Source organism: Ranitomeya variabilis, chromosome 8 (genome assembly GCF_051348905.1).
Source record: "Ranitomeya variabilis isolate aRanVar5 chromosome 8, aRanVar5.hap1, whole genome shotgun sequence".
Lineage (NCBI taxonomy): Eukaryota > Metazoa > Chordata > Amphibia > Anura > Dendrobatidae > Ranitomeya > Ranitomeya variabilis.
This window is the reverse complement of record NC_135239.1, coordinates 16,988,451-17,886,049: the sequence shown is the minus strand read 5'-3', so window position 1 is coordinate 17,886,049 and position 897,599 is coordinate 16,988,451. Positions and strand designations below refer to the sequence as shown.

The 897,599-nt window shown below is 43.2% G+C and overlaps 7 protein-coding genes and 3 long non-coding RNA genes across 30 annotated transcripts; 4 read left to right on the top strand and 6 right to left on the bottom strand.

Moving 5' to 3' along the window:
* Positions 1-55,958: 55,958 nt before the first annotated feature.
* Positions 55,959-524,994, top strand: PDE4B (phosphodiesterase 4B). Of its 4 annotated transcripts, XM_077277476.1 has the most exons (17): positions 55,959-56,216; positions 126,928-127,121; positions 129,635-129,867; positions 376,669-376,863; positions 377,674-377,710; positions 377,889-377,959; positions 399,788-399,837; positions 503,750-503,862; positions 516,237-516,330; positions 518,546-518,745; positions 519,405-519,503; positions 519,593-519,757; positions 520,049-520,148; positions 521,413-521,567; positions 521,658-521,780; positions 522,179-522,361; positions 522,983-524,994. In XM_077277476.1, the coding sequence occupies exons 2-17, from the start codon at positions 127,080-127,082 to the stop codon at positions 523,340-523,342; spliced, it is 2,220 nt and encodes a 739-aa protein (XP_077133591.1). In that variant the 5' UTR covers positions 55,959-56,216; positions 126,928-127,079; the 3' UTR covers positions 523,343-524,994. The 4 variants fall into 4 exon arrangements, with proteins under 4 accessions (XP_077133591.1, XP_077133592.1, XP_077133593.1 ...); XM_077277477.1 differs by lacking the exons at positions 55,959-56,216; positions 126,928-127,121; positions 129,635-129,867 and adding an exon at positions 185,787-186,490; XM_077277478.1 differs by lacking the exons at positions 55,959-56,216; positions 126,928-127,121; positions 129,635-129,867 and adding an exon at positions 321,124-321,573.
* On the bottom strand, positions 331,586-424,756 carry LOC143788096 (uncharacterized). Of its 2 annotated transcripts, none has more exons than XR_013218554.1 (3): positions 424,120-424,756; positions 335,986-336,062; positions 331,586-331,697 (listed from the first exon to the last, which is right to left on the bottom strand). It is a non-coding gene; the product is annotated as an uncharacterized LOC143788096 (long non-coding RNA). The 2 variants fall into 2 exon arrangements; XR_013218553.1 differs by lacking the exon at positions 424,120-424,756 and adding an exon at positions 372,987-373,009.
* LOC143788095 (uncharacterized) lies at positions 503,802-658,926 on the bottom strand. Its single transcript, XR_013218552.1, has 3 exons — positions 658,806-658,926; positions 632,227-632,374; positions 503,802-503,915 (listed from the first exon to the last, which is right to left on the bottom strand). It is a non-coding gene; the product is annotated as an uncharacterized LOC143788095 (long non-coding RNA).
* Positions 658,927-659,077: 151 nt separating this feature from the next.
* SGIP1 (SH3GL interacting endocytic adaptor 1) lies at positions 659,078-751,968 on the top strand. 12 transcript variants are annotated; one of them, XM_077277466.1, is made up of 24 exons: positions 659,078-659,310; positions 682,974-683,037; positions 684,385-684,409; positions 685,243-685,299; positions 685,536-685,593; positions 687,502-687,677; positions 700,196-700,207; positions 707,508-707,532; positions 708,950-709,001; positions 709,185-709,252; positions 709,737-709,829; positions 710,399-710,467; positions 710,779-711,714; positions 714,091-714,212; positions 714,440-714,566; positions 721,126-721,182; positions 722,612-722,671; positions 740,736-740,847; positions 742,280-742,435; positions 743,226-743,358; positions 746,667-746,869; positions 747,781-747,845; positions 748,105-748,269; positions 749,095-751,968. In XM_077277466.1, the coding sequence occupies exons 1-24, from the start codon at positions 659,301-659,303 to the stop codon at positions 749,115-749,117; spliced, it is 2,868 nt and encodes a 955-aa protein (XP_077133581.1). In that variant the 5' UTR covers positions 659,078-659,300; the 3' UTR covers positions 749,118-751,968. The 12 variants fall into 12 exon arrangements, with proteins under 12 accessions (XP_077133581.1, XP_077133579.1, XP_077133580.1 ...); XM_077277464.1 differs by having other exon boundaries at positions 740,718-740,847; XM_077277465.1 differs by lacking the exon at positions 700,196-700,207 and having other exon boundaries at positions 740,718-740,847.
* On the bottom strand, positions 748,279-759,106 carry LOC143788094 (uncharacterized). Of its 2 annotated transcripts, none has more exons than XR_013218551.1 (3): positions 758,821-759,106; positions 748,506-748,630; positions 748,279-748,424 (listed from the first exon to the last, which is right to left on the bottom strand). It is a non-coding gene; the product is annotated as an uncharacterized LOC143788094 (long non-coding RNA). The 2 variants fall into 2 exon arrangements; XR_013218550.1 differs by having other exon boundaries at positions 748,515-748,630.
* DYNLT5 (dynein light chain Tctex-type family member 5) lies at positions 758,747-770,397 on the top strand. 3 transcript variants are annotated; one of them, XM_077277480.1, is made up of 6 exons: positions 758,747-758,882; positions 761,001-761,144; positions 761,328-761,419; positions 762,620-762,744; positions 765,803-766,002; positions 770,262-770,397. In XM_077277480.1, exons 2-6 carry the CDS (start codon positions 761,026-761,028, stop codon positions 770,347-770,349), a joined length of 624 nt encoding a protein of 207 aa, XP_077133595.1. In that variant the 5' UTR covers positions 758,747-758,882; positions 761,001-761,025; the 3' UTR covers positions 770,350-770,397. The 3 variants fall into 3 exon arrangements, with proteins under 3 accessions (XP_077133595.1, XP_077133598.1, XP_077133597.1); XM_077277482.1 differs by having other exon boundaries at positions 758,778-758,913; XM_077277483.1 differs by lacking the exon at positions 770,262-770,397 and having other exon boundaries at positions 765,803-767,443.
* A 218-nt stretch (positions 770,398-770,615) lies between these two features.
* On the bottom strand, positions 770,616-771,770 carry INSL5 (insulin like 5). The gene is made up of 2 exons (XM_077277484.1): positions 771,526-771,770; positions 770,616-770,854 (listed from the first exon to the last, which is right to left on the bottom strand). Exons 1-2 carry the CDS (start codon positions 771,701-771,703, stop codon positions 770,616-770,618), a joined length of 417 nt encoding a protein of 138 aa, XP_077133599.1. The 5' UTR covers positions 771,704-771,770.
* Positions 771,771-776,051: 4,281 nt separating this feature from the next.
* On the bottom strand, positions 776,052-810,124 carry DNAI4 (dynein axonemal intermediate chain 4). Its single transcript, XM_077277460.1, has 17 exons — positions 809,826-810,124; positions 801,963-802,125; positions 797,652-797,842; positions 796,171-796,280; positions 795,779-795,935; positions 795,537-795,676; positions 794,386-794,550; positions 793,331-793,525; positions 792,737-792,870; positions 792,563-792,649; positions 791,336-791,487; positions 789,631-789,785; positions 787,099-787,220; positions 786,856-786,954; positions 780,038-780,264; positions 777,502-777,655; positions 776,052-776,247 (listed from the first exon to the last, which is right to left on the bottom strand). Exons 1-17 carry the CDS (start codon positions 809,870-809,872, stop codon positions 776,197-776,199), a joined length of 2,349 nt encoding a protein of 782 aa, XP_077133575.1. The 5' UTR covers positions 809,873-810,124; the 3' UTR covers positions 776,052-776,196.
* Positions 810,011-844,487, top strand: MIER1 (MIER1 transcriptional regulator). 3 transcript variants are annotated; one of them, XM_077277461.1, is made up of 13 exons: positions 810,011-810,128; positions 823,294-823,318; positions 825,779-825,924; positions 826,784-826,945; positions 827,320-827,449; positions 828,347-828,411; positions 829,377-829,449; positions 829,807-829,958; positions 832,329-832,410; positions 832,564-832,658; positions 841,358-841,485; positions 841,592-841,731; positions 842,891-844,487. In XM_077277461.1, exons 1-13 carry the CDS (start codon positions 810,120-810,122, stop codon positions 843,181-843,183), a joined length of 1,500 nt encoding a protein of 499 aa, XP_077133576.1. In that variant the 5' UTR covers positions 810,011-810,119; the 3' UTR covers positions 843,184-844,487. The 3 variants fall into 3 exon arrangements, with proteins under 3 accessions (XP_077133576.1, XP_077133577.1, XP_077133578.1); XM_077277462.1 differs by having other exon boundaries at positions 832,567-832,658; positions 842,891-843,834; XM_077277463.1 differs by lacking the exon at positions 810,011-810,128 and adding an exon at positions 815,264-815,281 and having other exon boundaries at positions 842,891-843,670.
* A 19,363-nt stretch (positions 844,488-863,850) lies between these two features.
* SLC35D1 (solute carrier family 35 member D1) lies at positions 863,851-888,978 on the bottom strand. The gene is made up of 12 exons (XM_077276384.1): positions 888,762-888,978; positions 884,136-884,169; positions 883,970-884,056; positions 878,520-878,587; positions 877,539-877,610; positions 875,596-875,664; positions 875,290-875,392; positions 874,239-874,331; positions 873,442-873,509; positions 868,190-868,268; positions 867,984-868,066; positions 863,851-867,030 (listed from the first exon to the last, which is right to left on the bottom strand). Exons 1-12 carry the CDS (start codon positions 888,959-888,961, stop codon positions 866,922-866,924), a joined length of 1,065 nt encoding a protein of 354 aa, XP_077132499.1. The 5' UTR covers positions 888,962-888,978; the 3' UTR covers positions 863,851-866,921.
* Between the last annotated feature and the right edge of the window lie 8,621 nt (positions 888,979-897,599).

The window sequence follows — 897,599 nt, the reverse complement described above, 5'->3', positions numbered from 1 at the left end:
AACGATATCGCTAGCGATCCGTGATGTTGCAGCGTCCTGGCTAGCGATATCGTTGAGTTTGACAGGCAGCAGCGATCAGGATCCTGCTGTGATATCGCTGGTCGTTGCTGAAAGTTCAGAACTTTATTTGGTCGTCAGACCGGCGTGTATCGTCGTGTTTGACACCAAAAGCAACGATGCCAGCGATGTTTTACACTGGTAACCAGGGTAAACATCGGGTTGCTAAGCGCAGGGCCGCGCTTAGTAACCCGATGTTTACCCTGGTTACCAGTGTAAAATGTAAAAAAAACAAACACTACATACTCACCTTCGCGTCCCCCGGCGTCCGCTTCCTGCACTGCCACTGACTGAGTGAGCGCCGGCCGTAAAGTGAAAGTACAGCACAGCGGTGACGTCACAGCTCTGCTGTTAGGGCCGGCACTCACACAGTGCAGGGAAGCAGACGCCGGGGGACGCGAAGGTGAGTATGTACTGTTTGTTTTTTTTACATTTTACACTGGTAACCAGGGTAAACATCAAGTTACTAAGCGCAGCCCTGCGCTTAGCAACCCGATGTTTACCCTGGTTACCCGGGGACCTCGGCATCGTTGGTCGCTGGAGAGCGGTCTGTGTGACAGCTCTCCAGCGACCAAACAGCGACGCTGCAGCGATCGGCATCGTTGTCGCTATCGCTGCAGCGTTGCTTAATGTGAAGGTACCTTTATTACAGAGCAGTGGCATAACTACAAAGTTATGGGCCCCGATGCAAACTTCAAATGGGGTCCCCCCCATGCCAAAATATATAGGTGAATTAGAAATGGTGACACACGCAAACGACATCTGCGTTAGTAATACCTGCACCATTATGGAACATTATGGAATTAGTTGTAGGCTGGATTCACAAGAGTGAAGTACATGGTCTATATACAGACCACAACCTCCAGCCTTGTGGAGGGTATCCCAATCCGAACTCACACCCTCATGTGTCTATGGTAATACGCTCCTGTAAACCCAGCCTAACAGGGATGACCCCTTATAAATGGAAGTGTGCCCCTCTAAACCCTGGTGGGGAAAGTCACATCCTGACAAGTAATATTGCCAATTCTCCAACCATAAATTGTGCATTTCCAGAGCTGGCAAATGGGAGTTCAATACTAGAACACGTCAACTATGATTCCCGTCCCGCCTCAAGGAAGTATGGCAGACAGGTGTGATAAGCCTATTAAAAGAACTACTGCCATACACATGGATGTGTAGTGCCCGTGTATGGACATGTCAGAGGTTAGAGAGAAGAAAGCTTGGTCCCTCTTAGCTTCTGGCAATGTTTTACCTCAGCTCACATTTGGGCCATAACATTGTAAAACAGGTAGACACATTTACCCACTGACCCTACTATTCATAAGGAACTGCTGTCTACCCCTTAGTTGCCCACTGTATATAGTCAGTGTGGGGATGTGGGCTACAGAACAACACAGGGTGATGATACTGCTACCTGAACCCTTCAGCTGCCCCACAATATGCAGGGAGTAAAACCAGTACAAAGTATGGCAGCCTCCCTGCAGAGCTGTCCAGGGCCGGACTGGGACTAAAAAGCAGCCCTGAAACACAAACCCCACAAACTATAAAACTCCCCCCACACCCGATCAGTGGATTTTGCTTTATTGTGTTGTGCCCTTTAACAGTCCTCTTAAAGGCGTTAGTTGAAGAGCCACGTGTAAATGCCGCAGCAGTGCGCATGATCGACCACCTCTATAGAGCGCCTGTTCTCGAGATCATGGGGGTCCCAGCGGTCAGACTCCAGCGACTACAAAGCTCTCGGGAATGGGGATTACTTGGCATAATCCATTTAAATGGGTTTTCCAATATAAACCAATATTAACCCTCCCAAAGACCAATGTCGCCTCTCCAAGAACAGGACAGGAGCAGTGGTACTGTACAGTGTATATACACAGGACAGGAGAAGTGGTACTGTACAGTGTATATATACAGGACAGGAGCAGTGGTACTGTACAGTGTATATACACAGGACAGGAGAAGTGGTACTGTACAGTGTATATATACAGGACAGGATGAGTGGTACTGTACAGTGTATATATACAGGACAGGAGAAGTGGTACTGTACAGTGTATATATACAGGACAGGAGCAGTGGTACTGTACAGTATATACACAGGACAGGAGGAGTGGTACTGTACAGTGTATATATACAGGACAGGAGGAGTGGTACTGTACAGTGTATATATACAGGACAGGAGAAGTGGTACTGTACAGTGTATATTTACAGGACAGGAGGAGTGGTACTGTGCAGTGTATATATACAGGACAGGAGCAGTGGTACTTTGCAGTGTATATATACAGGACAGGAGGAGTGGTACTGTGCAGTGTATATATACACAGGACAGGAGGAGTGGTACTGTGCAGTGTATATATACACAGGACAGGAGGAGTGGTACTGTGCAGTGTATATATACACAGGACAGGAGGAGTGGTACTGTGCAGTGTATATATACACAGGACAGGAGTGTATATATACAGTGTATATATACAGATACTTAGATTTACAGATTTACACCACGCAGGCAATATATATATATCATAACTGAGCAGCACCAAATCTTTAAGGGGTTGTCCGCTACTAGGACAACCCCTAAATGTTTGGCCCTGATAAAATTATAAAGCCTACACTTGCCTCCCGTGCCAGCGTCCAGGATCAAGCAGCTCATCCTGGACTTCCTCTTCATGTTCAGTTTGTCTGAAGGCAGAGACAGTGACACCAGCGCTGATTGGCGCCGGGCATCACGTGTCACAACACATCACAGCCACTGTGGGAACGGCGCTGGCAAAGGAGGTGAGTATAGGCTTTAGTTTAAGAAGAGGTTGTCCTAGTGGGAGACAATCCCTTAAAGCAGTGTACGCTTTATTGGCCCATGTGGCAACATTTCAGTTCCATATCAGAGAAATGCTCTGTTATTGATCCGAAACATTGCCATATGGGCCAATAAAGAGTCCGCACTTTTTTCACGATTAATCAGAGTGGTGTGTGTCTGTGTATGTATGGGTATAATATACACACACACACATACATAGACACACACTCATACACTCACACACACATTACATAGGTGAAACTGCGACTATGGTATGTACATTATATAGGTTATACCACTGTAATATACTGCGTCCGCTGTGTATAGCCCATATATAGCCCATATAGGGCAGCTACAGAGAGTGTGTGTGTGTGTGTGTCTGTGTGTATATATGCATACACACACACTGCGGCTGGCCTATATGGGCTATACACAGCGGTCGCAGTATATTACAGTGGTATAACCTATATAACGTACATACCGTAGTCGCAGTTTCACCTATGTAATGTATATAGACTGCTGTACATACATTATATAGGTGATACTGCTACTGCGGTATATAATGGCAGTATCACTTATACTGTATATACAACAGTCAATATACATTAGACAGGTCAAACTGCAAATGCTGCATATACAATATATAGGTGATACTATGATTGCAGTGTATAGTTCCAGTATATATATACAGCAGTATCACTTATATAACGTATATACACATCAGCTGCAGTATCACCTATATAATGGATCAGATGCCGGCCGGGGATTGGTGAGGAGAGCGCTGTTCTCTTACACTGGTCCTGGCTAGCGTTAGACACAGTGAGGCTCGGGCATCTGTGCACGCAGTGGCGGCCTTTTCAATCATCTGCACAGGTCCAGGTGCGTGCGCTTTCCTGTTTTCCCTCACTGACAAAGGCCGCAGCTACATACGCAAGCACGAATGAGGGCTGCCATGGCCTTGGTCAGCGTGGGCACCGAGAGAGTGCGCACAAAGGCCTGTGCAGAGGATTTGAGGGGCCGGCGACCCATTTTGTAGCTCAGAGTGCTCCAGGCTCCAGGCCCTTGATAGTTGTATACTATGGGCACAGGTACACAACATTATATACACTGGATGGATCCATCCTGCACCTGGCCCTGGACATACATGCACTGTATATATACAGGGCCATGTATACAGCATGTGATGTCCAGTCACCAGGTTCAGGCGTGATCACTCCAGTGCTGGATTCTGCAGACAGTCTCTGCTCACTATCAGTATAGGGAGATTTATTGCAGGAGACTGAACTTTCCTGGAGCCGATGACCTGGCACTGACAGGGTGACCCTGAAAGTTCAGACTCCTGCAATAAATCTGTGAGCATCAGCAGAGCGCCCGCTAATACAATACAGGGACACACACGGCCCTGGACTTATCGGGAGGTGAGCAGCAGCGTCCATCTCCTCACCGCATACAGAGCTGAAGCTCCCCCTGATGTTTGAGTCATCCACCAGATCCTCTCCTGCAGGTAAATGCAGCCATGTTCCCTCTTCAGGAGGCCGCACACAGGGAGCAGGAGGGGGCGTGTCAGCTCCACTGTGAGTGTGATGATGCAGGGACATAGAGAACAGCGCCGGCCACCAGCAGCCCGAATCGCTGCTAAGTGACCGGCCCGGGGGGCACACGCCCCTTTGCCACCCGGCCCAGCCCGCGCCTGTGATAGATGACATCGCCTCTGGAGCCTTTCTTCTTTTCTTCATCTTGTCCAGATCCCATGATGAGTTTTCTCATCCACAGCCATCTCTGCAGACTTCCATCTTCTCCGCTCTTTTGCAGAAAGTCTCCACATGACGCCCTTAAAGATACAAGTGTCATTATAATGCTCCTGAATAAAAAATTGCCCCTCACTATATTGTCTGCACAAAATATGACCCCCACACTGTCCCTCTTATGGTACATACTCTTCACACTGACCTCTCCGTTCTATACCGGCCCCCTCTTCACACTGTCCTCTTACACTGTGTCCCCCTATAGGGCCCAGTATTTATGCTCCATATTTATACTCCATCCTCCCACCCTGTGTGCATGGCTCCCCCATCTTCCCACCCTGCGTGCATGGCTCCCCCATCCTCCCACCCTGTGTGCATGGCTCCCCCATCCTCCCACCCTGCGTGCATGGCTCCCCCATCCGTCTCCCCTGCGTGCATGGCTCCCCCATCCTTCTCCCCTGCGTGCATGGCTCCCCCATCCTTCTCCCCTGCGTGCATGGCTCCCCCATCATTCTCCCCTGTGTGCATGGCTCCCCCATCCTTCTCCCCTGCGTGCATGGCTCCCCCATCCTTCTCCCCTGCGTGCATGGCTCCCCCATCCTTCTCCCCTACGTGCATGGCTCCTCCATCCTTCTCCCCTGCGTGCATGGCTCCCCCATCCTTCTCCCCTGCGTGCATGGCTCCCCCATCCTTCTCCCCTGCGTGCATGGCTCCCCCATCCTCCCACCCTGCGTACATGGCTCCCCCATCCTTCTCCCCTGCGTGCAAGGCTCCACCATCCTTCTCCAATCCCAATCTCTTGCCCATTATCCAATACAACCATCTGACAGCATCACCTCTTGAGAAAAGATAACAAGCTTTACAAAAACACGCCTGTACATGTAGGAGTCCCCCCAGAATCAACTACACAACACCCATTCTACTTTGCAGTAACTCAGCAGACGCCACACCTGGGTAATCCATCCATCCACCCCAAACATTTTCAAATTTTGTATTCTGACCTCTCTTACTGTATATATTTCTTTCCATAAGGACAATAAAATTTATCTTGTTGATAAATTCCTTTTTCCCTGGCGGTTTTTCATCCAACCAGTGCATTGCAATAAGCTTTCTCGCAGCATACAACAATCTTGCGATAGTCGGCCTTCCACATTCATCCGTAGCAATATCATCCATACAGCCCAAAAGGCAAGTCAGCGGGTTACGCACCACATCTACTCCTGTCACCTCCTGGATCAAGTTAAGCACCTTCACCCAAAAGGGTTGGAGGCGAGCACACGACCACATCATATGTAGCAGATCAGCGCCTTCCTCACCACACCTGGGACATTCTGAGTCACCTCTCAGTCCTGCCTTCCTCATCCATGCCGGGGTCCTGTACACCCTATACACCAGGTATAACTGTGACACCCTCTTAGGGTACTGTCTCACAGTGGCACTTTGGTCGCTACCACGGCACGATCCGTGACGTTCCAGCGATATCCATACGATATCTCTGTGTCTGACACGCTACTGCGATCAGGGACCCCGCTGAGAATCGTACGTCGTAGCAGATCGTTTGAAACTTTCTTTCGTCGTCAAGTGTCCTGCTGTGGCGGCATGATCGCATCGTGTAACAAAGGTTGTATACGATGTGCGCACAGTAACCAACGGCTTCTACATCGCAAATACGTCATGAAATTATGCATTGCATTGCATTGCAATCGTGCATTGCAAAGTGTGACCGCTGTCTACGACGCTGGAGCGATATTGGAGCGACGCTGGAGCGTCACGGATCGTGCCGTCGTAGCGACCAAAGTGCCACTGTGAGACGGTACCCTAAGCCTCACTCAGGGAAGCCCTGGGGATATATTGAAGTATGGACTCCCACTGGGACTCCAACAAGGGGCCCACATCCGCCACCCATTTCTCCTTAGCCCCTTAGTGACAGAGCCAATTTGGCACTTAAAGGGCCACTGTCACCCCCCCCCCAGCCGTTATAAACTAAAAGAGCCACCTTGTGCAGCAGTAATGCTGCAGTCTAACAAGGTGGCTCTTTTAGTTTTTGATTCATTTATTACCTCAATAAAGCGTTTTAAAAATTGGCCACACATACCAGATATTGTACCTGGAGGCGGTCCGAATCGTCCTCTATCAATCTTCCAACTGCCGTCACTCTTCTCTTCAGGGCCGATGGTACCCGCCCCCTTCGCATTGTTGCTTCTTAAATCCGGCACCTGCGCTGTGCGTGCCTGCCTGGGGCCTGCGCAGTGTTCTTTGTCAGTCACATCTCAGATGCCGGGTGCCTGACTGCGCCCTGTTACTGAATCCCCGCCCCGCACTGTTATTCATTATGCACAGTGCGGGGCTGGGGTTCCTGGCAAGGCGGGGGAGCGTCAGAGATGGGAGAGCGTCCGAGATGGGGGAGCGCCTGAACAGCGCAGTGCGCATGCCCAGGAATGCCAGCCCCGCACTGTGCATAATGAATAACACAGTGCGGGGCGGGGATTCAGTAACAGGGCGGCCGCACTGCCCGAACAGGCGCAGTCAGGCACCCGGCATCTGAGATGTGACTGACAAAGAACACTGCGCAGGCCCCAGGCAGGCACGCACAGCGTAGGCGCCGGATTTAAGAAGCAACAACGCGAAGGGGGCGGGTACCATCGGCCCTGAAGAGAAGAGTGACGGCAGTTGGGGGATTCATACAGGACGCTTCGGACCGCCTCCTGGTACAATATCTGGTATGTGTGGCCAATTTTTAAAACGCTTTATTGAGGTAATAAATGAATCAAAAACTAAAAGAGCCACCTTGTTAGACTGCAGCATTACTGCTGCACAAGGTGGCTCTTTTAGTTTATAACGGCTGGAGGGGGTGACAGTGGCCCTTTAATGACCGAGCCAATTTTTACAATTCTGACCACTGTCACTTTAAGAGGTTATAACTCTGGAACGCTTTATCGGATCCTGCTGATTCTGAGAATGTTTTTTTGTGACATATTGTACTTCAAGTTAGTGGTAACATTTCTTCGATACTACTTGCGATTATTTATGAAAAAAACGGAAATATGGCGAAAATTTTTAAAATTTTGCAATTTTCAAACTTTGTATTTTTATGCCCTTAAATCAGAGAGATATGTCACGAAAAATAGTTAATAAATAACATTTCCCACATGTCTACTTTACATCAGCACAATTTTGGAAACAACATTTTTTTTTGTTAGGGAGTTATAAGGGTTAAAAGTTGACCAGCAATTTCTCATTTTTACAACACCATGTTTTTTTTAGGGACCACATCACCTTTGAAGTCATTTTGAGGGGTCTATATGATAGAAAATAACCAAGTGTGACACCATTCTAAAAACTGCACCCCTCAAGCTGCTCAAAACCACATTCAAGAAGTTTATTAACCCTTTACGTACTTCACAGGAACTGAAACAATGTGGAAGAAAAAAATGAACATTTAACTTTTTTTTGCAAACATTTTACTTCAGAACCATTTTTTTTTAATTTTCACAAGTGTAAAAACAGAAATTTAACCACAAATTTTGTTGTGCAATTTCTCCTGAGTACGTCGATACCCCATATGTGGAGGTAAACCACTGTTTGGGCGCACCGCAGAGCTTGGAAGAGAAGGAGTGCCGTTTGACTGTTTCAATGCAGAATTGGCTGGAATTGAGATCGGACGCCATGTCGCGTTTGGAGAGCCCCTGATGTGCCTAAACAGTGGAAACCCCCCACAAGTGACACCATTTTGGAAACTAGACCCCTTAAGGAACTTATCTAGATGTGTGGTGAGCACTTTGAACCCCCAAGTGCTTCACAGAAGTTTATAACGTAGAGCCGTGAAAATAAAAAAATCGCATTTTTTCTACAAAAATGATTTTTTTGCCCCAAAATTTTTATTTTCACAAGGGTAACAGGAGAAATTAGACCACAAAAGTTGTTGTGCAATTTCTCCTGAGTACGTCGATACCCCATATGTGGGGGTAAACCACTGTTTGGGCGCACCGCAGAGCTTGGAAGAGAAGGAGTGTCGTTTTACTTTTTCAATGTAGAATTGGCTGGAATTGAGATCGGACGCCATGTCACGTTTGGAGAGCCCCTGTTGTGCCTAAACAGTGGAAACCCCCCACAAATGACACCATTTTGGAAACTAGACCCCTTAAAGAACTTATCTAGATGTGTGGTGAGCACTTTAAACCCCCAGGTGCTTCACAGAAGTTTATAACGTAGAGCCGTGAAAATAAAAAAATCGCATTTTTTCTACAAAAATGATGTTTTTGCCTCCAAATTTTTATTTTACCAAGGGTAACAGGAGTAAATGGACCCCAGAAGTTGTTGTACAATTTGTCCTGAGTACGCCGACACCCCATATGTGGGGGTAAACCACTGTTTGGGCGCATGGCTGAGCTCGGAAGCAAAGGAGCGCCATTTGACTTTTCAATGCAAAATTGACTGGAATTGAGATCGGACGCCATTTGGAGAGCCCCTGATGTGCCTAAACAGTAGAAACCCCCCAAAAGTGACCCCATTTTGGAAACTAGACCCCCCATGGAACTTATCTAGATGTGTAGTGAGAACTTTGAATGCCCAAGTGCATCACAGAAGTTTATAATGCAGAGTCGTGAAAATAAAAAATATTTTTTTTTTAACAAAAAAGATTTTTTAGCCCCCAAGTTTTTATTTTCACAAGGGTAACAAGAAAAATTGGACCCCAAAAGTTGTTGTCCAATTTGTCCTGAGTATGCTGGTACCCCATATGTGGGGGTAAACCACTGTTTGGGCGCATGGCTGAGCTTGGAAGGGAAGGAGCGCCGTTTTGGAATGCAGACTTTGATAGAATTGTCTGCGGGCGTTATGTTGCGTTTGCAGACCCCTAATGTACCTAAACAGTAGAAACCCCCAACAAGTGACCCCATTTTGGAAAATAGACCCCCCCAAGGAACTTATCTAGATATGTGGTGAGAACTTTGAATGCCCAGGTGCTTCACAGAAGTTTATAATGCAGAGTAGTGAAAATAAAAAATATATTTTTTTCCCACAAAAAAGATTTTTTAGCCCCCAAATTTTTATTTTCACAAGGGTAACAAGAGAAATTTGACCCCAAAAGTTGTTGTCCAATTTGTCCTGAGTATGCTGGTATCCAAAATGTGGGGATAAACCACTGTTTGGGCACACGGCAGAGCTCAGAAGGGAAGGAGCGCCATTTTGGAATGCAGGCTTTTGATAGAATGGTCTGCGGGCATTATGTTGCGTTTGCAGAGCCTCTGATGTACCTAAACAGTAGAAACCCCCCACAAGTGACCCCATTTTGGAAACTAGACCCCCCAAGGAACTTATCTAGATATGTGGTGAGAACTTTGAATGCCCAGGTGCTTCACAGAAATTTATAATGCAGAGTAGTGAAAATAGAAAATATTTTTTTTTTCCACAAAAAAGATTTTTTAGCCCCCACGTTTTTATTTTCACAAGGGTAACAAGAGAAATTGGATGCCAATATTTGTTGTCTAATTTGTCCTGAGTATGCTGGTACCCCATATGTGGGGGTAAACCACTGTTTGGGCACACGGCAGAGCTCGGAAGAGAAGGAGCGCCATTTTGGAATTCAGACTTTGATAGAATTGTCTGTGGGTGTTCTGTTGCGTTTGCAGAGCCCCTGATGTACCTAAACAGTAGAAACCCCCCACAAGTGGCCAAATTTTGGAAACTAGACCCCCTAAGGAACCTATCTAGATATGTGGTGAGAACTTTGAATGCTCAAGTGCTTCACAGAAGTTTATAATGCAGAGTAGTGAAAATAAAAAAAAAAAATTTTTTCCCACAAAAAAGATTTTTAGCCCCCAAGTTTTTATTTTCACAAGGGTAACAGGAGAAATTGGACCCCAAAAGTTGTTGTCCAATTTATCCCGAATACGCTGATGCCCCATATGTGGGGGTAAACCACTGTTTGGGCGCACGGCAGAGTTCAGAAGGGAGGGAGCACCATTTGACTTTTTTAGCGCTAAATTGGCTGTCGTGTTTGGAGACCCCCTGATGTACCTAAACAGTGGAAACCCCCCAATTCTAACTCCAACCCTAACTCCAACACACCCCTAACCCTAATCTCAACACGATCCATAATCCTAATCACAACCCTAACGATAATCACAACCCTAACCCCAAAACAGCCCTAATCTCAACCCTAACCATAACCCTAATCAAAACCCTAAATCCAACACACCCCTAACCCTAATCTCAATACACCCCTAACCCTAATCCCAACCCTAACCTTAACCCTGATCCCAACCCTAACCCTAATCCCAAACGTAACCCTAATCCCAACCCTAATCCCAAACGTAACCCTAATCCCAACCCTAATCCCAAACGTAACCCTAATACCAACCCTAATCCAAACCCTAACCCTAATCCCAACTCTAACCTGTTATGACCCCAATGGCAGAGGGTCTCAGGAAATAATACCAAGTCTGCAAACACAAAAAACCAGCTCATAGGGCAGTGGTAACTGGGCTGACCATATATCTAATCCTAGCACCACAAATAGAAGCAGCCGGGGAACGTGCCTACGTTGGTTCTAGACGTCTCGCGCCAGCCGGAGAACTAACTAACCCTAGAAGGGAAAAGAAAGACCTTTCTTGCCTCCAGAGAAAAGACCCCAAAAGTTGGATACAAGCCCCCAACAAATAATAACGGTGAGGTAAGAGGAAAAGACAAACATAAGCATGAGCTAGGTATTTAGCAAAGAGAGGCCCACTAGCTAATAGCAGAATATAGTAAGATGACTTATATGGTCAGCGAAAACCCTATTAAAATATCCACGCTGGATATTCAAGAACCCCCGAACCGACTAACGGCCGGGGGGAGAACACCAGCCCCCTAGAGAATCCAGCAAGGTCAGAAATCACATTTAGTACAAGCTGGACAAAAATAGGAGCAAAGCAAATAACTAAAAAAACAAAGAAGCAAGACTTAGATTAATTTTGCAAGAGCCAGGACCAGCAGACAGAAGCAACAGAAGGATCTGATACAACGATGCCAGGCACTGGACTAAGGATCCAGGAAGTTAATATAGCGACACCCCTGGACTAACGACCCAGGTGAGTTCCAAACTGAAGATAGACAATCCCAGAGTCATACCACTAGTGACCACAAGAGGGAGCCAAAAAGTCAATTCACAACAGTACCCCCCCCCTTAAGGAGGGGTCACCGAACCCTCACCAAGACCACCAGGGCGATCAGGATGAGCAGCGTGAAAGGCACGAACTAAATCGGCCGCATGCACATCAGAGGCAACCACCCAGGAATTATCCTCCTGACCATAGCCCTTCCACTTGACCAGATACTGAAGCCTCCGCCTGGAGAGACGAGAATCCAAGATCTTCTCCACCACGTATTCCAACTCGCCCTCAACCAACACCGGAGCAGGAGGCTCAACAGAAGGAACCACAGGTACAACGTACCGCCGCAACAAAGACCTATGGAACACGTTGTGAATGGCAAACGACACCGGAAGATCCAAGCGAAAGGACACAGGATTAAGGATTTCCAATATCTTGTAAGGACCGATGAAGCGAGGCTTAAATTTAAGAGAGGAGACCTTCATAGGAACAAATCGAGAAGACAGCCATACCAAATCCCCAACACGAAGTCGGGGACCCACACCGCGGCGGCGGTTGGCAAAACGCTGAGCCTTCTCTTGTGACAACTTTAAGTTGTCCACCACATGATTCCAGATCTGCTGCAACCTATCCACCACAGAATCTACCCCAGGACACTCAGAAGGCTCCACATGTCCCGAGGAAAAACGAGGATGGAAACCAGAGTTGCAGAAAAATGGCGAAACCAATGTAGCGGAACTAGACCGATTATTAAGGGCAAACTCAGCCAATGGCAAGAAGGTCACCCAATCATCCTGATCCGCAGAAACAAAACACCTCAAATAAGCCTCCAGAGTCTGATTAGTTCGCTCCGTTTGTCCATTAGTCTGAGGATGAAAGGCAGACGAAAACGACAACTCAATGCCCATCCTAGCACAAAAGGATCGCCAGAACCTGGAAACAAACTGGGATCCTCTGTCAGACACAATATTCTCAGGAATGCCGTGTAAACGAACCACATTCTGAAAGAACATAGGAACCAGATCGGAAGAGGAAGGCAGCTTAGGCAAAGGTACCAAATGGACCATCTTAGAAAAGCGATCACATACCACCCAGATGACAGACATGCCCTGAGACACCGGGAGATCTGAAATGAAATCCATGGAAATGTGTGTCCAAGGCCTCTTCGGGACAGGCAAGGGCAAGAGCAACCCGCTGGCACGCAAACAGCAAGGCTTAGCTCGAGCACAAGTCCCACAGGACTGCACAAACGACCGCACATCCCGTGACAAGGAAGGCCACCAAAAGGACCTAGCCACCAGATCTCTGGTGCCAAAAATTCCCGGATGCCCTGCCAACACCGAGGAATGAACCTCGGAAATGACTCTGCTGGTCCACTTATCAGGAACAAACAGTCTGTCAGGTGGACAAGAGTCAGGTCTACCAGCCTGAAATCTCTGCAACACACGTCGCAAATCTGGAGAAATGGCTGACAAGATAACTCCCTCTTTAAGAATACCAACTGGTTCTGTGACTCCCGGAGAGTCAGGCACAAAGCTCCTTGAAAGAGCATCAGCCTTCACATTCTTTGAACCTGGTAAATACGAGACCACAAAGTCAAAACGGGAGAAAAACAATGACCAGCGGGCCTGTCTAGGATTCAGGCGTTTAGCAGACTCGAGATACATCAAATTTTTGTGATCAGTCAAGACCACCACACGATGCTTAGCACCCTCGAGCCAATGACGCCACTCCTCAAATGCCCACTTCATGGCCAACAACTCCCGATTGCCAACATCATAATTCCGCTCAGCAGGCGAAAACTTCCTCGAGAAAAAGGCACAAGGTCTCATCACAGAGCAACCAGGGCCTCTCTGCGACAAAACGGCCCCTGCCCCAATCTCAGAAGCATCCACTTCAACCTGAAAGGGAAGTGAGACATCAGGCTGGCACAAAACAGGCGCCGAAGTAAACCGGCGCTTCAACTCCTGGAAAGCCTCCACGGCTGCAGGAGCCCAGTTAGCAACATCAGAACCTTTCTTGGTCATATCCGTCAAAGGTTTAGCAATGCTAGAAAAATTAGCAATAAAACGACGGTAGAAGTTAGCAAAACCCAAGAACTTCTGAAGACTCTTAACTGACGTGGGTTGAGTCCAATCATGAATAGCACGGACCTTGACTGGGTCCATCTCCACCGCAGAAGGGGAAAAAATAAACCCCAAAAAGGGGACCTTCTGTACTCCAAAGAGACACTTTGAGCCCTTAACAAATAAAGCATTCTCACGCAAAACCTGAAACACCATCCTGACCTGCTCTACATGTGAGTCCCAGTCATCAGAAAAAAACAGAATATCATCCAGATAAACGATCATAAATTTATCCAGATACTTCCGGAAAATATCATGCATAAAGGACTGAAACACTGAAGGAGCATTAGAGAGCCCAAAAGGCATCACCAAGTACTCAAAATTACCTTCGGGCGTATTAAACGCGGTTTTCCATTCATCTCCTCGCTTAATGCGCACAAGGTTGTACGCACCACGAAGATCTATCTTGGTGAACCACTTGGCACCTTTAATTCGGGCAAACAAGTCTGACAACAGAGGCAAAGGATACTGAAATTTAACAGTGATTTTATTCAAAAGCCGATAGTCAATACAAGGTCTCAAAGATCCGTCCTTCTTGGCCACAAAAAAGAATCCCGCACCAAGAGGGGAAGAGGAAGGACGGATATGCCCCTTCTCCAGAGATTCCTTGATATACGAACGCATTGCGGTATGCTCAGGTACAGACAGATTAAATAGTCTTCCCTTAGGAAATTTGCTACCTGGGATCAAGTCTATGGCACAGTCACAGTCCCTATGAGGAGGCAGAACACTGGACCTGGACTCGCTGAACACATCCTGATAATCAGACAAATACTCAGGAACTTCCGAAGGAGTAGTGGAAGCAATAGACACCGGCGGGGAATCACCATGAATACCCTGACAGCCCCAACTTGACACAGACATTGCCTTCCAATCCAAGACTGGATTATGAGTCTGTAACCATGGCAAACCCAAAAAAACAGCTCATAGGGCAGTGGTAACTGGGCTGACCATATATCTAATCCTAGCACCACAAATAGAAGCAGCCGGGGAATGTGCCTACGTTGGTTCTAGACGTCTCGCGCCAGCCGGAGAACTAACTAACCCTAGAAGGGAAAAGAAAGACCTTTCTTGCCTCCAGAGAAAAGACCCCAAAAGTTGGATACAAGCCCCCAACAAATAATAACGGTGAGGTAAGAGGAAAAGACAAACATAAGCATGAGCTAGGTATTTAGCAAAGAGAGGCCCACTAGCTAATAGCAGAATATAGTAAGATGACTTATATGGTCAGCAAAAACCCTATTAAAATATCCATGCTGGATATTCAAGAACCCCCGAACCGACTAACGGCCAGGGGGAAAACACCAGCCCCCTAGAGCTTCCAGCAAGGTCAGAAATCACATTTACATAGTTACATAGTTACATAGTTATTAAGGTTGAAGGAAGACTGTAAGTCCATCTAGTTCAACCCATAGCCTAACCTAACATGCCCTAACATGTTGATCCAGGGGAAGGCAAAAAAACCCCATGTGGCAAAGAGTAACTCCACCATGGGGAAAAAAATTCCTTCCCGACTCCACATACGGCAATCAGACTAGTTCCCTGGATCAACGCCTTATCAAGGAATCTAGTGTATATACCCTGTAACATTATACTTTTCCAGAAAGGTATCCAGTCCCCTCTTAAATGTAATTAATGAATCACTCATTACAACATCATACGGCAGAGAGTTCCATAGTCTCACTGCTCTTACAGTAAAGAATCCGCGTCTGTTATTATGCTTAAACCTTCTTTCCTCCAGACGTAGAGGATGCCCCCTTGTCCCTGTCTCAGGTCTATGATTAAAAAGATCATCAGAAAGGTCTTTGTACTGTCCCCTCATATATTTATACATTAAAATAAGATCACCCCTTAGTCTTCGTTTTTCCAAACTAAATAGCCCCAAGTGTAATAACCTATCTTGGTATTGCAGACTCCCCAGTCCTCTAATAACCTTGGTCGCTCTTCTCTGCACCCGCTCCAGTTCAGCTATGTCTTTCTTATACACCGGAGACCAGAACTGTGCACAGTATTCTAAGTGTGGTCGAACTAGTGACTTGTATAGAGGTAAAATTATGTTCTCCTCATGAGCATCTATGCCTCTTTTAATACATCCCATTATTTTATTTGCCTTTGTAGCAGCTGCCTGACACTGGCCACTGAATATGAGTTTGTCATCCACCCATACACCCAGGTCTTTTTCATTGACGGTTTTGCCCAGAGTTTTAGAATTAAGCACATAGTTATACATCTTATTACTTCTACCCAAGTGCATGACCTTACATTTATCCCCATTAAAGCTCATTTGCCATTTATCAGCCCAAGCTTCTAGTTTACATAAATCATCCTGTAATATAAAATTGTCCTCCCCTGTATTGATTACCCTGCAGAGTTTAGTGTCATCTGCAAATATTGAAATTCTACTCTGAATGCCCCCTACAAGGTCATTAATAAATATGTTAAAAAGAAGAGGGCCCAATACTGACCCCTGTGGTACCCCACTGCTAACCGTGACCCAGTCCGAGTGTGCTCCATTAATAACCACCCTTTGTTTCCTATCCCTGAGCCAGCTCTCAACCCACTTACACATATTTTCCCCTATCCCCATTACTCTCATTTTATGTAACAACCTTTTATGTGGCACCGTATCAAAAGCTTTGGAAAAGTCCATATATACTACGTCCACTGGGTTCCCTTGGTCCAGTCCGGAACTTACCTCTTCATAGAAGCTGATCAAATTAGTCTGACATGAACGGTCCCTAGTAAACCCATGCTGATACTGGGTCATGAGGTTATTTCTCTTCAGATACTCCAGCATAGCATCCCTTAGAATGCCCTCCAGGATTTTACCCACAGTAGAGGTTAAGCTTACTGGCCTATAATTACCGAGTTCAGTTTTTGCCCCTTTTTTGAATATTGGCACCACATTTGCTATACGCCAGTCCTGTGGTACAGACCCTGTTATTATGGACTCTTTAAAGATTAAAAATAATGGTCTATCTATGACTGTACTTAGTTCCTGCAGTACTCGGGGGTGTATCCCATCCGGGCCCGGAGATTTGTCAATTTTAGTTATTTTTAGACGCCGCTGTACTTCCTGCTGGGTTAAGCAGGTGACATTTAATGGGGAATTTTTATCACTAGTCATTTTGTCTGCCATGGGATTTTCTTTTGTAAATACTGATGAAAAAAAGTCATTTAGCATATTGGCTTTTTCCTCATCCTCATCCACCATTTCACCCAGACTATGTTTAAGGGGGCCAACACTGTCATTTTTTAGTTTCTTACTATTTATATAGTTAAAGAATATTTTGGGATTATTTTTACTCTCTCTGGCAATGAGTCTCTCTGTCTCAATCTTTGCTGCCTTGATTTGCTTTTTACAGAATTTATTTAATTTTCTGTATTTATTTAATGCCTCCTCACTACCTACTTCCTTTAATTCTCTAAATGCTTTCTTTTTGTCCCTTATTGCGCCCCTTACAGCTCTATTTAGCCATATTGGTTTCCTCCTATTTCTAGTATGTTTATTCCCATACGGTATATACTGTGCACAGGTCCTATCCAGGATGCTAATAAATGTCTCCCATTTTCTTTGTGTATTTTTGTGTCTCAGGATATCGTCCCAGTTAATTGCACCAACATCCTCTCTCATACGTTGGAAATTTGCCCTCCTGAAGTTTAGTGTCCTTGTCACCCCCCTACTACCCATCTTATTAAAGGTTACATGAAAACTTATTATTTTGTGATCACTATTCCCCAAGTGACCCCCAACCCTTATATTTGATATGCGGTCTGGCCTGTTGGTTAATATTAGGTCTAGCAGTGCCCCCCTCCTTGTTGGGTCCTGAACCAGTTGTGAAAGGTAATTGTCTCTCATAGTTGTCAAAAACCGATTACCTTTGCTGGAACTGCAGGTTTCTGTTCCCCAATCTATTTCAGGGTAGTTGAAGTCCCCCATAATAATGACTTCTCCTTGAGTCGCAGCTTCATCTATTTGCTTTACGAGGATATTCTCCATTGCTTCCATTAGTTTTGGAGATTTATAACAAACCCCTATCAGTAATTTATTATTTTTTCCCCCTCCCCTTATCTCCACCCACAGGGACTCTACATTTTCATTAAATTCACCTATATTATCACGCAGGATGGGTTTTAAGGAAGATTTTACATATAGACACACCCCTCCCCCTCGCTTATCTGTACGGTCATTTCTGAACAGGCTATAGCCCTGCAAGTTAACAGCCCAGTCATGGCTCTCATCCAGCCACGTCTCAGATATCCCCACCATATCATAATTATGCTCCAACAACATTAGTTCTAATTCGTCCATTTTGTTGGCGAGGCTTCTGGCATTAGTATACATGCACTTTATGTTACTCTCTGTACCTCTATTCTTTCTTAAATTACTAACTGTTCTAACCCCACCCCCCATGCCACCGCCACCCCCAACTTCCTTATTTGTGCCCAGGTCTCTATCTGCACTATCTTCCCCTCCTATAAAATGAATACCCTCCCCCCCAATCCCTAGTTTAAACACTCCTCCAACCTTCTAACCATTTTCTCCCCCAGCACAGCTGCACCTTCCCCATTGAGGTGCAGCCCGTCCCTAGCGTAGAGCCTGTAGCCAACTGAGAAGTCGGCCCAGTTCTGCAGGAACCCAAACCCCTCCTTCCTACACCAATTCTTGAGCCACTTATTAACCTCCCTAATCTCCCGTTGCCTCTCTGGCGTGGCACGTGGTACAGGCAGTATTTCGGAAAATACCACGTTGGAGGTCCTTGCTTTCAGCTTGCAGCCTAATTCCCTGAAATCATCTTTAAGGACCTTCCACCTACCTCTAACTTTGTCATTTGTGCCAATGTGCACCATGACCGCTGGGTCCTCACCAGCCCCTCCCAGTAATCTGTCCACCCGATCAGCGATGTGTCGGACTCGAGCGCCAGGTAGGCAGCACACCGTCCGACGATCCCTGTCTTTGTGACAGATTGCCCTATCTGTTCCCCTAATAATTGAGTCCCCCACTACCAGCACCTGTCTGGCCTGCCCTGCTCTCCTTTTTCCATCCTTACTGGAGCAGTCACTCCTCTGGCTTTCAGAGGACATGCCTGGCTGCAGCAATGCTACCCCTGTACTGGCACCCCCCTCATCTGCCAACTTAGCAAACTTATTGGGGTGTGCCAGATCAGGACTAGCCTCCCTGGCACTCTTCCCTCTGCCCCGCCTTCTATCTGTCACCCAGCTAACTGCCACACTGTCCTGCAGCTCCATCCTACCATCCCCCTCCTCATCTATCCCATTGAGCGTCTGCTCTGTGAGCAGAAGACTCCTCTCCATATTGTCTATGGATCTCAGTGTTGCCAGCTGCACATTTAGATCCAGTATCTGGGTTTCCAAATGCACAATGTGCTCACATCTCGCACAGCAGTATGCACCCTCGACCGGCTGGTCAAGGACTGCATACATGTGGCAAGATGTACACTGGATGGCATTAACAATTGTGGAGCACATTTCCTAATGGGGATTGCACCACACAGAAACGTTAATTAAAAATAAATACAAAGTATTAATTAAACCAAAAAAAAAAAAACAGAAGCAATTCCTCCCTTGGAAGCTCCCTGATTCCAAAGTCACTGAATCACAAGTCACACACTTACCGCCGTTCACACTTACGCTCAGGTCACACTCAGCTCGCTCACACTCGCTGTGCTGAAGATTAATAGATTTTTTTTTTTCTCTCTCTATCTCCCCTCAACAGCAATCCACCTTGCTGTTCAGATGCACTTCCAAAAAGGACTTGAGCCCCAAACAGCTGCCCCTTATATCCCCTTAATTATGAGCCCCCACCCTAAGTTAACTCCTTATGAATATAGCTACTCCCAATTTAGCAACACACACCAATTCACACAGGTATTTGTTAAAGGCCTTCCAAATACCTCTTCACTGAATCACAAGTCACACACTTACCGCCGTTCACACTTACGCTCAGGTCACACTCAGCTCGCTCACACTCGCTGTGCTGAAGATTTATAGATTTTTTTTTTCTCTCTATCTCCCCTCAACAGCAATCCACCTTGCTGTTCAGATGCACTTCCAAAAAGGGAAGTACAAGCTTGTATTTAGTACAAGCTGGACAAAAATAGGAGCAAAGCAAATAACTAAAAAAACAAAGAAGCAAGACTTAGCTTAATTTTGCAAGAGCCAGGACCAGCAGACAGGAGCAACAGAAGGATCTGATACAACGATGCCAGGCACTGGACTAAGGATCCAGGAAGTTAATATAGCGACACCCCTGGACTAACGACCCAGGTGAGTTCCAAACTGAAGAAAGACAATCCCAGAGTCATACCACTAGTGACCACAAGAGGGAGCCAAAAAGTCAATTCACAACACTAACCCTAACTTTAGCCCCAACCCTAACCCTAACTTTAGCCCCAACCCTAACCCTAACTTTAGCCCCAACCCTAACCCCAATTTTAGCCCCAACCGTAGCCCTAACCCTAACTTTAGCCCCAACCCTAACCATAAATTTAACCCTAACCCTAGCCCTAACTTTAGCCCCAACCCTAACCCTAAGGCTACTTTCACACTTGCGTCGTGTGGCATCCGTCGCAATCCGTCGTTTTGGACAAAAAACGGATCCTGCAAATGTGCCCACAGGATGCCTTTTTTGCCCATAGACTTGTATTACCGACGGATGGCCACACGTCGCATCCATCGTGCACTGGATCCGTTGTGTTTTGGCGGACCGTCGTCACAAAAAAGTTCAATGTAACCTTTTTTTTGTACGTCGCATCCGCCATTTCCACGCATGCGTGGCCGTAACTCTGCCCCCTCCTCCCCAGGAGATAGACTGGGAAGCGGATGCGTTGAAAAACTGCATCCGCTGCCCACGTTGTGCACAATTTTCACAACGTGCGTCGGTACGTCGGGCCAACGCATTGCGACCGCCCCGTACTGACGCAAGTGTGAAAGAAGCCTAAGGCTACTTTCACACTAGCGTCGTACTCGGCCCATCGCAGTGTGTCGGGCCGACGTACCGACGCTAGCGTTGTAAGCGCCGCACAACGGGTGCAGCGGATGCTGTTTTTTCAACGCATCCGCCCCATTGTGAGGTGCGGGGAGGTGGGGGCGGAGTTCCGGCCGCGCATGCGCGGTCGGAAATGGCGGACACGTCGCACAAAAAAAGTTACATGTAGCGTTTTTTTTGTGCTGACGGTCCGCCAAAACACGACGCATCCGTCGCACGACGGATGCGACGTGTGACAATCCGTCGCAATGTGTCGCTAATGCAAGTCAATGGAGAAAAAACGCATCCTGCAAGCACTTTTGCAGGATGCGTTTTTTCTCCAACGACGCATTGCGACGAAAGCCAAAAAACGCTAGTGTGAAAGTAGCCTAACCCTAACCCTAGCCCTAACCCTAAATTTAGCCCCAACCCTAACCCTAAATTTAGCCCTAACCCTAACCCTAGCCCTAACCCTAACCCTAATTTTAGCCCCAACTCGTCTCTCCTGCCGCCCGGCAGATGGCAGCAGATGGCGGGCGCACTGCGCATGCGCCCGCCATTTTCTTTGCTGAGGAAGGAGCCGGCCGGCAAGAGGAGACGCAGGAGGACCCGGGGACACCGGGTGAGTATGATAGGGTCCCCGAATCCCCCTATTTCTCTGTCCTCTGATGTGCGATCACATCAGAGGACAGAGAATTACAGATCGTTTTTTGTTTTTTTTGCGGTCGCCGGTAAACAGTTAATTACCGGCGATCGCAAAACAGGGGTCGGTAAAAACCGACCCCGATCATGTTCTTTGGGGTCTCGGCTACCCCCGGCAGCCGAGACCCCAAAGATCTTCCGGGTGCCGGGCGGCGGGTGATGCGCCCGCCATTTATTCCCGGAAAAAAGATGGCGACGCCCATCGGGAGCCACGAGGAGCACCGGGGGAGATAGGTGAGTATTGGGGGGCTATTGGGGGCCATCGGGGACACTATTTCTCTGTCCTCCGATGTGCGATCACATCGGAGGACAGAGAAATTAATTGGCAAATCGCGGTTTTTTTTTTTTTGTTGCGACCGCCGGTAAACGGTTAATTACCGGCGATCGCAACTCGGGGGTCGGTAAAAAACCCCCGAATCATGTTCTCTGGGGTCTCGGCTACCCTCGGCAACCGAGACCCCAGAGAAAATCCGACTCTGGGGGGCGCTATTCACTTTTTCCACAGCGCCGTTAATTAACGGCGCTGTGGTTTAAGTACCCTTAGCGGCCGCCGTTAAAAGGCGTATCGGCGGTCGTTAAGGGGTTAATCCTTAACGGATGCTTCAATGAAAAGGTATCCATCAGACCCCTGTACATCAAGGTAATGAACCCCCTCGTACTCCTCCGAGGCCCAATAAGATTCAACAAGCTATCTGACTGCAGATTCACGCGCGACACCTCATTTTGACAGTTTAGGGCATGTCTCAACTGCAGGTACTGAAAGAATTACTTCTGGGTTAAAGAAAACTCAGTCCTAAGTGTCTCGAATGTTTTAATAACATCTCCATCAAGCAACTGAGACACAAACCAAATGCCAATGCGCCTCCACTGACCGAACCCCCGGAAAATAAACACTTGCTGGAAGATTATAGCTGACCGCTGGGGTTTCCAGAAGGTCAGCAATATACTTTCAAAGTAGAAAAATTTATATTATAAAAGCAGTGATTTAGGGGCTCCTTAATTACTGCACCAAACAAATCACTGAAAACTGTGAAAATAATTGAGGCACTATTATATCTCATGCCTACGACCCTTTCCTCAAGAAATAAATATGAGTGTTCCTGACTGATTTTATGGTGGTCCTCACTAGAACTGCAGTAGGTCAGGTGTTATATATCAATCATATAACCACTGCAGCCGCAGTCACTAGCCGCACTACTCACATACCATACATGCTATCCTCACCACTAGTGCTAGTAATTGACTCAGCAATCATGTGAATGAGCGGCTGAAGACTGTCAGGGACCACTAGAGCATTAGCCCTGACACTATCATTATGTCATTGTGTAATTGCTTTGCCTTCTGTTAAATTTCATAAAATCGTAGAAAACTCCTTTAAGTGGGAAAGCTCTTTAAAAGTAGTCTCCCATTTATGATATAAGCACAGCCCGTGTTTTACTCTGTCAGACCAGAATATGTAATTCACCTTGATCAGCGTACAAAAATGCATGCAGCAAATGAGAAATGACTCCCCCCCTCCTCTGAGAAGATCCCTACAGCTGACAAGTTAATTGCTCTTAACACTTTCTCAGCAGCCGATAAAACTTTGAAGAGAAGATGCATAATTATAGCGAGAGACTTCCTCTGAGAATTTACAGAACAGTCATATTAATTGCATGGAAGTTTTCACAGATCTTGGGAGTGACAGAACAATGACTATAAAAAGTACAGCCTGTCAACCGCTCGTAAGACTGCTCTTTATAAACGCTATAAAGTGCCCTGGTGGCTTAAAACAGAAAACGAGGCCCAAGTCTATGAAAATTAGTGACGCCATTTTTCATGAATTGTGGTTGCTGGAAATTGACGGGCATTGCCGATAATTGATTTACATTGAATCCTCATGACTAATGAAAGTGCTATTAACCCTAACCTTAAAACAACTGTCCATTTAGACGTCCCTCTGGATAACGTGTACGTGTCTCTCACTGGTTTACAGAGTCTTACAAGCTTAGCAGGAAAAAGTATGCAATTTAGCTCACCCAGTAATCCAATGTACAACACTTTATAAAGCCTTAAACAGATATGATCATTTTATACAGGAATAGTATATCATTATGAAAAGGGACCTCCACCATCCTTCATAACACCTTACTTGGATGAAGAAGGAGCTAATGGCTCTATCTTCCATTAATGTATTCTCCACTATCTGGATCCTGCGGATGCGGATAGCGGTGACATCGGGAAGCGGGCGTTGGTGGTGGACAGGTGGTGGGCGATGGCATGGTGCAGCTCGTGGGCTACTGTTTTCAGCTCTTTTGCTGTCTCGGTCTGTGGACCGGACTGCAGCAGCCAGAGAACCAGATGTGGCCCATGGGCCGCACTTTGTCCAGCTTTGCCTTAGGCCTGTTTCACACGTCCTGATTAGTGATGAGCGAGTGTACTCGTTGCTCGGGTGATCTCCGAGTATTTATTACTGCTTGAAGATATAGTTTTCATCGCAGCAGCTGAATGATTTACAGTTACTAACCAGCCTGAGCACATGTGGGGGTTGCCTGGTTGCTAGGGAATCCCCACATGTAATCAAGCTGTTTAGTAGCTGTAAATCATTCAGCTGCCGCGATGAAAACTAAATCTCCGAACACTAACAAATACTAGGAGATCACCCGAGCATCGAGTACACTCTCTCATCACTAGTCCTGATATTTCCAGTAACGGAAAATGTTCGCATGTGTGTGTAATACTTGTGGCATACGTGTATGAACAGTGTGCCGCATCAGTACCACACGTACAGGCGCCAGGGAAGCAGCTGTACAGTTAGCGCTGTTCCCCGGTGCCAAGTGTTGAAGACAGCTCTCATCATTCTTCCCTGCTCTGCTGGCGATCAGCACGAGAAGGGGAGAATGATGAGTTATATTCAAGTGAGAGCAGGCAGCAGTTGATGGGGCTACTACTCACATCAGCCTACACCTGCTGCCACTAATAACAGTGACAGCAGGCGGCAGCTGATGAGAGTATTCTTCAGCCGCCACCTGCGCTATAAATAAATAAATTTAAAAAACGGCATGGGTTCCCTTGTATTTTTGATAACAAGCCAAGCAAAACTGACAGTTGCGGGCTGCCGCAGGCGACATCAGCAGAAAATCTGCAGAAAATCTGCAGGTAAAATGCAGGGCATTTTACCCTCGGATTCTGCAGAATACGCGGGGAAAAATACACAATGGAATCCGCAACGTGTGCACATACCCTTAGACTTGATGAGATGGTTGTACTTACTTTAAACTCAATGTTGGAATAGCTGTGTATTTCTTTTTGAAAGTTTAAACTCATTATATGCCAGATCCTCAGATCCTTAGGAAGAAAAAGTGGACAATTGTACATCCAAAAACTGGAACTAAATCAAGGAATAATTTACTGAGTTTAAAAATATATATATTTTTTTAAACTTGGATCGTAGCCTGCCATCAGCTACAGATGAAGTTGTTTGCGATGTCTACATATATTGGAAAAAAGCAATGAAAAAATGAGCTCTTTAAATGTATTTTTCCCATAGACGTCTTCACATTATCTACTATATAATTGTCTAAGGGTCACTTCCGTCTTTCTGTCCTTCTGTCTTCTTTCTGTCACGGATGTTCATTGGTCGCGGCCTCTGTCTGTCATGGAATCCAAGTCGCTGATTGGTCTCGCCAGCTGCCTGTCATGGCTGCCGCGACCAATCAGTGACAGACAGTGTCCAATTAGTCCCTCCCTACTCCCCTGCAGTCAGTGCCCGGCGCCCGCTCTATACTCCCCTCCAGTCACCTCTCACACAGGGTTAATGCCGGCAGTAACGGACCGCGTTATGCCGCGGGTAACTCACTCCGTTACCACCGCTATTAACCCTGTGTGACCAAGTTTTTACTATTGATGCTGCCTATGCAGCGTCAATAGTAAAAACATCTAATGTTTAAAAATAATAAAAAAAATAAAAAATCATTATATACTCACCTTTCCTGCTCCTCGCGACGCTCCGGTGACGGCTCCATGCAAGCGGCAGGTTCCGGAGGCAAGGATGGTCTGCGAGAAGGACCTGCCATGACGTCACGGTCATGTGACCGCGACGTCATCACAGGTCCTGTGCGCCTGCGCGAGAAGGAGGCGACAGGACTACAAGGGGCCCTGGAAGGTGAGTATATGTTTATTTTTTATTTTTTAACCTGTGACATACGTGGCTGGGCAATATACTACGTAGCTGGGCAATATACTACGTGACTGGCCAATATACTACGTGGCTCTGTGCTGTATACTACGTCGCTGTGCAATATACTACGTGGCTCTGTGCTGTATACTACGTTACTCGGCAATATACTACGTAACTGGGCAATATACTACGTGGCTGGGCAATATACTACGTCACTGGGCAATATACTACGTAACTGGGCAATATACTATGTGGCTCTGTGCTGTATACTACGTCGCTGTGCAATATACTACGTGGCTGGGCAATATACTATGTGGCTCTGTGCTGTATACTACGTCACTCGGCAATATACTACATAACTGGGCAATATACTACGTGGCTGGGCAATATACTACGTCACTGGGCAATATACTATGTAACTGGGCAATATACTATGTGGCTCTGTGCTGTATACTACGTCGCTGTGCAATATACTACATGGCTGGGCAATATACTACGTAGCTGGGCAATATACTACGTGGCTGGGCAATATACTACGTGGCTGGGCAATATGCTATGTGGCTGGGCAATATACTACGTGGCTCTGTGCTGTATATTACGTCACTGGGCAATATACTACGTGTCTGGGCAATATACTACGTGTCTGGGCAATATACTACGTGTCTGGGCAATATACTACGTCACTGGGCAATATAGTACGTGGGCTGGGCAATATAGTACGTGGGCTGGGCAATATACTACGTGGGCTGGGCAATATACTACGTGGGCTGGGCAATATACTACGTGGGCATGCATATTCTAGAATACCCGATACGTTAGAATCGGGCCACCATCTAGTAGTGTAATAAAATAAATATGCAGCCACCGGTACTGTAACATATATCATGTACTTCAGATTCCCACTGAGATAACAGTAGCCATTTGTCTGATCAAACAATTGTCTATTGTAGCTTGTGCGCGGCTGGGGCACCAGCATCATTCCCGATAGGCCAACAAGCCCCCTCAACCTTCATATCCTTTACATTTTTATTACATTTTATTTACTTTGTCACTTGTAATAACGTATAAATGGAGCTGTTATTGCTATGAGATTTAACTGTGTGGGTGGATTAGATCAGAGCTGAGTTCAACAGAAAATGGAAAAAAAAAAATCTACAGCAAATTAACGACATCACCGATGGTAAAAATATCTTCAGGATCGAATACAGAAACTGAATCTAGGGTGCACACCTGCCAAGCTGTTCTGGCTCAGTAGCGAAGAACTGTTTTTCTATCTGTTTGTAAAATACAGCCAAAATCCACTGCAAAATACCAAGTTATGTAATTCATCCTGTGGCTCCCTTAAGAACTGATTTTTTGTTGTTGCAAAAATAACTGTCAATAGACCTTAAAGTAGCAAACGGTTAAGAAATAATAAAAAAAAGTTTTCAATAAGAGGATATGTCACCAGAAGACTAATCCGCTATGGAGAGGCAGAGACTAATCATTGGACCTGGGGAGGATGAGTAAAGCTGAGTTTGTTTGGGGACACAACTTTCCTGCAAACAGAAAACACTTTTAGGCCGGTTTCACACATCAGTGGCTCCGGTACGTGAGGTGACAGTTTCCTCACGTACCGGAGCCACTGACACACGTAGACACATTGAAATCAACGCATCTGTGCAGATGTCATTGATTTTTTGCGGACCGTGTCTCCGTGTGCCAAACACGGAGACATGTCAGTGTTCGTGGGAGCGCACGTATTACACGGACCCATTAAAGTCAATGGGTCCGTGTAAAACACGTAACGCACACGGATGTTTTCCGTGTGCAGTCCGTGTGCCGTGCTGGAGACAGCGCTTACAGTAAGTGCTGTCCCCCCAGCATGGTGCTGAAGCCACCATTCATCCGTTCTCTCCAGCGCTCGCTGGGGAGAAGGGTTGAAAAATCCTTTTTTTTTGTTTTTATGTGTTTAAAATAAACTTTAGGGCATCCTCCCCCCTCCCACCCCCTGTGCGCCCGGCCGCTGGCATTACAATACTCACCCGCCTCCCTCGACGCTTGCTCTGCCCCGCAGCTTCTCCTGTATGAGCGGTCACGTGGTGCCGCCCATTACAGTGATGAATATGTGGCTCCACCCCTATGGGAGGTGGAGCCGCATATTCATCAACTGTAATGGGCGGCACCACGTGACCGCTCAGTGCAGGAGAAGCTGCGGGGCGGAGAGCAAGCGTCGAGGGAGGCGGGTGAGTATTTTAATGCCAGCGGCCGGGCGCACAGGGGGTGGGAGGGGGGAGGATGCCCTAAAGTTTATTTTAGACACATAAAAACAAAACAAAAAAGGATTTTTCATCCCTTCTCCCCAGCGAGCGCTGGAGAGAACGGATGAATGGCGGCTTCAGCACCATGCTGGGGGGACAGCGCTTACTGTAGTGCTGTGTCTCCTGCACGGTCCGTGTGGTACCCAGGCGGCGCACGGCTGCCGCACGTGTGCCACACGGATGGCCTACGTGAGCTCACGGACACACGGACATGGATAACTCCGGTACCGATTTTTTCTGGTACCGGAATTATCTGGACGTGTGGGACAGGCCTTAAGGAGAATTATTGACTGGAATTAAAGGTAAGACACACATGGAATACTTAAAGGAAATGTGCACCTCTGTATGAGGCTGGTTTGACGTTAGGTTAGCAGGAGTGAATTGCAACCTGTAAACACCCCATACACATTAAGGCCCCGTCACACTTAGCGACGCTAAAGCGATCCCGACAACGATACGACCTGTCAGGGATCGTTGCTGCGTCGCTATGTGGTCGCTGGTGAGATGTCAAACAGTGAGATCTTCCCAACGACGCAGCAGCGATGCGGCGACCTGTAGCGACCTGTACAACGATGTCACATGGCAGCTATTATGACGATTCCGACCTCGATGAGGGACGTCCTGTGTGAACGAGGTCATTGGTAAGGTGTCAAACACAGCAATGTGTGCTACCCAGCGGGACCTCAACAATCAAAAAAAGGTCCAGGCCATTCCGACACGACCAGCGATCTCACAGCAGGGGCCTGGTCGCTGCTACGTGTCAAACATAGCGAGATCGCTACTGAGGTCGCTGTTGCGTCACAAAACTTGTGACTCAGCAGCGATCTCGCTAGCGACCTCGCTTAGGGTATGTGTCCACGTTCAGGATTGCATCAGGATTTGGTCAGGATTTTCCATCAGTATTTGTAAGCCAAAACCAGGAGTGGGTGATAAATGCAGAAGTGGTGCATATGCTTCTATTATACTTTTCCTCTGATTGTTCCACTCCTGGTTTTGGCTTACAAATACTGATGGAAAATCCTGACCAAATCCTGATGCAATCCTGAACGTTAGTGTGACGGGGGCTTTACAATAATTTCAGTGGAACCTGCTGATATCGACAGGTTTTCCTGTTTGGGGGCCCAGGACAATTGATTGTTGGGAGAGTTAAGTATTCGTCATGGCCAATCTCCCTGAGATAAGCCGCTGCTAGACATGTCAGAGACAGCCAGTTGAGATGGTTTCGCCAGTAGTCATCTAGTGTGTATGGCGGGATTAGAGATAACTTTAAAACTTGACACAAAACCTTTTATACAATGTTCCAGTTTTGTGTAACAAGCACATCATAAATAAACTGTGTTGTATAAACGATACTGTTGAAATTGCTGATTTGTAATAACGCATCACTGCAGATCATCCAGACTGGGGCATGACTGGCGGAGTTTCCTTCCAGTAACAATGTAAATGGAAAGATAAAAAGTCCATTATCTTACTAAAAGTTTCCAAATACAATTTACATCATTCATTACAGGAAATATAGTTCTGTATCTGTACTACGAGCCTGAAAAGGATGACATTGGCAAAGTCTCTGGTCTCATGCGCCACTGATTTCTAAACCGAAGAGACTCTCTAGATAATGATATTTCTCTTGTGAAAATCTGAAACAGCATTGCAAGATCATAGTCATTGATATTAATAGTCTACAATATTACTAGTTTAAAGAAACACTCTCAACAATATTTTTTTTCCCCTAATCCTTTCTGTCTCTGTAGTGTAGGTGCGTTAATAAACTTACTGAGCGCCGTCGTCCCTAGTTTCTAGTATCACTCTGGTCCTCTGTAATACACATGCGCCAGGAGAGGACAATTAGGGCATATAACCCAGAAATAAAGCCAGTGCATGCACACTACAGTACTTTGCTGTGCCCTCAGCAGGGCAGGGTGTAGTGTGCCTGCGCTGGAGAGTGATTAGAGAACACTGTGTGAATGATGTAGGACGCATCATCCACATTGAAGCAGGGAAAAGAGAATGGCGATTGTAATGAGAGAGGATGCGCCGGATCAAGACCAGCGACACCCATTGGACCACACCGTATAGGGTTACAATAAAAGGTATTTTTGGGGCTCTGCAGAGTGGATTGACGACTTACATACAGCTTACTAGACTGCCGTAAAAGAGGCCTGTACTTCATATTGTGAAAACCCACTGAAAGGTTTCATTAGGCTGTGTGCCCACGTTGCGTTTTTTTAAGCGTTTTTGCCGCCTTTTTCCACTGCAGAAACGCTTAAAAAACGCTTACAAAGCGCATCCCATTATTTTTAATGGCATTCCAGAATTGTGCCTATGCTGCGTTTTTTTCTGCAGTGGAAACGCATCATGGAAAAAAAACAGCATATTCATTAATTTTGTGGAATCGCAGTGATTTTGACTCTATGTAATTGTATTGGGACGCATGGAAAAAAACCGCATGATAAATGCGACAAATACGAGATAAAAATGCAAAAAAAAAAATGCAAAAAAAAAAAAACCCCGGAAAAACGCGAGCAGATTTCCTGGCAAGGGAGTCTGGTTTTGATGTGGAAAATTCTGCTTACATTCTGCAACATGGGCACATAGCCTTAATCTATTGAGGAAAACAGACAGTGTTCCCATTCATCAGCTGGAAACAAATCCTGAAATATCTTGAGGAACTGGTGAACAAAATATAATGAACAAAATGAATATAATATCCTTTTAACTACTGATTGCCCATTTCCAGAATTCTACTGATAATACCATAAAAATCTGAAACATGAATAATCAGCATTCTCCTTATGTTACAGAGAATTTGTAATAAATGAATTGGAGATTGTTGATTTATTTCTACTAATGAGGCGCAGAGTTCTCCTATACGGCTATTATGTCTAGAATGGCAATTAGCTGTTACTATAGACGAGGATGGTAAAGCTGCTTATATGACCTAATTATAATATATCTTCACTTAGTTTACATGCATCTCATGATTTATGATGTTCCATATCCTAGGGCCATAGAGATGTTTTTCATGCTTTGATATCTGCAATTAATGTTCGACTGGTTTAATTGTAAGTTTATTAGTAAATAAATACAAAATAAGAAATACTATTTCTGTCGTCTTTGGGAAATATTATCTCTGGATCTTCCCAATCAGTGTATCTCACTGAACCAAGCTCAGTATAGCTTAGATTTTATAATAGCTAGCATGTGTAACAATGTAGATTGTAATATCTACATACTTTTCCTTATTTATTCCCTGATCTAACGGTATGGGTAAACAGTGGGGAGTGATTGCCCAAATAAATCTAAGGACTATATCTAAAATTTCAAAATAGTAAGTAAAAATAAATATATATATATAATGGACTAGAAATTAATAGACATAAATAAGCTACATTGTTACATGTATTTACAACTATATTGAAGGGTTAGCTGTAGGCCAATTTAGTGACATTACTTCAGGCAGTGATTTAAAGGGTTTAATCAGACAAAAAAATGGTGTTATCCTCTATCTACTGGATTGGGGATAATTTACTGATTGCTGGAGACTAAACCATTTGGACGCCCAATAATCCTGAGAATGGGTCCCTGGAACTTGAGACATTACACAGAAAGCTCAGAGACTCTCTAATCTCAAACACAGTGCTCTGAAACTCAGGAAACAGGCTATATAGAGTCCCAGAGGAGTGAATGTTCGAGCTATGTTTTTTTGCAGCCATAGGCAATGAACTACCGTAAGCATAGATTGAGCTTGCACACCTCTGCTCCATTCAACAAAATCTCCATTCTCGTAATCTTTGGGGGGTCCCAGCAATCAGTAAGTTATCCTCTATTCTGCAAATAGGGGATAACTTCATATTTTGTAAGTAACCCTTCAAAGTAGTTGTCTCATAAACAATGTTCATCATTAGACATTAATTAATCTACCAAAATTTGTTTTAGGCACATTGGCTTAAATCAGCAGACAGTTTTGTTTCAGTCCAAATAAAATAGATTGTAAACAAAGGTACTCGAATTGCCATGAAAAGTCATTCATTATGTTCTGAGGCCTCTCCAGACACCAAAGCTAAATAATGTGGGAGCGTAGGGGTTAAAAATGTGAAAGAAAAAACAAACAAAAAACACATGCACACCTGTCCTATGTCATTCATTAAGCTGCCTCCACCCTCCAAAGTCCTCTGCACGGGTGTTCGGTTTGTCTGGCACTGAGGGCGACAAGATCGTACATTGCCCCCCTATGTGATGAGAATAGTGCAAAATGGCAGCTAGGAGACCACTATACTGATGCACTTGGGTGAATCCAATCCCCCAAATTTTGGATTTGCTGGAAATTTGCAACTAATTTTATTTTCTACAGATCGATTCAATCATCTAGGGTTCGCTGATTCTGAGAGCAGGTCGCCCTAAGTATTGTGTGAATGGAGCAGAAGAGTGCAAGTGCAACCACCTATTGATAGTGAATACAGCAGTTGCTGCACATGCTCTCTAAAGAAGTATATAAATTACACACTTGTGGTCACATGACTGCCAGTTCCTGAGGCTGGAAGCAGGGAATACTCACAGCACGCAGGCCAGACAACCCCTTTAGGGTATGTGTCCACGTTCAGGATTGCATCAGGATTTTCCATCAGTATTTGTAAGCCAAAACCAGGAGTGGAACAAATAGAGGAAAAGTATAATAGAAACATATGCACCACTTATGCATTTATCACCCACTCCTGGTTTTGGCTTACAAATACTGATGGAAAATCCTGACCAAATCCTGATGCAATCCTGAACGTGGACACATAATTTGTTCATTTCTAGGGACAGACTTTATTTTTTATTTACTTTTTATATTTGGGAACAAATCATGTAATTTTGCACTGAATTGTTACCCTTTTCTTGAATGGAACTTTTTTGCCCTAAACGCCTCTGTGTGAACTCCTACTAAGACTTGAGGACCTGACTCCGCAAAGTACAGACAGGTAATAGAAATCTCTGGACCGACACTGTATCCATATGTACCTCCCATTTCTCATGAAAGCATACACAGGCTTTACAAAGAAAACTGGGCCATGTAACAAAGATATTTGCATCTAAAAGAATTGCTTCTAGGGTTGAGTACATTGTGTTGTGGTGTCTTTTGAAAGCATTCTATGGCGGCACATTCAGCGCCTGTGCTCCTGTAGTCTGTGTGCCACTATACAAGCTCTGCTGTGCTCAATATGGCTTTATATGGTGAAAATTACAGATATTAGATGCAATTTCCTAACTGCCTGTGACGCCACTTTCTAAAAAAAGCTTACGGGGTCATATCTGTGAATGACGCAAAGCGCGTATAAGAAGTGGCGTGGTGACGGCGCGGTTCACAGCTGATTAACTGTACTCTGGCTCCTAGAGCTCCATTATATGTATATTGATCACACATCTGTGTCAAAAGGCATGATTCATGAAGGATGTCTGTGTCGCATGCTCTGGATGTATAGCGCGTGCTTTAAAGGATCTTTATTATTTCACGTCACATCTCCCACTCTGTGTGAATCATGGCTTAACTCCTTAAAGCCACCTGATGTACATCTATAATTACCTGATCTAAGGCATCAGTAAAGCAGTTGTCCAGCTTTAGGCTATGTGCACACGTTGCGGATTTCCTGCGGATCCGCAGCGTCTTTTACCGTGCAGAAATGCTGCAGATCCGCAAGTGATTAAGGCTATGTACACACGTTGCAGATTTTTCGCTATAAAAACGTGAAAAAAACGCATACATTATGCATGTCATAATTTAGAATGCATTCTGCAATTTTTGTGCACATGATGGGTTTTTTTGTCCGTGAAAAAAACGCATCGCGGTAAAAAACGCAGCATGTTCATTAATTTTGCGGATTTCCCACTATATTATTGCATTGGGAACCTCTGGAAAAATCCGCAAAAAAAAACGCACCAAAAACGCGGTAAAAATGCATGTGGATTTCTTGGAGAAAATGTCCTGTTTTGCTCAGGAAATTTCTGCAAAAAATCCTGAACGTGTGCACATAGCCTTACAGTACAATGTATATCAATGAATGGGGCAGAACGGTGGCTCAGTGGTTAGCAGTGCAGCCTTGCAGCGCTGGGGTCCTGGGTTTTAATCCCGCCCAGGACAACATCTGCAAAGAGTTTGTATGTTCTCTCCGTGTTTGTGTGGGTTTCCTCCGGGTACTCCGGTTTCCTCCCACATTCCAAAGACATACTGACAGGGAATTTAGATTGTGAGCCCCATCGGGGACAGCGATGATAATGTGTGCAAACTGTAAAGCGCTGCGGAATATGTTAGCGCTATATAAAAATAAAGATTATTATTAATTTAAAAAAAAATGCTGTGCTAATGGTGCGGAAAAGATATCCGCAGCAAATCTGCACAAAATCCGCATAAAAACGCATCAAATCCGCACCTGCGTTTTCAGCCAAGAGATGCAGAATCAGCACAAAAAATTCCAGAGGCAAATCCGCAACGTGTGCACATGGCCTTAGGCTGCAAGTCTGAAGTCACTATATATGACTGCAGACTTGTGTATTCTTATATAACATGCACTGTGACGGCGGCCGCGTGACTGCAAGTATGTGATTTGCATACATGTGGTCACATGCCAACAAGACGTACAGTATGTGGCCTTGCTCAATGCAAGTGTACTGAGCGAGACCAGAGACCTCTAGTTGGGATGTGGCTGTACGTATGCAAATCATGTATTTGCAGTTACATGGCCGCCCGCTCCCGGCGCCAGTAACGGAGAATCCTGACAGTGTGCACTGTCACATAGAGTGGCTGTAGATTTGTACCTGAACAACCCTTTTAGCAACTTCAGGACCGGGTCATTTTTTTTATTTTTTTCCTCTTCTTCCAAGACCCATAACTTTTTTTATTTTTATTTTTCCATCTGCATACCCATATCAGGGCTTTTTTTTGTTTGTTTGTTTTTTTACAGGTGGATTTGTCGTTTTTAATGACACCATTCATTTTACCATATAGCGTACTGAAAAATAGTGAGGGGGAAAAATGTCCAGGTTGGATAAAATGGTGAATTAAAATGCAATTCTGCCATTATTTTTTAGGTTTTGTTTTCACAGCGTTCGATGTATGGTAAATTTAACCTAGTAGCAATATTATGAAATGTGTGTGTGTGTGTGTGTGTGTGTGTATGTAATATTTTGTTTTCTTTAATGTTTAGTATTCTCAGGGAACTTGAACCTGTGATCTCCCGAGTGCTTATATTATATACTTCAATTCCAGAGTATGGGCTTGTTCGCTAGATGCGTTTTTCATGGATGAAAAAACATTTATATTGGCGGCGCACAATGACATAATTTATATGCCGCTGTCAGAGATTACCAGCAGCACTGAAATGATTAACAGGCCGGGTATATAAAACAATCCATATCTGCCATGTGTGGAGGGAGCTCCACTCCTCAGGCTGCTCCATGCTTGTGCTCCTCCTCTGGTTTGTAGGAAAACGGTGTTGCCCCATAGTAACCAATCAGAGTTCAGCTTTCATTTTACCTCAGCAGTGCTTGGCTTTCATTTTACCTCAGCAGTGCTTGGCTTTCATTTTACCTCAGCGGTGCCCGGCTTTCATTTTACCGCAGCGATGCCCGGCTTTCATTTTACCGCAGCGGTGCCCGGCTTTCATTTTACCGCAGCGGTGCCCGGCTCTTATTTTACCTCAGCAGTGCCCAGCTTTCATTTTACCAGAGCAACCAATCAGAGCTCGGTTTTCATTTTACCTCAGCAATGTAAGAAGTGACTGGAGCCATCTTCTCCTTCCTGTCAGTCGATTGTTTCTCTGCAGAGTTGTTACGTCGTGTGTAAGTACAACATGGTACATTGTAATAGCGGAGGGCAATGTACACACAGTATCATTCACAGAAACACTCCACTATTCTGCTGGGCAATGTCCACCCCCTCCTACTACAGTAAATAATAAGCCATATACATGGGGTTTGGTGCAAAACACAGCATGTCGCCGATGTTAAAAAATAGACACCATGTGTTCGGGCACAGACGTCCAGGAGAGGAATAAGTAAAGTCACAGGAATCTGGCATTAAAATAATCCCAGCGAGCACACCTATGAGGAACAACATGGCGGCGGGGACTGAAATCACCTCATCTGGAGCCGCCGGGAGTCAACAATGCAATGATTAAAGGAGGGGGATAAGCGGAAGCAAGTAGCAGATTGTCCACCATCATGTCCAGTAAGCCACACGCCGGCCACCATCATGTCCAGTAAGCCACACGCCGGCCACCATCATGTCCAGTAAGCCACACGCCGGCCACCATCATGTCCAGTAAGCCACACGCCGGCCACCATCATGTCCAGTAAGCCACACGCCGGCCACCATCATGTCCAGTAAGCCACACGCCGGCCACCATCATGTCCAGTAAGCCACACGCCGGCCACCATCATGTCCAGTAAGCCACACACCTCAACAGGGCAGACAAAGTACACCTGCGCCGGAACCGCAGTGTGAAGACAAGAAGAGGACGTCATCGTAAGAAGATAGGAGGCCCCGGACCGGACCGCGATGCCCATCGGACCGGACCGCAACGGGACCGCCCCTGAGTGAATATAATATAACCTCTTCTTCTCATCTTTCAGGATACATCGGGGGCTTATCTACAGCATTACAGAATGCTGTAGATAAGCCCCTGATGCCGGTGGCTGCAGCTCATCTTCCCAGGTTCACAGGTGACAGGTTCCCTTTAAGGGGTTAAAGAGCTTTGTCGTCTAGCTTTGTACACTTTTACATTTGACAGGCCCAAAAACTTGATAACACGTGAATAGTGGAGATGTGGTGTGTAGGACCTCCAACGATGTGATATTGATGTCATCTTCTATGTGTAAGTTGGAAATATGTCATTCCTGGATAACTCCTTTAATCTATTTGTACTCAATGATCAAAGTCCTATTTTTTGGTCCAGAACTCCGAAGGTCTTGCTACCGTTTAGCCATAGGAGTAAATGATAAAATTCTAAAATCCACTAAATGGTAATATAAATGGAAGTCACTTTACCCACACAGCCTGCCTGACAGCTTCATCTTGTGGAGCTGTCAATCAGGCTAGGTGGGCAGAGACTTGGCAGCATGTTGGAAGGACACATATAAAACGTAGAAATCAGAACTCGCCTTTTAATTAGTTTTAGTTTTTGTAGCAGACATTTTTGCAGCATTTAGTACAGACCTTCATTCTAGTCATATTCCTGGATAGAAACGTTCATTGACTCAGACCGCCGACATGAATGTAAAACATTACAAATCAATGAAGCAAGCGTAATCTATAGTTTGTGTCAGGTGAACTTTCCTTCAGACCTCCTTGGAAAGTCATGCTCCTGCTGTGACAGATAACTCCTTTAGTGTATCTTGGAAAGAACGGGGAATTGCTGTAAATGAAATTTGTTGATCTTAAATTCTGCAGAGTTCCCACTAATAGCCTAAATCCGATATATATTGATGGCATGGTACAATGTATCAACTGAGAGACACTTTTCCCAGCATCCATGTCTCTATGCTCTCAATGCACGTCAGTTCATCATCCGTACAAAACCCTTCCAGATTTAAAGGGGAACTTCCTATTTTGTTAGAAAAAGTTATATAAGGTAATTTGCTCTTCATTTTTTGGTTTAGTGGAGATATCAGAAATTGAATCCCTACTGCTGATAAAGTGAGAAAGTGTCCTAGCTACGGTATTTGCTGTCACTTTCTGAGATGGGAATAACCCTTCGAAAGTGGAACCACATTTTATGATTAACTTTGATTGGTAAAAGGGGCGCAGAAAATATGTGCTTGGGAGTGTGGTGGTCTATGGTACTGCAAGTATTTGTGCAAATAAGAGTGGGAGATTGGAGAATGATTCATTAGTAGTGATAAGTAGGGTTGAGCGACTTTGACCTTTTTAGGGTCGAGTCATGTTTCGCGAAACCCGACTTTTTGAAAAGTCGAGTCGGGCGAAATCGGCCGATTACTGCGAAAAGTCGAGGATCGGCCGGAACACGAAACCCTATGCACGCCAATGGGGATATTTTTTTTTTTCTCTCTCTCTCTCTCTCCCTCTCCCTCTCTCCCTCCCTCCTCTGTCCCAGCACAGAAAATCTCGTGTTACACATTGCAAATCCCTACTGCGCACAAGCGATAAAATGATGATAGCCGTGCACGCCCCTAACCCCTATGTCATCACTCTGCCCACACTCCTTCATTGGCTCAAAAAATGGCGCTAAACGCGTCATACGAAACGCGACTTTGGCGCCAAGATCGCGTACCGCATGGCTGACCCCACACAGGGATCGGGTCGGGTTTCATGAGACGCCCACTTTGCCAAAAGTCGGCGACTTATGAAAATGAACGATCCGTTTCGCTCAACCCTAGTGATAAGTGATACACCCTACAAAAAAAATCACTGAACTGACTGGGTCTGAACTGCGATACCATACACAACTTGTAGACATGGGTAGTGCTATTTTCAGAGGAAAATAAAACGGCCATGTTTTGCTAATCCTAAACAACCCTTTTAACCTGTTGTCATTATTCCTATCAAATTATTTGAAATTCAATTTTAGGCATCTATCGTGAACATAATTTATAGCGTTCAGCTAGTTTCTGGGAATAACATCGATCTGGGGCCACGGTTTATATGACGGTCACAGCAATGATTTGCAGTAAGATAATAAATCATGTTTTCATATGCAAGTTGCATTTAATCATCCATCAATTAATCATCTACTGATTAAAACATTAGAATACAACAAATATACAATGTATCATTTACTATTATATTCCATAAATTATAATTTCTTTTTGTTATTTTTGTTGCTTTGCGACTCTGCAGAATGGATGTCAATGATCTCTGCACCAGAACTGACAGGTTATAAAGGGTCATATATAAGCAGGAGTCTCGGGAGGGGAACAACCATCTGCTGCCCCGATGGGGGTTCAGCTTTGATTTCTGTGACAGTGGACATGGGGAGATAGATGCTGTGACTTGTCAGGGCAATTAGTAAGTCATGTCAATGTGTCAGCATTCGCTCTACGCCAGGGAACAGTACATAGCATTATAGGAAGCACATACACCTCCCTCTCATTATATTTATAACCAACATCTAAACTTCTATATCTTCTAGAAGCAAAGTCACAGAGATCTAATCAGTGAGACAGAAGTATCTGTCATTATATTAAGGGGATTTCATGGGATATTGAACTCCCAGCTGTAAATTATTAATTATTTGAACTTGGTATCATGAGCGCCTCTAAACCGGTAATGAAATTCCAAGACAGCCTGATCTATATTGATAGATCTATTCTCTAGATAGATGGCAAACAGTAGGGATATACTGTATGTTCTAAGTTCAACTTTCTTGAATACATTCACAAAGGCCTGAAAATCTGCAGAGAAATCCACTTCTGCAAAAATTTTTCAGATCTGCTGCATATTTCACCCTCTAAATTGACAGATATCTACAGCACCAGTCAATTTCTGTTGAAGATTTTCTTCAAAGCATGTGAATGAGATTTCAGAAAATTATTGCTCCTGGGATATGTAGCGGATTTTGCTTATCCAACCCATATGCATATGCCGATATATTTTCCAATGCCGTTGGTTGATACTGAATAACAAACAAGAAACACCAAAAAGAAAACCCTAACAGGGCCATGAAGGTATAACCATAACAAAATCCCAAAAAAGAACCCTCACGCAAGAGCCAAAACATAAAAGAATATATAATCTTTATTAATACATAAAAACAATAACAAAATATAAGGCAGTAACCACTAGTGCAGCAGCAGCAGTGGGTCACGCACAGGAAACACCCTCAATATGAAATAAGAACCCACAAATGGGAACTGAAAGCAGCTAGATATACATAAATGTAAACATTCATGGGATGCACAATGGGTGCACATATAGCATAAGAAACATAGAAGTAGTATGTGATCCTAAAATATGACATATGTCTATATCCCCTGGATGAAGCATTTCGGTGCGAAACGCGCGTCGGGTGTGGTGGGTCTCCGGGTTCTCCCTCTTGGTAACTATACTTAGGCTATGTTCACACGCTGCGGTTTTTGCTGCGGATCCGCAGCGGAATTGCAGCTGCGGATCCGCAGCAGTTTTCCATGCAGGGTACAGTACAATGTTACCCTATGGAAAACAAAATCCGCTGTGCCGACGATCCTTTTTTTCGCAGGCAAATCCACGCGGATTTGCCTGCAGAAAAAAAGAAGTACCATGTCAATTCTTTCTGCGGATTCCGCTGCGGGTTTCAAACAGCACCAATAGGAAACTGCAGTTGGAAACCCGCAGTGGAATCCGCAGTAGAAAAAGGACACAAATCCGCGGAGAAAAGCACCGCGGGTTTTCACTGCGGATTTTCCCAAAAAAGGACCTGAAAAATCCGCAGTGAAAAAAGGATAGTGTGAACAAGCCCTTATACTTATGTTATGCCTATAGGGCTTTTTGGTTAGGTTGTTTAGCTGACCGCTTTACCTCTGCATGGGGGCTATGTTAGTTTCTTGGATATAGACATATGTCATATTTTAGGATCACATACCGGTACTACTTCTATGTTTCTTATGCTATATGTGCACCCATTGTGCATCCCATGTATGTTTACATTTATGTACAGGTCCTTCTCAAAAAATTAGCATATAGTGTTAAATTTCATTATTTACCATAATGTAATGATTACAATTAAACTTTCATATATTATAGATTCATTATCCACCAACTGAAATTTGTCAGGTCTTTTATTGTTTTAATACTGATGATTTTGGCATACAACTCCTGATAACCCAAAATACCTGTCTCAATAAATTAGCATATCAAGAAAAGGTTCTCTAAACGACCTATTACCCTAATCTTCTGAATCAACTAATTAACTCTAAACACATGCAAAAGATACCTGAGGCTTTTAAAAACTCCCTGCCTGGTTCATTACTCAAAACCCCCATCATGGGTAAGACTAGCGACCTGACAGATGTCAAGAAGGCCATCATTGACACCCTCATGCAAGAGGGTAAGACCCAAAAAGAAATTTCTCAACAAATAGGCTGTTCCCAGAGTGCTGTATCAAGGCACCTCAATGGTAAGTCTGTTGGAAGGAAACAATGTGGCAGAAAACGCTGTACAACGAGAAGAGGTGACCGGACCCTGAGGAAGATTGTGGAGAAGGACCGATTCCAGACCTTGGGGAACCTGAGGAAGCAGTGGACTGAGTCTGGTGTGGAAACATCCAGAGCCACCGTGCACAGGCGTGTGCAGGAAATGGGCTACAGGTGCCGCATTCCCCAGGTAAAGCCACTTTTGAACCATAAACAGCGGCAGAAGCGCCTGACCTGGGCTACAGAGAAGCAGCACTGGACTGTTGCTAAGTGGTCCCAAGTACTTTTTTCTGATGAAAGCAAATTTTGCATGTCATTCGGAAATCAAGGTGCCAGAGTCTGGAGGAAGACTGGGGAGAAGGAAATGCCAAAATGCCTGAAGTCCAGTGTCAAGTACCCACAGTCAGTGATGGTGTGGGGTGCCATGTCAGCTGCTGGTGTTGGTCCACTGTGTTTCATCAAGGGCAGGGTCAATGCAGCTAGCTATCAGGAGATTTTGGAGCACTTCATGCTTCCATCGGCTGAAATGCTTTATGGAGATGAAGATTTCATTTTTCAGCACGACCTGGCACCTGCTCACAGTGCCAAAACCACTGGTAAATAGTTTACTGACCATGGTATTACTGTGCTCAATTGGCCTGCCAACTCTCCTGACCTGAACCCCATAGAGAATCTGTGGGATATTGTGAAGAGAAAGTTGAGAGACGCAAGACCCAACACTCTGGATGAGCTTAAGGCCGCTATTGAAGCATCCTGGGCCTCCATAACATCTCAGCAGTGTCACAGGCTGATTGCCTCCATGCCACGCCGCATTGAAGCAGTCATTTCTGCCAAAGGATTCCCGACCAAGTATTGAGTGCATAACTGAACATTATTATTTGATGGTTTTTTTGTTTGTTATTAAAAAACACTTTTATTTGATTGGACGGTTGAAATATGCTAATTTATTGAGACAGGTTTTTTGGGTTATCAGGAGTTGTATGCCAAAATCATCAGTATTAAAACAATAAAAGACCTGACAAATTTCAGTTGGTGGATAATGAATCTATAATATATGAAAGTTTAATTGTAATCATTACATTATGGTAAATAATGAAATTTAACACTATATGCTAATTTTTTGAGAAGGACCTGTATATCTAGCTGCTTTCAGTTCCTATTTGTGGGTTCTTATTTCATATTGAGGGTGTTTCCTGTGCGTGACCCACTGCTGCTGCTGCACTAGTGGTTACTGCCTTATATTTTGTTATTGTTTTTATGTATTAATAAAGATTATATATTCTTTTATGTTTTGGCTCTTGCGTGAGGGTTCTTTTTTGGGATTTTGAATAACAAACAGCAAAATCATAGCAAAGATACAAAATTAGATCCCTTTCAGCTGCTGTTTGACACCAGCATATATTTAGCAAACAAATCTAAAAGATTTTTGTAACCCCATTCTCATTTTTATCACTCAGGTGCATTTTTCTTGTTTGCTAACATTGCAGTAGCTTCCCATGCAACTTGTTACCACTCATTAACCCCTTACACCCCAAGGTGGTTTGCACGTTAATGACCAGGCCATGTTCACAATTCTGACCAGTGTCACTTTATGAGGTAATAATTCTGGAACACTTTAACAGATCCCACTGATTCTGAGATTGTTTTTGTTTTGTTTTTTTTTTTGTTTTTTTCATGACATATTGTACTTCATGATAGTGGTAAAATTTATTCACTATAACTTGTTTATTTGTGAGAAAAACGGTAATTTTGTTGAGGAGAGCCATAAGATCAAATACTTAATTAACCTCAACACATAAGGTAATTGTGGGAAGCAACCTATAACATGTATTGTTTAACCTTACATAAGTTTTCCTCAGACAAAGTAAGACACTTAAGATGGCTGCCATCTCCTGTATCAGAGCCATGTGCTCTGGTATATGAACAATGAAGACACTGAAGATGACTGCCATTTCCTGTTTCACCAGACCATGCGGTCTGGTATCCAAGATGACGCCCACCTCGATGACCTCATGGATCCACCCACAGCGACGCCCACTCTGATGACCTCACGGACCAACCCACCTAGATGACCTCATGGATCCGCCCATAGACTTGCTCATGCCCAACCCACTAACCAATGGAATACATCCGATCACTCCCATTTTAGAGCTAACCGAGCCCCCTTACAGGAGATATATAACATTGTGTTTGACTAATAAATCTCTTCTTGGAGCTGAGCCATACATTGATCAAGGAGAGTTACAGCTGACTGTGTCTGGTGTATTTCTTTAGTGCACATGATCAATATCCATTAGGCCAGGAGTAGGCAACTAGAGAATTGAACATTTATATTAATTGTTCAACCCTAATATTTGGCCGCCCAACGGGGGGCCAGCAGAGGAAGAGCCCTGAACCCTGTAAAACCGGCGAGTGGAACGGCTGGATGCACTGAGTACCCCGAATCTGGAGACTGATCAACTCCTTAACAGAACACGGTAAGTCTGCTGATTTTTATAATCTGTAGTCTTTACCTGTGTCCTTCGGGGTATCCTGTGCAGATTGCCTGACCGTGTCCGGTTTTCTTGGTATCTGTAAGACGGCAGAAAGGGTATCTCCGCTGCTGGTCATTTAATTGCAAGAACCGTCACGTTTTAGTTGCCTACTGCCTGTTACATGTTGTGAAGAGGGGAGATGATTGGTAGTAAAGAAGAGAAATATTGTGTAAGGACAGTCAAAGCAGGTTAGTGTTTACAGAGGGCTACAGGCAAGTGATAAAACAGGAAAAACAGGGTATGTACTGGTAGTTAAAGAAAAGCATTGTGTTTGGAACAAAGAAGGTTTCTAGGAAAGACAAAGCAAGTGTTTACAGAAAGAGAACCATTGTGTTTGGAACAGGGCAGGTTTGTTTTTAAAGAAGGAAAGCAAGCAAGTGTAGAATAATAATAATTTTTGTCTGTGGTATACGGTTGTCGCCTGTGATAAGATTTTCAGTTCTGTACAAGAAGGACTAGGACCTGGAGTAATTGACTCGGCCTAGGGGCCCGGTAAATCTTGGAGCAATTGGCTCAGTTCGGGCATAATAAATTGTGTAGCGGCTCATTGAAACTTGGAGCAATTGGCTCAGTTTGGGCCAATTAAATTTATAGTTTTTCTTTTTTTGCCCCGTGACATCGAGTAATTGACTCTGCACGGGGACCGGTAAGTTAGGGAGCAATTTGACAAAGTAGGGAATAATTGGTTTGTAAAGTACGGAGCACGGAAGTCAGACAGGGACCACGTGACAAGAAGCAATAGGAGCTGAGTACTGCAGACTCAGTTCCCTTTAGAATCTTAGGTTTGAGTCATCTCCCCCGTCTTATTGTTTGTTTGGTGTTTGTTATCTTGATAGATATATATATATATACTGTGTATCTATAGAAAGATGGAGAAAGTAATGCAGTTCTGCCGTATGGGCACTAAGCCAAATTCAGATGGCGTTAGACTCATGCAAATTAGTGGAAATTGTGTGAAATGCCAGAAGGGGGGATGGTTGCAGCCCCTGGAGTGGAAGATTGTCTTAGGAAAAAAAAAAAAAAAAAAAAAAGAGAAAGAAAAGGTATCCTAGAAGATAATGGATTGTTGTCTATTGCTAGGGCAGGAGAAAGAGTCTCTGAAAGTCTGTATATAAAAAAAAAAAAAAAAAGGAAAAATTGGAAATTGGGTAGAAGAGAAAAGGAATAGAAAGAATAGAGTTTTGACTTATGTGTATTACAAAAATATATCCTGTGAGCGGCTACCACCGTATAATGGTGGCCCAGAGCCATTTTGTTAATGGTGAATGTGTTAAATGTGATAGCAGCCAAAATGGTGGCTCAGAGCCATGTGGTAAATGTAATGGTCGCCATTTTGTTAATGGCCAATGTGTTAAATGTAATAGCAGCCAAAATGGTGGCTCAGAGCCATGTGGTAAATGTAATGGTCGCCATTTTGTTAATGGCCAATGTGTTAAATGTAATAGCAGCCAAAATGGTGGCTCAGAGCCATGTGGTAAATGTAATGGTCGCCATTTTGTTAATGGCCAATGTGTTAAATGTAATAGCAGCCAAAATGGTGGCTCAGAGCCATGTGGTAAATGTAATGGTCGCCATTTTGTTAATGGCCAATGTGTTAAATGTAATAGCAGCCAAAATGGTGGCTCAGAGCCATGTGGTAAATATAATTCTGATAGCGGCCATCTTGGTGATGGTAAATATAATTCTGACGGCAGCCATCTTGGTGGTGGTAAATATAATTCTAATGGCAGCCATCTTGGTGGTGGTAAATATAATTCTGACGGCAGCCATCTTGGTGGTGGTAAATATAATTCTGACGGCAGCCATCTTGGTGGTGGTAAATATAATTCTGATAGCAGCCATCTTGGTGGTGGTAAATATAATTCTGACGGCAGCCATCTTGGTGGTGGTAAATATAATTCTGACGGCAGCCATGTTGTGGATGGCAAAGGTGTTAATTCTGACGGCAGCCATGTTGTGGATGGCGAATGTGCTGCTCCTGGTGGTGAACATCTCAGATTAAGGCTACACGCCACATCACCAAATCCTTGTTACCCAGTAATGACCACTAACGGCCAATACTATATTCCTTCGGGAAGTGAACAGGCTTTACCCATGTTTCCTATCTCTGTTGTTTCCAATGGGGCACCAACCCTTTCCTCTATCACTCCTGTTGTGAATCCAGCAGTCCTCCCACCTGGATCGTCCCCAGCACCTACCCTTTCTACTGTCACTTCCACTGCCAATTTAGCCGCACACCCACATGAGATGCTCCAAGCAGCGGCCTCTCCTCCCAATGCTTCCACAACAGCACTCTCACGCAGCCTACATAACCCTATGCCCAGTACCTCACAGGGTGTCTCGCAGCCAAGCGCACACCTGTATGGGACGGTGGCGACTGCATCAAGGGGGGGCTCAATGTGGGAGGGGGATACCAATAGCACAGGAAGCACAAAGGGGAGGGAATGTTGGCAACCTATTTTTGAAAAAGAACTTCCTGAGGGACCCTTGTTAGTGGTGGGAAAAGGTGACATAACAATGGAGACAGACGCTATTGTTAATGCTGCCAATTCTCGGTTAGAGCACAATGGAGGTGTAGCTAGAGCTATAGTGGAAGCAGGAGGGGCGACTATTCAAGCTGACAGTCAAATCATTGTTGAGTCACGTGGTCAGATAGCTGTTGGGGACATAGCGGTGACTAAAGCTGGCAGTCTCCTGTGTAGAATGATCATACACACTGTGACCCCTACTTATGACCCTATTCATCCAGACGTTAGTGCTCAACAACTTCGTGCAGCAATAACTCGCATTAATGAGGACAGGACTGTTAAAGCTTTTAAGACTGCCTGCGTCACCTGGAGCCCATACCATGATACTGGAGCTGCCCAAATAGAGCCCCTCATTCCAGGACTGTTACCTCCTCCTGCTCCTCATAAACAAGGGATTACATCTGTACTCTCGGTGCCATCTCTACTCCCGCCTCAGGTGCCACCGCCAACAGTGCCAATGCTCATGTCTGAGGAGCCCACCATCTATGTCAAGTTTACACCCCAGCAAGCTGCTACTCTGTTGAACCAAGTTCTAGATCCAGAAAAACAGCCAATGCCTTTCTACAGGAGCATGACGAGGCATGGGACTCTGGTGTTGAGTTCTGCCAAGAACCTAAGACAAGGGCCTCGGATGAGTTGGCTGACCTATCAATTATTATTGTTGCCAAAGGTTTCCAGATGCCTCAAAGCTGATGCAGCCATTGTACAATGACCTCAAGACGTCAGCGTTTCCACTATGTACTAAATCCGTGGAAGCTTTCTACGCTCTTAAACAGGCCATACAGTCTGCACCAGCTCTTGGAATCCCAAATTATCAACTACCTTTTTACTTGTTTGTCAGTGAAGTAGCAGGACATGCTTCCGGAGTCCTAGCACAAAAACATGGGGGAAGAACAAGACCAATCGGCTACTACTCTGCCCGCCTGGACTCTGTGTCTCAAGCTTCCCCGACTTGCCTCAGAGCTGTTCATGCTGCACATATGCTTCTGGACAAAACTTCTGATATCATCTGAGGACATCCAGTTCTCTTAATGGCTCCACACGACATAATTGCTATTGTTGGAACCTAAACATCTGTTGGTGCAGCATCATATGAGACTCCAATGTTCGCTCTTGGTTCCGGATAATGTCACTCTTGTCCGCTGCAGCATCTTCAAACTGTCCACGCTGCTTCCTCTTTCCAGGGGGGATGTGGATGATACTGATGCTCTCGGAGAAGATGCCTCTACACACTCAGAGGATCATGACTGTCTTGAACAAATGCATGAAGAAGTAGCCTCCCAGAAAAGCGTGTCTGAAGACCCACTCCCACATGCTGACGTGACGTTCTTCACTGATGGTTCCAGATTTGCAGATGAAACAGGAAGGTTCCACATGGGATATGCCATGGTTACACATGACCAGGTCATCTCAGCCGGATCCCTACCACCGCACGTCTGCACAAGAAGCGGAACTTAAAGCTTTGACGTTGGCTTGTCAGGAAGCGACGGAGAAGGTGGTCAACATCTACACGGATTCAAGATACGCTTTTGGAGTGGCTCATGACTTCGGCAGTATCTGGGCAGCCAGAGGATACCTAACGTCCAGTGGAACTCCTGTAAAACATGCTGCTATCATACAAGAACTTGTGGCCGCTCTAGATCTACCTTTGGAGGTTGCAGTGATCAAGATCAAAGCTCACGGGAGATTGGATTCTCCAGAAGCAAGGGGGAACTTCTTTGCTGACAAAACAGCAAAAACCTATGCTGTGGATCCATTTAGGAAAGAAAAAGCAGCGGTGTACGTGTCACAAGACACTGAAGAAGGGACTAAAGGCTCTCTTATGAGGATTATCCATCTACATAAAGACAAGACATCAGATGATGAAAAGAAGTCATGGCAAGTAGGAGGAGCTAAAAAAGGATGAAGATGGAGTCTGGAGGGTGAACACAAAGGTCTACCCCGTAATCTGTACTCTTCAGTGACAGAATGGGCACACGGTATCACCCACAGAGGCAAGAATCGGATGAATGACCTGATTGGAAGATTTATATGGCACCTGGGATCTCTACTGTCACCCAAAATTATTTCAAGTCCTGCCTTGTGTGTGCAACATGCAATCCAGCACCACCTCAGAAAGTTACTCAGAAACATTTGGCTAAACCACTTTATCCCTTTCAGAAAATTCAGATTGACCACATTCAAATGCCAAAAGTAGGGAAGTACGAGTACGTACTGGTAGTGACTGACATGTTCTCAGGATGGCCCGAAGCCTATCCAGTAACCAACATGACTGCCGGAGTGACTGTTAAGAGACTGGTGACTGAAGTAGTATGCAGATATGGGGTCCCAGAGGTAATTGAGAGTGACCAAGTACCCGCATTCACTGCAGCACTGACTAAGGAACTATGGACATTGGTGGGAGCTGATTTGGGTTTACATACTCCATATCACCTACACAGCAGTGGGAAAGTAGAAACACTGAATGGCACCTTCAAAAATAAAATACTGAAAGCCAGTTAGGAGGTTAGACTTGGACAGACATTTTGCCCGTTGCCTTATACTCAGTCAGAAACACTCCAAGGGGTCCCACTAAACTCACACCATACGAGATTCTTTTTGGGGGGCCTCCAAGATTGGGTCAATATTTTCCACAACAGCTAGCCTTAGGAAGTGATACTCTTGTAAATTATGCAATTGTTGTTACTAAAGAACTGTCAATAACACATGTACAAGTTTTATCATCCATTCCAGGTCCAGATTCCAGTGACGGTACCCATACTTTCTAACCTGGTGACTACATGCTGGTAAAGACGTTCATCAGAAAGACATTCCTGGAGTCGAGATTTGAGGGTCCCTACCAAGTGCTCCTGACTACTCCTACTTCAGTCAGGATTGCTGAGCGCCTCCTGGATCCATCTCTCACATTATAAACTTGTTAGACAGTTAGGGACAGAGTAGGATCTGACCTGCTTGTCAAAGTCCAGCTACAAAGGGAGGTTTTCCACAAGGGAAAACTTGTCTCAAACTGGTGAAAACTCCAATTCCCCCTCCCGGGCAAGACGGTCAGATCTAGGATGTGTACATCAGGGTTAGTCGCATGTGTATTTTACTCTAAGTAACCATGGAGATGGGAGATTGGAGAGTAATAGATCCAGCAGGTTGGGAAGTCCCGAGGACATGGGTAACACGCTCCGATATACCTCCGCAGTATACCCATAATTAGTCACACATTCTCTGGTGTCTATAGCATCCATATTGTCATGAAGCCTCTGATGTCATAATAACACTTAACATCGATGGGTTAGGGAACCACGGTGGGATCAAGATAAAAGAAAAGGTTAATAAAGTATTTAGGGGGGACTGTTGAGGAGAGCCATAAGATCAAATACTTAATTAACCTCAACACATAAGGTAATTGTGGGAAGCAACCTATAACATGTATTGTTTAACCTTACATAAGTTTTCCTCAGACAAAGTAAGACACTTAAGATGGCTGCCATCTCCTGTATCAGAGCCATGTGCTCTGGTATATGAACAATGAAGACACTGAAGATGACTGCCATTTCCTGTTTCACCAGACCATGCGGTCTGGTATCCAAGATGACGCCCACCTCGATGACCTCATGGATCCACCCACAGCGACGCCCACTCTGATGACCTCACGGACCAACCCACCTAGATGACCTCATGGATCCGCCCATAGACTTGCTCATGCCCAACCCACTAACCAATGGAATACATCCGATCACTCCCATTTTAGAGCTAACCGAGCCCCCTTACAGGAGATATATAACATTGTGTTTGACTAATAAATCTCTTCTTGGAGCTGAGCCATACATTGATCAAGGAGAGTTACAGCTGACTGTGTCTGGTGTATTTCTTTAGTGCACATGATCAATATCCATTAGGCCAGGAGTAGGCAACTAGAGAATTGAACATTTATATTAATTGTTCAACCCTAATAATTTGACAAACATTTTGCAATTTTAAACTTTGAATTCTTAAGCCCTTAAAACAGAGATGTCACACAAGATAGTTAATAAGTATCATTTCCTACATGTCTACTTTACATCAGCACAATTTTTAAAACAATTTTTTTTTAAAGAAGTTATAAGGGTTAAAAGTTGACCAGCGATTTCTCCTTTTTCCAGCAAAATTTACAAAACAATTTTTTTTGTAGGGACCACCTTGCATTTGTAGTAACTTTGAGGGGTCTATATGGTAGAAAATACCCAAAAGTTACACCAATCTAAAAATGCACCCCTCAATGTGCTCAAAACCACATTCAAGAAGTTTATTAACCTTTTTCACAAAATATTTACTTAGGATACAATTTTTTTTATTTTGACAAGGGTAACATTAAAAAAAAATGGACCCCAAAATTTGTTGTGCAATTTTTCCTGAGCATGCCGATACCCCTTATTAGGGAGGCAACCACTGTTTGCGTGCACAGAAGAGCTGAGAAAGTAAGGAGCGACATTTCACTTTTTGAATGCAAAATTTGCTGGATCAATTGGCAGACGCCATGTTGCGTTTGGAGAGCCCCTGATGTGCCTAAACAGTGAAAATCCTACACAAGTGACACCATTTTGGAAACTAGACCCCTCCAGGAACTGATCTAGATGTGTGGTGAGCACATTGATCCCTCAGATACTTCACAGAAGTTCATAACGTTGAGCTGTGAAAATTAAAAAAAAAATAATCACATTTTCCTCACAAAAATTGAATTTTAGCCCCAAATTTGTATTTTCATAAGGGTAACAGAATAAATTGCACCATACAATTTTTAGTGCAATTTCTGTTGAGTACGCAGATACCCCATATGAGGGAGAAAACTACTGTTTGAGTGCACGGCAGGGCTCGTAAGGGAAGGAGCGTCATTTGACTTTTTGAATGTAAAATTTCCTGGAATCATTAGCGGACATCATATCCCATTTGGAGAGCCCCTGATGTGCCTAAACAGTGGAACCCCCCCACAAGTGACCCCATTTTGGAAACTAGACCCCTCAAGGAGTGTATTTAGATGTCTGGGGAACACCTTGAACCCCCAGGTGCTTCACAGAAGTTTATAACGTTGAAAACAAAACAAAAAAAAAATCACATTTTCCCCACAAAAATGTTATTTTGGCCCTAAATTTTGTATTTTCATAAGGGTAAGAGGAGAAATTGCACCATACAATTTGTTGTGCAATTTCTCCTGAGTATGTCAATATCCCATATGTGGGGGAATACTACTTTTGAGGCATAGTGCAAAGCTAAGAAGGGAAGAGGCACCATATTGGCGTTTAGATTTTGCTGCAATGGTTTGAGTGTGCCATGCCACATTGGCAGAGCCCCTGAGGTGCCAGAACAACAGAAAACTTCATATGTGAACTGATTTTCCAAACTACACTCCCAATGAATTCATCTAGGGATACAGTGATAATACTGACAGCATATGTGCCTCACAGAATTTTATATCATTGAGTGGTGAAGAAATAGTAAATTACATTTTTACCACTAAAATGTTCTTTTAGCCCCAAGTTTTTAATTGTTCTAAGGGCTAATAGGAATTTTTTTTTTACATCAAACTGAGGTCCCTCTTTTCCTGAGTCCGTCAATACCCTACATGAAATTAGGAAATATTTTTAGGCACAGTGCAAAGGCCAGGAGCACCATACTATAGTGCAAATATTACTGTTATGATTTGCAAGTGCCATGACCCACTGGGAGAGCCCATAAGGTGCAAGAACAGCAGACCCCCCCCCCCCCCCATAAGTGGCCCCATTTTACAAAGTGCATCTCTCACTGAATTCATCTAGGGGTGGCAGTGATCATATTGAAACCATGGGTGTGTCACAAAATTTTATACCATTGGGCACTGAAGAAAAAATAACTACGTTTTAACCACCCAAATTTTGTTTTAGCCCTAGATTTTACATTTTCACACAAGAAGTAGGTAAAAATGGCGCCGTAATTTGTCCCACAGTTTCTACTGAATGTGGCAATACCCCATATGTGGCTGTACAGTAGGAGAGACTCCGAGGAATGGAGGGCTATTTGCCTCCTGGAGCAAAGATTTTCCTAGAACAGTCTGCAGACTCCATATACAGAGCCCCTAATTGCTAGAATATCAGAAGCCACCCCCAAGTTACCCAATTTTGGAAATTATACCCCTTTGGGAATTTATCTACAGGTGTAGTGACGATTTTGACTCCATGGGCATTTTCCAGAAACAAGCAGCAATGAATGTTGCCGAGTGAAAATTGCAAACTGCTGTTGTAGTGACCAGTACGTTGTAGTGGCCAGAACGTTGCAGTCACCAGTACGTTATGCACAGCCCGTGCTTCTGGAAACTTGCACCCTTAAGTAAGGAGGGCTCTCATCGCTTCAGAAATGCAAAACATGTGGACGCTATATGTGGTTTAAGTACACAGTGGGGCTCAGATGGGAGGGGGTGTTTGGATTTGGGAGGGCAGAACTTACTGAATTCCTTTTGGAGGGTGAGGAGCCATTTTGCTTTTCCAGAGCCTTTGTAATACCAGTAACGTGGAAGCACCTCCCCTGTTAACAGATGTCAGACCTGAGCGGGGACTTGCTTTTTTTATGAATTGAGTTGAGGCTTTTATTGATAACATTTTACATAACGTTTGGGATCACATTTATCCGGCTCTCTACTCTGAGCACTTACTTTGTGGTTTCCAACTAAATCTCTGAGTGACGTGATTCCGATGAAACCCTGAGGGATCCATTTAATATAATGAGGCAGCAGAGTTACCCTGGCCTCTGTTCAGCGGTGTCCTTCTTTTCAAAAGTGCACAAAACTGTGGCTGATGGCACTTTTATGCAATCCTAAAAAGACGGACGCCACCGGATCACAGGTCCTATGGCGTCCACAGTGCCCCATCTGCCTCATAGGGAATCTTTCATCAAGGGTTGTATCTGAATCATGTATTTCAGATATTTACACGGAAACCCCGCCGATGTAAGCGTAGGAAACATGTGAGCTAAGCCTTACTGCGATCTTTGGGAGGCAGAATGAAAAAATCAACAGCAGGTGAAGAATTGGTTTTATTTATTTTTTACGCCGTTCCTCATGCGGTATAAGTGATTGGACGATTTTATTCTTGGGTGAATTTTTTATTTATTTTTTATGATCTGCCTGTGGTAAAAGTGATAAGGCAGTTTTATTCTTCGGGACAGTACGATGACAGTGATACCACAGTTATATCTTTTTTTTTTTTTTTTTTTTTTTTATGATACCACAGTTATATCTTTTTTTTTTTTTTTTTTTAATATGCTTTGGCGTTTTTACACAATAAAAACTATTTTATAGAAAAAATAATTATTTTTGCATAACTTTATTCTAAAAGCTCTAACGTTTTTATTTTTCAGCTGATGGAGCTGTATGGCGGCTTGTTTTTGCGGGACAAGATTACGTTTTCAGCGGTACCATGTTTATTTATATCCGTCTTCTTAATCGCATTTTATTCCACTTTTTGTTCAGTATGATGATAAATCATTGGGGGTTTTTTGCCTTGTTTTTTTATTTATTTATTTTTTTTATGGTGTTCACTAAAGGAGTTAACTAGTTTGTCAGTTTTATAGATTGGGTCGTTCCGGACGCAGCGATACCAAATATGTGTACTTTTATTGTTTATACTTCTTTTTCATACAAATATTTATTTATGGGTACAATATCTTTACAATTTTTTTTATTATATATACAATTATTTTTAAAAAAAAGTTACTCTTTTTTTTTTTACTTTGTCCCACTATGGGACAATCATTTTTTGCAGGCTGATCGCTTGCATAGCATGGAAATGCAGCAGCAGCATCCCTATACTATGCAAACTGTTATCTCTGCACTGTCAGATAAAGTTGCTGATCATGCATTGTGCATGATCAGCAACTTTCCTAGCTCTGGTGACCCGGATGTCGTCATGACGACATCGGGTCACCATAGCAACGATTGGGACCCCGTGTGACGCTGTAGGGTCTCCGATCCTAGAGCAGAGGGGCTGTCATGCCTCTTATGGGCTCCTAAATTCTGCAGTAGAGTTCTATCTCAGCATTTAGAGGGTTAAAGTACCAGGAGCGGTGTGGGACCGCTTCTGGCACTTAGTGCCGGGTGTCAGCTGTCAGAATCCACTGACACCCGGCGGTGATTGCGCTTGTACAGTGTGTGTTTGCGCGCAATACCCGATACGTATCCATACGGCACAGGTCAGTAAGACCCAGGTCACAAGGACGTATGGATACATCTCGGGTGGGAAAGGAGTTAAAGGGAATCTGTTAGTAGGACCAAGCCTCCTAAGCCATCTATGTGGGTCATTAAAAGCTGTATAAAATGATACCTTAATACCGGCGATAACTTCTATGGGCCGAACACAAATCTCCCTGAGAATCTACCTCCAGAGCTTACAGTATTGTAAATGAAAGGAGGCAGTACCCAGTGCTGGCTCCAGGTCTTCGTGGGCCCCGGATGAAAGAGTCTCGGTGTGCTAATTTAAAGGGAATCTTTCACCCCCCCGGGACGTGTATGACCTATTAACATGGACATACATGTAATAGAAATGTTAAACTAGTCCTACCTTTATGCCTCATATTAACTCTTGTTATTGAGAAATGTTATATTCTTTCTGTATGCTTATGATTTCTTCCAGTCTCCAGGGCATACATGAAACCCTTGCCTCCTGTCTTCATTGTAATACTACCCCCCCCTCCCATGCACGCTAGTTGTGGTCCCGGAATCCCGCGACTGCACCCAGCACTCTGTCAAAAATACATACCTCTTCCTCTCTTCTATGGGCGTTGCATTCAGGGATCTTTTGTGCAGGTGCCGGCAACTTCCGCTTCAGTGACCTCCGGTGTGCACGGTAAGGTGCTTTCCCCACTTACTCCTTGCATAGTCATAGCTATGTACACATGGTTCCTAGTGATGACTATGCGAGGAGGAAGTGAGGAGCGAACCTTATTGTTGAGCATGCCGGAGGTCACAGTGACTCACTAGCATCTGAACAGAAGATCCCTGAATGCAGAGGAGGTAATCTCTCAGCTCTGGTACATCTACAGTTTGGTGGGCACAGTGGCTCAGTGGTTAGCCCTGCTGTTTTTCTTGCGCTGGGGGCTTGGGTTCAAGTCCCACCAAGGACAACATCTGCAAGGAGTTTGTATGTTCTCCATGTGTTTTTGCGTGGGTTACCTCTTGGTATCTCTGGTTTCCTCCCACACTCCAAAGTCAAACTTATAGAGAATTGAAATTGTGAGCCCCAATGGGGACAGTGATGTCTCTAAAGCGCTGTGATGGTGCTATATAAGCATAGCATAATAAATAAATATCAATAATAAATATGATCATCATGCAAAAAACAAACAAAATCTAAATAACAGTAACAGTGCAATATCCCCATCTCCAATGTAGCTATATAACTATGTAAATTTGCCATTCTTGGGTCTGGGAAAGCTGGGTAGTAGTAAGAGTGGCTTAATAAGTTGCCACTTTGCTTTCCCACAACCAGATATAACATACAAGTTGCTGGATCCAATATTTAACATGTGGTCAGATGAGGACGAGACAAGGATTTATGCTTCTTGGAGGAAGGCTTCCTGTGACTCCAGTAGTATTCTATACCATCCATGTCTCCTAATGAAGCAGCAGCCTATGGAAATCTAGGGGAGGACGGTGTACTCTGGTTGTGTTACGCACCTGGCATTTCCATGAATCATAATGGAAAGAGAATTGTACCCTTTATAAAGGAGAGCTGGTGTCAGAATAAGACAGACACCATTGTGCAATTTAAGGAAATCTATCCTTTTGTTCCGTGACGGGGAAAGGCTTTCAATTCCCAAAGCGCCGTGCACAGAGGCTGCCTGACAGCGCCGTGACTGAATATCCAGATGGAAGGGAGGGTGGTGGTTTGGGGTGGGTTTGGAATCTGCGGGTGTGTGACTGAAGGAAGCCTGTGTCTTATGAATGGGTCTTTAAACACTCCAGTACCAGGCCATTGACTCTGGATACAGGACAATAGGGGATCAGGAACAATCCCCCTCTAACCCTCACTATACTGCCAGATTGCATTACACCAGAGGGAGCAGGATGAGCAAATGCAAAAGGTCTTCTTGATGAATGGGTGAGTCTGGGGTCTTCCGTTACATCACTCTGTGTGTTTCATTGCATCCATTTCTTATCAGCTCATGTTCAATTCAGCCCGCTGAATCCATACATAAGCATGTAGTCATCAGCCATCAATGCTCCATGCATGCACTCCTGCAAACTTCATAGGATCCCTGTTTGTGGAGCTGAAACCACAATTTAGGGATGTGGTGGTGGGTGGTTAGTGACATAATGATGCTGCTGCCACATCTGTCCTAAGAGTACTTTCATTGAAAGCAAATCTCAAGGTGTATTACTCAATTGTATTGATGATGTTATTGCTCTGCCTTTACATGTATTTGTTATTGTTGTCAGTGTTATGCGTATTACTATGATTATTATACATACTTACAGCAGAATTACAATTTAATACATTGATATGTTGGGAGACTTAATTTACTTTGCTTGGTCCGCATAGTTTTTAAAAGAAGTCAGTTCTTGTAGAGTGCTGCCATGTTTCCGTGACGGTCCATCACTATAGTTTTGTGCATTCAGTAACTGAGAGTTGAAAAGAGTCAGTGAAATTACAATCCGCATGGCCAACAGGGAACTCATCTGATATTTCAATGCAATATATAAAAGCTGTTTATACTGTGTGTGTAACATGTTCATAACCCTGGAGGTGCTAATAAACTGCACAACAATAATTGATTCATCCATAAAAAAAACATCTGTGCAAACTTTCCTGTATGCCATAGTATATTGCCATATCTTACAAACACTAGATCACACTGGCGCTCACCACAAGGTACGTCGGTAAAAAAGGGGGATAAAGAAAAAGAAGAACCGCCCCCAGCTGCTGGGATCAAAAGCAGGACATGTGCCTATACTGTAAATACGTGAAATAACTACCACAATAAATGATGCCGTGCTTGGGGTTCGGTTGTTAGTATGTTTACCCACTTTCCTATTTTAAATGCTCTGCAGAAAGCCTCATTCCATGTGGGTGTAACAATGATAGATATACACTGCAGACATAGCATTAAACTGCACCCCTCGATGTTTTTCTAAGCTTTATGGATAATTAAAATGATCAGCGCTTACCCTGGGTTGCTGTGAAAGTACGTCCTTATGCCAGGGTCACTGAAGATTGTCCGGCCGGTCAACGCAGAACATATGGGGGTTCGTGTAATACTAGCTGCTTGCTAGTAAAGGAGCGGGGAGCGCGCCACAGCTGTGCGATACCACGGGAGCCTCAGCCGAAGGCGTCCCTGGTTACAGCTGGAGAAAATGGCTGCCGGTACCTGCTCGCGCGTGCCTGAATGTGACGTCACACCGCTACGGAGCGCTAGGCCCAATAGAGGAGGGTAACCAACGCATTTCGAAGGTGAACGACCTTCTTCATCAGGGTTAATGCCCGTCACTCCATCTCCTCCATATATACTCAATGCTGGCGCTACTGACCCCGCCCTTAGTCCGCCCTGTTCAACCCTAATGTTTAATCCACATACTTCCATATGTGCTATTGCAGTACTCAGTCTCACATTTTTTGATTGTTTACAAACCTAACTCTTGAAGTTCATCTACCCCCTTAATATTGTATATGTGTATATGTTTGCCACATGCCTGAAAATAGCTTATATGTTAAAACCAATCTTTATTTATTAAATACTTTAAAAAACTGTGTATGTGTGTATTCATATCTGCATACATGTATATGCACCCGCAACAGGCTAGTTAAAACGTGAGCTTATCCTATTTTTATAAATACAGAGTAAAAAAAAAAGAAAAAAAAGGAGGTAAACTTAAGGAACCGACCCCAAGTCCCCTGTGCAACCTATAAATAGTGTGACCTGAGAAGGGGAATTAAGAACTGTAAAAAAACATAAATAATATACCCCAAGAAAGGGAGCAAAAAATATAATTATATTTAAAAATCAATCCATATAAGGAATTTGGTTAAAAACAATACTTAACAACGCCCATCTTATGTGAACCTTGGATTCATGTTAGGAAACACATGTATATATTTAGTATTTACGCCCAATTTTACAGGGCATACAGTTCCAGTTCATGATTCAAGCCTCTTGGAGTTAGGCAATCTAACAGAAATATCCACTGTGACTCAATTCTGGTCATCTGTTTTAGAAAATCCCCTCCCCTTGGGTTAAGTCAAACTTTTTCAATACCACAGAAAAATACGCCCTTAATTGCCTTTCCGTGTCTCTCCACGAAATATCGCAATAGAGGGTGTCTCATATACCCTTTATGGATATTGGTTAAATGTTCTTTGACTCGTACCATAAGCTTCCTCTATGTAGCCCATGTAAGAAAATATATGCAGGCCGTACCAAGAGGAAGCTTATGGTACAAGCGGCATCATTTATTGTGGTAGTTATATTGCCATATCTTAATATAAGTGCCACATACCTGCAGCACTGTGCACAGCCTGGTTATTCAATAAGTGCAGATAGGTGAAATGTCACTGTACTCAAACTACTGCATACAGTTTAATAAATATGTGGACCTGATATGCAATAACAGCAATATACCTGTAGTAAATTGGAGAACATTACACTCAAATTTCACTGTTGTTCTCATTGCTAGAGTTGATCGAATTTGTTCGGGTCTCTTCTTATACGGTAAGCTATAGCGCTTAACGAATAAGCTGTGGAAGGAAGCCGGATACAAGGAGCGTGCCGGATGATCGGCGCCGCAGCTGCATGTGTTGTGGCTGTGTCACAGCACATACATTGGAGAGCCCAACAATCGGGCTGATCAGCCGGCGGGCTCCTTGTATCCGGGTTCCCTCTGCAGCTTATTCGGTAAGCACTATAGCTTGCCGAATAAGCGGGCACCTGGACAAATTTGCTCAATTCTACTTATTACTGTAATTGTTCATTAGGACACGTACTGACTAATAAGTCTTCTTCACTTATGTTAGAAAAGGGTAGTATTATAGTAGTTATCATTTTGTACATATGGGGCAGTACTATCGTAGTAATATTCTTGTACATAGGAGCAGTATTATAGTAGTTATATTCCTGTACATATGGATTGGTTAGTATCGTAGTAATTCTATTCTTGTACATAGGGAGCAGTATTATAATATTTATATTATTGTACATAGGAGCAGTATTACAGTAGTTACTGTGTATTCTTGTACATAGAGAGCAGTATTATAGTAGTTAGATTCTTGTACATAGGGAGCAGTATTATAGTAGTTATATACTTGTACATAGGAGCAGTATTATAGTAGTTATATTCTTGTACATAGGAGCAATATTAAAGTAGTTAAATTCTTGTACATAGGGGCAGTATTATAGTAGTTGCTGTATATTCTTGTACATAGGGAGCAGTATTATAATAGTTATATACTTGTATATAGGAGCAGTATTATAGTAGTTATATTCTTGTACATAGAGAGCAGTATTATAGTAATATTTTTGTAGTACATAGGAGCAGTATTATAGTAGTTATATTCTTGTACTTGGGCAGTATTATAGTAGTTATATTCTTGTAAATAGGGAGCAATATTATAGTAGTTACAGTGGGTACAGAAAGTATTCATACCCCTTTAAATTTCCATTTCCTTGTGATCTTCCCAGAGATGGTTCTACTCCTTCATTGGTTCATTGGAGTCCAGCTGTGTTTAATTAAACTGATAGGACTTGATTTGGAAAGGCACACACCTGTCTATATACCTGTCTCACAGCTCACAGTGTATGTCAGACCAAATGAGAATTGTGTATGAACCCCCTCAAAATAGGTTTCGGGCATATGCAGTGACAGGGCCATAGACTGTAATGTTGCCGACACAGTCAACGTGAGCTCTGACGTGCATAATTTTCGGGCGTATATGCCTTCTGGAGGCAGACACAGTCTACTACGTCTGAGTTTCCACCTTCAGTAGGTGTATACGCCCGAAAATGATGCACGTCAGAGCTCACGGTGACTCTGTCAGCACCATTCTAGTCTATGGCCCCATAGGCGCATACGCTTGAATTCCGTTTTGTACAAAATTTGGACGTATCCCCCATGGGACCAATGAATATGGGCAAAAAAAAGAAATGTGAAACGAACCTAAAGCTCTAAATATTTTAATTGTGGCCAGAATTGTTGGTTCCAATTGGAATGACACTGTGCATATGAGAATTGCTTGGCTTTTTGTAGACCAAGCATGGTTTTTTTTTTAGCACTGTTTGGTGGTAATACACCATGTTCCACATTATTATGCAAATTATATTTTTCTCGGATTTTCCTAAATGGTCGGTGCAAATGACAGTCAGTCTAATAAAAGTCATCACCCGTTAGAGTATACATCGAATTTTATTTAAAAACCTCCCAAAGATAACAGTATAATCTCCAAAATTAATAAAAACTCAAAATGCACTGTTCCAAATTATTTGGCACAGTAGAATTTCTAAACATTTGATATGTTTTAAAGAACTGAAAATGCTCATTTGTTGAATTTGCAGCATTAGGAGGTCACATTCACTGAACAAAAAAGCTATTTAACTCCAAAACCTCCTAACAGGCCAAGCTACATGTTAACATAGGAACCCTTCTTTGATATCACCTTCACAATTCTTGCATCCATTGAACTTGTGAGTTTTTGGAGAGTTTTTGCTTGTATTTCTTTGCATGAAGCCAGAATAGCCTCCCTGAGCTGCTGTTTTGATGTGAATGGCCTCCCACCCTCATAGATCTTTTGCTTGATGATACTCCAAAGGTTCTCTATAGGGTTGTGGTCAGGGGAAGATGGTGGCCACACCATGAGTTTATCTCCTTTTATGCCCATAGCAGCCAATGACTCAGAGGTATTCTTTGCAGCATGAGATGGTGCATTGTCAGCATGAAGATGATTTTGCTCCTGAAGGCACGTTTCTGCTTTTTATACCATGGAAAAAAGTTGTCGGTCAGAAACTCTATATACTTTGCAGAGGTCATTTACACACCTTCAGGAACCTTAAAGGGCCTCACCTGCTGTTTCTCCATGATTCCGACCCAAAACAATGACTCCTCCACCTCCTTGCTGACGTTGCAACCTTGTTGGGACATGGTCGCCATCCACCAACCATCAACTACTCCATCTGGACCATCCAGGGTTGCTCGACACTCATCAGTAAACAAGACTGTTTGAAAATTAGTCTTCATGTATGTCTGGGCCCACTGCAACCGTTTCTGCTTGTGAACACTGTTTAGGGGTGGCCGAATAGTAGGTTTATGCACCACAGCAAGCCTTTGAAGGATCCTACACCTTGAGGTTCGAGGGACTCCAGAAGCACCAGCAGCTTCAAATATCTGTTTGCTGGTTTGTAATGGCTTTTTAGCAGATGCTCTCTTAATCCGATGAACTTGCCTGGCAGAAACCTTCCTCTTTCTGCCTTTATCAGCACAAACACGTCTGTGCTCAGAATCAGCCACAAATCGCTTAACAGTACGATGATCACGCTTAAGTTTTCGGGAAATATCTAATTTTTTCATCCCTTGACCAAGGCATTGCACTATTTGATGCTTTTCCAGAGCAGCAGAGAGATCCTTTTTCTTTCCCATGTTACTTGAAACCTGTGGCCTGCTTAACCCCTTCCCGACATGTGACGGAATAGTACGTCACATGTCGGGTCCCCTGCTTTGATGTGCGCTCCGGCGGTGAGCGCACATCAAAGTCGCGACATGTCAGCTGTTTTTTACAGCTGACATGTGCGCGCAATAGCAGCGGGTGAAATCGCGATCACCCGCCGCTATTAACTAGTTAAATGCCGCTGTCAAACGCAGACAGCGGCATTTAACTACCGCATCCGGCCGTGCGGCCGGATATGAGCGCATCGCCGACCCCCGTCACATGATCGGGGGTCGGCGATGCTCCTCCATTGTAACCATAGAGGTCCTTGAGACCTCTATGGTTACTGATTGCCGGTGGCTGTGAGCGCCCCCCTGTGGTCGGCGCTCACAGCACACCTGCATTTTAGCTACATAACAGCGATCTGATGATCGCTGTTATGTAGCAGAGCCGATCGGGCTGTGCCTGCTTCTAGCCTCCCATGGAGGCTATACAAGCATGGCAAAAGTAAAAAAAAAAAGTTTTTAAAAATGTGAAAAAAATAAAAAAAATATAAAAGTTTAAATCACCCCCCTTTCGCCCCAATCAAAATAAATCAATAAAAAAAAACCCCAACCTACACATATTTGGTATCGCCGCGTTCAGAATCGCCCGATCTATCAAAAAAAAAAAGCATTAACCTGATCGCTAAATGGCGTAATGAGAAAAAAATTCGAAACGCCAGATTTACGTTTTTTTGGTCGCCACGACATTGCATTAAAATGCAATAACGGGCGATCAAAAGAACGTATCTACACCAAAATGCTATCATTAAAAACGCCAGCTCGGCACGCAAAAAATAAGCCCTCACCTGACCCCAGATCACGAAAAATGGAGACGCTACGAGTATCGGAAAATGACGCAATTTTGTTTTGTTTTGTTTTTTTGCAAAGTTTGGAATTTTTTTTCACCACTTAGGTGAAAAATAACCTAGTCATGTTAGGTGTCTATGAACTCGTAGTGACCTGGAGAATCATAATTGCAGGTCAGTTTTAGCATTTAGTGAACCTAGCAAAATAGGCAAGCAAAAAACAAGTGTGGGATTGCACTTTTTTTGCAATTTCACTGCACTTGGAATTTTTTTCCCGTTTTCTAGTACACGACATGCTAAAACCAATGATGTCGTTAAAAAGTACAACTCGTCCCGCAAAAAATAAGCCCTCACATGGCCAAATTGACGGAAAAATTAAAAAGTTATGGCTCTGGGAAGGAGGGGAGCGAAAAACGTAAACGGAAAAACGGAAAAAGCTCCGGGGGTGAAGGGGTTAATAATGTGGAACATAATTTTTAAGTAGTTTTACTTTAATTAGAATCACCTGGAAAACTAGTTATCACGTGTTTAAGATTGATTTCAGTGATCTATTGAGCCCTGAGACACAATACCATCCACGAGTTTATTTGAAAAACAAAACAATTAAATCGTTGACACTTTAATCCAATTTGCATAATAATTTGGAACACGGTGTAGTGACAGAATTGGAGATTGAGGGTATTAAGGGATAAGCGAGTTACCAGGGGTAAAGACACTTGAAATGAAAGGAGCAAAGGCACTTATATAAGACCTACTTATGGAAGCATTAGAGTCTGGCACTAATTAGGGCTCTTCATGGGGCAGAGACACGATAGGAGATATCTGGACTAGCACACACTATTATGGGAGATTCTCTGATCTCATTTTTAAGGTCTGCAACAAATAATGACAAAATATTTTCCCAGAAAAATAGGAACATAATTCATAAATGTTAGGAAACTGCTCTTGAAAGGTTTTGTACCCCATGACAGTCTGTAGTCTTTGCTATGAATGTAAAATCAGGTCAGACCCCTGAATATAAACCTGGCACATATGAGCCTCCTTGTCAGATAGAGCCACTGATTCTCCACAGAGCAGGACCCTTGTGAATAATCAGATACACATTACTGAGAGCAGGTGACCTGTAAGGCACTTGTGCTTTGTACCATTCATTGCATTTAGCAGCCTCATACAAACTATGCGTGGTGATAGTTTAATGATAGTACCGCTGCCTGAGCTCCAATCCTCTTTATTCTGGATTTATAACAAATATGTTTTGGCTGCAAGATGGAAGGGATGATGAGCCTCCTCAAGTTGCTTGGTATATTGGCAGGCTGAGCAAATAATTCTTTGGATAATGTTAATTCACTTTTCTGGTGCTAAACAGGACAGGGAAATTGAGCTGGATTTTTTTTTTATTTACAGTAAAATATATAAATGTTAACTGAAAAAGTTGGAAAACATCAGATGTTTACAAAAAGTATTCTTATTTATTTTTTTATAAAAAAAAAACAAAAAACAAAAAACATCCCATGTGGACCTTGACTGTTTAATATCCCATAATTGGCATATTACAAAAAAAAAATTATATTGAAAGCATACAACCACGCACACACACTTGTTAATGCTAAACATATGCCCATACCCAAACCATTGCCTATGCTCAACATGCCAATGGCCAAACCAAGCCATTTCACATAATATACAACTATCCAAACCAAGTCAATAACCATACTTAACAAAGCACTGTCCATAGTCAACAATCCACAACCAAACCATGCCATGAAGCTCCTGGTGCATTTTTTTTATGTTGATAATGTTAAAGAATGTTTGGACTCTGCCGTTATAAAGCCACTAGCCCGTAATTGACATTTATGCACTCTGCTCCTCAGCACTTAGTCCAGACATTACAATGTCCAACAAGGTCACATATTTTCAATTACAGTGCATTCCCCCCCCCCCCTCCTTATAGAAACATCAGCAACATATACTCAGAAGTACATTCTCCTTTCGGGATCATCGTCTCTCCACCCACAGTGTACACAATGCATTGAACATTTTTTCCCTTTTTCTTTTGGCATAAATACCTTTTTTCATATTTACAATAAAGTCTGATTGCCTAAAAAAAAATTCTTGTATCGTCGACGGTTCTTCATTTATCCAATGCCTAGCTATGACTTTAAGTGGTCTCAGCTTCGTGGCTTCTGCTTTTCAAAAATATCACTCACAGTTGATCATGCAATATATCGGCGGTAAGAAATTTCACAAACTTATTACAAGAGTGGAATTCTATTACACTATCAAGCTCCACTTCAGTAAGCTCTTGAAAACAACCTATTCTTTCACAAATGTTTGTAAAGGCAAATTGTATGGCTAGGGTTTGGATTTTATGCACCTTGGCAATAGGACTGAATGAAATACCTGAACTCAATGATTACGAAGTGTGTCCTATAAAATACAATAGTTGATATAGTGTATCAATGCCTAAAGCGATCCATTGCCCATACTCAACAAACCAACGGCCAAAACCAAACCACTACATATACTCAACATACCATTATCCATATCCAAATCAAAGCCTATGTTCTACATACCAGTGGCCATACTCCTGTTGAGGGAGGATCACACTCCTACCACTGCCTATACTCAACATACCATTGCCTATTATCAATTAATTGCCCATGCTCAGCATACCCCTATCAATAACAACAAAATGATTGGCCATATTCATCATACTACTGCTCAAATGAAGCCTTTGACCATACTTAACATGCCAATGGCTCAACTAAGCCATTGTCCATTCTCAACAAACCACTGTTCATAGCCAAACAATTGCCTATACTCAACAAACCACCATCCACAACCCAGACTAAACATTCTAATGTCGATACCTAAGCCACTGCCTATTCAAACTGACTCCTTCCACAGGACAACCTCGTGTGTCATGGTCCTGAGCAAGGAGTCGGTTTGACTTTGAAACCTGTTGACAGTAAATCACTACTTTTCAAATTTCTGTCTTTGGTTCCTTTTTGGAATGGCAACATTTTAAGGCCCCCTTGAGACTCCGCAGAGGCTCTACCTCCGCTCCGCCTCCATCCATCCCTCAAACCTTCCACAGTCCCACCGCCTACTCTTGGAAAAACTCCAGTTCTGCATGATGTCCTCACCAATCACACATTAACAGTTCCCATATCACATACATAGCCATCAGCTTTTGTTTTGGCCAAAAGATTTTTTTAAGCTGCCACCACGACAAGGTAACCGGATCACATATTACCACCACATAGTGACCAATAATACCAGATACAAGGAACAAACACCACCACACCATGACTAGACCACATATTACCACCCCATAGTGACCGAATAATACCGCACACAAGGAACAAATACCACCACATTGTGACCAGACCCCATATTACCACTACATAGTGACCGAATACTACATTACTGAACATTAATAAAAAACCCACAATACTAATATTACTGCGGCGCGCCCCCACACCGCCGCAGGGCCGAGGGGTACCCGGAGCCGGGCCTCTAGTTCTCAGTCTCGGGGTTGTCACGGTGGCTAGACCCGGTCCGTGGCCCTGTCCGTCAGTGGGGGACGTCCGGTGTAATAGGTGGTAGTAATGGTAGCGATGGAGCGGTGCGGTTGTGGGGTGTAAGTCGCGGTAAATAACGAGGACACCAGGTTGCAGTCTCTTTACCTCTTTACTGGAGATCTCTGAGTCCTCAGTCCAGAACACGGTTCACCAGGCTACGCAAGTCCGGCCGGTCCAATGGCACCTCCAGAGTTCTCCTCTCAGGTGGAAATCTGTGCCTTCCTTCTAGCGCTATGTGTTGTAGTCCTTCCCTGCTGTGCTCACGGAAAGTAACCCCACAACGGTTGTGTCTGTTTCTTAAGTTCCCTCACAACTCGATTTGATGTTCCTCTGTAATCCACCCCTTCCCTGTATTCAGGTTGGAATGGCACCCGTTTGTCAGGTAGGCCTGGAGTTCTTCCGGGACCCTAGAGTCGCCCCTCTCCCGCAATTGCCCCCCAAGACTTCATAGGTGATATGTGGTAGACAGCCCGCCTGAGACCGACTGTCCTGCCGCTGTTTGGAGTATGGCTTGAAGCTGTATTCTAATCCACTCCCTCGGCGTTCCGGCCACCGGTATTGCGCCTCAGCAAGGTGCTGCCTCTTTCAGCACAACCCCTGCTGGTATTCTCCTTCTGCTTGATCTCGTTTTTCACTCAGCACAATCTGTCTCGCTTCTAGTCCTTTCTTGAGTCCCGCCGCTTCCAGGAGCCTGCGCGGACCCGTTACGTTCTTTCAATGCCAAGCCTCTGCCAGGATCCCACCCCTGGCAGAGACCCTACAGTCTCTCCCTTCACAACACCCCCTGCCACAGGGTGTTGCTCCGTTCAATCCCGTCAGCGTTCTCTCTCTAACTTCCTGCCTGACCCCCAGTTTACCCACTATGGTGGGGAGTGGCCTAATGAATAGCACCCTTAGCTCCCCCCGGAGGCCCAGCTGTGAAACATATTCGTGTCTGTGATACCTGATTGGAGGAACTCCTTCGGTGCCATCGAACGTACCATGGCTCCCCTTAGCGGCGAAGCCACAGCACTGCAACGACCAGGACTCTGGGGCGCTGCACTCCCCCCTGGTTAAACACAGTACTCCGGGACTGGGAAGAAAAACAACAATACAGATTAGCAAAAAGACATACAATTTTGTTGAGTGCAAAACAATAAGTATACTTGAACAGGCTTCCCTTTATGGGAGGTGAGGACACTTTTAACGTTACAAACATAGTCAACATTATAAATTACAGGCTATACATAACTCCTGTTACCCAACCGGGTATTCTACTTAGTGCAAATTCTGGAACAATAAATTAACATTGCCTTTAAGAAACATACACTCTTAGTTCACTAAAGGCCTTCCTATAATCACATTACAGGGTAAGGTAACTTCACATTCTCCTACTTTGAACCTGCAGGACCGCCTGTCCCTATGGCACCAGACCTACTGCCTCTCCTTTCTTTTACAGGACCGCCCCGTTCAACCAGGGCCTACTGCCTTTCGCTACTATACATAGTATAGACATAACATTCCTTTCGTTTAAAGAACTCTGAGCCAGCTCTACTCGGCTCCTTTAAGGACTCACTCTCTAACCCCTACGGGTTCGCTTTCTGTCCTTAGCAACAAAGTAACTTTCTATGGGGACGCAGGGTTTACCTTCTATCCTCACCTTCATCATTACTTCTTTTACTTTCAACTATGCAGATCTCTATATCTACCCCTACGGGCTCTCTGCATCTTTTCTTTCTGCAAAACATTATTTAGATTTCACATTTCAACAAATTCAACACATATAACTTAGCATGTAAAACAGTTACATTTCTTTTCAAGGCATCATTATGGCATTACTGTTCTGCAACAGTATCTCTCTCAAGTTCAGTTTCTCACATCCCCTTTAAGAGGGGACCAAGTCTCTCTGAGGTAGCTCGTTCTCTCAGCCTACCAGTCCATGCAAAGGTTCCAGTATGGTATCTTCGCAAAGTGTCTTTAACTAGAACCGGTAGGAAAGGTATCTTCACAAAGTGTCTTTGGCTCAAACCAATAGGGCAAATATCTTCGCAAAGTGTCCTTGGCTAAAACCAGTAGGGAGCACCTTTAAGAAGGTGCAAACTATTTACAACAGAAAGTTCGAATCATGCACAGTCCATGATTTCTGCAGTTTGTGTAACTTTAAAACTTGTATAAACTTCAGGAAAACAACAGTGACCCCGGGTCAACAAAGGGGTCACCTTTAAAGTTTACCCTGGACGGGTTTAGCAGCAACTTAAAGAACAGTAACTATGTACATTTAGCAGTAATATTACTTTACCGTTGAGATGTGGCCGGGGGTCTTCTCTCCGGCCTCACCAAACCAACAGATCGTTCCGGTGAGCCAGGGCGTCGTTCCGGTCCCAGCATTGCCAGAATCCCCCGCTGGGAGATCCTCGTTGTCGGCAACCGTACACGTTCCCCCGGGGCACGGTGAGGTCGAGCTTCTGATGGTTCCGCGGGACCGGGTTCTGCAGCTTTCCTCGCCGGAGTATCGTCTTCCGGTGCCCCTGCAGCAGCCTGGAGGGCAACGCATCGCTGCACGCCTCGGGCTATCCAGCCCGTCTCACCCGCGGCCCTCCTCCACCGCGTGTAGGTGACAGCATCACCTGGCTCTAAGTTGCAATCGAACCTCCCGCTGCTTGGTTCCACCTCTATCCGATCCACACGGACCTGTAGTGGTTCCCCAATCTCCTGGATTATTCCCCGTCCAGACTGGGGATTGAAGGCCACCACTACACCCCAGTGCGACGGTGGGATCTCTGGGGGGCTTACCAGGTCAATCTGCTCGGCGGGCTGGGGCCGGCTCCGCCAGGCTGCCATCAGACGCCGGAAGTGTTCCGCATCTGGAATTATTTTCAAGTCCGGCGTCGGTGGTGTATCTTCGGACGCGGCCAGGTGGGAAGGAGCAGGGGACACTGGGGACAGGCGGATTTCTGTTGGCTGCCCCATCCGAGCTAGCACACGGGTGTCATTCTTTAGGCGGCGTGCCAGCTGTCGGGTCTCGGCTGCAGCCGCACACTCCGCGGACATCGGCGGAGGGGGTCGTCCCATCGGTGGCCCTGCTAAGGCCGAACCCCGCAATGTGGGCGCCCCTGAGGCTACCTCAGGCTGCGTATCCTCAGGCCGAGCCGGGTCAGCTCCGCGTGGTACTCTGGATGTCGCCATCTTTTTCTCCTCTTCCGCGTCGTCTTCCCGCGGTCTCTTCCGTGGGCGGCCCCGTCCCCATGGTCTCCACCCTCCGACCAAGATCAGGAGGCGTACCTCAGCTGTTGACGGGCACGTCCTCAGGACACAAAAATACTTAGACTGGGCGGCCATTGCTGTTCGTGCTCTCCAGCTCGTCTACGCCCACTCCACGCCCCGCTTCTCTTCCTGCGCTCTCCTCAGCGCTGCAATGGCGGCGGATTTTGGCGGCAACTGGCGCAGCACAGTCTTTGTAATAAAGTACAGTCCAAGTACAACAAATCACAGTCTCTAGGCACACATGACCTGATTCTTCAGGCTTAAGTACATCCTGTTCGTGACGCCAAGTCTGCGGCGCGCCCCCACACCGCCGCAGGGCCGAGGGGTACCCGGAGCCGGGCCTCTAGTTCTCAGTCTCGGGGTTGTCGCGGTGGCTAGACCCGGTCCGTGGCCCTGTCCGTCAGTGGGGGACGTCCGGTGTAATAGGTGGTAGTAATGGTAGCGATGGAGCGGTGCGGTTGTGGGGTGTAAGTCGCGGTAAATAACGAGGACACCAGGTTGCAGTCTCTTTACCTCTTTACTGGAGATCTCTGAGTCCTCAGTCCAGAACACGGTTCACCAGGCTACGCAAGTCCGGCCGGTCCAATGGCACCTCCAGAGTTCTCCTCTCAGGTGGAAATCTGTGCCTTCCTTCTAGCGCTATGTGTTGTAGTCCTTCCCTGCTGTGCTCACGGAAAGTAACCCCACAACGGTTGTGTCTGTTTCTTAAGTTCCCTCACAACTCGATTTGATGTTCCTCTGTAATCCACCCCTTCCCTGTATTCAGGTTGGAATGGCACCCGTTTGTCAGGTAGGCCTGGAGTTCTTCCGGGACCCTAGAGTCGCCCCTCTCCCGCAATTGCCCCCCAAGACTTCATAGGTGATATGTGGTAGACAGCCCGCCTGAGACCGACTGTCCTGCCGCTGTTTGGAGTATGGCTTGAAGCTGTATTCTAATCCACTCCCTCGGCGTTCCGGCCACCGGTATTGCGCCTCAGCAAGGTGCTGCCTCTTTCAGCACAACCCCTGCTGGTATTCTCCTTCTGCTTGATCTCGTTTTTCACTCAGCACAATCTGTCTCGCTTCTAGTCCTTTCTTGAGTCCCGCCGCTTCCAGGAGCCTGCGCGGACCCGTTACGTTCTTTCAATGCCAAGCCTCTGCCAGGATCCCACCCCTGGCAGAGACCCTACAGTCTCTCCCTTCACAACACCCCCTGCCACAGGGTGTTGCTCCGTTCAATCCCGTCAGCGTTCTCTCTCTAACTTCCTGCCTGACCCCCAGTTTACCCACTATGGTGGGGAGTGGCCTAATGAATAGCACCCTTAGCTCCCCCCGGAGGCCCAGCTGTGAAACATATTCGTGTCTGTGATACCTGATTGGAGGAACTCCTTCGGTGCCATCGAACGTACCATGGCTCCCCTTAGCGGCGAAGCCACAGCACTGCAACGACCAGGACTCTGGGGCGCTGCATTACCATAAGTGCCATTATACACAGAAGCTCTCTACAAAGTATGCAGTATATGTGTACAGGTAATACAGTGATCACCAGTGACATTATACACAGGAGCTCTGTATATAATGTCAGTGTACAGGTAATACAGGGATCACTGGTGACATTATACATAGGAGGACCTCTGTATATAGTGTTAGTGTACAGGTAATACAGTGATCACCAGTGGCATTATTCATAGGAGCTCTGTATATACAGTGAGGAAAATAAGTATTTGATACACTGCTGATTTTTTGCAAGTCTTCCCTCTTTTAAAGAATGGAGAGGTCTGTAATTTTTGTTGTAGGTACACTTCAACTATGAGAGACAGAAAGTTAAAAAAATCCAGAAAATCACATCGGCAGTGTATCAAACACTTATTTTCCCCACTATAGTGTTAGTGTACAGATAATATAGTGATCACCCACTGGTGACATTATACACAGGAACTCTGTATATAGTATATAACGTACAGGTTATACAGTGATCACCAGTCACATCATACATATGAGCTCTGTTTATAGTGTGTAGTGTACAGGTAATACAGTGATCACCGGTGATATTATACACAGAAGCTCTGTATATAATATACAGTGTATAGTGCCATTGTACAGGTAACAAACTGGCTCACCAGTGACGTCTCTAGTTGAAGTCCATCATCTCCACTTTTCTTCTTCATCCAGCACAGACCGCCATCACTTCTTCCAGCCAGGACTCGTTTCTGCATAAAATAACCATTTTCTAGAGCAACTCATCCAGAGCACATTCTCCAATTATTCCCCAACTTCTACACTACCATTAATATATACTTAGTCATTTTGCAACCCACCATATAAATTGTTATCCACTACTGTGCACCCACTAACTATAAATAGCCCCTAACCCTCAATAAATATATAGATTAATTAGCATCTGTACTCTTTCCCCCAATTCAATACCAGTCTCACTCCTATATCCGCAACGCCCCCAACTCTGTACCTCCTACTCCCTCCAATTTATCTAGTAACAGCATAAGAATAGCAGATTGTAGGCAATCTGGTACTTTGTTGCAGGAGTGCAAAAAAAAGCAGAGTTGTAAGTGCAGACAGCACCATGAATAACTGAGGCAAGTTAGTAAAGAGATATCTAGAATCAGCATAATTGATGTTATTAACAGCACCAGAATTAGTAGAGAAGACTTGATTGTCAGGTACCACTTGTTAAGAGTTGTATGTGGAAGAAGCAGAGTTGTGAGTGTGGACAGCACCAAGAATAGCTGGACTGAGCTTGGCAGTGGTTGCTGGATCAGTCAGGAGCAGCTCAGAAGAAAATTAGACACTTGGCTAAAGCAGAGCCAATTGGAAAGTGATGCTTGACTTCTGGAAACATGTGGTCGCAAAGTGCACTACTACCTGAATACTCAGGCCTCCGGAGTCATCCTTAAACAGGCTTAGATGAAGACATGAAGGATGTATGCCGGGTTACCACATAAACATGTCACAGGCTATCACAGAATGAGCTGCGGTGTGGGAAGGAAGGAACTGGGCCTTGAGTCGGGGAAGGTGAGTAACACTATATATAACAATATATTTAAAATGCTACTGCCCATAACCAAACCATTGCTCATACTCAACAAACCATTGTCCAAACCCAAATAACTATCTATACTCATGATGCCATTGCACATACCCAAACCACTGCCAATACTCCACATTCTACTCTAGTACCCATCTTACTTCATCCAGTCCCCTTTCTGCACGGCAATAGGTGGGTCACAGAGTGCCCACCTATGCCATGTTTTTATTGCTTGCGCTGTTGAGTTTCCATACCATAAATAGTAAAAAGACATTTCCAATCTCTTGCAAAAAAATTCCGTGAAAAAAAAAAAAGATCCCCAACAAGATTAACTCATGGGCAGCAAGTTGGCTCAGTGACTAAATTTGTTGCTTTGCAGTTCTGGGCTCCTTGGTTCAAATCCCACCAAGCACAACATGTGCAAGGAGTTTGTGTGTTTTACCTGTGTGTGCGTGGGTTTCTGTTATGACCTGGTGGTTAAGAGGCCACACTGATATGACCTGGTGGCTAAAACGCAACATGGGACGAGCTCTGAGGAGGTGGTATCTCTACTGACCGCAGTTCCTAATCCTAACAACAACACTAGTAATAGCCGTGGGATGTTCCTGACTCTCCCTAGACACCTCGTCACAGCCTAAGAGCTAACTACCCCTAAAGTAGGAAATAGAAAGCTATCTTGCCTCAGAGAAAACCCCCAAAGGAAAGACAGCCCCCCACAAATATTGACTGTGAGTGGAGAGGGAAATGACGTACACAGAAATGAAATCAGATTTCAGCAAAGGAGGCCAATACTAAACTTGATAGACAGAGAGAAAAGGATACTGTACGGTCAGTATTAAAAACTACAAAATCCACGCAGAGTTTACAAAAATGAACTCCACACCGACTCACGGTGTGGAGGGGCAAATCTGCTTCCCCAGAGCTTCCAGCTAGCCTGAATATGACATAGTGACAACCTGGACAAAAAGAGACATATTTGCAGAGCAATAGAGTCCAAACAAATGGACAAACAAGAACTAGCAAAAACTTATCTTTTGCTGACAAGGACAGGCCATATGAGAAATCCAAGGAGAGAACCAAATCCAACCAAGAACATTGACAACTGGCATGAACTAAAGCCCAGAGCAGGTTTAAATAACAAACCCAGGCAAGGCGATCAGTGGAAGCAGCTGCTACAGCTACCTAAAGGAGCAGCAGTTCCACTCGAAACCACCAGAGGGAGCCCAAGGGCAGAACTCGCAAAAATACCATTAGCAACCACAGGAGGGAGCTCCAGAACGGAATTCACAACAGGTTTCCTCCAGGTTCTCTAGTTCTCTAGTCCATACGCCAAAGGCATTATGATAGGGAATTTAGATTGTGAGCCCCAATTGGGACATTGATGAAGTATGTACAGAGCTGTAGACTATGATGGCACTATATAAGTGAGGAAAATAAAAAATAGTCATTGCTAGAGGAGGATAAAGACTATCATCATCAGCACAGTAGAAATAAATTACAATCTACTTTGGGGTTTCCCTCTTACTCACAGGTCCCCAATACGTGATAGTCTGTAGTGTTACATAATAGTTTTACACCTCTTCCTGATCCTTAGATTGGAAATAGAAGAATAACTGAATTATTTACTGATCTGATGGAAGATGTACCCAGGTACAGATGAAAAATTTCTGCTGCATCTCAAGGTATTCAGCTGGAATATTTATAGTCAAATCTGTATAAAATATTCCCCATCTGAACAAAAATAATTTATCTTCACACCTCCATAGAAATGTATAACTACTCATTAAGGAGATAAAAGATTTTATGGCAAGTCTTAGACAGTGATTAAAACAAACTGTGATGATACATGTAGGATCGCAGCTGTAATATGACGAATATTATATTTTCTATAATATTAGCATGGTAAATTTTTATTTACATTTATTGTTCCCCCTCCCTCTACCTCCCACTAATCTACACAATAACTTGCGTGTTCACACCACAAAAAGAGAATTTGTGAATTTGACTCCAGAAATAGATTGCCCACGTATCGAGCAGCCTTGGAGGATCTACAAAATGTAATTTAATCCGAGGTTTTGCCTGGAAAAAGTTGCCTGAGGTCATTCCTCAGTTTATAAACCGTATAAATTCTTTTGAAAAAAATATTTATTTATTCATTTATTCATTCATCCATTAAATAAGCTGTCTTATCAAGACTTCCTTTGTCAAATGAATTAGTTAGTCAGATAATAGTGCTGAAGGTAGCTGCGGCCAAGCAGACATTTCCATAATATGTAGGGTAAATACAATATACAAGGGTGACCATGTACAGCAATGGATCTCCAGGTCAATACAAGCATAGGGCAGCTCATTGCTAGTGGATCCTAATCACAAAAGGAAATTCAGAGAATGGGATGTCCTTTTTACATTAAAGAAGCACTCCCATACCTCTGAACTTTTGAAGAACAGAAAGAGGGGCTGCTGCAAAATTTGATCCACTCCTATTTACCATTTCTTTCTACCCTGGCAGGAGGAGTTGTCAGAGGGGCAGTGGCAGTGAGGGACATTCAGCAGACGGCCGACACTGCGGGGCATAGACTCAAATTGGGGACTGTCTGCTGTATCTGGGACAGTTGGGACTAGAGATGAGCGGATGGATTCACGGGTCTCTGGTCCAGCGTCTAGATTAGTGCCACCTGGAGGCTGTAAATCAGAGGTGTCAAACTGCATTCCTCGAGGGCCGCCAACAGGTCATGTTTTCAGGATTTCCTTGTATTGCACAGGTGATAATTTAATCACCTGCACAGAATGATTCCAGCACCTTGTGAAATGCTAAGGAAATCCTGAAAACATGACCTTGAGGAATGCAGTTTGACACCTCTGCTGTAAATCTCTTACCTTCCGCTGTCCCGGCGCCGCCTATTAGTCAGGGCTGGCACTATGTTATGTGCGCCATTCTCATCTCTAGTTGAGACCTGTAAATTTATTTTTTGTTCCTTCATTCACAGTCGAAACCGCCAAAACTTTCTCAATCTTTTTATAGCTTCACTATATGACATCTCTGGCTTCTGGTGTCTGTAAAGCCATGTTCGCATGTAGTATAAATCTCATGTTTTTCTTTTCTGCAGTTGTCCGCACCAAACACAATAACAATCTTCTCTGAATATTGCTGCATATTTTGGCCTTTTCTGCTTTATTTGATGCTTATTTGGTGCAGATGTGAAGCCACATATTTAAGTGCCTTTTATAGTACAGAAAAGCTTTGATTCTGCACTAAACTTTTTTTCTTTATGCTCCACATAGAAGGCAAGAGAGGGAAAAATAAGCACCAAAACCTCAGCCGTTCAGCAGCATGCTTAGACCACAGTGGACGCAGTTTTCATGCAATCACATCCACTTTGCTTGGACAGTTAAACTATGCAAAAAAAAAACCAAAACAGAAAATATGCAGCGTTTATGCTACATGTGAACACTGCCTAAATTTCCAAGCAAAGTGGATGTGATTCCATAAAATTTCCGCCCCTGTGGTCTGAAGACACTGCTGAACTCTGTATTTTTTTTCTCTATAGGCTTCTTCTGAAAAAAAATAACTAAAAAAAGACGTAGTTGAATTTTTAAGCACAGAATCAAAGCTTTTCTATACTAATAAAATGCGGCTTCATATCTGCATCAAAATTGTATCAAATAAGCGGGAAAAGCAGAAAACACACAATAATCAGAAAAGATTGTTATTGCGTTGTGTGGTGCGGACACCTGCGGAAAAAAAAGCAATAGAAAGAACGCAGCATTTACGCTACTTGTGAACATGGCGTCATTGTTAAATATTTTTTTATTCAATTTTTTAAATGGGTTTAACTGTGATAAAATATTAATCACGCCATTTTTTTTTTAATACCATTTACCAATCTGCGCCCCCAAGGAGGAGGAGCAACTAAGCAATGTTAGGGAATGGTGCAGGCGAGTATTGAAAGTCGGGACAAAAGCTCTGATGTGCGGCGGAACTGAACCCTCAAATCAGGACAGTCCCACGGAATCTGAGACGGTTGGGAGTTATGGCACTACCATCAAAATTATCTTCTTAATATACTTTACTGCAATCAAACTATATAGCACATGTACTTACAATTGCTCATTTTGCCTTTCTACCCAGCTAACTCTTCTGTTTCCATTAGGTCTATGAGATCACGTGATTAAAAACTGACTAGTTGAATCCTTCTAAGCTCTAAGTAAAAACAGGAGGTCAATTTTCCCTGCATGATTCATAGGTTACTGCAAAAGTCAATGGAAGAGGGAAGGGGCAGAACAGCTGGGTCAGGAGTTGAAGAGGGGAAATGATTTCTGCAAGGACAAGATACTTCCCTTTTCTACACCAAGTAGAGGAAAGAGAAGAATTTACAGGGTAGAAAGGCAAAATGAGCAATTGTAGCAGTGCTATTTAACATGGTGATTGTATTACTTTAAGGGGATAAAAACAATGATGGGAGTGCTTCTTTTATACAGATATGCAAGCTAAGCTTCCTACAGATTATAAATATCATTATTCTACATAAAGTGTGCATATACAGTGCTTTACAGCCTGTATTAACCCAGAGCTACATCCTGTATTGTACTTCAGAGCTACACTCACTATTTTGCTGGTGCAGTCACTGTGTACATATATTACTTATCCTGTACTGATCGTTAGTTACCATATTTTTCTGACTATAAAACGCACTTTTTTGAAGGAAAGTGGCTGGTGCATCTTATAGTCTGGATGTAACTTACATATATGCCCCATGTGGTTGTGGATTGGGAGAGGAGCGGAAGAGGAGCTGGTCACATGAGGCAGGATCAGGCTACTGCAGCTAACAATGTGCCCGCTATTAAAGAAAATGAATATTCACTACTCCCCACACCCATGGTCCCTACTACCTCTACGTACTGAATCCGGCACCGAAAGGGAGGGACTATAGGCGTGGGGAGCAGTGAATATGCATTTTCTTTAGAGGTAGGCACAGTGTTAGCCTTAACTGCCGACTCCTGCAGCTGCTGGTCAATCAAGTGTTCCCGCTATTAAAGAGAATGAATATTCACTGCTCCCCTCGCCCATGGGAGTGGAGAGCAGTGAATATTCATTTTATTTAATAGCGGGCACATGTTATCACCTGTCAGCTGCAGCTAACAGTGTGCCCAATAGTAAAGATGCTCTCCACTCCCATAATCACGGACGTGGGGAGTAGTGAATATTCCGGCAGATGACCTCAGCATGTGGGAGCGCATAGCAGTGATGTCATGTGCTGCTTACACTGCTGTCAGCATCAGAACAGGATGACACCGCTGCAAGGGAGGGGAATGAAACTATGTAGAATTGTTTATTTTTTATGTGTACAGCGTGATAAGGGCCATGCATACCAGGATTGGGATGGTGGCCACGCATACAGGACTGGGATGGGGACAATGTATACCAGGATTGAGGATTGGGATGGAGGCAATGTATACCAGGATGGGGATGTATACCAGGATGGGGATTGGGGCCATGTATACTAGGATGGGGGCCATGTGTACCAGGATGGGAATGGGGGCCATGTATACCAGGATGGAGGGCCATGTATACCAGGGTGGGAACGGGGAGCCATGTATAGCAGGATGGGGATTGGGGTCATGTATACATGTATACCAGGATGGGTATGGGGGTCATGTGCAGTACAGACCAAAAGTTTGGACACACCTTCTCATTTAAAGATTTTTCTGTATTTTCATGACTATGAAAATTGTACAAGATTACCTTGACGTTTGGTGGATGGGCTCACAATTTTTGGCCACATCTTGTGCTAAGCATCTCATGTGTTTTTTCATAGATTTCACAAGCCATTATGCTATTCACATTTCATGTATCACACATTTCCTTGCTTTAGCACAGTAAAATTGAGTGCAGCCATTTATCTATTTGCTATATGTCTTTTTTGGTTATGCACCAGTTCAGACTAGATTGCTGTTCAGTCAGTTTTCCTATATTCACTATAAAAATTGTACATTCACACTGAAGGAATCAAAACTATGAATTAACACATGTGGAATCATTTACTTAACAAAAAAGTGTGAAACAACTGAAATTATGTCTTATATTCTAGGTTCTTCAAAGTAGCCACCTTTTGCTTTGATGACTGCTTTTCACACTCTTGGCATTCTCTTGATGAGCTTCAAGAGGTAGTCACCGGGAATGGTCTTTCAACAATCTTGAAGGAGTTCCCAGAGATGCTTTGCACTTGTTGGCCCTTTTGCCTTCACTCTGCAGTCCAGCTCACCCCAAACCATCTTGATTGGGTTCAGGTCTGGTGACTGTGGAGGCCAGGTCAGTTGGCGTAGCACCCCATCACTCTCCTTCTTGGTCAAATAGCCCTTACACAGCCTGGAGGTGTGTTTGGGGTCATTGTCCTGTTGAAAAATAAATACTGGTCCAACTAAACGCAAACCGGATGGAATAGCATGCCGCTGCAAGATGCTGTGGTAGCCATGCTGGTTCAGTATGGCTTCAATTTTGAATAAATCCTCAACAGTGTCACCAGCTAAGCACCTCCACACCATCACACCTCCTCCTCCATGTTTCACGGTGGGAACCAGGCATGTAGAGTCCATCCATTCACCTTTTCTGCATCGCACAAAGACACGGTGGTTGGAACCAAAAATCTCAAATTTGGACTCATCAGACCAAAACACAGATTTCCACTGGTTTAATGTCCATTCCTTGTGTTCTTTAGCCCAAACAAGTCTCTTCTGCTTGTTGCCTGTCCTTAGCAGTGGTTTCCTAGCAGCTATTTTACCATGAAGGCCTGCTGCACAAAGTCTCCTCTTAACAGTTGTTGTAGAGATGTGTCCTGCTGCTAGAACTCTGTGTGGCATTGACCTGGTCTCTAATCTGAGCTGCTGTTAACCTGCGATTTCTGAGGCTGGTGACTCAGATAAACTTATCCTCAGAAGCAGAAGTGACTCTTGGTCTTCCTTTCCTGGGGCGGTCCTCATGTGAGCCAGTTTCTTTGTAGCGCTTGATGGTTTTTGCCACCGCACTTGGGGACACTTTCAAAGTTTTCCCAATTTTTCGGACTGACTGACCTTCATTTCTTAAAGTATTGATGGCCACTCGTTTTTCTTTACTGAGCTGCTTTTTTCTTGCCATAATACAAATTCTAACAGTCTAATCAGTAGGACTATCAGCTGTGTATCCACCAGACTTCGCTCAACACAACTGATGGTCCCAAACCCATTTATAAGGCAAGAAATCACACTTATTAAACCTGACAGGGCACACCTGTGAAGTGAAAACCATTTCCGGTGACTACCTCTTGAAGCTCATCAAGAGAATGCCAAGAGTGTGCAATATATAATATATTAGTTCCAGTTCAAAACCCTAAGCATGGCATCCAAAGCCATCCACAACCTGTCTCCTCCATATATCTGTGACCTCGTCTCCTGGTACCTGTCAGCATGCAACCTCCGATCCTCACTAGATCTCCTTCTCGACTCCCCTCTTATCTCTTCTTCTCACAATCGCATATGAGCTTTCTCCCACGCCTCCCCCCTCCTCTGGAACTCTCTACCCCAACATATCAGACTCTCGCCTACCATCGAAACCTTCATAAAGAACCTGAAGATTCACCTGTTCTGACAAGCCTACAACCTGCAGTAACCACCGATCCACCAAACTGCTACACGACCAGCTCTGCCCTCACCTATTGTATCCTCATCCATCCCTTGTAGATTGTGAGCCCTCGCGGGCAGGGTCCTCTCTCTTCCTGTACCAGTCATAACTTGTATTGATTAAGATTATTGTACCTGTTTTTTATTATGTATACCCCTCCTCACATGTAAAGCGCCATGGAATAAATGGCACTATAATAATAACAGTAGTAATAATAATAATAATAATATAGTCCACTCACTTTCTCTGAACATAACTCTCCATCAAACTCCACCTCACCCAAAGGCACCACCCATACTGGCTGGTTACAACCTCATGCAACTTTTATCTATCCCAATTCCCTCAAGATGGCTGGTCCATCATTGTAAATAAGCCACTGTACTTTGTGTCACCTGACCTCATTGTAGATTGATCTATCTATCACAATAAATGAATTCACACTTTCCCCTGTCCCGGTAATCCGTTGCCTCGGAGTAACCCTTGACTCTGTCCTGTCCTTTAAACCACACATCCAAGCTCTCGCCACCTACTGTTGCCTCCAGCTCAAAAATATTTCCAGAATCATTCCTTTCCTCAACCCTCACTCTACCAAAATGCTTGTGCATGCCGTAATCCTCTCCCGCCTCGACTACTGCAACATCCTGCTTTGTGGCCTACCTTCTAACACTCTCGCATCCCTCCAGTCCGTCCTTAACTCTGCTGCCCGACTAATCTCTCTCCTCGCTACTCCTCCTGCTTCCCCTCTTTGCAAATCCCTTCACTGGCTCCCAATTTCCCAGCATATCCAGTTTAAACTACTAACACTGACCTACAAAGCCATCCATAACCTTTCTCCTCCGTATATTTCCGAACTAATCAATAACTTCCCGCACGTAATCTCCGGTCCTCCCAAGACCACCTCCTCTCCTCCACGCTTATTCACTCCTCACCCAATCGCCTCCGAGAACTTCTCCTGAATATCCTCCATCCTCTGGAATTCTGTGCCCCAAACACGTCCGGTTATCCACCACATTTGGATCCTTCAAACGGAACCTGAAAACCCATCTCTTCAAAGAAGCTTATGAGTCGCCCACCTGGGCCATGGGGTACTCGGCACTGGGTCGAGTCTTAAAGGGGATGTCACGGTGGCTGCGACCCAGTCCGTGGCCCTGGGCGCCCAATTAAAGGGCAAAGGTCTTCTAAGGGATTATTGTGAATAAAGTCTAATGTTCGTGACGCCACCTAAGCTGCGTCGGTCCCAACTGACCGAACACCACAAAGGGGTCCTCTGGGGTGATGGTAGGGCGGCTAGATGGTGACACTTCCCACAGGTTAAACGGGACCCCAAGGCTTCCCAATTGTATGTCAAGATGGTGTAAGCCGATGAATGAGCAAAGAACAAGGACACAGATTTGCAAAGTCTTTACCTGGTTTACTGATGGTGGTAGTAGTAGTCCTCAGTCCAGGGTACCAAGTGCTGGGTAGCTGTGATCCGGCCAACTTGGAGGCAATAGGAGATCCCTCTCCCAGGTGAGGTCCGTAAGCCTTTCCTACTTGCGCTGTTTAGTTGGTTAGGTCCCTGTCGCTTGAAGCTCAGTGCAAGTCCCCTCTCTCCTTTCCTAAGGCAGATGTCTGTACGATAGGCAGTACGAGCCTGTTTATAGGGAATCTATCATGCCCCATGCTCTAAAGTTACTACTTCACCTCAGACTTGATGCAGGCAATTGACATACAGTCCTATGCCCTCCTTTTCTGCTAAGTGTCCTAGAGACCCACTATAGCCTCGGGCTCCCGGTACACGGTTCTGTGCTCTGGCTCCCAGGGTGTCCTTCCGCTGTTCCCCTGCTGAGCCTCTTCCTCCTCTGTGCTTCTTCCCTCTAAGCTCCTCCACAATTCAACTCTCCTTCTGCTTCTCACTCTTTTTAGGGGTAGCAGCTCCCTCGTGACTGCTCGGCCCCTACGTCTGCTCCAGACGTCCTTCTGCTCTCCTGGAGACCAACTGTCTTCCTCCACTGTCTCCCTCAGACTCACTAAAACTGACTGGTTCCTCCTCCAGACCAGGATACATAAAGTGTAAGGAAGCTCCCCTGAATCCGGGTCCTGAGCTTCCCCTCCTGGCCTAGATTCAGATGTGTTGAATGAGAGTGCCTTACCTGATAGAGAGAATCTCCCTTGCCTCCAAGCATTATATCACCTTCCCCAAAAGGAAGGCAACATCACTGCAACAACCGGTTACCTGGGGTGTTGCACTTATAACCTGTAATGACCACACGACCACCTCAACACCATTGGAGCTACTGCAACCTTCGACCTGCTGTCTCTTCCCCACAATCCTGTAGAATGTAAGCCCGTAAGGGCAGGGTCCTCTCCCCTCTGTATCAGTCTGTCTTTGTTAGTTTTGTTTACTGTAAGTGATATTTGTATTTTGATGTAACCCATCTAGTGTACAGCACCATGGAATTAATGGTGCTATATAAATAAGTAATAATAATAAAAATATAGTATATTAACTGTTGAATAGTAAAGCACTGCGGAATATGTTGGCGCATATAAATAATGAATTATTATCAGGATAGGGGAACATGTATACCATGATGCGGATTGAGATGGGGGACCATGTATACCAGGATAGGGGACCATGACCATGTATACCTGGATACGGATGGGGGCCATATATACCGGGATGTGGACATATATATCAGGATGGGGACATATATATACCAGGATGAGGGATATTACTCCCAAAACAGTGTGCCATGACCAAATTTTTTGCTTCAATTTTTTTCTATTTTCCTCCTCCAAAACCTAGGCGCGTCTTGTGGTCTGGTGCGTCTTATAGTCCGAACAATACGGCACATCCTGTGTTATACTCCAGAGCTGCACTCACAATTCTGCTGGTGCAGTCACTGTGTACATACATTACATTACTTATCCTGTACTGATCCTGAGTTACATCCTGTATTATACTCCAGAGCTGCACTCCCTATTCTGCTGGTGCAGTCACTGTGTACATACATTACTAATCCTGTAGTGATCCTGCGTTACATCCTGTATTATACTCAAGAGCTGCACTCACAATTCTGCATGTGAAGTCACTGTGTACCTATCTAATACATAATTTATCCACAACGAACTCCCAGTTACAACAATGAAACAAAAATTATTTTTAATTAAACATTTTGTGTTGAATAACTTCATAATATGTGTATGAAATAATCCTTGCTCCTTGCAGCAGCCACTAGTTTATTCTAACTCTACTTATGGATTCATACAGCTCGTATTGAATTAAATGGGAGCAGAATTTCTGTGGGAGCTACATGGGTTTGGTATGAGTGTCAGGTGAGCTGGGGAAGTAGTTCAGTTCCTGAAAAAAAATAATGCCGCATCTAGAAAATTGTCTGTAATCTTACATAAAGCTATGCAGAATAACAGTGAAAAATCTTTTTTATCCATTATCCATTGGAGCTGATAATTTCTATTCTGCTTTCAGAACTTTTTTTGTAATTTTCTTTTCAGTTACAAATGATATGCAATTACATCTTCATTACAGATTCGTTCCATCAAATGTGCTAAAGGCATGTGTCCATGTAAGAAGGCCACTGTTATCAGAATACCTACATTAGAAATATACACACTCCTCACAGCCATCCATCTGGGAAAGTGGTTTTGCTCTTGTTCCATAAAAGCTTCAAAAGATCTAAAATATGTCATATTCAAAGCGTTAGAGCCGTTCCCAGCCCTAAAATCCTTTTTTCTAAATAAGAAAGGGTCTGTGCGCAGGGGGAATCAGTGCTAATGCTTTCTGCTGCTTTTTGCAGCAATACCGTGGCGCTGTATACAAAAAATTTCCATATAAGCAATATTGTGAGCATTCTTATGATAATTACTATTTGAGAACATAACTATTGGCACAGCACTTATGTCGCCAAGCAATGGAATGATGTAAGGTTAGTTACAACTGGAAAACAAAGAAGCAAAAACGTGATTTTTTTTTTTTTTTTTTTTTAAAGAAACATTTTGAAAGAAATGTTTTTTTTCCTCCATAATTCAGTCTTTGATATAAAGGAATACATGTACACTTGTGCCTATGTCAAATGAAGTAAGTGCAGTTAGTACTATGCACTTGTCTCTCACTGCATCCTAGACTGTCGCTGAAAATTATGTATGCTCATATAGTATTGCATTCTTGTCATTTGTCAAATGATGTAGACAAAAGTATACTGCAACCGTCGCTCTCTGTAAATATAGGAACAGACAGTACTGACGTTCTGTCTCTGATGTAGGTACATATTACTCTAACAATAACAATATCAGCAGAGATAATGCTGCCTCTCTGTCTTTCTATTTAAATTATGTAGATGATCGCTACCTGTAAATAATGTAACGTATGCACAGATAGTACTGCCAGCCAGTTTTGCTTTTTAAATGATGTATGGTACAGATAGTGCTACCTTTCTGTATCTTCATCTACAAGGTCTAGGTACAGATAATGCTGCTTCATTGTCTTTCTTTGTAAACCGTAGGGTATGTGTCCACGTTCAGGATTGCATCAGGATTTGGTCAGGATTTTTCATCAGTATTTGTAAGGCTATGTCTCCACGTTCAGGATGGCCGGCGGTATCGCCGCAGCGGCGAAGCCGCTCGGCGCTAAGCCCCGGCCCCTTTCTGGGACGCGATCATGCCGGATGTGTTAACTCTTCACATCCGGGATGATCGCTCGCTCCCATAGGGCCCTGTGATATGCCTTGCGGGGACGCTGCGTCCCCACAAGGTGTACGGACATGCTGCGATCTGAAAAGACGCGCAGCATGTCCGGAGTCGCAGGGCCGCCGCGTGCGGGTTTCCACGCATAGTGGAGACGGGATTTCATAAAATCCCCTCCACTATGCTGGAACATCTGGACGCTGCTTGTTTGACGCTGCAGCTCTGCGCAGCGTCAAAAAAGCAGCGTTTCCTGACCGTGGAAACATACCCTTAGCCAAAACCAGGAGTGGGTGATAAATGCAAAAGTGGTGCATATGTTTCTGTTATACTTTTCCTCTAAGGGCCCCTTTCCACTTGCGAGGAAAACGGACGAGTGCAATCCGATAAAAAATCGGATTGCACTCGGACCAATGTTATTCAATAGGTGTCTTTTCATTTGCGATTTTTTTCTCAGCCGAAATCGGACTGAGAAAAATCTGGGTCGGCTGAGAAAAAAATCGCAGCATGCTGCGTATTGCTGCGATTCTCGGACGAGACTCGCCAATGCAAGTCAATGGGTGCGAGAAAAAAATCGCACAGTACTCGCACCATGCGAGTACTGTCCGATTTTTACGCACCGGTGTCCTTTGAAAAGCCGGTAATTCAGCGCGGTGTACAGTAAAATCACACTGACAGGTTAGAATAGAGTAGATATATACACATAGAATAGGTATATATACATATATATATGTCAGTGAGACACCTATATATGTATTTTTATATTTAATGCAGCGCTAGATAGCATAAAAGCCGCTAATTCAATTGCCGGCTTTTGCTCTCTCCTTCCCAAACCCGACATGATATGAGACATGGTTTACATACAGTAAACCATCTCATATCCCTTATTTTTTTGCATATTCCACACTACTGTTAGTAGTGTGTATGTGCAAAATTTAGGCACTGTAGCTTGTAAAATAAAGGGTTAAATGGCGGAAAAAATTGGCGTGGGCTCCCGCGCAATTTTCTCCGCCAGAGTGGTAAAGCCAGTGACTGAGGGCAGATATTAATAGCCTAGAGAGGGTCCATGGTTATTGGCCCCCCCTGGCTACAAACATCTGCCCCCAGCCACCCCAGAAAAGGCACATCTGGAAGATGCGCCTATTCTGGCACTTGGCCTCTCTCTTCCCACTCCCGTGTAGCGGTGGGATATGGGGTAATGAAGGGTTAATGTCACCTTGCTATTGTAAGGTGACATTAAGCCAGATTAATAATGGAGAGGCGTCAATTATGACACCTATCCATTATTAATCCAATAGTACAAAATGGTTAAGAAAACACACACACATTATTACAAAGTCCTTTAATGAAATAAAGACACAGGTTGTTGTAATATTTTATTATTCTCTTAATCCAGCTGAAGACCCTCGTTCTGTAACAAAGTAAAAATAAAAAATAAACAATATCCCATACCTTCCGTCGTTCCGTCAGTCCCACGAAGTAAATCCATCTGAAGGGGTTAAATCATTTTACACCCAGGAGCTGTGCTAATGCAATTGTGCTCCTGTGTGTAAAAACCCCGGCGAATGAATGAAATGCAGGGTGACCTGTAGTTACCTTTAGTTGCGGTGAGGCGCCCTCTGCTGGATGTCCTCATGAACTGCAGCCTGGGAACTTTTTCCCACGCTCGACGTCATATGAGGACATCCAGCAGAGGGCGCATCACCGCGAATGAAGGTAACTACAGGTCATTGACCTACATTACCTTCATTCCCCGGGCTTTACAGGCAGGAGCACAGCTGCATTATAGCAGAGCTCCTGCCTGTAACATATTTTAACCCCTTCAGATGGATTTACATCGTGGGACGTTACAGATCTACGAAAGGTATGTATATTGTTGTTTTATTATTTTTAATTTGTTACAGAACGATGGTCTTCAGGTGGATTGAGAGAGCAATAAAATATTACAACAACCTGTGTGTTTATTTCATTAAAATACTCTGCAATATTGTGTGTGTGTTTTTTTTAAACATTTCATACAATTGGATTAATAATGGATAGGTGTCATAATTGATGCCTCTCCATTATTAATCTGGCTTAATGTCACCTTACAATAGCAAGGTGACATTAACCCTTCATTACCCCATATCCCACCGCTACACGGGAGTGGGAAGAGAGTGGCCAAGTGCCAGAATAGGTGCATCTTCCAGATGTGCCTTTTCTGGGGTGGCTGGGGGCAGATGTTTGTAGCCAGGGGGGCCAATAACCATGGACCCTCTCTAGGCTATTAATATCTGCCCTCAGTCACTGGCTTTACCACTCTGGCGGAGAAAATTGCGCGGGAGCCCACGCCAATTTTTTCCGCCATTTAACCCTTTATTTTAGCAGCTACAGCGCCCAAATTTTGCACATACACACTACTAACATTAGTAGTGTGGAATATGCAAAAAAAAAAGGGATATGAGATGGTTTACTGTATGTAACCATGTCTCATATCCTGTCGGGTTTGAGAAGGAGAGAGCAAAAGCCAGCAATTGAATTAGCGGCTTTTCTGCTATCTAGCGCTGCATTAAATATAAATATACATATATAGGTATCTCACTGACATATATATATGTATATATACCTATTCTATGTGTATATATCTACTCTATTCTAACCTGTCAGTGTGATTTTACTGTACACAGCACTGATTTGCCGGCTTTTCAAAGGACACCGATGCGTACAAATCGGACAGTAATACGGATGTCATACGGACGATGCGATTACAAAAAAACGGATGATGCGATTAAAAATCGCATTGCACTCGCATGACACTCGCATGACAATCGCATACGTTACATCCGTTTTTTCGGCCCAGATTACGGACCGTTTTTTCTCTCGCAAGTGGAAAGGGACCCTAATTGTTCCACTCCTGGTTTTGGCTTACAAATACTGATGAAAAATCCTGACCAAATCCTGATGCAATCCTGAACGTGGACACATACCCTAAGGGCTCTTTCAGATGAGCGCATTTATATGAATGTGTGCTGTTGGAGTAAAAATTGGACTGACCAATGTAATTATTATTAACCTAGGACATTCTTTTTGTTCAGGTACATTTTAAAATAATGTTGATGTATAAATACGGATGTCATTTGGTAGTAAAATATGGACAGATGGATGGTACACTGATGGAATATGACAAAATGGACAAGTTTTTTGGATGAAAATCAGACGTTTCTTCTTATGTTTCTCTGATCCCAGCCTGATGGTTGCAAGGCTTAATGTGTCTTGTTGCAACCCTAGACAATAGTGAAATAGGTTCCTCAGGATGTGTGTATGTTCTTCTTAACTTCTGTAGATGTTTCCCTCTACGGCCGCAAACTTCTAGATGACACATGAACCCAGAGTCCGCCATGATTGTGACAAGGAAGAAGTGCACTTCACAAAAATAAACTTGATTTTACCTTGAAACTTGTTGAAACATATATATCATGTAATATAAATTGTGAATAGCTTAGAATAAATTATAATCCTCCACAGGTGTGTTGCTGGAATTAAGATTTTTCTTATAAAACTCAATATGGTTCCTCTATATACCGTAAGTGATTTACATGAAATTGTGAAGAGCGTCCCTGCTATGCTGATGAGTGAAGTGGTTGAAAGTGAATTAATGATTACCTGGTTCATGTTTAACTCTGCATGTTTCCATGTGAAATTAAAGCCGTACAGCGTATTAGAAGAGGGATAAGGGAGTACATTGCTGTTTTAAATTTGTGTTGTATAATATGACCACGTGTCTGAAGTTTATGTTTGATGATACAGAGTCAATAATAACAAAATTATGAGAGCACTGTATTATTTATGCAAAGTATGGCAACATTATTTTTTATCCAGCCAGGATGGAGCCTCACAATATGGTGCTATCCTTACTGTGCCACTACTTTAGAAGCTACAGTGGGTACGGAAATGCAGCGCCCCAGAGTCCTGGTCGTTGCAGTACCGACGCTCCGCCACTAAGGGGAGTGATGGTACGGCTGATGGCACTAAAGGAGTTCACCTGACCAGGTATCACAGTCACACATTACACTTCACACTCCGGCCACCAGGGGGAGCTAAGGGTTCTATGTATTAGGCCACTCCTCACACTCAGGTAAAACTGGGGGTTGGATAGGAAGTTAGGGAGAAGCTGACTGGGTTTTGCCCAGGTAACATCTAGTGAGAGAAGGGCGTTGCTTGGGAAGTTCCAGGGGGGGTCCCTGTCAGGGGTGGGATCCTGACAGAGGCCTAGCGAAAGGACAGATCGTTACGGAGCCGCGCCTGCACCTCATTGTGGCGGCATCTTAAGAAAGGACACGAAGCGAAGTATACTGTGGAGAAGTGAGAAACGAGATCACAGCACAAAGGCGATCAAACCAGTAGAAGTCGTGCCCCGAGATCGGCAACATCCGGTGGCCGGAACGCCGAGGAAGTATTGGGCTCTACGCATTACTTCAAACCAACGGCAGGGCAGTTAATTTTAGGTTGGCTGCCTCACCTGAAGGTACCTTCACACTAAACGATATCGCTAGCGATCCGTGACGTTGCAGCGTCCTGGATAGCGATATCGTTTAGTTTGACACGCAGCAGTGATCAGGATCCTGCTGTGATATCGCTGGTCGTTGAACAAAGTTCAGAACTTTATTTGGTCGTCAGACCGGCGTGTATCGTCGTGTTTGACACCAAAGGCAACGATACCAGCGATGTTTTACACTGGTAACCAGGGTAAACATCGGGTTACTAAGCGCAGGGCCGCGCTTAGTAACCCGATGTTTACCCTGGTTACCAGTGTAAAATGTAAAAAAACAAACAGTACATACTCACCTTCGCGTCCCCCGGCGTCCGCTTCCCACACTGACTGAGCGCCGTAAAGTGAAAGTACAGCACAGCGGTGACGTCACCGCTCTGCTGTTAGGGCCGGCGCTCAGTCAGTGCAGGAAGCGGACGCCGGGGGACGCGAATGTAAGTATGTACTGTTTGTTTTTTTTACATTTTACGCTGGTAACCAGGGTAAACATCGGGTTACTAAGCGCGGCCCTGCGCTTAGTAACCCGATGTTTACCCTGGTTACCCGGGAACCTCGGCATCGTTGGTCGCTGGAGAGCGGTCTGTGTGACTGCTCTCCAGCGACCAAACAGCGACGCTGCAGCGATCGGCATCGTTGTCGCTATCGCTGCAGCGTCGCTTAATGTGAAGGTACCTTCAGTCACCTAATGAAGACAACGGAGGCATTGTGGGAGAGGGGCGTCTCTAGAGTCCCTATAAAATAACTCCAGGCCTACCCCGTCATACGGGTGCGTCCTATCCATATCATCTGGGGGATGGAGAGAAAGAACAGAAACATACACGACAGTTGTGAGGACTATCCCGTGGTGCTCAGCAGGGAAGTACTACAACACCCAGGCGCTAGTAGGTAGGCACTGATTTCCACCTGCAAAGGGATCTCTGGATGTGCCTTCGGACCGGCTGGTCTCAGCCAGCCCTGTTAACAGTGCTCTGGATTGCGGATGCCGAAGCCTTCAGTAAAGAGGTAAAGAGACTGCAACCCTGTGTCCTCGTTATTTACTGCGACCTACACCACCACCTACACCTTTTATTGGGTGCCCCTTAGCAGGACCACGGACCGGGTCGGGCCACCGTGACATCCTCAGAACCAAGAGAGACCCGGATCCGAGTACCCCGCTGTCCTGCGTCTGGGGGCCGCTCCAGAAAGTATTCAGACACCTTTACATTTTTCACTCTTTGTTTCATTGCAGCCATTTGGTAAATTCAAAAATGTTCATTTTTTTCTCATTAATGTGCACTCTGCACCCCATCTTGACTAAAAAAAACAGAAATGTAAACATTTTTGCATCTTTATTAAAAGAGAAAAACTGAAATATATCACATGCTCATAAGTATTCAGACCCTTTGCTCAGTATTGAGCAGAACCACCCTTTTGAGCTAGTAAAGCCATGAGTCTTCTTGGGAATGATGCAACAAGTTTTTCACACCTGGATTTGGGGATTCTCGGCCATTCTTCCTTGCAGATCCTCTCCAGTTCCGTCTGGTTGGATGGTGAATGTTGGAGGACAGCCATTTTCAGGTCTCTCCAGAGATGCTCAATTGGGTTTAGATCAAGGCTCTGGCTGGTCGCCAGTCAAGAATGGTCGCCACTCCTTTTGTTATTTTAGCTGTGTGCTTCGGGTCATTGTCTTGTTGGAAGGTGAACCTTTGGCCAAGTCTGAGATCCAGAGCACTCTGGAAGAGGTTTTCATCCAGGATATCTCTGTACTTGGCCACATTCATGTTTCTTTCAATGACAACCAGTCGTCCTGTCCCTGCAGCTGAAAAACACCCCCATAGCATGATGCTGCCACCACCATGTTTCACTGTTGGGATTGTATTGCGCAGGTGATGAGCAGTGCCTGGTTTTCTCCACATATACCGCTTAGAATTATCACCAAAAAGGTCTATCGTCGTCTTATCAGACCAGAGAATCTTATTTCTCATAGTCTGGGAGGCCTTCATGTGTTTTTTAGCAAACTCTGTGCTGGCTTTCTTATGTCTTGCACTGAGGAAAGGCTTCTGTCAGGCCACTCTGACATAAAGGCCCGACTGGTGGAGGGCTGCAGTGATAGTTGACTTTGTGGAATTTTCTCCCATCTCCTTACTGCATCTCTGTAGCTCGGAAACAGTGATCTTGGGGTTCTTCTTTGCCTCTCTCACCAAGGCTCTTCTCCCAGGATTGCTCAGATTGGCTGGACAGCCAGGTCTAGGAAGACTTCTGGTGGTCCCAAACTTCTTCCATGTAAGGATTATGGAGGCTACTGTGCTCTTAGGAACATTGAGTACCGCAGAAATTCTGTTGTAACCTTGGCCAGATCTGTGCCTTGCCACAATTGTCTCTGAGCTCCTTGGCCAGTTCCTTAGACCTCATGATTCTCATTTGGTCTGACATGCACTGTGAGGTCTTATATAGACAGGTGTGCGCCTTTCCAAATCAAGTCCTAACAGTTAAATTAAACACAGCTGGACTCCAATGAAGGAGTAGAGCCATCTCAAGAAGGATTTTTTTCAGTCAAGATGGGGTGCAGTGTACTTTAATGAGGAAAAAAATGAACTTTTTTGAATTTACCAAATGGCTGCAATGAAACAGAGTGAAAAATTTTAAGGGGTCTGAATACTTTTTATACCCACTGTAATTTACTCTTTCTTCACCGTTCAATGGTATAAAATTATTTTGAGGCAAATGTGGTGTCAGTATGATCACTGCACCCCTAGATGAATTCATTGGGGAGTGTAGTTTGTAAAATGAGTTCACATATAGGGGGTTTCTGTTGTTCTGGCACCTCAGGGGCTTTGAAAATGTGACATGGCACCCACAAACCATTCCAGCAATATGTGAACTCCAATATGGCGCCTCTTCCCTTCTGAGCTTTGCACTGTGCCTCAAAAGTAGTATTCCCCAACATATGGGCTGTGTTCTCAGGAGAAATTGCACTACAAATTGTATGGAGCAATTTCTCCTGCTACCCTTATGAAAATGTAAAATTTGGGGCTAGAATAATATTTTTGTGAGGAATATTTGATTTTATTATTTTCACGGCTCAACGTTATAAACTTCTGTGAAGCACCTGGGGGTTCAAGATGCTCGCCTCACATCTAAATACATTACTTGAGGTGTCTAGTTTCGAAAATGGGGTCATTTGTGGGGGGTTTCCATTGTTTATGCACATCAGGAGCTCTCCAAATGGGACATGACATCCGCTAATGATTCTAGGAAATGTTACAATCAAAAAGTCAAATGGCGATCCTTCCCTTCCGAGCTCTGCCGTTCGCCCATACAGTAGTATTCTCCTTCATATGGGGTATCGGCATGCTCAGGAGAAATTACACAAATGTTGGGGTCCATTTTTTCTTGTTACCCTTGTCAAAATAAAAAATTATGAATCTGAAGTAAATTTTTTGTGAAAAAAAAGTAAAATGTATTTCTTTTCCCCACATTCCAAAAATTCCTGTAAAGCACCTCAAGAGTTAATAAACTTCTTGAATGTGGTTTTGAGCACCTTGAGGTGTGCAGTTTTTAGAATGGTGTCACTTTTGGGTATCTTCTATCATACAGACCCCTCAAAGTGACTTCAAATATGATGTGGTCCCTATAAAAAAAAAAATTGGTTTGGAAAAAAGAAAAATCGCTGCTGATGTAAAGTAGACATGTGGGATATGTTAGTTTTTTGTTTTTTTTCACAAATAAATGCTAATCATACCAAAGAAATTTTACCACTATCATGAAGTACAATATGTCATGAAAAAACTGTCTCAGAATCACCGGGATCCCTTGAAGCTTTCCAGAGCTATAACCTCATAAAGGGACAGTGGTCAGAATTGTAAAAATTAGCCCGGTCATTAACAGGCAAACCACCTTCAGGGGTAAAGGGGTTAAAGAGAATCTGTCAGCCGTTTTTTTTTCTACCTCCTTTAAAAGCAGTATGATGTGGGAAAAGAGAAGTTACATAGTTATATATAGGTTGAAAAATGACCTAGGTTGAACTTGATGAACCTTTCTCCACCGATTGTACATTTTGTCACTAATTTAACTATAACCCACAATGTTATGTGTATCGAGGATATGATCCAGCCCTTTTTAAAAGCTGTCATAGTTTCTGCCATTATTACCTCTTATTGTCGGCATTCCACAGTCTGAATGTTCTAACTGCAAAGAAACCTTTCCTATTTAGCTGTCAGATTCGCCTTTCTTTCACCCGTAATGAGCACCCCCTGGTCCTTAGTATGGTCTTTGGAAGGAATAAGTCATGTGCAAGTCCTTTGGAATGACCACACATATATTTTTACATGTAAATGAGATCTCCTCTGAGGCGTTTTTTTTCTAAACTAAATAAGCTTCACTTTTTTCCTACATCTTATCATATGTAAGGCCTTATATCCCTTGTAATAATTTAGTTGCCCGCCTTGCACTGACTGTAACTTCTGAATATCCTTTTTAAAATGTGGAGCTCAAAACTGAAACTCATACACTCACCGGCCACTTTATTAGGTACACCTGTCCAACTTCTTGTTAACACTTAATTTCTAATCAGCCAATCACATGGCGGCAACTCAGTGCATTTAGGCATGTAGACATGGTCAAGACAATCTCCTGCAGTTCAAACCGAGCATCAGTATGGGGAAGAAAGGTGATTTGAGTGCCTTTGAACGTGGCATGGTTGTTGGTGCCAGAAGGGCTGGTCTGAGTATTTCAGAAACTGCTGATCTACTGGGATTTTCACGCACAACCATCTCTAGGGTTTACAGAGAATGGTCCGAAAAAGAAAAAAAATCCAGTGAGCGGCAGTTCTGTGGGCGGAAATGCCTTGTTGAGGTCAGAGGAGAATGGGCAGACTGGTTCGAGCTGATAGAAAGGCAACAGTGACTCAAATCGCCACCCGTTACAACCAAGGTAGGCCTAAGAGCATCTCTGAACGCACAGTGCGTCGAACTTTGAGGCAGATGGGCTACAGCAGCAGAAGACCACACCGGGTACCACTCCTTTCAGCTAAGAGCAGGAAACTGAGGCTACAATTTGTACAAGCTCATCGAAATTGGACAGTAGAAGATTGGAAAAACGTTGCTTGGTCTGATGAGTCTCGATTTCTGCTGCGACATTCGGATGGTAGGGTCAGAATTTGGCGTAAACAACATGAAAGCATGGATCCATCCTGCCTTGTATGGAGCATCTTTGGGATGTGCAGCCGACAAATCTGCGGCAACTGTGTGATGCCATCATGTCAATATGGACCAAAATCTCTGAGGAATGCTTCCAGCACCTTGTTAAATCTATGCCACGAAGAATTGAGGCAGTTCTGAAGGCAAAAGGGGGTCCAACCCGTTACTAGCATGGTGTACCTAATAAAGTGGCCGGTGAGTGTATATTATAGATGTGCCCTCACCAATGATTTAGAAAGGGGTAACAATATGTTGGGATTGCGGGATTTTATCTCTTTTTATACAACCTAAGATCTTGCTTGCTTTTGAGGCTGCTGCTTGACATTGAGTACTGCTGAATCCAACGATGTATCACTTAGATTACTGAGTTCACCCATTCTGATACAATCACAGCTTTTAGATTTAGACTGAAGCAGAGATGAGAAAGTTTCCCCCGCCCAGACCAGGCTCTCCATGTACTAAGTCCATAGATGGTGAGCTGCTTAGTTGCTGGACTAGTCCAGCAATGCTAATCTCTTAGTGATGAATCCTTCACAGCTTGTAAACAGCAGGCACTTTGACAAGTGACACATCCCTGAATTCTGTTTTTCAATGCCCACTGTTCTTCAAAGGTTGTTTTTTTTAATTTTACTATATACTCCAATGCTGAAATATATCATTGCATAGTACAAGCACTCAACACTCCTTTGCTTAAGTTCCCTTGGGGGACGAAAAGTATAAGTGAAAGGTAACAAAAATGTGTTTTAAAAATAAAAAACACAACATAAAAATTTAAATCTTTTCCCAATTTAAAATTATAACATATTTGGTATTGTTGTGTCCATAAAAGTCTGATCTATGAAAATAATTAACTCATGCTGTAAATGGTGTAAAGGAAAAAAAGCTAAAAGTCAGAATTGCTGTTTTTTCTTCACTGTACCTGCACGATAAAAACAATAAAAAGTGATCAAAATGACATGGGTACCTCAAAATGTTACCAATGAAACTACAGTTAATATGATGAGAAACAAGCCCTCATATAGGTCGATCGACAGAAAAATAAAAAGTTATGGGCCTCAGAACATTTCAAATGAGATTTATTTTTATAAAGCTCTGATTTTTTTTTTTTAACCTCCAAAATATAAAAAAATACTATTTTTCTAATCATACTGACCTGAAGAATCATGTTCTTCTGTCATTTTTGTTTCTGCAAGATCAATGCCATAAAAAAAGACACCAAAAAGTATCACAATTGTAAATTATTTTCACCATTTCAGCCCACTTAGATTTTTTTTCTGTTTTTCAGTATAATATCTGGTAAAGTGAATGGAATTATTTCAAACTATAATACTTCCCTCAAAAAAAGTTCTCTTATGGTTATGTTGATGCAAAAATTAAAAAAGTTATGATGCTTGGAAGAAGGTGAGGGGAAAAAATAATAAGTCAAAACTTAAAAAAAATAAAAATTGCTCGTCATCAAGGGAACATTGTACAAATGGAGCTGTGTGAGACTTGGGGTCTATTCTAAATTTAGTCTTCTGTGATATAAAATTGTTTTAGAATTAACAGAATAATCCTTATATACAGGACACTGATGGATTAATCTGTATGGAGCATATTGTGTCCAAATCCTGTGTCTGTGTATTCTGCATTTTATAGAAAAACATTACAGTGCAGCAGAATTTGGGGCTCCTCCATCAAAGCCTCTTCCATCATTATCTGTGCGCTCCTGGTTAGTCGACTTGTGCAGGAAATCATTATATATCACACTTTTCCAAGTTTATTTAATGGGCTACCGAGGCTTAACTCCAGCTCTCTTGCCCCAGCAGGGGAGCAGTTCTGCTTTCCTATCATACTCGGATAGACTATATCAATGTATGTACTTATACCGTCCAAAGCCTTATAATTTGCCTTTTGCTGGGTTCTTAATGCCATTTTCTGCAGATAATTTACACATTAGTAGCAGAGATCAGAGAAGTGCTTTGGCGAGGTTTATTAGAATTTGTCAGATCTAACCTATCTCTGGGGTCTCATCTTTTAAACTAAAATGCAAAACGTTTGGAAATTATACAGAAATATATTATATATCCAATATTTATAATCCATAAGAGGATGTAGAAAACCTCAACACTTACAGTAGAACTCCACTCTGGTAGTAATTACTGGAAAATGTCGGGGAGTTGCTTAAGTAATAATTCTCTAGGTTGTTGCTAATATCAAACTTGCTTCCAGTAGATATTCAATATCCTGAAATTCACTGAAATTTAGTCAGTAAGGATTACTACTGTTTTGGGGTGGAATGATGCAGTACAGATAACATGAGTATTTATAAAGGCACTATCAACAATTTGGTGTTAGCGGATCTTTTATTCTTATATGTCTCAACTGATGATGTCATAATCATTTGATGATGTCATAATCAACTGATGATGTCATAATCAACTGATGATGTCATAATCATTTTGATGATGTCATAATCATTTTGATGATGTCATAATCAACTGATGATGTCATAATCAACTGATGATGTCATAATCATTTTGATGATGTTATAATCAACTGATGATGTCATAATCATTTTGATGATGTCATAATCATTTGATGATGTCATAATCACCTGATGATGTCATAATCATTTGATGATGTGATAATTAACTGATGATGTCATAATCATTTGATGATGTCATAATCAACTGATGATGTCATAATCATTTGATGATGTCATAATCAACTGATGATGTCATAATCATTTTGATGATGTCATAATCAACTGATGATGTCATAATCAACTAATTATGTCATAATCATCATGATGATGTCATAATCAACTGATGATGTGATAATAATTTTGATGTCATAATCATTTTGATGATGTCATAATCAACTGATGATGTCATAATCAACTGATGATGTCATAATCATTTTGATGATGTTATAATCATTTTGATGATGTCATAATCATTTTGATGATGTCATAATCATTTGATGATGTCATAATTAATTGATGATGTCATAATAATTTTGATGATGTCATAATCAACTGATGTCATAATCAACTGATGATGTCATAATCATTTGATGATGTCATAATCAACTGATGATGTCATAATCAACTGATGATGTCATAATCAACTGATGATGTCATAATCATTTGATGATGTCATAATCAACTGATGTCATAATCAACTGATGATGTCATAATCATTTGATGTCATAATCATTTGATGATGTCATAATCAACTGATGATGTCATAATCATTTTGATGATGTCATAATCATTTGATGATGTCATAATCATTTGATATTTTAAGTACAGATAGGGTTCTGTTGGGATTGCATAGATTGTTTTATTCGTCCTCCTAGGTCAACTTGCTGCAGTTAATTTCAAAGCAAATCTTATTTTCAAGGGAATCAGTAGCAGGATTTTACACCCCCCAACTTTCTTTATGCTTTTTTCAAAGACAAGTCCAGGAATACTTTTTCATGGCCAGTCTGTTCCTCGTTACTGAGATATCAATTGAAATGCTGATTTGAAAACAAGGCTAAAGGTCTATTTGTAGATTTGAAACCTGTGTCACTCCAGCTCTATTCCCCACCTAGCACTGCCTCCTCCTGCTTGACTGACCGCCTATATGTTGTCTGATTTCAGGCAAAGGAGCTGTTAGTTGAAAGAGCAACTATAAATAGTTTGGGATGTAAAATCTTGCTGACAGTACCCTTTAAAGCAGATTTTGATGCAACTTTTCCTCAGTTGATGCAAAATTCTTATCGTTTAAGATTAAAAATAAATATTTTACATTTACAAATATTTCACATTTTACCAAGCTCATGCCACTTTCCTATGCAAATAGTTTTTTTTGGGGTCCCCCATGATCTCGATTCCACCTGTCTGCAGGAAGAACGTGTATATACTGCAGTCTGTGCAGGGTCAACGTGTCATGATTTAGCTACAGGCTAGACTGCTGTGACCCAACATCTTAACCAAAGCATTGCCATGTAATAAATACCCCTCGCATATAAAACAAAACTCTTTAATGAAGACATTATATATAACAAATATCTTTTCTTTAAATGGATGGACGTCGGTCACAGCATATAAGGAAAGATAATCCCAGAGATAAGGCACGATTGGCCTGGAAAACAATCGGTATGAAGCAATATGCAACAGCCAGACTCCCGACAAAAGTCAGCCTGTGTACAAAAACCATTAATATTGTGAAATTGACCGCTGCTGTGACTTAATACAGACTACAAACTTGAGCAAGGGTATATCGGATGACAAGAGGGTGGGAGAAAAGTCTCCTGGCTCCCACGGAGTGAGTTGAGACAGGATGAGGAAAAGGTTAGAGATTATAAAGGGGAAGTGTGAGGGACGAGTGTTATGATCCGGTGGTAGGATCACAAAACTGACCTGATAAATAAACCTGAATATTAGGATGAGCTCTGGGGATGTGGAAACTATACTGACCGCAACCCTGATCCTATCCAAACACACTAAAGGCAGCCGTGGAGCGTTACCTAAAAACCTAGACGCCTCTTCACAGCTAGAAGAACTAACTACCCCTAGAGAGAAAGCAAAGCCTCACTTGCCTCAGAGAAATAACCCCAAAGTTTAGACAGCCCCCACAAATAATAACGGTGAGTTAAGGGGAAAATACAAACGTAGTAATGAAAAACAGGTTTAAGCAAATGAGGCCCGCTAACGCTAAATAGACTGAAGATAGCAAGGAATCTGTGCGGTCAGTACAAAACTATCAAAAACTATCCACGCAGAAAATACAAGAACCCCCACACCGACTCACGATGTGAGGGGCGCACTCTGCACCCCAGAACTTCCAGCAAGCAAAAAATCACATATAAGCAAGCTGGACTGAACTCATAATATATTGAGAAACATTTTCAAGAGAAAAATGAGCAAACATGAACTAGCAAGACTTAGCTTCTCCGGATGGAGACAGGTCACAAGGAAGTCCAGAGAGATCAGAACCAGTACTGAATACAACGACAGCAGGCAACAAGTAAAGGTCCAGGTGGAGTTATATAGGAACCAGCATAGCAGGAAATGAGGCAGCTGAGCCCAGCTCCAGACCCGCAGTATCGCTAAAGGCCACCAGAGGGAGCCCAGACGGCATTCACAACAGACGAGGGAGACTCCATTTTGATTTATTAATTTCAGGCCCAATAGATTATCCAGAGATCTCCCTCCACTCCTGAATTGTGGCCCCCACCCGTGGGATAAGTACACAAATTCCTAAAAGCACAAGAACATGCTGTATGGCCAGAGGATCGGAGGCCCTGTGTCAATTATTGCGAAGAGGAACAGAGCTAGGACCCTCTGCTGTCTTTTGTGGAAGGCGGCTATATATATTTAATTATATTTTCCCAGCCTGGGACTGTTGACATATACACTGTCCTCACTGCAGAGTGCCTCGATAACCAGTACATAACAGGGCAGCCTCTCCGGCGACTACTTATCCTAGGTGCAGTTCCCTGACTGACCTGAGGGTAAGGGGGCACCAGAGAGCTGTGACTGTGTAAGCTCCGTCACACACTTGTAGCGGCGGTGGGATATCCTTATCCCCCCGACTCTCGTTTCATCACAGGAAGAGTGGGTGGAGAGCAGAGATCATTGGATGGTAGCAAAATGGAGAAAAATCATACATGGGACACACACATTAACCCCTCATAACAGGGCAGAGCAGTCAGGGGCATAAAGTCTAGAAACTGAATTGCCCTACAATGTGAGCAAGGCAGTGGCATGGGATTATATAAAAATGTTATGTATATTTAATTCACTTTTTGGCACCCACAGGTTTAATCCACAGCAAAATCTACAAGAAACTACACTTCATTATGGATTTTTATCTCACAAAGTGAGATTGGTAGTGCACAGTGGGTTGTCAGTGTATGTTCACTGCTTCTTCCTGTCTGATTTGCACATGTCTGCTACGATTGATATATTTCTCAAAACTTGCATACATTGGATGTCAAAGAAAAAAGTATACTTTTTTTTATATATACTTTTTATTGTGGTACCAGCCATACCACTACTTCCATATAAAAATGTGCTGACTGGTTTCTTCAACAATTTTACTGCAAGCAGTGAAGATATGGGCAAAAGTGAAAATGTAACCAGGAGTTAGGTCACTCAATAAACCAAATCCTGGAAAACTTCATAAAACAAAATTTCCTATGTGCCAATAATGAGAACTGTAGAGTAGAAGTCACACGCAAATCAGGCTGGCAATGCACTGAGCGGACGTGTCAGTGCATCTGGACTACCAAGTGCATTGACACACCCTTCAGTGCACTTCCAACCGAATTTGCATATGGCTTCTATGTGAAATTTCTCATGACGAGCACATCGGATTTCTGAAAGAATGGTATCATTTTTATTGGGGGACAAGCGGCTATACAGTCATGCCACTACTTCCATATGTAAAAACATCCTGACAGGTTCCCTTTAATATACCTCCAAACAAGCCCCTTTTGGTGGCTTATTGCTTAGTCCGTCACCATAAAATTATTTTTATAACTTGGCGTGTGATATGCTAATTAGTGGGTAACTAGTTGTGGGGGTATTATTACTCCATGTTATCACTTCTGTGGACATGAGTGATCTGATTTGCAAGAGCTGCACATGCCCAGGGAAGCAGCAGTGACACCGGACTCAGCCAACCATTACCACCGACTCTGCAAATCTCTGGCTATGTCCTACATCACCACTGTCTCCCTGGGAATGTGCAGTGTGCCGATGAAGCTGGGGTCTTCACTGCACATTGTAGGGGAGGCAGAGATTTGCAAACAGCCAACAGTGACACCACTCTTGTAAATCATGTCACTCACGTCACAGGGGGCGATAACTTGATTAGGCTGGGTTCATATTGCGTTATGGCAGTCTGTTAGACGGACTGCGTTACACCGTGGCATAACGCGGTGTAACGCAGTCCGTTAACGCTGCCATTAACCCCTATTATCTGGCGCATCGCCAACACATGCCATAATCAGCATGTGCTAGCGATGTGCCATCATTCTGTGACGGACCCTCGGACACGGGCTGCAGCGCTTCTGGGTCCGTCACCGCTAGAGCAGATAGAGCATCTGCGCTAGCGCGATCTTTTTCGGCACTTGCGCATGCGTTGAACGGACTGCACTAACGCAATGTGAACCTAGCCTTAGTGGAACAATTTGCCTGGGGAAAGCAGTAGTGATGAGTGAGTGTACTCGTTGCTCGGGTTTTCCCGAGCACGTTCGGGTGGTCTCTGAGTATTTGTTAGTGTTCGGACATTAAGTTTTCATCGCCTCAGCTGAATGATTTACAGCTACTAGCCAGGCTGAGTACATGTGGGGGTTGCCTGGTTGCTAGGGAATCCCCACATGTAATCAAGCTGTCTAGTAGCTGTAAATCATTCAGCTGCGGCGATGAAAACTTGATCTCCGAACACTAACAAATACTCGGAAATCACCCAAGCGTGCTCGGGAAAACCCAAGCAACGAGTACACTCGCTCATCACTAGAAAGCAGCGCTCCCGGAACTAGTCACTCACTAATTAGCATATCAAAGGCCATGTTATAAAAACTATTTTAAGGTGATTGACAAAGCAAAAAAACGCCAAAAGAGCCTTGCTCGAAAGTATTTAAGTGCTTAATACACGATTGTTTTTTTAAATCTCATAGACTTGTATGAAGCAGCAGAATCTACAACAATTGCTCAATACTATCTCCTCCTAAAGAATGTCATGTCTTTAGGTGGGAAGGGGAGTTCTCTAATGTAGGGATTTCTGGGAATCCTAGTGTTTGGAGCCTGATTTAATATATATACTGTATTTTATCTGGTGGGATGCCTCTTTAATAAATACTGCAGCAGGTTTTGGTGTCATTGGCTTGGTCTCGGGGTGTCTTCAATTATTTTACCTGTTACTTTCAGACTTGATTCCTTACCACCCGTTGCAGTGGTCTGTGACAGCAGAACTCACTTCCTGATCCTCCAAAAAAATAAAACCTGCCTCCTTGTATTTTGTTATGAGTAGCGCACTGATTCACGTTTCTCCAGCGTAGGATGTGATTAGTAAGCTCTGAGAATACTATGCTTTACAGTCACACTGTATTATTAGAAAAGGGAGCTATATCACTTTGCTTTTTTTCTATTTAGCTTAAGACTCATACGAGTTTGTGTTTGTTTGCAAAGAATGTCTAAAAAATATTGTGAAGCTTTAATTAATGCAAACACTGCACTACATTTTATGTTCTGCTAATTCCCTCCTGCTCTGTCCTAACCCCTGGGCTGTGGGAACATGCTAAATATTATAGAAACACAAATCTCATCTCTACTGAAAAAGCTAGGATTTGCCTTGAAAAGTATAAATGTTTTTGCATCTCTATGGTGCCACCTGCAGGTTATTGCTCTTATTACACATTATATCAATTTATGATGTGGGCAAGACACTAAAAGACTTTTAAAGTGGTTATTCGGGACCCTTTTTTTTCATGGGATTAAGAACTGACACGCAGGTAGTTTTTAAAATAACTACCTGTTTGTTCTTCCCGGTGCTCACTCAAAAAGATCACAGACTGCTCCTGCTGGTGACTGGGCATGACAGCCAACGTCATGCTGATTGACAGCCAGCTCCCCGCGTTTATGCAGCAGGGAGCCTGCAGTCACTCAGTATGACATCAACAGTCATGCCATGTCAACAGAGCAGAGAGGAAGAGAAGCAGCTGCTCTGTCAACATGACGTTACTGGAAGCCATAGAATCGCCTGCAGGAGCGTTCCATGACTGCTTTGACACAGCAGAGATTGGTGCTAGGAACAACAGGCATGTAGCTAGCAATTACCTGCTTGTAAGTTCTTAGATCCATAAAAAAAAAAAATAGTCTTGGATAGCCCCTTTAACCCCTTAGTGACGGAGCCAAATTTTTAAAATCTGACCAGTGTCACTTTGTGGTAATAACTCTGGAACGCTTCAACGGATCCCACTGATTCTGAGACTGTTTTTTCGTGACACATTATACTTTATGATAATGGTAAATTTAGGTCAATATGTTTTGTGTTTATTTATAAAAAAAATAAGAAATTTGAAAAAAATGATAAAAAATTAGCAATTTTCAAACTTTGAATGTTTATCCCTTTAACCCCTTTTGACATCGGATGTACTATCCCGTCGAGGTGGGTTGGGCCCGTATGACCACCGACGAGATAGTACATCATATGCGATCAGCCGCGCTCACGGGGGGAGCTCGGCCGGGTTTCAGCTGACTATCGCAGCTGACATCTGGCACTATGTGCCAGGAGCGGTCACGGACCGCCCCCGGCACATTAACCCTCGGCACACTGCGATCAAACATGATCGCAGTGTTCTGGCGGTATAGGGAAGCATTGCGCAGGGAGGGGGCTCCCTGTGTGCTTCCCTGAGACCCCCGAGCAACGCGATGTGATCGCGTTGCTCCGAGGGTCTCTTACCTCCTCCTCCCTGCAGCAGGCCCGGATCCAAGATGGCCGCAACATCCGGGTCCTGCAGGGAGGTGGCTTCACAGCGCCTGCTCAGAGCAGGCGCCGGGAAGCCTCCAGGAGCTGTGCATGTCAGATCGGCGATCTTACACTGTAACATGATGTCCCCCCTGGGGCAATGTTATAGTGTAAGAAAAAAAATATTCACATGTGTAAAAAAAAAAAAAATCCCCCCCCAAAATTAATAAAAATATATATATATTGTTCCTATAAATACATTTCTTTATCTAAATTTAAAAAAAACAATAAAAGTACACATATTTAGTATCACCGCATCCGTAACTACCCGACCTATAAAACTGTCCCACTACTTAACCCCTTCAGTGAACGCGGTAAAAAAGAAAAAAAAAACGAGGCAAAAAACAACGCTTTATTATCATACTGCCGAACAAAAAGTGGAATAACACACGATTAAAAAGACGGATATAAATAACCATGGTACCGCTGAAAATGTCATCTTGTCCCGCAAAAAACGAGCTGCCATACAGTGTCATCAAAGAAAAAATAAAAAAGTTATAGTCCTCAGAATAAAGCGATGCAAAAATAATTATTTTTTCTATAAAATAGTTTTTATCGTATAAAAGCGGCAAAACATAAAAAAATGATATAAATGAGGTATCGCTGTAATCGTACTGACCCGAAGAATAAAACTGCTTTATCAATTTTACCAAACGCGGAACGGTATAAACTCATCCCCCAAAAGAAATTCATGAATAGCTGTTTTTTTGGTCATTCTGCCTCACAAAAATCAGAATAAAAAGCGATCAAAAAATGTCACATGCCTGAAAATGTCACCAATAAAAACGTCAACTCGTCCCGCAAAAAACAAGACCTCACATGACTCTGTGGACCAAAATATGGAAAAATTATAGCTCTCAAAATGTGGTAACGCAAAAAATTTTTTTGCAATAAAAAGCTTCTTTCAGTGTGTGACGGCTGCCAATCATAAAAATCACCTAAAAACCCGCTATAAAAGTAAATCAAACCCCTTCATCACCCCCTTAGTTAGCAAAAAATTAAAAAAATGTATTTCCATTTTCCGGTTAGGGTTAGGGCAAGGGTAAGGGTTAGGGCTAGGGTTAGGGTTAGGGCAAGGTTAAGGGTTAGGGCTAGGGTTATGGTTAGGGTTGGGGTTAGGGTTAGGGCAAGGGTTAGGGCTAGGGTTAAGGCTACAGTTAGGGTTGGGGCTAAAGTTAGGGCTGGAGTTGGGGCTAAAGTTAGGGTTAGGGTTTGGATTACATTTACGGTTGGGATTAGGGTTAGGGGTGTTGTTATGATCCCAGTGGCTTAGGATCACAAATCTAACCAGCTAAGTCAGAGATAATAGGACAAGCTCTGGGGATGTGGTAACTGGACTGACCGCAAACCTGATTCTAACCAAACACACTAAAGGTAGCCGTGGAACGTTTCCTGAAATCCTAGACGTCTCTTCACGGCCTGAGAAACTGACTACCCCTAAAGAGAAAGTAAGACCTCACTTGCCTCAGAGAAATACCCCAAAGATATAGAAGCCCCCCACAAATAATAACGGTGAGTTAAGAGGAAAAGACAAACGCAGAGATGAAACAGGTTAAGCAAATGAGGCCCGCTAACGCTAGATAGCAGAAAATAGCAAGGGATCTGTGCGGTCAGTAAAAAACCCTATGCAAAAATATCCACGCAGAGAATGCGAGAACCCCCACACCAACTAACGATGTGGGGGGAGCAACTCAGCACCCCAGAGCACCAGCAAGCAGGGAAATCACATATTAGCAAGCTGGACCAAAACACATAATATACTAGGACACATCTTGAACACAGATGAGCAAAAATAAGCAAACAAAACTTAGCTTCTCTTGGAGAGACTGATAACGGATGTAGACAGGAGCAATCAGAATAGCACTGAATACAACGACAGCAGGCAACCACTGAGAGTCCAGCTGAACTAAATAGGAACCAGCTAACAGATAACGAGACAGCTGATCCAACCTCAGACCTGCAGAATGACACAAAGAGCCACCAGAGGGAGCCCAAAGACAACACTCACACAGTACCACTTGTGACCACAAGAGGGAGCCCAAAAACAGAGTTCACAACAGTACCCCCCCCTTGAGGAGGGGTCACCGAACCCTCATCAAAACCCCCAGGGCGATCAGGATGAGCCACATGGAAGGCATGAACCAAATCGGCCGCATGAACATCAGAGGCGACAACCCAGGAATTATCCTCCTGACCATAGCCCTTCCACTTAACCAAATACTGAAGCCTCCGTCTCGAAATACGAGAATCCAAGATCTTCTCCACCACGTACTCCAATTCGCCCTCAACCAGCACCGGGGCAGGGGGCTCAACAGAAGGAACCACAGGCACCACATACCTCCGCAACAAAGACCTATGGAACACGTTATGAATGGCAAACGACGCTGGGAGGTCCAAACGAAATGACACCGGGTTAAGGATTTCCAAAATCTTATAAGGACCAATGAAGCGAGGCTTGAATTTAGGAGAGGAAACCTTCATAGGAACATACCGAGAAGACAGCCATACCAAATCCCCAACACGAGTAAAACAGAGAACCTAAAGCTATGGAAACCAAGATATATGATAAAACTAAAAATAAATATATAAAAATCTAGAAAATTTGAGAAATAATAATGAGGAAAGGTACAATGCACTAAAATGCCTTTATTACATAGATATATATTTATACAGGGCAACAATAGGCAACTCAAAAGTGTGCCTGTAACTGGAGGACAAAATGATAAAATTTAACAGCAAAAATAGCACCAATATTGTAACGGACACAGAGAGGGCAGAGTATAAAAGAAAAAAATTCATACATATATGTAAGAAAGTATAAAAACTTATATATATGTATATATTATGTATATAAATAACAATTTTAATAAAAAATCTGTATATAAAAAGATGGCCGTAAAAAAAATAGGGGGGGATACTAGCACTGAGCAAACTAAACAAAGTACAATCATAAAATATAGATATACAAAAGCGTGTATAGTAAACACATACTACATATAAGGTGCACACAATGAGTAATAAGGTGCAAATAAAAGTGCAAAGTGTAATAACAGGCTGGTTTAAACAAAAAATATATATATAAAACCAACTAAGTGATAAAAAATATAAATGAACACACAAAGTGTTGGAGTGGTGAGGGATGAACCCTAAATCACAAAACTTGCTCAATGTGAAGATTACATGCGGCCACAAAAAAAAAAAAATTATATATATTTACCAATGCCAGCTAAGTGTCCGGTCCTCCAGATACAGCGCACCCCGACTGTGTTTCGGACTGACGAAAGACACAGTCCGAAACGCGCGTCGGGGTGCGCTGTATCTGGAGGACCGGACACTTAGCTGGCATTGGTAAATATATATAATATTTATTTTTTTTTTTTTGTGGCCGCATGTAATCTTCACATTGAGCAAGTTTTGTGATTTAGGGTTCATCCCTCACCACTCCAACACTTTGTGTGTTCATTTATATTTTTTATCACTTAGTTGGTTTTATATATATATTTTTTGTTTAAACCAGCCTGTTATTACACTTTGCACTTTTATTTGCACCTTATTACTCATTGTGTGCACCTTATATGTAGTATGTGTTTACTATACACGCTTTTGTATATCTATATTTTATGATTGTACTTTGTTTAGTTTGCTCAGTGCTAGTATCCCCCCCTTTTTTTTTTACGGCCATCTTTTTATATACAGATTTTTTATTAAAATTGTTATTTATATACATAATATATACATATATATGTTTTTATACTTTCTTACATATATGTATGAATTTTTTTCTTTTATACTCTGCCCTCTCTGTGTCCGTTACAATATTGGTGCTATTTTTGCTGTTAAATTTTATCATTTTGTCCTCCAGTTACAGGCACACTTTTGAGTTGCCTATTGTTGCCCTGTATAAATATATATCTATGTAATAAAGGCATTTTAGTGCATTGTACCTTTCCTCATTATTATTTCTCAAATTTTCTAGATTTTTATATATTTATTTTTAGTTTTATCATATATCTTGGTTTCCATAGCTTTAGGTTCTCTGTTTTACTCGTACACCGAATGGTTTGCCATTCATCTAATAAGTAGTGGTCTTCTTGTAATTGTACATTTTTACACAATCCTTGCATTATTACTATTGTAGCCCAACTGTGGCTTTATTATTTTCATTTATTTGATTGACCGCTACTTCTGTCCCCCAAATCCCCAACACGAAGTCGAGGACCCACACCGCGAAGGCGGTTGGCAAAGCGCTGAGCCTTCTCCTGTGACAACTTCAAATTGTCCACCACATGGTTCCAAATTTGCTGCAACCTATCCACCACAGAATCCACCCCAGGACAGTCAGAAGGCTCAACCTGACCCGAGGAAAAAGGAGGATGAAAACCAGAATTGCAGAAAAAAGGCGAAACCAAAGTAGCAGAACTAGCCCGATTATTAAGGGCAAACTCGGCCGATGGCAAAAAAGTCACCCAATCATCCTGATCAGCAGAAACAAAACATCTTAACCCCTTCACCCCCGGAGCTTTTTCCGTTTTTCCGTTTTCGTTTTTCGCTACCCTCCTTCCCAGAGCCATAACTTTTTTATTTTTCCGTCAATTTGGCCATGTGAGGGCTTATTTTTTGCGGGACGAGTTGTACTTTTGAACGACATCATTGGTTTTAGCATGTCGTGTACTAGAAAACGGGAAAAAAATTCCAAGTGCAGTGAAATTGCAAAAAAAGTGCAATCCCACACTTGTTTTTTGCTTGCCTATTTTGCTAGGTTCACTAAATGCTAAAACTGACCTGCAATTATGATTCTCCAGGTCACTACGAGTTCATAGACACCTAACATGACTAGGTTATTTTTCACCTAAGTGGTGAAAAAAAATTCCAAACTTTGCAAAAAACAAAACAAAACAAAATTGCGCCATTTTCCGATACTCGTAGCGTCTCCATTTTTCGTGATCTGGGGTCAGGTGAGGGCTTATTTTTTGCATGCCGAGCTGGCGTTTTTAATGATAGCATTTTGGTGTAGATACGTTCTTTTGATCGCCCGTTATTGCATTTTAATGCAATGTCGTGGCAACCAAAAAAACGTAAATCTGGCGTTTCGAATTTTTTTCTCATTACGCCATTTAGCGATCAGGTTAATGCTTTTTTTTTATTGATAGATCAGGCGATTCTGAACGCGGCGATACCAAATATGTGTAGGTTGGGTTTTTTTTGATTGATTTATTTTGATTGGGGCGAAAGGGGGGTGATTTAACTCCTTCATGACCGTGGGATTTTCCGTTTTTCCGTATTCGTTTTTCACTCCCCTCCTTCCCAGAGCCATAACTTTTTTATTTTTCCGTCAATTTGGCCATGTGAGGGCTTATTTTTTGCGGGACGAGTTGTACTTTTGAACGACATCATTGGTTTTACCATGTCGTGTACTAGAAAAAGGGAAAAAAATTCCAAGTGCGGTGAAATTGCAAAAAAAGTGCAATCCCACACTTGTTTTTTGTTTGGCTTTTTTGCTAGGTTCACTAAATGCTAAAACTGACCTGCCATTGTGATTCTCCAGGTCATTACGAGTTCATAGACACCTAACATGACTAGGTTGTTTTTTACCTAAGTGGTGAAAAAAAATTCCAAACTTTGCAAAAAAATAAATAAATAAAATTGCGCCATTTTCCGATACCCGTAGCGTCTCCATTTTTCGTGATCTGGGGTCGGGTGAGGGCTTATTTTTTGCGTGCCGAGCTGGCATTTTTAATGATAGCATTTTGGTGCAGATACGTTCTTTTGATCGCCCGTTATTGCATTTTAATGCAATGTCGTGGCGACCAAAAAAACGTAAATCTGGTGTTTCGATTTTTTTTTTCATTACGCCGTTTAGCGATCAGGTTAATGCTTTTTTTTTATTGATAGATCGGGCGATTCTGAACGCGGCGATACCAAATATGTGTAGGTTGGGTTTTTTTTTTTATTGATTTATTTTGATTGGGGCGAAAGGGGGGTGATTTAAACTTTTATATTTTTTTATTTTTTTCACATTTTTTTTTACTTTTTTTTTTAACTTTTACCATGCTTCTATAGCCTCCATGGGAGGCTAGAAGCAGGCACAGCCCGATCGGCTCTGCTACATAACAGCGATCATCAGATCGCTGTTATGTAGCTAAAATGCAGGTGTGCTGTGAGCGCCGACCACAGGGGGGCGCTCACAGCCACCGGCGATCAGTAACCATAGAGGTCTCCAGGACCTCTATGGTTACCTTCCTGACGCATCGCCGACCCCTGATCATGTGACGGGGGTCGGCGATGCGCTCATATCCGGCCGCACGGCCGGATGCGGTAGTTAAATGCCGCTGTCTGAGTTTGACAGCGGCATTTAACTAGTTAATAGCGGCGGGTGATCGCGATTTCACCCGCCGCTATTGCGCGCACATGTCAGCTGTAAAAAACAGCTGACATGTCGCGACTTTGATGTGCGCTCACCGCCGGAGCGCACATCAAAGCGGGGGTCCCGACATGTGACGTACTATCCCGTCACATGTCGGGAAGGGGTTAAACTTTTATATTTTTTTTATTTTTTTCACATTTTTAAAAACTTTTTTTTTTTACTTTTGCCATGCTTCTATAGCCTCCATGGGAGGCTAGAAGCAGGCACAACGCGATCGGCTCTGCTATGCAGCAGTGATCATAAGATCGCTGCTACACAGCAGATTTGCAGGTGTGCTGTGAGCGCCGACCACAGGGGGGCGCTCACAGCCACCGGCAATCAGTAACCATAGAGGTCTCAAGGACCTCTATGGTTACAATGGAGGAGCATCGCCGACCCCCGATCATGTGACGGGGGTCGGCGATGCGCTCATATCCGGCCGCACGGCCGGATGCGGTAGTTAAATGCCGCTGTCTGCGTTTGACAGCGGCATTTAACTAGTTAATAGCGGCGGGTGATCGCGATTTCACCCGCCGCTATTGCGCGCACATGTCAGCTGTAAAAAACAGCTGACATGTCGCGACTTTGATGTGCGCTCACCGCCGGAGCGCACATCAAAGCAGGGGACCCGACATGTGACGTACTATACCGTCACATGTCGGGAAGGGGTTAAATAAGTTTCCAAGGTCTGATTAGTTCGCTCGGTTTGGCCATTCGTCTGGGGATGGAAGGCCGACGAAAAAGACAAATCAATGCCCATCTTAGCACAAAAGATCCACCAAAATCTGGACACAAACTGGGATCCTCTGTCAGACACAATATTTTCAGGGATGCCATGCAAACGAACCACATTCTGAAAAAATAGAGGAACCAAATCGGAGGAGGAAGGCAACTTAGGCAAGGGCACCAAATGGACCATTTTGGAAAAACGATCACACACCACCCAGAAGACAGACATTCTCTGAGAGACAGGAAGATCCGAAATAAAATCCTTGGAAATGTGCGTCCAAGGCCTCTTCGGGACAGGCAAAGGCAAAAGCAAACCGCTGGCACGAGAACAGCAAGGCTTAGCCCGAGCACAAATCCCACAGGACTGCACAAGAAAGCGAATCACCTCCTGATGTACAGGAGTCATGCACATGGTCACTTGAGTCCAATACTGAGGCTTATTCTCAGCCAATGGTGTAGCATCAATACCCCTCAGTGGAATAGGGAATTCCAAAGGCTCCAGGACAAAACCACAGCGCCTGGCAAACGACAAATCCATCAGGTTCAGGGCAGCACCTGAATCCACAAAAGTCATAACCGAGTAGGATGACAAAGAACAAATTAAAGTAACAGACAAAATGAATTTAGGCTGTATAGTACCAACGGTGACAGATTTAGCAATTTTTTTTACGCGCTTAGAGCATGCTGAGATAACATGAGTTGAATCACCACAGTAAAAGCACAACCCATTTTGACGTCTATGATTTTGCCGCTCAATTCTGGTCAGAATTCGGTCACATTGCATAGACTCAGGTCTCTGTTCAGAAAACACCGCCAGATGGTGCGCAGACTTGCACTCCCGCAAACGCCGATCAATCTGAATGGCCAAAGCCATTGAGTCATTCAGACTTGCAGGCGTGGGGAACCCCACCATAATATTCTTAATGGCTTCAGAAAGACCTTCTCTGAAATTTGCAGCCAGGGCACACTCATTCCATTGAGTAAGCACCGACCATTTCCGAAATTTTTGACAATACACCTCAGCTTCATCCTGGCCCTGAGAGAGAGCCAGCAAGGCCCTTTCTGCCTGGTTCTCAAGATTAGGTTCCTCATAAAGCAATCCAAGCGCCAGAAAAAACGCATCCACATTCAGCAATGCAGGATCTCCCGGTGCCAGGGAGAAGGCCCAATCTTGAGGGTCGCCACGTAACAGGGAGATAACAATTCTAACTTGCTGAGCGGAATCACCAGAGGAACGAGGTTTCAAAGAAAGAAATAATTTACAATTATTCTTGAAATTCAGAAACCTAGATCTATCTCCAGAAAACAACTCAGGAATAGGTACTTTTGGCTCAGACATAGGACTGTGAACAACAAAATCCTGAATGCTTTGCACCCTTGCAGCAAGATGATCCACACTAGAAGTAAATAACGAGGACACCAGGTTGCAGTCTCTTTACCTCTTTACTGGAGATCTCTGAGTCCTCAGTCCAGAATACGGTTCACCAGGCTGCGCAAGTCCGGCCGGTCCAATGGCACCTCCAGAGTTCACTTCACAGGTGGAAATCGGTGCCTTCCTTCTTAGCGCTATGTGTTGTAGTCCTTCCCTGCTATGCTTACGGAAAGTACCCCACAACCGTTGTGTCTGTTTCTCGTGTTCCCTCACAACTCGATTAACTGATCTTCTGCTAATCTTCCGTCCCTTCCTGATGTTACAGTTAGAACGGCACCCGTTTGTCGGGTAGGCCTGGAGTTCTTCCGGGACCCTAGAGACGCCCCTCTCCCGCAATTGCCTCCCAAGACTTCATAGGTGATTTAGGTGAGACAGCCCGCCTGAGACTGACTGTCCTGCCGCTGTTTAGAGTATTGCTTGAAGCTGTCTAATGAAATACTCCCTCGGCGTTCCGGCCGCCGGTAGTGCGCCTCAGTAGGATGTTGCTCCGGTCTTGCAGCACGACCCCTACTGGTATTCTCCTATTGCTTGATCTCGTTTCTCACTCAGCACAATCTATCTCGCTTCTAGTCCTTTCTTGGGTCCCGCCGCTTCCCGGAGCTGGCGCGGATCCGTTACGTTCTTTTCAATGCCAAGCCTCTGTCAGGATCCCACCCCTGACAGAGACCCTACTGTCTCTTCCTCCACAACACCCTCTGCCACTAGGTGTTGCTTCGTCCAATCCAGTCAGCTTTTTCCTCTAACTTCCTGCCTGACCCCCAGTTTACCCACTATGGTGGGGAGTGGCCTAATGAATAGAACCCTTAGCTCCCCCCGGAGGCCCGGCTGTGAAATCTATTGGTGTCTGTGATACCTGATCAGATGAACTCCTTCAGTGCCATCGGACGCACCATGGCTCCCCATAGTGGCGGAGCCACAGTACTGCAACGACCAGGACTCTGGGGCGCTGCACTAACACTGATCATGGCTGATGCAGCAAATTGTCAGCTATAGTGTACAGCCGACAGCTGCTGGATTGTCACCTGCATGGGGAGGCTATTCTCTTATATCTCAGGTCAGTTAAAAGACGTATTAGCTGTCATTAAGGGGTTTTAATGATATTTACACTTTATTATGAAGGACTGTGTATGTATTGACATCAGTCCATATATTCCAGTTTTGCTTAAAGGGCCACTGTCACCCCGTCCAGCCGTTCTAAACTAAAAGAGCCACCTTGTGCAGCAGTAATGCTGCAGTCTAACAAGGTGGCTCTTTTAGTTTTTGATTCAGTTATTACCTCAATAAAGCGTTTTAAAAATTGGCCACAAATACCAGATTTTGTACCTGGAGGCGGTCCGAATCGTCCTCTATGAATCTCCCAACTGCCGTCACTCTTCTCTTCTGCGGCGCTGGTCGCCGCCCCCTGAGCGCTGTTTCTTCTTAAATCCGGCGCCTGCGCTGTGCGTGCCTGCCTGGGGCCTGCGCAGTCTTCATTGTCAGTCACAGCTCAGATGCAGGGTGCCTGACTGCGCCTGTGCGGGCAGTGCGGCCACCCTGTTGCTGAATCCCCGCCCCGCACTGTTATTCATTATGCACAGTGCGGGGCTGGGGTTCCTGGGAAGGCGGGGGAGCTGGCGGAGCGTCTGAGCTGGGGAGCATCTGAGCTGGGGGAGCGTCTGAGCTGGGGAGCGTCTGAGCTGGGGAGCGTCTGAGCTGGGGAGCGTCTAAACAGCGCACTGCGCATGCCCAGGAACCCCAGCCCCGCACTGTGCATAATGAATAACACAGTGCGGGGCGGGGATTCAGCAACAGGGTGGCCGCACTGCCCGCACAGGCGCAGTCAGGCACCCTGCATCTGAGCTGTGACTGACAATGAAGACTGCGCAGGCCCCAGGCAGGCACGCACAGCGCAGGCGCCGGATTTAAGAAGAAACAGCGCTCAGGGGGCGGCGACCAGCGCCGCAGAAGAGAAGAGTGACAGCAGTTGGGAGATTCAGAGGACGATTCGGACCGCCTCCAGGTACAAAATCTGGTATTTGTGGCCAATTTTTAAAACGCTTTATTGAGGTAATAACTGAATCAAAAACTAAAAGAGCCACCTTGTTAGACTGCAGCATTACTGCTACACAAGGTGGCTCTTTTAGTTTAGAACGGCTGGAGGGGGTGACAGTGGCCCTTTAATATTATGTCCGCTTCAGAGCAGTTCAAGCCATATTTTGTATTTCTGTACTATATATTCCTAAAGCACAAAGTACAAGCATTTAATTATCAAAGGCTTATAAGGGTGGTCTGTAACTAACATTGATTATAATCCTAAATTTAATGAAATAATATTTAATGAAATAATCTAATTTAATGAAATAATCTAAGTCTAATAATCGAAGTCTATTTAATGAAATAATCTAATCCCTTTTTAAAACACTTCAATTAAAAACTCCCTATCATTTCCTCACTATGCTAAGGCTACGTTCACACTAGCGTTGTGCGCCGCTGCGTCGGCGACGCAACGCACAACGCACGCAAAAACGCGTCAAAACGCACGCAAAAACGCTGCGTTTTGCGACGCATGCGTCGGTTTTTGCCGAAAATCGGACGCAAGAAAAATGCAACTTGTTGCGTTTTCTTGGTCCGACGCTTGTGGCAAAAAAGACGCATGTGTCGCACAACGCAACAAAAAAAAACGCATGCGTCCCCCATGTTAAGTATAGGGGCGCATGACGCATGCGTCGCTGCTGCGTCGCCGACGCAAACCCGACGCACATTAGCTTAACGCTAATGTGAACGTAGCCTTACTGCTTTATTTTAGCCTACTTCTAGTTTGATGACATTTTGTTAGAGAATCTAGTACATTGCAACAAAGGGACAGAGGCTGCAGTCACTGCCACAGCCTTTGTCCCCCACCCTGAATCGAAGTGTCATCAGTGACATCCATTTCAGTGGCTGAGCTAGTCACTGCTTTACTGAGCATACATCAGGTGTCAATTCCTGCATTTGCTCAATGTGAGCTGCCTTGTCACTGCAATATTATGTTCAATGCACAGTGACCGCGCGCTCCCTTGCTGGCTCTAATGAGAAGTGATGAAGAAGAATAAGAGAGCACACTCTTGGTGCACATTGTAAGGAGAGAAAACTAGCAGAGATTGCCCCCCCCCCCAAAAAAAAACGACTGGTCTCCGCTTTTCCTGCTTGCCACATTCTCTGCTTAGGTTTCTTTCACACTTGCGTCGGTACGCGGCCGTCGCTAAGCGGCGGCGCGACGTACCGACGGACGTTTTGAAAATTCGGCACCACGTGGGCAGCGGATGCAGTTTTTCAATGCATCCGCTGCCCATTCTAAAGTCCCGGGGAGGAGGGGGCGGAGTTCCGGCCGCGCATGCCCGGTTGGAAATGCAGGATCCGACGTAAGAAAAAACGTTCCCTTGAATGTTTTTTCGTGACGACGGTCCGCCAAAACACGACGCAATGGCAATACGTCGCGATCCGTCGGCAATACAAGAATACAAGTCTATGGGGGGGAAAACGCATCCTGCGGGCACATTTGCAGGATGCATTTTTCTCCCAAAACGACGCAAATGTGAAAGTAGCCTTACAATTACACTGTTCATTAGAGCCAGCAAGGGAGCGCACTGTCACTGTGCAAGTCCACTTATTTTTGGGAGCTGGTAGTGGGTTACATTGCTTCTTGAGCCCCTGTGTGGCTGCACAAGTTGAACCAATGGTATGTTTACCCCACCTGTCAGATGTGTACATAACTATAACTATTATACTACTCCTATGTACAAGAATGTTACTACTTAAATACTGCCCCCTATGTACAAGAATATAACTACGGTAGTACTGCTCCTATGTACAAGAATATAACTATTATAATACTGCCCCTATGTACAAGAATATAACTACTATAATACTGTCCCCTATGTACAAGAATATAACTACTATAATACTGCTCCTATGTACAAGAATATAATTACTATAATACTGCTCCTATGTACAAGAATATAACTGCTATAATACTGCTCCTATGTACAAGAATATAACTACTATAATACTGCCCCTATGTACAAGAATATAACTACTATAATACTGCTCCTATGTACAAGAATATAACTACTATAATACTGCTCCTTTGTTCAAGAATATAACTACTATAATACTGCCCCTATGTACAAGAGTATAACTACTATAATACTGCTCCTATGTACATGAATATAACTACTATAATACTGCTCTTATTATGAAATTAATGAAATATTATCATTAAATGTAATTATATACAGTATAATAGATAAGCTTTGCATGTGGCTAGTAGATATTAATGTGCATTTTAGGATATTTTTTCTGTTTTATACAACACATGCAAGTAAATGTATTTGAGCAATGATGCTATTTTAATATTAATATTCTAACTTATACATTTAGTTTGTGATTTTTGTTCCTCACTCCAATTACAGTGAAGGTGAGGGCTGCGTGTCCCCTGTCTTACAGGTCAATGGACAGGATGTGCGTTTTGATTGTGTGTACTGAATAGTATATTATAGACTCTACAAATGACCTTGTGCTGTCATTATAATAATCCCCTAAAGACTAATTGGTCTCGGCTCACTTCCAGAAAAGTACAATTCTTTCCATTAAATAGGTAACCTTCTCCCTAGAGACAACTGGTGGAAAATCTCTGCCAATTACTTGAGAAACCTGAAGACAGTCGGTCTCAATGGGTCTCACATGGGCAATAGAAGGTGGCGGCTCCACTTAGTACAGAAAAAGGCTTTTTGTATTGCAGATATCAAGCACAAATATCATTGTTCTATGATGACATTGACAGCAAAAAACAATTGGACGCTGGATGTACATTATTTGTCAGCTTTTTTTTGTATATTATGTTTAGCAAATGTTTTACCTTTTAACAACTGCTAAATTTCTAAGTTATATAATCAATCATACTTGCCACCTCTAAACCCTATTGATCCAACAAAAGTTGCTCTGCTGTTCGCTGCCAGAAGTAGAGATGAAGTCACGTTCTTTGGTAAACTGACAGCTGAGGCCTTTGATTGGATCATGATGTCATCCAAGGCAGTTCCAATGACACCTCATTGAAGTCACTAGCGCTGGATTCACAGCCACACTGCTCAGTAATGTTGTATAGTATCTTTCATGCTGCTGCATCTGCTTTTGAACATGTGCTACATAGAGACAGAACAGCGGGAATCTCTTATGTTTGTGTGTGCAGTGTAGCAGCTAGTTTTCCCCACACCCAGTGGTTCATGGGCAACTGAAAATTAGAGATGGAGCCTGCAGAGAAGAAAACTTGTGGAAAAATTAAAGATACAAGTCATTTAATAGTTGTTATTCTTCATGTATACACACAGGACAGCTTATCCTGAAAAGTCACCTGAAATGACAGGTGTTTTAATAATGAAACGGGAAACAGTAAGCTCCCCCTAATTGTGTCTGCAGGCAGGCACATAGAATATTTCATGTAACTCTGTCTGTGCAGGGGATATAGCATGGTGGAGCATAGTTACTATTGTAGTTGTACCACATCCGATACATTTGATACATTGTCTGACTGCTTGTCTGCATTAGTAAATCTGCCCTACTGTGTCAGAAAAAATTGTGTTTCCTATAAAGATATTATGAAATGAAGCACGTCAGCAAAATGTACTGCAGATATAATGGTAACGCAAATGCAATATTCCAGGAGTGTATTTTTTCATCCCCCCCCCCTTATTAACCCTTTCACACTGTGGCCAATTTCCGTTTTTGCATTTCCGTTATTTCCTCCCCTTCTTCCCAGAGCCATAACTCTTTTATTTTTCTGTCCACATTGACATGAGGGCTTGATTTTGGTGGGATGAATTGTATTTTTTAGTGACACCAATCATTTTACCACCACATACTGGAATACTGGAAAAAAATCCAAGTGCAGTTAAATTGTGAATAAACGCAATTCTGACATTTGTTTTTTTGGGGGAATTTATTTTTATAGTGTGAGGGGGGGGGGGGAAATGAGAGAAGTCAGGAGCTGCTGCAGTACGAGGCTATGTATAGAGAAGAGTGAGGCGCTGCAGATGGAGGCTGTGTATAAGGCCACATTCACACGTTCAGTATTTTACTTCGGTACTTATAAGCCAAAACCACGAAACCACGAGTGGGAGAAAAATACAGAAGTGGTGATGTGTTTCTAATAAACTTTCCCTCAGATTGTTTTACTCCAAGTTTTAGCTTACAAATACTGACGCAATAACGTGTGAACGAGGTCTAAAGGAGAAAAGTGTGGTGGTGCAGAAGAAGTAGGCTGTGTATATGATACGCTTTATGGCAGCTTCTCTCAGGATCTAGTGTTTCCAATTTTATATGGAAGAGGAATGTGAGGTGCTGCCGGAGGAGCCGACTATATGTAATAATTATAGGGGATAACTCAGGAGACTCTTTGCGTGGAACAAGACAACTACAGGACACAGTTTTATAAGTTGTAAAGTCTATATTATCACATGGTGATTCAAACAGGTGCAGAGAGAAACTCAAGTCCACAACACTTGGTGCAAATATCAAATGCAGCTCAGCAGTCTATAGGAAACTTCAGAGGAAAATACAATCACGCAGAAAGTCTATGAAGCACAATTATTCTTGAGGATACTCGACACGAATAAGTCCTTGCTTAGTCCACAACACAGATAGATATGCTTATAAGGCAGTTAGATCTTAGCTCAACCAGGGAGGTCTGGGTAATAGTCTCAGGTTCTTGCAGAGCAGAAACAGCTTACATGTCCAGCAAATGCAGATGGAAGCAAACACGAGCAGCAGATGAAGGAGGATTACTGGAACTGGTGTATGCAGCAGGAACTCAGAGCAGAGTAGCAGGATCACCACACAGGTTTACAGGAGCAGGTGTATAGCCAGGGAGTCACCAGAGGTCAGGAGCTGGATGTGTAGCGCCCCCACTGCCGCAGGGCCGAGGGGTACCCGGTACCGGGCCTCTGAGTCTCTGCTCTGGGGTTGTCACGGTGGCTTGGCCCAGTCCGTGACCCTGCCGAGGGGCGTACAGTGATAGATATGATGGATGATGGTGGTGGTGAGGCTGTGGTGCGATGCAGTAAATAACGAGGACACCAGGTTGCAGTCTCTTTACCTCTTTACTGAAGATCTCTGGGTCCTCAGTCCGGAATCCGGATAACCAGGCTACGCAAGTCCGGCCGGTCCAATGGCACCTCCAGAGTTCTCTTAGCAGGTGGAAATCTGTGCCTTCCTTCTAGCGCTAAGTGTTGCGGTCCTTCCCTGCTGTGCTTACAGAAAGTCCCCACAACTGTTGTGTCTGTTTCTTAAGTTCCCTCACAACTCGATTAGATGATGTTCTGCTAATCCTCCGTCCCTCCCTGGTGTTCTGGTTGGGACGGCACCCGTTTGACGGGTAGGCTCGGAGCTCTGCCGGGACCCTAGAGTCGCCCCTCTCCACAAGTTGCCCCCCAAGACTGCATAGGTGATTTAAGTTAGACAGCCCGCCTTAGACTGACTGCCCTGCCGCTGTTTAGAGTATTGCTTGAAGCTGGATGTTGAAATACCCTCTCGGCGTTCCGGCCACCGGTAGTGCGCCTCAGTAGGGTGTTGCTTCGGTCTTACAGCACGACCCCTACTGGTATTCTCCTATTGCTTGATCTCGTTTCTCACTCAGCACAATCTATCTCGCTTCTGGTCCTTCCTTGGGCACCGCCGCTATCCTGAGCAGGCACGGTCCCGTTACGTTCGTTCAAGTTGCCAAGCCTCTGTCAGGATCCCACCCCTGACAGAGACCCTACTGTATCTTCCCCCACAACACCCTCTGCCACAAGGTGTTGCCTGGTTCCAACCCAGTCAGCTTTCTGATCTAACTTCCTGCCTGACCCCCAGTTTACCCACTATGGTGGGGAGTGGCCTAGTGAATAGAACCCTTAGCTCCCCCCGGAGGCCCGACTGTGAAATGTATTGGTGTCTGTGATACCTGATCAGATGAACTCCTTCAGTGCCATCAGACGCACCATAGCTCCCCTTAGTGGCGGAGCCACAGTACTGCAACGACCAGGACTCTGGGGCGCTGCACTCCCCCCTGGTTAAACACAGTACTCCGGGACTGAGAAGAAAACAACAATACAAGTTAGCAAAAAGACATACAGTTTTGTTGAGTGCAATAACAATAAGTATACTTAAACAGAGCTTCCCTTTATGGGAGGTGAGGACACTTGAACGTTACAAACATAGTTAAATGTCATAGCAACATGCTATAAATAACTTGCTTTTACCCAACCGGGTATTCTACTAAGTGCAAAATTGTTGAACAATAATTTAACATTGCCTTTAAGGACATACACTCTGAATCCACTAAAGACCTTCTTATAATCACATTATAAGGCAATTTAACTTTTTCATTCTCCTTCTTTAAATCTGCAGGACCGCCTGTCCTAACGGCACCAGACCTTCTGCCTCTCCTTTCTGTTACAGGACTGCCCCGTTCAGCCCGGGCCTACTGCCTTTACAACTACTATACACAGTATAGAGCATAACGTTACTTTCAGTTTAAGAGTACTGAGCCATTTCTATATGGCTCCTAGGAGGACTCAGGGTTCACCTTCTATCCTCATTGTCTATCAACATTATCAGCATTTCTTTACAATTAACTAGTTGGATACATTTAACTTTCTCATATAAACATTATCATCACTTTCTTTCATCAAACATTATTGCCACCTGTCTTAAAGCAATATCACCATTTAAGTGCAACAAATGAACATCCCCTTTAAGAGGGGACCAAGTCTCTATGAGGTAGCATATCTTCTCAAGCTACCAGTCCATACTCGGCAAAGGTTCCAGTGTGGTATCTTCACAAAGAGTCCTTTTTGAAGTAAAACCAGTAGGGAGCACCTTTAATAAGGTGCAAACTATTTACAAAAAGTTTGTATCATGCACTGTTCATGATTGCGGCAGTTCTGGAAACTTGTGCAAAACTTAGAAAAACAAACAAAACAATAGGGATCCTGGGTCAACAAAGGGATCCCTTTAAGAGTTAACCCTGGACGGGTCTAGCAGCAAAACAGGAAACGAACAAACAGTTAAAGAACTATTTACATATTCAGAATACGGAGACATTTACTCAAACCACCCAGGAGGCAGCACCGGCGGAGGTAACCCCTTTGGGTATTGCGAGCCGCCTGGTACTGCATAAGGGGGTCTGTCGTCCCATCTGGGGGTCTGTGTACCCACAGTCTTCAGCTCCGCAGCAGCACGGGCACCACCCTCCGAGAGAGGTGCCTCCTTGGCCACGAGGGTGGTGGAGGTGACAATGCTGCATGTCGTGGTCTTGACCATAGTGCACGTGGGGGTGTCTTCGGTGGTCCTGGCCACGACCACGGGCTGACCGCAGGGGGACACCTTTGCTACAGGGGTCAGCTTTACTGGCACCCTAATCGGAGGCATCGCAGGGGTTGGCTCCTTGTGGACATTCAGGGCAAACCACCCTTTTTCCCCAAAGTGCCTGGTGTATGAGACTTCCTCCCCCGGATAGAGATCCCGGCCTGGGTGGCCCTCCCTGAGGTGCGACTCAACATCCCTCCGGTTCACAAACACCTCCGCATACAGACCCAGTTCTTTGATAAAGCCCCAGCCCCCACGGAGCTTGAAGGTGGTGATGATGCCCTGCCTGCGCAGGGCCTGGTGAGCAGTGGGGTCCTTGCGGGCCCGGTCCTTGACCGCCAAGTCTTTCCGATGGTAGGCCTCCAGCCCGGCCTGGTATTTTTTTTCTTTTTCCTTCCACTGCTGCTCTAGCTGGACCTGATATTCTCCCCAGCTTAGGGCCTGCACCATCTCTCCCTCCTGGGTCTCCACCCCGGGGAACCCCATAAGATTGGATCCGGGGTTCACCCAGCGGCACACTGTGCGCTCCGCGTGGACCTCACACAGCAGGGGAGTGGGGGCGATTGGGGCTCGCATACGGTGTTCCATGCCCGTGGCTTCCTCCCATGGTAGCAGGCGTTGGAGTCTATGGGTTCCCGGGAGAGGTGGTGCTGCTACAGGACCCACCAGCAAACCCTCGGCCAGCGGGACGGGGTCGGCGGACTCACCAGCCGATGCAGGTTCCTCCTCCGCGGCGGGTTCCTCCGGCGATGTCAGCGAGGATCTCAGCGGCTGCTCCAGTAACTGTGCAGGACCCGGCGCCTGAGGACCTTCTTCCGGCGCTGCCTGGTGCGGAGCCTGGGCCTTCATGTTCAGCTGAAGGAGCTGGTCGAGCAAGCTCTCCATCTCGACTCGCAGGAGTTCGGTGCTGTCCACGGAGAACGGGCTGCTGTGCTCATCCGGGTAGTCGGGGGAAACTTCCACTTCAACCCCACTGTCGGGTTCAGAGCTGCTGGCCATGGCGTCCTCCACGTGGGTCACTTCCTGGTCTTTTTCCCGCTCTCTCCTTCGTGGGCGGTGTCGTTTTCTCGATCTCCGCCCCCCATTGAGGATCAGGAGGCGGATCTCCGCTGCTGACGGACACGTCCTCACAGTGCAGAAATATTTAGACTGGGCGGCCATTGTTGTTCGCGCTCTCCAGCTTGCCTACGCCCACTCCACGCCCCTCTTCTTCTCCTGCGCTCTTCTCAGCGCTATAATGGCGGCGGATTTTGGTGGTAAATGGCGCAGCACAGTCTTTGCAATAAAGTACAGTCCAAGCACAACAAATCCCAGTTCCAAGGCACACATGACCTGATTCTTCAGGCTTAAGTAGATCCTGTTTGTGACGCCAAGTTGTAGCGCCCCCACTGCCGCAGGGCCGAGGGGTACCCGGTACCGGGCCTCTGAGTCTCTGCTCTGGGGTTGTCACGGTGGCTAGGCCCAGTCCGTGACCCTGCCGAGGGGCGTACAGTGATAGATATGATGGATGATGGTGGTGGTGAGGCTGTGGTGCGATGCAGTAAATAACGAGGACACCAGGTTGCAGTCTCTTTACCTCTTTACTGAAGATCTCTGGGTCCTCAGTCCGGAATCCGGATAACCAGGCTACGCAAGTCCGGCCGGTCCAATGGCACCTCCAGAGTTCTCTTAGCAGGTGGAAATCTGTGCCTTCCTTCTAGCGCTAAGTGTTGCGGTCCTTCCCTGCTGTGCTTACAGAAAGTCCCCACAACTGTTGTGTCTGTTTCTTAAGTTCCCTCACAACTCGATTAGATGATGTTCTGCTAATCCTCCGTCCCTCCCTGGTGTTCTGGTTGGGACGGCACCCGTTTGACGGGTAGGCTCGGAGCTCTTCCGGGACCCTAGAGTCGCCCCTCTCCACAAGTTGCCCCCCAAGACTGCATAGGTGATTTAAGTTAGACAGCCCGCCTTAGACTGACTGCCCTGCCGCTGTTTAGAGTATTGCTTGAAGCTGGATGTTGAAATACCCTCTCGGCGTTCCGGCCACCGGTAGTGCGCCTCAGTAGGGTGTTGCTTCGGTCTTACAGCACGACCCCTACTGGTATTCTCCTATTGCTTGATCTCGTTTCTCACTCAGCACAATCTATCTCACTTCTGGTCCTTCCTTGGGCACCGCCGCTATCCTGAGCAGGCACGGTCCCGTTACGTTCGTTCAAGTTGCCAAGCCTCTGTCAGGATCCCACCCCTGACAGAGACCCTACTGTATCTTCCCCCACAACACCCTCTGCCACAAGGTGTTGCCTGGTTCCAACCCAGTCAGCTTTCTGATCTAACTTCCTGCCTGACCGCCAGTTTACCCACTATGGTGGGGAGTGGCCTAGTGAATAGAACCCTTAGCTCCCCCCGGAAATGTGAAATGTATTGGTGTCTGTGATACCTGATCAGATGAACTCCTTCAGTGCCATCAGACGCACCATAGCTCCCCTTAGTGGCGGAGCCACAGTACTGCAACGACCAGGACTCTGGGGCGCTGCACTTGCAAGGCAGAATACTCTAGCACAGACTGAAGGCTGGGGTGGAGTTTTATAGCAGGTAGACACAGTGCACATGAGACCAAAGACGCCATCTTGGAAAAGGGCAGTAATGCACAAAAAGGTAATAAAAAATGTTCAGAGTCCTGACACTATAAAGGAGAAAAACTGTGCTGCAGAAAGATGCTGTGTATAAAGGAGGAGTGTGAGGTGCAGGAGGAATAAGGCCCCTTAACTGTTAAGTCGTATCAGCAGTCGTTAAGGAGTTAATATTGTGCAAAAAAAAAAAAAAACAACTTGTGCTTCAACAAAGTCAACGAAGCCAACACGAAACGCGCATTGGGGCTGCACGGCGGGGAGCCAGAGGACCCCATTTCATGGGTAAGATTTCTAGGACATTAAGGGCCATGTTATGGTCAGGGCACTGTTCCCTATGCTAATGAGCATGTTTGTTCAAGTTACACCTATTATCCCTCTTGCCTGGTTATCTTTTCCTCTTGTATAACAAAGCACTTTACCTTATGATATATATGGTGATATCTGGTATACCCACCGACTTCTCCACCTGTTTCTCTTGCTAAAATTCTAATGGTTATCAATACCTTTATTGTAGTACTATTTACTTTGTGTGTACAAAACTTGTATTGTTGTAATAAATTTATACTCCATTTAAAATTTCTGGACTTGAGCTCCATTCTCTTTCTTGGGTTATTCAACAAAATGGGCCTATTGTGTTATGTGTACCAGTGCGGGAGCATTGCTATATTCAACAGCGACAATTTCTTTTTTCTACATTATAATTTGCTATAACTAACCACAGTTAGTTACTATGCCTGGGCAACACTGGGCTCTTCAGCTAGAAGTATATAAAGGACATTTCATGTACTGATGGTGGATCTCGTGATGTACTGGCAGTGGTTCTGGTGATGTATTCATGTGCTGATGGTGGATTTGGTAATGTACGCATGTACTGACCGTTGGTTCTGGTGATGTATATATGTGCTGATAATGGTTCTGGTAATGTAGTTGCGTACTGATGGTAGTTCTGGTGAATTATCAATGTAGATGTTGTAATCTTTAACTTATTAGACATGATACACTGCAGCGCATATATACAGTCTTTTTTAGAGTTTATTTAGCGCTTTTTCAGGTGGGTAACCGAGCAGATCCACCTGAAAAAAATGTCATGTACACATACCTGTAGTCTGACTTACCAGTAGGGGGCGTGAAACTTAAAGTACTTAGGGCAGCATGTACACCAAATCCTGCCCTGACTACAGACCACATCAAAGTGGAATGTGCAGCAAAACAGACAGACAGACAGAAAAAGCCGAACAGTACATTTTTTTTTTTTTTTATGAAACCAAATTACAAAAATCATTTTTAGACCCAAATATATGGCCCCAATGTTTAACACTTTTTTTATTCAAAAAATAAATGCTGCAATGTGATTGGGTGCTTTGATAAACAACATTTTTTCTTCTAGATACTTTAAAACATCTGTCATTAGATAGGAGCCAGAGCAACTTGTTGAGACTTTGCCTCTTTAAAATAATTGGCATTATGAGAAATATACAGTAGTCTACTTTAGGGGAAATAATGAACGTAGCTAAGGAGAACTGCTCTGAAAATTGCTACAAAGTAGACCTAACTGCTAACTATTATAGTGCATGAGAGTCCTATTCTAAAGTTCTCTGTAATATGTGTGACCCTGAAATGCTTACAAGAAATTTTCCCACGGATGTAAAGCTGTATATTTAATCCTCAGCTCTGTGGACTGCGGAAGAAGACTAAGCCTGAGCTTCAGTGAGTTTACGGTTTGAAAGCATAAATTATGAGATGTGATTACTTGTTCAGAGAAGGATAGTTCACCAGTGTAGAAAAAAACCTCTAAATATTATGTTATAAAAATGCTGTACCCCCTTCTATGGTATGTAATGACTAAAAGACTATTCTTATTTGATGTCACCTGTCAATGCTGACATTTTAATATTATCCCGTATGGACAGTTGATCAATAGTAGCATCATTTTGAAATGATTAATTGCTTACGTCTATATATTCCAATGTCCTTTTATAGAGCTCCTGCATAATAAAAATATTCTGACAGTCTCCACTAGAGGGAGCTATCTACTTTATTATTAAATGTATGTGGTAATTTTCAAAGCTCCCTCTAGTGGTTACTCCAGGTAGAAGCAATAGATCTATACAAGACCGGATGCATCTGCCCTACTAAGGTGGTAGTGACTCCCCTTATACATTGCAGACTCAATTGAATCCAACCTTTTGTGTAAACAAAATATTTTGAGGTCTCAAACAAGAACCAAGATGTAACAAACTCTCATTTTACTGCATGCTGTAGTGACAAAGTTGGGGGATGGGGGCAGGGATTAATGATCTGACTGGTGCCATGGTAAGGGGTGCAGGGCCTTAGATCCACATATTGTACCTGATTACCAAATACAGTGAACTTTAAATTAACATAGTCCTTTGTCTTCTGTGGTCTAGGAGCACAACTTGGCCACAGACTTGCTGTTGATCATGAGCCACAGAGGTCCCTTTCCAAGCTTCATTGACTGAATATCCGGGATTTATTTTGTTCGGCTTACCACATCTACTGGCAATTTTTCTGACTGTTGAAACGTTACCTGGACATTAAAATGAAGAAAAGTAGGAGTGTAATGACGGTCACAGCGGAGGAGGTAAGTACTTACCTAATCATAGAATCATGATCTTTTATCATGTGTGATTAAAAGCTATGGACACCTTGATACATAAAAATACATATTTTTAAATGTTAGTGGTCACATGTATTTAATAAAATTGCACAAAAATTCAATCTGCAATCTTCAATCTTCTTTCCTTCATTCATTTTCAGACACCCTGATATGCATTGCAGGAGTGTCTCTCCCTGTAAGATAGGCAGGATGCGAGCTCTGAGTGTTTCTGCTAGTATTATAGGATGATGTGAGCTTTATTTGTCCCTGTGACTAATGTAGGTTGGATGTGAGGTCTGTTTGTCTCTCCCAGTAATATAGGCTGAATGAGAGCTGTGTGTCCCTCTCAGTAATGTAAACTGGATGTGAGGTCTGTTTGTCTTGTCTGTCTCTCCTGGTAATATAGGATGGGTGTGAATTCTGTTTCTTTCACTTTAATATAAGATACAAGTAGATGTGAGCTCAGTGTGTCTCTCTGTAATATTAGATGTGAGCTCAGTGTGTCTCCCTCAGTAATATTAGATGTGAGCTCAGTGTGTCTCTCTCTGTAAATATTAAATGTGAGCTCGGTGTGTCTCTCTCAGTAATATTAAATGTGAGCTCAGTGTCTCTCTCTCTGTAATATTAAATGTGAGGTCTGTGTGTCTCTTCCAGTAATATAGGCTGGATGTGAGGTCTGTGTGCCTCTCCCAGTAATATAGGCTGGATGTGAGCTCTGTGTGTCTCTCCCAGTAATATAGGCTGGATGTGAGGTCTGTGTGTCTCTCCCAGTAATATAGGCTGGATGTGAGGTCTGTGTGTCTCTCCCAGTAATATAGGCTGGATGTGAGGTCTGTGTGTCTCTCCCAGTAATATAGGCTGGATGTGAGATCTGTGTCTCTCCCAGTAATATAGACTGGATGTGAGGTCTGTGTGTCTCTCCCAGTAATATAGACTGGATGTGAGGTCTGTGTGTCTCTCCCAGTAATATAGGCTGGATGTGAGGTCTGTGTGTCTCTCCCAGTAATATAGGCTGGATGTGAGGTCTGTGTGTCTCTCCCAGTAATATAGGCTGGATGTGAGATCTGTGTCTCTCCCAGTAATATAGACTGGATGTGAGGTCTGTGTGTCTCTCCCAGTAATATAGACTGGATGAGAGGTCTGTGTGTCTCTCCCAGTAATATAGGCTGGATGTGAGCTCTGTTTGTCTCTCCCAGTAATATAGGCTGGATGTGAGCTCTGTGTGTCTTTCTCTGTAATATAAGATAGATGTGAGTGCTGTGTGTCTCTCTCAGTAATATAGGCTGGATGTGAGCTTTCTGTATATCCAAGATACTAATGTCTTCACTTGCTTTCATGTATAAGCACAGCTCCGAAGCTGCTTTTATTTCCTTTTCATGTGCTTTCCTCCTTACATTCAGTCAGATCTCTCTTCTCTCCATAAAACTGTAAGGCTATGTGCACACGTTCAGGATTTGTAGCGTTTGTTTAGTGTTTTTTCGGCCGTTTTCTGCAAAAAAACGCTTATATAAGCATTCCATCATTTTTAATGCATTCTGCATTTTTTGTGCACATGCTGCGTCTTTTTCCCATGGCGAAATCACATTCCGGAAAAAACGCAGCATGTTCATTCTTTGTACAGAATCGCGGGGATTCCGCTCACATAGGAATTAATTGATCCACTTACTTCCCGCATGGGGCTATGCCCACCATGCGGGAAGTAAGCAGATCATGTGCGGTTGGTACCCAGGGTGGAGAAGAGGAGACTCTCCTCCAGGCCCTGGTAACCATACACCCGTAAAAAAAAAAAAAAGAATTAAAATAAAAAATTGTGATATTCTCAACTTCCGGTGGCCCCCGCAGCCTTCCCACTCCTCGCGATGCTCCCGTTCCCAGTAATGCCTTGCGACAATGACCTGTCATCTGGGGTCATTGCCGCGAGGCATTACTGGGAACGGGAGCTGCCGGGAGCATCGCAAGGAGCGGGAAGGCTGCGGGGGCCTTCGGAAGGTGAGAATATCATGATTTTTATTTTTTTTTATTATTTTTAACATTATATCTTTTTACTATTGATACTGCAGCTTACAAAAAATAAACCATAATAAAAAAACTAAAATAATGCAAAAAATCTAGCAAAAAGTCGTCAGGAAGTTTTCAGCAATTTGCTGTTGACAGATTTGTCACTGATGTTGTTGTTATTTTATTTATATTTTGAGTTGTTTCGCTTTCTTCTGTCAGGTCAAGTTTACAGCAGATACCACTCTACAATGCCAGATTCATTGTACGATTGATGCAAATGGTGGGCAATGGACACCATGATGTCTGTTATGTTCTATTTTAGTGTCAATTATTTTGGCAAGAAAACATAGCGCTGCATACAGTGTTGTACCATACAGTTGTTCATGTAAAACTCTAAACATTCTTTTCTTTTCAACATTTCTTTTCTTGTCTTTATCTTAGGGTTATATTATTTGAAATAGATTTCTGTATTAATATATATATATTTTTTTTTTATACAGAACGCAAAGGATTTATCAGATTGTTACCTGAGCAAATCTTACAGCTCCTATGGTTATAATATTGGAATAGACTTATGGAGAGGAAAACGGTTCTGCTCTGGGACACTGCAATTACCCCCTCTGCACCAGAGGCAGGTCCGGAGGGCAAAGACACCAGATTACATCCACAGGCCCACCACCTTACCCCTTTTTCCACTACCAAGAATCGCTGTAACGCCAGTGGAGATTGACAGGTAAATAAAATACCATTCTCTAAATAGCAGAATTATCACCGCAGATTTTTCAACAATGCATCCTGCATCACCATCACCCCAGATATGTTTACACTGATCTGTCTGCCACTTTTAAAATGATAAAATAGTGCCGACCTGCAGTCACCAGTAGAGGGCGCTCATTGAATACATTTATTATAACGTTCCATGTATAAATAGTATGCAGTAAACTCATATGCTCCTCCTAGTGGTGACTGCAGGCAATGAAAATTTCAGTCACGTTTGTACATCAAATTTGTAACATTGACCAAAGTGTTAATATTTTATTGCCTTTTGTGTCTTATAATCTGAGTTCTATAGTGTTTGTATGAGTAAAGAAATAGAAAGCAGATCGGATAGATCTCCCTGTACAATTGTATCAACACGTTCTGCACTTCTATTTTTATTGAAATATGTTTAATGTTTGGCACTCGAGTGTGAACGGGCGGTAAACAGATGGCAGAACGTCTGTTTGATATTTTCGAGGACAAGATAAATGTACGCAGTGCAGATGAGGAACGAAAACAAGTAAATTGCATTTATAGAATTTCTTATTTAATTTTGTGCTTTTTATCATTAGCTTCACTCTTATTTCCCATCATATAACTAAACAGGAGTGTAAAAGTTTTGTTACCATCATTGTGCATAGAGTTTATATTCGCCACATCTCGAACACCAAAATCTCTAGATGCCAAGAAACGCAGCTCTGATCGCTTGCTGTGTTTTCTTATTGTACCAGTTAATTAAGAGGGTTGTCACACTGGCATCTATTCATTGCACAGATCAAAAAATAACAATACTTGCCATTTACATGCATTAAAATATGAACCAGTGGAGAATAATATTTACTTGCACAGTATGGCGCCACCTGGTGTGTAGAGCATACAGCAATGTGAAGATCCACCTGCTAAACCGAATGCTGCTGGACACACATGCTCAGTCATTCTCCCCATAGTCTTTGCATAGTGATCCTCTGCTCAAGCAGGACGAAAGCTATTTCCACTGGCTGCTCTGCATTATCAGGAGAAGAAGAGATCCTGTGCAGTACAGCTCTTTTCACTGCTCTACACTGCATAATAGAAATATTATATAATTATTTGCATGTTACCGTAACTTACTGGGGACTAGACTTACAGCTGCCAGAAGGGGAAGTAGACCAATTAATCGGATTACTAAGGACTATGTTTATAGCTTTAATGGGGAAAGGAGAATAATGTGAAACTTTACTCTGAATTTTATTTATAACTGCAAGAGGGGAAATACAAATGAGCAAGAAATTTCTTATTCACTATAGTCACAGCTGTCAGAGGGGAAAGGAAACTGACTGATGATAATGCACAGAAGAGTAAAAGACATTTAGAGCCCGATTCCTCATTTGTAGTTTTTTTTGTTTTAAAGACATCTTACTTTTTTGTCTTGTGCTATTTTTTGCCCATTTTAGCTCCAAATTCTCCAAAAATGGCGCATGTGGGTTCATGAATTTTTTGCAAAATCAAAAATTATCTTTATTTTTGTCTTTTACCTTTTTGTTAATTTTTACAGCAAAAAACTGCATCTTCCATTAAAATCTTGCATTCATCAATAATAACTGCAGAAAAATTTCTGCTGTAAAAAAATACTCTGAGGGTATGTGCTGAGTATCTGGAACTGGCAACACTTTGGACGCAGCACATGGTTGCTGCATCCAAAGCGCTGCCATCTATTGAACACAGATGAATCTGCATGTATTCACTGAACCGTGCGGATTCACGGCATCCAATACATTGTACCGGTGAAATGTCTCTTGCGGAGACTCATTTTTCCGCAAGAGAAATTGACATGCTGCGTTCTGGAGAGGCGCTCCGCATGTCCATCTCTGCGGGTGAGCCGCGAGCGTCTGTGGACGCACAGTGGGCATGGGATTTCTTGAAAGCCCATCCACCATGCTGTAACAGCTTGACGCTGCAGTTGGAGGCTGCACAAGTATACAGTATCCAACCCGCAGCGTTTACTGATCGTGTGAACATACCCTAAGGAGCAGGACTAGAGTACATTTGTGCAAACATTTAGAGATTTATTTATTTTTATTTTTTTTAAAGGGAATCGTGCATAATTTGCAAACTTTTTCATTGCAAAAACCACAAACAAGCAAGTGTAAAACAGACTTTAAAATATGCGCAACTTTAAAAAAGGATTTGGCTCAAAACAAAAAAAGCTTTACACCCGTAAAACTAGACAAAAATAGGAATAAATGCTATAATAAATTATCCCCTTAGGGTGTGTGTCCACGTTCAGGAAACGCTGAGTTTTTGACACAGCGTTGAGCAGCATGCATAAAAAACGCAGCGTCCAGATGTTACAGCATAGTGGAGGGGATTTCATGAAATCCTGTCTCCACTATGCAGTAAAAGACGCATGCGGCACACCCGAGAAAACTCACATGCGGCGCGTCTTTTAAGAACGCAGCATGTCGTTACATTGCAGAAAAAACGTAAGGACAGCGCAGGTGACCTGCCAGTGACCTCAGGTGCAGATTTGGTCAGGATTTTACCTGCATAAAATCCTGACCAAATCCTGAAGCAATCCTGAATGTGGACACATACCCTTATGGTATGTCTCCACGTTCAGGATGGCCGGCGGTATCGCCGCAGCGGCGAAGCCGCTCGGCGTTAAGCCCCGCCCCCTTTCTGGGACGCGATCATGCCGGATGTGTTAACTCTTCACATCCGGGATGATCGCTCTGTCCCATAGGGCCCTGTGATATGCCTTGCGGGGACGCTGCGTCCCCGCAAGGTGTACGGACATGCTGCGATCTGAAAAGACGCGCAGCATGTCCGGAGTCGCAGGGCCGCCGCGTGCGGGTTTCCACGCATAGTGGAGACGGGATTTCATAAAATCCCCTCCACTATGCTGGAACATCTGGACGCTGCTTGTTTGACGCAGCAGCTCTGCGCAGCGTCAAACAAGCAGCGTTTCCTGACCGTGGAAACATACCCTTAGGGTATGTGTCCACGTTCAGGATTGCATCAGGATTTGGTCAGGATTTTTCATCAGTATTTGTAAGCCAAAACCAGGAGTGGGTGATAAATACAGAAGTGGTGACATGTTTCTATTATACTTTTCCTCTAATTGTTCCAGTCCTGGTTTTGGCTTACAAATACTGATGAAAAATCCTGACCAAATCCTGATGCAATCCTGAACGTGGACACATACCCTAAGGGTATGTTTCCACGTTCAGGAAACGCTGCGTTTTTGATGCTGTGTTTTTCCGCAGCGTCAAAAACGCAGCGTCCAGATGTTACAGCATAGTGAAGGGGATTTCATGAAATCCCGACTCCACTATGCGTTAAAAAACGCATGCGTTTTTGCCGCGAAAACGCATGCGCGGTGCGTTTTTTCAAAACGCAGCATGTTGCTACAATGAGCAAAACACGCAGGCACACCGAAGGTGACCTGCCAGTGACCTCAGGTGCAGTTTTGGTCAGGATTTTACCTGCATAAAATCCTGACCAAAGCCTGAAGCAAACCTGAACGTGGACACATACCCTAAGGGTATGTGTCCACGTTCAGGATTGCATCAGGATTTGGTCAGGATTTTTCATCAGTATTTGTAAGCCAAAACCAGGAGTGGGTGATAAATACAGAAGTGGTGCCATGTTTCTATTATACTTTTCCTCTAATTGTTCCAGTCCTGGTTTTGGCTTACAAATACTGATGAAAAATCCTGACCAAATCCTGATGCAATCCTGAACGTGGACACATACCCTAAGGGTATGGCTCCACGGTCCGGAGGGGCGGCGGTATCGCCGCAGCGGCGAAGCCGCTCGGCGCTAAGCCCCGCCCCCTTTCTGGGACGCGATGGTGCCGGATGTGTACAGTACACATCCGGGATCATCGCACCCCTCGCTGTTGTGGATTCTGTTTGTGGGCTCCCTCTGGTGGTTACTGCTGGTACTGGGTGACTTTGGTGGGTTGCGGCCTTTGGTTTCCACCTGTCCATCAGTGGCTGGGTGTTTCCTATTTTACCTGGCCTTTCTGTCATTTCCCTTGCCGGCTATCAATGTATTCAGATGTGCTCTGTTTGGTTCCTGCCTACCTACTCCCAGATCTTTCAGGATAAGCTAAGTGCTGATTTTCAGTTGTTTGGTTTTTTGTCCAGCTTGCTTATTATGTCTCTATGCTAGCTGGTAGCTCTAGTGGACTGAGGTTCTCCCCATGTGCCATGAGTTGGCACATGGGTTCTTGTAATCTCAGGATGGTTTTTTTGATTAGGGTTTTTTGCTGATCGCTCAGTCCCCTTTTGTATCGTTCTGCTTTCTAGTTTACAGCGGGCCTCAATTTGCTAAAACTATATATATCATCTCTATGTGTGTGCCTTCCTCTCATTTCACCGTCAATACATGTGGGGGGCAACTATATCTTTTGGGGTTCATTCCGCTGGAGGCAAGTGAGGTCTTTATTTTCTCTGCAGTGCTAGTTAGCTCTTAGGCTGGTGCGTGGCGTCTAGAACCAACGTAGGCACGCTCCCTGGCTATCTCTAGTTGCGTTTGTCAGGCGTAGGGCAGCGGTCAGCCCAGGTTCCATCACCCTAGAGCTCGTCCGTAATATATTTGTACTTTGCTTGTCCTGTGCTATCCCTAGCCATTGGGATTCATGACACCTCGCCATAGGGCCCTGTGATATGCCTTGCGGGGACGCTGCGTCCCCGCAAGGTGTACGGACATGCTGCGATCTGAAAAGACGCGCAGCATGTCCGGAGTCGCAGGGCTGCCGCGTGCGGGTTTCCACGCATAGTGGAGACGGGATTTCATAAAATCCCCTCCACTATGCTGGAACATCTGGACGCTGCTTGTTTGACGCTGCAGCGTCAAACAAGCAGCGTTTACTTACCGTGGAAACATACCCTAAGGCTATGTCTCCACGCTCAGGATGGCCGGCGGTATCGCCGCAGCGGCGAAGCCGCTCGGCGCTAAGCCCCACCCCCTTTCTGGGACGCGATGGTGCCAGATGTGTACAGTACACATCCGGGATCATCGCACCCCTCGCCATAGGACCCTGTGATATGCCTTGCGGGGACGCTGCGTCCCCGCAAGGTGTACGGACATACTGCGATCTGAAAAGACGCGCAGCATGTCCGGAGTCGCAGGGCCGCCGCGTGCGGGTTTCCACGCATAGTGGAGACGGGATTTCATCAAATCCCCTCCACTATGCTGGAACATCTGGACGCTGCTTGTTTCACGCTGCAGCGTCAAACAAGCAGCGTTTACTTACCGTGGAAACATACCCTTAGGGTATGTTTCCACGGTCAGGAAACGCTTCTTGTTTGACGCTGCGCAGAGCTGCAGCGTCAAACAAGCAGCGTCCAGATGTTCCAGCATAGTGGAGGGGATTTTATGAAATCCCGTCTCCACTATGCGTGGAAACCCGCACGCGGCGGCCCTGCGACTCCGGACATGCTGCGCGTCTTTTCAGATCGCAGCATGTCCGTACATATTAATCTCTCCTGGCAGAGAGGTCAGTAGATTTGGGATATTTGATCAAGTAAAAGGAACGTTATATAAGCGTGTCATTTTTTTTAAAGTAAGGGTATTTTGTATTCTGGCATCTGCACACAAGGGGGCAGCATATAACCTCTATATACTGTGGCACTATGCAAGTGTCTTGGCACACCCCAGGAATGCCTTTCTTATATTATACAAGAAAGATATAAATCTAAGTACTGTGTTAGCCAGTAGATAGAAAAATATTAAGATTTGTGAGTCCTTAGTGGTTGATACCTTTTAATGGCTAACTGTTAACCATTAAAAGGTATCAACCACTGAGGACTCACAAATCTTAATATTTTTCTTATTTGTACTGGGATGATACCTTTTCTTTACAAAATTATAAATGTAAAATCCTAAGACCCTGTTTTCTTTTCAGAAACCATATACAGTACTTAGAGTATATTTATCTGTTCTAGAGGCAGAGAACCCAAAAACCATGCTAACTAGCCAACGCATTTTACTTTGTGACCACATTTCCCTGCATCCAGTGCTTGCATGTCTAAAGCACTTTTTTTTTTTTACTTCGTTTATTGAAAATATACATAAGAACAAACACATTTCCCATGTCCATAAACAGGAGTCCACTTTGTTATTACTGGCTCTAGGGTGGTGTGTGAGGTTATGCGCAGTTATACTGGCTCTAGGGTGGTGTGTGCGGTTATGTGCAGTTATACTGGCTCTAGGGTGGTGAGCAGGGCCGGACTGGCCATAGGGCAGTTCTGGCAAATGCCAGAAGGGCCGATGGCAGTAGTGGGCCGCTCGAATGTGCCGCTGTCGGCACACTCTCCCCGCTGTCGGCACACTCCCGGCCCCACATTCAACTATACCGGCGTCATAGACGCCGGTACAGTTGAATGCAATGATGGAGGAGAGAGCGTCTGCTGACGCCCCCTCTCCCATCATTCCCCGCTCTGCCTGCCGCTGACACTGCGGGTGCGCGATGACGTCATATCATCGCGCACCTGCTGTGTGACCTGGCGGGCAGACTGCGACTGCTGAGGCCGGAGCCAGGAGCAGCACGGGACACGAGGAGAGAGGTGAGTAGTGTGTTTGGTTTTTTTTTTATCAATGAGTGATGACTGGATTGTGGAGCTATTGTGGGGGGGCTGCCTGCCTGCATTACTTTCTATGGGGGCTGCCTGCCTGCATTACTTTCTATGGAGGCTGCCTGCCTGCATTACTTTCTATGGGGGCTGCCTGCCTGCATTACTTTCTATGCGGGCTGCCTGCCTGCATTACTTTCTATGGGGGCTGCCTGCCTGCATTACTTTCTATGGGGGCTGCCTGCCTGCATTACATTCTATGGGGGGCTGCCTGCCTGCATTACATTCTATGGGGGCTGCCTGCCTGCATTACATTCTATGGGGGGCTGCCTGCCTGCATTACATTCTATGGGGGCTGCCTGCCTGCATTACATTCTATGGGGGCTGCCTGCCTGCATTACATTCTATGGGGGCTGCCTGCCTGCATTACATTCTATGGGGGGCTGCCTGCCTGCATTACATTCTATGGGGGGCTGCCTGCCTGCATTACATTCTATGGGGGGCTGCCTGCCTGCATTACATTCTATGGGGGCTGCCTGCCTGCATTACATTCTATGGGGGCTGCCTGCCTGCATTACATTCTATGGGGGCTGTGCTGCATTATATTGTATGGTGTCTGCCTGCATTACATTCTATGGGGGCTGGCTGCATTCCATTCCATGAACCTGTGCTGCATTATATTCTATGGGGCTGGCTGCATTCCATTACATGGACCTGTGCTGCATTATATTCTATGGGGCTGGCTGCATTCCATTCTATGGGCCTGTGCTGCATTATATTCTATGGGGCTGGCTGCATTACATTGTATGGTGGCTGTGCTGCATTATATTCTATGGGGCTGTGCTGCATTATATTCTATGGGGCTGTGCTGCATTATATTCTATGGGGCTGTGCTGTATTACATTCTATGGGGCTGTGCTGCATTTAATTCTATGGGGCTGGCTGCATTACATTCTATGGGGGCTGTGCTGCATTACATTCTATGGGGCTGGCTGCATTACATTCTATGGGGGCTGTGCTGCATTACATTCTATGGGGACTGTGCTGCATTAAATTCTATAGGGCTGTTCTGTATTACATTCTATGGGGCTGGCTGCATTACATTCTATGGGTGCTGTGCTGTATTACATTCTATGGGGGCTGTGCTGTATTACAGTCTATGGGGGCTGTGCTGTATTACGTTCTATGGGGGCTGTGCTGTATTACATTCTATGGGGGCTGTGCTGTATTACGTTCTATGGGGGCTGTGCTGTATTATAGTCTATGGGGGCTGTGCTGTATTATAGTCTATGGGGGCTGTGCTGTATTACATTCTATGGGGACTGAGCTGTAATGCTGGATACAGCTGTAATTATATGTTATATAGTCGTGTTACACTCCCCTCACTTCTTGTAGCCTACAAGTGTACAAAGATATTATACAGTCACCATGCGACAAGTGGGCCTGTGTGACTTCAAATGCCAGGGCTGAATTTTAGTCCCAGTCCGGCCCTGGTGGTGAGTGAGGTTATGTGCAGTTATACTGGCTCTAGGGTGGTGTGTGAGGTTATGTGTAGTTATACTGGCTCTAGGGTAGTGTGTGAGGTTTTGTGCAGTTGTACTGGCTCTAGGGTGGTGTGTGAGGTTATGTGCAGTTGTACTGGCTCTAGGGTAGTGTGTGAGGTTATGTGCAGTTATACTGGCTCTAGGGTGGTGTGTGAGGTTTTGTGCAGTTGTACTGGCTCTAGGGTGGTGTGTGAGGTTATGTGCAGTTGTACTGGCTCTAGGGTGGTGTGTGAGGTTTTGTGCAGTTGTACTGGCTCTAGGGTGGTGTGTGAGGTTATGTGCAGTTGTACTGGCTCTAGGGTGGTGTGTGAGGTTATGTGTAGTTATACTGGCTCTAGGGTGGTGTGTGAGGTTATGTGCAGTTGTACTGGCTCTAGGGTGGTGTGTGAGGTTATGTGCAGTTGTACTGGCTCTAGGGTGGTGTGTGAGGTTATATGCAGTTATACTGGCTCTAGGGTGGTGTGTGAGGTTATGTGTAGTTATACTGGCTCTAGGGTAGTGTGTGAGGTTATGTACAGTTATACTGGCTCTAGGGTGGTGTGTGAGGTTATACACTGACTGGAATACATTTGCAGGACCTTGGTCCAGCAGCCTCGTCCGTAGTCCTTGGCTGGCAGATGAAAGCCATATAAACCGCCTTCCGGAATCCTGATTCTGATTTGTAGCTCCAGCATAACGTTGTTGTGGAGTGAGAGACATGCACATAATGTCGCTGTGGTCTGACCAATCAGAAGGGGATCTGGGCATTCCATCATGTAGGAGGAGGATGGCCGGGCTCCGCTCTGGCAGACATGGACTACTGACCTGGCTGCTGGATCAGGGTCCTGCTAATCGATTCACTCATCTCTACTCACTATATGGGGGTTTATGAGGTTGTGTAGGAGGTTGTTGAATTGCTGTGACAAGGTTCACCCAGGCCTCCCCTGATATCCGCAATCACATCTGCTTTAAATATGAACCCAAATTTTGTCACGGTGATTCAACAATCTGCCAAAAAGTGGTTAAATTCTGCTCTATTCTATCTTCTGTCTTGAGTGAAAGTCCATTATGCCCTCTCATAATATTATGACTGTTGAAAACCGAGCCTAGTAATGGTCCTTGTAAGGAGCAGGATGCTCAGCAGATGGTCAGTACATCCACAGAAGGACCCTCCAGAGCAGATTTTACAGTAATTAGGGGTCATTAATTTGAGAGCTTGTGCTATCATGTCATCCCTCTCTTACTGATCATCATCATTATAACCAGATCTTTCAAAGAGCAAATCTAAAGTCCTGAAGCAGTGGTCGAACCCAGCAGCTGAGGAATCCCGTATTTGCTGTGTTAGAGCATATGGAAGTCATGGGGGTGGCTAAGAATCCCCTTTATTTGTCAGGTCAGAGAGCTGCTAATTTAAAGCTGGCTTTATCGTGGAAGACTTAGCTCAGAGAGGGTGACCATGTTGGCTTTCAGACAATTTCCTATGGACATACTGTATGTAAGAAATTACGGAATATAAGGTGATAACTCTTGGTCATATATTCATTTTTTTTCTCCGAGACTTTTGTGCACTTTGTTATTACGGATTAATGGCATCGTCACCATTATGTTACATTACATGCAATCATTTTCTCAAAGAGGATGATGCATCTGACCAGTTACACATTATAGAAGGGTTTCTCAAAAGGTATCAGAGGACCCATCACTTGCCATAAACATGTATTTTTTTTACTAGGTACAAAAGTTGCTGTTCTCCTGAGTAGGGCATTGTTTTTCTTTTGTTCCTGCGGCTCTCCATTTCTGAGATATGACCCCCGTCTAACTTAAATATAAATCCTTTTTTTTTTACCCAAGTGGACGTGAACCTCAACTTTTCTCTGCTAGGCCGGGATCACACATGCGAGAAACACACCGGAGCGGAGCGGGCGGCCGCATAGCAATACATGGAGCCGCACTCTCCACTCCGGAGTGCAGGCGGCAGGGCCGGGTATTAACATGCGCAACAACTCGGCCGTGATTCTCGCATGAAGACCACTCCCAGTTGTCTAGCAAAAAAAAAGAAAAGGGCAAGATTTATATACAGGGAAGATGGTGCCATATCTCAGGAACAGAGAGGATCAAGAACAAAAGAAAAATGATGCCAGATTCAGGAAAACAGCGGTATTTACACCAGTTAAAGCAACGATGTTGTGCGTATTTTTTGGAAGTAACAGTAACCATTTAAGAGGGTCGAATCCGACAGTAAGGGTGAGTTTCCACGGTCAGGAAACGCTGCTTGTTTGACGCTGCGCAGAGCTGCAGCGTCAAACAAGCAGCGTCCAGATGTTCCAGCATAGTGGAGGGGATTTTATGAAATCCCGTCTCCACTATGCGTGGAAACCCGCACGCGGCGGCCCTGCGACTCCGGACATGCTGCGCGTCTTTTCAGATCGCAGCATGTCCGTACACCTTGCGGGGACGCAGCGTCCCCGCAAGGCATATCACAGGGTGCTATGGGAGAGAGCGATCATCCCGGATGTGAAGAGTTAACACATCCGGCATGATCGCGTCCCAGAAAGGGGGCGGGGCTTAGCGCCGAGCGGCTTCGCCGCTGCGGCGATAGCGCCGGCCATCCTGACAGTGGAAACATACCCTTATATGGGTTTAGAGGCACATCACTCCTGATTGTAAAAATTGACAGAATATTTATGTCTCTATCATATGGTGTGTTTTTTTTTTTTATCAGAAAGGAATTTGATTGTTTTTATTAAAGGTGTACAACAAATAGAATCTAATTAGTCTTGTAATTATCTTTTTAAATGAATACTTGGTTTTAGATTTTTTTTTATGTTGGTGATGAGCCCTTTAAAATTCATCCAATTAAGATTCGGTTTCAAAGACCATTTTAGCTTTTATTTTCGCACAAAAACAGATCTGCGACACATAACCGCATAATCCCGGAAATGTATTTGAGGTTGAATCCTGCTCCATTTTTATGGATGAAGATAAACAATTGTGGAAATGGCTTCGGCTTGGTAGTCGAGCAAGGGGTCAGAATTCTCTTGAGGTAATGCAGTCTATGGGAAGAAAATAAAAAAAGCTCTTAATTATAGAATCATGTTCCTGGATACTATAAATGATAGGCTGGTGTGGAGACAAGAATTACGGTGATTATCGGGAGTCTCCTTGACAACCAGCTGGGTTCAGGAAAACGTCAAGATTCTTGCACAGATGAAGACTTGGGGATTTCATCTCGAGCCAGATGTTGTCTAAACATGCACATATGATTTCATTTACTGGATTATTATGTCAAATCAGCAACTCTTATATTCCCAGATAGAGAAGAAAGGTCGTATTTTCAGAAAGATTTCAAAAGAAACAAGACAGAAGGCTTAGATAGTATTAAGGAATATTCACATGTTCTGCACAGAGGAAGGGGGGTATCTTTAGGAAACAATGTTGGCTCCATCCTAAGATAATCCTGAGGTTTTACTGATCCAGTACCTAGTAATCAACATTTACTGTATTATCGCCTGTAAAGTGCTCATTGCTTCTGCTCACCGTGTGCATGACTAGTCCTAATGAGAGCTCTACTTTAGACACCGGATCTCTTCTTTGATATCAAAGACCCAATCCTTAGTTTTAAACTCCAGACCTGATTCCTTCTTTCAGATCCCATACTCGATCTATTCCTTCAGACCCAAAATCAGAGTCAAAGACTCTTCTTCTGATCCAAATGCTCACATACTGAGCCACCAAGTGAGCTAATTTATCAATACTCTGCAACTATTAGATCGTGTTCACTTAGATTTGACAGTCTTAAAATGCGCCAGTTTTATCGTAGTGGATCAAGCTGTCAAATTTGGTGTAGTTTTAGACTTTCTAGTCTAAGGACGTGATTTATCATAGTCTTAGAACCATTTTTACTACAAAAAAGCGCAAACAGTGACTTTTATGTCTGCTCCTTATTCATAATTCAATTTGCGCCTTTTTAAAGTAACTGTTTTGTCTGGTTTATTTTTGTTTTGTTTGACATTATGGCTGTGGTTTTCATTATCAACATATATTAGCCTAATTTATCCTATGTCACTTTTCGAAATGACTGAATATTTTTTGCGCAATTGTCTCAGTACCCTGGTGGAGTAAAGGATAGGTCTAATTTTATTTTTTGCCCAGTTGAAGATTAATGTGCGACACTTCTAAAGGATCATGTGACTTTTTGCTCTTAAAAGGCGCAAAAAGAGAAAATAAAAATTAAAGCACCTTAAATTTGTGCAAAATTGATCAACCGAAGTTTGCCATTTTTAAAGAGCAAGAATATAAAATGTCTAGGAATAACACAAGACTTGAAAGAGAAATCACTTAAAAAAAAAAAAAAAAAAAAAAAAAGTAAATGATGAAATTAGGGCCTACGTTTGCGTCACCTTTTAATAGGTTTACCTTGCGGGACACAATTTTGGCTTATTTTTTGGAGCATGGGGCCTGATTCATTATTTGTATTTTTTTAACCCCTTCATGACCTTGGGATTTTCCGTTTTTCCGTGTTCGTTTTTTGCTCCCCTTCTACCCAGAGTCATAACTTTTTAATTTTTCCATCAATATGGCCATGTGAGGGCTTATTTTTTGCGAAACAAGTTGTACTTTTGAACAACATCATTGGTTTTAGCATGTCGTGTACTAGAAAACGGGAAAAAAAATTCCAAGTGCGGTGAAATTGCAAAAAAAGTGCATTCCCACACGTTTTTTGATAGGCTTTTTTTACTAGGTTTAATACATGCTAAAACTGACCTGCTATTATGATTCTCCAGGTCATTATGAGTTCATAGACACCTAACATGACTAGGTTCTCTTTTATCTAAGTGGTGAAAAAAAATTCCAAACTTTGCTAAAAAAAAATAAAATTGCGCCATTTTCCAATACCCGTAGTGTCTCTATTTTTCATGATCTGGGGTCGGGTGAGGGCTTTTTTTTTTGCATGCTGAGTTGGCATTTTTAATGATAGCATTTTGGTGCAGATACGTTCTTTTGATCGCCCGTTATTGCGTTTTAATGCAATGTCGTGGCGACCAAAAAAACATAATTCTGGCGTTTCAATTTTTTTTTCTCGCTACGCCGTTTAGTGATCAGGTTAATCTTTTTTTTATTGATAGATCGGGTGATTCTGAAAGCGGTGATACCAAATATGTGTAGGTTTGATTTTTATTTTTTTTTTATTGATTTATTTTTAATGGGGCGAAATGGGGGTGATTTAAACATTTATTTATTTATTTTTTTCACATTTTTTTTTTTACTTTTGCCATGCTTCAATAGCCTCCATGGGAGGCTAGAAGCTGGCACCACTCGATCGGCTCTGCTACATAGCAGCGATCATCAGATCTCTGCTATGCAGCAGAAATGCAGGCTTGCTATGGTCGGCGCTCACAGCAGGCCGGCATCAGTAACCATAGAGGTCTCAAGGACCTCTATGGTTACCATTCTGACGCATTGCTGACCCCCGATCATGTGACGGGGGTCGGCGATGCGCTCATTTCCGGCCGGGCGGCCGGATGCGCCGGTTAAATGCGCTGTCAGCGGCATTTAACTAGTTAAAAGCGGCGGGTGAATCGCGATTTCACCCGCCGCTATTGCGGGCACATGTCAGCTGTTCAAAACAGCTGACATGTCCCGGCTTTGATGCGGGCTCACCGCCGGAGCCCTGCATCAAAGCGCGGTATCTGACCTCGGACGTACTATCCCGTCCGAGGTCAGAAAGAGGTTAAGTCACTTTTCTTTTTTGTCTTATGATATTTGTTTACATTTTTGTGCCAAATTCTTCAAAATGGTGCAAGCGGATCATGAATTTTGCTCAAAATAAAAAATGCTTTGGTTTTTTTTTTCCTTTTTTTGCACCTTTTGTAGACAGTTAAAATGCTATAAGCAACTCCGATATAATAGTATTGGCACTGATCAAAAACTGATATGTCTCTGTGATTTTTCTGTGTACACCCGATCCAGCAAAAAGCTCGGACATGTGCATAGTAATATAGACCATTGATGCCTATACTTTCTATCCATGAAAATCACTGTCAGAACACATACTGTATGTGATTCACTAATGTCTAAATGAGGCCTGAGACAACTCTGGTACTATTATTTGTAGTATATGGTATAAATACTTGTACACTTTAATAGATGTTTCTGCATAGGTTCAGCCTAATGTCAGTCATGTAGTAGATAATTGTTTTTTTCATTAAAGGGAATATGTCACCCCAGCATTCTGTAATGCTGTAGATAAGCCCCCGATGTAACCTGAAAGATGAGAAAAACAGGTTATAATATACTCCCCCAGGGCCGTTCCCGCTGCGATCCGGTCCGATGAGCGTCGCGGTCCGGGTCAGGCGCCTCCCATCTTCATACGATGACCTCCTCTTTTTGGCTTCCTGCTTTATCTACCCTAAGGGCAGAGCAAAGTACTGCAGTACGCAGGCGCTGGGAAAGGTCAGAGAGCCCTGGCGCCTGCGCACTGCAGTACTTTGCTCTGCCCTCAACAGGGCAGACAAAGTACACCTGCGCCGGAGCCGCGGCAGGAAGACAAGAAGAGGACGTCATTTTATAAAGATAGGAGGCGCAGGACCCGGACCGTGACGCCCATCGGACCGGACCGCAGCGGGACCGCCCCTGGGTGAGTATATTATAACCTGTTTTTCTTACCATTCAGGTTACATCGGGGGCTTATCTACAGCATTACAGAAGGCTGTAGATAAGCCCCTGATGCCGGTGGCCTTAGCACATATACGATTTTTGGGGTGACAGATTCCCTTTAAAGAGCTCAAAAGAGATTTTTCCATTTGGATTTGCACAAAGAGAATCTACAATACAAAGCAGTAAAATGTCCTTATGAATATAATATTCTGTATCTTGTACTGAATTGCACCCTGATGAAGCAGGGTGAAGCGTGTGTTGGCGTAGGTGTGTACGGGGACTGGCCTATATCTATATCAGCAGTCATCTACAGCAAATAACTTCTACATCTATATTTACCATGATGATTACACACTGTTTATACCCAATTATTCACTAATATTGATGTACTACTATGTGTATAGGTTGGAACAGTGGAGGATTGGAGAACTTTCATTTGCCCTTTCTTTGTGCCATGATGTCTTATTTACTATATGACTTTTGAGTGGCCTATTTAGTGTCCTGTTCTGTGAGGGACTTTGTGCTTTTAACATTACTAGATGGTGTAACGCATCGGGTATTCTAGAATATGTATGTAGTATATAGCACAGCCCACGTACTATACTGCACAGCCACGTAGTATATAGCACAGCCCACGCAGTATATAACACAGCCCACGTAGTATATTGCACAGCCACATAGTATATAGCACAGCCTACGTAGTAAATAGCACAGCGACGTACTATATAACACAGCCGACGCAGTACATAACACAGCCCATGCAGTATATAACACAGCCCACGTAGTATATAGCAATGTGGGCACCATATTCCTGTTAAAAAAAACTATTAAAATAAAAAATAGTTATATACTCACCTTCCGGCGGCCCCCGGATTGAGGCCAGGCCTTTACCGATGCTCATTGCGATGCTTCCTTCCCAGTAATGCCTTGTGGCAAGAACACGTGATGATGTAGCGGTCTCGCGAGACCGCTACGTCATGTCTGGTCATTGCCACAATGCATTCTTGGGACCGTAGCATCAAGAGGACCGGGAAAGGCTGGCGCGGAAGGTGAGAATATAATGGTTTTTTTTAATTATTATTTCTAACATAAGTTTTTACTATTGATGCTGCATAGGCAGCATCAATAGTAAAAAGTTGGGCACACTTACACGGTTAATGGCAGCGTTAACGGACTGCGTTACACCGCGTTATGCCGTGGTGTACCATAGTCCTAAAACGCTATGTGGGCGCTGACTGGAGGGGAGTATGGAGGGGGCACTGACTGGACGGAAGTAGGGAGGGGCCAATTCGCGGCCGGACTGTGCCTGTTGCTGATTGGTCGTGCCCAGCCGGCCGCAACCAATCAGTGACCCGGGATTTCCGTTACAGACAAACAGACGGAAGTACCCCTTAGACAATTATATATATTAACCATCTGTATACTTAATTAAAATATATTTTTTTAAGGGATTCCTTTTTGTTTACGTTTGTGACCTAGGCATTTCTCTGTCCCTAAGCATTTGTGTGTGTGTGTGTGTATGTATGTATGTATGTATGTATGTGTGTGTATGTATGTATATATATATATATATATATATATATATATATATATATATATATATATATATATATATATATATATATACACTCAAAAAAAAGGAAAAGCAGCACAAAATAATTGAAAAAAAGTGGACTTTAATGCCTGAACAGCGTGGCAACGTTTCGGATGTGTTATCCTTTGTCAAGCCTAATATATATATATATACACAGTGGGGCAAAAAAGTATTTAGTCAGTCAGCAATAGTGCAAGTTCCACCACTTAAAAAGATGAGAGGCGTCTGTAGTTTACATCATAGTTAGACCTCAACTATGGGAGACAAACTGAGAAAAAAAAAAATCCAGAAAATCACATTGTCTGTTTTTTTATCATTTTATTTGCATATTATGGTGGAAAATAAGTATTTGGTCAGAAACAAACAATCAAGATTTCTGGCTCTCACAGACCTGTAACTTCTTCTTTAAGAGTCTCCTCTTTCCTCCACTCATTACCTGTAGTAATGGCACCTGTTTAAACTTGTTATCAGTATAAAAAGACACCTGTGCACACCCTCAAACAGTCTGACTCCAAACTCCACTATGGTGAAGACCAAAGAGCTGTCAAAGGACACCAGAAACAAAATTGTAGCCCTGCACCAGGCTGGGAAGACTGAATCTGCAATAGCCAACCAGCTTGGAGTGAGGAAATCAACAGTGGGAGCAATAATTAGAAAATGGAAGACATTCAAGACCACTGATAATCTCCCTCGATCTGGGGCTCCACGCAAAATCCCTCCTCGTGGGGTCAGAATGATCACAAGAACGGTGAGCAAAAATCCCAGAACCACGCGGGGGGACCTAGTGAATGAACTGCAGAGAGCTGGGACCAATGTAACAAGGCCTACCATAAGTAACACACTACGCCACCATGGACTCAGATCCTGCAGTGCCAGACGTGTCCCACTGCTTAAGCCAGTACATGTCCGGGCCCGTCTGAAGTTTGCTAGAGAGCATTTGGATGATCCAGAGGAGTTTTGGGAGAATGTCCTATGGTCTGATGAAACCAAACTGGAACTGTTTGGTAGAAACACAACTTGTCGTGTTTGGAGGAAAAAGAATACTGAGTTGCATCCATCAAACACCATACCTACTGTAAAGCAAGGTGGTGGAAACATCATGCTTTGGGGCTGTTTCTCTGCAAAGGGGCGGCCAGGACGACTGATCCGGGTACATGAAAGAATGAATGGGGCCATGTATCGTGAGATTTTGAGTGCAAACCTCCTTCCATCAGCAAGGGCATTGAAGATGAATCGTGGCTGGGTCTTTCAACATGACAATGATCCAAAGCACACCGCCAGGGCAACGAAGGAGTGGCTTCGTAAGAAGCATTTCAAGGTCCTGGAGTGGCCTAGCCAGTCTCCAGATCTCAACCCTATAGAAAACCTTTGGAGGGAGTTGAAAGTCCGTGTTGCCAAGCGAAAAGCCAAAAACATCACTGCTCTAGAGGAGATCTGCATGGAGGAATGGGCCAACATACCAACAACAGTGTGTGGCAACCTTGTGAAGACTTACAGAAAACGTTTGACCTCTGTCATTGCCAACAAAGGATATATTACAAAGTATTGAGATGAAATTTTGTTTCTGACCAAATACTTATTTTCCACCATAATATGCAAATAAAATGATTAAAAAAAACAGACAATGTGATTTTCTGGATTTTTTTTTCTCAGTTTGTCTCCCATAGTTGAGGTCTACCTATGATGTAAATTACAGACGCCTCTCATCTTTTTAAGTGGTGGAACTTGCACTATTGCTGACTGACTAAATACTTTTTTGCCCCACTATATATATATATATATATATATATATATATATACTAGATGGTGGCCCGATTCTAAAGCATCGGGTATTCTAGAATATGTATGCGTAGTATATTGCGCAGCCCACGCAGTACATTGCGCAGCCCACGCAGTACATTGTGCAGCCCACGCAGTACATTGCGCAGCCCACGCAGTACATTGCGCAGCCCATGCAGTACATTGCGCAGCCCACGCAGTACATTGCGCAGCCCACGTTGTATATTGCGCAGCCCACGCAGTACATTGCGCAGCCCACGTTGTACATTGCGCAGCCCACGTAGTATATCGCACAGCCCACGTAGTATATCGCGCAGGCCCCATTGTATATAGCACAGCCCATGTAGTATATTGCCCAGCCACGTAGTATATAGCACAGCCCATGTAGTATATTGCCCAGCCACGTAGTATATAGCACAGCCCATGTAGTATATTGCCCAGCCACGTAGTATATTGCCCAGCTACGTATATAGCACAGCCCATGTAGTATATTGCCCAGCCCACGCAGTATATAGCAATGTGGGCATCATATCCCTGTTAAAAAAAGAAATAAAATAAAAAATAGTTATATACTCACCTTCCGGAGACCACGGATCCAAGCGATGCTCCTCGCCCGCTCCGGTCCCAAGAGTGCATTGCGGTCTCGCGAGAGGATGACGTAGCGGTCGCGCGAGACCGCTACGTCATCATCTCGCGAGATCGCAGCATGGAGCGTCGGGAGGAGCGGGAAAGGCCTGTTGTCGATCCGGGGGCCGATGGACGGTGAATATCTAATGATTTTTTGTTTTTTTTATTATTTTTAACATTAGATCGTTTTACTATTCAGGCAGCATAAATAGTAAAAAGTTGGTCACACAGGGTTAATAGCAGCAGTAACGGAGTGCATTACACCGCGGCATAACGCGGTCCGTTACCGCTGCCATTAACCCTGTGTGAAGGCAGACTGGAAGCAACACTGTTTGACAATCAATTTCACATGCTGTTGTGCAAATGGTATAGACAACAGATGGAAATTATCACCAATAATTACCAATGTTTTCTGGATAATGTTTTGGTCACTTTTGAATGTTGGTTGTGCTTTCACACTTGTGGTAGCATGAGACAGACTCTACAACCCACACAAGTGGCTCAGGTAGTGCAGCTCATCCAGGATGGCCCATCAATGCGAGCTGTGGCAAGAAGATTTGCTGTGTCTGTCAGTGTAGTGTCCAGAGGCTGGAGGCGCTACCAGGAGACATGGAGGGGGCCGTAGGAGGGCAACAACCCAGCAGCAGGACCACTACCTCAGCCTTTGGGCAAGGATGAACAGGAGGAGCACTGCCAGAGCCCTGCAAAATGACCTCCAGCAGGCCAAAAATGTGCATGTGTCAGCACAAACAGTTAGAAACCAACTCCATGAGGATGGTCTGAGTGCCCAACGCCCACAGATGGGGGTTGTTCTCACATCCCAACTCCTCGCAGGACACTTGGCATTTGCCACAGAACACCAGGATTGGCAAATTTGCCACTGGTGCCCTGTGCTCTTCTCAGATGAAAGCAGGTTCACACTGAGCACATGTGACAGACGTGACAGAGTCTGGAGATGCCGTGGAGAGCGATCTGCTGCCTGCAACATCCTTCAGCATGACCCGTTTGGCAGTGTGCCATTAATGATGTGGGGTGGCATTTATTTGGAGGGCCGCACAGTCCTCCATGTGCTTGCCAGAGGTAGCCTGACTGCCATTAGGTACTGAGATTAGTTCCTCAGACCCCTTGTGAGACCATATGCTGGTGCGCTTGGCCCTGGGTTCCTCCTAATGCAGGACAATGCCAGACCTCATGTGGCTGGAGTGTGTCAGCAGTTCCTGCAAGATGAAGGCATTGAAGCTATGGACTGGCCCGCCTGTTCCCCAGACCTGAATCTGATTGAACACATCTGGGACATCATGTCTCGCACCATCCACCAACGTCAATTTGCACCACACTGTCCAGGAGTTGGCGGATGCTTTAGTCCAGGTCTGGGAGGAGATCCCTCAGGAGACCATCCGCCGCCTCATCAGGAGTATGCCCAGGCATTGTAGGCAGGTCATACAGGCACGTGGAGGCCACACACACTACTGAGCATAATTTCCTTGTCTTGAGGCATTTCCACTGAAGTTGGATCAGCCTGTAACTTAATTTTCCACTTTGATTTTGAGCATCATTCCAACTCCAGACCTCCGTGGGATATTAGTTGTGATTTACGTTGATAATTTTTAGGTTTTATTGTTCTCAACACATTTCACTATGTAATGAATAAAGATTTACAACTAGAATATGGTTAAACAAAACAATATACATATTTAGTACTGCCACATTGTAATGACCGTTTGTAGAAAACATTTTTATTAAATATATAGTGCAGCACACGGCATAAATTAAAGTATTGACATCTCAGATTTGTGTTCCCCTCACCAAAAAAATAAATTAGTTACTGTTCGCTAAATGCAGCAACACAAAAAATTATATTTTTCCATAAAATATATTTTTGTGCTAAAGTAATAAAAAAAACTCTCTCTCTCTCTCTCTCTCTCTCTCTCTCTCTCTCTCGATAATGTATTTATATCTCCTTAAAGCCCAAAATGGGGTCTACAAAAAAGTGTGTATGTATATATATATACATACACATACTAGATGGTTGCTCGATTCTAACGCATCGGGTACTCTAGAATATGTATGTCCACGTAGTATATTGCCCAGCCACGTAGTATATTGCCCAGCCACGTAGTATATTGCCCAGCCGCGTAGTATATTGCCCAGCGACGTAGTATATTGCCCAGCGACGTAGTATATTGCCCAGTGACGTAGTATATTGCACAGCCACGTAGTATATTGCGCAGTGACGTAGTATATTGCCCAGCGACATAGTATATTGCCCAGCCACGTAGTATATTGCCCAGCCACGTAGTATATTGCCCAGTGACGTAGTATATTGCACAGCCACGTAGTATATTGCCCAGTGTTGTGAAATTGGATTCTGGGCTCCCCCGGTGGCCACTGGTGGAATTGAACTTGTGTGCATCATCCTCTCTGTTCACCTTTTCCCATCAGGATGTGGGAGTCTCTATATAACCTTGCTCCTCTGTCAGTTTCATGCCGGTCAACAATGTAATCAGAAGCCTTTCTTTGCATGTTCCTGCTACTAGACAACTCCCAGCTAAGTTGGACTTTCGTCCTTGTTTGTTTTTGCATTTTGTTCCAGTTCACAGCTGCTGTTTCGTTACTGTGTCTGGAAAGCTCTTGTGATCTGAAATTGCCACTCTGGTGTTATGAGTTAATACTAGAGTCTTAAAGTAATTTCTGGATGGTGTTTTGATAGGGTTTTCAGCTGACCATGAAAGTGCCCTTTCTGTCTTCCTGCTATCTAGTAAGCGGACCTTGATTTTGCTAAACCTATTTTCATACTACGTTTGTCATTTCATCTAAAATCACCGCCAATATATGTGGGGGCCTCTGTCTGCCTTTTGGGGAAATTTCTCTAGAGGTGAGCCAGGACTGTATTTTCCTCTGCTAGGATTAGTTAGTCCTCCGGCTGGCGCTGGGCGTCTAGGGATAAAACGTAGGCACGCTACCCGGCCACTGTTAATTGTGCGGCAGGTTTAGTTCATGGTCAGTTTAGATTCCATCTTCCAAGAGCTAGTTCTTATATATGCTGGGCTCTGTTCTCTCGCCATTGAGAATCATGACAGCCCAGTGACGTAGTATATTGCCCAGCGACGTAGTGTATTGGCCAGCCACGTAGTGTATTGCCCAGCCACGTAGTATATTGCCTAATTACATTGTATATTGCCCAGTTACATTGTATATTGCCCAGTGACTTAGTATACAGCAGAGCCACATAGTATATTTCCCAGTAACGTAGTATTTTGCCCAGTGACGTAGTATATTGCCCAGTGATGTAGTATATTGCCCAGTGACATAGTATACAGCACAGAGCCACGTAGTATATTGCACAGCCCATGTAGTATATTGCCCAGCTATGTAGTATATTGCCCAGCTATGTAGTATATTGCCTAGCCACGTATGACACAGGTAGTATATTGCCCAGCTATGTAGCATATTGCCCATCCACGTATGACACAGGTTAAAAAAATAAAAAATAAACACATACTCACCTTCCACAGGCGCGTTGTAGCTCTGTCGCCTGTGTGGGGTGCAGGCGGCATCTTCCGGTCCCAGGGTGTGATGACGTCGCGGTCACGTGACCGTGACGCGGTCACATGACCGTGATGTCACGGCAGGTCCTTGTCATGCAGGACCTGTCATGACGTCGCAGTCACATGACCGTGTAGCGGTCACATGACCGTGACGTCACGGCAGGTCCTTTCCGCGCAGGCGCGCAGGACTTGTGATGACGTCGCGGTCACATGACCGTGATGTCATGGCAGGTCCTTCTGCCAGACCATCTGTGCCACCGGAACTTGCCAGTTGCATCGCGAGGAGCGGGAAAGGCGGCGTAGGTGAGTATATAATCGTTTTTTATTTTTTTTATTATTTTTAACATTAGATGTTTTTACTATTGGCGCTGCATAGGCTGCGTCAATAGGAAAAAAACTTGGTCACACAGGGTTAATAGCAGCGGTAACGGAGTGCATTACCCGCGGCATAACGCGGTCCGTTACCGCCGGCATTAACCCTGTGTGACCGGTGAGCGGAGGGGAGTAGGCGCGCGTCGGGCAGTGCGTGCGGGCAGTAAGGAGCGGCCATTTTCTTCCGGACTGTGCGCGTCGCTGATTGGTCGTGGCAGCCATGACAGGCAGCTGGCGAGACCAATCACCGAACGAATAACCGTTACAGACAGAAGGACAGACGGAAGTGACCCTTAGACAATTATATAGTAGATATATAAAAAATGTGCTGCAAAATTGTCAAAAAATGGCTACAAGCCCTCCAGTTGTGCTTAGACGCAGTACTAAATCATTGCAGCATCCCCTTAACTTTCAAGATCAGTGATGGTCTTAGAGGTCAAGTTCCCACCAAATGGCTTATCTTAGCGATGTGCCATTGCTTTATAAGGCTGGGTTCACAGTGCATTTAGGCCATCCATTAGTGGCCATGTTACTATAATGAAGCAGTCTGTTATGTCAGCTGTTTTCATAAGTATTTGCCCATTCAAGATCACAAGTGTGCTTCAAATCATATATCATGCTTGTTGTCCTAAATAATGTGTAAATCTGTGTAATCTGCGTGCACACACAACACTGAAGTCATTTCCTCATTTTCCTTGTCTTATTGTACATGCTTCAATTATGCTGCCTCATCTTGCAATTAAGATATCATCTGCGCTGAGTTAATTCATTAGCCGATGTTTCACTGCATCTGGTTTTACGCCATCAAAATGTTGTTACATAGTAATGAATATTTTCTATCAATTGTGTGCACTCTAAATGGACAGAGTTTTACAATAAGATGCATTGGATATGTTATCAATATAATAACTGTAGTCCAAAGTGGTGAGTTTTGGCACCCAATAGAGGTAGAGAGTTTCCTTGTGTGCCACTACATACAGTATCTATTGTGGAGCATGCGGAGTTGGCTAAATGTTGGTAAAGGCAAAATATGTGATAGCGGCTCCTTCCCTAGCAGCAGCATCATTTAAATCATCACAAAGTTATACTGGTCTTGGGTTGAAGTCAACAGGATCTTTCAGCACAAATTAATGTTGGGGCAGTTCGGCATGTTGTATTTTGACACACATAATCATATGTTGGTCTTGGAGATAAGCAGAGTGTAATGGTCTAGGTGGTGGAACCACTGTTCTATGGACCAAGGAAAGCCTGGAGGAGCATGACTAGGTGCCTCACAAAGTCTGACTTTGGACACACGGCAGCTGACGATACCATGATCTGAGGAGGGACTAAGGAGATGGACCAGGTGCTACTCCAGAACTTACCTTGGGAAGATGTCAGCTGACCCCCTAGGGGCGGGTAGCTGGGACGGCCCGAAGGAAGGTGTGGTAGATGCAGGTAGGCACTGAAGGAACATGGGACCCATGGATTTTGACTGGACCGGCTGATGTACAGATGAGCACTGGCAGGTGCTGATTGGACCGGCTGATGAACAGAAGAGCTCTGGCAGGTGCGGACTTGGACCAGCTGATGAACAGATGAGTTGCACGGCTGATAGGCAAGTATAAAGAGATACGAGCACTCGGACCTGAGAACTAACATGAGTGTTTTAGGAAACAATAAAGGTTGCACAGGCACCTCCATGCTGGAGGAGGTGCCTTAAATAGTAAGTGTCCTCCATCAATTGGCTGGGGACACTTCAGGAGGAAGTGTGCGGCCCCTTTAAGAAAGGGGAAGTGGGTGCGCACGCACCCCAAGCACAGTCCCCGGGGACCTGCACACGGTGCATGTACCTCAGGCATCTGCAGACCTGGAAGGAGACAAAGCAGGGCAGGAGCCAAGGGGGTGAGTATGCTGGCAGCTCTGCTGGAAGAGGAAGGCAGGAAGCAGAGATGCTGGCACTACACAGAGTTATATCTGCACGGCAGTTGCTGATCTTCATCTTTCTAAACATGCTATTGTTGGAGGAACACTTTAAATACTTTGCAACATCTGTTGTGAATTCTGCTCTTGGGCTCCCTCCGGTGGTTGTTAGTGGTAGTGCAGTGGTCTCTGGATTAGGCCAGGGCAGATGTTTCTGCTTATTGCAGCTCTATTAGGTATTTAGGTTTGTAGGATCCATCAATCCCTGCCAGTTGTCCTTTGTATCTTGGAGGGATTGCATCTCTGTCTGGCTCCACTGCCCTGCTGTCATTTCAGCTAAGATAAGTGCCTTTTTTTGGTTCTCTGTAGCACGCATGCAGTGTGCTTTTATGTGCAGTGCAATCTATTGTGTTTTTTGTCCAGCTTGACTTGTTTGGATTTTTCTGTCATGCTGGTTTCTCTGGAGATGCAGATATACATCCTATGTCTTTAGTTAGATGTAGTATATAGTATTTTCTGCTGTGGAATTTTCTAGTGTTTTAATACTGACCGCTTAGAACTCTGTCCTATCCTTTCTATCTAGCTAGAAGGGCCTCTTTTGCTAAACTCTGTTTTTTCTGCCTGTGTACGTATTTTCTCTTAAACTCACAGTCAATATTTGTGGGGGGCTGCCTATCCTTTGGGGCTCTGCTCTGAGGCAAGATAGGATTTCCCATTTCCATCTTTAGGGGTATTTAGTCCTCCGGCTGTGTCAAGGTGTCTAGGCCTGGTTAGGTACATCCCACGGCTACTTCTAGTTGCGGTGTCAGTATTAGGATTGCGGTCAGTACAGGTACCACCTACTCCAGAGATAGTATCATGCGGCTCCAGGGTCACCGGATCATAACAAACATCTAAGTTTGCAAGAGCTCGAGGGAACAATCTGACTCAACAATTATGGACCTACAGTTTTGTGATGGTTCTAACCCAGGGGGGCCATGAGAGACCATGACTGTTGTGGAGGGCCAAACCAATAGGCTGAAATTTATTAGGCTCAATATTAATATAAAAATAATCATTATAATTATTATGTTAATAATTGTATTAATTATATCACCTAACCCCTTCATGACCCAGCCTATTTTGACCTTAATGACCTGGCCGTTTTTTGCAATTCTGACCAGTGTCCCTTTATGAGGTAATAACTCAGGAACGCTTCAACGGATCCTAGCGGTTCTCAGACTGGTTTTTCGTGACATATTGGGCTTCATGTTAGCAGTAAATTTAGGTCGATAATTTTTGCGTTTAATTGTGAAAAAAATGAAAATTTGGTGAAAATTTAGAAAATTTTGCAATTTTCAAATTTTGAATTTTTATTCTGTTAAACGAGAGAGTTATGTGACACAAAATAGTTAATAAATAACATAACCCACATGTCTACTTTACATCAGCACAATTTTGGAAACAAAATTTTTTTTGCTAGGAAGTTATAAGGGTTAAAATTTGACCAGCGATTTCTCATTTTTACAACGAAATTTACAGAACAATTTTTTTTAGGGACCACCTCACATTTGAAGTCAGTTTGAGGGGTCTATATGGCTGAAAATACCCAAAAGTGACACCATTCTAAAAACTGCACCCCTCAAGGTGCTCAAAACCACATTCAAAACGTTTATTAACCCTTCAGGTGCTTCACAGCAGCAGAAGCCACATGGAAGGAAAAAATGAACATTTAACTTTTTAGTCACAAAAATGATCTTTTAGCAACAATTTTTTTATTTTCCCAAGGGTAAAAAGAGAAACTGGACCACAAAAGTTATTGTACAATTTGTCCTGAGTACGCCAATACCCCATATGGGGGGGAACCACTGTTTGGGCACACGACAGGGCTCGGAAGGGAAGGAGCGCCATTTGACTTTCAATGAAAAATTGGCTCCAATCTTTAGCGGACACCATGTTGCGTTTGGAGAGCCCCTGTGTGCCTAAACATTGGAGCTCCCCCACAAGTGACCCCATTTTGGAAACTAGACCCCCCCAAGGAGCTTATCTAGATGCATAGTGAGCACTTTGAACCCCCAGGTACTTCACAAATTCATCCGTAAAAATGAAAAAGTACTTTTTCTTCACAAAAAAATTATTTTAGCTTCAATTTTTTCATTTTAACATGGGCAACAGGCTAAAATGGATCCTAAAATGTGTTGGGCAATTTCTCCTGAGTACACTGATACCTCATATGTGGTCATAAACCACTGTTTGTGCACAAGGCAAGGCTGGGAAGGGAAGGAGCGCCATTTGACTTTTGAATTAAAAATTAGCTCCAATCGTTAGCGGACACCATGTCGCGTTTGGAGAGCCCCTGTGTACCTAAAGATTGGAGCTCCCCCACAAGTGACCCCATTTTGGAAACTAGACCCCCCACGGAACTTATCTAGATGCATAGTGAGCACTTTGAACCCCCAGGTGCTTCACAAATTGATCCGTAAAAATGAAAAAGTATTTTTTTTTTTCACAAAATTTTTTTTTTAGCCTCAGTTTGTTTATTTCCACATGGGCAACAGGATAAAATGGATCCTAAAATGTATTGGGCAATTTCTAATGAGTACACTGATACCTCACATGTGGGGGTAAACCACTGTTTGGGCACACGGCAGGGCTCGGAAGGGAAGGAGCGCCATTTGACTTTTTGAATGAAAAATTAGCTCCAATTGTTAGCGGACACCATGTCGTGTTTGGAGAGCCCCTGTGTGCCTAAACATTGGAGCTCCCCCACATGTGACCCCATTTTGGAAACTAGACCTCCCATGGAACTAATCTAGATGTTCGGTGACCACTTTAAATCCCTAAGTACTTCACAGAAGTTTACAACGCAGAGCTGTGAAAATAAAAAATAATTTTTCTTTCCTCAAAAATTATGTTTCGGCAAGCAATTTTTTATTTTCGCAAGGGTAACAGAAGAAATTGGACCCCAATAGTTGTTGCCCAGTTTGTCCTGTGTATGCTGGTACCCCATATACTATGTTCCAAATTATTATGCAAATTACATTTTTCTCGGACTTTCCTAAAAGGTCGGGTCAAATGACAGTCAGTCTAATAAAAGTCATCATCCGTTAGAGTATACATCGAGTTTTATTGGATAAACCTCCCAATGATAACAGTATAATCTCCAAAATGAATAAAAACTCAAAATGCACTGTTCCAAATTATTAGGCACAGTAGAATTTCTAAACATTTGATATGTTTTAAAGAACTGAAAAGTCTCATTTGTGGAATTTGCGGCATTAGGAGGTCACATTCACTGAACAAAAAAGCTATTTAACTCCAAAACATCCTAACAGGCCAAGCTTCATGTTAACATAGGACCCCTTCGTTGATATCACCTTCACAATTCTTGCATCCATTGAACTTGGGAGTTTTTGGAGAGTTTCTGCTTGTATTTCTTTGCGTGAGGTCAGAATTGCCTCCCAGAGCTGCTGTTTCGGTGTGAACTGCCTCCCACCCTCATAGATCTTTTGCTTGATGATACTCCAAAGGTTCTCTATAGGGTTGAGGTCAGGGAAAGATGGTGGCTACACCATGAGTTTATCTCCTTTTATGCCCATAGCAGCCAATGACTCAGAGGTATTCTTTGCAGCATCAGATAGTGCATTGTCATGCATGAAGATGATTTTGCTCCTGAAGGCACGTTTCTCCTTTTTATACCATGGAAGAAAGTTGTCAGTCAGAAACTTTATATACTTTGCAGAGGTCATTTTCACACCTTCAGGAACCTTAAAGGGCCCTACCAGCTGTTTCCCTATGATTCCGGCCCAAAACATGACTCCTCCACTCCTTGCTGACGTCGCAGCCTTGTTGGGACATGGTGGCCATCCACCAACCATCCACTACTCCATCCATCTGGACCATCCAGGGTTGCTCGACACTTATCAGTAAACAAGACTGTTTGAAAATTAGTCTTCATGTATGTCTGGGCCCACTGCAACCGTTTCTGCTTGTGAACACTGTTTAGGGGAGGCCGAATAGTAGGTTTATGCACCACAGCAAGCCTTTGAAGGATCCTACACCTTGAAGTTCGAGGGACTCCAGAGGCACCAGCAGCTTCAAATATCTGTTTGCTGGTTTGTAATGGCTTTTTAACAGCTGCTCTCTTAATCCGATGAACTTGCCTGGCAGAAACCTTCCTCATTCTGCCTTTATCAGCACGAACACGTCTGTGCTCAGATTCAGCCTCAAATCTCTTCACAGTATGATGATCACACTTAAGTTTTCGGGAAATATCTAATGTTTTCATCCCTTGACCAAGTTATTGCACTATTTGATGCTTTTCAGCAACAGAGAGATCCTTTTTATTTCCCATATTGCTTGAAACCTGTGTCCTGCTTAATAATGTGGAACATCATTTTTAAGTAGTTTTCCTTTAATTAGAATCACCTGGAAAACTAATTATCACATGTTTCAGATTGATTTCAGTGATCCATTGAGCCCTGAGACACAATACCATCCACGAGTTTATTTGAAAAACAAAACAATTAAATCTTTATGACACTTAAATCCAATTTGCATAATAATTTGGAACACAGTGTATGTGGGGGTAAACCACTGTTTGGGCGCACGTCAGAGCTCGGAAGGGAGGGAGCACCATTTGACTTCTTGAACGCAAGATTGGCTGGAATCAATGGTGGCGCCATGTTGCGTTTGGAGACCCCTGATGTGCCTAAACAGTGGAAACCCCTCAATTCTAACTCCAACACACCCCTAACCCTAATCCCAACTCTAGCCATAACCCTAATCACAGCCCTAACCCCAACACACCCCTAACCCTAATCCCAACCCTAACCCTAATCCTAACCCTAATCCCAACCCTAACCACAACCCTAACCCCAACACACCCCTAACCCAGCCATAACCCTAACCACAAACCTAATCTTAACCCTATTTCCAACCCTAGCCCCAATTCCAACCCTAACTCTAATTCCAACCCTAACCCTAAGGCTATGTGCCCACGTTGCGGATTCGTGTGAGATTTTTCCGCACCATTTTTGAAAAATCCACTGCGCTGCAATGCACTGCGTTTTACCTGCGGATTTACCGCAGATTTCCAGTGTTTTTTGTGCAGATTTCACATGCAGATTCCTATTGAGGAACAGGTGTAAAACGCTGCGGAATCCGCACAAAGAATTGTCATGCTGTGGAAAATACAATGCAGCGTTTCCGCGCGGTATTTTCCGCACCATGGGCACAGCGGATTTGGTTTTCCATAGGTATAAATGGTACTGTAAACCTGATGGAAAACTACTACGAATCCGCAGCGGCCAATCCGCCGCAGATCCGCAGCCAAATCCGCACCGTGTGCACATAGCCTAATTCTAACCCTAGCCCTAACCCTAACCCTAGTTTTAACCCTAGTTCTAACCCTAACCCTAGTGGAAAAATAAAAGTAAATATATATTTTCTTTATTTTATTATTGTCCCTACCTATGGGGGTGATAAAGGGGGGGGGGGGGTAAATTTACTTTTTTTTATTTTGATCACTGTGATAGGTTTTATCACAGTGATCAAAATGTACCTGCAACGAATCTGCCGGCCGGCCGATTCGGCGGGAGCACTGCGCATGCGCCCGCCATTTTGGAAGATGGTGGTGCTCATGGAGCAGACGGACGGACACCGGGAGGCTCGGTAAGTATGAGGGGGGGATCAGAGCACGGGGGGATCGGAGCACGGGGGGTTGGGATCGGAGCATGGGGGGAGCGGACAGGAGGACGGGGAGCGGATAGGTGGACAGAGGGGAGCGGAGTACAGGACGGAGGACTGGGGAGGCGATCAGTGGTGGAGGGGGGGGGCAGATCAGGGTTTCCAGCCATGGTCGATGATATTGCAGCATCGGCCATGGCTGGATTTAAATATTTCACCAGTTTTCATAGGTAAAATATTACAAAAAGCTCTCATTGGCTGTTTCACTTTCAACAGCCAATCAGAGCGATCGTAGCCACGGGGGGTGAAATTGGAGTTAACCCTTTTACCCGATCTGCAGGGACGCGATCCCTCCATGACGCCACATAGGCATCACAGGTCGGATTGGCACCGACTTTCATGATGCCTACGTGGCATCACAGGTCAGGAAGGGGTTAATATTGAGCAGACTTAAGTATGTTGATATCCCCCTATATACTGTTTCAACCTGAATCATGATGCCTACGTGGCATCACAGGTCAGGAAGGGGTTAATATTGAGCAGAATTAAGTATGTTGATATCCCCCTATATACTGTTTGAACCTGAATACAACCCTTTCCATATATCGTAGGCGCCCCATACAGCCTCCCCATGGCCACCACATGAGGCCCACACAGCCTCCCAATGGCAACCAGATGAGGCCCACATAGCTTCCCCATGTCCAGCACATGAGCACCACACAGCCTCCCCATGTCCAACATATGAGCCCCACGCAGCCTCCCCATGTCCAGCATACAAGGCCCACACAGACTCCAAATGTCCAGCATATGAGCCCCAAACAACCTCCCCATTGCCAGCATATGAGCCCCACACAGCCTCCCCATGTCCAGCATAAGAGCACCACACAGCCTTCCCATGGCCAGCGTATGAGGCCCACATAGCCTCCGCATGGCCACATATAAAGCCCACATAGCCTCCCCATGTCCAGTATGAGAGCTCCATAGCCTCCCCATATCCAAGATGTGACCCATAAAGCCTCATGTGCAGCCAAACATCCGATACACCTAAAAAAATTTAAAAAACACCACATACTCACCTTTCTTATGTTCCCACAGAGCTCTGCTTCTGTTTATGATGCGCTGACTCACCGCAGTACACAGCTGATGCGATGAGATGATGCTGTTTCACATGCTGATAGGTGGAGGAAGGAGCCAGAGGGCCACTGTTTTCAGCCCCTTGGCTATCTTATTCTGAGGGCTGGACTGGAACAGTCAGAGGGCAGGATGTGGCCCATGGACTGCACTTTGCCCATGTCTTCTCAAACCTAATAGAGCACTAGCCATGAAGAAGGTTAAAATTCAGACATGACTGCTGAGACACTAGGGATTTATCCATAGATATACAGATCTATGGCTGTATCTCTTGGGGTCACATACTGCATGATAATTTCATGAGAATAGGTATAGTTGTAGCAGCAAAAACAGCGGTAATAGAGCCCAAAGTATAAGGTGGTCTACTCAAGTGCAGGGATATTATTTCTTCATTTTTATGGCACCGCTATGGGGTCCCCCTTCATGCAGAAGATGCGTTATACAACAATATCTTCTCCTCATTGCTAAAAATGTTTATGTAGCTTTGTACTTTGTTGTGGGGCCCCAAGTTATGCCCCTCAATAATGATTTACAATATTTTCAAAAATTCTTCCTTGTTCATAAATATAATGCTCAACTGATCAACCATCTCCATCTCTGCCTCACAATGTGGTGGCTACAGACAAGAAAAATGTTAGCATTTTACTTTCTGTGCAGTGACCTCTACAAAGATATATTAATGAATCAATAGAGAATATTTGATAATGATACTTAAGGACAGACATGTAGTAAGTGACTAAATTTGCTCCTATATATTAAGGACATGCCACATAAATGAAGTGCGCCATGTCCATGATGATACAGCTTTTGCATTATATTATATACTGTCGACGTACTTGGAGGCCTTTCTTCCGGTTCAGTAAAGTTCTTCTCTTTAAAAGCAAAAGCTGCATTTCATTAACAAGTCAGTCATCTTATTGGCCTGAAAATGTTCTTTGCTTGGGCAAAATGCCTTTAGAATAATGCTTTTGCTTGACCTTTTCCTTAAGCAGCGGTTTTAATTGTTTGATCTGTGGCAGGCAGTTTCCAAAATCTGCAGCTCTGTGAAGTGGAGAGCCGTATCTGTCGGGGTATTCAGGTCCAGCAACTCCAGTACATCTTATCATAATGGATCTTGCAGAACGTTCCAATCAAAGGCAACGCAACAAGGATGCTTTTGGTGATTTTCAACGCGCTGCTTTAAGGGATTTCTCTCAAGCACATTGATTTTTTTTTCTTAGAACCGAGAAAATGCTACTTAAATAGATAACTGTTTTGACAAGGTGACGTACAAAGGCAAAGAAAATAGTCTGGTATTCAACAGTTATCTTAACTTTTCCTTTCAAAGAAGAAATATTATGCAAAATAATATATTGAGATGTGCACCCTGTGTATTATAATATCGGTATAGCTGTAGGGAAAGCTATGACTTGTGACATTACAATGCATGAACATAGTGATGTCACCAAATACAAGATACTCAGTCAATCAGTGTGAAAGGCTGCCAGTGACTCAAAGCAATCCCCCCTACTGACATCACAAGGGGGTGGCATCTCTGTGAAATGAATGAGGGGCATTTTTCTCAGTACTCAGTTCTTATGCATAGATTTAATTTTTTTTTTTTTAGAATGTTTGTCTTCATTCATGCTTCTTTATTGCCAGAGTTGTATTTACATTGTGCAATGCCGCTTAATTATAATTATAAACATATAATTGGGATATTGTGACCTGACCTGTGATAGACTCTCTCGAAGCAACGTGATCTCTTTAAATCAGTACAGCGTGTCCCAGTTAAATAGTCTTACCTTCTTTTATATACTTGCCAACTCTCTCGGATTGTCCAAGGGGCACTTAGAAAAAGTAAAAACCTCCAAGGAGCATGCCGAATCCTCCAAACCCTTACCGAAAAATGCTTTCTGGAAGGTCTTTTTCCTTCTAGATACTTTGAAAAAGAACTTTGTCTTTGGTTTCAGTAATTTTTAGGCCTTCTTGTAATATCTTCTCACATCTTTGAAAAAGTTGGCAAGTGTGTATTTTGGGTTCCCAACAGTTTAGTTGCAGCTTATTTTAATATAATGTTATAATAACTGGGCATCAAAATAACTCCAGGCAACTAGAACTGAGTGCAAGACACTGGTGTCGTCTGCTGTTTTAATTAATGAATGTTGATGATTATTATTATTTATTTATATAGCACCATGAATTCCATGGTGCTCTACATGAGAAAGGGGTTACATACAGAGTTATAGATATTGTTTACAGTAAACAAGTTTACATTGACAGACTGGTACAGAGGGGAGAGGACCCTGTCCTTGCGAACTTGCATTCTACGGGATAATGTGTGGGGAAGAGACAGAAGGTCGGGGGTGCAGCAGCTCTGGTGGTGGTGAGGCGGCATCTCGGGTGGTGGTGAGGTGGCAGCTCCGGGTGGTGGAGAGGCGGCAGCTCGGGTGGTGGTGAGGCGGCAGAATGGTTATTGCAGGCTGTAGGCTTTCCTGAAGAGATGGGTTTTCAGGTTCCATCTGAAGGATCTGAGAGTGGTGGATAATCGGACGTGTTGAGGTGTGGAATTCCAGAGAATGGGGGATATTCGGGAGAAATTTTGGAGGCGGTTGTGTGAGGAACGAATAAGTGTGGAGGAGAGTAGGAGGTCTTGGGAGGACTGAAAATTACATGAGGGAAGATATTGGGAGCTTAGTTCAGAGATATAGGGAGGGGACAGGTTGTGGATGGCTTTGTTGATAATGTTTTAAATTACATTTAATCAGATTTCCCATAGCAAAATAGTCAAAATGTTCAAGGGACCTCCTCCTCGTTCCTCCCGACCCAAATGTCTTTCTTTTAGCCACTCTATGTGACCATAATCTACTCACGAGCATGTAGCAGTACGGTCTTGAGTCTAGCTTACATGCACACACTGCATGGGAGTTTCCTAATTTTCACATATTGCCTCTAAGAGGTGCTGATTTAATTGAATGTATTTCCCTCTGGGAGGCATCATTCAGTATGTCTATAGTCAGCCAGAACATTTCAGGGAGCCAAACGCTCCTAAATCATATTTTCTGGATTAGAGATGCATGTTGTTAATGCAGACAAGGCTAGCAGCTCTATAGCCAGCGCTCACATGAGGCACAGCACCTAAAGCGTTATACATGCAGCTGTGCTTACAGGAGCCTCTATTGCATCGCTGACAGCAGTCTTATAATTTATGACTTTTGCATAAATGCTTTCCCATGACTTACTAGGTCATATCATGCCTGCCAAAAGTGGCAGTGCAAACAATTGCCATACTTGTCTTAATTAAAGTTATTATATATAATGGAGGCACAGACATGTGGGAACAATTGGTGGAGTTTATCCAAAAACTTTTATAGTGTGAGCATTGGAGAAGGATTAGCAGTATGGAGAGTGGGGAGTAAGCCAAACCCCTTGTAGAAAGTGAAAAGATATTAAAAATGCCACAAATTAAAGAGAAACTATTGTTAAAAAACAGACAGATGGCCTTTGTGTGCACTAGATGCCATTACCTGTAGATAAAACTATCCCTGCAGGTAAATAGCATTTCTGGAGGTGACAAGTTCAAGGTTTAAGTCTTACTTATAACTTGTTTTAGAGATTTGTATCTAGGTTGTGTCGTAATGTTGAACTTTTTTTATTTTCTCGCACATGTATATGACAATTGCTGAGGGACTTCACTTGATTCCGATTCTTTTATTAATGTGAATGTCCACCATTTCTGGTTTGTTTTATGATTCATTTTATTCTTATAGTACTGTAGTCGGAACGCCATTTTTTTCATAGTTGCATATAAAGGGCTGAAAAACCAAATTCAAAGCTTTTGTTGTAGTACCCCTTTTGTGCCTATGATCTGCCACTGGGTAAAGAAATAGTTTTTTTCCAGAGGGGTCACTAGCACTTGGTACACGGGGCAGATGACTGGACTTTAGACCCTGTACCCCAGGCTAGTTCCCCTTTAAACTGTATCAAGGTAGCAAGGAACCAATATGGTGGAAATCTAAGGTAGAAAAAAAAACCGAAGGCTTCCTCTCCTGCTATTTTCTGATTTTTAGGGAATTTTAGAAAACATGCCACTTGCTTCACAATGGTAATTGTGCAGGCCAGTAGATGCCTCAGTCTCTGCACTGGGGTTCTCTGTTAGGCTAATATAAAGTTCATGTTTTTGGAGGGATACAAAAGTGGCATTTTTATTTGTGTGTGGAGGGAGCATAATAACTGTTTTAAGTATTTTTACTTTGTATTGAGGCATATAGGAGGTATTTTTACCTTAAAGAGACATACGGGAATTATTACTTTCACGGATGCATTAATTACTGTCTATGGTGTGAAATAACTTTCTAAAGAGCATATAGGGACATTACTACTTTCTAAGGAGCAGAGAGGGGGACATTAATAATGTTGAAAGATGAAAAAGGGCATTTTTACTTTAAGAGCACAAAAGGAGCATTATTACCAGGGTTGGACTGGCCCATATGTCTTGGGGCTTATCTCCCTGATGTTTTAGGATCCTGTCAATGTCTAATTTTCTTGAATAAAAAAACATAATGCAAGTTTTAACACTATTCCAGCTCATTATTTCAATATTTTTCTGGTACATAGAGGACCGGGCTGTGGCGCATTTCCTGTGAATGTTATATGTGGGAACAGTACTGACGGCAGTGAGACTTGGGGCAGAATTCGTATAATATATTTTGCATCATCTTGAAATTTCCACACTTGGTTCAATTATTCCCCATTAAATCTATTTCCATCCTCATGCTCCCATGACATAGTCTCTGCATTCTCCTTTGACCTTTACACAAGCTTCTTGGTGAAAAGCTCAGATTGCTCCTCACACGTATCACCACTTATCCAGCAAGGAAGGAGCGCTGCAGACTGCAAGACGTCAGAGCAGCTTATTATGTAGTTACTATGCATGCCGTCTTCTGACTTATCTGGCCCAAGATACATAGGTATCTTTTCTATCTGCAGAGATGACGGTTTCCGCCTTGTTTTCCTGTTGCTCTATCCAGGGGTATACACAGAAATTACAGGGCCACATAGCAAAACTTAGAATTGACTCCAAGATAAATAAACAACCTATAGCAATGGAGAGTGTTTGTATTTAGTTTGATAAACCAGATTTCCCTGTGATCTGCGCATTAAAATTATTACTGCATGTTAGTACATCCCATCTTCACTTTTTATCTAATTTTTAAGTCCTAAATTCTGTGCAAATTAATTCCCTAAAGCATACTTTACACCCTTTACAGAATAAAAAGAGGGACAAAACAGGCAGTGCGCTAGGCGCTTCGGCAATATTTTGGCCGTGCCTCAAGCCACATGCATTTACCACTTCTACCATGGCAGGAGGAAATATCGGAGGGGGTGTTGGCAGTGAGGGTCATTCAGCAGATGCCCAATATTGCAGGCAGTAGATCCAAATCCAGGATTGTTTCTTAACCTCTACAATACAGGTACATAGAAATACACTGCTATATACAGATATATCTCTACGTACCAGTGAAATCTGGCTGTGATTTCAGAGCCTGCAGTGCAGCTTGAAGTATACAAAATCCTTCCATTCTTGTCAGTATAGGCTGTGGCATATAACTTTACCTGCTGCCTACAATGATGGAGGCTGTGAGTTTGATTACTGGGTAGACCAGACCACAAAGAAAATAATTATTTATTTAATGTAAGTGGTTAAGACACCGAGGCTACACTTCACACTGAGAAAAGTGAGTGGAAGTCAGGACAAAGCTCTGACTTGTCGAGACAGTGGGTTTGCTCAAGTTGGGACAGTTCCATTAAATTCTTACATACTTTCAATGGGAGCTGTATTAACTTTTATGTATGAGCTATCCCTAGTAGCTACAGCAGGTAACAAACTTCTATGAGACAAACTTACTAACCCACTTGCGCCACTTTTGTAAAACAAAAGAAAAACACATTTTGGCAAGAAAAGTGGGTAAGTTACGTGAGGAGGAAGGAGTTATGACCAGCTACTTTTAGAGAGATTTATCAAAATCCAAGACCGAAAATTAAGCAATTCTTGTCTTTATAAAAATGTACCTATGGCCATGAAGGCAACCAAACCGATAAGTTCAGGAACACTTTTCCTGTCATTATTCTTACAAAAACATGATCCAGAATGCCAATGTGAACATAGCCCTGATACATTGTAGCACAGATTCAGGATAAAAGAGCTTTAGTGCTGCAGACAAATGCAACAAATATTCAGCTGTATTAGGTGATGTACACACCTGTGTTTGGGTAGCTTGTCTGTTTCCTTTTTAGGAAGAGACAAATTGAATGTATATCCAAAACAGATCAGTTGCTTTACTGTTACAAACAAAATCAGAGAGGACTCATTTATTATTATGGATTTCATCTAGTTCCTAAAAAGAGAGCAAACAGAATTTGTGAATCCAGGAGTGGACATAGTCTTAGCCATGTACAGATTTTCAGAAGCCATGTACTGATTTTCAGAATGCACACCAGCATGTTTCACTGACAGCAAGCATAGCTCTATAAAGTGGTAAGGAATTGATAGACAAAGTGCCTCGAATCCTCATTTTTGTGTGTGGGGAGTTTGTCATTTTCCTTTTTTTTTTATTGTGGGATACATTGATGTTTTTGAGCCAAATTTGTCAAAATGATGAAAGCGGTTCATACATTTTGCGCAAATTAAAAAATGTTCTATACTCTTGTCTTTGCCTTTATTGCATTTATTTAAGCCATAAATCCAATGGTCCACTAAAAATATTGTAAAATTGTGTGAAAAAAAAATCTAAGTACAGTATACATAAAATTAATCAAGGGGAATGGAGTACATTTTGTGAATTTTTTTAAGTCACAATTGATGAATCAGCCTCAAGCATCTGGAAAGCCAAAAGTACGCCCACATTGGAGAATATAAAAAAGACACATATAAATACGTAAATAGTTATTTGAAAAAATACAAATCAAAAGAATTTTGAATGAAAATCAAAAACTAGCTTAAAACCACAAAAAAATAGACAATGTACATTGTGACAGTGAGATATGTGTCACTTTGCATGTTGGCATCAGTAGTATGGAACCCATACCCAATCCCCCAACGAATCCAGTTCAAACTACTAACACTGATCTACAAAGCCATCCACAACCTGTCCCCTCCCTATATCTCTGAACTAATCTCCCAATATCTTCCCTCACGTAATCTTCGTTCATCCCAAGACCTCCTACTCTCCTCCACACTTATTCGTTCCTCACACAATCGACTCCAAGATTTCTCCCGAATATCCCCCATCCTCTGGAATTCCATGCCTCAACACGTCCGATTATCCACCACCCTCGGATCCTTCAGACGGAACCTGAAAACCCATCTCTTCAGGAAAGCCTACAGCCTACAATAACCGAGCCGCCGCCTCACCACCGCCAGAGCCGCCGCCGCCTCACCCCTACCTTTTGTCTCTTCCCCACTATCCCATAGAATGTACTGTAAGTCCGCAAGGACAGGGTCCTCTCCCCTCTGTACCAGTGTGTCACTGTAAACCTGTTTACTGTAAATTATATCTATAACCCTGTATGTAACCCCTTTCTCATGTACAGCACCATGGAATTAATGGTGCTATATAAATAATAATAATAATAATAATATGGAACCAAGATATTTTTCCTCCAGCACACTAAGTGTTGGGAGGGTTAAAGAAAGCTGCATACATGGGCTGGTTTTATGTAAGCAGTCATAGAGTGGGGGGTGCTCTCTGTCTCTACATTGTGCTGTTCTGAGATGGGGTAACAAAAACCTGGTGACAGGTTGCCTTTAATGAGCCTTGCCACATGGCTTAGGCTATGAAGCCAAACCAGACACTTTCTCCATTATATCTCCACTTAGTATAGCAGTTTGAAAGACAGTAAAATGGATCTGGTGCAGCTGGGATCTGGGATACAAATCTATGTATAGTGAGTTAGCGCAGGTGTACTGTATTTATTACTGTGGTTTTATATATCTACTAGATGGAGGCCCTATGCTATCTCTTTCCCCCCCATGTGCTCACCCACCTATCCACTCACTCTTTCCCCATGTGCTGACTTCTCCCGTCTGTGCTCTCTATTTTGACCTGTCTACCCCATGTGCTATCCCCATTGTCTGCTGTCTCTCTCCTTCCTGTGCTGTGTTCTCCCCTCATTTGCTGTCCCCGCTGTGCTCTGTCTCTCTCACCCCTGTGCGCTTTCTCTCTCTCACCATCTGCTGTCTTCTCCTATCATGTCATCTCTTCTTTGACCTGTGTACCCCATGTTCTCTCCCCTTTGTCTGCTCTCTCTCTCTCCACCACTATGCTGTCTTCTTCCCTCATGTCACGTTGCGCATCTACCGCCGGGATCAGCCGAATGATTCACTGCACCTGCGCGGAATTCCGTGCAGGCGCAGTAAACCAAACCGCCGCTATCTTTGTGCAGACAGATAGCAGCGGTCACATTAAAACTGTGCATGCGCTACTCCTGTACAAAAATGAAGGCAGTCAGTGAATCATTCAGCTAATCTCAGCGGCGGCGTGTTCGCAACGGTGTTCCGCTGGTGGTACCACGCAAGAGGCTGCGTACGGCGTATACAGTGTGTGTGGTGCGTATGGCGTATACAGTGTGTGTGGTGTGATGGTGTTCCGCTGGTGGTACCGCCCAAGAGGCTGGTGCCACCAGCAGTTTCCATATTGAGCACCCATCACTTGGGTGTCCCAATATGGAGGTCGGTGAACTTCCGCCGCTTGGAATTCTGGAATCCGGACACATCTGGATGGAACAGGATGTGAAGACATTACAAGGTAAGTATATACTAAGATTGTCTATGTCTTCATTATTAGAAGTTTACATGTTATTTGTACGTTCCAATTGTGCACAGCGCAGAATATAATACGTTATTATAATACAAATGTTGCTGCTTCTTTATATGATCACAATTATAGGGGAAGGATTGGGGGTGCTGTCATTGTATTCTAAGTGAGCAAAACGTCTAGACACATCCTTATTTCTGTGAAAGAAATGCATTCTCTTGTCAGAATAAATCTACACTAATAGCACTTGACGTTCTGTCTTTCGCATAGATATGGACTGGTAGATGACTTGACAGTTAAGATCTAATATATAAATCAAATTTGCTGCTCTATTTTCTTTTTTTTTTCGTCTGAACCCTCATTGTCTAATGGTGGAAAATACAATTTTGTAACCTATAAATTTGCAAAATGAGGCATTATATGCCCCAAGGCTCAGCAACCAAAGGAGTGAAAAGCGGCTTAGCTCATAAATTGGCAACGTCTCCCTGCCATTAGGGCATAGATACATTTAAGACTTGGTGACAAAAAATGTTGCAATTAATTTTGGAAGCATTTAATCCTATTCTGTTAGTTGCATGCTGTCTGCGCTCAGTATTGACTAAGGCATTGGATTGATATTTGGTACCCGTCCAAAAAAACAGCAGTAGATATGAAGGGATCTTCAAATAGTGTGTAGCAGCTCATCTATGGGATGCAACCGTTATGCCATGGAAAAATGTCAGCTGTAAGATAAGCAAATCTCTCAGAGAAGTCAGAGAAAATGAAGCAGATGCTCCATGTTTGGTAAAGGTCAGTAATGAAAGCTTCCTGCTGAGAGCTGTATGTACAGCTCCAGAATTGTGCAGTGAGCGTCAGACAATGAGGCAGATTTACTTACTAATCCTGTCTAGTGTATAGACAGCGTAAGCGACAGTCTAACAATATGGCAAATGTAGCAAAGTGGCTCATGCTGGATGCTAGATTTGTCCCACAAATTGCACCACAAATTAGTTGTTTTAAGTTATTTCACTATTTTGCACCAAAATGTCAACTGAGGTGCAAAAAGAGGAGAATTTATAATTTGTCTTATGCCGGTGCAAAAAGAGGAGAATTTATAATTTGTCTTATGCCGGTGCTTTGAAGTATTTGCACCCTTTTCTGTCTTTTTTGGACATCCCATTCTTAAACACTAATGCGTGCTATGCAAAATTTAAAAACAAAATGTATACTCCCCTCCCAAACCAGCGCTGTTCCAGTGATATCTGTGCTGTGTCTGATGGAGCTCACATGACTTAATGGTGATGGAGAGTCTGGGAGGAGAGTATATGTTTTTGCTTTTCATTTTACATGGGGTACTTTAGTGTTTAAGAAGGCGTTGTCCGCTACTGGACAACCCTTTAATGCAAGCCATATTTATGTTGCTTTTGCACCACTATTCCCCGCTTCTGCACATGTCCATAATTTTTAGATATTATTACCCAATGTGGGTACTATTATATATAAATTAAATATTTATATTAATTAGATATTTGTTAGCAGTGGCTTAAGCTGTGTGCACACGCTGCGGATTTTGCTGCGGATCCACAGCGGTTTTCCATGAGTTTACAGTACCATGTAAACCTATGGAAAACAAAATCCGCAGTGCACATGCTGCGAAAAAAACCGCGCTGAAACGCTGCGTTGTTTAAAAATGTTTAAACAGAAATCTGCTAATTATAAATTCCCTCCCAGTGATAAAAACACATAATGAAAGTGGTGAAATTTTGGACAATTTAGCTAAGCAGATCTCACATGTTGTGGTTGGCACAAGGTACATGGGGTTTGATAAGGGAATCATTATGTTTCTGCAGCACATCTTAAGGTACCTTCACACTGAACAACTTTACAACGATAACGATAGCGATCCGTGACGTTGCAGCGTCCTGGATAGCGATATCGTTGTGTTTGACACGCAGCAGCGATCTGGATCCTGCTGTGATATCGCTGGTCGGAGCTAGAAGTCCAGAACTTTATTTGGTCGCCAGATTGGCGTGTATCGTTGTTTGACAGCAAAAGCAACGATGCCAGCAATGTTTTACAATGGTAACCAGGGTAAATATCGGGTTACTAAGCGCAGGGCCGCGCTTAGAAACCCGATATTTACCCTGGTTACCATTGTAAAAGTAAAAAAAAAAAACAGTACATACTCACCTTCTGATGTCTGTCACGTCCCCCGGCGTCCACAGGGTTACGCGCTGCTGCTCAGAGCTTCCTGCACTGAATGTGTCAGTGCCGGCCGTAAAGCAAAGCACAGCGGTGACGTCACCACTCTGCTTTAGGGCCGGCGCTTACACAGTGCAGGGAAGCTGAAGGCGAGGGATGCGACACACACCGGAATGTAAGTATGTACTGTTTGTTTTTTTATACATTTACACTGGTAACCAGGGTAAACATCGGGTTACTAAGCGCGGCCCTGAGCTTAGTAACCCGATGTTTACCCTGGTTACCCGGGGACTTCGGCATCGTTGGTCGCTGGAGAGCTGTCTGTGTGACAGCTCTCCAGCGACCACACAACGACGAAACAGCGACGCTGCAGCGATCGGCATTGTTGTCTATATCGCTGCAGCGTCGCTTAATGTGACGGTACCTTTACTCTTTCAAGCCAGGGTTAATGAGTGTTATTTTTTCAATGCAGGAACCAATCACAAACTAGGAGAAGGGAAGTTTTGCAAAGATCCAATCTGTAGGACATTGGCTGAATCAAAAAAAAAAAAAAAGATGCTGTCACTGTGTTTGCTGACGTTTTGGGGACTCTTCTTTCAACTGATCGGCCTATGTAAACCATAGCAGCTAACACTACCACATTTTAGTAACACTACCAACCCAGACTTAGCTTTATAAGGAGCCAGTGAATAGTTCAGTGTGTACAGTTTTCGAGCCTCACCGTCCTGCAGGGATAAACTTTTTATGGTTCATTTTCCATTCAGCTGGTTTCTATTTTTGCAGGTTGACGTTACACAGAGCATCAATCATTTCCAAATGGTGAATGTTTACTACTTGAGCCCCAAACTCAATGTCTGTCTGCAGGGACGAGCAGGGTGCTTTTTATAATGCAGCTTTATTGAGGGTTTTTTTTTTAATTATTTTGGCACAGGAGGCTGTTGAACTTTTAGATGAAACCATAAAGATGGAGCCTTGTAGACTGAAACTATGCTCTAGAGTTTGCCAAGTGACATTATGGGGCCCCTCAATTTAATTTAGGGTGAAAACATTCACACACAAGGCTTGAATTAGCTTCTATATCGCAAGCCCTGCATTTTACCATGGCTTTATAAGACATATTTTTTCCCCCATAAAGACAGGTAATATTAGATCATTTTTTTAGTACAATGGCAATTAGATTGCTTAATTGCATTTTATATCCATGCAACCTGTCTACTGACACAAAGAAGTCTTCTTTACAGTTCTATAATTCTAAACAATATGCACTTAATATACCGCCATATTTGCATCCATACAACTTCATATTCTCCGCTATAAGCATTGTGCAATTATGCATTCAGTGGAGAATATTATGGTCCATATGTTCCATAGCGTGGTATGAGCATTATATTAAAGGCAACTTGTCAGTACGATTTTATGATCCTAGAAGAACCATAAAATTATACCAGCCTTGTAGTAATCCGTAGGACCCTTGCTGAAAAATCAAGCTTTGAAGAACCATTATATGGAATTAAGAAGTTCTGAACACAAAATCTAAATTGTAAAATAAATGTACTTACTCCAATTGTGAATATTTAACAGGATTTTAGAGTACAAGTCATTTTTCCTGACTGCCAGTTTAGGGGTCAGTACTTTGAGGACATCACTTGCTAGTTTGGCTTTCATGGGTCGTCTTGGGGAATGGCTCCACTGCTTTCCTCTGATAATATTTGCAACTTGTATTGACGCAGGCTATCTAGTATATTGCTCCATTTTTTGGTTGTCTGATTTCTATGACCTCCACCATTCATAAGAATAAAGGGGGGCCCTGAACACTGGCACTCCAGCAAACTATTCACCTCAGTTTACTTGAATGTGAACAGGTAGTGTGGCACCTCAGAGTCTGGTTGCCACGGTGACATCGCCTCGCTCTGAAGGGTGATGTCATGCCTGGAAGCAGGAAGAGGTCCCCATGCCAGGTAATACACAGCATGCAACACAATTCCTGCTCCAGGCCAGAGGGGGGAGCTCTAGACCCGACTTCAGGGGAGCTGCTCTCTCTGGTTAGTAAGAGAGAGGAGCGGAGACAAGGGCTCTGGGGAATTGCAGCTGCGTCAGAGCTGACCCCAGAGCAAAGCGCTGACAACCAGGACGCCAGAGTCCTTGGCTGTGTGGGTGCTGTACGCCCTGACAGCCGAATCTGGAGGACAGGGGGATTGCAAGCTTCCTGGCCACACCTAACACCCGGAGGCACCACAGCAGACCATGAGCCCGGGGCTGCTAGTGAACAGGCAGTGGCCATGATAGGCTCGCGGTGTCTGCCATACAAGTCGAAGCCAAGACGCAGGAGAGGGCCGCAGCTAGCTACAGACAGCAGGGACCCAAAAATAGAGCGCAGCAGGAAGGCTTCCAACCCCACCTGGCAAGGTGGACCAGCTGAATACTTCCAGGCGAAGCCAAGACGCAGGAGAGGGCCGCAGCTAGCTACAGACAGCAGGGACCCAAAAATAGAGCGCAGCAGGAAGGCTTCCAACCCCACCTGGCAAGGTGGACCAGCTGAATACTTCCAGGCTAGCCAGACTCCTGCTGTCATCTGTAACTGGTACACTGGACTGCATGTTCATCTACCAAGAAATAAAGGTAAAGAAAACTGCACTTTTCTGCGTCCCTTGCTTATTCTGTTCACCCCAACATTCGCCACCACCTGAACCGACTGTTAAATCTGCCCTGGGGCCCCTCTCTACCTGTAGGGATCTGTACCATCTTTGCTGCGTCACCATCGGCCACAGTGGATCTGAACCGCAGCGTCGGCCATCCCTTGCTGAACACCACGGGTGGCGTCACGAATCAATATCGTATAACTTTTTCCCTTGCATTTTTATTGCCCGCCCAGGGCCACAGAGTCGGATCAAGGCCCTGTGACTTCCCCAAAGAACTGTCCGAACCGATTCCAAGCACCCCACGGCCCTGGTGGGTGTCACAGTAGCAATTGCTCAGAGTGCAGCTGTGCGGATTTACCGCATCTAACGAATAGCTATGGGTGAGACTGCGCAGCATAGACTAGTATCTCCGCTGTAAATAATTGACATGCTGTGGCTCGTAAACCCACACCACAGGTGAGTTTATGCAGCGATGCATAGAAGCACAGAGGGCATAGGATTTCTATAAATCCCATCCACTGTGCTTCTAACCTAGAACGCAGTGTTTTTGGATGTAACACAGGTGAGCTGCATCCAAAACGCTGCCATTCTGGATCATGGTCACATACTCTGAAACTGCTGCACAGTTTCCCCTATACGATAATAGTACCACAACATCAAACAGTGGACTACCCCAAATGACATATACATAGCAAAGAAAAACTGGAGTAACCATAAACCACCAGTGAGTTTAAAACAAAAATGTATATTAAAATAAATAAATAAAAAATCATTAAACATAATTAACAAGCATTGTAACAAGATGTCATAAAAAGGAAGATTAACAGACAGATTCACCAGACCAATCCAAAATGTCAAGCAGTATAACATATATACTAAGCCCATGCACCCAGTCACCAAATGAAGACCCAATGGACATAAGAGGAAACAAGAGACTGGTTTATAGGTTGTAATGCTCACCCATAGTGAAGGGGAAGGAGAGCAGACCTGGTGGGGCTCTGCCAGCACTATCCCGACGCTCGTTTCGCATGCAGCTTTCTCAAGGGAAGGTGTCCAGTTTGTTACATGTATCCGAGCTCTGTCTTGTTACAAGGGCTGTACTTGTATCAATTGGCCTTATTCAAGACTGGTGTTCGGCATCTGAATGTAAACCTGAATTTTACGTTCACTGACAGCAAGCTTGTGATCATTCTGTTCTGAGATTTCTTGCAAAGTATGTGCCTAAGAAGCAAACAACCAGGTTCTGATCTATATTTATGCTCAGAGACTGATAAGGCACCAGATTATGATTATCAGCTGGGCCGGTTTTAGACAAAAATGGGACTCCAAATGCTTGCACCATCACACAAAACAATTATGGTATACTAGATGGTGGCCCGATTCTAACGCATCAGGTATTCTAGAATATGTATGTAGTTTATTTATGAAGTTTTCAGAATAATGCAATTTACACACAGGATTCGGCCGGCCGTGACCAATTAGCGAAGCGTGGTTCAAATTCCATGCCAATTCACGGGCGGACGGCGCCTGTGGCTGATTGTTCGCGGCCGGGCGTGACCAATCAGTGAAGCCCGGGCCGGCTCCAGGTTTTTGAGGGCCCTGGGGCGAAAGAGTCTCAGTGGGCCCCCCTCTTTAACACATACCACGATTCATGATGCACAGGTACAGCAGAAATATAGCACAGCCAAGTAGCGTATAACACAGCCCACGTAGTATATAATACAGCCCATGTAGTATATAGGACAGCCACATAGTATATAGCACAGCCAACGTAGTAAATAGCACAGACACGTAGTATATTGCCCAGCCACTTAGTATATTGCCCAGCCACGTAATATATTGCCCAGCCACGTAGTATATAGCACAGACACGTAGTATATTGTCCAGCCACGTAATATATTGCACAGCCACGTAGTATATAGCACAGCCACGTAGTATATAGCACAGCCACGTAGTATATAGCACAGAGACGTAGTATATAACACTGCCCATGCAGTATATAACACATGCCACGTAGTATAGAGCACAGCGATGTAGTATATTGCCCAGCCACGTAATATATACCACAGCCACGTAGTATGTAGCACAGCCACGTAATATATTGCACAGTAACGTAGTATATAGCACAGAGACGTAGTATATAACACAGCCCATGCAGTATATAACACAGGCCACGTAGTATATAGCACACCGATGTAGTATATTGCCAAGCCACGTAATATATACCACAGCCACGTAGTATATAGCACAGCCCACATAGTATATAGCACAGAGATGTAGTATATAACACAGCCCACACAGTATCTAACACAGCCCATGTAGTAGATAGCAATGTGGGCACCATATCCCTGTTAAAAAAAAAATAATTAAAATAAAAAATAGTTATACACTCACCCTCCGTCGGCCCGGAAGGTGAGTATATAATGATTTTTTTTTTTTATTATTATTTTTAACATTAGATCTTTTTACTATTGATGCTGCATAGGCAGCATCAAGAGTAAAAAGTTGGTCACACAGGGCTAACGCGGTCCGTTAATGCTGCCATTAACCCTTTGTGAGCGCTGACTGGAGGGGATTATGGTAACGGGCACTAACTGTGGGGAGTAAGGAGCGTCCATTTTGCCACTGGACCAATCAGCAACTTGGGATTTCTGAGACAGACCGAAAGACAGACAGACAGACAGAAAGACGAAAGTGACCCTTAGACAATTATATAGTAGATTTAAATGACATTATTTCAGAAGGCTGAACAAGTGAGAATGACTATATTCCAGTTTTTTGCCGCTTGTTTACCCACCTCTTTACACAGGTTGACAAAGAATTATGGGCACAGAACAACGACTAATAAATCTGTCTATCCCAATAAGTATCATATACATATCATGTTATCAGCAGCACATCCCCTTTTAACACCGGGCGATGTGCTGCCAAATAGAATGATTTTTCTTCCAAAATAAACAATCCAATCACCCAATGAATGAGGAATGAGCATCATTTAGCTTGTTCAGTGGGTGATTTATGACATGTTTTCACAAATAAACTCACATTTGCTCTGCTGGAATTTATAAATGGGAATGCTACACAAATACACCATATGTCACACACTATAGGTGACAAAAACATGATACGTTACACACACACATACACACACTATGTGACATGTACATCTAGCATACACACAGCACATACAACGGCATGTACATACACAGAGCGCATACAAACACTATATAAATATAAATAAATATATATATATATATATATACTGTGTATATATATATTGTGGTGCAGTGACCCCTCTTGTAAGTGGCCGGTATGTGTCGCAGAGGGAGTCTGCGCTGTAAGGCAGAAGTAATGTTGATGTTCTGGGACCTGTAGTCAAGTATTTGTATAGTTGTAAAGGGAGGCTTGCAGGGTTGGTCAGAGAGCTGGGCGGGTCTGGCCAACCACACACACCTCCCATCCAGGGGAGGGGTTACAGGTACATAATGTGACCATGGTGTGGTCACATGGTTCAGTGTGTTTGGACCTGAATGGTCTGTGTTGTAGGTCCTGAGAGAGGTTAGGTCTGTGTTGGAAGTTCCCCGGCGAGTGGAGACTTCCTGAAGAGCACGTGGAGAGACTGTGGACCTGGATGGTCTGTGTTGGAAGCTCCTGTGAGTGGAGCTTCATGTACCTACAGAGCCTGGGACGGCATCTGTGTTGGCGAAGGACTGACAAGGAGTCAGCGTGAGGAGTGGAGCTCCCGGAAAGTAACCTCAGACAAGGGGGGTTGTAATACATGGCAGAGCAGTTTATCTGCTACATGAACATACTGGTGGACATGTCATGTTCGGGGATGTAATGAAATGAACTTTACGTTATGTGGTTTATGATACCTGAATAAACCAAATAGACTGATTTATGTGAGAAAACCGCTCCTGTGTGCGTTAATCCCATGCCAAGCGAGTGTCCCCCAACACACTCAGTAAGCGCTATCTCACAAAATATATATATAACACCCCATGTTACAGTGATGTTGCCTTCCTTTTTGGGGAGGGTGATGTCATGCCTGGAGGCAGGGAGGATTCCCTTTAACAGGTAATACAATACATCTACATGCAACACATTCTGAATCCAGGCCAGAAGGGGGAGCTCTGAACCCGGATTCAGGGGAGCTCCCCGAGATATATATATATTCTGGTCTGGAGGAGGAGGAGTTGGGCAGATGGTAGCAGACGTTGGAGGAAAGAGGAGTGTGAGCAGATTGGGGCCATGCAGCCACGTGTGGTGCTGCAGTTCCAGGATGGAAGAGAACCAGAAGGGTTGCAGTGATAGCAAGTGTTGGAGGGGAGATGCAAAGGAGAAGTCAGGAGCTCAGAGGGGAACTGTGATTGGGCACCCTCTAAGCTGAAGTGCAGAAAACCAGGCACCTGGAGCCCGAGGCTGTGTCACACTTCACGTCCCACAGCAGAACCGGAGGGCAGAAGACTTTATGTAGTCTTTCCGCACCCACACCCGAAGGTGCAGCAGTACACAGAGAGCCTGGGTTGTGATGGAGACCCTGTAAAAAGGCTTGCATTGTCCACCATATGGGTACTGGACAGGACAGGAGAGAGAGGACATTGTAAGGGAGCCACAGGCAGCAAGGACCTCACAAAAGAGTGCTGGAGGGAAGGCTTACAAACCTCACCTGGGAGAGCGATCCAGCATTGCCTCCAGGCTGACCGGACCACATCACCACCTGTTGCTGGTACCCTGGACTGTGGCTTACTACAACCAGTAAACCAGGTAAAGAGACTGTAACCCTCTGTCCTCAGTTTATTTCTGGCACCATACCATCCTTGCCCAAACACACCGGGAGCCCTGGGGACCCCGCTTCACCTGTGGCAAGCAATACGATCTTTGCTAGAGTACTATCGCCCCAGAGGACCCCTTTAAGCAGCATTGGTCACCCTTGACAGAGTACCACAGGTGGCGTCACAAACTATTATTGCTTTACAAATCCCTTTTAAGACCGTTCATTTTACTTGGGCGCCCAGGGCTACGGACCGGGTCGCCGCCACCGTGACCACCCGTTTAATAACGACCGGACCCAGTACGGAGTACCCAATGGCCCTGGCGGGCATTCCATATATGTATATACACATAGCGCACACATTTATGTACACGTAGTGCACACATATGTGAATACACAGCACATACACACACACACACACAGACACACACTATACAAATGTGTATATATATATGCAGCGCCCCCACTGACGCAGGGCCGAGGGGTACCCGGTACCGGGCCTCTGAGTCTCTGCTCTGGGGTTGTCACGGTGGCTAGACCTGGTCCGTGACCCTGCTGAGGGGCGTACAGTAATAGATGTGATGGATGGTGGTGGTGGTGCGGTGCAGTAAATAACGAGGACACCAGGTTGCAGTCTCTTTACCTCTTTACTGAAGATCTCTGGGTCCTCAATCCGGAATACGGTTAACCAGGCTGCGTGAGTCCGGCAGGTCCAATGGCACCTCCAGAGTTCTCTTTGCAGGTGGAAATCTGTGCCTTCCTGCTAGCGCTATGTGTTGTGGTCCTTCCCTGCTGTGCTTACGGAAAGTCCCCACAACTGTTGTGTCTGTTTCTTAAGTTCCCTCACAACTCGATTAGATGATGTTCTGCTAATCTTCCGTCCCTCCCTGATGTTACGGTTAGGACGGCACCCGTATGACGTGTAGGCTCGGAGCTCTTCCGGGACCCTAGAGTCGCCCCTCTCCACAAGTTGCCCCCTATGTCTTCGTAGGTGATTTAGGTGAGACAGCCCGCCTATGACTGACTGTCCTGCCGTTGGTTTGAAGTATTGCTTGAAGCTAGATGTGTGAATACTTCCTCGGCGTTCCGGCCGCCGGTTGTGCGCCTCAGTAGGATGTTGCCTCGGTCTCACAGCACGACTCCTACTGGTATTCTCCTTGTGGCTTTGATCTCGTTTCTCACTCAGCACAATCTATCTCGCTTCTAATCCTTCCTTGGGCACCGCCGCTATCCTGAGCAGGCACGGTCCCGTGACGTTCTCTCAAGTTGCCAGGCCTCTGTCAGGATCCCACCCCCGACAGGGGCCCTACCGAATCTTCCCCCCACAACACCCTCTGCCACAAGGTGTTGCCTGGTTCCAACCCAGTCAGCTTTCTCTCTAACTTCCTGCCTGACCCCCAGTTTTACCAGTATGTGAGGAGTGGCCTAATGAATAGAACCCTTAGCTCCCCCTGGAGGCCCGACTGTGAAGTGTATTGGTGTCTGTGATACCTGGTCAGATGAACTCCTTCAGTGCCATCAGACGTACCATAGCTCCCCTTAGTGGCGGAGCCACAGTACTGCAACGACCAGGACTCTGGGGCGCTGCATATATATATATATATATATATATATATATATATATATATATATATATATATATATATATATATATATTAAAAAAAAGTTGAAAAGCACTGTGAAAAATGGGTCCCAGACCTTCCAGGCATAGACCAATCCTCAATATAGTACAAAAAAGATGAAGACAGCACTCCTTCTTAGAAAAAAATATAGTGGTTTATTGGCCCATTTGGGCTCCTGCGACGTCAGTGCAGTTTCTGCCTGTATACACTGGGGGCCCTTTTGAGCATGGATGCCCTTATGAGCATGGGGGCCTTGGCAATTGCCCAGTTGTCTCCCACCTTAACGCCGGACCAGATTATAAGAAATAATAGTTTACTGGCAGATACTCATGACTTGTATAATTGATTTCTTTTTAATGTCCATTGTCAATGTATGTCAGACAGTGCAGTACAATGTGAAATATTTTTATACAGACATTCCATGGAAAAATCCAGTCTTATTTGCCAGCAGGACTTTTCATGGGAACTCCCATCATCCATCTCTGTGGGGTCAGTCCGATCATGTTATTGTTTGCTAAAATTTCCACAAAACAACAAACCTTGTTCTCATAATACTACATGCAGGAAGTGGACGCACAATGTTCACAGCTGCAACTTTGTACCTTTATGCATTTCAGTTGTATCATCATTACTCAAGGAGCTACTGTCTGTGTCATTATCTAAAGAGCTATTACTTGAAAGTTTAAGACCCTTAGTGACCTCTGCTCTGTATATTCATAATTATGTATCGGGGGGGCCAGAAATGCAGATGAATTATTCAAGTTTAGATAATTTCTGGTGAAGTTTAAAGGATGTGATTTTATGTTTTTTTTTACAAACTTTTCAAATCAATCATTAGAACAGTGAACTATAAGAAACTTTGTAACACATGTCATCACAATGATATGCTTCTTACTCCACTTTTGTGTCACATCCTCTCCCCTTCCTGTCTCCTAAACTCATCATTCATTCTGAAAAAGTTCTAAAACCTGTCGCAAAAAACAAGAATAATTACCAGCTCACTAAAAGATCAGATTACAGCTGCTTAGAAAAGTCTATAGTGTATGATAGCAGTGGGGGAGCAGAGTGACAGGCAGAGAGGGACATACAGATGATGCTGCTGCTTTCGATTAAAGGGAACCTGTCACCACGTTTTTGGAAGATGGGATAAAAATAGCGTTAAATAGGGGCAGAGGTGGGCGTTACATTAGTGTGTTTGCTATGCGTTTATTACCCACCTAAGTTGCCGAAATACCTTTGCAAAGTCTCCGTTTTCGCCTGTCAATCAGGCTGGTCTGGTCAAAAGGGCGTTGTCTTCCCCCAGATTTTGCGTAGTTTTCCGTTGGTGGCGTAGTGGTGTGCACATGCCCAAGGTCCCGAATCCTCTGCCAGGGGATTTAAAAGAGCGCGCTGTTCGTTATTTCATTGGTGATCGGTGGGCGCGGCCATCTTCCTTTGGCCGCGCGTGCGCAGAAGCGGCGCTCTGCTGGCCGCGGCGCTCTGCTGGCCGCGGCTTCAGGAAAATGGCCGCGGGATGCCGCGCGTGCGCAGATGGATATCGCGGCGGCCATTTTCCTGAAGCCGCGGCCAGCAGAGCGCCGCTTCTGCGCACGCGCGGCCAAAGGAAGATGGCCGCGCCCACCGATCACCAATGAAATAACGAACAGCGCGCTCTTTTAAATCCCCTGGCAGAGGATTCGGGACCTTGGGCATGCGCACACCACTACGCCACCAACGGAAAACTACGCAAAATCTGGGGGAAGACAACGCCCTTTTGACCAGACCAGCCTGACTGACAGGCGAAAACGGAGACTTTGCAAAGGTATTTCGGCAACTTAGGTGGGTAATAAACGCATAACAAACACACTAATGTAACGCCCACCTCTGCCCCTATTTAACGCTATTTTTATCCCATCTTCCAAAAACGTGGTGACAGGTTCCCTTTAAGTGTTTATTTCACACCAGAGCTGGAATCACAGCAACACTACTCAGTACTGCTGCATAGTTTCCTTCATGCTACGTCTTTGGAACATTTGCTACATAGAGACAGGGAGATCAGAATTCCCTCATGTCTGTATGTTACTGTGTGTAGGACACATCTTCACCCACAATAGCTGAAAGACAACTGACCGTTAGAAATAGAATCTGCAGAAGTGAAAACTGGTGCAAATAAAGGATGCAAGTCATATCAAGGCCAGAAATCAAATTTATTGTCATGTACCCACAGATGAAAGATCATTCTGAACAGTCAGTTGAATCAATGAGTATATTTTCAAGTAAATCTCCATATTCCATCTGCCTGGCTTAACATAAGGAGCACAAAATGTCTTAAAAGGGTTGTACACTACTTGGACAACCCCTTCTTGATCTAAATATTTGTCCTCGATAAAATGAAAAAGCTTATACTCCGCTCCTGTGCCGGCGCCTTTCCAGCAGAGTCAGCACTCGCGGTCCTGGGGCTCCTGTGCAGTTGTTGTGACACGTGAGCCCGGTGCCCATTCAGACTTGGCGTCACAGTCCCTGCCGTCATACGAATTGAACATGAAGAGGAAGTCAGAGATCAGCCGCAGCCCTGACTTACTCCTCATGTTCAATGCGTACGCGGTGACGTTACCCCAGTGCTGATTGGACGCTGGACTCGCGTGTCACAACAACTGCACAGAATCCCTGGGAGCGTGAGTGCCGACACCGCAGGAACGGGAGGTGAGTATAAGCGTTTTTATTTTATCAGGGCCAAACATTTAGATCAAGAAGGGGTTGTCCTAGAAGTGAACAATCCCTTCAAGATAGTCATGTAAGCTGAATGTCGTATGAGACCTACAAATGTGTTAGTGTTAAGAAGGGTCGGCATGTTGAGATCAACATCTGATCCTGTGTTCTCGGGGAAGATAAACCACTTCTCTCTATTGAGAACCCATTCATATTTTCTGTGTGTGTGAAAAGGATGGAATGGGATGGAATAATTGTCAACTAAACTAAATGTTTGTCCAGAATCTATCTAAAGTATACATTTGGGGAATTTGGTCACTCCTTCTTGGCTAATAAGACTAGATTTATATACATGCAATATATATTTCAAGATTGACAAATGCAGGAACTAAAGGAAAAAGAAAAGTTACTAAAGCAAACAAAAAATTACATATTTATAGCAAGTGAAAAAAAGACAGAGAGAGGCACTGTTATAGCAGTATAACAGGCTATAGTTGGCATGCTATACTATGCAGCATTCCAGCAGAAATTTGTGATGTGCTCATGCACTGAAGCTCCTACATTGGGAGAATGCTTGCCTTTCTGGCCATGATTATTTGTTTACATGTTACCTGCTCGGAACTTACCTATTTCACCAGATTGTAGAGGTCATCATCACTAAGGGGTCTTCTCACACTTTTACCCAACAACTTATTTGGCCTCCATAGTATCATATACGCAGGTGTAGATTTTACCTTATCCAGGGCTTCAGCGGACAGATTCCCCACAATTGGCTCATCTCCAGATGTGCTACATTTGAAAAGAGCTTCATCCTCCTTGGACATCCCCTTCATTGTAGAAATCTCTACGACCTCTATTGGATGACTCCTCCTGGATCTATTAATAATCTTTTCTTTGGAGTCAACATGATAATAAGCAACAATTAAAGTTGTTATGGAAGGTTGCTTCTTCCCAAACAGCTCCACAACAGTCCACAGGTTATGTCTGGTATTGCAGCTCATATGACTGATGAGCAGTATTTCAGTTTATTCCTTTAAATGGGTTGTTCTATAAACAACATAAATCACCTTTCTACAGGATAATTAAAAAAATTATAATTTGGTGGTTTGACCCCTGGGGCCACCATTGATTACAAGATTTCAGGTTCTATAGTTTCCAGTGTGAATGAAGCAGTAGTGCTCATATACCAGTACTCCATTCAGTGCCACTTTCTATGAGTGGGGGTCATATATGCTTATTACTGCTCCATACACACAGGGCACCTTTGACACCCGTCCTAAGATGCACCTTTGACACCCGTCCTAAGATTGATGGGAGTCTCGGCAGCTGAACCACCAACATTCATACATTGATTGTTTCTCGTGTTATAGGTGCTAAATATTTATAGAACAACACTTTTAATATCAATTTTTAAGGAACTTTAGCTTTTTTATATTTATTATTACTCTGGAATTTATTACGTACTGTTATGTATTATTATTTCCTATTCCGTATTAACATTTGCTTATTGTGTTTATTATTATTTAATTTTATTTATTCATTATTATTTCTGATAAGTTATTCCTATGCATTACTTCCTTTATAATTATTTGTTAGTATTAAATATGTAGTAGCAGCAACCCTCGTATTCAATGACTGCTATTGCCTATTGTTTTAATTTTATTTTCTTTTATAAGACAACAGCGGTAATATAATACACTTAGTGCTAAAGTTCCCAGCATAACCCACATAAGACGAGCGAGAAGAAGCTGAGCTGTCAGAGGTCTGTCCTCCAATAAGCGAGCATTAGGTGGAGCCAGCGTTGTTTGGATTCAGCATCTCAGTAAGGAATTCTGAATGAAGAGCATTTTCTATCCAAGGAATATTGCCAGTGAAGCGTATGGCTCTAAAGGACGCGGTTTAACAGGAGCTTAGAATTATTATTTCTGTTTCACAATTCTAGCGATTTTATCACTGCTTCCATTTTTTCTGAGGTCAACGTCTTTGTAAACAAGGATGGATGAGGGACTTCTATCAATACTGCATGAACGGTCGCGTTCATCTGAATGAATCCAGGAGCTGGCAGTGTGTAGCTTGCAATCAATCCACATTCATAACAACAGAACGGTCCTGACACTTAAGAAGAAGGAAAACCACATCCATTCTGTTCTTCCTCTGGTACCCAAAATTCTTGTTTTTGCCTCCTTATCCACTGGCGCCTTTCCATTCATTCTGTCATCACCACCACCTTAGCCCTCTCCAGAATTACTTTGGGAGTATTATGCTTCTAGGGCAGAGCATCTGAGTGAACATCTAAGATATGACATCTAAGGAATCTTCCAACGAGCTCTCCACTCCGGATACCGACGTCTACATCAAGACTTTCAAGGAACATATGCACTTAGAGCTTGAACTTCCCAGACATTCTGGGAAAAGGACAACCACATCCCCCAAAATCTCCCCGCGCAGTTCTCCAAGGAACTCTCCATGCTTTTTCAGAAAGTTGCTGGTCAATAAGAGCATCCGCCAGCGGCGACGATTCACGGTAGCGCACACATGGTAAGTAGTTTATATTGTTATAATTGGGCGCTTGTTCTCCTATAGACTTTTTAGGACAAATAGGCCACATCTCTACATATGTAGGAATGCCATGTTTGGTATCGGGTATTGTAGTGTGTCATTTGTACTTTTGCATAGGACTGCAAGAAAACCTACGGCATTATCTTTAAAGAGAGGAGAGCCATAGCTAGGTTTTTCTTAACCCAAGGGCAGAGGTTCATCACCACCACCATTGCCTGGACAAAGTCGCTTGTTGGTTTCCAGCACCCAAGGCACAAGCCCAGTTTTTTTTCCATCTACCTACACCCCTGACAGTGAGATTTATCACAAACAATGTAACCACAAAGTGTTAACAAATTCAGAACCACTATGATTATAGATTATTGTAGCGTTTCCTTGAAATTGATCTTTTTAGCTTCTTAAGCTGTTTTTTTATTTTTATGATCCTTAATTGGTCATTTGGGTGGTGAGATAATGAATTCCATTGTCTTTCACATGACACTGGTTCAATTCTCCTGATTAATATAATTCATTAGGTATTACGTATGTGACTATTTGCAGAGTATCTGTGGGGGTTATTAAGCCTTTGCTATTTTCATCGGTAATTGATATAGTTTTGTTTTGAATTTTGTTTAACAATTTAACAAAAGATTGGTGATGACCTATTAAATGGTAATGAATCATTTGGGCCTGGATTCGGTAATGACAACAAATAAGAAAGCTAAGAGTTAATTGTTGCCTCTATGACAATGTAAAGGGTGGATTCGCTCCTCTGGCGACTCGGGAGGAGTCTGAAATTCAACAAATGTCAATATGTTTGTCCTCTCATTATCTCCTTCAGCCAGACACCGAGGACCAGGGAGGCAATCCTGCCTGCAAGATGCTGATAATGTACAGGAGTGCGTGATACAATGTAGCAGAAGACAGGCGTAGCGGGAGTCCTAGACTAATAGACATCTCCCACCTTCAGTGAGAATGACCTTATGTCAAGGTGAAAGTGTAACCCAGAGGTTACCTGTCTATGCTGTGATCAGGTTAGGAGGCATTGCCACTGACTGGTTAGTCTGATGTCTGTATCATAATGGTGGGAGCGAGTTTTAAAGGATATAGTAAGAACTCAGATGTACAGTATATGATTTATAGAGTCTATGGCTTGTTTGACTCAATGTGATGCTGACATATCTCAAATGACAAGAGAGAGTAGTAAACATTACTATGATCACAGCCCTTTCAGTTTGGGGCTTGCAAAAGACACATATTGTCTCATTTGGTCACAGACCTGACATTAATCGGCAGGTCTCCTGTAGAAATGTCATAACCAACCAGGAACCATTAAAATGAAGAAGGCCTTTAAAGGGTAAACTCCTTTGACGTATTCTGAGATGACAATGCTGGGGATCCTTGAACTTGGGTTGTCATTGTTTTCATAAACCGGGGAGGATGCTTGGAGATTTCCATCTAACAGTATAGTCAATACAATGCATTTTAGGTCACTATTACGTATAAGGATCTTATGGCTGCACAGATATGGGGTAATTAGTGGGTTTTATTAGAGCATATTTTATTGCTTAAATGACTTCCCAACCAAAATATAGATGGACCCATATACTGGATCAACCCTCTGGGAAATTAGAAGGTGCAATATGAGGAAAGCCCTGTCTGTCAGCGGAGTTTAGGGGGTAGTATCATGGGTGGTCTTGGTGCAGTATTCAGAGATGCCCTTGTTGAAGGTCCATCGGTGTCATTATATAATGGAATTATAGACAAGGAGAAGTGCTTGAATGGTTTGACAGGATCGATGAAAAAGATCAAAACATGTAATATGAATAATTTATGATCTCAAGTGAGGTTGATCAAAGTCTGAGGAAGGATTGGTAATCCGTGCTTTATACCTGACTTTAAAGAGCTGAAATCCTCCATGTCCAAGGGATGAACGATGAACGAGCAAGATGAAAGTAACTGGCATAGATTACGCAGCAATAAATAGTTTTACACTGGCACATATGATAATCAGAAGAAATATATATTGAATACCCAACAGAAAGACATATTAGCACATGGGATCCTAAGATAAGTACCAGTGACATATAGGATCATGAGGAGAATGATATACAGACACCTAAGATCTGACATACAATATAGTGACATATAGGATTCGTAGAAGAACTACTTATAATACCTTGCATCCCCAGAAGAATTACAGTTTTTGCCCCAGAGTGAAACACTGACATATGGGATCCCTAAAGGACTGACACTGACCTATAGAAACCCAGAAGAAAGTCAATGATATTTAGGACCTTGGCAGAATTACATATGGCACTTTGGATACTGAGAAAAATTATTCTGATACATAGTATGCACAGATACCGTAAATGACACAGGATCACATAGGGTTTCATGCGGATCCCTAGAAGAATGAAAATGGTATATAGTATTCCAAAAAATATGCCACAAAGGATTCCCCAGATGAAACACACATCCCTTCTGCTCACTGTACGTACTGACACATAGAGTTCTGTAATTAGTGACAGATTGGAACCTGGCATAAAGGGTGTTAAAATATGTTAATTTGTTAAGAACAACGCCCTTGAGTAGGATAAGGGTGGGATTTTGGCACCCCAATATTTTAGTATATGGCCCTTTAAGGAGTTTCCATTACCTGTAATAACAATTCCCAACATTCCCACAAATGTATCTGGAGCTTATTATATCTTAAAGGGGCAGGTGAAGCAATTGCAGATTATTGACGTCCACATGAGCTGTCCCTTGACAACAGTCTCCATGGTGCAGCTGGAGGCTTTATCTTTCTGCTGTCAGACTGAGTAGCCCTGCTTGCTGTCAGCTTATTAAAGCTAATTGCAGTTCAGTATGGAAGGTGGAAGCTCCTCCATGGTAGCGATGAGCACCATCTATATCCAAGAGACCCCCAATACCTAGTTCTGCCGTCTGATCTATTACCTGTCTTATTTTATCTATTCTTCAATTAAACGACCATCTACATTTATTAGATGTAAGAGAATTTGATTACAGATGCCACAGAGATGAGAACGGTAATGTGGCACGCTGAGTTATCTGTAGTTTTCTTATAGTATTGCAGCTAAACCAATGAAAATATTTTAAAGGGGCTGAGAAAAACATGGCTGCTCTCTTCCAAAATCTGTGTCACACTTGTCCTCGGTTGTGTTTGATATTGCAACTCTGCCTCAATCACTTCAATAGAATTGAACTGCAATACCATATGCAACCTGTCGACTGGTGTGGTGCTGTTTTTGAAAGAAAGTTGTAATCAGTTGTTTTTACTGAGAAGTGAAGTCTTGTGTCAATGGCATTCTGTATGTAGCATAGAAGTAGCTGTAATTAAACCATTCTTTAGGTCAAGCCTTTGTTGGTCCTATTCCCATAGGTGTCCCAATGGCTTTAGAGAAGTCAACAATCGCCAGTCTATTCTGTCAGGAAACAAATTCAAGTACTTAGTCTGATTCATGTAAACCACGGCAAAGTAGCATAACACATTTGCGTTGCTGACTGAATTAAAGGGGACATCCACCATTTCAAAATGATTTTTTACAACAGCAAAAGAATTGAAAAGAAGCAATTTTGCAAAGTCTTGATTAAAAAAAACCCTCCCGTTGTGTGTCTACAGCTCCCATGCAAACACATCTCTACAGTTATAGACTATACACAAACCCTGATCTGTATTATTTTACTTCCCCCTCATGCACTGTCTATGGATTAGCAAGACGAACACATAACTGCAGTTTTCTTCTACACAGAGTTTATTTGTAGTCTGTAACCACGGAAACACTTAGATTTACATAGGAGCTGTATACACAAAAGAGTAGGAGATTATTAATGAAGATTTCTTACACATAGGAAGGAAAATGTCTGAAATTAAATCACGAGCAGATGCTGATTTTAGAACTTGAAGAGATCAAGGGCAAGTGATGTCTTGGAAAGTCCAGAGGATATAATAAAATATATACTACTGTTCAAAAGTTCAGGGTCACCCAGACAATTGTGTGTTTTCCATGAAAACTCATACTTTTATTAATCAGATGAGTTGCCAAATTAATTTAAAATCTAGTCGAGACATTGACAAGGTTCGAAAAAAAGATTTTTATTTGAAATAATAATTTTCTCCTTCACACTTTGCTTTTCTCAAAGAATGCTCCCTTTGCAGCAATTCCAGCATTGCAGACCTTTGGCATTCTAGCAGTTAATTTGCTGAGGTAATCTAGAGACATTTTCCCCCCATGCTTCCAGAAGCCCCTCCACAAGTCGGTTTGGCTTGATGGGCACTTTTTGTGGACCATACAGTCAAGCTGCTCCCACAACAGCTCAATGGGGCTGAGATCTGGTGACTGTGCTGGCCACTCCATTACAGATAGAATACCAGCTGCTGGCTTCTTCCCTAAATAGTTCTTGTATAATTTGGAGGCGTGCTTTGGGTCATTGTCCTGTTGTAGGATGAAATTGGCTCCAATCAAGCGCTGTCCACAGGGAATGGCATGGCATTGCAAAATGGAGTGATAGCCTTCCTTATTCAATATCACTTTTACCTTGTACAAATCTCCCACTTTACCAGCACCAAAGCAACCCCAGACCATCACATTACCTCCACCATGCTTGACAGATGGCGTCCGGCACTCTTCCAGCATCTTTTCAGTTGTTCTGCGTCTCACAAATGTTCTTTTGTGTGATCCAAACACCTCACACTTGGATTTGTCTGTCCATATCACTTTTTTCCAATCTTCTTCTGTACAATGTCTGTGTTCTTTTGCCCATATTAATATTTTCCTTTTATTAGCCAGTCTCAGACATGGCTTTTTCTTTGCCACTCTGCCCTGAAGGCCAGCATCCCGGAGCCACGTCTTCACTGTAGACGTTGACACTGGTGTTTTGCGTGTACTATCTAAGGAAGCTGCCAGTTGAGGACCTGTGAGGCGTTGATTTCTCAAACTACAGACTCTAATGTACTTGTCTTGTTGCTCAGTTGTGCAGCAGGACTTCCCACTTCTCTTTCTACTCTGGTTAGAGCCTGTTTGTGCTCTCCTATGAAGGGAGTAGTACACACCGTTGTAGGAAATCTTCAGTTTTTTGGCAATTTCCCACATGGAATAGCCATCATTTCTAAGAACAAGAATAGACTGTCGAGTTTTACATGAAAGCTCTTTTTTTTTCTGGCCATTTTGAGAGTTTAATGGAACCAACAAATGTAATGCTCCAGATTCTCAACTAGCTCAAAGGAAGGTCAGGTTTATAGGTTCTCTAATCAGCCAAACTGTTTTCAGCTGTGCTAACATACTTGCACAAGGGTTTTCAAGGGTATTGTAACCATCTTACACATTTAGCAAACACAAAGTACCATAAGAACACTGGAGTGATGGTTGTTGGAAATGGGCCTCTATACACCTATGAAGATAGTCCATTACAGACGTTTGCAGCTAGAATAGTCATTTACCACATTAACAATGTGTAGAGTGTATTTCTGAATCATTTAATATTAGCTTCATTGGAAAAAACTGTGCTTTTCTTTAAAAAATAAGGAAATTTCTAAGTGACCCTAAACTTTTGAACGGTAGTGAAATGGAAGCATGAAATAGGTGCCTGTGCATGATCTGAAATCCTAAGTTGGAAGTATCAATCCGTATGCAGCTCTGATGCTGAGTCAATGTGCTCGCATAGAACACACTGGGGATGATTTATGAAAACTATTAGAGAGAAAATAGCTCCCATCTGCCATCTTGCAGAGTAGTCCAGAAAATGAAAGCACTGCCACTACAGAATTCAGTAAGTGGCTCTTCCACATTTTCTTTACTCTGGGTTTATAAATCTGACCTATTTTTCTTTCTTCTAATAAAAAAAAAAAAAAAAAAAAAAAACACAAAAAAACCTTTATACAATTCACTAAATTAATGCTGTAAACGCCAGGACAGCGTTCTCCTTCACATACCATGTAGGGTGGAATCCTTAGTTAAAGAAGTTATTGTCTATTCACATCCGGAGCTGCATTCATAATTCTTCAGGTTTGTGAATTTCTAAAGTTCTAATGCATAGAGACCCTTGCTTGTTGTTCAGTGTCTACACAGAGCTTGCTCCGAAGATTAGTATTCAGGAGTCCTCTTACCATAGAGATCTCTGATATACTGTAAAAAGAGACAACTGAGTTTTCTAACTTTTTGTGATTACGGTATATACTAAAATGATCTTACAAAATTTGTAAAATACTGTCTTGTGTTTTCTTTTCATTCTCCCTATCAAACAGGAAACTAACAACTGTAACACTGCCTACGTGTGAAAATACAACTGCTATAATACTGCCTCCTATGTACAAGAATATAACTGCTATAATTCTGCCCCTATGTGCAAGAATATAACTACTATAATACTGCTCCTATGTACAGGAATATAACTACTATAATACTTCTCCTATGTACAAGAATATAACTACTATAATACTGCTCCTATGTACAAGAATATAACTACTATAATACTGCATCTATGTAAAAGAATATATCTACTATAATACTGCTCCTATATACAAGAATATAACTACTATACTGTAATACTGACCCCTCTGTAAAAAATCTATAACTACTATAATACTGCCCTATATGCATAAGAATATAACTATTATTAGCCTATGTTCACACGTTGCATTTTTTAGGCTTTTTTTTCCCCGCAGGCAAAACCTGCTGTCTTGGCAGTAAAGAAGCAATGTCAAAAAAGCCGGTTAGTGAGGGCCGCGTTTCTTGCTGCATTTTTGGTGCTTTTTTTTACAGCATTTTTTTCAGGGTACATTTGCCACTTTTGCATGCTGATAAAGTTTAGTACATAAAGAATAATCTCATTCAACTTCATCAGGTTTTGGCACCAAAAATGCAACAAAACCTAACACCTGCATTTTTTTGCTGCGTATTGTTGTTTTTTTTATTTCAACTCCTTTTCAGATGACAACAGCGCAGAGGGAATGGGCGAGGTTCTAAGTATGGTTTAATTAATGATTTATTAAAGGAGTCTGTGTCATTCTTTCAATTAAAGGACTTAATTCATGGTGTGTGTGTTTTTTTTTTTTTTTATAATACCAGTATGGGGTTAGTAATGGGGGCGTCTTATTGATGCAACTCCATTACTAACCTTGGGGCTTGATGTCACCTGACAATACAAAGGTGACATCAACCCCCCCAACTATCACCCCACTTGCCACTGCGACAGGGCAAGTTGGAAGAGCGAGGCTAAGTTCCAGAATTGGCACATTTTAGAGATGCGACTTTTCTGGGGTGGCCGAGAACTGATGTTTTTAGCCTGGGGGGCAGTATCCATGGCTATTAATATCAGCCTGCAGCTGTCTGCATAGCCTTTGCAGGTTATTAATTATAGGGGGACCCTACTTTATTTTTATTTTTTATTAGGGTTCCACATTTTAATAGCCAGTAAAGGCTAATTATACAGCTGTGAGCTGATATTAATAGCCTGGGAAGCTACATGGGTATTACCCCCTTCCCAGGCTATAAACCTCTGCTGCCAGCCATCAGCTTTCCCTCTGCTGGTTAACAAAATGACGTGGGAGCCCACGCCAGTTTTTCCAGAAAAATTAATCTTTTATTACATGTACAGTAAGCTGCACACAACACACACTGTACTAATTGTATATGTCCCTGAAATCTGTATAACTGTATTATATGTGTATTTACTGTATGTAATCCATCTATTCTATCCTGTGGGCTCTGTAATAATTATAGGGGATAATTCAGGAGACTCTTTGCGTGCAACAAGACAACAGGACACAGTTTTATAAGTGGTAAAGTTTATATTATCACACGGTGATTCAAACAGGTGCAGAGAGAAACTCAAGTCCACAACACTTGGTGCAAATAATAAACGCAGCCTAACAGTCTATAGGAAACTTCAGAGGTAGATGCAAGCAAACAGAAAGTCTATGAAGCACAGTTATTCTTGAGGAAACTTGACACGAATAGATCCTTGACTTAGTCCAGACACAGATAGATAAGCTTATAAGGCAGTTCAAATCATATCTTAGCTCAACCAGGGAGGCCTGGTTAATAGTCTCAGGTTATTGCAAAGCAGCACAGCTTACATGTCCAGCAAATGCAGATGGAAGTAACACGAGCAGCAGATGAAGGAGGATTACTGAACACTGGTGTATGCAGCAGGAACTCAGAGCAGAGTGGCAGGATCTCCAACACAGGTTCACAGGAGCAGGTGCAGGTGCAAGGCCAGGGAGTAATCAGGAGCTGGATGCAAAGCAGAATAATCTAGCACAGACTGAAGGCTGGGGTGGAGTTTTATAGCAGGAAGACAAGTGCACATGAGACCAAAGATGCCATGTTGGAAAAGGGCAGTAATGCACAAAAGGTAAAAAATGTTCAGAGTCCTGACATTACTCCCTCCTTAGAAGCGGCCTCAGGACGATCCTGGACCTGGTTTCTCAGGGAATCTCTGATGAAAACGAGAAATCTTCTGTTGGGCATTGATGTTTTCCACAGGTTCCCAAGAGTCTTCCTCAGGGGGATATCCCTGCCATCTTATCAGATATTGGAGCTGATTCCTGCGAATCCTGGAATCAATAATTTCCTCCACCACAAATTGTTCTTGCCCATCAATCAACACAGGCTGCGGAGGTGGCACAGCACGTCCCTGGAAGGTATTAGGAGATACAGGCTTTAGTAAAGATACATGAAAAACTGGGTGTACCCTCATTGTCCTAGGTAGCTTTTCAGCCGGCAGGCCACAGAGCTCACAATACCGTTGATCTTGAAAGGGCCAATTAATTTCTGTCCAAGTTTTTGTGAAGGAACGTTTAACTTCAGATTCTTAGTTGCTAACCACACGGAATCTCCTACCTTGAACATGGGTGCAGGTTTACGGAATCTATCAGCCGATCTCTTATAACGTTCTTGAGCCGTGGTCAGGGATTCCTTCAGAACCTCCAGATTTTTTCTCATCGCAGTCAGCCTTTCCTCCACTGCTGGAACCGGAGAATTAATTGGAGACCTAGGTAAAATACACGGATGATAACCCAGATTGGCAAAGAAAGGTGTAAATTTAGTGGAGGCGCTCTGAGAATTATTATATGAAAATTCGGCTAACAGCAGCAACTCCAACCAATCATCCTGGAGATGGCTGACATAGCATCTTAGATATTGTTCCAGCGTCTGGTTGGTACGCTCAGTCTGACCATTTGTCTGGGGATGGTAAGCAGAAGAGAGACAGACATTAATATTGAGTGCAGAGCAAAACCCCTTCCAGAATCTTGAAGTGAACTGTACTCCACGGTCAGAGATGATCTCATCCGGCACCCCATGCAACCGAAAGACATTCTGTATAACCAAGTTCACTGTATCTTTAGCTGAGGGGGGGCCGGTGCACGGAACAAAATGAGAAGCTTTAGTCAGGCGATCAATTACCACCATGATTGTATTCATGCCCCCCCCGATGTAGGCAGCTCCACAATAAAGTCCATTGATATAGACCCCCAAGGGCGGGATGGAACAGGTAATGGTTGTAGAAGACCCATAGGTGCCACATGAGGAGTCTTGTAACGGGCACATACCTCGCAAGAGAGAACATAGTCCTTTGTATCCTTCAGGCAAGTTGGCCACCAGAAGAATCGGCTCAGGAACTCTTGTGTCTTCTGTACCCCCTGTGACCAGCCAACTTGGAGTCATGTACCAACTTGAGGATCTGCAGACGGACGACCTCCGGGACGTAGATACGTCGATCTCTGAACCACATGCCACCCTTAAAGACAAGATTAATATCCACAGGTGGCTTGGCCAGAAATACATCACCTTCATAGGCCTCCCTGCACTCCTTCCACAAGTCCTGATCGTGGATAACTCCGATGAAATTGGCATCAGATAGAATGGTCTTGGACGGGGCTCCAGGTACGGAATCCGCAGCATGGATTCGGGATAAAGCATCAGCCTTCCCTGTTATGGACTGGTAATTTAGGAGCGACATGCGACTAGCTCTGAGCAGGTGGTAACTATACAGACCGCAGTTCCTGATCTTAACACAACACTAGCAGTAGCCGTGGGATGTTCCTGTCACTCCCTGGACACCTCGTCACAGCCGGAGAACTAGCTACCCCTAAAGGTAGAAACAGGAAAGCTATCTTGCCTCAGAGAAAATCCCCAAAGGATAGGACAGCCCCCCACAAATAATGACTGTGAGTGGAGAAGGAAATTACATACGTAGTATGAAACAAGATTTAGCAAAGGAGGCCACTTCTAGCTATATACATAGTAAGGAAAGAACACTGTGCGGTCAGTAATAAAAACTAGAAAAAGTCCACCGCAGAGATATGCAAAAATCTCCACACCTGACTAAAGGTGTGGAGGGCAAAATCTGCAGCCCAGAGCTTCCAGCTTAGCTGAAAAGATCCATACTGATATGCTGGACAAATGAGCAAAACATAGAATGTGCTGAACAATAAAGCCCACAACAAGTGGACTGCAAAAGGACAAGCAAGGACTTATCTTTGCTGAACTGGACAGAGTGTCAGGGAAATCCAAAAGAGCAGTGGCTCCAAGCAGGAACAATTGACAACTGGCATTGATTGAGGAATAAGGCCAGACTAAAATAGCCGAGCCAGAAAGACGATCAGTGGGAGCAGCTGCTGATGCTAAATCCAAGAAGCAGCTATACCACTCAAAACCACAGGAGGGAGCCCACGAGCAGAATTCACAAAAGTGCTACTTACAACCACCGGAGGGAGCCCAAGAGCGGAATTCACAACACTTCCCATTACGAGAACCTGGACGGTACGAGATAACAAAGTTAAATTGATTTAAGAATAAGTTCCAACGAGCCTGACGAGGAGAAAGACATCTAGCGGATCTAAGGAACTCTAGATTGAGATGGTCAGTTAGCACTATGATCTGTTGAGCAGCTCCTTGCAGATGATGCCTCCATTCTTTGAAAGCCGCAATAATAGCCAGCAATTCCTTGTCTCCCACGTCGTAATTCTTCTCTGCTGAGGTTAGTCTACGGGAAAAGAAGGCACAAGGATGTAGCAGACCCTTCTCTCCAGTTCTTTGGGAGAGAATAGCCCCCAAAGCATTATCAGGAGCGTCCACCTCCACAATGAAAGGATGTGTTGGATCTGGGTGTATCAACAGCGGTGCTGATGTGAAACAGATCTTCAGCCGATCAAAAGCTTCTTGAGTCTGTGATGACCACTTAAAGGGCTTTTCCTTCTTTGTCAAGGAAGTAATGGGACGGACAATATCAGAAAAATTTCAAATTAAGCGTCTGTAGAAATTTGCAAAACCAAGAAAACGTTGGACCTCCTTAACGTTCTTGGGTGCCGGCCAGTCAAGGATAGCCTGAATCTTACCAGATTCCATGTTCAGCCCCTGGGGAGAGATGATATAACCCAAGAACTGTATCTCAGAACGATGGAACTCGCATTTCTCCGGCTTGATATACAGTTGGTTCTCTTTCAGACGTCTTAAAACCGTTTTGACATGTTCTTCCTGTTCCTGTAGAGAGTCAGAAAAGATTAGTATATCGTCCAAATAGATCACCACAAACTGGTCCAACAAATCTCTGAAGATGTCATTAACAAGGTGTTGAAATGCTGCAGGGGCGTTACAAAGCCCGAAGGGCATCACAAGAGATTCAAAGTGTCCATACCGACATCTGAATGCTGTCTTCCATTCATCCCCTGGACGAATACGCACCAAATTATAAGCCCCACGAAGATCCAGCTTAGAGAACACCTTAGCATGGCGGACTCTTTCCAGTAATTCGGGAATCAGAGGCAAAGGGTAACAGTTTTGTACGGTTACCTTATTGAGTTCCAGATAGTCAACACAGGGTCTCAGGGTCCCATCCTTCTTCTTTACAAAAAAAATGGGTGCCCCTGCTGGTGAGGAAGGACGTATGAAGCCTTTGGCCAGATTTTCATCAATATACTCCTTTAAGGCTTGAAGCTCAGGTGCCGCCAAAGGGTATATGTGACCAAAAGAAATATCTGCCCCAGGAAGCAACTCAATGGAACAGTCATAATGCCTGTGTGGAGGAAGCTGATCTGCATTCTTCTTGTCACAGAGGTCAGAGAACTCTTTATATGCTGGAGGTAAAGAAAATACCTGTACATGTGGTTCCGTAGCCGTGGACTCAGGGACAGCTTCTTTTAACGCTGAGTTGCTCCTTGTTGGAAAGATAATCTCCTTTGTCTCCCAGTTGATAATTGGGTACTGAGAACGCAACCAAGGAATGCCTAAAATCACAGGAAAATGAGGAGAAGAAATTAGCAAGAAAGAAAGTTGCTCCTGATGATTAGGCTCCAACAAAATTTCAAGGGGTATGGTCTCCTGATCCACAGGCCCAGAGATTAAAGGTGACCCATCCACTGTTTCCATGGTAATTGGAGAGGCTCTTTGCTGAATTTTAATACCATGTTCCTTGGCAAATGTGATATCCATGAAATTGCCACCTGCACCAGAGTCAATCATAGCTGAACTGGAAATCCACTGTCCTGAACACAGGATCTTAATAGGGAGAGAACAGTGAGAGTTCTTTTCCTTCAGCTCCTTGGGGGGTGAAGTCATAGAAAGTGAATGGAATACAGCGTTTAAAGGCAGGCTACATTCAGAGATGTCAGATTCATCATCACAGTTGTAATAATCCCCTATTGCTGCTAGCACCTTGTGTCTAGGACACTTAGGACAATTGATCAAAAAGTGGTCAGACTGGCCGCAGTAGAAACATAGACTTTCACGAAGGCGATGCTCCCGGCGCTCATTGATTTCGTGTCTCTGAACGGAATCAATTTGCATGGGCACCTCCTCCACTTCCCGAGATGTTTTACCTGCAGGCTCTTTGGAAGGAAGGGAAAAGTTAGAAATACGATTATATACAGCAAATTTCTCCTGCCATCGCTCAGTAAGGCGAATGTCTATGCGCACACAATGCTGTATAAATGTCTCTAGTTCTTGTGGTGACTCCGAGCGAGCTAGTTCATCTTTTATAATACTAGACAGACCCCTTTTAAAAATAGGCAATTGTGCATAACTGTCCCAATTGGTATCTACCGCCAATCTCCTGAATTCAGTGGCATACTCAATAACAGAACGTTTAGCCTGGCGTAAAGACAACAAAGCAGATTCAGCGGTTGCACGGCGATTAGGGTAATCAAACATTAATGCCATAGCGGCCAAGAAATCATCCAAGTCATTTAACCGTGGGTCACGAGACTCAATCATCGCATTCGCCCAGGCGAGCGCTCGTGAGGTCAGTAGCATTATTACACACAATACTTTGGATCTATCGGTAGGAAAACGGTCAGCATGTACATCAAAATATAGCATACATTGATTCACAAAGCCACGAAATTTGTCGCGATCACCATTAAATCTGAATGGGGACAACTTAGGCGGGCTAGCTGGTGGCGGTTGCCCAGAGGGTAAAGTCACTTGTGCATCTATTTGCGTGCTTATGTCCTGAAAAGCCCGTCCATACTGGGACTCTATGCCAGCAAGTTTGTTTTCCTGGGCTGCCATGCGATTGCTTAAGTCCTGCAAAGTTTGTCCAAACACTTGTTGATTGTGTTCAAAGCTCCCAAACTTCTTTTGCAGACCTTCCATATCTTTCTGCAGTGATCTAATTATGGAAAACACCTGCTCTAATCTGCTCTCTGCAGTCATTGTTCCAGCAGTCTCCTTTTTTTTATGGCTAAAATATCCTGTAATAATTATAGGGGATAATTCAGGAGACTCTTTGCGTGGAACAAGACAACAGGACACAGTTTTATAAGTGGCAAAGTTTATATTATCACACGGTGATTCAAACAGGTGCAGAGAGAAACTCAAGTCCACAACACTTGGTGCAAATAATAAACACAGCTTAGCAGTCTATAGGAAACTTCAGAGGTAGATGCAAACAAACAGAAAGTCTATGAAGCACAGTTATTCTTGAGGAAACTTGACACGAATAGATCCTTGACTTAGTCCAGACACAGATAGATAAGCTTATAAGGCAGTTCAAATCATATCTTAGCTCAACCAGGGAGGCCTGATTAATAGTCTCAGGTTTTGCAGAGCAGAAACAGCTTACATGTCCAGCAAATGCAGATGGAAGTAACACGAGCAGCAGATGAAGGAGGATTACTGAACATGGGTGTATGCAGCAGGAACTCAGAGCAGAGTGGCAGGATCTCCAACACAGGTTCACAGGAGCAGGTGCAGGTGCAAGGCCAGGGAGTAATCAGGAGCTGGATGCAAAGCAGAATAATCTAGCACAGACTGAAGGCTGGGGTGGAGTTTTATAGCAGGAAGACAAGTGCACATGAGACCAAAGACGCCATGTTGGAAAAGGGCAGTAATGCACAAAAGGTAAAAAATGTTCAGAGTCCTGACAGGCTCCTTCTGTGATTTACAGTACACAGCAGATGAATTGCCGGCTTTTCTTCTATCTATCAGCTAAGTAAAGAAAAACGAGTGGCCATCATTACTTTAAGAAATGAAGGTCAGTCAGACCGAAAAATTGGGAAAACTTTGAAAGTGTCCCCAAGTGCAGTGGCAAAAACTATCAAGTGCTACAAAGAAACTGGCTCACATGAGGACCGCCCCAGGAAAGGAAGACTAAGAGTCACCTCTGCTTCTGAGGATAATTTTATCCGAGTCACCAGCCTCAGAAATCTCAGGTTAACAGCAGCTCAGATTAGAGACTAGGTCAATGCCACACAGAGTTCTAGCAGCAGACACATCTCTACAACAACTGTTAAGAGGAGACTTTGTGCAGCAGACCTTCATGGTAAAATAGCTGCTAGGAAACCACTGCTAAGGACAGGCAACAAGCAGAAGAGATCTGTTTGAGCTAAAGAACACAAGGAATGGACATTAGACCAGTGTAAATCTGTGCTCTGGTCTGATGAGTCCAAATTTGAGATCTTTGGTTCCAACCACCGTGTCTTTGTGCAACGCAGAAAAGGTGAACGGATGGACTCTACATGCCTGGTTCCCACCGTGAAGCATGGAGGAGGAGGTGTGATGGTGTGGGGGTGCTTTACTGGTGACACTGTTGTGGATTTATTCAAAATTGAAGGCATACTGAATCAGCATGGCTACCACAGCATCTTGCAGCGGCATGCTATTCCATCCGATTTGCGTTTAGTGGACCATCATTTATTTTTCAACAGAACAATGACCCCAAACACACCTCCAGGCTGTGTAAGGGCTATTTGACCAAGAAGGAGAGTGATGGGGTGCTACGCCAGATGACCTGGCCTCCACAGTCACCAGACCTGAACCCAATCGAGATGGTTTGGGGTGAGCTGGACCGCAGAGTGAAGGCAAAAGGGCCAACAAGTGCTAAGCATCTCTGGGAACTCCTTCAAGATTGTTGGAAGACCATTCCCGGTGACTACATCCTGAAGCTCATCAAGAGAATGCCAAGAGTGTGCAAAGCATTCTTCAAAGCAAAAGGTGGCTACTTTGAAGAACCTAGAATATAAAACATAATTTTAGTTGTTTCACACTTTTTTGTTAAGTATATAATTCCACATGTGTTAATTCATAGTTGTGATGCCTTCAGTGTGAATGTACAATTTTCATAGTCATGAAAATACAGAAAAATCTTTAAACGAGAAGGCGTGTCCAAATTTTTGGTCTGTACTGTGTATGTATATGTGTATATATTATATACACAGTTGCAGTAACCTAACTATGATGCCTTTGAGATAGTGAATAATATTACATTGTCATCAATGACATATAAAGGACATGCATGCTCCCAACATTACATTTTTTTTCTACAGACTTTTAGATAAATTGATACACACATTGTTGTTAAGGGAACCTGTTTGTGGGCAACGCCATTCTCTACTCGGTCCCTCATTGATTTTTTTTGTCCTTTAACGTGTTACATTTGCTCACATTTCAGAGAGTGTGACAATAGCCTACAGCTACTGTCCACATGTCCATGGTTTCTACAGGCCTGTAATAATAATCTCTAGCAAGTCGGGTAAATTTACACAGCCTTTTCTGTATGTGATTTGCTAGAAGCAGCTGTGAACTGTACAAGCTAAATTATCATAATTGAGGGAAATATTAATGTATATGAAAATCTATTAAATGTCATGCCCATCATAAAATCCAGAAAAGGGCAATTATTAACAATGTCATCTGGTCTAGAAATGAAATATTGTTTTAGGGAAATCAGAATTACGGTAAGCTACGGTAATTTAGCTAGCATGGGGTATTGTTACAAAGAGCATCTCATTGTTGCTCTGGACTACTTAACATGTCCGTAATAACACGGGCAGCCTGTAGATTTCAATGAAGACTATGTGACACCTCTATTCACCAGTTCTGATGCTGCAGGATATCAGTATTCCCAGTAAACAGCTGACTGCACTGGGGAAAGCCAGCAAGATATTAGTAGTATTACAAGGTAACCATTCAAATAAATAGCCATTTTTATGGTCGGCACAGTTTGCCAGAGTTGAAGCTGCCCTTACAGGACCCAATGCAAGGTTTTTATTTGAAAGGTATATATTTTGTGTTATCTTGTCTTTAACCCCCTTCACCCCAAGCCTGTTTTCCCCTTCCTAAACAGACCTATTTTTTTAATTCTGACCACTGTCACTTTATGAGGTCATAACTCTGGAACACTTCAAATGGATCCCACTAATTCTGAGAGTGTTTTTTTTCATGATAAATTTTACCACGATCATGAAGTACAATATATTTGATATGACTTATGTTTATTTGTGAAAAGAAGCACCATTTGACTTTTTGAATGCAAAATTTTTGGGAAAAAATAGTGGACGCCATGTCGTGTTTGAAGAACCCCTGATGTGCCTAAACAGTGGAAACCCCCATTAAGTGACACCATTTTGGATACTAGACCTCTTAGCGAACTAGATGTGTATTGAGCACCTTGAACCCCGAGGTGCTTCACAGAAGTTTATAACGTTGAGCTGTGAAAATAAGTCACATTTTTTGCTCACAAAAATATTTTTTAACTCCAAATTTTGCATTTTCAGTAGAGTAACAGGAGAAATTGCACAACACATTTTGGGGTCCGTTTTCTGCTAAGTACACCGATACCCCATATGTGTCGAATACTACTTTTGAGGAATAGTGTAAAGTTTTAGAAGGGAAGTAGCACCATATTACAGTGCAGATTTTGAGTTTGAGGGTGCCATGCCACATTGGCAGAGCCCCTGAGGTGCCAAAACAGCAGAACCCCCCCATAAATGACCCCATTTTGTAAACTTCACCTCTCAATGAATAAATCTAGGGGTGAGGTGATCATATTGACACCATAGGTGGGTCACAGAATTTTATACCATTGGGCAGTGAAGAAAAAATAATTTACATGTTTGCCACCAACATTGTGTATTAGCCCCAAATTTTACATTTCCATACTGGGAAATGGCTAAAAATGGCACCAAAATTATTATACCCTTTGGGAATTTATCTACAGGTGTAGTGATGATTTTAACTCCATGGGTGTTTTCCAGAAACAAGCAGTAGTGAATGTTGCTGAGTGAAAATTGCAAACTGCCATTGTAGTGGCCAGTATGTTGAAATGACCCCTATGTTGAAGTTACGTTGTAGTGACCATAACATTATGACCAACTCATGCTTCTGGAAACACGCAACCATAAATTAGGTGGGCTCTCATCACTACAGAAATGCCAAATATGTGGACGCTAAACGTGTTTTAGACACACCAGGGCTCAGAAGGGAGTGGGTCATTTGGATTTGGAAGCGCAGAAAGTTTCAGAATTTCTTTTGAGGGGCGAAGAGCCATTTAGCTTTTCTAGAGCCTTTTACTACCAGTAAAGGAAGACCCCTATATTTCCATTGACAGATAACTGACCTGAGTGGGGTCTTGTTTTTTTGTGGACTGAGTTGAAGCTTTTATTTGGAACATTTTACATAACGTTTGGGATCACATTTATCCGGTTCTCTATGCTGAGCACTTACTTTGGGGTTTCCATGTAAGGGCTCATACTCACTTGCGTGAAATACGGCCGAGTCTGGCATGTTAAAACCCGGCTCAGCCGCCGGCACTCTCAAGCGGAGCGTGCGGCCACATAGCAATATTTTGAGCTGCCCTATCCGCTCCCAAGTGCCGGCGGCAGAGCCGGGTGCTACCATGCGAGACTCGGCCGTATTTCACGCAAGTGAGTATGAGCCCTAAATCTCTGAGTGACATGACAGATGAACCCCCGAGGGATCCATTCACTATAATGAGGTAGCAGAATTACTCTGGACTCCGTCTGGCCCCTGTAAAGCTGTGTCCTTATTTTCAGAAGTGCACAAAACTGTGGTCATCCGCGATTTTATGCCCACCTAAAAAGACGGACAATGCCTGATCACAGGTCAGACGGCATTCACAGTGCCTCCATCTGCCTCGTTATAGGGAAACTTCCACCAGAGGTTCTGTCTGAATCACGTATTTCAAAGATTTACATGAAAACCTGGGTGTAAACGCTCAGCGCAGAGCGCAGGATAAATGTTTGCCGAGCCTTACTGTGATCTTTGGCCGGCAGAATGAACAAACAGCTGGTGAAGACATTGGGTTTATTTATTTTGTACACTATTCCTCGTGCGGTGTATATACAATTAGATGATTTTATTCTTCGAGTCGGTGTGATTACAGTGATACCAGATTTATATCTGGTTTTTATATTTGGTGGCTGTCACACAGTAAAAGACACTTTTTAACTGCAAAAGACAGCTATAATTTTTCTATATTTCGGTTGACAGTCGTGCGACAGCTTCTTTTTCGTTGGATGAGGAGGAGGTGAGTCAGCTCCTGCTCTGAGAAGGTGCTCATAAGCCAACTTTCCTACAGGACCCGGAAGGACCCCGCAGCCAACTTGTGGCAGGGGGGTCACCTTGGAGACCATTGACACATCGCGTTGTGCCAATGGGAGCAGACAGGGAGCTTCATCCCTGTGCGATGCTCTTCAATGTTGCTGTCAGTATTGACAGTGGCATCAGAGAGGTTAAACGCCTGCGATCGATGCTAGCAGACTGCATGGCTGCAGACCGAATCTTACCATGTATCTCTGTATACAGGGAGCTCCCCCTGGTGGTGGCTGCAGACAGGATCTTATCATGTATCTCTGTATACAGGGAGCTCCCCCTAGTGGTGGCTGCAGACAGGATCTTATCATGTATCTCTATATACAGAAAGCTCCCTCTAGTGGTGGCTGCAGATGGAGAGAATGTTATCATGTACCTCTATATATAGGAAGCTCCCCCTAGTGGTGGCTGCAGACAGAATCTTATCATGTATCTTTGTATACTGGGGGCTCCCCCTAGTGGTGGCTGAAACAGAATTTTATCATGTATCTCTGTATCTAGGGAGCTCCCTCTAGTGGTGAATGCAGAAAAATAAAATCTTATGTTGTTGTTGTGAATTAGACTTTTTGGCTCCCTCTTGTGGTTACTAGTGATATGACTCTGGGATTGTCTTTCCTCAGTTTGGCACCCACCTGGGTCGTTAGTCCAGGGGTGTTGCTATATAAACTTCCTGGATCCTTAGTCCAGTGCCTGGCATCGTTGTAATCAGATCCTTTCTGTTTGCTCCTGTCTGCTGCTCCTTGTTCGTGCAAAATTAAGCTAAGTCCTGCTTCTTTGTTTTTTGGTTTTTTGCTTTGCTCTTATTTTTGTCCAGCTTGTACTAAATGTGATTCCTGACTTTGCTGGAAGCTCTAGGGGGCTGGTGTTCTCCCCCCGGGCCGTTAGACGGTTCGGGGGTTCTTGAATATCCAGCGTGGATATTTTGATAGGGTTTTTGCTGACCATATAAGTCATCTTACTATATTCTGCTATTAGCTAGTGGGCCTCTCTTTGCTAAATACCTAGCTCATTCTTACGTTTGTCTTTTCCTCTTACCTCACCGTTATTATTTGTTGGGGGCTTGTATCCAACTTTTGGGGTCTTTTCTCTGGAGGCAAGAAAGGTCTTTCTTTTCCCTTCAAGGGTTAGTTAGTTCTCCGGCTGGCGCGAGACGTCTAGAACCAACGTAGGCACGTTCCCCGGCTGCTGCTATTTGTGGTGCTAGGATTAGATATATGGTCAGCTCAGTTACCACTGCCCTATGAGCTGTTTTTTTGTGTTTGCAGACTTAGTAATTATTTCTGAGACCCTCTGCCATTGGGGTCATAACAGTATGCCAGGCCAACATTGAATGTTTAATGCATTGCAGAAGTGGGATAATAAGAAAGGAAATTCTGAGGTTTTTTTGTTTTTTTTCCTCTCTTCCTCCCCTTTACCTCTGAGTGGCTTGTGCTTGCTGCAGACATGAATGTCCAGACCTTGATTACAAGTGTAGACCAGCTTGCTGCTCGTGTGCAGGGCATACAAGATTTTGTTACCAGTAGTCCAATGTCTGAACCTAAAATACCTATTCCTGAACTGTTTTCTGGAGACCGATTTAAGTTTAGGAATTTCAGGAATAATTGTAAATTGTTTCTATCTCTGAGACCCCGTTCATCTGGAGATTCAGCTCAGCAAGTTAAAATTGTTATCTCTTTTTTACGGGGCGACCCTCAGGATTGGGCTTTCTCGCTAGCGCCAGGAGATCCGGCATTGGCAAATATTGATGCGTTTTTTCTGGCGCTTGGATTGCTTTACGAGGAACCCAATCTTGAAGTTCAGGCAGAAAAAGCCTTGCTGGCTATTTCTCAGGGCCAGGATGAAGCTGAAGTGTATTGCCAAAAATTTCGGAAATGGTCCGTGCTTACTCAGTGGAATGAGTGTGCTCTGGCCGCAAATTTCAGAAATGGCCTTTCTGAAGCCATTAAGAATGTGATGGTGGGTTTCCCCATTCCTACAAGTCTGAATGATTCCATGGCGCTGGCTATTCAAATTGACCGGCGTTTGCGGGAGCGCAAAACCGCTAATCCTCTGGTGGTGTTGTCTGAACAAACACCTGATTTAATGCAATGTGATAGAATTCAGACTAGAAATGAGCGGAAAAATCATAGACGTCAGAATGGGTTGTGTTTTTACTGTGGTGATTCTACACATGTTATATCAGCATGCTCTAAACGCCTAACAAGGGTTGTTAGTCCTGTCGCCATTGGTAATTTGCAACCTAAATTTATTTTGTCTGTGACTTTAATTTGCTCATTGTCTTCTTACCCTGTTATGGCGTTTGTGGATTCAGGTGCTGCCCTGAGTATTATGGATCTGTCATTTGCCAAGCGCTGTGGTTTTGTTCTTGAACCGTTGGTAAATCCTATTCCTCTTAGAGGTATTGATGCTACGCCATTGGCGGAAAATAAACCGCAGTTTTGGACGCAGGTAACCATGTGCATGACTCCTGAACATTGGGAGGTGATTCGTTTTCTTGTTCTGCATAAAATGCATGATTTGGTCGTTTTGGGTCTGCCATGGTTACAGATCCACAATCCAGTCTTGGATTGGAAGGCAATGTCTGTGTCAAGTTGGGTCTGTCAGGGAATTCATGCTGATTCCCCGCCGGTGTCTATTGCTTCCTCTACTCCTTCGGAAGTTCCTGAGTATTTGTCTGATTATCAGGATGTATTCAGCGAGTCCAGGTCCAGTGCTCTGCCTCCTCATAGGGACTGTGACTGCGCCATAGATTTGATTCCAGGTAGTAAATTTCCTAAGGGAAGACTATTTAATCTGTCTGTACCTGAGCATGCCGCAATGCGTTCGTATATCAAGGAGTCTCTGGAGAAGGGGCATATCCGTCCATCCTCTTCCCCTCTTGGTGCGGGATTCTTTTTTGTGGCCAAGAAGGATGGATCTTTGAGACCTTGTATTGACTATCGGCTTCTGAATAAAATCACTGTTAAATTTCAGTATCCTTTGCCTCTGTTGTCGGACTTGTTTGCCCGGATTAAAGGTGCCAAGTGGTTCACCAAGATAGATCTTCGTGGTGCGTACAACCTTGTGCGCATTAAGCAAGGAGATGAATGGAAGACAGCATTTAATACGCCCGAAGGTCATTTTGAGTACTTGGTGATGCCTTTTGGGCTCTCTAATGCTCCCTCAGTGTTTCAGTCCTTTATGCATGATATTTTCCGGAAGTATCTGGATAAATTTATGATTGTTTATCTGGATGATATTCTGGTTTTCTCTGAAGATTGGGACTCACATGTGGAGCAGGTCAGGATGGTGTTTCAGGTTTTGCGTGAGAATGCTTTGTTTGTTAAGGGCTCAAAGTGTCTCTTTGGAGTACAGAAGGTTCCCTTTTTGGGGTTCATTTTTTCCCCTTCTGCTGTGGAGATGGACCCAGTCAAGGTCCGAGCTATTCATGATTGGACTCAACCCACGTCAGTTAAGAGTCTTCAGAAGTTCTTGGGTTTTGCTAACTTCTACCGTCGTTTTATCGCTAATTTTTCTAGCGTTGTTAAACCTTTGACGGATATGACCAAGAAAGGTTCTGATGTTGCTAACTGGGCTCATGCAGCCGTGGAGGCGTTCCAAGAGTTGAAGCGCCGGTTTACTTCGGCGCCTGTTTTGTGCCAGCCTGATGTCTCACTTCCCTTTCAGGTCGAAGTGGATGCTTCTGAGATTGGGGCAGGGGCCGTTTTGTCGCAGAGAGGCCCTGGTTGCTCGGTAATGAGACCATGTGCTTTCTTCTCGAGGAAGTTTTCGCCTGCTGAGCGGAATTATGATGTTGGCAATCGGGAGCTGCTGGCCATGAAGTGGGCATTTGAGGAGTGGCGTCATTGGCTCGAGGGTGCTAAGCATCGTGTGGTGGTCTTGACTGATCACAAAAATTTGATGTATCTCGAGTCTGCTAAACGCCTGAATCCTAGACAGGCCCGCTGGTCATTGTTTTTCTCCCGTTTTGACTTTGTGGTCTCGTATTTACCAGGTTCAAAGAATGTGAAGGCTGATGCTCTTTCAAGGAGCTTTGTGCCTGACTCTCCTGGAGTCGCAGAACCAGTTGGTATTCTTAAAGAGGGAGTTATCTTGTCGGCCATTTCTCCTGATTTGCGACGTGCGTTGCAGAGATTTCAGGCTGGTAGACCTGACTCTTGTCCACCTGACAGACTATTTGTTCCTGATAAGTGGACCAGCAGAGTCATTTCCGAGGTTCATTCCTCGGTGTTGGCAGGGCATCCGGGAATTTTTGGCACCAGAGATCTGGTGGCTAGGTCCTTTTGGTGGCCTTCCTTGTCACGGGATGTGCGGTCATTTGTGCAGTCCTGTGGGACTTGTGCTCGAGCTAAGCCTTGCTGTTCTCGTGCCAGCGGGTTGCTCTTGCCCTTGCCTGTCCCGAAGAGGCCTTGGACACACATTTCCGTGGATTTCATTTCAGATCTCCCGGTGTCTCAGGGCATGTCTGTCATCTGGGTGGTATGTGATCGCTTTTCTAAAATGGTCCATTTGGTGCCTTTGCCTAAGCTGCCTTCCTCTTCCGATCTGGTTCCTGTGTTCTTTCAGAATGTGGTTCGTTTACACGGCATTCCTGAGAATATTGTGTCTGACAGAGGATCCCAGTTTGTTTCCAGGTTCTGGCGATCCTTTTGTGCTAGGATGGGCATTGATTTGTCGTTTTCGTCTGCCTTTCATCCTCAGACTAATGGACAAACGGAGCGAACTAATCAGACTCTGGAGGCTTATTTGAGGTGTTTTGTTTCGGCAGATCAGGATGATTGGGTGACCTTCTTGCCGTTGGCTGAGTTTGCCCTTAATAATCGGGCTAGTTCCGCTACTTTGGTTTCGCCATTTTTCTGCAACTCTGGTTTCCATCCTCGTTTTTCCTCGGGACATGTGGAGCCTTCTGACTGTCCTGGGGTAGATTCTGTGGTGGATAGGTTGCAGCAGATCTGGAATCATGTGGTGGACAACTTAAAGTTGTCACAGGAGAAGGCTCAGCGTTTTGCCAACCGCCGCCGCGGTGTGGGTCCCTGACTTCGTGTTGGGGATTTGGTATGGCTGTCTTCTCGATTTGTTCCTATAAAGGTCTCCTCTCCTAAATTTAAGCCTCGCTTCATCGGTCCTTACAAGATATTGGAAATCCTTAATCCTGTGTCCTTTCGCTTGGATCTTCCGGTGTCGTTTGCCATTCACAACGTGTTCCATAGGTCTTTGTTGCGGCGGTACGTTGTACCTGTGGTTCCTTCTGTTGAGCCTCCTGCTCCGGTGTTGGTTGAGGGCGAGTTGGAGTACGTGGTGGAGAAGATCTTGGATTCTCGTCTCTCCAGACGGAGGCTTCAGTTTCTTGGCAAGTGGAAGGGCTATGGTCAGGAGGATAATTCCTGGGTGGTTGCTTCTGATGTGCATGCGGCCGATTTAGTTCGTGCCTTTCACGCTGCTCATCCTGATCGCCCTGGTGGTCTTGGTGAGGGTTCGGTGACCCCTCCTTAAGGGGGGGGGTACTGTTGTGAATTAGACTTTTTGGCTCCCTCTTGTGGTTACTAGTGATATGACTCTGGGATTGTCTTTCCTCAGTTTGGCACCCACCTGGGTCGTTAGTCCAGGGGTGTTGCTATATAAACTTCCTGGATCCTTAGTCCAGTGCCTGGCATCATTGTAATCAGATCCTTTCTGTTTGCTCCTGTCTGCTGCTCCTTGTTCGTGCAAAATTAAGCTAAGTCCTGCTTCTTTGTTTTTTGTTTTTTTGCTTTGCTCTTATTTTTGTCCAGCTTGTACTAAATGTGATTCCTGACTTTGCTGGAAGCTCTAGGGGGCTGGTGTTCTCCCCCCGGGCCGTTAGACGGTTCGGGGGTTCTTGAATATCCAGCGTGGATATTTTGATAGGGTTTTTGCTGACCATATAAGTCATCTTACTATATTCTGCTATTAGCTAGTGGGCCTCTCTTTGCTAAATACCTAGCTCATTCTTACGTTTGTCTTTTCCTCTTACCTCACCGTTATTATTTGTTGGGGGCTTGTATCCAACTTTTGGGGTCTTTTCTCTGGAGGCAAGAAAGGTCTTTCTTTTCCCTTCTAGGGTTAGTTAGTTCTCCGGCTGGCGCGAGACGTCTAGAACCAACGTAGGCACGTTCCCCGGCTGCTGCTATTTGTGGTGCTAGGATTAGATATATGGTCAGCTCAGTTACCAATGCCCTATGAGCTGGTTTTTTGTGTTTGCAGACTTAGTAATTATTTCTGAGACCCTCTGCCATTGGGGTCATAACAGTTGTATCTCAGTATGGAGGAGAACCTGTAATACATATACAGCTCTGGCAAAAATTAAGAGACCACCACATCAAATCCCTGTCTTGGGCAGCCCAATCTCCAGACCCGAACCTCATTGAAAACCTCTGGAATGTAAGCAAGAGGATGATGGGTAGTCACAAGCAATCAAACAAAGAACAGCTGGTTAAATTTTTGCGCCAGAAGCAGTGTGAAAGACTGGTGGAAAGCATGCCAAGACGCATGAAAGCTATGATTAAAAATCATGGTTATTCCACAAAATATTGATTTCTGAGCTCTTCCTGAGTTAAAACATTAGTATTGATGTTTCTAAATGATTATGAACTTGTTTTCTTTGCATTATTTGAGGTCTGAAAGCACTGTTTTTTTGTTTTTTTTTAATTTTGACCTTGTCTTTTTGTGGGGTAAGCGTGCTGAGGCTTACCCCACACTAGGTGAGACACGCTCTGCTTATGTCCCTTTCATAGGATCTTTAGATTTAGCATGTTTACGGCTTAAACCGCATTGGCACTGATGTGACCTGACTTTATGCTAATGACTTCCCTGTGTTAGGAGGTAACAAATTGAGCGCCACAAATATGGCGATTTATACATAGGGACATGTTCCCCCCAGATTGGCATATAGGAGAGCAGAATGTCGGCACCATACTGAGAATAGGACTCACGGGTACATATAATAATGTGTTTGTGTGGGGTACTTCATTAGTCCTGGTGTATTTTTTGCACTTTTGTGTCTTGTGCACTTTCATTACGTTGTCATGTGCTTGTGTTTTTAGTGACTTTTTAAATTGTGTGTTTCTTGTTACAAATAAAAGTTTATTAATTTTATAAGAAAAAAAGCTTCCTTTGGTTCTCTTGGACAGACTACTAACAATGTACGGCTGGCTAAAAACCTCAGCTTAGACATACATGTGTGCTGCTGTTTCCACTAGAATGAGCAGGGCCGGCGTCAGCACCTGGCGTACCCGGGCAAGTGCCGGGGCCCTGGCGAGAGAGGGGGGCCCACTCACGCTGTCATAGATACAGCTGCCGGCACAAGCATCTTCTCACTCACTCAGTGCAGCCAGGCAGCAGGCACATAGGGGTTAAGAGAACGCAGCCAGATGACTTTGTGGGCGGAGAGAGCACGTTCTCCTGCTCTGCTCTCCGCCCCTGGCTGGCTGCAGTGCTGAACTTATCAGGCAGATTCTGGATCCAGAGGTATATACAGGTATCCCTGTATTCTGGGGTTCTGGGTGAGCTGGGCGGCTGCAGGTTGCAGGCTGCACCCCACCAGCTCCTCCAGACATCACCCACATTTTTAGGCAGCGAGACAGACAGAAGCAGACTGAGCCACAAGTCCAACTGCAACCACTGCTGATTAACCCATGGCATGCCAGTCCTGCATGCCGCCCCCGAACCTGCACCAGTGGGGTAGGAAGAAGCTTAACCCCTTCCCATCTGTATGAAGGTTATTGCTGAACCTTAAAGATAACAATCCGACCCGCATAAATGGGGTTAACCAGATGCCAGGAGGAAAGGGAGCTGCTGCCATGGATAAAACTGAGCTGTGGGCTGTACGTTGGGGCCCCCGTGGCCCCAGGCTGGTGACTGGAGGGACCCTGCCCAGTGCTGGCATGTGGGTGATTTCTGATCCGGAGTCTCAACTTCTCTCCTCCACATCACACTGTGCAGTCACAGCAACATTGGTTGTGTCTGTCCAGGTCCCAGCAGCTGCCACCGCTCCCACCACGGACATGGCATTACTTAACCCTTCCCCTGCGGCCACCGGCAACAAATCCACATTATTCCTTGATTAAATCAGGTTCCAACCCAATAGAGGAGCAGACATTTCTTGCTGCCATTAGGGTTCGGGAGGGGGTGACCTGTGACATTGGCTGCCCTGCTACTCTGTAGTGGGGGGTGACAAGGGTAACGATGAAGGAGAAATGCACAGGATAATAGTGAGCGCAACAGAGGGCAGTGTATGGTATGGAGCAGTCAGGGGGTGGGCTGCAGGATCCCCCCATACTGTACATGACTGCTCGGGACAGGGAGGCTTTTAATGAGCTTCTAATGAGGGGGCACTAATTGGATCATTAGGGTTTGTGGAAAGGATTCAGCATCAGGTCCCTCATTAATGCCCGAGCCGCCTGTTACTTTGTAGCACAGATCTGTCGGGGCCGCAAAACCAAACAACGTTGTTTATGTAGAAAAGTCTTTGTTTTATAGAAAAACTCAAAACAAAAGATTTTCTGATACAACAACACCCTGCTCACGACACTGCACAGCACCTCTCCCCCTGTATATATACACTGCACAGCACCTTTCCTCCTGTATGTATACACTGCACAGCACCTCTCCTGTAGATATACACTGCACAGCACCTTTCCTCCTGTATATATACACTGCACAATACCGCTCCTCCTGTCCTGTATATATACACTGCACAATACCGCTCCTCCTGTCCTGTATATACACTGCACAGTACCACTCCTCCTGTCCTGTATATATACACTGCAGAATTTACAATAGCTGTCACTCATGTAAGAAGTGAAATCTGGCATTGTACTATACATTTCTCTGCCGTATCTGGGCATCATGAATCGGGGTATGTGTTAAAGGTGGGGGCCCACTGAGACTCTTTCGCCCGGGGCCCTCAAAAACCTGGAGCCGACCCTGAGAATGAGGATAAACGGCATCAAAGGGGTAAACAATAGGATTGGACAGGTAAAGGTCCAACCTAGATTACTGGCAGACCTGTGGTCTTTGGTCACATCATGCCTCTGCTCTTCATTCACTTTTGCACATTAAACAAAAATAATATAACAGTGGTTCAACACATGCAAAGTATCAAACATAAACTAGAGAATTGAATGTGGCTGCAGCTCAGGGAAGTGCCCTTTATAAACATCGCTTTTCAGATCTGACATTAATGATTCTGTTTGTAAAATTGTGCTAAACCAGGGTCTATTATAATACTCCAAAACTGAACAGGAAGCTATTTGTAAATGAGATTTACCAGGCGTCATAACAAAAACCACTTCCATTAGTATTTCAGTTTATTTTAACAGATGTAACACCTTAACACATAAAATCTCAGAAAATGCAGCTGCACATAATGAGTAGCCTAATACTGTACATGGAATTATATCTTTCTCCTAGTAAAATAATATTTAAAGGGATTGTATAAAATAAAAAACATGGCTGCATTCTTCTAGAAAGAGCACTGCTCTTTTCCATGAACTGTGGAGCACTGTAACTCACTGTAATAATTTATAATTATTATATTCTTATATTATATATTAGAATATAACTTCTATAATACTTCTTCTATATACTTTAACTGTTGTAATACTGCCCCTATGTACAAGACTATAACTACTATAATACTGCCCCTATGGACAAGAATATAACTACTATAATACTGCTCCTATCTACAAGAATATAACTACTATAATACTGCTCCTATATACAAGAATATAACTACTATAATACTGCCCCTGTGTACAAGAATATAACTACTATAATACTGCCCCTGTGTACAAGAATATAACTACTATAATACTGCTCCTATGTACAAGAATATAACTACTATAATACTGCCCCCTATGTACAAGAATATAACTACTATAATACTGCCCCTATGTACAAGAATATAACTACTATAATACTGCCCCTATGTACAAGAATATAACTACTATAATACTGCTCCTATCTACAAGAATATAACTATTATAATACTGCTCCTATATACAAGAGTATAACTACTATAATACTGCTCCTATATACAAGAATATAACTACTATAATACTGCTCCTATGTACAAGAATATAACTACTATAATACTGCCCCCATGTACAAGAATATAACTACTATAATACTGCTCCTATCTACAAGAATATAACTACTATAATACTGCCCCATGTACAAGAATATAACTACTATAATACTGCCTCTATGTACAAGAATATAACTACTATAATACTGCCTCTATGTACAAGAATATAACTACTATAATACTGCTCCTTTGTACAAGAATATAATTATAATACTGCTCCTTTGTACAAGAATATAACTACTATAATACTGCCCCTATATACAAGAATATAACTACTATAATACTGCTCCGATCTACAAGAATATAACTACTATAATACTGCTCCTTTGTACAAGAATATAACTACTATAATACTGCTTCTATCTCAAGAATATAACTACTATAATACTGCCCCGTGTACAAGAATATAACTACTATAGTACTGCCCCTATGTACAAGAATATAACTACTATAATACTGCTCCTATATACAAGAATATAACTGCTATAATACTGCTCCTATATACAAGAATATAACTACTATAATACTGCCCCCATGTACAAGAAAATAAGTACTATAATACTGCTCCTATATACAAGAATATAACTACTATAATACTGCTCCTATGTACAAGAATATAACTACTATAATACTGCATCTATGTACAAGAATATAACTACTATAATACTGCCCTGTGTATACAGTACTGTTCAAAAGTTTTAGGTATGTGTGGAAACAAAATGCTTTAAAAAAAATAAGAGTTAATAGTTTATTTTTAGTATTTAAAATGGAAAGCGAATGCAAGAAAATTAGACATCTAAATTAAATCAGTATTTGATGACCGTTTTTTGATTTCATCAGTTATACTCGGTCACTTGTCAGTTGCAGAAATCTTTTAAAGGATCTCTGCAGAAAACTTCTTCCAAACATCTTGAAGAACTGATCCCAGATCTTCTGTGCATGAGGCTTGTGCAGACCCTTCACTTCTTGTGATCCCAGACAGACTGGATGATGTCAGAGCAGGACTCCTCGGTCTTCATTACACTGAAAATAGTTCTTAATAACATTGACTTAATTGAGGTTATTTTTGTGCTGCAGAATAAACTTGGAACCAATCATACAACACCTTCCTGTTTGTATTACATGATGGATAAGTATAATTTCTTCACAATTGTGATGATTATTGTATCAATCCATATATATATACACAGTGGCAACCAAACGTTTAGCATTTTTTTTAAAGTGTGATTACTTCTGTCTGGTTGTTGCCATTTTCCTGGTGATTTTAGTGAACTGGAAGCAAATGGTTGTCAGCTAGAAGAATGAAAATTCTGCTCGACATTGTTTTATCCCTTTATGTGTTAGTTTTCCACATTTGCTGGGCCAAATGTTTCGCGTATTTTGTAATGGGTATTCGAATTTTGCCTAAATTTTTTTGTTTGTTTTTTGGGTAAACCATGGCAAAGACAAAAAGCCAGATTTATCACCAGATATCAGGAAGCTTATGATTCTGAGAGTCAAGTCAGGCAAAAGCCAAAAAGAGGAGTTATGGAATTCAACTGCTCTCAGTCAAGTGTCATGTATAAATATAAGAAATCGGATTACAATATGTTGCTTGAACCTAGAGGGTTCAAGCACCATAATAAAGAAAGAAAAAGAAGGTTATGGAAGAGCTGACAAACCTAGAAGTGGATGACCATGGAAAACTTCCTCCAAAGTTGACCACACTATTAAGAACAAGTCAGTATTTTATGTCCATAAAAGAGTTGTACAGATTTCACACAAAATTAAAGAAGAATATGGAGTCAAAGTGAGTCGCCAAACTGTGGTGCGACGGCTAAGAGCAGTAGAGTTGAATGCATGAGTTGCAGTCAAGAAGCCTTTTATCTTTGCTAAGAACCGGAAGGTTCGACTTGAGTTTGCCAAAGAACACAGCCAATGGAAAGAAACAGATTGGTCCAAGGTATTGTGGTTGGAGGAATCCAAGTTCAATCTGTTTGGTAGTGATGGCAAGCACTATATATACCGCACAATTGGAAAATGTTATGATGTAAGGTACCAACCACCTACAGTGAAACATGCATCTGCCATTGGCCGATTCTGCATAGAATAGATGGAAATATGAATGCTACCATGTGCAAGGATACACTAGAGAATCTAATGCTATCACATGGTAAAACCAAAGTAAGCAAAGCCTGGAAACTCCATCAAGACCATGGATAAAATTGGTTAGCAAAGAAAATGTTTGCATGGTGCAATGGTCAAGCTAATCACCTGATTTAAACCCTATAGAGCACCTTTAGGATGGGTTAGGGCTAGGAGTTGGGGCCTGTACCTATGGCAATAAAGGTAAATTGTTTGCAGATTTGAAAATGTAATGGTGCAAGATCCCTCAGGATGTCTTGAATACATGAGTGTGTATGTTGTGATCAATAAGTTGTACATGCAAAATTTTGGCAGTCAGTTTTCTTTAGTTAAATGATACCTAATATAAATATATATATATATATATATATATATATATATATATATATATATATATATATATACAGTACAGCGCAAAAGTTTGGACACACCTTCTCATTCTCATTTAAAGATTTTTCTGTATTTTCATGACTATGAAAATTGTACATTCACACTGAAGATTCACACTGAAGACATCAAAACTATGAATTAACACATGTGGAATTATATACTTAACAAAAAATTGTGAAACAACTGATAATATGTCTTATATTCTAGGTTCTTCAAAGTAGCCACCTTTTGCTTTGATGACTGCTTTGCACACTCTTGGCATTCTCTTGATGAGCTTCAAGAAGTAGTCACCGGAAATGGTTTTCACTTCACAGGTGTGCCCTGTCAGGTTTAATAAGTGGGATTTCTTGCATTATAAATGGGGATGGGACCATCAGTTGTGTTGAGCAGAAGTCTGGTGGATACACAGCTGATAGTCCTACTGAATAGACTGTTAGAATTTGTATTATGGCAAGAAAAAAGCAGCTAAGTAAAGAAAAACGAGTGGCCATCATTACTTTAAGAAATGAAGGTCAGACAGTCCGACAAATTGGGAAAACTTTGAAAGTGTCCCCAAGTGCAGTTGCAAAAACCATCAAGCGCTACAAAGAAACTGGCTCACATGAGGACTGCCCCAGGAAAGGAAGACCAAGAGTCACCTCTGCTTCTGAGGATTAGTTTATCCGGGTCACCAGCCTCAGGAATCGCATGTTAACAGCAGCTCAGATTAGAGACCAGGTCAATGCCACACAGTGTTCTAGCAGCAGACACATCTCTACAACAACTGTTAAGAGGAGACTTTGTGCAGCAAGCCTTCATGGTAAAAAAAACTGCTAGGAAACAACTGCTAAGGACCGGCAACAAGCAGAAGAGACTTGTTTGGCCTAAAGAACACAAGGAATGGACATTTGACCAGTGGAAATCTGTGCTTTGGTCTGATGAGTCCAAATTTGAGATCTTTGGCTCCAACCATCGTGTCTTTGTGCAACGCAAAAAAGGTGAATGGATGGACTCTACATGCCTGGTTCCCACCTTGAAGCATGAAGGGGGTGTGATGGTGTGGGGGTGCTTTGCTGGTGACACTGTTGGGGATTTATTCAAAATTGAAGGCATACTGAACCAGCATGGCTACCACCATCTTGCAGCAGCATGCTATTCCATCCGGTTTGTGTTTAGTTGGACCATCATTTATTTTTCACCAGGATAATGACCACAAACACTCCTCCAGGCTGTGTAAGGGCTATTTGACCAAGAGGGAGAGTGATGGGGTGCTATGCTAGATGACCTGGCCTCCACAGCCACCAGACCTGAACCCAATCGAGATGTTTGGGGTGAGCTGGACCGCAGAGTGAAGGCAAAAGGGCCAACAAGTGCTAAGCATCTCTGGGAACTCCTTCAAGATTGTTGGAAGACCATTTCCGGTGACTACCTCTTGAAGCTCATCAAGGGAATGCCAAGAGTGTGCAAAGCAGTCATCAAAGCAAAAGGTGGCTACTTTGAAGAACCTCAAATATAAGACATATTTTCAGTTGTTTCACACTTTTTTGTTAAGTATATAATTCCACATGTGATAATTCATAGTTTAGATGCCTTCAGTGTGAATTTACAATTTTCATTGTCATGAAAAATCTTTAAATGAGAAGGTGTGTCCAACCTTTTGCTCTGTACTGTATATGTATGTATATATATTATAATACCTATATTCCAATAAATTTTGGTTAAAATTAAGGTCTTGCATGATGACCACTCTATGCATTTTCAATTCTTCACCAGGAAAATTGCATCACAAAAATGAGACAGAAGTAATCACACTTTAAAAAAAAAATGAAAAACTTTTGGTCACTACTGTATAACAAAAAAAGCTTTAATTTAATGATGTACTAATCATGGGGTTTGGGGGTTGTGAGTAGGTTATCGGTGTATTTCTGGGATCCTGCTTTCACATTAATATTAGAATGCTGAGTATATTGAACATAATCGAGTTATAATATTCAGCACTAGACTAGAATTTTGACAGCGAAGTGTAAACTGTCAGATTTTGCTCCATCGTGTGTGTGTTTTGGCTTTCAGCCCCAGTTCAGAGTTGGGAATGCTGTTTAAGCAGTCCACTATAATTTCCTTCGTGCAGTCCTGTCATAACCTTTGTCAGTTCCTCTGACACCTGTCAATCAGGTGGTACCAACAATGCGCTGATTATACCATTGTGTGCAAGCATTAATTCCTTTGTGGTTCGCATGGAAACAGGACCCGGTGCAGCTTACTTCCTTCAGCCATAATGTTGTTCTCAGTGTTGCTCATACGGAGATTTGTTCCTTCTCAACAGGTTATCACAATTCATATGGGGATCTCTCTGTGAATAAAGGTAAAATAAGAATCACATTGGGTTATTTATTCCATATTTCATGCTGTGCTTTCTGCAAAAAAAAATCTCCAAGCAGAACAAAAAAACATTTCCATGTTTTCTCTGTTCTTTCTGAAAATTTACAAGCAACTTCCTCATATTTGTGTTTGTTTGCTTAATGTAGAGGGGCTGCCAACACTGCACAAGACACATTTGGACTCGAAAGATTATTTTGCATTTGGCTTTTTAAGCACCAGCTTGTGGCAACACATGGTTTGAGTATGAAGCAGCCGCTATGTTGCAGTTGGGTAGAATTATTTTGGGAGATAAACCATGAACAATGGAACGGAAGGAAGAAACCATCCTCATCTCATTCCCTAAAGTGCAGGCATCCTTACACATATAATGCCTATTGGTAATCATAGTCTGGCTGCTCCTATCTATCCTAATTCTCATGTTTCGTAACTTTCCATTCACTCTTTTTCAGCATTCTGCTAGCAGTCTAAGTGCTGGAACTTCCTTTCCATCATTTTCCAACATTTATTGCTCCTTCTATTGTCCAAAGGCTTGCCTGTTCTGAACTGAAAGCTCACCTTTCTTATTATGACTGCACAGGAGATCCGAAAAATAAAGACCTACCCCCACTCCTTGTAGAAAGACAAATTCAGCAATGAGTTTAGGTGTTTCTGCAGTTAGAGACAGATTACACTTTACAACAGGCAGTGGCCAGCAAGTTATCCTCAAGGAAGATACATACTTGCAAGCATTTTGGAGAAATTTTTCTGGGGTAAAACAGAATTTTTATTAAAAGTAAATTAGCACATTCTCTATCAAATGAGATCAAGTTGGCAGTAATTCAGGTCCTGGGTAGTGATTATCATGATCAACCCCCAAAAAACAACATGAGCATTAACCCACTATTGTCTATGCATAAGTATATAAAAGTTTCATTCTGTTTACAAAAGTTGAAGATGTAAAAAATATTTTGAAATAATATAATACAACAATATGGTATATAATAACATAATTCTAATCGGATAGTATAAAATAAAGTAGTTATAATAATATAGCATACAGGGGCTTACTGTCCATTGCAGCATTGGCTCTCCCATCATCTACATCCTCAGGATGCGGATAACCTTGAATAGAATGGTGGAACAGGGAGCCAAAGAAAGGCTTTCTGATGCACCATGCAGCTTGTGCATCTGAGACTCGGCACACTGCAGGTGCAATGACATCACTACATCATGCCTGCTGTGCAGAGTCCTTATACTGCACAGATCCATGCACTGTGCTGGGGGAACGAGGGTAAGTAGTGTTTTTTTTTTTTTTCAAATATCAATACTTGTGGGGGCGATCATACTGAGATAGGGGCTGTGGAGGCGTCATACTGAGTGAGGTGCTGTGGGGGCCATCATACTGAATAGGTGGCTGTGGGGACCATCATCCTAAGTAGGGATGAGCTTGGGAGGTCATCACATTTTGTGTGGGGTGCTGTGGGAGCCGTCATACTAAGTGGGGGCCATCATATTGAATAGGGGGCTGTTTGGGCCATCATACTGAGTGGGGAATGGGTTGTGGAGTCATCATACTGAGTAGAGGGGGTCATCATACTGAATGAGGGACTTTACGGGAATCATACTAAGTGAGGTGCTGTGAGTTTTGTGCTCCATATTGGGGAATTTTGTCTATATGTAATTGATTTTCTGTCTAATTGCATTTTTTAATTAGTTATGCATTATTATTTTTATATTACTGTATATGTTACATAAATGAGAGGCTGTGTGAGGATTCTTACTGAATGTGGGGTCATCATATTGAATGTGAGCCTGTGGGAGCTATCATACTGAGTGGGTGGCTGTGGGGGCATTATATTGAGTGGGAGGCTGTGGGGGCATCTTACTGAGTGAAGGGCCATCATACTGAGTGGGGGCTGTAGGAGCATCCTACCAAGGGGCCCTCATACTGTGTGTGTGGAGGGCTGTAGGAGCCATGATACTTGTCTGGGGATGTGGAAGAATCATATTGAGTGTGGGCATTCATGCTAAATGGAGGCCATCATTACATGGGGGAACTCTGTAAACATCATGCTGTAGGGGGAGGCACTTTATGGGCATCATGCTGTGGTGTTATACTGTGCTGATGCACTATGGGGGTGAAATACTTTAAATCTAGGGAGACTGTGGGGTGAAAAAGGGGACATCATACTCTGTGGGTGGGTGAAGGCATTTTTGGGAGCATCATAGTCTATAATGGCCATTAAATGGGTATCATTAGTGAGAACACATAGGGGCAATAGAGACATAATTACTGTGTAAATACACTGGACAAAATAAGTATTTGATACACTCCTGATTTTGAAAGTTTTCCACCAATTCAAGTACCTGGAGTGTCCTAGACAGTCTCCAGACCTGAACTCAATAGAAAATCTTTGGTGGGAGCTGAAACTCAATGTTGCCCAGTGACAGCCCCAAAACCTGAAATATCTGAAGATCTGTATGGAGGAGGGGGCCAAAATCCCTGCTGCAGTTTGTGCAAACTTGGTCAAGAACTACAGGAAATGTCTGACCTCTGTAATTGCAAACAAAGGTTTCTGCACCAAATACAAAGTTCTGTTTCTGCACCAAATACAAAGTTCTGTTTTTCTATTGTATCAAATACTTATTTCATGCAATAAAATGCAATTTAATTATTTAAAAATCATGCAATGTGATTTTCTGGATTTTATTAACTTCTGTCTCTCACAGGTGAAGTGTACCTACGATAAAAATTACAGACCTCTCCATTCTTTGTAGGTGGAAAAACTTACAAAGCCGGCAGTGTATCAAATACTTATTTTCCCCACTGTACCATAATACATGTTCCTCTCCCTCTTTATAAAAGTTAGGACATATGACCCTTTCTATTTTGCTGATCATTTTTTTTTTGAGAACAGTAGTGGAACCCAATTACAACACTTGCTGTAAGGCCAGCTATTTCTATGTACGCCCATGAAGGCATATAATACAGTACATGTATACATTATTCCAGTTTCATCAATAACAGCTATATCATTTAGGGTCTGACCATTGGGACCCTCATCGATCACCGGAACAGTGGTCCTTTCTCCTAGTTCATGGGAAATAGTGGTCACACAAGTGTCAATTCAAAATCTATTGGACTCGTGTAGATATCCAAGCACTGGGGTTATTGCATTATAACGTAATTATAATATATGAAAGCATAGGTATAATTTAGCATAGCACTGCAATAGTATACCATAAAATACTTACAATTCTATAGTTAATGAAAAAAAAAATAACAGGCAGATTAAAGGTATAAGATCTAGTATAGTAAGCTATACCATTATAGTATATTTTAACAAAGTATATTGCATACACTAAAATATAATGTATAAAAAGATGCCTTAAGAGTATATGGAAAAATATATACTACAGTGATAGAACTAACATATGGTATGTAATACAATACTTCTAGCAGTACAGTTTATAATATCACATTTGTTAGTAGCATATATTTAAAATAGTTACTGGTATTTCAGTACAGTGTATAATAACACAGTGGTAAAAATAACAGGTATAATAAAATAGTTGACACATAACTGGACCAGTGTCCTGGGAATATCTTTTCTCCTCGCTGATCTGTTTCTGTATGATATTTAGCAGATGTAGTCTTTCCGGACTCCCTCACTATACATGTTAGGCTATGTTCTGCTCTCTTCCCAGCAGGAGGGTTAATACACTTGAATCTGCATGGCCTCGGAATAAAATATCTTAACTCTATAGTAGTTGACATTCCACCTCCCTCCCAGTTTAAGAACGTCAGTGAATCTGCCAGCACAAGCTTGAAGTTTGTCTTTGAGTTTCTGTCAAGCGACGCCAGTGGCTCTCGCAGGCGACTTTGTCAGATTACATTTATAAAACGCAGGACAAATATTTGCATAGGTCTCTTTCTTTGCCGAAGCCATGATTGGGTCAGATGATGGAGGAGGGGGGGGGGGGGGAGATTCATTCAGAGCGCTCTCAAAAAAATAATCCCAGCTTGTGTCCTGGTTTCTAAGTGCTGCAAACATTGCTTTTTGGCCGGGGGGTCAAATTAACACAAGAGAACACAAAATCCTTTCCAAATAATGTCCTTACCACATCCTACAAACCAAACACTCAACATAAACACAAGCAGAAGTCGCAGCAAATGCAACGCAAAAGCCTGGGATTCCATGTACGTCATAAAATAGATATATACAAGTAATAAACAGCCAAAATAATCCAACAATATCTAAAAACAAATTGTAAATATTAAATACACACACGATAGATATGTTACAGTGGCTTTTTTATGTGCGTCTTCCTCCATCAACAAAACCCAAATACTACATGTCCCAGCATGCTTTCATGACTTCAGGCAGGAGTATTTTAAATGTTCACTGTTTTATCATACAACTTGATATATTTTAATAAATAATTGTGATAAATAGTCAATCTTCAAATCACTTTATTTAAAAATGATGTTTTACCTTGAAAAAGAATTAAGAGACGTGTACCTTTTTGTGATGTAAATTATGATTAATTTGTTGGCTGCATTCGTCCTCGGTGCTCCCAACTAAAATCCACTCACTTTTCAATATGTAGTCAGCGCTGTCCGCAGTGACGTAAAAATGCCAAAAGTCACCACATTTTTGAGCAAATACAAGACTAGCAAACATTTTGCTACATTTGAAACCGTTTTCTCCCAGAATTGTTGAAAACTGTTTGAGGAATCAAACCAGAGCTTACCGTATGTGTCTCTCTTCTGTCTAACATTCTGCCCAATGCCTGTTGTTAGGTGTAATCTGTCTCCAGCAGCAGAAATAATGAGACAGATTACAGAAAATGGGTCTCTGCAGAAAGTGAGGGCTGGTCTTTGTCTCTAGTTTCTGAAGTGAATGGATATTTGTCTATCTAAAGGAAGTGGGACCGGTCTTAATTAGCGATGAGCGAACTCGGGTGCTAACTGAGTGTCTTCGGCGTGCTCGAATAATATGTTTGAGTCCCTGTGGCTGCCTGTCTTGTGCAATACATGCGGGAATTGCCTGTTTGTTTGGCAATCCCTGTATGTGTTGCGTGAGACATGCAGGCACTGGAACTCAAACATATTATTCGAGCACGCCCAAGACACTCGGTTAGCACCCGAGCATGCTCAGATAACACCTTATCCGAGCACGTTCACTCATCACTAGTCTTAACCTTTTTACACCTCCTTTCTGCATACAGTCATTATAGGGAGTTGTAGAGGTAGAGTAATTCACTGCAGACTCTTGGATGTGAATATATTAAACTTTATTTAGTGCAAAGTAAACATGCAAAACCGTCAATGGTGCTGGGAGGTGAGCGACATAGAATTACTTTTTATTATAGAGAGCTGAGCTTTCAGTCCAGGCAGGAAAGTTATCAGTCTATGCAGTTACATTGTAAGCTGGAAAGAGAGGGAATGGCTGTTCCAGCACCTATGGTGCTGATAGAATGCTATTGATGAGGAAGAACAACCCACTCAGAGAAGATTGCAAGTTACAAAGAAATAGGACAGTTACTAGACATATTAGACTGGTAGTATATATGCAACAAAAGCAGTTTTGTGTTCTTATGTGTGATATTGGCAAAAAAAAAAACAATGTTTTTCTACAGGTGTTATGTACAGGTATGTTTTAATTTGTGGTAGAAAAGATTTTGATCAGGAACCAATGTCTCATTTTAAAATGCATTTAACATGGAAAATTAATTAACTTTTCAGATAATTGTTATTAAAAAGTTAGCTATCATTTTCTGTATAAAACTGCATTGCAGACCTTTGTGTCTTTATAGTAACAAACTACAAAAGCCTCTAGTCTTATTTTATAACAATTCCCTAATTTTTGATAGCCTATTGAATATATGTTGGCAAAAAGCAGGGAACAGATGGATAACTGCAGGATCAGACTACACACTGATTGTTTGTAGTCTGTTACCATGGAGATGCATAGGTTTGCAGGGGATTTTCTTTTTTTCAAAACCTATTACAATGTTGCTCCTATTCCCAATAGCATAGCTTTGAAAGGCAAGATTGAATATATTACAATTTACATTTTCTTTTGATGCACGTTAAACCCAAATTATTTCATTTGGAGGGACTTATATCACTGGTCACCCAGAATATACTGGACAAGAAATAATATGCCAGAACTTCAGAAAAGACCAGCACAGCAACAGTAGTAGTAAAGTAATTATGAAGGGAAGCCATTGGGAGAACAACTAATAATTGCATTGCCCTGGGGTAATATGGCTCTTTATGGAGTTCGTGAGTAGAGGGTCTAGGCCAGTGATGGGCAACCTTTTGAGCTCGGTGTGTCAAAATTCGCCAAAAAACCGAGCATAACTTGGGTGGTGTGTCACCTTGATAAAAAAACATAATTTTGCGACATGTATAGTTTAAATAACAAATATGTATAATTAGAATTAACTTACCTGCTTAGTGACTTCTTTGTTCATCTGTCAGTTGGTTTCTTTTGTTGGTCTTGCTATTATTTAACTTGTGTGGGGTGCCGTGAACTAAGATAAGTGAGGGGGAGGGGGAATTCTTCCAGTGATGGCGAACCTGTGGCACTCCAGCTGTTGCAAAACTACAATTCCCATCATGTCTTCACAGCCAAAGCCTTTGCTTTGAATGGCCAGCCATGATGGGAATTGTAGTTTTGCAACAGCTGGACTGCCACAGGTTCGCCATCACTGATGCCTCCCTCTCACTTATCTCAGTAATGGCCAATGACACCCCACAGTTCACTGGATGATGGTTGCTGTAGTAGTCACAGGGCCTCCAGACAGCAATCACAGGGCCTGAGTCCAGACAGCAATCACAGGGCCTGAGTCCAGACAGCAATCACAGGGCCTGAGTCCAGACAGCAATCACAGGGCCTGAGTCCAGACAGCAATCACAGGGCCTGAGTCCAGACAGCAATCACAGGGCCTGAGTCCAGACAGCAATCACAGGGCCTGAGTCCAGACAGCAATCACAGGGCCTGAGTCCAGACAGCAATCACAGGGCCTGAGTCCAGACAGCTATCACAGGGCCTGAGTCCAGACAGCTATCACAGGGCCTGAGTCCAGACAGCAATCACAGGGCCTGAGTCCAGACAGCAATCACAAGGCCTGAGTCCAGACAGCAATCACAGGGCCTGAGTCCAGACAGCAATCACAGGGCCTGAGTCCAGACAGCTATCACAGGGCCTGAGTCCAGACAGCTATCACAGGGCCTGAGTCCAGACAGCAATCACAGGGCCTGAGTCCAGACAGCTATCACAGGGCCTGAGTCCAGACAGCTATCACAGGGCCTGAGTCCAGACAGCTATCACAGGGCCTGAGTCCAGACAGCTATCACAGGGCCTGAGTCCAGACAGCAATCACAGGGCCTGAGTCCAGACAGCAATCACAGGGCCTGAGTCCAGACAGCTATCACAGGGCCTGAGTCCAGACAGCTATCACAGGGCCTGAGTCCAGACAGCAATCACAGGGCCTGAGTCCAGACAGCAATCACAGGGCCTGAGTCCAGACAGCAATCACAGGGCCTGAGTCCAGACAGCTATCACAGGGCCTGAGTCCAGACAGCTATCACAGGGCCTGAGTCCAGACAGCTATCACAGGGCCTGAGTCCAGACAGCAATCACAGGGCCTGAGTCCAGACAGCAATCACAGGGCCTGAGTCCAGACAGCTATCACAGGGCCTGAGTCCAGACAGCTATCACAGGGCCTGAGTCCAGACAGCAATCACAGGGCCTGAGTCCAGACAGCTATCACAGGGCCTGAGTCCAGACAGCTATCACAGGGCCTGAGTCCAGACAGCAATCAAAGGGCCTGAGTCCAGACAGCAATCACAGGGCCTGAGTCCAGACAGCAATCACAGGGCCTGAGTCCAGACAGCTATCACAGGGCCTGAGTCCAGACAGCTATCACAGGGCCTGAGTCCAGACAGCAATCACAGGGCCTGAGTCCAGACAGCAATCACAGGGCCTGAGTCCAGACAGCTATCACAGGGCCTGAGTCCAGACAGCTATCACAGGGCCTGAGTCCAGACAGCTATCACAGGGCCTGAGTCCAGACAGCAATCACAGGGCCTGAGTCCAGACAGCAATCACAGGGCCTGAGTCCAGACAGCTATCACAGGGCCTGAGTCCAGACAGCTATCACAGGGCCTGAGTCCAGACAGCTATCACAGGGCCTGAGTCCAGACAGCTATCACAGGGCCTGAGTCCAGACAGCTATCACAGGGCCTGAGTCCAGACAGCAATCACAGGGCCTGAGTCCAGACAGCTATCACAGGGCCTCCAGACAGCTATCTCCTCAGGCCTCCGAAGTGCAGCCTGGGACTTCTGGTCGGTGCAGCCTGGGACTTCTGGTCGGCGCAGCAGGGAGCAGCGCAATGTCGCCCAAACAACACAGATCTGACGCAGAGGCCTGGGACTTCCGGGAGCTGCGCCTGGCCTACCGGAAGTCCCAGGCCTAGACGCTCTGCACCGGAGCTCTGTTGTTTGGACCCACAGACCTCCTGCATGGCATCCGATCCGATAAAAAATCGGATCGGATGCCATTGTTTACTTTAGCATTCCGATACCGCAAGTATCGGGTATCGGCCGATATTTGCTGTATCGGAATTCCGATACCGAGATCCGATACTTTTGTGGTATCGGGTATCGGTATCGAAACAACATTAATGTGTGTAAAATAAAGAATTAAAATAAAAAATATTGCTATACTCACCTCTCCGACGCAGCCTGGACGTCCGCGAGGGAACCGGCAGCGTTGTTTGCTTAAAAATCGCGGTTTTCCTTCCTTACTTGAAGTCCCGGCTTGTGATTGGTTGCGTGCCGCCCATGTGACCGAGACGCGACCAATCACAGCAAGCCGTGACGTAATTTTAGGTCCTTCAGGATTTAAAAATTACGTTCCGGCGTTGTGATTGGTTGCGTCGCCCATGTGACCGCACGCAACCAATCACAACGCCGGAACGTAATTTTAAAATCCTGAAGGACCTAAAATTACGTCACGGCTTGCTGTGATTGGTCGCGTCTCGGTCACATGGGCGGCACGCAACCAATCACAAGCCGGGACTTCAAGTAAGGAAGGAAAACCGCGATTTTTAAGCAAACAACGCTGCCGGTTCCCTCGCGGACGTCCAGGCTGCGTCGGAGAGGTGAGTATAGCAATATTTTTTATTTTAATTCTTTATTTTACATATTAATATGGTTCCCAGGGCCTGAAGGAGAGTTTCCTCTCCTTCAGACCCTGGGAAAGAAGCAATTTCTATGGGGCCGCGGCCGGCGGCCGGCGTGTCACTGAAAATGACTACGCGTGTCAGCACTGACACGCGTGTCATAGGTTCGCCATCACTGGTCTAGGCACTAGGTTTTGCCATGATGTGCATGAGTACTAGGTTAGAAATTATGCCATCCCATCACTAAGAACAGCTGCCATAATAAGTCATGGTATCATCTGTCATGTCTTGTATGTTTGCACAGTGTTGGAGTTGGATTTTCCTCGGACATTACTGTTGTTTTCTATTGTTTATTTTTGGACTTCACATTAAGCTCATGAAGATTTCGATCATTTTTTTATTTGGAACTTTTTGCCCTTTTTAAACTGGATTATAAAGTAACATTAGGAGGAATTAAGGGCTTATCTGGCCTAAATACAGTAAAATGCACAAACAATCTGTTACAGCAAATGTGGTGACTTTCTTTCCCTTATAGGGAATCTGTTTTACTTCCCAATATGAGTGTAGCACAATGTAAGTGCAGAGACCCTGATTTCAGTTATGTGTCACTTACTGGGCCGCTTGCTGTTATTTTGATAAAATCACAGTTTTTATCTACTGCAGATCTAGCTGTCCTCCAATGCTGAGCCATGTGTAACTCAAACCACACCATTGATTGTCAGCTTTCTGCCCATGTAAGTTTACCCAGAAAGCAGCCAATCAGCAGTGGGGCAGGGTTAGACACAGCTCATGAATATGCTTGCCTATCTGGCTGCAAGTTTACTAGCCCTCTAGTGATAATCTCCTGCTGATAAAACAGTGATTATGCCAAAAACTACATTAAGCAGCCCAGTAAAGCCCCCGTATCACTAAGCGAGATCGCTAGCGAGATCGCTGCTGAGTCACAAGTTTTGTGACGCAACAGCGACCTCAGTAGCGATCTCGCTATGTGTGACACGTAGCAGCGACCAGGCCCCTGCTGTGAGATCGCTGGTCGTGTCGGAATGGCCTGGACCTTTTTTTGATCGTTGAGGTCCCGCTGGGTAGCACACATCGCTGTGTTTGACACCTTACCAACGACCTCGTTGACGACTCAGACACTGAATCGTCATAATAGCTCCCATGTGACATCGTTTTACAGGTCGCTACGGGTCGCTGGTGAGATGTCAAACAGTGAGATCGCAGCTGCGATCGTTGGAAGATCTCACTGTTTGACATCTCACCAGCGACCACATAGCGACGCAGCAACGATCCCTGACAGGTCGTATCGTTGTCGGGATCGCTTTAGCGTCGCTAAGTGAGACGGGGCCTTAAGTCACAATTCGCTGGAATCCAGGTCTCTGTCCCTATGTCATGCTGCTCTCGGATTAGGAGGCAAAAATCTGGTGACTGATTCCCTTAAAAAAGTATGTGTAACCGCAAGTCTCAGCATGTCTTGTTTTGCAAAGCTTTCTGTTAATCATTTTTCTCCTGACATGTTTGTTTTGATAAATACTTTGCACCCCTCATGAAATAATAACTCTCTAGTACTTTCTCTTAGAACTCTGCATTATATACCACCTGGAAATGCATGAGCAAATTGATAACGCAGTGTGACCATTCCTACTGTCAGTGGAGCACGTGTCCATACACTGTTACATTCTATAATCAGTATTCGCAGGCTTAAAGGGAACCTGTCACATCATTTTTAGCAACTAAACTGTCCCCAGTGTGTTGTTAGTTATGCTATGGGTGTCACTAACACGTTGCTTTCAATCATAACTATGCCATAATCATCTCCAAAAATCACTTGAATAGTTATATAGTCCCTTATTTTTTAGTCATGGGGTGGCGCTTCATTTTCTTTCAGTCGTGGTCTCATCATATTGTTGATGCCCACGCACTCTGATTGCTGTTCCGGGGTGCGCCAATGTCACAGGAATCTGCTCTAAAATCCTGTGTAATCCTGCGCTGAATCACAGGTTCTGTGACCACGCTCGTCACTGTGCGGGAAGCCACTCAACACTGTGCAACCGCAGGATTTTAGGGCAGATCCCCATGACATCGCCGCACCGCGGACCATCAATCACAGTGAAGTTTCCACAATCAGTGATGGTTTGGGGAGCCATGTCATCTGCTGGTGTAGGTCCACTGTGTTATCAAGACCAAAGTCAGCGCAGCCGTCTACCAGGACATTTTAGAGTACTTCATGCTTCCCTCTGCCGACAAGCTTTTTGGAGATGGAAATGTCATTCTCCAGCAGGACTTGGCCCCTGTCCACACTGCCAAAAGTACCAATACCTGGTGTAAAAACAACAGTATCACTGTGCTTGATTGGCAGCAAACTCGCCTGACCTTATCCCCATAGAGAATCTATGGGGTATTGTCAAGAGGAAGATGAGACACCAGACCAACAATGCAGACAAGCTGAAGGCTGCTATCAAAGCAACCTGGGCTTCCATAACACCTCAGCAGGCTGATCGTCTCCATGCCACGCCGCATTGATGCAGTAATTGATGCAAAAGGAGCCCCGACCAAGTATTGAGTGCATTTACTGAACATACATTTCAGTAGGCCAACATTTCGGATATTAAAATCATTTTTTCAAGCTGGGGTTATAGAGTATTCTAATTTACTGAGATAATGACTTTTGGGTTTTCATTGGCTGTAAGCCATAATCATCAACATTAACAGAAAAACACTTGAAATAGATCACTCTGTGTGTAATGACTCTATATAATATATGAGTTTCACTTTTTGTATTGAAGAACTGAAATAAATGAACTTTTTGATGATATTCTAATTTTGTGAGATGCACCTGTAGATAACTGAAATCATTCGCTTCCCATAACCATCAACAAGCTTCTAATACCTCTCAACTGGAATTTTAGACCATTCTTCTTCTTTTGCAAACTGCTCCTGGTCTCTCATATTTGAAGGTGCCTGTTGTGAATTTGCTTTTTGCTCCCTCTAGTGGTTACTAGTTTTTTGACTCTGGTTTTTCTGTCATTCCTTTTATCCGCACCTGGGTCGTTAGTTAGGGGTGTTGCTATATAAGCTCCCTGGACCTTCAGTTCAATGCCTGGCAACGTAGTTATCAGAGCTAGTCTGCTGTGCTCTTGTCTACTGATCCTGGTTCCAGTTATATCAGCTAAGTCTGCCTTTTGCTTTTTGCTATTTGTTTTGGTTTTGTATTTTTGTCCAGCTTGTTCCAAATCTATATCCTGACCTTTGCTGAAGCTCTAGGGGGCTGGTGTTCTCCCCCCGGACCGTTAGACGGTTTGGGGGTTCTTGAATTTCCAGTGTGGATTTTGATAGGGTTTTTGTTGACCATATAAGTTACCTTTCTTTATTCTGCTATCAGTAAGCGGGCCTCTCTGTGCTAAACCTGGTTCATTTCTGTGTTTGTCATTTCCTCTTACCTCACCGTCATTATTTGTGGGGGGGCTTCTATCCAGCTTTGGGGTCCCCTTCTCTGGAGGCAAGAAAGGTCTTTGTTTTCCTCTACTAGGGGTAGCTAGATTCTCCGGCTGGCGCGTGTCATCTAGAATCAACGTAGGAATGATCCCCGGCTACTTCTAGTGTTGGCGTTAGGAGTAGATATATGGTCAACCCAGTTACCACTGCCCTATGAGCTGGATTTTTGTATTCTGCAGACTTCCACGTTCCTCTGAGACCCTCGCCATTGGGGTCATAACAGTTTGCCAGGCCAGTATTAAATGTTTAATGCATTGCAGAAGAGGGATTATAAGAAAGAAGATTCTGAGTTTTTTTTTTTTTTCTTCTTCCCCTTTACCTCAGAGTGGCTATGCTTGCTGCAGACATGAATGTCCAGACCTTGATTACAAGTGTGGACCAGCTGGCTACTCGTGTGCAGGGCATACAAGACTATGTTATCAGAAATCCTAGGTCAGAACCTAAAATACCGATTCCTGAACTGTTTTCCGGAGACAGGTTTAAGTTTAGGAATTTCGTGAATAATTGTAAATTGTTTTTGTCCCTGAGACCCTGTTCATCTGGAGATTCTGCTCAGCAAGTAAAAATTGTTATTTCGTTCTTACGGGGCGACCCTCAGGATTGGGCTTTTTCGCTGGCGCCAGGAGATCCGGCATTGGCTGATCTTGATGCGTTTTTTCTGGCGCTGGTTTACTTTATGAGGAACCCAATCTTGAGATTCAGGCAGAAAAGGCCTTGCTGGCTATGTCTCAGGGGCAGGACGAGGCTGAAGTGTATTGCCAAAAATTTCGGAAATGGTCCGTGCTGACACATTGGAACGAGTGTGCACTGGCCGCTAATTTTAGAAATGGCCTTTCTGAAGCCATTAAGAATGTTATGGTGGGTTTTCCCATTCCCACAGGTCTGAATGATACTATGGCACTGGCTATTCAAATTGACCGGCGGTTGCGGGAGCGCAAAACCGCAAATTCCCTCATGGTGTTGTCTGAACAGACACCTAATTCGGTGCAATGTGATAGAAAAACCGCAAATTCCCTCATGGTGTTGTCTGAACAGACACCTGATTTAATGCAATGTGATAGAATCCTGACTAGAAATGAGCGGAAAATTCATAGACGCCAGAATGGCTTGTGCTACTACTGTGGTGATTCTACACATGTTATCTCAGCATGCTCTAAACGTATAGCTAAGGTTGTTAGTCCTGTCACCGTTGGTAATTTGCAACCTAAATTTATTCTGTCTGTAACTTTGATTTGCTCACTGTCATCTTATCCTGTCATGGCGTTTGTAGATTCAGGTGCTGCCCTGAGTCTCATGGATCTCTCATTTGCTAAGCGCTGTGGTTTTACTCTTGAACCATTAGAAAATCCTATTCCTCTTAGGGGTATTGATGCTACACCATTGGCAGCAAATAAACCGCAGTATTGGACACAGGTTACCATGTGCATGACTCCTGAACACCGCGAGGTGATACGTTTCCTGGTTTTACATAAAATGCATGATTTGGTTGTTTTAGGGCTGCCATGGTTACAGACCCATAATCCAGTCCTGGACTGGAAGGCTATGTCAGTCTCAAGTTGGGGCTGTCGTGGTATTCATGGGGATTCCCTGCCTGTGTCTATTGCTTCTTCTACGCCTTCGGAAGTTCCGGAGTATTTGTCTGATTATCAGGATGTCTTCAGTGAGTCTGAGTCCAGTGCACTGCCTCCTCATAGGGACTGTGACTGTGCTATAGATTTGATCCCGGGCAGTAAATTTCCTAAGGGAAGACTGTTTAATCTGTCGGTACCTGAACATACCGCTATGCGTTCATATATCAAGGAGTCTCTGGAGAAAGGACATATTCGTCCGTCTTCTTCCCCTCTTGGTGCGGGATTCTTTTTTGTGGCAAAAAAGGACGGATCTTTGAGACCTTGTATTGATTATCGGCTTTTGAATAAGATCACTGTCAAATTTCAGTATCCTTTACCGCTGTTGTCTGACTTGTTTGCCCGGATTAAGGGTGCCAAGTGGTTCACCAAGATAGACCTTCGTGGTGCGTACAACCTTGTGCGCATTAAGCAAGGTGATGAATGGAAAACCGCATTCAATACGCCCGAAGGTCATTTTGAGTACTTAGTGATGCCTTTTGGGCTCTCCAATGCGCCTTCAGTTTTTCAGTCCTTTATGCATGACATTTTCCGGAAGTATCTGGATAAATTTTTGATTGTTTATCTGGATGATATTTTGTTTTTTTCTGATAATTGGGATTCGCATGTGGAGCAGGTCAGGTTGGTCTTTAAAATTTTGCGTGAAAATTCTTTGTTTGTCAAGGGCTCAAAGTGTCTCTTTGGTGTACAGAAGGTTCCCTTTTTGGGGTTCATTTTTTCCCCTTCTGCTGTGGAGATGGACCCAGTCAAGGTCCGAGCTATTCTTGATTGGACTCAGCCCTCGTCAGTTAAGAGTCTTCAGAAGTTCTTGGGCTTCGCTAACTTCTACCGTCGTTTTATCGCTAATTTTTCTAGCATTGTGAAACCTTTGACGGATATGACCAAGAAGGGCTCCGATGTAGCTAACTGGGCTCCTGCTGCCGTGGAGGCTTTCCAGGAGTTGAAACGCCGGTTTACTTCGGCGCCTGTTTTGTGCCAGCCTGACGTCTCACTTCCCTTTCAGGTTGAGGTGGATGCTTCGGAGATTGGGGCAGGGGCCGTTTTGTCGCAGAGAGGCCCTGGTTGCTCTGTTATGAAACCTTGTGCCTTTTTCTCTAGGAAGTTTTCGCCTGCCGAGCGAAATTATGATGTGGGCAATCGGGAGTTGTTGGCCATGAAATGGGCATTTGAGGAGTGGCGTCATTGGCTCGAGGGTGCTAAGCATCGTGTGGTGGTCTTGACTGATCACAAAAATCTGATGTATCTCGAGTCTGCTAAACGCCTTAATCCGAGACAGGCCCGCTGGTCATTGTTTTTCTCCCGCTTTGATTTTGTTGTCTCGTATTTACCAGGTTCAAAGAATGTGAAGGCCGATGCTCTTTCTAGGAGCTTTGTGCCTGATGCTCCTGGAGTCACTGATCCTGTTGGTATTCTTAAAGATGGAGTTATCTTGTCAGCTATTTCTCCGGATCTGCGACGTGTGTTGCAGAGATTTCAGGCTGATAGGCCTGAGTCTTGTCCACCTGACAGACTGTTTGTCCCGGATAAGTGGACCAGCAGAGTCATTTCCGAGGTTCATTCCTCGGTGTTGGCAGGTCACCCGGGAATTTTTGGCACCAGAGATCTGGTGGCCAGGTCCTTTTGGTGGCCTTCCTTGTGAAGGGATGTGCGGTCATTTGTGCAGTCCTGTGGGACTTGTGCTCGAGCTAAGCCTTGCTGTTCTCGTGCCAGCGGTTTGCTCTTGCCCTTGCCTGTCCCGAAGAGACCTTGGACACATATCTCCATGGATTTCATTTCTGATCTTCCGCTATCTCAGGGCATGTCCGTTATCTGGGTGATATGTGATCGCTTCTCCAAGATGGTCCATTTGGTTCCTTTGCCTAAGCTGCCTTCCTCTTCCGATCTGGTTCCTGTGTTTTTCCAGAACGTGGTTCGTTTGCACGGCATCCCTGAGAATATTGTGTCAGACAGAGGATCCCAGTTCGTTTCCAGGTTCTGGTGATCCTTTTGTAGTAGGATGGGCATTGATTTGTCGTTTTCGTCTGCTTTCCATCCTCAGACTAATGGACAGACGGAGCGAACCAATCAGACTTTGGAGGCTTATTTGAGGTGTTTTGTCTCTGCTGATCAGGACGATTGGGTGACATTCTTGCCGTTGGCTGAGTTTGCCCTTAATAATCGGGCTAGTTCCGCCACCTTGGTTTCGCCTTTTTTCTGCAACTCTGGTTTCCATCCTCGCTTTTCTTCGGGTCATGTGGAGCCTTCTGACTGTCCTGGGGTGGATTCTGTGGTGGATAGGTTGCAGCAGATCTGGAATCATGTGGTGGACAACTTGAAGTTGTCACAGGAGAAGGCGCAGCGCTTTGCCAACCGCCGTCGCGGTGTGGGTCCCCGACTACGCGTTGGGGATTTGGTATGGCTTTCTTCCCGCTTTGTTCCTATGAAGGTCTCCTCTCCCAAATGTAAACCTCGTTTTATTGGGCCTTACAAGATATTGGAAATTCTTAATCCTGTATCTTTTCGTCTGGATCTTCCTGTGTCGTTTGCTATTCACAATGTATTTCATAGGTCCTTGTTGCGGCGGTACATTGTGCCTGTAGTTCCTTCTGCTGAGCCTCCTGCTCCGGTGTTGGTTGAGGGCGAGTTGGAGTACGTGGTGGAGAAGATCTTGGATTCTCGCCTCTCCAGGCGGAGGCTTCAGTACCTGGTCAAGTGGAAGGGCTATGGTCAGGAGGATAATTCCTGGGTGGTCGCCTCTGATGTTCATGCGGCCGATTTAGTTCGTGCCTTTCATGCCGCTCATCCTGATCGCCCTGGTGGTCGTGGTGAGGGTTCGGTGACCCCTCACTAAGGGGGGGGTACTGTTGTGAATTTGCTTTTTGCTCCCTCTAGTGGTTACTAGTTTTTTGACTCTGGTTTTTCTGTCATTCCTTTTATCCGCACCTGGGTCGTTAGTTAGGGGTGTTGCTATATAAGCTCCCTGGACCTTCAGTTCAATGCCTGGCAACGTAGTTATCAGAGCTAGTCTGCTGTGCTCTTGTCTACTGATCCTGGTTCCAGTTATATCAGCTAAGTCTGCCTTTTGCTTTTTGCTATTTGTTTTGGTTTTGTATTTTTGTCCAGCTTGTTCCAAATCTATATCCTGACCTTTGCTGAAGCTCTAGGGGGCTGCGGGGGTTCTTGAATTTCCAGTGTGGATTTTGATAGGGTTTTTGTTGACCATATAAGTTACCTTTCTTTATTCTGCTATCAGTAAGCGGGCCTCTCTGTGCTAAACCTGGTTCATTTCTGTGTTTGTCATTTCCTCTTACCTCACCGTCATTATTTGTGGGGGGCTTCTATCCAGCTTTGGGGTCCCCTTCTCTGGAGGCAAGAAAGGTCTTTGTTTTCCTCTACTAGGGGTAGCTAGATTCTCCGGCTGGCGCGTGTCATCTAGAATCAACGTAGGAATGATCCCCGGCTACTTCTAGTGTTGGCGTTAGGAGTAGATATATGGTCAACCCAGTTACCACTGCCCTATGAGCTGGATTTTTGTATTCTGCAGACTTCCACGTTCCTCTGAGACCCTCGCCATTGGGGTCATAACAGGTGCCTGCTAATATTTTTCAACAATGTTGGTTCTCAAGTCCTCAGACGGTTCTCTTCTCGTCTTTCTGTTCTCCATGCTGAGTGCGGCACACAGACACACAATGCAAAGATCGAGTCAATTTCTCCCCTTTTTATGTGGTTTCAGGCATGATTTTCATACTGGCCACACCTGTTACTTGCCACAGGTGAGTTTCAATGAGCATCACATGCTTGAAGCAAAGTTGTGTACCCATAGTTTTTTTTAAAGATGCCAAAATATCTTGGTACCGTGTTAGCCAGTAGATAGAAAAATATTTAGAATTGAGCGTTCTCAGTGGTTGATACCTTTCAGTTAGCCATTAAAAGGTATCAACCACTGAGGACTCTCAATTCTAAATATTAAAGATGCCAACAATTTTGTCAGGCCCATTTTTGGGTTTAATGTGCAATTATGTCCCATTTGCCTTTTTTTTCCTGTTTTTTTTTTGTGGTGTTCCAATACACACAAAGGAAATAAACGTGTGTGTGTGTAACCAAACAACATATGTAATTGCAATAATTTTCTGGGAGAAATACTTCATTTTCTGGAACAATTTCAATGGTGCCAACACTTTCAAACATGACTGTATTCTCCAGTTTCATAATGGTGGATACATTGTCTTTTTTTTCCCTGTAGGATTCTGTACGATTCCGAAAACAACAAGCTGGTATTCTCACCTTGAAGCATGGCATCACATAGTGGTACATGACGTGCGTAGTGCATTACCATGGGCCCTCAGTGTGCCTCTTATGCTCTATGTTTTCTCAGCTTTGCCATTCACATAAAGCCTTAGATTTTCTATCAGCCCTCTGCTATATAATGCAACTGGAACATCTTAAGCTCCGGAATGAGCAGCAGCAATGTCTTAATGGAAGAGAATCATTGTAATAATGAGGAGAAAATAACACATTCTGTACCCAGGAGCGCAGGTCACCGCCTATTATCCGACATTCAATAGTCAAATATGCACTGCGATCTCTTACTAATGTAGCCATCCACCGCCAGCATACAGACACGGCTCCTTGGGCCATCTCAAGGGTCCTCTAGCAATGCACTGAATACACTTTAGTGATGTCTCCAGAACCTCCATTTCCAAATACAAGAAAGACTATTGCTGAACACTTCTCCTTGCCGGCCATTAAACCGCAATTATATTTAAGAAGAACACATCTCGATCGTGGATGCGCCATTTCTCCTTGTGCCATTTCCTGGGCTGATGCGCAGAAGGGGAATTCTGTAATTAGTTTATATGAGAAAGGAATATTTTCTATTTCGAGATGTCGGCTTGGCAGTCTCTTATCTGACTTAAGAAAGATAACACCAATTAAATTTTTTTCTGATGAAAACAAAATATCCACTGATATTATTATTATTATTATTATTATTATTATTATTATTAATACAGGTATAGGAAATATAGAGAGAGACTTCAGCAGAGAGATAAAATGTCACCTGTCGGCTCCCACCTGTGCCCAGCGCAAAGCCCCCCAAAAATGTAAGGGGAGGTAACGATCATTGTACAAAGCCAGTCCTAAAACATTCCTGGCATAAGGTTCACATGATGGGGCTGAGAATATAAAGGACACGAGATAAAATAAAGGGTTGCCAGGAAGGTAGAACATTCAGAAGGTGCCGTGAAAGTGTTTTTTGTGCTAGAAATAAGCGATAAACAGGTTAATAGCTGTTATTCCCAAGAAGTCTCAGGGTTGCCCGCCATCTCTAGCACAGATTCTTATATTGATGACCAACGGGTGATCAATATCCGTGTTGTGGAAACCCCTTTAATCCTGCATCTTTTCTGAAATTGCTCATAATATACCAGTAGTATATGTATAGGATATATTCTGGGTCACCCATAGAAACTCTTATAGATTTATTTTTCCTAGACACATACAGAAAATCTTTTCATCCAGCTTTTTACTTAGTTAAATATTATTGTTCCTATTTCCTCCTTCCCTAGAAGAATAGACCGGATAAGAAAAAGCTTTTTGTCCATGCAAAAATACATTATTTTATAAGGGTCATTATTCTGTGTCTTCACAAGTGATATGTGGAGGACGTGTAAAATAACAATGCTGTCACTGCTTTAAATCTGACTGGATAATACAAGATAATGACAATGTCAGGGTGCTCTGCGCTGCGTCAGGAAGTTCTGGCTTCCTGCAAAGTTTATGTATCTGCAAGGGAAGATTAACAGCTTGGTTATAAAGATGTAGCAGAAATGGGCTTCACATCTGACCTAAGTCATCTTCAAGTTTTGTATGTCAACACTTTTTACATAGGGCTGCAAAAAAGTCAGTTATCACGATGCAGCAACAAAGCAAACCCACAGAATATACTTTACTCAAATCCTGAAATCTTAACCAAAAGGAAGCTAGGAAACTAATTACATAGAAGCTTAGCCTAGAATGTTACAGATGTGTCTAAGAACAAGCTTGCTGACTGTTTCTACAACAACCAGTAGAATAGTAAGTGCAGCTCTACAGTATAATACATGATGTAAGTCCTAATGTATGTACACAGTGACTGTACCATCAGAATAGTGAGTGCAGCTCTGGAGTATAATACAGGATGTAACTCAGGATCAGTAATGTAATGTATGTACACAGTGACTCCACCAGCAGAATAGTGAGTGCAGCTCTGGGGTATAATACAGGATGTAACTCAGGATCAGTAATGTAATGTATATACACAGTGACTGCACCAGCAGAATAGTGAGTGCAGCTCTGGAGTATAATACAGGATGTAACTCAGGATCAGTAATGTAATGTATGTACACAGTGACTGCACCAGCAGAATAGTGAGTGCAGCTCTGGAGTATAATACAGGATGTAACTCAGGATCAGTAATATAATGTATGTACACAGTGACTGCACCAGCAGAATAGTGAGTGCAGCTCTGGAGTATAATACAGGATGTAACTCAGGATCAGTAATGTAATGTATGTACACAGTGACTGCACCAGCAGAATAGTGAGTGCAGCTCTGGAGTATAATACAGGATGTAACTCAGGATCAGTAATGTAATGTATGTACACAGTGACTGCACCAGCAGAATAGTGAGTGCAGCTCTGAAGTATAATACAGGATGTAACTCAGGATCAGTAATGTAATGTATGTACACAGTGACTCCACCAGCAGAATAGTGAGTGCAGCTCTGAAGTATAATACAGGATGTAACTCAGGATCAGTAATGTAATGTATGTACACAGTGACTCCACCAGCAGAATAGTGAGTGCAGCTCTGGAGTATAATACAGGATGTAACTCAGGATCAGTAATTTAATGTATGTACACAGTGACTGCACAGCAGAATAGTGAGTGCAGCTCTGGGGTATAATACAGGATGTAACTCAGGATCAGTAATGTAATGTATGTACACAGTGACTCCACCAGCAGAATAGTGAGTGCAGCTCTGGAGTATAATACAGGATGTAACTCAGGATCAGTACAGGATCAGTAATGTAATGTATGTACACAGTGACTGCACCAGCAGAATCGTGAGTGCAGTTCTGGAGTATAATACAGGATGTAACTCAGGATCAGTAATGTAATGTATGTACACAGTGACTGCACCAGCAGAATAGTGAGTGCAGCTCTGGAGTATAATACAGGATGTAACTCAGGATCAGTAATATAATGTATGTACACAGTGACTGCACCAGCAGAATAGTGAGTGCAGCTCTGGAGTATAATACAGGATGTAACTCAGGATCAGTAATGTAATGTATGTACACAGTGACTGCACCAGCAGAATAGTGAGTGCAGCTCTGGAGTATAATACAGGATGTAACTCAGGATCAGTAATGTAATGTATGTACACAGTGACTGCACCAGCAGAATAGTGATGTCACTTAGGACCCTCATCCGTTTACACTATCCATACAGATAATACTGATCGTCAGTAACATTTTCATGGTCAAAATTTACTAGTGATACAAATGTAAATATTAAAGGGAATCTGTCACCTCATTTTGCCGCTATAAACTGTGGCCACCGCCATCAGGGGCTTATCTACAGCATTCTGTAATGCTGTAGATAAGCCCCCTGATGTAACCTGAAAGATAAGAAAAACATGTTAGATTATACTCACCCAGGGGTGGTCCGGGTCCGGTGCCTCCCATCTTCATGCGATGACGTCCCCTTCCTTGCTTCTGTCACGGCTCTGGCGCAGGCTTAATTCTCTGCCTTGTTGAGGGCAGCGCAAAGCACTGTAGTACGCAGGTGCCGGGAAAGGTCCGAGAGGCCCGGCGCCTGCGCACTGCAGTACTTTGCGCTGCCCTCAACAGAGCAAATCAGTACGCCTGTGCGGGAGCCGCAACAGAAGCAAGGAAGAGGACGTCATCGTATGAAGATGGGAGGCGCTGGACCCGGACCTGCGATGCCCATCGGACCTGGACCGCCCCTGGGTGAGTATAATCTAACTTGTTTTCCTTATCTTTCAGGATACATCGGTGGCTTATCTGCAGCATTACAGAATGCATTACAGAATGCTGTAGATAAGCCCCTGATGGCGGTGGCCAAAGCTTATATGCGAAAAAGTAGGTGACAGATTCCCTTTAAGAATAACTTAGATGCTGATAACACTGCAGACCATAAATATGACGAGGTAGATCATTGGGAATTAAAACTGAGCTTATAGTTCTTAGCATTAACACATTTTATAAACTGGGAACCTTGATGGAAATGATATTTTCTCAGCGGATGACGTGAAGGAAGTGACACATCGCAAAAGTAAAAATTCTGTCTCCTTTTCAAGCTGTGTAACACTAGTACATGGCTGACTACCTGTAATAGTCAGAAGATCTTGGTGCCCTCAACCTATTCTCATAACTAGAATACATTTTTCTTTCTTCCTTTGCTAAGACTTCAAGACAAAAAGAGAGTACAGCCCTGTGCAGGTTTTCAATACATTTTATCAACATTGTTTTTTTGTCATCTTTATAAAAAAAAAAGTGGTGCAAAAAAAATAAAAAAACTAATTCTACAAAGATGCATCAAGAACATCATATTCCAAAATATTTTTTGCTGCGGTCATATGAAATAGGTTAAATAAAAAAATAAAAAAAATTCCCAGAATGTGCATCACTTTTGATTTGTTTAGTAACCAGTCCTACAGGGCTCCTGAAGCTGAAATGTCAGGCTGATTAGCTTCTACACATATTTCTCCTTCAATTTGAGCCAGAGGATTTGAACCCTTGAAATCTTTTTGGTTTCTTCCCAGAAAAACAGAAGGTCTGTATTTATATTCAGCTAATGTTTGTATTCTCTGTCAGGCTGGATATGAGTGTTGGCCAATTTGTTTCAACTCACTGATCAACAATGTTAATTATACCCCAAAATCAGCACAGAATGTAAATCACAAACATTGTGTGCCAGATAATTGCACAGTGCACTGCCAGCAGATTTTCAAGCAAATTATACGACACTTTAATATAGCGGAACAGATGATCAAACTTTCTCCAAAGACAAAAATAGGTGGTCAATTATTGTTCATAGAACAAGTGCATTATTCTCCATGTGGAGGCTGCCTTATACCATCTTAAAGTGCATGGGTTATCTACTGTGGTTATGGTGCCAGCCATGTTCAAGGCCGAGTCAATAGGAGGTTGCAGCACTTCTGAAAAAGAAGAGCAATGCATCGCTCTTATACAAAGCTGGTAAATTGACATCCTTCCCAATAAAAGTCTATCTATTATCTACCTAGAATATCTATAATCTATCTATAATCTATCTATCATCTAGTATCTATCTATTGTGATGCAGTGACCCCTGTGGCAGCTAGGGGGCGCTGTGTGTGCTCCTTGGGATATGCATGGAGGCATATCTGTTGTTATAATGGTGGTGAAACAGTGACTGGCAGAATTGTGAGTGGCCGATATGTGTCGCAGAGGGAGTCTGCGTGGTAAGCCTGATGCAATGTTGTTGTTCTGGGACCTGTAGTCCCTCAAGAGTTTGTATAGTTATGAAGGGAGACTTACTAGGCTAGTTATCAGAGATGGGCGGGTCAAACTAGCCACACCCACACACTCCCACCTGTGGGAGTGGTTAAAGGTATATAATGTGACCAGGGTGTGGGTCACATGTTCCTGTGTGGTTCCTGTTTGGTCGCTGAGTGTGGATCTGAATGGTCTATGCTGGAAGGTCCTGGAGAGCCTATGTGTTGGAAGACCTGGGAGTAGGCTTCCTGAAGAGCACAACCTGTGTTGGATCTCCTGGGAGAAGGAATCTTAAAGAGCACATGGTGGGGCTTTGGACCTGGTGGCCTGGGGTGTTGGACAGATGTCTTGAATAGCACCCGGACAGGTCACATGCCTGTGTGTTGGACGGTCCCATGTGGGATGGACGTCCTGAATAGCCCACTGAGCAATCTGTGTTGGAAGACCTGGGAGTAGGCTTACTGAAGAGCCCAACCTGTGTTGGATCTCCTGGGAGTAGGAATCCTGAAGAGCACCTGAGAGGCTGTGGACCTGGATGGTCTGTGTTGGGGAAGCTACCGGCCTTCGGTGGCTCTGGACTAACTGATGTGTGCCGGCCAGGCAAGTTGGTGAACCCCGTAAGGCAGTTTCCCCCAGGAGAGAGGACTGACGAGGAGTCAGCAGGTTGAGCAGGAGCTCCCATAAGGTACCATTGACTGTTGGTGCTTGTGATAGTCTATGAACTGTGTGGTCTCCCACGGTAACTGAACGAAGTGAGGTTCAGCGTGTTTAGAGACCGCGACCCAATGTCATGTGCGCTATATGACTAGGGACATTGGTGAACTGTACGGCGTACGGACACCCATGGTAACCGGATGAAGTGAGAGGTCCAGCATGTTTAGTGTCTGTGAGACAAAGCTGTATATGAAGTGTCTAAGATAAAGCTGCAAGTTAATATCACCAGTTGGTGCCTATTGTGTTTGATGAAATGTATATAATGAACTGTGCATAACCCGGTTTATGACACTTTAATAAACCGGATGGACTGTTTTGTTTGAAAAAATCGTGCCTGAATACGTTAATCCCGTGCCAAGTGAGTGTCCCCCAATACACTCAGTAAGTGCAATCTTACACTATCTATCTATTACCTATCTGTCACCTATTATCTATCTATCATCTATCTATTATCTATCTATCATCTATCTATTATCTATAATCTATCTATTCTCTATCACACTGGGGAACAATTTGAAAAAAAAAAATTCTGTTGAGTTAGGTTTTTCAGCTGATTTACACTAAAATTGGCATGCTGATTCCAAAAATGTAGTCAGTTTTTTTCTAGCACGTCAAGTTTTTCCTCCACAACTTACCTGCCAGAGAAGCACAATTGCACTGATATCTGTAAAAAGACTTGTTATCTGATTACAATTCGACTCATATAGAGCTACGTGGCAACTTGTAAGGGTACCATCACACATTGAAATTTCCATCGCTACGACGTTACGATTCGTGACGTTCTAGCGATATCGTTACGATATCGCTGTGTCTGACACGCAGCAGCGATCAGGGACCCTGCTGAGAATCGTACGTCGTAGCAGATCGTTTGGAACTTTCTTTCGTCGCTTGATCACCCGCTGACATCGCTGGATCGTTGTGTATGACAGCGATCCAGCGATGTCTTCGCTTGTAACCAGGGTAAACATCGGGTAACTAAGCGCAGGGCCGCGCTTAGTAACCCGATGTTTACCCTGGTTACAAGCGTAAACGTAAAAAAACAAACCGTACATACTCACCCGTCGGTGTCCTTCAGGTCCCTTGCTGTCTGCTTCCTGCTCTGAGTGCCGGCCGGAAAGTGAGAGCAGATCACAGCGGTGCTGCACTCTGCCTCTCACTGTACGGCTGCACTCAGAGCAGGAAGCAGACGGCAAGGGACCTGAAGGACACCGACGGGTGAGTATGTACTGTTTGTTTTTTTACGTTTACGCTGGTAACCAGGGTAAACATCGGGTTACTAAGCGCGGCCCTGCGCTTAGTTACCCGATGTTTACCCTGGTTACCCGGGGACTTCGGCATCGCTCCAGCGCCGTGATTGCAACGTGTGACCGCAGTCTACGACGCTGGAGCGATAATCATACGACGCTGCGACGTCACGAATCGTGCCGTCGCAGCGATGAAAATTTCAATGTGTGACGGTACCCTAAGAGTAGTCACAACTGAGACAGTGTGGTGAGAGGTGTGTGCAGCTCCCAATACGTCATAATTATCAATATCTTTACACACAAAAATTATCATAGTAGGAATAAATAGGATTTGTGATAGCTTTTCTCTTTACATTGGGCGCTTAGTTGTAATTTATATATCTTTTATGATTTTTTTCTTTGTTAGTTTTCAAAGCTTGTAACTTTCCATCTCAGTGAGAAAGGTGAACGATTTCACCAAGATTTGAAGGTTATGGAAGACCGTTACCAGGGTAGATGGGATGTACATATGATGGCTGACTATTGCTGGAGCATCAAACGTGATTGTCCTCAAGTTAAACACTCCAGAAAAAGCTATAAATGTACATTTTTACCTTAAATACTTGCATATATATATCCTTTGTAAAAAACATGATAGTGTTAAAAAACATTTGTCATGCCTATTTCTTATATATTTCATTTTTTGTTCATATTTGTACTATTTAAAAAAAAACAAAACACTTTTTAGGTACAGTAGTTTACATATTTTTTAGAAGACAAAAGTCCTATAGTTCAAAAACTTGACGTGATCGAGAAAAACTGAGATCATTTCTGGATTCAGCATCCAAAAATTAATTAAGAACAGTTGTCTGACCTAACTCTTAAAAAATTGTGTTCCCCAGTGTTATCTATCACCTATTATCTATCTATCTATCTATCTATCTATCTATCTATCTATCTATCTATCTATCTATTATCTATCACCTATTATCTATCTATCAATCATCTATTATCCATCTATCTATCATCTATCTATCTATCTATCTATCTATCTATCTATCTATCTATTCTCTATCTATTATCTATCACCTATTATCTATCTATCTATCTATCTATCATCTATCTATTACCTATCTATCTATCTATCTATCTATCTATCTATCTATCTACTATCTATCTATCTATCTATCTATCTATTCTCTATCTATTATCTATCACCTATTATCTATCTATCTATCTATCATCTATCTATTACCTATCTATCTATCTATCTATCTATTCTCTATCTATCTATCTATCTATCTATCTATTAATCTATCTATCTATCTATCTATCTATCTATCTATCTATCTATCTATCTATCTATCTATCTATCTATCTATCTACGAAGCAGCATCCAGCTCCACAATGTTGGGTGCCAGGCCTCCAAGGCATACATCAAGCATCTATATATACATCCAAAAAAAACGATAACATCACCTTATGGACCGATAAAAGTCCATTATATTTGCCTCTATTTGATAAATTCAGACTCCTTTTTTACATCTTTCATTTTCACTATCTATCCAATATGTCTCTATATATTTATCCATCTGAACACTTTTCCTGTCTGTATGTGTATCTCATATCTCTATCTTCACATTATATTTTATGCTACAACCTGATTTTGAACACCCAATTGCCATCTTTTGTCCTAGAAACCTTGACAAGCCCGTGGTGCTGAAGATCTATTTATATGACACGTAGTGCATATTCGGCTCAGAGACTTTGATGTCATTTCTGGATTATATCTCCTGACATACCCTCTCTATATTCCCTTGGGTAGTGTGGGAAGGTCCAATTATTTTCCCACATACTGAGATAAAGCAGAAACGGAAGACACCTTAGTATCCTATCTTCGAGAGAGTAAACAGAGTAGATTTTTTTCCACAAGTATAAGATCCGTGCTCCCATACAATGCCAGAATTACTTCAGGTAACAGATAAGGCTGTGACATCAGGGGAAAATGAAACCTACTAAGTCACTTGAGAAACAACATTAATTAATAGTTCTCTTCAAAGTGATATGAACATTCAACATGAATATCAAATCTATCCTTTTTATTAGGTTTGGGCACAGTAAAGTAGAAAGGACTGATGGTGCTGACACTTAAGCAAATATTAACCTTTTATAATTCTTATTAAATAGGTCGAAAGTTCTGTGCTGATTTATTTCTTCTTATTAATTATTATACTCATTATAGATATAATTATATATTATACAGAGCTCCAAATCTCCTGTATAGATATACAAACTGTTGATAAAATTCTAGCTACAACCACCACTATGGGAGCTAAGACACGTCCCCAATACTGTGTTATTACAGAGCCTTTGCTTTGCAGCCTTTTCTATTTCATCATTGGGCGTCCGCTCTGACGGAATATTGATGAGCTGTATCCGATGCGTTTCCGCTTATTGGCTGCAGCCTGAACGTGACGCAACAATTGCTGGAACTGCGCTGCCACAGGAGGTTTTTATTTCAATTAGAGCCCTGAATTGATTAAGCTGGAGGATGAAAGTTTTGCATCTGCCTCCATTGCTTTAAATGAGAAGATCAAAAATTGGTTAGCAAGAACATTTCCCAATTTTTGGAATTGCTATACATATTAATAGAAAGAGCCATGAATGCGTAGTTACCTCTCCACCTCCCCAAAATAGTTAATATGCCATAAATATTCAAGGTGGAAATAATCCTTTAACCTGACCGGTGGCCCACATTAGGAGACCAATACTATACCAAAACCTTTGATTGTCGCTGCACCCTGCTGCAATTTTCACATGCCCAGAGCCTCGTAGGCTTCTATTGGTTCCATTGACGCCTATAAACGGTACACAGCATGCATAGTAACTTTATTACTGCTCATGTTACTGCTAATGTTTAGCTTCTTATCGACTTCTATGGGCTTCAAAGAAATCAGTGGACACTTTAGAAGTCTTTAGACAGCAACTTTTGGAGTGAATATAGGGGTCAGTGCTCTGTACAGAACCTCCTCTCTTGGTTAAAGTGATGGACGCACATCCAGGTAACATTGGCATTAGAGGGCCCCCATGTTGCTCAGGCCCAGTCGCTGTTGCATCCTCACACACATTTTGATCAGCTTGTTGTTAGCAAATCCTTTTATTAAGTAGGTATTGTCCACAGTAGAGAATGTCCCTACTCCAACTGGAAATGCCGCAACACTTCCTAGAAACAACTCTTTTGCGCAACTCTTCGTAGAACCTCCTCCCTGTAACCTTGTAAAAATAGGAAGCATGCCAATTCAATCGTTTCCCACAAGATGTATATGGCGGAGTGTTGTCCTTTGCTACACTAATGTGAAATAATTTAATATTCTTGTATTGCTCACTGGAGATTAGGGGCTGGAGGTGACTTTGTGAGCAATCTGATTGAATAATTACTAGGATTGCAAAAAGAAAAGGTCCAGCAAGAGCAAGTTCAACTTTATCATTTGGTTCCTACACGACCAAGGCAAACTCCAGGCTGAGAAGTATACATAAGGCTGCTTTCACACATCAGTTTTTTGCCGTCAGGCACAATCCGGCGAATTTTGAAAATAAAACGGATGCAGCAAAAGTTGCCGCCGGATCCATTTTTTCTCATAGACTTGTATTAGCGATGGATTGCAACAGATGGCCTCACGTTTCATCTGTTTTTCGCCGGATCTGTCGAAAATTGTTTTTCCTGCGGCTGGAGAAAACGCACATAGTAAAATTTTTTGTGTCTGTCAAAAAAACGGACAGCGGCGGATCCGTCGTTTGCTAGAATGGAACCCTATGGCGCTGCATCTGTCAAATGATGGAATCCGGCAACGGATTACTTTTTTTTTTTTTAACTGAGCTTGCTTCAATTTTTTTTAAGATCCAATTAGCTGGATCAGCTAGTCGGATCCGTTGAAAAAACGGATCCATCGCATCAGTTTTTTTCAACATTCGACGGATTGTGCCTGATGGCAAAAAACTGATGTGTGAATGGGGCCAAAGTCTGTGCATGTGCAAGCTCTCTTAATGAAAGAGCTACATTTGGATGAATGGGTGCATGAAACCAGCAAGATACTCAAAGCTGCCGCTCTTGGTAAAAATCTGCTGCGTCTGCTGTATAATAAGTATGACTCATTTCAGAGGAAGGTTCCTCGCAATGAAAACTGATTGCTTTTGCTCTAGAAAGTAACTTCACAGCAAATTTTAGACACATAAGGGGCAGAATACAATCAGTATTTATTTGTCAGCCACCCGGGCCCAGCCTGTTATCAGCTAAAAGCAGATGACCTGGCTTCTTTTAAAATATATGCGTTTACAAGGAAAATGGCACATTGTCTAGTAGGTTCAAAATGTCTACTATGCCACACACTTGGAGCACAACGCTCAGCAGACCACAGACTACATGCCATGGTAGGGTTAGCACTTGCATCTGTCAGTTCGAAGGAAAACTTTGGTTTGTCCACCGCATACTCCATGAATCCCAGATTTATGTGGATCCCGCCACATATATTAGTACAGAACTGGCAATATTATAGCAGTTATATTCTTGTACATAGGAGGGAAGTATTATAGTAGTTATATTCTTGTACATAGGGGCAGTATTACAGTAGTTATATTCTTGTACATAGGGGGCAGTATTATAGTAGTTATATACTTGTACACAGGAGCAGTATTATAGTAGTTATATTCCTGTACATAGGGGCAGTATTATAGTAGTTATATTCTGGTACATAGGGGCAGTATTATAATAGTTTATATTCTTGTAGATAGGGGCAGCATTATAGTAGTTATATACTTGTACATAGGAGCAGTATTATAGTAGTTATATTCCTGTACATAGGGGCAGTATTATAGTAGTTATATTCTGGTACATAGGGGCAGTATTATAGTATGTATATTCTTGTACATAGGAGCAGTATTATAGTAGTTATATTCCTGTACATAGGAGCAGTATTATAGTAGTTATATTCTTGTACATAGGGGCAGTATTATAGTATGTATATTCTTGTACATAGGGGCAGTATTATAGTAGTTATATTCTTGTACATAGGAGCAGTATTATAGTAGTTATATTCTTGTACATAGGAGCAGTATTATAGTAGTTATATTCTTGTACATAGGGAGCAGTATTATAGTAGGTATATTCTTGTACATAGGAGCAGTATTATAGTAGTTATATTCTGGTACATCGGGGACAGTATTATAGTAGTTATATTCTGGCACATAGGAGGCAGTAATATAGTAGTTATATTCTGGTATATAGGGGCAGTATTATAGTATTATAGTAGGTATATTCTTGTACATAGGGGCAGTATTATAGTAGTTATATTCCTTGTATATAGGGGCAGTATTATAGTAGTTATATTCTGGCACATAGGAGGCAGTAATATAGTAGTTATATTCTGGTATATAGGGGCAGTATTATAGTATTATAGTAGGTATATTCTTGTACATAGGGGCAGTATTATAGTAGTTATATTCCTTGTATATAGGGGCAGTATTATAGTAGTTATATTCTGGCACATAGGAGGCAGTAATATAGTAGTTATATTCTGGTATATAGGGGCAGTATTATAGTATTATAGTAGGTATATTCTTGTACATAGGGGCAGTATTATAGTAGTTATATTCCTTGTATATAGGGGCAGTATTATAGTAGTTATATTCTGGTACATAAGGGCAGTATTATAGTAGTTATATTCTTGTACATAGGAGCAGTATTATAGTAGTTATATTCTTGTACATAGGAGCAGTATTATAGTAGTTATATTCTGGTACATCGGGGACAGTATTATAGTAGTTATATTCTGGCACATATGAGGCAGTAATATAGTAGTTATATTCTGGTACATAGGGGCAGTATTATAGCAGTTATATTCTGGCACATATGAGGCAGTAATATAGTAGTTATATTCTGGTATATAGGGGCAGTATTATAGTAGGTATATTCTTGTACATAGGGAGCAGTATTATAGTAGGTATATTCTTGTACATAGGGGCAGTATTATAGTAGTTATATTCTGGTACATCGGGGACAGTATTATAGTAGTTATATTCTGGCACATATGAGGCAGTAATATAGTAGTTATATTCTGGTACATAGGGGCAGTTGTCTGTAGCAGTTACAGTTATGTTAACACTACAAATATTTTATCGAATTGTACACAAGTTAGTAAATCTGTCGCGTTTTGTGAGGCATGGTGATGCAAGTGATATTCTGAATAAATGTAAAAAATAAACAAACATTATGAAAAAAATGTTTCCGAAAGTCAGGAATGACTAATGTAGCATGGATGGGTACTAATATCAGTTGTGACTGGAATTACTCTAATTTAGCATACAGAGTAGGTTCAGTATTGGGAAAGATTTTTCATACCAGGGACCATATCTGTAAATTATGCTATTACTGTACTGTGCAGAAGGCAGGAATGACAAATATACATAATTGGCCGTGTTTCACAGTGATACTGGGTAAAAGCTTTGAGATAATAAGAAAATGAAGCCAGATAGTGTTTTTCTGCTGATATAGAAGAGTTTAAACAAACATAAGAGCTTGTATTGATCGTAGCCCCCAGGATCCATATGCTGCTTCATATAGTAATAAGACATTTTAACATAGTTACAATTGTGCCAAATGTGAGCTGTTGCTGACCCAATTTCCACTGCTATTTCTGGCATCCTCCCCTTCAGATACTCGTGAGGCAAATGATAACCTCACAGAGGGATATAGGATGACAAACTATCAGGAGAAGTTTAAAGCTTTTATCTCAGTGCACTCTCTGCAACACTGACACTGTTAACTAATCCGCTGCCAGTTCTGCAGTCCAAATATCTGTCTATATGTTGACAGTTTTTTATAGGAAAAGAAAAACCTTTACACATATTACCTGAATTTCTATGAATGCCGCTCACTTCCATGCAGTGCAAATAATGCTGCCAAACAAAGCCTTCACAATACTAGCATTCACTACCCAAATAATACAGTTAACACTGCCAAACAAAGCTCATAAAATTCTACCATTCAGTGCCTAAATAATACTTCTATACAAAGTTTACACAATACCATCATTCATTTACAAATAGTACATAGAAATCCCACAAAACAAACTATATATAATACACATTTTGCACAAATGTCCATATATTAATGTTGACTACTGCCATACTATGCTGATAATACTTCAAAACCAAACCTATACAATACCACAATGATCTGACCAAACAAAGCCCACACAATATTGCCACTTCTAAAAGTTCTAAATAATACTACTGTTCAAGGGCAAATAACATTTTCATGCAAAGCCCATACAATTCTCCCACCTAATGTGCAAATAATACTGCCATACAATGCTACATAATCAAGCCAAATTAAATCTACAAAATACCACTGTTTCACCTAATGGCCGCCTTTACCACCCAAATAACAATGCCATACAATGCCCAATAGAACTTGTAAACAAAGTCCACACTATGCTGCCATCCAGTGTCCAAATAATACTGCTATACTATGCTAAATAATACAAAGTTTACACAACACTACCATTTTACATAATTCCGCCATTTACTGACCAAATCTTACTGTCATATAATTCTAAATAGTACTTGCAAAGTGTGCATAATAAAGCCATCCAGTGCCTAAATAATACTGCCATACAATGCTAAAATAATACTTCCAAACAAAGTGTATATAATGCCAAATAATACTACCATACAATTGCACATACTTCCAAGCATAGCCCATACAATACTGCTATTCACTTCTCAAATAATACTGCTATACAATGCCTAATAATAATTTCTAACAAAGTTCACACAATGTCATCACTCTGTGCCCAAATAATACTGCAAAGATTTTTTTCATGGCGTTAGGTGTTTCTAATAAAATACGGTTATTATAGGTTGAGCATCTTGATGCAGTATCTCGACAAGAAATTGAAAATCTGGGTAAATTGTGCCTCATGCCTCAGCGATCAGTAATAGTTTTTAATATAAAGACTGGCTTCCAGAGCCATGCATGGGAGACATTTTATCCATTTTCTCTCCCAATAAACCATCTCCAGTCACAGGAGTTCACTTTTCGGCCTTTCATGTGGTTGATTATCTGTCTGGACATAATAAGGTGAAGAATGTCAGTAAAGTACAAAGCCTTGAAATGTGAATTACATAGTGCAGCCGCGTGCAAAGTCCTGAATATCAGCGGGACTCCAGTAAGGCACACAGTACATATTCGAATCCCTCTGATGACAGCAATTCCCACAAAGGCTTGCACACTAAAGGTCAGGTCGTTTGTACTGGTCTGAGGAGCCACGAGCTTTGACTGCTTCATTGTACTGCAGCCAGCGTTGGGAAATTACTGGGAACAGGGGTCTCTGAAGTATTACAGGTAACGTCATGGTGTGAATGTATTTTGGGGTTGTTTATGCATTTTATAGAGAGTCGTGTGGTGAATTCATATAGCATGTCCATCCTAAAATTGTAAAAAGGTAAAACATCCACTATGAAATAATACTGAAAGCTATCATATTCTGGCTAAAGGTGCTGAAGATGACTATAATTTTTAAATGCAAATTGCCTCTTCAGAGAAAAAGAGGACTTAACTCTATAGCGCCACCTGTTGGAAGTGGCGATCCTACAAGTCACAAACAACCCTTTAACGACTCTTGTAATATGACTTAGGATAAAAGCCAAATCAGTATCTCAATTCGCAGACACGGTGTTTCGGGCTGTTGGCCCTCGTCAGTGCGAAGCATGAGAACTGATTTGGCTAGGTGAGAGGCTCTAGACTGAGGTCTAAGGGGTAAGGTTTCTATATCAATTTTATCATATTGCTCTTTATCTTAAAGTAAATGTCTATGTTTTCAACATTTTTAAAATTTTCCACTGGATAAGGGATAAGTTCCTGATCACTGGGACACTCAACAAGCTCAAATACCGGGGTTCTGAAGATACCTTTGTGAATGGAGCAGTACTTGATTATACACACTGCTATCATTCTTAATGGCGCTGCTGGAGATACTGAATACTGTGCTCTGCTGGTCTGTGGAACTCCCATCAGAATGAAAGGAGTGGCAGTGCGCTCGATGCACCAGCACTCCCAAGAGTCCTGGTTCTTGGTGTTAGTATAGGTCCTAGCGGTCAGAGCCCCAGCAACTGAGAATAGATTTCATTCTAAAACTCTTACTTCCCTGCAACTGTCATTAGGTGGAGCTCACAGAAGATGAATCTGTGACTCGCAAGTGTAAATACTGTAAGTATGAAGTGGTGACTGTAGAGTGAAATACTGGAAGCATTAGTAGTAGTGATTTCACCTCTGGGTGCTGCATGTGTACCGCTCTGCCGTTCTGCGGGACTCCTAAGTACCTGGGTTGGGTGGCTCAGAAGTCAAGCGCAGGGAGGAGTACTAATCGTGCACTGGGTAAACCTTGTGACAACTTTGCATTCCCCATTCACACATCTGTCTTGCCCCTGTTTGTTGGACGCTTGGTTTTGTCTAATTAGCCAGGAGTTTGGATGGTGTCTTTTTATTTCAAAAAGTCTCCCAAACATTTAACAAGTATGTGTGACACGCTCAGCTGTCTGCAACACATGTAAGCTACATAGGTTTGGATCTGCAAATATGCCTTGTCTCCTCTTTCTCTTCTTAAATGGAGAAGAAATGAACGCACAAGATTTTTCCTCATAAGTGGGAATACCAGAAGTGAACCTGCCACCTATGAGACACTAAAAATTATCCCCTGTGGGAATTACCCTTTTATTTCAGCCCTTGGGATGCAAATTGACAAGTGGCCTTTGGACCAGAAATGTTGTGTATCTCGACCTTAGAGCATCAGAGCTACCCTGAATCCTTCTGTCACATTAACATTGCAGCTTTAGAAATGGTCATTGTCATAAAGTCCTTGAATGCTCAAAGTACGATAGCTAACTGGGGAATACAGGTTCCGTGTATAAAAAAAACTTCTAGTTGCCATGGCTATCCACTTTGCACCAATTTTTATTATTTTTCCCCAATTGTCTTGAACATGTCTTTTTAACTACACTGACCCTAAGAGGCCGTAAACGCTACTCATGACTTCATTACTACAGCGACCCAGTCCTTGCACAGCTTTCTAGCTGCTGCTTTAAAGGCTCAGCTCCAGGGACAAAGCAAAATGTTCTGTGTGACGGGACCGTAATCTCTTTTATATACAGCAAGTTCACCATTAAAAGTGCTCTGGCAGCTGCAAAGTCAATAGCTGCACAATCCTGAGTTATTACAAGGTAGCAAGATGTAAGAATGAGAGGCGCTTATCCAGCGGGCAACCATCTGCTGGTATATACATATATATTGATTGTGCTAAAAAAAAACCACTTCAGAAAGGCCAAGCAATCAAAGAGTGTCCTCCAACGCCACACAGACAGGTGGTCCAGCGACTTTGTATGTCTCCTACTTTATAGAAGCACTTTTCAAGTGGAGGAACACAGAAGCCGCTCATTTACAGGTATTTACTCTGATCACTGCTGGAAAGGTCTCCCTGGGCGAGTCAATCAATTTATTTGTAAAGAAAAGTAAATTTAGACTAACACAAAATGTATCCAGCAAGTAAAGTATGTAAAGTAATATGCCGAAATATTAGGCAGGTGTGGAATCGAAATGAAAAAGCATCTCCGCGCTATATAGTGTGAACATGTGCGGTAATTAGTCCTATAAGCTACCATCCACACGGATCCCCATCAATTGTGCAAATGCCTGCTTGATAAATTGAATTGTTAGTCACGCAGAGCAAATTGCAGTAAAAAAAAAGATATAATCAAAACACCAAGAACATATAGTTAAATACATCATGCAATACAAATTCGTTATCCAATAGCCGTAGTTGATATAGTGAATTCCACGGATGGCAAGCACAGTTCGTTATTTACGAAGACCAACAGTGAATGGAGTTGTCCATATAATAACTTTTGTTGATTTTAGTTAAGCCCTTTATAGGGACAATTCTTTAATAGCTATTAGCCACAAACAGTTCAATAAGTCGTCCACAGTTTTGATCTTCGTTTTGCCTGAGCCACAGGACAGCAAAATAAAGTAGCATTAAATCTTGTCAGTTCTATGCAGCACGGACTATGATAGTCATGTGTCAGTGGCTTTACATTGACCCTTGCAAATAATGAAGGACGGTGTTAATCTTGTAACACAAATAGGTATCCTTATGGTAAATACCTTACATCCAGATTTCCACTGGTATAGGGAAGATACTCGCACGAGTTGGTGGAAAGAAGTCTCAAAAGTAAGTTGCAGCACACCTCAAAACAGGGAGTCCTGGCCGGTGACTCACCAGATGTGGTTTGTGCCGCTTGTAGAAGCAATCGGCGTGTGCCGCCACTCTGTGCTCATATACGGAGTCCCAAAAGGTCGTACTGTACCCTTACACATTACGGCGATACTACAGTGTCCTTCATCAGAGGATAGGTGTGGAATCGATGTTGCAAAGTAAGAATGCCTTCAAAAACAGAATTGTTTTTCTGAATTGTTTATCTTTTATCAATTAACAAAATGCAAAGAAATGAAAGAAAAAGGAATCTGAATCAAATCAATAGTTGATGTGACCACCAAATATTTCTTTAGGAATGCTTGTACAATGTCTGGGATTTTGTAGGATTATAGTCCTATGAACAGCCAATTATCAAAACAGCTGATAATGGTCATCACTTTTCAGATGTAGGTTGAAACAGAAATCATTCTGTAGGAGGCTTTAAACTGGGTGGGAAACAGCAAAACTCTGCTACAATGGCGAGGTTGTGGAAGACCGTTTCATATCACTGGTCATATACCTTGACAAGACTGATCACTGCAACAAGACACAAGGTAGTTATACTGCGTCAGCAAGGTGTCTCCCAGGCAAAGATTTCACGTCAGACTGTGGTTTCAAGATATTCAAGCTCTTCTGAAGAAACACTAAGAAATGGATAACATTGAGGACCATCAATGCAGAGGTTGGCCTAGGAAACTTAGTGCAGCAGATGAAAGACACATGATTACTTCCTATTAAAATCAGATGATGTTCAGCAATGCTGGCAGAACTGGTAGCAACCAGTGAGACCCAGCTACACCCATTTACTATTCGGAAAAAGTCTGGGAAGAATTAGTCTTCATGGAAGAATTGCATCCAAAAAAATTTACACACGGAAACATGGTCAAGCAATTCAACTATGCACAAAAACAATGAACTGGGCTGTAGAAAAATGGTAGCAGGTGCTCAGGACTGATGAGTCAAGATTAGAAGTATTTGAATGTTCCGCAAAGCAGTTTATTAAGCGAAGGGCTGCAAGGCGCCACAATAATGAGTGTCTGAATGCAACAGTGAAGCACAGTTGAGGCTCCTTAAAGATTTTGGGCAATATTTTAGCAAATGGAGTTGGTGGTTTGGTCATTATTAGTGTTGTCCTCAATTTTGAGAAATACATGCAAATACTTATACATCATGTATTACCATAAGGAAGGCATTTGGTAGGCTTCAAATTTATTCCACAGCCGGACAACAACCAAAAACATACAACCGATGTAATTAAGAACGACCTTCAGCATGAAGAAGAACGAGGAGTCCTGGATAAAATGATCCGGCCCCTCAGAGCCTGTCCCGGATCACATGAAGAGATCGAACGATCCACACAAGCATCATACACAGAAGCTCTAAGGTCAGTTCTCCAAGATGTTTAGGACAATCTCCATTACGAGTTCCTTCAAAAACTATATACAAGTGAAAAGTACTTAGAACTGAAGGAGGCAAAGGGCGGTCACCAAATATTGATGGGATTTAGTTTTCTCCTTTGTTCATTCACTTTGCAATTTGTTAATTGGTAATAAACTATAATCACTTCTATTTTTAAATCACTTACTTTGCAGAATTTTTCTACACCTGCCTAAAACTTTTGCACAGTACTGTACATATCTATCTATATATTTATCTAAAATCCATTAATCTACCCATCTCATGTTTATTCCTGCAGGTGGCGTTGTTTTCACTGTATTGTATGGCGATAAGTCATTTGCCAAATTTTGTCTACAGGCAGCACTTGTCATAATGGCATCTAGGGGTTAGTGGAAGGAAATACATTAATCACACATCAAAATGGTACATCAAATATTAAACTGGTCCCTTAATAAACACTATTATTCAGATACAGCTCCACCATTGTATCTTGGGACCTTAACTCCATGAAATTCTAGTAACTGGCACTATAAGTTCAAAAATGTCAACCAAGAAGTGTAAAAAATGTAGTTTAAAACTGTGAGGCTAGGTAGTCAAGAGGTCCTAGGTGAAAAGCCTCGAGGGTACCTCCTAGACAGAGGGGTTAAGCAAAGGTGTAGTAGGGTCAAAGTTCCAAGGGTAGAGGATCACGACAAAGGGACTAGGCAAATGGATGGTCAAAGGCAAATCCAAAGTTGGTCAACAAAGATCAAAGTGCAAGACTAGGAGCACAGAGCACACACACGCCTCTTGAGCAGTAATCTAGGAGAGAGAGTTAGCAAAATTGCCAGGTAATTAATCCTAACAGGAGACACATGGAGGAAGCCTTGACACGTCCTGGCACTGATTGGATGACTAAACTGTCACTCAAGACACTGACAGCTCAGCACCCCCCAGCATCCGATTGGATGGCTAAGCTGTCCATCACCATGCTGACAGCTCAGCACCTCCTTCTCCTAGATTGGACAACAGAACTGTCATTCACTGCATTCACACACATTGATAGGAGGAATCGTGACACATGCTGCCTGAACCAGCATCAATCTATGCATTATTGCAGCAGTGTATGTTTTACTCTTAAAGGCTGCATTTTATTCAGAGAACATATACTTTTAAAAGCCGGTTGAGGACTATAAGTCTGAGGCAACTCCTTGGAATTTTCTTCATGCACAGCTCACCTAGACTGACAGATCTCTTCCAAAGTGTATGTGTAGCGCCCCCACCGCCGCAGGGCCGAGGGGTACCCGGTACCGGGCCTCTGAGTCTCTGCTCTGGGGTTGTCACGGTGGCTAGGCCCCGGTCCGTGACCCTGCCGTGGGGCGCACAGTGAATGCGTAGGTAGATGTAGATGGTGGTGACGGTAACGGTGCAGTTGTGGGGTGCAGGTCGCAGTAAATAACGAGGACACCAGGTTGCAGTCTCTTTACCTCTTTACTGAAGATCTCTGGGTCCTCAGTCCGGAATACGGTTCACCAGGCTGCACAAGTCCGGCCGGTCCAATGGCACCTCCAGAGTTCTCCTCACAGGTGGAAATCTGTGCCTTCCTACTTGCGCTATGTGTTGTGGTCCTTCCCTGCTGTGCTTACGGAAAGTACCCCACAACTGTTGTGTCTGTTTCTTAAGTTCCCTCACAACTCGATTAGATGATCTTCTGCTAATCCTCCGTCCCTCCCTGATATTCTGGTTGGGACGGCACCCGTTTGACGGGTAGGCTCGGAGCTCTTCCGGGACCCTAGAGTCGCCCCTCTCCACAAGTTGCCCCCCAAGACTGCATAGGTGATTTGAGTTAGACAGCCCGCCTTAGACTGACTGTCCTGCCGCTGTTTAGAGTATTGCTTGAAGCTGGATATTATAATACTCCCTCGGCGTTCCGGCCACCGGTTATGCGCCTCAGTAGGATGTTGCCTCGGTCTTACAGCACGACTCCTACTGGTATTCTCCTATTGCTATGATCTCGTTTCTCACTCAGCACAATCTATCTCGCTTCTGATCCCTCCTTGGGCACCACCGCTATCCTGAGCAGGCACGGTCCCGTTACGTTCGTTCAAGTTGCCAAGCCTCTGTCAGGATCCCACCCCTGACAGAGACCCTACTGTATTTCCCCCCACAACACCCTCTGCCACAAGGTGTTGCCTGGTTCCAACCCAGTCAGCTTCTCTTCTAACTTCCTGCCTGACCCCCAGTTTACCCACTATGGTGGGGAGTGGCCTAGTGAATAGAACCCTTAGCTCCCCCCGGAGGCCCGGCTGTGAAATGTATTGGTGTCTGTGATACCTGGTCAGATGAACTCCTTCAGTGCCATCAGACGTACCATAGCTCCCCTTAGTGGCGGAGCCACAGTACTGCAACGACCAGGACTCTGGGGCGCTGCATATGTGCATGGAAATATTTCTCAGACAAGGGAAGAGGAACGGGGAGAAGCGATAGCAACCTGCCTTTTGGACTAGTCATCCATGGTTCCCAGATGGTTTCTAAAATTAGGTATTCTCTGAAACGTTGCAGACTTTCAGAAAAAAGTGTATGTGGCTGCAATAACTGGTGTCTGACTCTTCTTCAGGATTCTGTACATTACACACAATACACTATAAAAGTATGATGTCGCCCCTTAACTTGGTGACCTAAGGAGCTCTCCACCCTGCACATGAAGATGGCTGAACAGAACATGTTGTATTGCCCCGTATTGTGGATAAAGTGCCCATCACCTGCAGTATAACAGGTGTCCTGCCAGTACAATGCCAATGCTGATTGACTGGATCCTTAAATCTATAACTTTCATATCTCTATGTCCCCACTCAGAAATGGAGCAAATAAAAGTAGACAAATTTATTATTGATTAGCGCCAAAAAGATACAGTTATTTATACTTCATTAGACACTTCTCAAAAGTTTTTTTTTTTTTGGCTAAAATCTGTCACATTTATTATGGGTGTGCACTATTTTTTAGGAGAAAATTGATGGTCTAAAGTAAGACTAGTTAACAAGTTAGAAATAAGTTTGTAACTTCACGCAAAACGCACAGAATCTATTACACAGCATGCACTAATCTGGTGCATTTGGAGCATTTTCTGACTGCGTGATCAGCATCAGTCATTGTGGGCTGATGGATTTGCAGCTGTGAGAACTACTTAGTGGCTATTTTTTTTTGTTGCATTTGATTTATGATTGTCAGTATTGCCTTGAAGGTGAGCAGTGATTTCATAGGTGGGAATTTAGGAAACTTGTCAATAGGGCCAATCTCTGGCTTTTTCAAAATAACTCCCAGATTATGCATGAAGTTGTAATTTTGCAACTGCTAGAAAGCCACAGGTTGGAAATCATTGATCTAATTAGATGTTTCTTCTTCTTAAAGGGGCATAATAAGTTCGAATTTCTTTTAGATCATGGCTGTACCTTACTTTATACCCCATCTTCAAAATGATTGTGAGCCTTTTGGCTTTAGAACGGCACTAAAATAGACCAATACAGTCCGGATCGGTTAACAGGATACGTAACTACATACAAAAGAAACCTCTTTGACTTCCATCTGATGAAGTCACTTCCAAGATCCACTTCTATATAAACAGATTTAAGATTCAGTTCTGTCCTGTTTATAATTTTTCTTCACAATTCTTCCTGATTTATCGGCCACAGATGTTCTCCATATCTTTTTCATCTACTATAAATCAGTAGACACCTAACATGGAACATCGGACCCCGGATACTGGCCGGATGTGCTCTGTCCTGATACTGATTCAGCAACGTCACCCAGTGTTTGCTCATATAAATCTATTCAGCGGGGAAAGTAAAGTCTGTGAAATCTCAAGGTCAGAAAATCTACAAAAAAAAAATCAGATCTGTCACTAAACCAATGAATTTATCGAAACGGAACCAACCTACAAAAATAAATAAATTCAATCAATGTAAATAAAATCTGTTCAAATATGGCTACCATCACAAGTCTAACAAGGGTAACCAGCTGTCCCACACCCCTGAATGGCAAAGCCACCTGGTTCTTCAGTACCGCTTCCCTTGCAGCATAAGCAACATCATGTATTTGCAGTTTGGTAATTGATTTATCTGCCTAAAGGTTTTTATGGAAAGCCCATACAATTTTACTGATTACAAACCATCTCCCAGCAAGACATTGAATCTCGACAGATCATAAAGTGATTTTAGATGCAATGTCTTTGACCCACAATGATTCTATGATCCAGCATTTATTTAGTGATGCATCGCCTTTACTGTTTTTCTGTGCATAATGGTGCCACATACACATGAGCTGCATAGCGGGTGGTCAGGGGCACCACTTAGTAGGGCGTAGAGTACTATACCAGTGCTATGGTCTCTTCATTTTCAGGTCTGGTGGGGACCTTCACCAATCATAAATGGTATATCCTAATACATGTGTCACGACTCCTGGGTATTACTGCTGCGGGGAAAGCTGCGCGCCGCAGCAAGGGAGCTGAGAGCAGAAGGGCTGGGAACTGTTGTGAATTCCGCTCTTGGGCTCCCTCCGGTGGTTGTAAGTAGCACTTTTGTGGGTTCTGCTCTTGGGCTCCCTCCGGTGGTTTTGAGTGGTATGGCTGCTTCTTGGATTTAGCATCAGCAGCTGCTTCCACTGATCGTCTTTCTGGCTCGGCTATTTTAGTCTGGCCTTATCCCTCAATCAATGAGAGTTGTCAATTGTTCCTGCTTGGAGTCACGGCTCTTTTGGATTTCCCTGAAACTCTGACCTGTTCAGCAAAGATAAGTCCTTGCTTGTCCTTTTGCAGTCCTCTTGTTTTGGACTTATTGTTCAGCACATTCTATGTTTTGCTCATTTGTCCAGCTTATCAGTATGGATCTATTCAGCTAAGCTGGAAGCTCTGGGCAGCAGATTTTGCCCTCCACACCTTTAGTCAGGTGTGGAGATTTTTGCATTTCTCTGCGGTGGACTTTTTCTAATTTTTATTACTGACCGCACAGTGTTCTGTCCTGTACTATCTATCTAGCTAGAAGTGGCCTCCTTTGCTGAATCTTGTTTCATTCTATGTATGTCATTTCCTTCTCCTCTCACAGTCATTATTTGTGGGGGGCTGTCTGTCCTTTGGGGATTTTCTCTGAGGCAAGATAGCTTTCCTGTTTCTACCTTTAGGGGTAGCTAATTCTCCGGCTGGACGAGGTGTCCAGGGAGTGACAGGAACATCCCACGGCTACTTCTAGTGTTGTGTTAAGATCAGGAACTGCGGTCAGTATAGTTACCACCTGCTCAGAGCTAGTCGCATGTCGCTCCTAAATCACCAGTCCATAACAGGGAACTCACCGAGTAGCAAACAGGACCTGAACCATGTGACAGGGAAGAAGGCGGTCGAGGGTGGTGCCAGACGCCGGAGTGCAGAGGAGACAATATTCACTAGAGAGTAGTTAAACATACCAAGATCAAAACCAAGAGATAATGAGGTAACCAAGGGGTGAGACAGAGGGGTAGTCAGAAAAGGAAGCCAAAGGTCAGAAAGCCAGCAGAACAAGCAATTGCAAACCGAGCACACGCTCAAGGGGTCAGACACACAGACTAAACAAAAGTATAGCTGACAGGGAATCCTAGCCTGGCGTGAGTATAAATACCCCTCCCAGATCCCAAGAGAGGCCAGCAAAATTAACCCTGAGAGAGCAGGACATGAACCATGTCCTGTACCATGACAATATGGCACAAAATACCACGCAATATTGTCACAATTTTGGTTTGAAAACCGACTTCTCTGCTAAATCCTCCCAGAAAAAGGGAAGGCCTCCTAGATTCCAAGAAGAGGTGGCAAATCTTATGGGCACTGCTGACAACTTCCAGAAAGCAGCAGGTCAGGAAGTTTTGTAGTGTCTTGGAATTGTCAGAGTGAGCTTGGATGTAGAATCGGCGCAGGCATGGAAGGGGCTTATGTCTGCTTTTGGTTAAAATAATTCTTCTGGTAGGTTGCTCATGCTGCCCTTGCCAGCCTCTGGGATGCCAGTCTTTAACTAAAAGTTGGCAAGTTTGTCAAAATGAATGGAAATTAAAATACGTTTTTGGCATGCAAGATCTAATGCATAACACATTCCATGACGTTTCTCGCTTATAACTTACCTCTGCAATTAACGGCTCTGGTGAATGGACGGCCCAATGGTTGCAGCTCTTTTTAATTCATATAGACAAGTTGTCTGATGGTAATTTCAGCTGGGTGGATTACAGAGTAGAAAAGAGAATTCATTTTGCAGCAGTGCAGAAATGTTCACTTTTGAAGAAAAAATTAGCTTTGGGCAGATGAAGGCCCCTGCAGCTAAGGGAGGATTAACTGTTTCCTGCTGCTTTCTACCTGTGGAGGGATGACCTGTGCCAGCCGCTGATAAGAGATTTGTTACCTGCTTCTAGGACACATGAACAGGGACAGAACTGATTCCCACTCATGTTTTTATCTGTATGTCTGATGTACCAAAAGAGCAATCTTTTGAGGAAATATCCTTAAGTCAGGAACACTGAAATAGAACAGGCCGCACCGCTCTGCACTGCCAGGATATGTTCACACGTTGCGTTTTTATCAGCAGTTTTTTTTTATGCAAATTTTCAGCTATGTTTTATAGTACAAGCAAAGTCTATTAAGCCTGGCATTTCTGTAACAATTGATTTCATGATTATAATACAAGAGTTGGAGCTTTATCTGACACCTAGTTTCAAATATTCTTTTTCATGCACAAAAAGAGATAAATGATTTATTTCTAGCTGTTGGAAATCACCACTAGGTGAAGCATAGTGGTGGCTGCAGACAGAATCTTATTATGTATCTCTGTATACAGGGAGCTCCACTAGTGGTGACTGCAGACAGGATCGTATGTGTCTTTGTATACAGGGAGCTCCCCCTAGTGGTGGCTGCAGACAGGATTTTCTCATGTGTCTCTGCATGCAGTGAGCTCTCCCTAGTGGTGGCTGCTGAGAGGATCTTATCATGTATCTCTATATACAGGGAGCTCCCCCTAGTGGTGGCTGCAGAGAGGATCTTATCATGTATCTCTATATACAGGGAGCTCCACCTAGAGGTGGCTGCAAACCGAATCTTATCATGTATCTCTGTATACTGGGAGCTCTTCCTAGTGGTGGCTGAAGGCAGAATCTTATCATATATCTCTGTATACAAGGAGCTCCCCCCCCTAGTGGTGGCTGCAGACAGAATCTTATCATGTATCTCTGTATACGGGAGCCCCCCTAGTGGTGGCTTCAGATGGCATCTTATCATGTATCTCTGCATACAGGGAGCTCCCCCTAGTGGTGGCTGCAGACAGGATCTTATCATGTATCTCTGTATACAAGGAGCTCCCCCTAGTGGTGGCTGCAGACAGGATCTTATCATGTATCTTTGTATACAAGGAGCTCCCCCTAGTGGTGGCTGCAGACAGGATCTTATATGTCTCTGTATATAGGGAGCTCCCACTAGTGGTGGCTGCCGACAGAATCATTTCGTGTATATCTGTATACAAGGAGCTCCCCCTAGTGGTGACTGCAGACAGGATCTTATATGTCTCTGTATATAGGGAGTTCCCCCTAGTGGTGGCTGCAGACAGGATCTTATCATGTATATCTGTATACAAGGAGCTCCCCCTAGTGGTGGCTGCAGATAGGATCTTATCATGTATCTCTGTATACATTGAGCTCCCCCTAGTGGTGGCTGCAGACAGGATCTTATCATGCATCTCTGTATACAAGGAGCTCCCCCTAGTGGTGGCTGCAGACAGGATCTTATCATGTATCTCTGTATACAAGGAGCTCCCCCTAGTGGTGGCTGCAGACAGGATCTTATATGTCTCTGTATATAGGGAGCTCCCCCTAGTGGTGGCTGCAGACAGGATCTTACCATGTATCTCTGTATACAAGGAGCTCCCCCTAGTGGTGGCTGCAGACATAATATTATCATGTATCTATATACAGGGAGCTCCCCCTAGTGGTGGCTGCAGACAGAATCTTATCATGTATCTCTGTATACAGGGAACCCCCTCTATCGGTGGCTTCAGGCATAATATGTATCACTGAGCTCATCGTAGTAGTAACTTTGGATAGCCAGAAATGAAGAAAAGCAGAGTGAGCAGTTTAATATAAAAGCTAACCCACAGAAGCATAGAAACAGCATTGCACTGTTCCTGTAGATATTTTACAATGCTACCAAGTATCCACACATAGCAGAAACTGCATCATATACTTTATCCTGGATCTATAGCCAATAACGATACCACTTAAACACCTGTTTTCTTCCAGATAAAATCTAAACCATCTGTTTTATTGCAGAAGAAATACTAAACCATTTCTTACCACTTGCATCTTTTCATGCAAAAAAATTAGGTTTGTGGAGATTTCTGTGCGCTCAGTAGATTCATTTCTCTAGTTTAGTTCATTGTTCAGTATAAATACAGACCTGTCTTGAGTCTTAGTGCTAACAAACTGGTAAAAATATAGGAATTCCCTACAATCTAAAATCAATGGCATTGGATTAATAAATATTCTAGATTATTGGATAATTTCCTTAATGGACAATTGCTCCAATATTACTCCAATCCTTTTATTGAAAGGTTCCAATGCATTGTATACATTGCCTTATTCAACCCCTAATATCCAATTATATAACATGAAATAGAAAGTAATAAACCTCTACCTCCGCAGCCACATACACATTAACTGAGCCGGCCAAGTGTATCTCTCCTTAAATGGATTCAGTTCAAAACACAAAACTCTTTTTGGCTCCTTTACTATATTATAAATATAGTGTTCTATGCGGTTATGGAAAAAAATCCTCTGTAAAGGGGTCATCTCATTTCAACATACCTGATACAAGCGTTTTTTGGTTGTTGTTTTTTTTTCAGTGTTTTTTCCACCACCCATTCATTTTAATAGATGAAAAAAAGCTGAAAGAAGTGACAATGGCACCTGATTAAACGCGTTCAAAACCATTATTTGAGAATTCGCTATTCTTCAGACATAAGAAAACTGTCTCTGTGTTGACATTTATTGAAGGTAGCTGCTAGTGATGAGCGAATATACCGTACTCGTTACTCGAGATTTCTCAAGCACACTCGGGTGTCCTCCGAGTATTTTTTAGTGCTCGGAGATTTCGTTTTTCTTGCCTCAGCTGAATGATTTACATCTCTTAGCCAGCTTGATTACATGTGGGGATCCCCTAGCAACCAGGCAACCCCCACATGTACTTATGCTGGCTAATAGATGTAAATCATTCAGCTGCGGCAAGAAAAACGAAATCTCCGAGCACTAAAAAATACTCGGAGGACACCCGAGCATGCTCGAGAAATCTTGAGTAACGAGTATATTCGCTCATCACTAGTAGCTACGTTTTGAAAGAAGCAAACTTGGATAATAAGACATGTAGCTAAGTTTCTTAATTTTTGCTTAAAGTATTAATTTATCCAGGGTTTGTTGAAACAGTACAGTGCCTGGTAACGGTACACCTATATACCTGTATACACCTACCTGAAAGGTGTAAACTCTATTCTGAACACTCAGGCAAAATACACACCTTTTTGGATCAATGCTTCAGTGATTTATAATAAAGCACTTATAAAAGTCTGCAGGCTCATACTGTGCCTTGGTGTGGCAATTTTTGAGGTCATATGGATGTTGTTGTAATTCTCTATTGAATGTCATATGATGAAGCAATTTTCCCTTAATTTAGGCATCTTTGTGGAATCATATAGTGGCACAAGTTATAACAAGAGGGAATGCTATAGAGTTTCTATGCATGGGTAAGCGTCATTGTAAATGGATCCTTAGAGTGATACTGTTGCTAGTGTTTGTAAGGACAGTGGCAAAAACTTCTCGAGACTCCGGCTAACATTAAGTCGATGGCTCCTACTTTTGTAAGAGTATCTTGAATTGATGTCTTCTGGATACACTGATGGATAGGAAACTCAAAAATCGGTCTAGAAGACCATTCCCTATTATATACAGTAGATGGGCAGCAATCTAGTTCCTGGTCTTTATCCTCTAAAGGCCCCGGCACACATAGCGATTTACCAACGATCACGACCAGCGATACGACCTGGCCGTGATCGTTGGTAAGTCGCTGTGTGGTCGCTGGGGAGCTGTCACACAGAAAGCTCTCTCCAGCGACCAACGATCAGGGGAACGACTTCGGCATCGTTGAAACTGTCTTCAACGATGCCGAAGTCCCCCTGCAGCACCCGGGTAACCAGGGTAAACATCGGGTTACTAAGCGCAGGGCCGCGCTTAGTAACCCGATGTTTACCCTGGTTACCAAAAAAAACAAACCGTACATACTCACCATCTGATGTCCGTCAGGTCCTTTGCCGTCTGCTTCCTGCTCTGACTGAGCCGCCGTACAGTGAGAGCAGAGCGCAGCGGTGACGTCACCGCTGTGCTGTACTTTCACTTTCACTTTGCGGCGCTCAGTCAGTGTGGGAAGCAGACGGCAAGGGACCTGACGGACATCAGATGGTGAGTATGTACTGTTTGTTTTTTTTGGTAACCAGGGTAAACATCAGGTTACTAAGCGCGGCCCTGCGCTTAGTAACCCGATGTTTACCCTGGTTACCAGTGAAGACATCGCTGGATCGGTGTCACACACACCGATTTAGCGATGTCAGCGGGACCTCAACGACCAAAAAAAGGTCCAGGCCATTCCGACACGACCAGCGATCTCACAGCAGGGGCCTGATCGCTGGTACGTGTCACACATAGCGAGATCGCTACTGAGGTCGCTGTTGCGTCACAAAACTTGTGACTCAGCAGCGATCTCGCTAGCGATCTCGCTATGTGAGACGGGGCCTTAAGACAGTTAGCAGAATACAGGCTATCATTTGTAATAATCTGTATTCTGCCTAGAGCAAACCTTCCATGAAACAACCTGCATTTAAGTCCAGATATTTTTTGACAGCTGCTGCTCACAACTATATGATAAAATTGCTTTTAGCCCAATGACCTAATATAAAATGGCACAATTCAGTTTTAAAAGCTTTTTTTTCCTACGCTACCGATTTCTGCCACAAATAGAAGACGCAGGAAGAACAGAAGTATTTTTCTAATTTTTCTCTTCCACTTTAATTCCCAAATCTCCCCAGTAATGAAAATGAATATTTCAAGCATTTCACATAGTGCCCCTCTGAGAGCCAAAATGATTTCCCTCCCTCGGCGTGTCGTCCTGCGTAGTTTCCATAGATACGTTATCTGTTACAGTAGAACACTCCGGGACCCGCTGCCAAAGCGGCGTATGCTAATGAAATTCTATTACTTGCCAATTACCTTCCTGGTTTTATATGACGGCTGTATCTCAGAACAGAGGAAAAGTCAAGTCTCCGCTCCAATATTTAGAAGATCTATATATGGAAAACGGTGAATGACTGGAAAGATTTGAGTTCAAGCACATATAAAGCAAACTTGAATGGGGTTTATGAGGACACTGCAATGTTTGTAGCAACCTTAAAGGATATGTACACCTTTTAACTATCTCCTGATCTGCCCTTGAGACGTGACTAGATATAATCACAAGAGATCTTTAATTTGGGATCCCTACCGATCATAGGATTGAAGAGGCCGTGACACGTGCCCATTACCATGCCATTAATTTCAACAGGGATTCCTATCTACATAATTAAGGGTAAAGTCAAAGTGGAAAGGCTACTTCATTCTTACAAGCTTTAAGAGTTTAACCCCTTAATGAGGCCAATGTGTTCTTTTTACCGCCCTCATTGAGAGGCCTTATTCTGCAGCTCGTTTTTATGCCACTGTATAATAAGCCCTACATTGATGTCCGATTCTTACCAACAGTCCTAATTTTGCCAGAAGAATTGAGCAAACCAGACATAAAAAAGGGGTGTGGTTTGCCAAAGCCACTCCCAAAATTGGGTGTTTTGAGGGTGGTCTTGGATGTTCCTAAAATGTCCTGTATGTTCAATCTACTGTAGATGTTGGTAATAAGTTTGATGTCCAATGCTTTGTTGGAGAGCTTGCTCTACTGAACAGAAACATCCTGTCCTTTCCATTTATAGGCTATGTACACCTTCACTGAGATTTTTTTTTTTAATGTCCATTTGCTTTCCAAATGCAAAATTAGACAACTTTCTAGTTTTCATTAAAAACGTTTTACCATTTTGCTCCGACCGAGTGTTTGTAAATCCTTTATGCAGTTGAGAGATCTGCAAAAAAAAGATAAAAAAATCCCTCAGAGCTCTTGATTCCGATGGTTAGCTCTGTGCCTTCTCACTTCTCTTTTAGAGATGTAATTATACATACTGTATATCAGGAGAGGGGGGAATGTATCTAAAGTTTTATGGACAGTAGAGAAAACAGAAAATAAACAAGGAAAGCGCATAAAGAGGAAATAAGTGCTGGATAGAGCTGTGCTCATATATGAGCTAATGAAGACCGTAGTACACTGGTTACACACATACCTCATCAAAGCTGCAACACCAGGCTTAACCACATGGATAAACGTGGCACTGCTCCTGTGGCAAAAGGAGACCATATTTCTCAACTAATAAGACCGCTCCAATATCAAATAGACACCCTGTATATAATATTTCCCAATTGTATATAGTAATGACCTATCACTTTATCCAAGTTGGAGACGTTAAAAATGTGCAGCTGAGAAAACAGCAATGGGCCGCGCTTAGTAACCCGATGTTTACCGTGGTTACCAGCGTAAACGTAAAAAAACAAACAGTACATACTTACATTCCGGTGTCTGTCCCCGGCGTTCTGCTTCTCTCCACTGTGTAAGCGCCATAGCCGGAAAGCACAGCGGTGACGTCAGACGTCACCGCTGTGCTCGCTTTCCGGCTGGCCGGCGCTCACACAGTGGAGAGAAGCAGAACGCCGGGGACAGACACCGGAATGTAAGTATGTACTGTTTGTTTTTTTTTACGTTTACGCTGGTAACCACGGTAAACATCGGGTTACTAAGCGCGGCCCTGCGCTTAGTTACCCGATGTTTACCCTGGTTACAAGCGAACACATCGCTGGATCGCTGTCACACACAACGATCCAGCGATGTCAGCGGGTGATCAAGCGACGAAAGAAAGTTCCATACGACCTGCTACGACGTACGATTCTCAGCAGGATCCCTGATCGCTGCTGCGTGTCAGACACTGCGATATCGTAACGATATCGCTAGAACGTCACGAATCGTACCGTCGTAGCGATCAAAATGGTACTGTGTGACGGTACCCTAAGTCTCAAGGTAATATTAAAGGAGTTATGTTCTTGTTCATAGGATAGCAGTATTATAGTAGAGAGTCTCGTGTATGCATAATGTAGTGTTATAGTAGTTTTGAACATACATAGCAGTACTACAGTATATACAGTTAGGTCCATATATATTTGGACAGAGACAACATTTTTCTCATTTTGGTTATAGACATTACCACAATGAATTTTAAACAAAACAATTCAGATGCAGTTGAAGTTCAGACTTTCAGCTTTCATTTGAGGGTATCCACATTAAAATTGGATGAAGGGTTTAGGAGTTTCAGCTCCTTAACATGTGCCACCCTGTTTTTAAAGGGACCAAAAGTAATTGGACAGATTCAATAATTTTAAATAAAATGTTCATTTCTAGTACTTGGTTGAAAACCCTTTGTTGGCAATGACTGCCTGAAGTCTTGAACTCATGGACATCACCAGACGCTGTGTTTCCTCCTTTTTGATGCTCTGCCAGGCCTTCACTGCGGTGGTTTTCAGTTGCTGTTTGTTTGTGGGCCTTTCTGTCTGAAGTTTAGTCTTTAACAAGTGAAATGCATGCTCAATTGGGTTGAGATCAGGTGACTGACTTGGCCATTCAAGAATATTCCACTTCTTTTCTTTAATAGACTCCTGGGTTGCTTTGGCTTCATGTTTTGGGTCATTGTCCATCTGTAGTATGAAACGACGACCAATCAGTTTTGCTGCATTTGGCTGGATCTGAGCACACAGTATGGCTCTGAATACCTCAGAATTCATTTGGCTGCTTCTGTCCTGTGTCACATCATCAATAAACACTAGTGACCCAGTGCCACTGGCAGCCATGCATGCCCAAGCCATCACACTGCCTCCGCCGTGTTTTACAGATGATGTGGTATGCTTTGGATCATGAGCTGTACCAAGCCTTCGCCATACTTTTCTCTTTCCATCATTCTGGTAGAGGTTGATCTTGGTTTCATCTGTCCAAAGAATGTTCTTCCTGAACTGTGCTGGCTTTTTTAGATGTTTTTTAGCAAAGTCCAGTCTAGCCTTTTTATTCTTGACACTTATGAGTGGCTTGCACCGTGCAGTGAACCCTCTGTATTTACTTTCATGCAGTCTTCTCTTTATGATAGATTTGGATATTGATACGCCGACCTCCGGGAGAGTGTTGGTCACTTGGTTGGCTGTTGTGAAGGGGTTTCTCTTCACCATGGAGATTATTTTGCGATCACCCACCACTGTTGTCTTCCGTGGGCGCCCAGGTCTTTTTGCATTGATGAGATCACCAGTGCTTTCTTTCCTTCTCAGGATGTACCAAACTGTACATTTTGCCACTCCTAATATTGTAGCAATTTCTCGGATGGGTTTTTTCTCTGTTTTCACAGCTTAAGAATGGCTTGTTTCACCTTCATGGAGAGCACTTTTGACCGCATGTTTACTTCATAGGAAAAGCTTCCAAATGCAAGCACCACACCTCAAATCAACTCCAGGCCTTTTGTCTGCTTAGTTGAGAATGACATAATGAAGGGATTGCCCACACCTGTCCATGAAATAGCCTTGGAGTCAATTGTCCAATTACTTTTGGCCCCTTTAAAAAACAGGGTGGCACAGGTTAAGGTGCTGAAACTCCTAAACTCTTCATCCAATTTTAATATGGATACCCTCAAATGAAAGCTAAAAGTCTGAACTTCAACTGCATCTGAATTGTTTTGTTTAAAATTAAATTGTGGTAATGTCTATAACCAAAATGAGAAAAATGTTGTCTCTGTCCAAATATATATGGACCTAACTGTATATTTTAGTACAGAGAACCAACTAGTACGAGACAGTATGGTTATATTCTTGTACATATAGCATAGCATTATAGCTATTATTTTCTTGCATATAAGATGCAAAATTAGTTATATTCTTGTATATAAGGGACAGTATTATAGTAGTTATATTCTTCTACATAGGAGCGGTATTATAGTAGGTATATTCTACATATGAGGCAGTATTATAGTAGTTATATTCTTGTACATAGGGACAGTATTATAGTAGTTATATTCTTGCATATAGGGCAGTATTATAGTAGTTATATTCTTGTACATAGGGACAGTATTATAGTAGTTATATTCTTGTACATAGGGGGCAGTATTATAGTAGTTATATTCTTGCATATAGATCAGTATTATAGTAGTTATATTCTTGTACATAAAGAGCAGTATTATAGTAGTTATATTCTTGTACATAGGAGCAGTATTATACTAGTTATATTCTTGTACATAAAGAGCAGTATTATAGTAGTTATATTCTTGCACATAGGAACAGTATTATGGGATTTACATACAGAAAAGCTAAACGAAAGCCATCATTAACACCTAAACAGAAAAAAGCAAGGTTACAATGGGCTAAGGAAAAGCAATCGTGGACTGTGGATGACTGGATGAAAGTCATATTCAGTGATGAATCGCGAATCTGCGTTGGGCACGGTGATGATGCTGGAACTTTTGTTTGGTGCCGTTCCAATGAGATTTATAAAGATGACTGCCTGAAGAGAACATGTAAATTTCCACAGTCATTGATGATATGGGGCTGCATGTCAGGTAAAGGCACTGGGGAGATGGCTGTCATTACATCTTCAATAAATGCACAAGTTTATGTTGATATTTTGGACACTTTTCTTATCCCATCAATTGAAAGGATGTTTGGGGATGATGAAATCATTTTTCAAGATGATAATGCATCCTGCCATAGAGCAAAAACTGTGAAAACATTCTTTGAAAAAAGACACATAAGACACACAAGGTCAATGCCATGGCCTGCAAATAGTCCGGATCTCAATCCAATTGAAAATCTTTGGTGGAAGTTGAAGAAAATGGTCCATGACAAGGCTCCAACCTGCAAAGCTGATATGGCAACAGCAATCAGAGAAAGTTGGAGCCAGATTGATGAAGAGTCCTGTTTGACACTCATTAAGTCCGGGCCCCAGAGACTGCAGGCTGTTATAAAAGCCAGAGGTGGTGCAACAAAATACTAGTGATGTGTTGGAGTGTTCTTTTGTTTGTTTGTGTTTCATGATTCCATAATTTTTTCCTCAGAATTGAGTGATTCCATAATTTTTCCCCTATGCTTGTGCAGCGCCCCCAATGCCGCAGGGCCGAGGGGTACCCGGTACCGGGCCTCTGAGTCTCTGTTCTGGGGTTGTCACGGTGGCTAGACCCGGTCCGTGACCCTGCTGAGGGGCGCCCATTGGAAGGTGGTGGTATGGTGCTGATGTTATGGTGCGGTGTAGTGCCGGTCGCGGTCAATAACGAGGACACCAGGTTGCAGTCTCTTTACCTCTTTACTGAAGGCTTCTGAGTCCTCAATCCGGAATACGGTTAACCGGGCTGCGCAAGTCCGGTCGGTCCGATGGCACCTCCAGAGTTCCCTTTGCAGGTGGAAATCTGTGCCTACCTTCCTGCGCTTGTGTGTTGTGGTCCTCCCCTGCTGTGCTTACGGGATAGCACCCACAACTGTTGTGTCTGTTTCTCGTGTTCCCTCACAACTCGATTCTGATGTTCTCCCTCTACGTCCCTCTGATCTTACGGTTAGGACGCACCCGTATGACGGGGAGGCTCGGAGCTCTTCCGGGACTCTAGCGTCGCCCCACTCCTGTTGTTACCCCCCCTTGTGTCTTCCTGGGTCTGGGTGAGACAGCCCACCTGTAACTGACTGTCCTGCCGTAGGTTTGAAGTTTGGCCTGGAGCTCTATACTTCCTCGGCATTCCGGCCACCGGTTATGCGCCTCAATAGGATGTTGCCTCGTCTTACAGCACGACTCCTACTGGTATTTCTCCTTGTTGCGTTGATCTCGTTTCTCACTCAGCACAATAAACTCCGCTTCTTATCCTTTCTTGGGGTACCTGTTGTGAATTTGCTTTTTGCTCCCTCTAGTGGTTACTGTTGTGAATTTGGATTCTGGGCTCCCCCGGTGGCTACTGGTGGAATTGAACTTGTGACATCATCTTCCCTGTTCACCTGTTCTGATTAGATCTGGGTGTCGCTATATAACCTGGCTTCTCTGTTAGATGCTTGCCGGTCAACAATGTTATCAGAAGCCTCTCTGTGCTTGTTCCTGCTCCCAGACATCTACTAGATAAGTTGGACATTCGTCCATGTTTTGTTTTTGTATTTTGGTTCCAGTTCACAGCTGCAGTTTCGTTACTGTGTCTGGAAAGCTCTTGTTGATCAGGAATTGCCACTCTGGTATTATGAGTTAATGCCAGAGTCCTAAAGTAATTTCTGGATGTGTTTTGTTAGGGTTTTCTACTGACCATGAAAGTATGCTTTCTGTCTTCTGCTATCTAGAAAGCGGACCTCAAATTTGCTAAAACTATTTTCCTGCTGCGTTTGTTGTTTCATCTCATATCACCGCCAATATATGTGGGGGGTCTTCTGTCTCCTTCTTGGGCATTTCTCTAGAGGTGAGTCAGGTCTTATATTTCCCTCTGCTAGCATTATTTAGTTCTCCGGCCGGCGCTGGGCATATAGGGATAAAAAGTAGGACATGCTACCTGGCTACTTCTAGATGATGCGGTAGGTTTAGTTCATGGTCAGTACAGTTACATCTTCCAAGAGCTTGTTCCTATTGAGGCTTATGCTAGTTCTCTGGCCATGGAGATCATGACAGTTTGACCGGCCCACTAAAGGGTTAAAATCCTTGGCTGAGAAAGGAGAGAAATAAGAAGTCTGCTGAAAATTTTTTTTTTTTTTTTTTTTTTTTTTTTTTCTTTAGTAGTTAGTGTGCTCTTAATTGGATCACTTGCCAGTCTGTCTATGCTGCAGTCTTTCTTTTTTTTCTCTCTCCTTCTAATCTTTGAATGGCTCTATGTTCACCTGTCTATAATGGATCTACAGAGTGTAACTGCAGGTTTGAATAATCTCGCCACGAAAGTACAAAGTTTGCAAGATTTTGTTGTTCATGCTCCGGTATCAGAGCCGAGAATTCCTTTGCCGGAATTCTTCTCAGGGAATAGATCTAGCTTTCAGAATTTTAGAAATAATTGTAAGTTATTTTTGTCCCTGAAATCTCGTTCTGCTGGAGACCCTGCACAGCAGGTTGGGATTGTGATTTCCTTGCTCCGCGGCGACCCTTAAGATTGGGCTTTTGCATTGGCACCAGGGGATCCTGCGTTGCGCAATGTGGATGCGTTTTTTCTGGCCTTGGGCTTGCTTTATGAGGAACCTCATTTGGAACTTCAGGCAGAAAAAACTTTGATGTCCCTATCGCAGGGGCAAGATGAAGCTGAAATTTACTGCCAAAGATTCCGTAAATGGTCTGTGCTTACTCAGTGGAATGAGTGCGCCTTGGCGGCTACTTTCAGAGAGGGTCTTTCTGATGCCATTAAGGATGTTATGGTGGGGTTCCCTGTGCCTGCAAGTCTGAATGAGTCCATGACAATGGCCATTCAGATCGATAGGCGTCTGCGGGAGCGCAAACCTGTGCACCATCTGGCGGTGTCCACTGAGAAGACGCCAGAAAACATGCAGTGTGATAGAATTCTGTCCAGAAGCGAGCGGCAGAATTTTAGACGGAAAAATGGGTTGTGTTTCTATTGTGGGGATTCTACTCATGTTATATCAGCATGCTCTAAGCGTACTAAAAAGCTTGATAAATCCGTTCCCATTGGCACTTTACAGTCTAAATTTATTTTGTCTGTGACCCTGATTTGCTCTTTGTCATCTATTACTACGGACGCCTATATCGACTCTGGCGCCGCTTTGAGTCTTATGGATTGGTCCTTTGCCAATCGTTGTGGGTATGATTTAGAGCCTTTGGAGACTCTTATTCCTCTGAAGGGGATTGACTCCACCCCATTGGCTAATAATAAACCACAATACTGGACACAAGTGACTATGTGTATTAATCCGGATCACCAGGAGACTATTCGTTTTCTGGTGCTGTATAATCTACATGATGATTTGGTGCTGGGATTGCCATGGCTGCAGTCTCACAACCCAGTCCTTGACTGGAGAGCTATGTCTGTGTTGAGCTGGGGATGTAAGGGGACTCATGGGGACGTACCTTTGGTGTCCATTTCATCATCTATTCCCTCTGAAATCCCTGAGTTCCTGTCTGATTATCGTGACGTCTTTGAAGAACCCAAGCTGGGTTCACTACCTCCGCACCGTGAGTGCGATTGTGCTATAGATTTAATTCCGGGTAGTAAATACCCAAAGGGTCGTTTATTTAATCTGTCTGTGCCTGAACATACTGCTATGCGAGAATATATAAAGGAGTCCTTGGAAAAGGGACATATTCGTCCATCGTCATCTCCCTTAGGAGCCGGTTTTTTCTTTGTGTCAAAAAAAGACGGCTCTTTGAGACCATGTATTGATTATCGGCTTTTGAATAAAATCACGGTTAAATATCAATACCCATTGCCGTTGCTGACTGATTTGTTTGCTCGCATAAAGGGGGCCAAGTGGTTCTCTAAGATTGATCTCCGTGGGGCGTATAATTTGGTGCGGATCAGGCAGGGGGATGAGTGGAAAACCGCATTTAATACGCCCGAGGGCCACTTTGAGTATTTGGTGATGCCTTTTGGTCTTTCTAATGCCCCTTCAGTCTTCCAGTCCTTTATGCATGATATTTTCCGCGATTTTTTGGATAAATTTATGATAGTGTATCTGGATGATATTCTGATTTTTTTCGGATGATTGGGACTCTCATGTCCGGCAAGTTAAGAGGGTTTTTCAGGTTTTGCGGTCTAATTCTCTGTGTGTCAAGGGTTCTAAGTGCGTTTTTGGGGTTCAGAGAATTTCCTTTTTGGGATATATTTTTTCTCCCTCTTCCATTGAGATGGATCCTGTCAAGGTTCAAGCTATTTGTGATTGGACGCAGCCCTCTTCTCTTAAAAGTCTTCAGAAATTTTTGGGCTTTGCCAACTTTTATCGTCGATTTATTTCTGGTTTTTCGGATGTCGTTAAGCCATTGACCGATTTGACTAGACAGGGTGCTGATGTTGCTAATTGGTCCCCTGATGCTGTGGAGGCCTTTCAGGAGCTTAAGCGCCGTTTTTCTTCTGCCCCTGTGTTGCGTCAGCCTGATGTGACTCTTCCTTTTCAGGTTGAGGTCGACGCTTCTGAGATCGGGGCTGGGGCAGTGTTGTCGCAGAAAAGTTCTGACTGCGCCGTGATGAGGCCTTGTGCCTTCTTTTCCCGTAAATTTTCGCCCGCTGAGCGGAATTATGATGTTGGGAATCGGGAGCTTTTGGCCATGAAGTGGGCGTTTGAGGAGTGGCGCCATTGGCTCGAGGGGGCCAGACATCAGGTGGTGGTATTGACTGACCACAAAAATTTGATCTATCTTGAGACCGCCAGGCGCCTGAATCCTAGACAGGCGCGCTGGTCATTATTTTTCTCTCGGTTTAATTTTGTGGTATCGTACCTACCGGGTTCTAAGAATGTTAAGGCGGATGCCCTTTCTAGGAGTTTTGAGCCTGATTCACCCGGCAACTCTGACCCCACAGGTATTCTTAAGGAGGGAGTTATCTTGTCAGCCGTTTCTCCAGACCTGCGGCGGGCCTTGCAGGAGTTTCAGGCGGATAGACCGGATCGTTGTCCGCCTGATAGGTTGTTTGTTCCTGATGATTGGACCAGTAGAGTCATCTCTGAGGTACATTCTTCTGCATTGGCAGGTCATCCTGGAATTTTTGGTACCAGGGATTTGGTGGCAAGATCCTTCTGGTGGCCTTCCCTGTCACGAGATGTGCGAGGCTTTGTGCAGTCTTGTGACGTTTGTGCTCGGGCCAAGCCTTGTTGTTCTCGGGCTAGTGGATTATTGTTGCCCTTGCCTATTCCTAAGAGGCCTTGGACACACATCTCGATGGATTTTATTTCAGATCTGCCTGTTTCTCAGAAGATGTCTGTCATCTGGGTGGTGTGTGACCGTTTTTCTAAGATGGTCCATTTGGTTCCCCTGCCCAAATTGCCTTCTTCTTCCGAGTTGGTGCCCCTGTTTTTTCAAAATGTTGTTCGTTTGCATGGTATTCCTGAGAATATCGTTTCTGACAGAGGAACCCAATTTGTGTCTAGATTTTGGCGGGCATTCTGTGCTAGGATGGGCATAGATTTGTCTTTTTCGTCTGCTTTTCACCCTCAGACTAATGGCCAGACCGAGCGGACTAATCAGACCCTGGAGACATATCTGAGGTGTTTTGTGTCTGCTGACCAGGATGATTGGGTTGCTTTTTTGCCATTGGCGGAGTTCGCCCTCAATAATCGGGCCAGCTCTGCCACTTTGGTGTCCCCGTTTTTCTGTAATTCGGGGTTCCACCCTCGATTTTCCTCCGGTCAGATGGAATCCTCGGATTGTCCTGGAGTGGATGCGGTGGTGGAGAGATTGCATCATATCTGGGGGCAGGTGATGGACAATTTAAAGTTGTCCCAGGAGAAGACTCAGCTTTTTGCCAACCGTCACCGTCGTGTTGGTCCTCGGCTTTGTGTTGGAGATTTGGTGTGGTTGTCTTCTCGTTTTGTCCCTATGAGGGTCTCATCTCCTAAGTTTAAGCCTCGGTTCATCGGTCCGTATAAAATATTGGAGATTCTTAACCCTGTTTCCTTCCGTTTGGACCTCCCTGCATCCTTTTCTATTCATAACGTTTTTCATCGGTCGTTATTGCGCAGGTATGAGGCACCGGTTGTGCCTTCCGTTGAGCCTCCTGCTCCGGTGTTGGTTGAGGGTGAGTTGGAGTACGTTGTGGAAAAAATCCTAGACTCCCGTGTTTCCAGACGGAGACTCCAGTATCTGGTCAAGTGGAAGGGATACGGCCAGGAGGATAATTCTTGGGTCACTGCATCTGATGTTCATGCCTCTGATCTGGTTCGTGCCTTTCATAGGGCCCATCCTGATCGCCCTGGTGGTTCTGGTGAGGGTTCGGTGCCCCCTCCTTGAGGGGGGGGTACTGTTGTGAATTTGGATTCTGGGCTCCCCCGGTGGCTACTGGTGGAATTGAACTTGTGACATCATCTTCCCTGTTCACCTGTTCTGATTAGATCTGGGTGTCGCTATATAACCTGGCTTCTCTGTTAGATGCTTGCCGGTCAACAATGTTATCAGAAGCCTCTCTGTGCTTGTTCCTGCTCCCAGACATCTACTAGATAAGTTGGACATTCGTCCATGTTTTGTTTTTGTATTTTGGTTCCAGTTCACAGCTGCAGTTTCGTTACTGTGTCTGGAAAGCTCTTGTTGATCAGGAATTGCCACTCTGGTATTATGAGTTAATGCCAGAGTCCTAAAGTAATTTCTGGATGTGTTTTGTTAGGGTTTTCTACTGACCATGAAAGTATGCTTTCTGTCTTCTGCTATCTAGAAAGCGGACCTCAAATTTGCTAAAACTATTTTCCTGCTGCGTTTGTTGTTTCATCTCATATCACCGCCAATATATGTGGGGGGTCTTCTGTCTCCTTCTTGGGCATTTCTCTAGAGGTGAGTCAGGTCTTATATTTCCCTCTGCTAGCATTATTTAGTTCTCCGGCCGGCGCTGGGCATATAGGGATAAAAAGTAGGACATGCTACCTGGCTACTTCTAGATGATGCGGTAGGTTTAGTTCATGGTCAGTACAGTTACATCTTCCAAGAGCTTGTTCCTATTGAGGCTTATGCTAGTTCTCTGGCCATGGAGATCATGACAGGTTACTAGTTTTTTGACTCTGGTTTTTCTGTCATTCCTTTTATCCGCACCTGGGTCGTTAGTTAGGGGTGTTGCTATATAAGCTCCCTAGACCTTCAGTTCAATGCCTGGCAACGTAGTTATCAGAGCTAGTCTGCTGTGCTCTTGTCTACTGATCCTGGTTCCAGTTATATCAGCTAAGTCTGCCTTTTGCTTTTTGCTATTTGTTTTGGTTTTGTATTTTTGTCCAGCTTGTTCCAAATCTATATCCTGACCTTTGCTGGAAGCTCTAGGGGGCTGGTGTTCTCCCCCCGGACCGTTAGACGGTTCGGGGGTTCTTGAATTTCCAGTGTGGATTTTGATAGGGTTTTTGTTGACCATATAAGTTACCTTTCTTTATTCTGCTATCAGTAAGCGGGCCTCTCTGTGCTAAACCTGGTTCATTTCTGTGTTTGTCATTTCCTCTTACCTCACCGTTATTATTTGTGGGGGGCTTCTATCCAGCTTTGGGGTCCCCTTCTCTGGAGGCAAGAAAGGTCTTTTGTTTTCCTCTACTAGGGGTAGCTAGATTCTCCGGCTGGAGCGTGTCATCTAGAATCAACGTAGGAATGATCCCCGGCTACTTCTAGTGTTGGCGTTAGGAGTAGATATATGGTCAACCCAGTTACCACTGCCCTATGAGCTGGATTTTTGTATTCTGCAGACTTCCACGTACCTCTGAGACCCTCGCCATTGGGGTCATAACAGTTTGCCAGGCCAGTATTAAATGTTTAATGCGTTGCAGAAGAGGGATTATAAGAAAGAAGATTCTGAGTTTTTTTTTTTTTTTTTTTCTTTCTTCTTCCCCTTTACCTCAGAGTGGCTATGCTTGCTGCAGACATGAATGTCCAGACCTTGATTACAAGTGTGGACCAGCTGGCTACTCGTGTGCAGGGCATACAAGACTATGTTATCAGAAATCCTAGGTCAGAACCTAAAATACCGATTCCTGAACTGTTTTCCGGAGACAGGTTTAAGTTTAGGAATTTTGTGAATAATTGTAAATTGTTTTTGTCCCTGAGACCCTGTTCATCTGGAGACTCTGCTCAGCAAGTAAAAATAGTTATTTTGTTCTTACGGGGCGACCCTCAGGATTGGGCTTTTTCGCTGGCGCCAGGAGATCCGGCATTGGCTGATATTGATGCGTTTTTTCTGGCGCTCGGTTTACTTTATGAGGAACCCAATCTTGAGATTCAGGCAGAAAAGGCCTTGCTGGCTATGTCTCAGGGGCAGGACGAGGCTGAAGTGTATTGCCAAAAATTTCGGAAATGGTCCGTGCTGACACATTGGAACGAGTGTGCACTGGCCGCTAATTTTAGAAATGGCCTATCTGAAGCCATTAAGAATGTTATGGTGGGTTTTCCCATTCCCACAGGTCTCAATGATACTATGGCACTGGCTATTCAAATTGACCGGCGGTTGCGGGAGCGCAAAACCGCAAATTCCCTCATGGTGTTGTCTGAACAGACACCTAATTCGGTGCAATGTGATAGAAAAACCGCAAATTCCCTCATGGTGTTGTCTGAACAGACACCTGATTTAATGCAATGTGATAGAATCCTGACTAGAAATGAGCGGAAAATTCATAGACGCCGGAATGGCTTGTGCTACTACTGTGGTGATTCTACACATGTTATCTCAGCATGCTCTAAACGTATAGCTAAGGTTGTTAGTCCTGTCACCGTTGGTAATTTGCAACCTAAATTTATTCTGTCTGTAACTTTGATTTGCTCACTGTCGTCTTATCCTGTCATGGCGTTTGTAGATTCAGGTGCTGCCCTGAGTCTTATGGATCTGTCATTTGCTAAGCACTGTGGTTTTACTCTTGAACCATTAGAAAATCCTATTCCTCTTAGGGGTATTGATGCTACGCCATTGGCAGCAAATAAACCGCAGTATTGGACACAGGTTATCATGTGCATGACTCCTGAACACCGCGAGGTGATACGTTTCCTGGTTTTACATAAAATGCATGATTTGGTTGTTTTAGGGCTGCCATGGTTACAGACCCATAATCCAGTCCTGGACTGGAAGGCTATGTCAGTCTCAAGTTGGGGCTGTCGTGGTATTCATGGGGATTCCCTGCCTGTGTCTATTGCTTCTTCTACGCCTTCGGAAGTTCCGGAGTATTTGTCTGATTATCAGGATGTCTTCAGTGAGTCTGAGTCCAGTGCACTGCCTCCTCATAGGGACTGTGACTGTGCTATAGATTTGATCCCAGGCAGTAAGTTTCCTAAGGGAAGACTGTTTAATCTGTCGGTACCTGAACATACCGCTATGCGTTCATATATCAAGGAGTCTCTGGAGAAAGGACATATTCGTCCGTCTTCTTCCCCCTTTGGTGCGGGATTCTTTTTTGTGGCAAAAAAGGACGGATCTTTGAGACCTTGTATTGATTATCGGCTTTTAAATAAGATCACTGTCAAATTTCAGTATCCTTTACCGCTGTTGTCTGACTTGTTTGCCCGGATTAAAGGTGCCAAGTGGTTCACCAAGATAGACCTTCGTGGTGCGTACAACCTTGTGCGCATTAAGCAAGGTGATGAATGGAAAACCGCATTCAATACGCCCGAAGGTCATTTTGAGTACTTGGTGATGCCTTTTGGGCTCTCCAATGCGCCTTCAGTTTTTCAGTCCTTTATGCATGACATTTTCCGGAAGTATCTGGATAAATTTTTGATTGTTTATCTGGATGATATTTTGGTTTTTTCTGATGATTGGGATTCGCATGTGGAGCAGGTCAGGTTGGTCTTTAAAATTTTGCGTGAAAATTCTTTGTTTGTCAAGGGCTCAAAGTGTCTCTTTGGTGTACAGAAGGTTCCCTTTTTGGGGTTCATTTTTTCCCCTTCTGCTGTGGAGATGGACCCAGTCAAGGTCCGAGCTATTCTTGATTGGACTCAGCCCTCGTCGGTTAAGAGTCTTCAGAAGTTCTTGGGTTTCGCTAACTTCTACCGTCGTTTTATCGCTAATTTTTCTAGCATTGTGAAACCGTTGACGGATATGACCAAGAAGGGCTCCGATGTAGCTAACTGGGCTCCTGCTGCCGTGGAGGCTTTCCAGGAGTTGAAGCGCCGGTTTACTTCGGCGCCTGTTTTGTGCCAGCCCGATGTCTCACTTCCCTTTCAGGTTGAGGTGGATGCTTCAGAGATTGGAGCAGGGGCCGTTTTGTCGCAGAGAGGCCCTGGTTGCTCTGTTATGAAACCTTGTGCCTTTTTCTCCAGGAAGTTTTCGCCTGCCGAGCGAAATTATGATGTGGGCAATCGGGAGTTGTTGGCCATGAAATGGGCATTTGAGGAGTGGCGTCATTGGCTCGAGGGTGCTAAGCATCGTGTGGTGGTCTTGACTGATCACAAAAATCTGATGTATCTCGAGTCTGCTAAACGCCTTAATCCGAGACAGGCCCGCTGGTCATTGTTTTTCTCCCGCTTTGATTTTGTTGTCTCGTATTTACCAGGTTCAAAGAATGTGAAGGCCGATGCTCTTTCTAGGAGCTTTGTGCCTGATGCTCCTGGAGTCGCTGATCCTGTTGGTATTCTTAAAGATGGAGTTATCTTGTCAGCTATTTCTCCGGATCTGCGACGTGTGTTGCAGAGATTTCAGGCTGATAGGCCTGAGTCTTGTCCACCTGACAGACTGTTTGTCCCGGATAAATGGACCAGCAGAGTCATTTCCGAGGTTCATTCCTCGGTGTTGGCAGGTCACCCGGGAATTTTTGGCACCAGAGATCTGGTGGCCAGGTCCTTTTGGTGGCCTTCCTTGTCAAGGGATGTGCGGTCATTTGTGCAGTCCTGTGGGACTTGTGCTCGAGCTAAGCCTTGCTGTTCTCGTGCCAGCGGTTTGCTCTTGCCCTTGCCTGTCCCGAAGAGACCTTGGACACATATCTCCATGGATTTCATTTCTGATCTTCCGCTATCTCAGGGCATGTCCGTTATCTGGGTGATATGTGATCGCTTCTCCAAGATGGTCCATTTGGTTCCTTTGCCTAAGCTGCCTTCCTCTTCCGATCTGGTTCCTGTGTTTTTCCAGAACGTGGTTCGTTTGCACGGCATCCCTGAGAATATTGTGTCAGACAGAGGATCCCAGTTCGTTTCTAGGTTCTGGCGATCCTTTTGTAGTAGGATGGGCATTGATTTGTCGTTTTCGTCTGCTTTCCATCCTCAGACTAATGGACAGACGGAGCGAACCAATCAGACTTTGGAGGCTTATTTGAGGTGTTTTGTCTCTGCTGATCAGGACGATTGGGTGACATTCTTGCCGTTGGCTGAGTTTGCCCTTAATAATCGGGCTAGTTCCGCCACCTTGGTTTCGCCTTTTTTCTGCAACTCTGGTTTCCATCCTCGCTTTTCTTCGGGTCATGTGGAGCCTTCTGACTGTCCTGGGGTGGATTCTGTGGTAGATAGGTTGCAGCGGATCTGGAATCATGTGGTGGACAACTTGAAGTTGTCACAGGAGAGGGCTCAGCGCTTTGCCAACCGCCGCCGCGGTGTGGGTCCCCGACTACGCGTTGGGGATTTGGTATGGCTTTCTTCCCGCTTTGTTCCTATGAAGGTCTCCTCTCCCAAATTTAAACCTCGTTTTATTGGGCCTTACAAGATATTGGAAATCCTTAATCCTGTATCTTTTCGTCTGGATCTTCCTGTGTCGTTTGCTATTCACAATGTATTTCATAGGTCCTTGTTGCGGCGGTACATTGTGCCTGTAGTTCCTTCTGCTGAGCCTCCTGCTCCGGTGTTGGTTGAGGGCGAGTTGGAGTACGTGGTGGAGAAGATCTTGGATTCTCGCCTCTCCAGGCGGAGGCTTCAGTACCTGGTCAAGTGGAAGGGCTATGGTCAGGAGGATAATTCCTGGGTGGTCGCCTCTGATGTTCATGCGGCCGATTTAGTTCGTGCCTTTCATGCCGCTCATCCTGATCGCCCTGGTGGTCGTGGTGAGGGTTCGGTGACCCCTCACTAAGGGGGGGGTACTGTTGTGAATTTGCTTTTTGCTCCCTCTAGTGGTTACTAGTTTTTTGACTCTGGTTTTTCTGTCATTCCTTTTATCCGCACCTGGGTCGTTAGTTAGGGGTGTTGCTATATAAGCTCCCTAGACCTTCAGTTCAATGCCTGGCAACGTAGTTATCAGAGCTAGTCTGCTGTGCTCTTGTCTACTGATCCTGGTTCCAGTTATATCAGCTAAGTCTGCCTTTTGCTTTTTGCTATTTGTTTTGGTTTTGTATTTTTGTCCAGCTTGTTCCAAATCTATATCCTGACCTTTGCTGGAAGCTCTAGGGGGCTGGTGTTCTCCCCCCGGACCGTTAGACGGTTCGGGGGTTCTTGAATTTCCAGTGTGGATTTTGATAGGGTTTTTGTTGACCATATAAGTTACCTTTCTTTATTCTGCTATCAGTAAGCGGGCCTCTCTGTGCTAAACCTGGTTCATTTCTGTGTTTGTCATTTCCTCTTACCTCACCGTTATTATTTGTGGGGGGCTTCTATCCAGCTTTGGGGTCCCCTTCTCTGGAGGCAAGAAAGGTCTTTTGTTTTCCTCTACTAGGGGTAGCTAGATTCTCCGGCTGGAGCGTGTCATCTAGAATCAACGTAGGAATGATCCCCGGCTACTTCTAGTGTTGGCGTTAGGAGTAGATATATGGTCAACCCAGTTACCACTGCCCTATGAGCTGGATTTTTGTATTCTGCAGACTTCCACGTACCTCTGAGACCCTCGCCATTGGGGTCATAACAGGTACCGCCGCTATATCGTGCAGGCACGGTCCCGTAACGTTCTCTCTGGTTGCTAGGCCTCTATCAGGATCCCACCCCTGACAGGGACCCCTCTGAATCTTCCCCTACAACACCCTCTGCCACAAGGTGTTGCCTGGTTCCAACCCAGTCAGCTTTCTCTCTAACTTCCTGCCTAACCCCCAGTTTTACCAGATTGTGAGGAGTGGCCTAATAAATAGAACCCTTAGCTCCCCCTGGAGGCCAGACTGTGAAATGTATTGGTGTCTGTGATACCTGGTCAGATGAACTCCTTCAGTGCCATCAGACGTACCATAGCCCCCCTTAGCGGCGGAGCCACAGTACTGCAACGACCAGGACTCTGGGGCTTGGTTAAAAAAAAGTAACCATTACCTGTGACCACATTTTTTGTTCTTCATTTCTTTAAGGCTATGTGCATACGTTCAGGATTTCTTGCAGAAAATTACTGAGAATTCCGGACATTTTCTGCAAGAAATCCGCAAGAAAACCGCATGCGTTTTTGCCGCGTTTTTGCCGCGGTTTTGACGCGTTTTTGCCGTGGTTTTTTCCGGACACTTCCCAATGCATTTTGGAGTGGGGAATCCACAAAAAAAACGCAAAAAGATAGAGCATGTCCGGATTTTGTGCGGTATGCGTTTTTTTTGCGGAAAAAAACGCATCATGTGCACAAAACATGCGGAATTCATTAAAAATGATAGGATGCATAATGTATGCAGATTATTTGCGGTTTTATAGCGTTTTTATAGGGAAAAAACGCGAAAAAAACGCAAATAATCTGCAACGTGTGAACACAGCCTTAGTGTTTCTTAAAGCCAGAAAGTTGCCATTTGAAATGACTTTAGTTTTGTGCCATGTCTGTGATCTGATTTTTTTCAACAAAATTAAACAACTGAATGAACATCCTCCAAGGCCCGGTGATTCCATAATTTTTGCCAGGGGTTGTAGTAATTATATTCTTGTACATAGGAGCAGTATTATAGTAGTTATATTCTTGTACATAGGGGCAGTATTATAGTAGTTATATTCCTGTACATATGGACAGTATTATAGTAATTATATTCTTGTACATAGGGGCAGTGTTATAGTAGGTTTATTCTTGTACATAGGAGCAGTATTATAGTAGTTATATTCTTGTACATAGGAGCAGTATTATAGTAGTTATATTCTTGTACATAGGAGCAGTATTATAGTAATTATAATCTTCTACATAGGGGCAGTATTATAGTAGGTTTATTCTTGTACATAGGAGCAGTATTATAGTAGTTATATTCTTGTACACAGGAGCAGTATTATAGTAATTATATTCTTGTACATAGGGGCAGTATTATAGTAGTTATATTCTTGTACATAGGAGCAGTATTATAGTAATTATAATCTTGTACATAGGAGCAGTATTATAGTAGTTATATTCTTGTACATTGGAGTGGTATTATAGTAGTTATATTCTTGTACATAGGGGCAGTATTATAGTAGTTATATTCTTGTACATAGGAGCAGTATTATAGTACTTATATTCTTGTACATAGGAGCAGTATTATAGTAGTTATATTCTTGTACATAGGACAGTATTATAGTAGTTATATTCTTGTACATAGGAGCAGTATTATAGTACTTATATTCTTGTACATAGGAGCAGTATTATAGTAGTTATATTCTTGTACATATGTACATAGGAGCAGTATTATAGTAGTTATTTTCTTGTACATAGGAGCAGTATTATAGTAGTTATATTCTTGTACACAGGAGGCAGTATTATAGCAGTTATTTTCTTGTACATAGGAGCAGTATTATAGTAGTTATACTCTTGTACATTGGAGTGGTATTATAGTAGTTATATTCTTGTATATAGGGGCAGTATTATAGTAGTTATATTCTTGCACATAGGAGCAGTATTATAGTAGTTATATTCTTGTACATAGGAGGCAGTATTATAGTAGTTATATTCTTGTACATAGGAGCAGTATTATAGTAGTTATATTCTTGTACATTGGAGTGGTATTATAGTAGTTATATTCTTGTATATAGGGGCAGTATTATAGTAGTTATATTCTTGCACATAGGAGCAGTATTATAGTAGTTATATTCTTGTACATAGGAGCAGTATTATAGTAGTTATATTCTTGTATATAGGGGCAGTATTATAGTAGTTATATTCTTTCACATAGGAGCAGTATTATAGTAGTTATATTCTTGTACATAGGAGGCAGTATTATAGCAGTTATATTCTTGTACATAGGAGGCAGTATTATAGCAGTTATATTCTTGTACATAGGAGGCAGTATTATAGTAGTTATATTCTTGTACATTGGATTGGTATTATCGTAGCTTGCTTTTTGCATATAGAGACTTGTATTATTATAGTTAAATTGTCTATTAGTACCAGTGTTACAGTGTTTATATTATTGTCCATAGGGGTATCAATTAGTGATGAGTGAGTGTACTCGTTGCTTGGGTTTTCCAGAGCACGCTCGGGTGGTCTCCGAGTATTTATGACTGCTCGGAGATTTAGTTTTCAGGCAGTTGAATGATTTACAGCTACTAGTCAAGCTTGATTACATGAGGGGATTCCCTAGCAACCAGGCAACCCCCACATGTACTCAGCCTGGGTAGTAGCTGTAAATCATTCAGCTGCTGCAATGAAAACTAAATCTCCGAGCAGTTATAAATACTCGGAAGTCACCCGAGTGTGCTCTGGAAAACCCGAGCAATGAGTATACTCGCTGATCACTAGGTATCATATGTCATAATCATATAACCATGACTATTAAACCGTGCTAATAACATAGTTCATTGCATGACATACCTTAACTCTCTATTATAATCCATCATTAGCTCCTCAGAAACATTTACTTTCTTGGTCTCCGTCATCCCCCTCATTTATTTTTCTTTTGTTATAAATATATTACCTTGTTAACAGCCAAATCCACCACTTTAGAGCCTTAAAATAGACTATCTATAAAACGCGCTGCAGATTTCTTAAGATTTTGTGCAAGGAAGGTGAAAGTTTTTGTTTCCAAGGTAACAAATGCTTCCACTTGCATTGCTAGAAAAATAAAAAAAAAGAAACCATTCCCTTGCCCCATCTCCACCTTAATCATCTGACAGCAGAAAAGCCTCGATTTCTCGTAAGATGTTTGTCTTTTTGCGGTCTCTTGATGCTTTCTAGGTGTCATTTCCCGTAGAGTCTCTTGTCGTTTGTGACATTCCTCAGTGATGACACGAATGATTCTGGTGGTGCAATCCCCTGCGACACGGATTATTGACGCCAAAATTATTCCACAATAATTAGAGATTATAGCCGTGACACAACTTTGCATAGAATTCTTTATTATCCAATGGCTTTTCCATTGTCCATTTAGTTGAAGGACAGCTAAATGAGCATATGAAGTCACTAGGGTGTATTCATACCTTCTAAAAACAAAAATGTGAAAAAATAAAAAATAAATAGCAAAGATATTTGGCTGCTTAATTCCTACGTATAGCCCTAATGTAATATGTTTATCAGCACATTGAAGAGTATGAACACTTTTGCAACCATGCTTTTATTGCTCCAGTGCATCTCAAATGAAAAATGAGGCATCTTTGCAAACAGCCTTGTTTTACAAAATCTATTGTTTTGTGCATACAGCTCTGTCTGATCAGTCACGACGGCCGCTCTTCTTTATCTGCTTCCTCTTCCACTGTTGGATACCAAGAAAAGACCTTGACTAACACATAACTATAGGATTTGATTGGTACAGTTAGGTCCATATATATTTGGACAGAGACAACATTTTTCTAATTTTGGTTATAGACATTACCACAATGAATTGTAAACAAAACAATTCAGATGCAGTTGAAGTTCAGACTTTCAGCTTTCATTTGAGGGTATCCACATTAAAATTGGATGAAGAGTTTAGGAGTTTCAGCTCCTTAACCTGTGCCACCCTGTTTTTAAAGGGACCAAAAGTAAGTGGACAATTGACTCCAAGGCTATTTCATGGACAGGTGTGGGCAATCCCTTCGTTATGTCATTCTCAATTAAGCAGATAAAAGGCCTGGAGTTGATTTGAGGTGTGGTGCTTGCATTTGGAAGGTTTTGCTGTGAAGTAAACATGCGGTCAAAGGAGCTCTCTATGCAGATGAAACAAGCCATCCTTAAGCTGCGAAAACAGAAAAAAACCATCCGAGAAATTGCTACAATATTAAGAGTGGCAAAATCTACAGTTTGGTACATCCTGAGAAAGAAAGAAAGCATTGGTGAACTCATCAATGCAAAAAGACCTGGGCGCCCACGGAAGACAACAGTGGTGGATGATCGCAGAATAATCTCCATGGTGAAGAGAAACCCCTTCACAACAGCCAACCAAGTGACCAACACTCTCCAGGAGGTCGGCGTATCAATATCCAAATCTACCATAAAGAGAAGACTGCATGAAAGTAAATACAGAGGGTTCACTGCACGGTGCAAGCCACTCATAAGCATCAAGAATAAAAAGGCTAGACTGGACTATGCTAAAAAACATCTAAAAAAGCCAGCACAGTTCTGGAAAAACATTCTTGGGACAGATGAAACCAAGATCAACCTCTACCAGAATGATGGAAAGAGAAAAGTATGGCAAAGGCGTGGTACAACTCATGATCCAAAGCATACCACATCATCTAAAACCACGGCAGAGGCAGTGTGATGGCTTGGGCATGCATGGCTGCCAGTGGCGCTGGGTCACTAGTGTTTATTGATGATGTGACACAGGACAGAAGCAGCCGAATGAATTCTGAGGTCTTCAGAGCCGCCATACTGTGTGCTCAGATCCAGCCAAATGCAGCAAAACTGATTGGGCATCGTTTCATACTACAGATGGACAATGACCCAAAACATAAAGCCAAAGCAACCGAGGAGTTTATTAAAGCAAAGAAGTGGAATATTCTTGAATGGCCAAGTCAGTCACCTGATCTCAACCCAACTGAGCATGCATTTCACTTGTTAAAGACTAAACTTCAGACAGAAAGGTCCACAAACAAACAGCAACTGAAAACCACCGCAGTGAAGGCCTGGCAGAGCATCAGAAAGGAGGAAACACAGCGTCTGGTGATGTCCATGAGTTCAAGACTTCAGGCAGTCATTGCCAACAAAGGGTTTTCAACCAAGTACTAAAAATGAACATTTTATTTAAAATTATTGAATCTGTCCAATTACTTTTGGTCCCTTTAAAAACAGGGGGGCACATGTTAAGGAGCTGAAACTCCTAAACTCTTCATCCAATTTTAATGTGGATACCCTCAAATGAAAGCTGAAAGTCTGAACTTCAACTGCATCTGAATTGTTTTGTTTACAATTCATTGTGGTAATGTCTATAACCAAAATTAGAAAAATGTTGTCTCTGTCCAAATATATATGGACCTAACTGTATCTGTAGCCATGATGACACATTGGTTTGCATAGGAGCTGTGGACACAAAACCAACATTTTTAATCAAGGCAATTTGTTGTGTTTTCTCTTTATTTTAATTTGTAATGAAACAATAAAGGAAGTTGCAAAAGCATACGTAGCCTTGAAATCTATTATATACTAGAAAAGAAAATCACATGTACAGGATAGACCTGTTCTGCAGGCTTCCTACGAGTTGCACCAAATCTATAGAACCGCATGCAGAAATGTTTAAATGCCACCATATCTAACGCTTGGGTTAGAATATTAATGAGTCAGTGTTTTCCCTCAATTAGACTATGCACGACCCCAAGTCTGTCTCATGATGATAAAAACATATATAGATTTAAGAGCACATAAAAATAATAATTGTTGACTGTACAATTATAGTCTCGACGTGTAGTGTTATTTGCTGCAATTTATTGCAAAGAATATATGGAAATACATTGAAATGTAAATATTTGCATTTTGGAGCAGGTGGTTACAATGAGGCTCCTAAAAATTAGCAAGTAAGACCATATATTGGTAGGATGCCTCCTGGTGGATACTGTAGTACATAGCAAACATTAATTTTGCACTATTTTATATTGGAAAATGTTTGCATAGATGAGGCATGCTTTCTGCAGATTTCACATTGATTTATGCACTAGGCGAGGTGCAGACATCTCATTAGTGCCACTGCACGTGGGTCTAAAGCAAAGCAGCTCCAAAGCAGCAAGAAGCCTCAGTCACAGACATATTTTTGGATTGCACAGAGCTCATACGCTGTCCTGCACATGCGGCAGGGCCCTCTTTTGTCTGCTCTAGGCATAGGGTTTATCCTTCTGAAACCCCTCTATTAATATAATGCTGGATACAGGTAACACAGGTTGTCTCCAATGATAAGAGGCAAGAGAAGAGGACTGCGCTCCTCACCTTTCTCTCCATGCATAGGTCACAGTGTGCTCACAACACTCTCTCCTATCATAAGTCAATCATGATCTGAATTTGGCTTCAGGTGCCCATTATAAGTTAAAATGATACAGAATTAGATGGAAATCTAGACACACAGACATCAATATTAAGATAGAAAAATAAATACACATAAAATATAGATAGATATGCGCTGGATGGAAAGATGGGTAGATAGATGATAGATAAATAAATAGATATATAGATAATAGACAAATAGATGGATAGATAATAGATGGATGGAGGATAAATGGATAATAGATGGATAATAGATAATGGATAGTTAGATAGATAAGGATAGATAGGTAACACATAGGTACTAGTTAGATTAATCTTTATTAGATAGGTACATTTATGAGATAGATATAAAATAATATAACCCATAAAGCAATAATTATAGTCAAGTATAATGATGACATAACCTGTATAGAACAACATGCAAATCCCCGATGCCAAATAACAGATGCCAAGAGCTAGGCATGGACTTTGAATGTAGCCTGTGTAATTTGCATGATATTTGCACATTAAAACAAACCTCTTTTAAGTATAGACCACACCTGTCTGCGGTCTTATTGTCCTCACAGACCCCATATCACTTGCTCCCCTCCAGAATCTGAGGTTTTCATCTGTCGCAGGATAAATATATATTTCATGGCTCAAACAATAACCGTGCACCAGATATTTATCTCGATGTGTTCTCCCGCATAATTTGCTTTCTAGTGGAAATAAAACATAAGGTCTGCGGTATCAGGGTGCTAAGCAACAGAGTTAATCTGTACTGCCCAGGAGAAGAGACCTCCACATATTCCATGGAAAAGTCCCAATGATGATGATTGCAACGGAACACAAAAAAACAGACAAAATAAAGCAAAGACGGAAAAGGACGATGCGAAGACCTTAATGAAGAACAATATTTTCTCCAACCACAGAGAGGAAATCTATTAAGCTTGTGGCAGTTATATCGGCACAAAACAGAATCATCTCCTGAAATGTGTGAGGCCCAGCAGAGAAATATCATCACGTTGGGGCCTATAATCCAAAAAGTATGCAATGTTGTGACGTACAATGGAAAGTGTAAGCCAGATGATAATTTAGGGCACATTCTCCTACACATGTGTCTTATTACTTGATGCCCACTGAAAACTGTTTAGCAAACTTTTAATTTTATGGCCACCAGAGGGCATGGGTATAATAAAATGCAGCACCATCTGGTGGCATGTAACTGGAAAAGCTTTGTATATCAACAAACCTTTACCTATTATGTATTTCAAGGAAATACTCCATATAATTTATAGAAAAGGTTTCTCTGCTTATGACAGATGGATATAAAGTCACTATAAAGAACCTCCTTACTCTGGAAGTGTCAGTGTGTAGCCATCTCTTGTATGCTAGCCCCTTCATTTACTTGCCCTGGTGGCAACAGCTGATCATGTAGTGTCCATCAATGGGACCATCTGGGAGTAACATCCCATTGGGCGATCTCAAAATCAAAATAGGGTTGTATCCTTTAAAACGTCTCTTATACGATGCAGTTTCCACATAATAACTCTTTATTGGTGCAGAGCCGCAATGATGGTCCGTGGTTTCAGCTAATTTTTCTCCTCCAAGTTGTCCATCTCAATCTTTTCCTGTTCTTGGGGTCTCCTATAGGTATGTAGTTTTCTCTCTGGATGTAAAAAAACTTTGATGGTTCTAGGAATTAGCAGAATTTTCCTACTTTCTTGAGTAACACATTTCCATAGACCCACATACTGTACAGAATCAGTGGGGACTTGCAAAAATATATGGCCCGATCCAACATAGCTGGGTCTCGTGGAAGTTGCCCTTTTTGATGATTACTCCTAAATTCTAACCTAACACATAGGATTGAGGCATTTCTTCCTGTGTGTAGGAAAACGGATCTATAGAACATGAGTGGGGACGGGGTCTATAAGGACAGCCAACCAGGGTCTGTAATTGCCATAGTCTAGCACTGAAAACGAAGGCAACTATCCTAAAGCTTGTAGATATCATGACACCCCTATAATCCTGGTGTTTTTTTGCGAGCTGATCCTTATGTCTAGGTGTCTTTTACTTTTTCTTCATTATAATTCCCATCATGGAAGGATTTTTCAATGAGTCACACGTTACTCTCTGCTTCTTGTCATAACACAACCAAGCACTTAGAAATACAAAATGTACTAAAAATATAAAATGACAAGATTGAATTTGAATTACACCCTCACCCCCACAAATGAATATATATTGAATCTAGCATCTACAGCTTCCATTTTCCACCAGTTTTATTGAAACACATGGCACATCTACTATATCTAGAATGTTTTCTATGTCTGAACCATGAACTATACTCTGTGATCTCCATCGGATAAAACCCTATTTGCGCTTTTCTCTCCTGCAGTATCCTCTATGGACCATGAACTAAGAATACGATAACATTTCTTTACACCAATATGGTCTGCAATGTTTAAACGTGCCATTTACAATAGTTTTTAATCCAACAGTTTGGCTTTAGAAGATCTGGATAGGACTTTTTTTGGGGGAAAGTTACCTTCAGAATTCATATTTTGGGATTCCCAGTAATGCAGTATTTAACATAATCTGGCTTCACATTGGTTTACCGGATCAGACGTAGTCTTCAAAACGTGATCCAATCATCATAACTTCAGCTCACGAATCCGGATACTAGCAGGAAAAAAATCTACTTTTGTATTTGACAAAAAAAAACAATTGTTTCCAAGAATTTTTGAACTTTTAAAAAGTCTCAAAGAACAAAGGTGTTGATTTCTACCTTATCCCTTCCTGACAAGAGGTAGAGCTTAGGTTTCTTTCACACTTGCGTCGGTACACGGCCGTCGCTAAGCGTCGGCGCGACGTACCGACGGACGTTGTGAAAATTTGGCACAACGTGGGCAGCGGATGTAGTTTTTCAACGCATCCGCTGCCCATTCTAAAGTCCCGGGGAGGAGGGGTCGGAGTTCTGGCAGCGCATGCGCGGTAGGAAATGGCGGACCCGACGTACAAAAAAACATTCCCTTGAACGTTTTTTCGTGACGACTGTCCGCCAAAACACGACGCATCCAGTGCAGTGCATGATGGACGCGACGTATGGCCATACGTCATGATCCGTCAGTAATACAAGTCTATGGGGAAAAAAAACGCATCCTGCGGGCACATTTGCAGGATGTGTTTTTTTCCCCCAAGTGACGCATTGCGACGGACGCCAAACGACACAAGTGTGACAGTAGCCTTAGTGTTCCTGATCTCCTATTGAACATTGTCAAGGAAGTCTCATCTGAAGTATATGTAAAGGAGGAGAAAAATGGATGATCTCCTATGACACTTAAGGAAACTTATTTACTGTTATATTTTACAGTTTTGATTGCAATATAAAACTGGATTAGATCAACAGGAACAAGAGACAATGAGAAGACTTAGGCTACTTTCACACATCAGGTTTTCGCCGTCAGGCTAAATCCGGCTAATTTTCAAAAAAACCGATCAGGCGAATGTTGCCGCCAGATCAGGTTTTTTTCCCATAGACTTGTATTAGTGCCGGATTGCACCGAATGACATTGCGTTTCGTCCGGTTTTCGCCGGATCCGGCAAATCTGCCGCTTCCGGTTTCTTGAAAAAACATCCATTGCAACGTTTTTTGTCTCCGGCGAAAAATCCTGAAGCGCCGGATCCGGCGCTTCCGGCTGTTTGCTACAATGAAAGCCTATGGGAGCCTGAAGGTGCCGGATCCGGAAAAAGGCGGATCCGGCGGCCTGATCCGGTTTTTTAAACTGAGCATGCTCCAAATTTTTTTTTTAATCCAATACTCTAGATAGGCTAGCCGGATCCGTCAAAAAAACGGATCCGTCGCATCAGTTTTTCAAAATCTGCGCCGGATCCAGTTTTTCCAACATTCGCCAGATTTAGCCTGACACTGAAAACATGATGTGTGAAGGCAGCCTTACTGGGATTTTTTGTCTATTCTCTGCATTTGTGATTTTTATATAGGGATTCTTGACTGGAGTAGCATTTCTGGCTTGATGCATGTCATTCAGAAGAGGCGCTGAATTTATTAGGTGGAGTGCACCTCTTAATGAATTTGGCACCTTTTTTTCTCCAGCAAGAGCATACACTTACGCCATCTTTGATGAATCGGCTCCAATGCCCCCATGTTCTACACCTATCTAACTGAGGATAGGATCGGCGGGGGGTGTATTGTGGCTCTGACACATACATCTAATATGACTGCACGTAGAAGAACAGTGGTCAATTTGTATGTTAAAATAATGACTTATGTCCCATTTAATTGCATATGGAGGACATAACATTTTTTTCTACATTGGAAAAACTTTAATCAGCCTGCACAGAACCATAGCATATTGTCCCCAGGAATGTTAACGCAAGATCTCACAGTACTGTACAACAATACATAGAACTCGTGCATTGAAATAACTTGGCTAAACAATCTGCAAACACTGGAAAGCTGATGAGCTCTGGGAGAGGCTTAGGACAATCTAATACACAAAAGACGACTTCACCGGAAGACAGTGTCTGGAATTCTGCACTAATTAATCTCATGCTTATTATACACATCGAGGAGCAATTATTACTTTCCCAGATGTACAATTCATGACTATATAACAAACCCAAATTTTCCTTTTCTGGATCTTGGGCTGGCTTTTAAAATAACAGTCCTGCAAAATCAGTCACGCTGTATAATGATGAAAACCCAGCTCCTATATTGCGGGATGTTCATGGTCGATTTTTTCTGTATAATGCAATAAAGCAGGAAATCAACAGCTACACAGATTGTATCTGACTCGTGCAAGTCATAAGACAGTTGCCTTATGTTTACTAAGGTGCTGAGCAGCAGAACCATATCCATGTGAAACCAATGGCTGTAGTCTTTGGGGGCACACATGCCTCAGGCTTTATAGCCAGGACGTAGACAACTGTATGGCAATATTATTTGGTCTCCCCTGTTACTGTTGTTAGCACTCCACTCTGTGATGCTGATAATTATGTTCTATATGGTATAATTATTAGTACATTGAATGACAGTTTAATATATGGGGGTCCCAACAGGAGATATCATATATGATACCGCGCAGCTAACCTGCTTAGCAGCCAAGTGAGCCCTCTCCTTGGTATCTTAGTTTTGCATTTAAAGGAATAAGTTACCAGATATTAGACTCAAACTATTCTCACCATGATGGATTTTAGGAAAATACCTTTCTAAGTTCCTAGCTATTACTCCTCAGTAACACAGCATACCCTAGAAAAATTAGTTAGAAAAACTTTGAAATTGGGTTTCAAGTCCCTACTAGGCATTACAAGACCATCCAAGTATCCCTTTGAGACAATCTGTGATTCATCCATGGACTTGGATGACACTTTCTATGTAATCCACAGTCCACTACAGAGTTGTGCATTGCATGGAGCAGAAGAGAACAGGCACATGCACAGTATGTGTTCCCATGTGTCGGCGCAGCATTATTTTCTGTTTTGTGCATCTACTGGTCTTGCTCTTTCTTCCAGGTCTTCAAAAAAATAAATAGTGTGTGCACATAACAGAAATCAATTGTCTGACCACACAAGATAAAACCTATTGCTTGTGCGTCCTCTTTGTATTGTTTTGTTTTTCTGCACCGTGCAACATTAGACTTCAGTGAACTGTGGATAACGTAGGAAGTGTCATCCATTTCAAGTGCAGCGCCCCAGAGACCTGGTCGTTGCAGTGACATCGCTCTGCCACAATGGTACGTCTGATTGCACTGAAGGAGTTCACCTCACTAGGTATCACAGGCACCAATACACTTCACAGTCTGGCCTCCAGGGGGAGCTAAGGGTGCTATGTATTAGGCCACTCCTCACAATCTGGTAAAACTGGGGGTTGGATAGGAAGTTAGAGAGAAGCTGACTGGATTCGATCCAGGCAACATCCTGTGGCAGAGGGTGTTGCAGGGGAAGATTCAGTGGGGTCCCTGTCAGGGGTGGGATCCTGACAGAGGCCTAGCGAACAGAACAGAATGTTACGGAACCGCACCTGCACTGATTTGCGGCGGTATCTTAAGAAAGGACAAGAAGCGAAGTCTATTGTGAAGCAGTGAGAAACGAGATCGCATCGAAAAGGAGATAACACCAGTATGAGTCATGCCCCGAGATCGGCAACATCTGGCCACCGGCGACGCGCCTCAGTAGGAACGCCGAGGAAGTATTGGGCTCTAAGCATTACTTCAAACAGCGGCAGGACAGTTAATTATAGGTTGGCTGTCTCACCTAAATCAACTAAGCAGACATAGGGGGCAATTGTGGGAGAGGGGCGTCACTAGGGTCCCGGAAGAACTCCAGGCCTACCCGTCATACGGGTGCGTCCTTGCCATATCATCTGGGGGACGGAGAAGAACATCAGAATAGAAACGAGAGTTGTGAGAAAGAACATCAGAAACAGACACAACAGTTGTGAGGACTATCCCGTGGTGCTCAGCAGGGAAGTACTACAACACACAGGTGCTAGAAGGTAGGCACTGATTTCCACCTGTGAAGGGAACTCTGGATGTGCCTTCGGACCGGCCGGTCTCAGCCAGCCCTGTGAGCAGTGCTCCGGATTGCGGATCCTGAAGCCTACAGTAAAGAGGTAAAGAGACTGCAACCCTGTGTCCTTGTTATTTCATCGCACTACCACCTTTTATTGGACGCCCCTTAGCAGGGTCACGGACCAGGTCAGGCCACCGTGACAACCCCAAGACTGAGACTGAGAGGCCCGGTACCGAGTGCCCCGCGGCCCTGCGTCTGGGGGTGCTCCACAATCAGTGGACCAAGTGTGGCTCCAAAGGATCCTTAGATGTTGGGTGGTGCCCAGCAGATATGTGGAAACCAACAATTTGCATATGGTTTGCATAAGAGTTTGGTGACTGACACCTATTGGTGTAGAAAGGTTTATTTTCCAAACATATAGTTCATCATGGTGGGATTTGTCTATGTTGGTAAAACCTGGTGACTTGTGTAATGCCGCCGTAGCGCCATATGCAGTGAAGAGGCAGTGACCCACAAAGTTCAAACACAAAAGTTACTTTAATGTGTTACTTCACACATAAAGGTGCATAGAATTTTATAGTACATGACATCAAAGTTCAATACACACAGTTGCATCTCATCTCAGTGCCCGTTTCATAGCACTACACATCATATGGCTTTTAGATTGCAGTCCCTAAACACTCCTCCTTGTCCAGTATCCATGGGGCAACCGCACGGCATATTAGTCTCCAAAAACATCTTCACATGTTGCAGACACTACACCACGCCAGTCCTCCTCTGACTAGTTCCCGTGGGTGTCCTGCACCGCTGTATCACAGACTCTTTACTCACACAGCCATACACAGCCCAGGATATCCTACAGATAGCAGCCGGGCACCTTATCCACCTGTTTGCAATCGTTACACATGCCAGTCCTCTTTCGGGCACAGGACATCCACCTTCGGTACACCTCCGGGCACAGGACTGTCCACATCCGAGACCAGTTACCATGGACGACTTGCAGCGCTGTATACGCTGCGGGTGCCAGGCTATTCAGCTGCCATAGCTGCTGGCTCCGCTGTCCTGTACTGCTTCACACACACACACAGCCAGGGCTCTCCAGGCCTCTGCTCTGCACATCAGCACACACCAGACTGACACTGATGTTGCACCTGACACCCCCATACCCTTTATTGCTGGGTTTTTCAACAGACAAACCTGTGGCTTCCAGCCACATGGAAAACCCGGACCGGTAATCTGTAACTGCCATGCACACCTATGGACTTCATACATCTCCATGCACACCCTGGGGAGAGCACAGAGCGACCCCTACCTGTGACACGCGTCACTGCCTCACACTTGTTATATATTTAAGTGTGTGTTAGTATACCCACTCTAGGACCCACCTTCCTTTTAAATTGACTTGGTCTTACGCACATTTAATAATTCACAATCCATTTACGTTGTGTTTGAACAGCGAGGACTATTGTGAGTGCTCTCGGACCTATTCTATTTGTAGACTGTGTAGTTTGACCCTTCTCTTTACAAAGTGTATGTACACAGTAAAGAATGCTTCAATTAAAGCACGGCAATGAAACAGGGAATCTCGTAAAACTGCTATATTACAAGGAAAGTAATGCAAGCAGTACTGTGGTTTTACTATATATTTATGGTTCAAGAATCATATACTACCGGATGTCTCAAGACTAAAGATATTTTATAAAGGAGAACTCCAACAAGGAGGAATAAAGTATTTTTTGTGAACAATTTCTTGTCATCTGTAAACCATTACGTATCAAGCTATACTACAATATGCATCGCCGTAGGAGTAAACTCTTATGGGCAGTGGTTTACATAATGACTGTGCTGCCATAGCAAAATGTAGGCCCCATTTCAGCCGCTGCTTGACATTAGCACACATCTAGCCACCCATAATAATAACCCATTTTCATGACTTGAGTACACGTTTGTTATATTGCAAATGTGGAGACTACATCTTTGTGTAGAATCTTGCCTCTTTTTCTGTCTCATAAAAAGATAGCATATATCATATATAAGATATGCCATCACTTTATGATTAGTGAGGATTCGGTCTCTAAAATTTTCACCAATTCAGAGAACGGGATGCATCATGGGTATACTGCCATGTATCAGTCAGTGCCATTCATTTCAATGAGGCAACGTTGCAGCTGTGCATGGGGAAAAAATAGTAAGGGGATAAGTGGACCTTTCATTCTCAGGATCTGTGGGTGTCCCAAAGGTTGGACCCCCATTAATTATAAATTTACAGCATATCCTTGTAATGTGTCAATACGTTTTGAGAAAGGAATATGCCAAGACTAACCTAGGCTTGGCTAACTCTCACAGGAGCCCGGTAGTCGCCGTCTGGTCTGATTCTCTTGTACATGGCACCAATGACCCCAGGACAATCAGTGCCACAATATACACCTCTATTCATTACAAGGACAGACTTTTTTGTATCAAAACATTTGTTAATAATACATATTTATTTGTATGTAAACGCCATGAAACAAGCACTGGTTGTTTGAGAAATGCGGCTGGAAGAGAAGTACGTCTTCATTACATTCAGAACAATGGTACAATGCAGCTCAATGCCAGGCTGCCATCCAGGAGGGAGATGAGAGGCGTGTATTTACAAAACAGTGGCAGGCTCACCCCTCGGATAATGACTACCCCATCACCGGTGCACTCAAGCCTTCCTGGGGACAGAATATGTGCTAGTTAATAGTTGTGACTGGTATTTGGTCTGTTTGGGGTAGGTTGTTATTGATGTTATTAACATTGGTATTATAATAATTATTGTTGTCATTTTCTTCATTACTTTTGCTTAAAATTAAAATATTAAAGGACTTGACCACGAAGGAGATATTAATGATGTAGACTTAGACCAGGTTATCATTATCAGATCCCACACTCCCATCGATCACCCGGGGGGTTCTGTGGTATACCTGCACCATGCACTGCTTACTTCTAGCTGATCAGTGGGGATGTCAGGTGTCCTAGTCCTACCGATCAGATATTAATGACCAGTCATCGATATGTAGGACTCCTGGACAATCACTTTGTCAACAACTTTGCAAAACATCTACTATTCTGAGTATAAAGTTCTATTAGACAACTATATATACAGTACCACACTGATGCATCTGCTCTTCCATGGTTACAGCGTGAAAACAAACCCAATGTGTAGTCTGATGCTGTAGTCATGACTCCTCCTTGGCACTGGAGAGACATTTGACGTTATACAGATTTCTAATATTAATACACAGCATTTTGTATACCCTAAGAGGCCCAGTATGTACAAAGACCGTGAACAAAACACAGCAGTTGCAGAGAGAACACCCACTGAGCTCTAAACCTGCAGCTCCTTAAAGTAGACATGTCCTGGTCTTTGGGCACATACATAGAGTAAAAATATTTTTATTCTATGAATCAGATTGGCAGTACATTATTCATGTGGGCAGATGAATGCCTTAACAGCTAGCTTCAGAGGTAGAGTATGCAGAGCCTTCAAATGGGGCGTCCAAGCCAGCATTTAATTTACAGAAGAATCAGTATGTCGCATATTTTAGATGCAAAGTGTTTCCACAAGAGCTCTAATTGGCGGTCCAGCTTTATAAGCGGCTCCTAGGAGGCATTTTCATCGATTTTTCTGGTAATATTCCAGAAAGTAACTTGTATATTGTGTTCCAAAATATGACTTCTGAGTCTTTTCATCCCATCCTGCTGAGTCTCACTATGTCTCGGTTTTCTGTAATCTGTTAGAGATTACACCACAAGGTCTAAATTGGCAGGAACACAGTGCAATTTTCTTGCACTCTGACCGGACTCTTTGTTTGCAAAATTGTTAAATTTTTTTTCTTGTCTATAACTTCCAATTTCCAATATGAGAATTGGAATATTCACGTAATAACGATGTGCAAATTTGGTTGATTATTTTTCTGGTCCTGGGAATATGCAAGACACTTTGGGGAAGAAGTTTCAGTAATATTGTAAGGTGTCAGTAATTTGTCTCTGACATTTTACCTGCAGATATTCTAATAAAGACTTTTTCAGGCTAGAAAGTAAAAGTCTGCAGTGATTGCAGATGAAGACTGCTGAATCTTCACAGTAAGCAATGCACACAATGTCACAATTCAGCAGTCTGCAGTCAAGTAGAGTAACTTCAATCTTTTCCCTTACTGATTTAAAAAAAAAAAAAAAAAAGAAATCACCCTTCATATAGATAACGTACAGTAGGGACAGGCCAATAAATCAGATCTGTAGTGTAATTACCCTGCAAACAGCTCCACTTATCTCAGCCTCTAAGATCACTGTCAGTGTGACACGGAGGGAGGAAGAAGGAGCTATCTCTCAGAAAGGAGAATCTTTTCATAGAGCAACTCATGTTCTGGATGTCGTGGCACATCTCTGCAAACCCATTTATTACAATACGAAATGTGTAATACTTTATTTCACCTCTGGTGGTGCTGCAGGGAAATTTAGCACTTGACAGATTATTCTAAATATTATTATTTATTTATATAGCGCCATTAATTCCATGGTGCTGTACATGAGAAAAGGGGTTACAGATAAAATTTACAGTAAACAAATTAATTTACATTGACAAACTGGTGCAGAGGGGAGAGGACCCTGTCCTTGCGGACTTTCATTCTATGGGATAATGGGGAGGAGACAGAAGGTCGGGGGAGCGGCAGCTCGGATGGTGGTGAGGCGGTAGCTCCGTTGGTGGTGAGGCAGCAGCTCTGGAGGTTGGTGACGCGGCAGCTCTGGAAATGTAAAACTATACCCACAATTATGGCTGATCTCAGAAAATCCAAGAAATATGAGAATCTGTGAGAAATTTTTTAAATAACTAGATTGTCCAAAAGGGACAACCTTTTTAAAGATACAATTGTCAGATGATTGTATAATTTGGTGACTTTAATAGTCAAACAACTGTGGATTTTAGCCCCCAAATCCATAGTTAGCAGAAGGAAAATGATTAACTCAGTTAAGTATTGGACATTGCTTGTAAGTGGAGATACGTCTGGCCCTCTCCGTAGACTATGGCCATAAGGTCTCAACCATCGTATTAACCTTACCCTACATGATTAAGTAGCCTGGGCAGCATTATGCAAATCTCTGTGCCGACATTGAAATGCCAAGATACATAGTTGATCGCGCTCCATTTATTCCGTGCAATGTTTTGTAAAATTAATTTAATCATGGTTCAAGTTTTGTAGATTAAAACCTTCTACTTTCCATAGTGAGAACATAAGTTGAGCCTGTGAATAAGAGGTGTCTATTGTATCTACTGAGTCAGGATTACATCTGTTGGGTGCTTTGCATACTTTCCAGAATGATCACCCCCCCATCCTCCCATTTCCTCTTTTCAGTTTTTCTATGGTATGGTTCCTGCCTTGTCTTGTGGCAAGACTGAGCAAGCGGCAGCAAAATAACATGACTAATGTGGAAGTCATCATCATCCATATAATATGACCATCCTACATGGTCACCATCATAATAAACCGAACATCCCAAGAGAATACCAGAATCCAGGGCTACCTTCAAAAATCTCTGTGCCCTGTACAAATGGACAGAGCCGCAAGTTACCTCCTAACATTGTCAGCAAAGAGAATCTAAAACTGTATTTTTACAACTTAAACTGAACATCTCTATGGGCTGTATGCATGATATGCCAGCAGTGACTAAACCGTATACTGAAATATATGCCAGCAGTGACTAAACCACACACAAAAATATATATATGCTAGCAGTAAATAAACCATATAAACTGCACATAAAAAATATATACCTGCAGTGAATAAACCGTATATTTAAATATATGCAGCAGTGAGTAAATCGCACACAGAAATATACAGTAGCAGTAAATAAATCATATAAACTGCACAGACAATATATACAAGTGCTTCTCACAAAATTAGAATATCATGAAAAAGTTAATTTCAGTTCTTCAATATAAAATGTTAAACTCCTATATTATATAGTCGTTACAAGCAGAGTGATCTATTTCACGTGTTTATTTCTGTTAATGTTAATGATTATGGCTTACAGCCAATGAAAACCCAAAAGTCATTATCTCAGTAAATTAGAAGTAGGATTAAGTTTTTGACACTCAGTTTTTAATTCCACGGATTTCACATTTTTCTCTTTTAGTACCGTAATTGTCATAGAAGAACTACTTTCTAACAATGTGTCCCTCACAGTCACTGATTCACCCAGATAGTATCTTACCATGATATCCTGTAACTTGCATGGCTATAGGGCAGGTTTGGGTAATAGCAGCAATTATGGCACCTAACATGCGCTATGTGGCGGCACTTTGTACAAATGCCCTTTCTGTTTCCTATATTATCTTGCTGTAAATTGGTGTCTAGCTCGGAATTGTAAATAGAACCAGTGTTAAATGCTGTATTTTCAGTGTCACAATGAAAGAAAACCAGTTATTATGTCACAGAGCAGTGAGATGTACATTGTTCCCAGAGCTGCAAACAACATGCTAAAGAAACGCAGCATGCGAGGGATCTTTAATTTACTGCTGCAGTTAACCCTCCCATTGCCAACAGTACCACGTAAGACAAGTATGTCTGCACTTCTGATTAATGGCATCAAGCCAAACTCGAAGTCTCTGGATGGGTGCGGACACTTTTCAACCATTTGTTATTGCTCCAGTGCATCTAAAATAAAAATCAGGGAACTTTGCATACTCATGATTCCAACCCTACCGTTCCTATGCAGTCTTATTTGTTTTTATGGTTACAGAATATACACAAACTGTAAAGTGCCCGTACTTGTAAGCTGAATATCCCAACCCTGACGCGCCCATTCTACTCTACCTATGGATAAGACATGCAGCTGTGACACGTCTGGAGACACTTTTCTTGACAGAAACTAGATTTGATGTTCAGATTGCCGTCATACTGTATTTCTTTGTGGACTGTTCATTGTTTGGAGCCTATAACACCTTTGCACCAGTGACCCCATGACACCGCTCCTGTCAATTGTTGACAGTTCAGTCTTATCGTGGGAACCTTGTCTAAATGTAAATTACTGTCCACATGAATGCCCACATCCTAGGATCTCTAAAGATGGTTCTGGACGTTGATGGTGACTTGAGGCCACACAAACTCCCTATGACACAACTGTGCTGCAGTGTAAAGTGTAAAGGGAATGGAGTAAAGGAACTTTGATATTTCTAATCTGCGATAACCTGCAGTAGGAGAAACTGATATTACTAATGACAGCTTGCATATCTCTGAACTACAGTTACCCTTAAGATAATTAAAAGATCAGTGCAGGAATGTGTCCGCACCCGCCCGATGACATCATCGTCTTATCATGACTGAAGGATGATGTAATAAGACAGGTGTTATCACACTTGCACCTACCTCTGCTCATATGTTGCAATGTAAAGCTTATGTAGACCTGTTCTGATACCTATTCAGGTGACTGATTTACTTTCTAGGCGTTGTCTGTCCTTTAGCCTAGTTCTGTCACCTCGTCTCCTTCATTTATTACACGCTACCTCCTACTACACTACTGGCCTTTGTTGTAGCCTTCCCGCTACAGATGTCTGTACTCACTTGTCTACTGTCTTAAATTCTCCTGTAACATAGATCACTATGCCATCTGGCTTAAGTAATAGGTCCTTTTCTGATGATACATTTCCCTGTTGTATGTGATTTTCCTTGCTCCTCTCTCCCCGTACCATCCCTGTCTCTAGTATTTTTGTGGTTCTCTTCTACTCTCTCCACCCCTCTCTCTATTCTTGGTTCACATTGCTTTCTGCCTCCATGTCTCTATCCTTGGCTTATGTTTTCTTTCTGCCTTCTACTTTATTTCTATGCCTCTTTCTGCCCTCCGCATCTTCCTATTTTTGTCTCCATATCTCTGCTTGCATCCCCCATCTCTCTCTTTATCCCCAGCTCAAGTCTCTTTCTGCCTTTTCATTTCTTTTTATTCTTGGCTCATGTCTTTTCCACCTCCCATCTCTCATTTTCTGTCTATTCCTAACTCATGTCTCTTTATGCCTATCAACAGGGATGGACACAGACAGAAGTGGGCCCTTGTGCAAGAACAGAATATAGGCTCCTTTTTGTGTCTAAGACAGGCTCTGCCTTGGAGGTGGAAGTGGGCACTCTAAGGCTAGGTTCACATTGCGTCAGAGCCATCCGTTTAATGTATCTGTTAAACAGATGCGCTAATGCTGATGCCCATATGCACTTTTTTCTACGATTGCGCTAGTGCAGCGCCCCAGAGTCCTGGTCGTTGCAGTACTGTGGCTCCGCCACTAAGGGGAGCTATGGTACGTCTGATGGCACTGAAGGAGTTCATCTAATCAGGTATCACAGACACCAATACATTTCACCGCCGGGCCTCCAGGGGGAGCTAAGGGTTCTATTCATTAGGCCACTCCTCACACACTGGTAAAACTGGGGGTCAGGCAGAAAGTTAGAGAGAAAGCTGACTGGGTTGGAACCAGGCAACACCTGGTGGCAGAGGGTGTTGTGGGGGAAGATACAGTAGGGTCTCTGTCAGGGGTGGGATCCTGACAGAGGCTTGGCAACTTGAAAGAACGTAACGGGACCGTGCCTGCTCAGGATAGCGGCGGTGCCCAAGGAAGGATCAGAAGCGAGATAGATTGTGCTGAGTGAGAAACGAGATCAAAGCAATAAGGAGAACACCAGTAGGAGTCGTGCTGTAAGACCGAGGCAACATCCTACTGAGGCGCACAACCGGTGGCCGGAACGCCGAGGGAGTATCATAACATTCAGCTTCAAGCAATACTCTAAACAGCGGCAGGACAGTCAGTCTAAGGCGGGCTGTCTCACTTAAATCACCTATGTAGTCTTGGGGGGCAACTTGTGGAGAGGGGCGACTCTAGGGTCCCGGAAGAGCTCCGAGCCTACCCGTCAAACGGGTGCCGTCCCAACCGTAACATCAGGGAGGGACGGAGGATTAGCAGAACATCATCTAATCGAGTTGTGAGGGAACTTAAGAAACAGACACAACAGTTGTGGAGACTTTCCGTAAGCACAGCAGGGAAGGACCGCAACACATAGCGCTAGAAGGAAGGCACAGATTTCCACCTGCTAAGAGAGCTCTGGAGGTGCCATTGGACCGGCCGGACTTGCGCAGCCTGGTTATCCGGAATCCGGACTGAGGACCCAGAGATCTTCAGTAAAGAGGTAAAGAGACTGCAACTTGGTGTCCTCGTTATTTACTGCACCGCACCATCTACATCCGTCACATCTATCAGATACTGTGCGCCCTTCGGCAGGGTCACGGACCGGGGCCTAGCCACCGTGACAACCCCAACGCAGAGACTCAGAGGCCCGGTACCGGGTACCCCTCGGCCCTGCGGCAGTGGGGGCGCTACAAATTTGGCATCACGAACAGGATCTACTTAAGCCTGAAGAATCAGGTCATGTGTGCCTTGGAACTGTGATTTACTGTGCTTGGACTGTACTTTATTGCAAGGACTGTGCTGCGCTATTTGCCGCCAAAAGTTCCCGCCAAAAGTCGCCGCCATTGCAGCGTCACAGGGAGCGCAGAGGAAGAAGAAGGGCGTGCCATGGGAGGAGACTACCAAAGCGGCGCCAGAAGTAGCGACCGCCCCCTCCAACTCCTGCTGCGAGAGGACGACCTACCCAGCAACAGAGGAGAACCGCCCCCTGATTTGCAACGGCGGGAACGAGGTGAAGGAGGAACCCGGCCTCGGAGAAATGGCGGAGCCAGGTGCATGCGTTGCCGCCGAATGCCAGACAGCGACGATGAGCAGCAAGTGCCCGAGCAACGGCGAGGTGATCTCGGCTTGCCCTCACCCATCAGAGGCGGACTCGCGTCCACCGCCGGTGAAGGACCTGAACTCCTTGGAGCCGTCAGTGGAGGAGCCGAGCCTACCTATCCCAGCCACGGAACCATGGAGGGCGGAGCCACATCAAGAGGTGACTCCGGAAGAGCCGCGGTCCGGGCTGCAGCCGATTCCAGTGTCCTTGTCAACGGAACAGATCGACATCGGTGGAATCACATCAGGCGCAGGTATGGACGGCACCCCTACTCCCCCGGCCGATTCTGCTCCCCCGACCGATCCGGCTCCCCTGACCGATCCCGCTCCTGTGAGCGCTCCTCACCCCAGCAATAATCGTTTCTTCTCGGTGGAGCGGGTGATCCTCACCTCTAACGCGATGGGGAAGCTAGTGCCTCCGCTACCAACCAAGATGGGAGAACCCATAGATGTGGGCCCAGACGGGGTGATCCTCCGGTGGGACACCCCCTGGACCGGGCCGGATGGAGCCCGGGAGGATGGCCTCACCCTTGCCGTGCTCACTTGGGAGCAATATAAGCAATGTCTAATCCACCACTGGAAGGGTCGAGACGAGGCTGAACCACATGATACACAACGTAGAAAGTCTGCGCACGGCAGGAAAGACGTGGTAAAGCGGGGAACTGTGCTGGCCTACCACCCGAAGAGGGGATGGGGCTCCATACAGGAACCGGGACTGCCAACTGATGTCTTTGTTACTAGTTACAACGTGAAAACCCCCTGCTGCAGTCGAGATGGTGACCCATTACAAAGGGGGGATCAGGTGACCTACACCCGTCATCGGAGTGCACAAGGATGGTGCGCCCGGAACGTTCGGCGGTGTGAGCCTGAGAGAGTGCCCCCTGTTGTCCCGATCATGACTGATCCCGATTTGCCAGATCTTGTTACTATCACCACCGTACGCCTTGTAGCGGCTACTGAACTTGCAAGCAGGATTAGCCTTCAAATCCAGACACCGGCTGATCTGATGGCATCTGAGAGACCAACTACTAGTACAGGTGCTGCATCGGCCGGGGAAAGAAGACCACCCCCCACACTACAAAATGAGTAAGATAATACTACTCTTAAACATGTAAATAGTTCCTAAACTGTTTATTCGTTTCCTGATTTTTTGCTGCTAAACCCGTTCAGGGTTAACTTTTTAAAGGGATCCATCCCTTCGTTGACCCGGGATCCCTATTGTTTTGTTTACTTTTTCTAAGTTTTGCACAAGTTTCCAGAACTGCCGCAATCATGAACAGTGCATGATACAAACTTTTTGTAAATAGTTTGCACCTTATTAAAGGTGCTCCCTACTGGTTTTACTTCAAAAAGGACTCTTTGTGAAGATACCACACTGGAACCTTTGCTGAGTGCGGACTGGTAGCTTGAGAAGATATGCTACCTCATAGAGACTTGGTCCCCTCTTAAAGGTGATGTACATTTGTTGCACTTAAATGGTAATATTGCTTTAAGACAGGTAGCAATAATGTTTTGACGAAAAGAAAGTGATGATAATGTTTGTATGAGAAAGTTATATGTATCCAACTAGTTAATTGTAAAGAAATGCTGATAATGTTCCCTGAAAGAAAGTGAAAGCTAGAAGAAGGATGCAGTGGGCCCGTAGGGATAGACGTAGTGTCCTGCATACGTGTTAGTAAGAAAGTAATGAGAAGGTTTAATGTTATACAGAAAATGTTTGATAATGTTGATAGACAACGAGGACAGAAGGTGAACCCTGAGTCCTCCTAGGAGCCATATAGAGATGGCTCAGTGCTCTTAAACTGAAAGTAGTGTTATGTTCTATACTGTGTATAGTAGTTGAAAAGGCAGTAGGCCCGGGCTGAAAGGAGCGGTTCTGTAAGAAAGGAGAGGCAGTAGGTCTGGTGCCGTTAGGACAGGCGGTCCTGCAGATTTAAAGAAGGAGAATGTAAAAGTTAAGTTGCCTTATAATGTGATTATAAGAAGGTCTTTAGCGGATTCAGAGTGTACATCCTTAAGGACAATGTTAACTTATTATTCAAAAGTTTGCACTAAGTAGAATACCCGGTTGGGTAACAGGAGTTATTTATAGCCTGTAATTTATAATGTTAACCATGTTTGTAACGTTCAAGTGTCCTCACCTCCCATAAAGGGAAGCTTTGTTCAAATATACTTATTGTTATTGCACTCAACAAAACTGTGTCTTTTTGCTAACTTGTATTGTTGTTTTTCTTCCCAGTCCCGGAGTACTGTGTTTAACCAGGGGGGAGTGCAGCGCCCCAGAGTCCTGGTCGTTGCAGTACTGTGGCTCCGCCGCTAAGGGGAGCTATGGTACGTCTGATGGCACTAAAGGAGTTCATCTGATCAGGTATCACAGACACCAATACATTTCACCGCCGGGCCTCCAGGGGGAGCTAAGGGTTCTATTCATTAGGCCACTCCTCACACACTGGTAAAACTGGGGGTCACGCAGAAAGTTAGAGAGAAAGCTGACTGGGTTGGAACCAGGCAACACCTGGTGGCAGAGGGTGTTGTGGGGGAAGATACAGTAGGGTCTCTGTCAGGGGTGGGATCCTGACAGAGGCTTGGCAACTTGAAAGAACGTAACGGGACCGTGCCTGCTCAGGATAGCGGCGGTGCCCAAGGAAGGATCAGAAGCGAGATAGATTGTGCTGAGTGAGAAACGAGATCAAAGCAATAAGGAGAACACCAGTAGGAGTCGTGCTGTAAGACCGAGGCAACATCCTACTGAGGCGCACAACCGGTGGCCGGAACGCCGAGGGAGTATCATAACATTCAGCTTCAAGCAATACTCTAAACAGCGGCAGGACAGTCAGTCTAAGGCGGGCTGTCTCACTTAAATCACCTATGTAGTCTTGGGGGGCAACTTGTGGAGAGGGGCGACTCTAGGGTCCCGGAAGAGCTCCGAGCCTACCCGTCAAACGGGTGCCGTCCCAACCGTAACATCAGGGAGGGACGGAGGATTAGCAGAACATCATCTAATCGAGTTGTGAGGGAACTTAAGAAACAGACACAACAGTTGTGGGGACTTTCCGTAAGCACAGCAGGGAAGGACCGCAACACATAGCGCTAGAAGGAAGGCACAGATTTCCACCTGCTAAGAGAGCTCTGGAGGTGCCATTGGACCGGCCGGACTTGCGCAGCCTGGTTATCCGGAATCCGGACTGAGGACCCAGAGATCTTCAGTAAAGAGGTAAAGAGACTGCAACTTGGTGTCCTCGTTATTTACTGCACCGCACCATCTACATCCGTCACATCTATCAGATACTGTGCGCCCTTCGGCAGGGTCACGGACCGGGGCCTAGCCACCGTGACAACCCCAACGCAGAGACTCAGAGGCCCGGTACCGGGTACCCCTCGGCCCTGCGGCAGTGGGGGCGCTACACTAACGTATGGTAGCATTGCGTTGGCATGCGTTAGTAATAGAGGTCTATGCACGGCGAACGTGTCCATTCGCTGTGCGTTAGACCTAACATACCTGAAAATGCGGTAGACCCCGTTCGAGGGTGCATCACAAAGTAACGCATCATCACTAACTCATGCCGATTTTGACATGCATTACGATTATGGATGGCAATAGGTGCATTAACGGATCCATTACATTGCGTTAGTGCCGCTTAGTAACGGATCCGTTAAACGGATGGCACCTAACGAGATGTGAACCTAGCCTTACCTATTGGGCCTCTTTTCGCCTGAACGAGCTGCACTGTCTCAGTCTCAGACACAAATGATGTGTCTACCCTTGCCTCTTTATTAGTGATGAGCATGCGTGCTCAGATATAGTGTTATCGGAGCATGCTCGGGTGTTATCAGAGTGTCATGGGTGCTTGAGTAATATGTGCAAGTCGCCACGGCTGCATGATTTGCGGCTGTTAGGCAATCACCGCATGTATTGCTGCTGTCTAACAGCAGAGTCATGCAGCCGCGGGGACTCACATATTGCTTGAGCACCCACGATACTTGGATAACACCCGAGCATGCTCGGATAACGCTATATCTGAGCACGCCCGCTCATTACTACTCTTTAGCTCTCTCTATTCCCAGCCCACATCTCTCATTGCCTTCCATGTTTGTCTTTTTACTGACAGCTCAGATCTTTCTGCCTTGCTGTCTCTCTCTATATTTTTATATTTTTAGCTCATATCTCTCCCTGTCATTTCCATCACATTCTCTATTTTTGGCTCATATCTCTTTCTGCCTTCCAAGTTTCTTTTTTTAATGCACACATCTCTTTCTACCTACCCATTTCTCTCTCCTCTGCTCACATCTTTCTGCCTCCTGATCTCTCTCTCCTCACAATTCGTTCTGCTCACATCTTTCTGCCTCCTCATTTCTCTCTCATCTGCTCACATCCTTCTGTCTCATTTATCTTTACTCACATCTTTCTGCCTCCTCATTTCTCTCCTCTGCTCACATCCTTCTGCCTCCTCATTTCTCTCTCCTCTGCTCACATCTTTCTGCCTCCTTTCTCTCTCCTCTACTCACATCCTTCTGCCTCCTCATTTCTCTCTCCTCTACTCACATCCTTCTGCCTCCTCGTTTCTCTCTCCTCTACTCACATCCTTCTGCCTCCTCATTTCTCTCTCCTCTACTCACATCCTTCCGTCTCATTTCTCTTTACTCACATCCTTCTGCCTCCTCATTTCTCTCTCCTCTGGTGACATCCTTCTGCCTCCTCATTTCTCTCTCCTCTGCTCACATCCTTCTGCCTCCTCATTTCTCTCTCCTCCTGCTCACATCCTTCTGCCTCCTCATTTCTCTCTCCTCTGGTGACATCCTTCTGCCTCCTCATTTCTCTCTCCTCTGCTCACATCCTTCTGCCTCCTCATTTCTCTCTCCTCCTGCTCACATCCTTCTGCCTCCTCATTTCTCTCTCCTCTGGTGACATCCTTCTGCCTCCTCATTTCTCTCTCCTCTACTCACATCTTTCTGCCTCCTCATTTCTCTCTCATCTGCTCACATTCTTCCGTCTCATTTCTCTTTACTCACATCTTTCTGCCTCCTCATTTCTCTCTCCTCTGCTCACATCCTTCTGCCTCATTTCTCTGTCCTCTGTTCACATCCTTCTGCCTCCTCATTTCTCTCTCCTCTACTTACATTTTTCTGCCTCATTTCTCTCTCCTCTGCTCACATCCTTCTGCCTCATTTCTCTGTCCTCTGCTCACATCCTTCTGCCTCCTCATTTCTCTCTCCTCTACTCACATCCTTCTGCATCCTCATTTCTCTCTCCTCTTACATTTTTGTGCCTCATTTCTCTCTCCTCTGCTCACATCCTTCTGCCTCATTTCTCTCTCCTCTACTCACATCCTTCTGCCTCCTCATTTCTCTCTCCTTACATTTTTCTGCCTCATTTCTCTCTCCTCTGTTCACATCCTTCTGCCTCCTCATTTCTCTCTCCTCTACTTACATTTTTCTGCCTCCTCATTTCTCTCTCCTCTGCTCACATCCTTCTGCCTCCTCATTTCTCTCTCCTCTACTCACATCCTTCTGCCTCCTCATTTCTCTCTCCTCTGGTGACATCCTTCTGCCTCCTCATTTCTCTCTCCTCTGCTCACATCCTTCTGCCTCCTCATTTCTCTCTCCTCTGCTCACATCCTTCTGCTTCCTCATTTCTCTCTCCTCTACTCACATCCTTCTGCCTCCTCATTTCTCTCTCCTCTGGTGACATCCTTCTGCCTCCTCATTTCTCTCTCCTCTGGTGACATCCTTCTGCCTCCTCATTTCTCTTTCCTCTACTCACATCTTTCTGCCTCCTCATCTCACTCCTCTGCTCACATTTCTTTCTGCCTCCCCATCTCTCTGTTATTTGCGGATCCTGTTCCTTCCCGCATCCTGACTTCTTTCTTTATTCTCACCTCATGTCTCTCTGCCTTCCATGTCTCTTGAGTCTTTCTTTGACTGTACACGTTTCTCCATTTTTCCCCATAAAGCGCACACATCACTGTACAGAAACAACTCTGCGGTCACAGATATATAAGCCGTCACATCTGCTATAGGACTAGTCTGTGTGCTCCGTTTCTCTCAATGAACCTAGAAGACACTAAGAGTACAATGAAACATTTGCCGTGTATTTGCTGTGAAATCCATGGAAGAAATTAAAAAAAAAGGCAGATTAAAGTAATACTTAAATATTACATGACATAAATCTGTAACTAAACTCCAGTTATGTGGAAAATTGTCGGTCTTTGTGGTGCTAATGCGAAAACATTAAATTAAAAGCAAAGGTATAGTCACACCTGTATAAAACAAGTCATCTAACCACCTCTGATGATAATAAAATGCACACATGCTAGGCAAGGATGTTAGTAGAGATGCCCATGAAAGAGGGCAGGGGTACGACAATCTATTGATGAACTCAAGGCAATGGTTGCCGATTGTGCCCCATCACCTACAGTTTCAGATTCTGAATCTGGGCAGGGCAGCGGGGTACTCGGTACCGGGTCCGGTCTTAAAGGGGATGTCACGGTGGCTGCGACCCGGTCCGTGGCCCTGGGCGCCCAATTAAAGGGAAACGTCTTTAAAGGGATTTGTAATGTCTATTGTTCGTGACGCCACCTGTGGTATTCGGTCAGTAGGGACCGACGCTGCTTAAAGGGGTCCTCTGGGGTGATGATGTTGCAGCAAAATGGTAATGCTTCCCACAGGTGAAGTGGGGTCCCCAGGGCTCCAAAGGTGTGTGGCAAAGATGGTGTATGCCGACGAATAAGTGGAGGACACAGAGTTTGCAGTCTTTTACCTGGTTTACTGATGGTAGCAGTCCTCAGTCCAGGGTACCAGGTGGAGGGTAGCTATAGTCTGGCCGGCTTGGAGGCAATAAGGGATCCCACTTCAGGTGAGGTCCGTAAGCCTTTCCTACTTGCGCCAGATGGTGAGGTCCCTGCAGCTTAAAGCTTGCTGACAGAGTCCCCTCTCTCCTGTCCTAAGACAGATGTCTGTACGATAGGCAGTTTGAGCCTGTTTATAGGATCACTTAGATGACCCGGCTCTTAGGGTTACTGCTTCACCTCAGACTTGTTACAGGCAATTGACATATAGTACTATGCCCTCCAGGTCTGTCGTGCGTCCTGGAGAAAAACATGACCTCGGGCTCCCGGTACCTCGCATCTGCGCTCTGGCTCTGAGTGTGTCCTTCTGCTGTTCCCCTCCTGAGCCTTTTCCTCCACTGTGCTTCTTCCCTCTAAGCTCCTCAGAAATCAACTCTCCTTCTGCTTCTTACTCTTTCCAGGGGTAGCAGCTCCCTTGTGGCTGCTCGGCCCCCACATCTGCTCCAGACGTCCTTCTACTCTCCTCCTGGAGACCAACTGTCTCCCTCCACTGTCTCCCTCAGACTGACTGGCTCCTCCTCCAGACCAGGATACATAAAGTGTAAGGAAGCTCCCCAGAATCTGGATCCTGAGATCCCCCTCCTGGCCTTGATTCAGATGTGTTGAATGTAAGTGCCTTACCTGATAGAAAGAATCCCCCTTGCCTCCAAGCATGACATCACCCTCCCTGAAGGGAAGGCAACATCACTGCAACAACCGGTTACCTGGGGTGCTGCAAATCCATCACCCACATAACTGGAAGCTAATCACTTTGTGCAGACACTGAACATGCATGGGCTGGCACAAAATGACAGCTCTGAAGCAAGCAGAACAGTGAATATCAACAACGTATTGGAAATGGAAAATAAGATTTCTTAGCTCATATTTATCAGAGTCAAAGATCTGTTATTAGGAATAAAAAAAGATTATTCTGCATTTGGCTTTTCAGTGAGACACTCCTGATATGCGGGAAATACAGTCATTTAGTGCAAAGTGCGTATTTACCCGACGTCATTAATACAATAGTTTATAGGATAACAATCTCTCACCGTAACTTCAAGAGTGCAGCATCTTGTTACTCTTTAAAAAGCCCTCCCATCAAAATTTTTATCCTCTTAACATATTGCAATAATCATATTACAGTATACAGCATTGTGTACTTACAATTGCTCATTTTGCTCTTCTACCCAGCTAATTCTTCTGTTTTCCAGTTAGGCTTCTTTCACACTTCCGTCTTTCAGCTCCCGTCACAATCCGTCGATGTTTGAGAATGCAGGATCCTGCATTTTCTCATAGACTTGTATCAGCGACAGATTGTGACGGATAGCCATCCGTTTCATCCGTCGTGCACTGGATCCTGCGTAAAAAAACGACCCGTCGGGCAGAGAAAACGTTCAGAGGAACGTATTTTCTGCACGTCGGAAAATCGGTCAGAGATGCATCCTGCGCTGCCCGTCACTGGGTACAATGGAAGCCTATGGGCGCAGAATGCGTCGCTGACTGTGAAAAGCAGGAATCCAGCGACGTCTTTTCAAACTGAGCATGCGTGGAAGAATTTCCCTTCAGCTAAATTCTCTCTCGCTCTCTTTCTCTTTTTACTATTGATGCTGCCTATGCAGCATCAATAGTAACAAGACATAATGTTAAAAATAATAATAATAAAAAAAAAAATCGCAGTATTCTCACCTACCAACGTCCCGCGCAGCGTCACCGATGCTCCTGGCAGCTAGTGTTCCTAGTAATACATTGCGAAATCTCGCGAGAAGTCGCGGTCTCGCAAGACTGCGACTTCTCGCGAGATTTCGCAAAGCATTACTAGGATAATGTATAATATGATGATTGCAATATATTAAGAGGATAAAAACTTTGATTGAAGGAGTGCTTCTTTAAAGGAACTGTCCCGAGTTTAAAAAAATAAATAATGAATAGGAATGTGTTAACATAATAAAATAAACATCACTTACCAATTCAACCCCTGCTACTCCATATCACAGCCAGTCCTGCAATGATGATGTCATGGCCAGCAGTAATATAAGTGTGCTGCAGCCAATTACTCACCTAAGTCTCGTACATTGTGTAACCAATGCAGCCAATCACTGAGGTCAGGGTTTGGCTGCATTGGTGTCACAAATAATGGATGTGACATCTTCACTGCCCATGGCTTAAAATTTGTGACTAAACAATTAACTTATTTTAGGTTTACCGCTGCAGTGGAACAATTAGAATACTAGATATATTAAGTATTATAGTAGTTATATTCTTATACATAGAGGCAGTATTATAGTAGTTATATTCTTGTACATAGGAACAGTATTATAGCAGTTATATTCTTGTACATAGGGGCAATATTATAGTAGCTATATTCTTGTAAATAGGGGCAGTGTTGTAGTTATATTCTTGTACATAGGGGCAGTATTATAGTCGTTATATTCTTGTACATAGGGGCAGTATTATAGTAGTTACATTCTTGTACATAGGGACAGTATTATAGTAGTTACATTCTTGTACATAGGGGCAGTATTATAGTAGTTATATTCTTGTACATAGGGGCAGTATTATAGTAGTTATATTCTTGTACATAGGGGACAGTATTATAGTAGTTATATTCTTGTACATAGGGGCAGTATTATAGTAGCTATATTCTTGTAAATAGGGGCAGTGTTGTAGTTATATTCTTGTACATAGGGGCAGTATTATAGCAGTTATATTCTTGTACATAGGGACAGTATTATAGTAGTTATATTCTTGTACATAGGGGGCAGTATTATAGTAGTTATATTCTTGTACATAGGGGGCAGTATTATAGTAGTTACATTCTTGTACATAGGGACAGTATTATAGTAGTTACATTCTTGTACATAGGGGCAGTATTATAGTAGTTACATTCTTGTACATAGGGGCAGTATTATAGTAGTTATATTTTTGTACATAGGGGGCAGTATTATAGTAGTTATATTCTTGTACATAGGGGGCAGTATTATAGTAGTTATATTCTTGTACATAGGGGCAGTATTATAGTAGTAATATTCTTGTACATAGGAGCAGTATTATAGTAGTTATATTCTTGTACATAGGGGCAGTATTATAGTAGTTATATTCTTTTACATAGGGTCAGTATTATAGTAGTTATATTCTTGTACATAGGGGCAGTATTATAGTAGTAATATTCTTGTACATAGGAGCAGTATTATAGTAGTTATATTTTTGTACATAGGGGGCAGTATTATAGTAGTTATATTCTTGTACATAGGGGGCAGTATTATAGTAGTTATATTCTTGTACATAGGGGCAGTATTATAGTAGTAATATTCTTGTACATAGGAGCAGTATTATAGTAGTTATATTCTTGTACATAGGGGCAGTATTATAGTAGTTATATTCTTTTACATAGGGGCAGTATTATAGTATTTATATGCCTGTACATAGGAGCAGTATTATAATAGTTTATATTCTTGCCTATATGAGGCAGTATCAGGCTATGTGCACACGATGCAGATTTAGTGCAGATCTGCAGCGTTTTTTTCTGCTGCAGAAACACTGCAGATCTGCACTGTGATGTACAGTACAATGTAAATCAATGTGAAAAAAAAAAAGCTGTGCACATGGTGCAGAAAAATTTGCGCAGAAACGCTGCAGATTTCAAATAAGTGCATGTCACTTCTTTTGTGTGTTTCTGCAGCGTTTCTGCACCCCTCCATTAATAGAAATCCGCAGTGGTAAAAACTGCATAAAATCCGCGCAAAAAACGCATCAAAAACGCATCGAAAACGCAGCTGCATTTTCTGCCAGGAGATGCAGATTTTGTGCAGAAAATTCTGCACCCAATTCTGCAACATGTGCACACAGCCTGAGTCTTTATATAATTCATTATTGTCTAAAGCTTTTTCTTGCACTTTTTTTTACCATATTCACTGCATTAGTCCTGTTACTGTTAGTGCTGCAAAATACAAGGCAGTTAAGGGGTTACATAAAAACACTTAAAATGAAAGTCCTTTTGAAATGGCTAATCACATTTCAGCAGATAGTTTTATGTGTGCTTTCACTGTAGCTTAGGCAGTGACGAGAGCTCGGGGAGCCCTTGGCGTTCAGAGCTGTTGTTCTATAGGTTTTGTCATTCAGGAAATCTGATCTCACGTGTTAGGTGTTCCTGAGTTTTCATTCAATAGGTTAAATAATCTAGAACTAGTCAAACAGGACGTACAGCAGCTACTGACACGATGTGGAGTGAAGAAATGAAATTTTACTTGACTAATCTTAGTCATGTGGACTTTGGCAGAGGACCTCAAAATATGTCTCGCTCTTTACTTTTAAGGCTTGTACCTGGAAAAAGAAACAAAGGCTTTGTTTGAAAACAGAATCCTGAATTCTTTCTAAACTCCTTATTAGCCGGTAAACGGAAAAGGATTTTGTGCTGAACAGATTAGAGAGGAGACCAGAGAACCTTCTGTTTTAGCTGGAGGAACAGGACTTTTTGGACCGCTGACACCTCCGTACACTTCATTGTGAATGGTATTCATTAGCTCGGAGCTAAAGATTCCTAGTACAGGGTGGGAGGGCAGGACGGAGAGTGAGAACTACCCCTTGTAAAAGCCAAGCAGCGCAAGTACGGAGACACATCAGCCATGCTAACAGTTAAAGAGTTTCCAAGTCGGCGTCACTCGTGGATATGGTACGTGTCTCTTATAGAATAAGTCTTGTATGGAAAAAAGTTTGAGAGCACTTGAGATACTTAAAATGTACAGATGTAGTAGAGCTGATATTGTTAGGGCTGATTTGACTGTTTTTGGTTTCGCCTAATAATACAGAGTTGTAAATCAAACAAATTCACTATTGTTGTATATGTAAAAGGAAATTCCAAAATCAAAATCGTATCAGCATTTTCGCTTATGATGTTGCACTTTATTTATTTGATTGCTTTTGTTACTTTTTAGTTTGCATCTGCATACAATTTTTTTTAGGTTTTTGCAACCTTATAGAGTAAATGTATAAATGTGAAGTGAAGCACTCGGCATATGTTGGGTGAATACGAAGTGCCTCGTGTATTTGCCACCTGTATAGGAGTGTGAAAAGTGAACACCTGCTTCTACTCACTTGTCAACTGATTGTGTTAAATAAGCTATTATGTTGGCGAGCGCTTGTAAAAACAGGCCAATTGCAAGGTCTGCAGTGTAAGGGCCCCTTCACACTGTGCAATCAAAGTCTGAACGAGCGTTCGATTTGTGACGTTTATCCGTCCTCGTTCCGAGGTTGCAAAGTGTGACATGGCGTTACGATTTGCGACGCAGCCCAGCATCGTACGATGTGAAAGAAAGAGCAGAACTTTCTTTCGTCGTAAATGTCTCGCTGTGGCGGTCGAAATCGTAGTATGTGACGGCGGTCATACGAGCTCGTAATGCGACTACGTGGGTTGGGCTTCCGCATACCTGTCTCCTGATTGGGCGTGACGTTTTAGCACGCCCATGCTGGTAATACATCACGCTCGGAGTCGTAGGACTATGGCGGTGTGAAGGGTAGCGTACGATTGCGACGCGTGACGTTCACATCGCAACTACGTCAGAAAAAGCGTTAACATCGTAGAGTGTGACCGCTGGCTACGAGCTCGTACTGCGATGTCGAATATGACGCAAATGCGTCGTAATCGTAGCAGAATCGACCAGTGTGAAGGGGCCCTAAGAGTTTAGTGTGACGGTGTGTGCATATCGGCTGGAACCAGTAATACATTATAGTGATATATTTATGGCTGGATTCACACGTGGCATCGGATGTGCAGATTTTCAAATTGACTGCAGTTGAAAGCAGTTTGGTAATAAACATGCGTTAAACAGCGTCTCAGCCATATGTCAGTGCGGTAACGGCCATAACGTGTGGGCCCAACCTTATGTGTATGTAGCAGAGGTGAATTTATTATTGAACTATAGGAATATTTACCCTTAAACGATCCATCCCTTTAGATGTGACAAACTCATCCTTATATTCGGCCAAAATCTGTAAAAACATACATAAGAATAATAACTTATTACTGGACAATATCAATGGGGCATCTGTATTTGTAAAGGGGACTTTTCTGGCTCCATGGGTTCTCCAAGATGATTTACCATAGGTTACCCTGCACATGAATTAAACCAAAAGACAAATTCGGCTTTGCTACTTCTCTTTTAAAGTGAGAAGTGTTTTAATTGCCAGTCCAACCATCAGTCGTCACCTTTATATCAGCTGTTGATACCGATGCCTTCTGTTTAATCTACTGTGAAAGTGTACGGGTTTAAGTGAGAACAATGGAGTCAGCTGATACGATCCAGGCGAGTGGAGCTGATTCACCACTAGCCTGCAGGATAGAGCTTGTGCAGGTTTTTAGGCCGCGTTTTAATCTGTCCATATCTAACGTTATCAGTATTGGCAGCTGTCACTGCTCACGTCATTGTCCTAGGAGTGACATCAGTGAAAGCGTAAAATCGCCCTAGTCTGCATTTTTTCAGTCTCGCTGTGTACTTCCAACGGTATAGATTAGGACGTGTGTTTTACTCTGATATCACAGCTAGGAATTATTAGCAAACATTTATTATGCTCTGTATTATTATACCTTATTATACAGTGGGGAAAATAAATATTTGATACACTGCGATTTTGATAGTTTTCCCACCTACAAAGAATGGAGAGGTCCAGAAAATCACATTGTATGATTTTTACATAATTAATTTTCATTTTAGTGCATGAAATAACTATTTGGTACAATAGAAAAACAACTTAATATTTGGTACATAAACCTTTGTTTGTAATTACAGAGGTCAGATGTTTCCTGTAGTTCTTGACCAACATTGCACACACTGCAGCCGGGATTTTGTCCCACTTCTCCATACAGATCTTTTCCAGATCTCTCAGGTTTTGGGGCTGTCACTGGGCAACATTGAGTTTCAGCTCCCTCCAAAGATTTTCTATTGGGTTCAGGTCTGGAGACTGTCTAGGCCACTCCAGGACCTTGAAATGCTTCTTACGGAGCCACTCCTTAGTTGCCATGGCTGTATGTTTCCGGTCATTGTCATGCTGGAAGACCAAGTCTTGACCCATCTGCAATGATCTTACTGAGAGAATGATGTTGTTGACCATAATCTTGCGGTACATGACCCCATCCATCTTCCCTTCAATACGGCGCAGTTGTCCTGTCTCCTTTGCAGAAAAGCAATCCCAAAATATGATGTTTCCCCACCTTGCTTCACAGTTGGGGTAGGGCTCATGGATAAAACATAAACATGGAAACGTCAGAATTAGTCCTAAGGGCTTATTAGAGGAGCGCATTATATGGATGTGTGCTGTCTGTGCGCCACTGACTGCACATGGGGAAGCACATATGGGACATGCGTGAAAAATGAACAAACTGAACAAGACCTTAAACCTACTTTAATGCATTAGCCCTAGTTTTTTTATTAATATGTGTTAGTATTACACAAATATAAATGAGCCCTTATTTTTATAACAAGCGATCTAAGTGTGTCATCACAAGGACAAGATTTCACCCTCAGAATATATGAACAACATATTCCTATTTACTGACTGCAAGCAGAGAGCTTGAAATGGCAAGGAATTGAAACACACAAAATGCTATATAAGTTTATAATAAGAGCCATAATGATTTCAGAGACAACATGAATATTTTGTGTTTTTAACACATTTGCAAAATAAAAGATATAAAGGTAAAAAAATAACCATAACTACAGCAATATTTTTTTGAATGATATCAAACACTAGAGGAAGATATATCAAAAGTCAATTGTAAGTTGCACAATGTAGAGAAATGTATAAGATCGGAAAGAAGATTAAAAAAAAAAAAAAAAAAAAGGCTGTATATCTAAAAGTCTTTGCCCAATGTGTCGGAGCTATGTATTTAGCGTGAATTCCGGGCAAAGCTCCTGCCATATATGTTAACCATATCCATCGGTTTCCGTTCATCCAACAGAGGTCAAAAGAGTTTTGGTGTAACTTCCTATACAGAGATACATTCCAAAGAAAGCTTGTACTTGGGATGTACAGTATATGTTTCATTGTTATTGTTTTTTTAATTGGACCGTATGCCTCGGTGTAATTAGAAATCCAATTTGACATTAGCACAACCTTCCATCAAAGAAGGACTGTATATCTGCCGGAAAGCTGTAGGCCGAGATACGGTATATTGTCCTGAGGTTAGGCGCATTTTCATTAGAACAAATGGAGATCAACAAGTGAACAATGACTTCTCCTCACATTATGAAGATATCTATTATCTGTCTGCAGATGGTAAAGCAAAATCAGAGGGTACAAACATATAGTGCAGATTAATATCTTAAGGCTACGGTCACACGTTCAGTATTTGGTCTGTATTTCACATCCGTATTTGTAAGGCAAAACCAGGAGTGGGTGATAAATGCAGAAGTGGTGACGTGTTTCTATTATACCTTTTCTCTGGTTGTTCTTCACCTGGTTTTGGCTTACAAATACTTACCGAATACTGAACAAATACTGATAGCCTAACGTTGGACGTCCTGTGGTTCTGCTGAACCAAGCTTGGATTATGCTAGTAATCTACAAGCATCTAAAAGCCCATTTACATGGGCTAATAAACAGATGAGTATCCCTAAGAATGCTCATTCCTGATAATCAGCCTGTGTAAAAACTCGTTCAGACGTTTGATTTTTCACCCGCGTCCTGGACCTGTAGAATCGCCGGACAGGCGCAAAACGGCCATAGTTCACAATCTCTCATGCACCCTGCATTCTCCTGAGTACCCTATGGATTTCCTGATGAATTAATAAATAAAGGACTGTCCATTTTAAAGGATTGGTGAGTGCAGCTCTTTCTGTTTCTATCAGTGACTTAAATTAGAAAATTTGTTCCCAAAAGACTTCCCAAGAGTAGACAGTCAGGCACTCAAACTCAAGAAAATATAATGTAAAAAAACAATGATGGTTTATTCGATCCATATAAAGTAAAAAAAAACAAAAAAACAAAACACCACTGAAAATCAGGACATCCTGGCCAAAAAACGAACACTGTCCTACTCGTTTTGAACCAGTATGAGTGAACGGTTCTTAGTTATCGTATGGATTGAATAAAGTATCACTGTTTTTTTCTATACAGTGGGGCAAAAAAGTATTTAGTCATTCAGCAATAGTGCGAGTTCCACCACTTAAAAAGATGAGAGGCGTCTGTAATTTACATCATAGGTAGACCTCAACTATGGGAGACAAACTGAGAAAAAAAAAATCCAGAAAATCACATTGTCTGTTTTTTTAACATTTTATTTGCATATTATGGTGGAAAATAAGTATTTGGTCAGAAACAAACAATCCAGATTTCTGGCTCTCACAGACCTGTAACTTCTTCTTTAAGAGTCTCCTCTTTCCTCCACTCATTACCTGTAGTAATGGCATCTGTTTAAACTTGTTATCAGTATAAAAAGACACCTGTGCACACCCTCAAACAGTCTGACTCCAAACTCCACTATGGTGAAGACCAAAGAGTTGTCAAAGGACACCAGAAACAAAATTGTAGCCCTGCACCAGGCCGGGAAGACTGAATCTGCAATAGCCAACCAACTTGGAGTGAAGAAATCAACAGTGGGAGCAATAATTAGAAAATGGAAGACATACAAGACCACTGATAATCTCCCTCGATCTGGGGCTCCACGCAAAATCCCACCCCGTGGGGTCAGAATGATCACAAGAACGGTGAGCAAAAATCCCAGAACCACGCGGGGGGACCTAGTGAATGAACTGCAGAGAGCTGGGACCAATGTAACAAGGCCTACCATAAGTAACACACTACGCCACCATGGACTCAGATCCTGCAGTGCCAGACGTGTCCCACTGCTTAAGCCAGTACATGTCCGAGCCCGTCTGAAGTTTGCTAGAGAGCATTTGGATGATCCAGAGGAGTTTTGGGAGAATGTCCTATGGTCTGATGAAACCAAACTGGAACTGTTTGGTAGAAACACAACTTGTCGTGTTTGGAGGAAAAAGAATACTGAGTTGCATCCATCAAACACCATACCTACTGTAAAGCATGGTGGTGGAAACATCATGCTTTGGGGCTGTTTTTCTGCAAAGGGGCCAGGACGACTGATCCGGGTACATGAAAGAATGAATGGGGCCATGTATCGTGAGATTTTGAGTGCAAACCTCCTTCCATCAGCAAGGGCATTGAAGATGAAACGTGGCTGGGTCTTTCAACATGACAATGATCCAAAGCACACCGCCAGGGCAACGAAGGAGTGGCTTCGTAAGAAGCATTTCAAGGTCCTGGAGTGGCCTAGCCAGTCTCCAGATCTCAACCCTATAGAAAACCTTTGGAGGGAGTTGAAAGTCCGCGTTGCCAAGCGAAAAGCCAAAAACATCACTGCTCTAGAGGAGATCTGCATGGAGGAATGGGCCAACATACCAACAACAGTGTGTGGCAACCTTGTGAAGACTTACAGAAAACGTTTGACCTCTGTCATTCCCAACAAAGGATATATTACAAAGTATTGAGATTAAATTTTGTTTCTGACCAAATACTTATTTTCCACCATAATATGCAAATAAAATGATAAAAAAAACAGACAATGTGATTTTCTGGATTTTTTTTTCTCAGTTTGTCTCCCATAGTTGAGGTCTACCTATGATGTAAATTACAGACGCCTCTCATCTTTTTAAGTGGTGGAACTTGCACTATTGCTGACTGACTAAATACTTTTTTGCCCCACTGTATGTTTTCTGGAGTTTGAGTGCCGGAACATCTACCGCTGGTCTTTAAAGCCAAGCACAAATTATTGAGTCTTTTATCTGAGCACTGCTGTGGATCCGTCAGTCCATCTTGTAGATGCATAAAAGGTGAGCTGAATGTGCATATCCATTTTTGCGTGGATCCGTAAATCAGACCAGACTAGAGCATGGTGCGTTTTTTTTTTCCATATGAATCTGAGGTCCATGTGAAAACTAAGCCACATGCACTAGCACATAAGCTAACATTTTGGCCCTGATTACATCATTGCCTTTGTGCCTGTTTTTTGCCTAGTTTTGTATTTTGTGCCTTTTTTTTTTTGTTAACATCCAATACATTATTCTATTTGCCCCTCTTTTTTTTGGCCTTTTTTTATGTGCTCGCCTGTTTTTTGTTTTTTTTTTCATTTTCTACTTTGTGAGTAAAGTTTAGCTATGCCAGATGTTTTCACTGATTCATCAATTGTAGCTTTTAAAAAAGTTGCAAAATGTGGCGTAACTGCATTCCAGTCCCCACTCTGGTGTTGTTTCAAGTACCCCGAAGTTGTGACTTTTGGTGAAAAAATTCATGAATTACATGGGCCATTATGATAACTTTGGTGCTAATAAATGGCAACTAATACCACAAAATAAAAAAGGAAAGTGACTTATAAAAATACGTGTTTTACGTGTTTTCCACACTAATGTGAAAAATGACCATCTCAATGAGGCCTAAGACTGGTTTCATTGCCTCACATATGAGGCAGATAGTAAAAGTCAAAAGACCCATAGATGCGACAGGTATCCTGATCCAAACATATTGTAAGTTTCATGTACCGGTATATTTAAAACTGGCCTAAATGTGATGCCATCCGCCACAAAGCCCAATGAGCCAATCATTTTTAAACCATTGGGACTCATGAGGCCCGATGCATCTTGTGGTCGCACCATAAAAATGTCGCTGATCAGCCATCGAAAGAGCACTTTGATTGGAAGGTTCATGCTGGCCATTAATTTGTCAGCAGAACATTGCCCCATGTAACCAGATGTCCTTCTGACAAAATGCACATGTATGGGGACAGGGCAATCATATTAAAGGGTTATACCTATTTTCATACATGGACACTGAAGTGTTAAGATCTCAAGAATGGCTGAAAATTTACATGAGCAGAAAATGGCACAATTGCATGTACCTACAGGCACTATCTGACAATACCCATTCATGAAGATGGGAATACCCCTTTAACCCCTGTTTTGTCCCATATGGTTTCTTTTAGGCTAAACACGTATTGAGCACAGATCGGACATCGGCACAAAAAATCGTCCCTTATAAAGGGGATATATTTTTGACTCTGGAGGAATACATTGTTGCATAGTTGCATAGGTTGAAAAAAGACCCCTGTCCATCAAGTTCAACCTTTCTCCACCAATGGTACATTTTGTCACTAATTTAACAATAACCCGCAATGTTATGTGTATCAAGGAAATGATCCAGCTTGTTTTTAAAAGCTGTTAGTGTCGGCCATTATTACCTCTTGTGGTCGGCATTCCACATTCTGACTGCTCTAACTGTAAAGAATCCTTTCCTGTTTAGCTGTCGGAATCGCCTTTATTCCACCCGTAATGAGCGCCCCCTGGTCCTTAGTATGGTCTGTGGAAGGAAAAAGTCATGTGCCAGTGTTTTGTACTGGCCACACATATATTTATACATGTAAATGAGATCTCCTCTGAGGCATCTTTATTCTAAGCTATACAAGCCCAACTTTTCTAACCTCTCATCATATGAGAGACCTTCCATCCCTTGTAATAATCTAGTTGCCCACCTTAGAACTGACTGTAACTTCTGACTATCCTTTTTAAAATGTGGAGCCCAAAACTGGATCCCATATTCTAGATGTGGCCTCACAAGTGATTTATAATGAGGTAACAATACATTGGGATCTTGGGATTTTATCTTTTTATACATCCTTTAATCTTATTTGCTTTTGCAGCTGCTGCTTGACATTGAACACTACTGCTCCGCTCACTTATAATGAGAATACCCAAATCCTTCTCTTGCTCTGTTGTCCCGAGTATACTCCCATTTAATGTATTTGCAGCAAGAGGATTACTCCGTCCTAGGTGCATTACTCTACATTTATCTACATTAAACCTCATTTGCCAAGTGTTTTCCTATTCAGACATCTTTTTCAGATCGTTCTGTAATGTAATGTCAAGGTCAGATTTTAATATCCTACATAGTTTGGTGCCGTCCGCAAAGACTGACCCTTTACTCTCAACCACATCCACTAGGTCATTAATAAAGAGGTTAAAAAGAATCGGTCCTAGTACAGATCCCTGCGGTCCCCACTGCTCCCAGTACAGATCCCTGCGGTCCCCACTGCTCCCAGTACAGTCCCTGCTGACTATATCCCATTTAGATAATTCCATAGCATACTGCCGCATTTCAGAAAAAGGCTACTCCAGGTTGAACGTTGGTACTGGGTTGACAGGAGCATCAATAGACAAGCAAATATTTGGGAACCAGTGACATCAATGTGCAGAGCTTCCCATTAAACTAATTAAGTACATGGAGTCAGTCTTTGTGGCCAGGTATTGTATACACTAAACAAGATAAGACAATAAAGACCTTCGTTCTATTGATTGTTGACGCATTTCATAACATGTATTGTGCCAGAGCGATGCGTGTGGTCACGTTCACTACATAGAGGCTACATACTGGATGTACAATGCACTTCACCATGACGACCAACAAAGGTGACTCTCAAAAGACTTAAGGTACCTTCACACGAAACGACATTATAACGATATCGCTAGCAATCCGTGACGTTGCAGCGTCCTCGCTAGCGATATCGTTTCGTTTGACACGCAGCAGCGATCAGGATCCTGCTGTGATGTCGCTGGTCGCTGAATAAAGTCCAGAACTTTATTTGGTCGTCCGATCGCTGTGTATCGTTGTGTTTGAAAGCAAAAGCAACGATACCAGCGATATTTTACACTGGTAACCAGGGTAAACATCGGGTTACTAAGCGCAGGGCCGCGCTTAGTTACCCGATGTTTACCCTGGTTACTAGCGTAAAATGTAAAAAAAACAAACAGCACATACTCACATTGCGTCCCCTGCAGTCTGCTTCCTCCTCTGACTCAGCGCCGCAAAGTGAAAGTGAAAGCAGCACAGCGGTGACGTCACCGCTCTGCTCTCACTGTACGGCGCTCAGTCAGTCAGGAAGTGGACGCAGGGGGACGTGAATGTAAGTATGTGCTGTTTGTTTTTTTTAGATTTTACGCTGGTAACCAGGGTAAACATCGGGTTACTAAGCGCGGCCCTGCGCTTAGTTACCCGATGTTTACCCTGGTTACCCGGGGACCTCGGCATAGTTGATCGCTGGAGAGCGGTCTGTGTGACAGCTCTCCAGCGACCAAACAGCGACGCTGCAGCGATCGACATCGTTGTCGCTATCGCTGCAGCGTCGCTTCGTGTGAAGGTACCTTTACACATCGTCAGTGAAAGGCAAGTGTCCTCTTACAGGTGACATTTAAACATGAAATCCCAATGACGCTGCTGCTCATTCCCCAGAGAAAATGGTGCAGAGTGTTCACCATGTATGAGGTTTCATAGGTGCCAGACTGGGGTTCCTTGGATCCACGGGACGAAATGATGCAGCACAAATGAGAAATTGCGATGTGTCCAATGTGCCAAAGAAATGGACATTCTGTGTTATGCACGGACTGGACAGCGCCTCCAGAAAAAGGGCCAGGTTTTTGTAGTGTTTTCCAGTATTCCTTCTAGAAGGGTCGCTAACGAGAGGATGCCCCTCTACTACAATCATATGCCCCTAGAAGGAATAAACATATGGTCTGTTTAGGCTGCATATAGACTAAATCATTGGGACACTTGTCATTAAATGGGCATCCATCAAAATACATTTCTAATAATGAAAATGATATAATATGAAGAAAATACTTCCACTGCTGCTGATATAGTTCCTGTGCATTGTTCTGCTTGTATGTAAAGCCGATTAAACAATCATAGTAACAGCCAGAGAAAATCTGAAACAAACCAGGCTGGATCAAGGTCTAAGTAGGGCTGTGGAAAATATAAGAGCAACATGAAAAAGTCTACAAATCAAACATAAGGTATATATAATAATAATTAATGAATTAATATAATACATTTTTCAAAAGCAGTAACACAATAAAATAGTGCCTAAATTACAGCTCAATATAACAGATGCTTCTCACAAAATTAGAATATCATCAAAAAGTTAATTTATTTCAGTTCTTCAATACAAAAAGCGAAACTCATATTATATAGAGTCACTACAAACTGATCTATTTCAAGTGTTTATTTCTGTTAATGTTGATGATTATGGCTTGCAGGCAATGAAAACCCAAAAGTCATTATCTCAGTAAATTAGAATATTTTATAACACCAGCTTGAAAAATGATTTTAAAATTAGAAATTTTGGCCTACGGAAATGTATGTTCAGTAAATGCACTCAATACTTGGTCAGGGCACCTTTTGCATCAATTAGGCTACGTTCACATTTGCGTTGTGCGCCGCAGCGTCGGTGACGCAACGCACAACGCACACAAAAACGCAGCAAAACGCACGCTAAAACGCTGCGTTTTGCGACGCATGCGTCCTTTTTGGCCGAAAGTTGGACGCAAAAAAAATGCAACTTGTTGCGTTCTCTGCGCCCAACGCTTGCGGCCATGCGCCGCAAAACGCAGCACAACGCACGTCCATGCGCCCCCATGTTAAATATAGGGGTGCATGACGCATGCGGCGACGCTGCGGCGCCCGACGCTGCGGCGCCGAACGCTAATGTGAACGTAGACTTACCTCATCTATGCTGCGTGGCATGGAGGCGATCAGCCTGTGGCACTGCTGAGGGGTTATGGAAGCCCAGGTTGCTTTGATAGCAGCCTTCAGCTCGTCTGCATTGTTGGGTCTGGTGTCTCATCTTACTCTTGACAATACTCCATAGATTCTCTATGGGGTTAAGGTCAGGCGAGTTTGCTGCCAATCAAGCACAGTGATACTGTTGTTTGTAAACCAGGTATTGGTACTTATGGCAGTGTGGACAGGTGCCAAGTCCTGTTGGAGAATTAAATTTCCATCTCCAAAAAGCTTGTCGGCAGAGGGAAGCATGAAGTGCTCTAAAATGTCCTGGTACGGCTGCGCTGACTTTGGTCTTGATAACACAGTGGACCTACACCAGCAGATGACATGGCTTTCCAAACCATCACTGATTGTGGAGACTTCACACTAGACCTCCAGCAGCTTGGATTGTGGCCTCTCCACTCTTCCTCCAGACTCTGGGACCTTGATTTCCAAATGAAATGCAAAATTTACTTTCATCTGAAAACAACACCTTGGACCACTGAGTGGACCAGTTCTATTTCTCCTTGGCCCAGATAAGACGCTTCTAGCGTTGTTGATGGGTCATGAGTGGCTTGACAAAGGACTGTGACACGTGTAGTCCATGTCCTGGATATGTCTTTGTGTGGTGGCTCTTGAAGCAATGACTCCAGAAGCAGACCACTACTTGTGAATTTCCCCAAATTTTCAAATGGCCTATTCTTAACAATCCTTTCTGCTGCGGTAATCCTGGTTGCTTGTGCACCTTTTTTTTACCACACTTTTTTTCCTTCCAGTCAACTTTCCATTACTATGCTTGGATACAGCACTCTGTGAACAGCCGGCATGTCTAGCAATTACTTTTTGTGGCTTACCCTCCTTGTGGTGTGTCAATGACTGCCTTCTGGACATCTGTCAAGTCAGCAGTCTTCCCCATGATTGTGGTGCCTACTGAAACACACTAAGGGACCTTTTTAAACTCTTACGAAACCTTTGCATATTTTTTTTTAATCATTCTAATTTACTGAGATAATGTCTTTTGGGTTTTCATTGGCTGTAAGCCATAATCATCAACATTAACAGAAATAAACATTTGAAATAGATCACTCTCTTTGTAATGACTCTATATAATATAGGAGTTTCACTTTTTGTATTGAAGAACTGAAATGAATTCACTTTTTGATGATATTCTAATTTTGTGAGAACCTGCATGTCCAAGTTTGTAACAGGATAAATTGTTAGAGAATACTTCTTATAATCACCGCAAAGCTCTAACATAGAGTCTATAAAACATCACTTTTTATTATAATAACCTTAAAAAATCTAAAAGTGAAAAAACACCAATACTGATGTATTGGTGTTGGTGTTTTTTCACTTTTAGATTTTTTAAGGTTATTATAATAAAAATTTATGTTTTATAGACTCTATGTTAGAGCTTTGCGGTGATTACAACCTGCATGTCCAAATAACAGTACCATACACTGTCCATATTAAATTGCCCTACAAGTGCACAAATAAATCCTTACCGTTTTCAAGTGATAATGTTATACAGTGTTCAAATAACAATGCCGTACAGTATGCAAAAGAAAGCACCATACAGTGCCCACATAACTCCATGCAGTGTCCAGGTGACAGTACCACACAAGTGCCCAAAAACAGCATTAGTCAGTGTTTGTAATAAGGACATTATGTTTCACACCTCTTCAGAGTCATACACTGTCCAAATTAACAATCCATACCGTGTACAAGTAAAAGAATCATACAGTGTCCAAAGTATAAATGTTAGGTACAGTTTTCCATAAAACAGAATCACATAGTAGCCAAAAAACATAGCCATATAGCTTCCAGATAACAGTGCCGTGTAAACTGTAACTTGAGGGAAAAGGCAGTGTTTGTGGGCACCGTCGGGTCCAGGGGAATCAGGGTGACCAGGAGATTAACGCAACCACAGATACACCAATCACTGTATACCAATAATCAATAGAATAAACCTACGAAATTAATCCCATTATATGAGTGATATAATATATATATATATCTATTCTACCAGTGACTAGTGCCCTGTGGAGAAGGTGTGGAAAAACCACTAACCAGGAAAAGCAACCACAGCCAATATAGAATCACCCAGAAACATAACCAAGCAGAGGTGAAATATAAAAAATGCCTTTATTATATTTGATTGGCAGCAATAAAATACAATATATTATAACAATTGTGCGCACAACAGGACAAACAATATATATATTTTATAATTAAAATCAATATGAAAATAATACAGGCTGACCCAATAATATACTTAAAATATAAGGTTCATATAACCCCCAAAAAGGTAAAGATGATAAAACAAAAAGAGATCAAAAAAGTATATGTAGGATATAGAATTAGTATACGTATATGTAATTACACATATACATACATATGTAGGCTCATATATTAAACACTTTAAAACGTGAAAAAAATATATATATTTTTGTGCAAAATTTATATTTAAAAGCAATATTACCACCTCATAATATATGTGTAAAAGATACACTATAAAGTGCAGAAACTGAATGTATATCAAAATTATATACTCTAAAGCATTTGCAGCCCATATAATGATCCTCACAGTTTTATGTGCAATAAATACAAAAAAAGTGCAATGTGCAAGGTGTGCAAATAGCTATGTAAAAAACTTCCACAAAAAATATATGAGCAAAGCAAGTGTGACTGTTATGAAAAAAATTATGAAAGAAATTATTAGGAGATATTTAGCAGCACAGTACCACAAGTGCCTAGATTATATAGCACTGAGTGTGAGGAGCAGCACTGTAATCCGGATACAACCGAAGTGCCGCTGCTAATTACCATGTGCACTATATAAGAAGACAAGCAGGGGAGGAAAAGTATATACCTGTATAAAAGGGTCAGCCAGGTCCCGTGAAGGCGCATCCCGACGCGCGTTTCGGATCTTAGTCCTTCGTCAGGAAAATATTTTTTTTTTTTTTCACGTTTTAAAGTGTTTAATATATGAGCCTACATATGTATGTATATGTGTAATTACATATACGTATACTAATTCTATATCCTACATATACTTTTTTGATCTCTTTTTGTTTTATCATCTTTACCTTTTTGGGGGTTATATGAACCTTATATTTTAAGTATATTATTGGGTCAGCCTGTATTATTTTCATATTGATTTTAATTATAAAATATATATATTGTTTGTCCTGTTGTGCGCACAATTGTTATAATATATTGTATTTTATTGCTGCCAATCAAATATAATAAAGGCATTTTTTATATCTCACCTCTGCTTGGTTATGTTTCTGGGTGATTCTATATTGGCTGTAGTTGCTTTTCCTGACCAGGAGATTAGAAAGGAGGGACTTTTGTTGACAACGCGTTTCAGAGTTGTTCTACTTCTAACTCCTTCATCAGTGCTAACAGTAATAGCTACATGCAGTGTCTACTTAACTGGATTCTGAAAGCTCATTGCGCTACAGGTGGACTCCTCGGAGGCATTTACCTCTTCTGCTCCTCCTCCATCTCTTCCTGACAATAATACATTATGACCGAGTCTTCTGCCCTCTTTCTTTGGTTTACCTGCAAAAGGAAATGTCTGGATTATTGGATGTTCGATTATAGGAATAGTACTGTTATAAAGTTCCTTTATTTTAACCTAAGATATTGAAGAGAGAAGATTCAGAATTATTGACCAGGAACCCCAGAATCTCAGAGAGAAAGCCCAAGGGTTCCCAGGTTTGTTCTTTACTGTCAATAATGGAAAAATCCCAAGAGTAGCTAATGTCACCTGTCCCCTCCCTCGGCGCCCGAGAGCGCTTCTGAAAGAGGCGTTTAGGGATTCCTCTGTGTATTGTGTGCCTACTCGCTGTGTACATTGTGTGAATGTGACGTCTGTTTGGTGAAATCAAGCAAACAAATGGCTGGCGTCAGCTCAGAGAAAGCCCTTGCTCAACTCCTTTAAAGCTCCTCTGAGGAAGACCACAATGGTGGTCCTCTCACGGATAACAATGGATCACAGTGATGGGGGTCCCGGCTGCAGGCCACAATAATGACATCTGTTTATTTCTATTAGCAACATGTAAGAGGATGCTAAATCCAAGATGCCTAACTGAACGGAGTTACAATGGATTTACTCTTCCTTCAGTACAAATCCTGACCTGACTCCAGGGCTCCTGAACTTACTCCATATCACATTATGGAAAGTCTTCATGTATTTTTTCATTTTCAGCTCCTGTCTGTGGTGCTATGGAGTATTAGTAAAATGCTGTATCACCCTGTTTTAGGGTATGTGCAAACAGGATTTAATGCCTGAAATTGTCATCAGCTGCAAAAACCACTGTAGAATGGGGGAAATCTGCAGTGTCATCTTCAACCAACATTTACACCTTGCAGATATTAATTCCACAAGGCCACTCAATTTACACAGTGTGTGGATTAGATTTCATAAAATGCACATCTAAAATACTGGGAGTTTAATACGCCCCATGTGTGCATCAAACCAGGATCTGCCCTTTTTTGAGATCACGTAAAACCTTATGGTATATACTCGCACATCAGCTGCAGATTTCATACTAGAAACTCTGCAACGAAATACGGTATGAGCTCCAGTAAGTAGATGAGAAACAAAGAAATCGCATCTACAAGCTGCAGAAAATGTAAGCATAAATATTTACATTATTATTATTATTTATATAGCACCATTAATTCCATGGTGCTGAACATGAGAAGGGGGTTATGTACAGAGTTATAGATATCGTTTACCGTAAACAAATTTACAATGACAGACTGGTACAGAGGGGAGAGGACCCTGTCCTTGCGGACTTACATTCTATGGGGTAATGGAGAAGAGACAGAAGGTCGGGGTCGCGGCAGCTCTGGTGGTGGTGAGGCGGCAGCTCTGGTGGTGAGGCGGCAGCTCTGGTGGTGGTGAGGCGGCAGCTCTGGTGGTGGTGAGGCGGCAGCTCTGGTGGTGGTGAGGCGGCAGCTCTGGTGGTGGTGAGGCGGCAGCTCAGGTGGTGGTGAGGCGGCAGCTCAGGTGGTGAGGCGGCAGCTCGGGTGGTAGTGAGGCGGTAGCTCTTGTAGTGGTGAGGTGGCAGCTCAGGTGGTAGTGAGGCGGAAGCTCAGGTGGTGGGGCGGCAGCTCGGGTGGTTGGTGAGGCAGCAGGTTGGGTGGTGGAGAGGCGGCAGCTTGGGTGGTGGTGAGGCGGCAGAATGGTTATTGCAGGCTGTAGGCTTTCCTGAAGAGATGGGTTTTCAGGTTCCATCTGAAGGATCCGAGGGTGGTGGATAATCGGACGTGTTGAGGCGTGGAATTCCAGAGGACGGGGGATATTCGGGAGAAATCTTGGAGGCGGTTGTGTGAGGAACGAATAAGTGTGGAGGAGAGTAGGAGGTCTTGGGAGGATCGAAGATTACGTGAGGGAAGATTAGTTCAGAGATATAGGGAGGGGACAGGTTGTGGATGGCTTTTTAGATCAGTGTTAGTAGTTTACATGCTTCAATTCATTCTGCGGAAGTTTTTACGTATTTCTCCCTTTCTAATGCTGTGAGTGATGATATCTGTGGCAAGACCTCAGCAAATTCCACATGAAACACGAGAGAATTTTGCTGCAAATTAGCCGAACTTTGTGATCCCAAAGAAATCGGCTGTATATCATCCCAGCTATATGGATACAGTGGAAATCTTTAACAGAATATGGTCTTGTAAATTCCACTAACTACTGATGTAGAAAAATGAATGTCACGACAATATAGATGAAAAATCATCCATTTTTTTTCTGGATAGAAAACCCCCACTATTTTTATATGCTTGTGTGAACCTAGCCTCAAGGTAAGTTCAGATGATTGTCTGTAGCAAAATGCCAAAACTCTGCAGGGAAATCCACAACGCAAGTCCACACCAAATTGTGTGTTTATGCTCTGGATTTACCAATATGCATTCAAAAATTTGATTTACTAAAATAAAAGAAACACAATATACTCACCTTACAAATTGTTTGCTGCTCCCAGGCCAGTGCTTCGCTAGTAGCCCACTCTTCTATTTTCTTCTGGCTCCAGCAATGATGTGTCAACATATGTGACTGCTCAGCCTGTGTCATCTATGGAGCCTGAAGAACGGAGACTGGCGGGAACCAGGTAAGCTTTGGCATAGTAGCAGCAAAAGGGAAGAAAGGTAAGTATACTGCTTTCTTTATACCTTATATGCTATCCTCACCTACAGGTTTTATATAGATCCACAGGAAATCCACAGCATAAACCACAACACTAGGATTCAGACTTTTGATATTATTGACCTTTGTTTAGGATGGGTCATCAAAATCAGATGGGACCCCAGACACACTCACTAGTCAGTGGTTTCTGATCCCAACTGTAAAGAGTGTACAAAGTCAGAATAATACAGGAAAGCTACGATATATATCTTTGTACTGTGTAAGCCAGTAGATAGAAAAATATTTAGAGTTCTCAGTGGTTGATACCTTTTAATGGCTAACTGAAAAGATGGTAACAAATTGCAAGCTTTCAACACTACTCAGGTCTCTTCATCAGGCATAGACTAATACAAAATCTGAAGAATATTTATACACAACACAGCACAGAAAGAAATAATACAAATTTCTTCAGATTTTATATTAGTCTATGCCTGATGAAGACACCTGAGTAGTGTTGAAAGCTTGCAATTTGTTACCATCTTTTCAGTTAGCCATTAAAAGGTATCAACCTCTGAGGACTCTCAATTCTGAATATTTTTCAAAGTCATAATATCACTGCTCCATACACTGGGTATTAGCCGTCTTCTGGTACCGCAGCTCAGCTCCTATTGAAGAAAATGTGTTCTGAGCTGCAGTACCTTACATCAACCACGACGCAGTGTACGGCGCTATCCTGTTTGGATCCATACACCCTTTACACCCAAGCACCTCTGGAGCTGAATGCGGGGGTGACGGTTGATAGGCCCCCAAAAATCTGATATTCATAACCTATCCTAAAAACAGTTTATCAGTATCATAAACCAGAAAACCTTACTAAAGTCAATTAGGAAAATCCAGAAATAAATCCTTTCTTTCTGCAGCAGAAATTGATATTGTGAGGATTACAATCATCCACACATCAGGTCAACTTTCTGAAAAAATTCTGCAGCATATAGATCTCCTGCGCATGTTGGATACTGGAAACCATGGCAAATTCTACCTGTGCAAATCGCCAGTTTAAAACAGAAAATTTCTGACTCTCCTGGACCTACGACTTGTTCACGGTTAGAAAAGCATGTCTGGTTTGTTCTGGAAATGGCACCACACTTGTGCACAGGCTGTATGTGGTACTGCAGGCATTTCCCCTTTATTGGATCTGAGCTCTAACATAGAACCCAAGCCCCCCATATTGGCAGCCACTGTCTGGGTAACATGACTTTAAGAACATAGTAATATAGACGGCAATATTTTGTTAACAGAGCGACACCTCTGCAGCATCGGGGATCTGAGCGAAGAACACAACCTTGACGTAAATCAGGTTATGCAAGATTTTAATTGTGTTCATAAGCCGCATAGAGGTAAATTGAAGCTCAGGCTGTAGAATGATGAACAGGAGCTGTGGATTTTTGCAGGGTGGGTTTGATTGATGGTATCTGTCTCGCATGTCACCCTGTGAGAGCGGAAGAGACCCTCAGCGGACTGGGTGCACTGCAGCTGCCTCGCTGCGTCCTAATTTCTCTGCCCTATTGACGTCATTAGGAGGTTTCAGATCAGGCCTGCGAGTCTAGTAAATCTACACAGATGATACAAAGGGGAGGGAAGCTGATTCATAGACCAGGGTTCATTTATACTGGGAGATGTCGGATTTTGTTTCTCCATCTTCCCCATCATAAAAGTCATTCATTGCCCCCCTACACCTGACTCTAAATATTTAAAGAGCATTTACCTTTAAAAAATAAATGCTAAATTAGATTTTTTTTTTAGTAGTTTCTTGGATTCTTTGGATTTTGGGTGGGGGATGCTCTATAAACAGAATGCAGCTAATGTAAGAGAGCACCGAAGATGACAGGTGGATGTTTTTTGGGAACGCTGCTCTGGAAGAATTATTTATTACGTTGTGATGAAGACATTCAAGGCTCAGACTTTTCTGTAGGTTTGGAGCTAATTAAATAATTTCTGAAAGTGTTAACAGACAAGAAAACTTCAGCTGAACTCTGCGCTGCCAGAAATAATATGCATTTTACATAAGGAATTTAAGATCAGACACTTCGTATTGAAGAAAAGTAAAGACAGAATGAAGAGATTAAAATAGCAGAAGAGGGTATGCCACCTACACCGACAGAAGGCAGGGTTACTGCTCTTCAATGGTGGAACTATAACTCTCAGCATGCAGAAGACTAGGGTAGAGTCTGAAATGACATACAATCTAAGGAACAGTGACAGCAACAAAACAGTGTAGTACAACAACCATATAATACCTCCATACAGTGCCTACATAAATGTGATATAGAAAATTCATAACCGTACCATACAGCACCTGTATAATACTGACATACAGTGTCCACATAATGGTGCCTTAAAGGGAATCTGTCAGCAGGATTTTACCCCCCCCCCACAACTATTTATATGCTCATGTAGCTCTTTCACAGACAAAACCAGGAATACCTTTTCATGTCCAGTCTGTTTCTCCATTACTAATAAATCAGCTTTTCAATTGATTTTCAGATAAGACTCCAGAGCTAGTGTAGATCTGAAGCCTCTGTCACTCCAGATCTATTCATTCTAAGGGTATATGCACACGCTGCGGATTTTGCTGCGGATCCGCAGCGGATTGGCCACTGCGGATTCGCAGCAGTTTTCCATGAGTTTACAGTACTTGTAAACCTATGGAAAACAAAATCCTCAGTGCACATGCTGCGGAAAAAAAGAGCGGAAACGCAGCGGTTTACATTCCGCAGCATGTCAATTCTTTGTGCGGATTTCGCAGCGGTTTACACATGCTCCTCAATAGGAATCTGCAGGTGTAAAACCGCAGGTGGAATCCACACAAAAAACGCAGAAAAACGTCGGTAAATCCGCGGTAATTCCGCAGTGCGGATTTACCAAAATCAGTGCGGAAAAATCAGCACACCTTTACGCAGCGTGCGCACATACCCTAAAGGAGGAGGCAGCACTGGGTGGGGAATACAGCTGGACTGACTGAGGCTTCAGATCTACACTAGCTCTTGAATCTTATTTGCATATTGATTCAAAGTCACATACCGGGCCCATGAGGGTGAAAGGCCTGCCGACACCAGCACAAACTTCAATTGGATGTGTGTCCTTGGAGTGAAGTGTATTGTGGCGCAAACACTCGTCATGTCCGTGCGCGGGCGGCAATACACGCTGCATGGAGGGCACATATACAGGTGCTTCTCACAAAATTAGAATATCATCAAAAAGTTAATTTATTTAAGTTCTTCAATGCAAAAAGTGAAACTCCTATATTATATAGTCATTACACACAGAGTGATCTATTTCACGTGTTTATTTCTGTTAATGTTGATGATTATGGCTTACAGCCAATGAAAACCCAAAAGTCATTATCTCAGTAAATTATAATAATTAACAAAAAACACCTGTAAAGGCTTCCTAAGTGTTTATAAAGGTCCCTTAGTCTATTTCAGTAGCTCCACAATCATGGGGAAGACTGCTGACTTGACAGATGTCCAGAAGGCAGTCATTGACACACTCCAAAAGGAGGGTAAGCCACAAAAGGTAATTGCTAAAGAAGCCGGCTGTTCACAGAGTGTTATAGCCAAGCACATTAGTGGAAAATTGAGTGGAAGGAAAAAATGTGGCAGAAAGGGGTGCACAAGCAACCGGGATAACCAGAGCCTTGAAAGAATTGTTAAAGGGAACCTGTCACCCCCCCCAGGCGTTTGTAACTAACAGAGCCACCTTGTGCAGCACTAATGCTGCATTCTGACAAGGTGGATCTTTTAGTTCGGGTCCCTAGCACTGCTGCAATAATCGCTTTTGAAATTTGTCCCTCATACCGTTAAATCGCCAGGGGGGCAGGTCTTTCCTCCCTAATCCAGACGCCTCACAGCCATCACTCATGGCCTCTGCGCGCCGGGTGCCGCCTCTTCCTTCATTAGCGTCCCCGGCACCTGCGCTGCAAGTTCGAAGGGCAGCGCAACTGCGCATGCCCCAAAAAAAAAATAACAGCGCAGGCACCGGGAACGCTAATGAAGGATGGAGGCGGCGTGCAGAGGCCATGAGTGACAGCTGTGAGGCGTCTGGATCAGGGGGGAAGACCTGCCCCCTGGCGATTTCACGGTATGAGGGACAAATTTCAAAAGTGATTATTGCAGCAGTGCCAGGGCCCCGAACTAAAAGAGCCACCTTGTCAGAATGCAGCATTAGTGCAGCTCAAGGTGGCTCTTTTAGTTACAAACACCTGGGGGGGGTGACAGGTTCCCTTTAAGAAAAGGCCATTCAAAAATTCTGGGGGAGATTCACGGCGTGGACTGCTGCTGGAGTCATTGCTTCAAGAGCCACCACACACCGAGGTATCCAGGACATGGGCTACAAGTGTCTCATTCCTTGTGTCAGCCACTCATGACCAATAGACAACGCCAGAAGCATCTTACCTGGGCCAAGGAGAAAAAGAACTGGACTGTTGTCAGTGGTCCAAGGTGTTGTTTTCAGATGAAAGTAAATTTTGCATTTCATTTGGAAATCAAGGTCCCAGAGTCTGGAGGAAGAGTGGAGAGGCCACAATCGAAGCTGCTGGAGGTCTAGTGTGAAGTCTCCACAATCAGTGACGGTTTGGTGAGCCATGTCATCTGCTGGTGTAGGTCCACTGTGTTTTATCAAGACCAAAGTCAGCGCAGCCATCTACCAGAACATTTTAGAGCACTTTATGTTTCCCTCTGCTGACAAGCTTTTTGGAGATGGAAATTTCATTCTCCAGCAGGACTTGGCCCCTGTCCACACTGCCAAAAGTAACAATACCTGGTGTAAAAACAACAGTATCACTGGGCTTGATTGGCAGCAAACTCGCCTGACCTTAACCCCATAGAGAATCTATGGAGTATTGTCAAGAGGAAGATGAGAGACGCCAGACCCAACAATGCAGATGAGATGAAGGCTGCTATCAGAGCAACCTGGGCTTCCATAACCCCTCAGCAAAGTATTGAGATGAAATTTTGTTTCTGACCAAATACTTATTTTACACCATAATATGCAAATAAAATGATAAAAAAACAGACAATGTGATTTTCTGGAATTTTTTTTCTCAGTTTGTCTCCCATAGTTGAGGTCTACCTATGATGTAAATTACAGACGCCTCTCATCTTTTTAAGTGGTGGAACTTGCACTATTGCTGACTGACTAAATACTTTTTTGCCCCACTGTAGCTGAGATACAAAAATGTCATACAATACACAAGTACCTTACATTGCCCACTTAATTCTGAAAGTCTGCAATTCGGTGACATATATGGTACAGCTATAAATACAATATACATTTCTCACATATAGTACTACTATACAATGTCTACATAATGATGCCATTCAGTATACAGAGCACAGTGCCCACATAAAAATACAAAAAAATAAAATCACAACTGATAAGGTTACAGTAATCTGAAAGTAGAACATTTAGAAGAGGCGACAAGTGGTGACGGCAGCGTGATCGTGCCCCTATACCATGGCTCATTGCATAATATTGCGTAGCTCTAGCAGAATCTGTATAGAGAATGCTGCTATCAAGATAAAGCAGCAAAGCATCAGTGACTTGCAAAAAAGATGGAAACTGGCTAATTACAGCGATGTGAATAGTGAATATATCAGACATAAGAGACCTTACAAATCGCATCAACTGCAAATCAAAAGAATTATTTCCTTGCAATCATTTTATTAAAAGCCACGACTGCTGATAAAATATCTGCCATTCCTATAGTATTAGATCAGGTTAATGCGCCTGGGAATGAAGGATGCACAATACTGAGGAGGGAATTGATATAGAAGCTGAAATAATAGAATGCAGAAATCAGAAAACACACAGAATACAATATAATATACCACATGAATATGCCATGAAAGGATATAATACAGCACATGAATATGCCATGAAAGGATATAATACAGCACATGAATATGCCATGAAAGGATATAATACAGCACATGAATATGCCATGAAAGGATATACTACAGCACATGTGGCTGGGGAAATACCATAAAAAACTATAGTATTTTTTTTTTATTCAACATGTAAGGGAAATTCATGATTGAAAATGTTTTTATTTAATTTACTCATTTATATAACACCATCATATTCCATAGCACATTACAGACATTATTGTAGATCCTGACACAGTGGGTACTGACACGGCATCAGAGAATCCTTGCTGCGCACAATGTGAGGATTTAGGGTATGTGCACACGTAGAATGGTCCTCTGCGGATTTTTCCGCAGGAGATTTGATAAATCTGCAGGGCAAAAATGCGTTTTTGCTGCAGATTTATCGCCGATTTACCGCGGATTTACCTCATTTTTTTGTGCGGATTTCACTGCGGTTTTACACCTGCGGTTTTCTATTGGAGCGGGTGTAAAACCGCTGCGGAATCCGCAGAAAGTGACATGCTGCGGAATGTAAACCGCTGCGTTTCCGCGTGTTTTTTTCTGCAGCATGTGCACAGCGTTTTCTGTTTCCCATAGGTTTACATTGTAATGTAAACTCATGGGAAACTGCTGCAGACCCCCAGCTGCGGAAACGCTGTGGGTCTGCAGCAAAATCCGCATCATGTGCACATAGCCTAACACGTCTCATATAGTGACTGCAGAGTTATAGTCTAAAGCTGGACATCCCCTTTAATACAAATTCTGCTTTGGGCCTAGGTATATTAAAGGGAATCTGTCACCCCATTTTTTGCCTATAAGCTGTGGCCACCGCCATCAGCGGCTTATCTACAGCATTCTGTAATGCTGTAGATAAGCCCCCCGATGTAACATGAAAGATAAGAAGAACAAGTTAGATTATACTCACCCAGGAGCGGTCCCGCTGCGGTCCAGTCCGATGGGCGTCGCAGGTCCTCCCATCTTCTTACGATGACGTCCTCTTCTTTGCTTCCTGTCGTGGCTCCTGCGCAGGCGTACTGATTTGTCCTGTTGAGGGCAGGGCAAGTACTGCAGTGCGCAGGCGTCGGGAAAGGTCAGAGAGGTTCAGCGCCTGCGCACTGCAGTACTTTACGCTGCCCTCAACAGGGCAAATCAGTACGCCTGCGCAGGAGCCGCGACAGGAAGCAAAGAGGATGATGAGATTGTATGAAGATGGGAGGCGCCAGACCCAGACCGTGACGCCCATTGGACTGGATCGCACCGGGACCGCCCCTGGGTGAGTATAATATAACTTGTTTTTCTTATCTTTCAGGTTACATTGGGGGCTTATCTACAGCATTACAGAATGCTGTAGATAAGCCCCTAATGGTGGTGGCCGCAGCTTATATATGAAAAATGAGGTGACAGAGTCCCTTTAAGTTTTGGCCTACGCTCCTGCTGAACTGTTCCTTTAAATCTGGTAATAATTGTCTTGCTAACACGTTGCTAATGAAAGTGAATGTGTGTCTGCAGCACATCTGTTATCCCCTGCATTCAGCCTGTAGGAATACGTCTCCTGAGTACGAGTTACCTCCTGTAGTGCGGCCATATTACGTATCTCCGCTTGACTCATTCCCCCCAGTGAACACAGATGCCTCCTTGTTTCCTGGCAGGTTACAATCCTATTCTATGTGTTTGCTACTGAGCGACATGCAGGGATTTCCCTCTTCCTCTAATTCCGTTTAGCTGTGTTTTGCCTGATAGCGATGGAGCTCGATCTCGCTTACATAACTTTTCCTGTATTGCAAAATCCTTGTAAGAATTAGCTCGAGTGTTTTGCTTCAGCTGTGAGTGAAAGACGTTGGCAGCTGCTCATAAAAACAATTTTACTAAACGCTGAACCCCAGATTAACATTGGCTCTATTGTTTGTAAACATTAGATCCAGCCTCTTTGTAATGTATCTTCATCATGTATAAATCTGCCTGGAAACCATCAGCATTCTGCAGTTGTCGGATCTCTAGTTGCTATTTATAGTACATAAATAGTATTCTGCTCCAGATATACCATGAATACCTTGATATAAGTTGTTCTGGATGCATGGCAGGGTCCTACCTAGTGCTATCCATAGGCCCTCCAGCTGGCCGAGACAGTCGCAGCATCTTTTAAATGGTTAATTAGAAAATTAGCTGGATTGAAAACTCCATTTGAAAGACTTTCCTACTATAAGGAGGCGGCTTCACCTTGGGTCTACAGGGGCTTCTATGTGGGACCCTTATAGCTTCTTTAGCCATGACAATTACAGAGCAATCAGCAATGAAAGACCTAGTACAGAATCAGGGAAACAGTGGGGACTGTGGAAGGGAATGCAGAACTGGACTTGACTCCTTTCTTTCCACCACTATTTAAGATTTAGGCAACTGCACCTCAAGGAATTCAATAGCCATGAGCATTTACTTCATCTGTGCACACAGCACCAATGCAGAGCAATGTCATGGCACTACAGAGACTGTGTTCATATGAAATTGGTGCTAGGTTTGGCTTGAAGATTCATTTCTACCGTTGAGTCATTATGGTGAAGCAATAGCTAAAATCAAGCATTATACTAAATAGAGGGCACCTTCCCCACGCTTTCATAAAGGGGTCCTAGCTAACAGAGAAATCACCATTGTCTTCGTCAGCCTTCAGTTCCTGATTAATGTTTATCATGACCCACACGAGATTCTGTATGGATGTTGCCCATGTTCTGATATCGAAGTCAAGTGCTGCATGATACCAATACTAATATTAAATCCTGTGCTGTAATAACACCATATAATTATAGCCCATTGCATTTTTCCTTTAGTTTTTCTATGTGAGGCTGAATAAGTGCAGCAGCTGGGAGCCTTCGATGTATGGTTCCTCACAGTGGTCATGACCTCCCGTCCCATCCCATAGAGTTGTCTTGTAGGATGAGCCACCTGCTGATTTCATGTGACCTCATTCTTTTCATGTACGGTGCAATGTGTCATGAATTTGGGAGCGTGCCGGCTGTAGATTTGGGTGGACTGCTTCTGAAACGGAATTTTACACAATCACACAAACAGCTTGAGCAGCCAACTCCTATCAGAGCGTCCCAATGTAGATTACGTCTGACTCATCAGAGAGCACTATCCTGCACTAGCATCATGTTCTCCTTCTAAAAAAAAAACAAGAGAAACCTACAGCTACCCTAATATAATAGGAATGTAAGGAACACTGTTGACCCTAATATATTAGGCCACATTTACTGATACACATAAGATAGCTGTCGGCTGAATGGTCATTTGGCTGATGGAGATGCTCGGCTCAGCCAACCGTTCATGTATTTTCAAAGAGGACAGAGGAGAAAGCCGCTGTTAGACATTAGCTTGTCTTCCCTGAAAGGAAAAGGTTTCGGCAAAGCAATTCTAACTACTCCCCAATCGTTCTCCCCCAATGTCATCTGTCATCAATGGGTTTAAATACTAGTGGAAATACTGGGGAGCAAAACCAGTGCAAAATAGGGTTTTAACTGCTAACAGGAGTGTAATAACAATAGGAGAGTATTTCGCAATTGCAACATATTAAACGCATGAGACAGCTGCAGCAGGACACGGGTCAGAAGACCGGAGAAAAGCTTGATCCACGTAAATGGTGTCTATATCTGCGCTGCTGCTGAAGATTCCAAGATATTGGGAAGTTCTTTATCAAAGTTTTATTTATACAGGTTTTTAAAGTCAATGCGTTTCAAAGTCACACAGGACCTCTTCCTCAGGGCAAGACCTAACCACTAATCAATTAGGTTTTTTTCTTGTGTGACTTCGAAATGCGTTGACTTTAAGTACCTGTTAAATAAAACTTTTATAAGGAACTTCCCGATATCTTGGAATCTTCACCAGTAGCGTAGGTATAGATACCATTTGCCTGGATTAAGATCAATGAGTTTTGCCATCTTGCGTGTGAATGGAGGCCTTTAGACCGGGCCGTGTGAAGATGCATTAGTATTATCACTGTCAGACAAACGATGGTTCGGCCAACAGCTGACTAATGAGTATGGGGATGTCCCAACTTTCCTCCATGTTACATGTTGACGGGAACAAGGAACACAGATATTGGATTATAACATGCCAGATCCTTTGTGCCTAGCGTACATGATCTCTGGAAGAGGCATTATTGTCTCCACATAGAAAACTCAAGCATGCTCAGCTGTGGGGTGCAGGAAAATAAACTGATGGCCTAACAGTTGTACGTTTATGGGTGAGTTTACTGGCCGTTAATGCCACAAGATCGCTGCCCTCTATGTTAATCGCTGAAAACATTATTCTCAGTAAACATAGATATAAAAGTATCTAACTATATATACTATTTCCTCACTTTACCTCCTATAGCAGAAAGATAAAAAGATAAAAGCATGTGCGGTGCCAACACTTTAAAGAATGTCCACAAAAGACCACAATCTTCCACACATTTGCCTCTAAGCTTTGCCAACCAATTCCCATCTGTTGGATAGGGGTGAGTGGACCATTGTTACAAGCCTAGAAACTACTATATGATGAGCTTCCTCCGAACAATAGGCAGTAAATGACTTCAGTGACCCAGCTGTCTGTATTGGGCACTGCCTGGCATATATAGTGTTGGGTGAGTGCTGGAGAAAGAAATGAGCTTTGCAAGATAAAACAAGAACCCTTACTAGAAGCTAAAATAATCCAATAGTAGAGTCACATGTAATATTGTGTACGTGCCAATGTCATTACATGTGCTGAGAAACATGCTGAAGTGTATGATGACTGTGCTGCACTATTGCTGTAATATTTTATCAATTCCATAGATACTAATGATGAACAACATGAGAAATGTCAGCAGTCAAGGATACAGAGGATCACATGTGTAATATGCATATCTGGCAGCTTTGTGTTCCTGTAGAAGGCCATATTCACATGTTTAATACAATGTTATTATGAAGTTAACAGGAACAAAGTTATTTTGACAACAAGTTACATGACCTAGATACACGCCGAGGTATGATGTGATTAAGAAGTGCTCTTATACTGAACTTCACATCTGCCGTACATTTTAATTAAAGGGTTTGTCTTATTTCTTAAATGGATAAAATTATAAAGGGTTTGCAAGATCAAACAACTTTGCATTTCACCTCTAAAAATCCTTTAATTGTCAAGAATTTTAAAGAATTTTAATTTTTTTTGTTTGTCTACTGCTTGAGGTGTTTCTGCAGGGAGTAGTCTCCTAGGCAAGGAGCGCAGCGTTTCCAAACTCTGGGCTACAAATCTTACAAATGTTGATCTGAAAGTGGCCAGAATGCTGGATCTGGCTGGCTTCCATACCTCCTTTGTGCATCTGCTTACAGCATGGGAGAGCTGCGGTCAATTTAGGCCACTGGCACAACCATGCCGCTGGTCTGAACTGTCTGATTCATCAGGAACGCATTACCCCCTACACCCACCTTTGGCAAAAACGAAGCCAGAAGGCAAAAGAGTAGTCCACTTCTTAAGACAAACGATAAAACAACCCCTTTAGGGTCTCAAGTGAGAAGACTTTTGTCTTGACATTTGGCATGTGTGTATTTCTTTTCCACTGACCCACAAGCCTTTTAAAATCATTATTGCCACAAATGTACATACAGTATGTCACTTTCAAGAAACTTAAAAACCACATGTAATAATCAGGGTTGACTCCAGTTGAACAAGAGCCACAGAGTTAAAACGCATTTCCAGTGGCCGATAGTCCGTCAGATTCTTGTCACGAGGTTACAGCAACAGAGAGGAGCCAGAAGACCACAGCATCTGATTGCTCCTAATCCTGCGCTGAGAAGAAGCACCACTTATTCTTTGTAATGGTGTTTATTTATTTTGGTAGAACAGGGGTTAGTTGGCCATGTTGGAAACTCTGAGCTCTCAGCTGAGCTCAGTTAGCCATTCCCATCCCCTTTATAGCCTGGGTCCTGATTCACAGCCAGGTCAGAGCTAGCCTTTGCTGCATGGCTTAGGAGGAGAGGTGTTCATATGAGGAGTTTTGGAGGAGTTATCTGTGACTGTTGTTTGGTTTGTAAGTGTGGTAGTGGTAATTCCCTTTCCTCCTCTAATTTGTTTTTTTCCCCTGTCCTCCACTCCCCGATGCATTCCTCTGTTATATGTGAGTGAATTTTTGTATGCCTGGTATTTTCAGTTACCACCTTGTTTGTGTAGCATTGTTTGTTGGGTTGGTGTACTGTGGAGCACAGTAGTGCCCCTCTTCCCTGGGTGGGGAAAGAGAACAGACGGAGGGCTAACTCAGGAGATAAGGCAAGGGTGGCGGCCCTGGCATCTACACCTTCAGAAGTATCGTGGGGAATAGGGCGAGCTAGGGCACCCACTAGTGGTAGGGACAGGGAAGGAGCCCTTGGTCCTGGGTCACCCGACAGCTGAGTCATGAAAATTCTTATGTTGATGACCCATCACTCACACAATAATCGTGTAATGTGAATGTTTTGAGCAACAGAACGATGAGTCCAAAATGCTTGTTCTCATTCATCTTTCTTAAAACTGTATGATGTAAATGGAGCAGGGGTGGACATATTATTGGTGCAAACTGTGCAGCCGCACAGGGACCCAAGAGGTTAGGATGCCTATTTCCACATCAAAGGCGGGTGGAATTGTGCATTATGATGAGCTATTCCACTGCAAAGGGCCCATATGTTGTTCCTGCACAGGGGTCCTTTCCAGTCTATGTCCGCCAGCGAAATAGTGATTGTTTATTCATTCAATGATTAGACCGGCAAAAAGGAGGCATGAAAATTCAAGTCCTAAATCATTATGGCTTTCAGTGATTGGTTGATTGTGTTTCAAGCCAATTATTAAGGATCAGTTGGAGCATTGGAACGAGGACATATTCATGTCATATTGTTCATTGCTATTATCGAACATACTACTGTTCATATACAACTGTGAAAATGATTATCAAACATTTTATCAGTTATTCAAATACATTTTCTTTGTACATTATCAACGGAAATGTTTGCACAATACTTTATGAATTCATGACATCAAAATAAATAGTATAATTTATGAGATTTGAAAGTTGAACACACTTACCCTTCAGATTGTCTGCGTGAACACGGTTCATAACGTTCAATGTTACAATTCAACCATTTCATTCTCATCCTATATAAACACTTGTATTAACATTTTTGCTTGTCGTGAGTTATGATCACATCGTTCATATGATTATCTATCAGTGCAAATAATAATAATAAATAATAATCTTTTATTTTTATATAGCGCTAACATATTCCGCAGCGCTTTACAGTTTGCACACATTATCATCGCTGTCCCCAATGGGGCTCACAATCTAAATTCCCTATCAGTATGTCTTTGGAATGTGGGAGGAAACCGGAGAACCTGGAGGAAACCCACGCAAACACGGAGAGAACATACAAACTCTTTGCAGATGTTGTCCAGGGTGGGGCTTGAACCCAGGACTCCAGCGCTGCAAGGCTGCTGTGCTAACCACTGCGCCACCGTGCTGCCCGATAATAATAATAATAAATAATAATCTTTATTTATATAGCGACAACATATTCCACAGCGCTTTACAGTTTAACAGCTTCAAACACAACAGTCATAAGTAACAATGTTAACAATACAATAATTAAAGCACAATAAGCCGCCCCTGCTCGTGAGAGCTTACAATCTACAATGAGGTGGGGAGATACGAAGTACAGGTGTGTATTTACAATGATGTATTTACAATGATGGTCCAGCCATCTTCAGGGAGTGGGGGATAGATGGAAGTAGCGAATGAGCTACACAAACATAAAATAACTGATTAGGGAACATGATAGGCCGCTCTGAACAAATGTGTTTTGAGGGAGCGCCTAAAACTATGCAAATTGTGGATGGTCCTAATTTCTTGGGGTAGAGCATTCCAGAGTATTGGCGCAGCACGGGAGAAGTCTTGGAGTCGGGAGTGGGAGGTACGGATTAGTGCAGAGGTTAGTCGAAAGTCATTTGTAGAGCACAGAGGTCGGTTAGGCCATAGACAGAAATGAGGGAGGAGATGTAAGGGGGTGCCACACTGTGAAGAGCTTTGTGGGTGAGAACAAGTACTTTGAATTGTATCCTGTAATGAATGGGCAGCCAGTGTAATGACTGGCGAAGAGCGGATGCATCTGAGTAACGATTAGCTAGATAGACAACCCTGGCTGCTGCATTAAGGATAGACTGGAGAGGGAAAAGTCGAGTGAGGGGGAGGCCAATTAATAGAGCGTTGCAGTAGTCCAGGCGGGAGTGGATCAGGGCAATAGTGAGGGGTTTTGTTGTTTCTACGCTATGTTCCAAATTATTATGCAAATGACATTTTTCTCTGATTTTCCTAAATGGTTGGTGCAAATGACAGTCAGTCTAATAAAAGTAATCACCCGTTAGAGTATGCATCGAATTTTATTGAAGAAACCTCCCAATGATAATAGTATAATCTCCAAAATGAATAAAACCTTAAAATGCACTCTTCCAAATTATTAGGCATAGTAGAATTTCTAAACATTTGATATGTTTTAAAGAACTGAAAATGCTCATTTGTGGAATTTGCAGAATAAGGAGGTCACATTCACTGAACAAAAAAAGCTATTTAACTCCAAAACATCCTAACAGGCCAAGTTACATGTTAACATAGGAACCCTACTTTGATATCACCTTCAAAATTCTTGCATCCATTGAACTTGTGAGTTTTTGGAGAGTTTCTGCTTGTATTTCTTTGCATGAAGCCAGAATAGCCTCCCAAAGCTGCTGTTTTGATGTGAACGGCCTCCCACCCTCATAGATCTTTTGCTTTATGATACTCCAAAGGTTCTCTATAGGGTTGAGGACAGGGGAAGATGGTGACCATACCATGCGTTTATCTCCTTTTATGCCCATAGCAGCCAATGATTCAGAGGGATTCTTTGCAGCATGAGATGGTGCATTGTCAGCATGAAGATGATTTTGCTCCTGAAGGCACATTTCTGCTTTTTATACCATGGAGGAAAGTTGTCAGTCAGAAACTCTATATACTTTGCAGAGGTCATTTTCACACCTTCAGGAACCTTAAAGGGCCCTACCAGTTGTTTCTCTATGATTCCGGCCCAAAACATGACTCCTCCACCCCCTTGCTGTTGTTGCAGCCTTGTTGGGACATGGTGGCCATCCACCAACCATCCACTACTCCATCCATCTGGACCATCCAGGGTTGCTCAACACTTATCAGTAAACAAGAATGTTTGGAAATTAGTCTTCATGTATGTGTGGGCCCAATGCAACCATTTCTGCTTGTGAACACTGTTTAAGGGTGGCCGAATAGTAGATTTACGCACCAAAGCAAGCCTTTGAAGGAGCCTACACCTTGAGGTTCGAAGGAATCCAGAGGAACCAGCAGCTTCAAATATCTGTTTGCTGCTTTGTAATGGCTTTTTAGCAGCTGCTCTCTTAATCCGATGAACTTGCCTGGGCAGAAATCTTCCTCATTATGCCTTTATCAGCACAAACACATCTGTGCTCAGATACAGCCACAAACCTTTTAACAGTACGATGATCACGCTTAAGTTTTTAGGAAATTTCTAATGTTTTCATCCCTTCACCAAGGCATTGCACTATTTGATGCTTTTCAGCTGCTGAGTGATCCTTTTTCTTTCCCATGTTACTTGAAAACTGTGACCTGCTTAATAATGTGGAACATCATTTTTAAGTAGTTTTCCTTTAATTAGAATCACCTGGAAAACTAATTATCCCATGTGTTTAAGATTGATTTCAGTGATCCATTGAGCCCTTAGACACAATACCATCCACGAGTTTATTTGAAAAACAAAACAATTAAATCTTTATGACACTTAAATCCAATTTGCATAATAATTTGGAACACAGTGTATAGTGAGAAAAGGACGGATTCTAGAGATGTTCTTTAGGTGTAAGCGGCATGAGCGGGCAAGAGATTGTATATGGGATGTGAAGAAGAGATGTGCCGGGGTGTTATTATGGTGCCACCCACGGAGAGGGAAACGTCAGGTTTAGGGAGGTTAGTAGATGGTGGGAGCAGAAGAAGTTCAGTTTTGGAGAGGTTGAGTTTCAGATAGAGAGCGGACATGATGTCTGAGACTGCAGACAGACAGTCAGTGGTGTTCTGTAGTACAGCAGGAGTAAGGCCAGGGGATGATGTGTATAGTTGTGTGTCGTCGGCATAAAGATGGTACTGAAAGCCAAATCTGCTGATGGTCTGTCGAATTGGGGCCGTGTAGAGGGAGAAGAGAAGGGGGCCAAGGACTGAGCCCTGGGGTACCCCGACAGTGAGAGGATGAGGAGATGAAGTGGAGGCAGAGAACAGAACACTGAAGGAGCGGTCAGAAAGATAGGAGGAGAACCAGGAGAGAGCAGTGTCCTTAATACCTAGTGACTGGAGCCTAGAGAGTAAGAGAGGGTGGTCAACAGTGTCGAAAGCTGCAGAAAGATCGAGAAGAATGAGCAGAGAGTAGTCACCGTTACATTTTGCTGTCAGAAGGTCATTGGTCACCTTGATGAGTGCAGTTTCTGTCAAGTGTAGGGGGCGGAAGCTGGACTGTGAAGGGTCTAGGAGGGAGTGAATGGAGAGGTAACGGGCAAGGCGGGAGTAGACCAGGCGCTCCAAGAGTTTAGAGATGAAGGGGAGGTTGGAGACTGGTCTGTAGTTATTTGTGCAGGATGGGTCGAGGGCAGGTTTATTTAGTAATGGAGTAATGATAGTGTTTGAAGGAGGATGGGAAAATGCCTGAGGAGAGTGAGAGGTTAAAGATTGTAGTTAGGTGAGTTGGGACGACTGGAGAGAGAGACTGGAGGAGGTGTGAGGGAATGGGGTCAGTAGTGCATGTAGTCGGACGAGAAGAAGAGAGGAGCCTGGATACTTCTTCTGTGATGGGATCAAATGCGGAGAGTGAGCCAGGGGAGATGCAGGGAGGGATGGGAGTCACTGAACTTGGTGATTCGGAGTGGATTTCCTGATGGATATTGTCTATTTTCTTTATAAAGTGGGAGGCCAGGTCATCAGCACAAATGTCTGTGATAGGGGGCTTGAGCTTTTGGCCTGAGGAGGGAGTGAAAGGTGTCAAAAAGTTTCTTGGGGTTATTGGATAGTGAGGAGATCAGAGTGGTGAAGTAGGTCTGTTTGGCGAGGTGAAGGGCAGAGTTATAGGTTTTTAACATAAATTTGAAGTGTATGAAGTCTTCTGGGGTGTGAGTTTTCCTCCATAAGCGTTCAGCACTCCAAGAGCATTGCTGGAGAAGTCGGGTTTGCGATGTGAGCAGGGCTGTTCTACTCTGTGTTTGGAGGTTCTGAGGGTGAGGGGAGCTACTTGGTCTAGGGTGCTTCTAAGAGTGTCGTTGTAGTGATGTACCGCCAGATCAGGACAGGAAAAAGAGGAGATTGGGGACAGTGATGAGTGTAAGGAGTCTGAAAGTGTATGAGGGTTAATGGCTTGTAGATTTCTGACTGAATGGTAGGTAGGAGGGTGCTGGGGTGAGCACTTGTAGTGCTCTATCCCTCACTATCTTACCCCGATCATTGATTGTCGACCCACTCCTTACAGTGAATGCGTAATCAGATAATGACCTAATGTTTAACTCAATTTCCTATGTTAAAAATATTTTTTAAGGGTTATTGAAAATTTTTTTTAGGTCCCTAAAAGTTACGCTTGTGGCTTGACCCTGAAACCCCAGCCATAAATCCTTTATTTCTACAATCGTATCCATTCAAACAAAACACATTTCCAATAAAATACCTTCGTTCTCAAGCCTGTAGAATTTTGAATGGAGAATAATATAAATTATGACTTTGGAACAGTACAGGATACATAATATAATGTAGTACAAAATTACTCCACCAGCAGAATAGCGAGTGCAGCTCTAGAGTATAATACTGGATGTAACTCAGGATCAGTACAAAATAATGTAATTCTGGATCAGTACAGGATCAGTAATGTGATGTATATACACAGTGACTGCACCAGCAGAATAGTCAGTGCAGCTCTGGGGTATAATACAGGATGTAACTCAGAATCAGTAATGTATGTGCACAGTGACTGCACCAGCAGAATAGTGAGTGCAGCTCTGGAGTATAATACAGGATGTAACTCAGGATCAGTAATGTAATGTATGTACACAGTGACTGCACCAGCAGAATAGTGAGTGCAGCTCTGGAGTATAATACAGGATGTATCTCAGGATCAGTAATGTAATGTATGTACACAGTGACTGCACCAGCAGAATAGTGAGTGCAGCTCTGGAGTATAATACAGGATGTAACTCAGGATCAGTACAGGATCAGTAATGTAATGTATGTACACAATGACTGCACCAGCAGAATAGTGAGTGCTGCTCTGGGTTATAATACAGGATGTAGCTCAGGATCAGTACAGGATCAGTAATGTAATGTATGTACACAGTGACTGCACCAGCAGAATAGTGAGTGCAGCTCTGGGGTATAATACAGGATGTAACTCAGGATCAGTACATGATCAGTAATGTAATGTATGTACACAGTGACTGCACTAGCAGAATAGTGAGTGCTGCTCTGGGTTATAATACAGGATGTAGCTCAGGATCAGTAATGTAATGTATGTACACAGTGACTGCACCAGCAGAATAGTGAGTGCAGTTCTGGAGTATAATACAGGATGTAACTCAGGATCAGTAATGTAATGTATGTACACAGTGACTGCACCAGCAGAATAGTGAGTGCAGCTCTGGAATATAATACAGGATGTAACTCGGGATCAGTAATGTAATGTATGTACACAGTGACTGCACCAGCAGAATAGTGAGTGCAGCTCTGGGGTATAATACAGGATGTAACTCAGGATCAGTAATGTAATGTATGTACACAGTGACTGCACCAGCAGAATAGTGAGTGCAGCTCTGGAATATAATACAGGATGTAACTCGGGATCAGTAATGTAATGTATGTACACAGTGACTGCACCAGCAGAATAGTGAGTGCAGCTCTGGGGTATAATACAGGATGTAACTCAGGATCAGTAATGTAATGTATGTACACAGTGACTGCACCAGCAGAATAGTGAGTGCAGCTCTGGAGTATAATACAGGATGTAGCTGAGGAGCACTACAGGAATAGTAATGTAATATATGGATACAGTTTCTGACTTGTTCATAGATTATTTCTGTATGTATGCTGTGAAATAATTTTTGCTATCAAAATTTGCTGATTTAATTCTATTGCAGGGTGGAGGGGATTTGAATAATCACGTACACATAACTAAACCTGAAATAAATTGTACACTTTAGTATTATTTTTCCTTTTTAATCAGAATAACTTTATCATCTTGAATATTTCAGTAAGTGTGTTAGCGACAAGGGTATCTCAAGCATCCAAGGTTAAATGGCACTTGGAGAAGTAAAGCCTGCAGTCCTGTCCTTATTTGAGAATATCACAAGCCTGCAGTCACGTATTCAAACCTCTTAAAATCAGTCGCAGTCTGAGTCACCCCGTTCCCTGAGGCCTGCCGATTACAGCCGTCTGCACAGTATGAAGAGCTAGAACGCAGCTAGATGGGGCGAGGTGAGGAGCAGGTAGGATGGGGGCACTCAAGACACAAGGTGGGGCCATGTCTGTGTGCGTGGGTACCGCCTCACTGATTTCATTATCGCAGGATGACATTCATTGGGAAGGATAATGACATAAGCAATATAAGTTAATAATTGAAATGTTATTCAGATGTAACAAAGCTGACTTTGTCACTTAAGTGTTTGGTATGTGCAGCAACATTGTTAAAAGCATGGATATGACTGGTATTACTAGGAAGCAAAGCTAATTTACGAAGATAAAGCCTTGGAAGAATAGAAACTGTACTTGCAGAAAATATTACTTTGTATAATCTAAGGGACATGGAGGAAGTGTAATACTTTGCTTTTCCTGCAGGGGTGCTGCGTAAGCTCAGCCGTCAGGATCACCAGAATCACTGTTCTAGTACACAGGCTCCGCTTCTCTGCACTGAGCTTACACTGTAGCTAGCGTGGCCCATTTTACATCCCCACATTCTGTTCGTGTAGCTTCACTTCAAGCAAAATGAATGTGCAGCGTGTAGTGTTTAATTGCTTAATTAGAGCATGTGATGATGTAGAAGACATGACAGCCATGCAAAAATGATCTATTAATACACTCTGTTTGTTCACACTTGCTAGTACTAAATGAAAGCTGCGGCCATCAAATTAGAATTATGTAATGTAAAGATTAGCCTATGGAAAGCAATCAGATTTCAGTTTTAGGTATAAGTGACCTAATCGGTTGCAGTTCCTACATTTTGGAGAATTTTGTCTGTTTCACAACAGTGGCGTAACTTGAAGCTTATGGTCCCCAATATAAATTTTTCAACAGGGCCCACAGCTGTCATAGGTCTTTAATAGTATTTGTCTTCTCATACAGGCCAACAGGGCCTTCTGGGTCCCCTAGGCTCCAGGGCACAGCTGCGAACTCTGCATCCACTACGGTTACAACCCTTTCCAAATATCTATCATTTTGATACCAGGATGGACTTCACCCAATTAAATTTCTAAAGGACCAATGTCTTTATACACTGATTGTACCACAAGTGTAGCTAAAGGTTCCATCCATACTTGGGGACTGGTATCTAGGGAGCCCAAATGTCTGTTTGTCATGTAAGATAACATTGGCATTATAAATAGCACATTGTAGATGAGGAAACATGTCTCTTCTAGAGTCCAGTGGTGGCGGCTTTACACGACTCCATCCGATGCCCAGCATTGTGCTTGGTGATGTACGGCCACATGGAGCTGCTTGGCAGTGAAGCTCCCTGCAGTGGCGCACTGTTTGTGCAGATAGCAGAGGAGGTCTGGACTCATGGGGGTTGTGGCACTGCAGGTCTGAGGTAATTATGCTTGACTGTACCCTTTAGTTACCCCTCCAACCTTGATAATACTGTTTATTTGGTGCTATTCACAAGCGGAGCTACTTTATCTTACTATGGCTTAATATGGTTATGTACATGATTAATGGTTGGTGCAGGTAACTGGAACGAATAATTATATGTTCTTGCCTCTGACCTGTGGTTCCATCTGGTAATCTTTACTGTCTTAGAATCCCGTATTATTGTTATGGTTATTGGTTTTAATACTAAGGTGTTTAATAAAAAACATTTTTATGATACTTTCGATCCTTCATGTGCATTTTTTTTTCTTTATAAGGGCTAGTTATGGAGTCAGCAGAGCGTTGGTCACTTTTCTGCCCTTTGCTCCTCAGCATTTGGCTCCCCGCTCTGTAACGTTACGGGGTCTTCACTTATTGGTTGAGTTGCTGCGGTTCCTTTCACTTTTCAAATCACTCACAGGTGATGCGATAAGATTTAGGAGGGAAGAAATGTCATGAACGGACTTGTTACCACGGTGGCTCTTATAACAGGACCGCACTGGTATCAGTGAGCTCCGCACCACTGGCCGTTCTGCCACATGTTAGTAAAGGCAGATGGCATCGCGTCAGTAACGGATGTCATACACCTGTGCCAAAACGACTGAAGAAAAAAATGAATTTAACGATTAGCACGTGTCTCAATACTCAAGGCTGATCATCAAGTGTGGTCTCCTGATGACGGCAGGGGCCACATCTGCGACATATTCCCAGTAGCCAGTTCAGACTCCAGATTGGGAATGCTCTGAGTTTAGTAGCCGTCCCCTTCCTCACATGCGGTGTGGTCGGAGACCCTACTTGTTTGCTTAGCTGCTGTCTTTGGCTCAGTGCAGCATATGTGATGATGATTTTGGTTGCTCTCCCAGTTGCTCGAGTGACTCATTGGCTATGAAAGCAATGATACGAGCTCCCATTTATCAACGCTCTCCTGAACATCTCTGTGTGAATCTAGAAATCAAATCGCTCTTCCTTGCCGAGAGCTTCTTCGCAATTACAAACGTGTTCTCAGATTGCGCATTTCCAAAATGAGTTTTTCCCAATTATAAGCTTAAATCCTGTTGATATTTATTGAGGTTTATTAAGCTAATCTAGAGGAATAACGGCAGCTCCATGTAAGTAGACGCTTCATGTTGCGATAAAGGATTAGATTAGATTTCTAAGCGGCACCGTCTTTCATCTTGGGCTCGGGAAGGCTTGATTCCGGGGTTTTATGTAACTGCCCATCAGACCTATTATATGGTATCTTTTCATTAACATCATGTTTTTCCTCAATTACTAAATTAGATAGACAGGATGCAATAAATATTCAGTCCCTAGACCTTCCATGAAGGCTCCACGGGCCCTGGGGGGGTGCTGCTCTGGTGTGGCCGCCGTGGTATGATGTGTTCTGGGTGCTGTGTGTGACAGAAGGCACCAAGTATCTACTTTTAGTTTTTCCAGGGTTTTTGATACAGGAATACGTTAGAAAAAAAAAACTTTGCCCTGGATGAAGCAAAAACCCAGCTACGTGAGGCTTATAGCATTTTTACCTGGATAAATTGAATAATGTAAACATTAATGTAGTACCAATACAAAAAGTGTGCCTGATGCAACAGGTGATCGTGGCATGAAAGATAGTATGCTAAAAGATACAACAAACATATAAAGAGGATTACTGCGCTTCAGAAGCTACAAGTTATAACAATGTTATCCCAGTACATAGACAGCAGTATAATACTGGTAAATTGCAGGTTATGCCTCGAGAAATAACAGGAAGATATACTGTGGCTTAGGTACCGCGCATCACAGTGATCAAAATTCACACAGATACTTATATAAATAAGATTGATAAATGAATACTTGGGCTGTAAGCCAGCCAGAAAATAATGATAATTATTGGCACTGATATTTGTCCTACAGTGTGAAAAGTGACAATTAAAAAGAAAGTGTAAGAACATTGTGAGAATAATGCAACATGCTAAGAGTTACCGTAGTTGTTAGATCGATACCCTGTATATTCCAACAGTATATGAATTATATATAAATTAAATACCAAATACTATTGGACATATATAATCAGGTGCAAAATTAATAACACATAGAAATCAATGGTTTATACAGAGAGCATACATTAACCAATAAAAAAAGGATACTAAAAAAATTGTACTAATAGTCCAATTGTAGATATCTTATTATTCCTGATCCTGATGTGAAACATATGAAATTGTGAAATAGAATTATATCGTTGAAATAAGATATGAAATGTACAGGAGTTTGCAATCCAATATAGACTGTCTGAGAAATTAAATTAGGGTGTCCTGGCCGGTGGGGTCCCTGGTTTCAGTGGAAAAATTGTTAAGTTCAGCGTGCGACATCTTAGGGAGGTGCTGAAACAGAGGCCTGACAGGAAAGCCTTTATAAAACTTATAGTTCCTATACCCTGATTAACTTTACACATCCCCCTATTGCATTGCTGATCATGGTAATGTGACGCTAATCACTACTCTTGGGCAAGTCGTGAGGCAGGGTTGTCAAGACGTCCAGGGCTAGATACCAAGAGGACACGTCATAGCGAAATAGGTAAGGCAAAGGTGTAGTCAGGTCACAGTCCGAGGTCAGAATTCCAGGAATGTAGCTGATCAAAACAGAGGGGCAAGGCAAACGGATGGTCAAAGGCAAGGTAGGACAAGAAAGATCAAATACAGGAACACACAGTACAGATGTCAAGACACAGCTGTCTGATAACCCGGGACCAGGGGCTCCTTCCCTGTCCCTAACTCTACTGGGTGCCAGAGCTAGCCCTACTCCCTGGGATGCTTCTGAAGGTGATGATGCCAGGGCCTCCACTCTTGCTTTATCTCCTGAGTTAGCCCTCCGTCTATTCTCTTCCACCACCCAGGGAAGAAGGGCACTGTAGTACACCAACCCGACAAACAAGGGTTAGCAAAACTCCAGGCATACAAAATATTCACTCACATATAACAGAGGAATGCACCGGGGTGTGCATGTAGCAGAATAAACCAAAATAGAGAAGGATAAGGAATAACCATATATACAAACCAAGCAACAGTCACAGATAACGCCTCCAACTCTCCTTCTCATTTGAACTCCTCTCCCTCCGCTAGCTATGCAGCAAATGCTTGCTCTGACAAGGATTTCTAACAGAACCCAAATTATAAAGGGGGAAGGAGTGGCTAACTAAGCTCAGCTGTGAGCACAGGGATTTCCAACATGGCCGTTTAACCCGTTCTGCCAGAAGAAATAAACACATTTAAAATGAAGAAGTGCTCCTTCTCAGCGCCGGAGTAGAAGCAATCAGACGCTGCGGTCTTCTGGCTGTACACTGTCGTGGTAACCCCGTGACAACAGAGCACGCACAAACCACTTGGGCTAAGAAACAATTGGCAGTAATTAGAGGCAGAGACCCAGCTAAATAACCTGGTAATTACTCCGAACAGGAGACACAGGAAGAAGCCCTTGCACACCCAGACACTAATTGTTCAGCTGATCTGTCACTCATCCCTGTTATGCTAGTGTAGCTACTCACACAGGATAATAAGTAAATCTAAATACTGCAACTGACCGGTTCCTGTACAGACTAAAGATCCTGACCCCGCAGTTCCTAGTGGTTCCTGTGTGATTAGAGATTGCCCTAACCACAGACTAGAAGATGACATCTCATACCTATGCTGTTTCAAAGGCTGTCGAGCACATCACGTTCCTCCTAAAGAGCTGGGAGGGCATGGCAGAGTGTAAATTACCTACAATAGGGAAAGTGTGCTGAAAAAAAGGAAAGATTCCAGAGTGAGAAAAGTAAAACACGAAATACAAAATAAAGTATAAAGTATTAAACAACAGAAACACCAAGGAGAAAAACCCAAGCTGGAATTTCACTGACTGGCTTTAAGCTATAGCAGAATGGTTGAAAATCCACAAGAAATTATCACGAGCAGGGGGGCAGAAAACAAAGCTGCACACGAAAGGTGATAGGGCAGACAAATGAAAAGACCTGTGTAATGCTAAACTGCATTAAACTGAGTGCAGCCAGAATAACAGAACGTAAATATAGGGGAAAAAGGTGTGTCTGCTGTGGCTTGGTGGATAGAGAAGCCGATCACAAAACACAGGCTCAGGGGTTTGAACTCAGAAGCATGACAAATACACTGCTCAGCACACCCCAGTCTCTGATTGGGCGGCTAAGCTGTCCATCACCATACTGACAGCTCAGCACACCCCTGTCCCAGATTGGACAGCTGAACTGTCACTCACTGCATCCAGACACACCGATAGGTGGAATTCTGAGAGGTTGCTTAGGCATGGGATGTATTGGGGGTATTCAGCATGAGGGGTTACTATAGATAATCAAAACAGGCAGCACGGTGGCTCAGTGGTTAGCACAGCAGCCTTGCAGCGCTGGAGCCTGGGGTTCAAATCCCACCAAGGACACCATCTGCAAGGAGTTTGTATGTTCTCCCCGTGTTTGCGGCGGTTTCCTCCCACATTCCAAAGACATACTGATAGGGAATTTAGATTGTGAGCCCCATTGGGGACAGCGATGATAATGTGTACAAACTGTAAAGCGCTGTGGAATATGTTAGCGCTATATAAAAATAACACACACACAAATGTAGGTGGCTTGTTGAGGGGCAACTAATGGGCATGTTCCAGGAGAGTTGTGAATTATGAATATCAATGAGGGCTTTCCTCCACAGTGTATACTATATACTATATTCCCCGTAGTCAGTTCTTGTGGCCCAGACCAGACTCCCTAAACAAATACAGACTTTAACTATAAATGCCAGGTTAACTGAATAATTGGACCCAAGACAAGACCCCAAATTATATCAAGATTCCAAATCCGACTCACTAAAAATAGACCCCCAGGCCAGACCCCCAAAATAAACAGCTCCCCCTCTCCATCTTTCTACAGAACCCAAACCAAACTTTTCATTTTGATAGACCCCAGACCAGATATACAGATAGTCACGACGTAACGTGCCACCAACTCTCTCCCGTGCCGCAGGGTGTCGTATACAAACTCCTGATGGGACTGCTTCAGGCTAAGTTCAGATGAGACAAAACCCAAGACAGAAACAAAATGAACACATACCCTGCTGTAAGTACATAAGTAAAAGCAATAGTGAACATAAATAACATTGGGTACTGGTACTTTTTACTTAGTAAAAACTGCTTTTGATTTGAAAAAAAGCATAAATGTCACCTCACCAAGGTCAAGGTGTACCCAAATTTGAGATGGCCCTAACCTGTAGTATTAAAACCTTACTATACATCATAGTGACGTCCTGTGTGAATAAAGGCTGAGCATGGACACACGGCTAGTGGGGAACTTTTTAAATGTGATATCCAACTCAAAGGAAAGGCGGCCGCAACCTCACCTGCACTAAATGCAGAAACCTAAAACTAAATAGAAAAAAATGAACTGGAGTACAAGTTGGTATGCATGCAACATAGGAGCATGTTCACACTGGCCATCAAGCATAAGGTCAGATGAGCACTGACTTTTGTGGACCACTCACGTCTGCAAACTGTGGATGTGATTGGCTCTGTGTTATTTTCTTTTTTCCACATGGACCTGACGTCCTTGTTGAAAATTGCCAATGGTAACTGGCTCGTAGGCTAACATTGGCCGTATACTGTCTGTGTGCAGTTTTTTTTGCGCAAAACAGACTTAAAGGGACTCTGTCACCTGAATTTGGAGGGAGCAATTTTCAGCCATAGGGGCGGGGTTTTCGGGTGTTTGATTCACCCTTTCCTTACCCGCTGGCTGCAATATTGGATTGAAGTTCATTCTCTGTCCTCCATAGTACACGCATGCGTAAGGCAAGGAAAGGGTGAATCAAACACCTGAAAACCCCGCCCCTATGGCTGAAAATTGCTCCCTCCAAATTCAGGTGACAGAGTCCCTTTAACTTGTTCTTGTCTACAGCAGAGTCCAGGAGTGATTGGAAGAACATAAAAAGGGAAAGAAAAGTATAAGTGGTGTCAGAGGGGGATGTCTACTCTTCCAAGTGTCCAGGGAAGCTCCAATAGAATAGTTGTCAAATATGACGTTGTTATTGCACATATGACTGTAAACTCTTCACCTACCCTCTGTTGTGGTCTCCTCCAAGCATAATTTTCTTTGGTAGCAGGAAAGATTTAGTGGTTTGGTCTCTGTAAACCCTTTCCCCTTCCTTCGCTGTTAAGAGGGGCTAGTTTTTCAAATCCCTGATATTTCATAATGGCAGACTCTAAACATTTTTTAAAGGGAATCCATTACCCCGAAAATGCATTTTAAATGGACTATACAGTATTGTAGGGAACTAAGCCCCTATGCAATCATACTATTATAATTATTATTTTACTCATATATAATAGCACCATCGTACTCCCTACGCTTTACAGATATCAACATCACTGTCCCCATTGGGGCTCGCAATCTATATTCCTTATCAGTCTGTGTCTTTAGCGTGTGGGAGGAAACAGGTGAACCCCGAGGAAATCCAAGCAATCACAGGGAGAACATGCAAGCTACTTGCAGACGTTGCCCATGGTACTAGCAATGTTCCTGTTACTGAAGCAGGGAAAGTGCCCAAATATGTAAATGAGAAGGCATAATGGTGCACTGAAGCCTCGTTCATTTGCATATGAATTAAAAGTCATTTTCTTAGGCACTGTACCAATAACAAGTAGTATGGTTGTTATAGGGGCAAGCCCCCTATAACACTGTATAGACCCTTTAGGATGCATTTTTGACAATAGGGGTCACAGTAGCTCCTGCCACTTAGCTGATGTTGCAGAAGTGATGCCTCTTAAGGGTCCAGTTCCAGATGGTGTCCTGTAGTGATTAAGTCGGTTCTGCGTTCTGCACTGCTGACCGGTTCACTGATGAATTATTCACATTATTTGGAGTCTTTTATTTATGACAGTAATTGATCACTTCAGTGTCACGGTGGCTGCAAAGGTTTCAGTATGTGGATAATGTCTGGTAATGAATGTATCCTAAATTGTTAAACCAGAATATTGACATTAAAACGATTAACCCTTTACCTACATGTATAAGTGTCTACATGCACAAAAACTTTTATGAGTATTTCTCCAGTGGCGTAAACTGGGCCCCAAAGCAAACTTCAGATCGGGCCATATGAGTGCTAGACAATTTTTTTGTAGGTTCCCAAGCCTCCTCCAAACTGTAGGAAGTCCATATGCTCTAATGGACCATAAGGACGGGGGTACTTCTGAAATGATGCCCATTTATTTAAATCTACTCTCCAATTTTCAGAACCAATCATTTTAGGCATATCCCTTTAAGAACTTTTAATAGCTATGTTGAATGAGTTATGTGACTCCCCACAGTCTAGTCATAGTCATTGCAGCTTTGGGATGATCATTAAGGATCATCTAATGAACAGTTAATAAAACTGTCAGGAGAAACATTTTCTAATTCGGCAGAGAGGATGCCCGGTACTGACCCCACAACTGATAATCAGACATCAGCCCCGGGTGCCTCCCGTCAGCCGCAGGTCATTAACCCTCCCCATTCAATATCCAAGTTATCAGATGCCATCTACCCAGAGATTACCTAAATTATTGATGATGTAATTAGCATTTCTTTTGTCTTGATTTCTTTGATCTATTTTTCCTTCACTCTTCATTGTAAAGTCCTTTTACACATTAAAGGGGATGTCTGATTTGTATAGATCCTTATTCACTATCCAGAATGGAGTTCAACCTCAAAGAGCGTCTCTAGAGAACGAGGTATTTTGCAGCAAAAAATGTAAAGTTTCATTTCTCCTGTGGTGGCTTTACAAATTGAACGATTGCTGCTGGGCTCCTCCACATATAGAAACTGTTCATTGAGGGTCCATTGCTTCACTAGTACCCTTCTCATAGTTAAAATTAAGGGCTACTCTTGCTCTAGCATTGCATCTATATATGACAATAATGGAATACTACTGATAACGAATACATTTAACGAGCTGCTTGAGAAAAGATCTACATAAACTTTAGGTAAAATACCCGATTAATCAAGGCTAGCATTTTTTATGCCAATATTGATGAAGAATCTGCTGGAGTAAGAGGCGTGTGCCTCTTAATAAATTTGGCACATCTTTCAGCTTCCATGTGCCAGATTCAGAAATGTGCTCAACTTTTGTGGCGTAAATGATCATAAACTTGTTGAAACATGCTCCATCCCACTAAGCGCAGCACAGCTGATGTGAAAACTACGAGTTGCACAAAAAATTTGCAACATTTCAAACAGGTTTACTCCACATTTCTGGCACAAACTTTTTGGTAAATTTTTCCAAACTCTATATTTTATTATATGGTTTCAGGGTAGCACCTGGTGGTGAATGTTGTGATTGCATTTTAATTTTTTTTTTTAATTTTTCACTAAAATTGGGGGTATATGAGGCAATTTACATTCCAAACATGGCAATAAAATTAGAAAAATGATGTTATATGACGTGTTTTGTTTTTGCTTTTTCTAAGAGATATGTTAAAGCACCACTCCAGCATTTTGGTTTTTTTCACCGCTGGAGTGACACTTTAAATGTAAGCCCCCTTCCCCCGGTCATATAGTCACCCTCCGGCGTCCTCACCATATTTTGACACCACTGCGGTAGCTTTTGACTGGCTGGAAGTCAGAAGGTATGTTACAAGCTCTCAATGCAAGTATATGAGAGCCAGAATGAGGGTCTAATAGACTTACATTGACTAGTGACCTCCGCGCAGCTCCATGAAACACTGGAGCTGCCGGCAGGTCACTTTTTTTCCATAGACCAACGGCAGAGGTGGAAAAATCAGATTAAAATGCCAGAAGGTGAGTATCAGACAAGGGGCAGGGGACTTACATTTAAAGCACCTCTCTAACTGGGAAAGAAAAAAGAAAAAAAAAAAAGGGCTGGAGTGGGAGGGAAGGACACATCTGTATTTAGTGACATCAGGAGGTGTATATCCCGAAATGTAGCTACCCCTCTACCTCAGAATGAACAAATTACAACTAGGTTGCATCAGACACTGGGTATAAACGTTCGATAACTATCACAAGATCTGTCCAGTGAAGTGTAATGTGTATTTCAGGCTGACTATGTCTTGATAGTCCACTGTAGGAAAAAGGGTCAAGAATGTGAGTTGCAAAACCTCATTGGCACATACTAAAGTTGTATTTTGGTTGGAAAAAGTTATCACCTATTCACAAAATAGATGCTAACTTCTTGATCAGAGGGGGTCCGACCACTGCCCACTAGAATGATGTGACCTCTAGCAATCCCATAGAGAATGATTAGAGCTGCGGGCAAGCATGTGCAATCTAATGGGGACAAAAATGTCCCATTCTTGCAATCAATGGGGTTCCAGCACTCCGACCCCACCAGTCCAGAAGCTATCAGCTATCCACTAGAAACTAGATCCTGAATTTAATTTTTTTAAATATTTATTCTCATTTGCACAAGGAAAGATTAGAAGCAATAGGATGAAACTGAATGAAAGGAGGCACAGATTAGTTATTAAAAAAAGCTTTTTGACAGTGAGGGTGATCAATGAGAGGAACAGGCTGCCACGAGAGTTGGTGAGTTCTCCTTCAATGGAAGTCTTCAAACAGGGGCTGGACAGATATACGTCTGGGATGATTTAGTGAAGCCTGCATTGAGCACGGGGTCGGACACGATGACCCCGGAGGTCCCTTCCAAATCTAACATTCTAGAATTCTATGATTCCAGAGGCAACTTTAAATCTTGCAGCTAGGAGTGTCAGGGTGGTGCAGCAGATGGGCCCTAAAGCGCATAGAAGCTCGCATATAAACCTTATTCCCACCTGCAGCAGTAAGAACATTATCCTTGTCCACTTCTCACATCTAGATTACTATTCCAGATCCTTCTCTTTTCTTGGTGTGTAAATGTTATTTCCGTAGCATCACTCTGCAGTCTCCCATATACACATGAATATGATGGATAAGCATTCTCATTCTGCATTAGTATCCGAGTCCAAGTCATAGATCATAGTTATTGACAGTTCGGCAAGTGCAGATTACTGTTTTACAACTCAGTGAATGATCTCTGAATGTAATTCTTAACTGCAGCTATTTTCATCAGTAATTTCCCTGTATCATTCTTAAACGTTGCTGGATTTGTTCACCATTGTAAATTCTAATGCCTTTTATGTTGGAGCCTGGAGGCTTATTTGTATCAGGAGTCAGGACCTGTGGAACATGGAGTTTCACTGCTAAATACATGATTTTCTTTGTAAAGCATGAGCGCCCTCTACTGGCAGCTGAGCTATAATACAGTTGATTAGTGCAATGAGGATGATATGTTGTTACATTGCTCTGGTACATTATAAGAAAAACTTTGGAAGGCTAAAAAAAATTACTGCGTCTACTCAGTTTAGACTATTATTCTGTAACTAGACTGTGGCCCGATTCTAATGCATCAGGTATTCTAGAATATGCATGTCCCCGTAGTATATGGACAATGATGATTCCAGAATTCGCGGCAGACTGTGCCCGTCGCTGATTGGTCGAGGCAACCTTTATGACATCATTGTCGCCATGGCAACCATTATGACATCTACGTCGATACTGTGCCCGTCGCTGATTGGTCGAGGCGAATTTGCGGCAGACTGTGCCCGTCGCTGATTGGTCGAGGCAACCTTTATGACATCATCGTCGCCATGCTGTGCCCGTCGCTGATTGGTCGAGGCCTGATGGCCTCGACCAATCAGAGACGCGGGATTTCCAGGACAGACAGACAGACAGAAAAACCCTTAGACAATTATATATATAGATGTTGGTTAAGAGGAAATGCAAAACCCCTTAAAAGGCAAAAGATTATCTTAAGAAACACATTCCTTCCAGACTAAAAATGGGCAAGATAAATCTGTTGATCAATGATAAATCGGCAGAAATCTAACAACCATAATTTGTAATAATGTAATGCTCAACGGCCGCTCAGGTCCCTTTTGAGCTTTTTGTTTTTTATCAGATCCTTTGTTATCGAGAAAGGAACAAATAACATTGTTACAAAGCTCACATGAGCAATGAAATATCCATCATTATATATAACCATACAAAAACATCTGAAAAGTCTTCCTAAGCGATTAAAAAGGTCCCTTAATCTGTTTCAGTAGCTCCACAATTATGGGGAAGACTGCTGACTTGACAGATGTCCAAAAGGCAGCCATTGACGCACTCCACAAGGAGGGTAAGCTACAAAAGGTCATTGCTAAAGAAGCCGGCTGTTCACAGAGTGCTGTATCCATGCATATTAATGGGAGAAGTGGAGTGGAAGGAAAAAGTGTGGTAGAAAAAAGCGCACAAGCAACCGGGATAACCGCAGCCTGGAAAGGATTGTTAAGAAAAGGCCATGGTTTAAAAGCAACAGTATCTTGATTGGCCACCAAACTCACCTGACTTTAACCCCATAAAGAATCTATGGGGTATTGTCAAGAGGAAGATGAGAGACACCAGACCCAACAATGCAGATGAGTTGAAGGCTGCTATCAAAGCAACCTGGGCTTCCATAACCCCTCAGCAGTGCCACAGGCTGATCGCCTCCGTGCCACGCCGCATTGATGCAGTCATTGATGCAAAAGGAGCCCCGACCAAGTATTGAGTGCATTTACTGAACATACATTTCCGTAGGCCAACATTTTGGATTTTAAAATCATTTTTCAAGCTGGCGTTATAAAGTATTCTAATTTACTGAGATAATGACTTTTCGGTTTTCATTGGCTGTAAGCCATTATCATCAACATTAACAGAAACAAACACTTGACATAGATCACTCTGTTTGTAATGACTCTATATATGAGTTTCACTTTTTGCATTGAAGATCTGAAATAAATTAACTTTTTGATGATATTCTAATTTTGTGAGATGCAACTGTATTTATGTTGGACCTAACTCTCTCTAGCAAAGGGTTTATATTTAGCTTTATATAACCCCTTGTGTTTAAACTGACCACTACGCCAAGGTATTTACACTTTTCCACCACCCATCTGTATCTAAAGAGAGGAGAGCGTCTAGTGGCATCAAGGATGATTTTTCCCAGTTGATTTTCAGGCCTGACCACAGACCAAACTCCATTTTTTCCACCATTATTAGACAAATAGATGACTATACATCCCCCACATAAAGTAGCATGTCATCCGTATAGATTCTGACCTTTTCTACTATGTTGTTACATCTAAAACCTACAAGTTTCCTTAAGTCTGTTTGCATGCCAGATGTTCAATGGCGACAGAGAACAGGATGGGTGAGAGCGGGTGGCCCTGACGCGTACCACTTCCCAGCACAACAGGACATGATAGTCGACCATTTACTCTAAATCTGGGGGTCGGTGACCCATACAATTGTTTAACCCAATTTATGAACTTAAGACCAAGCCCTGTTCTATTTAGTACCTTCCATAAATAATTCCACTTGACGCTGTCGGAAGTTTTTGCAGCGTCGATGGACATTATTTACTCTATGTCCAGTTTCCGCACTACTTAGTTGTAGGTTAAGGTGTAAACGTCGTATGTTGATGGCGATACTTATTAGACATAAATCCTGTTTGGTCTTCATGGATCACTTCAGTTATCAGTTTACTTAACCTGATGATGTGTACGTTGGCTAATAATTTTACATCTACAGTGAGCAGGGATATTGGTCGATATGAATCTGGATTTTCAGAGTTTTTCCCTGGTTTCAGCAGTAGAACAATAATGGCTTCATTCATAGAAGCAGGTAAGCTCCCCAGTAATACAGTCTCCTCAAATACCGGCAATAATTTTGGAAGTAAAATCTATCCATAATCTTTATAGAATTCTCCAGGGGGACCTTCAGATACCGGGGCCTTTTCATTCTGAAGTTTATCAGCGCTTCCTCCAGTTCTTCTACAGCTATTGGTCTAAGAACCTACTAGAATCTGTGGATAGTTTAGGGGGCTTTATGCTGTCTAGATGTGCAGATACAGTATATCCTCCTCTTGAGCTGTGGATTTAGAAGGGTATAAATCTCTATAGTAGGAGTTTAACACAGATATAATAATTGGAAGTGTTGGTAATTATATTCCCTTCTGCTGTCACTAATCAAGCAATATTTGAGGACCTCTCTTGAGCCTTAATTATTGATGCCAACAGGTGCCTCAAACTTTTGCCCTCAATAAAATATTTTTGTTTGGTTAACATATGCTTCTCAAATGCTAGGGTTACTAAATACTCTGCCATGGCTTTTTGTGCTAACTACCACTGTTGTCTATTTTCTTCAGATGCATTCTCTATATAAATTGCTTCTCGCAGTGTGACCTCTTACTACAATTCCTGGTATTTCTCTATTTTAGATTTTATTTTTGCTAATTTCCATTATACAGATATCTTGTATATATGCCTCCATGGCATCCCACTCTATATTTTCTCTAGCTATTACTTTGTTAGTGCGAAAGTATTCTAAAATTTTGGATGTAAACGCCAAAGAGGCTGTCACGAATTTACGGCAACAGAGAGGAGCTAGAAGACCACAGCGTCTGATTTCTCCTACTCTTGCACTATTTAGATGCACTTACCTTCATATTTAACAATGCAGATTTCTTTCAGCAGGGCAAGGGTTAAACTAAGAGCTCTTGGAAGCTTTCTTGCATTAAGACTTTCAGCTGTGGGCCCTGGCAAGCACTCATTGTATTGTTAGGAGATGGTGGTGTGTGGTTGTTGTTTGAGAAGGCATTTGGTGGATTTATCTGAGACTGTTGCTAGGTTTTGGGCGTGTGCTAATTGCCCTCCTTCTCCTACTATGGTTTTACCCCATCCTTCACTACCTGATGTTTACCTCTGTTGTTTGTGTGAGTATATTTGTATGTTTGGTATTTTCCTTTATCCCTGCTTGTATTACCTTGTTAGTTTGGTTGGTGTATTATTCTACTCTATTACTCCCCTCTTCTCTGGGTGGGGGAATGGTACAGACTCAGGGTGGATTCAGGAGCTAAGGCAAGGTACGTGGCCCTGGCTCCTTCACCATCAGAAGTAATGCGGGGAACAGAGCAAGCTAGGACACCCCTAGAGATAGGGACAGGGAAGAAGCCTCTGGTCCCGGGACACTCAACAACAGAGTCGTGACTGAGGCCTTCCCATGGAACATCTCTCCCCCGATTGTAGATTTACAATCAGCAGTGAATGATGTGAAATATTTCTAGTTAGAAATTCTATAGACTTAATGTAAACTATTATATTGCCATTGCAAATGGCCAAATCTATATGTGATAATGACTGGTGTGAAGAGGACTAACAAGAATATTGCTTAACTCCTGGATGATATAAACGCCTAAGGTCAGACATTCCCATTTCAGATAGTAGGTAATGTAGAGATGTTGTTCTGGTATTTTAGGGCATGGAGCCCGAATTATGTTTATCCCATTAAGGATGTGGATAGGCATTAAAGTCCCTCACCACAATCACTGGGAGTACCGGAAAATCACCTGCAAAGGAGAGTATTATTTTCAAGACCTCTGTAGAGTATGGGGCAGTGATGTGCAATGCTACAATAATGATCTTCGTATTGTATACATCACATGCAATGCAAATACATATTCAGTCTGCATCAATTGTTGTAGCTTGACAAGTAAAAGAGATAGCTTTATGTATTACTACATTAACACTCCTGGTATGAGTGGAATAAACAGTGAATTCCCTGCCCACCCATGTCTTTTCATCAGATGTAATCTATCATTAGTCATGCGAATCTCTATCTAAAGTATAAGTTATATACTAGCATACATATTATTATTATTATTATTTATTGTTATAGCGCCATTTATTCCATGGCGCTTTACATGTGAGGAGGGGTATACATAATAAAAACAAGTACAATAATCTTAAACAATACAAGTCATAACTGGTACAGGAGGAGTGAGGACCCTGCCCGCGAAGGCTCACAATCTACAAGGGATGGGTGAGAATACAGTAGGTGAGGGTAGAGCTGGTCATGCAGCGGTTTGGTTGATCGTTGGTTACATATCTATGTGATTGGGGATGTACACTTTGGAGAAGTGGTGAAAGGTGTGCAATAGTCTGGAATAGTCTATCAGAAACACACTTATCTGTATAACATCTCATGGGCAGTCCCGGATTCCAGATGATTTCCCCCCTCTTCACTCTAGGTGTTCATCGGGGGATATTGGCAAGATGGAGCGGGGCTTATTGTAGACATCCACAACTCCATCAGCAAAAAGCACCCAAAGGAACGCTGCAAGTGCAGAATGAAGGGGGAAACACGGGATTCCGTGACTGCCCATGAGATGTTATACAGATAAGAGTGAACTATATGGAACATCCTTACTGGCATTGTCAGAATCTCTGACGCGGTTAAGGGTCATAGTTGCCCTTGTAATTTGTTGGGTATATGAACACCAATAGACCAAAAAACTGGGCAAAATATTATGTAAGCTCCGCCATACCGTAATTACAAAAACCCAAAAGAAAGATGGACACTCGAGCTAATAAAATGCTAGAAAGTTTATTCAGATTACTCTAAAAGTTATATTCAATCAATCAATACAAATTTATAGTAAAATAGGGACGCAAAATAGAAGAAAATGGACAACAACCTAGTACCACGTACAGGAAAAGAGCAATGCAGGTCTAATATGTAAGCCACTACGTATTTGATAAAAGACTACTCATAAGCATAAATCACAATTACACCAAAAACATATTGGAAATTAAATAACAGAATACTATTTGTGGACTAATGGTTCAAACTATCATAACAGATCCATAAATAGTAAAGGATAATGGAGACATATATAAAGTGCCAGTAGTGAAATATATGTAATACCAATAAGCGCCACAATGGCGACTACACTATACAAAAAACCTCACTGGGGCACATAATATAAAACACAATTCCCATATATTAGAGTAGAATGATTAGTGATTATATTTATCCTCTTATAAGTGCATGCATAGGCTGACAAATATCCACAAGTGTGCTAAAGATATAATTATGTCACAGCATATACAAATTCAATGCCTGATAGAAGGAAAGACAGCAGACATATAGGGAAGAAATCCCAATACAAAGAGGGGGAAAGAGATCGATATGATGGATGAACCAATCTGCTCCTGGACACGGGATGAAAACCCCAACGCGCGTTTCGCACTTATGGCTTCCTCGGGGGGGCGTTATTTTGGTATAATTTTGATTTATGCTTATGAGTAGTCTGTTATGAAATACTTGCCTTTTTGATACAGGTGTATAATTGCATCATTTTAAACTTTTCTTTTAATTTTTCCAAAGTCCATACTTCTGTCCATGACAGAATCCTAAACTATGGAGCTGTCCTCCACTCACTACCTTCCTCTTGGCCGCATTTTACTGTTGTATTTCACTTGATGATCTGGATCAAATTGTTATTATGGTCTTTAGGGATATCCAGAGGTGGTCCACGGTGACCGGGGATGGCATGTTGTCTATCTTATAGTGCCAACCTCCACGGACAGGTAGGGGTACCTTAGGCTACAACTAGGTGACTTTAGATCCACACCCCTGCCTAGCTTTTGGACCTTCCTATATACATTATTTAAGACCTTATATGTGATTTGCCGCAGTTTGTCCTTTTCCTCCAGTATTTTAATATTTATTTAATAAATATTTGTATTTTATAGGATTTTTTTTTCTAGCATGTAGTTTATTACTAAAGGGCCCCTTTAGAGCAATTTACTTTGGTCTATTTAGTCGCCACTGTGCCCTTTCTAGTCATTACACAAAATACAAGAATATGAAATCACTACACTGTCATTAATATTTAAGAAAAATATACATATATGAAGCAAATCTGAGTTTTGTAATTTTTTGCTATGTGCTGTTTGCTAGATGTATTATTTTTTAAATTTTTCCATTTTTAGCACTGCAATAAACACTGAGTTATCCTAATTCAATGAATTGAAACAAAAAATAAAATTCACACAAAATCCTGCTGTGCCAGATATGAATGCATTGCCACACCTGACCACTAGGTGGTGATACATAGCGCACACACATAATATACATACAGTTCCAAATAGATCCAATAGGTGGTGATATAGGATATAAACATGACCACAATTAAACATGTAGAGGGGCATACTATAATAAATTATGCAACATTGTTGGGATATACTTTATACAGTATATATACACACACACCTCATACTGTATACATATAATAGCCTTATAAATTAATATCTTAATTTGTTTCTCTTTTTTTATGGCAGTTTTGATGTTGAAAATGGCCCAGCTGCAGGACGTAGCCCTTTGGACCATCAGACCAGCCCGGGCTCAGGACTCGTTCTTCACACAAACTTCCCAAGTCACAACCAGCGCCGGGAATCCTTCCTCTACCGGTCAGACAGTGATTATGACCTATCACCAAAGACTATGTCCAGGAACTCCTCAGCTGCAAGTGAACAGTAAGTCAAGATGGATTTCTTGTAGAAACATAATCCATGCCGATCCTGTTCCAGGCCTCCTCATTAAATAGTGTCCTGATTAGTCATCACTGACTTTTATCCCTGACAATGATCGCTATAGATGTGTTATCCTGGAGGAGCTCACAAGCAGGTCCTACTTTACTGTTTTAGTCCATTAGACTTTAAAGGGTTATTCCCAATATTAAGTTATCACTCATCAGAAAGGATCTGTGGCCTGTGCACAACCATTCCATTCATAGTCTATGTTACTTCTGGAAAAAGCGAGTCACATCGCTCCAAGAGTCCTGAGTATGTTAGAGCCAGTGGGAGTCCCAGAGGTCGGCTCCATCAATCTCATAATTATGATCAATTATGGTAATTGGCAATAACTTTTAATGTTCGATGTAACCCTTTAACTAAATCTTCACCTTTTTATCCTTGTGTTTTTTGGTTAAACATTCTCCCTTAAGTAATTTCTTCACATATCTTTATGATGACAAGAGCTGTATTTTTCTGATACAGAGCTCCAAATCTTTAACATTCTTTTGCCTGCAGCCACCACTAGAGGGAGCTCACTGCATACTGTTGTATCATTGACTTCAGTATGTGGACAGTTTGCTCCCCCTAGTGGTGTTTGATGAATTTTATAATTTAAGGGAGCTTGTCATTATAAAAAAAACACTATTAGCTCCAAATATGGGGTAAATCTGCAGGTTAATAGCGTTTTCTCTCTCAATTCTGTGTCTTCTTCAGTTTTCCATCAATTTTATATATGATGCTCTCTAACCCATTATCTTGCTTTTTTTTTAGGCACGGGGATGACTTGATTGTTACTCCATTCGCCCAGGTACGTCCGATTCTTGTGTCCTCATCTATAATGTGCTACTTTTATTTTAGGAGATTTATCTAAAAAAAAAACTAGTCAATCAGATTTCAGCCCTCATTTTGAAAAGCATACAAGAATAAGAAAGCGGGCACCTGATTGGCAACTTCGGAGTGATTGATGTGCGTGGTCTCTGTTGCAGGTGCTGGCCAGTCTGCGCAGTGTCAGGAATAATTTCACATTATTAACCAATCTTCATGGAGCTCCAAACAAGTAAGTGTGAACACAAAGAAACACACCCCAAACTGCAAACCTAGCCCATGTTGTGGCATCACTGGCATGGCCAAGAGACTTAAAAGTATCTTTTTTCTTCAATTACTTACATTAGTTTCTGCATGCCGTCATTGAATGGAAACATTCTGGTTTCGATCCAGAGAGAGAAGAAATATCCCCGTCCTGCCACAATGTAGATAAGAGTCTAGGGCAGGAGCGAGGTCTGTGCTGCTGTGTTTAGCTCACAGAGGTCACTACGCAATGGCCCCGGCTAACCACCCTACGGGGAGCCACTGCACAACCTATTTCAGTGACTGGACCAGGCTGCGGATAGTCAGCTCCACTGTACAGAGAAAATTAAGAAGTGGACTGATATGGAGCTGCAGCCCCTCTATCTAAGAGATGGAGATTTGACACCTGGTTTACTCCCTGATCTATTATCTCAGATTGCTGCTGGATGTAAACTTTGAATGGATCTGAACAGTAAAAATCTATTTAATGTGTATAGGCCGCTGCCGGGTACAGAGGAACTGCTCCTATTCATCCTATTTTCCTAAGGTAGTAATGTAATGTGTCCACTAGATGGAGCTGTCTCATTTCATAGACGTGTATGGAAGATTGCAGTGAGGTGAATATAATGTGCAGTGACTCCATCACAAAAGAACATAATAATAATCCGGAATCCTGTTTATTAGCAAAGAGTGGCTTTATTATACTTTAGTATAAATGCAGCTTACAGGTCTGGTAGTGTTACAGCATAACATTGCATACAATCATTAGCCCTATGTTTGCAAAGAATAAGGACATCATTTAGAAACATGTCTGCGGTTATTAATGTTTGTGGATTTTAATGCACTTTGAATACAGAAGTTTTTTTATGGGACCCTTTGCTGGAGTTATACATTTTTTTATTATGGTTAATTACCTTCGGAGCACCCATAGACGATAAACGTCCAGGCGGTCCACATTTTATTCTGCAGTGACGTTCAAAAATGTCACTACATAGTAGAGTAACGGCACACGATTGTGCAGCTACAGGAACAGGTAACTGGCTGTCAGACATAGCCAGACCCCCATAGAGAAGCCAGAGATGGTTTATTATCATCTTTGCCTTCCCAGTCGCTAAACAAGCGATGTGTATGTAGAAATAGGAACTAACAGCGTTTCCTCCTCTGAACCCAGCAGTCGTGTGATTGCTGGGTGTGGGGGACGGGGAGCAGGAGCTGCTGGGTGCTACGAGACATATATATATTTCTGCTATTTAGCCAGGAATTAATAACCAAATATTCAATATGCATATTACAATTCTATGAGGGTCAGGAATCTATTCAAACTTGTATTGTTCCCTCATAATTGTAAAAAGTAAAGAAAGTGGAGTACTCCAAGAACACTGATACAAAAGAACAAAAAGAGTAACCATAAACCACAGAGGATGGAATATAAGATGAAAATGTTATTTAAAAAATCACATAAAACATAATACATTAAGTATTAAGCAATTAATGTATGAGGCAACGGAGGAACACATAGGGGCGATTAACCAGAAGGTGATGTCATCTATAGGATAGGGAGACACCGTATGATGTGAAATATAAGAAAGTGTTGAGTGACGCTCAACCACAAACTGTGGTGAAACAGGTGGAGAAAATATACATTCCTAGGAGTGGACTTAAAGTGAAAGAAGAAATACTCAGAACACATGTTACCACCACATAGTGACAGAATAATCCCACATACAGGGGACAAATACTGCCACACCATGACCAGATCACATATTACCCCCTCATAGTGACTGAATAACACCACATACAAGGAACAAATAGCCACACTATGGCCGAACCACATGTTACCATCACATAGTGACTGAATAATACCACATACAAGGAACAAATACCACCACACCATGATCAGACCACATATTACCACCACATAGTGTCAGAATAATACCACATACAGGGGACAAATAACACTACACCGTGACCAGACCACATGTTACCACCCCATAGTAACCGAATAATACCATATAAGGAACAAATACCGTCACACCATGACCAGATCACATATTATCACGACATAGTGACTGAAAAACACAATACTAATATTACCATAAATGCTATAATATACAGGAGCTCTGTACATAGTGCACAGTGTATAATGTCAGTGTTCAGATAATACAGTGATCACTGGTGATATACACAGGAGCTCTGTATATAGTGTTAGTGTACAGGTAATACAGTGATCACCACTGCCAGTGATGTTATACACAGGGGCTCTGTATATAGTATACAGTGTATAAGTGCTCATGTACAACCCTGACTCACCAGTGATGTGTCTAGTTGAAGATATTTACCTTTGCTTTACTTCTTCATCAAGAGCAGACCGCTAGCACTTCTTCCAAAGAAGACTCGTCTCTGCAGAAAATAACAAAATTACGTAGAGCACGTTCCCCAACTTCTACACTTCGCCAGATGAATAAAAGAAGTGAGTGTGTCACTCTGCACCGTAACAGGACCTCCCCCAACCACTGGAAACAGTATCCTCATAAATAAAATACATCACAACAGTAATAATATCCCTTAAATAGTCCCTACAGTAATAATGTCCTACATCCTGTCACCGTCCTGTAATAACATCCCTCATCCTGGCCCCCATGTGTCTCATTGCTGGCCCTATGTGTCTCCATCCTACACCCATATGTCCTCCCATCCTGGTTCCATATGTTTTCCCATTCTGGACCCATATGTCCCCCCATCATAGCCCCATGTCTCAATCTTGCCTCCCATATGTCTCCATTCTGCTCTACCATTTCTCCATTCTGCCCCTCATATGTCACTATTCTGCCTCCATTCTGCCCTCCCAGGTCTCAATTCTGCCCCCCCATGTCTCCATTCTGCCCCCCCATGTCTCCATTCTGCCCCCCATGTCTCCATTCTGCCCCCATGTCTCCATTTTGCCCCCATATGTCTCCATTCTGCCCCCCCATGTCTCCATTCTGCCTCACATATGTCTCCATCATGCCCTCATGTGTCCAAGCTTCCCCCATATTGCGGATTTCAGTACAAAAAAACAGAAGTTTCTCCTGGCCACGGTCCAGCGACATCCTCTTCCTCTTTCATTCAAGGCGCAGACGCACCAGTGGATGACAGTGACGTCATACGCCAGTGACGTGTCCACCGACGTCAGCTCCAGGCATCTAATGAGCTGGTGGCTCCTATTGCAGTACAGGAAGCGGGTCCTGCATGGCAGTAGATTTCAACTGAACATGCATCCGAGGACGCATGTTGAATTACTGAGCGAACGATAGAATTCTGCCCCTGGTGCCCGGTGAGGAGGGCCAGGACCGGGCCCCCCTACTCTCTGAGCCCCATATGCCCTGATGGTGGCCCTGCTGCCGGGAGACACCGCGTCAACATCACTGAATCTGCACAGGTCAGGGAGTTATGTGTTGTTGTTTTTTTTATTTTATGGTGAGTACTTTATCATGTAAGAAAGGGTTGTTCAGTAGTAGACAACCCCTTTCACTCTCTCCACTGCGCACCCTGTATATTGCTAGATATGCTAGACATTTTCCTATTTTTACAACAGTTTATGTTCAACTTTGACATTTTTTTTCTGCTAAGAACGTTATTTGCACCTTTTTAATATATCAGTCATTTTCTGAGTCCCTTATTAACACTTTTTTTTATACATTTTTTAGACTGTTTAATGAGGCCTTACATATGGCATGAATGCAAGTTGTTTTTGGAGCAATTTGAGACAGAATTGTGCTGCATTTTGCTTTGTAAATCTCACATCAATTTCTTATTATTATCATTATTATAAACTAGGTGAAAAATTCTACTCATTCTCTCCAATCCTCAATTGAATTAATGTACTCCCTTTCCTGGGTATTCTGAATACTATCCTACTGGCCTCAGCTATGATGTTTCTACACAGACATGTGGATAGGAATCAGTGGCACCCAGTCCACCTATCACATGTGTGTGTTGAAGGGTCATCATCGGACGCCAAGATTCAGAAACCGGGAGGAGAGACCAAGAAGCATTGAAACAGGAGGGGCGTAGAATCAGTGAGTGCGACTCATTTTGGTAGTTTATATTATTGAAAGCTTGTAATTAAAAAAAACAAAACAAAACAGGGGGCTGGACAACCCCTTTAAATTATAGAAGTCTATCTGTCTCCAGTCACCACTAGAGGGAGCTTAGTACAAACTGTTATAAGTTGAATTTAAATTGATTTTAGGCCTGGTGCCCCCGATCCGGAACCAGCAGCGCTTTGGACACAGCGTATGTTCACTGCGTCGAAAGCACGGGCTTCTATTGAACGTAGGTAAATGCGCACATGTTCACTGAACTGTACGGATTCACCGCATCCAATACATTCTATTGATGATAATAATAATAATTTTATATCTATAGCGCCGACATATTCCGCAGCACTTTACATTTTAGAGGGGACTTGTACATACAATAGACATTACAGCATAATAATAAGCACATAGATCAAAACAGATACCAAGAAGAATGAGGGCCCTGATCACAAGCTTACAATCTATCGGATTGATGTCATTTCCCTTGTGGAGACTGTTGTGAATTTACCTTTTTGGCTCCCTCTGGTGGTTACTAGTGATTTGACTCTGGGAATGTCTGCCATCCCTTGTATGCTCACCTGGGTCGTTAGGTCAGGGGTGTTGCTATATAAGCTCCCTGGACCTTCAGTTCAATGCCTGGCAACGTTGTAATCAGAGCTAATCTGTTGTGCTCTTGTCTACTGATCCTGGTTCCTGCTAGATTAAGCTAAGTCTGCTTTCTTGCTTTTTGCTATTTGTTTTTGTTTGCATTTTTGTCCAGCTTGTACATAATCTGTATCCTTACCTTGCTGGAAGCTCTAGGGAGGCTGGAGTTCTCCCCCCGGACCGTTAGACGGTTCGGGGGTTCTTGAATTTCCAGTGTGGATTTTTGATAGGGTTTTTGTTGACCATATAAGTTATCTTACTACATTCTGCTATTAGTAAGTGGGCCTCTCTTTGCTAAACCTAGTTCATCTCTGTGTTTGTCATTTCCTCTTACCTCACCGTTATTATTTGTGGGGGGCTTGTATCCAACTTTTGGGGTCTATTCTCTGGAGGCAAGAGAGGTCTTTGTTTTCCTCTTCTAGGGGTAGTTAGTCCTCCGGCTGGCGCGAGACATCTAGCGACCAACGTAGGCATGTTCCCCGGCTACTTCTAGTGTTGGCGTTAGGAGTAGATATATGGTCAACCCAGTTACCACTGCCCTATGAGCTGGATTTTTGTACTTCGCAGACTTACTTGTTCCTCTGAGACCCTCGCCATTGGGGTCATAACAGTTTGCCAGGCCAGTATTAAATGTTAAATGCATTGCAGAAGCGGGATTATAAGAAAGAAAATTCTGAGTTTTTTTTTCTCTTTCTCATTTTTTTTTTCTTTTCCCCTTTACCTCTGAGTGGCTTGTGTTTGCTGCAGACATGAATGTCCAGACCTTGATTACAGGTGTGGACCAGCTTACTGCTCGTGTGCAGGGCATACAAGATTATGTTATCAGAAATCCTATGTCAGAACCTAAGATACCGATTCCTGAACTGTTTTCCGGAGACCGATTTAAATTTAGAAATTTCAGGAATAATTGTAAATTGTTTTTGTCCCTGAGACCCTGTTCATCTGGAGACTCCGCTCAGCAAGTGAAAATTGTTATTTCTTTTTTACGGGGCGACCCTCAGGATAGGGCCTTCTCGCTGGCGCCAGGAGATCCGGCATTGGCTGATATTGATGCGTTTTTTCTGGCGCTTGGTTTGCTTTATGAGGAACCCAATCTTGAGATTCAGGCAGAAAAAGCCTTGCTGGCTATGTCTCAGGGCCAGGACGAGGCTGAAGTGTATTGCCAAAAATTTCGGAAATGGTCCGTGCTGACCCAGTGGAACGAGTGTGCATTGGCTGCAAATTTCAGAAATGGCCTTTCTGAAGCCATTAAGAATGTGATGGTGGGTTTTCCCATTCCCACAGGTCTGAATGATTCCATGGCCCTGGCAATTCAAATCGACCGGCGGTTGCGGGAGCGCAAAACCGCAAATTCCCTCATGGTGTTGTCTGAACAGGCACCTGATTTAATGCAATGTGATAGAATCCTGACTAGAAATGAGCGGAAAATTCATAGACGCCAGAATGGCTTGTGCTACTACTGTGGTGATTCTACACATGTTATCTCAGCATGCTCTAAGCGTCTTACTAGGGTTGTTAGTCCTGTCGCCATTGGTAATTTGCAACCTAAATTTATTCTATCTGTAACTTTGATTTGCTCACTGTCATCGTATCCTGTCATGGCGTTTGTAGACTCAGGTGCTGCCCTGAGTCTGATGGATCTGTCATTTGCCAAGCGCTGCGGTTTTGTTCTGGAGCCATTAGAAAATCCTATCCCTCTTAGGGGTATTGATGCTACGCCTTTGGCAAAAAATAAACCGCAGTTTTGGACACAGGTTACCATGTGCATGACTCCCGAACATCGGGAGGTGATACGTTTTCTTGTTCTGCATAAGATGCATGATTTGGTTGTTTTGGGTTTGCCATGGTTGCAGACCCATAATCCAGTCTTGGACTGGAAGGCAATGTCGGTGTCAAGTTGGGGCTGCCATGGAATTCATGGAGATTCCCTGCCCTTGTCTATTGCTTCTTCTACGCCCTCGGAAGTTCCGGCGTATTTGTCTGATTATCAGGATGTCTTCAGCGAGTCTAAGTCCAGTGCTCTGCCTCCTCATAGGGAATGTGACTGTGCAATAGATTTGATTCCTGGCAGTAAGTTTCCTAAGGGGAGACTGTTTAATTTGTCGGTACCTGAACATACCGCGATGCGTTCATATATCAAGGAGTCTCTTGAGAAGGGGCATATCCGTCCTTCTTCTTCCCCTCTTGGTGCGGGATTCTTTTTTGTGGCCAAAAAGGACGGATCTTTGAGGCCTTGTATTGACTATCGGCTTTTAAACAAGATCACTGTCAAATTTCAGTATCCTTTGCCGCTGTTGTCAGACTTGTTTGCCCGGATTAAAGGTGCCAAATGGTTCACCAAGATAGACCTTCGTGGTGCGTACAACCTTGTGCGCATTAAGCAAGGCGATGAATGGAAAACCGCATTCAATACGCCCGAAGGTCATTTTGAGTACTTGGTGATGCCATTTGGGCTCTCTAATGCACCTTCAGTTTTTCAGTCCTTCATGCATGACATTTTCCGGAAGTATCTGGATAAATTTTTGATTGTTTATCTGGATGATATTCTGTTTTTTTCTGATGATTGGGACTCGCATGTGGAGCAGGTCAGGATGGTTTTTAAGATTTTGCGTGAAAATTCTTTGTTTGTTAAAGGCTCAAAGTGTCTCTTTGGTGTACAGAGGGTTCCCTTTTTGGGGTTCATTTTTTCCCCTTTTGCTGTGGAGATGGACCCAGTCAAGGTCCGAGCTATTCATGATTGGACTCAACCCTCGTCAGTTAAGAGTCTTCAGAAGTTCTTGGGTTTTGCTAACTTCTACCGTCGTTTTATCGCAAATTTTTCTAGCGTTGTTAAACCATTGACGGATATGACCAAGAAAGGCTCTGATGTAGCTAACTGGGCTCCTGCTGCCGTGGAGGCTTTCCAGGAGTTGAAACGCCGGTTTACTTCGGCGCCTGTTTTGTGCCAACCTGACACCTCACTTCCCTTTCAGGTGGAGGTGGATGCTTCGGAGATTGGGGCAGGGGCCGTTTTGTCGCAGAGAGGCCCTGGTTGCTCTACTATGAGACCTTGTGCCTTTTTCTCCAGGAAGTTTTCGCCGGCAGAGCGAAATTATGATGTGGGCAATCGGGAGTTGTTGGCCATGAAGTGGGCATTTGAGGAGTGGCGTCATTGGCTCGAGGGTGCTAAGCATCGTGTGGTGGTCTTGACTGATCACAAAAATCTGATGTATCTCGAGTCTGCTAAACGCCTGAATCCTAGACAGGCCCGCTGGTCATTGTTTTTCTCCCGTTTTGACTTTGTGGTCTCGTATTTACCAGGTTCTAAGAATGTGAAGGCCGATGCTCTGTCTAGGAGCTTTGTGCCTGATGCTCCTGGACTCGCTGAACCTGTGGGTATTCTTAAGGAAGGAGTTATCTTGTCAGCTATTTCTCCTGATCTGCGGCGTGTGTTGCAGAGATTTCAGGCTGGTAGGCCTGACTCTTGTCCATCTGACAGATTGTTTGTGCCTGCTAAATGGACCAGCAGAGTCATTTCCGAGGTTCATTCCTCAGTGTTGGCAGGGCACCCGGGAATTTTTGGCACCAGAGATCTGGTGGCCAGGTCCTTTTGGTGGCCTTCCTTGTCAAGGGATGTGCGGTCATTTGTGCAGTCCTGTGGAACTTGTGCTCGAGCTAAGCCTTGCTGTTCTCGTGCCAGCGGGTTGCTCTTGCCCTTGCCTGTCCCGAAGAGACCTTGGACACACATCTCTATGGATTTCATTTCTGATCTTCCGGTGTCTCAGGGCATGTCTGTCATCTGGGTGATATGTGATCGTTTCTCCAAGATGGTCCATTTGGTTCCTTTGCCTAAGCTGCCCTCCTCTTCTGATCTGGTTCCTGTGTTCTTCCAGAACGTGGTTCGTTTGCACGGCATTCCTGAGAATATTGTGTCGGACAGAGGATCCCAGTTTGTTTCCAGGTTCTGGCGATCCTTTTGTGGTAGGATGGGCATTGATTTGTCGTTTTCGTCCGCTTTTCATCCCCAGACTAACGGACAAACGGAGCGAACTAATCAGACTCTGGAGGCTTATTTGAGGTGTTTTGTCTCTTCGGATCAGGATGATTGGGTGACCTTCTTGCCGTTGGTTGAATTTGCCCTTAATAATCGGGCTAGTTCCGCCACCTTGGTTTCGCCATTTTTCTGCAACTCTGGTTTCCATCCTCGTTTTTCCTCGGGACATGTGGAGCCTTCTGACTGTCCTGGGGTGGATTCTGTGGTGGATAGGTTGCAGCGGATCTGGAGTCATGTGGTGGACAACTTGAAGTTGTCACAGGAGAAGGCTCAGCGTTTTGCCAACCGCCGCCGCGGTGTGGGTCCCCGACTTCGCGTTGGGGATTTGGTATGGCTGTCTTCTCGATTTGTTCCTATGAAGGTCTCCTCTCCCAAATTTAAGCCTCGCTTCATTGGTCCTTACAAGATATTGGAAATCCTTAATCCTGTATCCTTTCGCCTGGATCTTCCGGTGTCGTTTGCCATTCACAACGTATTTCATAGGTCCTTGTTGCGGCGGTACGTTGTGCCTGTGGTCCCTTCTGCTGAGCCTCCTGCTCCGGTGTTGGTTGAGGGCGAGTTGGAGTACGTGGTGGAGAAGATCTTAGATTCTCGTCTCTCCAGGCGGAGGCTTCAGTACCTGGTCAAGTGGAAGGGCTATGGTCAGGAGGATAATTTCTGGGTGGTCGCCTCTGATGTGCATGCGGCCGATTTGGTTCGTGCCTTTCACACCGCTCATCCTGATCGCCCTGGTGGTCTTGGTGAGGGTTCGGTGACCCCTCACTAAGGGGGGGGTACTGTTGTGAATTTACCTTTTTGGCTCCCTCTGGTGGTTACTAGTGATTTGACTCTGGGAATGTCTGCCATCCCTTGTATGCTCACCTGGGTCGTTAGGTCAGGGGTGTTGCTATATAAGCTCCCTGGACCTTCAGTTCAATGCCTGGCAACGTTGTAATCAGAGCTAATCTGTTGTGCTCTTGTCTACTGATCCTGGTTCCTGCTAGATTAAGCTAAGTCTGCTTTCTTGCTTTTTGCTATTTGTTTTTGTTTGCATTTTTGTCCAGCTTGTACATAATCTGTATCCTTACCTTGCTGGAAGCTCTAGGGAGGCTGGAGTTCTCCTCCCGGGCCGTTAGACGGTTCGGGGGTTCTTGCATTTCCAGTGTGGATTTTTGATAGGGTTTTTGTTGACCATATGTTATCTTACTACATTCTGCTATTAGTAAGTGGGCCTCTCTTTGCTAAACCTAGTTCATCTCTGTGTTTGTCATTTCCTCTTACCTCACCGTTATTATTTGTGGGGGGCTTGTATCCAACTTTTGGGGTCTATTCTCTGGAGGCAAGAGAGGTCTTTGTTTTCCTCTTCTAGGGGTAGTTAGTCCTCCGGCTGGCGCGAGACATCTAGCGACCAACGTAGGCATGTTCCCCGGCTACTTCTAGTGTTGGCGTTAGGAGTAGATATATGGTCAACCCAGTTACCACTGCCCTATGAGCTGGATTTTTGTACTTCGCAGACTTACTTGTTCCTCTGAGACCCTCGCCATTGGGGTCATAACAGGAGACTAGCATCTCTGCACGAGAAATTGACATGCTGTGGTCTGGAAAGACGCGGACGTGCCGCATATCAGTGTCCGCCGGTGATCCGCAGACGTTTGTGGACGGATAGTGGACATGGGATTTCTTGAAACCCTATCCACTATGCTGTCACAACTGGCTGCTGCGGGTTTAATGCTGCATAAATACGCAGTGTCAAACCCACAGCAATTACTAATCATGGGCACATACACTTACAGGTTGAAGAGAAATTTCTGCAGTCACTATAGAGTGACTACAGATTGCTTTATTGTGACGGTGTGCAATGTGCCCACTGTCAGGATACTCCTTTATTTCCAGCTTGAGTGGGTGGTCACATAACCCTACTGGCCACGGTCCAGCGACATCCTCATCCTCTTTCATTTGAGGCGCAGATGCACCGGTGGATGACAGTGGATACTCCTACTGATTTCGGGAGACATCTCCCCCAACCCTGGTCCACCATCCCACAACCTCAACTGCTACCCTACCTCACATCAAAACTATTCTAAAGTTATTAATATTACTTGCACTCCCTCATCTCCTTCTTTTAATTGTGCCCTTTGGAATCCACGGTCTGTATGTAACAAGCTTCCTTTCCTGCACAACTACTTTCTGAACAACTCTTTAAATCTATTGGCCCTCACTGAAACCTGGATCCAGGATTCTGACACGGTCTCCCCTGCTGCCATTTCCCATGGTGGCCTACAATTCTCCCATTCCCCGAGACCCACAAACAGACCTGGTGGTGGAGTCGGCATACTCCTCTCCCCACAATGCATCTTCCAGGTCATCCCCCCAGCTCCATCACTCTCATTCCCTTCTTTTGAGGTCCACACCATCAGGCTCTTCCGTCCCCTCTCCCTCAGAGTAGCGGTCATATACCGGCCCCCAGGCTCACCCACCCACTTCCTGGACCATTTCTCTGCCTGGCTGCCGCACTTCATGTCCTCAGAACTCCCAACCCTTATCCTGGGAGACTTCACCATCCCCATAAACAGCCCCACTTCTACATCTGCATCCCAGCTTCTATCACTAACCACTTCGCTTGGCCTCTCACAGCTCTCAACCTCTGAGACACACAAGGACGGTAACACCCTTGACCTGGTCTTTGTCCGGCTGTGTTCAATCTCCTACCTAAATTACTCACCGCTTCCCCTCTCTGACCACAACATTCTCTCCTTCATGCTTACAAATCCTCACTCACCCCCAGCACCCTCCTACCTACCATTCAGTCAGAAATCTACAAACCATTAACCCTCATACACTCTCAGACTCCTTACACTCATCACTGTCCCCAATCTCCTCTTTTTTCTGTTCTGATCTGGCGGTACATCACTACAATGACACTCTTAGAAGCACCCTAGACCAAGTAGCTCCCCTCACCCTCAGAACCTCCAAACACAGAGTAAAACAGCCCTGGCTCACATCGCAAACCCGATTTCTCCAGCGATGCTCTAGGAGTGCTGAACGCTTATGGAGGAAAACTCCCACCCCAGAAGACTTCATACACTTCAAATTTATGTTAAAAACCTATAACTCTGCCCTTCACCTCGCCAAACAGACCTACTTCACCACTCTGATCTCCTCACTATCCAACAACCCCAAGACACCTTTCACTCCCTCCTCAGGCCAAAAGCTCAAGCCCCTATCACAGACATTTGTGCTGATGACCTGGCCTCCCACTTTATAGAGAAAATAGACAATATCCATCAGGAAATCCGCTCCGAATCACCAAGTTCAGTGACTCCCATCCCTCCCTGCATCTCCCCTGGCTCACTCTCCACATTTGATCCCATCACAGAAGAAGTATCCAGGCTCCTCTCTTCTCGTCCAACTACATGCACTACCGACCCCATTCCCTCCTCATCTCCTCCAGTCTCTCTCTCCAGTCGTCACTACTCACCTAACTACAATCTTTAACCTCTCACTCTCCTCAGGCATTTTCCCATCCTCCTTCAAACACTCTATCATTACTCCATTACTAAAAAAACCCGCCCTTGACCCATCCTGCACAAATAACTACAGACCAGTTTCCAACCTCCCCTTCATCTCTAAACTCTTGGAGCGCCTGGTCTACTCCCGCCTTACCCGTTACCTCTCCATTCACTCCCTCCTAGACCCTTCACAGTCCAGCTTCCGCCCCCTAGACAGAAACTGCACTCATCAAGGTGACCAACGACCTTCTGACAGCAAAATGTAACGGTGACTACTCTCTGCTCATTCTTCTCGATCTTTCTGCAGCTTTCGACACTGTTGACCACCCTCTCTTACTCTCTAGGCTCCAGTCACTAAGTATTAAGGACACTGCTCTCTCCTGGTTCTCCTCCTATCTTTCTAAGCGCTCCTTCAGTGTTCTGTTCTCTGGCTCCACTTCATCTCCTCATCCTCTCACTGTCGGGGTACCCCAGGGCTCAGTCCTTGGCCCCTTTCTCTTCTCCCTCTACACGGCCCCAATTGGACAGACCATCAGCAGATTTGGCTTTCAGTACCATCTTTATGTCGATGACACACAACTATAAACGTCATCCCCTGGCCTTACTCCTGCTGTACTACAGAACACCACTGACTGACTGTCTGCAGTCTCCGACATCATGTCCGCTCTCTATCTGAAACTCAACCTCTCCAAAACTGAACTTCTTCTGCTCCCACCATCTACTAACCTCCCTAAACCTGACGTTTCCCTCTCCGTGGGTGGCACCATAATAACACCCCGGCAGCAGGCGCGCTGTCTGGGTGTTATGTTTGACTCCGATCTCTCCTTCACATCCCATATACAATCTCTTGCCCGCTCATGCCGCTTATACCTAAAGAACATCTCTAGAATCCGTCCTTTTCTCACTATAGAAACAACAAAACTCCTCACTATTGCCCTGATCCACTCCCGCCTGGACTACTGCAACACTCTATTAATTGGCCTCCCCCTCACTCGACTTTCCCCTCTCCAGTCTATCCTTAATGCAGCAGCCAGGGTTGTCTATCTAGCTAATCGTTACTTAAACGCGTCCGCTCTTCGCCAGTCATTACACTGGCTGCCCATTCATTACAGGATACAATTCAAAGTACTTGTTCTCACCCACAAAGCTCTTCACAGTGCGGCACCCCCGTACATCTCCTCCCTCATTTCTGTCTATCGGCCTAACCGACCTCTGCGATCTGCAAATGACTTTCGACTAACCTCTGCACTGATCCGTACCTCCCACTCCCGACTCCAAGACTTCTCCCGTGCTGCGCCAATCCTCTGGAATGCTCTACCCTAAGAAATTAGGACCATCCACAATTTACATAGTTTTAGGCGCTCGCTGAAAACACATTTGTTCAGAGAGGCCTATCATGTTCCCTAATCAGTTATTTTGTTTGTGTGTAGCCCATTCACTACTTCCATCTATCCCCCACTCCCTGAAGATGGCTGGACCATCATTGTAAATACACACCTGTACTTTGTATCTCCCCCACCTCATTGTAGATTGTAAGCTCTCACGAGCAGGGTCGTCTTGTGTTGCTTTAATTATTGTATTGTTAACATTGTTACTTATGACTGTTGTGTTTGAAGCTATTAAACTGTAAAGCGCTGCAGAATATGTTGGCGCTATATAAAGATTATTATTTATTATTATTATAACCACAGGTAAGCGATATGAATACTTACGGTCACATGCCAACTATATTCTCATCCACGTCTCTCAATGTTTTATTGATTCTGCAATTTGCTTTCATATATAGAGACTACAGAAATTTCTATAGAGCAGAAAATCCCATTAATAACTAAATTGTAGTTATTGCGCTACCCCTGGTGGTGGCAGTGAGCCAATTAGTATTTTATCAATAAAGGAGTTGTCCACCATTTGGGATATACTTTTAACTGAACATAATTTTAGTAATTTGGTTTAATTAAACATTTTGCATTATTTTGCCTTCTACGGCCTCCATGTCACACCGATTATTACTGGCTGCAGAATGGGTTAACTGAGAACCCGTTAGTGAGCTTTTCTGATTGTCCAATGGAGAGTTTAATTTGTCTTTTCTCAGCTGACTGATGACCACAGACCACATCAAAGTTGAAGGTGCAGGGAAATAAACAGCATTTAAAAGCCAAATGGTGCAAAAATTTTAATGAAACAAAATAGCAAAAATTATTTTTAGGCCCAAATACATGCATTTAAGTCAAATAAATTGTCCCCAGAAGTGTACAACCCCTTTTAACCTTTATGTCTATACAGACTTGGTTTCTATAAAGATATATTCTGATATTGTTATGTAATGTAAGATTTGTGTCCTAATATTTTATGTACTGCTGTATGTATTGTTGCTGTAATACACTTTATTGATCCCCGGGGGAAATTATGGTATCGTATCGTATATTTATTGATGCAAAATGTTGGACCTCATTTTATCGTATCACTTCTGTCTGTGAAAAATAGTAATTTTAAGAATTTAAGTTGAACCCGCCGCCCTCACATACGGAGTAGCATCTTGAGCTGTGGGCATGAGTGGCTGGCACCCATCTGCCTCTATGGAGCCTTCCCATGACGTGTCCAGGTCAGACATTCACAGAGCATCGAATTTTCCACTGCTCATTTTTTACACAGTTTAAACTATCCAAAATCAGCAGACACCTCCATATCTGAGGCTGCCAATATATATGCCATCACCTCCGAAACCAGCAGAGCGAGGAGCGCACAACACATGCACGGCAGGAATGTATATTGCCATCCGTTTAATTTGCTTTGGCATTAACTGGGCTGCTGCTAGTTCCAGCAATTAAGGCCTCTATTCATGCAGCGGCTATGGGGGATTTTGAGTGTTTGCTGTCCTTGAATGGACTCCTGAACGGGGCCGTGCCACGTGGTTTGGGGCTGAGCGTCGCATTCACTGCTCAGTGATCAATGAATCTCTATATGCCTGGAGCGGGGATTTATAGCACTGGATCAGCTTTACTTGTTGTGGGATTTTCACTCTCGCTCTGCAGTTAACTTGTTTCCTGCGTAATATTAAGATTTTATATACACCCCCTTATCTGAAAATATTAATGAACTAGCTTAAATCTATCTCATACTACATCAAATTGATCTCAGTCTCTCGGATGCATACATAAACCTGCACTGATATGTATCACAGCTGCATTTGTAGCAATTCCCTTTTACATTCTTATTATCAAAATATGTTAAAAAGGGCATTCCCAACTTTCAGGGCTCACTCATGCGAGTGTGTAAAACGGCCGAGTGCCATCTGATGTTTTATGGCATAGCACTCTGCCCAATGTTATACTATGGGGCAATGCAGATCTGCGAATCGGCATGAGAAAACAATTGCAGCATGCTGGGAGTGACTCCGTAAATCGGATCACACACACCCATACAGGTCAATGGCCGCATGTAAAACACTGGACTGCACTCAGATGACATCCGAATGAAGTCCCATGTACGCACACAGAGACAATGGAGAAGATGGAGAAATTAAGTTCTCCATCTCCCCCGCACCTGTGAGACGATTTTCTCATGCGAGAGAATCGGATCACACTCAGATGACATTTGACCTAAACTCTGACAGAATTGGAACCGAGTGTCATTAGCATAATCGTCCCAATTTTCCCGAATGAGAGAATATACGACCGTGTGATTGAGCCCTTAAAATAACAATATATTTATAGGATATGGCACCACTTTATAATCATGTGTGTCTCACCTCTAGGACTCTCAACAATCCTCAAAATTAACAGGATGCAACTGGGATTGTACATAATTTTGAGAGGTTTTCCATTCAAAGCAGCTGCTGGCCATTCTGATTTGCTACTGTAACATCAATGGAACCTGCTGCAGTTTCTTGCATAGCGAGTGTACGAGAACTGGAAGAATTAGAAGGGGACACAGTGTAAGGCCGGGGTCAGACTTGTGTGTGCAATGCGAGAAACTCGCATCAATACCCAGCACTGCCGCCGACACTCGGAAATGGAGCGTTCAGCTACATAGAAATACATGCAGCCGCTCCGGTCCCGAGTGCCGGCGGCAGTGCCGGGTACCGATGCGAGGCACAAGTTTCTCGCATTGCACTCGCAAGTCTGACCCCGGCCTAATGCTACAAATGCTCCCCTTTATTTCTCAGAATCAGTGGGAGTCGCTAATCATATAGAGATGGCATCCTAGCATTATGCCATTACTTTTTGAGACGGAAAATCCCTTTAAGCTATATGTATATCTTTTGATGCATTTATTTACTTGAATTCTTCAGCAATAGGGCTTCAATAAATATTTTGGATCGTTTGTCTTCTACATCGTCTATGTATCACAATAAACAGCAGACTTCAAAATGAGTTACCAGTGAATTATGTCTACGTTCACATTTGCGGTCGGCGCCGCAGCGTCGCCGCATGCGTCATGCGCCCCTATATTTAACATGGGGGCGCATGGACATGCGTCGCACTTGCGTTTTGCGCCGCATGCGTCCCTACGGCGCACGCGTCCGGGCGCATTGGACGCAGCAAGTTGCATTTTTGCTGCGTCCAAAATCAATCAAAAAAAGGACGCATGCGGCGCAAAACGCAGCATTGTGTATGCGTTTTGCTGCGTTTTTGTTTGCGTTGTGCGTTGCGGCGCCGACGCTGCGGCGCACAACGCAAATGTGAACGTAGCCTAAGTCAGTGAGCTCTTTCTGCTGGGACCTAAGTCTTGACTTTCACTAACTCAACCATCTTCTAAGCTGATTTAAGAGTATCACAACTTTCAAAGTGGTATTTCTGAACTTTCTAAAGATGATTTGTGACCAAACCAAAATAAAAGGATAAGTAAACTTTTTTTTTTTTTTTTAAGGAATGTAAAGTTATGAAACTTTGCAAATAACCTTATCAGGGTATGTTTCCACGGTCAGGAAACGCTGCTTGTTTGACGCTGCGCAGAGCTGCAGCGTCAAACAAGCAGCGTCCAGATGTTCCAGCATAGTGGAGGGGATTTTATGAAATCCCGTCTCCACTATGCGTGGAAACCCGCACGCGGTGGCCCTGCGACTCCGGACATGCTGCACGTCTTTTCAGATCGCAGCATGTCCGTACACCTTGCGGGGACGCAGCGTCCCCGCAAGGCATATCACAGGGCCCTATGGGACAGAGCGATCATCCCGGATGTGAAGAGTTAACACATCCGGCATGATCGCGTCCCAGAAAGGGGGCGGGGCTTAGCGCAGAGCGGCTTCGCCGCTGCGGCGATACCGCCGGCCATCCTGAACGTGGAGACATAGCCTTAGGGGATTAGTAAACATTTCTGTATAAAGAAAAACAAATAGCACCTAAGTGGCTTCCAAACCCCTTCTTTTCCCCAGTTTATTTCCCTGCCTTTGGCCTCTTTCACACTAGCGTTGTGCACTGCACGTCGCTATGCGTCGTTTGGTTGAAAAAGCGCATCCTGCAAAAGTGCTTGCAGGATGCGTTTTTTCACCATTGATTTGCATTAGTGTCGCATTGCGACGCTTTGCCACACGTCGCAACCGTCGTGCGACGGTTGCGCCGTGTTGTGGCGGACCGTCGGCTGCAAAAAACGTTCCATATGTTTTTTGCTGCCAACTGACCGCCATTTCCGACCGTGCAGGCGCGGCCGGAACTCCGCCCCCACCTCCCCGCACCTCACAATGGGGCAGCGGATGCGTGGAAAAACAGCATCCGCTGCCCCCGTTGTGCGGCGCATTCACTGCTAGCGTCGGTATGTCGGCCCGACGCACTGCGACGGACCAAGTACGACGCTAGTGTGAAAGTAGCCTTTAGCTGCATTGATCGTAATATACTTATTTGGAGTAGATGATGGCAGTGATGGGTCAGCACTAGTGATGAGCGAACGTAATCGGATAAGGTGTTATCCGAGCATGATCGGGTGCTAACCGAGTGTCTTCGGCGTGCTCGAAAAATATGTTCGAGTTCCCGCAACTGCATATCTCGCACATATTGCACTGTTTGCCTCCTATAGCCTCTGTGTTGCACTGTCTGTTGCTGGCTGCAGAATCCGTTCACGGGTCGACCACATTATCTTCACACAATTTCCATCAGTCTAGTCTAATTGAAAAGCACCTCATGTGGGGAAGCTGCTTTTCCACTGGAGGAGGCTGATGGATGGTCTGGTCACATTGTATGGACTGGAGAGCTGTGCAGCCTGGGAGGACAGCTGCACTAAAGAGAGCAGTAGGAGAACCTGTGACAACTGTATAACAGTGTTTACACAGATCTCTAAAATTAAAGTTTACTATTTAAAAAAAAAAAAAAGGAAAATAAATGTGTGTGTGTATATAGCAAACATCGATCTATTATGTTCAGGCATTTCCTTGACACGTGCTATACCATTACATAACCAGCATTGCTCTACTGTCTTCAGCCCCTAGATGGCGCTCCCTTTACACAGAGCAGTCAGTGGTGCCAGTGCATAGAATAAACAGATGTTTACGTGACCACCTACACATTTATTAGTCACGTCAACATACAGCCGAAACAGATTTCTGATCCGTCCTCTCAGTTTGGTCCCCACCCTGCTGTGTGTGGATACATCCAGACCCCTGTGTATGGAGCTCCGCTGTATTTGTTCTGCATGGAGGATTATCTTCCATGGATCCATACCTTGCTCATGTGGAAGGTGAGGGCTTCTGCTTAGCTGCAGTCCTCTCTATAGTGTTTTGAGTGACCAGGACTCAGACCACCACCAATCTACACCATGTTGTAAATGCAAAATGAGAGGTACAGCTTAAGTAACTGAATTCTTGAGTTTGTAGTTCTTTCAACTCTCCTTATAAAATTCCAGAGTATCAGACCAATGTGTGACCCCAAAATTATCCCTTACAGCTCTATAAAAAATGCTTCAAACACCGAACTACCGCAACATTAAAGAATTTGCCTAATATTTTGTCAAGCCGCCTTCTCTGAGCCGTCCAGATATGGACTCCATGAGACCTCTAGAAGTGTTATGTGGCACCAAGACGTAATGAGCAGAATCTGTTTATTTCTTGTTGAAAAGTATGGTTTTGCAGCACCTTTTACATTGATATGGATTGGCCTGCTGCGGATTTCAGACCTGCTTCACTGGTCGATTTCCGCTGCGGATTTATTTCTCAGTGTAAATGAGATTTTGTGAAATCCATGGTACTATATCTAGGCAGAGGATTATTTTGCATACAAATCCCACATATTTTCCCCACTGGACTTTTAGAGTTTGTCTACACAGAACTGGTTCACTGCCAAATTTCTTGAGATGGGAAATTCATAGCAGCAAAAAAATAAAAATAAATACAAAAAACACCAAATCGTGTGGTCTTGTGGTGCAAATGCTGCAGATTTGCCACATATCTCACTCTATGCAAATAGTGAAATCTGCATTGAAAATCCACAGCATGAACTGTCATGTCATGGATTATAAATCTGCACTTACCAATTTCCACTGCAACTAACCTGTTGTTTGTTGATTCAATTTTGTAATATCTCAACTGGTACGTTAATATTCTGAAAATATTCTGCCTGCAAATTCACTGCACAAAATCTGTAGCATTTACCACATGGGAACAGAAGCGAAAAAGAACCATTCGCCACTACTAACATTAAGGTTCCCATGAAATTAGAGATCATCTTGTTGCCACTCATGTTATTCCTCCTGGAAGTTTATATTAACAATTGGGGGAACTATTTGGGTATGTGTCCATGGTCAGGATGGCCGGCGGTATCGCCGCAGCGGCGGAGCCGCTCGGCGCTAAGCCCCGCCCCCTTTCTGGGACGCGATGATGCCGGATGTGTTAACTGTACACATCCGGGATCATCGCTCTCTCCCATAGCGCCCTGTGATATGCCTTGCGGGGACGCTGCGTCCCCGCAAGGTGTACGGACATGCTGCGATCTGAAAAGACGCGCAGCATGTCTGGAGTCGCAGGGAAGACGGATGCGGGTTTCCACGCATAGTGGACACGGGATTTCCTACAATCCCCTCCACTATGCTGGAACATCTGGACGCTGCGTGTTTTACGCTGCAGCTCTGCGCAGCGTCAAACACGCAGCGTTTACTGACCGTGGAAACTCACCCTTAGAGGGTCGTGTCCCCCACTATGATACCGTCCAATCAATTTTCATTCTTTCTGATGAAAGTAACCTAAAGGACAATAATATCTATAGTTCAGGACTTGTAAAGGTCTGCATGAGAGGCCTTAGACTTAGGATGAGAGACACTATAAGGAACGGAAAAGCCTCCATTACAGGTAATTAACAGAAGGCTTCCCATGGAGCAGGAAGGCGACTACTGAACACGTGCACTGCTGGACACTTGTTGCATTATTGGGCAGTGATTGCACAATTATAACCTATCAATCTTTATCACACTTATTTATATCCTTCATTCATTTCCAGTCGATTTGATGATCTCTTTATATGCTAGTAATCTGTGCTAGATCCGGCACTTGCGCAATTGCATGAATAGCAAGTCTTTATAGTTCTCCCATCATTTCGGGAGACTCTTCAGAATAAGCAGGCCTGTGTGTGTAGATGAGGAATTACACTATTTCTCGCCATTATACTGTATGACTTGTACCCTCTACCAGTTTTCATGTCTAATTTTCCGTGGTCTCTGAGCTGATGAATGGAGACAAGCTGGTGTGATGTCTCTCACATACAGCACCCACAGACATGATGGATTCCTGCTCTCCTGTCTCTATATAGTACATGTTTAGCAAGAGAATCAGCAGTGAGGACACTATACAGCAGTACTGAGCAGTGTAGTGGTGAATCCACACCCCATCCACATGCTTTTATTTAGAAACAAGAAACCATACTGTTTTCCAGGAGGCTTTGGGAGGGTTTGGCAGTGCCTGGGAAAACCGCAAACTCTTCCAGAAGTCCAAGAGGTGTCTCCCCTTTGTCCAGACATTTTGAGAGAGTTGCCAATTATAACATTTCAGCTGCAATACCTAAAATACCAGACTTACATCACCATGAGATTTGATTCTGTTGCGTTCGTCCTTCAGCTGCTGAAATTCTAATAATCTGGCATTTTATAATCTGGAAGCTCCTTTTATTTCAATGATGCCCGAATGTAGAAGTTACATTGCTGGAGTGGAGCCGTACATCAGAGTCCATTGCTTTTCCCCGGACTGGATGGATATTGGTCTGTCTTGTTGCATTTAGTATATATGGTGAAATGTTGTGCGTCTTATTGATGACTTTTCTTTCTGCCATTTTTGCACATTAGGGCCATCAACATTCAATCAACCCTAAGTTGTGAATCACATGCAACATCTTCTATGCCCAAAAGAAACATCCAGCAGCTGCAGTTATCAGACACTCTCAGTAACCCGCGTCATAGTGCCCGCACCAACACATCATGTGCGGCGCATACCTCCAGCTTATCTCCATCCTGAGTGATAATACCGCCCTTTTGTTTTCTAGCATGTGACATTCAAGCAGCCCTTGATAGGAGTTGTCCTCTCTGGTTGTTTTTTTTTCTAGGAGTGTTGTTAAGTGTAAAAGATTATGTAAATATTTTCTATTTTACCTTCTTCACAGGAGGTCACCAATGTCCAACCATCCGCAGATCTCCAGGGTTAATATACAAGGTCAGTAATAACTTTCTTTCTCATACCTATGAAGCTATATATGAATTAATACTTTGCTGGTCATTAGTAGTTTTATACTCCAGTAACATCAAGAGCTGCGTCTGAAATGATAGTGATATAGTTTATTACTCAGTGGCATGTCTTCACATTACCTAAGAATATCTCATATTTCCTATGGGCTCACCCAGTACAGTAACAAAGCAATGATTGCAAACAAGTGGGAAAAAAAACAACTTTCTCTGATGGAAAGTGTGAGGGCCGAAGACTCTGACATGAACCAACACTGAACACATTCTATTATGTGGTGCCCCATCCCGCCCCAAACGACCATAGATTTGTAAACCTCGCCCCATGTCAGGCCACCGATTATACACCGTCAAGTCCAGGACAGTCCCAGCTAATCCTGGCCTACTGGCAAGTATGTATTCATTTTCATAGAGCGGATGAAAACAGCTGAGCACCTTTCTTGGATATTTTGGGTCATAATAAACTGAAAAATGGAGGTGAAGGGCACATGTGACCAAACTTCACTGTGATCATACAGTGAGGAGGGATGTGGGAGTTTCAGACACATCAGAGATTCCTGTGGATCTGATCTGAGAAAATCTCTACATCTGTGGCCAACAGAATTGTTGCTATCAGTACATTTGTCTTTCGCAGAGTGCACATAACACTGCAGCACGGTGGGTGATTTGATGTACTGCACCCTAAGCCAAGTTTCCATTAAATTCCGCAGATTGCTATGACATGCAACTTGAAAATGCACACAATAGAGTATGTCAAACCTTTTCTAATCTTCTCTATAGATGCAATTAAATGTCAGTTTAGGCTGCAATGGATCTTTAAAAAAATGTTAATTTGCTGCAACTTGTAGTTGTCAAAACACAGCCCGGGGTAATGCTTATAGTCACCCCCAGGGATTTATATAACATATTATTATGGGCATCCAGGTGATAGAAATGTGTGTGTGTGTGTGTATATATATATATATATATATATATATATATATATATATATATATATTGTGAGACAGCGCTACCTGAGTGTGTTGGGGGACACTCGCTTGGCACGGGTTAAAGCACTCAGGCACGGTTTCTCCACATAAACAGTCTATCTGGTTTATTAAACATCATAAACCGCACCACGAACAGTTCATTATTTACATCAACGGAACACATTAACCACCGACAGTCTGTTCCAATGGCAGATACAGTATGTCTCTGCCGTAACCCCGTTTATCTAGAGTTACCTTACAGGAGCTCTGGCTCCACACACTGACTCCTGTCAGTGCTGGTTCCCAGGGGAAAACTGCCTCACTGGGATCACCGTCCTTGTGACCAGAGCACCTCAGATAGTCCAGACCCACAGTAGGAACTGTAGCTTCCCCCAACACAGTAGCCATCCCAGGCTCTGCAGATACGGCCTCTCCCTGCGCTATTCAGGAAGTCCAGTCCCAGGCACTTCCAACACCCAGGCCTTCAGTCCATGGGCTCACCATGTGCTTCCAGGAATCTAGTCCATTTCAGGACATTCCAACACACAGGCTATACAGGAACCAAGTGACCCACACCCTGGTCACATTACATAGTTGTAACCACTCCCATAGATGGGAGGTGTGTGTGGCTAGTTCGACCCGCCCAGCTCTCAAACTAGCCCTGCAAGCCTCCCTCTATAAACTATACAAACACTTGTGGGACTACAGGCTTACAGCGCAGACTCCCTCTGCGACACATACCGGACATTTACAATCATGCTGGACACTGTTTAATTATCACTCCCTACAGATACGCCTCCAAGCGTATCCTGAGGAGCACATAAAGCGCCCCCTGGCTGTAACATGGGTCACCGCATCACAATATATATATATATTTGGACCTAGTTCACATCAGGATCAGTTATTCATTGCTTTGCTTTTAATAGAATCCCCCCATTCTGGATTCGCTTTGTTTAGCCATAGTAGAGAGAATGGCTTCACAAGCTTCTCTCACCCTGGAGGACCCAGCAGATATGCACATTATATGGACAATCCGTTGATTTCAATAGGAGCTTTGTAATACCTCACTATCCTTTTTGAGGCACTGCGGTGGAACACTTTGCTTTTGGACAGATTATGGCTGATTTCTCGATGTCCTTCTAATACAAAAGGGTTGTCAGAAGCAGTGATGGACAGGATAATGGGAGGGTGCAATGTCGGTAATACCAAAAATTTTAAATCCATTGCAACTGTTATGTGTCGTCATTGTTTGTCTGTCCTCTGCTTGCATAAATCAGGGGTTGGGAAATTAGTCTTGTGTGCCATTAAACAATATTACAATGATATATTTGGGAGGGTGGGGTATATACAACACTAATTCTTCCTATTGCTCATAACTGCAATCTTACATGCCTTCATATCTGAGATGAGGCTGCTCCACAGACTTTTTCCTCTCCTTGCCATCCCCCTGCTAATATATTACAAATGCCAGTTAGCTGTAGATGCAGCAGGTTGGCATTCCATGCTGTAATCTGGAGATTACACAGATTAAGTCGTAAGTGCTGGAACCATGTTTGTTGCTATACCATGTCCTGACTGCAGCATTCAGGATACATAGAACAGTCATCATATCTCCCAACCATCCTGGATCCAGCTGAACGTTCCTGGATTTGGGAAACTATCCTGGAAATATGGCGGTATGTCCAAATTTCGACTGTATCTGCGCATTTAGGAAGCAGATATAGCTGAATACACTGGAAGAATGGGAGACCTTCAGTTGGTGCCGCAGACATGATGACAGCAATAGATTGTGCCTCCTGCACTGAGCCACACACAGCACAGGCCGGGGGCGGCTCATCATGGGAACAAGAGCTAATTCTTTTTCAATTTTGTCAGCGCACTACTGGGATGGGGTGAAGGGCAGTGGCTTACTACCAATGGTGGCAGGTCACGCGGCCACTTTGGGGCCCGGGAGTCAGGGGGGCCCGGTGCCAGCACCTTTGTTGGAAAAGTTGTGAGATATGCTCTTCTGTGACCTGCCAAATATTTTCCTTCTTCTTTTCTTTTGGGGGGACAGGCAATTAGAACTTCTGCATTGGGGCCCCATGTTTTCAATGTACACCCGGTGAAGGGACACCTATATTCTATACATGTATGTAAAGTTTTTATTTCTTTTTACATTTGCACAACAATAACATGCTCATAGAAAAAGTTATGTTTAAGTCGCGGTATTCGACGGGCTATAATGTTTGTCCAATGATGGTGTGGGGGCATCATACTATGTAGGGGAGGGAGGTGGGATCCACACAGTATGGTCTGAACTTTACAGGAGGTTTTATCCTAATGTGAAGGTGGCAAAAATGTTAGATAGCAACATGGCAAAATAAAAAAATAAAAAAAACACATCAACCAAAACTCTTAAAAAATGTGTAACAGAAAAAATTGATTTAAATGGAACCTGTCACAATGGAAATGGCGTCTAATCTTCAGCTGGCATGTTATAGTGCAGGGGGAACTTCAGATCGATATATAGTTTGTGGGGAAAAAAATTCAATATGACCTGTGTTTTCCTAATCTAAACCTCTTCTATTTCAGGGAGTTTGTGTGCAGTGGGCACAAAAAATAAGTGACTGACAGCTATCTCCGTTTGCACACTTACACATAGGAACCTGTCAGTCACTGATCGGACCACCTACTGAACCCAAAATCCCAGAAAGAGCAGAGGATTAGATGATGAAAATGGGCTATATTGAATCTTTTCTCACCAAACTATGCACAGCTCCCCCCTGATATAACATGGTGACTGCATTTTCACGGTGACAGGTTCCCTTTACAGGGAATCAGTGAGAAGCTTTTTGCTACCCCACCTGAAAGTAGCATGATGTAGTGGCAGAGACCCTGATTCCAGTGATGCATCACTTACTGGGTTGTTTGCTGTAGTTTTCTTACATCTCTATTTTTTCTCCTGCAGATCTAGCAGTTTTCTAAATTGTCAGTTCTGTTTAACCCGCCTACACCAATAATTGATAGCTTTCTGTGTACACTGTGCATAGGCAGAAATCTGCCACTCGGTCCTATCAACGGCTCTGCTATACAAGGCTCCTGAACATGAAGGACTACATGGCAGCAGGCTTACTAGTCTTCTAGTGATAATCTCATGTGGATAAAACAGTAATACTAACAAAACTACAGCTACAGCAAGCGATACGTTGCTGGAATCATGGTCTCTGTCCCTATATTATGCTGCTCTTAGAGTACATGGCAAAAACTTGGCAACAGATTCCCTTTAAACAACAGATCACTTTTCAATGATACATTCCCTTTAAGTAGGTTCACTCATTTTTGCTACCACATGGCCTGTGTTTTTATTATTTGTACTATATATGGACTGTGGATTAGATAGAAATTACCAGCTGTAGCCCTATCAAATTGACATTTCTATTTCTACCCCACCCCATAGACCAAAGATAATTATGACCTTCTCTTTTTCAAGGCCCCCACTTTTCAAACAACACAACTTATCATTTTCTCACCGAACATGACTCTCAGCCATAGGGTCTTGAAAAGAGCAGAACACACTATCACTCACGTGATCCTCAGTAATGGCATCCATATCTCAGCTAAGTATTTCTCAGAACTGGCACGATGGATATTTCAGACCTCATTCACAGGACTGAAACTTTGATAACCAAGTACCGACACTGCGATGCGTAAATGAAAATGGAAATACAATGCTTTGCATGCAACACTATGTGATGCTACGGTTCTCCTCTGAGTCTGTCTCCTCATTCCTCCTGCAGCTAGTATTACACATACTGATACTTGTAGTCTTACTATCACCAACTAGGACTTGCTTCCATATTTCTTTCTTTTATTTTTATAAAAATCTGAACCTTGCGTAATGAATGACTTCCAAAGAGAAACAGACTAGGTCTATAATATGAAGGATCACCACACAAGACTATGGCTATAATAATAAAGACACCATTTTATTCAAACAATATATAAAGCAAACCACATACAGTTTTAAAAACAGTTAAAAAGGCAATACTTTGCCATACAACACAAACCCACAATATGGTTAGTAGCCCACACTTTACTCAATAAATAAATATAGTGATAATCTCAATACATCCTAAACTGCATAGACAACATATCCTTATATCACAAATAGCCAAATATAGTGCAAATCCATTGCAACCCTTATAGGTGAATGTTCAAGGCATTAAGGCTAGACCTAGGGGGTTAGTAAAATGCTTAGTATATACACCCCACCAAATACATCAATATACCCTAGCCACCAATAAAGGGCAGATATGAAATAACATGGCTCAGAAAAAGAATAACAATATAAATAATAAAGAGGCCACAAAGGGCTACTCAGGTCTCTAGTATATTGAGCAGTTTAGCATGTTTATACAAAGAGATATAGAGCCAAACGGTCAGCCAATAACATAACCAAATAATGGTAAACTGATGTATAGTTACCAAATAGTCCAGCAACCCCTAGTACGCAGATACATCCTGCAGCTGGACTGGCTCGAAGTGTGGGCTACACAGCTACCCAACGCGTATCGCCACCTGCTGGTGGCTTCGTCAGGGGTAATGTGTGCGTATACAGTCTGCTATTTAAATATAAAGAGCATAAACGTTTTTACCTGAATCAGCTGTGTCGCTGAAAGTTTCGCCGCATGGAGCTACAGGCGGCAGCCATTACACAGGAGCGCATGCTCCGGCGTGTCGTGGGCGTCAGCATAGTCAGACAGAATTGCCAAGGATACAGGACGCTACAAATCAGAGCGCCTGCTCCGGCGTGTTTGTGGGCGTCAATACAATCAGGCAGGGTTGCCAAGGATACATAGCGCTGCAAACAAGAGCGCACGCTCCGGCATATTGTGGGCGTCGGCATTCTCGGACAGAGTTGCCAAGGATACATGACGCTACTTATCCGGCGCATGCGTACACACAAGGTAGACAATCCTGTCTCCCTTCTACTGTGATTTGAGGAGCTTGGCCCCAAATCTCCAAGTGTGCAAGCGATATGTACATACTTGTCTTGGCAACTAAAAAAGATGATATACACAATGAGCACGTATACGGTGCCCCAATACGACGTCGGTAGCAAAGCATGATTCTTTAAAGGGAACCTGTCACCTGAATTTGGCGGGACCGGATTTGGGTCATATGGGCGGGGTTTTCGGGTGTTTGATTCACCCTTTCCTTACCCGCTGGCTGCATGCTGGCCGCAATATTGGATTGAAGTTCATTCTCTGTCCTCCGGAGTACACGCCTGCGCAAGGCAAGATTTCCTTGTGCAGGCATGTACTACGGAGGACAGAGAATGAACTTCAATCCAATATTGCAGCCAGCATGCAGCCAGCGGGGAAGGAAAGGGTGAATCAAACACCCGAAAACCCCGCCCATATGACCCAAAACCGGTCCCGCCAAATTCAGATGACAGGTTCCCTTTAAGTTGATAGCCCCTCACCCAGAAAGGCACTCAGCAAGGACAGTGCCTCACTACGCAAATGAGCTTAAATCATAAATAGTGTGAAAGATACAATGACACATTATACCCACGTTACCTAGAACATCACTACAATAAAAGCGGAAGGGTAGATATTGGCCTATAGAAGATACGTATTGTACCTGGGTGGAGAAGTAATATCAATATCCCTCGAGTATAAGAGGACACATACCCAATAGTAAAGCACTGATGTGAATATAAACCAGTGGGCCAAAGTGTAGACAGGCCCTGAGTATATAAAAAGTTGTTTGTATATTGAAAGAATAGAGTCTATATAGTGAACTACCATGGCCTTTATCAAAAGCTCAAAGAGAGAACATTATTTTTGTTATTTGTATATCAACGAATAAATATGAAAAATAAATAAATAAGTACCATTAACTAAATGAACCAAACCAATGGAGTACCAGAGTAGCCAATTGGCACTCTAAGACCAAACGGTCCGTAGCGTCCTGTATCCTTGGCAATTCTGTCTGACTATGCTGACGCCCACGACACGCCGGAGCATGCGCTCCTGTGTAATGGCTGCCGCCTGTAGCTCCATGCGGCGAAACTTTCAGCGACACAGCTGATTCAGGTAAAAACGTTTATGCTCTTTATATTTAAATAGCAGACTGTATACGCACACATTACCCCTGACGAAGCCACCAGCAGGTGGCGATACGCGTTGGGTAGCTGTGTAGCCCACACTTAGAGCCAGTCCAGCTGCAGGATGTATCTGCGTACTAGGGGTTGCTGGACTATTTGGTAACTATACATCAGTTTACCATTATTTGGTTATGCTATTGGCTGACCGTTTGGCTCTATATCTCTTTGTATAAACATGCTAAACTGCTCAATATACTAGAGACCTGAGTAGCCCTTTGTGGCCTCTTTATTATTTATATTGTTATTCTTTTTCTGAGCCATGTTATTTCATATCTGCCCTTTATTGGTGGCTAGGGTATATTGATGTATTTGGTGGAGTGTATATACTAAGCATTTTACTAACCCCTAGGTCTAGCCTTAATGCCTTGAACATTCACCTATAAGGGTTGCAATGGATTTGCACTATATTTGGCTATTTGTGATATAAGGATATGTTGTCTATGCAGTTTAGGATGTATTGAGATTATCACTATATTTATTTATTGAGTAAAGTGTGGGCTACTAACCATATTGTGGGTTTGTGTTGTATGGCAAAGTATTGCCTTTTTAACTGTTTTTAAAACTGTATGTGGTTTGCTTTATATATTGTTTGAATAAAATTGTGTCTTTATTATTATAGCCATAGTCTTGTGTGGTGATCCTTCATATTATAGACCTAGTCTGTTTCTCTGTGTTTGTTTTATTGGTCAATTTTAGGTCTTGTTGTGATCCCACGATCCGTGGTGCCCCCTCTAAATTACTTTAATAATGAATGACTTCCCTATTTCCCATATTCCTGGAAAGGATGTACTGACCTGACCACGGTTCATGCAGATTCTAACCCTAGTTTTTATATGAACAATAAGGAACTTTAAGAATTAAATTCTATGTCCTGTGCTCTGAAACTGCAAAGCGAACACGATTTGGATGAGAATTAGCAAAGCCCCTCCACACTGGTCACATATTGAGGACAGCAAAAATACCGCTACTGTTTTTAAGTTTATTCTTTTGCTTTTCTGTGTAGTGAAAAGAAAAAAACAAGTTGACTTTATTATATTGATAGGTATAGATGCAGTGATACCTGATATCAATTTTTTTTTAGTATTTTTGGATAATAACTTTTTTTTTTTTAAGTATGTTATTTTCATGCCACTACTTTCCAGGGAATGTAACATTTTTCTTTTGATGTAGGTTATGAGGATTAGCAGTCTACTACTTCTGAGTGTCCGCCTCCAGTAGATTGTCATGCCCGAAAATGATGCACCATTATAGCCAATAGCCCCATTGGCGCATATACCCAAATGTCGATTCGTGGGGGGGTTGTACGTATGCCCCAATGGGGCCACTGAGCAATGCAATGTGAATGCACCCTTACAAGTCAAGTTCCCGTGTCGCCCTGCGTACGTCACAAGGGGCAAATGCACTGACAGATGCAGATCTCTTCCTCGGTTTAACACCTTAGTTGTAACAGTTGCTATTAATTTAAGGGCTTAAATAAGGGCTTCCACCAGTTATAGAGGTGTCCTTTTTAAATATAGTCCCCAAAACTTCCACTACTTTGGTAAACTCAACCAGAAATTACAATTTTGGTGCTTTCCCTTCATTTCCATCTGCAGTATAAACTGTGCTGGTAACACATTTCTGTGGGGATGAACAATTCTGTTGGATTGTTCGCTGGAGACAAAGAGGCCTGTGTGAGGCCGAGGGTGTGTATGACGTCACCGGATCACACTTTCTACATGTTTGTGCTGCTGGTGACTATGGCGGCCCCGCTCCATCAGTCAGCAGGAAAGACCCGTCAGGCTCAGATAACAGCCAGGATATCATATGGCTTTATTTCTTAGCGGTTTTGACGTAAAGGGAAAAATAATCAGACCTAAATCTGTATGGCCTATTTCTGCTCTTTAGTTTTCTTACTTTATGAAAATAAAGTATTATTTTAAGTTCTGCAGGTTTCTAGCATGCATTGCGGGGAATTTACCAAGACCACTGTTAAGCTATATGTGCCAAATGTAAGAGCTGCACATTTTCTAATTCAAATTGGTGCATCTTTTTAGTGTCTGTGTACCAGAGAGTAAAAAAACACCCCAGTTATGAGATTAAATAGATATCTGTCATAACTTCTGAAACTTTTTGCATAAATCTGTTGAATGTGGTAGACTCCCCACACACAATAGACCCGCAACCTTTTTTATCTTTTCGTTGAAGTGTTACGCTTAAACAAGATATAAGAAGAAAAGTCACTGTTTTGTTTGCAAACATGATTTGTTGAAAAATTTGCAATTTATTTTTCTTTTTCAACTTCTCATGGTGGTTCCTAGTCCAGGAAATATAAAAGACCATTAATGACCAATAACAGTAGAATGCTGTTCGATAGTGTCTGAGGATTTGGAGCACAGAACTTTGCGAGCACCACATACTTGTGTTATTTTTCATCAGACCACGTGTCGTGCACAAGATCCTATGGACACAAATGTCGGGCTGCTGTGCCCTTTATAACCAATATTTTCAGTGCTGTTTTCACTAATGTATACATACAAATAACATCCACTTACATCATCGCACCCACGCCCAAAAGGTCGCACCACAATATAGTCAAGATACAAACTTGACATTTGCTCACAATCACAACTTGCGGGCTTCTGTGTATATCATAACCTTCTCATCAGACAATGCAGAGGGGCAGGTGCTGACACCTGGCTTGTATTGAGTGCATTGTGTAGAACAATGTAACAAGTGCCTGTTTGCACAGGAGACATTGTTGCCGTTTCTTGAGACTATGTAGAGCTGAATAGTAGCAGGCTGCTAGACCTCATTATCCACATGGCAAGGGATGCCTATGGCGAGACCTTAGATGTGGGGGTGACAGTGTTGCTGTTCACTCCTCTATGCTGTCTTGGCTATTCCATCCTTCCTTAACTGTAATATTGGAAAGTCTGGGCTACAATGTGTGAAAATACAAATATTGCTTCACATGTATAATATGAACAGATGCTTGTGTGCCTGAGGCTTGGGGTGGACGCTAACAATGCCCTGGCCCTCCAGGCTGGGATTAGTGGACATCAGTACATTGCTGCTTAAGGGCAGTAGTTTGGCTTTATGAATTAGGATACTATTTTTATAATCATAAGTTAGATTTCAGCTAAAGCGGCTGTATAGTACCATCATTTTTTTTGCAGACTGAAAATAATCCTCAGGACCGTTGCGGTCCACTGTTGAACCAAAGTATACTGCAGCTAACTAATACTACCATATGCGCATATACTACACTGTGTTCCAAACTATTATGCAAATTGGATTTAAGTGTGATAAAGATTTAATTGTTTTGTTTTTCAAATAAACTCGTGGATGGTATTGTGTCTCAGGGCTCAATGGATCACTGAAATCAATCTTAACCCCTTCATGACCTTGCCGTTTTTTGCAATTCTGACCAGTGTCCCTTTATGAGGTAATAACTCAGGAACGCTTCAACGGATCCTAGCGATTCTGAGATTGTTTTTTCGTGACATATTGGGCTTCATGTTAGTGGTAAATTTAGGTCAATAATTTCTGAGTTTATTTGTGAAAAAAACGGAAATTTGGCAAAAATTTTGAAAATTTCGCAATTTTCACATTTTGAATTTTTATTCTGTTAAACCAGAGAGTTATGTGACACAAAATAGTTAATAAATAACATTTCCCACATGTCTACTTTACATCAGCACAATTTTGGAAACAAATTTTTTTTTTGCTAGGAAGTTATAAGGGTTAAAATTTGACCAGTGATTTCTCATTTTTACAACAAAATTTACAAAACCATTTTTTTTAGGGACCACCTCACATTTGAAGTCAGTTTGAGGGTTCTATATGGCTGAAAATACCCAAAAGTGACACCATTCTAAAAACTGCACCCCTCAAGGTGCTCAAAACCACATTCAAGAAGTTTATTAACCCTTCAGGTGTTTCACAGCAGCAGAAGAAACATGGAAGTAAAAAATGAACATTTAACTTTTTAGTCACAAAAATGATTTTAGCAACAATTTTTTTATTTTCCCAAGGGTAAAAGGAGAAACTGGACCACGGACGTTGTTGTCCAATTTGTCCTGAGTACGCTGATACCTCATATGTGGGGGTAAACCACTGTTTGGGCGCACGGCAGGGCTCGGAAGGGAAGGAGCGCCATTTGACTTTTTGAATGAAAAATTATCTCCATCGTTAGCGGACACCATGTCGCGTTTGGAAAGCCCCTGTGTGCCTAAACATTGGAGCTCCTCCACAAGTGACCCCATTTTGGAAACTAGACCCCCCAAGGAACTCATCTAGAGGCATAGTGAGCACTTTAAACCCCCAGGTGCTTCACAAATTGATCCGCAAAAATGAAAAAGTACTTTTTTTTCACACAAAATTTCTTTTAGCCTCAATTCTTTCATTTTCACATGGGCAACAGGATAAAATGGATCCTAAAATTAGTTGGGCAATTTCTCCTGAGTATGCCGATACCTCATATGTGGGGGTAAACCACTGTTTGGGTGCACGGCAAGGCTCGGAAGGGGAGGCGTGCCATTTGACTTTTTGAATGGAAAATTAGCTCCAATCATTAGCGGACACCATGTCGCGTTTGGAGAGCCCCTGTGTGCCTAAACATTGGAGCTCCCGCACAAGTGACCCCATTTTGGAAACTAGACCTCCCAAGGAACTAATCTAGATGTGTGGTGAGCACTTTGAACCCCCAAGTGCTTCACAGAAGTTTATAACGCAGAGCCATGAAAATAAAAAATAATTTTTCTTTTCTCAAAAATGATTTTTTAGCCCACAATTTTTTATTTTCCCAAGGGTAACAGGAGAAATTGGACCCCAAAAGTTGTTGTCCAGTTTCTCCTGAGTACGCTGATACCCCATATGTGGGGGTAAACCACTGTTTTGGCACACGTCGGGGTTCGGAAGGAAAGTAGTGACGTTTTGAAATGCAGACTTTGATGGAATGCTCTGCGGGCGTCACGTTGCGTTTGCAGAGCCCCTGATGTGCCTAAACAGTAGGAACTCCCCACAATTGACTCCATTTTGGAAACTAGACCCCCAAGGGAACTTATCTAGATGTGTAGTGAGCACTTTGAACCCCCAAGTGCTTCACAGAAGTTTATAACGCAGAGCCGTGAAAATAAAAAATGTTTCCTTTCCTCAAAAATATTTTTTTAGCCCAGAATTTTTTTATTTCTGCAAGAGTAACAGGAGAAATTGGACCCCAAAAGTTGTTGTCCAGTTTCTCCTGAGTACGCTGATACCCCATATGTGGGGGTAAACCACTGTTTTGGCACACGTCGGGGTTCGGAAGGAAAGTAGTGACGTTTTGAAATGCAGACTTTGATGGAATGCTCTGCGGGCGTCACGTTGCGTTTGCAGAGCCCCTGATGTGCCTAAACAGTAGGAACTCCCCACAATTGACTCCATTTTGGAAACTAGACCCCCAAGGGAACTTATCTAGATGTGTAGTGAGCACTTTGAACCCCCAAGTGCTTCACAGAAGTTTATAACGCAGAGCCGTGAAAATAATAAATGTGTTTCCTTTCCTCAAAAATATTTTTTTAGCCCAGAATTTTTTATTTTTGCAAGAGTAACAGGAGAAATTGGACCCCAAAAGTTGTTGTCCAGTTTCTCCTGAGTACGCTGATACCCCATATGTGGGGGTAAACCACTGTTTGGGCACATGCCGGGGCTCGGAAGGGAAGTAGTGACGTTTTGGAATGCAGACTTTGATGGAATGGTCTGCGGGCATCATGTTACGTTTGCAGAGCCCCTGATATGCCTAAACAGTAGAAACCCCCCACAAGTGACCCCATTTTGGAAACTAGACCCCCCAAGGAACTTATCTAGATGTGTGGTGAGCACGTTCAACCCCCAAGTGCTTCACAGAAGTTTACAACGCAGAGCCATGAAAATAAAAAATCATTTTTCTTTCCTCAAAAAAGATGTTTTAGCAAGCAATTTTTTATTTTCTCAAGGGTAACAGGAGAATTTGGACCCCAAAATTTGTTGCCCAGTTTGTTGTGAATACGCTGATACCCCATATGTGGGGGTAAACCACTGTTTGGGCACACGTCAGGGCTCGGAAGGGAAGTAGTGACATTTGAAATGCAGACTTTGATGGAATGGTCTGCGGGCGTCACATTGCATTTGCAGAGCCCCTGATGTGCCTAAACAGTAGAAACACCCCACAAGTGACCCGATTTTGGAAACTAGACCCCCGAAGGAACTTATCTAGATGTGTGGTGAGCACTTTCAACCCCCAAGTGCTTCACAGAAGTTTATAACGCAGAGCCGTGAAAATAAAAAATAATTGTTCTTTCCTCAAAAATTATGTTTTAGCAAGTAATTTTTTATTTTTGCAAGGGTAACAGGAGAAGTTGGACCCCAACAGTTGTTGCCCAGTTTGTCCTGAGTACGCTGGTACCCCAAATGTGAGGGTAAACCACTGTTTGGGCGCACGTCGGGGCTTGGAAGGGCGGGAGCACCATTTGACTTTTTGAACGCAAGATTGGCTGGAATCAATGGTGGCGCCATGTTGCGTTTGGAGACCCCTGATGTGCCTAAACAGTGAAAACCCCTCAATTCTAACTTCAACACTAACCCCAACACACCCCTAATCCTAATCCCAACTGTAGCCATAACCCTAATCACAACCCTAACCCCAACACACCCCTAACCACAACACACCCGTAACCCTAATTCCAACCCTAATCCTAACCCTAATCCCAACCGTAACCCTAATCCCAACCCTAACCACAACTGTAACCCCAACACACCCCTAACCCTATCCGTAACCCTAACCACAAGCCTAATCTTAACCCTATTTCAAACCCTAGCCCTAATTCCAACCCTAACTCTAATTCCAACCCTAACCCTAAGGCTATGTGCCCACGTTGCGGATTCGTGTGAGATCTTTCCGCACGATTTTTGAAAAATCTGCAGGTAAAAGGCACTGCGTTTTACCTGCGGATTTACAGCAGATTTCCAGTGTTTTTTTGTGCGGATTTCACCTGCGGATTCCTATTGAGGAACAGGTGTAAAACGCTGCGGAATCCGCACAAAGAATTGACATGCTACGGAAAATACAATGCAGCGTTTCTGCACGGAATTTTCCGCACCATGGGCACAGCGGATTTGGTTTTCCTTAGGTGTACATGGTACTGTAAACCTGATGGAAAACTGCTTCAAATTCGCAGCGGCCAATCCGCTGCGGATCCGCGGCCAATCCGCTGCGGATCCGCGGCCAATCCGTTGCCAATTCGCGGCCAATCCGCTGCCGATCCGCTGCGGATCCGCGGCCGATCCGCTGCGGATCCGCGGCCGATCCGCTCTGTGTGCACATGCCATAACCCTACCCCTAACCCTAACCCTACCCGTAACCCTACCCCTAACCCTACCCCTAGTTCTAACCCTAGTTCTAACCCTAACCCTAGTGGAAAAAGAAAAAAAAATATTTTCTTTATTTTATTATTGTCCCTACCTATGGGGGTGATAAAGGGGGGGGGGTTATTTATTATTTTTTTATTTTGATCGCTGTGTTAGAACCTACCACAGCGATCAAAATGTACCTGTAATAAATCAGCCAGCCGGAAGATTCGGCGGGCGCACTGAGCATGCGCCCGCCATCTTGGAAGATGGCGGCGCCCAGCGAGGAGACGGACCGACACCGGGAGCCTCGGTAAGTGTAAGGGGGGGGAGATCGGGGCACGGGGGGGGGGCGTCGGAGCACCGGGGGGTGACATAGGAGCAGGGGGGAGCGGGCAGGAGGACGGGGGAGCGGAGCACAGGACGGAGGGGACCGGACCCCATAACGGAGCACTGGGGGGGCGATCGGTGGGGTGGGGGGGGGGTCACTTCAGGTTTTCCAGCCATGGCCGATGGTATTGCAGCATCGGCCATGGCTGGATTGTAATATTTCACCAGTTTTTTAGGTGAAATATTACAAATCGCTCTGATTGGCAGTTTCACTTTCAACAGCCAATCAGAGCGATCGTAGCCACGGGGGGGTGAAGCCACCCCCCCTGGGCTGAAGTACCACTCCCCCTCTCCCTGCAGATCGGGTAAAATAGGAGTTAACCCCTTCACCCGATCTGCAGGGACGCGATCATTCCATGACGCCACATAGGCGTCATGGGTCGGGAAGGGGTTAAACATATGGGATAATTAGTTTTCCAGGTGATTCTAATTAAAGGAAAACTACTTAAAAATGATGTTCCACATTATTAAGCAGGTCACAGTTTTCAAGTAACATGGGAAAGAAAAAGGATCTCTCTGCTGCTGAAAAGCATCAAATAGTGCAATGCCTTGGTGAAGGGATGAAAACATTAGAAATTTCCCGAAAACTTAAGCGTGATCATCGTACTGTTAAGAGATTTGTGGCTGTATCTGAGCACAGATGTGTTTGTGCTGATAAAGGCATAATGAGGAAGATTTCTGTCAGGCAAGTTCATCGGATTAAGAGAGCAGCTGCTAAAAAGCCATTAAAAAGCAGCAAACAGATATTTGAAGCTGCTGGTGCCTCTGGAGTCCCTCGAACCTCAAGGTGTAGGGTCCTTCAAAGGCTTGCTGTGGTGCATAAACCTACTATTCGACCACCCCTAAACAGTGTTCACAAGCAGAAACGGTTGCATTGGGCCCACACATACATGAAGACTAATTTCCAAACATTCTTGTTTACTGATAAGTGTTGAGCAACCCTGGATGGTCCAGATGGATGGAGTAGTGGATGGTTGGTGGATGGCCACCATGTCCCAACAAGGCTGCAACGTCAGAAAGGAGGTGGAAGAGTCATGTTTTGGGCTGGAATCATGGAGAAACAGCTGGTAGGGCCCTTTAAGGTTCCTGAAGGTGTGAAAATGACCTCTGCAAAGTAAATAGAGTCTCTGACTGACAACTTTCCTCCATGGTATAAAAAGCAGAAATGTGCCTTCAGGAGCAAAATCATCTGCATCCTGACAATGCCCCATCTCATGCTGCAAAGATTACCTCTGAGTCATTGGCTGCTATGGGCATAAAAGGAGTTAAACTCATGGTGCGGCCACCATCTTCCCCTGACCTCAACCCTATAGAGAACCTTTAGAGGATCATCAAGCAAAAGATTATGAGGGTGGGAGGCCGTTCACATCAAAACAGCAGCTCTGGGAGGCTATTCTGACTTCATGCAAAGTAATACAAGCAGAAACTCAATGGATGCAGGAATTGTGAAGGTGATATCAAAGAAGTGGTCCTATGTTAACATGTAACTTGGCCTGTTAGGATGTTTTGGAGTTAAATAGCTTTTTTGTTCAGTGAATGTGACGTCCTAAAGCTGCAAATTCCACAAATGAGCATTTTCAGTTCTTTAAAACATATCAAATGTTTAGAAATTCTACTGTGCCTAATAATTTGGAACAGTGCATTTTAAGTTTTTATTCATTTTGGAGATTATACTGTTATCATTGGGAGGTTTATTCAATAAAATTCAATGTATACTCTAACGGGTGATTACTTTTATTAGACTGACTGTCATTTGCACCAACCATTTAGGAAAATCAGAGAAAAATGTCATTTGCATAATAATTTGGAACATAGTGTAGATAATGCTTAGTATTAAAGGAGAAGCCCCTCTATGGAGGAAGCCCTCGAACTGCTGCCTTTATCCATTCAGCCCTAGTTCTATTCAGTGACTATAACGCTGTACATATCGTCTGTAAAGTTTTGATATGCATTTATTATTTAACCATTACTCATCTCTGGAATTAGAGACTCATAACGTTTTCCTTCCATTTTCTTGGCAATAAAAGAACCTTTAAGGCTTCTTTCACACCAGCGTCGGCACGGGGCCGTCGCTATGCGTCGGCCCGATGTGCCGACGCGCGTTGTGAAAGTAATGCCCGACGTGGGCAACAGAAGCAGTGTTACGATGCTTCCGCTGCCCCATTGTAAGGTCCGGGGAGGAGGGGGTGGAGTTTCGGCTGCGCATGTGCGGTCGAAAATGGCGGACACGATGCGCAAAAAAAAAGTTACATGGAACTTTTTTGTGCCGACGGTCCGCCAAAACACGACGCATCCGTCGCACGACGGTTGCGATGTGTGGCCATATGTCGCAATACTCGCTAATGTAAGTCTATGGGGAAAAAACACATCCTGCAGACAACTTTGCAGGATGCGTTTTTTCTCCTAAACGACGCATTGCGACGTATTGAAAACGACGCTAGTGTGAAAGTAGCCTAAAGGTACCTTCACACGAAGCGACACTGCAGCGATAGCGACAACGATGCCGATCGCTGCAGCGTCGCTGTTTGATCGCTGGAGAGCTGTCACACAGACAGCTCTCCAGCGACCAACGATGCCGAGGCCCCCGGGTAACCAGGGTAAACATCGGGTTGCTAAGCGCAGGGCCGCGCTTAGTAACCCGATGTTTACCCTGGTTACCAGCGTAAAAGTAAAAAAAACAAACAGTACATGCTCACCTGCGCGTCCCCCAGCGTCCGCTTCCTGACACTGACTGAGCTCCGGCCCTAACAGCACAGCGGTGACGTCACCGCTGTGCTTTCACTTTCGGGCCGGCGCTCAGTAAGTGTCAGGAAGCAGACGCTGGGGGACGCGCAGGTGAGCATGTACTGTTTGTTTTTTTTACTTTTACGCTGGTAACCAGGGTAAACATCGGGTTACTAAGCGCGGCCCTGCTCTTGGTAACCCGATGTTTACCCTGGTTACCAGTGTAAAACATCGCTGGTATCGTTGCTTTTGCTTTCAAACACAACGATACACAGCGATCGGACGACCAAATAAAGTTCTGGACTTTATTCAGCGACCAGCGACATCACAGCAGGATCCTGATCGCTGCTGCGTGTCAAACGAAACGATATCGCTAGCGAGGACGCTGCAACGTCACGGATCGCTAGCGATGTCGTTTGGTGTGAAGGTACCTTAACTCTGTGACCGTCTTGGAGTTCATTATTTCCATAGTACTGTCAGGTTATCCGCTTTTTAGAGTTTCTAATTTGCATCACAACACAACTGTGTGAACTGTGGGTAGGATGCTGATAATACAGTTGTGGAGCTTTTGTTCTGCGGAGTCTCCTTATTGCTAAACTGCAGACCTGAGTAATTTGAGACAGACTGGTTTCTAGGGGCAGTGGCCTGACAGCCCTACTAAAAAGACTGTGGCTGTTAAATTGTATAAACCATAGTAACGAAACTATCAGACAGGCTCCAAGCTGGATTTCACTATGTGCTGACAGCAGAACTGGAGATTGGCAGCAGCCTTCTCTTCTAGGTTCTTCTTGAGAATAACTGAATGACAGAACGTGGGATTTATACAAACCATGCCCGCCCATAAGAGGGAGGTCCTGGCCATTTTAACGTAGGCTACATCGACAGAAACTTACCCATCAGTCTGACACCACTAGAAAATCATGGTAAAGGAGTGCACAACTATACTGAAATGATTTGTAATCCATTTTCTGTAAGCCAGGAAGATATCAATTGGAGGGATTTATTGCAATGCTTCTATGACCAAACCAATAAAGATTCTGACCCCTTTAAGAACTGTGTATTATGGAGACTATTGTCTTACTAATAATTTAAAGGGATTTTCCACATTTGCAATGAAGTTTTCAAAAAGTGAACCCTAAGCTCACCTCACGAGTTGCTGTTTGTCTAGGCCAGGGGTGGGCAATTAATTTAGCCATGGGGCCGCATGAGAAATTGGGATGGTTTTAGAGGGCCGGACTAATATAATTAACTAATTTTTACCCAATACTGTATTATACTGTAGTGGCCCCATATAGTGCTGCACAAACATTATGGCCCCCATATAGTGCTGCACAAACATTATGGCCCCATATAGTGCTGCACAAACATAATGGCCCCCATATAGTGCTGCACAAACGTTATGGCCCCCATATAGTGCTGCACAAACGTTATGGCCTTATATAGTGCTGCACAAACGTTATGGCCCCATATAGTGCTGCACAAACATTATGGCCCCCATATAGTGCTGCACAAACATTATGGCCCCCATATAGTGCTGCACAAACGTTATGGCCCCCATATAGTGCTGCACAAATGTTATGGCCCTATATAGTGCTGCACAAACATTATGGCCCTATATAGTGCTGCACAAACATTATGGCCCCCATATAGTGCTGCACAAACATTATGGCCCCATATAGTGCTGCACAAACATTATGGGCCCCATATAGTGCTGCACAAACATTATGGGCCCCATATAGTGCTGCACAAACATTATGGGCCCCATATAGTGCTGCACAAACATTATGGGCCCCATATAGTGCTGCACAAACATTATGGGCCCCATATAGTGCTGCACAAACATTATGGGCCCCATATAGTGCTGCACAAACATTATGGCCCCATATAGTGCTGCACAAACATTATGGGCCCCATATAGTGCTGCACAAACATTATGGGCCCCATATAGTGCTGCACAAACATTATGGCCCCATATAGTGCTGCACAAACATTATGGCCCCCATATTTTGCTGCACAAACATTATGGCCCCATATAGTGGTGCACAAATATTATGGCCCCCATATAGTGCTGCCCCCATATAGGGCTGCCCCCCCTCCTGGATACGCCACTGCCAGTCACAGCCCCCCAGGACCAGTATAGATGGGGAGGCCGCCAGTCACAGCCCTCCAGAACCAGTATAGAGGGGGAGGCCGCCAGTCACAGCCCTCCAGGACCAGTATAGAGGGGGAGGCCGCCAGTCACAGCCCTCCAGGACCAGTATAGAGGGGGAGGCCGCCAGTCACAGCCCTCCAGGACCAGTATAGAGGGGGAGGCCGCCAGTCACAGCCCTCCAGGACCAGTATAGAATGGGAGGCAGCCAGTCACACAACCCCAGCAGTCAGCCAGAATGCAGGCCGTTGGGTGCAGCCGGTCAGGGTGAAGCATGGACGGTGGGTGCAGGGAGGGCGGATACAGCCTCTCTCGGACACTTACCAGTGACCTTGGCGCCGGTCTCGTCCGCACGGATAATCTCAGGGATAAATCTCGTCTCCTCACACCCGGCCGCCACCGTTAGAGCCCGCAGAAGCCTCCAGAGACCGGCCGCTCCCCCTCACCAAGGTCAGTGACAGACTGAATGGCCAGCCAATCACAAGTAGTGATGGAGCGAGAGCCGGGCGGCCCAGCCAATGGTGTAGCACAATGCAGCCGAAGGGCGGGACCAGGAGCTGCACAGTGTCTGAGGAACCGCCAATGGCGTCTGGCGGCTGGCCGAGCGGTGCCGAGGGCGGCTGTCAGAAGTGACAGCTAGCTGGCGGGCCGTTCAAAATCATCAGGCGGGCCGGATGCGGCCTGCGGGCCGCATCTTGCCCAGGTCTGGTCTAGGCCAAGGTTATGCAAGGAAAGGAAATTAAAACAGTTCATCCATAGTAACACGAGAGCTGTGCTCTACCATAGGGCCTATAAGAATGCGAACAGAAAGGAAAGCATAAAGAGAAATCACGCAGAGTGCACTGACACACGGGATATTTCCGTCAGAATTTCTTCAAGAGATTGTTCATGGTCAGCAGGACTAATCATATAAGTTGTGCATCTGATTCTTAAGACTACTTTCAGTTTCAGCTAAGCAGAATAAAAGAACATGGCCTCAGAAATTAAAGTGCTTTTGGGGGGGAACAACAAAAATTTGGCTAAGGCAATCAACAATCAATGATTTAACCACAAAAAAAACCTCAATACTTCCTGAATGAATCCTCTGTCTCTCCGGAGCTCCCCACCAAAATCCATTTATTTCCCTACAGAGGTTTCCACTGCTGAATTCTGAGCCCAGTAATTGACTGCAGCGGTAGACAGCATGTGACCATTGAAGAAAGGTAAACAGAGGCCGACAGAGATCGGTGGAGCTGGAGTAACAAAGGTCGTTTTATGGTATTTACTTCTACTCCCCTAAAACACAGGGTGGCTGGCTGCTTGAGACTGAAACTGTATCCACCGTCCATTGCCAAATTAATTGGAAACAGTCATGAGGCTATTACTATTAGCTATCCAGGTTGGGCAGAATTTGAAGCCAGCTGCTCCATTTGATCTCACATCATCACATAGACTTATAGACCCCTTTAACCCCTTAGTGCAAAATGAATTACATGTACTTCAGTGATGGGCTCAGTAGTTGAGGTTCCTCCACAAGAGGTAGAACTGCATTAGCTAAAGCTGAGCTCAAATCATTGCTGTTAACAATTTAGATGCTGCTGACAATCTCTGCGATCATGGGGCAATGACGGGTTACCATGGGAGCTGGGGAAGTGCTGAAAGCCACCGTAGCTGCCATCTTAAAAACCTTTGTTCACAAGTTGAGCTTCACATAAGACCCTAATTTTTACTATATACTGCAATACTGTGGTATTGCAGTATATAATATGAGCAATCAGACTATTGCAGATCTAAGACCCCTAAAGGGACGAAAAGATAAAGTAAAAATACAAAAAAAACTTAAAAAAAAATATGTACATTGTAACAAAGCCAGGTAGGACTGGGTTACATCCAAGGACCGCATATCTTAATTAGATGCATGGCTAGGTTTGACTTAAGGTACCTTCACACGAAACGACTTTACAACGAGAACGACAACGATCCGTGACGTTGCAGCGTCCTGGATAGCGATATCGTTTAGTTTGACACGCAGCAGCGATCTGGATCCTGCTGTGATATAGCTGGTCGTTGAATAAAGTTCAGAACTTTATTTGGTCTTCAGACCGGCGTGTATCGTCAGGTTTGACACCAAAAGCAACGATACCAGCGATGTTTTACGCTGGTAACCAGGGTAAATATCGGGTTACTAAGCGCAGGGCCGCGCTTAGTAACCCGATGTTTACCCTGGTTACCAGCATAAAAGTAAAAAAAACAAACAGTACATACTCACCTGCGCGTCCCCCGCCGTCCGCTTCCTGCTCTGACTGAGCGCCGGCCCTAAAGTGAAAGTGAAAGCACAGCGGTGACGTCACCGCTCTGCTGTTAGGGCCGGCACTCACACAGTACAGGAAGCGGACGCCGGGGGACGCGCAGGTGAGCATGTACTGTTTGTTATTTTTACTTTTACGCTGGTAACCAGGGTAAACATCGGGTTACTAAGCGCGGCCCTGCGCTTAGCAACCCGATGTTTACCCTGGTTACCCGGGGACCTCGGCATCGTTGGTCGCTGGAGAGCGGTCTGTGTGACAGCTCTCCAGCGACCAAACAGAGACGCTGCAGCGATCAGCATCGTTGTCGCTATCGCTGCAGCGTCGCTTCGTGTGCAGGTACCTTAAGAACCAGGGCCTGTGTTCACTAGGTGTGTCAGTCTGCTGAATGTTGATCAGACTGAAATGTGTTGCAGCTGGTGAGTCACCAACCAAAATGTGCGCTGTAGCTGTTAGAGAGTCAAGCCAGGGTCTCTCTCTAAACGGAGACTGCATGGATCAGCTAGGAAAGCTGAGCAGTCTTTGTGTTGGAGCTGCAGCCTGTTAAGTGTGATGGAGTTGAATACTTCTCTGACACTGAAAGCTGCTAGAGCTTAGGCTGAAGGTGATAGCTATACTTGTAGGACCATACCACTTCTGTGTATAACCTTTTTACCCTGGGGAGAAATGACTGTTCTGGTGAAGCACACACTGACATATATGTGCTTTCTGAATGAACAGTTTATTTGCTGTGATACCTGTATGCCCAGACAAGGCTATTTTTTCTTTTAAATCTCTTTAAGCTTTATGAAAGCAATAAAACTGCACATTTGGACCAAACCACATTGCCTGTGTGAACACTACCTAATGCCTGCAAGAGTGCATGAATCCCTACTATATATAAGGGTATGTTTCCACGGTCAGAAAACACTGCCGGTTGGACTCTGTGTACATCCACAGCGTTCAACTTGCAGGGGCCAGATGTTAAAGCATAGTTGAGGGGATTTCATAAAATCTCATCTTCACTGTGTCTTCGGCGTCCCTGTGTAAACTGACATGCGGTGTGTCTTTCCGAACCGCAGCATGTCAATTTATCTTGCGGAGACGCTCCATCTCCACAAGATAAATATCAACGTCCAATGTATTGGATGCGGTGATTCCACATGGTTAAATGTACACATGCGGAATCAATGGCGTACAAAGGCCAGCAGCGCTTTGGATGGAGCGGACATGTGCTGCGTCCTAAGCGCTGCCAATTACTGACCGTGGGAACATACCCTAAGGGTACTGTCACACAGTGCCATTTTGATCGCTACGACGGCACGATCCGTGACGTCGCAGCAATCGTATGATTATCGCTCCAGCGTCGTAGACTGCGGTCACACGTTGCAATCACGGCGCTGGAGCGATGCCGAAGTCCCCGGGTAACCAGGGTAAACATCGGGTTACTAAGCGCAGGGCCGCGCTTAGTAACCCGATGTTTACCCTGGTTACCAGCGTAAACGTAAAAAAAACAAACAGTGCATACTCACATTCCGGTGTCTGTCCCCCGGCGTCTCAGCTTCTCTGCACTGTGTAAGCACAGCGGCCGGAAAGCAGAGCGGTGACGTCAGACGTCACCGCTGTGCTCGCTTTCTGGCTGGCCGGCGCTCACAGTACAGAGAAGCTGAGACGCCGGAGGACAGACACCGGAATGTAAGTATGTACTGTTTGTTTTTTTTACGTTTACGCTGGTAACCACGGTAAACATCGGGTTACTAAGCACGGCCCTGCGCTTAGTTACCCGATGTTTACCCTGGTTACAAGCGAACACATCGCTGGATCGCTGTCACACACAATGATCCAGCGATGTCAGCGGGTGATCAAGCGACGAAAGAAAGTTCCAAACGATCTGCTACGATGTACGATTCTCAGCAGGGTCCCTGATCGCTGCTGCGTGTCAGACACTGCGATATCGTAACGATATCGCTAGAACGTCACGAATCGTACCGTCGTAGCGATCAAAATGGCACTGTGTGACAGTACCCTTACACTTCCTTCTCACCTCCCAATGGGGGTGGTCTTTTTTTGTCCTTTCTCATTCTCGGGTCCTCTACCAGAGGCCTGGGAGTTTACAATGCTGGGAACAACTAAGATCCTGCGCAGAAACTGCACTTTTCTGGACAGGGAATTCACATGTTGCTCCTGGGATCTGTTGTAGCCATTTTTACAACTTAGGGGTCACTGCTCCTATCACCACTGTAATCACTGCTGCCTTCACCTTCCACATCTTCTCCAGTTCTCCTTTGAGACCCTGGTATTTCTCCAGCTTCTCATATTCCTTCTTTCTGATGTTGCTGTCACTTGGCACTGCCACATCATTGCTGTCTTCTGATCCTTGTCTACTATCACAATGTCTGGTTGGTTCCCCAACACCTGCTTATCCGTCTGGATCTTGAAGTCCCATGGGATTTTAGCCTTTCATTCTCCACCACTTTCTCTGGGGTCTCCTACCTGGACTTAGCCCATATGCTGTGCAGATGTTTCTGTATACAATTCCCACTACTTGGCTGTGGCATTCGGTTTACGCTGTTCCTGCTTGCATTTTGCATCCTGCCACCATGTGTTGGACTGTTTCTGAGGTTTCTTTGCATAGTCTGTACCTTGGGTCCTGTGTTGTGTGGTAGATTCCTGCTTCTATGAATCCAGTACTTAGTGCTTGCGCTTATGATTAGGACCGCTGTGCTGTCTCGGAGTAAAGCTTTCTCCAGCCATTGGTAGGATTTCTCCATGTCAGCCACCTCAATTATCTGTCGATATTACATCCCATGCAGCGGCTTGTCTTGCAATGGCGCTTAATTTTCCCATTCTTCCTTCCAGATCTGTTGTTGTTGCTGCCATAGGCTTTCAGCATCTCATCTTTTGGTGCCATTTTTCTAAAGAGAAAGAAAAATCAGAACGTCAGAATTGTAGTTTTTTCAGTCACCACACCTCCCTAATAAGTGAAATAAAAAGTTATGAAAACGCGATATGTCCCCAAATTGGTATGAGTAATACAGTCACATTGCCACCCTAAAAACAATTTCTTAACTCTGCTCCATTACTGGAGAAATTCAAACGTTATGGGACTTGAGAAATGGTGACACTAACAATTTTTTTTACAAGCTTTTTGAATTTTTCTTCACCACTTTAATAAAAAAAATCTATGCACGTTTGGCAATGCCATATTAATCTGGAGAATTAGGTGTTCAGGTAATTTTTACCATGCAATAAACACCATAAAAGCATATAAAAAAAACTATGATGGAATTGTATTTTTTTCACCATTTCATCCCACTGGGATTTTACTCCCATTTTTCATTATATTATATGGTAAAACTGATGGCTTTATTCAAACCTACAACTCATCCCGCAAAGAAAAATTAAGTCCTCATATGACTAGGTCAATAAAAATATTAAAAAACTTATAACTTCTGGAAGAAGGAGAGGGAAAAATTAAAATGTAAAAACTAAAAGTGACTGTGGAGGCAAGAGGTTAACAAAATACATCTAATAAAATAAAGAGTTAAATGTTGGATATGAACCAGTGCTGTTTTCATAGTTGTGTAGTCTGAGCCAACTCACAACATAACAGATAACAATATGCTCGGAGTGCAATCAGGCGAGATGGTATTTGGTAAGGCCATGAGGAAGCCTGCAGGGGGTGAGGCAGCCTACGTGCTCAGCTCAGTCTTGCTTGCAGTGAAACTTGACTGCACCCTTCCAAGAAGTTACCTGTGTTCTGGAGCCACCTGTCTCCTACATCATGGTGGTGGCCACTGTTGCAATATCTTCACGTCTAATTGTGATTAGTAAACTGTGTGGACGTTTTACGCAAGACAGATCAGTAATTAGCTCCTGAGCAGGTCAGGACAGGAATGCCGGTTTTGCCTGTATTTTTCTCACGTGTCTGCTCAAGAGATTGATAAAGTAGAAAGGATACGTGACTTTTTAACATACACCTACATTACATCATCATCAACTGCACACTTATTGTTGGGACAGACTAGTCTTCCGCATGGCAGTCAGGCAGTCTGAAGAAATACTTTTTAGGAAGGCTCAACATTTATTGACATTTCTTTAATCTTGTCATGTCGGCTATAGCTATTAATCTGAAGATATAGTTAATCTGCAGATTAATAGAGCGTAAGGAAGGTGCCCTGCTGCTGTAAAGTGCGGCACCCAGGTAAAAATTAACTTTATTCCTCTTGGGAGCTGCCGACTTCATCATACCGGCGTGTCGCCATGTAAACACACCCCAGCACTTTGATTGACAGATGATTTTGCACTGATGCACTACGGAGCCAGCTGTCAGTCAAAGTACTGGCTTACAGTCACCACTCACTATGTACTGAGCTTGTATGATGGAAAATAGATGTTACAGGTTCCCCTTAAAGTGGTTGTTCCCTTATTATATATCATCTTTATTGTACTGATTAAAAAAAATACACATATTAAATACTAACCATTTAACTGCTGTAATAATTGATTTAGTGAAGAGTTCCCACCTTTACTTACACAGTATGACCTCACCTGGTAATCACAGCATACAGTACGTGCACCTAATGAACTGAGTTCTGATGGACACACGTGCCTGGTCATTGCAGCTGACAGAAATAGGTTCCTGCCCAGCTTTTTAGGAAAGGAGCAGAGAAGCAGCAGTAGATGGCAGTACAGATGAGAACACACAGTCTTCAGGTCAAGTAAAAAGGGACTATATTGTCAGCTGCCAGTGGGGGGAGGAGACTGATTCTGTCCAGCAGCCGAGATTGACAGCAGCACTAAAGGGAAAGTCTAAGAAAAAGAAGACATATGGAAAACTACTTACTGGGTCCTCTCATTGTAGAGCAGCATTTGTTGTCCATGCGCTGCCTGTAACATTGGGAAAAATGTGATTTTCTTTCCCAGATTATTTGAACTGAAGTTATTTTGACTCTCAAAAAAGCAGCAGAGCAATAGTTTAGAAGAATAAAAAAAAACTTCTGACCACAATTCCTCCCTGTCACATGCAATCAGATGTTTCCATACATTATATAATGACACATTGGCAGGTTTTTTACTCAGTATCTGACATGAAATCAAAATAAACCTTTCCCATTTTAGGTCAATTAGGATTACCATAATTATTAATATTAGCCAAATGACAGAATAATGAGAATGTTTTAAGACATTTTTATTACGTACTACAGAGTCAAAAGATTACATACACTAACAATACTATGCCTTTTAACAATTCAGGACTGCCCATATGATGATGTAATGAGTTTGGAAGCCTCTGGTTTTTAGACAACATCTAAGTTAATTAGAGACACATCTGTGGATGTATTTAATGCATACCTGAAACACACTGCTTCTTTGTGTAGCATCATGGGAAAGTCTAAAGAAATCCATCAAGATATCAGGAAGAGAATTGTGGACTTGTACAACCCTGGCTCATCCTTGGGTACAATTTCAAGATACCTGACGGTGCCTCGTTCATCTGTACAAACAATTATATGCAAGTACAAACAAGATGGGAATGTCCAGTCATTATACCGCTCAGGAAGGAGATGAAGTCTGTGTCCCAGAGATGAACGTGCTTTGGTCTGACATGTGCATATCAACCCAAGGACAAAAGCAAAATACCTTGCCACGATAATGGCGGAAGCTGGTAAGATTGTGTCAATGTCCACAGTGTAACGAGTACTGTACCAACATGGGCTGAAAGGCCACTCTGCCAGGAAGAAGCCATTACTTCAAAAGAAACATAAAATAAACCAGATTAATGTTTGCAAATGCACACAGGAACAAAGACCTTAATTTTTGGAGACCTGTCCTGTGGTCTGATGAAACTAAAATTGAACTTTCTGGGCACGATAACCATCGATACGTGTGGAAGAAAAAGGGAGAAGCTTGGAAGCCTAAGAACACCATCCCAACTGTGAAACATGGTGATGGCAGCATCATGTTGTTCTGCTGCAGGAGGGACTAGTGCAATGCACAAAATAGATGACATAATGAGAAAAGAAGATTATGTGGCAATACTGAAGCAACATCTCAAGATGTCACCCAGGAAGTGTGGAAATGGGTCTTCCAAATGGACAATGACCTGAAGCATACTACCAAAATGGTAACAAAGTGGCTTAACGTCTTCATGACCACCAATACATCTTTGTACTGACTTGCTATACAAGAGACTAGAGTCCATCGCTGGGTGACAATCCAGCAGTTGTCAGCTGTACACTATAGCTGACAACTTGCTGCATCAGCCATGACCAGTGTTGGTACTGACTATAGTAGTTTAAACCCTTAAATGCTGCTGTCAATAGAGATTACAGCATGTAGATGGTTAATAGAGTGTGGCAGCTCCCTCTTTAGTCCCATCGGCACCCTGAGACCTTGATCATGTGGTCCTGATGCTGGCCATGACAACTCATGGCCAAATAATGGCCTTAACCCCTTCATGACCCAGCCTATTTTGGCCTTAATGACCTTGCCATTTTTTGCAATTCTGACCAGTGTCCCTTTATGAGGTAATAACTCAGGAACGCTTCAACGGATCCTTGCGGTTCTGAGATTGTTTTTTCGTGACATATTGGGCTTCATGTTAGTGGTAAATTTAGGTCGATAATTTCTGAGTTTATTTGTGAAAAAAACGGAAATTTGGCGAAAAATTTGAAAATTTTGCAATTTTCACATTTTGAATTTTTATTCTGTTAAACCAGAGAGTTATGTGACACAAAATAGTTAATAAATAACATTTCCCACATGTCTACTTTACATCAGCACAATTTTGGAAACAAATTTTTTTTTTGCTAGGAAGTTATAAGGGTTAAAATTTGACCAGTGATTTCTCATTTTTACAACAAAATTTACAAAACCATTTTTTTTAGGGACCACCTCACATTTGAAGTCAGTTTGAGGGTTCTATATGGCTGAAAATACCCAAAAGTGACACCATTCTAAAAACTGCACCCCTCAAGGTGCTCAAAATCACATTCAAGAAGTTTATTAACCCTTCAGGTGTTTCACAGCAGCAGAAGCAACATGGAGGGGAAAAAATAACATTTAACTTTTTAGTCACAAAAATGATCTTTTCGCAACAATTTTTTTATTTTCCCAAGGGTAAAAGGAGAAACTGGACCACGAATGTTGTTGTCCAATTTGTCCTGAGTACGCTGATACCTCATATGTGGGGGTAAACCACTGTTTGGGCGCACGGCAGGGCTCGGAAGGGAAGGAGCACCATTTGACTTTTTGAATGAAAAATTGGCTCCAATCTTTAGCGGACACCATGTCGCGTTTGGAGAGCCCCCGTGTGCCTAAACATTGGAGCTCCCCCACAAGTGACCCCATTTTGGAAACTAGACCCCCCAAGGAACTTATCTAGAAGCATAGTGAGCACTTTAAACCCCCAGGTGCTTCACAAATTAATCCGTAAAAATGAAAAAGTACTTTTTTTTCCACACAAAATTTCTTTTAGCCTTAATTTTTTCATTTTCACATGGGCAACAGGATAAAATGGATCCTAAAATTGGTTGGGCAATTTCTCCTGAGTACGCCAATACCTCATATGTGGGGGTAAACTACTGTTTGGGCACATGGTAAGGCTCGGAAGGGAAGGAGCGCCATTTGACTTTTTGAATGAAAAATTATCTCCATAGTTAGCGGACACCATGTCAGGTTTGGAGAGGCCCTGTGTGCCTAAACATTGGAGCTCCCCCACAAGTGACCCCATTTTGGAAACTAGACCCCCCAAGGAACTTATCTAGATGCATAGTGAGCACTTTAAACCCTCAGGTGCTTCACAAATTGAGCCGTAAAAATGAAAAAGTACTTTTTTTCACACAAAATTTCGTTTAGCCTCAATTTTTTCATTTTCACATGGGCAACAGGATAAAATGGATCCTAAAATTTGTTGGGCAATTTCTCCTGAGTACGCCGATACCTCATATGTGGGGGTAAACCACTGTTTGGGTGCACGGCAAGGCTCGGAAGGGAAGGCGCGCCATTTGACTTTTTGAATGGAAAATTAGCTCCAATCGTTAGTGGACACCATGTCGCGTTTGGAGAGCCCCTGTGTGCCTAAACATTGGAGCTCCCCTACAATTGACCCCATTTTGGAAACTAGACCCCCCAAGAAACTAATCTAGACGCATAGTGAGCACTTAAAACCCCCAGGTGCTTCACAGAAGTTTATAACTCAGAGCCATGAAAATAAAAAAATTATTTTTCTTTCCTCAAAAATTATTTTTAGCCCGGAGTTTTTTATTTTCCCAAGGATAATAGGAGAAATTGGACCCCAAATGTTGTTGTCCAGTTTGTCCTGAGTACGATGATACCCCATATGTGGGGGTAAACCACTGTTTGGGCGCACGGCAGGGCTCGGAAGGGAAGGCACGCCATTTGGCTTTTTGAATGGAAAATTAGCTTCAATCATTAGCGGACACCATGTCGCGTTTGGTGAGCCCCTGTGTGCCTAAACATTGGAGCTCCCGCACAAGTGACCCCATTTTGGAAACTAGACCTCCCAAGGAACTAATCTAGATGTGTGGTGAGCACTTTGAACCCCCAAGTGCTTCACAGAAGTTTATAACGCAGAGCCATGAAAATAAAAAATAATTTTTCTTTCCTCAAAAATGATTTTTTAACCCACAATTTTTTATTTTCCCAAGGGTAACAGGAGAAATTGGACTCCAAAAGTTGTTGTGCAGTTTCTCCTGAGTACGCTGATACCCCATATGTGGGGGTAAACCACTGTTTGGGCACATGCCGGGGCTCGGAAGGGAAGTAGTGACGATTTGGAATGCAGACTTTGATGGAATGGTCTGCGGGAATCATGTTACGTTTGCAGAGCCCCTGATGTGCCTAAACAGTAGAAACCCCCCACAAGTGACCCCATTTTGGAAACTAGACCCCCCAAGGAACTTATCTAGATGTGTGGTGAGCACGTTCAACCCCCAAGTGCTTCACAGAAGTTTACAACGCAGAGCCGTGAAAATTAAAAATCATTTTTCTGTCCTCAAAAAAGATGTTTTAGCAAGCAATTTTTTTCTCACAAGGGTAGCAGGAGAAATTGGACCCCAATATTTGTTGCCCAGTTTGTTGTGAGTATGCTGGTACCCCATATGTGGGGGTAAACCACTGTTTGGGCGCACGTCAGGGCTTGGAAGGGAAGTAGTGACATTTGAAATGCAGACTTTGATGGAATGGTCTGCGGGCGTCACGTTGCATTTGCAGAGCCCCTGATGTGCCTAAACAGTAGAAACCTCCCCTAAGTAACCCCATATTGGAAACTAGACCCCCCAAAGAACTTATCTAGATGTGTGGTGAGCACGTTCAACCCCCAAGTGCTTCACAGAAGTTTACAACGCAGAGCCGTGAAAATTAAAAATAATTTTTCTGTCCTCAAAAAAGATGTTTTAGCAAGCAATTTTTTTTTCACAAGGGTAGCAGGAGAAATTGGACCCCAATATTTGTTGCCCAGTTTGTTGTGAGTATGCTGGTACCCCATATGTGGGGGTAAACCACTGTTTGGGCGCACGTCAGGGCTTGGAAGGGAAGTAGTGACATTTGAAATGCAGACTTTGATGGAATGGTCTGCGGGCGTCACGTTGCATTTGCAGAGCCCTGATGTGCCTAAACAGTAGAAACACCCCATAAGTGACCCCATTTTGGAAACTAGACCCCAAAAGGATCTTATCTAGATGTGTGGTGAACACTTTCAACCCCCAAGTGCTTCACATAAGTTTATAACGTAGAGCCATGAAAATAAAAAATAATTGTTCTTTCCTCAAAAATTATGTTCTAGCACGTAATTTTTTATTTTTGCAAGGGTAACAGGAGAAATTGGACCCCAATAGTTGTTGCCCAGTTTGTCCTGAGTACGCTGGTATCCCATATGTGGGGGTAAACCACTGTTTGGGCGCACGTCGGGGCTTGGAAGGGAGGGCGCACCATTTGACTTTTTGAACCCAAGATTGGCTGGAATCAATGGTGGCGCCATGTTGCGTTTGGAGACCCCTGATGTGCCTAAACAGTGGAAACCCCTCAATTCTAACTTCAACACTAACCCCAACACACCCCTAACCCTAATCCCAACTGTAGCCATAACCCTAATCACAACCCTAACCCCAACACACCCCTAACCACAACCCTAACCCCAACACACCCGTAACCCTAAATCCAACCCTAACCCTAATCCTAACCCTAATCCCAACCCTACCCACAACTGTAACCCCAACACAACCCTAACCCTATCCTTAACCCTAACCACAAGCCTAATCTTAACCCTATTTCCAACCCTAGCCCTAATTCCAACCCTTAGGGTACCGTCTCACATAACGATTTACCAACGATCACGACCAGCGATACGACCTGGCCGTGATCGTTGGAAAGTCGTTGTGTGGTCGCTGGGGAGCTGTCACACAGACCGCTCTCCAGCGACCAACGATGCCAAGGTCCCGGGTAACCAGGGTAAACATCGGGTTACTAAGCGCAGGGCCGCGCTTAGTAACCCGATGTTTACCGTGGTTACCAGCGTAAAAGTAAAAAAAAAAAAAACGTACATACTCACATTTCGGTGTCCTTCAGGTCCCTTGCCGTCTGCTTCCCGCTCTGACTGAGTGCCGCCGTACAGTGAGAGCAGAGCGCAGCGGTGATGTCACTGCTGTGCTGTGCTCTCACTTTCCGGCCGGCAGACAGTCAGAGCGGGAAGCAGACGGCAAGGGACCTGAAGGACACCGAAATGTGAGTATGTACGGTTTTTTTTTTTTTTACTTTTACGCTGGTAACCACGGTAAACATCGGGTTACTAAGCGCGGCCCTGCTAGAACCTACCACAGCGATCAAAATGTACCTGTAAGGAATCTGCCGCCTGGCAGATTCGGCGGGCGCACTGAGCATGCGCCCGCCATTTTCCAAGATGGCGGCGCCCAGCGAGGAGACGTACGGACACCGGGAGGATCGGTAAGTATGAAGGGGTGGTGGGGGGGTGGATTGGAGCACAGGGGGGGTGATCGGACCACAGGGGGGGTTTATTCAAACAAGGAGGGAGCGGGCAGGAGGACGGGGGAGCCGGCAGGCGGACGGAGGGGACCGGACCCCATAACGGACCACTGGGGGGGCGATCGGTGGGTGTGGGGGGGACATATTAGGTTTTCCAGCCATGGCCGATGTTATTGCAGCATCGGCCATGGCTGGATTGTAATATTTCACCAGTTTTTTAGGTGAAATATTACAAATCGCTCTGATTGGCAGTTTCACTTTCAACAGCCAATCAGAGCGATCGTAGCCACGGGGGGGTGAAGCCACCCCCCCTGGGCTGAAGCACCACTCCCCCTGTCTCTGCAGATCGGGTAAAATGGGAGTTAACCCCTTCACCCGATCTGCAGGGACGCGATCCCTCCATGACGCATACGCTGCGTCATAGGTCGGGAAGGCACAGACTTTCATGACGCAGCGTATGCGTCAAAGGTCGGGAAGGGGTTAAAGTCTGCCAACTACAGTGGCCTGTTCAGAAGATATCAACATTTAGATAGTAAAAATACACTTTTTCATTCCTGGCATGCCATTTTCCATTAATTACTGGAAAGCAGCTGAAGGGTTAATAAACTACCTGAAAGCAATTTTAAATACGTTGAGGGGTGCCAATTTTAAAATGGCATCACTTTTGGGGGTTTCCAATATATAACCCCCAAAGTCACTTCAAAACTTAATAGTTCTCTAAAAAAATAAGTTTTGTAAATTTTGTTGAAAAAATGACTGCTATATATTTAAACCTTCTAAAATGCTTAAAAAAATAAAACAGCATTTTACAAATGGTGCTGATGTAAAGTAGACATAAGGAAAATGTTATTTATTAATGTTTTGTGTGGTCTGACTAAATTAAAGGGATAATCATTCAAAGTTCGAAAATTGCAAATTTAATTTTTTTTTTAATTGCTGATATTTTTATAAATAAACACAGAAAATATCGACATAAGTTTACCATTATCAAAAAGTACAATGTGTCACGAAAAAACTGTCTCAAAATCAATAGGATGCGTTGAAGCGTTTCAGAGTTATTTCCACATAAAGTGACATTGGTCAGATTTCAATAATTTGTCCCAGTCACTATTGAGTTAAGGATAACAAAGTCAATGTTTTGGAGTGGCCATCACAAAGCCCTTATCTGAAACCTATTGAAAACATATTGGCAAAGCTGAAAAGGCCGGGGAGAGGAAGGCGACCTACAAACCTGGAACAGTTAGGCCATGTGCACACGTTCAGGATTGTTAGCGTTTTTTTGCTATAAAAACGTGATAAAAACGCGAAAAAAAACGCTTACATAAGCCTCCTATTATTTACAGGGTATTCCGCATTTTTGGTGCAAATGTTGCGATTTTTTCAGCGAAAAAATCGCATAGCGGAAAAAAAAGCAACATGTTCATTAAAAATGCGGAATTGCAGGGATTCCGCACACCTAGGGGTCCATTGATCTGCTTACTTCCCGCACGGGGCTGTGCACACCATGCGGGAAGTAAGCAGATTATATGCGGTTGGTACCCAGGGTGGAGGAGAGGAGACTCTCCTCCACGGACTGGGCACCATATAAGTGGTCAAAAAATAAGAAATAAAATAATAAACAGTCCTATACTCACCCTCGATGTCTTGCCGCCTCCTCGCACGCTGCCGTTCGGTTCCTGTAGCTGGTGTGCGCTGAAGGACCTCGCCGAATGACGTCACTGTCCTGTGATTGGTCGTGAGCGGTCATGTGACCGCTCACGTGACCGTGACGTCACGGGAGGTCCTGTGCGCACAGACCAGCTATACGGAACGGACGCCGGTGAGATGTCTGGGTGAGTATAAGCATTTTTTTATTTTTTTTATTATTTTTAAACATTCTATCTTTTACTATAGATGCTGCATAGGCAGCATCTATAGTAAAAAGTTGGTCACACTTGTCAAACGCTATGTTTGACAAGTGTGACCAACCTGTCAGTCAGTTTTCCAAGCGATGCTACAGATCGCAGGGAAAACTTTAGCATTCTGCAAGCTAATTACGCTTGCAGAATGCTAAAAAAACGCGAAAAAAACGCAAAAAAAAAAATGCGGATTTCTTGCAGAAAATTTCCGGTTTTCTTCAGGAATTTTCTGCAAGAAATCCGCAACGTGTGCACATACCCTTACACCAGTTTTGTCAGGAGGAATGGGCCCAAATTCCGACCACCTATTGTGAGAAGCTTGTGAAAGGAGATCCTACACGATTAACCCAAGTCATTCACTTTAAGGGCAATGGTACCAAATATTAATGAAATGTATGTAAACTTCTCACTTTGCAGTGAGTAATAAAATTGCCTTAAAACAGTCTCGCTTTTATTATTCTGCCATTTGACAAATATTAATAATTATTTTAACCCTCATTGACCTAAAACGGAAAAGGTTTATTCTGATTTCTTGTCAGATATTGAGAAAACCATGCAGATGTGTCTTTTTATCTAGTGTCTGGAAACTTCTGGTTTCAACTGTATATAGCAGCTCCACAGCATAAGGACTTCAAAAACGGCTGCCCATATCTCAGCAGTGTGACTTACAAAGAATACTGTGGTTAAAAGATAAATTGTCATCACTGTTATTGGAAGCGCTGAAGAGACATCTCTAAAACACACCGGGGTGGATCCAGATGCAGGGCATCGGTGCACTTGTCAGGAACAGGCCGGCTTTTGGTGAACTTGCAGCTAAATCTACAAAAGAATTCAAAGTAGATTTGTCCTGCAATGGAATATCCATATTTGGCCAAGAAGATATGCTTGAGATTGTCTTTTATTACTCTAATCAGCAATGTAAATAGTTTGGCGAAGCTAAAGCTCCCGTCTCTGCATTGTGATTCACTGCACAATAGAAATAGTTTTCCGCCCTGCTAGTCAGTGAAGAAACCTAAGGCAGTATATATAAGCAGATACATTTTACAGGTCAAGTAAGAAGGGACTATGTAAGGTTGGTTTCACATTTGCGTCTTTGTGCGCAGTGTTTGATCCGCATAGATCCGCGTGCGTCATGCATACATATATTTAACATGGTGTATGCATGGACATGCTTTTGCGTACGCATGCATCGTTTCACGGTGTGCGGCTGGGCGAGGCGAACGCAACATGTTGCATTTTTGAAGGCGTAAAAAATCCATCAAATATGCGCAGGCATGTGCAAGCGGATGACTGCTTTAAAAAAAGCATTACTTTCTATGGGAACGCATGCGTACGTAAGGACATGCGTACGCATGCGTTCAATGCGCTTGTGTACTTCAGACTGCGCATGTCCAGGAACTGTTTTGAGACACGTCCATTGGCTCATGGTCCAATTAATTGTGGTTTACAGCTGTCTGTCAGCTTGGTGCTTTAGCTCCAGATCTAGCAAACAGGTGGATTTTGTGAGATGCCCTGCACAGAAGTGCAGATCTGGATGCAACTATACTGGTCTTAGGAGTTTAGGGATGATTTACGTTTGGTACTCTGAAGACCGCATGATACCACCTGTCAGAGGAGGTGCTTGTGTGTTGGGAGTGCTTAATGGGAGAATACTGAATGGGGATATTGTTGGAACCCCTGGATCTTCGTATACCGCTTCAGGATGATTTCTGTGGAAAAGCTTTGGTTATAATTATACCCGTAATGGGGGCTTTGATTGCCACTACTGTGGAAGGGGCGAAGCAGGATGTGGCTCACGACCCTCTCTCAGAGCTGAATGCGGCTCTCAAGGTCAGAAAGGTTGAGGCTCACTATGCTAGAGTGAGGAAAAGACTGATTATGTCCAGAGCCCACCCTTGGCAGCACCACACCAAAGAAATTCAAGAAAACCTTTACAAGCCACTTAAAATCTCAAAACAATAATAGCCATTTTCCATGTAAGCAGTCATGACCCTGCAAAGACTGCCAAGGATCAAGTCTATGTAGTAGTAGCACGATTCCACGACCTGTTTTTTTGAGGAGGAGTTTGCAAGTCTACAGTTATGCTCAATGTCAGTTAGCAACCTTATCTGCTTTGGAAGTATGGTTGATGTATATCGCAAATGAATTATTAAACTGTGTTAATGTCATGCTGGGTGAAGGGGAAGCTAGGTGCACAACAATGGGAAGAGGGTGGGGGAGCCGAAATACTAGGCGGGGGGGAGTGGAGACCCCTAGGCAGATCTGACAAAACCTTTCTGTCCTAACGTCCCTATATAGGTTCCGCACCTATCACCGAGCAGGAACCTAATCCCTGACTGCCCCGAGCGATAGGCCCTAGCTAGGGAGGGGACGGGGTATGCACTAGTCAGCCCCCACTACAACTAAAGACAAAGGTAGACAAACGAGGTAATGCACTTAGCTTGAGACTACACAAAAGAGCTCACGGCAGCAATCCTCCCAGAGGCTCCAAGAAGAAACTAGTCGACTTCTAGCACTTCCAACAGAGGTAAATAGAGCTAACACCAGCGCCTTGCTGAAGAAACTCAGGGTATTTAAACATCCAGCAAAGGTGTGTCAATAAGCAGCAGAAGTTGGAGGTCGCTGCTAGGTCCGATTGGAGATATCACTCCATAAGAGAGATGAAAATCAAGAAGGTGATTGCAAAGTCAAGTGCAAACATCTTCTACAGCCGGATCCAAAATTACTGACTGTTGCACCTGGCACACCCGTGACAGTTAACTGGGGTGAGTTACGAGTTAAAAATGACATTTGCAAAAATCAAAATGGCCTTCATTACTGGCACTGGTTTAGGCCGCAGTATACCTCCATTCTGCAGCATAAAATCCCAAGGTTGTTGGTTCTCCCACCTTCTCACCCTTTGTTGAGTTCCCCTTGCTTGTTTAGTAATACTGCATTGCTTGTAAAGACTTTGATGCATGGGGAAATTCACATTCTCCATGGGAAAGAGGAGCTAAGCTGCTTCATTATTCCACAAGGGACCCCAGCATTTAAAAAGACCCACTTCTACAGTAAGCAGTCCCATGCCAATAACTGATGCAGTCTTATTTGGCTAGGCAGCTATGTAAAAGCAAAAAAACAAGAATTACAATACAATAGAAATTCTGGATCCTTAGTCATCGCTGAAAATGCTACTTGTTTTAACAAGATGATTTTGCCCTGCAGCCCGGTGTGATGACGACATTCTGTATTAAAGATGAAGATACTTCCTTCTTGTTTTTCTTCCTTTAGGCAGTTTTGGAGGGTAGGATGACCTCATTTGCCCAGAAACTGCTTAGCCTATACATTCAATGATCATTAGGTGATTTCTCCAAAATGTTTTTTTTCTTGCTATGATGTCCTACTAGGCGAGGGTGTTGTCCTCTCAATAGTTTGAATTCATTGAACTTTGTTAGCTCATCCCTGCACATGTAGCGTGTGTGCTGTGTGTGGGGCCACCAGTCAGGCATGTTTCTGTTAATGGATGGTACCTGCTCAATGGGCTTTTCAAAGCAGGTGGAATTGTGCATTATGAGGAGCTACTGGACTGCAAACAGCCAATACATTGTTCTTGCTCATAGGCCTCTTCTATCCTGTCCGCCCCTACTCTGGCACATATGTACAACACTGTGGAAGATGCTGGTGCTCTATGGGTAAAGGACACAAATAAAAGTTACACTTTTACACTTTTTTGTCAATTGGACGTTTTATATGAATGTCTGATAGATTACGTTTTTTCTTGGTAAAGACAGAGCAGCCTAGCAGATGAACGTGCCCAACACAAAGGCCCCTTTTTCAACCCTTGGCTAGTCATTCGAGAGGGCATTTTCATTTAAATTAATAATATTATCATATTATTTTTCATGCTTGATACATTTATTGTATGTTTATTTCCTGGAAGAGTTCACTCATGTGTAGACCAATTGCTATATATATTGTAGCAGAAAAGCAAAAAAAAACAAAAAACAAACCAGTATCGTAAATGATTGTAATGGAGACGAGATCACACTAAGACATGAAAGAACATTCAGAGTATCCATAGATAGAAGCTAAGTGGCCATTCTGTACTTTTATGGTCTTTACTTTAAAATAAAATAGAAGATTTCAAATAATTTCTCACTATATCTTTGTAGCAGTTGTAAACCGAGATTGATGAACAATACACAGTGTGTCATAAATTACACCTATGCCCATATAGGGGATCAATTACAAAAGAATCCCATGCAACAATATCAGATAAACCCTACATAGAAAATACTGCACGAAACGGGATCAAAATCAAACAAAAATAATTTTAGTGAATGAGCCAAATATAAAAACATCAAGCAGTATTTGGGATACTCTGAAAAGTGACAACTACAACAATGGGGCTGCAGGTCTGAGGCTATAAACATGTAAACACTGATATTAATATCCCCAATAACAAATATTAAGTGTGCATAGTGGGTTCATGTGCAATAGAACAAAGTCCACTAAGCCGGTAAAAAGCGTCCAGCAACAACACCACAAATAGCCATTAGGGAAATAAGGAACATTATTAGAGCATATTTACCTTAGACCTGCGGCGCCACCACCCCAACGCGCGTTTCGGCGTGCGTGCCTTCTTCCGGGGGAGACTCCCCTGGAAGTAGGCACGCATGCCGAAACGCGCGTTGGGGTGGTGGCGCCGCAGGTCTAAGGTAAATATGCTCTAATAATGTTCCTTATTTCCCTAATGGCTATTTGTGGTGTTGTTGCTGGACGCTTTTTACCGGCTTAGTGGACTTTGTTCTATTGCACATGAACCCACTATGCACACTTAATATTTGTTATTGGGGATATTAATATCAGTGTTTACATGTTTATAGCCTCAGACCTGCAGCCCCATTGTTGTAGTTGTCACTTTTCAGAGTATCCCAAATACTGCTTGATGTTTTTATATTTGGCTCATTCACTAAAATTATTTTTGTTTGATTTTGATCCCGTTTTGTGCAGTATTTTCTATGTAGGGTTTATCTTTGTAGCAGACAGAGCGGTGTTTTCCTAGATCTTTAGCTGGAGCTCAGTTTTTCTGGTTCATAGCTCTAAACCCCTTTTCAGGCATAGTGTTTAAGAAGCACTCTAAACTATTTTTTTTTCCTAATCCTGTTTAGCGATGTACGTAGTGTAGTTCAGGTGTGGTAATATAGTTACCAATTACCATCATTCCTGGTTTCCAGCACCGCTCCAGTGCTCTTCTAGGTCACATGATGCTCCTCTTTGCTGACTCATACAGGGACCATTGGGGCAGAGCTACTTCCTTCCATGTAAGCCTATGGAGTCTTAGAACAAGGAAAAAGCAACTTCTGTGTGATCCAGAGAGTTGGAATTGTGGGTCTTTATCACAAAATCTAAGCCTTACCTACTTTAACAGAAAATGTTGTCAAAGAGTCAACATTCCCTTTACAATGTAGTATTTGCTATCAACATAGGTAAAAATCCAGTGTTTATTAATTTCTTAATTACAATTTATTGATACTGCACTTGAACTACCCTGCATTGGGATAGAGTTAGAAGATAAAATCCTGTCCGCCTGCAGCCTCCACTAGAGGGCGCTTAACCCCTTAACGCCGCAGCCCTTTTTCCTTTTTTGTGTTTCTGTTTTCCGCTTCCCTTCTTCCCAAAGCAATAACTTTTTTATTTTTCCATCAATATGAGCATGTGAGGGCTTGTTTTTTTGCGGGGACGAGTTGTAATTTTGTACAACACCATTGGTTTTACCATATTGTGTACTGGAAAATGGGAAAAAAATTCCAAGTGCGGTGAAATTGCAAAAAAAGTGCAATTCCACAACTGTTTTTTGGATTTTTTTTTACCATATTTGCCAAATGCTAAAACTGACCAGCCATTATGATTCTCCAGGTCATTACAAGTTCGTAGATACCAAACATGTCTAGGTTCTTTTTTATTTAAGTGGTAAAAAAAATTGCATCATTTTCTGAAACCCGTAGCGTCTCTATTTTTTGTGATCTCAGGTTGGGTGAGGGCTTATTTTTTGCGTGCCGAGCTGAAGTTTTTATTGATACCATTTTGGTGTGGCTATGATCTTTTGATTGCCCATTATTACAATTTAATGCAATGTTGTGGTGACCAAAAAACGTAATTCTGGCGTTTTTACTTTTTCCGCTACGCCGTTTACCGATCGGATTAATTCTTTTTATATCTTGATGGATCGGGCGATTCTGAAAGGGACGATACCAAATATGTGGGTTTTTAAAAAAAAAAATGTTTTAATTGTTTTATTTTGAATGGGGCGAATGGGGGGTGATTTGAACTGTTATATATATATTTTTTAATAGTTGTAAAAACTTTTTTTTTTTTTACTTATCACTTGCTTCAATAGTCTCCATGGGAGACTAGAAGCTGCCATAATCAGATCGCCTGTTTGTAGCAGAAATACTCATTTACTATGAGTGCCTATAGCAATCCGGCAATGACAACCACAGGGGCCTGCTGCAGACCCCGGGTTGCCATGCGAACTTATCGACGACCCGCGTTCATGTGAGACGGACGCCAATGGGCAGGATTAGCCATCGCATTAAACGCCGCTGTCAGAGATTGACAGTGGCATGTAACAGGTTGACAGACATGGATGGATCACAATTCCACCTGCAGCTGTTAGGGGGCACATGTCAGCTGTTCAAAACACCTGACATGTGCCAGGAAAGATGTGGGCTCAGCGCCGGAGCCCACATCAAAGGGAGAGCCACGACATGCGCTGTACATGTACGATGCATGTCATGAAGAGGTTAATCACGGAGGTTTATACACTTTCTGTTGGGCAGCATGGTGACCTTGTAGCACTGGGGTCCTGGGTTCAAATCAAACCAAGGACAATATCTGGAAGGAGTTTGCATGTTCGCCCTGGGTTTGCTTGGTTTTCCGGTTTCCTCCCACACTCCAAAAACATACTGATAGGGAATCTAGATTGTGAGCCCCCAATGGGGATGTTGATTATGTCTGTAAATCGCTGTGGAATTAATGGTGCTGTATAAGTGAGTAAAATATAAATAAACTGTATAAGTGAGTAAAATATAAATAAATTAGTGGGAAATCTGTCTGCAGTTCAGCCTTTACACAACAATTATCACAAATAGAGGGAATAGTTGATAAATCTACAATTACTGGGAATCTAGCACTGATGAGAACATGGTTATTAAATATTACCCAACAGTAAGTATACAAGTCCAACCTTCTATACTTTTGACCAATAATTCTTTTCTGCAGTAAAAAAAAAACAACAAACCTTCAGAATCCCTATAGTTTATGGTAAATCCCTATGATGTTGTTATTCTCCCTCCTACCTTCCTTTGTGTGCGGTGTTTTTACAGTAAAGCACTGTCTATGGATGACAGCACACCTATAATATCCCCTGCGCCTGCTCTTCGTCCACTGTCACTCAGCAGGTCTGCTCTATAGCTCGCTCTGACACTTCATCCACATTGCAGAGCTGAGGTAGTCAGGCTACGAACTGCTGCCAAAAATCACCCACAAGGCCTCTCTTCTAGCATTGATCAGCCTTGCATTGACGTCAAGCTGTCAGGAAGCACAATGCTGATGGCTCACTCGTTGTTACTGTTTAAATGACTTATATCCTGTTGTGAAAAAGTGTGAAATCATTTGCCTACATGTGTCAATCAAGAAAGTCGATGAATGCAGTGAAGGCGATCATCCAGGATGTCAGTGTATCGCATAGCTGCAAGGTGTGAGCAGCGTGTTGCTACATGTTCACATATATCCTTTAGTCTGGGATTTTACATAATGGAGTTTGGAAACAACTCAAGAAAGAAATTTTATTTATGTCACTTACCATAATACTAAAAAGTCCATTTTTTATCAGCATCATTATCCTAAATACTTCTGAAGTCCCTTAAAAGGATTTTCCAGTTTTAACTAATGCTTTAGACCTATATGCTGACTTTTAAGAAAGACCCAAATTGAAGGTAATGTACATGGCATGCAAAGTGTGTGTGACGCTAGTCACTACTCACGGATAGACCATGAGGCAGAAGAGTCAGACGTTCCGGGGTTAATACCAAGAGAGTACGAAGATAATCAAGGGAAAAGTCGAAGGGAAGGCATTCGTAAATCAGGTCACAGTCCAGGGTCAATAACAAGAGATAGCGGATCAAAAGCCAAAGGACAAGACAAAGGGATAGTCAAAAAACTGTCCAAAGGGTCAGGCAGCAGAAGATCACAACTCAGAGCAACAGAATCAGGCTAACACTCACCAAGAAGCACAAACTATGTCTGGCAGGGATCAGGGGCAGACAGCTCAGTTAAGTAGCTGGGCAATCACCAGAACACCGAACTCACTGAGTGGAGGAATCGTGACAGTGTGCTATTACAAATGTATCCCCATAGCTATACTCCTGTTTCAAACAAATTCCCCATGACTCTTCCAAGCTGCCTCTGTGAAAGAAACCTTCTAGAACAGGGGTGGGGAACCTCAGGGCCGTGGCTAGTCTTTGGCCTACAATATCCTTTTCTCCTGCCCGCGTGGACTGTAGTGCTCAGGTTGGCAGTGGGCAAAATCCTCCCGATATTCGAGCACGTGCTAGCAGCATTCACTACTGAATGCAGAGACGCATACATTGAAGGATTATGTCTTGATGCTGGCCAGCACCAGCGTTAGGACTTTGTGGGTGGAATCAGCGCAGTCTGCGCTCCAGTCTCAATGATAACGACACTAGCGGCAGCCCCTCCTGTGATGTATGTGCCCCAGCGTCTTCTGTGATCTATATACCAACAGCGTCTTTTGTGTTGTTTGTGCGCCAGCTCCTCCTGTGATGTGTACAGTATGCCCAAAACCCTCCTATGATGTGTATGCCCTAGCCCTTCCTGTGAGGTGTATGCCCTAGTGTCTCCTATGATGTATCTTCCTCAGTGTCTTCTGTGATGTATATGCCCAAGCCTCAATGTATCCTATGTGATGTATATGCTACAGCCCCAGTGTCTCCTATATGATGTTGTATATGATATAACTATACAGTTATATGAAAAAGTTTGGGCACCTCTATTAATCTTAAGCTTAATGTTTTATAAAAATTGTTTTTTTTTGCAACAGCTATTTCAGTTTCATATATCTAATAACTGTTGGACACAGTAATGTTTCTGCCTTGAAATGAGGTTTATTGCACTAACAGAAAATGTGCAATCTGCATTCAAACAAAATTTGACAGGTGCATAAGTATGGGCACCTCACCAGAAAAGTGACATTATTATTTAGTAGATCCTCCTTTTGAAAAAATAACAGCCTCTAGTCGCTTCTTGTAGCTTTTAATGAGTTCCTGGATCCTGGATGAAGGTATTTTTGACCATTCCTCTTTACAAAACAATTCCAGTTCAGTTAAGTTTGATGGTCGCCAAGCATGGACAGCCCTCTTCAAATGATCCCACAGATGTTCAATGATATTCAGGTCTGGGGACTGGGATGGCTATTCCAGAACAGTGTAATTGTTCCTCTGCATGAATGCAGATTTGGAGCGGTGTTTTGGATCATTGTCTTGCTGAAAGATCCATCCCCTGTGCGTAACTTCAACTTTGTCACTGATTCATGAACATTATTGTCAGGAATCTGCTGATACTGAGAGGAATCCATGCGTCCCTCAACTTTAACAAGATTCCCGGTGCCGGCATTGGCCACACAGCCCCAAAGCATGATGGAACCTCCACCAATTTTTACTGTGGGTAGCAAGTGTTTTTCTTGGAATGCTGTGTTTTTTTTTGCCTCCATTCATAACGCCTTTTTGTATGACCAAACAACTCAATCTTGGTTTCATCAGTCCACAGGACCTTCTTCCAAAAAGAAATTGGCTTCTCCAAATGTGCTTTTGCATACCTCAGCTGACTCTGTTTGTGGCGTGCTTGCAGAAATGGCTTCTTTTGCATCACTCTCCCATACAGCTTCTCCTTGTGCAAAGTGCGTTGTATAGTTGACCGATGCATAGTGACACCATCTGCAGCAAGTTGATGCTACAGCTCTCTGGAGGTGGTCTGAGGATTGTCCTTGACTGATCTCACCATTCTTCTTCTCTGCCTTTCTGATGTTTTTCTTGGCCTGCCACTTCTGGCCTTAACAAGAACTGTACCTGTGTTCTTCCATTTCCTTACTATGTTCCTCACAGTGGAAATTGACAGGTTAAATCTCTTAGACAGCTTTTTGTATCCTTCCCCTGAACAACTATGTTGAATAATCTTTGTTTTCAGATCATTTGACAGTTGTTTTGAGGAGCCCATGATGCCACTCTTCAGAGGAGATTCAAACAGGAGAACAACTTGCAAGTGGCCACTTTAATTCCACACAAAACTCACAAAAATTATCATAAACTTGTGGCCAAGAGAAAGGAATTGTAAGATCTCTCCCAAATTTTATGTCCACACCTTTGGGACACTCTAGGGTACTCCCCAATATACATACAACCAGAAAACGGAGTACATAAATCCCATAACACATTTTTTCTTTAAAAATGTATGTAATTTTTATTAATCCAATATTATATCTCAGAGTAAATAAACAACAGTAATAAAGTGGCCACTTTAAGTAGCTGTTTTCATGATTGAATACACCTGGCTATGAAGTTCAAAGCTCAATGAGGTTACAAAACCAAAAAAAGTGCTTTAGTAAGTCAGTAAAAAGTAGGTAGGAGTATTTAAAACAAGAAAATGATAAGGGTGCCCATACTTATGCACCTGTCAAATTTTGTTTGAATGCAGATTGCACATTTTCTGTTAGTACAATAAACCTCATTTCAGAGCAGAAACATTACTGTGTCCAACAGTTATTAGATATATGAAACTGAAATAGCTGTTGCAAAAAAAAACAATTTTTATAAAACATTAAGCTTAAGATTAATAGGGGTGCCCAAACTTTTTCATGTAACTGTATATACATCAGTCTTGGTGTCTCCTATGTGATGTATATACTACAGATACCCCACTGCTTGAGTTCTATAAACGTTATATGAGCAGTGATGAATTTCCCTCTGGGAGAAAACATTTAGTGTAATATAGATAGGTGTTCAGAACTTACTGCTGCAAGTACTTTTCAAAATTCATCGAAAAAAGAGTCGGCTGTGCTCCAGACTGGCACAAATCTGGAAAAGCAGTCACGAGCAGCATCATCATCAATACAACATAACCTCATCACGCCAAAGGGAAGCAGCTCCAGCCATCACATTGGGTAGGAATTATGTAAATGTTTGACCAAATATAGCAGGATAAATTTCAAGTTTATCATTTTGAACTGCCCCCGAATGATGGTATAAATATCCAAATGGCCCAGGCAGAAAAACTGTTCCCCAGGTCTGTTCTAGAAGGAGTGCTTACCAGGAGGATCTGGGAAGGGTTTGCTGTTTTGACCACATTTTTGTTATCTCCGCTCGCATTTGTTACAATATATGAGTCTAAGCAATCCCCATCTGTTCTGCTAATGAATATATTCATCTTGCTAACGGTATATTTTATATTCTTAAAGCCTTCAAGTCACTGACTTTCCTGGACATCAAACATTACTTATTGGCCCCTTGAGGTCCATAGAGGACTCTGTGCAAAACTCTGTTTGGATGTCGGCTCCACTTTTGCTTTACCTTTTAAATGCTCTAACCCGTGGCTGTTCAAGTGCTTAAAAATCATAATTCCCCTCTTAGCATGCCTTAACGGTCCTAACTACCAGATGAGGAAATTTGGGTGATTACTGCATACTCTTTAAAGGGAACCTGTCACCCCCAAAATCGAAGGTAAGCTAAGCTTACCAGCTGTAGATAAGCCCCCGATGTATCCTAAAAGATGAGAAAAATAGGTTAGATTATACTCAGCCACGGGCGGTCCCAGTCCCGGTCTGGTCCGATGGGTGTCCCAGTCCGGTCCAGCGCCTTTCTTCATTAGATAACGTCCCCTTCTTGTCTTCACGCTGCGGCTCCGGCGCAGGCGTACTTTGTCTGCCCTGTTGAGGGCAGAGCAAAGTACTGCAGTGCGCAGGCGCTGGGCCTCTCTGACCTTTCCAGGCACCTGCGCACTGCAGTACTTTGCTCTGTCCTCAACAGGGCAGACAAAGTACGCCTGCGCCAGAGCTGCAGCGTGAAGACAAGAAGAGGACATCATCGTAAGAAGATGGGAGGCCCCGGACTGCGACGCCCATTGGACCAGAACCGAACCGGGACCGCCCCTGGGTGAGTATAATCTAACCTCTTTTTCTCATCTTTTAGGTTACATCGGCGGCTTATCTACAGCATTCCAGAATGCTGTAGATAAGCCCCTGATGCCGGTGGGCTTTTCTCACCTTCGATTTTGGGGGTGACAGGTTCCCTTTAAACTTGGGGCTAATAGTAATAATGCAGTATGTACTGAGCTCCATGTAGTTTTATAATTTACTTCTGTCTACAGGGTGTCTGGAGCACTGTATTAAAAAAAATAAAAAAACATTGAGCTCCTATAAAGGCATATTAGGAAATTATTTATCACCCACAGGACAAGTTGACTCTGCATGCTGGGAGTTATAGTTTTACTACTTCTGCAGAGCCAAAAATCTCTGGACAACACTGCAGTAATCCATCTCTGGTGATACAAGGAATTGACCCATAATATCATTATTTTTCCCAGAACTTTATCGATGCAAATCATCTCAGTCCGTTATTTTATCTTACTCTAGAAATTCTCATAAAATAAGAAGTGTTGTCTAAAGAAAGATATTATGAAGTTCTGCAAAGTCTCAGATTGAGACTAAGATTTCTAGGGAATGTTGTGTGTTTTTGAAGTTACCAATATAACCACATAAACATTGGCAGTGATCTCCAAATGTCGTAAAACTACACCTCCCAACATGCTGTTACAGCTGTAGACTAGGGAACCTAAAAAGTGATTGTCATTTGAACAACTCTCACAAATTAATAGTACAAGTACATATAGAAAAAAAACTTCATGATATACAGTAGCTTATAAGCGAAAGCTGCTTCTTTCTTAACTTATGAGTGCATTCCTCTCCTGCCCATGTGTCCTGAACTCATTATTCACCCTGAAAACTGCTAAAATCAAGACAGACTGCAAGCTCACTGAGGGGACAGGTTACAGATGCCTATGGAAAGGAGAGGGGAATAAGCAGTGTAACAGAGACACACGGATGATGACGCTGTATTCTATTAAGTGTTTTATCTCACCTCACTGCTGGATTCACAGGTGATGCATGCTGCTTTTCAATTAAATTTTTTTTTTTCACATCAGTGCTGAATTAACAGCAACACTGCTCAGAATTGCTGTATGATGTCCTCCATGCTGCTAATGATTATAATGAGAGCAGCTAGCCATCATGTTTGTGTGTCCTCTGTAAGGGAGACATAGCAGCTGGTCTCCATCCACTAGCTCTGAGATAACTAAAAATTACAGATAGAGCCTACAGATGGGGAAATGTTGAAAAATTCAGTATATGTCATATAATGGTTAGAAATAGTACCATTCCTCATGTACAATCATGACCGATAATTTTGAAGTCATTTCATCAGCCGCTGCCTGCGCTATAAATACATTTTTTTTAAATGATTAGGATTTCCCCTGTATGTTTGATAAACAGCCAGACAAAACTGACAGCTGCAGGCTGCAACCTTCAGCTGTCAGCTTTATAAAGGCTGGTTACCAGGAATACAGGGTGTTCCCCACACATTTTTTTATTATTTAACTAAATAATTTACAAAAATGGCATGGAATCCCCCCATTTTGGACAACCAGTCAAGCTAAAGCAGACAGCTGGGGGCTGGTATTCTCAGGCTGGTAAAAGGCCATAGATATTGCCGCCCCAGCCTAAAAATAGCAGCCCGCAGCTGCCCCGAAAAGGCGTATCTATTAGACGCGCCAATTCTGGCGCTTTGCCTGACTCTTCCCACTTGCCCTGTAATGGTGGCAAGTGGGGTAATATTTGTGGGATTGTACTTCATACATTCAGAGACACATTCATTTATCTAGAAGTGTAGACTGAAATCAGAGGAGATAGATGATAATGCTTTATCTTCTACCTGACTGAAGTACACTCAGCTGGACTGGATTGTGTGAGGTTAGGAAATGCATTGTGTTAATGACCCCCCATTTATCTGCAGTTTATAAAAGGGAAGGTCCTACCTACGGCATATTATTTATTTTGCTTGTACTACTTAAAATTAGAAAGTAATTGGTCTTTTTTTTCTAATTTCTTAGTATTTGATTTGTATTCTATTTTCTGTACATGAATATGGGGGAGTCCATCCTGCCTAAGCTTCTAGTAACAGCATTAAGCGATTTATTTTACAGCATCCGCATGGAACATAGAAACATGTAGTATACAGATATTTATTGAGCTCTATGGTAGAGTGTTGTGGGCATGCTCTGTGAACTGTGCAGAGGTCACTGTACAGGGAGGTGGTGAGCTGTGACCAAGAAAGCTGAATAAATACTGGTTTACTTTACTGATTAATTCTGCTGGGATCCACCTGTTGAGACCTCCATTCCTTGTCCAGGCAGGTCTAATTTTATGTTGGTCTTCACACAGACTATGGTGGCACATAGCGTCTACCTCAATTCAATAGCTACTTCTGCCTCCACACCAGCGGTGACAAAAAATTACTATTTTTGCTGGACAGCCTCTTTAAGAAGTGTCAGCCAAGGTTTAGTGGACAAAGTGAAAACTGAAAGATTTCTGGATATTTTTTTTTAACCTAGATAGTGACATGGAAAATACTCTTAAATAGCAGAAAGGATTTACATTCCCCCTTTACTTCTTGAACCCTGGCTGTACAATATCACAGGTGGAAACATCCCCTTCTCTGAGGGCTTCTGTTATTGAGGAATTTAGTATCATAAGTCCTGTTCAGCGGAAACTGGATGTAGATCCTTTTATTATGTTTATAAAACAGCAATAATGACTTCCTAGCACTGCCCCGTGTGTTGGTATAATCCAAGTAGCTGTAAAACAGATCCCTCGTTAGTCGTCTTATTGTAAAAATAACATTTAGAGACATTTTCCCCCTAAATACAATATATTTTAATTTCAATTTCCTAAAGAGTGAAACTGTGAGATTTCTGAACCAAAGCGCTCATGATTAGAAGGATTGTACAGTAAATTGGAATCTGTCGGCCATTTATTTCAGTAAACGCCAATATATAGCTTCTGACCATGAAACTTGTTCAAGTACTATGATGACAATTAGCCATTTTACTGTTTCCAATCATAACTAGCAGAATTATGAATGCAGCTCTGGACAAAGCTGTTGGTGCAGCCCTACAGTATAATAGTTATAGCATCTATGTAGTTTAATAATTCTGACCAGAACAAGGTAAAATAGAGGAAATTAGGTTAATTAAGATAGCGCTCTACTTCTCTATCTTTGTCTGTCCCATAGGCTTTGAATTGAATGTCAGTGTCCATTTTCTATCATCGCTCCATCCTAGAGGGATATATAATTACTTAGGAGTTCATCCGCTAGAAACCACCACTGATCCTACAAATGGCGGGTCCCATGTGTGGAATGATCTTTAGGGTATGTGCACACGTCAGGATTTCTTTCAGAAATTTTCCTGACAAAAAACGGACATTTCTGCCAGAAATCCGCATGCGGTTTTTTTCGCGTTTTTTCATGCTTTTTTGACGCGTTTTTTGTGCGTTTTTTTCCAAATGCATAGAATTGCGGGAAAAACGCGGAAAATCTGCAAAATTAATGAACATGCTGCTTTTTTTATCGCGATGCGTTTTTTTCGCAGAAAAAAATGCACCATGTGCACAAAATATGCAGAATGTATTCTAACTGATAGGATGCATAATGTATACGTTTAATGAGTTTTTATAGCGTTTTTATCGCGATAAAACATGAAAAAAAGCAAAAAAACCTGAACGTGTGCACATAGCCTTAGTGTGCATTTATTTCTTAGATACTCATGATCATCCATTTACTACTTATAATGCACATATGAGATAGGTATATTTAATGGGGAAATAGCTTTTGTCTAAAATACATTTTACACAGAGCAAAGACAGTTGCTTAGGTTATTTTCATACACAGCATTTTTGTAACATTTTTTTCCACATTAAAATTGTAGGTTTTGGTAGGAAAAAATGATTGCGTACATTATGCACATTTTTCATGCTTCTTTATAGTTTTTAGTTGCGTCTTTTATGCATTCCTTTGAATGGATAAAAAAATGCTGCAACAATTTATATCTTGCATTTTGGCAAAAAAACACAGCCAGGCTCCAAATACACATGGGAAAAAAAGCAGCTTGTGTATGAGACTTCATAAATCTCATTGTACGCTGCATAAAATCTGCAGCAAGAATACAGCGTCTGAACATTCTCTCAGTGGGGTTTTCTCATGATCCTATCTTCAGGAGCTCACCACTCCTCTGCCTCCAGATTTCCTGCTTAATTGGATTAGGTGGGAAGGTGCACTCCTACACAATGACCTTTGCTGTTGCTGCTAATCATAGAATCCTAGAATGTTAGATTTGGAAGAGACCTCTAAAGTCACTGTGTCCAACCCCCTGCACAATGCAGGATTTACTAAACAAAATCTCAGGCAGATGTCTGTCCAGCCTCTGTTTTAAGACTTCCATTGAAGGAGAACTCATCACCTCTTGTGGCCGCCTGTTCCACTCTTTGATCACCCTCACTGTCAAAAAGTTTTTTCTAATATCTAATCTGTATCTTTTCCCTTTCAGTTTCAGTCCATTGCGTCTCGTGTTTCCATGTGTAAATGAGAATGATGATTCCTCTACACTTTGACAGCCCTTCAGATATTTGAAGACAGCTAGCTATTATGTCTCCTCTTAGCCTTCTTTTCAGCAAACTAAACATTCCCAAATCCTTTACCGTTCCACGTAGAACATACTTTGCAGTCCACTCACCATACTGGTAGCTCTGCTCTGAACTTGCTCCAGTTTTTCAATCTTATTTTTAAAAAATGTGGTGCCCGGAACTGTACACAGTATTTCAGATGAGGCCTGACCAAGGAGGAGTAGGGGGAGATAATTAGTTCACATGATCTAGGCTCTATTTTTCTCTTAATACATCCCAGAACCTTGCTTTTTTTCTGCTGCATCACACTGTTGGCTCATGTGCAGTCTGTGATCTATTAGTATACCCAAGTCTTTTTCACGCATGCGGTTGCTTAGTTCCATTCCTCCTATTCTGTAATGTATTTTTCGTTTTCCTTGCCCATACTTGGCCATTTTTTCATGTGAATGAGGTCCTGAGAAAGAGAGGATGAGGGGAAAAGAGGGAGAACGCTATCTAATCGTAGTAAATAGGTGAATATTACTTGATTAGAAAAGTACAACTTGACCTGGTGTGGTTGTGCAAGGAGGCACAACACTGGGAAAAGTTTGCAAACAAGGGTGATCCTTCCCCTGGTGTGCTGCCTGTCTGTAATAACATGGAAGTGATTTTCCTCTCCCAGAAAAAAATTCCACCACGTGGATAATCTGAAAAAGGATGTTTCAGGGCGCTTTCTTAAGAGGATCCTTAACCTACTTTAGAAGGGTTATATAGCCAAAGAACCAAGTATATCTGATGTTGAATCAGATTATATTTTATTGGCTATGTACAGCAAATACAAAACTTTTATAAAAGACAATAAAATGTTGTTTAAAAAATACAGCGCGTTTCGGCCATGTAGGCCTTCATCAGATGTATCACCTATATAACCCTTATTCTAAATTAGGTTAAGGATCCTCTGAAGGAAGCGCCCTGAAACATCCTTTTTCACCTTGGTCATTTTTTCAATAAGGATAGTATGAGATACTTTATGAAATGCTTTGCTGAAGTCGATACATACTATATCTACTGCATCTCCCCGATACACCCACTCAGTGACTCCAGAAGGAAATTAGATTAGTCTGGCATGACTAAAATACATGTTGTTTAATAATTTCTTCAAAGATCTTTCCAGGTATAGAAGTAAGGCTCACTGGCCTGTAGTTTCTTAGTGCCATCTTCTTCCCTTTTTTGAAGATAGGGACATTTGCTCTTCTCCAGTCCACTGGGACTTCTGTTCTCCAGGATTTTTCAAAGATTCTGGCTGATGGTTCTCCAATTTCCTCTGCTAACTTTTTCCGTACCCTAGTATGTAATCCATCTGGACCAGGAGATTTAAATTCATTTAAATTAGCTAAGTGTTCCCTCACCATCTCTCTGTTTATGTATAGTGTGGATTATTTTATTCCATCGGATTCTAATGCCCATGTGCCTGTTAAAAAGAACATGAAGTGTCTCTACTTGACCTATACACTAGGATAAAAGACATTAGAAATTATGAATATCACACTGCTTTGAATCAAAATAGGGTGGAAAAATGTAATCTCATCTGGTCCCCTAGGAACACTTTCTAGATACTCCTCTAGTGACTTACTAATTTCTCTCCTCATCTCTACCTCTCAATATCTACATTTATCCTTTTTCCCCTCTGTCTATTGTAAGTCTTGTATGTCTTCCCCTAATAATAATGCAATGCAAATATGTTATATATACGGTTTAATCTGTTTTCATTGAAACCTTGCTACTTTATTTTTCTTCTTAAAAATTAATATTTTGTGAAACGTGAACATTTTTCAATAAAAATAAAAAAAAAACATGAAGTAAGAGACTAACATTAAGACTAGTTGCCAGTGTGAAAGTTATCACTTTAAAAAAAAAATACATTTAATCTAAAAAAAAACCGTATTTAACCCTTATCCGGCTGAATAGGTACAATTGTAACTATTCCGTTTTAAAATTGCAATAACTTTTTTTTTAAAAGACGTAGAGGGCTGAAATTTCGTGACATCTCTACATTTTTGGTCCAGAATATATTGGCCAAATTTCAATAAAATATCTCCACCCGCTTCCGAGATAAGGGGTCGAGATCTTTTTGCATCCATAACAAGCTGCATAGGTACAAATGTACCTCATATATTTTGAATGAAGATAATGCAAGGGAAAAAGCATAAATTTTTTTTTAATGATAATGCTATTTAACTATTATAAACAAGTAAAAAACTGTTCATTTACATTATAAAAGAAAATGTAAGAAACTTTTTTTTATTGATTTTCTTTGCAAGTAATGCATGTTGGCTTTGCTACAGAGTGTTCATCGCAAATGGGTTTCACACAAACCACACAAGACTTTCTAGTCTTGCGTTGTTTTCGCCTCAGGTCTCTGCAGACATAGCAACTACCAACAACAGGGGAGGGTCCACGACTACCATGAGGTATGTTGGGGCCAGCTGCTGGCTGCGATGCTACCACAATGCATCGTCCAAGCACCATTTCTACTGCACCTCGAAGAAAATGGTTTCTCATTATCATTTTGTTTGTACTACGATCTTCAATTGCAATCATACACAGCTGATTTGCGAGATCTTTCAGGAACTTTCTTCGTTGATCCTTTGCCCTGAAGCTTGGATTGTGTTCTCTGTAGATGATGTAGGATGCTAACCCACTGACATCAATCATATTGTAGAAAAATGCCAAAGTCCAACGTGATGTTCGTCGTTTCACAGTGTACTCTCCCAACATTTTATCCATAACATCAACGCCACCTTTTGTTATGTTGTAGTATTTTATTATCTCTGGCTTGGCTGCTAGTGTCTCTTCAACTTCTCCCGTCATGTGCATAGATGATAGAAGCACGACTGATTTGTTCTTCTTTGGTACATATGAACAGACTGTTGCATCATGATTGTAGGCAAAATTTGTCGAGTTTACAGGCCTTTCTTTGGCAGGCTGCATGTTGTTAGGTAGGAACCTTTTGTTTTTTCTCACTGTACCAACTAGTGTCATGTTCCAGGAGTTCAATACCTTAGCTAGTTCCATGGTTGTAAAGAAGTTATCGGTGGTGACATTTCTTCCAGAGCCTTTATACGAGCTCACTAGGTCCAATACTGTTCGTTCTCCAATGTTTACTTGTCGAGGACCATCAGTTGGTTTCCCAGTGTAGAGCTGACCTTGTAAAGGGTAGGCATTTGATGAGTCACAAGCCCAGAAAATCTTTATGCCATATTTAGCTGGTTTTGAAGGTATATACTGGGTAAATTTAGTATGACCTCTAAATGGAAATAATTGCTCGTCGACGGTGATACAATGATATGGCTTGTAGGCTCTCTCCAGATTACTGTTCAGCATTGTCCAGATGTCCCGTATTGGTGCAGCTTTATCTGTTTGCACACGTTCTGCACGTGTATTTTCGTTGTCAAACCTGATAAATCTGAGTATCATCTTGAAGCGGTCACGAGACATGGCTGCACGTATAAGAGGCAGAGCAGCAACATTCCACATTTCCTCCAGATTCTCTTTGTTGGCTCTGTGCACACCAGCAGCAATCAGTATGCCCAAAAATGCATGAAGTTCAGTTTCAGTAAATTGCTTGAATGTTTTTTGTGGTGGCCGTTTGGAAGAATCAGGAAAACGTTGTACCAGTTCGTTGTTGTAAGCATCACAAACTCTCTTGGCCTTTCGATTCGTTTCCCGTAATATGATGTCACACATCTCGGGAGTCATGATGGACTTGAATAGCTCTTTTGCTGTATATAGGTTGCTGATTGCTGCAGGGCCACCTCTTTGTCGTAGGACATTACGAGATTTTGTTTGTGCATTTGGCAGTGGATTACTGCACCATTGAGTTTCATCCTTAGCAGTCCAAATGTCGCCTGCACTTTGAGGCACAGAATCATCCTCAACACTTTCGTCTGATTCGTATTCATTTTCATGCTCTATGACCATTTCTTGTTCAATGTCTGAATCTTCTTCAGTAACATCCACTTGTGGTACATAGTTTTCATCATCAGATGCAACATATGGTTCATCCTCATGCTCAGAATCAGATTCTTCTAGCATTCGCATTATTTCGTCAGACGTAAATCTGTAAATATGAAAAAATGTAAAATAAATAATTTTCCGAAATACTACATTATTGGCTTTTCACAAAATTATACTAACCTGCAAACACGTTTTCTTGGATTATGGCGGAAACTAGATCCAGCATTACTATCACTCATGATGACTTGCTAGATGAATTTTGGCTTCGTATTTTGTGCTGAATATAAATAAAACATCGTAAAACAATATGTAGATACTAATTATTATCCATTTTTCGTATAAAAATTATACCTATAGTGATAAGTTTCATACAAAATATATGTAAGCCAAGTCCAGGCTGAAAGACAATTTGACTGTTCTGTCCCCACATAATGAGAATAAAGGTATAACTGGCTGTTAGATGCTGTGAGACTTTCCTACCTTCGTTTCCAAGAAATTGAAGACTTCACAAGCCTAGAAATGTGTGCTCACAGCAATGAGATGAACAGCAAAATGGCTAATGAGAGGAGGGAGGCAGGAAGACAAGTAGAAGCCACTCCCAGTTTGAATTAACTTAATTGACAGCAACATAAGTGACCAGTAACAACACTGAACAATAGATATCAGCATAACATTTGTAGCTGAATGAACTTTAGTTTCTGAAACCAAGTAAAGTCTTCCCACAGTGGAGGTATATGTGAAGGTACAATTGTACCTATGCAGCCTGTTAAGGTTGTAAAATTATGCAGCCTGACAAGGGTTAAACAATAAGGTCCAATAACATGCTCCCAATAAAGGGGTTGTATTTAATATAAAAAGTAAGCATATTTTTCCCAAACCACTCTGGTACATGTTCTGTATCGGGTATGGTAGATTAGCTGTATTCACTTGAGTGGAGCTGAGCTTTAACAGCAGGGCGAGTCATATTCCTACTTGAGTAAATGGGAAAGCTTTCTAGGGAACCCTGTTTCACCTTCTGTTTGGCAGAAGATTTGGGGAAATGCAGCCAAAACCTTTACATGATTTACCTACAGACATGACTCCATGTTTTGGTATCATTCTCCTTTACACGTAAACTCAACCCTGCCATCCCTATCTGTTGTTGGAGATGTGGACATACAGAAGGTGCCCTACCCCGTTTGTTTTGGTCATGCCCAAATCTTCAGGGTTTCTGGGAAATAGTTAAGTCCCTTATTTTTAAAGATCCAAAATGTTATCTACTTAATATCCCACTGTTTAAAGGGAACCTTTCATCAGTTTTGCCAGATATAAGTTACTTCCATCACCTTTCAGGGCTGATATACAGCATTCTATAATGCTGTAATATCTGCCCCCAACCTGACCTGTAAGAGAAGAAAAATAATTTTTATTATATTCACCTGTGGGGCGGTCCGAGGGGCGTCTCTCTTCTTGGTCCGGCGCCTCCCATCTTCTTGCAATGCCGCCCTTCTACTTGCTTCGTGTGGATGTCGCGTCCTTGCATCATCCACACGGTCTCCTCGGCACCGCGCTCCTGTGCAGGCGCATTTCTCTGAGGGCAGAGCAAAGCACTACAGTGTGCAGGCACCGGAAAAGGTCAAAGAGCCCGACACCTGTGCATTGCAGTACTTTACTCTGCCCTCAACAGGGTAGAGAAGTACACCTGCGCAGGAGCACGGTGCCGAGGAGACTGTGTGGATGACGCAGGGACACGTCATCCGCATGAAGCAAACAGGAGGGTGGCGATCATAAGAAGATGGGAAGCACCGAACCAAGAAGAGTGACACCTCTCGGTGAGTATAATAAACGTTATTTTTCTTCTCTTACAGGTCAGGTTGGGGGCAGATATACAGCATTATAGAATGCTGTATATCAGCCTGAAAGGTGATGGCCGTAACTTATATTGGCCAAAACTGGTGACCGTTTCCCTTTAAACTACGGAGTAAAATTAAAGAGCTTTTACTGCAGATGACAACGGCCGCTAGAATGTCTATTATCCTGAAAAATGGAAGTCTGTTCAACCTCCCATCAAATATTGAACTTCTGATGCACATACAAGGTGTTCGAAGCTTGGAATATCTTACAGCTTTACTAAACAACACTACTGAATGTTGTGAAGTAGTCTGGACTCTTTGGGACACTGGGTCCAGAGAGACAGGGCAAAAGGTGACATGGGTCATATAGTAAGTTTCTTTATAAGATACAGACTCTGTGTGTGAAGTTCACTCTTTATTGATCATAGCTCTTCTTGTTGATAGATAACATATCTACTGTTACTATTTTAAGCTATGTTTTTTGGTTCCTTTCTTTTTTTCTCTTATGTAATACCTTTTTGAAAATTCAATAAAATTCAGTTATACAAAAAAAAGAAGGGCGAGCCCACAAAAGATGTGCTGATTGTGGGAAATAAGTTATTTTTGGAATTCCACAAGCCCCTTTAAACTTACTCAGAGATGAATGTTATAATTGATGTCATCATTATTATCAGCGTATCATTTTCATTATCCAGTTTTGTATGAATTACTTCTTCAAGAAACTCCATTCTCACAACTCTGTTATTCTCCTTCCCAAACTCTGTGTCTCAGTAAAGGCAGCTGTTGCCTGCAGTTGTCTGCTCCTCATTATACTACTATACGCTACATGACAAATCTAAATCTGCTTGGGGCGTCTGCACGTTTACCACTCAAGGATGCTGACCAGACGTATTTTAATGGAAACCAGTCTGGATCGCTTTGGAATTTCAGATTTCCCCCTAATAAAATTTTAAGTGGAGCTTATGTGCAAACACATCAGCCCTGCAGCGCCCAAAGTCACCATGTGGGAGCATCACACCAGATTCTAAGAGAAATGAATAAGGTGACTCTAAATGGCTCCTACATGTACAGGGCAGGTCTGTGCCACTCTCAGTGGAGCAAAAATATATCAGAAAGCAGATGGAACTAATCTGATCATCTGTAACCTCTGGTAGAATCCCAAAGCTTGTGTTGATTTCTCCCACAGCACCTCCAGAGGTGAATATAAGCATTACACAGTGCTCGATGAAGTCGTTGGGCTGTCATGTAATGCAGGAACGTACTGGGTCACCTCAAGGGAGAGACTTTCCTCACAGCAGCTCTTCTCTGGCCAAGAGATGAGAAACTTAAATGCCAGCCTCATGAATGACCACATGTACATAGAAGGGAGTATTGGCATAAAATTAGCCTAGCCTAACATAAAAGACATGTTTTTGAAGTAACACTATTTTATTCAAACTAACCACCTCTCCCACTCTACACATTTAATGCATTAATCAAAAAGTAATTTTAATCCTTTAGAAAAAAAAGTTGTTATCCTGTTCTGCAAACTACAACTTCACAGCATCAATTACCATCTTGTGTGTCCCAGTTTTTGTCTTTTCAATGATTTTTTTTGAGTTTTGAAAAGACAGATGAGGCTAAATCAGGACAGTATGGCAGGTAATCGACAATTTCAAAGCTGACTTTATAACTTTTTTGCAGGGCAATACAAGACTTGAGGGCAAGTGCATTATCCTTCAGAAGTATGACGGCTTTGAAAAGTTTTTGCTCAAGTAACCTGATAGGGTTAACTTCTCTTAATCAGAATTTCAAAGTGACATAACCTTTTCTGCCAAACTTAGCATCTGCACGTTTCAAAGTTAATACTTGATTCCATGAGGAAGGGATTTCTTTTTCTCTGCCAGAAATATTCAAGGCGAACAATTTTATCAATTCTTCCTCTTACTTACTAACATTGTGAACACTTTTGGTCAACATCTACATAAATCACGCACAACCTTGACCTAGGATGCCCCAAATTTACCGGGAACAGATCTGATAAAATTGGGACAATATATCTGGCAAATTCTGGACTGTGGGCAACTATTACAGATGTATTATTACTTGGCATGGTACTCTGTTTAAAGATTATGCCATGTCAAATAGATGGCTGCTCATTACACAAAGTATATAAGTGTCTGCCTATACAAGCAGTGCAGGGCCGTTACCGTATCAGCTTTAGATGCCATGTGGGTTATTTTGCAGTATCTATAAGTTAAAATCTAAATGATCTTTTACAGAGAGTCAGAATTCCCATAAGGATAAATTATAGTACTGTATACTTTATACTGACACATCGCAAGGTCTCTCATTGACGTAATCCACAAATGGGGCACAACTAGGCTAGACTGCAGGGAATGTAGGGGGGCAATAGAGAATGCAGGCACAAACATCATGTCATCCACACGTGTTCATCAGCACTTGACCACTTCATCCCCATCCTGTTTTCCATATAAAACAATGGCTACCATTTTAGTCTCGAAGCTGCAGGAAGTTACCTCAGTGCAGCGAGTGTAGTGTTTATTAATCCTCAGCTCACCTATGGCCGCACCAGCACATTATCATTACATTCGCAGAATAAATGTTCCTTGTGTACCATTCACAAATAGTTTCCAGAGAAGAGTTGTTTACAAGGGGAAGTTAGCTTACAATATTTTACATTAAAACGTTCTTTAGAACCTGTAGTCTTTGTGCTCCGTTTTATTTAATTGAGTAGATTTTCTGGTTTTAGGCTAATTATCTACTTTGAAATGAAAAGCTCTACAACTTTTCAATAGACTTTGTGCCATGTTATTTATTACGGTCAAATTCTTAGTGCGAACAGTGGTGGAATTCATCAAGCCCCTTTCATCAGAAAACCAGAATAGAAGAGTCACAAATGCTTGCATAGTGGGTACTCGTTCCAAACTTTTTACGACCTTTGACATTTTTACGCCAACTTTTTGGAAAATGGGCAGGGCTTAACAAGAGGGGGCGTGGCCTATAAAACCCCAAAATTATGGGCCATGGTGTTTGATAAAGCTGGAATATTTTTAGTTGTAGAAATAGCTTATGAATGATATTGGCATAGAAAAAGTTTGCATATGTTTATGATAAATAGTAAATACTAAGAACACCAATGTAGAAATGAGGACCAATCGTCAGCTATACTAATAAGAAAAAAGAAAAAGAGAACAAAAGATGATTATTAAGACCAAGTATATGTGGGCGCCGGAGCCCACATCAAAGGGAGAGACACGACATGCGCATTACATGCATGGCCCATGTCGTGAAGGGGTTAAAGTCTAAAAACATCAGCAGCAGCCCTACAAATCAGGTCCAAGAACTTAGCTCACAGAGCCTTGTCTACACCAGATATAGCAAGATGAAAAGCATTAAGAGCAGGTAAAATAAAATAAAATAAATAATAAATACATACGGTATAAATTGTATATCAAAATCCACTAAATAAAAAGATTAAACTTATATATTAATAACCTTACCCTTTTTTACTTAAAAAAATCAAAAAATATAATAGCTATTGCCACATTCGTAAATTCATAACTGTTAAAATGTCTTGTTATTGCTGTGTTTCGGCCACATACTCTTCTCTAAAAATTTAAATAAGAAGAAATAAAAAAGTAATATGAATCTGAAAATAATGGCAATATGAATCTCAGAATATATTATTTTTTTGTTTTTTTAACGGTCGTCAAACATAAAATAAAGTATATAAAACTATTAATCATTTTATGTTTTCTATATCTCAGTACGTTATATGGTAAATTAATTAATGTTCTTTAAAACTGCAACTAATCCCTTTAAAAAAAAATGAGCCCTCGTGTGGCTATGCAGACACAAAAATAAAAAAACATATAGCTCTTGGAAACTGGAGCTAAAAAGAAAAACAAAAAGAGGCCGAAGCAAAAGGGATTTAAAGAGAAGCCGCATGAAAATTAGCTTAGAAGTGGATTAGAAACGCGTTGATGCACTCTGAGTATGTGGCCCTGAGCCCAATGCACTTCCCGGCCATTTTGCATGGGCTATAAAGCCATACAATTAGTGTCATTTCTAAAATCATTTTGATAGGTTTCCTTTAAAAATGAGGACAAAAATCTCCTGACAAAAATGTTGGGATTTTCACTATGTGCACGATATGGATTCAACCAGGATGCTGCATCTGCTTGAATACAACCGTTAGAAACCCTTAGAGAATCTTTGGTCTAGGTTAGAAGAACTTTACTTTCATTCACATCTGAGTAGTAGATGGGAAGTGACAACCATTTGGAACATGAAAAAGGTACTCCATACAGCTGACTCTTTATAGCCCCAAGAGTTGTACAGATGGTAAAAGGCAAAAATGAGCAAAAAGAAGAATGAATTATCCTTTGACCCGAGACTCTATTATTGAAAAGTTTTATAAGTTGATGGGAAACCATTCCTCATGTTATAGCACAACCGTCCACTTATCTTTGTCTTCTCTGGTTTATTACATTATTGTGGTTGAGTTATGCAATGGAATCTGAAACAGGAAGGCAGGCGGGGGGATATGGGAGATCTGCAGCCACTGTGGGCACATAGCTGAGGACCACCAGTAATTCAGAGGGAGTGTCTGCTAGAAAACGCTCTTCAGACTGTGATTGGAATTGTTTGTGTTCCTAGTTCTCTTTTTTTCTCTCCACTGGTTGGTATAAGGTGGTGGGTGTCTGAAAGCGAGATTAGTGAGCTCCGGAGGGTCTGAGATTAACCAGAGACCCTGGCACGATATGTCTGCATGGCTGGAGGGCTGACAGAAATGTTATTAAGTTCAACAGACTTTATAAACTGCTCCGAAGGGCGTACAGTATTTCCTGTATCCATTTATGAGCAAGATTCCTGGACATCCCCCTCATTTCACACATGAAATGATCTGCATATCTCCTGGGTGAGGTATAAGAAAAGTTTACATTTAAGGACTGTCCTTTCAGCACGCCAATACTACCTCTCATCTTGATTTTCTTCTATTCACTGAAATTTCTTCCCTTCCAGATATTTACCCTAGACCCTTGTGCAAAAAAAATATTTACCCTGTGCCCTTGTGTCCCTCTGGCAATAGTTCATGGCTATGAACACTGGCTACTAAATAAAGGAAAGTGGTTAAATAAAAGAAAAAAAACTGCAAACTGAAACCTGTCAAAAACTGAACTCCTCGTGTTCTCTCCCTCTACTAACCTACCTTTGCCTGACATTGCCATATCGGTGTGCGGTTCCACCATTACTCCAAAGCAACATGCCCACTGCCTTGGGGTCATTCTCGATTCCGAGCTTTCATTCACCCCCCACATCCGATCACTGGCTCGCTCTTCTTATCTGCATCTCAAAAGCATTTATAGAATTCGCCCTTTTCTTACTTTCGACTCTGCAAAAACTCTTACTGTTTCACTTATTCAGTCTCGTCTGGACTATTGTAACTCTCTACTAATCGGCCTCCCTCTTACCAAACTCTCCCCGCTCCAATCTGTCCTGAATGCTGCGGCCAGGATCATATTCCTCACCAACCGTTACACCGATGCCTCTACCTTGTGCCAGTCATTACACTGGCTACCCATCCACTCCAGAATCCAGTACAAAACTACTACCCTCATCCACAAAGCACTCCATGGCTCAGCACCACCCACCATCTCCTCCCTGGTCTCAGTCTACCACCCTACCCGTGCCCTCCGCTCCGCTAATGACCTCAGGATAGCATCCTCAATAATCAGAACCTCCCACTCCCGTCTCCAAGACTTTACACGTGCTGCGTCGATTCTTTGGAATGCACTACCTAGGTTAATACGATTAATCCCCAATCCCCACAGTTTTAAGCGTGCCCTAAAAACTCATTTGTTCAGACTGGCCTACCGCCTCAACGCATTAACCTAACTATCCCTGTGTGGCCTATCATAAAAAAAAAACATAATCAGGTTCCTCTCATCATGTTCTCATACACTTTATGCAGTTAATAGCCTCTGTGTCTGTACTGCTACATACTTAGGCAGTTAACTGGTTCATGCAGCTTTACATGAACACCCGAGCCTTACACTATGGCTGGTCCAAATAACTAAAGCAATTGTTACCATCCACCTCTCGTGTCTCCCCTTTTCCTCATAGATTGTAAGCTTGCGAGCAGCAGGGCCCTCACTCCTCTTGGTATCTATTTTGAACTGTGATTTCTGTTATGCTAGAATGTCTATTGTCTGTACAAGTCCCCTCTATAATTTGTAAAGCGCTGTGGAATATGTTGGCGCTATATAAATAAAATTATTATTATTATTATAGCAAGTGTTGTCATAGGGAAACAGAGAAGTTTTTCACCTATTTTTCTTTGTCAACGGAGAGTTGCAAGATGCAAAACTTACTGAACTATATCTATCTCGATAGCAGGGCCCTGGATGCCGCTGTCAGGAATAAAGAGGTGGCCATTAATGTGTGGGTCTTTCAATTCAAAGAAACTGCAAAAATTGTCTCTTGTTCTGGAGGACCGATCCTGTTCTGTATTACGCAGACAACCCATTGATTTTACGGCGCACAGTGTAATGCTTCACGGAAATGAAACACTTGCTGCCATATCTTCCTATACATTACAATTGATTGCTGGGGGTCCTAGCAGGATGACACTTTGTAATCGGTAAGAATATTTGAAGGTGGGTGGCTTAGCAGATGGTATCACACTTGATAGGCTTAGATACAGTGGTTTATCAAACACTATCATATGTCATAGGCTACAATACAGTTGTTCAGCAGCACACTGTGAGCATGACAGATAGACAAACTGACCAAGTTGTGGACGGACATTAGACCCATAGGTCTTCTGGTCAACCCAGTACTGTACCGGTCACTGACTATAAAAGGGGTAACTGTGACTTTTAAAGGAAAAGATGTGAGGATTTTATACTTTTCATAATGCTTTAATACATGATGTAAAGCGTGGGCACTGATGCCAGGCATCCCTACTCTAGACTGCATTATTCAGGGGCACGTGAGTGTGTCGGCACACGTCAGGAGTGCTCACTGGGGCTGGGCACTCACATGGAGGCTGAGAGAAGCAGCAGGGAGGATTTATGAGCTCAGCGCTGGGTTTGGTCGTGAATCTTGCAGCGTGCCCATACAAGCAGCTGGTTCCTCACCATGAACAATGAGCACAACCAAGATCCTGTTACTGTCACTGAGCATAAGGCGCGTTTCATCCTCTCAGACACCGTGTCCCTAAATGAAATCTTTTGTTACTGAGTTAAGGAAGCCGGGCAGGAGGAAGGACAAAGGATAATTGTATGAACTTAGGGAAGTCTCTATGGGAAATAAAATGATTCCACAGAGTACCAGCACATGTGCTTTGCAAATACTATAGTCTATACAGGGACATTTTTGTAATCTGGCATTCGATGATCCAGAAATTGTGGTTGATGATTTCTATTTCAAAAGTGATGGTATATCACTAGGATCTGCCATTTCTTTATGGTCAGTCGGGTCGGCGGCAACAGTAAGCTGTCATGTGACAGCAAGTATACGATATGCATACTTACAAACCTGGACAACCACTGTAATTTCATTTTTTCAATTACAAAGCGGTCATAGCTGACATCCACATCATATATATTGACATGCTGCAGATTTCAAAGCTGAAATAGCTATTATCAAGATACTAGGTTTTACACCTACAGTTCCCATAACCAATGTTTATCTAAAGTTGAAGTATATACAGAAATTATACAGATAATTATACAGCTATGAAAATATGTTCCAGCCCTGAAAAATCATTATAGTCTGTGCGTAATAAAAGTTTACAATGCAATGATTCTGTGATTGACATCTAATTATAACTTGTTTTTAATATAAAACAATGGTTTACTCTATATAGAGAGGCAGAGTCAGACTAAAAATCGTGTCTTTCTCAAGAAAGGGTTGGAGACTTTTGCATTATTTTTTTATTGCTCAGAAGCATCTAAAAAATAAATATAGCAACTTTGCAGATTGACATGAAAGATCACTGACTGTTTAGCTTCTATGCCATGTTACGCACCTTCTGGTTAGTCTGATCCTGCAGTTGTGTTATTACACCCCACCACCATCACATCTTGATAAAACACTACAATTATCATCAGTGCACTTTTTATCATCTGTGTATTTGAACACGTGAAACTTCTTTTCTTGGCCTTTGAACACAGCACAGAGCTGCTCGCTCTACCATGTACAGGAGTTATGTGGCTGTATACAGGGGCAGTAACGTCGCTCTGGATCTATAAAAGGAGAAAGTGATTAAAGGGGTTCTCTAACAATGTCCGTCCCTATCCGCACACCTTATTAGGAAAACTGGACATCATAGAGGGGCTCTGTAAGCAAAAATAAAGACGTAATCCGACAGTGGCTATTGCAGGAGAAATCTTCCCTCAATAACTGCTGATCTCTGATAATTTAAATAAAGTCTGCTGTTTTAAAAATTAAATGTAAATTAAGTTTAGGATATTCTTGCTGTCGGTGAATAAAAACTTGCTTACATTTAGAGGTTGGAAACCTGTACAGCCCTTGTCTTGACATAACTGAGCATTTGCATCAATTGTATCCAGTAAAGATGATCCTAGACTGTAACATTTTACTTGCAGGGATACATTGTAACAGACTGTCAGAACATTATATTGTATTCAGAGGGAGGGGAATATTTGGGCATTACCAGATAATCCATTGCACCACGCATAATCTCAAGTAATTATTCTTAATACACAAATTAACATATAGAACAATATAGCAGAGAGGCAACAACACCCAAATCTGCTATTAGTTTCTCTATGCAGCTGTGAGTGATAAACTACATTTAGCAGAGTAATGGGACTCTGTCCTCCAGTTTATATAATCTTCTTTTGTAGTGCACTTGTTTATAATCCATTGTTGCCTGTTATCAGCCATTTGAGGTAGGGGATAGCCCCATGTTCACACCTGTATTTCCAGTGATGAGAACCTTCAGCAATTTCTACATATATTCAAAATTAGACTTAAAAGGGATAGACATAATAGGCATTATTGAAAGGAGGGTACAACATGCTGCCAAATGCCACTTATTGTGGTTTATCTTCCCTGAGAACAAAAGAATCAGGCATTAAAATTCAACATTGTCTGATCCCTATTAGCCCATGAAAGATCGGATTATTTGTCAGGGACAAAATTGGATGATTCTATCCATATGAGATGATGAATGATCCTCCCAATATTCAGAGGGTTAGGACAACTTTTCATTAATGAGTATGGAGGGCTCTTACCTCTCCACTCCTTATAGTTATAACCCTGGTAATGTTTTCCTTCTGTATTGTGCCACAATCAACAAATTTATATGAGGGCTGACCCACCAAGTGTGATATAATTGAGGTCCAATGACCTTGATTTGTAAGTTAAAGAAAGCTGGATTACAACCATATTCAATTGGTCAAGAATTTGATCGAAGGTGGCCAAAGAAAATGACCAGTGATTTTCTTTCTTTCTTCATTTTTTTATATTTATACCTAGCAAAGATATTCTAATATTATGTCAGATAAAACTTTAGAAAACCTTGATCCAAATTTTTACTTTGTGAACAATAGAGACCATGTAAGTGAAGGGCAAAAAGACAAACAAAATATTAAAAAGGTAAAAAACTTGAATATCAAAAATAGATAAACGAGATGTATATCTTCCTGTGGGCCTATAGGCGTCTTGAGGAAGTGTGGCTCCTCCGGGGGACACGGAAGTTGCACGGTGTTTTGACAATTAATCTTTTTGTACAGACAGGTGGTTGTTTTGATGTGATACGTGGAGAGCTGACGTCTTGTGATTCAGTCACTTATTGGTAAGAGGGGATACAAGTAGTGAATAAGATTTACCCTGTACAGAATAAGAGGAAGATGTAAACCGGAAAGGAAGGATCTGGATGTACGGGTCGCCTGGATAAACATTGTCACTGAAGGTGCAGGAAGAAGCCTTATAAGGTCCTGCGACACCTTCTGTTAATGGACTTGTTCCAAGATATTTTCACCATATTGCACAGCGATCTTTATACAATGCCTTAGAAAATATGCAGGCCAAAAAAATTACCATAACTGTAGTAAAGGCAGTAAAAGAGTGACTCTGAATATGGAGATAATTTGGCTAATAAAATTATCTGATGTCTCAAAACCTAAAAATGTCTTACAAAGTATAACTTCTTTCCATCTGTCAAGTTCTAATCAGATGTTTCTATTTTGGCTTGTGAGAAAGCTGCCTACAACCCATAATGTCTTGGCCTACCCTACTGAGCTATTATGTCATGCTGACACAATCTGAATAGCTTAGCCAACCATTAACGCTATATTGTAGCGGCCAAACTATGATGTGGAGTGAAATAAACGATTGTTTGATAAAACAAACATTCATTTGGCACTTGCCACATCGCTTTATTATTATTATTATTATTATTATTATGAATAGTAGAAAAATGTAAATACAATTTCTATTATAATTTTGTGTTGCTAAAAATGACAGGCCAAAACCTGGAGTCCCTCTACTGACAAGTTCATATGACAGCATGACTCCTTGTCGTTTCCTTCAGTACACTGTGTGTTCACTGTATCACCATCCACATCAATACTTGAACATATTCCACTTTACAAGCCAATCAGGATGTAGATATTAATTTAGACATATTATCCACAGACTTTAGCAATGTTGCAGTCTCAGACTTTGGACCTTCTCTGTCTAATTTTGCTTGTGGGATGGACAATCTTTGGACAAGGAAGAATGCGTTGAGGAGGCCATTGGGCTTCTTGGGGTGAAGCTGTTTGGTGCAAACCAAACATCTGAACATTTATGGTGGATCGTTTCTTGGTAAGAACATAGTGTAGAAGGAGCAATAATAAACCCACCAGAGAATGCAGCTGTCCGTGAGCTTTAAGATGCGGGATACTAGCTGCTGAGACATAGCTATTGATGGTGTTAATCTGGGCTGTTCTCTGTGCATCTTTCACACATTTATCTTAGAAATGCTTCATATCTTCTTATTTGTCAGTGGTTGCTTGGCCGGGCATTGCGGTGGGCACCGGGGCTGCAAATTTCCTCTTTTCTGAGAAAATGTTGTGAACCACACACTGTAAACACAGTCTTGCATCAGTTTCATGTCAGAGCATCACTTTTTGGAAGTTATAAAGTTTGAGTCACTGGCCAGGAATAAATTTAGAATGTGTGAAAGGTATTTTCTGCCGATCCCGCCAGAGGTCTGTAACGTAGGTAATGGACAGAAGAGGCAAGGGCCAGACATTCACACCCCTCAATCCCACATCTGTGTAAACACCTGAAGTATTGATGTCACAGAGGGCTCATGAACGCACTGGGCTGCCCAGGATTATGTCTTTTGGCATGTTTGCCAGCATAGTACTTAGCGGAGGTCAAATTCAGAATGCATGGTCTAGACTGAGAAAAAAATGTAAAAAAAGATATAAACCAGTAATGGGTGAAATTACAGCAGTGCCAGTCAGGGGGCTAAAATACAATTTAATGGAAAATAGGGTTATACTTAAAGGGGTAGTCTCATCTTCAAAATGTTATGGCAAAGTAAATGGAGAAAGTCACCCGTGCACCCAATGGTACGTACTTTACAGGGACAGCCAACTGATTTAATTGATATGCCTCATTTCCCATGTGGTGGTGCCACAGGGGAATTGCACACCGGCTGACAGGTTTCTCATGAAGTGCTTGCTAGACATCTTGTGGTCAAATGATAAGAAAACCTTCTAAGATAGAAGGATTGTGCAAAGTGCATAACACTGTTAACACATCAGATCGCACCTGGACCAACGCTAGTCTATGGGGCCGTGCACATGTCCGATTTTTTTTTCCTCGAACAGGGACTGTCTGTCTGAGAAAAAAGTTGCTGTATGCCCACGTTTGAGCCGATATTCCAATTGCACTCAGCCATGCAAGTCAATAATTGCCTAGGGAAACATCGAACTGCACTTGGATGACATCTGAGTGTAGTCTGATTTGAGCGCAATCACAGGATGGAGAATTTTTTCTCTCTATCTTTTCATTTGAGAGAATAGGCTCATATTGTGCTTACACTCTGATCAAACTCTCATATGAGAGAATCTACGGCCGTCTGCACCTGCACTAATGCTCATCCTCTCCCAGAACCACAGTTAGCTAGTCAAAAGAAGTGTTGGCACTAAAGAGGTTATCCAGGCTTTGGGTTCAAGTCTATTGAAACTTCACAATGTGTTCTGTCAGAATTCTACGGTGTCGCAAGTAGGTGAGTGACCGCAAGTATGTGAATTGAACGAGGCTGGACACGTCTAGTCGGAATGTGTCCAGAAGCATGCAAACTGCATCACCGGCACCGGAGAATCCGGACTGTGTGCACTGTGATGATTTACTAGTCTGCCGTCACATAGAGTGACAGCAGATTTGAACTCCAAGCCTGGACAAACCCTTTAAGTAGGCCATACACACAAAATGGGAGTTTAGCAGACAACTCTACATCTCACTCCCCATATATATAAGTGCTTGAAGTTTTTCAAGCATTCATGTGTTTTCAAGATAAAGAATAAATCTGCCGTCAGACTCCTCTGGTAGCAGATTATCTCCCCTGAAAACAAAAGGATCTGGCGCTGAAATTACAACAACTCGATCCTTCTCTCCCTCAACATTATGAATCAAATAAAGAGTCTGCTTACCCCCAGAAATATCACATCGTTGGCTCAGCAGGTCTCGCCGCGATCAGCCTTTAGTCTTCACTAAATTAAAAGCAATGTTTTAAGACAAACCTCTTCAAGCTGACTTGGTTATGTTATATACTCTAACCAATTATAAGAAAAAATGCAATTGCAGATCCAGACAGTCATTTAAAATCAAATGTAGCCATATATGGGGGCAACTTTGGAGATAATCATTTGCCCCCAGAGTTTTTTTTCCAAAGGCTTTCATATATTAAAACTAAAAGTCAGCTAAACTCGACAAGTTTGGTGGTATTAGTTAGCCATCTCCTGTATACCGGGCCTCCAGAATCTCCTTGGACAGATGATATAGAGGGAAAGGGATCGGCCCGTTGAATTACAACCCTCAACCATTTCATTCAGTGCACAGAAGTGAGGTGTCTGGCAGCGGCTCTCTGATAGAGCACACACAAATACTCAGCCCAGTAAAGTGTGTACGCAGAGGAGTCAGGGGAGATGGTTGTCGGTTGAACGATCATTCAGCCAATAACTTTCCAATGTTTATGGCCAACTTTAGCAGCTAATATAATAATAAACAATATCGTATTGATGACACATGAGCCCATATTCTGCATAGATGGGGGGTTCACCCTGAGAATAATTTCATTTAGTGCAACTAAGGCTACTTTCACACTTGCGTTGTGTGACGTACGTCGCAATGCGTCGTTTTGGAGAAAAAACGCATCCTGCAAAGTTGCCCGCAGGATGCGATTTTTCTCTATAGACTTGCATTAGCGACACATTGCGACGTATGGCCACACGTCGCATCCATCGTGCGACAGATGCATCGTGTTTTGGCTGACCGTCGGCACAAAAAAAATTCCATGTAACTTTTTGTGCGTCGCGGCCGCCATTTTCGACCGCGCATACGCAGCCAAAACTCCGCCCCCTCCCCGGACATTACAATGGGGCAGCGGATGCGTTGAAAAACTGCATCCGCTGCCCCCGTTGTGCACTTATTTCACAACGTCCGTCGGTACGATGCATGGCGACGGCCCCGTACCGACGGAAGTGTGAAAGTAGCCTAATGGACCCCAGTCTGACATGTATGCTATAACCGCACCTTACAAAACTTCATAAACTTGTGACCACTTTGAAACATCTCTTGGGCATTTAGAAACTTGAAGAAGTCTAAAGAAAAGGAAGCAAAAACCATCTTTAAGAAGTGGCCTTCTTTATTCAGTGGCTGCCGACCACAAAGGAAATTAAAGCTCCTTTTAATTAAAGAATTCTTTAAGATATTCCTCACCGCACTGCATGGATCATGCCGCCAAGCTTCTGTGGAGAATGGGTTATGTTAGGACACAACCTGATGGGTATGGGGAACGGTTCTCAGGGGAAGCAGAAATGCGGAAAGGACTGAGGGAAGGTTTCTTCTTGTTTTTATAATAATACAGAATATTATGTAAACCTCTGATAACAGTACTGTAACAACAATTGTCACAGGGATATGATCTGGACAGATTTTCATCCTCTCGATAAACAGTGACATGTCTCATGTTATGACTGAACGCAGAGATCTTAAAAAACGTAAGGAACCGATTCTCAAAGTAAATAATAACATTATGTGACGTTTCTTAAGGTTTTACACAACCATGCCCACAGCCATAAATTACCGATCTGTGTTGTACAATATGTGTGCCACATTATAGAAGGTTACATCTGTATTTTTATTGAATGCAGTCTCTCTTAATTATTATAGCAGCTCCAAAAATCACAGAGTAAGTGCACACGACAATTTTTGGAGTTCTTATAGCAATGAGTCTTGAGAGCTGCACATTCGTTATCATCACCTTTACTAGCAGTGGTGCCATGGGGCTCTTTTCTTGAGATAAATGCAGGCCTATCACTAGTTTATGGTGTAATCATTTAACCTCTCGCACATCTCTGCTTGCAGTCATTGAATCATTATTTACATTCAGGACGCACTCCTTGTAATAAGGGTATGTGCACACATCAGGATTTCTTGCAGAAATTTCCTGAAGAAAACCGGAAATTTTCTGCAAGAAATCCGCATTTTTTTCCCGTTTTTTTTTAGCATTTTGCAAGCGAAATTAGCTTGCAGAATGCTAAAGTTTTCCAAGCGATCTGTAGCATCGCTTGGAAAACTGACTGACAGGTTGGTCACACTTGTCAAACATAGTGTTTGACAAGTGTGACCAACTTTTTACTATAGATGCTGCCTATGCAGCATCAATAGTAAAAGATAGAATGTTAAAAATAATAAAAAAAATAAAAAAAATGGTTATACTCACCCTCTGCAGACAGCCGATCTCCTCAGCGGCGTCCGTTCCTATAGATGGTGTGTGTGTACAGGACCTTCGATGACGTCGCGGTCACGTGAACGGTCACATGAGCGGTCTCGCGATCAATCACAAGACCGCGACGTCATCGCAGGTCCTTCACACACACCATCTATAGGAACGGAAGCGGCAGCATGCACCGCTGAGAGGCGGGAAGACTCCGGGGGCCATCGAAGGTGAGTATATGACTATTTTTTATTTTAATTCTTTTTTTTTTTACCAATTATAAGGTGCCCAGTCCGTGGAGGAGAGTCTCCTCTCCTCCACCCTGGGTACCAACCGCACATGATCTGCTTACTTCCCGCATGGTGTGCACAGCCACATGCGGAAAGTAAGTAGATCAATGCATTCCTAGGTGTGCGGAATCCCCGCAATTCCGCAAATTTAATGAACATGTTGCTTTTTTTCCGCGATGCGATTTTTTTGCGGAAAAAAATGCAACATTTGCACAAGAAATGCGGAATACACTGTAAATAATAGGAGGCATATGTAAGCGTTTTTTTCGTGTTTTTATCACGTTTTTATAGCGAAAAAACGCGAAAAATACTGAACGTGTGCACATGGCCTAACAGGCCTGGTACATCTTACAGAGTCCTTTGGTAAAATGCCGCTAAAAGTACATCATATTTAATGACAACAAGCACAGATTTTGAAACCATGTAGAATTAATAAAAGGGGTATATTAGAAAATTGCTAAAGTTTTCACAATATATAACAATAGAGTTAATTTAAAATCACTTTTTTTCTATATAATGTTTCATTTCATTTTATTAGATGAGAGAACATCTATTGTCCAGCAAAGACCGAATTGGATGATGGGAGTAGTGGTCATTTATGTATATAAGACTGACATGTTCTGCTATGGGATCTATGCCAAGGTGTAAATAAATCCTGGCTGGGTGTAATCTAGGCGTGTGCATTCCTGATAAACAGAACACCCTCACTACAAGTGACAATTATATACAGGCTAGTGTCTTTTTGGGACACCACTCATTCATAAAGGCCATGTGGGTCATCATTTGAGGTGTGTGCACCCCATATACTGTAACTACGGCCACTAGGGTTGAGCGACTTTTGCTTTTTTAGGGTCGAGTTGGGTTTTGTGAAACCCGACCTTCTCGAAGTCGGATCGCGTGAAATCAGCCGATTCTACTGTAAAGTCGGGCTCCGGACCGGAACACGAAACCCAATGCAAGTCAATGTGGATTATTTTTTTTTTTAATTCTCTCTCTCTCTCTCTCCCCTCCGTGCAAAGCATGTGTTGTGTTTGACTGCGGAAATCACTGCAGCCCAAATGGTAATATGGCTCTATGACGCCGCAGAAACCAGGCCGGAACCTATGTCATCACGCTGCCCACACTCCTTAATTGGCTGAAAAAATGGCGGGGAAGGCGTCATACAAAACGCGACTTTGGCGCCAAGATCGCCGACCATGTGGCCGATCCCACGCTGGAGTCGGGTCGGGTTTCACGAAACCCGACTTTGCCAAAAGTCGGCGACTTTTGAAAATTAACGATCCGTTTTGCTCAACCCTAACGGCCACTAGTATTGGAACAGCAGTTATATTAAGAAAAATCAACAAGTAACGCAAACAAGCAGATACATAACCCGGGGAGAGTGGATAATGTACATAACTGCCCCTCCGGAGAAGGAAGCGGCCCCCAATGACTAACAAGAGCTCAGACTATGAAACTCTTAATACAAGTCCAGGATGGAAAGTGCATTGTCTGCTCCGGTGACTCAAGACAGGTTTGTACAGTGTTAGTCAATAAGTAAGAAACAAGAGAGAAGGCAGTGCTCTAACAAGGCCGATGCAATGCCGCTTCCTGTGCAAATATGGCTGGCTGCCAATCCAACAACAACCAAAATCTGCCACAAAACTATTGCACTCAACTGCAAATATGATAAAACCATTATTTGGGTATAATTAATCTGTAAATAGTGAGAGCCTGATAAGTGATGGATGTTCTGCTTTACTTAATCACAATATATGTAGAAAAGTATTGAGCCACATATCTTAATCATTGAATTTAGTTTTTTTATTCAGTTTCATTGACCCCGGTCCCCTGCTATGCAGTCTCTCTTTACTAACGTGACAGAACGGCCGGTGATGCAGGGCTCACTGATACCAGCGCGGTCCCAAAGGATTCAAAAGAGGAAACAAATCCGTTCATGACATTTCTTTCTCCTGAATCTTCCCCATCATCTGTGAGTGATATTATTGAGAAGTGGAAGGAACTGCAGCAACGCAGTCACAAAATGGAGACCCCATAACGTTACACAGTGCTAAGGAGCAGAGGTCAGAATACTCACCACCGCTCTGCTGGCCCCATAACTGCAGATGTCCTCAGAACTAACATCAGTGCAAACACTACTCCCCGCCAGGAGCCTCATGGCTGAGCTGCTGCATGCAGCCGTACATCACCAAACACGATGCCGAGCGTCGGATGGGGTGGGGTGAAGCCACCACCACTGGACTCTGGAGGAGACGTGTTCTGTGCAACGACGGATCACCTTTCTTCATCTGGCGTCTAATGGAGGAGTCTGGGTTTGTTGATTCCAGGAGAGCGATACCCCTTGAGTGCCTTGTGCTGCTGTACAGATGGCGGAGAAGGATAATGCTATGGGTTTGTTATCAGGGGGCGGCCTTGGCCCATTAGATCGGTGTAGGGAAAACTTAATACTTCAGCACAAGACATTTTGGACAATTGTAGCTTCCAGCTTTGTGGGAACAGTTGGGGAAGGCCCTTTTCTATTCTTCATGACCGTGCCCAATGCACAAGGTCCATACAGATATGGTAAGAGTTTGTTGTGGAAGAACATAACGTGCGGCACAGAGCTTGGACCTCTGACCCATTCAACACCTTTGGCATGAACTAGAACTCTAGAATGGAGCCCGGCCTCTCCGCAACATCAGTGTCTGACCTCACAAGTGCTCTTCTGGATGAAGGGGCAAACATTCGCATAGACACCTCCAAAATCTTATAGAAATCCAGAAGAGTGGGAGCTGTTACATCTGCAGAGGCGTGACCCTCCTCTGATTGACTGGGCCGTGGGCAACGCTTCACGCATGTCACAGCCCAGTATCCAGAGCACGCTTGAGGCCAATGAAAGCAGATGAGCGAGGGAAGCGTGCTCTGGATACTGGGCTGTGACGTGCAGTGAAACACTACCCACAGCCCAATCAGAGGAGGGTGCGTGCGACTGGGTCACGCCTCGGTGAATCCGGGAAATCAGGAAGTCTGCGTGACATCAACGGATGTCAGGAGCGGCTGCAGCCGGAGTCACGTGATGTGGACTGAGCGAGCAGCGACAGCGCTGCTCACAGTCACATATGGCAGCAGAAGGTTTTTACAAAAATACTTAGTTAAAAGGTGTAAATCGATGGGGGCATTATAATGTAGTGGACATGCAGCTTCCTTAACCCCTTCACCCCCAAGGGTGGTTTGCACGTTAATGACCGGGCCAATTTTTACAATTCTGACCACTGTCCCTTTATGAGGTTATAACTCTGGAACGCTTCAACGGATCCCAGTGATTCTGACGTTGTTTTCTCGTGACATATTGTACTTCATGATAGTGGTACAATTTCTTTGATATTACCTGCGTTTATTTGTGAAAAAAATGGAAATTTGGCGAAAATTTTGAAAATTTCGCAATTTTCCAACTTTGAATTTTGATGCAATTAAATCACAGAGATATGTCAAACAAAATACTTAATAAGTAACATTTCCCACATGTCTACTTTACATCAGCACAATTTTGGAACCAAAATTTTTTTTTGTTCGGGAGTTATAAGGGTTAAACGTTGACCAGCAATTTCTCATTTTTACACCATTTTTTTTTAGGGACCACATCTCATTTGAAGTCATTTTGAGGGGTCTATATGATAGAAAATACCTAAGTGTGACACCATTCTAAAAACTGCACCCTTCAAGGTGCTCAAAACCACATTCAAGAAGTTTATTAACCCTTCAGGTGTTTCACAGGAATTTTTGGAATGTTTAAATAAAAATGAACATTTAACTTTTTTTCACAAAAAATTTACTTCAGCTCCAATTTGTTTTATTTTACCAAGGGTAACAGGAGAAAATGGACCCCAAAAGTTGTTGTACAATTTGTCCTGAGTACGCCGATACCCCATATGTGGGGGTAAACCACTGTTTGGGCGCATGACAGAGCTCGGAAGCGAAGGAGCGCCATTTGACTTTTCAATGCAAAATTGACTGGAATTCAGATGGGATGCCATGTTGTTTGGAGAGCCACTGATGTGCCTAAACATTGAAACCCCCACAAGTGACACCATTTTGGAAAGTAGACCCCCTATGGAACTTATCTAGAGGTGTGGTGAGCACTTTGACCCACCAAGTGCTTCACAGAAGTTTATAATGCAGAACCGTAAAAATGAAAAATCATATTTTTTCACAAAAATTATCTTTTCGCCCCCATTTTTTTATTTTCCCAAGGGTAAGAGAAGAAATTGTACCCCAAAAGTTGTTGTACAATTTGTCCTGAGTACGCTGATACCACATATGTGGGGGTAAACCACTGTTTGGGCGCATGGGAGAGCTCGGAAGGGAAGGAGCGCCGTTTGACTTTTCAATGCAAAATTGACAGGAATTGAGATGGGACGCCATGTTGCGTTTGGAGAGCCACTGGTGTGCCTAAACATTGAAACCCCCCACAAGTGACACCATTTTGGAAAGTAGACCCCCTAAGGAACTTATCTAGAGGTGTGGTGAGCACTTTGACCCACCAAGGGCTTCACAGAAGTTTATAATGCACAGCCGTAAAAATAAAACAAAAATTTTTTCCCACAAAAATTAGCTTTTAGCCCCCAGTTTTGTATTTTGCAGAGGGTAACAGGAGAAATTGGACCCCAAAAGTTGTTGTCCAATTTGTCCTGAGTACTTTGATACCCCATATGTGGGGGGAACCACCGTTTGGGCGCATGGGAGGGCTCGGAAGGGAAGGAGCGCCATTTGGAATGCAGACTTAGATGGAATGGTCTGCAGGAGTCACATTGCGTTTGCAGAGCCCCTAATGTACCTAAACAGTAGAAACCCCCCACAGGTGACACCATTTTGGAAAGTAGACCCCCTAAGGAACTTATCTAGATGTGTGGTGAGCACTTTGACCCACCAAGGGCTTCACAGAAGTTTATAATGCAGAGCCGTAAAAATAAAACAAAACATTTTTTCCCCACAAAAATTATTTTTTAGCCCCCAGTTTTTGTATTTTCCCGAGGGTAACAGGAGAAATTGGACCCTAAATGTTGTTGTCCAATTTGTCCTGAGTACGCTGATACCCCATATGTGGGGGGGGGAACCACCATTTGAGCGCATGGCAGAGCTCGGAAGGGAAGGAGCATCATTTGGAATGCAGACTTAGATGGATTGGTCTGCAGGCGTCACATTGCGTTTGCAGAGCCCCTAATGTACCTAAACAGTAGAAACCCCCCACAAGTGACACCATTTTGGAAAGTAAACTCCCTAAGGAACTTATCTAGATGTGCTGTGAGAGCTTTGAACCCCCAAGTGTTTCACTACAGTTTATAACGCAGAGCCGTGAAAATAAAAAATCCTTTTTTTTTCCCACAAAAATTATTTTTTAGCCCCCAGTTTTGTATTTTCCCAAGGGTAACAGGAGAAATTGGACCCCAAAAGTTGTTGTCCAATTTGTCCTGGGTACGCTGATACCCCATATATTGGGGAAAACAACTGTTTGGGCACACGAGAGAGCTCGGAAAGGAGGGAGCACTGTTTTACTTTTTCAACGCAGAATTGGCTGGAATTGAGATCGGACGCCATGTCGCGTTTGGAGAGCCCCTGATGTGCCTAAACAGTGGAAAGCCCCCAATTATAACTGAAACCCTAATCAAAACACATCCCTAACCCTAATCCCAACGGTAACCCTAACCACACCTCTATCCCAGACACACCCCTAACCCTAATCCCAACCCTATTCCCAACCGTAAATGTAATCCAAACCCTAACCTTAACTTTAGCCCCAACCCTAACCCTAACTTTAGCCCCAACCCTAACCCTAACTTTAGCCCCAACCCTAACAGTAGCCTTAACCCTAACCCTAACCCTAGCCCTAACCCAAGCCCTAATGGGAAAATGGAAATAAATACATTTTTTTAATTTTTTTATTTTTCCCTAACTAAGGGGGTGATGAAGGGGGGTTTGAGTTACTTTTATAGCGGGCTTTTCTTAGCGGATTTTTATGATTGGCAGCCGTCACACACAAAGACGCTTTTTACTGCAAAAAATATTTTTTGCGTTACCACATTTTGAGAGCTATAATTTTTCCATATTTGAGTCCACAGAGTCATGTGATGTCTTGTTTTTTGCGGGACGAGTTGACGTTTTTATTGGTAACATTTTTGGGCACGTGACATTTTTTGATCGCTTTTTATTCCGATTTTTGTGAGGCAGAATGACCAAAAACCAGCTATTCATGAATTTATTTTGGGGGAGGCATTTATACCGTTCCACGTTTGGTAAAACTGATAAAGCAGTTTTATTCTTCGGGTCAGTACGATTACAGCGATACCTCATTTGTATCATTTCTTTATGTTTTGGCGCTTTTATACGATAAAAACTATTTTATAGAAAAAATAATTATTTTTGCATCGCTTTATTCTGAGGACTATAACTTTTTTATTTTTTTGCTGATGATGCTGTATGGCGGCTCGTTTTTTTGTGGCACAAGATGATGTTTTCAGTGGTACCAAGGTTGTTTATATTCGTCTTTTTGATCGCGTGTTATTCCACTTTCTGTTTGGCGGTATGAGAATAAAGCGTTGTTTTTTGCCTCGTTTTTTTGTTTTGTTTTGTTTTTTTTACGCTGTTCACTGAAGGGGTTAACTAGTGATATAGTTTTATAGGTGGGGTCGTTACGGACGCGGCGATACTAAATATGTGTACTTTTATTGTTTGGGTTTTTTTAATTTAGATTAAGAAATGTATTTATAGGAACAATATATATATATATATATATATATATATATATATATATATATATATATTTTTTTTTTTTCTTCTCTTTTTTTTACACATTGGAATATTTTTTTTCTTACACTATAACATTGCCCCAGGGGGGGGCATCATGTTAATTATAATGTAAGATCGGTGATCTGACACTTTGCTGTGCACGGTGTCAGATCACCGATCTGACGTGCACTTTTTCTATGCTTCCTGGCGCCTGCTCTGAGCAGGCGCAGTGAAGCCACCTCCCTGCAGGACCCGGATGCCGCGGCCATCTTGGATCCGGGCCTGCAAGGAGGAGGTAAGACCCTCGCAGCAACGCGATCACATCGCGTTGCTCCGGGGGTCTCAGGGAAGTCCGCAGGGAGCCCCCTCCCTGCGCGATGCTTCCCTATACCGCCGGCACATCGCGATCATGTTTGATCGCGGTGTGCCGGGGGTTAATGTGCCGGGGGCGGTCCGTGACCGCTCCTGGCACATAGTGCCGGATGTCAGCTACGATAGGCAGCTGACACCCGGCCGCGATCGGCCGCGCTCCCCCCGTGAGCGCGGCCGATCGCGCTGGACGTACTATCCCGTCGGTGGTCATACGGGCCCACCCCACCTCGACGGGATAGTACGTCCAATGTCAGAAAGGGGTTAATGTCCATGGATGTAGAATGGGAAGTCAGAAAAGCTCCTGTATGTGCAATGTGGAGGGGGCGCACATACTTTTCTCTACATACAGTTACCTACATTTATTTAGGAATTCTGAAGCTCAAAGTTTGAAGATACGTATTTGTAGCAAACAGCTGAAATGACCGAAGACTAGAAAGAGAAAATTGAGCAAAAAGAATAAAGTGCTGCAAGAAACTCAGTTATAGCATCAAATACAGTTCTCTACACTAATACCATTGTCACCGAAACACTGGATAATCCAGAATGTTTTAAAGTAAATTATTTATTTATCTTGCATCTATCTGCATTTATCTATGAAATATCTATCTTTCTATATATATGTCTCATAGCTATCTATATCATCTTTCTTTAACATTACAATAATGGAACCTGATATGATTATTATATTTCCAGCATTTTGGACTGACCCGGAAAAGTCTGTAAAACTGCACTAAAGACATGAATCTTCTACTATATCTTTGTTTCCTAACAAGGAGGAAGACATTTTGATTATCAGATGCTGAACTGAAAAGTCTCTCCCTCTAGATACAGGTCCTTCTCAAAAAATTAGCATATAGTGTAAAATTTCATTATTTACCATAATGTAATGATTACAATTAAACTTTCATATATTATAGATTCATTATCCACCAACTGAAATTTGTCAGGTCTTTTATTGTTTTAATACTGATGATTTTGGCATACAACTCCTGATAACCCAAAAAACCTGTCTCAATAAATTAGCATATCAAGAAAAGGTTCTCTAAACGACCTATTACCCTAATCTTCTGAATCAACTAATTAACTCTAAACACATGCTAAAGATACCTGAGGCTTTTAAAAACTCCCTGCCTGGTTCATTACTCAAAACCCCCATCATGGGTAAGACTAGCGACCTGACAGATGTCAAGAAGGCCATCATTGACACCCTCAAGCAAGAGGGTAAGACCCAGAAAGAAATTTCTCAACAAATAGGCTGTTCCCAGAGTGCTGTATCAAGGCACCTCAATGGTAAGTCTGTTGGAAGGAAACAATGTGGCAGAAAACGCTGTACAACGAGAAGAGGTGACCGGACCCTGAGGAAGATTGTGGAGAAGGACCGATTCCAGACCTTGGGGAACCTGAGGAAGCAGTGGACTGAGTCTGGTGTGTCAGGAAATGGGCTACAGGTGCCGCATTCCCCAGGTAAAGCCACTTTTGAACCATAAACAGCGGCAGAAGCGCCTGACCTGGGCTACAGAGAAGCAGCACTGGACTGTTGCTAAGTGGTCCCAAGTACTTTTTTCTGATGAAAGCAAATTTTGCATGTCATTCAGAAATCAAGGTGCCAGAGTCTGGAGGAAGACTGGGGAGAAGGAAATGCCAAAATGCCTGAAGTCCAGTGTCAAGTACCCACAGTCAGTGATGGTGTGGGGTGCCATGTCAGCTGCTGGTGTTGGTCCACTGTGTTTCATCAAGGGCAGGGTCAATGCAGCTAGCTATCAGGAGATTTTGGAGCACTTCATGCTTCCATCGGCTGAAATGCTTTATGGAGATGAAGATTTCATTTTTCAGCACGACCTGGCACCTGCTCACAGTGCCAAAACCACTGGTAAATGGTTTACTGACCATGGTATTACTGTGCTCAATTGGCCTGCCAACTCTCCTGACCTGAACCCCATAGAGAATCTGTGGGATATTGTGAAGAGAAAGTTGAGAGACGCAAGACCCAACACTCTGGATGAGCTTAAGGCCGCTATTGAAGCATCCTGGGCCTCCATAACATCTCAGCAGTGTCACAGGCTGATTGCCTCCATGCCACGCCGCATTGAAGCAGTCATTTCTGCCAAAGGATTCCCGACCAAGTATTGAGTGCATAACTGAACATTATTATTTGATGGTTTTTTTGTTTGTTATTAAAAAACACTTTTATTTGATTGGACGGGTGAAATATGCTAATTTATTGAGACAGGTTTTTTGGGTTATCAGGAGTTGTATGCCAAAATCATCAGTATTAAAACAATAAAAGACCTGACAAATTTCAGTTGGTGGATAATGAATCTATAATATATGAAAGTTTAATTGTAATCATTACATTATGGTAAATAATGAAATTTTACACTATATGCTAATTTTTTGAGAAGGACCTGTATATACAAGAGTTGTTTCGTTTTGTCCTTTCATGCACTCATCTTCTCTTTATTGTCCATGGCCAGTTATCTATTGTCCCACATTTCACAGTGCTCCATACACTACACAAGGCTTAGTAGTTTCTTCAGTCAGGTGCTTTATTTTATATGCATAGGCTTCATTTTATTTATTATTTGCATGTTTTAAGCACACACCCCAGAGACTCAGATTCATGTTGGCTAGTAACTATTTCAGCTATGCCATTGACGTCAATAGTCATTTCAGAAAGTCCGTGGCCCTCCCCTTTTCTCACTCCTGCCAAAGAACTGCAGGCAGGAGCATTTTCAAGAATTAAAAGCAGATTCTGTCTAAGAATGAGGAAACAACATCTAGATAAAATGTTTTACTATAAATGTGAAGGTCGCACTTATTACGGTAGGTCTAATAGTGGCAAATGGGAAAAACCCAGTGACTGAAACTGATCATGTACAAAACTAATAGACTAAACTATTGTTATAGAGAATATAATACTGAGAAAAAAAAGTGACATAGAGAAAGGCTCATGAATTTAGAGTTGAAATGTTGCCCAGATATGGGCGATATAAAGAAACCCTCACTTTTTGCAACCTCCAAATTATCCAAATGTAATTTTGGTGATAAAAAGAATATAATGTGTATGTGTGTATATACAGTATAAACAGCTCTGGCAAAAATTAAGAGACCGCTGCAAAATGTTCAGTTTGTCTGATTTTTCTCTTTATAGGTATATTTTTTTGAGTAAAATGTAAATAGTTCATTTATTCTATAGACTCTGACAACATGTCTCCGAAGTTCCAAGCAATAAATTTTGTATTTTTCTCTGACAAAGAAAAATGGTCAAAATAAAAACAAAACAAAACAGTGCTTTCAGACCTCAAATAATGCAAAGAAAACAAGCTCAATCATTTAGGAACAACAATACTAATGTTTTAACTCAGGAATAGTTCAGAAATCAATATTTTATGGAATAACCATGATTTTTAATCACAGCTTTTCATGGGTCTTGGCATGCTTTCCACCAGTCTTTCACACTGATTCTGGCACAAAAAAGTAAGCAGTTCTTCTTTGCTTGATGGCTTATGACTATCCATCATCCTCTTGATTACATTCCAGAGGTTTTCAATGGGGTTCAGGTCTGGAGACTGAGCTGCCCATGACAGGGTTTTGATGTCGTGGTCTCTTAAATTTTTCCAAAGCTGTATATAAAAAACAACTTCCTTCTCACCCACAATGGGGGTGGTCTTTTTTGTCTTTTGTCATTCTCGGGTCCTCTACCAGAGGCCTGGGAGTTTGAGGGTTCTGCGCAGGATCTTAGTTGTTCCCAGCATTGCGCTTTTCTGGACTGAGTGCTCAGATGTTGCTGTTGGAAGAATGGCTATGGCTGTTGTAGCCATTCTTCCAACTTAGGGGTCACTGCTCCAAATGCTCCTATCACTAGTGGAATCACTGTTGCCTTCACCTTCCACATCTTCTCCAGTTCTCCTTTGAGGCCCTGGTATTTCTCCACCTTATCATATTCCTTCTTTCTGATGTTGCTGTCACTTGGCACTGCCACATCATTGCTGTCTTCTGATCCTTGTCTACTATCACAATGTGTGGTTGGTTAGCCAACACCTGCTTATCTGTCTGGATCTTGAAATCCCACAGGATTTTAGCCCTTTCATTATCCACCACTTTTTCTGGGGTCTCCCACCTGGACTTAGCCCATATGCTGTGCAGATGTTCCTGTATTCTATTCCCACTACTTTGTGATGCTCGGTATACGCTGTTCCTGCATTTTGCATCCTGCCACTATGTGTTGGACAGTTTCTGAGGTTTCTTTGCATAGTCTGCACCTTGGGTCTTGTCTTGTGTGGTAGATTCCTGCTTCTATGGATCTGGTACTTAGTGCTTGCTCTTGTGCCGCTATGATTAGTGCCTCTGTGCTGTCTCAGAGTCCAGCTTTCTCCAGCCATTGGTAGGATTTCTCCATGTCAGCCACCTCCATTATCTGTCGACGGTACATCCCATGCAGCGGCTTGTCTTGCCATGGCTCTTCATGTTCCTTCCAGATCTGTGGTTGTTGCTGCCTTATGCTTTCTCTCAGCATCTCATTTTTTGGTGCCATTTTTCTGATGTATTCTTGGATACTCCTTGTTTCATCCGTGATGGTGGCTAGGATGCTTATCAAGTCTCGACCACCCTCTTTTCTGTTGGTGTACAATCTTTGGGTGTTAAGAGTTGGGGTGAAGACATCCATGCATTGTGAGGATCTTTTGTGTTTTCACATTTGCAGCTTCTAGCTCTTATTTTGGCCAACACACTATGCCAGCAGGGTATCTGATAACTGGCAGAGCATATGTATTGATGGCACGAATTGTATTCTTCCCATTGAGCTTGCTCTTCAGGACCTGTCTTACCCTTTGATGGTATTTGGATGTTGCTGCTTTCCTTGCCTCCTCATCATGGTTACCGTATACCTGTGGGATGCCGAGGTACTTGTAGCATATCTGTACATCTGCTATGTGCCGTGCTGGTAATTCCACTCCATCAGTCTTGACTACCTTGCCTCTCTTTATTATGTCACACTTCTCTAGTCCGAAGGATATCCCGATATCTTCACTGTAGATCCTTGTCAGGTCGGTGAGTGAATTGATGTCTCGTTCGTTTTTTGCATACAGCTTGATGTCATCCATGTAGAGGAGGTGGCTGATGGTGCTTCCACTCTTGAACGTGTAGCCATAGCCAGACTCTGTAATTATCTCACTGAAAAGGTTCAAGCCTTTGCAGAACAGCAATGGAGACAGTGCATCACCTTGGTATATGCCGCATTTGATGGTCACTTGTGCTAGTTGTCTTGAGTTGACTTCCAATGTTGTTCTCCATAGCCCCATTGAGTTTCTGAGGAAGGCTCTTAATTTCTTGTTGACATTGTAGAGAGCCAAGCATTCACAAATCCATGTGTGTGGCATTGAGTCATAGGCTTTCATGTAGTTAGTCCAGGCTGTGTTGAGATTGGTCTGTCTGGATCTTGAGTCTTAAGGCTGGTGCTCAGAGCTTCTGGTGTCGCTCCCATTTCCTTTCTGAGCTGGATTCATGTACTGGTTCATATGGTTCTGTAGCTTGGTGGCTATGATGCCTGACAGGAGTTTCCATGTTGTTGTAAGGCAGGTTATTGGGCAGTAGTTGGATGGAGCTGTTCCTTCGTGAGGATCCTTCATGATCAGCACTGTTCTAGCAGTGCTGTTCATCTGCTTTGCCATGCGTTCATGTACCACTGTTAATTTCTTTATCCAGTAGGTGTGGATCATGTCTGGGCCGGGTGCTGTCCAGCTCTTCATATACTTGACCCGCTGTTGGATGTCTGATTCTGTAATGGTGACTGGTTCTTACTCTGGGTGGTTGCTGTGTTTTGTTCTCAGATCTTGCAGCCACATTGCACTGGTGTTGTGTGTTTTTTCCTTCTCCCATATGATCCTCCAGAATTGTTCAGTCTCTACTATTGGTGGAGTTGCTGCCTTTGTGCTGTTACTCTGTAGTTGGGAGTACACCTTAGATGGTTCTTTGGAGAACAGGGCATTTATCTTCTTGGCCTCAGCTTCTCTAGTGTATCTCCCTAGTCTTGCAGCAAGTGCTGTGCGCCTTTGTTTAGCAGTCTCTAGGGCTTCAGTTGGGGTCAGGCCTTTGTACTTATACTTGTCTAACTTGGTTTTATTCTTGATCTTTACGCCCTTCTGTATTTCTGTTAGTTGACTAACTTCCCTTCGTGTCACTTTGATCTTAGTTTCCAGTCTTCTTTTCCAATGGGGACACGTACATCTGTTCTTGCTGGTTGTATAGCCAAGCATTTCCATCATTGCTGAGCAGTAGCATAGATCAGTTTATTAGTTTGAGTTATGGTGGTGGAAGGTATTGATGCAAGTGCACTATTGGCATCTTCTAGCATACTGTCTGGTGGTGTTTCTCTGCTGAGCCTTGGTTTAAGATCTTCTATTTCAGATCAGCTGCAGTGCTTTCTAGTTGCAGGATTGGGTCAGGATTTTCCGGGGGTTGCACATGTTATTCTTCCTGATCTTTATGTAGGGTGGATCTGCGGTACAGTTGATCCATCTCAAGTTGTGATAATAGCTTTCTCTTTATGACATTGAAACATTGGGTGACTAGTTGTTTCTCAGTTAGTGGACATGCAGGTCTTGTATCCATCCAGAGTTTCCTCATACACTTCATGTATCCTTTATCCTCTCATTTGGTCTGCTGTTATAATAGCATTTCATCAGATCCAGGTTCTCTTGCCTTGTCCATGTATGGTTTGTTCCAGTAACTCATTTATCATCAGATTTGTCCTGGTTCCTTGACATCTGTTAATCCGGGCAACGTCCGAGCCGTCATGACTCTTTGTTCGTGACACTCTCGTGTTTATTGAGGTAGTCACTATAGTGTTAGTAGTCTTGCCCAAGCGCCACTACTGGTATATTTTTCCAACAGGGCAGAGTTGGGATTTGTCTCCCACATTGGTGGTTGTGCACTTTTAAGCACTATGCTATAACAGCCATAGTGTTAGGAGCCTTGGTATATAATTTATTTATTTTTTATTTTTCCATGGGGCAGAACCGGGATTTGAACCTCGGTCTCCCATGTCGTAGGCTGTGCACAAAAAGTTAGGGATAATTGGCTTTTGGATTATATTTATGGAAAATGTATAAAGTTCACCCTACAGTGGTATTTTATCATGAAATTAAGGAATTTAAGTAGAAGCATGCAATGATAATTTCCTCATCTCAATCAATTTCTTGGAACAGAAGCCAAGATCAGTAGTGGGTATACCCCCAAAAAAGTCAGTGTCTCACAAACTTGTCATGTAGCCTTAAGCATCAATTACAGCTTGTCAACGACGTCTCATGCTGTTCACAAATTGAATTATTGTCTGGTGAGCTATAGCATCCCACTCTTTTTGAAGGGCTGCCCTCAGATCATGGAGGTTCTAGGGTACAGAGTTATGAGCCTCTACACATGACTCGCCTGATCCCATTGGTTTTCTATGCGATTTTAAGGTCTGGATAAAGTGCAGGCCACTCCATTTGACATACCCAGTCTCCAGCAGCCATTCCCTAAAGATGTGAAACTCGATAAGCTGGAGCATTGTCATCCATCAAGATGAAATTAGTGTTGTTCATGCAGAGGCACAATGACTGGATTAATTATGTTATTCAAGTAGTAGGTGCTTGTCACTGTACTATTCACAAAGCGTAGGGCAGTTCTGTATTGACTAGACACATGCCCACACTGTAACACCACCTCCACCAAAGGCTCGTCTGGTGACAACAGTGGCTGATGCATAGCGCTCTCCTTGACATCTCCAACATCGTTGGCGCCATGATTTCTGCTCAGTGTGAATCAATTTTCAACCATGAACAGAACTGAGGCCAATTGGTCCCTCATCCAGCGTAGATGACGCCTGTGCCTGGTGGTGTGGTCAGGTACCCTTACAGGTCATCTAGCGTGCAGATCAAGCTGATGTAAATGGTTTCAAATGGTCTGATTTGACACTTGAGTGCCTCTCACTTCTCTTACATGTGCCTGGAGTTGTGTGGCATTTAGCATCCTTTTTCAATGGGCACTGTTCACGATGAAGTGATCATCCATGTGGGATGTCGCCAAAAGACGTCGAATTCTATGTCTTTCTGTGACTCTTTCAGTCTCTCTGTATCTATTTTGCATCCTGCTGATGACTCTGTGACACTCTAAGATCAGTGGCCACTTCCGTCCTATAACATTCTGCTTGTCGTCTTCTCTGCTACACCTGTATCTAAACCTCGTGCCACTGATCCCACCAAATCTTTAATTGTGTGAGCATTGCTGAAAGTTTTGATTTCTTTCAAATACAAAGGTTTCCTCATAAATGTCTTGTAATTAAATGTGGCTGGAAACAGTGGATACAGCTCAGGCCAGATGTGTCTATATAAAGGGAAATATTGGCTGCCAGGCCGACGCCTGTTGTGTCATCATGATGTTACAGGCATGTTATGGCAGGTCATCAAATATCCAGCCTGCAGCAATGCCGAAGAGTGTGAATGCTATCAGTGCATCTTAATAATCACAAGTATTTCTGCACAATTTGCATGTTGTATCATACTTTACCCTTTCTCCATGCCAGAGGGTCACAGCAGTAGTTTTGGCTTTTATAGGCAGGAATGCAGGGGGAGGATGATGATTGCAGTCAAGGTGGAGAGAGAATAATTTCCCCTCCACATTTTCCCTAATATCTCATGAGAACTTCTTTAGAGAAGACGTCAGCTTTATGATTTTACATTTGCTGTGGTATACAACATTATAATACCTGCCAACAGGGGTGTCACTTGTTCTAGTTATGGAACCGTTTCACTCAGTAGAACTTTTTGTTTCCAAAAATTGGTATCAGATATATAATAAAAATGTTATTTTACTATGTTATATGGTTTTTTTTGGAACCAAAGATAACAGGATAGGACTTGCCATTATGAAGGCACAGAAATTCCCAAATGGATTTATTGCAACATATTACATGTCACAATTTCTGCCAACGAGCTCCAATCTGTTTATTGTGGTGACCGACAGCTATTCCGTTTGTCCACTGCATACAAATGAATGCTCACCATAGCTGATCGTACATGTACGCTCAACTAGTAGGAGGGGAATAAACTGCTGCCAGACTCCTGTGGCAGTGGTTTGTCTTAAAAACAGAAGATTGAGCATATTGAAAACCAACTGTCTGATCCTTCTATCCTTTGACATTTGTTTTTGGGGATATCAGGGAGGAGAGGAGCCCGAATCCACATACACATAAGTATGACTTGGCTGGTATGTTAAAAGCGCGTCCAAGATGTATATAGTTTTTCCTATTATAAGGCTGTTTTTGGATTTTTCAAGTCTATTTTCTACTTGCTTGTCTGTTTTTTTTTTCTTTGTTTTCTGCAGGCCAGATGTTTGTGGCCAATTTGTTTACAACTTTTTAAAAAGTCGCAAAGTTTTTGAGGAAATGTACCTCAAGTCCAATCTCCCTGGGGTGTTTTTTTTATCTGCACCAGAAATTTTTGGCCATTTTTTCAGTTTTTACATTTTTTTGGATCATGCCACTTTGTGTTCTAAAAAGGTGCAACAAATAACAAAGACAGAAATAAAGAGAATTGTTTATTTTGTGCAAAATTTTGAAGAATTGGAGCTAAAAAGACCAATGAATATCACAACACAAAAATTAAAGATGAGTTACAAAACCTGCAAATGATGAATTGTGCCCTAAAAGTCAAAGGCACTGATTGCAAGATTTCGGTCTTGATGAATAGTTATCTGGCGTCAAATTCATTAAGAGGAATGCACAATTAATCTGGTGCATCTTCCAGTGGCCATGCATCACATGAAGAAATGTACTCCAGTTAGGGACTGGAATATACTTCTGTCATAACTTACATAATTAAGATGAATTTATTGTCTGCACTGTCACACTGCCTGAAGAAGCTGGCCAAGACTGGCTTTGAAACGCCAAAAGTATCAACATTTTTGTAACATTTCAAACAGTCTAAGGGTGCTTTCACACTAGCGTCACAATGCGTCGTTTTGGAGAAAAAACGCATCCTGCAAAATTGCCTGCAGGATGCGTTTTTTCTCCATACACTTGCATTAGCGACGCATTGCCACACGTCGCAACCGTCGTGCGCCGGATGTGTCGTGTTGTGGCAGACCGTCGGCACAAAAAAAGTTACATGCAACGTTTTTTTGTGCGTCGTGTCCGCCATTTCCGACCGCGCATGCGCGGCCGGAACTCCGCCCCTTCCTCCCCGGACCTTACAATGGGGCAGTGGATGCGTCGTAAAACTGCATCCGCTGCCCCCGTTGTGCTTTTTTTTTCACAGTATGTGTCGGTACGTCGGCACGTCGCATTGCGACGTGCGTTGTACGATGCTAGTGTGAAAGTAGTCTTACTGGATAAAACTGTTAGATAAATTGGAGCCTAAATTAATTTTAAAATCCTGGCCAACCCATTTTAAGTATTTATGAATTAGACAGACTACTGCAGACTGTGGCCATTCAATAATCTCTAACATGTATTCTTCAGTATAGTTTATTGCAGAAAATTGTGCATAGGATCATTATGGTGCATGGAGACTTGGAAAGGGACAAATACTATAAATAGCATTAAAATAGCTCTTCTCTATAACAGGACACGTGTTTACCTAAAACGCAGAAGTATTGTCTAGTGATGCATAACATTGACAAGACACGTTACAGTAAGGTCACATGGATGCCAGAGACAGTAAAATCTCATGACATGAGGAATGATTAACGCCCCTGGCCTGGAATGAGAGACCTGCTCAGGCAGCAGAACTTCTCTGCTGGGGTCAAGTTCATAGCACATGTAGCCTGATAGTTGTGTCCCTGCAAGTTCAATGCCCTGCTGACCTATAGGAATTGCTGTGCACTCTGGGACATTGCAGCAGGTTTCTACCCTCCAAATGTCTGGTGAAATATATTAAGCTGGATAAACACATAATAGGCCAACATATCATGTTTTATAATATTATCAATATGATCAAAATAATATACGATGTAAAGAGGATCAATTAATTCTAGACAAGTAATGTATGCGTACAGTGAATCTACAAGCAGAATAGTGAGTGCAGCTCTGGAATATAATACAGGATGTAACCCAGGATTAGTAATGTAATGTATGTACACAGTGACTGCACCAGCAGAATAGTGAGTGCAGCTCTGGAGTATAATACAGGATGTAACTCAGGATCAGTAATGTAATGTATGTACACAGTGACTGCACCAGCAGAATAGTGAGGGCAGCTCTGGAGTATAATACAGGATGTAACTCAGGATCAGTAATGTAATGTATGTACACAGTGACTGCACCAGCAGAATAGTGAGGGCAGCTCTGGAGTATAATACAGGATGTAACTCAGGATCAGTAATGTGATGTATGTACACAGTGACTGCACCAGCAGAATAGTGAGTGCAGCTCTGGAGTATAATACAGGATGTAACTCAGGATCAGTAATGTAATGTATGTACACAGTGAGTGCACCAGCAGAATAGTGTGCAGCTCTGGAGTATAATACAGGATGTTAACTCAGGTCAGTAATGCAATGTATGTACACAGTGACTGCACCAGCAGAATAGTGACTGCAGCTCTGGAGTATAACACAGGATGTAACTGAGGATCAGTAATGTATGTACACAGTGACTGCACCAGCAGAATAGTGTGCAGCTCTGGAGTATAGTACAGAATGTAACTCAGGATCAGTAATGTAATGTATGTACACAATGACTGCACCAGCAGAATAGTGAGTGCAGCTCTGGGATATAATACAGGATGTAACTCAGGATCAGTACAGGCTCAGTAATGTAATGTTTGTACACAGTGACTGCACCAGCAGAATAGTGAGTGCAGCTCTGGAGTATAATACAGGATGTAACTCGGGATCAGTACAGGATCAGTAATGTAATGTTTGTACACAGTGACTGCACCAGCAGAATAGTGAGTGCAGCTCTGGGAATATAATACAGGTTGTAACTCAGGATCAGTAATGTAATGTATGTACACAGCGACTGCACCAGCAGAATAGTGAGTACAGCTCTGGGGTATAATACAGGATGTAACTCAGGATCAGTAATGTATGTACACAGTGACTGCACCAGCAGAATAGTGAGTGCAGCTCTGGAGTATAATACAGGATGTAACTCAGGATCAGTAATGTATGTACACAGTGACTGCACCAGCAGAATAGTGAGTGCAGCTCTGGAGTATAGTACAGAATGTAACTCAGGATCAGTACACTAAGTCATGTGATGTAACGGCACAGAGCGTTCCTACTATATACAGTATATTAATTATTTAATCTGAAAAACGTGAGCCGAGCATTCATTTTTCAGATTCAGTCCAGTATCTGTCACATAGTGACTAGGGACTGTAGACACCTACCTGATCCCTCAAACTAGGGGGTGCCCTGGGCTATCCCTGTCTCCCAGCTTACCCTGGAAGGTGGAGATGATGTGGTCACCTACCTCGCTATGCTCCCATATTAACCCTTATTTGTTCCCTCCCCCACCCAGGAAGGGGTGAGGCCAAAGTGTATAGAATTACAGTAACCAGGCTGACAGGGGTAGACAGACAAGGATGAAAATGAAAGAAAACTACAACCATACAAATACACTCACAGAACAAGAGTGGGAAACAGAAGAAATAGGAAGGAGAAACCAAATGGAAAATGGGATTCATTTGCCAAACGGGAGGGGATGAGGATAAACTTGCAAACCAACACCAACCAGTAATCTCTTGAACAGCTCGCCAACCGCCTACTCCAAACACTGAACTTCTCCCTCAACACTAAACCAAGAAGTGTGAACTATCACTGTCAATTCACAGGTGCCAGTTGGAGCATATATATACCAGAGGGGAGTGGCCAACACAGAACAGCTGAGACAATTCAGGATGGAGAGCTCCTGGAGATTAACTGAACTGATTAAACCTTAGGACAGAGCAAGGAAAAACCTGTACTGTTTAATAGGATGTTGAAGCAGTTCTAATCAGTGTTGAAGTTCGCGTACCTAGAAAATTTTCTGGCCACTCTGTTGCGGTATCCCTGTGACAATATTATTGTCATCCATATATGAGAAGTCTGCACTTATACCACTTCTCATAGTATTACATATATACTAAATGAGTGTAGTTAATAAGCAGATCAGAATGCAATTTCTTCTCTTGGCAGACCTTTCCAAGTAACATTTTTACTGATAAATATGTTTAGTTAAACATCCTCCGGTCATATGGTCATGACCACAGAACTTGTCTTGTCACTAGTTACTGAAAGAAAAAAAATCACACAGTAAATTCCTGCGTGTAGCCTCCTATGTGTGACCTGTTCAGTGCTGAGCATCAGGGGGTCATGTGATCTATGATTACAATTAAAACGTAATCAGTGCTGATAACTGTATCATTTCCTACCACTGGCGTCTTAACCTTTTCTCTGCTAAGATCATTGTGAAACCACTCAGTAGATAAACTCCATTGTGACTAAAAGGGCAAATAAAAAAAATAAAGCTATGCTAAGCAGCAGATGTGATAAATCGCTGCATGAAGCTTAGCTGTAAGAAGCAGATATAACAGATGAGAATCAGTAAAGCTTAAAGAGGTTGTCTACTACTTTTTCAATGATGACCAATGCTTAAGATAGGTCATCAATGCCTGATCGGTCAGGGTCTGACACCTGGCACCCCCACTGGTCAGCTGATCTATGTGACAATTGCCACTGACCGGAACTGCTTGATTGCGGAGCTGCTCCGTCTTCTCATAGTGATGGTGGCAGGTTGAAAAGGAGGTGGATGTATAGTACCCTGCCACATGCACTATCAGAAGACGCAGCACCTCCACTACTAAGCAGTGTTGGCAGCTGCCCACAGTGAGAACAGCTGATCCAGGGGGTCTCGGCTGTATCAAACTTTCATGGGTAATTCTAATCTTGTTAAATGTATAAAATTGCAAAGTGCCAGTAAAAAGAAGCACCTCTGCAATTTACCTCTTATTAAAAATCCTCTTCATAGTTTACTGCTTGTTTACTCAGTCACCGACCACCACAGCGGTGGCCAGTTTTCTAGGCAAGGAAAGCGCACATGCAAGCTCTTTAAGAACCTGTACGTGTCGCTCTGAAGCTGGTCGAGCCACTCAATCCAGCCAGCATCAGTAGCTCGACCTTGCTCCAATGCTGCAGAGGCAAAGCTGTTTCTGTTTGCAGTCTGGGGAGCACACAGTTTGGGCCAGCACTGCTGCTATGCACTGACCTGAACTGTCAATCTTCAGAAACATACCACCCCAGGAAAGAAGGAAACTAGAAGGCAGGGGAGTAGTGTGTTATTGAATAAGAATGAGACAGGTCAGAGTAGTTGAGCGATTTAAAGAGTATATAGGATTTTCCGTTACGGTCTGATAGAGGCAGGTGCCAGGCAATGGCATCATCTGGGCATCAAACACATTGCAGCCAACAAAAAATACACTGTTAAAGGGAATCTGATAGTAGGACCAACCCTCCTAAGCTGTCTATATGGATATGTAGGTCATAGGAAGCTGAATATATTTATGCCTTGATATCCACGATCCAATGAATGGTTCCTTTGCAATCCACTTATTTTTTTAACATGTAAATGAGCTAATAAGATCTATCTGCCTCCAGAGCTTATTTTAAATGAAAGATGGCATTACCAGTGTGAGACATGTAGATGAGGAGAGAAGATTGTCAGTAATTACATGACTCACACTAGTAAAGCCTACTTTAATTTAAAATAACTTCTGGAGGCAGATTCATGGGGACATCTATGTCCAGTACCTAGATTTTAACAGCTCATTTACATATTTAAAAAAAAACATGGATTTCTCTGGAAGAAGGCATCAGATCTGGAGATATCAAGGTATCATTTTAGTCAGTTTAAAATGATATACATGCCCATATAGACGGCTTAGAAGGGTTGTTCCTACTAACAGATTCTATTTAATACTCATATGTATTCAAGAGGAAGATGAGAGACACCAGACCCAACAATGCAGACGAGCTGAAGGTGGCTATCAAAGCAACCTGGGCTTCCATAACCCCTCAGCAGTGCCACAGACTGATCGCCTCCATACCACGCCGCATTGATGCAGTAATTGATGCAAAAGGAGCCGCGACCAAGTATTGAGGGCATTTACTGAATATACATATCAGCAGGCAAACATTTCGGATGTTAAAATTCTTTTTTTAGCTGGTGTTATAAAGTATTCTAATACACTGAGATAATGACTTTTTGGGTTTTCATTGGCTGAAACAGATTAAGGGACCTTTTTAAATGCTTAGGAAGCCTTTGCAGGTGATTTTTCTTAATTACCGTTTTCTAATTTGCTGAGATAATGACTTTTGGGTTTTCATTGGTTGTAAGCCATAATCATCAACATTTAACAGAAATAAACACTTGAAATAGATCACTCTGTGTGTAATGACTCTATATAATATGAGTTTCACTTTTTGTATTGAAGAACTGAAATAAATTAACTTTTTGATGATATTCTAATTTGGTGAGAAGCACCTGACATTACCTGCACCAAATTTAACAGTGTCATAAGATTTTTTTAATCCATTTGGTGCATTTTAAAATATCACACTACTGTCTACAAATCGTATTTCACTATTTAGGCTTTGTTTTAACTGGAGTGAGTTTGAATCACAGAATGTTAGCATTGAGAGGGACCTCTACGGTCATCATGTCAAACCCCCTGCATAATGCAGGGTTCACTAAACTGAACCATCTCAGACAGACATCTGTCCAGCCTCTGTTTTAAGACTTCCATTGAAGGAGAACTCATCACCTCTCATGGCCACCTGTTATACTCATTGATGACCCTCACTGTCAAAAAGTTTTTTCTAATATCTAATCTGCATCGTCTCCCTTTCATTTTCATTCTATTACTTCCGTGTTCCACGTGCAAATGAGAATGATGATTCCTCTACACTGTGACAGCCCTTCAGATATTTGAAGACAGCTAGCTATTATGTCTCCTCTTAGCCTTCTTTTCAGCAAGCTAAACATTCCCAAATCCTTTACCGTTCCACGTAGAACATACTTTGCAGTCCACTCACCATACTGGTAGCTCTGCTCTGAACTTGCTCGTTTTTCAATCTTTTTTTTAAAAAATGTGGTGCCCGAAACTGTACACAGTATTCCAGATGAGGCCTGACCAAGGAGGAGTAGGGGGAGATAATTACTTCACATGATCTAGGCTCTATGCTTCTCTTAATACATCCTAGAACTGTTTGCCTTTTTTGCTGTTGCATCACACTGTAGATTCATGTGCAGTCTGTGATCTATTAGTATACCCAAGTTTTAAGAATATATGCCGTTGTTTAGTTCTATTTCTCCCATTCTATAGATGTAACTTTCGTTTTTCTTGCCCAGATAAAAAAAATCTTGCAGTTCTCCCTGTTAAATACCATTCTATCACTCATTGCCCATTGTTCAAGTTTATCCAGATGTTTCCAAATCAGTTTGTAACTTATTCCTTTTATTTCTCTCTGAAGTTGCAATTAATATGTGTGGCTAAAGCCACATTTGTAGAGTTGACCTTGGGCACTTTTGCAAAGTGTTAGGCTACTTTCACACTAGCGTTAACTGCATTACGTCTCAAAACGTCTTTTTTCAGAAAAAACGCATCCAGCAAAAGTTTTTGCTGGATGCGTTTTTTCCCCATAGACTTGTATTGGCGACGTATTGCGACGGATTGTCATACGTCGTGTCCGTTTTACGACGGATGCGTCGAAATTTGGCCACACGTCGTCGGCAAAAAACGTTGCTTGTAACGTTTTTTGTCTCCGCCTAAAAAACGTGTCGCGACGCATCCTGTGGCATACGTCGTTGGCTACAATGGAAGCCTATGAGCGACGGATGCGTCGGGACACGTCGTACGATGCAATGCAGCGCTGCAATACGTTTTTTTGCACTGAGCATGCTCAGAAGCTGGATTTTGTTGCCAATTGGCCAGACACCCCCAAATCTATATAAACCTGGCCTGGGCCTTCAACCCCACATATGCCAGCAAGACCCAGAGAGAAGACTGCCAGCCACAAGACCCCAGCCAGCCACGTATTTAAGTGCCACGTATATAAGTGCCACGTATTTCAGTGCCACGTACTATAAATACTATAACTACGTGGTTATACGTGGCACTTATATACATGGCACTTATATACGTGGCACTGAAATACGTGACACTTATATACGTGGCACTGAAATACGTGGCACTGAAATACGTGGCACTGAAATACGTGGCACTGAAATACGTGGCACTGAAATACGTGGCACTGAAATACGTGGCACTGAAATACGTGGCACTGAAATACGTGGCACTGAAATACGTGGCACTATGACTGTCAGAAAATGTTCATTAAACGGTTAGGGGTGAGGTTAGGGGTAGGGTTAGGGTTTGGATCCCTTTATCATCATCCGTAGTTCATTAATCGGATGTATCCAGAGTCGCCTCCGTCTCCGTTGCTGCAGAAGCATCCTACGCCTTTCCGCTGCCGCCTCCTTCTCCCGCACTATGATATCCAGGCGATTCGTCTCAAAGATAATGTCGGTAACCAAACTAGCAATGCTCACAAGAACACCTTCCATCGCTGCCACAAAACTAAAACCCTCAAAGATGGGCTGTAAAAACAGTAACTATATAGTTTTCCATATTTTCCAGTAGCCAATCAAATTTGGGAGCCTCCCTTTTAAAAACGGATCAGTCGTAAAAACGGATGCAACGGATGGTAAAAACGGATGCAACGTATGCAACGCATCCAGTATTTTCGACGGAAACGTTTAACGGATTTGCGACGGATCCGTCGAAATGCTGTATGCGTTGCATACGTTTTTCACTTTTTTGACGCATCCGTTTTTTCGGCAAAAAAACGGATTTGCGACGTAATGCAGTTAACGCTAGTGTGAAAGTAGCCTTAGGAGGGTGTAAAGTCCCCCCAAAATTGCAAATTGTTGTGCAAGAATCACATGTGCCAAAATGAATGCATGCTCACCTTAGTGTCATTTATCTTCTATTCCTCGGGTACCTCTTGGCTTATTGGTGCCAGATTTAGTCAGCTATGTATTACATAACATTTTAACGCCATTACTGTGGGGCGTAGGGGAATTGTCAGTGGTGGGACGAGGGCATGAATGAAATAATAAACACTGCTTACGTCAAGGAAGTGGCTACAAAACACATACACAGCTGAAACATAGCCAGTGCCAACTTTTTATTTGCCCAAGTTTAATAGATTCCACATCAGCAAAGCATACTGACTCCTAATGATCAAATATGTAATGTGCTCATTCCTCCGGTCCAGTGACCCCATCAGACGGATGTTTGATGAGAACGTTGCGATATGTCATAAATGTCGTATTTTGTTTTACACCATTGAAGCTGCAATCCTTGGCAGGTCTGGTCTCCTCCATGCATCATCCTGCCTGAGTCATAACTTATTAAACGCGCAAGGAAATAAACAGCCGACGGAGCGTGATTGATCTAACACAGAAACACCCGAAACTCTGCAAAAGTTAAAATCACCATAGTTAATGGGCGGTGTAATTAGTGTTGTATGGGTATTCAGTTCCACCCAAGACCTGGTCTCCTCTGCCACGTAAGTGGCCTGGATCACTATAAATGTTTTGCAGATTTGGCAGCTCATTAAGTGTTATTTTATATAAGACTAGTGCAGCTTGCATCACTAAGGCTAGTTTCACACTAGCGTCGGGCTCGGCCCGTCGCAGTGCGTCGGGCCGAGGTTACCGACGCTAGCGTTGTATACGCCGCACAACGGGGGCAGCGGATGCATTTTTCCAGTGCATCCGCCGCCCCATTGTGAGGTGCGGGGAGGTGGGGGCGGAGTTCCGGCCGCGCATGCGCGGTCGGAAAAAGCGGACACGTCGCACAAAAAAACGTTACATGTAGCGTTTTTTTGTGCCGACGGTCCGCCAAAGCACGACGCATCCGTCACACGATGGTTGCGACGTGTGTCACTGCGTCGCAATGCGTCGCCAATGTTAGTCTATGGAGAAAAAAACGCATCCTGCAAGCACTTTTGCAGGATGCGTTTTTTGACCAAAACGACGCATTGCGACGGAGGACAAAAAACGGCAATGTGAAAGTAGCCTAAGGCACCACTGGTATCTAGCATAGCGCATGAAAACTCAGCAGCTTGACTTCTTGGCATCTGTTCCAAAGGAGGACGTTGACCTATACGCACTTTCAGCTGTCATGCCTTTCCATTATCTCCTAGCCTCTTATTCCCCCTTATTATAAAGATTTTTAATTGTCTAGATTTTCCTGGGTCATAGACCCCCAACATGTCAGCAGCAAACATATAGCTATAACAATACAAATTGGTGCTGCTTGTATTAGTAAAGTAGGTAAAAGAGGGATAGGTGTGTATGCCACCTTAAGTGCAGCGTGGCTATTTCTTCCAGAAGTCTAATACCACCCACAGTGCTCGACAAGTGCATCCACAACAATTAACCATTAATGCCCCACAATTGCATCCATAACAGTTACCAAACACCATATTGTTGCCAGCCACAGTGTCCCAAAAATGCATCCAAAACATTATTCACCATGGCCCATATAGGTTACCAGTCACAGTGCCTCACATATGCACCCACTGCAGTTAGCCACCATGCCTCACATCGATGCCAACCACAACACATTATTTCCAAACTGCAATGTTTCCCTTTAAATCTGTTTAATGGGGGCAGTGACCTGTGTGGGTGATATAATCTCTCTACAGCGCAGCAGAATATGTTGGTGCTATATAAATAACCTAATCTATAAAATAGGAGTCAGACAGTTGTCTCACAGCCATGATGGATCGAAGAACCAAGAACATAAAGGATGAAACTAAAAACTATTTAACATACTGATATAAAGAAAATCAGGGAGACCGAGAATATAGATGGGCACAGATTGAACCCTGCAAATAGTGGGTGGCTCATGCATTTAATTTATGGGAAGATCACTAGTGGTGGGGAGAGATAGAAGCAATGTTCCATACATGTTCCAAGCCAGAGTTTATCAGGCTTTACAACTACCACATCGGAATCCAAGATCTACAAGAAAAATGAGTGCAGCCTCAAGTGATTGAAATCGCCATCACAGCACAATGTTAGGAAATAGGAATTTATAAGGTCTTGATTTACCCATTGCATTAATGACCATCTTGTTTGGTGACATTTTCTTATTTAAAAATATTTGACTTTGATGAATTTTTAGTTCTTATTAATTTATCAGCCTGTTTTGCAACAAAAATACAAAGATTAGCAGAGATATCACTGTGGAATTAGCTGTAGAAATGCTGCAAACGTATCATAGATTTCAATAGCATGTTATGGATGTCAAATTGAAGTTATGTAGAAAATCTGCAACAATAGGATGAGATTTTCATTTAATCTCATGCAAAACACTGGGACTGTCCTATCCATTTTATTCTTAGTCTGTGGGTCATACTTGCGCGAGTCTCTCGCATCAATACCCGGCGCTGCCACCGTCACTCAGGACCGGAGTGTTCGGCTACATGCAGCCGATCCCGAGTGCTGGGCGGCAGCGCCGGGTATTGGTGAGAGAGACTCAGGCGAGTTTCTCACATCACACTCGCAAGTGTGACCCACGGCCTTAACCAGAAAAACAACTGCTGTCCACCAGATGGATGACATAGAATTAACACATGGAAGGTCCAGGTTAATACTCCTATTTCATATGAGAAAGTTATCTTTCAAAATGGAGGATGTTCTGCTAAATTTCAAAAGGTCTGGGTTCTTTGGATGAATAGCCTCCTGACTCTTCACCCTCAAGTATGGCAGTGGTTAAATTTCTATCTTGATGTGTTCTCTTTTGTTATGTGTGTTCTGTTTCTCCTTCCCTCATCTCATCTGAAGTATTGGGGACCTGATACCAGCATTCTGGCATTTTGCTCATGGCTGGGTTCTCTAATATCAGTCCTGATGTCTTAAGGTACCTTCACACTAAACGACTTTGCAACGATAACGATAGCGATCCGTGACGTTGTAGCGTCCTGGATAGCGATATCGTTGTGTTTGACACGCAGCAGCGATCTGGATCCTGCTGTGATATCGCTGGTCGTTGCTGAAAGTCCAGAACTTTATTTGGTCGTCAGATCGGCGTGTATCGTCGTGTTTGACAGCAAAAGCAACGATGCCAGCAATGTTTTACAATGGTAACCAGGGTAAATATCGGGTTACTAAGCGCAGGGCCGCGCTTAGTAACCCGATATTTACCCTGGTTACCATTGTAAAAGTAAAAAAAAAAAACAGTACATACTCACCTTCTGATGTCTGTCACGTCCCCCGGCGTCCGCGCGGCTGCTCATAGCTTCCTGCACTGAATGTGTCAGTGCCGGCCGTAAAGCAAAGCACAGCGGTGACGTCACCGCTGTGCTTAGGGCCGGCGCTCACACAGTGCAGGGAAGCTGAAGGCGAGGGACGCGACAGACACGGCAATGTAAGTATGTAGTGTTTGTTTTTTTTACATTTACACTGGTAACCAGGGTAAACATCGGGTTACTAAGCGCGGCCCTGCGCTTAGTAATCCGATGTTTACCCTGGTTACCCGGGGACTTTGGCATCGTTGGTCGCTGGAGTGCTGTCTGTGTGACAGCTCTCCAGCGACCAAACAGCGACGCTGCAGCGATCGGCATCGTTGTCGATATTGCTGCAGCGTCGCTTAATGTGACGGTACCTTTAGTCAGAGAGTCTTTTATATTTATTCATTTCCTTGTATATATTCTCCCAGGCTGTAAAAATACGACTCCTGTTTTTGTATATGTAACCATTTAATTGTATGTCTGTTTTGTACTAATTAATTGCTGAGGTTTTTTTGCAACATGATAAACAAACATCAAGGTTCACCACTGGCATCTCCCTTTGCAATTGCTGACAAATTACATCCTAGATGTGCTTGATGGAAGGCAAGTCTGTATACGCTGCAGGCCATATTACCAAGTTTAGGACACACAGGCTGCTCACAGTAGCACCAGCAACATGCGGTCTGGTGTTGTCAGATAAAAAAAATGGCTCTTGGGACACTTTGGAGAAATGGACGCACCACTTGGTTCACGACCAAATGAATGTAACACCAAGCTGTTATGCTACTGTGTCGGGAATAAAAACTAGAGGAGGGGTCCAGCTACTGTACATTATGCCACCCTATCCCATAATCCCGGGAGTAGGACCAGTGTGACATTTCTAACTTATTGCATTTCCCACGTGATCCCCAGACCAATCTTTGGCTATCATTGCATCCAGGATAAGATAGGACTCAAATCTGAAGAGCATAGACCTCTAAGCCAACCTCCATTACCACCTTGTTTTGCATCATGTTAGACTTTGTGTGAGGTCAGTAAAGACCTATAGCTGGACATCTGGCTCATAGCCCAATGTTATGCAAACATCTTCTGTTGGGTCACTTGCACAGAAAGGAACAATCACGAAACTATCGATGTGGCCTTTTCTCCAAGGCGTACCAGGAGCTGTTTTTCAACATCACAATGCTAAGATGCATGCTTCTCTTACTACTGTGAGCAGTCTGTGTGACCTAAACCTGCTACCATGGTCTGTCGCTTCTTCAGACTTGTCTCTCAACAAGGACATGTGGGGCATCATTGGTTGGCAGTTACACAGGAGCTGCCAGCAGCGGATCCTGATGATTTGCCCAAGTGCATTCACAGGCAGAACCTTCCTCAAACGACCATTAATAACCTCACTGACAGCAGCTAAGTCTGTGATTTCTACATGTGGAACTCACACTCCAGACTGAATAAATTGAGACGTTTTGAAAATGTGGTTTCCATTTTTTAATCATTTGTAGATCATAAACTTGTCTATCGATCCTGTGATTTTCATGATTCTATGACATTACCTTCCTGGTGTTGCATTATCAATGTTGAGCAGTCTTTATAGACATGCAAAATCCATAGTAAAGACACTGTTAAACAGGTTAGGAATCCCATTTAACTTAAATGAACTTTATAGTAATCCCTACTTTTAATATACTTTTGCTGCGTGTTTTTATCTTAATAGGTATTAAATTCACTGATGATTTCTTAATATATCACTATAGCTGCTGAAGCTCCTTTTTTCTGATATGTAGCCCCTAAAGATAAAATTCTAGCTGCCTGCAGCCACCACTTCGGGGAGTCGACTGCATATTGCTTGTCCACTGAACTCAATAATAAATCACTATACAGTGAGCTCCCCAATTGGTAGCTGCAGGCTGCTATAATTTTATTATTTACTTCTGTGTTGATGCAGGGAATTTGGAGTACTGTATCAGAAAAAAAGAAACTTTAATTTAAATAAATTTATAAAGATTAAAAAGTTTATCAGTGCAAGCTATAAGACCTAAAATGGCATGGTGTTAAAAATAAGAGATACTCTGAAAAGCAGATGTTTCTTTAGTTATCCATTTTGCACCATTCTTCACACGTTACTATTATTGACCCCAGTTGTATGAAGTTAGGGTCATCCCACTGTATTAGGTACCGTAATTGCATGAAGCCAGTCTTCCCCCACTATCAGGTGATTATACATGTAGCATATTGGAAGATGATATATACGTTGATTGCAGCTGTTGTACTCATAATAAATGGAAACTTTGGAAAGCTTTGTGTTGCTCAACTGTATGAGCGTGGTGATTAATGCTTATAAGAAGTGAAGAGCAGCTTCTGAGGAATGGCAGGGCTGGAGAAGTATGCAGCCAGTGTTCAGACTGATGATCCTCCCACCCCATGCAGGAAGTTAGTTCTCATCTGACATCAGCACAGGGTTTGATAGAAAACAGGCAATGCTTGTGTAGAGCTCAGACTAGTGCTGAACAGTAGAGAGGACAGGACAGGCTGCTGTTGCCCATGATGAAGGAGCATTGCTCAGCTTACAGTACAGTGTGTCTCAGCTGCGGTGGTGGACCTGAAGCCACCATGCAGAGCCTGGAGCCTGAATATATGTCCATGCGTTTGTTTGCAGATGACTCCTATCAGAAACTTGCTATGGACACTCTGGAAGAGTTGGACTGGTGCTTGGATCAGCTGGAAACCATTCAGACATATAGATCGGTCAGCGAGATGGCATCAAATAAGGTGAGTGTCTGCCATGGACCACCAGCAATGTCCTATGTTTGTGTTTACTCTGTCTGAAAAATATCCAAAGGAATATTTAAGCACATGGAAGCAAGAAAAATATGTAACGTTCAATGCAGGGAGTTCACTAATACTGGTGTTTCATACAGCCCACTGGATTAAGTGCACACCTAATAAATTTGGTTTGTGATTATTCGGTAAAGTGAAAAGAGTAGCGTAAATTAAGCTAAAGTATTTTAAAAGAAAACTAGCACCTTTTTCCCCAAAATTGGTTTTGGCAAATGTGAAACTTTTTTTTCTGCCAGAAATCTGTCACAAATAGTTTGATAAATTCTCCCTGATTATTTCTATTAAGTGTCCAAACCACAATATTCCAGTATGGTCACTTTGTTGCAAAACTACAACTCTCAGCATGCCCAGTAAGCACAGTTGAAAAGCCACCATGTGCATGACATGGACTGCTATGAATCTTGCACTATAATTCCATTTGCTTACAAAATACATTCCAGTTGTGGTAACAGCATGCCATGCCAGACAATATATGGATGCTACACGTATATTCTCTATAAATTGTTCAGCTTTGAAAAAAGAAAATTTTAATGTCTGTCATATGGAGATGAAAACATGATCCGTTTATAGACACTGGAATGACAAATCCCAGAATACATGTGCCAAGCAAATACAAAGCAAACTGGGAAATTAAGTCCAGCACCAGTTGTAGAATTGTGGAAAGTTAATGATCCTGAATATGTAACACCGTGGAGGTTATCATTATCTAGAATCTAATCCGTAACAATGGTGAATACATAAGTGTTGAGATGGTCCTAGAAGAAGAGCCAAGTTTGTGCTTTGGGGTGATATCAGCACGGCAAGGAATCTGGCTTGGCATAAAATGTGTGTATAACTTCACGGGAAACATGAATATTTTATAAGGTTAATATTCTAGAATGGTCAGGTTTCTGCATTTATTACACTTAAACCCAGTCAGGCTGTCAGATGTGCTGTGTATTTTCAGAGGGGTTTATCAGTTGTCTATGATGCCATCCTAGTATATTACAGTAGGTCAGATACTTTTGGGTTGTCGCTGCGTGCAGGTGATTTGTTTGGACACTGGTACTTAAAACTACAGGCTAGTTATCCACATACACATTCATATAAATATAATATATGTGTATATATGATATTCAAACCTGGCAATTGCTGGACTGAGTGCTACTTTCTGTATTTCTTATATATTTGGACTGAGTGTTACTTTTTGCATTTGTCGTATCTTTGGATCGAACATTACTTTGCACACATCTTTGGAGTGAGCGTTATTTTTTGCATTTTTCATATGTTTGGATTGAACATTACTTTGTGCACTTCTTGTATCTTTGGACTGTTACTTGTTGCATTTGTCGTATCTCTGGACTGAGTGTTACTTTGTGCATTTGTTTTATCTTTGGAGTGAGCGTTACCTTTTGCATTTTTCGTATGTTTGGATTGAAAATTTTTTTTTTTTTTTTTAAATCAGATACATTTTTATTAAACATATCAAAGTTTACAACCACTCAGAAGTCAATATTCATTTTTTGTTTAACAAAAGAAATACCCCCCTCCCAGAAACCAAATCCGGAGCAAACAGTAATTTGTCCATATTTACCAAATGAAAACAGAATTGCAAATTCTTGTATGTTATACAGTCTAGTATTGGATACAAATAACCATCAATTATTCCCATCCAACCATGGCTGCCACAATTTATGGAAAAATCCCAGCCTGTTCCTCTTAGTGTATATACTTTTCTCAAGCTGAATTATATGGTTCTTTTGAGTAATGAAATCCCATCTGGATGGAGGTTCCTCTCTGATCCAGTATCTTGCAATCAGTTTTCTTGCAATAAACAATAGTCTTGCAATTGCAATTTTAGTCGTGTTGTCTTGGACTGAACATTACTTTGTGCATTTGTCGTGGCTTAGGAGTGAGTGTTATTTTGTGCATTTGTCAAATCTTAAATGCAATAATTTGTCCCCACTAGTACATTACAGGGAGAACTTTCACAAACATTTCATCTCCCTGCACGGTCACCACCTCTGATTACCGATTATGAGGGTATTACAGAGATTTCGGCACATTGCAGTGACTGCCTCTTTGGTTGGGGATTGTACAAAAAAAAATACAAGCAGTATAGGATCAAAGCCTGTTTGTTAATTTTACAAGCAATAGACTTGTTACATTCACAATTAATAACTGAATGGTTTTACAGGTGTTGCAGGGCTGCAATTATATAGCACAGTCGTGTTTTGTAATTTTACATCGGAGCTACAGATGTAGCAAAGATTAATTTTACTGGTGCATTAGAGATGGGTGTTACAGATATCACAGAGTTGGATTGTACAGCTATATTGGAACTTTGATTTTATGAATATATTCTTTATTTCACAAATTTGGCAGGGCTGGGTTTTAAAGATTAGCAGAGGTGAATTTAGTGGATATAATATTACAAAACTCGATGTCAACCAACATTTCCGTACAAGTTAGAAGACAAATGTACAACTGAGATTATTTTTTCTACAAAGTGACCGCTTGTTATGATCGCATAATAATAATAATCTTTATTTTTTTTTTATATATATAGTGCTAACACATTCCACAGCGCTTTACCGTTTGCACACATTATCATTAGTGATGAGCGAGTGTACTCGTTGCTCGGGTTTTCCAGAGCACGCTCAGTTCAGAGATTTCGTTTTCATCACCAAATCTGAATGATTTACAGCTACTACCCAGCCTGAGTACATGTGGGGGTTGCCTGGTTGCTAGGGAATTCCCACATGTAATCAAGCAGGCTAGTAGTAGCTGTAAATCATCCAGCTGCGGCAAGGAAAACTAAATCTCCAAGCAAAAATACTCGGAGACCACCACAGCGGGGAAAACCCGAGCAACGAGTATACTCGCTCATCCCTAATTATCATCAGATCTTTATGTCGTTTGTCTTTTACTACCTGAAGTGTTTGGTTACAAAGCTGCAGATTTGTTTTTTTCTTTTCCACACAGCAATGACATAGACTGAATTCCAGTTATATGATTGGCATAAATTTACCAAATGGTCTCATAATTTCTATCAATGACACAGTGGCACACATTGACTATGATACATCTGACCAGATTTATAGATCAACTGTTTTCCATTCAGCTGCTGGAAATATAACATCCCTGCCACAGACTTTTAGTGGAGCTGTTTTTCACTTCACTTAATTCTTAATGATCAAAATAATTTGGCACAGTGAGGAATGTACTGGATTCTAATATTCTAGATATTTTTAAAATATAAGTTGCTGCAAACCTGAAGCACAATCTATATATTACTACAAAGTGCAAGGCTCCCAGCACACAAAGCCCTACCACTGTGTCATATTTTAAGATAAATTGGGTGTACTTGTTCTTTAAGAAAGATGGACCTAGGATACTTTAGTCTCTATGTACTAAGTAGCCCTCTTGTAATATTATGTAGCCCCCTAACAATAAAATGTAAGTACTATATAGCCTGATACTATATTTGCATTGCGTAGCCCCCTAATATTACTATATATGTAATATGTAGCCCCATTATAATACTATGTATATGGTATGTAGCCCAATACTATGCAACTCCCTGATGTTACTATGTATTCGCCTGATGATAACACTATGTAGCCCCCTGGTAATATTACGTACCCCAATAGTAATAATAGGCAGCCTCTTGGTAATACTATTGAGTCCCTTGTTAATACTATGCAGCCAGTGATCGAATGCTCATAGACACTTGTTTTGAAAACAGGAAGTTTCGGGAAAGAATAAGAGGAAGAGATTGGGAATGAGTAGAAAGAATGAGTTGGACCCCCCTTTCTCCAATAACACTCTAAAATGTGACCCACCTTCCTGACACCTCGCTCCCTGAGTTCCTGGCCCGGCGTTACCCCGGCCAAACTACGTCATGGCAGCAGGAGAGTGGGCAAGACACAGCTGTTAAGTGTGACTCTAGTTTCCTGTCTCCTTCCTGACTTAGGTAGAAGAGACTATGATTACAACAACAAAAGCCTCAGCTCTCTCCAGACTGCAGGGGATTAGACAAATTGATTCAAGACATTTGAGACATTAGATTCCATGCAAAACCTTGTTCTATGTGGAAGGAAAACACCCAGTGGGTATTTATTGTTTAGGAAGCCAGTATAATGTCGGTGGTAGGGATACAAATATTATTCCAATTTCACCGTCTAGGACTTGGATTTGACCTTGAGGGCAAAAAAAAATCTTAGTTTGATTACTGCGGGAATGGTGTTCTATTCATACAAAGGGAGGGGTAGTGGTAAAACAAAGACTGGTTCCTATGGGACACAAATGACACTGAAGATGTGGGACATTTTAAGTAATATTCCAATAGAGGTGAATAAAAAATTATCAGGGCCTGGTAATCTTTTACGTAAAAGTCCTGAAAATCCAGGTCTAAATGAAATGGCAATTGTATAGCACTGCTATAACAGATCTAGTAAAACTAAGATTTTATGGAATTACTGTCCTGGGATAATACAAGTCGGCTTCAACGTTTTATCACTGTGAAGGCATGTAGTATATTTAGTTACAGGGCACATTGGTATTTTAAATATCAGTACTATGGCTGCCATATGCAATTACTGAAAAAAGGGAAGTTTATCTAACATTAGTGTAGCAGAGCTGAATTCATCCTTTGTCTGGTTCTCATAACTCACTAAGAATGCAGCCAGAATATCTATCAGGATATCTATCATGATAAACTCAGCTCTGCTACATTGGAAGGGGACAGTACACTTTTTCACTACACCCTGCAGTCAGGGATTATAGGGAAACTATGTGATGTCGAGTTGTGGGTTTCTAGCTCTGCTTTGCCTTCAGGTTGTCTGATGAACGGTCCAGGCCAGTAACACCTCCATCGCTGAATGCAACCATTGTCCCCTCATAGCTCAGCAGGGTTATAAAACATAAGTCAGCATGTAACATGACAGCTTGGCAACTGCCATCCGGATTTTTACTTCCAGGGAGCTACACCGGAGGTTTGGAAATGCTACTCGCAGGATAAATACTTTTTTTGTTTGGTCACTTTTTCCTGATTTGCTCCAGTTAATTAACTAGTGAAGGAATTTGGAAAACGTGTTTGCCAGGAGAGTTTACTCAACATGTTTGTCACTTTTATTTCAGAATTTTGTTTTTGCACGGAGTCACATAGCACATAATTATAATGACTCTGCCGAGATGGTATATAGCGGCAGAGGGATTCTGGGTATTGGCAAGAAAACCTACAACTTCTCCAGACCTTATATAGAACAGATATAAATTATAAGATCTGCATATACTGTATTTAGGGGTCTCACTCCCGACATTTAGCCCCCACTTTAGCGACAGGGCTAGGTCCATTGATGCTTCTGTCCTTAAATGTAGCATGTAAGTTACCAGTGCCTTCAATAACAAAATATGACTAAGGCTTGTGATGGCTTTGTCTGGGAAGGCAGCGGGAAGGAAGCTGCATTAATACAGAGGACACAATAGATAGCTGAAACTGCGTAAATTACTTCCTTTGTAACCTCTTAACATGCAGAAGAAATAAGAATAAGGAACTAATTCGAGGTCCAGCCTACAGCACTTATTTTGTGATCACTATCACACGGTATTGGATCTGTTCATCGTCCCTACTGCAGACTGGATTCTAAGCATCCTTATGGCCATTGGACGTGGGCATTAAATAGCTCCTTCACCAACAGGCTACATTATTTTCTCTGAGATAAGAGGCATAAAAGTTGTCTACCAGCCATTCAACCCACATGATTCTCTGCTGAGTAAAGGGTGATATTGGCTCTGATCATTGTCAAAAAGTTTTGGCCAGACAGCACTTCCATTGCTTATCTCCAAGGTGAAAAAATAGACAGGAAAAGCCAAGCCTGGAAAGTCAGTTTCATAGTGGCGCAAACACTCATTTTGGTATGACTAAGTTCCTGAAGTTCTGTTTGAAGGATCATTAAGGGGTCAGTCACAGTACCTCTAATAAGAGAGACAAGTTTGGTTCATTCTGGAGAAGAATTAATTTAGATACCAGTTTTCCCAGAGCGCATTACCTGGCCTGTTGAAGTTCCTATCCCAAAGGAAAATGGAAGCCACTTTGATTTACAAACTCCATGAAACGTGTGTGCTGGATCATGACCTATGACGTTGTGTTGGCAGAAGTAGAGTGGCGTTGAAGAACATCATACATAAGACTATAAGGATGACGAAGCATCACAACATTTTATTTTCCATGATCTGACACCCTCAAAGTTACACCACAGATTCAAAATCAGATATATTATGGTCTTCTCAGTTCCCTAAAAGAGAGCGACTCTTTAGGTGTGTGGTCCCATAGAGCCACAGTACTTGGACAATAAATTCTCAGAAGGAGGAAATTGATGAAAAAGACAAGACGTGACATTGATACAAACTGCAGAACAAGAATTATTACTCTGTAGTTGCCCAGGAATCTTCCTCGGAGTACGTGTATCACAAGGCAAAACACTGAAACAAAGGAAATTCAATGAGACAATGGGAAGGGCACTTCTGTCATTAATATGGGCAAAGGCGTAGATGACTTTTCCTCAGCATGGTCGGAGGACACGTACGAGGCATTGTGGAGATCCATCTACTGCCTCTGTCAGTCACTTCTAACGCTATTTTTGGGCTCTGGGCCAAGAGCCTATGTGCCTCTCTGCACAGCATGCTGGTATCATTTCTTTTGTTAGACTGCCAGGGGAGATAGTTTGCCCACTAATACGTGTCACTTCCTCTGCCTGCTACCAGGTTGTTTAGTCTTTCTATTACTGCTAAATGATTTGTCTTTAAGATAACAAAGCTTTTAAGAAATATTGGTTCATTGTGCGGCCCATAATAAGGATTCAAGATCACATCCTCACCTTCTATAAAGGCCTGTACGACGATAACTTTCTGTCTTTAACTCTATTCAGTCCTACAAGGGATTTTAAGACCTCCCCAATTGTTTTTTGGAAAAATCAGGCCATAGATGTGCTGGTATTTGTAGATCCACAACAGGTCAAGGGTCACAGGTTACCTACTTGCTACCATTGATGTTAATAACTTATCCGTTTATAAAGTAAGCTAATAAAGTAAGCTAGGGCGATCCCTTCAGTGGTTGTCACCTACTTTTACAACCTTTTTTTATGTATTGCTACAGCCCCTGCTTCTGTATCTGTGCACAACTAGAATTATCTACCATTATGTGTATATGGTCTCCCCAAAAATAAGTAAAACTAAGTATTGGCTAAAAAAATATTTTTATCAGTGGTGAAGAATGGCACAATTCAAGAACTTAAACGTGCCCAAACTTGAAACGATGAGACCAAGAAATAAATGACAAGGAACAGTAAAATGCGTGTACGGCCAATCGCTAAATGGAAACATATCCCTTTAAGGGACCATAGACCTGACTACAGCTAACCTTAAACTTTCACTGCATGTACTTTAGCTTTATGTTTGTACTGAGCTCTGAAGAGAGCCATGAACAGCTGTTCAGGGATCCTGAAAAGACATTTCAAGATGTTTGATCATTGTGTGGGAAAGCTGAGACTCTCACAGCCTATGACACCGCACAGTCAAATAACAGTGGGATGATATGTGCAAAAGTCCAGGCTTTGTATCATTTATTTAGTTGCTCTGAACATCCCGAGCCTCGCCAGGGGGCTGCACATGCTTCGTGTCCCCAGTCGCACACAGTCCTGCTTTATTCTGCAAGAGTTTTGCAAAGCGATTAACGTCATCAGAAACCCACATGAACCATAAAACGAGAAAAGTCTGTAAACCACTTCCTGCCAGGCCTGTCTGTGATTATGTGTAGTGTGTGCATTGAGGCCGGGGCCTGCCACACAGCTATAGGAGATGATAGCAGATCAAAGGGAAGCCTCACATATGTTTATCTTTCTTTACACCACTGCGTAGGTTGGGATTAATGCACAAAATACGTGGAATTTGTAAAAGACGCAGATCTTTATCAGATATGCAGGGTTGGTTTATATTCCGCGACCCTAGAACATTGTATCAAGGGATTACTTAAATAGCAATTCCATTATTATTGGAAATTTTCCCTTTACCACTGGAGCCATAAATTCAGTGCTGAATATGGTGGCTGGTTATGGCCGCCTGTATACTCCAAACGTCAGACTTTCACAAAACAGCACAAGTTTGAAGACCTTTTTCTACGTCAGTTAAAAAAAAAAACCAAAATTTTGTTCAGCCATTTTAGTTATGGTATAGGAAAAGATGGAAACCTGGGCAATTTGGCCTAGTTATACTTGTCATGTTTTGGTCATTAGCATCAGTCTCTGAACATGCAGAGCAGGTTATTGTAAATTTTGAGTTGAGGAACCGCTTTCTTTGAATACCTCAACATGTTTTCTCCACCCCTGTATGCCTATAATCTCCCCTTGCATGCCACCTTACTCTGGGCAACAAGAAATATCTCACGATTGTTGATTTCTATTAGGATTTGGAGGTGCCCCGGACATTTGCCAACTCTTAAGGAAATTCATGAGTTTTCGCCTTTTTTGAGAACTTCTCGGACCTTTCAGTAGCACTGGCAAATATGGATGCAAAAATGTGGCAGATTTCTTCCACACTTACCATAGGTTGTGAGTTATTATTACTTAGCTCCATTGCATTGAAAATGGTTGAGCTGCAATACCACACTCAGCCTGCAGACAGGTGTGGCATTATTTTTTAGTAGAAAGCAACAGTATTTTTTTTTATTCTGTTATCTACTTTAAGTAATTCACTAATTTCTAATTATAGTGGGAAATTGCATACAATTACACCCACCTCTACATCGATAATCCTCGTCTATGTAGACTTCTCATTGAGGTAATCAAGTGACTCTTACGTTGCCATCATCATATAGATAAAGAGGGTTAAACGAGGTCTATTCTGTCATCTCCATGTGTGAACCTTCCTTTTACGTCGTCTTAAGGTTGTGGTTTGATTAGAAGTTGAACATAAAACTTCAGCCGGGGAAACCCCATTTAGGTCAGGCGCATGTTACATCTGATGAATGTTAATGAAGCGCGTTAGTCACTGGTGAGAACATGACCTTTATACAAGACCCAAAAATCAAAGGGCGACGTGCACCAGAATCTCTGTCCAGACTGTCAGAAACTGAGCATCTTCCAGGTTTATGGATTAGCTGTTTTTTTTCCTTTGTGCCATTTCTGTCAGTCTCGGTTATCCAACAATTCATGAAATGAATATTCACGGAGAATTGCTCAGTGATCTGTGCAGACAACACAATGCGACCTCCCCCTTTAGGGATCTCCAGCAAATGGCAGCACCATTTCAGAAAAGAGACACAGTAGCAAGATGAATGGGAAATGTCCTGCCCCATCTCCTCAAGGATGAACATGCACACATGATGCACCCCTGTGTTCAAGGGACCATCCTTTATAAAAGGATAAAATAAGACCCCTGTTGATTCTTAAAGGAATACTAAACGTAAAGTCAGCAGCTAATCTAAATGAAAATGCTGCTTCTATCCTCAACCTCTATGGAGAATCTCCGCACTGAAGATGAAATTGTGGAGTCATAATCCTATGAGTCACATCACACTATTATAAAATGGCTGATAGCAGAAAACAATATATATTTTTTATTTCAACTGCACAATAAGGAAAGTCTAGAGGTTCAGTGTCCCTTAAGATTAAAGTACCCTCTGTGTCATCTGAACCTCTTAAATTCTTATTAGGAATGCAGCGCTTATATTATCATTTAAACCAGGTACTTAACCATATTTGTTTCTTCATCAGTTATGATTTTCTGATTTTAGATTTTGCACAATAGGGTCAACCATTTTTCCTGAGCTTCGGTTAACTGTATATAGAGATTTGTTTTGCAGCAGCCACATGAGCCGTAGGATAAACTGTTCATTGACTATGACTTTGTGAGACAGTGTGGTGGTCCTGCTCTGTGCAGAGGTCACTGTGCAGAGAGGGCAAGGTCATTTCTCTCGAATTTCCTATTAATTTGCTACATTCATAAATATTGGCTTTCCCAAAGCCGCAAAGATGCATCTGAAATGAGTACGACGTAGTCTCCATCATTTTCGTGATGAGCACCCGGCTGTGTCTTTAAACACTGGCAGCAGATGTGTGTGCTGTACTAGATCATCGGTTCACGTCTGAGCAGAAATATATAATACCCAATAAGTGCCAGCCCCAAGCACAAGGTTAGCTATATAGTGAATATATTGTGTGTGATCAATAGTGGCATACTGAAGTAGAGTGAGAAGATTCTGCAGCAGGACTATGAATTGCACCAAGTCCTTCTGTGCAAATGCTCTAATCTAAGCACTGCAAGTGACCTTTGCAAAGCACAGCAAGAATTCACAGTCTTTTAAATTTCTTGCAATCTACAAAATTGGGTCAGCTATTTGAGACAGGAATTTAGGGCACTGCGGTCCAGCAATCCTTGCTTAATGTAAAGACATGATGCACAGCGACAGAGGTGGAGACCTCCATCCATTAAGGGCTAGAATAAAGGGTTAATATGGAAGGGGATGCCGCGGAATCCCACAGTGAGAATGATTGCAGGAACACCATATTTAATGAATGATTTCATCTAAACAGGAGTGGTACAGTACAGAGGCTCATGTGATGCAGTTGCCATGACAACAGAATATTCCTTAAATTGGCTAGATTGGAAGCTGCTCCCGGGTTTGCAGGGATTTGCACACTGCATCTCTAGGTTTCCCACGAATAGAGCAGATTGGGAGGGAGGGAAGGGGGATATGTAGTGGGGGTGATGTCATCCTCAACCTGCCGAAACTGAATTATTTATCACAGCCAAAAACAATAGATCCCGATATTATCCTGAAATTTGAACCTGTTCCTCTTGACTTAATTGCATTACTGTATCTTACAATGATTAGATTGTATTACTACCATGAGGTGCGAGGCACAACAAACCTCTAGAAATCCCATAAAAAATTGCATGCACTTTAAAATAATTACACATTTTTGCTGCCTTAGAAGGATGCTCTGTGAATGTGGCTGCAGAATCTGACACCTTTTGATAAATTTTGGCATTTGCTAATCCTCAAAATAAATTGCAGTGATTTCCAAACAGTGAAGGGTTAAATACCCAGGCTGCGATGTGCCACCTACAGGGGTGGTGATGCTCTATTCAATTATGCAGGGACTTCCACCATCTTAATCTCTCTCCGTTCAGAGCGATGGTGCACCAAGACTGACAGCCCCCTCTCTATCGAATAATTATTACTTCACTGCATTGCTCAGCTGAGCACGACTAATGTGATACAGAATTCCCACTAAAGCCCGGACGGACGGCTCACGGGCACCAAGTGCTTGCATTCGGACGACCGCCTGCACTCTGCCATCTGCATCTTTTGTGCTGTTCCTGCCCATAGTTTGTGCTTTGCTACCATGGAATTAAGGAGCTCTCGCCTCCTTGAGCTAAAGACATTTGTGATCTGGGAGCTAAGTCCCAGCGGTTGATTATTATTTCTTTGCTTGCTACCGCAACTGATTTCCTGGGATCTAGTGATCGCTTTGGAATTCCTCTGTATGAGATCTGAATTATTTGCTTTTAAATCTGGAGACGATTCCAAAATGCCTGAAGCAAATTACTTGCTATCTGTGTCTTGGGGCTACATCAAGGTGGGTATCTTTGGTATGCGGGGACCACCATGAATTCATATGGAAATATAATGTGTACATGTGTGGTTTATGCATGTATTTATTTGTATATTTTTATTTATTTTGTATTATATATTGTATTATAAATTACTTTATATACTATTTTATTATATTATACAAGGTTTCATGAGTTGGGCATACTAAGCTTAACTGTATATTTTTGGAAATGTACATGCATGGTTTTGCCTGGTCGACCATTTCTCATCATGCAGTTGGAGCCTTCTTTATTACGAGATTTGCCTTAAATAACCATTATGAAGTTCTTCACATCTATTTCTGCATTTTGTATGCTTTCTACGTGATATCCCGGAGTTTGTGCTTTGTAGAAATGTGATTAGGACAGCAATATTTGCGCTTTTCATGATAAAGCAGAGGCAATGTCACGTGATGGTCCTGCATCTGCTATGAGCGACTATTATCACTCTCATCAATCACACAGAGGTTTAATCTTTAATGACTTGTCATATTCTCAGTCCACCGTTTTGGATCTGGACATGGAGTCCAGAGGTTTTTATATTACAAATTTTTCATTCCGAGATCATGGGTTGGAGATTGTAAGGAGTTTGTGACCTTTTTAAAAAATAAGGACAAATAATTTTGTGTCTGCACATGTGGCTAAATTTAAAATTTTCTTTGTTCTCACAGTTCAAAAGGATGTTGAATCGGGAGCTCACCCATCTCTCCGAAATGAGCCGTTCAGGGAACCAGGTGTCTGAGTATATCTCCAGCACATTCCTGGGTAAGAGCGCCTTTCATTTGCTGCATACCCACAATCCTTTGCCAGGTTGACACAGCTCTTGTTAAATGACCATTATTAAATCGCTGCAGGCAGGTGAATCTCTTTATTCCAGTGGAATTCCACCGGAACTCCCTCACATTTGTTAAATATACTGTACAAGAGACACGTCGTGCAGCCTGGAAAAGGCAACATGGATGATGCGCTTAAGGTCACATATGAATCAGATCTCGGCAAACACATGTCATCACAACAGTCCACCCCTCAGATGAAGATCTTCCCAACACAAAAAAAATTAAAATGACTTCTTGAGTATAAGCTCAATGATACAATCCAGCTACATTTGTGATACAGATGTATTTAGAGAAAAAGTATGTAGATTGTGTTTCAATGATTTTCCTTCCCGACAATAAATACAATGAATGAATACATATTATATACACTGGAACAAATATCGCTGGCAGCAAATTTGGCCTCCACAGAGTATGTCATCCGGCCTACAGTCTTGGAATGACAAATCCTGTAATGGATCACTACATAATTAGGCAGATCTGTCACTCACAAGACTGAAAAAGGTTGAAAAATATTTTTTTTTTACAGGAAATGTTTTGTAAAGATATGATAGATTGTTAGGTAGATTTAGTTACAAGGTATTCGATAGAGAAATAAGAGATATAGAATAAAGATTTAGACTGTATATAAAATACCTGATATTGTATAGATAGATTAAAAAAAATCAAAAACAGGCGTTCTATATAATGATAATAAAAAAGGTGACAATTTATTTGATGAGAAAGTATAAGACGTTTCAATTTCAATTCTGAGCCTTTCTAGCTTGGAGCCAAGATGTTTTATATTTTGGCATGGAATAAATTGTCAACTTTTCCACCATGATGACAAGGAATCGCTGCCTGTATATGAATTTAATATTTTGGGGTCCAGTGGCTTGGCTCTTTATTCTATTTTTATTAGTGCAGCTTTACTTTGTGATTTTTTGGTATGATGTGTATGGCCAGAATAAGACTGAATTCACACATGAAGTTTATAATGTAAATGTTTGAGTCAAATTCGGCAGTGGATCCAGGAGGAAGGAGATGTAGATGTTCTTCCTTCATATTTTCATGGCTTTTAAATGAATTTCTTGCTTTAGCTGAAAAAACTTCCCGGAAGACTGCAAGTGTGATAGGATTTTCATTATTCCAGCGGGGGTGGCATAGGGCTTTAACATAAGAAAGACAAGTGGGGAATCCCTTTTCTGGAGAGGATTCTGAGAGCATGTTAAAATCTGAAGCCTGGGATGTCATTTGTGATGCAGATGGTGACATCATACTGTTTATGAACCACTGAGATTCGTCTAAATATCCGAGGTGCACTTTTCTTGGGGTGGCTTCTGGAGATGACTGGTGATTTCACACACTCTCCAGGAGATTCTACCCAGGAACTGCTCATCAATTCTCCCCGTCTAAGCTGCGGCCCAGAGGGAAACACCTATTACTGTCAAAGTGATGGCACAAGTGAATAATAGCTGCTTTCTTTGCTGCAGCGCTCCAGACACAGCTGCAGAATCAGCTCAATTAGTCTCTACTGTACAGAGGCTTTAATTAAAAATCAAGCGCATATCTGGGGCCTGTTCAAGATGGCCGAGTGCAAGTGAAGAGGAATGCCATAACCTAAATTATCACACCTCACAATCCTCTGTCCACCAACCCCGGAGTCCAAGGGCTATCTTGTCAGGACCCTTCGCACACATCATCTTAGATAATATGGTAGTGCTATAATAGCAAAATTATGGCGCAAGGGATCCCCCTGCATGAATCAAAATGATGTAATAATCACGTGCATCGTAAATCCAAGCTGTTAATAATGGCTCTTTCACTCTGGGCCACAGCTTAGGCCCGAATACAAGTCTATTTAGTTATTTTGTAGTTCTATCTGATAGTGAAAAAGCAGAGTGACAACCAAAATGTCTGACAACGCGATTCGCTTCAACCAGCGTCTCGCGTGTAATTATGTAAGATCAGTCATTCAGGATTCTAGAAAAGGTGTGGGACTTCCCTATGGGGGATAAAATGTCGCCATGTCACCCAGACTTCCCAGAAACAGCTGTAATATTGTCCATATTTCTTACTCTTTTTTAGGTTTACTCATTTAAATATGATTTTTTTGTTGTTGTTTTGTTAACAAAAATAAAATGTTTCTATCTCTTTTGTCTTTGCAGACAAACAAAATGACGTGGAGATTCCATCCCCGACACAGAAAGACAGAGAGAAAACACAGAAAGACAGAGAGAAAAAGAAGCGGCACCAGCTGATGACACAAATCAGTGGTGTGAAGAAGTTAATGCACAGCTCAAGCCTGAACAACACAAGCATGTCCAGATTTGGTGTCAAGACGGAGCATGAAGATTTGCTGTCTAAGGTGCGAATACAGTGGATGATGGAGGTCCTAGGAAATTTGATTTTCCTTCATTTCTGCTGTTTGAGATCACAATAATCTCAGTGATTCATATATCTTTGAAAGATAAAATTACTTAATATATCTAATTTACCCACCTATATCATACATAGCAGCCATGTTACCACAGCTTTACACAATGATACAGGAACCTGTCCTCAATGAGGTTCACGGTTTATTTCAGCATCACTGTAGCACCAGCCCTCCATATTTCCCACCGCATATCCATGCTGAGCATGCAGGTGTTCTCAATGGAGAGAGGATAGCAAGACAGGAAAGGGTCAGACATTGCTGGAGGCAGCCTATAACTCCCAAAAAATAAGTATTATGCATGTTAAAATGCAACATGCCTGCACCTTCTTCCTCACCATCTGCTGTTGTGGAATACCAGGAAACCGCCATATATATCTAGCAAATCTGACCGATAACCATCTAATGGGTATGGGGGCCAAAAGGAAAGTTTCCCTCTGTCATATCTAGGGCTTAGAAGTCACTATGCATTAATAAAGTGAGATTATATACTTTAGTGTATAGACTTTTCTTGCCTTTTGGTACATTGCCATGACACGAGTTCACATGATTAACAAAGGTGAAAATGCTAATCTGATGATTTTTATATTTAGGAATTGGAAGACCTCAATAAATGGGGACTAAACATTTTCAAGGTGGCAGGGTATTCCTGCAGTCGACCCCTGACCTGCATCATGTACGCTATATTCCAGGTGGGTATCACGATATCCTCACGTGTGCTACTCCCTGCATCTTGTTTATGTCCCCGGTTTCTGATTTGTGCTTTTATTCTGATTATCAGGAGAGGGATCTTCTGAAGACCTTTAAGATACCGACTGATACGCTGATCACCTACACGATGACATTGGAAGATCACTATCACTCAGATGTCGCCTATCACAACAGCCTTCATGCAGCTGATGTTACACAATCCACCCATGTGCTGCTCTCTACTCCTGCTCTAGATGTAAGTGCTAATTGCGAGACACAGGTATATGACGGGAACTCGTATCATTTGGGTGGATGTAAAATTATTATTCATCAGCCAGAATTTGGGATCATTAATACTGTAATAACCCAGAGGACACCTTCCAAATAGTTGTCCTGGTCTCATTCACTTTCTTACACTAGTGTCACAGCATCCCCTAGTGGGAAGAGTAGGTATGGGAATAAGAAAGTACCGTAGCTTTCTGGACAGGATATGGGTAGATACAGGAGATTTTATGAATTCAGCAGTGATGTTATAATTTTCTTACAGGCCGTCTTTACCGACTTGGAAATTCTTGCCGCAATATTTGCAGCTGCAATTCATGATGTAGACCACCCTGGAGTCTCCAATCAATTCCTTATCAATACAAGTAAGCTTTTTTTTTTTCTTTTCTTTTACTGCTGCAAAGAATTTATAGTCTGTGTAATGTATGTAGCAGCTTGCAACGTATTCTAAATTTTGCGTGTTTACATTGTGTAAGTCAGCGCCCATTGGTTATGGTTTGTTTTAACTCAGTTGGCTATCCAAGATCAGGTTCACATAGTATAGTACAGGACATAAAGATTAGACTGTCCCGTGTCATGTGCCCTCTTAAGTTGTTAAAGACTTGACTCGCTTGTTTATTAGTTATTGCAAAACTGGGTGACTACTAGTGATGAGCGAGTATACTCATTGCTCGGGTTTCCAGAGCACGCTTGGGTGGTCTCCAAGTATTTATGACTGCTCGGAGATTTAGTTTTCATCATGGCAGCTGAATGATTTACAGCTACTAGCCTGCTTGATTACATGTGGGGATTCCCTAGCAACCAGGCAACCCCCACATGTACTTAGGCAGGTTAGTAGCTGTAAATCATTCAACTGCGGTGATGAAAACTAAATCTCCGAACACTAACAAATACTCTGGAGACCACCCGAGCGTGCTCGAGAAAACCCGAGCAACGAGTACACTCGCTCATCACTAGTGACTACCAATAAGGCCACCAGTACAGGGGATGCCACCTATCTCTCTCGGATTTGCAGTCACATTTTAGAATTATTGTCTGATAACCAAGTAGGAAATATAATGGCAGCTATATTTGTTTACACTAGGCCCAAAGAAGGCGATAAAACCTAACTGGCTTTTACCATTATCTTAAAAGTATATGTCTGACAGGTGCATGTTCACCTTAAGGCTTCCAAAAACAAAGGTCCCCTTCACCAATTGGCACTTCAGAGGGACCACAAAGACTTGTGACTCCAAGCACTGCAGACAGTGGGGAGAGCATTTCTGAGACTGACAACCAATAAAAGTCTATTGAGGTGTACTGATTCCACTCCTACAGCAAAAAAAACAAGGGAAATAATGGTGAATCATGTTGGATTTAGACATGCCCACATCTATTGATCGCAAAGGAGATAATCCAAATCCAGAGATGTTTTGGAGGATCTCATTTCCCTTTCCCTATTGAGAACACATACAAGTTTGACCACGTTGAGTGTACATGTGTCGGCGAGAGTCAGGAAAATTAACTTTTGGCTAAACAATCGATTGGTAGACAGGTATCTAGGGTGTATGGCAAGCTTCATTTTCCAGTCTTTACCAGTCAATTTGAGCAGGATGAAGGTTTTTACATTGTCTACTTCTTCCTTTTTAGATTCTGAACTTGCACTGATGTACAACGACGAGTCTGTATTAGAGAATCACCATCTGGCAGTTGGCTTTAAACTCTTACAGGAAGAACATTGTGACATCTTTCAGAATCTTTCCAAGAAGCAGAGGCAGTCCCTCAGGAAAATGGTGATAGACATGGTAAGAATTGGGAGCAAGCGTAATTATAAGTTGCTATAAATGGATCCGATCTCGAACATTTCTCAATCTCCATCCTGTATGTCTCCATAGGTGCTTGCAACAGATATGTCCAAGCATATGAGCCTTCTAGCTGACCTGAAGACAATGGTGGAAACCAAGAAAGTGACCAGCTCCGGCGTTCTCCTCCTTGATAACTACACTGATCGCATACAGGTAATTAGCAACAGATTTATCCAATTCTTGGAGCCCTCCAGCTCCATCTCTGCCACCGTTAATGCCTGCCGTTCTGGCACCACAGAGCTCAGGATCCCCTGGGAGATCAGAAATTATCCCAGGATTTAATAAATCACACCAGTGGAATTATCAGACAATAGACCATTCACACAAGTACAAATTGGTGCCTGGCAGGTTGAGGTATTTTTACAAAAATCTCGTTTCCAGAACAGAGTGATAAAAGACAGAATATATTTTACTGGCAGTAGCAAAAATAACAAAGGCATGACTAGACGTCAGGAAATGGTTGTTGCATGTCTAGAAGAGAGATTTCCTATTAAGAGCATGATGCAGTTAATCCACGCACTGAGCTCATGGCTTGTTAATTCTTATTTCAGGTTCTCAGGAATATGGTGCATTGTGCTGATCTAAGTAATCCCACCAAATCTCTGGAATTGTACCGACAATGGACAGACAGGATAATGGAGGAGTTTTTCCAGCAAGGTGACAAAGAAAGAGAGCGAGGAATGGAGATCAGCCCCATGTGTGACAAACACACAGCTTCTGTGGAGAAATCACAGGTATGGTCCAATGATGTAATGCAACGTACCAAAGCGAAAAAGTAGAAAAGCATGATGCACATTGTCACATCGGGTCCTCCAGGGCTGGAACCGCTCAGTAGCAGATTTATACTCTTGCTAATAAAGGGAATCCCAGGAGGAAAATCATCCTGTTATGTCCATCTACCCAGATAAAAATTTTATGGTGATGGACCTCACAAACATGTTAACTTTTTTTTGGTAGAAATAGTGTCTGAGTGTTTATGACTGGAACTTCTTTGCAGATAACAAAGGTTAAGCAAGGTAGAAAAAGAACTATAAGTGTGTAATCTGGATTCATTAGATTAATTTATGGTTCAGGTCACATCTTGTTTTCTTGCACGTTTGGCGTGTGCCCCAAGAAAGCTCCCAACATACATGCTAAATATGTTCACAGGCCCACAAGTCTGGTATGTCCCAAAGGAGTGCTCCTTTGGCAAATAGTGGACCACCATATAATATTTACAAATGTCCATGAAGCTGAGGTATAAGGGGCTTTTTCTGGGCGAACACACACAGTAGAGCTACTGCAGTTGTCCCAGTGCTGCCTGTGACATAGTTTTACAATATTGAATACTAAATTTCCCTCTTCTGTCTTTATAGGTTGGGTTTATTGACTACATTGTTCATCCATTGTGGGAAACGTGGGGAGATTTGGTGCAGCCAGATGCTCAGGATATTTTGGATACATTGGAGGACAATAGAAACTGGTACCAAAGCATGATACCTCAAAGTCCTTCTCCTCTTTTGGACGAGCAGGATAAGGACTGCCCTGGTGTGTCTGAAAAGTTCCATTTTGAGCTTACCCTCGAGGAAGAAGATTCAGAAGGTCACGATAAAGAGGGGGACTGTATTAGCTATTACAGCAGCACCAAGACACTCCATATTGTTGATCCGGGAATTGACTCTCCAGAGGGCGACACGGAAATACTGACAGACGATACATCACCTCTGGATACATAGGTCGTGTCTGGGTAGAGAACTCAAAAAGGGAGAGCACGTGCAAAGCTGTCTTGTTTTGACAAGCATGTAATCTCGATCTTAGGCCTTGATTTAGCCTGGCTAAAAGATCTTTCCTGTTGCTCGTCAGTGGAGCTGTGGTTAAGGATGCTGAAGTGAAAGATTGCTCAGGAAACTTCATAGATGATGGACGTAATAATCATTCGGCATCGTTTCCGAGGTAGAAGAGAGAAAGAAAACAACCTGCATTGTTGTGTTCTGATAACTGCTTGGAAAAAAAAAAAAAAAAAAAAACACAAAGTCAAACTTGTAGAAAACAAATGACACAAAACTGAGAGAATTTTGTTCGTTTTTTTTTTTTTTATATAACGTGAATTTGAAAAAAACAAAACTGATAGATACTAGAAGTTATGGATTGGTAGGTCTTTGTTGAAAAACCCTGTCCAACTGTCTGAGGACGTGTGTGCCTTTTTTGTAAAACTTCCATGGTCTCTGAAATGCCTATTAATTACACAATATTTAGTGTAAGCAGAACAAAGAATAATGTGTACATTTAAATTCTCTTTCCTGAAAGAAGCAGTCTTCCTTTTATCGTGGGCAATATATGTGAACTCTACTGCATTTATTCTCAATCGCACAGAGATTGTGTCTCTGGTCAGTGTCATTCCTTCCGTGCACCTGAAGTCATTTCATATTTGCTTGTTCTGTGTTGAGATTTCTTATGTCGGGTTCTATAGAATCGACCAATTCTGCACAATATAATAAGAGGTAGCCGTTTTTATTTGTTTTATTTTTACTTCATGTGCATCCACTACAATTGAGGTCTACGTATCAGAAGGCAGTGTGTAATGTGATGTGTGTTTGAGACTAAGTTCTGCATGATCCCACTTTTTAATTTCTCCATACTCCCTTCCAACCTACATTGGAAACACCATCTTTTTATTGCACTGCCTAACACGTACTTTACTGTTTATAACAGTGTATTTATTATCTATTATGTAAATAATGTACCGTTTTGTAAGTTATTAATTTATATGAATTGACATTGCCTGTCACTGGTGGTGTTGATTGTGTAGAAAACTCTAGATGAGAGTTGTTTTTCTTGTAATTTTTTTTTGTTTTTTTTATTAGATAGCCAGCCTGAACAGTGACTCCCAAAAGACATACTGAACCCATGGCTAGTGCCATGGTAGACCAATTTGATAGAGAACATTTAATTCTGGAATGAATAACTGAATGAATTCACTCCTTGGTACCAAACAGATATATTTTTTGTCCATATTTTCTCCCAAATCTTGTAATACTCCGAAACTTGTGGTCCTTATGTATTTGTTATTAATATATAACTAATTATTTTGATGTGCAGATTTTTTAAATAAAAAGAAAGAAAAAAATGTCACGCATCCTAAGATAATATATCTTTTGTCTCGGCTTGTATAATGTTTTGGTCCAATAAGTGGCTATCCCGTGTTTGGGATGGGCGCACTGACTTGTGCATGAACAATGGGTCTGTATGTCTGCTGACACTGCATTGTTCCAGGTGTGGATTTTATTTTGACAAGTTTAACATAAGGTATGTTCAAGTATTGTATATTGTGCTAAGATGCATTCTTAAGATTTTTTTATATTCAGTGAATAAATCAGAAGCATGAGAATCTGGTGGCTGCACTGTCATTTGTTTTTAGCGGTCTGTCACTAGGATGGATGGTCTAAGGAGAGTCCTACCTGGATTAAAGGCTATGAACACATTTGACATGGAAATTGCCTTTATTTGGTAAAATTGCACTAAATTTCAGACTGAAATCTTAATTCTTTCATTCATTTTCAGAACGGCTGACATGCAGTTTGCAGGAGTGATCCAAGTTTCAGATTTTTCTCTTGTGAGAGTCTCTCTCCCAGTAATAAAGGATGGATGTGACCTCTGTGTGTATCCAGGGTGCTCCTGTCTTCAGATGTTTTTATATCCAGAACTTATTTCCTCTTATGCACTTTCCTCCTCATCTTCAGCCTGTTTTTCATGCTCTCCCTGTGATACTTTCTCCTCTCTCCATACAGTATAGATCTGTGCTCCCTGCTACTATCTCTAACATTGAGAGAAGAGAAGCAGAAAGGGCCAACAGAATTGGTCGGGAGCTCTGAACGATTTGTACTTTGTCAGTTCTCTCATCTAGAGAAATGACAGTCTTCATTAAAATAGTCTACCATTTTCCTGCTACAGAGTATCCACTGTATTTTCCCCTTTCTCATGTACAGCACCATGGAATTAATGATGCTATATAAATAAATAATAATAATTTACAAACAGGCTTTCCTCTGCACTTAGCGAACAAATAAGCAATAAAAATTATAGGTGCAAAGGTGTACATGGCCTATACATTTACCAGACTCATGCTATCTGCACCTAGGGATTTAGTGGGTAAATAGCAAAACAAAGGATTTTCTATAACACAATGATGTGAATTGGCAACAACTGGACCCATGCGTTCAACTCCACTTCTGTGTTTTGTTTTAAAATAAAACTTGACTATCAATGAACAAGCTCTTAACTCTTTTTCTGAATAGAAGGTTTCCGTTAGGGTATGTTTCCACGGTCAGGAAACGCTGCTTGTTTGACGCTGCGCAGAGCTGCAGCGTCAAACAAGCAGCGTCCAGATGTTCCAGCATAGTGGAGGGGATTTTATGAAATCCCGTCTCCACTATGCGTGGAAACCCGCACGCGGCGGCCCTGCGACTCCGGACATGCTGCGCGTCTTTTCAGATCGCAGCATGTCCGTACACCTTGCGGGGACGCAGCGTCCCCGCAAGGCATATCACAGGGCCCTATGGGACAGAGCGATCATCCCGGATGTGAAGAGTTAACACATCCGGCATGATCGCGTCCCAGAAAGGGGCGGGGCTTCGCCGCTGCGGCGATACCGCCGGCCATCCTGAACGTGGAGACATAGCCTAAGTGGGCCAAATGTGTCTGACTACCTTCTGCTCTGGACTTACAGGGCATACGCAAAACTCAGACTGGCACCTCGTCCCTATTTGCAACCTGCATGTTTATGAGCAGCACAATGGAGTAACACTGAAATGAATAGGAAGAGTATTTCAAGCAATAGTCAGGTGTTTGTTTTTTGCGGCATCTTTTCGAGAAGATTTGCTCTAAAAAGAAAAAAAACAACCTCTTCCTGCACATAGCCTAAACTGCACACAAACAGTACTTAATTTGGTGGCAATGTTGTAGAAAAACACATTTTTAATGCTTGCACAATGCAAGGATTCCTACACAGATGTGTTAGAGGCCAGGTAGGAGCCGTGATACCATTATTTAGCCACTTCTGAGATACCTGCAATAAATGGCCGTTAAGACATCACTTGTGTGTACTGACTTCAGTGATACACCCGCTGGTGGTGTATGCAGCTTTACTTCTGCATGAAGGTAACTGTGCTGTTGGTGTAAATATTTCAAAGCATTTATACCAGTTGACATTTCACAACTATTGCCACGAGCCAGATGTCACGTAACTGGAAAGCACGCCAGTTTCTTAAGATTTTAGTAAGAATGTGCAGCCTACATCAACAAGTCACTCAATAAAAAGCAGAGCCCAGTTAAAAGACCCACAATAAGGCCACGTTCATACATTCTAGATTTTACATCAGCATTTGTAAGCCAAAATCAGAAGTGGAAGAATCAGAGGGAAAGTATAATAGAAGTGACCACTTCTACATTTTTCAGCCCCTCTTGATTTTGGCTTACAAATACTGATAGAAAATACAGAGCAAATACTGAACGTGTGAGACATGGACAACTGAGCAACCTTTCATTGCATCTGAAAGCTGACCATAATCCTATTCTCCCTCTTATTCCTTATTGAATGTGTGCACAATCAGCAGAGCATTCAATGCTATGGAGCAATCGGACATTCCTGTATGCAGCACAAGCTTTTGGCAAAAAACTAACAAAGATATATATGGCCACCTTCCAGCCAAGAACATGACAATGTGAGATTGTGAAAATCTCATTCATTGCACTATTTGCAATTATTCTAAATTCATTTTAACACTCAAACTGGTAAATGACAGTGGAGAACAAAGTCTTAATTCACCATTCCTAGAATCATTTATAAATTCCAGTAAACATTAACCCCTTAATGACCGCCCATATGTCTTTTTGCTGACCTAAATACACCGACATGAAGCAAAACACCAACTAGAACTCACATTTTTTTTGCTTCAACACGGGCTCAAGTAACAATTTAAAATAATCCAATTTATTGTAAATTAAAAAAATAAAACCAATAAATAAAAGACAGCTATAACACCACAGGTACAGAAAACCAGGTGGAAACCCAGAAGAAAATAGAAGTAACTAGTGCTGGTATGAGCCTCACAAACACAGTGAAATTACAGTATACAGAGAAATCAAAGAAGGTACAACTAGAAGTGATAATAAATTATCATATTATATATTTGTACATCAACATATGAATTCTAGATACTCAATGAGACCAATATGCACATCGTAGTAATAATCATAGTACAAAAATAAAAGTTTCAAACTTCTGGTGATGACAAAAAAATCATATTGCACTAAGCCCTGTAATATAGCAGCATAGTTGTAGATATACACATAGTGTGTCACAAGTATAGAGTAATGAAATCAAATGCCCATTGTCTGGCATCATAACTGGGAGGTGTAATTACCTTAGCACAATATGCGGGGACCCACCACACCCAATGCGCATTTCCCTTGGAAATGTTTCATCCACGGGTCCTTTCCAAGCGAAACGCGCGTCGGGTGTGGTGGCACACTATCTGTATATCTAACACTATGCTGCCTTTGTCCATTTTGTCACATTATTTTCAGGGGTACCATCATTTCTGTCCAGGCCTATTTCATGAGTTTTTTTTTTTTTTTTTAATTCTGTGGAAGCATGGTTGAAAAGCAATGTCTGACTTTCATTTGTTCATTTTCATAGATTTTTTATTTATTATTACCGTACTTTTTTCAGATTCAAGTTATTTCTGTGACCATTGTGGGTTTTTCTGTCATTAAATGAGGGGTACCAACAATTTTGACCACGTGTTTATATAGAATATAAAAACCCCCAATACTCACCTCTCTGGGAAGAGTGAATTTTAATTTCTCTTTAGCAGCGGGGACAGGCTTTAGCCGCAGTCCCGGCTTCTGCCTCCTGTCACCCGCTGCTGCTCCGCTGGCACTGGGGACCCCCATAGCAGCTGCGTGGTGTGTCGCTATTAGCGACACGCCCCTGGAGCAGTGGGGGCCCTAGGCAGCTGATGGCCCTATAGCCAGCATGTGTCAGTGCCTGGCCCACCGGAGAATCCTCTGGTTCTCCGGTGGGCCAGTCCAACTCAGAGTGTGGGGGGGACTTCTTCTTTAACCCCATTGGCATCCTGAGATCATAATTGTGTGGCCCTGATGTTTGTCATAGAAAACGGCCAAATAACGGCCTTAGAGTCTGCCGGTTAATGTTCAGAAGTTAGCGACATTTAGGTGGTACAAAATACACTTTTTAATTCTTGTCATATCACTTTGTATTAATCCCTGAAAATCACCTGAAAGGTTAATAAACTACCTGACAGTGTTTCAATAAGTCAATGTGTGCTGTTTTTAAAATGGTATCACTTTGGGTGGTTTCTAATATATAGAGGACCCCCAAAGTCACTCCAAACCTGGATAGGTGCCTCAAAAATATAAATTTTGCAAATTACCTTGAAAAAAATGAAAAATTACAGCTACAATTTTAAACCTCCTAAAATGCTAACAAAATAAAAGAACATTTTACAAATGGTGCTGATGTAAAGCATGCTTGTGGCATATTTTATTTATTAATCTTTTTCTGTGGTATGACTATCTGCATTAAAGAGATAACCATTCAAAGTTTCAAAATCGCGATTTTTTTTAATTTTTTTGTCAAATTTCGGATATTTTTTTTATAAATAAACACAAAACATCAATCTAAATTTACCATTGTAATTTATGATAATGTGCCACGAAAATAATCTCAAAATCATTGGGATTTGTTGAAGCGTTGCAGAGTTATTACCACATAAAGGGAAACTGGTCAGATTTTAAAAATGTGGCCCGGTCACTAAGGGGTTAATTAAATAAACTGCTGCCTGTAAATATCACAGAGGATGATTTATTTGGTACCACCACCAAACAGACAAAAACTTTGTATTCTGCCACACAGTGATCACATTACACCGTACAGGATGTCCATGTAACACAGGGTACCGTCACACAGTGCCATTTTCATCGCTACGACGGCACGATCCGTGACGTTGCAGCGTCGTATGATTATCGCTCCAGCGTCGTAGACTGCGGTCACACGTTGCAATACACGGCGCTGGAGCGATAATTTCATGACGTATTTGCGATGTAGAAGCCGTTGGTTACTGTGCGCACATCGTATACAACCTGTGTCACACGATGCAATCATGCCGCCACAGCGGGACACTAGACGACGAAAGAAAAGTTTCAAACGATCTGCTACGACGTACGATTCTCAGCGGGGATCCGGATCGCAGTAGCGTGTCAGACACAACGATATCGTAACGATATCGCTAGAACGTCACGAATCGTGCCGTCGTAGCGATGAAAATGGCACTGTGTGACGGTACCCATACAATCCAGCAATTATCTTCATAGTGAGATCACTCTGTATGACATAACACATCCCTGTGGTGCAATCATGATAAGCCATGATGTCTCTGCATTGTCCACATGGGTAGATGACAGAAGATATTATGAGGCCCAACAACTGGAGTTCCCATTTCCATTTGGACAGAAGATGCAGTTAATTATGGATTGTATACCAACAGTGAAACTAGAATGGTAAGGCTGGATGAGCCATCACCAGATATGAAGTGCACCAGGACACAAGATGTATGGGGACACTGCTGGATAACAGGATCAGGGTTTTGGGAATATTGTAGAAGGGGAAAACTGAGTAGCGCTAGGTTAGTGATGGGCCGCTAAAAAATATGTATTTTTAGGGCATGCAGCACGAGAAATTTCCAACAAATGGAAGTTTTGGATTATGGAGGATGTTAGATCACTGGCTGAACATAGGGCACAGAAAATGTGGTAGGCAGATGAGGATGGAGATGTAGGGTTCATGCAGCACTTTGCAGAACTTTGTGGGGGAGAATGATACAATTATATTTTATAGTATAGCAAATAAAAAATTAGTAGTAAGGCATGTTTTTCAGGTTTACCGTATATACTCGAGTATAAGCCGACCCGAGTATAAGCCGACCCCCCTAATTTTGCCACAAAAAACTGGGAAAACTTATTGACTCGAGTATAAGCCTAGGGTGGAAAATGCAGCAGCTACCGGTGAATTTCAAAAATAAAAATAGATGCTCCATACCGTTCATTATGGCCCCATAGCTGTGCCATATAGTGCTCTGCACCGTTCCTTATTGCCCCATAGCTGTGCCATATAGTGCTCTGCACCGTTCATTATTGCCCCATAGCTGTGCCATATAGTGCTCTGCACCGTTCATAATTGCCCCATAGCTGTGCCAGATAGTGCTCTGCGCCGTTCATTATTGCCCCATAGATGTACCATAGAAAGCTGTGCCATAGAAAGCTGTGCTGCTGCTGCTGCAATAAAAATAATAAAAGACATACCTCTCTTGCTTGCAGCTCCTCAGCGTCCGGTCCCGGCGTCTCTCTGCACTGACTGATCAGGCAGAGGGCGGCGCGCACACTATATGCGTCATCGCGCCCTCTGACCTGCACAGTCAGTGCGGAGAGACGCCGGAAAGATGGATCGGCGCCCGGCGTGTGGAACGCGGACAGGTTAATATGTAATACTTACCTGCTCCCGGCGTCCCGCTTCTTCCCCCGGACAGCTGGTCTTCGGTGCTGCAGCCTCTTCCTCTATCAGCGGTCACCGTTACCGCTGATTAGAGAAATGAATAGGCGGCTCCGCCCCTATGGGAGTGGAGTCCATATTCATTTCTCTAATGAGCGGTCCCACGTGACCGCTGAACAGGGGAAGAGCTGCGGCACCCGGAGACCGTGGGACGGGCAGGGGGAGCCCCGGAAGCAGGTAAGTATGCCTCAGCACCCTCTCCCCCTCACCCGCCGACCGTGACTCGAGTATAAGCCGAGAGGGGCACTTTCAGCCCAAAAATTTGGGCTGAAAATCTCGGCTTATACTCGAGTATATACGGTAAATGGCATGGGCATGCAAGTGAGTGAATAAAGTGAGCAAAGATCCAAGTCAACCATAACTCCAAGATAGCAGGGCTTAATGCCCAGGAGTTATGCTAGAACCGCATAGAGATAGAAGTATCAAGTCTCCATAAGTTAATATAAGTAATGAATGAGAGATACTTCTATATGGAGGCAACCCACATAGGAAAGCTTATTTATTGTGAGTCAAGAGACTGTTGTAAAGGAGTAAATGCTCTATAGATATTACAGGATTTACGTCACCCTCTGTGTATCTGTGCTGTGCTCATTGACAGCAATAGTAATGTATTTAGTAACAGTGGCAAGAAGGTGCTTCCCAGCCGATACATTGCTTCTGTCTGAAAGCAGTGGACAAGTCGTATAAACAATATGGATATTCAGGAAGGGAGATGTCTACATGTTCTGGGGCTTTCGCATGAGCTCATGTGCGTTATGGGTAGTGATGCAATGGTTATTGGTCAAAGTGGAATAAACTGGAATAGTTCTTTGGATTAAAAAAAATATTTAGAATTGAGAGTCCTCAGTGGTTGATACCTTTGGATTAAGAAAGTTAAAGAGTAACTGTCGTTTTAATTTTTACTTCATAAATCAATAGTAGACGTAAAAATAAGAAACTTTGCAACATATTTTATCACAGAAATCTGCTTCTTTCTCTGCCAAAATTGGTAATTCATTACCTGTATTCAGTGAAGATAGACTTTCCCATTTCTGAGATAGGAGATGACTAAATATTTCAATGGATTATCATATGTTTGTTACTATATTTCATTATGGTCTGATCGAAATACCCCATCTTTTTCACCTCATTTTATCGTTTATCTTTCATATATTATAATTTATGATCATTTGTATATTTTTTCTATTAAAGTACAATACCCATTTTATTATTTGGGCTACCGTATTTTTCAAGCTATAAGACGCACTGGACCATAAGACACACCCCAAATTTGGGGGTGGAAAATAGGGGAAAAAAAAGATTTTTATAAGATGAGGGTCCATCTTATAGTCCGAATGTAAGTTATCTTACCTGGGGGCCAGAAGCAGTGGAGAAGGGTATCAGGAGGCATGGTTCCTTCCTCAGGAAGCTGTCGGTGGCAGAAGGGCAATGGTGCGGGCCCTATCCCAGCGGTGAGATACAACAGGTTCGGTATTGGCAGTGAGGTACAGCAGAGTACGTTGTCTGTTTTTGGCAGGAAGATGGCGGTAGCAGAAGTGTGGTGATGCTGAGAGCCCGTGTCGGCGGTGGAGTGAATCATTGCTTTCCCAGGGACCATTTTTCTGAAGCTACGGTGGCACGTGCGCAGATTGAGATCTTGGCTCCGGCTGCGATTTCCCAGAAGCCCACAGCCTCAGAAACATGGCCGCTGGAGGCAGTGTGTATGCAGATTGAGATCTCAGCTGGGCCGAGTTCCCAATCTGCGCACACGTCGGTGGAGGCGGCCCACAGCTTCAGGAAAATGGCTGCCAGGAAAGCAACATTGCACTCTACTCTACTCATCGCCGACACCGGGTGTGTTACAGTCCACAAAAATACAGTATATCTCTTAGTATACAATAACCCTAATATCCACCTCTAATTAGACGAAAACATTCACCGTATGCCTTTTTGATAATACAAAAAATATCAAGGGGTAGGAAAGAATGAACATTTGCCAAGATCATATTTATGGTCTAGGGATTCTTCAAAATCCTACATGCTCATTTTTTTCATCAACACCCTCACTTATCTTGCAGCCTCTGCCTGCCACATCCCAAAATCTAGGGGTCAAAAGTCCAATGCAAAATCTGTATCATGGTGCCCCCCCCCAACTAATCTTTGTACAGATTTCCACTTATACTGAAGTTAGTCTTTCAGTCCCTTCAGGGTGCAGAACACAGGAGTCTGCAACTACCGTACTTCTTATAGCTTCTTATAGCTATGCTCCTATTGGTGAGATTGGATCATAAATGCAAGTTATTTCCTAGAACAGGTTATAACGTGCTGCTCACTAGAGTTCCCAATATAGTAATCAGCTACCTGTGGTAGTCCCATAGACAATGAATGGAGCGGTGTTGTGCATGCAGGACCATTGTCACATTCAAAAGGGGTCCATGATCAGAGGAGGTCTGAATTCAAACCCACAATGATCCGCAAATTTTCACTCATCCTGTGGGTTGGTGATGTCTTGCATTTATACTCTAGCTACTTTAAGTTGCATTCATAAGCCGTATAAAGCCACACCTTTATCTCTTTGAGCTGCTGCAGTTTCACTAAAATTGCGGTCATCTAATGAAAACAATCTGAATCCAAACTCTAACAAAATATTTCTACACCTGTTTTCAGTCAAAACCATTACCACAAGGCGCATGTATTCTGCAGTGTGGCCACGGTGAGACTTTCAGCAATATGAAGAATGCCACATGTAGATGTACCTTTAAGAAGAACTTCCTGCATCCTTCTAGCATCTTACTGGATTGAGTTTAGGTCAGTGGGCATCCGGTTATATTTGTCCTCTCCTCGACCCTGGTTATTATACTTTCAGAGCTGCAATCTAGACCAATGTCATTTAACCCAGCAACAAGATATACACAAAACACAGGAAACTGAAAACCATTAGGAAACCAGTAATGATGGGACATCCCCGGACTGATGTTTGGTCTGTTATTTCTCAAACTGATGTCAACGGTAAAAGAAAGAAAACGGACACATGTCCCGTCATGCCTCCTGTATATATAGCAGAGCTAACAATGTCATTGGAGCAATCCAGGATGATATACTAAGCTCTGCTACATCTGTACATGAATATATACATATATTCATTGGAGTGTGTCTTGTTGCATTATAATGAAGCATGTGAACGTAACTGGATTACAAAGTTTGTTGCACTATATAAAATACACACGTGCTACACAATCGCTTGTTCGATAGTGGAGTAGTGGAAATATGATTAACAACTTGGACGTTAACAATTATTGACTGCATATAGAGTTCAGACCCATGGTTTCTCCTACATGTGATCAATATCCTGTTTGTCAGAGCCAAAAAAGGAAACATTCAGATGTGCATGCTTCTGTATAATGTTGAACATGGTAGTCACAAACTATGAAATTATGAACTATTGATAATGGAGGTGTGTATTTTTGTGTCATCTTTACATTAGGTTCTATACAGCATACTCAGAAAATGTTATAAAGAAGTGAACTCCTGAAGAATGGTCAGGAGGCCCCCTGAAAAAAAGGAAACTTCTCCAACAGGCAAATCCCCAAAACCTTGGAAAACAGAGCTCTCAGAAGTACAAGTGAGATTGCAGCAACAGAGAATAAACCTAGGGGCTAACTGAGTACTCAAAGTTCTCTGACAGAAGGATATAGACAAACAAGGTGTGATTGTGGCATAAGCTGGAAGGTTCTATGTGACCGCAATAAGAAGCCATGCACTGAGGTGTCCATGACCAAAGCCAGATGATCAGAAACTCACCTCTCCACAGACAACATCCTGACTCAATCTGTGCAGTTGCTCAGGAACAGATGGAGTAAATGTTCACTTTATTTTAACAATTAGTAAAAAATAATCAAGTAAAAACTTGTCGTAGCTGTTAATGTACATACATTTTTTGCACCTGATGGACCACAAACATTGGCTATGCAGGATTTTTAGACATGTGTATATGACTGCAAGTACAGAGGACACACAGTAGGGCAATCAGTGGTTTGCAACAGTTTTCACCCCCTTTGCTTTCTACCTATTTTGTTACATTACAACCTGTGTTTAAATATTTTTGTAATCTGATTTGTCTGTTATGCATCAGCACTAAATAGTTTAAATTGGTGAAGTGAAGTGAGAAAAATGTAGCCATGAATTAAATTTTTGGGATCAAATAACTAAAAATTGGCACGTTAATTGTATTCACCCCTTTTTGCTATGAAGACCCTAAAAATTTCTTATGCAAGCAATTCCCTTCATAAGTCATATGCTTAGTGAAAGGAAGTCCACCTGTGCAGGGCCAGTTTTAGACAAAGTGGGGCCCTGGGCAAAAGTTTAAAGTGGGGCCCCAAATTGTCACATATTGCACCATCACACAGACACTTTTCTGCTGTATTTACAAGCACTAAGTTCAGGCCGGTAAACGAGCGTGATCGACAATATTGAAGTCGTTTGACGCTCGTTTCCCGGCCTCTTTAGGGTATGAGCACACGTTCAGTAATTGGCAGTGCTTTGGACACAGCACATGTCCGCTGCATCCAAAGCACTGCCGTCTAATGAATGCAGGCGATTCCGCATGTGATCAATGAACCGTGCGGATTCTCCGTGTCTAATACAATGCATAGGTGAAATTTATCTTGCAGAGATTTGCATGTCCGCAAGATAAATAGACATGCTGCGATCTGGAGAGACGCGCCACGTCAGTCTCCGCGGGTGAGATGCGGGCGTCTGGGCACGCATAGCGGGCATGGGATTTGAAGAAATCCCATCCACTATGCTGTAACATCTGGACACTGCACAAGTACACTCATGGTCAAATTTGTTGGTACCCCTCATTTAATTGCAAAAAAAAACCCACAATGGTCACAGAAATAACTTGAATCTGACAAAAGTAATAATAAATAAAAAAATCTATGAAAATGAACAAATGACAGTCAGACATTGCTTTTCAGCCATGCTTCCACAGAATTAAAAAAAATAAATAAAACTCATGAAATAGGCCTGGACAGAAATGTTGGTACCCTTAACTTAATATTTTGTTGCACAACATTTTGAGGCAATCACTGCAATCAAACGATTCCTGTAACTGTCAATGAGACTTCTGCACCTCTGGACAGGTATTTTGTCCCACTCCTCAAGAGCAAACTTCCAGTTGCCTCATGTTTGAAGGTTGCCTTTTCCAGACGGCATGTTCCAGCTCTTTCCAAAGATGCTCAATAGGATTTAGGTCAGGGCCCATAGAAGGCCACTTCAGAATAGTCCAATGTTTACCTCTTAGCTAAAAACACCCAAGAATGGCTGTGTGTTTTGGGTCATTATCCTGTTGCAAGACCCATGACTTGCGACTGAGACAAAGCTTTCTGACATTGGGCAGTACATTTCTCTCTAGAATCCCTTGATAGTCTTGAGACTTCATTGTACCCTGCACAGATTCTAGACACCTTGTGCCAGATGCAGCAAAGCAGCCCCAGAACATAACAGAGCCTCCTCCATGTTTCACAGTAGGGACAGTGTTCTTTTCTTGATATGCTTCATATTTCCGTCTGTGAACATCGAGCTGATGTGCCTTGCCAAAAAGTTCAATTTTTGTCTCATCTGTCCATAGGACATTCTCCCAGAAGCTTTGTGGCTTGTCAACACGTAGTTTGGCAAATTCCAGTCTGGCTTTTTTATGACTTTTTTTCAACAATGGTGTCCTCCTTGGTCGTCTCCCATGAAGTCCACTTTGGCTCATACAACGACGGATGGTGCGATCTGACACTGATGTTCCTTGAGCTTGAAGCTTACCATTAATCTATTTAGAAGTTTTTCTGGGCTCTTTTGTTACCATTCGTATTATCCTTCACTTTGATTTGTCATCAATTTTCCTCCTGCGGCCATGTGCAGGGAGGTCGGCTACAGTCCCATGGATCTTACTTCTCTGAATAATATGTGCAGCTGTAGTCACAGGAACATCAAGCTGCTTGGAGATGGTCTTATAACTTTTACATGATTGTCTATAATTTTCTAACTAATCTCCTGAGACAACTCTTTCCTTCGCTTCGTCTGGTCCATGTTGAGTGTGATACACACCATGTCACCAAACAGCACAGTGAGTATCTGTAGCCCTATATACAGGCCACACACTGATTCCAAGATTGTAGACACCTGTGATGCTAGTTAGTGGACACACCGCAATTTAACATGTCCCTTTTGTCACATTATTTTCAGGGGCATCACCATTTCTGTCCAGGCCTATTTAATGAGGTTTTTTTTTTAATTCTGTGGAAGCATGGTTGAAAAAGCAATGGCTGACTTTCATTGGTTCAGTTTCATAGATTTTTTATTTATTATTACTTTTGTCAGATTCAAGTTATTTCTGTTACCATTGTGGGTTTTTCTGTCATTAAACGAGGGGTACCAACAATTTTGACCACGTGTGTACGCAGCATCCAACCCGCATTGCTTACTGACCATGTGCACATACCCTTACTCCGGCTGAGGAAGAATGATTGGTACAGATAGTTCTCGTTACAGTATAATGAAGGTCCCATATAGTACATATAGTAAAATGCACTCCCCATGGTCCTTGATAGAGTATAATGCAGCCCCCCTCAGAGTATAGCGCAACTCTCCTCAGAGTATACTGCAGCCCCCTCATAGAGTATAATGCAGCCCCTAACAGTATACTGCAGCCCTTCAGAGTATAATGTAGCCCCCTCAGAGTATAATGCAGCCCCACACACAGTGTAATGCAGTCCCAGAGTATAAAGCAGTCCCCTAAGAGTATAATGCAGCCCCCCACACAGTATAATGCAGCGCACCACACACATACAGTATAATTCAGCGCCCCCATAAACACACACATAGTATAGTGCAACACCCCCACACACAGTATAATGCAGCCCCCCACACATAGTATAATGCAGTATTCACACACAGTATAGTGCAGTCTCCACACACACGGTATAGTGCAGCCCCCACACATAGTATAATGCAGCCCACACACCCCCACATACACAGTATAGTGCAGCCCCCACACACACAGTCAAATGCAGCCCCCTCACACATAGTATAGTGCAGCAGACACACACACAACACAGTATAGTACAGTCCCCTCCTACACAGTATCATGCAGCACACAGACACACACACACACACAATACTTACTTCTCCTACTTGTCCCCCTGCTGCTCTGGCTTCTGCAGAGCCTCTCAACGTCTCATCAGCTCCACTGCTGACACATGCTGATTCAGAGGCAGAGGGGAAGTGATGGGAGAGGGAGTGTCACATTAGGACGCTCACGTGACGCTCTGGAGAAGCGGGGGCCCTAAGCAGCTGCCTGTTCTGCCTGCCCCTAACACCAGCCCTGCTCCTGTGTGCAATCTAAGTGTCTCATGGTCTGTCATCAGATATACACCTTTTCTGATCAAAGGCCACAGAGGCTGCAAAACCATTAAGCAAGATGCACGAAACGACTCTATGAAGTCTAAGGAGATTTCCAAACAAGCCAGAAAAAACCATTTACGTAAAACAAGTCTTACAATTTTTGTGTGTAAGTGTGCCAAAAGACATGTGGGAGACTCCCCAAATGTATGGAGGAAGGTGCTATGGTTAGATGAGACCAAAATTGAACGTTTTGGCCACCAAAGTAAATGCTATGTCTCATGCCAATCCAATACAGCTTGTCACCCCAAGAACATAATCCCCACAATGAAACATGGTTTCACGCTGTGGGGATGTTTTTCGGCAGCAGGGACAGGGAAAATGATCCGAGTCGAGAATAAGATAGATGGTGCAAAATACAAAAATAAAAGTTAAGGTTGCGGCAAAGTTCTTCTGGTCGGCACTTTCAGTGCCCATTTAGTGGCTTCAATTGTGCCTGCAATGTTCGGCTTTGCTACAGCATCAAATCTAAAGGAAACCTGTCAACAAATCTCAACAATGTCCAATGTGTGACGTAAAGATTTAAAAATAGGACAAGATCAACTAACAAGTAACTGTAGCATACGTATGTCCCCTTTGTGCAGACACTTGGACAGAACTGACTGGCTTAGAGCATGACGTAATAACAAGCAGAGCTGGATGTGACCTAGCGGCACAGATGCCGCACACTACAGGGCAATGTTCTGAGTACTCCAGCTGGGAAACGCTTGATTAAAGAGCCTCACTGTTCTCCTTGTGTAATAGCTGCCACAGAGATGAGAGATTACAACTAGAGAATAGAAAGAGGTGTTTTTCCGATAAAGTAAGTATGACATAGACCTGAACAAGGCAAAACATTATCTATTTCTGACAATGCTCTGTGATCAGTATGATGGTGCTGCACAGTCCAGTCCAAAGCTGGAGGGGTCCTGAACATCATGTTCTTAAGCGGTGAGGACAGGTACAACCTGATCTTAGCACATTTTTATCTTTACATCTACTGGTGCATGCAGGGAAAACTGATAAAATGGTTAAAAAACAAAAACGATAACAACTAAAAATATTGTTCTGTATTAGCATGCACATTTGTACAGTAAGGTCCATGTACGTAACTTTAGGCTTCTGGGCACTCATGCGAAATTTGTAACCAAGTCCGCACCTACCATGTGCCCTTTATAACACTGTTAGTGCCTAATGTGTCGTAATGGTCCTTTTGTTTCCTTTAAAAAACAAACCAACCCACCCCTTTATAAATCCAGTGGATCCAACCTTAAGTGCTGACAGAACATACACTGGATAACAAATAGACTTTCCAATCATTCCCTTTGATTGGCCGAAAGCGAATCTCACACGTCATACAGAAAATTGAGTAATCTCTGGCCTTCTGTCTTGAGGTCTAGTCCAATGTGACTTTTAAAAGTTGCAGCGTTAGCAGGTAATCCCCAAAGACCACAACAAATAAGTGTTTGTTTCGGATTTTGACTTCTGCAATAAATCTGCAAGCGATCCGCAACATAAAGTAATATGCAGCAGATTAAAAATGTTCATTGTGGGTCCATGTACACATGCGCTCCACCCAGGTTCTTTCAAAATTGTGTGGATGAGATTTGGTAAAATCAAATGCACATTGCTGCTACTGGAATATGCTGCAGATAGTTACATAGTTACATAGTTATTAAGGTTGAAGGAAGACTTTAAGTCCATCTAGTTCAACCCATAGCCTAACCCTAACCTAACATGCCCTAACATGTGGATCCAGGGGAAAGCAAAAAAAACCCATGTGGTAAGAGTAAGCTCCATCATGGGGAAAAAAATTCCTTCCCGACCCCACATACGGCAATCAGACTAGTTCCCTGGATCAACACCTTATCAAGGAATCTAATATATATACCCTGTAATATTATACTTTTCCAGAAAGGTATCCAGTCCCCTCTTAAATTGAAGCAATGAGTCACTCATTACAACATCATACGGCAGAGAGTTCCATAGTCTGTTATTATGCTTAAACCTTTTTTCCTCCAGACGTAGAGGATGCCCCCTTGTCCCTGTCACCGGTCTATGATTAAAAAGATCATCAGAAAGGTCTTTGTACTGTCCCCTCATATATTTATACATTAACATAAGATCACCCCTTAGTCTTCGTTTTTCCAAACTAAATAGCCCCAAGTGTAATAACCTATCTTGGTATTGCAGACCCCCCAGTCCTCTAATAACCTTGGTTGCTCTTCTCTGCACCCGCTCCAGTTCAGCTATGTCTTTCTTATACACCGGAGACCAGAACTGTGCACAGTATTCTAAGTGTGGTCGCACTAGTGACTTGTATAGAGGTAAAATTATGTTCTCCTCATGAGCATCTATGCCTCTTTTAATACATCCCATTATTTTATTTGCCTTTGTAGCAGCTGCCTGACACTGGCCACTGAATATGAGTTTGTCATCCACCCATACACCCAGGTCTTTTTCATTGACGGTTTTGCCCAGAGTTTTAGAATTAAGCACATAGTTATACATCTTATTACTTCTACCCAAGTGCATGACCTTACATTTATCCCCATTAAAGCTCATTTGCCATTTATCAGCCCAAGCTTCTAGTTTACATAAATCAGCCTGTAATATAAAATTGTCCTCCCCTGTATTGATTACCCTGCAGAGTTTAGTGTCATCTGCAAATATTGAAATTCTACTCTGAATGCCCCCTACAAGGTCATTAATAAATATGTTAAAAAGAAGAGGGCCCAATACTGACCCCTATGGTACCCCACTACTAACCGTGACCCAGTCCGAGTGTGCTCCATTAATAACCACCCTTTGTTTCCTATCCCTGAGCCAACTCTCAACCCACTTGCACATATTTTCCCCTATCCCCATTATTCTCATTTTATGTATCAACCTTTTGTGTGGCACCGTATCAAAAGCTTTTGAAAAGTCCATATACACTACATCTACTGGGTTCCCTTGGTCCAGACCGGAACTTACCTCTTCATAGAAGCTGATCAAATTAGTCTGACATGATCGGTCCCTAGTAAACCCATGCTGATACTGGGTCATGAGGTTATTCCTCTTCAGATACTCCAGTATAGCATCCCTTAGAATGCCCTCCAGGATTTTACCCACAGTAGAGGTTAAACTTACTGGCCTATAATTTCCGAGTTCAGTTTTTGTCCCCTTTTTGAATATTGGCACCACATTTGCTATACGCCAGTCCTGTGGTACAGACCCTGTTATTATGGACTCTTTAAAGATTAAAAATAATGGTCTATCAATGACTGTACTTAATTCCTGCAGTACTCGGGGGTGTATCCCATCCGGGCCCGGAGATTTGTCAATTTTTGTGATTTTTAGACGCCGCTGTACTTCCTGCTGGGTTAAGCAGGTAACATTAAATTCGGAATTATTATCACTAGTCATATTGGCTGCCATGGGATTTTCTTTTGTAAATACTGATGAAAAAAAGTCATTTAGCATATTGGCTTTTTCCTCATCCTCATCCACCATTTCACCCAGACTATTTTTAAGGGAGCCAACACTATCATTTTTTAGTTTCTTACTATTTATGTAGTTAACCCCTTCCTGACATCGGACGTACTATCCCGTCGAGGTGGGGTGGGCCCGTATGACCACCGACGGGATAGTACGTCATCACCGATCAGCGGCGCTCACGGGGGGAGCGCGGCCGATCGCGGCCGGGTGTCAGCTGCATATCGCAGCTGACATCCGGCACTATGTGCCAGGAGCGGTCACGGACCGCCCCCGGCACATTAACCCCCGGCACACCGCGATCAAACATGATCGCAGTGTACCGGCGGTATAGGGAAGCATCGCGCAGGGAGGGGGCTCCCTGCGGGCTTCCCTGAGACCCCCGGAGCAACGCGATGTGATCACGTTGCTGCGAGGGTCTCCTACCTCCTTCCTGGCTGCAGGTCCCGGATCCAAGATGGCCGCGGCATCCGGGTCCTGCAGGGAAGGAGGTGGCTTACCGAGTGTCTGCTCAGAGCAGACACTGGTAAGCCTGCACCGATGTAAGTGAGATCGGTGATCTGATAGAGTGCTCTGCACACTATCAGATCATCGATCTGTGATGTCCCCCCCTGGGACAAAGTAAAAAAGTAAAAAAAAAAATTTTCCACATGTGTAAAAAAAATAAAAAAAAAATCCTAAATAAATAATAAAAAAAATATATATATTATTCCCATAAATACATTTCTTTATCTAAATAAAAAAAACAAAACAATAAAAGTACACATATTTAGTATCGCCGCGTCCGTAATGACCCAACCTATAAAACTGTCCCACTAGTTAACCCCTTCAGTAAACACCGTAAGAAAAAAAAAAAAACCGAGGCAAAAAACAACGCTTTATTACCATACCGCCGAACAAAAAGTGGAATAACACGCGATCAAAAAGACTGATATAAATATCCATGGTACCGCTGAAAACGTCATCTTGTCCCGCAAAAAACAAGCCGCCACACAGCATCATCAGCAAAAAAGTAAAAAAGTTATAGTCCTGAGAATAAAGCGATACCAAAATAATTATTTTTTCTATAAAATAGTTTTTATCGTATAAAAGCGCCAAAACATAAAAAAATGATATAAATGAGATATCGCTGTAATCGTACTGACCCGTCGAATAAAACTGCTTTATCAATTTTACCAAACGCGGAACGGTATAAACGCCTCTCCCAAAATAAATTCATGAATAGCAGGTTTTTGGTCATTCTGCCTCACAAAAATCGGAATAAAAAGTGATCAAAAACGGTCACGTGTCCGAAAATGTTACCAATAAAAACGTCAACTCGTCCCGCAAAAAACAAGACCTCACATGACTCTGTAGACCAAAATGTGGAAAAATTCTAGGTCTCAAAATGTGGAGACGCAAAAACTTTTTTGCTATAAAAAGCGTCGCTGGTTTCACACTTGCGTTTTTGTCTGCAGCGTTTTTTGCACAAAAAAACGCATGCGTTTTTTCCCTATATTTAACATTGAAAACGCATGCGTTTTTTTGTACGGGTTTGGTCGCGTTTTCAAACGCATGCGTTTTTTTTCTGCATGCGTTCATTTTCAGAAATACAACCTGCAGTATTTTCTTGCGTTTTTAAGCACATGCGTTTGCGTTAAAAACGCATGCGTTTTTATCGAAACAAAACAGAAAACACACTGAAAAGCCACCCACCACCATCAAGGTGATAAAGAGATCCAAACCCTAACCCTAACTCTACCCCTAACCTCACCCCTAACCGTTTAATGAACATTTTCTGACAGTCATAGTGCCACGTATTTCAGTGCCACGTATTTCAGTGCCACGTATTTCAGTGCCACGTATTTCAGTGCCACGTATTTCAGTGCCACGTATCACGTATTTCAGTGCCACGTGTTTCAGTGCCACGTGTTTCAGTGCCACGTATCACGTATTTCAGTGCCACATATTTTAGTGCCACGTATTTTAGTGCCACGTATTTCAGTTGCACGTATTTCAGTGCCACGTATTTCAGTGCCACGTATCACGTATTTCAGTGCCACGTATTTCAGTGCCACGTATTTCAGTGCCACGTATCAAGTATTTCAGTGCCACATATCACGTATTTCAGTGCCACATACTTAAGTGCCACATATTTAAGTGCCACGTATTTCAGTTGCACGTATTTCAGTTGCACGTATTTCAGTTGCACGTATTTCAGTGCCACGTATTTCAGTGGCACGTATTTCAGTGGCACGTATTTCAGTGCCACGTATCACGTATTTCAGTGCCACGTATTTCAGTGCCACGTATTTAAGTGCCACGTATTTAAGTGCCACGTATCACGTATTTCAGTGCCACGTGTTTCAGTCCCACGTATTTAAGTGCCACGTATCACGTATTTCAGTGCCACGTATTTCAGTGCCACGTATTTCAGTGCCACGTATCACGTATTTCAGTGCCACGTATTTCAGTGCCACGTATTTCAGTGCCACGTATCAAGTATTTCAGTGCCACATATCACGTATTTCAGTGCCACATATTTAAGTGCCACATATTTAAGTGCCACGTATTTCAGTTGCACGTATTTCAGTTGCACGTATTTCAGTTGCACGTATTTCAGTGCCACGTATTTCAGTGGCACGTATTTCAGTGGCACGTATTTCAGTGCCACGTATCACGTATTTCAGTGCCACGTATTTCAGTGCCACGTATTTAAGTGCCACGTATTTAAGTGCCACGTATCACGTATTTCAGTGCCACGTGTTTCAGTCCCACGTATTTAAGTGCCACGTATCACGTATTTCAGTGCCACCTATTTCAGTGCCACGTATTTAAGTGCCACGTATTTAAGTGCCACGTATTTCAGTCACGTTTAGGGTTAGGGGTAGGGGTAGGGTTAGGGCTAGGGTTGGAGGTAAAGTTAGGGTTAGGGTTGGGGCTAAAGTTATGGTTGGGGCTAAAGTTAGGGTTTGGATTACATTTACGGTTTGGATTAGGGTTGGGATTAGAATTATGGCTGTGTCAGGGCTAGGGGTGTGGTTAGGGTTACCGTTGGGATTAGGGTTAGGGGTGTGTTTGGGTTAGGGTTTCAGGTAGAATTGGGGAGTTTCCACTGTCCAGGCACATCAGGGGCTCTCCAAGCGCGACATGGCGTCCAATCTCAATTCCAGCCAATTCTGCGTTGAAAAAGTAAAACAGTGCTCCTTCCCTTCCGAGCTCTCCCGTGCGCCCAAAAAGGGGTTTACCCCAACATATGTGTTATCAGCGTACTCGGGACAAATTGAACAACAACTTCTGGGGTCCAAGTTCTCTTGTTATCCTTAGGAAAATAAAAATTTGGGGGCTAAAAATCATTTTTGTGGGAAAAAAAAGATGTTTTATTTTCACGGCTCTGCATTATAAACTGTAGTGAAACACTTGGGGGTTCAAAGTTCTCACAACACATCTAGATAAGTACCTTGGGAGGTCTAGTTTCCAATATGGGGTCACTTGTGGGGGGTTTGTACTGTTTGGGTACATCAGGGGCTCTGCAAATGCAACGTGACGCCTGCAGACCAATCCATTTAAGGCTGCATTCCAAATGGCGCTCCTTCCCTTCCGAGCTCTGTCATGCACCCAAACAGTGGTTCCCCCCCACATATGGGGTATCAGCGTACTCAGGACAAATTGGAAAACAAATTTTGGGGTCCAATTTATTCTGTTACCGTTGTAAAAATACAAAGCGGGGGGCTAAAAAATCATTTTTGAGAAAAAAAAAAATTATTTTCACGGCTCTGCGTTATAATCTGTAGTGAAACACTTGGGGGTTCAAAGCTCTCAAAACACATCTAGGTAAGTTCCTTAGGGGGTCTACTTTCCAAAATGGTGTCACTTGTGGGGGGTTTCAATGTTTAGGCACATCAGGGGCTCTCCAAACGCAACATGGCGTCCCATCTCAATTCCAGTCAATTTTGCATTGAATAGTCAAATGGCGCTCCTTCCCTTCCAAGCTCTGCCATGCGCCCAAACAATGGTTTACACCCACATATGGGGTATCAGCGTACTCAGGACAAATTGCACAACATTTTTTGGGGTCCAATTTCTTCTCTTACCCTTGGGAAAATAAAAAATTGGGGGCGAAAAGATCATTTTTGTGAAAAAATATGATTTTTTATTTTTACGGCTCTGCATTATAAACTTCTGTGAAGCACTTGGTGGGTCAAAGTGCTCACCACACATCTAGATAAGTTCCTTAGGGGGTCTACTTTCCAAAATGGTGTCACTTGTAGGGGGTTTCAATGTTTAGGCACATCAGGGGCTCTCCAAACGCAACATGGCGTCCCATCTCAATTCCAGTCAATTTTGCATTGAAAAGTCAAATGGCGCTCCTTCCCTTCCAAGCTCTGCCATGCGCCCAAACAATGGTTTACACCCACATATGGGGTATCAGCGTACTCAGGACAAATTGCACAACATTTTTTGGGGTCCAATTTCTTCTCTTACCCTTGGGAAAATAAAAAATTGGGGGCGAAAAGATCATTTTTGTGAAAAAATATGATTTTTTTTTTTACGGCTCTGCATTATAAACTTCTGTGAAGCACTTGGTGGGTCAAAGTGCTCACCACACATCAAGATAAGTTCCTTAGGGGGTCTACTTTCCAAAATGGTGTCACTTGTAGGGGGTTTCAGTGTTTAGGCACATCAGGGGCTCTCCAAACGCAACATGGCGTCCCATCTCAATTCCAGTCAATTTTGCATTGAAAAGTCAAATGGCGCTCCTTTCCTTCCGAGCTCTGCCATGCGCCCAAACAGTGGTTTACCCCCACATATGGGGTATCAGCGTACTCAGGACAAATTGTACAACAACTTTGGGGGTCCATTTTCTCCTGTTACCCTTGGTAAAATAAAACAAATTGGAGCTGAAATAAATTTTGTGTGAAAAAAAAGTTAAATGTTCATTTTTATTTAAACATTCCAAAAATTCCTGTGAAACACCTGAAGGGTTAATAAACTTCTTGAATGTGGTTTTGAGCACCTTGAGGGGTGCAGTTTTTAGAATGGTGTCACACTTGGGTATTTTCTATCATATAGACCCCTCAAAATGACTTCAAATGAGATGTGGTCCCTAAAAAAAAATGGTGTTGTAAAAATGAGAAATTGCTGGTCAACTTTTAACCCTTATAACTCCGTCACAAAAAAAAATTTTGGTTCCAAAATTGTACTATGTAAAGTAGACATGTGGGAAATGTTACTTATTAAGTATTTTGCGTGACATATGTCTGTGATTTAAGGGCATAAAAATTCAAAGTTGGAAAATTGCGAAATTTTCAAAATTTTCGCCAAATTTCCATTTTTTTCACAAATAAACGCAAGTTATATCGAATAAATTTTACCACTAACATGAAGTACAATATGTCACGAGAAAACAATGTCAGAATCGCCAAGATCCGTCAAAGCGTTCCAGAGTTATAGCCTCATAAAGGGACAGTGGTCAGAATTGTAAAAATTGGCCCGGTCATTAACGTGCAAACCACCCTTGGGGGTGAAGGGGTTAAAGAATATTTTGGGGTTATTTTTGCTCTCCCTAGCAATGAGTCTCTCTGTCTCAATCTTTGCTGCCTTGATTTGCTTTTTACATAATTTATTTAATTTTTTGTATTTATTTAATGCCTCCTCACTACCTACTTCCTTTAATTCTCTAAATGCTTTCTTTTTGTCACTTATTACGCCCCTTACAGCTTTATTTATCCATATTGGTTTCCTCCTATTTCTAGTATGTTTATTCCCATACGGTATATACTGTGCACAGGTCCTATCCAGGATGCTAATAAATGTCTCCCATTTTCTTTGTGTACTTTTATGTCTCAGGATATCGTCCCAGTTAATTGCACCAAGATCCTCTCTCATCCGTTGGAAATTTGCCCTCCTGAAGTTTAGTGTCCTTGTCACCCCTCTACTACACATCTTATTAAAGGAGACATGAAAACTTATTATTTTGTGATCACTATTCCCCAAGTGACCCCCAACCCTTATATTTGGTATGCGGTCTGGCCTGTTGGTTAATATTAGGTCTAGCAGTGCCCCCCTTCTTGTTGGGTCCTGAACCAGTTGTGAAAGGTAATTGTCTCTCATAGTTGTCAAAAACCGATTACCTTTACTGGAACTGCAGGTTTCTGTTCCCCAATCTATTTCAGGGTAGTTGAAGTCCCCCATAATAATGACTTCTCCTTGAGTCGCAGCTTCATCTATTTGCTTTACAAGGATATTCTCCATTGCTTCCATTTTTTTGGGAGATTTATAACAAACCCCTATCAGTAATTTATTATTTTTTCCCCCTCCCCTTATCTCCACCCACAGGGACTCTACATTTTCATTAGATTCACCTATATTATCACGCAGGATGGGTTTTAAGGTCGATTTTACAAACAGACACACCCCACCCCCTCGCTTATCTGTATGGTCATTTCTGAAAAGGCTATAGCCCTGCAAGTTAACAGCCCAGTCATGGCTCTCATCCAGCCATGTTTCAGATATCCCCACCATGTCATAATTATGTTCCAACAACATTAGTTCTAATTCGTCCATTTTGTTGGCGAGGCTTCTGGCATTAGTATACTAATTTTTTAATTTTAAACTCAGAAAATCTGAATGGTAAATCAGCATCATTTTTTTGCATGAACATTCCGGATGGCATCTAGAGGCATTTTAACTACTTGGAAGGACTTTACAATTATAACATTGCAAGTTGTCAGATTTCCGAAGCAATGTCCAAATATGTTCATACCATTTCCTAGAAAAAGACCCCACAAAGTAACATATTCAATGAAAGCCAGCATGTCACCAACTTTACGAGTGAAAAGCTAGTTGAGTGGGGCATACTGACAAACACCTCCAGTGCTTTTTAGGTACAACCCTAAATTGAAAAAGATGAATGCCAGTCACCAGCACAGGACCGAGGATATTACGTTAAGTTGACAAAATTTAAGGGAATACTTTAATCACACTTCAGATCTTGATAAGCAAAGATTGAAGTTGAAAATCTTTACCAATATAAATTGTGTAATTTATTGAACAGAAAATGACATGTTAGGGCATGTTAGGTTAGGCTATGGGTTGAACTAGATGGACTTACAGTCTTCCTTCAACCTTAATAACTATGTAACTATGTAACATATCGAGAATCAATGGAAACCAAAAACATTACCCAACTGATTGCTGGATTCTAAATCATCCCAAAATAAAAAAATGACATTTTAGGCAGATCCAATTTGTAGGAATTTCATTGATGCAAATCAGAATGTAATGACAACACCTGGGTGTGCTCGTGACGAAACGGCAAATATTGTCTTGGGTAATCTACTTCCAGACCTGGATTAGGAAATAAATGAGCTCAGTGATGCCACTTGGTGACATCAGATTCACTGATACATAATGTCCTAAAAGCTTCTTAATTGGATTCGGGTCTAGGGAATGTGAGAGTCAATAATATCAATGCCTTCTTCATCCAAGAACTTTTTACACACTCTGGCCCCATAAGACGAAGCATTGTCCTGCTCCCATGGACCTGGTTACCCACTGCACCCAGTAGTATCTGACAATGGCTCTGAAAATTTCATCCCGGTATCTAACTGCAGTCAGGGAACTGTTGGCTGCCATGTGGACGATTGTGGGACTCTCTAATGAAATACATACCCAGACTATTAAAATCAAACTGAACATATTGGATGATGCTGCAGGAAGCATGCCAGTCAAAGGTGCTGCACTCGGTGTGAACCTGTTCTCATGTGTGAAGAAAATGTCAATGAAAGACCTGTCAGTTCTGGTCTCTGGCGAATACAAACCGAGCTGCATGGTGCTAGGCTGTGAGTCTCACTACTAGCGATGAGCGAGTATACTCGTTGCTTGGGTTTTCCCGAGCACGCTCGGGTGGTCTCCGAGTATTTGTGACTGCTCGGAGATTTAGTTTTCCTCGCTGCAGCTGCATGATTTACGGCTGCTAGACAGGCTGAATACATGTGAGGAATGCCTGTTTGTTAGGGAATTCCCACATGTATTCAGGCTGTCCAGCAGCCATAAATCATGCAGCTGAGGCAACAACGAAAACTAAATCTCCAAGCACTAACAAATGCTCAGAGATCACCCAAGCGTGCTTGCGAAAACCCGAGCAACAAGTATACTCGCTCATCACTACTCACTACAGAATGTCTGGCCCTCATGTCACCCTCTGAGTTGGTTATTGACAGTCTGGTCGGAGACAAGTACATTTTGTTGCCCTCCTACAGCCCTATCCAGCTCTGGTCCTGTAACAGCCCATGTCCTGTTATCTGCTCCATCTTTTTAATACTGTGCTGGGAGACACAGGAAACTAGACAGCACATATTGATGTGCCATCCTAGAGGAACTACACTACCAATGCAACCTGCAGGAGAATTATTCAGCAGGGATAAACAGAGTAGTTGTTACCATCCACTGTACCATACTCTTTTGTTGTTCCTCTCCAGTGTACTTATCACTTTTATTTATTCCATAGCAGGTGATAGAGACTCACAATCGCTTCTGCTTCCTAACTGGACAGATTAATATCCCCAAAGTTTAATTGATCTGGAGTTATACGGTAATGTGCTTTTTTGAGCAGTGAATATTATAGGTAGGGCACTTCTTGAGCAATACTATGGTAATTCTTTAGTATTTCATATGACAGGGTTTGGCATCTATTTTTGTCACATATAGTTCTGCTTGCACATACACAGGATAGGCCGATTGTTTTGGAATATTTCTCCTCTCGAACTTTTATCTAAAAGTACATATGGAAGAACAGATCTCCAGTACGTGATGTGAAAGGGCCTAGATGATCATAACATTTGTTTTATTTATTTAAAAAAAAAATTCAAGAGACTTATAGCTAATAATGGATCAGATGACATATTGTTAATATCTATCGGATTTATGCAACTTTGTTCTTGAAACTTTTTGGAAACTTTTTTTCGCATCCGTTTTTATCAGTTCTATAATAATATTCTTTTTTTTAAATGTGTGATTATTATACTTTTTTTTTATCTTTCACCATTGAGGAGTAGGGCTGACAGACTGACAAAAATGCAAACATGAGTTGTTGAAGTAGCCATTCCAAACATGACAGATCTCTTTAACCTTCATGGTTCCCTTTTACTTTTTATGGTGCCTCTCATGATTCCATTTTTCCTGATGTCAGGAATATCACTAGAGACTATGGTATTCTTCCCTTCCAAAATGCCAAAGTTCTGATATAAAAGAAAAACACCAATGTGAACAGAGTCAAGGCAATTGTCTGAAAAACACAACTGTAACTATATCTGTGTGTTTGGAGCATCAGACAGACGAATGAGCTCAGAGCAAGTGAAACTAGTTCTTTATTCCTGCATAATGGACACAACTAGTACATGTAGCGAATTTTCTCCTCCAAGTGGTAAAACACACATGGGCACTAGAACAGTGTCCTTCATTGTTAGTGTGGTCCATTGTGTACAAAGACAGAACATGGATCAAAATAACATTCATTTGAAGGTAACCTAAGGTTACTACGGTACTATATAATACAATATGCAAAAAGTTTCACAGAGATGGCCACCTCTAGTGGTTAAAGTTTAGAAGGAAGTCTACACTTTTCCACCCGATACTACAAGCACATGTACAAATCACACGTGTTTTCAGCTGTGACTGTAAATGTTTCACAAGCAAAGATTAACGTGAACTCTGGATACAATTCCTGAGAAAGTGCATATTAACCAAGTCACAGCTATTACTACCCATTTCCACAACATATCTTCTACGTCTTCAGCATTTCACCATTACCTGCAAACAATTAGGAGGACTTCTCTCTAATTTTTCCACATCATATCTTTTCCAGTTCACAGTTAGAACATAATGTGTCACCGCTGGGAAGACTCAGCACTCCCCGCACCTCACAGCTCTGTGCTATGAATTCGATTCTTACTTTAATTTTTTGTAAGTTTCACTAATGACAATGGTGTTGGGGAAACCGTTTTGATTATATTATGTTAAATGGGTGCTCCGAAGAATAAAAATTGCTAAAATTCTCCCTAAAGGAATGAAACAACAATTGCAAAGACAAACAGTGTTCACATGAGGGCAAATATAATTGTATAAATAATTTTGAACTAGTATAAGGCTTTTTAACAGTCATTTTTATCCCCTGCAAGCGGGCACTGACAAGCTATAAAGCATAGGATATTGACTATGACAATAAACAAGCCTTACGGTAGATCAGAGGTCCCCAACGTTTCTGACCTTGAGAGCCACATTCAGCTCTGAGGGAGGGTAACCAGAGCTTTTCCACAAAAATCAATCACCCCAAAGCAGTATACAAAGATCCATGGGTTCCTACAATACCCCCATTCAGCATTCTCCTATAAAGCACTCCCAAGACACTGTCACATCCAGCTTCAAACACCTCCTCTTAAATCATCTCAAAACCCCTAAGACCAGTATATGTGCATCCAGATCTGCTCTTTTGTGCAGGGCTGCTCACAAAATTCACCATTTTCAGATGTGCTCTTCATAACTGTTTGCTACAACTGGAGCTAATGCACCAAGCTGACAGACAGCCACGAGTCACAATTCATGGGACCGCGAGCCACATGTGGCTCCCGAGCTACAGGTTGGGGACCCCTGCGGTAGATGATACCGTGTGCAGTAATTTCTTTTGCTGGAAATTTTAGATTGACGGTTCTATGCCAGTCTTAATGAAAATAGGATTGGAGCAAGTGTAACATCTTAATGTATTTGACACATAATCATTGATTAGTGTATCTGAAAATCAAATCTATGCCAGTTATAGGATGGCATAGATCTGCGCTATGAGTTACACCAAAATCTTGCATATATTATAGTAAATTTGTCAAGCCACCACTTCTGCTAAAGCCAGAACACTTTTTGAAAGATGTTGATGGTGACATAAGAAGGAAAAAAGTCATACAATTTATAGCAAAATAGATATGCACCAAAACTCTCATAAATCTTCCCTTTGGTGTAGTTATGAAATTTACAATAAACGACCTCATACAGTGCATAATTATAAGAGCCATATGGTGAATGCAGTTCCAAATAGTTACCTAAATAACAATGCTCTGCAGAGATGCTACTGTACCATCATTCACGGCCAATCTAATATGCTGTACAGTACCTCTGTAGTGTTACTACTCAATGGAAGTACCACCATTCAGTGTTCAATTAACCTCTTGATGTCACAGCCAGATTTGGAGCCATAGTCATATGTGGACTCGTTTTTTTTCTAGGCGAGTTGTATATGTCAGTGGAATCATTTTGGGACACATATAACTTATAAACAAATTTTTATTAACAACTTATGGGAAGGAATATGAACAAAACAATTCTGCCACAGTTCTTAAAATTGATGATGCTCGTCATGCTGCACAAATATAATGTACAATTATAACAATACCAAATGTATATAGATTTATGTTTTAATAGCTTGAACTATATATACTTGCTTTGAAAAAAATGTTTTTGGATTGCCTTATTCTGATAGTCATAAATTGAAAATTTTCTGTTAGCAGAGTTGTATGAGGGGTCATTTTTTGACAGACAAGCTGTAGTTTTCATTGGTGCCATTTTGTGGTGACTTTTTAATCACTTTTTATTAAAACAAAACAACACTGTTCATCGTTCAGTATTATTTTCATGTTCCTTTATTCTGTGGGTTGACGATCATGCCAACAGCAAATTTATATGGCTTTTAATTAATGTTTTCCTACTTTTGCATAAGAAATTACTTTATATAAAAAAAATCTTTTTAGTTTTGGTCACCACATTCCAAGACCAATAACTTTTTTTTATTTTTCTGTAGATGGAGCTGCTTAAGGACTTGTTTTTTTGCTGGGAAAATCTGCAGTTTTACTGGTACCCTCCCTTTTTCGATACATATAACTATTTGATCACTGCTTATTTTTTTTTGTAGTATAAAGAGAAAACATTAACTCTATAATTGTTTTTACATTTCATTTTTTAAAGTGTTCACAGTGCTGTATAATTGACATATTACCTTAATTCTGCAGGTCGGTAAGATTAGGGTGATACCCAGTACATCTCATTTGCTATGGTTTACTACTTTTCACAAGAAAAATCACTTAAAATGATGACCAAAAATAAAAGAAACTTTTTTTTTTTTTTTTTTTTTTTAAGAGCTTTAACTTTTTCATTTTTCAACTTACAGAAATCTTTCAGGACTCGTTTTTTTGCAATGAGCTGTGGTTTTTCTGGTTACTATTTTGAAATATATACCGTATATACTTGTGTATAAGCCGAGTTTTTCAGCATATTTTTTTTGTGCTGAAATTGCCCCCCCCTCGGCTTATACACGAGTCATGGTCCCAGAAGACAGGAGGCAGAAGCCGGCTTCTGCGGCTAAAGCTTGTTATAAAAGACCTCACAGCTTACAGTGCATGTCAGACCAAATGAGAATCATGAGGTTAAAGTAACTGGCCAAGGAGCACAGAGACAGAATTGTGGCAAGGCACAGATTTGGCCAAGGTTATAACAGAATTTCTAAGGTACTCAAGGTTCCTAAGAGCACAGTGGCCTCCATAATCCTTACATGGAAGAAGTTTGGGACCACCAGAAGTCTTCCTAGACCCGGCCGTCCAGCCAAACTGAGCAATCGTGGGAGGAGAGCCTTGGTGAGAGAGGTAAAGAACTCCAAGATCACTGTGGCTGAGCTCCAGAGATGCAGTAGGGAGATGGGAGAAAGTTCCACAAAGTGAACTATCACTGCAGCCATCCACCAGTCGGGCCTTTAAGGCAGAGTGGCCCGACAGAAGCCTCTCCTCAGTGCAAGACATATGAAAGCCCGCATAGAGTTTGCTAAAAAACACATGAAGGACTCCCAGACTATGAGAGATAAGATTCTCTGGTCTGATGAGATGAAGATAGACCCTTTTTGGTGATAATTCTAAGCGGTATGTGTGGAGAAAACCAGGCTCTGCTCATCACCTGCCCAATACAATCCCCACAGTGAAACATGGTGGTGGCATCATGCTATGGGGGTGTTTTTCAGCTGCAGGGACAGGACGACTGGTTGTCATTGAAGGAAGCATGAATGCGGTCAAGTACAGAGATAACCTGGATGAAAACCTCTTCCAGAGTGCTCTGGACCTCAGACTTGGCCGAAGGTTCACCTTCCAACAAGACAATGACCCTAAGCACACAGCTAAAATAGCAAAGCAATGGCTTCAGAACAACTCTGTGACCATTCCTGACTGGCCCAGCCAGAGCTCAGACCTAAACCCAATTGAGCATCTCTGGAGAGACCTGAAAATGGTGTCCACCATCCAACCTGATGAAACTGGAGAAGATCTGCAAGGAAGAATGGCAGAGGATCCCCAAATCCAGGTGTGAAAAACTTGTTGCATCATTCCCAAGAAGACTCATGGCTGCACTAGCTCAAAAGGTGCTTCTACTCAATATTGAGCAAAGGGTTTGAATACTTATAACCATGTGATATTTCAGTTTTTCTTTTTTAATAAATGTGCAAAAATTACTACATTTGTTATTTTTTCACTCAAGATGGGGTGTAGAGTGTACATTAATGAGAAAAAAAATTAACTATTTTGAATTTACAAAATGGAGGCAGTGAAAGAATGAAAAATTTAAAGGGGTATGAACACTTTCCATACCCACTGTAAGCAGGATGGCTTTTTTTTGTTGCTTTTCTCATGTAAGGATGGGGATGAGGAACCATGCATACAATGATGGGAATAAGGAGCCATGCAGACAAGGATGGGAATAAGGAGACATGCATACAAGGATGGGGATAAGGAGCCATGCATACGAGGATGGGGATAAGGAGCCATGCATACAAGCATGGGGATGAGGAACCCATGCATAACAGAATAGGGATTAGGGGACAAAGCATACCTGGATTATACTCGCAATAAGTTTTCCCAGTTTTTCAAGGCAAAATTAGGTGCCTTGGCTTAAACTTGGGTCGGCTTATACACGAGTATATACAGTACCACTTTTAAATTCAAATTTTTGTTGAGCCAAGATTAATAAAAAGGTAATTATAGCATTGAGTGTGCAAAGCAGTCATCAAAGCAAAAGGTGGTTACTTTGAAGAACCTAGAATATAAGACATATTTTCAGTTGTTTCACACTTTTTTGTTAAGTACCGTATATACTCGAGTATAAGCCGACCCGAGTATAAGCCGACCCCCCTAATTTTGCCACAAAAAACTGGGAAAACTTATTGACTCGAGTATAAGCCTAGGGTGGAAAATACAGCAGCTACCGGTGAATTTCAAAATTAAAAATAGATACTCCATACCATTCATTATGACCCCATAGATGCTCCACATAAAGCTGTGCCACATATAATGCTCTGCACCGTTCATTATGGCCCCATAGATGCTCCACATAAAGCTGTGCCATATATACAATGCTCTGCACCATTGCCCCATAGATACTCCACATAAAGCTGTGCCATATATACAATGCTCTGCACCGTTGCCCCATAGCTGTGCCATATATACAATGCTCTGCACCGTTGCCCCATAGCTGTGCCATATATATAATGCTCTGCACCGTTGCCCCATAGCTGTGCCATATAGTGCTCTGCACCGTTGCCCCATAGCTGTGCCATATATATAATGCTCTGCACCATTGCCCCATAGCTGTGCCATATAGTGCTCTGCACCATTGCCCCATAGCTGTGCCATATAGTGCTCTGCACCGTTGCCCCATAGCTGTGCCATATATATAATGCTCTGCACCGTTGCCCCATAGCTGTGCCATATAGTGCTCTGCACCGTTGCCCCATAGCTGTGCCATATAGTGCTCTGCACCATTGTCCCATAGCTGTGCCATATAGTGCTCTGCACCGTTGCCCCATAGCTGTGCCATATAGTGCTCTGCACCGTTGTCCCATAGCTGTGCCATATAGTGCTCTGCACCGTTGCCCCATAGCTGTGCCATATAGTGCTCTGCACCATTGCCCCATAGCTGTGCCATATAGTGCTCTGCACCGTTGCCCCATAGCTGTGCCATATAGTGCTCTGCACCATTGCCCCATAGCTGTGCCATATAGTGCTCTGCACCGTTGCCCCATAGCTGTGCCATATATATAATGCTCTGCACCGTTGCCCCATAGCTGTGCCATATAGTGCTCTGCACCGTTGCCCCATAGCTGTGCCATATAGTGCTCTGCACCATTGTCCCATAGCTGTGCCATATAGTGCTCTGCACCGTTGCCCCATAGCTGTGCCATATAGTGCTCTGCACCGTTGCCCCATAGCTGTGCCATATAGTGCTCTGCACCGTTGCCCCATAGCTGTGCCATATAGTGCTCTGCACCGTTGCCCCATAGCTGTGCCATATAGTGCTCTGCACCATTGCCCCATAGCTGTGCCATATAGTGCTCTGCACCGTTGCCCCATAGCTCTGCCATATAGTGCTCTGCACCATTGCCCCATAGCTGTGCCATATAGTGCTCTGCACCATTGCCCCATAGCTGTGCCATATAGTGCTCTGCACCGTCCATTATTGCCCCATAGCTGCTGCTGCAATAAAAAAAAAAAAAAAAACATACTCACCTCTCTTGCTTGCAGCTCCTCGGCGCCATCTTCCCAGCGTCTCCCTGCACTGACTGATCAGGCAGAGGGCGGCGCGCACACTATATGCGTCATCGCACCCTCTGACCTGAACAGTCAGTGCGGAGAGAGAGACGCCGGGAAGATGGCGCGACGCCCGGCGTGTGGAACGAGGACAGGTGAATATGCGATACTTACCTGCTCCCGGCGTCCCGCTCCTTCCCCCGGACAGCTGGTCTTCGGTGCCGCAGCCTCTTCCTCTGTCAGCGGTCACCGGCACCGCTGATTAGAGAAATGAATTATGCGGCTCCGCCCCTATGGGAGGTGGAGCAGCCTATTCATTTCTCTAATGAGCGGTCCCACGTGACCGCTCAGGGGAAGAGGCTGCGGCACCGAAGACAGTGTGACAGGCAGGGGGAGCGACAGGAACGCCGGGACTAGGTGAGTATATGACAGTGCTCACCTGCCGACCCCACCACCGATCATGACTCGAGTATAAGCCGAGAGGGGCACTTTCAGCCCAGAAATTTGGGCTGAAAATCTCGGCTTATACTCGAGTATATACGGTATATAATTCAACGTGCACATCAGAGGAGAGAGAAATGGAGTCCCCCAATCCCCCTTCAGTACCTACCGTGTCCTTGCATCCCCCTGTGAAGTCCCTCGGCCAGCGGTGTCTTTTTCCAGGAAGAAAATGGTGGGCGCATGCGCAGTGCGCCCGCCGAGATCTGTCGGCTGGCACCAATAGGAAATTTTACCTATTGGTTCATTTTGATCACTGTGATAGACCCTATCACAGTGATCAAAAAAAAATTTTTTAAATCAAACCCCCCTTATATCACCCCCTTAGTTAGGTAAAAAGAATACAATAAAAATGTATTTATTTCCGTTTTCCCATTAGGGATAGGGTTGGGCTAAAGTTAAGGTTGGGCTAAAGTTAGGGTTAGGGTTGTGCTAGGGTTAGGGTTGGGCTAAAGTTAGGGTTGTGGTTATGGTGTGGTAATGGCTGGAATTACGGATAGGGTTCAGATTAGGGTTAGGGGTGTGTTAGAGTTGGGATTAGGGGTGTGTTGGGGTTAGGGTTGGAGTTAGAATTGGGGAGGTCCACTGTTTAGATACATCAGGGGCTCTCCAAACGTATCATGGCGCCGCCACTGATTCCAGCCAATTTTTAATTAAAAAAGTCAAATGGTGCTCTCTCCCTTTGAGCCCTGCCATGCGCCCAATAGTGGCTTTCCCCCACATACGGGGTATTGGCGAACTCAGTAGAAATTCCACAAGTTTTGTGGTCCATTTTCTCCTGATACCCTTGTGAAAATCAAAATAAAAATTGGTTTCAAAGTAAATTTTTTGTGAAAAAAGTAAAATGTTCATTTTTTCCTTCCACATTGCTTTAGTTCTTGTGAAGCAACTGAAGGGTAAATTAACTTCTTGAATGTGGTTTTAGCCACCATGAGGAGTGCAGTTTTTAAAATGGTGTCACTTTTGGGTATTTTCTGTAATATTGACTCCCCAAACTCACTTCAAATGTGAGGTGGTCCCTAAAAAAATGGTTTTGTAAATTGTGCTGGAAAAATGAGAAATCGCTGGTCAACTTTTAACCGTTATAATGTTCTAACAAAAAAATTATGTTTCCAAAATTGTGCTGATGTAAAGTTGACATGTGGGAAATGTTATTTATTAACTATTTTGTGTGACACCACTCTCTGATTTAAGCGTACAAAAATTAAAAGTTTGAAAATTGCACAATTTTTAACATTTTTGCCAAATTTCTGTTTTTTTTTTCATAAATAAACGCAAGTTATATCGAATACATTTTACCACTAACATTAAGTACAATATGTCACGAAAAAACAATGTCAGAATCAGTGGGATACATTGAAACGTTCCAGTTCCTAAAGTGACAGTGGTCAGAATTGTAAAAATTGGCTTGGTTATTAAGTACCAAATAGGTTCTGTCACTAAGGGGTTATAACTGGTATTTGTAACCACTGCATCTACCTTATGGCCTAACTGCAGGACATGCTCAGTACAGCAATCAACAATGGGCAGCAACGGTCTGAACCATTTTGCAGAAATTAGAAAGCAGCACTATGACAATGGAGTGAGATTAAGAGAAGTAAAGCAAAGTATTTGCAAAATGATCCAAACTTATATGTAGTTTTGTATAAAGTCCTCTTTAAGTTGTACAAATCATTCTATGAATATGTGTAAAAAATAAAATCATTGAACACCTGTAACTTAGGTAATAAAAGCCGAAATAGTACAATCTTCTGCATAACATAGGGTGTTAAGTACGGTAATTAATTATGTTCCCCATGTAACAGAAGATGCTCTGTTACATGGGGAACAATAATGCTGAAGAATGTCTTCCCATCACCTGTGAAGAATGAGGCCTCTCACTTCTCCCTTGTAACACAACATCTAATTGTACCCAATTTTCCGCCAGTCGGCAGCTGTCCAGGTTGTCATATCCTGCCACTATTATTAGTTGACACAGTTCTGTCTCTTGGACACGTTTAAGGACTTGTGTGTGCAAACAATCTAAGTATCAGCTACATGATGAAAACACATGGCTGTTCTCATATAGGCCACATAATGTGAGAGTGACTCAGGGACAAGTGAGCGCTGAAGGCGTAAAGGTGACCTTAAAAGAAGCAAGTCTAGGTAACTCACAAAGTGCAGAATCTAGGTCTGTGGATCAGGTGGTACACAAAGCTGCAAACAGGGCATGAATTACAAGCAGAAGTAATGGCGGGCGCATGCTCAGTGCGCCCGCCGAATCTGCCGTTTGGCAGATTCGTTACAAGTACATTTTGATCGCTGTGGTAGGTTCTATCACAGCGATCAAAATAAAAAAAATAATAAATAAACCCCCCCCCCCCTTTATCACCCCCATAGGTAGGGACAATAATAAAATAAAGAAATTATTTTTTTTTCTTTTTCCACTAGGGTTAGGGTTAGAACTAGGGTTAGAACTAGGGGTAGGGTTAGGGTTAGGGTTAGGGTTACGGGTAGGGTTAGGGTTATGGTATGTGCACACAGTGCGGATTTGGCTGCGGATCCGCAGCGGATTGGCCGCGGATCCGCAGCGGATTGGCCGCGGATCCGCAGCGGATTGGCCGCTGCAAATTCGTAGCAGTTTTCCATCAGGTTTACAGTACCATGTACACCTATGGAAAACCAAATCCGCTGTGCCCATGGTGCGGAAAATTCCGTGCAGAAACGCTGCGTTGTATTTTCCGCAGCATGTCAATTCTTTGTGCGGATTCCGCAGCGTTTTACACCTGTTCCTCAATAGGAATCCGCAGGTGAAATCCGCACAAAAAAACACTGGAAATCTGCTGTAAATCCGCAGGTAAAACGCAGTGCCTTTTACCTGCAGATTTTTCAAAAATCGTGCGGAAGAATCTCACACGAATCCGCAACGTGGGCACATAGCCTTAGGGTTAGGGTTGGAATTAGAGTTAGGGTTGGAATTAGGGCTAGGGTTGGAAATGGGGTTAAGATTAGGCATGTGGTTAGGGTTACGGATAGGGTTAGGGGTGTGTTGGGGTTACAGTTGTGGTTAGGGTTGGGATTAGGGTTAGGGTTGGAATTAGGATTACGGGTGTGTTGGGGTTAGGGTTGTGGTTAGGGGTGTGTTGGGGTTAGGGTTGTGATTAGGGTTATGGCTACAGTTGGGATTAGGATTAGGGGTGTGTTGGGGTTAATGTTGAAGTTAGAATTGAGGGGTTTCCACTGTTTAGGCACATCAGGGGTCTCCAAACGCAACATGGCGCCACCATTGATTCCAGCCAATCTTGCGTTCAAAAAGTCAAATGGTGCTCCCTCCCTTCCAAGCCCCGACGTGCGCCCAAACAGTGGTTTACCCCCACATTTGGGGTACCAGCGTACTCAGGACAAACTGGGCAACAACTGTTGGGGTCCAAGTTCTCCTGTTACCCTTGCAAAAATAAAAAATTACTTGCTAAAACATAATTTTTGAGGAAAGAACAATTATTTTTTATTTTCACGGCTCTGCGTTATAAACGTCTGTGAAGCACTTGGGGGTTGAAAGTGCTCACCACACATCTAGATAAGTTCCTTCGGGGGTCTAGTTTCCAAAATGGGGTCACTTGTGGGGTGTTTCTACTGTTTAGGCACATCAGGGGCTCTGCAAATGCAATGTGACGCCCGCAGACCCCTCCATCAAAGTCTGCATTTCAAATGTCACTACTTCCCTTCCGAGCCCTGATGTGTGCCCAAACAGTGGTTTACCCCCACAAATAGGGTATCAGCGTACTCACAACAAACTGGGCAACAAATATTGGGGTCCAATTTCTCCTGTTACCCTTGTGAAAATAAAAAATTGCTTGCTAAAACATCTTTTTTGAGGAAAGAAAAATGATTTTTATTTTCACGGCTCTGCGTTGTAAACTTCTGTGAAGCACTTGGGGGTTGAACGTGCTCACCACACATCTAGATAAGTTCCTTGGGGGGTCTAGTTTCTAAAATGGGGTTACTTGTGGGGGGTTTCTACTGTTTAGGCATATCAGGGGCTCTGCAAACGTAACATGATGCCCGCAGACCATTCCATCAAAGTCTGCATTCCAAAACGTCACTACTTCCCTTCCGAGCCCCGGCATGTGCCCAAACAGTGGTTTACCCCCACATATGGGGTATCAGCGTACTCAGGAGAAACTGGACAACAACTTTTGGGGTCCAATTTCTCCTGTTACCCTTGGGAAAATAAAAAATTGTGGGCTAAAAAATCATTTTTGAGAAAAGAAAAATTATTTTTTATTTTCATGGCTCTGCGTTATAAACTTCTGTGAAGCACTTGGGGGTTCAAAGTGCTCACCACACATCTAGATTAGTTCCTTTGGAGGTCTAGTTTTCAAAATGGGGTCACTTGTGCGGGAGCTCCAATGTTTAGGCACACAGGGGCTCTCCAAACGCGACATGGTGTCCGCTAATGATTGGAGCTAATTTTCCATTCAAAAAGCCAAATGGCGTGCCTTCCCTTCCGAGCCCTGCCGTGCGCCCAAACAGTGGTTTACCCCCACATATGGGGTATCATCGTACTCAGGACAAACTGGACAACAACATTTGGGGTCCAATTTCTCCTATTACCCTTGGGAAAATAAAAAATTCTGGGCTAAAAATCATTTTTGAGGAAAGAAATTTTTTTTTTATTTTCACGGCTCTGCGTTATAAACTTCTGTGAAGCACCTGGGGGTTATAAGTGCTCACTATGCATCTAGATAAGTTCCTTGGGGGGTCTAGTTTCCAAAATGGGGTCACTTGTAGGGGAGCTCCAATGTTTAGGCACACAGGGGCTCTCCAAACGCGACATGGTGTCCGCTAACGATTGGAGCTAATTTTCCATTCAAAAAGTCAAATGGCACGCCTCCCCTTCCGAGCCTTGCCGTGCACCCAAACAGTGGTTTACCCCCACATATGAGGTATCGGCGTACTCAGGAGAAATTGCCCAACAAATTTTAGGATCCATTTTATCCTGTTGCCCATGTGAAAATGAAAAAATTGAAAAGAAATTTTGTGTGAAAAAAAAGTACTTTTTCATTTTTACGGATCAATTTGTGAAGCACCTGAGGGTTTAAAGTGCTCACTATGCTTCTAGATAAGTTCCTTGGGGGGTCTAGTTTCCAAAATGGGGTCACTTGTGGGAGAGCTCCAATGTTTAGGCACATAGGGGCTCTCCAAACGTGACATGGTGTCCGCTAGCGATGGAGATAATTTTTCATTCAAAAAGTCAAATGGCGCTCCTTCCCTTCCGAGCCTTACCATGTGCCCAAACAGTGGTTTACCCCCACATGTGAGGTATCAGCGTACTCAGGACAAATTGGACAACAACGTTCGTGGTCCAGTTTCTCCTTTTACCCTTGGGAAAATAAAAACATTTTCGCAAAAAGATCATTTTTGTGACTAAAAAGTTAAATGTTCATTTTTTACTTCCATGTTGCTTCTGCTGCTGTGAAACACCTGAAGGGTTAATAAACTTCTTGAATGTGGTTTTGAGCACCTTGAAGGGTGCAGTTTTTAGAATGGTGTCACTTTTGGGTATTTTCAGCCGTATAGAACCCTCAAACTGACTTCAAATGTGAGGTGGTCCCTAAAAAAAATGGTTTTGTAAATTTTGTTGTAAAAATGAGAAATCACTGGTCAAATTTTAACCCTTATAACTTCCTAGCAAAAAAAACATTTATTTCCAAAATTGTGCTGATGTAAAGTAGACATGTGGGAAATGTTATTTATTAACTATTTTGTGTCACATAACTCTCTGGTTTAACAGAATAAAAATTCAAAATGTGAAAATTGCGAAATTTTCAAAATTTTGGCCAAATTTCCGTTTTTTTCACAAATAAACTCAGAAATTATCGACCTAAATTTACCACTAACATGAAGCCCAATATGTCACGAAAAAACAATCTCAGAATCGCTAGGATCCGTTGAAGCGTTCCTGAGTTATTACCTCATAAAGGGACACTGGTCAGAATTGCAAAAAACGGCAAGGTCATTAAGGCCAAAATAGGCTGGGTCATGAAGGGGTTAAAATGACAAAAAACCTGCCTCCTCCCCTCCCTTAACAGCCGGGCAATCTCTCACCGTATTTCACCATTGCCTATGACTACAGTAGATGTCATAGTAGAGGGGGAAATAAAACTAAATCCACCAGTAAATGTAATTTTAATATTTTACTACTTCATGGGCATAAGTGTGTGACATTATTATTATTATACATTTTACATTATACATGGTCAGACAAATCCTGTTTAATGATGAAGGAGGCACTCTGAAACTCAAAAACCCTATGTGAACAATGCAAGAGCTGCAAAAAATTAGTAGGAAGATGGACTCCAATACACCCTGTATCAGACATAAAGGAGTGCCTCATACAAATTCTGTTAAAATTGTTGGGTAGTGGGCCTCCTAAAGCCTATGCACTAAGTGCAAGGGCAGAAAAATATTTACCCTGGGGGGTATACATATATACTGTATGTAAGAGAATTGTAGAGGTATGCCTCATACACATTGTGTAAAAATTATGAAAGAGTGCACCATACACACCCTGGAAAAAATTGAGTGAGGACCGGCTGAAGACCTTGCAAAAATCATGAGACAGGGATATCTGTTTACCCTCTAAAAATGATGAGAGAGGGCCGCATGATGACCCTCTAAAAATTATGAGCTTGAATATTTAGGTATCACTAACTGATCTCCTTGTGTCCATCTTAAAACATGCAGGGCAAGAGGCCAGAATCAATAAATGGAAATGTAAAGAGCTCCTCAGAGTGTCTGAATATTGGTTTACTTGTCTCCTTGGACTCGCCATGGTGGGAGGAAAGAGGATCAGGGTGAGGATTATGTGGTCCAGACTCTAGGCTAGTGAGACTGATTCGTGTGGAATACAAGGTAGTGCTGGGAAAAAAATTTGGAAGTGTCACGGGGTCCTTCTCCGGTATCACACAATCAACAGAGCAAGAGAAGAGTGAACAATCCGACGACCTTTATTTAGGCAAAAAAACGAAAGGTCCATATACAATCCACCACACAAAGGATAAGATAGTCCAGAACCTGAAGGCAGTTCAGTAAGAGGATAAAAGCCCTGGGAGATGAGAGTCCAACAATCCAGCAGACAGAGGATAACAGTCCATATACGCTTCTTTCTCTCTGAGGTGTTGCGTTCACATCATACTTCTATACACGATCCGAGATTGTGTCTCACCTCATTGATATTTTAAAAGTCCCCCTCCTCATTCACAGGTCAGGGGGGAAGGTTGCAGGGGCTCATTGTTTCAACAAGCTAGGTCAATATGTCATTAGCATATTAGCAAACAATACAGTAATGTGGGGGCTGATTTGAGAAGGCAGCAACAGCCATTCATCAATTAGCAAATAACTCATCCTACAAGAGAACACCATGAAAAAAGTAAAATAGAAATATACAAAAAAATGATACCCACATAGCATATCACAGGAAGCATTACCTGTCATCCAATCGACTACCTGTTTGCAGTGTTCTGGCTTCAAGAATGGTGTCCTGCGCCCCTCTGCAAAATTGGACAGGAAGCTAAGTCTCGTGGATGAGTGTGTTTGTAGTGCTCCCACAGCAGGCAGTTTCACCTGGCCCGCGGCCTTGAACTCTGCTTGCACTATCAGCAAGGCTTTGCACATTTTAAATTAGGTACATAATACATGCCTGCAAACTTTCCGAGATTAATAGGGAAAATAAATTATGTAGCCCTGGAAAGTTGGAAAGTACTTTTTTTTTTTTAGGTTGCAACAGCAGTATACCAATAGAAGGACTGTAAGGCAATAAAACCCTGCTTATGTGCCTCTAATCCAAAACTACCCCTTCTCCACCAGCTATCCCTACACTGTCTTCCTGTGAGAACTACTCCATCGTGGAGGAGTGTTTAGCCATCAAGCATTAGATGGATACTTTAAGGAAGTACAGGCTAGTGTCAGACTATGCCCCGCTGAGGTGGATCTGGGAAAGGAAGGGGAACAATGCCCAAGTGACCAGGTGGTTATTAGCTCTTCAGGATTTTAGCATTCATGTAGAGCATAGGCCCAGAAAACTACGTGGCAATGCTAAAGTTCTGTCGAGAGTCCACTGTATGATGGCGGAAGGTGCCAAGCTGGCTTTGGGCCCGGAGGCTATGTAAGATGACCGCTGGACACATCATTGATGGGAGATATGTATCATGGAAGTGGTTGTCCTTAGTGATGTAAGCCCAGAAGCAAGCTCCATCACGTATGATGCTGAGTGTTAATAGTGCGTGGCAAGGTCCGAGTTTACGATAAAGTCAGAGAGATGGGAGGGACTAGCTGCTCGCATTTCCCCAGCCCAACACGGGGTGTGGTATTGCGGATATAAGAAAGTCCAGCTGTATGATTGTCGCACATTGTGTAGGTAAGAGGGCCTCCTGTGTGACTTTGGGTCCCTTCACACATCCTGATTTCTCTGATAACAGTGTTGTATGTCCGGGTGCAGTCCGTGTGTACATGTGCATCATCCGTGTAGCATCCATATGCCATCTGTGTGTGTCATCTGTGTGCTGTCTGTGTAACACGTACCTGAATAGAATGCAGAATAGAAATTACAGATGTTTAGGTGCTAAAGATGTGCAAATATATAGACAGATATGGGGTAAAGAGATGATAGATATCGGTGAAAAAGATAATTAGTGTCTTGCGTGTGTAGCTTACTCTACATGGATTAACCTAATAAATAAATGAAAAAAATGTTGTGGGGTACCACCCATTTTTGATAGCCAAGCAAAGGTAAAGCAGACAGCTGATATTATCAGGCTGGGAAGGTCCATGCTTATTGGGCACTTCCTAGCCTAAAATTTCCAGTTCGCAGCTGCCCCAGAAATGGCACATCACATTAGATGCATTGCAGTTCACCTTCGCTATTCCCGGCTGCCTGATGAGTTGGCAATCGGGATAATGGGGCTTTGGGTTGATGTCTGCTGTGAACTGTCAAACAATACAGCTAGCATCAAACCCTAGTGATAGTAATGGAGAGGTGTCTATCAGATACCCCCATGCCAAACCCAGTAATGAAACACACACAAAATACTTCATTTAAACAAACACTCTCACACTTTCCCCGGGTTACCAATTTATTCACCAAAATACCCACGCAGGTCAGACGCAGGGAATCCACAAATGGAAACCTGGAAAACATGAACAGAGAAACAAAAACAAGACATTGTCCCTCGTTCATCAATTTATTATGAAAAAAAAAGATCCTACGCAGGTCTGATGTAGTCGAGCGCTTCCCACAAAGTTCACCGAATCCGCTCTCATGATAGGCTCAGCAAGACCCGGCAATAGTGAATATCAGTAACGTCATTGACATCACCGCTCTTCACAGTTGTCAGGTACTATTGTCACCACTCAGAGGCGACAACTCACACTGCACTCAGGGAGACCCGGCGACTGTGAATAGTAGTAACCCAGCGGAACCAGAGACTGGCTGCTACTAAAGTCTATGGCGCCTCAGGCTTTGGACGACAAATTCGGGGAAAGTCATGGGAAGCACTGCACTACATTTTTTTAATTTTTAATTTATTTTATTTAATCATAAAAAGCTGTCTAATAAGCACTTGGGAGTACTACGGTGACACACTGCGCAAGCGCGGTAGGGTCACATCTGCCGACCGATAAGCGTGGGGCTCGGGTCCCCCCCAGCACAAGCACCTTCTATTGCACTACTGCTGCCGTATTTTGCACCTTGTGCAGCTTTCTTGGAGCTGGTTATTCGCCTTATTCCCAGCGCCGTAGGTGATATATTGCCTGGTGACTTGTATATGGTTGTCCTGTTCCCAGTCTTTTATTGAACTGTGACATCTTGTTCTATATAGAATATATATGTCTGGGAGGTGGAATTCACTATGCATTTTATGTGCTTCATGCCTATAGGGTATAGCTGGCAGCAGATGGATATATATTAGTGCTCATGTCTATATGTGTGTACATGCATTATTTGGCTATTTAATGCTTTTTTAATTACTAGGTGCTGGACGTATTTGTTTTCATCTGCCTGGGGGGGTGCATGTGGCTTATTTGCCATATGCTGTTTTTCTGTGGTTTTTAATTGTTTTTAAATGTTTGTCATGCTCTGTTGTGCCTTTTTGTATGAGTAAAGCTGTAATTTTTTGATGGTTGATCCCATTGTTATGCATATCTTTTCTTTTCTAATTGTTTGATTGCCTTTTTATATGCATTTGGTTGATCCCTGGTGTACTTGTATCTGTGGTGCCCGCTATTCCTTTTTGTGTACCAAGTAAACCATTGGTAACACATTAAAATCCTGCAGTGCCAGCAAGGTCCCCCTGCTCAAGACGGCACATGTGCAGGCCCGTCTGAAGTTTGCCAATGAACACCTGGAAGATTCTGTGTCTGATTGGGAGAAGGTGCTGTGGTCAGATGAGACAAAAATTGAGGTCTTTGGCATTAACTCAACTCGTCGTGTTTGGAGAAAGGGAAATGCTGCCTATGACCCAAAGAACATCATCCCCACTGTCAAGCATGAAGGAGGAAACATTATGCTTTGGGGGTGTTTCTCTGCTAAGGGCACAGGACTACATCACGCATCAATGGGAGAATGAATGGAGCCATCATGTACAGTAAAATCCTTAGTAACAACCTCCTTCCCTCCATCCAGGACATTAAAAATGGGTCGTGGCTGGGTCTTCCAGCAAGACAATGACCCAACACATACAGCCAAGGCAACAAAGGAGTGGCTCAAAAAGCACATTAAGATCATGGAGTGGCCTAGCCAGTCTCCATACTTTAATCCCATAGAAAACTTATGAGTTGAAGCTCCGAGTTGCCAAACGACAGCCTCAAAATCGTAATGATTTCGACATGATCTGAAAAGAGAAGTGGACCAAAATTCCTCCTGACATGTGTGCAAACTACAATAAACGTCTGACTGCTGTGCTTGCCAACAAGGGTGTTGTCACCAAGTATTGTTTGCCAGAGGGATCAAATACGTATTTCTCACTACAAAATGCAACTAAATTTATATAATTTTTACAATATGATTTTTTAGAGTTTATTTTTGATATTCTATCTCTCAATGTTAAAATTAACCTACCCTTAAAATTATAGACTATTCAGGTCTTTGTCAGTGGGCAAACTTACAAAATCAGCAAAGGATCAAATAATTATTTCCCCCACTGTACATGAATCACCGTGCACCTAGATGCATGACAAATTCTACAGATTAATCATTAATCTGCTGGGTTATCCCTGTAATACCTGAGGACTGTTTAGACAATGAGAACCTATTATTTACAGAGAAAAGAACCTCATAATATTGGTAATGTCTTGTTTTGTTTCCTAGAAGATAACACATCCTCCTCTCGCATTTCCAAGTAGTATGTATGAAATTGACTTTGTCCTGTCTACACCATTTCAAGCTGGTTTTGCAAGTCGGCAGGACCTGGGTCTAACACAACGTTATGTGGCAATGTGTTTTGCAAGATTGTTGGCTTATAGAGGGTCTACTGTTCAATACTAATTGTAAACCATACTCATGGCTGCTAACAATAAACAGAAACCGGGAACGGAGGTGCTTTCCACTAATCCTTACTGTGCACCAAGTAAAACAGCGGATAAAGAACGAACATATACAAGACGGATTCATAGCATTCATGAATAGGAGAGACACCAGCAGCGATGCCATCAGGAGACAGTGCCTTCTATTGTTTCTGCTCCTTCTGACTGGCACTGGACTATGATTTTGAACTGTCTACAGGATTTTATAGAGAATACTCATGAGGACCTGTTTCTGGGATACCCTGGTGACAGATAACCTGATGATCAATCCCACACATTTCAACCAAGTTCTCTCAGGCTCCTAAACACACTATAGCTTTTCTGCTGTGAAATGGTACTGGAGGATGTATATATTATTATTTTCAACAATTAGTGCCCCCAAAAACCTTACATAAAAGATGGTTGTATCAGGGCTGTGGAGTTAAGGTACCGTCACACTCAGCGACGCTGCAGCGATATAGACAACGAGCCGATCGCTGCAGCGTCGCTGTTTAGGTCGCTGGGGAGCTGTCACAGACAGCTCTCTCCAGCGACCAACGATCAGGGGAACGACTTCGGCATCGTTGAAATGGTCTTCAACGATGCCGAAGTCCCCCTGCAGCACCCGGGTAACCAGGGTAAACATCGGGTTACTAAGCGCAGGGCCGCGCTTAGTAACCCGATATTTACCCTGGTTACCATTGTAAAAGTAAAAAAAAAACACTACATACTCACCTTCTGATGTCTGTTACGTCCCCCGGCGTCCACAGGGTTAAACTGCTTTCAGCAGGAGCGCTGCTGAATGCACGCGCTGCTGCCAAGAGCTTCCCTGCATTGAATGTGTCAGCGCCGGCACCCGGCAGTAACAGCGGTGACATCACCGCTGTGCTCTGCTTTACGGCCGGCACTGACAGTCAGTGCAGGGAAGCTCTCGGCAGCACGTGCATTTAGCAGCGTTCCTGCCGAAAGCAGTTTAACCCTGTGGACGCCGGGGGACGTGACAGACATCAGAATGTGAGTATGTACTGTTTTTTTTTTTCATCGTTGCTTTTGCTGTCAAACACAATGATACACACCGATCTGACGACCAAATAAAGTTCTGGACTTCTAGCTCCGACCAGCGATATCACAGCAGGATCCAGATCGCTGCTGCGTGTCAAACACGAGATCGCTATCCAGGACGCTGCAACGTCACGGATCGCTGTCGTTCTCGTTGTAAAGTCGATCAGTGTGAAGGTACCTTTAGTCTATTTTGGTGGAGTCGGAATAAAATGGATCGACACTGACTCAAATAATGTATAATAAATTGGGTACAGTATTTGAATGTAGTATATGCTGATTATTTTTTCATAAGAATTTGGGAAAGTTATGAAATGTCTTATAAATGTCTGTTCTGTTTCTGATGTAAGGATCTTGGCTTTTAGTTGAGATGAATATGTGCTGCACTTTATCTACATGCTCAGTAGTAGAGCACCCCCTCTAAAGATTAGAGCAAAAAGGCACTTGATAAGGAATGCCTGCAGCCCTGCACTCAACTCAAGAGCAGCTAGAGGGAACAGGAAACAGAATTAAGGCAAGTACTTAAAAAATATCTACCATATATACTCGAGTATAAGCCGACCCGAGTATTATTATTGTTATTATTTATATAGCACCATTAATTCCATGGTGCTGTACATGAGAAGGGGTTACATCAAAATACAAATATCACTTACAATAAACAAAACTAACAATGACAGACTGGTACAGAGGGAAGAGGACCCTGCCCTTGCGGGCTTACATTCTACATGATTATGGGGAAGGAGACAGTAGGTCAAGAGTTGCAGTAGCTCCGATGGTGTTGAGGTGGCCGTGTGGTCTTTACAGGCTGTAAGCTTCTTTGAAGAGGTGGGTTTTCAGGTTTCTTTTGAAGGATCCAAATGTGGTGGATAATCGGATGCGTTGGGGCACAGAATTCCAGAGGATGGGGGATATTCGAGAGAAGTCATGGAGGCGATTGAGTGAGAAGCGAATAAGCATGGAGGAAAAGGAGGTCTTGGGACAACCGGAGATTACATGAGTGAAGATATTGAGAGATTATTTTGGAAATATACGGAGGAGAAAGGTTATGGATGGCTTTGTAGGTCAGTTAGCAGTTTAAACTGGATACGCTGAAAAATTGGGAGCCAGTGAAGGTATTTTTAAAGACGGGAAGCAGGAGTGTAGCGAGGAGATTAATGTGTCGGGCAGCAGAGTTAAGGACGGACTGGAGAGGTGCGAGAGTGTTAGAAGGTAGGCCACAAAGGAGAATGTTGCAGTAGTTGAGGCGGGAGATAATTAGGGCATGCACAAGCATTTTGGTAGAGTGAGTGAGGAAAGGACGGATTCTGGAAATATTTTTTAGCTGGAGGCGACAGGAGGTGGCGAGAGCTTGGATGTGTGGTTTGAAGGACAGGGCAGAGTCAAGGGTTACTCTGAAGCAGCGGATTTTGGGGACAGGGGATTTCATTTATTTTGATAGATCAGGTAGGGAAAATATGTGAGATGGAGGAAAGATAATTAGTTCAGGTTTGTCCACATTGAGCTTGAGGAAGCGAGAAGAGAAGGATGATATGGCTGATAAACATTCTGGGATTCTGGAGAGCAAAGAGGTGACATTTGGGCCAGAGAGGTAGATCTGAGTGTTATCAGCATATAGATGGTACTGGAAGCCATAGGACCTTATGAGTTGTCCCTGGCCGAGTGTATGGATTGAGAAGAGTAAGGGCCCAAGGACAGAGCCTTGAGGAACACCAACAGCGAGGGGGCGAGATGACGAGGTAGTATGGGAGTAGGAAACGCTAAATGTGCGGTTGGTAAGGTATGAGGAGATCCAAGATAGGGCAAGGTCTTTGACACTAAAGGAAGAGAGGACCTGTGGTAGGAGGAAGTGGTCAACTGTGTCGAAGGCAGAGGACAGGTCTAGGAGGAGTATAGAGAATTGTCTGTTAGCTTTGGCTGTAAGTTGTTAGTAATTTTGGTCAGGGCAGTCTCAGTGGAATGGTGGGGACGGAAGCCAGATTATAGGTTGTCGAAGAGAGAGTTAGATGCGAAGTGAGAGGAAAGTTCAGCATGGATGTGCTGCTCAAGGAGTTTGGAAGCAAATGGGAGCAAAGATATGGGGTGATGGCTGGACATAGCACTTGGGTCAAGGGATGGCTTTTTGAGGATAGGTGTGATTGTGGCATGTTTGAAAGCAGTGGGGAAGGTACCAGAAGTTGGTGATAGGTGGAAGAGCTGGGTTAGGGATGGGACTAGTGTGGTGGTGAGGTTTGGGAGGAATAGGGATGGGGTCAAGTGCACAAGTGGTGAGGTGTGATTTGGAGAGATGAGCAAGCTGTCCTTTAGTTATTTTGGAGAAGGAAGTTATGGGGTTAGGGCATTGGTCTGGTATACAAAGGAGTTGAGGTGGTTTGACGACAAAGACTTGCCTTGTTTGGTCGATGATATTTTTGAAGTGCATGGCAAAGTCCTCGGCAACGATTAGGGAACTCAGAGGGGGCAGTGGTGGTCAGAGGAGGGAGTTAAAAGTGTTGAACAACTGTTTGGGGTTGTGGGATAAGGAAGATACGAGGGTTGTGAAGTAGGCCAGTTTAGCAGAGGTGAGAGCTGATTTGAATGCGAGTGTTGCTTGTTTGAGTGCAGTGAAATCATCTTGCGAATGCGTTTTCTTCCAACGCTGTTTTGCAATTCTGGATACTTGCCGAAGCTTTTTAGTGATGTTATTGTGCCAGGGTTGTCTATTGGTTCGTCGCACTCTGCTATGCATGACAGGGGCGACCGTGTCAATAGCTGATGCAAGAGTGGCCTTTTAGAATGCAGTGGCAGTGTCAGTGTCATGGAGTGAGGATATGGATGCTAGTGGTAGGATAGAGTCAGAGAGTGTGTGGGTGTCTAGGTGTGCAAGGTTCCTGTGTGGGTGCACATGTTGCTGGACATGGGTGACAGGTGAGGAGGACAGGGATGAGAAAGTGAGTAGATGGTGGTCAGATAGAAGGAGAGGGGAGGTTGTGAAGTTAGATAGGGAGCAGAAACGGGTGAAGCTGAGGAGGACCACTGAGTAAGTCCAAAGGATGAAGTAAGGGACAGGAGATTGGAGGCTGCTGACTGGTGGGTGTCAATAGAGATGTTGAAGTCACCCATGATGATGGTGGCAATGTCAGCAGAGAGGAAGAGAAGGAGCCAGGTGGAGAATTGGTCAATAAAGGCAGTGGTCGGGCCCGGAGGTCAGTATATGACGGCCATTTGGAGGTTGTAGGGGGAGTAGATGTGGACAGTGTGGAGAAGGGAGGATAAGGGAGGGTAGAGGTGGGATTGGGTTAAAGGTACAGTTGGAAGAAAGGAGCAGGCCCACTCCTTCACCACGTTTATTGCCAGGGCGAGGAGTGTCGGTGAAGTGGAGGCCACCCTAACATAGTGCAGCGGGGGAGGCTGTGTCAGAGGATGTCAGCCATGTTTTGGTGATGCCCAGAAAGAAAAGATTACGAGAGGTAAAGAGGTCATGAATCATGTGGAGTTTGTTGCAGATGGAGAGGGCATTCCATAGTGATCCAGAGAGAGGGTGCAGGGGGGTAGGCGTCATGGGCACGGATTTGAGGTGGGCAAGATTTCGAGTGTTTATATTGGGTTGGGAGCGATAGGAGGGTGTAGTAACGGGAGTTGTGAGCTGTGGGGGTCCAGCATTGGGAGATATGTCTCCAGCAATGAGGAGAAGCAAAGAGACAGAGCAGGTGGGAGGAGAGAGGGCGGCTTGTTTTATTAGGAGAGATCTGAGGTTGAGGAGCAGGTCAGCAGAGGAGGTCAGGTGGGGAGGCAAGAGGGAAGGAGAGATTATTACTTGGTTAGAGGGTGCTGGGGTTTGGGGATAGCGAAGGAGGCTGAGGAGTAATGGAGCCAAAACTGTTAGAGCGTGTCAGTATGAGAGTAAGTGTGGTGGAAAGGGAAAGAAATTTAGTACATTTATTAACAGTGGTTTGTTGTGAATTCCGTTCTCGGACTCCCTCCTGTGGTCATGAATGGTACTTTGGTTAATTCTGCTCTTGGACTCCCTCTGGTGGCTTTGAGCGGAACTGCTGGTCTCTGAGGTTTGCTTTCTCAGCTGACCTCGTTTACTGTTATGCTGGCTTCCCTATTTAACTCTACTCAGATCGTTACTTCATGCCAGCTGTCAATGTATCAGTATTGGTTCAGATCTCTCTTGGACTTCTCTGAGGACCTGTCTACTCCAGCAGAAGCTAAGTCTTTGCTAGTTCATTTGTTGTTACTGCTTCCTGAATATATTTCTTAGTACTGCTAATTTCTAGTCCAGCTTGCTATCATGATATTCCCTTGCTAGCTGGAAGCTCTGGGGTGCAGAGTGGCACCCCACACCGTGAGTTGGTGTGGGGAGTCTTTTTGCTTACTCTGCGTGTTTTTTTGTAGTCTTTTGTGCTGACCGCATAGTTCCCTTTTCTATCCTCTGACTATTTAGTGAAGTCTGGCCTCTTTTGCTAAAACCTGTTTCATTCCTGTGTTTGTGACTTTCCTCTTAACTCACAGTCAATATATGTGGGGGGCTGCCTTTACCTTTGGGGAATTTCTCTGAGGCAAGGTTAGGCTCTATTTCTATCTTTAGGGGTAGTTAGCTCTTAGGCTAAGAGCCTTACACTATGGCTGGTCCAAATAACTAAAGCAATTGTTACCATCCACCTCTCGTGTCTCCCCTTTTCCTCATAGATTGTAAGCTTGCGAGCAGCAGGGCCCTCATTCCTCCTGGTATCTGTTTTGAACTGTGATTTCTGTTATGCTGTAATGTCTATTGTCTGTACAAGTCCCCTCTATAAGTTGTAAAGCGCTGCGGAATATGTTGGCGCTATATAAATAAAATTATTATTATTATTATTATAGGCTGTGAAGAGACATCTAGGGAGAGTTAGGTACGCTCCACGGCTATTTCTAGTGTGTGTGATAGGAGTAGAGTTTGCGGTCAGCAGAGTTCCCACTTTCCCAGAGCTTGTTCCGATTACTAGTTTACTCATCAGGTCATTCCGGGTGCTCCTAACCACCAGGTCCATAACAGTACAGCTGGCCAACAAAGTGTTAATGCATCTCAAAAGAGGGATAAGAGAAGTTCTGAACCCATTTTTTTTTCTTTGCAGTGTGTTTTGTCTCTCTTTTCCCCTTAATCTCTGGGTGGTTCAGGACTCAGGTGTAGATATGGATATTCAAGGTCTGTCCTCTTGTGTGGATCATCCCACTGCAAGAGTACAAAGCATTCAAGATTATGTAGTTCAGAATCCGATGTTAGAGCCTAGAATTCCAATTCCTGATTTGTTTTCTGGGGATAGATCTAAGTTTCTGAATTTCAAAAATAATTGTAAACTGTTTCTTGCTTTGAAACCCCGCTCCTCTGGTGACCCCATTCAACAAGTAAAAATTATTATTTCTTTGTTGCGTGGCGACCCTCAAGACTGGGCATTCTCCCTTGCGCCAGGAGATCCTGCATTGCTTAATGTAGATGCGTTTATTCTGGCGCTTGGATTGCTTTATGACGAACCGAATTCAGTGGATCAGGCAGAGAAAATCTTGCTAGCTTTGTGTCAGGGTCAGGATGAAGCAGAGATATATTGTCAGAAGTTTAGAAAATGGTCTGTGCTTACTCAATGGAATGAGGGTGCCCTGGCAGCAATTTTTAGAAAGGGTCTTTCTGAAGCCCTTAAGGATGTTATGGTGGGATTCCCCACGCCTGCTGGTCTGACTGAATCAATGTCCTTGGCCATCCAAATTGATCAGCGTTTGCGTGAGCGCAAAATTGTGCACCATTTGGCGGTGTCCTCTGAGCAGAGGCCTGAGCTTATGCAATGTGATAGAACTTTGACCAGAACTGAACGGCAAGAACACAGACGTCAGAATAGGCTGTGTTTTTACTGTGGTGACCCCACTCATGCTATCTCTGATTGTCCTAAGCGCACTAAGCGGTTCGCTAGGTCTGTCACCATTGGTACTGTACAGCCTAAATTTCTTTTGTCTGTTACTCTGATTTGCTCTTTGTCATCCTACTCGGTTATGGCATTTGTGGATTCAGGCGCTGCCCTGAATTTGATGGACTTGGAGTTTGCCAGGCGCTGTGTTTTTTTCTTGGAGCCTTTGCAGTATCCTATTCCATTAAGGGGAATTGATGCCACGCCGTTGGCCAAGAATAAACCTCAGTATTGGACTCAGTTGACCATGTGCATGGCTCCTGCACATCAGGAAGATATTTGCTTTTTGGTGTTGCATAATTTGCATGATGTGGTCGTGTTGGGTTTGCCTTGGCTACAGGTTCATAATCCAGTATTGGAATGGAAATCAATGTCTGTGTCTAGTTGGGGTTGTCAAGGGGTACATGGCGATGTTCCGTTGGTGTCAATTTCTGCTTCCACTCCTTCTGAAGTCCCTGAGTTTCTGTCGGATTACCAGGATGTATTTGATGAGCCCAAATCCAGTGTCCTACCCCCTCATAGGGATTGTGATTGTGCTATAAATTTGATTCCTGGTAGTAAGTTTCCTAAGGGCCGACTTTTCAATTTATCTGTGCCAGAGCACGCCGCTATGCGGAGTTATATAAAGGAGTCCTTGGAGAAAGGGCATATTCGCCCGTCTTCATCACCGTTGGGAGCAGGGTTCTTTTTTGTGGCCAAGAAGGATGGTTCTCTGAGACCCTGTATAGATTACCGCCTTCTCAATAAGATCACGGTCAAATTTCAGTACCCTTTGCCTCTGCTGTCTGATTTGTTTGCTCGGATTAAGGGGGCTAGTTGGTTCACCAAGATAGATCTTCGAGGGGCGTATAACTTGTGCGTATTAAACAGGGCGATGACTGGAAAACAGCATTTAATTTGCCCGAGGGCCATTTTGAGTACCTGGTAATGCCATTCGGGCTTTCAAATGCTCCATCTGTGTTTCAGTCCTTTATGCATGACATCTTCCGAAAGTATCTGGATAGATTCATGATTGTATATTTGGATGATATTTTGGTCTTTTCGGATGATTGGGAGTCTCATGTGAAACAGGTCAGAATGGTGTTCCAGGTCCTTCGTGCTAATTCCTTGTTTGTGAAGGGGTCTAAATGTCTCTTCGGAGTTCAGAAGGTTTCCTTTTTGGGCTTCATTTTTTCCCCTTCTACTATCGAGATGGACCCTGTTAAAGTTCAGGCCATTTATGTTTGGACTCAACCTACATCTGTGAAGAGCCTCCAGAAATTCCTGGGCTTTGCTAATTTTTACCGTCGCTTCATCGCTAATTTTTCTAGTGTGGTTAAACCTTTGACTGATTTGACAAAGAAAGGTGCTGATGTGGTGAATTGGTCCTCTGCGGCCGTTGAGGCTTTTCAGGAGCTGAAACGTCGTTTTTCTTCGGCCCCTGTGTTGCGTCAGCCAGATGTTTCGCTCCCTTTTCAGGTCGAGGTTGATGCTTCTGAGATTGGAGCAGGGGCTGTTTTGTCTCAAAGAAGTTCTGATGGCTCTGTGATGAAGCCATGTGCCTTCTTTTCTAGAAAGTTTTCGCCTACTGAGCGTAATTATGATGTTGGCAATCGGGAGCTGCTAGCTATGAAGTGGGCATTCGAGGAGTGGCGACATTGGCTTGAGGGAGCCAAGCACCGCGTGGTGGTCTTGACGGATCACAAAAATCTGACTTATCTCGAGTCTGCCAAGCGGTTGAATCCTAGACAGGCTCGATGGTCGCTGTTTTTCTCCCGTTTCGATTTTGTGGTCTCATACCTTCCAGGTTCTAAGAATGTGAAGGCGGATGCCCTTTCTAGGAGGAGTTTTGTGCCTGATTCTCTGGGAGTCCCTGAGCCGGCTGGTATTCTCAAAGAGGGGGTAATTGTGTCTGCCATCTCCCCTGATTTGCGGCGGGTGCTGCAGGAGTTTCAGGCTGATAGACCTGACCGTTGTCCAGCGGAGAAACTATTTGTCCCTGATAGATGGACTAGCAGAGTTATTTCTGAGGTTCATTGCTCAGTGTTGGCTGGTCATCCTGGGATTTTTGGGACCAGAGATTTGGTGGCTAGGTCCTTTTGGTGGCCTTCCTTGTCTCGGGATGTGCGTTCTTTCGTGCAGTCCTGTAGGACTTGTGCTCGGGCTAAGCCCTGCTGTTCTCGTGCCAGTGGGTTGCTTTTGCCCTTGCCATTCCCGAAAAGGCCTTTTTACGCATGTTTCCAAGGATTTTATTTCAGATCTTCCTGTCTCTCAAAGGATGTCTGTCATCTGGGTGGTTTGTGATCGCTTTTCTAAGATGGTCCTTTTGGTACCCTTGCCTAAATTACCTTCCTCCTCTGATTTGATGCCATTATTTTTTCAACATGTGGTTCGTTTGCATGGCATTCCGGAGAACATTGTGTCGGACAGAGGTTCCCAGTTTGTCTCTAGGTTTTGGCGGTCCTTTTGTGCTAAGATGGGCATTGATTTGTCTTTTTCTTCGGCTTTCCATCCTCAAACAAATGGCCAAACCGAACGAACCAACCAGACTTTGGAAACCTGAGATGCTTTGTTTCTGCTGATCAGGATGATTGGGTGACCTTCTTGCCATTGGCTGAGTTCGCCCTTAATAATCGGGTTAGTTCGGCTACTTTGGTTTCGCCTTTTTTTTGCAATTCTGGTTTTCATCCTCGTTTTTCTTCGGGGCAGGTTGAGCCTTCTGACTGTCCTGGTGTGGATTCTGTGGTGGACAGGTTGCAGCAAATATGGACTCACGTAGTGGACAATCTGACGTTGTCTGTTATGGTTCTCAATGGCAAGAGAACATAGCCCAGCATACATAGGAACTAGCTCTTGGAAGGATGGAAACTTAAACTGACCATGAACTAAACCTGCCGCACAACTAACAGTAGCCGGGTAGCGTAGCCTGCGTTTTATCCCTAGACGCCCAGCGCCGGCCGGAGGACTAACTAATCCTGGCAGAGGAAAATATAGTCCTGGCTCACCTCTAGAGAAATTTCCCCGAAAGGCAGACAGAGGCCCCCACATATATTGGCGGTGATTTAAGATGAAAATGACAAACGTAGTATGAAAATAGGTTTAGCAAAATCGAGGTCCGCTTACTAGATAGCAGGAAGACAGAAAGAGTACTTTCATGGTCAGCTAAAAACCCTATCAATACACCATCCTGAAATTACTTTAAGACTCTAGTATTAACTCATAACATCAGAGTGGCAATTTCAGATCACAAGAGCTTTCCAGACACAGAAACGAAACTGCAGCTGTGAACTGGAACAAAATGCAAAAAACAAACAAGGACAAAAGTCCGACTTAGCTGGAAGTTGTCTGGTAGCAGGAACATGCACAGAAAGGCTTCTGATTACAATGTTGACCGGCATGGAAGTGACAGAGGAGCAAGGCCAAATAGCGACTCCCACATCCTGATGGGAACAGGTGAACAGAGGGGATGATGCACACAAGTTCAATTCCACCAGTGGCCACCGGGGGAGCCCAAAATCCAATTTCACAACAGTACCCCCCCCTCAAGGAGGGGGCACCGAACCCTCACCAGAACCACCAGGGCGATCAGGATGAGCCCTATGAAAGGCACGGACCAGATCGGAGGCATGAACATCAGAGGCAGTCACCCAAGAATTATCCTCCTGACCGTATCCCTTCCATTTGACCAGATACTGGAGTTTCCGTCTGGAAACACGGGAGTCCAAGATTTTTTCCACAACGTACTCCAACTCGCCCTCAACCAACACCGGAGCAGGAGGCTCAACGGAAGGCACAACCGGTACCTCATACCTGCGCAACAATGACCGATGAAAAACATTATGAATAGAAAAAGATGCAGGGAGGTCCAAACGGAAGGACACAGGGTTAAGAATCTCCAATATCTTGTACGGGCCGATGAACCGAGGCTTAAACTTAGGAGAAGAAACCCTCATAGGGACAAAACGAGAAGACAACCACACCAAGTCCCCGACACAAAGCCGAGGACCAACCCGACGCCGGCGGTTGGCAAAAAGCTGAGTCTTCTCCTGGGACAACTTCAAATTGTCCACCACCTGCCCCCAAATCTGATGCAACCTCTCCACCACAGCATCCACTCCAGGACAATCCGAAGATTCCACCTGACCGGAGGAAAATCGAGGATGAAACCCCGAATTACAGAAAAAAGGAGACACCAAGGTGGCAGAGCTGGCCCGATTATTGAGGGCAAACTCCGCTAAAGGCAAAAAAGCAACCCAATCATCCTGATCTGCAGACACAAAACACCTCAAATATGTCTCCAAAGTCTGATTCGTCCGCTCGGTCTGGCCATTAGTCTGAGGATGGAAAGCAGACGAGAAAGACAAATCTATGCCCATCCTAGCACAGAATGCCTGCCAAAATCTAGACACGAATTGGGTTCCTCTGTCAGAAACGATATTCTCCAGAATACCATGCAAACGAACCACATTTTGAAAAAACAGAGGAACCAACTCGGAAGAAGAAGGCAACTTAGGCAGGGGAACCAAATGGACCATCTTAGAGAAACGGTCACACACCACCCAGATGACAGACATCTTCTGAGAAACAGGAAGATCCGAAATAAAATCCATCGAGATGTGCGTCCAAGGCCTCTTCGGGATAGGCAAGGGCAACAACAATCCACTAGCCCGAGAACAACAAGGCTTGGCCCGAGCACAAACGTCACAAGACTGCACAAAGCCTCGTACATCTCGTGACAGGGAAGGCCACCAGAAGGACCTTGCCACCAAATCCCTGGTACCAAAGATTCCAGGATGACCTGCCAACGCAGAAGAATGAACCTCAGAAATGACTTTACTGGTCCAATCATCAGGAACAAACAGTCTACCAGGTGGGCAACGATCAGGTCTATCCGCCTGAAAATCCTGCAAGGCCCGCCGCAGGTCTGGAGAAACGGCAGAAAATATCACTCCATCCTTAAGGATACCTGTAGGTTCAGAATTACCAGGGGAGTCAGGCTCAAAACTCCTAGAAAGGGCATCAGCCTTAACATTCTTAGAACCCGGTAGGTATGACACCACAAAATTAAACCGAGAGAAAAACAACGACCAGCGCGCCTGTCTAGGATTCAGGCGTCTGGCGGACTCAAGATAAATTAAATTTTTGTGGTCGGTCAATACCACCACCTGATGTCTAGCCCCCTCAAGCCAATGACGCCACTCCTCAAAAGCCCACTTCATGGCCAAAAGCTCCCGATTCCCAATATCATAATTCCGCTCGGCGGGCGAAAATTTACGAGAAAAAAAAGCACAAGGTTTCATCACGGAGCAGTCGGAACTTCTTTGCGACAAAACCGCCCCAGCTCCGATTTCAGAAGCGTCGACCTCAACCTGAAAAGGAAGAGCAACATCAGGCTGACGCAACACAGGGGCGGAAGAAAAGCGGCGCTTAAGCTCCCGAAAGGCCTCCACAGCAGCAGGGGACCAATCAGCAACATCAGCACCCTTCTTAGTCAAATCAGTCAATGGTTTAACAACATCAGAAAAACCAGCAATAAATCGACGATAAAAGTTAGCAAAGCCCAAAAATTTCTGAAGACTCTTAAGAGAAGAGGGTTGCGTCCAATCGCAAATAGCCCGAACCTTGACAGGATCCATCTCGATGGAAGAAGGGGAAAAAATGTATCCCAAGAAGGAAATCTTTTGAACCCCAAAAACGCACTTAGAACCCTTCACACACAAGGAATTAGACCGCAAAACCTGAAAAACCCTCCTGACCTGCTGGACATGAGAGTCCCAGTCATCCGAAAAAATCAGAATATCATCCAGATACACGATCATAAATTTATCCAAATAATCACGGAAAATGTCATGCATAAAGGACTGAAAGACTGAAGGGGCATTTGAAAGGCCAAAAGGCATCACCAAATACTCAAAGTGGCCCTCGGGCGTATTAAATGCGGTTTTCCACTCATCCCCCTGCTTAATTCGCACCAAATTATACGCCCCACGGAGATCTATCTTAGAGAACCACTTGGCCCCCTTTATGCGAGCAAACAAATCAGTCAGCAGTGGCAACGGATATTGATATTTAACCGTGATTTTATTCAAAAGCCGATAATCAATACACGGCCTCAAAGAGCCATCTTTCTTAGACACAAAGAAAAAACCGGCTCCTAAGGGAGATGACGAAGGACGAATATGTCCCTTTTCCAAGGACTCCTTTATATATTCTCGCATAGCAGCATGTTCAGGCACAGACAGATTAAATAAACGACCCTTAGGGTATTTACTACCCGGAATCAAATCTATGGCACAATCGCACTCCCGGTGCGGAGGTAATGAACCAAGCTTAGGTTCTTCAAAAACGTCACGATAGTCAGACAAGAATTCAGGAATCTCAGAGGGAATAGATGACGAAATGGAAACCAAAGGTACGTCCCCATGCATCCCCTTACATCCCCAGCTTAACACAGACATAGCGTTCCAGTCGAGGACTGGGTTATGAGATTGCAGCCATGGCAATCCAAGCACCAACACATCATGTAGATTATACAGCACAAGAAAGCGAATAATCTCCTGATGATCCGGATTAATTCGCATAGTTACTTGTGTCCAGTATTGTGGTTTATTACTAGCCAATGGGGTGGAGTCAATCCCCTTCAGAGGTATAGGAGTTTCAAGAGGCTCTAAATCATACCCACAGCGTTTGACAAAGGACCAATCCATAAGACTCAAAGCGGCGCCAGAGTCGACATAGGCATCCGCGGTAATAGATGATAAAGAACAAATCAGGGTCACAGATAGAATAAACTTAGACTGAAAAGTGCCAATTGAAACTGACTTATCAAGCTTCTTAGTACGCTTAGAGCATGCTGATATAACATGAGTTGAATCACCACAATAAAAGCACAACCCATTTTTTCGTCTAAAATTCTGCCGTTCGCTTCTGGACAGAATTCTATCACATTGCATATTCTCTGGCGTCTTCTCAGTAGACACCGCCAAATGGTGCACAGGTTTGCGCTCCCGCAGATGTCTATCGATCTGGATAGCCATTGTCATGGACTCATTCAGACCCGCAGGCACAGGGAACCCCACCATAACATCCTTAACGGCATCAGAGAGACCCTCTCTGAAATTCGCCGCCAGGGCGCACTCATTCCACTGAGTAAGCACAGACCATTTACGGAATTTTTGGCAGTATATTTCAACTTCATCTTGCCCCTGAGATAGGGACATCAAGGCTTTTTCCGCCTGAAGCTCTAAATGAGGTTCCTCATAAAGCAACCCCAAGGCCAGAAAAAACGCATCCACATTGAGCAACGCAGGATCCCCTGGAGCCAATGCAAAAGCCCAATCTTGAGGGTCGCCCCGGAGCAAGGAAATCACAATCCTGACCTGCTGAGCAGGATCTCCAGCAGAGCGAGATTTCAGGGACAAAAACAACTTGCAATTATTTTTGAAATTTTGAAAGCAAGATCTATTCCCCGAGAAAAATTCAGGCAAAGGAATTCTAGGTTCAGATATAGGAACATGAACAACAAAATCTTGTAAATTTTGAACTTTCGTGGTGAGATTATTCAAACCTGCAGCTAAACTCTGAATATCCATTTTAAACAGGTGAACACAGAGCCATTCCAGGATTAGAAGGAGAGAGAGAGAGGAAGGCTGCAATATAGGCAGACTTGCAAGTGATTCAATTGAAAGCACACTCAGAACTGAAGGGAAAAAAAAAAAAAAATTTTTTTCAGCAGACTTCTTTTTTCTCTCCTTTCTCTGCCAATTAATTTAACCCTTTGCGGGCCGGTCAAACTGTTATGGTTCTCAATGGCAAGAGAACATAGCCCAGCATACATAGGAACTAGCTCTTGGAAGGATGGAAACTTAAACTGACCATGAACTAAACCTGCCGCACAACTAACAGTAGCCGGGTAGCGTAGCCTGCGTTTTATCCCTAGACGCCCAGCGCCGGCCGGAGGACTAACTAATCCTGGCAGAGGAAAATATAGTCCTGGCTCACCTCTAGAGAAATTTCCCCGAAAGGCAGACAGCGGCCCCCACATATATTGGCGGTGATTTAAGATGAAAATGACAAACGTAGTATGAAAATAGGTTTAGCAAAATCGAGGTCCGCTTACTAGATAGCAGGAAGACAGAAAGAGTACTTTCATGGTCAGCTAAAAACCCTATCAATACACCATCCTGAAATTACTTTAAGACTCTAGTATTAACTCATAACATCAGAGTGGCAATTTCAGATCACAAGAGCTTTCCAGACACAGAAACGAAACTGCAGCTGTGAACTGGAACAAAATGCAAAAAACAAACAAGGACAAAAGTCCGACTTAGCTGGAAGTTGTCTGGTAGCAGGAACATGCACAGAAAGGCTTCTGATTACAATGTTGACCGGCATGGAAGTGACAGAGGAGCAAGGCCAAATAGCGACTCCCACATCCTGATGGGAACAGGTGAACAGAGGGGATGATGCACACAAGTTCAATTCCACCAGTGGCCACCGGGGGAGCCCAAAATCCAATTTCACAACAGTTGTCCCAGGAGAAGGCTCAACGTTTCGCTAACCGCCGTCGTTGTGTTGGTCCCCGACTTCGTGTTGGGGATTTGGTTTGGTTGTCTTCTCGTTATGTTCCTATGAAGGTTTCTTCTCCTAAGTTTAAGCCTCGTTTCATTGGTCCTTATAAGATTTCTGAAATTCTCAACCCTGTCTCATTTCGTTTGGTCCTTCCAGCTTCTTTTGCCATCCATAATGTGTTCCATAGGTCGTTGTTGCGGAGGTACGTGGCGCCTATGGTTCCCTCCGTTGATCCTCCTGCCCCGGTGTTGGTTGAGGGGGAGTTGGAGTATGTGGTGGAAAAAATTTTGGATTCTCGTATTTCGAGACGGAAACTTCAGTACCTGGTTAAGTGGAAGGGCTATGGTCAGGAGGATAATTCCTGGGTTGTTGCCTCCGATGTCCACGCTGACGATTTAGTTCGTGCTTTTCATTTGGCTCGTCCTGATCGGCCTGGGGGCCCTGGTGAGGGTTCGGTGACCCCTCCTCAAGGGGGGGGGGGTACTGTTGTGAATTCCGTTCCCGGACTCCCTCCTGTGGTCATGAATGGTACTTTGGTTAGTTCTGCTCTTGGACTCCCTCTGGTGGCTTTGAGCGGAACTGCTGGTCTCTGAGGTTTGCTTTCTCAGCTGACCTCGTTTACTGTTAGGCTGGCTTCCCTATTTAACTCTACTCAGATCGTTACTTCATGCCAGCTGTCAATGTATCAGTATTGGTTCAGATCTCTCTTGGACTTCTCTGAGGACCTGTCTACTCCAGCAGAAGCTAAGTCTTTGCTAGTTCATTTGTTGCTACTGCTTCCTGAATATATTTCTTAGTCCTGCTAATTTCTAGTCCAGCTTGCTATCATGATATTCCCTTGCTAGCTGGAAGCTCTGGGGTGCAGAGTGGCACCTCCACACCGTGAGTCGGTGTGGGGAGTCTTTTTGCTTACTCTGTGTGTTTTTTTGTAGTCTTTTGTGCTGACCGCATAGTTCCCTTTTCTATCCTCTGACTATTTAGTGAAGTCTGGCCTCTTTTGCTAAAACCTGTTTCATTCCTGTGTTTGTGACTTTCCTCTTAACTCACAGTCAATATATGTGGGGGGCTGCCTTTACCTTTGGGGAATTTCTCTGAGGCAAGGTTAGGCTCTATTTCTATCTTTAGGGGTAGTTAGCTCTTAGGCTGTGAAGAGGCGTCTAGGGAGAGTTAGGTACGCTCCACGGCTATTTCTAGTGTGTGTGATAGGAGTAGAGTTTGCGGTCAGCAGAGTTCCCACTTTCCCAGAGCTTGTTCCGATTACTAGTTTACTCATCAGGTCATTCCGGGTGCTCCTAACCACCAGGTCCATAACAGTGGTTAGTCTTACCTTCTGTTCACTTCTGGCATATTTCTGCTGTCATCTTTGCTGTTATCCTTTTAGAGACATCCTTCTAGAGACAGACCACGGTCCAGAACGACCTGTGTCTCTGAATTTATAACAAGCTAAGTGCACATGAAATAGGCCAGGTGTGATCAGCAGGGAGGAGCAGCAGGGTATAAGCCGAGGCACAAAATTTTGCCACAGAAAACTGGGTAAGCTTATTGACTCGAGTATAAGCCGGGTATGCATTGTCCCCTCATCCCTGTCCTGGAATGTGGCTCCCCCCATCCTGTCCTGCTATGCGTGGCTTCCCCGTTTTGTCCTGGTATGTGTGGCTCCCTCGTTTTGTCCTGGTATGTGCGGCTTCCCCATTTTGACCTGGTATGTGGCTCCTCTGTTTTGTCCTGGTATGTGTGGCAACCCTGTCCTGGTATGTGCCTCCCCTGTTTTGTCTTGGTATGTGTGGCTCTCCCTGTGGTATGCTCCATGGTCCAGCATGGCTTCCATGGTCCCGCATGGCTCACACCTCCTCCCCGTCCTACTCCTTCTGCTCATGTGTCCCTGCATCTCTGTCCCGTCGCCGGCAAATCTTCCTTGTTCCTGTGCTCAGCGGTCACGTGCTACCGCTCATTAAGGTAATGAATATGCGCTCCACACCTATGGGAGTGGAGATGCGTACATATTCATTATCTTAATGAGCGGTACCACCTGACTAAGTACAGAAACAGGAAGAGCTGCCGGCGCCATGACAGAGATGCAGGGACAGAGATACAGCGATGGAGGGTGAGTATTGATGTCTTCTGGAAGCTGGCGGCTGCAGATGTCACTGTGCTACAGCCGCTGACTCCTGCTCCCCCGCCGCCTTTCTGGACAATGACTTGTGTATAAGCTGAGGGGGGTGTTTTCAGCACACAAAAAAAAGTGCTGAAAATCTTGGCTTATACACGATTACACGTTGGCTATGGCTAAGTGGTCTCCAGACGCGGAGACCGCCTTGCAGGAACTGAAGCTAGTACTGCATAAACAGCCAGTGCTGGTGGCACCGGATTTCTCAAAGGAGTTTGTGATCCAGATGGATGTCAGATGTTGGGATAGGCACTGTTTTATCACAAAAGGTAAACGGGGAAGAGCACTCCATAATGTATCCGAGTCGAAAGTTGTCACCCTGCGAGAAGAATTACTCTATAGTGGAGAAGGAATGTTTGGCCATGAAATTAGCGTTGGATACTCCAAGGTACTAATTCTTCGTCAAGAAGTTAAGGCTAGTGTCAGACCATGCCCCACTGAACTGGATGAGGGAGAAGAAGGGGAACAATGCCCGAGTGACCAGGTGGTTCCTAGCACTTCAGGATTTTAACTTCCATGTGGAGCATAGAACAGGGAAACCGCATGGCAATGGTGATGTGCTGCCAAGAGTCCACCGTTTAATGGCAGAAGGTGCCAAGCCCCCCGGCAATGCATGGGGGGAGGGGGTATGTAAGAAGGCAGTCTGGAAGAGTCCTTGAGGAGAAATAAATATCATTGCGGTTGGTAGCTTCGGTGAAGTGAACGCTGAAAGCATGCTGCAGCACATATACTGCCAAGAGAGTTGTGATTCCCAGCCCCTCAGTGACTTATGATTTATTCACATTGCGGGGCTGGGATTCACAGGCAGGGAGGCCGTGCAGGCGCAGTCAGCTGGACTGCATATGAGGAAAGATGGGCAGCGCTCACTGCGCCTGCACCAGGCAGGGGATAAGAGCGCAGGCGCCGGCTACTTTTGAAAACAGCGGTGAGGAGGCGGCGGCGCCTGGCACCAAGAAGTGAGTGACAGCTGTGTGCTGTCTGAAGCAGGGGGGAAACGCCGGCCTACTTGACTGAGGACCAGGTATTTCGGACAAATTATAAAACTGATTATTTCTCTAGTTACAGCACCCAGAACTAAAAGAGCCAGAGTCAGAATGCAGCAATAATGCTGCACAAGGTGGCTCTTTTAGTTTGAAACGACTGGGGACTGCTAACTCAGCCTTTGTACAAGGGGGAACAGGAGGAGCACTGCCAGAGCTCTGCAAAATGACCTCCAGCAGGCCACAAATGTGCATGTGTCTGCACAAACGGTTAGAAACCGACTCCATGAGGATGGTCTGAGTGCCCGACGTCCACAAATGGGGGTTGTGTTCACAGCCCAACACCGTGCAGGACGCTTGGCATTTGCCACAGAACACCAGGATGGGCAAATTCACCACTGGCGCCCTGTGCTCTTCACAGATGAAAGAAGGTTCACACTGAGCACATGTGACAGACGTGACAGAGTCTGGAGACGCCATGGAGAGCGATCTGCCTGCAACATCCTTCAGCATGACCGGTTTGGCAGTGGGTCAGTAATGGTGTGGGGTGGCATTTCTTTGGAGGGCCGCACAGCCCTCCATGGGCTCATCAGAGGTAGCCTGACTGCCATTAGGTACTGAGATGAGATCCTCAGACCCCTTGTGAGACCATATGCTGGTGCAGTTGTCCCCGAGTTCCTCCTAATGCAGGACAATGCCAGACCTCATGTGGCTGGATTGTCAGCAGTTACTGCAAGATGAAGGCATTGAAGCTATGGACTGGCCTGCCCGTTCCCCAGACCTGAATCCAATTGAACACATCTGGGACATCATGTCTCGCACCATTCACCAACGTCACATTGCACCACAGACAGTCCAGGAGTTGGCAGATGCTTTAGTCCAGGTCTGGGACGATATCCCTCAGGAGAACATCCGCCGCCTCATCAGGAGCATGCCCAGGCGTTGTAGGGAAATCAAAAAAGGCACGTGGAGGCCACACACACTACTGAGCATCATTTCCTTGTCTTGAGGCATTTCCACTGAAGTTGGATAAGCCTGTAACTTCATTTTCCACTTTGATTTTGAGCATCATACCAACTCCAGACCTCAGTAGGATATTAGTTGAGATTTACGTTGATCATTTTTAGGTTTTATTGTTCTCAACACATTCCACTATGTAATGAATAAAGATTTACATCTGGAATATTTCATTCAGTGATATCTAGGAGGTGGGATTTTAGTGTTCCGTTTATTTTTTTGAGCAGTGTGTATATATATATATATATATATATATATATATATATATATATATATATATATATACTAGATGGTGGCCCGATTCTAACGTATCGGGTATTCTAGAATATGCATGTCCACGTAGTATATTGCCCAGCCACGTAGTATATAGCCTAGCCACATAGTATATTGCCCAGCCACGTAGTATATTGCCCAGCCACGTAGTATATTGCCCAGCCACGTAGTATATTGCCCAGCCACGTAGTATATTGCCCAGCCACGTAGTATATTGCCCAGTGACGTAGTATATTACCCAATGTAGTATACAGAACAGAGCCACATAGTATATTGCCCAGTAACGTAGTATATTGCCCAGTGACGTAGTATACAGCACAGAGCCACGTAGTATATTGCACAGCGACGTATGTCACAGGTTAAAAAATAAAAAATAAACATATACTCACCATCCGATCCGAGGGCCCCTTGTAGTTCTAACATACTCACCATACTTGTAGTTCTGTCGCCTGCGCGGTACAGGCGGCAGCTTCCGGTCCCAGGGTGTGATGACGTCACGGTCATGTGAGGTCCTTCTCGTGCAGGGCCTGTGATGAAGTCGCGGTCACATGACCGTGACGTCATGGCAGGTCCTTCTCCCACACGATCCTTGCTACCGGAACCTGCCGCTTGCACGGAGCGGTTACAGGAGTGTCGCGAGGACCGGGAAAGGCGGCGGAAGGTGAGTATATAATGATTTTTAATTTTTTTATTATTTTTAACATTAGATCCTTTTACTATTGACACTGCATAGGCAGTGTCAATAGTAAAAACTTGGTCACACAGGGTTAATAGCGGCGGTAACAGAGTGAGTTACCCGCGGCATAACGTGGTCCGTTACCGCTGGCATTAACCCTGTGTGAGCGGTGACTGCGGGGAGTATGGAGCGGGTGCCGGGCACTGACTGCAGGAGAGTAGGGAGGGACTAATCGGACTGTGGCCGTCGCTGATTGGTCGCGGCAGCCATGACAGGCAGCTGGCGAGACCAATCAGCAAATGAATAACCGTGACGGAAGTGGAGGACAGACAGAAGGACAGACAGAAATACAGAAGTGACCCTTAGACAATTATATAGTAGATATATAGTGCATGTCAGGGATAACGGCAGAGGGAATTGCAGAGTTCCCACCTCTGCCACTACTTCGTCTGAAGAAACAACTCTGCTGCCTCCAATCATCAGAACAATTACTGAATTGACTGACGAGTGATGGACAAGGCCGCTGCTGTTTCCACTACTAGGCCTATTTCAGAACTCACACTGAGTGTCTGGTATTTACACCTTCGATTCTGGGACCGACAAAAGATGAACACAGCTAATGGGGGATGGAGGACCCTTATTATCATGATCAGCGGGTGTTAAGTGATGAAAACCACAACAATCACACATTAATCAATCTTGTGGAACAGTCAAGTGTTGTTTAGCTCTCCCGTTTTCACTCTGGCTGGTCTCCTCACTCGCAGAGCCCTAATGGTATTCCTTTTACCTTGTTTAATCTCCCTCAAGTTACGGTTCCAGCGTTAGGAGTCTGAGGCTGCTGGACGATGCAGCAGCGATCCAGGAGAACCATTGTTGCTAGGATCAGTGCTGTGTCTGATCTGCACAACTCTAGGAGGCAAATGCATTAAATCATCTTCCCTACTATTCTTATTGCAGATCTTCATATGAAGCATGTTTTCTCTTATTTTGTCTTGTTTACACATAGTTAGCATTATGAGGCTGATTGATCAAGACTGGCAAAGCACACACTCACGTTACACCAGTCCTGCTGAAGACTAAGGCCCTAAAAGTCACAAAATTTTTGTGAGTCTTCAATGCTTGTATATCACTTTTCTGTGTAAAAAGTTGATGAATTGGCCCTTATACGTCCATGAGGAGTTCTTTATTTAGGCCAAGAGCCGTGAGCATATATTTTGGAGGAACCAACATACAGGTGTATAACATTAAAACCATCATTACAGGGAAATAAAGACTTTGATTTGGTAATCCGTTTAACTAAAAAAGGGGTATTCAAAATTGGCCAATCGGGGACTACTGATGTGAGGCAATGGTCTCCAACCAGTTACTCACCACCACACTGAAACTTCCATTTCCAGGAGGTGCAGGCTGCCGGAGAAAGCTCGATGTTACATATTCACAAAAGTTGAAGACCCAAAGTGTAAAGTCAACTAATGTAGAGATTATGCTTACAATGAATGGACCACAATGGTATCCAATGTGCAAAAACAACTGGTGTGATATAAATCTGGTATCTCACTGTTATTGTAATGGAAGATAATAATAAGGTAATACAAGGAAAATATTCTATTTGTAGAGGTAGTTCCTGGAAGATTATCTGTGTCAATTTCCAAGTAACATAAATCATCATTAATTTGGCTTGTCTACTCCGTCTAAAACTGGTTATGTGAGGCGGAAGAAAATGTATCCCATGTCACACTGCGTGGCTGCCTTATATACAATGCCCACTATTCAGTACCAATGTTAAGAGTAATGTAGGCTGGGAATAATACAGTATACAGAAACGATATATGCATCACCAAATAACATGAAATAACGCCAGAAAACTGGATAGATCCTGCTATATAAAGAACCAACAGGAGCCAACTATGCCTCATCTGCCAGGAAGTTCTCTTGTTTTGTTAACATCGGCACAAGAACACCTAATTACCATTTATAGTAAATGTCAGTTGTGGTATTGGCTCCTACTTACCATGTTTATGAAGTCTACATTTGCTGAACCAGAAATGAACAATACATAAGAAACGGGTTGGGGATCGTCGGTAAAAATGTGGCCTGCTCATGTTTAATGTCAAAGTGTAACTATAACAATTTCATTTTAAATCTTAAAAAATTTTTGCAACTTAATTAAATATAACTCATATATATCTTCATGGCGTTTTTTTTTATGACACAGAGCTCTACATATCCCGATTTCTTTTGCACAGCATTAAAATTACAAGATAAAATGTTGGCAGACACCACAAGAGGGAGCTCTCTGCATACAGAACTATCCTGAGGAAGGGTGTGCCAAAACGTCAGTCAAGGACTGGCGGTATTCCAGGAGGAGAGGGCATTATGGGTAAGATTTATGCTATTCCTATATCTGTATAGTGACCCATTACTCATCTTTTCTTCTTTACCTATTCCATCTCCACTTATATCTTGTCAGCATTAGCAGCTAATAGTTTACTTGTCTTACATATTTAAATAATTTGGTGCTTTAAGGAGTTATTGGTCCTAAAGCCACTTCACTATTTAGTACCACTATTTCCTGCTATGCTTGTCTTTTGTACACTAACCTCTCTACATGTAATGCACTGCCAACATTAAACTGCTGTTAATCATGTGTATTTAGTAAAAATTTAAATTTTTATAGTATTTTTGCATTGTGCCGTTTTTTGTAGTTTTTTTTTTTCACTATTGAACCAACTCCCTCTATATATTTGTTTATTTCCTAGAGCAGTGGATCGTTTTATTTAAAGCAGTGTCCCTCTACAGTTAATGCATACATATACGGTGTGCTCCATCTCTATTGTTCCTTGTGATATATTTAAGGGGTTGTTCGCTGATCGGTTGCAGCACTCACCAGACATAATGTCATTTCACCAGCTGGGAACAACAAAACTGACATTGCTGCAATGGTGCCGGTATCGAGAAGTGAGTATACATTGTTTTTATTCTTTTTGAAACACGTAATTGATTAAGTTGGGGTTGTCCAGTTGTGGACAAGCCCTTTAAGCTGAAAAATAAATCTGTATGCATTGCACTACTAGGGTCACTCCAGTGATGGCAGCAGGCAGCCAGAATTTTATAATTTAACACTGCCTCCGGATCATGGCTATTTACCGAAAATAACTGCGCTCAATATTTCAACTTCAGCCTGATCGAGTCACAGCAGAGTTCTCATGCAAAAATACTAAAACGTGAAAAATAAGTATGCTTATTTGGTATTATCATATTTTATACCTAACCCACAGCCCAAAGAAAAATGAATACAAGCTAATTAATAATGGCATCATTAAAAATACTGCTTGGTCCCGAACGTCAAAAACACACAAAGTAATAAAGCGATCACCTCACGCTATTCTAGTGAAGTCAGACCCGTTGACAAGTTATGTGTTATATACTATTTAATTTTCTTAATCTAACTTTTTTTTACTCCTGCATTGTAAAATGTAGACACTAATAAAAGGTGTTTCTTACAAGGTGGCAGCAACAATGAAATATATTTCGGGACACTTGGTTTTGACTCTGTATCATTGTTCTAATATGTTACTACGCTATACTCAAGAACCCTACTTAGTTCCTTTTTTAAGCATCTTGACTGTATTTCATGCTGACCCTCAGCTGCCTCAGCGATTTTCCAATATTTGCATCTTATCGCAGCATCTCAGCCTTGTACTTTATTTTTACAATTCCAAACATCAAGTCTAGAAATCTTGTTCTGCATCCTTGGGTGTTCAGGGCACAATTTTAGCACAAAATAACGTACAAATAAGGACATTTTATTACCGTATTTTCCGGCGTATAAGACGACTTTTTAACCCCCGAAAATCTTCTTAAAAGTCGGGGGTCGTCTTATACGCCGGGAATCGTCGTGTACGCCGGTGTATATGGTGGGTGGGGAGGGGGAGTGATCCTGATGACGAGGGGGCGTCTCACAGGAAAGTGAGTAATCCCCATTACCTTATCCTAGCGGTGCAGCGTGGGGGTGTCAGTGCTGGGAGCGGCGGCGGCTGCTGTGTTCTGGTGCGGCGGCTCCTCTTCTGTGTGGGGCCTCTGTGCTGTGAGGTGGCGGCGGCAGCGGCGTATCTTTATCCAGTTGGGGCTCCTCCGGCATCTCCTTAGCCCTGGAGGCCCCGCCGCAACTCCATCGGTGCAATGTGGTGGCCTCCGGGAAAATGGCCGCTGCTCAGATTCAGATCTCGTGTCCCGAGATTTCGGGACGAGATCTGAATCTGAGCAGCGGCCATTTTCCCGGAGGCCACCGCATCGCACCTATTGAGCTGCCTCCGGGAAAATGGCCGCTGCATTGCACCGATGGAGTTGCGGCGGGGCCTCCAGGGCTAAGGAGATGCCGGAGGAGCCCCAACTGGATAAAGATATGCCGCCGCCACCGCCACCTCACAGCACAGAGGCCCCACACAGAAGAGGAGCCGCCGCACCAGAGCACAGCAGCCGCCGCACCAGAGCACAGCAGCCGCCGCCGCCACTCCCAGCACTGAGACCCCCACGCTGCACCGCTACGATAAGGTAATGGGGGATACTCACTTTCCTGTGAGACGCCCCCTCGGCATCAGGATCACTCCCCCCCCCCCCAAAAGGCACATATTCACCGGCCCTATAAGACGACATAGGGTGTATAAGAAGACCCCTGACTTTTAAGAAGATTTTATATTTTAACTGGTAAAGTTGGGGGGTCGTCTTATACGCCCAGTCGTCTTATACGCCGGAAAATACGGTAGTTCAGTCTGTTAAATTGACCATTTCATATATTACAAGATGCGGAATCTGGTAAATCAAGTCCAATTATTTTCAAAAGAAAGGGTCATTTTGCTGGGAAACAGGAGGTTTTCTTAATTGTGCAGAAGTTTATGGTTACTTACAAGAATGAGCTGGACGATTTATAAAGGAGCATGAAGGACTCATTTTACTGTCCAGCTGCAGGCTAATTTCTATTTTATAACCATGCATGCAAATATCAACCTGCTGAAAAGGAATGTGAATCATTAGGCACCATGGGGTGAAGGTAACAACCACAATTATGAAACCCCTTTTATCCAGAATATATCCTATATCCCACCTTTACTTCACCATGATTTAATCGCTAACATATCAGGTCACATATCAGATAATTTCCAAGGCGAATTTTCCACTGCGTATCTGCAATGAATCCAAAGCAAATTGCAGATTATATTTTTTGTTTCAGATTTGTTTCTGGATTTCACCCTATCCTATGCATTGCAAGTGCAAAGGGAAAATGAGCATTTTATAGGTTAGAAGACCTGCAGCATGCTCTTTATTTTTTTCCCCCTACAGGCAGTCCCCAACCTTTGAAAATATGACTTACATACAACCCCTAGTTGCGAACATCAGATGTTCAAATCCCCCCTGAAAATCTAATACCTCACCACTGATCAATCCAGCTGCTCCTCTGATCCTCTTCTAAAAGAAATGGAAAAATAGGAACAGTATTACCACTGCATCTCAAGCCTCTTCACTACAAACCAGGACTTTTGGCAGCGTCCAGGCAGAAGTTCAATGAATGTCCTAAGGTCATATTGTCATAGCAGCCTAATGACGCTTAGTAAGCGCCAGCCTGGACGTGTCTGGAAGTCCTGGCCTATAGTAAAGACGTAGGAGATTCTGTGCACCTGACAATGGAAAAAAGAGGAATGGGCAGAGAGCAGAGGGGTGGCTTGAAAGGTGAGTATTGGTTAAAAAAACAACTAATCTCTCCAGCCGCATTGGGTTCGCTGTCTAGTCTTCTTTACATTGGCGTGAACAATATCCAACACTTTCAACAGCGCCCAGGCACTGGAGGTCACTGCATGTCACAATGTCGTGACATAAGTCTGAGGCCTGGAGTCCTGGTCTATAGTGAAGAGGACAGAGATGCAGTGCGCAGCGGTGGAAAGAAGAGGACCAGATGGCGGGTGGTGAACAGCAGGGGTGGCCATAGTATTCAGCAGTGAGGTGAAAAACAGTTTTTGAGGCTTTTTTTCAGATCATGCTCCAACTTACATATATATCCTGGTTACGAACAAAGCTACAGAACGCATCTGGTTTGTACAAGCAAATATGGTTTTAAAAATAACTTTCAGTTGTATGGAAGCTGCCATGTAGTTATCAAGGATCCCAGGTGTAACTACTGATGGGAGGCTACTCGCCACAGTAAGGGAGCCCAGAACAGAACGGCGGAGAACTCATCGGGTAACAAGCAGGACCTGAACCATGTAACAGGGCGAATGGTCAGGGGCAGAGCCAGGTGCCGGGGAGACAGAAGGATAGTCAGGTGGAAGCCGGAGGTCAGAAAGCCGAGTGCATAAAACAGACCGGATCAAGCATGGAGAGCAAACAAACACAGTATGCACACGTACACCAGGGGGTCAGGCACACAGACAGAACAAACGTATAACTAACAGAAAATCCTAGTCCAGTGTGGGTAAAAATATCCCTCCCAGATCCAAAAGGAGGCCACAACAATTAAACCTGAGAGGGCAGGGCATTAACCCTGTCTAAACCATGACAGTAGTTTTTCATTTTAGCTAAAGCACAAGTGAGGCTGAATTTACTCTTGTGCTTGCAATATTTGGCACGAAGCTCCTGGCACACGTGTCAAATACATACATTTTTTGGCCTTTGTCGGGCTGGTATACAGAGGCATCGTGCAAAAAAAAATAAAATATATATATATATATATATATATATATATATATATATATTCTGCATCATCAATCTAAAATCAAGAAGTCCATTTACTGATCATGTACAGAGGACCAAATATTGTTAAAGGGGTATCCTATTCTAGTTAGCTTCTAGAAAGATGCAATGTATTTTTGAAACAATCATGGCGTAGTAAAAACGTATGGAAACTCTCTACGATGAGATCTGTACTTTTGACATGACATTTAATCATGATACCATCAGTACAAAGACAAATGCCAACAACAAAGAAGTGTATGGTCTTCTATGCATTAAATGAGGTTCCCTGATTTTCCCCTGGAATTAAGGTAACATTTTAAAGAAGATGAATGAAGCAGCTGGTCGCAAATGTGCACCCATAGCTTCAAAGCGTATGGCACAGACCAAGACAGAGAAGTGCTATGCTCCACTATCATCCTCACTCCCAAAGACCATGAGTTGTGCAACATTGCACATGTGTGTCTAGCTACTCCACTCAACCCCTCTTGGCCTTGTTTTCCTTTACGACTAATATCGATCCAACCATGATTATCAATCCAGTTAATTTCTGAATACCAGAATACCATTTTAATTCACAGGAGACCACATAATGTCTGTTGGTGCTCGACTCTGTATTGATGGTATCATGATTCAATGACTTGTCATTAGGAGAGAGAGTACATCCTCAAAAGTTTCCACATGTTCCTGTGATTATGCAAAACTTACTAAAAACTAATGCTGAAAAGTACATTGCATCATTTTAGAAAGTCTCCAGCAGAGTAACTTTGATATCTTATCACGTGTTCTTTTATTTTGTTTGTACTGTGATGCATTTTAGAGCGGTCATTAATTTCCTCTCCCGGGCCTTCACTCGTGTCCCCGTTAGTGTTTACATTTTAAAGCACAGGATTTGTTCTCCGCAGAGTAAACACAAGAGCACATTTGACTTCTGTGAGCGAAGGAGTCTGGGTTCTGTCACTGACAAATCTGTAGAAACAAATACGAAAGCTGTAAGTAGTCTGAAGCGACCCAGTGTCTCCGGTCTTCCTGTGTTTATTCTGCACACCCCAGTTTACCTGACCTGACCCAATTCCTTTCTCAGCCTCCCCACATTTACTACTGTGGTTTAGAATTATTTGGAAACTCAAACAGTAGATTTCCAATATTGTTTTTATTCAATGTTGAGACATATCACAGATTTGACAACATGATATATTATTGCAAAATATCAAAGATTTCTACTGACAAAATCATGAAATTGTAGCAATGTGGGCCAATATTGTTTTTATATTTGATTTTGTTTTTTTCCCCCTTCCTTCATGATCCATAAACTTTTTACTTTTCCATCGAAATAGTCGTATAGGGGCTCGCTTTTTTGTGAGGCATGTAGTAGTTTTGAAGGACACCCCTTCTGTTTACCATATGATGTATTCAACAGTGGTAACAAGAAGTTTCAAGTGGGGTGAAATGGTGCAAATTCCATTTTTTGGGGGTATTGTTTTTATGGCATTTAGTGTTTGGTAAAAATGACCAGGAAGCAAGATTCTTCAGGTCAGTATGATTAAAAAATAACAAATGTGCATAGTTTTTCTTTATACATGCCTTGATAATGAAATTGCACCAAGAGGGAATAGTTGTGGAATTATGGAAATCACAGGATCGATCGTTAATGATATGCAAACGATGAAAAAAATGAAAAATGTTTTCCAAAGTATACCATCAAGTATGAGCACCACAAACATAAATTCAAGAACATATAAATTCCTACTATTAATGAGGTTATGAACAGGTGACTGAGGAAGGTTCTGCCACAATAAATACATTTGTGCAAATCCTGTAGACTGTGAGCCCTCGCGGGCAGGGTCCTCTCTCCTTCTGTACTTGTATGTGCCTTGTTTTGCTTGTCTATATCTGCTCCTTTCACATGTAAAGCACCATGGAATAAATGGCGCTATAAAAATGTATAATAAGTATAATTAGAATAAATCAAAATCCGCTGCTGGCAGATCCCTTTGCAATTGCAGAACAATGAAGTCCCAGATGAGTTTTCAATAGGAGACAAGTCTGAAGACTCTGCAGGTCACGTAACATGAGACTTGGTATGCTAAAAAGTACCATATTTGCTAAACGTAATTCCTACAAGAAAAGTGCAGCTGTGAGTGCCAGGATTCTAAACCTTACCAATCAGAGAAATATAGCCCATGTCTACGAAAGATCTAAATACCTTGATGAAAATACACATACGGATTTTTTGAAGAAAATGTAATAATTTTTATATATATGAATAGGTTCATTTCTGTAGCCTGTATATGGATATCTGCAAGGTCCATTAATATTTATAGGACAGTTGCAGAAAGTTCTGCAACAAATCTATCACTTGTGAATTTGCCCCTCTCCTCCAACCTCTATTATGAGGGATTGCTAAATATGTAGATATTACTGGTTTCTATGCATATACTTTAACATCAGTTTCCTTTGTGTTTCTTTTTCATGAATGTAAATAAACTTGAAAACTTAAAACTCTGGATCTTTAAGGCACACGTTGAGAAATAGCCTCACAAATTTTTTGTGCGGATTCTGCATCTCTTGGCAGAAAACGCAGGTGCGGATTTGACACGTTTTTTTGTGAGGATTTTTTGCGGATTTACTGCGTTTTTTACCCCTGCGGATTTCTATAATGGAATGGGTACAAAAATGTTTCAGATCCGCACAAAAGAAGTGACATGCTACTTCTTTTAATCCTCAGAGTTTCCGCACGGAATTTTGCGCACCATTAGCACAGCATTTTCTTTTTCCTATTGATTTACATTGTACTGCGGAGCCGAACAGCTGATCAGCTGGAGCAATCCAGGAAGTCGGGTTCCCTCTGCAGCTTATTCAGTAAGCGCTATAGCTTGCCGAATAAGCCCTGACCCAATCAAATTCGCTCATCTCTAAAAAAAGACCCTCGCTTAACCCCTTAATGACCGCGAATACGTCTTTTAACTGACCTGAGATATAACAGAATAGCATCTCCATACAGATGACAATCCAGAAGCTGTTGGCTGTACACTATAGCTGACAACTTGCTGCAATAGCCATGATCAGTGTTTGCACCGTCCAAATCTGTTTAACCCCTTAGATGCTGCAGTCAATAGTGACTAATCATATAAATGGTTAACTGAGTGCGGGGGCTTCCTCTTTATCCCAATTGGTGCCTTCAGATCATGATTTTGTGGTCCTGATGTTTGCCATGACAATTCAAGGCCAAATAGCGGCCTTAGAGTCTGACGGCTGTTGTAACCTGTTCAGAAGTTAGGGGCATTAAGGTGGTAACAATACACATTTTTTATTTCTGTAATGCCACTTTGCATTAATTCCTGAAAATCACCTGAAGGGTTAATAAACTACCTGACTGCAGTTTTTTATATGTCAGGGGGTGCTGTTTTTAAAATGGTATAACTTTTGGGGTTTCCCAATATATGGGACCCCTAAAGGCACTTCAAACATGGATAGGTCCCTAAAAAAATAAATTTTGTAAATTTCCTTGAAAAAAATGAAAAATTACTGTTACATTTTTAAACCTCATAAAATGCTAACAAAATAAAATAAAATTGTGCAAATGGCGCTGATGTAAAGCCGACAGGAGGGAAATGTTATTTATTAATGTTTTGTTGCGGTATGACTATCTGGATTAAAGGGATAATCATTCAAATTTGAAAATTGCTAATTTTTTTACATTTTTCTCATATTTATGAAATTTTTTATAAATAAACAACAAAACATATCGACCTAAATTTACCATTATCATAAAGTATAATGTGCCATGAAAAAACAATCTCAAAATCACTGGGATATGTCGCAGCATTCCAGAGGTATTGACACATAAAGTGACACTGGTCAGATTTCAAAAATTTGGCTACGTCACTAAGGGGTTAAAAAACTGCATTTTCTGTTTACTTGTGTTATCTTTGTCTAATATTAAAAATTTGTTTGGTGATCTGAAACATTTAAGTGTGACAAACACGCAAAAGAATAGGAAATCGGGAAGGTTGCAAACACTTTTTCACAAAACTGTAAATAACAATAGGAGATTGCAGCAAGTTAACTCAATGTCTGACTTAGGTCTCTTTCTTAAATTGGGGAGCCTAGACTTGAAAAATGTTTATAACCATTTGCAAAGTGTAGGTTTGTCTCTATTTCAAAATCATCTACTACAGCAGGCATAATAGTAATGGAAGTCCACAGCATGTCCATATTGTGAAAAATAATCTGGAACAACCTTGTCACATCTCACAGTTTCTGCTCCTCTCAGCACACATATGTTCAATGCATCACTGTTGTCTGGCCATCTAATTATGAAGCTTGCTAAGTTGCCTCCTTATATAACTTGGAACTAAAACCAACACTTGTCATCGAGTCCAAATTTACTACTATTTTTCTGAGAAATACTCTCCAGTATCAAAGTACTAATTAGCCTAAGACTACATGGTGACAGTAATTTGCAGCTAAAATTTCAGTAATATTTAGAACAATACAAAAATTATTTGGGTAACTGAAAAACAATGTGTGGCTCTGGCTTCAATTGTGCTGCTTGTTTCTGTAAGACTGAATAAATAAGTAATTGAAAGCTGTAATAATTCACCATGAGGTAGTAAAAATTTGAGCCTCTTGACATACATGCCATGGATTTACCACCTATCCTGCAGAAAATGGAGGTAGTACATGTAACCAGACCACAAAATAAGTGGATTAAAAGGAAGTACAAAGATAAGTTCCAAAGTTATAAAGGCAATCCTCGGTTTTGATGACGTGATCTCTATACCCTCTGATCTGTAAATACTGAGGTCTGCTATATGCAAACATTTCATGTCATCTTCGTCTTTCCACCCTATCCCTCTTATTCCCCACTTATCTAGGCACCAGTTTTCCCAGTTGTATCGCAGACAGTCTGTGTTGGATAGACACCAAAATGTTTCCACAATACGTGCAGCTGTCAGGGTTAATTGTGAGAGGCCAGTTTGAAGATCTGTCTAGACTGATAGATTCTCAATTCTATCCAAGAAGAAACACAAAAATGACATCAATCCATTATTTCTCTTGGCAGTTCTGAATATTTATATAGGTGGAAAGTTGCAGACATCTCATTAGGGTATTTCACAATGAGTTCATTAGGGACTTTCTTCAGTTTACCAAGAACAATCTGATTTCCACAGCTGGGATAGCTTGGACAAAAATGTATGGGCTGCACCCAAAAAAGCTTGGGCAATAGATAACAAAATACCAGACAAGCATGAGGATAGGATGATGGGCTCAAAACAGTTGGTAATCTACTGCAAATGCTGCCGATGAATATTGGGACGTCTGGAGTATTATAGAAAAATATTTAGAATTGAGAGTCCTCAGTGGTTGATACCTTTTAATGGCTAACTGAAAAGATGGTAACAAATTGCAAGCTTTCGAGACTACTCCGGTCTCTTCATCAGGCACAGACTAAAGCAAATTCTGAAGAATCACATATTTATACACAACACAGCACAGAACTGTCATTATAGGAGAGTGATAAGTGATAAACAGTTGTGTCCATAAATATTGGAAAGTTCCTAGATTAGGAGTGAATGTTTTGTTGTCCTCTGATTGGGGTCTGGTTCTGTTGTGATGACCCCACATGGTCTGAAGTGCAAATTCCTTAATTGATGTAAACAGACATAAATCCATGCAACACATTCGTTCCCGACCTAAGTGTGTCAAAGGTCGTCATAAGTTTATACTCCCAGATTCTCCTGTCTCTCTGAGATTTGAAGCTACCTTTCAATACAAGTAATTACAGGTCCAGGGTGCTATGATCAGGCATACAAAAATGTTTGGCCACAGGTAGATCCATTCTTTTTTCTTTTATTGTATGGCGGTGAGAATTTATCCTTGTTCTCAGTTTTTGCCCTGTCTCCCCAATATACAGACCCCGTTGGACATTTAGTACAAATAATTAAGTACACCACATTAGATGCGATGCAGCTGAAAGTACCTGGTATCTTGTAGTGCTGATGTGAATTTGGGATCTTTATCTTGTCCGTGGTCATTATAAATGGACAGGTTTTACATTTTTTCTTGTTGCAAGCAAAGGTTCCTGCAGCTGTTGGAGAGGACAGGGAGCTTCTGACAATGATGCTTCTTTGGGGGCTGCCTAAAACACAGTAGTGGGGGGGTCTGGAAAAATGGATTGTAAGCGGGCATCTTTTTGTAGTAAAGGTTGTAATTTCCGTGCACCTCCAGAGTTGGATAGTAGGTAACTACTAGAGGTACCCGGTTATTTTCTTCTTTAGCTTTGTAATGTAGCAGGTGATTCCTTGATATTCTGGTGGTTCTTGTGATCTGGTTTTCAATTGTTGTTGGATGGTAGCCCTGATTCAAAAAGGTCTTTCTGAGGCGACCAAGGTGTTCATCTCTATCCATGGGGTTGGAACATATACGATTGTATCTGATGGCTTGGCTGTAGACAATAGAGTTTTTTTATGTGTTTTGGATGGAAACTGTCCCATTTAAGGTATGTTGGACGTTCTATTGGCTTCTGGTACAGGGATGTATCTATTTTATTGTTCTGCAGCTTAATGATGGTGTCCAAAAAGTTTATTTCAGTACAGGAGTAGTTGAGTGTCAAGTTGATGGTGGGATGAAATTGATTAAACTGTTCATGGAACATCTTTAGCTGTGGCTCAGACTCCGTCCAGATGATTAAAATGTCATCAATGTAGCGGTAGTACGCCAGAGGCCTGATGGGACATGAGGACAAAAAGTTGCTTTCAAGCTTGGCCATGAAAAGATTTGCATACTATATAGACTTTATATTCCTGTACATTGAGGCTGCATTATAGTAGTTATCTCCTATGTTCTTGTATAAAGCACCACAGAAGATAATGAAAAATAGTTAGTTTACTGCTTTTTTTACTATTTTTTTTTTTTTATGTCCGCACTGGTTATGACTGTATAACTCCTTTCAGGCTGTAGAAAGCATGGTGACTACATTAGTAAGGAGGACCAACTTATATAGAGTAATATGGTCGATGCTGGTTTCAGCAAATGTGATTGGACAGATTAATGTGATGTTAGTAAGAGCAACCTTTCCCCCTCTATCTTGATATAAAACAAAGCCAGGAAACAGTGTGGTAGAATTCTAGGTATTTCTGTGGTCCCGCTTAGCAAACTAAAGCACTGGCGCCTTTAACTGTATGACCTGACCGAGTTTTCCTAATAGAGGTTTTGTTTTGTTATGAGCTGTGACGTCAATTTCTATGATTGCATTCAAATATGTAAGAAACAGGGGAAATGAAGTTAAGGGTAGTACTTCCATGCAGCTTTTGGGTTGTATGTTGTATAATGTAATGGCATTTGTATGCATACACTAAAATATACAGTTGTAAAATATTATACACAATATTGCCCACAGATACTACAGATCTATTGTTTGAACCAAGAACTCAGCAAAAACTCATATTTGAACCAAAAACAGACTAGAGTATAATCCAAAATATTCAATTTTATTAGCAACAATCACATAGATATATAAATAATGCAATCCAGAGGGTGGTTGCCTACACTATAAGGCCATGTTCACACGATCCTTTTTTTGATCCTTTTTTTGATCCTTTTTTTTTCAGGTCCTGATTTGGAAAACCCGCAGTGCAAAACTGCACTGCTGATTTTCCTGCAGTTTCTTCTGCAGATTCCTCTGCGGGTTTTCAACAGCACTTTCCTATTGGTGCCTGTTGAAAACAGGAGCTGAATCCGCAGAAAGAAGTGACATGGTACTTCTTTTTTTCTGCAGGCAAATCCTCGCGGATTTGCCTGAGAAAAAAAGGATAGTGGGCACAGCAGTTTTTGTTTTCCATAGAGTAACATTGGACTGTACCCTGCATGGAAAAAGGACCTGAAAAAAAAAGGATCAAAAAAAGGATCGTGTGAACATAGCCTTAGGAACATACTGGCTAGGTATTGAAATATATGCAAAGTGCATAGTGCAAATACATGTAAACAATCATTGTGCAAAACCAGAAAATTGCTGTAGAACCCTTCAAAAATCACCAATAGAATAAATAAAAGAAAATAAGTTTCCAAATTCCCTTAGTGGGGTGTCATATATTAAGTGTTGCATGCCTTGAAATTATAAGGTCAGAAAACAATTACTATTAGTGCCCCTTATTCATGGCTTAATCACTAACACTTTCTGTGTAAATACCAAGTGAATTAAGTGTGACCAGCGGACAGCAGCTCTATGTAGTCACATCTACATTAAAGGCATTATAATACAGGAAACTTACTAAGAAGCCAGTAGGATCCCGTCGCCTCAACGCACGTTTTGTAGTTACTTCATCAGGAGGCGCCTGATGTAGATGTGACTACATAGCGCTGTAAATGCACTGACCCGAAGAATAAGGCCATCTTATCACTTTCATCACACAGTGAAAGGCATAAAAAAAATACCGAATTCATGGTTATTGTTCATTCTGCCTCCCAAAATTCTAAATAGAAAATTATCAAAAAATGTCATGTGCCTGAAAATAGTACCAATAAAAGTGTCAACTCGTCCCACAAATTAAGCCCTCACATGACTGTCGGCGGAAATACAGAAAATTACAGCCCTCAAAATATGACGAAGTAAGAACTTGTCTTTGCAAAAAAAAAAAAGCTTTTTTTTTAACTGTAAGTTTTTATTAAAGCTTTATCAATTATTGACAAGTATTGATAATTGTTGGAAACTCAAAGACAACTTATGCAATACTGTACAGTACAAAAGGGATGGGAAGATCAACAAAGTGTCCTTAACCCGCCCATTGAAACAACCAATAACTAGTAAACTAACATGTATCCCAGGAATGGGCAAATAAAAACACAAGACGCACACCAAAGGGAAGGAAGGGTAGGGGAAGGAGCATAAACCCCGAGGGGGGGGGGGGGGGGGGGGAGTTCAGAGTTCCGATATCGATCTAAATCGGGTTCTGAGCCCAGAAGTAGTCCCAGGGAGCCCAGACTGATTTGAAGTTTTCAACCGTAGCATTTAGAATTGCAGTCATATACGCCATCCTACGAATATCATTAATTCTATGAAGGAGATAGAGGAAGGGTGCAAGAGCCATCTGCTTCCAGTTAAGGGCGATCAGACATCTAGCCGTGGTAAGAATGTGTAGGAGCAATTTAGCTGACCTTTTCACCATCCCTCTAGGGGGAAGGTTTAGCAGATAAATAGATGGGTCTAGACCAACCTCGGCATAAAGAACCTTAGTAATCAGTTTACCCACTTCCCTCCAGTAACTCCGAATCCTTGAACACGTCCAGAAGATATGATACAGCGTACCAACCTCCAGACCACAACGCCAACACAGATCTGGAATTGCGGGATTCATTCTGTGTAAAAGATCTGGGGTATGATACCAGAACATTAGGATCTTATACTGATTCTCCTTGTAAAGGGTGCAAAGAGATGACTTGGCCGCCCTATCCCATATAAATGTGCCAACTTTGAGGCGAAAGTTCTTTTCCCAGTACAGATTCCCACCTACTCATATAGGGATGTTTTGGCTGACAACCATCTCGAGGGGTATAAAGAATTTTATAAATATCCGATATCAGCCCCTTGGTCGACGGCATTCCCCTGCAAATCCTTTCAAAGTCTGTTGGCAAGGAGAACTCTGAGGAGCCAGAAAGGGAAAGGGCAAAGGGTCTAATCTGCAGGTAAGAAGCTTTTTTTATTGTTTGACAGCAGCCAAATATAAAAACCTAATATAAATCTGGTAGCGCTGTAATCACACCAACTCGAAGAATAAAGTCATCTAATCACTTATACTGCAAGAGGAATGGCATAAAAAATTATTATAACCAATTCTTCACCTACAATTAATTTGTTCATTTTGCCTCCCAAAAATCACACTAAGGCTCACATTTATCCTGCACTCTACGCTGAGTGCTCACACAGGAGAATCCATGTATATCTCTAAAATATGTGATTCAGATGGAACCACCGTCGGAAGATTCCCTATAATGAAGCAGATGGAGACACTGTGGATGCTGTCTGGCCTATGAACCGGCGGTGTCGGTCATTTTAAGCATGCATAAAAGCGTAGTCAGTCACAGTTTTGTGCACTTCTGAAAAGAAGGACACAGCTGAGCAGAGGCCAGATGGAGTACAGAGTAACTTTGGTGCCTCATTATAGTGAATGGATCCCTCGGGAGTATCATCTGAATCACATATTATCGGCGATTTAGATGGATATCCCGATGTAAATGCTCAGCGTACAGCGCCGGATAAACATGATCCAAAATGATATGGAAAATCTTCCCAACAAAAGCTTCAAATCAATAAAAGCAAGTCCCCACTCAGGTCTGTCATCTGTTAACGGATTGCAAAAAAATAGGGAGACAGAAAAGCACAATAGGGTCTTATCCATGTTACAAAGGAGAGAATTTATCATGAAGTTTTCTCACCTGGTTAGGATGAGATAAACGCATATAGGTTGACGAATGCTGCAGATCCACAGGTCATCCACGACCAAAAGAACCATATATTCACAGGGAATTTGTAGTTATACTCAGCGCTGCCGCAAGGATAAATTCAGGAAAAAAAATATCAAGGATTCTCAGTGGTTTATTCTACGCGTTTCCGCTCTTAACTATATATACTTGTGATGCCTGTACATATTGTGTGGTATTTCCTGATGAAGGGGGCATGAGACCCCGAAACGCGTAGAATAAACCAGAGAATCCTTGATATTTTTCCTGAATCTATCCTTGCGGCAGCGCGGAGTATAACTACAAATTGCCTGTGAATATATCTGTTAACGGAAGTATAAGGGGCTTCCACATTACTGGTAGCACAAAGGGTCTGGAAAAGCGCTAAGGCTCTTTGTCCCCCAAAAGAAATCCAGCAAATTCTGAGTTTCCAAATCCAAATGTCCTCCTCCCTCCCGAGTCCCATATTTGGCATCTCTGTAGTGCTGAGATCCTGCTAAATTTACAGGGGCTATGTCTACAGAAGCATAGCTGCGCACAAAGTATGGGCACCACAATGTAAAGGCACTACAATGTACTGGGCACTACAATGTACGGTCACTACACAGGCAGATTTGCTATTTTCACTCAGCAACATTCACTGCTACTTTTTTCTCGCAAACATCCATGGAGTCAAAATAGTCACTGCACCTGTAGATAAATTTCCAGAAGGGTGTAATTTCCAAAATGGGGTCACTTGAGAGGGGATTCTTCTCTTCTGGCACTTAGGGGCTCTGTATATTGAGTCTGCAAACTATTCTATGATAATTTGTTCTCCAAGAGTCAAACAGCGCTCCTTCTGCTCCGAATCTCGACGTGTGGCTAAGCAGTACTGTACAGCCACGTATAGGGTATTGCCATGTTCAGTAAAAACTGTGTGCCAAATTTTGGTGCCATTTTTACCCGTTTCCCTGTGTGAAAACGTAAATCTAGGTCTAAAACAACATTTTTGTGGTAAAAATAAAAAATGTATTATTTTCTATTGAAAACCCAAGGGCTAGACATGGAATCTCACACTGCGCAAACTCCACTACCATCATTGGGTGGGCCGTGTGAATCATCAGAAGAAAACATAAAACCATGATTAAAAAAGAATCTCTGATTGGATTCCTTCAACAAATGTACCTATTTAATCAGTGTAATAGCGCCATTATGGTCATACCTTTAGTTTATAGTGAAAAATCCTGCTGACAGGTTCCCTCTAAAGCAGTGATGTGCACCTGTGGCTCTTCTACAACGCTTAGCATCTGAAGCCAATGATCAGTTTTTCAGTTTTACACAAACACACACATGCATGACATTTTATGAATGATGATATCACCACCTAGTGGAACAAGGGGTAACTTGTGAATCCTTGTATTGCTTATATGTGATCAAAGAAAAGCTAGGTTCAAATAGAGATTTTGTCATGGGCTTTGAAGCAGATCTACTTCAAAATCCACATTTTATGTGGATTTTGAAGTGGAACCACTGCCAAACCCGAGTTAAAATTCTCTGTATGCACATTCCTTATTTGGAAGTGTACAGTGAACGTAAAATTTGTGGGACATGCGGGGTGATAATATCATAAATATTTTAGCTCTCAAAAGGCAACAGGCCCTCCGGCTGATATAGAGACAAGAGTGTGAATCAAGCTTTAACGATGCTTAAGGGTATGGCTCCACGGTCCGGAGGGGCGGCGGTATCGCCGCAGCGGCGAAGCCGCTCGGCGCTAAGCCCCGCCCCCTTCCTGGGACGCGATCATGCCGGATGTGTTAACTCTTCACATCCGGGATGATCGCTCGCTCCCATAGGGCCCTGTGATATGCCTTGCGGGGACGCTGCGTCCCCGCAAGGTGTACGGGCATGCTGCGATCTGAAAAGACGCGCAGCATGTCCGTAGTCGCAGGGCCGCCGCGTGCGGGTTTCCACGCATAGTGGAGACGGGATTTCATAAAATCCCCTCCACTATGCTGGAACATCTGGACGCTGCTTGTTTGACGCTGCAGCGCTGCGCAGTGTCAAACAAGCAGCGTTTCCTGAACGTGGAAACATACCCTAATACTTCGTGGCAAAACGTAGCCCTGGGAGAGCCCTTCACAGGGTGACACTTGAGAAATGGGTCATGGCAAAAACTGGAGTGACTTTTGGAAAAAGTGGATCATATAAATATGTAAGGGTAAATATACACAGGTCTCCTGTATTAATATCAGACACAAACCAGTCCCATAAATTAATTTTAGACCACTGAATAAAGGTTGTAATAATACCTCTAATAATGCCCGGAAAGGCCTCACGCCTCATGCTGCTCTCAAGCATGAATCTAAATGATGAGCAGAAGAAAGGTTCGCCTCTGCAGCATCAGAGGAGCGCAGAGTTAGGCTAGGTTCACACTGCGTTAGGGCAATCCGTTAAGCGCATAGCGCTAGCGGATTGCGCTAACGCAATGTTTCTCTAGGGTCCGCCGTTCGCCGTCCCCGCTAGCGCAGATCCCCGATCTGCGCTAGCGAGGACCGCACCTCGGACACTGCAAGCAGCGTCTGAGGTCCGTCACAAGAGAACGGCACATCACTAGCGCGTGCCGAAAATGGCATGCGTTAGCGATGCGCTACAGGCACAAATCACATTGCTGTCAATGGGTGCGCTAACGGACCCGTTGCACGGCGTTAATTGCGACATTTTCGCCGTGCAACGCAGTCCGTTAGCGTTAAACCATTAAAACAATGTGAACCTAGCCTAACTGAAGCTGGTTGGATCCAGCAATCCAGTAAGCTTCAGAGCAATGATTACAAGCTCTATAGCAAGGATCTAGAAAGCGCTGCACTTCTTGCCTAGACCAGCAATCTCTGATAGAGTAAAGTGGTGGTCGGTAACCTATGCAACGAGCAAAAAATTATAAAATTAACCCCTTAACCATCTCTGATATGACTTTTAAAAGCGGTCATAAAGCGCTTAACCCCCAAAGCTTTTTTCGTTTTTCGCTCCCCTTCTTTCCAGAGCCATAAGTTTTTTTATTTTTCCGTCAATATGGCCATGTGAGGGCTTATTTTTTGTGGGACGAGTTGTACTTTTGAACAACGCCATTGGTTTTAGCATGTCGTGTAACAGAAAATGGGAAAAAAATTCCAAGTGCGATGAAATTGCAAGAAAAGTGCAATCCCATGCGTGTTTTTTGTTTGGCTTTTTTTGCTAGCTTCACTAAATGCTAAAACTGATCTGCCATTATGATTCTCCAGGTCATTACGAGTTCATAGACATCAAACATGTCTAGGTTCTTTTTTATCTAAGTGGTGAAAACAAATTCCAAAATTTGCTTTAAAAAAAACACCAAACAAATTGCGCCATTTTTCGATACCCGTAGCGTCTCCATTTTTCCTGATCTGGGGTTGGGTGAGGGCTTATTTTTTGCGTGCCGAGCTGACGTTTTTAAATACGCTTTTTTAATCGCCAGTTATTGCATTTTAATGCAATGTCGGGGCGACCAAAAAAAGGTAATTTGGGCGTTTTGATTATTTTCTCGCTACACCATTTAGCGACCAGGTTAATCCTTTTTTTTTTTTTTTATTGATAGAGCGGGTGATTCTGAACGCGGCGATACCAAATATGTGTAGGTTTGATTTTTTTATTGTTTTGATTGGGTGTAAAAAAGGTGATATTAGAACTTATATATATATATACATATATATATATATATATTTAAAACTTTTTTTTTTTTTACATGCTTCAATAGCCTCCATAGGAGGCTAGAAGCGTGCGCTACACGATCGCCTCTGCTACATAGAGGTAAAGCACAGATCACCTTTATGTAGGAGAAATGCAGCATTGCTTTGAGCGACGACCATAGGGAGGCGCTCACAGCAATCTGCCATCAACAACCGTAGATGTCTCAAGGAGACCTCAGGTTGTTATGGCAATCGTGATGGGGGTCAGCGGTGCGAGCGCTTCCGGCCGCCGGAGCTCACCTCAAAGTGGGGGAGTCTCACAGCTGACGTACTATCCCGTCAGCTGGCAGAATGGGGTTAAAGGAGTTGTCCATGACTAGGACCACCCCTTCTCAATCTGAATGTTTGCCCCAGTTAAAATAAAAACACTGATACAATAGAAAAGAAGTGGCACTCACCCAGGATCTGCTGAAGATTAGTGTCCTTTATTCAAGTTCACAACATTACAAACATGATGTGGAGAGGCGGCTGGTGTACAGAGGGATGCGGGGGGTGAGGGGGTACTTCCCTCTGTACACCAGCCGCCTCTCCACATCATGTCCGTAATGTTGTGAACTTGAATAAAGGACACTAATCTTCAGCAGATCCTGGGTGAGTGCCACTTCTTTTCTATTGTATGGATATTTTGGCATAATTCTCTTCAGTGGAGCCCCTCCCTAATATCGCTGGCTGCAAACATGCTACAAGAGTCCTGAAAGGAATCCTACGTGCAATAGTGCATGAGTTGTCTTATATTGCCTAGTGCCGTTCGTTCCATGACTTTCTTTTTTCATGATTTGTTAAAAACACTGATACTCACCGGCTTCTTTGTCCCCACTTCGGACGAGTGGAATATCAACAGAAGTCAGAGGGGCGGCTTCTCCTTCACTTCCTCTTATTCAGAGCTGAGGAATAAGCATATAGCGCCCCCAACGGACAAAAATGCAGCAGGTATCATCTGTATATTATAGCTGATACTCAATTGGTTTTTAGCATCAATTGTGGATATTTAAACCCCTAGATGCCACTGTTAATCGAGACAGCAGCATCTAGATGCCTAACAGAGGAAGATGGCGTTCTCTTTAACCTGTTCAGTAGTTGCCATGGAAATCCAAGTACAAATAATGGCCTCAGCCTGTTAGGCCCTGCCGTTACCCAGTTCTTTGTCTGCCCTTATTCACACAGGCCACTTCTGAAACATGATAAGGTTTTAATATCAGACAGTGTAGGACCATCCCGAATAGGGTCACTTTGCCATGGTGGGATGGCTTTTATGCTATTTTTGAACAAAAACAGTGTTACTAAGAACCCTACATTATTTAACCCCTTATTGACACCGGGCATAATAGTACGCCAATGTCGGTATCCTTCCCTTTGATGTTGGCTCCGACGGTAAGCCCACATCTTTTCTGGGTGAACATATATCCCCTTAAAATCAATTTTTATTTTTTAATATTTTAAAAATTACACCACCCAGTGCTCAGTGGTACAAAAAAATACCTAAAAATGATATAGACCAAGGTCTAGCGCATACCCTGCAATGGCCTATTCTGTCACCTGCCTGGCTGTGGAGGTTGGCACCCTAATGACGATTTTTTGGCGCCCCCACTCACCGTGGACTGCCCCTCACTGCCCTAGATTACCCTATACTGCAGGTGTGAAAACAATAATGCATAAGAACAGAAATGAAGAAAGCAAAAAAATGGTCCAAAAAAACACAGAAAAAAGCAATATAATAAACTTAGCAAAAAAAGGCCAAAGCAGGATAATGACTATGGCTTATTCATATATAAATTTGCTAGTCACTAATTGGCAACAGGTATGCTATTAGATATGCCACATATAAATATTCAAGCATCAAAAACTACCAACTACACCACTTTCTCTACTTCTCCCGTTTTTTCTACTTCTAACGTTTTTGTATAGTTCTAGAGTGTTCTCCTTTGGGGCCTAAGGCCCTGGGCAAATAGGGGTTAATGGATTTATCTTTAGGGCTATGTACATATTTTTTGAGCATGTTTGTACATGTGTCATATTGTTTGTAATGTTTATCAATATCTTTATGTCTATAATTGGACACTTTATTTGTACTTTCGCTAAGTATATTCTGCCTTCTTATTGATATTTATGCCAGTTAGCTATAATGTATGCCGAGTTTTGAAAGAGAAAGAAAAAGAATGTATAAAACTTCGGAGTATATGTATTTTATATGTAATATCGCTTTACATTCTTTTCATGCCTGTAACCATTGGTTGGGTTAGCTAATTTGGCGATCCGTTACCATTATGCTTGTCTAGCATCAGGTTTACTGAGCGCACATTTGTGATGGTAGCGCTATATATCTTTGACCAGTATTGCTCCATAGAGCGCTTATGGGCGATTTTGTTACCTATGGGAAGGTCCGGCGCTCTGTATATTAGTTATCTTTTCCGGGGGTTTGCATTATTAGATGCGCCTCTGACATTTCCGGTCATGCGCAGTAGCGTGGACCGCAAGCGAAGATGGAACGCAGGAGCATCTGGCAGAAATAAGCGCTTTCACCCGGCAGTAACTACTTCCGCATTGCGTGGTATCTGCACGTGTATGCCGGAGAGGCATGGCATAAAGTAAACATCTATCTAGAGGAATTGGCAGGTAAATGGCTCATTACCCAGGTGTTTTTGGCCATCAATAATGGTGGCAGTGCTGATTGGAACAACTGTATTAGCGGGGGTATTAAATTCCGCCCGTTTAAGCCGCGGGTCATGCTACTCATCTATGGCATCTAACCTTTGAGAACCCTCTGACGGGCCTCCTGATGAACCAAATTACGGGGAAACGCGTTGAGGCGAGGCATGGTGTATCATGATAAGTAACACGCCAGTCTATGTATACCATTGATCAAATGTATAGCCTGGGCCCTATGTGGAATTTGTATAGTGATCTTGAGGTTATTAGCCCTATTGTATGGGGGTAACTACTGTATGGGCTGATACATATATGTGGCTATACAGACGATGGTAAAAAACGACAGTTATCTTTGCTGAAAGGAGCTATCTAAGCTAATGGGCGTGTTGCAATATATTGTTATAAATTATCAAGACATATAACAAATAGTGTATCTATACCACTAAGAGATTGTACCTGTTTGCCCGGGTGATTTATTCGGGCTGTGTATGTATGGGCACAGGTTATATATTTCTATGAGAGAAACTGGAGCTCATGAAAGTGGTGTAGTTGGTAGTTTTTGATGCTTGAATATTTATATGTGGCATATCTAATAGCATACCTGTTGCCAATTAGTGACTAGCAAATTTATATATGAATAAGCCATAGTCATTATCCTGCTTTGGCCTTTTTTTGCTAAGTTTATTATATTGCTTTTTTCTGTGTTTTTTTGGACCATTTTTTTGCTTTCTTCATTTCTGTTCTTATGCATTATTGTTTTCACACCTGCAGTATAGGGTAATCTAGGGCAGTGAGGGGCAGTCCACGGTGAGTGGGGGCGCCAAAAAATCGTCATTAGGGTGCCAACCTCCACAGCCAGGCAGGTGACAGAATAGGCCATTGCAGGGTATGCGCTAGACCTTGGTCTATATCATTTTTAGGTATTTTTTTGTACCACTGAGCACTGGGTGGTGTAATTTTTAAAATATTAAAAAATAAAAATTGATTTTAAGGGGATATATGTTCACTAAGTTATGGTTTTGATTCCCAGGAGATTTAAATGTTTTTTGAGTAACACATCTTTTCTGGGACATGTCAGCTGTTTTGAACAGCTGACATGTGCCCGCAATAGCCAAGGGTGGAATTGTGATCCACCCACGGCAATTAACTAGTTAAATGCCGCTGTCAAACGCTGACAGCGGCATTTAAATGGTGCTTCTGGCAATCGCGCCGGAAATAGGCACACATGATCGCAGGTCACCGGTGTGTCAGCATGACAACCCGAGGTCTTCAGGAAACCTCTATGGTTGTCACTGCCGGATTGCTGTGAGTGGTCAGCGCTCATACCAAGTCAGCAATTCTACTACATAGACGCGATCTGACCATCTATGTAGCAGGGCCGAATGAGTTGTGCCAGCTTCTAGTCTCCTATGGAGATCATACAAAAGAAAGTGCCAAAGAAAGACCAATAAAATCAAATACTTTTATTAGAAGTGATTACACATGTAATCATATAAAATAATATCAGCTGTATCAAGAAATGGAGCACTTAACAGAATTAGTAGTATACTGTAACCTGGTTGGCTCATATTATAAAAATGCCCAAAAAATTGAGTTAAAATTTTAGAAAAATAGCTCCCCACATAAATATCAATAACAATTAGCACCTCTAAAATAATATATAGGTCTAAAAAATAGTAAATATCATAAATATAAGTGATATACAAAAAACAGGGTGTCCTCCGAGTATTTTTTAGTGCTCGGAGATTAAGTTTTTATTGCCGCAGCTGAATGATTTACATATGTTAGCCCCAGCATAAGTACATGTGGGGGTTGCCTGGTTGCTAGGGAATCCTCATATGTAATCAAGCTGGCTAATAGCTGTAAATCATTCAGCTGCGGCGATGAAAACTAAATCTCCGAGCACTAAAAAACACTTGGCGGTCACCTGAGCATGCTCGGGAAATCTCGAGTAACGAGTATATTCGCTCATCACTACAAATGACACCAATTTTTTTTTTAGCAAAGTTTGGAATTTTTATTTACCACTTAGATAAAAAAGAACCTAGACATGTTTGGTGTCTATGAACTCGTAGTAACCTGGAGAATCATAATTGCAGGTCAGTTTTAGCATTTAGTGAACCTAGCAAAAAAGACAAACAAAAAACAAGTGTGGGATTGCACTTTTTTTTCATATTCACCGCACTCGGAATTTTTTCTAGTACACAACATGGTAAAACCAATGGTGTCGTTCAAAAGTACAAGTTGTCCCGCAAAAACTAAGCCCTCACATGGCCATATTGATGGAAAAATAAAAAAGTTATGGCTCAGGGAAGGAAGGGAGCAAAAAACGAAAATGCAAAACAAAAAAGCTCTGGTCATGAATGGGTTAATGTTTTGCTATGGTATGATGATCTGGATTAAAGGGATCATTCAAAGTTTGAAAATTGCATTTTTTTTTTACATTTTTGTCAAATTTCAGATTTTTTTTTTAGAAACACAAAAAATATCGACCTAAATTTACCATTATCATAAAGGATAATGCGTCATGAAAAAGCAATCTCTAAATCAATGGGATACGTTGAAGCTTTCCAGAGTTATTACCACATAAAGTGACACTGGTCAGATTTAAAAAATTTGGCCTGGTCACTAAGGGGTTAATGGTTACTATGTTTTTATTTACGTCAGGAGCATTAACCCCTTAGTGGCAGAGCCAATTTTGACCTTAATGACCAAGCCAAATTTTACAACTTAAACCAGTGTCACTTTATATGTTTATAACTCTGGAACGCATCAACGTATCCCATTGATTCTGAGAATGTTTTTTAGGGACATAGTGTCCTTAATGATAGTGATTACATTTATTCGATATGGATTGCGTTTGAGAAAAAACGGAAATTTGACAAAAATGTTGAAAATTTAGCAATTTTTAGCAATTTAGCAATTTTTATGCCCTGTGATACAGTGACTGGCGTCATTGTGACTGGCCGGTATGTGTCGCACAGACAGAGGTTGTCCTCTAGTCTGTAAGCCTGAAATGTTATTCGGGGACTTGTTGTTCCACAAGTGTTTGTTTTGTTATAAGAGGGGCTTACAGGGTGAGTTGGAGAGCTGAGGGGGACTGACTAACCACACACACCTCCCACCTATGGGGGTGGTTACAGCTACATAATGAGACCAGGGTTTGGGTCACATGTTCAGAGTGTATGTGCCTGAATGGTCAGAGTGTGAGGTCCTGAAGGCCTGTGTGTTGGAATGTCCTGGAGTGGACTGGATTCCTGGAAGCACATGGTGAGGCCATGGACTGATGGCCTGTGTTGGAAGTGCCTGGGACTGGACTTCCTGAATAGAGGCCTGGAGAGGCCGTATCTGCAGAGCCCGTGATGGCTACTGTTGGGGAAACTACTGTTCCTTCTGCAGGTCTGGACTATCTGAGGTGCCCTGGTCACAAGGACGGAGATCCCAGTAAGGCAGCTTTTCCCTGGGAACCAGGACTGACAGGAATCAGTATGTGGAGCAGGAGCTCCTGTAAGGTAACTCCAGATAAAGGGGGTTATGGGCAGACGAGTATCTGCCATTGGAACAGACTGTTGGTGCTTGTTGTGTTCCGTGGACGTTAATGAACTGTTCGCGAGTTAAAGCCGTACACTATAAAGTGCTATGAACTATGTGTAGGCCTGTGATGTGCAACATGGCTAACGGTGCGGTTTATGACGTTTAAATAAACCAAATAGACTGTTTTTGTGAGAAACCGTGCCTGAGTGCTATAATCCCGTTGCCAAGCGAGTGTCCCTCAACACACTCAGGTAGCGCTATCTCACATATCGTGCTAGACTGCGGGCATTGGTCCAGGAAGCACATGTGGAGGTGATTGCTGTGGCTCAGTGGGGTCATGAAGATTACAACCGTCTGGCTGTAACTCGGCGGGGTTACGAAGATTGCTGTGGATCGGCGGGTCCATGAAGATTACAAGCGTCTGGCTGTAACTCGGCGGGGTCATGAAGATTTGCTGTGGATTGGCGGCTCCACTAAGTCTGCGGTGTGAAGCCGTGCAGATCATTGCACAGCATTGCAGAGCTTTGTGGAGAGGAGCTGCAGTTGCAGGAAGAGGTTCTGCAGCAGCAGGTGCTGCAGTGGCAGCAGCGGCTTGTGATCGGCAGCCGGAGGTGCCGGCAGTTTGTGACTGCAGCAGGAGCTGTGGCAGTGCTAGCAAGAGCTGGTGAGGGGTCATAAAGACATTGGTGGTCCAGGTCGTACAAACTCTTAAAGGGCCAGTACAAGCCCAGAGAGAAATAAGTGTACTGTGCGAACTGGGGCTTGAGAGTACCAGAGGGGAGAAACCTGGGTGTATCACAGAGTGGGGTGGTGTCCCTAAAGGGGGAGTGTCCCAAAAAGGGGGCGGGAACCCAAACAGGGATGGTTGCCAAAAAAGGGTGGAGTCCCAAAAGGAAGAAGTTGTCCAAAAGGGGGTGGAGTCCCAAAGGGGGTGGTGACTCTAAAGTGGGTGGAGTCCAACAAGGGGGCGGCAACCCAAACAGGGGCAGCGGCAAAAAAAGGGGGCGGCAAATGCACCATTGGACTGTAGCCGGGAACAGCGTAATTCATGCTACGTAGGTCCATGCTGTGCTGTGAATTGCTCGGCCAAGAAGGAGTCCCGGGAAGTGGTAGTTACCAAAAAAGGGGTGGACAATGGTACTATGTGTGTCCAATTTGCCATATGAACTACCCTCCCGGCAAGATGCTACGTAGGTGTGCCCTGATGATGAATGCAGAGGATATATTCAGACTGGTTGATTCTCGGAGTTCAGTGACCCTAGTGAGGGCCGTGCCCGATAAAGTTATAATGTCCAAAAGATCGAGGTCCCCTGCATCCATGGGTCAACTAGGGAATACTCAGTGGCCTGGGTGATCTTCGAGACGGTCAGGGACATTAAAGGCTGCTATAGTCCCGAACTTAGCTTGTCCAGTGGTAATAGGCCGGGACTCTAGGCTGTTCTGACTTGTGGGAGGGGGGAGATCCTCTACAGCAGAATGGAAGTCTCTCTACTATTGGGGTGACATGCAGTAAGGAAGTAACACCTCCCAAAATGGACGAGTCAGACGTAGTAGTGACAGGAAGAAGGTGTGGGTTTGACCAACTCTAGGACTTAGCAGAGGTGACTAACAATGTGACCGTTGAAAACGGCGTAATTCCAGGAAAGGGGTCCGACACCTGTTTAAGAGGGGACTTGTTGTGCCAGAGTGACAGGGTGAGTAGTGGTGACTCCCATTCAGACGGTGACTAACGCCAGGGAAGGGGAGTACAGTAACATTAACCCGGGTACAAGCAGGAAGTCTTCCTCTCGTTGCCGGAGACGTAAAAGAGGCAAAGGGGCTGAACAAATTGCACCCTCCGAGAAGATTGACAAAGAGGAGACAGGGACAGGTGCCAACAAGGTTGATGTCCTTGATAAAGAGATAACTTTACAACTGACAAAACCCAGCACTGAGGTAGTCGAGGACGTAGGAAACCTAAAACTGACCCAGAGTGGTGGTAGGGTACAAACAGTTAAAATCGCAGTTGAAGAACCACTCCAAGACAAAATAGAGAGCCTGCAGGAGAATGCGAGGAAGAAAGAACTGGGGAAAGAGAAAGCGCAAGGGTCTTATCCAATATACCAGGATTTAAATAAATGAAAGTAAGTCACCTGATGTAGTTGCACAAAGCAATGTGAAAAACATGTACTGTATAAAAGCTGCTGCTGGACACAGGTCGCAGGAGGACCAACTTGGAATAGAGATGGGATGAAGGTGTCATACAAAGCGCTGCTTATAAAGGATCCAACAACATATACTTGGAAGGATTTATTTACAGGCTTTAAGAATAAACGTGTTTAGAAGTCAGGCAGGACCTCTTCATCAGGACAAAAAGACTGCATGAACCTCGAAACGCGTTGACTCTTAAAATATATTCCAAAACCACATTCAAGCAGTTTATTAACCCTTCAGTTGCTTCACAGGAACTTAAGCAATGTGGAAGGAAAAAATGAAAATGTGTTGTGCAATTTCTCCTGAGCAAACCAATACCTTATTTGTGGGGGAAATCTATTTTTTGGGTGAACAGCAGGGTTCGGAAGGGAAGGAGTGTCAGTGCTGGAATAATTAGTGGACGCCATGTCGCGTTTGTATAGCCCCTGATGTGCCTAAACAGTGGAAAGCCCAAACAACGCCCCCCCTTCCCTGTTTTGGAAACCACATCACTCAAGGATTTTATCCAGTGGTATAGTGAGCATTTTGAACCCACAGGTACGACACAGAATTAGGTCGTCATATTGAATATGTCCTCATTAGTGTTGAGTGCAAGTGTTCGCTACTCGAGTTTGCATCGGGTGCTCAGGTATGCACCGAGTGTCGTGGGTGCTCGAGTCCCCACCCCACATGCTTTGCGGCTGTTAGACACCCCTAAAGAAACTTGTGGTGATCTGCGATACTCCGTGCATACCCGAGCCCCCGATGCAAACTCGAGTAGCGAGCACTTGCGATCAACACTAGCTGTCATATCGTCATTTTTTTTTACTTTTGAAAAAACCCCAACCCGAACCCTAACACAACCCTAACCCCATGTAAAAAACCACGCTGGCGAAACCTACCGTGGGGTTGGAGTTCTGGGGAGCCACGGATCATTGCTATTTGGTATTTATAATCCCTTCTGTATATTTTCTATGCAATTTCCAAGCTGTGCTTCCAGTCTGTTTATCCACTTCTTGCACTTTATGAAGAGTATTCAAGGATTATATATTATTATGTTCTGTGGTCTATGCTCCCAATTATGAATTTAACTTATTATCTCCCTGTACTATGGTATTTTTGATGTTATTTTTTGTCAGTTTCACCTTGTTTTTTATTTTTTAATATTGTAATTAATAAAATTATTTTAAGTTACCAAATTTTGGATTCTTCCTTATATTCACTTTGTGAGTAGGTTTTGTATTTGACTTTAGTGAATATTCTTTTATTTGTTTATTTTGTGAGTTTTTCTCACTCCGTTGCTGGTCTTATTTACTTATTTATTTTTTTAAACAAACTTTGGATTTTTTTTCACCACTTAAATAAAAAAGAAGCTAGACATGTTTGGTGTCTATGAACTTGTAATGACCTGGAGAATCATACTGGCAGGTTAGTTTTAGCATTTGGTGAACAAGGTAAAAAAAATCCCAAAAAACTTTGTGGAATTGCATGTTTTTTTGCAATTTCAGAACACTTGGATTTTTTTTCCCTGTTTTTGAGTACACGATATGGTACCAATAGTGATGTTCAAAAGTACAACTTGTCCCGCAAAAAACAAGCCATCACATGGCCAAATTGACAGAAGAATAAACAAGTTATGGCTCTGGGAAGGGGAGCGAAAAAGAGAAACGCAAAAATGAAAAAGGACAGGGTCTTTAAGAGGTTAAAGGGTTTATAACTTCTACAGGTAGCGCTTTTTCCCTCTCTTTCTTCCAAAGCCATAGCTTTTTTATTTTTCTGTCCACATAGCCATATGAGGGCTTGTTCTTTGAGGCATAAGGTACAGTTTTTAATGGCATTTACTTTACCATTCAATGTGCTGAAATTGCGCAAAAAAACCCCTAAATTCTGCAATTGTTTGTTGGGGTTTTTTTTTTATAGCATTCATTGTGCTGTAAAAATAATATGGCAGAATGATTCCCCAGGTCACTACTATGGTGATAGTAAAGATGTACAGTGGGTACAGAAAGTATTCAGACCCCTTTAAATTTTTCACACTTTGTTTCATTGCAGCCATTTGGTAAATTCAAAAAAGTTCATTTTTTCTCATTAATGTACACTCTGCTCCCCATCTTGACTGAAAAAAATAGAAATGTAGAATTTTTTGCAAATTGAATAAAAAAGAAAAACTGAAATATCACATGGTCTTAAGTATTCAGTGAATACCCATTTCTCTATAGCAGCGGGCACAGGAGAAAGGCTATGTGCACACGTTGCGGACTGGTGTGCGGATCATTCCGCACTGTTTTTGCAAAATCCGCAGGTAAACCGCACTGCACGGTTTTGTGTTGATTCCACCTGCTGTTTTACACCTGCGGATTCCTATTGAGGAGCAGGTGTAAACCGCTGCGGAATCCGCACAAAGAATCCACATGCTGCGGAAAAAACAACGCTGCATTTCCCCCCTTTTTTTTTTCCGCAGCATGTGCACTGCGGATTTTGTTTTCCATACGTTTACATGGTACTGTACAACACATGGAAAACAGCTGCAGATCTGCAGCGTCAAATCCGCTGCGGATCTGCAGCAAAATCCGCAACGTGTGCACATAGCCTTAACCACAGCTGCCAGCTCCAGCCTCCTGTGACCCGCTGCCCTGCCGATGCTGCTCCCCCACCTACCCACCACAGCCAGAGCTGGCCGGTATATCTGGACTTTAAGACACCCCCCCATTTTCCTCCACATTTTTGGAGTAAAAAAGTGCATCTTATAGTCAGAAAAATACGATATATGAATGACTGATGATGTAATAAAGAGATATCTGCTTTGGTGCTCAAAGTATCAGCGTAGCTCTTCCGTGCACGTATTTAAATTTTACAATTTAATTTGGAGCAGACACAATGTCCCAGAACGTCGCACATTATGTGGCTACGACACTTTTAAGTCCGAAGCCCTGGAAAATGGAATTTGGCTGCATGTGCTGACAAAGGTGTTGAATGTAATGCATGTAAAGTCACATTTTTGCCCATAGCTGGATACAGCCGAAAATCATATCCGACAGAGTATAATGACTCTGTCTGCATCATTACAGTCAATGGCCCAGTTTGTGGATACTCCCGAATTCCGTTTTCCAGGGCTTCAGATGTTAGCGCCGAAAGAGCCACTATCACTACACACAGCCCAGACCAAAATAAAGTGCACTGATAAAGACTAATAAAAAAGTATGTATTTACTTGTGCCTGAAAACAGGTCGGAAATAAAAATATAGTAATGTATTCCCCTGGGAATTTTCCTTAAAAACTGTTTCCCAACCTCTAATAGACTCACTGCAGTTAATGCAATCTGCTGAGAATTACCATTATTAATAATTGTAATGTGTCAACACGGTGGCGTTTTCATTACATGCTCTGAAGATAGTGGGAAGTCAAACTTGGCATGTATAGATGACATCAGTTCTATTTTCAGATACAGAAAAAACTTCAGCCCAAAAAAAAGATGGAAAAAACCTAGAGTGATAAAAATGACATCTGGATTGAGGGAATGAATCATCAAATGAGGATCACGATGCAAGTTCTCCCAGTAATGACTATGCAATGTGAAGAGAATATACAGCATGATGTACGATTACTAATCCTTCAAATACACATTGTATACAATATATTTAATACATACAACTTAGCTCATTTAGTCTTTATTAGTACAGTTATTTACGAGTTGGTGTACTGGGACACCGAGGACAACAAAGCACTTTTTTAGTGTAAATGTAGCACTTCTTGTCAATTGTTCTGCGTGTTTTTTTGGCTACGACTTTTATCACAATGCATTTTTCTGAAAGGTTTTTGGAGCAGAAATACACCAAAAAATAAACCCTGTTGCTACATCCCATACTGCAATTAAAGACACATAAAAAACAGAGCGAAAAAACATGTAAAAAAAAAACTGCTTCAAAACAGTGTCAAAAATTACGAGTCCTCACAAAACCGCACCAAACAACATGTTTCTATAAGGCTTGGTGCAGCCAACCATGTATTTTCTCATCCGAGAGAATGGGGCACATTATGAAAATCACACTATGATGATCAGAGTGTCATCATAGTGTGATTTGATTCTCTCTGATGAGAAGATGGGGAAAAAAATTCTCCATCTTCTCCATTGTGTCAGTCATTGGACATCGGACTGCAATCAGATGTCATCCGAGTGCAGTCCAATGGTTTCCACGGACACACTGACTTGTATGGCAGAGTGCAATGGAATCTAGGATCAAACTCGGGCATGCAGAGATGTTTTTCCTCTAACCACCTCAGTCTGAGGAAGAAATCTGATTTGTCCATGGCCCCATAGCATGACATTGGTCGGGTGCAATCCAATGTTTTGTCAGAATGCACTCAGACCGAAAATACAGCCATGTGCATGAGCCCTTAAGCCCCCGTCTCACTAAGCGAGATCGCTAGCGAGATCGCTGCTGAGTCCCAAGTTTTGTGACGCAACAGCGACCACAGTAGCGATCTCGCTATGTGTGACACGTAGCAGCGACCAGGCCCCTGCTGTGAGATCGCTGGTCGTGTCGGAATGGCCTGGACCTTTTTTTGATCGTTGAGGTCCCGCTGGGTAGCACACATCGCTGTGTTTGACACCTTACCAACGACCTCGTTGACGACTCAGACAATGAATCGTCATAATAGCTCCCATGTGACATCGTTGTACAGGTCGCTACAGGTCGCTGGTGAGATGTCAAACAGTGAGATCGCAGCTGCGATCGTTGGAAGATCTCACTGTTTGACATCTCACCAGCGACCACATAGCGACGCAGCAACGATCCCTGACAGGTCGTATCGTTGTCGGGATCGCTTTAGCGCCGCTAAGTGAGACGGGGCCTTTAGATGCAGTTTTTAGATGTCTATTGTTCAGACTGAAAAGTCCAATAAAGATCTGTTTGAATACAACCTAAGTGATTTATCATCCTACAGCGTCCCCCGCTGTCTCACTGCATCCTTTACCATCTCCCTACTCTCTGCAGCTCCACAACAGCCGCATTTATATAGATATTTATCAAAGCCACTTCTACTGTAATCTGCAGGATTCTCCACAGAGCCCACGTTGTGCACAGTAACTTGCAGGGTGCCCAACTCGCACCCAAAGGGACCCAGACATGGGGTATACCACACATGGGCTTCTGCTTGAAGTGAACTACTGGTGACAGACATGTCTGTCCCACCCACCTGTCTTGTCCCAGCCACTTCTACCAAAACAATGCACGTTAATGAATTACACATGCATGCACATAGAAGAAACATGCACACAAATATATCTAAAATATGCACATATTCATGAAATTTTTGTGATGCACTTCTTAAGATTACCAGGTAGAATTTTTTGTTTTCACTATAACTTTTTAATTTTCATATAGAGTTCACTACATGGGATCTTGTTATTTTTGTGAGAGAAACTGTAGTGTTTTTAGTTGCTACTTTGCCATACACATATGTAACATTTACATTACATTTTGTTATTAAATATATTGAAAAAAGTGTTTTTTCTTACACCATCTAGTAATCAAAATAAATAAAGTGATCAACAGTTAGGATTATAGGGATACTGAATATGGTGGTGTTATTTACTGGTTTGTGTCCTTTATTTAAAAAGTGTATTACAAAAATGGGATATTTTTTAGTTTCAGCTTTGACATGTCTCTATCTACCAGTACAATATATAGTACTTGAAAAAAGAAGAATACCATTTAGCTATTTAGGCAGAGAAATTTCTCTTCTATATTGTGCAGGTAAGATCAGCTTGAAGAAAAAGCAAATAAATAACTCAACATGAAGGGGTATCTACTGACCAGTCAGATGCCATATGTCCTCAAAGGTGAGAGATGACAGCAGAGAAGACAGTGAACTGTGATTGCATGAGACAGCACATAGTTGAAAACCCACTATGGACACAGACCTGTTAGGCCTCAGTCCCAGAGGTGTTTGAGTAGCTGCGGTACATGCACAGGCAGCATGTCCTGACTGGCCACAATCGTTTGCCCTGTTTATTACCTATTTACTAAGATGTTATAGTGTTGTGTGACTATTGCACTGCGCTATTTGCCCTATCTTGCAAATGGTGTTCAAAGAAAACGTCACATATAGAAAGAAAGGAAAATCTTGCTCTACTTGACTTGCAGAGTTAAACTTCCAAACAATAAGAACGCTTTGCAGCTTTCCATATGAGGTTACCTTATATTCAGGAATAGATAACCTGTCATTAAGCTTGGACTGCCCAGAGCAGCAGGAATAGGCTGCGGGAAACAGCGATGAAATAGTAGAATCCAGCGTTGCAAATGTAGATAAAACTTTAGTTTATTGTTCTATCATAAAAGCATCACAGTGTATTAAGACAGCATACAGACAAGCACAATTTCTGACACGATTCATGTAGAGTCATACACATTATATTCAGGAGTGTGACACGTGCGCTCTGATGACAACTTTAGGCTGGGGCTTCTGGAAAAAACACTAGCCTGTGAGATCTAGATATACTGTAAACATTGAACAGGAAAAGACCTGCACTGTTGCCAAAAGCCAGAGGCTACAGGAGGAGGATCAGTGACCATGTCATATTAGCAGTCATCCTGAACATGTCACCCAGGATTTAGAAGCATACCTCCACGAGGATGAAGGTCATTCCACCAACACTCTTGGTGAACAGCACCCCACTAAAGATGTCACACAGACACAAGAAAAGGGAAACTGTGATGTCACCAGCCGCAAGAGTACACATTTACAGAAACTGATTTACAAGTTGTTTGCATTCAGAACTTATTAAAATTAGCTCCCTCTGGTGGTCAAGATAGGAAATATGAATTAATCTAGTGACATCATATCAATGTTATAAATTATCTATAAGGGGAAAGCAAGATACACTGATTATATGTTCCTTACTCCCCTATAAAAATACAGATAGTGAAATGCAAAAAAAAAATTTAAAATGTAATTTAAAGTAAAGTTAAAGGGAACCTGTTACCAGAGATGAAACAAGGAGAAACCTTAAACCTCAGTCCAGAGCCTCTCTCCTAGCCAAATCAGTTCTCATGCGTCGCACTGACAAGGGCCAACAGCCTGAAACACGGTGTCTGCGAATTGAGATACTGATTTGGCTTTTATCCTAAGTCATATTGCAAGACTCATTAAAGGGTCGATTGTGACTTGTAGCATTCTTACTTCCAACAGGAGGCGCATTAGAGTTATTTTTTGCATCGGTGTACCACACGGCCAATCCCTGATTGAAGGCTGGCTGTTTCATTTGGTATTGCACCTGTGCAGTTGCCATTTTACTTGGGTCCGCTGCACCCTGGTAGTGCAATTGTATTGAGGCCCATTTAGACAGGTAAGCATCTCTACCTGTTTTTGTTTTTTTCTTGAATATTGGAGGATTTTTTCCTCTTTTTGTGGTTTTCATGTTAGTAGGACTGGCAAACGTAAGGACCCTTGACGCGGGTTGCCAGCTTACATATTATGGCCAGAATATCAACCAATACCTTACATATATTGATATGTTTTTTTGCACGTTGTATTTTTTTCAGGGTGCAGTTGGGCCCAAATGGTTCTGTAAACTGTGGCCTCTGTTCACACAGGATGCATCATAGTTAGCACTGGGCAGCCCGCCATAGCGCGTCATTAATAGGCTGAGAACCAGATGCTCTGCATTCCTTGTGTGAACATTGCCACATACAGAGTATATTTTTTTGCATCGGTGTACCACACGGCCAATCCCTGATTGAAGGCTGGCTCTTTCATTTGATATTGCACCTGTGCAGTTGCCATTTTACTTGGGTCCGCTGCACCCTGGTAGTGCAATTGTATTGAGGCCCATTTAGACAGGTAAGCACCTCTGCCTGTTTTTGTTTTTTCTTGAATATTGGAGGATTTTTTCCTCTTTTTGTGGTTTTCAAGGCGCTATAGAGTTCAAGTCCTCTTTTTCTCTGAAGAGGAAATTTGCATATTACATTTCCCAGAGGAGCATTGCACGGCGAATAAGCCTCCTTACCTTGACAAGCTAGAGCTGGTATGTCACTCTCCATAAGGAAAAACGTTACCCCTTAAACCTCAGTCCAGAGCCTCTCACCTAGCCAAATCAGTTCTCATGCTTCACACTGACAAGGGCCAACAGCCTGAAACACTGTGTCTGCGAATTGAGATACTGATTTGGCGTTTATCCTAAGTCATATTGCAAGACTCGTTAAAGGGTTGATTGTGACTTGTAGGATCGCTACTTCCAACAGGTGGCGCTTTAGAGTTCAAGTCCTCTTTTTCTCTGAAGAGGCAATTTGCATAGTCCAATGTGTAGGCATCATGTTATAGAGCAGGGTCAGCTGAGCAGATTGATACATAGTTTTGTGAGAAAAAAAAAATATCAGTATAACCTGAGTTTTAAACATTTGGAATTTGTCTCTTTCTGGGAATTTTGCGTCTGGTGGGCGGTCCTATTAGTGACTGAAAGCCTTCCTTGTATAAGTGAGCATTACAATATAGCTAATAATCACTGATAGAAATGCCCGCTGGATCGAAAATCCCAGAAAGAGCAGAGGATTACATTATTAAAACAAGGATTATCCTGAATTTTTTCTCACAATAATATGTATCACTCTGCACACAGCTCCTCTCCTGCTCTATAACACACTGCCTGCAGGTTAGACTGCATTTTCAAGTTGACAGGTTCTCTTTAAAGAACACATCTCTCCATACCCACATGCACCAGTATTAGGGTACGTACACACGTTGCGGATTTTGCTGCGGATTCGCAGCTGTTTTGACGCTGTGGATTAGCAGCTGTTTTCCATGCGTTTACAGTACCATGTAAACCTATGGAAAATAAAATCCGCAGTGCACATGCTGCGGAAAAAAACGTGTGGAAACGCTGCTTTGTTTATTCCGCAGCATGTTCCATAATAGGAATCCACAGGTGTAAAACCGCAGGTGGAATCCGCACAAAAACCGCATAAAATCCGCGGTAAATCCGCAGGTAAAACGCAGTGCTTTTTACCTGCGGATTTCTCAAAACAGGTGCGGAAAAATCTGCAGAGGTTCCATCTATGTGTGCACATAGCCTTAGACTTCCCAAATGACACAAACGCATTTTACATGGGTATCAGGTTCTCATATATTATTAACTATATATTTCACACAAAAATCTAACAAAAGGAAATCTGTCACCCCATTTTTGGCCTATAAGCTGCGGCCACCGCCATCAGGGGCTTATCTACAGCATTCTGTAAAGGGTGACAGATTCCCTTTAATTACACAACAAATCTACATTGGAAGATTTATCTATGTTTTATGGCTCACCTGGATCCAGTAAAGGTACCGTTACACTAAACGACTTACCAACGATCACGACCAGCGATACGACCTGGCCGTGATCGTTGGTAAGTCGTTGTGTGGTCGCTGGGGAGCTGTCACACAGACAGCTCTCTCCAGCGACCAACGATCAGGGGAACGACTTCGGCATCGTTGAAACTGTCTTCAACGATGCCAAAGTCCCCCTGCAGCACCTGGGTAACCAGGGTAAACATTGGGTTACTAAGCGCAGAGCCGCGCTTAGTAACCCGATATTTACCCTGGTTACCATGTAAAAGTAAAAAAAAAAAAAAACAGTACATACATTCTGATGTCTGTCACGTCCCCCGGCGTCCACAGGGTTACACACTGCTGCTCAGAGCTTCCTGCACTGAATGTATCAGCGCCGGCAGTAAAGCAGAGCACAGCGGTGACGTCACCGCTGTGCTCTGCTTTACGGCCGGCGCTGACACAGTCAGTGCAGGAAGCTTTGAGCAGCAGCGCGTAACCCTGTGGACGCCGGGGGACGTGACAGACATCAGAATGTGAGTATGTACTGTTTTTTTTTTTACTTTTACAGTGGTAACCAGGGTAAATATCGGGTTACTAAGCGCGGCCCTGCGCTTAGTAACCCGATATTTACCCTAATTACAAGTGAACACATCGCTGGATCGGCGTCACACACGCCGATCCAGCGATGACAGCGGGTGATCAGCGACTAAATAAAGTTCTGGACTTCTAGCTCCGACCAGCGATATCACAGCGGGATCCAGATCGCTGCTGCGTGTCAAACACAACGAGATCGCTATCCAGGATGCTGCAACGTCACGGATCGTCGTCGTTCTCGCTGCAAAGTTGCTTAGTGTGAAGGTACCTTAAGCGATGGGTCAGGGAGAGCAGACAGGACTGGAGGCATTGATGCAGCAAATGGATGTGGAGCAGCTGAGTTGGATATCTTGGACACTTTTGACTAGTAGAGCCGAATGTGTGCAAAGAGCGCCTACAGTGTCACTGCAAACTACATTGTTAGATATCTTGATTCAGAAGAGCAAAGTGTGCTGATAGCACTTAGAGTGATACAGCAAAGAAGATAGTCAGGCACCTTGGTAAAGAAGAGACGAATGCGCAGACAGCACCTTAAGGTACCTTCACACGAAACGACTTTGTAACGATATCGCTAGCGATCCGTGACGTTGCAGCGTCCTCGCTAGCGATATCGTTTAGTTTGACACGCAGCAGCGATCAGGATCCTGCTGTGATGTCGCTGGTCGCTGAATAAAGTCCAGAACTTTATTTGGTCGTCCGATCGCCGTGTATCGTTGTGTTTGAAAGCAAAAGCAACGATACCAGCGATGTTTTACACTGGTAACCAGGGTAAACATCGGGTTACCAAGCGCAGGGCCGCGCTTAGTAACCCGATGTTTACCCTGGTTACCAGCGTAAAAGTAAAAAAAACAAACACTACATACTCACCTGCGCGTCCCCCAGCGTCTGCTTCCTGACACTTACTGAGCGCCGGCCCTAAAGTGAAAGCACAGCGGTGACGTCACCGCTGTGCTGTTAGGGCCGGCGCTCAGTCAGTGTCAGGAAGCAGACGCTGGGGGACGCGCAGGTGAGTATGTAGTGTTTGTTTTTTTTACTTTTACGCTGGTAACCAGGGTAAACATCGGGTTACTAAGCGCGGCCCTGCGCTTAGCAACCCGATGTTTACCCTGGTTACCCGGGGACCTCGGTATCGTTGGTCGCTGGAGAGCGGTCTGTGTGACAGCTCCCCAGCGATCAAACAGCGACGCTGCAGCGATCGGCATCATTGTCGCCATCGCTGCAGCGTCGCTTCGTGTGAAGGTACCTTTAGAGTAGAAAAGCTGAGATGGCAGTAGATACCTTTGAGTAGCAGAGCTCAACAATAACAAAGCTGGATTTCTAATTTGGCTAGGTAAGTTATATGTGTTAGTAGTGTGCAATCACTACCTTAAGGCCATGCTCACACTTTGCGGTTTTTACCGCGGATCTGCGGCGTCGGATCCGGCGAAAAACGTATAAAACTGAAATGTGAAATGATGAATCCGGCCTCCGAATCCGGTTTTTCATGAATTTTCATGAATTTTTGCCAAACGGATCCGGCAAAAAAGAAATGGATCCGTTTTATTTCAAAACTCGCCGGATTATGCCTGACGGCAAAAACCTGATGTGTGAAAGTAGCCTAACTATTATTATTATTTATTGTTATAGCACCATTTATTCCATGGCGCTTTACATGTGAGGTGGGGTATACATAATAAAAACAAGTAGAATAATCTTAAACAATACAAGTCATAACTGGTACAGGAGGAGTGAGGACCCTGCCCGCGAAGGCTCACAATCTACAAGGGATGGGTGAGAATACAGTAGGCGAGGATAGAGCTGGTCGTGCAGCGGTTTGGTCGATCGGTGGTTACTGCAGGTTGTAGGCTTATCGGAAGAGGTGGGTCTTCAGGCTCTTTTTCTATCTATCTACATCTATCCATAGATATATCTATCTATCTCATTCCTACTATCTATCTATCTGTCTGTCTATCTATGTGTGTAATGGGGTGTGGGTTGGACAAATGTAAAAGAGGAGGTTGGACAAGACATGGCATCACAAATCTTTTTTTTATTGTTCAATAATACATCTTTATTTAGCTTTCAAAAACGCATACAAAAACGCATCAAAAACCGCATCAAACCTGCGTTTTCTGCCAAGAGCTGCGGATTTAGTGCAGAAAAATCCGCAGGCAAATCTGCAACGTGTGCACAAACCCTTATACTCAGGCAGTGAGAAGCTGCCTAAAAGGGCTTTAAGAGGCTGGGGAGATGACGTCATCAGTGCACACAGAGACCATAGCATCCTGATGCGCACCAATGCAGAGAGAGACGGAAGGTGCCGAAGACAATTGAGGGAAGATGGGCTAGAGCCAAAACAAGTGAGTAAGACTAAGTTTACTTCTCAAAGAGCTGCACATTCTCTGCTTTTAGTTCACAGTTAAAATTAAATTCTCAAGTTGGTACTAGTGGGAGTTCAGTGCTCACTGAAGACAGATTTGTCATTGAGATTAATGGATAAATTGCATACAGTGAGCTCCCTCTAGTGGTGGCTAGATGTTATAATTCATCTCTATGTGTTTGCAGGAGATATGGAGCAGTGCATCTTTATTTGGAGTTGTTTCTTAAAAATACAGTTCCGACTGTAATAAAAACTAAACATTTAGAAGCAGTGATAAAATGTGAAGCAAAACCAAATCACTCACCTGAATTACCAAAAATTGCTGGTTTGTCTATTAGTCAGTACATTTTTTCATCTCATTCAAAGAGGAACTTTTGTTTGTAGACAGTAAAGTTCACTGTGCTTATCCATGTTCATCCCATATTTTCAATACTAATTTTGGTAAAAAGCTCCTAAAACAAGAACAAATGCAAAAATGAAGGACCTTACAAAATGATGCAAAAATATACTTTTGGGATAATTAAAGGGTTGTTCCTGCGATAGCATTTATCATCTATCCACCTGCTATATGCTAAATGGGACCATACCGATCAACAGACATCAGTCCCTCGTTTCTCCCAGTTGCATGGTCAGGGTACAGAGTGGCCTCTGACCTCACTGCCATCTTGTGGGCGGAGGTCATGGAGGACCAAACCCCTTTGTTTTGGTGATTATAAGGATCTCCACTGATCTAGCATTATTCACATATTGTTTTGGGGAATAAAATGTAAAAATAATTTTCAAAATACAGAACCGCAAATAAACTTTCCAAGAAAATATGTGCTCTTACGGATGAGGCACTTATTGGGGCACCTAGAAATGTTGGAGGGACATATAGAGGTATATATGGCAAAGGGAACAATAGGCAGAGTCAAGAGGCATTATAGCTGGCACTAAAGGGGGCACTTTTGCCTTATGGGGTACCTTATGGCAGGGGGTATTTATGAATAAAGGTCAATACAGGTTCTCATAAACACTAGAGAGGGGCATCATTGAAAGACGGTCATTGGGGCATGTACAGCATCATAGCAGGCACTATAGGGTACACCGAGGAGTGATGCCCTGTGCAGGCAGCTATGAAAAGCACCTATCAGATATTACTTTATATATCAGTGGGGGAAATAAGTATTTGACACCTTGCTGGTTTTGTAAGTTTGCCCTCTGACAAAGACATGAACACTCTATAATTTTAAGAGTAGGTTAATTTTAACATTTAGAGATAGAATATCAAAAATAAAATCCATAAAATCACACTGTATAAATTATATAAATGTATTTGCATTTGATAAATATTGGCTATTTCCCTAAATATGGGATATTACCTCATATATCAGATATCACCTCATATATTGGCTATTTCTCTATATATGGGATTATATTATCTCAAATATTGGAACTCACCTAATATATCAGATTACCGTATATACTCGAGTATAAACCGAGATTTTCAGCCCACTTTTTTGGGCTGAAAATGCCCCTCTCGGCTTATACTCGAGTCATACCGGGGGTCGGCAGGGGAGGGGGAGCGGGGGCTGTCTAAAAATACTCACCTAGTCCAGGCGCGGTCCCTGCTTCCCCGGCGCGGGCAGCAGCAGCTTCAGCTTCTTCCTGTACTCAGCGGTCACACGGTCCCGCTCATTACAGTAAATGAATATTCGGCTCCACCTCCCATAGGGGTGGAGCCACATATTCATTACTGTAATCAGCGGTACCATGTGACCGCTGAGTACAGGATGAAGCGCTGCGGCGTCGGGGAACCAGGATCTACACAGCGGCAGGACTAAGTGAGTATACGGGGAGGGGAGCGCTGCGCTGCGCGATAGTCACCTGCTCCTCGTTCCGGGCGCCGATCTGTCTCCAGCAGTGACGCTGAGGTCAGAGGGCGCGGTGACATGGTCAGTGCGCGCCCTCTGCTGAACGTCAGTGCTGGAGACAGATCGGCGCCGGAACGAGGAGCAGGTGACTATTGAAAGTGCCGGGGGCCTGAGCGACGGAGAGGTGAGTATGTGATTTATTTTTTTTATCGCAGCAAATGGGGCAAGTGTCTGTATGGAGCATCTATGGGGCCATAACGTTCCTGCAGCACTATATGGGGCCATAACGTTCCTGGAGCAATATATGGGGCCATAACATTCGTGCAGCACTATATGGGGGCCATAACATTCGTGCAGCACTATATGGGGGCCATAACGTTCCTGCAGCACTATATGGGGCCATAACATTCCTGCAGCACTATATGGGGCCATAACATTCCTGCAGCACTATATGGGGCCATAACATTCCTGCAGCACTATATGGGGCCATAACATTCCTGCAGCACTATATGGGGCCATAACATTCCTGCAGCACTATAGGGGGCCATAACATTCCTGCAGCACTATAGGGGGCCATAACATTCCTGCAGCACTATATGGGGCCATAACATTCCTGCAGCACTATATGGGGCCATAACATTCCTGCAGCACTATATGGGGCCATAACATTCCTGCAGCACTATATGGGGCCATAACATTCCTGCAGCACTATATGGGGATCATAATACCCTTGACCCTAGACCCCAGAGGGGAATGGGTCGCACTCCATTAAACTAGTATAACATACCAATCCTTTTGCAGGATCAAGAAGTGCCATAGAAACAATTTAAATACAATAAAACAATTTCTTTATTAGAGTATGCAACAAATTATCATATAACAAACATGTAGTAAAATTGGTGCCTCAAACCAAAACTCCAGGAGGTTGGTGGGCAAAGTGGAGTATAGTTTTTAATTTCTTAAACAATCATTGAAATTACGGGGACATAGGTATTGAGAGTCAGACTCATGGTACATCACAGTATTATATGCAGGGAAAGGAAGCAAACAAACCAAAAATTCGGCCACCAATTTGCAGTAGATGCTGAGATTGAAATTATCTCGCATCAAGCAGACACCCTTATTCCCTCTGAACACAAAAAGTAAGAACACGCAGTCAGACCATCTTCATATTACCTGAAACTGTAGTCCCACACTTGAATCCACTGCCACGTGTTTAACCAAACCTCCGGACCCCTACGCACGTTTCGCTGTTGCTTCTTCCTGGGGGTGACCTATGTCCCCGTAATTTCAATGATTGTTTAAGAAATTAAAAACTATACTCCACTTTGCCCACCAACCTCCTGGAGTTTTGGTTTGAGGCACCAATTTTACTACATGTTTGTTATATGATAATTTGTTGCATACTCTAATAAAGAAATTGTTTTATTGTATTTAAATTGTTTCTATGGCACTTCTTGATCCTGCAAAAGGATTGGTATGTTATAGCACTATATGGGGCCATAACATTCCTGCAGCACTATATGGGGCCATAACATTCCTGCAGCACTATATGGGACCATAACATTCCTGCAGCACTATATGGGGCCATAACGTTCCTGCAGCACTATATGGGGCCATAACATTCCTGCAGCACTATATGGGGCCATAACATTCCTGCAGCACTATATGGGGCCATAACATTCCTGCAGCACTATATGGGGCCATAACATTCCTGCAGCACTATATGGGGCCATAACGTTTCTGCAGCACTATATGGGGCCATAACGTTTCTGCAGCACTATATAGGGGCATAATGTTTGTGCAGCACTATATGGGGCAAGTGTCTGTATGGGGCCATAATTAACGTTTGTAGGGCACTACGGCATATGGGGCAAGTGTCTGTATGGAGCATCTTATAGGGCCATAACGTTTGTGCAGCACTATAAGGGGCAAATATCTTTATAGAGCATCTTATGGGGCCATAATCAGCATTTGTGCAGCATTATATTGGGCAAATGTGTCTATGGAGCATCTTATGGGGCCTTTATTAACCTTTATGCAGGATTATATGGGGCATATTTTAATATGGAACATCTTATGGGGCCATAATGAACAGTATGGAGCATTATATGGGGCTCCTGATTCAATATGGATATTCAAAGACACTTAACCTACTGATGTCTCAATTAATTTGACTTTTATTGGTATCTATTATTACTTTTGACATTTACCGGTAGCTGCTGCATTTTCCCCCCTAGGCTTATACTCGAGTCAATAAGTTTTCAAAGTTTTTTGTCGCAAAATTAGGGGGGTCAGCTTATACTCAGGTCGGCTTATACTCGAGTATATACGGGTATATTACCTCATATATTGGCTATTTCCCCCACATATGGAATTATATTACCTCATGTATAGGATCTCACCTCATATATCAGATTATATTCCCTCATCTATTGGCTATTTCCTCATATATGAGATTACATTACCTCATATATGGGGTAATATTGTATATATATATATATATATATATATATATATATATATCGCAGATCTCACCTCATATATCAGATTATATTGCCTCATATGTCAGATTTTACTACCTCATATATTGGCCATTTCCTCATATATGAGATAATGTTACCTCATATACAGTACAGACCAAAAGTTTGGACACAACTTCTCATTTAAAGATTTTTCTGTATTTTCATGACTATGAAAATTGTAAATTCGCACTGAAGGCATCAAAGCTATGAATTAACACATGTGGAATTATATACCGTATTTTTCGCTTTGTAAGACGCTCCGGATTATAAGACGCACCCCAAATTTTGAGGAGAAAAATAGGAAAAAACTTTTTTTAATAAATTGAGGGGGCTTCTTATAATCCATGCGTCTTATTGCTTACCAGGGGTTGTGGCTGCGGTGGATCAGGGTCCCAGGGTCGTTGCTGGAGGCAGGAGTGGAGCATTGCTGCAGGCTGGGATGATGGGGTCTGCAGGGGGGCTTCGGTGCTGCATGGGGGCTGCTGTGCTGCAGGCTGGGATGAGGGGTGCTGCAGGGGGCTCTGGTGCTGCAGGGGGCTCTGGTGCTGCAGGGGGCTCTGGTGCTGAAGGGGGCTCTGGTACTACAGGGGGCTGTGGTGCTGCAGGGCTGTCTCCAGTGCTGCAGGGCTGTCTCCAGGGCTGTCTCCGGTGCTGCGGGGGGCTCTGGCAACATTTTGTGAAAGACCAGAGCCCCCAGCAGTTCGTCCATGCGTTCCTGTATGACTGACTCCGGGAAAATGGCCGCCGGAATCTCGAGAGATGAGATCTCAGTGCTGAAATCTCATCTCCCGAGATTCCGGCGGCCATTTTCCAGGAGTTAGTCATACTAGAACGCATGGACGAACTGCCGGGGGGCTCTGGTCTTTCACAAAATGTCGCCAGAGCCCCCCGCAGCACCGGAGCCTCCAGCATCACCCGGGGCAGCAGCGGACAACCCCGGCAGTGGCGGCGGGTGACAGCGGCGGCGGGCGACAGCGGCGGCGGGCGGTAGCAGCGGCGGACACCCCTTCATCCCAGCCTGTAATGGTAAGCGGTATATCCGCTTTGTTAGACGCACCCACATTTCCCCCCCAAATTTGGGGGAAATAAAGTGCGTCGTACAAAGCGTAAAATACGGTACTTAACAAAAAAGTGTGAAACAACTGAAATTATGTCTTATATTCTAGGTTCTTCAAAGTAGCCACCTTTTGCTTTGATGACTGCTTTGTACACTCTTGGCATTCTCTTGATGGGCTTCAAGAGGTAGTCACCGGAAATGGTCTTCCAACAATCTTGAAGGAGTTCCCAGAGATGCTTAGCACTTGTTGGCCCTTTTGCCTTCACTCTGCGGTCCAACTCACCCCAAACCATCTCGATTGGGTTCAGGTCTGGTGACTGTGGAGGCCAGGTCATCTGGTGTAGCACCGCATCACTCTCCTTCTTGGTCAAATAGCACTTACACAGCCTGGAGGTGTGTTTGGGGTCATTGCCCTGTTGAAAAATAAATGATGGTCCAACTAAACGCAAACCGGATGGAATAGCATGCCGCTGCAAGATGCTGTGGTAGCCATGCTGGTTCAGTATGCCTTCAATTTTGAATAAATCCCCAATGGTGTCACCAGCAAAGCACCCCCACACCATCACACCTCCTCCTCCATGCTTCACGGTGGGAACCAGGCATGTAGAGTCCATCCGTTCACCTTTTCTGTGTCGCATAAAGACACGGTGTTGTGAATTTGCTTTTTGGCTCCCTCTAGTGGTTACTAGTGATTTGACTCTGGGTATGTCAGTCATCCCTTGTATGCTCACCTGGGCCGTTAGTTCAGGGGTGTTGCTATATAAGCTCCCTGGACCTTCAGTTCAATGCCTGGCAATGTTGTAATCAGAGCTAATCTGTTGTGCTCTTGTCTACTGATCCTGGTTCCTGCTAGATTAAGCTAAGTCTGCTTTCTTGCTTTTTGCTATTTGTTTTTGTTTGCATTTTTGTCCAGCTTGTACATAATCTGTATCCTAACCTTGCTGGAAGCTCTAGGGAGGCTGGAGTTCTCCCCCCGGGCCGTTAGACGGTTCGGGGGTTCTTGAATTTCCAGTGTGGAATTTTGATAGGGTTTTCGTTGACCATATAAGTTATCTTACTACATTCTGCTATTAGTAAGTGGGCCTCTCTTTGCTAAACCTAGTTCATCTCTGTGTTTGTCATTTCCTCTTACCTCACCGTTATTATTTGTGGGGGGCTTGTATCCAACTTTTGGGGTCTATTACCTGGAGGCAAGAGAGGTCTTTGTTTTCCTCTTCTAGGGGTAGTTAGTCCTCCGGCTGGCGCGAGACATCTAGCGACCAACGTAGGCATGTTCCCCGGCTACTTCTAGTGTTGGCGTTAGGAGTAGATATATGGTCAACCCAGTTACCACTGCCCTATGAGCTGGATTTTTGTACTTCGCAGACTTACTTGTTCCTCTGAGACCCTCGCCATTGGGGTCATAACAGTTTGCCAGGCCAGTATTAAATGTTAAATGCATTGCAGAAGCGGGATTATAAGAAAGAAAATTCTGAGGTTTTTTTTTCTTTTCCCCTTTATCTCTGAGTGGCTTGTGTTTGCTGCAGACATGAATGTCCAGACCTTGATTACAGGTGTGGACCAGCTTACTGCTCGTGTGCAGGGCATACAAGATTATGTTATCAGAAATCCTATGTCAGAACCTAAGATACCGATTCCTGAACTGTTTTCCGGAGACCGATTTAAATTTAGAAATTTCAGGAATAATTGTAAATTGTTTTTGTCCCTGAGACCCTGTTCATCTGGAGACTCCGCTCAGCAAGTGAAAATTGTTATTTCTTTTTTACGGGGCGACCCTCAGGATTGGGCCTTCTCGCTGGCGCCAGGAGATCCGGCATTGGCTGATATTGATGCGTTTTTTCTGGCGCTCGGTTTGCTTTATGAGGAACCCAATCTTGAGATTCAGGCAGAAAAAGCTTTGCTGGCTATGTCTCAGGGCCAGGACGAGGCTGAAGTGTATTGCCAAAAATTTCGGAAATGGTCCGTGCTGACCCAGTGGAACGAGTGTGCATTGGCTGCAAATTTCAGAAATGGCCTTTCTGAAGCCATTAAGAATGTGATGGTGGGTTTTCCCATTCCCACAGGTCTGAATGATTCCATGGCCCTGGCAATTCAAATCGACCGGCGGTTGCGAGAGCGCAAAACCGCAAATTCCCTCATGGTGTTGTCTGAACAGGCACCTGATTTAATGCAATGTGATAGAATCCTGACTAGAAATGAGCGGAAAATTCATAGACGCCAGAATGGCTTATGTTACTACTGTGGTGATTCTACACATGTTATCTCAGCATGCTCTAAACGTCTTACTAGGGTTGTTAGTCCTGTCGCCATTGGTAATTTGCAACCTAAATTTATTCTATCTGTAACTTTGATTTGCTCACTGTCATCGTATCCTGTCATGGCGTTTGTAGACTCAGGTGCTGCCCTGAGTCTGATGGATCTGTCATTTGCCAAGCGCTGCGGTTTTGTTCTGGAGCCATTAGAAAATCCTATCCCTCTTAGGGTTATTGATGCTACGCCTTTGGCAAAAAATAAACCGCAGTTTTGGACACAGGTTACCATGTGCATGACTCCCGAACATCGGGAGGTGATACGTTTTCTTGTTCTGCATAAGATGCATGATTTGGTTGTTTTGGGTTTGCCATGGTTACAGACCCATAATCCAGTCTTGGACTGGAAGGCAATGTCGGTGTCAAGTTGGGGCTGCCATGGAATTCATGGAGATCCCTGCCCTTGTCTATTGCTTCTTCTACGCCTTCGGAAGTTCCGGCGTATTTGTCTGATTATCAGGATGTCTTCAGCGAGTCTAAGTCCAGTGCACTGCCTCCTCATAGGGAATGTGACTGTGCAATAGATTTGATTCCTGGCAGTAAGTTTCCTAAGGGGAGACTGTTTAATTTGTCGGTACCTGAACATACCGCGATGCGTTCATATATCAAGGAGTCTCTTGAGAAGGGGCATATCCGTCCTTCTTCTTCCCCTCTTGGTGCGGGATTCTTTTTTGTGGCCAAAAAGGACGGATCTTTGAGGCCTTGTATTGACTATCGGCTTTTAAACAAGATCACTGTCAAATTTCAGTATCCTTTGCCGCTGTTGTCAGACTTGTTTGCCCGGATTAAAGGTGCCAGGTGGTTCACCAAGATAGACCTTCGTGGTGCGTACAACCTTGTGCGCATTAAGCAAGGCGATGAATGGAAAACCGCATTCAATACGCCCGAAGGTCATTTTGAGTACTTGGTGATGCCATTTGGTCTCTCTAATGCACCTTCAGTTTTTCAGTCCTTCATGCATGACATTTTCCGGAAGTATCTGGATAAATTTTTGATTGTTTATCTGGATGATATTCTGGTTTTTTCTGATGATTGGGACTCGCATGTGGAGCAGGTCAGGATGGTTTTTAAGATTTTGCGTGAAAATTCTTTGTTTGTTAAAGGCTCAAAGTGTCTCTTTGGTGTACAGAGGGTTCCCTTTTTGGGGTTCATTTTTTCCCCTTCTGCTGTGGAGATGGACCCAGTCAAGGTCCGAGCTATTCATGATTGGACTCAACCCTCGTCAGTTAAGAGTCTTCAGAAGTTCTTGGGTTTTGCTAACTTCTACCGTCGTTTTATCGCAAATTTTTCTAGCGTTGTTAAACCATTGACGGATATGACCAAGAAAGACTCTGATGTAGCTAACTGGGCTCCTGCTGCCGTGGAGGCTTTCCAGGAGTTGAAACGCCGGTTTACTTCGGCGCCTGTTTTGTGCCAACCTGACACCTCACTTCCCTTTCAGGTGGAGGTGGATGCTTCGAAGATTGGGGCAGGGGCCGTTTTGTCGCAGAGAGGCCCTGGTTGCTCTACTATGAGACCTTGTGCCTTTTTCTCCAGGAAGTTTTCGCCGGCAGAGCGAAATTATGATGTGGGCAATCGGGAGTTGTTGGCCATGAAGTGGGCATTTGAGGAGTGGCGTCATTGGCTCGAGGGTGCTAAGCATCGTGTGGTGGTCTTGACTGATCACAAAAATCTGATGTATCTCGAGTCTGCTAAACGCCTGAATCCTAGACAGGCCCGCTGGTCATTGTTTTTCTCCCGTTTTGACTTTGTGGTCTCGTATTTACCAGGTTCTAAGAATGTGAAGGCCGATGCTCTGTCTAGGAGCTTTGTGCCTGATGCTCCTGGAGTCGCTGAACCTGTGGGTATTCTTAAGGAAGGAGTTATCTTGTCAGCTATTTCTCCTGATCTGCGGCGTGTGTTGCAGAGATTTCAGGCTGGTAGACCTGACTCTTGTCCATCTGACAGATTGTTTGTGCCTGCTAAATGGACCAGCAGAGTCATTTCCGAGGTTCATTCCTCAGTGTTGGCAGGGCACCCGGGAATTTTTGGCACCAGAGATCTGGTGGCCAGGTCCTTTTGGTGGCCTTCCTTGTCAAGGGATGTGCGGTCATTTGTGCAGTCCTGTGGAACTTGTGCTCGAGCTAAGCCTTGCTGTTCTCGTGCCAGCGGGTTGCTCTTGCCCTTGCCTGTCCCGAAGAGACCTTGGACACACATCTCTATGGATTTCATTTCTGATCTTCCGGTGTCTCAGGGCATGTCTGTCATCTGGGTGATATGTGATCGTTTCTCCAAGATGGTCCATTTGGTTCCTTTACCTAAGCTGCCCTCCTCTTCTGATCTGGTTCCTGTGTTCTTCCAGAACGTGGTTCGTTTGCACGGCATTCCTGAGAATATTGTGTCGGACAGAGGATCCCAGTTTGTTTCCAGGTTCTGGCGATCCTTTTGTGGTAGGATGAGCATTGATTTGTCGTTTTCGTCCGCTTTTCATCCCCAGACTAACGGACAAACGGAGCGAACTAATCAGACTCTGGAGGCTTATTTGAGGTGTTTTGTCTCTTCTGATCAGGATGATTGGGTGACCTTCTTGCCGTTGGCTGAATTTGCCCTTAATAATCGGGCTAGTTCCGCCACCTTGGTTTCGCCATTTTTCTGCAACTCTGGTTTCCATCCTCGTTTTTCCTCGGGACATGTGGAGCCTTCTGACTGTCCTGGGGTGGATTCTGTGGTGGATAGGTTGCAGCGGATCTGGAGTCATGTGGTGGACAACTTGAAGTTGTCACAGGAGAAGGCTCAGCGTTTTGCCAACCGCCGTCGCGGTGTGGGTCCCCGACTTCGCGTTGGGGATTTGGTATGGCTGTCTTCTCGATTTGTTCCTATGAAGGTCTCCTCTCCCAAATTTAAGCCTCGCTTCATTGGTCCTTACAAGATATTGGAAATCCTTAATCCTGTATCCTTTCGCCTGGATCTTCCGGTGTCGTTTGCCATTCACAACGTATTTCATAGGTCCTTGTTGCGGCGGTACGTTGTGCCTGTGGTCCCTTCTGCGGAGCCTCCTGCTCCGGTGTTGGTTGAGGGCGAGTTGGAGTACGTGGTGGAGAAGATCTTAGATTCTCGTCTCTCCAGGCGGAAGCTTCAGTACCTGGTCAAGTGGAAGGGCTATGGTCAGGAGGATAATTCCTGGGTGGTCGCCTCTGATGTGCATGCGGCCGATTTGGTTCGTGCCTTTCACGCCGCTCATCCTGATCGCCCTGGTGGTCTTGGTGAGGGTTCGGTGACCCCTCACTAAGGGGGGGGGTACTGTTGTGAATTTGCTTTTTGGCTCCCTCTAGTGGTTACTAGTGATTTGACTCTGGGTATGTCAGTCATCCCTTGTATGCTCACCTGGGCCGTTAGTTCAGGGGTGTTGCTATATAAGCTCCCTGGACCTTCAGTTCAATGCCTGGCAACGTTGTAATCAGAGCTAATCTGTTGTGCTCTTGTCTACTGATCCTGGTTCCTGCTAGATTAAGCTAAGTCTGCTTTCTTGCTTTTTGCTATTTGTTTTTATTTTTGTCCAGCTTGTACATAATCTGTATCCTAACCTTGCTGGAAGCTCTAGGGAGGCTGGAGTTCTCCCCCCGGGCCGTTAGACGGTTCGGGGGTTCTTGAATTTCCAGTGTGGAATTTTGATAGGGTTTTCGTTGACCATATAAGTTATCTTACTACATTCTGCTATTAGTAAGTGGGCCTCTCTTTGCTAAACCTAGTTCATCTCTGTGTTTGTCATTTCCTCTTACCTCACCGTTATTATTTGTGGGGGGCTTGTATCCAACTTTTGGGGTCTATTATCTGGAGGCAAGAGAGGTCTTTGTTTTCCTCTTCTAGGGGTAGTTAGTCCTCCGGCTGGCGCGAGACATCTAGCGACCAACGTAGGCATGTTCCCCGGCTACTTCTAGTGTTGGCGTTAGGAGTAGATATATGGTCAACCCAGTTACCACTGCCCTATGAGCTGGATTTTTGTACTTCGCAGACTTACTTGTTCCTCTGAGACCCTCGCCATTGGGGTCATAACACACGGTGGTTGGAACCAAAGATCTCAAATTTGGACTCATCAGACCAAAGCACAGATTTCCACTGGTCTAATGACCATTCCTTGTGTTCTTTAGCCCAAACAAGTCTCTTCTGTTTGTTGCCTGTCCTTAGCAGTGGTTTCCTAGCAGCTATTTTACCATGAAGGCCTGCGGCACAAAGTCTCCTCTTATTAACAGTTGTTGTAGAGGTGTCTGCTGCTAGAACTCTGTGTGGCATTGACCTGGTCTCTAATCTGAGCTGCTGTTAAATTGCGATTTCTGAGGCTGGTGACTCGGATAAACTAATCCTCAGAAGCAGAGGTGACTCTTGGTCTTCCTTTCCTGGGGCGGTCCTCATGTGAGCCAGTTTCTTGGTAGCGCTTGGTGGTTTTTGCAACTGCACTTGGGGACACTTTCAAAGTTTTCCCAATTTTTCGGTCTGACTGACCTTCATTTCTTAACCCCTTTACCCCCAACGGTGGTTTGCACGTTAATGACCGGGCCAATTTTTACAATTCTGACCACTGTCCCTTTATGAGGTTATAACTCTGGAATGCTTCAACAGATCCCAGTGATTTTGACAATGTTTTCTCGTGACATATTGTACTTCATGTTAGTGGTAAAAATTTCTTTGATATTACCTGCGTTTATTTGTGAAAAAAATGGAAATTTGGCGAAAATTTTGAAAATTTCGCAATTTTCCAACTTTGAATTTTTATGCCCTTAAATCACAGAGATATGTCACACAAAATACTTAATAAGTAACATTTCCCACATGTCCACTTCACATCAGCACAATTTTGGAACCAAATTTTTTTTGGTAGGGAGTTATAAGGGTTAAAAGTTGACCAGCAATTTCTCATTTTTACAACACCATTTTTTTTAGGGACTACATCTCAATTTGAAGTCACTTTGAGGGGTCTATATGATAGAAAATAACCAAGTGTGACACCATTCTAGAAACTGCACCCCTCAAAGTGCTCAAAAACCACATTCAAGAAGTTTATTAACCCTTAAGGTGTTTCACAAGAATTTTTGGAATGTTTAAAAAAAATGAACATTTAACTTTTTTTCACAAAAAATTTACTTTATCTCTAATTTCTTTTATTTTACCAAGAGTAACAGGAGAAATTGGACCACAAAGGTTGTTGTACAATTTGTTCTGAGTATGCTGATACCCCATATGTGGGGGTAAACCACTGTTTTGGCACATGGCAGAGCTCAGAAGGGAAGGAGTGCCATTTGACTTTTCAATACAAAATTAACTGGAATTGAGATAGGACGCCATGTCGCGTTTGGAGAGCCCCTGATGTGCCTAAACATTGAAACCCCCCACAAGTGACACCATTTTGGAAAGTAAACCCCCTAAGGAACTTATCTAGGTGCGTGGTGAGCACTTTGAACCCCCAAGTGTTTCACTACAGGTTATAAAGCAGAGCCGTGAAAATAAAAATTCTTTTTTTTTCCCACAAAAATGATTTTTTAGCCTCCAGTTTTGTATTTTCCCAAGGGTAACAGGAGAAGTTGGACCCCAAAAGTTGTTGTCCAATTTGTCCTGAGTACGCTGATACCCCATATGTGAAGAAAACTACTGTTTGGGTGCATGGCAGAGCTTGGAAGGGAAGGAGAACCGTTTGGAATGCAAACTAAGATGGAATGGTCTGCAGGCGTCACATTACGCTTGCATAGCCCCTGATGTACCTAAACAGTAGAAACCCCCCACAAGTGACCCCATATTGGAAACTAGACCCCCCAAGGAACTTATCTAGATGTGTTGTGAGAACTTTGAACCCCCAAGTGTTTCACTACAGTTTATGACGTAGAGCTGTGAAAATAAAAAATATTTTTTCCCCACAAAAATGATTTTTTAGCCCCCCAAATTTTTATTCTCCCAAGGGTAACCAGAGAAATTGAACCCCAAAAGTTGTTGTCCAATTTGTCCTGAGTACGCTGATACCCCATATGTTGGGGTAAACCCCTGTTTTGGCGCACGGGGGAGCTCGGAAGGGAAGGAGCACTGTTTTACTTTTTCAACGCAGAATTGGCTGGAATTGAGATCGAACGCCATGTCGCGTTTGGAGAGCCCCTGATGTGCCTAAACAGTAGAAACCCCCCAATTCTAACTGAATCCCTAACCCAAACACACCCCTAACCCTAATCCCAGCCCTAACCACACCCCTAACCCAAACATGCCCTTAACCCTAATCCCAACCACATCCCTAACTCCAACACACCCAACCCTAATCCCAACCATAACCCTAACCCTGACACATCCCTAACCCTAATCCCAACCGTAAATGTAATCCAAACCCTAACTTTAGCCCCAACCCTAACTTTAACCTCAACCCCAACCCTAACTGTAGCCCCAACCCTAACTGTAGCCCTAACCCTAACTTTAGCCCCAACCCTAACTTTAACCCCAACCCTAACCCTTACTTTAGCCCCAACCCTACCCCTAACTTTAGCCCCAACCCTAACTTTAGCCTCAACCCTAACTTTAGCCCCAACCCTAACTTTAACCCCAACCCTAACCCTTACTTTAGCCCCAACCCTACCCCTAACTTTAGCCCCAACCCTAACTGTAGCCCCAATTCTAACCCTAGCCCCAACCCTAACTTTAGCCCCAACCCTAACCCTAACTTTAGCCTCAACCCTAACTTTAGCCCCAACCCTAACTGTAGCCCCAACCCTAACACTAACTGTAGCCCCAACCCTAACCCTAACTTTAGCCCCAACCCTAACTGCAGCCCTAACCCTAATGGGAAAATGGAAATACATTTTTTTAATTTTATTATTTTTTCCTAACTAAGGAGGTGATGAAGAGGGGTTTGATTTACTTTTATAGCGGGCTTTTTAGCGGATTTTTATGATTGGCAGCTGTCACACACTAAAAGACACTTTTTATTGCAAAAAATTGTTTTTGCATCTCCACATTTTGAGAGCTATAATTTTTCCATATTTTGGTCCACAGAGTCATGTGAGGTCTTGTTTCTTGCAGGACGAGTTGATGTTTTTATTGGTACCATTTTCGGGAACGTGACTTTTTTTATCGCTTTTAATTCCGATTTTTGGAAGGCAGAATGAACAAAAACCAGCAATTCGTGAATTTCTTTGGGGGGGGGGGGAAGGGGCGTTTATACCGTTCCATGTTTGATAAAATTGATAAAGCAGTTTTATTCCTCGGGTCAGTACGATTACAGCGATACCTCATTTACATCATTTTTTTATGTTTTGGCGCTTTTATACGATAAAATCTATTTTATATAAAAAATAATTATTTTTGCATAGCTTTATTCTGGGGACTATACGTTTTTTATTTTTTCGCTGATGATGCTGTATGGCGGCTCGTTTTTTGCAGGACAAGAAGTCGTTTTCAGCGGTACCATGTTTTTTATATCACTCTGATCGAGTGTTATTCCACTTTTTGTTCGGCAGTATGATAATAAAGCGTTGTTTTTTGCCTTTTTTACGGTGATCACTGAAGGGGTTAACTAGTGGGACAGTTTTATAAGTCGGGTCGTTATGGACGCAGCGATAGTAAATATGTGTACTTTTCTTGCTTTTTTTTATTTAGACAAATGTATTTATTGGAACAATATTTTTTAAATTTTTTTTGTAAATATTTTTTTTTTTACTTTGTAAGGCTGGGTTCACACTGCATTAGTGTGACCCGTTTATGCCGCGGTGTAACGTAGTCCATTAACGCCGCCATTGAATGCAATGGCGGACGCATCGCTAGCGCACGCCCATAATGGGCGTACGCTAGCGATGTGCCGTCATTGAGTGACGGACCCGAGACGCGGGCTGCAGCGTTTCCGGGTCCGTCACAGCTAGCGCAGATAGAGCTAGCAGAGCTCTGTCTGCGCTAGCGCGATGCAAACGCCGGCACTTGCGCTAGCAGCAGCCCGTTAGCGTATGTGCTGAACAGGCTGCTGCTAACGCAGTGTGAACCGAGCCTAACATTGTCCCGGGGGGGGGGACAACATACTATAGTGTCAGATCGCTGATCTGACACTTTGCAGTGCACTGTGTCAGATCAGCAATCACACAGGCACTGAAGGAGGCTTGCCGGCGCCTGCTCTGAGCAGGCGCTTGCAAGCCACCTTCCTGCAGGACCCGGAAGGCTCCCCATGGCCATTTTGGATCAGGTGCCTGCAGGGAGAAGGGAGGATGTTGTGAAATTGGATTTTGGGCTCCCCCGGTGGCCACTGGTGGAATTGAACTGGTGTTCATCATCCCCTCTGTTCACCTGTTTCCATCAGGATGTGGGAGTCGCTATTTAACCTTGCTCCTCTGTCACTTCCATGCCGGTCAACATTGTAATCAGAAGCCTTTCTGTGCATGTTCCTGCTGCTAGACAACTCCCAGCTAAGTTGGACTTTAGTCCTCGTTTGTTTTTGCATTTTGTTCCAGTTCACAGCTGTAGTTTCGTTTCTGTGTCTGGAAAGCTCTTGTGATCTGAAATTGCCACTCTGATGTTATGAGTTAATACTAGAGTCTTAAAGTAATTTCAGGATGGCGTTTTGATAGGGTTTTCAGCTGACCATGAAAGTGCCCTTTCTGTCTTCCTGCTATCTAGTAAGCGGACCTCAATTTTGCTAAACCTATTTTCATACTACGTTTGTCATTTCATCTAAAATCACCGCCAATATATGTGGGGGCCTCTGTCTGCCTATCGGGGAAATTTCTCTAGAGGTGAGCCAGGACTATATTTTCCTCTGCCAGGATTAGTTAGTCCTCCGGCCGGCGCTGGGCGTCTAGGGATAAAAAACGTAGGCAACGCTACCCGGCTACTGTTAGTTGTGCGGCAGGTTTAGTTCATGGTCAGTTTAGTTTCCATCCTTCCAAGAGCTAGTACTTATGTTTGCTGGGCTATGTTCTCTTGCCATTGAGAACCATAACAGGAGGAGACCCTCGGAGCAACGCGATCACATCGCGTTGCTCCGAGGGTCTCAGGGAGGCACGCAGGGAGCCCCCTCCCTGCGCGATGCTTCCTGTGCCACCGGAACGCTGTGATCATGTTTGATCGCAGTGTTCCGGGTGGTTAATGTGCCAGGAGCGGTCCGTGACTGCTCCTGGCACATAGTGCTGGATGTCAGCTGCGATAGTCAGCTGACACCCGGCCCTGATCGGCCGCGTTCCCCCCCGTGAGCGCGGCTGATCGGTGATGACGTACTATCCCGTCGGTGGTCATACGGGCCCATACCACCTCGACGGGATAGTACGTCAGATGTCAGAAAGGGGTTAAAGTAATGATGGCCACTCGTTTTTCTTTACTTAGCTGCTTTTTTCTTGCCATAATACAAATTCTACCAGTCTATTCAGTAGGATTATCAGCTGTGTATCCACCAGACTTCTGCACAACACAACAGATGGTCCCAACCCTATTTATAAGGCCGGAGACACACTGGTGCGAGATACGGCCGAGTCTCGCTGGTTAAAAGCAAGCTGTGGCACCGGTACAGCTCCATGTATTGCTATGCAGCTGCACTCTCCAATCCGGAGTGCAGGTGCCACAGCTTGCTTTTAACCAGCGAGACTCGGCTGTATCTCGCACCAGTGTGTCTCCGGCCTAAGGCAAGAAATCCCACTTATTAACCCCTTCACCCCCAAGGGTGGTTTGCACGTTAATGACCGGGCCAATTTTTACAATTCTGACCACTGTCCCTTTATGAGGCTATAACTCTGGAACGCTTTGACGGATCTTGGCGATTCTGACATTGTTTTCTCGTGACATATTGTACTTCATGTTAGTGGTAAAATTTATTCGATATAACTTGCGTTTATTTGTGAAAAAAATGGAAATTTGGCGAAAATTATGAAAATTTTGCAATTTTCCAACTTTGAATTTTTATGCCCTTAAATCACAAACATATGTCACGCAAAATACTTAATAAGTAACATTTCCCACATGTCTACTTTACATCAGTACAATTTTGGAACCAAAATTTTTTTTTGTGACGGAGTTATAAGGGTTAAAAGTTGACCAGCAATTTCTCATTTTTACAACACCATTTTTTTTTAGGGACCACATCTCATTTGAAGTCATTTTGAGGGGTCTATATGATAGAAAATACTCAAGTGTGACACCATTCTAAAAACTGCACCCCTCAAGGTGCTCAAAACCACATTCAAGAAGTTTATTAACCCTTCAGGTGTTTCACAGGAATTTTTGGAATGTTTAAATAAAAATGAACATTTAACTTTTTTTCACACAAAATTTATTTCAGCTCCAATTTGTTTTATTTTACCAAGGGTAACAGGAGAAAATGGACCCCCAAAGTTGTTGTATAATTTGTCCTGAGTACGCTGATACCCCATATGTGGGGGTAAACCATTGTTTGGGCGCATGGCAGAGCTTGGAAGGGAAGGAGCGCCATTTGACTTTTCAATGCAAAATTGACTGGAATTGAGATGGGACGCCATGTTGCGTTTGGAGAGCCCCTGATGTGCCTAAACATTGAAACTCCCTACAAGTGACACCATTTTGGAAAGTAGACCCCCTAAGGAACTTATCTAGATGTGTGGTGAGCACTTTGACCCACCAAGTGCTTCACAGAAGTTTATAATGCAGAGCCGTAAAAATAAAAAATCATATTTTTTCACAAAAATTATCTTTTCGCCCCCAATTTTTTATTTTCCCAAGGGTAAGAGAAGAAATTGGACCCCAAAAAATGTTGTGCAATTTGTCCTGAGTACGCTGATACCCCATATGTGGGTGTAAACCATTGTTTGGGCGCATGGCAGAGCTTGGAAGGGAAGGAGCGCCATTTGACTTTTCAATGCAAAATTGACTGGAATTGAGATGGGACGCCATGTTGCGTTTGGAAAGCCCCTGATGTGCCTAAACATTGAAACTCCCTACAAGTGACACCATTTTGGAAAGTAGACCCCCTAAGGAACTTATCTAGATGTGTGGTGAGCACTTTGACCCACCAAGTGCTTCACAGAAGTTTATAATGCAGAGCCGTAAAAATAAAAAATCATATTTTTTCACAAAAATGATCTTTTCGCCCCCAATTTTTTATTTTCCCAAGGGTAAGAGAAGAAATTGGACCGCAAAAAATGTTGTGCAATTTGTCCTGAGTACGCTGATACCCCATATGTGGGTGTAAACCATTGTTTGGGCGCATGGCAGAGCTTGGAAGGGAAGGAGCGCCATTTGACTTTTCAATGCAAAATTGACTGGAATTGAGATGGGACGCCATGTTGCGTTTGGAGAGCCCCTGATGTGCCTAAACATTGAAACTCCCTACAAGTGACACCATTTTGGAAAGTAGACCCCCTAAGGAACTTATCTAGATGTGTGGTGAGCACTTTGACCCACCAAGTGCTTCACAGAAGTTTATAATGCAGAGCCGTAAAAATAAAAAATCATATTTTTTCACACAAATGATCTTTTCGCCCCCAATTTTTTATTTTCCCAAGGGTAAGAGAAGAAATTGGACCCCAAAAAATGTTGTGCAATTTGTCCTGAGTACGCTGATACCCCATATGTGGGTGTAAACCATTGTTTTGGCGCATGGCAGAGCTTGGAAGGGAAGGAGCGCCATTTGACTTTTCAATGCAAAATTGACTGGAATTGAGATGGGACGCCATGTTGCGTTTGGAGAGCCCCTGATGTGCCTAAACATTGAAACTCCCTACAAGTGACACCATTTTGGAAAGTAGACCCCCTAAGGAACTTATCTAGATGTGTTTTGAGAGCTTTGAACCCCCAAGTGTTTCACTACAGATTATAACGCAGAGCCGTGAAAATAATTTTTTTTTTTTTCTCAAAAATGATTTTTTAGCCCCCAGCTTTGTATTTTTACAAGGGTAACAGAATAAATTGGACCCCAAAATTTGTTTTCCAATTTGTCCTGAGTACGCTGATACCCCATATGTGGGGGGGAACCACTGTTTGGGCGCATGACAGAGCTCGGAAGGGAAGGAGCGCCATTTGGAATGCAGACTTAAATGGATTGGTCAGCAGCCGTCACGTTGCATTTGCAGAGCCCCTGATGTACCCAAACAGTACAAACCCCCCACAAGTGACCCCATATTGGAAACTAGACCTCCCAAGGAACTTATCTAGATGTGTTTTGAGAACTTTGAACCCCCAAGTGTTTCACTAAAGTTTATAGCGCAAATCCGTGAAAATAAAAATTCTTTTTTTTTTTTCACAAAAATGATTTTTTAGCCCCCAGTTTTGTATTTTCACAAGGGTAACAGGATAAATTGGACCCCAAAAGTTGTTGTCCAATTTGTCCTGAGTACGCTGATACCCCATATGTGGGGGGGAACCACTGTTTGGGTGCATGACAGAGCTCGGAAGGGAAGGAGCACCATTTGGAATGCAGCCTTAAATGGATTGGTCTGCAGGCGTCACGTTGCATTTGCAGAGCCCCTGATGTACCCAAACAGTACAAACCCCCCACAAGTGACCCCATATTGGAAACTAGACCTCCCAAGGAACTTATCTAGATGTGTTGTGAGAACTTTGAACCCCCAAGTGTTTCACTACAGTTTATAACGCAGAGCCGTGAAAATAAAACATCTTTTTTTTCCCACAAAAATGATTTTTAGCCCCCCAAATTTTTATTTTCCTAAGGATAACAAGAGAGCTTGGACCCCAGAAGTTGTTGTTCAATTTGTCCCGAGTACGCTGATAACACATATGTTGGGGTAAACCCCTTTTTGGGCGCACGGGAGAGCTCGGAAGGGAAGGAGCACTGTTTTACTTTTTCAACGCAGAATTGGCTGGAATTGAGATTGGACGCCATGTCGCGCTTGGAGAGCCCCTGATGTGCCTGGACAGTGGAAACTCCCCAATTCTACCTGAAACCCTAACCCAAACACACCCCTAACCCTAATCCCAACGGTAACCCTAACCACACCCCTAGCCCTGACACACCCATAATTCTAATCCCAACCCTAATCCAAACGTAAATGTAATCCAAACCCTAACCCTAACTTTAGCCCCAACCTTAACTTTAGCCCCAACCCTAACTTTAGCCCCAACCCTAACTTTACCTCCAACCCTAGCCCTAACCCTAACCCTACCCCTACCCCTAACCCTAAACGTGACTGAAATACGTGGCACTGAAATACGTGGCACTGAAATACGTGGCACTGAAATACGTGGCACTGAAATACGTGGCACTGAAATACGTGGCACTGAAATACGTGGCACTTAAATTCGTGGCACTGAAATACGTGGCACTGAAATACGTGGCACTTAAATACGTGGCACTTAAATACGTGGCACTGAAATATGTGATACGTGGCACTTAAATACGTGGCACTGAAACACGTGGCACTGAAACACGTGGCACTGAAATACGTGATACGTGGCACTGAAATACGTGGCACTGAAATACGTGGCACTGAAATATGTGATACGTGGCACTTAAATACGTGGCACTGAAATACGTGGCACTGAAATACGTGGCACTGAAATATGTGATACGTGGCACTTAAATACGTGGCACTGAAACACGTGGCACTGAAATACGTGATACATGGCACTGAAATACGTGGCACTGAAATACGTGGCACTGAAATACGTGGCACTGAAATACGTGGCACTGAAACACGTGCAACTGAAATACGTGTTACTAAAATATGTGGCACTGAAATACGTGATACGTGGCACTGAAATACGTGGCACTGAAATACGTGGCACTGAAATACGTGGCACTGAAATACGTGGCACTGAAATACGTGGCACTGAAATACGTGGCACTGAAATACGTGGCACTGAAATACGTGGCACTGAAATACGTGGCACTATGACTGTCAGAAAATGTTCATTAAACGGTTAGGGGTGAGGTTAGGGGTAGAGTTAGGGTTAGGGTTTGGATCCCTTTATCACAATGATGGTGGTGGGTGGCTTTTCAGTGTGTTTTTTGTTTTTTTTTTCGATAAAAATGCATGCGTTTTTAACGCAAACAAACGCATGTGCTTAAAAACGCAAGAAAATACTGCAGGTTGTATTTCTGAAAATTAACGCATGCAGAAAAAAACCGCATGCGTTTGAAAACGCGACCAAACGTGTACAAAAAAAACGCATGCGTTTTCAATGTTAAATATAGGGAAAAAACGCATGCGTTTTTTTGTGCAAAAAACGCTGCAGACAAAAACGCAAGTGTGAAACCAGCGACGCTTTTTATAGCAAAAAAGTTTTTGCGTCTCCACATTTTGAGAGCTATAATTTTTCCACATTTTGCTCCACAGAGTCATGTGAGGTCTTGTTTTTTGTGGGACGAGTTGACGTTTTTATTGGTAACATTTTCGGACACGTGACCGTTTTTGATCGCTTTTTATTCCGATTTTTGTGAGGCAGAATGACCAAAAACCAGCAATTCCTGAATTTCTTTTGGGAGAGGCGTTTATAGCGTTCCGCGTTTGGTAAAATTGATAAAGCAGTTTTATTCTTCGGGTCAGTACGATTACAGCGATATCTCATTTATATCATTTTTTTATGTTTTGGCGCTTTTATACGATAAAAACTATTTTATAGAGAAAATAATTATTTTGGTATCGCTTTATTCTCAGGACTATAACTTTTTTATTTTTTTGCTGATGATGCTGTGTGGCGGCTTGTTTTTTGCAGGACAAGATGACGTTTTCAGTGGTACCATGGTTATTTATATATGTCTTTTTGATCGCGTGTTATTCCACTTTTTGTTCGGCGGTATGGTAATAAAGCGTTGTTTTTTGCCTCGTTTTTTTTTTTTTTTTTCTTACGGTGTTTACTGAAGGGGTTAACTAGTGGGGCAGTTTTATAGGTGGGGTCGTTACGGACGCGGCGATACTAAACATGTGTACTTTTATTGTTTTTTTTATTTAGATAAAGAAATGTATTTATGGGAATAATATTTTTTTTTTTTTTTTTCATTATTTTGGAATATTTTTTTTAATTTTTTTTTTACACATTTGGAAATTTTTTTTTTTACTTTTTTACTTTGCCCCAGGGGGGCACAATACAGATCGGTGATCTGTCAGTTTGCATAGCACTCTGACAGATCACCGATCTGCGAGAGGTGCAGGCTGCTTCACAGTGCCTGCTCTGAGCAGGCTTCTGTGAAGCCACCTCCCTCCCTGCAGGACCCGGATCCGCGGCCATCTTGGATCCGGGTCTGGAGCAGGCAGGGAGGGAGGTAAGACCCTCGCAGCAACGTGATCACATCGCGTTGCTGCGGGGGGCTCAGGGAAGCCCGCAGGGAGCCCCCTCCCTGCGCGATGCTTCCCTGCACCGCCGGCACATCGCGATCATGTTTGATCGCGGTGTGCCGGGGGTTAATGTGCCGGGAGCGGTCCGTGACCGCTCCTGGCACATAGTGCCGGATGTCAGCTGCGATATGCAGCCGACACCCGGCCGCGATCGGCCGCGCTCCCCCCGTGAGCGCGGCCGATCGGCTATGACGTACTATCCCGTCGGCGGTCATGGGGGCCCACCCCACCTCGACGGGATAGTACGTCGGATGTCAGGAAGGGGTTAAACCTGACAGGGCACACCTGTGAAGTGAAAACCATTCCCGGTGACTACCTCTTGAAGCTCATCAAGAGAATGTCAAGAGTGTGCAAAGCAGTCATCAAAGCAAAAGGTGGCTACTTTGAAGAACCTAGAATATAAGACATAATTTCAGTTGTTTCACACTTTTTTGTTAAGTATATAATTCCACATGTGTTAATTCATAGCTTTGATGCCTTCAGTGCGAATTTACAATTTTCAGTCATGAAAATACAGAAAAATCTTTAAATGAGAAGGTGTGTCCAAACTTTTGGTCTGTACTGTACGTGGTAATAGCGTGTTTATATATAGATAGATAGATGAAAAAAAGAGACAGCACAAAAAAAATAGCAAAAATAGGGCTTTAATGCCTGAACGGCGTGGCGACGTTTCGGATATCTTTATCCTTTTTTCAAGCTTGGCTTGAAAAAGGATAAAAGATATCCGAAACGTCGCCACGCCGTTCAGGCATTAAAGCCCTCTTTTTTCTATTTTTTTTGTGCTGTCTTTCTTTTTTTCATCTATTACCAAAGACCATTTCAACAGTGGTTGGGAAGACGCTGCACTACAATTTGGTAATATAAGATGCTGTTCCGATTTTGAACCATATAGATAGATATATTGTATATATAAAATATATATATATATATATATATATATATATATATATATATATATATATATATATATATCGTATATCAGAGCTCATATCATATATCAGATTATACTACCTCATATATTGGCTATTTCCTCATATATGTGATTATATTATCTCATATAAGTGGTAATAGCGTGTTTATATATACAGTCATGGCCAAAAGTATTCACACCCCTGCAATTCTGTCAGATAATACTCAGTTTCTTCCTGAAAATGATTGCAAACACAAATTCTTTGGTATTATTATCTTCATTTAATTTGTCTTAAATGAAAAAAAACACAAAAAGAATTGTTCTAAAGCCAAATTGGATATAATTCCACACCAAACATAAAAAGGGGGTGGACAAAAGTATTGGCACTGTTCGAAAAATCATGTGATGCTTCTCTAATTAGTGTAATTAGCAGCACCTGTAACTTACCTGTGGCACCTAACAGGTGTTGGCAATAACTAAATCACACTTGCAGCCAGTTGACATGGATTAAAGTTGACTCAACCTCTGTCCTGTGGCCTTGTGTGTACCACATTGAGCATGGAGAAAATAAAAAAGACCAAAGAACTGTCTGAGGACTTGAGAAACCAAATTGTGAGGAAGCATGAGCAATCTCAAGGCTACAAGTCCATCTCCAAAGACCTGAATGTTTCTGTGTCTACCGTGCGCAGTGTCATCAAGAAGTTTAAGGCTATGTTCACACTTTGCGGGTTTTGCCGCGGATCCGCAGCGGATTTGACACTGCGGATCCGCAGCAGTTTTCCATGCAGGGTACAGTACAATGTTACCCTATGGAAAACAAAACCCGCTGTGCCCACGCTGCGGATTTCTGCGGGAAAAGCCGCACAGCTTTTCTGCGGAAAAAAAGAAGGAGCATGTCACTTCTTGGTGCAGAATCGCAGCGATTCTGCACCCATAGAAATACATTGATCCACTCACTTTCCGCACGGGGCTGTGCCCACGTTGCGGGAAGTTAAGCGGATAATGTGCCGATGGTACCCGGGGTGGAGGAGAGGAGACTCTCCTCCAGGCCCTGGGAACCATATTTTGGTGTAAAAAAAAGAATTAAAATAAAAAATAAAGCTATACTCACCTCTCAGCGCTGCCCGCGGCGTCCGGTCTTCGGTTTGCTGTGCGAGCAGGACCTGTGGTGACGTTGCGGTCACATGACCGTGATGACGACGCGGTCACATGACCGTGACGTCACGAAGGTCCTTGTCGGCACAGCCGCCTGCAGCACCGAGGAGATCCGGACATCGGAGGGTGAGTATAACCAATTTTTATTATTTTTTACATTACTATTGATGCTGCATATTGCTGCATATGCAGCATCAATAGTACAGGAGTAATCCCGCAGCGGAAACCGCAGAACAAACCGCGATAAATCTGCAGGGATAACCGCAGCGGTTTTGCCCTGCAGATTTATCAATTCTGCTGCGGGATTAACCCGCAGAGCAGGCCGCAAAGTGTGAACGTGGCCTAAAGCCCATGACACTGTGGCTAACCTCCCTAGATGTGGACGGAAAAGAAAAATTGACAAGAGATTTCAACGCAAGATTGTGCGGATGTTGGATAAAGAACCTCGAGTAACATCCAAACAAGTTCAAGCTGCCCTGCAGTCCGAGGGTACAACAGTGTCAACCCGTACTATCCGTCGGCGTCTGAATGAAAAGGGACTGTATGGTAGGAGACCCAGGAAGACCCCACATCTTACCCCGAGACATAAAAAAGCCAGGCTGGAGTTTGCCAAAACTTACCTGAAAAAGCCTAAAGCGTTTTGGAAGAATGTTCTCTGGTCAGATGAGACAAAAGTAGAGCTTTTTGGGCAAAGGCATTAACATAGAGTTTATAGGAGAAAAAAAAAGAGGCATTCAAAGAAAAGAATACGGTCCCTACAGTCAAACATGGCGGAGGTTCCCTGATGTTTTGGGGTTGCTTTGCTGCCTCTGGCAGTATTTATATACTGTTTAAAAACAGACATGGTGGTCGTTCTTTTCTGGGCCCTTGTGACCCACAATTCTTTCTGCCTCTGGCACTGGACTGCTTGACCGTGTGCATGGCATTATGATGTCTGAAGACTACCAATAAATTTTGCAGCATAATGTAGGGCCCAGTGTGAGAAAGCTGGGTTTCCCTCAGAGGACATGAATCTTCCAGCAGGACAGTGACCCAAAACACACTTCAAAAAGCACTAGAAAATGGTTTGAGAGAAAGCACTGGAGACTTCTAAGGTGGCCAGCAATGAGTCCAGACCTGAATCCCATAGAACACCTGTGGAGAGATCTAAAAATGGCAGTTTGGAGAAGGCACCCTTCACATATCAGGGACCTGGAGCAGTTTGCCAAAGAAGAATGGTCTAAAATTCCAGCAGAGCATTGTAAGAAACTCATTGATGGTTACCGGAAGTGGTTGGTCGCAGTTATTTTGGCTAAAGGTTGTGCAACCAAGTATTAGGCTGAGGGTGCCAATACTTTTGTCTGGCCCATTTTTGGAGTTTTGTGTGAAATGATCAATGTTTTGCTTTTTGCTTCATTCTCTTTTGTGTTTTTTCATTTAAGACAAATTAAATGAAGATAATAATACCAAAGAATTTGTGTTTGCAATCATTTTCAGGAAGAAACTGAGTATTATCTGACAGAATTGCAGGGGTGTCAATACTTTTGGCCATGACTGTATATATATATGGAGTAATAGCGTATATATAATAGATGTATCTATCGTATATCAGATCTCACGTCATATATCAGATTATATTACCTCATATACGTGGTAATAGCGTGCGTTTATATACTGTATATAGTATATCAGCTCTCATGTCATATATCAGATTATATTACCTCACATAGTGGCTATTTCCTCATATATCAGATTATATTACCTCACATATGGGATTATGGTACCTCATATAACACATCGGTTTATAGTATCTCCTATTGGATGATGTCACTCACGTCAGACATTACCTCATATACACGATGATATTACTTCATCTATGGGATACTATCACCCTCATAGCGGATTATACTGCACTGTTGGGTAAATATGCAACATTGATGAAAATGTTAAGCCAGGATTACAGAGTCCGTGTCCCTCCGAGTCATAGAGCATGATCTCAGACTGTAGCAGGTGCCTGTGTCCGCTGTGGTGACCGGGGCCGGTACCGGGCAGTGTGTGCGGGAAGTGCGTCAGCAGCCGCGCTCGGTGTGTGTATTGTGTGAGGAGATGGCGTCACGTGATGCTGGCGGAGGGCGGGGATTGGCCGGCTCCGGGCAGCGGGGTGATTCTCCCGTCTCTCCTCACAGCAGCATCCTCCTGTGCCTCCGCCGCTGCCACCACCATCACCAGCCCCGGGGCCCTCAGTGCACCGGCCCCTCAGTACACCGGGCCCCTGACTCCTCACAGCTACACACTGCCCCTCTTCAGCCTCCTGGGAGATTAAGGAATGAGATTGTGCCACCATGATGGAAGGTAGGTGTCTTCGCCTCCTCTGCACCATACAGTGGCCCTCACCCCCTCCTCTCCCGTCTCTGCTCCGTCCTCTGGGCCACACTCCCGCTCTCCCCGGGCTCCTGAATGTCATGTCACCCTCCCCTGTCTCCTTCATTCATCATTGCACCCCTTGTCATGCATTAATGAGGTCAGCCCTGCCCCACAGTGCTGGATGATTAGATATTGGGGTGCACCTGTGTGTAGGATGTCATCGCAGGACCCCCCATTACTGTATGTGGGATGTCATCACAGGACCCCCCATTACTGTGTGTAGGATGTCATCGCAGGACCCCCCATTACTGTATGTAGGATGTCATCACAGGACCCCCCATTACTGTGTGTAGGATGTCATCGCAGGACCCCCCATTACTGTATGTAGGATGTCATCGCAGGACCCCCCCATTACTGTATGTGGGATGTCATCGCAGGACCCCCCATTACTGTATGTGGGATGTCATTGCAGGACCCCCCATTACTGTATGTGGGATGTCATCACAGGACCCCCCATTACTGTATGTAGGATGTCATCGCAGGACCCCCCCATTACTGTATGTAGGATGTCATCGCAGGACCCCCCATTACTGTGTGTAGGATGTCATCGCAGGACCCCCCATTACTGTATGTGGGATGTCATCGCAGGACCCCCCATTACTGTGTGTAGGATGTCATCGCAGGACCCCCCCATTACTGTATGTGGGATGTCATCACCGGACCCCCATTACTGTGTGTAGGATGTCATCGCAGGACCCCCCCATTACTGTGTGTAGGATGTCATCGCAGGACCCCCCCATTACTGTATGTGGGATGTCATCACCGGACCCCCATTACTGTGTGTAGGATGTCATCGCAGGACCCCCCATTACTGTGTGTAGGATGTCATCGCAGGACCCCCCATTACTGTATGTAGGATGTCATCGCAGGACCCCCCATTACTGTATGTAGGATGTCATCGCAGGACCCCCCCCCATTACTGTATGTAGGATGTCATCGCAGGACCCCCCATTACTGTATGTGGGATGTCATCGCAGGACCCCCCATTACTGTATGTGGGATGTCATCGCAGGACCCCCCATTACTGTATGTGGGATGTCATCGCAGGACCCCCCATTACTGTATGTAGGATGTCATCGCAGGACCCCCCCCATTACTGTATGTAGGATGTCATCGCAGGACCCCCCATTACTGTATGTGGGATGTCATCGCAGGACCCCCCATTACTGTATGTGGGATGTCATCGCAGGACCCCCCATTACTGTATGTGGGATGTCATCACAGGACCCCCCATTACTGTGTGTAGGATGTCATCGCAGGACCCCCCCATTACTGTATGTGGGATGTCATCGCAGGACCCCCCATTACTGTATGTAGGATGTCATCACAGGACCCCCCATTACTGTATGTGGGATGTCATCGCAGGACCCCCCATTACTGTATGTGGGATGTCATCACAGGACCCCCCATTACTGTGTGTAGGATGTCATCGCAGGACCCCCAAATTACTGTATGTGGGATGTCATCGCAGGACCCCCCATTACTGTATGTAGGATGTCATCACAGGACCCCCCATTACTGTATGTGGGATGTCATCGCAGGACCCCCCATTACTGTATGTGGGATGTCATCGCAGGACCCCCCATTACTGTATGTAGGATGTCATCGCAGGACCCCCCATTACTGTGTGTAGGATGTCATCGCAGGACCCCCCATTACTGTGTGTAGGATGTCATCGCAGGACCCCCCATTACTGTGTGTAGGATGTCATCGCAGGACCCCCCCATTACTGTATGTAGGATGTCATTGCAGGACACCCCATTACTGTATGTAGGATGTCATCGCAGGACCCCCCCATTACTGTGTGTAGGATGTCATCGCAGGACCCCCCCATTACTGTGTGTAGGATGTCATCGCAGGACCCCCCCATTACTGTATGTAGGATGTCATCGCAGGACCCCCCCATTACTGTATGTAGGATGTCATTGCAGGACACCCCATTACTGTATGTAGGATGTCATCGCAGGACCCCCCCATTACTGTGTGTAGGATGTCATCGCAGGACCCCCCATTACTGTGTGTAGGATGTCATCGCAGGACCCCCTATTACTGTATGTAGGATGTCATCGCAGGACCCCCCATTACTGTGTGTAGGATGTCATCGCAGGACCCCCTATTACTGTATGTAGGATGTCATCGCAGGACCCCCCATTACTGTATGTAGGATGTCATCGCAGGACCCCCCATTACTGTATGTAGGATGTCATCGCAGGACCCCCCATTACTGTATGTAGGATGTCATCGCAGGACCCCCCCATTACTGTATGTAGGATGTCATCGCAGGACCCCCCCATTACTGTATGTAGGATGTCATTGCAGGACACCCCATTACTGTATGTAGGATGTCATCGCAGGACCCCCCCATTACTGTGTGTAGGATGTCATCGCAGGACCCCCCCATTACTGTGTGTAGGATGTCATCGCAGGACCCCCCATTACTGTGTGTAGGATGTCATCGCAGGACCCCCTATTACTGTATGTAGGATGTCATCGCAGGACCCCCCATTACTGTATGTAGGATGTCATCGCAGGACCCCCCATTACTGTATGTAGGATGTCATCGCAGGACCCCCCATTACTGTATGTAGGATGTCATCGCAGGACCCCCCCATTACTGTATGTAGGATGTCATCGCAGGACCCCCCATTACTGTATGTAGGATGTCATCGCAGGACCCCCCATTACTGTATGTAGGATGTCATCGCAGGACCCCCCATTACAGGCAGGTTTTATTGCATTGCTGCAAAATCTCTGCTAGGAAATCAAAGTATTGGAAATGTCACATTAGTCCTGGTAAAGTCCTTCTATATCTGGGCCTTGTATGTGCCAGTGCAAAATTCCCCACCCCCTTCCCAGTGTATGACACACACACACACACGCACGCACGCACGCACGCACTGTACTCACTTTTGCAATTGGTCTACACCTCATTTTTTTCTTGCAATCATCTGCTGCACATATCAGCAATCAACCTGATATCCAAGATGCTGAAGGGGTTAAAGAGCCCGGGTGTATATATATGTCCCCCGAGGTCCGGCGTCCCCACCGATGCCTAAGTGTGTATTCACATGGTGCGGTCAGGTTGCGTTTTTTTGTTCTTTTTACAATTAAATCTGTGTATACCCTAGGATCGTTTGCAAGTCTGGCCGTGGACCATGCGATAATCCATCCCATTTAACCAATTGTTAGCTAATTTGTGCATCTGTCACCGCAAATCATTCATTTGATTGGACCTGTGTGCGTTTTTTCTTGCTTGTCAGTTCTTGTCACTGTTGTAGCATTTAGATACTTTACGATTGGGCACTTCTGCCAGTTTAGCTATCCATGGATTGATTTTGCAGAAATCCTTGCATGTATATATTTGAAAAAAAAAAAAAAAAATATAAATCCTGGAGGTGTCGCTTTTTCAAGTGTAACGTAAAATGACCCCTTTAAGTCTAAGATATAAGCCTAATCCGGGGCTTGAACTTTTATGCAATCTTTTTCCTTTGCATTAGAGGCACCTTAATGTTTCTTATTTGCAAAACATCAGTCTTTCCTTCTTTTTTTTTTTTTTTTTTGGATTCCATGGCTGCAGGGTTAAAAGGGCTGGGTATATGCTCGGGTAATGAATGACCTCCCCTTGAGGTCTGTTCCAGGCTAAAATCTTAGCATTGATTCCAAAAGGATTATTTCACCCGAGATCTCTTACAAGTCTTACAAGTCTGCCCTTAGGATGTGGGTAGATGCTTTATTTATTAACCCATCGTGAGCACATTTCAATGTCAGGTGGAAGACGGCGTCTGCGATAAGCAGCAGATTATATATGTTTTGGTTTTTATCTGTGCTTGTGATGTATAATTGTGATTTTCTTGATCTCCACGTAGCGAGGGGTTGTTTCCTGCATCCGCTATAGCTTCATTGACTTGGTACTGCCAGTCTCGGCCTATAGCACTGAATGAATTCCCAGCCTTTGGCGTCTTGCTCGCTCTGCAAGTCAGCGGGAGCTTAATTCACGTTAGGTATGTTTTATACCAGGATTAAACAGCAGCCTTTATTGGCCAGGCTGGCAATGAATGAATCACACATGATGTCAGCGGGAGGACCCTATGCTTTCTATCAGTGTGTGTGTGTGCAAATGTGTCTGGTGCACAATGAAAGATCCGTCTCGATCAAAGCAGAAGCATCATGATCATTGCACATTACTGGCACATCTATAGAACGTCCTCCTCTTCGGATCTTTTTTGTCTGAATATAGACAGTAGTTAACCACTTGCTTAGATTTTTTTCTTTCAAGTTCACACTTTGCATATTTGGTACTTTTTTTTTTCTGCAGAGAAATTTGCGTGGATTTGGATTTTCGTTGAAAAAGGACAAATTTGTTTTGAAACCGTACAAAAAAAAAAAAATCATGTGCTGCACATTTAATAATCCAGCAAGGCAGGTCAATTTTTTTGTAGTCGAAATTTGTTGAAATTTCTGTATTACTATGGATTTTCTGTATTAAAGCTTAAAAAAATTGAATATTTCCTTATTGCCTCCTTATTTGGCTCATTGAGTTAAATATTACAGCCCACCTAAAATTGCATTAAAACTGTTTTCGTACAGGGGTGGTCAACATAAGAAAGAGATCTGTCCAATGTCTATTTTTCATTTTTATTGATATTGTATTGGTTTGTGATGACAACAATAATATTAAGCAAATATTTGCCTTTGACTATATTTATGGGTTGACACAAGTCAACCAGTTTGTATGGCGTGTAATGATTGCTAAACGCCTAGATGAAAATACTCTTCCCAAGACACATTCGCAGGTCCGAGGAAGCTGAGATATAAAGAATTTTGTTATGGTCCTCACATTGAAGAATTGATGGTCACGAGTGGTTTTTTTTTTCACATTATGATGGCTACTATACTATTTAATTGGACTGAGAAAGAAAGTAATCGCTGACCATCAGCTGTGAAAACTTGATTGAACAACTGCCCATGTCTCAACTCCATATTTACCGCCATTCGAGAAAAGAGAAGACCGAAGAGGTTATATATCGCAGACTGTGATTCACATATAAACATATTCTGCATTTTAGCTGGGTCTGTTCTTTTCAGGTACTGATGCATAGTCTGCACAGCTAGCTTTGCTACTAAAAGTGCCAGAAACCTGATGAACCCCATTATAAGTTGTTGAGATCCATGTGAAAATGAATTGTCATGGCTTTTTAAAACATTAAGTTATCCTCTATCCATAAGATAAGCGCTTTGCTCATCGACTTTCTCCCACAGCCCATGAATACGGCAGAATTTGCGCACACTCACCTGCACATCATTCAAGACGAGGCTTTTCAGAGCCTCATTCTGAAAATCTGTGTGTCCCAGCTATCGGACCCCCAGTGATCAGGAATTTCCTCCCTATCCTATGGATATTAAGATATCCTCTGTCTTGGGAATAACCCATTCAGTGCCAGCCAGCAGCAGGAGAGGAGTGTTCTGATCTTGTGTGACACAGTGACTTCTCAACTAATAGCAATCGATCAGTTTAATCATTTTTATCACTTTTTGATTGGTGTGGGTCCAACCACTGGAATCCCCTCTGACCTTAAGAATGAAGGGGACACAGGCTTTATTTAGCTCTGTGTCCTCTTTACCATTTTTTGCCCCAGTTATGAACTGTACAGGAGCTGCTGTCAGCCCCATGCAAGTAAACAGGGTTGACTGCAGTGTCCTGCACAGTCAGGTGGCCGGGGAATGGAGCTGTGCACAAAAAACTTTATAGAAGCAGCACTAAACACCAACGGGCGCATGGAAAGGGAGCAATGTGATTTTTAATTTGAAGCATAAGTTGAGTACCTATGATAAAACGGGCAGCCAGGTGGCTCAGTCTGCATTTATAGTCAGTGCACTTAACACATTCACCCACACAAACCTAAACATTATGACTGTTTACTCCTTCGTGTCAGTGACGCCTAATAACAATACTCTCCTGTTTCAGCTGCTCTTATATGCTATTAGGTATCATGGCAGAATTTATCATTATGTGGCATGTGGGTTTTATATGTATTTAGAAATGAGCAAATGTATTTTCATGACTCTGGTCCAGCAGCTAGGCGAGTACTCCATGGCCACTGGATGGGAGCCTTATCCAACAACCTCATACCTGCCTGCAAGTTTGGATCCTCTTTTGATTGGTCGACCTAGCACAACATCATTGTTCCCATGTGACGCACAGACGGGGTTGCGCCAGGCCGGCTAATCAAAAGAGGAGTTAGGGAATGTCAACAGATAGCAGGCTGTCAGCAGAGCTCCATACAGTGGCCATGGAATACTGACCTGGATTTTATTCACGCTATGTATTACATATTTTTTTAGAGCTCTTTAGGGCGCAGTCAGACGGCCGTATAAATAGGACCGCAATGCACTGACTCGCGGGCAGCTCTCCTGACTCAAGTGTGACATCCAGGGCTGTGGAGTCGGTAAGCCAAACCACTGACTCCTCAATTTCCCTGACTTCCGACTTTGACTCCACGACTCCGACTCCACAGCACTGCCTCACTACTGAGCATCTCAACTAAATGCCTAGATCCTTAGACCAGGAATAGAACAGACATTTTATAACTTTCTCAAATTATGAAAACATTTACAGCACTGAACTACTGTACCCAATTTATTATGTATTTTAGGAGTCAGTCCATTTTATACCGACTCCAACAAAATTTATAAATTTCTATGCAGACGTCACTCTCCGGTTGGTAGAGTCGCGGCCAGTCCGGGCATTGCAGTCCGGGCTTTATATGACTGTCTGACTATGCCCTTAGAGGGTCTGCCCACCCTCCTGATATGCCTGCCATAGTAATTAATTGCATGAAATACCATTGCAGACAGAATTTATATTTGTGTTGTTATCTTGCTATTTTTCCTCCTGGAAGTATGTGCATAAATTGACAACGGGTTGAATTCTACACTGGGTAATCACTACTGACCATAATGGACTATGTCCAGCTTATTGACAGGGTCATGCTAACTCCCAGTTTACATATTAGTTTTGCATTTCTAGGTGGAATAACCGAGTAATGATACAACATCAAGTTCTAAGAAAAGCTGTGACAGACATCTTTCATGGGCAGTATATGTTTTCCCACTCCCCAAATTTTTTTCGTTTGCAAAGAGCTGAGCTGCAAGCTAAAAGTGTCGATTACACAAAACTTGGAAGGGGCAATTAATCATTAATTATTATAGTCACTCAGCTGAAATGCATCATTTCCTCGAGTGCATTTTCAATCTTTCATTATGTAGTTTGTAATATTCACGTGCATCGTACTGGCACTAAGTAATCTTTTACGAGGATCAGAGGCAAAAATAAACGCCAGAGAGACCCCGCCGTTCCTGGACTCTTTTTTTTTTTTTTACTTGTCATTGCTGTAAGTTGGAATTTGCTTTTTGCTCTGTGATGACAGAAAGCCAGAGGGTATCGCTGTGAGAGCCGGAGAGACACAGAACAGAGGGAAGCATAAAAACCCGGGCTTTACCGGGAACTCACAATCTCTACATCAAGGCAAAGATTAGTAGAGCTGGTCTGTAAGCCATTATTGATGCTGCTAGGTTTCACGAGAGGCATTTGATTCCTGATCACCATTTGGGGAATTGTTGGATTTAGGTTACATAGATGCAAGATGGGCACATAGGAAAAAGGAAAATTATATATCTTATCCTGGTGCCTTTACCTGGATTAGGACAGAGGATTACTGTAATGCCAGAAATTATAAAGCAAAACACATTACCTGTTGCATTGGTCTATTGGTAAAGAGGAAAATAGGTCCAGTACCTGCAATTAGCTTTCTTGGTGAAGATCAGCACCATGGCCAGCACCTGATCACTCCAGTGTCTTCCTCATACATTTGCCTACATTCATCAGTAGCCTAATGTTGCAGTTTGTGGCATTTCTAAATAATATTCCTATTTCCACACAGCCAGGACATACTGTTTGTTTTTATATATGGTACTTGGATAGGTTATTGAGATCCTTTGTAACGGCCCTTCCGTCGTATCTCAGAGACACCACCAATCTCCTGAATAAATTAGAACGAATAGCTATTGACGAAGGTACTATATTGGCCTCCATTGATGTGGAGGCACTTTATAGTAGCATCCACCACACCGCAGGTCTTGCAGCAGTGAAGCAGAGGTGTACATCTAATACCTCATAACATATTTCTCCCAGAATTACTTGAGTTTGTTCTTCAGCATAACTATTTCCTCTTCAACGACAAATATTACCACCAGCTCAGGGGCACGGCGATGGGGAGCCCTTGCGCTCCCCACATATGCCAACCTGCTCCTGGGCTGGTGGGAAGACACTCTGGTCTTCAGGGATGCGAATGTGGTCTGGTGCCCCAAGATTATTTTCTGAGGTCGCTATATTGACGGCATCCTCGTCCTGCGGGCAGGTGACTGTGGGTCATTTAAAAGTTTTATAGAATATCTGGATACCAACAGTCTGGGTATGTCCTTCACATATGAAGCAGGGAGTGATGAGATTGTTTTTTGGGGATTTTTTTTATATAAGGGGCTGATGGCTTTCTCAGGACTTCTTTATTTCATAAGCCCACGGCAACTAACAGCTTCCTAAAATGGGAGAGCCATCACCCTACTCCTTTAAAGAGGGGCATTCCAAGGGAGCAATTTTTGACGTTAAGGAGGCATTGCTCCTCCTTGGCTGAATGTAAAAGACAGTCATCAGACCTGAAAAGATGATTTATGGACGGCATGCATTAGGTATTAGTAGACCATCCCTATTAATTCATAGACCAAGAGAAGAGTTAGACTGTTACACAACTAATTGGAACAAATGACAATGACAGTCCAATAAGGTTATGAACATATTGAAAATGCATTAGCAAATCTTGAGAGCTGACCCGGATATTAATATTTTTTTTCTCTCCGGGACAGTCTGTCACCTTTTAGGAAAGGGAAGTCTATCTGGAAAAGGATTATACATAGTCACTTTGTCCCACCAAAAAAGGAAAAGAACTGTTGATTAAAAGGTTGGTGGGTACTTTTAGATGCGGTCACTGTAGCTTTTGCTGACATATATCCCCCTCAGGTTTGTTCAGGATTTCATTAACAAACAGATTGTATAACATGAAATGTTTTGCTAACTGCAGGACTTCGGGTGTCATGTATCTATGCCCATCATGTACATGTCCTATGGATTAAATGGGAAAAACCAAACGCAAACTTTGCATATGCATCAGTGAACATCTAGTCGATGTGAGAAACAGCAGGGATACCCCACTGGCTCGTCATGTGAATTTGATGTATGGAGGAGATATAGGATCCATTTTTTTTTTCCAGGCAAGGAGATAGGGACAAAAAAAAAATAATTCAGCGCAAGACGAGATTGATGTATTGGATCGAATCCATTAGCTCTGGAAGACTCAATGAGCAGTTTAACTCCACTAGTTTCATTTGAATTTTGAGATTTCCGTCAGTCTGAAACCAAGCATTTAACTAACGGTCCTAATGGCAATTGTACATATATCTGCCATTCGTGTGATGGTTTTCTTAGTTATGTCTTGCTCTCAATTTTGGTGGAATAATATTTTATATATCCCTAATACTTTGATAAGTTGTGTAAATTCTAGTTTCCCACTATGCACATGAGAAATTGCATGTACTACCTGGTCTCTATGTGTCCACAATGTTTCTAGACATTATGTAAGGAGTTGGGTGTGATAAACATCACGCTCACCTGATTCTTATTTGAGTAATGTTAGTTTATTGAAAATGATGTGTGTATCATTGACAAAGGGTCCTGATATAGTCTTGATACAGGATTGGGGCGTATTGTCCGGTCCCTTAATAGAGGGGTTTATAATCCGGATAATATAACCCTATTCAAATAGTGGAACACATTTGCATTCTACCTGCGGTTATTCTCCTTTTTATTGAAGAGGGATATGGCTATTTTACGTAATAATGTCTTCAGGGATGGAATTTCCATTCCATTTGTGACAGCTTCCGGCCTGAAAGCGAGGCTGTTATGGTGATGGATCACAATGTGCGTCCCATGCCTCACAATGAATCTGGAAGTGATGTTGCTATACTTGAAATTAGGTGATACGCAGGTTTAAAACAGCGGCACCCACAGCTACAGTCATGGCCAAAAGTATTCACACCCTGTAATTCTGTCAGATAATACTCAGTTTCTTCCTGAAAATGATTGCAAACACAAATTCTTTGGTATTATTATCTTCATTTAATTTGTCTTAAATGAAAAAACACAAAAGAGAATGAAGCAAAAAGCAAAACATTGATCATTTCACACAAAACTCCAAAAATGGGCCAGACAAAAGTATTGGCACCCTCAGCCTAATACTTGGTTGCACAACCTTCAGCCAAAATAACTGCGACCAACCGCTTCCGGTAACCATCAATGAGTTTCTTACAATGCTCTGCTGGAATTTTAGACCATTCTTCTTTGGCAAACTGCTCCAGGTCCTGATATTTGAAGGGTGCCTTCTCCAAGCTGCCATTTTTAGATCTCTCCACAGGTGTTTTATGGGATTCAGGTCTGGACTCATTGCTGGCCACCTTAGAAGTCTCCAGTGCTTTCTCTCAAACCATTTTCTAGTGTTTTTTGAAGTGTGTTTTGGTTCATTGTCCTGCTGGAAGACCCATGACCTCTGAGGGAGAAACAACTTTCTCACACTGGGCTCTACATTATGCTGCAAAATTTGTTGGTAGTCTTCAGACTTCATAATGCCATGCACACGGTCAAGCAGTCCAGTGCCAGAGGCAGCAAAGCAACCCCAAAACATCAGGGAACCTCCGCCATGTTTGACTGTAGGGACCTTGTTCTTTTCTTTGAATGCCTTTTTTTTCTCCTGTAAACTCAATGTTGATGCCTTTGCCCAAAAAGCTCTACTTTTGTCTCATCTGACCAGAGAACATTCTTCCAAAACATTTTAGGCTTTTTCAGGTAAGTTTTGGCAAACTCCAGCCTGGCTTTTTTATGTCTTGGGGTAAGAAGTGGGGTCTTCCTGGGTCTCCTACCATACAGTCCCTTTTCATTCAGACGCCGACGGATAGTACAGGTTGACACTGTTGTACCCTCGGACTGCAGGGCAGCTTGAACTGTTTGGATGTTAGTCGAGGTTCTTTATCCAACATCCGCACAATCTTGCGTTGAAATCTCTTGTCAATTTTTCTTTTCCGTCTCACATCTAGGGAGGTTAGCCACAGTGCCATGGGCTTTACACTTCTTGATGACACTGCGCACTGTAGACACAGGAACATTCAGGTCTTTGGAGATGGACTTGTAGCCTTGAGATTGCTCATGCTTCCTCACAATTTGGTTTCTCAAGTCCTCAGACAGTTCTTTGGTCTTCTTTCTTTTCTCCATGCTCAATGTGGTACACACAAGGCCACAGGACAGAGGTTGAGTCAACTTTAATCCATGTCAACTGGCTGCAAGTGTGATTTAGTTATTGCCAACACCTGTTAGGTGCCACAGGTAAGTTACAGGTGCTGTTAATTACACTAATTAGAGAAGCATCACAGGATTTTTCGAACAGTGCCAATACTTTTGTCCACCTCCTTTTTTATGTTTGGTGTGGAATTATATCCAATTTGGATTTAGGACAATTCTTTTTGTGTTTTTTCATTTAAGACAAATTAAATGAAGATAATAATAACAAAGAATTTGTGTTTGCAATAATTTTCAGGAAGAAACTGAGAATTATCTGACAGAATTGCAGGGGTGTCAATACTTTTGGCCATGACTGTAGGAATCACACATTATTTTTTGTGACCACAAGACAATGTTGCATTGATGGCACCCTACTATATCCCCTGATGAATCCCCAATCTTTCTTTATGGGGGGGAAACGCATCAGTATTTTAGATCTGAACTCTGATTAGGGATTCTCGATATGTATCTGATGAATTTGGCTATAAGCGAAGTACCGTATATTTTTGTTTATTAAGGATAGTGTCTGTTCTTGCCCTACCCTATCTTTCCACTGATTCTTAGCGATCTAGATTAATTGTGTCACTGCATATGGGAACCAAGGGTCTGGGCAGAATTACGGTGATTTATTCTGATTACTGGATGGGAGAAATTTTTAGGCGATAGCATTTCACATTAGGGTGCCACCCTCCGCTGACAGGCAGAGACTCCTTTATTGAATACTAGGGTGTGTTAGTTTTGCACATTATATCCTGACTATTTATGAATTATTTTTTTTTACAAAGTACCAGTATGTATTTTCCCTTACTAGTTAATGCGTACATGGGTATACAGCCTCTAATATTTTAGATGTTATTTGAGAGTATATGTACGTTTATAAACTTTATATAGGAGTCTTTTTTTCTCTCTTCTGGTCCTTAAATTAAGTGAAGCCTTTGTTATAAGGGTTGTCTATTACGGTAATTGTTTGTTCATAAAATAAAATGCTTGATACTTGCCTCCTGGAGAGGGGGCCTTTCCAGTGTTGTTTTTTTTTTTTTTATCATGTGGTAGTTGCAGCCTTCACAATTTTGTCAGAGCATGTGTCTGTTCTGACGGAATACTGAGGTGCTGCAGCCGATCCATGGCCTTGGATTGACTGCAGCAGCCATGTGACATGATAAGGTCCCATGATTGCTGGGAATCTCAGGACAACATTGCTGGTATATTCCTGCCCCGGGAGGTAAGTATCAAGCATTTTTAGTTTATGATGGGCACTGGAGCGATGAAGTAGGGGTTATGCAGCAGTAGATTGGTGCACATGTGAAGCATACTGCAGGCTTTTTCCGTGTAACTTGTCCATTTGTGACTAATGGCGGAGCTCCAGACAGATCTCATTACTCAGAGATATTACTCATTCAGCATTCTTTGCATTAAAATCCCAGAGCGATAACCAACGGAGCAGCCAATGATTTACTCAAGAAGTAAAATGATGTGTGGTCGTCAGAGAAGGACCCTCATAGTACTGGACATTCATATATAATTTCTATTTAAGGGGTCATTTTACCAAATTATGCAACTTAATATGTAAAATGTGTTTACCGAGCATTAGAGGCAACCACATCACCACTGGCTACCTGCCAACTGAACAGGAAAGCATTCCTTATTCAATGTGAAATTAAATTCACTTTCTTAATCAGTGACTGCAGCTCTAATTAGCCGTGCTACACTTTCCATCAGTGAAGCCCTATTATTGAAGCTGTTTGCAGAATACATTACCTTTGGGCGATACACATGTTATTCATTCCTTTTTTTTTTCATTATTGGATGATTTTTAGTTCTTTTTCCTTTAAAGCCTTCTTGTTTAGATCCCTCATTGCGCACCAGTTTTTTCATCTGCGGGCTCTATCACTAAATTTCAGTTGCTTCTGAGCTAGTGTATGGAGACTGGCTGCTTTGATGTCTTCCATACACAACACACACAAACATGAGAGATTAATGCTTTCCTGTCTCTGTGTATAAAATGTTCAGAAGCTGCAGCAGTACTGAGCAGTGTAGCTGTGAATACCGCAGTGGGATGAGAGAGAGACTTACTAAAAAGCAGAAGCACAGTTCTGTTTGCCCTTTACCTACTTGTTTGTATGGGTGTGCAAAAAAAAAAAAAGGATCCTATTTGTATCAACAGTATAGCATCTGATTTTTACGGATACATTGCCATTATTAACGTAGGCAACCGGTTTTGGTCTTGTAAGTTTTACTCACTGTTAATGTATAAAAATGAATGCTATACGGATGCAATCTGTATTGCATATGAATAACAATACAGATAAAAAATTGTCCATTTTTTCCTGGATGAAAATTGGGCAATTTTTATACTCTCATGTAAACTTAAGGTACCTTCACACTAAGCGACTTTACAACGATAAAAATAGCGATCCGTGACGTTGCAGCGTCCTGGATAGCGATATCGTTGTGTTTGACACGCAGCAGCGATCAGGATCCCGCTGTGATATCGCTGGTCGTTGCTGAAAGTCCAGAACTTTATTTCGTCGCTGGATCTCCCGCTGACATCGCTGAATCGGTGTGTGTGACGCCGATCCAGCGATGTCTTCACTGGTAACCAGGGTAAACATCGGGTTACTAAGCGCAGGGCCGCGCTTAGTAACCCGATGTTTACCCTGGTTACCATTGTAAATGTAAAAAAAACAAACCACATACTCACATTCCGGTGCCCGGCGTCCGCTTCCCTGCACTCCTCCTGCATCCTGTGTAAGTGCCGGCCGTAAAGCAGAGCGGTGACGTCACCGCTCTGCTCTGTGGGAGATGCCGGAGATGTTCAGCGCTGACACAGGATGCAGGAGGAGTGCAGGGAAGCGGACGCCGGGCACCGGAATGTGAGTATATGTTTTTGTTTTTTTTACTTTTACAATGGTAACCAGGGTAAACATCGGGTTACTAAGCGCGGCCCTGCGCTTAGTAACCCAATGTTTACCATGGTTACCCGGGGACTTCGGCATCGTTGGTTGCTGGAGAGCCGTCTGTGTGACAGCTCTCTTAGCCACATTCTGCTCCAGCTCCCCCCTGGGTTATCCATAGATTTCATTAGGCCGCTGTTATCTGATCCTTCAGTGAGCCGACAGCTCATCTTATTGTGACTTAGGGTACCGTCACACAGTGGCACTTTTGTCGCTACGACGGTACGATCCGTGACGTTCCAGCGATATCCATATGATATCGCTGTGTCTGACACGCAGCAGCGATCAGGGACCCTGCTGAGAATCGTACGTCGTAGCAGATCGTTTGGAACTTTCTTTCGTCGCTGGATCTCCCGCTGTCATCGCTGGATCGTTGTGTGTGACACCGATCCAACGATGCGTTCGCTTGTAACCAGGGTAAACATCGGGTTACTAAGCGCAGGGCCGCGCTTAGTAACCCGATGTTTACCCTGGTTACAAGCGTAAAAGTAAAAAAAAACAAACAGTACATACTTACATTCCGGTGTCTGTCCCCCGGCGTTCTGCTTCTCTGCACTGTGAGCGCCGGCCGGCCGGACGTCACCGCTGTGCTTTCCGGCTGGCGCAGACACAGTGGAGAGAAGCAGAACGCCAGGGGACAGACACCGGAATGTGAGTATGTACTGTTTGTTTGTTTTTTTACTTTTACGCTGGTAACCAGGGTAAACATCGGGTTACTAAGCGCGGCCCTGCGCTTAGTAACCCGATGTTTACCCTGGTTACCCGGGGCCTTCGGCATCGTTGGTCGCTGGAGAGCTGACTGTGTGACAGCTCTCCAGCGACCACACAACCACTTACCAACGATCACGGCCAGGTCGTATCGCTGGTCGTGATCGTTGGTAAATCGTATAGTGTGACAGTACCCTTAGAAGTTTTGACCAAACAGCGAGCGAATGATAAGTTCTGGAGGCAGGGGGAGGGGAAGAAGTGGCTCGTAAGTGGAGAAATAGGCATACTTCTCTGATCCGCTTTATTACAGACTTTCTTATATTTGCTTGTACTATTGATTTATGCAAAGTTTTTTTTGAATCAACAGTGATTATTGAGACAAAGCAATGATCAGTGTTCCAAGATTAGCTATTTTGTATTAGTGTTGAAGAAACACTCAACTTAGAAATTATACAATTAAACAGTTTGCAGCATTTTCTGTTCATGTTCCTGAAACAGTCTTGCAATAATTCAGCTGCCGCTAGGGCATGGAGGGAGGCTCCTGCTGCACCCAGGGCATGGAGGGAGGCTCCTGCTGTAGCCGGGGCATGGGGGGAGGCTCCTGCTGCTGCCAGGGCATGGAGGGAAGCTCCTGCTTAGGTTCCTGCTGCTGCCAGGGCATGGAGGGAGGCTCCTGCTGCACCCAGGGCATGGAGGGAGGCTCCTGCTGCACCCAGGGCATGGAGGGAGGCTCCTGCTGTAGCCGGGGCATGGGGGGAGGCTCCTGCTGCTGCCAGGGCATGGAGGGAAGCTCCTGCTTAGGTTCCTGCTGCTGCCAGGGCATGGAGGGAGGCTCCTGCTGCACCCAGGGCATGGAGGGAAGCTGCTGCACCCCGGGCATGGAGGGAAGCTCCTGCTGCAGCCGGGGCATGGAGGGAGGCTCCTGTTGCACCCAGGGCATGGAGGGAAGCTCTTGCTGCAGCCGGGGCATGGAGGGAAGCTCTTGCTGCAGCCGGGGCATGGAGGGAAGCTCCTGCTGCACCCAGGGCATGGAGGGAGGCTCCTGCTGCTGCCAGGGCATGGAGGGAAGCTCCTGTTTAGGTTCCTGCTGCACCCAGGGCATGGAGGAAGACTCCTGCTTCTGCCAGGGCATGGAGGGAAGCTCCTGCGGAGGTTCCTGCTGCTGCCAGGGCATGGGGGGAGGCTCCTGCTGCAGCCAGGGCATGGGGGGAGGCTCCTGCTGCAGCCAGGGCATGGAGGGAGGCTCCTGCTGCAGCCAGGGCATGGGGGGAGGCTCCTGCTGCTGCCAGGGCATGGAGGGAAGCTCCTGCTTAGGTTCCTGCTGCTGCCAGGGCATGGAGGGAGGCTCCTGCTGCACCCAGGGCATGGAGGGAGGCTCCTGCTGCAGCCAGGGCATGGAGGGAAGCTCCTGTTGCACCCAGGGCATGGAGGGAGGCTCCTGCTGCAGCCAGGACATGGAGGGAAGCTCCTGCTGCACCAAGGGCATGGAGGGAGTCTCCTACTGCAGCCAGGGCATGGAGGGAAGCTCTTGCTGCAGACGGGGCATGGAGGGAGGCTCCTGCTGCAGCCAGGGCATGGAGGGAGACTCCTGCTTCTGCCAGGGCATGGATGGAAGCTCATGCGGAGGTTCCTGCTGCTGCCAGGGCATGGCGGGAGGCTCCTGCTGCAGCCAGGGCATGGAGGGAGGCTCCTGCTGCACCCAGGGAATGGAGGGAGGCTCCTGCTGTAGCCAGGGCATGGGGGGAGGCTCCTGCTGCTGCCAGGGCATGGAGGAAAGCTCCTGCTTAGGTTCCTGCTGCTGCCAGGGCATGGAGGGAGGCTCCTGCTGCACCCAGGGCATGGAGGGAAGCTCCTGCTGCACCCAGGGCATGGAGGGAAGCTCCTGCTGCAGCCGGGGCATGGAGGGAGGCTCCTGCTGCACCCAGGGCATGGAGGGAAGCTCCTGCTGCACACAGGGCATGGAGGGAAGCTCCTGCTGCACCCAGGGCATGGAGGGAAGCTCCTGCTGCACCCAGGGCATGGAGGGAGGCTCCTGCTGCACCCAGGGCTTGGAGGGAGACTCCTGCTGCACCCAGGGCATGGAGGGAAGCTCCTGCTGCAGCGAGGGCATGGAGGGAAGCTCCTGCTGCACCCAGGGCATGGAGGGAAGCTCCTGCTGCACCCAGGGCATGGGGGGAGGCTCCTGCTGCTGCCAGGGCATGGAGGGAAGCTCCTGCTTAGGTTCCTGCTGCACCCAGGGCATGGAGGGAGGCTCCTGCTGCAGCCAGGACATGGAGGGAAGCTCCTGCTGCACCAAGGGCATGGAGGGAGTCTCCTACTGCATCCAGGGCATGGAGGGAAGCTCTTGCTGCAGCCGGGGCATGGAGGGAGACTCCTGCTTCTGCCAGGGCATGGAGGGAAGCTCATGCGAAGGTTCCTGCTGCTGCCAGGGTATGGGGGGAGGCTCCTGCTGCAGCCAGGGCATGGGGGGAGAGGCTCCTGCTGCAGTTGGTGCATGGAGGGAGGATCCTGCTGCAGCCGGGGCATGGAGGGAGGCGCCCGCTGCAGCCAGTTCTTATATCCAGAAACTAGACAATGAGGAGGAGGAGATACATGGCTTTGCACATTTGGGAAACTTGTTAATGAAGATCAATGTGGATAAATTTAAGGTTGTGCTTTTCATGTATAAAATAATAAAACACTGGGTAAAATTGCAACTGAAAAAGATGTAGGGATATTGGTGTACAGTAGAGACTTACAGGACCCTGGTTTAGCCGCTATGTCAGTAGTCTGTGAACGCCGGACAGGAAACTTGAGGACTGCCTGCTGCAATCCCTGGCGCCTATTCTGATTTGTATGAGGTCTTGTATCTGTCGTGCTACAAAATAACATCACATCAGACCTGAAAATTAGAAGAGGTAGGAAGCAGTTCCCAGGGCTCCCGTCCGGCAACCACGGACTATGGACCAGGGTCCTGCGAAACGATTCGCTTATATCTACTGGACTAAGGTCATCTTTAGCAGCCAGTGCCAGGCTGCTGCTGCTGCCAATGACATGCATCCGAAGAGGAATAGATGCTCATGACAATAAGATTTTGCTGTTGTCACCAGTCAGCCAATACTTGGATGGGACGTCAGTTCAGGGATTATTCCAATATTTAGTCAGGAACAGTTTTCTTTCTTTTCCATCTGGTGACCCAAAAACCGGTTCTACAAACTTCACTTTTCTTGCAGAGGCACTGTGAAAATGCCATGGCCACTGTGGTCACAAGATTCCTGTAATTCCTAAATCTGCCCTGAACAAGTGAGTAATTATAAACCGCAGAGATTGTTATCGGAGCGTATACGTTCTCGGAAATACGTCTTTGCCATTGTGTTCTCTTTTTTTTTTTTTTTCATCCCGAGCGTTCCTGGTTACCATGACGATAAGTCAAGGTCTTCGTACGTGTTGTACTTGACTGGAGGACGTGCTGCTATGTACAGGAATTGCTGCCTGTAATGGACCGATGAATACAATCTATCAGGAACGCCTCTCCTCCCCGTATTTACCGTACTGTGAGAAAAGAATCATCTGTCACAAGGATCTGAACAATGTCTGCTTTCACTGCACAGCGCACAGTTGTGTAATGCTTTGTCTTTGAGAATTAATGATGAAGTAGTTGTTTTATTTTGAGTGTTCATTATGGTATGCGTGTGACCTCTTTCATTTACTTATGAAGTCAGAAGTCTGCAAACAATCCGTTTTGTAGTCTACATGTTATGTTTTGCGGATTTTACTTTTTAGCACATGTCTTGTGCTTGATGAGGCTGGTGGGCTTATCATGAAAATCCTTATCAATATGACTGTATAATTCTTTTTTTATTTGCCACCTCTTCCCCTCATATTAAAATGAAAGGTTTTTTTTTCAGTTAAGTGAGATATTCAGATTATACACCCATTCTGAAATGGATTGGCAGTGTGTGTATACCAGCCTCATCAGGACTAAGTGTCGTACTAAAGTATATATGCAGTTTGTGAAATCTGATGACAGATCCACTTTGCCTGCATACATTGTATTAATGGTTTCTGCTAAGTTGGAAATCATCAGTAAGCTGCTGCTGGATAATAGATTTACTAGTGATGAGAGAATAGATACACAGGACCCTTGTCCAGTGGCCATGCCGGTAGTCCGTCGCCTCTTGATGGGGGCCTTGCAAGCTGCTTTCTACCGGCCTGCATCCCTGGCACCTCTTCTAATTAATTGACCCGGTGTAACCTCACCTATGCTTCACCCCGGATTGATGGCGTCACACTTCGACTACAAATTAGGAAAAGCACCGGATATAGATCCCGGGCTCTGGTACACATTTTTTGTATTGCATTTATCCACTGACGACTTTGAGAAATCTTTTGTGTGTAGAAGAAATGTGGCAGCATGCACAATGGTGTTCAACATGCCTGCTCCTTGCTACAGAACTTGGTGCATTGTATCATTCTGATACCTCCAGGCAAAATCATTACTAAGGCCTCGTTCACACACTGCAGCCGAGGCCACGATCAGGAAAGATATGTAGATTGTCCCAGTTTACAAATAACTGCAGCTAAAAGCACTTTCAGTTTTAATGGACACATACTGAACTGCAATTTCGCCGCATAACTGGCGCAGCCATTAACAATGAAGTGCTTTTAGCTGCAGTCATTGCATACCTCTCGTACTTGCATGTCGCCACATAGTAGCCGCAGTGTGTGAGCGAGGCCTAAAGATAGATGTTTCTTCCCTTGTGTTCTGGGCTGAGTGAGATGGTGCAATCAGTTGTTCCTTCATATGAAGCGCAGAACTCACACATTCATCTTCTGCACAGAACCAGCTCACATCAACATTTAACTCTACCATGGAACATCAAGTCTGTTATACCCGCAGATTAATCCAGATAAATTATTGATGAAGGGATCGTGTTTGCTTTTCTTTCAAGTCCACTGGAACAGCTCGTGTTACCTGCTGTGGTGCACAGCAGAACTCCTCCACTTTCCCTGCTGCAGTGTGGAAAACAGCCATTAGGGAATCCTTTCCATAGAGCAAGTAGAGAATAAATCCTCCGATCTACACTCCCTCCATCTTTTGTCTAGATTGAGCTGTAATGTACATGTTAGGCCGGGTGCCCACGATCTGGAACTACTGCACTTTGGACGCAGCGTATGTTCACTGCGTCCAAAGTGCTGCCTTCTATTCAACACAAGTATATCTGCATGTGTTCACTGAGCCATATGGATTTACTGCACTCAATCCGCAAGAGAAATTGACATGCTGCGGTCTTGAGAGACGCACCGCATGTCAGTCTCCGCGGGTGTTCCGCAGGCGACTCTGCATGCATAGTGGACATGGGATACGCAGCGTCAAACCCACAGCAACTAATGATCGTGGGCACATACCTTCAGAGTGCCCACTGCCGTTTGTTTAATCCTCTCTGGATGCCTCCTTGATGTGCCCATTGCCGGTGTGTTTGGTCCTCTGATTCTTATTTGTTAACCTTTTCGGTAGCAGGAGTTACCGGTAAGTCTCATTTACACTGGTCGATAATCTTTCAGATTCTAACACTAACGACCCATTGTTCACGATAATTGTGTAATGCGAATGGGTTAGAAGATTAAATGATGTGTCCAAAAACTCTTGTTCATCGTGCATAAAATCGTTTAGGCAAGAGAAAAAATTATGGTTCAGTTTTCGATAATTGTGTAATGTAAATGGAGATTGTTCATTTCCTGAAGCATCTTCTTGAAATACTGGGCGTTTTTCATGTGCAGTGCTGGCTGCAGAATCAGTTAGAGGACCTGTTACCAGGCCAAAATATTCCTGAGATATGGGCTTTTTTATTCATTGCTAAATTTTATGACAGAGGAGTGCAGCTTGGAAATATGCCCCCATGCTAAACACCATAAAAGTCAACACTAGTAAAAAAAAACAAAAAAAAACAAACAAATCCCATATCTCTGGAACTGTATGCTGGATTAAAAATGTTCCCAATAAGAGCACACATTGACCAATTCTGATCTGGTGATATCTCCTCTCTTAAAAGGAATATTTCCAAATCACAAGTTATTCCCTTTTTTTGGGATAAGGGATAACTTACTGATCGTTGGGGGTCCATCTTTTGGAACTCACACCCATCTCAAGAACAAAGCTGTGCAGGTTAGACTTGAGTGGAGCAGATATCCAAAAACTTGGCCCCTGCTCCATTCTGTTTCTGGCAGCCCCATTGACATTGAGTAGAGCGGAGGCTGAGCGAGATCACCTCTGCTCCTGACAAAGCCTTGGGTGAAACATACGTTGGGGCTAGTGGGCCAGCACATGCTCCTTTTCTGATGGTATTTATTTTTTTCAAGCGAACCTGACGAAAAACTCAATATGCACCTACTCTAAATCCTTCTAACCTTTCACAGTAAATTGCCATCTGCTGTTGAGCGATGTGTTGCATCATCATGGAGGTCGGACGCCATTGAATCACCCAGTGGAGTTCGCTCAGCTGTGCAAGAGTCTCATTCAATTGGGAAGGGGACATATAGTAACGTAAAGAAAATATTTGCCTTCCTTACGAGGCTAAGGCCCCTTTCACACATCATTTTTTTGCCATCTGCCGCTGGATCAGTTTTTTTCTCATAGACTTGTATTCGCGACGGATGGCTTCACGTTTCATCCGTCGTTCGCCGGATCCATCGAAAATTGTCCGGCGGCTGGAGACAACGGACAAAGTAACGTTTTTTGTGTACGTCGCAAAAACAGACAGCGACGGATTCGTTACCGTCCGTCATTTGCTAGAATGGAAGCCTATGGTGCCGGATCCATAAAATGATGGAATCCGGCGACTTATTCCGTTTTTTTTAACTGAGCATGCTCCAATCCAATTAGCCAGATCCGCTAGTCGGATCGGTGCAAAAAACGGATCCGTCGCATCAGTTTTTCACAATCTGCAACGGGTCCATCGAGCTAACAGATTGTGACTGACGGCAAAAAACTGATGTGTGAAAGGGGCCTTAATGTCTGTCCCGTGGGTCAGGGCCGCTGATGAGCTTTCCTTTTATCCATGGAGCGACTAAACCGTAGCTGCGCAGCTGAGCTCAGTGTCCCTGATTGCTCTGCTACAAGGTGCTGAGTGATTACACGTATGCAAATGTTGGGCAGGTACCTGATTGTATCCTAGAGGTGGGTTCTACACTTGTCAGGAACTTGTGACATATCCGGTCGATATGCTATAAATCTATAACATGAAAATATCCTATTACTGCTATGACAAGTGCACTTGTAGTCTTAAAAATTTAAGGCGTTGTCTTGTATTACAAAAACATGGCTGCCTTCTTGCAAACCGTGTCAGACCTATCCATAGTTGTGTCTGAAATTGGAGCTCGGTTCCACTGAAATGAATGGGACTGAGCTGCAATAACAAATGCAATGGTGCTTTTTGGGGGGAAAGAAAGGTACCGTAAGTTTATTTAATCATCACACATGTAAACTATAATCAGTGATTCCAGGACAAGTCTCTGTCCCCTATGCTTTATACTGCAGTTATGTTTTGTTTCTTTTTCAAATTGACTGCTGTGTATAATGCAAAAAGTAGCTTTGAAATGAGATCTACACACTTTCCTAATAAATGAGCTTTAGGGTATGTGCACACGGTGCGGATTTGCTGCGGATCCGCTGCGGATTTTACCGCGCAGAAACGCTGCAGATCCACACTGTGATGTACAGTACAATGATAGTTAATGGGGGAAAAAAAAAGCTGTGCGGACGGTGCGGAAAAATCAGTGCGGAATTGCTGCGGATTTCAAAGAAGTGCATGTCACTTCTTTTGTGCGGATCTGCAGCGTTTCTGCACCCCTCCATGTTAAAAATCCGCAGTGACAAAATCCGCAGGAATTCCGCATAAAAACCGCACAAAATCCGCATAAAAACCGCGGAAAATCCACGGCTGCGGATTCTGCCAGGAGCTGCGGATTTTGTGCAGAAAATTCTGCGCCTCTTTTTTTTCTTACGTGTGCACATAGCCTTAATATTGCAGAAGAGAATATGATGCAGTGTTAGGTAAAGCAGCCGAAAAGCTTACTGAAAGCCAGCAGAATTCTGATTGCAGCTCTGGATGTATATAAATAGTATGTATAATCCTGTAAAAGTCAAAGTCATTGCGATTTGAATAGAGCAAACATAGTGTATGATTGCTGAGCTTTACATGGCTGATGGTATGGTACAGGTGGTGTCTCTTCCAACCATAAAGCTAATTTCAGTCATATTTAGGCCTATTGAGCCAAGTGACTGACATCCTGATCTCCCTAGTCTGCCCGCAGATGTGTGTGACAAGAACCAGCAATTATCCTATTGATATTTTGACCACATCTGCAGTTTCTGGGATATTGCAATGCATGCCATTAATATCGGATGAGCAGAGGGCCGGATGGTGTGACCCCACACCCATCGCTTGAAAAAAACAGAAGGAAAACTGTTAACGTCACTTGGTTTTTTTTTTTTTTTTTTTTTAATTTAGGATTGAAAAAACGTACCAGGAAGGCGTTTGGTATACGGAAGAAAGAGAAGGACACTGATTCTACGTGAGTATATAATCCGCAGTTGGCAGCATCTTCGTGTGTGTGTGTGTGTGTGAGTGTGCCAGTATGGTGCACAGAGTGAAGGTCATTATGGATTGGGGTCCCCATAGACCTCCATTTCCTGGATTTTCACAGCTGCAGTTTCGATGCATATTTTGGGGCCATAAAATACTGCCTGACATCCTAAGTCCTCATGTACTTTTACAGCTGGGCTGAACTTCCTCAGGAAATGTTACATCAGATAGGAGCTGGTGCACATTTCTTGCATAATTGACCACCGTATTTGTATCGGTGATGCTGGTTGGGACTAATTTTTGTGCAGCTTGAAATTGTGAAAAAAATGTCACTACATTTCAAGGAGATTCAAGACCCCCCAAAATGTCGAGAACTCCTTGATGAATTAAGACTCATGTGATGGGGAGTAAAATGGCAATTCACACTGCAAATTTTTGCCTAAACTCACCCTTTGTTTTGAAGCCTACATTAGGGCTCGTTCAGATGACTATAATGTGCACCCATGGAGAGCACACGGACCCGTTTTAGCCAGTGTGCCAGCTCACATGGACCGATGATCTGCATGTAAAAAGTCGCAGCACGCACTACTTTGGTCCATTTTACAAACCACAGTAATGCTTGCAATGAAAGGCGTCTCTGACACCCGTTGGCAATGCAGATGAGCACACGGAACCAGTCACATCTGTAATTTGTGTTCGCGACTGGCCCGATTTCCAGTAAGCCCATCTGAACTTCACCTTAGACTTTAGTTCTGTTATTTACACCTAAATACAAAGCGCAGCTTATTGCACCATTTTTTCCCCTTAAGATAACGGACACCCTAATGGAAACCAGACAGCTCCAATGAGTTCTTTTTTTTCACACTATCAGTCATGGAGCGGATCTGTTTCCAATAAGGCAACATAAAAATGGAATAATAATGTGAATCGAACCTTATCTGTGTATTTACTCAGGTAGAATCCACAGTGGAATCAATAGAATGATTTTACAGACCCCATTCACATGCTAGTGACACATTGTACACCGTAATACGAACATTATGCAAACTTTGTAAGCAGATTTTGAAGTTTGGTAGGGGTGCAATCAGCTATAAATCTGTAGCACAGATGTATTTTGTATTTTGCTGCAGATTTGCCCCAAGGTTCTCGGTCAAATTACTCCACCGCATGTTGGCTTCCCCAATCTGAAGCCCCTTTATTCCCAGCATTAGACGGGATTCCGGGGAGTTTGCAGGCCGTCTTACACTGTGACAGGAGCTTTTGTATTAATTCTGTCTTCATCATTTGCAGAAATTACTGCTCCTTTATAATGAACTCATTTCTTTCCTTCCTGCAGGGGATCGCCAGACAGGGACGGCTCTGTAAGTCATTCGCATTGATCTTTATTTTGCTTTTGTCTGTCTAGTTCTTGAATAGCTACCAAATAAATTTTACCCTTTCATTACAGAACAAAAAACAACTATAATGATCAATATTGTAAAAAAAAGTTAACAAACTTCTTCATAGGGAAAAAAAAATGCATGTAGCAACTAGTGGTGTGCGAACTGTTTGTTAGGCAATCACTGCATGTGTTGTGGCTGTCGAACAGCAATGAGACTATGTGTCAACCCTTGGGTTGCGGAGGAAAAAATTAGCTCTGTATAGTTACCAATGGCTAAAATATTCTGCATTTGCTTTTCAGAAGTTGTTTTGTGTAAAGTTGGGTGGACTTTTTTTTTTTTTTTTTTTTTTTATTCCCTCTCCTAGTTGAATATTTTCCATTCTTGCTTGATAAAAAATGAAATTTTAATATACAATCTGTGAACTTTAAATAAGCACTCTGGGTTTTCTTTGCACGTCATCTTACTTAGATTAGGGAAAGTAAGTATTCGATACTCTGCCGATTTTGCAAGTTTTCCCACTTACAAAGAATTGAGAGGTCTGCAATTTTTATCGTAGGTACACTTCACCTAGGAGAGACAAAGTCTAAAAGAAAAACAGAAAATCACATTGTAGAATTTTTAAATAATTAAATAGCATTTTATTATGTGGATGACCGCACGTAATTAAAAATCTCTGTACTGTGCTCATAACTTCACCTCAATCTCATGTGGTGATATCGGACCTCCAATATTGACCTCCCCTATTTGCCAACTGAAAGGAAAATATTATGTTCTCTCTATTTGTAAATTTATGTATATTTTTTTTTTTTTAGAAGAAAGCAAATGGAGCACCAAATGGATTCTATGCAGAGATTGACTGGGAGCGATATGTAAGTTGGCCAACAAATATACCGTCCTGTATTCAGGGCTTTGATTTCCTCATATGATCAGGGAAAAAAGCAGTAATCGGAAAAAAAAAAGTAAAAATGTCATACAATTTTTTATTGAGTGTACATCACTGTAGGGGTGCGACCTGTGAGACCCCTACGATGGACAAATGATTTGGGTACAAGGAGACTAGTTGTCATTATTAGTCATTGAACATGTATTGCATTTTATTTTTCAGACTTGTCCGGAGGTGGATGAAGAGGGCTACAGCATCAGACCTGATATGGAACCTGGCTATATCCTTTTATTGCATTTATTTTATTTTTTATTTATCTTACTTGCTTATATAGCTCCATTACTTCCAGCAATTTACAGAAATTATCATCACAGTCCCCATTGGGGCTCACAATCTAAATAAGGAATAAGTATGTCTTTAGTGTGAGGGAGGAAATCGGAGTAAACTGACGCAAACATGAAGAGAATATACAAACTCCTTGCACATGTTGTCATTGGTGGGTTTCGAACCAAAGACCCCAGCGCTACGAGGCTACTGTGCTAACCACTGAGCCACCATGCTGCCCTCAATTCTCTGTTTTCCTTGCTGGGCCAGTTTCTGCAGTGGATTTCCTTTCTGAGAGGTTAACACTTATTTGATTATCTCTGCTAAAAATGTGTCTGATAACAAACTTGTTGACTGTTTCCAATAACTTTTATGTTATGTTCACATGTCCAATAGGAATCAGTTAGAATGGATCCAGCAGGAATCGGTTGGCAAAAAAAATTGTGCTGACACAATAAAAACGGATCCAGCAGAGATCAGTTATTTCAAAAAGGACTAAAAAGTTGTGTCTGCACAACTTTTTTGATAACAGATTGCTGCTGGATCCGTTCTGACTGATCACTACTGGACATGTGAATAATGCCTTAGGCTTCTTTCACATTTCCGTCTTCTGGGGGCCGTCGCAATCCGTGGTTATGGCAAAAAAACGGATCCTGCAAATGTGCACGCAGGATCCGTTTTTTTGCCACTGACTTGAACTAACGACGGATTGCGACGGATGGATACACGTCGCTTCCGTCGTGTGACGGATGCGTCGTGTTTTTGCGGTCCATCGAGACGAAAAAACGTTCAATGTAATGTTTTTTCGTCCGTCGAATCCGCCAGTTCCGACCGCGCATGCGCGGCCGGAACTCCGCCCTCTCCTCCCCGGAACTCACAATGGGCAGCGGATGAGTCGTAAGACTGCATCCGCTGCCCACGTTGTGCACAATTGTGCACAACGTCCGTCGGTACGTCGGGCCGACTGTTTGTGACGAAATGTGAAAGAAGCCTTAGTCAGTTTCTTTCCTTTTTTTATCTAATGCATCTCACCTTTAACGACTGCCAATATGCCTGGCAGTTGAAGGACATTATTCTATGTCACCATGTTATTATGTGACAATTAGGCTATGTGCACACGTTCAGGATTTCTTGCAGAAAATTCCTGAGAAAAACCTGAAATTTTCTGCTAGAAATCTGCATGCGTTTTTCCCCGGACATTTCCCAATGCATTTTATAGTGGGAAATCCGCAAAAAAAACCATAAAATTAATGAACATGTTGCGTTTTTTACCGCAATGCCTTTTTTTTGCCGGAATTCATTCTAAATGATGGGATGCATATTGTATGCTGTTTTTTTGTGGTTTTATAGCGTTGTTATCGCGAAAAAATGCGGAAAAAGCGCAAAAAATCAGCAATGTGTGCACACAGCCTTCCAGATGTCCTGTAAGGGTATCCTGTGTCGCCCAAGTTGTCTAATAACAAATTCACTCCCATTCTAACGACTGGGATTGGTGATCCGATTCTGACCATTTAAAGGGGCTGGCCGCTACAAATAATTACCGTAAATTAAAAATAGGTCCAGCAATAGCATATACTTGCCTACTAGCACTACTCTTCCCCACCCCAATCCACTGAGTACTTTTTTTTATGGGAGTTACAAAGTGGGGGACTGCCATACCCAGTCAGCATCAGCCATGACGATCTGTCGCTGGAAGAGTGCAAGGCTGCATTTAATCAGTTGCAATTTTTGTTTACTGCAATGTTCTGGATACGAAAATGTAGAGGAAAAGAAAATTAAATGCCTCATTAAAGCCCAGAAGGTATATTTTGGTGACTTTATTGTTGTCTTTCCCCAACATGTGTGACCCTTAACTGTGATTCACCTACCAAAGGAAAACACTTCTATTCATCAAGTGAGTCTGAGGAAGAACAGGAGTCTCGGAAGAAGTTCAATATCAGGATAAAACCACTACAGGCCAAGGATAGTCTGAAGAGCGCCGCAACCGTGGACGAGCTGAAAGCTTCTATAGGAAACATTGCACTTTCCCCATCGCCTGTGGTGAGTGTCTGAACTGAACAGAATGACCATACATTAATAATGATATAAATTCTCTCTGCTGGTTAAACCTGACATCATATGAATAGTTTAAAGGGTTATTCCTGTCTTAGTCTTTCATGGCTGTGATGAGAATAATCCTGTCCTGGCTCTGACCACTCGTGGTGGAGCTGAGGAAACACCAGAGCTTCGGTGTTCGGCAGTTTTTACATTAATTTCAATAGGACTTATAAAAACATCGTAGTTCAGCCGTTCTCGGAGTGGTTGAAGCCCAGATATAGTCATTCGCATCATAGCTATAAAAGGCAGAGATGGGAATAACCCTATAAAATATTAGTACTACTCGCACTTGGGCCTCCTGGTTGGACTTCAAGGACGGGACTCTGAGCGGTTTCTCGCTGACTTTAAAGAGGTTGTCCATACAGTCATGCTATGTTCTATATTTTAAAAGGGTGTCCTTGGTCTGCACCACGCCGGTATGTGTTCGACCTTGCATCAAATACTTTAGCCTGGAAATTCTCTACAACTATGATATGCCATCATTTTATGATATCTAGGACCGCCACCGATCCTATAAATGAAACTACGGGAGTCCAGTAGGGAATGAATGGAGTGGTAGTCGTTATTGTTGCTCTATTCCAACAGTGAACAAAAGTGCCCCCTGCTGGCTAGTGGTGGTGGTCTTGGTGGTCAGAGACACAAGGGTCTAAGAAATTATCACCTTCCCTGTTGGGAGTTGATAACTTATTGTAGCTGGATCACCCCCTTTAATGCATCGAACATCCATCACATAAACAGGACTGATTTTTATCCACTAAAAGTAAACATCGGTGGTTCCAATTGAGCTGCAGCAAACGGAGGTCTTGAAGTTTGGAAATTGCTGCGGAATATGTTGGCGCTATAGAAATGAAACTTATTATTAAGAATTGATGCAAAAACAGCAGTTCTGCCTTTTCCCGTGTTTTCTTCTTTTGTTTTATGCAATTTACCATCTGGAACTAGGTTGCTACTTTTACAGAGATGTCATCCTGATATTGTTTTTTTTTTTCCGTCTGGCTATTTTAGTATTTTCTGTCACAGTTTTTACATACAACTTTTTTATCGCTTTTACGGCAGGAAGGATCAGCATAAAAACAGTAATTCCACCCTTGTACCTTGATTTATTTTTTAAACAAAATTGTGATTTTTTTTTTATTTTCTTTTTACAAAATTCTTTTTGTAAAAAGTTTTTGTTTTTTTACTGCTGTTGTTTCATAATTTCTGTAATACACTGAACTACTTCTGTATTGCAGTGTGTTATGTCTGTCGGTGACGGGGACCTATTAAGACCCCAGTGTTGTGAGGCCACCATTAATAAGACTCATTTGTGCAGCTTGTGGTCAGTTACGTGGCAAGTGAATATACGTCTGCGGTGTGCCCCCATTTGTTATGAGCTACAAGTTTCTATGGCAACTGCCTTGACAAATGCTGTTGCTACGGTTACGTCAAATCTGACATTTAGTACAAGGGTCATTTGGATGATAAGAAGATGTGTATAGCCAGAAGATATTGATGTGTGCATATGATTTTAACCAGGGCTGTGGAGTCGGTAAGCCAAACCTCCGACTCGGACCCCCCCATACACGCTTCACTACTGAGCATGGACATAAAGTGCAGCACAGATTCATCTCAACTAAAAACAGAGATCCTCCGATCAGGAACAGAACAGACATTTATAGGACATTTCATAACTTTCTCAAATTATGAAAAAATATTTAGCCCATCCTGCATTGTACTACTGCACCCAATTTATTACATATTTTAGGAGTCTTTCCATTTTATACCGACACAGACTCCAGAGCCCTGGTTTTAACTTTATTAATCTCCTTTGAAGTCTATAGGAACATATGTCTCATCTGCAAGAAAAAAAGCAAAAGTGCAATACCGCCAGCCACCCAGAGTGTGCAAAGTGTTTTTTTTTATATAGATGCAGTATAGCCTAAAATGAAGGCCATTTTTACTGCACTTATTGAATATATGCATGTATGTTAGGCTAAAATAATTTTTTGTAATTGGGTTTCATTAAACATTTTGCTCCATTTGCCTTCTATAGCTTCTGTGTTGCACTGTTTATTTCTGGATGTCGAATGGGTTAACTGAAAATCTGTCAGTGAGCTTATTCTAACAGCCCAATAGTTGCGTTTCTAACTCTTTTATCTCTTTTCCTGAGTTCCTCTCAGCTGATTTAAGGCTATAGACAACATCATAATTACATGTGCAGGGCAACAAGGAGCCTGTAAACGTCACATGATGCAAAATTTGTAATGAAACCCGTTTATAAAAATTAATTGTGGTCCCAAATACATGTGTTTAAGTAAAAAAAATATATATGTACCCAGAGGTGGATAACCTTTAAATCCTCCTTTCTACTATCTATCATCTTTCAACTGCATGAACCTTCCTTCAGAACTGTTTATAGGAAATGTACAGAGCTTTGCAGCAACTGAAAAGCAGCAGATAATTTCCAAGACACTACTGTGTAATAATGTAGATATTGCAGATAAAAGCGGTATTCTTCATTGTTGCAACATTTACCTTCCATACATTAAGTGCAAAATGGTACAGTATGCCTTCCATTGTTAGAATGATAGGTTGCCTCATCTTGAAAGAATTGCTGCATGTACAACAAATATTTATATGAATTTACCAGTTAGAAAAAGCTACCGGTATATACGGTTGGTTACCGGGGATATCTATGGGTCATACTGTAGCTCCATACTCATATAGGCCCCAATTCATTGAACAGTTTTTGCCACAAATCTGGTGTAAAACTGTTCAAAATGTTACCAAATTTTTGCATCATTACACCAGCTCCAACAACTTTTTTGAAAGGTGATTGTCGTTCATCGAGTAAGGACCACGGCCAATCACGGCTGACAAATTCATCATAATTCACACCACAAATGTGGCATAAGTTACGACATATATGTACTCCAATCTCTGACTGAAGTACATCTCTTGTGGGAACATTTTTTTTTCTTGCGGAACAAGCACCCACACCCTCCATATGGAAAAATATACTGACAGGTTCCTTAACATTTGGTCCCAGGCGGTCAGCACTGCTGTAACTTACTATTCTACATCAAGGCCTTGTATGGGAGCCGTTTGTTGTAAGCGGAAGCTCGTGTTGTCTTATTACAGAGGAAGCTGTTCAACAGGATTACAGGATTTTCTTGTCCTCAAGAACATCTTATCTCTTCTCAACAAGACTGAATGGACACGACTGAACTCGGTGACTTTGTAGATTATTCTGTTTTTCAAATGCATGAATGTTCTGCGTTATAGAAGATGTGAAGTCACATTTTCTGCTAGAAAAAAAAATACTCCTAAATTTAAGGGGACCCCACTGGATTTGCCATACATTTAGGGTATGTGCACACGTTGCGGATTCTTTGCGGATTTTTCCACGCAGATTCTGCTGAATCCACAGGTAAAATGACCTGCGTTTTACCTACAGATTCCCCCTGGATTTTGTGCGAATTTCGCCTGCGTTTTTACACCTGCGGATTGCTATAAAGGAATAGTTGTAAAACGCTGCGGATTCTGTGCAAAGAATTGACATGCTGTGAGAAAATAATCCGCTGCGTTTCTGCGCAGTATTATCCCCAGCATGTGCACAGCGGATTTGTTTTTTCCATAGTTTTTCAGGGTACTGTACACCGCATGGAAAACTGCTGCGAAGCCGCAGTGCCAAATCCGCAACGTGTGCACTTAGCTTTACTATAGATGAAGAGTCCCACTACTTTGACGCCCTTCTTTGGTCCTCCAAGAATGGAGAAGTGGGTCATGCACACGTGGCTTTCTACATTCACTTGTATGGAAATTTGCAAAAATTGCAGCACTAGCGTGCTTGGCATTTTTCAGTATTCACATACAAATGAATTGAGGTGGCTGTGACCATCGACCAACTGACAGCGAAAGGGCATTGATCGGAAAGATAGTTTGCGGTATCTATTCCATTGGACATTTACAGTATATAATTCCCTGCCATATATGTCCTAGTTAAAAATACCCCTTTAAGGAAGACTTTTCACCATTTTTTCTTGTTAAACTGGTTATCTCATGATAAAGGGGCTGAAAAAAAATGCGGTACATTTCATTTGTTTTTTATTCTCTAAGTTGCTGCGATATTGGCTTCTAAAGATTACAATTGGACAATGTCCTACACCACTGAGAAAAAGTAAAAGTTCTAAGAGAAGAATGACTTTCCCTTGGTTGAAGGGTGAATTAGCACATTAGGCGCCCTAAACTTTAGAAGCAATGCAAAGTAGAAATTAAAAAAAAAAAAGAAAAATAGTAGAATTACTTCGTCATCAAGCAGTTTAAAAAGCAAAAAGTTGTGAAAGATCCTCCTTTAAAGTAGATTTCCCATGATCACCTATACTCTGCTACCTCCAGCAGTGAATCTAGCAGTGGTCAGAGCGAGGCAGGGTGTATGCGGAAGCTGTAATGAAAGGAGGGCTTATACAGTCACCCGTAAAAGATGGAGTACAGTCTCTCATAGAATCATAGAATGTTAGAGTTGGAAGGGACCTCCAGGGTCATTGTGTCCAACCCCCTGCTCAATGCAGGCTTCGGCTACTTTCACACTAGCGTCGTACGACGAATTGCGTCGTTGCGACGTACCGACGCTAGCAGTGAATGCGCCGCACAACGGGGGCAGCGGATGCTGTTTTTCAACGCATCCGCTGCCCCATTGTGAGGTGCGGGGAGGCGGGGGAGGAGTTCCGGCCGCGCATGCGCGGTCGGAAAAGATGGTATCAACGCACCAAAAAACTTTACAAGCAACGTTTTTTGGTGGCGACAGACCGACGCAACCGTCGCACGACGGTTGCGACGTGTAGCACTGCGTCGCTAATGCAAGTCTATGGAGAAAAAACGCATCCTGTAAGCACTTTTGCAGGATGCGTTTTTTTCTACAAAACGACGCATAGCGACGTGCAGTGCACGACGCTAGTGTGAAAGTAGCCTTCACTAAACAATCTGTGACAGATGTCTATCCAGCCTCTGTTTGAAGACCTCCATTGAATGAGATCTCGCCACCTCTCATGGCCGCCTGTTTCACTCATTGATCACCCTCACCTTCAAAAAATGTTTTTTTCTAATATCTAATCTGTAGGTTCTCCCTTTGTTTCATTCCATTGCTACACTCAGAGACCACGGACTGGCAGGGGAGCCTCAAATTAAGCCACATATGTATGTGTATGTAGACAGGTGTTTTTATGATATTGTATTACGTAGTTAAGTCAAGCAAGTACCACTCTATATATACACAGTACAGAGCAAAAGTTTGGACACACCTTCTCATTTAAAGATTTTTCTGTATTTTCATGACTATGAAAATTGTAAATTCACACTAACTGCATTAAAACTATGAATTAACACATGTGGAATTATATACTTAACGAAAAAGTGTGAAACAACTGAAAATATGTCTTATATTCTAGGTTCTTCAAAGTAGCCACCTTTTGCTTTGTTGACTGCTTTGCACACTCTTGGCATTCTCTTGATGAGCTTCAAGAGGTGGTCACCGGAAATGGTCTTCCAACAATCTTGAAGGAGTTCCCAGAGATGCTTAGCACTTGTTGGCCCTTTTGCCTTCACTCTGCGGTCCAGCTCACCCCAAACCATCTCGATTGGGTTCAGGTCTGGTGACTGTGGAGGCCAGGTCATCTGGCGTAGCACCCCATCACCCTCTTTCTTGGTCAAATAGCCCTTACACAGCCTGGAGGTGTGCTTGGGGTCATTGTCCTGTTGAAAAATAAATGATGGTCCAACTAAACGCAAACCGAATGGAGTAGCATGCCGCTGCAAGATGCTGTGGTAGCCATGCTGGTTCAGTATGCCTTCAATTTTGAATAAATCCCCAACAGTGTCACCAGCAAAGCACCCCCACACCATCACACCTCCTCCTCCATGCTTCCAGGCATGTAGAGTCCATCCGTTCACCTTTTCTGCGTCGCACAAAGACACAGTGGTTGGAACCAAAGATCTCAAATTTGGACTCATCAGACCAAAGCACAGATTTCCACTGGCCTAATGTCCATTCCTTGTGTTCTTTAGCCCAAACAAGTCTCTTCTGCTTGTTACCTGTCCTTAGCAGTGGTTTCCTAGCAGCTATTTTACCATGAAGGCATCCTGCACAAAGTTTCCTCTTAACAGTTGTTGTAGAGATGTGTCTGCTGCTAGAACTCTGTGTGGCATTGACCTGGTCTCTAATCTGAGCTGCTGATAACCTGCGATTTTTGAGGCTGGTGACTTGGATAAACTTATCCTCAGAAGCAGAGGTGACTCTTGGTCTTCCTTTCCTGTGGCGGTCCTCATGTGAGCCAGTTTCTTTGTAGTGCTTGATGGTTTTTGCCACTGCACTTGGGGACACTTTCAAAGTTTTCCCAATTTTTCGGACTGACTGACCTTCATTTCTTAAAGTAATGATGGCTAGGGTTGAGCGACCTTTACTTTTATAGGATCGGGTCGGGTTTCACGAAACCCGACTTTTTCAAAAGTCGGGTCAAGTGAAATCAGCCGATCCTATAAAAAAGTCGGGGTCGGCCGAAACTCGAAACCCAATGCAGTGCATTGGGTTTCCAATGGTTCCCAGGGTCTGAAGGAGCGGAAACTCTCCTTCAGGCCCTGGGATCCATATTTAAGTGTAAAATAAAGAATTAAAATAAAAAATATCGCTATATTTACACTCTGACGGGCCCTGGTACTAACCGGGAACCTTCCTTCCTTAGAATCAGCCTTCCAAGATCTTGCGGTGACGTCGCGGCTTGTCATTGGTCGCGCGGCCCCCATGTGACCGCTCGCGCGACCAATCACAAGCCGCGACGTCACCGTGACGTCACCGAAGGCCCTGGAAGGGCTGATTCTTAGGAAGGAAGGCTGCCGGAACGAAGCCGAGGGTGAGTATATTCCTATTAGGTATATACTCACCCTCGGACACGCCCTGCTTCTTTCCGGGAGCCTTCCTTCCTAAGAATCAGCCCTTCCAGGGCCTTCGGTGACGTCACGGTGACGTCGCGGCTTGTGATTGGTCGCGCGAGCGGTCACATGGGGGCCGCGCGACCAATCACAAGCCGCGACGTCACCGCAAGGTCCTGGAAGGCTGATTCTAAGGAAGGAAGGTTCCCGGTTAGTACCAGGGCCCGTCAGAGGGTAAGTATGGCGATATTTTTTATTTTAATTCTTTATTTTACACTTAAATCTGAATTCCGATACCAATTCCCGATATCTTAAACATATCGGGAATCGGTATCGGAATTCCGATTCCAGATTCAGAAGATCGCCGACTTCATGGCCGACCCCACACAGGGGTCGGGTTTCATGAAACCCGACTTTGCCAAAAGTCGGCGACTTCTGAAAATTGCCGACCCGTTTCGCTCAACCCTAATGATGGCCACTCGTTTTTCTTTACTTAGCTGCTTTTTTCTTGCCATAATACAAATTCTAACAGTCTATTCAGTAGGACTATCAGCTGTGTATCCACCAGACTTCTGCACAACACAACTGATGGTCCCAACCCCATTTATAAGGCAAGAAATCCCACTTACTAAACCTGACAAGGGCACACCTGTGAAGTGAAAACTATTCCTGGTGACTACCTCTTGAAGCTCATCAAGAGAATGCCAAGAGTGTGCAAAGCAGTCATCAAAGCAAAAGGTGTCTTACTTTGATGAACCTAGAATATAAGACATATTTTCAGTTGTTTCACACTTGTTTGTTAAGTATATAATTCCACATGTGTTAATTCATAGTTTTGATGCCTTCAGTGTGAATTTACAATTTTCATAGTCATGAAAATACAGAAAAATCTTTAAATGAGATGGCGTGTCCAAACTTTTGGTCTGTACTGTGTATAATATATATATATATATATATATATATATATATATATATATATATATATATATATATATATATATATAGTCTGTACTGTGTGTATGTGTGTGTGTGTGTGTATGTATACAACCTGCAGTAACCACCGATCAACCAACCGCTGCACGATCAGCTCTATCCTCACCTACTGTAGTCTCACCCATCCCTCCCATCCCTTGTAGATTGTGAGCCCTCGCGGGCAGGGTCCTCACTCCTCCTGTACCAGTTATGACTTGTATTGTTCAAGATTATTGTACTTGTTTTTATTATGTATACCCCTCCTCACTTGTAAAGCGCCATGGAATAAATGGCGCTATAACAATAAATAATAATAATTATATATATATATATATATATATATATATATATATATATATATACACACTGCGTAATACAATATCATAAATCGTAAAAACACCTGTCTACTAATAATGGGAATAATAATACTAATAAGATCCCTGCTGATCCTGCCCTTTAATGATAATGATAAGACTTTGCCCACCCTTCCCTTTAATTATAAGATGATTCTGCTGACTCTGCCATCTAGTGATAAGAGGACCCTATCCTCCGATGAGATGGAAATGGCTTCTAATTCTGTCCCAATCTGCTCAGAGGAGTTGATATATGAGCTTCAGTCCCTGTGTGAAAACTTATATAATTTTAGACTTGTTTTACATGGATGGTAATGATATCTCATTTTCCATGGATACGTTACCTTTAAAGTTAAAAAATATGTTCTAAGTGTATGGCGACTGTTTGGTTAACACACAATGCAGCGGCTTCCATTTTCACATTGGTCATTGAGAAATGCTTCCGCCGCCGGTGAATCAGCAGTTATCGCCTACGTGTACTATTATTTAGAAGAGGCGCATTTTACCTGCAGGGCATCTTACTTCCTTGCAAAGCAGAAATGAGGAGTGCTGCACAACCCAAACTTTATACATGTTATTTTGATTTAGTCTTGTCTGTAGGTGAGGTTTACTATTAATGGTGTATGTCTAATTTTTGTGTTTATTTTTTATTTTAATATGCTTCATTTTGTAGAGGAAAAGTCCGGTAAGCGATATGTTTGTTTTTCCCTTTATTTTTATGATTTTGCTCTCTTAAAAAAATTGTAACTTAATTGTGAGAAAACACTTAAAAGAACTTTCTGGGAAAATCTTGAACCCTGTGATATGCCCAGTACAGGTCCTGGGGTGGAACATGGCACAGGGATTCTTCTTTGGGATCCTAGGCATACCACCGTTTTGGTCCCTTAATCTATGGCTTAATTTCAGTCTTATGTCACATGTTGCTGAGTAAGAACCTTAATTAGAGTTGATGCACCAACAAAAAGAAAACAATGATGTGGATTTTATGTGACATATTTATGCATTGGCAAAATTCTATGTAGTGACATGTAAGTTTGGGCACCCCTGATATACTGTTATTGTGAACAGTTAAGCAAGTTGAAGAATGATCTCTAAAAGCAGTCATGGGTTCTTCTAAGCAGCTGCCTAGCACTCTGAAAATGGTGGAGGCCACGAAGAAGGAGAAGGCTATAATAAGATAGCAAAGCGTTTTCAAGTTGCCCTTCCTCAATTCAAAATATAATTAAGAAATTGCAGATAACAGGAACAGTGGAGATCAAGATAAGGTCTGAAAGACAAAGCAAAATTTCAGTGAGAGCTGCTTGTGGGATTGCTAGTGAGGCAAATCAGAACCCCTAGTTGACTGCAAAAGACTTTCAGATAGATTTAGCAGACTCTGGAGTTGTGGTACATTGTTCTACTGTTCAGAAACTCCTGCACAAATATGGTCTTCATACAATGGTCATCAGAAGAAAATCTCTCCTGCATCCTCACCATAAACTTCAATGTCAGAAGTATGCAAAAAAAAACAGTTAAACAAGCAATTTAGAAACAAGTCCTGTGGACCGATGAGGGTAAAATAGATCTCTTTGGCCACAATGATCAAAGGTACGTATGGAGAAAAACGGGCACAGAATTTCTATAAAAAAAACAACTCGCCAACCATTAAGCACGGGGGGTGGATCAATCATGCTTTTTGGGGTTGTGTTGTAGCCTGCATATCATGGGGAACATATCATGTGTAGAGGAAATAATGGATTCAATGAAATTTCAACAATTTCTTGATTCAAACATAACACCATCTGTAAAAAAGCTGAAGTTGAAAAGAGGATGGCTTCTACAACTAGATAATGATCCTAAACACATGTAAAAATCCACAATAGATGACCTCAAAAGGCGCAAGCTGAAGGTTTTACTTTGGTCCTGACGGTTCCCTGATCTGAACATTGTTGAAAATCTGTGGCTAGACCTCATAATAGCAGAGGATGCAAGACGACCCAGGAATCTCACAGAGCCGGAGGAATTCTCCAAGGAAGGGGGTGGTACTAACCATGCAGGGTGCACAAACTTTTTAAATTTTAAAGTGTAAGAGATGAAAAAAGAAATATATATATCTATTATTGTTATTATTTTTTTTGCCTAAAATACTAAGGAAATGTGTCATCTTTAATTTTAGAGATCATTTCATCTTCAGCTTGTTTAACTGTTCACAGTAACAGTAATTTTGACCAGGGGTGCGCACACTTTTACATGCCACTGTGCATATATATTTGTATTGATGGTGCAGGGGTGTTGGTTTTGTTCACCCCCCCAAACTCTAGAATTATCCTTGGTGTTCATATGGAGTTTACATTATAAAGTATCTTCAGAAGTCTGGTGTTTTGCTTCTAGTGTTACATAAGTGACAGAATAAATCTCAGAACAGAGGACTTGCAGAAGTTAGCAGACATATTTGCTTTGCCAGACCAAAAAGTGGCTGCTTCAAGGAAAACGTCTGACCGTTTGCAGTTTCTAATAGCAAAATCAACTATTTTTGGGTTTGGGGATTTTGTAAATTTCGGTATTTTTTATTTTATTTTGTCTTTTCTAATTCTTAGTTATTTACTCTCCATTCACACAGAATAGCTGATTTCTATTTGCTTGTGTGCTCTCTTCCTAAAGAGCAGTTTCACTAAAACAGAAATTCCTCTTAAAAATATGCGACACTAATATCATACCCTCTACCCCCATGCCAATCCGTGACTGGTATGGAAAGGAGGGGGGGGGGGGGGAGAGATGGCACAAAAAAGGAATAGAATCTATGTGCACCATAATTTTCACCATATAAATGGGACTTAAAAATACTAGAATTCGGCATCCTAATACTTTCACTGCACCAAATTGAGGTGACTTTTTTTTTTTTTTTTTTACACATGCACTTACGGTAAATGGAAATGCACTTTAGGATTAGATAATGTGCTAAATCTGAAAAACAAACTATTCGCATAGCAGGTAATACCTACAGTGAGTAAATCAGCAGAACTGATTGTGGGACGTATATTCTCAGTAATGTACTTTTCTGCTGCTTGATCTGCTAGAAGGGAGCCAGCACTTAATGTTTACTTTGAATCCTTACAATAATGTTATTCTGCTGCTTTTATGAAACAGGAAATAAAAGTCTTGAAAAGGAGATTTAAAGCCTCGTCAGACAGAATTATAATTATATACAATGCGCTGAAGTTACTCTACGTTCACATTTGCGGTCTGCGCCGCAGCGTCGCCGCATGCGTCATGCGCCCCTATATTTAACATGGGGGCGCATGGACATGCGTTGCACTTGCGTTTTGCGACGCATGCGTCACTGCGGCGCACGCGTCCGGGCGCAGAGGACGCAGCAAGTTGCATTTTTGCTGCGTCCAAAATCAACCAAAAAAAGGACGCATGCGTCGCAAAACGCAGCGTTGTGCATGCGTTTTGCTGCGTTTTTGTTTGCGTTGTGCGTTGCGTCGCCGACGCTGCGGCGCACAACGCAAATGTGAACGTAGCCTTAGTTGTACCTGCACCCATTAAATTACACCTAAGGGCATGTGCACACTTTAGGTATTGCTTGCAGAAATTTCTTCATCTTTTGGCAGGAAAAATGTTGGAGAAAATCCGCAGTGGTTTTTTTGGTGCCTTTTTGCATGCGTTTTTGTCTAGTGCATTCAATGGGTGAAAAACACACAAAACATTGACATACTACGGATTTAAATGCACAGCAAATCCTGAAAGAAAAATACTGATCATGTGCCCAGCACTTCAGGATTATCATAGACTTTGCTGGTGTAAGGATTCCCTAGCTAGCGTTTTTCGGCCAATTCTGCTTGGAAAAAATGCCACAAAAATGCACCATGTGATCACAGCCTTATACTACTTGAATCTGCTGATTCACATGGGGATCTCGAGTCGCTGGGAGGCTATTTATTGGGTCCTAATGTACCCTGTAACCTTTATAAAGCATTTTGTAAGAAGTTTCTGTGGACAGCCTCTTACAGTATTTGCACATCCTGTACAGTCCATTATCTTTGGTGTTTCTCCAGTCACATCCACAGCTGCATTTATAAAAAGTATGTGCTGTGCATCTCTGGATGAGATTATAAAGCGTAGGTGATGGTGAACTTTTACATTAACATTGTGATATTGATGGTAGAGACACAGTAGTTTGTGTGTTAGTGATCACTGATGTATCACTCTTTGACTAGGTGTGTCTTCTCTCTTCCCTTGTGCTGGCCGCAGAGACGTAGCCCGGTAAGATAAGCGTTGCTGCATATCTGATACATTTTATTTATTTTGTTTGTTTTTCTTTTAAAATGTTTGGACAAAAGTTTTACTTTAAGTATGAAAAATCTGTTTGGTTTTCTTCCTTTGCAGTATCAGAAGTGCAACAAATTGTATTTCAGAAGTTTTACACATCATTTACAAGTTATAGCTTTTAGGAGGCAGTTATGTGTTCTGATATTCTGACAACAAGCCATTGTTTTGCAAAACCTACTGCTAAATATCTCTCCTCTCTTGCTTCTCTCCGCTCACTCTTCTCTCCTCTCTCACTCTTCTCTCCTCTCCTCTCTCGCTCTTCTCTCCTCTCCTCTCTCGCTCTTCTCTCCTCTCCTCTCTCGCTCTTCTCTCCTCTCCTCTCTCACTCTTCTCTCCTCTCTCGCTCTTCTCTCCTCTCTCACTCTTCTCTCCTCTCCTCTCCTCTCTTGCTCTTCTCTCCTCTCCTCGCTCTTCTCTCCTCTCTCGCTCTTCTTTCCTCTCTTGCTTCTCTCCTCTCGCTCTCCTCTCCTCTCGCTCTCCTCTCCTCTCGCTCTCCTCTCTTCTCTCGCTCTTCTCTCCTCTCTCGCTCTTCTCTCCTCTCTCGCTCTTCTCTCCTCTCTCGCTCTTCTCTCCTCTCTCGCTCTTCTCTCCTCTCTCGCTCTCCTCTCTCGCTCTCCTCGCTCTCCTCTCCTCGCTCTCCTCTCCTCGCTCGCTCTTCTTTCCTCGCTCGCTCTTCTCTCCTCTCTCGCTCTTCTCTCCTCTCTCGCTCTTCTCTCCTCTCTCGCTCGCTCTCCTCTCCTCGCTCTTCTCTCCTCTGCTCGCTCTTCTCTCCTCGCTCGCTCTTCTCTCCTTCTCTCCTCTCTCGCCCTTCTCTCCTCTCTCGCTCTTCGCTCCTCTCTCGCTCTTCTCTCCTCTCCCGCTCTTCTCTCCTCGCTCGCTCTTCTCTCCTTGCTCTTCTCTCCTTCCTCCTCTCTCGCTCTTCTCTCCTCTCCCGCTCTTCTCTCCTCTCCCGCTCTTCTCTCCTCTCCCGCTCTTCTCTCCTCTCCCGCTCTTCTCTCCTCTCTTGCTCTTCTCTCCTCTCTCGCTCGCTCTCCTCGCTCGCTCTCCTCGCTCCTCGCTCGCTCTTCTCTTCTCGCTCGCTCTTCTCTCCTCGCTCGCTCTTCTCTCCTCGCTCTTCTCTCCTCGCTCTTCTCTCCTCGCTCGCTCTTCTCTCCTCGCTCGCTCTTCTCTCCTCGCTCGCTCTTCTCTCCTCGCTCGCTCTTCTCTCCTCGCTCGCTCTTCTCTCCTCGCTCGCTCTTCTCTCCTCGCTCTTCTCTCCTGGCTCGCTCTTCTCTCCTCGCTCTTCTCTCCTCGCTCGCTCTTCTCTCCTCGCTCTTCTCTCCTCGCTCGCTCTTCTCTCCTCGCTCGCTCTTCTCTCCTCGCTCGCTCTTCTCTCCTCGCTCGCTCTTCTCTCCTCGCTCGCTCTTCTCTCCTCGCTCGCTCTTCTCTCCTCGCTCGCTCTTCTCTCCTCGCTCGCTCTTCTCTCCTCGCTCGCTCTTCTCTTGCTCTTCTCTCCTCGCTCGCTCTTCTCTCATTCCTCCTCTCTCGCTCTTCTCTCCTTTCCTGCTCTCCTCTCCCGCTCTTCTCTCCTCACTCGCTCTTCTCTCCTCGCTCGCTCTTCTCTTGCTCTTCTCTCCTCGCTCGCTCTTCTCTCCTCGCTCGCTCTTCTCTCCTCGCTCGCTCTTCTCTTGCTCTTCTCTCCTCGCTCGCTCTTCTCTCATTCCTCCTCTCTCGCTCTTCTCTCCTTTCCTGCTCTCCTCTCCCGCTCTTCTCTCCTCACTCGCTCTTCTCTCCTCGCTCGCTCTTCTCTCCTCGCTCGCTCTTCTCTCCTCGCTCGCTCTTCTCTCCTCGCTCGCTCTTCTCTCCTCGCTCGCTCTTCTCTCCTCGCTCGCTCTTCTCTCCTCGCTCGCTCTTCTCTCCTCGCTCGCTCTTCTCTCCTCGCTCGCTCTTCTCTCCTCGCTCGCTCTTCTCTCCTCGCTTGCTTTTTTCTCCTCGCTCGCTCTTCTCTCCTCGCTCGCTCTTCTCTCCTTCCTCCTTGCTCGCTCTTCTCTCCTCTCCCGCTCTTCTCTCCTCTCCCGCTCTTCTCTCCTCTCCCGCTCTTCTCTCCTCTCCCGCTCTTCTCTCCTCTCCCACTCTTCTCTCCTCTCCCGCTCTTCTCTCCTCTCCCGCTCTTCTCTCCTCTCCCGCTCTTCTCTCCTCGCCCGCTCTTCTCTCCTCGCTCGCTCTTCTCTCCTCGCTCTTCTCTCCTCGCTCGCTCTTCTCTCCTCGCTCGCTCTTCTCTCCTCGCTCTTCTCTCCTCGCTCTTCTCTCCTCGCTCTTCTCTCCTCGCTCTTCTCTCCTCGCTCGCTCTTCTCTCCTCGCTCGCTCTTCTCTCCTCGCTCGCTCTTCTCTCCTCGCTCGCTCTTCTCTCCTCGCTCGCTCTTCTCTCCTCGCTCGCTCTTCTCTCCTCGCTCGCTCTTCTCTCCTCGCTCGCTCTTCTCTCCTCGCTCGCTCTTCTCTCCTCGCTCGCTCTTCTCTCCTCGCTCGCTCTTCTCTTGCTCTTCTCTCCCTCTTCTCTTGCTCTTCTCTCCTCGCTCGCTCTTCTCTCATTCCTCCTCTCTCGCTCTTCTCTCCTTTCCTGCTCTCCTCTCCCGCTCTTCTCTCCTCACTCGCTCTTCTCTCCTCGCTCGCTCTTCTCTCCTCGCTCGCTCTTCTCTCCTCGCTCGCTCTTCTCTCCTCGCTCGCTCTTCTCTCCTCGCTCGCTCTTCTCTCCTCGCTCGCTCTTCTCTCCTCGCTTCCTTTTCTCTCCTCGCTCGCTCTTCTCTCCTTCCTCCTCGCTCGCTCTTCTCTCCTTCCTCCTCGCTCGCTCTTCTCTCCTCTCCCGCTCTTCTCTCCTCTCCCGCTCTTCTCTCCTCTCCCGCTCTTCTCTCCTCTCCCGCTCTTCTCTCCTCTCCCGCTCTTCTCTCCTCTCCCGCTCTTCTCTCCTCTCCCGCTCTTCTCTCCTCTCCCGCTCTTCTCTCCTCGCTCGCTCTTCTCTCCTCGCTCGCTCTTCTCTCCTCGCTCGCTCTTCTCTCCTCACTCGCTTTACTCTCCTCGCTCGCTCTTCTCTCCTTCCTCCTCTCTCGCCCTTCTCTCCTCTCTCGCTCTTCGCTCCTCTCTCGCTCTTCTCTCCTCTCCCGCTCTTCTCTCCTCGCTCGCTCTTCTCTCCTCGCTCTTCTCTCCTTCCTCCTCTCTCGCTCTTCTCTCCTCTCCCGCTCTTCTCTCCTCTCCCGCTCTTCTCTCCTCTCCCGCTCTTCTCTCTTCTCCCGCTCTTCTCTCCTCTCTCGCTCTTCTCTCCTCTCTCGCTCTTCTCTCCTCTCTCGCTCGCTCTCCTCTCCTCGCTCGCTCTTCTCTCCTCGCTCGCTCTTCTCTCCTCGCTCGCTCTTCTCTCTTCGCTCGCTCTTCTCTCTTCGCTCACTCTCCTCGCTCGCTCTCCTCTCCTCGCTCGCTCTTCGCTCCTCGCTCGCTCTTCTCGCTCGCTCTTCTCTCCTCGCTCGCTCTTCTCTCCTCGCTCGCTCTTCTCTCCTCGCTCGCTCTTCTCTCCTCGCTCGCTCTTCTCTCCTCGCTCGCTCTTCTCTCCTCGCTCGCTCTTCTCTCCTTCCTACTCTCTCGCTCTTCTCTCCTCGCTCGCTCTTCTCTTGCTCTTCTCTCCTCGCTCTTCTCTTGCTCTTCTCTCCTCGCTCGCTCTTCTCTCATTCCTCCTCTCTCGCTCTTCTCTCCTTTCCTGCTCTCCTCTCCCGCTGTTCTCTCCTCGCTCGCTCTTCTCTCCTCGCTCGCTCTTCTCTCCTCGCTCGCTCTTCTCTCCTCGCTCGCTCTTCTCTCCTCGCTCGCTCTTCTCTCCTTGCTTGCTTTTCTCTCCTCGCTCGCTCTTCTCTCCTTCCTCCTCGCTCGCTCTTCTCTCCTTCCTCCTCGCTCGCTCTTCTCTCCTCGCTCGCTCTTCTCTCCTTCCTCCTCTCTCGCCCTTCTCTCCTCGCTCGCTCTTCTCTCCTCGCTCGCTCTTCTCTCCTCGCTCGCTCTTCTCTCCTCGCTCGCTCTTCTCTCCTCGCTCGCTTTTCTCTCCTCGCTCTTCTCTCCTTCCTCCTCGCTCGCTCTTCTCTCCTTCCTCCTCGCTCGCTCTTCTCTCCTCTCCCGCTCTTCTCTCCTCTCCCGCTCTTCTCTCCTCTCCCGCTCTTCTCTCCTCTCCTGCTCTTCTCTCCTCTCCCGCTCTTCTCTCCTCTCCCGCTCTTCTCTCCTCTCCCGCTCTTCTCTCCTCTCCCGCTCTTCTCTCCTCTCCCGCTCTTCTCTCCTCTCCCGCTCTTCTCTCCTCGCTCGCTCTGCTCTCCTCGCTCGCTCTTCTCTCCTCGCTCGCTTTACTCTCCTCGCTCGCTCTTCTCTCCTCGCTCGCTCTTCTCTCCTTCCTCCTCTCTCGCCCTTCTCTCCTCTCTCGCTCTTCGCTCCTCTCTCGCTCTTCTCTCCTCTCCCGCTCTTCTCTCCTCGCTCGCTCTTCTCTCCTCGCTCTTCTCTCCTTCCTCCTCTCTCGCTCTTCTCTCCTCTCCCGCTCTTCTCTCCTCTCCCGCTCTTCTCTCCTCTCCCGCTCTTCTCTCCTCTCCCGCTCTTCTCTCCTCTCTCGCTCTTCTCTCCTTTCTCGCTCGCTCTCCTCTCCTCGCTCGCTCTTCTCTCCTCGCTCGCTCTTCTCTCCTCGCTCGCACTTCTCTCTTCGCTCGCTCTTCTCTCTTCGCTCACTCTCCTCGCTCGCTCTCCTCTCCTCGCTCGCTCTTCGCTCCTCGCTCGCTCTTCTCGCTCGCTCTCCTCTCCTCGCTCGCTCTTCGCTCCTCGCTCGCTCTTCTCGCTCGCTCTTCTCTCCTCGCTCGCTCTTCTCTCCTCGCTCGCTCTTCTCTCCTCGCTCGCTCTTCTCTCCTCGCTCTTCTCTCCTCGCTCGCTCTTCTCTCCTCGCTCTTCTCTCCTCGCTCGCTCTTCTCTCCTCGCTCGCTCTTCTCTCCTCGCTCGCTCTTCTCTCCTTCCTCCTCTCTCGCTCTTCTCTCCTTTCCCGCTCTCCTCTCCCGCTCTTCTCTCCTCGCTCGCTCTTCTCTCCTCGCTCGCTCTTCTCTCCTCGCTCGCTCTTCTCTCCTCGCTCGCTCTTCTCTCCTCGCTCGCTCTTCTCTCCTCGCTCGCTCTTCTCTCCTCGCTCGCTCTTCTCTCCTCGCTCGCTCTTCTCTCCTCGCTCGCTCTTCTCTCCTCGCTCGCTCTTCTCTCCTCGCTCGCTCTTCTCTCCTTCCTCCTCTCTCGCCCTTCTCTCCTCTCTCGCTCTTCTCTCCTCTCTCGCTCTTCGCTCCTCTCTCGCTCTTCTCTCCTCTCTCGCTCTTCTCTCCTCTCCCGCTCTTCTCTCCTCACTCGCTCTTCTCTCCTCGCTCGCTCTTCTCTTGCTCTTCTCTCCTCGCTCGCTCTTTTCTCCTTCCTCTTCTCTCGCTCTTCTGTCCTCGCTCGCTCTTCTCTCCTCGCTCGCTCTTCTCTCCTCGCTCGCTCTTCTCTCCTCGCTCGCTCTTCTCTCCTCGCTTGCTTTTCTCTCCTCGCTCGCTCTTCTCTCCTTCCTCCTCACTCGCTCTTCTCTCCTTCCTCCTCTCTCGCTCTTCTCTCCTTCCTCCTCCCGCTCTTCTCTCCTCTCCCGCTCTTCTCTCCTCTCCCGCTCTTCTCTCCTCTCCCGCTCTTCTCTCCTCTCCCGCTCTTCTCTCCTCTCCCGCTCTTCTCTCCTCTCCCGCTCTTCTCTCCTCTCCCGCTCTTCTCTCCTCTCCCGCTCTTCTCTCCTCTCCCGCTCTTCTCTCCTCTCCCGCTCTTCTCTCCTCGCTCGCTCTTCTCTCCTCTCTTGCTTTACTCTCCTCGCTCGCTCTTCTCTCCTTCCTCCTCTCTCGCCCTTCTCTCCTCTCTCGCTCTTCGCTCCTCTCTCGCTCTTCTCTCCTCTCCCGCTCTTCTCTCCTCGCTCGCTCTTCTCTCCTCGCTCGCTTTACTCTCCTCGCTCGCTCTTCTCTCCTCTCCCGCTCTTCTCTCCTCTCCCGCTCTTCTCTCCTCTCCCGCTCTTCTCTCCTCTCCCGCTCTTCTCTCCTCGCTCGCTCTTCTCTCCTCGCTTGCTTTACTCTCCTCGCTCGCTCTACTCTCCTCGCTCGCTCTTCTCTCCTTCCTCCTCTCTCGCCCTTCTCTCCTCTCTCGCTCTTCTCTCCGCTCTACTCTCCTCTCTCGCTCTTCTCTCCTCTCTCGCTCTTCTCTCCTCTCTCGCTCTTCTCTCCTCTCTCGCTCTTCTCTCCTCTCTCGCTCTTCTTTCCTCTCTCGCTCTTCTCTCCTCTCTCGCTCTTCTCTCCTGCTCTTCTCTCCTCTCTCGCTCTTCTCTCCTCTCTCGCTCTTCTCTCCTCTCTCGCTCTTCTCTCCTCTCTCGCTCTACTCTCCTCTCTCGCTCTACTCTCCTCTCTCGCTCTTCTCTCCTCTCTCGCTCTTCTCTCCTCTCTCGCTCTTCTCTCCTCTCTCGCTCTTCTCTCCTCTCTCGCTCTTCTCTCCTCTCTCGCTCTTCTCTCCTCTCTCGCTCTTCTCTCCTCTCTCGCTCTTCTCTCCTCTCTCGCTCTTCTCGCCTCTCGCGCTCTTCTCGCCTCTCGCGCTCTTCTCGCCTCTCGCGCTCTTCTCGCCTCTCGCGCTCTTCTCTCTCCGGTGCTAGTTATGACGCATTTTTGCATCGGGTACTGGATGCAGGTTCCACAAATTCCAGCTGAAGGTCTAAGAATCTGTGCAGACAATTTCATAGCTTTCCGTTCAGTGGTCTGGCTGAGACTTGCACCTATAGTACAGGCACATTAAGCTTGTCTGGAACTGACCTGAGAACTTTCCATTGCCTGTTGACGGGGTTACCAAAAACCCCATTTGCATGTATGGTATGCAAATTCTCTCTGTCTTTTAAACTGATTTCTGCGCTGATTCGTGTAAGCGTACCTTTTAACCTTCTCATCTTGCAAATAATTTGCTTTTAAGAGTCTACTAACACAAACAAGCTATTCTAGTTCTTGTATGGTTTTATGACGTTGAGAATCATTGTGTGTCCTATAACCTTCCTCTTCTGCTTCCATCAACTAAATAACCAGCGGGTGTTACTAAAATGTGGCACTTACCATAATTGTTGTACGACTATAACTTAACGACTATGATAGTAATATGTGTCTGCTGAGTGCATGATAACCAGTGCATGCTGCGTGCTTTAATAAGTGTTTGTTTTTATTAATAGGGAACAATTAAGAGACGCGTGTCAAGTAAGTAGAGGGATCTAGTTTAGTTTATTCGCAGACGTGTATCGATGAGTGTATTATCATAGTATATAATGTATACAGAAGATTAAGGACTCCATCACTTTGAACAATTGTGCAAATAAAAAATAGGTTTGTGTTGCCATTTATCTTTAGTCTATGGACCTGTAGGAGGGCATATTTATTTTTGTGCCAAGCTAGAGTTTTTAGCTGTAACATTTTGGAGTATATACATTATCTCAATCACTTTCTACTGCAGTTTTTTTTATACCATTTCAGATTTTTTTTCTTTATTTCTACTCTTTCCATATAGGATAAATAATTGTACATTTTTATAGATGAGACTTTATTGAAGTAGTTGAACGAATATGCATTTTCTAATTTTTTTTTTTTTATTTTTGTAACTGAGCGTTTTTTAATAAATATATATATATAATTTATAACTTTTTTAAATTCACTTTTTTGTTTTATACTGTATTTTTTAGTTTCTCTTGCTGCAGTACAACACAGTCGGCACTTACCCTGTGATGAGCGCGCTCAGCTCCATACACATACACCTACATTTCTATTTTAGTAAATAATTGCATTCTTCAGAAAACAATTTCACACCACCTTATTATTATTATTATTATTTTTACTTTGCGTTTTGTTATTCCTCTTTTATTCTCCTTGGAAATGTATGAATGCCTTGACAACTGGGTGTTACAAATGTAATATTTTTTTTAAAGAATACAATAACAGTATTTACTAAAATAGATATATCAGCAATGGTAATGGTGTTCTTTAAAAAAAAAAAAAAAAGACCAATCTGGCTGATCATTATTCAGATAGCTGAGAAGCCACATTTGCCTAGTAAGTCTGTTTTGGGAAACTGACATCCCTAATATTTTGTACATGGAGTAGACTGCATTGTTTTCCTTCTCGATACTAAAATTAAAGTTCTTTCATATCTGTATTTCATGTAACAACGGCCGCTAACTCCGTACATTCAATTGTATAGGACCACTCCTCAGCGGGTGGTCGGGGAGCTTTATGCAAGGAAAAAAAAAAAAGAAAATAAAACGCTAGATCAAGACTTGCTCTTCATTCTCCGGATTCACGGGGAGCCCAGAGGTCAGGCTGCCACCGATGAGGAATTGAAGGCATATCCCAGCGATGATGCCAAAATGGGACTAACCCACTAAGTTGCTTAATTTTCACTTTTGCTCTGTTCTTTATTTAAAAACAGACTTTGAATCTGAATGATGAAATGATGCACAATGTATAGGAAATGATCCTTATATTATAGCTTTAGAAAAAAAAAATTGGGGTAGAATTAGTTTTATGTGTAGGCATATTGGTTAATACATTAATACATAGTTTCTGCAAACCAGGTGAAAGGGAAGTTTCCCACATTTATCAAAACTTTGTTTTATTTCTTTAGGTGAAGAGATAGCAAGGCCAAGGCGTTCTACTCCTACTGCTGAACTTGCCAGGTTAGTGATCAATGTGAAGAATATGTGCAAACCAAAGTGTGCAGAAGTGCTCATTATTGTCAACTGGGGTCTTCCAGAAAAATTGTAGACATTTGCAATTTTTTTTTTTTTGCTTTTGCAACCTTTCCAAAGAGTAAAAAAACATATGCTTTGACTTCTTTTTTTTTCCCTGTTAAACTTTAGTAAGAAAGCGCCTGCAGAATTGTTTGGTCCTCCCCTGGAGTCTGCCTTTCAAGGTCCAAAGTCTGAAGGTAAAAATATATTTTTTTTTTATGCCAGCCCTCTTCTTTACATTTTGTACATTTATGGTATATCTAAAGAATAAGCTATAAATGTATGAAAGATGCAGGTCTCACCTCTCTATCAAGGATTTGTTCGCCTTTGTGGGTTGAGGAGGCTGCACATGCAGGGTTCTCTACATCTGTGTGAACAGTAACACAGTGTGGTTTGCCAGCGAATAGGGCAAAGCAAATATTTTGCGCCACATTAAAATTTACACCATTTGTGCTCCCAGAGTCCCTTCTATAGTCCCCAAGCAACATGTACTGATGGAATTAAAGTCTAAGTTCACATTTCCGATTTCTCATGGAGAAAAGTACTGCAATGCCTCTTCCTCTGAGTGTACCCCAAGGAGGAGTTGTGTAATATGTATGCTGGCCTTTATGTAATAGTTAGTGAAATGTTCTTTCTTTGTAGCTAAACATACTTGTATATAGACATGTAATTCTCTTCTAGTTCCACTAGACAAGTCTGAAATATGGGGAGCCTCTCAAACAAGCAGTGCACCTTCAGAATCTCCAAAGTTGTCACGACCATTCCCGACTGGAAGTGAGTAGATTGTCCATGCTACTTTATAAAAGAAAGTAGTGGTAAAGGAAAGTTATTACGATCTTCAGACTCCATAATGCATAACCTGTGTAGGCACGAAACCTCCTAGGTAGTGCAACAATAAGTCAATCACCGCACTTGCCAATATTAGAAGTAATTAGTGATTAAAAGTAAGTATCAAAAGTAATTTTTTATTAATAAAATATTAAAGCGTATTAGTATTTACTTACGTTCTATTGTAGTATTCTAGTATTAAAGGGCTTGTTTAGGCATCCAATATTCAGGTCATCAATATCTGTTGAATTGGGTCCGTCACCAGGCCTCCCCTACTGATCAGCTCCATTTCCTGCCGAAAACTGCACATTCCCCTTCTGTTCAAGAGAATAGGAGCTGGAAAAAGACACAACACACAATGATCGGAGATGTGCTGTTCACCTCCATTCAGTTGTACTTGGACTGTGAATATAAGATGTGTGAAGCCGGATTTATGTACAGAAACCAATGCCAATAAATTGATCGGTTATATAACTTCTAGCCTAAATGGTTTCTTCAATTTTTTTCTGTTTTAGCACCCCCACCCATTCCACCCAAAAATATTCCAGCCACGCCACCCCGAACTGCTTCACCAGCTGTAATAGGTGAGTACTGCTACTTCTCTTCTCAATTTATTGTATTCAAGTGCTAAACCTTGGGGAAAAAAAACTGTGTTCATGTGATAGCTGCGGTTTATGGTTTTCGTAATGAAAGTCAGCACCCAATCCCAGATGGCTCGATCCTTATTCAATCATAGAACATAAAAACATAAATATCATAGATTCATTTTTTTAAATACAGTTTTACTAGACTGAAAGCTAAAAAATGATAAAGATGTGTACATTTTTACTAACTTCTGAATTTTCTATTTTGTATTGGATATTATTTTATAGAATCTATATTTTATCATTTTTAGATCAAGGAACTGCTGCAGAAGAGCAGAAAGAAACGGCCACCGCAGATGAACGACCCGCTTCTATCAGTGATGTAGACAGTATTTTTGGCCCGGTTTTATCTCCCAAATCTGTGCCTATCAACACTGAAGACAAGTGGATCAGATTTCATGACCATTCCCCTGAAAAAATGTGTTCACCACCTCTTCCTTCTTCTCCACGTCCCCCTCGTTCTCCTCTTCCTCCTCCTCGCTCTCCTCCTCCTCGTTCTCCTCTTCCTCCTTGTTCTCCTCTTCCTCCTTGTTCTCCTCCCCCTCGTTCTCCTCTTCCTCCTTGTTCTCCACCTCCCCCTCGTTCTCCTCTTCCTCCTTGTTCTCCACCTCCCCCTTGTTCTCCTCCTCCTCCTCGTTCTCCTCCTCCTCGTTCTCCTCCTCCTCCTCGTTCACCCCCTCCTCCTCGTTCTTCTCCTGCCCCTCGTTCTCCTCTTCCCTCTTGTTCTCCTCCACCCCCTCGTACTCCTCCTCCACCGCGTTCACCTCCGCCCCCTCTTTCTCCTCCACCCCCTCGTTCACCACCGCCTCCTCTTTCTTCCCCTCCTCCACTTTCTCCCATGCCCCCTGCTTCTCCATCACCTCCTTCATCCCCGCCTCCTGCTCCTTCTCCACCCTCCCCTCTGTCCACAACATTGGTTGAATCTCCACCTCCTGAAACACCAAACAGCCCCTGCGAACCGCTGCCCCCTACAGAAACTTGTCGAAGTATACCTTCACCTCTCAACCTGGAAGAAGTCCACAAGAAAATTGCCGAAAAGTCATTTCTTACAGATGATATCCCGGAGACTGTTGCTTCTCCTAAAGATTTTAGCCTTGGTCAAAGAGCTACACCTCCCCCACCGCCACCACCTACGTACAGAGCAGTTGTGTCATCTCCAGGACCTAGTGGTGCAGGAAGTGCAAGTGGTATGTTTTATGATAGATCACTAACAATGATTAACCCCTTTCTGATATTAGACGTACTATCCCGTCGAGGTGGTATAGGCCCGTATGACCACTGACTGGATAGTACGTCTAACGCGATCATCCGCGCTCACGGGGGGAGCGCGGCCGATCGCGGCCAGGTGTCAGCTGACTATCACAGCTGACACCCGGCACTATGTGCCAGGAGCAGTCACGGACCACTCCTGGCACATTAACCCCCTGAACACTGCGATCAAACATGATCGCAGCGTGCCGGCGGCATAGGGAAGCATCGCGCAGGGAGGGGGCTCCCTGCGTGCTTCCCTGAGACCCTGAGCATCTCCTCCGTCATCCTCCCTGCAGGCCTCGGATCCAAGATGGCCGCGGGGCTCCTTCCGGGTCCTGCAGGGAGGTGGCTTGCAAGCACCTGCTCAGAGCAGGCGCCGGCAAGCCTCCTGCAGTGCCTGTCAGATTGCTGATCTGACACAGTGCATTGCAAAGTGTCAGGTCAGCGATCTGACACTTTACCATGATGTCCCACCCTGGGACAAAGTAAAAAAGTAAAAAAAAATATATATATTTACATGTGTAAAAAAAAAAAAAAAATCCTAAATAAATAAAAAAAACATTGTTCCACTAAATACATTTCTTTATGTAAATAAAAAAAACAATAAAAGTACACACATTTAGTATCGCCGCGTCCGTAACGACCCGACCTATAAAACTGTCCCACTAGTTAACCGCTTCAGTGAACACCGTAAAAAAAAAAACTGGGCAAAAAACAATTCTTTATCATCATACTGCCGAACAAAAAGTGGAATAACACGCAATCAAAAAGACGGATATAAATAAACATTATACCGCCGAAAACATCATTTTGTCCCGCAAAAAACGAGCTGCCATACAGGGTCATCAACGAAAAAATAAAAAAGTTACAGCCCTTAGAATAAAGCGATGCAAAAATAATTATTTTTGCTATAAAATCGTTTTTTTTGTGTAAATCAAGTTTATTGAATTGCACGTAAATAACACAGTTGTAATCAGATGTTTAAATGCAGTTATAGGCACATACAGGGCTATAAAATAGTTTTTGTCTAAAAGCGCCAAAACATGAAAAATTACATAAATGAGGTATCGCTGCAATCGTACTGACCCGAAGAATAAAACTGCTTTATCAATTTTACCAAACGCGGAACGGTATAAACGCCCCCCCCCCCCCCCCAAAAAAAAAAAAGAAATTCACAATTTGCTGGGTTTTGTTCAAAAGCGAACAAAAAATGTCACGTGCCCGAAAATGCCAACTCGTCCCGCAAAAGACAAGATGTCACATGACTCTGTGGACCAAAGTATGGAAAAATTATAGCTCTCGGAATGTGATAACGCAAAAAATATTTTTTGCATTAAAAAGCGTCTATTAGTGTGCGACAGCTGCCAAACATAAAAACCCGCTATAAATAGTAAATCAAACCCCCCATTATCACCGCCTTAGTTAGGAAAAAATAATAAAATAAAAAAAAATGTATTTCCATTTTCCCATTAGGGTTAGGGTTAGGGTTGGGGCTAAAGTTAGGGTTAGGGTTGGGGCTAAAGTTAGGGTTAGGGTTGGGGCAAAAGTTAGGGTTGGGGTTAGGGTTTGGATTACGTTTACGGTTGGGTTAGGGGTGTGTCAGGGTTAGGGGTATGGTTAGGGTTGGGATTAGGGTTAGAGGTGTGTTGAGGTTAGGGGTGTGTTGGGATTAGGGATAGGGATGTGGTTAGGGTTGGAATTAGGCTTCGGGGTGTGTTGGGGTTAGGGTTGGAGTTAGAATTGGGAGGTTTCCACTGTTTACACACCAGGGGCTGTGCAAACGCAACATGACTTCCTATCTTAATCCATACAATTCTGCGTTGAAAAAGAAAAACGGTGCTCCTTCCCTTCGGAGCTCTGCCGTGCGCCCAAACAGTGGTTTACCCCCACATATCAGGTATCTGCGTACTCAGGACAAATTGGACAACAACTTTTGGGGTCCAATTTCTCCTGTTACTCTTGGGAAAATACCAAACTGGGGGCTAAAAAATCTTTTTTGTGGAAAAAAGAGATTTTTTATTTTCACGGCTCCGCGTTATAAACTTTAGTGAAATACTTGGGGGTTCAAAGTGCTCACCACACATCTAGATAAGTTCCTTAGTGGGTAAGTAATTAAGTGTATATGTATCTATACAGTGACTCCACCAGCAGAATAGTGAGCTCAGCTCTTTAGTATGACACATGGTTTAATTTCGGATCAGTGCAGGATAAGAAATATAATTTCTCAGCTTTTTCTGTAGATTACTTTTACTGTTATTGTAATCCGTAAACAGTCACTGTAATATTTCACGCTTACTTTTTTCCTTTTTAAGGAACATCCTCTCCTGCTCGTCCTGCCACTCCTCTTGCCACCTGCAGTACAACCCCACCACCACCACCTCCTCGTCCGCCATCTCGCCCTAAAGTACCACCCGGGAAACCTGCAGTAACAGATGTGAGTTTTTTTCCTTTGGATTTGAAGGGAACATACCGTGAATATTGATGAGCTATTTGTAGTAACTGATTTCCTTTGGCTATGGATCCTAAAATCCTGCTTTATATACATGTCATATAGATTTTATTGCAGCCAGTCTAACCTCTGAGACATGTATGTTTCTGAACACAGCTGGGCGGTCTTCCGTCGTGTGTGCATACAGGTGACCTTTACGTCTTCTTTTGCAGTCACGACCATTCAGTCCACCCGTCCATTCATCCAGCCCACCTCCCATTGCCCCCTTGGCACGAGCTGAGAGCACGTCCTCCATTTCTTCAGCAACCTCCCTGAGTGCAGCCACCACACCAACAGTCGGTAAAGACTTTTTGCATTTGTCATATTTTTCAGTATGTTCCACTGTAAACATAACTACCTTATACAACACACCCATACGTAATCGTCCTCGGCAGGTAGGCTTTTATGGAGCAGAGGTGGTTGTATAGATTGGCAGAGGCCTCTTCCAGGTTTGTGTGCAGATCAGGGACCACATTGTTGCAGCATAAGCATATAAGCATAATAAGCATGTCCAAATAGCGCTCTGACTCTCCATGTAGTCCGATTCTTAAAGCGGGTTCACATGTAGTGGATGGACTAAAAAAAAATAAAATAAAAATAAAATATATATATATATATATATATATATATATATATATATATATATATATATATATATATATATATATTATTTATTAACAATCTACCAAGTTTTAAAAGGTTGAAGAAAGAAAATAAAAAGTATAGTGCTCCCACAGGCTTCAGACTTTTTATTTTTCGTTAGTGGTACGTTTTACAATAATGGCATTCATGTGGAGTAATGAAGATACATATTATTTCCTGCTATTTGGACATTTCCTGTAAGGAAAACAATCTCAAAACCAAATATTTATGTAAATATGACTGTAGAGGTTGCCTGATGGCATATGGATGGCGAAAGGGGTCAACCTAGGGATCCTCTATGAGCCAGTACTAAGAGCTGCCTTGGCGAACGCCAGCTGCCCACATATTACATGGATGACGTTATAGCTGAATGGTCGCCATGTAATGCCACATTTCCATCTATGTGTTTTATGACTGACCTGTAGATAAAATTAACTTTCTGTCTGATACTTGCCTGAAAAGAAATCTGATGTAGGTTTCTAAAGCGTCTCCTATCAAACAGTCCATGAACAATGGACAGCACACAGATGATATCCGAATGCTCTCCCGTTTTTATTTTTTCACAGACTCCTAGATTTGCGGATCAATATTGTATAAGTATCGATGCTTTTTTGCTGACCACTTGCTCTGAAGAAAAAACGTATATGTGAACCACCCCATAGACTATCATAGGTATGAGTACTAACCGTGAAAAACACGGTACCGAACTCATACATGAAAAGCTGACAGCTGAATCTTTCAGGGTGGATCGTCAGTGCTTGTTTAGTAAGGTTTCAAACCCTGGGATACACCACGTTGCAGCCTCTTCAGTGCACCATACAAGAAGCCGAAACACTCATAAACACGTGTTTTTGGTATTGCAGCCAAGACACAGACAAACGCGGGTGAACATAGATGAGGGCGATTTACTAAGAAGAAGACACCAAGTTTGAAAATTCTCTATAGAAGAGGGCAAAATTCAGTGGAGCAATAAAATCTGCTGGTTTTCATTAATGACGTCCACCGTTAAGTTGGGTTTACAAATTATTGTTGTGAAGTAAGGCAGCCAAGAGGTGGGCAAGGAAGAAAACAGTGTTTAAGAAGTCTGTCAATGTTTATCAGGGTTCAAAACTGTGATAAATGTTGCCCAGTTTCCGCGCATCTGAAAACTGCAGTGAAGGGTCTGCAGCCATACTGGAAGTGCATCTGCCCCTCTTTTTTTTTCTACTGATAATTGGGGATCAGACCCCCAACCAGTCATACATTGATTGTCTATGCTAAAGTGAGGTTATCTGCGTAAAATCCATTTATGCAATAGACAGCTGATTCTGACTGGTTAATTGATAAAGAAGAACCAAACCAAATAAATTCGGAGCATATAACTATTTTACAACCAGAAAAGACAAATAATGCCCCTAAAATATAACTTTTATTTAATCTGAAAAAAATGACCTGTTAGGGCCAGGAGACAGTATAACTTAACCATATAACTATATACTATAAAGGATAGAGGTAAATAGGTGAGGGGGTGCTCTCTCCCTGACTCACCCTACCTTACCGCGGAGGTTGGCACCCTAAGTTCGACATGGCGCCCCCACTCGACGACGGCTCTCCCTTAAGACCCTAGCGGGGACTTACCAAAGAAACACCACCACCGACACCAATAATAATTAAATTAATTAAAGTGCTAATGTGCTAAAAAAGTGCTTAAATAACACCTGCAAGGTATATATCGGTTTTCTCATATACCAGATATTTTTGTTTCAGGATTCATTAATAAGAGTCCTGATGCTTAATAACTCGGGTGCAGTTTGTGAGCAGAGATCGATGGCATTAAGGTATGTGCCTGATATTAAGATAGATATTAAGATATGGACTGATACATCTTATCTCAAACCAAATATAGGCTAATAGATCTTATCAGATATAAATGTTAAACAGCATACAAGGAATTACCGATGTAGGGCAGTAGCACTAATGAATTCTCAAAAAATAAATAGATAAAGATATATCCATAAATGTCAAAACACCATCTTGTTCGTGGACGCTTATAAAATATTCTTATACACCACAATAGTTAGTATACCATAATGAGAATATATAATAGCCAGCTAGTGATTCAATACATAATCACACTGCCCAGTATCATAAGTCAGAATATAGTCACAGCTATAAAGGCACAAAACCGCTCACAAATGCTCAATCAGAGGTAATAATAGATACCCAGTTATATAGCACACTGCAGGGATTTAGGTGATCCATAGTTAGATCATGGTCATATAAAAATAGTACAAATAGTACTTATCGGTTTGTTGCCCATCCCGACGCATTTCCCCCCAGGATATAAACCAGGGTTCATCAGGGGACCAGAAAAGGGCTTGTTTCCCGAACCGGGGGCTGCTATGAAGGCCTTCATAGTGAGCGGTCAGGACGAGGTGCAGCACATCGTAGCAGCCCCCGGTTCGGGAAACAAGCCCTTTTCTGGTCCCCTGATGACTGACAAACTGCACCCGAGTTATTAAGCATCAGGACTCTTATTAATGAATCCTGAAACAAAAATATCTGGTATATGATAAAACCGATATATACCTTGCAGGTGTTATTTAAGCACTTTTTTAGCACATTAGCACTTTAATTAATTTAATTATTATTGGTGTCGGTGGTGGTGTTTCTTTGGTAAGTCCCCGCTAGGGTCTTAAGGGAGAGCCGTCGTCGAGTGGGGGCGCCATGTCGAACTTAGGGTGCCAACCTCCGCGGTAAGGTAGGGTGAGTCAGGGAGAGAGCACCCCCTCACCTATTTACCTCTATCCTTTATAGTATTTAGTTATATGGTTAAGTTATACTGTCTCCTGACCCTAACAGGTCATTTTTTCCTGATTAAATAAAAGTTATATTTTAGGGGCATTATTTGTCTTTTCTGGTTGTAAAAAAAATGGTTAATTGATCCAATACGTGATGCATATTGGGGTCTCAGATGTCCTCATTACACTGTTTTCATGGAAGCAGAAAATCTCCCAGATTATTCCAGTCTTTATCCTAATACATACATTGTATAATATTGCGATTTTCTTGCTGCATATATCAGGAAGACCCCTCATGCCAAGGACATTATAGGCCTCAGGAAAGGTCTTGAATAATGTGTTGACAGAGACCCAATGGTTATCCTTTCTAGCCAGTTGTCATAAAAAGTTATTTGTGATAAGCGTTAGATAAGTCCTTCAGTCGTCTTCTGTGAGGCCATTTCATGTGTTTTACCAGTATAACTTCCTTGCCATGTTATGTTATTTTTCCCTGTTGGCATGCTTTATTTTTTCTGTTCAGATAAAGCTGGAATGAAATTTGTAATATTAAAGTATATGTTCAATATTTCATAGTCTCCATAAAGAATCAGTTCATATAAAGTTGAGTCACTGTGCACATACAGTACATTACTGATCCTGTACTGATCCTGAGTTACATCCTGTATTATACTCCAGAGCTGCACTCACTATTCTGCTGGTGCAGTCACTGTGTACATACATTACATTACTGATCCTGAGTTACATCCTGTATTATACTCCAGAGCTGCACTCACTATTCTGCTGGTGCAGTCACTGTGTACATACATTACATTACTGATCCTGAGTTACATCTTGTATTATACCCCACAGCTGCACTCACTAGTCTGCTGGTGCAGTCACTGTGTACATACATTAAATTACATTACTGATCCTAAGTTACATCCTGTATTATACTCCAGAGCTGCGCTCACTATTCTGCTGGTACAGTCACTGTGTACATACATTACATTACTGATCCTGAGTCACATTCTGTATTATACTCCAGAGCTGCACTCACTGTTCTGCTGGTGCAGTCCCTGTGTACATACATTACTGATCCTTTATTGAACCTAAGTTACCTCCTGTATTATCCTCCAGAGCTGCACTCATTATTCTACTGGTGCAGTCACTGTGTACATTATATTACTGATCCTGAGTTACCTCCTGTATTATACTCCAGAGCTGCACTCACTATTCTGCTGGTGCAGCCACCGTGCACATACATTACATTACTGATCCTGAGTCATATCCTGTATTATCCTCCAGAGCTGCACTCATTATTCTACTGGTGCAGTCACTGTGTACATTATATTACTGATCCTGAGTTACCTCCTGTATTATCCTCCAGAGCTGCACTCATTATTCTACTGGTGCAGTCACTGTGTACATTATATTACTGATCCTGAGTTACATCCTGTATTATACTCCAGAGCTGCATTCACTATTCTGCTGGTGCAGTCACTGTGTACATACATTACATTACTGATCCTGAGTCATATCCTGTATTATCCTCCAGAGCTGCACTCACTATTCTGCTGGTGCAGTCACTGTGTACATACATAACATTACTGATCCTGAGTTACATCCTGTATTATACTCCAGAGCTGCACTCACTATTCTGCTGGTGCAGTCATTGTGTACATACATTACATTACTGATCCTGAGTTACATCCTGTATTATACTCCAGAGCTGCACTCACTATTCTGCTCGTGCAGTCACTGTGTGCATACATTACATTACTCATCCTGAGTTACATCCTGTATTATACTCTAGAGCTGCACTCACTATTCTGCTGGTGCAGTCACTGTGTACATACATTACATTACTGATCCTGAGTTACATCCTGTATTATACTCCAGAGCTGCACTCACTATTCTGCTGGTGCAGTCACTGTGTACATACATTACATTACTGATCCTGAGTTACATCCTGTATTATACTCCAGAGCTGCACTCACTATTCTGCTCGTGCAGTCACTGTGTACATACATTACATTACTGATCCTGAGTTACATCCTGTATTATACTCCAGAGCTGCACTCACTATTCTGCTGGTGCAGTCACTGTGTACATACATTACATTACTGATCCTGAGTTACATCCTGTATTATACTCCAGAGCTGCACTCACTATTCTGCTGGTGCAGTCACTGTGTGCATACATTACATTACTCATCCTGAGTTACATCCTGTATTATACTCTAGAGCTGCACTCACTATTCTGCTGGTGCAGTCACTGTGTACATACATTACATTACTGATCCTGAGTTACATCCTGTATTATACTCCAGAGCTGCACTCACTATTCTGCTGGTGCAGTCACTGTGTACATACATTACATTACTGATCCTGAGTTACATCCTGTATTATACTCCAGAGCTGCACTCACTATTCTGCTCGTGCAGTCACTGTGTACATACATTACATTACTGATCCTGAGTTACATCCTGTATTATACTCCAGAGCTGCACTCACTATTCTGCTGGTGCAGTCACTGTGTGCATACATTACATTACTGATCCTGAGTTACATCCTGTATTATACTCCAGAGCTGCACTCACTATTCTGCTGGTGCAGTCACTGTGTACATACATTACATTACTGATCCTGAGTTACATCCTGTATTATACTCCAGAGCTGCACTCACTATTCTGCTGGTGCAGTCACTGTGTACATACATTACATTACTGATCCTGAGTTACCTCCTGTATTATACTCCAGAGCTGCACTCGCTATTCTACTGGTGCAGTCACTGTGTACATACATTACATTACTGATCCTGAGTTACATCCTGTATTATCCTCCAGAGCTGCACTCACTATTCTGCTGGTGCAGTCACTGGGTACATACATTACATTACTGATCCTGAGTTACATCCTGTATCCAGAGCTGCGCTCACTATTCTGCTGGTGCAGTCACTGTGTACATACATTACATTACTGATCCTGAGTTACCTCCTGTATTATACTCCAGAGCTGCACTCACTTTTCTGCTGGTGCAATCACTATGTACATACATTACTTTTCTTGTGCTGACCCTAAATTACATCTTGCATTATTCTCAGGAGCTGCATTATAATTTAGCCTGGGGTTTTGCTGTCAATACTTTAGTTGACCTTCTCCAGTGAGAAGCAGCAAAATTGCAAATGCAGCCATTCAGCACATAACAGACTGTAACCTTTGTACAGATTATATTTCATATCTCGTACCTGTAAGTTACTCAACTTTATTATGTAGCTGTGTGGATATAAATGTATCGACCTTTTCTGATACTTTAGGATATAATATACAGTTGAGCTAATGTTCAGTGTCGCTGCCATCCGCTCACGTGACTGTTCACACTATGTTAGCACTTTTCTGCATGGCTTGGCTTTTATTCTGTGTTTTTACTTATCCCTCGTTCTTTTGATCGTGATATCAGAAGGCGATGCTTTTGCTGACAAACGGCCCCTGTTTGACAGACGAGAGACTCCTGCAGGTACTGTACTATAGCGAGGGGGACTTGCTGCTTTCTAGCCGTGTTAGCATGTCGTTCTGTGTTCTGTAGTTCTTCCATTGGTCTGTATGACTGGATAATCCTCCATTTGTCTTACAGGAGTCAGATTAAAGGAATTGTTTTAATTTATCAGAGTAATAAGCAGTTGTCGGAGATGATATCCGATCTCATTAGCTTCTGTACAATGTTTCAGTCCTGATGTGACGAGACCCCGGTACAGGCCTCCCCGCCAGCTCACAATCCAGCAGGATATTCTTCATTGCATGACAGTTTCTCGGTTGCTTTTCAGGAATTCAGCTGTCAGTGATGCCGTTCTGTCCTGCATTGATGCTCTGACATTCTTTTCCTGACCTATGTAGTGTTTATTAAGCAATCCAAATCCCTTGACCTTTTTAAGGCTGCATTTTTACAAAATGGTTTATGTGGCAACTAATATAAAATCCTAATAACATTTATTTATTTTGCCACTTTCGCTGTTGGAGTCAATTAATATTTTACATTTTAGGTGGAAAGATTAAATAAAGCTCTGGTGGTTGCAATAACAATCATAACTTTTGGGGTGCTGTATGAAATGGTATACTACATGATATTATTTTTTTCACAGTGGTGTAACTCTTGGAAGGTTCTGTGTCTCCTTGCAGAGATGCAGCTAATTTAGGTAGTGTTACATGCAATGCGCATGCAAAATGCCTCTCCTCCAGACCACAGAAAGCTGTTTCTCCAGTGCCATCTGTAGATGGCTACCTTGTAAGTCGGGGTCCGAACCATTAATGGGGCCTTCATTCTTCTGGATGAGAGCCAATTTGACAGAGGTGAAACCTCTCCTTGGGTGCTGATAGGGATATTGCCTATTGCAGGGGAATAGAACGTGTATAGGACAGGTTATGTTTAAAGGGAGCCTGTCACATTGCCTGTTGGCAGCGTGTCATAATGCCGGAGAAGCTGAGCATATAGATTTATTTCTAGTTTGTGGGGAAGTATTCATTATAACTCCTATTTCATTCATTTTGAGCTCTGCTGTTTCTGTGCTTGAGTCCAGTGGCCATTACTATTAGTGAATAGAACCGCCCACTGGACTCCCAAAGAACAAAGTCATACGCCCACTGGACTTCAAAGAACAAAAAAGTCAGACTATTAAGCGAATTAAATAAAAGTTATGCTAAATCTTTTCCTACCGACATATATATATATATCAATCTTCTCAGCTCCTTCTGCTCTATAACTCGCTGCCTTCAGATCTAACACCGTCCTCAGGAAGCATCAGTTATTTCTCCCACCAAACATGTAGCACAAATGGCTTGCAGAACCATTTCCCTACCCATTATGTAGTCTTATCCTGCTCTGACTGTTATGTCCTTCTCTCTCCTCTCCCAAAACCTTTTCCGACCCTCTTCCGATCCTCTCCACACAGAGAATGAACAGCCTTCCCTCATTTGGTTTGACCGAGGAAAATTTTATTTGACTTTTGAAGGTAAGTAGCACATAGCATACAAAACCAATCTGCCCCTTCCCTCCCTACCTTCTTGCCCTGGCAGTTTCCGCCTGCACTAGTGTAGATGCTGTCTAGTTAACCCTTTCGCTGCTGATGGGGCTGAAAACGGCTTTGCAATCACAGCACATGGACCACTTTGGCTAGATGATAAAGTCAAAGCTCACATTGCTGCTACACTTTCCCTCCCCCTTACAGCATCCAGTCTGCATGTCTGATCGGTCATTTCTCAGCTCCATCTGCAATGCTATGACTTCTGCTTAGTAGGCCTGTGATAAACTGGTTAAAAGCTCTATGAAAATAACTAGGACTAAACACGACTCTGATTCTGTATCATATGGTTGCTTTTCAAAATGTTTTACCGGCAAGTTAAATAGAAACAGGTCTGGGTTCCTATTTTATTGTCAAAATGCACAAAAATAATAATAAAAAAGTGAAACAATTTTGCAAATAGTCCTGATTATGTTGTTTTATGTCTACAGCGCTTATGCAGAGCAATCTATCCCCATGGTAACAGACTACAAAACACCCTGTGTAGTCATACTCTTTTCCATCTGCTCCACACTTCTCCCTAGTAACCCTGTTATATAGCAGACAGTAACCAAAACTGTATCATTCATATACATTACATAAACCCCACACCCAAAAAGCATGAACATGACTAAACATAATCCAAAGCATAATTACACGACCAAACATAAGCCCTATTCAAAATATAATTGCATGGATTATGTTTATGGTTGGGTTCATGCTGTTTGGTTCCAGGGTTTATGAACCTTAAGAAATAGGGGATGCATAAGATAGAAGAGAGAATGGCTGTTGGATCAGACTGCACAGAGTTGTATGTAGTCTGTTACTATAGAAACGCATAGGTCGGCATACAACCCCTGGCAAAAATTATGGAATCACCGGCCTTGGAGGATGTTCATTCGGCTGTTTAATTTTGTAGAAAAAAAGGAGATCACAGATATGGCACAAAAATAAAGTAATTTCAAATGACAACTTTCTGGCTTTAAGAAACACTAAAAGAAATCAAGAACAAAAAATGTGGTAGTCAGTAATGGTTCCTTTTTTTAACCATGCATAGGAGAAAAATTATGGAATCACTCAATTCTGAAGAAAAAATTATGGAATCACCCTGTAAATTTTCATACCCAAAAATAACACCAGCATCAAATTAGATCTGCTCGTTAGTCTGCATCTAAAAAGGAGTGATCACACTCTGGAGAGCTGTTGCACCAAGTGGACTGACATGAATCATGGCTCCAACACCAGAGATGTCAATTGAAACAAAGGAGAGGATTATCAAACTCTTAAAAGAGGGTAAATCATCACGCAATGTTCTGAAAGATGTTGGTTGTTCACAGTCAGCTGTGTCTAAAATCTGCACCAAATACAAACAACATGGGAAGGTTGTTAAAGGCAAACATACTGGTAGACCGAGGAAGACATCAAAGCGTCAAGACCGTAAAGTTAAAGCAATATGTCTCCAAAACAGGAAATGCACAACAAAACAAATGAGGAACGAATGGGTGGAAACTGGAATCAACGTCTGTGACCGAACTGTAAGAAACCGCCTAAAGGAAATGGGATTTACATACAGAAAAGCTAAACGAAAGCCATCATTAGCCCATTGTAACCTTGCTTTTTTCTGTTTAGGTGTTAAGGAAAAGCAATCGTGGACTGTGGATGACTGGATGAAAGTCATATTCAATGATGTATCGCGAATGTGCATTGGGCAAGGTGATGATGCTGAAACATTTGTTTGGTGCCATTCCAATGAGATTTATAACGATGACTGCCTGACGAGAACATACAAATTTTCACAGTCATTGATGATATTGGGCTGCTTGTCAGGTAAAGGCACTGGGGAGATGGCTGTCATTGCATCTTCAATAAATGCACAAGTTTATGTTGATATTTTGGACACTTTTCTTATCCCATCAATTGAAAGGATGTTTGGGGATGATCAAATCATTTTTCAAGATGATAATGCATCCTGCCATAGAGCAAAAACTGTGAAAACATTCCTTGAAAAAAGACACATAAGGTCAATGCCATGGCCTGCAAATAGTCCGGATCTCAATCCAATTGAAAATCTTTGGTGGAAGTTGAAGAAAATGGTCCATGACAAGGCTCCAACCTGCAAAGCTGATCTGGCAACAGCAATCAGAGGAAGTTGGAGGCAGATTGATGAAGAGTCCTGTTTGACCCTCATTAAGTCCATGTCTCAGAGACCGCAAGCTGTTATAAAAGCCAGAGGTGTTGCAACAAAATACTAGTGATGTGTTGGAGGGTTTTTATGTTTGTTTGTTTTTCATGATTCCATAATTTTTTCATCAGAATTGAGTGACTCCATAATTTTTCCCTATGCTTGGTTAAAAAAAAGTAACCATTACTGACTACCACATTTTTTGTTCTTGATTTCTTTTAGTGTTTCTTAAAGCCAGAAAGTTGCCATTTGAAATTACTTTAGTTTTGTGCCATGTCTGTGATCTGCTTTTATTCTACAAAATTAAACAACTGAATAAACATCCTCCAAGGCCGGTGATTCCATAATTTTTGCCAGGGGTTGTATGAGCTGTAGTGTAAGTTCACACAGGGCATTTTTGCTGCCTTTTTTTCTGCAGCAAAACCTGATCTTCGTGGCAGGAAAGAAGCTGCGTCAAAAGCACAGGTTTAGGTGCGTTTTTTGTTGCGTTTTTTTTTTCCTCTTTGTCCAGGCTAATGTCCTTGGATTTTCAGCAACAAAAGCGCAGCAAATAATGATACCTGCGTTTTTGCTGTGTTTTTTTCAACACCCATTCAAGTCAATGGCTGAAAAAACGCAGCAAAAACGCTGAAAGAAGTGACATGCTCTATGTCCAAAAAACGCAGCAAATCACAAAATACTGATCAAACAAAAAACAATGTGTGTGCACGAGATTTCTGAAATCTTATAGGCTTTGCTAGTATTGCAAAAAGCAGCTGAAAATTAGCATAAAAAAGCAGCAAAAAAGCCCTGTGTGAACTTACCCGTAGACTGCTACACAATAGGAAATTTTAATTTAAAACTATATTTAAAAAATGGATTCATTTTTAACTTTAGGATCATTAGGTTAAGAAAAAAAATTGCAAACACTGGCAGAGCCTACACTTAAGCTGGTGGAAGAGAGTGTATTTGTGCGGGAAGGGGAAAAAGGTGCTGTCAGACTCCCATGGCAGCTGCTTATCACCACATCATCAGTTATTTTATATAAGATATAATCTGCTTTACATCTGACGTTGGGAAGTCATAAGACACTCATACAAATTATAGCATCGGGCGATTTCACTGCAATCCCTCTGTGAGGCCACAGTAACCACAGCAAATCCTATATATTATGGGCTTCTATGATAATCCGACAATCTAATATCTAGGAGGGCTGTCAGACTACTGGCTACAGGCTGTGCTTGGGACATGACTGAATGGATTCTTCAAATCATATCCTTTGGAGTCTCCATGAAATGACAGTATTGGTTCTGCTTATCTCCCTGCTTGTTGAAGGACATAGGTTTAACTTAGTTCTTATCTTATCTGTCCTGATCACCCTCCTCCCATGCACATTCAATAAGGCCGGTTTCACATTTGCGGTTGTGTCCGCAGCGTTTCTAAGGGTACCGTTACACAGTGCCATTTTCATCGCTTCGACGGCACGATTCGTGACGTTGCAGCGTCGTATAAGTATCGCTCCAGCGTCGTATACTGCGGTCACACGTTGCAATACACGGCGCTGGAGCGATAATTTCATGACGTATTTGCGATGTAGAAGCCGTTGGTTACTGTGCGCACATCGTATACAACCTGTGTCACACAATGCAATCATGCCGCCACAGCGGGACACTAGACGACGAAAGAAAGTTTCAAACGATCTGCTACGACGTACGATTCTCAGCGGGGATCCGGATCGCAGTAGCGTGTCAGACACAGCGATATCGTAAATGCATCGCTGGAACGTCACGAATCGTGCCGTTGTAGCGATCAAAATTGCACTGTGTGACGGTACCCTAACGCAATTATCCGCATGCGTTGTGTTTTCCTATATTTAACATTAGGGACGCATGAGTCTGCGATCGGTTGCGTTTTGCCACGTTTGACGACGCATGCGTCGTTTCGTCGTCTGCGGTTTGGCGCGGTAAACGCAACATGTAGTAATTTTAGAGGCGTCAATTTGCCGCCTAGAAACGTATGCGGTTGTTAGCGCAAGGAATGCGGCAAAAAAAGCCTTACTATCTATGGGAACGCATGCGTACACATGTCTTTGCGTACGCATGCGTTTGATGCGCTTGCGTACTTCGGACTGCGCATGCCCATTAAAGACACACCCTCCTGGAAATACCAAATGCATGCGCATAAAAAGCGCAAACACATGTAAAAACGCATACAAACGCTGCGTTTTTTTACCATCATGCGTAAGCTGATGCGGATAAAAAACGCTGCGTTAACAGACGTTTGCATGCGTTTTTGCATGCGGTTGCGGATGATACGCTGCGGATTCTAGCGCAAATGTGAAAGTAGCCTAAGTGAACCATGGCTATAATTCTCTGGTTGCTTTAAGTTTTTTGAGAATTTAGGGTTACAAAACCAATCTGGGATCGGGCGTTCAAATGCAAAATACTATAATAGTGCCTTCTCTATACAAGACTGTAAATAACAATACACAATACTGCCCCCTATGTACAAGAAAATAACTACTACTATACTGCCCCATATGTACAAGAATATAACTATTATAATACTGCCCCCTATGTACAAGAATATAACTACTATAATACTGCCCCTATGTACAGGAATATAACTATTATAATACTGCCCCCTATGTACAAGAATATAACTACTATAATACTGCCCCTATGTACAGGAATATAACTATTATAATACTGCCCCCTATGTACAAGAATATAACATAATACTGCCCTTTGTACAAGAATATAACTACTATACTGCTCCGATGTACAAGAATATAACTACTATAATACTGCCCCCTATGTACAAGAATATAACTACTATAATACTGTCCCTATGTACAAGAATATAACTACTATACTGCTCCGATGTACAAGAATATAACTACTATAATACTGCCCCCTATGTACAAGAATATAACTACTATAATACTGTCCCTATGTACAAGAATATAACTATTATAATACTGCCCCCTATGTACAAGAATATAACTACAATAATACTGCCCCCTATGTACAAGAATATAACTACTATAATACTGCTCCTATGTACAAGAATATAACTACTATAATACTGCTCTATGTACAAGAATATAACTACTATAATACTGTTCCTATGTACAAGAATATAACTACTATAATACTGCTCCTATGTACAAGAATATAACTACTATAATACTGCCTCCTATGTACAAGAATATAACTACTATAATACTGCTCCCATGTACAAGAATCTAACTACTATAATACTGCCCCTATGTACAAGAATATAACTACTATAATACTGCTCTATGTACAAGAATATAACTACTATAATACTGTTCCTATGTACAAGAATATAACTACTATAATACTGCTCCCATGTACAAGAATATAACTACTATAATACTGCCCCTATGTACAAGAATATAACTACTATAATACTGCTCTATGTACAAGAATATAACTACTATAATACTGTTCCTATGTACAAGAATATAACTACTATAATACTGCCCCTATGTACAAGAATATAACTACTATAATACTGCCCCTATGTACAAGAATATAACTACTATAATACTGCCCCTATGTACAAGAATATAACTACTATAATACTGCCCCTATGTACAAGAATATAACTACTATAATACTGCCTCCTATGTACAAGAATATAACTACTATAATACTGCCTCCTATGTACAAGAATATAACTACTATAATACTGTTCCTATGTACAAGAATATAACTACTATAATACTGCCCCCTATGTACAAGAATATAACATAATACTGCCCTTTGTACAAGAATATAACTACTATACTGCTCCGATGTACAAGAATATAACTACTATAATACTGCCCCCTATGTACAAGAATATAACTACTATAATACTGTCCCTATGTACAAGAATATAACTATTATAATACTGCCCCCTATGTACAAGAATATAACTACAATAATACTGCCCCCTATGTACAAGAATATAACTACTATAATACTGCTCCTATGTACAAGAATATAACTACTATAATACTGCTCTATGTATAAGAATATAACTACTATAATACTGTTCCTATGTACAAGAATATAACTACTATAATACTGCTCCTATGTACAAGAATATAACTGCTATAATACTGCTCCCATGTACAAGAATATAACTACTATAATACTGCCCCTATGTACAAGAATATAACTACTATAATACTGCTCTATGTACAAGAATATAACTACTATAATACTGTTCCTATGTACAAGAATATAACTACTATAATACTGCCCCTATGTACAAGAATATAACTACTATAATACTGCCCCCTATGTACAAGAATATAACTACAATAATACTGCCCCCTATGTACAAGAATATAACTACTATAATACTGCTCCTATGTACAAGAATATAACTACTATAATACTGCTCTATGTATAAGAATATAACTACTATAATACTGTTCCTATGTACAAGAATATAACTACTATAATACTGCCCCTATGTACAAGAATATAACTACTATAATACTGCCCCTATGTACAAGAATATAACTACTATAATACTGCCCCCTATGTACAAGAATATAACTACTATAATACTGCCCCTATGTACAAGAATATAACTACTATAATACTGCCTCCTATGTACAAGAATATAACTGCTATAATACTGCTCCCATGTACAAGAATATAACTACTATAATACTGCCCCTATGTACAAGAATATAACTACTATAATACTGCTCTATGTACAAGAATATAACTACTATAATACTGTTCCTATGTACAAGAATATAACTACTATAATACTGCCCCTATGTACAAGAATATAACTACTATAATACTGCCCCTATGTACAAGAATATAACTACTATAATACTGCCCCCTATGTACAAGAATATAACTACTATAATACTGCCCCTATGTACAAGAATATAACTACTATAATACTGCCTCCTATGTACAAGAATATAACTACTATAATACTGCCTCCTATGTACAAGAATATAACTACTATAATACTGCTCTATGTACAAGAATATAACTACTATAATACTGTTCCTATGTACAAGAATATAACTACTATAATACTGCCCCTATGTACAGGAATATAACTACTATAATACTGCCTCCTATGTACAAGAATATAACTACTATAATACTGCTCTATGTACAGGAATATAACTATTATAATACTGCCCTCTATGTACAAGAATATAACCTAATACTGCCCTTTGTACAAGAATATAACTACTATAATACTGCTCCGATGTACAAGAATATAACTACTATAATACTGTCCCTATGTACAAGAATATAACTACTATAATACTGTCCCTATGTACAAGAATATAACTACTATAATACTGCCCCTATGACCGGAATATAACTACTATAATACTGCTCCTATGTACAAGAATATAGCTACTATAATACTACTCTATGTACAGGAATATAACTACTATAATACTGTTCCCAATGTACCACACACTATGGTCAAGTATCTATTGTATACATTATTTTGCTTGGAAAAGAAAGTTACTATAAACACAAAAAAAAGATTAAAAAAAAAACACAAAATGAAATGATCAGTCTGTGTCTCATTTCCTGGATCCTCCGCTGATGTTTTCATCCGTCACATACACAGTTTATGTAGCTTTGCAGTCCAACATCTCAGGAATGCTATGAATCATTGTGGGCCCCATTCCGCGTTCTGTTTTTGCAGCAGAGCTCGTGTGTTATTATCTTTTACAGGACATTCCAGAATAAAATATTGAATTATACATAACTAGAACACAATGGCTTTTCTGCTTCCATAAATGAATAATGACATGTTTATAGGAAGTGCCGATAAATGGAATTTACCAAAGCGCTGACTGAAAGATAAATGTAGTGGCCGGTGCAAGGAGGTTTTTGGTTTTCTTTATTGAGAAACTTTAGGTCGGGTTTTAGTTATAATTTTGCATCCGTGCAATGTCACATCTTATAGGGGAGATGTCTCTAACTCTGGTCTGGACATATCCTGGCTGTCTATAATCAGAATTGCCCCATTTCTAAATGGGAAGTTTATAAGTAATACATTTGTCCTGCCATTTCTTGTAAAACAGAAAAAAAAACGAAGATGTATATGTCACAAATTATGACATATAAATTATTGTGTCTGTGCGCTCACCAAAGCTGTTGCCAGGGATGACACACTTAGCTACGTGATCTATACTGGTAAGGACTGAACCTTTCTTAGCATGCCGTATGCTTCCCTCTGAATGTTTGGGGCGTACACAGCATCTTACATGCATTTATTCCGTTCCATAAGCTCCCAGCCCGTGTTTAGGCCTTGTTCACACTAGTATTCTAATTTTCTATTTACTTACTATTATACAAAAAACAACATTTTTTTTTACATCAGTTTTAATAAATTGCAGTGAAATACTTATTTTTTTTCTTCTTACTGTAGTAGGTTATTGATTGGACAATTGATGGAAAAATGTGTTTTTCCCCTTTTTTTTTTTTTAGTTCATTTGCGTTACAGGGAGTTATCTGATTATCTATTTTAGGCCGCTTTCTAATGTTAAATGAAACCCTGGAAAATTAGAATGATCAGTGGCTGTCCTAATACTGCAGTTAGCTATACTATACAGGGGAACGAAACCCAACAACCCCTGTTCAATTTCTCTGCAGCGCCTCTACAGGACAAAATATGCAGTACACTTTTCTGGTTAAAATCAATGGACTGCTCGTGTATTGTGTGGACAGATCCTCTTTGGAAACAGTCTCTACTGTAACTAACAGATTAATGTATTTAATATGGACCCCTTTTCTTTTAAGGGTTTTTTTAATGTCCAAAATAAAGAGGTTTGCCATTTTCCAAAATCCTAGATTTGTTGTAAAAAAAATTTTAAAAAAATTGACTCGCCTTCCCCAGGTTCAGCGCTGAGTATCCACCACTTCCCCCATCTCTATTGTCTGACATTACATTGACAGCGCTGCAGCCAATCTGTCATCTAGCCGGCACTCCCCAAGTTCACGGTACGAGCTGCTGAGCTCCCTGGCTGCCGCGCTGTCGTTAGCTCTGCAGACACTAACACGCTGCATCAGCAATAGAGTCTCTGACCTGGACCTGTGGAGGGTGAGTAAAGCGCAGTTTGTTTGTAAACTGCACCTAGGGACACAAGTTTTCTGAAAAATTAGAACTCTATTAAAGGAATATAAACAGAACATCATCGGGAATTCTCCAGGTCAGGATACCGCTTTATGAGCTGGTCTGGCCATAACTCTTCATATGAATGGCCTCCATGTAATATTTCATTTCCCCCACACTGGCAGCTCTGCCTTTGGAAAATGAGCTTTCTAACCAGGTGTCTGTTTAGTCTTTTAAGTATAACCATATTTAAAGAAAAAATGAAGTGTAGAGGGTCTGAGACACCGACCATTCGCTACAGCAAAGGTGCAGAAGCATTCAGCCGAGCGCTGCTCTCCACAACGCTCAATGGAAAGTCTATGGTGTCTTCAGGGTTTGAGAAGAGCAGCGCTTCTGCTCATTCCTTATAATGATCCGTGGAGTTATCCGTGCCTAGATCTCATAAACCTTCAGACGTTTTTTGAACGTTCTTTTTTTTTTGTATAAAAATCCATATCATTTGTCCAATTCATCTTAATCCTTTGAAATAAAGAAGAAAAAAAAAGTCCCCTAAAAATGTAAGTGTGAACCTAGCCTTACACTCACTCCTTCTCTCTTGCCGTGCCTTGATCGGTTTGTGCTGCGTAACTATATCTGTAGGTCTGAGATCACACTTGTGGCTCGTTCAGACGAGCGTGCTATATGGATCGGGACCAATGGTCTGCGTGGGCGAAGTTGTAGCATGCACTATTCTGGGGCGATTTACGGACCGGACTGGTGCAGGTAAATATTAGAAACCCTCCAGCACCCGTCTGCTATGTAGATGAGCACACAATTAGCAGAAATGACTGGTCCACAAGTTCAGCGCTCTTTTGGACTTACCCTTATGTCAACTAAAATGACTTTCAATTTCTATTTCTCAAACATAGTTATTAAGGGAGGCTCTAACCAATTAACAAATTGTTAAAAAAGTTTCTTATTTAGATGAAATGACATTTTAATAGAAGAGCAACAGCTTTGTATATCCTCGCGACAGCCACAGCTTCACACTACTACGTATAAGTTTTAAGGATATTTGCATTTGAAGGACATGTTTTGTAATGAAATCAGGCTTAAAAAATTGGCACCAATAATCTGATCTGGGTATATGAAATTGTGAATGTGGAAAGGTTGGATGAGACCTAGATGTGAAGGGGGCGCACTTTTTATAGAAGGACTAGTGGTTTGGATGATGTAAAATGTGGCACTTATGTAAGGCTGAATACTGACCGCACAGAGTGGCAGCATCAATTTCAGATCCCATATTATGCCCAGAGATATTTTCCACTCTCTCTTTTACAGCATTCCTTGCCACTGCCAACCTTTCTCTGTGGTTTTAGGCAGTAGTGTTGATTTCTCAGACTTTTCGCCTAAGGAGCCATATTGCGTTTGTGCCAGCCATACATGGGTGCAGCCATGCGATTATGCTTTATTTGTATTGAATTATCACATGATTGACAGGTTCTCATTGTCTGCACCGTGTGCTAGCATCGCTGGCTAGTGGCATGATATCACTTCGCTCTGGCTGCTATGGCATTTTGCTTCTACAGTAAACCAAGAACCCCACCTCTTCCTCTCCTGCTCCTTTCTACCGCTTCCCAAATTTTCATGCCTTTTTTTTTTCTTAGTCGGTTTCTTATAAAACAAGTGTTAACATAATTCTAAAAGAACAGACCATACACCTGGCCTGAGTTACTGGTACTAGCTGAACCCTCGTGCTGTGTGGGGACGTCTGCATTAATGAATCGTGACTTCAGACGTCCGTAAAACATGATCCGAGTTTGGACTGTGAAGCCTGGACCAGCCACGGGCTAAAATCCGCAGTCAGGAGATCCATGGCTAGTCTGGAAACGTCCGTGTATATTCAGACTGTGCTTTACGGATGTCTGAAGTCGCCGAGCTTGTACGATGATTGTTAGGGATCTGTACAAGACCTGGCAAATGGAACTTTGAAAAAAAAAAACACACCGACCATGATAATCATCGATAATTAATCATCATGCCTTCGTTTAATCTGGAAAAAGAAATGTTTTTTTTGTTTGCTTTGTTTTTTATATGCCTTCATTTTTGGGGGGAATCGTGAATAACCTCCAGGTCCTGACATGAATTTTCAGCTGTGAAACAGATTTTGGCACAAATATCCATATTTTCTCTAAAGCAAAAGGAAACTGTCATGCAATTGTAATGTGACTTGCAGGCTAGCCATTTGTGTGGGTGCTTGTATTATGGAGGTCGGTCTGCCGGAAGAGCAAGTGAAATGGTTATCAAAATGTGTAAATGAACGTGACCGCAATGTACATCCAGATTGTGCATGTATTGAGTGTCATTAGATCACATTGGTGGGGTCCTAAAACAGGGACTGTCTCCCAAGATGTCTTGAACTCTGAATTAAAGGGGTATTCCTGTCTTATAAAGTGAAGGCTATTGCTAGGATAGGCCTCACTTTATAATCAGTTGGGGTCAGACTTCTCGGACCTCCACTGTTCTTGAGTATAGAGGGTGTAGGTTTAGCATATCGTTCCCTTAGGGTATGTGTCCACGTTCAGGTTTGCTTCAGGCTTTGCTACAACCAACAAACCAATTATTTACAGGGGAGTATATGACTAACCAACTGAAGAGACCAAAACCTACCCCTAAAATCATCAATCTTTATTAATAATTACGTAAAATACCAAAGATATCTATAAAGTGAGATAAAAATTACATCCCTATAGGGATCCGCCCAAGGATAGGGATAAAGTTAATCTCAAAGGGTACCCTCTATGGAGTTTATATGATACCAGAAAAACCCACGTAGAAAAACCAAATAGAAGAAACCAAGTAGAAAAAATGAAAAAAATTCTTAAAGCAATAATAAAAAATTATCAAAAATTGAAACAATCAAAAAAACAAAAAATAAGGCTGATACCTTTGTGGATACACAATACCTCTACTAGCCCTATTTGGCCCTTGGAACTGTTATCCTTCCTGACAGCGGAGGTTGGCACCCTGTAAAGCGATATGGCGCCCCCACTCAACGATGGCTGTCCCTCCTATCCCTGGGTAATCCCTAATGAACTAATAATCACAGACAAAAGACATACAAATATGGATCACATTAGATCCATAACAACAGAATGAGTATCCCTCTATATATGTTCCTCACTATAAGCTCCCACCGCTATAATAGCTCTGGAGACTCAAGACTCTAGTGTACACCGCAGGCTACAGCTTGATGTCACCATCTGATAATACGCCTTTTACTCAATTAACTCAAGGCTGCTATACTGAATGATACAGGTAGATAAATATATTGTATTGGTGCTGATTTTTCACCTTTATATCCTATCTTCATAGATGTATGACTGCAATGGTCTATATCCCCTAAATAGGCTAATCAAATGTATACATACAGCTCCATATGGACAGAGGAACATAAATAAAGTGTTTCATATATGACACACACTGATTCGCATGTCACAAATGTATAGCTCATAACCAACACTTAGCTCATAATTCCTGGGTATTCCCTTCAGGCAACCATGCAAATGCATCGGCTTACAACTGTCCCAATGCGTTTCTCCCCCGTCATTCAAGGGGGTTCATCAGGGGACCTTCAGATTAACAGTCCTCAATAGGTCATAGAGCTATAGACAAACATGATAGTTCTGTCTGGCAAAAAGTCTGTGCACCAGCGCTATGTAATCCACTCATTTATATATGATGGTATGGTATAATCTCCACCCACCTTCATTAGGCTTGGCGTCCCTTGCATTCAATCTCCATTATGCACGTGTTGTGCTATTTCCGGGTATAACGCTGCCCTGTATGATGATGTCACACGTCATGTGTGGAACGCATCTGCGCTCCATTTTTTGCGCAGCCGCTGAGTCCTCCTCTATCTCTAGGAGCCAGCCATCTATCCGGAATCAGTGCCGCCCTTTGTGACGATATCACATGTCATGTGTGGAACGCATCTGCGCTCCACCTAATGCGCAGCCGCAGAGTCATCCTCTGTAATCCTACCCACTGGAATTAATGACCACCCCGTCCTTGAATACCACGGTATCCTCCCACCAGCCCAGGAGCAAATTGGCATACGTGGGTGCACAAGGGCTACCCATAGCCGTGCCCCTGAGCTGGTGGTAGTACCACCAGGATTACATAGCGCTGGTGCACAGACTTTTTGCCAGACAGAACTATCATGTTTGTCTATAGCTCTATGACCTATTGAGGACTGTTAATCTGAAGGTCCCCTGATTAACCCCCTTGAATGACGGGGGAGAAACGCGTTGGGACAGTTGTGAGCCGATGCATTTGCATGGTTGCCTGAAGGGAATACCCAGGAATTATGAGCTAAGTGTTGGTTATGAGCTATACATTTGTGACATGCGAATCAGTGTGTGTCATATATGAAACACTTTATTTATGTTCCTCTGTCCATATGGAGCTGTATGTATACATTTGATTAGCCTATTTAGGGGATATAGACCACTGCAGTCATACATCTATGAAGATAGGATATAAAGGTGAAAAATCAGCACCAATACAATATATTTATCTACCTGTATCATTCAGTATAGCAGCCTTGAGTTAATTGAGTAAAAGGCGTATTATCAGATGGTGACATCAAGCTGTAGCCTGCGGTGTACACTAGAGTCTTGAGTCTCCAGAGCTATTATAGCGGTGGGTAGGGTTGAGCGAAACGGATCGTTCATTTTCAAAAGTCGCCGACTTTTGGCAAAGTCGGGTTTCGTGAAACCCGACCCGACTCCAGCGTGCGGTCGGCCACGTGGTCGGCGATCTTGGCGCCAAAGTCGCGTTTTGTATGACGCCTTCCCCGCCATTTTTTCAGCCAATTAAGGAGTGTGGGCAGCGTGATGACATAGGTTCCGGCCTGGTTTCTGCGGCGTCATAGAGCCATATTACCGTTTGGGCTGCAGTGATTTCCGCAGTCAAACACAACATATGCTTTGCAAGGAGGAGAGAGAGAGAGAGAGAGAGAGAGAGAGAGAATAAAAAAAAAATAATCCACATTGACTTGCATTGGGTTTCGTGTTCCGGTCCGGGGCCCGACTTTACAGTAGAATCGGCCGATTTCACGCGATCCGACTTTCGAGAAGGTCGGGTTTCACAAAACCCAACTCGACCCTAAAAAAGCAAAAGTCGCTCAACCCTAGCGGTGGGAGCTTATAGTGAGGAACATATATAGAGGGATACTCATTCTGTTGTTATGGATCTAATGTGATCCATATTTGTATGTCTTTTGTCTGTGATTATTAGTTCATTAGGGATTACCCAGGGATAGGAGGGACAGCCATCGTTGAGTGGGGGCGCCATATCGCTTTACAGGGTGCCAACCTCCGCTGTCAGGAAGGATAACAGTTCCAACGGCCAAATAGGGCTAGTAGAGGTATTGTGTATCCACAAAGGTATCAGCCTTATTTTTTGTTTTTTTGATTGTTTCAATTTTTGATAATTTTTTATTATTGCTTTAAGAATTTTTTTCATTTTTTTCTACTTGGTTTCTTCTATTTGGTTTTTCTACGTGGGTTTTTCTGGTATCATATAAACTCCATAGAGGGTACCCTTTGAGATTAACTTTATCCCTATCCTTGGGCGGATCCCTATAGGGATGTAATTTTTATCTCACTTTATAGATATCTTTGGTATTTTACGTAATTATTAATAAAGATTGATGATTTTAGGGGTAGGTTTTGGTCTCTTTTCAGTTGCTTCAGGCTTTGGTCAGGATTTTATGCAAGTAAAATCCTGACCAAAAATGCACCTGAGGTCACTGGCAGGTCACCTGCGGTGTTCCTGCGTGTTTTGCTCATTGTAGCAACATGCTGCGTTCTGAAAAAACACAACGCATGTGCGTTTTCGCGGGAAAAACGCATGCGTTTTTTCCTGCACAGTGGAGACGGGATTTCATTAAATCCCCTCCACTATGCTGTAACATCTGGACGCTGCGTTTTTGACGCTGCGGCTCAGCGCTGCGTAAGAAACGCAGCGTTTCCTGAACGTGGACACATACCCTTACTGTTTTCCCGGCACCGCGGTTTCTCAGTAACCCCATTCCTCTGAACTATCCTTTAATGGTTTGACGCTTTTATAGTACACTGGGTGGCGGAAAGGTAGCTGCATCCAAAAATCATTCTAAGGCTATGTTCCCACGATGAGTTTTTGGTAAATTTTTTACGCTGCCTAACCAATAAGTGCGGAAAATCTGCAACATCAAAAACTAACCAAAAGCTCATAATTGGAGTTCTTTGCTGTGTTTTTTTAATGCACATTTTAAGCTGCGTTTTACAATACCAGCAAATTCTGAGATTTTTAAGTGCAAATAACAAAGGTATCCGTTTTAGCTGCATTTTTGGTGCAAAAACCTAAGGAAGTTAAATCAAAGTGTGAACATAGCCTATCTGTTCATTACAGTTTTCATTTAACCCATGCGTGTCCTGGGGGCCTTTTGAGTACTTTGTTCTTTACTCTTTCATTAAAGGTACCTTCACACTGAGCAACTTTCCAACGAGAACGACAGTGATCCGTGACGTTGCAGCGTCCTGGATAGCGATCTCGTTGTGTTTGACACGCAGCAGCGATCTGGATCCCGCTGTGATATCGCTGGTCGGAGCTAGAAGTCCAGAACTTTATTTCGTCCTGATCACCCACTGTCATCGCCAGATCGGCGTGTGTGACGCCGATCCAGCGATGTGTTCACTTGTAACCAGGGTAAACATCGGGTTACTAAGCGCAGGGCCGCGCTTAGTAACCCGATATTTACCCTGGTTACCATTGTAAAAGTTAAAAAAAAAAAACACTACATACTCACATTCTGATGTCTGTCACGTCCCCCGGCGTCCACAGGGTTAAAACTGCTTTCGGCAGGAGCGCTTGCTAATGCTGCGCTGCTGCCGAGAGCTTCCTGCACTGACTGTGTCAGCGCCGGCCGTAAAGCGCTCTGCCGGCGCTGACACATTCAGTGCAGGAAAGCTCTCGGCAGCATTAGCAAGCGCTCCTGCCGAAAGCAGTTTTAACCCTGTGGATGCCGGGGGACGTGACAGACATCAGAATGTGAGTATGTAGTGTTTTTTTTTTTAACTTTTACAATGGTAACCAGGGTAAATATCGGGTTACTAAGCGCGGCCCTGCACTTAGTAACCCGATTTTTACCCTGGTTACCCGGGTGCTGCAGGGGGACTTCGGCATCGTTGAAGACAGTTTCAACGATGCTGAAGTCCTTCCCCTGATCGTTGGTCGCTGGAGAGAGCTGTCTGTGTGACAGCTCCCCAGCGACCACACAACGACTTACCAACGATCACGGCCAGGTCGTATCGCCGATCCAGCGATGACAGCGGGTGATCAGCGACCAAATAAAGTTCTGGACTTCTAGCTCCGACCAGCGATATCACAGCGGGATCCAGATCGCTGCTGCGTGTCAAACACAACTAGATCGCTATTCAGGACGCTGCAACGTCACGGATCGCTGTTGTTCTCGTTGGAAAGTTGCTCAGTGTGAAGGTACCTTAAAGGTTTGTCCACCTTTTGGGGACACATTCATTTTAGTTTTTTATTATTATTTTTTTCAATTTAAGTATTTGGGGCTAAAAATCATTTTTGCAAATTTGGTTTTATTAAAATTTGTCACTTCCTTTTACAGGCTGTTTGTTTTTCTATAGTCAACTTGGATGCTACGTGTGGTCATGAATCAGCTGAGAGGAGTTATAAACTCTCCGTCAGACCGTCACAGCAGCTGAATGATAGATTCTCAGTTAACTTATTTTTCAACCAGCAATAAACTTTTTTTTCATGAAACCCAATTTCAAACATTTATTTTTAGTTCCAAATGCATGTATTTAAGTAAAATTGTCCTCAAAAGTGATCAACCCCTTTAAAAAAAAAATTAAACCTCCTGAAAAGCTCATCTGCAACCTGTTCATGAATGCCCAGCTGCCGAAACATCTAGTAAAATACCTTTTATAATCCCCCCTCACCATTGAAACTTCCCATAGTATGGTCGCATGACCAGCATTTATCGTGCACCCGTGCTATTCGCGGCAGGAATGTGTAAATGCGTCATCATCAGCACCGATCACCTCCAGATGCAGAAGTGAGCGGCGCCAGACAACCCCTTTAATGGTTGCACCGTTTTTCAGAATCCATGCAGCCTTTAACAGTCGCTTTGAAGTCAACAACAAACAAAACGCCATTGAATCTTTTGGCGACTAGTTGGACACCACTTGTTTTAGTTTTCTGCACAAGCATAATTATACAACTTTTAACTATACTTTTTCATTTCCTCAGCTTTTTATTTTCTATGAATGGAAACATTGTCTACACGAGGTCTGAAATCTTTACAGACCTAATACTTCTCATAGCTTAGAGTTTGTTAGTCGTAGTTCAGACAATGCAGTTTTATCTGTCTTCATATGTAAACAAAAATGTTTCCTTTTACTGACCGCAAGCAGGGATTTCAAAGGAGCACCTAATGCCTATAGCTGGAGGAATACCCCTTTAATGTAGAATCTTGCAAAGAATATTTGGATGAGAATTCCGTGCAAATGTTGTTTTTCAGTTTGCGTCCGTCTTGTTGCTCTGTGGCATTTCCATCTTCTTTTACTGTTACATCCCCCATTTTGTGTGCTATATTTCCAGCACTTGTGTCTTGTTTGCAACTTTTATATTATTACACCCATAACAAGAGATCAGCTGCCCCTTGTCTTGCAGGATCTTCTCGAGGACCAAGCCCCCTAACCATGGGGGCCCAGGATACCCTCCCAGTGGCAGCCGCCTTCACGGAGACGGTCAACGCTTACTTCAAAGGGGCCGATACCAATAAGTGAGTATGGCCGTGTAACCTGATGCGACCCAGTACAAGGATCGTATGACACCCGTCTCTTGCCAAATCTGTAACCAGACCGCTACTGTTTCCCTCTTTCCATTTGGTTCAAAAGGGCAGAGAGATGTATCAGTGTCTGCGGAGAAAAGCTGTGGAAGACGATAGTGCGGCTTTATCTATGGGGTTGCCACTGTTTAGATGTTCTTGTCAAACTCTGCTTAATTTTTTACCCTTATGGAATCTTTTCTGGCCTTTATCAGCCACAAAAAGTAATGAAGGAGAAGGTGACTTAAGTAAAAAAATAAAAAAATAAAAAATTTCCATGATAAAATAATTTAAGTTGCGATTTACATGTTGAGTGAAAGGAGTGCAATATAAATTAAAAACACATTTTGAAAAATCCAAGTGATTTCCCCCTTTTTCAGAAACAGCTCCACCCCTGTCTGAAGGTTGTGTCTGGTACTGCAGTTCAGCTCTATTAAAGTGCAAAGAATCTAGTTGCAATCCCACATAAAGAGCTGTAAATAAACAAGTGTGGTGGTGTTTTTAGAAGAAAGCAGACAGAGAAAATTTCCAGATTTTTTTTTTAATGAAGTGTTTCAGAGAAAATATACTTTGAAAATTGGTCCGGGGACCATAGCTGGAGATGGGAATAGTCCATCGCTGCCTCTGGATGACTTTTCCCAGCATTGCTACAGGTGGTTGACAGGACTCTTCCATAGCAAGAGACCTGTCCATCTCCTTGGGAAAAGCTGACCGGGCTAGATTAGTCTCCTGCTATGGTCCCAGGCCGAGTCTTCCAACCTTTATTTTTTCTGAAATATTCCAGCAAGGCTCTGATTTGTGCTACCTGTGGTTTGAGCAGCATGAAACAGCTGACTGGTTCCCTTTTTAAGATGAAATCAGTGAGGAGGAGAGGGTTGTACCCAGATTTCCACATTGTAGAGAGGGGAGAAAGTGTCTATAGTCTCAGGCAGGGCAGCAAAAACTGGCTGTAGAAAAGGAGCTAAGAACAAAACAAAGTGCAGGATAGAAGCTGTGCTGAAATAAGCTAATGAAGACACAGACGTCACATCCAGCCTGTATTCATGAGAGGGACACTCCCACTAGAAAAAATAGTTTGAGATTTGGATCCATATGCAATCTGCATATTAGGACTTAAAATAGGCAACTTATTTTTTCCTTAGTGGTATCCATAGCCTTTAAATTTGTGCAAAATCTTTGTTTTAATTTTTGCTTGTGAATGGAGAAGAGTGTATGTAACTAAAATTCAGTATGTTTATGAAAGTTGATCAAACTGGTGGAGAGAGGATGAACTTAATGGACCTTGGTCTTTTTTCAGCCTATGCAAGTATAAATATATAACATTTTGACCGTCACTGGAAAAGTAGAATCGATGTGCAATAACATTTATCTATTTTTTGTGTTTCAGGTTGATAGTGAAAATCACAGGAGAAATGGTCTTGTCGTTCCCAGCTGGAATCACCCGTCATTTCTCGAACAACCCAGCACCAGCCGCTCTGACTTTCCGTATCACAAACTACAGCCGGTTAGAACATGTTCTGCCAAACCCACAGCTCCTCTGCTGGTCAGTACGGGTACTGCATTACCGCTGCAAAACCAAAGAACTTCTGATGTGATGTTCCTTCATATTTTTGTTTGCAGTAAGGACAAGAGAATGTTGGAAAAATCCGTTTTCTGCTCTTTTCCAGCAGATATGTCAGAAATATGCAGGTCCAATTTAGTGGCAGCTTGCACACTGTCTATACCACTAAATCAAACTAGTTATCACTGGGATATCCTGAAAGATAAATTCTTGTTGCAAGTGACTATGCTAGAAAAAAATGTTTATATTTGTAATTAAATTGCAAAATCAAATTAGACCTCTAAATAAATTCACACCCATTAATTCAGATCTCAGACCAGATACAAAAATTAATTCATAGCCTAGACCATACCTCAAACTCAGAGTCATAAATTTTAGCGTAGGTTTTGATTTAAAGGGGTGCAAACTTGCATACTATGTAGGAAAAAAAAAAAAGTCTGCCTCTGTTTTTTTGGGTAGTTTATGATGTAGCAAACACCAGATTTATAAAGCAAGTGTCACATCTTCTATAGTGAATTGTGTATCATACAAGAAAACATACTGAGGATGTAATATATTTGTTGTTTTTGCAACATTTTGAGTTTTGATGACAACACATTATAGTCCTTGCACCAAATTCTCGTTCATACGTACCCTGATTTGTGCAGGTATTGTAAATTTTGCAATATTTTTGCAGGCTGAAAATGGTAGGCAAGACTAAAACTTTTATATACATGACCTAGGATTAGTTTACAGGAATAATTTTATAACTTTTACCTTTTCTTCCTTACAGTGACAACACGCAGGCCGCTCCTAATGCAAAAGAATTCTGGGTCAACATGCCAAACCTGATGACGCATCTGAAGAAAGTCTCAGAACAAAAGCCACAAGCAACATATTATAATGTAGACATGCTGAAATATCAGGTAATGGTGGCAGCTTAAGGCTGTGTGCACACGTTCCGGATTTTTCACGGGGTTTTTTTGCGTTTTTTTCCCCGCTATAAAAACGAGATAAAACCGCGAAAAAAAACGCATCCTATTAATAGGATGCAATCCATAATTTTTGTGCATATGTTGCTTTTTTTTCCACGAAAAAACGCAGCATGTTCAATAATTTTGTGGATTTTTCACGGATTTCCCGCTATTTAATGCATTGGGAAGCTCCGGAAAAAAGCGCGAAAAATCCACACAAAAAACGCATGCGGATTTCCTGCGGAAAAAGTCCGGTTTTGCTCAGGAAATTTCTGCAAATAATCCTGACGTGTGCACATAGCCTAAGAGAACCAGTGACCTGGGCAAACGTGGTCTGATTTTACTCCTCCTTTTGAATTTTTGTCTTTTTCCATTTTTAATATTCACCATACAGATCCAGAGATATGGGCCTTTTTATTTATTCTCTTTTCATGATCTTTACTAAGAGGGCGTATATAAAAAAACACAACCAACAGCACCGAAGTGTTCGGCTGCACGCTCCAAAGTCCAAGGATCCAATTTGGACAATACTCACAAATGTAGAAAAAGGAAGCAGCATCCGTTCCAGGTGAAAAAAATATAAAGATTCTTTATTCTGCCATAGTCACATACAACGTTTCGGCCATACTTGATAAACGCCAACATGGCCGAAACGTTGTATGTGACTATGGCAGAATAAAGAATCTTTATATTTTTTTCACCTGGAACGGATGCTGCTTCCTTTTTCTACCTTTACTAAGAGGGCGTGTCTCATTGATTCTCTGGGGGCAGGTCTTTAGTCTACTTTGCATAATTTTTCTGTGACTTGGAAAAGACCATGAACCTTTCCATTAGTAACAGTGAACAATGCTTGAAGTGAAACCAGGTGATTGGCACAGCGGCACTTTTCCAGGGCTTCAATGTAGTACAGACTTAGAGATCCTGAGTGCCAAACCGTGTGAAAAATACTAAGACAATATTCATGTCCAGAAGACAAAAAGAAGAGTGGCACTCACTGTCCCGTAAAATTGTCCTTTTATTTGGATTTACATAAAAAAAACAGAGGCAGGAGAGTTATCAGTGGAGACGCACTGGACGACGGCAGTTTTGTGCTAACATGCGCTTCTACGGGTCCCTGGAAAGAAATTGACGAGCTTCATATACAATATATTCCATTAGTTAAAAAGGCCCATATCTCTCTGACCATATGATGGATTTTTATAAAAGATAAAAATAGATTTCTCATGTGAACAGGATCCTGTATTATACCCCAGAGCTGCACTCACTATTCTACTGGTGCAGTCACTGAGTACATACATTACATTACTGATCCTTAGTTATATCCTGTATTATACTCCAGAGCTGCACTCACTATTCTGCTGGTGCAGTCACTGAGTACATACATTACATTACTGATCCTGAGTTACATCCTGTATTATACTCCAGAGCTGCACTCACTATTCTGCTGGTGCAGTCACTGCGTACATACATTACATTACTGATCCTTAGTTATATCCTGTATTATACTCCAGAGCTGCACTCACTATTCTGATGGTGCAGTCACTGTGTACATACATTACATTACAAAACCCTAACCATGACGTACAAAGCCATCCACAACCTGTCTCCTCCTTACATCTGTGACCTCATCTCCCGGTACTTTCCTACACGCAACCTCCGATCCTCACAAGATCTCCTTCTCTACTCCCCTCTTATCTCCTCTTCCCACAATCGTATACAAGATTTCTCTCGCATATCACCCCTACTCTGGAACCCTCTACCACAACACATCAGACTCTCGCCCACCATCGAAACCTTCAAAAAGAATCTGAAGACCCACCTCTTCCGACAAGCCTACAACCTGCAGTAACCACCGATCAACCAACCGCTGCACGATCAGCTCTATCCTCACCTACTGTATTCTCACCCATCCCTTGTAGATTGTGAGCCCTCGCGGGCAGGATCCTCACTCCTCCTGTACCAGTTATGACTTGTATTGTTCAAGATTATTGTACTTGTTTTTATTATGTATACCCCTCCTCACTTGTAAAGCGCCATGGAATAAATGGCGCTATAACAATAAATAATAATAATAATAATAATAATAATTACATTACTGATCCTGAGTTACAGCCTGGATTATACCCCAGAGCTGCGCTCACTATTCTGCTGGTGCAGTCACTGCGTACATACATTACATTACTGATCCTTAGTTATATCCTGTATTATACTCCAGAGCTGCACTCACTATTCTGATGGTGCAGTCACTGTGTACATACATTACATTACTGATCCTGAGTTACATCCTGTATTATACTCCAGAGCTGCACTCACTATTCTGCTGGTGCAGTCACTGCGTACATACATTACATTACTGATCCTTAGTTATATCCTGTATTATACTCCAGAGCTGCACTCACTATTCTGATGGTGCAGTCACTGTGTACATACATTACATTACTGATCCTGAGTTACCTCCTGTATTATATCCCAGAGCTGCACTCACTATTCTGCTGGTGCAGTCACTGTGTACATACATTACATTACTGATCCTGAGTTATATCCTGTGTTATACCCCAGAGCTGCACTCACTATTCTGCTGGTGCAGTCACTGTGTACATACATTAAATTACTGATCCTGAGTTACATCCTGTATTATACTCCAGAGCTGCACTCACTATTCTGCTGGTGCAGTCACTGAGTACATACATTACATTACTGATCCTGAGTTACATCCTGTATTATACCCCAGAGCTGCACTTGCTATTCTGCTGGTGCAGTCACTGTGTACATACATTACATTACTGATCCTGAGTTACATCCTGTATTATACTCCAGAGCTGCACTCACTATTCTGCTGGTGCAGTCACTGTGTACATACATTACATTACTGATCCTGAGTTACATCCTGTATTATACTCCAGAGCTGCACTCGCTATTCTGCCGGTGCAGTCACTGTGTACATACATTACATTACTGATCCTGAGTTACCTCCTGTATTATACCCCAGAGCTGCACTCACTATTCTGCTGGTGCAGTCACTGTGTACATGCATTACATTACTGATCCTGAGTTACATTTCCAGAGCTGCACTCACTATTCTGCTGATGGAATTACTGTATGCACCAATATTTGCTGCGCTGAAGTATAATTTGGGTTCAGTAAAATATAAGTACAATGTTGAGGAACTTTCTGTATTGATTACATCAATATGCAAACTATAAAACAGTGCAGGATCTTAGCGGTGGGGTCAGCTGTCATCCTCTCTTGTATGTTGCCAGGTATCTTCCCAGGGGCTCCAGTCTACTCCTCTGAATCTTGCAGCGAACTGGAGGTGTGACGCTACCAGCACAGATCTTCGAATAGACTACAAGTACAACCCTGAGTCCATGGCCTCCCCTGTAGCCCTGAACAACGTCCAGTTTGTCATCCCTATAGATGGTGGAGTAAATAAACTCCAGGCCGTGCTTCCAACTGCTGTATGGTAAGTTATAGCGAAAGATCCTAAGTGATCACAAACGCTTGATTGCAGCTAAGGGCGGCCCAACCAGCTGTTAGGTTTAGGGGACAATCACTGTTTCACACAGGACCCTGTAGGTTTGGATTTGTCTTTCCCTTAATAATAAAGACCCTCATTTATAAACTGCATTTATATTTGTTTGTTGATTTGAAACATTTTTTTTTACAAACATGCAAAAGAATAGGAAATTAGGAAGGGGGCAAACACTTTTTCACACAACTGTATTCCTGTATTCTTGAGAAGGGAGAGTATTTTTAGTGAAAGGTGAATAGTAAAGTTGCTTGTTTTAATTAGCACTTTGCATTTTTACCCATTTAATAGGATAAAACCGCTTATTTAAAGAACTTGATTAAACCCATTTTAAAATGGGCTTTATGAGAGTTAATAGAGAAGCGGCCCCACATTGTGGGGCCTCCTGTATCCTTAATTACTGCAAAAGGAAATGTCTCTGACATTGGAGAGCCTGAAAGATCTGTGCATTACATATACTTCTCATTGATGTTCATGGGAGCTGTGTAATGCTTTATTTCTCCTGTGGGGGAGCTGTAGCTGTAACGTTTGCTACTGGAGTTTCCAATCGCCTACAGCTCTGGTAGCAAGTTACTCTGTAATCCACTTCACAGAGGGATGGTCCAAAGCGGAAAACCTGGAAAATTAGATCCGGTATTTACTATCCTTTTTTTTGCTTTTTAGTCAGACTGCCTTTAATGCCGCACACTCACACATTCATTTCTGTACAAAGTTTGTTATAGACAATCTAATCAGTGTAAATGTCACAGTAAATCACATTTACGGCACGCTCTGTGAATGGCTGGAGGATGGTGAAGCTGCTCTGAGATACGTCTCTTCCATTCACCAATTTTCCTCCATTTCAGGAATGCAGAACAACAGAGGATATTATGGAAAATTCCAGATATTTCCCAGAAATCTGAAAATGGAGGTAAATTCAGGACAGATTTGCATCTGCTTTTACAAATTATTGGCTTTTTTTATTATTTTTTTACTTCTATGTTTTATGTTTTGTTCTTTTTTTTTTATTATTTCTTAATGTATTTATTATCAGTTATTGCAAAACTACAATTCCCAGCATGTCCCGATAGCCTCAGTCAGAAAACACTGCATTTGTGTTTTTTTCTTGTTTTTTTTTCAGGACTCATAATTGAATGCATTCTGTGTCTTTTGTTGTTGTTTTTATTAAGGTGTGGGTTCTTTGCTCGCGAGGTTCCAGCTCACAGAAGGCCCCAGTAAACCAGCACCGTTAGCTGTACAGTTCACGAGCGAAGGAAGCACCTTGTCTGGGTGTGACATCGAGCTTGTAGGAGGTGGATACAGGTTCTCACTTGTGAAAAAGAGGTTTGCAGCAGGTACGCCAAACGAACAGTGATTCCAAATGAATTTCCTGCAAGGCTTCAGCAAGTAAAGTCTCTAGAATCCACATATAAAGATTTTTGCATCTATTTTTGGAAAATCTTGCACCAATACAACTCGAACGGGTCTGTCAGGCATTTTTCTGGAATTCCTAAATGATAAATATACTTTTGTAAATCATAACTAGAAATATTTACCGTTAGGTCGAAAAGGGACGTAACTGAATGCGCACCCATCATACCCTTTCATTACATGGACAGCCCATCGCAGCAATTGTAAGAACTTCAACATGGTGCTGAAATTAAGGTCTTGTATCTCTGTGTTGAAATTCTTCAAATTTTCATGCAATGTTTCTCTCTGAAGGAAAAATGGAGGTTACGCACACATTGCAGTAATGCAGCAATTTTACTGCAACCCATGGCGACGCCATAGCCAAAAAATAATCAATTAATTAGTAGTGTAATTCATTTCTAAATCTTAGTGCATTTACATTACTAAAGATACATTTGCAAACACTTCATAAGCCACATTGACACAGCCTGATACATTTTACAGGGATCAAAAAGGATATTTCTCCCTTTAAGAACAGATATTATTTGCTTCATAGCTTGTTTTGGGTATTTTTTGTTTGTTTGTTTTTTGTTGTTTTTTTTATTCCTGTGGGTAATTTTTGGGGAACAAAGTTCTAAAGTGTCACCATATCCCCATTTTTTTTCCCTTCTGGCTGTATTTAATGGACCCATTGAACTGAGCATGGACAAAACTGTAAAAATCTACTCCATTTACAGCTGATTTTCTTTTTTCTTGTATTTTTCTTTTAGGAAAGTACCTGGCTGATGTGTAATGGTGGATTGTGCCCCAAGGAGCAATGTTCCTCTACAGGTTGTAATTTTAAAGCTCATGAACATGAACTCTTATTTGGAACGCGGGAAAGTTCTGCTGGAAGTTGCGTCAACTTCTGCCCGAGCATTTTCCGCAGAGACCTTCGTGTTGCCCCGTCCTGCAGTATTTATATCTAGGTGTAATATTGTTGATGGTTTTAAAGCAAAAAAAAAAATGTAATTATCGTATTTGTAAATTGTACTTAATTCAGTAAGGCTGTATTTTGGCAGTTAGACTCTCGTTTCGACATTTTACCATTGATAAATGGATGTAATTTAAGCGGTTATATATACATATAAATATATATAAAGGGAAAAAAACAGAGTAGTAATGCTGAATGGCACACTCTGGATATAAGGAGACTTTTGTGTAAATATAAAAGAGTGGGCGGCAATCTGCGTCCCTCCAGCAGGTGTGGAACTACAACTCCCAGCGTGACAGCTTAACTCCATAACGGCTTGAGGGCCCACAGATTGCAGCCCACCCATATATAGATTCAGATGTATAATATCAGTCGCTCTGATAGGGGGTGCCTAAGGTGTAAACAATGTCTTGAATCTTTGTCTATGCACATGACTACAACCTCCAAACATGCGAACCATTTGGACATGACATTTGCATGACCACGTCAGAAGGTTTTCCTGGGATTGGGGGAAAAAAAAAGATAATAAAAAATAGAAACTACACAGAACAAGGTTTGTCAAAAAAGTCAATAAAGCTTTCGAATACAAAATCAAGGGACATTACAGCGGTTGTGTTATTTTGGAACCCTGAATCGGTATTACTAATGCCAGGAGCAGAGCATTGTGGGAAATCTATCTGAATTACTACAGCTAGCTAGACATGTTTGGGTCCTGTAGCCATATTTACGAGAGGCGGTTTCTACTATTACATCTGAATAATAAGGTTAAAGGGGATCTCTCAACAAGGGTTGGAACCTCTGCACCAATCTACATCCTGACCGGAAACAGATTTTTTTGTTTTTTCTTCGGGGGGGGGGGGTACTAGTGAGATATTTCCCTTGCAGTGGCCGCTGCAGGAGCAATGAAATATTATATTCTGGCCATTCAGTTGATAAATTGGGGAAAAAGTGTCCATATATTATCATCGACGGCCATTCATCAAGTCTGGAATTTTTTAAGTTAGTCCCGATGAAGCGGGTTAATGATTGCATTTCTTAATTAATTTGGCGCATCTTTCCTCTGCTGTGCCCCACTGAATGCATTCACGAACTGGGTAACATTGATATCATCATTTACACCACTTTTAAAGCTTACATGATGATGATTTGTTAATCCCGGCCCAGTTTCCAAACAGGTTTTCAAAGATTGAGAGGACTAGCGTAAAAAAGTAAATACAAGAAAATTGCGTGACTGAGTTGCACAAACATTTTGCAACACTTCAGTACTGTTTTACGCCACAATTCTGGCAAAAACCTAATGAATTTTCTTCCCCTTTAAAGTCTTACAGGTAAAAAAGCCTATAGAGAGGGGTCCGCTCTATCAATAGACAACCCCTTTAATGAGTGCCATTGACTAACTCCGCAAATAATATACATCAATGGTGAAAATTTGCCACAAAAAAATAAAATAAAAGGAGAACTGAAGTTATGAAAAAAAAAAAAATGGGCAGTGTGGATAATAAGAGCCCCAATATGTGTAATCCCTGTAACAGCCAGTTGGTGCTATGTAAAATATCGCAACCTCAGCACGTGTCCCATGTTATCGAGGTGCAAAGCTGGAGTTACATTGGCTCGTGTAAAGACTGCCGTGTGTTTTACTTATAGATATTGATATTTCGATAAATGATTTCAAACCTTGAACGCCTGAAAGAAAAAGTTGCATGTACTATTGAGTGACTCCCCATAGTCTAACAATTACGAGGGTGGTGAGGTCACAGATCAATACCAGTCTACATACAATATAAAGGGCAGGAAGAGAAGAATCATCGTGTTTCCTTTATGTCCTTTTAAATAGCAAAAATGACAGTTTTTGCCCATACCGTCCAATCGGATCACTTTTCAGACACGAAGGCCAATGAGATCACAATGCAGATTGTGTGACGAAGCCGTCCGCAGGACCATGAGAGGCTAGAGACATTATGGAGGCAATACATGACCTTCAGAGGAGTCTGGGCAAAACGGATACAGTGAAGTATAGAGCACTAAGCACTGCATTCAGTCTGAACGAGCAGAGCTGAAGCGTAAAGAATGGGGAGGTATAGAGCAGTATCCTCTGGAGGTGAATTACTGACAATGCCGGCATGACAATTGTTTTGCTTATGTTATTGTTGCTTCTACCCTTTGGGCTGAACTTCAGTAAAAAACACATCCCATAGACGAAATTATCTCAATCTGCGTGTTTTTTTTTCATAATTTCAGTTTGAAATTTGCAAACTATTTTGTGGCCTTTTAACTCTTCTAACACGAAGAAGAAATGTGGTGGGAGTCACTGGAAAGTGAAGCATGGTGCAGGATCATATAGGGGGAGGGTTGGTGATTTACGCAACAGTTGATTTACCCTTGAAAACATATAGAGACTTTATAGTGTGACACATTATGTTTTATTACGGTTTTTATTTTCATGTCGCCTGGACCAAGTTTCCATTCATCGCTTCCCGGAGGCTGCGAAAAGAGACATTTGTTTCCACTTATTTCCAGGCATCAGTTTGTCACCATTTTCGGTGAATTCCCCGCTGTAACGTTTGCTGTGAGGTCTCCCTGTTCTAGTCTGCGGAGTTTCATGCTTGAGATTTTAGTTTCTGTCTATTTAATGCATCCCAGTTATTTTATTAAAAAAAAAATTGAAAAGAAACGTTCTGGTTTGCCGCATTTTCTTTATAGCTTTGAGGAGACAAGAACGACAAACTAGTGAGCGCTCTTATATCGTGCAGTCTGGCTCTATGAATTCTCGTTATAACGCTGATGATGTATCATACAGTAACACTGTAAGGGGCTCACCTCATCTCTCACATATATCCACATACATATGCCAGAAATGTATTGTACAATGTGGGACAGCTTCGTCTCTTTTTTTTTTTTTTCAGAACCCTCCTTTGTGTTCTCCAGATAGTTCTCTATATAGGGCACATCTAATGGATATGTCATATTTGTGTTAGATGGGAATATCCCTTTAAGCTTCCTATTTGCTGTTTTGCCCGTTAGCTATATCTCTCTACTCCCTCATATGCTTTCAATGGGGAAAGCAAAGTAATCAGCTTTCATACTCAGCTGTGGTAGATTCTCTTCCAGAAGAACAAATGGATTGGGCACTGCAAGCCCGATTCTTCTCTCTTGACTTCGTCTGTCTGGCAAGATTTGGGAGGCCTCCATACTAGTGATGAGCGAGTGTACTCGTTGCTCAGGTTTTCCAGAGTACGCTTGGGTGGTCTCTGAGTATTTGTGACTGCTCAGAGATATAGTTTTTATTGATGCAGCTGCATGATTTACAGCTATTAGCCAGCCTGAGTACATGTGGGGGTTCCCTGGTTGCTAGGTAACCCCCACATGTAATCAAGCTGTCTAGTAGCCGTAAATCATGCAGCTGTGGTGACTAAAACTAAATCTCCGAACACTAACAAATACTCGGAGACAACCCAAGCGTGCTCTGGAAACCCCGAGCAACGAGTATATTCGCTCATCACTACTCTATACACATTAGATGGGTGACCGGTTTTGCGAACAACACAAGGAATCAGCTGACTTTTCACTAATATTTATTCCTGAGTAATGTGTGACTGGGAGGCCGCCTGCTGCGGCATAAACCTCCTTCCTCCCTCATTTTCTACTTTAGGAAGCCAGCATCCTACAACGGTTCACTTTATTGGGGCACATTATTCCAATTTAATTGCCTTTCCCTCCTCTATATTGAATTCTCCCTTAAGATGGTGACCATCATTGCTTGTCTAAATGGGCCTCCATACAATTGCACTACCAGGGTGCAGTTGACCCAAGTAAAATGGCAACTACAATTGTATTGAGGCCCATTTAGACAGGTAAGCATCTCTGCCTGTTTTTGTTTTTTTCTAGAATATTGGAGGATTTTTTTCTCTTTTTGTGACCATCATTGCTTGCCCGATGATTAGTAGCGTGCTCTCACTGCTGATTTATCATCGCGCAGACATGGTAGGTCTGTTGTAGAAATTTCTGTGACCTCCATGTATCTAAATAGGGCTAACATAAATGCAACCGCTGCAGATACACCCCCAATCACATCTAAGGAACGGAACGTCCAATTGCAGACATTTCTGTGATTCAGCCATCTGTGAAAATACTTACAGAAAAGTGTGGGAGCACAGGGGGTTAAATCTAGATTGTGGTCGCCATTAGGCTTACGTCTCGTGTATATGCCTGACTGTGGCAGTAGGCACCTAGACTTACATGAGTGGGGAGGACCAAGTCCGTGTGAGCAGCTTCGGTCAGAAGTTTCCAACCTTTAGGAATTTAGAATTTTTCTATTCACTTACAGCAACGAAGACGATAAGCGACGTGCGATACAAAGTTACTTTTCTGTGGACACGGCTGCTACAATGTAGAAACACATTGTAATGGCGGCTCTACGATGTGAAGTCCCGCACCTCTGTGTCCACCATATCTGAATCCACGTCATATACTATAACCCTAAAATTCCCAAGATGTTCTAAAATGGGCAGTAACTGCTGTCTGACCGACCCCGAAAAAACTGCAGTAAATGTCAGGACCGCACAGCAATCTTTATGACTTACTCTGGCACTTGGTCACCTCCAACCCCAATATTCTCCCGATAAATAGGGTTACTCGTGACTAATCTGCTCAACAAATCCATCCCGGTCAAAATATTTGTACTAATCGCCTGTCCTCCATTTTCCAGTCCGCCAGGTCCTAAACTAAAGGAGACCACAGCAATTAATGGTTCAGTACCTGCAGTTCTGGCTCCTCGGCCACAGACGGCGGTGGCCGGCAAACCCTGGCAAGGGCCGGGACCAGCTCTGCGCAGGTCTCACATCATGTACATGGCTGGTGTGGGGGCTGCGTGTTATAAGTGGGGTTGTGAGCGGAGTCCGCTGTTCTGGGGCCATTCAACGGACGGAGATCAGACCGCAAAAGCCTCCTTTCAGCATCACTACTGGGCCTGATGGATTTCTCGTCTGCCATGTTTGTGCTACTATGTAACCGGTGCCTGGGTTCAGAGGAAAGCGGTAATTGTACAAAACGCTGCGATATTACAGAATTGTACAAGTAATCGCAGGTTCAATTCCTCTAAGAGACTGATAAAAAAGACATATTTCCGTTACTAAAAGTTCACTTCTCCCATTTCCTGGAAATGTAAAAAGATTTAAAAAAAAAAAATAACTTTTTTGTTTTGCCGCATTTTCTGCCAGAGCCTATAAAATACCAGAATATTTATCCTGAACTCTGAACACACAAAAAAGGCTGATTAAGGCTACTTTCACACATCCATCTTTCGCCATCAGGCTGGAGTCACACTTGGCGTAAGACAATACGCCACGTATTATACGCCCGTACTACGGCCGTAATACGGAGAAATGTTCCCAAAATAGTGATCCGTAGTCAGGGTGTGTCAGCGTATTTTGCGCATGGCATCCTCCGTATGTAATCCGTATGGCATCCGTACTGCGAGATTTTCGCGCAGGCTTGCAAAACCGACATCTAATGGATTTATGTGCTCAAATGTTCAGGAAAACATATATACAGTATATATACAGTATATATATATATATATATATATATATATATATATATATACACTCACTGGCCACTTTATTAGGTACACCTGTCCAACTTCTTGTTAACACTTAATTTCTAATCAGCCAATCACATGGCGGCAACTCAGTGCATTTAGGCATGTAGATATGGTCAAGACAATCTCCTGCAGTTCAAACCGAGCATCAGTATGGGGAAGAAAGGTGATTTGAGTGCCTTTGAACGTGGCATGGTTGTTGGTGCCAGAAGGGCTGGTCTGAGTATTTCAGAAACTGCTGATCTAGTGGGATTTTCACGCACAACCATCTCTAGGGTTTACAGAGAATGGTCCGAAAAAGAAAAAAAATCCAGTGAGCGGCAGTTCTGTGGGCGGAAATGCCTTGTTGATGCCAGAGGTCAGAGGAGAATGGGCAGACTGGTTCGAGCTGATAGAAAGGCAACAGTGACTCAAATCGCCACCCGTTACAACCAAGGTAGGCCTAAGAGCATCTCTGAACGCACAGTGCGTCGAACTTTGAGGCAGATGGGCTACAGCAGCAGAAGACCACACCGGGTACCACTCCTTTCAGCTAAGAACAGGAAACTGAGGCTACAATTTGTACAAGCTCATCGAAATTGGACAGTAGAAGATTGGAAAAACGTTGCTTGGTCTGATGAGTCTCGATTTCTGCTGCGACATTCGGATGGTAGGGTCAGAATTTGGCGTAAACAACATGAAAGCATGGATCCATCCTGCCTTGTATGGAGCATCTTTGGGATGTGCAGCCGACAAATCTGCGGCAACTGTGTGATGCCATCATGTCAATATGGACCAAAATCTCTGAGGAATGCTTCCAGCACCTTGTTGAATCTATGCCACGAAGATTTGAGGCAGTTCTGAAGGCAAAAAGGGTCCAACCCGTTACTAGCATGGTGTACCTAATAAAGTGGCCGGTGAGTGTATGTCATTGAGACACATATATATATATTCTGTATTTAGATTTCATTCGGCGCGATATCTGTGAACAGCCGGTAATTCAATTGCCGGCTTTTCATTTCTCCTGCACAAACCCAACAGGATATGAGACATGATTACATATAGTAAACCATCTCATATCCCCTTATTTTTTTTGCATATTCCACACTACTAATGTTAGTAGTGTGTATGTGCAAAATTTTAGCTCTGTAGCCGCTGAAATAAAGGGTTAAATGGCGGAAAAAATTGGCGTGGGCTCCCGCGCAATTTTCTCCGCCAGAGTGGTAAAGCCAGTGACTGAGGGCAGATATTAATAGCCAGGAGAGGGTCCATGGTTATTGGCCCCCCGTGGCTAAAAACATCTGCCCCCAGCCACCCCAGAAAAGGCACATCTGGAAGATGCGCCTATTCTGGCACTTGGCCACTCTCTTCCCACTCCCTGTAGCGGTGGGATATGGGGTAATGAAGGGTTAATGTCACCTTGCTATTGTAAGGTGACATTAAGCCAGATTAATAATGGAGAGGCGTCAATTATGACACCTATCCATTATTAATCCAATTGTTGGAAAGGGTTAAAAAACACACACACACACACATGATTTAAAAGTATTTTAATGAAATAAACACAGCGGTTGTTGTAATAATTTATTGCTCTCTCAATCCATTTCCAGGCCCTCGCTTGGCAAAATAATAAACGCACAAGATACATACCCTCTGATGTCCTATCACGTCCAACGAGGTAATCCATCTGAAGGGGTTAACTAATATTACAGGCACGAGCTGCGATAAACCACTCGCTCGTGCCTGTAATCCCCCGGGTGCTGAAAGGAAAGCTGGATCTGTACTTACATTGAGTTGCGGTGATGCGCCCCTGCTGGATGTTCTCATGAACTGCAGCCTGGGAACTTTTTCCCACGCTCCAGGTCATATGAGGACATCCACCAGGGGGCGCATCACCGCGACTGAAGGAAATGTAGGTCAATGACCTACATTTCCTTCATTCTCCGGGGAATTACAAGCACGAGCACAGCTGCATTTAGCAGGGCTCGTGCCTGTAATATTAGTTAACCCCTTCAGATGGATTACCTCGTTGGACGTGATAGGACATCAGAAGGTATGTATCTTGTGCGTTTATTATTTTGCCAAGCGAGGGTGTTCCTGATGGATTGAGAGAGCAATAAATTATTACAACAACCGCTGTGTTTATTTCATTAAAATACTTTTAAATCATGTGTGTGTGTGTGTGTGTTTTTTAACCCTTTCCAACAATTGGATTAATAATGGATAGGTGACATAATTGACGCCTCTCCATTATTAATCTGGCTTAATGTCACCTTACAATAGCAAGGTGGCATTAACCCTTCATTACCCCATATCCCACCGCTACAGGGAGTGGGAAGAGAGTGGCCAAGTGCCAGAATAGGCGCATCTTCCAGATGTGCCTTTTCTGGGGTGGCTGGGGGCAGATGTTTTTAGCCACGGGGGGGCAATAACCATGGACCCTCTCCTGGCTATTAATATCTGCCGTCAGTCACTGGCTTTACCATTCTGGCGGAGAAAATTGCGCGGGAGCCCACGCCAATTTTTTCCGCCATTTAACCCTTTATTTCAGCAGCTACAGAGCTGAAATTTTGCACATACACACTACTAACATTAGTAGTGTGGAATATGCAAAAAAAAGGGGGATATGAGATGGTTTACTGTATGTAAACCATGTCTCATATCCTGTCGGGTTTGTGCAGGAGAAATGAAAAGCCGGCAATTGAATTACCGACTTTTCACTAACACCGCTGCGTATTTCTCGCAGGTCACACTGCAGGTCCGTGTGGAATCCGTATTTTTCTCGCCCCCATAGACTTTCATTAGCGATTTTTTTGCGCAATACGCTGACAAACGCAGCATGCTGCGATTTTGTACGGCCGTAGAAAGCCGTATATTACGGATCCGTAATATACGGCTAATAGGAGCAGCCCCATTGAGAATAATTGTGCCGTATGTAATGCGAGTTTTACGGACGTAGTTTCTGCGCTCTTACGTCCGTAAAACTCGCATGTGTGACGCCGGCCTCAGACTCAATCTGGCAAAAGATGCCGCCGGATCCGTTTTTTTTTCCCATAGACTTGTATTTGCGCCGGATGGCCTCACGTTTCTTCCGGTTTTTGCTGGATCCGGCAAAAATGTTGTTTCCGGCGTTACACAGTAACCGGTTTTGGCTCCAGTGAAAAAGCCTAGCTAGAATGGAAGCCTATGGGAGGCGGAAGGTGCCGGATCCGGAAAATGACGGATTCCGGCTTTTTAAACTGAGCATGCTCCAACTTTTTCTTAATCCAATTATCTGGATGTGCTAGTCGGATCCGTCGCATCAGTTTTTCACAATCTGCAACATCCGTTTATTTTTCCTACATTTGACGCATTGTGCCTGATGGCAAAAACCTGATGTGTGAAAGTAGCCGAATTCAAGAAGAAAAGTCGTATTGTACGGACTCCAAAGTGCTGATTATAGAGACTAGGGCTCAGAATGTGAAATGAAAAAGTCTTGGAAGGCGAGGAGGAAAAATGAGAATCGAAGAGGTCATAATAAAACTGGAGGAAACCTGCAACTTTTCTGCTGCACAAGGAGTGAATAATCATCAGCTCAATCATCAGTCAATAATCATCAATCAATAATCATCAATCAGTCAATAATCATCAATCATCAGTCAATAATCTTCAATCATCAGTCAATAATCATCAATCAATAATCATCAATCATCAGTCAATAATCTTCAATCATCAGTCAATAATCATCTGCTTTTAGCATGAAAATGATCTGACATAGAAAAAAAAATCTCATTGTATCTTTAGCCTAAAATACAGGTTTGTTAAAGAGCAGCGAAACAAGGAGGCGCTAGGACCCGGCTGCCACCTTCAAGCTAAAGAAGGACATCGATGACGTCACCGGAACTGCCCGTCACTTTCACAGTGGCTGTACAGTGATTCGTCGGCAAAAAGGAAGTCCCGCCCTCTCACCGGCTGCTTCGTTGCCTGGGCAACAGAACGCTGTCCTGGTTCTGATCGCGGAGCAGCAGCAGGTACCGACCCCCGGGGCAGTGCACGATCATAGTACGGTCGCTATTGCTGCCCTCGTAATAACGCTCAGCGGGGAGGGGGATAAACAGCGCTGCGCCCGGTGATACAAGCGCTCCTCTGCTGCCATGGCAACCATTGTGTGGAGCAATCTATGGAATGATTCCATTGTATCACTGGGCCATATTAACCCCTTCATGACTGGGCTTTGGGTTTTTTATTTACTTTTTTGCACTTACATTTTGCTTCATCTTCTCCCTTGAGCCGTAACTTTCTCTTTTTCTGTCCCTGCAGCCGGGCGAGCGCCTGATTTCTGCAGGACGAATCGTAATTTTTAATGACTCCGTTCACTTTACTGAAAAATGGGAAAAAGATCAAATGTGGTGAAATAGTGAAAAACCAAACCGAAGTTCCGTCATTATTCTTTGGGTTTTGTTTTTAGGACGCTCATTGTACTGTGGCGGGGTCACTGGAGTGCCAAGGTGGCAGTGCCGGCCCTTCTGCGGACCCCCTGCCGCACCAAGCCCCCACCAAGTCAATAAACACCCTGTGTTTTGTGGAGGGTTTGTTTGGGGGGGGGGGGGGGTTAGGATTTTGGTCACGCAGATGTTTTATAATAATTCATAATTTGTCACTACATTTTTTGCACATTTGTAATTGTTCCCCTGTCTGTGGAGCACAGGATCTAACTTTTTTCTTTGCACAGTTGAAATCTAACATGAAATATTGTGAAGCTTATTAATGGCGCGGTGTAACTTTTACTCTAAATATGGGGAAAAATAACCGTTTTTGAATGTTCGTCCATTGTAAAGAATTTGGTGCAAGATCCGGTATTGCAAAAAATATATAAAAAAGAAAACTAAAAAATGATTTAAAAAAAGGCAATTGATGAATTCGGGCCAAAAGATTTTATTTTGTGGGTTTTTTTTCAAGCGCTTCTAATGGGTTATCCCATAATCAGCATATGTGATCTATCCGAAATATAGGTGATAAATGTGTAATCATTAGGGGTCTGGCTGCAGGAACCCCCCAACAATTGGCAGAACAGGAGGCCCAGGGGCTTCAGTGTGAGCAGGTGACGCCAACGCTCCGATCACGGTTTATGGGCTCGCACTACAGCTCCATTCACACAGGGATCCTGTTCTCAGTGGAGGTCTCAGCAGCCATCGGACCACCACCAATCATGTATTTATCTTCTGTCCTGAGCCTCGGTGATGGGACAGAAAAATTAAAGGGCTCCTGAGAAGATTGGCTCCATATAAGACACCCTTCTTGTTAGCAGCATTGTGGGTATCTAAGGAAATGACCGCTCAGGTGTCGCACTCCCCCCACACCCGGGCCGTCCGGTCTGAGCAGTGCCGGGTCTGTATAGGCCTCATTCCTGGTTCTCACTGTTTCATCTGTATCCTTAACTACCCAGTCCGTGAATGAGTTAACAGCTGGGATCCCCAAATTCAGGACCCTTATCTTATATCTAGGATCAAATCAGCTAATAAAAGTATCTCTGGAAGACTCCACAGGCTTGTGCATTACAAGGAAAGTTTATTAATGTCATTGGAAACTGTGTAATGCTTCATTTCTCCTGTGGTGGCGCTATAGGGAAATTGTTGCAGGTTCACCTAAGGTGATTGCTTGGCTTATCGGCAGCAGGACGCTCTGTACTCGGCTTTTCAGTGCGGTTCCAGGTTGAACTGTTATTATAGATAAGCAAAAATATTCACGCCTCCCTGGTCCGGCATCCTGGTCAGTAGTCAGTGGCAGCGGGACCGGGCAGTGCCAACTTCCTCTGCCAGCACACAACATCTCGGGGGTCTAGTAATCGCAGGAGGCGCCCAGGATGCCATGGAGGACCCAAGCAGGCGCCTGACCTGTGAGAGTGCATCTTTTCGCTCATCTCTAATTCTTACACAATCTGACACTTGCCTGAAGTTATGTGCTGCGCAGCTTTGTGTGTGTGCAGAGACTTTCCCCCGATGTCATTGTCACTTTTTCATATTGTCCCAATAATAAAACAAAAAAGATGCCGCCAAGTCCAGCGATTATAAGGCTCTTATTTATTGCGTTTGTTACTAATTTGACTACTTTTAATGTAATTTACAAGACGTTTTTTCACCACCCTGCAGTGACCTCGCCCCAATATTTAGAGCAATGTCTGACGCTGCAAAAGACAAGGCCGCTCGCCTGCTGAAGAAGAGAGGAAGCATTTCATCGCTGAGTAGTCATGAAGTCCGACATCGGGAAAGCCTCAAACCGCGGGAGTCCAGAGAGTATGTACATCTGATGGTTTATGGGATAGAGGCAGATACACACCCAGTAAAGGGATTTCCACTGACACTTATATAATATGGTCATAAGTCATAGTGACATAGTGACCTCTGGCCCTGAAGATTTATGTGTCAGAAAAATACAGGACAATATTCTAAACCTCCTGTCACTGATTTCCCTTACAGTTCTTTAAGTACAGTGTCTTATATCGACGAACCTGGGCATCACGATGACATCAGCCGTCCAGCAGTGCAGATGGAAAACACCTACCAGTTAGGTACTAAATATCATTGGAGGGTAGATAACAAGAATATAACTACTATAATACTGCCCCTATGTACAAGAATATAACTACTATAATACTGCCCCTATGTACAAGAATGTAACTACTATAATACTGCTCCTATGTACAAGAATATAACTACTAAAATACTGCTCCTATGTACAAGAACATAACTGCTATAATACTGCCCCTATGTACAAGAATATAACTACTATAATACTGTCCCCTATGTACAAGAATATAACTACTATAATACTGCCCCTATGTACAAGAATATAACTACTATAATACTGCCCATATGTACAAGAATATAACTACTATAATACTGCTCCTATGTACAACAATATAACTACTATAATACTGCCCCTATGTACAGGAATATAACTACTATAATACTGTCCCCTATGTACAAGAACATAACTGCTATAATACTGCTCCTATGTACAAGAATATAACTACTATAATACTGCCCCTATGTACAAGAATATAACTACTATAATACTGATCCTATGTACAAGAATATAACTACTATAATACTGCCCCTATGTACAAGAATATAACTACTATAATACTGATCCTATGTACAAGAATATAACTACTATAATACTGCTCCTATGTACAATAATATAACTACTATAATACTGCTCCTATGTACAAGAATATAACTACTATAATACTGCCCCTATATACAAGAATATAACTACTATAATACTGCTCCTATGTACAAGAACATAACTGCTATAATACTGCCCCTATGTACAAGAATATAACTACTATAATACTGCCCCTATGTACAAGAATATAACTACTATAATACTGTCCCCTATGTACAAGAATATAACTACTATAATACTGCCCCTATGTACAAGAATATAACTACTATTATACTGCCCCTATGTACAAGAATATAACTACTATAATACTGCCCCCTATGTACAAGAATATAACTACTATAATACTGCCCCTATGTACAAGAATATAACTACTATACTACTGCCTCCTATGTACAAGAATATAACTACTATAATACTGCCCCTATGTACAAGAATATAACTACTATAATACTAATAAACTAATAAACAGAATAGTAAAACGAGATATGGTCTTCAATTAATTTTCGCCTTTCCTTGTCAGTAGTAGTTCACATTTTGTGGCAGGTCGTATATTGCGTACTAACGTATAATGCCATTTTAGTTCCCGCTCGCCGTTTTCCTGTGGCCACAGTCAATAATATATTGAAGGATGTCCTAACGAGTTATCTGCAGGAGGAGAAGTATGAGGCCGAGCTCTGCAGACAAATGACCAAAACAATCTCAGAGGTGAGAAATTACTTGGATCTTCAGATACTGGAGTAATACACCGCTCAAAAAAAATAAAGGGAAAAAAATCCCACATCCTAGATATCACTGAATGAAATATTCCAGTTATAAATCTTCATTCATTACATGGTGGAATGTGATGAGAACAATAAAACCTAAGAATGATCAACATAAATCACAACTAATATCCCACGGACGTCTGGAGTTGGAATGATGCTCAAAATCAAAGTGGAAAATTAAGTTACAGGCTGATCCAACTTCAGTGGAAATGCCTCAAGACAAGGAAATGATGCTCAGTAGTGTGTGTGGCCTCCACGTGCCTGTATGATCTCCCTACTAGGGTTGAGCGAAACGGATCGGTCATTTTCATAAGTCGCCGACTTTTGGCAAAGTCGGCGTCTCATGAAACCCGACCCGATCCCTGTGTGGGGTCGGCCATGCGGTACGCGATCTTGGCGCCAAAGTCGCGTTTCGTATGACGCGTTTAGCGCCATTTTTTCAGCCAATGAAGGAGCGTGGGCAGAGTGATGACATAGGGGTTAGCGGCGTGCACGCCTATCATCATTTTATCGCTTGTGCGCAGTAGGGATTTGCAATGTGTAACACGAGATTTTCTGTGCTGGGACGGAGGAGGGAGAGAGAGAGAGAGATTAATTTTCCCCATTGACGTGCATAGGGTTTCGTGTTCCGGCCGATCCTCGACTTTTCGCAGTAATCGGCCGATTTCGCCCGACTCGACTTTTCAAAAAGTCGGGTTTCGCGAAACATGACTCGACCCTAAAAAAGTCAAAGTCACTCAACCCTACTCCCTACAACACCTGGGCATGCTCCTGATAAGGCGGCAGATGGTCTCCTGAGGGATCTCCTCCCAGACCTGGACTAAAGCATCTGCCAACTCCTGGACAGTCTGTGGTGCAACGTGACGTTGGTGGATGGTGCGGGACATGATGTCTCAGATGTGTCTGGGGAACGGGCGGGCCAGTCCATAGCTTCAATGCCTTCATTTTGCAGGAACTGCTGACACACTCCAGCCACATGAGGTCTGGCATTGTCCTGCATTAGGAGGAACCCAGGGCCAACCGCACCAGCATATGGTCTCACAAGGGGTCTGAGGATCTCATCTTGGTGCCTAATGGCAGTCAGGCTACCTCTGGTGAGCACATGGAGGGCTGTGTGGCCCTCCAACGAAATGCCACCCCACACCATTACTGACCCACTGCCAAACCGGTCATACAGAAGGATGTTGCAGGCAGCAGATCGCTCTCCATGGCGTCTCCAGACTCGGTCACGTCTGTCACATGTGCTCAGGGTGAACCTGCTTTCATCTGTCAAGAGCACCAGGCGCCAGTTGCGAATTTGCCAATCCTGGTGTTCTTTGGCAAATGCCAAGCATCCTGCACGGTGTTGGGCTGTGAGCACAACCCCCATCTGTGGACGTCGGGCACTCAGACCATCCTCATGCAAACGGTTTCTAACCGTTTGTGTAGACACATGCACATTTGTGGCCTGCTGGAGGTCATTTTGCAGGGGTCTGCCAGTGCACCTCCTGTTCCTCCTTGCACAAAGGCTGAGGTAGCGTGTCCTGCTGCTGGGTTGTTGCCCTCCTACGGCCCCCTCCACTTCTCCTGGTGTACTGGCCTGTCTCCTGGTAGCGACTCCAGCCTCTGGACACTACACTGACAGACAACGCAAACCTTCTTGCCACAGCTCGCATTGATGTGCCATCCTGGATGAGCTGCACTACCTGAGCCACTTGTGTGGGTTGTAGAGTCCGTCTCATGCTACCATGAGTGTGAAAGCACAACCAACATTCAAAAGTGACCAAAACATCAGCCAGAAAGCATTGGTACCGAGATGGTCTGTGGTCCCCACCTGCAGAACCACTCCTTTATTGAGGGTGTCTTGATAATTGCCAATTATTTCCATCTGTTGTCTATTCCATTTGCACAACAGCATGTGAAATTGATTGTCAAACAGTGTTGCTTCCTAAGTGGACAGTTTGATTTCACAGAATATTGATTTACTTAGTTATATTCTGTTGTTTAAGTGTTCCCTTTATGTTTTTGAGCAGTGTATGTCTTCTTGTTCTGTTTCTGATGCTGACGGATCGTAAGATTCAAATTACTTGCATTTTTTATGCTTCTTTATGGTCAGGGCTGGGGAGGAAACTAGGGTGTTAATAATTCAATCAGACCCTCAGCTGGTTAACAAAAGAGACTCCACGATGCCACAATGTGCTTTATAAGGCTATGTTCACACGTTACGGATTCCGCTGCGGAATTTTCCGCAGCGGATTTGATAAATCCGCAGTGCCAAAAGTACTGCGGATTTTATCACGCTTTTTTGTGCGGTTTCCACTGCGGTTTTAGACACCTGCGGGTTTCTATAATGGGGCAGGTGTAAAATCGCTGCGGATTTCGCACAAAGAATTGACATGCTGCGGAAAATAAACTGCTGCGTTTCCGCGCGTTTTTTTCCGCAGCATGTGCACTGCGGTTTTTGTTTTCCATAGGTTAACATTGTACTGTACACCGCATGGAAAACTGCTGCGGATCCGCAGCAAAAACCGCAACGTGTGAACATAGCCTAAAGCTTCATGATCAGAGGAGCAGATGATATCCTAGTGACTTCCATGGAATATACACTATAGAAATGCAGGGACGCAGTTTGTGGTGCGGGTCCAACGTTATTTAACGATTCCGTAACTTTCCGTTCTGACCATTTTCAGCATCTCTGCTTGCTGTCTGTCCAGTGTAACAGATGTAATAATTCTTACCAGCGAGGGTGTTATACAATTGTATCCAGTAGACGATTCTCTGTTATTCAGACACATTAACGGCACAAGTCACACACTGGACCTGATCGTGGTTACAATGTGTCAGTGCAGGAGAAATGTATTAGTGTGGAGTCCTAATTGTTTGGCTCACAGAGGATTGTCGGAATTGATACCTCTGGTTATTGGGCTTCTCACCAATAGGAACTGTGTTTAGCATTTTAGTGGAAGATCCCTTTAATTAAAGGCGACGTTGTGATATTTTGTATCTTTTCTCAATCTCAGGTTGTGAAGGCCAGAGTCAAGGACCTGATGATCCCGAGGTATAAAATCATTGTTCTGATCTACATCGGACAGCTGAACGATCAGAACATGCGCGTGGGGAGCCGCTGTATCTGGGACCCGGCGTACGACACCTTCTCCTCCTACACATTCAAGAACAGCTCCCTCTTTGCCCTCGCCAATGTCTACGCTGTATATTACGAGTAGGTGACGGTCAGCGATCGGCGGCACATGGGGAGCTATAACCTATGGCTGTCGGGTATGCTGGGAGTTGTAGTTTCACAATAGCTTCGGGCAGCATCTGCTTATAGCTGTGTATGTGTAAGTTCTTCAGATGAGCAAAATGATTTGCAGGACCCTGATCCAGCGGCCATGTCAGTAGTCCATGACTACGAGACCCCTCCTGGCATCTTCCACATCTCATCTCGCCAGGGCTAGTAATCCTGAGAGGCTCCAAGAGGTTCACAAGGCGCTGACTGTTATGGCTCCTGGGTCAAGGTCTTGAAAATTAATTTTCTCAACTTCAGTATCTACATCCCCCCCTTCAACTAACCATCATGGTTTCCTGGGGCTTGTAGTTCACATCGGCTGCAGATTTCCAAAATTTTACACTAAATCATGTTCAATTTCAAAAGAATTCTCTAATAGGAAAATCCTCAATATTGTGAGTCACTGTTTCTAATCTGTTCCTGGGAAAGCTGGGTGATTACCAATACGATCTCCATTACTTCTTCCCACAATTTTTCCCAAACACCTAGATTGTAAAACTGCTCAGTCGTGCAGTGATTCTCCCCCTCTCACCTGTCGCTCCACGTCTTGAATTGCCTTGCAGAGTTCTGGAAAAGCTGAGTGACAGCTGTATTGGAAACCTTACTGGCTGTCACCCAGCTTTTCCGCAGTGAGATAAATGCAAAATATGAGTCTTTTCAGCTGAGAATGTCTCCCCTGGGCACCTCTTACTTCGGGTGAGATGCAATCAGAAATGGAAGACAGCCCGAACATTTGTGCAGGGCAACAATCTCCAACCTGTGTGTTTTCTGGTTTCCATAGACCCATTTTGTAAAAAAAAAATAATATATATTTATTGCGTAAATTTCTAAATGATGGGAACAAAACGATGAATTTGTATAATAATAAATAAATGAAACAAGTATGTCTTCCTGCCCTAATTCTACAAAGATGTGGAAATAAAAAATCAACCAGAATTTTGCAATAAACGATACAATCATATTAAAAAAAATGCCTGGTGGTTCTAATACAAGTGTGTAATAATGCAGTAAAATTACGTACGGGCCTTTAATGGGATTGTACGAGATTCAGAAACAGCGCCACTCGTGTCCAAGTGGCAGTATCTGGTATTGCAGCTTGCCCCCGGTCACGTCTAGGAGTGGCACTATTCTTTTTGATCCAATCCAATTTCTTAAAAACTGTAAGTAAACTTTTATAAGTTGTTTGCGTTATAGCCCCTTCATCTATGTGCAAAAGTTTTTTTCGTTTTTAGAGAAGGTCCAAGACAAAAAAAAGCAAAATATTGATCGCTCTAAAGGCTTGACGGAGTTTTAATTTCTATTATAAATTTTATTTGCTGTTCATATTTTCAGTCTTTTTGAGTGTTTTTTTTTTTTAGCTTTAGGTTTTGAAAAACGGTTGGTGGAAAAAAATAGTGCATGCCTCTTCTTTGTTGGAAAATGCTCCAAACTAGGTTGCAAAAGAGGCTTAAAAAAAACACGCAGGAAGGAAAAATATTCCAAAAAGAAGTCTGAAAAAGTATTGAAAACCACTTCAGGAAGCGAAAAACTCCTCCAAAAATGTATCAAAGAAGGAAACTGAAGCAGTTTCCACTATGAAAACTTTTAGTTTTTGCCTTTCTCAAAAAATAAAAACTCCATGTGGACATACAGTACAGACCAAAAGTTTGGACACACCTTCTCATTTAAAGATTTTTCTGTATTTTCATGACTATGAAAATTGTACATTCACACTGAAGGCATCAAAGCTATGAATTAACACGTGGAATTATATACTTAGCAAAAAAGTGTGAAACAACTGAAATTATGTCTTATATTCTAGGTTCTTCAAAGTAGCCACCTATTGCTTTGATGACTGCTTTGCACACTCTTGGCATTCTTGTGATGAGCTTCAAGAGGTAGTCACCGGGAATGGTTTTCACTTCACATGTGTGCCCTGTCAGGTTCAATAAGTGGGATTTCTTGCATTATAAATGGGGTTGGGACCATCAGTTGTGTTGTGCAGAAGTCTGGTGGATACACAGCTGATAGTCCTACTGAATAGACTGTTAGAATTTGTATTATGGCAAGAAAAAAGCAGCTAAGTAAAGAAAAACGAGTGGCCATCATTACTTTAAGAAATGAAGGTCAGTCCGAAAAATTGGGAAAACTTTGAAAGTTTCCCCAAGTGCAGTTGCAAAAACCACCAAGCGCTACAAAGAAACTGTCTCACATGAGGACCTCCCCAGGAAAGGAAGACCAAGAGTCACCTCTGCTTCTGAGGATAAGTTTATCCGAGTCACCAGCCTCAGAAATCGCAGGTTAACAGCAGCTCAGATTAGAGACCAGGTCAATGCCACACAGAGTTCTAGCAGCAGACACATCTCTACAACAACTGTTAATAAGAGGAGACTTTGTGCAGCAGACCTTCATGGTAAAATAGCTGCTAGGAAACCACTGCTAAGGACAGGCAACAAGCAGAAGAGACTTGTTTGGGCTAAAGAACACAAGGAATGGACATTAGACCAGTGGAAATCTGTGCTTTGGTCTGATGAGTCCAAATTTGAGATCTTTGGTTCCAACCACCGTGTCTTTGTGCGACGCAGAAAAGGTGAACGGATGGACTCTACATGCCTGGTTCCCACCGTGAAGCATGGAGGAGGAGGTGTGATGGTGTGGGGGGGCTTTGCTGGTGACACCGTTGGGGATTTATTCAAAATTGAAGGCATACTGAACCAGCATGGCTACCACAGCATCTTGCAGCGGCATGCTATTCCATCCGGTTTGCGTTTAGCTGGACCATCATTTATTTTTCAACAGGACAATGACCCCAAACACACCTCCAGGCTGTGTAAGGGCTATTTAACCAAGAAGGAGAGTGATGGGGTGCTACTCCAGATGACCTGGCCTCCACAGTCACCAGACCTGCACCCAATCGAGATGGTTTGGGGTGAGCTGGACCGCAGAGTGAAGGCAAAAGGGCCAACAAGTGCTAAGCATCTCTGGGAACTCCTTCAAGATTGTTGGAAGACCATTTCCGGTGACTACCTCTTGAAGCTCATCAAGGGAATGCCAAGAGTGTGCAAAGCAGTCATCAAAGCAAAAGGTAGCTACTTTGAAGAACCTCAAATATAAGACATATTTTCAGTTGTTTCACACTTTTTTGTTAAGTATATAATTCCACATGTGTTAATTCATAGTTTTGATGCCTTCAGTGTGAATGTACAATTTTCATAGTCATGAAAATACAGAAAAATCTTTAAATGAGAAGGTCTGTCCAAACTTTTTGTCTGTACTGTACCCTGAATGCTAAGTTCACATTAGGCGTCTTTGCTTGGGGGTTTTATGTGTTTTATACCTGAGATGGCAGTTTGGATTAGATAATTTAATTACCGTTTAATTAGATTAGCGATGCATAAAAAGTAAACATTGATCAACAAAGGTGTGAGATTGACCAATGCCTGTGGCTGACCAAGGTGTGTGATTGCACAATGCATGAGCAACTCAATGGCTGACCAAAGTGTGAAAGTTAAACAGTGTCCTACAAACCCAATGCACTGCCAGTGTCTTAGGTAAATGTTTCCAGACCAATTCACCTCCCTCAGCTGTTACATTTGTACGTGTATTTTTTTCATGATCATATGTCTTGTATTGGTGACCTGTGTTCATGTGGTGGAAACAAAGTTGAACTTTGGGATCTTGAAAACCTGCTTCTTTTCTGCCAATAGTGCAGGTTTTCCTGCGAAAAAAAAGGCAGCATAAATGCCTAGTGTGAACTTAGCCTAAATGTTTTGTAGATCAGTAGAGGTCCCACTGATCTCCAAAACGTCTGTGTAAGTGCTGAGCGTTTCTGCAAAGTCTCTTTAGTGAGCTGCATGATGTTTCTACAACGGAAAAAGAAACTGATAAAGTTTAGCTGTACCGTAAGGCTATGTGCAAACGCTGAGTATTTGCAGCAGATTTTTCTATAGCAAAAACCAGAGTGTTGGCAAGAAAAATCCTTAGTAAAATACGTGCGTTTCTGTGTGCATTTTTTATGTGTTTTTACTCGCTTTTTTTCTCTCCTATTCCTTTGGGTGAAAAATACTGCAAAAAAGCAAAAACCCTGAAAGATTTGACATTCTGCAGATTTGAAAAAAAACGCTTTGATTGTTCCAATCCACAATGAAAAAATCTGAGATTTCCGTCTCATTCTCTTTGCTCTTACTGTAAAAGCTGTCTTTTTTTTCCTACAGCAAAAACGCAGTGTGTGAACAAGCCCTAAGTGTAAGAGTGAAGGAAAGGCAGCACGGCCACAACTTTTCCTGGCAGATTAGAGCCTGAATATCATCTGTCACCTCCGACAATCCGCCGCCGCACTGATATGGGGCGATATCGGGGGCAAGCGCTGGCGAGAACTAATGACACTAATGTATCCAGCAAGTATAACCTTTATTAGTCGCCTGTACACAGCTGTAAACTGAGGTCTGAAATGTCATTTCTAACATGTTCGTAAATCATTAGCACCGATACAATGACCCCGGATGTGTGGAGACTGGCGGGAATGTCAGTGATCAGCGCAGCGGCTGCGGTTACGCACACACGCGGCTCTAGCAGAGCGAGCTCAGCTCTTTCTTTTTGCAGCCGGTTTTGCAGCAGGCCGTGGTCAGCAGTTCACTCAGGTCGCGTCTTTCTTCAGCCGTTTTCTTCTTCGCCCCCCAGAACTCTTCAGATGATTCCGTTTCCTGCAGATTCTCGGGGTCCTGAGAGTTTATTTTCTGCACGTGATATTCCACGGGTCCCACTGACTCTTCCTCCACGGTGTGCATGGCGAAGAAGTCCTCACTGTCTGCAGACAACACAACAGCCTTCATATTCTACACAACTTGTGATCGTATCGTAGATACATTATACAAAGTCTGGTATGTGATGGGCCATACACCTCAGTTCTGAGCCAGAAGGCGGCTCCGTCACTGGTTTTCGCTATTGTTTCAGGCCACTACTGTGCAGGGATCTGCAGCCGGCCCCATTCACTTCATTGGAACTATGCTGTACAAAAAATGGCTGGGCAGACCCTTCATTTTTAGTATGGGTGCAGGACCTAGAGATCGGACCCCCACCAATCCTAGCAATATGGCATAATTCTATAAAATTAGATTACCCCTATAAAGGGTTGAATGTGACTTGTAGGATCACTACTTCCAACAGGTGGCGCTATAGAGTTAAGTCCTCTTTTTCTCTGAAGAGGCAATTTGCATATTCAATTACCCCTTTATAGTAACACATTGGCAAAGTTAGCTGTGTAGTGGATGATTCAGGATTTGTCTCTGGTGTTCCCACTAATATCTGTCTCAAACACCATACAAGGTAGAACCCAGTGTAATAGTTTTGGCCGCAGTTTTCCGCTGTCTGTATATATGAATCCTGCCCACTGTAGTCTACAAAGTACAATGTGCTGTCCTGCTGCACCATCTAGTGGATGAAAGCGGTACTGCAACTCGTCATAGTCAATACACTTACCAGTCATGTCTTGGGGCTGTCCAGACAATAGTCTCCTCCAGCGGGATCCTCCACAGGTATATATCACGGCTCTGATGAATTCTCGGCCGCAGAGCTTCACAAATTGTCCATCTGCTGTTACTTGTTCAGCTGCTACCAGGAGAATGAGCAAAGCGCAGCAGACAGGTAGGACTCTCATGCTGGAAACTGCAGGGTGGCTGACGGGTGTCTGAATACAAGAAATGTGGAGGAGATGTACAGAGCTGGAAATTCTACCCAATTTATACCCAAAACCTCACCATCCTATTGGCCGGAATGTTCTGCAGTGGTTAACGGCGCATAATAAATGTAGTAATTCCATATAATGTGACAGGTAATTTCGGATGTGTCCCAGGGTCATAGGGTCGTTAAACTGTTACTTAACACATTATGCCGGCTTCAGAGATTTTAAGGTGCCATCATCGCCTTTGTGTACACAATGGGATGGGGACATTTTCTTCTTCTTCCTACATATGTGCGCGGTTTATATGGAAAAACCTTTAAAGGAAATGACCCTGGGACAAATGCAGAGTTTATACTGACATTACCCAGTTTGTGAGGGTCACTCATCCAGTGTGAGGTTGTCAGGCAGCACAGTGCCACTAATATCCGTATCTATAATTTTATATTCAGGGGTTCTGAATACAGAGCGATATAGGGACAGAATAATTCCGATTCCTTTATCGCTATATTTTTCACCCTTGAATATTATTTAGCTTTTTATTATTCTTTAAAGGTTCTTCATTTTGTGTGGATTCATTGCTCAATATATCTTTAAGGAGGTCAAAGTACCATTTCTCTTTTTGAGCGCTACGAATTCCCGGCATGGACATAAAAGAGACATGATAAAATCCTGGCTGCCTGCAGTCACCACTAGAGGGAGCTCACTTCATGCAATGTGTCTACTGAACTCTGTAGTAACACAGTATGCAGTAAGCCCTTGAGCTCCCTCTAGTGGCAGCTGCAGGCACTGTACATTTTATCAGAATTTATTCCTATGCAGATTTGGAGTTCTGTATCAGAAATATGGAGCTCTGACCAATATAATGCTATATTAAGAAATGAAGCAGCACAAAATGATAGAGATAAAAATTAAACAATGATAAGAAATGGCAATTCACTTGGAACATCCGTGAACATGTACGGTATTTTGCCATGATAGAAATTCTTCAAAGATCTATACTTACAGTGGTAGCATAAATCCTTGTGATTATAGATCTGCTTTTCTTCACATGTGAAATTCATTAAAGTTGTTATATAAGCTCTTGATTGACAAAGTCACATCGGGCTCCACCAGTTTATGCCAATCATCAATTTGATAAACATACAGTAGTGGGTCTTCATACACATCAGGTACAAGTCTATGGGATTGGCTGACCAATATGTATGGGGTCTCTCAACTGTTCCTCAACTGATTATGTCATGAGATATTGGGATTGGGGATATAGATTTTAATCACATGATCCTTTTGTTCAGCAGGAAGATAAACCACTGTCAGATGATTTTGATAGCAGCTCTCTAATAGATAACACTGGAATGGCTGAGCTGAATATTCCTCTGTATGGAGGAGTCAGGAAAGATAGGTTTCTTAATATTTAGTAAAATACTATTCTACCTACCAAGTCCACATTTTCCTCATTACATGAAATATTCTTATTTAGATTATTGATGCATAATATCTGTTATTCCACATAGGAAAATGCCATGAGATGCTAGTAGAGGGGGCTGATTTTTTCTAATCCAAGGAGAGGATCAGGAGAAAAATATGTCTAATACTACAATACCACAGTAACAATCTATTGGAATCTGATCATAAGGGCCGCTGTCTGACCCCATTACAGTACCCAAAATAATATGTGATCTGGTTTGCTGGACCATATAAGAAATAAATATTTGAATTATTATGTAAAGTTACATTTTCCTTCTCCTTACTCTTTACTAATGCCGCTCCCACTTCCATCTTTTAGGAGGTGTTATTTTTTCTTTTAAAAAAAGGTCAGTATAAATTATATACCACATTGTGGACCTGAAAATCTGGTCTGGATAAAAGAGTTGTCCTTTGGAAAGGATTTACTATGTCTTATTAAAATCCCTAAATATCAAAGAGACACTTTTGGTCACTTTTTTTGCTGTGTAAACTGGAACACTGACGGCAGTCTTCCCATTATTATCAGAGGGTGGACTTATAATAAAAGATAACACCTCTATTTTATAGCTGAAGGCAGATAACACAGGATCCACCATTAACAATTGCTATTAGTGCATGCTCCTCCCTACTCCCTGCACTGTGACCTCTGCACCTGTCATTGAGCATGCCCACTATAGCCCATAGAAATCAGAGGTAAACAAAACAATAAATTCAAAACATACCGCACATATCTCTGTTCACTTATCTTTTCCACAGGAAATGCAAAACACCCGCCTAGCCTGGGGAATAGTCTGATTTTCATTACATCTCAGTCTGATGACATAAAACTGTCATTACCTGTTGTAAAAAGATTTCCCATAGATAAAGATTTCAGATAACAGATCTTATCAGGAATAAAAATGTTTTGTGCAGAAAACAAACATTTTTTTTCCAGATAAACATCATAGGTCATACATTCATTATACGATTGCTTTTTCTCATGTATTATATTATTTTGGGCCGAGATCATGACGAGGTAACCATATTGCTGACGGGTTGTTACTGAGCTTGGTGTTTTGCATAATTTATTGGCTATGGTGCCTGCGGAGCTGCTGCCTGACATTGAGCTTACACTTCTTAGCTTCCATTACTAGGATCTGTACACACGTTGTGTTTTTATGTTTGTTTTTTTTTTCTGCGCAGTTTTGTCACAAAACCTGAAGGATTTCCAAGTACTAGCAAAGTGAATGAGAGTTCTAAAATCTTATGGACATGTTGCTTATTTTTTTCCTTACAGATTTGCAGCAGTTTAAATCTGCAGCATGTCAATTCTTTTGCCCTTTTTTTTTTGCTGCAGATTTCACCCATGTTAATGAATGGGGGAAAATCAGCAACAAAAGCACTTGTAAAAATGTGGCAAAAATGTACTTACTTTAAGCAGCATTTTTTTGCTGCCATGAGATGTAGAAATGGTGCAAAAATTTCTGCTGCAAATACTACTACTAAATAAACGTGTGCACATACCCTAAATGTGGTCTCTACCGACTCATCACTAGACATGGGCCAGTTGGACGTCCAGAATAACCCCTTAACCCCTTCATGACCGTCCGACGTTCCATTTTTTCTCCCTTTCTTTAAAGAGCCATAATTTTTATCTTTACATTGACAGCCATGTGAGGGTTTGTTTATTTGTGCGTAAAGAAAGGGTTTGTGTTTCTTGTAATTTTGAATGGTTCCATTCATTTTACCAAATAATATACTGAAAACGGGAATTTAATTCCACTGGTGCGAAATGGCAAAAAAAACCATACGATTGTTTTTTTTTCCTATGGTATTTATTGTATGGTCTTAGCATAAGGCTGCTGTCACACTAGCAGTATTTGTAGCCAAAACCAGGAGTGGGACAAATAGAGGAAAAGTATAATAGAAACATCTGCACCACTTCTGGATTTATCACCCACTCCTGGTTTTGCCTTACAAATACTGATGTAAAATACTGACCAAATACTGCTAGTGTGACGGCAGCCTGATTCTTCAGGTCAGTGCCATTACGGCAATACCAAACTATTAATGATTATTTATATAGCACCTACATATCCCGTAGCACTTTACAATTCAGCTCTTACAAGTTTTTGTTTTATATTTTAATGGTGAAAAAAAAAATGTAAAACTTTGTAAAAAAAAATGGTTAATATCACCAATTTCTGAGACCCTTAACTAATTTTTATTTTTCCAGTGTGACGGCTTGTTTAAGGGCTTATGCAGACGACTATAATAATCGGACGAGTCCTACCTGTCATTTTGATGGATAGCACGTGTCCCCGTGTTATTCTATGTGCATGGCCCATATCCGATTTTATCCTTGGATAGTGTCTATTGCAGCATGCCCGAATTTGATCCAATATTCAGATCGCACTCGGCCATATAAGTTAATGAGTCCATGGAAACCATTGGACGACAGTCGGATGATGCCTGAATGTTGTCCAATCTCCATGGACTGAGACAATGGAGAAAATTATTTCTCCATCTTCTTATCTGAGAGAATCGGATCAAACTATGATCACACTCTGGCGCATGGAATAGCGGCGCACTCCCTCAGAATGGTTCCTCGTCACTTAGTCTGCACAGGATTTTACTTGTCAGAGCTGCGGTTTGGGCTGCAGAGCTGCTCTTCCTATAACTAAGCACAAGTAGTTGCAATCAATTAGTAATAATTACTTTTTGTAGGCGTTTAGTCACCCAGCACAACTACACATACTCTCATTTCAAGATCGCTGCTTGCTGTCAGTGAGTGCGAACAATCACTTGTCTTCCAGGGGCTTTTCCATGTAAACAGAATAAGTGGTGAATGTAGGGAAAAGTAGAGAATGGACCCCCGCCATCTAATGTACAGGGGATATCATGTGAAATACTCGTCCATAATCAGACACCACAGTCGGGCCACATTGTAAATGTACATATGTTTATTGCTCGGGGTCCATGACGTCCGCGGTTCTGTCCGTCTGGAGCCGGTTCCTGCTAACACTTCACAGCTGACTTGCCAGAGTTGCTTCAATGAGCTGACATAAAGCGTTCACCTGTAAGAGAAGACGTGTCCGGGTTACAGCACGATGGGCCACGGCTACAAGACCTGGATACAGATTAATGGCAGCAGGGCCTCTGTCATAACCTCCATCATAAAACTGCACTTAGAAAGAGTGAGTCACTCGGGAAAAGGGGCCTTTTTTTTGCAGAAAGCGAGTAATTTTATGTGTCCTATAAACAATAAAAGGGCACTTTCGTGTAAAGGGTTCAAGGAGTGAGGAATTTACGAGCTCTCTCTCCTGTTTAGACAAGTCGTCCGCAGCAAAAGCTAAAATGTTGGTTTCTCCAACTGATAATACAAGGAGCAGAAGCATCTGAAGCGTTAGTGTGTCAGCAACCGCTGATTTCTGCGATAACAGTGTCATCCAGCTTTCCAGAAACCCTGAACATCATATATTAGTTCTGCATTATTACACAGCATTTCATTCCACCGCCTCCTGTGCCGACATGCTGCAAAATCTTCAAATGCCACATGTGGAATTTATTGTTTGTACCGCAAAGGGGAAACCATGGACGAGGTTTGCAGAAAAACATGCATTTGAAGAATGAGGCATCTCCTTAGGCTATGTGCACACGTTCAGGATTTCTTGCAGAAATTTCCTGAGCAAAACCGGACATTTTCTGCAAGAAATCCGCATGCGTTTTTGACACTTTTTTGTGCGTTTTTTTCTAGAGCTTCCCAATGAATTGAATAGCAGGAAAAATGCGAAAAATCAGCAAAATTAATGAACATGCTGCGTTTTTTACCGCAATGTTTTTTTCGCGGAAAAAAAAACGCATCATGTGCACAAAAATTGCGGAATCCATTCTAAATGATGGGATGCATAATGTATGTGTTTTTTATAGCAAAAAAACGCAACGTGTGCACACAGCCTTAATCCGCACGGCCTTTTTTTTGTTGCTGCATTTGATTTGAGTTTTGTAAAACCCCATTTTATTACGTTTTTTTGCTGCAATTACGTTGCCCCTTTTGAGAAATCGCAGCATTAATGCACCATGGCCTCATCGTATCAATCCAGCCCGGATGTCACAGCAGCTCTGCAATTCTAGACTCAAGACTTGGATAAATTGGTGGAGTGGAGGCCAAAGAAGATCTCTCAGCGCTGAAGGAAGTCCGCAGGGTTCACCCTTGTTTTGTTGGGGTATAAGTAGAGGAAGCAGGGAAGCCTTGTAATGGGGTATATAGTATATGCAGGAGCCGTTCAGGCTGAAATCCGCCAACATAGACCAGTAGACACATCACCCACCTGTGAGGCTTCTCCGCCGGACATGTTCCTCAGGGTGTACACGCTAACTTGTCCATCGCTGTCTCCTATCAGGACACAATCTGTATTCTTGGCAAATAACAGGGTTGTAAGCTTCACTCCCGGGTTAGCGGAGCTCACGATGATCGGATCTAAGCTGTGAGAGAAAAATAGGAGAGGTTTCCTGTCTAATGTCTGTGGTGTCAGGATCTCTGCTATCTGTCCGTGGTTAGGAACATTATGTTATTGCACCAATAATCCTCCCATCACATCTACCTCCGTGCATCGCTTTCCTGTCCTCATAGTTTGCTATTAGTCTGATTAGCCTCAGTTTTACATCCGCAATGGTTTCAGCCCATAAACAGGAACGCTTTCGTTCATGCTGCCCAAACAACAGGCTCCATGATTACAGCCAGGTATAGTTTACTCTGAAAGGCTCCTGTGTTTTTTCACTGACCCATTGACTCGCATTGAAGATTTTTATCTGATCCTTGGAGCAAAATCAAACATGTCTCTGCGATTTTCTGCGACCTCTGGCCATATAGACGATCATAGGTACGAGTGCTATCCATGAAAAATATGGATTATTTATTATGCGTTTCTTATATATCGCCATCATATTCCGCAGCGCTTTACAGACATTACCATCGCTGTCCCCATTGGGGCTTACAACCTAAATTCCCTATCAGTCTTTGGAGTGTGGGTGGAAACTGGGAGAAAAACAGGCAAACACGGGGAGAATATCTAAACTCCTTGCAGATGTTTTCCTGAGTATTGAACCCAGGACCCCAGCACTACAAGACTGCAGTGCTAACCACTGAGCCACGGATAGCACTTGTAGGAGAAAATCGGACTCCTATATGAGCAGCAGAGGTAGTGAGAATAGCCAAGAATTTAAAGGGAACCTGTCAGTCTTGCTGTCCAAACTGTAAGCAGCATATCAGCGTGTGGGTGCACGACTGCAGACTGTAGCTCCACAATCATGGGGAAGACTGCTGACTTGACAGATGTCCAGAAGGCAGTCACTGACACACTCCACAAGGAGGGGAAGCCACATAAGATCATTGCTAAAGAAGCCGGCTGTTCACAGAGTGCTGTATCCAAGCAGTTTAATGGAAAGTTGAGTGTAATCAAAAGTGTGGTAGAAAAAGGTGCACAAGCAACCGGGATAACCGCAGCCTGGAAAGGATTGTTAAGAAAAAGCCATTAAAAAATTTGAGAGAGATTCACAAGGAGCGGACTGCTGCTGGAGGCATTGCTTCAAGAGCCTCCACACACAGATGTATCCAGGACATGGGCTACAAGTGTCACATTCCTTGTGTCAGGCCGCTCATGACCAATAGACAACGCCAGAAGCCTCTTACCTGGGCCAAGGAGAAAAAGAACTGGACTGTTGTCAGTGGTCCAAGGTGTTGTTTTCAGATGAAAGTAAATTTTGCATTTCATTTGGAAATCAAGGTCCCAGAGTCTGGAGGAAGAGTGGAGGCCACAATCCAAGCTGCTGGAGGTCTAGTGTGAAGTCTCCACAATCAGTGATGGTTTGGGGAGCCATGTCATCTGCTGGTGTAGGTCCACTGTGTGTTATCAAGACCAAAGTCAGCGCAGCCGTCTACCAGGAAATTTTAGAGCACTTCATGCTTCCCTCTGCCGACAAACTTTTTGGAGATGGAAATGTCATTCTCCAGCAGGACTTGGCCCCTGTCCACACTGCCAAAAGTACCAATACCTGGTGTAAAAACAACAGTATCACGGGGCTTGATTGGCAGCAAACTCGCCTGACCTTAACCCCATAGAGAATCTATGGAGTATTGTCAAGAGGAAGATGAGAGACACCAGACCCAACAATGTAGACGAGCTGAAGGCTGCTATCAAAGCAACCTGGGCTTCCATAACCCCTCAGCAGTGCCACAGGCTGATCGCCTCCATGCCACGCCGCATTGATGCAGTAATTGATGCAAAAGGAGCCACGACCAAGTATTGAGGGCATTTACTGAACACACATTTCAGTAGGACAACATTTCGGATTTTACAATCATTTTTCAAGCTGGTGTTATAAAGTATTCTAATTTACTGAGATAATGACTTTTGAGTTTTCATTGGCTGTAAGCCGTAATCATCAACATTAACAGAAATAAACACTTGGAATAGATCACTCTGTAATGACTCTATATAATATATGAGTTTCACTTTTGGTATCGAACGGAAATAAATTCACTTTTCGATGATATTCTAATTTTGTGAGGAGCATTTGTATGTTCTCTGAAAAGGTGAAGAGCTGCACCGCTCCAGTTGATTGACAGGTCTCTCCCTATGTATGTCCACACATTGGAGAGAATTGTCACTCACCTGTAGAGGCCGGGGGCACCGCCAGACTAGTCTCATCTATAGCCCCTGGTCGGCTCTGCAGACACGGGAACCTTTCAGAGTAAAGCATGTCTGGCTGTAATCATGGAGCCTCTTGTTTGGGAAGCATGAATCGACTGACAGGTTCCCTTTAAAGGGGAGGCATATTAGGAAGGCGCTTTCTACGGTTACTTACATACTAACGCTTAAATCCCAGATTTCCACGCGATTCTCATTCACTGCCCCGAATACTAGCGGGGAACTCGGAGACCACATGATGTCATGGACGGCGTTGGTTGTGGCAGAAAACGTTAGGATGGGCTGTAAGATATCTTGACGCCATAAGTGTATGCACCAGTCGGCCGAACAACTCAGGAAGACGTCTGGGCAGAACGGAGACCATGCCAGCTTATACACCGGACCCTGCAATATGACAGCTAGTGAATGTAACACAACCAGAAGGAAGAAAACGCTAAATTTTACTTTATTGTGTTCATTTCCTTTAAATTTTATAAAATGAATGTAATTAATAAAATCTCTTGCTCCGTTGGACCAGACACACTTGTGTATTATAGGTACAGCCTAGATTTAAATAGGCACCATGCACTACTTAATTTCCCCTGCGGAGGCGCTGCAGGGTAAGTGGACACTTGTTGCAGGTTACAGCTGACGTGTAATCTGGGATCTTAACGAGATACGACTTGTGATTGGCTAAAAATGGATTTCTAAAGGCAACAACCCTTTAATACTTAATGATGCATTTTTTTTTTTCAGTTTAGGGTGTTGACTCTGTAAATCTCTAAATACGTAGATCTGATGCCAGTCCACATCTCTACAGCCACATCTTCCTATAGACACAGACTGCCTCACATGCCCACAGACATGGTTATATTACTCATCACATGTACAGACGGACGTCACGTAGGCCCAGGAGGTGAATCACCAGCAGCTCTCGGCTTCAAGAAAGTCATTTTTAAATTAAATCATCTTCTTCAGCGCCAGTAAATCTATTAAATGTACTTTATTAAGATGAAGAAAATCAGATTATCCAGGAACACGGCTCGGCTTTTCCCATAATTGTATCAGAGAAATCAACCGTGATATTTTAATATAACAGCTGCACCGAGATTCAACAGAAACCATTCGGCCTGTCTCCTAACCTTAAAGGGGTCCATTTTTGGGGTTTTTTGACTATCCCTTTAGTTAAGATCCCTGAAAATAAAGCTGATCACAGGGAGTTGAGGCCATCAGCGATCGGCTGTAATCTGCTGGAGAAACAGATTCATGAACACTGGTGTATCAGTCACTACAGTCACAGTTGGCACAGTTCAGTAGAATTATTTGCACCTTATACTCCATATGCTTTGTGCCACTATTTAAGTTGTTTTTCTTTCTTTAAGTCTCTTTTTTTTTTTTTAATTCCTCCCCAACTTTGCTTATCCATAAGTCTTAAGACAGATTCATGAAATGGGACTTTTATCAGACATCACATTTTTTGCAGCATCTTGCTTCAGTCCGCCCCTCTCCCCTTCCCTTGGAGTAAAGTATCTGGAGGAGATTTTACTTTGGAGCATTTTCACAACTTTTTAGAGCATTTGCAATTTTGGGTGTTAAAAAAAAAAAATGTAAAAACTAGTTAAAAAGAAAAAAAGAGTATTTTTTTAAATGTTGCTAAAAATTGATAAACCGCACTCGTCCCTTTTATTTCTAGACGCCTATGATACTGAAGTGGGCTGCTGACTGCATTAGGCCGGTTTCACACGTCAGTGGCTCCGGTACGTGAGGTGACAGTTTCCTCACGTACCGGAGACACTGACACACGTAGACCCATAAAAATCAATGCATCTGTTCAGATGTCATTGATTTTTTGCGGACCGTGTCTCTGTGTGCCAAACACGGAGACATGTCAGTGTTCGTGGGAGCGCACGTATTACACGGACCCAATAGAGTCAATGGGTCCGTGTAAAACACGGACCTCACACGGACATTCTCCGTCTGGGGTCCGTGTTGGTGCAGGAGACAGCGCTACAGTAAGCGCTGTCCCCCCCACATGGTGCTGAAGCCGCGATTCATATGTTCCCTGCAGCAGCGTTTGCTGCAGAGAAAATATGAATAATAGTGTTTAAAATAAAGATCTATGTGTCCGCCGCCCTCCCACCCCCTGTGCGCCCCCCCGCTGGTCAGAAAATACTTACCCGGGTCCCCCGTCGACTGTCGCTCCTTCCTGGTCTGGCCGCGGCTTACTGTATGCGGTCACGTGGGGCCGATCATTTACAATCATGAATAGTCGGCTCCGCCCCTATGGGAGGTGGAGCCACATATTCATGACTGTAAATGATCGGCCCCACGTGACCGCATACACTAGAAGCCGCGGCCAGACCAGGAAGGAGCGACAGCCGACGGGGGACCCGGGTAAGTATTTTCTGACCAGCGGGGGGGCGCACAGGGGGTGGGAGGGCGGCGGACACATAGATCTTTATTTTAAACACTATTATTCATATTTTCTCTGCAGCAAACGCTGCTGCAGGGAACATATGAATCGCGGCTTCAGCATGATGCAGAGTGGGTACCACACGCTCCGTGTGGTACCCACTCGCCATACGGGCGGCACATGTGTGCCGCACGTATGGCCTCCGTGAGTTCCCAGGCACACGGACACGGATAACTCCGGTACCGATTTATTCCGGTACCGGAATTATCTGGACGTGTGGGACAGCCCTTACTGGAGGTTCTCAGGAAGGGCGTGGGGCGCATGGTGTTTAACCCCTTCGTGTCCCTGAGAGTTACCATCTAAGGCTGGAGTCACACTAGCATATGGCATCCAATGCCAGAGATACTGCTCTGCTGCGACCGGGAGCCGAGGTTCATGCTACTGTGAAGATATCCGAGTGATGTGTGTTGTGTCACTCGCACCCATAGACTTATATGTGTGCGAGTGATCCGAGACTCATAGACTTATATGTGGGCGAGTGATCTGAGACTCAGGCTTTGGGCTCATTTCCACTGGCGAGGAAAACGGACGAGTGCAATCCGATAAAAAATCGGATTGCACTCGGACTAATGTTATTCAATAGGTGTCTTTTCATTTGCGATTTTTTTCTCAGCCGAAATCGGACTGAGAAAAAAATCGCAGCATGCTGCGATTTGCTGCGAGTCTCGGACGAGTCAATGGGTGCGAGAAAAAAATCGCACAGCACTCGCACCATGCGAGTTCTGTCCGATTTTTACGCACCGGTGTCCTTTGAAAAGCCGGCAATTCAGCGCGGTGTACAGTAAAATCACACTGACAGGTTAGAATAGAGTAGATATATACACATATATATATATGTATATATACCTATTCTGTCAGTGAGACACCTATATATGTATATTTATATTTAATGCAGCGCTAGATAACATAAAAGCCGCTAATTCAATTACCGGCTTTTGCTCTCTCCTTCACAAACCCGACAGGATATGAGACATGATTACATACAGTAAACCATCTCATATCCCCTTTTTTTTTGCATATTCCACACTACTAATGTTAGTAGTGTGTATGTGCAAAATTTGGCCGCTGTAGCTGGTAAAATAAAGGGTTAAATGGCGGAAAAAATTGGCGTGGGCTCCCGCGCAATTTTCTCCGCCAGAGCGGTAAAGCCAGTGACTGAGGGCAGATATTAATAGCCAGGAGAGGGTCCATGGTTATTGCCCCCCCCCCGTGGCTAAAAACATCTGCCCCCAGCCACCCCAGAAAAGGCACATCTGGAAGATGCGCCTATTCTGGCACTTGGCCACTCTCTTCCCACTCCCTGTAGCGGTGGGATATGGGGTAATGAAGGGTTAATGCCACCTTGCTATTGTAAGATGACATTAAGCCAGATTAATAATGGAGAGGCGTCAATTATGTCACCTATCCATTATTAATCCAATTGTATGAAAGGGTTAAAAAACACACACACACACATTATTAAAAAGTATTTTAATGAAATAAACACAGCGGTTGTTTTAATAATTTATTGCTCTCTCAATCCATGTGATGACCCTCGCTTGGAAAAATAATAAACCAACAATATACATACCTTCTCTGATGACCTGTCACGTCCCACGAGGTAATCCATCTGAAGGGGTTAATTATTTTACAAGCAGGAGCTCTGCTATAATGCAGCTGTGCTCGTGCTTGTAAGCCCTGGGGAATGAAGGTAATGTAGGTCAATGACCTATAGTTACCTTCAGTCGCGGTGATGCGCCCCCTGGTGGATGTCCTCATATGACCTGGAGCGTGGGAAAAAGTTCCCAGGCAGCAGTTCATGAGGACATCCAGTAGAGGGCGCATCACCGCGACTGAAGGTAACTATAGGTCATTGACCTACATTACCTTCATTCCCCAGGGCTTACAAGCACGAGCACAGCTGCATTATAGCAGAGCTCCTGCTTGTAAAATAATTAACCCCTTCAGATGGATTACTTCGTGGGACGTGACGGTTCATCTGAGGGTATGTATCTTGTGCGTATGTATCTTGTGCGTTTATTATTTTGCCAAGCGAGGGATTGCAAATGGATTGAGAGAGCAATAAAATATTAAAACAACCGCTGTGTTTATTTCATTAAAATACTTTTTAATCATGTGTGTGGGTGTTTTATTAACCATTTCGTACTATTGGATTAATAATGGATAGGTGACATAATTGACGCCTCTCCATTATTAATCTGGCTTAATGCCACCTTACAATAGCAAGGTGACATTAACCCTTCATTACCCCATATCCCACCGCTACAGGGAGTGGGAAGAGAGTGGCCAAGTGCCAGAATAGGCGCATCTTCCAGATGTGCCTTTTCTGGGGTGGCTGGGGGCAGATGTTTTTAGCCACGGGGGGGGGGGGCAATAACCATGGACCCTCTCCTGGCTATTAATATCTGCCCTCAGTCACTGGCTTTACCACTCTGGCGGAGAAAATTGCGCGGGAGCCCACGCCAATTTTTTCCGCCATTTAACCCTTTATTTTAGCAGCTACAGCGGCCAAATTTTGCACATACACACTACTAACATTAGTAGTGTGGAATATGCAAAAAAAAGGGGGATATGAGATGGTTTACTGTATGTAATCATGTCTCATATCCTGTCGGGTTTGGGAAGAAGAAATGAAAAGCCGGTAATTGAATTAGCGGCTTTAATGCTATCTTGCGCTGCATTAAATATAAATATACATATATAGGTGTCTCACTGACATATATATATGTATATATACCTAGTCTATGTGTATATATCTACTCTATTCTAACCTGTCAGTGTGATTTTACTGTACACAGCACTGATTTGCCGGCTTTTCAAAGGACACCGGTGCGTACAAATCGGACAGTAATACGGATGTCATACGGATGATGCGATTAAAAATCGCATTGCACTCGCATGACAATCGCATACGTTACATCCGTTTTTTCGGTCCAGATTACGGACCGATTTGTCTCTCGCCAGTGGAAATGAGCCCTTAAGCAGAGCTCCTGGCTGTAAAATGATTTAACCCCTTCAGATGGATTTACTTCGTGGGACTTGACCTGAGTGACGGAAGGTATGAGATATTGTTGTTTTTTATTTTTCCTTTGTTACAGAACGAGGGTCTTCAGGTGGATTACCAGTATAATAAAATATTACAACAACCTGTGTCTTTATTTCATTAAAATACTTGTAAATAATGTGTGTGTGCTTTATTAACCATTTCGTACTATTGGATTAATAATGGATAGGTGACATAATTGACGCCTCTCCATTATTAATCTGGCTTAATGTCACCTTACAATAGCAAGGTGGCATTAACCCTTCATTACCCCATATCCCACTGCTACACGGGAATGGGAAGAGAGAGGCTAAGTGCCAGAATAGGCGCATCTTCCAGATGTGCCTTTTCTGGGGTGGCTGGGGGCAGATGTTTGTAGCCAGGAGGGGGCCAATAACCATGGACCCTCTCCTGGCTATTAATATCTGCCCTCAGTCACTGGCTTTACCACTCTGGCGGAGAAAATTGCGCAGGAGGCCACGCCAATTTTTTCCGCGATTTAACCCTTTATTTTACAAGCTACTGCGCCCAAATTTTGCACATACACACTACTAACATTAGTAGTGTGGAATATGCAAAAAAAAAAGGGGATATGAGATGGTTTACTGTATGTAAACCATGTCTCATATCCTGTCGGGTTTGTGAAGGAGAAATGAAAAGCCGGCAATTGAATTACCGGCTTTTCTATAGAACACCGCTGCTGGTCCGTGTGTAATCCGTATTTTGCTCGCCCCCATAGACTTTCATTGGCAATTTTTTTGCGCAATACGGTGACAAACGCCGCATGCTGCGATTTTGTACGGCCGTAGAAGACCGTATAATACGGATCAGTAAAATATGGCTGATAGGAGCTGGGACATAGGGAATCATTGGGCCGTGTGTTATGCGTATTTTACGGGTGTATTTTCTGCGCTCATACGTCCGTAAAACTCGCCAGTGTGACGCCGGCCTTAAAGTGTGGTCCCTCTCACTGAACCTCATTTTTCTCCTCTTTATGGTGCGCTTATATGAGTAGATAATCGTTGATCTAATGAACGTTTTTCCTGATTATCCGCTGGTGTAAACATGTGGGGAAATCACCTGATGAATGAGAAAATTTGCATGTTTGTGATGCCGCCAAGAAAATCATTGCTATTGGCAGCACAGTGTAAACATAGGCCAATAGCATGGATCTGCGAGCGGACAGAACAATCGTATTAGTGATCGTTCTGTCCCCATCACTGCCTGTGTATAGACACGCTGGTAAATGAGATGCGAATGACCTGTGTTGTCGATCAATATTTGTTAATGGTCCATTTACAGGATGAAATCTGTACCTCTAAATGCATCATTAGTGGAGAAAGACAGGTGAAATCCGTACTGGGAGCTGTAATGGCCACGAGTAAAGTATACATAAAAAATAACAGAAGTGTGGAAAAGTTACTACAGATACAAGTAAAAGAGCAGAATTGCAACTTATACAAGGGACCTGGGATCTTACCTTATGTGCTCGGTACGTATCCAGGAACTGCTCATTGTATGAACAGGAGCACTTGTGTATGTGTCCTTCTTCTGTCCCGGCAAGATAGACGTTAGAGTCCTGGAAAAGACAAAAATGTGTTAAGGGTTTACAGAGGGATTTCAAAATCTGTGCACAAGAAAAAGTTACCTAGAAGAAGTGATGAAGGCAAAGATTGAATTTATAGTACATGCATATAAACATATATTTAGGACAGGCTGTTACCGTTGGAAGAAAGTCGAAGCACATGCCGGGAGCCTGCCGGGATATAAAAGCTTCTTTCTTTTCTTTTTCTCCGGTTGACTTCTTCAGTCTGTCTTTTCCTGTGCGCTTTAACCTCATTAGATCTGCCGTAAAGACAAACTGAACAGAATGAAAAACACATCACACAACACCAAAATCACTATATAATGATAGGGGTAACAGGTGAGAAATTCAATCCGTCCATACATAGTAGAGCAAGAGCATGATGATATCAGCAGGACAATTTAGTGTATGGGGGCCTCCTGACTCCCTGATAAGTGATGGTGATGGCAGAAGAAAGAAGGATCGGACATTTTAAATTTCCACTCCTTATATGTATAGTGACTGCATTAGCAGAATAGAGAGTGCAGCTCTGGGGTATAATACAGGATGTAACTCAGGATCAGTAATGTAATATATGTACACAGTGACTGCACCAGCAGAATAGTGAGTGCAGCTCTGGGGTATAATACAGGATGTAACTCAGGATCAGTAATGTAATGTATGTACACAGTGACTGCACCAGCAGAATAGTGAGTGCAGCTCTGGGGTATAATACAGGATGTAACTCAGGATCAGTAATGTAATGTATGTACACAGTGACCGCACCAGCAGAATAGTGAGTGCAGCTCTGGGTATAATACAGGAGGTAACTCAGAATCAGTAATGTAATGTATGTACACAGTGACTGCACCAGCAGAATAGTGAGTGCAGCTCTGGAGATACAGTACAGACCAAAAGTTTGGACACACCTTCTCATTTAAAGATTTTTCTGTATTTTCATGACTATGAAGATTGTAAATTCACACTGAAGACATCAAAACTATGAATTAACACATGTGGAATTATATACTTAACAAAAAAGTGTGAAACAACTGAAAATATGTCTTATATTCTAGGTTCTTCAAAGTAGCCACCTATTGCTTTGATGACTGCTTTGCACACTCTTGGCATTCTCTTGATGAGCTTCAAGAGGTAGTCACCGGAAATGGTTTTCACTTCACAGGTGTGCCCTGTCAGGTTTAATAAGTGGGATTTCTTGCCTTATAAATGGGGTTGGGACCATCAGTTGTGTTGAGCAGAAGTCTGGTGGATACACAGCTGATAGTCCTACTGAATAGACTGTTAGAATTTTTTTTATGGCAAGAAAAAAGCAGCTAAGTAAAGAGACACGAGTGGCTATCATTACTTTAAGAAATGAAGGTCAGTCAGTCCGAAAAATTGGAAAAACTTCGAAAGTGTCCCCAAGTGCAGTGGCAAAAACCATCAAGCACTACAAAGACACTGGCTCACATGAGGACCGCCCCAGGAAAGGAAGACCAAGAGTCACCTCTGCTTCTGAGGATAAGTTTATCCAAGTCACCAGCCTTAGAAATCGCAGGTTAACAGCAGCTCAGATTAGAGACCAGGTCAATGCCACACAGAGTTCTAGCAGCAGACACATCTCTACAACAACTGTTAAGAGGAGACTTTGTGCAGCAGGCCTTCATGGTAAAATAGCTGCTAGGAAACCACTGCTAAGGACAGGCAACAAGCAGAAGAGACTTGTTTGGGCTAAAGAACACAAGGAATGGACATTAGACCAGTGGAAATCTGTGCTTTGGTCTGATGAGTCCAAATTTGAGATCTTTGGTTCCAACCACCGTGTCTTTGTGTGACGCAGAAAAGGTGAACGGATGGACTCTACATGCCTGGTTCCCACCATGAAGCATGGAGGAGGGGGTGTGGGGGGGCTTTGCTGGTGACACTGTTGGGGATTTATTCAAAATTGAAGGCATACTGAACCAGCATGGCTACCACAGCATCTTGCAGCGGCATGCTATTCCATCCAGTTTGCGTTTAGTTGGACCATCATTTATTTTTCAACAGAACAATGACCCCAAACACACCTCCAGGCTGTGTAAGGGCTATTTGACCAAGAAGGAGAGTGATGGGGCGCTACGCCAGATGACCTGGCCCCACAGTCACCAGACCTGAACCCAATCGAGATGGTTTGGGGTGAGCTGGACCGCAGAGTGAAGGCAAAAGGGCCAACAAGGGCTAAGCATCTCTGGGAACTCCTTCAAGATTGTTGGAAGACCATTCCCAGTGACTACCTCTTGAAGCTCATCAAGAGAATGCCAAGAGTGTGCAAAGCAGTCATCAAAGCAAAAGGTGGCTACTTTGAGGAACCTAGAATATAAGACATAATTTCAGTTGTTTCACACTTTTTTGTTAAGTATATAATTCCACATGTGTTAATTCATAGTTTTGATGCCTTCAGTGTGAATGTACAATTTTCATAGTCATGAAAATACAGAAAAATCTTTAAATGAGAAGGTGTGTCCAAACTTTTGGTTTGTACTATACTTGCAAAATTTTATGAATAGTATGTTACACCCCAATATTGATGACTGATGGTATTTGTTGCACTTTGGATTTGGGTCATGATGGTGCTCAGCATTGGTTTGGGCAGGTGCCACCTCCCATCCTTCATGTTTGCTGCCCTCATGTCTCACAATCTTTACTACTCACCACTACAGTCCAGTCCTTTCCTGATATGCCATCTTGTTATTCTGCCATCGGCACAAATGGACACCAGAATCTCCCCTTTATCATCCCCCAGGCCGCTGTCTTGTTCGATCCACTTCACCTGCCAGACTGGACACGTGTGCTTGTGAAGATTGTCGCTAACAAAACATAAGAAAAAATTTTACTTACTCCTAATCCTAGAATCTAATTGAACCTGAGCCGTGGATTTTCTGCTGGTCTAAGGCCGGGTTCACATTAGCGTTTCTGTTCGCAGCGTATGATCTGCATAGATCCGCATGGGTAATGCGTATATATTTTTAACATTTTGTACGCAGGGACATGCATTTGCATGCGTTCGCATGCGGATGCATACGCATGCATCGTTTCGCGGTTCCCAGCGAACGCACCTAGTTTCATTTTTTTGAGACATCAAATATTGCGCAATCATGTGCACGCGGATGATTGCATCAAAAATCTCATTACTGTCTATGGTAATGCATTGGTACGCAAGGACTTTAGACTTCACATGTCCAGGAAATGTCACCAACTCCACCATGCGCATAAAAAACGCAAATGCATACCAAAACGCATTTAAACGCATGCACACAGTGTTTTTTTTGCGTCATGCGTAAGATGATGCGGAGACGTAAGCATACGTTTGCGCATGCAGATGACACGCTGCGCACAGAAACACTAATGTAAACCTAGCCTAAAATCTCCCAAAAAGTCCATCTGCATGTGAAAACATGAGTGGGGTAGGGTGGGACCGTGAAAGTCAGAAGCTCTGTATGTATAAAAATCCTGAATATAAAAGGGGTATTCCCATCTCCAAGATCCTATCCCAATACGTATTAGGTGTAATAATGATAATAATATTAGTAAACATCTCCAATTAGAAATGTAGTCTAGTTCTTCTGATTCGCTATGTCGCTTACCCCCTGTGCAGGGCATTGGCGCATTGCTGTAGCTTAAGTATCCATGGTTACGACCACTAAACAACTAATTAACTGTCACTATACAAGTAGTTATAACCATTGATATCTAAGCTACTGTAATGCCGTGCATGGGGGTAAGCGACATAGCGAATCAGAAGAACTATACTACATTTCTAATTGGAGATGCTTGCTAATACTATTATCATTATTACACCTACTACGTATTGGGATAGGATCTTGGAGATGGGAATACCCCTTTAAGTTACTGTCATCTGGGTAATCAAATTGCTCCACGTTGTCTCCCCAGAGGAAATAATGAAGCTGCAAACAACGTCATGTGCATTTCCCATTAAAGGGGTTTTCCTGTTTATAAAAAAAAATATCCAAATGCTCTTACATATATAAAATAATACACAAAGCAGATACTCACCCTCCCCAGGTCCAATGCTGGGCTCTCAGCCTCTGCTATGGTGTATTGCCTGCAGCAGTGACATCACGACTCTAGCACAAATGAGTGCTGCAGCCAATCATTGCGCTCAGCAGCTGGTGCCATCTACAGTGATTGGCTGCAGTGGTGATGTGCGCTGTAGCTGTGATTTCACTGCTGAAGTCAATATACAGAGACCAGAGCAGCGGAAGAAAGCCAGCGATGGATCCAGGGAGGGTGAGAAGTTTCTGTTTAAAGTGAAAGACGCCTTTAATGTTAAAATATAGGCAGGATTATACTGGGGACACGATTTGTATCACACGGTGTCATACTATTCCACACATACCTGCTGTCTAGCACCGGGACATTTTCCTTGCTTTGCACATTAAATATTGCCACTGTGCCATTATACATCCCGACTGCCAGAAGGTTGGGAGACAATGCAGAGAAGTCCAGCGCTGTCACTCCACTTTCACACTTGTAAATCCTCTCTGGCCACTGAAAAAAACAAAAAAAAACAAACCCCAAAGCATCATGAATGCACATTTAAAAACAATTACACCCACATGTGGCAGTATTACTCCGAAAACCATGTGTCTGTACCATTGTGGCTGTAGCTAAATCGCAGGTCACAAGCGAGTGGTGTGATGTGTGCGACTTGTGGTCTGCCACCAACATACAATAGTTGGATTTTTGCGTCATGTTCACGGACCATGGACAATGTCGTGTAGCCCTGGCCTAAGGCTCGTGCACATTTGTGTTTGAGGATCTATCGTCAATATTAAAATAATTGCACAGCATGTAAGATGTTGCCCAGGAGTAGCGCTATAATTGGTGCTAAATGTAACTGCTTTACAAGAAGCTGGATAGCGGGAGGGTTTAGCACAATGGGAGGCAGTGAGGGGAATTATATGCGAAGGACGGTATTTATCCTCTAGGATGCACATAGAACTGTATTGAAGCCGCTCAAGTGCATTGCAGTCACAGAGTTAGCGGTGGTTGCAATGCAGAATAAAAGTATGGTAAGTTTGGTCTTGGACAAGCTATTCGCCCAAGGCAGATTTAAGAAAACCCGGCATGGGCTTTTACTTTTGGAGTGAACTACAGGATGGTAGTGGGGCGGTTCACTCTCGACAGCCGGGTCTTCTAAATGGGCCATGGCCACAGATCTAATTTAAAAACCCTGCAGAAAAGGTTGAGTGTGTCAGTGTTGGTTTGCAATCTGCAGAGCAGGTGGCTCTGAAACATCCGGCTGATGTGTGCAGTCAACACAGAGCCAAGGGAAGCGAACACCTGGCGCCCCCTCAGAATGACATGGTGGTGCAATCGCCCACGGCAACATGTCTTGGATACGGACTGTCTGGACGCCCCGGCTGCGATCCGGAGGATACCGTTTGCTTTTTATTTGTGAGTTTTGGACATTAAAGACATTTTGCTTTGAACTTTATTGGCTCACTGCCTCATTACCGCACGGTGTCAACACCACCGCACTACAATACATACATTTTACATATTACGAGGCAACCAATTCGTGATTAAGCCCTAGTTCTTGCCCACAAAAATTATTTCTTACAGTTGTGTTCTTAAGTGACCAGCAACACGCCAATCCTCCTTTCTGCTCCTTAAAGCCATACTGTCCGTAGCCGACGGCTAGAAGATCCTATGAGAGTAAAGAGCCCCATTATTTGTAGACGCTATGACATGATTGATCAGAATTCGCTCTCCGTCACGGTCTCGTCACACTTACTGAGTTCTTCTTGTTCCATGAAGTGCTGCTCACGTTGTGACCTTTAGTCACCTCACAAACAAAAGACCACAATCTATCTAAACTGGGGGACGTGACGTTGGGTATGACTTCAGTATCGTCAGCAGCTTCTGGATCTGTGCAGTAAGAGATTTCAGAAGGAAAAGTGTTAGAAATGTGAAAAACTGAAGTTTGAAGAATCTTTGCCTGAAAAATAATCGCAGCAAAATCCTTCACGAGAACAGTCACAAGAACACTGACTGACTGCAGCGGTCACCTGGATGTGTGATATGTTACTGCTGCAGCAGAGGAAATGCACTGGGGACATCGGAATTGCAGTGCAGGAGATGGAGGATTTTACAGGTAGTATGAGATATTTTTCACTAGATATTTGCACAGAGGTAGTACATGCAGAGTATTTTCTGAAAAGTGTTCATGAAATCTTATCAAAGTGCTGCAGATAAAATCTGCAGCATAAACTGACTTTGGCTGCAGATGACCGCGGCTTAAATAATAACATCTAATCATTATTTAAAGAATTCCCGAATGGTTTGGAAAGCGGAGCTCCAGACACAGGGGCTAGAATCGAGAGGTCACCTATAAGGACGGGCAGCTGTCGATAGGCCGCAAGCTTCCCCTGGAATATGTTTTCTACCACAACCCTCTCCATGATGAAAAGGTCTTGCTGGAACTTCTCTGATTGTAGGATTTCTTTCCCGTCTGGCACGGATTCATACGGAATATGTATCACCGATAATCGGTCCAGATCGGTGCCCGTGCTGGAGAAGAAGTCTGAAATGACAAGAGTAAAAGTAGATAGAACACAGAACACATCAAGAGACATAAAGGGATGTGATGCGACATTTCCCCCCCAAAAAATGTGCATGGAATAGAAGCCACTGAACCAATCTGTTAGTCCATTGTGCACACAATGTCTTTTAAACTCAGGTGAACCCGACAAGGTTTTCAATTAAGAGATTTTTTCCCCTGAAATGTCTTTTGTGTCATCTTTACAGTTATTTCCTAAACGTTAATTTGATAGTCTGGGCTGTCACTGAGCTTTTTTTTTTTTAGAGTCTTCCTGTTTTTTTTTACTGTAGTTTTCTGGTCGTTTTTTCACTCCATTGAATAATGAAGACACCACTTGCATTTTTTTTAAGCAAAAAAAGATGGCAAAATGTTTAAAAAATCATATGGTCGTCTTCTGAGCTTTACTATTGAAATGTATTGTAAAGAACAAAGCATCTTCCGAGTGGAAAACGCCAGGAAAATAGACATCACTTCCTTAAATCACTTGGCTGTTTCAGAAACCTGGAGTGGATAAAAGATGTTCAAAACCATGCACATGTACAGAGCGAGGCTTTGCTATATATGTTTATTATTTTGAATGTTTTTGATTTTTTTTTTTTTTTTAAGTGGTATCCATGTCAGAATCCCCTTGGGGGATGTGCAAACACAAAAAATTTTCAATGACTTCTTTGGTGCTGCAGAAAACAAAAAAAAAAAATTAAAAAAAAAGTTTAAAAAAACTCTTATTCTTTTCTATTGTAAAACTATTTTGCTGTTTATATGTTCAGTCATTTGAGCGCTTTTTTTTTCCTGCCTCAGATTATCAAAAAACGCTTGGTTGAAAAAAAGAAAGTTATAGTTACCTTCTCTATCCATTGAGGCCACGGATGTTGTTTTCCTGCTTGTGGTGGACCTGCTGCTGGCCACGCTCTCTGATCTACCGGTGGTCTCTACAATGGGCACTACCACCGGAGGGGTCTCCTCAAAGTTATATGAATCATACAAATCCCAAACTGAAGCCATGATACCTACACAGATGAAAACAGACAATACTTGAGGAATCCTTCCGATTTCCAATCAGGAAAAAGGGACATTGAGGGGTAGTTCATTTATCTGAGGCTCATAAAAAAGTGCACAATATACGGTCATTTGCAAGACCCGTCCAAGAGGAGAAGGCCCCCAACAAACCTTTCCTCATCCCTCTGGACCACAAAGCCAGCGCTAGGGTCAGGGGTAGGCAACCTCCCCTTGCTGAAGATTAGGAACAGACCCTTTCACTCCCAGATTCCACCCGTATTGCCATCCCTGTGTCCACCAAGAGCCTCAGTGTAAGGGCTCATACTCACTTGCGCGAAACTCTGATGAGTCTCGCATGTTAATACCCGGCGCTGCTGTCGGCACTCAGATCGGAGCGTGCGGCCGCATAGGAATACATGCAGCCGCACGCTCCGCTTCTGAGTGTCGGGTGCAGTGCCGGGTATTAACATGCGAGACTCATCCGAGTATGAGCCCTTAGACACCTGTCCCGGCAATCCCTGGCTCCTGTTCCTTCACCTTGGTCCTCTGCCCTCAGCTGTGCTCCACATCAGGTTTTGGGCCTTGAGGACTGGAGTTAGGGAAACACTGCCCTAGACCTATTTAAGGCCCATTTAGACACACACCTGTATTTTGGGATTGAGATTCTAGCCCTATGCTCAGTGTGCTCGACTATCTGTGCGTATTAGTTTTGCTTTCATCCTTGGTGGGTTCCACTTCATCCATCATGCTGCTCCTGAAATACCTGTGTGCCAAGTCCTCACTGCATCAACACCTGGGATCTGTGTATCCACTTGGACCTAAGCCTTAGAGGATCCATCTCACCTGGTGAGTCTAACACTCAGTCTAGTTCTGAGGTTACAAGGGATGCAGAACTACTGAGCCGTGTACCCTCTAGTCTCAGCCCTACACAGGAACTATAAATCTAAACATGATCTTAGATTAATTGGTGATTGAGCATATCCTAATAAAACCTCACCGGCATCCTCCAGGAGAATCGGTTCACACTGAACCTCTTTACTCTTCGGTGCCCCATTAATCGTTTGCATCATCCTCTCGACGTAGCGATCGTTTCCGGCTCTGTTCTTGCAGAGATCTGCATATGTCTGATTCCGTAAGCTTTATGGAAAATTCATGCAATGTTATGTTCAACAATCAGACAGAATTCAATGAAATAAGTCGCCATGATGCAACATTATGGTTTCCTGCATGCGGTCATACTTGATAGATTCTGCTTGAGGGTCATCGCTGGAGATCACAGCTGCCGGCATGTCCAGCAGCCATATTGTGTCCGTCTCGGTCAGGTATATATTGATTGGTTTATCTAGATCCTCTTCCCTTGGCGGTTCTTGTACTCCATCTTGCTTTAAGTGGAAATCTTTGGAATAGAAGTTTACTCATATTAGACATTGACTGGAGAGGGGTTAATTTTACAATATTCCCACCAACCTAATTCGCCCTCCTGCTACAAGTAAATTCTGCATTAATGTCTATGAAGATGAAAAGGGAAAGCAGCTATCAAACCCCACTGGGGGTTATCTTTGAGGAGAGTAATAAAAAACCCTTTAAGTACAGATATCCAATTTTGCTTGACAGACCCCATGAAACAATACCAGGTAAGCTGAGCCCAACATCACGCTTGAAACTTGGCTCTTCTATATCCTCTGAAATAGATTCTGTCTCTTGGCTCGATCTTGACATACTACTCCCTCCAAATGTTGACCTGTAAGAAAGCGAATCCATAGTTATGATATTTCTGCTGTTAGAAGTACAATAATGTATAAATGTACTGTATCTTATATCAATGCACCATCATGTGAAGGGTCCGTCTGCACCTCTACCTCAGCAATGAAAAAAAAACAGAGGGAAGGTAGGGGTGGAGAGGAGGGGGATGCAGCTGCAGTATTTAAATTCCACTAGTGTTGTTTAAAGTTGGGTTCCTATTTTACAAAGTCGCAGCGTAACACTAGAATTCACCATCACTTTATGAGAGATGTGACCCCCAATGACCCTAAATATCATGGGACTGCTTTCTTGGCACAGTGCCGCTCCTGGACAAGTGGATGCGCAGTGAACTGCAGTTTAGTTACATACCATAAGGCCATACAGCGGGTGACCTGTGTAGGAAAAAAACAGTGAACCACGTAATGATGCATGTGCGGTTACAGACAAAAGTATTTATTATTCACTCCTCAATATTGAAATTGCAACACCAAGAAGAAAAAGTCGTAGAATTATGGAAATATTAGGATGGAGACATTACCGATCTGCAAATGATTAAAAAATGGAAACAAAATGTTCAAAACATCTGGATTTCTTCAATCTGGAGTATGAGCACCACATGCAGAAATCCCGGCAATCATTGAGGTTAATGGTCGTCTGAGGAAGGTTCTGCTGCTGAATGCACTTGGGCAAATCATCAAGATCCTCTGCTGGCAGCTCCTGTGTAACTGGTGAAATCACCAATCAATGACGTCCCACATGTGCTTGATGAGAGAGAAGTCTGGAGACACTGCAGTCATGGTGGCAAGTTTAGGCCACGTGGGCTGCTCACAGGAGCACGAGCAACATGTGGTCTAGTGTTGAGAAACGGCTCCTGGGACACTTTGGAGAAATGGCCACATCACTTATTCTACCATTGATCCATTCTGTATAAGCCAGATGTCCGGCTGTACGTGTCCACTGATCTCACGCCACCACTCTCAGAGGCTATCATGGTGCAAGATGGCAATGGTGGCTAAAATGAAGGTCTGCCCTCTGCAGCGAGTCCTGCTTTTGTGATGGATGCAATGATAGCTGGAGATTGGTCTGGAAACGATGAGGGCAACATCTTAAAGAGGTCTAAACAGGGGAGCATCACACAATAAGGTAGCAGGATCCCTCTAGTCTTTATATCCACTGAGGCTGTAAGTGCCGGGATTTATGCATGTGATTCATACTCCACAATGAATAAATCCAGATGTTTTGAAAAATTAGTTTCCATTTTTTTCATTATTTGTAGATCAGTAACGTCTTCATCCTAAAATTTCCAAAATTCCCCATCTTTTCCTCCTTGGTGTGTCTATTTCAATGTTAAGGAGTTTAGTTCAATCACCTGGAAAATGGCCCCATGAAGCTGGCTGTAAGCCCGGTTTGCTGCAAGGACAGGGTTGAAAAGAAGTCGGATGCAGTTATGGTGGAGGTATCCGGCGGGGTGAATATTTTTGCCTGTTTTGAAGATGCAGCTCCTGGCTCTGCTTGAAACAATGCACACGGGGTGACATCATTTCCTTCTTCATCAATCACCTGAGGATATAAAAAAAATCAAGTGTTTCACTTTGCTTGCACTCCAGTTCCCATCCTGAGACTTAGGACCCCTTATGATAATGTCCGGTTTCTAACTGGTGAAAGTTTTGATACTAGAACTCTTTGATCTCACGGAACAGGAAAGTTACATTGTGGATCTAAATCAAAGTAGACACAGAGGAAAAACCAGTTAATATATAGAGGGCTAATATATAGACCGATATCCCATCATTCAATATTAATTATAGTAAAACTGGTCACCACCTGTGTCAAACAATATAGTGAGACCACTAAGAAGACAGAAATAACATGCACCAAGTATGAACCAAACCAGTGGAAAAAATGATGACAGAATTTTTTCAAATGTTTAGATATGTATCTCTTTTATTTCATGGCAAGAGCAGAAAAACAAATTAAAAAAATATGTTATATTAAAAATAGTATTAATAAAATAGTATAATTAAAACTGTATATATGTATATTGCTCACGGGCACATATCAAAAAAAAAAAAAAATATATATATATGTTTATATGGTACAATATATGATTGCACAAGGCTGGTCTGAATATTTTATATACTGGATACCCCGATAGATATAATGAGTATCAAAAAAACAAAGTAGGGATCATATGTGACACATAATAAAAAAATTATATGTATAGAACTATAAATAATATAAAAACCAAAAGTGAGAGTGTGTAAAATATTATATATATATATATATATACATATACACATATATAAAAAGTGTACTACACATAAAAATTATTATTAAAATTTAAAAAATTATCAAAATAGTGCAAAAAGTGCAAAAAAAGTGCATTTAGCCAATAATAATTTGATTCTAGTATAAATACAAGTCGTGCATATTACACACAAAAGAAGTGCTGTATGCACATATGATCCAATACTACTTACTTATAAAGCTGGGGAAAATATTTCCAGGACCGCCAGGTGTTTGAAAATGTGCACCCCGACACGTGTTTCGGACCCAAAGTTCCTTCGTCAGGGGGTACCCTGACTTTGGGTCCGAAACACGTGTCGGGGTGCATATTTTTTGATATGTGCCCGTGAGCAATATACAGTGCCTACAAGTAGTATTCAACCCCCTGCAGATTTAGCAGGTTTACACATTTGGAATTAACTTGGCATTGTGACATTTGGACTGTAGATCAGCCTGGAAGTGTGAAATGCACTGCAGCAAAAAAGAATGTTATCTCTTTGTTTATTTTTTTTTAAAATTGGGAAAAGTTTTTTCAGAGGGTCATTTATTATTCAACCCCTCAACCCACCAGAATTCTGTTTGGTTCCCCTAAAGTATTAAGAAGTAGTTCAGGCACAAAGAACAATGAGCTTCACATGTTTGGATTAATTATCTCTTTTTCCAGCCTTTTCTGACTATTTAAGACCCTCCCCAAACTTGTGAACAGCACTCAAACATGGTCAACATGGGAAAGACAAAGGAGCATTCCAAGGCCATCAGAGACAAGATCGTGGAGGGTCACAAGGCTGGCAAGGGGTACAAAACCCTTTCCAAGGAGTTGGGCCTACCTGTCTCCACTGTTGGGAGCATCATCCGGAAGTGGAAGGCTTATGGAACTACTGTTAGCCTTCCACGGCCTGGACAGCCTTTGAAAGTTTCCTCCCGTGCCGAAGCCAGGCTTGTCCGAAGAGTCAAGGCTAACCCAAGGACAACAAGGAAGGAGCTCCAGGAAGATCTCATGGCAGTGGGGACATTGGTTTCAGTCAATACCATAAGTAACGTACTCCACCGCAATGGTCTTCGTTCCAGACGAGCCCGTAAGGTACCTTTACTTTCAAAGCGTCATGTCAAGGCTCATCTACAGTTTGCTCATGATCACTTGGAGGACTCTGAGACTGACTGGTTCAAGGTTCTCTGGTCTGATGAGACCAAGATCGAGATCTTTGGTGCCAAACACACACGTGACGTTTGGAGACTGGATGGCACTGCATACGACCCCAAGAATACCATCCCTACAGTCAAGCATGGTGGTGGCAGCATCATGCGGTGGGGCTGTTTCTCAGCCAAGGGGCCTGGCCATCTGGTCCGCATCCATGGGAAGATGGATAGCACGGCCTACCTGGAGATTTTGGCCAAGAACCTCCGCTCCTCCATCAAGGATCTTAAGATGGGTCGTGATTTCATCTTCCAACAAGACAATGACCCAAAGCACACAGCCAAGAAAACCAAGGCCTGGTTCAAGAGGCAAAAAATCAAGGTGTTGCAGTGGCCTAGTCAGTCTCCTGACCTTAACACAATTGAAAACTTGTGGAAGGAGCTCAAGATTAAAGTCCACATGAGACACCCAAAGAACCTAGATAACTTGGAGAAGATCTGCATGGAGGAGTGGGCCAAGATAACTCCAGAGACCTGTGCCGGCCTGATCAGGTCTTATAAAAGACGATTATTAGCTGTAATTGCAAACAAAGGTTATTCCACAAAATATTAAACCTAAGGGTTGAATAATAATTGACCCACACTTTTATGTTTAAAATTTCTAAAAATTTAACTGAGCAACAAAACTTTTTGGTTTGTAAGATTTATGCATCTGTTAATAAATCCTGCTCTTGTTTGAAGTTTGAAGGCTCTAACTTATTTGCATCTTATTAAACCTGCTAAATCTGCAGGGGGTTGAATACTACTTGTAGGCACTGTACATATATACAGTTTTAATTATACTATTTTATTAATACTATTTTTAATATAAAAAAAAAAAATATTATTTGTTTTTCTGCTCTTGCCATGAAATAAAAGAGATACATATCTAAAAATGTGAAAAAATTCTCTGTCATCATTTTTTCCACTGGTTTGGTTCATACTTGGTGCATGTTATTTCTGTCTTCATTGTGGATCTAGCGCACAAGTCACCAAAATCTGCAGATATAGGCCCCGATTCATTATGAAAGTCTTATTGAAGGGAGCGCTTGTGTAAAATGTACCAAATTCATTAGAGGCACATATCTTATTTGTGAACATGTTTCACTTGCTGTGAGCCATCACAAGAAATGTTCGCCAGTAGGGCGCTGGAGTCTGTTTCTTTCATAATTTACACCTCTTTTTTGGTCCTAATTATGATAAATTTGTCGGGCGCTCTTTACCATAACCCGTCCCAACGACTTTGCAAAAATTGTCGGACCTCGACGGTACAGGTGAAAAACTCCAAAAGTCTTGAGTTGTGTAAAAACACTGCAGCATTTCAAGCAGTTTTACTCCAGCGTTCCGGCAAAACTACTTAATGAATCGGCCTAAGCAAAAAGATGTCCGGTGTCCTCATGGTCACTCCGCGGCAGCTGGGCCCGGCCAGTGCAAACTTCCTCCGCAGGCACTCCAATGTCGGCATCCTGGGCGCCTCCTAAGATCACAAAGCCTCAGATGGTAAATACCATGGAATACCAAAGAGAACACCAGACCAGGGTCTTGCAATTTTTTTTCTCAACCTTAGGGGCATGTGCACACAGAATCTATTAGGCGCGAGAGTACGAGATTTCCTAGATGCTTCAGAAGAACGCTGGCTTCCTGAACTGTCTTCTTTAGCCGTTTTTAGGTTGCTTTTAAAGTATCAACTAGTGTAGAAAGGATTGCTCACTTCTTTCAAACATGATCGAAAGGTGCGTTAATGTTTATTTATTATTTATTTGTTTATTATGGAGTGCTTTACCTGGCAGGTTACACCATCATTCAATATTAATTATAGTAAAACTGGTCACCACCTGTGTCAAACAATATAGTGAGACCACTAAGAAGACAGAAATAACATGCACCAAGTATGAACAGATGCCGAGTTCACATACCCCAATAGCTCCAGATATGTGTCAACTCTCCCTAAAACACGATGGGACTATAACAAACCCTACTCCCGAGATACTTGGACATGAACGGGAATTTTTTTTATTGCTGCAAAGAGGAATATTTCCATTCACTGACAAGAGGCAGAGATCTTGAAGAAAAATGTATTATGGTACTTTAAATCACAGTAAACCCTTGCAGAACGTTTCAATAGACAAATATTAATCTTCATTTATAAATGAATCGCGATCAATGTATCCAACCTCAAAAAGAGCTTCAGCTGAGTATTGAATACTTTTCTATGACTTACTGGTATCACTTGCTTCCCGCTTGACACAGAACTTTTATCCATGTTTTTGCTGTCAATGTGGAGGCTGATACTTTTTCTGCTTCCCATACTCCGATTTCCTTTGCTTTGCGTTACAAAACCTGATACGTTGATAATTTTCTTGACATGGGATGCCATCTTCGGTCTAAGGAGAAAGAGCATATCTTCATAATAAGCAATGGACAATCCTTACACAACAGCTGAGTATTATAGTAGTTATATTCTTGTACATAGGGCATAGGGGCACTATTATAGTAGTTATATTCCTGTACATAGGGGCAGTATTATAGTAGTTATATTCTTGTACATAGGGGCAGTATTATAGTAGTTATATTCTTGTACATAGGAGCAGTATTATAGTAGTTATATTCTTGTACATAGGGCATAGGGGCACTATTATAGTAGTTATATTCCTGTACATAGGGGCAGTATTATAGTAGTTATATTCTTGTACATAGGGGCAGTATTATAGTAGTTATATTCTTGTACATAGGAGCAGTATTATAGTAGTTATATTCTTGTACATAGGGGCACTATTATAGTAGTTATATTCTTGCACATAGGGGCAGTATTATAGTAGTTATATTCTTGTACATAGGGGCAGTATTATAGTAGTTATATTCTTGTACATAGGAGCAGTATTATAGTAGTTATATTCTTGTATATAGGAGCAGTATTATAGTAGTTATATTCTTGTACACAGGGGACAGTATTATAGTAGTTATATTCTTGTACATAGGAGCAGTATTATAGTAGTTATATTCTTGCACATAGGAGCAGTATTATAGTAGTTATATTCTTGTATATAGGGGCAGTATTATAGTAGTTATATTCTTGTACATAGGAGCAGTATTATAGTAATTATATTCTTGTATATAGGAGCAGTATTATAGTAGTTATATTCTTGTACACAGGGGACAGTATTATAGTAGTTATATTCTTGTACATAGGAGCAGTATTATAGTAGTTATATTCTTGCACATAGGAGCAGTATTATAGTAGTTATATTCTTGTACATAGGGGCAGTATTATAGTAGTTATATTCTTGTACATAGGAGCAGTATTATAGTAGTTATATTCTTGTATATAGGAGCAGTATTATAGTAGTTATATTCTTGTACACAGGGGACAGTATTATAGTAGTTATATTCTTGTACATAGGAGCAGTATTATAGTAGTTATATTCTTGCACATAGGAGCAGTATTATAGTAGTTATATTCTTGTATATAGGGGCAGTATTATAGTAGTTATATTCTTGTACATAGGAGCAGTATTATAGTAATTATATTCTTGTATATAGGAGCAGTATTATAGTAGTTATATTCTTGTACACAGGGGACAGTATTATAGTAGTTATATTCTTGTACATAGGAGCAGTATTATAGTAGTTATATTCTTGCACATAGGAGCAGTATTATAGTAGTTATATTCTTGTACATAGGGGCAGTATTATAGTAGTTATATTCTTGTACATAGGAGCAGTATTATAGTAGTTATATTCTTGTATATAGGAGCAGTATTATAGTAGTTATATTCTTGTACACAGGGGACAGTATTATAGTAGTTATATTCTTGTACATAGGAGCAGTATTATAGTAGTTATATTCTTGCACATAGGAGCAGTATTATAGTAGTTATATTCTTGTATATAGGGGCAGTATTATAGTAGTTATATTCTTGTACATAGGGGCAGTATTATAGTAGTTATATTCTTGTACATAGGGGCAGTATTATAGTAGTTATATTCTTGTACATAGGGGCAGTATTATAGTAGTTATATTCTTGTGCATAGGAGCAGTATTATAGTAGTTATATTCTTGATCATAGTAGCAGTATTATAGTAGTTATATTCTTGTACATAGGAGCAGTATTATAGTAGTTATATTCTTGTACATAGGAGCAGTATTATAGTAGTTATATTCTTGTACACAGGGGACAGTATTATAGTAGTTATATTCTTGTGCATAGGAGCAGTATTATAGTAGTTATATTCTTGTACACAGGGGACAGTATTATAGTAGTTATATTCTTGTGCATAGGAGCAGTATTATAGTAGTTATATTCTTGTACATAGGGGCAGTATTATAGTAGTTATATTCTTGTACATAGGGGCAGTATTATAGTAGTTATATTCTTGTACATAGGGGCAGTATTATAGTAGTTATATTCTTGTACATAGGGGCAGTATTATAGTAGTTATATTCTTGTGCATAGGAGCAGTATTATAGTAGTTATATTCTTGATCATAGTAGCAGTATTATAGTAGTTATATTCTTGTACATAGGAGCAGTATTATAGTAGTTATATTCTTGTACATAGGGGCAGTATTATAGTAGTTATATTCTTGTGCATAGGAGCAGTATTATAGTAGTTATATTCTTGATCATAGTAGCAGTATTATAGTAGTTATATTCTTGTACATAGGAGCAGTATTATAGTAGTTATATTCTTGTACACAGGGGACAGTATTATAGTAGTTATATTTTTGTACATAGGGTCAGTATTATAGTAGTTATATTCTTGTACATAGGGAACAGTATTATAGTAGTTATATTCTTGTACATAGGAGCAGTATTATAGTAGTTATATTCTTGTACATAGGAGCAGTATTATAGTAGTTATATTCTTGTACATAGGGGCAGCATTATAGTAGTTATATTCTTGTACATAGAAGCAGTATTATAGTAGTTATATTCTTGTACATAGGGGGCAGTATTATAGTAGTTATATTCTTGTACATAGGGGCAGTATTATAGTAGTTAAATTCTTGTACATAGGAGCAGTATTATAGTAGTTATATTCTTGTACATAGGGGGCAGTATTATAGTAGTTATATTCTTGTACATAGGGGCAGTATTATAGTAGTTATATTCTTGTACATAGGGGCAGTATTATAGTAGTTATATTCCTGTACATAAGCGGCAGTATTATAGTAGTTATATTCTTGTACATAGGGGCAGTATTATAGTAGTTATATTCCTGTACATAAGGGCAGTATTATAGTAGTTATATTCTTGTACATAGGGGGCAGTATTATAGTATATTTTTGTACATAGGAGCGGTATTATAGCAGTTATATTCTTGAACATAAGGGCAGTATTGTAGTAATATTTTTGTACATAGGGAGCAGTATTATAGTAGTTATATTCTTGTACATAGGGGCAGTATTATAGTAGTTATAGTCTTGTACATAGGGCAGTATTATAGTAGTTATAGTCTTGTACATAGGGGCAGTATTATAGTAGTTATATTCTTGTACATAGGGGCAGTATTATAGCAGTTATAGTCTTGTACATAGGAGCAGTATTATACAGTTGTGGCCAAAAGTATTGACACCCCTGCAATTCTGTCAGATAATACTCAGTTTCTTCCTGAAAATGATTGCAAACACAAATTCTTTGGTATTATTATCTTCATTTAATTTGTCTTAAATGAAAAAAACACAAAAAGAATTGTCCTAAAGCCAAATTGGATATAATTCCACACCAAACATAAAAAAGGGGGTGGACAAAAGTATTGGCACTGTTCGAAAAATCCTGTGATGCTTCTCTAATGTGTGTAATTAACAGCACCTGTAACTTACCTGTGGCACCTAACAGGTGTTGGCAATAACTAAATCACACTTGCAGCCAGTTGACATGGATTAAAGTTGACTCAACCTCTGTCCTGTGTCCTTGTGTGTACCACATTAAGCATGGAGAAAAGAAAGAAGACCAAAGAACTGTCTGAGGACTTGAGAAACCAAATTGTGAGGAAGCATGAGCAATCTGAAGGCTACAAGTCCATCTCCAAAGACCTGAATGTTCCTGTGTCTACCGTGCGCAGTGTCATCAAGAAGTTTAAAGCCCATGGCACTGTGGCTAATCTCCCTAGATGTGGACGGAAAAGAAAAATTGACAAGAGATTTCAACGCAAGATTGTGCAGATGTTGGATATAGAACCTCGACTAACATCCAAACAAGTTCAAGCTGCCCTGCAGTCTGAGGGTACAACAGTGTCAACCCGTACTATCCGTCGGCGTCTGAATGAAAAGGGACTGTAGGTGGGAGACCCAGGAAGACCCCACTTCTTACCCCGAGACATAAAAAAGCCAGGCTGGAGTCTGCCAAAACTTACCTGAAAAAGCCTAAAAGATTTTGGAAGAATGTTCTCTGGTCAGATGAGACAAAAGTAGAGCTTTTTGGGCAAAGGCATCAACATAGAGTTTACAGGAGAAAAAAAGAGGCATTCAAAGAAAAGAACACAGTCCCTACAGTCAAACATGGCGGAGGTTCCCTGATGTTTTGGGGTTGCTTTGCTGCCTCTGGCACTGGACTGCTTGACCGTATGCATGACTTTATGAAGTCTGAAGACTACCAACAAATTTTGCAGCATAATGTAGGGCCCAGTGTGAGAAAGCTGGGTCTCCTCAGAGGTCATGGGTCTTCCAGCAGGACAATGACCCAAAACACACTTCAAAAAGCACTAGAAAATGGTTTGAGAGAAAGCACTGGAGACTTCTAAGGTGGCCAGCAATGAGTCCAGACCTGAATCCCATAGAACACCTGTGGAGAGATCTAAAAATGGCAGTTTGGAGAAGGCACCCTTCAAATATCAGGGACCTGGAGCAGTTTGCCAAAGAAGAATGGTCTACAATTCTACAAATTCTTGTACATAGGAGCAGTATTATAGTAGTTATATTCTTGTACATAGGGGCAGTATTATAGTAGTTATATTCTTGTACATTGGGGTAGTATTATAGTAGTTATATTCTTGTACATAGGGGCAGTATTATAGTAGTTATATTCTTGTACATAGGAGCAGTATTATAGTAGTTATATTCTTGTACATAGGAGCAGTATTATAGTAGTTATATTCTTGTACATAAGGGCAGTATTATAGTAGTTATATTCTTGTACATAGGAGCAGTATTATAGTAGTTATATTCTTGTATATAGGGGCAGTATTATAGTAGTTATATTCTTGTACATAGGAGCAGTATTATAGTAGTTATATTCTTGTACATAGGAGCAGTATTATAGTAGTTATATTCTTGTACATAAGGGCAGTATTATAGTAGTTATATTCTTGTACATAGGAGCAGTATTATAGTAGTTATATTCTTGTACATAGGAGCAGTATTATAGTAGTTATATTCTTGTACATAGGGGGCAGTATTATAGTAGTTATATTCTTGTACATAGGGGCAGTATTATAGTAGTTATATTCTTGTACATAGGGGCAGTATTATAGTAGCTATATTCTTGTACATAGGAGCAGTATTATAGTAGTTATATTCTTGTACATGGGGGCAGTATTATAGTAGTTATATTCTTGTACATAGGAGCAGTATTATAGTAGTTATATTCTTGTACATGGGGGCAGTATTATAGTAGTTATATTCTTGTACATAGGGGCAGTATTATAGTAGTTATATTCTTGTACATAGGAGCAGTATTATAGTAGTTATATTCTTGTACATAGGAGCAGTATTATAGTAGTTATATTCTTGTACATAAGGGCAGTATTATAGTAGTTATATTCTTGTACATAGGAGCAGTATTATAGTAGTTATATTCTTGTATATAGGGGCAGTATTATAGTAGTTATATTCTTGTACATAGGAGCAGTATTATAGTAGTTATATTCTTGTACATAGGAGCAGTATTATAGTAGTTATATTCTTGTACATAAGGGCAGTATTATAGTAGTTATATTCTTGTACATAGGAGCAGTATTATAGTAGTTATATTCTTGTACATAGGAGCAGTATTATAGTAGTTATATTCTTGTACATAGGGGGCAGTATTATAGTAGTTATATTCTTGTACATAGGGGCAGTATTATAGTAGTTATATTCTTGTACATAGGGGCAGTATTATAGTAGCTATATTCTTGTACATAGGAGCAGTATTATAGTAGTTATATTCTTGTACATGGGGGCAGTATTATAGTAGTTATATTCTTGTACATAGGAGCAGTATTATAGTAGTTATATTCTTGTACATGGGGGCAGTATTATAGTAGTTATATTCTTGTACATAGGGGCAGTATTATAGTAGCTATATTCTTGTACATAGGAGCAGTATTATAGTAGTTATATTCTTGTACATAGGGGGCAGTATTATAGTAGTTATATTCTTGTACATTGGGGCAGTTTTATAGTAGTTATATTCTTGTACATAGGAGCAGTATTATAGTAGTTATATTCTTGTACATAGGAGCAGTATTATAGTAGTTATATTCTTGTACATAGGGGGCAGTATTATAGTAGTTATATTCTTGTACATTGGGGCAGTTTTATAGTAGTTATATTCTTGTACATAGGAGCAGTATTATAGTAGTTATATTCTTGTACATAGGAGCAGTATTATAGTAGTTATATTCTTGTACATAGGGGGCAGTATTATAGTAGTTATATTCTTGTACATTGGGGCAGTTTTATAGTAGTTATATTCTTGTACATAGGAGCAGTATTATAGTAGTTATATTCTTGTACATGGGGGCAGTATTATAGTAGTTATATTCTTGTACATAGGAGCAGTATTATAGTAGTTATATTCTTGTACATGGGGGCAGTATTATAGTAGTTATATTCTTGTACATAGGGGCAGTATTATAGTAGCTATATTCTTGTACATTGGGGCAGTTTTATAGTAGTTATATTCTTGTACATAGGAGCAGTATTATAGTAGTTATATTCTTGTACATGGGGGCAGTATTATAGTAGTTATATTCTTGTACACAGGGACAGTATTATAGTAGTTATATTCTTGTACATAGAAGCAGTATTATAGTAGTTATATTCTTGTACATAGGGGCAGTATTATAGTAGTTATATTCTTGTACATGGGGGCAGTATTATAGTAGTTATATTCTTGTACACAGGGACAGTATTATAGTAGTTATATTCTTGTACATAGAGCAGTATTATAGTAGTTATATCCTTGTACATAGGGGGCAGTATTATAGTAGTTATATTCTTGTATATAGGGGCAGTATTATAGTAGTTATATTCTTGCACATAGGGGCAGTATTATAGTAGTTATATTCTTGTACATAGGGGCAGTATTATAGTAGTTATATTCTTGCACATAGGAGCAGTATTATAGTAGTTATATTCTTGTACATAGGGGCAGTATTATAGTAGTTATATTCTTGTACATAGGGAGCAGTATTATAGTAGTTATATTCTTGCACATAGGGGCAGTATTATAGTAGTTATATTCTTGTACATAGGGGCAGTATTATAGTAGTTATATTCTTGTACATAGGAGCAGTATTATAGTAATTATTAGGCCGGTTTCACATTTGCAGTTATGTCCGCAGCGTTTCTGACGCATACATGTGTCTTGATTTCATACCTTTTACATTGTGGACGCAGGCGCATGCATCGTTTTGCGGTGTGCGGCTGGGCGCGGCTGACGCACCATGTTGCAGTGTTTGAGGCGGCACATTTCCGCCGTCAGACTCATGCGGACACTTGTGGAAGGAGTGCATGCATACAATGCATTACAGTCTCTGGGAACTCATAGGAAGGACATGCGCTCGCTTGCGTTTGTGTACGCATGTGTTTTTTGAGTAAACCAGAAATCCCATGAGACGCCATTCGTGGCTTGTGTCAAGGAAATTCTTCTGGAAAATCTTTTTCCTATCGAACACATCTGCATAAAAACCGCAAACACATGCAAAAACGCAGCATTTTTTTCCGTCTGGCGTAAGATGAGGAGGATAAACGCTGCGTTTTTTCATGCGTTTGCAGTTGCGGACAAGACGCTGCAGACTCAACCAGAAATGTGACACTAGCAGATGTGATATTATCCACGCAGCGCTGCAGACAATCCCCGTGATGTACGGACACTTACACGCTGCTCACGGGCTTCCGCGCTCCGCTCCGGGTAGGACCGGACATGTTACCGGTGATTGCCGTCGCCGTTTTCCGTGAGTTCTGTCAGCAGAGGCTTCTCAATACCGCGTTGTGTGTAACCATAGTAACGGTGGGACCGCCCTTTCTCTTCGGAGGAAGCTCCACCCCCCTGTGGCTCGGCCTCCAGCTGCGTCTCCATTGGCTGCGCCCCCTGGCGGTCACTGTGCAGCCGCTTCCGTCTCCATCCGGGCTCTTGCGCTGACCCGCGATGTGACCCGTCAGTTCGGCAAATATGGCGGAGGTAAGGAGGAAACTCATCTAAATATTCTCCCCGGTGGCGCGCAATGGAATGTGTGATCTGGCGGCGGCCGTGGCTCCCGTATTCCCCCTGGGACGCGTCCCCGGCTCAGCCCCCGGGCCCGGCCTCCCGCCCTCTTCACTTGTTGCTTCTGTCGCCCAATCCCGCGCTCCTAAACTTCTTTCCGAGCTCCCGGCACCCGGCGGCGCGGGTTCTGTCCGGTCCTCACAGCTCCGGCCTAGCGCCAATACCTGGTCCTGTCAGCGCTGCCGAGGCGGGAACCGCTCCCATCACCTGCCTCCCGCCCTGCGGACCGTGAGAGAGAGGACCGCCCAGAACCGAGACCCGGAGACCCCCAGAGCCTACCTACCTGAGCGACCCCGACATGCCGAGCCCAGGAGACCACCAACCCCAGAGCCTACTAACCTGAGCGACCCCGACATACCGAGCCCAGGAGACCACCAACCCCAGAGCCTACTAACCTGAGCGACCCCGACATACCGAGCCCAGGAGACCACCAACCCCAGAGCCTACTTACCTGAGCGACCCCGACATACCGAGCCCAGGAGACCACCAACCCCAGAGCCTACTTACCTGAGCGACCCCGACATACCGAGCCCAGGAGACCACCAACCCCAGAGCCTACTTACCTGAGCGACCCCGACATACCGAGCCCAGGAGACCACCAACCCCAGAGCCTACTTACCTGAGCGACCCCGACATACCGAGCCCAGGAGACCACCAACCCCAGAGCCTACTTACCTGAGCGACCCCGACATACCGAGCCCAGGAGACCACCAACCCCAGAGCCTACTAACCTGAGCGACCCCGACATGCCGAGCCCAGGAGACCACCAACCCCAGAGCCTACTAACCTGAGCGACCCGGACATACCGAGCCCAGGAGACCACCAACCCCAGAGCCTACTAACCTGAGCGACCCCGACATACCGAGCCCAGGAGACCACCAACCCCAGAGCCTACTTACCTGAGCGACCCCGACATACCGAGCCCAGGAGACCACCAACCCCAGAGCCTACTTACCTGAGCGACCCCGACATACCGAGCCCAGGAGACCACCAACCCCAGAGCCTACTTACCTGAGCGACCCCGACATACCGAGCCCAGGAGACCACCAACCCCAGAGCCTACTTACCTGAGCGACCCCGACATACCGAGCCCAGGAGACCACCAACCCCAGAGCCTACTAACCTGAGCGACCCCGACATGCCGAGCCCAGGAGACCACCAACCCCAGAGCCTACTAACCTGAGCGACCCGGACATACCGAGCCCAGGAGACCACCAACCCCAGAGCCTACTAACCTGAGCGACCCCGACATACCGAGCCCAGGAGACCACCAACCCCAGAGCCTACTTACCTGAGCGACCCCGACATACCGAGCCCAGGAGACCACCAACCCCAGAGCCTACTTACCTGAGCGACCCCGACATACCGAGCCCAGGAGACCACCAACCCCAGAGCCTACTTACCTGAGCGACCCCGACATACCGAGCCCAGGAGACCACCAACCCCAGAGCCTACTTACCTGAGCGACCCCGACATACCGAGCCCAGGAGACCACCAACCCCAGAGCCTACTAACCTGAGCGACCCCGACATGCCGAGCCCAGGAGACCACCAACCCCAGAGCCTACTAACCTGAGCGACCCCGACATACCGAGCCCAGGAGACCACCAACCCCAGAGCCTACCAACCTGAGCGACCCCGACATACTGATCCCAGAGACCCCTGACCTAGCAAGTTGAGCCCAGGAGACCACCAACCCCAGAGCCTACTAACCTGAGCGACCTCTGACCCCCAACCCCAGAGTCTACTAACCTGAGCGACCTCTGACCCCCAGCCCCAGAGCCTACTAACCTGAGCGACCCCGACATGCCGAGCCCAGGAGACCACCAACCCCAGAGCCTACTAACCTGAGCGACCCCGACATACCGAGCCCAGGAGACCACCAACCCCAGAGCCTACTAACCTGAGCGACCCCGACATACCGAGCCCAGGAGACCACCAACCCCAGAGCCTACTTACCTGAGCGACCCCGACATACCGAGCCCAGGAGACCACCAACCCCAGAGCCTACTTACCTGAGCGACCCCGACATACCGAGCCCAGGAGACCACCAACCCCAGAGCCTACTAACCTGAGCGACCCCGACATGCCGAGCCCAGGAGACCACCAACCCCAGAGCCTACTAACCTGAGCGACCCCGACATACCGAGCCCAGGAGACCACCAACCCCAGAGCCTACCAACCTGAGCGACCCCGACATACTGATCCCAGAGACCCCTGACCTAGCAAGTTGAGCCCAGGAGACCACCAACCCCAGAGCCTACTAACCTGAGCGACCTCTGACCCCCAACCCCAGAGTCTACTAACCTGAGCGACCTCTGACCCCCAGCCCCAGAGCCTACTAACCTGAGCGACCCCGACATGCCGAGCCCAGGAGACCACCAACCCCAGAGCCTACTAACCTGAGCGACCCCGACATACCGAGCCCAGGAGACCACCAACCCCAGAGCCTACTAACCTGAGCGACCCCGACATACCGAGCCCAGGAGACCACCAACCCCAGAGCCTACTAACCTTAGCGACCTCTGACCCCCAACCCCAGAGCCTACTAACCTGAGTGACTCTTGACACCTGAGACCCCAGAGCCTACCTACCTGAGCGACCCCGACATGCCAAGCCCAGGAGACCACCAACCCCAGAGCCTACTAACCTGAGCGACCCCGACATACCGAACCCAGGAGACCACCAACCCCAGAGCCTACTTACCTGAGCGACCCCGACATACCGAGCCCAGGAGACCACCAACCCCAGAGCCTACTAACCTGAGTGACTCTTGACACCTGAGACCCCAGAGCCTACCAACCTGAGCGACCCCGACATACTGAGCCCAGAGACCCCTGACCTAGCAAGTTGAGCCCAGGAGACCACCAACCCCAGAGCCTACTAACCTGAGCGACCTCTGACCCCCAACCCCAGAGCCTACTAACCTGAGCGACCTCTGACCCCCAACCCCAGAGCCTACTAACCTGAGTGACCTTTGACCCCAGAGCCTACCTACCTGAGCGACCCCGACATACCGAGCCCAGGAGACCACCAACCCCAGAGCCTACCTCCCTGAGCGACCCCTACATACCGAGCCCAGGAGACCACCAACCCCAGAGCCTACTAACCTTAGCGACCTCTGACCCCCTACCCCAGAGCCTACTAACCTGAGTGACCTTTGACCCCAGAGCCTACCTCCCTGAGCGACTCCGACATACCGAGCCCAGGAGACCACCAACCCCAGAGCCTACCTACCTGAGCGACCCCGACATACTGAGCCCAGAGACCCCTGACCTAGCAAGTTGAGCCCAGGAGACCACCAACCCCAGAGCCTACTAACCTGAGTGACCTCTGATCCGAGAGCCCCCTGACCTAAGTGACTCCTGACACCAGAGACCCCAACCTACTGACTTAAGACCCCAGAGCCTACCTGAGCGACCCCGACATACTGAGCCTGGAGACCCCTAACCTAGCAAGCTGAGCCCAGGAGATCACCAACCCCGGAGCCTACTAACCGAGCAACTCCTGACCCCAGAGACCCCCAACCCCAGAGCCTACTAACCTGAGTGACCTCTGACCTAAGAGCTCCCTAACGCGAGCAACTAACTCCTGACCCCAGAGACCCCAACCTACTGACACAAGAGCCCCCTGACATAAGTGACTCCTGACTCCAACCTACTGACCTGAGACCCCCAACCCCAGAACCTACCTACTTGAGCGACCCTAACATACTGATTCCAGAGAACCCTGACCTAGCAACCTGAGCCCAGGAGACCACCAACTCCAGAGCCTACTAACTTGAGTGACTCCTGATCCCAGAGACCCCAACCTACTGATATGAGAGCCCCCTGACCTGAGTGACTCCCGACCCTGGAGACCCCCAACCCCAGAGCCTACCTGAGCGACCCCGACATACTGATCCCAGAGACCCCGGACCTATCAAGCTGAGCCCAGGAGACCACCAACCCCAGAGCCTACTAACCTGAGCGACCTCTGACCCCAGAGAGACCAACCTACTGACATGATCCTCCCTCCCGACCTAAGTGACTCCTGACCCCAGAGACCCCACCTGAGCAACTATTGACCCCAGCCTACTGTTATGAGAGCCCCCTGACCTGAGTGACTCCTGACCCCGGAGACCCCCAACCTACTGACTCCAGGCCCCCAACCCAGGAGCCTACCTGAGCCACCTGGACATACTGATCCCAGAGAGCCCTGACCTAGCAACCTAAGCCCAGGAGACCACCAACCTCAGAGCCTACCTACCTGAGCGACTTCTGACCCCAGAGACCCCGACCTGAGCAACTATTGACCCCAGAGCCCCCCGACCTGAGCAACTTCTGACCTACTGACCCAAGATCATGAACGACTATCTACCCGAATCCGAGAGACCCCCTCCCTGGTCGTCTCCTGACCTTCTCTTTCCTAGAGAGCCCTGACCTGACCCCGAGAGCCTACCGATCCATGAGCCCCGACCTGAGCGATGGTGAGCAGACTGCAAACTGTGTCCTACAAGGAACGGTTAAAGCAGGGGTGGGGAACCTCAGGCCCCCGGCTATTTACGGCCCTCGATGACCTTTTATCTGGCCCCTGGGCTGATTCTCGGGGACCGCAGTGCTTTGGCGCAGGGAGGTGTATTTTGTTTGCCACCATTAATTTCTTCTTGCTCTGTGCAGACACACGCAGTGCTCACTATTGAACACTGAAGGGCATGCAATGAAAGATTACATCCTGACACCAGTGCCAGAGTCAGGATGTACTTTGTGAGCGGAGTTTGTACGGCCCCTGAAGGATGGTATAAATATCTATATGGCCCTTGGCAGAAAAGATTCCCCACCCCTGGGTTAAAGGATCTGCAAATGTTTAGCTTGGAAAAAAAAAAAGAAGGCTAAGATGAGACTAAATAGCTGAACAAATATCTGAAGGGCTGTCACAGTGTAGAGGGATCATCATCATTCTCATCTGCACATGGAAAGACGAGAAGCAATGGAATGAAGCTGAAAGGGAGAAGATACAGATTAGATATTAGAAAATCACTTCTTGCCAGTGAGGGTGATCAATGAGTGGAACAGAAGGCCACGAGAGGTGGTGAGTTCTCCTTCAATGGAAGTCTTCCAACAGAGGCTGGACAGACATCTGTCTGAGATGGTTTAGTGAATCCTGCATTGAGCAGGGGGTTGGACACGATGACCCTCTAGGTCCCTTCCAACTCTTAACATTTTATGACTCCCGACCTACTGACCCGAGAAACCGCTGACCTACCGACCCCGTGACCCATGCCAGAGAATCCCAACTTAAGAACCTACCGATGTTAGTGACTGCCGACCTACTGAGCTTGGACCCGTGCCCGAGAGACCCCTGGCCTGCCGATCCGTTCCCGGGGGACCCCCGGTCTGCTGACCCTTGCGAGCCTGAGGCCATGTGCACACGTTCAGGATTTTTAGCGTTTTTTTCGCGTTTTTTCGCTATAAAAACGTGATAAAAACGCGAAAAAAACGCTAACACATGCCTCCTATTATTTACAGTGTATTCCGCATTTTTTGTGCAAATGTTGCGATTTTTTTCCGCGAAAAAATCGCATCGCGGAAAAAAAAAGCAACATGTTCATTAAAAATGCGGAATTGCAGGGATTCCACACACCTAGGAGTCCATTGATCTGCTTACTTCCCGCACGGGGCTGTGCACACCATGCGGGAAGTAAGCAGATTATGTGCGGTTGGTACCCAGGGTGGAGGAGAGGAGACTCTCCTCCACGCACTGGGCACCATATAATTGGTCAAAAAATAAGAATTAAAATAAAAAATAGTCCTATACTCACCCTCGATGTCCCCCGCAGTGTTCCCGCCTCACCGCTGCACGCTGCCGTTCGGTTCCTGTAGCTGGTGTGCGGTGAAGGACCCTGCCGATGACGTCACGGTCCTGTGATTGGTCGAGACCGGTCATGTGACCGCTCACGTGACCGTGACGTCATGGAAGGTCCTGCGCGCACACCATCTATACGGAACGGACGCCGGTGAGGAGATCAGCTGTCTGCGGGTGAGTATAAGCATTTTTTTTATTATTTTTAAACATTCTATCTTTTACTATAGATGCTGCAAAAGCAGCATCTATAGTAAAAAAGTTGGTCACACTTGTCAAACAGTATGTTTGACAAGTGTGACCAACCTGTCAGTCAGTTTTCCAAGCGATGCTACAGATCGCTTGGAAAACTTTAGCATTCTGCAAGCTAATTACGCTTGCAGAATGCTAAAAAAACGCGAAAAAAACGGAAAAAAAACGCAAAAAAAATGCGGATTTCTTGCAGAAAATTTCCGGTTTTCTTCAGGAAATTTCTGCAAGAAATCCGGACGTGTGCACATACCCTGAAAGCCCTGGAGTTAAGTGCTCCTTGAACTACCAACCCCTGACTAACCAATCCAACCCTGTGTGACCTCCACCTACTGATCTGACCCTGAGTGACCTTACAACCTGTACCTGAGCAGCCCCTGACTCTAAGAGATGCCTGAGCGACCCAAATTCTCAAAACTGCAAGCTTGTAAGCCCCCCCCGACCTACCAACCCTGATCTCCAAAACCCCGAGCCTGTGACCCCTGATGCAATGATCCGAGCGTGTGAGATTTCCCACTTACCGATTTATTCCTGAGCGACCCCTTACTGCCTAAGCCTGCATGACCCCTGACTTATCGACTTGTGTGGTGTGAGACCCCTAAACCTAAGTGACCCCCCCCACCTACCGACCCGACTTAACCCTGACCTAAGCCTAAAACCTCCTAGCCTGTGAGACTCCCTGTCCTACTGACTTGAGCTGGACATTTACCTAACTATCTTTGAACACTGACAACCTTGGGGGGGGGGGGGGGGGAATAGACAAAACCAAATTAAATTCCACTTGTTAGAAACCATCCACCAGCTCGTCTGTTACCCTGAAAGCGTCGTCTCCCTGTGCAGGTTCGGGGCACAGCGCGCTTTACTCTGTGTCATCAGACGTTCCTGTTCAGATATTTGGGATTTGTAGCAAAAGTAACAGTAGCAATCTGAGTATAGAAGTGACCTTGTGACCCACAGTAGCCAATCAGAGCCCTGCACTCATCAACTGTAGTAGAAAACTGCTGAAGCTTCTGCAGTTATGTATACGCCATTAATAAGAGCAACATTCACACTGGGGCCGTAATGCAGCGTAACAGAACCTGTGCTGGTTTCACACTTGCGTTTCGTTGCGCTGCGGATGGCAGCGTGATTCCTCCGTGAAGCTCTGCCCGGTTTCCGCCGCCTGTGTCCTGCGTTTCCCTGCGTACCTATCTTTAATATTGGGTACCTATCTTTAATATTGGGTACGCAGGGACATGCGTTGTATGCGGATGTGGCGATTAGAGGTATGCGGCGATCGCACGGGAGCGCAAAAACATTCTCATTAGATGTTTCACTACAAAAGATGGGTCAGTCTGTTTATTGTGACCTATTTTAATGAAAGTTGAGTCTTAAGCTCCAGTGGAAAAATTGTAAGATTCCTAATTATTAGTTTCCCTTTAAAGGGGTTGTAAAGGAGCGCCACACCTATGTACAGGCTGTGTGTGGTATTGTGACTCCCCTCCATTGATATGAATGGGGTTGTCCGGCCGTGATGTGCACCAGACGCTAACATGCGGCAGTGTTACAGCCGTCTAAAGGAGGCCTCAGACCGGCCATGCAATCGGTACAGCTACTCCAGTGTCTTTCAATTGTACCTCTAGCGTGGTGCTTCTTATTCGAGGTCCCTGACCCTGCTTTTATAGTCGCCTGCCGCCATCTTCACCTTTTATCACGGCTGCTCCTGTTGGTATCTGGAGGTTTGTGACCTTCCAAATCGCTCCAGTGTTTCATGGAGCCGGCTGGAGGTCACTCTTAAATATAAGTCATAAGTTCTGGCTCTAATAAACTTATATTGAGAGCAGCGCCAAGAAAAGGTGAAGACCGGTGGGTGAGTATAAGACGGTGGACAGGGACCTTACATTAGAAGCACCACTCCAGCGCTGAAAAAAACAAAGCAGGAGTGGTGCCTTATTGTCAAGCGAAGTCAGGCACTGGCCACTATTGGAAGCACTAGCGTCGTGCACTGCACGTCGCTATGCGTCGTTTTGCAGAAAAAACGCATCCTGCAAAAGTGCTTGCAGGATGCGTTTTTTTCTCCATAGACTAGCATTAGGGACGCATTGCCACACGTCGCAACCGTCGTGTGACGGTTGCGTCGGACCGTCGCCACCAAAAAAACGTTGTTTGTAACGTTTTTTGGTGCGTCGTTCATGTCTTTTCCGACTGCGCATGCGCGGCCGGAACTCCGCCCCCGCCTCCCCGCACTTCACAATGGGGCAGCGGATGCGTTGAAAAACAGCATCCGCTGCCCCCGTTGTGCGGCGCTTTCACTGCTAGTGTCGGTGCGCCGCAACGTCGCATAGCAGCGTGCAGTGCACAACGCTAGTGTGAAAATAGCCTAAAACGACATATTCCCCCAATTTAGAGTTCAGTGGTTTACAAACTGCAGAAAGAAGTTTCTATACTGGGTTATGATGCATTTGTAGGATCATGTTCACATGTTGCAGATTTTCAGTGCAGATTTGTGCCCCCCCCCCCCCCCCCCCCAAAAAAAAAAAAAAAAAATCAGCATGTTATGTACAAATTAATTCTGCCTCCAGTGATTTTTGTACTATTCACTGAAGTGGTGAAAATCTGAGGCATTTCCACAACCCACTGCAAATTTCGCCAATTCTTACGCAAATGTTTACTCTAATTGTGCATGTCTTCTTCTCTAAACATGCATACATATACACACACACACACACACACACACACACACACACACACACACACACACACACACACACACACACACACACACACACACACACACACACACACATATATATATATACACACACACATACACACACACACACACACACACACACACACACACACACACATACACACACACTGAGACCACTGCAACATTTTCAGTTTGTCTGATTTTTCTCTTTATAGGTATATTTTTGAGTAAAATGTAAATTGTTAATTTATTCTATAGACTACTGACAACATGTCTCCGAAGTTCCAAGCAACTTGTTGTTGTTTTTTGCATTATTTGAGGTCTGCAAGCAATGCATTTTTTTGTTATTTTGACCATTTCTCATTTTCAGAAAATAAATACAAAATTTATTGCTTGGAACTTCGGAGACATGTTGTCAGTAGGTTATAGAATAAAAGTAAAATTTACATTTTACTCAAAAATTTACCTAGAAAGAGAAAAATCAGACAAACTGAACATTTTGCAGTGGTCTCTTAAAGGGAACCTGTCACCCCCCCCCCCCCCAGGAGTTTGAAACTAAAAGAGCCACCTTGTGCAGCAGTAATGCTGCATTCTGACAAGGTGGCTCTTTTAGTTCTGGGTGCTGTAACTGCAGAAATAATCCGTTTTGTAATTTGTCAGAAAATACCTTTTCTTCAGTCAAGGAGGCCGGCCTTTCCCCCTGCTGCAGACGCCACACAGCCGTCACTCAGGTCTTCTTGGCGCCGGGCGCCCCCTCCTCACCACTGTTTTGAAATGAGCCGGCGCCTGCGCTCTTATCCCCTGCCTGGTGCAGGCGCAGTGAGCGCTGCCCGTCTGTCCTCATATGCAGTCTAGCTGACTGCGCCTGTGCGGCCGCCCTGCCTGTGAATCCCAGCCCCGCAATGTGAATAAATCAGAAGACACTGCGGGGCTGGGATTCACAGGCAGGGCGGCCGCACAGGCGCAGTCAGCTAGACTGCATATGAGGACAGACGGGCAGCGCTCACCGCGCCTGCACCAGGCAGGGGATAAGAGCGCAGGCGCCGGCTCATTTCAAAACAGCGGTGAGGAGGAGGCGGCGCCAAGGAGACTTGAGCGACTGCTGTGTGGCTTCTGCAGCAGGGGGGAAAGGCCTGCCTCCAGAACTGAAGAAAAGGTATTTAGGACAAATTACAAAACTGATTATTTCTCTAGTTACAGCACCCAGAACTAAAAGAGCCACCTTGTCAGAATGCAGCATTACTGCTGCACAAGGTGGCTCTTTTAGTTTCAAACGCCTGGGGGGGGGTGACAGGTTCCCTTTAATTTTTGCCAGAGCGCGCACATGTGCTCTATCTATCTATCTATCTATCTATCTATCTATCTATCTATCTATCTATCTATCTATCTATCTATCTATCTATTATTATTATACTGTAATTTTCTGAAAATTTACTGTGGAGTATCTGCCATGTCTGAATATGTTCTAAGGTCTTCTTGCAATTCTGAAATGTCAGAAGATTGCATGCAGAAGTGAATCTGCTTGCTTCCTCAAGGGGCTCGACTTTATAGTGGCCGACATTTCAGCACCAGTGTGCCTAAAAACCTGCCGTCGTATCACATTTTTGTACCGAGGGGCCCATAATAGTCATGCTTTATCACTCTGGGCACCCCCAAGAGAGGAGGGTGATGGAAGCTTGTGGTGAAATGGAAGAACCACTTGCTCAGGACACATGTAAGTTGCGGTTGCCAATATTCTTGTGTTTAATATGGGTGGGATATTGGAGCTGGGGACTCATCAATTTCTACAGCTTTTTTTATCAGATTTTTATTCACCACAAAGAACATTTTCACAAAATATCCAATTTTCACTGTCCTTCAACTTCCTATCAAGAGTCCAAGTTCTCTCACCCCACACGAGTATATTCTTACTACTTTAAACCTTGACGTAAGTTATAATATTCAATCCACCACCAGTCTGTCCCTGAGAAGGAAAGCTGAGGGTAATTCCGGAGTATCCATCCATGGACCCCATATTTTTTCAAATTTATACATATATTTTCTTTTATATCTTCTCTAATCTGGAAATCTACTATCGAGGGCGGTGAGTCTTGAATCCATCTAGAGCTGATGCATTTTCTTGCCTGGAATAATATTCTAGATATAGCAATCTGTACTGGATGAAAATCCATTTTGTCTTCTATAATCCCTAAAATGCATACAGCGGGATTAGCTGTAAAGTTATGCTATGGGTTGTTTGAATTATATTATCCCTTTCCGAAAATTCCTCAAGGTATGGCATTCCCAAAGCATATGTAATGTGCATTATCTGCCCCACACTTTGTACATTTTTTGTCACCATTTCTCCAGTTTTTAATGGCTCAAAAGAAGCGTGTATGAACATGTGTAGATCCGAGGAAATGTACGAAAATTGTCATTCCTACAATCTGCCCCCAATTGTGAAGATCAGAGAGAGTAAAGGATGCTGACTCCTCCTGGAGCAATTTTCTTTTTACCTAAATGCATGTATTTTGGGCTAAAAAATATCTTTTTGCTGTTTCCCTTCTGTAGTCTGTGAGTTATGATGTCTATAGCTGCCTACAGAACAAGTTACCGTATGTAAGAATTAATCTGAGCTTATTCAGAGGGCTTGTGCAAACTACCATTTTAACCAGGCGAGTGCTATCCGTCGTTTTGACAGATATCCCTCGTACCCATGTAGTTCTATGGGACTGTGCCCATGTCCGATTTGCCTCCTAGAATCTGATGACACTCTCCCTTTCATGTCTATGGGTCGGACCCCACTTGGATGACATTTTCATGGACTGACAAAATTAAAGAAAGTGGAGAAAAATGGATCCCACTTTGATCAAATTCTGATAGTCTGATGAGTAATCGGACGGAGAGGAAACGGGTCGTGTGGCCCTAGCCTGCCAGGGAGTTTGTCAAGGGCCTCATACTGAATAGATAGCCATCAGCCGGCTGGAAGGTGGTTCAGGCAGCAGCTTTCTATCTCGTCTCTTCAAGTCAGCTGCTGCTGGACACGTCTAGAGACAATTTATTTCACCGAGGATAAAAGGATCTGAAATCAGACATGCTGGATCCTTATCTCCCTGACATCATCTATCAGGTGAGAATCAGGAGGCCCCATATATATTGTCAGGCAAGCACCGTGGGCCCCCCCCCCCCCCGAGCCTGGCAGGCTTTGTGTCTTTGTGAGTTTCTTTGATCACATTAAGGGGAACCTGTCACTAGGTTTGGCCACTACGAGTTACGGCCACCGCCTTTCAGGGCTTATATACAACATTCTATAATGCTGTATATAAGCCCCCAACCCGACCTGGAAGGAAAGAAAAATATCTTCTATTATACTCACCTGCGGGGGCGGTCCGGTCCGATGGGTGTCTCTCTTCTTGGTCCGTGCCTCCCATCTTCTTCGGTGCCGTCCTCCTGCTTGCTTCATGTGGATGACTTATCCCTGCGATAAGTGACTGCATGTTATTTGACCATTAGTCATGAGTAAGACTGCTTAGTGCAGTCAAAACGCATCAACTGGGTCATGTTGATCATGTACATTTTTCTTTTGAAAACGAAAAGGAAAATCCAGTCCTGTTGAGCCGGACTCCAATTTTTCCTATTTTCCTTGATGCGAGGCCAGTGTCTGAGCCCCAGGTGGATGAGCATAGAGCTTACTAGGTGAGCTGGAATCAAGTTTTTATAAAGGCCCTTCTACCTGCTGGCACCCCTGGCTCCTCTTCAGATTAGTAGGTATCCCGTGACATCATATTTGTGTTGGGTCCGGTCCTAGTAATCAGAAGAGGCAGCGGAGATAAAAGGTCTGTTTACAGGGCTTCTGTCTGGCGGCCATGGATTTGATTTAGACATTTCTGGGTAATTTTTGATAGCTACAAATGGTGAAAATAAATACAACTTTCATACACCGCTATTGTGGGGGGGGAAGCAATAAAACAATTATGGATGATTAAAAAATGTGCCTGGCTATTATTCCCTATAGATATGCACACAGGTGATGTCATTGGTGAGATTAGGGCTCGGGCACGTGGTGCCGGTATCGTGGCATCGCGTGTTATGGCTGTTAGAATGGATCGGGTGTTGTTCTCCGGATTGGTTTCTGTGTATTTATCTTTACACCATTATTTAACTTTTTCCATTTTATACATTGTGTGTTTTCAGTTGATACATTTAGTTGGACACATTTGTTACATTATGTTGCATTCGGATGGTTTCCAGTTGTTTTCTAATCTTCCTGCTGATATCTTCCAGACTGATGATTCTTTATATTTATTTTTTTCTTTTGCAGCCTTCTCTTGGGAATGCCAGCCCAGGTAATTTCTATTTATTTTCAACAAAGTTAAGATGAAAATAATATATATGTATATTTTTTTCAATTATTGCTCACGGCGGCACATGCTGTACTTTCTCGCTCTGGTGGATAAACGTGTGACGCGGCGGCTCCTATAGGATGTTATTCTTAGAACAGCATTAATTGTTGTAGCTATTATGGCGCCTGCGCTTTCTCTGGGTAATTTGTGCATAGATCATGTCTTCTCTTTTTCTTCTATATGTAGTAGTGACTCTGGTGTTTTCAGAGATAACATTTACCGTATTTATCCGCTCTATTAAGAGTGACCTGCTGACCTTCTCCAATCGCTTAAAGGGCTTCTTACAAAAATGTTCCTTGTGTGTGGAACGTTCTTAAAGAAATAACCCATTTACCTGTTTAATCCTACAGTAAGACCCTGGTGGTCCCCGCCGATCTTGCAGTGGTTGATGGCATGCCCATCAGTCAGGTGACCGCTGCTACAAATCACTGCACTCAGCTCTTACATGCCCTATATGCGAATGGCAGAGCTGTCAGCACTGGATGATCGGTGGGGACCACCGGAGAAGCTCCACACGGGGTTTAGTAGTGTTTATTTGGGTTAGACTTCATTTTAGAACATTTCCAATACTTGGGTAAATTTTTAATATACTGGGAAATCCCTTTAAGTTCACAGACAAGTTTTGTTTGTTTGTTTGTTTTTGTTACAGTGGTTATTAATTGAGCTGTGGCAGAAGTAGTGCAGAAATTTATAGGAAACACTACATACCTTTATTAATTGGTCGCCTCTCCAGTAGTAGACTTCAGAACCTAAAAATTTTGTCTGATGTGATGCTGCCTCCTTCCGTCCCAAACTTGCCCAATATTTTTTGCCGAGAGATTTGCAGCTGTTCTTTGAATTGATATAAGTACACTCGCACAATGCTTCGGCTGGGATTTTTTTTATGGCTTTGCATGTTCTCTTGTTTAGCATATTTGCACAGGTTTGTGCACACGTTGCAGATTTCCTGCAGATCTGCAGCTTTTTTTTTCATGCAGAAACGCTGCAGATCTGCAAGTGATTTACAGTACAATGTAAATCAATGGCAAAAAAAAAAATGCTGTTCTAATGGTGCGGAAAAATCTGCACAGAAAACGCAGCGGATTCAAAAAAGGACCATGTCACTTCTTTTGTGCATATCTGCTGCGTTTCTGCACCCATTCCATAATAGAAATCTGCAGGGAGAAAAAAGGAAGAAATCTGCACAAAAATCTGCAACATGTGCACATATCAAAAAAAGGCGCAGATTCTGTCCTGCGTTTTCTGCCAAGAAATGCAGAATCTGCACAGAAAATTCCACAGTCAAATCTGCAACGTGTGCACATAGCCTAAATGATTTTGCAAGTTTTATGTAAAAATAGGATTAGTGGGGTTTTTTGGCCAGAAAAAATGGTGATGTTTAGTCCATAGAGTTTCACGTGTCTGTTTTTCACATCTAGATGCCATATAGATGTCGTCAGTAGTTCAGCCTTTTTAATTCACCTATCGAGTCCTAATGGAATATTAGTGCTGCTGCTTTTTTTCTAATCTATCTCAATCATACTCTTATTCTACGTGGAAAACCCTCATCCTAGCTCACCTTTCCAGACACATTGATCACTGTCCTATGTTTTGCATACGGACAGCACAAAAATTGAAAATTTGCTCTTCTGAATAAGTCCTCATTCACACATTCATTTTTCGCGTCAAAGTGCTAGAAGTGTTTTTCACGGATAACGCTAGAACCTGTGATAGTCTATGGGGCTATTCACATGGCCGTCATTTTCTGCCAAAGGAGCGGTCCTTGAAAAATCACAGAGACATGTCCAATTTTGATCTGCGGGTCGGATCAAAATTGTCCAGGCTATTCAATGGGTCTGTGAAGAAAGCAGACCTCACTCAGATGACATCCGATTGCAGTCAGATTTTCATAGCGTGTTAGAAAGTTGGAGAGTTTTTTTTTTTCTCTCCATGTACAAGAAAAACTGATGACACTCAGGTCGCACTCTGGTTGGAATAATTGGTGCGGTTTTCTCATGCGTGACAAAAACGGACGTCTGAATGAGGCGTAAGGCCTTTAGATCGCTGCTCTTGCTGCTTCCATCTTTCAAGGAAATTTCTCTTGAGCCTTTCCATTCATCTACTAATTAATCAGGCAGACTGAAGTATTTTTATATTGGTGGTTTGCTGTGGAAATTTTGGAAAATTTTGAAACAAATCCTCTGCCTTTATAGTGTTTTATTCTAATATCTCATGATGAAATTGCATTAGGAACCTATGAGCAAGTCAAGGATTGCCAAAAGCACCACATGCTTATTGTGTTGTGGAAATGCTGTGGATTTATAGGAAATATTCTTCCTCCTTGCATCTAAACATGTATATTTTTCACATTTGAGTTGCAGTATGTTATGTTGGGTAGTTAACTCTCATTATCTTGGTGACCAGGAGGCTCGGCTGCATCCGATGACCACGAGTTTGATCCGTCGGCTGACATGCTGGTCCACGAGTTTGACGATGAACGGACCCTGGAGGAGGAAGAGTTAATGGAAGGGGAAGTGAATTTCACTTCTGAGATTGAGCACCTAGAAAGGGTAAAACCTGTTAATCTTGAGTGCTTTGTTTATTGCCTTTTATTTCCCAGTTTACAGCTCACTCCATTTTATAATGCAAACTATATTCCACAGAAATGTGCCATAGGTAACATGATCGCCTAGTAACCACATTGTAAGCTACAGGTGAGCAAAGTCCAACGCTCTGATTTGCGACCATTTTTCACTTACCAAATTCTTACACCGTCAGATGCTATATCCGTGGCCATATATAGGTCCGTGCCGAGCGGGGCCATGCTTATTGGGTTGGTTCATGACTTGTAGGGAACTTGAAAAGTTTGGCCAAGTTGAGACGGTTAATCCGTCGAGCATTGTGCACTTCTGTATCATTTATACATCTACATACCCTGCGCAGAAGAGGCCAAATTATTAGTATAAACTCTCAATTAAGGTCACTTGAGTCATAAAGGAAAGGAGGCAGATTTTATATTATGGATGATAATGCCGGGTTCACATCTCATCACTCTGCCAGGAACTTGTGTCTGAATCTCCCACCCAAAAAAAGGGATTGAGGTGCATCCCAAACAAGCCATTGCCTTAGGCAAACAAAGTACGACCTTTGATACTTTGGACACGTTTTAACGAAAGCCTAATGTCGACCTTGGCCATAGATGTCAGTGCAGTGTGCAAGTCAATAAAGAGATCTGGCCTGTTTGACGTCCCTTTTGATAATTGAATTTACTACATACAATCCTTTGAGGTCTAGGTGCCACCTTTGCAGGAATGATTTTGTTACACAAATGTCCACACTATTTGCAATTAATTTTTGTTTGGTTTTTTTTTCCTGAAAATTAAAAATCCCACAAAATTAAACCTTATTGTAATTTTCTTATGTCATTAGGAAAGTGAGATGCCAATTCATGAGTTACTGAGGCTATACGGCTATGGCAGCACGGTACCTATGCCTGGAGAAGATGAAGAAGAAGAGGAGGAAGAAGAGGAGGAGGAGGAGGAAGAAGAGGAAGAAAATGATGTGAACAGCGGCTTTAGTGGGGAAAATAAGGTGCTTGTGTGTTTCTGCCTTATTAACCCCTCTCTTGACCCTTCTTCCAAGTCCCGGAACGGTTTTAATTTAGGCGGTATAGAGTTTGTGGCTGAAATACACAGCTGACATCTGCTGTGTACAGAGCGGGCTCAGCTCCTGAGCTCGCTCAATGCACCTGAACCTGACGGATGAAGTATATGTACAACCTTAGTTGAGAAGGGGTTAAAATAGCAATACAAATGCAAATCAATGTCTGAAAATCTATTTTAAAAATGTTTTTTATTTTAATTGAAAAGCTTTTAGAAACTTTCTACAATTTCAGATGAAGAATTGCTGAATCTGTAAATAGTTTCCAGAAGTCTGATCATTGTTAGAAATAATTTTTTCCCCAGGATGAAGTCATCAAAGATTCATCTGGTCAGGAAGATGAGACTCGCTCCTCTAATGACGACCCCACGCCATCAGTCACTCAAGACACACAAGAAGTTATCCGTCCTCGACGCTGCAAGTATTTTGATGCAAGTAAGTGATCGGTCTTTAGCATTTCATTATAAATATGTAATATGTTTTATTTTATTATGTATAAGAACAAGGCGGCAGCATTTCATTATGATTTAAAAAAAAAAAAAAGATTTAAGTCCATGACCATAGTGTGTGATGTTTCGGCTGCCTCCCTGTATCTGGAGGTGGACCCAGAGGCTGAAACCTGCACTTTATTGGATTCATGTTGATTTCCTTTTTCCAATATACAGGAATCCCTTTTGCCAGTTGACTTTGTTGTGGAAGGTTGCATTTAGCTCCAGTGTTTTATTTTGAGAATTGTTCAATCTTTCGCTTATTTTGTGATGGAGGATTCACACAAGGTGCAACTCTTTTAAACCAGAAATCATTTATATATAAAAATAGTATTTATTTTTACATTTTGACACTTCAGTCTCCTTAAAGAAAATGATTGCTGCCAGTCGATTTGATATTGAGGCCCGACCCAAATATTTCTGCAAATCGTTTCATGCCCAGTCAAATCCTTTAAGTTCATCAATGGTCTGACATCCATCTTCCATGATGGCTTGATGAATTTGATTCCAGCTTTTCTTCAGTTCGGGTTGTCGATTGTAATAACGAAATAGGTGAATGATTAAACAATTTGTTGAAAATAAGTCACAGGAGCCAAGCGCAGCTTTCCAAAACAAGGTGGACTGGCGTTCCGACTCAGATGGGCACTATGCACATTCACGTAGCAGCGAAGCCCGTACTATAAGCGTTCCGCCCTCCAGAAGATGGTTACTGATGCTTTTTCGGTCTCCACTCGTGTATATATCTTATGTAAATCTATTAACAAAATGATTTCTAATTGACTTTAATTAATAATTCTGGACTTACAGCTACAAAGTAAAACAATTGTGTGTTTTTTTTTCACAGATAATGAAATTGAAGAAGAATCGGAAGATGATGAAGATTATATTCCATCAGAAGACTGGAAAAAAGTAAGTGATGGCCACATTTAATAGAACTGTCTGCAGGGTAGATATTGTCTGATAACTGGGAGGTCTGGACCCGAGCTGATTGGTAAAATCGGAGTCTTCTACCAGAGAGATGAGAATAGATGTAACCACACTCGTCGTTGTCTCATAACTAGTGTTGAGCGATACCTTCCAATACTCAAAGGTATCGGTATCAGATGGGATCGGCCGATATCCCAAATATATCGGATATCGCCGATACCCGATACCAATGCAAGTCAATGGGACACAAGTATCGGAAGGTATCCTGGATGGTTCCCAGGGTCTGAAGGAGAGGAAACTCTCCTTCAGGCCCTGGGATCCATATTCATGTATAAAATAAAGAATAAAAATAAAAAATGTTGATATACTCACCCCTCCGTCGGCCCCGGCTCTCACCGGTCCAAGCGTCTGCCTCCGTTCATAAGAATGCAGGGAGTGAAGGACCTGCGATGACGTCGCGGCTTGTGATTGGTCGCGTGAGCGGTCACGTGACCGCTCACGCGACCAATCACAAGCCGCGACGTCATCGAAGGTCCTTCACTCGCTCATTCTTAGGAACGGAGGCTGCCGGTTGCAGCGTTTACAACCAGGGCGCGTCAGAGGGTGAGTATATCCCTATTTATTATTTTTATTATTTATTTTTTACATGAATATGGATCCCAGGGCCTGAAGGAGTCTCCTCTCCTCCAGACCCTGGGAACCATACACTGGGAACTTCCGATTCCGATTTCACAAAAATATCGGAACTCGGTATCGGAATTCCGATACAGCAAATATCGGCCGATAGCCGATACTTGCGGTATCGGAATGCTCAACAGTACTCATAACCCTGCTTAGCTTTAAACATGTGATGATGATGGATGTGACCGTAATAAGGGATTGGTCTTTGTTAAGGATGTAAAAATGATGACATTCATGCCATATTTTGTTTTTATTTTTCCTCCAAGGAGATTATGGTAGGGTCTATGTTTCAAGCTGAAATTCCAATCGGTATCTCTAGATACAGAGAAACGGAAAAAGGTGAGTAACCTGGCCTAGTAAATATTCTAAAAGGGCTTAAATATATGTAGACGTGTTACTTTTATAATGAGGGAATCCTTCCTGGTATTGTACTACTTATTTAATTTATAAGTGCTGATTTTCTGTGCCGCCTTCATGAAATCACCTAAAATAGTCAAGAAATTCTAAAGTGTGATCCGTCACCAGATCGACACAATACAACATGCATAAATTGTTGGATTAATCTGATGTACTTATTTTGAAAATCCACAACATTTTATTTCTGCTGGAGAAAGAATGCACATCCAAAGTCAGTAATGTTTGTCTTATTAGTGTTGGTAATTGTGCAGACTTTCATCTTGTTTCTTATTATTGCAGTATATGAAAATGATGACCAATTACTGTGGAATCCAGAATTCGTAGTGGAGGAAAGAGTGATTGATTTTTTAAATGAAGCCTCAAGGAGGACTGGGGAGGAGAAGGGTGTGGATGCCATTCCCGAAGGAGCACATATTAAGGACAATGAACAGGTTTTTATCATTTTTGTTCCTTTCACTTTTTATGTGGATTTGTTCAATATGCTGATACATTTCATAACTTACTATGGTTGTCCAGGCTCACTGGGAAACATGTAAGTACCTTGTAAAAGTTTTTATAATTTATCGCTACAATGCCAACTATACAGAAAAAAATCCATAAGTATATATGATGTATGCAATACCAGTCTAAAGTTTGGACACACCTGAGCATGTAATGGGTTTTTTTTTGTTTGTTTTTTTTTGCTTATTGAAATGTGTGCAGATTGTAGATTCAGACTGAAGTCAACTCAAAGGGATAGATATGGAATGAGAGAGTAAATAAACAAGTGAAACACAACAGTATATCTTTGTAAATTATAGATTCCTCACATTACTCCCCCTTCTACTTTGATGACAGATTTACACGTGTCCAAACTTTTAACCGGTATGTTAACCTGTATGTATGTAGAGTACTGTGCGAAAGGTTTGGGCAGGTGTGGAAAATACTGAAAATTTGGATAAAAAAAATTCAAAAACAAAAGTGTAATAGTTTATTTTTTATCAATTAATAAAATGTAAAGTGAATGAACAAAAGAGAAATGTAAATCCCATCAGTATTTAGTTGAACCAAAGCTGAGCTCATGGCCCTATGGGTCCGTATCGTCACTTCCAGGACTCCTTATTCTTAATGACATTGGCTGGATGTTTGGGGTTTTTATCCAGCTACAGAATTAATTTGGAGCCAATCAGATGCCTCCTGATGATATTACATGATGGATAAGTATCTGCTTGTATATCTCAGCATTGAGGACACCATTAATCCTGGCCAAATGCCCAACTCCATTTGTTGATATGCAGCCACAAACTTCCCGGACCCTCCACCGTGCGTCACTGCCCCTGCAGACCCTCATTATTGACCCTCTCTCCAGAAAACAAACATCTCCTACAACTGAATATTTCACATTGTAACTCATCAGTCCAGGGCACTGAGCACCTGGCATTTTTTTACACCTTTGTTCCTATGTTTTCGTGCATAGACAAATCACTTCGCCATGTCTACATGTTGAAAGTCTGGTTTTTGGCCATAGTTCTTCCATAAAGACCCCTTCTGGCCAGACTTTCAACAGCAAATGGGTGTAGCTGGATCCTCTGGTTTCTGCCAGTTCTGAGTTTATGGTACTGCTGGACATCTTTTGATTTTGCTGGGAAGTAACATGATGTGTCCTTCATCTGCTGCACTAAGTTTCCGTGGCCGACCACTAGGTCTATGATCTAGGATTTATATTTCTCTTTTGTTCTTTCAGTTTGCATTTTGTTAATAAAAACTGTTACACTATTTATTAGTTTATGTATATATAATATACACTCACTGGCCACTTTATTAGGTACACCTGTCCAACTTCTTGTTAACACTTAATTTCTAATCAGCCAATCACATGGCGGCAACTCAGTGCATTTAGGCATGTAGACATGGTCAAGACAATCTCCTGCAGTTCAAACCGAGCATCAGTATGGGGAAGAAAGGTGATTTGAGTGCCTTTGAACGTGGCATGGTTGTTGGTGCCAGAAGGGCTGGTCTGAGTATTTCAGAAACTGCTGATCTACTGGGATTTTCACGCACAACCATCTCTAGGGTTTACAGAGAATGGTCCGAAAAAGAAAAAAAATCCAGTGAGCGGCAGTTCTGTGGGCGGAAATGCCTTGTTGATGCCAGAGGTCAGAGGAGAATGGGCAGACTGGTTCGAGCTGATAGAAAGGCAACAGTGACTCAAATCGCCACCCGTTACAACCAAGGTAGGCCTAAGAGCATCTCTGAACGCACAGTGCGTCGAACTTTGAGGCAGATGGGCTACAGCAGCAGAAGACCACACCGGGTACCACTCCTTTCAGCTAAGAACAGGAAACTGAGGCTACAATTTGTACAAGCTCATCGAAATTGGACAGTAGAAGATTGGAAAAACGTTGCTTGGTCTGATGAGTCTCGATTTCTGCTGCGACATTCGGATGGTAGGGTCAGAATTTGGCGTAAACAACATGAAAGCATGGATCCATCCTGCCTTGTATGGAGCATCTTTGGGATGTGCAGCCGACAAATCTGCGGCAACTGTGTGATGCCATCATGTCAATATGGACCAAAATCTCTGAGGAATGCTTCCAGCACCTTGTTGAATCTATGCCACGAAGAATTGAGGCAGTTCTGAAGGCAAAAGGGGTCCAACCCGTTACTAGCATGGTGTACCTAATAAAGTGGCCAGTGAGTGTATTTGCTAACCACAACTAACAGCCTTATCTGAAAGTGGCCTCCTTCTATCTGTGTCTACTCGGATAGATCTGAATACATGCACAATTAATCATACTAAATTACCGATCTCTGTTTTTCAGGCCCTTTATGAGTTGGTGAAATGTAATTTTGACACAGAAGAAGCCTTGAGAAGATTAAGGTTTAATGTGAAAGCAGCACGTGGTAAGCAGACGTCTTGGTACTAAGACCGGCAATGGTATATTGCTGTAGATGACTTGTAATAAGCATTGAAGCTATGTACAATGAATTTGTGTTGTTTTTTTGTGTTTGTTTTTTTGTTTTGTTTTGGTTTGTTTTTTTACCATTTTTCCTCAGAAGAACTTTCTGTGTGGACGGAAGAAGAGTGTCGAAATTTTGAGCAAGGTCTCAAAGCCTACGGGAAAGATTTCCATTTGATACAAGCAAACAAGGTAATAACACTGCTGACGTTTTGGAGTGCCGCTTCTGCAACGGTGATCCTATCATCACCCTTGTGATACAAGTACACTTCAATATAAAGTGGAGCGTAAAATATTGACCAATATACAAATATTCCAGATATGACAGGCAAACTACATGTGGTAATCCCACTGAAGAACACCGCAGATATTTTCTCCTTTCGAATGGCTCGTAACATAATGAACAATATCTTTACAGTCAGCATCCTAGATTAAGAGGGACTGGTGTCTAAAAGTTTTGGGGATAAAAAAAGCTTAAAAGAAAAGATCTCAACCTCTTCATGGCTACAATACTATGTCATTTCTTAGCACAGAGTTCTTGTCCTTCATGAACAGTATTCAGGCTGGTGGTTAAAAGGCAGAACATGAAATTTGTAAACTAAATCCCAAATCACACAGAGATAAGGAAAGGAGTGAAAGGCGCAGTTCACACATAGCGGACTTGTTCCAGAAAATTGCAACAGGAAATCCACAACAAATTTGCTGCTTATTTCCCTGCTGAAAAGGGATGAGACCTCATCGTAAGAGGCTGGGTTACACAGGGACTGGTGGGCAGCTACTCACGAGAGCCACGTAAACCCCAGGGAAAGGGTAACATAGTATTTATTTTTTGGTTAAAAAGTATCCGTCATTTTAATTTCATAAATCAATAGTACATGTGAAAATAAGAGACGTTTGCAGTTTATCTTTATTTATAATAAGCCACTGTTTTCTTCTCCTGGATCGATCATTCTAAAACATCCTTAATTCACGGGTAAAATGTGTCTTCACTGAATACAGTTTTCCCCTTTACCGAGAGAGATGACAGTTGGTGCTCATAAAGTTCTATGTTATGTGATTGCCTCTAGCTCCTACCTCCTCCATAGAATTTCAAAAGCACAAACTGTCACCTCCCGAATCCATAAATCTTTACCTATGAATTGAGAATTTTGAGAATGATTGATTAGTTCAGGAGAAGGAAGGGGATTTCTTACACATATATAATGCATTATTATTATTATTTATTGTTATAGCGCCATTTATTCCATGGCGCTTTACATGTAAATGCATTACAAAGTTTCTTATTTCTCCTACGCCTCATTGGGGGACACAGGACCATGGGTGTTATGCTGCTGCCACTAGGAGGACACTAAGTAAACAGAAAGATTAACTCCTCCTCTGCAGTATACACCCCTTCACTGGATACAATTTCAACCAGTTCTTGCTTAGTGTCTGTAGGAGGCACTTGGGTCTGTTTTCAGGCCCCAACTTTCTTATTTTAATTTTTATTTTAAAGTTTTTAGTTTTCTGTAAATTTTTAATTTTTTACTTAACGGAGTGAAGGGGGCGACGGGTTCCTTTTTTTATAGGGTCCGCTCTCCCCCGAACCATCAACAGGCGAGCACGGCGAGTATACCTCCCCGTCCCTCTCCTGCGACGTATGGGGCACGCCTAATCTACGCTAGGGCGACGGTTCCTATACGGTCCCGATCTCCCCCCTGTATGATGGCGAGCACATGGAGTTTACCTCTTATGTGCATCTCCCGGGCTCCACCGCACTCAAGCCCTCATCTTGGCGTCTCGTAGTCCCCACAGTAGCCGTAAGCCCCCTGTGGCAGGCGCAGAAGAAACCTGCAAAAATCTCCATGCGGCAGGCACAGCTGTAAGTCCCCTGAGAAGGCAAGCATGCTTCCGGAGGCTCTCCGTCCCCCGACACAGGGAGGATCGATTGACCTGGAGGTGGTCCCTCCTTTGGTGAGTACTATCTTCCTCACGCTACCGGCGTGGGAAGAAGCGGTCCGGGTCCCTGGGGAGAGGTACCGCTGGCTAGATGCCAGCGACGATCGTTAGGCGCGGCGGCGCGGCCGCCAGAGCGCTTCGTCGGCCGGCTCCACTAATTTAGTCCCCGGCTTCTCCAGCCGGACTAGGCCGCAGTTCAAAAAACCCGCCCACGCCGGAGCCCCGCCCACTGTTCAGGCGCTTCTCGTTTTGAATGAGAAGAGCCCTGCAAATCTCGGGCGCCATCTTGGGACTCCACTGCTACAGGGAAATACAGCCGAAAACGCTACCTCCCTCTCTTCCTCCCTGGGGACACCAGTTCAGGACCGTGGGTAAGCTGCTCCGCTGCATAGGGAAAAGCTTAACCCCTTCCCTGCTCACATAACTGCTACTGCGGTTTATCGGAGATAGACATTCACTATGTCTCAATCTATGGAAAAAAGGGGACAAAAAAAGCACACTGTATTTTTTACCATTTGTGCCACTTGCAAGTCTGCCTTGCCAAGTACCCACAGTCCCCCCTTGTGCCAGAACTGTGACCTGGCCAGTGCGCAGCCGCCTTCTGCCGCCACTTCCTTAAACCAGAATTCACCTCCGTCGGCTGCGACGGAATCTGATAACGGCGCGGGGCTGTCCGACCACAGGGGGCGCACCGTTGTACGGGACTCCCGGGGTTCCAGGAAAAGGACCTTTTCCCCATCTCCCGTACACGCGCGAGCTTCAGCTTCTGCAAGCTCATTTTCTCGCTCCCCCTCCCCTGAGGGTCGCAGCGTACAGGGCTCAGTATATGAGTCGGAGGAATCTTTAACCCAGACTCCTCTATTGGTTAGGCATTAATGGTGGACGATGAATCTGCTTCCTCTCAGGAACACGTTGTATCTTTTAAGAAGTCTCCATAATCACCCTGAGTTTCAGGATATTATCCAAAACACAGGGAGCAGAAAAGCGCTTTACGGCTCAAAAAGCCACGGAAGCTAAATATCCTTTCTCAAGGGATCTGGTGAAGGGCTTACTTCTTTCTCCTTCTGGATCCTGCCGTGTCGCGGCTTGCATCCAAAACAATCTTCTCTCTGTCAGACGATTCATCAGTCAAAAACCCTTCTGACCGCCAGATTGATTATTTGGCTCGCTCAGTCTTTGAAGTCTCAGGAGCAGCCCTCCTTCCATCCTTTGCAGCTACCTGGGTAGCTAAGGCAATGGTGACCTGGGCTGAGGTGTTGAGTAATCTTCCCCCAGAGACGGCCAGACTAGCTAACCAGTTTGCTCAGGCCGGAGATTTTGTCGTTAGCGCCTCCATAGATGCGGCTAATTGCGCAGCGCAAGCGGCTGCTAACGCAATTTCCATCGGGGGGGCCCTATGGCTCCGCGATTGGCGAGCAGACTCTGCTTCCAAAAAGTCGCTGACCTCTCTTCCTTACCAAGCGGGTCGTTTAATTTGGGGGAAAACCTAGACCAAATCATTTCTGACGCTACCGGTTTAAAAAAAAAAAAAAAAAGTGAATTTCTTCCCCAGCACGGAATCAGCAGCAGTTTCGATTCCAGTCATTTCGTAACAACTACAGTTTGTCGTACTCTTCCCCTGGTTCGGGACGTCAGGACAACAGAACTTCCCAGGTCTCATACAGACCAAACTGTTCCTGGAAACCCGGACCCAGGCCGTCTGCCCCTGAGCCGTCCGCGTCCCTTAAACCTTCACAATGACTCGTTGGCGTGTCCGGCTGACACCGACAACGTAGGCTGACGCCTTCTTTCGTTCCGTCAACAGTGGCTCTCGGTCGTTCACGACGAGTGGGTCAGAGAGCTCGTGTCTTCCGGATACAAAATCGAGTTTTTTCTCTTCACGCCATACAGGCGCTTCAAAAGGACGGTGTCATCACTCCAGTCCCTCGTGACCAAAGGTTCACGTGGTTTTACTCCAACCTTTTCGTGGTCCCAAAGAAGGACGGGACTCTACGGCCCATACTGGATCTCAAACTGCTAAAACAAATTCGTACGGGTCCGACACTTCAGGATGGACCGCCTCCGTTCCGTTGTCGCGTCCCTGGAAAAAGGAGAGTGCCTTGCATTCATCTACACATCCCAATTTTTCCCTCTCATCAGCAGTTCCTGCTCTTTGCAGCCCAAGAAGTACACTTCCAGTCTGTGGCCTTGCCCTTCGGACTTGCCACCGCCCCCAGAGTCTTCACAAAGGTCATGGCGGCTGTCATGGCCATTCTTCACGCTCGGGGAGTGGTAGTCCTGCCATATCTGGACGACCTATTAATCAAAGGTCCGTCCCAGTCTACCTGCGAGGAGTCGGTGAGCATCACCGTGGATTCTCCTTCTCGCCTGGGTTGTAAGATCAACTTCGAGAAATCATCTCCAGTGCCGGCCCAGCAAATCTGCTTCCTGGGCATGATTTTGAACTCTTCCCGCGGGCTGGTCATTCTCCCTCCAGAGAAGGTTCTATCCTTACAACAGGGAGCGCGCAGGCTCTTCCGCCCAGTCCCTCACTCCATTCGCTTTGCGATGCGCATCCTCAAAAAAAAAAAAAAAAAAATGGTTGCGGCGATGGAAGCCATTCTGTTAGCGCAGTGCCATCCCCGTCCCTTGCAACAGGCGCTCCTTTTAGCCTGAGACAGAAGCCCGGTTCCTCTCGACCGTCGCTTTCATCTACCCCCACAGGTCAGGCAGACCCTCAGGTGGTGGACACTACAGTCTTCCTTGAACCAAGGGAAATCCTTTCTTCCTGTGCGCTGGTTAGTGGTGACTACCGATGCCAGCCTTTTTGGCTGGGGTGCAATTTTTATTCACCACACGGCACAGGGTCGTTGGTCCACGAGATAGTCACGTCTCCCAATCAATATCCTGGAAATTTGAGCAATCATTCTCGCTTTACACAACTTTCACCAACCTTCTCGCAGGTCATCCCATCAGAATTCAATCCCACAACGCCACAGCCGTGGCGTACATCAACCACAAGGGGAAACCCGCACCAGAGCAGCCATGCGCGAAGTCTCCCACATCATGCGCTTGGCAGAGACCAATCACTTGCTCATATCGGCGATCCACATACCGGGCGTGGAGAATTGGGAAGCGGACTTCCTCAGTCGCCAAAGTCTTGCTTCGGGCGAGTGGTCCCTCCATCCGGAAGTTTTCCAGCAGATTTGCCTTCGCTGGCTGACGCCGGATGTGGATCTCATGACCTTGAGGTTCAACAACCAGGTTCTCCAGTTCATTGCCCGTTCCCACGATCCTCGCGCCATCGGGGTAGATGCCCTGGTTCTGTCGTGGCATCCGTTCCAGCTGCCATACATTTTTCCGCCCCTTCCTCTGCTTCCGAGAGTCATCAAACAGATCAGAACAGAGGGGAGACCGGTGATTCTCGTCGCGCCCGACTGGCCGCGCCGAGCATGGTACGCGGAACTCGTCCAAATGGTCGCCGACACCCCCTGGCGCCTTCCAGATCGCACAGACCTTCTCTTCCAGGGCCCAATTTGCCATCAGAACTCTGGGACCCTGTCTTTGACGGCGTGGCCGTTGAATCCTGGATTTTAGCCCAAGCCGGATTCTCTCCGGGGGTCCTTCTACCATGATTTGCGCTAGGAAACCCGTATCCATGCGCATTTATCATCGCACCTGGCGTATCTTCTTTTCATAGTGCAATACCCATGGACGTTTGCCCTTAGTCTTTTCCATTCCATCCATTCTGGAGTTTCTCCAATCAAGTTTAGAGTCAGGCCTTGCCCTAAGCTCGCTCAAGGGACAAGTGTCCGCCTTGTCTGTTCTATTCCAACGAAGGATCGCTTCCAGACTGCCGGTTAAGACGTTCATCCAAGGAGTCTCCCGGGTGGTCCCTCCCTATAGAATGCCTTTGGCGTCATGGGATCTTAACCCCTTAGTGACGGAGCCAAATTTTTTAAATCTGACCAGTGTCACTTTGTGGTAATAACTCTGCAACGCTTCAACAACTCCCAGTGATTTTGAGATTGTTTTTTCATGACACATTATTCTTTATGATAATGGTAAATTTAGGTCAATATGTTTTGCGTTTATTTATAAAAAATATCAAAAATTTGAGAAAAATGTTAAAAAATTAGCAATTTTCGAAATTTGAATGATTATCCCTTTAATCCAGATATTCATACCATAGCAAACCATTAATAAATAACATTTCCCACATGTTGGCTTTTCATCAGCACCATTTGTAAAATGTTCTTTTATTTTGTTAGCATTTTAGGAGGTTTAAAAATGTAGCAGCAATTTTTCTTTTTTTCAAGGAAATTTACTAAATTAATTTTTTTAGGGACATATCCATGTTTGAAGTGACTTTAGGGGTCTCATATATTGGGAAACCCCCAAACGTGATACCATTTTATAAACAGCACCCCCTGACATATTGAAAACTGCAGTCATGTAGTTTATTAACCCTTCAGGTGCTTTACAGGAATTCGTGCAAAGTGGCATGACAGAAATGAAAATGTGTATTTTTACCACCTAAATTTCTCTAACTTCTGAACAGATTACTACAGCCGTCAGACTCTAAAGGTACCTTCACACGAAACGACTTTGTAACGATATCGCTAGCGATCCGTGACGTTGCAGCGTCCTCGCTAGCGATATCGTTTAGTTTGACACGCAGCAGCGATCAGGATCCTGCTGTGATGTCGCTGGTCGCTGAATAAAGTCCAGAACTTTATTTGGTCGTCCGATCGCCGTGTATCGTTGTGTTTGAAAGCAAAAGCAACGATACCAGCGATATTTTACACTGGTAACCAGGGTAAACATCGGGTTACCAAGCGCAGGGCCGCGCTTAGTAACCCGATGTTTACCCTGGTTACCAGCGTAAAAGTAAAAAAAACAAACAGTACATGCTCACCTGCGCGTCCCCCAGCGTCTGCTTCCTGACACTTACTGAGCGCCGGCCCTAAAGTGAAAGTGAAAGCACAGCGGTGACGTCACCGCTGTGCTGTTAGGGCCGGAGCTCAGTCAGTGTCAGGAAGCAGACGCTGGGGGACGCGCAGGTGAGAATGTACTGTTTGTTTTTTTTACTTTTACGCTGGTAACCAGGGTAAACATCGGGTTACTAAGCGCGGCCCTGCGCCTAGCAACCCGATGTTTACCCTGGTTACCCGGGGACCTCGGCATCGTTGGTCGCTGGAGAGCGGTCTGTGTGACAGCTCCCCAGCGATCAAACAGCGACGCTGCAGCGATCGGCATCGTTGTCGCTATCGCTGCAGCGTCGCTTCGTGTGAAGGTACCTTAAGGCCGCTATTTGGTCATGAATTGCCATCGCAAATATCAGGACCACAAAATAATAATCTGAGGGCACCAATTTGGATAAAGAGGAAGCCCCTACACTCTGTTAACCATTTATAATGATGTAGTCACTATTGACAGCAGCATCTAATGGGTTAAACAAATTTGGACGGTGCAAACAGTGATCGTGGCTGATACAGCAAGTTGTCAGCTATAGTGCACAACCAACAGCTGATGGATTTTTACCTGTATGGGGAGGCTATTCTCTAATATCTCAGGTCAGTTAAAAGACGTATTGGCTGTCATTAAAGGGCTAACTTGGTTCTCGGAGTTCTTCAGGAGGCCTCTTTCGAACCATTGCAGGACATCTCTCTCACCCTCCTCTCATCGAAGGTGGTCTTTCTAGTGGCAATTACGTCAATTAGGAGAGTTTCTGAGTTGGCGGCTCTCTTGCCGACACCCCCCCCCCCCCCTTTCTGAATTTTTTACCCAGATAAGGTGGTTTTGAGAACCTCTCCCGAGGACATTGTCTTGCTGTCTTTCTGTCCTGCGCCTACTCATTGTATCGAGAAAGCTCTCCATACTCTGGACCTGGTTTGAGCTCTTCGGAGGTACATATCTCGCACGGCTCCCTTCCGTAAGTCGGATGTCCTCTTCGTGCTTCCGGAGGGACATAGGAAGGGTCTACCTGCCTCAAAGGCCACTCTAGCCAAGTAGATTTGTTCCGCTATTCAGGAATCCTATCGTGTCAGGAACACTCCTGTCCCACCTGGGATTCAGGCGCATTCCACCCGGTCGGTCGTTGCTTCTTGGGCCATTCGGCACCAGGCGTCCGCACATCAGCTTGTAAAGCTACGACTTAGTCCAGTCTGCATACTTTCACGAAGCACTACCTCATCCATACTCAGGCTTCGGCAGACGCTGCCCTCGGCAGGCGCATTCTGCACACATCGGTACCTCAGTAAGCTGGTGGTACATGGGGTATTAGCATATTGCTCCCCACCCAGGGACTGCTTTTGTACGTCCCATGGTCCTGTGTCCCCCAATGAGGCGTAGGAGAAAAGGAGATTTTTGTGTACTCACCGTAAAATCTTTTTCTCCGAGCCACTCATTGGGGGACACAGCACCCACCCTGTTAGCCTGTTTTGGCTTGTTGTTACTTCTTTGGTTTTGACATAGTTTGTCTTTGTTCATGCTCCTACTGCTTTACTACCGAACTGGTTGAAATTGTATCCAGTGAAGGGGTGTATACTGCAGAGGAGGAGTTAATCTTTCTGTTTACTTAGTGTCCTCCTAGTGGCAGCAGCATAACACCCATGGTCCTGTGTCCCCCAATGAGTGGCTCGGAGAAAAAGATTTTACGGTGAGTACACAAAAATCTCCTTATTCACTTGTACTATTGATTTATGAAATGAAAATTAAAATGACTGTTAAACTTTAACTTTTGTGACGTTTTAAAACACAGAATTCAGCAGTAGGAGTCCTTATTACACGCAGATATTTTCTGCAGCGTTTGGATGAGACGTCTGATAGTCTGCTGATGTCGTAAAATGCTGCATCTTTTCTGCTCACAAAATTCTGTGTGAATAATCTGCATCACGGTGATCCTGCCACTGACCAATGTATATAAAGTGGTCTGCGCAATACACAACTGAAGATGTTCACTTATTGCTTAGGTGAGAACGCGATCGGTTGGAGAATGTGTGGCTTTTTACTACATGTGGAAAAAGTCAGAGCGGTACGACTTTTTCGCCCAACAGACAAGATTCGGCAAAAAAAAATACAATCTGCACCCTGGTGTAACGTGAGTATCCTGGTTAAACAGCTGATTTTTAATTTCTGTGTAAGTTCACTGTGGGAAAAGTAATGACGGTACTCATTTCTTTTTTTATCTTTTCTTTTTCTTTCAGGGATTATATGGACCGGCTTCTAGATGAGAGTGAAAGTGCCGCATCTAGCCGAGCTCCGTCCCCACCACCTACTACCTCTAACAGTAGCACCAGCCAGTCTGAGAAGGACGATGGCACGGCGTCCAACACTAACCAGAATGGTAAAGACTCCATAAAATAAAGTTTTATTTACTGATGTTAAGCGTATCCCAAAATACCCTGACTTTTATAATGGGGCGTCCATCAGGCAAGAAGACTGGAAGGGCAGGGGAAAATGCGAGGGAGCAAAGCCTAAGGGTATGTGTCCACTTTCAGGATGGCCGGCGGTTTGGACGGAGCGGCAAACCCGCTCCGCCCTAAGCCCCGCCCCCTTCTGTGACGCGATGATGCCGGATGTGTTCATTGCACACATCCGGCATCATCGCACCCCACACATAGGGCCCTGTGATATACCTTGTGGCGGCGCAGCGGCGCCGCAAGGTACACGGACATGCTGCGATCTTAAAAGACGCGCAGCATGTCCGGAATCACAGGGCCGCTGGATGCGTGTTACCACGCATAGTGGACACGGGATTTCATAAAATCCCCTCCACTATGCTGGAACATCTGGACGCTGCGTGTTTGACGCTGCGGCTCTGCGCAGCGTCAAACACGCAGCGTTTCCTGAACGTGGACACATACCCTTAGAACTCAACTAGTCTTCCACCAATGCAGACCAAATGCAGACCATCTTTGAGCAAATTTTTGTAGCAATCGCCAGAGCAAAAAATTAAAACCCTTCTCGGAACGGAACTAGTGATGAGCGAGTGTGCTCGTTACTCGGGTTTCCTGTGGGGGTTGCCTGTTTGTTAGGCAATTCCCACATGCATTCAAGCTGTCTAGCAGCTGCGTGGACATAAACTAAATCTCCGAGCGCGCCGAAATACTCAGAGCATACTTGGAGAAACCCAAGTAACGAGCATACTCGTTCATCACTAAACGGAACCAATTGCTCCTGCACTTTTTGAAGTTTCTTTCCCTTCTTGTTAAAACATTGTACGTGGAGAGGAGAAGCTCTTTACAGGTTTGTACTTGGACAGAGACACTCTTCACAGGTTTATTCTGTATTAGTAGGGATAAACACCACTAAGGCTAGGACCGCCATCTCACTGTATGGTAGTTGTAGCATCCACATGGCCTCTGTTTATGGTGTTCATGCCCTTGTTGGTAAGTTCTTGATTCAATCCCTTGACTCTGTCCTTACCATATACCGTGCCCCTAAACTCACAATTTTAATTTTTGGATTAGTGTTGTCTCTAATTTTGGCTTGTGAATTCCCAGGGGTTGCTGTTAATGGTCCTTCTGAGGTCTCCACTTATAAAGATGATGGCACCGCCGGAGCCGTTCACCTAAACGGCCCAAGCACCGGAGAACCATCTTTAAACGACACAGACACCAACGGCTACAACCGCGACACTTTATCCAGCGATTCCAAATTCAGCCACAGCCACGATAAAGAGCTGGACGACACCAATGAACGATCCACAAAGAGACGACGGATCGACAGCCCCGAAAAGGACAGTCCTGGCTCGTCAGAAATTTCTCAGGAAATATATTCACAAGGAGAGGTCTAAGGAAACGTTCCTTTCCCTCCGACCGGCAACGATTGAGACTTTTTTTTTTTTTTTTAAAGTATGTTTCGAGGCATCTTGAAATTTCAGGGTTCAACTAGTTATTTAACAAGTTCTATTTTAATGTATATTTTTATTTTTTATCGTTTCATAAACCCTACCACCTCCTAAAAAACATTTCAGCTTCAACATCTTGGGATTTTTTTATTTTTTTTTTGAGAATGATGGAAGTACCTTCAGAATGTATCGTTATTATACCACAACATGTGTGAATGGTTGCTGGTAATGTAGGATTTACATTTTCTGCATTTTCTTTTTTTTTGCTTTTTTTTTTTTTTTTATCTTGTCGGATTTGAAATTGCTAAGAAAGTTGGACCCCGAATGTCGTAGGCACCAATTTTATAGGTAGAAGTTAAGAGTAAACCAAATAAGGTTTGTGTATGTAAATTATTGACATCAATGATGTCTTTTTCTATTTCTATCTGGGCTGGAAAAAAAAAAAAAAAAAGATACATGGTGTATTTTTCCAGATTTCTTCGTAGCCTTTGAGAGATTTTTACAGTAACTATGTTTTGGATGAACTGTCCTTTCTTAAACAAAGCTTGTATAATTTTCTTAACTTGTACAGTTGATAAACTTTTATTATGAGAAATGAATATTCTGGGAAATGTATGTTTTAGTTTTCTTTTGTTTTTTTGCCTTTTTTTTTTTTTTTTTTTATTTCTTGCAAAAGAAATGTCTCCGTTTGATCCTTCTCACCATCAGTGGTTTTTGTTTTGCTGAAATGGTCATGTTGCAGGTTTATCATGAAATCGGCTAATTTTCCCTGTGTAGTATGATTTGTTTATCCTCCTTACACCAAATGTAAGTTGCCTTATGTAGGGCAAACCTGAAGCATTCACATGTATGTATGCAAATTTACTAAAACTTAGAAGCGTTAAAGGGGTTGTATACTGCTTCTTTATTGATGACCTATCCTGTAGATAGGACATCAATATCAGACTGGTGGGGGTCCGAGACCAGGATGGATGTAAATACATTGTATGGAGATATGCATCAATCTCCATGCAATGTGTTGCTGATGGTTACTGCAGAACGGCATCTCTTCACCCCCCTACCAATCTGATATTGATGACCTATCCCATCGGTCATCAATACCTGGTGACTGGACAACCCCTTTAAAAACCCACTTCACATTCATTCACCTCTCCAGCATCCTGTCTGCTACCTAATCTACACATACATTCCCTTTATGTGAAAAAGACAATGCCACAATTTTTATTAATATTTAAATAAAATATTATTTTAAACAATATAAAAATAACTGAATTTTATTTATTTTTTTTATCTGCTAGTGTGTAAGTGTCGGAGCACCAAATTTACTGCAAAAAATGTGGCAGCCCACCCCCCCCAAAACATAGGAGAATGCGGTCAGACACCGACCATATCTGTTGAGAACCATGCACATCCCCGACATGACTGCATCTGTCCCTCTATACAATTTAGATGGAATATTGTTTTATTGCAAGCTGAAAAGTTCACAACTTCTGCAACTTTACATAAATACATGTGAAAATTACAAAAACAATTTTTTATTTTTGTTGTGTAGCATATGGGGGCAAATTCTATAATGTTGGTTCCAACAAAACATTAGACATTAAATTATTTTTCCCACTGAAACAACAGTCTTTCCATTTGCACTATGAGCCGGAGGCACTAATGATCAGTGGCTTCTGCTCCGGCGGCCCCGGACTATGGTCATGTAAATTCCCTCCATGTAATTCTTAGCTGTCTTGTATTTATCCTTCCACAGAAGAGACATTCAGCGTGAAATGACGATACCGGGAAAGTTTTGCTGTGAAACCATTATCTAGAACGCGGCCTGTGCAATGATCATTGTAACTACATTTGCATGATGTTTATAGCTGAACTTATAAAGTGTAGTATCTTTCACCTTCTTTTCTTCTGGAATCAAATGTTAATCCTATGTAGCTGGTGTTCACACTTGTACACTATGGATCATAATTACTTTCACTGCATAATTATACGGCATCTGTTGCTCTACGACTTTCCGAATGGTTTTTCATCAGCAAATTATCATCTATAGTGCAAGGCTGGGATGTTTCTTGTTTACCTTTATCCACAAAACCTTTAATAATGAAACTTTGCTTTTAGCACATGAGTAGGTATTAATACCTGTAACTGCAGCCCACGTGTTCCCATATAGTATTTGAAGACCTGTGTTTGGCAGATGGTCTTAGCCACACTGTCAGTTTGTAAAACATCACTTCATCTGTCAAAGGTTTGTGTTCGAGACTGTGTGAGATCAGAAAAAACAGCGCCTCTTAGGCCGCGTTCACACCATCAGTATTTGTTCCACCCCCGGCTTTGGCTTACAATCAGTGGAAAAGTGTAATAGAAACACGTCACCACTTCTGCATTTTTCATCCACTTCTGGTTTTGGCTTCCAAATACTGATGTAAAATACTGAACGTGGCCTAACTGACAGCCTGAGTCCAGCCCTACGCTGCCAAGCAGACATGAGCCATGCACAATAGCAGTAGTGATTCTTGAGGTTGGGCAGACCGCCGTTAGGGTACGTTTCCAAGGTCAGTATTGGCTGCGGATTGTACGCTGCGTACAGCCGCAGTGTCCAAATGTTACAGCATAGTGGATGGGATTTTATGAAATCCCATCTCCACTATGCATGCAGGGACGCCTCCGGCTTCCCTGTGTAACCGGACATGCGACGTGTCTTTCTAGACTGCAGCATGTCTATTTATCTCAGTCTCCATAAGATAAAGATCACAGTCTATGTATAGGATATGATTCTGCACGGTTCAATGAACATATGCGGAATCACCAAGCGTACAAAATCCGGCAGCGCTGCCAATCCGGACCGTGGAAACATACCCATATGTTTTGTTTTTTTCCCTTTGACATCCTATTCTGTAAGTTGTTGTGAAGAGCAACCCTAAAAAAACAAAACTAACAATCGGTCGCCCATAGAATCGGACAGGAATGCATCGCCTCATCACTGTCAATTGTGACTGAAGAGATGAGCTATAATGCAATTTCAGCATTTCTGCTTGCAGTCAAATTATTTATTGCAAAGAGGAAAGGAATTGCTGCTCACAATTAGAAAGTTGCAGAAATCACCGTTATTTGATAAGTTACAACACAAAAACAATTCGACAATCTAAAGATCAGCTCCATTCTATGTACATGGAATCAGTAAATGGGGTGCCATGTAAACATTTTTGGCACTGATATTTTTCCAATAATTGTGTATGAGCCTTTTCTCCGTTCTGTTTAACATTAGGCAGATTTGCTTTGAGATTCTGGTAGAAAATTACATGTTCCCTTCTGCATTTACAGATGGCTCCCTCGACGTTACAGAAGGTGATATCTGCACAGGCGTATTTCAGATTTTCCCTGGGATATTCTGCAGTAAATCCACTCCATGTGAACATTTCCTTGGCTGCCATACAATACTACATTTTTTCCTGGCAAGATCACCCAGTTTCTTGGGGTTCAGAAACTAGATTATAACAATCTGCTATTTTTCAGACTTGTTCATGTTACATAGATATATGTATAATCCCTGTGAGAGACTGCATAGCTATGAAGGACCATAATAAGTAATACTTTATTAGAATATTACTTTTTTTTTTTATCTTGCAGATATTATTACAAACTGTCGGGGACCATCTTGCGTACACCAGCGTGTCAGAGTTGTAAGTGAATATCGCACTTGTTTCCAAATGAGTGATATTACCAAAATATGTATGTTACATTTTCAGTGTACAATTTGGTTGGGAGAGGTTATTCCCACTGGTGACAATACATTGCACATTACTTGTTTGTGTGATTGAATAGATGTTATGCAATAGTGAGTGTAATCATTTTCATTGCATCTGCTGCAGAAAAAACACACAACCCTGTAATTGCCTACATAGTTTTTGTTGTAAGTCAGATGTAACCAACTTTGTTTTTTTCTTTCATCAGCTCTAAAATAATCACAACCGTATGGGGCACAAATATTAGTTTGTGCACCCCAGGCCAGAGTATCCCCATGTGTTAGTCCCTGAATATCCATCTCTGCAAGTAAAATGTGGCATCTTTGGAAGTAGTTAGGTTGTAGCAGCAGCATACACCCATGGTTTCCTGTGTCCCCCAATGAAGCGATAGATATATTTTCTCTATTTGCCGTTCCTTGATTTGAGCAGTTTTTTCTGCTCCAGGTTTTGAAAAACGCCTGGTGAGAGGGAGAATAAAAAAGTGCTTATACCTTGTAGGAAGCTGCTACTAATGTACATTGGGCAATCAGGAAACCAAAAACTCCCTTCACAGGTCAGTGCTATCAGTTTTTCACATATAGCACACATGCCCATTGTCCTCTATGGTGCTGCACACATGTCTGTGCAAACCAGACAGCAACATTTTTTCCAGCAGCACAGATGACAAGAGCCACATAGATAAATGTCCGGGTGCTGACTGTGTTTACATTACAATGGAGAGCAGATGCTTTGGAATTGATTTTTCCATACCGAGAAAAAAAAAAAACTGGGGACACACGGATCCAAAACACTGGCACGGTCTTATTTTTCTGGTATTATACAGACTTATGAAAGGGGCCTAAAGGAGAAGGGTTTCTGAAGCTTATTACCTAAAAAAAAAAAATCTCTCTGCACATACTTGATGCATTTTTTTGTAGTCTGATTTTGCAATTAAGCTCTTTCATATCTTGCTTTATTTTTATAAGCTTTTCTTTAAGAGAAGTGGAAAACTGGGTTGTAAAAGGTAGACATTGCCCCTGTGAAATACTGCAAAAAATGTTTGCATGCTATTCATGGTTTATACACTGCTTAAAAAAAAAATAAAGAGAACACTTAAACAACAATCTATCTCCAAGTAAATCAAACTTCTGTGAAATCAAACTGTCCACTTAGGAAGTAACACTGTTTGACAATCAATTTCACATGCTGTTGTGCAAATGGAATAGACAACAGATGGAAATTATTGGCAATTATCAAGACACCCTCAATAGAGGAGTGGTTCTGCAGGTGGGGACCACAGACCACATCTCAGTACCAATGCTTTCTGGCTGATGTTTTGGTCACTTTTGAATGTTGGTTGTGCTTTCACACTCGTGGTAGCATGAGACGGACTACAACCCACACAAGTGGCTCAGGTAGTGCAGCTCATCCAGGATGGCACATCAATGCGAGCTGTGGGAAGGTTTGCTGTGTCTGTCAGCGTAGAGTCCAGAGGCTGGAGGTGCTACCAGGAGACAGGCCAGGAGACGTAGAGGGGGCCGTTGGAGGGCAACAACCCAGCAGCAGGACCGCTACCTACGCCTTTGTGCAAGAAGCACTGCCAGCCCCCTGCAAAATGACCTCCAGCAGGCCACAAATGTGCATGTGTCTGCACAAACGGTTAGAAACCGACTCCATGAGGATGGTTTGAGTGCCCGACGTCCACAGATGGGGGTTGTGCTCACAGCCCAACACCGTGCAGGATGCTTGGCATTTGCCACAGAACACCAGGATTGGCAAATTCGCCACCGGCGCCCTGTGCTTTTCACAGATGAAAGCAGGTTCACACTGAGGAGAGCCTGGAGACGCCGTGGAGAGCGATCTGCTGCCTGCAGCATGACCGGTTTGGCAGTGGGTCAGTAATGGTGTGGGGTGGCATTTCTTTGGAGGGCCGCACAGCCCTCCCTGTGCTCGCCAGAGGTAGCCTGACTGCCGTTAGGTACCGAGATGAGATCCTCCGACCCCTTGTGAGACCATATGCTGGTGCGGTTGGCCCTGGGTTCCTCCTAATGCAGGACAATGCCAGACCTCATGTGGCTGGAGTGTGTCAGCAGTTCCTGCAAGACGAAGGCATTGATGCTCTGGACTGGCCCGCCCGTTCCCCAGACCTGAATCCGATTGAGCACATCTGGGACATCATGTCTTGCTCCATCCACCAACGTCACATTGCACCACAGACTGTCCAGGAGTTGGCATATATTTTAGTCCAGGTCTGGGAGGAGATCCCTCAGGAGACCATCCACCGCCTCATCAAGAGCATGCCTAGGCGTTGTAGGGAGATCATACAGGCACGTGGAGGCCACAAACACTACTGAGCATCTTTTCCTTGTCATGAGGCATTTCCACTGAAGTTGGATCAGCCTGTAACTTCATCCTCCTCTTTGATTTTGAGCATCTTTCCAACTCCAGACCTCTGTGGGATATTAGTTGTGATTTACGTTGATCATTTTTAGGTTTTCTTGTTCTCAACACATTCCACTATACAATAAATAAAAGATTTATAACTGGAATATTTAATTCAGAGATATCTAGGATGTGGGATTTTAGTGTTCCCTTTATTTTTTTGAGCAGTGTATATTCATACAACTTTGTTCAGTGCTGCTAGGGTGGTACTGCATAGCTGGTGCTCCCCATTAGATAGATTAGTAATCCTGTGCTAACAAGTTTACTTTCCAATAGTTTGCACTTTACTAGTATTAAAGAGGGAACCAGTCACCCCCAAAATCCAAGATAAGCCCCTGATGCTGGTGGGCTTAGCTTATCTACAGCATTCTGTAATGCTGTTGATAAACCCCCGATGTATCCTAAAAGATGAGAAAAAGGTTATATTATACTCACCTGGGCGGGCAGTCCGGCGCCTCCTATCTTCTTACGATGACGTCCTCTTCTGGTCTTCACGCTGCGGCGCCGGCGTACTTATATTCCCTTTTGAGGGCAGAGCAAAGTACTGCAGTGCGCAGGGGCTGGGCCTTTCTGACCTTTCCTGGCGCCTGTGCACTGCAGTACTTTGCTCTCCTCCACAGGGAATATAAGTACGCCACAGCGTGAAGACCAGAAGAGGACGTCATCGTAAGAAGATAGGAGGCGCCGGACCGCGACGCCCATCGTACCGGGACCGCCCCTGGGTGAGTATAACAACCTCTTTTTCTCATCTTTTAGGATACACCGGGGGCTTATCTACAGCATTACAGAATGCTTTAGATAAGCCCCTGATGACTGTGGGGTTACCTCACCCTCGATTTTGGGGGGGGGGGGGGGGGGTGACAGGTTCCCTTTAATGGAACATTAAAAAAAAAAAAAAAATCACTTCCCTTGCACTTTTTTTTTGTAATTTTGGAAGCTTCAAGTCATGTCCTCCCTCACCAGAAATAGGTGCCAAGTTTCCAACATGGGCTGAGACCGAGCTCAGGGTCGAGACGCAACCAACTTAGTGCTTCTCACAAAATTAGAATGTCAGCAAAAAAGGAGATTTTTGTGTACTCACCGTAAAATCTCTTTCTCCGAGTCAATCATTGGGGGACACAGGACGAATGGGTGTTATGCTGCTGCCACCAGGAGGACACTAAGTTAAACACACACAAAAGATTAACTCCTCCCCTGCAGTATACACCCACGGCTGGACAATCCGGAGCCAGTTCGGTAACAAAGCAGTAGGAGTAAACCAGTTAAAAACAGAAAACATGTTATAGTCAAAAACACAGACTGAAAAGAATAACCAAGCCAAACTAGGCTAACAGGGAGGGTGCTGTGTCCCCCAATGATTGACTCGGAGAAAGAGATTTTACGGTGAGTACACAAAAATCTCCTTTTCTCCTACGTATCATTGGGGGACACAGGACGAATGGGACGTCCCAAAGCAGTCCCTGGGTGGGCAACAAGAAGTTATAAATGCTGTGCGTGCCTACGAGCTACAGATGAGACACTGCCGCCTGTAGGATTCGCCTACCGACGGACGCGTCTGCCGAGGCCTGAGAGTGCACATGGTAGTGCTTCGTGAACGTATGTAGGCTGGACCATGTGGCAGCCTTACAGACCTGTGCTGCCGATGCCTGATGCCGGATGGCCCAGGACGCGCCGACTGACCGGGTAGAATGAGCCTTGATCCCCGGAGGTGCGGCGTGACCCTTGACACGGTAGGACTCTTGGATGGCGGAACGAATCCACTTGGCAATGGAGGCCTTGGAAGCGGGTAGACCCTTCCGTGGCCCTTCCGGAAGAACGAACAAGGCGTCTGACCTACGGAGAGACGCAGTTCTGGAGACATAACGTCTGAGACCCCTCACTAGGTCCAGAGTGTGGAGCGCCCTTTCCGTGCGGTGAGAAGGAGCAGGGCACAGTGAGGGAAGAACAATCTCCTCATTAAGATGGAATGAGGAGACGACCTTCGGAAGAAAAGTCGGACATGTCCGTAGAACTACCTTGTCCTGGTGGAACACGAGGAAAGGAGGTTGGCAAGACAGGGCTGCTAGCTCAGAGACACGTCTAATAGACGTGACAGCCACGAGAAAGGCAATCTTCCACGATAAGAACCGCAAGGACACTTCTTGCAAGGGTTCAAAGGGTGGCTCTTGAAGAGCACAGAGGACCAGATTCAGATCCCATGGTTCCAAGGGCATCTTGTAAGGTGGAACCATATGAGAAACTCCCTGGATGAAAGTCTTGACTTGCAATTTGTTTGCAATCCTTCTCTGGAAAAGAACCGAGAGAGCAGAAATTTGGCCCTTAAGAGAGCTGAGAGCAAGGCCCAAGTCTACGCCTGATTGGAGGAATTCCAAAATGTGAGGAATAGAAAATTGGAGGGGAGACCGACCCCGATCTCTGCACCAGGCGAAGTAAGCCTTCCAGGCGCGGTGGTAGATGCGCATGGAGGAAGGCTTGCGTGCGCGGAGCATGGTAGATATAACCGTCTGGGGCAAACCCTTCTGCCTCAGTACCCAGGACTCAACGGCCACGCCGTTAAAGATAGGGCCTCTGAGTTCGGGTGGTAAATGGGCCCTTGAGACAGAAGGTCTGCGCGACTTGGCAGCCTCCAGGGTACGTCTGAGACCAGTTGCACCATCTCGGCGTACCACGTCCTGCGCGGCCAGTCCGGGGCGATGAGAATTACTGGAATCCGTTCTGCCCTGATCTTCCTGATTACCTTTGCCAGAAGAGGAATTGGGGGAAAAATGTATGGGAGTCTGAAACCCTGCCATGAGAGGACTAGAGCGTCGGCTCCGAAGGCTGAGGGGTCGTGAGACCTGGCCATGAAGACGGGAACCTGGCAATTGAGGCGAGATGCCATCAGGTCCACGTCCGGAGTCCCCCAACGAGAGCATATCTGGTGAAAGACTGCGGGATGGAGAGACCACTCTCCGGGATCGAGGCTGTGGCGACTTAGAAAGTCCGCTTCCCAGTTTTCCACGCCCGGGATGTAAACTGCTGATAGTATGGAGTGGTTGGTCTCGGCCCAGCGGAGAATGAGCGATACCTCGACCATGGCCGCCTTGCTGCGAGTGCCCCCTTGCCGGTTGATGTAGGCTACCGCAGTGGCGTTGTCGGACTGGACTCTGACCGCGCGGCCGGAAAGAAACGGCTGAAACTGGCGGAGTGCCAGTCGGATTGCCCGAATCTCTAGGATGTTGATGGGCAGCTGGGATTCCTGCGGGGACCAGCGACCCTGAGTCGAGTGGCATCGGAACACAGCGCCCCAGCCGAAGAGACTGGCGTCCGTTGTGACGACCAACCAGTGCACCGGAAGAAAGGACTTCCCCCGAGTCAGGGAGGACCTCTTGGTCCACCACCTGAGGGACTGCCTGATTGAGCGAGAGAGCAGGAGACGGCGGTCTAGCGAGGCAGGATTCCTGTCCCATACTGCTAGAAGGGCGTGCTGTAGGGGACGGAGGTGAAATACCGCAAAGGGCACTGCCTCCATTGCCGCCACCATCCTGCCGAGAACCCTCATGGAGAAACGTAGGGAGTGAGGGAGAGGTTGGGTAAGCTTTCGGACTTCTCTCTGCAGAGTGGATACCTTTTCCGGAGGTAGAAGTACTAGACCCCGAGAGGAATCTAGGATCATCCCCAGGTAGGATATGGTTTGAGCCGGGACTGGAGAAGATTTTTTGAAATTGATCTTCCAACCCAGGCGCAAAAAGGTATTTATCGTGACGTCTACTGCTTCTGAGCAGGACCGAAAAGAGGGACCCTTTATGAGAATGTCGTCCAAGTAGGGCAACACCACTATACCTCGAGCATGGAGAATGGCCACGGCAGCTGCCATGACCTTGGTGAATACCCGAGGGGCAGTGGCAAGCCCGAAGGGTAGGGCGACAAACTGAAAATGGTGTCCCTGGACCGCGAAGCGGAGGAACCGCTGATGAGACGGTAGGATGGGGATGTGCAGATAAGCGTCCTGCACATCTAGAGATGCAAGAAACTCGCCCTCTTCCAGAGAGGCAATCACCGAGCGGAGGGACTCCATACGGAAATGATGTACGCGTACGTACCTGTTGAGAAATTTGAGGTCTAGTATTGGACGTGCTGAGCCGTCCTTTTTTGGTACGATGAAAAGGTTGGAATAAAAACCTTGGTACCGGGGGGCGTGGCCTGATAGTGAAGGAGAAAAGACGCACCTCACCAGAGCTCCGGACATCGAATGATCCCCAAGGAATCCAAATAGCCCCATAGATTCTAAAAAGCCCCTACCATCTGGCAGAAGATATAACAAACACCCGGAGAGCAGCGGAGGCTCGTTACCCCAGCAGAAGACCAGCAATACCCCGTGTGGGGACGAAGAAGTGATACAGGAGCCGCCATCTTGAGGGCTCCACAGACCGGGAGGGCGGCGATCTGCTGCGGCGCTGAGAAGGTACACAGCACCTCCTTCCTAAGCTGCCTCTCCGACGCCCTGTTTCCCCGCTCACACCTGTACGAACTTTCACTTGCCGACGCCGGTACCGCTACAAGCCGGCGGGCGCTGCAGCCTCTCGCCCGGAGCGGATCTGTGTGGCGCTAAACCCCGGCCGCTGCCCCCTGTGGACAGAGTCGGGCAGTAGAAGGATCGCGGACGCTGGATGGAACTCAGACGAACTTACTGTGTCCCCCACCTGATCTAGCAACCCTCCGACTGGGGCGGTGAGACTCTGCAGGCGGAGTGGGTCCTGAGGAGTTCCCGCCATACCCAGCGCCATCTTGTTGCTCCTGCTGGGGACCACAGAGAACATAACTGTGCGCCTTACTCCATTTATAGCTGCCTCTCCTCCGCAATTCGGCACAGCACCTGACTTGCTGCAGCCTTTCCTCCACCAGATTCTGAGCCAAGCCCGTAGAAGACTAACTACACATTTAACACCTTAAAGTACAACAAGCACTCATATAGTATCCAGACTACGACCTCCTGTGTCACTAATCATGCCCTGAGACCTATATGTTGACAACATAATAGCCCCCTTTACCACTTGAAGAATCTGTCTTTCTATTTGACTTTTGAGCATCCTACTACTTCAGATTAACTTACATTGAGATAAAGAGGGGGCTTTGGAAGACAAACGTATAGTGACACCTAGTGCTCAATTCAAGAATTGATGATATATTCTATAATACACAAAAAAGGCTCAACTGATTAACAGTCGTCTACACTGATACAAGAGCGACACCTAGTGTCCGTACTGAGCTCTAATTCTGTGCGCATTATGAAGGCTACTTAAAATAGCCCCCCTCTTAGAGGCGCATGTGCGGTCTTCGGCGGTGACAGTCATGTCTTGCTGAACTCCGCTACCCGACTTATCTGTTTAGGCCCTAATTAGCACCTGAACTATACCAAACACACCATAATTGGACCCACTGTTCTCCTAGGCGATCCACTCTCTGGCGATGCCTAGGAAGGGACAACCACCAGGCCGTAACATCGTGGATCTTTTTCAGAGCGGTAGCACCTCTAAGATGGCTGCTGCGACTTCTTTCCCCTCGACCTCAGCAGGGAGCGCGGGAGATATTATAGACCAAGACGAGACCGGTCCCCACATCGAGACAACGATCTCCACAGCAGCTCTCACCAAATCTTTACAAGAGACTTTCCGGTCAGAACTTACATCAGCTATGCAGAAGATCTCCTCCCAGATACAGGACATTATGCAACGTACGGTGGCCCTGGAGGAAAAGATGGATGCTACTGCAGATGCCCTAGAAGAAGATCGTGAAACCCTCAAATTACACGCAGAACGTGTCACAGAGCTGGAACTCCGATGCGAAGACTATGAGAACAGATCACGTCGGGGTAATCTGCGGATTAGGGGACTCCCCGAAAATATTATAGCTCTCAAAGACACTGCTACCGCTCTTTTCACAGCGCTACTCCCTGACACAGATCAGTCTATGCTACATATCACCAGAATCCATAGAGCCCTAGGCAGGCCACGCAATAATGATATGCCCAGAGATGTGATCTTAAAACTACATTATGAGGAGGCACGAGATCTAATCCTGAATGCTGCACGTGATAATCCAGACCTCCCGGGTCTGCCGTCTTCAGTACATATCTATGCGGATATCGCATCAACCACCCTCGCCAGAAGGAGATCCCTCAAACCGGTGACATTAGCTTTGCAGACGGCACAGATTAAATACAGATGGAGCTTCCCCTTCGCTCTCACCTTTACATACAACTCTCAACTATACACCTGCCGTTCACTAGAAGAAGGGAAACAAGCCATGCTTAAAGCGGGGATCCCGATCCCAATAGAGACTTCAGCCATGCCGCAGAGAAAACCAAGACCACCAAGAGAATGGCAAAACATTCCCAGAACGAGGAGCCAAAACACACGGATCATCTGATATGTCTAACTTACAAACTTGTTTGCCTTGTTTCCTGGGAGGCAGAGTGGGTTGCTATTGTTCATCCTGATTGCTCCTGGAGTTGGGAGAAAGGAGATGATAGTTCCTTCTTATACCTAGCTTTCTATCAAGGGCCTAAATGTCGGGTTTATACCATGCTGCCTTAACTTGGCGATACCTGGTACTCCACCTAATATGGTAAACCAGATCGCCATATTTTCCGGATTTGATATCCGTCTGTTCATATTAATTGTTATGTTTGTCCTTGTCTCCACCCAGTCTGTTTCCTTCCTACTGTTTTCCCACAGAGATCATCACTGCACCAACCAATCAACTCAACAACTGCTAATTGAGAACACAGTTCTGAACCCCGCTCGAGCCTCTCCATTCTTTAGCGGTAAATATTCAATGAAAAATGTGTAATGTTATCTCTCATAATGTCCGAGGATTCAATTCGCCCATTAAGCGTAAGAAGGCCTTCCTTGATTACTCAAAACACACACCAGACATTATCTGTCTCCAGGAGACTCATTTTTCCACCTCTTCCCACCCTAAGTATTTTGATGCCAACTATTTACAACATTATATATCAAGCTGGGATAAAAAAACGAGAGGTGTCGCCACTTTCATTAGAAACAACTTCCCATTTCAACTCATCAACGCACAGTCAGACCCTGAGGGCAGATTCCTCATTACTCTTGGAACATCACAAAACCAGACAATTTGCATAGTTAATAGCTATTTACCCGCAGCTTCCCAGAGGTCGGTTTTTCAGCTGATTACATCAAAACTAGCCACTCTTACGTATGACCACCTTATCTGGTGCGGCGACTTTAACTTCATCATTAATCCTAAATTAGATAGCAGCGCTCAGAAGCGCTCGGATATAACAAAGGCTGACAAAAAGAAAATACAACACCTAATGAAAGAAAACTGCCTAGTCGATGTATGGAGGGAATTAAATGGCCCTGTAAAGGGTTACACATACTTCTCACCTGCACATCGGTCCTATTCGCGAATAGACCTACACCTAACTACAGCAGGAACGATCCCATCGGTCCTATTTTCCCGTCATATTCCATCATCGTGGTCTGATCACGATGTTGTTCTATCAACATTTAAATTCAATGTCACCACCTCTAAATTATTCAAATGGAGACTGAACGAATCCTTACTTACTGACCCCACTACTCTCACTAAAATTAAAGAGGAGTTGAAACTGTACTTCCAGACCAATTCCACTGATGACACTTCCCCTGGACTAGTGTGGATGGCACATAAAAAATTTATTACCGGCTCGCTAATCAAAATTGCATCTAATAAAAAGAAACAAAGATCTGAATTACAAGCACGCTTAGAGGCTAAACTTATGAAACTTGAACTAGCTAACCAAGCCACCACTTCCCTCTTTTTGATTAAACAAATTAGAGACACTAAGCTACAATTAGATACTATTCTTACAAATAAAACAGAGAGAGCGTTAACATGGACTAAGTCAACTTTTTATAAGTTCGCAAATAAACCCTCTAACATGTTGGCACGTAGACTCAGAAGCAAAGAATTTTTAAATAATGTCACCTCCATCAAAGATTCCAAGGGCAGAATCTCCGCACACCCGGATATAGTATACGAAACATTCCGAGACTACTACCAGAAACTATATTCCTCCCCACAGACACCCCCACCACAATCCTTATCCTCTTTCCTTGATGAACTGAAAATACCTAAAATCCCCAACTCTGCTGTAGACCAACTGCATACACCAATATCTGAAGATGAAATCTCTGCGGTAATTAAAAGCCTAAAGAGAAATAAAGCCCCTGGACCTGACGGCCTCACGGCATTATATTACAAGAAATTTACAAACATCCTCACACCGCACATTAAAAATTACTGTAATGCTCTACTAAATGGCACCCAGATGCCACCTGAATTCTATATAGCTCATGTGACGGTAATCCCAAAACCAAAGAAAGACCATCTCCTTCCCAAGAATTATAGACCTATATCGTTATTAAATGTTGATCTCAAACTCTTTACATCCATCATTACCACTAGACTCAACAAATTTCTACCTACCCTTATTCACCGTGATCAAGTGGGATTCATGCCCAATAGACAAGGCCCTGACAACATTAGGAGAAATTTAAATATTATACATACAGCTAATTCTCACAAGCAACCCCTGCTATTATTAGCTTTAGATATAGAGAAAGCTTTCGACTCAGTCTCATGGTCCTATCTATTTGAGGTCCTATCCAGATTTGGCATCCCTCGCACCCTTATTTCATGCCTCCAACTACTGTATGACAGCCCTACAGCTTATCTGAAACTCCCATCAACTAGACCTACTCCTATCAACATACAAAGGGGGACGAGACAAGGCTGCCCACTTTCCCCAACCCTGTTCGCCATGGCCATGGAGCCACTAGCTGAGGCAATACGACTTAACCCGAACATACTCGGACCTGTGGGACTTGGCGCACAATATAAGGCGAGCTTATTTGCGGATGACTTACTGCTGACTTTGTCCAGTCCACTTACCACTCTCCCAAATTTATTTTCAATTCTACGTAGATTTGAGACGATCTCAGGACTCAAAATTAATGTTGACAAATCCGAAGCACTATTTCTTAACACCGCTAAGGACATGCAAACAAATATTATCTCCCAGTTCAAATTTGTTAAAAATGAACATTACATAACTTATCTCGGAGTCAATCTTACCTCTCATAAGTCGACCCTACTCAAATGGAACTACCACCCGTTAATAAAAAGCCTCCGAGCTGACTTAACCAGATGGTCTACCATGAAGTTGACCTGGTTGGGCAGGTTGCATGCAATTAAAATGGTCTCTCTGCCTAGATTTCTGTACCTATTCCGCTCTCTCCCCATTCCGTTGCCACATGAGACCTTACACGAAATTCATTCTATGATTTCAAAATTTATTTGGCAGGGGAAAAAACCCAGAATCCGTCAAAAAATTATGTTCATACATAGAAGGCTGGGGGGGCTTTCCATGCCTAACTTCACACTGTATTACAAGTCGGCTCAGCTGGCCCAATTGACAAATGCCTGCGCGGCCACTCAGGCTCCGAGGTGGGTTGAACTGGAATCGTCCCTCTTGCTACCATTTTCCTTACCTGGCCTTATGTGGTCTACGCAAAAACTACCAAAAGGCCTACACATTACAGCACCTTTCACAGCACATTCCCTGATCCTTTGGAGGAAGGAAAGGTTTAAATTTGAACTCCAATCTAAGTCCGCCCCACTGACCCCCCTCTTCTGTAACCCCATGTTCCCACCGGGTCTTGACTCGCGCTCTTTTGCTTGGTGGAAACTTAATGGAATTACCACACTAAAACACCTCTGCTCACCCTTTAATATAATTCTAACTAGACAAGAATTTCTACATAAATACAGTCCACCCACTAATGAAACCTTTCGTATCCATCAGGTTTTCCATTTTGCGGAACAACTTCTGCAACATAACATCCCTTTTCGCGTAACTAGCTTTGAACAGAGGTGTATGGATGACCCACTGGGAAGGGGAACCATTTCTCTACTATACGGATCTCTCAATGCGGCACATGGAGTTGACAAACTACATTACATGAAACAGTGGGAGGAGGACTTGGGTATCCAATTAACTTTGGAAAATTGGAGGCGATGCTGTGACACAGTTTCCAGGGGTAGTCATCAGGCCTCCCTGGCAGAGACATCCATTAAAGTACTGCACAGAACGTACCTAGTCCCAAGTAAGCTACACACTATATATCCCAACATTCCGGATAAATGTTTTAGAGGATGTGATGCAGTGGGAGACATGAAACATATTTGGTGGGAGTGTCCAATAGCCTCGACCATGTGGCGGGAAGTAAAATTAATAATTGAAAAAATGTATGGCAAGACAATTCAACCTGACCCGGCCACATTCCTCTTGGGAGCCAAATACCCAGGGTTCTCTAACAAATTCCACAGGCTGATAAGCCAGTTGCTTATGGCCGCTAAGCTGCATATAGCTACCAACTGGAGGACACCATTACTCTCTTTCCAAGCAGTTAGAGACAAAATGAATTCAATCCTCTTATATGAACGTATACATGCGACTAGGGAGGATGTGTGGGAGGCTTTCTACCAGATTTGGAAACCGTGGATGGATCTTAGCACGAACTTGAATCTTGCACAAACCTTGACTTTATCTATTTGAAACTACATTATCCTGTGAGAGATTTCGATGACACTGGGGTTGAGCCTACGTTGGGTGGGGTGAAGGGAGGTGGGAGGCGGAACTCACAAAACGGAACTAAATATATTCTAGCTTTGTAAATATACTGCAGTCTACCACGAAGTAAAATGCAGAATCTCTTTTTCCTCCCCATTTTCCCTCTTTTATGTCTCCCCATGTTCTTGTCTCGTCATATCTGTATCTTTGAATTTGAGTTAATGTATGTATGGTTTTTTCTCTTTGTTTGGTTTGAAACCTATTGAACTCCCTTGTAGGGGAATCTGTTGTTTAATTGATATGTTAATGAAAATAGAATCTTATTATCCATGTATAATTTCCCCTGCGCGGGAGAGAGTTATGAGAAAATGTCCTGAATTCTTTTGAGTTTCTGAAAATAAAAATTTATTGAAACTAAAAACCTTGGTACCACTCGTTCTGAGGTACCGGGATGATGACCCCATCTTCCCATAGCGACCTTATAGCCTGGAAATACTGACCGACCCTTGCCCTGGGAGGGGGGGACTGGAAGAAACGAGGCGGGGGAAGAGAGACAAACTCTATCCTGTAACCGTAGGACACTAGGTCGCGGACCCATCGGTCGGAAACTACCGAGAGCCACGCGTCCCGAAAGAAAAGTAGGCGGCCGCCTACTTTGTCGGTGTCCTTCGGTGTTTGCCAAAAGTCATTGAGGTGGGGACCTGCCAGGTCTGGGCCCTCGGGATCCCTGTTGTCTGGGTCTGCCTCTCCAAGTGGGAGAAGGCTTGTAAGACGGCTGGGAGGCTCTGTCCTTGCGCTGACCTCTCCCGACGCCAGGTGGCGCGGAGGAGGGATTGGACCAATTGGAGCCGAAACGGAAATATCGGCCTCGGCCCTGTTGATTGCGAAAGGGGCGAAAAGTACGTTGCTGGGGAAGAAATTTGCTCTTTCCTCCTGTGGAGTCTGCGATTATTTTGTCTAGTTTATCCCCAAATAGACGTTCGCCCTGGTATGGAAGAGACGTGAGGGATTTCTTGGATCCCGAGTCCGCTTTCCAGTCCCTGAGCCAAAGGGATCTGCGGATCGTGACAGCATTGGCCGCTGCCTGTGAGGCACAGTTGGCCGCGTCTAAGGACGCGGAAACTACAAAGTCCCCCGCTCTGGCGATCTGAGTGGCCAGGTGTGAAATTTCTGGGGGTAAGTCGGCCCGTAGTGCCGTAGAGGATAAAGACTCTGCCCAATGGGACATGGCTTTTGCGACCCACGTGATGGCAAAAGAGGGAAAGAGAGAAGCCGAGGAGGCTTCAAAAGCCGAGCGAGCCATCTGGTCAATTTGTCTATCAGTGGGATGCTTGATGGACGCACCCTCGGAGGAGGATAGAACCGCCTTGGTGGCTAGCCGCGACACTGGCGGGTCCACGGAGGGTGACTGAGACCACTCCTTAGTTAGGTCCTGAGCGAACGGATACTTTGATTGCATAGCCTTCTGACCTGAGAAACGTTTATCCGGACGGACTCTATGTTGATCTACAATATCCTTGAACTGAGGGTGCGTAGGAAAAAATTTATGAGCCTTTGTGGCTCGCCCAAATGACACGGGATGAGCCGCCTTGGACGGGATTTCATCCTCTAACTGAAGCGTCTGACTAACAGAATCTATAAGAGAATCTAGAGTCTCTTGATCGTGACGATACTCTGGAGAACAGGACGCGTCAGATGCGTCATCCAGGAGGGATTCCCTGCTATGAGTCGGGGAAGAGTGACGAGAGACATCGCTCTCTGAGTTTGAGGGCTGATCACGGACCGGAGACATTACTCTGGACCTTTTCTTGGATGAGTGAGGGCTTCTAGAAACAGTACGACCTCTAGACCGGGAAGGGTTCTTAGACCGCGTTACAACCTCCGTGGAAGTTCCCTGAGTAAGGGACGGGTCACGGAGGGACTGTATCGTCCTTTCCAAAGATGCCACAGAGCGAGCGAGGGAGGACGCCCATGCGGGGGTACTAGGCTCGGAACATTCCGGGTCAGAGGCCGGAGTATCCTGTGCCGCAGGCGTTTCGCAGGCGGAGCACAGCGGGGTAGTGTGACCTCGGGGCAGAGATATCTTGCAGGAGGTGCACACAGCAAAAATAACAGAGTGGGTCTTTCCAGTCTGTTTATGCCTAGACTGACATGTTTCTGATTAAATGAGCGTACTGGCAGGGGGGGAGACAATCCTATTGGGTGCGTCTCACCTAAGTTCTGCGGTGGCTGGCAGGGAGATCCTCCTGTGCGCTGCGGTGCTGCAGAGCCGTCAGCGCACTTCCTGATCCAAGATGGCCGCCGAGATGTGAGAAGGGCGCTTCTCGGGAGCGAGAAGCGCCCAGGGAGGGGGCGTGTCGTGGGCGGGCGGCGGCGTGCTTGTAGGCGGGCGCTAGTCCGGCCCGGGCCTGGGCGCCGCCGAGCCCCCACAGAGGAATAACGCTGCCCCGCGGCTGCAGAGCCGCACGCTGCCCCGCGGTTGCAGAGCCTCACGCTGTCCCGCGGCTGCAGAGCCGCACGCTGCCCCGCGGCTGCAGAGCCGCACGCTGCCCCGCGGCTGCAGAGCCGCACGCTGCCTCGCGGCTGCAGAGCCGCATTGGAAGAGAGTAAGGGGGCCCCCCCTGCTGCCAGCTCGTCGGTCCCCGCACTTACCTTGTGCGATGGGACCGATGCTCCATCCACCTTCACCTTGATAGGGAGAGGGTGGAGAGCTACTGCCGCCATGTGTCAACCGCTATATACAGTGGTGATGCAGTGGACGGCTGCACGGACGCCCTGTCAATCTGTCCGGCTGTGCCCTGGCTCCAGGAGACTTAGGTGGATGATTAGTCCCCATGGTCGCCTGAAAAGGAGGGAGGGAGATCGGAACGCTAGGGAACCGTCGCCACACTGAAAGGTGAGCCAGGGCTGGCATCCATCGTCGCGGGAAAGGATACAGGAGGAACGCTCCGTGTACTTGCCCGTTGTTGGTGCGGGAGAGATCAGGGCTGAAAATTTGCCTGTCGCTCCCTTCTCTCCGTTAAATCAAAAAGAAAAATTGGTGGGGTCCTGAGGACCCAAGTGCCTCCTGAGACACTAAGTAAGAACTGGCTCCGGATTGTCCAGCCGTGGGTGTATACTGCAGGGGAGGAGTTAATCTTTTGTGTGTGTTTAACTTAGTGTCCTCCTGGTGGCAGCAGCATAACACCCATTCGTCCTGTGTCCCCCAATGATACGTAGGAGAAACTTAATTTATTTCAGTTCTTCAATACAAAAAGCGAATCTCATTCTATAGTCATTACACACAGTGATCTATTTCACGTGTTTATTCCTGTTAATGTTGATGATTATGGCTTACAGCCAATAAAAACCCAAAAGTCATTATCTCAGTAAATTAGAATAATTACCAGAACACACCTGCAAAGGCTTTTTAAGTGTTTAAAAAGGTCCCTTAGTCTGTTTCAGTAGTTCTACAATCATGGGGAAGACTGCTGATTTTGCAGATGTCCAGAAGGCAGTTTTATGCTGCCCCCAGAGAGCCCGATTACAACGATTTACTGGTTTGCATACAGGGGCTTGGATAAAATCACCACATTGGTGGGCTCCCTGTTGTGTGCAATTGCATCCAAACTTCTGCACAACAACCAGTAATTGTGACAATTACTGGCATAGTATGGCGCCACCTGGTGTTCAGTGTATATGCACCTAGTGAGCTGAATGCTGGTGGTCGCACATGCTCAGTCACTCCCCACAACCAGCGCTCTGCCTGCTCGTCAGGTATGGAGCAGATTCTCTACAGCCCTCTTAATTGGAGCAAAAAATGACAGGAGACAGAAGTTATATTTATAAATTCATGTTTAAAATCATTTGATTGTACAGATACAAATGGCAAAAAAATAAATCAAACAGTTGTACAGAAATAAGGCCTCGTACTCCATGATCATAAGAACTTGTACAGTCCAGACTGACAAAACAATGTACAAAGTAACAGACAAATGCGTCATAGAAATGCTCCTCTGGCAGTAACACTCAGAAGACTGCCCCCTGCAGGCTGGTTAGTAAACCATTGTACATGGATTATTTGCCTGCAGATAAGAGGCAGCCGTGCCATGAGCAAAACCACTGTGCGATCACTAGTTCTAGTGAAGACGGGCACAGCTCTCCGCGCCGGCGGCCAATATGACCCCTATATAAAAACGGTCAGAGAGGGAAATACTTCATTGATACAGCAGGGTGCGAGCACGCTCATAGAGCCACAGCTCCTGCAGAAACCTGACCGCTAGGCAGCAAGCACGGATTCTCAAAAGTTACACTCCATCTTATCATAATCAATAACTCCTAGAAGCCACAACTGCAGTTTTTTGGGGTCTAGTCTCATTTAAAAAAAAAAAAAAAAAAAAAAAGTATGGACAGCAGGAGGCAACTTCTAAAAATTCCATTATGGAATTATTTATTTATTTTTTTAAAGTCGTGACAAGTGGGTGTGGCCAACTATTAAGGATTAAGACCTTAAATGAGCTTGTGTACCGTTCTGAGTCAATCGCTGACAGAACAGCATCAACATAAATCTACAATGCAAGAGATGGTAATATCCCTTTGAGAATCCTGCCCAATGTTAGCAGCAAAAACTGGATTTTTCTTCATAGAAAAATAAGGGCCAATCCAAAGTGACCAAACTTTTGTTCCCCCAGCCCCAATATGTAAAAGGACATCATGACTTCACCCGCAGTGCTTCAGTATATGGACATCCTGTTTATTTTCTCTTTTTTTTTCCCCATTCTTAAATGCATGTATTTTTGTCTAAAAAAATTTTTGCATTTGCACAGTATGCCTGCTATAGTCTTTGTATTGCTCTGTCTATTGATGGCTGCAGTATGAGAATCTGTCGGTGAACTTGTTCTGACAGGAGAGTTTAACACTTATCTTCCTTCTTCCGAGCTCCTCTCAGCTGATTTTAGGCCGCACATTTTAGCTCAACTTTCAAGTGGTTGTAAATTAGCAAAGGCGCTCACAAGAAGAGAGATAAGGGCTATAAACGCTCCACTTATGAAGAGCTCCCTGACTACTACTCAGAAGGGTTGTCTTTAGACATGAGAGAACTGATCGTCCCATCACCATCCCATGGCCCCAGGACAGGACCCCTGAGAGCCACGTACTCCCTTCTTACATCCCTGATGCTTCTTCTGATTTGTGGACCCGGCGTTTCATCATCATTGTGGCGTCATGCACACATGGTCTTGCATCGGGATTACTGATCAGAAGAGAAGTCAAGGATGCCGGCAGGTAGGAAAGTCGCAGGGTTCCCATTGAGGGGCCATCGACCCAGGGTCCTGGCATCAACTGTCTCATCTTGTTAAAATTGCAACTAAAGATTATCAAAAGTTCTTGAAAAAAAAATATAAGTAACTTGAAATGTACTCCTTATTAAAAATGCCCTCTGTTCCAAAAAAAGGATCTTTAATTTTACTGTTTAACAGTCAGTACCTAGGTTATCAGCCACCTCTGCTGTCTATTAAAAGGTGGTCATATACTAGGTGAGGGGCATAGACTGCTCTGAATCTGGACAGATCACTGCCTCCGATGCTGTAGAGGCAAAGTTACCGCCGCCTGCAGCTGGAAGTCCGCACAGTTCGGATAAGCGGCCCCGCCATTGGGTGAACCCGTCACTCTTCAGGAGCGCAGGCAGCAGAGAGGCAGGGGAGCGGTGCGCTCCTGATCACCCCTTTAACTCATGCTGCAATAGATAGCGCAACCCAGCGGCTACAGAAGGTAAACGGTGCTACATTTTTAGACACCTGAACAAGATGTCCATATATGTTAAAGTATCTACGGTATTACATGCGGTTTACACTGCACCCAGAAAGAAATGTAAGTTTCCTCTGAATTAGAGGTCAACAAGTCAGGCATACTAGTGACCAGTCTCAGGGGTCTCAGCTAATGGGAACTCCTAAACCACGCACCCTCGGGACAGACAAGCTGCCATATCTTTACTAGCAGTTGGATTTTGGGGCGATTATAAGCAGACATGACATAATCCTCAATGTAATCCATACTAATGACACCCCCGGCCTGTGTATACATACATACACACACAAGTGCTGGCACTGGTGGGGGGAACATCAGCATTTCCATTTTACGGCGATTCCTTCCAAGTTGCCATCATCAGGTTGGTGCCGCCACTTAAATGTTCATCCTGGTTGGTTGAGAATTACACATAGTTCCCCAAATACAGCTCACATGCGACATAGGGCTAGAGGCTTTTTTTTTTTTTCCTTCTTCATTTGCCTGAACACCTTTTCTGAATATGCAGACAGAATTTGTCACTACGAGAGCCATCCATGTTGGCTGACTGGATAGCATGCCAAAACTTGCAGCTGCCCCCCTCAGAGGCATTTAAGGGGTGCAGATTTATCAGGGTATGTGATGATCCACAAGATCAATGAAATGAAAAAAATATATATTTGAAATGTATCATGAGGAATTTGCTACATTGTGTCAAACTTTGTCACATTAAAAAATAGAGAAGAGTCGTCTGCAACCGTTATAACAAACTGCACTTCAGTCTAGAACCTAAAAACATGGCTGCCCCTGGATCTGTCCCCGTACTCACGCCATAGTATGAAGATAAAAATGTGGCTGAGGCGTGGACAATGGCCAGTACAGTCCTTGGGGATAAAATATACTGATCGGTCGGTGTAAAAAAAAAAAAAAAAAAAAAAATACTGAATTTTTCAGATCGGAAATTAAATACTAGGTCTGGCTAAAAAAAATATTTCTATTTAAAATCTATAAAAAGGCATCATTTCAATTAGAACGATTGTGCAAATTAGCAATAGGTGTGTGCATGAGCTCACGTCTGACATGCGGAGCACGTGGCGCCCATGACGGAGGCAGAGCGGACTCGGCGCTCACACTGCGATCTTCCCCTTGTTCTCCAGTTTACTGATAGACTCCGACTGTTTGCTCATGTGTTCTTCTGTGAAGGTGATGTAGGAGTACACCAGACTGCCAGCAATACTGGAGAGGAGGGAAAATAATTAATAAACTGTTATCACCAGTGATAGTGGGTCACATACTATGTATACTAGCGCCCTCTAATATGCAGGGCGAGACAATATGGTATCCGGCAACACTGCGGTAAAAAAGTCGCTCATCTGGCACGAGGCGACTAACCCTACAGCACAAAAAATACAGAAGGCAGATATAGATAGATAGATAGATAGATAGATAGAGAGAGATAGAGATAGATAAGAGAGATAGATAGAGAGAGAGAGATAGATATATATATATAATTTTTTTAATATTAGATATCCTGCACCCCATACATAGAGATTAGATATCATGCATCGGCCCCTTTAAAGGGTTATTTTGAAGCTTGAAAGTTATTCCCATTCATGTGATAGGAGATAACTTCCCGACCACTGGGACCTCACAGCAGCCAATTTTTAATGGATCACTAGCCGATCATGCACACGGCCGCTCCATTCATCCACAATGGGACCGTCAGATGCTGAGCGCAGCGGTCGGCCGGTCCATAGCGCTCCCATAAGAATGAGTGTAGCAGCAACGCTCTGGTTCTCAGGATCAGGGGGTCCCAGCGACTGGTAACCCAGAAATCAGAGTATTATACTCCATCCTAGGGATAAAGGAGAACTTCCAAACTTAAGACTATGCAGGGAGGTCAGATTCCGATGGTAGGGAATTAGGGATTGTTTTAATGTTTTCAACTACAGTTGAACATTATTTTTTTTATTTTTTTTGCCTTATGCAGAAAACCATTTTCACTTAAAAAAAAAAAAAAAAAAAAAAATCGGAGCTTTATGTACAGCTCACTTGCACAGACTCCAGTGCTGAAAATTACTGCAGATGTCTCCAAGAACATTAGAAAATTAAATTAGCACAGGAAAGGAAAATAGTGAGGAAGAGATTCTGTACGTACAAATCACAGAACACTGCACTTGCTCCCGTACCTGATATTTAACCCCAAGAAGTTCGTCCACGAGAAGATGTAATCCCCACCGAAGAACATTCCAATGTAAGTGATCAGGATATTCTGGAAGAGAGAGAAAAATAAATAAATGGAGGAATTTAATTTCCAGGAAGCGTCTTATTACAGCAGGTGACACATAACTGGAACAGTTTATAAAGAACAGAAAGGAAAAATCTCAACACTTACTTTGATGCATCCTACTATTGTGGTGGTCAGGGCAGAATTGTAATGTGTGCACAAGACTGTGGAATACATCAGGATAAACCTGGAAATAAAACGAGAGTCAGCTGGGAAATCAACTAGGTAAAAGAATATAAATAAATGTAGTTGCAGTTGCCATGAGCAGCCAGCAGATGGGGCTATATGATATACATTATAAAGTGCACATTTTACAAGAAATCTGCTGTGTGTGAACAAACCAACAACTGCAAAGACACAAGCAAATCATGAAAAAGCGACTTTGTAGCCGCTTTCATTCCAAATGTGCATTGTACCTGTTCCTCTGTCGGGTGAAACTGACCATTTTCTTTTTCTTTTTTTCTAGTGTGAGAAACTCTCCGGGGGATTTTTTTTTATATGCTGGACTTCTGTTTGATCTTACAATATTTATTGCATCTGTTTTTTCTTTCTTCTCATCCTCATTAAATCTAATATATAAAGGTAGGTGTGTGTGTGTGTGTGTGTGTGTGTGTGTGTGTGTGTGTGTGTGTGTGTGTGTGTGTGTGTGTGTGTGTGTGTGTGTGTGTGTGTGTGTGTGTGTGTGTGTGTGTGTGTGTGTGTGTGTGTCCGGGATTGGCATCTGCACCGTCGCAGCTACAGCCACAAAATTTTGCACAGTCACACGTCTGGACCCCGAGAGCGTCATAAGCCATGTTGTGAGGCGAAATTTTAACCCCGCACGTTTCAATTCACCAAACAATTTTGCCCCTATCTACATAATGGGGAAAAAGTGAAAGGAAAAGTGTTGGAGGCAAATTTACAGCTGCCAGATGTGAACAAGGGGGACTTAAAGAATGACAGCGATGGCGCCAAAGAGTATATACCGTACAGTTGCTAAGGTGGGGCCCCAACATAGGATACCACACCACCACGGGAATATGAACACACACACAAAATGCGCCACACACTACCACGTGCTCGAACACATATACCACCCTCAGCGCACATTTCACCACACATACACCAACCTCGCCACATAAAAGTTGAAACAAAAAAAGTCACCGCTCGAAACTCGCCACATGCAAAACTCACCTCATGGAAAACTCGCCACTCGCAAAACTTGCACACACAGAAAAAATTGCCACATGCACAAAAGTTGCAACACATGCAAAAGTTGCCTCACACAAAACTTGCACATACTCAAAACGCACCACACATAAAACTCACCACGCGCAAAACTTGCTGCACACAACTTGCTACACTAACCTATCACATGCAACTCGACACACAAAAAGTTGCTACACGCATGTCTCCACACAAAACTCATCTCACAAAAGTTGCTACATGCATGTCGCCACACGCAACTCAACACACAACTTGATACATGAAACTCGCCCTAAAACACACAAGTCTGGTATTATCCTTCAAAAATAAAAATCTGATTAATAAGCAGACAAACTACAAGAGCAACAAATGTACCATATAGGAATCCGGCAGCTGTCAGTCACATGACCAGTCTATTATGTGTATGTGTGAGCTAATATATACTGCCAGGGGGTGGGCTTACTGTTGGCTGGGGATTTATCAGGCTGCCAATTTAGCTTACAAATACTGAGGTAAAAATACTGACCAAATAACATGTGAACGAGGTCTAATACAGGAGGAGATGACATACAGATATATACTATATACAGGGGAGATGACACACGTATATACTATATACAGGAGGAGATGACACACAGGTATATACTATATACAGGAGGAGATGACACAGGTATATACACTATATACAGGAGGAGAGGACACAGGCATATACTATATACAGGAGGAGATGACATGTATATACTATATACAGGAGGAGATGACATACAGGTATATACTATATACAGGGGAGAGGACACAGGTATATACACTATATACAGGAGGAGAGGACATACAGGTATATACTATATTCAGGAGGAGATAACATAGGTATATAGAGGAGGAGATGACATACAGCAGGTATATACTATATACAGGGAAGATGACATACAGGTATAATACTATATACTGGAGAGGACATACAGGTGTATACTATATATGGGAGGAGATGACATGTATATACTATATACAGGAGGAGATTACATACAGGTATATACTATATACAGGGGAGAGGACACAGGTATATACACTATATACAGGAGGAGAGGACATACAGGTATATACTATATACAGGAGGAGATAACATAGGTATATAGAGGAGGAGATGACATACAGCAGGTATATACTATATACAGGGAAGATGACATACAGGTATAATACTATATACTGGAGATTACACACAGGTATATACTATATATAGGAGGAGATGACATACAGATATATACTATATACAGGAGGAGAGGACACATAGGTATATACAATATACAGGAGGAGATGACATACAGGTATATACTATATACAGGAGATGACATACAGGTTTATACTATATATAAGGGAGATGACAAACATGTATATACTGAGGGGAAAATGAAAGGTGTGAGGTGAAAATGAAAAGGTGTGAGGTGAAAAGGTGAGTGCAAAATGAGAGGAGTGAGGGAAAATAGTGGAGTGATTGGAACATGACAGATGTGAGGTCGAAATGACAAGTGTTAGGGGGGAATGAGAGAAGTGAGGTGCTATAACTAACCACAGATACAGGTCCTTCTCAAAAAATTAGCATATAGTGTTAAATTTCATTATTTACCATAATGTAATGATTACAATAAAACTTTCATATATTATAGATTCATTATCCACCAACTGAAATTTGTCAGGTCTTTTATTGTTTTAATACTGATGATTTTGGCCTACAACTCCTGATAACCCAAAAAACCTGTCTCAATAAATTAGCATATCAAGAAAAGGTTCTCTAAACGACCTATTACCCTAATCTTCTGAATCAACTAATTAACTCTAAACACATGCAAAAGATACCTGAGGCTTTTAAAAACTCCCTGCCTGGTTCATTACTCAAAACCCCCATCATGGGTAAGACTAGCGACCTGACAGATGTCAAGAAGGCCATCATTGACACCCTCAAGCAAGAGGGTAAGACCCAGAAAGAAATTTCTCAACAAATAGGCTGTTCCCAGAGTGCTGTATCAAGGCACCTCAATGGTAAGTCTGTTGGAAGGAAACAATATGGCAGAAAACGCTGTACAACGAGAAGAGGTGACCGGACCCTGAGGAAGATTGTGGAGAAGGACCGATTCCAGACCTTGGGGAACCTGAGGAAGCAGTGGACTGAGTCTGGTGTGGAAACATCCAGAGCCACCGTGCACAGGCGTGTGCAGGAAATGGGCTACAGGTGCCGCATTCCCCAGGTAAAGCCACTTTTGAACCATAAACAGCGGCAGAAGCGCCTGACCTGGGCTACAGAGAAGCAGCACTGGACTGTTGCTAAGTGGTCCCAAGTACTTTTTTCTGATGAAAGCAAATTTTGCATGTCATTCGGAAATCAAGGTGCCAGAGTCTGGAGGAAGACTGGGGAGAAGGAAATGCCAAAATGCCTGAAGTCCAGTGTCAAGTACCCACAGTCAGTGATGGTGTGGGGTGCCATGTCAGCTGCTGGTGTTGGTCCACTGTGTTTCATCAAGGGCAGGGTCAATGCAGCTAGCTATCAGGAGATTTTGGAGCACTTCATGCTTCCATCGGCTGAAATGCTTTATGGAGATGAAGATTCCATTTTCCAGCACGACCTGGCACCTGCTCACAGTGCCAAAACCACTGGTAAATGGTTTACTGACCATGGTATTACTGTGCTCAATTGGCCAGCCAACTCTCCTGACCTGAACCCCATAGAGAATCTGTGGGATATTGTGAAGAGAAAGTTGAGAGACGCAAGACCCAACACTCTGGATGAGCTTAAGGCCGCTATTGAAGCATCCTGGGCCTCCATAACATCTCAGCAGTGTCACAGGCTGATTGCCTCCATGCCACGCCGCATTGAAGCAGTCATTTCTGCCAAAGGATTCCCAACCAAGTATTGAGTGCATAACTGAACATTATTATTTGATGGTTTTTTTGTTTGTTATTAAAAAACACTTTTATTTGATTGGACGGGTGAAATATGCTAATTTATTGAGACAGGTTTTTTGGGTTATCAGGAGTTGTATGCCAAAATCATCAGTATTAAAACAATAAAAGACCTGACAAATTTCAGTTGGTGGATAATGAATCTATAATATATGAAAGTTTAATTGTAATCATTACATTATGGTAAATAATGAAATTTAACACTATATGCTAATTTTTTGAGAAGGACCTGTATTTACTATGCCCAGGCAACGCCGGGCTCTTCACCTAGTTGTAAAATATTTAAAAGTCTTTGTGCTTCCATTTTTTTTGCTTGTTTTTTTTTTTAACAAGTCACCATTGACTTACATTGGCAAGTTTATTCTAGATCAAAAGTTGGACTTTTTTTTGCGGACAATTGGTTTTTGAAAGGGAACATTGATCAGAATGGGTCTGATCTATATAAAAAAAATAAAAAAAAAAAATAAAAAAACAAGAGCTAAGAGGACATGTACCAAAAGAAACCTAATGTATGAAAGAGCTCTTTGCAGGGGCATGCCCAAGATTAGACTGTAACCAGTGGGGACATCGGCAGACAATTATTATAGAATAGAAGACATATGACAAATATGTATCCATATAGGGGGCACACATCTACATTTACCAGTTTATTTTTGTTTCATCTTTACACCCAAAACAGTAAAACACAAGAAATACAATTCGATTTTCTCCAACATTGGTTCTTGTCGCATTTCCTTGAACGGCTTCATTGAAGGATTTGTCCAATAAATAATGGACTTACTTAGCAGGCGATCTATGATCAGTGATGACCCCATGATTGTGAAAAAGGGGTCCTAAAACGTCTCCTGTCAATAGAGCAATACTGAGCATGTGCAAACTCCGCTCCATTCACTGTCTACAGGAGTGGTAACACATTCTCGCTACCTCTCCATCACACAGAGGATTTCACCCCCTATTCTCAGGATCGGTAGTGACCTCAGCAGCCAGACCCTCAATGCCCATACAGTTATCCTCTAACCAGTGGATGGATATTTATGGGGCTATCCCTTTATGAAAAAAAATATATAAAAAATTCCAAAAACAGAAATCATTTAAACAAGTGGTTGGTTGTAATATTGGTGAATGTGAACCAAAATCTGATCTTATCGAGATTCATCCTGTCCTGGAAAACCCATTTCCATCACCCATCCCATACCTACATGATTATAGAGCCGCGGACTTACCCCATTACACAGGAGAGCGTAAACTGGAAGATAAAGGTGGGATCACTCCAGTCTTCATATTCCACGGCCTGCGGGAATAGACACAGATGTCAGTACAGGACTACAGGTCCTACATAGAAAAATAACCGGATGTGCCCGCCAGTGACCAGCGTCCGGACATGCCCCCCCCAATAAATCGCCTGCGGCACCTCTGCATCTGAGCAATGGTGGTCACCAGCCGTTTGCAGGGTTAGTCCAAAACTGTGATTATTAATACTCGGGCCACGACTTCCTAGAAATATTCCTGCACAGAGGTCCCAATATATTCTGAGCGCTACAGAACTACAAATAGAATATAGATCATTCTGTGACAGGAGGAGCGCTAATTACATTTGTGGCCGGTTTCATTCAGGAGCAGATTAGACGGCCGAGCGGAGCAGTTTGGGGGGTTTTCTCCCTCCAGACAGAAGACCTTTGTTCTGCAGCCTGTGCGTCCCCCGCTAGCAGCAGATACACAGCGACTGTGTACGGCGCAGACCCCGCACCCGCTGACCCTGACAAAGCCGACATTCTCCGGCTGCTACACTGAAACAAACAGGAGCTGGAGAGGAAATGTCAGAAGCAGGAGAGACATGATCTGTGTCCTGCCCACACTTATAATGGCCGCCGGGCAATAGGTTGGGAGACCCGATGACTTATAGGCAAATGCAGGGAAGATACAATTTATTATTTTCTCCTCCTGCACATCCCAATAGAGGAATGAGTAAACATTTCCTACAGATTGTAGTTAGGATCAAGGTTTATTGCCCCCATCTTACCATCTGGATGTCGCCAGTCATATATGCAATAGCCAGGGTTGGTGCAATCATGAATAATGCATTGTAGTACAGGAGACCGTACTTTCCAAGTTCCTGAAATGCCAAAAATATGACCATTAAAAAAAAAAAAAAAATCAAAATAAAATACTAGTTGCAAAACATTTCATTCCCAGAGGTATTAGCATGCAGATATACAGTCCGTAGGTTCTTATTCAGTTTTGGGGCGGTTGCTTACAAGAGTGAATGGGGCAACTGGAAGCCCCTAGAGAAAGGAGTCACACGCTGTATATCTGCAAATCTGCTGCGGAATCCGGACGGGTTACAAGCAGAATTTACAGCAGATTTTGTGCACTTTTCGCCCTTTTTGCTGCAAAAGGTGAAATCTGCACAAAAGAACTTACATGTTGCAGGAGAGGAGAAAAAAAAAAAAAAGTCTCTGCAACATGTGAATGCGATTAATCTAAAGAGTGACAGTTATTGATTTATGTATGATATTAAATATTTCAATAACTCATGAGAAGAAGAAACTTTGTAATATATCTTATCAGGGAAATCTGCTGCCTTTCTCCTTTTCGACTGATTTTCACTCAACTCACAAGTGAAATCTGCAGTCAATGAAAACAGATCTTCCCATTACTTAGACAGTAGTCGGTGCTTATAATATTCTATGGAGGAAGCTAGAGGCAGGCACAGATTCTGCTGCAGGTTCCATAGAACTCTATGAGCACCAACAGTCATCTCTCAGTAATGGGAAGGCCTGTGTTCACTGAAGACAACGTTTTCCTGTGAATTGAGAATTTAGAGATTTCTCTGACAAAATATATTTCAAGTTTCTGATTTTTCTTGTGTGCTATTGATTTATGGAAAAAAAAAAAAACACCAATACTCTTTCAAAGCATTTCAAAGGGTGCAAAAAAATAGGGGAAAAGGTTATGCTTTATAGTTATAAAAAAAGTGCCGAATATCACCCCTGAGCTGCTGCTGACGAGGACGATGTGGTGCGAGACTTCCACATTTATTTGCATTTCTTATATCACCGCCGACCACTCACCTTGGAATCTAACTTCTGTTTCACATATGCGCCATTGGCCGCCGTCAGGACGTCATTGATCAGGATAAATATGTATCCTTCAAGGTCAAACGCAAGATCAGAACTATATGGAAGGTGAAAAAAATAAATAAATTGTAAAAAATTATTCTTAATACATTAGTAAAGGCGATTGCAGATTGTCAGCAGCAGAAAAAAAAAAGGCTTAACAAAATTGGGAGAAATGTATTGGACTTGGCCATACATGCAGGGACCTTCGTTACATTTTCGTTTCTAAGAGTTATCTTACTGGTAATAAATAATAATAACCTGGCAGCGATGAAGGCTCCGATTATCATAGCGAATACTGTCATTTGAATACTGCGTGAAAACTTTTTCCTGTGGAAATAACCGAACAAAAGTTATAGGAATGTGAAAATAATACTTTAAATGATATTATAAAACTATTTGGCTGGCCGTAAAGTTATGAGACAGCGGAAAACGTTTCCGTTAAGATCTACATGAATAAATTCATCCTCAATGTATTATATCGGATCCATCATGACCTCTGATAATTTTCCCATGTCCACCACAAGAGGCGCTATTCTGTGCCAAAGTTTTAAACTTGAGCACCGAAGCGGAGAACCTAGGAGTTTGCTCTGCCGCATATGCAGGCGCTACTCATTGGTGTTGATAACGTAGAAGACGTCATCCGAGCCAATCGGCAGATTTGGGCCCATCGGATCGTTTGAAAACGTCATGAGACACATACAGACTTTTTTTTGTAGTGCTACCAGAATGAAATAGAAGACTTTAGGAAGAAACAGATTAAAATGCTTAAAAGGGTAATTAAATATTTGCCAATTTACTTTTTTTTTTTTTCACTTTTAATTGCAAGCAGATCAGTGTAGTCTGTGTTCTAAGACCCCCACCCATTGCTCAAAAACTTTCCCGAGAAGCGATAGTGATGGGGTTTCGGCATTCCTTTCTGTGAGCACGCTAAGGCCACGTTCACACGCTGCGGGTTCCTCTGCGGGTTAATCCCGCAGCGGAATTGAAAATCTGCAGGGCAAAACCGCTGTGGTTATCCCTGCAGATTTATCGCGGTTTGTTCCGCGGTTTCCGCTGCGGGATTACTGCTGTACTATTGATGCTGCATATGCAGCAATATGCAGCATCAATAGTAATGTAAAAAATAATAAAAATTGGCTATACTCACCCTCTGACGTCGCGATCTCCCCGGCGCTGCAAGCGGCTGTGCCGACAAGGACCTTCGTGACGTCACGGTCATGTGACCGCGGCGTCATCACGGTCATGTGACCGCGACGTCACCACAGGTCCTGTTCGGCACAGCAACTGAGACCGGACGCCGCGGGCAGCGCTGAGAGGTGAGTATAGCTTCATTTTTTATTTTGATTCTTTTTTTTACACTATTTTATGGTTCCCGGGGCCTGGAGGAGAGTCTCCTCTCCTCCACCCCGGGTACCACCCGCACATTATCCGCTTACTTCCCGCAACGTGGGCACAGCCCCATGCGGGAAGTAAGCGGTTCAATGCATTCCTATGGGTGCAGAATCGCAGCGATTCTGCACAAAGAAGTGACATGCTGCGGGTTGTAAACCGCTGCGTTTCTGCGCGGTTTTTCCCGCAGCATGTGCACTGCGGTTTGCGGTTTCCATAGGGTTTACATGTTAATGTAAACGCTATGGAAACTGCTGCGGACCCGCAGCATCAAAATCGCGGCGGTTCCGCGGTAAAAACCGCAGCGTGTGAACATGGCCTAAGGAATCGTGCGCTCCTTTCTACTGAGCAATTTCTATTTTTTTTAGCAATCGGTGTAAGGGAAAGAGGCACAGAAGCCATACGACAACGATCTGCTTGCAATTAAAGGGTCAAAAAAAAAGTAGTAAAAAGTTTTATAGAACTCTAGTTACTCTTTAACAACTTTTTTTGCCAATGGCTTGGAAAGGCAAAACCTGACGACAGGTTCCCTTTAATGGGGGTTGGCCAACACTTGGCCCCCACAATTCAGAGAATGGAGCGGATCTCTACACCCTCCAAGACCTAGATCTTAAGCGGTGCCTATATAAGTGTGGCCGAGCCATGGGTCGCACCGTTTTCCTCCTAGGCGCCGCACTGCGCCACTGAAGTGGCAAGTCCAGGATGGCGATCAGTGGTCATCTACAACCAAGTATCAGCCCCATTATACCTACACCTCCATCTCAGCTTCACTTCTCTGATTTTACACATCCCCTTTAATGACAGATACTCACTTGAGTAAGAATCCTTCCGCCATCATTGTAAACAAGATGGAAAAGCGCCGGAGAACAGTAAACATGGGGAGACTGCGAACAGAGAAGAAGACATATGGGAAGTATCAGGAAAGGGACCACAGCCGTATCTGTGCCAGAAAGCATTGAGTTTTACTTTTTTCCGTTATATAAAGGGATATTTGTTCATGATTATTTAAGGAAATACACAATTAGACAAAGTTTGCAACCGTTCAGGATCGAAGAAAAGCAGAGTGATCATAAGGGCTCAATGACAAATTAAACTGAAACGGCTGACGAAATTCTCTTGGACATTGATTGTATCCGCACATTCATTTACAATTTCCTGGAAAGTGTCTGATGCATCTGTTGTACACTAATTACAAACATGTGGCCATAAAGGAGCGCTGCTCCGCTACATAACTGGTACTGCACCAACTTTAATTGGAGAGCTAATCACCAAATGCCTAAATCAGATCCTAAACACCCAACTTGTCCCTCTCTCATATAAAAGTTAAATTTAAGGGTCTCCGGCTGCTCTGCCCCCTACAGATGACCAAAAACGGACAGACAGAAGCGCTCAGATCATCACTGGTCCCATTTCTTTCCGCTTGGCTAGCGCCATATAAACCTACTGAAAGTCTATAGAACAGATGGGAAATACGAAGGTCAATTTCCAAGAAAATAAAAATCCTGCAGCAGACGGATATTCCAATCCTCCCATCCACGCGGCTCCGACGGTCGTCCTTTATGGATTTTCCGTGTTCTAATCTGCAGGTAAAGTCGGCAGAATTTCTGTCTCTTGTGGACAAGACCCAAATAAATGGCAGTAAGCAAAATGAGAAAAGAATCCATATACAGCAGATTGAGGAATTGCGCCTTTTAATTAAAATTTCTCAGGTTTCTTGATGTGGTCACAATTTAAGCCTTAATAAATATTTTGGTGCCAGCAGCCCCACGTAAGGTGAGAAGTATCGCTCTTACTTTAGCGCCTTTGTGCTGAACAGTCCCGTGATTTGATTTCCAAAGTACAGGAGAGGTAGCGGAAAAGTCTGGAATAAAGAAAATAAATTAAAAAATTAGACGGATTATATAAAAGACGCATTGATAAGGCAACAAAATGAAGAAATAAAGAGGCTGTCCGCTACTCTGACAACCCCTCTCAATAGCCATGTCCCCCGTTTTAAAATAACAACACCTATATTCACCTCCATTGTCGGCACTGGCTCTCCCGGGGATTGCGTGACGTTATGTCATGTGATCCCTGCGGCCAATCAGCGCTGGCTTCACTCTCCTCTCCTATGGACATAACTTACATCCGAGGAAGTGAGGGGCAGCAGCCGAATGAGGGAGGAGAGTGAAGCAGTCACTGGATCACATGACAATGTCACACAATCCCCGGGAGAGCCAGTGCCAACACCACTGGAACGGCACCGGTAGGAGTATAAGTGTTATTATTTTACTGGGAGGAAACATAGGGATTCAGAAGGGGATGTCGGAGTAGTGGACAACCCCTTTAAGACAGTCTGACCCCTGACCGGCGACCTTTACCTCCTGCTTGTAATCACTTTTTAGTCAGGCTGATTTTGAAAGATATTAGATACATCGAGTCCTCTGTCCAGTGTTTTTGTTTATGTAAAGATCGTAAACAAATATCTAGCACCGAGGGATAAATGTCATATGCTGACTAGGATAGGGCAGAGCATTCGGATTGAATCAGAAAACGCAAGAGCGAAAAACACCAAACCTGAGGTCCTAATGGAGTCCAAAACGTGACCATGATGGCACAACAGGAGCGGGTGCCCACCCTACATAAGATAGATGGAATGTAGGAATACACATATGATTAAAAATGGCATAAACTGAACCACCAAGAAAAAAGGACACACAAGTTAAGGGAAAATCATTGTTACAAGGGAAAGGCTAATACAGCCAGAGTATAGGGTATACAGAGGAGGGCCCGAATCCTAAAGCATGAGACAGTAAAAGATTTAAATTCTTAGGATGAGTGTTACAATAAAAGTAAAAATACGTGTATATACCCGACGCGCGTTTCCAATATAATCCTTCATCGGGGTCTTGTATCTGAAACGCGCGTCGGGGTGTGCACCACACTTTGGATCTTGGGACTATCCTGGTAATATACCATTTACTTATTGATTGTCATTTGACCTTCTACCTCTTTAACTTGGAACCAACACTGTTCACTGATGTGTGCCATCTAATTAGCATCAGCTGTCTATGTACATAGCTCCCTTTTCACTGCCTGCTATAATCATACATAGAAAGAACGTTCTTTCTTAATTGCCCTCGCACCTGTTTTATATGGCAGTGATCTTACAATGTGCACGTATTTTTATTGCATCACTCAGGACTCATCCTAAGATACTTAACATCTTTTATGGTCTCATGCTTTAGGATTCGAGGCCATTGTGCACCCTATACTCCGGCTAGATTAGCCTTTCCCTTGTAACAATGATTTTTCCTTTACTTCTGCATCCTTTTTTCTTGATGGTTCAGTTTATGCCATTTTTAATCATTTGTTTATTCATACATTCTATCTTATGTAGGGTGGGCACCCGCTTCTGTTGTGCCATCATGTTACCAATTAGAGTATTTAATAATAAAGAATTTTCTCATTTTGGACCTCAATTATGACCTTGTGTTTGGCGATTTTCTCTCGAGTTATCTAATTTTGAAAGATGCAGATTTAAAGGCGCAGTACACCTAAACTTAATAAATCACAATACTACAGCAGCTGATGTCAGTCTCAGTATGGAGATCATGGAAGCAAGGAGAATTTTCTGAAATTTATTTCATTGAAGAAAACGGTAAACCACTCACCTGCCAAAAAAACCCAAACCTGATAACTGGGAGCATTCGGCTCCATAGAAAGTGGAAATGTGACGACTCCAGCAACCCCATACAGAACAGACATATAAACTTTGCTAAAAAGTGATGCAGATTTGTCCGACAGCTCCTTGGTCTGCGGTCAGGGAGACCTGGAGGGAAAGGGGTCAACTGTGTGGTGGAGCTGATGGACAATCTGATGCACTGATCCCCATCCCCAGGTGATACTGTACTCCCAACATTTCCAAGACATCCTGCTGGGAGTTACATAGTAACATAGTTAGTAAGGCCGAAAAAAGACATTTGTCCATCCAGTTCAGCCTATATTCCATCATAATAAATCCCCAGATCTACGTCCTTCTACAGAACCTAATAATTGTATGATACAATATTGTTCTGCTCCAGGAAGACATCCAGGCCTCTCTTGAACCCCTCGACTGAGTTCGCCATCACCACCTCCTCAGGCAAGCAATTCCAGATTCTCACTGCCCTAACAGTAAAGAATCCTCTTCTATGTTGGTGGAAAAACCTTCTCTCCTCCAGACGCAAAGAATGCCCCCTTGTGCCCGTCACCTTCCTTGGTATAAACAGATCCTCAGCGAGATATTTGTATTGTCCCCTTATATACTTATACATGGTTATTAGATCGCCCCTCAGTCGTCTTTTTTCTAGACTAAATAATCCTAATTTCGCTAATCTATCTGGGTATTGTAGTTCTCCCATCCCCTTTATTAACTTTGTTGCCCTCCTTTGTACTCTCTCTAGTTCCATTATATCCTTCCTGAGCACCAGTGCCCAAAACTGGACACAGTACTCCATGTGCGGTCTAACTAGGGATTTGTACAGAGGCAGTATAATGCTCTCATCATGTGTATCCAGACCTCTTTTAATGCACCCCATGATCCTGTTTGCCTTGGCAGCTGCTGCCTGGCACTGGCTGCTCCAGGTAAGTTTATCATTAACTAGGATCCCCAAGTCCTTCTCCCTGTCAGATTTACCCAGTGGTTTCCCGTTCAGTGTGTAATGGTGATATTGATTCCTTCTTCCCATGTGTATAACCTTACATTTATCATTGTTAAACCTCATCTGCCACCTTTCAGCCCAAGTTTCCAACTTATCCAGATCCATCTGTAGCAGAATACTATCTTCTCTTGTATTAACTGCTTTACATAGTTTTGTATCATCTGCAAATATCAATATTTTACTGTGTAAACCTTCTACCAGATCATTAATGAATATGTTGAAGAGAACAGGTCCCAATACCGACCCCTGCGGTACCCCACTGGTCACAGCAACCCAGTTAGAGACTATACCATTTATAACCACCCTCTGCTTTCTATCACTAAGCCAGTTACTAACCCATTTACACACATTTTCCCCCAGACCAAGCATTCTCATTTTGTGTACCAACCTCTTGTGCGGCACGGTATCAAACGCTTTGGAAAAATCGAGATATACCACGTCCAATGACTCACCGTGGTCCAGCCTATGGCTTACCTCTTCATAAAAACTGATTAGATTGGTTTGACAGGAGCGATTTCTCATAAACCCATGCTGATATGGAGTTAAACAGTTATTCTCATTGAGATAATCCAGAATAACATCCTTCAGAAACCCTTCAAATATTTTACCAACAGTAGAGGTTAGACTCACTGGCCTATAATTTCCAGGTTCACTTTTAGAGCCCTTTTTGAATATTGGCACCACATTTGCTATGCGCCAGTCCTGCGGAACAGACCCCGTCGCTATAGAGTCCCTAAAAATAAGAAATAATGGTTTATCTATTACATTACTTAGTTCTCTTAGTACTCGTGGGTGTATGCCATCCGGACCCGGAGATTTATCTATTTTAATCTTATTTAGCCGGTTTCGCACCTCTTCTTGGGTTAGATTGGTGACCCTTAATATAGGGTTTTCATTGTTTCTTGGGATTTCACCTAGCATTTCATTTTCCACCGTTGTTTTCACCACAATTGACGTTCAGAAACCATCAACTTAATCAGCAATGGAATAATAACAATGCTCAAAATAAAAGTATCCTAATAAATGCAAGGGGCGGTGAAGGTGGGGGGTGATATCTCTATTGTGACCTCTTTTGCATGCAGAACAGCCATTGTTGTGCTCTGCAGGGGGCGCTGTACATCAGCCATCTACAAGCCCCCCATGCCCTCTGCAGACAATGGGCTCCCTGTAGCTATGTACATATGGGTGAGAGCCTCACTACAAGGGCAAGACCTGAATTTATCACATTCCACAGCCAATAGAGGGAGGTCCCTACCAGTCTACAAGGCAGAGTGTCCCCTCCAGAAAGCGTAACCCCCCAAAAATCATGCACGACAGAGCGCACGTTCAGGATGGCACCATTATAGTCTATGGCCCCGTCGGAGAATACGCACAAATCCCATTTTGCTGGAGGCTGAACGCAAGACTAAAGAGCAGATACCTGAATGTGAACGCGCCCTTACACAGGTGCTATAACATATCAAGCGGAGTTACCCTAAAGGAGCAAGTGATCCCCAAGGACCCCGACTTGTTGGGAAAGCCTTTTCTTACACAGTGGACTTCATGATAAAGTGTTAAAAGGGGTTTTCTAATATCAGAAAAAAATCTTCTCCCCAGATTCAGGTTGCATAAGAAATAAAAAATCTCTCTTCATCCTCCCCAGGTCCAGTAGTCTGGTGGTTGTTTTAGTCTGTATGTCGGCAGCGCTGCAGTCAGTGAGCTTAGCTGCTTGTGCTGTCCACAGGGGCAGAGATGCTGAGCTCACTGATTGTCTGCAGCACTGTTGAGTAGACGACCACGCTGCAGACAATAAGACACCGGCAGCAGTGACGGAGACTGAGTGCTGGACCTGGGGAGGGTGAACAAAGTTTTTATTAAGATGGCACAAGATATTTGCTGGCAGGTCAAACCAATCATGATGGCATCTTCTGACATTACAGGGTCTACGGCCCGCCATACCTGGCTGGATACAATGCTATAATGGAGAGAGACAGCGCCCAAGTCGTAGACGGCAGCCGAGCGTGCAGACCGCGACCTTAATAGAAAGAAGTGGTGTCTGCAGTGAGCAAACTTTCCATTAAATAAAGATACAGGGATTTCCTATCGCCAGATGTCGCCTTAGGAAAAATCCTAATTGCTTCACTATGTCGTACATATGGACAGGATCTGAGATGTGGCACAATGTAGACGATGTCCCAAATGTACCCCACCCCCGCCCTGCGGAGCCCGGAGGCTGGACAGAGATTAGGATAACAGGGCACCTCTGTGATCATGGCCAAACCCAATGTTTATCTGCATTTACTGTGAAGATTAATGCCTCTATTGTTCTCTGTTATCATCCATCTCATGCAAAGGAAAACCAACTATGGTGCAGAACATTCCGTTGCTTTATGTCATCCCCCTCCAGTGCCAAGATCTTATTTTATGTCCATGTAAATCTGATATCAGCTGGTCGGCTTATTATAAGATGCAGAACCTTACATTCAGCAGTTGCTTAAAAAGTTGCATAAGTCGGATCATTGCAAAATAAAAAGTTGTGCAGTGTTCAGAGCAGGGGTGTAATAGTTATCAGCCCAGTTTACCTTTCGTGGTATGTGCCTGTCGATATCTGGAAAATGCACCACCCTCAGAGCCTTTCCCACCCAGAGCACGATCACCGTCGCCAGCATCTGCGGGAACAAGAACGCTCAGTGTTAGCACCGCGGCGTCACAGCGAGGAGGATGCACAACCGAAGGCTTCTTACTGACCTGGCCAAGTCCAACACATAGTGAGGAGGGAAACCTGCAAGACAGAACAGAGCGCCATTATTCCCTGCCGCGATCACCCGGCACAGCGCGGTGCAGCTACATCACATCTGCTGTAACATGAGTGTGCAAGTCTGGGGGTCAGGAACGTGCTGGGATCAGATGCTATTTGAGGTAATAGAAATCCTGGAGACGTCCTCTTTGTAACAAGAAGGGAAAAATACTGCTCATCTGGAACATTGGAGGACCAGTCACCAGGTCAGAATGTGGAGTTTTTGCTCATTTATTCCCGCAGCTTCCCAGAGTTTTTTTTTTCCTTCTTTTAAATCCGCCATACAGTTAGAGAGATCAGGATTTAATTTTCTTTTTTTTTTTTTTTTTAATTAAGTGCTACTTTTTATAGTCTATCAGGAGTGCATGACTCACAGGATCCTCAGGGGCGTGTCTTGAGGCTGCTCTGCATATTTACCCTGTGATTCACACCCGCTTGGAAAGACCATAAAAATCAGCACTGAATAAAAAGGCCCTCATCTCTGGAACCGTATGGCGGATTTACAAAAAATATAAATAAATGTAATACTTAAGGGAATGGCAGGAATTAGTGATGAGCGAGTATACTCGTTGCTCTGGTTTTCCCGGAGCACGCTCGGGGTGGTCTCCGAGTATGTGTTAGTTCTAGGAGATTTAGTTTTAGGCACAGCAGCTGCATGACTGTTAGCTTGATTACATGTGGGCATTCCCTAGCAACCAGGTAACCCCCACATGTACTCAGGCTGGCTAGTAGCTGTAAATCATTCAGCTGGTCAACAAAAACTAAATCTCTGAGCACTAAAATACTCAGGAGACCACCTGAGCGTGCTTGGGAAAACCTGAGCAACGAGTATACGCGCTCATCACTAGCAGGAATAATAACTTCTGACCTGGTGACTAATCATCTTTACATTCAGAATGACAAATATCTACACAAACAATGAAGTCACTGGACAAGGTCTTCAAATCAAGGAACATTTCACTGGCGATGAAGACTCTGGTTGTACACAATCTGATCTTTGGTAACGTATGAATGCGAAACGTGGACAAAGAAACGAGACAGCAGAATCGGCACCATCAAAATGTGCTGGAGAAGGAGGTTATCAATACCAAGGATGGCAAGAAGATCAAACAAATCAACCCAGAGATGACATTCGAAGAGAGAATCACCACGCTAGGACTTGTCTACTGTGGACACATCATACAAAGAGAGCAATCACTGGAGAAGGACATCATGGCCGGAGGAATAGAAGGAACAAGGTGAAGAGGAAGACCAGCAACCCGATGGCTGGATACAGTCAAGATAACGGTGGAGAAGACCCTGGTGGACCCATCTAGGCTTACCTACTGATACAAAACAGTGATGACACCAGTACTGTTTTTTTGGTATTATACGGACGGAGCGTGAAGGGGGCCTAAAGCGTCTGCTCCACAATCATCATCTCGGAGGCTAAACTGAGCTCCGGAATAAGGTTTCTGAGGCAAAGGAAGCCATCGCGGCCTCATATAAAGCCAATAGGTGAGCTCCCATCAGTAACTTTATTTTTGGAGCAGTTTGGTGTAAGGGTTGGTAGAATTCTTGTCCAGCATCTCCGAGCAGCTGCAGCGTGGAGTCTCGTGGTGTTCTAGGAAACTCCTCATCGGGGATCACTGGTCTCTCACATTGGTCAGTGTTGGACTACAGGCCTCAATTCATCATTTGCAGTTTGTTTTGTTGTTTTGTAAGTTCTCTCTGTTTTGTATTATTCGCTACAGATTTTTGCACCAACAATGTGGGCAGAACTAACAGTTTATGAAGGTTGTAGTTATGTCAGAATGACTCTGGAATCTGGGGGCTACAAGACTAGGCTCCGGAATGTTACAATGTTGCAGTGAATAAGCCTTGTATACAGCAAGCTCAGGCACGAGGAAATACATTGTCCCTTAGTCAAAAACCGCCATTATCTCTAGTGAAATAAGTCAAAAGTAGAAGTCATCGCTTCCCAAAAATCTGGAGCCAATCGCAGTGGGTCATCACCTGCGGGGAAGCAGCACCCCAATATGAGAACGTTCCTGAATCCGTGTCTGCATTCAACCACTTTATTTAGGCGGCAGTCGCCTGCACCAATCATCTGTTGCTAGCGGTTGTGTTCTTTCCATGTAGATAATGTTGTTTGATCAGATTCCTGCAAACTTATATTATTGCAATTCTATCCCCAACAGCAGCGAACATTTGTGTGAGGGAAGGTGCACACTGTCAGTAATCGGCAGCGCTTTGGACGCAGCACATATCCGCTCCATCCAAAACGCTGCCGGCTTTTGAACGCAGGTGAATCCGCATGTATTCATTGAACTGTGCGGAATCACCGCACCCAATACATTCTATGGGCAGATTTATCTTGCGAAGACTTGTATCTCCGTAAGATAAACTGGCATGTTGCTGTCTGGAAAGACGCGCCGCATGTCTGTCTCCGCGGGTGATCCGCAGGCGTCTGTGCACGCATGGTGGGCATGGGATTTCTTGAAATCTTATCCACTATGCTGTAACATCTGGACGCTGATGTCCAACTTCCAACCCGCAGCGTTTACTGGCCGTGGGAATGTACCCCAAAGATGAAAGTTATGTGACTACTAGAACAAGACCAAATGTACTAAACCTCGCACTTATGTAGTAAACGTTACAATGTGTTCATAACAAAACCCCAGGAAAACTGCAAGCAGCGGTCATCCTGCAATAATATTCCCAGATCCTGGAAGCGGAACAGACTAAGACCACATGGACAATGATACACATGAGACCTCTGATCCGGAGGACATGACTGATCTGACGCAAGGTAACAAACCCACAGCACCAATAACTGCAGTTTATTGCATTCCTGCTAAATTCCTAGAAGTACAAGTCATCTCGTAATTGCAAAGTGGCAGCCATCACTGATAGCACCGCAGAGCGCCCCCTTCCTGCAGACATCCAGAACTAAACAACGTGATGCTCCAGTCTACACTATTATTACTAGCCACATAAATGCTGAACCGAGCCATCACACGGACTACCGCTCCTATCATCCTTCAACAGAAGCACATAAAAGAATAAAAAAAAAAAAAAAATAAAAAAAAAATAAAAAAAAAATAAAAAAAAAAAGTCTCAGGAACCTAAAGTAAAACCCTAACCAGGATTTGGGAGTTATTTCAATAGCAGCTTATTCGGCATTTAATAAAAATCACTCATTAAAACAAGCTCTTATTACACTTCTGCACATCAGGACCGGCCATGGTCCCAGAATTCGCTTGGGTCCCAGTCCTCAAAGTGACTGTCGGAAGCAACCTTTTTTTTCGCATCCAACATTCACAAGTCTCGCACAAAATTTGTGTGATACTTTATTTTATGTACATCACAGGGTTAAAAGTGTTAGCCTCGGGGTATTTAAAGCCTCTAGGATGATCCTAAGTATAGCAGGGAAGCACGGAGTTAATCCAAGGTCCTCAATACAGAAAATAGTAACAGAGACACATTGTAACGTGTCAAATATAAACATGCAACAATAAATACAGTGTTACAGCATCAGCCAGATATTACATGGTTATATCACTCCTGAACATTATACCAGCACATTATTATACCACTCCTGTAGATTATACCCCAGGATACAGATACAGTACTAGATGCATTCTATTGCTAAATCACTCCTATAAATTATATTGCAGGATGCAGAGCCAGATGCATATGGTTATACCACTCCTGCACATTATACTGCAGAATACAGATACAGAACCACTTACAAGTACATTATACCCTAGAATACAGATACAGCACCAGTCACATTATTATACCCCAAGATAAAGATATAGCACTAGATGCATTGTATGGTTATATCACTCCTGTGCATTATACTGCAGGATACAGATACAGGTCACAGTATTATACCAACCTTGCAGATTATAGTCCAGGATACAGATACAGCACTAGCTTTATTATTATTATTATTATTATTATACCACTCCTGTACATTATACTGGAGGATACAGTACAGGATGCATAATGTTATGCCACACCTGTACATTATATCCCAGGATAGAGATACAACTCCAGATGCATTATATGGTTAGATTACATCTGTTCCAGGACACAGATACAGCACCAGTCACAGGTATTATAACACTCCTATACATTATACTGCAGGATACAGACACAGTACCAGAATCAATATATATATATATCTATCTATCACTACTGTATATTATACTGCAGGATTCAGATACAGTATTAGTTTATGTGGTTCTATTACACTTCTGTACACTATACTGAAAGACACAGATACAGAACCCAAAGAATTTTATGGCTCTATCAGTCCTGTACAGTACACTGCAGGATAGTTACAGTATTACATTATGTGCTTCTACTACACCCCTGTACATGATACATTACAGAAGTATTATATGGCTGTATTATCGGTCCAGTACATTATACCCCAGGCTAGCTACAGGAGTTGTATTATATCCTGCAGGCTACAATGTATCAGACACTCGGCTCATTGATTGCACTCAGTCCCGGCGGCAGCTTCCTCCTCCTCCTCCTCCTCCCTCCGCCCAGCACAGCGGACTCTGGCCCCGGACCCTCCATACCTGCGGCCGCTCAGCACATTCTTATTTACCACGACGATCAGGAAGGAGCTGAAGCCGTAGAAGGCGGCCGTCAGCAGCTTTGTAAACACGGTCATCGTTTCGGCCGCCATCCCCAGACCTTCCTCATCCCTGTGTGTGGGGGGCCCCGGGGAGGCAGCTCCTTTAACCCGAGCATGCTGACGTCTGCTTACTTCCGCCATGGTTCAGAAGTGGGCGTGACTTATAGCAAGGAACCAATAGTCTGTAGCGGATGAGGCGGAGATGGGCGGGGTTAGAACGCTGGACGTCCAAACTAGTGAAAAAGGTAAGACGAGATGGGCGGGGCAGAACAGGGGGCGGTGGAGAAATGGGAGTGTCCTGATTTGAATATGGGCGGGGTGAATAGGGTCAGACCAAGATGTGGGCGGGGTTGTATTAAAATGTAGGCGTGGCGAGTAGTAGGCTCCTCCCCGGTTTGGAGAATTACTGCCAGCATGTTACCAGGAGCAATGAGGTCCTGTAGCACGTGACTGCGGTGGAACTACAAGTCCCAGCCTGTCCAGAAATTCCTGACTATTGTAGCTTTTTTTTTAATAGCTAATGTGTAACCTGCAATTATTATATTTTTTGCATTTTAATCTATTCCTGCTCTTCATAGAGCCGTAACTTTTTCTCAGTTTACATTGAACGACGCCATTCATCTTATCATAAAATGTTCTGAATAAACAGAAAAAGATTCCAAGTGCAAAAAGCGCGATTCCACCATTTGTTTTTTCGGCGCTCTGGATTTATTTTTCGATCAATGGTTTTTTTTACGTGGCGAATTGTAGTTTGTACTGGAACCATTTTGGGTACATGAGATTTTTGCAAAGGAGCAGCGACTAAACACAAAAACCGCATTATTGATGTCAGACCCTTCCAGTGCGGATATATAGCATTTCTGCCCAGAAAAAAAGCTGCGGAAAAGCGAAAAAATCCGCCACGTGTGCACATAGCCTCAGTGATAAATTTGTATCTTGTCCTGCGGATGGTGATAAATGCTGAACAAAGGACACAATAAGGAGCCTTCAGGGTAGATAACAGCAGGATTGCCAGTGATAGGTAATGGCTCCGCTAGTGCTGCCTGTTATCAGCCCCATCATCAAAGCTCCAGGCTAGATGAGCTCTTCATCCACAGAGGCCCCTAAGGCCCCTACATTTCATTTCCGCAGATAAGAGTGGTCTATTGTTCCCTGTTATCAGCCAGTTCAGTCTGGACAATAGCCGGCTGCAGTTGTCCCATTGGATTATTGTCTGATGTCTTTATGGCTCCATGATCCTACTGACTGCAGCTCACAGATCTTCAGGGCAAACATCGTCCACATCCTGACCATTGGGCTCGTGTATAAGGGCCACGTTGTAGGAGTGCACGATATGGCGGCTGGGCTTCACACGCTTTTATTGTGGCTTGCTCCATCAAATGCCGTCCTAGCGCCTGTGCACACGTTGCAGATTTGTCTCGCTTTTTTTTTCCTTCAGAGATTTGTCACAAAACCCGAAGGGTCTCCTGAGTGAATACGATTCCTGAAGTTTTGCGCACACTTTGCTTGTTTTTCACTTGCAGATTTATATCTCCAGCTTGTGAATTCTGTAAGCGTTTTTGCTGCAGATTTCACCCAGACTATATAACAGGTGACAAATCTGCACCAAAAATCGCATGTAAAACAAAAATGCATCAAAACCATTCCTATTTTACACAGAATTTTTCCTGACAATAAGTGCGCAGATGAGTCGCCCGCTAGGGCCGCGGGGTACCCGGTACCGGGTCCGGTGTTCACAGGGGGATGTCACGGTGGTGACCCGGTCCGTGGCCCTGGGCGCCCATGTAAAAGGGGAAAGTCTTTAACCCCTTAAGCCCCGAGGGTGGTTTGCACGTTAATGACCAGGCCAATTTTTACAATTCTGACCACTGTCCCTTTATGAGGTTATAACTCTGGAACGCTTCAACGGATCTTGGCGATTCTGACATTGTTTTCTCGTGACATATTGTACTTCATGTTAGTGGTAAAATTTCTTCGATATAACTTGCGTTTATTTGTGAAAAAAAACAATATTTGGCGAAAATTTTGAAAATTTCGCAATTTTCCAACTTTGAATTTTTATGCCCTTAAATCACAGACATATGTCACACAAAATACTTAATAAATAACATTTCCCACATGTCTACTTTACATCAGCACAATTTTGGAACCAAAATTTTTTTTTGTGACGGAGTTATAAGGGTTAAAAGTTGACCAGCAATTTCTCATTTTTACAACACCATTTTTTTTTTAGGGACCACATCTCATTTGAAGTCATTTTGAGGGGTCTATATGATAGAAAATACCCAAGTGTGACACCATTCTAAAAACTGCACCCCTCAAGGTACTCAAAACCACTTTCAAGAAGTTTATTAACCCTTCAGGTGTTTCACAGGAATTTTTGGAATGTTTAAATAAAAATGAACATTTAACTTTTTTTCACACAAAATTTATTTCAGCTCCAATTTGTTTTATTTTACCAAGGGTAACAGGAGAAAATAGACCCCAAAAGTTGTTGTACAATTTGTCCTGAGTACGCTGATACCCCATATGTGGGGGTAAACCACAGTTTGGGCACATGGCAGAGCTTGGAAGCAAAGGAGCACCATTTGACTTTTCAATGCAAAATTGACTGGAATTGAGATGGGACGCCATGTTGCATTTGGAGAGCCCATTGAAACCCCTAACAAGTGACACCATTTTGGAAAGTAGACCCCCTAAGGAACTTATCTAGATGTGTGGTGAGCACTTTGACCCAACAAGTGCTTTACAGAAGTTTATAATGCAGAGCCGTAAAAATAAAAAATCATATTTTTTCACAAAAATGATCTTTTCACCCCCAATTTTTTATTTTCCCAAGGGTGAGAGAAGAAATTGGACCCCAAAAATTGTTGTGCAATTTGTCCTGAGTACGCTGATACCCCATATGTGGGTGTAAACCATTGTTTGGGCGCAGGGCAGAGCTCGGAAGGGAAGGAGCGCCATTTGACTTTTCAATGCAAAATTGACTGGAATTGAGATGGGACGCCATGTTGCATTTAGAGAGCCCTTGATGTGCCTAAACATTGAAACCCCTAACAAGTGACACCATTTTGGAAAGTAGACCCCCTAAGGAACTTATCTAGATGTGTGGTGAGCACTTTGACCCAACAAGTGCTTTACAGAAGTTTATAATGCAGAGCCGTAAAAATAAAAAATCATATTTTTTCACAAAAATGATCTTTTCACCCCCATTTTTTTATTTCCCCAAGGGTAAGAGAAGAAATTAGACCACAAAAGTTGTTGTGCAATTTGTCCTGAGTACGACGATACCCCATATGTGGGTGTAAACCATTGTTTGGGCGCATAGCAGAGCTCAGAAGGGAAGAAGCGCTATTTTACTTTTCAATGCAAAATTGACTGGAATTAAGATGGGATGCCATGTTACGTTTGGAGAGCCCCTGATGTGCCTAAACATTAAACCCCCCCACAAGTGACACCATTTTGGAAAGTAGACCCCCTAAGGAACTTATCTAGATGTGTTTTGAGAGCTTTGAACCCCCAAGTGTTTCACTACAGTTTATAACGCAGAGCCGTGAAAATAAAAATTATTTTTTTTTTTCAAAAAAATGATTTTTTTAGCCCCCAGTTTTGTATTTTCACAAGGGTATCAGGATAAATTGGACCCTAAAAGTTGTTGTCCAATTTGTCCTGAGTACGCTGATACCCCCTATGTGGGGGGGAACCACTGTTTGGGCGCATGACAGAGCTCGGAAGGGAAGGAGCGCCATTTGGAATGCAGACTTAAATGGATTGGTCTGCAGGCGTCACGTTGCATTTGCAGAGCCCCTGATGTACCCAAATAGTACAAACCCCCCACAAGTGACCCCATATTGGAAACTAGACCCCCCAAGGAACTTATCTAGATGTGTTGTGAGAACTTTGAACCCCCAAGTGTTTCACTACAGTTTACAACGCAGAGCCGTGAAAATAAAACATATTTTTTTCCCACAAAAATGATTTTTAGCCCCCCAAATTTTTATTTTCCCAAGGATAACAAGAGAACTTGGACCCCAGAAGTTGTTGTTCAATTTGTCCCTAGTACGCTGATACCCCATATGTTGGGGTAAACCCCTTTTTGGACGCACGGGAGAGCTCGGAAGGGAAGGAGCACTGTTTTACTTTTTCAACGCAGAATTGGCTGGAATTGAGATTGGACGCCATGTCGCGTTTGGAGAGCCCCTGATGTGCCTGAACAGTGGAAACTCCCCAATTCTACCTGAAACCCTACCCCTAACCTCACCCCTAACCGTTTACTGAACATTTTCTGACAGTCATAAGTGCCACGTATATAAGTGCCACGTATATAAGTGCCACGTATATAAGTGCCACGTATATAAGTGCCACGTATATAAGTGCCACGTATATAAGTGCCACGTATATAAGTGCCACGTATATAAGTGCCACGTATATAAGTGCCACGTATATAAGTGCCACGTATATAAGTGCCACGTATATAAGTGCCACGTATATAAGTGCCACGTATATAAGTGCCACGTATATAAGAGCCACGTATATAAGAGCCACGTATATAAGAGCCACGTATATAAGAGCCACGTATATAAGAGCCACGTATTTCAGTGCCACGATATTTCAGTGCCACGTATTTCAGTGCCACGTATTTCAGGTTAGGGGTAGGGTTAGGGTTTTTTGTTTTTTTCTTGTTTTCTTGTGTTTTTCTATAAAAGCGCATGCGTTTTACCGCGTTTACATGCATTTTTTCACACATGCGGTTTTTTTAAAAAACGCATGCAGATAAAAACGCAAGTGTGAAACCAGACTAAAAGACGCTTTTTATAGCAAAAAAGTTTTTGCGTCTCCACATTTTGAGACCTATAATTTTTCCACATTTTGGTCCACAGAGTCATGTGAGGTCTTGTTTTTTGCGGGACGAGTTGACGTTTTTATTGGTAACATTTTCGGACACGTGACCATTTTTTATCACTTTTTATTCCGATTTTTGTGAGGCAGAATAACCAAAAACCAGCTATTCATGAATTTCTTTTGGGAGAGGCGTTTATACCGTTCTGCGCTTGGTAAAATTGATAAAGCAGTTTTATTCGTCGGGTCAGTACGATTACAGCGATACCTCATTTATATCATTTTTTTATGTTTTGACGCTTTTATACGATAAAAACTATTTTATAGAAAAAATAATTATTTTGGCATCGCTTTATTCTGAGGACTATAACTTTTTTATTTTTTTGCTGATGATGCTGTATTGCGGCTCGTTTTTTGCGGGACAAGATGACGTTTTCAGCGGTAACATGGTTATTTATATCCGTCTTTTTGATCGCGTGTTATTCCACTTTTTGTTCGGCGGTATGGTAATAAAGCGTTGTTTTTTGCCTCGTTTTTTTTTTTTTTTTCTTACCGTGTTTACTGAAGGGGTTAACTAGTGGGCCAGTTTTATAGGTTGGGTCGTTACGGACGCGGCGATACTAAATATGTGTACTTTTATTGTTTTTGTTTGTTTTTTTTAGATAAAGAAATGTATTTATGGGAATAATATTTTTTTTTTTATTATTATTTATTAGGAATTTTTTTTTTTTTTTTTTTTTTTTTTTTTTTTTTTTTAACACATGTGGAAATTTTTTTTTTTACTTTTTTACTTTGTCCCAGGGGGGGACATCACAGATCGCAGATCTGATAGTGTGCACAGCACTTTATCAGATCGGCGATCATACTTTCATCGGAGCAGGCTGCAGCTTTCATCTGCAGCCTGCTCCGACCTGGAAGTGCTCCCTGCAGGACCCGGATACAGCCCCTCGGCCATTTTGGATCCGGGGCCTGCAGGGAGAAGACGTTCGGTACGAGGTGAGTACATCACCTTGTACCGATCGTCTCAGGGAAGCACGCAGGGAGCCCCCTCCCTGCGCGATGCTTCCCTGTACCGCCGGTACACCGTGATCATGTTTGATCGCGGTGTACCGGGGGTTAATGTGCCGGGGGCGGTCCGTGACCGCTCCTGGCACAGTGCCGGATGTCAGCTGCGATATGCAGCCGACACCCGGCTGCGATCGGCCGTGCTCCCCCCGTGAGCGCGGCCGATCGCGTATGACGTACTATCCCGTCACCGGGAATTAAGGCCCACCCCACCTCGACGGTATAGTACGTCATACGGGCTTAAGGGGTTAAAGGGATTTGGTGAATAAAGTTTGTGTTCGTGACGCCACCTGTGGTATTCGGTCAGTGGGGACCGACGCTGCTTTAAGGGATCCTCTGGGGTGATGTTATGGCCCCTAGATGGTGTACCTTCCCACAGGTGACGTATGTCCCCAGGGCTCCCAGTATGTAGATGTAAGATTGTGAGGAGTGCAGTAAAGAACGAGGACACAGGTTTGCACTCTCTTTACCTGGTTTACTGTAGTTTCAGGCAGCCACAGTTCAGGGCACCAGATCACAGGGCAGGCAGGGTCCGGCCGGTTTGGAAGCGAATCCAGAGTCCCCTTTACCAGGTGGAGTTAAAAGCCTTCCTCTAGCGCAGTGGTGTTGTAGTCCCTTACTGCCTATGGCTTCACATAAGGTCCTCTAAGTTCTTCTCTCTGTCCTCCATATAGGATAGGACATAACCCGTATGACTGGTGACTTGAGCCTTTTTACAGGGACTCTAGCACGCCCCGGGCTCTATAGGTGCCACCGTGCCTCCTGGGTATTAAGGCGGACAGGTAACTTGCAGTTCAGCTATCCTGCCAGTCTCTGCTGTAAGTCGTAGAGGGCCTTACAACCTCGGTGTTCCGGCTACCGGTTATCTGCACTTCAGAAGGAGGCAGCCTTCTCTTAGCTGGTCTCCCCTGATGTTACTCTCCTGTGCTTCGCTCTCTTGTGCACGCTCACTGAACAATGTTCGGCTTTCTGTATGTCTCTTTCCAGGAGCTGTGGTACTTCAGACCACAAGGCCCCTTTAGACCTTCCTTCTGCCTCAGACTGCTCCAGTCTGCTTCCTGGCACTTTCTGACTAACTTTCCCTCCAAGACCACAATTTATATGCATATGCAGGGGAGTCACCTAGGATATAGGATCAAAAGCTCCCCCTTGTGGCCTGGAGTGTGAACATGTTGTGTGTATGGTGGTTACCTGATAAGAGTTATCCTTCATCGCTTCCAAACGTAACATCACTCTCCCCGTGAGGAAAGCAATGCTACTGTGACGACCAGGACCCTGGGGCGCCACACATACCCTTATGCATGACGGCGGTGGTCCGCTGGTTGTGTACTATAACCATTGCTTAAATCAGTGAATCCCAACCGGGCTTCCAAATTGTAAAAATGTATTATATATATATATATATATATATATATATATATATATATATATATATATCTCCGGGGGGCACAGTGTATATGTCCTTTGTGAGGCAGTGACCTGGGTCATATACGAGGGTCGCTATGCGTCCCCCAGGATGCGCACACAAGCATATTGAGGCCATGAGAGTGTATTGTAGTCACAGGCATAGCTGTAATTGCAGTGCAGAATAAGGCTGCCGTCACACTAGCAGCATTTGGTCAGTATTTTACATCAGTATTTGTAGCCAAAACCAGGAGTGGGTGAAATAGAGGAAAAGTATAATAGAAACATATGCACCACTTCTGCATTTATCACCCACTCCTGGTTTTGGCTTACAAATACTGATGTAAAATACTGACCAAATACTGATAGTGTGACGGCAGCCTAAAAGTGAGTGTTGGCTTTGGCCGAGCTATTTGTCCAAGGCAGATTTAGGAAAACCTGTCATGGGCTTTTATTTTTCAAACAGACCACAAGAAGGTAGTGGGGCAGTCCGCTTCCATCCCGAGCCGGGTTTTCCATGTGGTCTACGGCTACAGGTTATTGTGAAATCCCTTGCAGCAAAGGGTTGGGTGTTTCCTGGCTGCGATCTGGAGGATACTATTTGTTTTGTTCGTGCGTTTTTGGACATTAAAACTACATTTAATTTGAACTTTCCTGGCTCACTGCCTCATCACTGCACAGTGAGGACACCGCTGCACTACACCTTATATATTCGGGGGGGCACAGTGTATATGTCCTTATATATCCAGGGCAGAGGGGCACAGTGTATATGTCCTTATATATCCAGGGGGGCACAGTGTATATGTCCTTATATATTTGGGGGGGACAGTGTATATCTCCCTATACATCCGGGGGGCACAGTGTATATGTCCTTATATATCCGGTGGGCACAGTGTATATCTCCCTATATATCCAGGGGGGCACAGTGTATATGTCCTTATATATCCGGTGGGCACAGTGTATATCTCCTTATATATCCGGGGGGCACAGTGTATATGTCCCTATATATCCGGTGGGCACAGTGTATATGTCCTTATATATTCGGGGGGCACAGTGTATATGTCCCTATATATCCGGGGGGCACAGTGTATATGCCCTTATATATTCGGGCGCACAGTCGGTGTCTTGGTTATTTGTACAAAAATATATTTGCTACTTTATAGGGGTGTCCCTAAGCTAAAAAAGTTGTAAACCACTTTAGTAAATGCTCCTTTTTCCCTGTAGGGTACATGGTGAATTATATCATTTCCATGGATCAGTGAAGCCCCCAAGAATCTTGTGAAGATTTTCAGCTTGATGAGGATCCAAGTTGGGCGAGCCCCCAGTCCCAGCAGTAGTTATCTATGTCTCTGCCCCTGTAACCGCCATGTTCTGTGTCGGTTGGATTGGCCCATGTACCTGATGCTGGGGAGTCACAGTCCTTATGTAAATGAAGCCCAACTAACAAGGTCAATTATCCCCCACCCTGGGG

What these genes read in the sequence shown, in the direction of transcription:
- PDE4B (XM_077277476.1), top strand. Translation starts at nt 127,080, where the DNA reads ATGAAGAAAAGTAGGAGTGTAATGACGGTCACAGCGGAGGAG. An exon ending in ACGCCAGTGGAGATTGACAG is followed by an intron (nt 129,868 to 376,668) that starts GTAAATAAAATA and finishes TTTTTATGGCAG; the next exon opens with TTTTGATGTTGAAAATGGCC. An exon ending in ACTACACTGATCGCATACAG is followed by an intron (nt 521,781 to 522,178) that starts GTAATTAGCAAC and finishes TTCTTATTTCAG; the next exon opens with GTTCTCAGGAATATGGTGCA.
- SGIP1 (XM_077277464.1), top strand. An exon ending in CGCCAGACAGGGACGGCTCT is followed by an intron (nt 684,410 to 685,242) that starts GTAAGTCATTCG and finishes TTTTTTTTTTAG; the next exon opens with AAGAAAGCAAATGGAGCACC. An exon ending in ATTTTATTTGACTTTTGAAG is followed by an intron (nt 722,672 to 740,717) that starts GTAAGTAGCACA and finishes ACAAGAGATCAG; the next exon opens with CTGCCCCTTGTCTTGCAGGA.
- DYNLT5 (XM_077277480.1), top strand. Translation starts at nt 761,026, where the DNA reads ATGTCTGACGCTGCAAAAGACAAGGCCGCTCGCCTGCTGAAGAAGAGA. An exon ending in GGAAAACACCTACCAGTTAG is followed by an intron (nt 761,420 to 762,619) that starts GTACTAAATATC and finishes ATGCCATTTTAG; the next exon opens with TTCCCGCTCGCCGTTTTCCT. An exon ending in GTCTACGCTGTATATTACGA is followed by an intron (nt 766,003 to 770,261) that starts GTAGGTGACGGT and finishes TTTTTCCTACAG; the next exon opens with CAAAAACGCAGTGTGTGAAC.
- INSL5 (XM_077277484.1), bottom strand. Translation starts at nt 771,703, where the DNA reads ATGAGAGTCCTACCTGTCTGCTGCGCTTTGCTCATTCTCCTGGTAGCA. An exon ending in ACAGCCCCAAGACATGACTG is followed by an intron (nt 770,855 to 771,525) that starts GTAAGTGTATTG and finishes TGTTGTCTGCAG; the next exon opens with ACAGTGAGGACTTCTTCGCC.
- DNAI4 (XM_077277460.1), bottom strand. Translation starts at nt 809,872, where the DNA reads ATGTCCGGTCCTACCCGGAGCGGAGCGCGGAAGCCCGTGAGCAGCGT. An exon ending in ACAGCTGCCCGTCCTTATAG is followed by an intron (nt 792,871 to 793,330) that starts GTGACCTCTCGA and finishes CTTACTGCACAG; the next exon opens with ATCCAGAAGCTGCTGACGAT. An exon ending in CATGGAACAAGAAGAACTCA is followed by an intron (nt 792,650 to 792,736) that starts GTAAGTGTGACG and finishes TTACTCTCATAG; the next exon opens with GATCTTCTAGCCGTCGGCTA.
- MIER1 (XM_077277461.1), top strand. An exon ending in GCTTTAGTGGGGAAAATAAG is followed by an intron (nt 826,946 to 827,319) that starts GTGCTTGTGTGT and finishes TTTTTTCCCCAG; the next exon opens with GATGAAGTCATCAAAGATTC. An exon ending in TAATGTGAAAGCAGCACGTG is followed by an intron (nt 832,411 to 832,563) that starts GTAAGCAGACGT and finishes ATTTTTCCTCAG; the next exon opens with AAGAACTTTCTGTGTGGACG.
- SLC35D1 (XM_077276384.1), bottom strand. Translation starts at nt 888,961, where the DNA reads ATGGCGGAAGTAAGCAGACGTCAGCATGCTCGGGTTAAAGGAGCTGCC. An exon ending in TGACTGGCGACATCCAGATG is followed by an intron (nt 873,510 to 874,238) that starts GTAAGATGGGGG and finishes CTATTCCCGCAG; the next exon opens with GCCGTGGAATATGAAGACTG. An exon ending in ACGCTCTCCTGTGTAATGGG is followed by an intron (nt 868,269 to 873,441) that starts GTAAGTCCGCGG and finishes TTTTATTTCCAG; the next exon opens with GTTTATCCTGATGTATTCCA.